Source organism: Bufo gargarizans, chromosome 5, assembly GCF_014858855.1.
Source record: "Bufo gargarizans isolate SCDJY-AF-19 chromosome 5, ASM1485885v1, whole genome shotgun sequence".
NCBI lineage: Eukaryota > Metazoa > Chordata > Amphibia > Anura > Bufonidae > Bufo > Bufo gargarizans.
In genome coordinates, this window is record NC_058084.1 from 375,145,351 (window position 1) to 376,249,252 (window position 1,103,902).

Below are 1,103,902 nucleotides of genomic sequence, written 5' to 3' on the forward strand. Positions count from 1 at the left end.
CAAATTTTTTGCCCTTTTTTTAGTTATTTTATAAAAATTTTCTGTTGGTTTTAGGGATAAGTCCACGAACACCCGTGCCCCCACACACACGCACACCAAATAAAGATTTACACGCACGCACATACACACGCAGACACACACTCCCCTATGGCCCGCCCGATGGTCTCAGCTGAGGAGGCATACACCCAGCTTGACTCCGAGTCCGAGAGTCCCAGTGAGGACGAGGATGACCCCACTTTCCTGTTGTCATCCGCGTCCTCCTCATCATCTAGCGATGATGATGAGCCCCCAAGGCGGAGCAAGGGGACCGCCATGTTAGGGACCCTGTGGCCCACCCTAGTACGAGTAGCTCTGGGGCTCATACTAGTTTTCCGGCCCACCAGTTAAATCCACCGGAGCCCCCTGCCAGTGAACTTGTCTGGTATAGATACTAATGCTGGTCCTCACCAGGTAGATGCAAGCAGTCCAGGGGGTGATACCTCCGCAATTAGGCCGGGGTTTTCTCCACGATTAGGTAGGGACCCCTAGTATTATAGGGCCAGACCTCCCACTACTTTTTGTCCTAATATATCCTTTTTTATGAACCCTTGGAACATCTGCAGTTTGAAGGACTATACCTACAGTCTGAACAAAAGACCTGATGATCGGAAACCTGGGAATCCTTGACCGATAATCGGCGAGTACCATACGTCCGAACCGTGAGTGGTCATATACGACGTAGTGTGTTACATATATGTCCTAGGTACTGCATACCCTATTCATACTCCGCTAGATTCTTATCTGCAGCTATCTAAAATATGTTATTGTTCTTGTGGAACTTATTTTAATAAAATATTGTTATATAAAAGTTACGTTTTAAAGTAGGTTTAATACTTCAGTGATTTTCGGTGCATCAGGGGGGTTGAAACAGGACACGGTGTAAATAAACGGGTCCATAAAAATCAGCCCTCCAAACACCACACGGCGCTCCTTTCGCTCTACGCCTCGCCGTATGGCAGTACAGTAGTGTATGACCACATATGGGGTGTTTCTGTAAACGGCAGAGTCAGAGCAATAAAGATACAGTCTTGTTTGGCTGCTAACACTTGCTTTGTTAGTGGAAAAAATTGGTTAAAATGAAAAATTTGGCAAAAAAAAAAAAATTCTCAAATTTCCTCCCCATTTGCCAATAACTCTTGCGCAACACCTAAAGGGTTAACAAAGTTCATAAAATCAGTTTTGAATACCTTGAGGGGTGTAGTTTCTTAGATGGGGTCACTTTTATGGAGTTTCTACTCTAGGGGTGCATCAGAGGGGCTTCAAATGGGACATGGTGTAAAAAAAACAGTCCAGCAAAATCTGCCTTCCAAAAACCATATGGCGCACCTTTCCCTCTACGCCCTACTGTGTGGCCGTACTGTAGTGTACGACCACATATGGGGTGTTTCTGTAAACGGCAGAGTCAGGGCAAAAGAGATTCAGTCTTGTTTGGCTGTTAACCCTTGCTTTGTTAGTGGAAAAAATTGGTTAAAATTGAAAATTTTGCAAAAAAATTTAATTCTCACATTTCATCCTCATTTGCCAATAACTCTTGTGCAACACCTAAAGGGTTAAAAAAGTTCATAAAATCAGTTTTGAATACCTTGAGGGGTGTAGTTTCTTAGATGGGGTCACTTTTATGGAGTTTCTACTCTAGGGGTGCATCAGGGGGACTTCAAATGGGACATGGTGTAAATAAACCAGTCCAGCAAAATCTGCCTTCCAAAAACCATATGGCGCACCTTTCACTCTGCGCCCCGCTGTGTGGCCGTACAGTAGTGTACGACCACTTATAGGGTCTTTCTGAAAACTACAGAATCGAGGCAATAAATATTGAGTTTTGTTTGGCTGTTAACCCTTGCTTTGTTACTGGAAAAAATGGATTCAAATGGAAAATTTGCCAAAAAATCTGAATTCTGAAATTTTATCTCTGTTTGCCATTACATTTTGTGGAACACCTAAAGGGTTAACTGACATTTGTAAAATCACTTTTAAATAGCTTGAGGGGTGTAGTTTCTAGAATGGGGTCATTTTGGGGTGGTTTCTATTATGTAAGCCTCGCAAAGTGACTTCAGACCTGAACTGGTCCCTAAAAATTGGGTTTTTGAAGATTTCTGAAAAATTTCAACATTTGCTTCTAAACTTCTAAGCCTTAAAACATCCCCAAAAAATAAAATATAATTCCAAAAATTATCCAAACATGAAGTAGACATATGGGGAATGTAAAGTAATAACTATTTTTGGAGGTATTACTATGTATTATAGAAGTAGAGAAATTGAAACTTGGAAATTTGCTATTTTTAAAAAAAAAATGGTACATTTGGTATTTTTTTATAAATAAAAATGAATTTATTTTTACATAATTTTACCAGTGTCATGAAGTACAATATGTGACAAAAAACTGTCTCAGAATGGCCTGAATAGGTCAAAGCGTTTTAAAGTTATCACCACTTAAAGTGACACTGGTCAGATTTGCAAAAAATGGCCTGGTCCTTAAGGTGAAATGTGGCTGTGTCCTTAACTCCTTTAGTACACTGACTTAAATTACATTTGACGCACTAACACGTGTTGAGACATGACAACTGATTATTTACAATTGGTCACTAGGACCAGTAATTGTCTCTGGGTTGACACGTGTTATTATAAGTATCTAAAAGTTTACATTTATTACTTGTCCTTAAAATTACCAAACTAGAACTAACATGATTAAAACTTTCAGCCGTGTTTGCACTGTCACTAGTAATAATCGTGATATGATTAAGAGACTTTAGGAGGGCAATCTTCACTTTTGGCTGCCTAACTGTCTCCACTATCTCCACAAGGGACCTACTGTGCTCTATTTGGTGCACACTGTTTGTTTCACAGTGTGCTACCTACTGATGGCAGATTCCTCCTAACACTCACTAGTTTCTCATAATTGTATCAAAGCTTGTTACTTTGCTAAACACTGGCTGGCTAAAATGTATCACTCTCTGCCCCCGACATGTTTCGCCAAGCACTTGGCGACTTCAGGGGTCATAATAATTCCGGGGCCTGTGAGATGCAGGGGGCTGGATCTCACAGTCTCTCCACCGGAAGGTTTGCGGCGATCGCCGACATGGGGGGTCACGGGAACCCCCCAGGCATTTAGCCGAGGTGCCTGCTCAATGCTTTCAGCAGGCACCGGCTTCCGATCACCGCCCGCCGCGCGGCAGTGATCGGAAATACACAGGGCGTACAGGTACGCCCTGTGTCCTTAAGTACCAGGACATAAGGGCGTACCTGTACGCCCTGTGTCCTGAAGAGGTTAAGGGGTTAAATGCAAGTTTACAAGGTGCTTTGTACACTGTAAGACCTTAAAAAGGTTGTCTGAGTTGGGTGAAACCTCAGGGAAGCAGTTAAAATAATAAAAAAAAACTAAACTCACTTTCCAGCACCACCTCCAATCTAGGGCTTCCACCTCATCTTCTCCACCAGGCTGCAATTGTGATGTAATGTCAGTGGTGACATGCACGCATACCACACATGACTACTGAGCCAATCAATGGCATTCTCGTGCTATACACTGATGAGTTTGGTGATTGGTTGCTGTAGTATATGAGACAAAGCTGCACCAAGCCATTTCATCACAAGTCCAGCCAAATGAAAAGGACAGAGCAGTGGTGCTGGATTGGAGGGCCTCCAGAACGTGAGATTAAAGGGATTCTGTCACCTCGTTTTAGGTTATAGAGCTGCGGACATGCACGGCTAGATCGCCGCTAGCATGTCCGCAATATACCTGTACTATAGGGCTGTGTTCTTTTATTGTGCTTAAAAAAATTAATTTATATATATGAAAATGACCCTGGTAAGGTGCCCAAGGGGCTATACTAATCTTCTTGATGCCCAGCCACGCCCCCCCTGTGAAGGAGCCCAGTACCGTCTGCGTTCTCTGAATCTCCTCCTAGCTCACAGTTAGAGAACCGAGGAGAAGGGTGTGGTCAGGAAGTCCGGAGTCAGAGCTAGCAGCAATCAAGGAAAGTCCTTAATCGAAGTCCAAGATCAGAGGCAGGTGATAAACAAGCAAAATCTGTTAAATAAAAAAAAGGTTCCGGTACACAGAAAAGCAGAAACTTCAAAACACCTTCACACTAGGAACTATACAAGATAGTGACCAAGATTGCTCAGGGCCTTCAATCACCTGCGAGGCAGAAGAAGGAGTCTTTAAATGCACATATTCCCCAACCATTCTCTCATTCGTCATCGCTCTCGCAGCTATACACTTAAGATACCTTGCCTACTGTGAAAGGGCTCAAGGAAGATCCCTTTGCTCTACTTTAATACAAACAAAGCCTTGCAACTGGCGTTCTACCTTGTATAAACAGGACTACAGTATGTCTTATATCATCTCTTTCCGACAACCATAAACAATTATTTAATACCTTAAACTCTATACACCATTCCCAGGTGTCCTCTACTGCACCCCTCCCCTGAGCCAAACACTTTACCTCATATTTCAAAGATAAAATTGACAGCATCTGAGAAAACTTCAACTCAGTTTACCACCATCACAGAAAAAAACTTTCCATCTTCATTTCCAAATTTCACCTTACCACCTGTGCCCTTGACCCAATCCCATCCCATCATATGACCAGCCTCACCACTTTATTAATTTATTTTGCTCACTAACATATTTTGCAGTACTTTACAGACATTAGCATCACACTGTCCCTCAATGGAGCTCATAATCTAAGATCCCTATCAATATGTCTTTGGAGTATGGGAAGAAACTAACGTACCTGGAGGAAACCCACGCAAAGACAGGGAGAACATACAAACTCCATGCAGATAGTATCGTTATCCCTGCCCTAACTCACTTCTTCAACCTATCACTAACCACTCATGTTTCTACTTCCTCTTTTAAAAATTCAGCCATCATACCTATACTCAAGAAGCCATCATTGGACCCAGCCTCTTTTTCCAGCTATAGCCAGATCTCACTTCTTTCATTCGCATCAACATTTCTAGGACAACATATCCAACTGTCTTCCCACCTCTCATCCAACCCACTTTTTGATCCACTAAAATCCAGCTTTAGACCCAATCACTCCACTGTAGACACCCTAACCAAATTTGCCAAAGATCTTCTAGCTTCCAAAGCTAAATGTCATTATTCTGTACTCCGCTTCCTTGATCTATTCTTTGCCGTTGACACAGTTGACCACTCTCTAATGTTACAAACCATTTCTGCCCTTGTCACCCTTGGTATCAAAGACCTGGCCCCCTCCTGGATCTCATCCTACCCCACAAACATAACCTTCAGCGTTTCCCATTCATATACCACCTCTTTACCATGGCCCCTCTCTGTTGGTGTCCCTTAAGGCTGTCCTGAGTCCCCTACCGTTTATACATTTGGCCTGGAATACCTCATAGAGTCCCATGTCTTCAAATACCTCCTCTATGCTGATGAAATTGAAATCTACTTCTCCGGCCTAGATGTCACTTTCTCACTATCCAGAATACCAGTATGTCTTTCAGCTAGATCTTAATTCTTCTCCTCCCACTTCCTAAACCTCAACATGTAAAAAGCTGAAATCATCATCTTTTCACCATGTCACTCAGCTTCCCTACCAAACTCATCGATTACAGTTAACAGCCAGCGATGGACTGACCATGGACCCTACAGGGAACTTCCTGGTGGGTCAATGCCCAGGGGGCCACTTAAGCTCTCCTCATCAGACAGGTAAGTACAAACCGGATTCCAAAAAAGTTGGGACACTAAACAAATTGTGAATAAAAACTGAATGCAATGATGTGGAGATGGCAAATGTCAATATTTTATTTGTAATAGAACGTAGATGACAGATCAAACGTTTAATCCGAGTAAATGTATCATTTTAAAGTAAAAATACGTTGATTGAAATTTTCACGGTGTCAACAAATCCCAAAAAAGTTGGGACAAGTAGCAATAAGAGACTGGAAAAAGTAAATTTGAGCATAACGAAGAGCTGGAAGACCATTTAACACTAATTAGGTCAATTGGCAACATGATTGGGTATAAAAAGAGCTTCTCAGAGTGGCAGTGTCTCTCAGAAGCCAAGATGGGTAGAGGATCACCAATTCCCACAATGTTGTGCAGAAAGATAGTGGAGCAATATCAGAAAGGTGTTACCCAGCGAAAAATTGCAAAGACTTTGCATCTATCATCATCAACTGTGCATAACATCATCCGAAGATTCAGAGAATCTAGAACAATCTCTGTGCGTAAGGGTCAAGGCCGTAAAACCATACTGGATGCCCGTGATCTCCGGGCCCTTAAACGACACTGCACCACAAACAGGAATGCTACTGTAAAGTAAATCACAGAATAGGCTCAGGAATACTTCCAGAAACCATTGTCGGTGAACACAATCCACCGTGCCATCCGCCGTTGCCAGCTGAAACTCTACAGTGCAAAGAAGAAGCCATTTCTAAGCAAGATCCACAAGCTCAGGCGTTTTCACTGGGCCAGGGATCATTTAAAATGGAGTGTGGCAAAATGGAAGACTGTTCTGTGGTCAGACGAGTCACGATTCGAAGTTCTTTTTGGAAATCTGGGACGCCATGTCATCCGGACCAAAGAGGACAAGGACAACCCAAGTTGTTATCAACGCTCAGTTCAGAAGCCTGCATCTCTGATGGTATGGGGTTGCATGAGTGCGTGTGGCATGGGCAGCTTGCATGTCTGGAAAGGCACCATCAATGCAGAAAAATATATTCAGGTTCTAGAACAACATATGCTCCCATCCAGACGTCATCTTTTTCAAGGACCCTGCATTTTTCAACAAGATAATGCCAGACCACATTCTGCATCAATCACAACATCATGGCTGCGTAGGAGAAGGATCCGGGTACTGAAATGGCCAGTCTGCAGTCCAGATCTTTCACCTATAGAGAACATTTGGCACATCATAAAGAGGAAGGTGCAACAAAGAAGGCCTAAGACGATTGAACAGTTAGAGGCCTGTATTAGACAAGAATGGGAGAGCATTCCTATTTCTAAACTTGAGAAACTGGTCTCCTCTGTCCCCAGACGTCTGTTCAGTGTTGTAAGAAGAAGGGGAGATGCCACACAGTGGTGAAAATGGCCTTGTCCCAACTTTTTGGGGATTTGTTGACACCATGAAATTCTGATTCAACATATTGTTTCCTTAAAATGGTACATTTTCTCAGTTTAAACTTTTGTTCCGTGATTTATGTTCTATTCTGAATAAAATATTAGAAGTTGGCACCTCCACATCATTGCATTCAGTTTTTATTCACGATTTGTATAGTGTCCCAACTTTTTTGGAATCCGGTTTGTAAAAATATAATGCTCTCCTCCTGACTCCTAAATTTAACTGTATTGCCATCCTGAGGCAATTGGAGTAGGAGGACAGAACACGGCAGCTGGTACTGGATACCACAGAATGGCAGATTTTAGGGAGTTATTTTGTACTGCTGGGGCAGTATTTTGCGATGCACTGTAGTATTTGGCTATGCTGGAGGATATAAAGTGCTGCAATATGGTATTGCTAGCCCCACCCACATGTGCTGACCCTGCCTTATGTTATATTTATTTTTTTACCAGGGCCACTTTAAGTTCCCAGTCCACATGCTTTCTCTATTCTCAAAGGTCCACAGCCTGGGAGTAACATTTGATTCTGCTCTGTCCTTTAAGTCACATATCCAAACCCTTACCTCCACTTGCCACTTTAAACTCAAGAACATCTCTTGTATTTACTCCTTCCTAACCCCTACGTCAACTAAAATATTAGTGCCCACCCATGTCATCTCCCATCTGTCTACTGCAACATTCTCATCTGTAACCTCACATTAAGCACTCTGGCTCCCCTCCAATCTATTCTCAACCGTGCTTCCATGTTAAAGGGTTATTCCGAGACTCGTGTTTTTATTCTTATATCACCCCCACTGGGTAGGGTGTACTGTAATTTTCTTATTCATGGTGATTAAACATTTCCTACTGGTTCCAAGTCATGGCACATGGTGCATTCCCCTGCTTCCTCCTACCTTCAGGATCATGTGCTTTCATTTTGTATGTGATCCTGGTCGTCTTGTTCCATCCCACAATTAATGTGTCAATCATTACCGATGACACGTTCATTGCCTGTCTCCTGCACCACAGTGCACGGGCAAGAATCAGTATCTGCACTTGAGCTGAGGGAGGCACCGCTTCAGATGCTGGCAGGCTAGTAAGCTGTACATTGACAGCGCTAGTGCAGAGAGTAATAGGTGTGCTGTCACTGTATTGAAGGAGCTGAAGTACTGCCCAGCCTGAGGTCTGTCTTAGCCTCTCTGCAAGGGAGCCACTAAGGGGGTATTCTAATGTGAAGGGGGGCCACTAAGGCGTATTGTAATGTATAGGGGGCACAAAGGGAGTATTCTAATGTGAAGGGGTGCACTAAGAGGGCTTTCTAAAGTGAAAGAGGCACTATGGGGCCTATCAAATGTGAAGGGGACATTATGGGGCTATCAAATGTGAAGAGGAGCACTAGGGGGCTATCTAATGAAAAGTTAGGCACTATGGGGCTATCTAATGTGAAAGGGGGCACTATTGTGGCAAAAAGCAGTGAAGCTGGATACATCAGAAGTACTGACCTGGCATTGGGTCTCCCCATACCTCTCTTTAGCAGCCAGGATCAGAAGTGCTGCACAAATGAATATTTGCCTTCAGACCTTATAGTCTATGCCAGTGACAGGATCATCAAGACCATGAATTTCCACCCACTATACTCGTCAAAGGTTATTGGTATGAGAAACAATGAACCTAAGTATAAGGCAGTAAAGAGATGGAGAAAGTGAGAGTGACAGTGTTAATTTGGTCAGAACAGATGTTGCCTGCAGGGAAAAGTAGTGAGTAGGAGTTTGATTTCATTGATTTCACTCAATCAATTTTAGTTTTAATCCCAGTTGAATGACATCAATGTCTAAAACCACAAAATCTTTGAATTCTGTATAGGGCTTCTAGCCAACCATAAGACGCATCCAAAAAAACTTTATATTTTACTTGGTGTCTTTGATCTTCCTGAAACTTGTACTCCGTACACCAGTAATTGGAACACGCAGCAACGAAATCTGTTTATTACCTTATGCATATTGCAGCTCTACTCCTTTAGATTCAGATCAGAATTGATCACAGTTTTATGAGAAAGCTACATATGCTGTAGATTAAAAACAGAAGAAACTTAAAAAAAAAAAAAACTTAAATGTCAGTATGCACAGTATGTTGCCTTGGGAAACATTGTTTTTTATTTTGTCAGTCGGCATTAACGTTTTAAAATTACTGATTAGTGGCGAGAAATTGTTTAAGTGACATGTCATACACCGGCCCATAATTGCCGATTCCATCTGTTGTTTTCTTTCTCTGCAGCATGTCCCTATGTAAGAGATTACAAGAGATAACGAATTGTGTGACAGATGTTCAGTAACAAAATAAGTCTCTGAATCCCAAGCAACTTAAAAATGCGGTTTTTAAGAAGGTGAGATGTTAAATGCCTGGTAAGATGCTGGTAAAGATTCTGAGGTCATTCGTCCCTGGTTTATATACAAATTTCTGCCCTATATACACACATAATACTAAGGCCGGGTGCACATCAAGTTTCTGTTCCACAATTAACCTATACAGACAACACATGCAATATAGTGATCGAATCGCGTAAGGGCGTTAAGCAGCTTTCCTATTGGGTTGGCTTGGTAGAATTGTCAAATATTTAGAATATAGTGCTATATTCGTAATCCGAATATTTTATTTATTTTTTTCAATCTGAACCCATTATATTTACTATCACTAATGGGTTCAGATGAAAAATAAAATGAATATTTGTTTTAACGAATATATATCAATATATTCTAAATATTTCTGAATTATCGAAGTGCCGATATTCACGAGAAAAAATCGCTATTCGAATATTCTCACTCAACACTAATGCAATACAATGCCATTCATCACTATAAGGTTCAACTGCAAAAAACAAGATCCTTTTAACATGTATCTTTTTTTGTTGGACTTTGCAGGATGGAAAAGCATAGAATACTACACTTTTACATCCATTTTCTCAACATATATGCTAAACGAGACACAAAAACTGGATATGAAGAGTCCCTTAGTCAGATGGAAGGTTATGGTCCAGATTGTTTATTGCCTTTTACTTCTTGGGATTTTGATTGATTTAAAGAAATTTGCAACAACAACCTGGAAGGTTTCCTGTGATGCACAGCTATTTGGCATGTTCAATGTGTTGTCCTTGGTGCTGAACACAGCACAACTTTTAAACCTTCTGTGTTGATAACTTTTGAACCACAACAGATATTGCAAATCTGACTGTGACAATCGATTTCTGAGAAAAATCTGGTCTTTGATATGCTACACGATCCCCTTCCCATTGGAAAAATTTACCCTTGATTTAATATGGCGGCTTTCAAGATGGTGGCCATGTTCCAGACATCTCGCCCATTATTTGTTGGGGTATTCAGATATTTCATTTTCACTTTAGTTTCTAAAATATAAGGGCATCCTGTGACATATATATATATATATATATATATATATATATATATACATATGTGTGTAGTACAGCACTCCAAAGAGTTACGTGAAAAAGGTGAATTCTTTATTTATCCATATATATTAACAATGAATGGCATAAACACTGTATTGGGCTACATTAGAGAAGGCAGCTATACAAATCAAGGACAGTTTTATTTATTTATTGAGGTTTTGAGTTCATTAATTAAATCTACACATGCATGTGTATGTGTTAGAAAGGCACATCTGTCTATATTTAAAGACCATAAAGGTTACCAACAAGGCCAATTTCTATAAAAAATATGAAACCGGTTATTTACTAGCAGGTTTGATAGACAGTGTGAAAAGAAGTGAGTCAAGTGACCTTTTTGTGGCTTTTCAGTGAGAAATATTTTTCTTGGCGAACCGACTATGGCAAGTGCTAAAGGTCGAGGAAAATTGCAAAGAGATTATATAGAATCTTAGCAATAAAAATGAATGTATATACGTAACCTGATAAATGTATCACCAGAAAATGACCAAATATATTTTGAAAGAATTTGGGGTGATGCTATTTTTTTAATTTTCCATATCAATATCTATAAAAAAAAATGATAAAATCATGCAGTTTTCACACTGACCAATAAGCCTAATAATAGGTTTCACTTCCACATTACTGAAGTTATCTGCTTATCATTACAGGCAGGATTAGAATGAGAAATATGTCCTCTACATACTGTAGATAACACAAGATTCACTATTCACAATAGGTAATATCACAGCTTATCAGTAGAGATGAGCGAATCAAAGCTGACGAAGTGGAATTCGATCAGAATTTGAGGAAAAATTCGATTTGCAACAAATCGCAATTTTTCCTAAAATGGTGGCTACAATGGAAGCTACATGTGTGAGGACATTGGGCAAGGAACTCTGGGAAGGCAGGCTAACCCATAATGCCATGCATGCAGCCAATCAGCAGCCAGCCCTCTGATATCACAGCCCTATAAATACGGCAGCCATCTTAGAGTCAGACATTCTCAAGCGTTCTTAATGCAGGGACAGAAGTGAGAAGGCGCTAGGGACAGCAATTGGAAAAACCTGATTGTGAGGGGAAAAAAATGGAAAAAACAATTTGTAAGTGCAGGGAAAAGATAGGGAGGAATCATTTCACAGCATCTTAGTGCAGGGAGAGACATCAGAAGGTGCTAGGGAGAGTGCTAGAAAAGCGATTTACAAGTAGAGATGGCCTTGTGGTTCGCCAGGCGGTAATTTCACTGCAAACTTTGCTCGTCAGCGAACATATGGCGATGTCCACTGCCGCCATATTCTTTGGCATTGTGCAGAACTTTGACCCATGACACATCCATCAGATTAGGACAGGACAGCAAATTGAGACGTTTCAGCACATGGACACACCCCATAGCCTATAAATAAACCCGATCTGGCTGCCATTTTACATTCATTCTTTTGCCAGTGTAGGGAGAGGTTGCTGTGTGGAGCAGAGACAGATGTTAGGGACACCTAACACTAGCTAATAGGGCCACAAAAGTCCTTTTAAGGACTGGTATAGGTGTGCTTTCTATAGGTGTGACATACAGAGGGGTGTGATATACTTATAATATATTTCTAACATAGAACGTATATTATAGTGCATTTGTATTGTGCATCAGTGTGCGATATTGGAATAACTAATTGCAACTGGTGTGATATACCAGTTTCCCCCCCAAAAAAACTGATTGAGGCATGGGTGTAATATACCTATAATATACTTTCTATATTATGCATTTGTATTGTGCAGCAGTTGTGTGCGGTTCTGCTGTGATACCGCAGCTATGCAGAGGGACAAACGCTATTGGAACAACTAATTACAACTGGTGTGATATACCAATTGCCCCACAAAAAAAACTGATTTAGGCATGGGTGTAATATACCTATTATATACTTTCTATATAGTGCATTTGTATTGTGCAGCAGTTGTGTGTGGTTCTGCTGCAATACCGCAGCTATATATAGGGACAAACGCTATTGGAACAACTAATTGCAACTGGTGTGATATACCTGGTGCCCCCCCCCCCCCCAAAAAAAAAAACTGATTGAGGCATGTGTGTACTATACCTATAATTTACTTTCTATATAGTGGATTTGTATTGTGCAGCAGTTGTGTGCTGTGCTGCTGAGATACCGCAGCTATACAGAGGAATAAACGCTATTGGAACAACTAATTGCAACTGGTGTGAGATACCAGTTGCCCCCCTCCAAAAAACTCATTGAGGCAGGGGTGTGATATACCTATAATATACTTTCTATATAGTGCATTTGTATTGTGCAGCAGATGTGTGCTTTGAGAAAATAATCATTAAGGGGTTCTACATACCTGCTTCCCCAAAAACTGCTCTTCTATAGGGACTTTTTCAAAGGGTAATTTTGAAAATGACAGGCAGAGGAAGAGGCAGGCCATTCCGCAGGGGTTGTCAGGGTCGGGCAGGTTCACCAGACCAGAGCCTAAGTGGGAAGTTTGAGAAGGTGTGTGCGATTACATCACTAGAGTGGTTGAGTGGATCACTCAGACTTCCGCTTCTGCACCCTTCTCATCCTCTGTATCTGCACCCACCTCACTCTCTGCTGTGTGCACCCCCAAAGACAACACCACCACCACCATAGCCCCTCCACGCCACTCGGGTCAGAGGAATTATTTTCCCATCCATTCCGAGACCTTACGGATGCGCAGTGATTCGTTGCATCGGATGAGGAAGAGGAGGTAGCAACGGCCGCCACCCAGCGGTCTGATGACAGTACCCAGATCGGCCCAAGGACAGAGGTCCCCGCTGTTGCTGCCTACTCCGAGATCTCTAATGTCAGTGGTGGGGAAGGTGACGATGATGACGTATTGATGGATGTCACGTGGGTGCCCACAAGAGAGGAAGAGGAGGGGAGTTCAGAGGGAGAGACAGAGCAGCAGATAGGAGTAGGAGAAGCAGGCAGAACTTGCAGTGCACAGGAGGCAAAAAGCTGTATGCAAATGTATCTGGAGCGAGCCATCCACCATGTACGGTGACATCTGGCACTCCCAGGACCCCGGCACATGGCTCTGCAGTCTGGTTTTTTAACATATCCATTGCTGACAATATTGTTGCCATCTGCAGCCTGTGCTGTCAACGCATAAGTCGCGGTAAGCCCAACACTCACCTAGGGACGACCGACTTAAGAAGGCATCTGGCCTCCCATTACCGAACCCAATGAGAGCAACACCGTCAGAACCCACAAAGCCACACTCCCGTCTCTCCACATCCTGTCTCTTCTCCTTCTCCTCTCCCTTCTTCCCATTTGTCCTCCACTGCACCTTCCACCGTGCCATCATCGCGTTCATCTGGCAAAAGGCAGGCTTCTGTGGCCCAAATGTCCGACGTAAAAAATTGATGACTCCGGATAACCCTCCGGCTTGTCGGAACTGCTAGCCCGCCAACTACTGCAATATAAACTGGTGGACTCGGAGGTCTTTAGAAAATGTGTGGCCATTGGCACACCGCAATGGAAGGTCCCAGAAGGGCATCCCAGATCTACAGTATGTGGCCATGTATGTGAATGTATCTCTGGCAAACAGTGTCGGTGCCAAGTTAAATCTGACTACAGACACGTGGTCTAGCAAACACGGGCAGGGAAGGTATATAACTTTTATTGCCCACTGGCTGAAACTTCTGACACCATTCTCCTCCTACTCCATCTTCCATCTCCTCCTCGGCTGACTCCTCCTTTTCCACTTCTACCGCCTCTTCCGCTGCACCCCCCAGCTCCCCAGAACCTATTCGACATGCCAGGTGAGACGTTGTCATGCTGTGCTGCGGCTGTTGTGCCTGGAAGCCAAGAGCCACACCGGTCCTGCACTCCTTTCAGCTCTGCGGTAACAGGCCGATCAGTGGCTAACCCCGCTCAATTTGACAGTTGGTAAAGTGGTGTGCGACAACGGTGCCAATCTGCTGAGCGCGCTGAAACAGGGCAAAATGACACATGTGCCGTGCATGGCACACGTCCTGAACTTAGTTGTGCAGTGATTCGTTGCCAAATGACCCTGGGGTCCAGGACGTCTTGCGGCAGGCCAGGAAAATCTCTGGCCATTTTAGAAGATCTCACACTGCCATGGCTCGCCTTGCTGACATTCGGCAGTGACACCACTTGCCTGTCAGATGTCTGATTTGTGAGTACCCGACGCGCTGGAACTCCACCCTGTATATGCTTGATACGCTGCACCAGGAGAAATGTTCCGTTAACGACTACATGTACGAACTCAGGACAGGTTCTGCCCGACACATGCAGACTTCTACCCTATTTGATGAGATCACCAAACTGATCAGTCGCAGCCAGGGCGCCATCAGTGACATCGTACCTTACGCCTTCTGTCTGGCGTGTGCATTGCGTTGTGTCATTGATCAAGCGGTCGAGGAGCAGGAAGATGACGAAGTCGCAATGTTGAATGAATTCCCAGGGGAGGCTACTCTGTCTAAGACAAGTCAGCAAGAGTCTGAAGAGGAGTCAGAGGAGGATGGTGCCTGGGGGGGAGGAGGAGCAAGAAGAGCAGACTTTTCTGGGATCCCTGCTGTTGTCTGTGGCTGGGGGGAGGAGACCGAGGACGATATTCTCCTGGGCGATGAGCAGGAGCCAATTTAGTGCAAATAGGGGCCTTCATGTGCCAGTGTTTGAAGAGGAACCCCCGTATAAAAAGCATAAAGGGCAAGGACCAGTACTGGGTGGCAACTTAGACCCCCAGTACAAAGGGCTGTCAGAATGCAGCATTTCCAGGCCTTGCTTTGAGAGATGCTGCATTCTACTGTTGCAGGTGCTGGCAGAGGAATTTCCACACACAGAGAAACAGTTGTGGGTATCAATCCTACCACGCATGCAAGAAGAGGGCGGTTTGAAGATGTGTTGGTCACTTCGGATAGAGATCATTCTTGCAACCACCCCATCGACAGCCGCCCTCCGGATCCAGCCTCAGGGAACGCCTAGATCAACAGGTGTCCGACTACATCGGGTTAACGGCCGATGTGGATGCTCTGAGAAGCGAGGAACCCCTTGACTACTGGGTGTGCCGGCTTGACCTGTGGACAAACCTAGCACAATTTGCCGTGGAACTCTTGGCTTGCCCTTCGTCTGGTGTCCTGTCCGAAAGAACATTCAGCGCAGCAGGGGGGATCGTGACCGATAAGCGCACTTGGCTAGCTCACGACAGTATGGACTACCTTACATTTCTAAAAATGAATGAGGCATGGATCTCGGAAGAATTCAACACCTGTGACGACCACGTTTATTTGAATTACACCTATTACCATTGTTTTTTTTTTCAAGAGGGGGGATTTCGTTAGCCATGTTTTTAATCCAATTTTACATTTTTAGTTCTTTTAAACATAAATATTTGTCGGATCCGTCCTGCCGCTATTTCGCCGTTTCCTGCTGCTCTGTCCCCATTGACTATAATGGGGACGGGGGCGGAGCTCCGGCGCAGCACGGCAGTGGACGGCGAAAGGCCGGACTAAAACTACTGCATGTCTGACTTTTTAGTCCGGCAGCCTCTCGCCGTGCACTGCCGTGCTGCGCCGGAGCTCCGCCACGTCCCCATTACAGTCAATGGGGACGGAGCGGCAGAACGGATCCGACAGGGTGAACAGCCTGTCGGATCCGTCCTGTAGCTAGTGTGAAAGTAGCCTTTATTATAGTGTAACTGCCATTTCAAGTCCAAAAATGACATTTTTTACATATGTTATGCTGAAGGGAAGATATTCATTAAGCTGCATTTTTCTGTTACTTTTGCCTTTCTGATGTCTGTAAGTCTGTATTCAGCCCTTAGCAACCATATTTCTCTGTGCCTCTATTTCGGCAACTTCTTAAGATGGCCTCTACTGCTGCTCTTCCTGTGATGATCTTTGCCCTTCTTTGAGGCCATCCTGTATTTCCCTCACTTCCCATAAGCCCTTGCTCTCCTCACAAGAACTAGCAGGACCAATCAGAACGCAGATAACTTCCCACAGTACCCAGAGCAGTGTGTATCCTCACATACAGCTAACCAGAGACAAGCCTTGCAATTACATTAAATCAGTAAGCATTTATTTTAACCTCTTAATAGCCAGTTTTTCCTCATTCTCTTCCAGACTGCCAGGGAGGGGGGGATGCTTTAGCTGCTTATATCTCTGGTTTGATACCAGCTATAAATATATACTTTCAGACAATATCAAAATGAAATAAATCTGTTCAGTACAGGGGAAGATATCAATGGTAGAAATTTGGATGCTGTGATTGAAGCTGAAAGTAAAAGCAGATTTTACCCTTGATTATTCCCGACTCTATTTCTCCTCTGTTGCTTGGACTAGAGCTGTCATTCTGGTCTTGAATGAAAGCCTGGAATGTCAGCTTTCAAACAATATACCATTGAGAAGATATCACTATCTAAAGCAGCCCTCCCCCACTTTCTGCCTCAGACCAGCTCCAGGCTGTCAGGGCTGAGCTCCTCCTCCTAGAGCTCATCCGTCTCTTACTGTGAAGACGGACTGCACATGGCAATGCTGTGAGATGAGAGCTGCTGAATAGGAAAGTAGCATGCATTTTTGGGAGTTATTAGCAGGCATAACTGAAAATGAAAAATTTTAAAATCACAAAATCACTTATACAGCAGGGTATACTATACCATTAGGGAATAAAATACTTTAAATATTGAATATTAAATTGAACCAAAACTTTATAAAAATTATAAGAAAGTAAACTTAACTTTGCCAATATATTATCCCAATCTTTGAGGGAAATTCACGGACAATCAATTTGACAAGCCTTTTGTGCCGGAGAATGTGTATTGTTAAATCGTGTTTTAAGCAACACTTTATGAAGTTGAGAAATTTTAACCTTCTATTCCGTTCCATATTCCCTATAAATGAATAGATGAAGCAGCCACTCTGTAGCCTCCTCATGCTGCTGCCACCTCCACAATCTCTCGTTGTCGTAGCACTCTGTGGCCTCCTCATGCTGCTGCCACCTCCATGCTATGTCACCTTTCCACTCTGTGGTCTCTTGATGCTGCCGCCACCTCCACACTATGTCACCTTGCCACTCTGTGGTTTCCTGATGCTGCCACCACCACCACACTCGGTCATTATTCCACCCTGTGGCCTCCTCATGATGCTGCTGCCACTTCCACCTCCACTCTCTGTCATTGTGCCACTCTGTGGCCTCCTCCTGATGCTGCTGCTGCAGCCACCTCCACACTCTGTCATTGTGCCACTCTGTGGCCTCCTCATGCTGTGGCCCCTTCATGCTGCTGCCTCTAGTGTTGATCGAGCACCAAGGATCTTGGGTGCTCTGGTGCTCGAGTAAAACACTTTGGGATGCTCGGGTGTTCTACATTAAATCAGGCACCCCCTGCTCTGAAGAGGGGATAGTGTCTGGTTCACAAGAAAAGGTCAGAAATTGATGGAAACACCACTGAAATGGTTCCGGAACAGCATGGGGAGGATGTCTGGATGCAACTTGGACTCCCAGGTTGCTGCTGGGAATTATGTTGTTCGAGTAGTACACCACTTTTACATACTGACAATAATAAGCACAAAACCGAAGTTAAAATCAATTTTAGAGGAAAAATTGTTAGGAAACAATCTTTCATATATATTTACATATATAAAGTGCAAGTGCTGCCAAAAATTAGAGGTAAGGGTCTGCTGCTGAGCTGACCCTCTAAAACATTAAGGGCGAGCACCTGCTGCTGATCTGACTATCTAAAACATTATGGGCGAGGGTCTGCTGCTGAGCTGACTCTCTAATACATTAGGGGCGAGGGCCTGCTGCTGATCTGACCATCTAAAACATTAGGGGTGAGGGTCTGCTGCTGAGCTGACCCTCTAAAGCATTAGGGGCGAGGGCCTGCTGCTGATCTGACCATCTAAAACATTAGAGGTAAGGGTCTGTTGCTGAGCTGACCCTCTAAAACATTAAGGGCGAGCACCTGCTGCTGATCTGACTATCTAAAACATTATGGGCGAGGGTCTGCTGCTGAGCTGACTCTCTAATACGTTAGGGACGAGGGCCTGCTGCTGATCTGACCATCTAAAACATTAGGGGTGAGGGTCTGCTGCTGAGCTGACCCTCTAAAGCATTAGGGGCGAGGGCCTGCTGCTGATCTGACCATCTAAAACATTAGAGGTAAGGGTCTGCTGCTGAGCTGACCCTCTAAAACATTAAGGGCGAGCACCTGCTGCTGATCTGACTATCTAAAACATTATGGGCGAGGGTCTGCTGCTGAGCTGACTCTCTAATACATTACGGACGAGGGCCTGCTGCTGATCTGACCATCTAAAACATTAGGGGTGAGGGTCTGCTGCTGAGCTGACCCTCTAAAACATTAGGGAAGAGTGCCTGCTGCTGATCTGACCATCTAAAACATTATGGGCGAGGGCCTGCTGCTGATCTGACCATCTAAAACATTATGGGTGATGGCCTGCTGGCAACCCTCTAAAACATTAGGGGTGAGGGTCTGCTGCTGAGCTAACCCTCTAAAACATTAGGGCAGCCTAATAAGTATGTTGATATGATAGAGGAGAAGGAGGACGAGAAAAGGAAGATTGAACTATATACCCTTTTTGTTTGGTGCAAGGGGGGCATGGGAATACAGTGTATTCAATACACCATAAAAGCCACATTTAAAGTGTCTCTGACAAAACGCTGGCGGCAGTGCAGGGCATCACCTCCAAGGCGTAGAGCGTAGAATAATGATAATATTTCCTCAAAGTTGTGTAAAACCTCACAGAGGTCAGACATCCATGCCCACTCGTCACTTATGAAGAGCGGAAGCTGACTGGAAAGGCGACGACCATGTTGCAGATGGTATTCCACCACTGACCTCTGCTGTCAACATGTGGAACGTGGAGTTCCAGCACATGCCCGTGTCGCACAACAGTCAGTGAGCTGGCAATTGCAAGAGCTGCTGCAGCGTTGCCAGACCGGCGGGCAGCTGTAGATGACTTTCAGAAATAGGCACACACGCAACGCACCTTCATCAGTAGCTCAGGCAAATTGAGGTAGGTTTTGAGAAACCTCTGAACCACTAAGTTGAACACGTGGGCTAGGCATGGTATGTGTGTGAGGTTGCCGAGCTCCAAACCCGCCACCGCAAGTTACAGCCATTATCAGACACAACCATGCCTGGTCGTAGGTTGAGTGGCGAGAGCCACAGCTCAGTCTAGTCCCTTATACCGACACAGCTCTGCGGCAGTGTGCTGTTTGTCACCTAAGCAAATTAGTTTCAGCACAGCCTGCTGCTGCTTCCCCACTGCAGTGCTACACTGCTTCCAGCTACTGACTGATTTCTGACTGGTGCTGCAAGATGAGAATTCAGAGGTGGAAGTAGAGGCGGAGGTGGAGGAGGAGAAGGGTGGTTGCAGCCACTAATGTGGGTGGTGGAGGAAATCATGATGGAGGTATGGATGTAGTAGAGTTAACACTCATGATTTATGAGATGTGTTATCTAAACTAAATGCGTTAAGCAAACACCTTCAATTGCTTTTCAATGGCTTTTGTCTCAAGATAACATGATAAGTTAAGAAATTTTACTTAAGAACTTGAGTTCTAACTCTGCTACATCTGTAGGGCCCACAATCCTTGGCTTCGGTAGCACCTGTGCAATCCTAGGGTACGACTCGCTCCCGGCCTCCGCAATGTTCACCCAGTGTGCCTTCAGGGAAATGTAGCGTCCCTGGTCAAAAGCACTTGTCCGTGTGTCAGTCGTTAAGTGGACCTTCGCAATAACTGCGTTGGTCAGGGCACGGGTGATGTTACGGACACATGCTGGTGTAAGGCAGGGATGGCACACAGGGAAAAGTAGTGGCGGCTGCGGAAAGCCTCAGTGTCAACAAGCCTAATTGGCAACATTTCCAGAGCCAGCAATTTGTGCACTGATTACCCTTGTGGCAATCTCTTGCCAAGGGGTAGGTGTTCCGCAGTTTTTCACACGTACAGAAGCGCAAGTTTTGTAAGTGTATGCGCAAATAAATTACACAATTATTTAGGATGCGCAAACGTTACACATGAGATGTAGCACGGGCAATGTCGCTGTCACCAGCGACAAAAAAATTACACAGAATGTCACAGATATTTAGGATGCGCAAATGTTGTACAGAATATGTAGTGCAGGTAATGTCGCTGTCAGCAGCGGCCAAACAATTGCACACAATTTAGCGCAGGTTGCGCTAATAATATATATTGCACCCAGATAAAACAATGGTCCTTAACAGGACTTTTGGGTCTCTAACACCTTTCAAGACTAAACCCTACCTAAATATAAATAACTATTCCTGTCCCTACACTATCTGTCCCTTCTGCTGCAGCTCTCCCTGACTAAGACTGAGCCGAACAACGTGTCATCGAGTGCTATATAGTAGCAGCCAACAAACGTGCGGGGAGGAGACTCGAGCATCTCACTCAAGCACACACTGTATTTGGCCGAACACCGCGTTGTGCCGAGCATTGCGATGCTCGAGTCAAAATGGTGTTTGGCCGGACATGCTCACCCAACACTAGCTGTCACTTCCACACTATGTCACCTTGCCATTCTGTGGCCTCCTGATTCTGCCGCCACCTCCACACTATGTCACCTTGCCACTCTGTGGGCTCCTGGTGCTGCCGCCACCTCCAGACTCTGTCAATGTGCCACTCGGTGGCCTTCTCCTGATGCTGCAGTCACCAGGTGGAACTTTCTCCCCAACAAATAGTAGCGGAGAGACTCGAGTGCCCACTTGATAGACAAAAAAAGAAAGGTATATCCCACGGCGCAAAAACCACCCAGTGGTTGGATTAATGAGGGTTCTTTTTTATTTTAGCAAGCGGTACAACGCGTTTCGGGAATTTACTCCTTCCTCAGGTATAATTGACTTGCATACACAACAATAAAATTACATACATTTAAACACAGTGCAAAAAAAACGCCAAAAACAGAGGGGGGCGGGAAAGGAGGCGAGTCAGTGGGCGGTGCTGGGTGAGCTCGCAGAGCTCAGAGAAGTGAAGGGGTTAAAATATTAACAGATTAACAAAACTGCTTTTAATTAGTCCTCTCAGAGTCCTTAATCATAATATCCACTGTCGCAGCTGTCCGATCTCTGATTTAATTTAAAACATAGGTGTAATGATTCTAGGGAGCCTGTGTTGGCGCAGGACCTTGGAGGGTCATGTGATGCGATCACATGACCTGTAGCACGTGACTGCCATAAGATGGAGGCAGTGAGCGCAGTAGAGGTGCGATCGCATGAGGAGTAGGCCGGTCACATGATCGGGCGGCCGGTCACGGGTTCTGGCAGCCGCAGGCGTCACACCCCGTCTCTAGGCAACCAAAAGCTGATGCCACGTAAGAGATGGGGAGTGTGGGATTGGCTGGCAGGGGGACAGTCCATTCGATCTGCAATTAAAGTGAGAGCTAGAGTGAAGAGACTTATTTAATGCTGTGATAACCCTGTAAAATAAAGTGTAAACTAATGGTACTGGTAGTTGATTGATTTAAAAGACCCTTTGTTATACTTAAGCACTTTGGGCGCAGAAGAGTTGGGTGCAATACTTGAATGTAGCTGTTGTGAGTGATAAGGTGGTCCATTTTATCGATCGATCTAAAATCATCTAAGACCAGATCATAAAAAGTTTCTATATGATGTAGGGGGTAAAAGGTAGATCGTGGCCTCAGATCAGTATTAATGAACTGTTCTTTGGGTATGGAATCTGCTAGTACTTCCAGTGGGTCCGCCTCTTTTTTATGATTCGCTGTGATGTTACAGTGGGATGCCAAAGTTTGGGAAACCTTGTTAATCGTCATGATTTTCCTGTATAAATCGTTGGTTGTTACGATAAAAAATGTCAGTTAAATATATAATATATGGGAGATAAACACAGTGATATTTGAGAAGTGAAATGAAGTTTATTGGATTTACAGAAAGTGTGCTATAATTGTGTAAACAAAATTAGGCAGGTGCATAAATGTTGGCACTGTTGTCATTTTATTGATTCCAAAACCTTTAGAACTAATTATTGGAACTCCAATTGGCTTGGTAAGCTAAGTGACCCCTGACCTACATACACAGGTGAATTCAATTATGAGAAAGAGTATTTAAGGGGTTCAATTGTAAGTTTCCCTCCTCTTTTAATTTTCTCTTAAGAGTAGCAACATGGGGGTCTCAAAACAACTCTGAAATGACCTGAAGACAAAGATTGTTCACCATCATGGTTTAGGGGAAGGATGCAGAAAGCTGTCGCAGAGATTTTGTCACGGAAGGTGTACAGAAAACTAGAAGACACAAAATGAAGATCCGACTGACTGGATCCAAAACTAAGGAACAAAAGGGAGAGCCCTGCATAAGACCTGGCTCTCTCCCTAACTGCTCAGCCTATGCGAAAATCCCAATGGTAGATGATCGCATATCCTCGTACCTCGACTGTATAACACCTGAACACCCTATAATAGTGAGGGGACATGACCACCGGCTCCCTACACTTGATACGGAGGGAGTCAGGGTCACCTGGGATCCAGGAAACAGGAAAACACAAATGAACGAACAAAACTTATCTGTAGAAGACTCAGTAGTAGGATCAGCATGCACACACTCCAGGAAGTAATATAAACTGCAAAGTGATGCAGTATGGGGAGGGATTTAAAGGGATGCAATCAGTGCAACTACATGACAGCTGAGAGAGGCTAACGAGATGAGAAAATGAAAGCAAAACAAAAGGAACCTCAAGGAGGAGGTTCTGAAGGACGTCTGTCAGAGCTTCTCAGATGTCTGGTGGTGACAGATTTCAGCTGTCTGTTTCCACAGTTAGGAACATATTGAGAAAATGGAAGACCACAGGCTCAGTTTAAGTTAAGGCTCGAAGTGGCAGACCAAGAAAAATCTCGGATAGACAGAAGCGACGAATGGTGAGAACAGTCAGAGTCAACCCACAGACCAGCACCAAAGACCTACAACATCATCTTGCTGCAGATGGAGTCACTGTGCATCGTTCAACCATTCGGCGCACTTTACACAAGGAGATGCTATATTCGAGAGTGATGCAGAGGAAGCTTTTTCTCTGCCCACAGCACAAAATGTGCCGCTTGAGGTGGGCTAAAGCACATTTGGACAAGCCAGCTTCATTTTGCTGTGGACTGATGAAACTAAAATTTAGTTATTTGGCCATATCAAAGGGCGTTATGCATGGAGGAAAAAGAAAACATTCCAAGAAAAACACCTGCTACCTACAGTAAAATATGGTGGTGGTTCCATCATGCTGTGGGGCTGTGTGGCCAGTGCAGGGACTGGGAATCCTGTCAAAGTTGAGGGATGCATGGATTCCACTCAGTATCAGCAGAGCCTGGAGACCAATGTCCAGGAATCAGTGACAAAGCTGAAGCTGCGCCGGGGCTGGATCTTTCAACAAGACAACGACCCTAAACACTGCTCAAAATCCACTAAGGCATTTATGCAGAGGAACAAGTACAACGTTCTGGAATGGCCATCTCAGGCCCCAGACCTGAATATAATTGAAAATCTGTGGTGTGACTTAAAGAGAGCTGTCCATGCTCGGAAGCCATCAAACCTGAATGAACTAAAGATGTTTTGTAAAGAGGAATGGTCCAAAATACCTTCAACCAGAATCCAGACTCTCATTGGAACCTACAGGAAGCGTTTAGAGGCTGTAATTTCTGCAAAAGGAGGATCTACTAAATATTTATTTCATTTCTTTTTTGTGGTGCCCAAATTTACACACCTGTCTAATTTTGTTTAAACAATTATAGCACACACACTTTCTGTTTATCCAATAAACTTCATTTCACTTCTCAAATATCACTGTGTGTGTCTCCTATATGATATATTTAACTGACATTTTTTATCGTAACAACCAACGATTTATACAGGAAAATCATGACGATTAACAAGGTTGCCCAAACTTTTGCATCCCACTGTAATAAACTCCTATTAGTATTTTATTATTGTTTTTTCCTCCATGTATTTCTACCCACAGTGACTCTACATGTTTATGTCCCTCACTTATATCTTCCCGGAGTGTGGGCTTTACACAGAATTTTACATAAAGGCAGACCCCTCCCCCTCTTTTGTTTAGACAATCCTTTCTAAACAGACTGTAACCCTGTACGTTAACCGCCCAGTCATAGCTATCATCCAGCCATGTTATCACTAATTCAACTTAATTCAAGTTAAATAGTTTTATTAGTCAGGTTTCTGGCATTAGTATACATTCAATTATAAGGTTTATGTATATATTTTTTTACCCCACACCTTTCCTTCTGAACTGCCCCAGGTCTCTATCTGCACTATCTCCCCTCATATAACAAAATTACCCTCCCCCAGTCCCTAGTTTAAACACTCCACCAACCTTCTAGCCATCGTATCCCCCCAAAACAGCTGCCCCTTCCCCATTGAAGTGCAGCCCATCCCCACGATAGAGCCTGTAGCCGACAGAGAAGTCGGCCCAGTTCTCCAAGAACCGAAACCCCTCCTTCCTACGCCAGTTCTTGAGCCACTTGTTAACCTCCCTAATCTCCCTCTGCTTTTATTGTGCTGCTCGTGGTACAGAAAGTGTTTAGGAAAACACTACCTTTGAGGTCCTTTTCCTAAGCTTTTGACCTAAATCCCTAAAATCATTTTTAAGGACTTACCTCTTACTTTGTCATTCGTTCCCATATGGACCATGACTGCTGGATCTTCTCCAGCCCTTCCCAGTAATCTGTCAACCCGATCCGCGATGTGTTGAACTCGAGCGCCAGGAAGACAACACACCGTTCGATGATTCCAGTCTTTGTGACAGATTGCTTTATCTGTACCCCTAATAATTGAGTCTCCCACTACCAGCACCTGTCTCCCTTGCCCTGCTCTCCTGGCCCCCTGCTTACTGGAGCTGACATTCCCCTGACTGCCAGAGGAAGTGTCCAGAATTCATTGGAATATTGGAATAGATCTATGCACCTGTCTGGTATTTTACCACTGGGAGCACCTGGTTGGTATGGACCTGGCTGGCAGCCGAGCATGTCTATAACAGTTTTAACTTCTTAATAATGTAAGGAACCTGCCTGAATACTGAACAGGTAAATTTGTACCTGACACCAAAAGTGTCAGCAAATGACAGATAACAGGGTCCTCATGCTTGTGTTCAGTGTAGCAGTGAAGTTCAGCAGCTAATAAGACTGATGAGTGACATGTCTTAGACTGTGTTTACTCCACCTCCCTCCTCTTCCCATGCTAAGCCTTGTGTGACCTCAGGCTATTTTATCTAGTCAATTCAACTGTTGGGAGCACACTTTCCATGGGATTAAGTAATGGCAACTCAGTTGGTAGAGGCTAATAATTATTTCTGGTGGCAGTCTCCTATATCCCTGTACGGAACCATAAAGAGAGCCATATGGCCCCATGCAAGAAAGGGGTAGTAGTCAAGAGGCTGAAATAGGAACATTAGGATAGCGGTCCCCTTGTACAAAATGGAGGTGTCCATATGGCTGATGGTACCAAGTAAACTAGAGGAAAGATAAGAGATAAATAGTGGTAGAAAGGTAATTTAATGGAGTAGTGTTGGGACATATTTAAGACAGAGACAGCAGACTAGCATTAGAGGTTAAAGCAATAACCATCCATCCAGCCTTTGTTAAAGGGGTTGTCTTGGTTCAGAGCTGACCCCAGACATACCCGCATTTTCACCCAGGCAGCCCATCTAATATGAGCATCAGTGCATTTCATGCTCCGATGCTCTCCCTTGCCTTGATCATGCAGGGCAAGGGTTTGTTTGTTTACTCTGGCACAATGCTAGGCGGAGGCTTCCCTAGACCTGGCTGTTTTACAGGCTAGGGCACTGGGCTCACTGCTGGGTGGAAGCCTTCGCCTAACAGTCCCTATGGAGAGCCCTTCACTGGATCTCCATAAAATACCTTTATCCTGCGCAATTCAGCACAGGACAAAGGAGAGCATCGGAGCATGAAATGCTCCTAATTGGGGGGCTGTCTGGGTGAAAATGTGGGTATGTCCGGTTTCAGAGCTGAACAACCCCTTTACGTTTTGCTGTAATTTTTATGTTGTAAGGCAGGACTGTGGTTGCTTTGGGCCATGACAAGATAAACACAAGCTTTGCGGTTCTGTTTCTTGTCTGACAGGGTCTCACACTTCATGGAAGATCCCCAGTATTGGACAAACTCAGGCAACCATGAAAGTCAGGGAAGACAAGCGGTTGCTCTGGAGAAGCCAGTGGAAGTGTGCTGGTACCTCTGGTTCCTAGTCAGTGGAAGAGCCGAGCAGCTGTGTCTAGTCCTGTCTTGTGAGATGCCACAATCTGTAAGAGTCACTCAACTGTGCTGTATGGTTTTATGATTAAAAGGTGGCTAGTGGCATAAATTATTTGGTACATTATTGTGTTAGGGTGGTTACTTGTATTATATAAGTAGGGGTTTAACGTGTGCATTCCTTATTATTGCTATTAGTGTGCTTATTTTGACACCTTTTCCCTGTTATATAAGATTGTCTCTGTGATAGTTTATAGGTCTCCATTCCTATGAAACATCTTTAATAAAAGAAGGAACTACAGGGGAGAGGGGGGTCCTCTGGAAAAAAAAAAAAGAGATTTTTTTACTGTGCTAATGACAAATACAACTTTTAGGATCTATTATTATCATTATTATTATTATTATTTTATCTTTCTTCACAAAAGCCTTATACAATGAGAATTATTAATCCTGTTTTACGTCAGCTGACTCTGACAATTATAGTTTTGTCAGCATAAAAGAGTCATTTGCCTGTTGCTAGTTTGGTCTGGAAGAGTTAGAACGATTATCTGATTGAATACTCGGAGATCTCCCTATTTGCATTGATTCTCCCTCAGCCGGCAAATTAAATTGCTGTGGATACCATTTTGAGGGAACTTGAAATAATTAATCAGTCTTTATTTTATCTAGCAGCCCTATTATTCTGGCTTCACATCTTCTACTTCTCGGTTTAGACAGAATCTTGATGTGAATTATTTCTGCAATTAACTTTCTCATCTTCTCTCAAGGAAACCAAGTGACCATATACTTCAGTGTTTTCCTGTGTCCGCTGCTTTTTCAAAAGTAAATGACTTTTATATACATTTTATATAGAAAATCATAATGTAAGTGGACACCAGAATGTGTGATTTATTCACAAACATCATACATGGAATAAACACATAAAAATCAGCATGAGATACTAAAAATAATAACACATATGCAGATTCAATTGTTAATGCCCTTGCATGAACTCTGACTTGCAGAAAACTTCAGTGTGCCTTCATGTGTGGTGAAAAAATCCATCAGAAATTTCAGATTATTTATGCTGCGGTATGTTATTCTGCACCGTACAAAGGGCAGGGATTGAAACTTTTTTAGGATAACATGAGGAAAGTCTTTCTTTATGCCACTGTTTTAAAACGTGAATTAAAATGATTTGAGAATGAATACGTTTACACAGGCTAAGTGAATAAATATATTTACTAAGTATGATTAATTATATGATAAAACAGACTGTCATGGTCTTACCTTCTCACTGTTCTCCTTCGTTTGACATGTGCTGGCGGCCATCTTGGTTTCTGGGTTTCTTGTAAACTCCCACCCTGCGGCTCCTCCTTCCCACTGGGAGGAGCTGGATGCCTAGCTCATATATATAGAAGGTCTGTGGCTTCAGTTCCTTGCTTGGTCCTCCTGTGTGCACATGCTTCAAAGACTGCTGCTGCTTCTGGTTCCTGATCCTGGCCTCGTCTGACTACCCCGTTGGTTCCTGTTCCTGGCTTCGTCTGACTACCCCGTTGGTTCCTGATCCTGGCTACGTCTGACTACCCTCCTGGTTCCTGACCTCCGTCTACGCAAGACCCTGCTTCGGTTTAGCCATCCGTTTGGACTTTAGCTACGGCTTGATTTTCAATAAAGCCTTCTTATTTCACCTATCTCTGTTGTACGTCTGGTTCATGGTTCCATGACATTAGGACCAAGCCATGAATTCTGACGGTACAGGGCCATCCTCGCTACCTACGCTGGTTGCCAGACTTGATCAGCAGGATCACCTGTTGGGTCGGTTCGCTGTGGCGTTACAAACCCTGCTTGAACGCACGGCTCATTTAGCTTCCGTTGCCGATGGGTCGGTTGTCGCTCCTGGGCCCGCTCCTACTGCCGCTCCGGTTGTTGCGCCAGAGTCTACCCCGACACCTGTTGCTGCACCTGCGGTGTTTCGGGGTATGACCGGTTCTGCCCCCCTTCCACAGCGCTTTGGGGGAGAGCCAACTCAGTGCCGAGGTTTCCTTAACCAGGTGGCCATTTATTTCGAGTTGCTGCCACATGCCTTTCCTACTGAGAGATCAAAGGTGGGCTTCTTGATCTCGCTGCTCTCGGACAAGGTCTTGGCCTGGGCCAGCCCTTTATGGGAGAACAACAATCCGGTGGTTGCCGAGTTTTCCGGTTTTGTTGCTTCTCTTCGGAAGGTATTCGATGTGCCGGCTCGTGCTGCCTCTGCTGCGAAGCTTCTTATGTCCATCAGACAGGGTTCACGATCCGTAGCTGAATACGCCATTGAGTTTCGTACCCTGGCAGCAGAGGTGGGCTGCAATAATGAGGCTCTGGTCGCTGCTTTCTCTCATGGTCTCTCGGATGCCTTGAAGGATGAGATTGCAGCCAAGGACCTACCAGTGGAGCTCGAATCCCTTATTTCTTTCCTGATTTTGATTGACACCAGACTCAGGGAGAGACCTTCCTTTAAGGAGAGCCTGCGGAGGCCTTCTAACAGATTGGCGCCTACGTTTGCTGTCCCACCCGTGCCTCCCTCTCCTCCCACGCCTCCTGGGGATGGCCATTGGTGCCGTTCACAGAGAGTCGGTCTGTCTCCAGGTTATTTCGTCTCCACACTACTCGGTGGTCTTGGGGTACCCCTGGCTCCAGAAGCATAATCCGACTTTCGATTGGAGATCGGCCGAGATCCTCTCGTGGTCACCGCAGTGTGGGGCTAGTTGCATCCATGGGCCTGTCAAGTTGCTGTGTACTTCCTCGGACTCTCTGTTGCCTCCTGAATACGAGGAGTACCGGGATGTATTCGATAAGGTGCGTGCGGTTGCCCTACCTCCGCACCGCCCATACGATTGTGCCATAGAGTTACAATCTGGTGCCGTTCCTCCTCGTGGCAAAGTCTATCCACTGTCGGTAGCGGAGAATGAGGCCATGGAGGAGTACGTGAGGGAGGCGCTTTCACGCGGACACATTCGCAAATCCTCGTCCCCGGCAGGGGCTGGATTTTTCTTTGTGAAAAAGAAGGGCGGTGAGTTGAGGCCTTGCATCGACTACAGGGGTCTCAATCGCATCACGATCAAGAACGCTTACCCGATACCCTTGATTTCCGAGCTGTTCGATCGCCTCAAAGGGGCCACGGTCTTTACCAAACTCGACCTGAGGGCGGCATATAACCTGGTAAGGATCAAGGCGGGCGATGAGTGGAAGACCGCGTTTAACACCAGGACCGGTCATTATGAATCCTTGGTTATGCCCTTTGGGTTGTGCAATGCGCCCGCAGTCTTCCAGGAATTCATCAACGATGTTTTCCGTGACCTGTTGCAGCAGTGTGTGGTGGTCTATTTGGATGACATCTTGGTATATTCTGCATCCATGGAGGCCCACATTCTGGATGTCAGACGAGTGTTGCAACGCTTACGAGAGAACAAGCTGTTCGGTAAGCTTGAGAAATGCGAATTTCACCGATCCCAGGTAACCTTCTTAGGTTACATCATTTCCGCTGAGGGGTTCTCCATGGATCCTGAGAAGGTTTCGGCTGTCTTACAGTGGCCCCAGCCCAGTGGGCTTCGTGCCCTGCAGCGCTTTTTGGGCTTCGCCAATTATTATCGGAAGTTCATCAGGGACTTTTCCATGCTAGCCAAGCCTCTCACGGATCTGACCAGGAAGGGCAGTAATCCTCAGGTCTGGCCGCTCGAGGCCATCCGAGCTTTTGAGGCTCTAAAGTCCGCCTTTGTGTCGGCTCCGATTCTGTCGCATCCCAACCCTGGGTTGCCTTTTGTCCTCGAGGTGGACGCGTCTGAGACGGGAGTAGGCGCCCTCCTGTCTCAGCGTAGAACACCAGAGGGCCCTCTGCTTCCTTGTGGGTTTTACTCCCGGAAACTGTCTTCCGCGGAGTGCAACTATCAGATTGGTGACAGGGAGTTATTGGCCATCGTGCAGGCCCTTAAAGAATGGAGGCACTTGCTCGAGGGCTCGGTGGTTCCGGTTCTCATCCTGACGGACCACAAGAATCTGACCTACCTCTCTGAGGCCAAGAGATTGACACCACGTCAGGCCAGATGGGCTCTGTTCTTGTCACGTTTTAATTACGTGGTCTCCTACCTACCCGGCTCCAAGAACATCAGAGCGGATGCCTTATCACGGCAGTACTCCGAGCTGTCCGGGGAGGAGTCGATTCCGACTACGGTCATACCCCCGAATCGGATCCTGGCTGCTATTCGCACCAGCCTGACCTCTCCTCTGGGTGAGCAGATTTTGGCGGCTCAATCTGGTGCTCCCTCTGGGAGACCCAACGGAAGATGTTTTGTGCCTGAGGAGTTGCGCACTCGGTTGTTGCGAACCTACCATAACTCCAAGGCCGCGGGGCACCCTGGAAAGAATCAGCTGTCCTGGGCGGTTTCACGTCTGTTCTGGTGGCCTTCTCTACGTTCCGACATCGCCGCATATGTAGCGGCATGCTCCGTTTGTGCCCAGAGTAAGTCCCCTCGGCACCTTCCGTTGGGCCTTTTGCAACCCATAGCCACCGGGGAGCGTCCTTGGTCACACCTGGGGATGGATTTCATTGTGGACCTTCCTGCATCCCGAGGCCATACGGTCATTCTCATGATTGTGGATCGGTTTTCCAAAATGTGCCACTGTGTTCCTCTCAAGAAGTTACCCTCTGCACAAGAGTTGGCCTCGATTTTTGCCAGGGAGGTCTTCCGGTTGCACGGTTTGCCCAAGGAGATTGTGTCGGATCGGGGGAGTCAGTTTGTGTCCAGGTTCTGGCGCGCCTTTTGCTCCCAGTTGGGGATTCATCTCTCTTTCTCCTCGGCCTACCACCCTCAGTCCAATGGGGCCGCAGAACGATCCAATCAGGCCTTGGAGCAATTCCTTCGTTGCTATGTCTCCGATCACCAAGACAATTGGGTTGACCTCCTGCCTTGGGCTGAGTTTGCCAGGAACACGGCGGTGAACTCTTCCTCTGGGACGTCTCCCTTCATGGCCAATTATGGGTTCCAACCTGCCGTGTTACCGGAGGTATTCTCTCCCCAGGATACTCCGGCTGTGGAGGATCACCTTTCCGTCCTACGTACTTCTTGGGTACAGATCCAGAGGTCCCTTGAGGTCTCTGCGCAACGCCAGAGACTCCAGGCTAATCGCAGACGAGCGCCCGCTCCTTCCTACCAGGTCGGAGACCGTGTATGGTTGTCCACCCGCAACCTCAACCTTCGAGTGCCCACTCCTAAGCTGGCGCATCGCTTTGTTGGTCCCTTCCGAGTGCTTCACAGGGTAAACCCGGTAGCCTATGCCCTTGCGCTTCCTCCTGGCATGCGGATCTCCAACGTGTTTCATGTCTCCCTGTTGAAGCCATTGGTGTGTAATCGTTTCACTTCCTCGGTTCCTCGGCCCCGTCCGGTCCAAGTGGGCAATCGTGAGGAATATGAGGTGAGCAATATCCTGGACTCACGCCTGGTCCGCGGTCGGTTGCAGTTTTTGGTCCATTGGCGTGGTTATGGTCCAGAGGAGCGTTCCTGGGTTCCCTCCACAGATGTCCATGCTCCTGCGTTGCTCCGAGCCTTCCACGCACGCTTCCCTCTGAAACCGTTCCTTACTCCGCGGAGGAGGGGCCCTTGAGGGGGAGGTACTGTCATGGTCTTACCTTCTCACTGTTCTCCTTCGTTTGACATGTGCTGGCGGCCATCTTGGTTTCTGGGTTTCTTGTAGCCTCCCACCCTGCGGCTCCTCCTTCCCACTGGGAGGAGCTGGATGCCTAGCTCATATATATAGAAGGTCTGTGGCTTCAGTTCCTTGCTTGGTCCTCCTGTGTGCACATGCTTCAAAGACTGCTGCTGCTTCTGGTTCCTGATCCTGGCCTCGTCTGACTACCCCGTTGGTTCCTGTTCCTGGCTTCGTCTGACTACCCCGTTGGTTCCTGATCCTGGCTACGTCTGACTACCCTCCTGGTTCCTGACCTCCGTCTACGCAAGACCCTGCTTCGGTTTAGCCATCCGTTTGGACTTTAGCTACGGCTTGATTTTCAATAAAGCCTTCTTATTCCACCTATCTCTGTTGTACGTCTGGTTCATGGTTCCATGACACAGACAAATCACATTGGGATTTGCAGGACTCCTGTCGCCATTTCGTAGCACATGGACAACACCCCAGGGTGTACAAGAGATAGGGATAGATCAATTCATCCTACCTAGAACAAAGTTCCAAGTGGAGTTCCAACAAATTTTCAGTGCAAACTAAAATCATACCTATCAGCCCCTCCTCCAGTGTGCATCAGGCAGGTCTCTGAGATAATGACTTAGAAATGTGGCTCTTTCAGCACACTGGGGGATAGTGTATGTACATAATTCACTACTTTACAAGGAAAACTTTATTACACAGAATATTAAACGTAATATAAAAGAGACAGAATTAAAGGAGACTGAACCAATCTGTACTGAAAAATACTCTTGCAACACAGCCACATATTTTCAGGTGGATTTATTTGATGCATGTGAAGGCATCCATAACACCTTCAAGACCTTTCTGATTTTCCATTTTTGTGTTTTGCTTTTTTACTCCCTGCTTTCCCAGATCCATACCTTTTTACATTTTTCTAATAACATAGCAGTATGAGGGCTTGTTTTTAGCAGAACAAGTCTACTTTTTAATGGCACTATTTAATATTAGAAAAAATCGTAAATCGAGTACAGCGGCTCACCCCTATTACGTATGGATAGGTGCTCACCCTCTGGTCCTACCCTCAGGACCCCAGAGAATTCAAAAGGTAATAGGTGAAATGAGGGGGCACACACACCAGGGAAACAATTGATGGATGAATAATTAATATTTATTACTCTAAAAACACTCCCCTAAAAAGATATAAATAGAACATACATAAAAAGTATTATTAGCAACCTATAATTCATGTACATCTAAATCCACTGGTATAGATGATAATGTCCACTATTCAGCTGCAGTGCTCTGGATACTGCTGTGGGTACAATAAAATCAAGTTCATCCAAATAGTATCCCAGTTTGTACAGTGCTATAAAGATGTGTAGTAGCACAAAATAGTACGGAGTATCCAGAAGATGGCACCAACGGGTGTATTCAATTTAGATGCGATGGAACAATATTACTGACTAAATGGCAATGTCCAGTATTCAGAATAGCATATGTGAATATTTGTACAGATCCACAGATTACTCACAGTGTCCAGCCGTTTGCAGTCTCCCGGTCTCACCCGGTCTCACCCCTCCTTGTTGTACGGCTGTAGCGCTGATTTTTCAGGTAGCCGAGCACGGCCGTCTGTGGCGTCCCACGTGACCTAATGCTCTGGGGTTCCGGGCGGACGCTTAGATGACGTCACTGCTATGCGGCGGTAGTTTCAAATCTGATAGCGGATCTCATGTGCTGGCGACTTGATATTCTGTTTCTTTATTCTTTATTCTTTTGCTTTCCTTGAATCCACGCTCACTCCACAATGCCAATTGGCATTGTGGAGTGAGCGTGGATTCAAGGAAAGCAAAAGAATAAAGAATAAAGAAACAGAATATCAAGTCGCCAGCACATGAGATCCGCTATCAGATTTGAAACTACCGCCGCATAGCAGTGACGTCATCTAAGCGTCCGCCCGGAACCCCAGAGCATTAGGTCACGTGGGACGCCACAGACGGCCGTGCTCGGCTACCTGAAAAATCAGCGCTACAGCCGTACAACAAGGAGGGGTGAGACCGGGTGAGACCGGGAGACTGCAAACGGCTGGACACTGTGAGTAATCTGTGGATCTGTACAAATATTCACATATGCTATTCTGAATACTGGACATTGCCATTTAGTCAGTAATATTGTTCCATCGCATCTAAATTGAATACACCCGTTGGTGCCTATCTTCTGGATACTCCGTACTATTTTGTGCTACTACACATCTTTATAGCACTGTACAAACTGGGATACTATTTGGATGAACTTGATTTTATTGTACCCACAGCAGTATCCAGAGCACTGCAGCTGAATAGTGGACATTATCATCTATACCAGTGGATTTAGATGTACATGAATTATAGGTTGCTAATAATACTTTTTATGTATGTTCTATTTATATCTTTTTAGGGGAGTGTTTTTAGAGTAATAAATATTAATTATTCATCCATCAATTGTTTCCCTGGTGTGTGTGCCCCCTCATTTCACCTATTACTATTTAATATTACATAACAATGTAGTTGGAAGCTGGAAAAAATTCCAAATGGGGTGGAAATTGAAAAAAAGCTAATCTCGCTACTGTTTTATGAGTGTTGTTTTTTACTGGTATTCCCTATAAATAAAACTTACTTGTTACCTATATTTTCTGGGTCAGTAGGATAACAACAATATCACATATATATAATTTTTCTTGTGGTTTAATAATGACAAAAAATAAAAACAAATTATTTTTCCTTTTCATCGCCATATTCTGACCCAGATAACTTTTATATAGTTATTTATATATAGATATGGTGGGGCTCATTTTTCAGGGGCAATCTGTAGTTTTTATTGATACCATGGTTGAGTGTGTATGACTTTTTCATCACTTTTCCTAAAAATTTTAACGGGAGGTGAAGTGACAAAAAATTGTGAATTTTCCATTAAATTTTTTTTCCTGCTATGGTTTTCATCGTAAGGTATAAATATGTTTATATTTTAATAGTTCATGCATTTTCTGATTTGTCAATGCCTATAATGTTTATTTTTTCGTTTCGTTTTTATTTTTTATTATAGGGAAAGAGGGTTGATTCCATTCAGGGCACCTGAGCGCGCCATCGTCAAATTGCTTTTTCTATACAGTAATGGAATTTAATACATTAGTAGTGTCAGGTTCTAGGGGGTCAAGAGAACCCCAGAACATACCACGAGCATATAGAAAACAGACCAAAGAGCCAAAATTTGTTCTTTATTAACAAGCAATGACCAAACACAACGAGCATAATCCTAGATAAACACGTAGGAAACTGTGGCAGATGTAAAACCACTGGGCCAAGTGACTGGTTTGACTTAGGGCCAAAATCTAAGGGACATTATTCTAGTGCTCCCCTGGTTTTCACCTTTTAACCCCTATACAGGGGTCTGGTCTTCACCGCAAGGAGGCCAGAACGCTACCTTCTGGGATGGTCTGGTACACTTGTCCGAAACCTGAAAGTCAACAAATGCCAGTGCATAACACCAGCGATCTAGGAACATAACAAAACAGGAACATAAGTCACTGGATGAAAGAACATTGTAAAGAAAATAATAAAATCACCTTTATTGAATATATTATTAAAATAAAAAGAGGGACAACACAAATTCTACCTAATAAATGTACGACTATCCACAAATAGGAGACAAGCTAGAGGTAGGTCTTATACACTGAAAAGCTGTGTCGCTAAAAATCAGTGTAAATGGCCGCTCAAGTGTGGAACAAAAAGTCAACCATATACACCATTAAGGACTGTGACCATACCCTAGGCATTGAAAAATGGTGGTTATCCAACCTATAGTAAGCCAGTGCGGCTGAAAGGTTCAACACCACTAGCTAGATGTGGTCACAGTATTACCTGCTGGTGCAAGCTGCTTAATGCGCTGACAAATGGGCTGCAATCCTGGCTACCAGAAGAAACTCAATGCCCTATGTCCTAAAAGGGGTTGATGGACATCTGCTCACATCCTAGTATGCATCCACATTACAGTGACGGGATGCATCCAGTATCTTTGATGTGGGCACGAATCAACCTCCCATTAAGTGTCTAGCATAGACTCGCCCCCAACACTGCTCTACACGTTTCACCCTAAATCGGGATCCTCAGAAGCATTTAAATATCTAGGCTGCAGACATACAAACAAGAACGCCGACCGCCTCGTGTTCTGAGGTTGGCGGCAGCTGCGCTAGAATGGCCATTACCCCTCAAGGTATTCAAAACAGATTTTACAATCTTTGTTAACCCTTTAGGTGTTCCACAAGAATTCATGGAAAATGGAGAAGAATTAAACTTTTTTGGCAAATTGTCCATTTTAATACATTTTTTCCAGTAACAAAGCAAGAGTTAACAGCCAAACAAAACTCAATATTTATTGCCCTGATTCTTTAGTTTACAGAAACACCCCATATGTGGACGTAAACTGCTGTATGGGCACACGGCAGGGCGCAGAAGGAAAGGAACGCCATATGGTTTTTGGAAGGCTGATTTCGCTGGGATAATTTTAAGCTGCCATGTCACATTTGAAGCCCCCCTGATGCACCCCTAGAGTAGAAACTCAAAAAAAGTGACCCCATTTTGGAAACCACGGGATAAGGTGGCAGTTTTGTTGGTACTATTTTAGGGTACATATGATTTTTGGTTGCTCTATATTACACTTTTTGGGAGGCAAGGTAACAAAAATAGCTGTTTTGGATGCGACAATACCAAATATAACTTTTTTTGTTGTTTGTTTCAGTTTTACATAATAAAGCATTTTTGAAAAAAATTATTTTTTTTGTGTCTCCACATTCTGAAAGCTGTAGTTTTTTTTTATTTTTTGGGTGACTGTCTTATGTAGGGGCTAATTTTTTTTCGGTATGAGATGACGGTTTGATTGGTACTATTGTGGGGTGCGTATGACCTTTTGATCACTTGGTATTACACTTTTTGTGATGTAAAGTGACAAAAAATTGCTTTTTTGACACACTTTGAATTTTGTATTTTTTACGGTGTTCACCTGAGGGGTTAGGTCATCTGATATTTTTATACAGCAGGTTCTTACGGACGTGGAAACACCTAATATGTCTACTTTTTTTTATTTATTTAAGTTTTACACAAAAATATTTTTGAAGCAAAAAAAAATATCATTTTAGTGTTTCCATAGTCTGAAAACATAGTTTTTTTTATGTTTTGGGCAATTGTCTGAGGTAGGGTATAATTTTTGCAGGATGAGATGATGGTTTGATTGGCAATATTTTGGGGTGCATATGACTTTTTGATTTCTTGCTATTATACTTTTTGTGATGTAAGGTGACAGAAAATGGCTTTTCTAACACCGTTTTTATTTGTTTTGTTTTTTACGGTGTTCATTTGAGAGGTTAGGTCATGTGAAATTTTTATAGAGCCGGTCGTTACGGACGTGTTAATACCTAATATGTATACTTTTTTTATTTATTTATGTTTTACACAATAATATCATTTTTGAAACAAAAAAGAAAAATCATGTTTTAGTGTCTCCATATTCTGAGAGCCATAGTTTTTTTATGTTTTGGGCAATTGTCTTGGGTAGGATATAATTTTTCACGGGATGAGGTGACAGTTAGATTGGCCTTATTTTGGAGCGCATATGACTTTATCGCTTGCTGTCACACTTTTTTTGATATTTTTTTTTTTTACTGTGTTCACCTGAGGCGTTAGGCCATGTGGTATTTTTATAGAGCAGGACACCGCAATACCTAATATGTATACATTTTTTTATTTACTTAAAGGGAACCTGTTACCAGTTTTATGGTGTCCTAACTAAGGGCAACATAAATAAGTGACTGATTCGCTTAGCAAAATATTGGGTCACTTTCTTTAATTGACCCAGTCAATCTGCCAACATCTTGTATTGAAAAGCTCCAGCTGATAATGATGAGTCATGAATATTTATGAGCTCCTGACTCTCCCCGCCCACCTGCTGCTGAAGGACAGTTTGTTTCCATATGAATCAGCAGCAGGTGGGCAGGGGAGTGGCTATAGCTCTGAATTAAATATACGCTGGACTCCATGACATCACGCTAGACTCTTTGTGTGTATATTATGAGGTAACCATCTGTCACACCAGTAAGTGAATACATCTAGGGTACTTTTTAGTAGTTAATGATTGTATATAATTAGTTAGATTATAATCAAATATCCACATGACAGGTTCCCTTTAAGTTTTACACAATAAGGCTCCATTCACACATCCGCAATTCCATTCCGCATTTTGCAGAACGGAATTGCGGACTCATTCTTTTCTATGGGGCCGCACTTCCCGGTCTGCAATTCCGATCCCCAAAAAAATAGAACATGTCCTATTCTTGTCCTCAATAGCGGATGTCCGCAAGATGCAGAACGCACATTGCAGGTGTCCGTCTTTTGCAGATCCGTGGATCCGCAAAACACACACGGATGTGTGAATGGACCCTTACAGCATTTTTGAAACCCCAAAAATTATGTTTTGGTGTCTCCATAGTCTGAGAGACATATTTTTTATTTTTTGGGGGGCTATTATCTTAGATAGGATATTATTTTTTGCGAGATGAGGAGATGGCTATTTTGGGGGGGCATACGCTTTTTTGATCGCTTGGTGTTGCACTTTTAGTGATGAAAGGTTATTTTTTTTATAGTGTTCATTTTAGGGGTTAGGTCATGTGATATTTTTATACAGCCAGTCGATACGGACACGGCAATACCTAATATGTCTACTTTTCTTTTTTTTTACTTATTTTGACACTTTTTTACTTTGTTTTGGGAAAAGGAAGCTTTTTTTTTTTACTTGAAAAGTAATACAAAAATATAATAATTATACTTTATTTTTTGTCCTACTCTGGGACTTCAACTTTTGGGGGTCTGATCCCCTTTACAATGTGTCACTATACTTCTGTATTGTGATGCATTGGCTGTAAGTGTATTACAGACTGTAATACACTTACAGCTTCCTGCCTGTGAGATCCAGTGGGCTGGATCTCACAGGCTGTCACGGAAGGCAGCCACGATGCCTAAGGAAGGCATCGGGCTGCCTTCCCTGCCATCGGATCCCCGTCACAGCAGCGCAGGGACCCGATGGCTGCTCTCTCCCTCCCTCCACACATCGCACATGCTGCAGTCAGCGCTGACCGTGGCACATCAAGGTTTAATGCGCTGGGATCTGTAATTTCACAGATGCAAAAGGCTATCACATCTCCTGCACCCCCCAATCACAGGTCCTTAAGTCACTGTACTTAAGGGGTTAAATCCTGTTGTCTGCGAAAAAGTCTGTAATTGTGACGCCCTGAGAGTGAGCGATCCCTTCTAATTGGTGGCGGATGTGGGCAACCAGCAAGTGTCCATGCTAAAAGGGTACAACGTTGTTGCTAGGGGCAGCAGACAGTGTAAAGGCAAAGTGTTGACAGGGGCAACTACCCGACCGAAAGATCCGGTGCTGCTGAATGCCTCTTTGCTACGGTGTCGGAGTGAAAGGGCCGGAAGCCTGTTTGTCCGGTCAATCTGTTGTTATTGCGAATCTGGACAATTTTTGCTGTGTTGCAAAGAAATCTCACAGTGATTTAAAGGGCTGGAAGCCCCAGGGAATGAGACTGACCCGTAGAGAATTTTTTTAATTTTTATTTTTTTTGGGGGGGGGGGGGGGTCACTAGTTGCTACAGGACTGTCTGTTACCATGGGTCTCATAAAGGAATATGTCAGGTGGCTGTGGCAGATAAAGCAGCAGAAAGACATGGCCACACTGATTGGTTACACCCAAAGTGAAATGGTATGGTATGATGCAGAGTGGGAGGCTTTGGAGGCGCAACTGCAGCTAGCTCTGAAGAGGTGCTTCCCATGGCAACCACTTGATTGGCGTCTGCATGTGGTCGTGGCGCCAGGAACCAAGGACCAGAGGTTCCTAAGATCCAGGAGAAGGATGATAATCACGGGAAGATTTTCCTAGAGCACCCTCATCTCCCAGGAGTGCCGAACCTGTGACATTAATGGGTAAGAGCAATCCTGTTATTGCTTGTGTAGCAGACAAAGTGACAGTGAGCAAGGCTCTGGAGGTTGCGCATGTTGCTGACCAGTGCCCTGGTACCTCAGACGCCATGAACTGTGGTGTGAGCTGGCGGAAGTTGATACCTGCCGATCCACATTGTGGTTCTGTCAAAGTGCGGTCCTGTCAAAGTGTGGTTCTGATCCACAGTGTGGTCCTGTCAAAGCATTGGTGGACATTCATGCAGATAGCACAGACTATCTGGTGGCTCTCACTGAAAGGGAGAATCCAGTGGGAACAGGGACTTAAATACGTAAATACGCTCATGCATGATGTAATGTTGGGCCGTTATTTCACCTTATTCTGGGAGTTGTGGGGAAATGGAAACACTTCTGCAGCAAGTGACGAAACTTCAGCAGAACTTGTGAGGTGCGAGGGAGATGCACATTGAACACAATGGTTTAAGTGAAATGACCATTAAAAACAATGGTGCAGATAAGGTGCAAAGTGAATTGTCAGTTACAAGTGGTAACTTTGGGATGGCCAAACTCAGGGATCCTATGCTAACCCGATTAAGAGGAAGCAGGATAGTGAAACCTGAGGTTAACAAAACTGTTGTAAAAACTGAAACAGATGTGGTTACTGAGAAAATGCCTTATGAAAATGTGGGGCCATATGATGATGACACCCCCTTTCCTTTGCAGGTTGTGATCGGTGAAGAAGCTCCCCTGCTGAAAGTATGTGATGTGACAATGTTGATTGATAATGTTGAGGGAACCCATTGTAGTAAATGTGCAGGAAACTATAGCAGTGTTAGAGGGTGTACCACACGTACCAGGTGCAGATAAGCAGTCTCCACAGTGTTCTATGGGTAGTGAGCTCATGTGAAGTGTTGGTGAAGATGTTGTAACATGTGAGGGCAATTACCCCTCCGTCTATGATTATGGGTTCCAAATTCAAATAGCGTATGTGCACAGAGAAGGCTGATACAAACACAATGGTTGTAATCAGTAATCTACTTTATTGTAAATTAGCAGACAATCTTAAAAGTCTGGAGGCGGAGAGGATCCATATGCAGGAGGAGCTTTCTGCTTTTTAAAAAAAAACAGCACACTTCTGGAAGAACATTCTTTGGACAGATAAAACCAAGATCAACCTCTGCCAGAATGATGGAAAGAAAAAAGTATGGTGAAGGCATGGTACAGCTCATAATCCAAAGCATACATCATCATCTGTAAAACACGGCGGAGGCAGTGTGATGGCTTGGGCATGCATGGCTGCCAGTGGCACTGGGTCCCTAGTGTTTATTGATGATGTGACACAGGACAGAAGCAGCCAGATGAATTCTGGGGTTTTCAGAGACATACTGTGTGCTCAAATCCAGCCAAACTGATTGGTCAGCGTTTCATAATACAGATGGACAATGACCCGAAACATAAAGCCAAAGCAGGTTTCACAATTTTCTAGTGAGAAAGACAAGAAAGGATGTATTCACAGTAGTTTTTCTGGTGGTTACCTTATTTGACAGGTAATTTATCTGTCCGTGGAGTATAATTCTTTTCGGATCCGGTGGGTTGGTTTACAGGTCGCCTTCAAGTTCAACCTCTAGTGTGGGTGGTGCTCCGGCCGGCAGCAAATCACTCACACGAGGGAACCCTAGTTGGAGTCCGGGAGCTTGGCGTGTGACGTCACCGCACTTGAGTATGGAAGCCTTCAGGGGACAAATTCAATCCGACGCGTTTCTGAGCCTAAACGGGCTCCTTCGTCAGGGATGGTGAGGTTTGTCAATCCTGAAAGTAAATAGGCTGTTGTTCCCATGGCAACTGCTAGTTTGTTGGCGCTAGGAACACTTAACCCCATCTGATCCGGTTAGTATTTTCTTTTATTCAAAAGCAAACAGTTCAATACCTTGATTGAGGCCATATGGGGCCAAGCTATTTAGTTTAAATATCCATTTGCTTTCTTGTTTTGACATTTCTTTTATATAATCACCACCTCTCTTATTAGCCGGTACTTTTTCGATCCCTCCAAAAATGGATCCCATGAATTTGCATGCATAATGTTGAGCATAGTGACGGGATAGTGGGTGTCCCTCAAATTTTTTGTGTATATTGTTCACATGTTCTCTAATTCTTGTTTTTAGTAGTCTTTTGGTCCTTCCCACATAGATTTTTTGACATGGGCATTTTATGAAGTAAATAACTCCTGCCGTGTTGCATGTTATATGATGGTTCAATTTGAAAGCGGAGTCCTTTGTTTTTAATTCTAACATGGGTCCTTTTGTGTATTTATTGGTCAATTTACAGTTTGGGCATAGTTTGCATGGAAAGAAATACAGGATCCAACAGGCCTGAATATATGTAATTTAAGCTCATATACACTGAATAGGGAAGAAACAAAACTACTAGAAAAAGGCCTTAAGTTCGCTCCATCATCAAAATTTTGCCCGTTTAATGCCTTCATTGGCATAAGAAAATTCACTCGAAAACTAGCTCTCAAAAAATATTTTTTGAAAAATACCTCTATGAAAAAAGACGAAACCTTGAAAGAAACAAAAGGAAAAACTAGACAGAATAAGGAAAAAACATCATCCAAAATCGAAGCAGAAAAGGAAAACAAAAAACAAGAAAATTCAACAAATAAAAATGATAACTATGAGGGAAAAGAAGATTACAACAATAAAAACCAGAAACCAACGGACAAGGACCACTTCATCCATACGACACTAAAACAAAAATCCAAATTTAACCCAATCAGTGAATACTCAGATGCAATAAGAACCTTCCAAACACTAGTGACCGGGGATCTGCGCAGAATCAACCCGCACAGGAGAAGAGGTCCGGGAAATCTCTGTAAGGGTGAACTAAAAGCTATACAAACTTTACAGAATAATAATGGTATTATTATCAAACCAGCCGACAAGGGGGGGTGTATAGTAATACTAGAACAAGAGGCATACCATAAAGAATGTATACGACTACTATCTGATAATAAAACATATAAGAGACTTCTAATAAATCCCACGGACCCATACAAGAAGAAACTGAACAATCTAGTAAAAAACGGCAAACTAAATAACATTCTAACATTGGAGGAAGCGACCTACATTAACAACCAGAATCCCAGGATCCCAATTTTTTACTATCTGCCCAAGATACACAAAAACAAGACCAACCCCCCTGGAAGGCCTATAATTTCAGGAATTGATGGACTCACATCCAATTTATCAAAATATGTTGATGTACTACTACAACCTTATGTTCAAAAACTACCTGCCTACCTCAAGGACACTACACACATTCTACAAATCTTGAAAGAAATTGAATGGAAGGATAACTATATCTTGGGAACGCTGGATGTGACCTCACTCTACACCGTGATTGAATACGAGAAGGGTAGAGAAGCAACGGAATTCTTTCTGAGAAAAGATGGCGTTATGCCAGAAAACCAGATCAACTTTATTGGAGAATGTATCACCTTCATTTTAAAACATAATTATTTTAAATACGGATCCGATTTTTACTTGCAGACGTGGGGGACCGCGATGGGGACCAGATTCGCACCGAGTTTCGCAAACCTATATATGGGTCGGTGGGAGGAGCTCACTTACCAGACCCTGGGCGGAACCGGTGCGAGTCTGGTCCTCTGGAAACGTTTTATTTTAATTAATTTTATGACGTAATTTTTATTTGGAAGGGAGATGAAATTTTACTGGATAAATTTTTAAAGGATTTAAATAAAAATGATTTTTATCTTAATTTTAGTCCCACCTGGAGCAGAACCCAGATCAATTTTTTGGACCTAACTATTTCCATCTCAGAGGGTTCTATCTCTACAAAAACCTATCACAAGCCCACTGACACTAATAGCTTCATACCCCTTGACAGTTGCCACCTGCCTACCTGGCTGAACAATATTCCAAGAAGTCAATACATACGCTCTAGGAGAAATTGTACCAACAACACGGACTATGATGAAGAAGTGCAGAAACTTAATGAGAAATTCTTAGACAAGGGATATGACATCAAAAACCTTTTACCAATTGCTGAACAAATTAATAACCTGGACCAACGCACGCTCCTACAGACTAAACAAGCCGTGATAACTAAACAGACAGTTGATGACCACCCACAAACAATTGACATCCCAATCATTAGCAATTATAGTGAAGGCACGTCTACCTTCAAGAATATCATTAAACGACATTGGGATATACTCAAACAGGACAAACAAATCGGCGAAATGCTAACACCGCACCCCAAATTTATATTTAAGAAGGCTCCCAACCTCTCCAACTTAGTGGCACCCTCCATTAAAACTAAAACATTATCCATAAAGAAATGCAATATGAAGAAGGGCTTCTTTCCATGCAAACTATGCCCAAACTGTAAATTGACCAATAAATACACAAAAGGACCCATGTTAGAATTAAAAACAAAGGACTCCGCTTTCAAATTGAACCATCATATAACATGCAACACGGCAGGAGTTATTTACTTCATAAAATGCCCATGTCAAAAAATCTATGTGGGAAGGACCAAAAGACTACTAAAAACAAGAATTAGAGAACATGTGAACAATATACACAAAAAATTTGAGGGACACCCACTATCCCGTCACTATGCTCAACATCATGCATGCAAATTCATGGGATCCATTTTTGGAGGGATCGAAAAAGTACCGGCTAATAAGAGAGGTGGTGATTATATAAAAGAAATGTCAAAACAAGAAAGCAAATGGATATTTAAACTAAATAGCTTGGCCCCATATGGCCTCAATCAAGGTATTGAACTGTTTGCTTTTGAATAAAAGAAAATACTAACCGGATCAGATGGGGTTAAGTGTTCCTAGCGCCAACAAACTAGCAGTTGCCATGGGAACAACAGCCTATTTACTTTCAGGATTGACAAACCTCACCATCCCTGACGAAGGAGCCCGTTTAGGCTCAGAAACGCGTCGGATTGAATTTGTCCCCTGAAGGCTTCCATACTCAAGTGCGGTGACGTCACACGCCAAGCTCCCGGACTCCAACTAGGGTTCCCTCGTGTGAGTGATTTGCTGCCGGCCGGAGCACCACCCACACTAGAGGTTGAACTTGAAGGCGACCTGTAAACCAACCCACCGGATCCGAAAAGAATTATACTCCACGGACAGATAAATTACCTGTCAAATAAGGTAACCACCAGAAAAACTACTGTGAATACATCCTTTCTTGTCTTTCTCACTAGAAAATTGTGAAACTTTCTTTTCCCCTATCTCTCGTACTGTGAGCTAATACTCGGACACAGATTGGAATCAGCGCAGGTTCCGATTCTGATTTGTATTCAAATCAGACCTCCCTAACTTTTTCCTATTACGGTCACTGCAGCAGACCGTGGCAGTGAACCTTGCAGCGAATCCTCTGTATGACACTTACGATTTCAGTGAATCAGGGAGCGTGGGTGGGCTTGTAAAATTCTATAAAGCCAAAGCAACCTCGGAGTTTATTACAGCAAAGAAGTGGAATATTCTTGAATGGTCAGTCACCTGATCTGAACCCAATAGAGAATGCATTTCACTGGTTAAAGACTAAACTTCAGACAGAAAGGCCCACAAACAAACAGCAACTGAAAACCGCTGCAGTAAAGGCCTGGCAGAGCATTAAAGGGGAGGGAACACAGCGTCTGGCGATGCCCATGAGTTCAGGACTTCAGGCAGTCATTGCCAACAAAGGGTTTTCAACCAAGTATGAGAAATTAACATTTTATTCATAACTATTTCATTTTTCCGATTACTTTTGAGCCCCTGAAATGAAGGGATTGAGTTGAAAAAATGCTTTAGTTCCTCACTTTTTTATGCAATCATTATTTTCAACCCACTGAATTAAAGCTGAAAGTCTGAACTTCAACTGCATCTGAATTGTTTTGTTCAAAATCCATTGTGGTAATTTACAAAAAAAAAAATGTTGTCTCTGTCCAAATATATATATGGACCTAACTCTAGAAGAGGATTCTTTACGGTAAGAGCAGTGAGACTATGGAACTCTCCGCCTAAGGAGGTGGTGATAGTGAATTCACTAAAAGATATCAAAAGGGGCCTGGATGTATTTCTGGAGTGTCAAAATATTACAGGTTATAGTCACTAGAATCATTGATCCAGGCAGGAGCAGGTAGGAGCATAGCTAAACGCTCCTGGGCCTTGCTGCAAGAGTTCAGCTTGGGCCCCCTTCCCTTAGTGCTTTGTGGCCAGGGAAGCACATACAAGGGCGGATTGGGAACCTAAAGTAGCTCTGGAAAAAAAATACCTACAAGTGGCCCCATATTATGGTAGGAGGGTCTAAATTGACAGGAGGTGCGGCAACAAAAGTAGGAAGGTCAGCAATACCATAGAGCAAAATACCACATACTGCACAATATCTTGCCCCATCAAGAGTGGCCATTTTCACACCTCCTCTTCCAATTGTCTTTGATTAAGATATGGAGCAGGGTGCTTAGGAGGTGAGATGCAGGACATGGAGGGCATGTTGCTGGCCGGGTACATGAGTACCTCAAGGCTCACAGAGTTAATTACCACTGATAGCTTATTCTGTACCCAGCCAGCAGCAGAGATGGGGGTTTGGGTGGCCCCCTGGGCATTGGTCAAGAAATTTCCCTGAAAGATCTATGGCCAATCTGCACCTGAGCACATAGCCTTCATGCTACCTGAGGGAGGCAAAAATTGAAATGGAGACCACCATGCCAAATTCTTGAGCTAACCGCTCTCCAGCCACAGGTGAAACTTGACCAGCATGCACTTTCTATATTACTGGTGTCTTCTTATGCAGCACAAGGGTCTTTGGGCCCCCTCAGTCTCTTGGGCCAGGAAACATAGTAACATAGTACATAAGGCAGAAAAAAGACATTTGTCCTGTTATCCTGCAAGTTGATCCAGAGGAAGGCAAAAAAAAAACTGTGAGGTAGAAGCCAATTTTCCCCAATTTAGGGGAATAAAAAATTCCTTCCCGACTCCAATCAGGCAATCAGAATAACTCCCTGGATCAATGACCCCTCTCTAGTAGCTATAGCTTGTAATATTATTACGCTCCAGAAATACATTCAGGCCCCTCTTGAATTCCTTTATTGTACTCACCATCACCACCTCCTCTGGCAGAGAGTTCCATAGTCTCACTGCTCTTACCGTAAAGAATCCTTTTCTATGTTTGTGTACAAACCTTCTTTCCTCCAGACACAGAGGATGTCCCCTCGTCACAGTCACAGTCCTGGGGATAAATAGATGATGGGAATGGACTGCTGCGAAGATGCGGTCGTTTAAAGATATCCCAGATGACATCCCGCTATGGGATAATCCCATGTTTGCCCACTTGAGAGCTTTGGAGGGAGCTAGATGGTGGAAGGTGCAGGGAGTTAGTAAATTGAGTGATTTATATGCTGGGGGTAGTCTGTGCTCCTTCTCTCAGCTGTAAGAGAAGTTTGAATTGCCTCGCACTCTCTTTTTCAGATATCTACAGTTGAGACATGGGCTAGCGGCACAGTTTGGGGCAGGTGGCCGAAAAATTTCTAATTATCCTCTGATAGGAGTCCTTAGATCACAGGGCCCGAGAGGTATTATTTCTGTGCTCTATACGCATCTGCTTAATAATCGCACGCTAATGAATCCCCTTGCTGTTGAAGGGAAATGAAGGATGATCCAGTTGTTTATTTTGCACAGAAGTTATCTCACGCCTGTTCGGCTGCATAAAATGGGTAGACTGCCACATAGCAGGTGTCATAGATGTCATCAGGAAGGGGCTGATTTTTGGCATCTCATGTGGGAATGCACATATTTGAAAAGCTTCTGGGTAGCAGTGGTAGGAGTACTGTCCGCTATAGTCCCAAATGCAGTGCCGCTATGCCCTAAAAGCTGTATACTCGGCATCCTAGATGAGGAGGTCTGGGGTCATCATCACAGGATCCTTCTGAGTGAAACTTTATTCTTTGCCAGGAAAGCTATCGCCCTGAGATGGATGGATGATAGAATGCCTACGTTAGGCCAATGGAAGTCGCTGGTTAATCAGGCTGTGAGCATGGAAAAGGTTGTCTTTATTCACAGGAAGTGTCCACAAAAGTTTGACAAAGTGTGGGGTGAATGGTGTGCCTCCCCTTTGACTGTACACAATGCTTGCATGTACTCAATAGCTGATGTATAATATTATGCAAATCGTGTGTACTGAGGCAATGTCTCCTCTTTCATGCTGCTTCCCGACGCTATCTGATTTGGAAACCCTTTTTCTCTGTATCTGATCTATTGCAGTACTGTCATGTAGTTCTGAGCTAGCACTGTATCCCCTGCGTGGGATTTACCCTTGACTCATTAATCTTTTCTTTTTGATGATGTAACATGCCTTTCTTGTTAAACTTCAATAAAACGAGTAAAAAAAAAAATAGATGATGGGATAGATCTCTGTACTGACCCCTGATATACAAACCGGATTCCAAAAAAGTTGGGACACTATACAAATCGTGAATAAATACTGAATGCAATGATGTGGAGGTGCCAACTTCTAATATTTTATTCAGAATAGAACATAAATCACGGAACAAAAGTTTAAACTGAGAAAATGTACTATTTTAAGGGAAAAATATGTTGAATCAGAATTTCATGGTGTCAACAAATCCCCAAAAAGTTGGGACAAGGCCATTTTCACCACTGTGTGGCATCTCCCCTTCTTTTTACAACACTCAACAGACGTCTGGGGACCGAGGAGACCAGTTTCTCAAGTTTAGAAATAGGAATGCTCTCCCATTCTTGTCTAATACAGGCCTCTAACTGTTCAATCGTCTTGGGCCTTCTTTGTTGCACCTTCCTCTTTATGATGCGCCAAATGTTCTCTATAGGTGAAAGATCTGGACTGCAGACTTGCCATTTCAGTACCCGGATCCTTCTCCTACGCAGCCATGATGTTGTGATTGATGCAGAATCTGGTCTGGCATTATCTTGTTGAAAAATGCAGGGTCTTCCCTGAAAGAGATGACGTCTGGATGGGAGCATATGTTGTTCTAGAACCTGAATATATTTTTCTGCATTGATGGTGCCTTTCCAGACATGCAAGCTGCCCATGCCACATGCACTCATGCAACCCCATACCATCAGAGATGCAGGCTTCTGAACTGAGCGTTGATAACAACTTGGGTTGTCCTTGTTCTCTTTGGTCCGGATGACATGGCGTCCCAGATTTCCAAAAAGAACTTTGAATCGTGACTCGTCTGACCACAGAACAGTCTTCCATTTTGCCACACTCCATTTTAAATGATCCCTGGCTCAGTGAAAACGCCTGAGCTTGTGGATCTTGCTTAGAAATGGCTTCTTCTTTGCACTGTAGAGTTTCAGCTGGCAACGGCGGATGGCATGGTGGATTGTGATCACTGACAATGGTTTCTGGAAGTATTCCTGAGCCCATTCTGTGATTTCCTTTACATGTAGCATTCCTGTTTGTGGTGCAGTGTCGTTTAAGGGCCCGGAGATCACGGGCATCCAGTATGGTTTTACGGCCTTGACTCTTACGCACAGAGATTGTTCCAGATTCTCTGAATCTTCAGATGATGTTATGCACAGTTGATGATGATAGATGCAAAGTCTTTTCAATTTTTCGCTGGGTAACACCTTTCTGATATTGCTCCACTATCTTTCTGCACAACATTGTGGGAATTGGTGATCCTCTACCCATCTTGGCTTCTGAGAGACACTGCCACTCTGAGAAGCTCTTTTTATACCCAATCATGTTGCCAATTGACCTAATTAGTGTTAATTGGGATTTGTTGACACCGTGAAAATTTGAATCAACGTATTTTTCCTTTAAAATGATACATTTACTCGGATTAAACGTTTGACCTGTCATCTACGTTCTATTACAAATAAAATATTGACATTTGCCATCTCCACATCATTGCATTCAGTTTTTATTCGCAATTTGTTTAGTGTCCCAACTTTTTGGGAATCTGGTTTGTATTTATACATAGTAATTTGATCTCCCCTCAGTCGTCTTTTTTCTAAAGTGAATAACCCTAATTTTGATAATCTTTCAGGGTACTGTAGTTGTCCCATTCCAGTTATTACTTTAGTTGCCCTCCTCTGGACCCTCTCCAGCTCTGCTATGTCTGCCTTGTTCACAGGAACCCAGAACTGTACACAGTACTCCATGTGTGGTCTGACTAGCGATTTGTAAAGTGGTAGGACTATGTTCTTATCACGCATCTATGCCCCTTTTGATGCAACCCATTATCTTATTGGCCTTGGCAGCAGCTGCCTGACACTGGTTTTTGCAGCTTAGTTTGCTGTTTATTAAAATTCCTAGATCCTTTTCCATGTCAGTGTTAACGAGTGTTTTACCATTTAGTATGTATGGGCGACTTGCATTATTCCTTCTCATGTGCATAACCTTACATTTGTCAGTGTTAAACCTCATCTGCCACTTATCTGCCCAAGCCTCCAATCTATCCAGATCGCTCTGTAGTAGTATACTGTCCTCTTCAGTGTTAATTACTTTACACAGTTTAGTGTCATCTGTGAAAATTTATATTTTACTATGCAAACATTCTACAAGATCAATAATAAATATATTGAAGAGAATAGGGCCCAATACTGACCCCTGAGGTACCCCACTAGTGACAGAATGACCCAATCTGAGAGAGTACAGTTAATAACCACCCTCTGTTTTCTATCACTGAGCCAGTTACTTACCCACATACAGACATTTTCTCCCAGTCCGAGCATTCTAATTTTATATACTAACCTTTTATGTGGTACAGTGTCAAATGCTTTGGAGTAGTCCAGATATAAAGACATCCATTGATTTGCCGCTGTCAAGTCTAGAACTTACCTCCTCGTAGAAACTGATAAATTAGTTTGGCATGACCGATCCCTCATGAAACCATGCTGATATAGCGTTATTTGCCTTTTTCCGTCAAGATGGTCCAAGATAGCATCTCTTAGAAAACCTTCAAACAGTTTAACCACAATAGATGTTAAACTTACTGGCCTATAGTTTCCAGGCTCTGTTTTTGGACCCTTTTTGAATATTGGCACCACATTTGCTATGCGCCAATCCTGTGGGACATTCCCTGTCAGTATAGAGTCTGCAAATATCAGAAATAAGGGTCTGGCAATGACATTACTTAATTCCCTTAGGATACGAGGGTGTATGCCATCTGGTCCTGGCGATTTGTCTATTTTAATCTTTTTTAAGTCGCTGTTGTATTGTACTTCTTCCTGGGTCAGACAGGACACTTTTAATGGGGAATTTATTTTTACATTCAGCATTTCATCTGACAGTTTATTTTCCTCAGTAAATACATTGGATAAAAAAATATTTAACAGCTTTGCTTTCTCCTCATCGCCCTCTGTGACTCCCCCCTCATTACTCTTTAAAGGGACAACACCTTCAGATTTATACTTTTTTACATTTATATAATTGAAGAACATTTTAGGGTTAGTTTTACTCTCTTCGGCAAATAATCTCTCGGTCTCTAGTTTGGCCGCTTTTATTTCTTTTTTACATGTTCTATTTTTTTTTCCTTATAGTTTTTCAGTGCTTCCATGCTACCTGTGTTTTAGTGATTTATATGCTTTATTTTTGTCATTTATTGCTTTCTTTGCAGTTCTATTTATCCACATTGGTTTCTTTTTGTTTCCTAACCCTATAGTCCCATACGGTATGTACCTCTCACAATGAGATTTTAGGATGCTTTAGCGACTGCTACTCCTACACCCCCTGTAGCTACACCTCTGGATCCAGGGAATTATTCTGATTGCCTGATTGACATCAGGAAGGAGTTTTTTCCTATGGATTAACTTTGCAGGATAACAGGCTGAACTGGATGCATGTCTTTTTTTGGTATGTCTTTTGAATATGATTTAACATTGATTTAAGATATAAATACTGGCACAGATGCATTATCTCCTCACTAAATAATCAATATGTCATCTATATAGTGTGCATTCCAGCGCATTTAGGGCTCTTTCACACCTGCGTTTTTGTCTTCCGGCATAGAGTTCCGTCGTCGGGGCTCTATGCCGGAAGAATCCTGATCAGGATTATACTAATGCATTCTGAATGGAGTGAAATCCGTTCAGGATGCATCAGGATGTCTTCAATTCCGGAACGGAACGTTTTTTGGCCGGAGAAAATACTGCAGCATGCTGCGCTTTTTGCTCCGGCCCAAAAAACTGAAGACTTGCCGCAAGGCCGGATCCGGAATGAATGCCCATTGAAAGGCATTGATCCGGATCTGGACTTAAGCTAAACGTCGTTTCGGCGCATTGCCGGATACGACGTTTAGCTTTTTTAGAGTGGTTACCATGGCTGCCAGGATGCTAAAGTCCCGGCAGCCATGGTAAAGTGTAGCGGGGAGCGGGGGAGCAGCATACTTACCATCCGTGCGGCTCCCGGGGCGCTCCAGAGTGACGTCAGGGCGCGCCAGGCGCATGGATGACGTGATCGCATGGCACGTCATCCATGCGCATGGGGTGCTCTGACGTCACTCTGGAGCGCCCCGGGAGCCGCATGGATGGTAAGTATACCGCTCCCCGCTCCTACTATGGCAACCAGGACTTTAATAGCATCCTGGGTGCCATAGTAACACTGAAAGCATTTTGAAGACGGATCCGTCTTCAAATGCTTTCAGTACACTTGCGTTTTTCCGGATCCGGCGTGTAATTCCGGCAAGTGGAGTACACGCCGGATCCGGACTACGCAAGTGTGAAAGAGGCCTTAACCAGAAAAGGGATTATTTGGTGAACAACACACTGTTCTTCCAAACAGGATGTAAATAAATGAGCAAGTCATGATGAGAAACTCATGCCCACAGGAGCTCCTTGAATCTCAAGAAAAAACTGTTTATCAAAAAGAGAAATAACTGAACTTTAATAGATAACGGGTAACATCTAAAATGTAGTCAGGCAATTCTTCAGTGTATTTGCTCTATTTTTTTTTTTTTATGTTTTGTTTGTGCATATTGTGGGGGTTAGCTCTTCTCAAACAAGTATCTTCGTCAGACACCAAGTTTAAGGTCCAAACATCTCTTTATTTGGCACCTCAGCAAAACAAACATAAATCATACAAAATAATCAGCTGCCCGCTGGGCTCTAACTAAACATAACATAACCTGACTCACCTAAAGCACCATTCACACACGGTCATAACATGCGGCTTTCCCAGCCAGCTAAGCTAACTATCTTGGTGTCCACCAACTAACTTGGTGGCCAGCTATATCTAGGGCCTTTACTCCACCAAGGCCGGGCCCCTTGGTGACACGCTCCTGGTGCAAACAACACCCCTTTTTCATGCTTCCCCGGGACTTTACTGCACCCATCACTATTCACATTGCTACAATAGCAAATGAAGACGTACAGAGCATGTAAATCAAATGTGACCTACAGGAATAAAAAGGATTCCTGTGTAACACCTCCTTACTATGCTTTAGAGTCCATTCACATGTCTGCAGAATGGATCCACCTCCATTCTGCAAATTGCGGAACGGGTGCGGACCCATTCATTCTCTATGGGGCAGGAATGGATGCGGACAGCACACAGTATGCTGTCTGCATCCTAATTTCCGGAGCGCACCCCTGATCTTCCGGTCCGCGGCTTTGGAAAAAAATAGAACATGTCCTATTCTTGTCTGCAATTGCAGACAAGAATAGGCAGTTTTATGGGGGTGCCGGCCGGGTGTATTGCGGATCCGCAATACACTACGGACGTGTAAATGGACCCTTATATACCAATAAAACCAGAAGCTGCAGTCCTCTGTCTAACCACTGGCATACCTTTTCATTTCTGGATGCTATGCCTGTTATAATGGGGTACACTTTCTATAGCATATAGACTATCCTGAATTAGTGATCATCATTAAGAAAAATCTGCCCATCCGCTATCAGAATGAGGCTGCTATTTGTAGCTAAAAGAGGGTGTTCCTTGGGTTGCGTGTTATCCTCAAGTTATTTTGAAAGTGCATCTGACAGCAGCACGTGGCTCAGGAGGAAGGAATTTTTCAAATGCAGTCAAGAGTGAGAATATGCAACAATGGTGTAAATCTTCAGTGTAAAGAAGAACAAGGAATACTGGAAGTCATGATATGGCTCCCACAGAGCCCTGATCTCAATATAATCGAGTCTCTCTGGCATTACATGAACATGTAATAGAAACAGAAAAAAGCTGATGCAGCGTCTCATGTGCAGGATCGTTAAGTATATTGGGTGGGTGTAAGTCGGTAATGCACTGACCTCAGTGTGTTGGGTAAGACAAAAAACCTTAGATGACAGGCTGTACTTCTATCCCGCACAGCTAGCGGTATGTCTGGATGGCAGCCTTGGGCTCCTTGCCTGCTCTTTGACGGTTGCGCTGGCCATAAGCACAAACTTGAGAAAATTGGAAGAAACACGACCACTTATACAGTGTACTCCCCAGGAAGACTTCTTGGATAGATAAGTATACAGTATTCTTTATTCTGCAATGCGTTGCAAGAGCGAAAAGTCCTCATCAGACACTTAAAAGTAAAAAGTGAATACTCTTTACCTTATACTTACCTGTCCAAGAAGTCTTCCTGGGGAGTGTGCCATAATAGTGATCCAGTTTCTTCCATTTTGTCAAGTTTGGGAATACATGAAGAGACAGAAGGATTTGAGCAAGCCTGTATCCACAGAAGATCTGCAGCTAGTTTTCCACAAAGTCCAAAATATAACACTGTCTTTTTTCCCTTTTGGTAGTAAGGCACAGTTCACAACTTGCAAAGTCTTTTTATCACGAATCAATAGGGATAGTGCAGCCGTAAGCTCCACCCACACCACTATCCCTACCTACTTGCACGGTCCGTCCTAACCAACAGTTTGCAACTGGGAGGGAACAAGGTGGGAGAAAACAAGAGACAAAGACAGCAAACACAAAAACATCAGCTACCTGGCTGGGTCAGAAACCAAATAAGCAAATAACCAACCATAAGCAAAAGCCGAGGTCAAAAGCCAGGAGGTCACATCAGCACAAAGGAATAACACAGAATCAAGGTCAACTACAAGCCGAGGTCAGAAGCCACAAGGTCTAGTCAGTACACAGGAATAACACAGGATCAGGGTCAAATACAAGCTGAGGTCAGTAGCTACAAGGTCACGTCAGTGCAAAAGGATTACACAGGATCAAGAGTTGAATACAAGCCGAGGTGGAATACACAAAATCACACATGCAGGAAAACGCTAGTGGTGTAGTAAGACCAATCACAGGCAACTTGTGGCCAGCAGGTTGCCTGTTAAATAGGCCAGACTGAATGGTCACGTGACGTGGCCAGCATAATGTGACCCTGCATCAGTCCCACCCAAAACCCTGAGCGCCGACTCATACCATTCAGAGCTCGTTCCTGCCCCTGCTCGTTGCCTAGGGGATGGAGGACGCTGGCCATGCTGAGGAAGCGTGCGCCACCGGGTCCTCCCCACCCCCTTGTTACCAGGGAGATAAGGATGCCGGCTGCGTCCGACGCCGGCTCCTCCTCCCTCTTTATCAGCGGGATGCCAGCGGTGCTGCAAGGAGGGAGTGCACCACGGATTCCCTGTTACACTTTTGTGCTCCTAGGTGAGCTTTTATTTTCCTGCATCTGTGAGTGGAGCAGTAGCCAGGTTAACATCTTAGTACCCAATAAGGAACATATCTCCCTTGCCAAATTAACCCCCTCACTTTATCACACACCCCCTCCCCCTTGATCCAGGCCACATGTCTGGGCATTTACTCCTAACAAACAAGGTATCTGTGAAAGGGCATTGGCATTCTGATGTTTACGTCCAGACCTATGCTGCCCTTTAAATCTATATTCCTGGAGGGCCAAGAACCACCCGGTTAGTCTGGGATTCCTGTCCTTATTCTGTGCTACCCAAGTCAAGGGGGCATGATCTGAGATCAACCTGAATGGCCTATGCACCAAATAATACCTAAGGGAATCTAAAGCCTACTTTACTTTAGCCTAGGCACTCCTTCTCCACTATAGAATAATTTTTTCTGCTGGTAACAATTTTCTACTCAGGTAAAGCACAGGATGTTCTTCCCCACCTACCACTTCCACCTACCACCTACGTTCAAAGCATCAGTTTGTACAATAAAATCCTTCTGAAAATCTGAGTTACCAGTACTGGTTGCTTGCATAATGCTGTTTCTAACATTTTAAAAGTTTCCTCCAATCCAGGAGTCCAGCGTACAGTATTCAGACCATTTTGTGAAGTCAGTAAGTGGTGATACGGGAGTGGCAAAATTTTGCACAATCCACTCATAATACCCGACCATGCCCAAAAATGTTCTAACTTGCTTTTTAGTAATGGGCGTCGGACACTTTTGAATTGTATCAATCTTATTTATCTAGGGCTTAATCACTCCTCTGCCCAAGATGTAGCCCAGATATTTGGCTTCCTCCAAGCCTATGGCACATTTTTCATGGTTGGCAGTGAAAAACAGCCTTTCTGAGGGAGTTGATTACACTTATCTAAGTGGCTGTCCCAGTCACCTTTAACATAGCCAGTTGCTCCATGAGCAGTTTATTTGTTTGCTGTCGTACTTGCATGGCCTCTGCATGTGCCTGTTGTTGCTAGATGTTAGCTTGCTCCAACTGCTGGATTAATTCCTCCATGTTTGTGGATTGTTTGGAGTCCAGAACAGCTGCTTTCTACCAGGACATATGTTTTTCTGGTTTTCCTGCAGCAAACAGGCAGCATAATAAATGCCCACAGCATCAGTGTGGGGAATTAGCTCCGGCAAAGAGACACTCTCAGTGCAGGTTTCTTCAACAAAACAACTGCTAGTAGTTAATTGCCAACCAACATAAAGTCCATCAAACATAAATGTAGCTTTGTTTAGTGTGAAAACAGAATAATTTTTTACTGCAGCACAAGGTCCAAAATAAAACACAGTCTTTTTTCCCTTTTGGTAGTAAGGCACAGTTCACACCTTGTGAAGTCTTTGTTAAACAGTTGTGTTCAAAATAAATGTGTTTGAAAAAGTCAATAAAGCTCAAAATCCTTCTAATAGCTTTTATTTCCATACACACAAATGCATTGGGAACACTACACATTCTATTCCAAATAAAAAAATGAAGAAAAATATATCAAATGTGTGTTGTTCCTCTAAAAAAAAAAATTAAGAAAAGTGAATAATAGACTGTTCTAAAAAATAGCAGTGTTTGTATTCTTCTTTACAAACTCAAACATTCAACGTATGAACTGAAAAATGTTTGAAGATTTTGCTTTCCTTTGAATCACTTAACTAATATTTAGTTGTATAACCAGTGTTTCTGAGAACTGCTGTACATCTGTGTTGCATTGAGTCAACCAACTTCTGGCACCTGTGAACAGGTATTCCAGCCCAGGATGGTTGGACTACATTCCACAGTTCTTCTCTATTTCTTGTTTTTGCCTCAGAAACTGCATTTTTTATGTCACCCCACAAGTTTTCTATTGGATTAAGATCAGGGATTGGGCTGGCCACTCCATAACGTCAATCTTGTTGGTCTGGAACCAAGATGTTGCACGTTTACTGGTGTGTTTGGGGTCGTTGTCTTGTTGGGACACCCATTTCAAGGACATTTCCTCTTCAGCATAAGGCAGCATGACCTCTTCAAGTATTCTAAAGTATTCAAACTGATCCATGATCCCTTGTATGCGATAAATAGGCCCAACACCATAGTATGAGAAACATCCTCATATCATGATGCTTGCGGCACCATGCTTCACTGTCTTCACAGTGTACTATGGCTTGAATTCAGTGTTTGGGGGTCGTCTGACAAACTGTCTCTGGCCACTATACCCAAAAAGAACAATATTACTTTCATCAGTCCACAAAAGGTTGCGCCATTTTTCTTTAGGCCAGTCAATGTGCTATTTGGCAAATTGTAACCTCTTCAGCACATGTCTTTTTTTTGACAGTGGGACTTTGCGGGGGTGCGGTATGCCAGACCTAACAGGGGAATTATGTGTGAGGTCACGGTGTGAGCAATAGGTGGGCCGAGTTAAATACAGTTCTGGTTACTGACGATTATGTCGTCACTGGGCAGGCTCGCATAAGTGAAGAGGAGAACGGCACAAGGATTCTCTGGGGCACACTCTGGTGTAAGGGACAGAGGCCAGATGGTGGTTTGAGGCGCCCTTGATGGTCTGTATTAATGTTCCTATGGCAAGGTCCCTTGTAGTCATGACGCCAGTACCTTTTGTATGGAGGTACAACCATTTACTGTAGTGTTAATGGAGGAACTTGAGACTGAGACAGGAAGGATGAAATCCAGGGTGGAACTTTACTGAAGATAACTCCTGATAACAGTACATCCAAAGTATTAAACAGTCTCTTGGTACAGCCAGCCATTAAGCACAATCTCCCATGCATATGGGGAAAAAGGGAAATGCAAGTCCTCAGTGAAAAACAGGCTCTTTGTAATGAATAAGAAAGCTACTGCTTCAGACTAGGCTTGTAAAATATGAAAGTCTTACACTGGTAAAAACTCTGGCCTTATTCTAACCTTGGTTGAAGGTGCTTTTCTAAATCCTGGAACTTCTATTCCAGTGTTGTTCTGACAGTTGGCATAAACTGTCCTCAAAGTTTGAACTGGTGGTGAGGATGCCTTACGCTGTCTCCTACACCTGATACAAAGGTGCCTAGTAAGCCCTCAAGTGATGGCTGTCTTGCTTATCCTTTGTCTTGAATAAACTGTAGTATTCCCTTAGATACTCGGCTGAATGCAGCTTGGACATTGGTCACCCCGGAGGAGCGATCTATAGGAGTGGATTGCTCAGCAAGAATAGTTGCAGGCTTTAACCCTGGACTGTGGAGCCGGCAGGGACAGAGCAGAGAGGCTGTGAATAGGCCTCCCTCCAGCTATACAGCTACATTGCTGCTTCTTTCTGACTAAGCTCATGAGAGAACTGGACTGCTCTCAGCTCTACTCTGCACTGAACTGCCTAACTAGGTCTGAGCTAAGCTATATATATAAATATATACAGTATATATATATATATATATATATATATATATATACATTGACACTGCCCCATCTTGTGGAGAAACAAGTGTAGTGCATCCTAACTAGGCCTATGTAAAGGATCTCGCATGTAGAATCATATTGTGACATGGGAGAATATGACAGGAGATGAAGTACAAAATGCAGGCATATTACATGACATTAAAACATAATTAAAACAAGTTTGCGGTGCCCACGGTCACGTAGTGGGACATTGCAGGGGCTTCTTGCAGATAGCTTGGCTTCACATAGGTGCCTTCTAATTGTAACAATACTTACAGGTAACTTTAGACCTTCTTTGATCTTCCTGGAGCTGATTGTTGGCTGAGTCCTTGCCATTTTGGCTTTTCTTCTATCTATTCGAATGGTAGTTTTTTGCTTTCTTCTATGTTTTTCAGGTTTTGGTTGCCATTTTAAAGCATTTGCGATCATTTTAGCTGAGCAGCCTATCATTTTCTGCACTTCTTTATATGTTTTACCCTCTCCAATCAACTGTTTAATCAAGGTACGCTTTTCTTCTGAACAATGTCTGGAATGACCCATTTTTCTCCGAATTTCAGAGAGAAATGCACTGTAATCAGCATGTATAACTTTTTATGCCTTTCTTCCTTAAATAAGGGAAATAATTGCCACCGGTTTTTCAAAGAATGAATGGCCTCACTAATTTAACTCCACACTGCTATTATTTTAAACATGCCCTTTTCAGTTAGTGATTTAATTACTTGTCATGACTGTTGGGTCTGTTGGATTTCTATTACTTTACTACACCTGCTAGTAAATTATTTGCTGTGTAGAAATCTAATTTCTACCAAAAACAGTGATTGATCAGGTTAGCAGTCTGACTGCTATTATTTTGAACACAACTGTAGATGGTTTCTCCTGGTTCACAGTCCTCTGAGTCAGTAGCACAGTCTCCATGCACTGATCCGTCCAACATACCCCACCTGAGCAGCTCCTAGGTGAGCTTTTATTTGCCTGCATCTGTGGGTGGAGCAGTATAAGGAACACATCTTCCTTGCCAAATTAACCCCCTCACTTTATCACTATATATATATATATATATATACATATATATATATATATAGTCAATACATATATTCCATTTGAATATACAGTCTTTAGACCCTTTAACTTTTTCACATTTTGTTATGTTGCAGTCTTGTGCTAAATTTTGTCAGTGAAAAACGGATCTGTCCTCGTTGACTTACATTGTGAGTCTAGATGGATCAGTTTGGCTCTGCATCGTCAGATGGACACCAAAACGCTGCAAGTAGCCTTAGTTTGGTGGGTTGGCCAACTCTAGTGATATCCTGGTTGTCCCAACCTTCTTTAATTGAAGAATTATGGATGCCATTGTGCTCCTGGGAACTTTCAGTGCACCAGAAATTTTTTGAACCCTTCTCCAGATCTGTGCCTCTACACAGTTCTGTCTCTGATCTCTACAGGCAGCTCTTTCTACTTCATGGCTTGTTTTTTCCTCTGAAATGCATTGTCAGCTGTAAGACCTTATCCAATCACCTAAATCTACCACAAGTGGACTCCAATCAAGCTGTAGAAACAGCTCAAACAGTATAAAAATGGGAGGCCCCAGAGCTAAATTTGTGTCATAGCAAAGGGTCTGAATACTTATGTCCATGCAAAAGATAATTTTTTCCTTTTTAATATATTAGCAAAAATTTCAGTTCTTACTTTTTTATGATAGGGTACTGAGTAAAGATCAATAGGTAATTTAAAAAAAAAATCTTAGCACAAAGCTGAAACATAACAAAATATAAAATACTGGCACATGGGGGGGTTTGGCACTTGGGGGGGTTTGGCACTTGATACTGGCACATGGGGGGGTTAGCACTTGATACTGGCACATGGGGGGTTTGGCACTTGATACTGGCACATGGGTGGCACTTGATACTGGCACATGGGGGGGTTTGACCCTTTAAATTGGCACATGGGAGGTTTGGCACTTGATACTAGCACATGGTGGGAAGAGAGGCACTTGTTACTGGCACATTATTATGGCGCACTATGGGGGCTTCTACTGAAGCCACATAGAAGGGGTATTTTATATGGGGGGCTCTGTGTGGTACTAGTATTATCTGTTTCTGCAGTAAAGTATTGGGGAGCACAGCGGCACATTATTGGGGGTAGTAGGATGATTTGTCCAGAAGATAGGAGGATGATGCAAAAGTAGTAAATTAAGATTTTTAATCAAACTGCAGAGACGGAAAATGGCGACAAAATGGTGGTCTGGTCTGAAATAATATACTGCCTCAAAAGCTGTCCTTCTGTTGTGACCATCATTAGATGCCATTTTCTGTCCTTTTTTAGTTTTCTCTGATTAATATATGGAGCAGGGGGCTTAGGGGGTGAGATGTGGCCACAGCAGTTGTATTCAGAATGCAGGTAAGGTTGCTGCTGGGGTATATGAGTTTCTGATTCTCACAGGGTTAATTCCCACTGAGAGCTCATTATGTACCTGGCCAGCGGCAGAGAGGAGGGCTTGGGTGGCCCCATGGGCATCTGCCCACAGGTAAATTTCCCTGTAATGTCTATAGCCAGTCCACCCCTGGTCTGAATACTTATGTCAATGCAAGATTTTAGTTTTTCCTTTTCAATAAACTGATGAAGATTTTTAACATTCGATTTTCACATTCTCATTATTGGGTACTGAGTGCAGAAAGATGGGGAAAAACGTAATATTTTTTATTCTTATTTTAACACAAGGCGCTAGCATAACAAAATGTGAAAAAAGTTAAAGGGTCTGGAGACTTTCCAGATGCATTGTATATCACACCAAACATAGTAAAAACATAAGAACATGAATAAGGTTTACATTTTGCTCTCCTGTCCATACCAGATCTTCAGTCTCGACATGTGTGGTATGTATGAACGAACTCCTCAGATGTCTGATGTTTTTCTGCAGAGTATATTTTATGTGCAAATTTGAATTTTCATCCAATTTTTCATGTACCTACTGTTTGCTGCAAAGTGACATGAAGGTGGTTGTGTGTATTAATTATTAGGCTCTAATTAGAGATTAACAAATTAATTGGATCATCAAACAGAGTTCTTGAGTAGGGAGGTGCTGTCCCCACTGCTCAAGAGGTTCCCCTCGCTACTTGATTGACAGGGTTGGGTGTGTGCCCTCGGCTATTTTCAGAAGCCCCATATCAGAAAACAGAGAGGATGATGCACATGCACGGCATGCTCTTCATTTATGCTGGGGCCCTGTTCTTCAGATTGGACTGGGTCCCAGAGGTGGGATCTATACATGTAGACAGACTTTCGTATCTGGCACCCCCAGGTCTTGGCCTAGCTCTATGTTAAAGTTGGCTCCCAGAGCTGATGGCATGGGCACAACTGACTGCTAAGCAAATGCTACTTTAACAGGTGATCACATCTTTTATGCAGCACATAAAATCATTGTTAGCAGGCAGCATGTCACTCTGTGCTGCCAGCAAACAGGGAATCTGTATGGGATTGACTGGCACATGTAAATGCACCTATCACCTCCACCCATGATCAGATGATTATCCGTTCCTGATAATTGTCTGGCCATTGGTCCATGTAAAAGGGCTCTTGTAGTATTAAACATTGCATAAGAGCCTATCACAATGCGGACTGTCAATACTGGAGATAGGCCAGTAGATATCAGATATGCTTCCTTATATTCTGCCTTTTTGAAGTGTCCTGGCATTGACGGTTGGCTGGATCACAGTACTTTCTTGTTGCAAACCACCTTATGAGCAAAAGCATAGTTTTCTTAAGGGGGTTGTTTCATTTAATATATTGGAAGCATATCACTAAGACATGCCCCAAACCTCTGGGACCCACACCTATCTTTAGAACTGAGCCCGCTAAGTGAAGGAGGCCGCACCAAGGATGTTTGGCCACCCTCCATTCATTTCTATGGGACTGAAGAAAATAGCCGAGTGCTACTAATATGCCCCCAATGTATGAGATGACACATTTTATAATATATGTTTAAGAATGAATTCAAATGATATTAAGGATAGGCAAAGTGGTGGAATTGTATTTTTATTTTTCATACATATGTGTATTTCCCATTTATTTGCTAACTAACTATCTGACCTACAGTAAATACCCAGAAATTACCCCTCAGCTTTTTGAAAGTTGGGTGGAGGACATTGTCTCTGGAAAGAGGGTCCCATAGATGCACCCCAGCAGCTTGAGCGTCACTCCTATAACAACCATTGCTCGTGGCGTGGTTTCAGCGGGGAGGTCCTTGTGTTGGGATGCACCTCTGGATGGCTGTCATCATCCTATTAGCTAGATAGTGTATGTATGTGCTTGTGTGTGTGTGTTTGTATGTATGTATGTGCTTCTGTGTGTGTGTGTTTGTATGTTTGTGTGTGCGTGTGTACGTGTGTGTTTGCTTGTGTGCATTTGTGTGTGCACGCATGTCTGTGCGTATTTATTTTTGTATGTGTTTGCACGTGTACGTGTGTGTATTTGTGTGTGTATGTGTGTGCTTCTGTCTGTGTGTGTATGTTTGTGTGTTTTGGATGTATTTTCTAGCAGTCGTGATAACAGAATTGCCTTGAATTTCACAAGTGTTTCTTAATGAAAATGATTTCTTATACATATTAAAACCCCCCTAGAATCTGTATGGGGATGACTGGCACATATAAACGTACTTATCACCTCCCCCCATGATCAGACGATTATCGGAATCTTTTGGTTCGTTCCTGATAATTGCCTGGGCATTTGTCCATGTAAAAGGGCTTTTATAGGATTAAATATTGTAAAAGACCCAATCACAATGCGAACAGTCAATACTGGAGATGGGCCGGTGGATATCAGATGTGCTTCCTTATCTTCTGCCTTCCTGAAGTGTCCTGGCATTGATGATTGGCTGGATCGCAGTTCTTTCTTGTTGCAAACTACCTTATGAGCATAAGCATAATGTTTTCTTAAAGAGGGTTGTATTGTTTCATACATTGGGGGCATATCACTAAGACATGTCCCAAATGTCTAATAGGTGTGGGTCCCACCTCTGGGACCCACACCTATCTTTAGAACTGAACCCGCAACCCGGTTGCTCTCCATTTATTTCTATGGAACTGACGAAAATAGCCGAGTGCTAGCGATATGCCCCCAATGTATAAGATGACACAACCCCTTTAAAGTATAGTAGAAGGATAGTAGGGATAGACAAGGTGGTGGAATAAATAGATTTATTTAATTTTTATTTTTAATTTCCTTTTCATACATATGTGTATCTCCCATGTATTTGCTAACTAACTATCTGACCTACCTACCCAGAAATGGCCCCTCAGACAGCCCCTACTTCATGAAGTCTACAGATAAGCTGCAGAGATCATGGGATGTTAGACATCCGTTCCTGGCTGCCTCATAGTAGCCATTTCATCTAAACGCATTATTATTGGCTTATTCGCCAATACATACACACATGTATGCATGTACACACATACACGCAGAAAAACATGCACAAACACGCGCACACACATGCATACAAACACGCACACACGCGCACACACATACATGCACAAATACACACGCGCTTACACATGCACACACAAATACACACACAAGCAAACACTTACAAACACTTACAAACACGCGTACACACGCACACACGCACACACAAACACACAGACAGAAGCACATACATACACAAACACACACACACACACTATCTAACTAATAGGATGATGACAGCCGTCCAGAGGTGCATCCCAACACAAGGACCTCCCCACTGAAACCACGCCATGAGCAATGGTTGTTATAGGAGTGACGCTCAAACTGCTGGGGTGCATCTATGGGACCCTCTTTCCAGAGACGATGTCCTCCACCATACTCTCAAAAAGCTGAGGGGTCTTCAGGAGAGGCGGGCAGTCGAGCTGGGCTATCAGACGGTCGGTCTCTGTAGCTGTGATGTCATCCTTCCTATCCACGGCTTTACTGCAACGAGACACATAACATATTAATAATTTACAAGTAATAAGAGCAGTAAAATCAGTCCTATCACAACTACTAGGTTTTAGGAAGCTGGAAAGCATATTGCTAAACCAAAGACCAATAGACCCCATCCAGGAAAAGGGATTCAATAAGAATCTTCATTCTTGGTACAAAATTCCTCATCAATAACAGCACAAGCTTCACCATCTTCACAAGCTTCACCATGGCGAGCAAATAACCAAAAACCAGTTACAAAGGCTTTACAAAGGTTTTTTGGCGTAAAGTCACAAAATTTGTGCAAAAGGAATTTTGCAACTTTTAACGTTTTACACCGCTCTTGCCAATAAAAAAGTGGGCAAAACTTAGAAGAAGGGGATGGGGCCACAACTACTGGCACATTAAATGGAATTGATGCCAGAAAAGTGACATCAATTACAACTGAAACCTACGCCAGCTAGTAGGTAGATTATTTTTCAGGTTATGGTGCACAGGCCTCACAGATGTGAGAAATTTATTATAAACCCTTCCCCTCCTAATAAATTGGTTGCTTCTTTCACCAGCTGGCTTTTTACTAAGACTGGCATGTGAAACCTATTTATTAATTCAGTTCCTCAACCTGTCCAGGAAAGGGAACCCATCCAGGCTTTATCCGTCTTTCGGAATAACTTTTTTGTATCTAGTCTCTCAAGGGTGCCTCAGAAACATCAGCACCTGAGATGTTTAAGCGCTGTCTGACAGCTAACACAACTCTTCCTATTGTACAGTCACCCCATGCCCCCATAAGTGACCAGGAATAGGTCCTATTGTCACAAATGTAATACAGCCCTTGTTTTAGTACCCGAGCCATTAACTTACCGCCTGCTGTGGTGTGAAGATGAAGCAATGTGGTAGTGGGTTGTCAGAGTCCTCTGGTTACTGGCAGAAGGTTCCGTTCCCTTAGCGATAGAACGTTTGGAATGTTACATCATAGAAACAGTTTGTGATGTCATTGCTCACTGGACAGAACCACTGTACTTGCTGCGGGGTGTGTTCTCCTGTTATTGATATAGCACCTACAAATGTAGAAATGCTCTTTTTGGATGTATTTGCTACCAATCATGATAATTATACATTGTACTATGTGACGAGATCTGCCTTGAAATTCACTAGTGTTTCTTAATGAAAATTATTTCTTATAAATATTAATACCCCCCTAGAATGTACAATATAGTATATTCCACTACTTTCTGGCTGCTGACTGGTCTGACATGTTCTTTGCTCAACAACTTAAAGGAGTATTCAAATTTTATTTTTATTTTTTTATATGTCTATCTAGAAAATAAATGGGGAGTCATACAACATACAATTTTTTCAATATATATTTATTACAAAATGTGCATGTATACTTTAATTATATCAGGTGGTTGACCCTTAAATGCAGTAGAATGGTATAGCCCATGCATCAGTACTATATAATGCAGGGATTGCCAACCTGAGGCTCTCCAGCTGTTGCAAAACTACAACTCCCAGCATGCCCACACTGCCTATAGCTATCAGCCTACAGCAGGGCATGGTGGGAGTTGTAGTTTTACAACAACTGGAGAGCCACAGGTTGGCCATGCCTGATATAATGTATCGATGGCCTAACTGAAACATGGCATCAGTCATGTGACATTCTTCACATCATATAATCACTGACATTCAGTAAGCAGCAGTGTTTCATGACATGCATGTGCTGGATCAGGTCATAGCACACATTCATGTGATAAGAAAATAGGACTAATGTTGGAATCATGATTTTTATTATGGTTATTACTGTACCTAGATTACTGTGTGGATTTATATGGCTGCCTGTCTGTAGATGATGTTGTAAAATGACCACCCATCTCTAGGTCATTTATTTACATGTTAGCGAGAGAGAAAATTGTTAGATGGGCTTCTACACTGACAGACGTTATGAGGTGTTGCTGCAGTCAAGTAATACTGTGTATATACTGTACACATATGTGCCGTATCTCCATAAACTACACCACAGGTCACATGACATATTTGAGGGTCAAATGATCGACGCTATCTTTAGCCCTATTCAGGTCTCCTATATATGAAAATTACAAAATGGGCCATACCATTTTTTTCTGTAGAGAAAGAAGCTATTGAAAGCAAAATTTCAAATACCTGTATATTAGAAAATCGTATAACTGCCTATTTTCTAAACAAATAAATGGAACCATAAAAATCTGAATACCTCTTTAAAAGATACAGTTAAAGGGGTTGTGCAAGTTTTTTTTATTAATTGCCTGTCCTCAGGATAGGTCATCAATATCTGATCGGTGAGGATCTTCTGTTTGAAAATACCACGGCGCTCACAGAGCATCACGGCCTCTTCTTAAGCTTGTGACATCACCGCGCATCCTTCAAATGGCCTAGGTGTGATTCAAGTGAATGGGTCTGAGCCGTAATAGCAAGCACAGCAGTTATACAACGTGCAGTGATGTGCTTGGTAAGCTGGGAGGGGGCCAAAGATCTCACTGGAGCCCAGCAGTCTCTTTGAACAGCTGATCAGTGGGTGTGTCGGTGTAGGGCCCCCACCCATCAGATATTAATGACCTATCCTGAGAATAGTGTAAGAAGAGAAGGTTTCTGCCTCGGCGCAAATCACTGGAGAAGACGATCTTATTGCAAGAAATCTTCTTGGTTTAATAGAAACTATCCTGAGAATAGACCATCAATCGAGAAATCTTGGGACAACCCTTTTAAGGATTCATGCACACAACCATATTTTTCTTTAGTGTGTTATCCATTTTTTCACAGACAGCACACAGATCCATTCATCTCTGTGGGGCCATGCTTTTCACCAAAATATTTTTTTGTCTGGACCCATGTGGCCGTTATGCAAATTTTAGAGGAAGTCCTCTTCTTGTCCCATAGAAGTAAATGGAGCAGTGGACCTGCATGCACACTGCCACTCCATTCAGAGAGGTAACTGTGGGACTCCCTGTAACGGCACCGTTTCAGCAGATAAGGGGTTAAAATCCGTTCAGGCGATATGCCCCTTTCCGAGAGACAGGCACAGCTACTGCAGAACACCAACCTCCCGAACTGGATACAAAATAGCACTCCAAGCTGGAACCTCGCGGATAGCTGCCGGCAGACGAACAGGAAAAGGATCCAGTCAGCTTACACTCCTGGCAATCAGTCTCCAACAGCATACAGGGAATCCCCCCAATGACGAGACAAGGCTCCGTCTTGAGGGTCAGCAGTGGTCTGAAGTGCTGGCACACCCAGCCTGGTTTTTATTACAGTTTGTTGCAGATACAACATATCCCCACAATGCATCATGGTTTCCTCCCCTCTGTCCCGGAGACGACCGAAGACAATCCAATTATCTCTCAGGACAAAGGGGAGATCACCAATACACATGTGGAGACAACAGGACAGGAATCACCACCCAAACACACAATGGCACACCCCCACAGCAAACACAGACATTTAACATATCCCCAGATAGCTCAAGTCTGAGTGCATATCATTAGGTGAATGGCACTCAGAATACACGAATACAATAATATTAGCTATCTGGGTGCCCTCACATAACATACAATTTAACCGAATGCATAATAACATAAAATACAATTCTACAGACAGATTTAAGCTGTGCGGCCGGTCTGTTTTCTTCTTTACAGTTAGTATGGGCCATAATCCTGAGGCAAGAGGCTTTTAAACAGCCCTCTCCAAAACCCAGTGGCGAGGTTGGTTTCGCCACACATCTCCCCCCCCCCAGGGAAGACTAACCAGATACCTGACCTCACGCCGGTCGGTACCTGAGTTAGTCTGGCAGCCCACCCACAACCCAATACTGGACCTGTAGAATTTAGTAGGCTGTCTCTGTCCAGTGAATCCACCAAGGTTATATTGGTAGCTGGTACTCCAGGTCTCTGAGTTGCTCCCTGGCTTGGAGTGGAGGTTGCTTTGTGGGCAGGGATCAGCGGGACTCTGCCCTGGTGCCAGCGTTACCACGGAAGAAGCCTGGTTGGAGTCTGGTTGTTGGAGGGGGAAACCGACTGTCTCCCCTTTGGCTAAACTGCCCTGTTGCTGGGGGACAGGAACAACTGTCCCTACCCCCTGTGCTGTAAGTGCAGAGACCACGGTCCCATCTGCACAGTTGTGGGGCTTACTGTCTCCCCCTGGTGCGTTAAGCTGCCGCTGGGGAGAGGGGGTAACGAGCTCCTCTCCCATACATACTTCCAGCCGCTGGGGAGGGCGACCGACCGCCTCCGCTCCCAATACAGTGTCCTGCTGCTGTGGAAAGGAGACTGGGCTCTCTATTCCCTGTAGGACACTCTGCCGCTGGGGGACAGGACCGACTGTCTCTGCCCCCTGTAACTCCATCTGCCGCTGGGGAATGGAGACTCGGCTCCCAATTTCCAAAAAATCATGCTGCTGCTGGGGGGCAGGAACAACTACCTCTGCCCCCTGTAACTCAGCCTGCCGCTGGGGAGGGAGGCCGCTGCTCTCCCCTCCCTGCACTTCACACTGCCGCTGGGGAATGGAGACTAGGCTCCCAATTCCCTGCAGGACCGGCGGAGAGACCTCGGTCCCATCTCTACCGGCCACCTGGGGTCCTTCCCAGTAACACTCTACAATATCTGCCCAGCTGAATGGGTCTGGATCTGGGTCTGTCACCTTACCGTCCTGCTGAGCCTTCTCAATGGAGTGGAAGAGATCTCGGTAGTCCTGCTCCAGTTCCCACTCCAGGGTTGCTAGGTGAGCCAGGTCTTGCTCTACCTCATGGGGGTCATCCCACTCATGCATAGCCTCCCTCTCATAGAAAATGTCCTGAAGTCTGGACTGTGCAGGGCTCCCGAAGTCAGGCTCTGAAAAGGACTCCCATAACAAGCCAGGACCATCAAACTCCTCTCCCTCTGGCTTGTCATGCTCAGCTGTCCAGGGTATAAACTGTGCCACATACCACCAGAGCGCCTGGTAGGCATCCTCCAGCCATAGCTCCTGCCATACCCGGTGCTGTAGTTCTATCACCCATTCCTCCAGGGGCTGCTCTCCCAGGAAGGACATCCGCAGGGCCACTTGCTTCTGCAACCGCTGCTCTTCACTGGGGAGACTCTCACCTCGCTGGTATTGTACATTATCCAGGGCCTGGTACCAGATGCCTTTCCTTAATGCATCCCGGCCATCCAGGTCCTCCTCCTCGTATAACACTGCTGGTTCCATCCTGGTGCTTTTAGGGTCGCTGTACTGGGACATGCGTTGCCCTTAAGTTGTAAAATCCAAAGAAATGGTGTCTCCTGTAGCTGTCCTTCTGGCTGTAGGAACGATCCCGCTGCTTGCCACCAATGTAACGGCACCGTTTCCGCAGACAAGGGGTTAAAATCCGTTTAGGCGATAGGCCCCTTTCCGAGAGACAGGCACAGCTACTGCAGAACACCAACCTCCCGAACTGGATACAAAATAGCACTCCAAACTGGAACCTCGCGAGTAGCTGTCAGCAGGCGAACAGGAAAAGCATTCAGTCGGCTTACACTCCTGGCAATCAGTCTCCAACAGCATACAGGGAATCCCCCCAATAACGAGACAAGGCTCCGTCTTGAGGGTCAGCAGTGGTCTGAAGTGCTGGCACACCCAGCCTGGTTTTTATTACAGTTTGTTGCAGATACAACATATCCCCACAATGCATCATGGTTTCCTCCCCTCTGTCCCGGAGACGACCGAAGACAATCCAATTATCTCTCAGGACAAAGGGGAGATCACCAATACACATGTGGAGACAACAGGACAGGAATCACCACCCAAACACACAATGGCACACCCCCACAGCAAACACAGACATTTAACATATCCCCAGATAGCTCAAGTCTGAGTGCATATCATTAGGTGAATGGCACTCAGAATACACGAATACAATAATATTAGCTATCTGGGTGCCCTCACATAACATACAATTTAACCGAACGCATAATAACATAAAATACAATTCTACAGACAGATTTAAGCTGTGCGGCCGGTCTGTTTTCTTCTTTAAAGTTAGTATGGGCCATAATCCTGAGGCAAGAGGCTTTTAAACAGCCCTCTCCAAAACCCAGTGGCGAGGTTGGTTTCGCCACACTCCCCTACTTTCTCTGGATCAGTGGGTTCCTAGCAATGCAACATGTGGACTGGTGATAAATAGTTTTGTGGAATAACTCCTTGTACAGCGCTGGGAGCTGGGTCTGAAATCCCAGCACCGTACAGCTATACAGCCGTATCAGCTGCAGGGATCTGGCAGTCACTGATAGCCGGACCCCTTTTGTAAGCTCCGTCATCAGTGAAAACACAGATGCCGGCGCATTAACCTTCGCACTTCAACGGTTAGCGCTGACCACGGTACGTGCGGTATCCTGATGGGTCCCGATGTCAATCGGGTCCCTTCGCTGCTGTGATGGGTACCCAATGGCTTGGACATCAGTCCGATGCCTTCTTTATGGAATCGTGGCTGCCTTCCCTGTGAGCCTGTGAGATCCATACCCCTGGATCTCACAGGAAGCAGGCTGTAAGTGTATTACATTAAGTAATACACTTACAGTCAATGCATTAAAATACAGATCTTTTAAGGTCAAAAAAGTAACCCAGCAGTCCCCATACTACCTCTCGTGCAAGAACCCGGTCCAGTCCATAGTATAATCCAGGAAAACAACAATAAATGTCCAGCACTGAGATGAATAAAAGTCTTCAATCTTTATTCCACAAATTTAAAAGAATACAATTCTTCACATGGACAGTGGTAACGCCACCAACGCGCTTCAATCTATCAGATCGTAATCATGGTATATGTCAAATGTAAGTATAGTATTCTTATATACCTGGAATGAAAATGGCTTCACCAACCAGGTTGGAATTGGCCTTACCACAAACACAGGTGGTTGTGATATCAGCCATTCCTTGCATTTAACCCCTGCTGTTCACAATTACACATAAAAACAATGTCATATAAAAAATATAAAAAATGTGCAACAGAACATCTGACACCCAGTTAAACTTTGATAAAGCAAATCCAAACATCCACAATATAAAAAGGAAATTGCCCTTTATAAACAGGAATATTGCATGAGCATATATAAACATGCATAGCTTTGAGAAATGACATTATTTTTCCAATTCGGGCAGGATCCACTGAGGCACATAAGCATATCAGGGCCACTATATTGAATTCCATGATAATGTACAGCAATTTATCTATACCCCATACATTTTTCACAAGATACATTTCCAAAATTAAATTGTGTGTCGTGTACAATGGCGAATGACCTCAGGGTGTTTTAAATATAATATTTTATTTTTGTTGGCCAATCTGGTTAGTAGTGATACATTATTTCACGCTTCATATTTAGACCGTTAGGGGCTATTGTATTGCATTAAAATATCCAATATGCCTCCCTATTATGTCGTTGATCTTTGACGTTGCCCCCCAAACGGTTTTCTTTATTTTTTCAATACCAATCACTTGCAGCCCCATTAGTGAACCTTTATGTGCCTGTAAAAAACACTTGATATGTTCCTATTTGTTTTTGGATTAGTGATGTCATTAAGATGTTCTAAAATATGGGTTTCTAGTTTTCGTGATGTGCAACTTATATATTTTTTTATTACAAAGAGAACACAGGATCATGTAAATGACAAATGTAGTATTGCAATTGATATAATTCCTAATTGTGAAAGATGCAGTGTCCAGGGTCGGACTGGCCATAGGGCAGACCGGGCATTTGCCCGGTGGGCCGGGCTGAACACAATCAGCTTAGCGTTAACAAAAAAAAATTTGTGCAGGAGTGGAGATGAGCGCTTCCATTGTGGAAGCGCTCATCTCCATATTCATCTGTATCGCCGTCCTCAGGATGAATCTCCCTTGCCCATTCCTCTGATATGCTACAGGCACTAGGCCTGTAGCCTATCAGAGGCTGGTGCAGGCGGAGCGATGATATTATCCGGAAGAGGCCTGCATCGCATCGCTGACAGCAGCATGGAGGTAAGTATATGAGTTTATTGTTTTTATTATTAAATTTTTTACTATACTGTGGCAAGAAGGGGGTTGGGGGCCCTATATACTGGCACAATATAGGGGGGGTCGGCACTATGGAGAAGAGGGGAAGCACTATGGGGCCATATATCTGGCACAATATGGGGGGCACTATGGGGCCCTATATACTGGCACAATATGGGGGGACACTATGCAAAATAGGGGAAGCACTATGGGGCCCTATATACTGGCACAATATAGGGGGGTCGGCACTATGGAGAAGAGTGGAAGCACTATGGGGCCATATATACTGGCACAATATGAAGGGGGGCACTATGGAGAAGAGGGGAAGCACTATGGGGCCCTTTATACTGGCACAACATAGGGGGCACTATGGATAAGAGGGGAATCACTATGGGGCCCTATATACTGGCACAATATAGGTTGGCCCTATATACTGGTACAATATGGGGGGGCACTATGGAGAAGAGGGGAAGCACTATGGGGGCCCTATATACTGGCACATTATGGGGGGGCACTATGGAGAAGAGGGGAAGGAGCACTATGGGGGCATCTACTGGGGGCCTTATATACTGGCACGCATTATAGGTGGGCACTATGGAGAAGTGGGGGACAAGAGCACTCTGAGGGCATTATATAGGGGCATTTAATACTGGCACCCATTTTGATGCCACTATGGGGAAGGGAGGAAAGGAGCATTATGGGGGTATCTATGTGGGGCAGTCTATAGGGGCATTTTATAGTGCCACATTATGGATGGCACTATGGAGACGGGGAAGGAGCACTATGGGGGCATCTTCTGGGGGGACTATATAGGAGTATTTTATACTTGCACAAATTCTAAGGTCACTCTGGGCACCAAAGCTCAACTGGTGGCACTAAGTGTTTTTTGTAGTGGCACACAGTACGGGTCATTGGAACACATGAGGGCACTCTGGGGACATTGGCTCTACTGGGGGCACTAAGAGGAGGTATTTCATTTTTTACTGCCACACAACGGGGCATTTTTTGTACTGTGCACATTATAAGGGGGAAGGGGGTTCTACTGTCACACATTATAAAGAGAATTATTACTATCGGGGCATTATGGTGGGCTTTATTACATCTGGGGGAATATGGGAGCATTATTACTTGTGGGACACAATTACTGTTGGGGGCACTGTAGGAGCACTATTACTACTAAATGCACTCTGGCAAAGAAATAATTACTATTGTTGGGACTTTGGGAGCACCATTACTTTGGGGGGACCCTGGCACAGCATCAGCTTAGCACAGTTCTTTTTGCAGTATAGTTTTGGGGATCACAGCTTCTCAGTGTTGGGGGTGCATGATGGGATGTTAATTGGAGGATAATGGAAAAGTAGGAAACTAAGATTGGCTGAAAGAAATTATCACTGTGGTCTGGTCTGAATGGAGAAGATGAAGAAAGAGAACATCTACATCAGAGGAGACGTCACTGGATGTAACAGGTATGGGGCGCTGTATTAGGCTACTTTCACATCTGCGTTAGTGATCCTGGCAGGCTGTTCCAGCTGAGAATTCACTGGATGCAGACAGAATGCCCGCCAGCCCCATTAACTATGATGGGGTACAGCAGAGAACCAGCCACAATCTGGGAAAAATGCAGAGAATCAGCGGGACATAAACCGCTGCATGCTGTGCTTTGTGTCCAGTCGATTCCTTGCATTTTCTGCCGGATTAGGTGGCCGGATCATACTAAGACCCCTAATGTCACCTGGGGACCCCCAAAGAAGCTTGTGTGTTGGCTGAAGCCTTCCTATCTTACTGGTGGCTGGCCCTGCCCCTCAATTGGGTATCTGATTTTGGCTCCGCCCCTAGACTGCAAGGGGATGGGGCCTGTTGGGGGTCATGTGATTGGGCTGCTCAGTCAAAAATGCCTGGGCCTATTTTTTGTCACAGTCCGGACCTGGCGGGGTCATCTGCGTTTAAAAACTGTTTACTTAATACTACATGTCCGCATGTACGACAAGGATGTGAACCACATCTATAAAAGCCAGTACTTTGTAGTCAGGTAGTCTTGTGTGTTTTTATGGACTGGACTAAACTGGGTGATAAGATCTTTCTTATCGATGGAGGTCTCCTATAAATTGCATCACATCCCTGTTGTATCAGTCCCTTTAACATAGCATCATCTTCCAAGATGGGCAAGTATTTATGAACAATATCTTTAATCTGATTAAATGTCTCACCAACACCGATGAGGCGCTCACTCTCCACAGCACCGTCGGCGTCCCACCTCTGTGCAGGAGCGAGGACGCATTCAGTGTCCTAGTCTCCTAGGTGGTAGGGGAAGGGACGGACCCGGCCACGCACGTCTTCTTAGCGCGGCCGGCGTCCTTGGTTCCTTCAGTAACCAGGGTAGTCTGAGCACAGAGCTGGGCACTCGGTGCTCAGCTGTATTCAGGAGGGCGGGTCATGTGACGCTGGCCACATCACACCCTGCTAATCAGTATTTAACAGCAGCCTGCTGGCCACAGGTTGCCTGTTATTTAGGTTTCATTTGTGATTTATATTACCTGGCTTACTTACCTGCTGCTGTTTTTCCTGACGATGCTCTGCCTGATCCCTGTGTACTTCGCTGCTCTCCTGGTATTCCGACCCAGGCTTCCTCCTGACGATTCTCTGCTGACTCCTTTGGTACCTCACGACTCTCCTGGTATTTATGACCCTGGCTTCTCCTGACTATTCTCTGCTTGCTCCATTTGTACTTTATTGCTCTCCTGGTATTGACTCGGTCCGTTCACGTTCTGTTGTTGTCTGGTCTGTCCTCCCCGCACTTATTCCAAGTTAGGGACTGCCGTCCAGTTGTCCCCTGTCAATAGGGCTTGCAAGGCAAGTAGGCAGGGCCAGGGGTGAGGGTGGAGCGCAGTGGTCACTTCCCTCCCCCCTGTGTGTGTGTGTATGCGACCATTACAGAATGATTGCTATATTGGAGAATAAACAACGGTTTACTTTTAAATCTTGTTGTTTGCAACTCCGCTTTTTTATTGATGCTTTTTTTTTGGGAAACTAACTGTCTGGCATGGCGTAGGGGCCAATTTGTATAATCGCGCATTTTTGCCGTTGGGTCAGTATTTCTGCCTCCTTCTCATATTGGGTAGGATCAGAGCAGTTGCGCTTAACGCGCGTTAATTCGCCTATGGGGATTGCTTTAATGGTGTGTCTTGGGTGTGAACTGGCAGCAGGTAAGATTGTGTTGCCTGCTGTTGCTTTTTTATGAGTGGGAGTGACTTTTAGTTCCTCCTCCATTCCACACAGTGTTAAATCCAGGAATGAAACAGTGTGTGGATCTTGATAGTATGTGAACCTCAGATTATAGTAATTTCTGTTTAGATGATTCACAAATTCTGGTATGACAGACACATCGCCCCGACATATCAACAGCAGGTCATCGATGTATCTGCCATATATTTATCAGAAAACGGATTTTCATTGCCATAAATGGCTTGATTCTCCCAATAGGCCATTACCAGGTTTATCAGCGAGGGCGAATATTTCACCCCCATTTATACACCTGAGACCTGCATATAAAAGTAACCATCGAAGGAGAAGTAATGATGTTTCATAAAAAAAGCAACTGCCCGTATTATGTATTCACATAAATCCGTGGTGCAATCACTCCAAAATTCCAACTGATGTTTCAGTGCTACAAGTGCCATATCATAAGCTATTGATGTATAGAGTGATATGACATTACATGTCAACTAACAGAATTCTCTGTTCCATGATAAATCAGAAAGGCTTCACAGAATGTCTCTGCTATCTTGTAGAAAACCAGGTAATCCCCTCACTAATGGCTGATGATTAAGATCTGATAGCTCAAAACGCGTTGGTTGTTACCGCTGTCCATGTAAATTTACTGAATAAAGATTGAAGACTTTTATTCATCTCAGTGCTGGACATTTTTCTTTGTTTTCCTGGATTAAAATACAGATGCAGCGTCCGTATCGACCAACTCTATAATAATATCACATGATCCACCCAGTCAGGTGAAAGCCGTAAAAAAATAAAAAAATAAAACAGTTCCAAAGCAGCCATTTTCTGGTCACCTTGCCTCACAAAAAGTGTAATACCAAAGCAATCAAAAAGGCATATTTGGCCCTAAATGGTACCAATCAAATTGTCATCTCATCCCACAGAAAATAAGACCCTACCTAAGACAATCGGCCAAAAAAAAACTATGGCTATCAGAAAATGGCAACACAAAAATTAGATTCTGAAAAGGCTTTCACTGTGTAAAACAAAATTATAAATGATAGACATATTAGGTATTGTTGCATCCATAACAACCTTCTCTGTAAAAATATCACATTATATGCCCCCTCAGGTGAATGCTGGAAAAAAATATAACAAAAATTATGCCAAAACAGCCATTTTTTTCACCTTGCCTCACAAAAAGTGTAATACCAAGCAATAAAAAAAGTCTTATGTACCCCAAAATGGTACCAATCAAACCGTCATCTCATCCAGCAAAAAAATTAGCCTCTACCTAAGACAATCGCCCAAAAAGGAAAAAAAAATGACTTTCAGAAAATGGCAACACAAAAACAAGATTTTATTCTGTTCAAAAAGGCTTTCACTGTGTAAAACGTACCAAAAATAAAAATGACAAACATATTTGGCACCGGCACATCCGTAACAACCTGCTCTATAAATATATCCCATTATATGCCTCCTCAGGTGAATGCTGTAAAAAAAAAAATATATGCCATGTGCCCCCCCAAGCAGTTTACCACCACATATGGGGTGCCATATTCAAGAGAAAATGAGTAACAAATTATGTTTTTTTTTTTCTCCTGTTATACCCTGTGAAAATGAAAAATTTGGGGCTAAAGCATCATTTTGTTGCAAGAAATCAAACTTTTCATTTTCACAGCGAAGTATTTTCAAATTCCAAACTCTTAGAGGGTCAAAGTGTATATTACCCCCTTAATATATTCTTTAAAGGGTCACTTTTTAAGGGTTTCCACTGTAGAGGTTCGTCAGGGTCTTTTCAAATACAAAATGGCGCCTAAAAACCATTTTAGCAAAATCTGTCTCCAAAATCCATGTGGCGCTCCTTTCCTTCTGACCACTGCCATGTGCCCATAGAGCAGTTTACTGCCACATATGGGGTATTTCTGTAAACTGTAAAATCTTAAAATCAGAGTAATATATGTAACATAAAAAATCTACCCAAAAAGTGAAATTTGACCTCAATTTTTCCTTTAATTCTTGTGGAACACCTCAAGGGTAGAGATTTCGCGAACATAAAATTTTCAGTTCGTGAACGGCGAACGCAAATTTCCTAAAAAGGTTCGCGAACGGGCGAACCGCCATAGACTTCAATAGGCAGGCGAATTTTAAAACCCACAGGGACTCTTTCTAGCCACAGTAGTGATGGAAAAGTTGTTTCAAGGGAACTAACACCTGGACTGTGGCATGCCGGAGGGGGATCCATGACAAAACTCCCATGGAAAATTACATAGTTGATGCAGAGTTGGGTTTTAATCCTTAAAGGGCATAAATCACCTAACAATCCCAATTTTTTTTTTTGAACAACGTGGTTTAAAACATCCAGTGTGTGTATACGATCAGGTATGATGTTGTATTGATCAGGTAGTGTAAGGGTTACGCCCGCTTCACAGACATTGACAGACCAAACTCCCCTTTTAAAGCACCGCAAACAGTCCATTTGCCCAAACGCAAACTCCCCATTTGCACAATGGGCTTGCAACTGCGCTTGGCTTGCAACTGCGATTATATTTATTACAGAGAAAAAATAAATTGACTTTAGTTTTATCTGCAAGGTATTGTGACACCCTGTATAAATGGTGTGCACACAGTACAGTCTGTGAGCCTGCAGCCTCTCACTGTCTGGCAACTGTGATTATATTTTAAAAAAATAATAATAAATTGACTTTTTTTTATCTGCAAGGTACTGTGACACCCTATATGAGTGGTGTGCACACAGTACAGTCTGTGAGCCTGCAGCCTCTCACACACGGGCAGGCAACTGCAATATATATATATATATATATACATATATATATTTTAAAAAAAGCAGACTGATGTACCAGCCCTAAAAAGGGCTTTTTGGGGTGCTGTCAGGACGTTCTGTGGACACAGAACAATGCCCTAGCTATCGATTTCCCTATTAAATCAGCAGCAGCTACACTGTCCCTCCTCTCACTAAGAATGCAGCTTCCGAATGAATCTAAAATGGATGCTGTCCAGGAGGTGGGAGTGTCTGGGAGGGAGGGTTTGCTGCTGATTGGCTGGAATGTGTCTGCTGACTGTGAGGTACAGGGTCAAAGTTTGCTCAATGATGATGTAGAGGGGGCGGACCAAACATCGCATATGTTGTTCGCCCGCCACGGCGAACGCGAACAAGCCATGTTCGCCGGCGAATAGTTCGGGACATCACTACTCAAGGGTTAACAAAGCTTGTAACATCAGTTTTGAATAATTTGAGGGGTATAGTTTCTAAAATGGGGTCATTTATGGGGGGTTTCCTTCATGTAAGCCCTTCAAAAAATTGCTTTTAAACTTCTAAGCCTTCTAACGTCCTTAAAAAATAAAATTACATTTACAAAATGATGCCAACATAAAGTAAATATATGGGGAATGTTAAGTAATAAATATTTTATGAGGTATCACTTTCTGTTTTAAAAAACAGAGAAATTGAAATGTATAAAATTGCGAATTTTTAAAAAGGTTTGGTAAATTTGGGATTGAAATACACTGCCTGTCCCAAAAAAAAGTTGCCACTAAAAAAAGCCTTTAGCTTTGATTATGGCACGCACTCACTGTGGCATTGTTTTGATAAGCTTTTGCAATGTCACAAGATTTGGAGATGCAGCGGTTGCTTCTTCAGGCTGTACCACTACATTAGCACCACGGTTTTCCCAGGCCACTTTATGGTGACACTGTATGTGTTGAGCAGGCCTGTGGTGCCAACATTGGCACCCTGGCCACGCTTTACCTTCTGCCCACAGATTCTACAAATGGTCATGCTGATGTCCTTCCATGACTTAATGAAAAGTTCCCACACCAGTGACTACAAAATTTTCCCGCCACTACTTCATGCTGACGCCTGCTGCCGCAGCCTTCGTGCAGGCGTGTACCACTAATGCTTTCTGGACAGGTAGGTCTCACGGTACCTTCTGTGATCAAGGTTAGAATATCGGAGAGACTGACTGCACATTAGGTTAACTGACAGTCTCTTGATTCTCAGTGTTGTTATTTGGTAATGACCACACCTCTTGTCAGGGGCAGCTGGCGGTCACACTAGGGCATCTACCTCTAGGGCATCTGAGGACTGCTAGGGTTTAGGTTACGGCGTATGTATTTTCCCACCTTCATACATACTGACAGGAGTCAGTGCCAGATTTAGGGGTTTCATAGGAGGTGACCTTTCCCCTCTCCCTAGCCTTGAGTCCTAGTTCTTTCTCGTCTCCCTTCTGTTGTCTTTCAGGTGTCCCTCCCCTCCCCATTATTCATGACAGTAGGTTCCTGAGTAGCAGGTGGTCTACCCCTGGCACATTTGGCTCCAGACCTCACATTACTGCCACATTGCTGGCTTATAGCCATGCTAGCACCCTGCTGGCTCAGCCGCTGCCTCACAGACAAGCTGCCACCATCATCCCCTGATGATGAAGCCCCTTCTTTACCCGGCTCTCATGTGCGATCAGCTACATCATTATCCACCACTGTCTGTACGTCACTGATGTCCCCCTTACCAGTCTTAGGGTTGCGTGCCTGACCACTCGCAACACTAGCTTTCACTTAATTCTCATTGTCGCTACATGCCCGCCTACCGGAGGAAGCAGTGGATCTTTCCTCCACATTTTGGCTGTGCAGTAGCTGCTGACTGTCCTTTAGAAGCTTGTCCTCACTGAAAAGCAGAGCTGAGCCGACAGCATATAATGCTTCTGGAGCAGAGGGAACAGAAAATGAAAGAGGCAGGTTCAGGACAGGTGAGGGGACAGAGCTTGTTACCGGGCCATGCCAACTAAGCGTTGTGTCAGAGGAACCCACCAATTCCTGGCTGGGGGTGTCTGATGTCACTTGCGATGATGTTAAAGACCCAGTCAACAATTCAAAGACAGCTGAGTTGCTGGTCAAAACGAGACCGCTGGATGAAAATGGCAGCTCTGGTTTGTCGCTGCAACCACTGCTACAGTACCAACCCTCTACTACTGCTGCTACTTCTGCCAGCTACAGAAACATATTGGCCACTGCCCGTTCCCTTAGAAGGGACTGTCACTTGTCTGTCAGACATACTGTACTGTAACAGTAACTGTAAGTGTAAAATAGCAGTAGTATCAGGCCGCAATTTTAACACCAAAACATATATAAAAGAACAAGAGCACCCTAAAACCTGTAAGATCAGGCTGCAATTTCACCTCAATGACACAATTAGGAATTAACGGATATACTTATGTATAATAAAATGTGAGCAATAGAGATGAGCCAATCGAAGCTGACAAAGTGGAATTTGATCCGAATTTCTGGAATTATTCGATGTGCACCGAATCCGAATTTCCTCACGCTTCATAGTAACGAATCACTTTTTTTCCTAAAATGGCTGCTGCATGTTAGGACAAAAAGCAATGAACTCTGGGAACAAGAGATCACCCACAATGCAATGCATGCAGCCAATCAGCAGCCAGCCAGCCCTATGCTATCACAGCCCCATAAATATCCTCAGCCATCTTGGATTCAGCCATTTTCCAGTGTACTTAGTGCAGGGAGAGACGTTAGCAGGCACTAGGGACAGTGCTAGGAAAGACTTCAAAACTTATATTTTGCTCAATAGAAGTTCAAGGAAAGAGCATTAGAAGTGTAGGGAAAGGATAGGGAGGAATTGTTTCACATTACTGAAGCAGAACAGGGTTCAATAGGGTAGTGTACAGCCTGGGTAATATGAAGAATTCTATTACACCTTGCTGCACTGACTGCGGATCCAAATTGCCATTATACTGATGCTCATTTCAGATTTGCAATATCTCTGTAATTCGAGCAAACCGTTCTTGTTATTGGGGTTTTATTAGCCCTTGTGCAGTGCAGTTATACAGTGGATATAAAAAGTCTACACACCCCTGTTAAAATTTCAGGTTTCTGTGATGTAAAAAAAAATTGACAAAGATAAATAATTTCAGAACTTTTTCCACCTTTAATGTGACCTATAAACTGTACAACTCAATTGAAAAACAAACTGAAATATTTTAGGTAGAGGGAAGAAAAAATAGAAAAATAAAATAATATGGTTGCATAAGTGTGCAACTAATACTTTGTTTAAGCACCTTTTGATTTTATTACAGCACTCAGTCTTTTTGGCACATTTTGACTTGGCTAGATTTGCCAGATTGCGAGGGCATCTCCTGTGCACAGCCCTCTTCATATCGCCCCACGGATTTTCAATCGGATTCAGGTCTGGGCTCTGGCTGGGCCATTCCAAAACTTTAATCTTCTTCTGGTGAAGCCATTCCTTTGTTGATTTGGATGTATGCTTTGGGTTGTTGTCATGCTGAAAGATGAAGTTCCTCTTCATGTTCAGCTTTCTAGCAGAAGCCTGAAGGGTTTGTAGCAATTTTGACTAGTATTTGGAACTGTTCATTATTCCCTCTAGCTTAACTAAGGCCCCAGTTCCAGTGGGAAAAAAACACCCCCAAAGCATGATGCTGCCCGCTTTTCTGTGGGTATGGTGTTCTTTTGGTGATGTGCAGTGTTGTTTTTGTGCCAAACATATCTTTTGGAATAATGGCCAAAAAGTTTAACCTTGATTTCTTCAGACCATAACACCTTTTCCCACATGCTTTTGGGAGACTTCAGATGTGTTTTTTGCAAAATGTAGCCTGGCTTGGATGTTTTTCTTTGTAAGAAAAGGCTTTTGTCTTGCCACTCTACCCCATAGCCCAGACATATGATGAATACTGGAGATTGTTGTCACATGTACCACACAGCCAGTACTTGCCAGATATTCCTGCAGCTCTTTTAATGTTGCTGAAGGCCTCTTGGTAGCCTTCCAGACCATTTTTCTTCTCGTCTTTTCATACATTTTGGAGGGACGTCCAGTTCTTGGTAATGTCACTGTTGTGCCATGGTATATCTAATGCCTTGGAAATTCTTTTGTACCCTTCTCCTGACTGATACCTTTTAACAATGAGATCCCTCTGATGCTTTGGAAGCTCTCTGTGGACCATGGCTTTTGCTGTGGGATGCGACTAAGAAAATTTCAGGAAAGACCAACTAGAGTAGCTAAACTTTATTTGGGGTTAATCAGAGGCACTTTAAATGATGGCAGGTGTATGCTGACTCCTATTTAACATGATTTTGAATGTTGAAAATTACAGCACCTTTTGACATGTATTAGTGTCCAAAATTTTTTTATTTACCGCTCACGGCCTATTATTTACCGCTCATGTTCTAAAGTCTTTTTTTGGCGTGTATTAGTGGGGAAAAAGGGCTTATTAGCCGTTGTGTGGTGAAGTAAGAAAATTATATCCTTTTTTGGTGTGTATTAGTGGCAAAAAAAAATTACTATTTGACGTTCATGGCTGCAGTTATATGTTCTGAAGTCTTTTTTTGGCGTGTATTAGTGGGGAAAAAAGAAAAAGGGCTTATTACCCGTTGTGTGGTGAAGTGAGAAAATTAAAGCCTTTTTAGAGTGTATTAGTGGCAAAAAATAACTTTATTTGCCGTTCATGGCCGCAGTTATATGCTCCAAAGCCTTTCTTTACCTTGTATTAGTAGGGAAAAAGGGCTTATTAGAGGTTGTGTGGTGAAATGGGAAAATTACAGCCCTTTTTGACATGTATTAAAGCACTTTTTGGTGTGTATTAGTGGCAAAAAAAACTTTATTTGTCGTTCACAGCCGCAGTTAAATGTTCTAAAGCCTTTTTTTGCAGTGTATTAGTGGGGGGGAGGGCTTATTAGCTGTTTTATGGTGAAGTGAGAAAATTACAGCCCTTTTTGGCATGTATTAGTGGCAAAAAAAACTACTTTATTTGCCGTTCATAGCCGCAGTTATATGTTCTAAAGCCTTTTTTTGGAGTGTATTAGTGGGGGAAAAGAAAAAAGGCCGTTGTGTGGTGAAGTGGGAAAATTACATACAGCCCTTTTTGGTGTGTATTAGTGGGGGGGAGGGCTTATTAGCTGTTTTATGGTGAAGTGAGAACATTGAAGCCCTTTTTGGCACGTATTAGTGGCAAAAAAAACTACTTTATTTGCCGTTCATAGCCGCAGTTATATGTTCTAAAGCCTTTTTTTGGAGTGTATTAGTGGGGAAAAAGAAAAAAGGCCGTTGTGTGGTGAAGTGGGAAAATTACATACAGCCCTTTTTGGTGTGTATTAGTGGCGAAAAAAAGGGGGGCTTATTAGCTGTTGTGTGGTGAAGTGAGAAAATTAAAGCCCTTTTTGGCATGTAGTAGTGGGGGGAAAAAAGGGGCTTATTAGCCGTTGTGTGGTGAAGTGAGAAAATTATAGCCCTTTTTGGCATCTATTAATTTCCTTTTTATTTACTTATTTGATCTAACTTTATGTCACACAGAGAAGTGACAGGCCCTGCACAGGGGAGGGGCACAGGCCTAAATGTTTCTGGAGCAGACATAGGTCGCTGCAGAGTAAGGGGGCGTGGCAGCAGGGGTCACTTCGAGAGGCCTGATCTCCGAGTGTCAGCTAGCAGTCGTGTCTTGACCAGCAACCTAAGCGGTTCTTGAATCGTTGACTCGATCTTCGGCTTCGGCACAACTGACATCAGCCACCCTCAGCCAAGGGTCAGTGGGTTAGTCAGACACAACCCTTAATTGGCATGGCCCGAGAGCAGGCCCTGTGCCCTCACCGGTCCTCAACCTGCCTCTGTCCTTTTCTGTTCCCTCAGCCAGAGAAGTACTAGATGCTGTGGGCTCAGCTCCACTATACAGCGAGGAAGAGCTACTAGAGGACAGTCAGCAACTACTGCCCAGCTAAGATCCAGAGGAGGCATCCGCCTCTTCCTCTGGTAGGCGGGCAAGTAGTGATGAGGAGAGTGGCGTGGGAGCTGGTGTTGCAAGCAGTCAGGCTCGTGGCTCAGAGACCGTTGAGGAGGACATCAGTGATGTGCAGACAGTACTCGATGATGATGTAGCCAAACGCAATTAGGATCCGGGTGACAAAGGGGCTTCATCGTCATCGGAAGAAGAGGGTTGCAGCTTGGGCGTGAGGTAGTGGTGGAGCCAGCAAGTCGGTAACATGGCCAGGAGTCAGCAGGGTGGCAGCAGTGGGAAGTTGGGAGCCAAAAGCCTACCAGCCCGGAATGTAGTGGTACAGGGGTTCACGGAGGCAGTGGTGATAGCAGTCAGTCAGTGCAGAGTGTTGGGGGTAAAATCACCTACTTGGCAGTGTGGCGGTTTTTTGTTAAGCTGCCGGGGGAGATGAACATGGCCATTTGTCGAATCTGTGGGCAGAAGGTTAAGCTTGATGAGGGTGCCAATGTTGGCACCACGGCCCTTTGTCAACATATGCAGCGACACCGTAAAGTGGCCTGGCAGAGCCTTAGCTCCAATGTGGGGTTCCAGCCTGCCGCAGCAGCTGCTGCATCACTCAGTAGCACGCACCTGATTTCAGGCAGTCAAGGCTCCACCACCTCAGCTGAAGGAAGCTATATGTCTGTAATGACCGGCGTCACGCACAGGGAGGAAAACAGGGAAAGCCCTGCCTAAGGTAGAGGGAAAGGTGGTGACCCCTAACTCACCTTGCGGCTGGCACCTGACTGCCCTGACGTCCCTAGACGGGTTCCTCACCCGTGCGGCGATCACGTGCCTAAACCCTGGCTTTCCCTGAAATGAGCCCTAGATAGTGAACGGGCCGGTGGGATCGCTAGTCCTCACCACTGCACTAAGAGGGAAACACCAGGGAGAGGACAGACAAACACAGACAAACACAAACACCCAGGTGGACGACAACAACTGTCCACAAAGGTCCAACAGGGATCCGGAGGGTAGCGTTCTGAATCAACAGTCAGAGAACGCAGCAACACAGCTCCAGTGGGTCAGGATAGATGTCCAGGCAGGAAGCTCTATCTCTGGCAACCAGAGAAGTGTGAGAGAGGAATATAAGGAGGTTTGGGAGTGCTGGACAAGGAACAGCTGAGGAGAAGGAGCTACGGATCCCTGAGAGAGCCAAAAGGGTTTGCAAAGTAAACCCAGAAAGCTACCATAAGGAAAACAGCCCTATCTTAAATAGAGCGTGCAGCCAACCGCTGCGACTTCCTGACCCCGGGTATAACGGAGTCAGGCGTGGTTCTCGATACCCTCGTGACAATGTCCTTCCCATCATCTGCTGGTCCTGATGCTCCTGCTCCTCCTCCTCCTCCTAGTCAGTCATTCTGTCAGCAATCGATCACCAAAGCGATTGCCAAGAGACAACAGTATGTGTGCACTCATCCAACAGAGCAGAAGCTGAACGTGCTCCTGGTCAAGTTGCTGGTACTGCAGTCCCAAGTGGTGGACTCTGCACCTTTCAGAGAACTGATAACTTGTGCCGAGCCGAGGTTCCGCCTCCATGTTTTCACGCTGTTGGTCCTGCAACAATTTCCGCCTCTGCCTCCTCATCCTCCACCTTGTCCTCAGCCTCCACTGCAGGGACAATTTACAGTGCCCCACCAGCATACCACATGTGCAGGGCCCGGCGGTGTCAAGTTGTTCTGCACCTAATTTGCCTGGGCAAATGGAGTCACACAGGGGAGGAACTGCTCAGCATCCTTCATCAAGAAATTCAATCCTGGCTTTCTCCACGACAACTCAACATCGAAACTATGGTGACCGAAAGCGGGAAGAACATGGTGTCGGCGCTGCGTCAAGGAGAGCTGAGCCATGCGCCCTGCAGGCGCATGTCTTTAATCTGGTTGTCAAGCATTTCCTGAAGTCTTCCACCCATCTGCAAGACATCCTAAAAATGGCCAGGAAACTTTGCCATTTTTACGTCATCTACTGATTCATATCCTGGAAAAGATGCTGGTAAATCTGGCTGGTCAGGGGACTGGAGACGTGGTGCCTACATCTCACGCCCACATGAGCCCTGTAGGGGCTGAACTGGAGGAGGACATTGGAGTACAAGCAATGTGTAGGGAAATGGGTGTTTTTTTCTACACAGGTGAAAGGAGAGGAGGAGCAGGAGCAGCCAGAGAATGAAGAGGAAGATGAGGCCGATGAGACAGTTGACTCAAACACACCGTGGCAGCATGCATGCAGTGGAGATGGAGGCAGGGAGTCCAGTTGTGCAAATAGCCTGATGCATGCTCACTTGCTTGCGTATTGTCACCATTCGGCAGAGGGATGACTACTGGCTCTCCACAATTGTTAGACCCTCGCTACCAGTCCAAAATGGAGGCCTCTTTTACACACACTGAGAGGGAGGACAAACTGAACTGCTATAGAGACATCCTATGTAGTCAGTTGGCCGCTGCCTATCTGCGCAATCGTCCATCCCCGTTCCACTGCCATGGCTGCTGGGGGGGCAGGAGCAATACCAGCTCCATCAGCAGCAGCCTAAGTCTAGAGTCGCTGGTGAGCAGCTTTCTTCACCTGCATAGTGAAGTAACTACTCACCAGCAGCTAGACCTTAACAAACAGATGGTGGCATACTTAAAGTGCACCTTGCCAACCGTCACTGAAGATCCGCTAGACTACTTGGCAGCCAAACTGAATTTGTGGCTGCAACTGGCGTGAGTTTGCTCTGGAAAAGCTGTCCTGCCCGGCAAGTACTGTGGCATCAGAGCGGGTGTTTAGTGCGGCAGTGGGCCATAGTTACCTCAAGGAGAACTCTCCACCCAAAATGTAGAGAGACTGACCTTTGTCACGTTCAATCATGCGTGGATCAGAAAGGATTTCCACCCACCAATGCCTGATGCATCAGATTAGATCATCCATTCTGCCTCACCCAAACCTTGACAAAAGAGACTGGTTTCTTCTGGTTACCTTCCTCAGCTACTATTCTGATGCTGCCAAGCGCCTGGTGCCACGCATCTGATGCCAAGTGCTCCTTCTTACACCCACCATCATCAGTGGGTACTGTTAGTGCCACCCACTTCCCCACTCTATCACCAGGTCACTCTGTGGTCTCCTGATGCTGCTTCCACCTCCACACTATGTCATCTTGCCACTCTGTGGTCTCCTGATGCTGCTGCCACCTTCACACTATGTCACCTTGCCACTCTGTGGTCTCCTGATATTGCTGCTACCGCAACACTATGTCACCTTGCCACTCTCTGTGGCCTTCTCATGTTGCTGCTGCCCCCTCCACACTCTGTCATTGTGCCACTCTGTGGTCTCCTGATGCTGCTATTTCTACACTATGTCACTTTGCCACTCTGTGGTCTCCTGATGCTGCTGCCACCTCCACACTATGTCACCTTGCCACTCTGTGGTCTCCTGATGCTGCTGCCACCTCCACACTTTGTCATTGGGCCACTCTGTGGACTTCTCATGCTGTTCCCACCCTCCAACTTCATGACTGGGCCACTATTTTCCTTTTTTGGCCTGGTTGATATCGTAATTTAGTTGAAAAATGAGACACACAACGGATCCTGTCTGTGTAGCAGCTTTAAGGCCTGTATGGCCCCATCAGAATTGGCTTATGATTTGCTAGCCAAAAGCAGGAGTGGGTACAAAACACAGAAGACATGCAAATATTCAATTCATGTGTCATCTCTGTTTTGGATCCACTCCTATTTTAGTGGCATTAGCATTACTGATGGATTACTGACTAAATGCTGAGCGAGAGAAGGCGGATGCTCAACAGACAGGATCCATTTTTTGGGGGGGGTTGTTGTTCTGATGGATCAGAGGAAGGGCAAAATAATCAGTGATGTCAACACAAACTTACTGCTGACACCCTCTCCACTCTGTCAGGGGGCTCTACTTCTATAAGCGTTTAATAGAACAGGTTCTGTAGACATCTATGCGCTTTTTCACGCTATAGTAGGATCTTGGGCTTCTGCACGGTTCTTTATACCTGATGGTAACATCGACCTGTAAGGCTAAGTTCACACTTGGGTTATTTGGTCAGCTTTGGCCTCGTAACTGCCCAAAGAAGTGAAGTGTGCATTGATTCTAAGAGCAACGCCTGTCATCAGCGTGTCATACTGACTCACAGTATTGTTTCACTACCACAGCAGACTCACTATGCCTGTTGCTGCAAGTCACAGTGTTCTACACCACTATACAGGCTCTCTGCAGCCAGGAAATAGCTGTTTTTTAACGCGATTCGCCACAAATTCAATTCGGATTGACTCTTTTTGGAAAATTCGGCAAACCGACCGAATCAAATTTTTGAGAAATACACTCATATCTAGTGAGCACCCTAAAATATGTAGTATCAAGCAGCAAATTCACCACAATTAGGGATTAACAGATATATTTAGGTATAAAAGTACATAAACACCCTAAAATTTGTAGTACCCCCGAAAGAAGGATGAATGAATGTATTTATATATAAGAGAACGTGAGCACCCTAAAATCTGTAGTACCAAGCCGCAATTTCACCTCACCTACTCAATTAGGGATTAACCCCCGTCAGGATCCTGCCATTTTTCACCTTAACTCTTTCATAACCAAGGGTCATTGATACCCCCGTGACCACGTCTAATTTTGCAAATCTGACATGTGTCACTTTATGTGGCAATATCTTTGGAACGCTTTTAGATATCCAAACCATTCTGAGATTGTTTTCTTGTGACACATTGTACTTCACGATAGTCATAAATTTGAGTCAATATATTTCACCTTTATTTATAAAAAAGTCCCAAATTTACCCAAAAAATAAAATAAAAAAATCACAATTTTCAAAATTTCCTGTATACTGTGTGGGGGCCTGTATACTGTGTGGGGGCCTGTATACTGTGGGGGCCTGTATAGTGTGGGGGCCTGTATACTGTGGGGGGCTGTATAGTGTGGGGGGCCTGTATAGTGTGTGGGGGGCCTGTATAGTGTGGGGGGGCTGTATAGTGTGGGGGGGCCTGTATAGTGTGGGGAGCTGTATATTGTGGAGTGCTATACTGCTGTACTGTATACTGTGGGGGCCTATATAGTGTGGGGGGCTGTATATTGTGGAGTGCTATACTGCTGTACTGTATACTGTGGGTGTCTGTATACTGTGGGTGCGGTATAGTGTGGAGTGCTATACTGCTGTACTGTATAGTGTGGGGGGCTGTATCGTGTATAGTTTGGGGTGCTGTATACAGTGAGGTGTTGTATACTGTGAGGTGTTGTATACTGTGGGGTGCTGTATACTGTGGGCTGCTATACTGCTCTACTATATACTGTGGGGTACTGTATAGTGTGGGGTGCTATACTGCATACTGTGGGGTGCTGGGGTGCACTGTAACACTAGGGTGAGCCGAGCCCTGGTCTCCTTCCTGCAGAGCGGTGCCCACTTCCAGCCTGAGCCCAGCTACCCAGAACACTGATCCTGAGCCGCTGGAGTCTTCAGAACTGGAAGTATTTACAGTCATTCACTGTACTCTACCAGATGTGTGGATTTTTTGTGTGTGTGTTGAGGTGGAGGGCGTGATTGCCTGCTAAGGTGTGGGAAGGCGTGATCCAGGGGGCCCAAGTAAATTTTTGCCCAGGGTCCAATCAATATTAAAGACGGCCCTGCCTGTTTCAATTCAGTACAATACAATATGTATTGTTCACAATAAAAAAAAATTACAAATTCATTTTGATAAGTAGCTGTACTTATTGCGCTGCAGGTCCTCGATGTGATTTGGGCAGAAATCATAGAGTCCAGTAAATCGTTATATAAGAAGACCGCCCCGCTGCTCACTCCTCTGAACTTCCTCTTTTTTCAGTACAGAGCAAATATCTGGCATGGAAAGGACCATCAAGCTCCACAGATAGGTGTCTTTCCTGTACCCCACCTTCCTGCAGGTAATTAAAGAATCGCAACCATAGTGAAGCACTGACTTCCTCCATGAATTACAAGAAGGTTTATTATACTCAAAACAAAATATTGATAAAAGCATATATATAAAATCACAAAGGTGCACATTCACAGGTATTCACGGGTTTGCGCTAACGCGCTTCTTCATACTGATAAGCCTTGAGAAGACTCACTAAGGTGATAGAATCATAAATCATAAAGGCCTTATTACATCTGTAGATTGAGCATGTTGGGAAAGGAAGAGTTCCTTCCTGGTAATCGTTGGCTCGCTAGCAGAGGAGACCACTGCTATTATATTCAGCGATCTCCTCCTCAGTATAGGTACGGACGATTGCTAATGCCATCACTTGTCCCCATACACAATCTTTGTTTGCCGGCAGCAGAATACTGATTACAAGGCACGATCTGCCGATCTATTTATTGTAAACATGTTGAAAGACTCCAATTACCCAATGAACTAGCGTTTGCTTGTTCATTGGGTAATCTGCAGCAGTATTACTCTGCCAGATTATTGCTAATGACCGTTTATACAAATGCTTGTTAGCAATGATCTTAGCAATTATCTGCCAGTGTAATAGGGCATTTAGTTTTCCTCTGTTAAGTGCCCCGCCCCCCCCCCTCCTTCCTGACTCTCTAGTCACGTGCCTTTATGTACCTTGTAAATATGGACCTGATTCTAGGTACTAAAAGGGCTATCCAATTTTGTCTAGCTGCATTCTGGAATGCAGGTTGTAAATTGTTAAGAAGGTACTATCTAGTAACAGACCTATCACAGAGTCTGTTGGACTTCAAGTGGAAATTACATTAACATGTGTGTTGGACTCTTAAATATTGTCCTTTGGGTATCCCACGTTGCAAGGAGAGAGGATGGTGCCTGTCCCTATACAACAAACTATTTTTCGAAGTAGGTTCCTGAAAAAAAGTACTGTATCCACAAGGATTCTTGGAGAGTTGAATATAAAGGAAGTAAATTGAGTTATCATTAATTTCAAAGATAAAATGGAGATCAATCTCATATACATTAAGAGACTCTACAAACAATTTGAATGTCTCACAAGATCCTCCTGACCACAACACCAGGATGTAATTTATGTAGCATAAGCAGGTTAAAATGTGGGGTGTCCTGGTCATGTCCTCTGGAGGGAAGACCACTATGTCATCCCACCAGCCCAGTAGAAGATAGTAGAAGATAAGTGGGATGGAGGCACAAGGGTTCTCCATCACAGTTTCAGAAACGGGAGTCATACAAAAATTCTGTATGAAGATGATGTGAAGAAGGGAAATAAATGTATTGTGTTCAGTGAAATGGGTATCATGCGTATCTACAGTAGTTAGGATTTCATTGCTCTAAGGCCATCATTGTGTGAGGATGAGTTATAAAAATATTCAACATTGAAGCTGCTCAATGACGTACTATCGTCAACTGGAATACTCTAAATTTTTCTCAATGCTACAACATGCATGACAAGAAGAAGCAGCACTGTGAAGTCCAAATAGCAAAGGGTGCCAGCAGTCTGATTCCTGATTCAGGAACACTGTCCATCCAAGAAGTTGCGGTGCGCCTAAAAGTACAGTGGTCCTTCCAAGAACTTTCAACTTACAATGGCCTTTCCTGGGCGATCAGAAGTTTGAACCATACTTAATATGCAATGCCTCAGACTCAGATCTAACTAATCAGCATAGCTATGTCACTGACAAAAAAAACGATATATGCTGAATAGAAGCTCGCCTTTACAGTACAGTGAAGTTCCACATGTCATATACTGCCCTCTGTCTGTGCCAGGATGAGCTGCTCCTTTGGACATCAGATGACCATGGCTCCATTTAATTTATTTTTCTGGTACACTGTGTGCTTTACTGTACTGGACCCTGAAGAATGAAGAAGTTCCTGTCCTCATCATAGAAAGTGATTTACAGCTTTCCAATTTCTATTCCTGACTGTTATATGTAAGGACTTGCTATGGTTATCTGCCCTTTTTTCCTGAATCTTCATTTTCTTTTGGGACGACATTTTGGGGCTTTGCAACCAAACCAGTTTTTCACAGAGTAATGGATTCATGTTACAATGGTTTGAAAGTAAAGTGATTGTCCCAGAACCAATTACTATTGTCACTTGACATATATATATATATACACTGTGTCAATTGTGTCATTTAGGTATGTTTTATTGCTTGAGGATGTGATGTCCACATCGGAACAAGTGGCCATGTGTCCTTTCTTCAATACATTTGGAATATTGGAACATCTGCAGCGCTGGTTCTTTTTCTGCACCCTCAATATATTTCTATTGAGTCGTCTCACCTCCTCTACTGCAGCGAGGAGAGAGAGTGCGCTATGTGAGCACTTCTCTCTCCCCATTTTAGGGATCGGTGGGGGTCTCAGCATTCAGACCCCCATTTATCAAAACTGTAGCTAGTAGGCATCTTATTTGTGAGATCTACTTCAGTTTGTGAGATTTATACAAATCTGACTTTGTAATTACAATAAGAATATCAAATATCACTTGTTTTGTTAGCACCATGTATGTGAAGTAATAAAATCTAAAAAGTTGAATAGAATGTACTAGACAGATATCTTTCCCAGCTTCTAAAGTGGATGATACTTAGTAACATATGCAATAAGACACAACACTTTTTTCAAAAATTCATTTATTATTTTGCTTTTATTTTTTCTTATACAATTTTGTGAGTAATCATATTGTTTCCCTATTGCTCATCCTTCAGCTGCAACAGCTGGAATGATAATATGAGTCAATATTAGCATTAAAACTTCATCCATTTTGTATTGCGTTTCTTGTATTGGAGAGGAAACATGATCAGATGAGTCACTTCAAGGGGAAGACATCTGCTCCTTGAATAATTTAACTTGTAATTTTGTTTGCTTGTGATGACATTTCGAGGGACCATAAGGATGCTACTAAACCAGCTGATGTCATAGCAATGTAACTGTCTTCAGATACTCACAGAATGTGAAATAATACATACAGTCATGTGAAAAAATTAGGACACCCTTTGAAAGCATGTGGTTTTTTGTAACATTTTTAATAAAAGGTTATTTCATCTCCGTTTCAACAATACAGAGAGATTAAAGTAATCCAACTAAACAAAGAAAACTGAAGAAAAGTCTTTTCAAGATCTTCTGTAAATGTCATTCTACAAAAATGCCTATTCTAACTGAGGAAAAAGATAGGACACCCTCACATGTATTCCCTCTTAAATTGGCTCAGATCTCACACAGGTATATCACACCAGGTGCAGATAATTAGTAGATCGTTACTCTGCATGTTGAATGAGGCTTGCCCTATTTAAACCTCAGACATTTAGTTTGGTGTGCTCCTGACTGTTGAAGTGAGAGTGAGCACCATGGTGAGAGCAAAAGAGCTGTCAGAGGACTTCAGAAAAAAGATTGTAGCAGCCTATGAGTCTGGGAAGGGATTTAAAAAGATCTCAAAAGATTTTGAAATCAGCCATTCCACTGTCCGGAAGATAGTCTACAAGTGGAGGGCTTTCAAAACAACTGCCAACATGCCCAGGACTGGTCGCCCCAGCAAGTTCACCCCAAGAGCAGACCGCAAGATGCTAAAAGAGGTCTCCAAAAACCCTAAAGTGTCATCTCGAGAACTACAGCAGGCTCTGGCTACTGTTGATGTAGAAGTACATGCCTCTACAATCAGAAAGAGACTGTACAAGTTTAACTTGCATGGGAGGTGTGCAAGGAGGAAACCTTTGCTTTCCAAGAGAAACATCGAGGCCAGACTGACATTTGCCAGAGATAAAGTTGACAAAGACCAGGACTTCTGGAATAATGTTCTTTGGACAGATGAGTCCAAAATTGAATTATTTGGACACAACAGCAGAGGACATGTTTGGCGTAAACCAAACACAGCATTCCAAGAAAAGAACCTCATACCAACTGTGAAGCATGGAGGTGGAAGTGTCATGGTTTGGGGCTGCTTTGCTGCAGCAGGACCTGGTCAGCTCACCATCATAGAATCCACGATGAATTCTACTGTGTATCAGAAGGTGCTTGAAGAACATGTGAGACCATCAGTTAGAAAATTAAAGCTGAAGCGGAACTGGACCATGCAACATGACAATGACCCAAAACATACTAGTAAATCAACCAAAGATTGGCTGAAAAAGAAGAAATGGAGAGTCCTGGAATGGCCAAGTCAAAGTCCAGATTTGAATCCCATTGAGATGCTGTGGGGTGACTTGAAAAGGGCTGTACGTGCAAGAAACCCCTCAAACATCTCACAGCTGAAAAAGTTCTGCATTGAGGAGTGGGGTAAAATTTCCTCAGACCGATGTCGAAGACTGGTAGATGGCTACAAGAACCGTCTCACTGCAGTTATTTCAGCCAAAGGAGGTAACACTCGCTATTAGGGGCAAGGGTGTCCTATCTTTTTCCTCAGTTAGAATAGGCATTTTTGTAGAATGACATTTACAGAAGATCTTGAAAAGACTTTTCTTCAGTTTTCTTTGTTTAGTTGGATTACTTTAATCTCTCTGTATTGTTGAAACGGAGATGAAATAACCTTTTATTAAAAATGTTACAAAAAACCACATGCTTTCAAAGGGTGTCCTAATTTTTTCACATGACTGTACGTAGTCCTTTACTTCAGTACCTTAGTTTCAATGATGCTAGATTTAACCTTTAAGCCATTCTGACCCTTTTAATTCTCACCCTCTAGGACCGGTGATCAGTTCCCGACCTGCTCGTTGTCTAGGAGATGGAGGACGCCTGCCACATCCTCGCTCATCCTCACGAGTGGGATGGCGGCAGCACTGCAGAGAGAGAGCGGGTCGCAGACTCCCCGTTACACAGGCTATCTAGACCTGCTCCAGGTTTATCACAGAGGCTCTGGCTGGATGTGCAGAGGCTCAGGCTGGATGTGCAGGTTGGCTTGATTTGAGAAAGAATTGCTTGCAAGAATTGTGCCTCAATATTGATGTAAAGTGTCACATCTTAGACCGTGCTCCATATCCTTCAAAGCCACACCTTTTTTGTCGTAAGCCCCAACCATTTTTGTACTAGTGTCTGAACCTAGATACAGAAAAGTGTGCAACTTTATGGCAAAATTTACACCAATATGTAGGTACACTAACATTAGTAAATGTAAACTGTATCTAGTATAAACACTAAGTAGTGAATTAAAGGGGTTGTGCCAAGTATGGAAGCTCTCCTTCATCCACATCCTGTATTTTGGCCCTACTCTTGATCTTAGAGGCACAGTGGTAGTGCCCACACCTTCAGATCACCATCAGGCTATGTGACAAATTTGTTGTAGAAATGTCTGTGACCAATACCCATTAAACTATGGGTGGAGGTTTGTGAGGTGAAGCACCTGGGGACCCATATCCACCTAAACCACCCACCAGCTTAATATAATACACATCAGACCCCAGTGAAGAACCTGCTATCTTAACTATCTTTGTCCTGTTTAGCAGTGAAAAGGGTCACTCTGTTTCCACCACCTCAAACCCTGTGGGCTTGCCCTATAGTGATGACCTCACTGTGAGCTGACAGGAAGCAAAGAGCTTCAGCAGTCAAAAAGAGAGGAAGACCATCTTCTCCCTCCCCTGACCCTAGTTACCCCTCATTGTCCTGCTATTCTGGCCTCAAGGTCATCCAGCATGCCAGTAAGTAATTATGACAATTGAAAATTTGCATAGAAGGAACAGTGTGTATCACAGTGGGGCCTGTCTATATTCAGATGGTGACATCACAAGGGCAAAAACCTTCATTCATCAGTCCAGGGAGCAATCATGTATATTAGCAGGTGCATTTTTTGGGTGTGTGCACACACATAAGAGAGGGATGCATTCCAAAAAGGCGCTTTTGTGCAGATTTGAATGCTGACGAAGCATATTCTAGCAAGCACAAAACTGACTGGGGGCAGTCTGGACTTGGAGAGTGCATCAGTGTACCCCGACTCCTTGAAGCGATGGTGGGTGCCAAGCAGCCACCACCGATGGCAAAATATTTCTATTGTTTCTTGGTCGATGCATTGCAGGTCCTCGTCATTTTAGTATCTGCACTGCTTCCTTCTATAGGATATCATACATTCTATGGATTTTTCAGCCAGTAAGACAGAGATCATGTGTCACACCCGTGACAGGTGGTAGAATATCTGAAAGACTGGCTGCAAGTCAGTGATCTGACAGATTCTTTTGGTTTCACTTTGTCTAGGTGTTGCTGGAATGTCCACACCTCCTTTTCAGGTGAAGATCATTTGACCATTACTACTCCCTTCTTAGTCTGGCTTTACCCATCACTCCTTGCGGTTGATAGCTCATTCTGGTTGTGGATTGTTTGGTGTCTGGATCTCGGCTGAGTTTCATTTCCATTTACCCGGAGTTAAGTGTCTTTCCTTTTTGTATTGTGTTTATTTCCCTGTCTCTTGGTACCAGACCTGAGGCAGACTCTTGTTTCTTCAGCTGGGAAGGAACAGGTCATCTTTGGCCCAATCACTATCGTCAGGGCCTTCTAGGGTGAGCCAGGCTTAGGTTCCTGCGGATAAACAGTCCTATGATCGGGGTCTGTTGATTCTGTTAGCATTCATGGCTAGGGTTGGGATTTATTTGGTGGTGACCTTTCCCTAGTTTGCAGGCCTGGTACCTTCTCCCTCCCTTTTGTGTTTGGTGTGGAGTTCCCCTCCCACACCACGTCATGACATTATCAACCGCCAAAACCGCCATTTTGGTTTGTATCAGTGCGGCGATGGATACAATCTCTGCACTAGTCAGACAACTACAGTGGTTCTCTTTGGAGGTATCTGACTTCCGCAAAACTCACAGATCCAGAGACCTCAGGCGGCTGGTTCCGACAGTGGGAATCAGTCCATCCCTGAATCTAAGGTTGCTCTCCTGGATAGATTTTCTGGGGGCAGTGACAATTTCATGCTGTTTAAGGAATCATGCAAATTATATTTTAAGCTACGTCTTCAATCTTCTGCTGATGAGAGTCAAAGAGTGGGTATAATCATGTTGTTGCTTAAAGGTGACACTCAGGCGTGGGCTTTTTCTTTGCTGACCGGATCGCAGTCCCTCCGGACAGTAGATGAGTTTTTCGGAGCTCTAGGTCTAATCTACGATGACCTGAATTGGATTTCCCTGGCCGAGACCAAGTTGGTTGGTTTACGCCAGGGAAAGCGGTCTGCGGAGATCTATTGCTCTGAATTTAGGAGATAGGCTACGAATACGGAGTGGAATGATCCAGCTCTCAGGACGTACTATCCTATGAGGTGGCGGCTTCCTCTGATACTTTGGGTAAAGAGACACTTGAGTGTATGTCTGGTGATGAGCCCATGCAGTTCAGGGGAGCTACCACTAGACCTGTGGTAAAGAATGTTGATAATGAGAAATGAGCTTGTATTTTCTGTGGTAAAAAGGGATATTTTGTTAATGTATGTGCCTACGTTCAGCATTAAGGGGAAAACAAAAATAAAACGTTTACCGTATTTTTCGCCGTATAAGACGCACTTTTTTCCCCCCAAAAGTGGGGGGAAAATAGCAGTGCGTCTTATACGGCGAATGTAGCTTATTTTGCCCAGTTTTCAATGATACACCCGCCGCGATGCCGCGCGGCGGGTGTATCAGCTGTGAGGGAGGAGGGGCTGGGGGCGGCATCTGCATTAATAATGACAGCGGGGCCCGTGCAGTGACTATTCTACTACACGGGCCCCGCTCACTGTATAATCATATCTCTCTAATAGTTAATTGTTCTATGCATGTAATCGCATAATGAGCGCTAATGAGCGCTGTGTATTACCGTACTTAAAACTAGCAGCGCTCGCCGTTCGGAGCAGAGAGGAGGCAGGAGGCAGGCCGGGAGGACGGGCACTTGCAGCGTGAGTCATACGTCACGCGCCTGCACCGCCCACTTATGAATGAAGCGGGCGGCGCAGGCGCGTGACGTATGACTCACGTTGCAAGCGCCCGTCCTCCCGGCCTGCCTCCTGCCTCCTCTCTGCTCCGAACGGCGAGCGCTGCTAGTTTTAAGTACGGTAATACACAGCGCTCATTAGCGCTCATTATGCGATTACATGCATAGAACAATTAACTATTAGAGAGATATGATTATACAGTAAGCGGGGCCCGTGTAGTAGAATAGTCACTGCACGGGCCCCACTGTCATTAAAGCAGATGCGACCCCCACCCCCTGTATTGAGGGTCATTCACTACAGGGACACTTATGGAGGGGATCTGTGGATGACAGCATAAGATGCTATATATGTGTCATCCACAGATCCCCCCCCATAACTGTCATTCACAGATCCTCATCCTCATAACAGTGCCATCCAGAGAGGATCCCCCATAAGTGTCACCCACAGATCCCCCATAAGTGTCACCCACAGATCCCCCATAAGTGTCACCCACAGATCCCCCATAAGTGTCACCCACAGATCCCCCATAAGTGTCACCCACAGATCCCCCATAAGTGTCACCCACAGATCCCCATAAGTGTCACCCACAGATCCCCCATAACAGTGCCACCCACAGATCCCCCATAACAGTGCCACCCACAGATCCCCCATAACAGTGCCACCCACAGATCCCCCATAACAGTGCGTCACCCACAGACCACAATTAGTTCAAAACCCACCAAAAGTGCACCTTTTTGGTTCAAAATATTTTTTTTCTTATTTTCCTCCTCAAAAACCTAGGTGCGTCTTATAGGCCGGTGCGTCTTATACGGCGAAAAATACGGTAATTCCCATTTTACTCTTGGTGGTGTGGGTGAAGAGCCAGAGAACTTTTATTTATCATTTACTGGTAGTACCCGATTTCTCCTGTCTGCTAAGGTGGTGCTAGAGTCCAACATTGTGAAAATTTAGGCCTTTAATGACGGTGGAGCAGGGGTTAACCTAGTTGATGGTCAGTTCCTTTGCATGCATGGATTGTCAACAAGTGCATTAGAAAAAAATATTTCAGTGTTTGCAATTGATTCCGCTCCACTTACTCAAAAATACTTATCACAGATGGTGCAGAACATCAAATTGAGGGTGGGTAATTTTCATCAGGAATTCATTTTGTGTTTTGTGTTGGAGGGTCTGCCTGCTCAGTTGGTTTTGGGCTTGCCATGGTTCAGTAAACATAATCCTACCATCGATTGGCAAGTGAGACAGATTCTCGATTGGAGTGATTATTGCACAGAAAATTGTCTTAATACATTGATTTCTGTTGTAACCACTAAAGCTGTATCCTCATTTATATGATGTATTTTCTGAAAGTGGACGCCAGGAATTACCTCTGCATCGGGATTATGATTGTCCCATCAATCTTATTCCCGGAGCCAAATTGCCCAAATCTCGATTATATAATCTTTCTGAACCCGAAAGAACAGCCATACCAGTTTGGCTAAGGGACATATCAGACCATCTAAATTCCCAGTGGTCATGGTATGTTTCTTTGTTAAGAAAAAGGACGGTACTCTAAGGACATGTTTGGACTTCCGTGAACTTAATCGTATCACTGTCCGTGATCCTTATCCCCTTCTTTTGATCCCAGATTTGTTTAATAAAATTGTCGGTGCCAAGGTGTTCTCCCAGTTGGATTTGAGGGGAGCATATAATACTGTAAGGATCAAGGAAGGGGACTAATGGAAGACAGCAGTTAATACCCCTAAAGGTCATTTTGAGAATCTGGTCAAGCCTTTTGGGTTAACCAATGCGCCTCCAGTTTTTCAACACTTCGTTAATTATATCTTTCATCATCTTGTGGGGAGGTTTGTTGTGGTATATCTGGATGATATACTAATTTATTCTCCTGATATGAAGAGCCATCAGGATCACGGGAGACAGGTGTTACAGATTCTAAGAGAGAATAAATTGTATGCTAAGATGGAGAAGTGTGTATTTGCAGTTCAGGAAGTGTAATTCCTGGGTTATCTACTCTCATCCTCAGGTTTTTGGATGGATCCTGAGAAGGTCCATGCTGTGCTGAACTGGGATCGTCCCAAAAATTTGAAAGCCCTGATGCGGTTTTTGGGGTTCACCAACTACTACCGTAAATTCATTTTGAACTACTCGACTGTGGTAAACCTTTAACGGACATGACTAGGAAAGGTTTGGATATCTCAGTCTGGTCGGATGCGGCATTGCAAGCCTTTTCAGCGTTGAAGTAGTGTTTTGCTTCTGTGAGATTGTGAAACAGCTATTTCTGCATAAGGTATGTACTTAAACTGTCATTTGGTATTCCGGGCACTAGAGGCCACTGTTTTGCAGCTACAGCCAGCACACTCTGAGATTTGACTATACAAAACAGATGATGACTCATGCTGCTGCCTGTGAGTGAACCAGGAAGTTGTTGATCTGGCATGGTGGTGGAAGGATTGTGCTGTGAGAGACTGAATCCGATTCCATCCTGGCTTGCAGATGTCTGGCAGTTAATAGACACCCTGAAGAAGGAGAGTAGCTGTTATACCCTGACTGAATCCAGCTCTTCTGAAAGAGAGGTTGTCCCAGGAAGACCAGTTCAGTGTGTGGACAGAAGGCCTCATCATCAAGAAAGGCCGCACGGTTGCTAAGAGGTTGGTGGCCATCCCTGGTAGGCTGCATCCTTGGGCCCAGAACGGACGCAGGTCAGTACACCTGGTTACTGATTGTTATATTGTGTGGCGCCTGAAGATACAGAGACAAGTCTAGGCCTAGCATTAGTTAGTTAGTTAGGAGTAGATCGTTTTGCTAGGCTGTACTGTACTGGACTGCAGCGCAGTTATTGACTTGCAGGCTCTGCAAGGGGTGTCCTCTGTAGCGGCACAGCACGACTTGCAGGCTCTGCTGTGTCCGCCATTGGCTAAGCTTGTCCAGTGGGCAGGGACGTTGACTGTGGGTCCGGGGAAATAGCGTTTTCTATGCATGTTTGTATTGTTCTTGTGTTATTACTCGTTATCTAAGTAAAGTTTCTGTTCTTGCATAGTAAGCTGGTGTCAGTGTCGCTTTCCTTGTCTGTGACTTCGCTGTATTCTGGGGAGCCCACCCTGGTACACGGCTTACACTTCTGCCCTTATACTGGTGCAACCGGATGTGTCACAGTCGTGCATTGTGGAAGTTGACCCATTCGAGGTTTGGGTAGGAGCGGTCCTGTCGCAGGGTCCTTCACCTAGTAAATGGCGCCCTTGCGCATTCTTCTCTAAGAAACTCTCAGCTGCTGAAAAAAATTATGAAGTGGGCAATAGGGAATTGCTGCCCATTACGTTGGCTTTTGACGAATGGAGTCATTGGTTGGAAGGAGCAATTCATCCTATAATGGTGCTCACTGATCACAAAAATCTGGCTTACTTGGAGTCAGCTAAACGTCTGAACCCAAGACAGACCAGATGGTCGTTGTTTGTTAACAAATTTAATTTCATTGTCACCTATCGCCCTGGAGTTAAGAATATCAAGGCTGATGCCTTGTCACGTAGGTTTCCTGGGGGAGGTGATTCGGAAGACCCTGTCCTGATATTGTCTAAAGTGGTAGTGCACATGCTAGGGTGACACATACCCGGCCTTTCGGATCTTTACTTCCGCTGCCCATTCCTTCTAGACCATGGACTCATTTATCCATGGATTGTATAACAGATTTACTTAATTCTTCGCGGAAAACTGTGATTCTGGTGGTTGTTGATCGCTTTAGTAAGATGGTGCACTTTATAGCTTTACCAGGTCTTCCCAATGCTAAAACTTTTGCACAGGTGTTTGTCGATAGCATTGTGAAACTACATGGTATTACCTCTGATGTGGAGTCTGATAGAGGGACTCAGTTTGTTTCCAAGTTCTGGAAGGCGTTCTGTACTCGTCTAGGGGTACAATTGTCCTTCTCTTTGGCCTTTCACTCTCAGTCAAACGGACAGATTGAACGCACGAAACAGAATTTGGAGACTTACTTGACATGTTTTGTCTCAGAGAATCAAGAGGAGTGGTCTTCATTCTTGTCTTTGGCCGAATTTGCCATAAACAACCGTAGACAGGAATCTACTGATAAGTCACAGTTTTTTGGGGCATATAGGTTCCACCCTCAATTTGGCACATTTTCTGGCACTGAGACTTCTGGTATACCTGAAGAGGAAAGATTCTTTTCCTCTTTGTCAGCTATTTGGCAGAAAATTCAAAATAATCTGGAAAAGCTGGGCAAGAAGTATAAACGAATGGCTGACAAGAGACGTATGAATGGTCCGGACCTGAGAGTAGGTGATTCTGTGTGGCTGTCCACAAGAAACATTAAGTTGAAAATACCTTCTTGGAAGTTGGGTCCAAGGTTTATTGGTTCATATAAGATCACTGCCATTGTTCATCGTTGTAAGTCGTTGTTGAAGAGTTATGTTGAACCTGTTAAACCGTTTGCCTTGCCTCCCGCTCCTGTGATGGTGGACGGTAATTTGGAATTTCAAATCGCCAATAAAATTGACTCCCTCCAGTATCTCGTGCACTGGAAGGGTTATGGACCAGAGGAGAGAATGTGAGTCCCAGCGGCCAAAGTTAATGCTAAGTGTCTGGTGAAAACTTTTCACAGAGCTCATCCAGATAAAGTGTATCTACGGAGGCCACCCGTAGAACGGGGGTACTGTCAGGTGGTAGAAGATATAAAAGACTGGCTGCACGTCAGTGATCTGTTGCTCGTTTCACTTTGTCTAGGTGTTGCTGGGATGTCCACACCTTCTTTTCAGGTGTAGATCATGTGACCATTACTACTCCCTTCTTAGTCTGGCTTTACCCATCACTCCTTGCGGTTGATAGCTCATTCTGGTTGTGGATCATTTGGCCTCTGGATCTTGGCTGAGTTCCTGCTTTCCATTTACCCGGAGTTAATTGTCTTTCCTTTTTGTATTGCATTTTTTCCCTGTCTCTTGGTACCAGACCTGAGGCAGACGCTTGTTTCTTTAGCAGGGAAGGAACAGGTCATCTGTGCCCCAGTCACTATCTTCAGAGCCTTCTAGGGTGAGCCAGGCTTAGGTTCCTGCGGATGAACAGTCCTACGATCGGGGTCTGTTCATTCTGTTAGCAGTCAGTGCTCGGGTTGGGATTTATTTGGTGATGACCTTCCCCCTTTCCCTAGTTTGCAGGCCTGGTACCTTCTCTCTCCCTTTTGTGTTTGGTGTGGAGTTCCCCTCCCACACCACTCCGTGACATCATGCCTTGCTGTGCTTATATTCCCAAAATTTAGATTGTGGGGAACTCATATTCCTCATACCATCCAAGACATATGCTAGTCTTAATCTGCCACTGTCTGTAACTGAAAATGGCTGCAGAGTGACCTGTGTCTGTAGAGGAAAGAGGAGTATGAGCTTCAGGAAGGGGACAAGGTGAGTAGGTACTGTGTTTTTTTGGTGTGTTTAAAAAAAAACTGAGAGGGCATTGCCACTAAAAAGGGGGCACAGAGCAAAGGGCATTACTACTATAAAAGGGGGACACTGGGCATTACTACCATAAGGGGGCACAGAGTGCATTACTACGACAAGGGGCATTATTACTATGAAGAGGACACAATGGTATTACTACTGTTAAGGGGGCACAGAGAGGGCATAACTACTGTGAGGGGACACATAGAAGGTATTACCACTGTAAAGAGGGCACAGATGTGTCTGCCCCTGTGTGTGTCTGATCATGTGTGTGTGTATGTCCCTGTGTGTGTGTCACATCACCATGCCCACAGTGTTCCTATGTCTTGACGCAGCTGTTTCAGGACATTCTGTGCTGGGCAAGAAGAAGAAGGAAGAGGAGGCAGCGCCACCAGCATGGAGTTCCATAGGAAAGGCAAAGGGAGGCACACTAAGGACGTAGGTAACACTACCACATTATCAGCACTAGTGTTATCTGTGGTTTTACATAAGACTGCAGATAACATTACCACATGATCTGCACTAGTGTGGTTTTACATAGGACTGCAGGTAGAAATACCACATTATCAGCAGTAGTGTTATCTGTGGTTTTTTATAGGACTGCAGATAACATCTACTATAGTATCTGTACTCAGAGATTTATCATTGTGTTACCTGTTTTGTTACATAGGACTGCAGGCAGAGACGTACATTGAAATCATGACATCTTAGGTTCCTCACTTTTCTTATCATCCTTCCCCTTCTTGTGCCCGAACATCCTGCTGCCATCCCCAATATTGTGGACTATGTGCTCCCCAGTGCCCTCAAATACTATACAAATCACACTGCCATAAAGATAGTCGCCCCCCCCCCCCCCCATAATAATAATGCTTTTAGATTTCCCCGAATATTAATAGTGGCCCCGACAGTACCCCTTAAAACAACTACTTTATTTGTAATGTCCTCTATATTGTGCTTAGAGATGATTGAATTTCCGCTTATGAAATTCGTTCACACTTTGTTTTGTGGTGAAAGGTGAATTGCGGATATGTGGATACACCATACAGCCACATAGCTCCAAACAGCTCTATCTACTTTTCACTTACTTCCTCCACACCAACTTGTGTTTGATAAAGGTCTTACGACCGAAACGTCACAATCTGGTGAAGTTGCCATATAAAATAAATAATCGGAACAGAAGTTCTTTACAGAGTGCTGTTGTTTATTTTGTCACTGAAAGGTGAATTGCGTTATGGATTCCGTTACCACGGACCATAACACAATTCTATGACGGAATACATAACGGAATGCATTTAAAGGCATTCCGCTATTCATTCCGTCATAATAAAAGTCTATGGGCTGCAAAACGGATCCGTTCCGTTTACGTTATGCAGGGGAGTCCTCTCCTGATTGAGTCCTCTCCTGCATAACGGAAACGGGTCGGATCTGTTTTGCAGCCCATAGACTTCTATTATGATTAAATAAATAATGTAAAGACATTCCGTTATGCATTCCGTCATATAATTGCGTTATGATCCGTGGTAACGGAATCCATAATGCAATTCACCTTTCACCACAAAACAAAGTGTGAACGATTTTCATAAGCGGAAATTCGCTCATCTCTAACTGTGCTTAATTATAATACCCCCCTTATAGTGCCCCCAGCAGTAAGAAGGCTCGCCTTTAAAGCCCCTAGTGGTAATAAGTTATAGTGGCCCCAGTTTTTATAAAACCCCGTTGCAGTGCCCCTTGTATAATATATATAATGCCCCTTGAATATATATAATGCCCCTCTGTATTGGCGCTATACATATATATTATAATTACTGTATATTGAGGACAGTGTGTGCGTGTATATTGTTTAGGCTCAACCAGTGTGTGTGAGTGTGTATGTATGTGTATATATACAGTACAGACCAAAAGTTTGGACACACCTTCTCATTCAAAGAGTTTTCTTCATTTTCATGAATATGAAAATTGTAGATTCACACTGAAGGTATCAAAACTATCAATTAACACATGTGGAATTATACACATAGCAAAAAAGTGTGAAACAACTGAAAATATGTCATATTCTAGGTTCCTCAAAGTAGCCACCTTTTGCTTTGATTACTGCTTTGCACACTCTTTGCATTCTCTTGATGAGATTCAAGAGGTAGTCACCTGAAATGGTCTTCCAACAGTCTTGAAGGAGTTCCCAGAGATGCTTAGCACTTGTTGGCCCTTTTGCCTTCACTCTGCGGTCCAGCTCACCCCAAACCATCTCGATTGGGTTCAGGTCCAGGTCATCTGGCGCAGCACCCCATCACTCTCCTTCATGGTCAAATAGCCCTTACACAGCCTGGAGGTGTGTTTGGGGTCATTGTCCTGTTGAAAAATAAATGATGGTCTAACTAAACGCAAACCGGATGGAATAGCATGCCGCTGCAAGATGCTGTGGTAGCCATACTGGTTCAGTGTCACTAGCAAAGCACCCCCACACCATCACACCTCCTCCTCCATGCTTCACGGTGGGAAACAGGCATGTAGAGTCCATCCGTTCACCTTTTCTGTGTCGCACAAAGACACGGTGGTTGGAACCAAATATCTCATCAGACCAAAGCACAGATTTCCACTGGTCTATGTGTTCTTTAGCCCAAACAAGTCTCTTCTGCTTGTTGCCTGTCCTTAGCAGTGGTTTCCTAGCAGATATTCTACCATGAAGGCCTGATTCACACAGTCTCCTCTTAACAGTTGTTCTAGAGATGTGTCTGCTGCTAGAACTCTGTGTGGCATTGACTAGGTCTCTAATCTGAGCTGCTGTTAACCTGCGATTTCTGAGGCTGGTGACTCGGATGAACTTATCCTCCGCGGCAGAGGTGACTCTTGGTCTTCCTTTCCTGGCGCGGTCCGCATGTGAGCCAGTTTCTTTGTAGCGCTTGATGGTTTTTGTGATTGCACTTGGGGACACTTTCAAAGTTTTGAAAGTAGGTAGGACTATTCGGTAGGACTATCAGCTGTGTATCCACCTGACTTCTCCACAAGGCAACTGATGGTCCCAACCCCATTTATAAGGCAAGAAATCCCACTTATTAAACCTGACAGGGCACACCTGTGAACTGAAAACCATTTCAGGTGACTACCTCTTGAAGCTCATCAAGAGAATGTAAAGAGTGTGCAAAGCAGTAATCAAAGCAAAAGGTGGCTACTTTGAAGAACCTAGAATATGACATATTTTCAGTTGTTTCACACTTTTTTGTTATGTATATAACTCCACATGTGTTAATTCATAGTTTTGATGCCTTCAGTGTGAATCTACAATTTTTATAGTCATGAAAATAAAGAAAACTCTTTGAATGAGAAGGTGTGTCCAAACTTTTGGTCTGTACTGTATATATATATATATATATATATATACACTCACCTCAATAATTATTAGGAACACCTGTTCTATTTCTCATTAATGCGATTATCTAGTCAACCAATCACATGGCAGTTGCTTCAATGCATGTAGGGTTGTGGTCCTGGTCAAGACAATCTCCTGAACTCCAAACTGAATGTCAGAATGGGAAAGAAAAGTGGGCTACAACAGCAGAAGACCCCACCGGGTACCACTCATCTCCACTACAAATAGGAAAAAGAGGCTACAATTTGCACAAGCTCACCAAAATTGGACTGTTGAAGATAGGAAAAATGTTGCCTGGTCTGATGAGTCTCGATTTCTGTTGAGACATTCAAATGGTAGAGTCCGAATTTGGCGTAAACAGAATGAGAACATGTATCCATCATGCCTTGTTACCACTGTGCAGGCTGGTGGTGGTGTAATGGTGTGGGGGATGTTTTCTGGGCACACTTTAGGCCCCTTAGTGCCAATTGGCCATCGTTCAAATGCCACGGGCTACCTGAGCATTGTTTCGGATCATGTTCATCCCTTCATGACCACCATGTACCCATCCTCTGATGGCTACTTCCAGCAGGATAATGCACCATGTCACAAAGCTTGAATCATTTCAAATTGGTTTCTTGAACATGACAATGAGTTCACTGTACTTAAATGGCCCCCACAGTCACCAGATCTCAACCCAATAAAGCATCTTTGGGATGTGGTGGAACGGGAGCTTCGTGTCCTGGATGTGCATCCCTCAAATCTCCATCAACTGCAGGATGCTATCCTATCAATATGGGCCGACATTTCTAAAGAATGCTATCAACACCTTGTTGAATCAATGCCACGTAGAATTAAGGTAGTTCTGAAGGCAAAAGGGGGTCCAACACCATATTAGTATGGTGTTCCTAATAATTCTTTAGGTGAGTGTGTACATATATATATATATATATATATATATATATTTATTCCCAACTGGTTACAATTAATTCCTAAATTGGGATGAGTAAACTACTTGTGGTTTCAAGTTTGGCGTACAAGGTTCGGGTTATCTAAGAATTCCGTCATGGATTCCGTTACCACGGACAATAACTAATGGTCTGTGTTAGCGGAATCCATAACAGAATTCTTAGATAACCCGAACCTTGTAAGCCGAATTTGAAAACAGAAGTTCGCTCATCCCTATTCTTAAATTATAAATATTTAAAAACAACACACAAATCCTTATATTTTAAGGAATGAAGTATCGGTAGTATATAAATGCCTTGAACATTTTTTTTTTATCAATTAATATTATATCATTTTTTTTACCCAAGCAAACCTCCCTCCCTTCCATTAACTCTGCTTGCTTCTGATGCTTAGTGTGCACCAGGCAGAGTACATGGGGAGAGGGGGGATTATGCCTAGGGCACAATGTCCTGTATATAAACAGCAGCAAGCAGAGTTCCAAGGGGTGGACCCCTGCCATGAACTCTGCTACTGATGCTTATATAGAGAAGTGTTTCCCTCCCAAAAAAACAAACAACTCTGGTCACTGCTACTTAGGAAGGCAGAATCACTGCCCCCCTCTAACAACCAGGTCATGAACTTCTTGTCACTCACTCAACCGCTGGCTGTGCGGGTCCTGTCCGGCAGTCAGTCTTCACTGAGACAGGCAGGGCCAGCATGATATCTCACATGGGAGCAGCAGCAGTCCTCGCTCTCTCTGGCTTCTGTATCTATCGGCTGCGCTGATTGGCCAGTTCAGCGCTCAGCTGACAGAGGAGAGAGCTCGGCTTACAGCGGTAACAGTCTGTAACTACGGCAGCCACAGAAACATACACAAAGTTTGTAAGGGGGTAGGAGCCCTGAGAACAGGGGAAGCAGGGCCCACCAGAGCCCCAGGTAGGGACTCAAGCAGTTTCTACTGTTATTGTAGCAATCAGGGGGCGGGGCTTTACATCTGCTTCGGGCCGCCTCCTCCCCTGTAGCAGCTGCGTGTTCTGCCTATATTAGAGGTACGCCACTGACTGCAGGTGATATCATCATTATCGGTACTTGTACCGCCCCAGATCTGGCAGGACAGTCTCGGAATTCTGTGGCTACTTGGCTTTCATACTATTTTTTAATGGGAGGGGGGCCCTTTAAAATGTTTGCCTCAGGCAGCAGAAGAGCTAGAATCGGCCCTGCATACACTGCAGCCTGGTCTGCCTCCTGTTCTTTGACTTCTGTCAGAGAATCTGATGGCTCCCCTGTAGATTTTATCTCTGCCCTTGGTGGTTATAAACACTAATTGTGGCTGAATTATTGTCAGTTTGATGAGATTTCAGTTTGAAGGTGAGAGAATAGGTTCTCTTTAAACTATAGAGCAATGATGCCCAACCTGCGGCCCTCCAGCTGTTGCAAAACTACAACTCCCAGAATGCCTGCACAGCCTACAGCTATTAGGCCCCTTTCACACGAGCTGGACGAATTAGGTCCGGATGCGTTCAGGGTGGTTTCAGTGAAACTCACACCATTTTGAAAGCAAGTTCAGTCAGTTTTATCTGCGATTGTGCTGAGATGTTCAGTTTTTCTGCGCGGGTGCAGTACGTTGGTGATGCGTTTTTCGCACGCGTGATAAAAAAACTAAAGGTTTACAAACAACATCTCTTAGCAACCATCAGTGAAAAACGCATCGCAGCCGCACTTGCTTGCGGATGCAATGTGTTTTTCACACAGCCCCATTCACTTCTATGGGGCCAGGGCTGGGTGAAAAATGCTGAATATAGAACATGCTGCGATTTTCACGCAACGCACAAGTGATGCGTGAAAAACAAAACTCATGGACACAGACCCATTGAAATGAATTGGTCAGGATTCAGTGCAGGTGCAATGCCTTCACGTAACGCATTGCACCCGCACAGAAAAGGGGCTTTAGGGCATGCTAGGAGTTTTGCAACAGCTGGAGGTCCGCAGGTTGAGCATCCCTGCTATAGAGGTTTATCATGTTGGTAGGAATAGGCCAATTATGTGACATTTTTATTAAAATCAATCCCACAAAAAACTGCAATGACCCTACTATGATCAAAGCACATGTTTATGTATTGCACTAAACAAATTCAGAATTAGGGTACTTTCACACTAGCGTTTTTCTTTTCCGGCATAGAGTTCCGTCACAGGGGCTCTATACCGGAAAAGAACTGATCAGGCATATCCCCATGCATTCTGAATGGAGAGTAATCCGTTCAGTTTGCATCAGGATGTCTTCAGTTCAGTCGTTTTGACTGATCAGGCAAAAGAGAAAACCGTAGCATGCTACGGTTTTTTCTCCGGCGAAAAAAACTGAAGACATGCCTGAACGCCGGATCCGGCATTTTTTCCCATAGGAATGTATTAGCGCCGGATCCGGCATTCAGAATACCGGAATGCCGGATCCGTCGTTCCGGCCTGCGCATGCGCAGATCGCTAAAAATGCGAAAAATGTACAAGACGGATCCGTCGGTCCGCATGACAAGCGGAGAGACGGATCCGTCCTTGCAATGCATTTGTGAGACGGATCCGCATCCGGATCCGTCTCACAAATGCTTTCAGGCAGCAGCAGATCGGCGGATCCGGCGGCCAGTTCCGACGACGGAACTGCCCGCCGGATCACACTGCCGCAAGTGTGAAAGTAGCCTTACAGTAATAATTTGAGATGTTAATTTCCCCCTATTTACACCACTATTGGCTGGCTCATGTTACTCCAAAATTTTGCACTAAACATTGTTGCATTTTAGCCCTTGCCCTTTTTAATCAAGCACTCCTTTCCTGCTATGTCAAGCTCCTTTGCCAAATGAAAAAATGTCTAAAATGCGGAAAATACACGTGGGATCAAGCATGTGCATCAGTTTTTTGGTGCAAATAAAGCCAGAATGTTGGTGAATTTAGTTTGGTAAAGCTCCCTCCATGTGTTTGGATGTGGCCATTAATACAAGTGATACATATGATATTATATCTAGATCCTCATAATCACATTTGTTGTTTCAATTATATCAATACTATGGGATAACATGACTGGATCGTTGATCATACAGAGACTTTTCACACTGAAATGAGAAACCACTTCAATAAAAATACACAATTGCTTTATTTAAATTCATTAAATTCATCCAAGTTGAAATTCATTTACATCTAATGTGATATTTTTTTTTCCTTTTAATTCAATTGGCATATAGCAATCTATTATGCTGTAATCACATGTAAATTATGTTACTTATTGTTTTAGTAAAGATTTCTAATTAAATGGAATATGCCATGCCATTGTTAAAGAAATTGGTATTAACCATGCAAACATCAGGAAATGAGTAATATAAATGCGATGCCATTTTCCAGTTAATTACAAATTAATTGTGCTGTATGAACAGTTGAGGATGTTCACTATTTCAATGTGAGATTTGAGGCAGGATACTTTTACCTATCAGCAGTTCTTCATATCTCAGGACAGCCCTAGGGGGCTTTTCTGTTGCTGGGGCTGATGTCCCCATCCCTTTTCTTATGCTACGAACTCTTATTGAGTGCATCAATACAAGGGTTAAATTGCCAGGATCAAAGTTTCCTCTGATAACACTTATGGAGACAGCCTGGGACCAGATAAAGGTTCCCATAATAAAACATATTTGCATGGTGGTGGCTGTCAATCACAGTTGTTTCCCCCTAAAGTTGCGCACATGCAAGTACGGCACATGCAAAGTGGTTAGAGTGAGGGCTCATGCACATGACGGTGGTTTTGATCCCCATCTTTTGTCGATCAGATGCGTTCTCATTCACTTCAATGTGTCGCAACAGATACAGACAGTACACCTGTGTGCTGTCCGCATCCATATGTCCATTCTGTGGCCCCACAAAAAAATAGAACATATCTTATTCTCGTCAGTTCTGTGGACAAGGATAGGACATTTCTGAATGAGTGAAAAAAAAATGGTGGCAGGCTGTCAGTCGATACTCGTGTTTTACCGATCAGCAATTTTCAGACTGCAAAATCGGCTACGGTTGCGTGTATGAGTCCTTAAAGGGGTTATGCACCTCTTCAAAGCTGATGGATCGGAGTCTGACTCTCGGCACCCCCACAATCATTTGTTTGAAGAGGCTGTTCCCCATGGGAGATCACTGCTGAGGCCAATGATTGGCTGCAGTGGTGCCCTATGTGGACTGAATTTTACTTCTACAACAAGGAAACAAACAGCAGTGGGGAGGACCTGAGCACAGGAAGAAGTAAGCAGAAAAGAAGTAAGTATCGCTTCTTTTGCTAAACTATTATTTACAGGGGATACCCCAGCTTTTTTCTTTATTTAGACAACCCCTTTAAATAAAAAGTGTTAAAATACAATGTTAATTTGGGTTTATATAAATAAAATCTGCGTACCGGTGAAGTTTATATTGTTAGACATAGGGGTAAAATGTAACCACGAAGCAAAGACTTTGTCATGTTAAAGTATGCATACAATGTGATCAGAGAAGAATGCAAATCTAATGGACTTTAGTTACTATTTTATCTACCTAAGCACAATTATTCACTAAACATCATGATTGAACGAATCAATGCTTGCAGAATTTACAGTTAAGTGGACAAATAATTCTAAATTAATTCAAATTTATACCTGCTATTTAATGGATGAACTTTCTGTTAGAGCCGAACCTGACATTTTGGAAAACGACTGCAAGAGATGTAAAGGTCATCTTCCTAGGAAAATGGAATAAAGGGGCCCTGCCTCTTGATAACCGGCTTAAGGACATTGTAAAATACATTTTCCAATGAATTTGCTCATTTGATCTCCACCAGTTCCCGCCACCCCAAGTTATTGTGGCACTGGTAGTCTATGCCCACCGCTATCTACCTGTTGGGCATGGCCACTGGCACGCTCATCTGGTTGCATGCTCTTCCTTCATGGTGGGCCGTACTTGCTGGTGTTTCTCTGTTCCTTCCCAAAACGCAGAGACATCGAGGTAGCACTGTTCCATCCTGAGGCCTATTTCCTCCCGGCTCTCTCACTGCCCGTATGGCACATGCACACTCTCTCTGACTCTAAAAGTCCATTCACACGTCCATAAGTGTTTTGCGGATCTACGGATCCGCGGATCCGCAAAAAACACGGACACAGGCAATGTGCGTTCCGAATTTTGCAGACCACACATCCCGGGCACTATAATAGAAAATGCCTAATCTTGTCCGCAATTGCGGACAAGAATAGGATATGTTCTATTTTTTTCGGGAATGGAATTGCGGACCCGGAAGTGGACCCAGAATGGGTCCGCAATTCCGTTCCGCAAAGTGGGGAACAGAATTGCGGACGTGTGAATGGAGCCTTAAAATGCTATTTTAATCTTCCCCAGCCTATGGCTGGTCACCCAAAGATATTTGAGGTACCTTCCCATGTGAAAGGATGCACGAGCAATAAGTTTTAACACTTTAGTGTCCTTCCAAGGTGTGCCATTCTCGAATTTGTCTGCCCGTGTACCTGCTTTTGATTAACTCCAGATTTGACTCTTCACTTCCTAACCTTACTAATGCTTCATCTCCACACTGCCATGACTCTCGGACTGATTATGGAATGCACAAACTCTTTTTGTTTTGATCTTGGCTTATGCCTGACTAAGGCTTTGTCCAACCCCTAACTGCTTGACATCTATGTCGCTTGACCCCCGTGGGTCTATAGTCTACTCAACAGAGACTACTCCAAGAGGTAGCGGCCTGGTGGTGAGTCTATACCCTGTAAAGATGTTAAGGGGTTAAATAATACCCTTAGGAGTAGCCCCAAGTTAAATCTGTTCAGTAGACACAGCGGATCCACATCTGCTTTTAACAGTTATCATCTTTGTACATGAAATACTCCTCTGAGGTCTGAGATGAAATTCTGAAATTAGCCTCATCTTTTTTTAAGACTGGCGTTTTAGACACCAGTCCTAATACCCCTTTAGCTGGTGGTGGACACGTTAAATTTATGCGCAGGCGCCAGTCTCTACATAACTCTCCGCCGCCTGTCTAAATCTATGCCAGCTCCCTTGGTGCTGTAGATTTAGACCATTTTCTATGCCTAAATCAGGCATAGAAAATTATAAATGAGACGGGCCTGCCAGCCTTACCCCTTCCCTGCCATGCCACCTTTTTCAGACCTGGTCTGAGCGGAGGAAAGTTGCAGATTGCGGAGGAAGTAACCTTTGCGCCACAATCTGCGTATATATCTGTAAATGACCACCAAGGTGGACTTACACAATTATTCCATTGGGAGGACAGCTCCAGTGCAATACACAGCCGCAGCTGCTGAGACCAGTGAAAGCTCTGATCCCAACAGTTAACCTTTCAGTGCCACAATCAAGGCTGATTATAACCAGGATTACCAGCTTTTGAAACGTGGTCACCAGGGTTCTAGTAATTATGGAGAAAACCTGGGACTAGATAAAGGTTCTCAGGTATGCACAGACAAAAATATACTGACATACCACTAAATTGTAATAAAAAATGTCCCATCCTTGCTGCTTCTTGTCAGCTGTGGACTGGAACTGTGAGGTACTGTCCATAGTTATGCGCATTGCTACAGCCATTCACTGGTCTCCACTGTGATGAGCTTCTGCAGTCACATGCAGGGCCGGTGCAAGGATTTTTGCCACCCTAGGCAAGATAAAAATTGCTGCCCCCCCCCTTATCAGATGATCTGCCCATATCATAACATCACATATGTTCCACCCGTTTCTCAGCATTTAAATTAAAAGAGAGTTATATGTTGCAATAAAGCCCCCTATTAAGAATGGTGGAGAATAACTATAATAACTTAAGCCATAGCTAAAGAAACAAGCCTGGGGCAAAAAACAATAAGGCCCCCCCCCCCCCCCATGACACTTGGTTACTTTTACAGAAGAAACTATATTGTGGGGCACAGTGTAGAGGTATACTGTATATTGTGTGGCATAGTGTATGCTATATGTGTATAACATAAACATATTTCATATGAAAACTTACAGTTACTTGGCCCTTGGGGATCTATGACACCACTTCAACACTTGGCTGGGGGGCTCGGCGGAGCTGATATGTTTTATCCTAATGCAAAAGATTTCATAATAAGGATTTGGAGAAGGGGCAGAGGGATAGCAGAGCAGGGAGAGGCTGGTGCTGCTACTAGGGGGTCATACCATGGGGGAGTAATAAAGCTCATCATATTGCCCCCCAGTAGAAATAATTCTCCTTATAATGTGACAGTGCAAAAAATACCCCCTTGTAATGCCCCCAGTTGAGCTAATGTCCCCATAGTGCCCCCATAATATGCCAGTATAAAATACCCTTATATAGTGCCCCAGTAGATGCCCTCAGTGTCCCCTATAATTTGTAAGTATAAAATACCCCTTCTCAGTGCCCCCGTAGATGACCCCATAGTGCTCCTCTCCCACCTTCCCCATAGTACCCACCATAATGTGTTCCAGTATAAAATGGAACAGAGCCCCCATATAAAATAGCCGTTCTTTTTGGCCTCAGTAGATGCCCCTATAGTGCCCACCAATAATGTGCCAGTAATAAGTGCCCCCAATGTGCCAGTAATAAGTGCCCCATAGATGTCCCCCAATAATGTGCCAGTAAAATGTGCCCTCATAGATGCCCCATATCATGTGCCAGTAGCCAGAGCCCCCCTACATCATGTGCCAGTAGCCAGAGCCCCCCTATATCATGTGCCAGTAGCCAGAGCCCCCCCTATATCATGTACCAGTAGCCAGAGCCCCCCTATATCATGTGCCAGTAGCCAGAGCCCACCCTATATCATGTGCCATTAGCCAGAGCCCCCCTATATCATGTGCCAGTAGCCAGAGCCCCCATTATCATGTGCCAGTAGCCAGAGCCCCCCATCAACATGCGCCAGTAGCCATAGGCCCCCCTATCATGTGCCAGTAGCCATAGGGCCCCCCTATCATGTGCCAGTAGCCATAGGGCCCCCCTATCATGTTCCAGTAGCCATAGGCCCCCCTATCATGTGCCAGTAGCCATAGGGCCCCCCCTATCATGTCCCAGTAGCCATAGGCCCCCCGATCATGTGCCAGTAGCCAGAGCCCCCCATCATGTGCCAGACCAGTAGCCACCAGTATGGACAACAACAAAACAAAAAAAAACATTAATACTTACCTCCATGTCACCGATGTGATGCAGGCCTCTTCCGGCCTGTGTCCCGCGCTGTACGGCTCAGGGCTCAGGCGGCGCGATGACGCAGGCCTATCGGAGGAAGGGGAAGGGACACACCTCTCCCTCCCCTGCCCTGCTGCACGGCCATCTGTATCGCTGTCCTGAGGACGTGTCCGACTCCTGGCTATAGTTAGTTGCAGGCCCTATATCATGTGCCAGTAGCCAGAGCCCTCCTATATCATGTGCCAGTAGCCAGAGCCCCCCCTATCATGTGCCAGTAGCCTGAGCCCCCCATCAACATGCGCCAGTAGCTATAGGCCCCCTATCATGTGCCAGTAGCCATAGGGCCCCCTATCATGTGCCAGTAGCCATAGGGCCCCCCTATCATGTGCCAGTAGCCATAGGGCCCCCCTATCATGTGCCAGTAGCCATAGGGCCCCCCTATCATGTCCCAGTAGCCATAGGCCCCCCTATCATGTGCCAGTAGCCATAGGGCCCCCCTATCATGTGCCAGTAGCCATAGGGCCCCCTATCATGTTCCAGTAGCCATAGGGCCCCCCTGTCATGTGCCAGTACCCATAGGGCCCCCCTATCCCTATCATGTCCCAGTATCCATAGGCCCCCCGATCATGTGCCAGTAGCCAGAGCCCCCCATCATGTGCCAGCCCAGTAGCCACCAGTATTGACAACAACAAAACAAAAAAAAACATTAATACTTACCTCCATGTCAGCAATGTGATGCAGGCCTCTTCCGGCCTGTGTCCCGCGCTGTACGGCTCAGGGCTCAGGCGGCGCGATGACGCAGGCCTAGTGCCTGCAGCCTATCGGAGGAAGGGGAAGGGACACACCTCTCCCTCCCCTGCCCTGCTGCACGGCCATCTGTATCGCTGTCCTGAGGACGTGTCCGACTCCTGGCTATAGTTAGTTGCAGGCCCTATATCATGTGCCAGTAGCCAGAGCCCCCCTATATCATGTGCCAGTAGCCAGAGCCCCCCTATCATGTGCCAGCAGCCTGAGCCCCCCCATCAACATGCGCCACTAGCCATAGGCCCCCCTATCATGTGCCAGTAGCCATAGGGCCCCCCTATCATGTGCCAGTAGCCATAGGGCCCCCCTATCATGTGCCAGTAGCCATAGGACCCCCCTATCATGTGCCAGTAGCCATAGGGCCCCCCTATCATGTGCCAGTAGCCATAGGGCCCCCCTATCATGTGCCAGTAGCCATAGGGCCCCCCTATCATGTGCCAGTAGCCATAGGGCCCCCTATCATGTGCCAGTAGCCATAGGGCCCCCCTATCATGTGCCAGTACCCATAGGGCCCCCCTATCCCTATCATGTCCCAGTATCCATAGGCCCCCCAATCATGTGCCAGTAGCCAGAGCCCCCCATCATGTGCCAGCCCAGTAGCCACCAGTATTGACAACAACAAAACAAAAAAAAACATTAATACTTACCTTCATGTCAGCAATGTGATGCAGGCCTCTTCCGGCCTGTGTCCCGCGCTGTACGGCTCAGGGCTCAGGCGGCGCGATGACGCAGGCCTAGTGCCTGCAGCCTATCGGAGGAAGGGGAAGGGACACACCTCTCCCTCCCCTGCCCTGCTGCACGGCCATCTGTATCGCTGTCCTGAGGACGTGTCCGACTCCTGGTTATAGTTAGTTGCAGGCCTGCGCCGCCGGCCACTTAATCAACGTTTTAGTTATTTTTTAATAAATTGCGCCCTAGGCGGCTGCCTAGGTCGCCTTACAGGTGGCGCCAGCCCTGGTCACATGCCTCTTAGGAATATGTCACCAGTGAGGCAAACGAATGGCTATTGTGGTGCATGTGACCAAAGACGGATGTCATGGAGCTGGAAGCAAGGACATGACCCTCAGCAGTTGTCAGTGGGTCAGTCAGTTTCTTTTTTTATTTTGAACACATTTCAGCCCCTAATTTTGGCTTGGAAGTCAGACAACCCCTGAAAAAAAATGTATTTACAAAAGAAAAAGAAGGAGAAGGACCTCCACTAGAAAGGATGACTATTAAATCGTTTGATGCATGTGTCTTTACAGAGGAAGATGTTCTAAGTTTGCTGTCTAAAGTGAAGACAAATAAGTCACAGGGGCCTGATGAGATACACCCAAAATTATTAAAAGAGCTTAGTGGTGAGCTGGCAAAACCGTTAACAGATTTATTTAACCAATCATTAGTAACAGGAGTCGTCCCGGAAGATTGGAAATTGGCAAATGTCGTGCCCATTCACAAGAAAGGTAGTAGGGAGGAATCGAGCAACTATAGACCAGTGAGTCTGACATCAATAGTAGGCAAATTAATGGAAACCCTATTAAAGGATAGGATTGTGGAACATCTAAAATCCCATGGATTGCAAGATGAAAAACAGCATGGGTTTACTTCAGGGAGATCATGTCAAACAAATGGGTGACTAAAATAATAGACGGTGGAGGTGCAGTAGACATCGCATATCTAGATTTTAGTAAGGCTTTTGACACTGTCCCACATAGAAGACTTATCAATAAACTGCAGTCATTGAGCATGGACTCCCATATTGTTGAGTGGATTAGGCAGTGGCTGAGTGACAGACAACAGAGGGTTGTAGTCAATGGAGAACATTCAAAACAAGGTCATGTTACCAGTGGGATTCCACAGGGATCTGTACTGGGACCAATTTTGTTTAATATCTTCATAAGTGACATTGCAAAAGGCCTCGATGGTAAGGTTTGTCTTTTTGCTGATGACACAAAGATATGTAACAGGGTTGATGTTCCTGGAGGGAAACGCCAAATGGAAAAGGACTTAGGAAAACTAGAAGAATGGTCAGAACTCTGGCAACTGAAATTTAATGTGGATAAGTGCAAGATAATGCACCTGGGGCGTAAAAACCCAAGGGCAGAATATAGAATATTCGACACAGTCCTGACCTCAGTATCTGAGGAAAGGGATTTAGGAGTAATTATTTCAGAAGACTTAAAGGTGGGAAGACAATGTAATAAAGCAGCACGAAATGCAAGCAGAATGCTTGGATGTATAGGGAGAGGTATAAGCAGTAGAAAGAGTGAAGTGCTTATGCCGCTGTACAGATCACTAGTGAGACCTCACTTGGAGTATTGTGCGCAGTACTGGAGGCCATATCTCCAGAAGGATATAGATACTCTAGAGAGAGTTCAGAGAAGAGCTACTAAACTAGTACATGGATTGCAGGATAAAACTTACCAGGAAAGGTTAAAAGACCTTAATATGTATAGCTTGGAAGAAAGAAGAGACCGAGGGGATATGATAGAAACTTTTAAATACATAAAGGGAATCAACTCGGTAAAGGAGGAGAGCATATTTAAAAGAAGAAAAACTACCACAAGAGGACACAGTTTTAAATTAGAGGGGCAAAGGTTTAAAAGTAATATAAGGAAGTATTACTTTACTGAGAGGGTAGTGGATGCATGGAATAGCCTTCCTGCAGAAGTGGTAGCTGCAAATACAGTGAAGGAGTTTAAGCATGCATGGGATAGGCATAAGGCCATCCTTCATATAAGATAGGGCCGGGGCTATTCATAGGATTCAGATATATTGGGCAGACTAGATGGGCCAAATGGTTCTTATCTGCCGACACATTCTATGTTTCTATGTTTCTATGTTTCTATTAGTTAAAAATGACAATATTGTGTGGTCCTGAAGGCCAACAGTAGCCAGTCCTTAAGGGGTCATAATCCTGCACATATAACTTTCTTTTCAAACAGATTGGGGTGCGCATTCCATGCCGAAATCTGTGTAATATTCACATTAAATCAGCACTCCATTGAGCACAATAGGAATCTAGGTTGCCATACATAAAACCATGGATTTTATTTGCATTGGTTTGAAATAAACATCAAAAAGTTACATCTCACTTCTTGATGAGATTTCTGTTCAGAAACCGTGGTGAGTTAGCCTCAAACAGTTGTCAAACAAATTATCACCGAATCTGCAGCAAACCACAGCAGGTTAGCCACCACCAGACCCTATAGACTATAATGGGATCCACTGGGGATCTGGCCATTTTCTGGCATGAGTTTCCGCTGGGTAATAACCATTGCATGCACACAGCATATATACACACATATATACATCATACACAGCATTAATACACAATTACAGTATACAGGGAGTGCAGAATTATTAGGCAAATGAGTATTTTGACCACATCATCCTCTTTATGCATGTTGTCTTACTCCAAGCTGTATAGGCTCGAAAGCCTACTACCAATTAAGCATATTAGGTGATGTGCATCTCTGTAATGAGAAGGGGTGTGGTCTAATGACATCAACACCCTATATCAGGTGTGCATAATTAATAGGCAACTTTTCTTTGGCAAAATGGGTCAAAAGAAGGACTTGACAGGCTCAGAAAAGTCAAAAATAGTGAGATATCTTGCAGAGGGATGCAGCACTCTTAAAATTGCAAAGCTTTTGAAGCGTGATCATCGAACAATCAAGCGTTTCATTCAAAATAGTCAACAGGGTCGCAAGAAGCGTGTGGAAAAACCAAGGCGCAAAATAACTGCCCATGAACTGAGAAAAGTCAAGCGTGCAGCTGCCAAGATGCCACTTGCCACCAGTTTGGCCATATTTCAGAGCTGCAACATCACTGGAGTGCCCAAAAGCACAAGGTGTGCAATACTCAGAGACATGGCCAAGGTAAGAAAGGCTGAAAGACGACCACCACTGAACAAGACACACAAGCTGAAACGTCAAGACTGGGCCAAGAAATATCTCAAGACTGATTTTTCTAAGGTTTTATGGACTGATGAAATGAGAGTGAGTCTTGATGGGCCAGATGGATGGGCCCGTGGCTGGATTGGTAAAGGGCAGAGAGCTCCAGTCCGACTCAGACGCCAGCAAGGTGGAGGTGGAGTACTGGTTTGGGCTGGTATCATCAAAGATGAGCTTGTGGGGCCTTTTCGGGTTGAGGATGGAGTCAAGCTCAACTCCCAGTCCTACTGCCAGTTTCTGGAAGACACCTTCTTCAAGCAGTGGTACAGGAAGAAGTCTGCATCCTTCAAGAAAAACATGATTTTCATGCAGGACAATGCTCCATCACACGCGTCCAAGTACTCCACAGCGTGGCTGGCAAGAAAGGGTATAAAAGAAGAAAATCTAATGACATGGCCTCCTTGTTCACCTGATCTGAACCCCATTGAGAACCTGTGGTCCATCATCAAATGTGAGATTTACAAGGAGGGAAAACAGTACACCTCTCTGAACAGTGTCTGGGAGGCTGTGGTTGCTGCTGCACGCAATGTTGATGGTGAACAGATCAAAACACTGACAGAATCCATGGATGGCAGGCTTTTGAGTGTCCTTGCAAAGAAAGGTGGCTATATTGGTCACTGATTTGTTTTTGTTTTGTTTTTGAATGTCAGAAATGTATATTTGTGAATGTTGAGATGTTATATTGGTTTCACTGGTAAAAATAAATAATTGAAATGGGTATATATTTGTTTTTTGTTAAGTTGCCTAATAATTATGCACAGTAATAGTCACCTGCACACACAGATATCCCCCTAAAATAGCTAAAACTAAAAACAAACTAAAAACTACTTCCAAAAATATTCAGCTTTGATATTAATGAGTTTTTTGGGTTCATTGAAAACATGGTTGTTGTTCAATAATAAAATTAATCCTCAAAAATAAAACTTGCCTAATAATTCTGCACTCCCTGTACTGCCAGTGCGTTTTTACGTTATAAATTTTACGGCGTTCATTTTTCAGTATAAGTAACATAATATCTTTATTCTCTGGGTCAGTACGATTACAATGATACCAAATACATATAGTTTTTAAAGAAAAATATGTTTTTGCATTGCCACTTCCCAAGACCCATAACATTTATATTTTTCTTTATATGGAGTTGTGTAAGGGCTTGATTTTTTGGGGAAAACTTGTATTTTTCATTCGTATCATTTTGAAGTAAATGGCGCTTTTTGTTCGCTTGTTATTAAGCTTTTTCGGTGGCAACTAAAAATAAATTAACAATTCTGTATTTTTTATTTATTTTACGTCGTTCACTGTAGGGGATAATTTCCGTGATATTTATGTAGTCTGGGTCGTTATGGATGCGGCAATTCCAAACATATGGGGGAGATTTATTTTTTGCAATTTTTTTCATTGAAAAGTACATTTTCAATGGGAAAAAAAGTGTGATTTTTTTTTTGAATAAATTCGTTTGTTTTTTTTACCACTTAATAGTCCCATAAGGGAACTATAACAGACAGCTTTTTGATTGCTTTTAAAATGCAATGCACTATCCCTATAGTGCATTGCATTTTAATGGAAATGCTATTCTGACATTGACCAGCAGGCTGCGCCAGAGAGGCACAGCCTGATGGAAATTACTCAAGGCTGGTCTGGGGCCTACATCAGACCCCAGGCAGCCTTCACACACATTGGCACCCTGCGATCGCATTTGCGGTGTGCCAATAGGAGACAGACGGAGTCTGCTCCCTCTGTCAGCACTTTAGATGCCGGTCCGGGCTGTTAGAGCAGGGCCGCAGCTTTGATATGAGAGCCGGGTCCCCGCTGCACTTTTTTTTTTAGGCTTGAGGACCTAAGTGCATCATAATTCCAATTGAAAAATAATGTTTTACATGACCTGCCAGAGAGAAGTAATCAAAGTAATCATGGGATTATCAGATTATTGCATATTTGAAATTCCCTTTAAAGTGCACCTAGCTATGAAATACATATAAACATTACATTTTGTGTAATTTATGTACAGGTGTATAATTATATGCAAATATCTAAAAAAAATATATATATACTGCCAGTTAAGTATGAAAAGTGATTAGGACTTCTTAAATGGCATCTGTCAGTAGATTGGTACCTATGACACAGGCTGATCTGTTACATGTGCGCTTGGCAGCTGAAGGCATCTGTGTTGAGCCATTGAGCCTCTAGGAGCAACAAGGGCGTTACCATTACACGTAGAGGCTCTGCTTTCTCTGCAACTGCTGTGTCGCCTGCAGTTTGACCAGGCAGTAAAAATGTCATTACTCCTAAAGTGCAGAGGGCACAGCAGTTGCAGCGCACATGCAGCAGGTCAGCCAGTTTCATAGGTTCAAATCTGCTGACAGATGCCCTTTAATTGATCACAGAAAGTGCTGACTGTACTGTTGGTTTCTTTCACTGTGCCCATTTTTCAGCTGTTTATTGCTTTGTAGTGTGCTTCCATTAACCCTTAGGATACCAGCCCCGTACATGTACGGCGCTGGAAACTGCGACAGCTACGGTGCTCTGATCGGGTAGGCGCAGCAGCTGCACCTGCCCAATGAGCTGCAGGAGACCAAAAGTCACTGATAACCGGACCACTGCTGTATGTGCCGGCATCAGTGAAAACACTGATGGCGGTGCATAAACCCTTGCACTGCCACGGTCAGCGCTGACCACAGCACTTGCGGTATACTGCCGTTTGCGGGGTGTCCATCGGGTCCCCACTCTGCTGTGACGGGTACCCGATGGCAGGGAAGGCAGCCTGATGCCTTCCCTAGGCATTGTGGCTGCCATCCGTGTGAGCCTGTGAGATCCACTGGTAATACACTTACAGCCAATGCATTACAATACAGAAGTATTGTGATACATTGTAAAGGGGATCAGACCCCCAAAAGTTGAAGTCCCAGAGTGGGACAAAAAATTTACAGAAAAAAATAAGCAAAAAAAATTAAGTTTTACCAAAAATTAAAAGTTTAAGTAAAAAAAAAAAGCGTCCTATTCCCAAAATAAAGTAAAAAAAATATAAAAAAAGAAAAGTATACATATTAGGTATCTGCACGTCCGTATCACCCTGCTCTATGAAAATATCACATTAAATGCCCCCTCAGATGAATGCTGTAAAAAAATAAATTGAAAACCATAACAGCCATTTTTTTTTACCTTGCCTCACAAAAAGTTTAATACCAAGCGATCAAAAAGCCTTATGTACCCCAAAATGGTACCAATCAAACCGTCATCTCATCCCGCAAAAAAATTTGCCCCTACTTAAGACAATCACCCAAAAAATAGAAAAACGGCCTCTCAGAAAAGGACAACACAAAAACAAGATTTTATTCGTTATTCCGATTGCGGAGGCGGGGCTGAGGTGAGGAAGGCGGCACTATAGACAGGGAGGGTGGCGATTTCTAGTGGGAAGGCGGCGCTGGGCACCAGGCGGAGATGGCTGCAGCTGGACACCCTGTATGAATCAACGTCCCCTTGGGCACCTTAGGTAGGTGAATGACAGATTATAAAAACCTGTTTTATGTGCTAATAGAGCCACAGGCACATTTAATAAGTACAGTTTTGGATTCATGCTATTTGGACGGACCTGGCCATATGTTTAGGTTATAGGCCTAAAATGTCATGACAGAATCCCTTTAATACCAAACGATCAAAAAGTCTTATGTACCACAAAATGGTACCAATCAAACAATCACCTCACCCCGCAAAAAATGAGTCCGCACATAAGGCAATCACTTAAAAAATAAAAAACAATGGCACCTGTAAACCAATCCATCAAAATCTGCGCTGCAAAAGCCAGATGGCGCTCCTTCCATTCTGAATCCTGCCATGTGCCCCCACAGCAGTTTACTTATATCCTCTGTGATCAAAATCCTTTAATCACCAAAAAATCCCACTAGGGACCCTCTTACTTGTGTTTGAAAAATTTTAACATAACTTTTATTTTTCATTTCTAAGATGCCCATAGAGAGAAATATATTAAAGCTATCAGCTGACTTTTTGTCTAGAATTAATACGTCCTTAATGGCTCTTTGTTAGGCCTCATAGCAACTAATGACGCCGTGCGCTCCTGCTCTCAGCAGGAATCCAGGCCGGGTTACCACGGACCGCTCACGGCCGTGGAAAACGGCCGTGTGCATGAGGCCTTACAGTGTGGTGCCAGGGAGTCAAATAGGTCTGGAATTAGCAATCCAGTCTCTCGTGATGCTTTTAGCAATGTATTGTAGATATTTATATTTAGTAAATAATAAGGTTTAACAAACACAGCATCATAAGGGCACTTTCACACTAGCGATGTTAGAATCCGGCAGGCAGCTCCGGCAACGGAACTGCCGGATCCAGAAAGCCGTATACAAACGAAAATAGCAGATCCGTCTCATCTGGCATCATCCGGAATAACGGATCCGGTATTTAAATTTTTCCAAAGATCAAAAGCAAAAATAGCTTCTTCTATGTCCCAACGCATGCGCTGACCAGAAAACTGGATCCCGCGAAGCGGCAATTTCCGAAACACTTGATACTGTATTTGCAATGACCACGGACACAGCCCCTGGATAGTGCTGGCTTTAATGGAATCCAACAACCTAGAAAAAGCCCAGTCCAGCTCCAATTAGCAAAAAGGTTGTATCTTTATTTAAGCGGCTTTGTTAAAAGTATTTTTTCAACACACAAGAAAAATTGTTATGCGTTTCGGACCATTTTTGCGGGGGTCCTCCTTCATGACAATACAAAACTTAACTAACCATGCTATATATATACCATCCCCCCACATCCGCACCAATAAGGCTTCTAATTAGGAACAGGTGAAGGGGGAGGCACAGACAGCATGATTTAAAATCACATGTATTACTAGAAAAAGAAAAATTATTATGTATATATATGTAGTGAAGGCTGAAGCTCAGCCTGCGTTTGTGGGAGGGGCGAAGGAGGCCTATTTAGCGCCGCCTCACGCTCCCATCACGGACGCCGCTCTCTCACGTGACGTCTCTTCACTTCCAGGTTCAGTGCCGATGCTGTCGCTCTACCTTGCTGCTGCCTCGTTCCTGCCTCCGGTCTGATTTCCTCTGCCCTCCCGAACCGCGCCCTCCTGGTAAGCTAAGCGGCGCCTTGAGCTGCTCCCCGTCCTGGGAGCCTCGGCGCCGCGCTCTTCAACGTTCCACGTGTCTGCATGCTGGCCCCAGCTCCCTCACTGGTCTCCAGGCAACGCCGACGCTCAGGTCCCCTTCACAGGGAAACCTGACACCCAGCATGATCACCATCCAGCACATTCAGGCTGCCACAGCACCTGCATCCAACCCACCCTGGTCACCCCTCTTGAGGTCACATGACCAACCCATCACATACCATACTCTCAGTCTGGGCACACTTCATTCAGCAATCCATACCCAGCAATGTTAAAAAAAAAAAAAAAAAAGGGGGGCTCATGTCGTCCGTCTGCCGCGTGCCAGATTCACGTCACCTTCATTTTACCGGGATGCTCGGGTTCCCTGTCGTTTGTCTGCCGCACGGCGGATTCACGTCGTTCACTTCTGGGACTCCTCAGTCCATTCCATCCTTCCGTCTGCCGCCCAGCAGAGTCACGTCCTTTCCTGACACGCATCAGGTCTCATCCAGCATTGCTCTTTCAGGTTTCACGCAATCATCTGCCACGCAGCAGATTCATGTAAATTTTTCGGTCTCGCTTTCAGGTTTTGTTCACGCAATGATCCACCACGCAGCAGATTCATGTCAATTTTTCGGTCTTGCTTTTAGGTTTCATTCACGCTATTGTCTGCCACGCAGCAGATTCATGTAAATTTTCTGTTTTGCTTTAGGTTCATTCACGCTATTGTCTGCCACGCAGCAGATTCATGTCAATTTTCTGTTTTGCTTTTAGGTTCATTCACGCCATTGTCTGCCACGCAGCATATTCATGTCAATTTTCTGTCTTGCTTTCAGGTTTCATTCACGCTATTGTCTGCAACGCATCAGATTCATGTCAATTTTTCTGTCTTGCTTTTAGGTTTCATTCACGCTATTGTCTGCAACGCAGCAGATTCATGTCAATTTTTCTGTCTCGCTTTTAGGTTTTATTCACGCTCTTGTCTGCCACGCAGCAGATTCACGTCAATTTTTCTGTCTCGCTTTTAGGTTTTATTCACACTATTGTCTGCCACGCAGCAGATTCATGTCAATTTTTCTATCTCATTTAATGTTTCATTCACGTAATCGTCTGCCACGCAGCAGATGCCCTTTCCGGTCTCGTTTCTTTCCCTGACACGCATCAGGTTTTCAGTTTTGGTCTGCCACGCAGCAGTCCATGTTAGTTTTCCTGACACGCATCAGGTTCATCCACCGCCCTGACACGCATCAGGGACAGGTTCTCACGTCTCATTTGCACTTCCTGACACGCATCAGGTGCTGTCGCGGTCCTGCCACGCAGCAGGTGCATCGGTCGCCCGACTCGCTCGGCCCGTTCTAACCTGGTCGGACCCTGATGCGCCTCAGGGGCTTCGCCTCTAGCCACGCAGCTAGTTCACGGGTTCCGACCGCCCGCAAGGCATCAGGTCATTCAGGGGCGCCTCACATGTATCAGGCACGGTCAAGCTTGATCCACAGCTTCCGCTCCCTGATTCACGTCAGGTTCTATTTCTCTTCTGCATCTCTCAAACCTCACCCCATGTTTTCTAGGGTCATCCCGGAGGTCTGTCTGGTTCAAAAAATTCACCAGGCGAATTCCTCAAGGTACCAATCCTAGGCCCCCCTTTTCATCCAGGTCATTTCTGTTCTACGGTTTCATCTGCCAAGTCCAGGTAAGTTTGGTTCCACTACTTCATCCCTTAGGATCAGGCCGGCATCTGCAGGTCACCTTTCCTTCAGGTAGTCTAGGCCAGCTCGTCAGGGGGGCAGGCCTCTCAACCTTTTCCTGGTAACGGATTTCGGTCACTCTTCGGTGTTATTCAGAGAGTTTCACGGATTCACTCGCTGGTGTCAGGTGGCTCTATCACCCTTCTTACCTTCCATTCTTCATTCCACAGCACGATGTCCCACGCGTCCGATATCGCCGAGACCCGCTCTATTCCGGAATCGCCCGGCTCGGCCCATGGAAGCACTCTTTCATTTAGGCAATGGACCATTCCGAAACTCATGACTGAACTAACCAGGAGAGGCATCCGCTATCCTGCCTCAGCACGCAAAGCTGAGTTGTACAGGCTACTGACGGCGGAGCCTATCTCAGCTGCAGAAGATCTGGTGTCCCTGTCCACGATCCAGACAGCGCTGGCCCAGCTTCATTCCGCCATCAACACTCTCACCAGTTCAGTGTCTGACATCCAGACCAGGTTGCTGGTGGTGGAGACCAGACCATCAATTCCGAGCACTCCCACCTCTCCGGTTCCAGACCCATCTGCCATTCATGCCCCAACCCCAAGTCAGGCTCCCAGCTCCTTCACCATTTCCCATCACACCATTTCCCCATCACACTCCCCATCCCCATCACACTTCGTTCCCGATAACATCCAGAAGGACATTTTGGCAGGTAAAGACATTAACCTGGCTTCCATACTCATTTCCACCCACGACTCCAACGAGAACAGGACCATTGCATGTGGAGACGTGTCAGTGGTTCTCAAATCCAAAGACGCCCGGTTGCATAAAAAACTCTCCATTCCAGAGTTCGTGCTGGCCTTCAGCCTATTCCGAGACATCCTATGCTCTGCCCAACCGCACCGTAGAGAGGAACTCAACACCTACCTCTACAGGGTCACTGATTTGGGACACAAGTATGGAGGTCATGCATTCTACGATTATCATCGCTCGTTCTCCGCCAAAGCCGCTGCTGCTCTGTCCCAGTTCCAGCACATCACGGATTGGTCCACACTAGACATGGAGCTGTTCTGCAGGCATTTTGCGGGCCTCAAAGCTCCCACCTGTGCCAATTGCCAATCCATCTCGCATTCCTCCGACTGCCATCCCTTCCGGGTCTTCGAGTTCAGGGCAGAACACAGACAAATGGGGCAGGCCCATAGTGTTTTTGGGCAGAAGTCAGGTTTGTAACAACTTCAACTGGTCTGATTGCTATTTCGCAAAATGCAAGGCTTTGCATGTTTGCACCATTTGTTTCAGGGCCCACCCCCAGTCGTCCTGTCCGCAAAGGTCATCAAAACAGCCATGACTAGCTGGAGTCAACATTGACCTACTAGCCGCCCTCCTTCTGCATCACCACGATCCTGCTTTCGTGCAGTTTTTGGTCTCCGGTTTTTCACAGGGGTTCCATACAGGGCTAGTTTCCTCCCCGCAAACAACTTGGGAGGGTCCCAATCTCCGTTCCGCCTTGGCAGATCCTGAATCAGTGGACTCCCTCATCCAGTCCGAGATCAGTAAGGGTTTCCTCCTAGGTCCATTCGTAGTCCCCCCCTTTGACATCTGGAGGGTCAACCCCATTGGCCTGGTCTTTCCAAGGCAGACATTGCCGACGCTTTCAAACTTCTTCCAGTTTCGCCCCAGCTATGGAAATTCTACGGCATCAAGTGGAGGGAACGGTACTATTTCTCAGACAGACTGACATTTGGATCAAAGAGCAGTCCCTGGCTCTTTGATCAATTTGCCACAGCTCTCCACTGGGTCTTGGTCAACCACGGCGGATGCTCCAGGGTCATCCATTACCTTGATGACTTCCTGTTGATCGAGACCGCAGATCAAGCACCCAATCAGCTCCAGGTACTTCTCGACTTGTTCTCAAAACTGAACGTCCGATTGCCCCAGCAAAAGTTGAAGGTCCATCTTCAGTCATAACATTCCTGGGGATCATGTTGGATACTGGTAAGATGGAAGCCAGATTGCCCGACGAAAAACTCCGCAAAATCCAAGATTCCATCAGGAAGTCTGTCACGGCCAGGACCCTCACCAAGGTCGAACTCCAGTCGATTCTGGGAATGTCAAATTTTGCCTCCAAGATCATGCCCCAGGGGCGGGCATTCATCTCCAGATTGCTGCAACTTTTACCTGCTGCCTCGGATCAGGACTCCTTGATCCACCTCGACGCCGCCGCAACGGCCGATCTCCACATGTGGCACCATTTCCTGTCCAGCTGGAATGGCATCTCCCTCTTCGTCCCTTCCTGGGACGATAATTCTCCCACCGTCTTTTCCGACGCAGCAGGTTCAAAAGGGTTTGCAGCCATTTTCAACAACCACTGGTTCGCGGGTCCTTGGCCGCCTCAGATTTCTTCCATCCAGAGTTCCATCAAATCCTCTCCACTGTTAAAAATCTATCCCATCGTGGCAGCTGCCCAGACCTGGGGGGAGATCTGGAGGAACAAGCCGGTCATCTTCGTCACGGACAATCAGGCAGTGGTAGAAATCCTCAGCAAAGGCCGCTCCTCTTCCCCACAAATCATGCCCTTTGTCCGCAGATTAGTATGCCTTGCCTTAAAATATAATTTTCATTTTTAATGCAGGTTCATACAGGGTTCAGCAAACACAGCAGCTGATGCCCTCTCCCGTTTCAACTTCCCGGTTTTCTTTCAGGTGATGCCAGATGCGGATCCATCAGGGGTCCCTCCACCCGCCGTCGAGATGCTGACGATGGATTGAGCAAGCATGTCAGAACGGCTAAGTCACTCATCCATAACTCCTTATCCCTCAATACAGCCAGGAACTACAAGACAGGGTGGGAAACCTTCACACAATTCTCCCTCAGACACCCACAAGAACACCTGGACCGAACAACTTATGTCATGACATTCCTGGCTTATTGTCACACAGACCTTCACCTATCTTTTAACACCATCAAATTATACCTTGCAGGGGTACAACATTTCTTCACTTTAGACCACCCAGGCAGCCAGTCCATATTTTCTTCTCAGGCCATCAAATCCACCCTCAGAGGGATCCAAAAGAGCAGCAACAAGCCGGAGTCCCGCAGGAAACCAGTCACCGGGGCAATGTTCAGGGCTTTTTCCACCTCCCTAGACAATGATCCTTTCGGGCCATACAAAAGCATAGTGATCAAAGCAGCTATGTATCTCTGTTTCTACGGGTTTTTACGGCCCGGGGAATTCACCAGCTCTCCCGGACACGCAGGCCCCACTTCAGACCAGCTGGTCTGGTAGCAGACGCATTGCACCCTTTCACTCCCTTCCACCAAAACTTCTCAAGTAGGACCACCAGTCAAAATTAGCTACTTCCAGACCTTCAATGAATGGTGCCCGATTGCCGTGTTCAAAAAGCTACTCGCCATCTCAAAGGGTTCCACGCCAGACAGCCCTCTCTTTCCCTTCAACTCCAAACATCTCACGACCTCACAGTTCATCCATCATATCAGAACTTTAGCTTCTGGACTAGGGTTCGACGTCAAGGCCATCTCGGGACATTCATTTCGCTTCCGCAGCGTCAAGTCACGGGGTCCCAGCACACGTCATCCAGAAAATGGGCAGATGGCAATCCTCCTGCTTCACGCATTACATCCCAAATCCACGGGCCGAGATCGCCAAAGCCTTCACCAGCTTAGCTCTATGAGTTCCACCTACCATTTCCTACCCGTTGACTTTTGCCCCTCATTTAGCTCGCACCCGGCCATGGCTTCCCGCACACCCCAGCCATCTATAGTTGACAGTCATGTCATCCCTTTCCCCTCGGTTCTTCCTCATAGTTCCCACCGTAGCCAGGACCACAAGTAGTCAAGGCTGAAGCTCAGCCTGCGTTTGTGGGAGGGGCGAAGGAGGCCTATTTAGCGCCGCCTCACGCTCCCATCACGGACACCGCGCTCTCACCCCTCCCACCCTTCCCCTTCTTCACCTCTCTCACCATCAGGCATGCCCCTCATTTAGCTCGCACCCGGCCATGGCTTCCCGCACACCCCAGCCATCCATAGTTGACAGTCATGTCATCCCTTTCCCCTCGGTTCTTCCTCACAGTTCCCACCGTAGCCAGGACCACAAATATATATATATATATATATATATATATATGTGTGTGCTTTATTTCAACTTCATAAAAATCACATATAAGTAAAAAATCCATATCATTGAACAACACAATGCATTGGCAGAACACAGGAAGAGATTTACATAAAATGTGCTGTTAATATTGCAAAATGAGGTCACATCTTCTATTTAAACCTTGTGGGTGACGAGTGACTAACTGGAACATCCAGTAAGCCTCCCTGTTTAATAATGTTCTTCTATAATCGCCTCCTCTCACGGGGCCATCACTCTTTCTATACCCTGTGCACACAATCCGGATGTGTCCCCACCATGACAAAAGGCAAAATGCATAGTGACCGCAGACACCTTGCGGTTCTCATGATGGGGCACATCCGAAATGTGTTTACGGACCCTGGATTTAAGCTGATTGGAGGTACAGCCAACATACTGCATACTGTTCCGGGATGTTAGACTGAAAAAATACCACAGCATGCTGTGGTATTTTGTCCGGTCAAATACCGTATAAGGGATGGAACAAAATACATCCTGATGCATATTGAGCAGATTGCTTTCCATTCAGAATGCATTATGACAAAATGGAAGCGTTTTTTTCCCGGTATTGAGACCCTTTGCCGGATTTCAATATCGGAAAATAATAATGCTAGTGTGAAAGTACCCTTAGCTGTTCTCTCTCTGCACTAGATCAGCCACTGAGTCTATCTCATACATTACTTTGTTAGGCCTCTTGCACACGAGCTGGCCATATGTTCCGGAGCGACATTGATCGTGCGCATGGGAGCACACAGCATCATAGATTACAATGATGCTGTGCATGTCGGGCCGCCCGCGGGGCTATTGTCCTGCACTCATAAAGTCATATGATGCATGGAACGAACGCAACGTTCGTGAGCAAGGGGTCTAATTCTGTAAATTCTCCCCATCTGTCTAATGCCCAATGTGTGTCCGTAAGATGTGAGTGAAAATAGCTGTTACCAATGATCACTTGTGAATCAGGAAATTAGATTGATGGACATATATTAATGGCCAATGATATCTCTTTGTTTAAGAGCCTGGCAGGTGAGTTTGTGGCCAGTAGGTCTACATCAATTGTGGTGACATTAGACTCACCCATTGATCTATATCTATTTCCATATCTGCTTTACCTATCCTTGTAAATAGATGTCATCAGAAACTATAATGTCCAATAATTCACCCCCTACTAATGAGTCATTTTATGTAGATGGGGAAAGTTCGGGTTTGGGATCGGTGTTGTGTAGATTTTATTATTTTCCTTTATAACATGGTTATAAGGGAAAATAATAGCATTCTTAATACAAAATGCTTAGTAAAATGTCCATTGAGGGGTTAAAAATAATAAACCAATTTAACCGCCTCCGGACCGCCTAACGCACATGTGCGGTCCGGAGGCGGCAGCTCTGCACAGAGTGACGCATATACGCGTCATCTCGCGAGAGCCGAGATTTCCTGTGAACGCGCGCACACAGGCGCGCACGTTCACAGGAACTGAAGGTAAGCGAGTGGATCTCCAGCCTGCCAGCGGCGATCGCTCGCTGGCAGGCTGGAGATGTGATTTTTTTAATCCCTAACAAGTATATTAGACGCTGTTTTGATAACAGCGTCTAATATACCTGCTACCTGGTCCTCTGGTGGTCCCTTTTGTTTGGATCGACCACCAGAGGACACAGGTAGCTGTGTAAAGTAGCACTAAACATCACTACACTACACCCCCCCCTGTCACTTATTAACCCCTTATAAACCCCTGATCACCCCATATAGACTCCCTGATCACCCCCCTGTCATTGATCACCCCCCTGTCATTGATCACCCCCCTGTAAGGCTCCATTCAGATGTCCGTATGATTTTTGCGGATCCACGGATACATGGATCGGATCCGCAAAACACATACGGACATCTGAATGGAGCCTTACAGGGGGGTGATCAATGACAGGCAGGTGATCACCCATATAGATTCCCTGATCACCCCCTGTCATTGATCACCCCCCTGTCATTGATCACCCCCCTGTAAGGCTCTATTCAGATGTCCGTATGATTTTTACGGATCCACGGCTACATGGATCGGATCCGCAAAACACATACGGACGTCTGAATAGAGCCAGAACAGTATAAATACCCCACATTTGACCCCATTTCGGAAAGAAGACACCCCAAGGTATTCCGTGAGGGGCATATTGAGTCCATGAAAGATTGAAATTTTTGTCCCAAGTTAGCGGAAAGGGAGATACAAAAAAAAAATCAATTTCCGCTAACTTGTGCCAAAAAAAAAAAATTCTATGAACTCGCCATGCCCCTCATTGAATACCTTGGGGTGTCTTCCTTCCAAAATGGGGTCACATGTGGGGTATTTATACTGCCCTGGCTTTTTAGGGGCCCAAAACCGTGAAAAGAAGTCTGGGATCCAAATGTCAAAAAATGCCCTCCTAAAAGGAATTTGGGCTGCTTTGCGCATCTAGGCTGCAAAAAAGTGTCACACATCTGGTATCGGCGTACTCAGGAGAAGTTGGGCAATGTGTTTTGGGGTGTCATTTTACATATACCCATGCTGGGTGAGATAATATCTGGGTCAAATGCCAACTTTGTATAAAAAAATGGGAAAAGTTGTCTTTTGCCAAGATATTTCTCTCACCCAGCATGGGTATATGTAAAATGACACCCCAAAACACATTCCCCAACTTCTCCTGAGTACGGCGATACCAGATGTGTGACACTTTTTTGCCGCCTAGGTGGGCAAAGGGGCTCACATTCCAAAGAGCACCTTTAGGATTTCACAGGTCATTTTTTACACATTTTGATTTCAAACTACTTACCAATTATTAGGGCCCCTAGAATGCCAGGGCAGTATCACTACCCCACAAGTGACCCCATTTTGGAAAGAAGACACTCCAAGGTATTCCGTGAGGGGCATGGCGAGTTCCTAGAATTTTTTATTTTCTGTCACAAGTTAGCGGAAAATGATGATTTTTTTTTATTTTAGTTTTTCTTACAAAGTCTCATATTCCACTAACTTGTGACAAAAAATAAAAAATTCTAGGAACTCGCCATGCCCCTCACGGAATACCTTGGGGTGTCTTCTTTCCAAAATGGGGTCACTTGTGGGGTAGTTATACTGTCCTGGCAATTTAGGGGCCCATACGTGTGAGAAGTAGTTTGCAATCAAAATGTGTAAAAAATGGCCTGCGAAATCCGAAAGGTGCACTTTGGAATATGTGCCCCTTTGCCCACCTTGGCTGCAAAAAAGTGTCACACATGTGGTATCGCCGTACTCAGGAGAAGCTGGGGAATGTGTTTTGGGGTGTCATTTTACATATACCCATGCTGGGTGAGATAAATATCTTGGTCAAATGCCAACTTTGTATAAAAAAATGGGAAAAGTTGTCTTTTGCCAAGATATTTCTCTCACCCAGCATGGGTATATGTAAAATAACACCCCAAAACACATTCCCCAATTTCTCCTGAGTACAGCGATACCAGATGTGTGACACTTTTTTGCAGCCTAGGTTGGCAAAGGGACCCACATTCCAAAGTGCACCTTTCGGATTTCACCGGTCATTTTTTACAGATTTTGATTGCAAACTACTTCTCACACATATGGGCCCCTAAATTGCCAGGGCAGTATAACTACGCCACAAGTGACCCCATTTTGGAAAGAAGACACCCCAAGGTATTTTGTGATGGGCATAGTGAGTTCATGGAAGTTTTTATTTTTTGTCACAAATTAGTGGAATATGAGACTTTGTAAGAAAAAAAGAATAAAAAAAAATCATCATTTTCCGCTAACGTGTGATAAAAAATAAAAAGTTTTATGAACTCACTATGCCCATCAGCGAATACCTTAGGGTGTCTACTTTCCGAAATGGGGTCATTTGTGGTTTTTACTGTCTGGGCATTGTAGAACCTCAGGAAACATGACAGGTGCTCAGAAAGTCAGAGCTGCTTCAAAAAGCGGAAATTCACATTTTTGTACCATAGTTTGTAAAACGCTATAACTTTTACCCAAACCATTTTTTTTGCCCAAACATTTTTTTTATCAAAGACATGTAGAACAACAAATTTAGCGAAAAATTTATATATGTCGTTTTTTTTTTTGCAAAATTTTACAGCTGAAAGTGAAAAATGTCATTTTTTTGCAAAAAAATCATAAAATTTTGATTAATAACAAAAAAAGTAAAAATGTCAGCAGCAATGAAATACCACCAAATGAAAGCTCTATTAGTGAGAAGAAAAGGAGGTAAAATTCATTTGGGTGGTAAGTTGCATGACCGAGCAAAAAACGGTGAAAGTAGTGTAGTGCAGAAGTGTAAAAAGTGGCCTGGTCATTAAGGGGGTTTCAGCGAGCGGGGTTGAAGTGGTTAACTCACCCCCTCCACTTGATCACGTAGCGGATCTCCTTTTCTTTCTACTTTCTTCAGGACCTAGCTAAAGGACCTTTGATGACGTCACTGCGCTCATCACATGGTCCATCACCATGGAAATTCATCACAAAACAATTTTTGGGGTAAAATTCGGTGAAGCAGCCAAATTGAATTTTCCAAAACTTCGCTCATCTCTATTTAAAACCTTAAAGGATATGGTTGCCTTTGTAAAAAAAAAAAAAAAAAAAAAATTGTTTTTACACTAATGAATTTATTTTGTGGAGAAAAACTTTTTTCCAATTGGTTGTTTATTTTAATTTTTTCGTTTTTGTTCTACAGCCTGCTGTGTTTCCTATGCACAGGCTGCTCTCAGTGAACTTACAGAGAATCCGTAACCTGACAGATTTTCTGGGATTTTCTAGGACTTCTCCCGTCACCACACAGGAGCGTGCACTGTCTCCCTCTCCCTGCAAATGACAGCCTCAGCCTGCAATGTGTTTTACAGCTTCTAATACACATCCCAGGCATTGGCACTTTCATTATCAGCCCTGTCATGAGTATTAGGGGCTATAAAACACATCCCTGGCCGTTTCTGTCATTAGCAGACACATTGTATTCTAATTAGTGTTGATCGAGCACCAAAGTGCTCGGGTGCTCGGGTGCTCAGGTGCTCTGGCCGAACACATCAGGGTGCGAGTATAATGAAAGTCAGTGGGAGAACCCGAGCATTAAACCAGGCACCCCCTGCTCTGTAGAGGGGAGGATGCCTGGTTCATATGAAAAGGTTAGAAAATGATGGAAACACCACATAAATGGTTCGGGAACAGCATGGGGAGGATGTCTTGATGCATCTTGGACTCCCAGGTCGCTGCTGGAATGATGTTTTCTGAGTAGTATGCTACTTTTACAGACTGACAATAATACGCACAAAACCGAAGATAAAATCGATTTTAGAGGAAAAATTGTTAGGAAACATTCTTTCCTGTATATTTACTTGTATATAAAGTGCAAGTGCCGCCAAAAACTACAAAGAAGAGGCACTCCGATACAATCTGTATATCACATAAAGGAGGGCCTCATTCACATTGTGGTACAATTGTTCAGGTAGTGGAACTCCTACACTCATAAAGCCTTCGCACTAAGTGAAAGGGCTGCCAAAAATTACAAGGAACCGGCAATCCAATACACACTTTGTTACACATAAAGGAGGGAATCATACACAGCCTTGAAAAATTATGATTGATTGCCTGCTGGTGACCCTCAAAAACATTTGGAGCAAGATCCTGCTGATCTGACCATCTAAAACATTATGGGCGAGGGACTGCTGCCGCTTTGGTGACTTTGGCCGATCGCAAGTCCCCGTGACGGCGACGATCCATTCAACTTTCAATGTTATTTTCAGCCCAAACCATGGTGACCATGAGTAACAAGGGAATCATGGTTCGATTCCAGAGAGGGAGCCGGAGAAACAGCTACGGCTACCACATCCAAGCAAGGCAGCATGCACGCAAATTACATATTAGGTATAATTAGGTGAGGGGCCTGCAGGTGAGCTGACCCTGTAAAATATTTTAGGTGCGGGCTTGTGGTGAGCTGACCCTCTAAAAAATTATATGCGAGGGCCTGCTGAGGAGCTGACCCTGTAAAAACTTTATATGCGAAGGCCTGTTGGTGAGCTGACCCTGTAAAAACTTTATATGCGAAGGCCTGTTGGTGAGCTGACCCTCTAAAAAATTATATGCGAGGGTCTGCTAATGAGCTGACCCTGTAAAAACGTTATATGCAAGGGCCTGCTGGTGAGCTGAACCTGTAAAACATTATATACGAGAGCCTGCTGGTGAGCTGACCCTCTAAAAAATTATATGTGAGGGCATGCTGGTGAGCTGACCCTGTAAAACATTATTGGCGAGGGCCTGCTGGTTAGCTGACCATTTAAAAAATTATATGCAAGGGCCTGCTGGTGAACTGACCCTCTAAAAATTATATGCGAGGACCTACTGGTGATCTGACCTTGTAAAACATTATAGGTGAGGGCCTGCTGGTGAGCTGACCCTGTAAAACATTATATGCGATGGGCATATAGGCGAGGGCATTATATGCGACGAATAAGCATGTGTTGATATGATGGAAGAGGAGAAGGAGGATGAGAAAAGGAAGATTCAACCATATACCCTTGTTTGTGGTGGAAGGGGTACATAGGAATACAATGTATTCAGTACATTATAAACAACACATTTAAAGTGCCTTTATGTTCATCAATTTATAAGAGTCAACCTGTCAGCATTTTCAGTTAACAGGCGGATACGCTTATCTGTTATAATTCCACCAGCAGCACTAATACCCACTCAGACAAAACGCTGGCGGCAGGGCAGGCCAGCACTTCCAAGATGTAGAGCGCCAGTTTGTGCCACGTGTCCAGCTTGGACACCCAGTAGTTGTGGACGCTGACATGGTCTGCTATGTACTCTTCCAAAATTTTCCTTCCTTGTGACACTAGGCCGCGCATCAGGGTGAGGGTGCTGGTGGGGTGTCATTAAACTGTCCCAGGCTTTGGACAGTGTTGCCCTGCCTCTGTTGGAACTGCTGTGTGTTCCCCTTGTCTCCCTTCCCAGGTTCACCAAGGAACTACGGACTCTGCCGCCAGCGTTGTCAGATGGAGATTTTTGGAGCAATTTTTCAACAAGGATCTTCTGGTATTGCACCGTTTTATTCCACCAGAGGAATGATAGATGAGAAGTTCTCTTTGTAGCAGGGGTTGAGAAGATTGAACAACCAGTAATCCATGTTGTCTAAAATGCGTATAATATGCGGTTCGCGGGAAAGGCAGTCTAACATGAAGTCAGCCATGTGTGCCAGAGTACCAACAGGCAAGACTTCGCTGTCATCATCAGGAGGATCACTCTCAATCTCCTCATCCTCTTCTGCCAACCCACGCTGAATAGATGGAATTAAATTCCCATGGGTACTACCCATTGTAGCGGAGGCAACCGTCTCCTGCTCCTCCTCCTCTTAATTGTCCAATTTGCGCTGAGAAGACGAACTGAGGGTGGTCTGGCTATCACCCTGTATAATGTCTTCCCCTATTTCCACCTCTTCCACATGCAAAGTGTTAGCCTTAATTGTGAGAAGCGAGCGTTTGAGTAGAGAGTAGACACAGAAGTGGGATGATAATAGCATTATTGCCGCTCACCATCTGTGTTGATTCCTCAAAGTTTCTTAAAACCTCACAGAGATCAGACATCCATGCCCACTTATCGCTTGTGAATAGCAGAAGCTGACTGGAAAGGCGACGACCATGTTGCAGCTGGTATTCCAATACTGCCCTCTGCTGCTCACAAAGCCTGGCCAACATGTGGAACGTGGAGTTCAAGCGCATGCTCACGTCGCACAACAGCCGGCGAGCTGGTAATTTAAAGCGCTGCTGCAGCGTTGACAGACCGGCTGAAGCTTATATATCAACGAGGGTCAGCCGGCACTCCGTTTGTAGGCGTGGTGCACGAGTCCAGGGCCAAAGTCCAGGTACAAGCAAAAGAAAGGACCGGCACTCACTTTTTCTTCAAAAAGTTTTTCTCTTTATTCGCCACACATCAAATGTTCAGTGACGCGCGTTTCGGCTCTGCTGCGAGCCTTTCTCAAACCAATGGCATATAACAAAATCAAGCAGTATACATGATTTAAATAGACCGCCACAGCGGAAATGACATCATGTAGTCATGGTGATTTAGACAAACAAATGAACTAAAAAAGAAAAAAAAGAGCAAAAAGGGGAGGGAACAAAAGGAAAAGAGGAAAAACAAGGTAGCAATTTAAATAATCAGATACACGTGAGAAGCGGCCCAATCGCAACAGCATCAATGAAAATGGTAGCAATTGTAGATTCCCATGAAATTCTCTAGATAATCATAGTAGCTTGCAATTCAGATGATGCGGTTGGGGAGTTCCTCACGTTGATGAAATGTCTATGAGATTTGAGAATAGAGGGTATCCCACAGCACTGCTGGATAGTGAGAGGGGTAGGATCTAAACAGGAGTCCAGGGGGTCACGTATACCATTTGTCACCAAATTCCATCCATGGGTTAACAAGTGTCGTTTTATTTTCTCTAAGCATTGGAACATTTTGTCCAGAGCTTATCCCTCTATTGAGGAATTTAAAAGTCCTCCATTATTGTGTTACAAACGTAATAAAAACATTCGCGATATGGTAGTGAGGGCAGATGTGGGCAGTGCTCAAACTGAGAAGCGCCAGAAGACTCTATCTACTCCTAGAAAGGGCACATTCCCTTGCCTAGGGTGTATACACTGTTCAAGTGTAATCAAAGGGGAATATTTTACGCATCCCCATACAGGCAAGCGCTTTCCAGTTCGAGGCCTCTTCACATGTAATAGCAGTTTCATCATATATTTACTCAAGTGCCCTTGTGGATTGTTATACATAGGTGAAACATCCATGCGAATGAAGGATCGCTTCTCCAAGCACAAGTCCACTATCAGAAAAAACAATTTACTCTTACCGGTCCCTTACCATTTTGATCGCTGTAAGCACAATATTGCGCAATTGCGCTTTCAAATTATTGAGCAGGTACAACAACCTCGAAGAGGTGGTAATCGATTGAAAATGTTAAAGAAGCGTGAATCCTATTGGATTCATACACTTCAGACACTGGAACCCATGGGGTTAAACCGGGAGTATGATCTCCATAGCTTCCTGTAAATGTTTGTTCTTTTTAAGTGTATGTTAAGTTTATACTCTGTTTTCTTGTATTTTTACAGAAAACGTGAGGAACTCCCCAACCGCATCATCTGAATTGCAAGCTACTATGATTATCTAGAGAATTTCATGGGAATCTACAATTGCTACCATTTTCATTGATGCTGTTGCGATTGGGCCGCTTCTCACGTGTATCTGATTATTTAAATTGCTACCTTGTTTTTCCTCTTTTCCTTTTGTTCCCTCCCCTTTTTGCTCTTTTTTTTCTTTTTTAGTTCATTTGTTTGTCTAAATAACCATGACTACATGATGTCATTTCCGCTGTGGCGGTCTATTTAAATCATGTATACTGCTTGATTTTGTTATATGCCATTGGTTTGAGAAAGGCTCGCAGCAGAGCCGAAACGCGCGTCACTGAACATTTGATGTGTGGCGAATAAAGAGAAAAACTTTTTTTAAAAAAAAAGTGAGTGCCGGTCCTTTCTTTTGCTTAGACCGGCTGAAGCTGTCAATGACTTGCGTAAATGTGCACACACAGTAGCTCGGGCAAATTGGGGTAGGTTTTGAGAAACCGGCGAACCACAAGGTTGAACATGTGGGCTAGGCATGTGATGTGTCTTAGCTTGTCGAGCTCCAAAGCCTCCACCAAGTTACGGCCATTATCAGACACAACCATGCCTGGTTCTAGGTTGATTGGCAAGAGCCACAGCTCAGTCTGGTCTCTTATCCCCTGCAACAGCTCTGCGGCTGTGTGCTGTTTGTTCCCTAAGCATATCAGCTTCAGCACTGCCTGTTGCCGCTTCCCCACTGCAGTGCTACACTGCTTCCAGCTACCGACTGATGACTAACTGGTGGTGCACGTGGATAATTCAGAGGTGGAAGAGGAGGAGGAGGTGGAGAAGTGGGGTTTGGAGTCACTAACGTAGGTGCTGGCGGAAACCCTGATCGACATAGGGCCCGCAATCCTTGGCGTCGGTAGCACCTGTGCCATCCCAGGGTACGACTCTCTCCCGGCCTTCACAACATTCACCCAGAGTGCTGTCAGGGAAATGTAGCATCCCTGGCCGAATGCACTTGTCCATGTGTCCGTGGTTAACTGTGTTGGTCAGGGCATGTGTGATGTTACAGGACACATGTTGGTGTAAGGTGGGCACGACACACCTTGAAAAATAGTGGCGGCTGGGCACTGCATAACGCAGGACGGCCACCGATATCAGGCTGTGGAAGGCCTCAGTGTCCACAAGCCTAAATGGCAACATTTCCAGGGCCAGTAATTTGTAAAGCTGTGCATTTAGTGCTATGGCCTGTGGGTGGGTGGCTAGGTATTTTCGCTTGCGTTCAAAGGCCTGGGGTAAGGACATTTGGACGCTGCACTGGGACACAGAAGTGGATGTGGTCGCTGATGGTGCTTGCGAAGGTCCAGGTGCAGGGCGGGAGGCATCCGGGCATCGACAGGGGATTGGCCAGCATGTAACATAGGGGAAGAGAAGGCAGTGGTGTGACCCGCAGACACAGATTGGGGACCCAGGCATTCGTCCACGCCCCGGCTCATTTTCGTATGGCACAGGTTGCAAACTACTATTCTTTTGTCGTCCGCACTTTCTTCAAAAAAGTGCCATACTGCGGAACATCTACCCTTTGGCAAGTGAGATTTATGCAAGGGGGTGCTCCGTGGAACAGTTGGTGGCCTGTTTGGTGTGGCCCACCTTCTCCCCTTTGGCACCCCACTGCCTCTTCCAGCCTGTTGCGGTGCTGCAGATCCCTCCCGTCCACCACCTCCTCTTCCACTTCCTCACTCTGATCATCCTCCTGATTGACCTAACCACAACCTCAGGGCTCATGCACACGACCGTGTGCCCCCTGAGCCATACGGTCCGTGAGCGGGCCATATGTCCCGTAGCGGCATACATCATGCGCATGGGAGCGCACAGCATCATAGGATACTATGATGCTGTGCGCATGAGGCAACCCATGGGACTATTGTCCCGCACTCATATGATATTATGAGTGTGGGACAATAGCCCTGCGGGCGGCCCGATGCGCACAGCATCATAGTAACCTAGTATGCTGTGCGCTCCCGTGCGCACAATGTATGTCACTCCGGAACATATGGCCCGCTCACGCAGGGCATACGGTCGTGTGCATGAGCCCTCAGTGATTCACAACTGTGTCTCATCCTCTTCATCAGCCTCTTGAGACAGTAATTACGGTTGACTCATTGGCAACTGTATCTCATCATCATCCACCTCATTAAACACTAATTGCCATTCCCCACCATCATGTTCTTGTGACTGTGGATGCTCAAGAGTTTGGGAATCAGGGCACAAGATCTCACGTCCCTCTTCAAGCATGCTTGGCGAGAGGGCCAAATCAAGTAAAGGCGATAAAAAGAAGTCCTCGGAATATCCGAGTGTGGGATCACTTGTTTGGCCAGACTGTAAATGGTGGGATTGTGTCCTGCCTACTGAGACTGGACTTGGTGGAAGACAGGGTGATGCTTAACCAACTGGAAGCATTATCCGCTGCAATCCAACTGACCACCTCCTCGCACTGGACTGACTTCGCGAGCATTGTCCTGCGCCAGGGACATGAAGCTAGGTATCGTGGATGATTGTTTTTCTTGTGTGCTAGCTGCAGGCACAGTTTTTCAGCATCACGGCCACTTCCCCATCCCTTACTGCTCGCCTTCTTCATTTTAAATGTGATATATGCTTGAAAGTATGTCACATGTACAGTAGTGTAGGATTTGGAAGTGTATGCACACATTTTTTTTACAAAGGTATATGTGATGAGGAAACATTATACAGCACAGGTACCATAGGTAATGTCACTGTTCACAATAGCTACAGAAAAAGTACACTGGATGTCACTGATATTTTAGGGATGCACACACTTTAAACAGGAGATGTGGCTCAGATAATTTAACTGTCTGCAGCAGACACCGTCTACGGAAAAAGTACACTGGATGTCACTGATATTTTAGCAATGCAAAATGGCTGATAAAAGATAAAACTCAAGACACTTGATGCCATGAATCCCCCCCTCGCCAAGATCGCCTGTAGAGTGTTAGATCTCCTTGTGGCCCCGTATATAGATGACCCGGTGGACTTTAATTGTTGAACAAGGTATTTTTTAATGGATGAATTAGCTCGATGCATTTCAGGGTGTACAAAGACCCCATCCTCAGGAGCATATAAAATCAAACACACAGGGACCTCTTTTTATAGGGAAAAAGAAAACACTTGAGGGTGTTCTACTGGTTCAGAACGCTTCCCCCTAATCACATAACCCGGAACCGGAAGTGCGTTCCACTCTTGGGACGCATAACTTCCGGTTTGGATTAGCTTAAAGAGGACCTTTCATCGGTCCAAACAATGTGAACTAAGTATCATGACATATACAGCGGCACCCAGGGATCTCACTGCACTTACTATTATCCCTGGGCGCCACTCCGTTCTCCCGTTATGTTCTCCGGTACGTTCGGGGACTCATGACTTGTGACAAATAAAATCCTTTAGACGTTTGGAGAGAAGTTTGATGTCACCCGAGGTTGAAGGTTTCCGGGTTTCAGTTCTATAGAAAGTTTCCCTTTCGTACAGTTCTTGTTTCCAAGAGTTCAATTTTTCCATATCGCTTGGAATATTGAGACTTAGGTCATTTCGTAGATATAGGGAACCTGAGGCGGCCTCCTGTGCTCCAGCCGGTGCTTCTCCAGAGGAAGACTGGTACATGATGCAAAAGATATAGAAAAAAGGAGCAAAAGTTTGGGTAGGTATATGTAGGGTGGGAATTTTTATACTAGGTACAATTCGCTCCACAACTCCATAAAACTGATACTCCAAAAACATTGGTCTATTCTCCATCAAGACCCCATCATTGGAAATATGATTCCGACAAAACCTGGTATCCCTTTTAGACGGGCGCATACCCTTAAAAACCTAGTAGCACCTTCCTGTCCTAAATTAACTACTCAAAAACCCAGGCCAAAAAATTTAACAATCACTCCACCCGTAGGATCATTTAAATGTGAGACCAAATCTGAACCTAGTTACTATTTCTAACACTAGGGAATCCATCGCCCTGAAACACCACATGAACTGTAACTCTAGATATGTCATTTATATGCTGGAGTGCCCTTGTGGCCTACAATATATTGGCAGAACAACGCAAACACTAAGGGAAAGACTCAATAATCACCGTTCCAACATTCAACGACAGTATCTCAAACATGGGGTGTCCAGACATTTCTCTGGAGCACACGCTGGTGATCATACTGCACTTTCATTACCCCCCATAGATCTCATTCCACAATCTTATTTCCAGCTGTGCAGACGAGAAATGTACTGTATATACCGGTTCAATACACTCTCCCCTGGAGTACAGCCATTATTGAACTCACAATCACTTACCAGGTTCTATATACATGTGGGATTTCATACTACAAAGTTAATTTAGGTGGGATTACTGACTACCCCTTGAAGTATGATTTCATATCATAGGTGTCTATAAGTGTATATATATATATATATATATAAATGTTGGCCCATATTGATAGGATAGAATCTTGCAGTTGATGGAGATTTGAGGGATGCACATCCAGGGCACGAAGCTCCCATTCCACCACATCCCAAAGATGCTCTATTGGGTTGAGGTCTGGTGACTGTGGGGGCCATTTTAGTACAGTGAACTCATTGTCATGTTCAAGAAACCAATTTGAAATTATTCGAGCTTTGTGACATGGTGCATTATCCTGCTGGAAGTGGCCATCAGAGGATGGGTACATGGTGGTCATGAAGGGATGGACATGGTCAGAAACAATGCTCAGGTAGCCCGTGCTATTTAAACGATGGCCAATTTGCACTAAGGGGCCTAAAGTGTGCCCAGAAAACATCCCCCACACTATTACACCACCAGCCTGCACAGTGGTAACAAGGCATGATGGATACATGTTCTCATTCTGTTTACGCCAAATTCTGACTCTACCATTTGAATGTCTCAACAGAAATCGAGACTCATCAGACCAGGCAACATTTTTCCAGTCTTCAACAGTCCAATTTTGGTGAGCTTGTGCAAATTGTAGCCTCTTTTTCCTATTTGTAGTGGAGATGAGTGGTACCCGGTGGGGTCTTCTGCTGTTGTAGCCCATCCGCCTCAAGGTTGTGCGTGTTGTGGCTTCACAAATGCTTTGCTGCATACCTCGGTTGTAATGAGTGGTTATTTCAGTCAACGTTGCTCTTCTATCAGCTTGAATCAGTCGGCCCATTCTTCTCTGACCTCTAGAATCAACAAGGCATCTTCGCCAACAGGACTGCCGCATACTGGATGTTTTTCCCTTTTCACACCATTCTTTGTAAACCCTAGAAATGGTTGTGCGTGAAAATCCCAGTAACTGAGCAGATTGTGAAATACTCAGACCAGCCCGTCTGGCACCAACAACCATGCCGCGCTCAAAATTGCTTAAATCACCTTTCTTTCCCATTCTGACATTCAGTCTGGAGTTCAGGAGATTGTCTTGACCAGGACCACAACCCTACATGCATTGAAGCAACTGCCATGTGATTGGTTGACTAGATAATCTCATTAATGAGAAATAGAACAGGTGTTCCTAATAATTCTTTAGGTGAGTGTATATATATATATATATATATATACACACACACATTTTTAATGGGAACCAGTCAGTGGCTTATTTAAAACCCCATGAACCAATTTTTTTTAAAGAATGAGGATCTTTTTACCCTCCACTTTTTTATGTGTAAAAAAATAGGAAAACGAAGCTGAATTTGAACCACCCTGTACTATAATTATAATGATGAATTCCTTGTACTATTTTATAATGATGAATTTATTATACTATTTTATTTAATACGTTATATGGTGTCTACATACTGTAGTTATACAGGGAGCTATGATATATTTGAATAATGATCTTGTAAAAACTCATGTGGATATACGATTTTATTGAAGCACAATAGTGTTAGTATTATACAATTCGATATATTGTTTTGTACGTATTTAATTATTTATTTATTTATTCAATATGCATTTATTTCTTATTTTCTGGTGTGCACCTACAATAATTCTGCGGTAATAGCACCTCATTCCAAATGAGATTAGCACTCCGTGGATTTTAATTATTTCCAGTATCCTTTCGTTATTACCATTTGCTCTCTGGCGCTCCATCGCTCTTTTTGATCACCCATTTTTCCTCTGTTGCAACCCGCGAGTCTGAGTTTCTTGGTGTGTGCAGTCTAACGATCTAGGCTGTTTTCTACTAACAATCTTTGGCACTTCTTGGCGCCTCCAATACCCCCCACGCAGTGGCGTACTAAGGGGGGGGCGGGGGGGGCGGGCCGCCCCGGGTGCCACTCACAAGGGGGGTGCCAGGCCGCCTGTCTTTAAAAAAAAAAATTATATTTTTTATTCTTCAGGGCCGCACCGCCGATCGCCACAGGCGGCGCGGCCCTGGATGTAATTGCGGCCGCTGTGTGCTGTGGGGCAGGGGAGGGAGAGGCGTGTCCCTCCCCTGTTGTTCTGATAGGCCGCAGGCACTAATGCCTGCAGCCTATCAGAGGCCGGCTCTAGCAGCGCGATGACGTCATCATCGTGCTGCCTGAGCCGGGCAGCACACAGCAGGGACACAGGCCGGAAAAGGCTTGCATCGCTGCTGAGCTGATGGAGGTAAGTATTCCCTGGCACTATGGGGGAACTAGCACTATGGAGGGGCACTATGGGGGGTCACTATAGGGGGGAGATCCTGGCACTATAGGGGGGAGATCCTGGCACTATAGGGGGGAGATCCTGGCACTATAGGGGGAGATCTGGCACTATAGGGGGGAGATCTGGCACTATAGGGGGGAGATCTGGCACTATAGGGGGGAGATCCTGGCACTATAGGGGGGAGATCCTGGCACTATAGGGGGGAGATCCTGGCACTATAGGGGGGAGATCTTGCACTATAGGGGGGAGATCTGGCACTATAGGGGGGAGATCTGGCACTATAGGGGGAGATCTGGCACTATAGGGGGAGATCTGGCACTATAGGGGGAGATCTGGCACTATAGGGGGAGATCTGGCACTATGGGGGGGGCACTATAGGGACAGCTGGCACTATAGGGGGGAGATCTGGCACTATAGGGGGAGATCTGGCACTATGGGGGGGCACTATAGCGACAGCTGGCACTATAGGGGGAGCTGGCACTATAGGGGGGGAACTGGCACTATAGGGGGGGGAGCTGGCACTATGGGGGGGAGCTGGCACTATGGGGGGGAGCTGGCACTATGGGGGGGGCTGGCACTATGGGGGGGGAGCTGGCACTATGGGGACATTTCTTACTGGCACATTATGGGGGGGCACCATGGGGGTATCTGTGGATGAGGAACATGATTACTAGGGCACTATAGTAGTATTTCCAGGGGGACTGTTTCTGCAGTATAGTATTGGGGGTGGCAGGAAACTAATGTCTGTTTCTCAATCTCTGCAGAGACGGGAGATGGCAGAAAAATCATCATGGCGGTCTGGTCTGAATGGAGAAGATGAGGAAAGAGAACGTCTACATCAAAGGTGACATCACTGGATGTAAGAGGTATGTGGCGCTATGTAGGAGAGGAGATGCCCCTTATGAACCACTGATCACCCCATATAGACTCCCTGATCACCCCCCTGTCATTGATCACCCCCCTGTAAGGCTCCATTCAGAGGTCCATATGATTTTTACGGATCCACTGATACATGGATCAGATCCGCAAAACACATGCGGATGTCTGAATGGAGCCTTACAGGGGGGTGATCAATGACAGAGGGGTGATCACCCATATAGACTCCCTGATCACCTCCTTCATTGATCACCCCCCTGTAAGGCTCCATTCAGACGTCCGTATGATTTTTACGGATCCACTGATACATGGATCGGATCCGCAAAACACATGCGGATGTCTGAATGTTTTGTAATAAATATTATTGAAAACATTGAAAAAAGTTTGTGCATGTTTTCTTAACTTTCTTGGGGGGGGGGGTGCCAAACAAAGGGTTCGCCCCGGGTGCCAAATGCTCTAGGTACACCCCTGCCCCCACGTCCTTCCCTCCACCGTCCATCCTTCCTTTTGCCTCTCTACTCTTTCCTCTCTTTTCCTTCCCCCACCCGGTCCCATTCCCCCTTTGTCCACCTCCCACTATCTTGCCTCTTGTCCCACCCTACATATCCCTACCCAAACTTATGCTCCTTTTTAATATATATTTTGCATTTTAGGGATGCGCACACTTTACACAGGAGATGTGGTGCCAATAATTTAACTTAACATGGTATTTAGCTAAAAATATATATTGCTGCTGTCACACACAAAAGTCTTTGAAAGGACATTTGGGTCTTTGAAAAGTTTTTTGTATAAAAATCTTCCTATTACACTCCCTACACTGTCTGTCCCTTTCTATGCACAGCTCTCCCTAACACCGAGCAATTTAGCACAGGTTGCGCTACAAACATATATTGCTGCTGTCACACACAATAGTCCTTACAAGGACTTTTGGGTCTCTGGAACGTTTTTGTACAAAAAAAATTTCAATTACACTCTCTACACTCTCTGTCCCTTCCTATGCTCAGCCCATTGTCCATCATCCCATTGCTACAAATTCATAAAAATACAGCCACGCTATGCTATCAAATTCATGAGGACCCGACCGGCAGAAGGAGAAGCAGCATGGCAGTCAATAGCGGCGGCACAGCGGGACACAGCAGCGCAGCAGTCAATAGGAGTGGCACAGCGGGACACAGCAGCGCGGCAGTCAATAGAAGCGGCACAGCAGGACACATCATTTGTTTTTCAGGTATGTGCCCGCTGTCTGCTTTTCAGGTATGTGCCCGCTGCCTGCTTTTCAGGTATGTGCCCGCTGTCTGCTTTTCAGGTATGTGCCCGCTGCCTGCTTTAAGAGACCAAGCTGGGTAGGAGAGCAGAGGATGCTGGGTGACCTGAGGGGGTGGGGCGCGATCAGTGTGCAGTGTAAGAGACCAGGCTGGGTAGGAGAACAGAGGATGCTCGATGACCTGAGGGGGGGGGATGTGAGAGCACTGTGCAGTGTAAGAGACCAGGCTGGCTGAGCATGTGGGGACGGGGCTGTGGAGCAGAGCTGTGCTCGTCCATGTGAAATCCACAGGAACGCCCACAGAGCCTAAGGAGAGATAACTACTGTGAGCAAAACTCATAAAATAGCATTTCTGAGAGCATGTGAAGCAAAGCTGATACCAGTAAACAAACAAGTGCAATTAATAATGTGCTGCATTACAGTAAGATATGGGGTTATTGATTTTTTTAATGCGCGAAGGTGTCCATAGCCTTTAAAATGTGCCAAATGTGCAAAAACAAAAGAAATCTGTAAGGGGCAAATACTTTTTCACAGCACTGTATTAAAGGGGTTCTGCACTTTCATTTAACTGAGGATCTATCCTCTGGATAGATCATCAGCTTCTGATCGGTGGGGGTCTGACACCCGGGACCCCCCAATCAGCTGTTTGAGAAGGCAGCGGCACTCCAGCAGCGCCACGGCCTTCTCACTGTTTACCGCCGGGCCGCCCGCCCACTGACGTCACGACTAGTATCAACTAGCATGGGCGGGGCTAAGCTCCATTCAAGTGAACATAGCTTAGCACCACCCACGCTAGTTGATACTAGTTGTGACGTCAGTGGGCGGGCGTCCAGGCGGTAAACAGTGAGAAGGCCGCTGCGCTGATGAACAGGTTCAATGCGAGAAACATGCTGCGTTTGTGTGATGTTCTGTTCTGACCTCTGCTCCTCTGACAGGATCACAGATCTATTGATTTGTTCTGATACAATGCTCTCAGTGTAAGGGCTCATGCACACTACCATTGTTGTTCTGCATCTGAGTTTTTTTTTTCTCTGATTTAAGTCCTCTTCCGTTCTGTTATTCCACAAAACATATCCGTATAGTTTCTATATGCGATCCGTTTTTTGCGGATCAGAAACAGAAACGGTAACTTATTATTTACCAAACACAAGAGCAATATGGGCTGGGCATAGCATTTCTACAGTACGGATCCGCAAAATACGGATTAAATACGGATGACATACGGATGTGTTCCGTGTGCGTTCCGTATTTTTTGAGGACCCATTGACTTGAATGGGTTCCTCGGACCGTGATTTGTGGACAATATTAGGACATGCACTACTTTTTTGCGGAATGGAACAGAGTACCTTCCGTTGTTTTTGCGGACCCATTGAAGCGAATGGTTCCGCATACGGTCCGCAAAAAAAACGGAACGGTAGCGGAAAGAAAATACGTTCGTGTACATGAGCCCTAATTCAGTAGTTTCGAGGTATAATTCATTATAACACCATGTGATCCAGTCGGAGGAGCAGAGGTCAGAACAGGAAATCATACTTCTACACACAGTGTTTCTCTCATTGAACTCGCTCGTCTAAATCTGGCCTTAAAGAAAAAGTTTAAGGTCTGACTACAGCTATTCATCTTAAACATCATAAATTAATGTCCATGCTGATACACCAGACCCTCATAATACATACCCAGCTGCACACTCACTTAATTGGTATATATAGCCTTCATTTTGTTACCACACTTGCATTTTCTTTGTGCCATAAAAGATCAAAGTCATTTCATCTTGGCAAAAAGTCAGTTGTATTCATCTATGCTGAACTGTGAATTGAAATGAACAGATCTGCAGTTTCCGTGACCTTATACCTGAAGGACAATAAAAAACTATACCAAATGAAAAGCTTGTATTATGCTTCTGAATAATTGCATAATGAAACAATCTTATGAATAGTAATCTGTGAGGTTTAATGGCTCATAGGTCCTCATGTGCAGTATCATTGTGAAACCTTTCCATTCAAATCTCCACTGTTTGCACTGCTCTCCTTCCAAATTCACTAAGTTCATGCACACGAGTCCGTGTGTCAGACGCATTTCCCAGGCCAAACGCGGCTCCCCTGACCTGAAAGGACTGTATCATCCACAATCACATATGAGCTGACTGTATCATGAATCACTATAATACAATCATTTCGGGTCAGGGGAGCAGCAGTGGCCTCGGAGATGAAGGCAACATATGGACTGTGTTTCTAGTGCAGGCCGGAAGTGGGGCTGCAAGCCTGGATGCAGGCCTGGCATGACCGGGGCTTGGAGGGAGCTGATTTCTGGGATATGAAGGGTTAAGGAAGGGGAATGACGTCGGAAGGGGTTGGGGGTGCGGTTTAGGGCTTAAGAGGGTTAGTAAGGGCGGGAGAAGGGGCCATTTTGAAGGGACAGCAGTGTGGCTGCCAGGTCTTAGCTGCTGCAGTACCTCTTTTTTTTCGGTCGATCCTTTCCCACGATGCTCCTGGCACAGCTCCGTGCGGCAGCGGAGAGCAGGGGAGCTGGATGGCTGCAGGCTACTGTCCAGGGCCTGCTCCTGTGGTCTGGGGAGACCACTGCTTCGGTTCTTCCCTCCAGCCGGCCGCGGAGGACTAGGCCTCCGGCGCGCCTTAGTCCAGATATGACCCCGAGGGTCCGGCGCCGGTTAAGGAGCCCCTCTGTGGACCCTCCATCACGCACCGCGGTGAGTACCAGGGCTTACAGGTGATTGTGTGCTGGGAGAAATCCTGTAGTGTGGCAGGACCATGGGAGGGGGAGCGGGACCTCCCCTCCTCTGATGCAGGCGACGAGGGACCCTGAGCTGGTGTGGCGGGGGGGCCAGGCCCTGGTTCCCTTGCCCGGCGTGGGTGTGCAGTGCAGACGGCATCGGCAGGACAGCGGGGTCATGTGGACGGCCCTGTGCTGGATCCCTTACCTGAGCAGCACGGCGCTGGCTCTGTGTCGGCTCTTGCTGAAGGAATACGGGCAACATCTAGTGGTGAGGCTGTGGAACTCAGACATCTAGTGGTGAGGCTGTGGTGAGGCCTCTGGAGCTCCAGGCGAGACGTGGGCACCATCTGGTGGTGGGACTGCGATACTGCAGGCCTTAATGTCTGCAAGTGCTTCATGAGCTTCGTCGAGTAGCGTGGCTGCGGATTCGCAGGCTGCCGAATCGGTGGACGCGGAAAGAAGTGCGGGAGATGACGAACATCGGTGGACGTCCGGAAGGGTGAATGTCGCCAGTCAAGTTTTGGTGCCTCACGTTCCGGCTGGTGGATTCACAGCCTCCACGCAGCTAGGTGATATGTGCGGGGATTCCTCTTTAGTGATTGCTAATAGCGGGAGGGCCCCGGGGGTTGTGGGGGGCTCAGGGTTGTCCGTTGCAGGTGGGCTAGGGGAGTTGTTGTTGGGGTTGCGAGATTTGGTGACGGGATTGGCAAGTGTGGGGCCTGTGGGGGAATCGCCGTTGGCAGCATGGGGGGTGCAACACTTGGGGTTGACGGGGACGAGTGCGGCTGGAGGTTTTGGGGCGGGCGTTGGAGAGGTCGGTGCGGGGGCTAGGGGCATGCTTGGAGCAATGCCGCAGGGGGGGATAAGGACGGGAGAAAGGAGGCGGACGGTGCCAAGGAGAAGGATGTGGAGGAGCCGCGTTTGAATGATGCGGAAAAAGGGGAGGTTTACGTGTGTTTTGAGGGCCCCCTGGGGGCGCACTTTTAAGCACGAGGTTAGGGAAAAAATCTGGAAAGGGGAGTACATGGATATATTTTCGCTGCTTCCCCTGGAGCGTTTTGATTTAGATAGGGATAGGCGGGATGATAAGAAGAAGGAGGAGGAGGATAAGCGGCGTTCGCGTTTGATTCCGCAGACCTTCTCAAACTGGTTGCAGGCCTTTTGATTCTGGCCAGTGTTATCGGGGAGAAGGCTCCGGAAAATTGGTCCCCCCTTTTTTGTTATATGGATGCCATAGGCGAGGCGTACCGCGTCTATGGGGGGCTGGGGTGGTTGAGGTACGATGAACAGTTTCGTCAGCGGAAAGCGGTCCGGCCTAGTATGCGCTGGGACCATAAGGACATTGGTCTGTGGATGAGGGTTATGACGCCAGTCAGGGCCACGCAGCCCTTTCAATGGGGCGCCGTGGGTTCTGGGCAGTCGGAGCGCTCAGCGGCCTCAGTTAAGGGACTCTGTTTTTTGTTTAATGAGGGGGGATGCAAATACGGGAACAAGTGCAAGTTTAAGTGCGAATGTTCCTCCTGCGGTGGAAACCACGGAGTACTCCAGTGCTTCAGGGGGCGTAAGGGAAAAAATTGGGGCGTTGCGGCGGGAAAAGGGGTGGACACCAATTCGGGTAGCCGAGATGGTGCGTTTTCTAAATAATTACCCGGATGCGGTGGAATTTTTGTTAACCGGTTTTAAGGAGAGTTTTCATATACCATTTGTTGAGGGGGTCGTTGGGGCAGAGGGGAAGAATTTGCGTTCGGTGGCAGAACTGCCCAAAGTGGTGACTGAAAAACTGAGGAAAGAGGTGGAGTTAGGTCGCATGGCAGGGCTCTTTCGGGATTTGCTGATGCAGGACTTGCGGGTGTCGCCATTAGGGGTCGTGCCAAAACGGGAGCCTAATAAATTTCGCCTTATACATCACCTCTCATTCCCAAAAGGGGGCTCGGTTAATGACGAGATTGTGCCTGAGTTGTGTTCGGTTGTATATACGTTGTTTGATGAGGCGGTTCGTTGGGTGAGGTTATATGGGCGAGGGGCTTTATTGGCCAAGGTAGACATTGAGGCAGCGTTTCGTCTTCTGCCGCTGCCCCCGGAATGTCAGCATTTGTTGGGGTGTTTCTGGGATGGGGGTACTTTGTTGACCAGTGTTTGCTGATGGGTTGTTCGGTTTCGTGCACCTATTTTGAGAAGTTCAGTACTTTTCTGAGTGGGTGGTACGCGAATGGTCAGGTTGGAGTTTTATCATTCATTATCTGGATGATTTTTTGTTTATCGGGCCGCCAATTTCTAATGGCTGTTCTGTTATGCTGCATTCTTTTGAAGCCATGTCCTTCCTTTTCGGGGTTCCTTTGGCGTTTGAGAAGACGGAGGGCCCTACAACGCAGTTGAGTTTTTTGGGGATAATCATTGACATGGAGGCTCTGGAGTGTAGGTTGCCTGAGGATAAAATTGGGGACGGCGGGAGGTGTCTGCGGCTTGCGGCAGGCAAAAGATGCGGCTCCGCGAGTTGCAGTCCCTATTGGGTAAACTCAAATTTGCATGCCGCATAATGCCCATGGGGCGGATTCTTGGTAGGAAATTGGCGAGGGAGTTGGCGGGGGTGCGGTCTCCTCATCATTTAGGATCATCCGTGAGTTGCATGACGACTTGACGGTGTGGGCGTCCTTTTTGGGGACTTACAATGGGCGGCCTTTTTGGATGGCAGAAGGGGTGTCGGCAGCAGAATTAGATTTGTTTACTGATGCGGCGGGGGGTCACAGTTTTGGGGTGTATTTGGGTGGTCGTTGGTGTGTGGGGAAGTGGCCGGAGGTCTGGAAGGAGGAAGGTTTGGTGAAGAACTTGGTGTTGCTGGAGTTGTTTCCAATCATGGTGGCAGTGTCTATTTGGGGTGGATTCTTTCGCGATTAGAAGGTCTGTTTTCATTGCGACAATATGGGGGTGGTCGAGGCTATTAATCGCAATTCCGCTTCGTCGCCGCCAGTTGTGAGATTGCTTCAGCATTTGACGTTGGGTTGCCTGTCATTGAACACGTGGGTGGTAGGGTCTCATGTCCCGGGGGTTAGTAACTCAATTGCAGATGCCTTGTCTCGTTTTCAGTGGGAGCATTTTCAGGAGTTGGCGTCGGAGGCGGAGACGGAAGGAACAAGCTTTTCCCCGGAGATGTGGAATCTGCCTTTTAGTTGGTTGAGGATCTGGTGAGGGGTTCCTTGTTGGCAGGGACATGGGCGGCCTACGACAGTGCATGGGGTCTGTTGGAGGTTTGGAGGCAGCGTTTTCGGAGTTTTGGGTTGGAGGATGGAGTGTTGATGTTGCTTTGGGTGGGGCACTGCAGGGAGGAGGGGTGGTCATGTTCCAGGTTGAATACGTTTATGGCAGGTATAGCTTTTGGTTGTCGGTGCTGGGGGGCTGTGGATGTGACTAAGTCTTTTTGGGTGGTGCAGGCTTTAAGGGGTTGGCGAAAGCGTTCAGCTGGGGTGGATACTTGCCATCCGGTTTCATTCGCTTTGTTGTTGGATATGTTGGGACAGTTGGAGGGGATTTGTGTGTCGGCAGGAGAAGTCCGGTTGTTCAAGTTGGCTTTTTCGCTCGCCTTTTTTGGAGCCTTGCGGATTGGGGAGTTGGTTAGTCCGAGTAAGGGTCGGGCCGGGGGCCTTCGCGGACAGGATGTGGAATTATTTGAGGATAGATTGGAATTCTGCATCAGACAGTAGAAAACGGACCAACGGGTCTTTTCTCTCTCGTTTCCAGTTTGTTGCGGTTATGAGATCGTGCTTGTCGGGATTGGGTAAGGACCCCTCGTTATATGGATGTCATTCGTTTAGGATAGGCACAGCCACTGAGGCGGCTCGGAGGGGGTTGAATTAGGATGTAATTCAGCGCATTGGCTGTTGGGAGTCCCTTCGGTTTCGGTCATACGTCAGGCCCCGCGTGGGTATGATAGTTGTGATCTTGGTGGGAGTGGGGGGGTGTAGATGGTGGTCATTGGATGATATGTTTATTTTGTTTTTGTTTTTTGTAGGTGTTCCACCGTGCTTGATTTGGATTATGGGGCACTCCTACGTGTTCTGGGGAGCGTTGAGAGCGGCGGTCAGGCCGGACGGAAGGCAGTTGTCGTCCTTGAGAGAGGTGGCCATAATCCGATGGCTGGGGATGCGGGGCATGCTGTGGAGTCGGGTCCTCCCTGAGTTTCACAGGTTTGCCAGGTTGGATAGGCCCCCCGGTGTTTTGATGTTACATGTCGGGGGGAATTATTTGGGGGCGCGTCCCTTCAGGGAGTTGGTAAGGGACATTAAGTTTGATCTGCTACGGTTGTGGGTGCTGTTATCCGCATCTGGTGACTCTTTGGTCGGACATGGTGCCGAGTCAGCAGTGGAGGGTGGTGAGATCTGTGGAGCGATTAAATAAGGTGAGGATAAAAGGGAACAGGGCTGTTGGTAGTTTTGTTGCACGGAACGGGGGCGTTGTGGTTCAGCACAGGGACTTGGAGTCACGTGAGGGGGCGTTTTGGAGGAGTGATGAGGTACACTTGAACGGGGTGGGAATTGATCTTTGGTGTTCTGGTTTACAGAACGGTATTGAATTGGCGCTGCGGGTGTGGCGGGACGCAAGGAAGTGAGGTGTTCACCTTCTTGGGTCATATGGGCGGTGGGGGGTCCTTGGAGTTGGTGGTTCTGGCGTGGTGGGGAGGGAGCCAAAAGAAGGCTCTGGACTCACCAGGTACTGGTTCAAGTGGGCCACGTTGGTTGCCCTTGGTTACTGGTTTCTGCCTCTGAGCTGGCATTCATCGGCTAGAGGTAATTTAACGGAGGGTGGGGCCATTATCCGTCATTTATGGGGCTCCAAGGACCCTCCCCGTGTTGTGATTTTCTTAGGTTATTGGTACGGTTCTTGGGCGTGGCCTTCAGGTGGGAAGGACTGGGTTTCTGTAGTATTTATGTTATTTATTTGTTTTTATATTAATTAAAGGCTGCTGTGGCCTTAAAATCCACTTGCTGTGTCTGTCATTATTGGGTTAGGAGCGAGAATTGTGGAGGAGGGGGGTAAGCGACTTGACAATACGCCGGTCATGGGCCAATCATGGTCGTATCAATCAGCCCTAACACATAGTTGTTACTATTGTCACCCATGTTACAAATACAGTGTGGTGTGGCAATGTGAATATGTGATGGGTGCAGTAAAGTACCAGGGAAGCATGAAAAAGGGGTGTTTGCACCAGGAGCGTGTCACCAAGGGGCCAGGCCTTGGTGGAGTAAAGGCCTTAGATATAGGTGGCCAATAAGCTAGTTGGTGGACAGCAAGCTAGTTCCAGCTAGTCCGGGGCAGGCTTTTACTGGAAACAGGCAATGTTCACTGGGAACAGGCAATCCAGTCCGGGATTTTGGAATATGCCCATGTCCAGGGATGGTATTTAATCCTGTTGGCTCCCAGTCTGGGGAAGGGGAGTGTGTTTTCCAGAAACAGAAGCCTGTTGAGGCTCTGTGTGTGTGGTCTCAGACGGGCTAGGCTGAGGGACCACGAGGCTAAGTGACAGCTGGACCACAATCCCCCAAAGGGACTTGCATTTGCTACAGTCTGGAGGCTGCTGGACTATTGAGCTGAGAAAGCCGCATGTTATGACAGTGTGTGAATGGTTGTTTAGGTGAGTCAGGTTATATTATATGTTTAGTTAGAGCCCAGCCGGGCAGGTGTTTATTTTGTATCATTTATGTTTGGTTTGCTGAGGTGCCAAATAAAGCGATATTTAGACCTGAAACTTGGTGTCTGACGACGATACTTGTGTGAATGACCCCCGGAGAAGAGCTAACCCCCCACAGTGGCTACAGCCTACTATAAGCTAATTTTACACTTACGACAACTCAGCATCCCATTATCCCTCTCACAGTGCAGAGGAAAAAAGAGAAAAAATGCCTGAACTGAATCAATGTGAATGCTGCTGTGATCACAAGACTTTATTTACTTGAAAGTTAACTTGAAGTACTGGAGTAGTTGGAGATTTAATGTGTGAAGATATATATATTTTTTAACTTTATAGCATTTCCTTCTGTTAGCATTTCCTCTATTTTCTCTGCATATTGACTGCTTCTTTGAAGGACCACCTTGGGTGTTTGTGTCACTGTATCTTTCTCATTTAACAGTGACGTAGAGCTGCCATAATTCAGTTCTTCTCCTACCGTACTTTGCTATATACTTAAATGAATAAAACGTGCAAGATAATATACATCATAGAACACTATTTTTTAATTCTGGTCTAGAAACTTGAGTTGCACACTTAAGGGGATATTTATCATTCTCGGTGCCCATTTTTCTGGTGTGAAAATTGTTGCATGTTTTGGTGCCAGTCTTTTTTTGCTCAGAATTCTGCAACATTTATTCCCCTACGCCACATTTCACCACTTTTCAAAGTTTAGTGCTTACATCTCTTTTATGGTGCATTTACATACAATACAGACCAAAAGTTTGGACACACCTTCCCATTCAAAGAGTTTTCTTTATTTTCATGACTGTGAAAATTGTAGATTCACACTGAAGGCATCAAAACTATGAATTAACACATGTGGAATTATATACATAACAAAAAAGTGTGAAACAACTGAAAATATGTCATATTCTAGGTTCTTCAAAGTAGCCACCTTTTGCTTTGATTACTGCTTTGCACACTCTTGGCATTCTCTTGATGAGCTTCAAGAGGTAGTCACCTGAAATGGTTTTCACTTCACAGGTGTGCCCTGTCAGGTTTAATAAGTGGGATTTCTTGCCTTATAAATGGGGTTGGGACCATCAATTACGTTGTGGAGACGTCAGGTGGATACACAGCTGATAGTCCTACTGAATAGACTGTTAGAATTTGTATTATGGCAAGAAAAAAGCAGCTAAGTAAAGAAAAACGAGTGGCCATCATTACTTTAAGAAATGAAGGTCAGTCAGTCCGAAAAATTGGGAAAACCTTCAAAGTGTCCCCAAGTGCAGTCACAAAAACCATCAAGCGCTACAAAGAAACTGGCTCACATGCGGACCGCCCCAGGAAAGGAAGACCAAGAGTAACCTCTGCTGCGGAGGATAAGTTCATCCGAATCACCAGCCTCAGAAATCGCAGGTTAACAGCAGCTCAGATTAGAGACCAGGTCAATGCCACACAGAGTTCTAGCAGCAGACACATCTCTAGAACAACTGTTAAGATGAGACTGTGTGAATCAGGCCTTCATGGTAGAATATCTGCTAGGAAACCACTGCTAAGGGCAGGCAACAAGCAGAAGAGACTTGTTTGGGCTAAAGAACACAAGGAATGGACATTAGACCAGTGGAAATCTGTGCTTTGGTCTGATGAGTCCAAATTTGAGATCTTTGGTTCCAACCACCGTGTCTTTGTGCAACGCATAAAAGGTGAACAGATGGACTCTACATGCCTGGTTCCCACCATGAAGCATGGAGGCGAAGGTGTGATGGTGTGGGGGTGCTTTGCTGGTGACACTGTTGGGGATTTATTCAAAATTGAAGGCATACTGAACCAGCATGGCTACCACAGCATCTTGCAGCGGCATGCTATTCCATCCGGTTTGCGTTTAGTTGGACCATCATTTATTTTTCAACAGGACATTGACCCCAAACACACCTCCAGGCTGTGTAAGGGCTATTTGACCATGAAGGAGAGTGATGGGGTGCTGCGCCAGATGACCTGGCCTCCACAGTCACCGGACCTGAACTCAATCGAGATGGTTTGGGGTGAGCTGGACCGCAGAGTGAAGGCAAAAGGGCCAACAAGTGCTAAGCTACTCTGGGAACTCCTTCAAGACTGTTGAAAGACTATTTCAGGTGACTATCTCTTGAAGCTCATCAAGAGAATGCCAAGAGTGTGCAAAGCAGTAATCCAAGCAAAAGGTGGCTACTTTGAAGAACCTAGAATATGACATATTTTCAGTTGTTTCACACTTTTCTTACATTCCCTGATCCTGTCAGTTGCCAAATTCAGGTGAACGCTGTAAAAAAAAACAGTGCCAAAACAGCCATTTTCTGGTTACCTTACCTCACAAAAAGTGTAATAACAAGTGATCAAAAAGGCATATTTAGCCCAAAATTGCAGCAAACATTCATCTCATCCCGCAAAAAATAGGACCCTACCTAAGACAATCGGCCAAAAAATAAATAAAAACTATGGCTCTTAGAAAATGGCAACACAAAGGCCCCTTGCAGACGATCGTGTCCGGTTTAGGTCCAGATGCGTTGCGTCTGCAATCAGGGAAAATCATGCGAGTAGGTATGCAATTGCAGTCTGCAGTTTTGAATGCGTTTTGCACGCGCGTGATAAAAAACTGGTTGCAAAGTGGAAAGAGCTCACAGAGTGGGCACAAGCTCTCCCCTCATATCCGACCCTAAACGGTCATACAGTGCTGTATTGCAGGAGCCAAAAAAGTCATTGTCAAGTACCTTGACTACTCAGAAAAGATGGCTATATTAAGGGCCTATAAACAAAATGGCGGCCAACTCTCAATAAGAAATCAACGCATCCTCATATTTGGAGACTTTTCCGCAGAGGTGGCTCGTCGCAGAAGAACCTTCGTTTGCTCCGTCTTGGTCAAGCAAGGGACCCGCTTTGCGCTAATGTTCCCGGCTGTCCTGAAAATCTTCAATCAAGATGGGTCCACCACTACATACCTTGATCCGGAAGTGGCGGCGAAAGAATTGAAGATTTTTTACCCTAAAGCTTCACATTTGCCGGCGCTGACTTTCGGGGACGCTCCGGAGGCTCCAAGGGAGGCTATGCCTCAACGCAGAGGACCTGATCTCCGCCCGAGACCTCCTAGATCTCCTCGCCCAGCGGACAGATCCACCACGTCCGCACCCGATAATGCAGTGGGTTGAGGGCTCTGCGGCATGATTCGGATAAGTACTCTGCTACTTTCATTAGCACTTGAGGGGCGATAGGGTCTTTATTCCATCTATTGATCCCCCCCTGTTATTGCAGTAGATGTTGAACGGGATCTTGATCCTTTTATTTACTACCTTATATGTAGCGTGATATACTTTATTAGGTTATTGTTCTGATGTTATAAGATACCTGACAACTGCCAATGTACTTTATCAGGAGATAGAGATAGACAATATAGTGAAGCTGACGCCGGCGGGAAAACTGTATTTGTATTGAAATTCCATGTCCTCCTTGCTATCTCCTTAATTCTGTAGTTTCTGCAGAGATCGGAGGTAGAGGAACAGATGGAATTGGCGCCGGCGGGAAACCGCACCCGCTTTGATGCAGTCTATGCTTAACGATTTTTCATTACACATACATTGGCAGTGGATTTAACGATTTAACTATCTATGATCTGACTTGTTGCAGGTTACTATACCAGTTATATATGCTGTTATATGCTACGGTTACACTATATTTGCCGAGGTGCTGAGAGATGTGACTACCCCTGGCCATGGTTTGGGTTGGGCCTGGTGTGGGGCCATGTGCATGTCTCGGACCCTCGGGAAATTGGAAATCCCTCTTCTGGGGATAAAGTCTGTGTAATGATGTCCGTTGCCCACGAGGAATGACACACTGTCGAATGAAATATGCGCTCTGAGATGGAAAAAAGTGAAGTAAGAGCTCATGATGTTTTGTTCGAGTTTTTGTATAGGAGGGCTGCGGTGAAAACTACTACCTCTTATGCCTTCACTAAGTTAGATTTTGAGGTTAATGTTCAGGGGTTGGGAGGGAAAGGGTGGGTGGGTTTTTCCTTCAGTGTACCGGATTATTATGACATATCTCTCTTGAGTACTGGGAATGGCTGACAAGATTAAAGTTGTTTCGTGGAATGTCAAGGGTCTCAGATCTTCATGCAAAAGGATGATGATCCTGAAACACCTAAAACGTCTGCACACAGATATTGCATTATTGCAGGAAACCCATTTGACTCTCGCTGACTTTCCACGAATGAAACGTTTATGGGTAGGGGAAGTTTTGGGCTCTCCTGCTGATGGGAAAAAAGCAGGGGTTATTATTTTACTAAAAAAGGATCTTGCTTATACGGTGGTGAGTCACGATTCTGATGAGAAAGGTCGGATTTCACATGTACATCTCACATCCCCTACTGGCGACCTGAGTGTGTATAGTATATATGGCCCAAACACTGTAGATGCTGGCTTTTTCTCGGCCATTTCGCACCAGATTTTACAAGACTCAATCGCTCTAAAAATTATTGGAGGCGACACGAACACAGTCCTAAACTATTTGGAAGATAGACAGAGGGGAGGCATCCCTAGTCAGGGAACACCTCCAGGGGATGGACGGCTAGCTACTTTTTTGAGCAATACAGGTCTACAGGACCTTTGGAGGTCTTTTAACCCTGAAGGCAGGGAATATACCCACTTTTCTCATGCCCACGGCTCATGGTCTCGCATAGACTATATTTTAACAAGTAGGGAACTTGCAGGTCTGTGCTCCCAGCCCAACATAGAGGAGATGGTGATCTCCGATCCAGCGCCAATCTCGCTTTTAGTTCATAAGAGATCCCTTAAAGGCACAGACTTTATTTGGAGATTCCCCTCTTCATTAATTCAGGACGAAAACTTTAGAGATCTTCTTAGGGGATGGTGGCTCGAGTACAAATCGGAAAACGAGACTTCCATTAGCCCACAGTTGCTGTGGGATGCAGGAAAAGCGGTTATTAGAGGCCGTATCATGGCATATATTATCAGTCAGTTAAGCGATAATCTAAGCTCAGCATACACAATGTTTAGGCATTCCCCTTCACAACTCCTACTTAAGAAATGGCAAGCAGCCAAGACGGAATATGAGAGCACCCTTAGGAGTTGGGAAATAATAGCCCAATCTAAATGGGAGGCTCATCTATTTAGACATGGAAATAAATCTGGTAAGCTACTAGCCTCCTTGGCAAAAGGGCATAGGCCAGTGACAAATATTACCACTCTCAGAGATAACTCAGGAATTCTCTGTTCGGAACCCAAAGGAATTAACACCATATTGAAGGACTTTTATGAAACTTTATATAAGAGCCCAGGTCAATCAAATGGTAATCCGAGTGATTGGCTGAATGGAATTAATCTCCCCATGCTCTCTGATCTGGACAGGGATTCACTTAATGCCTCCATATCTATAGAAGAAGTCACCACTGCTATTAAAAACTTATCCTTGGGTAAGGCTCCTGGACCAGATGGGTACACTGGGGAATTCTTCAAAATTCTATCACTAGATATAGCCCCAATACTATCTCAGGTTTATACGGGATACTTGCAGGGGTCCGTCATACCTTTACATACGAACACTGCTCACATAAAGGTACTACCGAAACCAGGAAAAGACCCTCTCACAGCATCGTCTTACCGACCGATATCACTGATTAATGTAGACTTAAAAATAGTCTCCAAAATCTTGGCTGACCGATTGGCACGTATTATGCCTTCGCTGATTTCTCCAGCTCAGGTGGGTTTCGTACAGGGGAGAGCGGCAGTCACTAACCTGCGTAAGGTATTAACGGTGTTAGATGAAGTAAAAATGCGTCCCCTAGCACACCCCTCGGCGGCTATTGTATCAATAGACGCGGAAAAAGCATTTGACAATGTGAGCTGGGGGTGGCTGGGGGCCGTGTTAGACCACATGGGGTTCCGTGGCTCATTTCGCAATTATATATCTATATACGGACCCACAAGCTAAAATATACACGCCAGGCTTTCTTTCTTCACCGTTTAAGCTACATAAAGGGACTGGGCAGGGCTGTCCGCTCTCCCCTTTACTGTTTAACCTTGCTATTGAACCCCTGTCGCATAAAATCAGTAAGTGCCAAAATATAGAAGGTATCAAGATAGGTAACACATCCATTAAACATTCGCTTTTCGCAGACGATCTATTGCTCTTCCTAGAAAATCCGGAAAGGGACTTGGTCAGAGTATTTGAGGTGTTGGAGGATTTTGGAGTAGTATCAGGTTATAAAGTGAATGCCACTAAATCTGAAATCCTCTTCTTAGGAAATAAACATTGCAAGAGAAGTCCCCAACAGCTTGGCGTACCCATTCAAGTAGCGCCAATTTCCATTAAATACTTAGGGATCCATATCGGTAAACAGCCAGAATCTGTATACCACCTAAACTATCCACCACTCTTTAAAAAGATACTCTCAGACATTGAAAGGTGGATGAATCTCCCCCTGTCCCTGGGAGGACGGTACCAACTTTTAAAAATGATTGCCATCCCAAAAGAGCTTTTACCAGCTTTCTATGGGCGGGGAGGAGACCCAGAATAGCGCTATCAAAATTGCAGGTGCCTAAGTTGAAGGGAGGTATGGCGTTCCCGAATATGCGGCTATATAACCTGGCGAGCCTCACGCGCCACTGCATCGACTGGGTGTTTGATACCAATTTTTACACTAATAGATCACCAGAATCCCAACTTGTAAAACCTTGGTGTTTGAAGGCCCTTTTACACACCAAGTATGCGGCCCAACCTTCATTGATAAGAACAAATCTAGTAATTAGAGATACCATTGCTACGTGGAAAGAAATCCGTAAAATTTTCAAACTGCCCTTTTCCCTTTCTAGGCTTATGCCTTTGTGGGGTCACCCAGAGTTTCCAGCGGGTATTCAGCTCAAACACTTCAATGCCTGGAGGACAGCGGGCATCACAAAGGCATCTGACTTGTGGCATCCACAAGATCAGCGTTTTTATACGTACTTTGAATTAAAAGAGAAGTTTCTCTTAAGAAGTCCACAGCATGTTTTTGCTTTTCTCCAGGTCAAAAGCTTTCTGTATACTAGGATTCAAGACCCTAAACCAGTGTTCGTCGCGAGCGGTTTTGACAGTCTATTAGGACAGGGATCAGTTAAAAAATCACTATCTGAATTGTATCAGGGAATCTGTGAAACCAGACATAAACCCCTTGTGGATACTCTCTTTTCACCCTGGAAGAAAGACTTCCCAGAAGTAGATGTACAACAGATAATACAAAAGAGCCGGGAGAAGGTTAGAAAGATCATTTTTAATGAAGGTTGGAGGGAAACGCAGTTTCGTCTATTACACAAGGCAATATACGGTTTTCACTTCTCTCCTCAATCTCAAAGGCAAGATAGACTGACATGCTGCCCAAAATGTCACCTACAAGGTTCAAATATGCTCCACGGGATTTGGTCATGCCCAAATTCGACTAATTTCTGGCGCCTGGTGAGACAGCAAATTAAAAGACATCTGAATGTCGCCATCCCTGATACTCCCGAGTGCATTCTGTTTCATGCTCCTCCAGAACATAAGCACATACAACCATTAGTCCATATCATTATTCTGGCGGCTAAACGGTGTTTGTTAAATAACTGGCTTAGACCTCAGGTACCCTCAATGAATGAGGTTCTAGAACATGTCAAAAAATGCTTTGATATGAAGAGGATAGAAGCGAATTCCATTAGGGGTAAATGTATCGAAAAAAAATTTCAAACGATGGGAAGATTTTATGATAATAGTATATTCAGATCTGGAGTTAAAGAGCTTGATGGCACCATTTCTATCCTCAGAATGGTATCTGAAACGAAAAATTGCTGGGACATTAGGGAGACTATTGTCTGATTAATGTACACATTATATCGTGGTCCGGTACGCTGGAGGAAAAAGTTCGGGGGGGGGGGAGGTAGAGAGGGAAGGGAGGGATGAGGGGTTACCCTTGGTATGGGGTCTGTTGACTAGAATGATGGCTAGGGTTTAGCTTTATTCATGTCAAAATTTGTGCAGTATGTGACAGATATATTGTATCTCTTTGTCAAACATTGTCAATTTTTCATGATTCTGTGACATGCTTCTGGAATGAAAATTGATAAAAGTTAATAAAGATTATATTAAAAAAAAAAAAAAAATTACTGTGGTACCCAAACCCCGAACCCAGACTTCTTCACTGAAGTTCGGGTTTGGGTTAGGTGTTCTGTACATTTTATTATTTTCCCTTATAACATGGTTATAAAGGGAAATAATAGCATTCTTAATACAGAAAGCCTACTAAAATGTGGCTTTAAGGGGTTAAAAATAAATAAATTAATTAACTCACCTCATCCTGTTGTTCGCGCAGCCGGCATCATCTTCTTTCTTCTTCTTTCAGGACCTGCCAAAGGACCTTTGATGATGTAATCGCGCTCACCTTTGGCAGGTCCTGAAAGAAGAAGAAAGAAGAAGATGCCGACTGCGCGAACAACAGGATGAGGTGAGTTATTTTTTTATTTTATTTTTAACGCCTAAAGCCACATTTTAGTAAGCATTCTGTATTAAGAATGCTATTATTTTCCCTTATAACCATGTTATAAGGGAAAATAATACAGTAAATTGACTTTAATCAATTTACTTACATCATCTCCTAGCAACCATGCGTGAAAATCGCAAGCGTTCATTTCTATGGGGCCTCTGTTGAGCGAAAAACGCTGAATATAGAAAATGCTGCGATTTTCACGCAACGCACAAGTGATGCATGAAAATCACTGCTCATCTGAACAGCCCCATTGAAGTGAATGGGTCCGGATTCAGTGCGGGTGCAATGCGTTTAAGGAATTCTCGCCTGTGTGAAAGGGGCCAAAAACAAGATTTTATTCTGTTCAAAAAGGCTTTCACTGTGTAAAACTTAACAAAAATAAAAATTATAGACATATTAGTCATCACCGCGTCCAAAACAACCTGCTCTATAAAAATATCACATTATATGCCCCCTCAGGTGAATTATGCAAAAACAGCCATTTTTTTCACCTTGCCTAATAAAAAGTGTAATACCAAGCGATCAAAAAGTCTTATGTACCACAAAACGTTTCCTGTTACCCCTTGTGAAAATGAAACAATTGGGGTTAAAGCAACAATTTATTGGGAGAAATTAAACTTTTCATTTTCACAGCCAAGTGTTTCCAAATTTCGTAAAACGCTCAGGGGGTCAAAGTGCTCAGTACCCCTCTTAATATATTCTTCAAGGGGTGTAGTTTCAAAAATGGGGTCAGTTTTTTAGGGTTTCACTGTAGGGGTACATCAGGGTCTCTTCAAATACAAAATGGTGCCTAAAACCATTCTAGCAAAATCTGCCTCCAAAATCCAAATGGCGCTCCTTTCCTTCTGACCACTGCCACGTGCCCATAGGGCAGTTTACCGCCACATATGGGGTATTTCAGCAAACTGCAGAATCACAGTAATATATATTGAGGTTTATTTTGCTGTTAACCCTTGCTGTTTTGCAAGAAAAATGATTATCGGGACTGGGTGCCTGCTCAAATCATTGAGCAGGCACCCTGGGACAATGCGGTTTGCGGCGTTTACGGGAGTTGCGGGGGGCGATCGCAGTGCCATCGGGTCCCTGTGCGGCTGTAATGGGGACCCGATGGCATGGAAGACAGCGCAATGCCTTTCTTAGGCATTGGCGCTGGCTTCGGGTGACGAGCCTGTGAGATCCAGTCCCCTGGATCTCACAGACAGGAAGCTGTATGAGTACTGTATTACTCATACAGCCAATGCATTCCAATACAGAAGTATTGGAATGCATTGTAAAGGGGATCAGACCCCCAAAAGTTGAAGTCCCAAAGTGGGACAAAAAATAAATTAAAAAAAGTTGAAAAAATAAAGTTTTCCCTCCAAAAAATTAAAAGATTCAAGTAAAAAAAAAAGTAATTTCCCCCAAATAAAGTAAAAAAAATTGTTAAAAAATAGGGAAACAAAAAAGTAGACATATTAGGTATCGCCGCGTCCATATTGATCAGCTCTATAAACATATCACATGACATAACCCCTCAGATGAACACCGTAAAAAATAAAAAAATTAAAACTGTGCTAAATAAACCTTTTTTTGTCATTTTACATCACAAAAAGTACAACAGCAAGCGATCAAAAAGGCATATGCCCACCAAAATAGTACCAATCTAACCATCACCTCATCCCGCAAAAAATGAGCTCCTACCTAAGACAATCGCCCAAAAAATAAAAAAAACTATGGTTTAGAATATGGACACACTAAAACATTATTTTTTTTTGTTTTAAAAAAGCTGTTATTGTGTAAAACTTATATAAATTAAAAAAAAAGGTATACATATTAGGTATCTCCGCGTCCGTAATAACATGCTCTATAAAAATATCACATGACCTAACCCCTCAGGTGAATACCGTAAAAAGATAAAAATAAAAACTGTGTAAAAAAAAAAGCAATTTTTGGTCACCTTACATTACAAAAAGTGTAATAGCAAGCGATCAAAAAGTCATACGCACCCCAAAATAGTGCCAATCAAACCTCCATCTCATCCCACAAAAATCTTACACTACCCAAGATAATCGCCCAAAAATTGAAAAAACTATGGCTCTCAGACTATGGAAACACAAAAACATGATTTTTTTTTGTTTAAAAAAATGAAATCATTGTGTAAAACTTACATAAATAAAAAAAGTATACATATTAGGTATCGCTGCGTCCGTAATAACATGCGCTATAAAAATATGACATAACCTAACCTCTCAGGTGAATACCGCAAAAAAATAAAAATAAAAACTGTGTAAAAAAAGAAATCATTGTGTAAAACTTACATAAATAAAACAAATTGTATACATATTAGGTATGGCCTGCTCTATAAAAATACGACATGATCTAACCTGTCAGATTAATGTTGTAAATAACTAAAAAAAGGTGCCAAAACAGCTATTTCTTGTTACCTAAGTGTAATATAAAGCAACCAAAAATTCATATGTACCCTAAACTAGTAGTAACAAAACTGCCACCCTATCCCGTAGTTTCTAAAATGGGGTCACTTTTTTGAAGTTTCTACTCCAGGGGTGCTTCAAATGGGACATGGTGTCAAAAAAACAGTCCAGCAAAATCTGCCTTCCAAAAACCGTATGGCATTCCTTTCCTTCTGTGCCCTGCCGTGTGCCCGTACAGCAGTTTATGACCACATATAGGATGTTTCTGTAAACTAAGGAATCAGGGCCATAAATATTGAGTTTTGTTTGGCTTTTAACCCTTGCTTTGTAACTGGAAAAAAATTATTAAAATGGAAAATCTGCCAATAAAGTGACATTTTGAAATCGTATCTCTATTTTCCAATAACTCTTGTGGATTAACAAAGTTTGTAAAATCAGTATAAAATCTGTGAATACCTTGAGGGGTGTAGTTTCTAGAATGGGGTCATTTTTGGGTGGTTTCTTTTATGTAAGCCTCACAAAGTGACTTCAGACCTGAACTGGTCCTTAAAAAGTGGGTTTTTGTAAATTTCTGAAAAATTTCAAGATTTGCTTCTAAACTTCTAAGCCTTGTAACAGCCCTAAAAAATAAAATGTCATTCCCAAAATGATCCAAACATTAAGTAGACATATGGGGAATGTAAAGTAATAACTATTTTTGTAGGTATTACTATGTATTCTAGAAGTAGAGAAATAGAAACTTAAAAATTTGCTAATTTTTCCCAAATTTTGGTAAATTTTGTATTTTTTTTATAAATAAAATTAATTTTTTTTTACTCCATTTTACCAGTGTCATGAAGTACAATATGTGATGAAAAAACAATCTCAGAATGACCTGGATAAGTCAAAGCGTTTTAAAGTTATCACCACATAAAGTGACACTGGTCAGATTAGCAAAAAATGGCCTGGTCCTTAAGGTGAAATATGGCCGTGTTCTTAAGGGGTTAAGGTGAAAAGTGACTGAAGGGGTTAAAGGTTAAATATTTCATTTTGAGTTGAGGCTAGTGTTGGTGCATTTGATATTTATACAGTATATAATTCCTATCTCTGATTAAAAAGAATACGAAAAAATATTATTTTGAGTAAAGTTCAATTGAAAAAAAGATAATTACATTTTACAAGAGAATAAGCTATAAAACAAAGAGGTCTGACCAGTGGTCTTTACAATGATATATATTACTACCTGGTTGGGTGGTTTTTAGCTCTGATCCATTAATATGATTAGTGAATGAGGCTTAGGCTACTTTCACACTGGCGTTTTGGCTTTCTGTTTGTGAGATCCGTTCAGGGCTCACAAGCGTCCAAAACGGATCAGTTTTGCCCTAATGCATTCTGAATGGAAAAGGATCCACTCATAATGCATCAGTTTGCCTCAGTTCCATCTCCATTCTGCTTTGTAGGTGGACGCCAAAACTCTGCTTGCAGCGTTTTGATGTCCGGCTGACGAAACTGAGCCAAACTATGACACAATCTGGCACAATAGAAAACGGATCCATCCTACATTGACTTTCAATGGTGTTCAAGATGGATCTGTCTTGGCTATGTTAAAGATAATACAAACAGATCCGTTCTGAATGGATGCAGACAGTTGTATTATCTGAACTGATCCGTCTGTGCAGATCCATGACAGATCCGCACCAAACGCGAGAGTGAAAGTAGCGTTAGCTGCACAATCTAATGGGAGTCTAATAAATACTAAATACATCTACTGCTTATAGGACAATTGCATAATGCACAGAGACAAGTCTCATTCTTCTCAGTCACAATGGAGTGTTGGCTGCACATGATTCATTGTAGCATTGAACATTGTAGGCACAGCGGGGGTGCTGATGGCAGCTGCAGGAGCAACAGATAGGTAAATGGTGAGAGAAAAAATGATTAGATAGGTGGATAGAGTCACGGCTGCGCCACTGCAAATGGCCAGCAGGGGGTGAGCAGACACATTAAAAGACACTCTACTTCTAGATAATACTTTGGTGACCAACCTTGACAGTGTGTTGCCTACTGTTTATTTCTGTGGTTTATGCTATTTTCCTGAGTTTGACCCAGCTTTTTCTTGACTCCACATAATTCGATTTATCCACTCCATGCACTGACTTTTGGGTAGAACCTACCCTTGTTTCCCGACACTGATTACCTACCAGACTCTGCCCACCTCTTACCTAGTTGGACATATTTGACTGTGCATAGCTGCCATCTGCAGCCTAACCGCCTATTGTGAACAATCGTAGGGGCCACGACCAAGGAATCTTGCCGATGCAAATCCAAACCTCCTTGTGGGGGATAAAAGTCCAGATTGTTGGATTCCTTAGATTCTGCTCTCTAGGTTGGCCTGCGTCAACTTAATATCATTCACTCAATGTTCAAGCTTGCTGCCAAACTGCTTCGGTGAAATGGCAACTCCTTGAAGGTGAACTCATCTCCAAATCTGCATGGTGTCATTTGAAGTCTGTTCCTGCTATGTCATGCTACTCTGTGTCACTGACTACCCAGGGACACTTTAGGTATACTGGTGGGATTATAGCCTAAACTGAGCAGTACAGACCTTTTACACAAGCCAACTGACAGGCAATTTTTGTGAATTAACTATTCATTCCAGGCAGTTGTCTATCACTGAGCAGAGGGAAGTGCATCATTTACATGCAGCAATCATCCGCTCTGTATGAGGATGAGTAATCACTACTGTGATATATACAGATTCTTTGTTTGCCTGCAGAAGACCCTGTTTACACATGCTTGAAAAAAGCTTGGATAAAGCCAAAATGTTGCATTCTCATGTACACGATGGAATAGAGCAATAAAAAGTCAGACAAAGGAGATGCTGGCATCATAAATGATTTTATTGATGAAATATGGCTGGTGAAGATCCATCGGCTGGATGACCTGTTGCATTCCTGACTCCATTCAGTGAAAGACTTTGGTGGTGTTCTCGGTTTCTTATATATGCCCTGTTTACACAGGGTGATGTGGCAAACAATCATGTTATGTGGCACATAAAAGATGCAATTTTGGGGCAATTATCAAGAAAAAGAGATTATAGGAACCATCATCCTCAATATTTACATTGCTCCTGAGCTTGAGATGAAGAGCCTTTAGAAACTGATAGGTAGACAGATCTTGAGAAGGATCTACTGCTGAGACCACATGCAATTACTGCAAAAAAAAGAAAAATAGAACCATGAGACAGTAAAGCCTTTTGAGATACAGCAATATGTTTGCTTAATAGATCCCTCTCTGTTACTTCCATGTGTCCTAACAAATGAAGCTGGTCTCCTGGGACACTTTCTTGTTAAAATGCTTTATAACCTACGTCATACACAGGAGTGTTATTGCTTGATGTAATAACATGTAGAACAAACAAAACTCACAAATCACTGGTCTATACCAAAGTCCTTCAGATAACGTTATCTGTAGTTTCTTTCTTAGGTTTGTTAGAGTTGCAGACATTCCCTTGATATCACAAACCATAATTGTTTCATATCATAAATGATGGAAATTCAGTAAACTGCCCTCGGGCCTATAAACAATTTAAATCTTTTTAAATTAATAAAACTGAAGATTCAGGCAAATGATTAATTCCATTGTCACCGGTTGTGAAACAGAAGCATTGTTTTTTACGAGGTAACATCCATCACAAAGAATCTAATGTCACAACATAATAAAGAAAATTGTCAATGTCCAGTTGGAATGAAAGTATTATCAAGGCTTTGTAGAAATGATTGCAGTATTCTAAATGATGCCATAAAAAGGTTTGATATCAGAACACACTGACATTGCCCTCTTTGCTATGTTATTCATCAAGGCTCACTATGGTAATATTAAATGGTAATCCAAGGGTAGGCTGAGATTGGCCTGGACCCTTAGACAATAAGGTTCGGATCACATCACATCTGTAATGGACAACAGATGCTACGCTATAACTAAGAGCACTGTTGTGTTCTAATGGATGTTTTATAAAGCCTTAAAAATCTTCATACATTGGATGCTGGACTACTTCTATTTTACTGCCTTAACTTGTGGAATTATGCACGTCCACCTTCCAATGGGATCCATAAAAGTTACATCAAGTATATCAATACATGCAGCACTGTTTCACGTGGCATGGTATACATAAAAATAGTAATATTACAATCATCTTTTTTCAATAATTTGAAGAGGTTTTTCATCCTTTAAATAGTGATGACCCATCCTCCATCAGTCGGTGGGGGGGTCCAACATCCGGCACCCACACCAATCAGCTAATTCAAAAGCCTTTGCCACAAATAAAACGGTGGATGGAGTTAGAACCAGACAGCTCCATCCACTGTGTAGTGGCCAGGCCGGAGTACTGCAGATCAGCTCCTGTTCAAGTCATCCCAGGATACTGATGACCTGTCCAGATGATAGGTCATCAATATATAAAGGGTGGAAAACCCTTTTAAGCACCCATACATTGTATTCTATTGTTTATTATTTCTAACTGCATCTAGAAATAAAAATGTATACGGTAAGTCATGTGTCTTTTTTATTACACATAGAGGGAATATGCTTTTGTCAAAAGATAAAGTTTCCTAATTAAAACTGTTTTCTTCAATGCGGAAGTTAGTTGCAGAAAATACACAGTAAAAAAGCAATAAATATGTAAATAGTTTGATGTTTTGCCTGTTTATTGTGTGGTTTACTGTTAATCCTTTAAGTTGAGAACAGGATCATGCTGTGTTTAGTATTCCGTGCAGCAGAGGCTTTGCAAAGAGTTTATTAGGTTTATTTGTATGTGTATAATCAGTGCATATGATAGATAAACTACCAGAGTACAATTTAGTTATGAGGATTTTAGTATAACTAAAAGAGATGTTCCCATCTCAGGCATTTATGGTATGCACAGAATAGATTGGACATCTCTAGAATAGGGGGCCACCAACCTCACATGGCCATATCCACGTTTGTAAAGGTGGCCAGGATTATAAAAACATTTGAGTTTACTTAGCTGCGTTGTTTGCCCCATAGATGTAAAAGGAATTTGAGGGAAATAGTGGTGCACAGAGAGCTAAAGTTTCCGCAATTCCCAGGTTATAGAAACAGTATAGATGACTGTGCTACACTGTTCCAGTAACTTCCATTCACTTCTATGTAAATTACAGAAACAACAGTGGGTGGGTGGGATGGGGGACCTACATTCTAGAGAATGGTGCTAGTACCACAGGTGAGACCTACAGGGAGTGCAGAATTATTAGGCAAGTTGTATTTTTGAGGATTAAATTTATTATTGAACAACAACCATGTTCTCAATGAACCCAAAAAACTCATTAATATCAAAGCTGAATATTTTTGGAAGTAGTTTTTAGTTTGTTTTTAGTTTTAGCTATTTTAGGGGGATATATGTGTGTGCAGGTGACTATTACTGTACATAATTATTAGGCAACTTAACAAAAAACAAATATATGCCCATTTCAATTTTTTATTTTTACCAGTGAAACCAATATAACATCTCAACATTCACAAATATACATTTCTGACATTCAAAAACAAAACAAAAACAAATCAGTGACCAATATAGCCACCTTTCTTTGCAAGGACACTCAAAAGCCTGCCATCCATGGATTCTGTCAGTGTTTTGATCTGTTCACCATCAACATTGCGTGCAGCAGCAACCACAGCCTCCCAGACACTGTTCAGAGAGGTGTACTGTTTTCCCTCCTTGTAAATCTCACATTTGATGATGGACCACAGGTTCTCAATGGGGTTCAGATCAGGTGAACAAGGAGGCCATGTCATTAGATTTTCTTCTTTTATACCCTTTCTTGCCAGCCACGTTGTGGAGTACTTGGACGCGTGTGATGGAGCATTGTCCTGCATGAAAATCATGTTTTTCTTACCTTGCAGACTTCTTCCTGTACCACTGCTTGAAGAAGGTGTCTTCCAGAAACTGGCAGTAGGACTGGGAGTTGAGCTTGACTCCATCCTCAACCCAAAAAGGCCCCACAAGCTCATCTTTGATGATACCAGCCCAAACCAGTACTCCACCTGCACCTTGCTGGCGTCTGAGTCGGACTGGTGCTCTCTGCCCTTTACCAATCCAGCCATCTGGCCCATCAAGACTCACTCTCATTTCATCAGTCCATAAAACCTTAGAAAAATCAGTCTTGAGATATTTCTTGGCCCAGTCTTGACGTTTCAGCTTGTGTGTCTTGTTCAGTGGTGGTCGTCTTTCAGCCTTTCTTACCTTGGCCATGTCTCTGAGTATTGCACACCTTGTGCTTTTGGGCACTTCAGTGATGTTGCAGCTCTGAAATATGGCCAAACTGGTGGCAAGTGGCATCTTGGCAGCTGCACGCTTGACTTTTCTCAGTTCATGGGCAGTTATTTTGCGCCTTGGTTTTTCCACACGCTTCTTGCGACCCTGTTGACTATTTTGAATGAAACGCTTGATTGTTCGATGATCACGCTTCAGAAGCTTTGCAATTTTAAGAGTGCTGCATCCCTCTGCAAGATATCTCACTATTTTTGACTTTTCTGAGCCTGTCAAGTCCTTCTTTTGACCCATTTTGCCAAAGAAAAGGAAGTTGCCTAATAATTATGCACACCTGATATAGGGTGTTGATGTCATTAGACCACACCCCTTCTCATTACAGAGATGCACATCACCTAATATGCTTAATTGGTAGTAGGCTTTCGAGCCTATACAGCTTGGAGTAAGACAACATGCATAAAGAGGATGATGTGGTCAAAATACTCATTTGCCTAATAATTCTGCACGTAGTGTAAATCTATCAGACATTTATGGTGTATCCTATCGATATGCCATAAATGAATGAGGTAGAAATAACCCTTTCCTGCACCATTCTATAAACATACGGAATGGGAAGTATCACATTTTCCCACCATACCATACATTTATGGCATAGCGATGGTTAGAGATGAGCAAATCAAATTTGATGAAGTGGAATTCGATACGAATTTCAGAAAAAAATCGATTTACAACAAATGCGAATTTCCTCACGCTTCTTGGTAACGAATAGCTATTTTTCCTAAAATGGCGGTTACACGTGTGAGGCCTGAGGACATGGGGCAAGGAACTCTGGTAAGGCGGGATCACCCAGATTGACATGCATGCATTCAGCCAATCAGCAGCCAGCCAGCCCTGTGATGTCACAGCCCTCTAAATACGGCAGCCATTTTAGGTTCTGCAATTTTCCAGCGTCCTGAGTGCAGGGACAGACGTGAGAAGGCGCTAGGGACAGCAATAGGAAAAACCTCATTGCGAACAAAGACACTGAAAAAACAATTGATAAGTGCAAGGAAAGGATAGGGAGAAATTATTTCACAGCATCATAGTGCATAGAGAGGCGCTAGGGACAGTGCTAGAAAAGAGATTTACAAGTGCAGGGAAAGATTATTTGGGGATCCAAATTGCCATTATACAGCTCTGTCATTCCAGCAATTTGTTCTTGGGGTGCAAATACTATGTTGAAAAGCATTTAGTGGCTTATATCTGTGGAAAAATAAAAATATATACGCAGTTCCCTTCTGCACTTATTTCTGGTAAAAGCGTTTAGTGGCCTATTTCAGTACAGAAAAAAAAAGTGTGCACTTCACAAGAGCAGTTATTTCTAGCAAAAGCATTTAGTGGCCTATTTCAGCACAGAAAAAAATATATATATGCACTTCACTGGGGCAGTTATTTATGGTAAAAGCGTTTAGTGGCCTATTTCAGTACAGAAAAAAAAAATATTCACACTTCACTGGTGCAATTATTTCTGGCAAAAGTAATTAGTGGCCTACAGTAAAAAAAAGAAAAATATATTCTCAGTTCACTTCTAAAATTACATGTGTTAAAAGCGTTTAGTGGCCTATTTCAGCACAGAAAAAAAAATTATATGCACTTCACTGGCGCATTTATTTCTGGTAAAAACATTTAGTTGTCTCTTTCAGAACAAAAAAAATAGATAGGCACTTCACTGGCGCATTTATTTCTGGTAAAAACATTTAGTGGCCTATTTCAGAACAAAAAAAAATTATTTTCTCAATTTAATTCTGCAGTTATATGTGTTTAAAGAGTTTAGTGGCCTATTTCAATACAAAAAGAAAAATATATTCTCAGTTCAATTCTGCAGTTATATGTGTTGAAAGCGTTTAGTGGTCTATTTCAGTACAGAATAAAAAATATTTATGCACTTCATTGGTGCATTTATTTCTGGTTAAAGCGTTTAGTGGCCTATTTCAGTACAAAAAGAAAAATATATTCTCAGTTCACTTCAGCAGTTATATGTGTTAAAAGTATTTAGTAGCCTATTTCAGTACAGAAAGAAAATAATAAACGCACTTCACAGGTGCAGTTATTTGTGGCAAAAGCATTTAGTGGTCTATGTTTGTTTACAAACCTTCTTTCTTCGAGGCACAGAGAATGTCCCCTTGTCACAGTCACAGTCCTGGAGATAAATAGATGATGGGAGAGATCTCTGTACTGACCTCTGATATATTTATGCATAGTGTAGGAAGGCGCGAGGGTCTGTCATTGATGGAAGGTATGTGTCACCGAGATTCTTGGCCTCGGTGAGGTAAGAGCCGGGAATTTCATGTGTCAGCGGAAGCTGCCATCTCCACACTATATCACCTTGCCACTGTGTAGTATCCTGATGCTGCTGCCACTTCCAGACTATGTCACCTTGCCACTCTGTGGTATTGTTCTTCTGCTGCTGCCGCCATATCCACACTATGTCACCTTGCCACTGTGTGGTATCCTGATGCTGCTGCTGCTACTCCCATCTCCACACTATGTCACCTTGCCACTCTGTCCTCCTGCTGCTGCCGCCATATCCACGCTATGTCACCTTGCCACTCTCTGGTATCCTCCTGATGCTGCTGCTGTCCCCACTTCCATACTCTGTCATTGTGCCACTCTGTGGTCTCCTCATGCTGCTGCCACCTCCAGACACTGTCATTGTGCCACTCGGTGGCCTCCTCATACTGTTGCCAACTCCAGACTCTGTCATTGTGCTATTTGGTGGCCTCCTCATACTGCTGCCACCTCCAGACTCTGTCATTGTGCCACTCTGTGGCCTTCTCCTGATGCTGCTAGCACCTCCACACTCTGCCATTGGGCCACTCTGTGGTCTCCTCATACTGCTGACAACTCCAGACTTGGTTATTGTGCCACTCGGTGGCCTCCTCATTAGTGATGGATGATGGACGAATATTGGCCAGGACGGTTCACGAATGCACGTTCGCGATCAAATGTTCGCGAACCGCGAGTTCGCGGCGGGCTCCATTGACGTTAATGGCAAGCAAACCTGAAAAACCTTCAGATCATATTGATCAGGGGCCATTTTTATGCGTCTTAAAGGGAAACTCTTAAAAATGTGCCCTGTTGGAGCCTAGAACTTTTTTATTTTTGGTCACGGGAGTACAGGCCCCAAAAATTAGGCATTCACCTGACAGAAAAGAACTTGTGATGATGTGGCCGGGGGTACATTAGGCGGTCACTGGATAAAAATTTACTGTAGGCCACTGGAGTACAGGCCCCAAAAATTAGGCATTCGCCTTACAGAAAATAACTTGTGATTATGTGGCTGGAGGTTCATTAGGCGGTCACTGGATACAAATTTTACTGTAGGCCAGTACAGGCCCCAAAAATAAGGCGTTCACCTGACAGAAAAGAACTTGTGATTATGTGGCTGGAGGTACATTAGGCGGTCACTGGCTAAAATTTTACTGTAGGCCAGTACAGGCCCCAAAAATTAGGCATTCACCTGACAGAAAAGAACTTGTGATGATGTGGCTGGAGGTACATTAGGCGGTCACTGTATTGCAGGCGCGGTAGGATTGGTGCCCGCACCTATTTAGCTGTGGGTGGAAAATCCTCTGCCAGCGCCCACAATAGCAGAATGCAGCATCTCTCGCAGCAAGGCCTGTAAATGCTGCATTCTGCCAGTCCTCTGTGATGCTGGTAATATGTCTGCCATTTTGTATTTGTACCAGGGGTCTAAGTTAGTTGCCACCCAGTACTGGTCCTTGCCCTTTATGCTTTTTATACGGGGTCCCTATTCAAACACTGGAGCATGAAAGCTCCAATTTGCACTAAATTGAAAGTGGTGGAGTGCCTGTTTCCTGCTCATCGCCCAGGAGAATATGGTCCTTCGGTCTCCTCCCCACAGCCACAGACATCATCAGGGATCCCCGAAAAGTTTAAAGTCCCCCTAAAAGCCTGCTCTTCTTGCTCCTCCTCCTCCCCAGCCACCATCCTCCTCTGACTCCTCTTCAGACTCCTGCTGACTTGTCTCAGGTGGAGTAGCCCCCCTAAGAATTCATTCAGCATTGCGACTTCCTCATCTTCCAGCTCCTGCTCCTCAAAGGCTTGCTCAATCACACAATGCAATGCACGCTCCAGAAAGAAGGCGTAAGGTACGATGTCAGTGATGGCGCCCTAGCTGCAACTGACCAGTTTGGTGATCTCATCAAATGGCCGCAGAAGTCTGTATGCATCGCGCATGAGCAGCCACTGGCGCAGTGAAAAGAAACGAGGCTCCCAGAACCTGTCCTGCTGCAGAGTTCATACAGGAAGTCATTAACGGCACGTTGCTGCTGGAGCAGCCTATCAAGCTTATGCAAGGTGGAGTTCCAGCGCGTCCGGCTGTCACAAATCAGACGTCTGACAGGCAAGTGGTGTCGCCGCTGAATATCAGCAAGACGAGCCATGGCCATGTAAGATCTTCTAAAATGGCCAGAGAGTTTCCTGGCCTGCCGCAAGACGTCCTGGGCCCTGGGGTATTTGGCAACGAATCGCTGACCGACTAAGTTCAGGACATGTGCCATGCATGGCATGTGTGTCATTTTGCCCTGTTTCAGTGTGCTCAGCAGATTGTCACTGTTGTGGCACACCACTTTACCAACTGTCATACTGAGCAGGGTTAGCCACTGATCGGCCTGTGACCGCAGAGCTGAAAGCAGTGCAGGACCGGTGTGGCTCTTGGCTTCCAAACACAATAGCCCTCAGCACAGCATGCTAACGCCCCACTTGGGATGTCAGGTTCTGAGGAGCTTGGGGGGTGCAGTGGAAGAGGCAGTAGCAGTGGAAAAGCTGGAGTCAGCCGAGGAGGAGACAGAGGATGGAGTAGGAGGAGGAGAAGAAGAGGCAGGCCTGCATGCAATCCTTGGCAATAACACCAAATCCACAAGGGAGCCACAGGTTACATGCTTGACAGCGGTCAGAAGGTTCACCCAGTGGGCAGTAAAAGTTATGTACCTTCCCTGCCCATGTTTGTTAGACCACGTGTCTGTGGTCAGATGTATCTTGGAACCGACACTGTGTGCCAGAGATATATTCACTTGCTGCTGAACGTGGCCATATAGCTCTGGGATGACCTTCTTGGAGAAATATTTACTTCCAGGGACCTTCCATTGCGGTGTGCCAATGCCTGCAAATTTTCTAAAGGCCTCCAAGTCCACCAGATTATATGGCAGTAGTTGGCGGGCTAGGAATTCCAACAAGCCAGCGGTCAGCCGTTGGGCAAGAGGGTTATCTGGCGTCATCAACTTTTTATGCTCAAACATTTGGGCCACGGAAGCCTGCCTTCTGCCAGATGAACGCGACGATGGCACGTTGGAAGGTGGAGTGGAGGACAAATAGGAGGAGAGTGGAGAAGGAGAAGAGGCAGGACGCGGAGTGCCGGGAGTGTGGCTTTGTGGGTTCTGATGGCGTTGCTCCCACTGGGCTCACTGATGGCCAGGTGCCTTCTTAAGGCGGTCGTCCCTAGGTGAGTATTGGGCTTGCCGTGACTTATGCATTGACAGCACAGGCTGCAGATGGAAACACTATTGTCAGCAGCTGACACGTTAAAAAAGCCCACACTGCAGAGCCATGTGCCGGTGTCCTGGGAGCGCCACAAGTGACCGTGCATGGTGGATGTCTCGCTCCAGATACATTTGCAGTCTGCTTTTTGCCTCCTGTGCCCCGTGAGCTCTGCCTGCTCCTCCTCCTTCTTCTCCCTCTCTGCTGCTCTGTCTCTCCCTCTGAATTCCCCTCCTTTTCCTCTTTTGTGGGCACCCATGTGACGTCCATCGACACGTCATTATCGTCATCTTCACTACCACTGACATTTGACATCTCAAAGTAGGCAGCAACAGCAGGGACCTCCCTCCTTGGGTTGACCTGAGTACTGTCGTCAAACCGCTGGGTGGCAGCTGTGGCTACCTCCTATTACTCGTCAGATGTCAAGAATGGCTGCGCATCGCTAAGGTCTGGGAATGGATGGCAAAATAATTCCACTGACTCGAGTGGAGGGGCTATAGTGGTGGTGGTGTATTTGGGGGTGCACACAGTAGAAAGTGAGGAGGGTGCAGAAGCGCAAGGCTGAGTGAGCCACTCAACCAACTCTGGTGTGCCCTTTGAAGTAATCGCACACTCCTTCTCAAACTTCCAACTTACCAACTTAGGTACTGGCCTGGTGCACCTGCCCGACCCCTACCACCCCTGCGGAACTGCCTGCCTCTTCCTCTGCCTGTCATTTTCTAAATAACCCTGTGCCTAAGTCCCTAGAGAAGAGCAGTATTTGTGGAAGAGTTATATCGCAGGCCTCAATCAATATTTGGTGGAAACAGGTATATCGAACCCCTTAATCAGTATTTTGTGCAAGCAGGTATATCGCAGGCCTAAATCTATATTTGGTGGAAGCAGATATATCAAACCCCTTAATCAGAATTTTGTGGAAGCAGGTATATTTCACCCCTCAATCAATATTTGGTGGAAACAGGTATATCGAACCCCTTAATCAGTATTTTGTGGAAGTAGGTATAGCGCAGGCTTCAATCAATATTTGGTGGAAGTAGGTATATCAAACCCTTTAATCAGTATTTTGTGGAAGCAGGTATATCGCAGGTGTAACAGAAGCCCTCGGTTTGTCTGTTGGAATATTGTGGATATTGTGAATATTGGGGTACTTTTAATGTATAAAAAGAAAATGTGGTTTTACAGTCTGGAGTTGATTAGGTTACTACAGTGTCTAACCTGATTATCTCCCAGTCAGGGGGGAGACATTGTACGTCCTTTATGGGAGTCTTTATACACAATGTGGTTTTCCTGTCTGGAGATAATTAGGTTACCTACAGTGTCTAACCTGATTATCTCCGAGGCAGAGAGGAGACATTGTGTGGGACTGTCCTGGATTGTGTGATGGGTCCACCCATCAAACTTTTGAATAGGCCCCCTTCCCCTCAGTCCCTTTAATGGATTACTCATATCGGACAAAAAAAAAATACTCACCTCTCTTCTCCTCCTGCAGGAACCTCTGATCTTCATGCAGCACTGCATCAGGTGCGTTCCTACCCCCACTATGTCCCATCCTGAAGCTGTGTGCTGAAAGGACTTTGTGCTGTCGGTAAGTGCAGCGTCGCCAGGGAGCGGTGAGAAATACAAGTGCTGGGACTATAAGCACTATATTCACCACTCACTGGGCCCTGAAAATAAATGCACGTGTACTTTTCCCAGACCCCTTCCTGAATTTGGGCCATTTTGCAGCTGCTTCAACTGCTTGCATGGTAGCTACGTCCCTGATTGCCATTAAAGCTCCGAAAATGGTAAATGCTCAGTTTTACCAGACTCCTGAAATGCAAATCTATTGTCTTTTTTGTATTACAAAATGAAATTTGTTTTGTTGTATACTTTGGCAGAGTTGATAATATTTTAGGTGGATAAGCATTATGAGCATTGTCTCATATCATTTTATTAAAATTGCTCTTCTAATCCTCCAGATGCAAGGTGCTGCAGATAGTCTGCATTCTTTTTATGAATGGATTCTGTATTTCTTATGCCGAGTGCCCTGAAAGTTAACAACAGTAGTGTGACATCAGTGGCTTAAGGAAAGTCTCCAGGACTAGAAAAAGATGGCTGCTTTCTTCTAAAACCAGCACCACACCTGTCCACAGTGTGTGTGCCATCACTCAATTCATTTCAATGGAGCTGAGCTGCAATGCCAGACACAAACCATGGACAGGGTGGTGCTGTTTTTGTAATAAAGCAGCCATGTTTTTCTAATCCTGGGCAACCCCTTTAACTTATTCTCAAAGGTACATATCCTGCTGTTTGCCTTTGTCTAAACCTGGGGCGTCCCCATCCAGTTTTCGCACTATGTATGCGTAAAACATTCCCAGGCAACGCAGAATGCAAGTGGCAGTGCCTAAAATTTCAGCATGAATTTCCAAATTTTGGAAGAAAATTTTTATTAAAAAAAAAAAAGAAAAAGTTTTAAAAAGTCATCTTCCATTTAATGCACTTTATCCAATCCTATGTTGGAGAAAGTGGAACAGGTGCTTCATAAAAATGGCACTCATTCTGACCACCATATAACTCAATTTATTTAAACCAGACAACTGACATAAATACACTGCTAAATTTCCCCATACAGATTTATGTCTACTACTTCCCCTTATGTGAGATGGGTAAACAGCTTTCATTGTTTGAACAGTGTGGATTAAATAAAATGTTCTGGACGGACGTTCTGCTATTTGGCCACAAGATGCCGCTGTTTCCTAGGCACAGCTGACTGACTGCATATACAGTATATTTCCATATTCATGAGAGGTGCAGTTTTTCAGAACCTGCTAGAAAAAGAGGCAGCAGCCGTCTTAAAAGCTACCTGAGACTAAGGAGCTGTGTGTGAACAGAGAATTTGATGGATCCAGGAGTGAGAGGACCCCTCAGTGATCACAACTGCAGCTGAGTGAAGTTGATCGTTGTCCAAGACCTAGATCCTGTCCAGGGAAAGGAGGATTGTTTCCAGGAAGGCTGACAAGAGCTGAAGAACAAAGTTACATACCCTGTGGGACCTCATGTTTGCTGGAGAGACTAGTTGTTCGATTCAGAGTAATCAATGGAAGAAGAGCAGACGCGGGTCGGTAAGATAGTGCACGCACCTCATTGCAGTGTTGGCTCCTAGAGACTGAGACCAGGCCTGTAGTTAGCTAGTTAGGGTCTCTGCTTTCTGTCAGGCCTAAAGTGTTGCTAATGTTACTACAAGGACTCCATTACTTAAAGGGACATTACACATTTGAGAGCTGATAAACACCCCCGCGTACTCGATGCAGTTCAGCGTTTCTGCTCAGGAGTTATACTCAGGCATGTGCTACCGGACTAGTTATGGGAGGGGGAATACTATAGAGCATGGTAAGATTGTAAACTATTGTGCTGCACCGCAAGCTAGCCCATACTAAGCACCCAAACAATTGTTTGTGCTTTCTTCAGGGTAATAATCAGTATGGCTAGGCAGTTTTACTTGTGCCCGCCAGTAGGTAAATTACCGCACAATTTCCTCCGGCATCCATCAGAGGGTGCCATGCTGTGCAGTACAGGGGTCTCAGCCTTCGGGCTGTATGTAAATTAATTTTATGTTCTCAGCATTTGTGGTTGTGTTTATTATCACGTGTTAGTAAAATTCTGTTTTGAAAAAAAGCTGGTGTATTTTCTCGTTCGGGACTCTGCTGTGCTGTATCCTGAGGTGCCCACCACGGTACACGGCTTACACTTACATGGTATATTACGGAACTGTCTGCCTGCAGCCACCACTAGGGGAAACTCAGTGCAGAGGATTTTTTTTACAGTTACCATTGAATGCAATAGAAGCTGTCAGTGGCGTAGCGTGGGTTGCCAGCACCCGGGGCAAGCCAAAAATTGCGCCCCCCCCCCCCCGCGCCTACCCCAGGCACGCCACTTTTAACAGATACTGTAGTAGATCACTAGCAGTCCTATGTAACACCTCAGATAACACAGAGATAACTCTCTGAGTACAGATAATGTAGTAGATGGGTGTGAGCCCCCAGAATTCAGAACACACACAGTGTGACCTGAAGTCTGGGGCCAGAATGCGGCAGTATGGGCCAAATTCTCAATCTTCTCCCCCAACCCTACCATGAAACAGATATGTGGATGGACATTATTATTACAGTAGAATACCGCCCCATACCTGTTACATCCAGTGACGTCTCCTGTGATGTAAACTCTCCTCGACGTCTTCAGAGATAAGACCATCATGATAACTTCTTTCAGCCGCTTCTCATCTCTGCAGAGTTTCACTGAAAAAAATTTAGGTTCTTCACTTTACTATAATGCTCTCCTTCCTGGTGTCTCAACACTGTCATCCTGCTGCCCCCCAATACTGAGCTAGAGCCAGACAGATAGCTTTCATTCCCCATAATATTATTCCCCCTGTATATTATAATGGCCCCCTCTTTATTATTAATGTACTGCCCCCCCTTTTTAATAACAAAGAGGGGGCCAGTACATTAATAATAAAGAGGGGCCATTACATTAATAATAAAGAGGGGGCCATTATATTAATAACAAAGAGGGGGGCATTACATTAATAACAAAGAGGGGGCCAATACATTAATAATAAAGAGGGGGCCATTATATTAATAATAAAGAGGAGCCATTATATTAATAATAAAGAGGGGGCCATTACATTAATAACACAGAGGGGGGCCAATACATTAATAATAAAGAGGGGGCCAATACATTAATAATAAAGAGGGGGCCATTATATTAATAATAAAGAGGGGGCCAATACATTAATAATAAAGAGGGGCCATTATATTAATAATAAAGAGAGGGTCATTACATTAATAATAAAGAGGGGGTCATTACATTAATAATAAAGAGGGGGTCATTACATTAATAATAAAGAGAGGGCCATTACATTAATAATAAAGAGGGGGCCATTATATTAGCAAAGAGGGGGCCATTACATTAATAATAAAGAGGGGGTCATTACATTAATAATAAAGAGGGGGTCATTACATTAATAATAAAGAGGGGGCCATTACATTAATAATAAAGAGGGGGTCATTACATTAATAATAAAGAGGGGGCCAATACATTAATAATAAAGAGGGGGCCATTATATTAATAATAAAGAGGAGCCATTATATTAATAATAAAGAGGGGGCCATTACATTAATAACACAGAGGGGGCCAATACATTAATAATAAAGAGGGGGCCAATACATTAATAATAAAGAGGGGGCCATTATATTAATAATAAAGAGGGGGCCAATACATTAATAATAAAGAGGGGCCATTATATTAATAATAAAGAGAGGGTCATTACATTAATAATAAAGAGGGGGTCATTACATTAATAATAAAGAGGGGGTCATTACATTAATAATAAAGAGAGGGCCATTACATTAATAATAAAGAGGGGGCCATTATATTAGCAAAGAGGGGGCCATTACATTAATAATAAAGAGGGGGTCATTATATTAATAATAAAGAGGGGGTCATTACATTAATAATAAAGAGGGGGCCATTACATTAATAATAAAGAGGGGGTCATTACATTAATAATAAAGAGGGGGCCATTATATTAATAATAAAGAGGGGTCATTATATTAATAATAAAGAGGAGGCCATTATATTAATAATAAAGAGGGGACCAATACATTAATAATAAAGAGGGGGTCATTACATTAATAATAAAGAGGGGGTCATTACATTAATAATAAAGAGGGGGACATTACATTAATAATAAAGAGGGGGTCATTACATTAATAATAAAGAGGGGGCCATTATATTAGCAAAGAGGGGGCCATTACATTAATAATAAAGAGGGGGCCATTACATTAATAATAAAGAGGGGGCATTACATTAATAACAAAGAGGGGGCCAATACATTAATAATAAAGAGGGGGCCATTACATTAATAATAAAGAGGGGGCCATTACATTAATAATAAAGAGGGGGTCATTATATTAATAATAAAGAGGGGGTCATTACATTAATAATAAAGAGGGGGACATTACATTAATAATAAAGAGGGGGTCATTATATTAATAATAAAGAGGGGGCCATTACATTAATAATAAAGAGGGGGCCATTACATTAATAATAAAGAGGGGGTCATTATATTAATAATAAAGAGGGGGTCATTACATTAATAATAAAGAGGGGGCCATTACATTAATAATGAAGAGGGGGTCATTATATTAATAATAATAATATACTGGCCCCCTCTTTATTATTAATATAATGGCCCCTTTTTATTAATAATGTACTGGCCCCCTCTTTGCTAATATAATGTCCCCCTCTTTATTATTAATGTACTGGCCCCCTCTTTGCTAATATAATGGCCCCCTCTTATTACTGTGCCAATGCCATTGAATAGGATAGCCTCTTTCTGCTCCAGTCCTCTCCCACCCCCCATACTGCCCCCAGAGCCTCTGCAATTAGGTAAGGTAACATAAAAAAAAAATACTTACCTATCTCCATCCCCGCTTGTTCCCGGCGCAGGCGGTCACGAACGCCTCACTGTGCCTTCCTGCGCCGCGCCATCGCGTCATCTCGCGAGACCCGACGCAGGAGGTCACAGTGAGGTTATCGTGACCAAGTCCTGCATCGCTCTACTGCCTTATAGGCTTCAGGCCACTAGGCCTGAAGCCTATGGGCCATAACGGAGGGGACGGGAGCCATAGGCTCCCGTAGCCCTCATTGAAATTTCGGCTGCCTGGTGCCCCCTGCAATTTGGCGCCCGGGGCAACAGCCCCTCCGGCCCCCCTCACGCTACGCCCCTGGAAGCTGTAAATAATTTCTTTGCACTGAGCTGCATCTAGTGGTGGCTATCTTAATATCCAGTTAATCTATGTTGGGAAAAGGAGAAGGAGTTCAGCTCTGGCCCCCTCTTCCTCGAGCCCCATAGCATTTGCGTGGTCTGCCTGGAAGGTATGACATTGGTCAAAAGTCTTCAGTCGTCCACCAGCACGGTTAGGATGCCTGTAGTTGACTCACAGTATTATGACACTTGGAGATAGAATTCTCTGTCAGTTTACTGCCTGTATTGAAATGAATGGAAGCAATAAGAGAAGGTGTATTCCTGTGGCTGGTATATCATAACATAAGCATATGTTTTATAATTAGATACAATGGGACAGATTTATTGGTTATTAAAAAAAAAAAAAAAACATTCTTCTGAATCCTTCCCATATAACATTAAAGGGATTCTGTCATCAGATTTGTGCCCTATAAACTAAACATATGGCCATGTCGGTGCTAATAACATGAATCCTAAACTGCCCTTATTAAACCTGCTTGTGGCTCTATTAGCCCAAAAAGGTTTTTATAAGCTGTCACTCACCTACCTAAGGTGCCCAAGGGGTTTTACGTTAATCCAGGATGCCAGCCTGCACCCCTCGCCGTCTGGTGCCTTCCTCACCCTTCAGCGCCGCCTCCTCAATCCACCCGTCCCTCTGCCAGATCCTGCGCCTGCGCTTGCGCACTAGGCTCAGCCTGATGTGCCACGGACTCCTGGCAGCGGCTTCATTGAGCGAAGTGCGCATGCGCTGAGGAGGGGTGCAGGCGGGCATCCTGGATTAACGTAAAACCCCTTGGGCACCTGGAGTATATCTGTTCGTAAATGACCCCCATAATTCCCAAATGTTGGCTGAAGCTCTAATTTCTGATGTTCTGGCTATTGTGGTCCATTTCACATTTTTGGTAGAAATTCCCTTCAAAGAATTCATTTCTAGCAGGCAGCCCTCAGCTTAATTACAGGGAAAGAAGTATTCCTCCTTTCATGGCGTAAAGGTCAAAGTTAGCCCCGATTCACACAATTTATAGCTAGACATTTGGAAAGTGCATTTGTCTATTTATTTATTTTTTTCTATACAACTGTATTGATTAGTGCACTCTATAGTGTTGAGCGAATCAAAGTCAAATGAACCCCATGTCATCAAAGGATACATTTCAATTATTCCTACAAATTATTTATTCACTTTATATTCTTTTATACTGCTCTTAAGAATTTTTATTTTTTATCCATAAATACTTTCTATATACTATTTTTATGTAGATAGGTTTTTATAATGAATATCTGTCTAGCCTGGATACAAATATCATTGAAAGGGTTAATACCCATTTAGAATGGCAAATAGAGAATAATGTTTAAGCAAACAAACCAGTACGAAATTTCGAAAATATATGCTCCATATACTTTAAGTTACCCTATGCCTGTCAGTATTAACATCCGTTCAATAAAATATATAGAGAATACTAATACGAAAAAATGGAGAAAAATGATTCCTATGAACGAATGCACTTTAAGACAGACACATTCGCATAGGGTTAAAAGTATCTGGAACACGATATAGCAATTAACGAACCTATCTTAAATAGAATAAAATATGTTATAATGTACTTCAAGTATGGAGATAAGAATCTGTGCCTGCACAATACGATGCAACAAAGAAAATAGCACAAATAGACACCATGATCTCATGTCCGCTCCCTTCAAGAAATACCGCAGCAACAATACAATGATGTAATATAAAAAGCCGCATGAAAGACACCATGATTTAATGCCTGTCTCCCTTCAAGAAATACCGTAGCGATAACGCATGTCGGCTACAATGTTTGAATAAGTGTTGAAAGTGACAACCATATATTACCTATGAACTGCACCTGTGTTCTCTTCAAGTTTTTTTCAAGTTTTATAGTACAACTACAGATATAAACACGGCCGTTACAATGGCAGTACGAACACCCAGAGAAATCCATTTCAGGTTTTGAATATACCTGAATCAAACCGACACCTGGGCAACTGGGTATAAAAGATGACCAGTCATATGGGAACATTAGCCACTGATGAAGGAGTCACAGCCAACTCCGAAACGCGTTTGGTGAGAGAGGATCCCATAAGACTGGATATGCAGCCTTGAACATTGAAGCGCTTCAAATCAACTACCAGGAGAGGGATCGGTATTAAAAAGAATTGGCAGGAGTAAGCAAAGCTTGATTGCCGGAGTGAGTATAAACCTGCAGCTTGATTCAAGCACCTGGCAGTGTTTCTCACATACAGATCTTCATCCACGGCACCCCTGCAATTCACTACCGAGGATCCCTGGATTCACACTTTGGAAATAATACCGCTGACTACAAGCAGACTATACGTGGGACGCCACGATAAACCGCAATACAGCCAGCACAAGTGTGAGTAAACAAGTAAATGTTTAATCGATATACACACAGAAAGTGAATCAAGTAAAGGAAATATAAGTAGTAAAATTACTCTTCCATTGTATTGAAAACTGCTCTGGGAACTTCACTCCATATAGACTGAGGAATTAAACCTGTGATAATAATATCCATAACTTGGAGAACTACTCAGTAAAAAGACTCTATTTCAGGATTATTTTACCCAGTGACATTTTGCACAATTTTCAAGTGATTTTATATATTTTTATTTTTATTACTATTTTTACGTACGCAGTAACCGCATGCCAATATTTGTTTAATTTGTTTTTATGTGATATTATATACCGTTGTACGAATAAACGTCTATTAAATCTTCCATGTGTACCCAACTGTAGGTGTGCCCTACTACTTCTTTCTATACTGTTACTATTTTTGAAGATTGGGTGAAATCTTTTTCTGTAGGTGCACCCATCCTACCCATTGTTCAGGGAGTGAGCCACCTCTACTTAAAACTCTGAATACGAAAAATCCTTTTCACCCATTGAGAGTGAGCTCCTTCTTGCACAATGACGGACATTTGGAGCCACATGGAAACTAAACGCCTTAAAGTTGAAACGTTTACATTTGATGCTAATGGGGAAGGTTATACAAATCCGCCATATGAAAAATCTATGGCGGATATATTTAAAGATTTAGAAAGCTTGTTACACAAACAACTCAAACAACGCTGGGAGATTAGAGCCCTTAAACAATATATTGTACAAGGTAAAATACCTACAGGGCTGTTATTATCTAAAACCCCAGCGTATGACCTATATAATGAGGACTTTGAGAAAGAATGGGAGGATTTTTTACGAACACAATCCATTAATTTAATGGAGATGATCGTGAGGAGAAGATCCCAAATTCTGGATCAAGTATCAACCCTAATAGAAGAAATGAAAGTAATTATTGGAAATCTACCAAAAAATGATGAATATAGAATGTGGCAGGAACGAATCTGTAAAAATATTGACAAATTGGAGTATGATATAATCACTAAAAAAGTCAAAAAAAAATCCAAAATACCAAAAAAGAAACTAAAAAACAAAGGGCAACAAGTAACCCACAAATATTAGAAACTGTGGAAATAGAACCCACATACAGCAGGGAACAAAGTGACTTTATTATACCAACTGCCAACAGATTTGAAATATTCACTGAGAATCATTTTTTAGATCAGACCCCCCCTCACCACAAAGTGAGGTCACGACAAAAAACACAGAGACAATCACCACATTTAACACAGAGACAATCACCGACACATCGATACAATTTAAGACACAGAGACAACAGTCGAGAGTATCAATATCACAGGACACGCCAACAATACAACACGCCACAACCACGGGACAAAGTACGACATCGGGAACCCCAAAATGCACAAAGACACCAATACAGACCACAAAGATACGAAAGAGGAAACCACGTAGAGGACGTAAACAAAAGAAATCACAATCCACATTATCAATAGAGGAATCTGACGCGATTGTCAATTTGAGCACTACCACCCTGACTGCACCACAGATAAAGCTATTAAATAAAGGGCTCAAGTTTGCACCATCTAACAAACTTAACAAATTTGATACTTTGATAGGTATAGAGAAATTTATAAGGAAACTGTGCCTAAAGAAATATTTTCTAAAAAATCCGATAATTAATGAAGTTAACCCATTAGGTGGAAGGAAATATATCCACACTGATGTGAAAATAAAATCAACCAAATACCCAAGACAAGAAATTAGCGAAGAACTTAGTACTTTTAGAAAAGCAGTCGAGCATGACATTAGGAAAATAAAAGTAAATAACAATAGAGATAACAACCTGTCTAGAGGAGAAGTACAAGCAATTAAACAATTACAGAAAGATCAGGACATAACAATACGTCCGGCAGACAAAGGCGGGGCCATAGTGGTATGGGATACAAATAATTACAACAAAGAGTGTTCAAAGCAATTAATAGATACAACCACGTATAAAAAATTACGCACTGACCCTACAGCGGAATATCATAGAGAGCTGGTCACTTTATGTGAAGAGGGTCAAAAAATAGGCATCTTATCTAAACAAGAATTTAGATATATCACTGAGAGCCAATGTAGACTACCGGTTTTTTATTGCCTCCCAAAATTACATAAAGACCCTATCAACCCACCTGGACGACCCATAATATCGGGAATAGGGTCATTGACCGCAAATCTGTCCCACTATATAGACAAGTTGCTACAACCCACTGTCAAAACTATAAGATCTTATCTAAAAGACTCGACTGAAATAATACAAATAGTAGAAAATCTTAAATACGACCAGAAATGGACCATAGGCACATTGGACGTACAGTCTTTATATACTATAATAGACCACACGCAGGGGATGGAAGCTATGGGGAAACAATTAAAAAGAACAAGTCAGCTACCTGAGGAACAGATAGAATATTTACAGACAGTAACGAAATATATCTTGAACCATAATTATTTTTGGTATAACTCTGACATATATTTACAGATATGCAGTACGGCGATGGGCACCAGGTTTGCCCCCAGCTATGCCAATCTTTTTATGGCAAATTGGGAGCAGGAGATCATTGACCCCAAGCTGGGGACAGACCTGGTGCTCTGGAAAAGATATATAGATGACATTTTGTTTATATGGAAAAACGACCAGGAATCCCTGGATAATTTTTTGGAAAAGATCAACCAAAACAATTTCAACTTACGTTTCACAGCAAAGATGAGCCATACAATGGTAGAATTCCTGGACCTACAGATTAGAGTAGAGAATGACAAATTAATTTGCAATACATATCACAAACCGACCGCAAAAAACAGCTACATTCTGTATGACAGTTGTCATTTACCACAGTGGTTACTGAACATACCCACAGGACAGTTCCGACGAATAAAGAGGAACTGCTCAAAGACAGACACTTTTGAGGAAGAAGCTAGGATAATGAAAGATCAATTCCTCAAAAAACAGTACCCCATAAAGATCTTAGATACAGCCCTAGACACAGTACGCCAGCTAGATCGGAAAACATTTTTCGATACGACAACAAAAATAAACAAACAAAATAATGGGGATAATATGAGGTTAATTCTACCCTTTAACACACAACATAAGAAATTAAGACATATCATTAGTAAACACTGGCACTATATCGGTAAAGACAAAATAATAGGTCACCTGATACCACATCATCCCCAACTCACTTTCACCAAGGCCCCCAATTTGGGTTTATTAGTAGCACCATCAATTCCTAAAAATAAGAAAGTCACAGCCCAATCAATACAAAAGTGGACTAATACCACGGGTTTCTTTAGATGCGGGAAGTGTATGGGTTGTAAAACCACCACATTCCCCAAAAAAACACTTCAATTTAAATCTACCACAAACGCCCACCAACACACTATAAAAGATTTCCTCACATGTAATTCCAACAGCGTAATCTATATAATTCAATGCCCCTGCAAAAGGCAATATGTGGGCAGGACCAAGAGACTCTTGAGAATACGTATAGCGGAACATATTTCCAACATTAAAAAGGGTTATGAAAAACACACATTATCTAACCACTTTAAATCCGCACATAACCAAGACCCAAAGGGGTTAACCTTTGCTGCTCTGGAAAGGGTTGATTTTGACTGGAGAGGTGGGAATCATATCAAAAAGATGTCAAGGATGAAATCTAGGCATATCTTCGAATTTAATACTCTCCTGCCAGCAGGATTGAATGCTGAGTTGGAGTTATATGGCTTTCTTTAGGGTGTGGGGGGTTCCTCACCGAGGGAGGACCCGCGAGTTAGTTTCTATGCGGGCCCCTCCTCGGTGTGCTACCTCACTCCCCTATTTATTCTACCCCATGTCATCAAAGGATACGTTTCAATTATTCCTACAAATTATTTATTCACTTTATATTCTTTTATACTGCTCTTAAGAATTTTTATTTTTTATCCATAAATACTTTCTATATACTATTTTTATGTAGATAGGTTTTTATAATGAATATCTGTCTAGCCTGGATACAAATATCATTGAAAGGGTTAATACCCATTTAGAATGGCAAATAGAGAATAATGTTTAAGCTAACAAACCAGTACGAAATTTCGAAAATATATGCTCCATATACTTTAAGTTACCCTATGCCTGTCAGTATTAACATCCGTTCAATAAAATATATAGAGAATACTAATACGAAAAAATGGAGAAAAATGATTCCTATGAACGAATGCACTTTAAGACAGACACATTCGCATAGGGTTAAAAGTATCTGGAACACGATATAGCAATTAACGAACCTATCTTAAATAGAATAAAATATGTTATAATGTACTTCAAGTATGGAGATAAGAATCTGTGCCTGCACAATACGATGCAACAAAGAAAATAGCACAAATAGACACCATGATCTCATGTCCGCTCCCTTCAAGAAATACCGCAGCAACAATACAATGATGTAATATAAAAAGCCGCATGAAAGACACCATGATTTAATGCCTGTCTCCCTTCAAGAAATACCGTAGCGATAACGCATGTCGGCTACAATGTTTGAATAAGTGTTGAAAGTGACAACCATATATTACCTATGAACTGCACCTGTGTTCTCTTCAAGTTTTTTTCAAGTTTTATAGTACAACTACAGATATAAACACGGCCGTTACAATGGCAGTACGAACACCCAGAGAAATCCATTTCAGGTTTTGAATATACCTGAATCAAACCGACACCTGGGCAACTGGGTATAAAAGATGACCAGTCATATGGGAACATTAGCCACTGATGAAGGAGTCACAGCCAACTCCGAAACGCGTTTGGTGAGAGAGGATCCCATAAGACTGGATATGCAGCCTTGAACATTGAAGCGCTTCAAATCAACTACCAGGAGAGGGATCGGTATTAAAAAGAATTGGCAGGAGTAAGCAAAGCTTGATTGCCGGAGTGAGTATAAACCTGCAGCTTGATTCAAGCACCTGGCAGTGTTTCTCACATACAGATCTTCATCCACGGCACCCCTGCAATTCACTACCGAGGATCCCTGGATTCACACTTTGGAAATAATACCGCTGACTACAAGCAGACTATACGTGGGACGCCACGATAAACCGCAATACAGCCAGCACAAGTGTGAGTAGACAAGTAAATGTTTAATCGATATACACACAGAAAGTGAATCAAGTAAAGGAAATATAAGTAGTAAAATTACTCTTCCATTGTATTGAAAACTGCTCTGGGAACTTCACTCCATATAGACTGAGGAATTAAACCTGTGATAATAATATCCATAACTTGGAGAACTACTCAGTAAAAAGACTCTATTTCAGGATTATTTTACCCAGTGACATTTTGCACAATTTTCAAGTGATTTTATATATTTTTATTTTTATTACTATTTTTACGTACGCAGTAACCGCATGCCAATATTTGTTTAATTTGTTTTTATGTGATATTATATACCGTTGTACGAATAAACGTCTATTAAATCTTCCATGTGTACCCAACTGTAGGTGTGCCCTACTACTTCTTTCTATACTGTTACTATTTTTGAAGATTGGGTGAAATCTTTTTCTGTAGGTGCACCCATCCTACCCATTGTTCAGGGAGTGAGCCACCTCTACTTAAAACTCTCAAATGAATTGACGTTGATCCAAGTTTCAGGAAAAATTCAATTCACAGCAAAGCCGAATTTCCTCGCGCTTCATGGTAACTAATAAATTTTCCCTGAAATGGCGGTAAAAAACAAACATATTCAAATATCCATTTGCACGCGAAGAGGCCATCGTGGACATCTTGATTGAAGATACTGCACAAAATCTCATGTGGGGTCACATAACGTCATCTCGCGGGTGCGGTGGCGTCACCGTTGATGACAACATGCCCAGCCAGCGTGATTATGTCATTATGCCACCCTGCGAGATTTCACACCGCGTCTTCAATCAAGATGGCCACGATGCCCTCTATGTGAGGAAATGGATCAGGTCAGTATTTCTGTTTTTATTTTTACCCTGATTAAACCCTGAAAGGCCTAAATGGTAGCCTCAAATATCACAATGAGCGATGAATGCGGCTTCGGAGGGGTTCAATGATGAGGGGGGGGCGTGATTGCTTTTCCCTGTCATGCAGTTTAAGATGAAGTAATTCATCACCAATCAAATTTCTTTGTAAAATTCAGTGAAGCAGCCGAATCACGTTTTTCATAACTTCGCTCATCTCTAGCAGTCAACTCTGCCATTTAGTGTTCATGAGATCCTGATATGACCTAGCCACGTGTATACTAATATGGTACCTCTTGGCATTTGTTTGCACACCACAGTCTGTGGACACGTGGTCGGGAGATGTTCATCATGTGAAATGATGATACTACACCACAAACATAGTGTGAATTAAGCCTTATATTACGTGGTATGTTTGGAGGGAAAATGTTTTTTATATCACTGTTGTTGAACTCTGTAGATCAATTTGCCATAATTGATTTCTCTATACTCAACAAACAGACAAATGAATAATCAATTTATTAGTGAAGGGTGGCCTAATCATATGGTTTATAGCCCATTGCTATACAAAAACTATTGATTTATTTTTCTTTTTATATCTGGCAATGATTTCCATGTGTTTGCACCTGTATCTGTTCGCATTGTCCTCTAAAATTAAGTGTTCTCTGCAAATTATTGATTTCTATTATTAAAACAGCTCTGGATGGTTCATTTTTCATTCTCACTTCATGCATCTGTTAATTATAAGGTAATTCTAATTAATTACGTTTCTAGTTGGCGAGGAGTATTTAGGATGGAGTTCATTTGCTTCTCACTTCAGTAATCAAATCTTTATGAGTCACATTCGAGGGCCTTGCTCTGCAACCTACTATTGATGTGGCATGTTACAAGCTGCATTGCTTTTAATCTGATTTTGGTATCATTAGTAGACTATATAATTATTAGCCTGGAGTTCTGCTCTCGTTTATTACAAATGATCAAGGAAAGAAATGACTGCAAAAACAAAATCAAATTGGGGCTCATACACTGGGCCACAATATGGCTCCATACAATCTTTAAAGGTGTTTTCCGAGATTTTTGAACTGATGACCTATCCTCTAGATAGGTCATTAGTATCTGATCGGTGGGGGTCTAAAAACTGGGATCCCCACCAATCAGCTGTTTGAGAAGGCAGTGGCGCTTGCAATAGCTCCATGGCCTTCTCTCTGCTCACCAAGCACAGCTCCAAATATTTGATAATGTTTGTGCTTTGTATCGCAGCTCAGCCCCTTTCACTTCAATGGGACTGCACTGTGCCTAGGCCATGTGACCAATGAACGTGGCATCACATGGCCTAGGGAAAGCTGCTAGAAGTCCGTGGTGGATCATGGGGGTCTCTATTGTCGGACCCCCACTGATCCGATACTGATGACCTATCTGGAGGATAGATCATCAGTTCAAAAATCTCAAAGAAACCCTTTAAGTGATACACAGCCCAAATAAGTTGCTTATATAAGTGTATGGGCCTTTTACATAACTCTTCATACTGTGATTATTTCTGTCAGAATCAGTACTAATATAATACAAGTAAAATACAACATGCTCTGCTGGATGCATGTTGCACAAATGCCATACTGGCTTTGTGCATGACATGGCTGCGTGAATGAGCCCTGAGTACCTAAGGTCTCATGAATATAGCAGTGTAACATAGGCCTACCTGGAGAGTGGATCCATTGAGTTACCTTGGATGGAAGTAAAAACCTGTGGTGGCTAAAGATATGGATGGAGGCTAAAGATATGCTGCATAAACAGAGAGGACAATTGTACTGCATAAGGGAGACTTAGAAGAGGATCAAATTGATGCACTTCTCCAACTTGCTTCAAGGACCCTTTGGACCCGTGAGATAAATATTTAAGTTCAAATAGCCTAAGGCTAATAGATTCCCGTTTCTGGTCTGATTAAAAACGTAACATTTATTTCATTTTATTAAGACTAGTATAGAACGGGAAGAAAGAAAAAAGAATTTGGTTTAAAATTAAAGTGCTGCTGGGCTCTGCGGCTAGGGATAATTAATTGTTGGCCACTAGATACTACCTCCATATATATATATATCTATCAGTCTCAAGGGATTGATTATTTTTCAGCTCTCAGCTTTCTGACTATTTGTCCTGTAAGCTGAGATCTTTAATCTGTATCCCTATATATTATAATTGGAGGAGCGTCATTGTCTATTGTTATTTGCCTGTCCCTAAGTTCACTTATGTTTGCCTCTAATAATTACACCCTGCCGGTTGTGTACCGCGTGCTAAATGTCTGCAGCACACTAAGACGAGGTCACTGAGTCACAGCCTCACTGAGCCTAAAACCTAGATTGCAGCTCCCCCGACATGTTTCACCACTACTGTGGCATCTTCAGGGGAAATGGAGCTACTATCAACACGAGCGCCATTTGAATCAATGTTTTTAACTACTGTGGGCGGGTCTTTTCTCATCTGATCTCCAATCGGCACCCAGCGCTCATATGACAGTGATGTGATCTGACCAATAAACCTCAGTCGACGTTCGTTCGTCAGTCTTGCGTGTCATCAATGACTTTAAGGCATATGCGTCTGCGCAAGAACTTTTAACTTTGTATCTACATGTTGACAGCTTCTGCGCATGTACTATAAGCCGGGTCTCTCCATCTACGCTTACCTACCAGTTCATCTCCGAGAATCTGAGTGGGAGGGCATGCATTATATCTTAGAAGACTCGTTCATAGAGGGAGTACCACAGCGCATGCCCTCCGACTCAATCTCCAGCCCGAACATCAAAGGGCGCATGCGCAAGAACTTAAAAAGAGAGAATTTTGAAACATTTTTACAGAGCTTGTCCCCTAAGTTTTCTCTGCCATTCAAAGATATTTATTTTCCTGCGCATGTCTCATATCCCAATATTTGATATAAAGGATGGGTATATGCGCTTTTTAGTAGATAGTAGAGGCTAATGCGCTCGATCTTTTAGATCAATTCTTTGTCTCCAAAGTGTATCTCAAAGTTAGCGCTACGTATATATGTTAACATGGTCATCAGTAAGTTTAAGGACTCATATCCACTATATATATCAGTATATCCACTGGTATGATTTCAATTCTACTGTAGTGTTCATTAATTTCACAGTGATCAGTCTACAGGTGGATAATTGGTCCATTTTTTATTTATTATTTTTTATCTTCTAAGACTAAAGCTGACTGTGGTTAGTGTCACAGATGATCCGCGAGAATATTGAACTGTCCTCCCAATATTATCAATATTACTCTGCCTTATTAAACAGTAATTATTTCCCTAGGCCCCAGAACCTACAATTTGATTATTCAGAGCGTCTCCTTCTGTCCTTCTGTTGTACCCAGAGAACGACATAGTCCTTTTGTTCAAGTCAGTCAATAGATGCCCAGCAGATTACGCAATTACAGCTGGCTTCCTCAGGTTGACAAAAGAACTTCCCTTCCTGAAGAGATATCACAGCTAGGTGTGAAGACTGCACCTGGGGGGGAGACATTTGGTGTCGCTGCCATAAGGGGTCTGTAAGCTGGCTTGCTGCAGACAGGCCGGCACCAAGGTTTCCCAGACTGCAACATGAATCTGAGATATGATTTTTACCTTTTTAAGAGAGCCCATGCATCTTACGGACGTAAAAATTACATCATCGTGTCACTCAGAATTCACTGGACGTTTACATAGGACAAACATAACTCTAAGATGTGCCCAGGTAAAGTTATGGTGTTACCCCATCATAGAACCAGTTATAATAGTAATATTTGGTATCCCTGAACGCCATATTTTGTGGGGAATGTGAATATGTGCTTGTTACTTGTGTACAGTGGAGACATCCCGCGATATGGAACATGCCATATTTCAGAACTGACATTCACCTCAGGAATACAGCCTGCCCAGCAGGCGGACTCTCAATTCCCCGCCTTGATTCTAGGACCCTTTATAACAAAGACCTAGAATCTGCTAAAGGAGTTCTCCACTTTTAACAACACCTAAAGAGGGCCTCAGCCAGAGAACCTGTGGGCTGTAGGCATATTACACTGGACAAAGGCTTCTTGGACTTTACCCCTGCAACGGACTATTTCACCAACAGACATCTTTTCTGCGGAAACTAAGTATTTTCTTTCTTTTCTCTCTTTTTGTTTATTGGACTATACTTTCCTTGATTATTGTGTTAATAATTACTGTGCATCTTGATAATTTGTATTGTATATAGATATATAATAAATGACCTCCAAGTCATTTCTCTAGCCATATGCCTGTTTTCAAACACTGCAAAAACTTACCCTAGCCTCTCCGAAGAGAAAGCTACTCGGTTGTGTTATCTAGATAGTGGGTTCCTCGCTCCCATAAATTGTGAGGTGGTGGCAGTTAAACTACCCTGTGTGTAGTTCCGGTCGCAGTTCGTCGCACGCTTACTTGCGGTCAATCGGAGGTCCACTCCCTGCGCTTTCAGCCTATCGACTGTACGGACTCAAGTTAGACTGTCGGTGTGCTGAAAGTGGCGGGGAGGCCTGTTTGCGGATTGACCACTAGGGGCGCTGTGACGGTTTCGTGACGTATTGTGGCCGCGGCGGTCGCAGTTCGTCACATATTGGTGGCAGCAGTGGGATTCCTTTTCGCATGTGTTTAGAACATCTGAACAGAGATTAACTAATTTACCTCTGTCAGAACCAAACCAATTTGGTGGTGGTGTGGTTGAGTGCAATACATTTATCTGTGTGTACAGAGAGACTGTGTAGTCCAGTACCCTCCCCGAAATCTTGTTTTATTTATCTATCTTTTATTTGTCGTGAAAATGTCCGGGGAATACAAGAAAATGGCTTTGGCAGATCTGGAAAATCTGTGCTAAGAACGGGGCATTGAAGTCAGTCGCAAGATGAAGACCGACCTGATAAGACTTGTTCCGATGGGATAACCAACAACTGCGGCTGTTGGATGTGTCTACTGCGGGAGACACCGGCCCATCTGACTCAAGTCCTGAGGAACCGGAGACTGAGAATCCTGACTACTCGGAGGGGGAACAACCTGCGGGCCCTGTTGGCCCCCCAGCGCAGTATTTCAGTACGGATCCTAATTTTTCTTTAAGTACTCGCCCGGAAGCGGCCAGTACCGGACTATCTATTTGTACGGACCTAATGATGCAGCAGGCCCTCCAAAAACTAATGGACACTGACCCGGTAAAGTACCTGCAGTACCTGGCGGAGCGCGAAGAACGCCGAGCTGAGAGGGAGGCCGCTGCTGCAGAAAGCCAACATCGGCATGAACTGAGCATGGCCAGAATACACCAACCCAGCCGAAGCTCATCACCCAACTTTCCTGCAGAAGGAGCAGCATCACACGTGAGTGCAAAATTTAAATTTGCTCCCATTGAAAAGGACACTGACATAGACATGTTTTTGCGATCCTTTGAGAAAGCCTGCCGTCAGTATCGTCTGCCCCAAGAGCAGTGGGCCAGACACCTGACCCCCCTGTTGCGCTACAAAGCGCTGGACGCGTTTGCAGAGTTATCCATGGAGCAGGATGAAGATTATTCCGCCATAAAAGACGCTATCATTGCTAAATACCAGCTGACCCCTGAAGTCTATCGGAAAAGGTTTAGGTCCTTACAAAAGGATCGTACAGACTCTTATCCGGATGTGGTCAGCAGCTTACGCACTACATTCCGCCAGTGGACTTTAGGCCTAACAAAAGGGTCTTATGACATCCTAGAGGACTTGATGGTGCTAGACCAGCTTCTTTGTATTTGCCCTGCGGATGTGAGACAATTCGTGCTAGAACGGAAGCCTGCGTCAGCAACCGCTGCTGCAGACTTAGCTGAGACTTTTGTCACAACCCGAGTGCCCGATCTGCGTAAATCTGCACCATCTCACTGGAGAGGAGGTCTGCCCAATGTCAGGGCAGACCCCCTGCCTCTGTGGGCCGTCCACCACAGAGACCACCAAGTGCAGCTACTGCTTCCAGACCTGGGGCACCTAATGGAATCACCTGTCAATACTGCCGCAAGCCTGGACATATGAAATTCAACTGTCCTGAGCAGAGACAGCCACAGCCAGCCAGCGCATCCCAGCGTGAACCATCATCTTCAACTGTTTTTTTTGCCGGTGGGGAGGAGATTCACCCCATCACCAGCAATCACCAGCTTGTTACAGTGAATGACCAGCTAGTCACCGGTTTCCGGGACACGGGAGCCGATGTCACCCTGGTGCGTCCGCACCTTGTGCCCACAAAGGACATCATCCCAGACAAGTATCTCACCCTCACTGGGGTGGGGGGCACTCTTTCTCACATTCCCCAAGCCCGGGTTTCCATCGACTGGGGGGTGGGTGTTCAAGAAAAGGTAGTTGGTATCCTAGACCAGATACCAGTTCCTGTTTTGTTGGGGTCCGATCTAGGCAAGCTGGTATCCTATTATGAACCCGCCACGAACCCCTCGGGATCCCAGGGAGGGGGTCCGCCCTCTGCCCCCACCCAGGTGCTTGGCACCCGGGGGCAAAAGTCTGGGGGAGGGGGGTTGAATGTATCCAATATTAATGTTGATGATATGCATGACGTACCTGCTAATGTGATTTCTACATGTGATATTGAAAATGCTAATCTGCCTTGCTCCGAAGTCATACCTGTCCTAGCTGTGACTCGGAGTCGGGCCACCCAAAACTTGAACTCAGAACAGGGGGAAGAGGCTCCGGTCTCCTCCCACTCCTCTGACCCCAGGGAGGGTGACTGTCAGCCACAGGCCTCGTACGCCACGGGCCAGCTGGCTGAAACAGATCAGGCGGCCTTCGAGCACGCACTTCAAACCGATCCTAGCCTCGAGGGTCTCAGAAGACAGGCTGCTGAGCCCCTCGCTGATGGGGCCGGGTTCAAAGTGTACTGGGAAGGTGGGAAGTTGAATAGTGAGGCGATACAACCCACTGAAGGCGAAATGACCGTGAGTACCAAGTCGCTTGTGGTACCTAGTGCCTTCCGGGGGCATGTGCTGAAATCTGCACATGACATCCCCTTGGCAGGGCACCTGGGAATTCGCAGGACACTTGACCGTATTCAGGGGCATTTCTACTGGCCTAGAATGAGGATAGATGTCATCAATTATTGTCGCTCCTGTACAGTTTGTCAGAAGGTTAAACGAGCTGGGAATCCGCGCAGGGCTCTCCTGTGTCCACTGCCAATCATAAGTGAGCCATTTCACCGAGTGGCAGTCGACATAATTGGACCTCTGCCCATTCCCAGCCGAAGCGGCAAAAGGTACATCTTGACGCTGGTGGATTACGCGACTCGCTACCCAGATGCGGTCGCCCTCTCCTCCCTGAGGGCAGACAAGGTAGCAGACGCGCTAATTTCCATATTTTCCTGTGTAGGGTTCCCGGCGGAGATGCTCACAGATCAGGGACCCCAGTTTATGTCTGAACTGATGGACGCCCTGGCGGCAAAGATCCAGATGACGCACCTCGTCTCCAGTCCATACCACCCGCAAACCAACGGCCTCTGCGAGAGCTTTAACGCGTCATTAAAGCAGATGCTGGCCACATTCGTTGAGTCGCAGGGTGGGGACTGGGAACGGTACCTGCCTCATCTGCTGTTTGCCTACAGGGAAGTACCGCAAGAGTCCACCGGGTTCTCCCCGTTTGAACTCCTGTATGGCAGGAACGTCCGAGGGCCACTACAGCTGATGCGAGAGACGTGGGAAGGCAAAGGTGATCCCACGGATGTCTCTGTAGTGGATTACGTCCTGAAGTTCAGAGACAAAATGGAGTCACTCTCTGCCATGGTAACGGAGAATCTGGCCCAGGCCCAGGCCAAACAGAAACTATGGTACGACCGCACCGCAGGAGACCGGGCATTTGAAACTGGAGACAAGGTCTATGCCCTTCTTCCCATACGGCACAATAAGTTACAGGCGGCATGGGAGGGGCCATACACCATAGAGAAGCGTTTAAACCCCCTGACATACTTGGTGAACATGGGGGGTAGAAAACAGAAGGCCTTTCACATTAACATGCTGAAGGCTCACCACGATAGAACCCAGTATGTACTCCCAGTGTGCAGCCGGTTAGAACAGGGCGAGACAGACCCTCTGGTAGATCTGCTGGCTGACACCAGGGAGACGGACGGGGACATAAATGTCAACAAGCAGCTCTCCCCGTCCCAGAGAGAGCAGTTACAGGAGGTGTTAGGTCGGTACCACCGGACCTTCTCAGGTATCCCGGGACGGACCAATCTGGTCGCTCACCGGTTAGATACCGGAGCACATCCCCCCATCAAGCAATCCGCCTATCGCATCTCTCCGGAGGTGCAGGCGGACATGCAGCGTGAGGTGGGGGAAATGCTAGAACTGGGGGTCGTTCAGCGGTCCTGTAGTCCATGGGCGGCACCCATCGTCTTGGTACCCAAGAAAGACAAGACAACGCGGTTCTGCGTGGACTACCGGAAGTTGAACGCTGTAACCACTATGGACGCCTACCCCATGCCTCGCATCGATGAGATGCTAGATAAGCTGGCGGCTGCCAGCTATCTATCAATCATGGATCTGAGCCGGGGGTACGGGCAGATCCCTCTTTCCCCGGACGTGCGGCAGAAGTCAGCCTTTATCACTCCCTTCGGGCTCGTCGAATTTACGACAATGCCCTTTGGAATGAAAAATGCGCCTGCCACGTTCCAGCGGGCTATGAACGACCTGCTGGAGGAAATGCAACCGTTCGCTGCAGCATATTTGGACGATATTGCGGTGTTTAGCCCCACCTGGGAAGAACACCTCAAACATCTGTCCCAGGTACTGCAACGGCTGGCTGCAGCCAATTTGACAGTTAAGCCAAGTAAGTGTCAGATCGGCATGACGGAAGTCCAGTATTTAGGGCACCGAGTGGGAGGGAACACCCTGAAACCGGACACGGGAAAGGTTGACGCCATCTTAGCGTGGCCTCGGCCTATCACCAAGCGACAGGTTCAGGCATTCCTGGGGACCGCGGGCTACTATAGGAAGTTTGTACTGGCCTATAGTGCCATCGCAAAGCCCCTGACGGATGCCACTGGTAAGAAGCACCCGAAAGTGGTTACGTGGACCCCTGAGTGTGAGAACGCCTTCCGGGCCTTGAAGCAGGCATTAGCTAGCGCCCCTGTGCTTCAAGCCCCAGATTTCAGCAGTCGGTTCATAGTGCAAACCGACGCATCAGATTACGGTCTCGGCGCTGTCTTAAGCCAGGTGGATGGAAAAGGGGACGAGCATCCTCTTCTGTACCTGAGCCGGAAACTTCTTCCCCGAGAGGTCTCCTACTCAACTACAGAAAAGGAGTGTCTGGCGATTGTGTGGGCCCTGCAGAAGCTTCAATCCTATCTGTACGGCCGCTCCTTCACAATTATTACGGACCATAATCCTCTCAGTTGGCTGAACCGTACTGCGGGGTCCAACGGAAAGCTCCTACGTTGGAGCTTGTCGCTGCAGCAGTACGATTTTACCATCCAGCACAGGGCAGGCAGCAGACATCAAAATGCGGATGGCTTATCCCGGTGCAACGGCGATCCAGACTGATCAGCGCAGGTTAGCGGCAACGCCACCCGTCTTGCGGACGGATGTCTAGCCACAGACGCGGGGGGGAGGTGTCACGGATGATCCGCGAGAATATTGAACTGTCCTCCCAATATTATCAATATTACTCTGCCTTATTAAACAGTAATTATTTCCCTAGGCCCCAGAACCTACAATTTGATTATTCAGAGCGTCTCCTTCTGTCCTTCTGTTGTACCCAGAGAACGACATAGTCCTTTTGTTCAAGTCAGTCAATAGATGCCCAGCAGATTACGCAATTACAGCTGGCTTCCTCAGGTTGACAAAAGAACTTCCCTTCCGGAAGAGATATCACAGCTAGGTGTGAAGACTGCACCTGGGGGGGGGACATTTGGTGTCGCTGCCATAAGGGGTCTGTAAGCTGGCTTGCTGCAGACAGGCCGGCACCAAGGTTTCCCAGACTGCAACATGAATCTGAGATATGATTTTTACCTTTTTAAGAGAGCCCATGCATCTTACGGACGTAAAAATTACATCATCGTGTCACTCAGAATTCACTGGACGTTTACATAGGACAAACATAACTCTAAGATGTGCCCAGGTAAAGTTCTGGTGTTACCCCATCATAGAACCAGTTATAATAGTAATATTTGGTATCCCTGAACTCCATATTTTGTGGGGAATGTGAATATGTGCTTGTTACTTGTGTACAGTGGAGACATCCCGCGATATGGAACATGCCATATTTCAGAACTGACATTCACCTCAGGAATACAGCCTGCCCAGCAGGCGGACTCTCAATTCCCCGCCTTGATTCTAGAACCCTTTATAACAAAGACCTAGAATCTGCTAAAGGAGTTCTCCACTTTTAACAACACCTAAAGAGGGCCTCAGCCAGAGAACCTGTGGGCTGTAGGCATATTACACTGGACAAAGGCTTCTTGGACTTTACCCCTGCAACGGACTATTTCACCAACAGACATCTTTTCTGCGGAAACTAAGTATTTTCTTTCTTTTCTCTCTTTTTGTTTATTGGACTATACTTTCCTTGATTATTGTGTTAATAATTACTGTGCATCTTGATAATTTGTATTGTATATAGATATATAATAAATGACCTCCAAGTCATTTCTCTAGCCATATGCCTGTTTTCAAACACTGCAAAAACTTACCCTAGCCTCTCCAAAGAGAAAGCTACTCGGTTGTGTTATCTAGATAGTGGGTTCCTCGCTCCCATAAATTGTGAGGTGGTGGCAGTTAAACTACCCTGTGTGTAGTTCCGGTCGCAGTTCGTCGCAGACTTACTTGCGGTCAATCGGAGGTCCACTCCCTGCGCTTTCAGCCTATCGACTGTACGGACTCAAGTTAGACTGTCGGTGTGCTGAAAGTGGCGGGGAGGCCTGTTTGCGGATTGACCACTAGGGGCGCTGTGACGGTTTCATGACGTATTGTGGCCGCGGCGGTCGCAGTTCGTCACAGTTAGATATTGGTCTTTTTCTTCCTTCTGCACTATTATTTTTTCCTGTATTATATTGATATTATAATCTAATATTCTAGGTTTTCTTCTATAATTTATGTATCCCTTTTGTTTTTAAATAAATTCTGTCAAGGAAAAACCTTCATTCAATCCATATGGACTCATAGTGCCCAATCTATGGATTTAGCGAGCCTCGCTTTGTAGGAGTTTCTTGTCTAGGTTGCCCCCTCTTGGTCCCATGGATATTTTTTCAATGCCCCAGAAGCGTAAAACTGAGCTCTTATTTCCATGTACAGTATATATTTAATATATGTACTCAGGTGGCCTGAGATACGACGTCTCAATTCTTGTATGGTTTTCCCTATATATAATTTGGGACATGGACAGGAGGTTATGTATATCCCTCCCTGTGTTCTGCAAGTAATAAGTTGTCTAATTTCATATTCTTTTTTTATCCCCAGGATTGATTAACTTCTTTATGCGGTGAATTTACTTACAGAAGGAACTATCTCCACAGGGTGATGAGCCTTGATACCGCTCCCTTATTTCTCCAGTGCGAGTTTTCTCCTCTGCTAGATGACTATGAACCAATTGGTCCTTTAAATTTGGGCCTCTCCTGTATGTTACAGATGGATTTGAGGTAAGTACCATACCTAGGTCTCTATCACATTGTATTATATGCTAATATTTCCTGAGGATACTATATATCTCTCTGTTGTATCCATCATATGTCCCTATGCATCTCATGACTTCACAGTTTTTTGGTGCTGTTATCTTTAGTAGATCTTCTCTATCCACCTTTTTGGCTTTATTGTATGCATTTTTAGGGGTCTAGTTGGATAGCCTCTCTTCCTAAATCTTTGGAACAGTTGTTCACTTTCTTTGCTAAAAGAGGTCTCATCAGAGCAGTTACAGCGTGCCCTCAGGTACTGTCCTGTCAGAATTCCCCTTTTCAGGGGAGACGGATGCCAGCTATTCCAATGTAGATAGCTGTTTGTTGCAGTAGATTTTCTGTAAACCTCTGTGACCAAATGTCCATCTTCTGCTTTCTTTATCTTTAGGTCAAGGAACACAATCTCCTTATTCTGAATTCCGTAAGTATATTTCATTCCTATATTATTGTTATTTAGTGTCTGAGTGAATTAATGAAATAGTGAATGACCCCCATCCCATAGAATGAGAATGTCGTCAATATATCTGCCCCAAAAAATGGTAGAGTAGGGCACCATAGAAGGGCTATAACGCCCTATCAAGTCTCAATAAATAAGGAGTCATACAGACCTAATTATAATAAGATCTGATGGCAGTCTTTCCAGTATTTTGCCATGATTTACAGAAATCTTTCGCACCAACAATTGAACTTCACAAAATCTTGGACTTTTTCCGTATTTCTTTTTCAAATAATTAGAGCAAAACCACAACATCGCCACTATGTGTAGACCACCGTTATGATAGTCTACAAGTTTTCTTTGTTTACTGACTTAACATGAACACCGTATGAATTATTTGCCAGTGGAAAGTGTGATGTCAGATGTGATGACATCTCTTCTATCTCTTCCATGGCCACTAGAGTTGAGTACCAGTACCAGTGAAGTGCATATTCCTGTACAGGACTGAATGGGTGGAATCCATGGTCCACCTTGATAATGTCCTGCAGCCCAAATATCAGTAGGCCCACACCTGCTGCATTATAGAAATTAGTTACTACACATATATGGGTGTGTCATCAGTAGCTGGTCACTACCATAACCCAGTGGATGAGAATTTTGACATAAATAGGTAAACTATCCTCCAGTGCAGCCTTTCACATTTTCCAGTGCATCCAATGACTGGCTTCAGCAGGGACGTGCTGCTTCTAATCACTTCATCACTGAAGCCAGTCATTGGTTGCAGCGGAGCGGGTGACCATGCCTATGCTTTGCCAGATGTCAATACTGCAGAGGCTGAAACATGGACTCAGAGAAGCCAGCGCAGAGGACCAGGGCAGCAGGTAGCGTATTGTAGTCTTCATAATGCAGCCCTATTTTTCAAATCTAACATGTGTCACTTTATGTCATATTAACTTTGGAATATTACTTATCCAAGCCATTCTGATCCATATTACTTATCCAAGCCATTTTTCGTAAAACATTGTGCTTTATGTTAGAGGTAAACGTTTGGTCGATATATGGAGACCCTAAAATCCATAAGGTCCTCCTTCAATTATGAAGCAGGTATTCATTAAAAAAAATCCAAAATGTAATAAAAATTTAACAAAATTTGAAAGTTTTTAAATTTGAATTTATATATTTTTTTATAACCCTCATAAATAATTACATTTAAAAACTTAAAACAATTCAAAATGGCATCCAGGAAGTTTGTTAACTTTTTGGGTTTTGATAAGAATTAATACAAAATGGGTGGAGGTGAAATTTAAACATTTATTTATTTCTTTGGCAGATTTTCAATTTCAATCCATTTTTAGAACACAGCAGGTGATAAACTAGACTTAAAACCTCACTTTTATTACCCTGATTAAGCAGTTTTTAAATATATTCCATATGTGGGATATTGACTGAAATACTGGCCTCACAATTGAAGGAGGACCTTATGGATTTTAAGGCCTCCATTTAATTAGGAAGTTTTTTGAGGCACAATTTCTGTTTTGCTTTGAGGTGCTAAAATAAAAAAGCAACCAAAAGGCCCTACTTTGGAAACTACACCTCTCAAGGAATTATTATAGGGCAGTGAGCATTTTAACTCCACAGTTGTTTCATAGAAATTATAACAATTGGGGAATGAAAATCAAAAATTACATGTGCAGTGAGCTCAAGAGAAGGGAAGATTAGGAGGAGAAGAGGAGGGTAATAGCAAGAATGGTGGTTGTAGTAGTCACTTTTTTGCACCCCTGGGCCGTGCAGTTATAGGAGGAGCAGACCTGTTCTTCCCTTTGGGGTAGTCTTTGGTTTTGGGGTTCTACTGCCTGGTGTCGGCTGAAGTGTCCTTGATGTTGAGCTGTCACGAGGGTGTCAAGAACCATGCCTGACTCCGTTATACCCGGGGTCAGGAGGTCACAGCGGGTGGCTGCGCGCTCTATGTAGAAAGATAGGGCTGTTTCTTTATGGTAGATTTCTGGGTTTGTTTTGCAACCCTTTTTGGCTCACTCAGGGATCTGTAGCTCCTTCTCCTCAGCTGTTTCTTGTCTGTCACTCCCAACCTCCTTATATTCCCCTCTCCCACTTCTCTGGTTGCCAGATATAGAGCTTCCTGCCTGGACTTCTATACTGACCCACTGGAGCTGTGTTGCTGCGTTCCCTGGTTGTTGTTCCAGAACGTTACCCTCCGGATCCATGTTGGGCCTTTGTGGTCTGCTGTTGTCGCCCACCTGGGATTATATGTTTGTCTGTATTGTCTGTCCTCTTCTTGGTGTTTTCCTCTTAGTGTCAGTGGTGCGGACTAGTGATCCCACCGCCCCGTTCACTACATAGGGCTCATCTTAGGGAAAGCCAGGGTTTAGGCACGTGATTGGCGTACGGGTGAGGAACTCGTCTAGGGACGTCAGGGCAGTCTGGTGCCAGCCGCAAGGTGAGTCAGGGGTCCCCACCTTTCCCTCTCCCTTGGGCAGGGCCTTCCCTTTTCCTTCCCTTTGCGTGACGCCGGTCATTACATGAGCGTTGTGGTGAGTGAAAGTCTAGCGATGCAGGAAAGAATGAGGCCAAGTTAACAGCAGAATGATTACTGAAGAATTACATGCAAAATATAAGAAGAAGAACTGGATCGCGCATCCTCAATACTATGCTTTTACCTAACTGCTTCTCAGCATAATTAACATTGCTTCTCAGCGCAATATATTGTATCTTTAGAGCAATCATCTTTACATTGCACTGCTCCACTGAAATCTTCCAGGCATAGGGTGTAACACTACTTTTTTAAAGCAATGCAGCCCCAGGGCGAACCCTAAATGTCAGACCATACTCTGCACCCTATTTGAACAGAATACCATGCCCCAGAGATACTAGTTCATAGTTTCCACTGCGGAATGTAAATATCATACTCATGCAGGTGATCAAGCAGCTGTTTGTGTGTCCAGGCACAGGAGAACTTATTCTCCTATAGACGGTGCAATGAAGAATTAGTGGTCCTTTGACAACAGCAATTCTCCAAAGACTTTAGCTCTACAATACCTCTATTCATCTTTTTCTGGCCTAGCTCTTGCTGATTCCTTTTCCAGGCAGACTTTACTTCAGTAGAGAGGCTCACTATGTGCTCACTCCTCTCACACTTACTCAAAACTAGTCTATTCTGACTAGTGGCATTGCCGTTTGGCTTTTTAAACCCAGATTTTACTAGAATGGGATGGGCAACATGTCAAACCTGCAACACGTCTGAGGTACTAGTCCAGTGGAAAAAAACAAAATAACCCAATTTTTTTAAACCATATCCCCATGAAAATTAGCTTGGAATGTAGTGAGGATTTTGATCCCACAGGTTTCATAGAATGTATTAACACTGGACAGTGAAAAAAAAAAAAAAAAAACTGTATGTTGCTTTAGCCCCAAATTTTCAATTTTACAAGGGGCAAACTGAGAAAAAACACGAGTTAGGAGTACGTAAATACCCCAAATCTGGTCATAAACTGCTGTTTGGGACATGACAGTGCTCCGAAGGGAAGGGGCGGTATCCACATTTTGGACATGGAATTCGCTGAAAGGACAGAGTCCTTTCACTTACTTGAGCTTAAAAAGTAAGAGAATGCCTCCACAACAAGACACTTCTATTGATATGTTCTGTAGGTTGGTGACACAACAGATTGAAAAAATATCTATAGATAGAGATCATTCCGCCAATTTAACAACGGAGGAGAAAGACGCACTATCGACCCTCGAAAAGAACAAATATATAATTATAAAACCTTCTGATAAAGGTAGAAATATAGTACTTCTTGATCATGAGACCTACTTAAAAATGTGTTTTTCATTATTGAATGATTGTTCTTGTTATGAGGTGTTACAATCTGATCCTACAGACAAATACAGTGAGGAGGCTACATCTATTCTTGTGGAGGCATTTGAATGTAAGTTACTATCAATGGACGAAATTAAATTTGTGACCCCTAATAATCCACAGATTCCAACATTTTACCCAACATTTTTTTACCAACATTACCGAAAATTCACAAGGGATCCACCCCTTTAAAAGGTAGACCAATAGTTTCAGGGGTGGACTCCTTATCTCAGAATATCAGTTTTATCATATTTCTCAGAATATCAGAATTATCATATTTATGTTGATAGGGTTTTACGTTTGTTTGTTTGTTACATCTCTACCATAATATATTATGGACACTACGGATCTCATACTCAAAATGCAGGATATTGCTGTGGAGGAACATATCCTATTGGCATCTATTGATGTGGAAGCCCTCTATAGTAGTATTTCTCATGAGTGGGGTATGAGAGCCGTCCAACATTTCCTTGATTCAAGAGGTGTTGAGTTTCACCCACACAATGCATTCATAATGAATCTACTCAGGTTCATTCTGATGCATAATTAGTTTATTTTCAAGTCAAAGTTTTACCACCAGCTCAAAGGCACCACTATGGGTAGCCCCTGTGTGCCCACTTATGCGAATTTGCTCATGGGCTGGTGGGAAGACAGGATAGTGTTCACTGAGGAGGAAGACCACTGGACCATCCACATCCTCTTTTGGGGAAGATATATTGATGACTTCCTGGTACTGTGGGATAGTACAGTGGATTATTTTAAAGCCTATGAAGAAACCCAGAATAATAACCCTATAGGTTCACACTTCATATGGGAAGCAAATAAGGACGTAATATGTTTTTTAGATTTAAGGAACTCAAAAAAAAGAGGGATGTTACATACTGAAAAGTATCGTAAAAATACAGCTACGAATAGTCTTCTCCACTGGGAGAATCATCATCCCCAATCCCTCAAAAATTGTATTTCTAAGGGACAATACAGGTCCTTCTAAAAAAATTAGCATATTGTGATAAAGTTCATTATTTTCTGTAATGTACTGATAAACATTAGACTTTCATATATTTTAGATTCATTACACACCAACTGAAGTAGTTCAAGCCTTTTATTGTTTTAATATTAATGATTTTGGCATACAGCTCATGAAAACCCAAATTTCCTATCTCAAAAAATTAGCATATTTCATCCGATCAATAAAAGAAAAGTGTTTTTAATACAAAAAAAGTCAACCTTCAAATAATTATGTTCAGTTATGCACTCAATACTTGGTTGGGAATCCTTTTGCAGAAATGACTGCTTTAATGCGGCGTGGCATGGAGGCAATCAGCCTGTGGCACTGCTGAGGTGTTATGGAGGCCCAGGATGCTTCGATAGCGGCCTTAAGCTCATCCAGAGTGTTGGGTCTTGCGTCTCTCAACTTTCTCTTCCCAATATCCCACAGATTCTCTATGGGGTTCAGGTCAGGAGAGTTGGCAGGCCAATTGAGCACAGTAATACCATGGTCAGTAAACCATTTACCAGTGGTTTTGGCACTGTGAGCAGGTGCCAGGTCGTGCTGAAAAATTAAATCTTCATCTCCATAAAGCTCTTCAGCAGATGGAAGCATGAAGTGCTCCAAAATCTCCTGATAGCTAGCTGCATTGACCCTGCCCTTGATAAAACACAGTGGACCCACACCAGCAGCTGACATGGCACCCCAGACCATCACTGACTGTGGGTACTTGACACTGGACTTCAGGCATTTTGGCATTTCCCTCTCCCCAGTCTTCCTCCAGACTCTGGCACCTTGATTTCCGAATGACATGCAACAGTCCAGTGCTGCTTCTCTGTAGCCCAGGTCAGGCGCTTCTGCCGCGGTTTCTGGTTCAAAAGTGGCTTGACCTGGGGAATGCGGCACCTGTAGCCCATTTCCTGCACACGCCTGTACACAGTGGCTCTGGATGTTTCTACTCCAGACTCAGTCCACTGCTTCCGCAGGTCCCCCAAGGTCTGGAATTGGTCCTTCTCCACAATCTTCCTCAGGGTCCGGTCACCTCTTCTCGTTGTGCAGCGTTTTCTGCCACACTTTTTCCTTCCCACAGACTTCCCACTGAGGTGCCTTGATACAGCACTCTGGGAACAGCCTATTCGTTCAGAAATTTCTTTCTGTGTCTTACCCTCTTGCTTGAAGGTGTCAATGATGGCCTTCTGGACAGCAGTCAGGTCGGCAGTCTTACCCATGATTGCGGTTTTGAGTAATGAACCAGGCTGGGAGTTTTTAAAAGCCTCAGGAATCTTTTGCAGGTGTTTAGAGTTAATTAGTTGATTCAGATGATTAGGTTAATAGCTCGTTTAGAGAACCTTTTCATTATATGCTAATTTTTTGAGATAGGAATTTGGGGTTTTCATGAGCTGTATGCCAAAATCATCAATATTAAAACAATAAAAGGCTTGAACTACTTCAGTTGGTGTGTAATGAATCTAAAATATATGAAAGTCTAATGTTTATCAGTACATTACAGAAAATAATAAACTTTATCACAATATGCTAATTTTTTTAGAAGGACCTGTATATTCGTATTAGCAGAAATTGCTCCGATGTACCTACGTTCCTTCAACAATTTAGGGACCTAGAAAGGGGTTAATCTGAAAGAACATTAAGAGAGGCCTTTAGATATTTATTAGGCACTGATAGGAGGGAATTTCTGAAACCCCAAAAGGATGAATCCCGAGAGTTTGATGAGGATAATAGGAACATTTGATAATTCACAGGACAAAGTCCTAGGCATTCTTAGGCGATATTGGAATATTTTCCATACAGTATAACGTGAGCCCACAATTAATTTAGGGCAGATCCACCTTGACAACCTCTTTAAAATTCAGGACCTGATTAATATCCTTACTCCATAACCTTCAATTACATTTAGGAGAGGTAAATCCCTCAGGAGATAGCTGGTTCATAGTATGTACACAAAACCAAAATCTATGGGGACATGGTTGGATTATAGACCAGTGGGCACTTATAAATGTGGAGGCTCTATTGTCTGCCCTTTTATCAATGTCTCCAAAACCTTCAAGAGTGAGACAACAGGAAGGATGTATAACATGTGGAATTATGCCAACTGTAAGACATTATGTGTCAATATATTTAATTACGTGTAGTTGCCCACTAAACTATGGGGGAAAAACAAAACGTGAATTGAGGAGAAGAATTGGAGACCATTTAGGGGACATCAAACACAAGAGGGACACCCCTATTGCCAACCATGTTCTACAGACCCATAGAGGTAGTCTAAATGACCTCAAATTTCAGGTAATTGAAGTAATTAACCCTTCTCCTCGCAAAGGGGATTGGAACAAGAAGATCTTGCAAAGAGAAGCAAGATCCAGAAGGGTTAAACGAACAACTCTCCTTTAGTTGCTTCCTATGAGAAAAATGTATACCACTTCCCTTCATTTCTAGCTGTTTTTGGCTTATTATTTATTTATTCCTATCATATGCCAGTGATCCGTCTATATCGGACCAAAATAGGTTCATTAGGAAGTTACCAGTATAACGTGAGCCCACAATTAATTTAGGGCAGATCCACCTTGACAACCTCTTTAAAATATAGTACAGATGGAAGAATGTCACCTAGATTCCTTCTCTCTTCCCCCCTCCTTTTCCCTTCTTTGTCCCTTTTTTTTTTGTATTAATAATATTGACAAAATTCCCTAGTCATCAATGATACAGGACATTGGTTCCTGTTGACACACAGTATTTGATCTCCTATTTCTACACAGTGATAGTTGTGAGAGAACAGGAGTTAATTGGGAATATCGAGCACTTCCTGGACTGTGGAACGCATATACGTTCCACGTGCATCATCGGCTGTGGAGCGCATAGCGTTCCACGGACAACTTCTGTTTTAGTGAAGGAGATCTCACTTTCCGCCACATAGTAGAACGCATATGTGTTTTTAGGGGAACTACAGTGATGAGCATATAAGGGATGGCTCCCACGTGTGGGGTAAACAATCCCCAATATGAGATAATTTTTTTATAACCTGTTTGAGATATTTCTGGTAGTTTTGTTGACTAGAGGAGGCGGGGTAAGAAACAGGAAATGTAGGGGAGGAGTCTATAGGGATGCTCCTTTTAGAAGGTGCCAAGTTTGAACAGCATATAGACGCCATACATTTGGAACCCACATCTAGGGTCCATTTTCCCAACTACAGGGATCTTGTGTGGAGGAGATATCAGGCAAAGGAATTGAATCATTGGATCCCCATCGGTCTGACTCTCATATACTATATTACCCCCTGAAGAACCAGTGAAAATACTGGGGAAATGCAGCATTGGGATATTCTTTTTTGTGTCCCTTGGGACCCACTGTAACAGGACTATATCTTCTTTAGTGTACTCATCTGACTGCCCTGTTTATAAGAGAATTTATCTATACTTTTACTTTTGTTTGGGAATAATATTCAGCTTTTTTAGGGCAAGGAAAGGGATTGTAAGGGTTTAGCCACGAGAGGTGGGGTCGGCAGGGAGAGATCTAGGGATGGAATAGGGATGCATATGTTATTCCCAATAACACCTGGATCTGGAGAGATATTTGGGACATGTCGAACATCAAAAGATGAGAATATAAAAGGCATCTATAATCCCATCCTCTTATGATATCCTGTGTCAAAAAAAACGTGAGTAAAGAAGGACATCTTATGTCCCACCTCTTGATATACCTGTTTACAATCCAGATCCTATATTTGATATACTTGCCTATAACCCAGACCCGATATAGGTGGTGTATTATATGACAGTTTAAGATAAAAAAAATTACACTTCTTTGAGAGGTTTTCATATTTTAATGTATATTTAATAAAAGGTATATTTTTAATTAAAAGAGAATAATATGATATTTGTTTGATGTTTGTCACGTCATAATATGTGTTATGGTTAATAAATACTTTGATCTCCTTTTTGCAGATTTTCTTTCCCCTTGTCCCTCTTTTTGTTCTTTTCTTGAAGGTCTGGCTTGAAAAAAATCTTTAATAGTTTTTTTATATTCTTTTTATGTACATGATCTGATTCAGGTATATTCATATTCCTCTTAGGTATAGGAGTTTAATTTCTAACCTTTCTTTGAACTGCGGCACTATAGCTCATATTTTCAACCCTCTCTGGTTTAGGGCCTGCCAGTTCCAGATTTTCCTGTTCATTCATAGACATGTTTTCCAATGGATCTAATCTGTTTAAGGTTTCCAAGGAGCTATTATTTTTATTATCTTTTTCATTCCTATAGTTCTTATTAATATGCACTAATGAGATCAGAGGATTGTGATCAGTTCTGTCTATAGAGTCCTTTTGTATTATCGATACTCCAAGCTTATATTATGTGTGGTGAGTTCTCTAAGCTTCACATTCGATTTCATCCAAGGTATTAAATGTTGATTTTTCTTTTATATTACTATATTCCTCTCCTATTGTGCTATCAAATCCCTTTCAAATTTTTGTTTCTTTACTTATTATTATTTCATCCTCTTTTATCTTGATCCTATTGTTAAAGGATTTTGATAATTGGATAATATCTGGGTGATCTTTATAAGGTTTTAGGGATTCAAATAAACCCACAATTTCCCTATTTATTTTCACCAATCCATTCTTTTTTTTTTTTTATAATGAATTGAATCGTACTTCTAGAGAAACTATGGAATAATTTGTCCCACTCTCTTAAAGTGTTCATATTGCCCACATCCCCTGCTAGAGTTTTATATACTTTCAGACCTTTGGGTATAATGTCCAATTCCAGATATTTTTCCAATGAAGCCACTTCCCAAAGGTCTCTCATTTCACTAATCAAGAATCTCTTTCTAATCTTTTCATTTTACTAATTGCTTCCTCAATTATTTTATTTACAAGATCCACATTGTCCAGTGATCCATCATCCGCCAAATTAAAAAAGATCTGGACAAATTTAATCCGATCTTTTCTGTCTGACCACAAATCACTCATCTTAAAATTCCACTATATGGAACGCGGTATGCTGCTTTGTATCTGTGGCAGTCAAAATCAAGATATCTTACTATAAAGAATTAATTGATACCAGCGCTGGCGCCACAAAGTTCACACTATGTTAGTTGTGTTGCTGCTTGGTTCATATTTGTAAGGGCTAACTGCCAATACCCTATATGTTACATAAAACTAATAATCAAAAAAGCCGAACCCGTGCTGACTTAAAACAAATCCTAAAATTTATATAAGACGCAGTTGTTCATACAGGTCCTTCTAAAAAAAATAGCATATTGTGATAAAGTTCATTATTTTCTGTAATGTACTGATAAACATTAGACTTTCATATATTTTAGACTCATTACACACCAACTGAAGTAGTTCAAGCCTTTTATTGTTTTAATATTGATGATTATGGCATACAGCTCATGAAAACCCAAAATTCCTATCTCAAAAAATTAGCATATCATGAAAAGGGAAATGCCAAAATGCCTGAAGTCCAGTGTCAAGTACCCACAGTCAGTGATGATCTGGGGTGCCATGTCAGCTGCTGGTGTTGGTCCACTGTGTTTTATCAAGGGCAGGGTCAATGCAGCTAGCTATCAGGAGATTTTGGAGCACTTCATGCTTCCATCTGCTGAAAAGCTTTATGGAGATGAAGATTTCATTTTTCAGCACTACCTGGCACCTGCTCACAGTGCCAAAACCACTGGTAAATGGTTTACTGACCATGGTATTACTGTGCTCAATTGGCCTGCCAACTCTCCTGACCTGAACCCCATAGAGAATCTGTGGGATATTGGGAAGAGAAAGTTGAGAGACGCAAGACCCAACACTCTGGATGAGCTTAAGGCCGCTATCGAAGCATCCTGGGCCTCCATAACACCTCAGCAGTGCCACAGGCTGATTGCCTCCATGCCACGCCGCATTGAAGCAGTCATTTCTGCAAAAGGATTCCCGACCAAGTATTGAGTGCATAACTGAACATAATTATTTGAAGGTTGACTTTTTTTGTATTAAAAACACTTTTCTTTTATTGGTCGGATGAAATATGCTAATTTTTTTAGATAGGAATTTTGGGTTTTCATGAGCTGTATGCCAAAATCATCAATATTAAAACAATAAAAGGCTTGAACTACTTCAGTTGTGTGTAATGAATCTAAAATATATGAAAGTCTAATGTTTATCAGTACATTACAGAAAATAATGAACTTTATCACAATATGCTAATTTTTTTAGAAGGACCTGTATAATCTAAGTCCCATTCCAGTTGGTTTCACTTTTGCTTTTGCAGAAAAAGATATAAGATAGTGCACTCTTCAGCTTCATCCTTTTCAAGCGCGCTGCTTCGGCCGGTAGCTTGCGCGCACGAGGAGAGGCCGTGCTGCTGTTCACAGGAGAACTGGCCTTCAGTGTGACGTCACACGCTCATACCTATGGATGCCTCCTGAGTCCACACTCGGATTCCTTCATCAGGGATAGGAGTGGTTCTTACTGCTTGGGGTTTTTTTTAGGCGTCCGTCTCCATAGTAACCAGCCTTTTGAAATAGGAAACTGATATTGTTCTGACATGAGCCTCCTATGATCGCTCTACATCTCTCCTCTTATCTATATCAACATATATTATACCTCACTATGCAATATGTTTATTATCAAGTAAAAGTGGTATGAATATCATTATAGTTGCACCAACCTTTTTATAGAATATCCTACTATCATATAACTGCAACATCATATATTCTTCCTTATTATATCTATATATATTGTTACCTCTACTTCACATATACTGATATATACTCACTGAAAAGCAAATAGTTCTATCTCCTGGTACATTTTTTAGATCTAACTATATTGATTCAGTATAATCTAATATTTACTCAAATGTATTACAAACCAACAGATAGCAATAGCTTAATTTTATTGAATAGTTGCCTTTTACCAATATGGCTTATTAATATCCCCTGTAGCCAATATATCAGACTGAGGAGGAAAGGCACGACGGTAGAACAATTTGAAAAATAAGCAAGTAGTCTTCATATGAAATTTGAAGAAATAGGCTATAAAATGAATGAATTTGAAAAAATAAAACGAGAAGTAAAGAAAATTGATAGAAATACCATTCTACAAAAGATGACCAAGGACAATTAAAATAAAGTAAAGGATGAAATTAATTTCAAAGTTCTTATAATTAGAGTTGAGCGAACACCTGGATGTTCGGGTTCGAGAAGTTCGGCCGAACATCCCGGAAATGTTCGGGTTCGGGATCCGAACCCGATCCGAACTTCGTCCCGAACCCGAACCCCATTGAAGTCAATGGGGACCCGAACTTTTCGGCACTAAAAAGGCTGTAAAACAGCCCAGGAAAGAGCTAGAGGGCTGCAAAAGGCAGCAACATGTAGGTAAATCCCCTGCAAACAAATGTGGATAGGGAAATGAATTAAAATAAAAATTAAATAAATAAAAATTAACCAAAATCAATTGGAGAGAGGTTCCATAGCAGAGAATCTGGCTTCCCGTCACCCACCACTGGAACAGTCCATTCTCAGATATTTAGGCCCCGGCACCCAGGCAGAGGAGAGAGGTCCCGTAACAGAGAATCTGTCTTCATGTCAGCAGAGAATTAGTCTGCATGTCATAGCAGAGAATGAGGCTTCACGTCAGCCACCACTGCAACAGTCCATTGGCATATATTTAGGCCCAGCACCCAGGCAGAGGAGGGAGGTCCCGTAACAGAGAATCTGTCTTCATGTCAGCAGAGAATTAGTCTGCATGTCATAGCAGAGAATGAGGCTTCACGTCAGCCACCACTGCAACAGTCCATTGGCATATATTTAGGCCCAGCACACACACAGGCAGAGGAGAGAGGTCCCGTAACAGAGAATCTGGCTTCATGTCAGCAGAGAATCAGTCTGCATGTCATAGCAGAGAATGAGGCTTCACGTCAGCCACCACTGCAACAGTCCATTGGCATATATTTAGGCCCAGCACACACACAGGCAGAGGAGAGAGGTCCCGTAACAGAGAATCTGGCTTCATGTCAGCAGAGAATCAGTCTGCATGTCATAGCAGAGAATGAGGCTTCACGTCAGCCACCACTGCAACAGTCCATTGGCATATATTTAGGCCCAGCACCCAGGCAGAGGAGGGAGGTCCCGTAACAGAGAATCTGTCTTCATGTCAGCAGAGAATTAGTCTGCATGTCATAGCAGAGAATGAGGCTTCACGTCAGCCACCACTGCAACAGTCCATTGGCATATATTTAGGCCCAGCACACACACAGGCAGAGGAGAGAGGTCCCGTAACAGAGAATCTGGCTTCATGTCAGCAGAGAATCAGTCTGCATGTCATAGCAGAGAATGAGGCTTCACGTCAGCCACCACTGCAACAGTCCATTGGCATATATTTAGGCCCAGCACACACACAGGCAGAGGAGAGAGGTCCCGTAACAGAGAATCTGGCTTCATGTCAGCAGAGAATCAGTCTGCATGTCATAGCAGAGAATGAGGCTTCACGTCAGCCACCACTGCAACAGTCCATTGGCATATATTTAGGCCCAGCACCCAGGCAGAGGAGGGAGGTCCCGTAACAGAGAATCTGTCTTCATGTCAGCAGAGAATTAGTCTGCATGTCATAGCAGAGAATGAGGCTTCACGTCAGCCACCACTGCAACAGTCCATTGGCATATATTTAGGCCCAGCACCCAGGCAGAGGAGGGAGGTCCCGTAACAGAGAATCTGTCTTCATGTCAGCAGAGAATTAGTCTGCATGTCATAGCAGAGAATGAGGCTTCACGTCAGCCACCACTGGAACAGTCCATTCTCAGATATTTAGGCCCCGGCACCCAGGCAGAGGAGAGAGGTCCCGTAACAGAGAATCTGTCTTCATGTCAGCAGAGAATTAGTCTGCATGTCATAGCAGAGAATGAGGCTTCACGTCAGCCACCACTGCAACAGTCCATTGGCATATATTTAGGCCCAGCACCCAGGCAGAGGAGAGAGGTCCCGTAACAGACAATCTGGCTTCATGTCAGCAGAGAATCAGTCTTCATATCATAGCAGAGAATCAGGCTTCACGTCACCCACCACTGTAAGAGTCAATTTTCATAAATTTAGGCCCAGAACCCAGGCAGAGGAGAAAGGTCCCGTAACAGACAATCTGGCTTCATGTCAGCAGAGAATCAGTCTTCATATCATAGCAGAGAATCAGGCTTCACGTCACCCACCACTGTAAGAGTCAATTTTCATAAATTTAGGCCCAGAACCCAGGCAGAGGAGAAAGGTCCCGTAACAGACAATCTGGCTTCATGTCAGCAGAGAATCAGTCTTCATATCATAGCAGAGAATCAGGCTTCACGTCACCCACCACTGTAAGAGTCAATTTTCATAAATGTAGGCCCAGAACCCAGGCAGAGGAGAAAGGTCCCGTAACAGACAATCTGGCTTCATGTCAGCAGAGAATCAGTCTTCATATCATAGCAGAGAATCAGGCTTCACGTCACCCACCACTGTAAGAGTCAATTTTCATAAATTTAGGCCCAGAACCCAGGCAGAGGAGAAAGGTCCCGTAACAGACAATCTGGCTTCATGTCAGCAGAGAATCAGTCTTCATATCATAGCAGAGAATCAGGCTTCACGTCACCCACCACTGTAAGAGTCAATTTTCATAAATTTAGGCCCAGAACCCAGGCAGAGGAGAAAGGTCCCGTAACAGACAATCTGGCTTCATGTCAGCAGAGAATCAGTCTTCATATCATAGCAGAGAATCAGGCTTCACGTCACCCACCACTGTAAGAGTCAATTTTCATAAATTTAGGCCCAGAACCCAGGTAGAGGAGAAAGGTCCCGTAACAGACAATCTGGCTTCATGACAGCAGAGAATCAGTCTGCATGTCATAGCAGAGAATCAGGCTTCACGTCAGCCACCACTGCAACAGTCCATTGTCATAAATTTAGGCCCAGCACCCAGGCAGAGGAGAGAGGTCCCGTAACAGACAATCTGGCTTCATGTCAGCAGAGAATTAGTCTGCATGTCATAGCAGAGAATCAGGCTTCATGTCAGCCACCACTGCAACAGTCCATTGGCATATATTTAGGCCTAGCACACAGGCAGAGGAGAGGTTCATTCAACTTTGGGTAGCATCGCAATATAATGGTAAAATGAAAATAAAAATAGGATTGAATGAGGAAGTGCCCTGGAGTCCAATAATATATGGTTATGGGGAGGTAGTTAATGTCTAATCTGGACAAGGGACGGACAGGTCCTGTGGGATCCATGCCTGGTTCATTTTTATGAACGTCAGCTTGTCCACATTGGCTGTAGACAGGCGGCTGCGTTTGTCTGTAATGACGCCCCCTGCCGTGCTGAATACACGTTCAGACAAAACGCTGGCTGCCGGGCAGGCCAGCACCTCCAAGGCATAAAAGGCTAGCTCTGGCCACGTGGACAATTTAGAGACCCAGAAGTTGAATGGGGCCGAACCATCAGTCAGTACGTGGAGGGGTGTGCACACGTACTGTTCCACCATGTTAGTAAAATGTTGCCTCCTGCTAACACGTTGCGTATCAGGTGGTGGTGCAGTTAGCTGTGGCGTGTTGACAAAAGTTTTCCACATCTCTGCCATGCTAACCCTGCCCTCAGAGGAGCTGGCCGTGACACAGCTGCCTTGGCGACCTCTTGCTCCTCCTCTGCCTTGGCCTTGGGCTTCCACTTGTTCCCCTGTGACATTTGGGAATGCTCTCAGTAGCGCGTCTACCAACGTGCGCTTGTACTCGCGCATCTTCCTATCACGCTCCAGTGCAGGAAGTAAGGTGGGCACATTGTCTTTGTAGCGTGGATCCAGCAGGGTGGCAACCCAGTAGTCCGCACAGGTTAAAATGTGGGCAACTCTGCTGTCGTTGCGCAGGCACTGCAGCATGTAGTCGCTCATGTGTGCCAGGCTGCCCAGGGGTAAGGACAAGCTGTCCTCTGTGGGAGGCGTATCGTCATCGTCCTGCCTTTCCCCCCAGCCACGCACCAGTGATGGACCCGAGCTGCGTTGGGTGCCACCCCGCTGTGACCATGCTTCATCCTCATCCTCCTCCACCTCCTCCTCATCCTCGTCCTCCTCGTCCTCCAGTAGTGGGCCCTGGCTGGCCACATTTGTACCTGGCCTCTGCTGTTGCAAAAAACCTCCCTCTGAGTCACTTCGAAGAGACTGGCCTGAAAGTGCTAAAAATGACCCCTCTTCCTCATCCTCCTCCTCCTCCTCCTGGGCCACCTCCTGTTCCATCATCGCCCTAAGTGTTTTCTCAAGGAGACATAGAAGTGGTATTGTAACGCTGATAACGGTGTCATCGCCACTGGCCATGTTGGTGGAGTACTCGAAACAGCGCAACAGGGCACACAGGTCTCGCATGGAGGCCCAGTCATTGGTGGTGAAGTGGTGCTGTTCTGTAGTGCGACTGACCCGTGCGTGCTGCAGCTGAAACTCCACTATGGCCTGCTGCTGCTCGCACAGTCTGTCCAGCATGTGCAAGGTGGAGTTCCACCTGGTGGGCACGTCGCATATGAGGCGGTGAGCGGGAAGGCCGAAGTTACGCTGTAGCGCAGACAGGCGAGCAGCAGCAGGATGTGAACGCCGGAAGCGCGAACAGACGGCCCGCACTTTATGCAGCAGCTCTGACATGTCGGGGTAGTTGTGAATGAACTTCTGCACCACCAAATTCAGCACATGCGCCAAGCAAGGGATGTGCGTCAAATTGGCTAGTCCCAGAGCTGCAACGAGATTTCGCCCATTATCACACACCACCAGGCCGGGCTTGAGGCTCACCGGCAGCAACCACTCGTCGGTCTGTTGTTCTATACCCCGCCACAACTCCTGTGCGGTGTGGGGCCTGTCCCCCAAACATATGAGTTTCAGAATGGCCTGCTGACGTTTACCCCGGGCTGTGCTGAAGTTGGTGGTGAAGGTGTGTGGCTGACTGGATGAGCAGGTGGAAGAAGAGGAGGAGGAAGCCGAGAAGGAGGAGGTGGCAACAGGAGGCAAAGAATGTTGCCCTGCGATCCTTGGCGGCGGAAGGACGTGCGCCAAACAGCTCTCCGCCTGGGGCCCAGCTGCCACTACATTTACCCAGTGTGCAGTTAGGGAGATATAGCGTCCCTGGCCGTGCTTACTGGTCCACGTATCTGTGGTTAGGTGGACCTTGCTACAGATGGCGTTGCGCAGTGCACACTTGATTTTATCGGATACTTGGTTGTGCAGGGAAGGCACGGCTCTCTTGGAGAAGTAGTGCCGGCTGGGAACAACATACTGTGGGACAGCAAGCGACATGAGCTGTTTGAAGCTGTCTGTGTCCACCAGCCTAAATGACAGCATTTCATAGGCCAGTAGTTTAGAAATGCTGGCATTCAGGGCCAGGGATCGAGGGTGGCTAGGTGGGAATTTACGCTTTCTATCAAATGTTTGTGAGATGGAGAGCTGAACGCTGGCGTGTGACATGGTTGAGACGCTTGGTGACGGAGGTGGTGGTGGTGGTGTTGGTGGTACATCCCCTGTTTGCTGGGCGGCAGGTGCCAACGTTCCTCCAGAGGCGGAGGAAGAGGCCGAGGCGGCAGCAGCAGAATAGGCCGAGGCGGCAGCAGCAGAAGAGGTAGCAGGGGGAGCCTGAGTGACTTCCTTGGTTTTAAGGTGTTTACTCCACTGCAGTTCATGCTTTGCATGCAGGTGCCTGGTCATGCAGGTTGTGCTCAGGTTCAGAACGTTAATGCCTCGCTTCAGGCTCTGATGGCACAGCGTGCAAACCACTCGGGTCTTGTCGTCAGCACATTGTTTGAAGAAGTGCCATGCCAGGGAACTCCTTGAAGCTGCCTTTGGGGTGCTCGGTCCCAGATGGCGGCGGTCAGTAGCAGGCGGAGTCTCTTGGCGGCGGGTGTTCTGCTTTTGCCCACTGCTCCCTCTTTTGCTACGCTGTTGGCTCGGTCTCACCACTGCCTCTTCCTCCGAACTGTGAAAGTCAGTGGCACGACCTTCATTCCATGTGGGGTCTAGGACCTCATCGTCCCCTGCATCGTCTTCCACCCAGTCTTGATCCCTGACCTCCTGTTCAGTCTGCACACTGCAGAAAGACGCAGCAGTTGGCACCTGTGTTTCGTCATCATCAGAGACATGCTGAGGTGGTATTCCCATGTCCTCATCATCAGGAAACATAAGTGGTTGTGCGTCAGTGCATTCTATGTCTTTCACCGCTGGGGAAGGGCTAGGTGGATGCCCTTGGGAAACCCTGCCAGCGGAGTCTTCAAACAGCATAAGAGACTGCTGCATAACTTGAGGCTGAGACAGTTTCCCTGGTATGCATGGGGGTGATGTGACAGACTGATGGGGTTGGTTTTCAGGCGCCATCTGTGCGCTTTCTGCAGAAGACTGGGTGGGAGATAATGTGAACGTGCTGGATCCACTGTCGGCCACCCAATTGACTAATGCCTGTACCTGCTCAGGCCTTACCATCCTTAGAACGGCATTGGGCCCCACCATATATCGCTGTAAATTCTGGCGGCTACTGGGACCTGAGGTAGTTGGTACACTAGGACGTGTGGATGTGGCAGAACGGCCACGTCCTCTCCCAGCACCAGAGGGTCCACTAACACCACCACGACCATGTCCACGTCCGCGTCCCTTACTAGATGTTTTTCTCATTGTTATGGTTCACCACAACAACAAATATATTATTTGGCCCAATGTATTGTATTCAAATTCAGCGGGATATAAATTTGAGGCCTAGTATTTAGGCGCTGGGTGACCGGTATGGATTTAGTGACAGAATTAGACTTGGAAATGCACAGAAGCGTGTGTGTGTGAAGTTATTCTGAATGACCCAATGTGCACCTTGAATATTATATACCCTTTTAGGGATAGATTTCAAATAGCTCTGATATAGCAGAAACCACTAAATTATGAAATTGCTAAATTGGGAATTGTACTTCAACCCAGAACAAAAAATGTGCTTTGACGGACACTAAATATCTTGCCCAGCAACAACAGTACAACGGTGGGTAACGAGAGATTTAGAGGGAATTAAATTTGAGGCCTAGTATTTAGGCGCTGGGTCACCGGTATGGATTTAGTGACAGAATTAGACTTGGAAATACACAGTAGCGGGTGTGTGTGAAGTTATTCTGAATGACCCTATGTGCACCTTCAATATTATATACCCTTTTAGGGATAGATTTCAAATAGCTCTGATATAGCAGAAACCACTAAATTATGAAATTGCTAAATTGGGAATTGTACTTCAACCCAGAACAAAAAATGTGCTTTGACGGACACTAAATATCTTGCCCAGCAACAACAGTACAGCGGTGGGTAACGAGAGATTTAGAGGGAATTAAATTTGAGGCCTAGTATTTAGGCGCTGGGTCACCGGTATGGATTTAGTGACAGAATTAGACTTGGAAATGCACAGAAGCGTGTGTGTGAAGTTATTCTGAATGACCCAATGTGCACCTTCAATATTATATACCCTTTTTGGGATAGATTTCAAATAGCTCTGATATAGCAGGAACCACTAAATTATGAAATTGCTAAATTGGGAATTGTACTTCAACCCAGAACAAAAAATGTGCTTTGACGGACACTAAATATCTTGCCCAGCAACAACAGTACAACGGTGGGTAACGAGAGATTTAGAGGGAATTAAATTTGAGGCCTAGTATTTAGGCGCTGGGTGACAGGTATGGGTTTAGTGACAGAATTAGACTTGGAAATACACAGTAGCGGGTGTGTGTGAAGTTATTCTGAATGACCCTATGTGCACCTTCAATATTATATACCCTTTTAGGGATAGATTTCAAATAGCTCTGATATAGCAGAAACCACTAAATTATGAAATTGCTAAATTGGGAATTGTACTTCAACCCAGAACAAAAAATGTGCTTTGACGGACACTAAATATCTTGCCCAGCAACAACAGTACACCGGTGGGTAACGAGAGATTTAGAGGGAATTAAATTTGAGGCCTAGTATTTAGGCGCTGGGTCACCGGTATGGATTTAGTGACAGAATTAGACTTGGAAATACACAGTAGCGGGTGTGTGTGAAGTTATTCTGAATGACCCTATGTGCACCTTCAATATTATATACCCTTTTAGGGATAGATTTCAAATAGCTCTGATATAGCAGAAACCACTAAATTATGAAATTGCTAAATTGGGAATTGTACTTCAACCCAGAACAAAAAATGTGCTTTGACGGACACTAAATATCTTGCCCAGCAACAACAGTACAGCGGTGGTAACGAGAGATTTAGAGGGAATTAAATTTGAGGCCTAGTATTTAGGCGCTGGGTCACCGGTATGGATTTAGTGACAGAATTAGACTTGGAAATGCACAGTAAGCGGGTGTGTGTGAAGTTATTCTGAATGACCCAATGTGCACCTTCAATATTATATACCCTTTTTGGGATAGATTTCAAATAGCTCTGATATAGCAGAACCACTAAATTATGAAATTGCTAAATTGGGAATTGTACTTCAACCCAGAACAAAAAATGTGCTTTGACGGACACTAAATAACTTTCCCAGCTAACAACAGGACAACGGGTAACGAGAGATTTAGAGGGAATTAAATTTGAGGCCTAGTATTTAGGCGCTGGGTGACAGGTATGGTTTAGTGACAGAATTAGACTTGGAAATACACAGTAGCGGGTGTGTGTGAAGTTATTCTGAATGACCCTATGTGCACCTTCAATATTATATACCCTTTTAGGGATAGATTTCAAATAGCTCTGATATAGCAGAAACCACTAAATTATGAAATTGCTAAATTGGGAATTGTACTTCAACCCAGAACAAAAAATGTGCTTTGACGGACACTAAATATCTTGCCCAGCAACAACAGTACACCGGTGGGTAACGAGAGATTTAGAGGGAATTAAATTTGAGGCCTAGTATTTAGGCGCTGGGTCACCGGTATGGATTTAGTGACAGAATTAGACTTGGAAATACACAGTAGCGGGTGTGTGTGAAGTTATTCTGAATGACCCTATGTGCACCTTCAATATTATATACCCTTTTAGGGATAGATTTCAAATAGCTCTGATATAGCAGAAACCACTAAATTATGAAATTGCTAAATTGGGAATTGTACTTCAACCCAGAACAAAAAATGTGCTTTGACGGACACTAAATATCTTGCCCAGCAACAACAGTACAGCGGTGGGTAACGAGAGATTTAGAGGGAATTAAATTTGAGGCCTAGTATTTAGGCGCTGGGTCACCGGTATGGATTTAGTGACAGAATTAGACTTGGAAATGCACAGAAGCGTGTGTGTGAAGTTATTCTGAATGACCCAATGTGCACCTTCAATATTATATACCCTTTTTGGGATAGATTTCAAATAGCTCTGATATAGCAGGAACCACTAAATTATGAAATTGCTAAATTGGGAATTGTACTTCAACCCAGAACAAAAAATGTGCTTTGACGGGCACTAAATAACTTTCCCAGCTACAACAGGACAACGGTAACGAGAGATTTAGAGGGATTTAAATTTGAGGCCTAGTATTTAGGCGCTGGGTGACAGGTATGGGTTTAGTGACAGAATTAGACTTGGAAATACACAGTAGCGGGTGTGTGTGAAGTTATTCTGAATGACCCTATGTGCACCTTCAATATTATATACCCTTTTAGGGATAGATTTCAAATAGCTCTGATATAGCAGAAACCACTAAATTATGAAATTGCTAAATTGGGAATTGTACTTCAACCCAGAACAAAAAATGTGCTTTGACGGACACTAAATATCTTGCCCAGCAACAACAGTACACCGGTGGGTAACGAGAGATTTAGAGGGAATTAAATTTGAGGCCTAGTATTTAGGCGCTGGGTCACCGGTATGGATTTAGTGACAGAATTAGACTTGGAAATACACAGTAGCGGGTGTGTGTGAAGTTATTCTGAATGACCCTATGTGCACCTTCAATATTATATACCCTTTTTGGGATAGATTTCAAATAGCTCTGATATAGCAGGAACCACTAAATTATGAAATTGCTAAATTGGGAATTGTACTTCAACCCAGAACAAAAAATGTGCTTTGACGGGCACTAAATAACTTTCCCAGCTACAACAGGACAACGGTAACGAGAGATTTAGAGGGATTTAAATTTGAGGCCTAGTATTTAGGCGCTGGGTGACAGGTATGGGTTTAGTGACAGAATTAGACTTGGAAATACACAGTAGCGGGTGTGTGTGAAGTTATTCTGAATGACCCTATGTGCACCTTCAATATTATATACCCTTTTTGGGATAGATTTCAAATAGCTCTGATATAGCAGAAACCACTAAATTATGAAATTGCTAAATTGGGAATTGTACTTCAACCCAGAACAAAAAATGTGCTTTGACGGACACTAAATATCTTGCCCAGCAACAACAGTACAGCGGTGGGTAACGAGAGATTTAGAGGGAATTAAATTTGAGGCCTAGTATTTAGGCGCTGGGTCACCGGTATGGATTTAGTGACAGAATTAGACTTGGAAATACACAGTAGCGGGTGTGTGTGAAGTTACTCTGAATGACCCTATGTGCACCTTCAATATTATATACCCTTTTTGGGATAGATTTCAAAGAGCTCTGATATAGCAGGAACCACTAAATTATGAAATTGCTAAATTGGGAATTGTATTTCAACCCAGAACAAGAAATGTGCTTGAACGGACACTAAATAACTCGCCCAGCTACAGCACTAGGGACAGATTTAGCTGGATATAAATTTGAGGCCTAGTATTTAGGCGCTGGGTGACAGGTATGGGTTTAGTGACAGAATTAGACTTGGAAATACACAGTAGCGGGTGTGTGTGAAGTTATTCTGAATGACCCTATGTGCACCTTCAATATTATATACCCTTTTAGGGATAGATTTCAAATAGCTCTGATATAGCAGAAACCACTAAATTATGAAATTGCTAAATTGGGAATTGTACTTCAACCCAGAACAAAAAATGTGCTTTGACGGACACTAAATATCTTGCCCAGCAACAACAGTACACCGGTGGGTAACGAGAGATTTAGAGGGAATTAAATTTGAGGCCTAGTATTTAGGCGCTGGGTCACCGGTATGGATTTAGTGACAGAATTAGACTTGGAAATACACAGTAGCGGGTGTGTGTGAAGTTATTCTGAATGACCCTATGTGCACCTTCAATATTATATACCCTTTTTGGGATAGATTTCAAATAGCTCTGATATAGCAGGAACCACTAAATTATGAAATTGCTAAATTGGGAATTGTACTTCAACCCAGAACAAAAAATGTGCTTTGACGGGCACTAAATAACTTTCCCAGCTACAACAGGACAACGGTAACGAGAGATTTAGAGGGATTTAAATTTGAGGCCTAGTATTTAGGCGCTGGGTGACAGGTATGGGTTTAGTGACAGAATTAGACTTGGAAATACACAGTAGCGGGTGTGTGTGAAGTTATTCTGAATGACCCTATGTGCACCTTCAATATTATATACCCTTTTTGGGATAGATTTCAAATAGCTCTGATATAGCAGAAACCACTAAATTATGAAATTGCTAAATTGGGAATTGTACTTCAACCCAGAACAAAAAATGTGCTTTGACGGACACTAAATATCTTGCCCAGCAACAACAGTACAGCGGTGGGTAACGAGAGATTTAGAGGGAATTAAATTTGAGGCCTAGTATTTAGGCGCTGGGTCACCGGTATGGATTTAGTGACAGAATTAGACTTGGAAATACACAGTAGCGGGTGTGTGTGAAGTTACTCTGAATGACCCTATGTGCACCTTCAATATTATATACCCTTTTTGGGATAGATTTCAAAGAGCTCTGATATAGCAGGAACCACTAAATTATGAAATTGCTAAATTGTATTTCAACCCAGAACAAGAAATGTGCTTGAACGGACACTAAATAACTCGCCCAGCTACAGCACTAGGGACAGATTTAGCTGGATATAAATTTGAGGCCTAGTATTTAGGCGCTGGGTGACAGGTATGGGTTTAGTGACAGAATTAGACTTGGAAATACACAGTAGCGGGTGTGTGTGAAGTTATTCTGAATGACCCTATGTGCACCTTCAATATTATATACCCTTTTAGGGATAGATTTCAAATAGCTCTGATATAGCAGAAACCACTAAATTATGAAATTGCTAAATTGGGAATTGTACTTCAACCCAGAACAAAAAATGTGCTTTGACGGACACTAAATATCTTGCCCAGCAACAACAGTACAGCGGTGGGTAACGAGAGATTTAGAGGGAATTAAATTTGAGGCCTAGTATTTAGGCGCTGGGTCACCGGTATGGATTTAGTGACAGAATTAGACTTGGAAATACACAGTAGCGGGTGTGTGTGAAGTTATTCTGAATGACCCTATGTGCACCTTCAATATTATATACCCTTTTGGGATAGATTTCAAATAGCTCTGATATAGCAGGAACCACTAAATTATGAAATTGCTAAATTGGGAATTGTACTTCAACCCAGAACAAAAAATGTGCTTTGACGGGCACTAAATAACTTTCCCAGCTACAACAGGACAACGGTAACGAGAGATTTAGAGGGATTTAAATTTGAGGCCTAGTATTTAGGCGCTGGGTGACAGGTATGGGTTTAGTGACAGAATTAGACTTGGAAATACACAGTAGCGGGTGTGTGTGAAGTTATTCTGAATGACCCTATGTGCACCTTCAATATTATATACCCTTTTTGGGATAGATTTCAAATAGCTCTGATATAGCAGAAACCACTAAATTATGAAATTGCTAAATTGGGAATTGTACTTCAACCCAGAACAAAAAATGTGCTTTGACGGACACTAAATATCTTGCCCAGCAACAACAGTACACCGGTGGGTAACGAGAGATTTAGAGGGAATTAAATTTGAGGCCTAGTATTTAGGCGCTGGGTCACCGGTATGGATTTAGTGACAGAATTAGACTTGGAAATACACAGTAGCGGGTGTGTGTGAAGTTATTCTGAATGACCCTATGTGCACCTTCAATATTATATACCCTTTTTGGGATAGATTTCAAATAGCTCTGATATAGCAGGAACCACTAAATTATGAAATTGCTAAATTGGGAATTGTACTTCAACCCAGAACAAAAAATGTGCTTTGACGGGCACTAAATAACTTTCCCAGCTACAACAGGACAACGGTAACGAGAGATTTAGAGGGATTTAAATTTGAGGCCTAGTATTTAGGCGCTGGGTGACAGGTATGGGTTTAGTGACAGAATTAGACTTGGAAATACACAGTAGCGGGTGTGTGTGAAGTTATTCTGAATGACCCTATGTGCACCTTCAATATTATATACCCTTTTTGGGATAGATTTCAAATAGCTCTGATATAGCAGGAACCACTAAATTATGAAATTGCTAAATTGGGAATTGTACTTCAACCCAGAACAAAAAATGTGCTTTGACGGGCACTAAATAACTTTCCCAGCTACAACAGGACAACGGTAACGAGAGATTTAGAGGGATTTAAATTTGAGGCCTAGTATTTAGGCGCTGGGTGACAGGTATGGGTTTAGTGACAGAATTAGACTTGGAAATACACAGTAGCGGGTGTGTGTGAAGTTATTCTGAATGACCCTATGTGCACCTTCAATATTATATACCCTTTTTGGGATAGATTTCAAATAGCTCTGATATAGCAGAAACCACTAAATTATGAAATTGCTAAATTGGGAATTGTACTTCAACCCAGAACAAAAAATGTGCTTTGACGGACACTAAATATCTTGCCCAGCAACAACAGTACAGCGGTGGGTAACGAGAGATTTAGAGGGAATTAAATTTGAGGCCTAGTATTTAGGCGCTGGGTCACCGGTATGGATTTAGTGACAGAATTAGACTTGGAAATACACAGTAGCGGGTGTGTGTGAAGTTACTCTGAATGACCCTATGTGCACCTTCAATATTATATACCCTTTTTGGGATAGATTTCAAAGAGCTCTGATATAGCAGGAACCACTAAATTATGAAATTGCTAAATTGGGAATTGTATTTCAACCCAGAACAAGAAATGTGCTTGAACGGACACTAAATAACTCGCCCAGCTACAGCACTAGGGACAGATTTAGCTGGATATAAATTTGAGGCCTAGTATTTAGGCGCTGGGTGACCGGTATGGATTTAGTGACAGAATTAGACTGGGATATGGCCAAAAAATGAACAGACTATTGCTGGTTAAATGCACTTGGTGTGACAGCTTCACCCTGATGTAGGCTTTAGCCAAAAAACAACCACACCATTGAGGGTTAAATGCACTTGGTGACAGGCGCAGCTTGCCCCTGATTTTGTATATGGCCAAAAAATGAACAGACTATTGCTGGTTAAATGCACTTGGTGTGACAGCTTCACCCTGATGTAGGCTTTAGCCAAAAAACAACCACACCATTGAGGGTTAAATGCACTTGGTGACAGGCGCAGCTTGCCCCTGATTTTGTATATGGCCAAAAAATGAACAGACTATTGCTGGTTAAATGCACTTGGTGTGACAGCTTCACCCTGATGTAGGCTTTAGCCAAAAAACAACCACACCATTGAGGGTTAAATGCACTTGGTGACAGGCGCAGCTTGCCCCTGATTTTGTATATGGCCAAAAAATGAACAGACTATTGCTGGTTAAATGCACTTGGTGTCACAGCTTCACCCTGATGTAGGCTTTAGCCAAAAAACAACCACACCATTGAGGGTTAAATGCACTTGGTCGCAGCTTGTGCTGGCGCACCACAAGACACAAAATGGCCGCCGATCACCCCAGAAAAATGAGACTGACAAACGGTCTGTGCAGCCTAAAAACAGTGAGCAATTGAGGATCAGCAGCTCAATGATCCACAGCTGCAGATCGATCAGTTAATCAAGTCCTTTGGAGGAGTTAATCTGCCTAATCTCGCCCTACTGTCGCAGCCGCAACCTCTCCCTACGCTAATCAGAGCAGAGTGACGGGCGGCGCTATGTGACTCCAGCTTAAATAGAGGCTGGGTCACATGGTGCTCTGGCCAATCACAGCCATGCCAATAGTAGGCATGGCTGTGATGGCCTCTTGGGGCAAGTAGTATGACGCTTGTTGATTGGCTGCTTTGCAGCCTTTCAAAAAGCGCCAAGAAAGCGTCACAAAAGCGCGAAGAAAGCGACGAACACCGAACCCGAACCCGGACTTTTACGAAAATGTCCGGGTTCGGGTCCGTGTCACGGACACCCCAAAATTCGGTACGAACCCGAACTATACAGTTCGAGTTCGCTCATCCCTACTTATAATCACTCAATATAGTGAAAAGAGAGGCTATTTTAAAAAATCATCATTGGGACATTTTAAAGCAAGATAAGGTGATAGGGGAACAATTATCCCAATACCCCAGGTTCATCTTTAGAAAAGCAAAAAATCTGCGTCATTTAATAGCTCCTTCTATTAAAACTAATATAATTATGAATAAAAATCAAAATAACCAAAATAATCCCAAAAAACTGAAAAAAACAAAAAAAAATTTCCTGCAAAATATGTAAACGTGTCAATTTTTGAAATGTAAAAAACCTATACAGAATTAAAAAATGAACAGAAAATGTATAAAATGATCAGCTACCCTACTTGTCATTCAAGTGGAGTTTTTTTTATTATATCAGATGTCCCTGTGGGAAATTATATGTGGAAAGAACAAAACGGTCATTACAAATTAGAATGTGAGCATATAAGGAATATAAATGAAAAATTTGATGGTCACCCACTTTCACGACATTATAGAGAAAAACATGGAGGGAAGTTTTGTACTTTTGGAGGTATTGAACAAATAAAACCAGACCAAAGAGTGGGGGATTATATCAAACTTCTAGAAACGAGAGTAAATGGATTTACAATTTGAACAGTTTTGCACCCGCGGGACTGAACCAGGAGATAGAACTATTTGATTTTCAGTGAGTATATATCAGGATAAGTGAAGTAGAGGTAACAATATATATAGATATAATAAGGAAGAATATTATGGCAGTTATATGATAGTAGGATATTCTATAAAAAGGTTGGTGCAATTATAATGATATTCAAACCACTTTCACTTGATAATAAACATATTGCATAGTGAGGTATAATATATGTTGATATAGATAAGAGGAGAGATGTAGAGCAATCATAGGAGGCTCATGTCAGAACAATATCAGTTTCCTATTTCAAAAGGCTGGTTACTATGGAGACGGGCGCCTATAAAACCTCAAGCAGTAAGAACCACTCCTATCCCTGATGAAGGAATCCGAGTTGTCACGAGTTGGAGGTCCCAGGAGAGACCCCCGCGTTGTCAAGCAAAAACATATAGCAATACGGTACAGTCACAACAGAGTTTATTGCACAAACAGAATCCAAGGAGGGAAACACAGGGAAATTGAGAGCTCTATGTACCGTCCGCACAGTGGGAGGAAAACCCCCACTGCGCCACTGTCTAGTAATACTCCAGAGGGGCGTGACTAAGCAACTCCTGGTATTCACTAGAGCCCCAGATGGTAGGGTTAGGCTTTGTCGCAGGGAGTTGCCAGGGTCCACTCTGGAGGGTGAACTAGACAGTGACAACAGGAGCAAACGGACAACAGGTACCAGAAGGTACCGACGGCACATAGGCAAACATAACAAACAGGCAAACACAACTAAAAACACAAGCAGGAGTTCACGCAAGGGAACAGGAGTGGCAATGAGCAGAGAAGGACTCGCTCCACCAGTGGTATACTGCGTGGCCTTGCCCATGGCACTCTGCAGCAAGGGCTTGCTGAACAGAGACATATGAATACACACAAGGTGACTCAAATATAACTGGCAGAACAGATAACAGAAACACAGGAAAGAGGACAGCAATGAACAAGTAGGAAACCCACAGAGCACAGACAGACACGGATCCCATGGGTCAGCAGCATGGGAGAGTGAGTACAAACAAGGAGCAGGACAAGACAACACACACCAGGAGAGCTGACCCAGAACTGAGGAAACCTCAGCCTTATATACAGGTTCCATGGGTGCAGCAGAGAAGCCACACCCATAGAGCAGACAGAGGATTAACTCCAGATAGGAACCCAATGAATCACAATGAACACACACACAGAAACGAAACTGCAGCGAGGAGCGGCGAACGAGCAAGGACGGAAGGTCACAGCCAGAGATAGTGGCTGTGACACGAGTATTTCGAAACGTGTTGGAAGTGTGGATTCAGGAGGCATCCGTAGGTACGAGCATGTGACGTCACACTGAAGGCCAGTTCTCCTGTAAACAGCAGTACGGCTTCTCCTCGTGTGCGCGAGCTACCGGCCAGAGCCGCGCGTTTGGGAAGGAGGAAGCTGAAGAGTGCGCTATCTACTATCTTTTTCTGCAAAAGCGAAAGTGAAACCAACCAGAATAGGACTTACATTATATCACCAAGTACCAACTGTGTCTTATATAAATTTTAGGATTTGTTTTATGTTGGCTCGGGTTTGGCTTTTTATGGACATTACGTTTTCTTCTCTAGTAGAATCACCTACTGCTTCTCCTGTACCCAAATTTCTGGTCCACCTTTTCCTACATTCACTGCTAGACAAGAAATGTACAGAAGTGAGGGCGTGGCCAGGCACCTGAGGAAGATGGCCACATGATCTCTGCACTCCTGCACCTAGCGACGAGTTAAGCTATCAGCCCAGCGCCTACACCCTTGATTAGGGTAAACGGCTGCAGCAATTCAGCCATCTACCTGCCGGAAGCTCGCAGAGATGGGGAAATCCCGCAGGACACTGCACAAACCGGACTCGGACCTGAGGCAGTTCTTTGAACCGGAGCGCAGCAAAGATGACGGCACCGCGTGCTCCTCATTCCGCTCCTCTTCGACTCCACCGGACCAGGCACACTTCCCTTCGCCTCACTTACAGCCATCACCGGCGAGTGCGGCCTCAGACATGCTAGTGCACCAAGTCGTGTCGACTCCCCCTTTGCTACCAATTCCATAGCTTGTGTAATGGAGCGGGAGACGCGCCTTGACACCAGGCCTGATGTGCCACATCTAGGCCTGACCTACACAATTTGGGACAGGACAAGGGAAATTATGAAAGCTCTCAGAGCTCAATCAACATGGAGGAGGCCTCCTCCCCAGACAAAGGGACAACTCACCACATGATAGATGCCTTAACAGCATTACCTGCCTCTCACTCTCCAGCATCTGAACAAGCACTCAAACGTATGTTACTATCTTTAAAAATCCTCCCTCAATGAGGACATTACTACATTATTGATGCCCATATCGGCATCTGTACAAGCTCTTGATGCTAGGGTGCTACATATTGAAACGAAAATGGGAGAATATGAGGAATCTCAAAACACCATAATCTACGCCCATAATGATATGGCGGACGAGCTAGAGAGGGTGAAATCTTGCTGACCTGGAAGAACGCTCGCAGCGCAATAATATTAAGCTGTGGAGCATCCCAGAAACAGTCCCTCTGTCGAGGATTACCTGCCACATACAAAAACAGTTTCAGTCTTTGCTTCCTAATTTGTCAGCTCAAGTTGTCATCATAGATCAAGCTCATATGGTCCCTAGATCCACGCATTTGGCTGGAACGGTACCCAGGGACACACTATCTAGAGTGCACTTTAACAGCCAGTTTGGACCAAATGCCGGAGCCCAATTTTTCAAATCTGACATGTGTCAGTTTATTTGGTAATGCCTTTGGAAAGTCTTTACTAATCCAAGCCATTCTAAGACTGTTTTCTCATGCCACATCATACTTTATTTTACTGGTGAACTTTAGTTGATACATTTTATCTTTATGCATAAAAAAAATCAACAATTGGCCGAAAATTCCGAAAAATGCAATATTTTCAAAATTAGAGTTTCTCTTCTTTTAAGACGGATAGTGATACTTCATAAAATAGTTATTACTTTACATTCCCCATATGTCTACTTCATGTTGGCATCATTTTTTAAATTGCATTTTATTTTTTCAGGAAGTTATAAGGCTTAGAATTTAGAAGCAAATTTTAAAAATGTTAAATCTTTTTCCAAAACTCACTTTTTTAAGGACCAGTTCAGTTATGTAGTCATGAATGACCAAATTTTATAAACTACACCCCTCAAGATATTTAGAACTGACTTTACAAACCTTATTAACTCTTTAGGTGTTCCACAAGAATTTAAGCAAATTGTAGGGGAAATTTTAAAATTTAATTTTTTTGTTCAGATTTTTCATTTAAATCCAATTTTCCTGTGACACTGCAAGGGTTAACATACAAAGAAACCTAAATATGTATTACCCTGATTCTGCAGTTTACAGAAACACCCCATATGTGGTTGTAACCTGCAGTATGGGCACATGGCAGGGTGCAGAGGGAAAGGAGCGCTGTATGGTTAACGGAGGGCAGATTTTGCTGGTATTGTTTTAAGGTGCCATGTCACAGAAGAGACCCTGAGGTACCCCTAGAAAGAAAGCCCCAAAAAGTGACCCTATTTTGATAACTACACCCCGGCCTCAAAGAATAAATATATGAGTGAAGTGAATGCTTTGACACAATAAGCGTTTCATAGAACTTAGACACACATGGCTGTAAAAATGAAAAATTTACTTTTATTTCTAATATAAAGTTGCTTTAGCCCCAAATTTTTCATTTTCACAAGAGGTAACAAGAGAAAATGCACCCCACAATTTGTTATGCATTTTTTCCAGAATACGGGAACACCCTATATGTAGTCATAAACCACTGTTTGGGGACACGGCAAAATTCAGAAGGGAAGGAGTGGCATCTGGATTTTCTAACATGTAATTTGCTGAAATTAGTTTATGGCCCATAACAGTTTGACCAATGTAGCTGTGTAAAGGCTTGATCTTTTTGCGGGACTGGCTGTAGTTTTTATTGGTATTCTTTTTGTTTACATGTCTTTTTGATCACTTTTTATACCGTTTTTTGTGCAGGTGAAGTGGGCAAAAATGGTAATTCTGTCAGTGTTTTTTATTTTAATTTTTTATGGGGTTCCTCTTGTGGTAAATATTATATGATTATTTTATTCTGTGGGTTGATATGGTTATGGCGATACCAAATTTATATAGTTTCTTTTATGTTTTACAACTTTTTCAGCATAAAATCCCTTTTGTGTTAAAAATAAATGATATTTTGCATCGCCATATACTAAAGCCTAAAACATTTTTATTTTTTCACCAACGTAGCTGTATAGGGGATTGTTTTTTGGGGTACATATGTCTTTTTGACATCTCACTCGTTATTTATTTTTTTGTGGACATGAGGTGACAAAAACAGCAATTCCGTATTTTTTTCGACATTATTTTTTATGGCATTCACCGGGCGGGATTAGTAATATGATATTTTGATAGATCAGGTCGTTACGGACACGGCGATACCAATCATGTGTATTTTTTTTCAGTTATTTCATTTTTTTATGACATAAATGAAGGGATATGAGAAATTTTTATTTCATTTTTTCGCGGCACACAGGGGGTCTTACCCTATTATAGGCTGCGATTTCCAGAGTGGAGATCGCAGCCTGAAACCAGCATTTTTTACAGTGCTGCGCTCCGACTGGTTAGTCTGCAGAGACTAACCAATCAGAGCACTTGCCGGCAAGGGACCACTCTGATTGGTCCCCTGCCAGCTTTCCCAGTGTCTCTGCTCTCAGGGACAGCGGAGACTATGGGGCTGTGACACTTTATAGTGTCACAGCCCCGGTAAGCAGTTTGGACGTCACTGTATGTCCAAATGCAGTAAGTCACTTGCAATTTGGACGTACAGTAACGTCCAAATGCGTGAAGGAGTTAATTGCCATTATAAACACAGTGGCTTTTACACAGATCTCATAGATAATTGATTCCCAGGGTCACTATGTGATCCTGGTGTGTTCCTTGAACAATAACACCTATACTATTGTTAACCTGTATGCACCTAACCGCAGACAAATCCTGCATAAGTTAATGAAGAGTCAACAAAGTTAAACAGGGTCGCTTGCTACTGGGCGGTGATTTTAACAACATTCTTGACTCCTCAATGGACACCATCAACCCCACTAGACATGTCGACTATGGCTTATATCTTGTACACTCAGAGGAGCTTTTTGATGTATGGAGGGCACACCATAGAACAGAGAAGGATTTTGCCTTCTTTTCAGAATGTCATGAGACATACTACCACATTGATTTATTCTTAGTAGACCGCGCATTACTGTATAGGAGTTGCGCGTCTGGTATTGATTTTAATCAAATGGTCAGACCATGCTGTGGGTAGGTACACCTTTTTGAATGCTTTTTAGTACATTTTTAGGGTAAGGGAGATGACCAGAAAAAAGCACTTACAGTCTGTCATTGTCAATTGCATTTTGTTTGCAAATGGGGGTAAGTAGCATCATATTTTATTAGCTTGTTTTTAGCGCCTGATATGTTAATTTAGACCATGGGTAAACAGAGGAGGAGACATTTGGTTTTCTCAATGCGCTGTCCAATCACAGCAGAGAGTGTCACAGCCAGGGGGAAGGTGAGCTGGTTTTTCTCCCAGGGAGAAAGAGACGCCCATTAAGAAAACCAAATGTCTCCCCCTCCCTGTACAGATGGTCTAAATTAACATATCAGGCGCCAAAAACAGCGGGGCACACAGCGGTGGAACGGAGGGGTATTTTAGAAAAAAAAAGTGCTTGCATCTGTAGGAGCCGCCCTATCTGGTAAACATACCAGTTTGTAACACATAATACCCTGAAAGGTTCTCTTTAAAGCTGGCTCCCAGAGCTGATGGCATGGCCACAACTGCCTGCTGAGTAAATGCTACTTCAACAGGTGATCACATCTTTTATGCAGCACATAAAATCATTGTTGGCAAGCAACTCTGTGCTGCCAGCAAACAGGGAATCTGTATGGGGATGACTGGCACATGTAAATGTATCTATCACCTCCCCCCATGATCAGATGATTATCGGAATCTTTTGGTTCGTTCCTGATAATTGCCTGGGCATTGGTCCATGTAAAAGGGCTTTTATAGGATTAAATATTGTAAAAGACCAAATCACAATTCGAACAGTCAATACTGGAGATGGGCCGGTGGATATCAGATGTGCTTCCTTATCTTCTGCCTTCTTGAAGTGTCCTGGCATTGATGGTTGGCTGGATCACAGTTCTTTTTTGTTGCAAACCACCTTATGAGCATAAGCATAATGTTTTCTTAAAGGGGGTTGTATCGTTTCATACATTGGGGGCATATCACTAAGACATGTCCCAAATGTCTAATAGGACATGGGACCCACACCTATCTTGAGAACTGAACCCGCAAAGTGGAGGAGGCCACACCAAGGATGTGCGGTTGCTCTGCATTTATTTCTATGGAACTGACGAAAATAGCCAAGTGCTAGTGATATGCCCCCAATGTATAAGATGACACAACTCCTTTAAGTATAGTAGAAGGATAGTAGGGATAGACAAGGTGGTGGAATAAATAGATTTATTTCATTTTTATTTTTAATTTCTTTTTCATACATATGTGTATTTCCCATGTATTTGCTAACTAACTATCTGACCTATCTACCCAGAAATGGCCCCTCAGACAGCCCCTATTTCATGAAGTCTACAGATAAGCTGCAGAGATCATGGGATGCTAGACATCCATTCCTGGCTGCCTCATAGTAGCCATTTGATCTAAACAGTCAGGCATTATTATTGGCTTATTCGCCAATACATACACACATGTATGCACGCACACACATACACGCAGAAACACATACACAAACATGCGCACACACAAATGCACACACATACAAGCACACATACACTCAGAACCACACATGAACAAACATGCGCGCACACAGGCACAAAAACACGCACACACATATACGCACAAACACACACGTGCGCCCACATGCACACGCAAGCAAACATATACAAACACATACACACGCACACACAAACACACACACACAGACAGAAGCACATACATACACAAACACACACACACACTATCTAACTAATAGGATGATGACAGCCGTCCAGAGGTGCATCCCAACACAAGGACCTCCCCGCTGAAACCACGCCATGAGCAATGGTTGTTATAGGAGTGACGCTCAAACTGCTGGGGTGCATCTATGGGACCCTCTTTCCAGAGACGATGTCCTCCACCATACTCTCAAAAAGCTGAGGGGTCTTCAGGAGAGGCGGGCAGTCGAGCTGGGCTATCAGACGGTCGATCTCTGTAGCTGTGATGTCATCCTTCCTATCCACGGCTTTACTGCAACGAGACACATAACATGTTCATAATTTACAAGTAATAAGAGCAGTAATATCAATCCTATCACAACCACTAGGTTTTAGGAAGCTGGAAAGCATACTGTTAAACCAAAGACCAATAGACCCCATCCAGGAAAAGGGATTCAATAAGAATCTTCAATCTTGGTACAAAATTCCTCATCAATAACATCACAAGCTTCACCGTCTATGGCGAGCAAATAACCAAAAGCCAGTTACAAAGGCTTTACAAAGGTTTTTTGGTGTAAAGTCACAAAATTTGTGCAAAAGGTATTTTGCAACTTTTAACGTTTTACACCGCTCTTGCCAATTTAAAAAAAGTGGGCGAAACTTAGAAGAAGGGGATGGGGCCACAACTACTGGCACATTTAATGGAATTGATGCCAGAAAAGTGACAAAAATTACAACTGAAACCTACGCCAGCTAGTAGGTAGATTATTTTTCAGGTTATGGTGCACAGGCCTCACAGATGTGAGAAATTTATTATAAACCCTTCCCCTCCTAATAAATTGGTTGCTTCTTTCACCAGCTGGCTTTTTACTAAGACTGGCATGTGAAACCTATTTATTAATTCAGTTCCTCAACCTGTCCAGGAGAGGGACCCCATCCAGGCTTTATCCATCTTTCGGAATAACTTTTTTGTATCTAGTCTCCCCAGGGTGCCTCAGAAACATCAGCACCTGAGATGTTTAAGCGCTGTCTGACAGCTAACACAACTCTTCCTATTGTACAGTCTCCCCATACCCCCATAAGTGACCAGGAATAGGTCCTATTGTCACAAATGTAATACAGCCCTTGTTTTAGTACCCGAGCCATTAACTTACCGCCTGCTGTGGTGTGAAGATGAAGCAATGTGGTAGTGGGTTGTCACTGAGTCCTCTGGTTACTGGCAGAAGGTTCCGTTACCTTAGCGATAGAATGTTTGGAATGTTACATCATAGAGACATTTTGTGATGTCATTGCTCACTAGACCGAACCACTGTACTTGCTGCGGGGTGTGTTCTCCTGTTATTGATATAGCACCTACAAATGTAGAAATGCTCTTTTTGGATGTATTTGCTACCAATCATGATAATTATACATTGTACTATGTGACGAGATCTGCCTTGAAATTCACTAGTGTTTCTTAATGAAAATGATTTCTTATAAATATTAATACCCCCCTAGAATGTACAATATAGTATATTCCACTACCTTCTGGCTGCTGACTGGTCTGACATGTTCTTTGCTCAACAACTTAAAGGGTTATTTTATTATTATTTTATTTTATTATTATTTTTATTTGTCTATCTAGTAAGGAATAGAAAGTCCTACAACTTACAATTTTTTAATACATATGTATTTAAAATTTTGCATAAATACCTTTCTTATATCAGGCGGTTGACCCTAAATGTTGTAGAATGGTTTAGCCCATGCATCAGTCCTATGTAATGTATCAATGGCCTAACTAAAACGTGGCATCAGTCATGTGACGTTCTTCACATCATATAATCACTGACATTCAGTAAGCAGCAGTGTTTCATGACATGCATGTGCTGGGTCAGGTCATAGCACACATTCATGTGATAAGAAAATAAGACTGATGTTGGAATCATGATTTTTATTACGGTTATTACAGTAACTACATTAATTTGGGGATTTATATGTCTGCCTGTCTGTAGATGATGTTGTAAAGTGGTCACCTGCAAAAAATTGCAAATATAACACCAGGGGCGTCATTAGGTCAAAACATTCGGGGCTTGACCAGTGCCCCGAATGTTATGCTGGCACTGGCAGGGCCGGCCGGCGCTCTGACTCTCCTGCGCTACACCGGCCCCGCCGCTCACATATATTTATAAACTCTAAACTGTAATCCTAATCCGCCTGCGGACTTAACTTGAAATCAGCGCTCATCTCATTACTCTATTCTTACTCAGCTCCGGTAACAGCAGGCAGTGCGGGCGGCGCACGCTCACTGACGTCAGGCGCCTGCTCCACCCACTAGGAGGCGCAAGCGTGTGACGTCAGTGAGTGAGCACCGCCCGCACTGCCTGTTACTGGAACTGACTAGCTGAAAGTAAGATAGTAAAGACTAGAGATGAGCGTTGATTAAAAGTTAAAGTTGCAGGATACGGATTAGGATTACAGTTTAAAACGTATACTCCTGTGAGCGGCAGGGAGGGGGATCTGTGGATGGCACTGTTATGGGGAGGGGGATCTGTGGATGGCACTGTTATGGAGGCTCTGTGCATGGCACAGTCCTGTATGCTGGTGCGGCACTGGTAGCATTTTTGGCTATTATATTGTGTGGACCTGGTCCTGGGCAACCCCACAGTGGCACAGCCGCACAGATCACCCCCAACTCCCTTGTACTTGTTCTGCTACTTGCAGGCTGCGTGGGCATGCGTTTGGAACTTCAGTCACTTTGGTCCACAATTCTGTTCTGCGCTGCAGAACAGAATTGCGGACCGAAGTGCCAGAAGTTCTGAACTCATGCCCACGTAGCCTGCAAGTAGCAGAACAAGTACAAGAGGGTTGATGGGTTCCAACTTCTGTGATTAGTTTATAGTTGGGGGGGTTTGCTTAATTTTAAATTAGACTGACCACAGGTTAGGATGATCTGTGTGGTTACCCAGACGGCTAGGCCCTTTACTGTAGTTATTAACCCCATTCAGCAGTCCCCCATTCACTGAAGGTGGGGACTGCTGAAAGGGGTTAATAACTACTGTGAAGGCCCCCCCCCCCCCCCCGGTGGCGATGAGGGTGTGGCTTCATGGGGTGGGGGTGTGGCTTCACGTGGGCTCGTGCCCGGTTGTCTTCAGACCCTAGCAACGCCCCTGCATAACACATACAGGATAGACATAGAGAAGAATGTTAGATGTGCTTCTAAAAGCTCTAATTCTAGATAAAGCAGGTGGTCGTCAAACTACTCAATCACTGTCACCGAAGTACGACTACCTAAAAATTAACCTTTATTTTGGTCATCTAAAAATGAAAATTCCCTAAGGAAGGGAACACAAATAGTGCAAAAAACAAACACAACAAAAACACAAAACAATTAACACGCAAAAGAGCAGGATCAGACAGGCGGATCAATTTGAGGAAGATGAAGGGGAGGAACGCATCAAGGCAACCTGTGCCATATCAGTATCTGTCCCTATGATGTCCCTTTTTGACTCCTCAGCCCGGAGATGTGTCTTAATGGTAGGCACACTCCGTCCACGTACCTATGCTGTCTATCCTTATGGTGCCCTTTGTATACTAGCCCATATGAATATCTGGGTACTAGTATATGAATTAGATATCGGTTGTACAATCACGTGTCCCGACGCATTTCCCCCCTTCCTCTCATTGAAGGGGTTCATCAGGGGACAAAACACAAATGTCAATCAAACACACCAAGTGTTCAACAGATATCCGTAAAGATGGATTATTAAACTGAAGGCCACAACCAAGACGTATTCACTAGATACAAAGGAATCCGCGCACGGTTATTCTATGATAAACCAACTCCCCAGTAGTCAGAGATGTACTTAGCTGGTAGTCTAGATGGGGATCCAAATCAACGGTCCAGGGTGAACGTCTTGGAAAGGGCCTCCAGGGGGCAAAATACAATGTAGCTCCTTAGGGAATTTTCATTTTTAGATGACCAAAATAAAGGTTAATTTTTAGGTAGTCGTACTTCGGTAACAGTGTTAGATGTGCTTCTACACTGACGCTGGCAGATATGATGAATACTGCTGCAGTCAGTAATACTGTATATACTGAACACATATGTGCTGTATCTCCATAAACTACTATTCAGCTGTTAGATATGCCAGAGGTCACATGACAAGTTTGAGGGTCACATGACTGATGCCATTTTAGCCCTATTCAGGTCTCTTATATGTTCATCTTACAGGACTAAAATGGGCCATACCATTTTTTGTGTAGAGAAAGAAGCTATTGCAAGCAAAATGTCAAATACATGTATATTGCAAAATGGTATAACTGAATATTTTCTATACAAATAAATGGAACCATTAAAACCTGAAACCTTTTTAAAAGATACAGTTAAAGGGGTTGTGCAGGATTTTTTTTATTGACTGTCTGTCCCCAAGATAAGAAAAAAAGACGATGCAGCAGCACACTGCAAATCAGATGACGTACAACAATGCCATAGTCCCAAAAATTATGATTACAATAATAATGGTGCTAATGCTATGCTTATTTATAAAGTGAGATGCTTGGCCAATGCATTTTGTACAAAACCATCTGAGCCCGTCTGCCGTACGTCAAGGCGTCAATTACTTTCAGTATAAAGCTGTTGCCTGCTCTCACTACATTGATTGAAAGCTGTCTAGCACCAGGAAAAGTATAGAGTGGGCTCGGCATGCATGTTAGTACCTGCATCCCTTGGAATGGAGGCCATTATGGCACAAGTAAGGGGTAAAAGGCAGATTGGATCCAACATGCATGCGGATCCAACACTCCCTGAATTTTATGGCGGCCATCATGGCGCATAACAGGTAGTCAGGGCCGGCTCCAGGTTCATGTGGGCCCTTGGGCGATAAATCCCAGTGGGCCCCCATGAGGCATTTTTTTACATTGACATGTCCCCCTGTGGCTCCCACACAGGTATAATGACCCCCAGTGGCCCCTATACAGTATAATGACTACTAGTGGCCCTTCACACAGTATAATGACTACTAGTGGCCCTTCACACAGTATAATGAAGCCCCAATTCCCCCCCCCCCCCGACTGTATAATGACCACCTGTGGCCCTGCATTCAGAATAATAACCCCCAGTCGCCCCCATTCAGAATAATGACCCCCAGTAGCCCCCACACTGGGGGAATACTGTATGGAGGGGGCTCTGGGGGTCATTATACTGAATGGAGGGTCATTGGTGATCATTATACTAAATGGGGGATACTATGTAAAGGGCCCTCACAGTATAATGACCCCACAGTGACCCTCCATTCAGAATAATGACCCCCAGTCGCCCCCACACTGGGGGTTATACTGTATGGAGGGGGCATGAGGGGTTATTATATTTAATGGGGGCTCTGGTGGTCATTATACTAAATGGAGGGTCAATGGGGATCATTATACTAAATGGGGGGCACTGGGAGTCATTATACTTTGTAAGGGGCCCTCACAGTGTGATGAATGACCCCCCAGTGGCCCCCTCACATACCTATCATTGCTGGAGAGCAGGGAGCCGGCGGTCCATTCATTCACTAACCGCAGCTCCCTGCGCTCCTTCTCTCCGGTGGCCCGCTGCAGCAGTGAGCCAGGCCTGGAGGAGAGAAGGAGATGTGCAGTGATGTAGCTAGAACTGACTGGGCCCCACTGCAAATTTTAGTACGCCCCCCTCCCCCCCAATGTGTGTTCACATCACGTTTTTCCTATCGGTTTGATGTATACAAATGTGCAGCACTCCACGTTTTTGTATCCTGCAGAGTCAAGTAAAAAATGCATATGTTAACGTATATGTTTTTTTACAATGGAGCTGTATGGTGAACGGACGCCACTGTACGGCATCAGTCTGAGGCATCTGTTAACGCATACATTTTTGGTATACATTAAATGGATAGCACAAATGGGATGTGAACCCAGCCCTAGTGTCAGAATAAGCCCCAGTACACAGTGGAGCAGCGTGGCGGAGAGGGGAGGCCGCCATGTACTGACAGAGCGCTACCTGGTCCTGGTGGTCAGGAATGAGGACTGTGCTTCCCAAGGATCATTTTCTACTGGGATATACAGGCCACAGTATAATACACTAGAATCTATATAATATAGATATTAGCCCTACCCCCAAATGATAATACAATTAGGGGGTCATTTATTATATAGAAATACGTCTATATTAGGCGTATTTCTGACACAGATTGCGGCGCAAAGGTCCTTAACACCGCAATCTGTATCTTTTCCCGCTCATGCCAGGTCTAAAAAAAGTGGTCTGGGCATGGAAGGGGATACAGTTATGGCCATGCAGTTATTGGATACCACCGCCATATAGTGATACCACATGATACAATGATAAAACCACCATACAGTGACCGGATAAAAGGGTGTAAGAGGGCACAGTACAGGGAATGACTATGGGCACTGGACAGGGTGTGGTAAGAGGGCACAATGCAGGGTATAAAGGGGCACAGTACGGGGTGGGGGGCACAGTCACGTGATCCTATGACGTTAGAAGGTCCTTATGGTGAATGCTGTTCAGATGCCACCATATAATTGCTATCTTGTGTAGGATGTCTATTGTGGTACTTGCGGGCATCCTCCACTGTATGCATTTTTGCTGGAGATCGCCATTAGCAACGGGCCACAAGTGCAGGATTTGCTCCCATGTATATATATGCAGAACTGCATATGGGTTTAAGCAATTCCTGCTTGTTTGGTACCACGCCATTCTTTTTCAGTTTGTTTGCATATAGAGATGCCTGGAGGTGTATAAACTCCAATTTAAATGTGCCTGTTTTCCATCCACAGGTTACATTTAGGTGCACCTGCAAAGCCTGGGCCATATCAGCCAGTCTTGAGTGGGACTCGCAGACTCCTCCCTCCTCCTATTGCTGGCATGGTTACATGCTGGAGGTAACTGGTGAGTTGTCTGTAAGTCGGACCTCACGCCCACTGGCCCCTGAGAAACCTTGGCGCGGTGCTCGGGCTCAGACATGTCCTCCACAGTAGGATACGTTGGCTAATCTTTCAATTTTAAAATCAGTTTGAGGGTCTAGTAAGTCCGCAGAGTGCACCTGTCTTTGTTACTATTATATTGTTATATTGGTTATCACATCCACATAATTGCTATGTTGTGTAGGATGTTTATTGTGGTACTTGTGGTCCGCTGCGGGCATCCTCCACTGTATGCATTTTTGTTGGGGATCGCCATTAGCAACGGGCCACAAGTGCAGGATTTGTTCCCCTGTATATATATGCACAACTGCATATGGGTTTGAGCACTTCCTGTCTGTTTAACACCACACCATTTTTTTCAGTTTGTTAAAACTCCCCCACATGTGCTGGGCCCCTCACCGGTAATATACTTACCCCGCTCCTTGCTCATGGTCCCCGCACCGCCGCTGCTGTTTCTCCCTGCACACGGATGAAAATATCCGGTGTCAGGGGAGCAGCCAATCGCAGGCGGGGACGGGGACGAGCCTCCCTAGCGTCACCCGCGATGCTAGGGAGGCCTGCTTTCATCCGTGTGCAGGGAAAAGCAGCAGCGGCAGTGCGGGGACCGGGCCGGGAGGGGGGAGCGGGCTAAGTATATTTCCGGTGAGCGGCACGGCACATGTGGTGGGGTTTTAAGAAATTGGATAACCCCTTTAACTTTGATTTAAAACATGTAAAACTATTGATTATGAATAATACAGCACATGTCTTTTGTTACCACTGACTTTTAAGTCTCTTCAGACATTTGAGATTATACTTTTTAGGCGTTTTATTTTCCAATCACATTAGATAACCTTATGATAATGACTATACACTTATACACTTCTACACAAAATAGAACTGCTGGTAACAAGAACCTGGTACTTTCACACTAGCGTTTTTCTTTTCCGGCATTGTGTTCCGTCCTAGGGGCTCTATACCGGAAAAGAACTGATCAGTTTTATCCCCATGCATTCTGAATAGAGAGTAATCCGTTCAGGATGCATCAGGATGTCTTCAGTTCAGTCTTTTTAACTGATCAGCACAGAGATAAAACCGCAGCATGCTACGGTTTTATCTCTGTCCAAAAAAACTGAACACTTGCCTGAATGCCGGCATTTTTTTCCATAGGAATGTATTAGTGCCGGAACCGGCATTCAAAATACTGGAATGCTTGATCCGTCCTTCCAGTCTGCGCATGCGCAGACCGAAAAAAAGGTGAACAAAATAAAAGTCGGATCCGGCACTTCAATATCCAGATCAGTCTTACAAATGCCATAAGTTTTAGCATAAGTTTTGCTGGATCCGGCAGGCAGTTCAGGCGATGGATCACTCTGCTGCAAGTGTGAAAGTAGCCTTACATTACAAACATCAACCAAGGTAACCCAAAAATCCTGGATATTCACTTTACAGGTAACAGTAATTTAAAATGTATTTTCATAAATGCCAGAAGTCTAGCTAGAAAAATGGGGAGCTGGAGGCTATGGTACTAGAAGAACACATAGATGTAGTTGGTGTGGCTGAGACATGGATTCTTCGCATGACTGGGCTTCAAATATTAAGGGTTTTACACTGTTTAGGAAAGATAGGTTCAATAGAAAAGGAGGTGGTGTGTGTCTGTGTGTGAGGAGTGATCTGAAGACAAGTGTGAAAGAGGAAATTGTGGGTAAGGATGATGAAACCTTATGGGTGGAAGTTCAAAGGGATAAAAAAAACTGAAAGAATAATACTTGGTGTAATCTATAGACCCCTAACATCACAGAAGAGATAGAAACGCAACTGTATAACCAAATAGAGCGGGCTTCACAGGCTGGCACAGTGGTCATAATGGGAGATTTTAACTTCCCAGACATTGACTGGGGTCATGGTTCAGCCTCAACCACAACGGGGAGAAAATTCCTCAACTTGCTGCAGGACCACTTTTTGGGCCAGTTTGTAGAAGCTCCCACTAGGGGCAATGCACTGTTGGATCTGTTTGAGAAACACTAGGTAATAGTGACCATAATATACTTATATTCCCCCTAAACTATAAGAAGCAAACTCTGTCAGGCAGAGCAAAGACACAAAATTTCAAAAAGATTATTTCCCTGTGTTGAGGGCAGCATTTTAGGGCATAGACTGGGAGCAGCTACTGTCACATAATAATACTGAGGATAAATGGGAGAGCTTTAAATCCACATTGAGTAATTGCACTAAAAAATGTATTCCTTTAGGTAACAAGTATAAACGGCTAAAATTAAACCCCTCGGGGCGTGGCTAGGCTGCCGAACGAGATGGCCGCTTGAGTGAAGAGCTCCTGCACCTCAGCGACTGTAATCCTGCTAGCCCGTCTTAATTTACTGCACAAAAGCATTTAAGTGCTCCCATCGATGCGCAGCCCCTCCGCTGACATTATGGGGAAAACGAGAAAGCATCTACAGAAATTGCAGGACGGCAATCTGGAGAACTACTTTGACTGGGGGAGACTGGCGCCGATGAGGCAGATAAGGCTGATCTGGGATCCCCTATGAACGTGATGTCGCCGGCTCCCGCAGCCAGTTCACCCTCTCCACCGGACATTTCTAGCAGCTCTAACCTGTTGACTGTTTCACCCCCGTCGCTCCTACCGACTCCGGAGGAGGCCAAAGCTGCAGGACAAGCTCCGCATGTGATCCAAAATGGCGCCCGACTTCCAACGCAGCGAGACCAGCAGCTTAGCTTTCATCATCCCCAGCTACATGCTGTGCACTCCGGAGACCAACTGCAAATGAGTGAGCACACCTCCCACAAAAGTGTACCTGTGGATCCCTTCCAAATGCTTCCTACCTGTGATAAGCCGGTCACTGAGGACTCTCTCAAGAATATGTTATTGGCCCTGAAAACTTTCCTGCAGGCAGATATAGCAGGATTAATTAACCCACTCTCTGCCAGGTGGCAGGCCACAGAAGACAGAGTACAGCATGTGGAAGCGAAAATGGGGGACTTTGCCTCATCCCAAAATGATATTATTGATGCCAATAATGCCCTAGCTGATGAGCTGGAAGCGGTTAAGCTAAAAATGGCGGACCTGGAAGATCGTTCCAGATGGAATAACATAAAATTCAGAGGTATCCCTGAAGATGTTGCCCCTCAGGAACTGCAAACCTATTTGAAGGGGCTAATAAGGGTACTTCTACCACAGATTCCAACACCTGATATGATAATTGACAGGGCTCACAGACCCCCTAAGCCTCCACATTTTGGCCCTAACATTCCGCGTGACACTTTGGCGCGTATTCATTTCTTTCATACCAAGGAGGCGCTTATGGCTGCTGCGAGAAATAAAGTTTCACTGCCTGCTCCGTACCAGAAGATCAAACTCTACACAGACCTTTCTATGGTCACCCTCCGCCGGCGCAGGGCACTACTACCTATTGGAACTGTTCTCCGAGATAATGACTTCCCATACAAGTGGGGCTATCCCCTGAAGATTTCTATCCGCAAAAACGGACAAATGCATGCCATCAATACCCTGGAAGAAGGGAAACAGCTACTCCATCTTTGGCAGATTACGTTATCCTCCAGTAATGCGGACGCTGACCCTACTACAGTGGTTCCTGCTACCTCACGTACATCAGAGGGCTGACACCCTGAGCTTCTCCCCTATGGCTGCCATGTTATAAGTTAGACCACCGCAGCAGCAGTGCATTGTTTTTCCTACTCTACTGGGACTCACTGTGTTATTCTTGTTGGGCGTCCTAACAGTAATGTACAAGATTTGGTGCAGGTCCTCCGTCACCACTAACCCTTTTGGTTTACTCCGAATCTAGCATTGAACTCCTGCCCTGTTTTCATCTAGATGGCTACATCTGTCCTGTTTACTGCTTACTAAGTTTTAGACGGTACTCCCGTCTTATTTGTTTTGATTATTATTCTTCCCTCCCTCCCTCTTTCCTCCCTTTCTTCCCCATTATAGAGCCCTAAGTACTTGCAGCTTTGACATATTGTTACTGGATACCTATATTGTGTCTCTTCATCTTCTCCAGGGGTTAATATAGTTGTTTCTTTTAACATCATGGGTCTCAAGATCATGTCCCTTAATGTTAAAAGCCTTAATTGCCCTCAGAAAAGGTCTTATATGTGGAAAGAAGCTCTGACAGCTAACGCTGATATTTTATGTACACAGGAAACCCATTTACTGCAAGCGGATGCCGATAGAGTTCATCATCGCCTGTTTCCCACCATCCTGCAGTCACACTGTGACAAGAAAAAGAGAGGTACCCTAATCGCTGTCAAAAACACTGTTGCCTACACCCCTATCAAATCCAAGATTGACCCACAAGGGCGCTACATTATTCTTGTTTGTTCCATCAACAACATCACGTACACACTGGTTAACCTATACGCCCCTAACTCCCGTCAATTGGCTTTTTTACATAAACTCATGCGCAATGTGAATAGGCTAAAACAAGGGAAAGTACTCCTTTGCAGAGATTTTAACACCGTTCTACAGCCCACCATTGACTCTACAACCTCTACGAGGCGACCAGATGCAGGAGTTGCTTCCTTCTTGCACGCTGAGGGCCTTACAGATGTGTGGAGAGCTCAACACAGCCTCGAAAGAGATTTTACCTTTTTTTCTCCTATACGCATGTCTTATTCGCGAATAGACATGTTTATGGTGGATCACTCCTCTCTACTTCATACACTTTCTACGGACATTGGCCTTATTAAATGGTCAGACCACGCCCCGATCACCATCACCCTTGAAGAAAAGTTTCAATCATCAAGACCCCCTATCTGGAGGAATAACACATTTCTCTATAATAATCCAAAGCATGTGTTGGAACTGACTGCACAATTAAATGAATACTTTCTATTTAATAATGGCTCAGTTTCGAACAAATTTATCCTGTGGCAAGCCCACAAAGCGTATATGAGGGGCTCTTTGAATAAACTGAACTCCACGGTAAAGAAACTCAGGGAGAGAGACATTACACAAACACTAGAGCACATTGCCGAGCTAGAGGCCATAAACAAACCCGCCCCGACCCCTCAGTGTTCCAATGAACTTAGAGTGGCACGGAATAAGCTTAGTAGCTTACTTCTCCAAAATTACCACAAATCCCTTCTAAGGCTACACTCTAAGTACTACTCTCAGGGTAACAAAGCAGGCAGACTCTTAGCACAACAACTGAAAGCTCAACAGTCAAAATCCAAAATATCCCATTTGATTCATTCCACGACTAAGGCAAAACTGATAGACCCCCGTGATATTGCCAATCAATTTAAACTATATTACCAATCGCTTTATAACTTAAAAGATAGCACCTCTCTACCAGAGAATTACTCTGCCTTAGTAGCAAACTTCCTCTCACAGGCGTCCCTCCCCACTCTCACTCAGCCACAATTATAGTCCCTTAATAAGCCAATTTCACTCACGGAAATTAAAAAGGTAATTACGTCTCTACCTCTGGGCAAATCCCCAGGACCTGATGGGCTTTCTAATGAATACTTTCGCCAATTTCATCCTGGTCTTGCTCCCTACATGCTCGAGCTGTTTAATGCAGTACAGGAGGGGCATTCTTTTCCCCCAGACATGTTGGAAGCATTAATAGTCACCATCCCAAAACCGGGTAAGGCGCCAGACACACCCCAGAATTTCCGCCCTATCTCACTGCTTAACTCTGACATAAATTTTTTTGCCAAGATTGTTGCCAATAGATTAACTCCACTCCTCCCATCACTGATCCATCCTGACCAGACTGGTTTTGTGACTGGCCGACAAGCTTCTGATAACACTAGGCGGATTGTAGACTTGTTTAACTACGCCAAGGTGCATGATTTCCCAATGCTGGCGATTACACTGGATGCCGAAAAAGCGTTTGATCTCTTGCATTGCGATTATGCATTCTCTGCCCTCCGCCACATAAGCTTCTCAGGTCAAATACTGCAGGCTATCAATAGTTTATATTACTCTCCTTCAGCGAAGGTCTGGGTTAACAGCGTAGTGTCGGATCCCTTTGAAATTACTAACGGATCCAGACAGGGTTGCTCCCTATAACCTTTACTGTTTGTTCTGGCTCTGGAACCCTTGGCACAAACTATAAGGAACTCACCTTTGTTAATGGGAGTGGAAATAGGAGGAAGGTCCCACAAAATCACACTCTATGCGGATGATATCATTCTCACACTAACTGACCCCTGCAATTCTTTAGACGCCGCCCTTAAAATTATTTCACATTATGGATCCCTCTCCTACTATAAAATCAATAATACCAAATCCCAAGCTCTCCCCATCAATATCCCGCAGGCAGTAGTAGCCTCTCTGAAATCCTTCCATGACCTGGACTGGCAATCATCAGAACTCCCATACCTAGGAGTTAAGATTACTTCGCCCTGCTCCTTACTTTACAGTAGAAACTACCACCCCCTTCTAGACACCATGTTTAGCGACTTTAGCAGCTTTTCTATGAAAACAGTATCCTGGGTGGGTAGAGTGGCATCTTTTCAAATGATGACCCTTCCTAAGCTTATCTATATATTTAGGGCCCTCCCAAGAAAGCACAGATGATTCTGGGTAAATACACCTGGGGACAGACCACTCCTAGGGTAGCACGGGCTCTATTGTCTAAGAAAAAGCATATTGGTGGACTAGGCCTTCCTGATATCAGAGACTATTACCGAGCAATAGCACTCTCCTTTGCCTGGGAATGGTGGACCCCGGATGATACAAAAGCCTGGATCCAGATCGAATCACACGCAATAAAACATGCTTCTTTAAAAGATTATCTGATCCACTTGCTTTGGAACCCATCCCACCCACACACCGACCTGTTAACGATAAAACATGTTAGTAACCTATGGTCCACAGTTCACAACGTACAGAGGGATGCGAAATCCACTCTCCTACAGCACGCCACGACTAGAACGCTGGAACTAACTATCCCTGACATTACCTTGACAGGCTGGCGAGAAAAAGGGATCACTTCCTTATCCCAACTCATGTCAGATGGCTCTCTCCTCTCCTTTGACTTACTCCACCGCCTATTCACATTGCCGCATGCAGAATTCTATAATTATCTAAGAATCCGACACTTTGTTGCAAAAGTTACGCAAGATCCACCCTCAATAAATTCTGACGTATTGAGACTATTCCAATTTTCGTTCCTCTTTAAAAAACACACCACGCAATATGTGTATGATGTACTGGGGGACAAAGCTACTTTCACCAAAACCTTACTCATTAAGAAATGGGAACTAGCGTTGGGGAAGTCCTTTACGGACGAGAACTGGGTTCTAGCCATTAAGTTCCTGGTCTCTAACTTCAAATGTGTTACCCACTACGAAGCGGGATTGAAAACCCTCCTACATTGGTACTTTACTCCGCAGAGACTACACACAATTTACCCCTCATCCTCCCCTCATTGCTGGAGAGGATGCGGCGCTAAAGGTTCTCTACTTCACATTTTGTGGGCATGCCCTACAATCATCCCTTACTGGCACAGTGTTTTTGACTTGATTTCTGGGATATTAGCCCAGGTTGTGGAACCTCTCCACGAATTGGCTCTCTTATTCCTGGGTATTCAGAATATCCCCCCTGCATGCAGGCGCATTGTGGGACATATCTTACTTAGCGCTAAACTGATAATTACACGTTACTGGAAGCAATCAGCTTCACCAACCTTAGCTGAGGTCATACAAGAGGTCAACACGTCTTGTAGATATGAGAGCTCATTGCCACCCACGATTATCTCCCTTAAATCCAAGCTACTCACTTGGGATCCATGGCTCCATAACCCCAATTATTCCCCCTGAATCGCCGATTATTCCACATACTCGGGTTGAGAGCGGAGTGACGGAAATCCAGCGGGAATGGATCTCTCATTCTAGGATAGACGGTGACAGCTATTACCTTTTACCCCCTCTCCCCCCCCTCTCTCCACCCCCTCTACCCTTCAAGGTTATGGTCTATTTGTTACAGACCGCGTCAAATATGCAAACCACTTCTGTATATCATTGCTCTGTATACAGGCCTATTGTATAGGCTCATGATATCGTATATTGACAACACTGCCAATATGGCTAGAATTTGCTGATTTATGGAATGCCAATAAAAATTATTTACTCTAAAAATTAAACCCCCCATGGCTTACAGCTACTGTAAAAAGGGCAATAAAAGACAAAAAAAGGGCATTTAAAAAATACAAATCTGAGGGGTCAGCTGTAGCGTTACAAAGATTACAAAGGGCTTAATAGAATCTGTAAAAAAGAGATAAAATTAGCAAAAATACAAAACGAACAGCAGGTGGCAAAAGAGAGCAAAACAAATCCCAAAAAATGCTTGAAGATAAGGAAAGGGCAGAGTTACTAAATGATTTTTTTAGCTCTGTATATACAAAAGAAGAGAAAGGAGCTGATATCTGTGGTGCTGGGGATGTTAGTACATCCAGTAATATACTCACTTGGCTAGCTGTAGATATGGTCCAAGACAAGTTAAATAGGGTAAATGTGAACAAGGCTCCGGGTCCAGATGGATAACACCCAAGAGTTCTTAAAGAGCTCAGTTCAGTCATTGCTGTGCCCTTGTTTATAATTTTTAAAGATTCTCTAGGTACTGGTACATTGCCAGGTGATTGGCGCAAGGCAAATGTGGTGCCCATATTCAAAAAAGGATCAAGGTCCTTCACAGGTAATTATAGACCAGTTAGTTTAACTTCTGTGGTGGAAAAAATGTTTGAAGGGCTATATACAGGAGTATGTGACTGTAAATAATCTTATAAGTGATAGCCAACATGGGTTTACCAAGGACAGAAGTTGTCAGACTAACCTGATTTGTTTTTGTGAGGAGGTGAGTAGTAGCCTGGACAGAGGGGCGATGTAGGGGCTGTGGATGTAGTGTTTCTGGATTTTACAAAGGCTTTTGATACAGTCCCTCATAGACGTTTAATAGGTAAAGTAAGGTCTATAGGCTTGGAAAGTATAGTTTGTAATTGGATTGAAAACTGTCTGAAGAACCATGTCCAGAGAGTTGTGGTCAATGATTCCTATTCAGAATTGTCCCAGGTTATAAGTGGTGTACCCCAAGGTTCAGTGCTGGGCCCTTTATTATTTAATTTATTTATTAATGATATAGAGGACAAGATTAACAGCACCATTTCTATTTTTGCAGATGATTAGTGTTGGTCGAGCAGCAAACGATCCAGAGAAAAACGATCCAGCACTTCTATAATTTTTGAGCCGTCGGTTCTTTTATTGCGGTGATAAAAATTCGTACAGTGGTACAACCTCCATTAGTGTCATTCGCAGTCGAGGAGTTTCGAACTAAGCAGTTCTTATTCATGACTCCATGTGGAACTTTAATCCATTTAAAGTATATATAGACTCCTGCCTGAGGGAAAAGGGCTCCTCCTCAATAAGGTGTTTTAATTATCTAGCTGGATCCAAAGTCCACATGGTGGCTGAAAATCTTTTTTTCACATGTGATTAATTAAAACTGTGATTCCCAACAGTGAAAATACAAAACACAGTTAACACAGAATAAAGTGAAAGAAATTACATATATATATATTCACAAATAAAATAATATAATCGAAAAACTGGATCTAAACCTTGTGCTTGTCCAGTAGTCCGATAATCTGTGTCATGTACATTAAAATTGGTGTAAGGCAATTGAAAATTACATGACATAAAGCAGTATACAGGAAAAAGAAACCTGAAGAAAATATCATAAACTTGATCCTGTAATACCAGAAGAAAAAATTTAAAAAATAAAAAATAAAAAAAAGGGGGGGGGGGAGAGGGGAGAAGGGGAAAGAGAACTCAATATAAGTGCATTAATTCCTTCTTGTAATTCAGGCCTTTGGAATATCTAGTTTTTAATCTGAATATCCCAAATGCCTCTCTCTGTAGTAGTATTCTTTTAACACTGCCACCTCTTAAAGGAGACAACACTTTTTCTATTCCAAAGGCACTGAAGGTGTGTGCACTTCTATTGTGTCTCTCTACAAAATGTTTGGCAGCCCCTGAGATGTTCACATAGGATGCGTTATTTATGTCATTGAGATACTCCAGTATTCTATTCTTCAATTTACGCGTGGTCCTCCCCACATATAAAAGATCACACTGGATACATCGGATGACATAAATAACATTTGAACTATTACAATTGATGTAAGATTTTATTGCAAAGTCTGAACAGTGTTCTGAATCACTGAAGGTTTTTGTAGGTGTGGTGTACCTACATGTTTTACATGGATGTCCTCCACAGCGTGCAAAACCTATGTATCTTAACCAGGTGTGAACACTGGCCTTGGAGCTAGTGGAAAAGAAAGAAGGTGACAGAATAGATGCTACCATGGAGGAGCGTCTGGGAACCACTCTCCAGCCTCCTGCCAGGAGACCATACAGGGCGTCATCCTCATAGTGGATAGAAATGCTGTCCTGGACAATCCTCTTGGTGGTCTCAAATTGCCTGCTGTATATTAGTGTTAGCGTAGGCAGAGCTATATTATCTGTAGATTTTTTGCTTTTCTTTCCAAACAATAAATCCTTCCGATCCTTGCAACGGGCGATATTATTACCTCTGGTAATCATCCATTGAGGATAGCCTCATTCCAAAAGTCACTTGGTTATTGTTACAAATACCAGATTATAGGTTACTTTGCTGTTACGGTTTCTTCTGACCCTAATAAATTCTCCCACCGGTACTGATTTAATCGTCTGTATTGGATGGTGACTATTAGCCCTTAACATGGTATTTCCTGAAACTGGCTTGCGATAGGTGGAAGTAATGATTTCCTGATATGGTATACCTAAAAGAGTCAGATCAAGAAAATTCATTTTTAGGGACCAGTTCAGGTCTGAAGTCACTTTGAAAGGCTTACATAATAGAAACCACCCAAAAATGACCCCATTCTATATACTACACCCTTCAAAGTATTCAAAACCGATTTTACAAACTTTGTTAACCCTTTAGGTGTTCCACAAGATTTAATGGAAAATAGAGATACAATTTCGAAATTTCACTTTTTTGGCAGATTTTCCATTTCAGTAATTTTTTTCCAGTTACAAAGCAAGGGTGAACAGCCAAACCAAACTCAATATTTATGGCCCTGATTCTGTAGTTTACAGAAACACCCCATATGTGATCATAAACAGCTGTACGGGCACACGGCAGGGCGCAGAAGGAAATGAATGCCATACGGTCTTTGGAAGGCAGATTTTGCTGGAAGTTTTTTTTTTACACTATGTCCCATTTGAAGCACCCCTGATGCACTCCTAGAGTAGAAACTCCAAAAAAGTGGCCCCATTTTAGAAACTATGGGATAGGGTGGCAGTATTGTTGGTATTAGTTTTGGCACCGTTTTTATTTTTTGTTATTTACAACATTCATCTGACAGGTTAGATCATGTGATATTTGTATAGACCAGGTTGTCACGGAGGTGGCGATACCTAATATGTATACTTTTTATTTATTTATGTAAGGCATCCGTGTTGTGTGCATCCGTGGCCGTTGTTCCGTTTTCCGTGATTTTCTGCGGACCCATTGACTTTCAATCGGTCCGTTGAAAAGTCGGAAAATGCACCGTTGTTCATCAGCGGCCGCGATCCGTGTTTCCTGTCCGTCAAAAAAATATGACCTGTCCTATTTTTTTGACGGACAACGGTTCACGGACCCTTTCAAGTCACGCTACTGCAGTCCTGGTTGCCATAGTTACTTAGCAATATTAGAAGCATCATACTTACCTGCTGCGCTGTCTGTGACCGGCCGGGCGCTCCTCCTACTGGTAAGTGACAGATCATTAAGCAATGCGCCGCACAGACCTGTCACTTACCAATGATCGGGGGGGGGGGGGGTAGGGGAGGCCGCACACTGGCCACCAATGAAATTAATACAATAGAGGGAGGGAGGGAGGGGGGGCCAAGGGGAGGCCGCAAACTGGCCACCAATGAAATTAATACAGTAGAGGGAGGGAGGGGGGGCCGCACTGGCCACCAATGAAATTAAAACTGGGGAGGGAGGGGGGTCTGCCCCCTCCTGCCTGGCAGCCCCTGATCTCTTACAGGGGGCTATGATACGCACAATTAACCCCTCAGGTACCGCACCTGAGGGGTTAATTGTGCGGATCACAGCCCCTGTAAGAGATTGGGTGCTGCCAGGCAGCAGGGGGCAGTCATGTACACAGTTCGTAGTATATTCTAACTTGAAGCATCCCCATCACTATGGGAACGCCTCTGTGTTAGAATATACTGTCGGATCTGAGTTTCCAAGATCTAACTCAAATCCGATGGTATATTCTAACATAGAGGCGTTCCCATGGTGATGGGGACGCTTCAAGTTAAAATATACCATCGGATTGGAGAAAACTCAGATCCAATGGTATAATAGGGACTCCTGACTTTACATTGAAAGTCAATGGGGGACGGATCCGTTTGCAATTGCACCATATTGTGTCAACGTCAAACGGATCCGTCCCCATTGACTTGCATTGTAAGTCAGGATGGATCCGTTTGGGTCCGCATGGCCAGACGGACACCAAAACGATTTTTTTTTAACTTTCCTTCATGTCCATGGATCCTCCAAAAATTAAGGAAGACCCACGGAAGAAAAAACGGACACTGATCACGGAACTACGGGACCCGTTTTTGCGGACCGCAAAAAAAATAAATGGTCGTGTGCATGAGGCCTAAGTTTTACACAATGATTTCTTTTTTTAAGCAAAAAAAATCATGTTTTAGTGTTTCCATAGTCTGAGAGCCATAGTTTTTTCAGTGTTTGGGCGATTATCTTACGTTGGATCTCATTTTTTGTGGGATGAGATGACGGTTTGATTGGCACTATTTTGGGGTGCATATAACTTTTTGATCGCTTGCTATTACACTTTTTGTGATGCAAGGTGACAAAAAATGGTTTATTTAGCACAGTTTTTATTTTTTATTTTTTACGGTGTTCATCTGAGGGGTTAGGTCATGTGATATTTTTATAGAGCCGGTCGATACGAACGCGGCAATACCAAATATGTATACTTTTATTTTTAATGTAAGTTTTACACAATAACAGCTTTTTTAAAACAAAAAAAATGATGTTTTGTGTATCCATATTCTGAGCCATAGTATTTTATATTTTTTGGGCAATTGTCTCAGCTAGGGGCTCATTTTTTGAGGGATGAGGTGACGGTTAGATTGGTACTAATTTGATGGGCAAACGCCTTTTTGATCGCTTGCTGTTGTACTTTTTGTGATGTAAGGTGACAAAAAAATGGATTATTTCTCACCGTTTTTATTTTTTATGGTGTTCACCTGAGGGGTTAGGTCATGTGATATGTTTATAGAGCCGGTCGATACGGATGCGGCAATACCTTATATGTATACTTTTTTTCCCCCCTATTTTTTACCAATTTTTTTTAACTTTATTTGGGGAAAAGGATTAGAACTTTTGGGGGTCTAATCCTTTACAATGCATTCCAATACTTCTGTATTGAAATGCATTGGCTGTATGAGTAATACAGTGAGTATTACTCATACAGCTTCCGGCCTTTGAGATCCAGCCGCATGGGGAAACGATGGTACCACCACACGCCGCCGCAAACCGCAGGTAAAGCCGCAAACTGCAGGTCTGAACTGACCTGCGGTTTGCAGCGATCGCTGACACGGGGGGGTCACGGGACCCCCCCCATGCATTTAGCCAAGGTGCCTGCTCAATGATTTGAGCAGGCAATGGGTTCCGATCACCGCCCGCCGGGCGGCGGTGATCGGAAATACACATGACGTACCGGTACGTCATGGGTCCTTCAGGACTCGGGAAACATGACGTACCGGTATGTCATAAGTCCTTAAGGGGTTAAAGTTTGTTTTTCAAGATTTTGGTGCATCTGGCCGAATAGACTTCCTCAGGACGTGGTCACAGCAGGAACAGTGGACAGTTTTAAAAAGGGTTTAGATAAATTCTTAAACGTAAACAACATTAATGCTTATGAAAATGTGTAGAAATCTGAGTCTCACTTCCTTCTGGGATTCGCGTCCTCACTTATCTCTTGGTTGAACTTGATGGACTTATGTCTTTTTCAACCGTATTAACTATTTAACTTAAAACTTCTGAATACTAATGTGCTACTTTGATTTATTCATCTTAAAGGGCATCTGTGAGCAGATTTTTACCTATGTAACTGGCTGTATCTTGTATCCTGACTTCTCATAAAATCAATCAAAGTGCAGAGGGTACGGCGTTAGGAGAGAGAGCAGAGCCTCTAGGTGTAACGGCAACGCCCCCGTTGCTCCTAGAGGCTCATTTGCATATAGTAAAACATAATTTTTCTCAGCAATGCGGGACATATGAACATGGGACCAACACAGACGCCTTCAGCTGCCAAGCGCACATGTAACAGGTCAGCCAGGTTCATACTGTAGGTACCTTTTCATTTTATCTTCTGTTATCCATATGAGGGCTTATTTTTTGTTGTATTTTTAATGGCACCATTTCATTTACCATATCTTGTCAAGGGGGGGGGGGGGATCCTTTGTGGGATGGACTTGAAAAACAAACTTCTGCCATGGTTTTTAGGGTTTTGTGTTTATGGCATTCATTGTGTACTACAAAAGGGCGACCTTAGGCCTCATGCACACGAACGTTGTTCGGGTCGGCATCCGAGCTGCAGTTTTTGCGGCTCGGGTGCAGACCCATTCACTTCAATGGGGTCGCAAAAGATGCGGACAGCACTCCGTGTGCTGTCCGCATCCGTTGCTCCGTTCCGTGGCCCCGCAAAAAAAAAAGTAGCATGTCCTATTCTTGTCTGTTTTGCAATTTCTACAATGGGCCGACCGTTCTGTTCCACAAATTGCAGAAGGCACACGGGCAGCTTCCGTTTTTTGCGGATCCGCGGTTTGCGGACCGCAAAAAACAGCACGGTCGTGTGCATGAGGCCTTATTCCGTGGGTCAGTATGATTACAGCAATACCAAATGTATTGATTTATAAAAATATAAAGCTGAGTGTATGTTTGTATGTGTGTATGTCCAGTAAAAGAGTCCGCAACATCACATTTGCAATCACGAAATTTAGCACACAGGTAGATCAGGTGCCGGGGAGGCACATCACATGACCTACATTAGCCAATAGAAGCCTGCAGGTCTTTCTCTTCATATCTAAACTGTCATACACACGGTCACATGTCCCATGTTTGTGCAGCCGGCATCTCTTCTGTCTTCTTCTGTGAGGAAAAGGACCTTTGATGATGTCACTACGCTCATCATATGGTCATTCACATGATCCATCACCATGGTGACAGACTATGTGATGAGCGTAGTGACGTCATCAAAGGTCCTTTTCCTCACAGAAGAAGACAGAAGAGATGCCGGCTGAGCGAACAAGTGGATTAAGGTGAGTTAAATAATTTTTTTTAAAAATTTAACCCCTTCGGCCCTAGTGTACTATGCATTCTGTATTCAGAATGCTATTATTTTCCCTTATAACCATGTTATAAGGGAAAATAATAATGATCGGGTCCCCATCCCGATCGTCTCCTAGCAACCGCGCGTGAAAATCGCATCGCATCCGCACTTGCTTGCGGATGCTTGCGATTTTCACGCAGCCCCATTCACTTCTATGGGGCCTGCGTTGCGTGAAAAAACGCACAAAATAGAGCTTGCTGTGATTTTCACGCAACGCACAAGTGATGCGTGAAAATCACCGCTCATGTGCACAGCCCCATAGAAATGAATGGGTCCGGATTCAGTGCAGGTGCAATGTGTTCAACTCACGCATTGCACCCGCGCGGAAAACTCGCCCGTGTGAAAGTGGCCTTAGTGTGGATTTGGATTGGAAATGCACAGAAATCTGTGGGGATCTTGTTTGTAAGCTTCCCCTGTGGGCAGGTCCGCTATATGATGAGCTTTACTATTATTAGCTGCCTTTTGAGATTATAGCACGTGCACTTTTCGAGCTGCCAGTCAACGCCTGCTTCATGTGATGTGGAGCAATGGGTTACAGCCTCTCCATTACAAGTAATTGTACCTATCGGTCTGAATGTGTCACGTTTCCACACAAAGGTGGATTCTTTTGACATGAGCTGCATTTAAGCTGCGATATCGGGCTGTGCCGTTTCAGATAAAATGAAGTCATTGCAGAATATACGGGAAGAGAAAAACAAGCTGTGAGACTGGGAACGGTGAGATTCATCCCTAGGAAGCCATAGATATTACACACCATGAACAATAATCACTGGATCTCAGATACCAAAATGAATGGCTTTAGGGTATATGGACACCGTGCGTATTACCACACAGATTCCCTGAGCGGATTTTCATACAGTACCAGCTAAGTACATGAGATTTCCAAAACATTTTTAAAAATTTCAGCATGGAAATTGACCTGTGATACAGATTTTAAAATCACCAGCATGTCAATTGTTTGTGAGGATTTTCAGCACAGATTTCTCCCTTTGCAAGATCTGAGGTAAATCTGCATCAAAATCTGCAAGTAGCAAAGAGAAAAATCCATGAAACTCCTTGTGGAAAATCTGCATAAACTACACTGCAGTGTGCGTAAACCCTTAGGCCCCTTTCACACGGGCGTCAGTTTTTTTGCCCGGATAAGAGGCGGGAAAATGCGTGATTATTCCGCGCGAGTGCAAAACATTGTCATGCGTTGCACTCGCGTGAGAAAAATCGCGCATGTTTGGTACCCAAACCCGAACTTCTTCACAGAAGTTCGGGCTTGGGATTGATGTTCTGAAGATTTTATTATTTTCCCTTATAACATGGTTATAAGGGAAAATAATAGCATTCTGAATACAGAATGCATAGTAAAACAAAACAAAAAAAAAATAATAATTTAACTCACCTTAGTCCACTTGATCGCGAAGCCCGGCATCTCCTTGTGTCTCCTTTGCTGAACAGGACCTGGGGTGAGCATTAAATACAGGTAAAGGACCTTTCGTCACTCCGGTCATCACATGGTACGTCACATGATCTTTTACCATGGTGATTCATCAAAGGTCCTTTACCTGTATTTAATGCTCACCCCGAGTATTCCGCGCGGATGCGATGCGTGAGTTGAACTCATTGTACCCGCACTGAATACTGACCCATTCTTTTCTATGGGGCTGTTCACATGAGCGGTGATTTTCACGTATCACTTATGCGTTGCGTGAAAATCGCAGCATGCTCCTCTTTGTGCGTTGCGGTGCTATTATTTTCCCTTATAATCATGTTATAAGGGAAAATAATACAATCTTTAGAACATCAATCCCAAGCCCGAACTTCTGTGAACAATGTTTTGCACTCGTGGGTGTTCCCGCAACGCACCCGCACATTTTCCCGCAACGCCCGTGTGAAAGGGGCCTTAGGAAAAAATGACTGCATATGTTTCACCCGGGTTCACTCTTATGATAAAGTACACAATATGTACCGCACATCGCCTTTTTAGAACCTAGAGTGGTTGATGTGCAGTGACGTGATTGTGGAGCCTAGCCTCAGGCTTCTTTCACACGTCCGTGATGACATCCATGACAAGCTGATCAGCACTTCAACCGTGAAGATGTCCATGAAGGATCTGTGTTTGGTCTGTCTGTTTTTTGCCTTCCGTGCGTCTTCTGTATTCCATGGTCACTGCTAGGCAAAAAATCCAGAGCCTCTCTGACCAAACACCATGGACCAAACACAAAAACCCATAGACTATATACTAGACCAGGGATGCCCAACCTGTGGCCCTTAAGCTGTTGTAAAACTACAACTTCCATCATGCCTGGCCAGCCTTCAGCTATCTGGGAATAGTAGTTTTGCAACAGCTGGAGGGCTGCAGGTTGGGCATCCCTGTACTAGACTATAATGTGTGTTAGTAATCCATAACCACAGTAAAAATAGGCCTTGCTTCCATGGTGTCACCACCGACCCACATTCAGATGTGTGAATATATACAGTAACTCTTTCAAGACCCTGGGATTTTCTGTTTTCATTTTTCACTCCCTGCCTTCCTGGAGCCATAACTTTTTATTTTTCTGCACTTACTATTATCCCTAGGCGCCGCTCCGTTCTCCCGGTATAGACTCCAGTATCTTCATATTTTCGGCTCAACTGGGTGGAGCCTGCCGGCGTCTCCTTCTCCCAGGCTGGAGTGCTGGCCAATCGCAGTGCTCAGCTAATAGCCTGAGAGAAAAAAAAAACTCTCAGAATATGAGTTGAGCGCTGCGATTGGCCAGCGCTACAGCCTGGGAGAAGGAGACGTCGGCAGGCTCCACCCAGTTGAGCCGAACATATGAAGATACCGGAGCCTATACCGGGAGAACGGAGCGGCGCCTAGGGATAATAGTAAGTGCAGGGAGATCCCTGGGCGCCGCTCTTCATGTCTGTATGCTTAGTTTAGATTTTTTATTCCAGTGAAAGGTCCTCTTTAACTCCCTAAAAAAATGAACAGTGTCCCCCAAGCAGGGGCGTAGCTAAAGGTTCATGGGTCCTAGTGCAAGAGTTCAGCTTGAGCCCAGGGAGGGGCAGGGAAGCACCTAGCCTTTCTGCTGCCAGATGCAAACATTGAAATGACCCCCCCCCCCCTTGCCAAATTCTCAACCTAACCCCTTCCCTCCAGTAATACTGTTAAAGACATACTCACGTTATATACAGTGCTATAACCATACAGAATACAGCAGACATACTTCTTAAATCCAGTGGTGTATTTTCTTATGTAGACATTCTCTTTCCTCATCTTCTCCATTTGGACCAAACCGCCATGATGACTTCTTTCAGCCATCTCTTGTCTCTGCAAAGTTTAACAAACAGACGATAAATAAAATAACAATAAAAAAACGAACAAAATAAAAATAACTGCAGTATTTATAGTATTTCTGACACTTACAGTATATCCATAATGTCTCCCAAAAATAATTGGACTAGGCTGACACTGTGCCTGGGCGCCCCCATAGTAATAGTGCTCCCCAAAGTCCCACCAATAGATATAATTATCTGCCAAAGTGCACTCAATGTTAACAGTGCCCCCAATAGTAAAAATGTATTGTATCCCAAAGGAAATAATGCCCCTATAGTGCCCATACTAGTAATCATGTTCCCCGTAGTCCCCCAGTAGTAATAATGTGCCAGTAGAAAATGCCCCCTTATAATGTGCACTAATACAAAAATACCCCTTATAAATTGTGATAATACAAAAAATACCCACCTTCCTTTCAAATCAGATCCTGAAATCAAACCGCCATATCAGATCCTCTACCCCCATATCAGATCCTCAGACCCTCATATCAGATATTTTGACTCCCTTATCAGATCCTCTGACCATCATATTAGATCTTTAGACTCCCTTATCAGATCCTCAAACCCTTTTATCAGATCCTCATACTCCCTTATTAGATCCTCATATCAGATCCTCAGACCCTAATATGAGATCTCAGACCCCCATATCAGATGTCCAGACCCCTGTATCAGATGCTTAGACCCCCATTAGACCTCAGATCAGACTCAACATAAACTTACCTCTCCTGCTCGGCCGCTGCTCTACATGTCCGGTGTCTTCTCCTGCAGTCCCCGCCCGCTAGTCTCCTCCAGCCCGCACTTGACTGTGTGCAGCGTCAGGTCATACTGCGCGCTGTAAGTCCTGAGGCTTTACCCAGTCAGGACAGTACAGTGCAGCTCAGAAGAGACCAGGGAGGAGGAGTGAGTACAGCACTCACATCACTTCACTTCCTCGCCTCCTGCAGACTAGTGAGCACTTCCATTATGGAAGTGCTCACTAGTATTCAAGAATGAGCCCCCTCCTACTTGGAAGTGTCTGCACAGGCGGTATGTCCACCCTTGTGTGACATCACTGTGTGCATTATCCTTGTTCTATGACCTCAGTGTCTGCCTTAGCCCTTGCTCATTAGAGACACCAAACATAAGCTTTTTTGAACATATTGTTAAAAGTGGCCATGATGCAATGGGGCCCCACTCCAAGTTTTGCTATAGGAACCCATGATTACTTAGTATGCCCCTGATCTGTAATTATATGGGGTTGAAATGGCTCCATGTAAAAAGAGTGTGATGAGAAAATCGACTAATTTATCTGAACGAATTTACCCGGTGAGGGACAATCCTTAACATACAGAGAGCATAGTACATTAGACCTGCGATCAGATAGGAACTGACTGCACCATGAATCACTATGACGCAGTTTTGATCAGGGGAGCCATGGATTGGTTTCGGCAGGGGCAGACTGGAAACTTAAAAAGGACTTGTCACCATTCCCCATGTAATAACAATTCTGGAGCATCTATCCATATGGCTCTATGTTGTACAATTCCTTTATTATTTCTACTAGAAGTTATGAATGAATTGCTAGCAGTCTGCAGTAAGGGTACAGAGGGGTGGTAACCAGTTGGGGGGGTGTCCCTGCACAGTCTGACAATGGCAGCACTGATTGGATAGAGTGAGTCTGTGTGGGTACACCCCCCAACTGGTTACCTCCCCTTTGTACCCTTACTGCAGACTGCTAGCAATTCATTCATAACTTCTAGTAGAAATAATAAAGGAATGGCACAGCATAGAGCCATAAAGATAGAAAAATTGTTAGGAAACATTCTTTCCTGTATATTTACTTGTATATAAAGTGCAAGTTCTACCAAAAATTACAAGGAACAGGCACTCCATTACAACCTGTATATCACATAAAGGAGGGCCACATTGTGGTACAATTGTTCAGGTAGTGGGACTCCTACACTCATAAAGCCTATGCACTAATTGAAAGGGCTGCCAAAAACCAGCACTTCAATACACCCTGTGTTACACATAAAGGAGGGCATCATACACATCCTTGAAAAATTATGATTGATGGCCTGATGGTGACCCTCAAAAACATTTGGAGCAAGCGCCTGTTGATCTGACCATCTAAAACATTTTGGGCGAGGGTCTGCTGCCGCTTTGGTGACTCTAGATAATCTGGGGCCGATCGCATGTCCCCATGACGGCGACAATCCATTCGGATGTCTGCCCTATCAACTTTCGATGTTATTTTCAGAGCTAACGACGGTGACCACGGGTAAGGGATAATAATAGTTTGATTACGGAGAGGGAGCCTGAGAAATGGTTACGGCTACCACATCCAAGCAAGGCAGCATGCACGCAAATGACCTATTAGGTATAATTAGGTGAGGGCCTGCAGGTGATCTGACCCTGTAAAAGATTGTATGTGAGGGCCTGCTGGTGATCTGACCCTCTAAAAGATTGTAGGTGAGGGCCTGCAGGTGAGCTGACCCTCTAAAACATTATATGCAAGGGCCTACAGGTCAGTTGACCCTATAAAAGATTGCAGGTGAGGGCCTGCAGGTGATCTGACCCTCTTAAACATTATATGCGAAGGCCTGCTGCTGAGCTGACCCTGTAAAACATTATGGTTGAGGGCATGCTGCTTAGCTGAACATTGAAAAGATTTACAGTGTTCAAAGCAGGCCGGGTCGCCTGAATACTTCAGCTAGGAATAATGGAATAGGACTACGGTTCTGTTTTGTTGGTTTTCGGAACTGGGGCCATGATTAAGAGGGACGGCCGGGGGCATCCGTATTACGCCACTATAGGTGAAATTTTGGGATCGGCGCAAGACGAACCAAAGTGAAAGCATTTGCCAAGAATGTTTTCATTAATCAAAAATGAAAGTCGGAGTTTCGAAGACGATCAGATACCATCGTGGTTCCGACCATAAACGATGACGACCGGCGATCCGGCAGCGTTATTCCCATGACCTGCCGAGCTGCTTCCGGGAAACCAAAGTCTTTGGGTTCCGGGGGGAGTATGGTTTCAAAGCTGACAAAGTCACAGATACATTTTTGAAGCGCACACGTTACACTGCAGATGTGGCCCTGGTAATGTCACTGTCAGAAGCGGACAACGTCTACGGAAAAATTCAAATGTACCGTATTTTTCGCCCCATAAGACGCATATTTTTCCCCCCTGCGTCTTATGGGGCGAATGCTGGAAATTTACTTTTTTTTTTTCCCTGCGTCTTATGGGGCGAATGCTGTAGTAGGCGGGGAGAGCGGCGGGCAGTGCAGGCACTGTACTCTGGCCCGCCGCTCAGTATGTACTGTATTATACCTAGTGTTAATCATAATATCTAAACTGCGCTCCCCGTTCCCCATCTGTACCGTACTTACCGGTACACATGTCACACTCCGTCTCCTGTAGTAAGCGCTAGCAGGCAGGCCGGGCTGCAGGCGGCCGTAAATCACGGAGGTCACGTGCCTGCTCCGCCTACTTTATGAATGAAGCAGGCGGAGCAGGCACGTGACCTCAGTGAGTTATGGCCGCCTGCAGCCCGGCCTGCCTGCTAGCGCTTACTACAGGAGACGGAGTGTGACATGTGTACCGGTAAGTACGGTACAGATGGGGAGCAGGGGGAGCGCAGTTTAGATATTATGATTACACTAGGTATAATACAGTACATACTGAGCTGCGGGCCAGAGTAAAGTGCTTGCACTGCCCGCTGTTCTCCCCGCCTACTACAGACCCTCCTTAGGGATCTATGGATGGGATAATGATGGGGGGGGGGGGTCTGTGGATGGCATTATGATGGTGGGCGGGATCTGTGGATGGCATTATGATGGTGGGGGGGATCTGTGGATGTCATTATGATGGGGGGGTCTGTGGATGGCATTATGATGGGGGGGCTGTGTATGGCATTATGATGGGGGGGGCTGTGGATGGGACTGTTATGGGGGGATCTGTGGATGACACATATAGCAGTGTCATCCACAGATCCACTACCTTATAACAGTGCCATCCACAGATCCCCCCACCATCATAATACCATCCACAGATCCCCCCCACCATCATAATATCATCCACAGATCCCCCCACCATCATAATGCTATCCAAATATCCCCCCCACCATCCTAATGTCATCCACAGCTCCCCCCCATAACAGTGCCATCCACAGCTCCCCCCCATAACAGTGCCATCCACAAATCCCCCACCCTATAACAGTGCATCATCCACAAATCCTCCATAATACAGGGAGTGCAGAATTATTAGGCAAATGAGTATTTTGACCACATCATCCTCTTTATGCATGTTGTCTTACTCCAAGCTGTATAGGCTCGAAAGCCTACTACCAATTAAGCATATTAGGTGATGTGCATCTCTGTAATGAGAACGGGTGTGGTCTAATGACATCAACACCCTATATCAGGTGTGCATAATTATTAGGCAACTTCCTTTCCTTTGGCAAAATGGGTCAAAAGAAGGACTTGACAGGCTCAGAAAAGTCAAAAATAGTGAGATATCTTGCAGAGGGATGCAGCACTCTTAAAATTGCAAAGCTTCTGAAGCGTGATCATCGAACAATCAAGCGTTTCATTCAAAATAGTCAACAGGGTCGCAAGAAGCGTGTGGAAAAACCAAGGCGCAAAATAACTGCCCATGAACTGAGAAAAGTCAAGCGTGCAGCTGCCAAGATGCCACTTGCCACCAGTTTGGCCATATTTCAGAGCAACATCACTGGAGTGCCCAAAAGCACAAGGTGTGCAATACTCAGAGACATGGCCAAGGTAAGAAAGGCTGAAAGACGACCACCACTGAACAAGACACACAAGCTGAAACGTCAAGACTGGGCCAAGAAATATCTCAAGACTGATTTTTCTAAGGTTTTATGGACTGATGAAATGAGAGTGAGTCTTGATGGGCCAGATGGATGGGCCCGTGGCTGGATTGGTAAAGGGCAGAGAGCTCCAGTCCGACTCAGACGCCAGCAAGGTGGAGGTGGAGTACTGGTTTGAGCTGGTATCATCAAAGATGAGCTTGTGGGGCCTTTTCGGGTTGAGGATGTGGTCAAGCTCAACTCCCAGTCCTACTGCCAGTTTCTGGAAGACACCTTCTTCAAGCAGTGGTACAGGAAGAAGTCTGCATCCTTCAAGAAAAACATGATTTTCATGCAGGACAATGCTCCATCACACGCGTCCAAGTACTCCACAGCGTGGCTGGCAAGAAAGGGTATAAAAGAAGAAAATCTAATGACATGGCCTCCTTGTTCATCTGATCTGAACCCCATTGGGAACCTGTGGTCCATCATCAAATGTGAGATTTACAAGGAGGGAAAACAGTACACCTCTCTGAACAGTGTCTGGGAGGCTGTGGTTGCTGCTGCACGCAATGTTGATGGTGAACAGATCAAAACACTGACAGAATCCATGGATGGCAGGCTTTTGAGTGTCCTTGCAAAGAAAGGTGACTATATTGGTCACTGATTTGTTTTTGTTTTGTTTTTGAATGTCAGAAATGTATATTTGTGAATGTTGAGATGTTATATTGGTTTCACTGGTAAAAATAAATAATTGAAATGGGTATATATTTGTTTCTTGTTAAGTTGCCTAATAATTATGCACAATAATAGTCACCTGCACACACAGATATCCCCCTAAAATAGCTAAAACTAAAAACTACTTCCAAAAATATTCAGCTTTGATATTAATGAGTTTTTTGGGTTCATTGAGAACATGGTTGTTGTTCAATAATAAAATTAATCCTCAAAAATACAACTTGCCTAATAATTCTGCACTCCCTGTAGTGTCATGCACAGACCGCCATTAGTTCAAACCCACCAAAAGCACACCTTTTGGTTAAAATTTTTTATTTTCTTATTTTCCTCCTCAAAAACCTAGGTGCGTCTTATAGACCGGTGTGTCTTATAGGGCAAAAAATACGGAATGTCACATAAATTATTTTGAAGCGCACACGTTACACTGGAGATGTGGCCCTGGTATGGTCACTGTCAGAAGCGGACAACGTCTACGGAAAAAGTACACTGGATGTCACTGATATTTTAGAGATGCGCACACTTTACACAGATGTGGCGCAGCTAATCTCACTGTCCGCAGCGGACACCATCTATTGAAAAAGTGCACTGGATGTTACTGATATTTTTTGGGGATGCGCACACTTTACATTGTAGATCTGGTGCGGATAATTTAACTGTCTGCAGCGGACACCGTCTACGGAAAAAGTGCACTGGAGGTCACTGATATTTTAGGGATGCGCACACTTTACATAGGAGATGTGGCGCGAATAATTTAACTGTCCGCAGCTACCTATTACACAGTATTTAGCGCAGGATGCGCTAAAAATATATATTGCTGCTGTCACACACAATAGTCCTTAAAAGGACTTTTGGGTCTTGAAATGTTTTTTGTATAAAAATTTTCCTATTACACTCCCTACACTTTCTGTCCCTTCCTATGCTCAGAGCTGACTACAAATGAGGCGAACATGCATCATATAGCACCCGATGATGTGTACCGGCCAGCCAATCACTGTAATGCCAGTAGCCAACATGGCTACAGGCATTACAGTGAGGGCAGCATTTACCTGCAGCCGAGAAATGTGCGGGGAGGAGACTCGAGCATGGCGCTTGAGCACATGCGGTACTTGGCCAAGTAATGCCATGTGCCGAGCAACGAACAGGTGTTCGGCCAAGCATGCTCGATCATCACAAGTCGAACTTAGATACCTCATTTAATTTTGAAAATCGTTACAAAACCGCAACGTCCCCTCTGGTTTGGGTATCAGTACTATAAGGCTGGCCTACTCACTTCTAGACTCCTTGATGACCTCTAGTTGCAGCATTAGTTGTACTTCCTCAGAGATGGCCTGTTGCCAAGCCTTGGGTACCTGGTATGGTTTCAACCGGATTTTGGCCTGAGGCTCAGTGACAATGTCATGCTGGATTATGGAAGTGTGTCCAGGGAGGTCTGAGAACACATCCGTGTTCCTGCTGACGAAATCCCTGGCCTCCTGAATATGTTTAGAGGAGAGGCTGTCAGCAATCTTCATTGTGGCAACTGCTTTCCTTACCTCAGACTTAGGGGCCGAAACCTCTCCCCCTAGAAAACTCAGGCGTGGGCTATCGTTAGTACTGGCCTCCCTATCCTCCCATGGTTTGAGTAAATAAACATGGTACACCTGCTCTGGCTTCCGCCGCCCAGGATGGTGTACCTTGTAGTTTACTTCTCCAACCTTTTCGAGTACCTCGTAGGGTCCCTGCCACCTAGCCAGTAACCTACTCTCCACTGTCGGTACCAGAACCAAAACCCAATCTCCCAGATTAAAGATCCGGACCCGAGACTGACGATTATATACCCGACTTTGAGCTCGCTGAGTTGCCTCCATATGTTCTTTTACCAGCGGCAACACGGTTTCCATACGTTCCTGCATCTGGGTGACGTATTCGAAGGGTGAGAACCCAGGAGAGGCCTGGGGCACTTCTCGCACTGCGAACATAAGATAGGACAAAAGGAGGTCCCAGTCTTTTCCATCCTTAGCTACTACTCATTTTAACATAGTTTTTAACGTTTGATTAAACCTTTCTACTAGGCCGTCATTTTGCAGGTGATAGACGGATGTCCGTATCTGTTTGCTATTCAGCAACTTACAGAGCTCCTGCATGACCTTGGACATAAAAGGAGTCCCCTGGTCAGTCAGAACCTCTTTGGGTATCCCCACTAGGGAAAACATCTCCATGAACTTTTTTGCTATGAGTTTGGCCGATGTATGTTGCAGTGGCACCGCCTCCGGGTACCGAGTGGCGTAGTCCAGGACGACTAAGATGTGTTAGTGCCCCCTGGCGGACTTCGGTACTGGGCCTACGAGATCCATAGCGATTATCTCAAATGGTACCTCGATAATCGGGAGGGGCACTAAGGGGCTAGTGGTTTGGCAGGTCAGGCAAGACTTACAAAAGTCATCCACCCCTCTAAAGACACTGGGCCAGTAAAACCGTTGTAGTATCCGGTCCTGTGTCTTCTGCAGTTCCAGATGACCCCTGAGAACATGTTGGTGGACTAACTCTAACATGAGTTTTCGATAGGCCCCGGGCACCACCAACTTTTCAACAGGTTCACACCGCAGCTGGTTTACCTGATATAGCATATTCTGGTGGACCACAAAACAGGGAAACATTGACTAGGCCCCAGGTTGTTGGGGTCACCATCAAGTATTACTACATTCTCCCAGGCCCGGGATAGGGTTGGGTCTCGACGATGGGCTGTACTGAAATTCTCCCCGGAGACGTTGAGGTCTGCCAACCCAGGACCCGGTGGCAACTCATCTCCCACCATTACCCTACACGGGGTTGTCTCCCCCTCTTCCACCGAAGTGGCGGTCACCCCTACTGCTGGCCCTTCGGCCTCAGGTTCCCAGGATTCTAGCCATCCCCCTGAACAAGGTCAATCTCCTGGGCTTATTCCTGTCTCAGGGGTATCCTTAACTCTCACAACCGGCCATAGGGTAGGGAAACCTGGAAAGTCTCTCCCTATTATGAGTTCATAGTAGAGTTTTGTGGCGACTGCCACTTCGTGGGTCCACCTGCCGGCCACCGTGGTTAGAGACACCAGCGCAGTGGGGCAGTCTTTCAAGTTTCCATGAATGCACATCACCCCAACTTTACGGCTAGTATACTCAGTGGACCGCACCAGGGTAGCTTTTACCAGAGTCACCAAGCTCCCTGAGTCCAGCAGCGCCTCCACTTGAGTGTCTCCCACTTCCACCTGGCACAAGTGGTCTAGAGCCCAGTTTCTTAGCATATAGCAATTGTCGGTAACCACAGTGTCCATGGGTTCAACCCAATGAGGACACTCAGCCCTGGTGTGGCCAGGTTACTGACATGGCCAGCAGATTAACTGAGTCCAGCCCAAAGGGGGAACCTCCCGGGGAGGTTTCATTAGCTCATACCGATGGGCCTGGTGTGGGGAGTTCTGGAGTTTGCCTGCCCTCCTCCCAAAAGAACCCCCCTTGAGATTCTCTTGTGGCCTCATAGCGTTCCACCATTGCCAGGAGATACCTGGCCGATCCGGTGCTGGAGAAGGGGTGGCAGCGCCCTCCAGAATATGTCAGCCAATAGTCTATCCAGCATAGCCGTGGTACTCAACACATCAGGCTGTAGACACTTTTGCAAAAGGTGGAGTAAGTCATAATACTGGGGTCTCGCGGGCTCAGCCGGCTTAAATCCCCACTGATATACCCGCTGGGCCCGAACCAAGACATTCACCCCCAGTCTTGCCAAAATCTCACCCTTTAATTTTTGGTAGTCAGTTGCTTGATCGTCCGGAAAGTCGAAATACACCCGCTGGGAATCGGATGCCAGAAATGGAGCGACGACTTCAGCCCACTGGTCTCAGGGTAGCTTCTCCCTGATAGCCACTTTCTCATACATTGCCGGGTAGGTTTCAATGTCGTCTGCGGGTGTCATCTTAGCGATCACTGCACGGACTGCTTTCCGGGCATCGTGGACGCTTGGGGTTGCTCCTGCTGTCTGCAAAGCCATCACGTGTTGTTGCAGCAACTGGTTGGTCTCTTGCTGCTGCTAATTAGCCTCCCGTTGGTGCAAGTTGGTCTCTCGCTGCTGCAAATTAGCCTCTATGAGGGCCTTCACAACAGCCTCCATTATGTCTTGGGGCATGGGTTGAAATACAGCTGGTTTGATGTACGATATACAACTGTGCCCAAAAATACAAACCTAAAAATATATCAGCATTCACGCCAGCCTCACTGCACTTGCCCGCATCCTTCACCAATTGTGGGGATTCGCTCTGGTAGTTAGGACTAGCAGATGCAGTATATAGGCAAAGTACACAGTTCTTAAATCAAACAGCGGTGTTTATTCACACATTGGTGTATAACAAAATGCAGATAAGGTGTATCACAAAACGCAGGTGGCTTGGTGTGTTAATTCACACCCTGTTAGCAGTTCAGCCTCATCAAGTCCACAGGCAGCCTGTTCGCCTTTAGAGGGGCCTGAGTCCTCCAGCCCGGCTCAAACCTCAAATCCCAGCACAGCCCTCAGTTCACAGCACACAGACTCCTGAGCTCCACTGTCAGAGGGAGATAAATCCATCACACCTGGCAGTGCTGGCTGGTTTTTATGCTTGGCAAAATCCGTCCTGGAACATAGAGTAGTCACCCACCCAGCACTTTGACTACTCCCAGTAAGAGCCTTCCCGGATCAGCTATTACAGCCATGCTAAATCTCAAGGTATCAATTAGCAATAGCTGCTGCTGACATAAAATACTGGCTCTTACTTCATCGAGGCCAGGAACCTCGGTGACAAAACCTTCCATCCACAATGATTCCAGGTACCTTCTTACACAACACATAAAAAAAGTTTGAACCGTTCGAACCACCACGTGCGCTAAATCACCCAAAAAAATTCTTTTCAGGCTTGGTTATTAAATTGTTAACCAATAAGCGCTTTCCACACTAGTAAGGGAAAATGCTTACTGGTCATTGCATGGCGCCTGAAAACTCGCGCAGGCGCAGTACCGCCTGCGCGATTATCAAGCTCCTGAGGGCAACAGCCTCAAAAGTCTCACTGGGCATGCGCCGAGCCCAGTGACGTAATCTGAGTGCTTTTGCCCTCAGGAGGTTGATGATTTTTGAGTTTTCTGGCCGCCGACAGGACGAAGGACGGGGCATTTCTAGAAGGTAGACTATGACGTGGGGAGGGGGCGGAACCGTTTGCCGGGCTGTGGGAGGTTATTTGAGGATCAGGAGGCGTTCTTGGGCACTGCAGGGGGGCGTCACTGGGCACCGGAGAGTGAAAAAAACGCCCCTCTCGGCACCTTGGAGCCTCATTAGCATATCATAAAAAGCGCTTTTATATCAAAAGGACAAAATGAAATAAAGTAAAAAGAAGACTGCTGGAAATAAGGTACTTTAGTGAACATAGCGATGGTGACAGCTTAAAATGGTAAAAGCAGGTGACAGATTCCCTTTAATTTGTACCCAACTACAAAACGGGGCCACTTTTAGTATTTTTCTAGGGCCACTTAAAGTTCCCAGTCCGAAGTGGATCCTAAAATTAAAGTATAGAGGACAAATGCGACTTCTCTTTGTTCACGATGTTATCTATACATATGACATCAGGTGACCCGTGGAGATCGCTCTGTGTGAACACTGGAGATGTGAGCATTTATTACTTGGCCATGAACAGACACACACTGCCCCCTGCACTCCGGTACCGCACAGATCCCGGCTGTCATGGCTGATCAGCCGTATCGCGGGCTGGTGGCACCGCAGTCACTGCCGGTACAAGCAGGACAGACGCGGTGCCATACAGGACCGCACAGGTCCCGCCAGCCCCGGTCACCGCGCTCTTTACGCTTCCGGCATTGAATGAGTAGACTGACAGCGGGAAAAGATAATTGGATGACGAGGCCACATAAGCCACGCCCACAGCAGCGCTCATTTTCCGCAGTCCCCGCCGAGTCCCCGCCCTTCCCCTTCGCTCTGGAAAGCTATTGGCGGAGCCGGCCAGTCAATCACCTAACGCTTTCCTTTTTCCAGTCCATCTGACAGCACGTGCCTTAGGCCCACAGGGAAGTGTTGAGGAGGCCCCGCCTCCAAGTGGCGTCATTGCCAGCGAAATAGGCGTGCGCTCGGAGTTTATTGTTCGCCACTGGTTCGGGCATTGACGTAGCTCCGCCTCTCACGTACCTGTCGCTAGTTTATTGGAGGGGAGTTTAGGCTTCTATAAGAGTGGGCGTGTCCATTCACAACGCCCCTCCTTTCTCTCAGCGTTGACTAGGAAATGTCATTCGAGCTCGGAGCCGAGGAGCGCTGATCGGCTCCAGTCCCGCCGGCCCCTGCACTGGACTAGTCCCGGGAGTGTGATGTGGACGGCCGTTCTGACGGAATCACGAATTGCAGTGGCGCGGAGCAGCGGAGGAGAGCACGGAGACGGGTGTCGGCGAACGGACGAGCCCCGCGCCCGCGCAGTTTAAAGCTCCCTCCCGACCAGGCACCGACCGTCTGCAGCCGCCCTCCAACTCACACCCCCACCCCGGGAGGAGGAGGAGCGGCCAGCGGGGGGGAATCCAACATGGCGGAGCACGCAGCCCTGGATAATAAGCACAAAGCGGCAACCGTCAACTCCGGGGCCTCCTCCCCCGCCCTGAGCCCCGGGCGCTCGGGACCGTCGGCCGCGCACCCGCCCGGGGGAGGCCTGTCGGGGGGCTTGTCGCAGCCGGCGGGCTGGCAGTCTCTGCTCGCCTTCACCATCCTCTTCCTGGCCTGGCTGGCCGGCTTCAGCTCCAGGCTCTTTGCAGTTATCCGCTTTGAGAGCATCATCCACGAGTTCGACCCCTGGTGAGTGAGCGGGCGCCCCCCGGGACAATGGGCGGGCAGAGTCACACAGGCGCCTGTGCCAGTCATTCACACTTGTATTGCTGCTGTGCCCAGGTATTATGTGATGACTGGCACAGTGCCATGTCTGAGAGTCTCCTGGCAGTGAAACTTCATGTGGCCAGCAAGGAATCTGTCTAGAACTTGTCATTTTTCTGTTGCACCTGTCGTGGCCGGTTAAGAGCTGGCATATATTGGGCAACTATGTATTGGCATTACTTGCTTTTCAAGTGCCTGGGTCACTGTGCCTTGGCATATAGCAGGTGACCAGGCGCTGGCATGCATTGGCTCTATATAGATGTATAGTGACTGACCAGGCGCTGGCATGTATTGGCTCTATATAGATGTATAGCGGGTGACCAGGCGCTGGCATGCATTGGCTGGCTAGCAGTTGGCATACACTGGTTTATTAGGCACTGCTATATACTGTGATTCGTTGGGTGACTGTGCTGGCATATACTGCTGCTGAAGTGTACTGCTTCACTTACTGGTGTACCAGGCGCTGGCATCTCCTGGTCACCAGGCTCTTTCTTACACTGGCATGTGCCTCTACCCCTATATACTTGGCACTAGGTGCTGGTATATACTGGTCACCAGGCTCTTTCATATTCTGGCACGTACTGATTCTGTGTAGATGCGTAGTGGGCGACATGCTGGCATATACGTCTTTCTAAGTGTCAACTAGGCTCTGGCATATACTGGGTGACTCATTGCTGTCATACACGGCTTCTCTAATGTCCTGGTAGACTGGCATATACTAGTTAACAGGGACTGGCATGATCCACCTCTGCCTTGGCAAGGCAGTGTCTTGGTAGATTGTCTGGTGAGGAGGGGACGACGTGATCTTAGTGTTAGGTGGCACGGCTGAGGTGGCAGATCTTTGCCCTCCAGCTCTGTGATGTGCTTCTGCTTCCTGCCTTCTCTCCTCCAGAATCCACGCTCGCCACTCCTACGTTTTACTGCTGTGTGCGGCACATTCCTTGTCTGCAGGAGACGAGGGGGGAGATGAGCCTGACTTGCCACCCTGCCATATGCCCTTCTGTCTGGCAGCAGTGAGTGCGGCACTGTGACTTCCTCCTTCGTTGGGCGCCTGTTCACACTGTAGTGATTATGACGCTGCGGTCCCTTGGGTTACTACCCATGGCGACTACTCAGGATTTTCATTTCTTCGGGTTTGCAGACTCAGAATGCATATGGTGTAATTCCTGTAATCGGGAGCGGATGGGCATCTGGATTACTGGGTTTGGACAGATGTGTGGGGGTAGAGTACTCCCTTAGGTCAGCCCTAAATTAAAATGCTCATACTCCCATCACCTGAGGCGGTGCGGGATTGGTCGTCTTTGCTCAGCCTTCTGCTTCTGTCCTACCAGATCATCAGTTCTGTGATGGACTGTCAATGCCAGGTTAGAAGAATTGTTTTTGCAACCGAAAACTTCATGATCTGGGATAATGTGGATTTTCACAAGACCAGAAGCAGAAGTCTGAGCAGAGGAAATGTCTCGCATTCAGAAAACCTGTGAGGTGTGGGGGTCCAGTTACAGAGACCCCTGCTATCCTCTGAAATAAAGGGGCAGAAGTTCTCAGCCAAGTCCTCTCTCTCCTGAAGGACACAATTGGGAAGTTCTTGAGCCTGTGCTTGGCTGATCGCTTCTATGTCCTCAATTTGCTAATAAGTGGGGGTCTCAGCACCCGGACCCCCACAGATCAAAACTCTGGATGTGTAACTATGCCATGGCAGAAGTTTTATATACAAGGTATTAGCAGCATGTTTTAGGCTGACACTGTTTTGGGCCTTCTTTTTGGAGGCTCTCTAGCCTTACATGGTAGTTTATTATACATTTATGACTGTCCAGTAATCCGGTTAAATTGGTAATCTGACTCCTAAGAAAGGTATGCAGTCTATGTTTTTAGGACTGCCTTTCAGATATCAGGAAACTAAACCCGTGACGGGCCATGCACATAAGATGGTTGTTGTTCTCATGGTGATGGCAAGACAGGTTAAACCGCTACCAGACTCTCCTAGCTGCGGCTTATTTCTGCTGAGTACGAAAGGATTGGGCATGTTGAAATCTGAGCGGGCCATTTATGAAGAAGAAATATGCCTATATTAGGTGTATTGGGGGCAAAGGTTTGCGTATTTTTCCCCACTCACACCAGGTCTAATAAAGTGGGCTTGGCGGGAAAGGGACACCTCCAGCAGGAAGGGTTAATTTCTTTATGCTCCGTTTTCATGTACATTTCCTTGGGTGCCAGCTATGCCATTAGATATGAAATGCAGCATTCTCTGAGAGAAAAGGTCTCCATGGTAAACAGTGTGCTGCACAGGGAGGTATTTCTTTGCAGGGTAATCCTCGTTCTCATAGTAGGTGGAGGACTGGAACCACTGACAGTAGGACGGCTCTGTTCTCTTCCTCCTAGGCCTAGATGAACACGTGAACAGAGGAGCCGTGTATGATTAGTATAATGTGAGGAAGCTGTGACCAGCCGCAGGTACTAGTGTGACATGGGGAAGGTGCGGGGCTGTAATAGTCACTCCCACACTCCTCCCTGGTCTGATGGTGTTAAGTGGGACAGGTTAAAAGTCAGAAAGTTACAGGGGTTATCCAGTATCTACAACAGCCCCTCCATGTGCCAGGCACCTCAGATGGAATATACTTGCTCCACTCCACGCCTGGCCCCTGCACCGCCGCTGCTTCTCCCTGTACACGGATGAAAACATCCAGAGGGGGAGGGGTGTACGAGCCTCCTTAGCATCACCGTCATCTGCGGTGCGCGGGAGGCCCGTCCCCGCCTGCTATTGGCTGCTAGCCACCTTTGCCGCCTCCCTCCAAGTCCTGATTGACAGGGCCAGGCAGTGCTCGCATCTGTCTGCCAGCCCTGTGCTCTGGTGAAAATCTCACACTATTCAGCGCAAGCGCAGTGAGGAAGCGGCGGCCTGCGAGCATCTTTCCCTCACAGCGCCAGCGCTGAATGCTGCAAGATTTCACCCGAGCACAGGACTGGCAGACAGATGCAAGCGCTGCCTGGCCCTGTCAATCAGGACTTGGAGGGAGGCGACAAAGGTGGGAGAACGGACCAGGAACAACCCCCCACCCCCACCTCTAGAGGCTAATTGGCATATTATAAAAGTTAGATTTCTGGCATAACGGGAGCATAGATAAAAGTAGGAATAGGCTAGTTAGGTTTAGCTGACATTAGCACATCGGTAATGCCAGCTAGCTTAACCGCCTCTGGACCGCCTAACGCAGATGTGCGGTCCAGAGGCGGCAGCCCTGCGCTCAACGACGCATATACGCATCATCTCGCGAGGGCCGGGATTTCCTGTGAACGCGCGCGCACACAGGCGCGCGCGCGCTCACAGGAACGGAAGGTAAGCGAGTGGATCTCCAGCCTGCCAGCGGCGATCGCTCGCTGGCAGGCTGGAGATCCGAATTTTTTAACCCCTAACAGGTATATTAGACGCTGTTTTGATAACAGCGTCTAATATACCTGCTACCTGGTCCTCTGGTGGTCCCTTTTGTTAGGATCGACCACCAGAGGACTCAGGTAGCTCAGTACAGTCGCACCAAACACCACACTACACTACACCCCCCCCCCCCCCCGTCACTTATTAACCCCTTATAAACCCATGATCACCCCATATAAACTCCCTGATCACCCCCCTGTCATTGATCACCCCCCTGTCAGGCTCCGTTCAGACGTCCGTATGATTTTTACGGATACATGGATCGGATCCGCAAAACACATGCGGACGTCTGAATGGAGCCTTACAGGGGGGGTGATCAATGACAGGCGGGTGATCACCCATATACACTCCCTGATCACCCGCCTGTCATTGATCACCCCCCTGTAAGGCTCCATTCAGACGTCCGCATGTGTTTTGCGGATCCGATCCATGGATCCGTAAAAATCATACGGACGTCTGAATGGAGCCTTACAGGGGGGTGATCAATGACAGGGGGGTCATTGATCACCCCCCTGTCATTGATCACCCCCCCTGTAAGGCTCCATTCAGACATTTTTTTTGGCCCAAGTTAGCGGAAATTTTTTGTTTGTTTTTGTTTTTTCTTACAAAGTCTCATATTCCACTAACTTGTGTCAAAAAATAAAATCTCACATGAACTCGCCATACCCCTCACGGAATCCAAATGCGTAAACATTTTTAGACATTTATTTTATTCCAGACTTCTTCTCACGCTTTAGGGCCCCTAAAAAACCAGGGCAGTATAAATACCCCACATGTGACCCCATTTCGGAAAGAAGACACCCCAAGGTATTCCGTGAGGGGCATATTGAGTCCATGAAAGATTGAAATTTTTGTCCCAAGTTAGCGGAAAGGGAGACTTTGTGAGAAAAAAACAAAAAAAATCAATATCCGCTAACTTATGCAAAAAAAAATAATAATTTCTAGGAACTCGCCAGGCCCCTCATTGAATACCTTGGGGTGTCTTCTTTCCAAAGTGGGGTCACATGTGGGGTATTTATACTGCCCTGGCTTTTTAGGGGCCCGAAAGTGTGAGAAGAAGTCTGGGATCCAAATGTCTAAAAATGCCCTCCTAAAAGGAATTTGGGCACCTTTGCGCATCTAGGCTGCAAAAAAGTGTCACACATCTGGTATCGCCGTACTCAGGAGAAGTTGGGGAATGTGTTTTGGGGTGTCATTTTACATATACCCATGCTGGGTGAGAAAAATATCTTGGTCAAATGCCAACTTTGTATACAAAAAATGGGAAAAGTTGTCTTTTACCCAAACCATTTTTTTTTTTTGCCCAAACATTTTTTTTTATATCAGACATGTAGAACTATAAATTTAGCGAAAAATGTATATATGGATGTCGTTTTTTTTTTTTGCAAAATTTTACAGCTGAAAGTGAAAAATGTCATTTTTTTGCAAATCTGGTGACAGAATCCCTTTTTAAATACCCCATTCATTTTATGGAACTTAAAAATAATAATGGGCAGCTTTTGCCCTTCACAAATATTGATCCAGTGAACAGTTGTGACATCGACTTACTTGGAATGGCACCACCTGGTGTTCAAAGTGTATAGCCATGTGCACGTCCATCCAGTGAGCTGAGTATTGCTGTTGCTCAGTCACCCTCCCGGCTGCCAGGTCTCTGCATAATGATCCTCTGCTAGAAATGGCTTTCTGCCCTGAAAGAGCATCCGCACTAGAATAGCAGTACAGCTGAGAAGATATCTTTCTGCAGGGGATGAACAGACCATATTGATAGCTGCCAGGGGGGAGGGAGATTGATTCTGACCAGAGTTTTCTCCCCTTTCGGGCTCGTTCACACGACCGTTGGTGTCCCGTTCCCGTATTGCGGACCACAATACACGGGCACCGCTCCATTGTCATTCTGCATCACGCGTGCGGACCCATTTTTTTTTTCAATGGGTCCGGAGATGCAGAACGGAAGCACTACGAAGTGCTTTCTGGGGTTCCGTTCCGTGCCTGTGCACCGCAAAAAGATAGAACATGCTCTATCTTTTTGCGAAACGGAGGGATCGCGGACCCATTCAAGTGAATGGGTCTGCGATCCCTATGCGCCTGCCCCACAGAAGGGGCCCGTGCATTGCGGACCGCAATTTGCGGTTCAGAGCACGGGACACCAGCGGTCGTGTGAACGAGCCCTTCCTCTGCAGCACAGATTACCTACCGCAGCCCAGGGGGTACTCATGGAAGCGTGAATGATAAGAGCGTCATTTATAGGCAGGAACAGGGATCTGAAGCTTTCGGCACTCTAGCTGTTGTGAAACTACAACTCCCAGCATGCAGACTTGGTGGAGGATTCTGAGAGTTGTAGTTTCAGAACAGCTGGAGGTTGCTGATCCCTGTTAGAAGCTCTGTAAATTACTTCAAACACTTCTATTATTTCATGACTTTTAAAATGAAAATGGTTCGTCTCTTAAATCAATCCTACTTTAATTCTTGTACGTAATTTGACTTTTGTGCTTTTTTTTATTTTTATTTTTTTCCCTCTGATTCTATTTTGTGTCTCCAGAACTTTGTTGAAGAATGAGCCAAATGCTCCGAGTAATTATTGGGGTCGGTGTTTGCCGGCTTCACATTGATTCGGAGAATGCATGGCCTTGACACATGCTTTGGATTTCAGGAAGTGAATGCAGCCAAAATGGCCATCTTTTGTAGAGGCAAGGGAGCATTGAAATCCCAGAGCCGCGTCGTTTAGAAAGGCTTTTATTAACGCCTTGGGCTTTGTGCTTTATCAGACAAGTAGGCAGCTAATAAAGGGTTATTTTGGACAAGTGCACTGGACCGGTTGGGGCAACTGACGCCAGAGTGGGGAAGGCCTTTTAACTTCTTCTGTACATGCTTATGATCTCTAGGCAAGGCTTCATGGATGTCATACGTGTGCGGCCCGCCACATATGTGCACCTGCTCCACACATTGCACAACATGTCCTATTGTCTTGTGTTGCAGACAAATAGGCGTTTCTATAATAAGGCTCGGGGAAGTGCCAGATGCACTCGGCCAGTATCCTTGTTTTGCGGATCCAGGAACCTAGTAAGGCTACGTCCCGTTTGCATTCGGTAAATCTATTAGTCTATTCCGCATTGCTGGACAAGAATAGGTATTTGTAAAATATTGTGGGGCTTGCAAAAGGGGAAAATGTGGGATGCTCTCAGCCATTACCCATGTTTTACAGATCTTCAGTTTGTAGACTGCAAGAAAACGGATACAGTCGTGGGCATGAGGCCTTAGTATGGGGGGGGGGGGGGGGGCTTTGGTGGGTTGCTCTTTAAGCGTCCTTTCACACTAGCAGCAGGGGAACTCCGGCAGGCTGTATCGGCGGGTGAACAGCCTGTCGGATAAGTCCTGCCGATAGTTTGTGTGTGCCCCCTGCCGCTCCGTCCCCATTGACTATAATGGGGACGGAGTAGAGGCAGCCGGACTAAAAGTACTGCATGCAGTAATTTTAGTCCGACTGCCTCTCGGCATGCGCTGCCATCGGAACTCTGCCCCTTCCACCATTATAGTCAATGGGGACAGAGCGGCAGTCTGGGGGGGGGGGCACACGTGAACTAGTGGCAGGACGGATCAGACAGGCTCTTCACCTGCCAGCGTCCCCTGCCGCTAGTGTGCAACTAGCCTAAGGAGGTTTTCCTGGAGTACATTATTAATGACCCATTCTCAGGATAGGTCATCAATATGAGATTGGTGCCAAGAGTGAGAGCCCAAACTGTTCAGCTGCATGAAGAGGCTGCGACCTCTTAGGTCGATAACATCAAGTTCATTGAAGTTCAGTCCAATTCACGTGAATGACCCTGGACCAATGTCAAGCACAGCCACTATACAATGTACGGCGCTGTGCTTGGTTCGATGCGGGGAGGCCGCAGCACTTATCCGAGTGCTGTGTCCCTTTCAAACATTTGATCAGTGGGAATACCAGGGGTCAGACTCCACAATATGGTATTGGTGACCTCGCGTTCATTGGTTAAATGACCTGTGTGGAGCTCGGACCAATTCAAGTAACTGGCCCTGGGCTGCAATACCAAGCACAGCCACTCTATGGTGTATGGCGCTGGGCTTGGTTTGATGAGTGTTGCGTCCCTTTCAAACACTTGATCAGTTTAAGCCCCACAATCTGATATTGATCAATATTATACTCTGGCTGGGATGGAAAGCTTTCAGAACCCAGTTTATTGAAGTGTCTGTGTAGCTGCAGACTGGCGAGAGTGCCACACTGCAAGAAGTGTTCAGGAATAGCTTGAGGAACATGTCAAAGAGTGGTGGTACGGCCTCCTGATTCCCAAGTCTGGCGTCCATTTTCTGGCCATCTGTCGGTTTTTTTTTTTTTTTGTTTTTCATCAATTTTTTCATGCCCATTTTTAAACGGATGAATTTAATTATTTTTTTTTTTTTTTTTTTTTTATATAAAGATCCCAACTCCTGCAGTGCTCTCAGTACACATAATATCCCCCATCTATAATGTTTAGAGTTAGCAAAAGGCAGTCGCTCCTCTCTTCCTTGAAAAGGACCTGCGGTCAGCTTGATGACATCACGCGCTCCCAGCATGAGTGCATGGTGACGTCATCACGCTGAGTGCAGTTCCTTTGAAATCAAGACAGGAGTGACTGCCTCTGCACGTGCGAGTGGATGGGGTGATTTATTTTATTTTATTTTTTTGTCATGAATATCCCCATAGACTGCAATGGTTGAGTCGTGTGCATGTAGGTGAACTGTATATGAAAAAAGATGCTTCAGAAGTGTAAGGGTTTACTAAGCAAAAATCACAGAGAAAAAACAGACATTCTGCCCGATATGATAAATAAATATGCGGATGTCCAAGGCGAAGTATTTACTAAAACAGACCTGTCAGGAGAGTTAAAGGAAACCTGTCATCAACTTCATGCTGCCCATACTAACGGCAGTATAAAACACAGACAGGGGAGTTGATTTCAGCGGTCTGTCATTTAAAAGTAAATGGTTGCCGAAAACCAACATCACAATCATTGCAGACTGGGCCTGGCCCGGCCACCTGAGAAGAGTCCTGGTTATTCATGATCTCCTGCTCTCCTGCCCACCTGCTGATGACTGACAGTCTTCTACCTAGTTTTCGCTCTTTCTGTCTAGGAGAGAACTGTCAATCATCAGCAGATGGGCGGGATAGCAGGAGTTTATATAACCATGACTCTTCTCAGGTAGATTTGACTCTTTAAGCCTGGGCTGGAATGATTATGATGCTGGTTCTCGGCAACCACTTTTAGCTGATGTGCGACACCCTGCTGAATTCAGCATCACTATTATATGGTGCCCTCAGTGAGGTTAGCATAACGTTGATGACAGGTTCCCTTTAAAGAGGACCTTTCATGGGTCCAGACATTATAAACGAAGTATCAGGATATGTAGGTCATAGTGCAGGGAGCTAACTGCACTTACTATTTTTATATATATTTTTTTTTTCTGGGGGCTACTCCGTTTGCCCGCTGTGGACCCGGTTGTATTCTCCCGCCTGGTATGCTAATTTTAGCATCGGAACAATGAAGAGGAGTCTGAGCCTTCTCCCTGGTTGTAGCACTGTGATTGGACAGCTCTACAGCCAGGGAGAAGGAGACGCCCACGGAGAAAGGCTCAGACTCCTCCTCCTCCTTGTTCCGATGCTAAAATTAGCATACCAGGCGGGAGAATACAACCGGGTCCACAGCGGGCGAACGGAGGGCGCCCAGAAAAAAATAGTAAGTGCAGTTAGCTCCCTGCACTATGCCCTATGTATCCTGATGCTTGGTTTATAATGTCTGGACCCATGAAAGGTCCTCTTTAAGACTGAATTACTGACCTGACATTGATTGTGGCCTTCATGTAAACTCCTAGGTCATGGTTCCTTCACAGGAGTGCAAGGAGGAGAGGTGGGGTGAAGCCAGTCAAGTCTGTGAGCCCGTACCTTTTAGGTGATGCTCTTCTGCTATTAGATTCCTCAGATCTTGATCTTGCTCCTGCTTTTTACCTCCTTTCCTATTCACGTTGCAGTTATTCTAATATTAGTATTTGCTAAAGCATCAAAATTCTGAAGGAAAGTAATGGGATAGCGGCATACATGGCATGCTCCAAAATGTGTACATCCAGAAGCTTTTTGCTCCATCTTTTTGTTTTTAGAAAAAGGGACTTTGCTAGGAGAAATGTGACAGATTTAGAATTCCGCTTGTGCCATTTTGATCAGTTTTTCCATCTCCAATTGATTCACTTTATGGCCATATTAATACTGCACTGGGAGATCAGCAACCCCCCCCCCCTCCTTATATCACGGACCTGTATGGCAACTGGCTGCAGCAGAAGGCCTCCCCCACTGCTGTCTGCAGTAGCTGATGACAAATTGTAGCGTGTGACTGCGTTTATCCACATGTTCAACTTTCCAATGAGCTTTATTAATCCGGTATAAAAAAAATCCAGTGTTTCGAGCCATGTGGGGGGTCTTTCTCAAGATGTGTATATACACACTCCAATATGGTGCAACATCCTATGAAAATATACCCCATCATCAATAAGCAGAGTTTCTGCAAAATGTACCTATAGCAACCACCAACAAGCCAGAACCCCATCCTTTTCAGTACTCTGCCTATTTGTATAGCACCACTGTATTCCGCAGCACAAGATTGCAGGTTAGTATACAAATGTAACACCAGGTGTGAGGGCCCTGCTCCCAAGAGCTTAAAATCAGGAATTAGCGGTGACACAAAGGGTAAAATAAGAGCAGAAGTGCAATGCAGACAGCAGCATTAGCAAGTGCATTGAGTGTAGGGGTTACTGTTTGGTTCTGCAGAATGGAGGTGGGGGGGGGGTAAACTGGAGAGAGTCAGTTTAGGGAACGTGATAGGCCTGCCTAAACAGATGTCTTTTTAAGGCGCACTTTTAAAGCTAAGGAAGTTGGGAATTAATCTGATTGTACAGGGCAGTGCATATCGGGAGAAGTCTTGATGATGTGAGTAAGAGGTTCGTATTAAAGATGATGTTAATCTTAGATCATTAAGAGAATGGAGAGCACGAATAGGGTGGTAGAGAGGTATAAATAAGGGATGGTATGTATGGAGGGGCAGCACTTTGTAGAGCTTTGTGGGTGAGGGTGAGACGTTTGAACTGTATTCTGTGGTGGATGGACCACCAGGGAAGTGACTGGCAGTCTAGAGGCATCGGTATAGTAGTTGGACAAACGAGCCTGAAGGGGGAGAGTTTAGTTGGGGGAAGACTGATTGGTAATAAGTTGAAGTAGTTAAGACTAGAAGGAATCGAGTTTTGGCTGCTTCCACCGTGAGAAAAGGGTGGATTCTGGAGATGCTCTTGAGACAAGAGCGTGCAAGTGAGTTAATATGGGAAGCAAAGGAAAGGTTTGAGTCAAACATAACCCCAAGGCATGCTGCCCAGTAGTTGCTATTTCCATTTCAGTCTGTGGTACTATCAGGTTTAGGTGAATTAGTAGATGGAGGGAAAGACGAGATGTGCAGTTTTTGAGATTCAGTTTCAGATAGAGAGGACAAGATGTTAGAGACAGCAGACAATCACTAATGTTTATGTGGTACTGCTGAAGTGATATTACGGGAAGAGGTATATAGTTCAGTATAGAGATGATACTGAAAACCAAATCTGCTGATGGTCTCATAGGGGCTATGTAGAGAAAAGGAGAGGAACTAGAACTGATCCTCTTGATGTTAGGGTTTCTCAGGGATCAGGAGGAGTAGTAAAGCTGACGAATGATACAATTGAAGGAGCAGCCAGAGAGAAAACGGAGACCAGTGTCCTTAAAGGCCAATAGAGTGGAGCATGGTGAGGAGGGAGGGTTTTTGTGATGCTGCAGAGAGATCCAGAAGAATCGCTAGTAAGTAGTTGCCATTCCTTTTCGCTGTCAGTATAGGAGCAGTTTCTGGAGAGGACGAAATCCATATTAGTGGTCAAGAAGAGCGTTTGCGGAAAGGTAACATATTAAGGAAGAGTAGACAAGACATTACTGGAATTTAGAGATGGGGGAGGTTAGACAGGTAGGTAGCAGCACTGGTAGGGTCAAGAGATGTGTGTTTTTTTTTTTTTGTACTAGGATTTTAACAATGTTTAAAAGAGGATGGAAAGATTCCAGCAGGGGAAGAGAGGTTAAATATTGTAGTTAGGTGACCAATGGTGGCTGCGGAGTTGGACTGGAGGAGGTGGGAGGGAATAGTATCACCATTGCAGGTAGTCGGGCGAGAGGATGCTGGTCTTGACTTCTGTTATATGGTAAAATGAGAGAGAACAAGAGGGTTTTGGAGGGAGGAGAACCAAAGCTAGTGGGTGACTGGGAGATTTTCTGACCAGATGTTGTTGCTCTTATTGTTGACGTAAGTGGCCTGCTCTTCAGCACAGAGATCAGTGATGGACATGCTTTGGGTTGAGGAGGGCATGAAAAGTATCAGAATTGTTTTGGGTTATTTCAAAAATGATGGAGGTGAAATGGGTCTGGTTGGCAAGGTGAGGGCAGAGTTGTATGTTCCTAAGCATAAATGTATAATGGAGAAAATCTGCAGATATTCGTGCTTTTCTTCACACAGGGAGAAATTAACACTGTTCTCTGTAAGACTGTTGGACTCATTTTATCTAAACTGTCTAACCGTAAGATTGACCTTTTTGCCCACAGAAACCAATAGAAACCTTTTAAGAAATGCAAGCTGAGCTCATGTTGCTATGGGACATGAGGCCAGATTTATTGCTAGACCATTCTAATAGATGTGGCCCGGCCTGTGTCCTTCTGTAGGGCTAGGCTAGACCAGAGTTGCCACAAATCCATCAGGTTTGGGTTTCTGGTCACTTGCTGTGATTGTGATCTTGTAGTTCGTTTCTGCCATTCCATGTCTGGTAGCAGCAAAATCCATGTTGCATGCAGATTTTTGTGCTTTTGCCATGTATTTGTGGCACATTTCACTTTGCATTGCAAAGGGTGAAAATCACAAACATAAGTTGTAGGCCAATTCAATTGAATTTTATAGTTCTACAATACAGAATTATATTGTATAATGATCCATTATTAGGCTACTTTTCCGGTGCAGTAACAGGTTCAGTCCAAGTACAAACTTGCAGCATAAAAATTCAAGTATGGAAGTGAACAGCTAAATATACAGATATCCAGTGTGTCCAGTCCCATAAACCGGTGAGCTGTAAGGAGCATGGTTAGATCGGTGCCAGTCCCATGTTTCTAGTTTGTTACTGGTGGGACCAGTTTGACAGCTTGTGGAAAATAAAAAAAACTTTTTTTTTTTTTTTTAAATGTAGTTCCGGATGCAGTCCGGATGCAGAGGCTGAAACGAAAAAGTGGATGGGGTGTGTATGGTCAAAATAAATGTTGCAGGGTTTCCTAAAATCTTATTGTAGACATCCAATATAGGTGGTAGGGCAGCTGCGATGATGCGCTGGGCAGTTTTCACCACCCTCTGCAGGGCCTTATGTTCAACAGCAGTAATTCTGCCATACCAGACCGTAATGCAACTGGTCAGGGTGTTCTCCACTGGTGACCTGCTGAGGATCTGCTGGGACAGGTTGCCTCTCCTTGTGAGGAAATAAAGTGAGATCTTCCACTATGTGGAAATAATTAAAGGGATTCTGTCACCTGGATTTTAGTGACAGATTTTAACATGACCACATCAGTCTGCTCGTTTTGTGTTAAAATATACTAGTATTACTATCCTAAGTCTTGTCCTTTTGTCTAGAAAATCGCTTTTATTAATAAGGTAATTACCTGAGTGAGGGCTCTTTCACACTTGCGTTGTCCGGATTTGTCGTGTACTCCACTTGCCGGAATTACACGCCGGATCCGGAAAAACGCAAGTGAACTGAAAGCATTTGAAGACGGATCCGTCTTTAAAATGCGTTCAGTGTTACTATGGCAGCCAGGACGCTATTAAAGTCCTGGTTGCCATAGTAGGAGCGGGGGAGCGGTATACTTACCGTCCGTGCGGCTCCCGGGGCGCTCCAGAGTGACGTCAGAGCGCCCCATGCGCATGGATGACGTGCCATGCGATCACGTCATCCATGCGAGTGGGGCGCCCTGACGTCACTCTGGAGCGCCCCAGGAGCCGCACGGACGGTAAGTATGCTGCTCCCCCGCTCCCCACTACACTTTACCATGGCTGCCAGGACTTTAGCGTCCCGGCAGCCATGGTAACCATTCAGAAAAAGCTAAACGTCGGATCCGGCAATGCGCCGAAACAACGTTTAGCTTAAGGCCGGATCCGGATTAATGCCTTTCAATGGGCATTAATTCCGGATCCGGCCTTGCGGCAAGTGTTCAGGATTTTTGGCTAGAGCAAAAAGCGCAGCATGCTGCGGTATTTTCTCCGGCCAAAAAACGTTCCGGTCCTGAACTGAAGACATCCTGATGCATCCTGAACGGATTTCACTCCATTCAGAATGCATTAGGATAAAACCGATCAGGATTCTTCCGGCATAGAGCCCCGACGACGGAACTCTATGCCGGAAGAAAAGAACGCAAGTATGAAAGAGCCCTAAGGTGCCCAGTTGCGCCCCTTCTCCTGGAGCCCAGCACTGCCCCACTGCTAATTTATTCACTCCTCATTGCCGGCTGGTGCATGTGCAGTGAGGCCGATTCCAGGCGCTGACATGTGTATCCACGGCGCATGTGCGAGCTTATGGCTCAGCAAACGCATTCTGTGGATATACATTAATTCAAGTATAGGCAGCGGGTGCAAGCGCCGGTATCACATACCCGGCCCCAATAACAGGGCATGCAATCCATCGGACCGTGGCATATAACCCCTTGCTGCCTTGCACCTGCTGCCTCCTATACTTGAGTTAATGTGTTAATCACATTCATTGGCGGTGCAGTGTGCCCCCCCCCCCTCCAGTATTATAGATTCTGACTATTGGTGGTGCAGTGCCTACAGGCACACCCCCTTCCCCACATTGTTATAATCATTGGCAGTAGCCACAGGGTCTCCTCTCCTCCTCTTCATTGGCAGTGGCAGTTCCGATCAGAGCCCCAGCAGTGTAATCGCAGGGCTCCAATTGGTTACCATGGCAGCTACTGAAGCCCTGGCTGCCATGGTAATCTCCCTGCTGCTGTGTGCACTATGCACAGGACAGCAGGGAGAGTGTGAAGTCCTATTCACCCTAATAGAGCACTAAAAAATATTTCGTATGTGGTGAACCCCATAACAGAAAAAAAAATCACCCCACGATTTGCCATTTTAAGTCGCCTTGTTTCCCCAAAAAAGATGGGACTGTTCTATGGGCCAGACATTCCATAAAATATGGAATGCACACGGCTTTTAACTTTTTTTGCGTGGTATAGTGTTGCAATTATTTTTTTATTTTATGGTATCGAAATCAAAATTTCTCCAACATTGTATAAATTATCACCTTAAAGGGGTTCTCCATGCTTTTAAAATTGATGACCTATCCTCAGTGGCAGATTGGTGGGGGTGCCGAGTGCCAGACCCTCACCATTCAGCTGTATGAAGGGAAGGCGCGCGCAGTGTGCCCGTGCAGTCTTCCTGCTTGCCATAGACATGGCAGCAAGGGGGAAGGCATGCGGGGGTGCCGGTTGTCTGACCTCCAATCTGATATTGATGACCTAGGATAGGTCATTAATATAAAAAAAATCTATTTTTATTTTTGTAAGTGCAGATTTTGGCGTGGTTTCAGGTGTTAGCTGAAAGTCTATTTGAAATATTAAAGGGGTTTTCCCGGTAGATTTTATATTGATCCTGGGGTCTTCAATACCTGATCGGTGGGGGTCCAACACCTGGCACTCGCCATGATCAGCTGTACATTGTATAGCGTAATGTGCTTGGTGCATAGTGTCGTTTTTGTCCCACTGCTGATTTACAGGCCGCTTCAGAAGTGGCATATTACTACTTTGAAGTGGATTTTTTGCCACCTTCTCCATTGAAGTCGGTGGGGGAAGGGTAAAAATTGGTAAAACAGCTTGAAATTGCGCTGCCCGGGGGCAAATCACCTGACTGATCCTCAACTGTTTTTATGTGGTGAATTCTTGTTGTGTGAACATATCCTTATACAACTTGTCCCCCCCCCCCACCCCCTCTGTCCAGTCTGCAGTATGACACAACGAATGTAAAAGGAGTTTTCGGCCTATGGATAGGTCACAGCATCTGACCGGCTGTGTGAGAAGGCGGTGGTGCTCGTACTAGTAGCATGACTGTCACGTGGCCTGGGCACAGCTCAGCACCATTCACTTCGCTGCTGTTGGACCCCTTCTGATCAGATGCTGATGACGGGCTGTGCGGACAAGTTTATCCTGTTTTAGGGTTCTTTTATTTCTATGTTTTGTGTGTGTTCTGTAACTTTTTTTTTTTTTTTTTTTTTTTGCAGTTTTTATAAATGGCGATTTAGACCTAATTTAATACCTAGTAGAAGCATATAAAGCAGCTGTGTTGTCATAGTAACAGATTCCCGCTGTCTAAAAGAGATTTCATAGATCTGCTTCTCCAGTTGTCTACGCTTCTACACTGGATTGTTTCTTAAGTCACAAAGCGCACATAATACTAGAAATTCCTATTAAAGTCTGGTGCACGTTGTCTGTAGCAGCCGATCAGAATCTGTATTTCATATATGGGCCCTTTCTAAAATTTAAGGCTGCCCTTTCCCCTATTGTAACAGCAAAGACCTCTTCCTAGGATCGGGACTCGAGGACGCTGGTCTGCCACTAAGTATATTAGGAGTTTAGAGCGCGATACCGTACGTTTTGTCACTTAAAGGCGGTTTCTGCATAACTTCTTATTTCCAATGATCGGTTTGTGATCCTCATCCCGCTCAAATGATCAGCTGTAGACTCTGGGAACTTGGTTGCAAGTGTTAAAGGGTAAATGAAGCATTGCATATTGAAATCGGTGGATTGTCCATGTAGTCCTCCATAGCAAAGCGCTGTCTGATGATAGTGAGTAGTCTTCCATGATGGAAAGAAGACTGTGGGGTGGACATTCTCCTGTTTGCTTTTGACCCTTAATCATTAAAAGGATTTTCTAAAATTCAGATATTGATGACCTGTCCTCAGATAGGTCATCAATATCAGATTGGCGGGGGTCCGACTCCCGAGAACCCTGCTGATTTAGCTGTTTGACGAGGCCATGGTGCGCCCATGAGCGCTGCAGCCATTTCGCAGCTCTCCAAGCACAGTGCCATTCATTGGATAGCGGCTGTGCCTGGTATTGCACCTCAGCTGGCGCCTAGGCCACGTGCCCGATGATCATTATGTCGCTGGCCTAGGAAGAGGCGGTGTCTCTCACCAGAGTCCCGGCTGTCAGATTCCCACCAATCCGATATTCATGACCTTTCCTGAGGATAGGTCTTCAATAACAGTTTCTCAGAAAACTCTTTTTAAAACCTCTCCTGTTAATATTGGTCAGATGGACCCTAATGACCTTCAGTCTGAACAGCACTGCCGAAAAGTGAGCTATGTGAAACTGGGTGTGCTCTAGTGGCCAGTTTGAGAACTGCAGTGCATAATCTGAAGGATAATAGAAGAATGTAAGCAGTAAAATTGAAACCCAAAAATGGCTGCAGAAATGTAATTTTCTGATGATGAAATGGTTTCATGCATTTGTTTTCCTCTTTGCCCCGTGTGCATTTGTGAAGCCTTTGTATGTATTTCCTTCCTGCAAAGTGCTCTACGACGTTGAGTGTACAATTGTACGATGGCTGATTCCGTGTCGGAGAGTGCTTTTTCAGTGTGGTAGTTTCTGCTCGACAATGCTTATTGTAACTGAAAGCAGAGTTAAAAGGGATTCATATTCCATTCGGTCAATTGCCGTTAAGAGGGCTGCCAATTTTGTGCCCTGGGAAAACAGAGCATCAACCCATAGAAGTCTTCTGTGCGCATCGTCAGGAGAGTGTTTGCTGTTCTTTGTAGCCTCCCAGTATAGTAATGTCTGTAATGACACTGGAGTCTCTCTCCTGCCATCAGTCTTTACCAGTGTTCTCCACTATCTGGACTATGTTTTGCCGGCGCAGCTAAACATTGCATATCTGCATTTTGTAGATTTAACTTTTAGTTTACTCCTGCTTAAAAATGGTCCCAATAGGGGTGGGCGATATGCACAATATGAATCTGTGCAGCGATACAGATTTTGTCCATATATCGCCGGACTGTGATATGACCACAGAGCTGTAGGGAATTGAAGAAGCTTCTCACCACTCCGTGGCTCAGGCTCCCAAGTCCGTAGTCCGTACCGCACTGTACTGGAGTGACGTCAGGTCTTGCCCAGCGCATGCTGGGAAGACGACGCGACACCTGCGGACTGCCGAGCACCCGGCATGAAAGTTAAGTATAGCGATTATTCTGGGGGGATGGGGGAGATCTATTTGCAAAGGATGGCCATTGGGCTTGGGGCTGATGGCTCTGGGGGACAAGGGCATGTCTGATGGCAAATGCCATGGGGCTGATGGCACTGGCTCTGGGGGACATGTCTGATGGCAGTTTTGTAATTTGTATTTTTTTGTATACATACAGAAGAATTTCTCTTTTGCCTGTAACAGCACCACTGTAGAGACATTTGTCCACCTCCTCAGGGCAGGAGACAGGAACCAGAACTGCCTTTTAAAAGAGGGATCATCCCCTCTGCCTCCAGTTTTGTTTCCTGTCCTAAGGGGCAGGAGGGAATCAGATCAGCTGAAATAAGATTAAGACGGAGTTGCAGGGACTCAGTCTATTGTAATAGTGTGAGGAGGGTTACCCTGTGTGGCATAAGACTCCTTTAGGAGCCTCTGCAGAAGTCTGGGCTCCCTTCTCTCTCCCTACCCCTTTTTTCTTTCCTGGGTCCTAGGGAGGTTTCGGCATTTCTGGGCTCCTGCGACAGTGTTTGCATGTTCGGCCACGTGCTGGATCTCCTTACTTCCAGGTTGCAGCGGTGGGAGGAAGCTGAAGCTGTGGACTGGAAGGGGACGGAGCTGGCTTGCACGCGCTGAAGAGAAAAGCCCAACCAGCTCAAGCTACCTTCTGCCTGGGCAAAACCCTATGTCAAGTGTGTATCGCAAGTTAATGGAGGAGGAAGGTCTGTCTTTAATGGGCAGCATTAAGCAGATGATCTGTGAAGAGGTCAGAGTCAGTTAGCGGTTTGATTAAAAGGATTCCCCCTCCAGTGACAGTGATACTTTCTGGTTTAGAAGAATGAGAATGGGTGTCATCAGATGAGTCTTCTAAAGACGAGGCTGCAGGGGAACCACTGTTTCATGTTGATAATACTAACTCCCTAGTCAAGGTGGTTAGAGCTACCATGGGGTTGGAACATCAGAAGTCACAGCAATCTGTCCAGGACTGTGAAGGTTTAGGTCCCAAGAAAAGAAATGTTTGACGTGCATAAAAACATTCAAGCAGTGATTGCCAAAGTAGAGAAAACCGGATAGGATTTTTTTTTTTGTTCCTTCTGTGAAGCGGAAGTGTCTGTTTTGAAGAGATCTCTGCTCCTTGGGATAGGGCCCCAAAGCTTGATGCTCCGGTGGCAAAAATATCCAGAAAAGCCGCACTCCCCTTTGAAGATATGAGTTTACTTTAGGACCTGATGGACAAGAGAGCAGAGTTTTTTATTTGAAAAAAGAACTAGGAAGCCTCTGCGACTGCTTTTAAACCTGCTATTGCAGCTACTTCTGTTGCTAGGTCCCTAAAAGGGTGGATGGGGGAGTTAGAGGCTCACATTAAGGGGGGTACACCTAGGGAAGAGTTACTTTCTTCCTTCCCTACTATAAATAACGCTGATGCTTCTGCCGACTCCTTAAGATTTTCCGCTAGGGCTTCCGCCTTATCTAACTCTGCCCGTAGGGCAATTTGGTTAAAAGGCTGGAATGGGGATGCTAGTTCCAAGGCTAAACCTTGTGCTATTCCTTGCCAGGGTGAGTTTTTGTTTGGGCCTCGGACAAGAAAAAAGGCTTTCCCTCTGTTAGTCTGCCCCCAGGAGGTCTTTCCGTCCCAAATTCCAAAAAGCAGTCCCAAGGATGCCAGGGCCTCTCTTGGAGGTTATTAATTTTTTTTCACTTCAATGACAGAAGATCTCCAACAGCCCGTGGATAAATTATGTGATGGGGAGGGCCTAAAGCTAAAATTTCAGAGCATTCCAGAAGAGAGACTTGTAATTACAGCTTACCGTTCAGATCCCACAAAGCAGTCGGCCATTATCTGGTAAGAATTCCAGAGCAGGAAGTAAGTGACAAAGGGGTTTTATTCACCTCTTTTTCTTGTCTGCTGTATGAGAGATTTTGTATGGAGTCAATCGGGTCAGCTGTGAACAGTCTTTTCCTGGACTGCTTTATGGCCACAGTAGACCTGAGGGGATGCGTACGATCATGTCCCTATCCGTCCCAGCCACCAGATGTTTCTGAGGGTAGCAGTCCAGTTAGAGAGAGAGATGTACTGCATCTTCAGCTCCAGGCCTTACCCTTTGGGTTCACAGGCTTCAAGGGTCTTCACGAAGATTGTTTCAGAGATGATGGCCCACGTGAGGGAGAAGATCGTCATTATACCATACCTGGATGTTTTTTTTTTCTAGTGGCTCGGTCAAGTCAGATTCTTCAGGGACAGATTGCCTGGTTGAGGGAGGTACTAGAGAATCTGGGATGGGAGATAAGCCTAGAAAAATCCTATTTATGCCTGAGCCAGAGATGCAGCTTCCTAGGAATGATTTTGGACTCCAGTTCCCAGAGGTGCCCGTTACCCCTTCAAAAAGCTTTACTTATCAGATCAAGGGTTCAGCTACTACACTTGCATCTGTCAGTCACCCTAAGAGAGGCCATGTCAGTGCTGGGTCTCGTGACAGACGCTTTTCCGGGAGTAGAATGGGCCCAGTATCATTCAAGGCTTCTTCAGATTCTGTGGGATTGAGACAGATGTCTTCTCTCTGGATGCAGATATCTCTCCATCACCCCAGACTCGAAGTTCCTTGGGGTGGTGGATGGATCTGCAAAATAAAAAAGGGGGTTCCTTAGATCAGGGAGGCGGCTCTCCCCTTGACTATGCATGCAAGCCCATCTGGTTGGGGAGCCCAGGGGAACTGTCTCAAAATTTCAAGTAATTGAATGCTACAAAGTTGTTACCAAGGGTCCTCAGGAAAATTGGTGAGGAGGGAGCCACTGTGATAGTTATAGCTCCCTCTTGATCGAGACAGGTGTGGTTTTCCTGGCTCCGCAATATGTCAATAGCGACCCCTTGGGTGCTTCTAGAGTCTCAGGGTACAATCTTTCATCCAGAGGTGAAAAATCTGCACCTGACTGCCTGGTTGTTGAGGGAGATTTTAAAGAGGTCTCTCTGGGCATGTGGTTAAGGCTCTGTTGGCCAGTCGGAAGAAGATCACTTATGATATCTGAGAGTTTAGAGGACCTTCTTCAGATTTGCCAAGAAACCTGTGGATGTGCTAGAAGTTCCTGACATCCCACTTATTTTAGATTTCCCACAAGAGGGATGGAAGAAAAAACTTAGGCCTAGCACTTTGAAGATCCAAATTTCAGCTTTAAGCGCTTTGAGTTTAAGCGGAACATCCTTGGGTTAAGAGGTTTGTGACAGCAGTGTCCAAGTTATCTCCGGTCTGTAAAAATAGAGTTCCTCACTAGGATTTAAATTTGGTCCTTTCTACTCACTTCAGACCCCTTCAAGCCCTTTGATAAGGTCCCCCCCAAGATGCTCTCTTGGTTTACTTGGTAATCTTGTAAGATTGGGTGGTCATTTCTCCTGATCTCCTCCTCCTCCTCCCCCCATATATACGGATGGATGGATATTATAATTTTAGGTTAAGATATATTATGTTTCTTAGTTCTTGAAAAAAGGACTGGAGGTAGAGGGGATGATCCCTCTTTTTTAAAGGGTGGTTCTGTTTCCTGTCCTGGGGAGGTGGAGGCGGTCTCTCCAGGGGTGCTGTCATAGCCTCAAAGAAAACAGATTAGGCTACTTTCACACTAGCGTTCGGGCGGATCCGTTCTGAACGGATCCGCTCATAATAATGCAGACGGAGGCTCCGTTCAGAACGGATCCGTCTGCATTATTTTTAGCATAGAACAGCTAAGTGTGAAAATAGCCTAGTACGGATCCGTCCAGACTTTCAATGTAAAGTCAATGGGGGACGGATCCGCTTGAAGATTGAGCCACATTGTGGCATCTTCAAACGGATCCGTCCCCATTGACTTACATTGAAAGTCTGGACGGATCCGCACGCCTCCGTACGGCCAGGCGGACACCCGAACGCTGCAAGCAGCGTTCAGCTGTCCGCCTGTCCGTGCGGAGGCGAGCGGAGGCTGAACGCCGCCAGACTGATGCAGTCTGAGCGGATCCGCCTCCATTCAGACTGCATCAGGGCTGGACGGCTGCGTTCGGGTCCGCTCGTGAGCTCCTTCAAACGGCGCTCACGAGCGGAAACCCGAACGCTAGTGTGAAAGTAGCCTTACTGGTAAGTGTAATCCAATATTTCTGCTGATAATAGAATTGGTCTCGCAGGAGAAATTCATTTTCTTGTTCTTCACTTCTTGCCACCTGCCAATGCCAAATGGCCCCTCCGATGGAATGGGAGTGTTGGGCAGTAGAGCTAATGAACATGGTGGTGAGCGCCGTCAAATTCCCGGTAATGCTGGCGAGTGCAAATTAGACTAGTCAGTATACCCAGACAGCCCCATTAAAGTCACCACAAAATGCAGTGCGGGCAGCATATTATAGTGCAGGAGTGATAAGCCAAGGTCTCTCTCCGTTCAAGGATTCTGTCCCCCTCAGTCGGTGACTATAACTGGCACGTCTGCAAACAGGAGGCATTGCACAATCATCCCACAGCCGTGTCCTTCGGTCCATTTTGATTTTTAGAATTCCCAGATTTTATTTTTTTCCTTCTTGGTGTTGCAATTTCAGTGTTGAGGAGTGTAGATGCTGCATGGCATAGGATTACCAGCCGTCCTTATTCTCCTATCCTCCTCTTTCAGTAAAGTGCACATTATACAGCATTTGCAGCTCACATACCTGCAGTGGGAGGTAGGAGATACAGCAGCTACTGCTGAAAAGATCCCACAGTTGTAATAAGTGAACATGATATTCAGGCCGCTCATGCAGGGGCAGCCACTGAGATTTATGGTCACCAACTGGGAGCTGGACCGGACCAAATGTACAGCTTCCTTTTTACAGGTTGCTCGCCTTGCCACTTTTTGGATATTGGCTCGCTCTAATGGGCCATACTAGGAAATATGGAAAATTAATAAAGGGAGTTTGTCAGCAACTTTACATGTTGCAAACTCCCAAAGTGACCTGCTGCAACTGGCATTACTGGTCGATAGCTCCTCTCCCTGTTTAGCTGTTAGCCAACCCAGTATCACATCACCACTGGGCACGGACATGCGCTGTACAATTCCCACTGTGGGCAGTGGCATTGAATGGACTGCACATGCGCTGCTTCTCGCTGAGAGGGAGAGAAAACAGATGGGCGGGCAGGGGAAGAGGCTGGGCGGGGATAAGAGGCAGAGCTTCCTGGGCACCAACACGGTGGACGCCGCCCTGGGCACTTGCGAGCTCTCATTTACATATGCATTAAAGTTCGTTTTTGGCAGTTTTAAAAGTCCACAAAAGCATATAAAGGTACCGTTTTAATCATCTGTGTTGCGGCTACAGTGCTATGGGAACTGTTAAAAAGGGGTAAATGTGCTGACAGACTCCCTTTAAAGACCTTTTGGTTTCCACTCTATTTATAATAGTGCCTGTAGTTGCAGTATAAAGTACATGAGCATGACTTACATATGGTCCTGTTGCGTAACGTATTCTGCAGCACTTTACAGATTGTCATCGCTCACATCAGCCTAGTACCCAGTGGTGTCAGTCCATTTTCAGCATAATATCAGATATGCACAAGGGCCAATTTCCTAGAAAGCCCATAAAAAATGAATGGATCAGTCAGTGTGCTATCCACAAAATGGGTAGTAGGAAGGGCGGGACCACCAACAGCCCAGCAGACTTATCTAAGCCAATTCACAACTGGCACTTCTTAATAAATCTGGTGCATCTTACTTCAGCAGACATGGTATGTAATGCCAGTCTTATTGAATTCCTCCCTATGTTTTTCAGAACTTTATTCACCAGACCATGCATAAACTTTTTTTCAGTGTTTGACATACTACAGTCTTTCCACTGCAGATCACATTCACAAACTGTGTGTGGAATCTACCGCATGGTTAATGGATTTTTACCTGTGGCTGGCACTTTGAGACACAGTAGTTGGCACCTTTTCTGGTGCTTCAAGCTTGGTACAGACTACGTAATGCAGGCAGAGAGTTCATGATCTGTAAATGCTGAAAAGATCCAGCAGAGTCCTCAGGCCACTTGCAGGTAGAAGTATATACTTCTATATATAAATTTATGTAGTCACCGGCAAATCTAAGAATTCTCAGGCTTCATTTACACTTGGCAGTAGGAGCACAACATGGAACATCTTACCGATCACATTTTACAGTAGCTACGTTCCGGTTTATTCACCCGAATGGGTACTGTACTAAGCAGTAAAGCCCAAGTACCACTGTCAAGATATGAGTTGAGAAAATGAAGAATTTTGGATATATTCCTTGTCCATCTGGAAAATCCCCCCCCCCCTTTTCTTTTTGGTTTTCTTTTATTAAATGTGTTGTCTGATATTTTTTTTGATATTAATGTGCCCCCAGGATAGGTCATCAATATCTGATCGGTGGGGGTTGGCACACTGGGACCTCTATAGGCCAGTGATGTCATGTTCATTGGTCTGCAGTACAATGCATAGCCAGTATACGTTGTATGGCGCTGTGCCCGCTGGAGTGCAGCGGCCTCTTGAAGCTGATCAGTGAGGGTGCCCGATGTCAGACCCCTCACCAATCAGATATTGATGACCCATCCCTAAGGACAGGCCATCAATATCAAAATGTCGGATAAACCCTTAAACGCATACCAGTTGGGTTCTTTGCATATGTTGTGTTTCTGCGACATATTGCTTCCTGCTTATAATCCATCTACATTAAATATAGTTGGGCACATTTTGGGATGGCATTGAGCGAGCATGGAAAGCAGCCCTTCAAAACCATCTGTAGATGATCTTTATGGTTTCCTGGAATGCCAGAAATGGGTTATCGGGCTAGAAAATCAAGATAACTTGAAGATCTAATAAGCTCTATCCATTTCTTGTAGAAGGAGAATCCATCGTCGAGTCCCTTGAAATTGAGTTTCAGACAATACTGAAAAGAGAAATGTGTATGTTGTGCAGTGGCCTTAATAATTTTATGGCGGACATATTGTTACTCTTGGCATGCGCTACATCGTAGCAGGACATGGAGAGCAAGTGATGTGTTTATTGCATGCAGAAAACAATTTGTACTTTTTTTTTTTTTTCCCCCTTTTTTTTTCCAGTACTTTGCACGGTAAAGGTCAGTTTGAGCAATACAAGCAGAACGGGCTCGATAAAGCTATTATGGCAGAACAAATAGCAAGGATTTATTTTTTTATTTTTTATGATCCGCATTATATCTGATCTTACTCTTCTTTTAAAGAAAACTAAGTACCATATGTTGTAAAATGGATTTAATTATCTGAAATGCAGGCAGTTCCACCCACTGAAATCCGGAAGTGTCTCCCTACGGCGGTTCTAGCTTCAGCTGACCTTAGTGCAGCACTTCTACTGGTATCGTGAGATCTTCGAGAGCAATCAAATGTGAATCCCTGGAGCACGTTGCCTTCACTTTTTGCAGGAGCAAAGAAATAATGGGAACGATATAAGCTGTTCATTTGGTATCACACAGTTAAGTTATCACACGGGATGTGTAATACCATGGTAAACATTTTGACAGTCTCCCCAGTGATGGCGTGTTTGGATAAAGCAGTAGCGCGCAGCAGGAAATATCCCAGCAACGTTGACATCCTACAAAGAGCCTCACATGAACAGTACCGCATAGGAGACGGAGGCAGGAGCAGCTGGAAGCCAATTTAACCTGGTCTTGCATGGAGGGGAGCGTTTGCGTTCACACTTGGGACACCAAAAGCTGTAAAAATGTTTTATTTGCACAAATGAGGATTGAGATCTTTTAAGAAGAACTAATTTGCTTTCATTAACATCCAACCGTGGTTATGTTAATTGTAATACCACGGCCAAGATCATTACTAGCCTTCCAGATTTAAAGGGTGGGTAGTGTCATGACCAAGATTACTTGGCTACTGGACTTGGCATCGGCTCTGCTTGTGCTGGATCTGCGTAGTGCTGCAAGGATGCTCAATGGGTAGATGCCCTGGCCAAATTGCCTTCTGTGTAGAGAACCTGTATTCGGACCTGGACATGCGCAGTAGAGGAGCAGAGATACAGGGTAACATGGGCGTCGGCTGTAAGCCCGCTCACGGACTGGAAATACTGCCGCGGTTCCTAAGGCACTAATAAGATGAAGGAGTGGTGTGTGGGGTTTTTTTTTTTTTTTTTTTTTTTTTTTTTACCTCTTCCTAATTTTTAAGTACATGTGACTTTTGTGAAAGTTGTTTTATTTTTTTTAAATGAAAGAGGCACAACAGATATCAAATAGATGGCACTGGTCTGATCAGCGGGGGTCAGATACCACCCATCAGATGCGCATGCATACATACATACATACATGCATACTCCTTTTGTCAGAGAAACCTGTGAAGAGAACGAACCTACTCTAGGACATTCGGCTAGGGTGGTCTTCACTGGGCTTTCAGACCCAGGATGTAGACTTCCCGCATGGACGATGCTTCTGCTTGGAGATCTCTGTATTCTGGAGGTTCGAGGACTGAATGCTAGGTGAGATCTAGTAGGAATTGCAGGGTTTTAATGATCAAACTGGAGAACAACCGGGTCAGTTTTTCCACCACCTGAGATGGCTGGTAACGGGGAACCTACTCTGTATGACAATTATGCTAAATATATTTACGTCATTCGCCTAGCTGTCCTGACCAGCACTATTCCTCCAGTGAGCCAATGAGGACGATGTACTGACGCAGCCGGATTTGGTTCTTCATCCATGTGTATTTATTTGGGCACTGAATAAGAACATTGTGAAGCTTTATAAAATCATTTTGTTCATTCATTAAATGTTCTTCCCTATAGTTTCATGTGCTTCTGATATATCTTGGATGGTATGATGGACAGGATGTCTATTGCTAGTGTATGAATAACTTGGGCAGGGCAGCACTACTGAAGCCTGTTACCTAGTCTCGTTCTGAAATATTTTTATAGATCTAATCACTTTGGGGAATATACCCTGTAAGTAAAAGACTCTGAATACAGGAATAGTTCTTCGGGCTCCTGTGCTGTTATAGGTAGCTCTCATTTTCATGTTCTTTTTCCCCTTATTGTATTATGATGTATGCATTTCCTTTTTGTTTTGTACTGTGACAGTGAAGTCCATTTATTCTTATTGTGACATTAATATGATTATTATTTATTAAAGCACTATTCATTCCCTGGTGCTGTACATATAAGGGGTATATTTGCATAATACAGACATGTACAGAAGGAGAGAGGGCCCTGTCTTTGAGGGCTTACAATCTACATAATAGTAGCGTTCCCTTGTATCAGTGGGTCCTGTCTAATAACTGATATTTCTTAACATGATGACTGTGATTCCCGCAGTTGAGAAATGGGACACTATCCCACACTTACTGCCGTTGTAGTTTACGCGTTCTTCCATGTGATGTGCCAGGGGATCTAGCCGTGGGCATTAACACTGAAAACTCCTCCTGGCAGCAGTCTCTAATGCGTTAGGATATTTGATTCTGGCACGTCGGTCTGTCTGCCTGTGCCCATTCCTGCCGAGCCCTGCACTCACCGAAATGAAGAGTCGGGACTGATCTTCAGAAATTGGCTGAAACATCACCAGGCAATGGGAGCGTGCCAGCAATCCCCTCTCATCTGCATTTGCTCCCTTGACAGACCTATCTGTATCTTTTTGAATGAACATATTAAGAGCTTGGTTCTTTCACAAGTTATAGCTTGCTTTTATTTAGCAAGCTCCTCCAAGACTTGATACAGCCCCTGTTCTCTTGATTTAATCAGTCAGACCCCCACAATTATCCCCTATCCAGTGGATAGAAGATGGTGGGTCCCACCCCCCCCCCCCCCCCCCCCTCTTAACACTACTTTTAACCAGTGCAGCCATCCATTCTTCAGTAAAGATATTTATCTACAAACATCAGACTGGTGGTCCAGAGCAGAGGTCTCCTGGGCTTTCAGTAGAAACCAGCAGAACTTGTGGTTTTCAGTTTTCCTGCAGATTACGGTGTTTGAGCTTATCTGCCTGACTAGCGGTTGCAACATCATTGCTTCACAAATAGAGCAGAAAAAATTAATTACCTGTGACTGGAAGGACTGATGAGCGGTCTTATCTCCAGAAGACATGCAATGAATACCATAAACTCCCAAAAGGCTTTTAGTTTACTCCGGGATAAGTTGTTTTGCGCATTCTATTTGTGCTTGACTTAAGATTTGGGTTTTCTTGAGATGTTGCGGTGTGCCACTATGAGCCCATAGCAGTATATAGCTCTGTTTCAGATCTGTAACATGTCCATAGGCCCTGAGTAAGTATGCCATTTTGGTCTTGCAGGGAAATGATGGCCTCTTCATAGGTTACTTCTAAAAATGGCCTACAAAAAAAAGTTGGTAATGGGCAACGGCTGTCCTGACCTCTATAACCCTCTCTAGTGCGTGTCTGTAGAGTCCAGTATTACCTGACCCTGTACCTGCCTGTGACATGTTTTATCAGGGATTTTTTTATATATTTTTTGCAATGACTACCACCCTCAGTTGGAGTAAAGCCTTTTAAAATTGAACTTCAGCCAAGCTAATTATTTCATCAATAAATAAAACTGGCAGTAGATTCATCTTGGTAAGGTTTGCACTGATTGGTTATCACAGTTTGTCAATATGGACTGTTCATTCTGTCTTTCTTCGTTTGTCATTCATGCCAACTGCTCTTGGTGCGAGAAGCTGTCGAGATGCTGGTGATCCATGCACTGGTCCTCCTGGGCTGCTGCTAGGTTTGATGGAGGCTTTGACTGATGAAATCTGTTAATTTGCTTTGAATCCTACATTAATGGGTTCCCTGTAAAGAATCCATCACTTGTACTTAAAACCCTGACAATAAAACCATTGTCGGATCTTAATGGGGAAAAAAAAAGAGTTCTTTACTAAAGCATGAAGAAAGCAGATGCTGAAGGTCACGTTCTCCGCTCTAGCAAATACTTGTTCTTACAGGAAGTTCATAATTAACCTGAGCAGATAGAGCAAAGAGAGAAGCTATATTCCATTAACCTATGTGGAGCCTACAGTGGAAATAATTGCATTTGGGAGGAGTCTTTGGACTCTGTACTATGGGTTGTCATCCTGGACCCAAGATTATTGGTAGTCATTTAGTGGGACAGCTCCATTTTATGAAATGTGAAAAGACGACTTGTCGCTGTCAGTCTGTGGGCTTGGGCTGAACTAGCAGGAGGCTGTTGACTGGTTCCGGTAGGCCCTGACCCATGAGTGCCCATCCCCGAGCATCGTACAGTGCACTCGTGCACAGCCTACACATCTCAGGTACTTGTGCACCCATAGAATAAATGGGGTAGTTTATGAACTGCTAAGTTCTCGGTTGCCACTGCTCACCTACATTCTTCTTTCTAAATGAAGTGATGAAACAGCTTGGCAGTGAGATCGCAGCACCTAGAGCTAAAAGGGCCCAGGCCTAGTCTGTGTGTAAAAAAAAAAAAAAAAAAATGGGTGGAAACCGGGAGGAAATGACCTGTTGCAAGGTCATTCAGAAGGGTGTCGGAGTTTTCCCTACTGTAGGAAAGTGGGTTGTTGTGTTTGATTTAAAGTGAATTGGTCACCAAAAAATGTTATCTGCCAGTTAAAACCAGATGGTAATGTAGACCTTTTTTTTTTATTTATTTTTTTATTCTATTTCCTGAACAGGATTATGGGGGCTGCCACCTTGCCGGAGCTGTTTCTAACAGCATTTAATTAAGAAAGTTTCTTTACAGCCTCCCCATGGTCCATAGACACAATGGTCAGGAGAGGACCTCATTGACTTCTATAGGACAGTTTTCTAGGCATGCTGTGTTACCTGTGCAGAGGTCAGGAAGGAGTAGATGAGCTTAGACAGTCCCCTATTGTGGTGATTTAATTACAGGCAGAATTAGAATGATTGATAAGGGTCCATTCACACGTCCGCAGTGTTTTGCGGATCCACAAAACACCAGGCTGGCACCCCACTAGAAATGACTATTGTCCGCAGCTGCGGACAAGATTAGGACATGCTCTAGCTCTATTTTATTTATTTTTATTTATTATATTTTTTATTTTATTTTTTTGTGCTGTCTACATCTCTTCTGTCCCCCTTTGAAAACGAATGGGTCCACACCCGTTCCGCATAATTGCGGAACGGATCCGGACCCAGAGTGCGCATGTCTGAATGGAGCCTAAGAAGGTAACTGCAGTAAAATGATCTGTACAGACCAAGAAGGGGCTCCTATTAGGCTTATTGGCCAGTGTGAATAACATGATTTAAACAATGTTTTCTGATGACACATTTCGAGACCATAGTGGACGCGTGTCACTGCATGCTTATATAATAGCTTATGTTGGGGGATACACCCATCGTACACCTCCAAAGTGAACAGGCTCTAATGCAACAATGTAGGCAAGTTGTGTGTTTATTTTTATTTTTTTATGGTATAGTTTTAGGCCTCTTTCACACTTGCGTTGTCCGGTTCCGGCGTGTACTCCACTTGCCGGAATTACACGCCAGATCTGGAAAAACGCAAGTGTACTGAAAGCATTTGAAGACGGATCCGTCTTCAAAATGCTTTCAGTGTTACTATGGCAGCCAGGACGCTATTAAAGTCCTGGTTGGCATAGTAGGAGCGGGGGAGCGGCATACTTACCGTCCGTGCGGCTCCCGGGGCGCTCCAGAATGACGTCAGAGCGCCCCATGCGCATGGATGACGTGCCATGCGATCACTTGATCCATGCGCTTGGGGCTCCCTGACGTCACTCTGGAGCGCCCCGGGAGCCGCACGGATGGCAAGTATGCTGCTCCCCCGCTCCACTTTACCATGGCTGCCAGGACTTTAGCGTCCCGGCAGCCATGGTAACCATTCAGAAAAAGCTAAACGTCAGATCCGGCAATGCGCCGAAACAACGTTTAGCTTAAGGCTGTATCCGGATCAATGCCTTTAATTGGGCATTAATTCCGGGTCCGGCCTTGCGGCAAGTCTTCAGGATTTTTGGCCGGAGCAAAAAGCGCAGCATGCTGCGGTATTTTCTCCGGCCAAAAAAACGTTCTGGTCCGGAACAGAAGACATCCTGAATGGATTTCACTCCATTCAGAATACATTAGGATAAAACTGATCAGGATTCATCCGGCATAGAGCCCCGACGACGGAACTCTATGCCGGAAGAAAAGAACGCAGATGTGAAAGAGCCCTTAGGTTTACTGTTCTTACATACTATAGAGTAATGGTGTTTTTAGACCAAGCATTTATGGTAGCGGCAGCTAACCAAGTGCATGCTCCTTGCTTCAACACAGACAACGAAGCTTCAAGTCCTCCACTGTATTTCCTGTGCTCCGTCTCTGGGGGGTGGGGAATCAGCTTCACATAGCAACTTCAGTGATCACTGAGTCACAGTATATGGGGAAGGTGTGTGTAATATATATATATATATATATATATATATATATATATATATATATATATATATATATATATATAATTATATTTATATGAGATCTCTACCTTGATGTGGTATTTTGGGGTGGTGTGGATTTATGTTAAAACCAAATGAAAAGGCTTCCGCCATGTAATGTATTCCTTAACATTTGTGCTTGTTTCACAGACGTATGGGCTCAGACTAGGTACTTGGTATGGAAGAAACATAAAATACAGTGGCTATGCCCTGACAGGTCAGCCGCGGCAAGCGCCGGTTTTAGGCAATTACAGTATTTGTCAAGCTCTGATGACCCTACATTCTGCTGTATAAATGGCGCATTTACCATGCAGGCCAAATATTGGTATTCATTTTGGTCCCATTCTAAGTAGAAATTGCATTCTCCTGTACTCGGCAGGAATACTTATTGGTCCACCCACAAAATGGTTCTGCGTAAAACATTTGTTATCATGTCCCTAATGGGTACATCGCCTTTCCCTGCAGTCTTCTCCATGATCCCCAGCGTTAAATTAAAAATGTTCACATATTATTCGTATTAAGTAGCACAAACAAGAAAAAACTATTTAAATGCTCACAATTTTTATAGAATTGTGAGCATAGTGGGTTGTTGTTTTTTGCGCAGTCTGCCTGTTTGTTGCCATGAGACGCAGCGATGCCCGCCATAAGGGTTTCTTCTCGAAGGCTGAAACATCACCACCGCTTAATATAGTAAAAATATCCTTGTGTTAGATCCCGGGTTAAAGGGCTTCTCTCACTTCAGCAAATGGCATTTATCATGAACACTTCCGCGGTCCCACCACCAGACAGGCCAGGGCCTCTTATAGTGTGCAGGCACGACCACTGCTGCTGGATTACAGAGTGGTCATCACCAAGGAGATGAGCAATGTATAATGTGGTGGTAAAACACCAGCAAAGGAAGCAATATGGACAACCACAATACATTAGTAAGTGCCTTGTATTACTTTCTCTACATAATTGCCATTTGCTGAAGTGAGAGAACCCCTTCAATGTCCATTGACGTGATTTCTTATTTTCCATTGCTTGTTACTCGGTACACAATCGCATCGGACTGTCACAATGAGGCTCACTTTCTAATTTCCCGATCGCATATGTACGCAGTAGGGTCAATTTAATAGGAAGCTGATTAAAGGGGCATTCTGACCCGGTTACATTGTTATCCCTTTATGTAGTTTATAGGGAATAGGTCTTAGGTTGGTGGGGTCTGACTGTGTGGACCCCCGCCCACCACAAGAATGGAGGCATGTGCCCCTTCCCCCATTTGAATGGAGTGATGGTTAAGCATGTGCCCCACAGCTCCCATTCATAATTTGTGGGACTGCCAGAAATAGCTGAGCACTCGACTCTGTCTTTGAGACTGACTGGGATAGTAGAGTTCTCCTTTAATTGAAACCTTATCCAGCTCAGTAAGATGTCTTCCCATATACAGCCACCCATAAACTTTCATACATGTTAAAACATTCCTATTCCCTATATGAAAAGGTGTTTATAATACGCGCCTCATCTGGATGCAGGCTTTTACAGTCGATGATTTTTGATAGTAGTGTTCCCCCTCCCCTCATTTACTGTGAGTAACAGCTGCACTCAAAGTTCACTTTAATTCCCAACCTAATTTTGTAGACCTGGTTGGCTGAGATAAGACACCCAGACTGTGTATTATGCCCTGATCACGAGAACGATCTGTGTGCTTTCCACAGCCAACATTCATTCACCAAAATGTCTGAATGTGGACCACAGACCTATTGAAGTCAGTAGGTCCACAGCGGTCGTGTGCATCAAGCCTAAACTTGTTGAAGATGACAGTCCCTTTTAAGGGGTTGTCCGGGTTCAGACCCGGACATATGCCCATTTTCACCCAGGCAGCCCCCCTGACTTGAGCAGTTCATGCTCTGATGCTCTCCTTTGCCCTGCGCTGAATCGCGCAGGCAAAGACATTTTCTGGAGTTCCACTGACAAACCTGGCTCTCCATGGGTCTGCCAGGCGGAGGCTTCCGCCCAGCAGTGAGCCCAGTGATGTCACCAGCACTGATGGGCGGGCTTTAGCGCTGCCCTAGCCTGTAAAACAGCTAGGGCAGCACTGAAGCCCGCCCATCAGATTCGGTGACATCACTAGCAACACTGCTGGGCAGAAGCCTCTGCCCGGCAGTGTGTTATTGTAAATACAAGGAGAGCATTGGAGCATAAGTATTAACTTTTACCTATTCATCTATGTATGTAGATAAGCATATACCTACATATCTCCTTTTTTTTTTTTTTAATAATAATAAATTATATATATATATATATATATATATATATATATATATATATATATATATATATATATATATATATATATATATATATATATATATATCTGCAATGAGCAGTTGAAACGTTGCACAGGGGAATAAAGAAGGTTCTTTTTTTACTTTATCCTGGAGTGCTGCCTCGTTTTTGCAATACCTACAACCATATTGACCGAACAGCCTAAGGTCAGAGGATTTTTGCACCCAACTACACCTGCACAGTGCTGCTGCTCTCTCTTTGCACTATAGAGATATATATATATATATATATATATATATATATATATATATATATATATATATATAATATATATATCTCTATCTATATCTCTAATTTATATACTCATTGATGTACTTGCCCACTTAAGTGTTCTATTTTATCTATATATTCATGCAAGTATATATCCATACATCTCTATATATCTAATTCTATATACGACTTTTATACATATATACATTTTTTTTTTTTTACTATTTATTTTCTACTATATTTTTACCATTTGTTCCTTGTAGACTTAATAAAGGGGTTGTCGAGACGCCAAAACGCGTTGTCTTGTAATAAACTTTGTTGTATCCTGCATCAGGTTGTGGTAATGCGCCTTACGATGTCTATTAGCTGGATCACTCTATCGCGACAAGCTGAGATACGTTTTCCAATCTGATATTGATGACCTATCCTGAGGAGAGGTCATCAATATTAAAAGCCCAGAGAACCCTCTTTTAATCCTTCAGGACACGTGCAGTGTTTCAACCTCCATGAGGTCTTCATCAGAAAGCATCTATACTTGCATTTGATATGGAGACCAAAGGCTGTGACTTGGTATCTTCAAAATGGCTGACCATGGTGGTGATTTCCTGTAGAAGGAGCACTTGTGTGAGCAGTTCTTCTGTGGAAAATGTCATAAGCATCTGTTATGTTTTCTCTATTTTCTATAAGAAGAAAAGTGATGGGGGTGGGGGTGCAGCGTATGAGAGTATAAGGAAAAGCAGTTGTGAAATATTCGTAATAACAGACCTTTAATAGGCATTTTCCAATTCGCACATTACACTGGGGCGATATGAGATGTAGACGAGTATTACGATATGACACCTCCGTAGCTGTTAGTCTGATTGTGGCTCTGGATGCTGAGGACCACGTGTTGGCCTCATGCTGAGTAAGTCACTGCATACGATGACATTGATTTTAGTCATCTTGAAGCAAATGTGAAGCATGTCGTTACTTCAGAAAGTGGCTCTTTTTACACTTTTAACTCCTCTGTGCTTTTTACAGGTTCAACTACAGATCAACACATCATCTCGCATCCCAGGGGTTTTATGAATTTTTAAATTGGTTTGATGAACGAGCATGGTATCCACTGGGAAGAATAGTAGGTGGGACGGTAAGTGTCTGCACTACATTAGTTCCTTTTGAGCAAATGCTTTATTGGATGCATTGATTGATTTTTGTGTAATTTTATGTAGCGCCCTGCTGCCGCCTTTTACATAGTGGGAAACATAGAGAGGTTCTCTTAACCCTTTCAGCCCGGGTCATTTTCTGTTTTTACGTTTTCATCTTTCACTCTGCCTTCCCGGAGCCGCAACTTATTGCTTTATTTTTTTTCATTCACATAGCCTTTATAAGGGCTTGGTTTTTTTTTTGGTTTTTTTTCGGCGGGACAAGTTGTACTTTTTAATGGCACCCTTGACTATTGCATACAATGTAGTGGGAAACTGGAAAAAAATCCAAATGAGCCAGAATGAGGGACGAAATTCTGACTTTTTTTTATTTTTTATTTTTTTTTAATGGCCTTCCCTATGAACTAAAACTGACCTGTGCTTGTAACTACATTTTATAGTTTTTCTTGTTTTTAATGCACAAAAATATTAAACCGTTGGGGGGAAAAAATAATAATTGTTTGCATCTCCGTATTCTGACGTCCCCCTTCCCTCCATAATCTTTAATCTTTCCTTTTTTGGGGGGGAGTTTTTCGATTTTAATATTTTTATTTTTTACCGAGAGGTGAAGCGAGGAATATTTATATTTTGATTTTTCCTTTCCAGCATTCGTCATAATGGTACAGGTGTTTTGGGACGTAGCAATGCAAATTATCACAATTATGTCTGGCACTGGTGGACCACCAAATATAAGACTCGTGCACTTTTTACCAATATTCTTTCTTGCTACAAAAAAGTGCGTCTTATTGTCCAAAAACGAACATATGTAAAATGAATTTACACATGGATGTCCTCAGGGTGATTACACTAATGATATGCCTATACATACAGTAGATACCTCCTGACAACCACAGCTGAGAATTGTAGCATTATGTCTAACCCCTTGGGGGGGAAAAAAAAAAAAATAATAATAATAAACTTCTGGATCAGTCCTGTATATATTTAATAATGTGATTTTAAATGCCTTTTTATCCATTAAAGCAAGTCTTGTCCCACCATGGGTCCTGAGCAGCCGCCATGTTAGTGATTTAATTCCTCAATAAAAGTAACTGAAGTTACCAGATAATCACATTTAATGCAGAATTAGCTTGCAGTTTTTCACCTTAATTTCTTTTTTGACAAATTGATTAATACATTTTTTTTTAAATGATTATATTCTGTCCTAATTCCTAAGTCGTGCAGCGTTTTCATATAATTGGGGCTTATAACAAACACCGGTTGGAAGGAGACTAGTTCACTTTTCTTTAACCTGGGCGGTTTGTAAAAATTAAAATGAGAACATTGTGTGATTAGTAAAATGTCATGCGGTGTAAATTATAAATGTGATGCAAGTTTATATCTCTACGGTTGTATTAATTGGCCTTGCTGTAGTTGGGTTTCCTTCTCGTTTGCATATTTTGTCCTTATCTTTTTGTAGCTAACCCTTTGTTCCCCTTGATTCTTACATGATGTTGTGATCAGAAAATCACCATAATGAAGGTGCCCATCACATGTTAAACGGGTTGTGCCTCCAATAAATATCCATTATATAGATCATAAAACATGAAGGACACTTATCATTTGCATGCTGCTATAGAGGACCTGTCGCCTCACACGTCTGTTTTAGTAAGGGAGTTTCCACATTTAATGACAATTTTGGAGCATATTTGCTTATAACTGTTATTGCCATTCCTCTATTATGCCTGCTAGAAGTTTATGACTAATAGTAGTGAAGGTTTGCAGCGTGTAACCTACAGCTGACACTCTGCTTGAAATGTCACCAATGGTGGCAGTTTAACCCCTTCCATGCTGTGGTCCTTAGGGACCGCTGCATGGTGGGGATAACCATCGGGCCGCTGCTCTACTGTGGCAGCGGCCTGATGCTTGAAGGGTAAATTAAGGGAGGGAGCTCCGTCCCCCATTGGGCAGCGTCCTGACGGTTACCATGGCAACTGGTAGAGGGGGGAAAAAGGGCATCATGTTCTTTACCGCATGGTGAATGCCATGAAAAAAAAATAAAAGCAAAACTTTGATGGAATTGCAGTTTTGTCCACCGCACTTCCTACAAAATGGTATAAAAAGTAATCAAGAGTCAGATTTACCCCAAAATAGTACCAATCAAACAGTCCTCTCATCCTGCAAAAAAGGAAGCCCCTACCTAAGACTATCACTGAAAAAAGATGTGGCTTTCAGAAAATGGAAACACTAAAACAGGTTTGGTTGTTTTTGTTTAAAAAAAAAAATGCTCTTATTGTGTAAGGCTACTTTCACACTAGCATTAATATTTTCCGGTATTGAGATCAGTCATAGCGTCTCAATACCAGAGAAAAATGCTTCCATTTTGTCCCCATTCATTGTCAAAATGTAACTGAACATACCGGAGAGGAAACCGCAGCATGCTGCAGTTTGCTTTCCCTCCTGGGGTGTGGAGCAAGACGGATCTTGACTTGCATTGTGGGTCATGACTGATCCGTCTTGCTCCGCATCCCAGGACGGAAAGCAAACCGCAGCATGCTGACACAATAGAAAACGGATCCATCCTCCATTGACTCAGTGGAGTTAAAGGGAACCGGTCACTGGGATTTTGTGTATAGAGCGGAGGACATGGGTTGCTAGATGGCTGCTAGCACATCCACAATACCCAGTCCCCATAGCTCTGTGTGCTTTTATTGTGTAAAAAAACGATTTGATGCATATGCAAATTAACCTGAGATGAGTCCTGTCCCTGACTCATCTCACGTACAGGACTCCTCTCAGGTTAATTAGCATATGTAGCAAATCGTTTATTTATTTTACACAATAAAAGCACACAGAGCTATGGGGACTGGGTATTGCGCATGTGCTAGCGGCCATCTAGCAACCCATGTCCTCAGCTCTATACACACAATCCCGGTGACAGGTTTCCGTCTTGGCAAATTTAAAGATAATACAACCGGATCCGTTCATAACAGATGCAGACGGTTGTATTATCAGTAACGGAAGCGTTTTGCTGAACCCTGCCGGATCCAGCAAAAATGCTAGTCCAGCAACATATCCAGGACAGTATAAGAATTTAAAATGATAGCAGCAGCACTCTAACAAAAAAAGAGTAAAAAGAAAAACACTTTATTCAAGCTTTGAAGGTAGAGTAAGCCAATGAGCTCTGGCTTATAGAGGAAGCACACGCTAACCAGAATTTGTGTGATCCGTATTTAGTGGTTTAGTTTTATTTTTATTTTTTTGACGCAGTGTTTTTTTCTTTTTTTTTTTTTTTTTGCTGTTGCAGGTGTACCCAGGGCTGATGGTGACAGCCGGCCTTATCCATTGGATCCTAAACATGCTGAACATCACCGTACATATAAGAGATGTATGTGTGTTCCTAGCGCCTGTCTTCAGCGGCCTTACATCCATCTCCACCTTTCTGCTGACGCGAGAGCTGTGGAACCAGGGAGCAGGACTTCTCGCCGCCTGCTTCATTGCTATAGTGCCCGGCTACATATCCCGATCAGTAGCTGGATCCTTTGACAATGAAGGCATTGCTATTTTTGCACTGCAGTTTACATATTATTTGTGGGTAAGTAATTGGATTTTCCTCTTCCCCGTAGCCTTTTCTCCACGCTCTGGCAGAGAAACAATAACTACCTTTTATGAACTGCATAAATTGTCTGAGCGTTCATCTGCATTTTACTCACACGCCACTGGCTTTTCCACATCCCCGTCACAGTTTTAAGCAATGAATGGAAATTCTGCTGGTTCCCCAATGAAGATCTGTGCCTGCCTGGTTTCCAATCCACCGCCAACAGGTGGAATCGACCTGCTGTTCTCTGCCTGGTCTGTCCGGGGTTAATGGGTAGTTACCCTCCTCGGTGCTGGTCACGGCTTCCTAGACGGCAGTCTGAGCGCACCTTCCAGAATGCAGATTATTCAAGCAGCATTTCATTTATGACCGAGACATCAGCGTTTAGTAGGCTCCGGGTGACACGTGCTGGATCATTAATGAAGGTGCCGGCCATTTATTGTGGGTTGTAACTACCGATCTCGTGTAAATGTTTATTGAGACACCGAAGCACGGTTTTAATATTTTTATTAGGACTATTAGAGGCTTGCATGTGAGGCACAGATTATTGGGGAAGTAATGTCCGTTCTAGTGGTTCTCCATTTTGTAATGCAGTAGTATAGCAGATCACCTTATGGTCACAAGGTATTGGCTCCTGACTTTCCTTTTTATAGATTTAGGGGTTCAAATGCACCCAACTGATATATATTTTGTTACCATGGGGTCACTTATTGCTTGTGTTGGAGGCATATTGTGATGGTGGCCACTGAGCGGTGTAGAGTTCAGGGTCTAAAGGGTTATCCATGGTGGTTTCTGGTAAGGCTGCATACACTTGTGCACGCCCTACAAGCATATGAACATAACGCATAGTATGACATCATCATCTCTGATCTCTCAAGAACCCGATGCTATGAGCACACGCTTAATTTAGTGGAGCAAATCTGTATTTTAGACCCCCATGCTCACAACCGTAGTATCTGTGAGCATCTGAGACGTGAGTATCTCAGTGGGGCTGCAAAAGATGTGGAAATTACACCGTGCGCTGTCGTATACTATAAGTATGTTGCGCGGCCCTGCCAAAAAAATTAAACATGTCCTATTTGTTTTATGGACAAGAATAGGAGTTTTCTCTAGACAAGAATAGGAGTTTTCTCTAGAAGGGGGGGGGGGGGGAGGGTTAGAAGCGGTATGCTCACAGCCAGGATCTGTGAACCACAAAACTTAGTCGTGTGAACGAGGCTTTACTCTGAAATATTTCATAAGGGTGAATTAAAAGTCTGCTATCATCACGTATTCAATTTGACACACGTTTCTAACCATTCACAGTGAGGAAGAAGCTTAGACGCATGAGCCGGTCTTCCCAGAAAACCTTTGGCTGGTTTTCTATTGATTCTTGTAGGCGATCACGGAGGTGAAAATGTTACTCTGATGAACAGATACTATTCTGAAGAATTGCTCACCGCAGAGAGCCTGGAATATAAAACTTCTAATCACTAAAGGATAAGAAAAGATACAATTCATAAGTAACAAAATATTGGGCCAAAAACACACAGCAAGTACAGAACAATGATACCCACAGTTTCAACTTATAATTTCAACATAAGGAGGAGAAAGGGGTAGTTGGGGTCATAGTAGGGCTAGTTACCGCTACCTTCTCCTACCTCTAACAGCAGTCACACCCCGATGGTGGCTGGACCCTGCTCAGGAACCTACCCCTGATTGCCCTAAAACGATCTGTTTAGGGTTCATCTGGCGACCAATAAAAAAACACAGCCAAAAAATTGCCAAGTTTGTAATAAAAACAGCAGCAAATGTTGTAAAGGCTTGTGTCCAAAATATGCAGAAAATAATTTATATATGCCACACACCAAAGTGAGTATTACAGTGAAATTAACAAAATGACAATACAGCCAAATGTACATAAGGAAACCATATAGTACCGGAAGGGTCACCGTGGAGCCATGGTGTTCACTGGTCAGGTGTAAGGTGCTTTATTGGTTTTTTTAAAGGTGTTTTTTTTAAAGGTGTTTTTTTGCAAATGGCATTCATCACCTATCCATAAAAAATACTTAAAATACCCTTAAAAATAAAATTATTTACACATAAAATGCGAGAATACTGAGGGCCCCACCATGGCGACTACCCCCTCTGTGACCTTAATGTTTTAGGTGCACTGTTCTGCTGCCTCCTATTCGAAAGCTGATCACCCAAGATGGAGGAATAACTTAAAACTTCACTATTAAAAGGTTAACATGTTTGCATTGAAGACCCTACAAACATATAGCTGATACCTTTTGCATGTGTGGTGCATTTTATACATTCCTCATGCGCAGGTCACATATTAACCCGTTTTAGGATTTGGTGATTAACTTGTTCAGTGCCGACCTCTATTGCCGAATCAGCTGGCAGAGTGCTTTTAAAAATTAGCCGGACTCCGGCATAGTCGGAGCCCTCGCCCTGACGAGCGTTTTGGTACTAACATAGTGTATTTATTAGTCAGTGACCTGTTTTATTGGATTATTTAATAGAGCTGTCTTTCCAAAGACTGTATCCAAACTCGTACACTTTTTCCCCAGGTTACTGCATTTCTGTTCTCGCAAGCCTTGGGGTTTCACTTGCTGTTTTGATTGCTACCTGCGCGCCGCTGCCTGGAGTCAATACACTTAAAAGCAGGTTGTCTGGTAAAATTACCAGGTTATACCTTTGGAGGGGAGAATGTAAAGGCCCAGTAGAAACGCAGTAAAAGATCCACAGGCGTTGTCAGTCATGACAGTATTATTACTGGCATGCTTTAATCTTTTTTTTGTCCATGAACCAGATGTCCTCGGTAGGTCGGATCTTACTCGAAAAATCTAAATAGTCTCAAAAAACGTTAAGTGTGGTAGGTTAAAATGACACCTTAACAAGTAAGCTGAAATTGCAGATTTGGTGCATTTAAAAGCATTAGATATTCGGTATGGGCTGGTAAGGGGAAAAATAAACCCACTCTATAGGCCCGCTTTATGGGAAGTGTGCTGGTTGTGAGGGACAGTTCAGTTCTTCCAGGAAGTTCCTGATGTGGTTTGTCATCCTTTCAAATGGTCTGTCTCCAGTTTATTTTTTTTATTTTTTTTGTGGCCGAAACCCAGCACTCCTGCCGGAAAGCAGCCGAATCACATTTTAGTCCATGGGGTCTGGCAGTGAACAGCAGTATCTGGCAGTCCCGTCCAATGTACTTGGGCAGGATGTTCTCTTCCGGTATGTTTATGGGAGATGTGAACGTAGCAGAATCAGGATGAAAGAGGGCTTCCGTTTAAACTTGACGATGATCACGAGGGGCTTGTTATGTTGCGAAGATGAATAATGCATCGATGGTTTACCTACCTGGTTGCCAGTCATAGTGAAAAACATGAAAGTGAGGTTCTGATAATGAGAACGCTCGAGGCAGATTCTAGAAATTTTATATTTTCATGCCTCCATTGTCAAGCTGCGGTTTCATGCTGCTGCTTCATTATAGAAAACGTACCTACTGGCTGTAGGAGCGGATAGGCTGGAAATCGGGATTTCCAGCATTTATTTCTAATCCGTAAACTTTGTGATAAATTTATAAAAATATAGAAGGTTCAATGAAAGTTTATATATTAGTATTGTGAATCGCATCCCTCTGATACACAAGTGAGCTTTTCATCCTTTTTAGCCCTTTTGCACACGACCGTATGGTGCTTTCAGTATTCTGCAGTCCGCAAAAAAATACGGATGACGTCTGTGTGCATCCCTTTTTTTTTTTTTTTTTTTTTATTATTATTATTATACGGAACAGCTGGCCCTGATAGAACAGTACTATCCTTGTCCGTAATGCGAACAATAATAGGACATGTTCTATCTTTGAATGGAAATACGGAAACGGAAGGCATACTGAGTTACCTTTTTTTTTTTTTTTTTTTTTTTTTTTTTGGCGGATCCATTGAAATTAATGTTTCCGTATACGGAAAGCAAAAAACAGAACGTAAACTGAGGGGGGGGGGGGGGGGGGAGAACAAGATTTACGGCTGCAATCAAAAGCTTAACTTTGGATTTCTTCTTGGGATTTAGGCCCCTTTCACACGGGCGACTTTTCCGTGCGGGTGCGATCCGTGCGGCGAACGTATGGCACCCGCACTGAATCCTGACCCATTCATTTCTATGGGGCTGTGCACATGAGCGTTGTTTTTAACGCATCACTTGTACGTTCAGTGCAAATCGCAGCATGCTCTATAATGTCCGATTTTGACGTGACGCAGGCCCCATAGAAGTGAATGGGGTGTGTGAAAATCGGATGGCATCCGCAAGCAAGTACGGATGCCGTGCGATTTGTAAGCATGGTTGCTAGGATACCATCGGGATGGAGACCCGATCATTATTATTTTCCCTTATAACATGGTTATAAGGGAAAATAATAGCATTCTGAATACAGAATGCATAGTAAACCAGCGCTAGAGGGGTTAAAATAAAATAAAAAATAATTTAACTCACCTTAGTCCACTTGTTCGCGAAGCCGGCATCTCCTTGTGTCTCCGCTGCTGATGAACAGGACCTGGGATGAGCTGCTCCATTAAATAGAGCTTAAAGGGAACCTGTCACCCAAAAATCGCCTATTAAGCTGTTTACAGTACCTTATAGTGCTGTATACTCGGTTCTTGATGCACTTTTTGTTTGTTTTCCCGCATGTCTGCTCATTCAGAAATCGTAGTTATATTCAGCTGCTGCCCCGTGCTGCAAGTCAGGCTTGAAGTCACGGGGGCAGCGGCCTCGGCGTCTTACATGGCCCTCTCCCCGCCCCCTGCCTCTGTTACTGACAGCCGAACTCCGAATCCGGGACCGCGCTCAACGGCCGCATGCGCAGTAAAGGGCGGCAGGAGCGCGGTCCCGGCTGCCGCGCGTACTACGCGCCGTCTTACTTTCGCCGCACTGCGCATGCGCCCGACATCCTGTATCAAACGCGCCCGGGCCCAGATGCGGGATTCGGAGTTCGGCTGTCAGTAACAGAGGCAGGGGGCGGGGAGAGGGCCATGTAAGACGCCGAGGCCGCTGCCCCCGTGACTTCAAGCCTGACTTGCAGCACGGGGCAGCAGCTGAATATAACTACGATTTCTGAATGAGCAGACATGCGGGAAAACAAACAAAAAGTGCATCAAGAACCGAGTATACAGCACTATAAGGTACTGTAAACAGCTTAATAGGCGATTTTTGGGTGACAGGTTCCCTTTAAGCTCTATTTAATGGAGCAGCTCATCCCAGGTCCTGTTCATCAGCAGCGGAGACACAAGGAGATGCCGGCTTCGCGAACAAGTGGACTAAGGTGAGTTAAATTATTTTTTATTTTATTTTAACCCCTCTAGCGCTGGTTTACTATGCATTCTGTATTCAGAATGCTATTATTTTCCCTTATAACCATGTTATAAGGGAAAATAATACAATCTTCAGAACATCAATCCCAAGCCCGAACTTCTATGAAGAAGTTCGGGTTTGGGTACCAAACATGCGCGATTTTTCTCACGCGAGTGCAACGCATGACAATGTTTTGCACTTGCGCAGAAAAAATCGCGCATTTTCCCGCAACGCACCCGGCTCTTAGCCGGGCCAAAAAAATGACGCCCGTGTGAAAGAGGCCTTACAGCAGATGGGCCCAAGGATTTGCCTTATCGTTATTCAGTGGACTTCTCCTTGCCATTTCCACCCATAGTATGGTATTGGTAGAGGATATCCCCCCTTTTCCCCACACAAGTTTTTATAAAGGAAAATGTTTTTGTTTTTTTTTGTTTTTTTTTAGTACTTGATTAATCGTTGGATTACTTGGTAGAATACTTGATTACAAAAAAAATCAATAGCTGTAGCCCTAAAATAGCCACTTTATCCACATAATTATCCAGTTAAAATGGAACAGTCTTACCAGTCTGGAGATATATAGTGAAGTTCTCACAATGTGGGATGCTTGAAGTTTGCTGACTTGAGATGGGGCCTGGGCATGTGGTACTTGCCCTAGAAATCCCTGTCAGGACTATTCCACCTTTTTTATATGACCTCCTAATATGGAGTCATCACCCTGACAAGGGCTGCCCTGTCCTCAACCGAACCCTGCTTTGAAGGCCCTAGATGTCCTCATCTAAGTGTAGTAGAAAACCCCTATTAAGTAGGACACTATAGAGACTACTACGTGTAGAACTGCTGAATTGTTTTGTATAGGGATTTTCCCATAGTGGTGTCTTTTAGAATAGTCTGCATATTATCTTGTGCGGTTATTTTTTTGGTTTTCAGAGGTTCTGCAATCTTCCAAGAATTTCATGTAAGACACCAAGCTGTCCCCTGAATAGTATATCTAAGGAAACACCAATAAGCAGTAGATCGCATAAAATATAAAAATCGCATATAGTGCTCGCGTAGCTCTATAGATGTGTATTGTACAATGTTAAATGGATAACTCCTGGTGACAGCGACAGATTTCCTTTTTAAAGGGATTTTCCACAAAAAAATCCTTTAAACCCCCTTTAACCTTCTGCCGTCACACTAACGCCGAAAGGCGTCAATGCTGCGGCGCTGCCAGGTCACACTAACGCCGATTGGCGTCATCTCGCGTGAGCCGAGATTTCCTGTGAACGCGCGCACACAGGCGCGCGCGCTCACAGGAACGGAAGGTAAGCGAGTGGATCTCCAGCCTGCCAGCGGCGATCGCTCGCTGGCAGGCTGGAGATCCGAATTTTTTAACCCCTAACAGGTATATTAGACGCTGTTTTCATAACAGCGTCTAATATACCTCCTACCTGGTCCTCTGGTGGTCCCTTTTGTTAGGATCGACCACCAGAGGACTCAGGTAGGTCAGTACAGTCGCACCAAACACTACACTACACCCCCCCCCCCCCGTCACTTATTAACCCCTTATAAACCCCTGATCACCCCATATAAACTCCCTGATCACCCCCCTGTCATTGATCACCGCCCTGTCATTGATCACCCCCCCTGTCAGGCTCCGTTCAGACGTCCGTATGATTTTTACGGATCCACGGATACATGGATCGGATCCGCAAAAAGCATACGGACGTCTGAATGGAGCCTTACAGGGGGGTGATCAATGACAGGCGGGTGATCACCCATATACACTCCCTGATCACCCCCTGTCATTGATCACTTCCCTGTAAGGCTCCATTCAGACGTCCGCATGATTTTTACGGATCCATGGATACATGGATCGGATCCGCAAAACACATGCGGACGTCTGAATGGAGCCTTACAGGGGGTGATCAATGACAGGCGGGTGATCACCCATATACACTCCCTGATCACCCCCCTGTCATTGATAACCCCCCTGTAAGGCTCCATTCAGACGTCCGCATGCGTTTTGTGGATCCGATCCATGGATCCGTAAAAAATCATGCGGATGTCTGAATGGAGCCTTACAGGGGGGGTGATCAGTGACAGGGGGGTGATTACCCTGATCACCCCCTGTCATTGATAACCCCCCTGTAAGGCTCCATTCAGACGTCAGCATGCGTTTTGTGGATCCGATCCATGTATCCATGGATCCGTAAAAAATCATGCGGATGTCTGAATGGAGCCTTACAGGGGGGGTGATCAGTGACAGGGGGGTGATCACCCTGATTACCCTGATCACCCCCTGTCATTGATAACCCCCCTGTAAGGCTCCATTCAGACGTCCGCATGCGTTTTGTGGATCCGATCCATGGATCCATGGATCCGTAAAAAATCATGCGGATGTCTGAATGGAGCCTTACAGGGGGGGTGATCAGTGACAGGGGGGTGATCACCCTGATTACCCTGATCACCCCCTGTCATTGATAACCCCCCTGTAAGGCTCCATTCAGACGTCCGCATGCGTTCTGTGGATCCGATACATGTATCCATGGATCCGTAAAAAATCATGCGGATGTCTGAATGGAGCTTTACAGGGGGGGTGATCAGTGACAGGGGGGTGATCACCCTGATTACCCTGATCACCCCCTGTCATTGATAACCCCCCTGTAAGGCTCCATTCAGACGTCCGCATGCGTTTTGTGGATCCGATCCATGTATCCATGGATCCGTAAAAAATCATGCGGATGTCTGAATGGAGCCTTACAGGGGGGGTGATCAGTGACAGGGGGGTGATCACCCTGATTACCCTGATCACCCCCTGTCATTGATAACCCCCCTGTAAGGCTCCATTCAGACGTCCGCATGCGTTCTGTGGATCCGATCCATGTATCCATGGATCCGTAAAAAATCATGCGGATGTCTGAATGGAGCTTTACAGGGGGGGTGATCAGTGACAGGGGGGTGATCACCCTGATTACCCTGATCACCCCCTGTCATTGATAACCCCCCCTGTAAGGCTCCATTCAGACGTCCGCATGCGTTCTGTGGATCCGATACATGTATCCATGGATCCGTAAAAAATCATGCGGATGTCTGAATGGAGCCTTACAGGGGGGTGATCAGTGACAGGGGGGTGATCAGGGAGTCTATATGGGTGATCACCCCCCTGTCATTGATCACCCCCCCCCCCCCCCCCTGGTAAGGCTCCATTCAGACATTTTTTTTGGCACAAGTTAGCGGAAATTTTTTGTTTGTTTTTGTTTTTTCTTACAAAGTCTCATATTCCACTAACTTGTGTCAAAAAATAAAATCTCACATGGACGCACCATACCCCTCACGGAATCCAAATGCGTAAACATTTTTAGACATTTATATTCCAGACTTCTTCTCACGCTTTAGGGCCCCTAAAAAGCCAGGGCAGTATAAATACCCCACATGTGACCCCATTTCGGAAAGAAGACACCCCAAGGTATTCCGTGAGGGGCATATTGAGTCCATGAAAGATTGAAATTTTTGTCCTAAGTTAGCGGAAAGTGAGACTTTGTGAGGAAAAAAACAAAAAAAAATCAATATCCGCTAACTTATGCAAAAAAAAAAAAAATTCTAGGAACTCGCCAGGCCCCTCATTGAATACCTTGGGGTGTCTTCTTTCCAAAGTGGGGTCACATGTGGGGTATTTATACTGCCCTGGCTTTTTAGGGGCCCGAAAGTGTGAGAAGAAGTCTGGGATCCAAATGTCTAAAAATGCCCTCCTAAAAGGAATTTGGGCCCCTTTGCGCATCTAGGCTGCAAAAAAGTGTCACACATGTGGTATCGCCGTACTCAGGAGAAGTTGGGCAATGTGTTTTGGGGTGTCATTTTACATATACCCATGCTGGGTGAGAAAAATATCTTGGTCAAATGCCAACTTTGTATAAAAAAATGGGAAAAGTTGTCTTTTGCCAAGATATTTCTCTCACCCAGCATGGGTATATGTAAAATGACACCCCAAAACACATTCCCCAACTTCTCCTGAGTACGGCGATACCACATGTGTGACACTTTTTTGCTGCCAAGGTGGGCAAAGGGGCACATATTGCAAAGTGCACCTTTCGGATTTCACCGGCCATTTTTTACAGATTTTGATTGCAAGGTACTTCTTACACATTTGGGCCCCTAAATTGCCAGGGCAGTATAACTACGCCACAAGTGACCCCATTTTGGAAAGAAGACACCCCAAGGTATTCCGTGAGGGGCACGGCGAGTTCCTAGAATTTTTTATTTTTTGTCACAAGTTAGCGGAAAATGATGATTTTTCTTTTTTTTTCTTTTTTCCTTACAAAGTCTCATATTCCACTAACTTGCGACAAAAAATAAAAAATTCTAGGAACTCGCCATGCCCCTCACGGAATACCTTGGGGTGTCTTCTTTCCAAAATTGGGTCACTTGTGGCGTAGTTATACTGCCCTGGCAATTTAGGGGCCCAAATGTGTGAGAAGTACCTTGCAATCAAAATGTGTAAAAAATGGCCTGCAAAATCTGAAAGGTGCACTTTGGAATATGTGCCCCTTTGCCCACCTTGGCTGCAAAAAAGTGTCACACATCTGGTATCGCCGTACTCAGGAGAAGTTGGGGAATGTGTTTTGGGGTGTCATTTTACATATACCCATGCTGGGTGAGAGAAATATCTTGGCAAAAGACAACTTTTCCCATTTTTTTTATACAAAGTTGGCATTTGACCAAGATATTTTTGTCACCCAGCATGGGTATATGTAAAATGACACCCCAAAACACATTCCCCAACTTCTCCTGAGTACGGCGATACCAGATGTGTGACACTTTTTTGCAGCCAAGGTGGGCAAAGGGGCACATATTCCAAAGTGCACCTTTCGGATTTCACCGGTCATTTTTTACACATTTTGATTGCAAAGTTCTTCTCACACATTTGGGCCCCTAAATTGCCAGGGCAGTATAACTACCCCACAAGTGACCCCATTTTGGAAAGAAGACACCCCAAGGTATTCCGTGAGGGGCATGGCAAGTTTTTAGAATTTTTTATTTTTTGTCGCAAGTTAGTGGAATATGAGACTTTGTAAGAAAAAAAATAAAAATAAAAATCATCATCATTTTCCGCTAACTTGTGACAAAAAATAAAAAGTTCTATGAACTCACTATGCCCATCAGCGAATACCTTAGGGTGTCTACTTTCCGAAATGGGGTCATTTGTGGGGTTTTTCTACTGTTTGGGCATTGTAGAACCTCAGGAAACATGACAGGTGCTCAGAAAGTCAGAGCTGTTTCAAAAAGCGGAAATTCACATTTTTGTACCATAGTTTGCAAATGCTATAACTTTTACCCAAACCATTTTTTTTTTTTGCCCAAACATTTTTTTTTTATCAAAGACATGTAGAACAATAAATTTGGCGAAAAATGTATATATGGATGTCGTTTTTTTTTGCAAAATTTTACAGCTGAAAGTGAAAAATGTCATTTTTTTGCAAAAAAAATCGTTAAATTTCGATTAATAACAAAAAAAGTAAAAATGTCAGCGGCAATAAAATACCACCAAATGAAAGCTCCATTAGTGAGAAGAAAAGGAGGTAAAATTCATTTGGGTGGTAAGTTGCATGACCGAGCGATAAACCGCTAAAGTTGTGGAGTGCCGATTTGTAAAAAAGGGCCTGGTCACTAGGGGGGTATAAACCTGTGGTCCTTAAGTGGTTAAAGAAGTGATCTCCTAAAGTCATTCCCATTTTTAAGCTGATCAGATATGTGCCTTATCTAACCCTTGGTGACCAGAAATCCACATCCAGGCTTAGTCTGAATTTTTAATGCCTGGATTTACTTATAAAGCAGCTCTCCATGTTGGCAGAAGCAGCGGACAACGGATGGGCATACGGACAGGGCTCTCCCTTTTAAGCAGTTTATATCTCTAGCTCTTCCATAGTGAAATATTATCACGCTCTTTGCTGAGGGACCATCCTGTCCATTGATGTATTTGTGCTTTCATATAGAGGCTTAAGTATGAATTTGTGATGGAGTAAAAGCAGCATGTTACAGCATTTGACATATTACAGCTGTTACAGCGGGTACGTGCCTGCGGGGACCCTAAAGCTGGTCATGGACCTCTGTCGGACAGTTTCATCTGGTGTCTGGCTGATCGTTCCATGATGAGGCTACCTGCACAGGCTGCTTATTTGTTTGCAGAAAATCTGCACCAAAACAGCACATATAGGCACACTATTTATCACTGTTTTGGATAGTTTTTCGTGTGTTTATCGTTGCAGATTTTCTCTATTGAAGTCTATGTGCAAAACCACTATATACAGTGCTGCCCATAATTACCCATACCCCTGGCAAGTTTTGACTTAGTTACTTTTATTCGACCAACAAGTAATGTTTTAACGGGAAATTACATGGGTGTCTCCCAAAAGATAATAAGACGATGTACAAGAGGCATTATTGTGGGGGGGGGAGGAATGTATCAGCTTTTATTTACATTTGAGCAAAAAGTGTCCAGTCCAAAATTATTCATACCCTTCTCAATAATCAATAGAAAAGCCTTTATTGGCTATTACAGTAATCAAACGCTTCCTATAATTGCAGACCAGCTTTTTGCATGTCTCCACAGGTATTTTTGCTCATTCATCTTTAGCAATGAGCTCCAAATCTTTCAGGTTGGAGGGTCTTCTTGCCATCACCCTGACCTTTAGCTCCCTCCACAGATTCTCAATTGGATTCAAGTCTGGACTCTGGCTGGGCCACTCCAAAACGTTAATGTTGTTGTCTAACCATTTCTTTACCACTTTTGCTGTGTGTTTTGGGTCATTGTCATGCTGAAATGTCCACTGGTGCCCAAGGCCAAGTTTCTCTGCAGACTGCCTGATGTTGTCATTGAGAATCCTCATGTATTGCTCTTTTTTCATGGTGCCGTTTACTGTGATTAGGTTCCCTGGTCCATTGGCTGAAAAACACCCCAAAAGCATTAGGTTCCCACCACCATGTTTGACAGTGTTCTTTGGGTTGAAGGCTTCTCCTTTTTTTACGCCAAATGAAGGAAACCTTATTGTACCAAACAATAAAAAATTGTTTCATCTGACCATAACACAGAAGACCAGAAGTCTTTGTCCCGAAGAGTTTTTGCAAAGGCCAAGCGAGTTTTTGTGTGCCTTATCTGGAGAAGTGGCGCCTCCTTGGTCTGCATTGTGCAGTGTCCGTTGGATTGTCTGCCTTGAGACATTGCCACCAGAAGAGCCCAGATTCTCCAGGATGGCCTTTGGTGGTGATCCTTGGATTCTTTTTCACCTCTCAACCTATCCTCCTGGCCAGCACAGGTGTCAATTTTGGCTTCCCACCACGTCCTCTGAGATTTTCCACAGTGCGGAACATCTTGTATTTTTTTTTTTGCTCAAATGTAAATAAAAGCTGAGAAATGTTTTTTTTTCCACAATAATGCCTCTTGTACATTGTCTTATTATCTTTTGGGAGACACCTATGTCATTTCCCGTAAAAAAAAAAATTACTTGCTGGTTGAATAAAAGTAACTAAGTCAAAATTTGTGAGGGGTGTGAGTAATTATGGGCAGCACGGTGTGTGTGTGTGTGTGTGTATATATATATATATATATATATATATATATATATATATATATATATATATATATATATATATATATATATATATATATAATTTTTCTTTTATTATGTATATTTCAAAATCTACCTGGAAAAATATGCAGTGTGCATGAGACTTGTCAAATCTCATCCCTTTGCTGGTACTGCAGTAGGCTGTGGTTCTTCTGCACAAGAATCCACCTGCAATTTGCAGTGTATGCAGGCAGCCTCAGGGTCACAGGGGGTTGTTGATATGTATTTCAATGGGGAATCCACATGTTTAATCACTTTTTTTATTTTTCTATTTTTTTTTTATTCTTATTTTGTGGTTTTAAAAACCGCACAGTGGATAAGTCTCCTGTCAATTTAATTTTTTTATTTTTTTAGCAGGTTTTAGATTTGATTTTTTTCCTTCGTGGAGTGGGAGGTTTAATGATGCAAGACTGCATGTTCTGCTTGCGGTTTGTGGTACAGATCCCCACACACACCAAAAAATATAATTGGTGCCGTTTTTTGTCGCTTCCCATTCATTTCTAATGAGCACAGATTCTGCATCTTAAGTGTGAATCGCGTAGGTGCTGCTTCACAATGAATGGGAGGCTGCTTGGAGTCCTTTTTGATGCCGATTCTGAAAATGCGCCAGAAACTTGGTGAACAGGCCCTTAGAGTTGGCGATTAGTGTTGCAAACATAATACACCAATAGACCGCAATCCAATTGGACATTATGTACCCTGTGTGCCACTGTACAGGCTGCGCGCACCCGGCTTTCCATGTAAAATAAGTGGGTAGCAGCTTGTGCCTCTGTGCAGGTTTTCCTAAATTGTCATTGCTGTAATAAGTCAATCTTGAGTTTTACATCTTACAACAAGGTCTATATGTGAAGGTTTTCAGTTATATTTCTATGTGATCACTACAAGTGCTCTGTAAATGTAATATTACACCCCACTAATGTACTCTGGGGGAGAAAATCGTTTCCGATTTTTGTCAGCACCTCCAGGAACGTTTGCCCTTTACGTAGATTTGCCCCATTAATGGCCATGAAACTAAAGGTACTTTTACATGGGGCGATCATTGGGACAAGTCTTTGTAGAAATGCTAGGGTCCCAATCGTCCTGTATGTGCTTCCAATCACCCGACTAACATGCAAAATGCTTGTTCATTGGGCGATTGTATCTTTTCCGGTGAGTATGTTGTCCTGTGTAAGGGCTCATGCACACGAACGTATTTCCGTTAATTTAAAAAAAAAATTGCGGACCGTATATGGAACATTAATTTCAATAGTTCCGCCCAAAAAACTGAAATTACTCCGTGTGCATTCTGTTTCCGTATGGCCGTATTTCCGTTCAGAAAAAAAATAGAACATGTCCTATTATTGTCCGCATTACAGACAAGGATAGTACTGTTCTATTAGAGGCCAGCTGTTCTGTTCCGCAAAATACGGATGACGTCCGTGTGCATTCTGTATTTTTTGCGGATCCGTTATACATATGGCCATGTGCATGAGGCCTAACTCTGTATGGGGATGAACGATCACCGTAGTGATTTATCCTCCATGTAAATGCAGCTCTCCCCTCTGCTCAATGATCTGGCACAGATTTAGTTCCCGATAATTGTCTGAGAAACGCCGGTGTGAAAGGACCATTGTGGGTAGGTCTGCTGAAGGATTTCTAGCTAAAGCCGGAATTGGATCCCGCAGGAAAGAAGTATAAATGCTTCCTTTATATTTCCGATTCCTTTCAAATTCACCTTTTTTACTTTTTGGCAAAAAATCCTGGAGGCAGATCCAGCTTCAAAACATCTGTGGCCGTGCCCTTAGCTTCGGGGATCCACATAGAAAAACTGCTCCTTATCAGCAACATGTGCAGGTGGCCTAAGAGGCACAGGGTCGGGGCGCCTGGATTTATTCCAGGAATACTTCCTATCCAGTGGACACCTACCTCTATGGGGATTTTTTTTTTTTTTTTTTGTAAAAGGTATAATGAAATCTTTATTCTCTGTATGCATTTGCTGTTCTCATTTTACATATGTTGTTGTTTCAGGTGAAATCTGTAAAAACGGGCTCCGTGTTTTGGACAATATGCTGCTGTTTGTCTTACTTTTACATGGTGAGTACTGCACTGAGGAGTGTTGATGGGCAGCTTTAGTTTTTTATAAAATTTTTGGCAAGTTCTGAACATCGATGTCTGAGAAAATTAAACATCTGACAGCCCCTAAAATGACTAAATGAACCTGTTGTACTCGCCCCTTTCTCCAGCACTGTTTTCTGCCGCGCTGATCCGGTCCTCCTGTAGCTGTTTGTACACACACAGCGGCAGTGGCATGCTGGGATACAGCAAGTGACTGCTGCAGCCAGTAACTGTCCTTTGCTGGCTACTGCCAACCACTTTAATTCTCTGTCCAAGTAAAGCAGCTAATATATGCATGAATTTTCAGCAGATGGAAGTTTAAATCCATGTATTTTGGGAGTAGGGATGACACTGGAAAATGTGTCCTCCACTGCCGCTGCAGACACTGCCATATGTTCTTGTACAGAGATAATGTGAAAATCTGTATAACGCTATTAGTACTGTCCTTGGATTTTGTCTTTCTCCTGTATGCCAGCTCCATCAGTGACAATACTCTCAAAGTGACATTGGGCACCCAGAGTTGTCCTGTTGCGGGGTGGTGACCAATATGGCTGCTATTTCTACTCCTACTGAAATTAGAGGTGGTCGCCCACCGTTAAGGAATATTTGTAAAATAATTCAGATTATATATTGGGATTTCCCCTACTCCCATATCCCTACATAACTAGACAGTTCGGAAACTTTAGACCAGGGATGGCCAACCTGCAGCTCTCCATCTGTTGTAAAACTACAACTCCCACAATGCCCTGCTGTAGACTGATGGCTGTAGGCCAGTGGTGCCCAACCATTTTTTCGTCTGAGGGCCGCACTAGACATGGTATAAATTTCGCAGGCCAGAACCAGGTAGCCTTGCCAGAAAGAAATGCAAACGCTGTGAGAGGGCACGTGTGAGCATTACTACTGTGAAGTGGCAAATATCTGGGCATTTTTACTGTAAAGGGGTCTAGTGTGAGCATTACCACTGTGAAGGGGGCACATCTGGGCATTACGACTGTGAAGGGGGCACCTCTCTACTGCCAGCCACAGTGCAGACCACTGCTATCAGTGTCACAATTCCAACCAAGACCAATGAACACCACTCATGTCCTGGCCTTCCCAAACAACGAGGGGGTCCCTTCTTACCCCTCAAAGGCATGTACTGCTGGACACCGCTGGCCCGTCAGGATATATACCAACTCTCCTCACTAAGGTACCAGCCACACTCACAGGGGGAAGCCCTCCTGAAACCACACTGCTTACACACTGACCACTGTCACCTGTGCCCGCCATTAAGCAGTAAGGTCGTCAGCCCTTCCTTCCTCCTAGCAGCACACACAAACTACTACTGGGCCAAGGGAACTTATTACACTTGCATTAATTTCAGTTTAGAATGGCAATTCAGAACTGTGCCACAGCAGCCAGTAGCAGGCCACTATATTGATCTGCCCCTTGCATCACGTGTCGTCACCCATGCCACCAGGGTAGCAAGTCACTGTTGCAGTCTGCCTGAAACCTTCCCCCAGCCAAAAAACCATTGCAGCAAAATCTGCCCTCCTGAAGCCATATGGTGCTTCTCCATATGGTTTACAATCACAGATGGAGTGTTACTGTATACTGCAGAATCAGTGTAATAAACATTGAGGTTTTTTTGCTGTTAACCCTTGCTTTGTTAAAAAAAATTGATGAAATTTGAAATCTGCACAAAATTAATTAATTTCACATCCATTTTGCTTTAATTGGAAAAAGTAAAGGGTTAACAGTTTCTAAAATCAGATTTGAATGGTGTAGTTCCTAAAATGGGTCATTTATTGGTGGTTTGATTATGTAAGCCCTTCAAAGTGAGCTTAAAACTGAATTGGTTCTTAAAGTCAGCCTTGGGAATTTTCCAGAAATTTTTAAAAATTGCTTCTAAAATTCTAAGCCTTCTACTAATGTCCTAAAAAATGAGATTTACCAAATGACTCTAACATAAAGTAGACACGTGGTGAATGTTAACTATTTTTTATAAGAAATCACTTTCTTAAAAGCAGAGATTCAAATTTAGAAAATGGTAAACTGTTGACAAATTATCTGTAAATTGTGGCTTTTTTTAAAATGTAAATGTAAAACCTATTGACTTAAATTTACCATTAACATGAAGTATGATGCGTCATAAGAAAACTGTCTCGGAATCGCTTGTATAAGTGAAAATGCTTCAGTTATTACAGCATAAAGTGACACATGTCAGATTTGCAAAATTAGGGGGCAAATGGTTGTGTCTGGAAGGGGACAATACATTACCCTATACAGTGGCGGCATAGGATGGAGGCTTTAGTCACAAAGGCGTTATGTTTGCTCCTATAATATCATGTGCTCTTCTCTTTTAGGTTTCTGCTTGGGGTGGCTACGTGTTTATCATCAATCTTATTCCTCTTCATGTGTTTGTGTTGCTGTTGATGCAGCGTTACAGCAAGAGAGTCTACATAGGTGAGCAACTACGCGAAAAGACTGAAACCGCCATTGTGATGACTTTCAAGGGGGCCTAGTGGTATGGTAATGCCTGTCTGTTGGGCCCATACTGTGCCTGCATGTGTGACTGCTTTTATAGGGAAGCAGGCAGAGGTTAACGTGTGAATCTGTAAGGTAAAGACAAGCCTGGCACGTTTCACAGCATACTGTATTACAGGAGGAAGCACAGAGGCCATAGGGTCTGTACTGCAGAGCTATGTGTATGGGCCCGTAGTGTAATGCTAATGAGATAAGTCTAACATGAAGTTCACTAAAATATATATAATTTATGCATTTTGTTTTCCGTGAATGTGGCAAGTACCGTAATTGCAGACCCGCTCTTAGAATTAGGTCGCCTTAAAGGGTGATTACAGTATACTCTATTTACTCAGGCCCCATAGTCTGCATCTGCTATTGAAAGATTCATATTGATCAGTTCCAGTCCTGTGTACTGGCTCCTGCTCTTTAATTTTTCAGTCTCCGCTTGTCTTCTTCAGGTCTGGTATGGACCTGTTCACATGCTCTGCTGCACCCAATCACTGGCTTCAGCTGTTACATGTCACCAAGCAGCATTTCATTGCAGAAGCCAGCTATAGGCTGTGGTGCAGTGAACATGTTCATACCCACCCAGAAGAAAATGTTGGCTGGACAAGAACCGGTGACGAAAAGTGTCCGGATCCCAGTATAGTCAGTAGCATGATCGGCGATGATCTGTTGAATCCGAATCCAGTGAATGCCGGCAGGATGTTCTCTGCCAGAACGGTGAACATACTTAGTATCTTTCAATAGGGGATGCAGGCTACGGGGCCTAAGTGAAAGGAGTGCGAGAACCGGAAAACCCCTTGACCTGTTTAGCGTGTTCATACTTGGCTAGTATTCTGAATGTGGTTTCCGAGCACTATCCAATTATTAGTAATCAGTTTATCGGTTTTATTTCCAGTCGCTTTCCTCCTTCACCAGTGTAAGAAACATTGAGTGAGGACATTTAACAGAAGTTGAATTGTTCATAAAGAGGACGGCTGAACAGACATGTATCATCTTCTAAAGTAGACGAGTTAGCAGCATGGACCTGTGCACAGATATAACACGTTGAAAACAGCGGATGACTCAAAATGCAGGCGACCGTAATAGCAACTAAAAGGAACATGCCAAACGTTGTTGTCAAGCTGAATATCTAAGCTGACCTACCTGAGGAGAGTTAAATATGACCTGTCCCCTCTCCTGACATGTCCAGTTTAGTAAATGATTGGATTCTTAATGAATTACCCATTGTGGAAGATCTTAGAACTCTACATTGTGTTATTCCTCCTAAATGTATGAATAAACCCACAGCTGGGTGTTGGTGTCCCTACGCGCGGTGACATTGTCCAGTCACTGCTGTGAGTGCCAGACTGTTAGGGCACATCCTTCTAGCAAGGGGAAGGGTAACCCCCAGTTTTCAATCGGTTAAACGTCTATTAGGAAGAGTAGAGGAATGATTCTACAAAGCTATAAGAAGCGGTGCTCCAGAATTGTTAATTCGTGAAGAAGTCGTATATTTTCTGAAGTAGCAATGTCAGGAGTTAGTCGTAGGCGGCCATCACGGATCTGTGCTTTCGTACAGTGGGGCTGTATTCTGCAGGCACCATTTAGCAGTGCAGTACCATTAGGGGTTTCAGCTTTGCTGACTTTACAATAGATTTAATATCCCAGAATGCTGAATCTTTATAAGATGTGAGGCAGCACATTGTATGTTGCAGTTTTGTTCGCTGTGGACGTTAATTCAGATGGAAACTGCTAAAGGTAGTGTTTTACGCCATCTTCAGTACAGTCATTATAAGCCTGAGAAAAACCGGAAGATCTTAGATGTGTAGCTGCAGTCTCCGGTAGAATTGTCACGCGCAGATTTGATTTTCAACCAAATGAATAACAGTTCTTTAATCGAGCATCCTTTAGATTTCGGGTGTCAGCTATTCTGGATTCAGACCCTCATGGAAGTCTACACGTCTCATTTATAAGGCTAGAGAAACGTCTGGTAGAATCCGGTCTCCCAGACTAGACACACTTACCATATTGCTGGCGTAGATTTAGACCATTTTCCATGGCGAAAACAGGCGTGCTGGCCCGCCCCTTTTTTAGACCTGGCATGAGCGTGGAAAAGTCGCAGATGGTGATGCAAATAACCTTTTTGGGCTGAAATCTGCGACAGATATACTCCAGAAAACTGCGGTATAACTGGTAGTAAATTGCATTTTAATGTATGCAAATGAGCCTCTAGGAGCAACAGGGGTGTTTCTGTTACACCTAGAGGCTCTGCTCTCTGCAGCTGCCACACAGGCACATATGAACATGGGACCGGCTGCCAAGCGCACATGCAACAGGTCAGCCAGATTTAGGCCCTTATTGCTCACGGTCGTTGTTTTGGTCCGTATCCGAGCCGCAGTTTTGGCAGCTCGGATGCAGACCCATTCACTTCAATAGGGCCCTTGCGGACAAGAATAGGCAGTTATATTAAAGGCTGTCCGTGCCGTTCCGCAAATTGCGGAACGCACACCGACGCCATCCGTGGTTTGCGGACCGCAAAAAACTGAACGGTCGTGTGCATGTAGCCTTATAGGTGCAAATCTGCTGACAGATTCCCTTTTAAAGGGGTTATGCCATGACTAAAGTAAAAAATGAAAATCTGCATTACATTGTCGTATAGTGCATGACAATGTAATAAAAAAAAAGCTAGAACCAGCCCTGTGCCTCGCATGGATCCAGAGATCTCTCTACCCATTCATTGCTTTGCTAGTTATATTTCAAACTGGCAGCTCAGGGTTGTGTTTTTGTTCTTGGGGCGTGTCCTGTTACAGCTTCTAACGGTAGACGCGGCAGCTGAAGGAGGGAACGGAGCATGTGTGACCACCTCAACAAGGTGGACAGGAGTAAGGAAAAGAGCACTATACGATACACTTCATTGGATAACTCTGTGGCTATACTGTATACTACGATATTTGTATGCAATTACCAAAGTATTCTGTTCCAAGTGCTGGTATGAAAAAATGTAGAATATTGTTTTGTTGGGCAACCCCTTTAAGTGTGACAAAAAATCTTTATACTATAAGATGAGGTTCAGGTGTTGCTTAAAACAATATTGTGCGTTTTAGGCCTCATGCACACAAACATTTTTGCTGCTGCCATCTTAAAATTTACGCGTCGGGTTATGTGCAGATTCTGGGACAGGGACTTTTTGCATCGTGTGGCTGAGACTATTTGAGAATGCACAGCATTTGCGCTACACGTGGCCGTACCCCAAATGTTTTCCCTCAGCTCTGCTCCAGGGGGAGTGGAGACTGTGTACTATGTATATACACATAAGGAGATCCTAGTCCCTGTCACGCTATAGTACACCCACAGAAGCTGCAGCAAAATGGAGGACATTATACAGCTATAAGGAATAGTCTAGCTGTGAATCCACCCCTGGAGTCAGACGGTACAGCTCTTACTGGAAGCCGTAATAAGGTATTTGACAGAATTTCGTTTGTACTATTGATTTTTGCGAAGTCATCGACTACAACAGGTACATCCATTTTAAATCGTTGCTCTCTAACCCTCTTCCGTATTTTTTCCTAGGCAGAATAGCGTAATCTGCTACGTTATTCTCTCCAGCGACATGAACAGCGAGCAGGTCAAACTGGGGTTTTTTTTTTTTTTTTTTTTTTTTTTTAATAGTCCAAATGTTCTTAGTTTATGGAAACCCAGTTAAGGGAAGAGCTAAAAGCCCTGGCTCAGATCTTGTGTACAGCCTCTAAGGAGGCAAATTGTGTTCTTTTTTTATTTATTTTTTTGCATTTTATGATAGATTTATTATAACTAGGGATGAGCGAATCGACTTCGGATGAAACATCCAAAGTGGATTCTCATGAAACTTAATTCCAATACTGTAGGGAGCAGGAGCTCTGTACAGTATTAGAATGCATTGACTCAGATGAGCCGAAGTTATTGCTCCGCGAAGATTCGCAAGATTTCGGCTTATAAATTTGTACTGTAAAAAAACATTTCCCGAACTCTGGTTCGGTTCCAAGTGGAATGCTTTATCCATCCTTGGAACGTCATCCTGCTTCTTGGCATCTGCCTTACTAAGGAAACTTTCTTTGCCAACACAAATTCCATTCCCTAGTATTAATGCTGCGGTATGCTATCGTCAGCCTCCAGCTATGCCATATAGCGCTGCGATCCGCGGTAATATCTGCGATATGTAAAAGTGCTACTAATCACAGCATAATAAGAGCCATTCTCGATAAAGCATTTTCTGCATTGACCTCATCTCGTTGCAATTTCCTTGCGGAGCAGAAACCATTATTTCCAAGTGCTAGCCTTTGATAAGGCCTTTATAAACTACAAAGAAGCCAAAATGAGTGTAACCAATTACTTTTTGTAATTAAGAGCCGGGGTTGTGGAGCATTTCCGTTGCACATTCTCTTCAGTGAGATGTAATCATTCAAATCCTGTTACATTTTAGAAAACAAAAATGCACTTTTTTTAATTTTAATTTTATTTTTTATCTTTTTATTTTAATTACTTTAAGCAAATAAGGTTAATGTAATCCCTTTTTATTTCGTGGCCGAGGTGCTACTGCAGAGAAGTTCTAAGGCTCTATTAAATGTGTGCAGAAATTGCATTTTTCTGATTAGCATTAACCCCATATGGATGTTTTTGGCCACTTACTACATTATGGAGCATATCCAAAATCTCTGCTTTGCGCATACCCCTTTGTGCCTGCCAGCGGGATTACTTGAAATGCTGGCCCCTACAAAATAGTCTAAAGTGCTAGCACAAGCGCTAAACCTCTTGCCAACCATTCATCATGTGGGGGTTCAATACATTAAAAAAACGTCAAGTATTTATCAGGGCATGGTGGGAATTGTCGTTTTCCGACAGCTGCAGAGCCGCAGGTTGGCCGTCCCGGCTCTAGTTCATCCAGCGCTGATGTGCTTCATTCTGATGACTACATGCACACGTAATGGAGAGGACTCCAGAAGTCCTCACTATATATTTCATGGCTGGTTTATGGGTGCATCGCGGGTTGAGTATTAACATACAAAAGGCTGATCTGGAGTCGGCGGCAGGAGTGTTACACTAGTACATGTAGTATTGTACTTGTCAGAGTAACAGTGTATCTGTATCATGTGGCCCGTTTAGTTCAGTGGTTGCAGTGCGAGTCAGCCACCCTCCTCCACCCAATGTTAGAGTCAATTAGAACATATCACATTATATATTTAACTTGCTGCGTTCTGTATCCTTTTTACTAATGTAAAAAAAAATGGTTGCATAACCTTTTCGGGAGCTTGTTACGTGCAATCGCTGATCTCGCTGCAGCTGAGCGTCTAGTGTGAAAGCTTCGAAGGCGAGGAGATGAGTTCCCGCATAGCACAGTGATTCATCACATCGTGGTGCCAGACATTGTATATTGCGGCTCTTTCCACAGGATGGCACTGTAACAATTATTATATATAACGGCTTTAGGGGAAATTATGCGACACGATTTAAGACGCCGTCTTCCTCGCTTGGTGTCTGTGGCATGCCTTGACTATGTTCTGTGCCATGAATTACGTTAGAAAAGGATTTATTCCAACACTTTAGAAATGATATTCTTCTCGGTAGCATTCTACTAAAGCATTTCTACCAGAGACATGGAATACAATAATGCTGTGCTTTACCGCGCGACTAGTCGGGCTTATATCAGGATCCAGGCTGCCTAGGGTTTCCTTCCAACACTTTATCCGTGGTCTGGCTTATTTAACCAAAGCATTTTCTCTGGTCTTTACAATGGTACAAATATTCTTTTTAGGCTCCATTCACACGTCCGTAATAATGGATCCACATCCGTAATAATGGGTCCGCATCCGTTCCGCAAATTGGGGAACCGGTGCGGACCCATTCATTCTCTATGGGGACGGAATGGATGCAGAGAGCACACTATGATCTTCCGGTCCACGGCTCTGGAAAAAAAATAGAACATGTTATATTCTTCTCCGCAATTGCATTTCTATGGGGTTGCTGGCTGGAACCGCAACACACTACGGATGTGTGAATGGCCTCTTACTCTGTTAGATCGCAGAAAACGTGACTTAATAATTTTTTTTTTTTTTTTTTTTTTTTTTTATGATCCCAGTTAAAAAAAAAAATAATTCTCCTGTGTCTTACTGAATTATGGCGCCCCCTTGTGTTCTTTTGATTCCTTTTTTATTACATCCACTCATAGGCTGTTTTCCGGGCCCTAAATATCCATGACCTATCATTAGGATAGGTCAACCATTTCAGATCGGCTTCTTGAAGGGACCGCGGTTCACAGGAAAGCGCTGCAGCCTGTTCGTTGTATACCGGGCATGGTGCCATACATTGTATTGTATGTGCAGCTCAGTCTTATTCAACTGAGTGGAACTGAGCTGCAGAAAGACAATGTGCCCCGACAGACGAGATGCCCGAGGCCCAAAGATGCCACAGTGCTGTAGCTCCTTCCATCAGTTGATTGACAGAGGTGCTAGGAGTTGGACCCCCACTGATCAGATGATCAATATGTCTGTCCACTAGTGGTGGTCAGTCACGCTCAGTAGCTTGGTTCATCTCCCAGATCCTCTTGTCCGTTAGTAGCGTGTGATTCCTGCTATTGTGCAGACCAACCCATAAGAATCGGTGCTCTGAACCCATTAGGTGGATGTTACTAGAGGTAATCGACAGAACACCGGACGGTGCCATCAAAATTCTAATTGAGGAATTATCATGGAGGAAACTCTTTAAAGCTGGTGTGCTAGGACATTACATGTACAGTAATGCGCAAACAATTGAACAGTTGTTTCTGGAGAGGCTGTAGGTCACAGAATGGGAAACGGGGGATTATTTAGGTTCCCTGCCTCATCATGGGCAGATTATAACCGGTCCCTGCACGCGGCCATGTAATATGTCAGCACCGTATACTTTACTGGACATTATCCTGTGGACCAGCAGAGCTCTGCCGTGTACATGCCTTTTGCTGGAGGAACTGTATCCTAACGCATGAGTTTTCACAATGAAGAAATCCAGCAGGGATCAATAATAATCTGCTAGTCGGCCAGAAATGATTTTGGTTTATTTACTCCCTGGGCAGCACTACAACTCCCATAAGACAGGAGTCCACAAAGCTGTTCTGCCTTGACCTATATAGGACAGCGTTTCATGAGCTGCCGGTCATTAGGTGTCCTGGTTTCACCATGTCGGACGTGCTCCTCAACGGCTGCCTTTTATTTTTATGTCCTTTGTCTGGAGCCTGATTTCAGTTGTATTATATGGGGCACTTTTTCCTGTTTTGCTTCACTCCCCATTATATCCCGTGCTATGTCAAATTCTGTTCTCAAGACTGTACTGTCTGTGGCCAAGACGCATCTGACAAGTTTTAAAGGGTATTTTTATTTAGTATTCATGGAAGACATAATTTATTTATTTTTTGCGTTTTTATCTTTTTTTTTTTTTTCCTTCCATTTCAGCAGTACTAAATCATTGAAAATGAAATACAAATGGTCTTTCTGTAGCAATGAGCACAAGAGAACTGATATAGATAGGGATCCCATTTTGCTGCCGCTGTGAGGGATAATGCTATGTTAGTTAAAAAAAAAAAGTAGATTAGTAGAATTAGGATAACAGCATGACACTATATTCTTCTCTTAATAGGCTTGCATTGGCTTTCTTAAGTTAAGCGATGCTGTTTGCTGCGCTAAAGGTCCAAACTAAGGAGGATATTAAAGGGCCAGGACAGGGAGTAGAATACATGGAGTGACTTAAATTATAGCCAGAAAACCATCCACGTGTGTGTGTGTGTGTGTTTGTTACATAACCTATTCGGTATACAGTTGCATAGACTGGGTTGACAGCGCCCGGGGCGAGCTATATATTGCGCACCCCCTCCCTTCCCACTCTAACCTGTAGATGCCCCTTTTTACCTTGCAGGTGCAAGTCTATGCAACACCACAGATAACACACTGATAATGGGTACAGATAATGAAGCAGAGGTTGCCCACTCCGGCAATGCACACAGTGACAATTGTCTGCATGGCCCCCTCTGTATTAGTGTATACATAAAATGTCCCCCTCTGTATTAGTATATTATGCCCCCCCCCCCCCTCCGTGCATTAGCATATACATACATTAAAACAAATACTCGCCTGTGATCTTCTGTTGCTGCTTATGGCCTGAGTTACGGCCTGCTGGCGCAGACAGTCCCACCGTGCCATCACGTAAGACCCAACGCGGGGGTGCACGTGAGGTCTCCTGCTTCGCTGTATTGCCTCATAGGTTTCAGGCTAGTTGCCTGAGGTCGGAGTCTGAACTGCAAGGACAGAAGCTATAGGCAGTAAACTGCTTCTATTCCAGGAATCTACTCTGCTCTCTGGCGCACCCTGCGGTCTGGCGCCCGGTGCAACGCTCCCCCACTGCATATTTAGTTTGCTAACGCGATTTAAAGGTTTGCGGTCATCACATTTTTAAGAATGTGTTCAGAATCTTTATCTGAGACTCACTTAGGTTTTCTTTTTTTCTTCCGCCTCTCTGCAGCATACAGCACTTTCTACATCGTGGGGTTAATATTATCCATGCAGATTCCCTTTGTTGGCTTCCAGCCCATCCGTACAAGTGAGCACATGGCAGCTGCAGGTAAGATCGGACGCTGGCAACATTGGATTTCTCTTTGTCAGCCACCTCCATGTGCTTTCTACTATTGCATCTACTTACCTAATATTTGTTAGTGGTGTCTATATGTGTTCCAGGGGCTGCTTTATGGTTAGCGCCATTTCACATGAGCGTATTCCGTGCGTGAATTCCACAGACTGAACTGTGACAAACTCGCAGCGTTCTAATGATTTCCAATGCTGTGTGTTCTGTTCTGACCTCTGCTCTGATGCCGTCGGTACGATTCATTACTGCAGAGGTCAGAACACACCGCATTGTAAATCATTAGAACGCTGCGAGTTTGTCACAGGAGCAGTACTGGAGTCAAACGGAGTGGATTTCCCGCACGTAATACGTCCACACAGGGCAGAACTGACGTGCTGAGGATTTAGTATCTGCTCCTCGTGTCCGTTCACACACAGATGTTAAAATCTCAGCCCCTTTGCTGCTACCGTAATGCACCATGTATATTCCACCCGCAGATCCAGATGGAAAATATCCAGCCTTTCCACTACGTGTGGACGAAGCCCTAAAGGGGTTATCCTATGACTGTAATAAAAAAATAAAAATATCTGGCGTAATATTTAACTATTTAAACGCAAAAAAAGCTACTCTCCAGTGTCACTTTAACCTTTTCTCTCTTCACTCGCATCTGGAGGACTTCTGCCATTCCTTTTCTATGGATGGCCACATGAGACAATCGAGCACGTACTTCTCCCAGGATGCATTGCAGCCAGCTCTTGTTAACCCCCTGTGCCCCCTACATAGAAAATCGCCCTAAAATATGGCACCTGAGAGTCCAGTAATAGCCGTTTCCTTCTCCGCTGCTAAAAGAGAGGGCTTTGGGAGGAGTGAGCGAAGGTGGTCTGTGATCGCCACTCCAGCACTGACGGACAGGGCAGCTACTGAGCGTGTTAGTCCTCCAGAAGGATAAACAGCAGGGGGTGCTGTCAGAGGGAACTATAATGTACAGTAAAAAAAAGTAGCAATCTTTGTATTGCGTGTGTATTGTAGTAATACTTCATTTAAAATTCCTTTTTCATCACACATCAATATATTTTTGTGGGATTACCCCTTTAAGGGTGAATCCACCAAGTCGCCATGCTTCAGCTAAGTACGTTTACGTATATAAATGTTCACTGCCGCCCCCCCCCCCCCCCGCGCACACACTTTTTGTGTGTGGGGGGGGGGTTGCATCTTATGAAGCAGAAAATATAATAATTTGAAATGGGTGCCAAGCAAATGGAACGGAGACCCCACCACACTGCTATGTACAAATGTATGCCTGTGTAAATAATATATATATATATATATATATATATATATATATATATATATATATATATATATATATATATATATATTATAATCTTCAGGAAATGCCACTTGATAAAATGACAAAACGGTTCTGGTTGTCCTGTTACACTGATGGATATTGGGGGACGTTGATGCTTTGTGCTTGTTGGAGGTGACCTGTCTTTGTCTGTTCCAGGAGTGTTTGCGCTGCTGCAGGCATATGCTTTCCTGCAGTACCTGAGAGACAAGCTGACAAAGCAGGAGTTCCAGACTCTCTTCTTTCTGGGAGTGTCTCTCGCTGCTGGAATTGTGTTCCTGACCGTTATCTACTTAACATACACAGGTAATTTGCCCTGCATGTCTCATAAAAGCTATTTATATAGCATCTGATATCTAGCACCGCACCGTTATGTGCCACACATTATTCCATCAGCTCCTGTATACTGTCGGTAGACTCACTGTAGTATACAGGTTAAATATCGGTAGTTGGGTTCAGTAGGATTCTGAGACTGTAATTAGGAATATTGTTGATAATTCCAAAATAAGTGTATTATATTAATTCTTTCAGGATTTTGTTTGAAAACTTCCGTTTTGGTTTCTCAACCCCCCCCTTCTTTCAGGGGCATTTATTTATTTTATTTTATTTATTTTTTATAAATTTTTAGTATTATGGTTTTCTATTTAATTTTTTATTTTTTTTACGGCAGTCACAGTGCGTTAAAACTAACCTGTGCCCGCCATTCTCCGGGTCAATACATTTATATAGTTTGTCTTTTATTTTAATACGTGGAATAAAAACTTTGGAAAAATATATATTTTTTTTTTTTCTTCGCCATAATGGATGCTTTTTTGCCTCAAACAAAGCCACCTCAGATGCTGTAGTTATTAATATCCGACCCACAGGGGCTGACTCCCAGCACACCATCAGTCAACTGTTGGATGGGGTTTACCTATGCTTCATCTCCTTTGTAGCAGTGGTGCAGCGTACTTGTAAATCCTTTTTTTTTTTTTTTTTTTTCCTTCTCTAACATGATTATGGGGGCTGCCACCTTTACCGAACGGTTTTTAACAGCCACCATAGGCTCAATGGTCTGGAGCAAAAACCCTGACTTCTAAAAGAGTTTTCTAGGGATGCTCTGTGACCTGTGTAGAGGTCCTTGTGCAGGGACGGCGAGTAGATAAGCTGTGACCATCAGCTATTGTGAATAAAGGATCCTGTGTTAGCTCTGTATTGGTGCTACCTGTCATTGTAATCCTGCCTGTGATGATAAGATGATTGCTGAAAGGTTATCTATACGGATCAGGAAGTGGTGCCCATTATGCTTAGGCTTAATGACTAGAACTAAAATTTCAGGATTTTAGATGTAACTACTATGGTCACATGGAAAAAATAAAAAAAATCTTAAAATCTTAAACATAAAAAATTCGATTTTCTGAGTACACGTTCTCTTTAACGATACCTTTTGGCAAGTCAAGTTTTGATCAGTGAGGTCTCTGTGCTGAAGTGAAGGGGCAGAAGCACTCTGCTGAGGTTTGTGCTCTTTCGCCTGTGATTCTGTGTGGACCCCTATACTTTCTGTACATACGTATACGAGACGCTTGGGTGTCCAAGAAGAGCCTAGGAAAGTTGATCATAGCCTAAGAGCCTCACCTGAGCACTTCTGCTCCTTTGTTTCAGAAAACAATTGGGGTCTCATCACCTGGACCTCATCATTCAAAATTTATGTCACTATAATGTGTCAAAAGGTTTTATGAAATGACAAATTTTAAATTGTATACATGTGTTTAATATGCGTGATCTTTATTTTCCAGGGTACATTGCTCCTTGGAGTGGCCGGTTTTATTCCCTTTGGGATACAGGGTAAGGTTAGCGGCTGCATCCGATGGCTGCTTTTTCTATTCAGTTTGCCTCTACTGGATTTAAATGCAAAAATGCCATATACTAATCAGAGGTTGGACAACCTGTGTTCTCGGAGATGGACAGGAGGAGAGCATGTCATGAACTCTCACCCATTCTCCGTCAGAACCACCAACAAATGGTTTAGACATTTTAACATGTTAAAGGAGTTGTCTCGTCTGACAATGGGGGCATATCACTGGGATATATTGAGAACAGTGCCCGCGAAGTGGTGGAGGGTGCACTGCGCATGCACAGCGCCCCTCTCTTTATTTTCTATGGGACTGACGAAAATAGCCGAGCGCTGGCTTGGCTATTTCCGTCGGGCCCATAGAAGTGAGCGGTGGGTGGTCATTTGTGATGTGCTCCCATTCACTTCTATGGGGAGTGCTTGGTGGTGGCTGGGTTAGAGTCCTCCAGCCACCACTTTGCAGTTCTTTGTTCCCGATATATCATAAGACAATGGGGGCATAGCCTAGCTATATGCCCCCATTGTCTGAGATGAGACAACCACCTTAATCTTAGACTTCCTGATAAATTGTGTAGATTACTTTCGATTCTGTTAGATTTGGCCCTCATCTTGCTATAGATCTGCCAGAGCACAGGGACTTCTGTTAAGACTGGCTGGCAGAAGAACGATTTGAGGACAGAAACCACAACCTGTAGAACTAAGCCTTGTACCCTGTACACTGTAGTGGTCAAAGGGTAAAACTGAATATTTCACCCTGCAGTAAAGTTACACAAGTAAGCTGGATGGTGTCCGGCTGCTCCTGCTGGCCTGGGATATTTTACATTCCCAGTAGCTGGCTGGATTCATTACATTCTCCAGAAGGAAAAGCCCAGCCAGCTCAACAGCCGGGGAGGATCAGACATCTGTACAACAAACTGACCTGTAAAATTGTTCGGCTCATCCCTTGTTGGATGCAGCCGGTATCCAAACATTTGGCAGGTGTTACCTAAAATGTTCTGGACTGAAACTGTAATCATCGCTGTCTTTATACCTCAGATCTCTGGAAAATTACCGACAGCTTAGCGGTTTAAGAGTGGCCAAACAGTTTAGTCTGTATTTAGGAGGTCATTATTAACATCAGGTTCAGTGACTTCAGCGTTTGGTTCTTGCCAACGATTTTCACACGGAGAAATCTGAAAAGCAAATTGACAGTTAAAATGCTGGATTCCCTCATGTGGTGATAATCTGCCTGTGCCTCTTGTCTCTTCATTGCCTTGTTTTAATGGGAGAGCGGTGATATCTTTGGGTATTGTAGACCATACAATTTGCAGAACGCTGTACACTGCTGTCATCTGTGGTATACTTTAATCCTTATCGGCCTGTAGAGTGACCATAGCTGTTTTTGTCATTTGTCTCCTTTTTTTCGTCTGTCCCTTTTTTTTTATAGGTACGCAAAAATTCACATCCCCATTATTGCTTCGGTATCAGAACATCAGCCAACCACTTGGGTTTCTTTCTTCTTTGACCTTCATATATTAGTCTGTACCTTTCCTGCAGGACTTTGGTTCTGCATAAAGAATATCAATGATGAGAGAGTTTTTGGTAAGTACTGTCCAGAACTTTTTGGGTTTTCAGATTGTTACTGACAAGGAACAGACTTGAAGATGCAGCCCAGCCCAGAGCGCCCTTGTAGACCCCCTTAGTACAGCACGGCCATACAGTCTTTATCAGAATTTGCACTGTACGGACATGTTATTCCCCTAGAAGCAATACCTTCCATACGGACGGAGACTGACAAAATAATATCATCCTCCAGGAAAAGCTTATTATGCATCTATATGAAATGGTGTACATGAACCCTATCAGAGTGAAGCTAGGTCATCTTTAAAATCCATCAACTCCATCAATGGCAATTATAGGTTATGTTGGTCTTTAATCCGCCTTCTGTCACATCATTGAGACATAAGGTTATCGCCATGTCAAGATCCTCAGTCTACACTGAAGAGACTCTTGCACTCTGGCAATCACTCTTGCCACTTCAGCCTTTTTCCTCTTGGCTTGGAGAGTACTTTATCTCGAAGTGACCCAGACGGCAACCCCATTGAAATCAGTGAGGCTACGATGCCCTGTCAGTTTCACTCATGAAGAGCCGCACTCTAGTGATCGGTGGGGTTGCAGGCACCAAGGCACATTGTGACCGGTTGCCCATACCCATACCTTACAAAACTTTATTCTATCTACAGAAAGATATCCTTTTCAAGCTTTTTCACATGTAATGCATTGTTTCAGCACCTGCTTGTGCAATTCAATTATATGCTCTACCAGTCGCTGTGATTTTCCCGCTCTTCGATGGCATTTATTTTAATAACTTGCTTGTTTTACCTTATGTCATCTCTTCTGCCTGTCACTGCCAGAACATGTTATGTACTACTCCTCTACGGTTATTTCTACTGTTCTTTTACTGACATGACGCTGTTAATGTGATCGTTCCTGGACTGCAGGACAGTCGCCTCTAAGCAGCGCGCAGTATTAGGGGTAATTATCATGTTACCAGTGGAGCACTTTGATATACCTTTTTTCCCTTTCCTCCACAGTTGCTCTATATGCGATCAGTGCGGTATATTTTGCCGGCGTGATGGTCCGTTTGATGTTAACCTTGACGCCTGTGGTCTGCATGCTTTCTGCCATTGCTTTCTCAAATGTCTTTGAACATTATTTGGGTGATGACATGAAAAGAGAGAACCCACCAATAGAAGACAGTAGTGATGAGGATGATAAAAGGAATTCAGGAAACCTTTATGATAAGGTAATTGGGATGCTTTGCCTTATATACTTGCAAGAAATGTCCTCCTCCGTCAGAAGTTTTTTTTTTTTTTTTTTCTTATTGCATTGTGTGTTTTTGTTTAGTTTTTTGTTAGAGCTAAAATGTGCACAGTTGGAGGAGAAACTATAGTTTTTCGCATTTTTGCTCATTTATTTTTAGAGAAATTACCTTTTGGTGGCCATTATTTTCACAAATCATAGCCATTCATTCATTCCCCCTGCTTATGAGAAGAATTTCCACGTACATCCACGAAGCCTGCACTTACAAGGGGATGAGTGCTCCTTAGAGTTCTGCTCCAGCTCAGCTCGTTTCACCTTGTATGGACAAGTGGTACATGTACAATTTGAGAAACTCCCAACTTGTAAGCTGTACCATGACTTAAAGGACAGTTACTGCTTTAGCGAATATATAAATCTTTAGCTGTTCAAAGTGTCATCAGAAAATGAACTATTGTTTAAATTGGCCCTCCCTGCAGTGCCCTCTGCCCAGGTTAGAGTATGCCCAGAAGACTCTCCCATAGACGTCAGTGCATCATTTCCATTCTATACGTTTTACCGCAGCCGCAAGGACATAGGAAAGCATCTCCTGAACTGCTGTTAATAGCAGCCTCAGACAAGATGGCTGCCCCATAATCATGTACAGAAAACAACAAAAAACGCTAAATAGAGATTAGAAAAAAGAGAGACTCCACCGAAAAGCAGAAATTTCCTTTTGGATTACAGTGTTGTACATTTCTCATTCAAGTGCTTTCCTCTGTCGTTGCAGTCTCTTAATAGCTGCAGTCTCTAACGGTGAAATATGCAGCAATATTCAGCGGAGATCTTCCACGTGACTGTACCGTTAGGCTACTTTCACACTAGCGTTTTGGCTTTAAGTTTGTAAGATCTGATCAGTTTTGCCTAATGCATTCTGAATGGTAAAGGATCCGCTCAGACTGAATCGGTTTGCCTCTGTTCAGTCACCGTTCCGCTCCGCAGGCAGACACCAAAACACTGCCTGCAGCGTTTTTCTGTCCGCCTGGCGAAGCGGAGCCAAACGGATCCGTCCTGACACACAATGTAAGTCAACGGGGACGGATCCTCTTTCTCTGACACAATAGAAAACAAATCGGTCTCCCATTGACTTTCAATGGTGTTCAAGACAGATCCGTCATGGCTATAGGAGACCTAATACAACCGGATCCGTTCATGACTGATGCATGCGATTGCATTAGTAAGGGAAGCGTTTTTGCAGATCCATGACGGATCCTCAAGCGCTAGTGTGAAAGTAGCCTTAGTTGCATTAGAGGCTCGCCTTCAGAGTTCTGTTGCAAATTCTACCAGATGTGATGGCTGGAATGGTGCTGTATGCATCGCTATTCATCCTGTCAGCGACAGAACCCACCAACAGACCATCCGTTGTAGGACGGACCTGGCAAAGAGCCTTGGCTTCCCTTATGATTGCCTGGTAGAAGAGCCAAAACTGATATTCACCTTCAGACCTATTGGCAATGGATGGAGTTTACATTTACTTTTTTTTAGGGTAGCGTACCCCTGTATAATAAACGTGGTGTCCAGGAGATTGCATACTTTTTGCAATAGGCTAAAAACAAAACAAAAAACTGCCCTTGTCCAGATGCTCCCTGATTCCCCACTGATCTCTGCTTCTGGGTCCCTTTCGACACTCAGCCAATCCCTGGCTGAGGTCGGTCACTGCTGTGGTGAGTTATTGGCTCATGTCAAGAGGGACCAGGAAGCCGAGGCCAGCAAGGACTGGAAAGCAGCAGAATCGGTAACGTAGGACTTCTTATTTCACTGTTCTGCCTTTTTGAAAATAATCTAAACCCCCTGAACAAGACCCTTAGAAGTTATGAGGTAATACAGACCTCAGACTAAGGCTACTTTTACACTTGCGTTGTTGTTTTTCCGGTATTGAGATCCAGCACAGCATCTCAGTACCAGAAAAGACCGTTTCCATTTTTAGTCCTCATGCATTCTGAATGGAAAAAGATCCATTCCGTTAGCATTCCGTTTTGTGATCGGACACAAATCCGCTGCAAGTTGCGGTTTTGTCTGGTCATAAAAATGGGGAAAAAAATAAGTCATTGTTTTGACTTTTTTTTTTTTTTTTTTTTTTTTTTTTTTTTTTTTTTGGGAGGCTAAAAAAAAACACTGATCTGTCACCCATTGAATTTCAATGTATTTAGGGACAATTTATTTTTTTCTGTAACCGATGCATCCTGATGTGCAAAATCAAAACAGATCTGTTTAATTCCGGTATTGAGATTCCCCCCCCCCCCCCTCAATACCGGAATTTACAACGCAAGTGTGAAAGTAGCCTAAATATATGTAGAGCAGCCTTTGTTTTCAACCTCTTGCAGCTTTATGATCCAGACTAATACCTTGCTGAGGATTTTATGGAATGAATACATACGTCCCAGAACAATTAAATGATACCATATCTGAGTACCAGTGATCGGAAAGCCGGTCATAAAGAACATGAGCCGCTTTAACCTACGCAGCGGAATATTTAAAGGACGTTTTTCTCCAGACGTCTCTCTTCCATTGATTCCCGGTCTCTTTCCCCTATAAGCATGGCTCGCTGTAATTGATGTGACGTTGGAAGCGGTGTTTAATCTCCGCATTGTGCAACCACCTCTCCAAGAAGTTGGGTAATGAAGTGCAGACAATGGCAATTCACATTTTTTTTCTCTACTTTTAATTACTCAACAAAATGAAAGAACTTGGCTAGGCAGAGGATGCGGGGAATAACAGTTTGATTATACAATTATCGTTCTGAATGTCAGATTATTTTCCATGCTGGTTGCCACTCAGCGGGGTGAATGCTAGATTGCCTGCTGCTGTGTAAGTGTTACATTATGAAGACTAGTCTGCCAAGAGGCCACCAGGGAATAACCGGCGTTGTTTGGGAAAAGCAATACCGCATCTGATGAGTTCAACTTAACCTGTGTGCTGCCAAGGTAACAACGGAGCTAGTTGACCTGTCTTCTGGGTTGGTCCTTACTGCTCATACATGTTCTGGGAACCATGACATAAACAATGTGGTGGTGCCGATGGCTTGTTACTGCTTTTATAGCAGACACTACGCATAATGTCCTCCTCTTGGGTCTCACACACAATGCTGATTTGATCTGTATTTTGCAATAATTTTTTTAAGCCAAAGTCAGAAGTAAAAAAAAATGGAAGATATTTTGGAGCATTCTTTTTGGGACTGTTGGAGATGGTCAAGTACATCTTGTGACAACCCATCCATCACACGACCTATCCTTTTCAGCTGACCTGACCTGATTCATGTCAAGACACGGTCAAATGTTCCTAGGAATGCTAATTCCCAATAACTGCCCCCGTTATCGTGCTGTGTAAACGGGACCTGCAGCCCAGAAACAATGATTTGAGCAATCGCTTGTCTGTCCCCATTCAGGAGAGATCATTGGTGCATGTAACTGCAGCTCTCACCCCTTCTGATGAGGCGGCAGTTATAGGGAACGAATAGTCCATTTCTGATTGCGGAGTAGGCCCATGTAAAGGGACCTTATGGGTATATTGACACACGGCAGAGTAATACGCTGTTCTAGTGAGAGCGCTTGAGCAGAAGATACATTTTTGTTCTCTTTACATGACCAAAGACGTCAGCCGTCAAACCAATCGCTTCTCCATTTGGCCAAATTAGCATGTTTCCGTAGAGGGAAAAAGATATGCAGATGCCAGACACCTGTGGCACTGCATATCGGTGGGCACATATGAGGAAAGGGGCAGCAGCATCAGGGGTTGCTGCCATAACAACCAGCTTAAAGAGGAATGCCACCCAAAAGTAATCCTTTTACATGTGATCAAACACCTGGAGAATGTTGACTGTAAAGGTCTTAGAGACGTGCACACCTTCTAAATGGTGGCCATTGAAAAACCAATGGCGTATTGCATTAGAGTGCTGTGTCAGGGATTACCTTGGAATCGAGCTCACGGAGTCCACCAGTGTGATCTTCTGGCATTTGACCGTGAAATATTAGATCATTGTTTGCTGTCTTGCCTTTATACATGGGTTTCATAGAATGAGTCAGAAACATGACCTAGATTTCAGTCTTTTGCCTGTCTGGCGCACTCTGGTTTTCAGCGATAATTAAAAACATCTGACAACCCTCACAACGTCTTATAATGGAAACAAAACATGATTATACTCCCCAGTTCTCCAGCGCCATTCTCTGCTCTGCTGGTCCAGTGCTCCTGCCACTTTCTACAAGCAGCAGAGGTGATGGTTACTTGAGGTGTCAGGAGCACAGCCTTACTGGAGCCCTAACCCTTCTAAGGGAAATCAGTAAGACGGTAGAGAGACTTCAAGTAATGCCCTAAAGGGAAACTGCCAAGTAAAGTTTTTTTTCTTTTTTGGGGGAGTGCCTATTGCTCAAAGTTGTTTTGCTTTCTGGTTGATTCCTGTGAAGGAGACAGCAAGTCCTTAGATTTGACCAAAAGTCATCACAGAGGAGTCATCTGGCACATCATTTTTTTGTGCTTTTGTCTCGTATTGTATTTAACCTCTTAATGAGTTTGGACCGTTTTTTTAGTTTACCGTTCATGCCTGGCACATTACGTGCAACTTACAAATATGCATTTATCAGTGAGGATTTCTTTTGTGAAGATTGTTTTGCAGTCTCCATGGAAACCACAATTTTCCCATGAACCTTTTCCCCTTAGAAAATCCAGTCATAAGAAGGCTTTATTTGTGTCAATTGTGCAATAAAAAAGGAGAGCAACAAGTTTTTATACGGGTCTTTACGATTGCAGCAGTGAACGATTTTAATTTATTTTTTAAATCAAAAATTTGTAGCTGGAGGACTTGCCCATCAGCCTGGGCATGTGTAGTATACAGCAGAAAGTGTTGGAATCTTATTCAGAAGTTCCTTGAACAGCTGCCATCAAAGCACAGCAGTCATTAAGGGGTTAGTTGAATCCGCACCTGGCCATCCCAGATCCTAATGTATGTTACTTCTCTCTTCCTAACTGCTGTCTAAGGTGACCTCATGTTGAAGAATACATTTGTAAAGTATTTAAATTGCGTATTTTTTCTTTAACTGAAAACTACATTATTGGAAGCAATAGGACTTTAGATGTTGTGAAAACTGTAATTTATGCAATTTCAGTACTTTCATAGTAAATTAGAGCTGAGCATTTTCCTAGTCAGTCAGATGTAAAGAGCTTTGACCTGCGAAGGCCATGACTTGTTTTACTATTAATTACTAGCCATTCAGAACCCACTTCTGTTAAGGCATAGATGATATATGAGGACCTCTGAAACAAATTCTGTCTTTGTGTCCATTCAGGCTGGAAAAGTGAGAAAACATGTTTCTGAGCAGGAGAAGACTGAAGAAGGCCTGGGACCCAACATCAAGAGCGTGGTCACCATGTTGATGCTTATGTTGCTGATGATGTTTGCTGTACATTGCACATGGGTGACTAGCAATGCCTACTCAAGTCCCAGCGTGGTGCTGGCTTCTTATAATCATGATGGGTAAGAACCAGAAGCCTGATGTTTGTGAAGAAAGGGTTCTTTTATGGGTCTTTTTCATTTTAATTCTAATGTTGTATACTTCAGTGGGACTTGCTAAACCCCTACCTCCATGGTTTCAGTATCTATGAAGACTAATAAGCCAGGAACAACTGTGTATGAAAGTTAAACTAGGCTGCATCTGTGCCGTCCTGGATGCATAGTTGGCCATTAGGGATTGGTTTGGATGAATCTCTCTACCACTGTATCTCTCTACTCTCCAGAATAAGGATTAAATCCCTGCTCGTGTGAATGTGCAGTTTTGCTTTGTCTGAAATTTCTTCAGTAAACGGGCTCTTTGTGTAGAGTACACAAAAAGCCAGAGTGATCACTATTGCTAGTTTGTGGACGTTGTGCCTTCTACCAGTTGATAGACCATGGTATACCATGAAAATTCAGCCAAAAGCAGTAATGGGTTTCTTTTATTTCAATGTGGGTCTTTTGTGTTTTGTTTTTTTGTTTTTGTTTTTTTTATGGGTGTAAGCCTAATTTTAAATTGTCGCCAATACTTTGTTTTGACACCATCAGTCTCGTTTCAGAACAAGAAACATCTTGGATGACTTCAGAGAAGCATACTACTGGCTTAGGCAAAATACTGATGAACATGCTCGTGTGATGTCTTGGTGGGATTATGGCTATCAGATAGCAGGAATGGCTAATCGGACAACGCTGGTAGACAATAATACGTGGAATAATAGTCATATAGCATTGGTAAGCGTACAAAAAGGTCTCTTGGCTTGGAAAGGACACAAACATTAAAACAATCGAACTGTAGATTTTGACATCTCACCAAACACTGCATTATGCACAAAGACATAAACATTTGCTAACATGGGTTGTCTGTGTAGGAGTTGAAGGAACCCAACCATATCAGGCAAGTGGGGTTATGTAATATGTGTATATAAACTGTATATCTGGTTCATGGGTTAGGCCAGGACTGGCCAGGTTGCAGCTCTGTCAGCTTTTCAGCATGTTTTAGATCTACCTCTCCTTACAGGGGTATTCTGGTACCAATTTTATTAATAAAAATGCGGTTGGAGAGGGCAAAAATAAGAGTACTCCCTTTAATGATCCTCCAGTACTGCTGCAGTCTGGTCGCTGTTGCGTTCCCAGCTAGTCTCTACTTCTTCTCCAGAAACTACTTGACCTGCACACTCCAATGACCTACCACTGCCAGTAATTGTCTGAGAGTGGGCAGGCCAAGTCATTGACAGTATGTCAAACTAAGGAAGTGGGATTTGAGAGGGCCGGGGATTACTTGGGTACAGTAAGTATTCCGTTTTATTTTTGCTCCCTCCGAGCCCATTTTTATTTTAAATGATTGTATCAGAATACCCTCTTAAGATTTTGAAGTGTTTAATAATTACCAATATATCTTTACTCCTTAGTTTATATAAGGAAAATGTCTCTGCCCCCTTACTCATGCATGGTGGAGACTGCCCAAACGATCAGGAGGGTGAGGGACCCTGCATATGAAAGACTGTTCTCCATTGCTTATGTTTAAAGGTTATTAGATATATTGCAGTATGGGAAAAAAAGTTGAGTTGGTTATAACCCAAGAAGACTGAGTATGTACTAAGAGCTTACCGATATAATGATCTGACACATCAGTCTTTGTTATTGGCTATAGAGAGTGTGATGGACACTCTGGAGTGTGGTGGAGGGTACAGTGGTTCCCAAGTTAGAATGTTAATTGGTTCCATTGTAAGTTGAAACCTCTAACTTGAGTCCATTACTCCATTGAAAACCAGTAATTGGTTCCAAAGACCCAAATGTCATCCCACAATAAGAGAATGTGAAGTTCTAAGAAAAATAAACAGGCAACAAAGATGTGTAAAGCTAGTCCTTACTTAAAACAGGAATAGATGCTGAAAGCTGTAAATAACTTTCTATGGTGAGTGCAGGAGCTTCTTTGGGGAGTACAGAACATGCAGAGGTGCTACTAGACAACCAAAACCAGTGAAATGGCCTGTTGGTTGGACCTGAGAAACATTGTATGTTGAGTTTACGTTCAACTTACGGTGGGTCGGAAAAGATCATGTATGCTGAATATGTTGCATCCTGAGGCCATTGTATCTTGAGAGATCATTGTATCTTATACCCGGCAGCGTGTCCACACTGTTTTCATTACTGTTGAGATTTGTGCCCACAGCCAACCCAAATATATTAACTGTATAAAGTATAATACATGATGTTGGTTATGTCTTATGCACTTCTTAATGGCTGATGAATGTAATGCTAGAACAATTGTGTGTTTGTAATTCAGACTAAAACGTTTGCCAGAAGGTGTCCTTAATGCTAAGCCATTTGAAGGTTGGCCCTACTGCTGGGTGAGCTCCCTCCTATCACCTGGGATAGTCACTGGCAAATTTACCCTTTTTATAAAAAAAAATAAACAAAAGAACTTTCACTTCTATACTGCAGGCTGTCAGCTTCTCCACTACCCGCACGCCTGCTAAAGATCAGTTAACTGAATGGGAGCCTGCTTTAATTCCTGATATCTCTGTCTCGGTAGCAGCTGGAGATGTAGCTTTCAAACAAGACAAGGCCTATATCAGGAGATATATCAGTTAGAAATTGGGTTGGGAGCGAAAGCAGCTGAAACTTGCTTTGACTTCCATCTATCACTCTTGATCCGGTTCTAACAGTGAGACCCATATCTCTAGCTTCAACCCAACCCGAGATATAAGGATTTAAAGCAACACTTCCACGCTTCAGCCTGCTGCCTGAGTCCAGCTCGGGCTGAACTGTTAAAGGAGTTATCCTGGAAACGATAATGATGACTTGACTTGTATTCAGGATAGGTCATAATCATCACATTGGTAGAGTCAAAGTCCCAGCATCCCTGCTGATCAGCCGTTTCCAGGAACCGCTGTGCTCATCAAAGCTCTGGTGAGCGAAGCAGGCTCCTGGTGGATTTCTAAGGACAGCGCCATACATCGTATAGTGGCAGTGCTTGCTATTGCAGCTCAGCCCCATTGACTTGAATGGAGCTGAGCTGCATGGGCCTAGCTGTTACTGATAGCTGGGCCCCTGCTACATCCACCGACATTGCTGTATGCAGTGATGCCGGCAGATTAACCCGTTCACATGCCGCAGTCAGCGCTGGCCGCGGCACATGCAGGGTTTGCAAAGGGAGAGGGCTCCCTTTGACTCCATCAGCCCCCCGCGCTGTGATAAAAGGGAGCCGATGGTTGCCATGGCAACTCCAATGCCTTAGGCATCGGAGCCTGCCAGCTATGGAAGCCCAGGAGATCCAGCCGGCAGGCTGGGTCTCCTAGGCAACGGTCAGCGTCTTGCTGTGCAAGATGCTGACAGTTCAAGTCAGTACAATACAGAATGTCACAATCTACCACCTCAGCTGAACACCGTAAAAAAAAAAAAAAAAACTGAGCAAAAAAATGTTTTTATTTTTGTCAACTTGCATCACAAAATGTGTCATTCCAAATGATCAAAAAGACGTGTGTACCCCAATATAGTACCATTCGGTCTCTTCCTGCAAAAATTGAGCCCCTACATAGGACAGTCGCCCAAATGATAGATAAAATATGGGTTTCAGAAAATGGACACGCTAAAACATGATTTATTTCTTCAAAAATGCTTTTATTGTGTAAAACTGAAATAAATGTAAAAAAAGTAGACATATTGGGCATCAGCGGGCCGTAATGATCTGCTCTTTAAAAATATCACATGATCTATCCCCCCCCTTTTTTTTTTCCACCATACATCACAAAAAATGTTATTCCAAGCGATCAAAAAGACACATATGTACCCCATATAAGCCTTTCTGTTATTGGCTATAGTACCAATCAGTCGTCTCTTCCCGCAAAAAATTAGCCCCCACATACGACAATCGCACAAACGATAAAAATATGGCTTTCAGAAAATGGAGAAAGTAAAACATGATTTTTATTTTTCTTCAAAAATGCTTTTATAGTGTAAAGCTGTAATAAATGACATATTGGATATCTCCACATCTGTAATGAATTGCTTTATAAAAAATATTGACACACCCCCTAATGTGAACACCATAAGAAAATTATAAAAACTATGCAAAAAATGCCTTTTTTTGTCACCTTTCATCACAAAAAGTGTAATGCCAAGAGATCAAAAAGGTATATGCAACTCAAAATAGTACCAATCAAACCGTCATCTCTACGCTACGTTGCCAAGAAAGTCTTTCAGAAAATGAAGATGCTAAAACATGATTGGGTATTGCTGCGTCTGTAAAAACCTGCTCTATAAAAATATCGCATGATCTAACCCCTAAGGTGAATTCCATAAAGTGTAATATTGAGTGATTAAAAAAAAAAACATATGTACCACCCAAAAATGCTACCTATAAAAAGTCAGCTCTTTCAACAAATAATGAGCCCCTAAACAAGACTATCGGCAGAAAAATAAAAAAAATATAGCTTTCAGAAAATGGTGACACAAACATGATTTCTTTTTTCACAAATGCTTTTATTGTATAAAACTACATTATAAATTAAAAATAGACATATTAGGTATTGCTACGTCCGTAATGACCTGCTGTATAAAAATATCACATGATCTACCCCTTCAGTTGAACACTGTTAAAATAAAAAAAATAAAAAAAAGTGTCATATTAAATGATCAAAAAATCACGTGTTTCCAAAAATGGTACCAATAAAAGTCAGCTCTTCCTACAAAAAAAAAATCCCCTGCACAAGACTATCAGCAGAAAAATAAAAGAAATGTAGATTTTAGAAAATGAAGACACAAACATTAAAAAAATGCTTTATGTAAAACTGAAGCAACAAAAAATACACATTTGGTATTGTCGCATCCGTATCAACCTGCTTCTAAAAGCAACACCTGATCTGTCAGGAGAGTTCCGTAAAAAAATAAAAATAAAAACTGCCACAACAGCCATTTTTTTGTTACTTTGCCTCACAAAAAGTGTAATATTGGGCAATCAAAAATCATATGTACCCCAAAATAGTGTACCAATAAAACTGTCACCTCATCCCGTAGTTTACAAAATGGGGTCACTTTTTGGGAGTTTCTACTCTGCGGGTGCATCCAGGGGGACTTCAAATGTGACATGGCAACTTTAAAATTATCCCAGCAACATCTGCCCTCCAAAATCCTTCTGGCGCCCCTTTCCCTCTGCACCCTGCCGTGTGCCCATACAGCAGTTTACCACCACATGGGTGTTTCTGTAAACTGCAGAATCAGGGTAATAAATAGTTATCACCAGGGTCTGGTTAAATTTAACGGTCACAGCAGCAGACCGTGGCAGTGAACTTAGCAGCGATTCCCTGACGGGTAAGGAGTGTAAAGGGAGCGCGGGTGGGCTTTTACATATTCTACAAATATTGAGTTGCTGTGTTACAGGGTATATAGTTTAAAATGAAAAATCTGCAAGAAAGTGAAATTTTGACATTTCACCTCAATGTTTCCTAAAGCGTTAACAAAGTTTGAAAAAAATCAGTTTTGAATAACTTAAAGGGTGTAGTTTCTAAAATGTGGTCATTTATTGGTGGTTTCTACTATCTAAGCCCCACAAAGTGACTTCATAACTGAACTAGTCCTTTAAAGGGAGTCTTTCCCCTATACTAACAGTTATAGAACACTAACACCATTATCAGCATTATAGTCCCCATATGTGAATGCTACTTACTGTCACTTATTTTCCTTCAAAAAACACTTTTTTATTCAATATGCAAATGAGGTCTGAAGATGCCCAGGGGCGACGTTCAAGCGGCCGGTGCCCAGGGCCCTCATCACTTCATCTGAAACCCCTCCCTTTTCACCAGTCTGGCCCGCCCTAGGTTCTTCTGATTACCTCCTCCCTTCAGTGTGAAATGCCGTGCATCTGATTCACCGTGCGCACAGCATTACCCATTATGGGCATCTGCATCCGAGCGTTTATTGCGCATGCGCTGGCCCCAACATCCCGATCTAGCCGGCAGACTTGAACGTCGCCCCTGGGCACCTTCAGACCTCATTTGCATATGGAATGAAAGTGTTTTTTGAAGAAAATAAGCGACTGCCAGCTAAACGGTGAGTAGCATTTACATATGGGGACGATAATGGTGTTAGTATTCTATAACTGTCAGTATAGGTGAAAGACTACCTTTTAAAAAGTGGGTTTTGGAAATTTTCTTAAATTTTAAGGATTGCTTCTAAAATTCTAAGCCTAACATCCTAAAAAATAAAATGACGTTTACAACATGAAGTAGAAATCTGTGAAATGTACAGTTACTACTACTAGTATCACAATCTTTAAAAGCAGACATTTAAATTTCAAAAATTGAATTTTTCCAAATTTTCTGTGAATTTGGGATTTATTTATTTTTTAACTTAAAGGTGAAACATATTGACTCAAATTTGCCACTAACAGGAAGTACAATGTCATGAGAAAACCGTCTCGGAATCGCTTATATAAGTAAAAGCGTTTGAGTTATTACCACATAAAGTGAAACATGTCGGATTTGCAAAATGTGGCTGTCCTTTATGGTGAAAATTGGCTTGGCCTTGAAGGGGTTAATGCTGCTGCCTCAGCTTTTATTTATCTTGGGCACCCCCTTTAATTGCTTGATTCACTATTACAGTGATGTAACAGTTTCCCTGTAGACCTCAAAGGCGTGCAGACAAAAAAAAAAAAGAAAAATCTTCTAACGTTATTTATTATGTAATTCTCTCTGAGCTATGGAAACATAAGTGGGAAGGTGTAAAGCGAAGACTTTCCTGACTGTGGAGATGAGTCATGCTCAGTAGGCATAAATGGATAGTATCTCTTCTGTGCCTTCTCTTACAAATTTACACTTCTTAATCTTAATTTTATTCCAGGTAGGGAAAGCCATGTCTTCAAACGAGTCAGCCGCTTATGAAATCATGCGCAGCCTGGATGTAGATTATGTGCTGATTATCTTTGGAGGGGTGATCGGCTACTCTGGAGATGACATCAATAAATTTCTCTGGATGGTTAGAATAGCGGAAGGCGAGCATCCCAAGGATATCAGGGTAAGAAAATATGCAGACATAATAAGCCTTTAGCTATTAAAGGGACGTTATACCCAAAGTCCACGTATTTCTGTGCCAGTGAATGCAAAGTTTTTATTCCCTGCAAGCAGCAATTTCACATGAAAATGTCAGGATATTAGTAGCTCTCTTGTACGTTGTAGAGTTGGCTCTTCTGTAAAAGGTTGGGATTCAGCAAGCTGCTTTTTCTCTAGTATTTTAAAAATAAATTTCCATCATCCACTTTTGTTTGCTTCACTGTAGAAGATGTAATATAAAGATGAATTAAATTTGTCTTTTTTTTTTTTTTTTTTTTTTTTTATCCATTTTAAATTTCAAATAGGAAAGTGATTATTTTACACCCCAAGGTGAATTCCGAGTTGACAAGGCCGGCTCTCCAACATTGCTCAACTGCCTGATGTATAAAATGTCATACTATCGGTTTGGTGAAATGCAGGTAAATGCCGCATGTAGAGACCCGTTCACTACAGTCCAAGGGTTCCACGCTTTGAAGGATAAGACTTAAAGCAGAGTTGGCAGAATTCTATGGAGAGGGGATATTATTTTCCTGTGTAGTGTATATTATTTATATCTTTGGTTAGATATGGATTAGTAAATGGGGCTCAGTGAATATAGCAGACTAAACACTACTTGCAAAAATATTCTATGATTTGGAGAACCACACCAGGTCTAAAAAGCAGACTATGGGCGAGCATTTACAAACATGAAAAATTGGTCTGAATTTTTATTTCATCCATTGGTGACAGGATCATTGTGGCTGTTGAACTCTACAATGCTAGCTGTATTAAGTAATGATAATTCAAGGGGTTTTCTAGGACTCCTATACGGATGACCTATCCTCAGGATAAACCATCCATATCTGATCGGTGGGGATCTGACTGCTGGCACCCCCACCGATCAGCTGTTGGAAGAGGCTGCGATGCTCTGACCTCCTCGCAGCTAATAAAGGTTGTGTACTCCTTTTTGGAGGCCATTTTATTTTATGATTGCATGTTACTCATTCTTGGCCAAGTCATTTTTTTTATTTTATTTTTTTCAATTTAAAAATATTGAGTTGTTTTTCTAGCTGTGTGACCTTCACTTTGTGCTGGTCATCCAATAAACCTAATCTCTAAAATACTGAGGTCATAAAGGTACGATAAGAAGTGAGCTATAATGAGTGTTTATCACGTGAGAGCACAGATTGGGAGTCCGTCTGAAGGAGAAGACAGAAAATCCACAGGCTGGTACTAGAGCATGTCGGCTCTGTACAGACAGAAGGATGCCATATTTTTAATAAAGGCCAACTTAAAAAAATTATTAGCGCAAAAGGAGTACAATGCAATAATGAGAATAAATTGCCCCCAAAGGTGTTCCTAGCCTTTAAGCCCAGTGCTGTACATTGTATAGCGGCTGTGCTTGGTATTGCAGCTCAGGCCCATTCACTTTAATGGGAATGAGCTGTAACTAGGCCATATGACCGTGACATCACTGTCCTAGGATGAGGCCAGAGCACTACTGCCTCTTTAAACACCGGATTGGTGGGGGTGCTGGAAGTCAGACTCCCACTGATCAGATGTTTGATAGGTCATCAAAATGTGACTATTGCAAAACTCCTTTTTAATACTTATATTTGGTTACGTTTTTCTATCATAAAAACTATACAGGACCGTGGTGCTACACTGCAATCCTGCATTCGAGGTGCAGTGGACTGTAGTCGTCACTATAAACCTTTGACTTTGATTTCTTCCTCTGTTCCGCTGATGTACGTTTCTTTTCCTCATTGGCCTGCAGTTAGACTTTCGAACTCCTCCGGGCTTTGATCGTACCCGTAATGCAGAAATTGGGAATAAAGATATCAAGTTCAAACATTTGGAAGAGGCTTTCACTTCAGAACACTGGCTCGTCAGAATATACAAAGTCAAACAACTAGAAAACAGAGAAGCCCTTGACCATAAACCGAGGATTACCAACATTGTCCCTAAACAGAAGTATTTATCTAAGAAGGTGAGTTCTTGTGTGTCTAAGTCCTGCAAGAGTTGATGGCTCCGCCATTCTGGTGGCATTTCTGAGTTGCAGCTGTTTCGATCAGTGTTGGTCTGAAGTCTGGCACACCTATGTGACATTAGTGGTCATTGTTAGCTGGATCTCCTCTTTAAGTGTCCTTTTACATGGATTGATGTTTAGTCAAATTTATCGGGGAAGAGCTTTTGCATAAACGCCCATTCCCAATAATCTGCCAGTGTAAAAGGTGCCGTCAACCACCTGATCTACGAGCTCAGAAAAGCACTGTTCCCGTGCAGACGCTTGCAGAGTATAAACTGTGATCTGCTGTGACAATGTTTTCTATGGGGATGAGATCACTATCGATTACTTCTCCCCATACAGCGGAGGTTATGCTGAAATGCTGCCCCCTCTCCGCTGTTCCTGATAATCTGCCAGATCATCTGTATAAGTAAAATGGCTCTAATTGCTGTATTAGACCTGCAGATTAGCAGGCGATTGTCGTGCAGCAATCTCCTCCACAGTATAGGGAGGAGGTATTGCTAATGCTGTCACTTGTCCCAATACTGATAATCATTTGCAAACAATAATTTTTAAACCTGTTGAAAAATTTCAATTGCCGGATGAACGGGTAATCAGTGGCAGTATGACACTGTCAGATCATCGCTAATAAGCGTTACTACAAATGCTCGTTAGCAATGATCTGACAGACTATCTGCCTGTCTAAGGGCTCTTTTACACTTGCGTTCTTGTCTTCCGGCATAGAGTTCCGTCGTCGGGGCTCTATGCCGGAAGAATCCTGATCAGGATTATCCTAATGCATTCTGAATGGAGTGAAATCCGTTCAGGATGCATCAGGATGTCGAACGTTTTTTGGCCGGAGAAAATACCGCAGCATGCTGCGCTTTTTGCTCAGACCAAAAATCCTGAACACTTGCCGCAAGGCCGGATCCGGAATTAATGCCCATTGAAAGGCATTGATCCGTATCCGGCCTTAAGCTAAACGTCGTTTCGGGTCATTGCCGGATCCGACGTTTAGCTTTTTCTCAATGGTTACCATGGCTGCCGGGACGCTAAAGTCCTGGCAGCCATGGTAAAGTGTAGTGGGGAGCGGGGAGCAGTATACTTATCGTCCGTGCGGCTCCCAGGGCACCGCAGGCGCATGGATGACGTGTTCGCATGGCACGTCATTCATGCGCATGGTGTGCTCTGACGTCATTCTGGAGCGCCCCGGGAGCCGCGCGGACTGTAAGTATACCGCTCCCCGCTCCTACTATGGCAACCAGGACTTTAATAGCGTCCTGGCTGCCATAGTAACACTGAAAGCATTTTGAAGACTGATCCGTCTTCAAATGCTTTCAGTACACTTGCGTTTTTCCGGATCCGGCGTGTACCTCCGGCAAGTGGAGTACACGCCGGATCCGGACAACGCAAGTGTGAAAGAGGCCTAATATTGGCTCAAGGCCGAATGCACGCGGCCGAGAGCGGTCCGTGGTAACACGGCCTGGATTCCTGTTCAGAGCAGGAGCACACGGCGTCATTAGTTGCTATGACGCCGTGCGCTTCATGCCGCAGCTGCTGTACAGTAATACACTTACTACTGTACAGCGGCGGCATGAAGCGCACGGCGTCATAGCAACCAATGACGCCGTGCACTCCTGCACTGAACAGGAATCCAGCCCGGCATAACACGGACCGCTCTCTGCCGCGGAACATGGCCGTGTGCGTTCGGCCTAAGTTTGCGGATTTCAGAACTCTGATAACAATGCCACTAATCTGTGAGGAATCCCCAAATATATAGCACGTGTGTTGCGCCCATCCCCCCCCCCCCCAAGACACTATGTTATGTTTTTTGTGTGTGTTTTTTTTTTTTTGTTTTTTTTTGTTTCTTTTCTTTTTGCATCTGAGTATTTTGCAGTGGATGGTGGGTTGCGATAATTAAAGGGAACGTGTCAGAAGTTTTGACCATGCTAAACTGCTAGGCACTAGGTTGGGGCTCGGGAGCAGTACAAACATACCTTTTGTATAGCTTTTCTAACAAGAGTGGTGTGAATATGAACTTTTATTCTACCAGATTATGCCCTTTAACCCTTTCAACCCTGAATGGTTTTTCATTTTTGCGTTTTTCATTTTTCACTACCTGCCTTTCTGGGGCCATAACATATTATTTTTATTTTTTTCTCTACCCCCATTCACATAGCTGTATGAGGGCTTATTTTTTGCAGGACAAGTGGCACTTTCTAATTCCAGAGAAAAAAATAATGTACATAAATTACAATATTTTTATTGCATGAAATACAACAATACTTAATTTAAAATGCTCTTCATGGCATAGTAATACTTTTTGTCGGATAACCCCTTTAAGTGCACTGGAGTCGGAGCTTCACTGTGAATGCTACTTCACCGCTCTTCCCCTCTGCTCGGAGTGACAGCTGTCGTAGTCTCCTGGTTGGATGACGCCCTGTCAGGGCAGAGAAGAGTCTGTGAAGCTCCACCTCCTGGTCAGTTGCTGGAGCAGAATGTGGCCAAATAAAAGTTCATACAACTCCTGGTGTTTGGCATGGTCAAAACTACTCAGAGTACCTTTAATATGCTAGTACATGCTGGTTTTGAATAATAAGTAATGTATTACATTTATGTGACTCCTGAATTTGTCTTTTATTTGTTGAACATGGACATGTGGGCCACGTTCATAACCTTCCATGTCCCAGTCTGATAACTTGTCAAGTATGTATCTCCCAGAAGGTAACTTGGATAGCTAGAATATAGTGATTATTAAATGTCCTCTTTTGCTGTTAAATAAAATAAAAAATAAAAAAAATAATTTTATTTCCCCCTCCCCCTCTTGTTTTCAGACATCAAAAAGGAAGCGTGGCTATATAAAAAACAAGCTGGCCCTGAAGAAAGGCAAGAAACCTAGCAAGAAGACCATTTAAACCATCTGATCTCACAGGAAGGAGTTGTCCTTGGGAGATAACCAGTCTTTGCCTTTAGATAAGCTCATGTTCTTCAGTGGCATGAGAGTACAGAACCATCTCTGGTCCAGAATATTGTACACAATTTTCAGGCAATGTCTGATTACAAATGATATATTTATTGGCTTATTAAGAACAGCTGTTTTAGATTTGTAACGTGAAGCCAGACAGAGCTGCTGTCCTCTACCAACAGCAGATTTTTTTATTTTATTTTTTGTTTTGTTTTTCGGACGGTGGGATATTTTTTTTTTTTTTTTCATGAAAATTTTTGGGGAATTGTAGACAATTTGGACTGTTTGCACCAAAGAGCCCTCTATTTTGGTTGCTATGCATATGCATACTTGTCAATTTTTATTTTTTTTCTCACAATAAAGATAAAATGCTAAACCCTTGAGCTGTGCTTTCTTATCCTGCAATGCCCATCCATTCACATGTAGGCACAGATCTAGTGGCAGATGTCTGCTGTTCCCTTTATTTTTCGACTCCCAAATCTCCCCCCCCCCCCCTGTACTGTCCTCGGTGTGGGTGTCTTTTGCTGTAATTTTTTTTTTTAGAAACTAAGAATATTTCTAACAATCGTAAATGTATCCAACACAATGTGGTCAGCTAAGTCAGCCTCAGCTATCACCTGAAAATAATGCAAGTTAGCCATTTTTGGGCAGTCAAGCAATTTCAAAAATATTGCCTTAGTCAATCTTATTTGTGATGATTATTTATTTGCCCCTTTAATGCCATAATGCCTGAATGGCAAGACTTTAACATGGACTAAATAGATCAACCAAATTTTAAAAGGCGTAAACCCGGATGTTGAATGTTTTTTTTTTTTTCTTTTGCACAATCATATAAAATGCGAACGGCCAAATAAGTTTGAATGTTTACATGTTAACCATCTAAAAAGTTGACAAGTATACAGACATGTTACCATGTGAGCTAAATTGGGGACAGCCATTGATGATGTCTGTAAAGCGCTGCGGAATGTCAGCGCTATATAAATGAGTAAAATAAATAAATGTGAAATCTGAGGGTATCTGACCTAGACCGGAATTTCAAAATGATTTTTTTTTTTCCCTCCTCCGTAAAATAAGTGCAGTATACTTAACGACTTGTTTAATGATAACTAGGGTTTTTTGTTTTTTTTTGGTTTGGCAATGTCGGTCATGCACTAAAATGTATATTGGGGTTGAACATCTGGGGGTTTTTTTTTGTTTGCTTTTGACATTATGCGGACTTGAACTTTTCTTAGTTTGACAGATTTTTTATTTGATTTCCTAGTCTATATTTTTTTTTTTTTTTTTTTTGTTTAAACTTGACTTTGCCACAATGGTTGTTGGATTACCCTGTGTTTAGGATGTATCTTTTTTTTTTTTTTTTTTTTTTTATAATAAAATTGAGGTCAGAACTGGTGGTATTTCAGAAAAAGAATATCAAATTTTTCAGTTTGTTTTTCAAGCTTGTGATATTTTTACATACCATGAAGCTGCATCGCTGTTAAGCATCTGAATGCGGCTGCTAGAAAATGCTGGCAATCTGTATATTGGATTTAAAACTTTGGAAATTGATAATAGAAAAAAATAAAGATTTAATTAAGGTTTTATGTAAAGTGTCCTGTTTTTGTTGCAAAATTAAAATATTCAAATGGCCAGTTTCTAAAAATGTATGCTGTCATATTCCTGGCAGCCAGCATTGGGGAAGGTTAGACTAAATAGCTCTTTTGGAATAGATTTTTGGTATAGCTTAAAAAGAACTTATTTTAAAAATGTTTATTGAAGAATTGATGTTTGAACAGAAATGCAGTAAAAAAAAAAAGTTTAATTTGAAATAAAAAGGAAAAAAAAATTCTTTTTTTTTGTTGTGTTTTTTTGTTATTTATTGACATTTAAAAATCTAAATAAAGCAATTATAGAAACCTAATATGCAAAAGGTAATCTCCCAAGAAAAAAAACTATTTTGCTAGCACCACCTAATCCCAAGGCTTTTTAGAGAGCCACTTCTAATAGGTGGCGCTGATGAGATGGTTCTCTGTTCTGTTTCTTGGTAGATAGTTCAGCGAATTCTCCATAATTTTTTTCTGTTTGGGCATTTACTGTGGATAAGGATAATCCATTCTTATGAAATATAGCATTGATAAGTCTTAGGGTGCCTTCGCACACAGCAGATTTTGTGGCAGAAAATTTCTCAACTGGCAATCGGTTCCATTCACCTTTAATGAGGCTTGCTGCCACGTTCAAATGTTCAAATGAATGCAACTCATTATCAATCGTGGAATTTAAATCTGCCGCATGTGACTGCACCCTTAGGTCACCTATCTGTCCATTATAGGCCAGAACCAAAGTCCAGCCGGTACTCGATCTGGCGTTCACATTGCAGTGGAAAGGAGCGAACTCCACGTGGAATGTATGAGAAAATCCCAGCAATCTTGCGTCCAAATATATTCTTTTTATTTCATTGTGATGAAGTATATAATATGACAGGCAATGCATTCTGATTGAGAGGCTTTGTGCCGAAACGCGTCATATTATATACTTTATGACAATGAAATAAAAAGAATATATTTGGATGTAAGATACGGTTGCTGGGATTTTCTCATACTTTATAGGGCAGAGGCTTTCCAAGCAATAAAAAGTGCCTCCCTGCGGAATATACATAGGCGGTTTGTTCATACCTCTTAAAGGGAACCTGTCACCTCCCAAAACCATCCCAAGCCGCCAGCAGTGTGTTTCTGATGATGCCTTCCTTCCTGAAGGCAGATGCAACGTTGTTTTATCCCCTGCCCGGCGCGCTTCTCCACACGGCCTCCTTGCTTCAAGTCACGGTAACCACGCCCCCCTTCGCTGTGACTGGCGGCGCTTATGCAGAGTTCGACTGCCTTTGCCGAACAGCAGGCTGTCAGTCACAGGGAAGGGGGTGTGGTTACTGTGACTTGAATCAATGAGGCCTCATATCAGCCCCCAGCCTCATGTATGCAGCTCCCATGTCACAGAGCACGTAAAATAAAATAAAAACACCTCTCCTGCTCTGGTCACCGCCACTCCTCACCTCCAATGCTTTTACTGCCACTGGCTGTGCTGTAAACCGATGCGCACAGAGCTCCCTCACACGATGTACAGCCACAGCACAGCTGACAGCCGAGGAGCACGAAGTGGTGACTACAGAGCCTTCACTGCTTCCTGGTCCTCCGGTACTAAGGACTGCTTCCATAATGGAAGCGGTATTCACCCCCATAAGACACAATGACATTTTCCCTTTTGTAGGGGGAAAAAAATGCGTCTTATGGGGTGGAAAATACGGTAAGTCGCCTATATTAGTGATCCTGAACTGCAACCAATAGGAAGCAACTGTCAAAGATTTGAAATATTCTAATAGAATTTCACCTGGGGTGCTGATGAAAGGGGGTTACATCTCTGGCACTTGCCCAAATCTTTCAGAGTTGCTTTGTGGATAGGTAATATACTGTATTTGTGGGAACTTAAAGCGGCTCTGTCACCAGTATCAGCCCTATTAAATCAGACATACTGCCTGGTAGGGCTCATCATGCCAATTAAAACTATACCTTTATTTGTATATATGCTAGAGAGCTAAAGAGAGAGCTGCATTTTTATTCATATGCGAATGAGCAATTGGAGCACCAGGAGGTTGGCCTGAATCATTTGAGCACTGTTTTGTAACACACCCTATTCTCTGCACTCTGCCCCCTCCGATAATTGACAGGGCTAGACATGCTGAGAACAGAGCTGCGTCCTAGCATGTAGATATCATATTCTCTCTGTACTATAGCAACTGTCGATAGACTCTGAGGTTACTTTTGGGCAGTGTACCACATACTTTGCACGACCCAGACAGACCTCCAGCAAACTGGATAATTTGGTATGCTAACCAGGATGAGCAGCTCCCACAGTTTAGTTGTCCATCATCCAGGCTCAGGTGGCACCTTCATTACACACCCTCTACCTCTGCCCAGACCATTTCCAGATGCTTTGTTTCTTTCTATGCTTATAAGCTAACACACAATACTGGTGTCTTTAATATCATATATTGTGCTTGTGAATAAAACAGAAATATGTATGTATTCTTTCAGAGCCGATCTCAATTTGGTGAAGCTATAGTACAGAGGTAGGCAACCTTTGGCACTCCAGCTGTTGTGAAACTATAATTCCCAGCATGGTCCATTAATTTCTGTGAGTTCTGAGAAGAGCGCAGGAAGCATGCATGCTGGGAGTTGTAGTTTCACAACAGCTGGAGTGCCGGAAGCTGCTGATCCCTCTTTATGTGACTTTTTAGCAAATGTGTTTTTGAATCATATTCGACACTTAAAGCCAGTGTCCCTGCCCCAGGCACTCCCGACAAATTTACGGACATCTAGTGCCTGGGCACACCATTCACATTATACTTACTCCGCTCCCCGGCACTCACATCGTTCCTGCACGGCCGCCACTGCATCTCCCTATTGCGCGGATCAAAATGTACATTGGGAAGTGGGTGCAGCCAATAACAGGCCGCGTCGGGGACCAGCCTCCCTTGCGTCACCCGCGATAAAGGAAATGCAGTGGCGGCTGTGTGGGGAGACATGGTTAATATTTAAGGTCAGGGCTCTCATCTCTTTCAACTATACTTTAGCTTATTTACTTGTGTGCTCTTGACCATTGTCTTGAGGTCATGAACTTACATTCTGAAGTAAAATAGTTCATACATTTATTACCTCATGCAATAACCGTGCAGACCCTGAGGCAGCAATGAAGCCCAAAACTATAATGCTCTTTTAGCTGTTGGGATGCAATGGTTTTTTTTCCCCCCTCCAAACCTACGGGGGCATTTCACGTCTGGCGTTCCCATACATCAGTCTAGATGCGCCTAATTTATTAAGAGGCAGATGCCTCTTAATAAATTAGTCGCATCTCTGGCACTCCGTACACTAGAAATTTAAATCTATACCAGGGGTTGGCACAGTGTCTCCCGTAGGTTATAGTAAATCCAGCAGGCCGCAATATGTTCTGCCCCCTCCGCTAAGTCCCACCCCTTTTCTCTCCACTTTAGAAAAGAGGTGAGAAGTAGTGATAAGTGCAGCGAGCTTCAGATGCTACATTCACAGTCGCTTTGTTCAAAACTTCGGATTAATACTGTATGGAGATCCGTCTCCGTACAGTATTAAAATGAATGGGCTCCGATGACCTGCAGTCAATTATTCACAAAGTTGCACAAGACTTCATGGAATAACTTCGGTAGTTGATTTTTAAACTGGAAAACCAACCCAACTCTGCTTCAGTGCCGAGGTACCAATAGTGATGCAGGTGAAGCAGCCCATACATCATTTGGAGTCAATGGAGCTGAAAAAAACAGCTTAGCATAGAGTTATGACATCAGTGCCATAGACTTTAACTCAGCCATAGCCCCTTCATTACGTATAACAGTGATGGGTTGAGAAGTATTTGGACAGTGACACAATTTTCAAAATTTAGCCTCTTCACACAATTTATTTTAAACTGAAATGTAGACTTTGTTTTAACTCAAGCAGTTTAACATTTTTTTTTTAAATTCATTTAGGAATTAATTTTATTTCTGTAAAAGAGAAAGCTACTGGCTTTGAATATGTTTGCTAGATTGTGTAGTAACTAAGGACCACATGGCCTGTAGAGCCCTCATGAGACGGTTTTGTTACCCTTTCAAGAGTTTCATTACCCTGAGGCTGTATTCAAATCACATTAATGACATCCATGTGACAAATGCCAGCAAACGTGTCGGGCACTAGAAGGTCGAGGAGACTGGCTGCACCTGAGTGTTGTTGCTGGGGATAACCACACCTCTTGTCTCAGGTGTAGCTTAACCCCTTACGGACACATGACGTCATGTGTTGTTTCGATCGCGGGCGGGCGGTGATCGGAACAAGGTGCCTGATCAAGTCCCAAATTGGGCCCCAAAAAGATAAGTTCCCCCCCCCCCAAAAAAAATTAAGTTTCAAGTAAAAAATAAACAAAAATATCATTTTCCCCAAATAAAGTTAAAAAAAAATTGGTAAAAAATACAGGGGGAAAAAAGTATACATATTGGGTATCGCCCCGTCTGTATCGACCGGCTCTATAAACATATCACATGACCTAACCCCTCAGACGAACGCCGTAAAAAATAAACTGTGCTAAATAAACCATTTTTTTGTCACCTTACATCACAAAAAGTACAACATCAAGCGATCAAAAAGGCATTTGCCCACCAAAAGAGTACCAATCTAACCGTCACCTCATCCTGCAAAAAATGACCCTCTACCTGAGACGATCGCCCAAGAAATAAAAAAAACTATGGCTCAGAATATGGGAACACTAAAACATCATTTTTTTTGTTTGAAAAAAGCTGTTATTGTGTAAAACTTACCTAATATGTATACTTTTTTTTATTTATGTATCGCCGCGTCCGTATCGACCGGCTCTATAAATATATCACATGACCTAACCCCTCAGATGAACACCGTAAAAAATTAAAACTGTGCTAAATAAACAATTTTTTGGTCACCTTACATCACAAAAAGTGTAATAGCAAGCTATCAAAAAGTCATTTGCACCCCAAAATAGTGCCAATCAAACCGTCATCTCATCCCGCAAAAAATGAGACCCTACCTAAGATAATCGCCCAAAACTGAAAAAAACTATGGCTCTCAGAATATGGAGACACTAAAACATGATTTTTTTTTTTTTGTTTAAATTTTTTATTATTGTGTAAAACTTACATAAATAAAAAAAGTATACATATTAGGTATCGCCGTGTCCGTATCGATCGGCTCTATAAAAATATCACATGACCTAACCCCTCAGATGAACACCGTAAAAAATTTAAAATAAAAACTGCTAAATAAACTGTTTTTTGTCACCTTACATCACAAAAAGTATAATGGCAAGCGATCAAAAAGTCACATGCACCCCAAAATAGTGCCAATAAAACCGTCATCTCACCCCACAAAAATCATACCCTACCCAAGGTGATCGCCCAAAAACTGAAAGAATTATGGCTCTAAGACTATGGAAACACTAAAACATGATTTGCCATTTCTTGTTATCTTGCCTCACAAAAAGTGTAATATAGAGCAACCAAAAATCATATGTACCCTAAACTAGTACCAACAATACTGCCACCCTTTCTCGTAGTTTCTAAAATGGGGCCACTTTTTTGGAGTTTCTACTCTAGGGGGGCTTCAAATGGGACATGGTGTCAAAAAAAAACAGTCCAGCAAAATCTGCCTTCCAAAAACCGTATGGCATTCCTTTCCTTCTGCGCCCTGCCGTGTGCCTGTACAGCTGTTTACAACCACATATGGGGTGTTTCTGTAAACTACAGAATCAGGGCCACAAATATTGAGTTTTGTTTGGCTGTTAACCCTTGCTTTGTTACTGGGAAAAATGGATTAAAATGGAAAATTTGCCAAAAAATTTAAATTCTGAAATTTCATCTCCATTTGCCAATAACTCTTGTGGAACACCTAAAGGGTTAACGATGTTTGTAAAAATCTGTTTTGAATACCTTGAGGGGTGTAGTTTCTTAGATGGGGTCACTTTTATGGAGTTTCTACTCTAGGGGTGCATCAGGGGGCTTCAAATGGGACATGGTGTCAAAAAAACCAGTCCAGTAAAATCTGCCTTCCAAAAACCGTATGGCATTCCTTTCCTTCTGCGCCCTGCCGTGTGCCCGTACAGCGGTTTACGACCACATATGGGGTGTTTCTGTAAACTACATAATCGGGGCCATAAATATTGAGTTTGGTTTGGCTGTTAACCCTTGCTTTGTAACCGGAAAAAAAATATTAAAATGGAAAATCTGCCAAAAAAGTGAAATTTGGAAATTGTATCTCTATTTTCCAATAATTCTTGTGGAACACCTAAAGGGTTAACAAAGTTTGTAACATCAGTTTTGAATACCTTGAGGGGTGTAGTTTATAGAATGGGGTCATTTTTGGGTGGTTATATTATGTAAGCCTCGCAAAGTGACTTCAGACCTGAACTGGTCCCTAAAAATTGGGTTTTTGCTTCTAAACTTCTAAGCCTTGTAAAATCCCCAAAAAATAAAATATAATTCCCAAAATGATCCAAACATGAAGTAGACATATGGGGAATGTAAAGTAATAACTATTTTTGAAGGTATTACTATGTATTATAGAAGTAGAGAAATTGAAACTTGGAAATCTGCAATTTTTTTACAAATTTTTGGTAAATTTTGTATTTTTTTATAAATTAAAAATGATTTTTTTTTTTTACTTCATTTTACCAGTGTCATGAAGTACAATATGTGACGAAAAAACAATCTCAGAATGGCCTGGATAAGTCAAAGCGTTTTAAAGTTATCTGCACTTAAAGTGACACTGCTCAGATTTGCAAAAAATGGCCTGGTCCTTAAGGTGAAATAGGGCTGAGTACTTAAGGGGTTAAGTGGTCATTCCTTTTCCTCTATTTAGTCCGGCCTCACCCATCATGCTATGTGGTTGATAGCTCCTTGTTTTCTGGAAGTCCTGGTGTTGGTTCTCTCTTAATTCCTGCTCGTCCGCATACTTCTGGAAGTTAAGTCTATCTTTTTTAGTTGTTTTCCCCTATCTGCTAATATTAGGCCTGAGGGGGTCTCGTATTCCTTCATCTGGGAAGGAATAGGCTGTGTCCTGACACTATCTGCAGGGCCCTGTTAGGCTACTTTCACACTAGCGGCACAGACCTCCAGCAGGCTGTTCCGTCGGGTGAACAGCCGGTTGGATCCGTCCTGCCGCTTGTGACCGTGTGCCTCCGGACTGCCGCTCTGTCTCCATTGATAGTAGATATATACTCAGGGTCAGAGGTTCGATAGTTGTGGCCCAGTGTATAGTTACTCAGGGGTGTCCGTAATAATCACTATTGAGCTGAGTGTGCCTTATTGTAGTTAGTTAAAACATAACTTTTATTTAGTCTAATTTTTAGAATATTGTGACACTATATTATATTATTGTTCAGCAATAAAAAAGTTTAAAAAACAAGCATCAGATCTGAGAGTCAGGTTTAGGGAGAGAGGTTATCCCGATGGTATCCTACTCACGGCTTTTGAAATCGTGTGCAATGAAAAATGGGACCAACTCCTCATCCCTAAAAAACAGATCAACAAATGCTATAGGCTAGAATAATAATCAGATTATTGGCACCTTCGATAGTGAACATCAGGCTATAAAACAAGTCCTATCTAGACACTGGGATATTCTAAAAGTGGACCCAGATCTAGACAGGGTTCTAGGATCATACTCACAGATTACATTCAGAATGGTGCGTAGCTTGAGGGACAGATTGGTTAATAGCCACTTCCAACCACCTGAGAGGCCTGGAAACTGGCTCTCTAGAAAACCCATGGGAACCTTTAAATGTGGCAGCTGCACAGCATGTGGTCACATCAGAAAAACAAAAACATTTGTCTGCTCCTTTAACAAGGAGTACACTATCAGAGACTTCATAAACTGTCTCACTACGGGTAGTGTACCTGGCCCAATGTACTTGCCAACTGGATTATGTGGGCAAGACAAAACGGGAGTTCAGGAGACAGATAAGGGACCACGTGAATGATGTCTTAAATGAAAAAGACACATCAGTGGCACGCCATATTGTACAACACTATAGAGGCAACACCAACTGTCTCAAATTCATAGAAATACAACATGTCCCCAAACCAAAGAGAGGTGGTGATTGGGACAAGATGATCCTGCGAGCCGAAACAAAATGGACGTATAGATTAAACTCTGTGACACTGAAGGGCCGTAATGAATATATTTCATATAAGCCATTTTTGTTAATATCTTCATCAAATCTCTGATTAAGCCTCAGCAACTTGTTTAGCTGACCTGTCTAGACCTCTTCAATACCCCCCTAAGGGGTTAAACTCTGTACCTGCCAGGGAGGCTGCAATACATCAGCATCCACCTGGCAGTTTATTTTTATTCCTCCAGTATTACCGATTACCATATATGTGTCAAGGAGTATAAACATTAAGGGAGCTTGTGTCCTGCAAGGACCTGCAACTGTTTATAAATAAATATCTCCAATCTAAAGTGCTCTTTGTAGCATAGATCACATATAAGTCTGCTATAAAGTCCATGTGTTTATTCAGCAGACTCTAAATATCTAAATATATGACTTTTGATCTGTATGTTTGTTTCCGTGGACATTTGTATTCAATATGTTTACTCTGCAAGGACCTGCCGGGGACGCGGTACTAGATCCCCATAACAACCAAGACGCCTTCCACCGACGTTCTTTCCTGTTGTAAGCGAGGCGCTGCTGACTGGGCAGGACTGAAGGTAAAGACCCAATGACTGCGCGTCCTCGCTCTGGACGGTATGACAAGTGGGTGGGAGCAGTTCAAAGAGCGCTCACCCTGCAACGATAGGTTAATTAACCAGAAGGGCTGAAGCGCTATAAAAAATGGACACTTAGACTCAGTTAGTTGCCACTGCCTTTATATACGTGCGGGAGCGCTGCCAGACGCCCCGGCGATACATTTTGTGTCCCTGAAGAACCACTACTCTCTGTGGTGAAACGCGTTGGACAAATTTGAGGAAGGACTAGTTGTCAGGACTCAACAGCAATAGACCCAAGGTTCCAGCGGCTGTGGGTCGCCCTTTTAAGGGCGGGTGCCTGGAATACAGCCTGTTAGGGTTCTCCCAGCTCTCCTGGAATAGCTTATTTAGGGAAAGAACCTAGGCCGAGCAACCCGCAGAAATATATTGTCTCAAGTGACCCCTCTGACAAAACTGCCACTTGACTGATATGGGACTAGAGCTGCTAGCTACATCCGACACCCTTCCAATAAAGCAGGCCATCAACAGCATTGTTTTAATATAGTGTCACAATATTCAAAAAATTAGACTAAATAAAAGTTATGTTTTAAATAACTACAATAAGGCACACTCAGCTCAATAGTGATAATTCTGTCCCCATTGACTATAATGGTGGCAGTGCGGAGTTCCGGCCAGAGGCTGCCGGAATAAATGTCGGATATGTTGTAGTTTTATTCCGGCAGCCTCTCGCTGTGCCTCCGCCGGAACTCTGCCCCCACCCCATTATAGTCAAAGGGGACGGAGCAGCAGTCCGGGGGTACACAGTCACTAGCGGCAGGACGGATCTGGCAGGCTGTTCACCCGACGGAACAGCCTCCGGGGGTCTGTGCCGTTAGTGTGAAAGTAGCCTTAGGGTTAGATAGGACTTGGGTTCCTGCGTATGAACATTCCTACCATCTAGGTCTGTTCATACTGATAGCAGTCAGGGCTCATCGTAGGGACTTACTAGGTGTGACCATTTCCCTTTCCCTAGGTTCCAAGCCTAATACCTGTAGAGTGTATTTACCACACTTCGCCATGACAAAAAGTTACTGCTGTATATCTCTGACAGATGTTCTACAGTGGTATCTTTCACCCATAGGCTCTTATGTTAAAAAAAAGTGCGGCTTTTATTTATTTTTACTGGATACTGTTATATGGATTAGCATTCTGTACTATGCTATTCCATACCATTCTTCCTGTGGCACACTGGACTGACAGACAACAGAAGGAGACCTTTTTGGCCTCTATTGGGTTAATGGAATCCAATTGGCATGCTCGGTGTACAGGAGCTTTTCCAGGAGCAGAGTCCAACAATTTGATGTGAACCCTGCCTAATCTGTGCCATCTTCTATTTAAACACCGCCACCTTTTTCCTTAACCTATAAATACTCAATGCAAATCTGGTACCCAAACAGCAGTCTTCTCACAAGCTATAATAAGTTCAGTCAGCAGCAAATAGCCAGCTTAGTAATAGATAGTAATATGCATTGTATAAAGTAAAATGGACTAAAATTAAGGACAAACAATAACAAAAATTCTTGCTCTTTAATTAAATGTGGAGCTTCATCAGTTTGATTTACCAATTATTAGTTAATAACATTTTTATATCATATAGCTCACAAATGAACACTTCATTATGTCTTGTATGTCCTTCATGTATAAAACAGATGTGATATTAAATGTTTATTGATAAAAGTAGAAGATATTGTACATTTATACCTTCTGTACAACTACTACAGTTACCATAAACATATTGATGATTTACTATGAGAGGTTTAAAAAAAAATTAATTAGAAAAAAAAAAATACATACCGTAACCTTTGTAAATTGTTAAGAATGGAAGCCTGGGTGCAATGCAATTATGGTTTATACAAATTACATATAAGGATGGAGAATCTACGACTCCAGAGATAAATGGATGTAAGGTTGATGCTACCAGAGTTCAACAGTAATGATAGCTGTGTCATGTATGTCTATGTAAGCTATGGATCCTACTCCATAGTGATAGGGGCGAGCACCACGAAACAGCTGTCTAAGGCCTCATGCATACGACCGTTGTTTTGGTCCGCATCCGAGCTGCAGTTTTTGCGGCTTGGATGCAGACCCATTCACTTCAATGGGGCCGCAAAAGATGGGGACAGCACTCCCAGGCATAAGGATGGATATTTGGCTTGGAATTTTCCCTTGTCATGTTCCAAGGCTTGTTAAATAGTAGGGTTTTTGACTCGCAGGGAACCACTTCAACAAGGTGGTGGTAGTGAGATGGTTCTCTTTACCTGGAAGATACCTCTTTGCATGCTAGTTATGTAACACAGCTTTGAATATGATTCATATGAACTAGCACAGACTAAGGCTCCATTCAGACGTTCGTAACGTGTTTTGCGGATCCGCAAAACACGGACAGCGGCAATGTGCGTTCCGCATTTTGCGGACCGCACATTGCCGGCACTAATAGAATATGCCTAACAGTAATGCGGGGTGCACGCGACTAATGCCCGTGTATTGCCGGCCCGCTGTATGCGGGCCGCAATACGGCAACGGCCGTGTGCATGGGCCCCTATAGTTAAGAAAAGTGTCCCCCTGACAAAGGAAACTGTTACACCCAGCTGTCAATTTAGTCATACATTTCTAGTAGGAATAACTGCGGAATTGCACTATGCAGAGTTAGGGCTCATTCACACGAATGTGTGCTGCCCGTTGCCGTATTGCGGCCCCGCAATACACGGGCACCGTTCAGTGTGCATTCCGATTCACAGATGCGGACCCATTCACTTTAATGGGTCCGCAAATCCGAAGATGCGGAACGGAAGCACTACTGAGTGCTTCCTGGGGTTCCGTTCCGTGCCTCTGCACCGCAAACAGATAGAACATGCTCTATCTTTTTGCGGAACGGACGGATCGCGGACTATACTTTTTCACTTGGACACCTGGCATATTCACACATCACAGACTAGTTATAGAAATTTCTGTGACTAATAAACCATCTTTTACATCAGAATGGGGTGGTTTCTGCAGGCAATACATTTTAAAAGCTCCACTCAGATATATAAAACAGTTAAACTTCTGCAAAAAATGTGAATATACAGGTCTTTCTATTAATGAATGTCATTATTAACAAGGGGGAGGGGTACATTTTATAGGCATTGTAATATCTAATCATCTGGAAAATCTACTAATTAAGCAGAGCATAGCGAATCCTGTTTTCTGCCAATAAGACAGATTTAGAAAGTAATGAGAACCTGACTCTTGAAATGTGTGCTGGAGCAGATGAAGGCTCCATTATTCATGTTGAGTGAGAACTAGTTCACTCGATGGTAGATGCACATTGTGTATCTGTTATGTAAACCTGAGGTAGATAAATAATGTAGATACCGTACTTAATGCCAAAACAGCTTACACTTGTACGTTGCCCATTACTTCTCCATATGCTTCTACTGGAAGCAAACCAATAGAAACATCTGGCGGAGTGAGGAACAGACCATTCTGGGAAAATGTGTGCATGCTTTCTCCTCAGGTTTCTGACCCAGAGTCAGCGGAACAGGTACAGTGATCATCACAAGTTCAACACTCCAGCACAGAAATGTTCCGAGAGTGACGTACTGCACAGCAGGTAACTTCTAGACCAGTGATCAGCAACCTGCGGCACGCCAGCTGTTCTGGAACTACAACTCCCAGAATCCTCATTTCACTTCTATGGGAGTTGCAAGAACAGCCTAGTAAGTGTGCATGCTGGGAGTTGTAGTTTCACAGCAGCTGGAGTGCCGAAGGTTGCCGATCCCTGTTCTAGAGTATATTCCTGAGTACCTGATGTCCACTACATTAGTAAACTGGCACAACTCATAAAGTGTAGCTGCCATTCTATTTTTAATTCGGGTAATGTGTAGGGGCAGTGACACTGACCATTTTTGTAATATACTTTAATTACTGAAATCATAAATTTCTTTTAGAAAAATAGCTATAAGGTGGTCCATTTTGGGCCTTAGCAACGCTCCTCTGTCTTCTGTTTACATAACAGTCGGTGTTGGAAAGTCTCCACTGTTATGTAAACGGGAGACAGAGAAGCGTTGCTAAGGCCCAAAATGGGCCACTTTATAGCTATTTTTCTAATAGAAATGTATGATTTCAGTAATTAAAGTATATTACAAAAATAGTCAGTGTCACTGCCCCTACACATTACAAAAATAAAAATAGAATGGCAGTTACACTTTAAGCCTAAGAAGAGTAATGACAAGGTGGATATACACATGGCAGATTTTGGCGCTGAAAATCACTTGGGCCCTGATTTATCATACCTTCAACTCCATCAAAAAGTCGCCAGGGCTTCGGCGACTTTTTGCACTCACTTGCCCAAAATTAAGCGATTGCATAAAAATTTTGCAGATTTTTTTTTTTTGCACTCACGCAAATTTTTTTTTTTTTACTTTTTGTTTTTACACCACTCACTCCAATTTTGTACCGTGGGTGGAAAAGAGTGGTTAGCTATATTAACGAGCTTCACTCCAGATTTATCATTGAGACTTTAAAAAATATATATATATAAAGTCACAAAAAAGGCAATCTCACTCCAGCAGGAGTTGGAGTAGCTTCTCTAGACATAAGTGTCAGGTCTAAGGAAAATACAAAGCTATCAAGTAATATGAGACATTTGATAATTGTGGCAAAAAGTACAATAATGCAGGCTCAAGCAAAACTGACTTCACCTTTTCACCTCATGATTAATTCCCCCCTTGGTGTTCAATTGGTTGGTGTTGTTTTAGGGCAGGCACTTGGATTTTACAATTATATTTCTGCCTAAAATTAAATCAAAATCCATACTGGCCCCATTCTCTTTAAGGTCTGTAAAATACAGATATTGTCTGTTTTTTTGCAGACCCATTGACTTCAATGGCTCTGTGGTCTGCATTTGGTGGGCCAAGTATAGGACATGTTCTATATTTTTGTGGAACAGATCATCCGTGTGCTTTTCGCATCCATGTTCGTTCTGCAAAAAGATAGAATATGCCTGCAAAATGTGGACCACTGAGCGGTTAAAGTGAAAGGGTCCACAAAAAAATGCAGACAGCACACGCACCGCAATACTAGCACGGTCATGCGCTTGAGGCCTAAATGTTAGAGACTGTTGAAAGGGAACATCTCAGTTCTTGTTTTTTCTGAGATAGTATAAAAATCATAAATTGTATCCAAAAAAGACAATTTGCGTAGCTGTATTGTTGAGGCATAAGATACACTGGGACAGACTGACTAATCCTGTCTAAAATGTGGACAGCAAGACGTTACACAGGCAGCCTACAGAGGCACCATGTTCATCAGAGTGCCTCATGCAGGATGATAAATTTGGCACATTGCTAGAAAGCTTCTGTCCAATTCTGTATCATCTATTGCTTGACTTAGGCCTCATGCACACGACCGTGGTGTGTTTTGCGATCCGCAAAACACGGATGGCATCCGTGCACGTTCCGCAATTTGCGGAACGGCACAGACAGCTTTTAATATAAATGCCTATTCTTGTCCGCAAAGCGCGGACAAGAATAGGACATGTTATATTTTTTTAGCGGGGCCACGGAACGGAGCAACGGATGCGGACAGCATACGGAGTGCTGTCCGCATCTTTTGCGGCCCCATTGAAGTGAATAAGTTTGCATCCGAGCCACCAAAACGGCGGCTCGGATGCGGACCGAAACAACGGCCGCGTGCATGAGGCCTTATTTTGTGACAGAATTTTGTACAAAAAATGTGGAGCAAACTGTTGCATCTTAATCCATGACAGTAGATCTGCAAATTGACACCCTTTCCCAATAAGCAACACCCTGTCGTCACAGGCAGACACAGTAGATCATTTATTTTGGTGCATTTGCTTCACAAATTTCACATGCCAAATTGAACCAAATTTTGGAGCACTATACAAGAAGGTCTAGGCGCCTGCACATCAGTAAATGTGGGCCTCAGTCCACACTGTTTGAAGCATACTGTATTTTTATAATATAGCTTTATATATATATCTTAATAAAGGCCAAGTACAAATGTCAAATTCCATCTCACGAACACTTTCTCAATACAGTGGAAATACAGCTATAAATTTGAACTTGTCATTTCTCATCTTTCCTTTCATTTGATAAGTGAAATCATTTTATGAAGCGTGAATGATACTCATCCTCTGTGAATGTGAGCCAGACATTTGTATGAAAGTTACTCTTGGTCCACAAAAAGGTAAAACATCATTGTACAAAATCATTATCAGGAACCTTGTTCCTAATACTCTTTAGGAAGTCTTGTAAGAACCCTTCCTGATATGACCTGTTGCCGAGGGTGAAGAGCAGATACTAGCAACTACAGTTTATTTTATTTAAGTCTCTCTAATGCATATATTAAAGGGGTTCTCAGAGACCAGGAACCCCAATTCAGATGACCAAGCAGGGATTAAAAATAAATCACCTGTCACCCTAACTCTGGTTCCAGCACTGAGCTTCCTTCTCTTTCACTTCTGGTCCCCACTAGACAGGAAGTGTGATGTGCCGTCTACATACAAACATCACTGGTGCCATCCAAACAATGGCATCAGTGGTGGCAGCGGTCATGTGCCATGCCTGCACATGTCACCGTTGAGGCCATTGATTGGCTGGCAGCAGTGACTTGTGTAGTTGGTATATCACACATCCAGTCCAGCGGGAACCAGAAGTAGAGGAGAAGGAAGCTTGGCGCTGGAACCATATTGTCAGGCTTTTTTTTAATCCTTGTACCCTGCCTAGCCATCTGAAAAGGGCTTATTGGTCATATAAGTCTACATTTCCTGATCTCTCAACATAACTTTATTTAAAGGAACCTTCTGTGACTCAGCAGCAAGTAGACTTAGGCCTCTTGTGTGGATGTGCGGTGTGCATTTTGGCCAATAATCCTTTTTCCATACATAAATGTATTCATGGCCCCTTTCAAATGCATTACCTCTATATCATGGGTTGTGCAATACAGAACCAAACACTTTTTACGTTTTTAGAAAATGTAACGTATACCTGTTACTTAAAAAAACAAAACCTTTTGATAATATTAAAATATTAAAAGTTTTGATCTGTGGTCATAAAGCTGAATACAATTATCAGCTTAACAAATTGAAAGACAGGGATCTCTCCCATAGGACAAGGCACTGTAAGTAGCTTCTCTTTAGATATAAGGCTGAATCTCTGAAATATCTACTGAGGCTTTGATCGGATCTAAAGCTCAGGCTATTTTGCTATTCTATCCATTCTTCAGTACTGTAGAAAGCAAGTTCAGCAGAGGTCACTTGCTAACATATTGCCTGCAGGACTCTGTTTTAACCTGTCACCAGATGGGTTTATTCTTAACTGCCTTTCCCCATAGCATCAGTCCACCTCTTCACGGTATCAAAAAGGATAGGCTCTCCTGTTACAAGAATCTGGCCGTGCACCTTAAAATGCATGCCAAGGCCATGCAGTGTGATGTTAACAAGGGAACAATGTAGAGGTATACCAGGAAGTAGTTTTACCACTACATTCTTCCTTCTCCGACATGCCTTCTTAGGAAACTATACCAGGAAATTGCACAGTTGTCACCATTTTCCTAATAGCAGTATGGGGGCTGCTCCTAAATTCTCTTTCTGCAGCTAAAAGCAACTACACTAAGCTTTACCTGTAAATAAAACCCATGGAGCTCATGCAGAAAGAAGAGTGGACGTCTAAGTCAGACCTGCCTCATCCTACCTTCTCCATAGTGACAACAGCATTAGCAAAATCATGAAGGACAAACAACCAAAGGTTTGGGTCACAAAGAGTCTTGAGCTAAACAGTAGGGGCTTAATTTTTTTTTCTAGATACACTGAGTTTACGACAACTCTTTAACGATGTGCTGTTTTTTTCCATGACTTTTGTGGCGATGCAGATGTGTGAACAAGACCTTAAAGTGACTATTGCCATCATTTAAATAGGGCACCATATTAGCCCTGTTGTACTATTAAGGCCTCCTTACACATTAGTGTGTTGTCGGATGGCTTTGCCGACAGTCTAATGTGTATAGGGACCTCCAGAGAGAGGGCAAAGTGAATATTTGGTCGATTCTTTTGTTTTTCTGGGAGATAAGTCGCAGCCAGGAGTGTCTGGCAGTGGTTTTCTCCCCTCTTACAATTGAATACACTAACATATTGGGCTGTGCCAAACGTGTATGTGTATAGGGAAGCCTAGAGGGAGTCGGAAGAGAGGTGTCGGCCAAAAGACAGTTGACAGCTGTTAAAAGTGTTTGCCCTCCCTTAGTCCAAATAGCACAAAAATATTGTGCCATTTAGCTCATACTGACATCACTGTCAAAAACGACAACAGACTCAAAGTTCTATGGGTCCACGGCTAGGTGTACATGCAGCTACAACACTGTCATTAGCCAGTGGTGAGTGAAGAAGAAGAAATTTAAAATTGCGGTGCCCTCATAGTACAGACAACCTGTCTCCATAATATGCTTCCCCTGAACAGGTTAGCGTAATATGGTAACAGATCCACTTTAGAGAATCTTTTTGGCAAGTTCTATAGTCAAAATATTCCAGCAAACAAAGCACTGCTCCGCCAACTGTAATAATAGTTAAGGAAGGTAACCGACACGGGGACAATCTGTTGTTGTGTCTCTAATGGGGCTTCTGTGCCAGAATATTTGCAACAATTTAAGATCCCAGTTAAAATCCTCACCAATTTCCTAGCATCACTATAGTGAGATTCTCATTTACTTAATATTGATAATTTTATAGTTTGGCGTGTTTATACTTTACTACTAAATATATTTCTGCTATTATATGTCATTATACTACACGTGGTCCCCTCTTTTCAAAACAAAGATGTCCTGCAGGTGTGTATTACTGTGCTACATTACTGCGCAATACCTCTACTAAGGCCTCTTTCACACAAGCGTGTCCGGATAAGGTCCGGATGCGTTGCGGCAAACCCGCGCGAGTAGGTATGCAATTGCAGTCAGTTTTGACTGTGATTGCGTTCCGTTGTTCAGTTTTTATCGCGCGGGTGCAATGCGTTTTGCACGCGCGTGATAAAAAACGGAATGTGGTACCCAGACCCGAACTTCTTCACAGAAGTTCAGGTTTGGGTTCAAGGTTGTGTAGATTGTATTATTTTCCCTTATAACATGGTTATAAGGGAAAATAATATCATTCTGAATACAGAATGTATAGTACAATACGGCTTGAGGGGAAAAAAATAAAATATAATTTTACTCACCTTAACCCACTTGTTCGCGCAGCCGGCATCTCTTCTGTCTTGTTCTGTGAGGAATAGGACCTTTGATGACGTCACTACGCTCATCACATGGTCTGTCACATGATCTTTTACCATGGTGATGGATCATGTGACGGATCATGTGATGAACGTAGTGACGTCATCAAAGGTCCTATTCCTCACAGTACAAGACTGAAGAGATGCTGGCTGCGCGAACAAGTGGATTAAGGTGAGTAAAATTATTTTTTATTTTTTTTAACCCCTCCAGCCTACAAGTTATGCGCGAAAATCACCGCTCATGCGCACAGCCCTATAGAAATGAATGGGTCCAGATTCAGTGCGGGTGCAATGCGTTCAACTCACGCATTGCACCCACGCGGAAAACTCGCCCGTGTGAAAGGGGCCTAACAGTGCCAGCCACAATAACCATTACAGGTGAAACTTGAAAAATTAGAATATCGGGCAAAAGTCCATTTATTTAAGTAATTCTAATTAAAAGGAATTGCATTAATGCAGCTTAAAATTAGAATTTTGTGAAAAGGTTCACTGTTCTAGGCTCAAAGTGTCACACTCTAGTCAGCTAATTAATCCATACCCCCTGAGCTAAGGGTGCCTCAAAATTGTGACTTTGGGGTTTCATAAGCTGTAAGCCATAATTGTTCAAAATATAACAAATAAAGGCTTGAAATATCTCGCTTTGCATGTAATGAGTCTCTCATATGTTAGTTTCACCTTTTAAGTTGGATTACTGAAATAAATGAACTTTGCACGATATTCAAATTTTTCAAGTTTCACTTGTATTACCCAAAAACAATGTTGCCACAACAAGTACCATAACTCCAAACAGTGCCAGCCACAAATGACCAATCAAACAGTTCCAGTCAAAATGACTCCTATACCATACCCCCATGCAATAACAGCTACAATACCTTCCATCCCTCCAGGCAGCAGGAATCATAAGTGTCCCTCCTTATAGCACTAGGACACATGCCTGCAGTCAATGTAATATATCATTTGCGTCTGCATGAAGATTAATTCCCAAATATTTCTTATTTATTACTTTGGCACTATTAGTTGCAGGGGCGATGTGCAAATGGTAGCCAGGAGAATGTCAAATGTCATTGCCTTTTGTATCTATTTGGGCCTATGGTAAATCTGACGAGATGTAATATTATTATGTGCATTAGTTTTCAACCTTGATTAAGACGACTGTAAAGCGGCCACATATTAGCATCTCTATTACAACTTCACTGCCTGGACGTCCTGTGGTTTTACTGGTCCAAACTTATATCACCAGGCAGTTCCATGAATATATACTGTATTTTTCGCTGTATAAGACGCACCCCCCCCCAAAAGTAGGGGGTAGAAGTGCATCTTATAGGGTGAATACTAATGTACTAGTACAGTAGGACCAGGAAGCGGTGAATGCAGCACTCTCTGTGCTGTCTCTGTACTCACCGCCCCCCTGGTCTTCTGCTGGCAAGCTGTGCTGTGACCTGTGCACAGCTTGAGGACATATGCACAATCTGTAACATCACACTGCGTGATGTCAGGTCACGGCACAGCGTGGCATGAAGAGCGATGGATCTCCCAAGTGGCGGCAGCAGCGTCCAGAGCAAGAGAGGCGAGTTGATTTTTATTTTTTAAAACCTGATTAACATTGGGGATCTGATCTGAGGTCTAATGAAAAATATATTTTTCTTATTTTCCTCCTCTAGAACCTCAGTGAGTCTTACAGGGTGAAAAACACGGTAAGTTCAGTTCAGTAGAACTCTAAAAAATCCCTATACTTCGGTGGTAATATGAAAGCTAAAATGTGGTCATCTGAAACCAACTTAAAGCTTCATGCACATGGTCGTATTATGGCCCTGACTTGTACAGAGCTACAATAGGGTACTCATACAGACAAAAAAAAGCTGTGAAACTGCACCTTAAATGACACATGTGAATACAGCCTCAGACGTCATGCATGTCAGTGCTTCTGCCTGACAAGGAAAATATCTAACATTTTGATACAATATTTTGAAGGATTCACTGAATCTTGGAATGGATAGATATTCCTTTTCTAAATTAATGATACTACAAAATCAAGGCATATTATATTAATTATACATTTAAATATCTATTCAATCAGAACCCACCACCACTGATTGCAGCCATTGCTCTATCCTACCACATATAGTTCTATTTAACCTATTTTTCTAGTTTAATAATCAGAATGGCAAAATTACATTAAGGACTGACACATGGGTAAAAAAGCAGGAAGTATGGAAGTACAGACTTATATCCCATTATGTGATTTTAGAAAGCTGAGCATTGGTAATGGCTGTTATCCAACATCCTGTGAAAGAAATCAAGAAAAGGGTCCATTTACACGTCCGTAGTGCATTGAGGATCCACAATACACCCAGCTGGCACCCCGCACAGAACTGCCTATTCTTGTCCGCAATTGCCGCAGCCCAGAAGTTCGGGGCCGAAGCCCGGAAGTTCGAGGCCACGCTCTAGAAATGTGGATGCGGAGAGCACATAGTGTGCTCTCCGCATCCCTTCCTGCCCCATTGAGAATGAATGGGTCCGCACCCGTTCCTGATATTGCAGAATGGATGCGGACCCATTTGCGGATGTGTGAATGGACCCTAACTCATAGAATATGTAAAGGGCTTTTCCGGGATTACAATACTGAAAGCCTATCCCTAGGTCATCAGTATCAGATAGGTGGAGGTCCAACCCTCAGGACCCCTGCTGATCAGTTTTTGGAAGGGGTCGCAGCACTCCAATGAGCCCTGTGGTTTCTTCATTGTTTACAGTGGTCCATACACCCACATACCACACAGTGCAGTTTCAAATTAATTTTAATGTGACCAAGCTGTAGTACCCCGCACATCCATTACTGAATGTACTATGTACAGGTGAAAAGCGCAACGAGTAAGCAGCGGCTCTTACCAAATGTCATGACCCTTTCAAACAGAGGACGGGCAGGGGTGCTGAGAGTTGGACATCCATTCATATAATATTGATGAACTAGTCCAAGGATAGACTTTCAATATTAAAATTCCAGAAACTCCCTTTAAGAGCATATCTGAAAGGCTCAGAGTTATGGGCAATACCTGATGTTAAAGAGGACCTGTCACGCTCCTGACATGCCTGTTTTAATACGTACATGCATTCCCCATGTAATAACAATTTTGGAGTCAATGCTGTGCCATTCCTTTATTATTTCTACTAGAAGTTTATGAATGAATTGCTAGCAGTCTGCAGTAAGGGTACAGAGGGGGGGGGGGGCGGGGGGCTGCACAGTCTGACAATGGCAGCACTGATTGGATAGAGTGAGTCTGAGCAGGTTCACACCTCCAACTGGTTACCTCCCCTCTGTACCCTTACTGCAGACTGTTAGCAATTCATTCATAACTTCTAGTAGAAATAATAAAGGAATGGTACAACATAGAGCCATAAGGATAGATGCTCCAGAATCGTTATTACATGGGGGAATGCGTGAAGCTATTAAAACAGGCATGTCAGGAGCAGTGACAGGTCTTCTTTAAGGGGAGATGTTCTGAGTAAGTAAAATCTGTCCGCTTTTCTTTTTACAATTATAATAAAATCTGATAGAATGTGTAATATTTAAAGGCAGGTAGAAGTTGTCTTTTTACCTGAAGAGTGCAAAATCATTTGGCAAATAAAACATCAAAAGGGCTTATAAAACCTGAATACTCAGCGTATATACACTTATTTATATGTGAACATTGATATATATATTTATATATGTACACACTTAGAGAAGTTGAATGGCTTTTGAATACACAGATAAGCTAGCAGCTGCAGAGATATGTTATCTGGGTCTTTTTCATCCAAGTGTATGCTCATAGTGGGAGCTTTCCATATGAAGCACTGGAGAGCTGTTGGGAGGCTTGAAATCCCGCCGCTAGTGAGTTTTCCAGAGAGGGTTCACATATACCCAGCCGTCACCCTAGAAAAGAATCAAACACATTCTCTATTAGTAATCAGCTTTTCAGTGGTAAAGAGGGGATATACATGCTTTAAACCACATTTATTAATTGTGCGCAAAACTATGCTAACAAATAGGTGGTGAAAACTTAAACTACACAGTCAGGGGCAGGGGCTCCATAGGAAATAATGTGCAGCAGCCCTATACCACTCTTGAGGGCAGGGAACGTGCACTTCCAATCGTTAAATTCCCAGATGCCGTGGTCACATTTGACCTCGGCATCTGGGAATTTAACGATTCAGACAGTAACTAAGGGGATAACTGTATGTGAGCGACATTATCGTCAGTTGCATATATTAGACCTACAGTAGTGGCCAAAAGTTTTGAGAATTACATAAATATTGGAAATTGGAAAAGTTGCTGCTTAAGTTTTTATAATAGCAATTTGCATATACTCCAGAATGTTATGAAGAGTGATCAGATGAATTGCATAGTCCTTCTTTGCCATGAAAATTAACATTTCATTGCTGTCATTAAAGGACCTGCTGAGATCATTTCAGTAATCGTCTTGTTAACTCAGGTGAGAATGTTGATGAGCACAAGGCTGGAGATCATTATGTCAGGCTGATTGGGTTAAAATGGCAGACTTGACCTGTTAAAAGGAGGGTGATGCTTGAAATTATTGTTCTTCCATTGTTAACCATGGTGACCTGCAAAGAAACGCGTGCAGCCATCATTGCGTTGCATAAAAATGGCTTCACAGGCAAGGATATTGTGGCTACTAAGATTGCACCTCAATCAACAATTTATAGGATCATCAAGAACTTCAAGGAAAGAGGTTCAATTCTTGTTAAGAAGGCTTCAGGGCGTCCAAGAAAGTCCAGCAAGTACCAGGATCGTCTCCTAAAGAGGATTCAGCTGTGGTATCGGAGTGCCACCAGTGAAGAGCTTGCTCAGGGATGGCAGCAGGCAGGTGTGAGCGCATCTGCACGCACAGTGAGGCAAAGACTTTTGGAAGATGGCCTGGTGTCAAGAAGGGCAGCAAAGAAGCCACTTTTCTCCCAAAAAACATCAGGGACAGATTGATCTTCTGCAGAAAATATGGTGAATGGACTGCTGAGGACTGGGGCAAAGTCATATTCTCCGATGAAGCCTCTTTCCGATTGTTTGGGGCATCAGGAAAAAGGCTTGTCCGAAGAAGAAAAGGTGAGCGCTACCATCAGTCCTGTGTCATGCCAACAGTAAAGCATCCTGAGACCATTCATGTGTGGGGTTGCTTCTCATCCAAGGGAGTGGGCTCACTCACAATTTTGCCCAAAAACACAGCCATGAATAAAGAATGGTACCAAAACACCCTCCAAAAGCAATTCTTCCAACAATCCAACAACAGTTTGGTGAAGAACAATGCATTTTCCAGCACGATGGAGCACCGTGCTATAAGGCAAAAGTAATAACTAAGTGGCTCGGGGACCAAAACATTGACATTTTGGGTCCATGGCCTGGAAACTCCCCAGATCTTAATCCCATTGAGAACTTGTGGTCAATCCTCAAGAGGCGGGTGGACAAACAAAAACCCACTCATTCTGACAAACTCCAAGAAGTGATTATGAAAGAATGGGTTGCTATCAGTCAGGAATTGGCCCAGAAGTTGATTGACAGCATGCCCAGTGAAATTGCAGAGGTCCTGAAAAAGAAGGGCCAACACTGCAAATACTGACTCTTTGCATAAATGTCATGTAATTGTCGATAAAAGCCTTTGAAACGTATGAAGTGTGTGTACTTATATTTCACTACATCACAGAAACAACTGAAACGAAGATCTAAAAGCAGTTTAGCAGCAAACTTTGTGAAAACTAATATTTGTGTCATTCTCAAAACTTTTGGCCACGACTGTAGATGCCTGCTGTTTAAAAAGCGGGTGCCAATATTAACCCCATTCCGAATGCCATATAGCTATATACGTCCTATCTGCACATACCCCAGCACATATATAAACGTTATGGCAGCTCTTTAATCCAAGCCTGCAAAGCACTTGGATTAAAGCTTCTGCCCCTGAACTGCTGCTGTCATGGACAGTGTAGAGTCCAGTAATGCCGGCAAGGGACCAATTAGAGTTGTCCCTTGCCGGTGATCGATTTGATTGGTTAGTCTGTGCAGACTAACCAATCGGATCGCGGCAGTATAAAAATGCAGGCACTTATCTGCTCCATGCCTCCAATCTGTGCCCACCATCTGTGCCAGCCGTGCCCCTTCTGTTCCAGCTGTGCCCCATCCGTGCTGGCCTCACCCTTTCGTTCCGGACCTGCCCCCATTTGTGCCCTCTGCCCCTGAAGCGGTGCCCCTGCTGTATGTGATGGCGGCGGCTCCATTCCTGAGCCGCCGCCATCAGCAGTGAGTGTCAGCTGTATGCTGACACTCTGTTGCAACCCCTTAGATGCCGCTGTCAGTGGCATATAAGGGGTTAACAGAGGGAGGGGGCTCCTTGCAAAGACATCCAGTGTTGCCATCTATCAGTGTACTGATAGTATATAGTACTTGGCAATGAAAGGGCATTGCAAAGTATAGTACAGCCATCAGCCCCAGTGGATCCCAAAACAATTGAATAAAAAGTGATCAAAGAGTCATATCCATCCCAAAAACGATACAAATAAAAACTATAAGTCCTCATAGAACTATGTTGACGGAAAAATAAATAAGTTATGGGTCTTAGATTTTGGTGATGCAAAAAAAATGTTTTATAAAAAGTGATTTTATAAAAGTGGTATACCATGAATAAAACAATATAAATTTGGTATCACCATAACCGTATCAACCAACAGAATAAAAGTATCTTATCGAATATACAACATGGAGAACCCCATAAAAATTAAAAATAAAAAACACTGGCAGAATTGCAATATTAGTCCACTTCACCTCATAAAAAATTAAATAAAAAGCGATCAAAAAGTCATATGTATCCCAAAATGGTACTATTAGAAACTATAGCCCATCCTGCAAAAAACGACTCGCACACAGCTCAGCCAACAAAAAAATAATGGCCCTTAAAATCTATTTTAAAAAATTCCATGTTAGAAAATGCAGATGTCACTCCTTTCCTTTTGAATTCTGCGGTCTGCCCATACAGCAGTTTACTACCACATATGGGGTGTTGCCGTATTCAGGAGAAAATGAGTAACAAATTATGGGGTGCATTTGCTCCTGTTATCGCTTGTTCAAGTGTTTCTAAAATATTATGACATGCATGTGATCAGTGGTCAGTAAACCTATAAAAATCTAATGAGGTATGACTAGGCGTAGAAATTAGAATTGAGAAAATTTGCTAAATTAGCCCTGGTCACGAAGGTGAAAAATGGCGTGGTCTTGAGAAGGGTTAACGAGGCTCTGTTACCAGAGCTGACTAGCATACAGACAAAACAAAGGTATCAATTTAATCAGCATGATGAGCCCTACTAGCCAATATGTCTTAATAGGGTTAATCCTGGTGACAGTGCCTCTTTAAATGCCGGGCCGCCGACGTAAATTTACGCAGCATATTATAGAGCAGGAAGAGCTGAGCAGAGTGATATACAGTGACAAAGATTCCAGTTATACACTGGGGCCACCGTTTCAGTGACTGATAGCTATCAATGTATACACACTTACGCAGAGAATGTAATTTTTGCTGAATCTTTTCCCATAAAACGAGTGTATTTTTAAGGCTATAAAACGTACTTTTGTATCCCAAAAGTAAGGGAAAAATTGCAGTGGATCTTATAACCCGAGTGCTAATGATGCCTTCCATTATGCAAGCAGTCATCAGCATGCAGGAGGCGCAGGGAGCAATGAGGGAAGCCCTGCACTGGCTCTACTCACCTTCCCTGGTCCTCTTCCTGGCCCTGCTGCAAGCACTGTGTCCAGACTGCTTACAGCATCAAGAAGTAATGCACGTAGGCACGCACTATGACCTGATGATGTATGTCATTAGGTCACAGTGCAGCGCAGGTCAGAAGAAAAGCAGGGAGCGGTGAGTCTGTTGTCTGATCTAATGTGTGATGGGGGTCTGATCTGAGGCTGATGGAAGCTACGGGGTCTGATCTGAGGTCTGATGGAGCTCGGGGGTCTGATTTTTGGGGTGTGATCTGAAATCTCATGAAGAATGGGGTCTGATAAGGATTGGGGGTCTGATCTGAAGTGTGATGAAAAATATTTATTTTCTTATTTTCATACTCTAAATCCTAGCTGCGTCTTATAGTCTGGTGTGTCTTATAGTCTGGTGCGTCTTATAGGCCGAAAAATATGTTATATATCAATATGCTCATCTTCTCCTGCTCTATAACATGCTACCCGCAGATTGCTCTGTGTGTATGTGTGTGGTGACAGGTCCTCTTTAATAAAATGAATACAATCACGATTACTCTTCTACTGATTATTTAGCTAAAGTTAAGTAAACTTAAATACATGAGACATTCGTTAAGACTATCAGAAAAATTTTATCAGATCCCATAAGAGAAAAGGTCTGGAGATTGTTCATTTGTTAGTCCAGTAAAACCCTTCATTGCCTTACACCCAATGGCAAAATTTACTACTTCTAAAACTAAATATCATAAAGCTCAGAGTAATGTTTTCTTTGACTCTGCGCTTTTTCTTAAGAAACTTTTTTCTTCAGGTATTCAATCAATACCGGTGAGAGAATGAAAGACTGTCCATGCTGAATTCATGAATAAGTCATGAATTGGTATTCTGAATAATATTTAATTTATTTCTCTCTCACCATACACCCCAAGTGAAAGGAATCTTGCTGCAATGACTTGAGAGTGAAAGGATATTACTATTTACAGTTTACCTAGAGCACTCATTGATTTTCTTTTTGCAAATCCTGCCTATAGGAACACAGCAAATGAACACATATAATAAGAATAGCATAAACACATACATACATAACCTGCACATAAAACCTGGTCACACTCCATTAGAAATAATAATTAGTGCTAATAACTATGCCTGTGCACCAAGTCTGTGACTTTAGGTGGAAAACACATTTAAATATCAAAGCTGTGATGTATTACAATGCTACCGACTTCTTCCAAAAATAAGTGAATACCAATGTGTCTTTTCATTTTCAGCTGCAGAGAAAAATGACAGAGGTCTACTATATATCATATAAAGTACAGCCTCAGCAGACTCTAAATTTAAAGAGGTAAACCAACAATACAACCTGACACTAATTACTTGATGGTTTCTATTACACCATTAATTTCATGGTCAGCCATCGATCTTCTACAAAACCAGCACTCATAAGCATGAATTATTTTAATCTGCTAGCCAGACTATGGAACAAAAACTGCCCTAACCCCCTTACCCTAGCTTATGGGAAAGTTGCCTCTGATTCAAACCATTATTTACAGCGGGGAATATGCATAATGTTATTATTTACCAGGGCAGATAAAGACATCAATAACAAGTCATTATGTTTCCCAATAATTTGCCTGTGTAAATGTGCTGCTGGTCACCTGACAAACAAGCGACTGCTGCATACAAATATACAATTTTATAGAAATGCAGGTAAACTAGCAAACAATGACCGGGAATGGACGTGTACTGGGCGCTGCAACTCTAAAACCAGTCATTTTACTGGGCTGGTACAGATGTAAAAGTCTTTGTAGAGAGAAGTGCCTAATCTTTTCCATTCATTAACCCTTTCCTTGTCACAATGCAGTAACCCTTTCATTGCCCCATCATTAATTAAGCATTAACCCTTTCCTTGCTTACCTCTTCTATACAACAAGCTAGCTGGTTAAACCTTTCCTTGCCTACTTCTCCAATACCACGAGCTAGCTGATAAACCTTTTCCTAAACTTTATACCAGGAGCATTAACCCCTACATTGCCTCTACATTACTCTCTATTTACCCTTTTAGGGTTAGTTATTATTGGGTGGGGGGGGGGGGCAATGATGTGGGGGGGATTTGTTTATTGGGTGGGTAGATCTATCTATCGATATATGTGTGTAATATATTGACTGTATCTGTGAAAGACAATGTAGTGCACAATAAATATTTTATTATTAAACAACGTGTTAAGTCACAGTGCGTACGACTGGCCTAGAGGGAACAAAACATTAATGGGGAGGCGGAGATAGCCCCCATCCTTTTACAGTCTTGACAACTAAAGAAATCTTGCAGGTAAGTTTAGTGATTGCAAACTTCGAAATGGTATTCAATGTAAAAGGTTAACCAGAGTTTACTAATGTATATACCATCTATATTACTTCAAGAGTTGGATGGAAATTCTGTATGGGTACATCAAGCCTATGTGTCTATCCTTCCATATATGTAGTGAAAACTGCACCTAAATCTCTAAGATATCAGCCTATATCTTTAATGTGTGTGTATACAGTTGCAAGAAAAAGTATGTGAACCCTTTGGAATGATATGGATTTCTGCACAAATTGTTCATAAAATGTGATCTGATCTTCTAAGTCACAACAATAGACAATCACAGTCTGCTTAAACTAATAACACACAAAGCATTAAATGTTACCATGTTTTATTGAACACACCGTGTAAACATTCATAGTGCAGGTGGAAAAAGTATGTGAACCCTTGGATTTAATAACTGGTTGAACCTCTTTTGGCAGCAATAACTTCAACCAAACGTTTCCTGTAGTTGCAGATCAGACGTGCACAACGGTCAGGAGTAATTCTTGACCATTTCTCTTTACAGAACTGTTTCAGTTCAGCAATATTCTTGTCTGGTGTGAATCGCTTTCTTGAGGTCATGCCACAGCATCTCAATCGGGTTGAGGTCAGGACTCTAACTGGACCACTCCAGAAGGCATATTTTCTTATGTTTAAGCCATTCTGTTGTTAAATTACTTCTATGCTTTTGGTTGTTGTCCTGTTGCAACACCCATCTTCTGTTGAGCTCCAGCTGGTGGACAGGTGGCCTAAAGTTCTCCTGCAAAATGTCTTTATGAACTTGGGAATTCATTTTTACTTTGATGATAGCAATACGTCCAGGCCCTGACACAGCAAAGCAGCCCCAAACCATGATGCCCCCACCACCATACTTCACAGTTGGGATGAGGTTTTGATGTTGGTGTGCTGTGCCTCTTTTTCTCCACACATAGTGTTGTGTGTTTCTTCCAAACAACTCCACTTTGGTTTCATCTGTCCACAGAATATTTTGCCAGTACTGCTGTGGAACATCCCGGTGCTCTTGTGCAAACTGTAAACGTGCAGCAATTTTCTTTTTGGACAGCAGTGGCTTCCTCTGTGGTATCCTCCCATGAAATCCATTCTTGTTTAGTGTTTTACGTATCATAAATTCGCTAACAGGGATGTTAGCATATGCCAGAGACTTATTTTTCTTCACCTCATTGAGCAGTCTGCGCTGTGCTCTTGCAGTCATCTTTACAGGACGGCCACTCCTAGGGAGAGTAGCAGCAGTGCTGAACTTTCTCCATTTATAGACAATTTGTCTTACTGTGGACTGATGAACAAGGCTTTTGGAGATACTTTATAACCCTTTCCAGCTTTATGCAAGTTAACAATTCTTAATCGTAGGTCTTCTGAGAGCTCTTTTGTGCGAGGCATCATTCACATCAGGCAATGCTTCTTGTGAAAAGCAAACCCAGAACTGGTGTGTGTTTTTTTATAGGGCAGCTGTAACCAACACCTCCAATCTCATCTCATTGATTGGACTCCAGTTGGCTGACACCTCACTCCAATTAGCTATTGGAGATGTCATTAGTCTAGGGGTTCACATACTTTTTCCACCTGCACTGTGAATGTTTACACGGTGTGTTCAATAAAAACATGGTAACATTTAATTATTTGTGTGTTATTAGTTTAAGCAGACTGTGATTGTCTATTGTTGTGACATTTTATGACCAATTTGTGCAGAAATCCATATCATTCCAATGGGTTCACATACTTTTTCTTGCAACTGTATATATATATATATTTTTTTTTTTTGGGAGAGACAAAGAAGGCAGATGGGCTGGGGAGAGATCTCAGACGTTTAACGTGACATCTTCAAGACACATGTGAAAGCGGACACCGACTGAATTTATTCTGGATTTTTCCTGTAATTCCTTCAACATTCATGAAGACATTTAGAGAGGATAATCATTATTTTACAGTTGTCGAGCCAGCTAGGACTCAAACTTAGACACATAACCCCAGACTTCTATGACCAATCTTTAAATCAGGCTTTAAAAAGAACAGTATCTAAAACCCAAACTAAAATATTCTCGAATAGTCTTCTAATGTAGCAGATGAAAACAAAAAAAAAAAATCTGCAGTGTTTTTCTCTTTTCAAAGAGCAATCATAAAAGTAATAATGAGGTCAGAAGGACAAGAATGAATTACTATCTGTGATTAAGCCAAACACAGATTTAAAAAAAAATTCACAATTTTACTGTATAAACATAACAAGTAAAAAAAACATCAACTAGTATATCAAAAAATTAAAAGTATAAACATTTCATATTACAGTAATTAATAATTTGAAATGATCAAAAGCCAGTGATATTTGTTGACCAGCATTTTAGTGATGCATATTGTGAACCCGAATCACCTGTGCCGCAATTCTACTGAACCAAACTTCACTCACAATAGGATTCTAATGTACAGTAGAAAATCTAAATATGTGTCTAAACATTTAACAAATAGAAACTCTAATACCCCAAAGCATTAGGAGATTGAACATGTGTAATTAAGGAGTTTTTTTTATATTTTATCACTGAATGTTCTGACCCCACACTAGTATACACCATAACATTCTGATCAGTGGGGTTCCAACCTCTGGGTCATCCTCATATCTAGATAATGGAGAGACAAGGGAACGCTTTGGCATCTCCTGCACTCCCAACAACTGCTTAGCTCCATTTAAATGGATGGGGCTTTGTTGTAGTAATCTGCATATGGGGTACCCTGGGCATCAATGTACAGGAGAAATCAATGAAGGAATGCGCGCTTCTTCATTATAAGGATAGATGGGATGCAAGCAGTAAAGCCCCACCAATCGGTAAGTGATGAAACATCCGAAGTCGATTCGCATGAAACTTTCTTCTAATACTGTAGGGAGCAAGAGCTCCGTTCAGTATTAGAATGTATTGCCTCTGATGAGCTGAAGTTATTGCTTCGTGAAGTCTTGCGAGACTTCGGGTATTAACTTCAAATATTAATTTGTACTGTAAAAAAACATTTCCAAAACTCTAGTTCGGTTCCAAGGTACCACTTGGAACCGAACCACAGTTCGGGAAATGTTTTTTTACAGTACAAATTAATTTTTTGGAGTCTTGCGAGACTTCACGAAGCAATAACTTTGGCTCATCAGAGTCAATACATTCTAATACTGTACAGAGCTCCTGCTCCCTACAGTATTAGAAGAAAGTTTTATTCAAATCGACTTTGGATGTTTCATCCGAAGTCGATTCGCTCATCCCTAGTAATAATATTACAGGTTATAGTTATTAGATTTCTAGAAAAAGGTCGTTGATACAAGTAGAGTTCTGACTGTTTTCCCCTAAAATGAGGAAAAATGGCTTCTACCGCATGAGTTTTCTTTTGCCTTCCTCTAGATCAACATGCAGGATTAAAGGGCTTCTGTCAGCCCACTAAACCTTTTTTTTTTTCCTGTTAATATTAATCCCTACACTGCAAGCTCCCTGTACATATGCTAAATATTCATTTTCGTTCAGTAGATATTGTTAAAAATCACCGATTAAAGAAAGGTACGGCGCAGGCGCGATATTTTGAATTAGAACAGGGCCAGCAGAGAACGAACCCGTTCCCTGGCCCTGTCAATCAAACGGCGGAGGGGGCGTCATGATGAGAGGAGGATGCGGCTGCTACCAGCAAGTAGCCGCCCTACTTGCTGGTAGCAAGGTAATTTACATATTATAAAACTTGATTTTTAACAATATCTACTGAACGAAAATGAATATTTAGCATATGTACAGGGAGCTTGCAGTGTAGGGATTAATATTAACGGAAAAGAAAAAAAAAAGGGTTTAGTGGGCTGACAGAAGCCCTTTAAAGGCTGAACTGGATAGACAGATGTCTTTTTTCAGCCTTACAGACTATATTACTATGTATGTTTCTATGTTACATTTGTTGTCAGTATATACCACATTTTTTGCATGACATTTAAAATAATACACATTGATATATTTTTTTGTGCAATAATTACCATATACTTTGACCAGTATTCAATACAATTCTATATTTCATAAACTATGATTTAGATACACTTGGCGTCAGTATAGACTGCGCCTCTAGCATTTTATTCATTATATTCAAAATAACACACCAAACAGAATATTATGCCGAGATTACTATATACTTTGAACTGTGCCATTACATGTTAAACTGTCTCTTATACACACACAGAAGCTTTCAGCTCTTTTCAAGCTATGTATTTCCTTCATGACATGCACATCTAGTTTATACATAATACTGTATCTAGACCTTTGTAGTTGGTTTTCAGTTATATGTATTGACCCTATTGACCTGCTTGAAAATACCACCCCTCTATAAGATCATTTTTCACTACTGTTTTGGGTGATCACGTTGAACAGAAATTAAATCGAGAAATGTTTCAAGAGACTGTTGCATCTGGCTTCAATAAAATTGCCTTTGAAACTTAATTTCGGTTCCCTTTATAACCACAAATGGTTAAATGAGTGACTGCTTAATCTGGATGCTTTTACGCTGGGTTCACACCTGAGCGTTTTACAGCGCGTTCCTACGCGCTGTAAAACGCACAACAGGCAAGAACCAATGATTCCCTATGGGAAGGGTTCACACCTGGGCGTTTTACAGCGCGTACGATCGCGCTGTAAAACGCCCGACGCTCAAACAAGTACAGGAGCTTTTTTTGGCGCGTTTGACGCGCGTTTGGGCCATAGACTCTTTGGACAACACTGCTGTCAATCACCCAAACGCGCGTCAAACGCGCGTTCACTATTAAAAAAAACGTGCATAAAACGTGCGTTTGAGAAACGCCTAGGTGTGAACCCAGCGTTAGGGGTTGGAAGCATGTGGCTGGGATCCACTGCATTATCTTACAATTCAACAGCAGTCTATTATCTATGCAGTAAACTATGCAGTAGCTTCTTGCTGAGGCTACTTTCACACTAGCGGCAGCCTTCTCCGGCAGGCTGTTCCGGCAGTGGAACAGCCTGCCGGATCCATGCTACCGCTAGTGCACAGTGCCGCCGGAAGTCCGCTCCGGCCCCATTCACTATAATGGGGGCGAGCCAGAGGTCCGGCCACAGCACGGCAAACATGCGGAGAGGCTGGAATAAAACTATGACGTATGACATGTTGAAGTGAATGGGGCTGGAGCTAGTGTGAAACTAGCCTTATACAAGTAAAGCAGGGATATAATGTTTCATGATGCTTCACACAGCAGCGCTTTTATGCCTGAGCACCACAGCCCCATATAAGAAATAATAACAGAGGATGCTCTCCATCACCTGCCTCATTATTCTCTCAATAACATCCCTATGCTGTAAGCATTATTACTTGGTTGGTACACTACATTTCAACTAATTAAAAAGGACATAAGCTTGAATGCATTAGTGTATCAAGTGTAGTAGTATATTTTATCCTGTAAAATGAGTTTGCGATCAGCTTTAGTTGACCAAAGTTAAAGGGAAATAACTTCACGAGTCATAAATTGTATAAGTCGGGTCCATATAAACTTGCCTCTTTGATGAAATACTTTGGGTTCCATGGAGTGTTAGTAGATGCCCTCTGCCTTGCTTCTGCCCTCTGTCTTTCCTCCAGTTGGTGTTTGTGCTCAGATGCTGTTTCAATATTATCTGCTTTTAGGGCATTGGTGACATTTTCCCATATACGCCTGAGGAAAAAAAAAAAAAAGAGATACATTTATGTACAAAGAGTGCAGCAGTGAGTATAAAGGTTTTATACTAAACCATATGCAGTGTTGCCTCTTGGGTAAAATAAGGCACTGTACAGAGGCCCCATACAGTGGCACAGGGAAGGTATATAGCCTGTACTATGCATAGTTACATTGTTAATACGGTTGCAAAAAGACGTAAGTCCATCAAGTTCAACCAAGGGATATGTGGGGACGCGAATCCCTCCCAGAAGGAAGTAAGACTCAGATTTCAATATGCAATAGTAGGGACTCTGTGAAACTGTACAGGCTCCATGGACGTGACTTTGTCATATGCATGATGTCTAATTTAGAGATGAGCAAACTTCTTGAAATTTGTTTCATGTCGGATTCGTAGAATTTTTCTACCCGAATCAAATGTGCTCTAACTGCCTTAGGTCTCCTAGGTCTCAGATTTTTTATAACTTTTTCTTTAATTTTTGTTTTACCAATTTTTGCCCTCTCTCCCTGGCCCCAACCACTTTTAAGCTCATTAACAGAATGAAAGCAATAACATCAATAATGTCAAAGTGACACTTTAGTGTGTAAACACATACGGTGTTAACAGAAAAAACTGTGGCTTGTTGAGTCCAAACATTATGCCTTAATGGGAGCAGATACCTGCCCCTCTTTTAAACAGACACATGGTAATGTCATGAGAAACAGTGGCCTGTCCTGGACAAGCATCCATTTTTATACACACACGCAGTATTCAGAACTCTCAGAAGAAATAGTGGCTTGTTCTGAAGTTGAACAAGCCTAGAAAAAGTCTTCCTTTTATTCTTATTTGGGAGCAGCTGCAGTACAGTGTGGATGTGGAAAGCGTAAGTTGTGTAGGGGTAATACCTGCCAGTGACAGTAGGACCAGCAGTAGCAGCACAGCCTGAAACAGAGAAGGAAGCAGATGTGTGTGCGGTTGTGTTGAGGTAATAGTAGTAGTGGCAGCTAAGTAGGAATAATAGTAGTAGTAGGGGTAATGAAAGTGGCAATAGAGAGATTAGCAGTGGAGAGTAGAAGCTGCATCTGTGGCAGCAGTAGCCATATGGTAGGGAACATGATGGTAGTCAGGCAGACAGGGGCAGTGGTGGGATAGGGCTGGCAATAAACAGCTACCATCAGCAATGGTAGATCTATTCATCGGAGGTGTCTGAAAATCCTAATGGATACATGCCTCGTTAATTTGGACAAAAGTGATGTTCTGTACACTGGCCTTTTGGGTGTAGTGATGTCATCTGCCAAGCTTAAAACTGTCTCAGAGATGACACTAGATGGACAAGATGGTACAGATACAAACTGGGCCAGTTCCGGCCACTGTTCAATCTGCCTCCCCAGGGGTCCACGGGGTCAGAGAACATGTGCGGAAGAAAGGCCATAGTCCAGATAGGACTGTACCTGGTTGTTCAGGTCTCCATTTGCTGATTTACGCCAGCCTGTCGCAGGCAAGGAAAAAATTGCTCCATCTTGTTCATGAGACTGAACTGACTACTGCTGCTTGTGGTAGCGGAGACAGTAGGAAGTGGGGGACGGAAAGGAGCCTCCTGGTCAGACACACAGGTGGCAGGCATCAGCTCGCCAAAAGCTGCGGCACGCTGTGTACACAGTGGATCCTGGTAATATAGCAATTTGGCTTCCCTTTCAGCAACTGGAAAACATTCCTCCATTTTTCTTTTGTAGTGAGGGCCTAAAAGCATGGCTATGCAGTAATCATGAGATTGCTTGATGGTAACAATACGCCTGGTCAGTACACAAGCAAGCAAATAGATTGCCATGCTCACCAGCATGCCTGAGGAACCAGTTCTTTCTGGCGCCATTCCCCTATGAGATGATTGGTCATCATGGCCAGTGCCATTGTCGTCATCAGCATCATCTTCCTGTTCAAGCAACCCTCCTTCCTTCTGCTCCTCCTCCTCCTCCACCAGTGGTAGCGCCTCATCCTCCACTTCCTCCTCCATTAAACTTTCTTCCTGTGGATCCGCCTTAGCTACAGGGCGGCCAGCAAAATGCATAAGGTTGTTTTTCCACCGCCTCTTGTTGCATCAGTATGAGAGTCCGCTCTGAAATAAATTTGGGGGATGACATCATTGATGCCGCAGTTGTCCATACTGACAAATCTGGTTGGCCTCTTCGAAGGGCCTGAGCATGAGACACACGTCTCTGATGAGCTGCCACTTTCTACCCTCAAAATATCACATGCTCCCTGCTGAGGTGGTCTGGTGCATGACCAAATCATTCACTGCTTTACGCTGCATGTACAGGAGCTCTAGCATATGCAAGATGGAATTACAGAGAGTTGGACCATTCTGTTGCTGTAAATCCAGGAGGGAGTTCCTTGCCACATATGAATAGCTGAAATGCCAGAACAGATCTGGCCCTAGCTGTTTTTCATTATTGCCACTGACACGGCCACCACCTTCCTCCTCTGATGTCACCTACTCCTTCAATTCGATCCGGCTCCCAAGTCCTGTCCAACATACAACCACGGTCAGAGTCCTCAACCTCCTAGCCACTTTTTCAGACTGTGATATGTCATCATGGGCTCCCTGCCCCCCCCCCCCCACCGATTCCCTGTTCTGTTTTTGTTCAAGTTCCACTGCCGCTACCACTGCCCCTACTGCCACCACCTCTAAAAGTGCCACTGCTACCACAGCTATGGATGGGGTCCTAACCTATCTCCTGATAGCAATCCAAACGCTGAAGGCGCTTCATTAGGAGGGGCAGTGAAGACAGATGATGCAACTGAAAAGCTTTCCTGGGACCGCAAGGAGGAGGTGCATGATGAATGCTGTGACCCCTTGCTCCAAGGCACAGTGTTAGACTCAGAGGTGATCTCGACATTATCCTGCTGTGACAGAGGAATAGTGATCTATGCAGTCTATAATCTGATCCTTTTTTGTCCTCAATAATACTGTAGCACCAATCAGAAGCCAGGGAGAATTGTGGCCTACTGCTACTATTGATCAGAAGGCTAGTGCCGCTACTACTATTTGCACTACTACCCACATTCTGACTGGATGATGAGGTATGGGTTTTTCGTTTTGTACTCTTCTGTTTACCAGACATTTTATTATGAGGCCTATATAAATGTAAAGTCACAGGTTTGGTACACAGATTATTAAATGGTAGCAAAATTGCAAGCGCTTTTTCTGTAATTTAAAGACAGAGAGACAACTAAATGTCCCTCCTCTTCTACAAACACACTACACACTGTTATTTACAATTTGCAATGGTAATCATGCAGTTTTTGTCATAAAATTAGTTTTCTGTGTATACTGTGTCTCGAATTAATACAACACGTTCACTAAAACGGGTATAGTAAATGCAGTTTTTGCAGTAAAATGCATTAACTAACATGAAATTGATTTAAGTGTTATCTCCTGCCAATCTTGTGACAAAACTGATTTAAATACATTTAGTTAACCTTTTTGTGCCATTTTTTACTTAATGCGTTAACCATCAAGTTTAGCTCGGCTGCATCTGTATAGCAAATGCAGTTTTTGCAGTAAAAATTTTCACTATTTTGCAGCAATACAATGCGCTTAATAACACGGGTATATTGATGCAGTGAAATGCGCTGAAAATGCCAAGTTAAAAACCAGTAAATTGAAATTGCTATTTAGATAACGCAAAGGGAAATTTCCAAGCATTATCAGCAGAATATAGCTATCGGGGTGCTGGTAATAAGCCTATGAACTGTAGAAACTAAAAAAGCTGTCTGTCTGTCCATATACAAAGTTTGTTTTTTAGAACTTAGTTGCCATCAAGCTGTATGAACTATGAAATAACACACAACTCAAGTGAGTGACTCACACACTTTCCTGATAAAACTGGAAAATCTGCCCATTACAGTTAGGTCCATAAATATTGGGACATTGACGCAATTCTAATATTTTTGGCTCTATACACCACCACAATGGATTTGAAATGAAACGAACAAGATGTGCTTTAACTGCAGACTGTCAGCTTTAATTTGAGTGTATTTGCATCCAAATCAGGTGAACGGTGTGTGAATTACAACAGTTTGCATATGTGCCTCCCACTTGTTAACAGACCAAAAGTAATGGGACAGAATAATAATCATAAATCAAACTGTCACGGGGTAGAGTCGCGGGTATAAAGATAGAGCGGAGGTGCACCCGCTGAGCTGCCACCCGGTCCCTTGTCCCTGCCTACTTGCACCACCCGCCCTAGGTGACGGGGCGCAACTGGGCGACAGTCCCTGACCTGAGTAAGTGCAAGCAGAGAGATAGAGACAGCAGGGAAGCAGACAGCCAATGAGAGGTAGCACTAGAGCGGAGAAAGAGGTGGAACAAGCAAGGTACCACCAAAAACGGAAGGACGAGGCGGGTCAACTAGCTGGGGTCAGTCCAGGAGGTCACGTCAGTACAAGAGAAGAGCCAAAGACAAAATCCAAAAGCAAGCTGAGGTCAAAATCCGAGAGGTAGCGTCAAGGTTCAGGGAGCAGGCAGAAGAGGTGTCAGGAAGCAGATCAAGGGTCAAATCCAAAGGTAAGCTAAATAACAATAATACACAGCCTAAGGGACCAAAATCACAGGTAACCTGTAGCCAGCAGGTTGCCTGTATTTATAGTGGGGAGTGAGGGTCATGTGACGTGGCCAGCGTCACATGACCAACAGACGATCAGCTCGGCGCTCAAGGCAGACCTAGGAGCAGGCAGCCTCCCAGCTAACAAAAGCCTCCCTGGGAACGAGGCTGAACACAGATCCTCGCTCCCAAAGCTAAGCAGCAGGTCTGCGGCTGATGGGAGACCGAGTGCGCCTTCAGCGCCCCGTTACACAAACTTTCACTTTTTAATACTTGGCTGCAAATCCTTTGCAGTCAATTATAGCCTGAAGTCTGGAATGCATAGACATCACCAGACGCTGGGTTTCATCCCTGGTGATGCTCTGCCAGGCCGCTACTGCAACTGTCTTTAGTTTCTGCTTGTTCTTGGGTCATTTTCCCTTCAGATTTGTCTTCAGCAAGTGAAATCCATGCTCAATCGGATTCAGGTCAGGTGATTGACTTGGCCATTGCATAACATTCCACTCCTTTCCCTTAAAAAACTCTTTGGTTGCTTTTGCAGTATGCTTTGGGTCATTGTCCATCTGCAGTGTGAAGTGCCGTCCAATGAGTTCTGAAGCATTTGGCTGAATATGAGCAGATAATATTGCCCGAAACACTTCAGAATTCATCCTGCTGCTTTTGTCAGCAGTCACATCATCAATAAATACAAGAGATCCAGTTCCATTAGCAGCCATACATTCCCACGCCATGACACTACCACCACCATGCTTCACTGATGAGGTGGTATGCTTAGGATCATGAGCAGTTCCTTTCCGTCTCCATATTCTTCTCTTCCCATCACTCTGGTACAAGTTGATCTTTGTCTCATCTGTCAATAGGATGTTGTTCCAGAACTGTGCTGGCTTTTTTAGATGTCGTTTGGCAAACTCTAATCTGGCCTTCCTGTTTTTGAGGCTCACCAATGGTTTACATCTTGTGGTGAAACCTCTGTATTCACTCTGGTGAAGTCTTCTCTTCATTGTTGACTTTGACACACACCTACCTCCTAGAGAGTGTTCTTGATCTGGTCAACTGTTGTGAAGGGTGTTTTCTTCACCAGGGAACAAATTCTTAGGTCATCCACCAGAGTTGTTTTCCGCGGTCTTCCGGGTCTTTTGGTGTTGCTGAGCTCACTGATGCGTTCCTTCTTTTTAAGAATGTTCTAAACAGTTGTTTTGGCCACGCCTAATGTTTTTGCTATCTCTCCGATGGGTTTGTTTTGTTTTTTCAGCCTAATGATGGCTTGCTTCGCTGATAGTGAAAGCTCTTTGGATCTCATCTTGAGAGTTGACAGCAACAGATTCCAAATGCAAATAGCACACTTGAAATGAACTCTGGACTTTTTATCTGCTCATTGTAATTGGGATCATGAGGGAATAACACACACCTGGCCATGGAACAGCTGAGAAGCCAATTGTCCCATTACGTTTGGTCCCTTAACAAGTGGGAGGCACATATGCAAACTGTTGTAATTCCTACACCGTTCACCTGATTTGGATGTAAATACCCTCAAAATAAAGCTGACAGTCTCCAATTAAAGCACATCTTGTTCGTTTCATTTTAAATCCATTGTGGTGGTGTATAGAGCCAAAAATGTTAGAATTGTGTTGATGTCCCAATATTTATGGACCTGACTGTATATCTCCCTATTCTCTCCTTATACTCTCTCTATAGCACCCCTAGTAGCTAGATTAACACTTTACTGACCAGGCCTAAAAATGTCTTAAGGACCAGACACTGTTTTGTGATTTGATTTAGCACACGTGGTTGTTTAACAACCCTATTTCTTCTATTTGGTGAACTACCAAAATCATTTTTGCAATGTCTTTTTACAGGACATCTATAGCTCAATTTTAAACATACAAACTGACACCCAAAAAATTATTAACATGGATTCCCTATTTTGTGTTGGTTGTTTGATATATAATATGTATAGTTTTGTGTGAACAGTGGCGACAATGGCAATAGTTTCATTTGGCGTGGGCATTTCTGTGTTTGTTTTTCTTTTATTTGTATTTTACAATATTTTAAATACTTTTTTGGCACCTAACATGACGCCAAAGACTTCAATAAAAGACCTCTGAGGGAGGTCTCAGAGAAGTCCCAGTTACAGGGCAAAAAGTCTCCTTTAGGGATACTGCACACTGGCAGAGCTAAACAGGGTCTTCTAAGACCCTGCAGCTCTGCTATAACTGAGACACTTAGCGATCACATGATATAACTGCTTCCTCTATTCACTGTATAACACTTACTGAGTGCTATGTAAGGAAGAGAGGAGAAGGCAGAAGTGGTAATAAACTACTTCTGTGTCCTCCTCGTGGTCAGTGACAGTCAAGAATCCAGATTAAAGCCCGGTACATGTACGGCACTTGGTCGTTATCAGGTTAAAGGCTTGTGTCTTTTCAACTGTGTTTTTGTCAGCCACAATACACCCTATCACATCCCTAGGTACGCACATAATGATGTTTCTTCCTTCTGAGCAGAAGGACTTGGACGAATACTGCCTCTGATTGGCTGATCATGCTGTCTGTCAGCCTTTAAGCAAATCAGGGAAAGTCGTACCCCCCCACCCACCCCCCCTCCGTGAGTACAGCGATCCTCCATCTTCTACCTGTCACAACCAGACAGCTGAGAAGCTTTGACAGAAGCCTTTCAGAACCTCCTCCTTGAGTTTCTTTGTTTTGGTTTTCAGTTCCTCATCTCGTTAGCCTCTCTCAGCTGTCATTTAGTTGGACTGATTGCATCCCTTTAAATTCCTCCCCATAATGCATTAGTGTGCGGCTTGCACAGGGAGTACGATTGCCCTATTAATCTCATCCCAGGCGCCAAGCTGCCTAAATCTCGTTTATACAATCTTTCTCAACCTGAAAGGGTCGCTATGCGTGCTTATATCTCGGAGAGTCTGAGAAAAGGACACATACGACCCTCGAAGTCACCTGTTGCCGCTGGTTTTTTCTTTGTTAAGAAAAAAGATGGTTCTTTAAGACCTTGTATGGATTTCAGGGAGCTGAATAGTATCACTATTCGTGACCCTTATCCGCTTCCTCTGATCCCGGACCTGTTTAACCAGGTTGTTGGGGCTAAAGTCTTTTCCAAATTAGATCTAAGAGGGGCATACAACCTGGTCAGGGTCAGAGAAGGAGACGAATGGAAGACGGCCTTCAATACCCCTGAGGGCCATTTTGAAAATTTGGTTATGCCTTTTGGTTTGATGAATGCCCCAGCCGTTTTTCAGCATTTCGTGAACAGCATTTTTTATCATTTAATGGGAAAATTTGTATTAGTGTATTTGGATGACATTTTGATTTTTTCTCCTGATTTCAAAACTCATAAGGAACACTTACGTCAGGTCTTGCTCATCCTGCGGGAGAATAAATTATACACGAAACTGGAAAAATGTGTGTTTGCGGTCCCAGAAATTCAATTTCTGGGGTTTCTTCTCTCCACTTCTGGTTTTCGCATGGACCTAGAGAAGGTCCGCGCTGTGCTTGAGTGGGAGCTTCCTGAGAATCAGAAGGCGCTGATGCATTTTTTGGGTTTTGCCAATTATTACAGGAAGTTTATTTTGAATTATTCCTCTATTGTTAAACCACTCACTGATATGACCAGAAAGGGGGTAGATTTTTCTTCCTGGTCGGTAGAGGCGCGTAAGGCCTTTTCTAATATCAAGGAGAGTTTTGCTTCTGCTCCCATCTTGGTACAACCTGATATTTCTCTACCCTTCATAGTTGAGGTTGATGCTTCTGAGGTGGGTGTGGGTGCGGTCTTGTCTCAGGGTTCCTCTCCTGCCAAATGGCGACCGTGTGCCTTTTTTTCGAAGAAACTCTCCTCCGCAGAGAGAAATTACGATGTGGGAGATAGGGAATTGTTGGCCATCAAGTTGGCTTTTGAGGAATGGCGCCATTGGCTAGAGGGAGCCAGACACCCTATTACCGTGTTTACTGACCATAAAAATCTGGCCTACTTGGAGTCAGCCAAGCGTCTGAACCCGAGACAGGCCAGATGGTCTTTGTTCTTTTCAAGGTTTAATTTTGTTGTCACGTTCTGCCCTGGGGTTAAGAATGTGAAGGCAGATGCCCTGTCACGTTGTTTTCCGGGAGGTGGGAATTTTGAAGACCCGGTTCCCATTTTGGCTGAAGGTGTGGTGGTCTCTGCTCTTTTTCCTGAATTGGAGGCAGAGGTGCAGGCAGCCCAGTGAGAGGCTCGTTTCTCGTCTTGTCCGCGGTTCTCTCCAGTACCTCGTTCATTGGGAGGGTTATGGTCCTGAGGAGAGGATGTGGGTCCCAGTGATGGACATTAAGGCCACTCGTCTCATCAGGGCTTTCCATAGGTCCCATCCTGAGAAGGTGGGCTCTGAGTGTCCGGAGTCCACTCGTAGAGGGAGGGGTACTGTCACAACCAGACAGCTGAGAAGCTCTGACAGAAGCCTTTCAGAACCTCCTCCTTGAGTGTCTTTGTTTTGGTTTTCAGTTCCTCATCTCGTTAGCCTCTCTCAGCTGTCATGTAGTTTGACTGATTGCATCCCTTTAAATTCCTCCCCATAATGCATTAGTGTGCGGCTTATACAACTTCCTGGAGTGTGTGTGCATGCTGATCCCATTTTCCAGTCTTCTACAAGATAAGTGCTGTACATTTATTTGTGATTTTCTGTTTGCTGGATCCCAGGTGACCCTGACTCCCTCCGTGTCTAGTGTAGGGAGCCGGTGGTAGTGTCCCCTCACTATTGTAGGGTGTTCAGGTGATATATAGTCGAGGTACGAGGATATGCGATCATCCACCATTGGGATTTTCGCATAGGCTGAGCAGTCAGGGACAGTGCCAGGTCTTATGCAGGGGTCTCCCTTTTGTTCCTTAGTTTTGGATCCAGGGAGTCATATATTCATTTTGCATTGTCTTGTTTCCTGTACACCTTCCGTGACACTACCTTCCTGTAATTTTCCCCAGCAATATTCACAGTAAAATGGCCCTGGCCGCAGTCTTTTTTGCGCAATTCGCCTGACGCATATTACAAACATTTAGGATTTCTTTGGCAGATGAGTTTTTGTCAAATTCTTAAAGAATCCGATTCATTTAGAACTGATTCGCTCATCTCTTGTCTAATTTTGTTGGGAAGGTAATTTTATTACTGAAAAAGTCAGTTAATCTGCTTGCTACTGATACAGATATGTCCTTCCCTACCTTTCCTCGTGGCTGAACACATCCCAGTACAAGGTAACCAGTTTTTCAAAATAACATGATTTTACAATATTGTGTCAGAGGTGTGAGTTTGTCTATATGAGGCCACCCAGTGCTTGTGTGGTGGGTTGCGGCCTGTCGAGGGTTTTGCTAATATGTTGTGATATTGTATTGAATTAGTTTCATGAGAAATTGAAGTCCTGACTATAACCAATTAGAGCTAAGACACAAAGACACATCTGTATATAGGTATCTCGTAACAGGGAACAAGTATGGTGGACGTGTGATGTGTTTTTATTTAGCAGTGGAGATTCACATATTAGACTGAGCCAAGTTTTTACAATGTTTACCATTCAAAAACTTTCAAGCATTCATTGTGTTACAAATTCTTCTACTGCTCCTTCTCCACCGCTCCAAGAAGGGAAGATTAAGACGTGTAACTTTGATGTTCACCCTTATTTACACTATAAGCGTCCATTTCATTTACGTCTCACTACAGTAATATGGCTGCTGCTTGCTTCCCACTGAGACTGCTCTATTGCTGGAGGCAAATTTCATTCTATAATGCTTTGCAAAAAATGCAAAACAAATGCTCTTTTTGGCCTCACCGTTTTATGTATGAATGGTGAACACTCCTTACAGAAAACCTTGATGGGAGTTTGCTTTAATATTACATTTGTATTTTTCTATATAACATGAAAGCTTTGATGTGCACACATATTCTTTACATAGTAAAAAGAGATAGCTGTGGACACTTATCTTATGTGTATGGTGGCAGGCAGAATTTTATAAAGAAAGAATATTTACTGTGAATGATTTTTATTACAGTACATCTTCATTTTTATCCTCTGTTTTTGTGATAGAGATATCCAAATTAATTTATAGGTGATACTATAAATGTCTGACTGCTGAGGGTGCTAAGCTCCCTCTACTGGTGGCAGCAGACGGACAGATTTTATCTTTTAACTCTATGGCTATGCAGAGGATTCTGATCTCTGTATCTGAAAAAATGAATTCTGACCTCCATAAAGAGCTATTACAATATTAATCATGAAAAGGTGAATTCTGACCTCTGTCAAGACATATTAAAATATTAATCAGCACAGAATGTCTGCTGTAAATAGCATGAAAATATTTAAAGTAGCCACAGGGATCTGCTGCCAATCTAATAGCTAAAACTCATCATATACATTAAAATGTCAGTACTTTTTTTTCACTGTTTTCAAATCACTGAGAGTATTAAAAGATTAAAGTGGTTATGTTTCTAAGTATTTCAATTCTGAAGAAAAAACACATAATTATTGTTATAAGACTGACATTATATATCACAGGTGATATGGTAAATGTACCAACCTTGATTCAGTAGGTCCCTGTTTCTCCACTGGTCGAATCTTTTTCCTGATAACTGACAGCTTAGAAGTATCTATGACTTTAGTTTCTCCACTGTTGTATGTGAATTCTAGAGTTCCATTCCATTCCCCTTGGGCCTTACAAACTATTATGTTGGTGGGATTATGTTTAACCTCTGCGGTGACTCTAGATATAAAGAAGTAACATATACAAAAATTAAATAATAGTTTGTCTAGCAAATCATAGTAATAAGGTTGAAAAAGAAGACTAAAATTATGTTAAGTCCATCTATTTCAACCTGACATTCTGCAGTGTACATCTAAGCCACATGAGGAAGAAGACAGCGGGGCGAATCTACAAACCGGATTCCAAAAAAGTTGGGACACTAAACAAATTGTGAATAAAAACTGAATGCAATTATGTGGAGATGGCAAATGTCAATATTTTATTTGTAATAGAACGTAGATGACAGATCAAACATTTAATCCGAGTAAATGTATCATTTCAAAGGAAAAATATGTTGATTCAAATTTTCACGGTGTCAACAAATCCACAAAAAGTTGGGACAAGTAGCAATAAGAGGCTGGAAAAAGTAAATTTGAGCATAACGAAGAGCTGGAAGAACAATAACCACTAATTAGGTCAATTGGCAACATGATTGGGTATAAAAAGAGTTTCTCAGAGTGGCAGTGTCTCTCAGAAGCCAAGATGGGTAGAGGATCACCAATTCCCACAATGTTGCGCAGAAAAATAGTGGAGCAATATCAGAAAGGTGTTACCCAGCGAAAAATTGCAAAGACTTTGCATCTATCATTATCAACTGTGCATAACATCATCCGAAGATTCAGAGAATCTGGAACAATCTCTGTGCATAAGGGTCAAGGCCGTAAAACCATACTGGATGCCCGTGATCTCCGGGCCCTTAAACGACACTGCACCACAAACAGGAATGCTACTGTAAAGGAAATCACAGAATGGGCTCAGGAATACTTCCAGAAACCATTGTCAGTGAACACAATCCACCGTGCCATCCGCCGTTGCCAGCTGAAACTCTACAGTGCAAAGAAGAAGCCATTTCTAAGCAAGATCCACAAGCTCAGGCGTTTTCACTGGGCCAGGGATCATTTAAAATGGAGTGTGGCAAAATGGAAGACTGTTCTGTGGTCAGACGAGTCACGATTCGAAGTTCTTTTTGGAAATCTGGGACGCCATGTCATCCGGACCAAAGAGGACAAGGACAACCCAAGTTGTTATCAACGCTCAGTTCAGAAACCTGCATCTCTGATGGTATGGGGTTGCATGAGTGCGTGTGGCATGGGCAGCTTGCATGTCTGGAAAGGCACCATCAATACAGAAAAATATATTCAGGTTCTAGAACAACATATGCTCCCATCCAGATGTCATCTCTTTCAGGGAAGACCCTGCATTTTTCAACAAGATAATGCCAGACCAAATTCTGCATCAATCACAACATCATGGCTGCGTAGGAGAAGGATTCGGGTACTGAAATGGCCAGTCTGCAGTCCAGATCTTTCACCTATAGAGAACATTTGGCGCATCATAAAGAGGAAGGTGCAACAAAGAAGGCCCAAGACGATTGAACAGTTAGAGGCCTGTATTAGACAAGAATGGGAGAGCATTCCTATTTATAAACTTGAGAAACTGGTCTCCTCGGTCCCCAGACGTCTGTTGAGTGTTGTAAGAAGAAGGCGAGATGCCACGCGGTGGTGAAAATGGCCTTGTCCCAACTTTTTTGGGATTTGTTGACACCATGAAATTCTGATTCAACATATTTTTCCCTTAAAATGGTACATTTTCTCAGTTTAAACTTTTGTTCCGTGATTTATGTTCTATTCTGAATAAAATATTAGAAGTTGGCACCTCCACATCATTGCATTCAGTTTTTATTCACGATTTGTATAGTGTCCCAACTTTTTGGGAATCCGGTTTGTACTATTGTCAATATTTTTATTATTTCATTGTACTCCTTTTGAGTTAAAATTGTTTTTTAAATAGTTTTTTATTAAAAATTTTGATCCCCTTTCTCTGTACAGCCTTAAGGTTCTCTTTCTATAGTAGCATGCTCTGTGTTTTACTGCGTTATGTCAGGCAGCTCAGCTGATGGATGCTTATCTCTGACCTCGTTTAGCTTAATCTTACTGATAAGAATGTGTCTAAACAAAGTGTTTTTTAGCTATTAGTAATTTAGAGATAAAGGCTGCAAGTGAGATTCTCACAGTTAGGTTACATGCACACGACCATATGCGGATCCGCAAAAAAAAAAAAAGGATTACATCCGTATGCCATCCGTATTTTTTTGCGGATCCATTGTAACAATGCCTAAAACTGACAAGAATCGGGCATGTTCTATTTTTTTGAGGGGCTATGGAACGGACATACTTATGCGGACAGCACGCAGTGTGCTGTCCTAATTTTTTGCGGACCCATTGAAATGATTGGATCTGCATCCTATCCGCAAAAAAAAAAAAAGCTTGGGCGCGGAAACAAACAATGTTCATGTGCATGTAGCCTTAGGCTGAATTTAACCCTTTATGACAAAGCTGCTAATTATTTTTGACCAATTAAAAAAATTATTTTAAGCCCAAAATGAGTAAGATGTAATCATATATAAAAAAATGCTCCTGAAGGCAGTGGCGTACATACAGAAGAAAGGGCCCCATAGCAAGGATCAAACCAGGCCTCCCACAAAGGACAGAAGGGTTTCCACCTAAACCCCTTTCAATGACCCTTGGGCCATTTTTTCCACTGCCTCATTTGCTAAAAGTTCCTTTAGAGAATAGACTCCTGACCAAGTTTTCACCCCCAGTAGAAGAGGGGATGATCCTAACTGGGTCCCCTCTTGCCCTGGGCCCCATAGCAGTTGCATGGACTGCCACTATGGTAGTCATGCCTGAAGGTGTACATAGGCATGTAGTGGTACAACCTGTCAGAATGTACAGTACTAACAGTAACGTTTGGTAGAGGATGCAGAATAATAACAAGGGAAAGTTTTCAAATGTTTCAAGAAATTTCTATGAATAAATGCTTGATCTTTGAGGTTTTCCCTCCACTAATCCATTTATAGCATTGCAATCTTGGACACTATCCATTATATGCTATGGGAGTATGGAAACTCTTTAAGGAAAAGTCCAGACAGGGCTGAAATGCTGCAGACTTATGACACCACCAATATGGATGACATTTTTAAAAATCTGCAAATGCATCATGCAAAACAAACGTACAGCGTAATTCCCCTGTGGTGCAAATTTTAAGTCCACAGCATGTCATTTTATGCAAATTGAGTAGATTTTTTCACATTTCCATCAAAACTGTAGGGGTCATTTTTAAACAGATATACGCCACTTTTATGGCGTATATCTGACACAGATTCTGTTGCCCGCTATGTTGCGGCAGAACCTGCGACTTATTCTCCACTCACGCGAGGTCTGGTGTGGTGTGGGCGGGGAAGGGGATGGTCCGGCAGGCCTATCTCATTCATCATTTTTTGCATCTGGTTTAGGCATAGAAAATGGTCTAAATGTAAGACAGCAAGGAAGAGGGCTTACATTTAGACTCTGCGGAGGATCCACTGAAGTTATGTAGTGGCCTGCGCCTCTATGTAACTTCCGACGATCCACCACCAGTGCAGGGGCTTATTAAGACCGGTAATTGGGATTACCCACAATCATCCAGGCTTCTGGCATATTCCTATGTCATATCTCTAATGACATGATGCCATTCAAATTATTAAACTCCCACTGAGACATTTGTTCTATGACCAACTCTGTCTTATCAGGAGAAAGGTAAATTGTTTTGAAAAGATTTCATACAACGTCAGGACCCTATTAAACTGCACAATGTTCGAGCAGAACGAGCACCGATGGACAATAAACACGTCCTGCCATTGATATTTTAAACGTAGCTATTAAAGATTAAATGTAAATTAAAAAATAAAAGTTACTGTTCTCTTTCAGAAACAGCACCACCCTCGTCCATGGGTTGTTATATGGTATTGCAGCTCAGCTCGATTGAAGTGTATGGGGTTGAGCTGCAATATAATTTTAATCCAGGGCAACCTCGCTAAAATTCTGTCAAATGACTACAAACTGCCTGTCCCTAAGTCTTATGTAAAGTTCTCCTTCAAAACCACCATTTTCTATAATAACTTCCGATGTGAATTTTTCTCTCTTACCTGTGCACCTTTCCTCCATAGAAAGGCTTGGTGTGGAATGTAACTGTGGCGGTATATCCTGTCTTGGCACAGGTAATATTGACTTTACCTCCCAATTCCACCCAGGGAACAGTGAGTATTGAACGAGCATAGGCACTGGGAAGAGTAAATACATATTCCTCTCCATACTCCATCAGCTTGAGCACCCCTGAGTGATTAGAAAAGCACACAAAGGAACATAGAGTTAAATGTACAATACACTTAGAAAAATGCATTGCTGCTATAATTGAATAAAATAAATCAGGTACTCTGTATAGTACTGTGTTAAATAGCATTTTTATAGTACAAGCGATCTGCTCTTTTCTCAAAGGACGTGCCACTGGCAATATTGTCCGATTACTATAAATTCTACCGGATCTGTTTTCCTAATCATGTGAAAAGAGTATAGAGTAGGACATTTCAGTGCAAACTACATGACAGTACCACCTTACGGTCATGCCACATTGCTGGTTATCATTAGTTGACCGCTTTAATATCTGGACATATTAGCACAGATATCATTGTAGCTGTGCCTAAAATCGGGCATGTGCCAAAATTTGTGGCGTACGTTCTACGTTCTGGGCCAAAATGTGTATTCGTTTGAGACATGTGTATTGTGTATTTGTCTTGACCTACTTTGTGCCTTCTTTTGTCCTAGTTTAAGAGCTTGAGTTAAAACCTATACCAGCTCCAAGGTGGTCTAAAAAGTGGCGTAAAGATCTGTTAGTAGATAACCCTGTGGCGCAGTGTCACAAGTAGGAAACCAGTGGCACAGTGGGGGAGATTTATCAAACTGGTGTAAAGTAGAACTGGCTGAGTTGCCCATAGCAACCAATCAGATTTCACCTTTTCCTTTGGAAAATGAAAGGTGGGATCTGATTGGTTGCTATGAGCAACTAAGCCAGTTCTACGTTACACCAGTTTGATAAACGACCCCAGTGTGTCTCAAATTCCCTAAATAATTACATACTTTCACAATCTTCGCCGCATTAATAGCAAACACCTGTTACCTTTCATTTACAATGGCACAAAATAAAAAATGCTGGAGGCAAAATATTCTGATCGATGAGGGTGCGAGGTGTCAGACCTCCACCAATGACATCCCGATGGCTTATTCTGAGAAATCCTGGAATACCCCTTTAAAGACAAATGCCATTCAAAGGGATCTGATGCTGCGAGTATGTAACGTAAAATAATCTCCGCAAAGTGAAGGTTCTTGGAAATGTAACATTAAAACATATTGGCTGCAGATTTCCTTATGCTGTAAAGTCATTTTTACAGTGTTTGGAAGGTGATCAGCAGCGATTAGACTAATGGAGTTCATCTCATCTCTGCAAAGTTTTCACAGCACACTGAACAAGGTTCTCGGCTGTGACAGTAAATGCATTATTTTTCTGACAGGACATGCATAATAGTTAAATCCCAAGGGAGCAAATACATTTGATACTTTGTTCTTTAAATAAACTTGACATTAAAGAAAAATGTTTCCCCATCTACGGTTCAATGTTTTAATATATGTTAGAAAGCAAACAAGTTTTTCACCCCAGTAAATCAAGTTGGTAATTGAAAGTCCATAGGCAAAAGAGTCCATGCCTTCTTCCAAGGTTGTGGAGGGCAGGGTAATGCTTTAATTCATAGGCATTTGACATGCACGCTCCAAGGCTCTCTTCGCATTAGCATTATTTGCCTTCAGTCAGCGGTTACAGAATTTTGACAGAAAGAACAGCATATAGTCTGCAGCATTTTTCTTAAAGTACTGCATATCTGATGGGTCCCATAATAAGTCAATGGGATATGCCAGGCTTGCTGGGGTGTATGTGAAAACAGATTCGTCACAGCAGTCATGGTTCCACTATAAACAAAGCCATGATGCCAGTGAGAGACAGCATTATACATGGATAGAACTAGACTAAGATCTAAAATTGTATAAAGTGTAGAGAACCATACTATAGTCCAGCTACATGTAACGCAGTAGGAGGGAAAAAGAAACATTCTTCGGCACTGAGTATGGAGCAGAGACAACCTCGGACTTGCTTGTGGATCTTGTTTATTAATTCATGGATAAACGGTAAATGGTGTAATTGTTACTTTTGCTCACATGGATCCAGAGATATCCAGAGGCTGCTTTGAAGTTCACAACCCGGCATCTTAACGCAGAGACCACGCCAAGAGGGAATGGAAAAATAGAAGTTATGGCTCCAGAAAGCGAGTGAAAAATGTAAACGCAAAACTGAAAAATTCTCCGGTACTCAAAGGGTTAATTATTTTCTGCCCAAAAAGTTCTCTCATCACAGGTTAGGAAGAGGAGGCATTGCAGTAAGAAATAATGAAATAGGAGAACTTGAGGTGTGACATTACACCATTTGGGTGTCTCACAACATTCCTAATTTTGCTTAGTTTAGCGCTCTCATTAAGAGAAACAGAATAAGAGTCTTGCAGCCCTGATACCTTTTGATGGCTGACAAAAATAGACACAATGATGTTACGTAGCGAGCTTTCATGACATCACCAGTCCCTTCATCAGGCCTACTACAAGAATGTATGAAGAAACAACAAGATATGGCGTAGAGATATGGCGTAATGAATGGACATTTGAAAAACAACAAAATGTAAAAAAATCTTGAGAATGAGTCCTTAGTTATCTTACAGATATGTGGTCTGGAAGCTTTATTGTCTCTAAATTGATATTATCTCTGAGACCTGTTCCCCCACTATGTCTATAGAAGACTCTCTAGATCTTGTTGTGTGCCATAAACCCCAGGGAGGTGGATAGTGATAAAAAATATAGAACCTTATTTATAACAGCGCTGCTGCAGAAGACAGGACTCAGATAGGTAAAATAAAGTAGGTTCTTTATTAATATAAGTCTACGCGTTTCTGGGGCGGACTGCCCCCTTCATCACGACGTCTTAAAGTGGGTGGTCGGACTGTAGTGCTCCTGCACGGCTTATTGGTGTATGGGCCGGCTTTCCTTGCGTCTCCTGGGAGGGCTTAGATGACGTATTCTGTATAAACCCCAGGGACTAATTCAGTCCCGTATTCAATGTGTCAATGTATAACACTACAGGATCTAAAGAGACTTCTAAAGACATAGTGGAGGCACCAGTTCTCCGAAATTACATTAATTTAGAGACCGTAAAACTTTCACACAGCAAAAGATAATAAGGACTCATTTTCAAGATTTTTTATATTCTGTTGTTTTTCAAATGTCCATTCAATACACCATGTCTCTGTTCTTATTGTATATATATTGTTGTTTCTTTATACATTCTTGTAGTACGCCTGATGAAGGGTCTGGTGATGTCTTGAAAGCTCGCTATGTAACATCATTACTTCTATTTTTGTTAGTCATTAAAAAGTATCAGGCTTGCAATAGTAGTTTTCTACTGAATAACACCGTACCAGACTTTTTCCTTTTTATTTTTCATTTCGCTTAGAAGCTGTACACTTTTCTTCTCTAGTTTCACTTAGTGTTTAACCACTTAAGGACCACAGGTTTATACCCCCCTTGTGACCAGGCCCTTTTTTACAAATCGGCACTTCACAACTTTAACGGTTTATTGCTCGGTCATGCAACTTGGCACCCAAATTAATTTTACCTTCTTTTCTTATCACAAATACAGCTTTCTTTTGGTGGTATTTGATTGCTGCTGAGATTTTTCGTTTTTCTGATATTAATCAAAAAAGACCGCAATTTTCTAAAAGAAAGTGAATTTTTTACATTTTCTGGTAAAATTGTTCAACTATAATTACATTTCTATACAAGTTTGTGTCAGAATTTATTGTGCTACATGTCTTTGATAAAAAAAATGCAATAAGTGTATAGTTATTTGTTTGCGCAGAAGTTATAGCGTTTACAAACTATGGTACAAAAATTTGAATTTCCGCATTTTGAAGCAGCTCTGACTTTCTGAACACGTCATGTTTCTTGAGGTGCTAGAATGCCAGGATAGTATTAATACCCCCCAAATGACCCCATTTTAGAACGAAGACACCCCAAAGTATTTGCGGAGGGGCATGGTGAGTTCATGAATGATTTAATTTTTTTTCACAAGTTAGCGGAAAATGACACTTTGAGGAAAAAAAAATAAATAATAAAGTTTCCATTTCTGCTAACTTCTGGCAAAAAAAATTAAATCTCCCACGGACTCACTATGTCCCTCAGTGAATACCTTGGGGTGTCTACTTTCCGAAATGGGGTCATTTGTGGGGTGTGTTTACTGTTCTGGGATTTTGGGCGGGGCTAGATTGTGAGCAACCCTGTAAAGCCTAAAGGTACTCGTTGGACTTTCGGCCCCTTTACGCACCTAGGCTGCAAAAAAGTGTCACACATGTGGTATCGCCGTACTCAGAAGAAGTAGGGCAATGTGTTTTGGCATGTATTTTTACATATACCTATGCTGGGTGAGAGAAATATCTCTGTAAATTGACAACTTTGTATACACTTTTTTTTAAAAAGTTGTCATTTACAGAGATATTTATCTCACACAGTATGGGTATATGTAAAAATACACCCCAAAACACATTGCCCTACTTCTTCTGAGTACGGCGATACCACATGTGTGACACTTTTTTGCAGCCTAGGTGCACAAAGGGGCCCAAAAACCAATGAGTACCTTTAGGATTTCACAGGGCATTTTTACGCATTTGGATTCCGTGAGGGGTATGGTGAGTTCATGTAAGATTTTATTTTTTGTCACAAGTTAGAGGAATATGAGACTTTGTAAGAAGAAACAAAACAAAACAAAAAAAAAAACTATTTCCGCTAACTTGTGCCTTCTATGAACTCGCCATGCCCCTCAAAAGTGATCTTTATAGCGCCGCAGCGATTTACGGTGTTTTTGCAGTAATCAGAAAAAATATATATTCTGTCACTGCGGTTGGGCGGACTGAACGCAAGTGTGGACACAAGATCAGGCCTGATCGGGCGAACACTGCGTTTTTTGTAGAGCCTAAGGTGACCCTAATGTACTGATATAGATCTGATTGCGATCAGTCTTGATCACTTACAGATACTATATAGTACTAGTGCTGATTAGCGACAGCGATGACGCTAATCAGCGACTGCGGGGCGGTGGGCTGGGCGCTAACTAACTGGTGGTGATAAGGGACTCTTACAGGGGGGTGATCAATGACAGGGGGGTGATCAGGGAGTCTATATGGGGTGATCAGGGGTTAATAAGGGGTTAATAAGTGACGGGGGGGGGGGGGGGTAATGTGTGTGTGGTGCTTGGCGCTACTTACAGAGCTGCCTGTGTCCTCTGGTGGTCGATCCAAGCAAAAGGGACCACCAGAGGAGCAGGTAGCAGGTATATTAGACGCAATTTACAAAATAGCATCTGATATACCTATTTCATCGCTGGCAGGCTGTAGTTAAACTTGAATACTGCGCAATCCTGTGAACGCGCGCTCCTGTGAGTGCGCTTTCACAGGAGATCTCAGGTCTCACGAGATGACGCCAATAGGCGTCACTGAGAGCGCTGCCGTCCGGACGCCTATCGGCGTTACCGTGACAGCAAGTGGTTAAACACTTCATGACATAGATAAAGTGACCTTGATTGGTCAGGACTAGAAAAATATGACTTACCTAAGTGCCTTCTTGTGCGCTTACTCAAAAAATTAAATAAATACCCAAGAAAAGTCCACTTATAAGACTACAAAATATTTCGATTTAGACGGGGAATGTAAGCTTGTTACACAAATTGTGATCCAGGTACTTAGCTTTATTGCACAGTCAATTTCATTCCAAGCACAAAATAAACATTATTCTAAGAGCTGGACCCAGCGCCACTATTCTGCAGAAATGGAATTTTGGCCTGAAGGACTCTGATATCATAATGATTATAATGTATTTGTGCTCTTTTTAGTGCTTTACTATATTAGAAGCAAACACAAAGCCATACAGAGCTCTGTTTTCCTGAGAAATTGCAACTCTGTAGGGGATACTGTTCCCTCCCCAGCAGGCACTTACTGCAGAGGGGTTCCCATGTCACATGAAACATTGTGACCACGTGTTACAGTGCAGATAACTACCGTATGTTATATGTAGGGTGCTTCATTTTTCCAAAGATGTGATTTTCATATGACTTCGCGTACTCCCCGAGTCTCAGTGATGTATAATATATATATATATGCCAAATTTTAAGAAGATTGGATAATATTTAGGGGTTGCACACATTGATCACTTTTATTACTACTCTCCCAAATCAGCCCGGAAGTTCACACAGACCCCCAGATCAGCCCACAAATTTATACAAACCCCAGATCAGCCACAAAATTCATAAAGACCCTAGATCAGACCTCAAATTCATACAGACCTCAGATTACACCCAAAATCCGTCCCTGAGTTCATACAGACTCCAGATCAGATCCCAAAGTTATACAGACCCCAGGTTTGCCCCCAAATTCATAAAGACCTCATATTAAATCCCAAATCAGCCCCTAAATTCATACAGACCCCAGATCAGAAACCAAGTTTTCACAGACCCCAAATTACACCAAATCAACCCCCAAATTCATACACATCCCAGATCCGCCCCCCCAAATTTATACAGACCCCAGATTAAACATCAAATCAGCCCACAAATTTATACAGACCCCAGATTACACTCCAGATCAGTCCCTAAATTCATAGACCCCAGATCAGACCCCAAATGTATACAGATCCCAGATCAGACCCAAGATTACACCCCAAATCAGCCCCAAATGCATAGAGACCCCAGATCAGACCCAGAAATTATACAGACCCCAAATCAGACTGCTGATGCCCTTATAATCCCCACCCAATCCCTCAGTTTCCTAATAGCAGACCTCAGAGTAGACCAAAAAAAATAATCACGTCTCCTCTCCTCCTCCAGGCACCACAGCACTGTGTCCTAGCGCAAGCGCTGCACTGCATTCTCTGAGTCACATAGTGTTAGCTCATAGTGTGCGGCTATGCACACTATGTCCTGAAGCTGTACGCTTTAAGGTCAGAGCTGAAGAGGACCAGGGAGTGGTAAGTAATGCCAGTGCAGAACTAGTGATGCCATAATCACCGTTCCCTGTTCTGTAAACTTCCCATGATGGAAGCACTCATTAGTTAATAGTTTGCCCCCTGCCTTGAGGTATTGCAGGCCACAGAAAAATGGCTCAGGGGCCGGATATGGGCTGCGTGTTTGAGACCCCTGATCTAAAGGGGTTCTCCAGGATTTAACAATTAATGACTTATCCCTAGGATATCTTACAATTTAGGTAAATAGGCAGAATCTACTATAAGATACCGTGGGAGACCCAGCCCCTGTAGTCCAGGAAGAAATAACATAAAATCAGTGTCTAACAGAATTACAGGGTTATAAAAGCTCTTACTACTCCTTTGGTATGTGTGGAAGTGGAGTAGTTTGAATGTCAAATAGTCACTTCAGTCTATTCTGTATCTCAAGTAGTAAAGTCCTAATATATTTCTAGTTCTTTGTGCAGGTGGTCATGCTTCTTGGCTCATGCATCTCTCCATTGGAACACAACAGTAATTGTTTGCAGAACTCTAGCACCACCTCCTTTCCTCTTTCGTCTTCCTACTCTGAAACTGAAATGGTGAAAATGGTCGAGAAATCCATTTTAATATTTTATTGGCTTTTATGGTGATTTAGCCTAATATAAGTTGTGGGCATATAATAAAACAAATAGGACCATTCAAATTTGTTGACTTTTTCAAAAGTTGCTGCGCAAGGTTTCTTTTTCCTTGATCCCTAACTGCAGATTCATGGGGAACAAAAGACCTGAGACTAGTTGAACCCGGGGAGTTTGGAAGAGCAGAGGAGGAAGAAGTGGTGTAGTGCTGCTGGAGATTGCAAGCAATTCCCATTGTGTTCCAATGGAGGGATACAGAAGTATGGCCACCTGTACAAAGCAGTAGGAATGTATAAAACCTACGATACTGAACAGACTGAAGAAGCTATTTGACATCCAAACTGCTACACATCCACACACATATCAAAGGAGTGGTAAGAAGTTTTATAACTCTGTAATTCTGTTCCTATTACTATTCCTACGATAGGTCTTCAATATCAGATTGGCAGGGGTAGGTCTGGCACCAGAAATACATGTAAGCACTACTCAGTGAAAGGAGCTGTGTAGTTCTAGCACTGGAGCTACTCCTGAACAGCTGATTATTGTGTGTTATTTTACCCTTATGGGGAACGGAGGTTTGAATAATACCCCATAATCTCAGGGTATCAGCAGAACAGAGAGTACCGAGAGTGCCAGGGATCCAGTTATGACTGCATCCTGAAGGCTCTCCAGATCTTCAGGAAGTTATCATGTCCAGCTGGTAAGTTCCTCAAAGTTGCATATCTGGTCAACCTTATTGTACCACTCTTCTAAAAATGGAGGTAGTGATTATAACCAATGGAAAGGCACCAACACTTTTGCTGCTGCCAGCAGGTGTGTAATAAGATTTGTCTTGGAGGGGCGGCCCGAGCTGCTCGGTTTGGCCAGAAAGACCATGTCTGGCAATATCTGAAACTGTGACTTAGATGGCTGTCTTATTTTTCACAAGTAAAGCAAAAGGTTTTCCAATGTCGCACATAGAAGATAGAGCTTATATAGTTTGGCAAGAACTATTGTATCAAACCTACAGTTTCTGCATTTTCTTTGATCAGAACATCTTAAATCGATTGGACCCGTGCACACTTCTGACTGCTTCAGTACAGACATACACAACAGCAATGAACAAAGCGGTAAAGCCATAGTGTTTGTTCAGAAGGCACGTCCAATTTATCATTATGAGGACTGACAACAGTGTTTTTTATAAGGGAGGAGAATAAAACCTTGTTCTCCAGCATGCACAATGGGAGACGTCGGATTCTTGGAGTTAAGAAAAACCCATCAACACGCATTGGGCAGCAGGATGACAGCACTGTAAGTACTTCAAGAAGCCTACAGGCAAGAAGCTCAGCAGCCGCAGCATGGCAAGCAACGTAAAGAGTAGAGAGATGGGGAGTCACAGAGAGAGGCAAAGTGATCATAAAACAAACTCATTTCCTCATTTAAGCGGGGCGGCTTTCCTACACTCCCGTGTCTAGTTTCACAGCAGCTGTTTAAAGATTATGTTCTGTATAAATTATTTAGCAAACAACATAGGTGGGGGACTCTTCAGACTGGGCCTCGGATGCCTAGATGCCAGCCATTGCAGAAAACATATGCATTCAGGTGCAGGGATTACAATCAATTATTAATCTGATTAGTACTATGGCTCCTGTCCCAGCGCCAATGTGACATGTGCGTCCTTGAAAAGCAGAAATGCAAACAAACTTCAGGAGACGGCGCTGATGCTGGAGATGCAAGCAGATGGACTTAAGGAACAGATCACAGCAGTTTTCTGTCTAAATGTACACAGGGGGATTTTACTATGATGCCCCATAAAAGAATGTGTATCCAGATGAGGGGTACCTGTGGCTGTGAAAGGCTGACATACACCACCCCCATCTCTGTATGTGGGCCTTTAACAGATGTAGCATTTAGGCACCTCCGTGCAATGCAGAATTAGCCGCATTTGCTTATTCTGGCAGTAGCAGCGGTTTATTGGTGCCTGGTGTGTTGTGGATTGCTGCTCTAAGCACCGAGTTTAATCTGAGTAAAAGCACAGAAGGAGGTTTATAGACAGCTGCGCCTGATATATCTCTGTAGATGGGATGCTCTTGTAGGCAGAATATTAATGAAGACAGCAACAACAAGCACTTTTGGGGTAAAAATGGCATTGGGCTTTTCAAACATAATAACAAAATGGACCAAGGTTTCAGGAGAGACTAGAGCTGTAACTAATGGCTAATCTTCCAAAACAATTACATTTTTGCTACTGGAACTTCTACAACAGTTAGTACAACTTTGCAGAAAACACAGAACCAAAAAAATAGGGCTTTTATGACAACATTGCAGAAAACGAAGCAAAAGAATATAGAAGCCATCATGATCCTGCATTGGTTGAATTTCCATGCAGTGCCTTGCAGCTGGGACCTCCACCCAGGTAGAGCACACGTTAACCTCTTGGTGAGGTGGCCCTCCTTATGCAGTCACTTCTCCATGGAAATAAATGGGACAGAGGACGCCCGCTTCCTCTGTCCAGCTGACTATTTAGTCATTATTGTCACTATGGACCCCAACATCTAGGTGATAAACCCCAGGGAGAGGTTACAGCAGGAGACTGTTAGTCCTGCAGCGATCACTCGGTCATAGCTCTTGTGCCTGACCACGGCTTAATAAAAAATCTAGCCATGATGTACATCAAGAAGGCTTAAAGGCAGGGGCGGATTGGGAACTCAAATTTGCCCTGGAATTTTTTTTTTAAAGTGACCCCATGTTGTAGATGGAGCTAAACTGGCAGAAGGTGTGGCTAAGCTAAGTAGGCAGACTTTTTTGCAGGCAAATCTGTAGTTTTTATTGATACCATTTTAGAATGTCATTTTGATCATTTGTTTATTCCTTTTTTTTATGAGATGAAACAACAAAAAAATAAAAATGCAAATCCGTAGTTTTAATTTTTTCCATTATGGCGTTCACCATACCAAATAAATAGGTTTATAATTTAATAGTACGTCAATTTTTGTGTGCAACAAAGACAATGATCTTTATTATCAATTTTTTTTATAGTTAGATTTTTTTTTTTTACATTTCTTTTGGCTTATTTTAAGTCACTCTTACGGACTTTAACATGCGATCATTTGATCTCTGCTCCCATACACTGTATATGTATAGCGGAGGTCGGGAAGGGGTTAAAATAAAAGTCATTCCCCCATATATCCAGGGCCTTGAGCATTGTAATGTTGGTTGAGAACACCCCTGTGTACATAAAAAATTTGTATTCCCCTTTTATTCAAATTGTCACTGGTGGGTCTCAAACCAGGGACCTTCTGTAACAGAGGCAACAGCCTTACTAGCTGAGCCACAGGCTTGACAGATATGAGATGAAATTTCTCTAACTAAAAACCTTTACTAGTATGCCTGTACAATGCACTGGCATCTACGGATACATGTCTGCATACCAGGACACTGGGATAACAGCAAAAGTCTAATTTGTTTAGAAATCACAAAAATGTAATGGAGCTAAATAATTAAAGGGATTTTTCCACAAAAATATTCTACAGTTTTCAAACCAGCACCTGGACCTGAATTCTTTTGCAATTGTATGTAATAAAAATTTTTGCATAGCCACTGAGTTATTCTATAAAATGTATCTGCATAGCGCCACCTGCTGTTTGTTTTTTCTAATTTCTTTGTCCGGCTAACTGAGATGACCGCACACGCTCAGTTTCATCCTTCATCTGCCTGGACAGCATGGACACGCCCCCTGAGCTGCAGCAGAAAAGACACTCCCCTTGAGCTTGATATAAATCTAGCAGAGCAATGAATGGAGAGATCTCTGGATCCACGAGAGGTTAATTATTTTGCTCCATTACATTTTTATTATTACTTAATAAAAGAAAAAAAATATATATAATTTATTTTGCTCCTACCTCAGTACTTGAACTCATGAGTTTTGTGTAAATAACTGTTGCCCTACTAGGTGGGCTACACGGAGATATGGTATAATGGAAAGATATTCACCTGTTCTGTGTTTTTGATCCGCCCAGGATTTTGGCTCACAATAACTGATTGAAATAACTGATCAAATAACTGAAGTGTGAACTCGGCCTAAAGTCTCATGCACACAAATGTGTGACGGTCGTTACTCAATTTGCCATAGATGGATGCAGACCCATTCAACTTGAATGGGTCCGTGATCTGTCGGCACTGCAAAAAAATAGAACATATTTTTTTTTTTTTAGAGTGCAGAGACACCGGGCCTCCATTCCTTCTGGATTGCCTTCTACAGAGGCATCGGGCCTCCACTCCTTCTGGATTCCGGACTCGATCAAATGAAAGGGCCCGTATCTGCAATACGGTGTGCACGTGGATAGTGCCCATATATTGCAGACCCACTGTTTGCGGGCCGCAATCTGGGCATGGTCGGGCAACAGGGTACATTCACACGACTGTAAGTGTTTTGCGGTCAGCAAATTGTGCATCCACAAAACACAGATGCCGATATGCATTTTGCATATAGAAAATGCCTATTCTTGTACGCCCTCATCACTCTGTAAAGGGCCAACACCTTCAAATTGATACTTTTTACCATTTATATAATTGAAGAACAATTGATACATTTGTCTTATTCTCTGGGAGATAGAATTTTGCATTATTTTCCCATGGCGCGCTGCCACTAAGTCTTCATATCATACACAGCTGGTCTTCTTAAGGACAGCCAGTACCTTTTCTGAAGTTATTAGGTAGTCCAAGAATGTAATAATGCCATCAGAGTATAAGGGGGGGAATTTATCATGAGGCTTGAGCCTGCATTATTGTACTTTGTGCCACATTTATCAAATGCCTCATGTCACTTGATAAATTTGTCTTATCCTTAGACCTAACACTTTTGTCTAGAGAAGCTAATCCAGTTTTCCCACTCCACCCTCCTCCTGGAGTGAGACTGCAAATTTTTGGAACTTAAAAAAAAATTAAAAATCTCAATGCTAAATCTGGAGTGAAATGCCTTAACATAGCTAACCACACCCACTTTTCCACCGACATTACAACACTGGAGTGAGTGGTATAAAAATGCAAAAAGTGGCAACATTTTGTGCAAACTCTTAAATTTTGCACAAGGGAGTGCAGAAAGCCGCAAAAGCCCTATTTTTGCAACTTTTTGATGCCAGAATTCTGAAGTGGGGGTATGAAATCACTGCCTAAGTGTATGGAACTGATGGGTACTCCATTCTGATGCAGTTGACTAATGGGGGAACCAGGAGGAAATGAAGGCTAGGGAGGTACTTTTTATATATGTTTTAATTTAGTCCCACAGGTGAAGAGAGGGTGTCCAAAATGACTTAAAATACAAGGGACTTGACAGTTATTGCCCCCAGGCTACATGTTTTACATTCTGAATATGTATATCTTTTTTTGTGAAATATCTTTCACTGATTTAGAGTTAACAGTAAGACTCCAATAAACATGGAGAAATGACTCAACATGGAGAAATTAAATTTAATGACATCCAGATTATAAAAGAGCCATGAAAGCCTCAAGTAATATTAATGTGAGAGAATGAATTGTTTCAAAGAAGATTATAGCAAAAACACAGTGGGACTACTAAAATAAAGATGGCTGTGCTTTGTTTAAAGGAGAATGGCTTAAGCCATGTCCACATCTGCACTTTAGCATCCCTGCACTCTCTTTCAGCAGAAAAGCAGAGTACCAAAGTTGCCATATCTGGCACAGCCGGACACTACTGGGGCCCGATGGATCCCTATTCACTATAATAGGATCCGTCTGGTTCCCGACAGGCATGCCAGCTTTCTGCCAGAAGGAAACAGCTGCATTCAGCTTTTTTTTTTTTTCTAGCAAAAAACTGCATTCTTGCTAGGCATCTGACAGATGGCGTTAAAGTGAACAGGGATCCGATGGGACCCAGCAGTGTCTGGCTATGCAAGATACAGCAATTCCAGTACTCCTCTACCGTCACAGGGTACAGGAATACTAAAATGAAGATATGGATGTAGCCTAAAAGTGCACCTGAGTTTTGCATAATGGCTGTACTTCTTTGAACAATCATACCAGTGAAAAAACAGTTATGTTTGGGCTTCCCTAATGTCTTTTTGAGCCATATTATTCCCTGTTCCAGTTGCACAGGTAGATGCATTTCACTCAGAAGCAGGGGCTGTATCTCTTCTATGCAAGTACCAGCACTGTACTGCTGTGGCATCCTTTCCCCCCCTTTCCCACTATGTTTATTTCAGCTTTGGAGCTCACAGAACAGGAGGGGGAGATCACTCTTACAGAGCGGCAGGAGGCTCCTGGGCTCTTCAGAAGCTGTGTAGAAGCAGCTGTTTTTTCAGGCTCACAATCACAGCTAGCTCCACGTCCTCTCAGCCTTCTTCTGAGTCTCTGTTACCAGGGACAGATCTTGCCTGACAACAGGCAGTGGACTGCAACTTAGGTGGAAGAGAGACCCCTAGTGGCCATGACTTTACCGCTTTTTTTCACATGGATTTAGACATATTTTTAATGAAGTGATTTAGATATTTGCTAGTTACACCGTTCTCTATTAAATGAAACTGTGTGAAAGTACAGTGACTTTAATCAGTAAAAACTGTAAAAGTTAATTAGCCTAAAATTATTTCTGTTAGTAGTTATAAACCATTGTGCTCTTGGCATTCATTTTTAGACATTCAAGACATAAAACAAAAAACCTGTTTACAGATAGAAGGAATTAAATATCATTACTGAAAATACTGTGCTCGCATCCCAACTTCTGCCTTCTTCTTGTACTGATCTCACTCATTCCCTTGCAATCCTCTGAGATTCATGTACTGGCTAAGAGCCGATGCTAAAATCTGTTTCTGGATTTGCAGGGACTGTGGATTATAGCCTCAGCAGGAAGCACTGAGGGTGGCATTAGGCACATGTTTGTATACTCATTCCTTTAATGTATGTTACTGTATTCATATATAAGAGTAAAAAAATGTAATAAATTAATTATTTATTATACATTTATGAAGGAGTTGGATTATGACTTAATGGCTCCTTTATAAATGTATAATAATTAATAAGAAAAAAATTACTGTAGTTAAATCATGGTAATATCTGGCTTTTCAATGTGTTCAGCACTATTATATAATATTTTTACTTTGAAGCTGGAGAAATGTACCGACTCAAACACCACAACTCTGATTCCACGGCCCTGATTAAAGGGAATGTGTCATCAGAAAATAACTTATTGTGTAAATCATGTTTTTATATGGAACTTTTTTGGAGATTTCCGTGCAGTTTGCGCACTGGCCATTAGGCCTTATAATTTGGTGAGACTTCCTGTTCTCTACAGGTAACTTTTCAGTAGCCATCACGTTATTATCACAGGCAGAATTACAATGACACATACGGTATCACCATGGTATAGATAACTGTAACAGACAATGGTTGTGGAACCACTGTGACAACTTAGGCCACGTTCACATCCCGAGCTACTTGAGAAACCTTGGTGCGGTGCCCGGGCTCAGACATGTCCTCCAAGCAGGATATGTTGGCTAACTCTCAATTTTACACCAGTGTCTTTGTTATATTATTTTTACTGTTTATCACATCCACACATTTTCTATCCTGTGTAGGATGTCCATTGTGGTACTTGTGGTCCGCTGCGGGCATCCTCCATTGTATGAATTGTTTCTGGGGATTGCCATTAGCAGCGGACCACAAGTGCAGGATCTGCCCCTCCGGTATAGATGCACCACTGCATATGGGGTTGAGCACTTCCTGCATTTTAATACCACGCCAATTTGTAGTTTGTATTTTGAATGTTTTGGAGGTGTAGAAACTCCTAGTCTGAATGTGCCTTTATTTCCATCCACAGGCAGCATTCTGGTGCACATGTGATGCCCGGGCTATATCAGTCAGTCTTGGGTGGGGCTCAGAGCTCTCTGCCTCCTCCATTATATGCATGGTCACATGCTGGAGGTTACTGGGAGAATGCTTTGAGTCAGACCTTGCGCTCCTGTAATTCGCCCACTGGTGCCCTACCTGGTATTGCCCATACGGCCCAGGTAGGTTTAGCGTTAGCTCCGGAGCTACTTGAGAAACCTGGGCACGGTGCTCGGGCTCAGACATTTCCTCCAAGCAGGATAAGTTGGCTAATTCTCAATTTTACACCAGTACAAGGGTTAGTAAGACCGCAGTGTGCACCTGTCTTTGTTATATTATTTTTACATGTTCACATCTCTGGTGAATGTTTGCAGCAGACTGTTTCAGCAATCTGGCATTGCCGGATCCTACAGATCACTGCCGGATCCCTATTGACTATAATGGGATTCTGCAGCCATAAACCGCCATTGTGACACAATGGCCCAAATTTAAACACACAAGAAGCTGGCGCCTGTGCACACAGAGCAATGGCAACAAGTGACACAAGATCCCCCATTCACAATACCTTATCCCTTCTATCTTCTGCACATATCACAAAGCATGCCTAAAAAAGTCAAACATAATTTGCTTTTCTTATCTCCTCTTCTTGTCACTGTGCTTGCCCACACTGTCATAGAAGAAAATGAAGGATGCACACTGCAAGTCCTTAGACATAAGGCTCTGCAGAAGAACACACGGCAGAGCTGCCACCTTCAGACCCTTTGGTAGAATTAGGAGATAGGGAGAAAAAATGTGTCTGAATATGGGATACAAATATTGTTATAAATATAACCTGTATATGGTCTATTCATAAAATAAAACTAGTCTTGCAATTTTTCTCTTATGCTGGAATAAGGAATGTAATTATACCAAATATATGAGAAGAGAATACTTCACATTATGATTCACATGAGCATTGGATATTGAAATTAGTATTTACAGGAAATCTGTCACCAGCGACCTCCCTATCCAACTGGTTGCATAGACAAATAGCTGTGGTCACCTGATTAAAACGCTGATTTTCTTTTTCTGATCCAAGACTCCATTTCCGAGTTGTGATACTTTTTCGTAATATGAAAATTAGGCCTTGGTGCAGTGAGGGTGTCACTATTGCTCTTGTTGCACCCACCAAAGCTCCACTCCTTTCTGTGGCCCACACCTCCTTCACTGCTTTCCCACTGCCTGGCCCTGTCAATTAAAGAAGCCAGGGAGGGGCTGGCCACAGAAATGAGTGGAGCTTGGAGGCAAAAAGAGCAATGGTGACACCCTCATTGCACCAAGGGCCTAATTTGCCTATTAACAAAAATTATCATAACTAGGGGACAGAGCCTCGTATCGCCAAAAGAAAAAGATTGTTTCAATCAGCTATGTGTCTATACAAACAGATGGATATGGAGGACACTAATGACAAATTCCCTTTAAGTAGAGGGAGGAGCTAGTGAGATCTAAAATCAGACAACGAGAAATACATTATGTTTACTTTTTTTCAGTGTGCTTCCTCTGGAACCTCTGGGTCCTACATACTAGAAGACACCAATGATGGGACTGAGGATGTGTCTTACACTAGCTCAGACTCCTTGTAGGCACGGTAGTTAAGTTGTAGTCACAGCTTTGCCCTTATGGAGATGAGCTAAAAAAACTGCCAAGGCGTACGAGCTGAGGAAAGCTGAGGAAAATAAATAGCAGGTAATCCTTCCCTGTAGGTACTTAAGTATGTGTACATAAAACTTTTGAGCTCCTGAATGGCCAGTCACTTAACGTGTTGTGCAATTGGCAGTTACTTTACATTATAATGCTACATACCTTCTCCGACCATTGAAACACCAACAGACATTCCAAGAAATTTGCTTTTGGTCCAAACATGGGTATTTACGCACATCATCTTCTCTTTGCATTCGCAGTAAAAACAAGATACCGGTGGGTGATGAGATACTTGCTCGGCCACAAAACGCACTTTGTAGGCTTCACTTTCAGATCCCTGGGCTATGTTCATTTCTTTGGCTTGAACAGAGGCACAGTGAGTTCTACAAGGTTTCACTTTGTTCTTGGAAACATTCCAACTGCAGTGAAATGTTTCACCTATAATTGGGTTATAGGGTTTCTTGGCAACTGCTCCTTTACGACCTTCATGGAAGGCTGTCAAGTAATATTCCACAAAACAGATCATTCTTTCCTCAGGGGTTGTCCCAGCTGCAATGGACAAGAAGAGATCTGGATGTGCCATGAAGTTTGCATACATTTCCAGCAGCGATCTTTTCTCCAAAATAAAGGTTGGTAGTGCTACCTGTTATGTAAGCAGAGGAAATAAGTAGCTTTAGCACAAACATATACAGTAATGCTATTATTATTATTATTATTATTATTATATGAGTTAAACATTGCATCTCAAACTTGTGGAAATGACATGATTTCTAAAACATCAGGAGCTTTGAGTAAGATATAGGGGTGGGCAACCTATAGCACTCCAGCTGTTGTGAAACTAAAACTCCCAACATGCATACTTGCTCTGCTCCTCTCAGAACTCTCACAGAAATAGAGCATGCTGGAAATTGTAGTTTCACAAAAGCTGGAGTACCACAGGTTGCCCACCCCTGATATAGACACTGTCAAGATAATATTAAAGGCTATGGAATCCTTTTGCATGGAAAACATGATTTTAATATATGTTAGCAGAAACTATGTTTTAGTCTACAATGTTCAGTCCTTCATTAATTTTAAGACTCCTTATTCAATTTGCAACCTGCTCCTAGAAATTTCTTATATAGGCATGGTTATCCTGGGTGTCCAGGGTGCTGCTATTTTCCCTTTTGCAGACTGCCTTGTGTGTGGGTTCCTCCCTATTTACAGCTTGTGTGAGTTGCCCCCCTTGTACCTATCCCCTCCTCACACACATCTGCTATGTACAACATCCTCCCCCTTTGTTAATCGGCCACTCCTGGGGAGGTTAATGGTCTAAAATTTTCTCTATTTGTGCACAATCTGATTGACTGTGGATTGGTGGAGTCAAAACTCTTTAGAGATGTTTGTGTAACCTTTTTAAGCCTGATGAGCATCACCAATTCTTCTTCTGAGGTCCTCAGAAATCTCTTTTGTTTGTGCCATGATACACATCCACCAAGATGTGTTGTGAAGGTCAGCTGTTGATAGATCACTCTAATTTCATATCATATCTAATTACATATCAACATTATCTTGGGTGGGTTTTTGTAATTCTTGCCACAGCAAGGTTATTCATGAGTATCCACACATATGAAATAATGGGTCTCAGCTCACTTAATTTTTACTTATGGAGCGCTGAAAGGCTTACCAGGAAAAGATTGGAAACTTGAATCACCTAAAGAAATGGAAAACAGACGTGACAGCGCCATTTCTCGTAGAGTAAGATTCATGTATTCATGTCTCATGCTTGGAAACCTTAGAACCACCCTAAATAATGGTCTAAATGTTTTGAATTTTTTCTTATCTATGAAGATTTATATTAACTTTTGCATTCTGGTTCATTGTTCTGCTGTATAATCCAATTTACCTTTACCTACAGTGGCCTAGAGAGCACCAGAAGTTGCTTTAAAATGAATGTCCCTCTTTTAGCGCTGTCGTTTTTTAGGGTCGACATTCTGTATGGATTCATTTAATATTTACTGTGGTTATCTCTCCATTTTTATGATTTAAAGCCCAATATGTCTTACATAGCCATAGACGTAAATGTTTCAGTTCTACCACTAGAGAGAGCATAACAGCTTACTGCATACTGTTTATACAGTTACTAGAATGGCAGCCTACACCCCCTACTGGAGGCTGCAGGTAGCCAGAATATTATCATGTACCTCTGTAGAATTTCCATCACATTTTGATTTAAAAAAATTGCGCACAATCTCTTTACACATTTTATTTCTCCAATTAAATCTTGACATTTATTTATAAAAAAATTTGTCATATATCTAATTGAGATATCAATTTTATAGGTCAAAGATGGAACCTGGCAAGGTAGAGTTCATGGCAAGGTTCACTATACTAAAGTAATATTATGGACTCCAAGTCCAGGCAATATTTAAACCCCATGTAGTCCTCCTACTTACAGAGCAATTTTATGATGGTGTCATTAGAATTTCACTGATAAAATTGCTATGTATGTGATTTATAAATAATCTTGTAGAAACAATTGAAGAAGCAATTTGTAATAAATGCTACACAAGTGCATGGTTCAAAGACTGTGCCATCCATAATACAAGTAATACTCCTGGGGAAAAGAGCCTCAGTCAATAAACTACAAAGACCAACAACGCTGTAGTACACTGAAATATATGAAATAATCTTGTTCTGTTACATGAAAGAATATTATTCTGAAATTCTACTTGTAGTACACTTTCTAGGGCTGCTTTAGCCGAAGGCATCCAAATATACCAGAGATTATTATATTATTTATTGTTATATTTTTTGGCTTCTTCCATAGGTGCGGTAAAGGTGTCCGGCAGGCTGTTTCAGGAGAGGAATAGACTACCGTAGTTGTATGGCAGCCACAGACTACAGATGACTGCAAAGGTCAGCCTGTACTGTGTAAATACTATACTACATACTACAAGGAAATGTGATATGCTCCTGACTGTCCCATTCTACTTTGCTTCATTTCTGCTGCTAGCAGAGAAATACCTTTAATCCGTGTGAAGGCTTGTTTTTTTGGACCATTTTACACTGCCTATGATTTACTGGGAAGCTGAAAAGAAAATTCAAATAGACTGGAATTGGGGGAAAAAACGCAAATTCGCCATAGTTTTATGTTTTGTTTTACAGCCCCATAATTTTTTATTTTTAAAAAACTTCCTGATTCGCTGGGGCATGGGCTCAGCTCCACAGGAGGGTTGGGACAGCCCCTCAATATATACTATATATAGACAGGCAGCAGCAACTCTACAATATCAGTGGTTGGCGTCTTGATCTCTCCAATATGGTGCTCTGAATAATATATCTGATTATATGGCTAACTTATAGATCCCCCCTCAAACTTCCCCATAATGATACTGTTCACCGCACCCCAAAGTGTACCACTGTGCATTTGTGTTATACGGCCATATGCTCGGGATGCACATACCTACCTACCCCATACAGTATCTACCTACCCCACTTGAGCACCAAAGCAGACACAGTGAGATTATTTATGTTCAGTGTTGAAAATTGAGTAGTGTCTCATTTTTACAATACCGTAGTCGGGATTCTCCCAGGTGAACATTATATGGTTATTATCTCCTCGGGGGCATCTTAGGGTATTTATGTTTGTCACTCTCTTCACTTTATCTCTACCTAGTAGTGCAAGAAGAGTTTGGAGTCTTCTCCTCAGTTTAATATATATTTTAAATAAAGATATTCATTATTTTTAATTTTTAAGTGTTTAATTGAGCAGTGAGCAAGAGGAGTGTGACTCTGCCCCATTGTGTTATTGGCCAACGACAACCTCTACAGTCTAACCACAGAGGACAATTCATTCAAAAAAGCAACCATCCAAAATCTCCTATGACCTGTTACCACTACTGTTTCTCCACACTATAAGGCCTCTTGCACACGACCTTATGTATTTTGCGGCCCGCAACCATTCATTTTAATGGGTCCACAAAAACAACGGAAGGTACTTCGTATGCATTCCGTTTCCGTATTTCTGTTCCGTTCAAAGATAGAACATGTCCTATTGTCCGCAAATCACGTTCCGTAGCTCCATTCAAGTCAATGGGTCTGCAAAAGAAAACTGAATGCATCCGTATGTCTTCCGTATCCGTTCCGTTTTTGCGGAACCATCTATTTAAAATTTTATGCCCAGCCCAATTTTTTTATGTACTTACTGTTTAAACATAATTGTATGCTTCTGTTTCCAATCTGCAAAAAACGGATCACAAACGGAAACCAAACAGAAAAACTGAAAAACAGATCCGTTAAAAAACGGACGGCAAAATACTGAAAAAGCCATACGGACGTGTGGAAGAGGCCTTAGAGGAATGGATATACGGAAAACGGAATGCACACAGAGTACATTTCATTTTTTTTGCGGAACCATTGAAATGAATGGTTCCTCATACGGACCGCAAACGAAAACCGCAAAAACGGAATGGAAACAAACTATGGCCATGTGCATGAGCCCTCGCTCACGCTGACCTCTGACTGAGATCAGGTAAGGGGTTCCATTAAAGTAATAAGAGACAGCCTGTACTAGGCTTTTAGGCTTATTATTGATATATTCCAATTCAAGCCTGCAGGTAGCAGCACTGCTTGTGAATATACTAAATTATCTATTGAGTAATAGTTTAAAATCAATGAGAGAATAGAAATAGCAATCTAATGATTACAAAAAACGGTTAAAAAAAGCTTTAAAAATGATAAAAAAATATAAAAAGTCAACATTTCCTCAAAATAAAAATAGACAATAAAAAAAATCATAGGCATCTGAAAACAAAAACACCCGTACTATTAAAAACATTTTTTAAATGATCCCATACGGTGAATCGTGTAACAGGAAAAAATAACAATATGGCCAATTTGCTGTTTTTTATCGCTTCACCTCCCCAAAGAAATTGGGAAAAAAAGGTTTAAAAAAAAGTCATACACACCCCAAAATGGGGGGGCAAAGAAAAAATAATTTTTTTCCTAAATTTTTATGTTGTCTTCAGTGTTAAAACACAAGAAAAACTATACAAATGTGGCATTACCCTAATTAGACTGACCCAGAGAATGAAGGGAACAGGTCAGTTTTACTGCATAGTGAACACTGTAAAAACAAAACCCAAAAAACGGTGTCAGAATTGCTTTTGTTTTCCATTTCCACCACATTTGGTAGAAAATCACCATGACAGGAAGGCGTTAAACAAGCACTGATTAACTTGCAATAAGTCCATGTAATAGCATCCTTTCACTGCTCTCATTATGAACACATGGCTAATCATGATCATTGACAAGCTGGTTCCCCCTAGACCAGTGATGAGGAACCTCTGCCACTCCAGCTGTTGTGAAACTACGACTCCCAGCATGCTCCATTGGTTTCTATGGAGTTCTGAGAACAGACAAGCAAGAGGGGATCTTGGGAGTCGTAGTTTTACCACAGCTGGAGTGCCGGATGTTAGCCATCACAGCCCTAAGGTGGAAGAAACTCTTTGGGCCAGATTTATCATTACTCTGACAGCTCACTCCACTTTCACATATGGCTAAAGTCAGTTTTAGCCAAGTCAGATTTATGATCGTCCCTTTAAGACTGTGATAAATGTGGTTGGACAATAGCAGTTTATCCGTCAGTAAGCGGCTTTAAAAAAGTTCCACGTCTTTACAAAAAAAGTCCCATGTTCTTTTAAAAAGTCGCATAAGATAAGCATGGTCTACACTGGAGTGAAAAGTGCATTGTTTGGCGACTTTTTAAATTGTCGCAATAGTAAATCTGTCTAGAGATTCATTTACGCACATCTGCGTTAGGCGGTCCAGAGGTGGTTAAACTGCGCAAAAATGTGCGCCTTTTATTGGCTCTGCACTATGCTCGGCAGTTTTCTGAAAGTGGGCGTGTTTTCTTATGTAAATGAATCTCTAGACAGATAAATATCTTGGTCAAATGCCAACTTTGTATAAAAAAATTGGAAAAGTTGTGTTTTGCCAAGATATTTCTCTCACCCAGCATGGGTATATGTAAAATGACACCCCAAAACACATTCCCCAACTTCTCCTGAGTACGGCGATACCAGATGTGTGACACTTTATTGCAGCCTAGGTGGGCAAAGGGGCACATATTCCAAAGTGCACCTTTCGGATTTCGCAGGCCATTTTTTACACATTTTGATTGCAAAGTACTTCTCACACATTTGGGCCCCTAAATTGCCAGGGCAGTATAACTACGCCACAAGTGACCCCATTTTGGAAAGAAGACACCCCTAGGTATTCCGTGAGGGGTATGGCGAGTTCCTAGAATTTTTTATTTTTTGTCGCAAGTTAGTGGAATATGAGACTTTGTAAGAAAAAAAAAAAATCATCATTTTCCGCTAACTTGTGACAAAAAATAAAAAGTTCTATGAACTCACTATGCCCATCAGCGAATACCTTAGGGTATGGGGTAATTTGTGGGGTTTTTCTACTGTCTGGGCATTGTAGAACCTCAGGAAACATGACAGGTGCTCAGAAAGTCAGAGCTGCTTCAAAAAGCGGAAATTCACATTTTTGTACCTTAGTTTGTAAACGCTATAACTTTTACCCAAACCATTATTTTTTTGCCCAAACATTTTTTTTTTATCAAAGACATGTAGAACAATAAATTTAGCGAAAAATTTATATATGGATGTCGTTTTTTTTGCAAAATTTTACAGCTGAAAGTGAAAAATGTCATTTTTTTTGCAAAAAAATCGTTAAATTTCGATTAATAACAAAAAATGTCAGCAGCAATAAAATACCACCAAATGAAAGCTCTATTAGTGAGAAGAAAAGGAGGTAAAATTCATTTGGGTGGTAAGTTGCATGACGAGCAATAAACGGTGAAAGTAGTGTAGTGCAGAAGTGTAAAAAGTGGCCTGGTCATTAAGGGGGTTTTAGCTAGCGGGGTTGAAGTGGTTAAGCGATTGTGCAAAAAACTTCGACTTTTTCACTCCATTATTCTGACTTGAGCTAATGATCAATCTGGCCCTTTGTATCTACTCACTGCTATGGCCTAATTTACATGTCAGTGTTTTTGTCAGTGTCTGGTTGGTGATTATTAGCCAAAACCTGGAGTGGAGAGTAATGGAAAGAGTGAAACCGCTTATGTGTTTGTGAGCAAAACTGCGTAAGGGTCAAAATCACTGAAGCAAATCAATGACCAAAACACTGATGTGCAAACTAGGCTTAAAGCTAATAGATAAGGTTCTGATGAAAACTCTATGAAAACAAACAACTCCATCAAACTTCAACAGTTTACATGTCAACTTTGATAAATATACATAAATGGTGGTTGTTGCCCAAAGTAACCTTTTACTTTTAAAAATCAGCAAGTGAAAGGAGGGAGGCGTAAAACAAACATCAAAATAAGGGTCACAACATTGCGGATATGTTTTCCTAATTAACAAGTATCATAAACAGACCAAATGGGGGGCATGAAGTAGTAGTATCTGGTATGGGTGTCTACTGTAACTGGGTTGACCAAGATGTACTGTACTGTGACCCCTCTTGGTGGGAGAGTACAACATGACTGAGTTCAGCATGGATTGCATCTATTACACAGTGCATAGGTTTTTAACAGCTGTGTTAAAATAGCTTACACTGGCAGTTAGCTTCCCCATCTGGCAGCTTTAAAGGGGTTATCCAAGATCCATAATGCCCCCCATATGCCTAGGCCCCTCACAGAGGCGGGTGATGATAGCGAGGCTCGTTCCCGTTGCAGCCCGCTATTGGCTGCCCCGCCCCCGATGCCAGATGTTTTCATCCTCGCAACAGGGAGATGCAGCAGCGGCTGTGCCAGTATAAGTTGTGGGTGCCGGGGAATGAGGTAAGTACAACCTCTGTCAGGGGCCCGGGCATATGGGGGGGGGGGGGGCATTATAGATCTTGGATAACCACTTTAAAGACAGACACCAGTAAGTGCCCAGTGAGTTCCCTTCTTCGACTGGCAGCTGTAAATATAGTCATTAGTAGGTTCCCAGTCAGTCTCCTTCCCCCTGTAGAAACTTTCAATACAATGCCAGTAAGTTTCTATGGACATGCACAGCCACCACTGTTGGAATGCAGGGTGGTCGTAACCATGGAAACGGGCAGTGTATAATGTGATGGAAAAATGAATCCAGCCAGCAAAGTAAGCAATATGGACAACCACAATACATTAGTAAGTGTCTTGTATTACCTTTCTCTACATAATAAATGCCACTTACTGAAGTCAGACAACCCCTTTAATGTTTCTTGATCTACAGTCTACACAATAAACATAATATTTACTAGTGAGGTTGCTCATTCTTCCCCATCAAGCCTGCTCACCTAAAACTTCTAGCACAGAGGAGACATACTATACTGCCATTACAAAATGCTAGCTGTCACTGGCAATGCAAGTCATCTCTATGCATTATACCAATTTTTTTTTGCCTTTTCTAGTTTAATCCTAGAGGAACAAATAAAGGAACAGTGTTTGTATAGAATGCCATTCTTTGGGTGAGCTCCTTGGAAGCTGATTTTCGTTCACTGCCAAGGAAATTCTGGAAGTTTAATTGACTTTCTATGTTTGTGTGGAAATTAAAATGAAAGATCAAATGCATCAAAAGACAATGTGAAATGTCATGTTCTCGGCACAGAAGAACACCATAGGATGGTGCATATTAAGAGCAGGCTGGAAAATGTAGGAACTGTGCAGATGTATATGAGCAGCAGGATAGAACAATGACTATTATATTTTCAATTCACAAGGAAATACAAAGGAATAAATAAGGGCTTTAAAAATGAAAAAGAAAATGTTGCACATATTGGAATAAGCTAAAATGGGCTGCTAATCAGCTTATTATGTGGTGAGCAACCAAAACAATATATTTAATTATCACAATATTTTCTCAATATCTGCTGACGGTATTTTGTTGTATTAAAAGTGCAATCATTACTTTTCCCTGTTGGGTTACACTGCAATATGTATCCATTTGTAAGTTTCCGGCGGAGCAATTAAACTTTGTCTGGTGCCAGAACAACAGTTGCCATGGAAACCACCTACCTGCATAGCTGCTGGATGAGAACAACTGAACAAACCACCATGTGCATGCTTCAGTACCGCAGTACAAAACATACACAGCAAATGTATCAATACATGGAAGAGGGATGATTAGAACAGAAAAAAGTTTCTTTAAAGAAGCACTCTCACAAAAAATGTTATTCTCTAACCTGACAGTTTCAGTTTCTCTGAAACCGTAGTGAAGCTACGGTTATAACCTCCTATCTGATCCTCAGCTGTGTCCTGTGACCAACACGCTCACTCTCCAAATGACACAGCATCTTATGTGTGGCCAGGAAGCCAGTTTCTCTATGTATTCCTATGGGAGTCTCAATGCCAGTCTCATAGGAATGAATAGAGAAGTAACTGACTTCCTGTCCTGTGTCAGTTGCAGACCAGAGTGCTGGTCATATGACACAGCTAAGAATCAGAAGGGAGGTTATAACTCACAAATACAGTCAATGGTAAGAAGGCTACCATGACTACAATTTACATCATGTACATTTCTAATGAGCCATAGAATAAAGATTTTTGTGGGAGTACTTCTTTAAAGGCAGCTATATGCATGTCAACCTGGGAATCTATAAGGCAGGTGATGCAGATTCCCTATGGGACCATGGACATGTCCCCATACCATGCTATGTTTACACAGGGCATATTAGTCCAATGGCAAATCCACTTTAAATGCAGTGTTGAAGAACCATTTTGGACAACCACAGCTGAATGTTTCCCATTTAGCCATCAATCTGGACAGTGTATCTAACGCTAAATTAGAAGAAGACTGGGCCTACAATACAGGTGTAATACTTTTATTTCAACTACCGTATATTTCAGGGTGTCTTGCAGAAAGACTGGAAATCTTCTGACAATTGTGTTTATGTGGGTTGTCAGACCCTGAATTAGGGTAAAAGTTTCAATCCAATTCTACTGGATTCCACCAAGAGAAGCAGCCTCGAAAGTATCTGGCAGCTACTACGTCCTGTCCTTAAAGGGGATGTTCAGGATTTTGATAATCATGGACTATCCTCAGGATAGGCTATCAATATCAGTTTGGTGGGAGTTCAATACCACGCAACCCTGTCAATCAGCTGTTACTATTTAACTCTGGTGCCAGAACTAGACAGCACCATCCACTGTGTAGTGGACTGAGCTGGTAACTACAGAACTGCTCCCAATCAAAAAAAGGGAGCAGAATGCAGTTACCAGCTCCTTCCATTACACAATAGATGGAGGTGTTCTGGAGCCGAAGATATACTGTAACAGTTGAATGGTGGGGTTGCAGGGTGTTGGACCTCTGCGAGTTTGCCCCATTAAGGTGGCCATAAACATTAGATCTATGTCAGTCAAACCTGCCGATTTTGGCAGGTTTAGCCAACCGTCTAATGTGTGTAGGGTCTTTCTGACTCTCCCCCAATATCTAAGGATCAGGCATGTTGGATTTCAACTGCCAAATCCTTTTGTTCTTAGGGAGGTAACACCAAATTCACTACACACGCATGTTCGGCCAAGTTGAGCATCCATAAGTATGAGAGGATCAGGAGAGACAGTTGTCAGCTGAATGAGTGTTTGGGCGATGGTTATCTCATGGATATGGCCAGCTTTACTGGCCAAATACATAGAGCGGGCGCCATAGCAGCAACCTGGTGCCTGTTGTTTCATACAGCAGACACCCGCAAACATCGGTAATGTCGGTAATGTAAAACCTGGCCACGGTCGGTGACAGCCTGTATAACCGAAAGAGTATGCTTCCGGTAATGCTTTGGCTGCTGACAAGAGGCTGCTGCATAGTGTTTCCTATATCTGTATCAGGGCTTCATAGGAAACTACTACATTTCTCAAAACACAAGAAAAACTATATATATGGTTCACCGGATTCATACTGACCTGGAGAATGAAGATCACAAGTCAGTTTTACCACACAGTGAACGAAGTAAAAAAAAAAAAAAGTGAATTGCACGTAGTAAAAGGACTTTTTACATTTCAAGTCTGGCCTCATTCATCTTCATCTCTTTTACTGCATCAAATTCCAGGGAGTAACGGCTTGATGTAGGACACTGTGACAAAGGTACAACACTACATCAGAGCCACTACCACTCCCATCCTCTACAACAGTCCCCACAGGGGCTCGCTGCATTTCTAGAGGCCTCAAACCAAAAGAATGGCTTAATATAACAATGATTTTTTTGAGGGTGTATAATGATAACCTCTGAGCTATAGTTTTGATATTTCTATGGATGGAAAAAAAGCAGTCACCTATCTGTCTAACCGCTACTCCGATGCCTCCACTCTGTGCCAGTCAATGCCCATACAGTATAGAATCCAATTTAAACTTCTTGTCCTCACCCACACAGCTCTCCAAAGTGCTGCATCTCTTCCCTCATCTCGGTCTACCACCCTACCCAAGTTCTCTGTTTAGCCAATGACTTACTTCCACCATAATCCAAACCTCTCACTCCCAGCTACAAGACTTCTCCCGAGCTGCACCAGTTCTCTGGCATGCCCTACCACAAGAAATTAGGCTAAACCACAATATACACAGTTTTAGGCGCGCGCTCAAAACACACCTTTTTAGGGTGGCCTACCACATCCCCTGATCTAACGCCTCTCCATATGTAGACCATCTATCATTGCCTGAACCTGATCCTCCACCAATCTCTCCACGCACCCATGCATCCAGAAGCACTTCATATATCAGCTGGTGACTGGCTCATGCAGCTTTATATCAGCTCCCTATTCTCCCAACATGGCTGGACCATTGTACAAAACAAGCACTTTTACCTTTTGTGTCCCTCCTATCTCCTCATAGATTGTGAGCTCTTGCGAGCAGGGTCCTCGTTCCTCTTGTTGTAATTATTGACATGTCTGTTGCTATGTTATTTATGACTGTTTGTACATGAACCCCTGAACTGTAAAGCGCTGCGGAATATGTTGGTGCTACATAAATAAAGATTATTATTATTATTAGAAGTTCCCTTATTTTAATGTATTCCAATGATAGATACGTGAAGTAGAGAGATGGGTTATCAGTTATCGTTGTCCATAATAGCCAAAACCAAATCTGGGTAATTAAATCTATTTCCATTTCTCAGTCATCATGATTGACAAGATTGTTATGTATGAACTTTTTAATCCTGTTACTAGGGGAGTAATATCTAATTAGTCTGTTTCAGTTGAAGAGGGAAGTCTAACCGCTGAATGAAAGCAATAATGCAGAATTCTCTTTGCGCACCTTGGTAAGATCCATTCCAAGCTTGAGCTGCGAGATAAGGTGGAGGATTACACTGCGCTGATCATCCATGACGCCTAAATCTTTTTCCTCATTATCTTCGGTGTCTGTCAGCTCATCCTCTGCCTCAGGAGGACCAGCCTACAAAAATGAGAAAGAAACAGCACAATTACTCCATTATCTCTTCAGAAAAGCTTTTTTTTATACTAGTGCTTTTGTAAGCTAAGTCATAGTTCCCACCTAACAATTCCAGGAAGGAGAAAACAACACTCGAAAGACAAAATGAAACCATTAAATGTACATATAAAACCAGATACATACATATGGGTAGGGGTGCTCATTATGGAGACCTCAGAAGCAACCCTTTACTCCAAAGGGTTGTAGACAACATTCAGCCAGGCCGGTTGAAGGAATAGATACACATATGGCCCTTTTCTTAATGTGGCCAGCATTTCCTATATATTTGGTTGTCTACTGTAGTAGAAAAGAAATCTCTACAAACAAATCCTCCAAAATCTGCTCTTATTTTTCTCAAAATACACATGGAGGGAACACAGTCATAAAAAAAAAAAAAAAAAGCCAATACATAAAAATATGTTAAAAGATAGACACAGAACAATGTTTCAGACCCCTATCAATCTGGTATTGATGACCTTTATACTGAACAGGGGTCATCAATATCTAGAAACCAGAAAACCCCTGTCAGCAGCTACAACCCTTTAAATTTGGGAATATTGCAATGAAGCCCTCATTCACATTAAAAATAAAATAGTATGTAAAAAAAAACTGATAAAAGCAATAAAGCTGGAGACAGAGAGGCGCATTGCCAATGAGTGCAAAGCTAACCCTCAAATGGTCTTTCATTATAAAAATTGTAAACATTCAAAAAATAGTTGTCCCCTAAAAAAGTGATGAGATAGAATTTGTGGGGGGTGAGGAGGAGAAAGCAAATGTAATTAATAATTTTGATTCCACTGTATTCACGGAAGAAACGGAAATGTCCTGATGAAATGCACAGTGACCACTCCATAAATGTGGCCTGTATGACCCAGTAAGACGTGCAGCGGCTAAAATAGACAAATAACCAGTCCAGATGGCATACACCCGCGTATCCTAAGACAAATAAAGGGGTTGTCCCAGTGGTTATTATTGATAACCTATTGTCAGGATAGGTCATCAATATCTGACCGGAGGGGTCCGACTCCCAGCAGATCAGCTGTTTGAAGAGGAGGTGGCGCTTCATGTGAGCGCCGCCTCCTCTTCATTACATTGCGTCTCAGAAGTGCAGTGTAATACAACTACCCACTCCATTCAAGCGAATGGAGCGAGCACTTGTACTACGCCGTCGCTCCACAGGAGACAAGGCAAAGTGTAAAGACCAGGAAGCAGCGCTCGCATAGAGAGTTGACTCCTCTTCAAACGGTGTCAAACCCCCACAATCTGATATTGATAACCTATGCTGACGATAGGTCATTAATATTAATGGCAGGACAATCTCTTTAAGTAATGTAATAGACAGACTCCTATTTCTTATATTTAAAGGGCTTCTCTCACTTCAGCTAAATGTCTTTATCCTGTAACGACAATTAATACAAAGGCACTTACTAATGTATTGTGATTGTCCATATTGCCTCCTTTGCTGGCTAGAATCATTTGTCCATCACATTATACACTTCTCGTTTCCGTGGTTATGACCACCCTGTAATCCAGCATCTGTGGCTGTGCTTGCACACTATAGGAAAAAGCGCTGTCCTATGTGCCCTCTTATGATCCCGGCCTCCAGATAGGCACATGCACATGTTTTTTCCTGCAGTACACATGGCTACCGCTGCTGGATTACAGGGTGGATTACCATGGAAATGAGCTACGTGATGGAAAAATGGATCAAGCCAGCAGAAGTAATATGGATAATAACAATACATTAGTAAGTGGCTTGTATTAACTTCATCTACATGATAAATTTAATTTACTGAAGTGACACAACCCCTTTAAGGACTCTATATTGTCAGGGTTTGTTCCACAGGACTGGCGCATAGTTTGCGGTCCCCATTGCACGAGCCCCATCCTTGCGGCAGCCGTGACGGATCCAGACCCATTCAAGTTGAATGGGTCCGTGATCTGTCCGCACCATAAAAAAATAGAACAAGTTCAAGTGAATGGGTCCACATTCGTAATGCGGGGAGCAGACGGCTGGTGCCCGCATATTGCGGACCCGCTATTTGCGGACCGCAATACTATCCATGGCCTGCAACGGCCGTGTGTATGAGGTATGAGGACTAATTTCTATTGTTGGTAAACTGAAGGTTTTATAAGAGGCTATCTGTCACGGCTGTGTCTCGGTCTCTGTGTTGTTTGCCATGACACGTTTGCCGTGCATGCTGGTTGCCTGGGGCAACGTGTGGTTTGTACAGCATGTGTGTACACTTCTCCTTTAACCCCTTAGTGACCACCCATACGTGTTTTTAAGTTCACTAAGGGGCCTTAGGCTGGGCCACCGCGTTTTTACGGCGGCCCGGTCTAAGCGCTGCACGGATCCCCCGTGCAGCGGGGAGCACGGACCCGGCTCTCACATGAGAGCAATGGCGCCCGCTGCATGTAAAGTGGTGACAGAGGGAGCGGACTCCCTCTGTCTCCCATCAGCACCCCGAAAATAAGATCGCGGGGTGCTGATGTGTTCGGAAGCTTACCTTGCTTCCGATCAGGGCCCCCGAGCCTGTCTGTAGTTATCTCCAGCAGGCTGTGCCTCTCTGGCGCAGCCTGCTGGTCAAGGTTTGAATAGCATTGCTATTGAAATGTAATGCCTTATAGAGATAATGCATTACATTTTAAAAGCAATCAAAATACTGTATATTATAGTCCCCTTGTGGGACTTTTAAGTAGTAAATTTTTTTAAAAAAATACATTTATCAAATAAAAAAAATTCCATAAAATAAAAAATATGCTTTTTTTTCCATTGAAAATACGCTTTTCAATGATAAAAAATTGCAAAAAGAAAATATCCCCCATATGTTTGGTATTGCCGCGTCCGTAACGACCCGGACTACATAAATATTACATAAATTATCCCCTATGGTGAAGGTCGTAAAAAATAAAAATAAAAAAAGACAGAATTTCTAATTTATTCTTAGTTTCCACCGAAAAAAAACCGTAATAACAAGCGATCAAAAAGCGCCATTTACTCCAAAATGATACCAATGAAAAATACAAGTTGTCCCTCAAAAATAAAGCCCTCACACAACTCCATAGAAAAAGAAAAAAAAAGTTATGGGTCTTGTGAAGTGGCAATGCAAAATCATTTTTTGGGTTAATAAAAGGGGTTTTATTGGAAAAAAAAAGTAGTAAAACGTAAAAAAAATTATAAGTATTTAGTATCACTGTAATTGTACTGACCCAGAGAATAAAGATATTATGTTATTTGTACCGAAAAATGAACGCCGTAAAATTTATAATGTAAAAACGCAGTGGCAGTATTGCTATTTTCCCCATCTCCCTCCCAGAAAGAGTTAATAAAAGTTATGTGTACCCCAAAATGGTGCCATTAAAAACTACAACTTGTCCCGTAAAAAACAAGCCCTCATAAAGCTATATAGACGAAAAAATATAGAGTTATAGCTCTTGGAACGAGATCATGAAAAAAGGAAGAAAAACAGGCTTGGTCACTAAGGGGTTAAGGTTTGTTTTCCTTCCCTGTCTTATGCTTGTGGGGTTAACTATCTGGCTGGGTGTGGTCACTAGGTGCTTATATTGCCTGTGACTGGTAGCCCAAAGTTAGTTGTCCTCCAGCCTCTGTTGGTGCTGGAGCTATGCTCCTGTCCTGGTTATTCCATCTGCCCAGTTATTGAGGGCCTCCTAGTGAGATGTCATCAAAATTTCTTCCCTTTCTTTCCCTATTCTATTTGTGGTGTGGTTTGTACGGGTTGGTGTTGTATGTCTAATTGTTGTTGCATGTCTGGTCTGTCTATGGTGTGTATAGTCCTGCATGGATGCTAGACATGTCCCCTGTCTGTGCCTTCGGTGAGAGGGCTCCTGGGTTCCCCGGAGGGGGAACAACAAGTCAGTGTGCAGCTCTATCTGAGGCCGCCATGCATCCTGTCCGCATGGGGGCCCAGGCAGTTATTGGTGTGCTGGGTTATGTGTTTGTTTGTACTGTGTCCTGTATGATGTTCGGGTTCCAGTAGATATTCATGGATTCCAGCTACCTGCTCACTGTCATGTTTCTATGTTTCTAGGCCTGAGGTAGATTCTGGTTCATCCTTCTGGTAGAGGAACCAGTCATCTCTAGTCCTGACACTATAACCAGGGTTCTACAGGGTGTGTTAGGGCCCTAAGTTCCGGTGTATAAACTTCCCTACCATCGAGGGCTGTTCATACTTTAGTTAGTCAGGACTAGCATTATGGTTTCTAGGAGGTGACCAGCCCACTTTCCCCAGTGTTCAGGCCTAGTTTCTGTTCCCATTTACCCTCAGTGTTGAGTTTCCCCCCACTCCCCACCGTGAAACTTTTTTCCTCAGGAACACAACCGATTTTCACAAGACAGGTATCATTTTAATCAGCAGGATCAACCCCACCAGGCAATATGCTATTGTCGACAGGTGCGCTTTAAGATGCAGGTGTTACAGTACTTCAATTCTGGATGCTGGTGTGCCCATTATTCTTTGTTTCAAAAGTCATTTGGCAATGGAGACTAAGGAATTTGTGAAGTTTCCAAGTTGTGAACTGTAGATGTTTGATAAATTTGTTATAAACCAGAAGGTTTGCTGATAATGTGAAGATCTTCTATTTCCTTGTAGCTCAATCAGAATCTTAAGCAAAATTCTCAAACTGCACCTATGGTAATGTATGTTACTATAATAAACAATAATCTTTAATAATACAGATCTGAACATAAAATCCCTACTGTGTACCAAGAAAAATGCAGATAAAGTATAAACTCCAAAGTCAACTCTTGAAACTTACACTTTCTTTTAAAATCATGTTTTTTTTGTTTTTGTTTTTTTCATTTTAAGAATTTACCCATTCACACAACTTTTTATACAGCAACTGATTTATGATGCGTATTTTGGTCATGTCTAGGGGTGAATCTATTGAAAATCAGACTACCCTCACATCTGTGTTGGAGATGACATTAAACACTACAGACACTTCCCTAACAGACCCTATTGTAAGTCAGTGGAGTTCATCAGATTCCACCCTTCTCCGCCACACAATGAATCGGACCACCACTACTTCATGAACCATGACAAATGTGAACAGAGACTTTTTTTACATGACAATCTAAAAACAATAAGGGTTTAACAATGGCTAAGCTTTAGATTTTGTGAAAATGCTGGACCGTAAAATATCATGTACTGTGCCAATTTCTGTTCCTCACCGCTTATCAAAGTCTAGCCATTTCAGCTGGTTGAACAGTTACAGCCTAGTAGCTTAGAATTTTCTCAACTGCCAAAATGAAGTATATAAATGTCAAATCTTAAGACATTGTTTTTGCTTATACATTGTGCGTGCTACATCATTCCAGAACACTCTGTGATTTCCTGGTCTTGTGCCCGACTCAAGACATATTTGCTGCAACTATAACTGCTTGGAAGATTGTATTCTACTCTGAGCATTTCGAGAAACAAATTAAGAGTGTGTTTCGCTGCATCACACGAGAATTTAAGCTTTAATATAATATATAATAAACATGGTCCTTAACGTTCTGCATACTTCAGAGTCAATAAAGAAGATTCTAGCAATAGAACGAATATACCAAATCCCAGTGAAAAATTGCGGTCCGAACGTGGGGCTGCCGCATGCTGATCGTGGACCATTCACTTGAATGGGGTCCGCAATCTGTATCTGACGGTCCACACTGCAAAAAAGTAGTGCATGCACTACTTTTTTGTGGTGTGAAGGCACGGACAGAAAACCCACGGAAGCACTCCGTAGTGCTTCAGTGGACTTCCGATCCGTGCCTCAGTTCCGCACTGCACCGCATCTCCCGGATTGCGGACCCGTTCAAGTGAATGGGTCCACATCTGTGATGCTGGGTGCACATGGCCAGTGCCCGTGTATTGCAGACCCGCTGAATGCCGCGCAACGGCTTTGATCATGAGCCCTTAGAGGTGTACTGTATACACGATGGCCTAGATGTACTAGTTAATTGTGTGATTTACTGCTGTGTTGCCGGTTGTGTAGAAATCCATGTTGAGTTGTCACCCCAGGTATTATAATTAATAAATTGGTTATTACATGAATCCATGTGCCAATTCCTTAAGGGGAATGGAGTCACTGAAGATATGGACAGGGTGGGCACTGGCAGAACAAGGGACTTAATGGTGCGTGCCCCTTCTTTGGCATGTGTGTGTTAGGCTGGTTTTACACCAGCAGATGAGGCTGACGACTGTCGTGAAGGAAGAGTTCTTTCCCAACAAATGCCTGCCCATCAGCGAAGGAGACCACTGCAATCTCCTCCACAGTATGGGGAGGCGCAATTGCTAATGCCATTGCTGAATCATTATTTGCCGGCAGTAGATCGTCATTAGATGGCACGATCTGCCACTGGCAAACAATGATTTTTTAACCTGCTTAAAAATCGTGATTGCCTGATGAACGAACCTCGGCACTATTACCACAGGTAGATCATCACTAACGAGCGTTCCTACAAACGCGGGTTGGAAGTCAGCCTTTCACATTAATTGTTGTTATGAGTTACCGCTTGACCCGGTTGTGATGGTAATACTGCTTCGTTGAACTGTAATGTGACTGTTCATAACCTCTTCATGACGCAGCAATTTTCCACGTTTGCGTTTTTACTTTTCGCTCCCAGCTTTCTCGCCATAACTTTTTTATTTCTCCATTCACATAGTCGCATGAGGACTTATTTTTTGTGGGACAAGTAGTGGCTTTCTAAATCTGCCACCGTTTTATGGGTTTTGTTAAAACTGAGTTGTATAGTTTTTCGCATTAAAAAAATTTAAACTTTGGAAAAAATTATTTTCTTCTTTTCATTGCCATATTGTGAACCCCAACTTTTTAATATTTCTGAGGGCTCATTTTTGCTGAGTGATTTGTGCTTCTCACAGATACTATTTTGGGCTGTGTATAACTTTTTGATTCCATTTTTTGGGAGGTGGAGCAACAAAAAATGGTGAATCAGAAAGGAGAGCGATTTAAACTTTTATATTTTTACTTTTTTTAAATCTTTTTACAAACTTTGTTTTGACCTTTTTTAAGTCGCCATAGGTGACTATAACAATCATTAGATTTCTATTTAGCAAAGTGATTTAAACCAGTGCCAAATAGGAAAAGTAGTATATTCCAAATTAGCTCTGCCACCTGCAGGCGTACATTGGTATATATCAGGCTCCGGCCTATAATTGTAAGTTAACAGCCTCCCCAATCTCATTGAGGGAAAGCTGTTACCAGCACAAGAGTTTGAAGCTGCAGAATTTTCACCTTTGGCATGGTCACATCTGAGGGGTTAAATGGCTAAGACTGGAATAACATTATCATTTGTCATGGAGTAAGGGGAACTGGACACCGCCGCAGCCAATGATTGGCTGTGGCAATGTCAAACTGGTTGTTGACATCGATGGAGCCCAGCTCAACATCACAGGCCCGCAGGAGAAGGAGCGGGGAGCCGGTAAGTAAAATCCCTTTGCAGGCCCCCCCCCCCCCCATCCTATTCTTGCACAACCCATTTACATTTCTGAGGAAGTGTAAATAAAATTCCTTGAGAAAACAGGGTGCATGGATATTTTCTTCAAGGTCCCACGATGATGGCACCACAGTAGGGACACCGGGTATTGGAGAAGGGACGTTGAGCAGAGCCGCAGGAGATGAGCGCAGTCCACTGTCCTGGATAGTGGAACGTGACATTTATTAAAGTAGTTGCCATAAAACTTTTATTTGTTTAATACTAATCTTTAGCTCAATGACATCACAGTTTAGCATTTTACCGTATGTTTTTACACACATTATTTTACAATAAGGCGGATATTTAATTTCTTGGTTTCTATTGCCATGAAAATAATGTGTTTCTTGCATAAAATCACAAAAAACCCTTGAAGACTCAGTTCACTGTATACAATCAATTTCACTATGAGACAACAGACTTGAAAGATGTAGACAACAACTAGACTAAACTCTACCATCATCCACCCTGATCTAATATTGCTACTTGCCCAGTACAAAGCACTGTTGGTAGGTGTAGATCCCTCTCCTGCCTCCTTGGCTATTGCAGGTTTCTCTCACTTACAGTAGAGATGAAATTGATTTGGAGATCTGTTCTGTTCCAGTGACAGGACTGCAACCTTTCTCATAAAGGATTTTCAAGTCAGATGCAGCATTTCTACTTCATATTCACGGAGTGATTCGTGGGTGGACAGCTGTCTGAATAAAGCTGCAGATTTTTTTTCAGATATAATGTAGACCTACAAACTAAGAATTACCTGATCTAGCATAATACAATCTGTCAAGAAGTGAACCTGCTTACTGCAACTTGACATCTATAAAAACTGTTTTTTGGATCTATGTAAGGCCTCACGCGGACCGCAAATGCACTGGCACAGAGGCATGCCGGGTAAGGGCAGCATCGGGTATTTTGGCCCCCCTGCAGCTCCGTGCGCTGAGATTGGCCGATCAGTGAAGACCAGCACATTGCAGCGCTGGAAGCACATGTAAGCTGCGGGGTGGGGCGGGGGGAGGTGACAGGTGCTGAACAAGTTAACACCTGTCCCCTCCGAGGTTAGGCAGGGGACACCAGTGTTTGGAGTCCCCTGCCAGCGCTGCGATTGGCTGGAACAACGCTCTATACAGGCTGCACAGGAAAGGGCAGAACCTCCCTGCATGCAGCCACTCTAGCTGGTGACTTTATGCTGAGAGGTTCTGTATTTCTCTGTGCTCGATCTGCTGGGATTTGTGGTTCTACCACAGATTTCGCTGCCTTTACTGCTCCTGTATAGAAGAAGAAGATCTTGAACATCTGCCACAGTGATGTATATATATTTTTTTCTGCAGCATAAGTTCCAGATCCCTAATCCAACCCCCTTCCCAAACCCTAATATCTGTCCCTATGCCCCTCACCCTCCAGCCTCACGTCCGATTTTGCCTGCAGCAAAGACATTTTGACTTTTTTTTTGTCACTTTTACCTTTTTTTTTTTGCTCTGCACCACTTTTTCTGTGTACGGGCTGTGAATGCCAAGTACTGATTAGTCCATACTTCACTGCTCAGCTCCTGGGCTCTTTTTTTGGGGCAGATATATATTGTATTTCATCCCTGTTCTTTTTTTGTATCTGCAGTAAATTTGTATACTGCAGTGTCTGCGCTAACACACCAAACGTCCGCTTGCGTGCGTTCTGCAGCCCTGAGCACAAATTAGTAAAAAATTTTTTACTGGTCGCTTCTGTGCTCAGCTTTTTTTTTTTTTTTGGGTGTAAAAAGTACTTTTAGTGTTAGATAGAATTTTAGTTAGTTAGTGTAGATTTTTGCACGCACATAATATCTGTGTGCATGCGTGCATGCATTCTGCACCTGCTGAGCGCTGATCAGAAACATCCATTTTTCTGACCGGTCTGCTCAGATTACTGTTACAGTTTTTTTTCCCTGTGTAGTTAGTTTTATATACATATATTGTAGGAAGGCGCAAGGGGCCGTCATTGACGGAAGGTATGTGTCACAGAGGTTCCTGGCCTCGGTGAGGTAAAAGCCGGTAATTTCAAGGGTCAGCGGCAGCTAGTGCTGATTGACACTGTTTGCTGTTAGTATGGCTGTAAAGCCGATCCGGGCCGGCTCTTACTGGGAGAAGCCATAGTTCTGGGTGGGTGGCTACTTCCCATGTTCCAGCAGTCTCAGCTGTGGGTGGATTACGCCTCTCTGACAGTGGAGTGCTGTCAGTCTCTGTGTGTTTGAGAACTTGTGCAGTGCTAAAGGGCTGAGAGGAGCCCTAAAGCCTGCTGTAGACTGCGGGTGGAAAAACTGCTGACCAGGTGAAGGCTTTTGTTCTGTAGAGTTTTTATGGTGTGAACAAACACCAAGACTGCACACCGTTAATTTTTGTTTTTCCTTGTGTGAATAAAACACTGAACTGTTTAAATTAAAGCCTCCGTACTGCGTCCGCGAGCCTGTCTACCAGAGCAAATCCCCACTATATATATATAAATCTCCATATACATAGAAATCAATTTTAGTTAGGTAGTGTTAGTGTAGGTTTGTGCGTGTGTGCATCCAGCAATAATTCTTATAATTTTTCTTTATACTCTTTTCTCTATATTTTAAATTTATAACAAGCCCCTTCACGTGTGAAAACACTACATACACACCCCAGACTAAAAGTTTTACAAATTTCACACAAAACACCCCAATAAAATAAAAATGGCCCGTCTGTCCCAACGAGTTTATTCAGCTGAAAAGGCATACGTGTATCTTGCCTCTGATAGATACTGAGTCGGCCAGTGAGAGAGAAGAGGATGCCACTTTCCTATACTCCTCTACCCCCTCATCATCATCATCTGCTGATGAGGGACCCTCTTGAAGGCGCCCCAGAGTAGCAGTGGAGGCAGGCCTCCAGAGTGACCCCATATGGACCCCACCCCCTGACGATTATCAGCCCCAAATTCCGGATTTTGTGGGCAACTCCGGAATACAGATAGACAGTGCGGGCTTCACAGAACAAGATTTTTTTTTTAATCTTCTTCTCTGAAGATTTAGTAAATTTAATGGTGGCCCAAACCAATTTGTACGCCCAACAATTTATAGCTCAGAACCCTACCTCGCCATATGCTAGACCCTTAGGTTAGACCCCAGTAAGTGCAGCAGAGATGATGACATTTTGGGGATTCGTGCTGCATATGCAAGAAGCCAAACGTCAGATAATATTGAGTTTCGGACATTTTCTACCAGACTCCAATTTACAATAACACCATGACCCGGAAGCGTTTTGAGTCAATTCAGAAATTCCTACACTACCACGTCAATACACAGTGCCCACCCCAAAATGACCTGACATTTGACCGTCTGTTCAAGGTTAGGCCCGTCCTTCACCACTTTAACACCAAGTTTGCTGAGGTGTACACCTCTGATAAAAATGCATGTGTAGATGAGTCCCTGTTACTTTTCAAAGGGAGGGTTAGATTCCGCCAGTACCTGCCTAGCAAACGGGCTAGGTATAGCATAAAAATTTACAAACTTTGTGCGAGTAGCTCCGGGTACACTCACAAGTTCCGCATTTATGAAGGGAAAGATTCTCGCATAGAACCCCCAGAATGCCCCCCCCCCCCATCCTAAGAGTTAGTGGAAAGATTGGATAAGGGTTACCACCTCTATGTGGATAACTATTATACCAGCATACCCCTATTCGTGTCCCTAACTGCCAGAAGTACTGTGGCTTGCAGCACAGTGCGCAAAAATCAGAGAGGCCTCCTTAGATCCCTGGTAGGGCAACCACTGAGAATGGGTGAAAGCAGGGCTCTCCTCCATGAGAACATGCTGGCGGTTAAGTACAAGGACAAGAGGGATGTCCTTTTACTGACCACCGTTCACACAAATACCAGCTCCCCTGCTCATGTGCGAGGTACCACTACAACTGTCCCCAAACCAGTTTGCATCCTGGACTACAATAAGCACATGGGAGGGGTTGATCTTTCAGATCAAGTTCTGAAGCTCTATAGTGCCACACAAAAAATAAAAATGTGGTATAAAAAGCTGGCCATACACATTGTACAGGTGGCACTGTACAATGCGTACATGCTATTTCAATCTTCAGGCCACACAGGAACTTCCCTCCAGTTCCAAGAGGTGGTTATCAAGGCCCTAATTTTTCAAAGGCAGGCCGGTGAGGGTCCTAGTACTTCAGGGAGTCATGGTGCCCGTGTTGTAACAAACAGGGCAACATTTTCCAGGTCAAATCCCCCAGACAGCAAGGAGGGGAAGGACCCAAAAAAGATGCAGGGTGTGTTCTAAAAGGGGGATAAGGAAAGACACCATTTACCACTGTGAAACCTGCACTGAAAAAACTGGCCTGTGCATGCAGGAGTGTTTTAGAATATACCACTCATCCATGGAGTATTACCGTATTTTTCGCCCTATAAGACGCACTTTTCCCCCCCAAAAGTGGGGGAAAAATAGCAGTGCGTCTTATGGGGTGAATGCTGCTGATTTTGCCGTATTTTCAATGATACACCCGCCGCAATGCCGAGTGTATCAGCTGTGAGGGAGGAGGGGCTGGGGGCCGGCATCTGCATTTATAATTACAACGGGGCCCGTGCAGTGACTGTATTCTACTACACGGGCCCCGCTCACTGTATAATCGTATCTGTATTCTGTAATAGTTAATTATGTATATACCGGTAATCGCATAATCAGCGCTACTTACAACTACAAGCGCTCGGTAGGTAGCAGAGAGGAGGCAGGCTGGGAGGACGGGCGGGGCGGCGCGGCGCGTCACTCACTACGTCACGCGCCTGCGCTGCCCACTTTATGAATGAAGCACTCACGCTGCCAGCGCCCGTCCTCCCGGCCTGCCTCCTCTCTGCTACCTACCGAGCGCTTGTAGTTGTAAGTAGCGCTGATTATGCGATTACCGGTATATACATAATTAACTATTACAGAATACAGATACGATTATACAGTGAGCGGGGCCCGTGTAGTAGAATACAGTCACTGCACGGGCCCGCCCTGCTGTCATTATAAAAGCAGATGCGACCCCCACCCCTTGTATTGAGGGTCATTCACTACAGGGACACTGTTATGGAGGGGATCTGTGGATGACACATCGCATAAGATGCTATATATGTGTCATACACAGATCCCCATAACAGTGCCATCCAGAGACCCCAATAAGAGCCACCCACAGATCCCCCATAAGTGTCACCCACAGATCCCCCACAAGTGTCACCCACAGATCCCCCACAAGTGTCACCCACAGATCCCCCATAAGTGTCACCCACAGATCCCCCATAACAGTGCGTCACCCACAGATCCCCCATAACAGTGCGTCATCCACAGATCCCCCATAACAGTGCGTCATCCACAGATCCCCCATAACAGTTCGCCATCCACAGATCCCCCATAACAGTGCCATCCAGAGACCCCAATAAGAGCCACCCACAGATCCCCCATAAGTGTTACCCACAGATCCCCCACAAGTGTCACCCACAGATCCCCCACAAGTGTCACCCACAGATCCCCCATAACAGTGCGTCACCCACAGATCCCCCATAACAGTGCGTCATCCACAGATCCCCCATAACAGTTCGCCATCCACAGATCCCCCATAACAGTTCGCCATCCACAGATCCCCATAACAGTGCACCATCCACAGACCACAATTAGTTCAAAACCCACCAAAAGCACACCTATTGGTTCAAAATTTTTATTTTCTTTCTTTCCTCCTCAAAAACCTAGGTGCGTCTTATGGGCCGATGCGTCTTATAGGGCGAAAAAGATAGTAATTTCATCCTTGATGTACCCTGTCATTTTAACAACTTTAACCTCTGATTTAGTCCGCATAGCTTACATATACACTTTTCACCAACCACTACATATTCATTTCTGTGAAACACCTGTTAGGTCAAAAGTGCCCTTTCCACCCATTAAAATGTTCGTATGGGGGTCCAATTTCCAAAATGGGGTCACTTCTTGGGGTTTTTCATTTCTGGGGACCTCAGGAATTTATTTAATGCGACATGGCAGCTAACATCCAAGTCTGTTTATTCAGGCCTGCAATTACAATATTTTACACCTTGCCTCTAGAGCCCTGCTGTGCGCCAATACAGCAGCCTAAGAGCACATATGGGGTGTTTTCAAAAAGGGAAGAAAATGGGGAACATATACTGGGGTGCATTTTCTCCTTTAACCCCTTGAGAAAGTAAAAAATTGGGGTCTGCTAGTAATTTTCATTTTCACAAATGTGTATTTTGAAATCCTTTCTCTAGTATTTCTGCCTTCTGTGAGTCACCTGTTTGCTGAAAAGTACCCTTTCCACCACTAAAAATGTTCGTACGGGGGCGCTCTTTCCAAAATCGGGTCACTTGTTGGGGTTTTTCATTTCTGGGGACCTCAGGAATTTATTTAATGCGACATGGCAGCTAAAATCCATGTCTGTTTATTCAGGCCTGCAAAAAGCAGTTTTTGCACTTTGCATCTAGAGCCCTGCTATGCGCCAATACAGCAGGCTACAAGCACATATGGGGCGTTTGAGAAAAGGGGAGAAAATGGGGAACATATACTGGGCTGCATTTTCCTCTTTTAACCCCTTGTGGGAAAAAATGTGGCGTCTGCTATAAAAAGATTTTTTTTCACAAATGAGTGCTTTGAAATCTTTTTTTTAAGTATTTGTCTTCTGTGAGACACCTGTTTGCTGACAAGTACCCTTTCCACCACTTAAAATGTTTGTACGGGGGTGCTCTTTTTTTAAATACGATAACTTCTTGGGGTTTTTAATTTCTGGGGACTTCAGGAATTTATTTAATGCGACATGGCAGCTAAAGTCCATGTCTGCCAATTCAGGCCCGTCAGCAAAATTCATGTTTTGCAGTGTGCCTGCTGTGCTCCCATACAGCAAGCTATAAGCACAGATGGGGTGTTTCCTGAATGGGGAGAAAATGGGGAACACATCCTGGGGTGCATTTTCTTCTTTAACCCCTTGTGAAAAAAAATATTGGGGTCTGCTACTAATTATTTATTTTTCACAAATGTGTGTTTCGAAATCCTTTCACAAGTGCTTGCTGAAAAGTACCCTTTCTACCACTTAAAATATTCGTACTGTTTCCGAAATGGGGTCACTTGTTCGGGGGGAAATGGGAAACAAAATGTGGGGTGCATTTTGTCTTGTTACCTCCTGTGAAAGTGAAAAATGTGGGTGTAAAGCAACTTTTTCTGGAAATTTCTTTTAATTTTTCATTTTCACAGCCAAGCGTTACCTAATTCTGTGAAAGGCCTGATGTGTCAAAGTGCTCACCACACACCTTAAAAAATTCCTTGAGGGGTCTAGTTTCCGGAATGGGGTCACTTTTTGGTGGTTTCCACTCTAGGGCCACCTCAGGGTGTCTTCACATGGCAGTGCTCCAGACTAAAAAAAATTCCCGGTAGCCATTGGCTCCTGAACTGAAAAATTTAGGAGCCAAATCAAATTTTTAGTCGCCAAATCGAAACCAAATCAAAATTTTGGTATTGTGACAACGCTACTCCGATCAGATCTGCATAGGGTTGTTTTGATACCAAAATTTTGATTCGCTTTCATCACCATAAAAAAGTATTGCGATACTCAATACCGCGCAAAAAAAAAAAAAAAAAAAGCAGCGTGCATTTCGCATTTTATGAAATGTTCGGCCCATAATAGAACAGTCCTATCCTATTTTTTTGGGTGACAAGGTGACTAAAAAATGGTGAATGCTCACCGCATAGGAGATATTTTTTAATAATTTAATAGTTTGGACAGCGCTATGTAATATGTTTATTTATTATTTATATATTTTGTATGTAAAATTGGGAAAGGGGGGATTTAAACTTAATATTTTAGGGTACTTTCACACTAGTGTTTTTCTTTTCCGGCATAGAGTTCCGTCACAGGGGCTCAATATCGTAAAAGAACTGATCAGGTATATCCCCATGCATTCTGAATAGAGAGTAATCCGTTCAGGATGCATCAGGATGTCTTCAGTTGAGTCATTTTGACTGATCAGGCAAAAGATAAAACCGCAGCATGCTACGGTTTTATCTCCAGCGAAAAAAAACTGAAGATTTGCCTGAATGCCGGATCCAGCATTTTTTTCCCATAGGAATGTATTAGTGCCGGATCTGGCATTCAAAATACCGGAAAGCACCCGCACTAAATCCGGACCCATTCACTTCTATGGGGCTGTGCACATGAGGGGTGATTTTCACACATCACTTGTGCGTTGCGTGAAAACCGCAGCATGCTCTATGAGTGCGTTGTGCTCCCCCAATATAATAAACATTGGTGGCGTAGTGCACCCCCCCCCCCAACACCCCAGTATGATAAACATTGGTGGCGCAGTGCGCCCCCCCAATATAAGAAACATTGGTGGCGCAGTGCGCACCCCCCCCAACACCCCAGTATAATAAACATTGGTGGCGCAGTGTGCCCCCCTCAATATAATAAACATTGGTGGCGCAGTGCGCACCCCCCAACACCCCAGTATAATAAACATTGGTGGTGCAGTGTGCCCCCCCTCAATATAATGAACATTGGTGGCGCAGTGGGCAGTGCCAATGAGGGTTAAAAAAATTAACTCGCCTCCTCCAATTGATCGTCTCCTGTTCTTTCTTCAGGACCTATCAAAGGACCTGTGATGACATCACTGTGCTCATCACATGATTCATCACCATGGTAATGGACCATGTGATGAGCTCAGTGACATCACCACAGGTCCTGAAGAAAGAACAGGAGACCGGCAGCTACGCGATCAACTGGAGGAGGCGAGTTATTTTTTTTAAATTATTTTTTTAACCCTCATTGGCACTTCCCACTGTGCCACCAATGTTTCTTATACTGGGGGGGGGGGGGGGCACACTGTGCCACCAATGTTTCTTATACTGGGGTATTGGGGGGGCACACTGTGCCACCAATGTTTCTTATACTGGGGTGTTGGGAGAGGCACACTGTGCCACCAATGTTTCTTATACTGGGGTGTTGGGAGAGGCACACTGTGCCACCAATGTTTCTTATACTGGGGTGTTGGGAGAGGCACACTGTGCCACCAATGTTTCTTATACTGGGGTGTTGGGGGGGCACACTGTGCCACCAATGTTTCTTATACTGGGGTGTTGGGGGGGGGCACACTGTGCCACCAATGTTTCTTATACTGGGGTGTTGGGGGGGGCACACTGTGCCACCAATGTTTCTTATACTGGGGTGTTGGGGGGGGGCGCACTGTGCCACCAATGTTTCTTATACTGGGGTGTTGGGGGGGCACACTGTGCCACCAATGTTTCTTATACTGGGGTGTTGGGGGGGCACACTGTGCCACCAATGTTTCTTATACTGGGGTGTGGGGGGGGGGGGGCACACTGTGCCACCAATGTTTCTTATACTGGGGTGTTGGGGGGGGGCGGCACACTGTACAGGGAGTCTAATAAGAAAGAATCGAATGAGTCACTAACTAAGGCTACTTTCACACTAGCGTTCGAGCGGATCCGTTGTGAACGGATCCGCTCATATTAATGCAGACAGTGGCTCCGTTCAGAACGGATCCGTCTGCATTATAACTTAGAAAAATTTTCTAAGTGTGAAAGTAGCCTGAGCGGATCCGTTCAGACTTTACATTGAAAGTCAATGGGGGACGGATCCGCTTGAAGATTGAGCCATATGGTGTCATCTTCAAGCGGATCTGTCCCCATTGACTTCCATTATAAGTCGGAACGGATCCGCTCGTCTCCGCACGGCCAGGCGGACACCCGAACGCTGCTTGCAGCGTTCAGGTGTCCGCTCACTGAGCGGAGCGGAGGCTGAGCGCTGGCAGGCGGATGCATTCTCAGTGGATCCGCCTCCACTGAGAATACATTAGGGCCAGACGGCTGCGTTCAGGGCCGCTTGTGAGCCCCTTCAAACGGAGCTCAGGAGCGGACACCTGAACGCAGGTGTGAAAGTAGCCTAAGTCGGATCTTTAGTTCTTTTCACCTGCGACTCATTCGATTCTTTCTCCCTGTACTGTGTGTGACTCAGAGCTGCTAGTGCTTGCCTTGCCTCAGCTCTGATTGGTTGGTGGCCGGGGAGGGGAGGGGCTGGCAGAAGCAGCTTCCACTCTAGGATCAGATTACACTCCTCCCGAGCCCCTCCCCTCCCTGCTGCCAGCGGCTCTGCTGTTGTCTGTGTGCTGTGACCGAGCTGACTGAGACTGAGAAGAACGGGGCAGAGAACTATCAGCTCCTGTGCCCGCCGCTGTTCTACTGCAGAGCTGCCGCGGAGGGTCTAGTCGCAAATGGCGACAAGACTAAAAAGTCTTGTCGCCATTTGTAAATTCTAAGTCGCATTGGCGACCATTTTGGTCGCCATCTGGAGCCCTGCATGAGACATAGCTCCCAATTACCATTCCAGCTAAATCCTCTCTCCTAACGCCATATGGTGCTCCTTCCACTCTGAAGCCTGCTGTGCGCCCATACATCAGTTTTTTTAGCACATATGGGGTGTTTCTGTAAACTCCAGAATCAGGGTAATAGATTTTGAGTTTTGTTTGGCTGTTAACCCTTGATGTGTTGAAAAAAATAGATAAAAATTTAAAATCTGCTAAAAAAATGAGAAATTTAGAAATGTCATTTCCATTTTTATTTAATTCTTGTGGGGCACCTAAAGGGTTAACAAAGTTTGTAAAATCAGTTTTGAATAGCTTGAGGGGTGTAGTTTCTAAAATGGGGTGATTTATGGGTGGTTTCTAATATGTAAGCCCCAGAAAGTGACTTCATAACTGAACTGGTCCTTAAAAAATTGGGGTTTGGAAATGTTCTTAAAAATTTTAAGATTTGCTTCTAAACTTCTAAGCCTTCTAACGTCCCAAAAAAAAAAGTCATTTTTCAAAATGATTCAAACATGAAGTAGACATATGGGCAATGTAAGGTAATAACTATTTTTGGAGATATTACTATCTATTATAAAAGTAGAGAAATTTTGAAATTTGTTAATTGTTCCAAATGTTTGGTAAATTTTGTAATTTTTTTTATAAATAAAATTTTTTTTACTCAATTTTACCAGTGTCATGAAGTACAATATGTGACAAGAAAACAATCTCAGAATGGCCTGGATAAGTAAAAGCGTTTTAAAGTTATTACCACATAAATTGACACTAAAGCTACTAGAATGGGTTGTTGATCCAGTGAGTTATTCTGATTGCCTGATTGGAGTCGGGAAGGAAAGTGGAGAAAATTGGCTTCTACCTCACTTTTTTTTTTTCTTGCCTTCCTCTGGATCAACTTGCAGAATGACTGGCCAAACTGGATCGACAAATGTCTTTTTTCGGCCTTATGTACTATGTTACTATGTCAGATTTGCTAAAAAATGGCCTGGTCCTTAAGGTGAAAAATGGCAGGGTCCTTAAGGGGTTAAAAGCCACAGTAATCAAAACAGCCAAATTCGCAACAATACAATACCTGTGGATCTGATTGTCTTCCTAATTGAAATCAAGGAGTTTTATAGAGTATACCCAAAACTACTACTATGAGCCGCAGAGCTGTACAGTATATCTGTTGATTGCAATATACTGTACAATATATCAGGATTCCCAGCAAATCAAATACATGAAAATGAGTACAATACCTAAACTTGATACATAGGATCTCTACCTAAATGTTATTCTCATAGAAATCTAGTTAATATTACAGCTAGTTCATCTGTAAAGTATGCCCCCCCCCCCCCACGCCCACGCCATGGGCTCACCACATTGCCAAGTCTTTCCTAGACTTTCAAACTAGTTGCCAAGGTTGTTTTGCCTAATAAACTGTCATGAACTCACCTGTCTGGGCTCCAGCGCTGCCAGGCCGCGCCTCCAGTAGCAACAGAGCACAATGCTCTGTTTCACACTGTAGCGTACATGCGCTGGGGGAGATTGGTGCGTTGAGTCCATGGACCTATCAGCTTCTGATCCAGGAACTCGGTTCTCTATTTAAATCCCCTCCTGACAATTCACCTTTGCCAGTGATAGTTTTTGACTCCCTAGCTGTGGTCCCAGTGCCTGTTCTGTGCTTTTGGAATATTTGTATATTTAACCTCGGCATGCTTTTGACCACTCTCTGCCTTGTGATTTGGTACTGTGTTTACCGTCTGGTTCTGATCTCGGCTTGGCTATTTGACTAGCCTCCATCTCTCATTTTAGAACTGTATTGCCCGCATGGTTCAGACCCATTTCTGCCCAACTGTGCAATTATGTTTCTTTTGTCTCTGTGTGTCATCTGTTTTGCACCGTAGTAGAGTAGGGAACGTCGACCAGTTGCGGACTTGCCGCCTAAGGCTTGCACTGCAAGTAGGCAGGGAAAGTGGGCGGGGTACCATTGAGGGCTCACTGTCTGTGTCTTCCATGCAGACTGCCGTTACATAATCCCAATTTCGTCCTGTATATATTAGGACAGTATTTTGCAATCCAGTTCATAAGCTCAACAGGACACCTAGTAATTTTTTGCTGTGGTTCCGCATTGTCCTCCATTGGAATAAAATGCAACAGATACATGTGCACATATCTCACCTAAAACCACAGTTTTGGAGTTTGTGCAGACAAGAGGAAATTCAAAGAAAAAAGTGTAAAGCAAGTAATTTTATCTTTTTATCTCAAGTGTCTTGAGAGGCAGATGAAATCAATCTAAGTTATGACATGTCCTCCCTTCTGCAGACTGCATGATTTGCTGGGAATTCTGAGCGGGTTGATACCAGAGAAAAGGTACAGAGACCAGTTTCATTAAGGGAGTGCTATAAGTCATTCCTTATAGTATAAAAGAAAAACTTATAACAACTTTTTTGTGGATCTTCTGCTTGTCTGGTGTTAGAAAAAAACGGTTCTGTGTGAATCTGGCTTCCAGCCTGATACAGGAATTCTTGTTACTAATCAATTCAGGCACTAGCAGTTAAATGGGAACAAATACCAATTAAACAGTCTGTCTATCTAATCTTTCTATCTGAGTAATCTATATCTATCTATCTTGAAATCCGCAGCACGTCAGCATGACCGTGAGGATTTTTAGTGCAAATGCGCAAATAACACATACAGCTTTTGGTGCTGATTTTGTGCAGAAACACAGAGAAACCTGCATGAAAATTTGCATGGACATTGTGTTTGACAATCTGCACCTGTGTGCAAGTACCCTCCTAGAGCCAGATGTAGTGCTTCTGTATGTAGTACATATGTAAGGCACATGAGCTCTGATGTCCTCTAATACACAGGAGCTCCGATGTCCTCTAATACGCAGGAGCTCTAATGTCCTCTAATACGCAGGAGCTCTGATGTCCTCTAATACGCAGGAGCTGTGATGTCCTCTAATAAACAGGAGCTCTGATGTTCTCTAATACACAGGAGCTCTGATGTCCTCTAATACACAGGAGCTGTGATGTCCTGTAATACACAGGAGCTCCGATGTCCTCTAATACGCAGGAGCTCTAATGTCCTCTAATACGCAGGAGCTCTGATGTCCTCTAATACGCAGGATCTGTGATGTCCTGTGATATGCAGGAGCTCTGATGTCCTGTAATATGCAGGAGCTGTGATGTCCTGTAATACACAGGAGCTCTGATGTCCTGTAATACACAGGAGCTCTGATGTCCTGTAATATGCAGGAGCTCTGATGTCCTGTAATATGCAGGAGCTATCATCTCCTCTAATATGCAGGAGCTCTGATGTCCTGTAATACACAGGAGCTCTGATGTCCTGTAATATGCAGGAGCTGTGATGTCCTGTAATATGCAGGAGCTCTGATGTCCTGTAATACACAGGAGCTCTGATGTCCTGTAATATGCAGGAGCTATCATCTCCTCTAATATGCAGGAGCTCTGATGTCCTGTGATATGCAGGAGCTCTGATGTCCTGTAATACGCAGGAGCTCTGATGTCCTGTAATACGCAGGAGCTCTGATGTCCTGTAATACGCAGGAGCTCTGATGTCCTGTAATACGCAGGAGCTCTGATGTCCTGTAATACGCAGGAGTTATCATCTCCTCTAATATGCAGGAGCTCTGATGTCCTGTGATATGCAGGAGCTCTGATGTCCTGTAATATGCAGGAGCTATCATCTCCTCTAATATGCAGGAGCTCTGATGTCCTGTGATATGCAGGAGCTCTGATGTCCTGTAATACGCAGGAGCTCTGATGTCCTGTAATACGCAGGAGCTCTGATGTCCTGTAATACGCAGGAGCTCTGATGTCCTGTAATACGCAGGAGCTCTGATGTCCTGTAATACGCAGGAGTTATCATCTCCTCTAATATGCAGGAGCTCTGATGTCCTGTGATATGCAGGAGCTCTGATGTCCTATAATATGCAGGAGCTATCATCTCCTCTAATATGCAGGAGCTCTGATGTCCTGTGATATGCAGGAGCTCTGATGTCCTGTAATATGCAGGAGCTCTGATGTCCTGTAATACACAGGAGCTCTGATGTCCTGTAATATGCAGGAGCTATCATCTCCTCTAATATGCAGGAGCTCTGATGTCCTGTGATATGCAGGAGCTCTGATGTCCTGTAATACGCAGGAGCTCTGATGTCCTGTAATACGCAGGAGCTCTGATGTCCTGTAATACGCAGGAGCTCTGATGTCCTGTAATACGCAGGAGCTCTGATGTCCTGTAATACGCAGGAGTTATCATCTCCTCTGATACACAGGAGCAATGATGTCCTATTGTGCACACAGCGATGTAATCCAGTACACTTCTGTTACAACAGAGGGAGCAGCCACAAAGCAGGGCATATTAGGAAACTCCCTGATCCCACAGCCATACCTTCTCCTGATCCTCCCACCTGCAGACAACAGGTACTGAGAAAATGGGGACAAGGAATGAGGGGGGGGGGGGGGGGTCATTATTGTGCAGTATCAAAGGGGTTTATGTGTCTGTGTACAGTGCAGCGTATGTAGACATATAGCCCTATGTAAGAACCCAGTATGTTTAATGTCTCTAATCATGCCCCTGGTACTATTATTATGTCCCATAGTGCCCCTTTATTTATAGTGCTTTCTCCCCAGTAGTGCCCCTTGTATTATGTTCCCCAGTAGTGCCCCCTATACTTTTATAATGACTCATAGTAGTGATCCTGTTTTTTTAATAATGCCCCCCCCAGTAGTGTCCCTGTATTTTTATAATCCAGCAGTGCCCTCTTTATGCCCTCCCCCTCTGTACTGCGACTAGTGTATGGGGCAGGAGGAGGGAGTACTTACCGCACTCCCATCCCGTATCGCCATCTGGATGTGTTGCCTGTGTCCTGGTGCAGGCGGCACAATAATGTTGTCATGGCCATCTGAGTTGGGACACAGACAGATGTGACAATATTCATGGTGACCACTTGCATTGAGCTGATAAAAGTACACTGTTACTAGACCTGGTTAATCATTTTTATATATTTCTTATATTGTCCAAACATATGTATACAATCCAGTATGAACAGGGGCAGACTGGGAACTTAAAGTAAAAAATACTAAAAGTGGCCCCGTTTTGTAGTCAGAGCCAAATTGTTGGAAGGCAGGGCCAGCAATACCATATTTCGGCACATTATGCCACCCCAACAGAACCAAATACCACAGTCCATCAAAAAATACTGCCAGCAGCACAAAATACATTCCCAAAAACTTCCATTAGCCGACTATGAGGAGGGCTCAGGGGCCCCTGGGCATCGGCCCACCGGGAAATTTCCCTCCGCCCCTGAGTATGAATACATATCATCATTTATAGCTTCCCAATTCCACCCCACCCCCTCCCCTACACCACAATCTGTTAGCTATTTTAAACACAGAGCTAGTTCCTACCGGAGCATTGGCATATGGTTTATTTTGCATTCGGAATCGAGTAAAGTACATTTTTAAGCAGCAGGTTTTAGCCATTTAGATTAATGCAGTTGTAGACATTACAGCAACCGGGAGGCTTTTAAGACACTATGAAATGAAGGAAATGTATTCAGACAAAACCAGGGAAGAACAGAGCATGTGTAAGGGCTTGTGCACACCGGTCCACAATGCACGGGCACCGACCGTGAGGCAGCCGCATGCGGATCGCGGACCCGTTCACTTGAATGGTTGGTGCACAAAGGCGTATCAAAAAACACACAATCTTTTTTCTCACTTAGGGTACTTTCACACTAGCGTTATTCTTTTCCGGCACTAAGTTCCGTCCTAGGGGCTCAATACTGGAAAAGAACTGATCAGTTTTATTCTAATGCATTCTAAATGGAGAGCAATCCGTTCAGGATGCATCAGGACGTCTTCAGTTCAGTCTTTTTGACTTTTCAGGACGGAGATAATACCGCAGCATGCTGCAGTTTTATATCCGTCCAAAATTCGGGAACATTTGCTGGAATGCCGGATCCCATGGACATGCACTGTTCCGGCAAAACGGATCCGGCATTTCGGTCTGCGCATGCTCATATTGCAATAAATGTGAAAAAAAAAAATGCCGGATTCGTTTTTCCGGGTGACACCGGAGAGAAGGATCCAGAATTTCAATGCATTTGTTGAACAAATGCCATCATTTCCTTCATGCCATTTCATTTGTCGGACAAATGCCATTAGTTTGCATGTGCTTTGACGGATCCGGCAGGCAGTTCCAGCGACGGAACTGCCTGCCGGAATCCTCTGCCGCAAGTACCCTTAAAGTCACACACCATTGTCCAATAAATAAATAAATCTCCAAGTAAAAAAAAATACACCTTTTTTGATTGTGTAGTGTAGAAAAAAATCCTCCCCAAGACAGAAAACAAGTGACTCATTACAACTTAGGTAAATCTGCTACTTTTTCTTTTTATAATTAATAAAAACTAATTTTGATTACAAAACTAGAAATAAAATGATACTTATATTGATGTATTTGACTCTTAGTTATACAGGGAGTGCAGAATTATTAGGCAAGTTGTATTTTTGAGGATTAATTTTATTATTGAACAACAACCATGTTCTCAATGAACCCAAAAAACTCATTAATATCAAAGCTGAATATTTTTGGAAGTAGTTTTTAGTTTGTTTTCAGTTTTAGCTATTTTAGGGGGATATCTGTGTGTGCAGGTGACTATTACTGTACATAATTATTAGGCAACGTAACAAAAAACAAATATATACCCATTTCAATTATTTATTTTTACCAGTGAAACCAATATAACATCTCAACATTCACAAATATACATTTCTGACATTCAAAAACAAAACAAAAACAAATCAGTGACCAATATAGCCACCTTTCTTTGCAAGGACACTCAAAAGCCTGCCATCCATGGATTCTGTCAGTGTTTTGATCTGTTCACCATCAACATTGCGTGCAGCAGCAACCACAGCCTCCCAGACACTGTTCAGAGAGGTGTACTGTTTTCCCTCCTTGTAAATCTCACATTTGATGATGGACCACAGGTTCTCAATGGGGTTCAGATCAGGTGAACAAGGAGGCCATGTCATTAGATTTTCTTCTTTTATACCCTTTCTTGCCAGCCACGTTGTGGAGTACTTGGACGCGTGTGATGGAGCATTGTCCTGCATGAAAATCATGTTTTTCTTACCTTGCAGACTTCTTCCTGTACCACTGCTTGAAGAAGGTGTCTTCCAGAAACTGGCAGTAGGACTGGGAGTTGAGCTTGACTCCATCCTCAACCCAAAAAGGCCCCACAAGCTCATCTTTGATGATACCAGCCCAAACCAGTACTCCACCTCCACCTTGCTGGCGTCTGAGTCGGACTGGAGCTCTCTGCCCTTTACCAATCCAGCCATCTGGCCCATCAAGACTCACTCTCATTTCATCAGTCCATAAAACCTTTGAAAAATCAGTCTTGAGATATTTCTTGGCCCAGTCTTGACGTTTCAGCTTGTGTGTCTTGTTTAGTGGTGGTCGTCTTTCAGCCTTTCTTACCTTGGCCATGTCTCTGAGTATTGCACACCTTGTGCTTTTGGGCACTCCAGTGATGTTGCAGCTCTGAAATATGGCCAAACTGGTGGCAAGTGGCATCTTGGCAGCTGCACGCTTGACTTTTCTCAGTTCATGGGCAGTTATTTTGCGCCTTGGTTTTTCCACACGCTTCTTGCGACCCTGTTGACTATTTTGAATGAAACGCTTGATTGTTCGATGATCACGCTTCAGAAGCTTTGCAATTTTAAGAGTGCTGCATCCCTCTGCAAGATATCTCACTATTTTTGACTTTTCTGAGCCTGTCAAGTCCTTCTTTTGACCCATTTTGCCAAAGGAAAGGAAGTTGCCTAATAATTATGCACACCTGATATAGGGTGTTGATGTCATTAGACCACACCCCTTCTCATTACAGAGATGCACATCACCTAATATGCTTAATTGGTAGTAGGCTTTCGAGCCTATACAGCTTGGAGTAAGACAACATGCATAAAGAGGATGATGTGGTCAAAATACTCATTTGCCTAATAATTCTGCACGTAGTGTAGATGCATAACAAAAACTGCAAATGTGTGACTGATGTCTTTTAACCATCTGCCGAGAACAACAAATTCTCCTGAATTCCACCTATTCAGTCATCCTTCTTTCACCTACATACAGCTTCCTCTTAGGCTTCATTCATTTCCATGAAGCCGCGAAAAAAGTGGACAACACATGGAAGTCATCTGTATGCAGTCCGCATCTATGCGGCCGTGCTGCAAATTACAGAACATGTCCTATTCTTATCTGTTTTGTGGATAAGTATAGGCATTTTGACAATGGGGTCCGTGAAAAGTGAAGGACGCACGCGGTCAGTAAACGCATTTTGAGTGTCAAAGTAGCCTTATGGGCACACATACATCATAAAGAACACAGGACAGCATGTGCTATAAATGACAGCACTTTTCTGGACTGGTCTCTCTCTAGCAAATAATACGACATCGATCACAATTACATGTTCCCTTGTACAGTACATAAATAAGTACTCTAAGGTAGTGCTTGAAACAAAGCCCAAGCTGCATGAGACATAAGTAATCTGTCATACTTTACACCAAATATTTTTTTTCAGAGATGTCTAATCGGGGCATAAATCTTCTATCAAGAGCACTGTATTTCTAGTCACCATCATCATACAATTTCAGTAAATTGGAGGACACAGCACATAGGTTGCTGCGAACCCTGTAAATGGTGCAGCAGACACACATTAGTTTGGGTTACTGTGACTTGTTCTTCATTTGTGTCTTGGTAAAATGACTACAGTCTTAACGTTTAATACCTTTTTATAGTCAGTTTTATGCACCGTGCCATATACAGTGCCTAGAAAAATATTCATACCCCTTGAACTTTTCCACATTTTTTCATGTTACACCCACAAACTTAACATTATTTTATTTGGATTTTATGTGATAGACCAACATAAAGTAGCAAATATATGTGAAGTAAAAAAATGATACATGGTTTTCAAATTTTTTAATAAATAAAAATCTGAAATGTGTGGCGTGCATCTGTATTCAGCCCCCTGCACTCTGATACCCCTAAAAAAAAAATCTGGTGTGACCAATTGCCTCAGAAGTCGCCTAACTGATAAGAGTCCTCCTGGGTGTAATGTATTCTCAGTATAACCCCAGATGTTCTGTGAAGGCCTCAGAGGGTTGTTAGTGAACATTAGTGATCAAAGAGACGATTTAGAGGAGGGCAACTAAAGTAATAACTGGAATGGGAGGACTACAGTACCCAGAAAGATTGTCAGAATTAGGGTTATTCATTTTAGAAAAAGATGACTGAGGAGAGATCTAATAACTATGTATAAATATATCAGGGGTCAGTACAGAGATCTCTCCCATCATCTATTTATTCCCAGGACTGTGACTGTGACGAGGGGACATCCTCTGCGTCTGGAGGAAAGAAGGTTTCTACACAAACACAGAAGAGGATTCTTTACGGTAAGAGCAGTGAGACTATGGAACTCTCTGCCTGAGGATTTGGTGATGGTGGAATCACTAAAAGAGATCAAGAGGGGCCTGGATGTATTTCTTGAGTATAAAGATACTGTATTACAGGTTATGGTTACTAGAAGTGTGGTCTGTGCTACTGTGAGCCTGCTTACGAGTGGGGCATGGTGGGGTGTTCTATGAGCCCCTAATTAATTGGTGTATTCATTTAAAGGTCATAGATGTGGCAGCGTGTTGGGGTGCATGAAAGGCTTTGTCGGGTGTGATCGGTGTTCAATCCGAGGCCTGTATGTAGGGACGTGAGAGATTGAATGCGTGAAATAGATCGACCCTTAGTATTCGCACCAAGGTCATGTGACCGGGAGGTTCCCGTATGTGACAAGGACCAGGACCCTAAACGTACAGCCAGAGCTACAATGGAATGGTTTCGATCAAAGCATATTCATGTGTTAGAATGTCCCAGTCAAAGTCCAGACCTAAATCCCGTTGAGAATCTGTTGCAAGACTTGAAAATTGCTGTTCACAGAAGCTCTCCATCCAATCTGACTGATCTTGAGCTATTTTGCAAAGAAGAATGGACGAACATTTCAGCCTCTAGACGTGCAAAGCTGGTAGAGAAATACCCCCAAATGACTTGCAACTGAAATTGCAGCAAAAGATGGTCCAACAAGGTATTGACTCAGGGGGGCTGAATATAAATGCACGCCGCACTTTCCAGATTTTTATTTATAAAAAAATTTGAAAACCATGTATAATTTTCTTTTCACTTCAGACATACAGTACTTGCTGCTTTATGTTGGTCTATCATATAAAATCCCAATAAAATACATTTAAGTTTGTGGGTGCAACGTAAAAAAATAATTGGAAAAGTTCAAAGGGTTCTTGTGTTTAGCTTTTTATTGAGAACACTTCCCTCCTGGACCTTAGTTGAACCTTTAACATGTTTTATATCATGTACCCCCTTACTTTCTTTCCTCAAGGCTACAGCGATTAAGGGGGAGATTTATCAAACTGGTGTAAAGTAGAACTGGCTAAGTTGCCCTTAGCAACCAATCACATTCCACCTTTCATTTTTGACAGCTCCTTTGTACAATGAAAGATGGAAGCTGATTGGTTGCTATGGGCAACTAAGCCAGTTCTACTTTACACCAGTTTGAGAAACATAAAACATACCAGGATAAACTTAAATAATTTAGGGGGAGATTAAAGACCTTCCACCTTTTTTGTAGCCCACTTCTGCACACATTCCATTTTATCTATGTCTTTTTGTAGGTGGGATCTCCAGAACTGGACACAATATTCCAGATGTGGTCTCACTAGCACGCTATGCAGTGGCATCACAATCTCATACATTGGTGGCATAGCATTTTTTATGTAGCTTGGGCACAAAAGTGGTGATTATTACTGTATTGGGGTATAAATGTGGCTTATTACTGTCAAAGATGCACTATATTGTCTATGTGTGCATTATTACTGAATGGGCCGAATGGGCCACTATTGCTGCTTATATCACCTCTGAATCACGGGATGTAATTGTACTGTATTCACCTATTTCATTGGCAGAACACGTGTATAGAACTAGTTTGTACCCTTTTATGATTACTGTACGGTGGTAATATTGGTCTTTTGTATACGTATTTTCAAAAGCGGTATAGCAGCATTATTCAGTCACTATCTAGTGATAACCTTAGTGGTCATGGTGTAGCAGCATTATCTGGGCCTTAGATAGTGGAATTATTTATAATATTGATCTTTATATAATGAGTCTGTCTATGATATACTGTAGTATGTGTGGCTGTTGGCAAGATATGTCAGCATTTGGGGCCCCATTTAGGCTACATTCACACACAATTTTCATACAGCTGTTTTTAGAAAAAATTGAAATCAATGAGGCTATTCACATGGTGATTTTTTAAAGGCCAGTAAATGGCATCCATCAAAAAATGTTACGTATTCTACTTTTTGCCATTTTCATGGCCCAATGAAATCAATGGGACCTTTTTTAATGGCAGTTAGACAGGAGTGCACTCATCTAACAGCTGTTAAAAATGGGTACACTAGTTCAAAATGGCCTTTTAGGGGTTAAAAAAATGACTCACCTCTTCCACTTGAACGCGCAGAGGCAATGGCTCCTCTCTTGATGCTGAAGGACCTGCACACAAGTGCAATGACCTCACCATGTGCTCCCAGCAATCATGCTGAGATCGCATGGTGACGACATCACGCTTGAGTGCGGCTCCTTCAACATCAAGAGAGGAGTGACTGCCTCAGTGTGTGCAAATGGATTAGGTGAGTAATTTAAAAACAAATTTGGCTAAATAAATAAAACATATATATTATTACAGCTGAGGACCGCTATGCTATGGGGAAGATTGGGGGTTGTTATTTTATTTTTTTAAAGCCAATGAAAATCATCCATTTTAAACAAGGCCGGTCGGCCAGAAAATGGGTTACAAAAGTCCCTTTTTTAGAGTAATTTTTTTTTTCACGTCGTGTGAATGCAGCCTACTTTTTAACAGGGCCATATTTTGTCTAAATTGAACCCTGCGAATAATACTAAGAAGATTCCTAAAGGAGTATTAGCAGTTTTAAATAAATGACCTTCAGTGTTTTTCTATCCAACAAAGCCATATGCTCACTGTATGTCTCTCTGGAAAATATTCCTTGCAGCAAGATATTATACCATCAATGAGACTGGAAAAGCACTGAAAACTTTTTCATTGCACAAGCAAAGAGATGATCTTGAACACTACTTTAGGGCTCCATTGAGGCTGTTCTCAACATAACAAGTTAGCGGTAATCCTACAGCCTTCCCCAAAAATCTCAGACAGCAGTTTTTCCTTTCTTTTATTTGCGTTTAGAGCCTTTACTGTTTCGCATGCTGCTAGACAATTTCAAGATGTATAATTACAGAGGAATAATTGCATTTTCTTATTGTACATTTAAAGGCATTGAGGGAAAGAATCTTATGCCTAACAGCTTGATAAAACAGAGCAATTATTCTCCTACAATTACATACCCAGCTATGGTGCACTGTATAATGCTTCTTACTCAAGGAGTTTGCAAACTCAAACTGTTAGTGATCAGACAAGTGTGACTCTGTAGCCTGTCTGTAACTCACACCTCAATTTGAATTAGCATTGCACTAAGTTAAATGGGTCTGCCAAGAGTGAAAAGTAATTTTCAGGTGGCTGGGCACAATGTAATATAAAAAATTACAAAAAAACACCAAAGTCACCTGTTCAATGTGTTCCAGATCCAGTGCCAAGTTTCCATGTCCCATCAACACACACGTCACTGCTGTGACCCAACCAATAGCCTCAGCAGTGATGCATCAGGAAAAGCACATTGTCACGAGCCACAGTGGTCATGTACCATTTTTGCTTGGGACACCTCTGAGGCCACTGACGGGATTGGCAGGATGACGGTAGAGACCCGAAGCTGCAGAGGCAGGAGCTCGGCTCTGGACCTGAATACTCTGAACAGTTTTTTTTTCTTTAAAGTGTAACTGTTAGAGTCTAAGACCAGAGCTCTAACTGAGTGGTAAGGAGCGTCTGTCTTCAGTTTAACAAATCAGGTAGGCAGAGTGATGGGCAGTGATAGGGCACATGTAGTCTGTCAGAGACGGGAGTAGTGACAAGAGGCAACCTGGAAACCTCTTTATTTTATACACAGGCATCTTAGGCGTTCAGTAAAACGCTGAAGACGGAAGACAAACTCTCTTTAGCAACACTCAGAGTTTTGCTAAGAAGACTCTTTACACCCTGTTTTCTACAACAAAGAAACATATTTACCTAATAAAATATATTACAAATTTTTTTTAACATCCCTGTCACTATATCATATTAAAAATAAACCTGTGCCTAGCCCCACGGAAATTATTTTCCACTCTCAGACAACTCCTTTAATACCTGCTTGAAACAAATCATATCAAATGTAGAACTTGGTAAATAAATCTACTGCTTTTGTGAGCAATTTATTGGCAAGGTAATGACGAGCACAGTCCTAACAATTATAGAGATGGAGAACAGGAGAAAGGGTTGGGCACGCTGAACTTCAACCCCCAATCCTTTTGTTCATAAGGGAGATAAGCCACCTCCATAAGTGTCTGGCAGCCACTTATGGGGTCGATAAACTTTCAATAGCAACAGGATCCAATTTTATGAGGATCCAGTTGCATCCTGTTGTAGCAGTAGGATGTAAAACATATACCTCAACTGTATGGCAAAAATATGGTGTGAATGATGTAAAATAAACTGGGTAGTAAGCATTTTAACTGTGTTTCTCGGCACAGAAAAAAAGTATAAAACTGTACGTTTGTTGACATTGGACAATGTTTTGGCATAAGGTAGGTGCATGCTCTCGGGTTAAAATGGTTAATATACGATGCTCAAGTTATATATATGGAACAAAAACTATTAAACATATACTAAAACAGCGGAATTTATGAATTTTGAGGACAGTGATAGTAAATCAGTGGGGTGTTGTATGCATTTGCCATATGTAATTATAATTTTGAGTACTGATTTTTATGTTTTGGGGGGTTCTTTTGCACTCTAGTTTGATACCACTTATTTGTGAATATCTATGTTTGCTGTTTTAGCTCGATATATATAACACAAGCACCAAATACTGCATTTAACATTTAAAGATTTCTTCAAATTCTTGACAGTGCAAGGGGCTATGGTTTGTCTAGCTGCAAACAAGCGTAAACATTAATTTCCTCTCTACACACTCTCACATTAGATTCTGTTTAACGAGGTTTTCAATATTAACATGGTTTTCAATATGACAAACATTTCTTTTTCCTTTGACCTAATTTAACTTATCAGACATTTATATGGGTCACTTTTACATTGACCTAAAATCCTCAGTCAGATTTCTGACATTTTTCCAGCATTAATGTGAACAATGCTGTCAGCTCTTTTACAGTTGGGAGGCTTGAAAAGAAGATTAAACCATTTTGTGGTTCAGTAATGATTTTTTTTCTGTTCTCTCCAAAGGCATTGAGATTGGTTGAATACAGCACACATTAATCTAGCTGCAGTGTACAGAAATGTAATTTCCCACATAGAACAATGATTGTGTACATATCATGAGTCTAATCTTCATTATAGATTGAAGTGAATAGATGTTAAATTGAGAGATTGTTCTTCATCGAGTACCTAAGAGAAAATGGTTGATATTATTTCCCTTGTTACAAAACTCTTAATTCTATAACTTATATACAAGGACTTCAGATGTGTTTCATGTATTTTATTCCTGTCCAATCTTCATCAGACCTAAGATTAGACCCCCAACTTTCATCAGACCCCCAATCAACCTCAGATCAAAATCTTCAGCAGATTCCAAAATCAGACCCTCCATTTTCATTAGACCACCAACATTCATCAGACCTCAGATCAGTTCCCCAATCTTCTTTAGACCCTGAATCTTCATCAGACCCCCAATCTTCATACAACCTTAGATTAGATGCCAATCTCCATCAGATTCCCAAATCAGACCCCCAATCTTCATCAGACCCCCAATCTTCATCAGATGTCAGATTATACCCCCAATTTTCATCAGATCCCCAATTTTCATCAGACCACCAATCTTCATAGGACCGCAGATCAGACCGCAATCTTCAACAGATACCCAAATCAGACCCCCAATCTTCATCAGACCCCCAATCTTCATTAGATGTCAGATTATGCCCCCAATTTTCAGATCCCCAATTTTCATCAGACCACCAATCTTCATAGGACCGCAGATCAGACCGCAGTCTTCAACAGATTCCGAAATCAGACCCCCCCAATCTTCATCACACCCCCAATATTCATCAGACCTCAGATTAGACCTCCCAATCTTTATCAAACCTCAGATCAGACCCCCAATCTTCATCAGATCACCAATCTTTATCAGACCTCATATGAAACAAAAAATAAATAAAACCTCTCTTGCTCCAGAAGGTGCTGCAACTTGGCAGATCCAGCCTGCTCTTCCATGCGCTGAACTGTGACCCGACATTGCCCAGGGTCAGGTCATACTGCCTGCTTCGCACTACATCCTGATGCTGTATGCTGTAACATGACATTTTCTGCTCTGGAACTGTTTCCCTGCTCTTTTTCCTGAGGTAGAAGTACGAGGCCACCAGCTCTGGCATTCGGAGGTGGAGTAACATGCTCAGTAGCTTAGGTCTGCTCGCATTGGTACTGCAGTGATCTTTCTGAATTCACAGAAATATATAACTATGTCTCTCTTTAGACATTGGGGGGCATTACATACCAAATGAATATTTATTAGTAGGGCCACTAGGGCTGTGTGCAGTGGTTTTCTATGCAAGGGAGGAAGGAGGTAACAAGGAGGAGGAGGAGTTGCTATAGTTAAAATACTGATGTGCTTTACTCCAAAAATGTTTTTAATTTGTGGGATAACCCTTTAAAAGTAGTATCCAATCACTTATGTTTTACATATAGTATTATTAATGATTGTGCTAGAAATGCAGTATAGTCGATATACTTTTATTCTTCACTTTGTAACTCTTTCCCTATCCAGATACATTGTAAGTGAGAACACGCTGCTGTAATTCAGCAGTGTTATTGCAACTCATAGATGAAGCTGCCCATGAGGAGTCCTGGCTAGCCTAGTGGAAGGCAAAACACTTCAACTTTTTTTTCTTCAGTGATAATAGTATTCAGTACTGTACAGAAATATACTCCATCTGTTCCTGCACCAAATATGTGCTTACAATCTAATTTAATCTACTGCAGCCTAGGAAATGCATGCATCCCATGATGCTGTTCAGTCAAGCCCCCAGCCACCGGGACATAGACAGTCTGTGTCCTAGCACATGGTCAGGTTTCTGCAAGCAGTTTTGGAAACCAATGTCAGGAATGGATCATAAAAGGAGAGAAAGTATAGAGGACAGATACCACTTCTCTTTTAGTTCACTCTTGGTTTTGGCTTCCAAAACTGAATGCAGAACCTGACTATGTGGCCATACCCTAAAGGGGTGAAAAGCTATATTGTCTTTTACTGCTTTCTTTTGGTATTGCATATGGAGCTTCATTGTCATGTATGACAGAGTGTACATTAGTTTGCCAGAGTGAGGATGCAAGTGCTGTTAGGCTACTTTCACACTCTCGTTTTGTGCGGATCCGTCAGAACGGATCCGTTTGTAATATCTTTAACATAGCCAAGATGGATCCGTCTTGAACACCAGTGAAAGTCAATGGATGACGGATCTGTTTTCTATTGTGCCAGATTGTGTCAGTGAAAACGGATCCGTCCTCATTGACTTACATTGTGTGCTTGGCTTGGCTCAGTTTCATCAGAAGGACACCAAAACGTTCATCTCCAAAGTGGAATGGAGACTGAACTGATTCAAACTGATGCATTCTGAGCGGATCCTTTTCCATTCAGAATACATTAGAATGCAAACTGATCCGTTTGGACCGCTTGTGAGCCCTGAACGGATCTCACAAACTGAAAGCCAAAACGCGAGTGTGAAAGTAGACTTAGGCTGCATCATCCACTTGGTTATCTCAGCAAAGTAAGAGGGATGATAAGGGAAGAGTTGTCTCACTGTGCATGACTGCCTGAGAGAGGGATGAGGTAGACCATCAGGGGGACTGGGAAACAGGATGCAGAAGTTTGGAAGAGTAGTTTACACACAGGCACTAGGACTACACCACATATTTATTTGCAAGATAATTATTTTGGCAGTAGAAAGACTTAGAACGTTCCCTTATGTAGCATAATCCTTGATACTATATGTGAGTCCATATCACATTTTCTAATCCATGAAGAAAAAAAAAAATTGCACAGGGCACAACAATATGTGAAACCAGTAAGTGACAATACCCCTAGCTCCAGTGAATAAGGCTCACCAGCTCCACACATGATAGAAAGCCTCACTAGGAAGGTACTTCACCAAGCCAGTCCAAGCTCCCAGTTCCCTCCTGCTGAATCTTCCGGTAATGGAGACCAGAATAATAGATTCCAAGTGGAAAAATAAAAAGGGGATAACGGGACGCTACTCGCAAGAAAATAAATCAATAAAAATCAATAGAAAGTGTAACAACAAGCATAAATAGACTTTCTTATGCTTTTCATAGATTTTTAACAAATTATTTTCCTGCTAGTAACGCCCTGTTATAGTCTTTTTTCATTTTTTCTACTTGTAAACTTTTCTAATAAAAGCCTATGTTTTTTAGTTAAGACTGAGAAAAGGTTAAAAATTACAAAAACATAGCAGATAGTGACTGCAGTGCACAAAATAAAAATCCTTATGAAGTTGTCAATCGTGGTAGCACAGCAAGCTGCAAAACATCTTTAAATCAGAGCATTTGTAAAGGATCTGCAACACTATTTACATCTAAATGATGTGATAGGAAATGTAGCCAAAATGTTTATTCTAAAATCTTTACTGCAGTCATTACACACATTTACAGCCCCAAAGACATTTATGCCACCATATATTTCACATTTTAAGCAAATTTTAACGTGTACGCTTTTGATACATGATTCTCCATAATTAATAGAGGCTTGCTTTCCTGGTCATCTCAAAAGTAAGCTACGTCAATGACACAACTTCAAGAACATACTAAGATATATATTGTGGGAACTCGCTCTGGTAGACAGGATTAGCGGAAGCAGTATAGAGATAACAACAAGTTCTTTGGATCAAACAGTTCAGTGTTTTATTCACACTTTAGGCAAGTGACAAAACAAGCAGTCATAGTCAAACAAAAAGTCAACTTGCGGTGTTGCTGGTAATTCACACCATGCAGCAATTCTGCCTCAAAGAGTCCTTGACCATAGCAGCACCAACCTGTTTTCATGCCAAACAGATAGAAAGCCTTCCTCCAGACACAAGGCTCTCAGATCCCAACACAGAGACATGGCTTCTGAGCCCAGCTGCCTATTTAAGGATAGCGAGATGCTGCCATAACCCGGACCGGCATTTAAAATCCGTTTCGGTATCTGACCTCACCTGGCTGTAATAAACCCAGCAGCACATAATGGGAGGAAAACACCTGTTTTCCTAGACCAAACCCTCCACCTTTGTTCAACCGTGAGGGGGTGAACACACTCCAGACAGTGTTCCCGGGACAGGGCATCTGAGTTTCCCTGAAACTGTCCTACCCTGTGTTCGACCGAAGACATTAAAGGATAACTGTCGTATTATTTTTTCTTTTTTTTTTAGTATTGGATTGTGGTGATTAATATCACCTTGGTGGCCCTATTTCAACTTTTCACTGTGTATTTAATTACCCCTTAATTCCACATTTTTGCTCCCTGTACTGCCTATTTTTACCTGTGCTTACAATAGGGTTGCTAGGCATGGTCCGTCTATCTGTTGATAGACGAGCATGCAGTGTGTAGGCTGTGTGCAAGGTCACATTACTGACAGCCAGGGACTGTAAGTAAATGATTAAAGCCAGGTCCTTCCCAGCAGCTGATAACAGTGCCTGGGCTGTCTGCACTTCTCCCTGTGCCTGCGCTTGGCAGACGCCCCCTCACTCAGCAGAGCTGGAGAATGCAGAGTTGAAGCAGCGCACAACAGGGAAGGGAGATCTGCCATCTGCTCAGTGTATAAATGAAAGCAACATGTGGTAAGAGGACCCCTTTGTGCTATAGGAGATTTACCCTTTAATTCCCTTTTAAAGTCAGACGTCACGAAAACGGGACCAGCACAGGGCCGACTTCAATGCGGAGAAAGCGTCTTCTGCCCGATAATCCCAGCGGACCATCATTGACTTGTGTCCCTTCAAGAGTCCTGTCTAGGGCGCAGCTACAGAAGTAAAGTGGGGAACAAACCTCATGTAATAGCCCACCATTCCCAGAAAAGACTTTATTTGCCTAGTAGTGACAGGTCGGGGCCAACTCCCTATCGCTTCTATTTTGTTCACTTGGGGATTGATGACTCCGAGCCCAATTACATACCCCAGGTACTTAGTCTCTTCTGATCGTATTACACATTTTTTGGGGTTAGCGGTTAGGCCAGCTTCCGAAGGAAGTCCACTACAGCCTGCACTTTGGGTAGGTGACTTTCCCAGTCGGTACTGTGGATGACAATATCGTCCAGGTAAGCCGAAGCGTACTGACGATATGGACGAAGCACAATGTCTATTAGTAGCTGAAAAGTGGCCCCTCAGGTGTGATGAAGGCAGTTTTCTCTTTGGCAGCCTCCGTTAAGGGCACCTGCCAGTACCCTTTCGTGAGGTCCAAAACAGAAAAATACCGGGCTTGTCCTAACCTCTCGATGAGCTCATCCACCCGGGGCATGGGATATGCATAGAATTTGGAAACCTCGTTAAGTATTCGAAAGTCGTTACAAAACCACAATGTCCCATCCGGCTTGGGTATCAATACTATAAGACTGGCCCGTCTAGCTGCGACATTAGCTGCACCTCCTCCAATATGGCTTGTCGTTGAGCCTCGGGTACCCGGCATGGTTTTAATCCGGACTGGAGCCTGCCGATTATAGTCCCGACTCTGGGCTCGCTGGGCTGTCTCCATATGTTCCCTAACAAAAGGCAACACTGTCTCTCTCCAATCTTGCATCTGGGTAACGTAGTCAATGACACTTTTATGTGGAGTGGGTTGTTGTTTCCACGCCTCTTTGGCCACATCCAAGAGACCGCGAGGGTGTCTGCTATATAGCAGTTCAAAGGGCGAAAACCCAGTACCTCTCGCACTGTTATCATGAGATAGTGCAGGAGGAGGTCCCAGTCCGTCCCATCTTTAGACACTACCCTTTTTAACATATTTTTTTATGTTTGGTTTATCCGTTCTACCAGACTGTCCGTTTGCGGATGGTAAACAGGCGTCCGTAGTTGTTTTATGTGCAGCAACTTACAGAGTTCACTCATCACCTTAGACATAAAAGGGGTCCCTTGGTCGGTCAGAACCTATTTAGGTAGTCCTACTCGGGAAAACCATCTCCATTAACTACTTAACCATGAGTTTGGCCGAGGTATGTCACAGTGGCACTGCCTCCAGGTACCGAGTGGCGTAGTCTAGAATGACTAAGATGTGTTGATGCCCTTTGGCGGACTTCGGTACCGGGCCTATGAGGTCCATAGCTATTCGGTCAAATGGTATTTTGATAATTGGGAGAGGTACTAGGGGACTAAGAAATAGTGGCTGGGGGCTAGTTATCTGGCAGGTCAGGAGAGACTTAGAAAACTCTTCCACTTCTTTGAATATGCTGGGCCAGTAAAACCGCTGTAGAATACAATCCTGTGTTTTCTGCAGCCCAAGGTGACCCCCGAGAACGTGTTGGTGGGCGAGATCTAACATAAGCTTGCGATAAGCCTTGGGGACCACCATCTGTTCAATGGGCTCACCCTGTAGTTGGTTTACCCGCTACAACATATCTTGATGAACCACAAAATGGGGAAACACGACTATGCCCCAGGTTGTTGTGGTTCACCATCTACTATTAACACATTTTCCCAGGAGCGGGATAGGATTGGGTGTCGGCGTTACCAAAATTATCCCCGGAGACATTGAGGTCTGCCAATTCAGGACCTGGGGGCAAGTCCTCCACGTCTCCCACCATCACACTTAGCGGGGTTGTCTCCCCCTCTTCCACCGAAGTGGCAGTCACCCCTACCGCTGACCCTTCTCAGGTTCCCAGGGTTCTGGTCTCCCCCCTGAGCTGGGCCACTCTGCTAGGGTTACCCCTGGGTATCTTATAGCAGGCCACAGTGCCAGGAAGCCTGGGAAGTCTCTCCCTATTGTAAGTTGTAGTGTAAATTTGGGGCAACTGCCACCACGTGAGTCCATCTGCCAGCCCCTGTGGTTAGAGACATCAGGGCGGTGGGATAGTCTTAAGTCTCAATGGATGCACATGACCCCGACTTTCCAGCCAATACACTCCGCTGACCGTACCAGGAGAGCCCTTACTAGGGACACCAGACTCCCTGAGTCCAGCAGAGCCACCGTTGGAGCATCTCCTACCTCCACCTGGCACAGGTGGTTTAGAGTTTTTGGGGTACCTGCTGCACACAGCTTCCTGGCATATAGCGACTGATGTTAGAAATAGTTAGTATCCATGGCTCCACCTGATGGGGACAGTCAGCTCTTACATGGCCCGGCTGTTGACTGCCCCCCCTCCCAAAAAAAAACCCTGTAACAGTCTTAGTAGCCTCATAGCGCTCCACCAAGTCCACCATTTATAGGGCGCTGCCAGGAGACACCTGGCCAATCTAGTGCTGGAGAGGCGGAGGCTGAGCCCTCCAGAACATATCAGCCAATAATCTATCAAGCATAGCCATGGGACTCAGCACATCAGGCTGTAGCCATTTTAGCAATAGGTAGAGTAAATCATAATACTGGGTCTTCGCAGGCTCAGCCGGCTTAAACCCCCACTAATGTACCCGCTGGGCCCGGACCAACACATTCACCTCCAGTCTTGCCAAAATCTCACCCTTTACTTTTTGGTAGTTGGCCGCTTGATCGTCCGGCAAGTCGAAATACATCCGCTGGGAATCGGATACCAGGAATGGAGCGACAACCTCAGCCCACTGGTCACGGGGTAGCTTTTCCCTGATGGCCACTTTCTCGTACATCGCCAGGTAGGTTTCGATGTCGTCTGCGGGGGACATCTTAGGAATCGCGGCACGGACTGCTTTCCGGGCATTGTGGACGCTCGGGGTAGCTTCTGCTGTCTGCAAAGCCATCACGTGTTGTAGCAGCAACTGGTTAGTCTTCTGCTGCTTCTTACTAGCCTTGTGTTGCTGCACGTTTGTCTCTCGCTGCTGCAGATTAGCCTCCATGAGGGCCTTCACAACAGTCTTCATTTCGTTGTGGGGCACTGGTTGTAATACAGCTACAATTTAATGTACGACATACAACCGTGCCTGAAAAATACAGAAACCCAAAATATCGGCATTCAGGCCAGACTCACTGCTCTTACCCGCATCCTCCACCAATTGTGGGGTTTCGCTCTGGTAGATAGGGTAAGCGGGCGCAGTACAGAGGCAAAATACAAGTTCTTAACTCAAAACATCAGTGTTTATTCACTCTTGAGGCAATTGCACAAAACACTTTGCAGTCTTGGTGTTAATTGACACACAATGCAAAGTTCATATAACACAAGTCACCTTGCTGGCAGTTCTGCCTCCAGTAGTCCACAGCAGGCTTTAGGAGGCCTGTTTCCCCAGCATGCAGCTCTCAGCCATCCAGCACAGCACCAAGCCTCAGATCCCAAAACACAGACCTCTCTGCTGAGCCCAGCTGCCTATTTAAGGACAGCCAGGTGCTGCCAAAACCTGGACCAGCACTTAAACTCCGTCTAGAAACTCACCTGGCTGGAAACCAGCCCAGCCGCACATGCTGGGAGGAAAATACCTGCCTTGCCTGACACAAACCCTCACTGTGTCACAATACATATATATATACAGTACAGACCAAAAGTTTGGACACACCTTCTCATTCAAAGAGTTTTCTTTATTTTCATGACTATGAAAATTGTAGATTCACACTGAAGGCATAAAAACTATGAATTAACACATGTGGAATTATATACATAACAAAAAAGTGTGAAACAACTGAAAATATGTCATATTTTAGGTTCTTCAAAGTAGCCCCCTTTTGCTTTGATTACTGCATTGCACACTCTTGGCATTCTCTTGATGAGCTTCAAGAGGCAGTCACCTGAAATGGTCTTCCAACAGTCTTGAAGGAGTTCCCAGAGATGCTTAGCACTTGTTGGCCCTTTTGCCTTCACTCTGCGGTCCAGCTCACCCCAAACCATCTCAATTGGGTTCAGGTCCGGTGACTGTGGAGGCCAGGTCATCTGGCGCAGCACCCCATCACTCTCCTTCATGGTCAAATAGCCCTTACACAGCCTGGAGGTGTCTTTGGGGTCATTGTCCTGTTGAAAAATAAATGATGGCCCAACTAAACGCAAACCGGATGGAATAGCATGCCGCTGCAAGATGCTGTGGTAGCCATGCTGGTTCAGTATGCCTTAAATTTTGAATAAATCCCCAACAGTGTCACCAGCAAAGCACCCCTACACCATCACACCTCCTCCTCCATACTTCACGGTGGGAACCAGGCATGTAGAGCCCATCCGTTCACCTTTTCTGCATCGCACAAAGACATGGTGGTTGGAACCAAAGATCTCAGATTTTGACTCATCAGACCAAAGCACCGGTTTCCACTGTCTAATGTCCATTCCTTGTGTTCTTTAGCCCAAACAAGTCTCTTCTGCTTGTTGCCTGTCCTTAGCAGTGGTTTCCTAGCAGATATTCTACCATGAAGACCTGATTCACACAGTCTCCTCTTAACAGTTGTTCTAGAGATGTGTCTGCTGCTAGAACTCTGTGTGGCATTGACCTGGTCTCTAATCTGAGCTGCTGTTAATCTGCGATTTCTGAGGCTGGTGACTCAGATGAACTTATCCTCCGCAGCAGAGGTGACTCTTGGTCTTCCTTTCCTGGGGCGGTCCGCATGTGAGCCAGTTTCTTTGTAGCGCTTGATTGTTTTTGTGACTGCACTTGGGGACACTTTCAAAGTTTTCCCAATTTTTCGGACTGACTGACCTTCATTTCTTAAAGTAATGATGGCCACTCGTTTTTCTTTATTAAGCTGCTTTTTTCTTGCCATAATACAAATTCTAACAGTCTATTCAGTAGGACTATCAGCTGTGTATCCACCTGACTTCTCCACAACGCAACTGATGGTCCCAACCCCATTTATAAGGCAAGAAATCCCACTTATTAAACCTGACAGGGCACACCTGTGAAGTGAAAACCATTTCAGGTGACTACCTCTTGAAGCTCATCAAGAGAATGCCAAGAGTGTGCAAAGCAGTAATCAAAGCAAAAGGTGGCTACTTTGAAGAACCTAGAATGTGACATATATTGTTATGTATATAATTCCACATGTGTTAATTCATAGTTTTGATGCCTTCAGTGTGAATCTACAATTTTCATAGTCATGACAATAAAGAAAACTCTTTGAATGAGAAGGTGTGTCCAAACTTTTGGTCTGTACTGTGTATATATATATATATATATATATATATATATATACACACTGAACAAAAATATAAATGCAACACTTTCGGTTTTGCTCCCATTTTGAATGAGCTGAACTCAAAGATCTGAAAATTTTTCTACATACTCAAAAGACCCATTACTCTCAAATATTGCTCACAAATCTGTCTAAATCTGTGTTAGTGAGCACTTCTCCTTTGCCGAGATAATCCATCCCACCTCACAAGTGTGTCACTTCACTCTATACCTCCATTGACCATCAAAAAGGCAAATTTGTGTTATCACTTCTAGGGATTGTTTTGAGACATAATAATTTTTTGTTTCAGGACAGCTACTATGTGAAGAAGCAGGGCGCGGCCATGGGGTCCAATGTGGCCCCGACTTGCGCCAATATCTTCATGCATCGTTTTGAGGAGGATGTCCTCTATGTGTCCCATCATTTCCGCCATGTCTTGGCATGGTGGCGATACATAGATGACATCTTCCTCATATGGACCGGGACTGAGTCACAGTTACATGATTTTTATACATTTCTAAATCACATTGATAGCGCTCTTCAATTTACTATTGTGCACTCCCAGTATGAGATACAATTCTTGGACACTAATGTAGTTCTGGTTGATGGCCAATTGCACACACAACTATACACTAAACCAATGGATAGGAACACCATCCTAACATATAGCAGCAGCCATCTGAGACTTCTACAATATCACAAGGACACTGTCTCTAAAACTAATAGAGCCAGTACATTGTCAAACAAGAAATCAAATACTAAACCGGCCAGAATCCCTTTTATCTCCACTTATATGTAATCCAGCATGGAGATTGGGAACATCATCAGAAGCCATTTGATCTAAAAGTCTACAGGACCAGTTGGTCAGGGCTGATGTTGGGTCATCAAAAACCAGCAGACAAACAACATTGACACAGGCTGGCCTTGGTTGTTATCCCTGCCTGGGCTGTGTCAATTGCAGATATGTTATCAAGGGGAAAACCTTTGTACACCCAAATACAGGCACCTCATACCAGATCCGGTACAATTTGACGTGTGATTCCAGTTACATTGTTTATGTCTTCATATGTCCGTGTAACTTAATATATGCGGGTGAGACTACAACTGACTTTAAGACGCGACTTAATAATCGCTGTTACACCATTAGAAAGAAACTACTTGACTTACCTGTCTCTAAGCATTTTACTGAGTTTAAACATTCAGAAAGGGATTTGAAATGCTGTACTGTGGATCATGTGCCTATGCCCAGAAGGGGAGGGCAATAGATCCAACTTATTAAAGAAAAGAGAGTTACAATGGATCTACCTCCTTAATACTTTAAAATCGCATGGTTTGAATATGGATTGTAAGATTGGAGCAATATTGTGAAATGTTGGCCTGCCCTCTTGTTCCCTTGGGTTCTAACTGTTTAGCTCCTGCATATGTGGTTGTTAAAGTATGGGGATCTTTTTAATGTCACAATTTTTTAATTTTTTTATTTTTTCACTTTTTTAGATGGTGTACCGAAGAGGGAGGGGATGAGTCGACAGGGACTGACCAGTAGTGTTGATCACGAATATTAGAATTTTTAATTTTTATCGCGAATATAGGTACTTTGAAAATTCGAGAATATTTTCAATATAGTGTTATATATTCGTAATTTCGAATATTCGATTTTTTTTTTTAAATCAGTACACATGATCCCTCCCCCTGCTTCTAGCTTGTGGGCCAATGAGAAAGCTGCAGTATATTTGACTTTAGGAGTAGAGTTGTTTGCAAATTTTCACAATACAAATAAAATTTTTATTGCAAATTTTTCAACTTACAACTATTAGACAAAGAAGATTATAGCACTATTAGCTATATTGCTCTATATTTGATTTTTTTTCGAATATTTGCTATATTGCTATAACTTAGTTTTTTCGAATATTCGGAATATTCTAAAACAAGAATATATGGCAATACAGCGAATATTCGAAAAAAAGAATATAGAGCAATTTAGCTAATATAGTGCTATAATCTTTGTCTAATAGCTGTAATTTTTTTCTCATCTGAAATTCAGATTGGAAAAAAATTACAACTATAAAAAAAAAAGATTATAGCACTATATTAGCTAAATTTCTCTATATTCGTTTTTTTCGAATATTCGCTATATTGCTATATATTCTTGTTTTAGAATATTACGAATATTTGTAAAAACAAATTTATAGCAATATAGCGAATATTCGAAAAAAATAACGAATATAGAGAAATTTAGCTAATATAGTGCTATAATCTTTTTTTTTATAGTTGTCATTTTATTCCAATCTGAACTTCAGATGAGAAAAAAATTACAACTATTAGAAAAGAAGATTAGAGCACTATATTAGCTAAATTGCTCTATATTCGTTTTTTTCGAATATTCGCTGTATTGCTATAACTTCGTTTATTCGAATATTAGTAATATTCTAAAACAAGAATATATAGCAATATAGCGAATATTTGAAAAAAAAAATAATATAGAGCAATTTAGCTAATATAGTGCTATAATCATTTTTTTTATAGTTGTAATTTTTTTCCAATCTGAACTTCAGATGAGAAAAAAATTACAACTATTAGACAAAGAAAATTATAGCACTATATTAGCTAAATTGCTCTATATTAGTTTTTTTTCGAATATTCGCTATATTGCTATATATTGTTGTTTTAGAATATTACGAATATTTGAAAAAACGAAGTTATAGCAATATAGCAAATATTTGGAAAAAAAACGGATATTTAAATAAAAACGAAAAATTCGCATATTACACAATCATTACCTTGCTGATTTTTCAAGTAAAAAAATCGTAGAATATAACGAATATTCGAATTTGCGAATATTCAATGAATATTCTACAAAATATTCACAAAATATCGCAAATTCGAATATAACCCCTGACGCTCATCACTACTGACCAGATGTCTGGATGCTGCGGCTTGGTTTATAAAACAGATACATCATTCTTATGCTGGGTGTTATCGTATTATTCATTTTTACTCTTTATTTATGGTTTTGGCCTTTTCATATGGTGTCCTTTATGGAGGAGAACCCTCCTGGGCAGTAGTGGCTTATAGGGTTTAGGGGCGGATCGGACATGGTCCCCCATTGACATGTGGGATCCTGCCTGATCTGCCTCTACTGGGGGGGGGGTGATGCATTCTATGTCGGAAGCGGTTCCCTCACCCGGGTCCGCGATATTACTTGTCCATAGAAAGAAGGCATGCCCGAAACGCCATCCTTATATGATGATGTAACACAAGCTAGGAAGGCTATCCGGGCATGCGCACTACTCTTGTTGACACGCTGAAGCAGGTGCTGGACAAGCTAATGCCGGCATTTATCTGGTCAGTGGACTCCGCTATTTTCATATGTCCTCTCTTTCCCCCTGTGTGATACATCATATAATATGCACACGTCATCTTATTGAATGCAAGTGGCTGGACATGTCACTTTATTAGCACACACATTCACTTTGATTAGCAATTATGCTATATTTGATCTATAAATGTAATACTGATGGCTTTTTTAAAATATTAAATATTTATTGGATCATATATTGTAATAATCTTTGCACTAGTATCTTTTGTAACACTGTTTTAACTCATTGTATGTCACTTTGTACCATTAATTGGTTTTATTAATCATGGCTTTGTTGTAATTTTAACATTATTGATAATTTGCTTGAGAAAGGCTCTACTGCAGAGACGAAACGTTGCTTCTTCCACATGGGTGAATAAAAGGTTTAATTTTCATCCGTTCTTTTTGATTGTTTATATTGGGGTCGTGCTTACCCCTTTAGGGTGGCTGCACCCAAAGGTCTTCTTTTTAGACGGTGCTGCCATCTCTTTTTTTCATTTCAGTACATATATATATATATATATAGTCAGGTCCATAACTACTGGGACATCGACACAACTCTAACATTTTTGGCTCTATACACCACCACAATGGATTTGAAATGAAACAAACAAGATGTGCTTTAACTGCAGACTGTAAGCTTTAATTTGAGGGTATTTACATCCAAATCAGAGGAACGGTGTAGGAATTACAACAGCTTGCATATGTGCCTCCCACTTGTTACGGGACCAAAAGTAATGGGACAATTGGCTTCTCAGCTGTTCCATGGCCAGGTGTGTGTTATTCCCTCATTATCCCAATTACAATGAGCAGATAAAGGGTCCAGAGTTCATTTCAAGTGTTCCATTTGCATTTGGAATCTGTTGCTGTCAACTCTCAAGATGAGATCCAAAGAGCTGTCACTATCTGTGAAGGAAGCCATCATTAGGCTGAAAGAACAAAACAAACCCATCAGAGAGATAGCAAAAACATTAGGCGTGGCAAAAACAACAACAACATTAGGTGTGGGCATGTATGGCTGCCAATGGAACTGGTTCTCTTGTATTTATTGATGACGTGACTGCTGACAAAAGCAGCAGGATGAATTCTGAAGTGTTTCGGGCAATATTATCTGCTCATATTCAGCCAAATGCTTCAGAACTCATTGGACGGCGCTACACAGTGCAGATGAACAATAACCCAAAGCATACTGCAAAAGCAACCAAAGAGTTTTTTAAGGCAAAGAAGTGGAATGTTATGCAATGGCCAAGTCAATCACCTGACCTGAATCTGATTGAGCATGCATTTCACTTGCTGAAGACAAAACTGAAGGGAAAATGCCCCAAGAACAAGCAGGAACTGAAGACAGTTGCAGTAGAGGCCTGGCAGAGCATCACCAGGGATGAAACCCAGGGTCTGGTGATGTCTATGCGTTCCAGACTTCAGGCTGTAATTGACTGCAAAGGATTTGCAACCAAGTATTAAAAAGTGAAAGTTTTATTTATGATTATTATTCTGTCCCATTACTTTTGATTCCTTAACAAGTGGGAGGCACATATGCAAACTGTTGTAATTGTTTAATTTCAAATCCATTGTGGTGGTGTATAGAGCCAAAAATGTTAGAATTGTGTTGATGTCCCAATATTTATGGACCTGACTGTGTATATATATATATATATATATATATATATATATATAGGTTTTCTTATAAAACCAGACAATTTTATGGAATTATTGGCAGATTAGAGGATGAACATAACATTTAGGGGCATTCTCTTTCTTCTGCATCTGACAATATTTGACTGTGTATGGTTGCAACTTGGCCAAATGTACAAATCATTTCTACATTTGACGGCCAGTTTAAATCTCATGGTTATGACTATCTCTACAGCAAACTTGAGACGGGGAGTATCATCACTATTCTTCCATAGAGAACCTTGCCTGCTCTCTCCGCTCTCATGCTAGCACTCTTCTGTTCATGTGTTATCTGAGGCAGTACATTCTATCATCTACTCTCAGCCTCTTTGCCACTAGATGTCAGCACTATTTTTCAACTTATCTTTACGCGCATAGACATAACAAAACTAAAAATAAATGCTTCCAAGAAAAAGATTTAAAATGGGGTAACTTTCTGAGTGTCTAGTGGCAGACTATTTAATTTCTGGTGTCCCAAGTCTTTAAATGGAACTAATAAAATATCTTTGCATCTAGGACACCAGGTTCAAATAGGGTGTTAACAAACCGTGAGGAAGTCTGCACTGTCTTCTTCCATAATATACAACAGACATCAGGCAGTTTTATATGCATTACGGCTCGCAATTCCTCTAGTCTTTCTACATCAGAGACAAATGCATATTTACATTACTTATGTGACTCTAGACGGCTATTGCCATAGAATACTTTACTTAGACCCAACAATTCTGTACATGATTATATTTCATGCTGATCCGTAACTGTTCTCACAGAAGGCATACAGAATTTATTTGCATTTCACAACTGAGAAAACTGGTTCTGATACAAGTCTACTTGGGGTTTAAAAAATAGTGGTGTCAGTTTATTTTGTCTACAAAATGTAGTAGAGCAATACTGGAGTAGACTTTTTGATTACAAGGCCACAAACAACAGGACATGTACTATGCTTCCCTGCAATATGCAGACCACAGAATCATTAAAGTCTATGGGTCCACACCATGATACAGGGTGCAAACGGCTGGTGTAAGTGTTTTGCAAATCAGCTTATTTGCATGAGGCCTTACCAGGGTGGATAAAAATCTATGATTTTTAAAATAAATAAATAAAAATAATCAGATTTTTTTAATTTAAATCTGATTTTTTTTATTTCAATCTGATTTTTTTTTAATATAAAATGGTTTTTGAGGAAAATATATTACCATCCAAAGGTTATTGCATCATGAAATAAAGATTCGTTTTTTAATTATGTAGAATAAGGCTGTATATGTTAAATTTTTTTGGGTAAATAAATTCCATTAATCCATTCACAATGTCAGGCTCTTCCAGAGGTTTTTGTAAGATTATTGGGCAGTTTCTCTGCCTACAACATATTATCACAGATGCTTGGTTTACTTTTGCAGTTCTTAAAACTGAATTTGACTCTGCAGAGAGCACAGGCCTCTTCTTCACAGCAAAAATTTTATAACATGAACAGAGTTGAGAAAAATACCTTAACCCCTTCCCGACCGCAATCTGTATATATACGTGATAGCTGCACATACCCCGTGCAGCTACCACGTATATAAACGTCAAACCAGCTCTTTAATCCAAGCGCTGCAAAGCACTTGGATTACAGCTTCTGCCCCAGCCCTGCTGCATACATTGCAGTATTGCCGGCAAGGGACCAATCAGAGTGGCCCCTTGCCGACAATCGTTCCGATTGGTTAGTCTAACCAATCGGATTGCGGCAGTGAAAAAAATGCCGGTTTCATGCTCTGATCTGCGCTCTGCAGATCAGAGCCTGAAATCAGGTAGGGTCCTCATAATACCCCCCCCCCCGATCTGTGGCTGTGCCCCCCATCTGTGCCCCTCCAAGCCCCCCTTGTGTCCGCCTGCATCTCATCTGCTCATCTCCTAGAGGCAGCTTCCCTGATGCGGTCCGCCCCATGCATTCATTCTCACCTGCCCCTCCTGCCCCAGCCTCCCTCAATATTGGTGGCCGTACCCCCCCAATCCCCCCCTTTCCAGCGCTGGCCCGATCCCCCCCCTTTCCAGCGCTGGCCCGATCCCCCTGCTGTGTGTGATGGCGGCAGCTCCATTACTGAGCCGCCGCCATCAGCAGAGAGTGTCAGCTCTATGCTGACACTCTGCTGTAACCCCATAGATGCCGAGGTTGCGGCATCCATGGGGTTAATAGAGGGAGGGGGCTCCCTCTCTCAACCTTTGGGGCTGCAGCGCTGTGATTGCAGCACCCGATGGTTGCCATGGCAACCGGACGCATTGCAAAAGTGTCCGCTGTTGCCACCTACAGGTCATTACAGGGCATCTAATAGGATTATACTTTGCAATGCAAGAGCATTGCAAAGTATAGTACAGCCATCAGCCCCACTGGATCTTCATGATCCAAGAGGGACTTGATAAAAAAAAAGAAAGTGAAAATAATAAAAATGAAAAATAAAAAAATAAATTAAAATGTAAATTAAAAAAAGAAATTGCGTTTTCCTATTAAAAAAATTGAAAAATAAAATACACATATTAGGTGTCACCGCGTCCGTAATGACCGTCTCTATAAATATATCACATGATAGACCACGTCCGATAAACACCATAAAAATAAAATAAAAAAACAGTGCCAAAAAAGCTATTTTTGTCACCTTACATCACAAAAAGTGCAACAGCAAGCGATCAAAAAGGCTTATTACCCTCAAAATAGTATCAAACTGTCACCTCGTCCCGCAAAAAATGATACCCTATTTAAGACAATCGCCCAAAAAATAAAAAAGATATGGCTCTCAGACTATAGAGACACTAAAACATCATTTTTTTGGTTTCAGAAATGCTATTATTGTGTAAAACTTAAATAAATAAGAATAAGTATACATATTAGGTATTGCCACGTCCGTAACGATCTTCTCTATAAAACTATCACATGACCTAACTCCTCAGATGAACGCTGTACAAATAAATAAATGAAAACTGTTCCAAAACAGCCAATTTTTGGGTCACCTTGCCGCATAAAGTGTAATAATGAATGATCAAAAAATCCTATGTACCCAAAAATGGTACCAATAAAAACTTCAACACTTTCTGCAAAAAACGAGCCCCCTGCACAAGAGATCGGCGGGAAAAATAAAAAACATATGGCGTTCAGAAAACCAATCCAGCACAATCTGCCTTCCAAAAACCGTATGGCATTCCTTTCCTTCTGCGCCCTGCCGTGTGCCCGTACAGCAGTTTACGACCACATGTGGGGTGTTTATGTAAACCGCGGAATCAGGGTAATAAATATTGAGTTTTGTTTGGCTGTTAACCCTCAATGTGTTAAAGAAATTATTTTTATAAAATGGAAAATCTGCCAAAAAAGTGAAATTTTGAAATTTCATCTCCATTTTCCTTTAATTCTTGTGGAACGCCTAAAGGGTTAACAAAGTTTGTAAAATCAGTTTTGAGTAACTTGAGGGGTGTAGTTTCTACAATGGGGTCATTTATGGGGTTTCCACTATGTAAGCCCCACAAAGTGACTTCAGACCTGAACTGGTCCTTAAAAAGTGGGTTTTGGAAATTTTCTTAAAAATTTTAAGAATTGCTTCTAAACTTCTAAGCCTTCTAACGTCCTAAAAAAATAAAATGACATTTCCAAAATGATGCCAACATAAAGTAGACATATGGGGAATGTTAAGTAATAAATATTTTATTAGGTATCACTTTCTATTTTAGAAGCAGAGAAATTGAAATTTGGAAAATTGAGAATTTTTAAAACATTTTGGTAAATTTGGGATTTTTTCATAAATAAAGGTGAAATATATTGACTCAAATATATGACTATCATGAAGTACAATGCGTCACGAGAAAACAATCTCAGAATGGCGTGGATAAGTAAAAGTGTTCCAAAGCTATTACCACATAAAGTGACCCATGTCAGATTTGTAAATTTTGACCTGGACACTGGGGCATCAATGACCCTTGGTCATGAAAGGGTTAATCTTAACTTCTACAAACCTATGAATACAGAATCAACCTAATCAAACTAATATAAAAAGTTGTTATACTAAAAATTCTTATCTACTTGCATATTATAAGTTATACCAGCAAGAATTAGTCTTTATGTAGAAAACTATGATTTAAATCAAGCCTTACTGACTAGTGATTTAAATTGTGATTTAAATCAGTTTGATTTAAATCAAATCCACCCTGGGCCTTACTAAAACTAAACTAAATGAACTAAAAATGTAGAGTAGTCACACTTAAACTTCAATGGCAGGGAGCTCCTCAGGACAAAATTGGGGAAATCTGGATATCCCTATAAGGGTACGACCATGACGGTGCGGTTGTGATGTGGTCATGATGCGGTTAGGAAACACATGCGGTTACCACATGCATAATCATGCGTTTAGGGTGTGTGTTTGTGTATACCGCTGTTGTTTGAACTGTGAATTTTCTTGGTTCTTTAGCATTCTGATTAACTTCAAATAGTGGCGCCTGTGGTAAAACATATTCCGCAAGCTGCAATCTCAACTGTATATCTCATTCAGTCAGCAGCCGCAAGACATGTTTTATGTGCGGTCAGGAGTCAGGTCAATTTTGAAAGTGCCAGGTCTATCTCAGAAACCTATTTTCCCATTGATTCTATTGGAAAATTAGATGCTGCGGTTCCTAAATGCATCATGACCGTGTCACAAGCACATCATGTGGCCGTACACTATCAATAAGCACCAGCAATCATGTGCTTCAGCTCATAACCCTAATTAAGGAGCCCAAGAATCCTCAGAATGAACAGTCACCTCCGTTTTGAGCACTATCAGGAAAATTGGAGTAATGACAATATATAGCACTTAGCTCTCCATATAAGCAGACTTCAACACCTCGGTGTATCAGTGTGCCTCCCAATTCACCTGCATTTGATGTACATATGCATTTATGCAGATCCCCTACACAGTGTATCAAACGGTGACACTGTACTACAGAATGGCAATAATCTATCATTAAAAATCAAAGATACATAGTGCAGAGTACATTTCCAAGTATGATTAAAGACACGATTTTTATACTCAAACCAGAGGTAAAAACAAGAGCTTTACACAAAAATGTAAAGCATGGCACACTACTCTGCCTGACCATGGTTTCGCCAATCACAGCTTCTTCTGGACTAGTGTGCCATGATTTCAATCTTTGTGTAAAGCGCTGGTTTTTAAATCATATGCGAGTATGATAAAACTGCTTTATCCATGGAAAGATGGTCTGCGCTATGTATCTTTGATTTTCCTATATAAGAGTGTTCCCCATGAATATGGGGTGTATGAGGGCTTGCATCATCACATATCTACATCAAAAGAAGCTGGATTGGGACGAGCACTCATACATCAAAGAGTCCACTTGGTTTTTTTATGGCATGAGATTGCAAATACAGTGATCTACAGCCTTTTGAAAAATGTAGTGCTGCTTTTATGTCTGATTCAGCCTAAATGGCGGAAATCAAGGGATGGGGAATGTTCACCAGAATTATTTTTCATTCTGATTATCTTACAAAGCTGTGTGATGCACCTTTGTTTGCCTCTAAGGCTTTGTACCAATGTGAAGGATTACAGCTTCTATGGTTTCTTTCTCTCCTTTCAGGCATGGCCTCTAATTACAGCTGATTATATACCTCTATTACATTTTTTAAGGTAGTGCTACATTTACGCTCTGGTTACTATTCTTTTGCTCACTGACTCTTCATTATTTGCAACATAAGGCATTTCAGCTACAGACTCTACAATAAGTGTCTGTATAAACCATAGAACATAAATCTTTAAAGTTTGAAAAATCCTCTTTAATCTAGCAAAGCTAAGGCTCACAATATTATTTTTATTTTACAAAAAGTATCAACTTTGCTTTATTTTTATCCCATGCTGCCCTCTGACTCAAGATTCAGGTGACCACAGCTAGAGGGAGTTTACTCCGGACAGAGTCTATGAGCCAGAGTGGAAAGCCAATCATGGATGGCCATGTATCGGCTAGCTTTTCTAGAAGCAATGTCTCTAGAAAATATTTCTTTAAAGAGGACCTGTCAGCTATCCTGTCTGTTTCCTCAGATTCCTGTATTCCCCATGAAATACCAGCTCTAGAGCATCTTTTCTTAATACTTTACAGGTAAATTGTGCTGTCCATCTATTATTCTTCCTGGAAATGTATGAAACAATTAACCAGTTTTTGCTATTACCCTTGTCAAACGGGGTGTGTCCAAACAATGTGGCCATATCAGCCATGACTGGACAGGGTCAAAGTGTGTATGGCCAAACTCCCAATTTTCATGCAGCGATCCCGTCCACAATATGGGGAGGAGTGGTCACTAATGTCACCGCAGTAGAGTGCTGTTTAGACGGTACAATGATGATTTAGGTGCCCAAACGAACATTCTTATTACCCAAGGAATAAGCATTTTGCTCATTCATCGGGTAATCGGTGACACCTTTACACCAGCAGATCATAGCTAACGACCATTCCTATGAACGCTTGTTAACGATGATCTGCCCGACGCTCAGGCAGTGCAGAGTGGCCATTAGCCTATCCACTGTCCGAAAGATATTATCAGGAATCACCAAAGGACTATTTCTAGACATGTATAATGCCTGCGGCAACCAAAACCTCTTAATTAGAGCAATCATCACTGCCTCAAGACAGACAAGAATAGGACATGTTCTATCTTTTTTGCGGAGATGCGGAACGGACATACGGATGTGGAAAGCACACAATGTGCTGTCCAGATTTTTTGCGGACCTATTAAAATAAATGAGTCTGCGTCCATTCCACAAAAAAATGCGGTTCGGATACTGATACAGAGGGACAGGACAGACCAGTCGAGTTCCTCCTCATCATGTTTCTACTTCTACAGGAACTCCATGTTCCATCTTAATGCTCCAGCTCTGCCATGTGTACAAAGCCATATAATGGTGTAATATTACAACAGTTTGTTGAGCGGACATTTCCTTTAAAATTCTCTTTACTTCTATTGAAGAAAAAACATAACATTGCGTCTGTCTGTCCCCAATACGTTTAAAGTTCTCCATACATAAGAAAAATAATCCTGTCTTAGCTGTGAAATGGATAATAAAACAAAGCAACACTTTGCTAAATTAAATATAGAAAGACATTTTTTCCTGCATTTTAATTAACAATACAAAGCTTGTTTAGAGATTTCAGCTTTGCCTCAAGTGTGAAACTAGGTTTTAAAGAGCAGTGTTAATACAATTATGAGTTCTGATTATATAAAGATAATTATAGTGCATCATTATGGAAATGCTTAAATACTTTGGGTTATTTATTGGATAAAATATGTAAATAAAATATGTTTATTGTAAAGTATAAAGATCTATGTATGTCTTACTTGTTAGACTAGCACTTTGTGCTCCAGAGCTGCTGTGGTCTTAAAGTTGCATTGATGGTCCACATCCTAGGAAGCTATGAAGGACAGATTGTGGTCACCTAGTTACCCAAGGTGTATATAATAATGCACAAACTGTTCCCTATTCTCCTGTACCCCCTACCCCTCTTTGTATTTTTATTTTGTATGATACTCCCATAGTTATATTCCTGTGCCTTGTTTCCTTTTAATAGTATACAAGGGTACTGTGGTAGTAAAACCTGTGCAATAGTTCACCTATAGTTACAAAAAGCAATGCCAATCACTTTTTGACCATGTTACACTGGGCCAGATTATAAAAAGTGCCAAAATAGCAAATGCCAAGGGGCCTCCACCAGGTCAACTCTTTACAGCAAAGCATAGGAGCGGAACTCCTTTTTCCTTAGTGGTAAAGATTTTATATTGGTTGCTCGACATTTCTTACACCACTTACCCATGAGGAACTTATCTGCAGGATAAGTGCTAAATACTGGATCGCAGGAGGTCCAACTACTGGTATCCCAGCGTTCCTGAGGACAAGGTGCCCCCAAGTTATTTCTCTGAATGTACCATTAGTACGCATGTCATTCCACCATTTCATTCACTTTTACGGGCATGAAGTCTTACTCAATGTAATGTGAATAAGATACCCAAAAGTCTTGTACTAGCCCACGCTGAAGCTTCCCTGGTGACTGTAAACTACTGTATATATATCCCCTACATTAAAATGCCCATAACAGAAAGGGAATAGAATTTAAATTACCATAGTATTTTAGCTACACTTTGTGCTATTAAAAGAATTAAATTTTTTTTAAAAAACACTTTTTTTTCCTGGTGTAGAAGAAATTGACAACTGGATCCTGGATTCTCTCTAACTGCATTTTGGTATTTTGACTTATTTGACATGCTCGGTTCACACTGCTATTGGAGGCTTCTTTCAGAGTCTATGTCAGCAGTTCTGTCAGATCTGATAGCAAGAATAATGCTATAAATCAAATCAGACCATAAGGGAACCCCAAAGGACTCCATTATAAGTTCAATAAGTTCAGTCAAGCACCATGAAAATCTGTCACATGATGGATCGAGCACATCCTTATGGCTTCTGTTATGAATGGATGCCACAATCAGTTGGAAACGCACCCTAAGCCATGTGTTATCAGTAAGTCTAGAAAAGGGAAAGCATTCCCCATAATGAAGACGAGTTATCCTTCTTAGGGGAAGGGACACCAACTTGTTTAACAATGAAACCTTAAAAGGGGTTGTCCCACACAAAAAAAGTCTGCCCTTTTCACACTAGCACCTGGATCTGAATAATTGAATAAAATGCATCTGTATAGCACTACCTGCTGTTTGTTATTTTTCCTATTTCTCTGTCTACCTCAGTAGCACATGCTCAGGTCCATTCTTGAACTTCCACCAGCCGTGTCTACTGTTAGAAGCTGTGACAGCTAGAGGGAGAGAGCTGCAACATAAAGGATTTGTCCCCTGAGCTGAGCTAGAGGGAGAGAGCTGCTATGTAAAGGACACACTCCTGATCTGTGATAGGACTAGATCTTCAGCAGAAAAGGAAGACTCCCGGAGCTGCAGGAGAAAGGACACAACCCTGGCAGAGAGTTGCAGCAAAAAGGACACGCCCAATGACCTGCCAGCTTGAAATAAATCTAGAAGGACAATTGGAGTAATGAATGGGGGGTGAATAGCGGCTGCGGCATCTACGTGGTTTAGAGGGAGGGAGCTCCCTGTGTCTCCCATAGGCACCAAGCAAATGAGATTGTGGGGTGCTGATGTGATGGCATGGCAGCCTGGGACCAAATGAAGGCCCAAGGCCTGTCTGCAACATATCCCTGTCAGGCTGCACTTATCTGTAGCAGCACTGACAGTATAATACACTGTACTGCATAAGCAGCAATGGGTATAAGAGAAGTGATCAAAAGATTGCCTGTTAAAGTCCCCTTGTGGGACAAGTATATGGTTAAAAAAAAAAAGTTGCATTAAATAAATAAAAAATTAGAGTAGAAAAATATATAGTTTTCCATGAAATAATAAAAAAACAATATACCCTCCACATATTTAGTATCGTTGTACCCAATACACAATTATCATGTAATTCATCCCGTACAGTGAACGTGATATTTTTTTTTTAAAGGCAGAACTGCTATTTTTTGCTCATTCGCCACCAAAAAAAAAAAATGAATTAAAAGAGATCAAAAAGATGAATGTACTCTAATATGATACCATTGAAAACAAGTGGTTCCGAAAAAATGAAGCCCTCACACCACTCTGTAGAATGAAAAATAAAAAAGTTATGGGTCTTGGGATGCAAAAAAAAATAATGTATTTGGTATCGCTGTAATTGTACTGACCCACAGAATAAAGTTATGTTATTTCCACCTCCAGCTTAGGGCTTTAATAAGATTAAATAAATGTGCCCCTAAGTTCAAAACTCTATAAAGATAAATTATAAGAATAATCAGCACAGACTTTTAGATCTATTTTTATATATATATATATATATATATATATATATAAATAAAAAAAAAACAACAGCATTCGAGTTAACATTCCCTTGAAGCAGGACATAGACATATTAGACTTTTTATTATAAGATATACATGGAGGGTGTCAAACCTATAACAGATAGACATTTTATGTACAAAACACGTCAGCAAAAGTAAGACTAAGTTAAAAGTGCTAGTTTTCACCGCATTCTGTCATTTCAAAGGGATTTGTGCTATTTAAAATGGAAAGGATGATACTGCTATCAGCCAAACATTTCACAACATAATCTATTCCCCTCTGTAATCAGCTATTCAGAATTCAGAAAGCATGACACTGGCTCTAGCAGGTGAATTACCCGAGGTCAGTGTTCGGTTCCCTTGTTCCCATTTTAAAGTACAATGATAATCAACCTCCTCAAACATGCATATTTTTCCATAACTGTGTGACGGATTCACCGAGGAGCTCTGGAATTCATTATTATTTCACCTTCCTATCCTCTGTGTTGCCACTGAAAGGAAGTAATGATATTGCAATTTTTACACACATTTTTTATGCTTTCACGATGCATAGACGCTTACCTCAGTATCTCGATCTAGTATTTGATAGTCTTTAGGCATGCTTGGCAGTATTGGCCATGTGAGGTTGGCTGTAGTAGTTGGTAGAGAGCTATAACTATCATTTCTGAGGTTTTCCGTAGAATGTGACTTCGGTCCATGCCATCCAAGGATGCTTTCTGAAAATTAAAAATTCATAAATGACACATACAAATATATGTTGTAGATAGATAGGACCACAGTTGAGGCGCAGAAACACTGGGCAGGACAGATGTAGTTATGAAGAAAGGTTCTTCTTTATTAGATATTGCTCATCAGGTGAACAGGTAAAAACAACGCGTTTCGGGGAAACTTAGGTCCCCTTCATCAGGTTAAAAGCTTCATACATACATAGTGTATAATGCACATATTTATATCATAAATAACCGCCAGAAAAACTCACCTGGAGGCGGCTCCTGGTGAGGTGAGACGCCCTCCAGGTGTGCTCTCATTTGCATACATTGTGACAAACTTATAATACATGAATTCATGGGGGTACATTAAGATCATATGTTAACAATTAAATTTGTTAAAATCGCCATATTTTTATTAAAATAGACAGAGCAAAACAATCTGTAATGTACAGTCGTGGCCAAAAGTTTGGAGAATTACATAAATATTGGAAATTGGAAAAGTTGCTGCTTAAGTTTTTAGAATAGCAATTTGCATATACTCCAGAATGTTATGAAGAGTGATCAGATGAATTGCATTGTCCTTCTTTGCCATGAAAATTAACTTAATCCCAAAAAAACCTTTCCACTGCATTTCATTGCTGTCATTAAAAGACCTGCTGAGATCATTTCGGTTATCGTCTTGTTAACGCAGGTGAGAATGTTGAAGAGCACAAGGCTGGAGATCATTATGTCAGGCTGATTGGGTTAAAATGGCAGACTTGACCTGTTAAAAGGAGGGTGATGCTTGAAATCATTGATCTTCCATTGTTAACCATTGTGACCTGCAAAGAAACATGTGCAGCCATCATTGCGTTGCATAAAAATGGCTTCACAGGCAAGGATATTGTGGCTACTAAGATTGCACCTCAATCAACAATTTATAGGATCATCAAAAACTTCAAGGAAAGAGGTTCAATTCTTGTTAAAAAAGGCTTCAGGGCATCCAAGAAAGTCCAGCAAGCGCCAGGATCGTCTCCTAAAGAGGATTCAGCTGCAGGATCGGAGTGCCACCAGTGCAGAGCTTGCTCAGAAATGGCAGAAGGCAGGTGTGAGCGAATCTGCACGCACAGTGAGGCGAAGACTTTTGGAAGATGGCCTGGTGTCAAGAAGGGCGGCGAAGAAGCCACTTTTCTCCCAAAAAAACATCAGGGACAGATTGATCTTCTGCAGAAAATATGGTGAATGAACTGCTGAGGACTGGGGCAAAGTCATATTCTCCGATGAAGCCTCTTTCTGATTGTTTGGGGCATCAGGAAAAAGGCTTGTCCGGAGAAGAAAAGGTGAGCGCTACCATCAGTCCTGTGTCATGCCAACAGTAAAGCATCCTTAGACCATTCATGTGTGGGGTTGCTTCTCATCCAAGGGAGTGGGCTCACTCACAATTTTGCCCAAAAACACAGACATGAATAAAGAATGGTACCAAAACACCCTCCAACAGCAACTTCTTCCAACAATCCAACAACAGTTTGGTGAAGAACAATGCATTTTCTAGCACGATGGAGCACCGTGCCATAAGGCAAAAGTGATAACTAAGTGGCTCGGGGACCAAAACGTTGACATTTTGGGTCCATGGCCTGGAAACTCCCCAGATCTTAATCCCATTGAGAACTTGTGGTCAATCCTCAAGAGAGGGGTGGACAAACAAAAACCCACTAATTTTGACAAACTCCAAGAAGTGATTATAAAAGAATGGGTTGCTATCAGTCAGGAATTGGCCCAGAAGTTGATTGAGAGCATGCCCAGTCGAATTGCAGAGGTCCTAAAAAAGAAGGGCCAACACTGCAAATACTGACTCTTTGCATAAATGTCATGTAATTGTCGATAAAAGCCTTTGAAACGTATGAAGTGAGTGTAATTATATTTCACTACATCACAGAAACAACTGAAACAAAGATCTAAAAGCAGTTTAGCAGCAAACTTTGTGAAAACTAATATTTGTGTCATTCTCAAAACTTTTGGCCACGACTGTAGATCATGTTGTCGCAGGGCCGGCGGTCACATGGCCTCATCACTTATTCATTATTGCCGGGTAGTGGATGCTCTAGCTTCCAGACCCGGGCATGCACAGTACGGGCTTGATCACGTTATCGCTGGCTTCGCGATCATGTGACCAGAAGGGATAGTCACCTGACTAGTTGTCATGGTGATGGCTAAACAAAGAGCCGGGCTGGATGTTGTGATCGCTTCTATCGCGATCACATAGCCTGCAAGGCACAATGGCAAATTATTAAAGCGAGGGGTGTCAGTGTCACATGGGGTTAAGTTTGATTAACTGAACCATGCCTGGGCCACTTATACAAAATGATATAGCCTACAATTAGGACATATCGATAAATAAATAAATTAATGGATGGATAATATAAATGTATGAATAGTGAATTAAGATAATTAACAGATGGAGTGGGTATATAAATATAGGAATAAATAAATAGGGGTAATGGAGCAGTATATAGCATGAACATAATTATGGGAAATCATAAAATGATATGAGGTAGATATAAAAATATATAAAAAGAGATGCATAAAAAATATTGTGAAAGTAATAAAATGTTAAAATAAAAATGTTAATATAAATATGCAAACGAACCAGTAAAAATGATGTATAAAAAATATTCATAAAAAATACATACATCTATATAAACATACATATAAAAAATATTGCAAAAAATACATACATCTATATAAACATACATATAAATATATACATTCAGTTCATGGAATGGTGTGTGACATGGTTGTGGTTAGAGGGGATTACGGGTAATAATTACTGAAAAAACAGCAATAGGTGATACTTAGTAGACATGAAGAATAATAGTGGATATTTGGTAAAATGGTGATGATAATATAATATAATAAGTATAAATCATAATACAATAGAATATAGAATAAAAAAAAAGTGGGGAGGTTCCATAAAAGCTATCTCAAAATGATCCGTTTGGTGCTAAAATAGGTTTAAAGGTTGATCTCAAAGGCCTCATTTAATCCATATGGGTTGAGGCTATTCAGTTTATAAATCCCGACCAGTACATCTCTCGACGTCTAATACATTGTAGATTCTTACGTTAATGTACTGGTATTTGCTCTATAGGTGTGATTTTGAATCCCAAGAAGCTACCCTCATGGTAATTTGCAGTATGTCTCGAAAGGCTGTGTTTTTGAAATGTATTTTTAACCCTTTCAGGACCAAGCCATTTTTCACCTTTCTGCCCAGGCCATTTTTAGCAAATCTGACATGTGTCACATTATGTGGTAATAACTTTAAAATGCTTTTACTTATCCAGGCCATTCTGAGAATGTTTTCTCGTCACATATCGTACTTCATGACAGTGGTAAAATAGAGTCAAAAAATTTCATTTTTATTTATAAAAAAATACCAAATTTGCAAAGAAATTTGAAAATTTCGCAAATTTTCACATTTCAATTTCTCTACTTTTATAATAGATAGTAATAACTCCAAAAATAGTTACTACTTTACATTCCCCACATGTCTACTTTATGTTTGGATAATTTTGTGAATGCCATTTACATTTTTGGGGACGTTAGAAGGCTTAGAAGCAAATCTTGAAATTTCCAAAACCCACTTTTTAAGGACCAGTTCAGGTCTGAAGTCACTTTGTGAGGCCTACATAATAGAAACCACCCAAAAATGAGCCAATTTTTGAAACTACAACCCTCAAGGTATTCAAAACTGATTTTACAAACTTTGTTAACCCTTTAGGCGTTCCACAAGAATTAATGGAAAATTTAGACTTTTTGGGCAGATTTTCCATTTTTATAATTTTTTTTACACTAACAAAGCAAGGGTTAACAGCCAAACAAAACTCAATATTTATTGCCCTGATTCTGTAGTTTACAGAAACACCCCATATTGTAGTCATAAACTGCTGTACGGGCACATGGCAGGGTGCAGAAGGAAAGGAACGCAATATAGTTTTTAGAAGGCAGATTTCACTGGGATAATTTTAAGCTGCCATGTCACATTTGAAGACCCCTGATGTACCTCTAGAATAGAAACTCCAAAAAAGACCCAATTTTGGAAACTACGGGATAAGCTGGAAGTTTTGTTGGTACTATATTACGGTACATATGATTTTTGGTTGCTTTATATATTACACTTTTTGTGAGGCAAAGTAACAGTAAATAGCTCTTTTGGCACATGTTTTTGTTATTTACAATGTCCATCTGACAGGTTAAATCATGTGGTATTTTTATCGAGAAGGTTGTTATGGACACGACAATACCAAATATGCCTTTTTTTAGTTGTTTGTTTCAATTTTATATAATAAAGCATTTTTGAAAAAAAAATATTTTTGGGGGTCTCCATATTCTGAAAGCCATAGTTTTTTATTTATTTTTGGGGCGACTGTCTTATGTAGGTGCTCATTTTTTTCGGTACGAAATGACGATTTGATTGGTACTATTTTAGGGTTCGCATGACTTTTTGATCGCTTGCTATTACACCTTTTGTGATGTAAGGTGACAAAAAATTGCTTTTTTGACACCGTTCTTATATTTTTTTTTTACGGTGTTCATCTGAGGGGTTAGTTCATGTGATATTTCTATACAGCAGGTTCTTACGGACGCGGCGATACCTAATATGTATACTTTTTTAATTTATTTATTTTTTACACAATAACAGCATTTTTATATTTAAAAAAAATCACATTTCATTGTCTCCATATTCTGAGAGCCTCTAATTTTTTGCAGGATAAGGTGACGGTTAGTTTGGTACTATTATGGGGGGGAATAAGCCTTTTTTATAGCTTGGTGTTGCACTTTTAGTGATGTAAGGTGACAAAAAATAGTTTTTTTTTAGCACAGTTTTTATTTAATTTTTTTGATGGTGTTCACCTGAGGGGTTAGGTCATGTGAAATTTAATAGAGCTGGTCGATATGGACACGGCGATACCTAATATGTCTACTTTTCTTTTTCTCCCTATTAAAAAATAAATAAATTCCATATTTTTTAACTTTTTTTTCATTTAATCTTTTGCCCCACTCTGGGACTTCAACTTTTGGGGGTCTGATCCCCTTTACAATGCATTACAATACTTCTGTATTGTAATGCATTGGCTGTAAGTGTATTACTGAGTGTAATACACTTACAGCTTCCTGCCTGTGAGATCCAGGGGGCTGCCTTCCCTGCCATTGGGACCCCGTCACAGCAGCGCGGGGACGAGATGGGCACCCTGCACACATCTGAAGTTCGCATGAGCCGCAGTCAGCACTGACCGTGGCCGTGCAGAGGTTAATGCTCCGGCATCAGTGATTTCACCGATGCCGACACATACTGCGGGGATCCGGCTATCAGTGACTGCCGGACTCCTGCCGCTGATCGGGCAGGCGCAGCTCCTGCACTGGCCCGATCAGCGCGCCGTACATGTAAGGTGCTAGGCGTAAAGGGGTTAACATTCGACCTATGTTTATTTTGTCTATTTCGTAGTGTGTGTAATGTGCGCCCAACATATTGTAGGCCCCAGGGGCAGTCCAAAACATAAACCACGTGTGTGGAGTTACAATCCAGTGCCCCTAGTATTGGGATTATTGCTCCATCGCTTTTGTTTTCAAAACAAGTGGCTTGGCAGATGGTCTCGCAACATAGACATCTAGGCTGTCCACATTTTTTACTACATTGTTTTTGTGGAACATCTAAGTGTTCATCTGTTTTCTCTGTGTCTCTTATTCTGCTTCGTGCTAAAATGTTTTTTAGGGTGCACGCTCTTCTTTAGGTGAGGATGGGTACTTTTCGGATAATTTAACTTAAAATGGGATCTTTTTTTAGAATGTGCCAGTGTTTTTTTTTTTAAATAGATTTTACCAGGTTGTGGTTTTGGTTGTAGGTTGTGATAAAATTCAATGATTGGGTACTCTCTTTTGTTATTGTTTTAGGTTTCGGCAACAGACACTCCAATTGGGTGAGCTCGGAAGATTGTTTTTTTGCTGCAATAATTATCTGTTCATTATCTGTTTCGTCTATTTCTCTTGAACTGGCTAAATGGAATGTTTTGTTTCCATTTTCTGTAATGTGTGCTTTTAAAATGGAGGTAGCTGTTACTGTCCACCTTTTTGAAAAAAATCCCTGGTTAAAATCTCGCCCCCTTGTATAAAAATTTCCAAGTTTAAAAACTCTGTTTTGTTATTGTGATGAGATCCAGTGAATGAGATTCCCCAACTGATTGTCATTTAGGTTTTTGATGAATTCTTCAATAGTTTTGCTGTCTCCCTTCCAGATGATAATTAGGTCATCGATGTACCTTTTAAAAAAGATAATGTTGTTGGTCCAATATTTCGTTTGGTAGCTATAAGTTTCCTTGAATTAGCCCATAAATAAATTTGCAAAACTGGGAGAAAATCTCGTGCCCATAGCGGTACCCCGTACCTGTCTGTAGATTTGGTCTTGAAAATTAAATGTGTTATTTGTCAATATAAATTTGACAGGTTTAGTAATAAACTCCTTTTGTTGTGTTGGCATTGATTTATCTTTTGCTAGAAAGTCTGCTGTACATTTTATCCCTAATCCATGGGGAATATTAGAGTAAAGGGCTGACACATCTAGAGTAAGCCAATGGAAGTCTTCCTTCCATTTAATATGTTTTAGTTCCATTATGATGAATCTTTAATATATGAATTCAGACATACTACGTGTTTCTGTAAGAAGATATCAATGTATTGTGACAGGTTTCTTATGAGTGAGAGTACTCCAGAAATAATGGGTCTTCCTGGTGGGTTTTGGAGGTTCTTTTAGGAAGATGTCGAGTCTGTGACTATTATAAATTCTATTTCCTTTTGTCTAGGATCTCATCTGCTGACTGAATGACTGAAACTCTTATTTGTCCAGTGGGGAGGGGTCTTCTTTAATGGGTTTGTAATAGTCAGTATCAGAAAGAATCCTGAGTGCTTCATTAATGTAATCGTCTCTATTTTGAATGAGTATGCCCCCTCCCTTATCAGCATTTCAGATGATTATATCTAAATTAGATTGGAGTTTCTGCATGGCTAGTTTTTCGTGAGGTTTCAGGTTATATTTCGGAACGGTGATTTAATTTATCTGAGGGAGTTCTTCTGCTACAAAGGAATAAAAGGTATCGATAAAATTACCTTTGTGGTGCAGGAGGAGGGTAGAAACTAGAAGGTGGCTTAAGGCCCGATGGCACACCCAAAGAAAGGTGTTGGTCTATGTCGCTTTTCATTTTGGGTTGTGGTATTTTTGATGTTGGGCAGAAGGATAAACCTTTTGCTAGTAGAGAGTTTTCATCCTTTGTTAGTCTGTATGAGGATAAGTTGAAAATACCTGTAGTTTGTGGTGTTGGGGGGTTTGTTCGTATTTTTTCTTTTTTTCTTTTTGCTTTTACCACCTCTGCATCCCCTTCTGAATTTTTTCTTTTTGCAGATTTCCGTCCCAGGGGTTGGAAGTAATTGGTGATGGTTGTGCTTTTGGGACTTTTCATAATCGGGTATATTGCAGTGGGGGTGATAAGTGGAGGTAGGGCTAAAAAAAACTAAGAAGTTGATGTTCCCACTAGAGGATGAAGTTCTGAAGTGTTAATGTCTATACTGGTATCTTCTGGATTTGTAGATTTTGTTTGTAAGGTGTTACTAAAGAGTTCCGCGGAGGGAACTTGAGGTATGTATTTTGGTTGACTCAATGGATGAGAGTCTGCAGGGGGGGGTATGGTTATAGATGGTTATGAGTGAATCCACCTCTAGATCTGATGGTAGAGATTTGACTGGAGAGTTTGAATATGTAGTGAACTGAGTAGGTGGTAAGTTGAGTGGGGCGCATTCTGCCAGGATGTCTGTACTGAAACCGGTAGGAGAAATCTTAGTGTAAGGGGTCTGTTATGCTTTGCCACACCTAGACGTAATATTCTCAGATGAGAATAAAAGGGTGTTAAATTCCAGATTGGATACATCGTCTCTATTCACCTTGGAAGTTGAAGGGGGGGGGTATATTTAGATGGATATTGGCAAAATGCCCTGCGCTTCGTAATGAAGTGTCTCTCTGTCGATGTTCTATAGACTGATCTTGAGTGCAAATAAATTGAGAGAGATTTTGTTTGTATTTTCTATATTGTTGTTTTTTGTTTATAGGTGGTTCTTGGGGTTTCTTGGATATGTTATTGTTGTATATTTGTTTGACCTGTCTTTCTGTATTTATGTGATGCATTTGGGATTTTGTTCTTTGGTTCAGGATTTGTATGTGGTGTAGTGATCTACTTATCCTGTTGGTGGAGGATTCTGAATCTTTATGCGGATTGTTTGTGTTGGCGTTATTTGCTTGTTCTGTTTTTAACTAAAATTTACTGTTGTTGGTAGCAAAATCTGATCTGTCCCTTGCTAATTCAGTACCCTTTTTTTTAAAGAATTTATTTTTCATATGCTAGTATTCTGGCAGTTATCATGCGGTCGAACTTCGTGATCTATATGATCTATATCTAGAAAGTTTGAGATAGGATTCATGTATTTTATTATTCAGGTCTAGATAAAGCGCTCTCCTTTTATCTATTAACCTTGTCATAAGCCCTTTGGCACATTCCAAAATATATAAGTCCCAGTCCTCGCAAAAGACGGGGTCCTCTTTAAATGAGTTCTCGAAAAGTAGCCTGAGGCCATGTGGGACGATTTTTTCCTGTACATAGATATCTAGAGAAATCGCATCTAGGCGATGCTGGATTTCATCCAACATCAGTCTCTCTAGTTTGTTGAATAGACACAATAAAGTTTTTTCATTTATACTTGCTGTTTCACTGGAGTCAGATTCAGGATTGCACATGGGTGGAATCCGGGTGCACTGGTTGATCAGACGTTCCCGTTGTTCCAACCAATTTGGGATGTAAACTATATTTATTATCCAGGCGTTAGATCTCCCCTATGTGCTGCTCTTTATATATCTGGATGTTCCAGATGGTAAGAAGTTAGGAAGTTTAGCGTGGAGAAGCTGTAAGTGTATATGAAAAAATCAGGTGAAGCAGTTTTAACCCGCTTCACCTGATGAGCAATATCTAATAAAGAAGAACCTTTCTGCATAACTACATCTGTCCTGCCCAGTGTTTCTGCACCTCAACTGCGGTTCTTTCTATCTACAACGTTATTGGCTCTGAGGCATTTGGGCCCTTCCTTCTGAAATTGTGGACACTATGGCAGCATACCCGGCGGTTGGACAACTACTCACAAAAAGCCTACTATACAGTTTTGCCTATACCTAGCACAACCACTCAAGGTGAGCCTCCAATTTTGTGTTCTGCGAACCAGTTACATTATCTAGGACATACTACCCTATGGTGCGCTTTTTTTCATATACACTTACAGCTTCTCTGCTCTTAACTACCTAACATACAAATTTATATCACATAACAAATGGAAAATTTCCTGTGTAACACTGAGTGCTCATTCTTGTCAAAAGAGCCATCATTAACAAATCAGCCCCATTAAAGCGTCACAATCCTAATCTGTTTCTGTTAGTACGGCACTATATATTTTTAAAATTGATTTAATGCACTATAGCGCTGTTATATTCCGCAGCGCTTTACAGACATTAGCATCAGACTGTCCCCAGTGGGGCTCACAATCTAAGTTCCCTATCAGTAGGTCTTGGGAGTGTGGGAGGAAACAGGAGTACCTGGAGGAAACCCACACAAACACGGGGAGAACATACTCACTCCATGCAGATGTTGCCCTTCAGATTGGAACCCAGGACCCCAGCGCTGGCAAGGCGCCATTGCTAATCACTGAGCCACCGTGCTGCCCATATAGCGCTGCCCTAGCCCATTTTAAATATGCCCTTATATCCAGAATGATAATCACTATCCCTCAAAAAACTGGTTTTTATAAATATGCAAATGAGGTTGGAAAGAACCCAAGGGGCTGTACTTATCCGATGTGGAGCCCAGCAGGGCCCATCATCATCGAGCCCCGCTCCTCCCCACTCTTCGTTCCTCTTCCTAGCAGAGATGACATCATGAGTCAGTTATTGTTCAGTTATTGAAGCCACGGACAACAGATTTCCGACAGCGCAAACCCACACAGTAAGGTGAACATGCGCCTGTGCTAATTTAGAGGCGTCAGCAAGATGACATCAGTGCTGCTAGGAGGAGGAAAGAAGAGTGGGGAGGAGTGGAGCGCACTGATTGACGCGGCTAGGTCCCACAATAAATAAGTACCGCTATTTGGGCTCTTGTCACCTCCATTTGCATATTTTTGGGGGGATAATGATTATTATTCTGTATATAAGGGCATATTTAAAAATGGCTAGAACAGTGCTATAGTGCCGTACAAACAGTTAGAAATGGGTTAGGAATCGGATGGTGACAGATTCCCTTTAAGTCTATAGGAACCATTAAATATCATAGTGGAAATCCCAGCTAATGGATTACATATAAGGAGAGTCAAAAACTCAAGGTACACTTTATAAAGACAATCAATGCTCATACACTCCTTTTACATGGATGCCATTGGTGGTTCTCTGATCAGAGCCTAGCCTATGAGCCAGGACAATCACTATGTAATGGTACACATCCATCACTGGACAGATGTCTAGCTAGAGGAGGCTTCCCCTAGGGTTAACAGCTCTTTTCTGCAAGTTAGGGCCCATGCACCTGGCTGTAGTTTTGGTGTGTATCCGATTCGTGCTTTTGCCCACTCATCTCATTGGGGCCGGTAAAGATGCTGACAGCATATCTGTGTGCTGTCGGCCCCGCAAAAAAATAGAACATGCCCTATTCTTGTCCGTTTTGTGGACAAGGATAGGACATTTTTAAAGCAGGCCGGTGTCTGTGATTTGTAGATCCGAGATTTGCAGACTGCAGAACACTTACGGGCCATGTGCACGATCCCTTAGAGAAATCAATGTATATAATAGAGGTCACCTTCATGAGTTTTTACTTGTGGTTTATGAAGCAAAGCCATTTATACAGATGTGCCCACCCTTACCTTTGCTCAAATTTAGTGAAGGACTCCAGTTTCTCATGAAACCAGTTCAATACAATATGTGACATGCTAGTAAACAAAAGGCTGCAGTTAACAACACGTGACATGGTTATTAATGAGACAGAATATCACAAAATCAAGTTTTTTTGGACATGTCAAGATATGTTGGGCCAAGAGAAAATGGAAGGAAGAACCCTTCTGTATTATTATTTTTTAAATCTAAAACTGCTCTACTCACCTGACATGACAGGCTTGTTGTTCTGTCCAGCTTGATAAACACTCTGCTGTAGTATCTGGAGGCATTCCCCAAGGCAGCTGAGGGTGGCGGCTGAGGTAGCTTTCAGTAGGAGTAAATCCTGGTCCAAGGCAGAGAGAGGGCCCGAGCCTGAAAGGGATTCAATTGCATGTACCAGATTCTTCTGCTGCCCCTCCACCTCAGCCATCACCTATAGGAATAAAGAAAATAAATATGTTCTAATAATATCAAACGGTATAAATGTAAAATCCCAAAAACATATGCAGTTCCCATAAAGGCAGATCCAAGGAATTTAATTCATATAGTAGAGGTATGAAATGAATCAGTGCCACAGCGCTACCTTTACATGTCTTAGAAATTCTCCATAACTGAGCTCCATTAGATTTCATTACCATTACATGGACAAAAGCACATGTATATACATATTAAAATATCACAATCATACGTGCTAGCTGTATATCTCAGGCCATTCTTATGGGATTCTCCATTAGTCTTGCACCCCTCCCCTGTTGTTATAACAGAAATCCCTCTAAATTCTGAATCATAGGGAATTCACATCAATGCTTCAGTAAATGCAAAAGGATTCCCTGTGTGCTGTAGAATCAAATGTTTTAGCAGCCACAAAGACTCCAGCGACAGCCTCTGAATGGAAGCAGCAAGGAGATCAGTAAGGTCAAGTATGACTTCTTTTATGATTTCCTAGCGTTCTAGGCAACTTGAACTTAAATGTCTGAGCCTAAACCATTAAAACAGCCATAGACTATTATTCCTTCTCCACCAGACTTCATAGTTGGTAATACACTATGGAAAAGACTAAGGCAGGGTTACCCGACTCCAGTCCTCGAGGCCCACTTGCCGGTCAGGATTTAGGAGTATCCCACAGAATGAATACCTGTGGTAAATCCTGATGGATGGGCACTAATTATATCAGCTGCCCAATACTAAGGAAATCCTGAAAACATGACCGGCAGGTCGGCCCTGAAGACTGGAGTTGAGGACCACTGGACTAAGGGACATTTATCAAGACTGGTGTTCCCATAGGGCAGTCTTGATCCCTCCATGCGGAGTGAGATGCACCTAATTTATTAAGAGGCAGATGCCTCTCAATAAATTAGGTGCATCTGTGGCAACCTGTGCACCAGAAACTGGGGTCATCTTTAGCTATAACTTACATCAGTTTCTTGGGTTAGCTCCGCTTTCCTGCTAAGCCCCACCCCTTTATTCACCACATCAAAAAAGTGGAAAGAAACTTAAAGTCACAAATTATTTCACATACGGTACACGCCAGAATTTGCAACTCATTTACTCCACAAATGTGACATAAATAGCTTGATAAATGTCCCTCTATGTGTTTTTTGACATGCACCCAACCCAAACAGATGTGTCAGAATAATCGCTCCAGATAACCCACTTCAGTGTGTTGTACACTGCTCCAGCTGAAAATAATATCTGAGCAAGGTGGATCCAGATCTGTATATGGCTGCTCAGCTGTGGAAACCCAATCCATGAAGCTTGGGACAAATGACTCTTGTTCTGAATTGGCTTCTAGTTGCAGTTTGGACCTCTGTAATGTGGTAAGTGATATTGGTAATCGCACTCTGTGCCGTTAACAGGCCTTGTCCTTTATAATCTGTTGTGGTTCAACCTATTATTCTGCAATGTTGATCCAGAGCAAGGGAAAAAACCATCATGAGACAAATGCCAACTTTCATCACCTTAAACGGACACTTCCATCAATTAATCTTTGGCATTTTTATTTAAATAAAAATAATTGGTAGATGGTTTTCTGGAAATCATTTTTAGGTCACTCCATGCATATTAGTTCCTGTTCAAAATATTTAACTTCCTCTTCCTATTACCTTCCTCAGAATACAATAGGTCATCAATATCAGATTGGTGGGTGTCTGACACCTAGCACCCTAGCGATCATCTAATTACTACAGCCACAGCACCAGAAACTATAGTGTACACGGAGAACAGCTCAACACCTGGTGGCCGTGCCAGGGTCAACTGAATGGGAGCATCTCTGACGTACTCCAGCACCAGAAAGGACACAGTGTAAGGAGCTTTCTGCTTCTGCTCCGTACTTTGTATAGTTTCCGGGGCCGGGGGTACCCAAAGAACTGATCTGTGGGTGTGCTGGGTGTCAGACAAACCTCCCACTGATCTGTTATTGATGACTTATCCTGAGGATAGGTAATTAATGTCTGTAGCCAAGACAACCTCTTTAAGGCTACAAATATGACAAAACTCTAGAAACCTATGTGTTCATTTATCAAACTGGTGTAAAGTAGAACTGGCTTAGCTGCCCAGAGCAACCAATCAGATTCCACCTTTCATTTTCTAAAAGGAGATGTCAAAAATGAAAGGTGGAATCTGATTGGTTGATATGGGCAACTTAGCCAGTTCTACTTTACACCAGTTTGATAAATGACTCCACTAGTGCATATAAAAGGTAATATTGCCCAATTTTCTATATTGATGACCTGTCCTCAGGATAGGTCATATGTACAAGCATTCTATTCAAGCAGCTGAGGATAGGTCATCAATATATGAAACTCATAAAGCTGTGTGTGGTCCGTGCGACAGCCGACCAAAGCTCACCTGACCCCAAACTCTCTGCATCAAAGCCAATGACTATGTCTGACTAATCATTTGAGCCTGGGACAGTATACTGGTGGCAGGCAGGAGCTCACAGCATCATAGACTACTGTATGAGGCAGCGAGTTTGGGTCAGACTACACATGGTCAATCTGAGCTTCACGGACCACACACAGCTGTCTGACACTGTCCTTACCATCTCTGAATAAAATACATTAGAACATTCTGTTCACAGATCTTCACAGGCTCACTGCTCATCTAGTCAAGAAACTATCTGTATAATGATGTAGAAACCTTGTTTCCTCTAAATGCAGGAAATATTCCATTCATTACTTTGGTGGTCTGTTTCTTAACCGGCTCTAGCTGTTACATCTTTCTTGTACGAGGGTGACCACAATCGTACAACATTTTCCATATGCGATCTAACGAGTCATTTGTATAGAGAAAAACGTTCTCATCAACGGCTTTCAACATGTGCAACTGATACATTTTATTACCTTATTTTATACCTCATTTTCCTTCTCAGCAGCTGACTGGCACTGATTGCTACACTTTAGTTTGTTGTCCACTAACTTTCGAAATCATGTTCTGAGCGGACACCAAAAGGACCCCATTATAGTCTATGGGGTCTTTAGGCTCCGTTACGCTCAGTTAGGTCTCAGTTATCTGCAGAGTCCGTCCTTTCCGTTCTCCTGCTCCTCAACGGAGCCGGAGAACGGAAAGGGGAACCGGTGATGTGAACGAGGCCTTAGGCTACTTTCACACTAGCGTTTTTGCTGGATCCGGCAGGATTGAGCAAAAACGCTTCCGTTACTGATCCGTTATAAACAGATCTGGTTGTATTATCTGTAACATAACCAAGACGGATTCGTCACGAACTCCACTGAAAGTCAATGGGGGACGGATCAGTTTTCTATTGTGGCAGATTGTGGCAGAGAAAATGGATCGGTCCCCATTAACTTGCATTGTGGGTCTTGCTCCGCATCCCAGGACGGAAAGAAAACCGCAGCATGCTGCGGTTTGCTCTCCGGTAGGAGAAAGGAAATAAATGCATTTTGGAGCATTCCGTTCTGTTCAGTTACATTTTGTTGCCAATGACAATGAATGGGGACAAAATGGAAGCGTTTTTTTCCGGTATTGAGTCCCTATGACGGATCTCAATACCGGAAAATAGAAACGCTAGTGTGAAAGTAGCCTTAGGATACTTTCACACTTGCGCTTTCCCTTTCTGCTACTGAGATCCGTCCTGGGACGCGGAGCAAGACCGATCCAACACAATGTAAGTCAATGGTGACGGATCTGTTTTCTATGACACAAAAGAAAAGGGATCTGTCACCCATCATGGCCATTTTAGAGATAATACAACCGGATCCGTTAATGACGGATGCAGACGATTGTATTATCATGACGGAAGCGTTTCTGCTGATCCGTGACAGATCCAGTAAAAACGCAGATGTGAAAGTAGCCTTTCATATGTGAGTTTAAGCAATGGTGAAATTTTTTCTGTTCCAGTCACATAACCTTACATTTATCTGTGTTAGGCTAGTTTCACACATGCAGTAAGAGATCCAGCAGGCTGTTCAGACAGAGAACAGCATGCCAGAGTGCTCTGGATCAGGACGGTGACAGAATGCACGGAGTGGTTTTTGTCCGCCCAATTCCCGGTATTCAATGCGCAAACAGCCTGCCGAAAGGCTCTACCGCATATATGAATGTAGCCTTAACCATATATTTTATTTCAAACACTTGATCGGTGGGGATGCTAGGAGTCAGGCCACCGCCAATCTGATATTGATGACCAAGGCCTCATGCACACGACCGTTGCGTGTTGTTCCATTTTCCGTGATTTTCTGCGGACCCATTGACTTTCAATGGGTCAGTTGAAAACTCGGAAAATGCACCGTTTCTCACCCGCGTCCGTGATCAGTGTTTCCTGTCAGTCAAAAAAATAGGACCTGTCCTATTTTTTTGACGGACAACGGTTCGCGGACCCATTCAAGTCAATGGGTCCATGAAAAAACACGGAGGCACACAAGATTCTCATCCACGTCCGTGATCCGTGTCCGTAGGCTACTTTCGCACAGACGGATCCGCAGATCCGTCTGCATAACAGCTTTTTTAAATCTGAGTTTTCCCATCGTGAAAACTCAGATCCGACAGTATATTCTAACACAGAGGCGTTCCCATGGTGATGGGGACGCTTCAAGTTAGAATATACTAAGAACTGTGGACATAACTGCCCCCTGCTGCCTGGCAGCACCCGATCTCTTACAGAGGGCTGTGATCCGCACAATTAACCCCTCAAGTGGCGCACCTGAGGGGTTAATTGTGCGTATAATAGCCCCCTGTAAGTTTTAAATTCCCCAGTTTTAAATTCATTGGTGGCCAGTGCGGCCCCCCTCCCTCCCCAGTATTAAATTCATTGGTGGCCAGTGCGGCCCTCCCTCCCCTGTATTAAATTCATTGGTGGCCAGTGCGGCCTCCCCTCTCCCCCCACCCCCCCTAATTAAAATCACCAATGAATTTAATATTGGGGAGGGAGGGGGCCGCACTGGTCACCAATGAATTTAATACTGGGGAGGGGGGGCACTGGCCACCAATGAATTTAGTACTGGGGAGGGAGGGGGGCCGCACTGGCCACCAATGAATTTAATACTGGGGAGGGAGGGGGGCCGAACTGGCCACCAATAAATTTAAAACTGGGGAGGGAGGGGGGTCTGCCCCCTGCTGCCTGGCAGCACCTGCGGGGTTAATTCTGCGGATCACAGCCCCCTGTAAGAGATCGGATGTACACAGTTCTTAGTATATTCTAACTTGAATTGTCCCCATCACTATGGGAACGCCTCTGTGTTAGAATATACTGTCGGATCTGAGTTTTCACGATGTAACTCAAATCCGATGGTGTATTCTAACATAAAGGTGTTCCCATGGTGATGGGGACTCTTCAAGTTAAAATATACCATTGGATTGGAGAAAACTCCGATAGGGACTCTTGACTTTACAAAGTCAATCGGGGACGGATCCGTTTTCAATTGCACCATATTGTGTCAACGTCAAACGGATCCGTCCCCATTGACTTTCATTGTAAGTCAGGACGGATCCGTTTGGCTCCGCACGGCCAGGCGGACACCAAAATGCCTTTTTTTTTTTTTTACTTTCCTTCATGTCTGGTGATCCTCCAAAAATCACGGAAGACACACGGAAGAAAAAACAGACACGGATCACGGAACAACGGAACCCCGTTTTGCGGACCGTAAAAAAATACTGTTGTGTGCATGAGGCCTTATCCTGAGGATAGGGCAATAATATGGGAAACCAAACAACCCCTTTTTTCTATTCTTCTATAGAATCTGTTCAAAACTCTTGAGAAACTGTAGATGAAAAATAGGCGGGCAAGAGAGGAAAAGGGTTTAGCAGTGCACTTCAACACAACTGTCTAGACATACATTTGCAGATGTCAGAACATTTTCTGCAGGAACATTTCACATAGCCTGACTGACCCTAATGTGGTATGAATTTAGCCTAAGGCCATAAACTACATCCCACACAGACCAGAATGCTTTTTTTCCGGTCTCCGCCATGACCAGTGATTGGCTGCGGCAATGTCAAACTGGATGCTTACAGCGAGGGACCAGGGACAAGGATTGGGGAGGCAGTGCTAGGAAACAGGTAAGTAATCTTCCCTTTACAGGTCCGGCCAAGTGGGGGACCCAGCTCCATCCTGTAAATAACCCCAGTTAGATGTTCCATAATCTTGAAATCTTTTATTCTGTTATAGAGATCACATCTAGACGGAGGAGCACTATTCTCTCAGCTTTGGGAAACTATTTAGTGGTTGGGAGAAAATAATAAAAAAAAATATTGAGGGACAGTGTAGAGATATATAACAAAGTCCAACGGAAGATCTATACCCTGGGTTTGGTGCACAGTTGGTTCAAAGTAGTATAAAGAGGCGGAAGGAGACTGAGAAATGGTTTATGGAGATGATAATGTCTCTATCATCTTTCAGATATGTGTGGGAAGAATTTTTGAAGCAAAACTAAAGTACAGTACCACACTATCAATATTTTTGGCTGATTTGTGTATTATGAACAAACTGGGAATCTGTGAGCTCTAGACCAAATAGTCTGCCAATAGGTCTTGGCCAATTCTCAACCCACATAGTTCTTCTGAGCAATCATATGAGAGCTAAGAGATGGAGTATCCCTACAGCAATGATCAACGGATGAATACAGGAAATAAATACTTTGGTAGGAGGACCTCAAAGTATTCTTAGTTATAAGGGGTGTCTATAGTCCAGTGTAATTACCAAGCTGCACAAAAAAATAAAAAAATAATTCTCTTACTCTGCTCATTTTTACCTGCCAACATAGTATGAATAATATGATCCATATAGGTCATCTAACTGCAAACGTTTAATAATTCAATACACCTAAAATATTCTATATCATCCAAACTTCAAATATTAAAAATACATTAACCCTGAACTGCATAGCCTCTAAGGTATGTATCAAAGCCACAGTCTGAGAAAGCTCCTCTGTCTTGCAAAACAGCACTGACCAAAACATACTGTACCTTAAAAATGTGGTTAGTTATATTTCTAGTGTTAGGACACATTGACAATTTCATTTCACCCATGGTAGGCAATGAGCTAATCAATTTTGCAATTACAACATGCAAATATAGCTAAATCTAAAATGCTTCATGGGATCATGAACATATGAGTTGAGCGCCTGGTAACAATAGGACAGAAGTACTGTCATACACGACGGGGCTCCAGTAACGCTGAATTCCTAGTGAGCCTTGGTGGTGGCAGTGATACGCCTCAAGATGAAAGCTCCCATTAGTGAATCGGAGCGCACAATCTTTCTTGTCTGGCACCCATCCACTTTGATCTTATGCCCAGGCAGGCAATGTGATGTGTGCAGCGGGAGTATGGCAGAAGCAAGAGCTGGAAATGACTATGATGAAAGGACAGTTGCGATCTCCGACCTCATTATTACAAGAGCACATTAAGGAAGCAGCTTTTGCTATGAGCTCCTGTAGAGTGGAACTTAATAATGAGGAGGCAGTGTTTTCCTGGGCAAGGCTCCACTCACTGTGGACACCAGGTCTGTCCAGCTAATGAACACTTCCTGCGACTTTGCACTTTAATTTGACAGAACAATATCTCATTTAAAGGATTGTGAAACAATGCTCTGTAGTTTATAATGCTCAGGTTAGCAATTATATGCTGAGCATGGCAGCTATAGCACTGCATGCTACTAACATATCCCTTGTATCACTAGTTAAATATAGGCTTAATGCTCAGAGGACTAATCTAGACGAAGGATAGTCTTGCCAATAGATGTAAATCATGCAAGGCTAAATGATCATACCTACTAGCTTACAAACTGCTGTACATTACAACATTTCATTCAGGTCGATATAGAGGTTACTTAAAAGCTCCTAAATATAAAACAATAAAGATCAAGGAAGGTCGATAGCAGTTAAAAATGGTCAATAACTTTTGACCAAAGGGGGCAATGTAATCCAGTTCCCTTCTGTCCAGCAACAAAGCCGTTTTCAATATATGTTCCTGCAATTAAGGTGTATTCATGCAGAAATCAGTCATACTGCAGTAAATGCTACGTGTGAATTTGGTCCATTCTGACACAACATTCCCAACCAACAACTAGTAGCATTCTTCTCTCAGGTTAATAAAACTCTTTTCAGCGATTTCTTGTTATAGGCGTTTCTCGGAAAGCGTATCCCACCCAGTGTGACCATAATTACCACTCCCTCGTGATGTGTCACCCATCTTTTGTTTGCCACAATATAGCAAAGAAATGGTTTAAAGGGGTTGTCCACCTTTTATTCCTTAGAATACACCCTCACTAGCTGATAGCTCTGCTGCTGGAAGCAGATGGCTCCATCTAATTTGTAATGGACTGGGTCTCCCACGGGAGCAACACCGATGTGACAAGCTCAGTCCCATGGGTACAACACTTTAAAGGGGTACTCTGAGACTTTTATAATCTGGATAGGTCATCAAGATCTGATCAGTGGGGGTCTGACACCCAGCTAACAGCAGACGGAACTTAAAGAGGACCTTGAAAAAAAAAAAAAACTAAAAGTGGCCCCATGTTGTAGGCATGTCCAAATTGACTGAAGGTGGAGCAAAACAAGTAGGCAGAGCCAGCAATACCTCACCTCAAGATACCGCCCCAGCAGAACAAATACCATAGTGCAGCCCAAAATAATGCCTGAGCAGAACCAAACATCACAGAGTAGCAAAATCAAGTATTACAGTGCAACAGAAAATACTGCCCCAACAGAACCAAATGCCACGGTACAGCACAAAATACTGCCACCCTCGCTGCAGTGTTTAACTATGTCACTATCCTGAGGCGGGCCACTGTGGCTGCTGGCCAGGTGCATAAGTACTTGATGCTCCTAGCACTCACTTAATGATGAGACCATCAGATCATTATTTAGCTAATCGGCAGCCATGAGAAGGGCACAGGCAGCCCCCATGAGCATCGGACCTCTAGGAAATTTCCCAGTAGTGTCTAGGGCCAATCCGCCCCTGACACCTGCCTATCAGCTGTTTGAGAAGGCAGCGGCGCCCAGAGTAGTGCCGCTGCCTTCTTGCAGCTTAGCCTAACTAATGTTTGTCCGTCACATGGTCTAGGAGCAGCTCAGCAACATTGAAATGAATGGGGCTGAGCTATGATACCAATCCAGCTAGTGTGCATCGCACAGAGCTGTATTAGGACTTCTGAGAGAAGGCCGTGGCACTACTGCAATCGCTGATGCCTTCTCAAACAGCTGATCGACTGGGTCGCAGGTGTTGGACCTCCAATAATTAAATACTGATGACCTATCCAGAGGTACCGCTTTATGGGTACATCCACATGTGGCGATTCTGCTGCCCATTTTCTGCAGTGGAAAGTTCGCAGGGTATCTGGCTGAACTCCAGTGGCAAAATCTGCAACAAATTGAGCAGGTTTTAGCATAGATTTTGATGCAGACTCATATTTCATCATCTGCATTGCAAACGGTGAACTGCATGGCATATATCTAAAACATAAATTGACATGCTGTGGAATTAAAATCTGCACCGCATGTCAAGTTATGTACCGATTCCGATGCAGTCATCCAATTTACTGCTACAGAATGCTGCCAATTTTCCTTTCCTCATGCAATTCCTATGTGTGGCTGTACCAGAAGACTAAAATCACATTAAGCTACTCAGATAGCATGACATATTTGTAAGAATATAATTAAAGTGGTTATTCGTAACTCTGCATAAGTGATATCTGCTATATTGTCCCAGCAACTGAATGACAATGGGGGTCTCATGTACCCTGTATGACATGAAACCCTTTACAAGGGCTTGAGGTCTTCTGGTAGATCAACTGTGGTTCCCATGTATGTGATATAAGATACTTCAACTAATGTCCTCTGTTATGTGGAATAAATGTCAGACCCCACTTAAATGGGGCTGAGCTGCACCTAGGCAACGTAACCATTGATTGTGTTGTCACTGGCCTAGGGTAAGCGGTGAGAAGGCTGTGGTGCTCACAGAAGCACCAATGCCTTCTCAAACAGCTGATTGGTGGGAGTCCTTGGTGTCAGACACCCTCCATTCAGATGCTAAGTCAGATAACCCCTTTAAATCTGGAATTGTAAGGGAACCAGTTGACATCAATATTTTCATGTGTAGCGTCAGGTTTGGGAGGACATTAGGTGAAGTATTTAATATCACATACCTGGGAGCCTCAGTTGATCTACCAGAAGACCTCAAGCCCTTGTAAAGGGTTTCATGTCATACAGGGTACATGAGACCCCCATTGTCATTCAGTTGCTGGGACAATATAGCAGATATCACTTATGCAGAGTTACGAATAACCACTTTAATTATATTCTTTCAGAAGACCTCAAGCTGTTCTTACTGCTGACTTCAATACGGAAGAGGGAAAACGGCCACCTAGGCAAAGGAGTTTGAGAAAAAAAAATCATTATTGCTGACACCTGTCCTTAGTGCACCAATAGATTGCTATATCAGGACGTAAAAAAATCTTAAATAATGTGATTTACCAATGGGAAGATATTTTTTTTTTTTTTTAGCATTTACTCACAAGCAGCAGGGGTTGCAGCAGGAATCCAGCGGCAGGGACCAGGTAAGTATGAAACCAACAGCAAGTCCTACTCTGCTCAATAGAGGTTTGTTAAAAAAAAGTTTAGTCTTGGATAACCCCTTTAAGAACTGAGGGTGCATACTTTTGGCCTTCACTGACTTGTTTTGCAGTAAGAACATAAAGAAATACGGCAGCATTTCCTGAGTAGATGCTGAATTATTTTCTACAGTTATGGATTTGATCCACCACTTAGGAAATTAATTTCCATTATAATATTCTCTCTCTTTTATTAAAGTGCGGTTGCAGCTCTGCATCTGGCACACTTGAGGTTTACTTCAGTAACAGCCTGAAGTAATTTTATTTCTAAAACTGCATTACAGGCCTGCTTTAAAGGGTTGTCTGACCAATTAACCTTCTCTTAACAAGGCTCAGAATGGTGTAAACTAATAAAAATAGTCACCTTACCGATCCCCTGCTGCTCCTGTTCCAACACTTCCCGCTCCCCACTGGGCTCTTTTCCCAGGTCCTGTGCAACACACAAGAAGCAAATGCTCAGTCAATCACTGGCTACAGTGGTGAGCCACCTCAGCCAGTGACAGGTTGAGCAGTCATTTCCTATGTGCCGAGAGAAACGTAGAAGGAGAGACCAGCAGAAGATCAAGTGTTGAAACAGGAGCAGCATGTGATCGATAATGTTCTGAGCCTTTAACCCCTTAGTGACCACCCATACACCTTTTTACGGGAGTGCCGATACGGGCTGTTTAACACTTTACATGCCGCGGACAATGGCGCCCGCCTCATGTAAATCGATGACAGAGGGAGCGGACTCCCTCGGACTTCCATCGGCACCCTGTAAATCCGATCGCGGGGTGCCGATGTGTGTGAAGGCTGGCTGGGGTCTCATGTAGGCCACAGACCAGCCTTGTGTAATTTCCAGAGTGGCGCAGCCTGCTGTTCAATGTCAGAATAACATTGCCATTAAAATGCAATGCACTATAGGGATAGTGCATTGCATTTTAAAAGCAATCTAAATACTGTCCGTTATAGTTCCCTTGTGGGACTATTACGTGGTAAAAAAAAAAAAAAAAAAAAAAAGACTAAAACACATTTATTAAATGAAATAAATTCCATTTAAAAAAAAAACGCTTTTTTTCCATTGAAAATACAATTGCAAAAAAAATAAAAAATCTCCCCCATATGTTTGGTATTGCCACGTCCGTAACGACCCGGACTACATAAATATCATGTACATTATACCCTAAGGTGAGCGCCATAAAAATATAAAAATAAAAATGAATGACAGAATTGCTCATTTATTCTTAGTTGCCACGAAAAAAACTTAATAACAAGCGATCAAAAAGCGTAATTTACTCCAAAATGATACCAATGAAAAATACAAGTAATCCCGCAAAAATCAAGGCCTCATACAACTCTATATAAAAAATAAAAAAAGTTATGGGTCTTGGGAAGCAGCAATGCAAAAACATTTTTTTCCTTTTAAAAAAAAAGGGGTTTTATTGCAAAAACGTAGTACAACATAAAAAAACTATATGTATTTGATATATATGTAATCATACTGACACAGAGAATAAAGATATTATGTTATTTATACCGAAAAATTAATGCCGTAAAATTTATAACGCAAAAACGCAGTGGCAGAATTGCTGTTTTTCCCATCTCCCTCCCAGAAAGAGTTAATAAAAGTTAACACAAAAGTTAGTTTGGTGCCATTAAAAACTACAACTTTTCCTGCAAAAAACAAGCCCTCATACAGCGATATATAGATGAACAATTTAAAAGTTATAGCTCTTGGAACGCAACGATGAAAAAGGGAAAAAAAACACTTGGTCAGTAAGGCCCAAAACAGGCTGGTCACTAAGGGGGTTAAAAGAAAATAGATCCTCCGGACATCTTCTTTAACACAACTTCTTAAATAAGTATCATTGTACATCATGGATTTTCCTACGTATTGCTTCCATAACCATGGAGATTGTGCAGGCAAAGACACCTAGCACCCCCACAGATACCATGCAGAGACTGTTCTCGGGTACTGCAGCTGATACTCCCTCCTATTCACGTGACGGGAGCCACGCAGCAGTAGTCAAGGATCATCACTACACATATGATTTGACATCGATAATCAGCTAAGCATAAGATGAATTGAGCAGTGGTGCACATGCTTGACCATTCCTCCATTCAAACAGGGAACTTTTCACATAGTGAAATGTCAAAAGTTTTGATCAGAGGTTGTCTGAGTGCCGAGACTCTCATCTCCCTGAGTAGTGCTCAGCCAAGGACTTCTCTCCTTGCTAGCCGACCTTCTACTGTGTCTTCAGCTGGCGAGAAGAGACAGCTTTGGTTGAGTGATTCCACCTCCTCATTATTTCAAATACATATGAAAGCTCCTTTATGTATGATTAACAAGTCCTTTGCAGCCCACAGAAGATCACTACCTGCTAATTTCCTGGAACATGGAGAGCTTTTAATTGCATATTTGCTAAATTAATTATTTTCCATCTAATAGGAAAATATGAATTAAACAGGAACAACATTGTCAGTCTTTTCAATAAAATACTTTGAATTTTACTGTAGCATAAAGAAAGTTTCTGGGCTACTGCCTAAATCACTTTCACAACATTTCACATCCCAAAAACAGGATAAAAAGAATTAGTTGTATGGGCTAATTACTGTGCTGCTGCCATTACTAAGGGTTTATGTAGGCTTATAATTTCTGATGGTCACATTTAAATTATCATGTCAACAGGCATTAAATTAGGATTGGGGTGAAACATAAATCCCTCCCCATCTTCAGCATCTGGAAGACATTTTTGAAAATGTAGAATGAAGTTCCAAAGTATTCTAAGAAACAGGGTCTGGTGTTGATTTCATGTACTGCTATTTGTACATATACATATATAACCAGTCCCTGCACTTAAAGGAGTTAAACAGAGGCCCAAAAGTGTTCCCAGCAGACCAGACGTGATGAGGTTCTGAGATCGCTGTTGCCAATCACTTGACTCAGTGGTCATGTCACAGAACCCCATCCCTTCCGGTCCAGCCAGGATGTGAAACGGCTCAAACAGGAATCACAATTCTCGAACCGTAGAGACTGTCAGGTGAGTAGTTTTTTTTGTTCCTGTCACTGTTTGATTTATCCCTTTAAAAGAGGACCTGACAGCATTCCTGATATGTCTGTTTTACTACAGTAAATGTATTCCCCATGAAATAACTATTTTGGAGCATCTTTTCTTACACTTGCATTGTGTGATTATTCCACTTGTGTGAGTAAATAGATGGGAGCATTTTCCTACTCAATTGTCATAGTCTAGCAAATTCAAGACTGATTGGATAATGCTAGACTGTATCTCCGCTGTCACAGAAAATGGTAACACCTGTTTGTCAGTTTATTCATACTGTACATTAACTGGAGCAATAATGGAGGAACAGAGAAATGCAAGTGTTATTTTATGAGGAATGCAAGCTTTTACTAAAACAGACATGTCGGGAGAGATGACTAATCATTCATCAGATACCCAGCATTGCCCTTAACAGTGATATAGTCAAAGGACAAAAAAAAGACAGACAGACAGTTGAGGCCAATTTTATATGAGGGCACTCTTACATGGGCAGAGGATCAGCCAATTACAATTAGCCATTGTAAAGGTGTTGAAATCATCTCATCCATTATGCAGCACCAAAAATAGTCAGGGATATGCTAATCACAATATGCAACGTGAATAAGGCTGCCCCTGATGAAGCCTCCAGGCGAAACCCGGGTCGGGCAGTGATATTTCCGATGACTTTATACGCTGATTTCCAGTGGTGCTGTTGTGAGTATAATAAAGCCTTTATCTTTGACATATTCACACTTTTGAAGGGTCACCGCTGTCCTGTGAAGCTTCGGTCGGCAGTGTGGCGTGTGCCTGTGGGGAAGTTTCAGCGTGGGATATGATTTAACTGCGCTTTCCTTCTACAAAGTGTTTCCAAACTATATCTCCTTTGAAGCACGGACCTGGACTCTCGTTTATTGATTGCATGTGATAAGGAGGTTGGATCGACTCCTATTCTCAGGACTGCTGCTTAGTTTGCGACTTTGACACATAAAACTATTTATTTTTCTTTGCTATAATTTTTTGCGGGATGAGGTGACGGTTTAATTGGTACTATTTTGGGGGTCATAAGTCTTTTTGATCGCATGCTGTTGCACTTTTTGTGATGTAAGGTGACAAAAATGGCTTTTTTGGCACAGTTTTTTTTTACGGTGTTCATCTGAGGGGTTAGGTCATGTGATATTTTTATCGAGCAGGTTATTATGGATGCGGCGATACCTAATATGTATACTTTTTTAAATTTATTTCACTTTAACTCAATAATAGCATATTTGAAAAAAAAAATAATGTTTTAGTGTTTCAATGTTCTAAGAACTATAGTTTTTTTTATTTTTTAAACGATTTTCTTATGTAGGGTCTCATTTTTTATGGGATGAGGTGACTGTTTTATTGGTTCCATTTTTTTTTTATATATACCTTTTTGATCGCTTGGTGTTGCACTTTTTGTGATGTAAGGTGACAAAAATGGCTTTTTTTACACAGTTTTTATATATTTTTTATGGTGTTTATCAGATGGGGTCTATCATGTGATATATTTATAGAGACGGTCGTTACGGACGCGGTGACACCTAATATGTGTATTTTTTTTCCATTTTTTATAGGAAAAGGCAATTTATTTATTTTTATTTATTTATTTTTACTTTTATTATTTTCACTTTCTTTTTTTATCAAGTCCCTCTTGGATCTTGAAGATCCAGTGGGGCTGATGGCTGTACTATACTTTGCAATGCTCTTGCATTGCAAAGGATAATACTATCAGATGTCCTGTAGGTGGCAACAGCAGACACTTTTTCAAAGCGTCAGGTTGCCATGGCAACGATCGGGCGCTGCCATCACAGCGCGGCAGCCCCAATGGTTGAGAGAGGGAGTGGTTCAGGAATGGAGCCGCCGCCATCAAACACAGCAGGTGGACCGCATCGAAGGCAGGGGCCAGCACTGGAAAGGGGGAGGTATGGCCAGCATTGAGGGAGGCAGCACAAATGGGGGCAGGAGGAATGTATGGGGCGGGGAGGGGGCTGACCGTATCAGGGCAGGCTGCATGAATGTGGATGGGAGCAGGGGGAACTGCATAAGGGGCAGACGGGGACAAGGGGGGTTTGGATGCGCACAGATTGGGGGCATGAGGACACTACCTGATTTCAGGCTCTGATCTGCAGAGCATAGATCAGAGCCTGGAACAGGCATTTTTTCACTGCCGCGATCCGATTGGTTAGTCTGCACAGACTAACTAATCGGATCGATTGCCGTCAAGGGGCCACTCTGATTGGTCCCTTGCCGGCATTACTGCACTGTATGCTGTTCGTGACAGCAGCAGTGCCTGGGGCAGAAGCTTTAATCCAAGCATTTTGCAGGGCTTGGATTAAAGAGCTGGCTTGAGGTTTATACACGTGGTAGCTCAGGGCATGTGCAAATATCACCTATATAAACGTATTGTAGTCGTGAAGGGGTTAATGGTCGTGCGGTATTGAAGGTGCCAAGTGACCATTAACGAAACAGACCCACTAAACAGTAGTGCAGTCTCATTAGTTTAAATGGGGTTGTCCGGGTTCAGATCCCAGACACACCCATATTTTCACCCAGGCAGCCCCTCTAATGTTTGCGTCGGAGCATGTCATGCTTTGATGACCTCCCTTGCCCTGCACTGGATCGCACAGGGCAAGGGCTCTTTTATTTACAATAATACATTCGGTGTATTCGGTGACATCACCGGCTCTGATTTGCTGGCTTTAGTGCTGCCCTAGACGTTTTACAGGCTAGGGCAGCGCTAAAGCCCGACCATCAGTGCCGGTGACGTCACCGGGCTCAATGCTGGGCGGAAGCCCTGCCAGCCCTAAGGAGAGGGGGGGTTCGTCACCGGAACTCCTGAAAATGCCTTTACCCTGCACGATTCAGCCGAGGGCAAAGAAGAGCATCAAAGCATGATGGTCATACATTAAGGGTACACTCAAGATAGTTTACCATGCTACACCTGTACCTACAACTTGTAACAATGGCAAGTACTTGTGGCAAGTAACAATGGCAAGTAATTAGTGGGATATTCAAGTCCTGATCATTATAGGCACCAGAAATTACCTTAATTGGTATATATACGTTGCTAAGCATCTTGGTTCTACCACTTACAGTATATGATATGAAATATGAAATTGATAATATCGTATTTCACTCCCCTCTAATGGGACCTGATCCAGTTTTCGGGAAAAAAAAATTATATATATATATTTATATTATTTTGAAACGTGAATTCAAAAGATTTGAGAATGAATACGCTTACGCAGGTGAAGTGAATAAATATATTTACTAAGTGTGACACATACATTCTGCAAACTCGACCTAGAACTTCATCCTAAGTAGGATGTACAGGATCTCACAAAAGTGAGTACACCCCTCACATTTTTGTAAATATTTTATTACATATTTTCATGGGCACTTTGATACAATGTAAAGTATCAGTGTACAGCATGTAAATTTGGTGAGCACGCAAAATAACTCAACACACAGCCATAAATATCTAAATGAGATACTGTACACATCCTACCTAGGATGAAGTTCTAGGTGGAGTTCACCTAATGTATGTGTGCAAACCAGAGTTATTCCCATTGGCCTCTCTTCCAGTGTGCAGCAGATATGTCTCTAAGATCACTCAGGAATGTAGTCTTATCAGCACAATGGGTGATGGGTACTATCTCTAACCCACTATATTACAAGGAAAACTTTATTGTACAGAATATGAATAGTGATATAAGAGACATAATTAAAGAGGACAGAACCAATCAGTACTTAAACTATATATTTATATATATATATACATATATATATATATATATATATATATATATACACACAGTGCTGCCCATAATTATTCATACCCCTGTCAAATTGTTACTTAAAGTTTCTTTTATTCAACCAGCAAGTAATTTTTTGACGGGAAATGACATAGGTGTCTCCCAAAAGATAATAAAACGATGTACAAGAGCAATATTGTGGGGGAAAAAAACATTTTAGCTTTTATTTACATTTGAGCAAAAAATACAAGATGTTCCGCACTCTGGAAAATCTCAGAGGACGTGGTCGGAAGCCAAAAAGTCACACCTGTGCTGGCCAGGAGGATAGTTAGAGAGGTGAAAAAGAATCCAAGGATCACCATCAAGGCCATCCTGGTGAATCTGGGCTCTGCTGGTGGCAATGTCTAAAGGCAGACAATCCAACGGACACTGCACAATGCAGACCAAGGAGGACGCCACTTCTCCAGATAAGGCACGCAAAAGCTCGCTTGGCCTTTGCAAAAGCTTATCTGGACAAAGAAGAAGACTTCTGGTCTTCTGTGTTATGGTCAGATGAAACAAAAATTTTCCTTCATTTGCGTAAAAAAGGAGAAGCCTTCAATCCAAAGAACACCATCCCCACTGTCAAATATGGTGGTGGGAACCTAGTGCTTTGGGTGTGTTTTTCAGCCAATGGACCAGGGAACCTAATCACAGTAAACGGCACCATGAAAAAAGAGCAATACATGAGGAATCTCTACGACAACATCAGGCAGTCTGCAGAGAAACTTGGCCTTGGGGACCAGTGGACATTTCAGCATGACATGACCCAAAAAACACAGCAAAAGTGGTGAAGAAATGGTTAGCAGACAACAACATTAATGTTTTGGACTGGCCCAGCCAGAGTCCAGACTTGAATCCAATTGAGAATCTGTGGAGGGAGCTAAAGATCAGGTTGATGGCAAGAAGACCCTCCAACCTGAAAGATTTAGAGCTCATTGCTTAAGATGAATGAGCAAAAATACTTGTGGAGACATGCCAAAAGCTGGTCTGCAATTTTAGGAAGCGTTTGATTACTGTAATAGCCAATAAAGGCTTGTCTATTGATTATTGAGAAGGGTATGAATAATTTTGGACTGGACACTTTTTGCTCAAATGTAAATAAAAGCTGAGAATTTATTTTTTCCACAATAATGCCTCTTGTATATCGTTTTATTATCTTTTGGGAGACACCTAAGTGATTTCACGTCAAAAAATTACTTGCTGGTTGAATAAAAAAGTCAAAATTTGCTAAGGGTATGAATAATTATGGGCAGCACTGTATATACACACACATACACTCATCTCATAGTCTCACCTCCCTACCAGATATACTAAAAATATTTAATAGAGAAAAAATATATACACTTTGCATGCCCAGTAAAGAACCTATGGCCATGACCAGAAGATCATCCATAAGTGTATCCCCTTGTTCTCAGGGAATTTTGCATACAGTGGCATTTAAAGGGGAGAGTAATCTACGAACAAGGTAAATCACAAGACAAAATTGCAATGTCCTCATACAAATACAGAAATCAATGTTAGACTAGGAAAGAAAGCAGTTTAATTCAATTGTAGCTTCAGGGGAGCAAATCAATGGGACTCTGCCTCCCTGTGGAGAGAAAACTGATCAAAGAAAAGCACAAACCAAGATCAAACATTATCACATTGATTGTAATTAAGAGAAAAGCATGCTGGGACGAGAGCGCACACATGAAAGTAATTATATTTCTCCCACTTTTATACGTCTGCATATGTATGGGTTAAATACAGTATAATGACAACGTTTGTCTTTATAATTATCAGCCATTTTGAGGACAACTGAACCTGAAATGTAACAGATTAAAAAGAAATGAGAATGCATATTCATGTACTACCCCAAATAGGTGGGGGTCTAAGTGCTAGGACCTCCCTCATATCGAGAACATGGGTCAAGTACAGCAATCAGCTATCTTGGGTACTCCCATAGAGATGAATGGCGGGAAGTACAGAGCACTATACGTAGTATGAAGAAAGCACTTGGGGTGAGATATACCAGTATTGGCTGCTGGATCATGCCTGGCTCTGTCTGTCTGCTTGTTTCCCGTTTTCTTTTCCGTTTTCTTTTGTGTCTGAGAAAACGGATCCGCCACCATTGACTTACATAGCGGAAAGGGAAAGCGCATTTGTTAAAGTAGCCTAATTTAGGCGTATTTCAGATTAGCAAATGACCCCCATAATGTTGTGTGACATACATACATAGCCTTTAGTTTTTAGCTAGTGATAGATCACTCCAATATGTCTATTTCAGTCACCAAAATGACAGAATGATCATAAAGTTACTAGAATTCCTAAATGGCCAGTGGAATATAATCAGTGACCACTGGAATGTTTTTGTAAGCACATAAAACCAGTATCCAGTATAAGGTCCAGTAATGGTAATATGTTGTCCCAGTGGATGACTAACATAAGCATAACACCATATTACCAAGCACACAAGTTAAATAATGCATCAAATAAATATTTCTCTAGTTGTATGTAGTCACGATTCATGACTGTTTGCCTAAGAACATAGATATGTTGTAATTCAGAAGTGCCACGGCAGATGTAGGAAGAACCTCCGGTGCCGTGGAACGCATTCTTCTTAGCGGCTACCAACTTGCCTTTGCAAGTCGAGCAGAACAGAGATTGCAATTTATGACTCAATTCTCTGCAGAATGATTCATCCTTCCGAAGGCAGCACCCAGTGCTGTCCAAAAAGGACTCTCTTTTTATGTCTTTACAATGAATTGCGGGAACTACTGCATCTTGCTTTAACCCGAAAGGATTAATAATGCAAGAAGCCTGAAGTCTGATTTAAAAACTCCTAGATTTGATCTCTGTAATGTTAGGTTCTAAATTATTATCATAGATATCAAGTTAACAATTGTGATGCTTTACCAGCTCATCAACAGAAAATGACACCTATACCGCCTCAGGCAGACCATTCACGGGAAGAGAGGTCAAAATATTATCTCTGCCCATCTTTTAAGGGCTCATTCAAACGGCCGTATAAACGGATCTTCACCCGTTCCGCAATTTTGTGGAATGTCTGCGGATCCATTCATTTCTATGGTCCCTCAAAAGATGCGGACAGCACACCGTGTTGGGGAGCACACTGCCACCAATGTTAATGCAATAGAGGGAGGGAGGGGGTGCCGCACACTGTGCCACCAATGCTATTATTACAATAGAGGGAGGGGGGGGGGGCCGCACTGGCCACCAATTATATTTAAACTGGGGAGGGGGGTCTGCCCCCTGCTGCCTGGCAGCCCTGATCTGTTACAGGGGGCTATGATACGCACAATTAACCCCTTCAGGAGCGGCACCTGAGGGGTTAATTGTGCTGATCACGGCCCCCTGTAAGAGATTGGGTGCTGCCAGGCAGCAGGGGACAGTCATGTACACAGTTTGTAGTGTATTCTAACTAGAAGCGTCCCCGTCACCATGGGAACGCCTCTGTGTTAGAATATACTGTCAGATATGATTTTGCACAATGTAACTCATATCCGACAGTATATTCTAACATAGAGGCGTTCCCATGGTGATGGGGACGCTTCAAGTTAAAATATACCATCGGATTGGAGAAAACTCAGATCCGATGGTATAAAAGAGACTCCAGACTTTACACTGAAAGTCAATGGGGGACGGATCCGTTTGCAATTGCACCATATTGTGTCAACGTCAAACAGATCCGTCCCCATTGACTTGCATTGTAATTCAGGACGGATCCGTTTGGCTCCGCACGGCCAGGCGGACACCAAAATGACTTTTTTTTTCATGTCCGTGGATCCTCCAAAAATCAAGGAAGACCCACGGACGAAAAAACAGTCACGGATCACGGACCTACGGACCCCGTTTTTGCGGACCGTAAAAAAAAAAACGGTCGTGTGCATGAGGCCTAATAATGTGTATGCCAGTCCTGGCCTCCAAACTATGAATACAAGGCTCTCATATGTTATAAAAACTTACATCACATGACTGCATTTTGAGGATCGGTACGTCCCACCCTCTGATAGAAATGTTGTTGTTTTTTGCGGGGCCATGGAAATATGGAGTGCTGTCCACATTGTTTTCGGTCCACTGAAATGAACGGGTATGCATCTGATCCGCAAAATATGCAGATTGGATGTGGACCAAAACTACAGTTGTGTGCATGACCCAGTAGATCCTGTAAAGCAACTGCAATTACATGTAATACGCCCATAGGAGAAAGCTTGTAATATGCTTACCATTCCAAAGCTGTGTGGGTCGGCCATGGGGAACCCAGATACACAGCACACTCTTTTTCTGAATGTCCTACTTCCAAAAATGTCACATCCTTTATCAGGTTTCCAGTCTGGTCTATGGATGGAATGCCACTTGACCATGGATAGGGCCAGAACTATTCCTCCCCTGGCACAGGTGCAAGCGAGATGGATTTAGGAATAGTTCTGGTTCCGTCCATGACGGAAGTGATGTCCTGTCTGCAGCCCAGGCCAGAAACCTAGTAAAAGATGTAACATTGGCAGAAGCATGATTTTCAGGAGAGTTGAGTCATGTGACCCAGTTTACGAGAGGCCAATCCTCTCAATTTTGTAATGATAAGAATATTACTTCACAGTAGTTACATTGATTATAGGCACAATGGACAAGAGATGTACATTAACTTATATGGGATAGTTTTCTAGACATGCTTTGTGACCTGTGCAGAGGTCACTGTGCAGGGAAGGGAGCGCGATAATCAACCATTGTAAATGGTGGATCATGTGTTATATACAGAGGTGTTTTCAGTGAAATCCTGCCTGTGATGATAATGAGATGACTGCTGAAAAAGGATCTCTACAAAACAGAAAACCTCAACACATTATTAGGCTAGTGGCCAGTGCAGAAACGGCAGGATTTTAAGATTTTTATCATATAGACCGTGAGATAGAAATTCTTAACAAACATGTCTAGCGTAAAATGTGACTTAAATAACAGGACACATGTTGAGGACACATACCCTTTAAGTTATTTTCTATATGTATAAACGTAGAAATCTTGAAAAGATTAATCCACTGCAAAATTAATCTTACACATCCTCAGTTGATGACATTTTATGACATTTTCCATTGTAAGAAAAGAAAGTAAGCCCCGCACTTCATCTCCTCTTCACTTGTGACACTCAAAATATTATATAAAATACAAAATCCATATCAGGAAGCTTAGATGCTTTTGTATTTTTATTTCATACCACATGGGTCCTTGATCAATAGATCCATATTGGAGTAGACAGCTGCCTAGGAAAGCACAAATTGGTTCACAGGATACAATCAATTATGGGAACCTTTTTTCATTCTGCTTATTTAAGTACTGTATGGAACCCCCTAGGGCTACTTTCACACTAGCGTTTTTACTGGATCCAGCAGGGTTCAGCAAAAACACTTCCGTTACTGATAATACAACCGTCTGCATCCGTTATGAACAAATCCGGTTGTATTATCTTTAACATTGCCAAGACAGATCCATCATGAACTCCATTGAAAGTCAATGGGGGCAGATCCGTTTTCTATTGTGGCAGATTGTGGCAGAGAAAACGGATCCGTCCCCATTGACTTGCATTGGGGGTCATGCCGGTTCCGTCTTGCTCCGCATCCCAGGACTGGAAAGAAAACTACATGTTGCGGTTTGCTCTCTGGTATGGGAACGCAACTAAACGGAACGGAATGCATTTTGGAGCATTTTGGATTGACAATGAATGGGGACAAAACTGAAGCATTTTTTTCCGGTATTGAAACCCTATGACGGATCTCAATACCGGAAAACTAAAACGCTAGTATAAAAGTAGCCTAAATTAGCCAAGGATACTCCAGATTTGCCTTTAAATTCTCTATTCTTATAGGAACACGTAACAGACATGTGCATATCTAAACTGAGATCACATTGCCACTTACGCACTGGTTAGGCTACTTTAACATTACTGGCAGGAGTTCTGGCAGGCTGTTGCAGCAGAGAACAGGCTGCCGGAGCTTTCAAGATCCGGTACAGGAATGTCCCCTGTCCCATTGACTATACATTAGTCTGATGAAGATCCGTCGCTACCTGGCAAATATGCCGGGATTCAGCCAGACAAATCCTGCTGCAGTGGATTTTGTCCGGCCAATCCCCGGTATTGTCTGCATGACCTTCCAGCCAGAACACCTGGCCACGGGTGTGAAAGTATGTCATCTCTTCTGGGCATGCTGACATTCAGACCTAATGACCACAGTGTGAACATAACTTTAAAGGGGTTGTTCCAAGTTTTTAAATGATACCCTATCCACAGGATGGCAGATGGCTGATGCCTGGGAGCACCGGAGATAGTGGTCAGACCGTCAGAAATCAGCTAGTTATCTCCTTTCCTGAGCACAGGGAATAACTTAAAAAACGTGGCACAATCCCTTTAACGCTTTCAGTCTTATAGGTGTTTGGGGCAGATGATTTACTTACCTCCCGGATTGAACATTGCTCCTGTGACACAAACTCATAGCATTATAATTATTTATAAAGCTGTCTTCTGGCCCGAGCAAGGCTGTACTGTACGCAATTCAGTACAGCCGAGGTCAGGCTGGAACACACAGCACTATAAATCATTATAATGCTGTGAGTTTGAGTCACTGGAGCAATGTTCAGCCCAGGAAATACTGCTGTCACACAGAGCATATTTCACAGACTGAATGCGCTCGTATAAAATTAGCCAATTGTAAAGGGAAGCTACTGGAGCCAACGTATTTCCTCTGCAGTATCACACCGCTCCCATTGAAATAAACAAGAATTCTTAGGCCTTGTTCACATTTCTGTTTCCGCTTGACATCCGTGAAGAAATCAGTCAGTGTTTAATCCGTGAAGATGTCTGTGAAGGATCCGTGTTTGGTCCATGGGTGCATTTGTTACCCTCCATGTGTCATCCGTATTGTACGGACACTGCTCAGCTGAAAATTAATTTCCAAAAGTATCTCCTATGAGCGGTCAGTGAAAAACGGGCCATGGAAGCCATCCGTGTTGTGTCTGTGTATTTTGATAAACCCATAGACTAAATGGGGCCTGTTTGGTCTTCGTGCTGACCCACGAAGACCAAATACTGATGTGTGAACAGACACATTAAAATCAATGGGTACATGTGCTGTCCGCAGAAAAAGCAGACAGGACACGTCAGTGAAAAACGAAAATGCGAACGAGGCCTTAGGCTTTCGGAGTGTGACCCACACGGCTGCTGTCTGCCCTAAGAATAGGAGCTCCTGTGTGAGGGGCCCCTGCATGATGTCTATATGCTTTAATAGGACATATGAACAAAGGTGCAATCAGGACATTGCAGTAGGATTTTCTATAGTCATATGCAAAAACACAGTTAGCACAGTGTGGTATTACAGTGAGTGATCCAAAGTAACACATTCACCTCTGCCACAGTAGTACATATAATTATGTGAAGCACCCACGTGACAGCCCACACACTCGGAAATTACAGGAAACAAATACATAAGAATACACTTTACAGAAACGAGATCCTGGCATACACCGAGCATAAATATCTAAATATATATGCACTAAATATATTTGTTCTTTGAGTATCACAAATGTCTTAATAATGAACTACCAACCAGAACAAAATCAACAGGAGGACAATACTGCCATGCTTGTGTATAACGGTATATTTCTATACTCCTTACTGGAGAGCGGCAGCATTTGTAACAAGATTAGCCGGAGTGATTTTAAGGGATTTGTATAGCGGCACACTTCTGACACAGCTGTTTCTTGGCTGCCAGGCATAGTGTGCTCACATTCATATCACTGCATGAAAAATTCGACAAATTCTTCGCTGGCATGGCATTAAATAAATCAATGCAAATTAGTCCATTAACACCAGATTAAGAAGCTAATGGCGTCGGCTATACATTATGCCAAATAACTGTGGTCTTTTGGGATGTTCTTCTATGTGTTCTTTTCATCAGACTGCTGCTGCTATAACCACCAGCGCCATTGTAAAACCCATACTGAAGCTGGAAGGTACAGTACAATGCAAGCGTAGTTTCAATTATTTTAGAACAGCTCAAGGTTACCCAAAAAAAGGAGATTAAGACGCTGTTCCTCATCACTCGCTTCTTCCGTCCTTCAAAGGTATAGCCAAGATTACATAAACAGAACGATTAAAATGCATGAAGTTCTGACAAACAAAATGAGCCCAGAGACTATTGTAAAGCCATAAATCCTATTGAAATACGCTGTTTCGTTTAAGGAGTTTTTGCCAACTGTTCTAGATTTCCAGGAAAATATCATGGTATAAAAGAAACCAAGCTAATTGTTGTATAATAGAAAAAACATCATGTAACATTACTAATCTACTCCATGTTTCAATTCCGCTTTTTAAGATATCCAAGTGTGGTTATCAAATGTAAACGTTCAGAGTCTGATGACCAATACCGACCTAAACTACTAACAGGCCGCATTTTCTGGGAAGGCCCAATTTTTATGTTGATATATCATTCTTCAGTGTCCGCTACATGGTTAATATGCATTATTTCAAGTTTTAATGCATCATTTCAGTGGTCCATCTCAGTTCTGTGCATGCTGCAGAGTTATCAATGTCTATTTCAGTAGGTAAAAGCACTGGTGAAGAGCTATCTACTGTAGAATTCAATTCACGCTCTACAATACATAGTAATCATAAAATCCTGTCTGCAGTGTTCTGCAAAAATGAGCAGCCTGACAGGAACACTGAGCACCGTAACCTCAGATCAAAACAGGTGCCAAAGCGTAGAAGGAATTGAAGTGAAGCCATGTCGTCTTTTCTCCTTCTTCCAGGAACTCAACTATGTCTCTCCTTCTCCTTGCAGTCCTAACTGGCTGGACCCTCCTTGCTTCACCCAGTCTGCAGAAGCACTGTAAAGTTTCTACAAGACTGTGTTCAGAAAATGCTGAAGACTGATGTATGAACTTCATCTCCAGGGTCTCACATTTCAAGAGCTCCCACTGTATAGAGCCATATTACGTCACAAAGGTCAGAGACACAGTGGTATCTTTCTCTGGCCCCTCTTCAGAAAGGCCAGAACTTCGGGCATGACCCGAGACACTTGTTGGCGGGAATCTAGAGTGACCCCCAGCAGGATTCCCCCAATTACCAACTCGCAGGACTTCTCACATGTTCTGTCACGTCTCTTGATCAAACGATCCTCCATTTCACAGTCCTCCCACTGGCAACACTCCCAGCAATACTTTGTTGCACCTAATGGGCTCCACCAAGCCGCAGCAACTTCCAGATAGGAATTCATAGTAACCTCAAAAAAATTAATTCTCCACACATCAGTCTCTTTAACTTGGGCTTCTGGCCCTTTTAGAATGGACACTTGGTGGTTGTCCTCCGCAACTTGCTGTTGCCCCCTATCCTCCACCAATTTAAAGGGATCGCTGTCATGCCCCACTCTGACGATGTGCAGAGGTCGGCCAGGATAGCACCACGAAGTTAGTGTTTGTTTTGGTGCCGTCCTGGATCCGCCTCTCATCAGGTGCACTGGGTGGAGTCATTAGTTTAAATGGCACGCCAGCCAAGTGATCTGAGCGGATTATACTAATCATTGTGGTCTGAGAAGCTAGGAGGGAAGGTTGGCTGTCTGTTTCTGCTCTGGAATATAAGTGTCATTTCTAGTTTGGTTGTTTTGTGTCATCTTTCCCATCCAGGTTCTGTGCGAGCAGGCTGCTCCTATTTCCCCACTTCACCATCTCAGGGAATTCAGGGTTTTGTCAGCCCAGGCTGGAGGACACATCACACCTACCTTCAAGGTCTGTATGTGGGCTGAGCAGTGCAGGGAAAGAGGTCAGGGATTAGCTAGGAGGTGAACCTTCCCCTGTCTCTCGTCCAGAGCCTGGTTGGTGCGTTATCTGTTATTCGGAGTGCACGCCCGCCATGACAATCGCTCGCTCTCAGGGGGTTGCAATCAGAGACTTCTTCATAGACAACAGGATTAAATGTCCAAACTGGTGCTTTATTTTGGCACTTCAGCACCCACACAAACATAAACATCAAAATAAACACCTCCCTGTCTAGGCACTTCCTAATACAAAGGACTTTTCCCTGACTCACCTCTAAGCATGGCTTATAGATAAGGTCTCAGTCTCCAATACTTAGCAGATCTGCTTATCGAACACAAGTCCAGACAGGGAAGAGATCCAGCTACAAACAGCCTTGTGGTCCCTCAGCCCTCCTGGCTGAGACCACCCAGAGCCTCACTAGGCCTCTCTTTCCAAGTCCTCCCTCCCTAGACTGACATACAGAGGGTTGGTTTTATTCCTCCTTGATTACAGCAGGCCTCACCTGCGATGACTTCAGGTAAAAGACAATACGCGTATTCGAAGGGTGTGGACTGGCAGATCCCACTACCAATCCTATCAACCAGTACAAATAAGACCCAGCCTAGAACAAAATGTAGACAAAACTGACTACGCTTTGCTGAAACCCCTGCAGCTTTCTGGATTTTATTTTTCTCACCCAGCTGAGGTATCTAGGTGGGATATCCACACCTTCCAGCCCTGTACACATTACCATTATATATACAGGGTGGGCCATTTATATGGATACACCTTAATAAAATGGGAATGGTTGGTGATATTAACTTCCTGTTTGTGGCACATTAGTATATGCGAGGGGGGAAACTTTTCAAGATGGGTGGTGACCATGGCAGCCATTTTGAAGTCAGCCATTTTGAATCCAACTTTTGTTTTTTCAATAGGAAGAGGGTCATGTGACACATCAAACTTATTGGGAATTTCACAAGAAATTGTTGGTTTTAACATAACTTTGTTCTTTCATGAGTTATTTACAAGTTTCTGACCACTTATAAAATGTGTTCAATGTGCTGCCCATTGTGTTGGATTGTCAATGCAACCCTCTTCTCCCACTCTTTACACACTGATAGCAACACCGCAGGAGATATGCTAGCACAGGCTTCCAGTATCCGTAGTTTCAGGTGCTGCACATCTCGTATCTTAACAGCATATGCTGTGAAGATACGAGATGTGCAGCACCAGAAACTACGGATACTGGAAGCCTGTGCTAGCATATCTCCTGCGGTGTTGCTGAATGACTCCAATCAGAGAAACATATGCTGTGAAGATACGAGATGTGCAGCACCTTAAACTACGGATACTGGAAGCCTGTGCTAGCATTTCTCCTGCGGTGTTGCTATCAGTGTGTGAAGAGTGGGAGAAGAGGGTTGCATTGACAATCCAACACAATGGGCAGCACATTGAACACATTTTATAAGTGGTCAGAAACGTGTAAATAACTCATGAAAGAATAAAGTTACGTTAAAACCAAGCACACCATTGTTTTTCTTGTGAAATTCACAATAAGTTTGATGTGTCACATGACCCTCTTCCTATTGAAAAAACAAAACTTGGATTCAAAATGTCCGACTTCAAAATGGCTGCCAAGGTCACCACCCATCTTGAAAAGTTTCCCCCCTCACATATACTAATGTGCCACAAACAGGAGGTTAATATCATCAACCATTCCCATTTTATTAAGGTGTATCCATATAAATGGCCCATCCTGTATATATATATATATATATATATATATATATAAAACACTTAAGTACAGTAATTGGTAATTATCAAGCAAGAGTTGTTTATCAAGGAGTTGGAGTGAGGAAAAATAGAACTGGAGTTGGGAGATCTGGAGTTGGGAGGATCTGCTGCAGCTGAGATGTGTATTATGATGTTCTGCAGCAGCTGAGTTAAATATTAGGAGGTTCTGCAGTAGTAGAGGTGTGTATTATGATGTTCCCGTATTATGATGTTCTGGAACAGCAGAGATGTGTATTATGAGGTTCATCAGTAGCTGAGGCATGTATTATAATGTTCTGTAGCAGGAGACGTGTGTATTATGTTCTGCAGCAGAGAGCAGTTGAGTTGTGTAATATGATGTTCTGTACCAGCAGAGATGTGTATTATGAGGTTGCAGCTGCTGAGGTATGTATTACAATGCTTTGCAGCAGCTTAGTTGTGTATTATAAGATTCAGTAGAGGCTGAGATGTGTATTATGAGGTTGTACTGTAGAGGAGGTGTGCATTATATGTTTCAACAGCAGATCAGGCGTGTATTCTGAGGTTCTGCAGCAGCTGATTTTGCCCTAATGCAAAATCTGTAACAGGCTTCCCTGCTATCACGTGCCAGTTATACTACCAGTGTTTTCTTATGTGGCTGAGGGTTCTTTGGGACACCTAAAGGTGCCACAACCAGGTGTGACTGCTGTCTCTTAACTCCCCATAGCTACGGTGGACAAATACGTCTGTGCATCAAACTCTGGAGTCTTTGGGAGACTATGTCATGGCAGTCTGGGGCGAATGAAGAAGAAAAGGAAAGTGAATGACTCCAATCAGAGAAACATCAATTATGTGTTACTTTATTAAATAGTCATGTATCCTGTGTCTGCATCTTTTAAAATATGTTAAAACATCTTTTATTAGCAATTAGGGTCCTGTAGCTTTAAATTACTTAATTCTACAGAGGGCGCACAATTTGCCTTATCTGCCTTGGGCACCAAAATACTTAGTGTTCCTTAGCTTGACCTGTAAAAATAATATTCCACCCCTGAAATTGAGTAAGCACAATACTCTCATCTCATCTACTCACATCTAGTGAAGGTGCTTGGGATCTGAGGCAATCCCTGGTTTTGTGATCTGCACCGCATCAAAGCAGAGGGACAGGCTTTCTTTTTCTGGTGCAGAGAATTGCTTCATGAAATGACCTGAACCCTGGGGTCTGTGGCACTAATGTATTTCAAAATGTCCTTAAATAAACCATTAGGTATAGAGCAAGTTTGAAGGTGCAGAACTTCTACTGAGTTCAATCAGCTTTGCTGAAGTGAATGCACTATTTATATCAATATAATACAGAAGTTGAACTAACAGTACAACACTGATCTTCCATGAAAAGGAAGACTAATTAAACTCATTCTTTTCCTGGTCCTTATCTTAGAGAAGGTATTGATCACCAGAGCCTCGTACAAACAAATCTTTGCTAAAGCTGGGCAACCTCTGCGGTAACCTGTTCAGTGCCGACACTTATAGGGAACGTCATGTATCATCCCATTATCTTTGACAATTTATAATTTGATTTAAATACCCTTCTGGTGCATATGAATAGTTCCTTTGAAATATTCTGACTAATAAATATGAAACTGCTGAACCGTGACCTTCTCTCTTGGAAGATAATACATTTCTTCTGTCATCATTGCATTTCTAAGACTTATGGCACTGATTTATATGAAGGCTAGTTTATGCTCTAAAAAGATCGGTCTAAAATTGTACAAAAGCGATCACATAAACAACTCAAGACAATTTTAAGGGCATTGAACGGCACATAAATTCTGAACTGTCAGATTTTTACTCGTGCGCCACACAGGGAATTATGTAGAAAGACAAATTACTGCCTTTGTCTTTTTATTTAAACCCATTTAGGACTTGAATGGATTCTTTTCTAACAGTCTTCTTCAGACATTAAGAAAATGTCCAAAATCAATATTTGGAAGAGAAAATACTAAGGACTGGAAAGCGGTATCTCTTATTCTGTAAGGCATCATTGATCACTGTCCGGACAAGCGGGTACACTTACTTAAAGTAGACAAAAGACCCACAATTTAAGCAGTTAAAGAAACAAATCGGTAAAAAAATCTATTCATAACAATCCTTTCTTAAGGGTATTACTAATACCCTGCACTGATAAATCAATTATAACACAGTGCTGAAAAATATGTTATAGGAACATTTAAAGAAAATCTTGGTGAAGTGCTTGAGGACTTTATTGTTGACAATTAAGGCACCCAGTGCCCTCGTTTTTGTTGTAGGGCCCCTGTATTGCCTCCTAATTGAAGAAGTAATACCCTCAGCGAGCCGGACGCTGATAAGGGTTTTTTATAGCTAGCTGAGGGTATTAATTCTTCAATTAGGAGGTAATACAGGCGCCCTACAACAAAAACTAGGGCAATGGGTGCCGCAACCAAGGCCCCAGTTTACCTCAGTATGTGTTGATTATGGAGGCTACTTTTTAAGTAGAGCGGCAACAAAATATTGAACAGCTCCGAGTAGATAATAATTATCCTTCAGTATCCCTGGCCCTCCTCCCTGGTCACAGATAGCATAGCCATATCCAACAGGTGCCATTCACTATATACACAAGTTGTTGGATGTGTCTAGAATATATGCTTGGTGACATTTTTCTTTCTTTCCTTTATTGTTGGATAAGGGGGTCAAGCTAGTGATAAATCCAGAATGGGCCTTCACTAATTGACATCACGGCCATTGAACACACATGACCTATATGCTGCTAGTTATAATTCTAATTCTAACTCCTAATTCTCATTTTAACCACTTCAAGGCTGGATCATTTACCCTCTTCTCGATCACATACATTTTCAGTTTTTTTGTACATGCATGTTTCAAAAACCACATTTTTATTGCTTCATTATTTAAATAATTTTTGCATCATTTTTTTCTGAGATACATGGGGCTTTATTCGTATGCTGTTTTTATTTTAGTATGAATTGGTTTTATATTTTATACCCAGGAAAATGTAAAAAAAAAAAAAAAAAAAAGGGGAAAAATGTCAGATTTATTTACGTTTTTATAGCACAAAGTGCAACTAAAGTGCCTTTTTAAATTAGCCCTAGTCACAAGTGGAATGCAGCCTCCAGAGCGTCATTGATCAGGGCAAAACTGATCAGGGTCTGCTGAGACCCAGCAGATCCTGCAGTTACCCAGCCCCCATGATCAGTGGGACTGGAGCAGGAAACGACATTGCCTGATTAATGTACAAAGCGTTTATTGAAAAAAAATACTGACTCCTCCTCATTGCGGAGACCGTCTGTCACAGGCAACAGGATTCCCACCTCACAGCTGTATGACTACCGTACAACTGCCATCTCTGCAAGGATTTTCAAGAATGTTCCTGCAGAGATAAATGTGGACTGCCTGGAAGCATATAGTCAGTGGGTGGTCCAGAAAATGTTTCATTGCATTTTTTAACGTGTAAAAAAAAACACATAAATTTCAAACACTTTTTGTAATGTTTTCAATTTTGTAACATTTAAAACATGCACTTTTTCTGGAGTTTTTCAACTCACTCTAAGGGTCCATTCACACATCCGCAACATCCGCGGATCCGCAAAACATACACGGATGTGTGAATGGACCCTAAGGCCTCTTTCACATGTCCGTATTGTTTTTTCATGTGTTTTGCGGTCCGTTTTTCACGGATCCGTTGCTCAGTTTTTTGTTTCTTTTTTCAGTTTCTCTTCCGTTTTTTCCGTTCAGTTTTTTCTTTCCGTATGGCATATATAGTATACAGTAATTACATAGAAACAATTGGGCTGGGCATAACATTTTCAATATATGGTTCCACAATAACGGAACGGATACGGAAGACATACGGATGCATTTCCGTATGTGTTTGGTTTTTTTTTGCGCACCCATTGACTTGAATGGAACCACGGAATGTGATTTGCGGGCAATAATAGGACATGTTCTATCTTTCAACGGAACGGAAAAACAGAAATACAGAAACGGAATGCATACATTCAGTTTTTTTTTTTTGGTACCATTGAAATGAATGTTTGCGTATACGAACTGTATACGGAACGCAAAAAATGGCCCGTAAACGGGGAAAAAAAATGGTTGTGTGAAAGAGGCCTACAGGGGAAAAAAGCCTGAAAAAATGCCCAAACCAGCGCTTTTTGCTTCAGGTGCCCGAGGTTTTGTAAAACAACTAATCAGAGTGGGTGCGGAGAGTTGGACCCCTGCCGACTAGCTAGTGATGATTCCTTTAATTAATTTTTTTACTATGGAGAAAATACAGACATTATAAAATACACAAAGCCATCTGATAGGGCATACCTAAATTATGCCCTAACATGGTGGCCATATTGAGGGCAGAGGATGGCTGTATAATATGGTGAACCCCAGCAACCATACCATCTGGGTTCACAGTCCTTTTGTTAAAGTACTAAACTGCTGGGATTGTAGGCTCTCCGATCCAACTCATTAGAGTAGGAGTATGGCAGTCTGTGCCCGTATAATCAGTAGGATTAAAATATACACAGAACCTACATCCCACCTCTGATTTACATCCAGGCTTGCCAAGGCACTAGTAATATGGCAAATACCAGTGATATCCTAAAGATGACTATGGGGTGCAGACCTAACTGACAAATCTACATAAAGGCAACTATTGAGAATATGCTAGAGACTAGAATGGCTGTAAAAAGCACCATACATGGCTTGATCATGAGAATGATTCTTTGCCTAATTCCCACAGTGTGTATCAGATAAGAGAAGTGGTACGCCTATTTTGGATAACAGAAGAGGAGCTCGGGAATTGGCAGCTCTTCAGCTGAAAAGGAGGTCACCTTGTAAGTATTCTGTTTCTTCCCTAGTTAATGTAAATTTTTTACTTGAACTATATGATAACTATATGATATCACCTGTAACCGATAGCTATAGACAGCGAGAAATTACACTGACCCATGAAGACTTAGATCTTTAAAAACAGTATTTTCTGACCTCTTTGACTTCATGGAGATGGGCAGGATTCTGGTTCTTCGATCTTCGGGCAGCTGCTGGGGACTTATGATGTGTGATGGTGACAACACTTGGGCCGCTGTGTGTCAAGTGCCTTTGGCTCCCAGGTGATGAGGAATTGGCCGTTCCATGGGGAAGCAATGAAAAGCTTCTGGCTCTCTGAGACAATGAGCTCTACAAGAAAAATAGAGCAATGACACATTATTATGAAGAATAAACTTGAGAGCTGAGATCAATGGCTTGATGTTTTCTGAGCTCCATGAGGATTGACACTGTATATTGATTCTTACTCCGTTTTCTCAAGTAATTGTAGAATGTTTTAGAGAAGACAGGTAAAATGATGTGACAATGGGGAGCACACATTTTCTCAGCACCTGCATGCGTATTACTCCTTCAAGAAGGAAAGACACAATAAGCATGAAAGTCAGCCCATAACGTCAATGATCCAGTTTAATGATGGTCAAATTGTAAAGGTTTTTATTAGACAAGGAGGGGGATTGGTTTTAGCTCAGAAATGCAAATACTGAGAACGTGTCCCACAAAAAAAAGTACAGCTGAGTTTTTACAGTGCTCGTCTGCTATTTATTTCCCTGAGGCCTTATTCAGATGGCCATAATGCAGCTGCATTTCAGTGTTCATATTGCAGCTACAAGACACAGACCCCTCTGAGTTTCACGTGAACCGAACTTAGGGTGATCCTACAGTAATTTGGTTCACTTGAGTCACTGGGGTTCGGGCCCATAATACAGATAATAAAACTGCAGCTGCGTTACAGGCGACTGAATGAGGCCTCAGAGTTGAACCCTAGTGAGTTAGGGCTCAAAACTGAGGTCTCATTAGTGAATACCTTAATTTAACAAAATAGTAGATCAAAATAAATAAAAAAAATAGAAAAAATAGAATGAAAGTATTTCTCATTAGTCAAATAAAACTATCACTTGTGAGGGCAAAGTAAAATAAAACTCACTGAATATCTTTCAATAAATAACAGGCAATACAGTACTACATCAATCCTGCATTGGGGGGTGCGAATGTTTTCCCTTCATATTAGGCTACATGCACACGACTGTGCCATTTTTTGCAGTCCGCACACCGCGGATCCACAAAAAAACGAAGGCGCCCGTGTTGCCTTCCGCAATTTGCGGAACGGATCGGGCGCCGGCAATATAAATGCGATTTGCGGACAAGAATAGGACATGCTATATTTTTTTGGGTGGTGCCGCGGAACGGAGCCATGGATGCGGACAGCACACGGAGTGCTGTCCGCATCTTTTGCGGCTCCATTGAAATGAATGGGTCTGCATCCGAGCCGCCAAAACGGCAGCTCGGATGCGGACCCAAACAATGGCCGTGTGCATGAGGCCTTAGGCAGTGTTCTTCAGCAAAATGTACTAAACTTGAGATTTATCACCAAACTGGAGGACAACTAATAATTTTAGATTTTTAGGCTTTTACATTAATATCTTAGGTAAAAGGAGTGAAATAAAACATTTCAGCGGTCAGTATGGTGATTGACATCAGGACTGCACACTTTTCATCAACAGTAAGTGCACATAAAGCATCTGCCTCATACAAAAATCATGATAACAATAACCTATTTTAAGCTATAAAAACACGAGAAGCTACGATGATAAATATCACAACAATAAGGTGAAAGGAAACAAAACTGTATACTGCTGAATTCACCCTTTTTTGGGTTTGAAGTAAGGCATGAATGTGATCTTTCACATGTCAGTGAATCACATATGGACAACATGGACTCCAGCTCATGCATCCATTGATTATTCATTTGTTTACTCACACTTCCTTGTTTTTCCACTGAATATGGTCAGTGGAAAACCAGAGGAGACATGCATCACCTTGGTCTGTGAAAACCACTGACAGAACATGGATGGAATCTGTGTTCTGCCAGTGGGTTTTCACTGACCATTGGTAGGAGATGCTCTGGAAATCCTTTTTTCGCCTGAAAGCGCTTGTGAAATACGGAAAACCCAAGGAGGGCAAAAAACAGACACATGGACCAAAAACCGCACCTTCACAGATCTTCATGGATGAAACACTGACAGTCCTGTGATGGACATCATCACTGGTAAGGACTTGTGAAAGGGTCTTAGACAACACAAAAGGAAAAAAAAATGATTGAAAACTAAAATGACTGTGATAGAACTGATGGACACTGACTGAGACTGCAAACTCATCCATTTTGGTCTAAATTTTAGACTTTGTTCAAACCTGTATTTTTATTTTCATTGCTCTGCACCATCACTGGAGCAGAACAAAAAGAATAATGGAAGCACCGGATCCCTGACATGATGGTCACCATAAGCATGCAACTGACCCAAATGATTAATAATGGGGTCCATTGGGTTTTCATCATGCTGTCCACCATTTTTGATCAGATCTCCTAAAAGAGCCCCCAACGCAGATGTGAACAAACTCTTAAACCCCAGAATAGGGATCGACCGATTATCGGTTTTACCGATATTATCGGCCGATATTGAGGATTTTAACTGTTATCGGTATCGGCATTTATTTTGCCGATATTCCGATAACAAATCGGGAACACAGATCGCGCTGCTGTCAGCGCTCTCCGTGTTCCCTCTGCAGCACAGGGGAGAAGGAAGCAGTGTCTCCCTCCCCCCTGTGCTGCTGCTTCCGCTGCAGCCAATGGGAGGACAGGGAACAAGAGGAGGGGAGGAGCTATGGCCACTGCGCCACCAATGAAGATAAGTCTCTCATTCATTCATATACAGGAGGCGGGAGCTGGCTGCAGAATCACATAGCCGGCTCCCGGCCTCTATGAGCTGTAGCTGCGTTCTACGGTAGTTAACCCCTCAGGTGCCGCGGATCGCAGCTACCGCTCATAGAGGTCGGGAGCCGGCTATGTGATTCTGCAGCCAGCTCCCGCCTCCTGTATATGAATGAATTAGATTTATTTTCATTGGTGGCGCAGTGTGCCCGCGGCCCCCCACCCCAGTATTAACAACATTGGTGGCGCAGTGCGCCCGCGGCCCCCCACCCCCACCCCAGTATTAATCATTGGTGGCAGTGGCCACAGGATCCCCTCCTCCTCCGATCGGAGTCCCAGCAGTGTAATGCTGGGGCTCCGATCGGTTACCATGGCAGCCAGGACGCTATTGAAGCCCTGGCTGTTATGGTAAGCTCCATGCTGCTGTGTGCACAAAGCACAGAGCAGCAGGGACAGTGTGAGCTCCTATTCACCCTGATGGAGATCTATCAGGGTGAATAGGACAAGGGTTCTAGTCCCTAAGGGGGCTAAAAGTTAGTAAAAAAAAAAAAACAACAACAAAAAAAAACAACAAAATATTAAGTATAAATGAAAAAGAAAGATTTACTAAAAAAAAAAAAAAATAAACAATTAAACATTCATTTTCAGCAGGAATTTTTTATTTTTTTTTCAAAAATGAAAATTCACATAATATCGGTATAAATTATCGGCTATCGGCCTAAAAGTTCACAAATTATCGGTATCGGTATCGGACCTAAAAAATCAATATCGGTCGATCCCTACCCCAGAAGACCTATCAGCTCTCCTGCCATATGTGCTTAAAGAGAACCTGACACCATGAAAATGCAGTGTAAGGTGCAGGCCGAATGTTATAGAGCAGGAGGAGCTGAGCAGACTGATATATGGTTTTATAGGAAAAGATTCAGTAAAGCTTGCAATTTCATTATTTAGATTCCTGCTCATTCTGGTCTGTGAAGTCCAGGAGGTGGTCCTATCAGTAATTGTCACCCTTCCCTCTATGACTGTCAATCACAGATAGGATCGAAAGCCAAGAAGGAGCAGGAATATAAATTAATGAAATACAAATTTTACTGAATCCTTTCACAGAAAACTACATATCAATCTGCTCAGCTCCTCCTGCCTGCAGCTCAAACCCCATGTTGATATATTTAAAGTAAATATTAATTTTTCCCATTAAATAACAATTCTTGAGCATTTTTTCTTATTCTGGACAGAGTTATTTTTAAGTCTGCAGTTCCTCAATTAGTTTTTCTAGAAACCTAAACAAATAAACAGACAATTGTTTGCTACCATATGAATTATTTCCTAACAAAAAAAAAAAAAAGAGAAATGGGCCCCATGCAAGCCCTTTTTAAGCCCAAAAATCCTAAAACATACAAATGCATAATAAAAAAACACAGCTTAAGGGCATATCTTAATAAGACTAGATCTTACTTCTTTTTTTTTTTTTTTTACCCTGAAAAAAATAAAATAAAGGAATAATAATAAAACAAGAAGTAATGAGCATGAGTATGGAGAAGGGCATGGGATCTAATAAATATGGTTCCACATGACTGATCAATCATGAAGGATTTTCTTGAATAAAATAATGGAATAATTGTAAGAGGAAGGAAGATTGACAGCAAGAGGATGATGATGACGGCAACTGAAGGGAAAGAAAACTGAATCTTCATCACTCATATAACAAAAGAGGAATTTATCATTCCTCTTATGCTTCTTTGTGGTATAGAAAACTGGATTTGAGACTTTTCAATGCATTTGCCAATTTTTCACAATCTGCATTTTACACAGCCCTCACCAAGTCTACAAAAAGGGGGTATGGTGATGGTGGAGTGAGGGCGTTGCCTCTTCTGGTCTTTCCATGCAGCGTAATGAAATCGTTGGCAGCTCAGTCATCATTTACGTCAGTTTTTTGGAGTAAATGATGAACTAGGCGAGGCTGATGGTCCCGCCACTCCCCCATTTAGTAGAATTGGTGTGTGCAGCGTAAAATGCAGATTTCAACTAGAAAAAGTTGGAAAAGTCCAAAATCTGATGGATTTGCAAATTCTGTATGCCAAAAAGAGGAGTAATGGGAATAATCAATTCCCTCCTCTATAGTACTATGCAATTTTACACAATAAACTTGTTATTATCCTACACTTTTGATTGAGCAACTAAACTTAGAATTTTAAAACTACAACAAAAGAGAATGTGATACAAGACATTTAAAATAAGAATGTAAACTAGTGCAGCATAGCCTGGGGTACAGATGTTCAATATTAATACAAGGTCTCAATTAATTAATTATTCCTACAAACCAAAAAAACTAAATTAAAAATACAGTTCCCACTTCACCAGTGAGTTAGAGTAATAGACAGTGAGAAGGACACAGGAGAGTGCACTAACTCCCAGCCTCTCACTATAGATGCAAGATACTACAGTGTCACCGTTTGTGGGGCTATTACTAGCTCTATACTGCTGTCAATTTGGCAGTGCAAAGCACTGGGAACCAGGAAACGTCACCCCACTGTCAAAGGGATGCAAATTGCACCCATACACCCAGCAGATCAGCTAGAGGCTAACAGGCTAGAGGCACCACAAACTAATGGTAGACACTAATAGATAACGTGTATGACCTAAATGTTTGAATGATCACACTATTGAAATCTAGTCCGTCCAGGACTAACCACAACTTGTTCACTGTGAAGGAGGAGACTGCGCATTAAAAACTACAACTGCCCCCCTTGTAGTTTAGGTCTTACTGCCTAGTTTGCAACTTTTTAAAAAATTGTCACATCTCCCACTTTTTTCGCCGCCATCAGCACTTTTCAGGAGGGTGGGAAAGGGGCGTGGCCAGCAGCCGCAACAAATTTATATTCATTTACACTAGTTTTCTGGCACAAATTAAGTCAGAAACCTACAGCAGCTCTGAGCTGTCATAGATTTCTGTACAGGCGCACAGACTGCTGGAAAATGCTCCTAATTTATGATGAGGCCTGCACCTCATCATAAATTAGGTGCATCTTCGGGATATCAAGACTAGCGCCGAAAGCTATGGCCTTGATAAATCTCCTGCAAAACCTGCAAAATAAACTGCAAAAACGTGCGCATCAGGGTGCACTTACACAACCATCTGTATTTTGTGGTCCATGTCCGTGTGACGTCCGTTTTGAACCCGTTTGCGTTTTTGTGCGGGCCCATTGTAACAAAGCCTATTCTTATCCACAAAACAGACAAGAATAGGACATGTTCTATCTTTGTTGCGGGACTGCGGAACGGACATACAGGTGCAATGTTTGCAGCCCCATTGAAATGAACGCGGACCAAAAATACAGTCGTTTGATGGGGCCTTAGAGATTCCTTTACAAAAAATTTTAACATTTTTTACATATAAGAATGGGAAAAATATTGTTAACTCTAGGTTAATAGTGACTACAGAAGTAAAGACTGTACATTAGGATGATTTCAAATCAGTCTCACGAGGAGTTATAGCACTGGTGGGAAGCGTTCTGCACAGAATCCAACAGTGTATGCCCCCATATGGTACTGTATATAACGGCATCTGACACAGCTGTACATTCAGCTCCTGCATCACAAGATTTCCTCGGTGAATGCACCAAATGTAAAGTCTAAATACAACATGAACACAATCTAACCTTTTGAGACTACAATTCATTTATTTACCTAGTAATCTGCAATGATATCTAAGACTGTGTAGAATTATCTGACGCTACCAGTACGAGGACAAAATAATTTTCATTATGGCGTTTAATAGATGTCAATTAACAGATAAGTCAGCTGAGGTTATTGCTGATTTCACTCACACAGGAAAACCCTGACACAGCTTTATTAGAAATGATTCTTGTAATTACAAAAGGCATTAGAAAAAGGAACAATTTCACTCGATTAAATATACAACGTACAGTATAACAGAAAAGAACAATGAAGATAACGTCACCTTCCAACAGGGCGATGACCGCGAGCACGTAGCCAAGTGAATTAAGTCAGGAAAGGGGAACAGAACATGTACTCTGGGTACGGGGGTGAGGATCTATCTCCAAAAAGCCACTCTAGGTCAGGGAGTTGAAGTCTAGCTAAGGGCTCTTTCACACTTGCGTTGTCCGGATCCGGCGTGTACTCCACTTGCCGGAATTACACGCCGGATCCGGAAAAACGCAAGTGAACTGAAAGCATTTGAAGACGGATCCGTCTTCAAAATGCGTTCAGTGTTACTATGGCAGCCAGGACGCTATTAAAGTCCTGGTTGCCATAGTAGTAGTGGGGAGCGGGGGAGCGGTATACTTACCGTCCGCGCGGCCTCCGGGGCGCTCCAGAATGACGTCAGAGCGCCCCATGCGCATGGATGACGTGTTCCATGTGATCAGGCCATCCATGCGCGTGGGGCGCCCTGACGTCACTCTGAAGCGCCCCGGGAGCCGCACAGATGGTAAGTATACTGCTCTCCCGCTCCCCACTACACTTCACCATGGCTGCCAGGACTTTAGCGTCCCGGCAGCCATGGTAACCATTCAGAAAAAGCTAAACGTCGGATCCGGCAATGTGCCGAAACGACGTTTAGCTTAAGGCCGGATCCGGATCAATGCCTTTCAATGGGCATTCATTCCGGATCCGGCCTTGCGGCAAGTGTTCAGGATTTTTGGCAGGAGCAAAAAGCGCAGCATGCTGCGGTATTTTCTCTGGCCAAAAAAACGTTCCGGTCCGGAACTGAAGACATCCTGATGCATCCTGAACGGATTTCTCTCCATTCAGAATGCATTAGGATAAAACTGATCAGGATTCTTCCAGCATAGAGCCCCGATGACAGAACTCTATGCCGGAAGAAAAGAACGCAAGTGTGAAAGAGCCCTAAGGGAAAGTAATGGTTCCAGGATCATAAAATTGTGGAATACTTTGGAACTGAATTAGACACAAGGGGGGAGATTTATCATCTCCCTTGTGCCTGAAAAGTAGGGTTAATAAGTCGGAAACTATGGGGGTCATATATCAAGCTGAAATACGCCTACATTAGGCATATTCCAGGCACAGATTGCAGCACAACGATTAGTTGCACCGCAATCTGCGACTTCTTCCCCACTCACGCCAGGTCTAAAAAGTTGGGTGTGGCATGGGCGAGGAAGGGGATAGGACAGTATTTCAGGTGTAGAAAAAGGTCTAAATGTAAGACAGCTCGGAAGCTGTCTTACATTTAGAAGTGGCGGAGGATCCGCCGAAGTTATGAAGAGGCCGACGCCGCTTCATAACTCCATGAACCCACCGCCAGTGTAGGGGTTTATTAAGCATAGACGCCAGTCTTAATAAATTACCCCCTTTGTGTTTGCGACTTTTTAAAAAATTGTCACATCTCCCACTTTTTTTCGCCGCCATCAGCACTTTTCAAGATGGTGGGAAGGGGGCGTGGCCAGCAGCCGCAACAAATTTATAATTAAACTCGTTTTCTGGCACAAATGAAGTCAGAAACCTACAGCAGCTCTGAGCTGTCATAGATTTCTGTACAGGCGCACAGACTGCTGGAAAATGCTACTAATTTATGATGAGGCCTGCACCTCATGATAAATTAGGTGCGTCTTCGGGTTATCAAGACTAGCGCCGAAAGCTATGGCCTTGATAAATCTCCTGCAAAACCTGCAAAATAAACTGCAAAAACTTGCGCATTAGGGTTCACTTACACAACCATCTGTATTTTGTGGTCCATGTCCGTGTGACGTCCGTTTTGAATCCGTTTGCGTTTTTGTGCGGGCCCATTGTAACAAAGCCTATTCTTGTCCACAAAACAGACAAGAATAGGACATGTTCTATCTTTGTTGCGGGACTGCAGAACGGACATACAAGTGCAATGTTTGCAGCCCCATTGAAATGAACGCGGACCAAAAATACAGTCGTTTGAATGGGGCCTTAGAAATTCCTTTACAATTTTTTTTTACATTTTTTACATATAAGAATGGGAAAAATATTGTTAACTCTAGGTTAATAGTGACTACAGAAATAAAGACTGTACATTAGGATGATTTCAAATCAGTCTCACGAGGAGTTATAGCACTGGTGGGAAGCGTTCTGCACAGAATCCAAGCCTGTTGTGTGACTACAAGAGAAAGACTAGATAATACATTTCAGTGAAGCAGAGTTTTGTCAGAGTTGTGGATTAGATATATCAACTTGCTGCTGGTAGTTTTCCCATTTAGGAAGTCTGCTCTGTGTGAGAGCCTCTAGCAAACCTATTTATTTCAATAATAAAAGGATCACGGTAAAAAGCTACAAAATAGAAAACAGCTATTCCATTGTAACTGTTTAGGATGTATGATATGCACAAAGCAGTACTACCTCTTTGTGAAGACCACCCTTTCACCCAGACCCGATTTCCTCAATTCCACCGACATATACAGGGAGTGCAGAATTATTAGGCAAATGAGTATTTTGACCACATCATCCTCTTTATGCATGTTGTCTTACTCAAAGCTGTATAGGCTCGAAAGCCTACTACCAATTAAGCATATTAGGTGATGTGCATCTCTGTAATGAGAAGGGGTGTGGTCTAATGACATCAACACCCTATATCAGGTGTGCATAATTATTAGGCAACTTCCTTTCCTTTGGCAAAATGGGTCAAAAGAAGGACTTGACAGGCTCAGAAAAGTCAAAAATAGTGAGATATCTTGCAGAGGGATGCAGCACACAATTGCAAAGCTTCTGAAGCGTGATCATCGAACAATCAAGCGTTTCATTCAAAATAGTCAACAGGGTCGCAAGAAGCGTGTGGAAAAACCAAGGCGCAAAATAACTGCCCATGAACTGAGAAAAGTCAAGCGTGCAGCTGCCAAGATGCCACTTGCCACCAGTTTGGCCATATTTCAGAGCTGCAACATCACTGGAGTGCCCAAAAGCACAAGGTGTGCAATACTCAGAGACATGGCCAAGGTAAGAAAGGCTGAAAGACGACCACCACTGAACAAGACACACAAGCTGAAACGCATAGACTGGGCCAAGAAATATCTCAAGACTGATTTTTCTAAGGTTTTATGGACTGATGAAATGAGAGTGAGTCTTGATGGGCCAGATGGATGGGCCCGTGGCTGGATTGGTAAAGGGCAGAGAGCTCCAGTCCGACTCAGACGCCAGCAAGGTGGAGGTGGAGTACTGGTTTGGGCTGGTATCATCAAAGATGAGCTTGTGGGGCCTTTTCGGGTTGAGGATGGAGTCAAGCTCAACTCCCAGTCCTACTGCCAGTTTCTGGAAGACACCTTCTTCAAGCAGTGGTACAGGAAGAAGTCTGCATCCTTCAAGAAAAACATGATTTTCATGCAGGACAATGCTCCATCACATGCGTCCAAGTACTCCACAGCGTGGATGGCAAGAAAGGGTATAAAAGAAGAAAATCTAATGACATGGCCTCCTTGTTCACCTGATCTGAACCCCATTGAGAACCTGTGGTCCATCATCAAATGTGAGAGAAAACAGTACACCTCTCTGAACAGTGTCTGGGAGGCTGTGGTTGCTGCTGCACGCAATGTTGATGGTGAACAGATCAAAACACTGACAGAATCCATGGATGGCAGGCTTTTGAGTGTCCTTGCAAAGAAAGGTGGCTATATTGGTCACTGATTTGTTTTTGTTTTGTTTTTGAATGTCAGAAATGTATATTTGTGAATGTTGAGATGTTATATTGGTTTCACTGGTAAAAATAAATAATTGAAATGGGTATATATTTGTTTTTTGTTAAGTTGCCTAATAATTATGCACAGTAATAGTCACCTGCACACACAGATATCCCCCTAAAATAGCTAAAACTAAAAACAAACTAAAAACTACTTCCAAAAATAGCTTTGATATTAATGAGTTTTTTGGGTTCATTGAGAACATGGTTGTTGTTCAATAATAAAATTAATCCTCAAAAATACAACTTGCCTAATAATTCTGCACTCCCTGTACATACTGGCCATCCCCCTAGAAGACCACTTTTTTAATGTAATTTTATGTGGTAGCTTCAAAGAGGTAAGTACCCAGCGCTGCCCGAGAATGAAGTGTTGGTCTGTTTGTGTATTTATTGGATATGTTCCAAGGGGCCCAGGAGGCCAATCCATGATCCAAGACCCATTTTATTTTATTTTTTACGGGAAATCGCTAGCAGCCCTATATACTCCGGCAGTTACACAGTTTATTTTATTTTTACTGTCCCTCATAACAGTGACCTCCACAGTGCTCTTCCCCCTTAACTGTGACCTCCACAGCATCAAGCCCCCTTAACAGTGACCTCCACAGCACCGACCCCCCCCCCCCCGGAGACTTCTTCTCCAGATGGAGGCAGTGCCCATGGTCTTTCGAGGAGATTTTACATGGAACAGCTTTTTAGCATTTATATACAGTATTTGTATAGGTAAGGCTACTTTCACACCAGCGTTTTTACTGGATCCGTCATGGATCAGCAAAAACGCTTCCGTCATGATAATAAAACTGTCTGCATCTGTTATGAATGGATCTCTAAAATAGCAATGAAAACGGATCCGGCACCCATTCTGTTACATTGTGTTTCATGCCGGATCCGTCTTGCTCCACATCCCATGCTGGACAGCAAAATGCTGCTTGCAGAGTTTTTCTGTCCGTGATTGGGAAACAACCAAATGGAACGGAATTGCATTCTGGTGCACGCCGTTCCATTCAGTTCAGTTTTGTTCCCATTGACAATGAATGGGGACAAAACTGAAACATTGTCAGAAGGAAAACGCTGATGTGAAAGTAGCCTTAATCATGTACCCCCCTAGATGCCTTTTCTCAAGACTAAATAAATGTAATTCTTTTAATCTTTTCTCATAACTAAGACCCTCCATGCTTCTTATCAGTTTATCGCACTCTCTCTTCTTGCTGCAGGAGACAAACTCAATAGAAAGTCTATGGACCCGTTTCGATTCCATGATTTTCTGCACTAAGGAGAGAGAGGGTGCTATGTGAGCACTTTTCTCTCCTCATTCTAGGGATTGCGGGGGTCTCAGCACACAGACTCGCACTGATCAAAACCTTTGAAATGTCTCTATAAAATATTAAAAGTTTTCTGAAAATTAAGAGGCAAAGTAGAATTAGGTCAATCCACTAGATGTATAATACAGTAGTGATAAAACCACAAAAATACATACATTTGACAATATTTTAACTATGTTACATGTCAGACGTTTTGACAGGAGAGGGTCTGGGTGTGGAGGCTGCTTCTGCTTAAACAGGAGGCATGAGCCTCAGCTGAAGCTTATATTTCTGGTCAGCTCCCCACAGTGAGCGGATAAAGGGGCGAATGGATTCATAGAAAGGTAACGGGCTTTCTCTGAATCTGTAGACCATTTGCTCAGCCAGAAAAAAAGGGCACAATGCTCAACGGAGTGCTTCTGCCCTCTGGTTTTAGCGATCGGTGGGGGTTCTAGCATTCGGGCCACAACTGATCAAAATTTCGGACCTCTAACCTCCTCTAGCTGGGAAGCACAATACACAGGAGAATCTTATTTCATGGCTGATAAAATAATATTTTATATAAAGTAAAGGTTCATGAATAGAGGAGGGAGAATTTTTTGCTCCATTTAAATTTTGCTGCTGCCCATTGGTAAATGATGCATTGGTGAATCACTTGTTTGTGTTTCAACTTTGGCATATTTAGAAGAAACACAGGCAAACCGACTTTTTTCTATTCTATGGACCTGCAAATCGATAAAACATTGAAAGATGCAAATGCATCTGCTGAACCTGAATCCTGGCCAGATCTCAGCACAAAGCTCCATTTACCATTCAGATACTGTATTACATCACAGTTGGTGCCTCTGAGAAAATATAATCTCACTTCTCAGTCAAAATCACATAGACTATGATTTAACACCATATCTAGCTTGTATTTACTCTACAGACAACTACAGCACAGAAAGCAATCTTCTTCTACCAGCACTGACATTTCTGCTTAATATGTATGCAAATTTCCAGCTCTCCATAACACAATCAGGATCACATTCACTCATAAATCTGATTTTGTAAAATGCTATAATTGGAGCCAATGGAGTGAATATCAAATAAAAAAACATGCCTCAGAACGATGGCAAGAGCCCATCACAGAGTGCCATGTAATTCAGACCTCTTTCAACATTTCTATACTTTCTGTGGGCCAGCTTGATATCACCAATGAAAAATCATCCGAAATACAAATAAATCCCTCTGCAAAAGCAGTAAATCAAGAAATGGGAGAAGGAGTGGTAGGTGTAGATGGGCTAAACTAACAGCGAAATAGCAAAATTGTGATGGAAAAAAAATATCCCAAACTACCAGATAGAGATTAACCACATCATTTTTTAAATCTATATAGAACTAATATGAGATCCACACAGTTACTTACTGTGACTATATTTAATAGATCCTCTAATCGTCCAGGCCTAAACATAGTGATTAGCACTGCGCAGGTGGTTTTATAGTCACTATGACAGGCATGGCCAACCTGCGGCTCTCCAGCTGTTGTAAAACTACAACTCCCACCATGCCCTGCTGTAGGCTGATAGCTGTAGACTGTCCGGGCATGATGGGAGTTGTAGTTTTGCAACAGCTGGAGAGCTTCAGGTTGGCCATCCCTGCACTATGAGCAGTTTATTGGGGCATTTATTTTTAGGTGGTTACTGTGTTTAAAAAAGCGGTCATTTGATTTAAATATAAGACAAGAACTTAGAGGGAAATTTATAATTCCCCTTACGCCTCTTTTCGGATTTGCGACTCTTCAATGTATTTGCGACTTTTCTACTTGCAATCTGCATTTTATGCCACCCACGGGCATGGCAAAGGCAGAATAAGGACATTGCAAGGAAGATACCATCAGCACCAGCTAATTCATCACAATTTATACCAGAAACTGGCGTAAATAGTGACTGAAATCTACAGCAGCTCCAATCTGCCTTAGATTTCATTCCGGTGCACAGAAAGCTGGAGGAGGTGCCCCATCATAACAAACATGCCTCCTCGGGCAGTGTAGGCCCTATCAAGGCAGCTGCAGCACATGCCAACCTTAAAAAAATCAGGGCCATAGTTCAGGTGCACCTCCAAAAATTTGAATAATCGAAAATTAAATTCATTTTAGTAATTCAATTAAAAAAGTAAAACTCATATATTATAAAGATTACACACAGAGTGATCTTGGTCGTGTGTTTATTTGTTTTAATGTTGATGATTATGGCTTACAGCTAAAGAAAACCCAAAAGTCAGTATCTCAGAAAATGTTTATATTGTGAAAAAGTTCAATATTGTATAGTGTCACACTCTAATCAGCTAATCAACACAAAACACATCCAATGGTTTCCTAAGCCTTTAAATGGTCCCTCAGCCTAGTTCAGTAGGTTACACAACCATGGGAAAGACTGCCGACTTGACAGTTGTCCAGAAGACAGTGACTGACCTCCTCCACAAGAAGGGTAAGCCACAAAAGGTAATTGCTAAAGGAGCTGGCTGTTGCTATATCCAAGCATATTAATGGAAAGTTGAAGGAAAAAAGTGTGGTAGAAAAAGGTGCACAAGCAACAGGTATAATCACAGCCCTAAAAGGATTGTCATGAAAAGGCCATTTAAAAATTTGAGGGTGATTCACAAGGAGTGGACTGCAGCTGGAGTCAGTGCATCAAGAGCCACCACACACAGACATGGGCTACAGAGACAACATCAGAAGTGTCTTTCCTGGGCTAAAGAGACAAAGGACTGGATTCCTGCTCAGTGGTCCAAAGTCTTGTTTTCAGATGAAAGTACATTTTGCATTTCATTAGGAAATCAAGGTCCCAGAGTCTGGAGGAAGAGTGGAGAAGCACACAATGCAAGTTGCTTAAGGTCCAATGGGAAGTTTCCACAGTCAGTGATGGTTTGGGGAGCCATGTCATCTGCTGATGTTGGTCCAGTACTTGTTGCTTCCCTCTGCTTAAAGCTTTATGGAGATGCTGATTTAATTTTCAAGCAGGACTTTGCACCTGCCCAAACTGCCGAAAGTTCCAATAACTGGTTTAATAACCACAGAATCACTATAATTAATTGATCAGCAAACTCACCTGACCTAAACCCCATAGAGAATCTATGGAGTATTGTCAAGAGGAAGATGAGCGACACCAGACCCAACAATGCAGACAAGATGAAGACCACTATCAAATCAACCTGGGTTTCCATAACACCTCAGCAGTGCCCCAGGCTAATTGCCTCCATGCCACACAGCATGGATGTAATAATTCATGCAAAAGAAGCCCCAACCAAGTACTGAGTGCACATACTGTACATACATATCAGGAGGCCAACATTTCTATATTAAGATCTTTTTTTTATTGGTCTTGTATAATATTCTAACTTTTGGGTTTTCATTAGTTGTAAGCCATAGTCATCAACATAAAAAAAATAAAAGCTTGAAATACAGTACAGACCAAAAGTTTGGACACACCTTCTCATTCAAAGAGTTTTCTTTATTTTCATGACTATGAAAATTGTAGATTCACACTGAAGGCATCAAAACTATGAATTAACACATGTGGAATTATATACATAACAAAAAAGTGTGAAACAACAGAAAATATGTCATATTCTAGGTTCTTCAAAGTAGCCACCTTTTGCTTTGATTACTGCTTTGCACACTCTTGGCATTCTCTTGATGGGCCTTAAGAGGTAGTCACCTGAAATGGTTTTCACTTCACAGGTGTGCCCTGTCAGGTTTAATAAGTGGGATTTCTTGCCTTATAAATGGGGTTGGGGCCATCAGTTGCGTTGTGGAGAAGTCAGGTGGATACACAGCTGATAGTCCTACTGAATAGACTGTTAGAATTTGTATTATGGCAAGAAAAAAGCAGCTAAGTAAAGAAAAACAAGTGGCCATCATTACTTTAAGAAATTAAGGTCAGTCAGTCCAAAAAATTGGGAAAACTTTGAAAGTGTCCCCAAGTGCAGTCACAAAAACCATCAAGCTCTACAAAGAAACTGGCTCACATGCGGACCACCCCAGGAAAGGAAGACCAAGAGTCACCTCTGCTGCGGAGGATAAGTTCATCCGAGTCACCAGCCTCAGAAATCGCAGGTTAACAGCAGCTCAGATTAGAGACCAGGTCAATGCCACACAGAGTTCTAGCAGCAAACACATCTCTAGAACAACTGTTAAGGGGAGATTATGTGAATCAGGCCTTCATGGTAGAATATCTGCTAGGAAACCACTGCTAATGACAGGCAACAAGCAGAAGAGACTTGTTTGGGCTAAAGAACACAAGGAATAGACATTAGCCTAGTGGAAATCTGTGCTTTGGTCTGATGAGTCCAAATTTGAGATCTTTGGTTCCAACCACCGTTTCTTTGTGCGACGCAGAAAAGGTGAATGGATGGACTCTACATGCCTGGTTCCCACCGTGAAGCATGGAGGAGGAGGTGTGATAGTGTGGGGGTGCTTTGCTGGTGACACTGTTGGGGATTTTTTCAAAATTGAAGGCATACTGAACCAGCATGGCTACCACAGCATCTTGCAGCGGCATGCTATTCCATCCGGTTTGCGTTTAGTTGGACCATCATTTATTTTTCAACAGGACAATGACCCCAAACACACCTCCAGGCTGTGTAAGGGCTATTTGACCATGAAGGAGAGTGATGGGGTGCTGCGCCAGATGACCTGGCCTCCACAGTCACCGGACCTGAACCTAATCGAGATGGTTTGGGGTGAGATGGACTGCAGAGTGAAGGCAAAAGGGCCAACAAGTGCTAAGCATCTCTGGGAACTCCTTCAAGACTGTTGGAAGACCATTTCAGGTGACTACCTCTTGAAGCTCATCAAGAGAATGCCAAGAGTGTGCAAAGCAGTAATCAAAGCAAAAGGTGGCTACTTTGAAGAACCTAGAATATGACATTTTCAGTTGTTTCACACTTTTTTGTTATGTATATAATTCCACATGTGTTAATTCATAGTTTTGATGCCTTCAGTGTGAATCTACAATTTTCATAGTCATGAAAATAAAGAAAACTCTTTGAATGAGAAGGTGTGTCCAAACTTTTGGTCTGTACTGTAGATCACTCTGTGTGTAATGAATCTATATAATATATGGGTTTCACTTTTTGAATTGAATTACTGAAATAAGTTTACTTTTCGATGATATTCTAATTTATTGAGATGCACCTGTATTAATTGATGGGGGGGGGGGGGGGGTGGTGAAGGTGCCTCTGCCACATCAAAAGCTGGCACTACTGTAACTAGCACATGATAAGTGTGGGGGAAATTTTATAGATTTTGCACCAGAGAACAGGATTTTTAAGGTATGCCTCCTTATGGAAGCCTACACTTCAATATCCTACAATATCCTGGTATGGATATGTTAACCTATCTGAAGAGTATGAAGAGAAATACTACACTTGAAATATTACAATTCCAGCATCCTCCTCTTTTTCAACAGACCCCTTCAGTAAAAAAAAAACTTTGGATTATTTCTCAACACCTCTGCACTGTCTTTGTTTTATACTGATTAGCAAAAGGGTAACAATGTTTTGAACTTTTGACTTTCAGGCTCCATATCTCAATGGGTCAATGGGTAGTCAATGGGTAGTCGGGAAGTGGTTAGCTTAGGCTACTTTCACACTAGCGTTCGGCTGTCCGCTTGTGAGCTCCGTTTGAAGGGGCTCACAAGCGGACCCGAACGCTTCCGTCCAGCCCTAATGCATTCTGAGTGGACGCGGATCCGCTCAGAATGCATTAGTCTGGTGGCGTTCAGCCTCCGCTCAGCAGGCGGACACCTGAACGCTGCTTGCAGCGTTCGGGTGTCCGCCTGGCCGTGCGGAGGCAAGCGGATCCGTCCAGACTTACAATGTAAGTCAATGGGGACGGATCCGTTTGAAGATGACACAATATGGCTCAATCTTCAAACGGATCCGTTCTGAACGGAGCCACCATCTGCATTATATGAGCGGATCCGTTCAGAACGGATCCGCTCTGAACGCTAGTGTGAAAGTAGCCTTAGCTTGGACCATATCTACAGTCAACCAATTGAGTATATTACTGGATGTAATAACATCCCTGGCTCCACCTTTCTAAACTTTTGCATATACAGAGTTAAAGAAAAACATTTAGTAGCTCTTCCTTTTCCTTATCTTCAGTGATCATCCCCCTATTATCATTATTTTGGGGAGCTACCTGCTCTGACCTTGGTTTTTTAACATTTACATATTTAAATAAAACATTTTTTGCTCCCTTTGGCCACCTGCCATTAATTTTGTATTTTTTGCAGATTTTATCTTTTTTCTACAGATTTTATAAGGCCTCTGTCAATTTCAAAGGCAATAGCTGAGTCCTCAATTTTTGCCCTTTTTACAGTAGCTGTAAGCCATGTGGGGTGTAATTTTAGCCATTTAAGGCTCTCCCATTTATCCTCTGTATTTATTATGTGACAATAGCTGCTCCCAGGCTATGCCCTGAACTGCTGCCCTCAGCCTAGGGAAATTGGACCTTTTAAGATTAATGGGGTCCTTACAAAAGATATCTGCTTTCATCCAAAAACAGTGCCGTACCTGTTTATGGGTTGTGTCTTGTATTGCAGCTAAAATTAATTGAAGTGAATAGGGCTCATCTGTAATACCAGACACAACCTGTAGACAGGGGTGGTGCTGTTTTTGGAAGAAAGCAGCTATCTTTTTGTAGTCCTGACAGAGTTTGCTTTTTATAGTTCAGGGGGAATATATATTGTGGTCACTATTACCAAGTGTTTCATGAACAGTAACATTCCCAACAAGCTCTGCATTGTTAGAAATTACCAGATCCAACAGAGCATCACCCCTAATGTGATCTTCTACAAACTGTAGCATGAAGTGGTCTGTTTGGTTATACAGCTGAACTTCATTCTACTCTGTGATGTTAGGGGTCTAACAGATTACACCAAGTATTATTTTTTCTGAGTTTATTTCCCTTTGTAACTCTACCTATAAGGTTTTAACATCCTCACTCACAATTGCCTCTTTAACACTTGTCTTCACATACAGGCACATGCCACCACCTTTTCTATTGGCAGGGGAATGCATCTTATGGGGCGAAAAATACGGTACTTCTTTTTTTTTTTAACCCCACCCATAATACCCTCCCATATCCACCCGCCCCGTAGCGATGCATCTCTATGAGGAGTTGAGGGAGGAAGAATAATATTTCTACGAACCCCATATTCTAGTCCATTTTTCCTCTCTATTTTTTGGTTTATACAGAACCTTCTCATATCTCTTGATCTTATTAACCAAGTTTAACCATGAGATTACACTTGGTGTATTCCGTGAAAACCAAACCTGTGTAATCAAAAGTCTAGCCAAGAACATTTCTTTTTATCTTTATGGCAATTTGCCTTGGAAAGATCACCCAATATCCAACATTCAGCCCTAAAAGGGATCACTACTTTCAATTTTTCTGTAATAACCGTATCAATTGCTCCTCAATACTCTTTTAGGTCTGTGCAAAACCAAAACATGTGCAGATAATTTGTCCATGGTGTGAGTCACCTGGGGCTATTAGATGTATTTCTCAAACCACATTTCTTAAGCCATAGTGGCGTAACATAAATGTTTAAAATATTAAATTGAACCAAAACGTGGTTAAAATTGTGGGACAACTAAAATTAGACAATATATTTTGCCTATCCTCTACCTGTATCAATGGACAATCAGCTTGCCAAGCTTTTTGGCCAGGTGAACTTAAAGGGAATCTGTCACCAGTTTTATGGTGTCCTAACTAAGGGCAACATAAATAAGTGACTGATTCGCTTAGCAAAATGCTGGGTCACTTTCTTTAATTGACCCAGTCAATCTGTCAACATCTTGTATTGAGAAGCTCCAGCTGATAATGATGAGTTATGAATATTCATGAGCTCCTGACTTTCCCCACCCACCTGCTGCTGAATGACAGTTTGTTTCCATAGGAATCAGCAGCAGGTGGGCAGGGGAGTGGCTATAGCTCTGAATTAAATATACGCTGGACTCAATGACCTCACGCCGGACTCCAATCAGCTCATTAACATGCGGCATGTGGCATCTTTGTGTGTATATTATGAGGTAACCCTCTATCACACCAGTAAGTGAATACATCTAAGGCACTTTTTAGTAGTTAATGATTGTATATAATTAGTTAGATTATAATCAAATATCCACATGACAGGTTCCCTTTAAATTATTAAATAGTGCTTTCACTAATATTTTTCAAAGTTGAGCAATCTTAACATTGTGACCTAAATTCCCCATTACTCTATTTATGGGGGGCCAAGATATCTATATCTAACAAAGATTTTTCTTCAAGACTAGAAAGTGCAGAACGAAGCTGTAAATACCTAAACCATGATAGATTAGTTATATTCGCTCTTTTTGATAAATCCAAAAACGTGAGTATATCTCCTTTCCTCACCAACTGTGCAAGATAAAAAAAAAATTGCCAGTAGTGATCCCCTACTAGTTCATCTAAGAACTGTAGGTGATAATTATACCATAGGGGTGTACAGCATAAGGATCCATTTATTCTGAACCATTCTCTAATAGTGCGCCAGGACTTACTGAAAAGTTTCCTTGTCTCACTGTAGTCATGTCGCACATTAGATAATTGCCCAGATTCTTATAACGTAAACATGTTGTCATAAACAGATCTACTGACCAAAGTCCTACATAGTGGGCTATTCTTTCATTGACAGTATAGCATTAGCTGTGCAGATATAAAATAGCCCTTGAAATATGGAAGGTTCAACCCTCATTTTACTATCGGCTTATAATAATGTTCGAGTTTAAGTCTTACACGCTTTCCTCCCCAAAGTAGGTCAATAATGATTCTCTCAATTAATTTATCCTCAATCCATATTGGAGAGTTCCTAATAATGTAAAGAAGCTGGGGTAAGATCACCATCTTGATTGAAGATAGTCTATCAGCTCTAGATAGAGGAAGTCTAAGCCATATCGCAATTTTGGACCTTAATTTACTTATCAGTGGGTACAAATTGAGATGCAAAAAGTCTTCAACCTCAGGGGAGATCGTCTCACCCAAATAGTCAAAGGAATCAAACATTTTCAAGATACTCAAGGGTCCCTCACTGGGAAGTTCAAATCTGTCTAAAGGCATAAGTAGTTTTTGACCAATTAATATCAAGGCCTGAAACTTCACCAAAGGAATTAATTATTTAAATAACCCTTGGAAGTGTAATACTAGTATTATATATGAATAATGTCACATCTGTGACAGGTCTCAGAAGGTCTGAAAGATTATCTACGCATTAGTGATCTGACAGCCTCTTTTGGATCATGTGACCTTTACCTCGCCCTATTTAGTCTGACTTTTCCCATCACTCCTTGCTTGGGATAGCTTCATTTGGTCTTGGAAGAGCTGGAGTGTGGTTCGTGTTGAAGTGTTGAAGTCCTGTTCATCCTTCATCCTCTGAAGTTAAGTGTTCCGCTTGTCATGTTTTGTATTCCCCCCACCACCCGGTTGTTTACTAAGCCTAAGTGAGACGCTAGTACCTTCACCAGGGAAGGAACAGGTGGTCTCTGCCCTGTCATTATCTTTAGGGCATCTGAGGGTCACCAGGGTTTTCTAGGTTCCCGTGTATGGGTATTTCTACCATCGAGAGGTGCCCATACGGATAGGAGTTAGGGCCAGGACTCGAGCAGGGTTTTATAGGTGGTGACCCTTTTCCTTCCCTAGAGGTGAGGCCTAGTGTCTTTCCCCTTCCTTCTTGGTTGTCTTTTGGTGTTCTCCCCTACTACATCCGTGGCAAATAATAAAACATCATCTGCATATAACAAAATACGATCCTCCATTCCTAATGTTCCAAACCCTTCAATCCGAGAATCTTGTCTTACCCTAGCTGCAAGAGGCTCAATATAAATATCAAACAATAATGGGGAAAGAGGACACCCTTGACGGGTACCTCTACTCAATGAAAAACTATTTGTCAAACTCCCATTGATATTCAAGCTGGCCTTAGGGGACTTGTACAAAGGCATGATCATATTTATGAACCTAGCACCAAAACCCATTTTTTCTAAAAACCTCCAGAGGAATCTCCACTTCACCCTGTCAAAGGCCTTAGAGGCATCAAGTGGCAGGATGGAGCGGAAGATTGTAAATTTGCAAACACATGATGGAGATTGTAATGTGTGCCCTTATTGGGAATAAAACCATTCTGATCAGGATGTATAATTGATGTAATGACTTTAGCGAGCCTCATAGCCAGAACCCTTGAGAAAAGCTTATTATCCGTATTTAGTAATAAAACCGGCCTATATGACTCCATGTCCAGGGGATCCTTGCCTTTTTTTTTATATTAATATTATCACAGCTTCTAACATTGACTCAGGAAGGATACCTTCCTTCAGTGATTCGGTAAAGACCCTCAGTAAACAAGAGAGGATAACCTCCCTATATTTAAGATAGAATTCATATGGGAATCCATCTGAACCAGGGGAGGAATTTCCAGAGTAAGCTTTTAATGCTGCCTCTAACTCCTGCAGGGAAAGTTCAAGATCAAGAGATTCTATGTTGAGCATTCGTAAGGACCGGTAGGGAGATGGAATCCAAGTAGTCATCAATCATTTCATCTGAAATATTTTTATCTGATTTATATATTTGTGCAAAATGCCTAACAAAGGTTCCTTTTATATACTCCTGATCTTCAACTATTCCCTCAGATGAACGAATACTTAATATCTCTTTTTTGGGGGGATCTTGGTTGGTGGGGGGTATTTTTGTCCCTTAAAAAAAGCCTCTGCTTGGCCTTTTCCAGGAAGAAGTACTCCTGACTTGCGTTCTCCAAAATTTCCCTGGTTTCTCCTGTTTTATTTCTGGAAAATTCCATCATGGCCGCTGTGTCTTTTAATTTCCTCTCCTTTATACCATACCCCTTTCTTAAATTAGAGATAGTACTAATAAATAACCTCCTTATAAAAGCCTTAAAAGCATCCCATACCAATTGAATTTTTGCTGAGTTATAGTTACTATCGGACAATCTCTTGTTCAATCATTTTATGGTTATGCATTAAAGAAATCCAATGAGGGTTTAATCTAAAGGGGGGTCTTACCCTTTGTTTAATATCATCCATCGATACCCCAAAAGAGAACGGTACATGGTCCGATAAAGCCCTGGCCTCATATTTCATGCTCTTTATGCATCTAGAATAATTTTCATTTATCAGGACGAGATCTATCCTAGACTTGGATTTACTTACATGGGAATACGCTCTCTTCCCCCCACCTATGATGCCCCATACATCGAAAAAGCCTGATTCCTGACAGAATTGTGCCGGGGGGACCCTTGTACAGGAGTCAGGTTATCAGCCCCCATTGAAATCCTATCAGTCCCTGGGTTTATAACACAATTAAAATCCCCATTAACTAATGACGGACACTCAGGTCAACGATCAATAAAAGTTAACAATGAATTGAGTATTTCAAGAGAGAAGGGTGGGGGAATATAAATAAAGGCCAAAAAACATAGTCTTCCAGTAAGCTTCCCATAAAGAAACACATATCTACCATGCTTGTCAACAGAGGATGCTCGGCAGACAAAATCAATCTGATTACGAATTAGAACTGTCACTCCTCTAGAATAACTAGAAAGGGTAGAATTATATGTCTGCACGGCCCATCCTCTATCGAGCCGCATAACAGTCTCCCCAGTAAGGTGGGTCTCTAGTAGGCACACAATCGCTGGCAGATGTATCTGGACCAGATCAAAAACCGCTTGTCTTTTAAGCCTATGCCCCGGACCATGAACATTCCAGGTTAGTATATTAGTCAACATCAACTCAAGCAATTGAGCCCCAAGAAGACAAAAAAAAAAAAAGTAATAACAAACTTTCCTCTACCTCCTCCTGAGAGACGCATCACACTCCCTCCCATAAACCGCCACATTACTGCACCCTATCTCTTAACTAAGACTACTACCCCCCTCCTCCAAACCCACCACTACCAAAAAAAAAGAAAAAGAAGAGAAAAAAAACAACATATAACACAGCAATGCTTAAATATTATTCTGATCCAACCAGTCGATCACAAGATCAGGGGTATAAAAAAAGAGAATTTCACACCTTAAAAATTATCCAAAATTTTACTGGGTAGTGTGAGGAATATGGATTAATATTTTATGTCAGCCATGTCCCCACACCAGCCATCAGCTGTCATATAGCAGAGGTAGTGAGCTCCACAGGGGTCCCTGCTTCAAAGCCATATGGCAGAGAACCTCTAGCAGTCCACCAGTGTTTACAACTTTTCACACTTCCATCCAGTCAGTCAGGAACCAAGATGATGTGACAGGAAGAATCTCTCAGCATGAGGTCTAATCCATTCCCCAGTTTAATCAAATCTAGTAGACAGCATGGAACTGACAATTTAAAAGGAATTATGAATCTCCCAGCCATCACAGGCACAAACCAGATACATATTTGTGTCCCTGTGGCCGCGATAAACAGGCCCGTGGTCATAGTCTGGCAGTGGGATGCCAGGGAAGGAAGATATACATATCTCTCTACAGACACTAAATAACGGTACCATGCTTGGATCCGTTGGTCCCAGAACCATCTCCTTGTGACCTTCTGGTCTGGAGCTATAAACCCTAAAGGGTTTTGTGGGTCATTTGCTGCCAGTCCAGCAGAGGGGGATGGACCCCTCCCAGAGGCCGGGAGGGGAGGGGCCGGCTACAGGTTAAAAGGCTGGTGCCATCAAGTGGGCGTGTCTTTTTCTAAAATGGGGTCACATCGTGCCATGTGTTTGCAGAGACCTGCAAACTGCTGACATCACTGCCCCCACGTGACCGTATCTAAGGACTATTCCACCATCATAACCCAAAGGAACATTCATCTACCCGGTAACTGACTTGCACTCTGTGTAATCCTGCTTGTACCATACTACCTGTATTCGTAATCTCAGACCACTGTATATATTCTTTGTGTATAGTGTGTTATCTAGTGTGCTCTTGTGCTGTCTTGTATCTCGATCACGAATCCCCACGTCCGTGTTTTGGCCTAGTTATAAGCTACTGCGGGTTGGTTTCTCACCCTATATAATCCTGCTAGTGGACCGGGCTTATATCAAACGAGAAGCTGGTGGCAGATATTCTGGGCAGTGGAAGCGCTGTTTCACTGGGGAGGTGACCAGGCTCCCTCAGCTTGTTGCCTCTCTGTGCCCATGTGGACAGGAGGAGTCGGTGTAAACTGTACCAAGCTGACCTCACATGCTCCTCCGGGAGTGCGTAACGCCATGTCTTGGTAACTACTGACCATACCGTATCTCGTGAGCTCGACGTAGTTGATGTCAAGTGGGCACGAGGGGTGGTATTCATCACAGGTAGACAAATGAGTATTTAATGCCCCTTTCTTGCAAGCGTTTTATACCACAGTAAAACTGGATCTCTTTTCTTCAATCTCTTTTGAAAAATTTGGAAAAAAGGACACTTTACTCCTGTTGTAAAGGAGGGCATTCCCAAGCCCTTCTCAAGATCATATCTCTGTCCCGTTAAACAAGTATCTTCACTAATATTATCTCTTCCAGGGATTGGTTTAACCCCTTGCACCTGATTTGCACTTTCTACCAGAAATAATGATGAAAAATGTTATTTTCTAAATTTCTCAAGGATAAAGGTCTGTATCATTTCAGTCAGGTTCTGACCTTCTGTACCCTCAGGTATACCAATAATTCTTACATTACATCGCCTTGACCTATCCTCCAATTCCACCACTTTTTTTTTGTAAGATGTTACCAGCCATCTTTAAGGAGGAAATTTGGGTTTTAAAGGTTTTTGCTTAACTCTCCAAGACCCCCACAGATTTTTCTACGGTTGTAACTTGGTCCCGTATCTTAGAGACATCATCCCTTAGCAGGATCACATCAGTCTGAATTGCACCAAGCTGGGTTGAAATATCTTGTATTAATTCTCTCTTTTTTTTAACCGCCACCAAAATCTCTTTTAGTGGGGAGGATTCAGTGGTAATCAAATCGGTAGTGTCTTCACTCTCCGCCCCCTCCTCTTGGGAAGCCAACGGAGAACTGGGAACGAGGAAACGGAGGCGCAAGGAGCAGAGGAATCCGGGGAAACAGCCAGGAACCGAGAGAGACCTCGGCGGAGCACCATGCAAAGACAGGTAATAACAAGACGGTAGCGTAGGAGACGTATAGGTCGTTCAAGGAGAGAACCAGGCGCATGGAGGGCTCACACACGTGGAGTGTTTAGCAGCAGATGTGTCACAGGGCGCCGGCTTCGCTCTCCTTCCCTTCGGTGCCACCGGCGCCCTGCGATTACTTCGGAGCAAGGACATGCACTGCGTCCTCATCTCCAGGGCAATGGGGCGGGGAGGACCTGGACGCGCACTCCTCCTTAGCGTGGCCAGCATTCTCCGCTCCCGTAGTTTGGGCGAAAAGTCTGAGCCCCGAACTGGGCACTCGGCGCTCAGCAGGATGCAGGGGGATGAGTCATGTGACGCTGGCCACGTCACATGACTATCTCTCTCTCTCTCTTCTATTTAACAGGCAGCCACAGGTTGCCTGTGATTAAGGTCCGATTCCTTGTGTACATTCCGTTGGCATTGTACTTGGTATTTGTATTTCGGCTTGTTACTTGATTTCGTCTTTTACTTGCTCCCTGTGTCCTACTGCTTCTCCTGGTATTGACTCTCTGATTGTAAATTGAGGCTGTTTTTGGTACCGCCTTGACCTCCTGGTTTTAACCTTGCTAGTTCGACCTCTCTTTGTCTGTTTGTTTGTCTCTCCGCACTTACGCAAGTTAGAGATCGCCGCCCAGTTGAGCTCCATTGCCTAGGACTGGTAGTGCAAGTAGGCAGGGACAGAGGAGTGGGTGGAGTCAGTTTGCACCTTCCCTATTCCCCTTCTCGTGACAAGATGGATCTTTTGGATTGGTCAGAGCAGAGCATATCTTTCCCAGCGTAGTGAGTTGAAGTGAGAGGAGGGAGACACAACGTAGCGTGTCTTCATCATCACATCAGCCCTGAACATACATTTTAAGTTACTATTATTTTTCCACGTTCAGTGGAATAATTTAGTATAATAAAACTTAAAAAGTTATTCTCATCTTTTTTTATTTTTAATTTGCTTAGCTGCAATCTTTACCAAAAATTATGTGCATTTCTGAAGTCAAATAATTTTTCTTAGGCCTCTTGCACGCGACCGTATGGCTTTTTCAGTATTTTGCGGTCCGCAAAAAACACGGATGACGTCCGTGTGCATTCCGTTTTTTTGCGGAACGGAACAGCTGGCCTGATAGAACAGTACTATCCTTGCCCGTTATGCGGACAATAATAGGACATGTTCTATCTTTGAACAGAACAGGAAAAACGGAAATGAAAGGCATAAGGAGTACCTTCTGCTTTTTTTGCGGATCCATTGAAATGAATGGTTCTGTATACGCAAAAAACGGAATGGAAACGGAAAGAAAAAAACCTTCGTGTGCAAGAGGCTTTACTCTGAATTAGTCATTCTGGTGTTTTTTTCTCTTCTCTGCTCATGATCCTGAGGTCTGGAGTATTTTTTGGTGGCAGAGCTGGGATGAATTTACAGTATCACTGACTTGTTCTTGTGTACTCCTGATGCTACTACAGTCATGTAGATCTCCATCACCGTGACTACTACAAATCCCTGGAGCCATACTATTGTCACGTTCAGGTGTGGGAGGGAAACACCACACCGAACATAGGAGGGAAAGGGGTGAGGGAATAAGGCCTGGAAACTAGGGAAAGGAGATGGACACCTCCTAGTAAAACCGTAATCAAAATCCTGACTAACTACCAGTATGAACAGATCCTGGAGGTAGGGGAGTTCATACACAGTAATACCAAATGTCCTAACTCACCCTATAGGACCCTGGTACTAATGTCAGGACTGAGACAACCTGTTTCTCCAAAAGGAAGGACGAACAGGAGTCTCTATCAGGCCTTAATACAAATGACAGGGAAATGCAACACACAAAATAACCCAAACAAAATACAAAAGGGAAAGAAAGCACTTAACTTCAAGTAGGTATGGTAGCACCAGGAACTCATCCGAGATCCACACACCAGCTATCCACAACTCAAACTGAAGCTATAAACCACATAGCATAGTAGGGGAAACAACAATAAATAGAGAAGGTTAAATGACCACAATAGCCACACCTGGGGAAAGAAGGTGTAACAAGCACCAATAACAACACAGACGTCATTTGTTCCAAATAGAAAACATATCAGATGAAACCATGTGTTTCCAGTCTCACCGATCTCCTGCCACCTGACGCGGGAACGTCATTGACAACTATAGACTTTAATGGAGCTGCAGAGAGGTGGATGGACAGGGAGCTCCAACATGTGTGCTCACGAAATCCCAGCCATTCTCTTTAAAATTATGAGGTAATGCTTCACACCATAATTTACTAATGTAATACAACCCCTTTGAAGAATATACTAGAAAAGTGAACATATTGTAATTCCTTAACACAATGTTACTGTCAGAGACAATGTTTAAAGGGAGGATTGCCATTATAACCTGAAAGACTGCAGAGAATTTCAAATTCTCAGTGGTTTCTTAGAGTCCTGTCTCAGTAACTTCTAAGATAGAATTATATTTCTGAATTCTAAGATTTAAAATCAAGAGTATCTAATACACACAGAGTTTCTAGAGAGTTACTAAAAGAAAAAATGTCGTTCAGAACATGAAACTGTGGCCTGATGGCAAGTGGCTGAAAGCTTTTGAAACCCCCTGGGTTCTCTGAGCCATATACTATAGTGTTAACCATCGGTAGGAGAAAGGATTTGCCTCTGAGATATATCAGACTGTGGATTATATTTGAAAGAACCTGCAATCCTAAATAAAACATTTTATCATTCACATTGAGATTTCATTGTGATCTAGAAGGCTTTGGAATTGAGCCTTTTTTTTTAAACAAAAACTACTGTACATGCTAAAAAAGGAAGAGGAAAGCAGGCAGGAAGGGGAAAACAAGATGACTCACCAACATTTAGGTATAGTGATCTGTAAACAATGCTCAATTGTGAAAAGGTTACATCTTTAAAGGCTTTAACAAAAAACTCTTCACAGTCGTTGTCCTTGGATGTACAATAAAAACTACATTTGTGGGCAAAAAACTAATTCAACTTTATTTTCATGGAGTTATGCAGCAGAAAAGCAGCTACAATGATTTCTATTAAACCCAAGTAAGAGGAGAATAAGCCATTTCCATGCAAATACTGACATACAATTTTACAGAGTATGTTTAAATTTATTCACAGAAAATCTTTCAAATTAAAAAGAAGGCAAACCGTTGTAACATTATAACCTATACATTAAATGGGTTTTCCTAGATTTTTATACTGATGACCTATCCTCATTATCTGATCGGTAGAGGTCAGCAGGGTTGAATTGGCAATGTACCTTACCAGGAATTTTCCTGATGGGCTGCTTAGGAGTCCCCTGCCCAACTCCACATATGGCTATTACCATGTATCGAGTTATCCTTGGGGTATCCCTGTTAACATTCTGACAGTGTATGAGGAATTTCTCCAGCTAAAAACCTTCATTAGTATGAATGTACAATACACTGATATCTACAGATACATCTCTGTATACCAGGACATTGGGATAACAATATAAGTGTAATTTATTAAAAAATCATAAAAATTTGATGGAGCAAAATAAATTGCAAGAAACACATTTCAGTTATCGTTCTTTAAAAAAAAAAAAAAAAAAAAAAAAATATATATATATATATATATATATATATACACACACACACATATACATATATAGACACTCAATATGTATATATATATATATGTAAAGGTATGTAATTATAATATATTTTGTCCACTTATATTTTGGTCATTATATATATATATATATATATATATATATATATATATACATATAGTGACACAGTGAGGGGAATGGTCTCCCAGTGTGTGCTGCTTGGCTGATTTCAGCCAGGTGGGGTCAAATACGGACTAGATTTTAATTGCCGATCCGGGTTTTGGGCAGCACCTGGCTGTCCTTATATAGGCAGCTGGGCTTAGCAGCAGGATCTCTGTGATGGGATCTGAGGCTTGGTGCCAGGTTGGAGGGCTAAGACCCATGGGCCAAGGAAGCAGGCCTCCTAAAGCCTGCTGTGGACTGCTGGAGGCAGAACTGATATCAATGTGACTTGTCCTATATGAACTTTCCAATTTGTGTGAAGTAAACACCAAGACTGCAAAGTAACGCATTGTTTTGTGCATTTGCCTCAAGTGCGAATAAACACTGAAGTTTTGCATTAAGAACTTGTATTTCGCCTCTGTACTGCGTCCGCTTACCCTATCTACCTGTCACGGCTGTTTAAGGGTAACAAGAGCATACGCAGTAAAAAGAGCTACTGACCGGACCCAAACTAGGGAAGAGAAAGGGTGACCCCTGTCAGACCCTCAACACTCTCCCTATGCTGCTAAAGCACATGCCCGGATCCATGTGGTGGAATGAGGCATGCCCGCGTGCCTAAGACTGATGAGCCCTGTAACCCCTACAATAGTGGAAGGGGCACGACCACCGATGCTCTGCTCAGAATATGGAGGGAACCGTGGCCACCTCAGATCCAGTCACAAAATCACCAGGTACACAACAATGTCTGCACACTTAGCTGATGGAGCTGCAGCCGCAGAGAAGACGGATCCAAGGGCCGTTGGCAATATCCGGAGTGCTTGCAGCAACAGAACACAGGTCCAGAGAACTAATAGCTTAAGAAGTGAAGATACTCAAGGCAGAGCTACAACTGAAAAGAGAAATATAATCCACGCCCTGCAATAGGAGGAGGGGTGATTTAAAGGCAGGGAAATCAAACGCAGGAGGAACAGCTGGGAGTAAAGACCTCATCACAGGGGCGGAGAGACAGAACAGTGAGAACACCTCCAAACTCTAAGTGACATCATCACAGGGGTGGAGACACAGAGCTGTGAGAACGTCTCAAAGCTCTGGTAGTGACACTACCAGAGTGAAACCCCACTATATATAAATATATATATATATATATAATATATATATATATATATATATATATATATATATATTATAATAAGTGAAATGAAAAAAGTTATTAAAACAAAAAAAATGTACATTTATAAACATTCAAATCAGCCATTTTCCCCATATTAATAACAAAAATAAACATAAAAAATAAAGATCATTGTCATTGTTGCAAAAAAATGCCCTTACAATTAAAATATAAACGTATTTATTCCGTATGGTAAAATCCATAATGGGAAAAAAAATATCTAAACTGCAGATTCGCTGTTTTTTTGTTGCTTTATCTCCAAAAAAAAACGGAATAAAAAATGATCGAAAAGGTATATTCCTAAATAGTATTAATAAAAACTACAAAGTGACCTGCCTACTTGGCTTGGCCACATCTTCAGACAGTTTGGCTCAGTCTACAACATGGTGAGTACAATCACGGTGAGTCTCGCTCCCAACAGCCACCTCAAACAGCTGATTTTGCCAGGGGAAAGGCCACTTCTGCCCTGGACTTTCTCATGCAGGGGAATTGTAGTACTACATGGCAACCATAGAAATAAATGGTCATCCATGCAATACAAGGACAGCTTGAGTCCGCAAAAACAAGTGCCACTTTCATACAACTCTTTGTTCTGGCTCATATGATGTTCATATATCCTAATTCATGAGACAACCCCTTTAAAAAGCCTAAAGTCACAGAAATCTGTAAAAAGGCTGCCAGGAGAAAGACTTCACCTGACAATTCGTTGCAGAACTTACTTTGACGTCATCCATCTGAATGAGCTTACAGAAATCCATGTACGGATGTAGCAGGGTTAACACACATGCTTTATTAGACATGGTATCTAAACTAAATGCAACTAAATGCGTTGAGCTATTGCTTTTCAATGGCTTTTGTTTCAAGATAAAGTGATGAGTTGAGAAATTTGAGTTGAGTGTGTGTGTTACCTCTGCTACATCTGTACATGCTGCAGAAACAACCACATTTAATTTATTTCGTTTATTTAGTTGTACGAAATACATTTTTTATTTGCAGATATCTTTGCAATAAAACTGACACACGTGCACAAACCCTAAGCCTTTACATGTAGTTTAGGGGGGAAAAAACAGTAAAATATCACCATGATTGATCATTTCTAGCTATTTTTTTATATTTTTTATTAAGGCCAATGGTTGATGGACTAAAAAACAGATGGCAAGGTTTTGAATAGTTTTTCAATTAGTTTATAATCGCACATTGTTTATTTCTACAGAAAACTCAACAAGCTGTCTACCAGTACAGAACAGAAGAAGGCCATTTAAATATGTCGCAATCATTTCCATTTATAAAATGTATCTAGTCCACACACAGTCCGCAGGCTACATCACACTACTGTTACTTAGAGCTCTCATTCCAGCTTTGACAGCAGGACAAGGAGGAGGCAGAAGGTCGAAGAGATCGCTGATCAGAATGAAGGAGATGCTGCTTTAGAGTACAAACATTTCAACAGCAAAGAAGTTCAGAAGTAAAATAGTTGAAAGAAAAAGAATTGGTACCATGTTAGCCAGTTAGAAGAAGGTTGTATTGTACTCCATAAGAGAAACAACGGTCTTGCAGTTATACCTTTAAATGGCTAACACACATACAAAGAAATGACGGTAAACAGCAATCTGTCACTATTGTAAGTCTTTTCATCGGGCAAGGTATAACAAGGGCTTTTCCACAGGATCAGGACAATTACCAGAGACCAACTTCCACTTGTTCCGTATAACTGTCCTCTGTAAAGGTGACCCTAATCTCTAAACATTTGCATCTTTTACACACCACCTAAAATAATTTTGTGGACCTCCCCCTATGTAAACATGGATGTGCTATCCACGACTTATCAACCTGTACAGGGTTTCTTCTCATTCTTTGTACTGAGCATTGGCCCCGAATTCACACACAAGCTGTGTGAACAGTTTGAGGTCTCAAGGCTACATGCACAGAAACATATTTTGTTTCCGTGGCCATTCAGTTTTTTTGCGGATTGGATAAGGACCCATTTATTTCAATGGGTCCGCAAAAAATGCGGACAGCACACCATGGGCTGTCCGTATCCGTATGTCCGTTCTGTAGCCCCGCAAACAATATAGAGCATGTCCTATTCTTGTCCATTTTGGGGACAAGGATACACATTGTTACAACGGATCCTCAAAAAAAAACTGATACAATATGGATGCCAAAAGGACGTCACCTGTATTTTTTGCAGATCAGTGTTTTACGGACTGCAAAACACATACGGTCATGTGAATGTAGAATAAATCAATGTTAGATCATCTAGATCTAGTAACACTCCATACTATAAATCCGTATGACAAATTCAGTCTTTTGTTAAAGTTGGCTATACACATCAGATGCATGGTAAGTTTGGCCGGCTATATCTAATGTTTAGGAGAGCCTCCACACTTTCCATTGATGTCAGATGTCGGGGGAAAGAACGGTCTGATGTGTTATATTTCCCTATACCCAATCCTTTTGCTCTTAGTGAGATATGCCACGACCAGAAGTCTGGCAGCAGCTTTCTCCCACTCCTATTCAAAGCCAAGCATGCATGTGTATGGGGGAATCAGAAGCAGTTATCTCACATGTATGCCCTGCTTTAGTGTGTCAGAGCTCATGGACATGGCTGTAGCTTTGAGATGCATTTTTCTGATCAGATGCGGACCCATTCATCTGAATGGAGCCGCAAAAGATGTGGACAGCATACCTGTGTACTGTCCACATCCGTAAGTCCGGTCCACGGCCCCGCTCGAGAGGCTGGAGTGAACAACACCTTGATGTATGACGAGCTGCTCACCTATTTTTGTCCAAAAAGTGGCCAAGTCACTTTTTATTACTTTTGGAAGACAAAAGTCCCAAAAAACTGAAACCTCTCCCATTTTTATGCCACTCACAATATTTTCCATTTAAAAATGCAGGGGTGGTGTGCGCTTTTTAATAAATTTGCCACATCTCAAACAGATGAACCTGATTATTAAGACTGATGTAGTAATTCAGGGTCTTAGTGCACAGAATCAGGTACCCAACACTGGACGTACAAAATGTTGAGTATTTCGTGAACCTTAGGTTACGTTCACTAACAGAGGTACACGATTGTACTTATTTTTTTGCTATATTGGAAAAGTTGACTTCTGTGTATTTTGGTGGCACTAATGATTTGATAATCAATTGAAGTAGGATAGAGACCCTGATTTTAAAATGTCTTTTAAAATAGTGTGTGCAGGCTGTATATATTGATGACCTTTCCTCAGGATAACGTATTTCAACGAGGGTCAGCCGGCACTCCGTTTGTAGGCGTGGTGCACGTGTCCAGGGCCGAAGTCCGAGTACAAATGAAAGAAAAGACCGGCACTCACTTTGTCTTCAAAGGTTTTTTTCTCTTTATTCGCCACGCATAAAAATGTTCAGTGACGCGCGTTTCGGCTCTGTAGCGAGCCTTTCTCAAACCAATGGCATATAACAAAGTCATACAATACAGGTGATTTAAATAGACCGCCACAGCGGAAATGACATCATGTAGTCATGGTAATTTAGACAAACAAAATGGAATGAAAGGTAAAAAAGGAAAGAGAGAAAGCAAAGGGGGAGGGAACAAAAGAAAAGAGAAAACACAAAGTAACAATTTAAATAATCAGATACACGTGAGAAACAGCCCAATCGCAACAGCATCAATGAAAATGGTAGCAATCATGAATTCTTATGAAGTTCTCTAGATATTCGTACTAGCTTGCAATTCAGATGATGCGGTTGGGGGGTTCCTCACGTTTTCTGTAAAATACAAAAAAATAAAGTATAAGTTTAACATACATATAAAAGAAACAGACATCTACAGGAAGCTATGGAGATCATACTCCCGGTTTAACCCCATGGGTTCCAGTGTCTGAAGTGTATGAATCCAATAGGATTCACGCTTCTTTAGCATTTTTAAACGATTACCACCTCTGCGAGGTTGTTGTACCTGCTCAATAATTTGAAAGCGCAATTGCGCAATATTGTGCTTACAGCGGTCAAAGTGATGAGGGACGGGTAGGAGTAAATTATTTTTTCTAATAGTGGACTTATGCTTGGAGAAGCGGTCCTTCATTCGCATGGATGTTTCACCTATATATAACAGTCCACAAGGGCACTTGAGTAAATATATGATAAAACTGCTATTGCATGTGAAAAAGCCTCGAACTGGAAAGCGCTTGCCTGTATGGGGATGCGTAAAATATTCCCCTTTAATTACACTTGAACAGTGTATACACCCTAGGCAAGGGAATGTGCCCTTTCTAGGAGTTGATAGAGTCTTCTGTCGCTTCTCAGTTTGAGCACTGCCCACATCCGCCCTCACCACCATATCGCGGATATTTTTGTTACGTTTATAACACAATAATGGAGGATTTTTAAACTCCTCAATAGAGGGATAAGCCCTTGACAAAATGTTCCAATGCTTAGAAAAAATAAGTCGACACCTATTGACCCATGGGTGGAACTTAGTAACAAACGGTATACGTGACCCCCTGGACTCCTGTTTAGGGGTCAGGGAGGTGACCCTACTCCTCTCACTATCCAGCAGTGCTGTGGGATATCCTCTATTCTCAAATCTCATAGACATTTCATCAAGACGTTTTTCTTTCACTTCAGTATTGGAAACAATCCTACGTACCCTTTGAAATTGGGAATGGGGTAATGCTTTTTTTACTGTAGGAGGATGATAGCTTGAGAAATGGAGAAGAGAATTTTTGTCGGTATTTTTGATATACAAATCAGTCACAATTGACCCACCTGCACCCTTAATGACCAGGGTGTCTAAAAAATTAATCTCATGATCACTATAATGTAAAGTAAACTGCAGCTCGGGCCAAATTGAACTCAAAAATTCTGAAAAGGCACGAAGGGATCGAATGCCGCCCCGCCATACACAAAACACGTCATCGACGAATCTTCGCCAAAAAATACAATGAATTTTAAACAGATCATTGGTGTAAATATACTTGTCTTCAAACCATGACATGTATGAATTTGCATATGGCGGTGCGGCATTCGAGCCCATCGCGGTCCCACAGCACTGCTGGTAGTAGGTGTCCTGAAATAAAAAATAATTTTCAGTTAAAATGATTTCAAGAAGTTTCAGGAAAAATTCTTTGGCACCTTGACTGTGAGAGGAGAAGGATAGAAGCCACTCTACAGCCCGTATACCCTTCCAGTGAACAATAGAAGTGTACAGAGAACAAACATCGAAGGTTACTAATAAATCATCATCCTGTAACACCAGGGTCCCAACCTCACGCAAAAATTGATTCGTATCAAGCAGGAAAGACGGCATATTTTTGGTTAGGGGTGTCATAACCTTTTCAAGCAAAATAGCTGGTGGAGACAAGATAGAGTCAGTCAAGGCCACAATGGGCCGACCCGGTGGTTGAGACAAAGATTTGTGCACTTTGGGCAGTGTATAGAACACTGGTGTTACAGGATGATGATTAATCAGATATTCCCCCAATTTGGGGTCAATAATCTGCTGTGAAATAAATGTATCAACCAAAGTACACAATTTCTTTTTTATAATGTATACCGGATCGCCGTCCAAAGGACGATATACATCGGTATTGGCCAACTGGCCCAAGATCTCACTGACGTAATACTCCTTGTCCATAAGGACAAGAGCACCCCCCTTGTCGGCAGGCTTGAAAATCAGGCTATCGTCCCCCAATAAGTTATCGACAGCCTGCTTTTCAAGGCGCGACAAGTTGTGGTTGACATGAAATCCACTCTGCCGTATCTCCTGCAAAGATTTTGACATGTCACGTTGGACCAATAAAATAAACGTTTCAACAGGATGATAGCACTTAGGTGGTTGAAAGTGACTCTTGGTTCTCAGTCCAAAATCCTTCAATGATAAGCAAGTATCACTGGTGGTTGCTGTGCTTGCGCTTTTTTCAACATTAATGGACTGCAAGCCTGAGAAGTGTGCCTTAAGTCGGAGATTCCTAAAGAAGCCGGAGATTCCTAAAGTACCCTCAAAGGGTACGTAGGATTGTTTCCAATACTGAAGTGAAAGAAAAACGTCTTGATGAAATGTCTATGAGATTTGAGAATAGAGGATATCCCACAGCACTGCTGGATAGTGAGAGGAGTAGGGTCACCTCCCTGACCCCTAAACAGGAGTCCAGGGGGTCACGTATACCGTTTGTTACTAAGTTCCACCCATGGGTCAATAGGTGTCGACTTATTTTTTCTAAGCATTGGAACATTTTGTCAAGGGCTTATCCCTCTATTGAGGAGTTTAAAAATCCTCCATTATTGTGTTATAAACGTAACAAAAATATCCGCGATATGGTGGTGAGGGCGGATGTGGGCAGTGCTCAAACTGAGAAGCGACAGAAGACTCTATCAACTCCTAGAAAGGGCACATTCCCTTGCCTAGGGTGTATACACTGTTCAAGTGTAATTAAAGGGGAATATTTTACGCATCCCCATACAGGCAAGCGCTTTCCAGTTCGAGGCTTTTTCACATGCAATAGCAGTTTTATCATATATTTACTCAAGTGCCCTTGTGGACTGTTATATATAGGTGAAACATCCATGCGAATGAAGGATTGCTTCTCCAAGCACAAGTCCACTATTAGAAAAAATAATTTACTCCTACCCGTCCCTCATCACTTTGACCGCTGTAAGCACAATATTGCGCAATTGCGCTTTCAAATTATTGAGCAGGTACAACAACCTCGCAGAGGTGGTAATCGTTTAAAAATGCTAAAGAAGCGTGAATCCTATTGGATTCATACACTTCAGACACTGGAACCCATGGGGTTAAACCGGGAGTATGATCTCCATAGCTTCCTGTAGATGTCTGTTTCTTTTATATGTATGTTAAACTTATACTTTATTTTTTTGTATTTTACAGAAAACGTGAGGAACCCCCCAACCGCATCATCTGAATTGCAAGCTAGTACGAATATCTAGAGAACTTCATAAGAATTCATGATTGCTACCATTTTCATTGATGCTGTTGCGATTGGGCTGTTTCTCACGTGTATCTGATTATTTAAATTGTTACTTTGTGTTTTCTCTTTTCTTTTGTTCCCTCCCCCTTTGCTTTCTCTCTTTCCTTTTTTACCTTTCATTCCATTTTGTTTGTCTAAATTACCATGACTACATGATGTCATTTCCGCTGTGGCGGTCTATTTAAATCACCTGTATTGTATGACTTTGTTATATGCCATTGGTTTGAGAAAGGCTCGCTACAGAGCCGAAACGCGCGTCACTGAACATTTTTATGCGTGGCGAATAAAGAGAAAAAAACCTTTGAAGACAAAGTGAGTGCCGGTCTTTTCTTTCACTTTCCTCAGGATAAGTCATCAATATCTGATCAGCGGGGGTATGGCACCCCCACCGATCAGCTGTTTGAAGGGAGACGACAGGCAGGATAATAAAGAGGAAGTAGAACTTCCATAGAGCGCCGCCTCCTCCACCACCTGGGTGCCGGGTGTCAGATCCCAACGATCAGATATTGATCAGATATTGAAAACCTATCGTCAATATAAACTGCCTGCATAACCCCTTTAAGATTATACCTTCCATGCTATTGCAATGTGCTTATTTGCTCGATATGTTTCCAGATCTACACAATTAGGGTCCATTCACACGTCCGTTGTTTCTTTCCTGATCTGTTCCGTTTTTTGCGGAACAGATCTGGACCAGATCTGGACCCATTCATTTTCAATGGGTCCTGAAAAAAAATCTGACATTGTGCTCTGTCCAAAAAACGGAACAGATCAGGAAAGAAACAACGGACGTGTGAATGGACCCTTAGACTTCTGCTGCTTTCACTATGCAGGCCTTGGGTGTTTGTCCTAGGATTATACACACCTTATACTGGGCTTCACACTAAGCAAGGGGAATAACAGTCTGGACCCCCAGGCAATAAATATTATTTTTCCGTACTACAGAACTTTATTTAAACATGATATTTCTTTTATTTAATTTCCATGCTCTGTTTTCAATCCATTATATTACTGCCTTTATACAACTAGACTCTGCATCCATCTCATAGACTAAAGAGTGACCTTTGGCTAGTAAATGACCGTATACACTTTAAAAGCTTTGCTCAAAAGCATACTTGACTAGGCTTTTCAATACAAAGGAACCCCATCATTCACACAGTCTGGGGCATATTCTTTGCAGCATACTTCAAATGTGCAGACCAAAAGTGAAATGTCATATGAAAAAAGTCAAATAGCCTCTCTGGATCTTTACTGACTTCAATGAAAGGGAACCTGTCATTTTGTACAATGCAGTCCAGTCTTCAGGCAGGAAGAGCGCCCAGAAGGATATAGAGTGATGTGGGAAAAGAGTCACTATACCTTATTCAGCATTTTCACCATTTACTCCCCAAGTTCGGCCTCTTTCACATGACCGTTTCCCCCCGGTTAACGGGCCATTTTTTGCGGTCCGTATACGGAACCACTCATTTACAATGGTTCCGCAAAAAAAAAAAAAACGTACTCCGTATGCATTCCGTTTCCGTATTTCCGTTCCGTTGAAAGATAGAACATGTCCTATTATTGCCTGCAAATCATGTTCCGTGGCTCCATTCAAGTCAATTGGTCCGCAAAAAAAAAGCCCGAACACATATGGAAATGCATCCTTATGTCTTCCGTATCTGTTCAGTTTTTGCAGAACCATCTATTGAAAATGTTATGCCCAGCCCAATTTCTTCTATGTAATTACTGTATACTGTATATGCCATACGGAAAAACGGAACGGAAACACAACGGAAACAAAAAACGGAACAACAGATTCGTGAAAAACGGACCGCAACACACTGAAAAAGCCATACAGTCATGTGAAAAAGGCCTTATACTGTATCTCAAACTTATATATCAGTCTGCTCAGCTTCTTCCATTATATACCGTTATCCTAACTACTTCACATCCGGGCCATTTGCCCCCTTCCTGACCAGGCCTAATTTACCAAATCTGACATATCTCACTTTATGTGGTAATAGCTTTGGAACGCTTTTACTTATCCAAGCCATTCAGAGATTGTTTTCTCGTGACACATTGTACTTCATGATAGTCATAAATTTGAATCAATATATTTTACCTTTTTTTATAAAAAATCCAAAATTTACCAAAAATTTGGAAAAATGTGCAATTTCAAAATTTCTATTTCTCTGCTTTTAAAACCGAAAGTGATACCTCATAAAATATTTATTACTTAACATTCCCCATATGTCTACTTTATGTTGCCATAATTTTGTAAATGTTTTTTATTTTTTTAGGACGTTAGAAGGCTTAGAATTTTAGAAGCAATTCTTAACATTTTTAAGAAAATTGCCAAAACCCACTTTTTAAGGACCAGTTCAGGTCTGAAGTCACTTTGTGGGGCTTACATAGTGGAAACCCCTAAAAGATTACACCATTGTAGTAACTAAACCCCCCAAGTTACTTATGAAACTGATTTTACTAACTTTGTTAACCCTTTAGGTGTTCCACAAGAATTAAAGAAAAATAGAGATCTCATTTTAAAATTTCACTTTTTGGGCAGATTTTCCATTTTAATCCATCAAGGGTTAACAGCCAAACAAAACTCAATATTTATTACCCTGATTCTGCGGTTTACAGAAACACCCGACATGTGGTCGTAAACTGATGTAAAGGCACACGGCAGGGCGCAGAAGAAAAGAAACGCTATATGGTTTTTGGAAGGCAGATTTTGCCATTTGAAGTCACCCTGATGCACCCTTACAGTAGAAACTCCCAAAAAGTTACCCCATTTTGGAAACTAGGGGGTAAGGGGCCAGTTTTATTGGTACTATTTTGGGGTACATATGATTTTTAATTGCTCTATATTACATTTTTTGTGAGGCAAGGTAACCAAAAAATTGCTGTTTTGGCACTGTTTTTATTTTTTACAACATTCATCTGACAGGGTAGATCATGAGCTATTTATATAGAGCATGTTGTTACGGACGAAATGATATCAAATATGTCTACTTTCTTTGTTTGTTTCAGTTTTACATAATAAAGCATTTTTGAAAAAAAATTATGTTTTTGTGTCTCTATTTTCTGAACGCCATATTTTTTATATTTTTCTGGTTGATTGTCTTGTGCAGGGGCTCGTTTTTTACAGGAAGAGTTGATGTTATTATTGGTACCATTTTTGGGTACATATGATTTTTTGATCATTCATTATAATACTTTATGGGGCAAGGTGACCCAAAAATTGGTTATTTTAGCATAGTTTTTACTTATTTATTTTTATAGCGTTCACCTGAGGGGTTAGGTCATGTGACATTTTTCTAGAGCAGATCTTTACGGACGTGGCGATACCTAATATGAATACTTTTTCTTATTTATTTTTTACACAATAATAGCATTTTTGAAACAAAAAATGATGTTTCAGTGTCTCCATGGTCTGAGAGCCATAGCTTTTAAATTTTTTGACCGATTGTCTTAGTTAGGGTCTCATTTTGTGTGGGATGAGGTTCCAGTTTGATTGGTACTATTTTGGGGGGCATACGCCTTTTTTATCGCTTGGTGTTGCACTTTATGTGATGTTAGGTGACAAAAATGGCTTTTTTGGCACAGTTTTTATTTATTTTTTACAGGTGTTCACCCGAGGGGTTAGGTGATGTGATATTTTTATAGAGCTGGTTGTTATGGACGCAGCGAAACCTAATATGCATACTTCTTTTTTTTTTCACTTTAACACAATAATAGCATTTTTGAAACAAAAAACTTATGTTTTTATGTCCATGTTGTGAGAGCTATATTTTATTTTATTTTTTTAGCGATTTTCTTATGTAGGGGCTCATTTTTTGCGGAATAAGGTGACGGTTTTATTGGTACCATTTTGTGGGACATACACCTTTTTGATCACTTGGTGTTGCACTGTTTGTGATGTAAGGTGACAAAAATTGCTTTTTTTTTATATATAACCGTTTTTATTTTTATTTTTTATGGTGTTTATCGGACTGGGTGGATCATGTGATATATTTATAGAGCCGACCGTCATGAACGCGGCAATATCAAATATGTCTATTTAATTAAAAAAAATTCTATCTTTAACATTTTATTTTAATTCCTTACTTGGGGAATGTGAAAACGTTCTTTTTTAATTTTAACACTTTAATAAACATTTTTGACACTTTGCATCCCCCATAAGGTCATACAAGACCTCTGGGGGACATTTAACTTAACTTATTTTTTTCCCCCACTATTGATTTCTCCTGTAACTGGGGCTGAAGCCCCAGTCACAGTAGAAATACACCCCCCACAGAGAGGATGTACAGCACTATACAACGCTGTACAGCCTCAGTGCAGGGCTGATTGAGGTCCGACAGCTCCTGCACTCTCCCGGTCCCGGCAGTCGCCTAGAGCTTCCTCATCTGTACACACAGCGCTTGTTACCCCAGCTATATCTAAGGGGCCCTGCAAAATGAAACCAGCGTTAGATCACTTTAGCGGAGGCCCAGACGAAAGTGAGTCATTGGAACTAGGTGGAAACACCTGGAAAGTTAAGGCTCTATTCACACTTCCAGCAAAGTTTTTTTTTTTTAAACAGATCAGCCAAACAGATTGAAGTGAATGGGAGCAGCAGTGCAATAACCAGCTCTATTCAATACAATGGAGAGAGCTGTGTAGTTCTGGCATGGGAGATACTCTGAAACAGCTGATTGGTTGGGTTGCAGGATGTTGGACCCCCACTTATTAGATACTAATGGTTTATCCTATGGATAGGCCACCAATGTTAAAATCACAGAAAACCCCTTTAAGAAGATTCCTGGGTAGTACTACAAGGATTACAAGGAGAGTTAATGTGTTCATATCGGGTTTTTTGGGGTATATATGTATAGTATGTACAATCTTTCTTATGTTTTATGGTTTTAGAATTTGTCTGAGAAAAAAAAGGTATTTTGAGAAGTTGGCTAGAAAAAAACAAGGCCGGTAACCATGATTGCAATGACAGGTTGCTACTTTAAAGTGTTTCTTGTAGCAGCATTTAAAGGTGTTTGTAACAGCGCGTGACAAGCTAAACACTACGCTTAAAACTGTCAAGGAGAGGTGCTTACTAATTTTAGTGTTTTATTTGTCTTCTCCAGTAAAGTTACTGTGAATGTGACAAAAGCCAGAAATTTTAGGTAAAAGCTGAACCTGGCAGCAAATGAAAACAACATTGGTGTCAGTGCCCTAACTGTTATCACAGAAGAGCCTCACACTTAATTATTCACAAAAAAGTTTATTTACCAAAAGATCTAAAGAAACCAAAGATATGTTTAAACAAAATGGAGACCTGGTCCAGTAGCATAGAAACATAGAATGTGTCGGCAGATAAGAACCATTTGGCCCATCTAGTCTGCCCAATATACTAAGTATTATGGATAGCCCCTGGCCCTATCTTATATGACAAGTGATGGCGATTAAAATAGAGAAAGGCGCTCATAGGGTGAGTATGTTCAAAACAGAGAAAATCTACTATAGGATGTATTATGCTCACCTATTGGGGTTGCACCAGTTTGGGTGCAACCGCAAGGAAGACTGAATAACAGGGAATTTCAACGGTTGGTGCAGCCTAGATTCGTCCGGTCGCCTTGGGCAGGAGCCACCCTGCCACTCGGGTAACGGTAGAAGAAACGAGACGGTGAACTTTACGTCCAACGTATGGACCTTAAACGGCGCACTCACACAACCGATCGTAGACCGTATTAGGGTATCAGCTATTTTTTTGCTTTATTCGTAGACAACGCGTTTCGGGGTACTAGGAACCCCTTTATCAAGTCTAAAAGGTAAGGTTAAAATAAGGGGGGAGAAGCAAATATATGGAAAGACATAATACAGATGTATCCGTCAATAGGGAAGTAATAGTATAAAAATAAATATAAAATGATAGAAAATACATATATGTATATAAAGACATGTATATATCAGACGGGAAAATGATCAATAAAAATATGTACACATAAAATTTATAAAGGGTATTACATATACATGGAGGCATGTAGTTTAAAACAACCAAAATAAAAAAATAAAAAAAATAATAATAAAAAAAAATATATATATATATACATATATATATAAAAGAAAAAATATATATAATCTAATCACTACTGTTGCATATATTTTGAAAAAATAGTAGTTTTGAGAAAAACAACAGTGAATGAATGTCCACTGTTTAAGTGAAGGCCACTATATTGTGCTAGGCCATTAACCACAAGGACCAAGGTATGAATATATACAGGTCCTTCTAAAAAAATTAGCATATTGTGATAAAGTTCATAATTTTCTGTAATGTACTGATAAACATTAGACTTTCATATATTTTAGATTCATTACACACCAACTGAAGTAGTTCAAGCCTTTTATTGTTTTAATATTGATGATTTTGGCATACAGCTCATGAAAACCCCAAATTCCTATCTCAAAAAATTAGCATATCATGAAAAGGTTCTCTAAACGAGCTATTAACCTAATCATCTGAATCAACTAATTAACTCTAAACACCTGCAAAAGATTCCTGAGGCTTTTAAAAACTCCCAGCCTGGTTCATTACTCAAAACCGCAATCATGGGTAAGACTGCCGACCTGACTGCTGTCCAGAAGGCCATCATTGACACCCTCAAGCAAGAGGGTAAGACACAGAAAGAAATTTCTGAACGAATAGGTTGTTCCCAGAGTGCTGTATCAAGGCACCTCAGTGGGAAGTCTGTGGGAAGGAAAAAGTGTGGCAGAAAACGCTGCACAACGAGAAGAGGTGACCGGACCCTGAGGAAGATTGTGGAGAAGGACCGATTCCAGACCTTGGGGGACCTGCGGAAGCAGTGGACTGAGTCTGGAGTAGAAACATCCAGAGCCACCGTGTACAGGCATGTGCAGGAAATGGGCTACAGGTGCCGCATTCCCCAGGTCAAACCAATTTTGAACCAGAAACAACGGCAGAAGCGCCTGACCTGGGCTACAGAGAAGCAGCACTGGACTGTTGCTCAGTGGTCCAAAGTACTTTTTTCGGATGAAAGCAAATTTTGCATGTCATTCAGAAATCAAGGTGCCAGAGTCTGGAGGAAGACTGGGGAGAGGGAAATGCCAAAATGCCTGAAGTCCAGTGTCAAGTACCCACAGTCAGTGATGGTCTGGGGTGCCATGTCAGCTGCTGGTGTTGGTCCACTGTGTTTTATCAAGGGCAGGGTCAATGCAGCTAGCTATCAGGAGATTTTGGAGCACTTCATGCTTCCATCTGCTGAAAAGCTTTATGGAGATGAAGATTTCATTTTTCAGCACGACCTGGCACCTGCTCACAGTGCCAAAACCACTGGAAAATGGTTTACTGATCATGGTATCACTGTGCTCTATTGGCCTGCCAACTTTCCTGACCTGAACCCCATAGAGAATCTGTGGGATATTGGGAAGAGAAAGTTGAGAGACGCAAGACCCAACACTCTGGATGAGCTTAAGGCCGCTATCGAAGCATCCTGGACCTCCATAACACCTCAGCAGTGCCACAGGCTGATTGCCTCCATGCCACGCCGCATTGAAGCAGTCATTTCTGCAAAAGGATTCCCGACCAAGTATTGAGTGCATAACTGAACATCATTATTTGAAGGTTGACTTTTTTTGTATTAAAAACACTTTTCTTTTATTGGTCAGATTAAATATGCTAATTTTTTTAGATAGGAAATTTGGGTTTTCATGAGCTGTATGCCAAAATCATCAATATTAAAACAATAAAAGGCTTGAACTACTTCAGTTGGTGTGTAATGAATCTAAAATATATGAAAGTCTAATGTTTATCAGTACATTACAGAAAATAATGAACTTTATCACAATATGCTAATTATTTGAGAAGGACCTGTATATGTTCTCTCAAATTAGGAGCAGAATATGGCTGGAAGGTCTAAGTGTATGTTCTAAAGACTGTTGTGGAAGATAGGGTTACTAGCAAAAGGAATAATGGACTCTGATGTAGAAGTATTAACATACCTGGATCAGATCAGCAGAGCGGTGCTGCTGCTGAATCCGGGAAGCACGAGGAGGAGGCTGACCTGCTGTGGCGCGCGCACTGCTGGGGGTTAAGAGGTGGCTGCGCTTGTATGGGAGGGCCTGACTTCCTTCATTGGAGGTGCGTCCGTGGGGGGGCGGAGTCGGGGGCGGAGTTATCAGCGGCGCACGGAGAGATGAATGGGGGAAAGAACAGAGCGGGCAGAGAGAGGGATCGGGGTACGGATGGTGTCAATTAAAAAACTGAAGCTGAGGTGGGGACGTGTGTATGAAAGCAAGTCTGATATTAAGTCGATCGTGGTGGCTGTGGGGTTATTTGAGCAAGGCAGGTTATTGGCAAGGGGGAGTGAAGGAAAGGAATTACAGGGATACATACCCTGCAGGGAAAAAATGGATATTGATGTAGGTGTATGATGGGTGGGCTGGGGATGGCATATAATTAAACTCACTGAGTGTTGAATAGAAGGAGGGAGGGGGAAGGGGGACACAATGTGACATGGGAACAAGAGGATGAACCGGAAAGATACATGTGAAGAAATGTTGGAACTAAATGAGGGGGATAGATATAATGGGGGGCACTGGGATATACGGGATAGTATAATGTAAGTCGCGCCAATTATATATAGATACATGTGAAGAGATGTTTGGACTGAATGAGGGGGATAGATATAATGGGGGGGGGAGGCACTGGGATATACGGGATGGTATAGTGTAAGTCGCGCCAATTAGAAGCATTTGCTCTCCAAGGACTCGTTGAGTCCGTACGGTTCCAGAGTTTGGAGTTTGAAAATCCAATACATTTCTCTCTTTTGTAATGTCCTGAATTTATCGGATGCTGTTTCCAAAATGGTCTCAATTGGTGTTATTATTAGTTTTGAAGCATCTTTGTTATGAGTAGTGAGAAAATGGCGGGACACGCTATGTTGGAGGTAGCCTCGCGAGATATTCCATCGGTGTTTGTTCAATCTTTCTCTCAGTGTCTGGATGGTACGGCCTATATATTGTAGCCCACATTCACATTCTATCAGATATATGACATAGGTTGATGAGCAGTTCATGAGGCTTTTGATCGGGTGTTCCTCTCCGGTTACATTACTCTTGAAGGTCTGGACACGGTTTGAAATATTGTCGCAGCATTTGCACAGTTTGTGATTGCACTTATAGCTGCCTTTAAATTTCAGCTGGCACGTTAACCCGGCTGAAATTGTGTTGATGTTCTTTTTCTTCTTGAGTTTACTCGGTGCGAGTATGTTCTTCAGAGTTTTTGCTCTCCTGAAGGTGATGCGCGGTTTTGATGGTATCAGGTCTTTCAGATATGGGTCATCTTTCAAGATGTGCCAATGTATCGATAGAATGGCTCTCAGAGCTGCGTGGTTGGGGTTGAAGGTCGTGATAAAAGCTGTCTTGTAGTCCGCCCTTTTGGTTGTTTCGGTCTGCTCGTTTTTCTTTTTTGTATTCAGGCATTCTTCCTGGCTTTGATTTTTTGCCCGCATAAACGCATTCTGTATAATTCTTTCTGGATATTTTTTATTAGTAAACCTAGACTTCAATATATTACTTTGAGAGAGGAAATCATCCTCATCCGTACAATTCCTTCTGATGCGCTTGAATTGGCTGAACGGGATATTGTCTTTCCACTTCTTATAGTGGGCACTTCTATAATCCAGGTAGCTATTTCCGTCAACCTGTTTGAAGTATGTTTTTGACTTGATGGTCTTGTCCTCTGAATAAAGGATCAGGTCTAAATATTCTATAGACGTGGTTGACAGATTGGAGGTGAATGTAAGGTTCCATCTGTTTGTATTAAGATAGCTGACAAATGCCTGAGCTTCTTCTTTGGGGCCGTTCCAAATCACAATGAGGTCATCAATATATCGTTTGTAAAAAACGATATTGTTCCTCCAATTGTGACTGGAATAAATGAATTCTTCTTCGAAACAGCCCATGTATAAGTTGGCGAAGCTTGGCGCGAAACGCGTCCCCATTGCGGTTCCGTTTCGCTGTCTATAGATCTTTCCTTCAAAAGTAAAGATGTTATGTGTAAGGATGAAATGAATCGCATCCAGTATGAATTTCCTGTGTTTATCGGAGAGACGGTCATCCATTTCCAGGAAGCGTTTTGCTGTTTCAATGCCTGCTGTGTGTGGAATATTTGTGTAGAGGGCTGCGACATCCAATGTAAGCCAACTATATTGGGATTCCCAAGTGATGCTTTTGAGGGAGCTAATTAATTGTGTGGAATCTCTTAAATAAGAGGGGAGGTTTGTAACGTGGCTTTGCAGGAAGAGGTCTACATAATGGGAGAGGTTGCTGGTGAGCGAGTTTATTCCTGAAATGATCGGTCGACCTGGAGGGTTCTTACTGTTTTTGTGAATCTTCGGTAGATGGTAAAAGAGTGCTGTATTTGGATGTTCGACTGTTATGTTAACCTTTTCTTTTTTAGTGATGATTTTATTTTCTTCCGCCTGTTTCAATAGGGCATTCAACTTCTTTTGGTCCTCTGCAACTGGGTTATATGACAGGGATTCATAATACAGAGGGTCGTTCAGTATATTTCTCGCTTCCTTTATATAATCATTTTTATTTTGTAGAACTATACCACCTCCCTTATCTGCGCTCCTGATCACAAGTAGGTCGTTATTGCTTAGTTCCTTTAGTGCATCCTTTTCATCTTTCATCAGGTTGTTCTTGGCCTTGGTGGTCTTGTTGATGTTTCTTGACTCCTTAGACACCAAGGAATAAAGGGTGTTAATGTGATTTCCTCTGTGGTATGTGGGATTAAACGTGGATTTGGGTTTCAGATCAGTATGGGGAGTATTTATTATTCTTGTATCAACCGAGAGATCCTCTTCTTTTTTTGTCTTGGGTAATTTAGATTGAATGGCAAAATGCCTTTGGAGTGTAACGTTCCTAATGAATGTATTCAAATCCACAAAGAGGTCAAAGTCATTGTACCTTTCTGCCGGACAAAAGGATAGGCCCCTCTGGAGAACTGACATTTGTGGTGTAGAGAGGCTAAAGTCAGAGAGATTAAATATTTTTACAGTAGTGAGGTTTTGTTCCTCTTCAGGCTGTGCGTGTTCTGTTTCGGTTCTTCTGCATCCGTTTTGTTTTCCAGTCCCGCGGGTTCGTGTTCCTCCTCTTCTTCCTCTCCTGTATTTTTTCTTTTTAGCCTGTTTGGGGGAGGATCGATCTTCGGCTTGAAGAAATCTGGTATCATCTTTGACCTGCCTGATGGTTGTTTGAGGACATACGTTGCTTTCGGGGTCAATGCCCCGGGTAGCGATAAAAAAGAAAGTGATCGGTTAGCAGTATGGTGGGGAGAGGTTTGTATGTCACCTAAATGACTTGTATTATGCAGAGTAATAAGGGAGTCTTCCAAAAGGGATTGTTCAGGCTCTTCGGGATTCGATGATGTGGACAGTGATGGAAATGATGTGGGGGTAGATTTAGGGGGCAGCCTTGGGGGAGATCCAAGGTTGGGGTTAACGGAAAGGAGGGTACTGGTAATGGCGGAATTGATGGGGGGGTGAACCACACGGGTAGGTCGGATGAGGGTAAGGTACAAGTAGATTGTGAGGTCTTGGGTAATCTAACTGCCTTGTTGATGATGGGAGTTTCGGGTGATTTGGCTATTTTCTTCATGGTGCGTACTGATGTCTGTGGGTATCTATGTGTGATGGGTTGTTGTTGTATGCGAGCATGAGAAGGATAAGGTGTGGTGTGTGTCTGTGCCGTATTGGAGTAATGGCGATTACGAGAGGGCGGGATCCCCCTAGATGGGTGTTTATCTGGTTGATATTTCGAATATTTGCTACGGTACCTTGTGTATGTTCGAATCTTGTTAGTGGATGGTTCCACCTGGGGCGTCTGAATATTGGTGTTCCCAGATGGGGGGACTACTTGCGATTTCCTCTCTAGGATTATCGAGTGACTGTTTGTATTCTTGCTTATATCGCTATTGATCTTAGTGTCTGTGGTTTGAGGGTTTGTCTTATTTTTAAGCCAGAATTTGATATTGTCATTACAGAAGTCTGATCTGTCCCTTGAGAGTTTGCTAGTTTTTTTGTTGATGATTTCTCTCTCTAATTGGAGAAGTCGGCCTGTAATCAGTCTATCATACTTTATATATTCTGTATGTGTACTGAACGTGGTTAGATGGTTACTTTGTTGTTGTATTTGCTCCTTCAGCTGTTGGCATAAGGATTCTCGTTTATTACAGAGGAGTTCCATCAGACCCCTGGCGCAATTCAGCATATAATTGTCCCATTCGCGAGTGAAGTCATGATCAATAGGTGAGCATAATACATCCTATAGTAGATTTTCTCTGTTTTGAACATACTCACCCTATGAGCGCCTTTCTCTATTTTAATCGCCATCACTTGCTGTATGTCCCTGAGCTTCTCAGGTTAAGAGTTTTTAAGTAACTCTGAGATACGGCGGCTCTAGGTATTATTCTCTGGTGAATTCAACACACAAAAATACGCCGATGGAATACAGTCAACATCGCCTCTCCGAACGGCGGAAACTAACACACATCTGGACGTCAAAGGAGGCAGACACTCTCATTGGAAATGGACCCGAAAAAGACACGTCTCTACAACAAGCAATCGGAACAAAGGAACTGGCAAATCTTTTCTTTAAACTTGAATCCTCTCTTGAAGAAGAGATCCAGCACCATCTGGACCTGATATTACTCAGGACCTATCTTAGAGAATCTCTGGTTCCCCGTGGCCTGCGCTGGAAACTAGAGAGCCCTTTTAAAAATGATCATGACTTCACTCGCGAATGGGACAATTATATGCTGAATTGCGCCAGGGGTCTGATGGAACTCCTCTGTAATAAACGAGAATCCTTATGCCAACAGCTGAAGGAGCAAATACAACAACAAAGTAACCATCTAACCACGTTCAGTACACATACAGAATATATAAAGTATGATAGACTGATTACAGGCCGACTTCTCCAATTAGAGAGAGAAATCATCAACAAAAAAACTAGCAAACTCTCAAGGGACAGATCAGACTTCTGTAATGACAATATCAAATTCTGGCTTAAAAATAAGACAAACCCTCAAACCACAGACACTAAGATCAATAGCGATATAAGCAAGAATACAAACAGTCACTCGATAATCCTAGAGAGGAAATCGCAAGTAGTCCCCCCATCTGGGAACACCAATATTCAGACGCCCCAGGTGGAACCATCCACTAACAAGATTCGAACATACACAAGGTACCGTAGCAAATATTCGAAATATCAACCAGATAAACACCCATCTAGGGGGATCCCGCCCTCTCGTAATCGCCATTACTCCAATACGGCACAGACACACACCACACCTTATCCTTCTCATGCTCGCATACAACAACAACCCATCACACAGATACCCACAGACATCAGTACGCACCATGAAGAAAATAGCCAAATCACCCGAAACTCCCATCATCAACAAGGCAGTTAGATTACCCAAGACCTCACAATCTACTTGTACCTTACCCTCATCCGACCTACCCGTGTGGTTCACCCCCCCATCAATTCCGCCATTACCAGTACCCTCCTTTCCGTTAACCCCAACCTTGGATCTCCCCCAAGGCTGCCCCCTAAATCTACCCCCACATCATTTCCATCACTGTCCACATCATCGAATCCCGAAGAGCCTGAACAATCCCTTTTGGAAGACTCCCTTATTACTCTGCATAATACAAGTCATTTAGGTGACATACAAACCTCTCCCCACCATACTGCTAACCGATCACTTTCTTTTTTATCGCTACCCGGGGCATTGACCCCGGAAGCAACGTATGTCCTCAAACAACCATCAGGCAGGTCAAAGATGATACCAGATTTCTTCAAGCCGAAGATCGATCCTCCCCCAAAGGGGCTAAAAAGAAAAAATACAGGAGAGGAAGAAGAGGAGGAACACGAACCCGCGGGACCGAAAAAACAAAACGGATGCAGAAGAACCGAAACAGAACACGCACAGCCTGAAGAGGAACAAAACCTCACTACTGTAAAAATATTTAATCTCTCTGACTTTAGCCTCTCTACACCACAAATGTCAGTTCTCCAGAGGGGCCTATCCTTTTGTCCGGCAGAAAGGTACAATGACTTTGACCTCTTTGTGGATTTGAATACATTCATTAGGAACGTTACACTCCAAAGGCATTTTGCCATTCAATCTAAATTACCCAAGACAAAAAAAGAAGAGGATCTCTCGGTTGATACAAGAATAATAAATACTCCCCATACTGATCTGAAACCCAAATCCACGTTTAATCCCACATACCACAGAGGAAATCACATTAACACCTTTTATTCCTTGGTGTCTAAGGAGTCAAGAAACATCAACAAGACCACCAAGGCCAAGAACAACCTGATGAAAGATGAAAAGGATGCACTAAAGGAACTAAGCAATAACGACCTACTTGTGATCAGGAGCACAGATAAGGGAGGTGGTATAGTTCTACAAAATAAAAATGATTATATAAAGGAAGCGAGAAATATACTGAACGACCCTCTGTATTATGAATCCCTGTCATATAACCCAGTTGCAGAGGACCAAAAGAAGTTGAATGCCCTATTGAAACAGGCGGAAGAAAATAAAATCATCACTAAAAAAGAAAAGGAGTACATAACAGTCGAACATCCAAATACAGCACTCTTTTACCATCTACCGAAGATTCACAAAAACAGTAAGAACCCTCCAGGTCGACCGATCATTTCAGGAATAAACTCGCTCACCAGCAACCTCTCCCATTATGTAGACCTCTTCCTGCAAAGCCACGTTACAAACCTCCCCTCTTATTTAAGAGATTCCACACAATTAATTAGCTCCCTCAAAAGCATCACTTGGGAATCCCAATATAGTTGGCTTACATTGGATGTCGCAGCCCTCTACACAAATATTCCACACACAGCAGGCATTGAAACAGCAAAACGCTTCCTGGAAATGGATGACCGTCTCTCCGATAAACACAGGAAATTCATACTGGATGCGATTCATTTCATCCTTACACATAACATCTTTACTTTTGAAGGAAAGATCTATAGACAGCGAAACGGAACCGCAATGGGGACGCGTTTCGCGCCAAGCTTCGCCAACTTATACATGGGCTGTTTCGAAGAAGAATTCATTTATTCCAGTCACAATTGGAGGAACAATATCGTTTTTTACAAACGATATATTGATGACCTCATTGTGATTTGGAACGGCCCCAAAGAAGAAGCTCAGGCATTTGTCAGCTATCTTAATACAAACAGATGGAACCTTACATTCACCTCCAATCTGTCAACCACGTCTATAGAATATTTAGACCTGATCCTTTATTCAGAGGACAAGACCATCAAGTCAAAAACATACTTCAAACAGGTTGATGGAAATAGCTACCTGGATTATAGAAGTGCCCACTATAAGAAGTGGAAAGACAATATCCCGTTCAGCCAATTCAAGCGCATCAGAAGGAATTGTACGGATGAGGATGATTTCCTCTCTCAAAGTAATATATTGAAGTCTAGGTTTACTAAGAAAAAATATCCAGAAAGAATTATACAGAATGCGTTTATGCGGGCAAAAAATCAAAGCCAGGAAGAATGCCTGAATACAAAAAAGAAAAACGAGCAGACCGAAACAACCAAAAGGGCGGACTACAAGACAGCTTTTATCACGACCTTCAACCCCAACCACGCAGCTCTGAGAGCCATTCTATCGAAACATTGGCACATCTTGAAAGATGACCCATATCTGAAAGACCTGATACCATCAAAACCGCGCATCACCTTCAGGAGAGCAAAAACTCTGAAGAACATACTCGCACCGAGTAAACTCAAGAAGAAAAAGAACATCAACACAATTTCAGCCGGGTTAACGTGCCAGCTGAAATTTAAAGGCAGCTATAAGTGCAATCACAAACTGTGCAAATGCTGCGACAATATTTCAAACCTTATCCAGACCTTCAAAAGTAATGTAACCGGAGAGGAACACCCGATCAAAAGCCTCATAAACTGCTCATCAACCTATGTCATATATCTGATAGAATGTGAATGTGGGCTACAATATATAGGCCGTACCATCCAGACACAGAGAAAGATTGAACAAACACCGATGGAATATCTCGCGAGGCTACCTCCAACATAGCGTGTCCCGCCATTTTCTCACTACTCATAACAAAGATGCTTCAAAACTAATAATAACACCAATTGAGACCATTTTGGAAACAGCATCCGATAAATTCAGGACATTACAAAAGAGAGAAATGTATTGGATTTTCAAACTCCAAACTCTGGAACCGTACAGACTCAACGAGTCCTTGGAGAGCAAATGCTTCTAATTGGCGCGACTTACACTATACCATCCCGTATATCCCAGTGCCTCCCCCCCCATTATATCTATCCCCCTCATTCAGTCCAAACATCTCTTCACATGTATCTATATATAATTGGCGCGACTTACATTATACTATCCCGTATATCCCAGTGCCCCCCATTATATCTATCCCCCTCATTTAGTTCCAACATTTCTTCACATGTATCTTTCCGGTTCATCCTCTTGTTCCCATGTCACATTGTGTCCCCCTTCCCCCTCCCTCCTTCTATTCAACACTCAGTGAGTTTAATTATATGCCATCCCCAGCCCACCCATCATACACCTACATCAATATCCATTTTTTCCCTGCAGGGTATGTATCCCTGTAATTCCTTTCCTTCACTCCCCCTTGCCAATAACCTGCCTTGCTCAAATAACCCCACAGCCACCACGATCGACTTAATATCAGACTTGCTTTCATACACACGTCCCCACCTCAGCTTCAGTTTTTTAATTGATACCATCCGTACCCCGATCCCTCTCTCTGCCCGCTCTGTTCTTTCCCCCATTCATCTCTCCGTGCGCCGCTGATAACTCCGCCCCCGACTCCGCCCCCCCCCCACGGACGCACCTCCAATGAAGGAAGTCAGGCCCTCCCATACAAGCGCAGCCACCTCTTAACCCCCAGCAGTGCGCGCGCCACAGCAGGTCAGCCTCCTCCTCGTGCTTCCCGGATTCAGCAGCAGCACCGCTCTGCTGATCTGATCCAGGTATGTTAATACTTCTACATCAGAGTCCATTATTCCTTTTGCTAGTAACCCTATCTTCCACAACAGTCTTTAGAACATACACTTAGACCTTCCAGCCATATTCTGCTCCTAATTTGAGAGAACATATATATATTCATACCTTGGTCCTTGTGGTTAATGGCCTAGCACAATATAGTGGCCTTCACTTAAACAGTGGACATTCATTCACTGTTTTTCTCAAAACTACTATTTTTTCAAAATATATGCAACAGTAGTGATTAGATTATATATATTTTTTCTTTTATATATATATGTATATCTTTATTTATTTATTTTTTATTATTATTTTTTTATTATTATTATTTTTATTTATTTTTTTTGGTTGTTTTAAACTACATGCCTCCATGTATATGTAATACCCTTTATAAATTTTATGTGTACATATTTTTATTGATCATTTTCCCGTCTGATATATACATGTCTTTATATACATATATGTATTTTCTATCATTTTATATTTATTTTTATACTATTACTTCCCTATTGACGGATACATCTGTATTATGTCTTTCCATATATTTGCTTCTCCCCCCTTATTTTAACCTTACCTTTTAGACTTGATAAAGGGGTTCCTAGTACCCCGCAACGCGTTGTCTACGAATAAAGCAAAAAAATAGCTGATACCCTAATACTGTCTACGATCGGTTGTGTGAGTGCGCCGTTTAAGGTCCATACGTTGGACGTAAAGTTCACCGTCTCGTTTCTTCTATCTTATATGAAGGATGGCCTTATGCCTATCCAATGCATGCTTAAACTCCTTCACTGTATTTGCAGCTACCACTTCTGCAGGAAGGCTATTCCATGCATCCACTACTCTCTCAGTAAAGTACTACTTCCTGATATTACTTTTAAACCTTTGCCCCGCTAATTTAAAACTATGTCCTCTTGTAGCAGTTTTTCTTCTTTTAAATATTCTCTCCTCTTTTACCTTGTTGATTTCCTTTATGTATTTAAAAGTTTCTATCATATCCCCTCTGTCTCGTCTTTCTTCCAAGCTATACATGTTAAGGTCCTTTAATCTTTCCTGGTAAGTTTTATCCTGCAATCCATGTACCAGTTTAGTAGCTCTTCTCTGAACTCTCTCCAAAGTATCAATATCCTTCTGGAGATATGGTCTCCAGTACTGAGCACAATACTCCAAATGAGGTCTCACTAGTGCTCTGTAGAGCGGCTTGAGCACCTCCCTCTTTCTACTAGTAATGCCTCTCCCTATACACCCAAGCATTCTGCTAGCATTTCCTGCTGCTCTATGACATTGTCTGCCTACCTTTAAGTCTTCTGAAATAATGACCCCTAAATCCCTTCTCTCAGATACTGAGGTTAGTACTGTATCACTGATTTTATATTCTGCTCTTGGGTTTTTACGCCCCAGGTGCATTATTTTGCACTTATCCACATTAAATTTGAGTTGCCAGATTTTTTACCATTCCTCTAGTTTTCCTAAATCCTTTTCCATTTGGTGTATCCCTCCAGGAACATCAACCCTGTTACAAATCTTTGTGTCATCAGCAAAAAGACACACCTTACCATCGAGGCCTTCTGCAATTTCGCTGATAAAGATATTAAACAATATGGGTCCCAGAACAGATCCCTGAGGTACCCCACTGGTAACAAGACCTTGGTCTGAATATACTCCATTGACTACAACCCTCTGTTGCCTGTCCCTCAGCCACTGCCTAATCCATTCAACAATATGGGAGTCCAAGCCCAAAGACTGCAATTTATTGATAAGCCTTCTGTTTGGGACAGTATCGAAAGCCTTACTGAAGTCTAGATAAGCGATGTCTACTGCACCTCCGCCATCTATTGTTTTAGTCACCCAATCAAAAAAATCAATAAGATTAGTTTGACATGATCTCTCTGAAGTAAACCCATGCTGTTTTTCATCTTTCAATCCATGGGATTTTAGATGTTCCACAATCCTCTCCTTAAGTATGGTTTCCATTAATTTCCCCACTATTGATGTCAGGCTTACTGGCCTATAGTTGCCCGATTCCTCCCTACTACCTTTCTTGTGAATCGGCACAACATTTGCTAATTTCCAATCTTCTGGGATGACTCCTGTTGCCAGTGATTGGTTAAATAAATCTGTTAAAGGGAGTCTGTCACCAGATTGTGACCTTATAGACCGCTTACATAGCGCTCTAGCATAGCAGTCTATGATTCTAATGGTACCTTTGATGTGTGCTTCTGAAGTTCCCCCAAGGCAAAAACGGACTTTTATTCAAGGGATCGCAAGTGCCCAGGGCGGGGTTCACCTTGTTGGAGCCCAGGCTGTTCTGCCTCTTTTCGCCATATCCCCGCCCCAGCCTCTTCCTCTGCCCGCCCCGCTCTTCCTTTGCGTCCTCCTTCTCTGCAGCCGAATCCCGCGCCTGCGCTATCCATTGCTTGGCCGGGGCATGCGCACTGCGATGCCCATTGTGGGTGTATCTGGTCCGCCTCCTCGCCGCTGTTTCTCGCCGTTGGCCGGCGCATGCGTAGTAGCTACTGCGAGGCCGTGCGCATGCCCCGGTCAAGCAATGGATAGCGCAGGCGCGGGATCCGGCTGCAGAGAAAGAGGATGCAAAGGAAAAGCGGGGCGGGCAGAGGAAGAGGCTGGGGCGGGGATATGGCGAAAAGAGGCAGAACAGCCTGGGCTCCAACAAGGTGAACCCCGCCCTGGGCACTTGCGATCCCTTGAATAAAAGTCCGTTTTTGCCTTGGGGGAACTTCAGAAGCACACATCAAAGGTACCATTAGAATCATAGACTGCTATGCTAGAGCGCTATGTAAGCGGTCTATAAGGTCACAATCTGGTGACAGACTCCCTTTAATGGTTTTGCAAGTTCACCGCTGAGCTCTTTTAATAGCTTTGGGTGTATCCCATCAGGCCCCTGTGACTTATTTGTATTGATTTTAGACAGCTGACTTAGAACCTCTTCCTCTGTAAAGACACATGCATCAAAAGATTCATTAGTCTTCTTTCCTAACTGAGGTCCTTTTCCTTCATTTTCCTTCGTAAAGACTGAACAGAAGTATTAATTGAGGCAGTCAGCTAGTTCTTTATCTTCTTCCATATACCTTCCTTCTTTTGTTTTTAATTTTGTAATTCCTTGTTTTAGTTTCCTTTTTTCATTTATGTATCTGAAGAATGCCTTATCGCCTTTTTTCCCTGACTGAGCTAATTTCTCTTCTGCCTGTGCTTTAGAAGCTCTTATAACTTGTTTGGCCTCTCTCTGCCTAATCTTGTAAATTAGCCTGTCATCCTCGTTTTGTTTTGTTTTTATAATTCCTAAATGCTATCTTTTTGTTTTTAATAATTTTGGCCACTTCTGCTGAGTACCACAGTGGTCTTTTCCTTTTTTTGCTTTTACTGACAAGCCTAATGCAATTTTCTGTTGCCTTCAATAGTGCCTCTTTTAAGTAGTCCCATTTCCCCATGACAATGAAACTGTTCCAATCTGATAGGGACTTGTATACCACTAATCTAATTTTAGAAACGTCAGTTTTTCTAAAATCTAAAACTTTTGTTTTTGTGTGGTGTGACTCAGTCACTGTACTTATAGTAAACCACACTGACTGGTGATCACTAGATCCCAAGCTTTCCCCTACAGTAATATCATATACCAAATTCCCATTTGTGAATACTAAATCTAAAATGGCCTCCTTCCGGGTTGGCTCCTCAACTACTTGTTGTAGAGATAATCCCAGTAGGGAATTTAGAATATCTGTACTCCTGGCAGAACTAGCTATTTTGGTTTTCCAGTTTACATCAGGAAGATTGAAGTCTCCCATAATGATAACTTCCCCCTTCAATGTCATTTTAGCTATTTCCTCAACTAGTATATCATCTAATTCTTTGACTTGGCTAGGTGGTCTATATATCACACCTACACGAGTTACCTTATGATTATCAAGCTGCAAGGTAACCCAAACTGACTCTAAATTGTTCTCGCTAACTTGTATCAAATTAGATTTTATGCTGTCTTTCACATACAGGGCCACCCCTCCCCCTTCTTGCCTTCTCTGTCTTTCCTGTATAGAGAGAACCCTGGTATTGATATATCTCAGTCATTACTCCCCTTGAACCACGTCTCAGTAACAGCCACTACATCTATATTTTCAGATGCCATTATAGCCTCAAGTTCATTGATCTTATTCCCTAAACTGCGAGCATTTGTAGATAAAAATCTGAGCTTGCCATTTCTTAACCTTTGTGCTACTGGCATCTTCTGGCATTGTTCCGGGGGGCAGTCGGACTGCTGGATTATCACTCTTTTGCCCCCCTTTCCTAGTTTAAATGCTCCTTAGCAAATACTTGGAACTGTTCACCGAGGACATTCGTTCCTTTGAGAGAAAGATGCAAACCATCTTTCTTGTACAGTTCTTTTCCATTCCAACAAGAGCTAACATGAGACACAAAGCCAAACCCTTGGTTCCGACACCATTCACCAAGCCATACATTGAATCCCTTAATGCGCATATTCCTGTCATGCAGGCAAAACTGCAGAGAATGAAACAGTTGATGCAACCTCCCGTATATCCTTTCCAAGTGTGTGAAAAGCTTCTTTCACCTTTGAAACCTCATTGCAAGCCAGATCGTTTGTCCCCAGATGGACAATAACATCCACTTCCCTTTCCTGTTTTGCTTGCCTAACAATATTAAGGATCCGTCGTCGATCCCTGCTAGCGGTAGCACCAGGGAGACATCTTACAACACCATTCTCCTCAAACTTCACACCTCTTATGATGGAATCGCCCACCAACAGTTGCTTACTATCAGTCCTCACCTTCTCCTTTTTGTCTTTGGCTGCAGTCTTGCATACTTTAGGCATGGGAGATGATTGTTTCTCACCCACTGTGCATGAACCATCCGCCATGTTGCTCTTGCACTCTGAAAGTGCTGCAAATGAATTATGGAGAGCCACAGACTGTGGGACATGTCTTCTATCCACAACGCTCAGTCTACCAGAACCTACAGTAACCCATCTTCCATTTCTAGGGGGCCTAGGGGGCGTAGCTTTCTCCTTACGCACAGTAATAGGGAGATGGCTATAAACTGGGATGGACAAGAACTCCTAGCTAATAAACGGTAAATTCTCAGAAACATTATACACACATATATAATTTTGGAATCCGCACACCTGTCACTATCTTTATGTGCAGCATAAAGGTGGTGACAGATCCCCCTACTGTGCTGCTTTAAAATTAGGGGTTTTCATGCACTTCGATATTGCTGGCCTATCCATTCTTTAGTTTCCAGAGCTGACTGTGGGGGTAATGGGTGTCAGATGCCCACTGATCTGATATTGATGTGATACTGAAGACCTATTTCCAGGATCTAAGTACCAGAAACCTCATTTAAATTGGCTGGTAGGTTGTTCCAAACACTTTAGAGACCTTACCAATGTTCTTCAGAGTTTGGCTATCTTACTTACTTTTGAAGTTACTCTCAGACAGCCTTGGGTTGGATACATACAAAGCATTTTGCAGCATTTTTTCACAGCATTTACCTTAATTTTTTGGATAGAAACACTGTGACCAGATGTTTCTTTAAAGGGAACTTGTCACCTCCAAAAACCATCTGAAGCTGCCAGCAGTACCTGACAGTAGCCAGCAGCGTGTTTCCGATGATAATTTTCTTCCTAATGGCCGATGCGGCTAAAGCTCAGAAAATGTATTTTATCCCCTGCCTGCCGGCGCGCTTCTCTAGACATGATTTAAGTAAAGGGGGCAGCGGCCTCCTTGCTTCAAGTCAAGATAACCACGCCCCCTTGCCTGCCCCTTCGCTGTGACTGACAGCCGGCAGTTTGGCTGGCTTTGCCGAACTCTCTGCATAAGCGCTGTCAGTCACAGTGAAGGGGGCGTGGTTACCGTGACTTGAAGCAAGGAGGCCGCTGCCCCCTTTACTTAAATCATGTATAGAGAAGCGCGCCAGCAGGAGATAAAAGAACGTTTTCTGAGCTTTAGCCGCATCGGCCTTGATGAAAAAAATTATTGTCGGAAACATGCTGCTGGCTACTGTCAGGTACTGCTGGCGGCTTGGGATGGTTTTTGGAGGTGACAGGTCCTTTAAAGTCTATTATAGCATATTATTGGAAAGTCTACACATAAAATGTTTGTTTCAAAATGCGACAACCTCTGGGTATGACCTGCTACATAATTCCCATAAACTTTATAGGACTTGAAAACAGCAGTGATATGCATGCTTTAATATTCCAAATGATAAATTGTAGCCAAAACTGCATGTAAAAACACTATAAAATGTTTAAAACTCATGTTGTCTTTTCTAACAAGCATTTAAAAAAGCTGAAAAAATAGTGTTTGAAGAATATTCTGTCAGCAGATTTGTACCTATGAAACTGGCTGACCTGTTACATGTGCGCTTGGCAGCTGAAGGCATCTGTGTTAGTCCCATATCATCATATGTCCCGCATTGCTGAGAAAAATTATGTTTTAATATATGCAAACGAGCCTCCAGGAGCAATGAGCATGTTGCTGTTACACCTAGAGGCTCCACTTTTTCTGCAACTGCCATGACCTCTCCACTTTTATTGACAGGACTAGGGGTGATGATGTTTTTAGTGCCTAGACCTGTCAATCAAAGTGGAGAGAGTGCGGCAATGGCAGAAAAAGTGGAGCCTCTAGGTGTAACAGCAACGACCCCATTGCTCCTAGAGGGTCATTTGCATATATAAAAAAATTCCTATTTATCAGCAATGCGAACACATATGAACATGGGACCAACACAGATGTCTTCAGCTGCCAAGCGCACATGTAACAGGTCAGCCAGTTTCATAGATATAAATCTGCTGTCAGATGACATTTAAAAGGTCCTACTGTCTCTTGAAGAACATGTTCTTCAAGATACACTCATTAAGACATTGGTCTTGGAGGTCATGTACTGCTGCAGAATAAACTTGACAATGACCAGACAGTTCTATCATAGCATTCTGTGCTGGATTATAATACATTTCTACTCACCCAGGAGGATTTAACCCCTTTAGGACCCTGTCATTTTTTACCTTAAAGAGGACCTGTTACTGCTCCTGACATGTCTATTTTAATAGCTTCATGCATTCCCCATGTAATAACAATTCTGGAGCAACTATCCATGTGGCTCTATGTTGTACCATTCCTTTATTATTTCTACTAGAAGTTATGAATGAATTGCTAGCAGTCTGCAGTAAGGGTACAGAGGGGAGGTAACCCACACAGACTCACTCTATCCAATCAGTGCTACCATTTTCAGACTTTGCAGGGACAAACACCCAACTTGTTACCACCCCTCTGTAGCCTTACTGAAGGCTAATAGCATTTCATTAATAACTTCTATTAGAAAAAATAAAGGAATGGCACAACATAGAGACATAAGGATAGATGCTCCAGAATCGTTATTACATGGGGAATGCGTACAACTATGTCATGTCAGAAGTGGTGAAAGGTCCTCCTTAAAGGTGTTGTCTGAGTTATGAAAAAAAAATATATAGCACTGTAAATCTGATGGGCAGCAATATATAACTGAGCTAATCAAGTTTTAGGTAAAAAAATATATAAATTTACAAATTTCCCTTGTTCTCTTCTTGACCTTTGTTTATCTGCAATAACAACAGTCTTTGCCCCTCCCCCGGCTCTGCAAAGGGAGTGAATACAAGTGCTGCCCTGAGTGACATGTCTGCCTGCTGGGAGACTCGGCAGCATGTTGTACCTGTATGACTACAAGTCCCAGCTGTACAATGACACTGCTAATACACACAGGATCTTCCCCCTACCTGTTCTTGTGCAGAATTTGTCTATTCTGTGAGCTCCTGTGCCCAGCATTTGTCTCCTCACTGCCTGCAGCTACTCAGTAAAGCCTTCAGCCCTGGGTCTGTGCAGCTGAAGGGGTTAAGAATCCAGGGAGAGAGCAGACAGGAGCAGAGGCCACCACAGTGACTTCTCCTGTACAGAAACACATCTGCTCTTTCAGGCTTGTGCAGGAATCCTCACCAAAACAATAAGTAACTATGTTATGGTTGTTTTAGCTGTTTTTATTAACATTTTTCTACGGCATTCAGGTGAGGGGGTGGTTCATGTTATATTTTTATAGAGCCATTCGTTACGGACTCGGCAATACCCGATATGTATGTTTTTCTTTTACAATTTTATGTGTTTTATTATAGGGAAAAAGCTTCTTTTTATTTTTACTTGAAACTTAATTTTTTTTTATTTTTGTCCCACTCTGGGACTTCAACTTCTGGGGTCTGATCCCCTTTTGCAATGCATTACAATACAAACTGTATTGTAATACATTGGCTGTCAGCTTTTATGTTGACAGCCTGCCTGTGAGACCCAGCCTTACCCTGCTTTCACACCTGAGCGTTTCTCAAACGCGCGTTTCTCAAACGCGCGTTTTACGCGCGTTTTTGTCGCGCGATTTTATGCACGTTTTTTGTAATAGTAAACGCGCGTTTGTGTGATTAACTGCAGTGTCCTATGGCCACAAACGCGCGTCAAAACGCCCCAAAGAAGCTCAAGTACTTGATTATGCGTCGGGCGTTTTACAGCGCGATCGTACGCACTGTAAAACGCCCAGGTGAGAACCATTCCCATAGGGAAGCATTGGTTTTCATGTGTTGAGCGTTTTACAGCGCGTTTGAACGCGCTGTAAAACGCTCAGGTGTGAACTTAGGGTTAGGGCTGGATCTCACAGGCTTCCGTAGAAGGCAAGCTCCGTTGCCTATGGAAGGCATGGGGCTTGCCTTCTCTGCCATGGAGATGTGGAGGGAACGCATACCCTACGCAAATACTCTGCATGCTGTGGTCAGCTTTGACCGTGGCATACAAGAGGTTAATACGCCGGCATTGGTGTCTTCACTGTTGCCGGAGTATGCAGCAGGGGCCCGGCTGTCAGTGACTGCTGGGTCCGTGACACTGATCGGGAGGGGGCAGCTACATGTACGGCACTGGTCCTTAAGTCGAGTCCACCAGCGCCGTACATATATGGCGCAGGCCCTTAAGAAGGTAATAATTATAACAACATTTCACTCTTGTGTGAGGAGGGACATCCATATAGAACTCTTCAGATCTACTGACAAACTAGTTGATACTAGTCGTGACGTCACTGGGCCAGCGGTAAACAGTGAGAAGGCCGCGGCGCTACTGGAGCGCCGCTGCCTTCTCAAACAGCTTATCGGTGGGGGTCCCGGGTGTCGGACCCCTGCCGATCAGATGCTGATGATCTATCCAGAGGATTGTAATCCTATATGTAATGATAATGAGATGACTACAGAGACATGATCTCAACAGAACAGGAATTGTCGGCTCAGTAGTCAGTGTGAAAATTGCAAGATTTTAGAATTTTATTAATATAGAAAATTAGGAAACAAAATGATAAAAAAAAACATTATTTGTGACCATAGGTAACTCATCATCTCAGTATTAAAGAGGCTATATGAAAGTACATGCACAGAATCAGACAACAAAGAAAAACTGAATGACTATGAAATGTTTTATTACCATTAACACACACACATAAATATATATATTGTGACACAGGTCTGGGAAAACAGGTATTTTCTTCCCAGCGTGTGCTGCTGGGCTGATTTGCAGCCAGATAGGGTCAAATACCAGACTGGGTTTTAATTGCCAATCCGGGTTTTAGGCAGCACCTGGCTGTCCTTAAATAGGCAGCTGGGATCTCTGTGTTGGGATCTGAGGCTTGGTGCCAGGTTGAGACCCATGGGCCAAGGAAACAGGCCCCCTAAAGCCTGCCGTAGACTGCTTGAGGCAGAACTGACATCAAGGTGACTTGTCTTAGGCTACTTTCACACCTGCGTTAGGTGCGGATCCATCTGGTATCTGCACAGACTGATCCGCACCTATAAATGCAAACGATGGTATCTGTTCAGAACGGATTCGTCTGCATTCTATGTAAAAAAAAAAGTCTAAGTCTAATTGTTAGTCAAACGGATCCGTCCTGACTTTACATTGAAAGTCAATGGGGGACGGATCCGTTTGCAATTGCACCATATTGTGTCAACGTCAAACGGATCCGTCCCCATTGACTTACATTGTAAGTCAGGACGGATCAGTTTGGCTCCGCACGGCCAGGCAGAATGGAGGCGGAACGGAGCCAAACTGATGCATTCTGAACGGATCCGCATCCATTCAGAATGCATTGGGGCTAAACGGATCCGTTTGGGGCCGCTTGTGAGAGCCTTGAAACGGATCTCACAGGCGGACACCGAAACGCCGGTGTGAAAGTAGCCTTATATGTACTTTCCATTGTGTGTTAAGTAAACACCAAGACTGCAAAGTAACGCATTGGTTTGTGCATTTGCCTCAAATGTGAATAAACACTGAAGTTTTGCGTTGTCTTTTGCCTCTGTACTGCGCCCGCTTACCCAATCTACCAGAGCGAAACCCCACAATATTCTATTTTATACACCTTATCTCACACCAGTCACACCACAATGATCCTGAGCATCACTACTGTCCTAAATAATGTGAGCTGCTTTTCAACAGTTTTAGTGGCATTCACTAATCTTCAGGTGCTGTACAAATCTGGTAAGAGATCCCTTGTAAATGTTCAAACTCCATTCCATTATGAAATATAACATTCATATTTTTACTCAGTTTAAAAGTCCATAATTTAGATTTTTATTGCTTTATTTTTCCATATATCTGAACAAAGTTTCATTCCAGATGGAAATATTTACACAGCACTGAAGTAAAGCAATAATTAATCTTTAGTACGGCAATAACTGCGCCTTGCGGATTAATAAAACTATTGTTCCTCTAATTTATATAGAACGATTTACTGTAGCCCAATCAGTCTCACTAATGTCTGTCTGTTGAGAATCCATATTGGTCTGAGATTATAAATTGACCAAAAAGCATTTAATTTTTTCATAATGCCCAATTGTAAAAGTGATCAGCTCTGGAGAAAGCCATAAATGAAACAAGCCGATAACACTATACATTTTTCATTGGTTACTCTGTATCGGCCTTCCTGAAGAACTGAGTTATGAAAAGTATAAGAATATGCTCCAATTTACATATTACTATCACTCACAGAATGGGATAAGTTGGGATGTCACATACTTAAAGAAGCAATCTTTTACCAATCCTTTATTTTTTAATTTTAATTTTTTGTGCGTGCTGCTCTCTTCCCTCCTGCTCCGCCGCCCCTTCGCTGCCCCTTCCACCTTTCTCCCCAGGCTCACTTTACATAATAGGAAACGGCAGTAACCACTTAAACTAGATTCTATGAGAGTTTCTTGGAACATTAGAGGGTTGAGTAAAGGAATAAGAGAGTGGCAGTTTTTGATGCTATACATAGGTTTCTCCCTGCAATAGTATGCCTACAAGAAACGCACCTGACAATTGAGACGATAATAGGGGTGACTAGACCTTGGATGCAGTGCGCCTTTCATTCAGTTTTTTCATCATATGCGAGAAGGGTGAGTATATTAATCCATAGAAACATAGATATTAAAATAATAAAAATACTAATAGATGAGGAAGGCCGATATGTCCTTATGGACTGTATATTGGAAGGCAGAGCACGGATTATAGCAAATGTATATATACCTCTCCCCTTCAGATTAGATGTGTTACTAAAAATAAATGAAGTTGTAGTTAAGGCAGGTGACAAACCACTCTTAGTAATGGGAGATTTTAATAACGTAATGGATGGCCAAATAGACAGATGTAGATTAAATAGCCCCCAATTAAACAAGTTAGGGTCTAAATTAAAAGATACTATAACAGAACTGGGTTGGATCGATATTTTGAGGGTAATGCACCCAAAGTTAAAAAGATACTCATGTTTTTCTAAAACTCATAGGTGTTTGTCACGGATTGATTTAGTTTTCACGTATAATAAAGGGGCACAAGATATTGAACAGGTGAAGTATGGACGACGGGGGATTTCAGATCACAATTCAATTATTATAAATATAAAAACAAAGAAAAAAATAAATAGAGGGATGAACATAACTATAGGATGGATCAACATAATGGGCTTTCACGATAAGATATTGAAAGAGATTGGGGAATTTCTTGAGATAAACGAGGGATCAGTGGGGAATAATATGGTATGGGAAGCTGCAAAGGCCTTTATAAGAGGGATTATTACTAAACACACTAACATTTAGGAAGGAAATTAGGGGGAAAAATTACCGATTTAGAAACTAAGGGTGGAAAGATCTGAAAATAAATATATTGATAACCCTATAGCACAAAACTATAAGGAATGGACAGATAAAGCGGCAAAATTGGAAAATGATCTGCTTCTGTTAGCTGAACAACAAAAAGAGAACAATGTAAGCGATAATTATATCTTTGCACATATACCTGGCAAAAAACTGGCTGCCTGGTGGCAACTCAGACTAAAAATAATAAATATATCCACTGCCTGATAGATAAATATGGCCATAAAACCTATGAACAAATGGCGAAGCTGGAGCTTGTTAGGGAATACTTTGAAGATATATACAGGAGTAAAGTAAATAAAAGTGCAGTGGAACTACAACAGTTCCTAGGGAAAATTAGTATTATTAAATGAACTACTGATCAGAGAGAATCCCATGAAGCCCCCTTAGACTCGGCTGAAGTAGAGACAATATTGTCCAAGATAACTAAGAATAAGACCCCATGTACAGACGGTATCCCATTTGAAATTTACGCTCAATATAAAGAAGTATTAATTGCGAAACTGCTCACAATGTGGACTGTCTCAAGGGAACTGGGAAAACTCCCAGATTCTGTTAGAGAAGCTTTAATAACTTTAATATTAAAACCAGGGAAAGACCCGGAGATTCCGGGCTCATATCGCCCTATCTCATTGATTAACACTGATAATAAAATATTAGCACGGATCCTGGCAAATAGACTTGGGAGAGTGGCGCCTGGGATCATTCATGGGGTTTATGCCAGGCAGAACTACAAGTGACAACATAATTAGATACTTTATGGGTACCCAGTTAGAACCTATAAACTGTGGAGAGCGTATGATTGTAACCATAGATGCGTCAAAAGCTTTTGACACGATAGAATGGCCCTTTTTATTCGCTATATTGAAGAGAATGGGATTTGGAGATTAATTTGTATCTTGGGTTAAGCTATTGTATACTGAAGTTTCCGCAAGGTTAATATTGAATGGCGAGTACTCAGAGAAAATACATATTGCTAGGGGGGGTTAGGCAGGGTTGTCCCCTATCCCTCTTATTATTTGCCATAGCTATGGAACCCCTAGCAGATATGATTAGACAGGATAAAGAAATTGTAGGATTTAGGTTTGGGGCATATGAGGAAAAAAATCTCATTGTATGCAGATGATATTATGCTGTTTGTGGGATCTCATGAATCACTAGTGAAGATCTTTCAGGTATTTGAAGAATATAGCAAATACACCGGACTGAATATAAACTGGTCTAAGTCGGCTTGTATCCCTCTGAATGGGTTTGTACCGGGGCTACTTGAAATTAAAGCGAGGCAAGAACTGGTTAAATACCTGGGTATTCAGATAACATCTAACCCCAGGGATTATGTACAGTTGAATGTACTCCCTAAAATACAAGAGATGCGGAAGAAGATACAGGTCTGGAAAAAAATTCATATCTCAATGGCAGGTCGCATCTCACTGGTGAAAATTAGAATTTTGCCCGCTTTAAATTATATGTTATGGAATGCTAAATGAATTTTCAAGATAATAGCCACTCTAATAACAGATCTGGTATGGCGAGGCAGAAAAACAAGAATAAGAGTACAGATACTGCACATTCAGGACAAAGAGGGCAGCCTATCAGTTCCGGATTTGGAGTTGTACTTTATTTCCGGACAGATTAGAAATATGATAACTTGGAGCTATTCAAAGAGATATAAGAGTTTTGTAGCCAGGCTCAAGAAAGGTCTGGAAAACTGTAATATCTTCCTATTAATAGAAGCAGACATTTTGTTACAAAAACAAGTTAATAAAATACCCTTATTGGACATGTGGACTAAATCCTGGAATAGGGTCAAGGAACTTTGGTCACACAAGGGATTACACTCAGACACCCTGTTATGGGATAATACCCATCTAATGGAACAAAAATCAGTTGAGCAAAATGTCTGGTGGATATATGGAATTAATAAACTGGGCCAGATATGGAGAGAGGGAGATATAATTACTTATCAAGAACTAAAAAAGGAGTACGTAAAAAACAATAAAGATCTGAGTTTCTTTCATTTAAAAATGAAACAAGCCCTGCAGGCGGAGATAGGGAAAGGAACGTAAATTGCCCCTCTTCCATCAACTCTAGTTAATATTGCGAATTTAACAGCAGGGAGGAAACTGATCTCCAAAATATATGGATGCCTGATACATCGGAAGACAAAAAATAAAGCCATTATTACACTAAACCATAAATGGGAAGATGTTTTAAATACGCAACGGGAAGAATTTTGGAAAAAAAGGCTATACAGTCTAAAAATAGGGTGTCCAATAGCTTCTCCCATAGAATCACTCAGTTTAACATATTATATTGCCTGTATTACTCCCCTAAGATTCTAATGAAATGTTATAAAACATATTCTTTGGATTTGTAAAAGACCCAGAAATTCTGGGAGATAGTGAGTGAAAAAATAGAGGAATATCATCAGGAGGAGTGGGAGAGCCGCGAGGCACTTTATTTATTTTTCTCTTCCCCATGCCTCCCACTTTCCCCTCTCAGGAGTGGACCAAGCAACAGGTAGGATAGGGATGGTAATATATACTGTTTTAAAAGTATATTGTGTAAAAGAAAAAAACTAAATCTGTCCGAACGTGTAAAAAACAAGAATTTAACAAATAAAGATTATTTATAAAAAAAAAAAAAAAGCACTGCATCTGTCGCTCATGCGCGCTTCCATTCAACTGTATGGTACTGCTGAGGTGCTCGGCTATCTCCGTCAGGTTCATGGAATCGAAAGGAGCGGCAGAGAGCATGCGTGACCAATGCTCCCTTCACTTTGAGAACTCTTGCACCTTATTCTGATTGTTGGTGGTACCAGCAGACAGTTCCCCACTGAAACGTATATCCCCTATAATGTACATATGGGACAAGCCTTTATGCCTATACAATTATAACTCTGCCTTCATATTTGCAGATCCACCCGTGCCTGATACATCCTCCCAGCTTCCTAATGCTCATGAGAGCTTTAATCTTGAACATAGATGGCTTACAGCTGACAATTAGACTTTTGGCTACTTTTTGTGGACACAGAACCAGTAGGATTTCAGCACCAGGAATCCAGATAAACTGCACTTCACAGGATTAATATATTTCCATCCGTATAGTTTCTAGAAACTATGCAGAAGTTAAACTAGTTTCCTTGTTTTCAATGTTAATGTCCAATGTGAGCCCACTATACAATATACAATCATTTAGTCTCAGCATGTCCCCTTTTAAACCACAGCATGCTCTAGTTTGTGAAGTGTTTGCACCGTTTGTTTTCAGTTTCTCTGGATTTCAGTAGAACTCTATTGCATTAACAATCCCCCAAACTTTTTCATAAACTGTTTGCAAGGAAACGGTTCAGAGTTGTTACATTACGGCCATGTAAAAAGTGCTCATAAATGTACAGTAGACTAAGGCCTCACACACACAACTATTTTTGTTCCACATAAAATCAGCACTTTTTGAGGATCGGATGCGGACCTGTTCATAAAAAAATAAAAAGAATAAGAACATGTCCTAGACTTGGATTGGACATTTCTACAAAAGGGAGAAAAAGAATGATTTGACATACAGTCGTGGGCATGAGCTCTGCATGCATCTCCCATGTCACTCCTAGCCCTCTGCACTCCATCTTCATGGAGATTGTAATAATCATCTACATTTCTTTGACAACCAAGTACTCATTTCAGCTGCCATAAACCACACATATCCTGCTGAAGGAAAATGAGTATGTCCAATATGGCAGTATGGCAGTCACCAAGAAAGTTTTTGAAATATTTTAAAAAAGCTAACTTTCCATGAAAGTAAAATGTAACATATAGGACACTCCTTTATACATTACTTCTGGGCTCCTCTTCCTCTTAAATAACCATTAAAATGATTTGTTTAAGCAAGATTCAGTTTGCTCTAAAATGGCTGAGGAAGTGTACAGTGTGTCTATGTACTGCATAAAATGAACACAAATGCATGAACATTTAATTGGAAAATGGATGAAAACATTTCATCCAGTGACACATTAATCTCTGTCACCTCCTGTGCACTGCAAGAAGGCTGAAGTCGGTATTTAATCAATCACTTGTTGGCTGGACGTTCATTTACAGGGAGTTCTTGTCTAGTAACCTCCCAGTGTCAGCTACACTGTGTGTACAACCTGAGAAAATAGCTAGACAATCCAATCAAACTGCAACTTTTAAAATAGCAAATACAGGTGAAACTTGAAAAATTAGACTATCGGGCAAAAGTTCATTTATTTCAGTAATGCAACTTAAAATTAGAATATTGTGAAAAGGTTCAATATTCTAGGCTCAAAGTGTCACACTCTAGTCAGCTAATTAATCCATACCCCCTAAGCAAAGGGTACCTGAGATTGTGACTTTGGGGTTTTATAAGCTGTAAGCCATAATCATCCAAATTATAACAAATAAAGGCTTGAAATATCTCGCTTTGCATGTAATGAGTCTCTCATATGTTAGTTTCACCTTTTAAGTTGCATTACTGAAATAAATGAACTTTGCACGATATTCAAATTTTTCGAGTTTTACCTGTACATTTCTCAATGTCTAGAAGATCTGCTAAAGCAAACAAAATTGCAAAAAAGGAGATCAGAATACGAGGAGGACATTAAAGCCACCACTGGGCCCCCCCCCCCCCCCCCAATAATGCAATGCAGGTGGAAGTGTCAAGGCTAGTGAGTCCAAAAAGGAATGACTTTCACCCATCTCACAATACACTACACTGAACCCAGTGGTGTAACTATGAATTACTGGTCCCCACAGCAAATTTCTGAATGCCCCCCCCCCCCCCCAGCAACTTTTTCACAACCCTCACTCCTGTGGCTAGTCAGACAAGGCCCAGCAGCCTATCGATCTGTTTCCTACAGTGTCACTGTATATAATGTCAATGTATAATACTGTTGAGGGGGCCCTGACAAAATCTTTTAGTCCTCCTCCTGGGTGTGCCCCTTCTGAGTTCAGGCCCCAAAGCAGCTGCTGCCCCGCATTCCCTATAGCTATGCCTCTGACTAAACCTTCACATGCCCCATTTAGACAATTGTAGATAACTGTCACCGCCAGATCTCTGAGAAGCTCTGACAGACGTTCTTCAGTACCTCTTGCTTGAGGTTCTTTTATTTTGGTTTTGTTTTGTCATCTCGTTTCCCTCTCTCAGCTGTCATCTAGTTGCACTGATTGTATCCCTTTATATCCCCTCCCATACTGCATCACTTTGCGGTTTATACAACTTCCTGGATTGCGCTCTCTGCCAGATGCTGCAACTGCTGGTTCCTCAGTTAAGTCTTTTCCTTTATTTGTGTTTTCCTGTTGGCTTGATTCTAGGTGACCCTCACTCCCTCCGTATTAAGTGCAGGGAGCCGGTGGTCGTGTCCCCTCACTATTGTAGGGTTTTCAGGTGTCACTCAGTCTAGGTACGAGGGCATGCAATTTTCGATCATTAAGATCTTTGCATGGGCTGAGCAGTCAGGGAGAGCTCTAGGGCTTTTATAGGGATCACCCATATGTTCCTTAGTTTTGGATCAAGTCAGTTGGATCTTTATTTGTGACTTCTAGTTTTCTGCAACACCATCCGTGACAATAACATACGTTAGAGGATCCTTAATTATTAAAGAACAGCACATGAAATGGCCCTAACTGGTGCATATAGGTGATATTATACCCTCTTCCATTCCTCCACGTGAAGCCCACAGGGCTGGGAATTTGAATGACAGCCCTTATAGCCACTGGGTCTATATTGTGCTCCGCCAGCCTAAAAGAAGCCTGTCCAAGTTAAAGGTGTTATTCCACAAAAAATATTGTACAGTTTTCAAACCAGCATCTGACTCTGCATAATTGTTTAATTACATGTAGTTAAACATTTAGTATATCTACTGAGTTATGCAATAAAATGTATCTGTATAGAGCCACCTGCTGTTAGTTTTTTTCTTATTTCTTTGTCCTGCACACTGAGATGGCCTGAGCTGTGATACAGAGAGAACTACAGAAGAAATACACACCCCCTGAGCAATTGGATCTCTGGATCCACATAAAGTACTGTACATGGCTGGTTCTAGCTTCGTTAGAAAGAGATGGTCACGATGTCTGATTAACATTTTTTTTTACATTAATAATGGGATAACCCCTTTAATTAATGTGTTAATCATTTTGTAAGGGTCAAATCCAAGGCCTATTGCAACTAATGTCAAATCAGTACCACAACATTTTAAACAGACGACCTTATCATTTTCAGTCCAGTTCACATGTATGGTCAAATTATTATTATTCTTTAGAATAACCTACCAAATTTGACCTATTAGGTAAAAAATGTGTCTTTCATCATTGTCTAGAGGTGGCAATACATGGTCTAGTGTCCCTACACAACCATCCACGATGTTGATGATCAGAAAAACATAGTACAAACAGACTTCCAAATATGTTGTAATAAACATAATACATGAAATAAACATGAAAAAATTAGATCCACCTCTTCTTTCTAAATTAAAAGAAAATTTTTAGGTTATAAACATGACATGTCCCAGTCCTAAAAAATACAAAAGGTGTTCAATTGCAGAGCTGACCTGTGGAGATGGAGTCAGTCTTGGGGGGAGTCTGAGTTGGTAAAAATGTACGAACTCCAACTATTAAATGAATGTATTAAATGCATGGTTTGTCCCATATAAATATATACCGATGCCCTATCACACTAAGGCCCCTATTTCTGAAAATAAGTGATTACTAGTAGTCAAAACTGGAGTCAGAGTTGGAGCTGGAATTAGGCTGTTGAAAAATAAGACTCGGAATCAGGAGTTTGGCTTAGGCTACTTTCACATTAGCGTCTTTTGCGGATCAGTCATGGATCTGCAAAAACACTTCTGTTACCATAATACAACCGCATGTATCGGTAATGACGGATCTCAGAAACAGAAAGCCAAAACGCTAGTGTGAAAGTAGCCTTACTCCACAGTCCTGTTCAATTGTTCAAGGTCTAAGGAGGTTTTCAAGGAATAATGTATGTCTATACAGATCAGGCAGCAGCAATGCAGCTTCCTGCTGCATTTCCTGGGACCATGACATCGATGGGGATGGGGATGGGGTAACTGCACAAGTTGCAGTGTCTTAGCATGCCCAGATCAGCTCTACAGTGCATGTCAGGAGGCTGTATTCCTCCTGTGACTGTGCTAATATGTCAGCCTCAGTTACAGGAGAAAATCTGAAAAAAAAAAGAAAATGCAATGTTGAAATGCCCCCCAAAGGTTTTGTATGACCTAATAATTATTTTTTTTTTAAATAAATAAATAAAATAAAAATATTATAATAAAAAAGAATGCTGCCACTAGCCAACACTGCAGCTTCCAGCCCCACCTGTTCCAACATAAAATATATATCCCCACTGGACTCCTAAGCATAGAAAGAGTAGGGCTACTGAATAGCTTCCCACAAATCTATGTATCAATCTTTTCAGCTCCTGATGCTCTATAACAGGCATGTCCAAACTGCGGCCCTCCAGCTGTTGCAAAACTACAACTCCCAGCATGCCCTAATAGCTGTAAGCTATCCAGGCATGCTGGGAGTTGTAGTTTTGCAACAGCTGGAGGGCCGCACTTTGGACATGCCTGCTCTATAACATGCTGCTTGCACTGCATGTTCATGGTGGCAGGTTTTATTTAAAAAGATGTGGCATTTGCTGCAGAGCAGCAGCCCCTTCATTTAGTTGATCATGGGAGGACTGGAGTTGGACCCCCACCAGTCTGATATTGACCGCCTATGCTAAGGATTGGCCATCAGTATAAAAGTCCTGAAAACCCATTTAAAAGGGTTATTCAATGATTAACATAAAACAAAACCAAAAAATCAGATATCATATTTGACAACCTCTTTCTAACAAACGTATAATAATCCCTGTGCCTCACATGGATCCAGAGATCTGCCCATCCATTGCTGCAATTGCTCTGCTAGATTTATTTCAGGCTGACAGCTCAGGGGGCATGCACTTTCTCAAGAGGTGAGTCCTTTCTGCTGTAGCTGGTGTCAGATGAAGGATGGAAGGAACTGAGCATGTATGTTAGGCTACTTTCACACTTGCGTTCAGAGCGGATCCGTCTGGTGTCTGCACAGACGTATCCGCTCCTATAATGCAGACGATGGGATCTGTTCAGAACGGATCCGTCTGCATTATAGTTTAGAAAAAATTCTAAGTGTGAAAGTTGCTCAGACGGATCCGTCCAGACTTTACATTGAAAGTCAATGGGGGACGGATCCGTTTGAAAATTGAGCCATATTGTGTCAACTTCAAACGGATGCGTCCCCATTGACTTACATTGTAGGTCTGGACGGATCCATTTGCCTCCGCACGGCCAGGCGGACATCCGAACGCTGCAAGCAGCGTTTGGGTGTCCGCCTGCTGAGCGGAGGACAAACGGTGCCAGACTGATGCATTCTGAGTGGATCCGCATCCACTCAGAATGCATTAGGGCGGTACGGATGCGTTCGGGGCCGCTTGTGAGAGCCTTCAAATGGAACTCACAAGCGGAACTCCGAACGCAAGTGTGAAAGTAGCCTTAACCTCAGTGAGCTGGACAGAGAATTTGGAAAAAGGGCAAACAGCAGGTTGCACTATACAGATTTATCTCGGTGAATAACTCAGTGGCTATACTACATTTTTAATTACATGCAATTACAAAAGTATTCAGGTTCTTGTTTGAAAAATTCTAAATATTTTTTGTGAAACAATCCTTTTAACTATTTGGCTGTGATAAGAGAAGTAGAGGTTTGAAATGTTATATAAGAAAAACAGAGCTCCTAACGTGTTTGATTAATTAAAATCTGCTAATATTTAAAGGAATCGTAATTGTGAGCAATGATGAATGGCACTGGAAGAGAATAATAGTTAGAAATGTATAAGGTTGTTAAAGAGGTCAACTAATAAACCAGGCTTCCTGCCTGATTGGGCTCATCATGCTGATTAAAACAATAGCTTTCTTCTGTCTGTATGCTAAACAGATGCAGAGATGTCTGCTTATTTACTCATATGCAAATTAGCAAGTTGGAGCACCTGGGGGCAGGGCTGAATCCTTGGCGCACTACTTTTGTAGCACCTCCTGTGCTCTGCATACTCCCCATCTTCCTCTTGATTTATAGGGCAAAACATCAGCATGCTGAGTGTGGAGCTGTGTCCTGGTGTATATGATACAGTGGGATGCAAAAGTTTGGGCAACCTTGTTATTTGTCATGATTTTCCTGTATAAATCGTTGGTTGTTACGATAAAAAAATTCAGTTAAATATATCATATAGGAGATACACACAGTGATATTTGAGAAGTGAAATTAAGTTTATTGGATTTACAGAAAGTGTGCTATAATTGTTTAAACAAAATTAGGCTACTTTCACACTAGCGTTCGATCGGATCCGTCTGCATTATTTTAGCATATAACAGCTAAGTGTGAAAATAGCCTCGTACGGATCCGTCCAGACTTTCAATGTAAAGTCAATGGGGGACGGATCCGCCTGAAGATTGAGCCATATTGTGGCATCTTCAAACGGATCCGTCCCCATTGACTTACATTGTAAGTCTGGACGGATCCGCACGCCTCCGCACGGCCAGGCGGACACCCGAATGCAAGCAGCGTTCAGCTGTCCGCCTGTCCGTGCGGAGGCGAGCGGAGCGGAGGCTGAACGCCGCCAGACTGATGCAGTCTGAGCGGATCCGCTCCATTCAGACTGCATCAGGGCTGGACGGCTGCGTTCGGGTCCGCTCGTGAGCCCCTTCAAACGGAGCTCACGAGCGGACCGACGAACGCTAGTGTGAAAGTAGCCTTAGGCAGGTGCATAAATTTGGGCACTGTTGTGATTTTATTGATTCCAAAACCTTTTGAACTAATTATTGGAACTCAAATTGGCTTGGTAAGCTCAGTGACCCCTGACCTACATATACAGGTGAATCCAATTATGAGAAAGTGTATTTAAGGGGGTCAATTGTAAGTTTCCCTCCTCTTTTAATTTTCTCTGAAGAGTAGCAACACGGGGGTCTCAAAACAACTCTCAAATGACCTGAAGACAAAGATTGTTCACCATCATGGCTTAGGGGGAGGATACAGAAAGCTGTCTCAGAGATTTCAGCTGTCTGTTTCCACAGTCAGGAACATATTGAGGAAATGGAAGACCGCAGGCTCAGTTCAAGTTAAGGCTCGAAGTGGCAGACCAAGAAAAATCTCGGCTAGACAGAAGCGACGAATGGTGAGAACAGTCAGAGTCAACCCACAGACCAGCACCAAAGACCTACAACATCATCTTGCTGCAGATGGAGTCACTGTGCATCGTTTAACCATTCGGCGCACTTTACACAAGGAGATGCTGTATGCGAGAGTGATGCAGAGGAAGCCTTTTCTCCGCCCCAGCACAAAAAGTGCTGCTTGAGGTGGGCTAAAGCACATTTGGACAAGCCAGCTTCATTTTGGAATAAGGTGCTGTGGACTGATGAAACTAAAATTGAGTTATTTGGCCATAACAAGGAGTTTTATGCATGGAGGAAAAAGAACACAGCATTCCAAGAAAAACACCTGCTACCTACAATAAAATATGGTGGTGGTTCCATCATGCTGTGGGGCTGTGTGGCCAGTGCAGGGACTGGGAATCTTGTCAAAGTTGAGGGACGCATGGATTCCACTCAGTATCAGCAGATTCTGGAGACCAATGTCCATCAATCAGTGACAAAACTGAAGCTGCGTCGGGGCTGGATCTTTCAACAAGACAACAACCCTAAACACTGCTCAAAATCCATCCACTAAGACATTTATGCAGAGGAACAAGTACAACGTTCTGGAATGGCCATCTCAGTCCCCAGACCTGAATATAATTGAAAATCTGTGGTGTGAGTTATAGAGAGCTGTCCATGCTCGGAAGCCATCAAACCTGAATGAACTAAAGATGTTTTGTAAAGAGGAATGGTCCAAAATACCTTCAACCAGAATCCAGACTCTCATTGGAACCTACAGGAAGCTTTTAGAGGCTGTAATTTCTGCAAAAGGAGGATCTACTAAATATTGATTTCATTTCATTTTTGTGGTGCCCAAATTTATGCACCTGCCTAATTTTGTTTAAACAATTATAGCACACTTTCTGTAAATCCATTAAACTTAATTTCACTTCTCAAATATCACTGTGTGTGTCTCCTATATGATATAGTTAACTGACATTTTTTATCGTAAAAACCAACGATTTATACAGGAAAATCATGACGAATAACAAGGTTGCCCAAACTTTCGCATCCCACTGTATGTACTATAGTCTTGCCAGTTTAGAAAGCTAATATACATATTTCTGCTTCATTCACAAGCACAATAATTGATTATAATTAAACCAGTAATATGTGTTAGCTTTTCCTTAATATGATAAGGCTGTACCCTGGAGGTAACTGGTCAGCCTCACATGTAGACATCTCAAGTTTGAATCCTGGGAGAGACTTCCAGATTATTTCTTCAGATTTTTTTTCTCTCCCTCATTTAACCCATAGTAAAAGTTATAGCCTTATCATACACATAATAGTTTTTTTATGCTTTGAAAGCAAATAAATAATGCAGGTTTCTTTATAATCATATATTGTGCCTGTGAATAAAGTAGTAATATGTTTTAGGTTCCTAAGCATTAAAAAAACACTATTCTCAACATAGTAATGTTGTAACCTTTTATTATGGGTTAAATGAGAGAGAGAGAGAGAGAGAGAGAGAGATAGAGAGAGAGAGATAACAGGAAAAAATATATAGAAGTCTCTCCTGGAACTTGAACTTCAGATCTCTACATGAAAGGCTGACCACTTACCACCACCACATAGAGAAGAATGTTTTTCAACAGTTAGAAAGCTAATACATATTACTGATTTCTTTGTGCTTGTGAATAAAGCAGTAATATGTATGTTAGCTTTCTAAACATATAAATCCACTCTTCTCATTACCGTAAGGTTATAAAGTAGTGTACATGATATGTACATGCAAGGACACAGCTCTGCCCTGACCATGCTGATCTCTAGCCCTGTAAATCAAGGGATGGGGAAAGTGTGTACATCACAGGTTTGTTACAAAAGCAGTGCTCCAAGGATTCAGTTTCACCGTCTGGTGCTCCAAAAGGGTAACAATGTTTTGAACTTTTGACTTTCAGGCTCCATATCTTACCATCTACTACAGGTTAGAACATTAGACTACCATCATTTTATAGACAATCATCTTAGCTATCTCATAAATAAATTGAACGTGCAACTATTTAGCATATGATTAGTTTTGCAGATTCTTATTATGTAACTGCCATGTTATTGTTTTGCTCCTGGTGGTAGAACAACCTTTTTCTTCTTGTATACTAAAAGTTCAACCTGTTCTCACATTCCCTAATAGTTCAGTGTGTTATTGGGTTGATTTCCAAGCAAAAGGTCAATGGTTTGAATCCAGGAGCAGTCATGAAGAAGATTTCCCAAGAAAGGAGAAACCGCATCATCCAGCTCATTGATAGCGGCTTCTCGGCCAAGAAAATTTCCAAAGTGCATCATGTGAGTGCCATGACAGTTGGAAGAATAAGAAAAAAAAGTCCGTCTATCCATTCCAAAGCCAATAGGCGGCTGTCCAGGCAAAATATCGGAGCCAACAAGTCAGCTCATCACAAGGTCTAGCAGTGGAAGTGGCTTGCATGCTTTATAAGAGTGAGATCACAAACGTCCACACAAGCACTGTGCAACGCACATTACACAAGTCTGGAAAGGTAGCCTGAAAAAGGTGAAGAAGCCTCCCCTTCAATATCGTCATAAGAGGCATCGGTTCGAGATTGCAAAGGGCTAGATTTGGGTGTCAGGGAGAGAAGGAGAGGGGAGAAGAGGAGGGGAGTAGAGACAGAAACTCAACACATCCTAACAGTGATGGATACTGATAAGTAAAAACACCTTTTATGTGTGCAAGTGTGCATCCACTTGTTATTGGTCACATGGTGATGACATCATCAAAAGTCTTTTTCCTTATCAGCATCCATCACCTTCGAGGATGCGTTGAGTTTCTGTCTCTCCTGCCCTCTTCTTCTCCCCTCTCCTTCTCTCCCTGACACCCAAATCGAGCCCTTCGGCGTTTTCATTGGTGGCATTGACCAGCGGCGTCGCAGTGAGGAGGGAAGGACACTCTCCCTCCTTCTCCACTGTGCGGCCGCTTATGAGAACAGGGCGCGCGCTGCACTTTGCACGTGCCATGTTCTCTGATAGTGACTGATACTATCGTATCGAACCGAGTATCAAAGTATCAAAAAAGTATCGAGACTTTGATACCCAGTGCAACCCTGTACCTGATAATCAGAAAACGTGTAATAAAGTATAGCCTAGTGGTTAGTGTCAGTTCCCATACAGCTTCTACAGCTTTTGCAAATGCTTGTGAATTGTATTAATCTCTAGACACCAGACAACTATAGTTTCTATACAAGCAGGCTGGGTTCACATCCCATTGTATACAAAACACATATATATTAGGGCTCAGATGCGGACCCATTAACTTCAATGGGGCCGAAAAAGATGCAGACAGCACTCCGTGTGCTGTCCGCATTTGTTGCTCCGTTCCGTGGCCCCGCAAAAAATAATAACAGAACATGTCCTATTCTTGTCCGTATTGCAGACAAGAATAGGCATTTCTATCATGGGCTGTGTGTTCAGTAAACTGTGGAACGCACATGGCTGGCATCCGTGTTTTGGACCGCAAAACACAGTGCAGGAGTGTGCATGAGCCCTTAAACTTAAACGGAAGCCATACAGTGGCATTCATCACCATACAGTTCCATTGGAAAACAAAATTATACTGTATGTTAAACGCAGGGCAAAAACATGATGTGAACCCAGCCTTATCGATATCTGTAGCTCTAGAACTGTACTCTTCCGGGCGCGAAATATTTAAGCAATATTCAAATAACTTGTTGAAAGCATTTAACACAGCATTGCCCTATTATGGCATAAATAGCTGTATTATGATTACTTAATAGTGGCCATTTACCTTGGACTCTGTATGGTGCTTGGCACATGCTTGAAGCTGAGTCAACCAAAACTGTCGCTCCTTGGAATCAGCGGCTACAATATGAATGTAAAAAAATACACCACAATTACTGTACGATAGAATCAGATGCTGAAACTTTCTTCTAAGATGCCAACAAATACAACTGACTGCATTTTCTTTTCAGCTGTTTAGAACATTCAATTAGTATAGAAAACACTAAGGTGTATAAACCACCACTCATAGGTTGCCTGTCACCAGGTTTATGCTGCCCGGTCTGTGGGCAGCATAAACTATTGACTGTGACTCTGATTCCGTCAATGCAAAACTTACTGGAGGGCTTTTCATAAAGTTGTCCTTTATCTGCTGCAGATGTAGTCCTCTATATTGATGAGCTGCGGCTCTTCCTGCCCACCCATCATCATTAATTGACAACTTGCTGTCTATAGTGTGCATAGGGAGAAAGCTGTCAATCGGGGGCTGGTGGGCAGAGGAGCTGAAGATCATGAATACTGAGGACTACCCAGCATTACGCGGACTACATACTTGACTTCCCCTGCGGCTGATAAAGGATGATATAAAAGTGACTTCAAGCCGTCCACTAGAATACTGTATATATTGATGGAATCAGGGTTTCTGCCACGTTTATGCTGACAGATTTCCTTAATTCTAACATATTGCGTGATTTCCATTATAAATATTTTAAAAAAAAGGTTGGGTGGGGACAATATTGCAACCATAATCCAGCAATAATAACATGCACACAGTCCAAGCAGTGGACTAGAGGGAGACCACCGAAAAAGACAAACATAATAAAGAATGAGTGCTGCTCACCAATATACCGTACTAATAACCTGGATAAGAAGTCAAGTGCGCTGGTATAGTATCCGCAAAAACTCTCTTAGAATGATCTATTAGCTTTAATTTTTGCTATCAAAGGGAATTGATCCAGAACGTGACTTCATAAAGAATGACTGAATGATGTATGGTGATTAGGAGGTAAATTGTGAGCGATATGGTTGGATTCTTTCCATGGCACATCAGTAGTCTGCCCTGTAACTGATCTCCTCGCATCATAGCCATCAGGTACTACAAGCAGGGGTGTATCTATCACAAGGCAAACAAGGCATTTGCCTAGGGCGGCATTTGAAAAGGGGGCGGCAAAATGTCTTGTTTGCTTAGTGATAGTTACACAATATGCTAAATATATTTTTTGCCCCTTGTCCGATCCTTCATAATGCGAGCAGCATCGCCGGCGCCGCATAGTGAAAGAGTTGAAAAACTTACTTCCTCCCCCTCCTGACTTCCTCCCGACCTCCCCTGCCTTTTGTGTCCTCACGTTGCCGTCGTGACGTCACACGGAGATGGAGTCACGGGCCGGAAACTCTAGGGTGAGCCTTATCTCCTCCAACTGCAGAGCGGATCCTGCACACGGTCACCGTGAACACTGAGGCCAGGCCCCGGCCACCAATGCACTGATCCCTGAGCCTGCTGTCTTCAAAAACTGTAAGTACTTAAATTACAGTAATTCACAAAAAATCTATTACTTAGTTGTTTTATGGGGTAAGGGGGTTGGGACCCGTTGGGTGGTTAGAGGGGGGAGAATTAGGGAGGGATTAATACTGTACTAACTCTAGCTGCACATTGTTTTTTAACAAGGAAGGGATGGGTCAAATTTATATTAGGGGGGTGCCCGAGTTTAGTCTTGCCTAGGGCAGCACAAAACCAAGATACACCACTGACTACAAGCAAAATGTTTTACCAACTCAGGATAAAATTGAACAAAAGGAATTAATTTGCAGAAGAAGCAGGTTTGGCACGTACACGAGGAATTATTATGAGCACATTCATTTGCTTCCACATCCATAACCATATTCAGTAGTAAACACCAGTGGGAAGTGAATGTAGACTGTAGACGGAGATAAATAAAGGCAAAAACCAGTCCATGATTTATAGTTGCCAAGAAATTTCAACCTGGAAAATAAGCTTGTCTCTCAATATAAGAAATGATAATGCAGTTCGTGTTTTCCTTTGATAAAAGTTGGGATTATAGGGGATATAACATTTTATTTTGGCGACTAAAGAAGGTACTAAGGTAGCTCTGAAACCATATCAGGAGACAGATCGATCCACTGGGATTTTGCAGAAGTTTAATTTTATAAATCGTGTGAGATCATTAAGAACATTGATAATGGCCATCTATTAACCACTTAAGGACAGGGTCAAGGAACAAGGAGACGCCAAGCAAAAGCTCAATCATCATTCCTGGGAAACTGATGTATACACTACTGTTATGTGGGGTGTTACATAGGACTGCAGGTAGCATCTATGTCATCTGTACTCAGAGTTATGAGATGGTGGGGTCCGACTCCTGGCACCCCCCCCCCCCCCCCAATCAGCTGTTTGGGGAGGCCGCGATGTTCCAGTGAGCGCTGCAGCCTCTTTGCTCCTTACTAAGCACAGCGCTGTCCATTTGATAACACTGTGCTTGGTATTGCAGATCAGACCAATCACTCCGAGGCCATGTGAACGATGACTGTGATGTCATATGGCCTAGGAAGAGACTGTGGCCCTCACGAAGCATCATAGCCTCTTCATACAGAATTAATTTTTAACTAAAATGGAGGGAGGGGCCTGAGTTGGGCAGACAGTCCCGGGCCCATCATGCACTTAATCCGACCCTGATAGCAACCAATCATATTCCACCTTTCATTTTGCAAAGAAGCGCTTCAAAATGAAAGGTGGACTCTGATTACTTGCTATGGGCAACTTAGGGCTCCTTCACAGATGCGTTCTTATCTTCCGGCATAGAGTTCCGTCGTCGGATTATCCTAATGCATTCTGAATGGAGTGAAATCCGTTCAGGATGCATCAGGATGTCTTCAGTTCCGGAACGGAATGTTTTTTGGCCGGGAAAAAAACCGCAGCATGCTGCACTTTTTGCTCCGGCCAAAAATCCTGAACACTTGCCGCAAGGCCGGATCCGGAATTAATGCCCATTGAAAGGCATTGATCCGGATCCGGCCTTAAGCTAAACGTCGTTTCGGCACATTGCCGGATACGACGTTTAGCTTTTTCTCAATGGTTACCATGGCTGCCGGGACGCTAAAGTCCTGGCAGCCATGGTAAAGTGTAGTGGGGAGCGGGGGAGCAGCATACTTACAGTCCGTGCGGCTCCCGGGGCGCTCCAGAGTGACGTCAGGGCGCCCCAGGCGCATGGATGACGTGATCGCATGGCACGTCATCCATGCGCATGGGGCGCTCTGACGTTATTCTGGAGCGCCCCAGGAGCCGCGCGGACTGTAAGTATGCCGCTCCCCCGCTCCTACTATGGCAACCAGGACTTTAATAGTCCTGGCTGCCATAGTAACACTGAAAGCATTTTGAAGACGGATCCGTCATCAAATGCTTTCAGTACACTTGCGTTTTTCCGGATCCGGCGTGTACCTCCGGCAAGTGGAGTACACGCCGGATCCGGACAACGCAAGTGTGAAAGAGGCCTAAGCCAGTTTTCCTCTTCATCAGATTTGCCATAGAGTAGCATTTCTAGATAAAAGTGTTAGGTTTAAAAATGAGCCAAATTTCGCAAACATTTGTGGTTTGATAAATTTGGCACAAACTACGACAACACAGACTTCAACTATTACTTCAACTATTACCTTCATGATAAATTGCCCCCAAAGTTTACAGATGCAAGGTGTCAATGACCTTAGGAAGAGTTGTGTATGGGGTTTAGACTGGTAAGATACAGTATAATACACATACTGGGGGTCATTTACCAAACGGGTGTAAAGTAGAACTGACTTAGATGCCCGTAGCAACCAATCAGATTCCACCTTTCATTTTTCACAGCTCCTTTGGAAAATGAAAGGAGGAATCTGACTGGTTGCTACTTTAAACCAGTTTGATAAATGAACCCCACTGTGTATATAACACCTGACAGATATTAATGGAAATCTAAAACACTGAATATTGACAACACATTCTGTTACAGCTGAAGTTATCAAAATCACTAAGATTATTAGAAATGTCAGAAGGTCCATTTCAACAATTATTTGTCAACTTAAAGGGGGTCAGTCACTTAGTCTTCACTCATATAACTACCACTAACGGCCATCAAACGCCGCACAAACATGTTAGACATGCCTTTATGTCATTTGTCTCTTTAACAAATTTCCAGAAAAATCACTTTTAATCGTCTGTAAAATGGCACCCAGTAGGTTAGTGCGGCAGTATTGTGACGTGAGTGCAGAGGGGTGTATTTTCAGGATCTGCAATTTGCGTATTGCAAAATACATAGAGTCATGTGCATGTAGCATTCTTTTTTTATTTTATTAGCCATTAAAAGAAAATTTGCCAAAACCCTAAACGTTTGATGCCGGAAAACAAAACAGTGGATAGATAGCGCCAGAAGAAGGAGGCTCTGTTCATGGTAGGGACCGTGCTATATGCAGCTCAGCTCCCATTCAAGTCCATATGCCCTCGCAGGCCATGTACACAGGGTCATGTGGATAGGACAACCCCTTAAAGGGTTTGCGCAATGAAAAATATTCTACAGTTTTCAAACTAGTACCTAAATCTGAATACTTTCGTAATTGCATGTAATTAAAAAAAATGGTATAGCCAGTGATTCATTCAAACAAATAGTATGGCGCCACCTGCTGTTTGCTCTTTTCTTTATTTCTCTGTCCATTTCACTAAAGTGGATGCACATGTCCAGTTTAAATCTTCAATTGGCACCAGCTATATCTACTGTTAAAAGCTGTGACAGCTACAGAGATAGATGTGCAGCAGAAAAGACATGCCCCAAGCTGCCAACCTACAACAGATCTAGCAGAGCAATCGGAGCAGTGAATGTGGAGATCTCTGGATCCATGTGAGGTCCAGGGCTGGTTCTAGCTTTGTTAGAAAGAGACTGTTGTGTACTGTATGATGTTTGATTTTCATGTTTTACATTAATCTTGGTATAAACCCTTATTATTCCAATAAGGAAACATTACAAATCAGTAACATTTACTCTGGCTGTGACAGATGTAGACCTTTACATTGTATGTACTGGGTAATGGCATAATAATAATCAAAAAGTGTACAGTGTTTAAAGGGAACCTGTCACATCAGCATTTCCTGCCAACCCACAGTACCTACCATGCTACCCAAACTGTGCATAGGCCATTACCGTATTTATTAGATTTTTTTTTAAAAGCTGCTGCATCCCTGAATAATTCTTATCTTATAATATCAGCTTGTCTGCGGCCACCTTGTCTTGGCCACCCCGCCTCTCCTCCACTTGATTAACATGCTGTGTACCTCTGAGTTCTTCAAACCTCGTGCCTGCACAGCCATGTATTATGCAGCAGGGGTGGCCAAGACAAGGTGATTAGGCTTCACCAAACTACTGCATATGCACAGGATTTCATTTAGCGCATTTCAGAGGTGGCTGGTGTCAAACAAGTTCAGGGGAGCAGGGTGGGAACAAGAGTTCATGAATATGATGGACTCCTCCAAGAAAGACCACCCAGAAGACTCCTTAGACTTCATTGACATACAGCGCAATTACAGTTTCTGATCAAGAATATACGGCATTGAGCATTTCTTTAAAAATAATAATTTCAAACAGCTCGCTTTCATCCATTTTACATGGCACATAGTGCAGATAATTCCCAAAAAGTTAGACCAGCACCTGCAAACTACGTATGAAGGGAGTTCAGGTGCCCGCTACCATGGCGGCTATACAAAACAAACAAGGACTACAAGTAGTAGCACATTGCTTTATACACCAAGACACATGCAAACATTCAAAACGTGAATAAACGTAAACCGTATTATCACTGGTAGATGGACCCGACTAATTCATAATATAAAAATATGCGTAAAGAGCTTCTTATTTTCATATACAGGGTGGGCCATTTATATGGATACACCTTAATAAAATGACAATGGTTGGTGATATTAACTTCCTGTTTGTGGCACATTAGTATATGTGAGGGGGGAAACTTTTCAAGATGGGTGGTGACCATGGCGGCCATTTTGAAATCAGCCATTTTGAATCCAACTTTAGTTTTTTAATAGGAAGAGGGTCATGTGACACATCAAACTTATTGGGAATTTCACAAGAAAAACAATGGTGTGCTTGGTTTTAACGTAACTTTATTCTTTCATGAGTTATTTACAAGTTTCTCTTTGTTTACAGCCCACATGTCGCCGAGGTTAACACGTGCGGAGAGGATAGAAATTGTGTTGATGTCTGGTGAACGCAGTAACCAGGTCATTGCAGCAGATTTCAATGCAAGACAGCCTACAAGACCACCCATCTCCCATGCTACAGTTAGCAAACTGCTTGCTAAGTTTCGTGAAACTGGTTCAGTGTTGGATTTGCCAAAATGTGGACACATGAAATCTGTCACTAATGAAGAAACATCAGTGGCTGTCCTAGCTTCATTCAGCAAGAGCCCACAGCGTAGCACTCACCGCATGTCACTGGAGAGTGGCATTAGTCGAACATCCTTTCGGCGGATATTAGCTACTCACAAATGGCACCCTTACAAACTCCAGCTACTGCAGCATCTCAACGAGGATGACCCAGATCGGCGCACTGAATTTGCAGAATTGGCAAAACAAAAATTGGAACAGGACCCTCAGTTTACGCAGATTTTGTTCAGTGATGAGGCAAACTTTTATGTGAATGGTGAAGTTAACAAACAAAACCACCGCTATTGGTCTGACACTAACCCACATTGGATAGATCCTTCCAAGACTGTTGGAACCAAAAAATTGATGGTATGGTGTGGTATATGGGGTACAAAGATAGTGGGGCCATTCTTCATCAATGGAAACCTCAAGGCCATTGGATATGCGAAATTGCTACATGATGATGTGTTTCCCTCTTTATGCACTGAAGCTAGCACGTTCCCTGAGCTTTTCCACCAATATGGTACACCACCACATTATAGGTGTCAGGTCCGAGCATTGCTAGATGAACAGTTTCCTGGAAAGTGGATTAGTCGTCGTGGGCCAGTTGAATGGCCCTCAAGGTCTCCCGATCTGACCCCCTTAGACTTTTATCTTTGGGATCATCTGAAGGCAATTGTCTATGCTGTGAAGATACGAGTGTCACGACCATGGTTATGGCCGTGACTCCTGAACCGCATGCAGTTGCCTGCGGTGTGGTTTTGTTATCAATCACAGGTGAGGGCTGAAGTATGTTGCCTCACCTGTGGTTGCCGCTGGCAACATAAGGTATGTGGCAGTATAGCAGCCTGAGCTGGTGCTAGGCAGCTTGCTGTAATGTGCTTGCGGTTGCACCTGGCAACCTGTCTTTGTTAGGTGTGCCTTTTGTCTGTTTGGTGTGCACAGGGTTTATGTATGTGCGCACTTTCCCTTCACGTGCGGTTGTCTGCGGCAACGTGTTGTTTGTTTACATGTGGTGGCAGAGTCTCGGCCTTCTGGCTGGCTCCCAGGACATGGTTGCCACGCATGTCATTGCCGGCGGTAACAGCTGCAGTGTGATAGTTGTTTGTACACTTCCCCTTTATGTGCCTGTCTTCCCTTGTCTGGTATTGGAAGGGTTAATTCCCTTCCTACTGTGTGAACACTGGGTGTGTCTGTGTGTGGGTGTGGCCACTTGGGGCTATTTAGCTCCTGCTGGAAGCCAGTATCTGAGGGGTACTTCAGCCATGGTTAGCTGGAGTCATCCTCCTGGTTATATACCATCTGCCAGTGAGGGCCACTAGTAGGAATCTTAGGTTCCAGAATATGAGCCCTCCTACCATCAGTCGGCTCATACGGCTAGGAGACAGGGTCAGAATTAGGGATGTGAGAGGAGGTGACCTGCTCCCTGTCCTGGCCTTGCAGCCACCATCTTCTTCTGGCATTGCATGGCTGAGGGTTTTCCCCATCCTCAGCTGTGACAACGAGATGTGCAGCACCTGAAACTACGGATACTGGAAGCCTGTGCTAGCATTTCTCCTGCGGTGTTGCTATCGGTGTGTGAAGAGTGGGAGAAGAGGGTTGCATTGACAATCCAACACAATGGGTAGCACATTGAACACATTTTTAAGTGGTCAGAAACTTGTAAATAACTCATGAAAGAATAAAGTTACATTAAAACCAAGCACACCATTGTTTTTCTTGTGAAATTCCCAATAAGTTTGATGTGTCACATGACCCTCTTCCTATTGAAAAAACAAAAGTTGGATTCAAAATGGCCGACTTTAAAATGGCCGCCATGGTCACCACCCATCTTGAAAAGTTTCCCCCCTCACATATACTAATGTGCCACAAACAGGAAGTTAATATCACCAACCATTCCCATTTTATTGTGTCTTTGTGCATAACGCAGTGTGCCGCTACTTTTACTTTGCAAATTAAGTTTGAAAACTAACATGACAGGTTTCCTTAAATTGCAAGTCAAAAAATGTCTGTCTGCAAAAGAACAACATTGACCCTGACCACAAAAGCTCTCCGTCTTGCTGTACAGTTTTCCCCCTTCATGTTGTGTTGCTACAATACAATTATGATGTCAATTATCAGCCTCTTACGGCTGCTTAGCTTACAGTTGATAAAAAGCCAGTCTCAGCTCCCAAGAGAAGCCAGCTCTCCAGAAGTCCTCTGCTTAACATGCTTGGTGTTAACTAGAGGTTTTATAGGATATGTCGGCTTGGAGAATAATTTGCTAGCAAGCACTTGTAATCATTTGATACTGCTGTTACTGGTAAGATTTAAAGTACATTCCAATAGGGTACTCTACTTGGCGCTACTGTATTGTTTCTATCTGCTCGCAGAGCTTATCACTAAGCCATGTTATCTTCTCACTATTGATATTTGAGTTCTTCAACAAAGTGCCTTCACTAAGCTCTTATGTTCTCTTGTATGACAACCTAGATAAAGTCACAATGCTCTGCTCCTATTAGTCTTGCCGATTCCTTCCCAATTCTACATCAATATACAGTATTTGTGTTACTAGCTTCGGGTAAATGCACATTTTACCAATGTATATTGAGAGAAGCTCTATATAATCAAGTGCTTTCCTATCTTATTTGAAAGTTTAATTTACTTTACACAGCATGCAATCCTCTCGGATGCAATAAATCTTCTATCAATGGATTTTCAAAGCTATAGAGATCAAGGTATCAAAATCTCTTGAACACAATTAGCCACACTGTTCTGGTAATAGGTGTGGGGTGTTAGCTCACCATTCTCAGTGTTCACCTGTCAGTAGGTAGGTCGGATGCACATATATCATTTGTGTCAAGCTTTATCTGGACACAACAGATATACTTGTATGTGTGCTGTACACGTCTGGCATCCATAGACTTATGGTTTTCACAACTGATGTGCCAGATGAATATGAACTATCCCACAGAAAACTATGGGATCAGTTCTAGCCTCTGTTTCCCTCTAGTGCTTCTGCACCACAGCAGAGGGAAACTTTGGTCCCACCCACAACAGGAGTGACCCCACTTCTTGATGAAACCCTGATTGTCCACCAGGTGACCCGGAAAAAAAAAGTTCCATATCTTTGTATAAATCTGTCCCAACACATTTGGTTCTTCAGGAAGTAGGCAAATTAAGTCTATTTATGAATTTGACACCCAGATGTAAGGCGCCTTACATCTAGGTGTCAGATTTATCGAATTATGGATAGACTACTGTTTAATAAGCGTTTAGCCATCGAAAAGTGGGGTCGCCCCTATCGGGGCATGTAGCCAGGAGAAAGGACATTTCAGGGAAAGGATATCTGGTCCCAGTCTCCAGAAAATTATGAACTGTATGATCCCACTCAACTGAACTGTAAGTAGAACAGGCAAAGCCTATCTCAAAGCACTTTGGCCTCATCTGTATATCCCTGATTGTTTACTTGCCAAAGTGACTGCTGCATATTATCTAATGTCAGGTATGAATTTGCCTTTAGCATGTCTCTTATCTATCTATTTATTTATCTGATGAATATCAACTATCAATATCAAAACTAAAGTTTTATCATAAACATTTTTACTGTTATACTCAGTCTGGAAAGGGTTACAAAGTCATTGCTAAGGCTCTGGAACTCCAGTGAACCATATTTAGAGCCATGAGCCACAGATGAACAGTGCTGAACCTTCCCAGGAGTGGCTGGTCAACAAAAAAAAAATCAACAAATCATCCAGGTCACAAAGAAACCCAGAAGAACATCTAAAGAACTGTATACCTTACTTGCCTCAGTTAAGATCAATGTACACAATTCCTTAATAAGAAAGACAAAATGGCATCCATGGTAAAGTTGCTAGGCATAAACCATTGCTGACTGAAAAGAACACAAAGGGTTCATGTTGAATTTGGAAAAAAAATATCGACATAACCCCTAAGACTTTTGAGATACCAGGTTTTAGACTGATGAGTCAGAGGTGTAAAGTTTTGGAATACACCGCATTCCACCAGAATAATATCATACCAATAGTCAAACATGGTGGTAGTACTGTGATGGTCTGGAGTGCTTTATTTTCCAGGACCTGGACAACTTGTTAAAATAATTGGAACCATGAAATCTGCTCTTTATCAGAAATTCCTAAAGGAAAACATCCATCCCTCAGTTGTGAATTCGAGCGCCAAAGTGCAGTTAGGTTATGCAACAGGACAATGATCTAGAGAAGGCATGTGCAACCTGCGGCCCTCCAGCAAAACTACAACTCCCATCATTCCCGGACAGCCTATAGCTATCTGCCAACAGAAGGGCATGGTGGGAGTTGTAGTTTTACAACAGCAGGAGGGTCGCAGGTTGAGCATCCCTGAACTAGAGCACACAAGCAAATCCACCTCTGAATGCCTCAAAAGAAACAAAATTAAGGTTTTGGTGTGATTAACGTTTTGACTTTAAAGAGGATCAGTCAACACTCCTGACATGCCTGTTTTAATAGGTACTGTACATGCATTCCCCATGTAACTACAATTTGGGAGCATCTATCCTCATGGCTCTATGTTGTGTCATTCCTTTATATTTCTACTAGAAGTTAAGAATGAATGGCTAGCAGTCTTCAGTAAGGGTAGAGAGGGGACTCAACGCCAAATTCTGACCCCATAACTGTTTTCTACAGTAGTTATGTCTACGGAGATGTATGAGGGCTCATTTTTCTGAGGGACGATCTGTAGTTTTTGTTAATATAATTTTGGGGTGTGTATGACTTTTTAATCACTTTTTATTAAATTTTCTTTTTGGGAGAAGCATTGGCAATTTGGAAAAGAGTTTGCTGCTGACTAAGCAAGTACTCTATGGGGTAGATGTGGGAGAGGGTGGTAGTGAGGAGGCTCAGGAAAGTGAGGTAGCTAGTGGGTAACAGTTAGAAAGCAGGGTAGAGGGAAGAGTGCCAGGGAGGCTAGCCCTGATCTGACACACCCCAACAAGTTTGCACGGTTGGCAGATGAGGGGGATGTCAGTTCAGGAAGATCACTGCTGCAGCCAGACACTTCCTCTGCCAATCAGGGGAATGTCGGCTCCAGTAAGCAGGGGACCAGGAGAGCAGGGCAGGCCAGACAGGTGCTAGTAGTGGGAGACTCAATTATTAGGGGTACAGATAGAGCAATCTGTCACAAAGACTGGGATCATCGAACAGTGTGTTGTCTTCCTGGCGCTCGAGTTCGACACATCGCGGATCGGGTTGACAGATTACTGGGAGGGGCTGGAGAAGATCCAGCGCTCATGGTCTATATCGCAACCAATAACAAAGTTAGAGGTAGGTGAAGCGTCTTTAAAAATTATTTTAGGGATTTAGGTCAAAAGCTTAGGGCAGGGACAGCAAAGGTAGTATTTTCCAAAATACTACCAGTACCACGAGCCACACAAGAAAGGCAGCAGGAGATTAGGGAGAAGTGGCTAAAGAAGTGGTGTAGGAAGGAGGGGTTTGGGTTCCTGGAGAACTTGGCCGACTTCTGTTGGCTACAGGCTCTCTCATAGGGATGGGCTGCACCTCAATGGGGAAGAGGCAGCTGTGTTGGGGGAGAAGATGGCTAGAAGGTTGGAGGAGTGTTTAAACTAGGGACTGGGGGGGTAGGGTACTTATGTTATAGGATGGGAAGATAGTGCAGATTAGGCCTGCACGATATATCGCCAAAGCAATCGTATCGCGATAAACGACGATTGCGATATGGCGATTTGGCCGACCCAAAAATGCTGCGATAACCTACAATGATACACGGCACAGCATGGCGATGCCGCACAGCATGGTCGGCGGGTGTATCAACAGAGGGCGGAGGGGCTTGGGGCCGGCATCTGGATTAGGAATGAAAGCGGGGACCGATGCAGTCCCTGTATTCTAATGCACCAGCCCCACTCACTGTTGTATAATCTTATCTAACCTGTAGGCATTGTTAAGATATAATAATCATGTGTAATCCAGCTGTGTTACTTACAACTAAGTTCCGTAGCAGGGAGGAGGCAGGCCGGGAGGGCAGTGCGTCACTAACTACGTCATGCACCTACGCCGCCCAATTCATGAATGAAAAAGGCGGCGTGGGAGCGTGACGTAGTGAGTGACGCGTCGCCCACCCATCCTCCCGGCCTGCCTCCTCTCTCCTCTCTGCTATGGAACTTAGTTGTAAGTAATACAGCTGGATTACACATGATTATTATATTTTAACAATGCCTACAGGTTAGATAAGATTATACAACAGATCCCCCCCATAGCAGTGTCATCCACAGATGCCCCCATCACAGTGCCATCCAGAGATCCCCCATCACAGTGCCATCCACAGATCCCCCATAACAGTGCCATCCACAGATCCCCCATAACAGTGCCATTCACAGATCCCCCATAACACTGCCATCCACAGACCCCCATAACACTGCCATCCACAGACCCCCCATAACAGTGCCATCCACAGATCCCCTCCATAACAGTGTCATCCACAGACCCCCCATAACAGTCTGTCATCCACAGATCCCCCATAAAAGTGATTTCCACAGACCACCATTGGTTCAAAACCCACCAAAAGCACACCTTTTGGTTAAAAATATTTTTTTCTTATTTTATGTAAAAAAACTAGGTGCGTCTTATAGGGTGAAACATATGGTATATTACCTTATATTGCTGCTGCTGATTATGGTGTTTTTTAAAAACTTCCTGTTTGTTCGGTGTTTGGAAAATCTTATTTTAATGAACACATGTTCTTATATCCGCAAAAACACAAATGCAATCGCACTCTGCAAACCAGCACTCTGCCCTGCCTCTATGCTGGATGTTGAATAAGGCATTGGTGTACATTTTGGCCAAAGCGTAATAAGCCACTCACCACGTCAAGGTCGCCTTCATGAGTGGTCCCTAACACTAGTTCCTACCTGTTATGGGCCATGCACGCCAAGCACACTCTGCTTTTAACCCCGTCCGGTGCCATGTTCTTATATCTATTCTATTTTATTTATCTGTTCTGTGCAGTGCTCTTAAGAAAATGGCAAGTTTTGTATTTTGTACTTTTGCAGTAATGCAAATATGTTATTTAATTTAGTAAAATATGTTTTATTTTGAAAAACATTGTGCATTTCAGTTCTTGAGTTTAGCATAACTACATTTCAGCATTATCAGTAATTTGTGTGTGCTTTTGCCTTGAAAATCCAAGCAAATAGACCTCTAACATGAATCCCTTAAAATATCGCAACGCATATCGCTATCGCAATTTTTAGGGCCCTAATCGCAATCGCACTAAATTCCCATATCGTGCAGCCCTAGTGCAGATAGACACCGGGCGCAAGGTTATGGGATTGGGGTAGGCATAGCAGAAGGGACTAGAACAGCTCAGAAGGAAAAGTGTAGGGTACAAAATATCCATAAACCTCTTAAAGGGAATCTGTCACCTGCTTTTACCATTTTAAGCTGTCACCATCGCTATGTTCACTAAAGTACCTTATTTCCAGCAGTCTTCTTTTTACTTTATTTCGTTTTGTCCTTCTGATATAAAAGCGCTTTTTATGATATGCTAATGAGGCTCCAAGGTGCCCAGAGGGGTGTTTTTTTCCTTCTCCGGGGCCCAGTGACGCCCCCCTGCAGTGCCCAAGAACGCCTCCTGATCCTCAAATAACCTCCCACAGCCCCGGCACTGCAGGGGGGCGTCACTGGGCACCGGAGAAGGAAAAAAACGCCCCTCTGGGCACCTTGGAGCCTCATTAGCATATCATAAAAAGCGCTTTTATATCAAAAGGACAAAATGAAATAAAGTAAAAAGAAGACTGCTGGAAATAAGGTACTTTAGTGAACATAGCGATGGTGACAGCTTAAAATGGTAAAAGCAGGTGACAGATTCCCTTTAAATGTATGTATACTAATGCCATAAGACTGACTAATAGAATTAGTGATGTGTGAGGAGGACTATGACATAGTGGAAATAACTGAGACATGGCTGGATGATAGCTATGACTGGGCAGTTAATGTACAGGGTTACAGTCTGTTTAGAAAGGATTGCCAAAACCGGAGAGGGGGAGTGGTCTGCCTTTATGTAAAGTCTAAAGCCCACACTCCGGGAAGATATAATTGAGGGACATGAACATGTGGAGTCACTGTGGCTAGAAATACATGGAGGCAAAAACAATAATAAATTACAAATAGAGTTTTTTTATAAACCACCTAATATACCAGAGTCCACAGATAATCTGCTACTAAACAAGACAGACGAGGCGGCAAATCATAATAAGGTGGTTATTATGGGGGACTTCAACTACCCAGATATAGGCTGGGAAACTGACACTTGTATATCTCATAAAGGAAACAGGTTCTTGGCAATAACCAAAGACAAATACCTTTCCCAACTGGTTCAGGACCCAACTAGAGGGACGGCCATACTGGAATTAGTATTAACCAATAGACCTGAGAGAACAACAAATGTGCAAATCGGGGGACACCTGGGAAATAATGACCATAAAGTAATAACCTAAAAAAAAAGCAAAATTTAGCCAACTAGGCGAGGCCATAGGCCTAACTAACTGGGACAAAGTCCTCAAAAATAAAAATACAGCCACAAAATGGGATATTTTTAAAAGCATCCTAAAATCTAATTGTGAGAGGCACATACCTTATGGGAATAAAAGGATAAGGAACAAGAAAAAAAAACCAATGCGGATAAATAGAACTGTAAAGAAAGCAATAAATGACAAAAAGAAAGCATTTAAATCACTAAAACAGGAGGGTTGCAAGGAAGCACTGAAAAACTATAAGGAAAAAAAACTGAATATGTAAAAAACAAATAACAGCAGCCAAACTAGAGACCGAGAGATTAATTGCCAAAGAGAGCAAAACTAACCGTAAAATGTTTTTCAATGATATAAATGGTAAAAAGTATAAAGCTGAAGGTGTTGGCCCTCTACAGAGTAATGAGAGGGGAGTTGCAGAGAGCAATGAGGAGAAAGCAAAGCTATAAAATATTATCATAATAAATTGGTGAAAGTTGGAATGGTATAAAAAGTGATACCTCATCAACTCCAAGCTGGTCCCATCCCAATACTTTCTGCTGGTGTCTATTTCCTTGTTCCTCTTGACACACAAGAAATGACTGCTCAGGCAGGTCAGTGCTGTGACCATCAATTAGCTGAGCAGCAATTTCCAGAATATGGAGAAGAACCAGAAAGTAGAGACCAGCGGGGACCAGAGAAGTTCTTGAACGGGAGTGGCAGGGTATCAGTGCCTGTCCAGTAAAACTTTTGTTTTATCGGATGAGCAACACTTTTATCTCTTGGGTAGATCGGACTTTTGCATTTCCAAGGCCAAAAAGTGGCGAAATGCTGACTCTCTGGGAGGTATTTTATTCTCTCTGAGAATTGAAAGATGACTAGATGGCACTTACTTAGAACGCTGGTTGGGGGTGTATCTTTTTCTAAGTGGCCTGATCTCATATTGAATCCTGCCATACATGGGACTCGTACATAACTGGTTGCTTAACTCGTTAATGCAAAATTATGTACAAGTATGTCAGTTGAATTAAGGGTATGTATGGAGAGGGCTCACAAACTGATTTCCATATGCAGCAGGAACGTGCTGTATAATACAGCAGACAACAAGCTGCAATGACCTGGATCAGAGAAAATGCTGATTATGATCATTGAACCATTCAGAAGATCACATGTGCAAAAGTGAAAAACAAAAACTTTTACATATTAACAAAATAAAGAAGTATAGCCAGAAAGTGGCAAACCCCTATAAATCTCCAAATGATCCTACAGTCAGTCATACTCACTTCCAACTGTCCCCAGGTTCTTGCTAACACAAGTTCAGTAGGTTAGCAAGAAGTAGGAGACAGATGGAAGTGAGTGTGACAGCATGGTCAGACTGCATGGAATTTGTAGTCTGTAACCATAGAGATCCACAGTTCTGTATAAAAGCTGCAAACACAAAATGGTAAGCGATTTTTATGCAATACGTTTTTTAAATTTTATTTCAGATGCATTGAAGGAATAAACAAGCCAGTACATCCTCAAATGAGGGACCCATTTCAAGAAACCTTTTTTTCTTTCAAGATATTTGCATATTCGTCTCTTAAAATCTTTTAATGATTTCTCTATAGCAATGGCCACTGGACATGTTAGATTTCAAACTGAGATATTTGGCAGTCACTCATTTCCTTCTCCTTATTGAAATATCATGCACAATCTTAAATTCATTTGGCCAGCTTATCCCTCAATGTCAAAATGAAAAATGTGTGCTTCTTTTCAAAAGGAAGAGAATGCAGATCATCCAGACACCATTATGATCTCAGAACCAAAAAAAAAGAACTTGCCAAACATTTATGTAGAGTGATTGAAGGCATTTCGTTAAAATGCCTTCTGTCCCTCTACATAAATGTTTGATAAATGATAGCACTCTCTTATGATATCATACAAATGCTAAATAAATTAGAGCTCTTTATAATTAAACATTGATGGATATAAATAAAATAAAAAAGAAATGTGACATCTTCTCTAAAGTATAATTTGTAACTCTGCAGATCACAAGAACTACTCATTTATTGTGGTTTGTGTTCTGCTTAAAAAAAACTTTTTTCCCTGCAAAGTCCCATATTTGTGATTTCACAAATGGCTTTACTGTCACAATATGCAGGAAGTTTTACACAACCAGAACATTATTCCTTTTGACTCTTAAAGGGATTCTGTCACCTCGTTTTCGGTTATAGAGATGCGGACATGCACGGCTAGATCGCTGCTAGCATGTCCGCAATATACCGGTCCCATAAAGCTGTGTCCTTTTATTTTGTTTAAAAAATTATTTTAGAGATATGTAAATGAATCCTGTAAGGTGCCTAAGGGGCTGTACGAACCTTCCTGGTGCCCAGCCACGCCCCCCTGTGAAGGAGCCCAGCACCGCCTATGTCCTCCGAACCTCCTCCTTTCTACACAGTTAGATTGGCGTAATCTCGCGATGCGCGAGCTCGCGCATGCGCAGTGCCGGTATAGTGTTCCTTCCCTGTGCTGGCATCAGCCTCAGGGAAGGAACTGCGCATTCACGAGCTCGCGCATCGCGAGATTACAGCAATCTAACTGTGTCGAAAGGAGGAGATTCGGAGGTTCGTATAGTCCCTTGGGCTCCTTACAAGGCTCATTTACATATCTCTAAAATCATTTTTTAAACAAAATAAAAGCACACAGCCCTACACGACAGGTATATTGCGGACATGCTAGCAGCGATCTAGCCGTGCATGTCCGCAGCTCTATAACCGAAAACGAGGTGACAGAATCCCTTTAATCATAACCATGAGAGCTTTGATGGAAAGTTATACTAAGCAAACAAGTCCAAAATGTAGACTGTTCTAATTATAATTTCCTGCTTCCATTTATAATACTTTAATCTAGATGTTAGAGAGCTGTGTGGAGGTAATCTGGGAAATTTAGAGGAGATGTGAAAAATTAAAACATTTTTGTTTGCTTTTCTCAGTTTTATACTTGATCAACTTTAATAATCCTGAAGCAAGGTGTTTTGCCTTCAAAATGCAGGAGTATGGCTCAAAGAAACAAATCAAATGCTTCATCAATTTGTCATATATAGTCTACAAATGCAATTACCACTACATTCAGCTCTATACTCTGCCCTTAATAATAAAACAATCACTGGTAATTAAAAGGGGTTATCCAACCCCTATAATGATCCCCCAATGCCCAGGCTCCTCATATAGATTATACTTACCCAGCTCCCCGGCGCTTATGATCCCCGCACGGCCGCTGCTGCATATCCCTATCTTAGGTGACGCTAGGGAGGCTCGTCCCCATCGCGGCCTGCTATTGGCTGCCCTATACCAGCCCCCCCTCACCAGATGTTTTGATCCGTGTGACAGGAAGATGTCGCGGCGGCCATGCGAGGATCAGAAGCAGGGGATCAGATAGTATTTTATCATATATTATGTAGTTCATTTGGAATTCCAGAGTCAAATAACTGGTTTCCAAAATGGTGTGGGAGCTCAACAGCATTTCTCTGACTACTTATTGATTCATTCACATCAAGGGCATAGCTATAGGGGTATCCTGGCATTGTTATCTGAGGAGGTCCCACTGCCACATAAGAAGGAACCAGTATAATAAATGATACATGACAGATGGGAGGCTCAGTTGGGGTCAAGGAGCTTCAAGGTACACCTCTGATTGCTGTAAATGTGCAGTGTTCGTTGAATAACTTTCTATTCAAGGTTTTCATCTTTTCCCAACCTGAAGACACATGAGATCAGCAAAATAAAAAGTAAAAGATGCAGGCATGCCAAATAAACTGCATGATGTTTGGAAGGAAACTGCTTAATCAGGATAGATGTCTGTATGAGAATGATTTAAAATGGCCACCAGCAACCTGTCCTAGAAGGTGAGCAGAACAGTTTGCCTCCACTTGCAGAGCTGCCTTAGGGGGGAGGGGTGGGGTCTCACTATGTATTATGCTCTGGTACTTGAATAATACAAAATATTGGTAAGCGTTCCTGTCAGGCTGCTCAGCCATGATGGTATATTGTGGCCAGCATTGCACAGTAGGCAGGATCCTAAGAGTATATATAGTAAGATCCCACCTCCTCCAGGCAGCTCTGCAAATGGAGGCAACCGCTCCTGCTCACATTGTAGGACAGGTTGCTGGCAGCCATTATAAAACATTCTCCGACAACTGCTTTAAAAGGCATCTGTCAGCAGTGTTGTACCTATAAAACTGGCTGACCTGTTGCATATGCGCTTGGCAGCTGAAGGCATCTGTGTTGGTCCCATGTTCATATGTGCCCACATTACTGAGAATAATTAAGTTTTAATATATGAAAATGAGCCTCTAGGAGCAATGGGGGCTACTCTTGGAGACCCTGCTTTCTCTGCAACTGAAATCTCCGGTTTAATTGACATGGCCAGGCAGTGTAAACATGATCACACCTGGGCCTGACTCGTGCTGTACTTCAGTATCCGGCATAGGCGCAGTACAGGAAATAGGCTCGCTGTACAGAAGAGAACTGCAGGCGAGCCTCTCTCCTGTACTGCGCCTGTGCCAGATAACAAGTGCACAACGCAGCGCTAGAAAACATCTGCTTAGCAAAACATCTGTCAAAATGCTCACTACATCCCTTGGTAAATTTTCTATAAATTTTGGACTTTTTTAATAAACAAAGGTAATACTTTGATAAGTAAAAGCATTCCAAAGTTATTACCACATAACGTAACTGTGGAGAAAGGGAGGTTCTGCTTACTTTTACTTGTTCTATGCGAATTTAACTCAGTTCGTGAGTTCCTGCCCTGCTATTGCCAACCACTCATCCAGACGAACGGAGCCCAAAAACACACTGATTTTACCCCTTCATGTAGTCTCGGCTCATGTTTGGGGGACTGGGATTTTTCGGCTGTTTGTTCGGGAGTAAGCTGCATAAGGGCTCATCTGTATTATATGGGTTCCTTTACACTGGTGGCAGCAGCGGGATTTCTCCTGAATGGATTTACTTCATTTAACCGAAAAGAAAGTGAACGGCGCATAGATACGAACAGCTGAAACGAACAACACTTAAAGAACTGCTGGAAGCTCGAGGCATAGTGGCAAGCAACAAGCCGAAAGCCACGATAATAGCCGAATTACTGGAGAGCGACCGAAACAGCAAGGTGCAAATGGCGAACACAGAGGAAATGGAGTTTCAGAAAGATGTGAGATGGAGACTCAGTTTGGTAGGACCGAATCCTACACCAGAAATTGTGGTACAGATTATGGCACAAGCTTCGGAAGCAGAAAGCCGCCGGGAAGCACGGGAGGCCAGAGAAAGATCACCACAAATGGATATATTGTCACTACCAGGATCATCTATGGGGCGGTCACGTAAGATAAATTATGCTGCTTTTAAAAGTTTCATAGAAAGTGAAATGGATATTGACAATTATCTGCAGGAATTTGAAAGTATTAGAAGATGTGGATAACACTAATTGGTCTGCGATATTGAGCAGCAAGCTTTCAGGCAGAGCAGCAGAAGCCTTTAGAGCGGTACCTGATGCAGACATGCAAAATTATGAGAAAGTGAAGGAGATATTGTTGGCCCGTTATGCAGTTACCCCAGAGGCACACCGGAGAAAATGTCGGTCCCTCCAGAAACAGGGCAAAGACTCTTATGCAGAGTGTGGCATTCCGCATGCACCGCGCTGCCAGTAATTGGATGCAGGGATGTCAGGCGACTACACTGGAGGATGCATTACAGTTAATATTGTTGGAGCAGTTTTTTGACCACACTTCTACAGATACCAGGGATTGGGTCAAGGACAGAAAACCACCGTCAGTAGAAGAAGCAGCACGTTTAGCAGACGAATTTCACGAAAGCAGACTGGCAGATAACAACCGGGTGGCCTCAGGATTTCGACCACAGTATCACACTCCTTGCCCCAACACAGCAACCGAAACCAGTATCACCGGTGAGTCAACCTACCGCCACTGGGGTTCAGAAAACTACACCGATGTGTTTTGGGTGTAAGCAAGTGGGACACATCAGACCTAATTGTCCTCACCGTAATAATGATCGATGGGGGCGAGCACCAACCCCTCCAATGAGAGCAGCAGCTCATTGTGTACAAGAGGATTACAACTATTCTACACAAGGGGGGGACCACAATCCGTCTGAGAATTGGTCCATGCTAGTTGAGGTCAATCCAGTGCAAGCAGCAGATGACAACCGGGCACACCATCGACAGACCGTGACCCTTAATGGGCAGGAAGCCAGAGGACTGAGAGACACTGGAGCTAAGATCACCCTAGTACAAACCGGATTCCAAAAAAGTTGGGACACTATGCAAATCGTGAATAAAAACTGAATGCAATGATGTGGAGGTGCCAACTTCTAATATTTTATTCAGAATAGAACATAAATCACGGAACAAAAGTTTAAACTAAGAAAATGTACCATTTTAAGGGAAAAATATGTTGAATCAGAATTTCATGGTGTCAACAAATCCCCCAAAAGTTGGGACAAGGCCATTTTCACCACTGTGTGGCATCTCCCCTTCTTCTTACAACACTCAACAGACGTCTGGGGACCCAGGAGACCAGTTTCTCAAGTTTAGAAATAGGAATGCTCTCCTATTCTTGTCTAATACAGGCCTCTAACTGTTCAATCGTCTTGGGCCTTCTTTGATGCACCTTCCTCTTTATGATGCGCCAAATGTTCTCTATAGGTGAAAGATCTGGACTGCAGACTGGCCATTTCAGTACCCGGATCCTTCTCCTACGCAGCCATGATGTTGTGATTGATGCAGAATGTGGTCTGGCATTATCTTGTTGAAAAATGCAGGGTCTTCCCTGAAAGAGATGACGTCTGGATGGGATCATATGTTGTTCTAGAACCTGAATATATTTTTCTGCATTGATGGTGCCTTTCCAGACATGCAAGCTGCCCATGCCACACGCACTCATGCAACCCCATACCATCAGAGATGCAGGCTTCTGAACTAAGCGTTGATAACAACTTGGGTTGTCCTTGTCCTCTTTGGTCCGGATGACATGGCGTCCCAGATTTCCAAAAAGAACTTCGAATCGTGACTCGTCTGACCACAGAACAGTCTTCCATTTTGCCACACTCTATTTTAAATGATCCCTGGCCCAGTGAAAACGCCTGAGCTTGTGGATCTTGCTGTCACGGCTGAGGATGGGGAAAACCCTCAGCCGTGCGATGCCATGAGATGTTAGTGGCTGCTCGGCCAGGAAAACAGAATAAGGAAGCAGGTCACCTCCTATCGCATCCCTAATCCGACCCTGGCTCCTAGCTGCATGAGCCGAACTTGAAGGTAGGAGGGCCCATGCTCAGGAACCTCAGATCCCTACTCACCCTCCGCCGATCCCTGAACTAGGAGCTGGGTAGACCACCTGTTCCTCCTGGATGCGGAGAAACAGGAGTCTAAAACTGGCCGAGCTGCAATGGGGTGTAACTATAAACAGACTATGGATATGGCAGGAGAGTGAAAAACTTCCACCTCTACCTGCCACAGAAACACTGACTGGATCCCTGGACACAAGTGCTGGCTGTCCACACACAAACATAAAAGGACACAGCACACATATACACACAGGGACCCAGAACCATAGCTGCAATAATAACAGACACCACATAGACATAAACTTAACATCACATAAACATATAGTATCACAATTTTTGACCACAAGGGTGGCCCTTACTGGCAGATGGTATATGGGACCAGGAGAGTGCCTCCAGCTTACTACAAGGCTGGAGTGCCCCTCAGAACTCAGGTCTCAACTGAGGTTAAATAGCCCATGTAGCCACACCCACGCAGACACACCCAGTGCTCACAGACTAGGAAGGGAATTAACCCTTCACACACCAGGGAAGGGAAGACAGCAACTGAAAGGGGAATACACACAATAAACCCCGTGCACACCAGACAAGGAAAGTGCACACATAAACACACGTTGCCAAAGACAACCGCATGCATGGACAGCAAGCCGCCCAGCAACCAGCTCAGGCTGCTCCACTGCCCAACAACCACAAGTTGCCAGCGGCAACCACACATGAGGCAAGATACTAGCCTTCACCTGTGGTTGACAACAATACCAGACCGCGGGCAACAATACCATGGTCGTGACACTTGCTTAGAAATGGCTTCTTCTTTGCACTGTAGAGTTTCAGCTGGCAACGGCAGATGGCACGGTGGATTGTGTTCACTGACAATGGTTTCTGGAAGTATTCCTGAGCCCGTTCTGTGATTTCCTTTACAGTAGCATTCCTGTTTGTGGTGCAGTGTCGTTTAAGGGCCCAGAGATCACGGGCATCCAGTATGGTTTTACGGCCTTGACCCTTACGCACAGAGATTGCTCCAGATTCTCTGAATCTTCGGATGATGTTATGCACAGTTGATGATGATAGATGCAAAGTCTGCAATTTTTCGCTGGGTAACACCTTTCTGATATTGCTCCACTATCTTTCTGCGCAACATTGTGGGAATTGGTGATCCTCTACCCATCTTGGCTTCTGAGAGACACTGCCACTCTGAGAAGCTCATTTTATACCCAATCATGTTGCCAATTGACCTAATTAGTGTTAATTGGTCTTCCAGCTCTTCGTTATGCTCAAATTTACTTTTTCCAGCCTCTTATTGCTACTTGTCCCAACTTTTTGGGGATTTGTTGATACCGTGAAAATTTGAATCAACGTATTTTTCCTTTAAAATGATACATTTACTCGGATTAAACGTTTGACCTGTCATCTACGTTCTATTACAAATAAAATGTTGACATTTGCCATCTCCACATCATTGCATTCAGTTTTTATTCACAATTTGTTTAGTGTCCCAACTTTTGGGGAATCCGGTTTGTACAACCTCAACGTGTTAAGCCGTCCCAACATACCGGGGCGATCGATGGCTGTAAGGGTGGCGGAAGGGGCTATTCACAAGTTACCCACCGCCATGGTACACATGGACTGGTGTACTGGGGTTAAGGCTGTGGAGGTGGGCATCATAGCAGAGTTACCAGCAAAGGTTTTGCTGGGAAACGACTTGGGGTGCTTGACATCTCAATTTGTACAGCCGACTACAGCAGGAGCACTCCCAGTCTCAACCAGACAACAGGCCCATGCTATGGGTACCTGACACTCCTCGGATAACCAGGTAGGCACTGATAATGCTGCTGTAAATTCTAGTCCTAACATTTATTGGGGCACTCCCATGGACTTTGGGCAAGCGCAGAGGGAGGATAGCATGTTAAGTGGGTACAGGAGGGAGGCGGATAATCCCCAGGGAGACATAGGACAGGAAAATTTCCAGTGGGAGAAAGGTTTACTATATCGGTTAACAGAGGGGGCAGGGGGAGGAGCCCGACGGGTAATAAAGAAGCAGTTAGTGGTACCCCGCAAATATAGGGCAGAGCTATTACGGATTAGCCATGACATACGGTTAGCAGGACATTTAGGGATCAGGAAAACCCGGGATAGGTTGAGCCAGACATTTTTTTGGCCAGGTGTTACCCGAGAGTTGCAAAATTATTGTAGAACCTGCAACGTATGTCAGAAAGTAGGAAAGAGGGGTGACCACCCCAGAGCGAAACTACGCCCACTACCCATAATAGAGGAACCTTTCTTCAGAGTAGCAGTAGATTTGGTAGGACCCCTTAGTAAGCCTAGTCCATCAGTAAGCCTAGTCCATCCAGGTATTCACTAGAGTGGGGTTGCCTAGGGAAATAGTATTTGATCAAGGGACCCAATTCACGGCGGTAGTTACTCAGCAGCTCTGGCAGAGCTGCGGAGTAAAACCCATACTAAGTTCTCCATATCATCCCCAAACGAACGGGCTCTGCGAAAAATTCCTTCCCCACCTACTGTTCGCCTACCGGGAAGGCATTCTCAACTTTCGAACTATTATATGGAAGGAGAGTCCGAGGACCTCTGGACCTGTTCCGTGAACACTGGGAAGGGGATATGGGGGAAGCAGGCACGCCTATAGTACTATTTGTTTTGGAGTTGAGAGACCGACTATGGGCCCTTACTCAATTGGTAAGAGAAAACCTGTAGGCGGCTCAACAGCGACAAAAACATTGGTACGATAAGGGAGCTAGAGATCGTATCCTAGAGATAGATCAAAAGGTGCTAGTCCTCAAACCGACAAAAAACGATAAGTTGCAGGCATCTTGGCAAGGGCCCTACAAAGTATTAGCTAGGGTCAGCGATACCACGTACATAGTAACAGATTGTAACAATGAAAGGATTTGCAGGTCATTTCATGTCAATATGTTAAAACCCTACTTAGAGCGACCCGAGGAGGTCTCTGCAGTATGCACTCCGGCGTTTGAGGATAGTGAGGGTATAACCTTACCCAATTTGCCCCACAAAGAACCCACGGGGGTAGAGCAGCTCGGATTAGGGCCAGAGTTAAAGCCAGAGGAAAGGGCACAGACAAAATTTGCTTGATTTAGTGGCACAAATGTCGAAACTGATTTTGTTGAGGTGCCATCACAGATGCTGGAGAACTGGGCCCTCAAGAAATTACAGCCTCATTTATACGGACGATCTTTCACTGTTATGACGGATCATAACCCCCTCATCTGGCTCAACAGGGTGGCTGGAGATAACCCCAGACTGCTTAGATGGAGCTTGGCACTGCAACCCTATAATTTTACAATGCAGTACCGGCCAGGGAAGCAGAATGCCAATACAGATGGGCTATCTCGGCAAAACAGAACTGGAAAAACTACGTTTAACACCGGACATCCCCAAGCCAACCCGTTAGAGTCTAGGCAGGTATGCCGTCCCATGGAACTAAGGAGCTATGTGGAGAAAGGGAGGTTCTGCTTACTTTTACTTGTTCTATGCGAATTTAACTCTGTTCGTGAGTTCCTGCCCTGCTATTGCCAACCACTCATCCAGACGAACGGAGCCCCAAAACACACTGATTTTACCCCTTCATGTAGTCTCTGCGCATGTTTGGGGGACTGGGATCTTCTATTCGCTTTATTAAGGATTTTTCGGCTGTATGTTCGGGAGTAAGCGACATAAGGGCTCATCTGTATTATATGGGTTCCTTTACAGTAACTAATCAGATTTTCAAAATTAGGCTTGGTCAGGAAGGTAAAAAATGGCTGTGCCTGTAAGAGCTTTATTACTTTGTACTGCAATAGAATGTGAAAAAGAGACAGTTTAAGGCTACATGCACACGACCGTGCCTTTTTTTGCAGTCCGCAAACCACGGATCCGCAAAAAACGGAAACCGCCCATGTGCCTTCCGCAATTTGCATTGTAGAAATGCAGATCCTTTTCCATTCAGAATGCATTAGGGCAAAACTGATCTATTTTGGACCGCTTGTGAGAGCCCTGAATGGATCTAACAAACGCAAAGCTAAAACGCGAGTGTGAAAGTAGCCTAAAACATCTTAAAAAGAAGCTGATCTATAGTAGCTGACTTTTCAAAAAGTAATCCAAAGTTTTATTCAAATGTTTTTCATCATTTTTTTTTATCATAATGGGAATATAAAAAAAAAATTATAAAACAAACAGCAATAGTTACATATAATGCAATCAAATACCTAGACTATATCTGGTTTTACTTTTATTCTACAAAGTTTAAGCTGTAGGCACAAAGCAGCAAAATTTCCTTGTAAAGCACAGAATAAGCTTTACTTGGGCTTCTTAATAACTTCATATCAGTCATTGTGACAGTGGGATCCCTTCCAGAAGTTAATGGAGACACAAGAGAAGGAATAGAGCTCTTTCTACCATGAACATATGACAGCCTGGACTATGCCAGGCAAAATTACATCTCTCTAGGGAGCCAGATACACTAGGCTGCATATTTATACCTAAATGTGCTAGCATCCAGTAAGTGGGGACAAATACACAAAAATCAATCATGACAAAGCAGAGGTATAAAAAGGTTAAGACAGTAAAAATAAACCTTTCCAGATAAAAGAAGTGTAAAACGTTACAATGAACTGAAAGCGGTATGTTTTAAAATATCACTACTCTTCTCAACTGACCAAGTGGCCAGTAGTGGTGGAAATACTGTCTTCAGTTCACAGAGTTCTGCAAAGTGTTCAGTCCTTTGTGCAGTGATTTCCAACCTTCCTCCATGGATAACACAAGGAGGAAAAATATGAGCGTCTGAATCAGGCCTAAGAACCATATCATAACTTTAATAGATGTTTACATATTTAAGGCCACTTTCACACTTACGTTCGGTGCGGATCCGTCTGGAATCTGCACAGACGGATCCGCACCTATAATGCAAACGATGGTATCCGTTCAGAACGGATCCGTCTGCATAACAGCTTTTTCAGATCTGAGTTTTCAAGATCGTGAAAACTCAGATCCGACAGTATATTCTAACACAGAGGCATTCCCATGGTGATGGGGATGCTTCAAGTTAGAATATACTAAGAATTGTGTACATAACTGCCCCCTGCTGCCTGGCACCACCCGATCTCTTACAGGGGGCTGTGATCCACACAATTAACCCCCGTACCTGATCGGGGGCTGCCAGGCAGCAGGGGCCAGACCCCCCTCCCTCCCCAGTATTAGCATTGGTGGCCAGTGCGGCACCCCCCCTCCCCAGTATTAGCATTGGTGGCCAGTGCGGCCCCCCCCCTCCCCAGTATTAGCATTGGTGGCCAGTGCGGCCCCCCTCCCTCCACAGTATTAGCATTGGTGGCCAGTGCGGCCCCCCCTCCCTCCCCAGTATTAGCATTGGTGGCCAGTGCGGCCCCCCTCCCTCCACAGTATTAGCATTGGTGGCCAGTGCGGCCCCCCCTCCCTCCCCAGTATTAGCATTGGTGGCCAGTGCGACCCCCCCTTCTCCTTGGTGGCAGCGGAGCGGCATTTCCGATCGGAGTCCCAGTTATCGCTGGGGCTCCGATCGGTTACCATGGCTGCCAGGACGCTACTGCAGTCCTGGCTGCCATGGTTACTTAGCTTATACTTACCTGAGCTGTCTGTGGCCAGCCGACGCTCCTCCTACTGGTAAGTGACAGGTCTGTACGATGCGCCGCTTGGGTGTCTGTCTCCTGAGCGGAATGGAGGCGGAACGGAGCCAAACTGATGCATTCTGAATGGATCCGCATCCATTCAGAATGCATTGGGGATGTACGGATCCGTTCGGGGCCGCTTGTGAGAGCCTTCAAACGGATCTCACAAGCGGAACCCCAAACGAAAGTGTAAAAGTAGCCTAATACTGAGTGTGGCTCTATCCAACTTGTCATAGTTCACAGCCTACAAAAGGTTGTAGACCTCCGCTGTAGAAGGAAGTAAAGCATTTTAGAATTCATGCCTAGTCCTATAATTTGCACCAGATTTGTTGATTGCCAAACATCTTTACGCATGCAATGAAATTAGTCCATGATGACTGTAAAAGTGACAGGTTTTCATTGCATCTTCTGGGGATCCCTACCCAAGTTCTAAGACAGGCTTTGTCAACCAGGGTTTGCTGGAATTCCTAAGTTAAGAGCGCAGGTTATTCTAAGCTACGGGTAAGGAAAAGATGATTCCAGCCTCTAATACCTATGTAAGAGCTATGCCAGGATCCAGTTGATTCTGTAATGATCTGTGCTAAAATTAAAAATAACCCATCAAGTTTGCTTATTTCACTGATCTTAGCTGATGCAAAGAAATGAGTGCAGCAAAACAATATTAAAAAAACCCACGGCTTTTGTTTCAAAGTAGAGGTATTCACAGTGACTGGCCAAGGGCGTTCATGTGAGCACACCTGGATAAATGAATATTTGTGGTATACGTGGCAGTCTCTCAACTCTATATACCTTCCCTGCCCAACTCAAAACTTACATACAAAGAAGCCCTTATTCAGATGAGCGTTGTAAAGCTGTTCCATGTTTCTTTTCAGCATTTCATAACAACATTCCATAAACACATGGACTGTATACTGCTGCGCTGGCCTCCTATGCACACCGCTACCTCAGTCCCGGCGGGCACAGGCACAGTGCTACCTATTCAGCCTGCACCCGGTTACTAAGGTCTCCAGGCATGTTCCTTAGGGCCATCCTCCTAAAGAGCCAACACACGCGACCAAATTCGACCCCAGCCAATGGCTGCCAGACCCTGGGTACTTAAGGCACCTTTCCCAGTGGTAGGGTTACCTATTCTAGTTATTTTCTGCATGACAACCAACTCTGACTCGCAGCTGCCAGCCCTGACCTTGGACTCTCAGATACGTATGTATGCAGCCAGCTCTGAACTCGGCCTGTCTCATGACTAGGAATATAGCCTGACCCCTCTGTGCATTGCACCAGTTTCTCTGACCCCCATGGGTCAGCGGTCAATTACACCAGAACTACTCTAAGAGGTAGCAGCCTAGTTGGTTCCCTGCAGTCAAATCCTGTATAGCATGGATGTCAAACTCATGGCCCTCCAGATGTTGCAAAACGACAACTCCCATCATTCCCTGATAGCTGTAGTATGCCCAGGCATGATGGGAGTTGTAGTTTTGCAACAGCTGGAGGGCCACGAGTTTGACATCCCTGCTGTATAGGGTTCAAACGGTGAATACCAGGGGGCCACCAGGACAACACCCTTAGGATTAGCACAAAGCTAAACTGGTTAGTTAGCACAATGGGTTGACACCCTCTGCCCATAACATATATACGTTTTGCACAGGAATGAGCAGTATGGTATCTGCCACGTCTATGGATGGATAGTCAGTAGGAGGGAGACACGACCTGAGGCACAGATTAAGTATTGATCTTTTTTGACTCAATTGGTCAATAAAAGATCAATACTTCATCTGTGCCTCAGGCTGTGTCTCGTGCCTACTGACTACCCATCCAAATCCATGGCAGATACCATACTGCCATTCTTCTCCCCACTTGGCCACCACCACTGAAGTTCTAGATAGCATTGGCTGCACCGACCCTCCACCGCTATAAAGCCTTCACTGGAGTTGTGCCCAGAACCCCACTAACGTTCTTGTATCTATACATACTTACCCTATGAGCGCCTTCTCCTCTCTTTCGTTCTCTGCCATAACATATACGTGTGCTATCCAATTTTTGTGTGGACTGAATGACTTGAATGGGCAAGGCTACCACAATGGTCCATACTGACAATAAGACATGTAAATTGGGCAAGTGACTATAATGTGTCAGTGTTTAGTCTGTGTGCTACACTCAAATGGAACACAGACACGGGTATCGCTTGTGTGAATGAGCCCTAATAATGTTATTCTTGTACGATACAACAGAACATATGTGGACACTACTGATGTAATCTGCATCATGCAAAATATTGACAGTGTTCTGTAATGTAACAGATTGTATGAGAAACAGCAAAGCAATATCAAAAGAACTGTATAACATGAAAATATATTACTCATCTCAAAGTCTCATGATCTAGCCTTATTTATTCATTTATACAACTGCATGGCTCCTAAAGGCATTGAACTATTCCAAAACGTTACAGCATGTCGTATTTCAATATCTTACCTCTGAGTTTATATACTTCCCCACTGGCAGAATACACTACTATCATATAGGGGGCCTCATCGCTGAGTGAAATCACAGACCCAGAAAGAGACAAAAATCCTCGAGGCTTCTGGGTTTTGCTAGCCTCAGTGATGAAATATTGCAGAATTCCAGAGTCGAAGTCCAATATAAAGTATCTGTAAAACCAGAACAAGAGAATAATGATTATTGTAGAAATTAATAAATGAAGAATACATTTGAATTTGTAATGAAAAACAGATATACAGAAATTCTTCACCATATATTGCTAGCATATGACATCAAATCTATGATGAGTGACGGTCTAAGCGCTGTGAATCCCCTTACTAACCACCTATGAATTGGTAGGTCAACTTATGTGAGCTGTACACATATGCAATTCAGATTGTGTCAGGATTTTAGTGTGAAATCCTTGTCTGCATCCTGACAGAAACCGGAATGTGTGAACATGGCCATGTTCCACCTGAAGGGGTTTAAGTAAATTGACAGTCGGGTGTTACCTATCCCCTTGAAACAGATTCTTAAAGAGGTCCTGTCAGTTCTCCTGACATGTCTGTTTTAGTAACTACCTGATTCTCCAAATAACAACAGTTCTGGAGCATCTATTCTTATGACTGTACAGGTGAAACGCGAAAAATTAGAATATCGTGCAAAAGTCCATTTATTTCAGTAAAGCAAATTAAAAGGAATTGCATTAATGCAGCTTAAAATTAGAATTTTGTGAAAAGGTTTAATATTCTAGGTTCAAAGTGTCACACTTTAGGGAAAAAAACTTGACTAGCAGTGTGCTGTTACCAGTAGTTCTACTAATCCAATTGTGTTTCAGCCAAGGTAGCGTGCACCTGCGCTCTCAAATTTACTTATTATAGAGGTGCTGGTTCGTTTGTTTTTTCCCTATAGTCACTGCCACTGGGGGGGTGGCGCCCCCTGGTGGTGAGATTGAACCGTGCACCACCGCCCATTTACCATGTGCTTTTAATTAGATAGCTTGTACAGCTGTATTCTACTTTGCCCATACTGCAGGCTCACAGCCTGGGAGAGGCATATGTGGGATACAGCTTGGTACTACTTTGCCCAGATTGTAGGCTGTAAGCCCAGGAGAGGCATGTTAGAGTAGGACCCATCTGATTAGAAGCCACCTTGACGCCTGGTAGATGGGCTCGACATATGTTTGCTCAATCATATGCGCAAAGAGCTTCTAACTGCACTTGCAGTAAGTATGGCCATCAAGCCACTATTCTTTTTTCAGTGTTTGCTTATATCTTTGTGCAATTGACTAGCAGAGTGCTGTTACCAGTAGTTCTACTAATCCAATAGTGTCACACTTTAGTCAGCAAATTAATCCATACCCCCTGAGCAAAAAGTACCTCAAAATTGAGACTTTGGGGTTTTATAATCTGTAAGCCATAATTATCAAAATTAAAACAAATAAATAGAATATCTCGCTTCTACAGACGTGGACAAAATTGTTGGTACCCTTTGGTCAATGAAAGAAAAAGTCACAATGGTCACAGAAATAACTTTAATCTGACAAAAGTAATAATAAATTAAAATTCTATAAATGTTAACCAATGAAAGTCAGACATTGTTTTTCAACCATGCTTCAACAGAATTATGTAAAAAAATAAACTCATGAAACAGGCATGGACAAAAATGATGGTACCCCTAACTTAATATTTTGTTGCGCAACCTTTTGAGGCAATCACTGCAATCAAACGCTTCCTGTAACTGTCAATGAGACATCTGCACCTCTCAGCAGGTATTTTGGCCCACTCCTCATGAGCAAACTGCTCCAGTTGTGTCCGGTTTGAAGGGTGCCTTTTCCAGACTGCATGTTTCAGCTCCTTCCAAAGATGCTCAATAGGATTGAGGTCAGGGCTCATAGAAGGCCACTTTAGAATAGTCCAATTTTTTCCTCTTAGCCATTCTTGGGTGTTTTTAGCGGTGTGTTTTGGGTCATTGTCCTGTTGCAAGACCCATGACCTGCGACTGAGACCAAGCTTTCTGACACTGGCTAGTACATTTCTCTCTAGAATTCCTTGATAGTCTTGAGATTTCATTGTACCCTGCACAGATTCAAGACACCCTGTGCCAGACGCAGCAAAGCAGCCCCAGAACATAACAGAGCCTCCTCCATGTTTCACAGTAGGGACAGTGTTCTTTTCTTGATATGCTTCATTTTTTCGTCTGTGAACATACAGCTGATGTGCCTTGGCAAAAACTTCGATTTTTGTCTCATCTGTCCACAGGACATTCTCCCAGAAGCTTTGTGGCTTGTCAACATGTAGTTTGGCATATTCCAGTCTTGCTTTTTTATGATTCGTTTTCAACAATGGTGTCCTCCTTGGTCGTCTCCCATGTAGTCCACTTTGGCTCAAACAACGACGGATGGTGCGATCTGACACTGATGTTCCTTGAGCATGAAGTTCACCTTGAATCTCTTTAGAAGTCTTTCTAGGCTCTTTTGTTACCATTCGGATTATCCGTCTCTTAGATTTGTCATCAATTTTCCTCCTGCGGCCACGTCCAGGGAGGTTGGCTACAGTCCCATGGATCTTAAACTTATGAATAATATGTGCAACTGTACTCACAGGAACATCTAGTTGCTTGGAGATGGTCTTATAGCCTTTACCTTTAACATGCTTGTCTATAATTTTCTTTCTGATCTCTTGAGACAGCTCTTTCCTTTGCTTCCTCTGGTCCATGTCGAGTGTGGTACACACCATATCACCAAACAACACAGTGATTACCTGGAGCCATATATATAGGCCCAATGGCTGATTACAAGGTTGTAGACACCTGTGATGCTAATTAGTGGACACACCTTGAATTAACATGTCCCTTTGGTCACATTATGTTCTGTGTTTTCTAGGGGTACCATCATTTTTGTCCATGCCTGTTTCATGAGTTTATTTTTTTACATAATTCTGTTGAAGCATGGTTGAAAAACAATGTCTGACTTTCATTGGTTAACATTTATAGAATTTTAATTTATTATTACTTTTGTCAGATTAAAGTTATTTCTGTGACCATTGTGACTTTTTCTTTCATTGACCAAAGGGTACCAACAATTTTGTCCACGTCTGTATGTAATGAGTCTCATATGTTAGTTTCACCTTTTAAGTTGCATTACTGAAATAAATGAACTTTGCACAATATTCAAATTTTTCGTGTTTCACCTGTATGGTGTGCAAATCCTTTATTATATCTACTACAAGTTATGAATGAATTACTAGCAGTTTGCAATGAAGGTTACCAGTTTCAGGTTTGTCCGTGCTCAGTTCGATACTATCCAATTAGTGCTGCCAGTGTCAGACTGTGCTGGAATACACCACCAACTGCTAACATCCATCTGGACCTTCATTGCAAACTTTTAGCAGGAATAATAAAGGAATGGCACATCATAGAGTCCTAAGAATAGATGCTCCAGTATTGTCATTATATGGGGAATGCAAGTAGTTACTAAGGGCTCTTTCACACTTGCGTTCTTTTCTTCCGGAATAGAGTTCCGTCGTCGGGGCTCTATGCCGGAAGAATCCTGATCAGTTTTATCCTAATGCATTCTGAACGGAGAGAAATCCGTTCAGGATGCATCAGGATGTCTTCAGTTCAGGACCGGAACGTTTTTTGGCCGGAGAAAATACCGCAGCATGCTGTGCTTTTTGCTCCGGCCAAAAATCCTGAACACTTGCCGCAAGGCCGTATCCGGAATTAATGCCCATTGAAAGGCATTATTCCGGATCCGGCCTTAAGCTAAACGTAGTTTCGGCGCATTGCCGGATCCGACGTTTAGCTTTTTCTGAATCGTTACCATGGCTGCCGGGATGCTAAAGTCCTGGCAGCCATGGTAAAGTGTAGTGGGGAGCGGGGGAGCAGTATACTTACCGTCCGTGCGGCTCCCGGGGCACTCCAGAGTGACGTCAGGGCGCCTCAGGCGCATGTATGACGTGATCGCATGGCACGTCATCCATGCGCATGGGGCGCTCTGACGTCATTCTGGAGCGCCACGGGAGCCGCACGGACGGTAAGTATACTGCTCCCCCGCTCCCCACTACTACTATGGCAACTAGGACTTTAATAGCATCCTGGCTGCCATAGTAACACTGAACGCATTTTAAAGACTGATCCGTCTTCAAATGCTTTCAGTTCACTTGCGTTTTTCCGGATCCGGCGTGTAATTCCGGCAAATGGAGTACACGCCGCATCCGGACAACGCAAGTGTGAAAGAGCCCTAAAACAGACATGTCAGGAGAGGTGACAGGTGACCATTAAACACTGACACTTGTAGTGCCCTGGAGGGTACTGTGAAGTCTGGACATTTGAGGACATTTGCCCGTTTCCCAGAGTTATAAACGTCTTATTTTCACTTGAACGGATTAACTTGCACTGTTTCATACTGTTTAACTGCATTTTATATGTATGTTGTGATATATATCTTGTTTATATGAACTGTATTTGTGAGGCTCTGTGGAAAGGGTTAATGAATACTGAGAGACTTTTGGGACTTAGAATAAGAAGCTGGTAATTTTCCACAGCTGCCATAGGGTTTAAAGAAGAGCAGGTTTTGGAGGGAAAAAGCCAGACTTGTTTACCTCCAAAACCAGACAGACTGACCTTCTGAATGTCTGGTTTTAGCTTTGTTGTTACGTCTGGAAACTTGTTTTTTGTCTGGAAAAACTGCTGTGTCATTGCCATTGAGTATCATTGAAGCTGTAATGCAAGTCTATGCCAGTTGGGAGTGGTAACTTTGTAATTGTTTGTGCTCAGTTTCTCCACTTCACCCCTCCCAATAGAAGGTTCTAGTTCAGCTAGAAACTGCATATAAGAGGAGCAGTCAGAGCCCCTAGTGTTCTGCAGTTAGGAAACAGTGCTTGGAAGAGGAGACTCTAGAAGACTAGGGACTGACCAGAAGAAGACGTTGAGACAGGTATACACTGCCACAGACCCTAGATTACCAGCCTTTGACCAGGGTACCAGCCTTCTGAAGAAAGAGAGAGAGGTATATCTAGCTCATGTCTTTCCTCAGCAGCAAACCCTTCTTCTACAGGGGAAGGGGGGCCTAGCCTGTATTGTTTTGCACCTGAATTCCTCCAGTAAAGAAGCACACTGGTTTACTGCAGACCCTGACATTCTGAATTTATTTCCCATTGGGGTGCACCACACCTTTCCGGAGAGCAGCAACACGTGTTGACACCTCAACAGTGTCTGGTGTTCTCAGAGTAGTGTTGGGGTCTCCCCAATCCCAGCCACTGCACACTCTCAATTCCGTATTGACACTGTCAGGTCATATTTAGGGTGAAATCACAGGCCACAATTGCATATGTCAAAAAATTCCATTTGTCCACAATCTGTGACGCCCCTTGGTGGCAGGGACCGCAGGAGTATAGGCAGGTGCTTTTTCCGATAGTGTGCAAGCATGGCCACCACAGCTGGACTCCTCATATGTGAGGCATATACTGTGATGGAAAAATGAATCAATCCAGCAAAGGAGGCAATATGGACAATCACAATATATTAATAAGTGCCTTGTATTAAAGGAGTTGTCTCACCCTGCTAGGATATGCTCCCAATGTCTGATAGGTGCGGATCCCAGGGGTGGGACCCACACCTATCTTTAGAACAAAGCCCACAAAGCGAAGGATTAGGCACCACGCATGAGCGATCACCTTCCATTCATTCCTATGGGAGCACTGAAAATAGCAGAGCACTGGCTCAGCTATTTTAGTCAGCCCCATAGAAGTAAATGGAGCGGTGGCCACGCTTGTGCGGTGCGCTTCCCATTCATTTCAATGGGACTGCTGAAAATAGCCGAGAATCCCACTTGCATATTTTCAGCACTGCCACAGAAATGAATGTAAGGCAGCAGCGCATGCGCAGTGCACCCGCCTTCATTTTGCGGGTTCTGTTCTAAAGACAGGTACGGGTCCCAGAGGTGAGGCAATATGTGCCCAATGTCTGAGGTGAGACAACCCCTTTAACTTTGTCTACATGATGAATACTATTTGCTGAACTAAGACAACCCCTTTAACCCCTTAAGGACCTGCGCCGTACATGTACGTCAGGCTGATCGGGCAGGTGCAGAAGCAGCAGCCGCCCGATCAGCAGCAGGAGTCCGGCAGTCACTCATATTGCCGGACCCCTGCTATATGCACAGGCATAGGTGAAACAATGCTGTTATTATGTAAAACTTCAATAAATAAAAAAAAGTATACATATTAGGCATAGCCCCGTCCGTAAGAACCTGCTCTATAAAAATATCACATGAACTAACCCCTCAGGTATACACCGTATAAAAAAAATTATAAAAATGGTGCAAAAAAAGTTATGCTTTGTCACCTTTCATCACAAAAAGTCATACGCACCTAAAAATTGTACCAGTAAAACAGTCATCTCATCCTGCAAAAATTAGACCCTACCTAAGACAATCGCCCAAAATAAAAATAAACTATGGCTCTCAGAATATGGAGACACTAAAACATAATTTTTTTGTTTAACCACCTCCCGACCGCCTAACGCACCGATGCGTCCGGTGGTTGATTTACTCCTCCTGGACGCATCGGCGCGTCTTCTCGCGATAGCCGAGATTTCCTGTGAACGCGCGCACACAGGCGCGCGAGCTCACAGGAACGGAAGGTAAGCGAGTGGATCTCCAGCCTGCCAGCGGCGATCGCTCGCTGGCAGGCTGGAGATGTGATTTTTTTAACCCCTAACAGGTATATTAGACGCTGTTTTGATAACAGCGTCTAATATACCTGCTACCTGGTCCTCTGGTGGTCCCTTTTGTTAGAATCGACCACCAGAGGACACAGGCAGCTCAGTAAAGTCGCACCAAACACCACACTACACTACACACCCCCCTGTCACTTATTAACCCTTTATGAACCACTGATCACCCCATATAGACTCCCTAATCACCCCCCTGTCATTGATCACCCCCCTGTCATTGATCACCCCCCTGTAAGGCTCCATTCAGAGGTCCGTATGATTTTTACGGATCCATGGAAACATGGATCGGATCCGCAAAACGCATACAGACGTCTGAATGGAGCCTTACAGGGGGGTGATCAATGACAAGGGGGTGATCACGCATATAGACTTCCTGATCACTTCCCTGTCATTGATCACCCCCCTGTCATTGATCACCCCCCTGTAAGGCTCCATTGAGACGTCCGTATGATTTTTATGGATCCATGGATACATGGATCGGATCCGCAAAACACATACGGAGGTCTGAATGGAGCCTTACAGGGGGGTGATCAATGACAGGGAGGTGATCACCCATATAGATTCTCTGATCACCCCCCTGTCATTGATCACCCCCCTGTAAGGCTCCATTCAGACGTCCGTATGATTTTTACGGATCCACTGATACATGGATCGGATCCGCAAAACACATGCGGAAGTCTGAATGGAGCCTTACAGGGGGGTGATCAATGACAAGGGGGTGATCACGCATATAGACTTCCTGATCACTTCCCTGTCATTGATCACCCCCCTGTCATTGATCACCCCCCTGTAAGGCTCCATTCAGACGTCCGTATGATTTTTACGGATCCACTGATACAGGCTCCATTCAGACGTCCGTATGCGTTTTGCGGATCCGATCCATGTATCAGTGGATCCGTAAAAATCATACGGACGTCTGAATGGAGCCTTACAGGGGGGTGATCCGGGAGTCTATATGGGTGATCACCCCCCTGTCATTGATCACCCCCCTGTCATTGATCACCCCCCCTGTAAGGCTCTATTCAGACATTTTTTTGGCCCAAGTTAGCGGAAATTGTTTTTTTTTGTTTTTTCTTACAAAGTCTCATATTCCACTAACATGTGTCAAAAAATAAAATCTCACATGAACTCACCATGCCCCTCACGGAATCCAAATGCGTAACATTTTTTAGACATTTATATTCCAGACTTCTTCTCACGCTTTAGGGCCCCTAAAATGCCAGGGCAGTATAAATACCCCACATGTGACCCCATTTCGGAAAGAAGACACCCCAAGGTATTCCGTGAGGGGCATATTGAGTCCATGTGAGATTTTATTTTTTTACACATGTTAGTGGAATATGAGACTTTGTAAGAAAAAACAAAAAAAAACAATTTCCGCTAACTTGGGCCAAAAAAATTTCTGTAGAATAGGAATGACAGGGGGGTGATCACCCATATAGACTCCCTGAGTCCATGAAAGATTTAAATTTTTGTCCCAAGTTAGCGGAAAGGGAGACTTTGTGAGAAAAAAAAAAATCATCATTTTCCGCTAACTTGTTACAAAAAAAAAAAAATTCTAGGAACTCGCCGTGCCCCTCACGGAATACCTTGGGGTGTCTTCTTTCCAAAAATGGGGTCACTTGTGGCGTAGTTATACTGCCCTGGCAATTTAGGGGCCCATATGTCTGAGAAGTACTTTGCAATCAAAATGTGTAAAAAATGGCCTGTGAAATCTGAAAGGTGCACTTTGGAATATGTGCCCCTTTGCCCACCTTGGCTGCAAAAAAGTGTCACACATCTGGTATCGCCGTACTCAGGAGAAGTTGGGGAATGTGTTTTGGGGTGTCATTTTACATATACCCATGCTGGGTGAGAATAATATCTTGGTCAAATGCCAACTTTGTATAAAAAAATTGGAAAAGTTGTCTTTTGCCAAGATATTTCTCTCACCCAGCATGGTTATATGCAAAATGACACCCCAAAACACATTCCCCAACTTCTCCTGAGTACGGCGATACCAGATGTGTGACACTTTTTTGCAGCCAAGGTGGGCAAAGGGGCACATATTCCAAAGTGCATCTTTCGGATTTCGCAGGCCATTTTTTACACATTTTGATTGCAAAGTACTTCTCAGACATTTGGGCCCCTAGAATGCCAGGGCAGTATAACTACCCCACAAGTGACCCCATTTTGGAAAGAAGACACCCCAAGGTATTCCGTGAGGGGCATGGCGAGTTCCTAGAATTTTTTATTTTTTGTAGCAAGTTAGTGGAATATGAGACTTTGTAAGAACAAATAAATAAATAAAAAAAATCATCATTTTCCGCTAACTTGTGACAAAAAATAAAAAGTTCTATGAACTCACTATGCCCATCAGCGAATACCTTAGGGTGTCTACTTTCCGAAATGGGGTCATTTGTGGGGGTTTTCTACTGTTTGGGCATTGTAGAACCTCAGGAAACATGACAGGTGCTTAGAAAGTCAGAGCTGCTTCAAAAAGCGGAAATTCACATTTTTGTACCATAGTTTGTAAACGCTATAACTTTTACCCAAACCATTTTTTTTTGTCCAAACATTTTTTTTATCAAAGACATGTAGAACAATAAATTTTGCGAAAAATTTATATATGGATGTCGTTTTTTTTGCAAAAGTTTACAGCTGGAAGTGAAAAATGTCATTTTTTTGCAAAAAAAAAACGTTAAATTTCGATTAATAACAAAAAAAGTTAAAATGTCAGCAGCAATGAAATACCACCAAATGAAAGCTCTATTAGTGAGAAGAAAAGGAGGTAAAATTCATTTGGGTGGTAAGTTGCATGACCGAGCGATAAACGGTGAAAGTAGTGTAGTGCAGAAGTGTAAAAAGTGGCCTGGTCATTAAGGGGCTTTCAGCTAGCGGGGTTGAAGTGGTTAAAAAATGCTGTTATTATGTAAAACTTAAATAAATAAAAAAAAGTATACATATTAGGTATTGCTATGTCTGTAAGAACCTGCTGTATAAAAATATCATATGACCTAAACCCTCAGGTGAACACCATTAAAAACAATAAAATAAAAATTTGTCAAAACAGCCATTTTTTGTCACCTTACATCTCAAAAAGTGTAATACCATGCGATCAAAAAGTCATATGCACCTAAAATAGTACCAATAAAACTATCTCATACTGAAAAAATTAGCCCCTACATAAGAGAGTCCCCCCCAAAAAATTAAAAAACTCTGGCTTTCAGACTATGGAGACACAAAAAATTAATTTTTAAAAATGTTTTATTATGTAAAACTGAAACAAACAACCCAAAAAAGTAGACATATTTGGTATTGTCACGTCTGTAACAACCTGTTCTATAAAAATAGCACATGATCTAACCTGTCAGATGAACATTGTATAAAAAACTAAAACAATGCCAAAAGAGCTATTTTTGGTTACTTTGCTTCACAAAAAGTGTAATATAGAGCAACCAAAAATCATATGTACCTTAAAATAGTGTGCCAACAAAACTGCCACCTTATCCTGTAGTTTCCAAAATGGGATCACTTTTTGGGAGTTTCTACTCTAGGGGTGCATCAGGGGGTCTTCAAATGTGACATGGCAACTTAAAATTATGAGTGAAATCTGCCTCCAAAAACCATATAGCGTTCCTTTCCTTCTGCGCCCTGCCGTGTGCCCGTACAGCAGTTTATGACCACATATCGGGTCTTTCTGTAAACTACAGAATCAAGGTAATAAATATTGAGTTTTGTTTGGCTGTTAACCCTTGCTTTGTTAGCGGCAAAAAATTGATTAAAATGAAAAATGAAAAAATTGAAATTCTGAAACTTCATCTACATATTCCTTTAAAAGGGTTGTCCAAGTTATATTTATTGATGACCTATCCTCAGGATAGGTCATCAATATCAGATCGGCTGGGGTCCGACACCCGGCACCCCCGCCGATCAGCTGTTTGAAGAGAAGGCGTGCGCCATACCAGCGCTGCCTCCTCTTCATTGTTTACCTGCTTTACGTTGCAGCTGCAAGAATTTCTGCCCAAACCCCTGAAGAAACCAGTGATCTGGTGAAACATGTTGGGGGGCAGTTGATTGTTTTAAACAATTGTTGTCCACTCCAATGTTGCTTATTAGCTTAGAAGTCCTTGTGTAGGACATTTCATTCAATATAACAAGTTTTTTTTAGCTAGGTGGAGGACAAGTGTGGACAAGTGTGCTGTGCTATGATCGTTTGGTGTAGGAGCACAGTTAACTATTCCATTTAATCTGTTTTTGCAGGCAACTACAGGTAGTTTGCTTACATTAGTCCATCCACACATTGCTGCCCCCCCCCCCCCCCCCTATGTTCAAGCTCTGCAGATATAGTTGTGGTGAATAGGAGATAGTGCACAACTCCCTCACCCTGGCAGCAACTAAGTCGTCAACTCTTTGGTGTGGAAACAAAGTGTTTTAATTGTTTGTTATGGCTCACAGCCGTTTTATCATTCTGTCAAATTAAAAGTGAAGTTTTAATACACACTTTAGGCTCCTTTCACACTAGCGTTCGCTGGTCCGCTCGTGAGCTCCGTTTGAAGGAGCTCACGAGCGGACCCGAACGCCTCCGTCCAGCCCTGATGCAGTCTGAATGGATGCGGATCCGCTCAGACTGCATCAGTCTGGCGGCGTTCAGCCTCCGCTACGCTCGCCTCCGCACGGACAGGCGGACAGCTGAACGCTGCTTGCAGCGTTCGGGTGTCCGCCTGGCCGTGCGGAGGCGTGCGGATCCGTGCGGATCCGTTCAGACTTACAATGTAAGTCAATGGGGACGGATCCGTTTGAAGATGTCACCCTGTGGCTCAATCTTCAGGCGGATCCGTCCCCCATTGACTTTACATTGAAAGTCTGGACGGATCCGTACGAGGCTATTTTCACACTTAGCTTTTATATGCTAAAATAATGCAGACGGATCCGTTCTGAACGGAGCCTCCGTCTGCATTATTATGAGCGGATCCGTTCAGAACGGATCCGCCCGAACGCTAGTGTGAAAGTAGCCTTATACCTGGGTCAAGATAGGTCTAGGCCATTCTTGGCATTAATATATATATGTGTAACTCTTGATATGGAACAGTTGTAAAAACGGTCTCGACAAGGCTCTTGCCTTCTCACTCTGGCAAAATTGTTGAATAAAAGCCTATCATGTGCATTACCTTGTCATGGTTAGCTGAACAAGCCAAGCAAATGTGCCTTCACAGTATCGATTGTACTAGCAGGGGAAAAAACCACAAAGGAGAGCCTGTTGTAATGATAATTCTGTGTCTATGAAGGTAATCAAACACGTATTCAAGAAGAACAAAAACGAAAATGAAGGGATGAAAGCTTCTCAAAGAATCAATGGGATCACTGCATATTGTTACATTCCAGTGCATCTGTGTACTGCTAGAGATTAGGCTTGAAATATCAACATAGATCCGCTATCGCCCAGGCTCCCATAAGTCAAATTAATGCTTTCAGGCTTCAGTAAGGGGGGGGGATTAAAGTGCATGCCCCATTTCCAATATAATTTACACAACAGAGCAATACAGCTACAAATAAATACTGTTTAGACATCGCTGATCCTTCTGCTTTCCCTGCTGCATGCTGTCAAACCTTAAAGGGGTTGACCACTGCTTTACTGTGATCTGTATACACAATGCTTACTCAGGAAGGCAGGAACGGCAACTAACCTGCAGACCTGGCAAGAACGTCTACAATGTCTTTGCAGAGCCGCCAGACATTTTGGGGCACATTTATTAAGATCAGTGTTTTAGACGCCGGTCTTTATAAAGCCCTAAGCTGGCGGAGGATCCGCCAGAGTTGCAAAGAGGCGCCGGCCACTTACGCAAAGAGGCGCCAGTTCTAAATGTAAGACAACTTCAGAACGGTCTTACATTTAGAAAATGATGAATAAGATGGGTCCCCTTCCCCGCCCACATTTTCAGACCTGAAATGAGAGGGGAAAAGTCGCCATCTACGCCTGAAATACACCTAATTTAGGCGTTTTTCAGATTAGTAAATGACCGCGTTTAAGTTGTCCTGTGGTCGGCATGTATATAATGGGCACCTTTTTGGCATTAATGGCTATGGGTACGTTGTTTACGTCAAGAGATTATCCGGCATATACGCCAACAGAGAGCATGTAACTTTAGCTTCAATGACATATGAAGTCACTGAATAAAAGAAGAGGTTGGGTTTATTTATTATACGACCGGATGATAAAGCCTGACCAGGGAAACGCATTAGACATCAGGTGAGTGCCATGTTGGAAGCCGGTCACAAGGTTAAAGCCTTCGCCAAGGCTAAAATAAAACCAGGACTTTAGACCATCTTCTTACATCACTTGCTGGTCCTCTAAAGATTCTAATGATATCCCCAGAACAGTAATAACAACTGCAGCACAGTCCCCAGACGTTCAGGCTGGATGCAGAAACGATATGCTCTTTTATAATGTTATTCAAACTGCTGCAGGATGTCTTCATTCTCATTGAAATGCTCAAGTGCCTGCACCACTCTTTTCTGCATATTTTAGACAATTCATACAGATGAAATCAAATAGCTGTTGCAAATTCAGACAGGGAATGGCAGGATATGTCTTTGTCAATCATTGTGCTGACGATGAGATGTGAATACATTGCTTCGATACTGAAAATACATACAGTATGTGGCTGCTTATTATGGGAGCTTATTTCCTTCTGCTCGAAGCAATGGAATATATTCCGGCAACAGACATTCATATGAGAAGCTATACAGCTGACAATTGTAGAAGGAAGGTACAGAGAATGAAAAAGGGGGTTATTTTAATGCAAATGACCAAATATAGTAAGCAGGTGATGTCTCATGTAAGACCTTGTATGAATGAGGTACTCTAATGCTTATACTGATGCTCCATAGTGCCCACACACTTTGGATTAAAGTGGATGAAAAATTATATTCACCGGAAATCTAACGACAAAGGATCGTTTCCGCTAACCGATGACACACCATAAAGTACATGTATATAGAGGTAGGGGAACTTGTTACAGTATATAGGTATTTATGCAGGATGCGAAAAGTACCATAACTGCATTAATCCAGTATAAAACATGATGCAGAACAAGGCTGTGTTTACACCTTTCTTCAGCATTTTCAGTACGATTTAGGGCTCATTCACACGAACGTGTGATGCCTGTTGCCGTATTGCAGACCGAATTTGCAGATCTGCAATACATGGGCACCGTTCCGTGGCATTCCGCATCACGGATGCGGACCCATTCATTTCAATGGGTCCGCAAATCCGGAGATGCGGAACCGTGCGGAACGGAACACTACGGAGTGCTTTTCTGGGGTTCCGTGCTTCCGCACCGCAGAAAGATTAAACTTGCTCTATCTTTTTGCGGAACAGAAGGATCGCGAACCCATTCAAGTGAATAGGTCTGTGATCCCCATGCGGCTGCCCCACAAACGGTGCCTGTGCATTGCGGACTGCAATTTGCGGTCCACAGCACTGGCACGGGCGAACGAGCCCTTAAACTGACATCATTTTGTATCAGTTTTGCAATCACTGGCCCGTTGTCCTCGATAATAAAATTAATCATGACAGATACTGAGGGAAAAACATGATTATGACAGAACTAATAAAGATTCATACCCTTTGGACTCCGGCTGAGGCCACTTGCACACAGGGTGCATAAAAAATCAATGATTTTATTTATATTTTTTTTAAATCAGATATTTTATATTTAAATCGGATTACCAGGAAAGATTAAAGGACCTTAACATGTATAGCTTGGAAGAAAGACGAGACAGAGGGGATATGATAGAAACTTTTAAATACATAAAGGGAATCAACAAGGTAAAAGAGGAGAGAATATTTAAAAGAACAAAAACTGCTACAAGAGGACATAGTTTTAAATTAGAGGGGCAAAGGTTTAAAAGTACTATCAGGAAGTATTACTTTACTGAGAGAGTAGTGGAATCATGGAATAGCCTTCCTGCAGAAGTGGTAGCTGCAAATACAGTGAAGGAGTTTAAGCATGCATGGGATAGGCATAAGGCTATCCTTCATATAAGATAGTGCCAGGGGCTATCCATGGTATTCAGTATATTGGGCAGACTAGATGGGTCAAATGGTTCTTATCTGCCGACACATTCTATGTTTCTATGTGTGTAATTCATTCACAATGTCAGGCTCTTCCAGAGGTTTTTGTAAGATTATTGGGCAGTTTCTCTGCCTACAAGATATTATCACAGATGCTCGGTTTACTTTTGGAGTTCTCAAAACTGAATTTGACTCAGGAGAGATCACATGCCTCTTCTTCACAGCAAAAATGTTATAACATGAACAGAGTTGAAAAAAATACCTTAAAGGGACACTGACATTCAAAATCAGCATATTTAGTTATATATATGACATTACAGGTCTTATACAGTCTATTAAAAGCATCTAAGTATCCCCCCTGTCCACCTTATAAATACCGAAAAAGAAAGTTTTATAACCTGCCTGTCTCGTCACCAATCTGCCCAAGGGGCGGCGTTTCATCTCAAAATGCGCCCAGCCAGCCGCTCCCAACTGTCGTTCTGAAGCCACGCCCAGCTCATCAATATTCCCTTCGCTGGGCGGCGGCTACAACTATCCCCAGTCATGATCCTGCGCATAGGCAATTGAATCCTCCTGGCATCGTTCACGTCTAATCTTCTGCGCTTGCGCCCGGCCGTGGTTACAGATTTAATCCTAACTTCTACAAACCTATGAATACAGAATCAACCTAATCAAACTAATATGAAAAGTTGTTATTCAAAAAATCTTCATCTACTTGCATATTAAAAGTTATACCAGCAAGAATTCACTTGAATGGGTCCGCAATCACGGAGATGTGGAACAGAAGCACGGATCGGAACCCCACAGAACCACTACGGAATGCTGTTTCCATGGTGTTTCTATCAGTGCCTCCGCAACGCACAAAAAAAGAACTTGTTCTATTTCTTTGCGGTGCGGATGTTTCACGGACCCATTCAAGTTAAATGGGTCTCGATCCGTTCCGGCCGCCGCACGGATGTCGCCCAAGCATTCAGGGCCGCAAATTGCAATCCCCAATGCACGGAACGGATGCACAACGTTCGTGTGCAAGAGGCCTGAGTCTCATACAAGTAGGTAGGATTTGTTGTGGGACGCATCAGGTTCAATGGCCCACAATTACCACTGTGGCTGTACCTGAATTCTGGTGTAATTTGTGCAAAGATTTGGTGTATTTTTGGTGTAATGTGGTGCATTACATTTTTGACATACAACCCCAATCCCAAACAAGTTGTGACGCTGTGTAAAATATAAATAAATCTAAAATCAGAATGCAATGATTTGTAAATCTCATAGACCCATATTTTATTCACAATCGATCATAGAGCACATATCAGATGTTGAAAGCGAGACATTTTACCATTTAATGAACAAAAATGTATTCATTTAGAAACTTGATAGCGGTAATACATCTAAAAAAAGTTGGCACAGTGCCATGTCTACCATTGTGTAGCATCCTATTTTCTATTAACCCCTTAAGGACCCTCGCCGTACATGTATGGAGCTGGTGGACGTGACTTAAGAACCAGCTCCGTATATGTACAGCAGGCTGATCGGGCGGGTGCAGGAGCTGCGCAAGCCCGAACAGCAGCACGTATCAGGTGGTGGTGCATAAACAGGCATCAGTGGAAACACTGATACCGTCGTGATAACCCCTTGCATGCGAAAGGTACAGGTGCACTGCCTTCTACGGAAGCCTGTCAGATAAAGCCCTTAGGCTGGGTCTCACAGGCAGGCTGCCAGCCAATGCATTACAATACAGGTTGTATTGTAATGCATTGCAGAGGGGATCAGACCCCAGAAGTTGAAGTCCCAGAGTGTGACAAAAAAAAGTTAAAAAAAGTTAAAAAATAGAAAAAAAAAGTTTCAAGTAAAAAAAAATCCCAAAATAACACACATAAAATTGTAAAAAAAAAAAAAAAAAAAAAAAAGAAAACCAGACATATTGGGTATTGCCGCATCCATAATGACCAGCTGTAGAAAAATATCACATGATCCATCCCCTCGCCTGAACGCCGTAGAAAAAAAACATTTTTTTGTAACCTTACATCACAAAAAGTGCAACACCAAGCGATATAAAGTCATACCAGAATTATACCAATCAAACCGTCATCTCATCCCACAAAAAATGAGACCCTACCGAAGACAATCGCCCAAAAACTATGGCTCTCAGAATATGGAGACACTAAAACATTATTTTTTTTGTTTAAAAAATGCTGTTATTTTGTAAAGCTTAAATAAATAAAAAAAGAATACATATTAGGTATCGCCGCGTCAGTAAGATCCTGCTATATAAAAATATCACATGACCTAACCTCAGGTGAACACCGTAAAAAAAAAAAAAAAATTATAAAACTGTCCAAAAAAACATTTTATGTCACCTTACATCACAAAAAGTGTAATACCAAGCGATCAAAAAGTCATATGCACTCTAAAATAGTACCAATAAAACCATCATCTCATACAGAAAAAAAATTTGCCCCTACATAAGACAGTTGCACAAAAAACTATGGCTTACAGAATATGGAGACACCAAAAACAAAAATATAGAAATTCTTTATTATGTAAAACTTAAACAACCAACTAAAAACAACCCAAAATATTTGGTATTGTCGAGTCTGTAACAACCTGTTCTATAAAAATAGCACAGTATCTAACCTGTCAGATGAACACTGTAAAAAACACTGTAAAAAAAACAACAAATAAAAACAATGCCAAAACAGCTATTTTTTGTTACTTTGCCTCACAAAAAGTGTAATATAGAGCAACCAAAAATCATATGTACCCTAAAATAGTGTGCCAACAAAACTGCCACCGGACGAGCTTTGGCGTTTTTGTCTAGAACTGAAATGCCCCAAACTGTGGTCCCTAATATTACATGTGTAGATGGATCTCGGGTAGTTCGACTGGGGGAGATCTGTGAACAATTTGCCCGGTATTACTCTGACCTTTATAGCTCTAAAACACTCTCTTCACCTGTAGATATGCGAGGTTTCTTACAGAGAGTTCCGCTTACTCCTCTATCCCAGATAGGAGTTATCTGGATGGTCCTGTGGATGTGGGGGAGGTTAAGGCGGCAATTGAGAGCATGTCGGTTGGGAAATCGCCTGGTCCGGACGGCTTTCCGTTGGAGTGGTACAAGCTAGACATAGATCTGCACTGTGCACGGCTAATCAAGCTCTTTGAATATGCTTTTGAGGCAGATAGGCTGCCCCCATCTTTTATGGAGACGACTATCGTGGTAACCGGGAAGCCCCCGAACCAGTGCAGCTCCTATAAACCGATTTCCCTTTTAAATACGGATAGCAAAATTTTAGCAAAAATATTGGCCAGATGCCTCGGGGAAGTCATCTTAACGATTATAGACCCAGACCAATCTGGCTTCATGCCGGGCAAGACTACGGATATCAACCTTAGGAGGTTGTTTACTAATTTACAGGTCAGACACGATAATGCAGGGTCGCGAGCGTTGGCTTCTCTTGATAATAAGAAAGCCTTTGATTCAGTGGAGTGGCATTTTATTTGGGAGACACTAAAATGCCTGCGTTTCCACCAGTCTTTTATCACCCCAAAGCCCGAGTAAGGGTAAATGGTGGTCTGTCCCGACCTTTTAGTCTACATAGAGGCACCAGGCAGGGCTGCCCCTTGTCGCCGCTGCTGTTTGCCCTCATTATGGAACCTCTTACCCAACTGATTAATAATAGTTTACTGATAGAGGGACGGTTGATAGCAGGAATACAGGAAAAATTATCGCTGTATGCAGATGATATGTTAGTGTACTTGGCAGACGCTGGACCTTCTCTGGAGGCACTACTGAACATGGTAGATGGGTATAGGAGATATTGAGGCCTCTGGGTGAACTGGGCTAAATCTAGTTTGTGCTTAGTGGATGTAGATGATAGTTCAGAAATATCCCCGCTGTTGCCCTTGAAAGTGGTGGAAAGTTTTCCTTATTTGGGAATTCAAATTCATAGGGACCCGAGGCAATTCTATCAACTCAACATGGTACCTACACTTTGACTTTGTGGGTAGAATAAACATAGTCAAAATGGTACTGTTGCCGAAGCTTCTTTATATTTACAGGGCAGCTCCAGTTAAAATTCCTAAGTCACACTTTGAATCCCTAGATAGACTACTGGCGCCCTTCCTGTGGAGACACCAGTCCCCTAGATTGGCGAGGAAAACCCTAAAGGCTCTGTATACACAGGGGGGATTGTGAATGCCAGACATGTATGATTATTATATCGCAACTCAGCTGATCTATGCGTCTTAGTGGATCAGAGCGGATGCAAACAACCCAGCGGTAATACTTGAAGCAGCGCTAATGGTGGTTTATAGAGGAGAAGGAGGCGCCAGGTTAATGTACTGTACAAAAGCCATGACTAATGTGATTACGACATGGACATGGTTCGTGAAGACACATATTGAGGATCCTACTGAGGAGACTTGGTCTCCATATATGCCCCTGTGGCGCAATAAGCACCTTCGAGAGCTTCTTCTGCTGTTCGGGTTTGAATTTTGGCCGCAAAAAGGGGTTAAATATCTGACGCAACTCTTCCATGGGGGGGTATTCCACTCTTTTGAAAGTCTCCAGAGTGAGTTCAAACTACCTCAAACAGGTTACATCCAGCTGAGACATGCCTGTGAGACCCAGTTCAAATTCTTATCTATAAAACTTGAATGTGGTCCCCTGGAGTCTATTGCCAGGCGGGTGCATCTGCATAAACCAATTGCTTCCTTTTATCAGGAAATTATAAAGATGCAGGACTCTCCGCTCCAGCAATCGTTTGAGCGCTGGACGGATGATATCCCTGATTTGGAGGTGTCTCATCTGGAGGAGTTGCAATCTGTATGGCGGTCATCAGTTATAAGCGCCCGTGACCAACTTATCCAAATCAAGTGGATACACAGAGTGTACCTGACCCCAGTGCGCCTGTACCACATGCGTCAAATACCGTATCCTTCATGCTCGCGCTGCGGGGAACTAAGAGGGTCCCTATACCATATGATATGGCTGTGCCCTGTTGTGCAGTCGTACTGGGGTGGGATATGTTGTTTCATTAACACTAAATTGGGTCTCCTGGGGATTTGTGCACCTATGATTTGCTTGTTGGGCCTGGTATCCGAGGTGATCCCCACCTAATACGGCAGGAAATTGCTCCGGCTGTTGGAGTTTTACAGTAGGAAAACAATTCTGTTGAATTGGAAACCTCCTAAACCGGATCTTCAGATGTATAAACTGACGTATGCAGCCAGAGGTGTGCCCGATCGTTTCGATAAGATTTGGGGAGTGTGGGTGCAAGCCCAGGGTACGGCTTGAGGACAAGTGGAACAACGGATTGCTCAGACGTATGAGTGAGTGAGTGGGTGTGGTACCTAGATTCCAATACCAATTATATGACCAGGGGGGGTTGCACATTGAATTATATGTGTATACGACTGTATTAATGGGTCTTGCCCATAGTCATACTATTTATACGAAGTTTGTATCTGCTGGACTTCTAGGAGATCGGTGTGTGTGCGGTCCATGTAATTGTTTCCCCTTGGGGACTGTTGTATTTTATACCTTTGCAAAAGAGATAAATAAACACTATTAAAAAAACTTATATTCAAGGAAACCAAGAAACTTATTAAAGATGTATAAATAATTTAGGCACAAGCCATTCTCCAATTTTAGACACTGAGCCCTAAATTTGGTGTTAAAATATCCATTTTGTCTGCAATATTGACATGTCAAACCGTTTTAAATGTGCACCTGCAAAAAATAAATAACATTTCTGTAAATGTATCTATAATCGTTAGGGGTCATTAACACTGCAGTGCTTGAATGGAAGGATAACGCCTCCGTATGGTGGTAATCCTATGGCTTTGTAGTACAGAGCCACGGGTATTCTGTGTGTCGCCTGGCAAGTGCATGGCATCTCGTAACAAAATAAACTTGTGCAACGTATAATGAATGTGAACTATGTGAAAATGTGTTTGAAGGGACTTACATTACCCATCATCACCCTTTACCACATAACTGCAAATTTGCCAACGGTTTCAGCAGTCAATGATTCCATAAAGTGCTGCCGCTCCAAACATTTACAGAAATCCACATAAAACCATCAACCCAGATCAAAACTCTGAACAACACCTAGGATGAAAATGTTTTAATCACACATTTCTCTCAACAGGAAAGTGTATTTCAGTCCATTATACAGTCCATTAAATATGGGCACAGTCTGAGCAATTGCTTTAGCCAATGATATGAAATAATAGCTGTGTTCAGAAGAGACAGGACCTGAAAACTACTGTGTCCTGAAATGGATGGAGAACTGCCTGGAACGTGCATCCGGAACATGTAAATTGAATAAAAATATACTTTGGCGTCGCACAGGTGGATGCAATCATGCGCAATTTCATTCTCTTATTTGAGGTTGTTGACTGGTTAAGCGATTGCCCTAAATCTGCTCCTTCCATAAAAAGAAAAGATGATTATAATAACCCTGTCATTTTTAATATTTAAATTAAGTTGAAATGCTCCAAATCATTACAATAAACACCTGGGGATAGCAGATGGTCGTATAAAACTAATCAGCCATGTAAAATCACAATACCCACTGCATTCACTTGAAAAATCACATTCATTTCGGCTGCATTTTTAAGCATTGTAATTTACTTTTAAGAGTACAGCAGGAGCATCCCAAACCTGCTCTCTTCTCATTAAACTCCAGTCCGGTGGGCTCCATATCAATTTCAAGGCATTCATCAAACAACATGAACGTGGAATTTTATCTCACACATCAAACCGGTTTATGATTACTTTTATAGTTACTCCTACAGATATGCCACCTGCGGAGACCTATGATTTCCATGCGCTACTCGGCATGCAGATATACAGAGTCGACAAACACTCTTACTTTCCTGCACTGCCTCTCTATCACTATTACCAAGGGGGCTATGAGGTTTAAAAAAATAATTAAAGTTCGAAACAAGTCATTGCTTCTTCCAATACCACAGCATGTGTATAAACACCGGCAAACACCTGCCCCCAAAACGTCATCATTTTTGTACTTTTTATTTATTTTAAAAAGCATTTTAAAAAACTAGTCTATGTAGTGCGTTTTTAAGCAGGCTGCTTGTTACCACCAGCTACCATCCATTTACCCATTGCCATATATGTCACTTTGACATTACTAATGCTGTCTTGGCATTGAAGAGCCTGAAAGGGGTTGGAGACCCCAGAGTGTCATACACAACTTTCAGGGCAATTGAGGCACTTTCCGATTTGGGCTGAATTTATTTGGACTCAAATCAAATCTCACGACCACTTCATTTGAATCAGACCTAAAATAAATTTTGTGACATTTGCACATGCCTCCAGCACTTCAGCTGTGATAAAACTACAACTCCTAGCATGCTCCATTCACCTCGCAGCATGTTCTATATTCTGCGTTTTTAACGCAGCCCTGGCTCCATAGAAGTGAATGGGGCTGCGTTAATAACGCATTGCATCTGCAAGCAAGTGCGGATGCAATGCGTTTTTCACTGATGGTTGCTAGGAGATGTTGTTTGTAAACCTTCAGTTTTTTTATCATGCGCGTGAAAAACGCATCAAAACGCATTGCATCCGCGCGGAAAAAACTGAACAACTAAACGCAATTGCAGCCAAAACTGACTGAACTTGCTTGCAAAATGGTGCGAGTTTAACTGAACGCACCCTGAACGCATCCGGACCAAATCTGTCACGCTCGTGTGAACTCAGCCTTAAGGGTCCTTTGTTAAGCTGTGGTTGAATGATGAAGGGGGGGTCGTAGCATGAGGACCAACTTGTGTGCTGTCCTACTTTCCAGAGGTAATTTATCTTTCATTATGAGTAATGGCCTGTACTTATGGGTGGGCAGACCCATCTCAAATCGCTCGGAAGATAATTCTATAAACCAGGCGAGAATGGCAATTCTATTATGCCTGAATTGTGTTGCTTTAGTGACCCTTATTCTGCATTTTTCTCTCCACTGGCTCTGTCTCTAATGTGGAATGTACACCAACTAAAAAATTCAAGCACTTGCAATTGACTCATTTCTACAACACTGATTGATTCCAGCAAAAACTGTATGATTTCGTGTGTGGGATCTGTGGGGAGGTGATGGCGAAGAGTTCGGTGTTGCTGAGTGTATGCTAAACAGCCCCAAAAATAGCAGGAGACTTGTAAAAAATATATCCTAAACAGCTGTGATATTTTATGAAAAACAAATATCGCCAAATAGCGTGAAAAACAATTAATCTAAGGCAGCAGTGTCAAGTGCTTGTGTCAGTCGGGGAGTCTGACACATAACCTCTCATTCTGATAAGCACAGCAGTCATGTACCTGATAGAAATGAACATTTTCATGTACAAATACTGTCAACCATGCGTCAGCAAAATTAAGGATCTGCAAGTAACATATCCATTCTGCCCACGCTACGCCTTCTCTGCTTGGCTGAATAAAAATAAACTTGAATATATTAGAAACAGCATATTGTTATCAGTTCTCTCATTCTGTGCCATAAAGTGCACAAACACTTGTTAACATCCCATGCTGTGGGTAAGCCTAAATTAATACATATTCCAGAAGTCACGCAGATAAAGAAATGCGATGGTATGGAATGGTGTGGAATAAATGGCTCACGATAAATGAACAACTTACTATAGATGTATACCGCATAGAAACTTATCACGTGTAGATAGAGAATAGCAAACGCTTCAAAAATATTTTCATCAAAATATAAATCAACCTGATCCACTGGAGATCACAAACTTGCTAAATCATTTTTATAGCATGGTGCTCAGTGGTTGTTAGCATTGTCATCTTGCAGCACTAGGATCCTGGATTTAAATCCAACCAAAGACACGTTTGTATGGTTCTCCGACTGTTTGTGTGGCTTCCCTAGTGAGTATTCTGATATTCACACTCCAAAAAAAGTTAATTTGGAATTTTGACTGGGATTCCCAATGGGGATACAGACAGATATGTCAATCTTTTGTACAGCACTGCAGAATATGTAAGTGTAAAATCCCTTTAAATCCCCTGATTTCTCACATTTCTTTTCTGAAGGGTTTGCCAAATTACATACAGTGTATGTGGACAATGAGTTTTGCCTTAGGATGGTCATACACTTCAGATGGCTATCAGCCAAGAGCTGATTCGGCTGACAGATTTCACTCCTAACTTGGCCAAATGTGTACGTGTTCTGAATGGGGAGAGGAGAGTAAGCAGCCAGACGGCTCTGCCAGTGGTTTACTCCCCGAGAAGAAAAGATCTGCATGTTGAAATCCAAATACCAGATCCTTCTCTCCCCTACCATCTACCCTCAGAGGAGAGTTGGCACCCATAAACATTAGATGGGCGGCTGGTCTTGGCAGGTTTGGCTAACATTAATCTAATGTGTATGGTCCAGTTTAGATATACATATTCAGCTTTATACTCCTACTACCATATACAGTCGGTCAAGCTTGTTTAACTGTAGATCCTAAGGCAAGGTCAACAATATCAGATTGGTGGAGGTCTGGCTCCTAGAACCTTCATCGATCAGTTGTTTGATAGGTCCTCTTGAGTGTTTACCTGCAAGTCATCTTGAATCAACTAGACAGGGTTAAAATAATAAAGTAACAGAGGGAAATTGTGAATTAGGAGCTATACTGAATTATCTATAGACATTACTGCTGACGTACTAGACCCATGTATATTCGGCATTGACTTCTTGTTTCCTACCCGATCTTGTCCAAGCTCCATTAGGGACTATTCGTACACTCAACAACATATGGTATAAAAATAGGACCTTGGTAAGATTTAGCAGAAGGACAAACTAATGTGAAACAAAGTATAGAGAAGCTCTTTTGCTTAAGGGCATTAACTTAATAAACGTCATGGGAAGCTGAAACATATGTTATCTCAGCTCCATCCTGAACAACATGGTGATCGATGCAGAACTAATCCTAGTTTTTGTTGTTAGCAAAGCTTTAAAACTAATGTACCATGTCACATTATATAAACTGTTAGCTGCCATTTATACCCAGCTAGCTGGACGGCCTTGGTGTCCAAGGGAGAAAACACAAATACACATGTCCTAGCACTGGCATGGTGCCAAGGTAATGAGTGAAAATACACAAGAGGACTTTTTTATGGAGACAAAGTTGATGAACAATGCTATAATTTGCTGGATTTACACATGCTGGCACGGTGAACATATAAATGAAGGAACAGAAAATGCATAAGGGGTTGTCTGAGAGATGATAAAATTAAAGTAGAACCAGGATATGTGAAAAAGTAAAAAATAAAATAAAATAAATAAAATAAAAACAATACTTACCTGCTAAAGGATACCTGGAGTAGTGAGGGACTTTAAGGGGCACCTAAACCATTACTCAAAGCACGGAAGATGCTTAGGCTTGCATCAGCTCTGCTTTCGCAGCGTGCGGAGTATAAATCCACAGATAGTATACAGAATCTGTACTCCGCATGCTGCAAAAACAGAGCAGAGCTGATGCACACCAAAGGTGCATAGCATTCTGAGAAGCACCAATGCATCTTCTGTGCTTTGAGTAAAGGTTTAGGTGCCCTATAAGTTCCCCACCACTCCAGTGTCGATGCTTTGGTGGTCCCTAATGGTATTTATTTATTTGCCTGGAGCAATGACGCTCAGTGGTCACATGCCAAACAAGCCAGCATCACTGCTGGGACCAGGGATTGGCTGCAGCAGTTATATGCTGGCACAGCATAACATTCTGATCTACAAATTATACAGTCCGTAATTATGCATATTACAAGTTTCCTAAATCCATGTGGCAACTGCTTTAAGTACTTTCTTGAACCATCACACCAGCCCTTTCAGGTACATTCTCACCATCTTCCATTTAAATCAGGGGAAGGACACCAGGGACAGGGACAATTCTTCATTTTCAAAACTGGTGCATCATAAAACTGTGATATCAGTCAACTCTGGTAGACAGAACAATATTCACAGTTTTGACATACACTCACCTAAAGAATTATTAGGAACACCTGTTCTATTTCTCATTAATGTGATTATCTAGTCAACCAATCACATGGCAGTTGCTTCAATGCATGTAGGGTTGTGGTCCCGGTCAAGACAATCTCCTGAACTCCAAACTGAATGTCAGAATGGGAAAGAAAGGTGGGCTACAACAGCAGCAGACCCCACCGGGTACCACTCATCTCCACTACAAATAGGAAAAAGAGGCTACAATTTGCACAAGCTCACCAAAATTGGACTGTTGAAGACTGGAAAAATGTTGCCTGGTCTGATGAGTCTCAATTTCTGTTGAGACATTCAAATAGTAGAGTCCGAATTTGGCGTAAACAGAATGAGAACATGTATCCATCATGCCTTGTTACCACTGTGCAGGCTGGTAGTGGTGGTGTAATGGTGTGGGGGATGTTTTCTGGGCACACTTTAGGCCCCTTAGTGCCAATTGGCCATCGTTTAAATGCCACGGGCTACCTGAGCATTGTTTCTGACCATGTCCATCCCTTCATGACCACCATGTACCCATCCACTGATGGCTACTTCCAGCAGGATAATGCACCATGTCACAAAGCTCGAATCATTTCAAATTGGTTTCTTAAACATGACAATGAGTTCACTGTACTAAAATGGCCCCCACAGTCACCAGCTCTCAACCCAATAGAGCATCTTTGGGATGTGGTGGAATGGGAGCTTCGTGCCCTGGATGTGCATCCCTCAAATCTCCATCAACTGCAAGATGCTATCCTATCAATATGGGCCAACATTTCTAAAGAATGCTATCAGCACCTTGTTGAATCAATGCCACGTAGAATTAAGGAAGTTCTGAAGGCAAAAGGGGGTCCAACACTGTATTAGTATGGTGTTCCTAATAATTCTTTAGGTGAGTGTATATAAATAAAACCTAAATTACGAAATAAAAATCATACTAACCTCCCCATACCCAAATATTTTCTGAAACTAAACACAACACACTGTTAAAAAGGCACTTTATAGACAGAGACACATTCATGCAATTTTGCGTCAAAACGTAATTTTTCATGAAGCTTGCAAAAAAGTTTATATTAGTATATATATATACTAAAATATGTGACTCATGCTGAACGTTATATGGAACACACCTGCATAGTTCATACATACAACATAGGCCTAATGTTACATGCACATATCTTCATAAAATCACCAGAACTGGAAAGACCAAAAAAGTTACAACCTAAAAAAAAACAGGGATTACACTTCTTAAATAGGAAGTGCACCTCCAAATCTTATATATTTCCTGAAAGGAGACAACCTGATGATTACAGCTTTCTTGATGGATTGTTGACAACCATGTCCATATTTGTGACAAACAGGAATTATTTCAGCAAATGCATCAAAACAAACATTTTCACCTAAAACTCACTGCAGAAGTTTACACATGAAAACAATGTAAAAATAATAAATTAAGGTGTGCAAATCTCATGTATACCACAAGTGTATACATCAAAATGAGTGTGCGCTCTTAAAAACACCAAAACTGAGGCCATGCAACATTTGAAAGTCATCCACAAATGCTCTAAAAATGAATACTACACACAGCAAATGGCTGCTGTGTTACCAACATCAACATTTTCAGAGAATGCACAGCATACGGTGTGTACAATGATAACCTAATAATTAATGCGCACAACCACTTTCATGCAACTCTGCCACAAGTATGATATCTGAATGATGAGGGAAGGGGGTTAATAACAAGCACGGAAATCCATGTTTTCCTCCCCCTGGGGATATGCACAGGGAAAGGGAAGGCTCTGTGTCTCTTGTCTCCTCGTGCAACCTGTCAGCATATCCCCTACTGGCCCACCATCTTTTCTTCTAAGCTGGCTGCTTTATCTTGGGCTGCTTAGCTGCTCTCCATCAGGATATACCCTTTAGAAATTGGGTCTGAAGTAGGGCTGCAGCTAACACTTATCTGAATAATCGATTAGTTGTCGATAATTTCATCGATTAATCAGGAAAAAACATTAATCAATGATTTTACTTGAAAATTATGTTCAAAGGCCATATTTAAACAAATTGTGGATGACACGGTTATGGGGAATCTGTGGATGGCGCTGTCATGGGGGATCTGTGGATGGCGCTGTCATGGGGGATCTGTGGATGGCGCTGTCATGGGGGATCTGTGGATGGCGCTGTCATGGGGGATCTGTGGATGGCGCTGTCATGGGGGATCTGTGGATGGCGCTGTCATGGGGGATCTGTGGATGGCGCTGTCATGGGGGATCTGTGGATGGCGCTGTCATGGGGGATCTGGATGCCTGTCATGGGGATCTGTGGATGGCGCTGTCATGGGGGATCTGTGGATGGCGCTGTCATGGGGGATCTGTGGATGGCGCTGTCATGGGGGATCTGTGGATGGCGCTGTCATGGGGGATCTGTGGATGGCGCTGTCATGGGGGATCTGTGGATGGCGCTGTCATGGGGGATCTGTGGATGGCGCTGTCATGGGGGATCTGTGGATGGCGCTGTCATGGGGGATCTGTTGGATGGCGCTGTCATGGGGGATCTGTGGATGGCGCTGTCATGGGGAATCTGTGGATGGCGCTGTCATGGGGGATCTGTGGATGGCGCTGTCATGGGGGATCTGTGGATGGCGCTGTCATGGGGAATCTGTGGATGGCGCTGTCATGGGGGATCTGTGGATGGCGCTGTCATGGGGAATCTGTGGATGGCGCTGTTATGGGGGGATCTGTGGATGGCACTGTTATGGGGAGGGGGATCTTTGGATGAAACTGTTATGGGGAGGGGGACCTGTGGATGACACTGTTATGGACGGGATCTGTGGATGACTATGTAATGGGGGATCTATGGATGACACTATATAGCATCTTATGCAATATGTGTCATCCACAGATCCCCCCCATCTGTGGATGCCGCTGTCATGGGGGATCTGTGGATGCCGCTGTCATGGGGGATCTGTGGATGCCGCTGTCATGGGGAATCTGTGGATGGCGCTGTCATGGGGGATCTGTGGATGGCGCTGTCATGGGGAATCTGTGGATGGCGCTGTCATGGGGGATCTGTGGATGGCGCTGTCATGGGGAATCTGTGGATGGCGCTGTCATGGGGAATCTGTGGATGGCGCTGTCATGGGGAATCTGTGGATGGCGCTGTCATGGGGAATCTGTGGATGGCGCTGTCATGGGGAATCTGTGGATGGCGCTGTCATGGGGAATCTGTGGATGGCGCTGTCATGGGGAATCTGTGGATGGCGCTGTCATGGGGAATCTGTGGATGGCGCTGTCATGGGGATCTGTGGATGGCGCTGTCATGGGGGATCTGTGGATGGCGCTGTCATGGGGGATCTGTGGATGGCGCTGTCATGGGGGATCTGTGGATGGCGCTGTCATGGGGATCTGTGGATGGCGCTGTCATGGGGAATCTGTGGATGGCGCTGTCATGGGGAATCTGTGGATGGCGCTGTCATGGGGAATCTGTGGATGGCGCTGTCATGGGGATCTGTGGATGGCGCTGTCATGGGGAATCTGTGGATGGCGCTGTCATGGGGAATCTGTGGATGGCGCTGTCATGGGGAATCTGTGGATGGCGCTGTCATGGGGAATCTGTGGATGGCGCTGTCATGGGGAATCTGTGGATGGCGCTGTCATGGGGAATCTGTGGATGGCGCTGTCATGGGGAATCTGTGGATGGCGCTGTCATGGGGATCTGTGGATGGCGCTGTCATGGGGAATCTGTGGATGGCGCTGTCATGGGGAATCTGTGGATGGCGCTGTCATGGGGAATCTGTGGATGGCGCTGTTATGGGGGGATCTGTGGATGGCACTGTTATGGGGAGGGGGATCTTTGGATGAAACTGTTATGGGGAGGGGGACCTGTGGATGACACTGTTATGGACGGGATCTGTGGATGACTATGTAATGGGGGATCTATGGATGACACTATATAGCATCTTATGCAATATGTGTCATCCACAGATCCCCCCCATAACAGCGCCATCCTCAGATCCCCCTCCCCATAACAGTGCCATCCACAGATCCCCCATAACAGTGTCATCCACAGATCCCCCATAACAGTGTCATCCACAGATCCCCCATAACAGCGCCATCCACAGATTCCCCCATAACAGCGCCATCCACAGATTCCCCCATAACAGCGCCATCCACAGATTCCCCCATAACAGTGCCATCCACAGATTCCCCCATAGCAGTGCCATCCACAGATTCCCCCATAGCAGTGCCATCCACAGATCCCCCTCCCCATAACAGTGCCATCCACAGATATCCCCCATAACAGCACCATCCACAGATCCCCCTACCCATAACAGCCCCGGCCCGGCAGTAACTTTTACTTTAACTTTAAATCAGCGCATCTTTATTACCTTACAATGAAGCTCCAGTAACAGGCAGAGCGGGCGGCGGTTAAACGTCACTCACTCACGTGATGCGCCTGCTCCGCCCATTTTATGAATGAAGCAGGCGGAGCAGGCGCGTCACATGAGTAAGTGACCTTACGCCGCCACCCGTTCTGCCTGTTACTGGAGTTTTATTGTAATGTAATAAAGATGCACTGATTAAGTAAACCTCCCGCCCGCATAGCAACGAATCGGCCGATTATTCGGTAATGGGATTCGTCGCAGCCCTAGTCTGAAGTCAGAGCTGCATGTATATGCAGCCCTCACTGGGACCCATATCTTAAAGCTGCTCCCGATATATGGGGGCTAGCAATGCAATCCTGGTCTTGTTTTAATGCTTTGATTGGTTCTAAAACAACCAGAGAACAGCCTAAGGACCAGCTCCGCCCTGCAAGGACATAGAAGATATGCCCTTGGCAAGGAAAGAGTCCTACAATGTTGTAAAAATCTAAATTAGTAATAAAATAGAATCATTAAAGGGGCTGTCTCACTTCAGCAAATGTACTAATGACTGTGATTATCCATTTTGCTCCTTTGCTGGCTTAATTCATTTTTCCATCGCATTACACCCTGCTCGTTTCCATGGTTACGACCACCCTGCAATCTGACAGCAGTGGCCGTATTGGCACCCTGTAGGAAAAAGAGCCAGTCTCTCTGGTGGCCGGGATTGTGTGGGCATGCATGCGCAGCAGCTCTCGTCCCGGCCACCTTGTATCTGCGCTACAGCCCTGGAAACGAGCAGTGTATAATGCGATGGAAAAATTAATCAAGCCAGCAAAGGAAACAAGATAGACAATCACAATACATTAGTAAGTGGCTTGTATTAACTTTATCTACATAATAAATACCATTTGCGGAAGGGAGAGAAGCCCTTTAGGGGGGTACTTAGGGTTTTATGTATATTTTTTTTATACAGGTACTCATAAAGATACCTTTAGACATGATTATCTAACTATATGTTTAATGGTCGTTGAGATTAAGATTTCACCTGAATAAAGAACTAAAGACAGTAACTCTACATACTCAAAATGTCTCCATTAATTGATGCTTGAAAAATTCACAGATGGGAGATCTAAATTAAAGTCAGTTTATGTGACAGATCTCAGTGATATGCGACTTTCCTTCAAATTCAGGCTAAACATATTGCGTTGTGGAAATAATTTTTCCCAGCCCGCAATTTAAATATTTTTAAAATGAAATATAATTATGAGACTATTCAATAAATATGCCATAAAAATTGTACAAGAGCTGATTATTTCAAGAACTATGCAGTGAAAGAGAGGGCAGAATTTACATGCGGAAGAAAGGCAGTTCCGCCAGGGGACTTTACAATCGGAGTAGCCAAACTTTGGAATGTCCTACTACAAGAAGATGCCGTTACGGACACAGAGATACTAACGGTGTATATATGTTTTCTTTTTACACAATAAAGCATTTTTCATTGAGGCAAAAAAACATTTTCATCTGTGCCTCTGGCATGGCCTATGACAGCCCATCAGCACCCTGCAATCACTGTAGGACACCTGATGGGGTGTTAGGAGCAGAACTGCAGTCCTGCCTTCTTCCGCCTACTAGTAGTTTGGTTAGTTTAGGGAGGCGCTCCTGATTGGTTGGCCTTTCTTTAAATATTTCTGCTTTCCACAGTGAAGGTGTGGTGGGGTATACAGTAGTGTGAGCTCTGTGCATTTCTATCCAGAATCCAGCCTAGACTGGTGACTTGTCAGTATAGCTGGTTACTTCCATCTGATCATTACCTGACTTACATCTCCTCCACCCGTTTGTGCAATCATCCATTTACCATGATTATTTGGCTCCTGTCATCTATCAGTGAGCTATGGTATATTTCCTAGCTGCCAGTGTTGATAATATTATTTATACGACCATCCAATTAATATACAATTTGGCTCTACTGTAAGTCCTGAAGTTATCTGAGTATAAGAGACATCAACACTACCCGGAAAGGTGACTGCTGTAGGTGAAGTCCAGGCATCGTTATATTGGGTCAAAGAGGGAGTCCCTTCCCTGTTTTGCCCCTAAGAGGTTAAAGGGGTTCTGCACTTTCAATTAACTGATGATCTATCCTCTGGATAGATCATCAGCTTCTGATCGGCGGGGGTCCGACACCCGGGACCCCCGCCGATCAGCTGTTTGAGAAGGCAGCGGCGCTCCAGGAGCGCCGCGGCCTTCTCACTGTTTACCGCCGGGCCGCCCGCCCACTGACGTCACGACTTGTATCAACTACAGTGGGCGCGGCTAAGCTCTGTTCACTTGAATGGAGCTTAGCCGCGCCCACTGTAGTTGATACAAGTCGTGACGTCAGTGGGCGGGCGGCCCGGCGGTAAACAGTGAGAAGGCCGCGGCGCTCCTGGAGCGCCGCTGCCTTCTCAAACAGCTGATCGGCGGGGGTCCCGGGTGTCGGACCCCCGCCGATCAGAAGCTGATGATCTATCCAGAGGATAGATCATCAGTTAATTGAAAGTGCAGAACCCCTTTAAGTTTTTATTAGTTTTTATTTAGTTATCTTCGATCCCAGCCATTGCAGCAGAGCGTATAATATACAGCTGATTCCGCGGACTCCGCCCCTCAGCATCCGCCATCCCAGAGCTGGAAATGCACAGACGTGCTCAGAAAGCAGCACAGGGAGGAGAGGGATTAAATAAGGCCTAGGCACTAATATAATTAATAATATGAAAAGTTATAATTAAAGAGAAAGAGGTATTGAGTTACTTTCATCCAGGTATATCATTCAACTGCATTTGTGGGGTCAGAAATAATATTTTTCTAAGAGGCATTCATGCAGTTTGCTATGAGGTTCTGCAGTTTGTTTAAACTGATTATCTATCCTCTGAATAGATCATCAGCATCTGATCGGCGGGGGTCCGACACCCGTGACCCCTGCCGATCAGCTGTTTGAGAAGGCTACATGGCCCTAAAGTACCGGTTATTCAAATTAATACTAATGCTCAATCTCCTATGCATTTTACATTTTAGGGCAATTTATACCTCACTGTTTGGGACTAGTTGGATTTCAATGGCTAGTACTTTGGCTAGTCACTACTGCTGCTAAAATCCCTATAACCTCACAAGTGGACAACTGGAATACTAATAGTCCTTATCTTTAATGCCATTTAGGGTCACTGTCAGTGCCCAAATATACTTGTAATTTGTATTTTATTTTGCATGTATTATCATGGCAAACATGTTTTAGATATTAGGTATCTGTCTTATACAAAAATTACTTGATTCTACATACTACAACAGGTGTTCATATTTATACTATTGGAAAAATGAAATTGTAGCCTGAAACCTAGTGCAATTTTTAACTTAAGGTAACCTCTAACATATGTAAAAATAATTTTTCCATAACCTTTAACGTGATGGGCATGCATTGTAATGTTAACTATATTTGCTAGTGACATCTGTACCCATTAATGCCATTTCAATGTTCTATAAAAAGTTGCTTAATTTCATTTCATTTTTAGCTTAGGCTACTTTAACACTTGTGCTTTCCCTATCTCAATAGCGGAAGAAAACACTTCCGTTTTGTCCCCATTTATTGTCAATGGGGACAAAACTAAACGGAATGCACCAGAATGCTTTCCGTTCCATTTGTTTGCATCCCCATCACAGACAGAATAACGCTGCAAGCAGCATTTTTCTGTCTGCGATGTGGTGCGAAGCAAGACAGATCCGTGCTGACACACAATGTAAGTCGAAGGGGACGGATCCGTTTTTTCTGACACAATAGATAACGATCCGTCCCTCATTGACTTTCACTGGTGTTCATGACGGCCCCGTCTTGGCTATGTTTCAGATAATACAACCTTAGTATTGGAATCTCGCAATGATCACAGCACTCTATCTATTCTGACTGGTTTGGGTGCACGTCATGGTACGTTCCTAGCTCCACCTCTTGGAACTATAATAAATATTCAGCAATTTAGACAGCACTCCGAAATTTGCTTAGATGATTTTTATTTGTTTAGCCGGACATGGTGGTTCCTTTAAAGAACGTTTCGGGCAGAGAGAATGCCCTTCATCAGGCTAGTTGGTACACATAGGGGTGTGGACGGCCGGCCATCTACACCCCCATGTGTACCAACTAGCCTGATGAAGGGCATTCTCTCTGCCCGAAACGTTGTTTAAAGGAACCACCATGTCCAGCTAAACAAATAAAAATCATCTAAGCAAATTTCGGAGTGCTGTCTAAATTGCTGAATACAGATAATACAACCGGATCTGTTCATAACGAATGCAGACGGTTGTATTATCAGTAACGGAAGCGTTTTTGCTGATCCATGACGAATTCGGCAAGAACGCTGGTGTGAAAGTAGCCTTAGTCAAATACATTACTGTTGTACAAATAAGGTCACACTTTAGTTATTTGGTCAGTTATTTCCATCTGTGAACCAAACCAGTTGTGGGTCAAAGACACAGAACAGGAGGAAATCCTTACATTACAGCTGATCTCTGAGGGGGCTTCACTACTAGTTTCGGCTCACAATCACTGACAGAAATAACTGACTAAGTAAGTGTGACCTCAGCCTTAGGGCTCATTCAGATGGCCGCAAAAACTCGCATCTGTTTCAGCATGTCTGCAAAAAAAATTAAAAAAAATAAAATGATTGCATTCTGTATTTTTGAGAACCCGTAGACTTCAATGGGGCCATGTCCTAATTTTCACTGACAAGTATAGGACATGTTTTATTTGTTTTCCAGAGCCGTGGAACGGAAGGAAAGAGACCCATAGAAGTGAATGGGTCCACAGCTAATCCGCAAAATTGCGGATCAGATGCGGAAAGCAACACACAGCCGTCTGAGTGAGTCCTTACAGTCATTTATGCTTTTAAAATTAAAAACTTTCAAAGTGTTAAAGTTCCTGTAACCCAACTCCCCCTTGTGACTGATATACTAATAGTACATTGTATTTTGCCAATTTTATATACTTAATCATTCTTTTTCTAATAATTTATTTCAACATAAAGCTGGATAAGATTTGGAGAATGAAGAGGATGAATTTTATCATAACTAGAATATTACCTACTGTATATTCCTGTGTATAAGACTACTTTTTAACACATAAAAAATCTTCTCAAAAGTCAGGGGTCGTCTTATACGCCGGGTGTCGTCTCATATGCCGGTATACAGCGTGCTGAAACTTACTTCCTAGCCAGACTGGAGAAGCTGTCCTTCTCCAGCTTCAGGGACAGGCGCCCTCTAGCTGAGCCACCGTGTGCTGCATCCTGGCCAGCCGCTCCTGAAGCAGCGCCTCTTCCTGCTCTCAGTGGTTTTCTCATGCCGGCAGTATCACATTGCGTACTACCGCTCAGATCGTCTTGAAGACAGGGAGGGCTGGGCAGGCAGGGAGAGCTGACCCACCCAATCCAAGCAGGCTTTGTATGCAGTGTGCACAGAAAATACCGGTACATCGCTTGCTGTAATTGGCTGGTTGTTGTATACTGGGTTGGATTGGCGATTCTGAGGGAAGGCGGGGGGGGGGAGCGGGAGCATCTGCACTTCAGCCAATTCTAATGTTGGCGGATCTCTAATGAAGTTTGGCGTGCATCTTATCTGTGGTGAAAAAACAGAGTCTATCTGGGGAGCAGATACATGTGGTGGTGAATACAGTACAACACCAGTATCTGTACCTGTACATACAGTACAGCACCAGTATCTGCATACAGTATAGCGCCAGTACATACAGTACAGTATACAAATGGCTAACAGTCAAGACCCCATCATGGCTCTACCAGCAAGAAGAAAGAAATATGAAGCCAGTTTCAAACTTAAAGTTGTAAACTTTGCCATGGAACATAATAACTGCGCTGCTGCAAGACAATATGGAGTAACAGAAAAGATGGTTTGCAACTGGAAAGCAAATTAAAAGCATTAAAGAGTATGCCAAGGGGTAAGTGTGCATTAAGGAGAGGCACCCCACATTGGCCAGAACTCGAAAAACATGTAGCAGACATAGTGAATGAGCATCGCCAAAACGGTTATGTAGTGACACAAAATAAAATACGTTTGTTTGCACTTCAGTGGCCAAATCTAACCCAGATCACAGCAACAGAATTAAGGCCACTGCATCCTGGTGTACTAGATTCTTGGAAAGGCATAATATGGTACTGAGGCAAAAGACGAAAATTGCACAACAACTACCTGCAGATCTTGATGCCAAAGTAAATGTTGTTGGAGGGGTAGTCTTATACGGCGAGTATAGCCCAAACCCTATATTTTAACTGGAAAAGTTGGGGGTCGTCTTATACGCCGGAAAATACGGTATATGCTACATAAATGCAGAAATAAAAATGTGTGTGTATATTTATTTATTTATTTTTATATACATGTTTCAGCTATGGGCCTCTCCCCTCCCAGCTGGCGGGAGAAGGAGCCTCCTTGTTGCGCCTTGTCTGCGGTAGGACAGATACAAGCTCTGCTCTCTTTACTAAACTCCTTCCTCTCATCTGGTCTCCAGATGAAAAGGGAGCGGATCAACCGGAGATTAACCCCTGTAGCATTTTTACACGACTGTTACTGTCAGGAAATGAAGAAACAGCTGCAATCTGACAAACAGTACGAGCAACTTACTTTTATCATTCATTTCCAGGTTTAGTGTTCCTTTAGAAGTTGGAAACTTCTCTGACAATCTAACGGCTGATGTCATTTTCTAATCCACTCAGGTTGTCACTAACAGCAAGCTCCACATTTAGGCCTCATGCACACGACCGTGCCGTTTTTTGCAGTCCGCAAACCGCGGATCCGCAAAAAACGGAAGGCGGCCGTGTTGCCTTCTGCAATTTGCGGAACGGAACTGGTGCCGGCAATATAAATGCCCATTCTTGTCCGCAAATCGCGGACAAGAATAGGACATGTTATATTTTTTTTGCGGGGCCGCAGAACGGAGCCACGGATGCAGACAGCACGCGGAGTGCTGTCCGCATCTTTTGCGGCTCCATTGAAATGAATGGGTCCGCATCCGAGTTGCCAAAACGGCGGTTTGGATGCGGACCCAAACAACGGTCGTGTGCATGAGGCCTTAAGGGAATGCTGCCCATCATTGACTCACTCTGACCACTGGACCTTACACATAATAAGGGGATTTCAATCAAGCACACTGAATCTATAGATCTGCTCAGCTCCTTCTGCTCTATAACATGTTGGTAGACTGGAGAGCATTTTTTGATGGTGACAAGAAACAAGTGTGAGCCATTTAATATCTTCTTTGCCCTCACACTCATTGAGGGACATTCAAAACTGGCATACCCATACACCAGTCTTAATCTCCCTGTGATGGCGTGAGATGCCCCTCATTTTTTTAAGAGGCAGTTGCCTCTCAATAAATTAGTCGCATCTCCGCCCTGCTTAGCGCAAGAAACTGAAGTATATGCCAGCTAGGGTCTAGTGCAGAATTCAGCTATAACTTCCGTCAGTTTAGGACATCAGTTATAGCAAATCTGTCAGGTGGTACAAAGCCCCACCCGCTCTTGCTATGCGCGGCCCCCTTTTCTCCACACTTCAGAAAAGTGCAGAGAAGCTTAAGGTCAGATTATTGCGTAAATATGGCATGCTACTTTTGTGACTTTTTTACTCGACAATAGTGGTGTAAAACCTTTAATTAATATCCCCATAATCTCTGATTGTGGTGAGAACAATGTAAACTTGTCCCTATGTAATAGCAGGGACTATGAGAAGTGGTGGGTTTGTCCATATAACAGGGTTCTGTGTACGAGTTTCTAGTGTGACTGATCCATGTTAGGCCTCATGCACACGGACGTTTTTTTTGCGGTCCGCAAAAACGGTTTCCGTTGTTCCGTGATCCGTTTTTTCTTCCGTGGGTCTTCCTTGATTTTTGGAGGATCCACGGATATGAAAAATGAAAAAAAAATTCTAAGTCAAGTTTGCCTTTGAAATGATAGGAAAAAACGGACACGGACGCGGATGACAATCTTGTGTGCATCCGTGATTTTTCACGGACCCATTGACTTGAATGGGTCCGTGAACCGTAGTCCGTGAAAAAAATAGGACAGGTCATATTTTTTTCACGGACTGGAAACACGAATCACGGACGTGGATGCCAAACGGTGCATTTTCCGATTTTTCCACGGACTCATTGAAAGTCAATGGGTCAGCAGAAAAAAACTGAAAACGGAACAACGGCCGCGGATGCACACAACGGACGTGTGCATGAGGCCTTAGCAGGTGTTTTGGAGGACTGAAAAAAAGATTCTCCGGGGGTCCCCTAGATGGCAGAAAGGTTTGGGAATCACTAAAAGAGGGTTGTTTTATCGTTCTTTGTTGTCGTTTTTGTGCATGCACGCTGAATAATTACTATTAAGATAGATCGGAAATGAGCAATCAGTACTAATAATGTCCTAATGTAAATGAGCCTTCAGATATGAACGGCTGTCCAATGAAAGCTGCTCCGTTCCTCTTCCCTCTCTAACTACCTTGTACAGTGAAATATCAATAGTATTTGTTGACCATCATTTTCTAGTCAGTTGAGAATACCAAGTATAAGGTGCTCATATCTCTGTTTAAAATATCATCCGCTGTTGGGCCCCAGCTGCAAAATAAATGACTGATTGCTGCAACTATTGCTAGGCCTCTGCCTACATGTGCCCAACACACCCAAAAGATGGGAGAACACTGATCTTCTCAGAAGAAAGGATTTACACTACCCACATCCATCTTCCTGGCTGCAGTGGTGACGTTCCATGCATGGTAACCTATGGAGCGTCACCAATGCAGGCATGGACAAAAAAACAACAGTGAGGAAGACCTAAGCTCGTCACTTTTTTTTTTTTTTTTTCATATTTATAGAGACTGCCTGAGTTTTTATTGAAGTTGGTCAACCCCTTTCAGCTGAATTTCCTTCAAATGCATTTCAGTCACTTCATCCTGTCCCAGCTGTACATCACTCCACTGAGTAAAGAGACGGCAGCCTCTGCATATCTCAGCGTTTTACCGCCAGTGCCTGGGGGATTTCATTTTCATTTATTCTGAATGTACACAATTGTTCATTTAAGCATGGCAGCTTTTACTATGTTATATTCAGAAAACCTACTGTATGCTCTACTATATGAGTCACTCTTTCTATTTCTAGGAATACAACTGAGCACCGTAGAGATTATTCCAACACGTATAGCCTGAAGACAGATGGGAAGCTCAATGACCTGACACGAGCAACTTTGTGCAGATTTGTCATGGTGGGGAGTGGGGGAAACCCCCCCCACTGTACAATGACTGAAATTAAGGAAAGCCACTAGGCTTGGAAACCAGGAAAAGGGAGCAGGTCACCTCCTATCGCCACCTACATCCTATCCCTGACCGCATGAGCGAACGCAGGTGGTAGGAGGGCTCATGCACCGGAACCTGGGCCCTTATTAGCCCTGATCATACCTGGTAGTAAGGTCTGGGCAAGAAGACGACTGGTTCATCCACGACACGGATGAACCAGAGTCTCACACAGGCCTAGCAACTGGAAATGGCAGACAGTGCACACCTACTGGATCGGCAGGTAAGAGCCAAAACAAAAAGCACTTACATGCCGCAGCAACAACAACGGCTGGACCCCATGAAACAGTACTGGAACCCTAACACCTAACAGGACACAGCACAAACAACTCATACAGGAATCCAGCACACCAGTAACTGACTGGACCCCCATGCAGACAGGATGCAAGGTGGCCCCAGGCAGAGCTGCGCACTGACATTTGGTTCCCCTCCGGGGAACCCCAGGGACCCCCTTCCGGAGCTACAGACAAACAGGGGAACATCTAGCATTCATGTCGGACAGAATACACCAAACACTGACCAGATACAGAAAAACTAGACGTACAACAACCCCAGAACATATACCCACATAAAACATAACAACAGGTAAGGTAGGGAAAATAGAGGAGACATAAGGAAGACATCGCTGGAGACATCGATGTCCTATAAGGTGGCCCTCAAGGACTGGGCAGATGGAATAGCACCAGCTCCTCAAGACACTGAAGACAAACTGACCACAGACTCACAGATTAGAACATAAGAGCCATGAGGCCACACCCAGCTCCACCTAGCTCACACCTTAACCCTATACACACACCAGAAATGGGAAGTGAACGAAACTTAAAGAGGAAGAGTCAAAACATGCTAAAACAACAGGTTGCCACCAGCAACAAGCATGCATGGCAAAAATGTCATGGTCCACTACAACAGACCATGGCACAGCTGTGACAAGATTTATCTTCTAACATGTCAAAGAGCACCCTTACCCCCACCTACTGCTGGAAATAAGGGACCTGTGCTCCTTTGGCTCAGGGATTTACGTAATTCCAGGATAAGCTGCCCACACCTGCACCAAAGCCACCTTACGTCAGGTATCTCAGAATTTTCATTAAGTAGAAAAATTTGCTATTAACTACTAATGCTTGCAGTAAATGTCACTTTCAGGCTTTAGTTTACTGTATTTCCATTTTTTTAATTTTTATTAGAGACTATGGTATATACAGTACTTACTACCATGACCCTACATGGGCAAATCCTTTATATCAGAAGGTCACAAAAGTAGAACCAAGTATAATTAGCAAGGATCTTTGTGAATATGATGGAAAACACGCAAAAAAATAGAATATCTGTTAGTGTGTACAGGGTTGTTGGCTCCAGATAAATACAATTTGTTCAATTAATTTGCTTTGTTTTAGTTCTTTAACAGAAACATAATAGAAAAATTGCTGTGTACAAGGGGAAAAATTCTTGCTAAAAAGTGTCTGCATCTTATAGTCCACAGTCAGAGTGGGTCTAGCAGTGCGAGACTCCCTGACCATTTCCTTAAAAGGGTTCTCAGTGATTTTAATACTGATGACCTATAATCAGGTAAGGTCATCAGTATCTGATCGGTGGGGGTCCGACATCCAAGACCCCTGTCGATCAGATGTTTGTTTGTTTTTCATCCCTCCAAAATACAATTCTTGGATTGATCATTGTTTGGAGATGTTTCTTTAGGTTTCATTCATACTGACATGTATCGCAAAGAAACTGCAGACAACACTATCTTGCAAGCCACATCCTGGCGTCCACTTCATATGATCAGGAGTGTTCCAGTAGGGGAGCTCACTGGAGCCAAATGGAATTGCTCTTCTGCGGCTTTTCAGAAACACTCTGATGACATAAGTGGCGGGTTATGTGCATAACAATATCCTAATTGGATGTGACGTTGTGCTATGATTATGGTGTCAGAAAAGAACTGCTCTAACTGCTTTATCCTCAAGTAGAAACACAGCTGGGTGTCTCCATCCGTTTTTACCTTTTGTAATATCGCAGCAGACTGACATGCGAAAATTTGCCAACTGTAAGGATGTTGTTTATGTGGTTACATGTATGGCTCAGTATGTAGGTTGTACTACATGTACATTTAAAAAAACAGGATAAGACGCCACATTTCGGCAATCACCAAGCAGGATCCTAGCATTTCCAACAATATTTCTGCAGTTTGTTTTCATTTTTATCATGTCCATAAAATAATTTCTCTTATGTGCGAGTGAAGGTTATTGAAAAGTTTTCACATCCCGTTAGAGGTGGTGACCATCAGCGAAAATCATTTATTCACAAAACCTTTTGGATTTTCGTTCTAAAAGCATGTGCATTTCGCATTTTTCTCACTCCCATCCATAGAAATGACTATTCTTGTCCTCACTACAGACAAGGATAGGACATGTGACATGAGACCTTACATGGACACATCTGAGGTGACCACATGCGCCATTGCCGTTTGTTACAATGTTCAACGGATGACACAATAAGATTAATACCAGCTGGCCAAAACTATTAACTCCTCTACGCTAGACCCCAAAGATAATGACCTTCACCTCTCCACTTCATTAAACAACCAATTTTCTGTTGTGTGACCCTGGGGTGCGTCTTATAGTCTGAAAAATACTGTAAATTAGACGGACATGCCTGAAATCTTGGAATTATTATATTAACATTTTATTACTATAGTGCATTCTTGCTCAGAATATTCATATACTGTGCATCAATTGACTTAGTGCTCTAAAAGCTTGCATTTATACAGTTTGCAATTTCCCACTAAAAGGCATCATTTTGTCAATTTTGACTACAATTATATGAAATGAGAGGGATCCCTGAAAGGACCTGACAGGCAAAGGCCCCACCTTTATCTTTGTCTAGTTGGTAACTCTTACTAATAGCCATGGCTTATAATTACCGGCGGTTTATAATCTGTCAGAGAACTTGGCTTGACTCACCGAGGAATAACCCGCTAGAAAGAAGATCTATGTCAAACAACAAATGAGCTTTTCTTGCACAAGGAACCTATGCTGTCTTTGCCCAGCCCTGTTGAAAGGCATCTGGTATTACAAATGCTGGAGAAGAGAGTTTACACCTGTAAAGGAGCTTAGTGCTTCTACTCCCGCTTAAATGCTTCTGGAGATCTTTGTGTCTGAACTCCGACATTCTCCAGGCAGAAAGCAACATGAGAGCGGCATGTATTACCTCAAGGACGCTGAACGCTAAGATCTCCGATAAGTGAATGATTTCAGCTGTTGACTTGTTATTCAGGCATCATTATAAAAGTACAAGAAGTAAACTCTTGACACTATAAAGAACATATCCAGAAATTAACTCATATCAGATTGTTATTGATGTGCAATGACTATAATATTACAAAGCTCAATGCTTAGGAGCTAATACGGAGGATTTATATAACTTTATATGAATTTCCTTACATCATGAAAAAAATCAACCTATGACCCTGAATGTTAGATATCTCAAAGAGGTTTTGTTTTCAGCAAATAGCATTTATTATGCAGAGAAAGTTTCCATGGTTAAGAACACCCTGCAGTCCAGCTATCACGAGGAGTGTCACGACCTATCGTTGACACTGTTGTGACTGGGGTCAGAAGGTCGCAGCGGGTGGCAACACGCTCGGTTTGTCATGAGATCACTCCATGACCTAATGGCAAGAACAGATTCTGGTCCGGGTTTTCCTGCTTAGGTTTGTGATCCTTTTTGTCCCACTTAGGAATCTGTAGCTTTTCCTTTCAGCTGTTCTCTGTCAGCCACTCCCAGCTACTATATATTCTACCTTTCTGCTTCCCTTGTTGCCAGATATAGACCTTTATTCCAGATCTTCTATTCTGACCTCAGGTGGACAACTGTTGCTGTGGAGCCGTTGGAACTGGAGCTGTTGGATCTCCGGTTCACTCCTGTTGTAGCTGTCTCCCTTCGGGGATTGTTTTGTTTGTCCTTTCCCTGTTGTTACACTAGGCATCAGTGGTGAGGACTAGTGCTCCCACTGCCCTACTCACTACCTAGGGCTTATTTCAGGGTAAGCCAGGGACGAGGAACGTGATCAGCGTACAGGTTAGCAGCCCGTCTAGGGACATCAGGGTAGCCTGCTAGTGCCAGGCGAGCTTGGGGTCACCACTCCTCCCTCTCCGTAGTGGATGGGTACTCCTCTTCCCTAACCTGTGCGCCGCACGTCTGTTACCTGCTATCTCAGATGTTATAACAGCAGCATGGCTGTGCTTGTACACTATAGAAAAAAGTACCAGCTTACGTGATAAATGGATGCGGACAGCACACATATAACATTCATGTGCTGTCCCCATTTTTTTCCGGACCAGTAGAAATGAATAGGTCCGCATTTGATCCGTAAAAAATGCAAACCGACAATACATTTGTGTGCATGAGGCCTAAGTGTGCATACATATGTACATGGCTCTCAGGCACTGATAGTTGTGCGGGGGTGGTCTTAAAGGGCTGTCTAACTTCAGCAAATGGCATTTAGGGTCCATTCACACGTCTGTAGTGTATTGCGGATCCGCAATACACCCAGCCAGTACCTCCATAGAACTGCCTATTCTTGTCCACAATTGCGGACAAGAATAGAACATGTTAACTTTTTCAAAGAAATTCAAAATTTACCCAAAATTTTTAAAAATTTTCAAATTTCTATTTCTCTACTTTTATAATAGATAGTAATACCTCCAAAAATAGTTATTACTTTACATTCCCCATATGTCTACTTCATGTTTGGATCATTTTATGAATGCCATTTTATTTTTTGGGACGTTAGAAGGCTTAGAAGTTTAGAAGCAAATCTTAAAATTTTTCAAAAAAAATTCTAAAACCCACTTTTTCAGGACCAGTTCGGGTCTGAAGTCACTTTGTGAGGCTTATATAATAGAAACCACCCAAAAATGACCACGTTTTACAAACTACATCCCTCAAGGTAGTCAAAACTGATTTTACAAACTTTGTTAACCCTTTAGGTGTTCCACAGGAATTCATGGAAAATAGAGATAACATTTCTAAATTTCACTTTTTTGGCAGATTTTCCATTTGAATCAATTTTTTCCAGTTACAAAGCAAGGGTTAACAGCCAAACAAAACTCAATATTTATGGCCCTGATTCCTGTCGTTTACAGAAACACCCCATATGTGGTCGTAAACTGCTGTACGGGCACACGGCATTGCGCAGAAGGAAAGGAATGCAATACTGTTTTTGGAAGGCAGATTTTGCTAGACTGGTTTTTTGACACCATGTCCCATTTGAAGCCCCCCTGATGCACCCCTAGAGTACAAACTCCCAAAAAGTGAACCCATTTTGGAAACTACGGGATAAGGTTGCAGTTTTGTTAGTACTATTTTAGGGTACATATGATTTTTGGTTGCTCTATATTACACTTTTTGTGAGGCAAGGTAACAAGAAATAGCTGTTTTGGCACCGTTTTTATTTTTTGTTATTTACAACATTCATCTGACAGGTTACATCATGTGGTATTTTTATAGAGCAGGGTCACACGGACGCGACTATACCAAATATTACTTTTTTTGGTTGTTTGTTTCAGTTTACATAACAAAGCATTTTTTAAATAAAATACATTTTTTGTGTCTCCATATTCTGAAAGCCGTAGTTTTATTTATTTTTTGGGCGACTGTCTTGTGTAGGGGCTCATTTTTTTCAGGCTGAGATGATGGTTTGATTGGTACTATTATATGGTGCATATTACTTTTTGATCGCTTGCTATCACACTTTTAGTGATTTTTACCTTTTTACGGTATTCACCTCAGGGGTTAGGTCATGTGATATTTTTATAGAGCATGTTATTACGGACACGGCGATACCTAATATGTTTTATTAAAATTTTGCACAATAATATTTTTGAAACAAAAAAATAAAATCATGTTTTAAGGTCTCCATATTCTGAGAGCCATAGTTTTTTTCAATTTTTGGGCGATTATCTTAGGTATGGTATCATTTTTGCGGGATGAGATGACGGTTTGATTGGCACTATTTTGGGGTGCATATGACTTTTTGATCGCTTGCTATTACACTTTTCGTGATGTAAGGTGAAAAAAAATTGGCTTTTTTACACAGTTTTTATTTTAAAAAAATTACGGTGTTCACCTGGGTTAGGTTATGTGATATTTTTATAGAGCAGGTTCTTACGGACGCGGCGATACCTAATATGTATACTTTTTTTATTTATGTAAGTTTTACACAATAACAGCAATTTTTAAAACAAAAAAAAATGATGTTTTAGTGTTAGGGTACTTTCACACTTGCGTTTTTCTTTTCCAGCATAGAGTTCCGTCACAGGGGCTCTATAGCGGAAAAGAACTGATCAGTTTTATCCCCATGCATTCTGAATGGAGAGTAATCCGTTCAGTTTGCATCAGGATGTCTTCAGTTCAGTCATTTTGACTGATCAGGCAAAAGAGAAAACCGTAGCATGCTACGGTTTTCTCTCTGGCAAAAAAAACTGAAGACATGCCTGAACGCCGAATCCGGCATTTTTTCCCATAGGAATGTATTAGCGCCGGATTCGGCATTCAGAATACCGGAATGCCGGATCCGTCGTTCCGGCATGCGCATGCGCAGATCGATAAAAATGAGAAAAATGTACAAGACGGATCCGTCAGTCCGCATGACAAGCGGAGAGACGGATCCGTCCTTGCAATGCATTTGTGAGACGGATCCGCATCTGGATCCATCTCACAAATGCTTTCAGTCAGCGGCAGATCGGCGGATCCGGCGGCCAGTTCCGACGACGGAACTGCCTGCCGGATCACACTGCCTGCAAGTGTGAAAGTAGCCTTACCATATTCTGAGCCATAGTTTTTTAAATTTTTTGGGCGATTGTCTTAGGTAGGAGCTAAAGTTTTGGCGGTGACAGTTAAATTGGTACTATTTTAGCGGGCATATGCCTTTTTGATCGCTTGGTGTTGTACTTTTAGTGATGTAAGGTGACAATTTTTTATTTTATTTAGAACAATTTTAATTTTATTTTTTTACGGTGTTCATCTGAGGGATTACGTCATGTGAAATGTTTATAGAGCCGGTCGATACGGACGCGGCGATATGTCTACTTTTCTTTTTTTCACTATTTTTTACAATTCGTTTTTACTTTATTTGGAGAAAATGGCGTTGTTTTTTTATTACTTGAAACTTAATTTTTTTGGGGGGGGGAAACTTTATTTTGTCAACTTTTTTTTCAGTTTATTATTTGTCCCACTTTGGGGCTTCAACTTTTGGGGGTCTGATCCCCCTTACAATGCATTCCAATACTTCTGTATTGGAATACATTGGCTGTATGAGTAATACAGTGTGTATTACTCATACAGCTTCCTGCCTGTGAGATCCAGGGGGCTGGATCTTACAGGCTCTCCACCAGAAGGCAGCCCATCATGGGTCCTTAAGGGGTTAAAGTATATTTAATGTACAAAAGTAGCAAAACAAAAACCATTTTAAAGCTAAAGTGTCATTTATTCCACACTGTGAACATCGTAAAAATAAGGGTCCCATCTATAAGAGAGTCAGCTTGCTGGGGTACATGGACTCAGTTTAGATTAAACTATTGTTGGGTTTTGCTCTGGTAGACAGGCTAGCGGACGCAGTATAGAGGCAATCACAAAGGCTTTAACTTAAACAGTTGGGTGTTTATTCACACCTAAGGAAAAACAAAAATGACCGTTCACAGTCTTGGTGTTTGTTCACACCATGCAATGTCCATAAAACAAAATCTTCACCTGGTTAGCAGTTTTCCACCCGCAGTCTACAGTAGGCTTTAGGGGCCTGTTTCCTGGCATGCGTCTCTCAGCCCTTTAGCCTGGCACAACCTCAGAGGTCCCAAAACACAGAGACTCCCCAGCTTCTCTGTTAGATGGAGGATAAACCACACCCAGCTGGGATTGCTGACTGGGTTTTATATAGGCCAAAAAGACCACGCCTGGAGCGTGGGAAGCAGCCACCCACCCAGCACTTTGGCTACTCCCAGTAAGAGTCGGTCCGGATCGGCTTTCCAGCCATACTAACAAAAAACTGTCAGTCAGCACTAGCTGCCGCTGACACTTAAAACTACTGGCTCTTACCTCATCGAGGCCAGGAATCTCGGTGACACATACCTTCCATCAATGACGGCCCCTTCCCCCCTTTGTTTAACCCTGAGGGGGTGAACACCCACCAGACAGTGTACCCGGGACAGGGCATCTGCGTTTCCTGCCCTAAGTTTTGTAAAGATAAAAACCATCTGGTGACCCAAGCATTCCTCTCTTTGGCTTGGCTCATCCACTTGAGAGGGGAGTGGTCGGTCACCAGAGGGAACATTCTCCCTAACAGATAATAGCGGAGAAACTCGAGCGCCTACTTGAGGGCCAGGCACTCTCTTTCCACTATACGGTACCTAGTCTCGACTGGAGTAAGCTTCCGGCTCAGGAAAACAGCTGGATGTTCCTCCCCATTGATGTCCTGAGAGAGTACAGCTCCGAGGCCTACTTCAGAGGCATCGGTCTGTACAACAAACTCCCTCTTGAAGTCAGGCGTCACCAACACCGGGGACCTACACAGGGCAGACTTCAAAGCGAGAAAGCTTTTTCCGCCTAATCATTCCACTGAACAGTCACTGACTTGCGTCCCTTCAAAAGGCCTGTCAATGGTGCGGTGACTGTAGCAAAATTGGGGACAAACCTCATATAGTACCCCACCATACCCAGGAATGACTTTACTTGCCGAGTAGTGACAGGTTGGGGCCAATTCCTAATTGCCTCAATTTTATTCACCTGAGGTTTGATAATTCCGTGCCCAATTACATACCCCAGGTACTTGGTCTCCTCTAACCATCTAACCCTAAGGGAGTCCACTACAGCCTGTACTTTAGGTAGGTGACTTTCCCATTCAGTGCTGTGGATGACAATATAGTTCAGGTACATCGAAGCGTACCGGCCGGGTACCGAGTGGCGTAGTCGAGAACAACCAAGATGTGTTGGTGTCCTCTAGCAGACTTCGGTACCTGGCCTATGAGATCCATAGTGATTCGCAGGGTTCTGGTCTCGACCCTGAGCCGGGTATAGGTAACTTTCGTGTCCGGCCATAGTGCCGGATAACCGGGGTAGTCTCTCCCAATTATTAGTTCATACGGTAATTTTGTAGCGACGGCCACCTCATGAGTCCACCTGCCGGCCATCGTTGCCATAGAGACCAGGGCGGTGGGATAGTCCTTTAAGTCCCCATGAATGCACACAACGCTGACCTTTCGGACAGTATACTCGACGGACTGCACCAGGGCAGCTCTTAACAGGGACACCAGGCTCACTGAATCCAGCAGTGCCACCGCCAGAGTGTCCCCCACTTCCACCTGGCACAGGTGGCTATTGTCTACAGTCTCGGAGGTACCTGTGGCACACAGCTTTCTGGCATACAATGAGAGGCGGTAGCCATAGTTGGTATCCATGGGTTCACCCCGTTGGGGACAGTCGGCCCTTATGTGTCCAGGCTCGTAACACCGCCAACAACCACCGGGGCTGGGTCTGCAGGGGATACGTCCCGGGCGGGTTTGGCTGGCACCGGCTGCCGGGTCTAGGGTGGAGATTTCCGGGGTTTGACTAGTCCCCTCCCAAAAGAACCCCCCTGCATATTTTTGGTGGCCTCGTGGCGCTCCACCAGGTCGACCATCTCTAAGGCATTAATAGGAGACACCTGGCCAATCCAGTGCTGGAGAGGGTACAGCAAAGCCCTCCAAAACAAATCCGCCAACAGACGGTCCAGCATAGCAGTGGGAGTCAATATGTCAGGCTGCAGCCATTTCTGCAACCGATGTAGCAGGTCATAATATTGTGCTCTGGTGGGTTCAGCCAAGTTAAATTCCTACTGGTGCACCCGCTGAGCCCGGACCAATACATTTACCCCCCAGTTTCGGCCGCTTGATCATCTGGGAGATCAAAAAACACTTGCTGGGGTCCAGACGCCAGGAACGGAGCGACAACCTCAGCTCACTGGTCTCGGGGTAATTTCTCCCTCACGGTCACCTTTTCGAACATCGCCAGATAGGTCTGGACGTCATGCGAGGGGGACATCTTAGGGATCGCCGCATGACAGCTTTTCAGGCATCGTGGACGTTCTGGGACGCTCCGGCGACTTGCAACGCCATTACATGTTGTAATAGCAGCTGGTTAGTTTCCTGCTGCTGCTTGTTAGCCTCCCGCTGCTGCAAGTTAGCCTCCACGAGGGCTTCCACAATCGCCTATATTTTATCAGGGGACACGAGTCATAACCTTGCTGGCTTAATATAGGACATGTACTTGTGCCTGGAAAAACAAAAAAAAACGTTTCAGCCTTCAGGCCTGCCTCACTGCGTTTGCCCGCATCCAACACCAATTGTGGGTTTTTGCTCTGGTAGACAGGCTAGCAGATGCAGTATAGAGGCAATCACAAAGTCTTTAACTTAAACAGTTGGGTGTTTATTCAAACATAAGGAAAAACAAAAATTACCGTTCACAGTCTTGGTGTTTGTTCACACTATGCAATGTCCATAGAACAAAATCTTCACCTGGTTAGCAGTTTTCCACCCGCAGTCCACAGCAGGCTTTAGGGGCCTGTTTCGCAGCATGCGGCTCTCAGCCCTTTAGCCGGCACAACTTCACAGGCCCCAAAACAAATCTCAGATTGCTGGCTGGGTTTTATATAGGCCAAAAAGACCCGGCCTGGAGTGTGGGAAAGAGGCCACCCACCCAGCACTTTGGCTACTCCCAGTAAGAGCCGTCCCGCATCGGCTTTATAGCCATACTAACAAAAACAGTGTCAGTCAGCACTAGCTGCTGCTGACACTTAAAACTACCGGCTCTTACCTCACCGAGGCCAGGAATCTTGGTGACACATACCTTCTATCAATGACAGCCCCTTGCGCCTTCCTACACTATATGTCTTGTATTTCCCCTTGTCTCTACAAAGTGGCAACATATTCAATACTAAAGGCTCTGACTGATCCCGCACACTATAATGGTGTTCGTTAGGTTTCCGACACGAATACCAGCATCTTGATGGAAAAATACCGCTGTAGTATTTAGTCTGGCAGAATGCTGGAAACCTAGTGGACCCATTATAGTGAAGAGCATCTGTCGGGCGCTGGTGGTGTCCCGCATATGCTGGATACGGCAATTACGTTATTCTGTTCCTATGCCGGAAATTACTGAAATTTCAAATGCCAATGTGAACGTGGCCTTACTACTGGATTCATTAATCATTTAGACAATACATATTTCCTCTTTTTTCTACACTTTCATTGTCGACTTTCACAGTCCAATACTTCATTCCTGTTACAGCAACTATGCCCCTCAGATATAATGATCAGTAAATAAATAATAAGGTGGGATCCCGCTCACAATATATCATGATTAATGGCATGCAGCCATACACTGCATAAGTAGTTTATCCTCATTATGCTCAGCACTGTTGTATGACGTATGCCCTGAAACAAATGTTGTCAAGTATAGCCGGCATCAATCACACCCTGCCATAGAAGTAATCTGTACCCAGTGGTGTACCTACCATATAGGCAGACCAAACAGCTGCTGTGGGGGGGGGGGGGGCAGAGTGGAGGAGTGGCCCCCGCCCCCTAATTGCTCCCGTCAATCTTCCTAAAGCTAAAGGACCTTTGATGACATCATAACAGGTCCTGTAAGGGAACTGCACAGTGTAAAGTGTAGTTCCCAGGTTAGAACAGTGCATCTGTCAGGACCTGTGATGACATCATCTTCAACATCACAGGTCCTGCAGCATCTAGCAAAGGAACTGCGCCAAAAATGGTGTAGTTCCCAGGTTTCAAGGGTACACCTGCCAGGACCAGTTATTACATCATCACAGGTCCTTCAACCCCTAATAGCAAGTATTAGAAGTTCATAATCAGCTCTGCATTTCTGCATTGATCCATACAGACTGGAATGGAGTGGTAAGAAGAGTTCCTCCACTTTTCTCTTTATTTGCCCCACCCATGCCCTGATTTTACTAATTGCTCACTCATATATACTTCAGACAGTTACAGTGACCACTACCTCATGCACCTGACACACAGTAACCATAATGTATAACTGTCCTATACCTATGCACACTGTATCTATTATACCTTGTACCTCACATATCAGTACACTGTTGTATATACTATATATCTGTACATATTGCATCTTTAAAACTGTATAATATATGCAGTGTGTGTGTGTGTATATATATATATATATATATATATATACATACACACACACACCGTATATATAGTAGAAAGGCACAAGGGTCCGTCGTAGACGGAAGGTATGTGTCACCGAAACCTCGGTGAAGTAAGAGCCGGTATTTTCAGGTGTCAGCGGCAGTATGGCTGTATACAGTTGCAAGAAAAAGTATGTGAACCCTTTGGAATGATATGGATTTCTGCACAAATTGGTCATAAAATGTGATCTGATCTTCATCTAAGTCACAACAATAGACAATCACAGTCTGCTTAAACTAATAACACACAAAGAATTAAATGTTACCATGTTTTTATTGAACACACCATGTAAACATTCACAGTGCAGGTGGAAAAAGTATGTGAACCCTTGGATTTAATAACTGGTTGAACCGCCTTTGGCAGCAATAACTTCAACCAAACGTTTCCTGTAGTTGCAGATCAGATGTGCACAACGGTCCGGAGTAATTTTTTTAAATCAGATAGTTTTTATTGACAATATTCCACAGAATAAAGAATGCTTGTACAATTTCTTAGTAATAAAGAATAAAGCGGTTCCAAATATCATCACAGAGTCCGTCTGTTCATTAAGCGCATGAAAAGAATATAATATGCTTGAAACAATAATAAAGGTCAACAGTGACCACCATTACAGTGTGTTATGGTCAATTGTACAAGGCATATACATCGACTTTTTCACTTTTTAAATAATGAACAAAGAATTTCCCCACCCAACCAAAGGTCAGGAGAAATTATTGACCATTCCTCTTTACAGAACTGTTTCAGTTCAGCAATATTCTTGGGATGTCTGGTGTAAATCGCTTTCTTGAGGTCATGCCACAGCATCTCAATCGGGTTGAGGTCAGGACTCCTTGACTGGGCCACTCCAGAAGGCGTGTTTTCTTCTGTTTAAGCCATTCTGTTGTTGATTTACTGCTATGCTTTGGGTTGTTGTCCTGTTGCTTCTGTTGAGCTTCAGATGGTGGACAGATGGCCTTAAGTTCTCCTGCAAAATGTCTTGATAAACTTGGGAATTCATTTTTCCTTTGATGATGGTAATCCGTCCAGGCCCTGACGCAGCAAAGCATCTCCAAACCATGATGCTTCCACCACCACACTTCACAGTTGGGATGAGGTTTTGATGTTGGTGTGCTGTGCCTCTTTTTCTCCACACAGTGTTGTTTGTTTCTTCCAAAAAACTCAACTTTGGTTTCATCTGTCCACAGAATATTTTGCCAATACTGTTGTGGAACATCCAGGTGCTCTTGTGCAAACTGTAAACATGCAGCAATGTTTTTTTTGGACAGCAGTGGCTTCCTCTCTGGTATCCTTCCATGAAATCCATTCTTGTTTAAGTGTTTTATGTATATTAGATTCGCTAACAGGGATGTTAGCATATGCCAGAGACTTTTGTAAGTCTTTAGCTGACATTCTAGGATTCTTCTTCACCTCATTGAGCAGTCTGCCCTGTGCTCTTGCAGTCATCTTTACAGGACGGCCACTCCTAGGGAGAGTAGCAGCAGTGCTGAACTTTCTCCATTTATAGACAATTTGTCTTACCGTGGACTGATGAACAGCAAGGCTTTTGGAGATACTTTTATAACCCTTTTCAGCTTTATGCAAGCCAACAATTCTTAATCGTGGGTCTTCTGAGAGCTCTTTTGTGCGAGGCATCATTCACATCAGGCAATGCTTCTTGTGAAAAGCAAACCCAGAACTGGTGTTTGTTTTTTAATAGGGCAGGGCAGCTGTAACCAACACCTCCAATCTCATCTCATTGATTGGACTCCAGCTGTCTGACACCTCACTCCAATTAGCTCTTGGAGATGTCATTAGTCTAGGGGTTCACATACTTTTTCCACCTGCTCTGTGACTGTTTACATGGTATGTTCAATAAAAACATGGTAATATTTAATTCTTTGTGTGTTATTAGTTTAAGCAGACTGTGATTGTCTATTGTTGTGACTTAGATGAAGATCAGATCACATTTTATGACCAATTTGTGCAGAAATCCATATTATTCCAAAGGGTTCACATACTTTTTCTTGCAACTGTAGCTGATCCGAGACAGCTCTTACTGGAAGGAGGCAAAGTGCTGTGTGGGTGACTACTCCCCACGTTCCAGGCCGGGTCTTGACTGGCCTATAAAAAAAAATAGGTATAATAGATGCAGTGTGCATAGGTATATTGTATATACAGCAGTGTACTGATATGTGAGGTACGAGGTATAATAGATGCAGTGTGTATAGATATATAGTATATAGAGCAGGGCTGGCCAACCTGAGGCTCTCCAGCTGTTGCAAAACTACTACTCCCAGCATGCCCAGACTGCCTACAGCTATCAGCCCACAGCAGGGCAAGGTGGGAGTTGTAGTTTTACAACAGCTGGAGAGGCGCAGGTTGGCCATGCCTGATATAGAGAAATGTACTGATACATGAGGTACGAGGTATAATAGATGCAGTGTGCACAGGTATATTGTATATATAGCAGTGTACTGATATGTGAGGTACGAGGTATAATAGATGTAGTGTGTACAGATATATAGTATATACAGCAGTGTACTGATATGTGAGGTACGAGGTAGAATAGATGCAGTGTGTACAGATATATAGTATATACAGCAGTGTACTGATATGTGAGGTACGAGGTATAATAGATGCAGTGTGTACAGATATATGGTATATACAGCAGTGTACTGATATGTAAGGTACAAGGTATAATAGATGCAGTGGGTACAGATATATAGTATATACAGCAGTGTACTGATATGTAAGGTACAAGGTATAATAGATGCAGTGGGTACAGATATATAGTATATACAGCAGTGTACTGATATGTGAGGTACGAGGTATAATAGATGCAGTGTGTACAGATATATAGTATATACAGCAGTGTACTGATATGTAAGGTACAAGGTATAATAGATGCAGTGGGTACAGATATATAGTATATACAGCAGTGTACTGATATGTGTGGTACGAGGTATAATAGATGCAGTGTGTACAGATATATAGTATATACAGCAGTGTACTGATATGTAAGGTACAAGGTATAATAGATGCAGTGGGTACAGATATATAGTATATACAGCAGTGTACTGATATGTGAGGTTCGAGGTATAATAGATGTGTGTACAGATATACAGGTGAAACTCGAAAAATTAGAATATCGTGCAAAAGTCCATTTATTTCAGTAATGCAAATTAAAAGGAATTGCATTAATGCCACTTAAAATTAGAATTTTGTGAAAAGGTTAAATATTCTAGGCTCAAAGTGTCACACTCTAGTCAGCTAAATAATCCATACCCCCTGAGCAAAGGGTACCTCAAAATTATGACTTTGGGGTTTCATAAGCTGTAAGCCTCAATCTTCCAAATTATAACAAATAAAGGCTTGAAATATCTCGCTTTGCATGTAATGAGTCTACCTCATATGTTAGTTTCTCCTTTTAAGTTGGATTACTGAAATAAATGAACTTTGCATGATATTCTAATTTTTCGAGTTTCACCTGTATAGTATAAACAGCAGTGGGGGCCCAATTCAGATTCTTGCTATGGGGCCCAGTGATTTCTATGTACGCCCCTGTCTGTACCCTTACTACATACCTCATGGAAATGACAATCAAATGAATATACATTCAGGAAGAAAGGCCATGTATACATCTGTCTGCCAGTTTGCCAGTTTGGTCTCATTACTAACTTTTTAAGCTAAACTCTCTGTCAAAACCCACTGTGAAAGGTACACCACAATGATATGCAACTGACAGCACCGGCTAATCCCTCAGGCTGATGTTAAGAACTGAGACCTTAGCCAATGTATTCCCGTCAGGAACACATCGGAGCCCTTTTTGCACCACCGTCAAGGTATCTCAGTGTGGAATGGGTTCCTACCACTAGACCCCCTACGGTGTGTGAACACGGTCTGAGAGGTGCTAAGATACAACCTACAGCCAAGCTCCCACATACCTGAGTGATTTCACTATGGAGGTATGTGGGAGCTTGGCTGTAGGTTGTATCTTAGCACCTCTCAGACCGTGTTCACACACCGTAGGGAGTTTAGTGGTAGGAACCCATTCCACACTGAGATACCTTGACGGTGGTGCAAAAGGGCTCCGATGTGTTCCTGACAGGAATACATTGGCTAAGGTCTCAGTTCTTAACATCAGCCTGAGGGATTAGCCGGTGCTGTCAGTTGCATATCATTGTGGTGTACCTTTCACAGTGATTTATGTATTCTTATATTTGCACCCACACATTATCCCATCTTGTGTAGGATGTTTTTGTGGTGCATGTGGTCCGCTGCCGGCATCCTCCATTGTATGCATTTTTGCTGGGGATTGCCATTAGCAACCGATCACATGCAGAGGAATTGCTCCCCCGATTATAAACACGCCACAGTGTTTGGGGGTTTTGAGCATTTCCTCCCATTTAGGCCACTTTATTTCAGTTAAACTTTCTGTCAACCTGGATTTTTTCAGCCATGCACCAAAGCCACTGAAATGCTGAACATGCAGACACGTATTTGGTATGGAAATACTTAAAAACTGATCCACTGAAGTAGACAAAACTGGCTAAAATGACCCAGTGGGGAAGAATTATCAAAACTGGTCTTAAAGAAAACTGGCTTCGTTGCCAATAGCAACCAATCAGATTACACCTTTCATTTTCCAGAGGCGCTATGAAAAATGAAAGGTAGAATCTGATTGGTTGCTATCGCTGACTAAGCTAGTTTTCCTTTATGCCAGTTTTGATAAATCTCCCCCAGTATGTTTTGTTGTGCCCCAGAGGGGCCAACAATTGGCCCATGAACAACATTTATCATGTACTGGGGCTGTGACCCCTGGGACTCCCAAAGATCAGGCGCTGTACTCATTGTGGGCAATTTATCTTGACCTGCAGTCCAAAATTCTGCCTTTAAAAAGTCACAAAATAGGGCTTTGCAAGTTTTTGGGCTTAATCTCATAAAACATTTGTGACTTTGCATTTTTACACCACTCCAATTTTGAAAAGTTGGTGTTAAAGTGGGCAGAGTTGGGTAGTTTGATTAGTTTCAATCCATATTTATCAATGTGACTTTTTTAAAAATTGCAAAAAAAAAATAATATATAAAACATCACAACCTTACTCCAGGGAACCCCTGAAGAAGCTGCTGGATAGCGATACGCGTATGGTGTCTCCCATTCCAATAGCACATGTTCTATAGTAAGTGCTTGTGCTTTATTTATTTTCTGATCTGAGGCTGGGGGCTGCATTATGGCTGGGGGCTGCATTATGGCTGGGGGCTGATTATATATGACTGAGGGCTGATTAACATATGGCTGGGGGCTGATATGAGGCATGGGGGTCTCATCTGAGGTCTGATTGGGGGTCTTCTTTATATTGGGCTCTGATCTGAGGTCTGATCTGAGGTCTTATTAACATTGGGGATCTGATTGGGGCCGTGAGCTGAGGTCTGATTAATATTGGGGGTCTGATTGGTGGTCTGACCTGAGGTGTAATGAAAAATATATATATATTTTTTTCCTCCTCTAAAACCTAGGTGCATCTTATGGCCCGGTGCAGTTTATGTGGCGCAAAAATACGACAATTGATTTTTCAAAGCACTTTTGGTCTCCTTATATTGCGCTACTCAGGGCATGTGCTGTTCATTGTGGTGGATTGGTGCATCCTCTTGTGGATGGTTTTTAATTCTTTTTAATGTTTGCCTGCTTGCGCCCTTAAAGAGGACCTTTCACCTCTCCTGACATGGCTGTTTTATTAGCTTCATGCATTCCCCCATGTAATAATAATTCTGGTGCATCTATCCTTATGGCTCTATGTTGTGCCATTCCTTTATTATTTCTACTAGAAGTTATGAATGAATTGCTAGCAGTCTGCAGTAAGGGTACAAAGGGGAGGTAACCAGTTTGGGGAGGGGGGGTGTACCCACACAGACTCACTCTATCCAATCAGTGCTGCTATTTTCAGACTGTGCAGGTACAACTGGTTACCTCCCCTCTGTACCCTTACTGCAGACTGCTAGCAATTCATTCCTAACTTCTAGTATAAATAATAAAGGAATGGTACAACATAGAGCCATAAGAATAGATGCTCCAGAATTGTTACTACATGGGGAATGCATGAAGCTATTAAAACAGGCATGTCAGGAGCAGGTGACAGGTCCTTTTTTAAAAACTATTGTGATCTTGTATATAATTTTGGTGTGCTTTTAGTACCTGTGTACTTTGTCTTTTTGTGTGGATACTACAGTTTTACACAGGGCAGCACCCTATGATTATTTCAGTAATGCCCACATCTTTTGTATGTTGTTCCCTTCACATAAAACTGGATGCCTGCAGCCACCACTAGGGAGAGCTAACTGCATAGGATTTCACATAGACACTATTGACTACGGAAACTGTAAAAATCTCTATACACTGAACTCCCCCTAGTGGTGGTGACAGAAAGATTCTGTGGATTTATGTCGGGATTCAATGCTGGGGTCCCTCCCTCCATAGCAGCCACTTGGCCTGCCTCCATGGTACTGTAACTATGCCACTGGACAGAACCAATAGTGATCCGAGTCTGGTTAAGTAGAAATCCAGGAGGTCAGGGCACTGCAGCTGTAACAAATCACTAAAAGTAAAAAAAAAAAAAAAAACCTTAGCTAAATACCAGTTTATTATGTATTTCTCATTTGCTGGATCATATATCGCTATTAATTGATCCAAGTAACATTTAGAGATGTTTGGATGACATTTTTGGAGCACAGCCTACGCTGTTACAGTGGATGCATTTTATGCACGGCATTGCAGAATATGATAGCAGTATATAAATACCACATAACAAACAAAACCTATTTCTGTTTCATTTCGCTGCATTACAGAAACCAAATAAATACGAAACTGAAGCACCGAGCCTTTCCTATATGCTACATTGTCCATGCACACATATCAGGAACATAGCTAAATAATCATAATCATAGTCATTAAAGCAGTTTTCTCATTATCAACCCTTCACCTGCCCACAGAATGTGAGTCTGACCGCCGGGACCCCCACCAATCACAAGAACAGGGGTCCCCGAGTACCCTGTGTCGATGGAGACCAGGCTCCATTCTCTTCTGTGGGGCTGATCAGTACAGCGCACGGCTTTCTCCGTCTCTAACAGAAGTGAATGGAGCGGTGGTAGGGTTGCCACCCGTCCGGGATTGACCCGGACAGTCCGGGTTTGTAATCCTGTGCCCGGGTACAAGCCTTTCTTAGACCCGGGCACAGGATTATTCTATTCTATTCATTGAAACTGCAGACAGTCAGTGTGGAGTCCGTCCGATCGCATATTTTAGCTGCTGCTGCTGCCTGAGTGCACTGCACTGTCACTAGTGACTCACTCACTGTGGCGGCGGCGGCCGGGTGATGATCAGCTGAGCTGAGCGGAGCGCTCCCTCCCCTCCTCCTCCTAGACTCTCCTCCTCCAGTCTACAATCACTACAGTGATGCGGCTGCCAGGCAGGCAGCGCAGCCGCAGCGGCTCACTCACTGTTCAGTAGTAGTCTCCAGTCCAGTCTCCTCGCTCCTCCTCGCTCCTCCCCTGCCTCCCAGTTCCTCCCTCCTTCTCTCTGATAAAGAACCAAGTCAAGTCCACAGGAAGTGACATCAGAGAGAGAGGCAGGGAGGGAGATTTGAAATCATTCTTCCAGCAGCTCCAGGCTCCAGCAGCCTGCCCAACTAGTGCCCAGCCCAGACTGTGCCCACTGTGCCCTGCTAGTTTTTCAACCTGACCAAGACTGAGTCTGACTGTGACACCAGATAATCACTTACTTTACTTCTAAAAAGGTATGCATATAAAACATTTGAAGCATGTTTGTAACAGTGTTTAAACAGCCTCAGGTTTCTGAATCTGTCAATCAGAAAAAACATTATGTTATGTAGCTGACTGACATTAGCGATGGGCTGATGTCAGCAGTACATAACACTGTGTTTTATAACTCCTTGCCCGCCGCTGCCGCTGTTCTCTTAAAATAAAGACTATAATATAAGACTAAACGACTAAAAAGACTAAGCTATATAATATGCTAATGAGCCTCTAGGTGCTATGAGGGCGTTGCTGCAGCACCTAGAGGCTCCGTCCATTCACCTTTTGGCAGTGGCACGCCCATGTTTAGTTGATTGACGTCCGAGTTCTCCTCTTCGTCCCGTAAATCCCGCGCCTGCATCGAATACTAAACAGTACGGCGCAGGCGTGGGATCAGGGGCGTAACAATTGCGGTGCGACAGCGATCAGGGGTGGAGGCGGGACATGGGCGTGGCTGGAGGTGGGACATGGGCGTGGCTGGAGGTGGGACATGGGTGGGGCCTGGAAAGGGGCCCTCCCTCCCTTCTGTTCGGGTTTGGCTTGAAGAAAAGGTGGCAACCCTAAGCGGTGGTAAAGCAGGAGAGCCTCCACTCCATTCACCCTGGTGTCTTGAGGACCCCCATTCTTGAGAATAGCAGGGGGGTCACAGACAATGGACCCCAGTCATCAAATATTTCGCATGTATCCGGTGGATCGGTGATAAATATATAAGCTGTTGTATTATAGCAAACACTTCTAAACATTTCAGTAGATTTATTCCATTTAGGGCTTGTTCACACGACCGTGCTGTGTTTTGCAGAGGCCCATTATAGAAATGCCTATTCTTGTCCGCAAAACGGACAACAATAGGACATGCCTCGTCATTTTTGTGGGGCCACGGAACGGAGCAACGGGATGCTGACAGCACACTGAGTGAATAAAGTAAATGGGTCCGCACACAAGCCGCCAAAAATACAGCTCGGATGCGACCAAAACCGCGGTCGTGTGAACGAGCCCTTAAAAGCTATTTCTGTAAAAACACACATCTGCTTCAATGTGCCTGGCCTCTATGAATATCATGTTACACGTATTTTGACTTTTTTGCTCCAAGGCTAAATTGTGGACTCAACAATATTCTGTTATTACTGGAAAAGAAAGCAGGAAAACCCAATGATAGATAATGATAACAGGAAAAAACACAGGAGTGGGCGGCATCAGCCGGCTATGTACTCTGAACTGTATTACTCGGCACATTTTTCGGACAATCATTTTTACAGAGCCGATAGCAAAAGAATAGAAAGCAGAAAGTGTGCAGTACTGGTGTAGAAACACAATCCAACCGGCGCACAATCAGCAAAACGCTCGTTCATTGGGAGATGCTGTCGTTCGCGCAGGCACAACAATCATCGTTTCTGGGCAGCAGATTGTGCTGTCTAAGGGTCCATTTACACATCCGCAAAATGGGTCCGCATCCGTTCATTTACAATGGGGCCGGAATCTGCTGTCCACATCTGCATTTGTGGATCCACACTTCCGGATCCGCAAAAAAATAGAACCTTTCCTAGTCTTGTACACAATTGCGGACAAGAAAAGACATTTTCTACGAGAATGCCGGCGATGTGCGGTCCGCAAAATGTGGAACGCACATTGCAGGTATCCGTGTTTTGCGGATCCGCAAAACACATACGGACGTGTGAATGGACCCTAAACAGCGATCTGATGTTCGGAAACAATAATCCTGTATGAACTCATAATCAGTACAATATAAGGCAATGTACTTGGAAAATTGCTGAAAAGGTTATGCAGATTATAATTAAAGGTGTTTTACGAGATTTCAATACTGATGACCTATCCTCAGGGGAAGGCCGTTTGGGAAGCAGCCTTCTCACAGCTTTTCCTAAGCCAGTAATGACACGTTCATCACTCACGTGGCCTAGGAGCAGCTCAGCCCCATAGAAGTGAATGGGGCGGAGTGCGATACTCAGCACATCCGCAATACGATGTACGGTGCTGTGCTTGGTGAGCTTCAAGAAGCTGATTGGCAGGGGTCCCCAGTGTCGGACCCCCACTGATCAGATACTGATGACCTATACAGAGGATAGGTCATCAGTAGAAAAATCTGGGACCATCCTTTTAAAGGGAATCTGTCACCTGCTTTTAGCATTTAAAGCTTTCAACATTGTCATGTTCAATAAAGTACCTTATTTCCTGTAGTGGTCTTCTTACTTTATTTTGTTTTGTCATTTTGACACGTCATCTTCTACCTTCAAGAAATGCCCCGTTCTTCTTCCTGTCGGCCGCCAGAAATTTCGCGCAGGCGCAGTACAGCCTGCAGCCTGTGCGATCATCAAGCTCCTGAGGGCAACAGCCTCAAAAGTCTCACTGGGCATGCGCCGAGCCCAGTGACGTAATCTGAGTGCTGTTGCCTCAGGAGCTTGATGATCGCGCAGGCGGTACTGCGCCTGCACAAGATTTCTGGCGGCCACCAAGTGTCATGGAACCATGAACCAGACGTACAACAAGAGATAAGTGGAAATAAGAAGGCTTTATTGAAAATCAAGCTGTCAGGCAAAAGTCCAAACGGATGGCTAAACCGAAGCAGGGTCTTGCGAAGCCAGAGGTCAGGAACCAGAGGGGTAGTCAGACGAAGCCTGGATCAGGAACCAGCAGGGTAGTCAGACGAAGCCAGGATCAGGAACCAGAAGCAGCAGCAGTCTTAGAAGCATGTGAACACAGGAGGACCAAGCAAGGAACTGAAGCCACAGACCTCCTATATATATGAGCTAGGCATCCAGCTCCTCCCAGTGGGAAGGAGAAGCCGCAGGGTGGGAGGCTACAAGAAACCCAGAAACCAAGATGGCCGCCAGCACATGTCAAACGAAGGAGAACAGCAAGAAGGTAAGACCATGACACCAAGAAGAACGGGGCATTTCATAAAGGTAAAGGATGACGTGGCGAGGGGGCGGAACCGTTTGCCGGGGCTGTGGGAGGTTATTTCAGGATCAGGAGGCGTTCTTGGGCTTCAAATTAAGGGCACTGCAGGGGGGGCGTCACTGGGCTCCAGAGAGGAAAAAGAACGCCCCTCTGGGCACCTTGGAGCTTCATTAGCATATCAGAAAAAGAGCTTTTTTTATCAAAATGACAAAACGAAATAAAGTAAGAAGACCATAAATAAAGACCGAAATAAAGTAAGAAGAGAGCAGGAAATAAGGTACTTTATTGAACATGGCAATGTGGAAAGCTTAAAATGCTAAAAGCAGGTGACAGATTCCCTTTAAAGGTTTATTGCTTCTGCTAGATTGCAGCCAGATTTATTGGTATGCCTTTTCCTCCCCATTTATTCCTAGTTTCAGGAATACTTCAAATAGTTCCACAGAAACAGCCTCCATTTAAATTCCCTTCATCAAAACTAAAACCAGGTTTCTCCGAAGCCCAGAAGTTGTTGTCCAATATTTCTAGTGAAGCACAGACCATTGATGTATTCTCCGACATCTCTGGCTCTGGGCGAGCGGCATAGTTTCCCTCCTCATAAAAACACATGTGCAGATTTATAGTCGCCTATTTGGGCTTGCTGTAATAACGTCATATCTAAGACAAATTCCAGGGAAGGACGAGGCTTCTGCTCTATGAACGTTTACTGCCGGTATGATTGGAAAGATAGCAATATTATAGCGGGTAAACAACACGACGACATATATTAACAGCAGCCGTACAAGAAGACACTTCATGGTGCTGCTGGGTCAAACTTGTGCTAGAAAGCCAATAAATACGTCCTAACTACGGCCTAACCTGGACATCCTTTACTACTGAGCAACACCTAAGATTTACCTATAGAAGCTCTTACATTTCTCCTGTAAATGAAGGCGCACACTGACCCCCAGCTTCTTCCACTGCGTCTTATGGGGATATATTGTTATTTTACATTAAATGTAAAGGTTGATAAATTGCCTCCTGTGCATAGGCAGGTGCCGAGGCGTTGGCCTACAGTTACTAAATGTGTGTGCACCTAGATTTTGGCACCAAATATTGCGCATCTAGGTTTAGATACCGTAAGTTATCATTGTCTAGCCTGACAAGGGGACAGGACTTAACAGGAAAGGGACAGGGCTTGGCAGGAAAGTAGAATGGCCATGGGCGTAACTATACCATAGCACTTGCTATGGGGCCCAGAGTTTGAGGGGGCCCAATCAGGTGCAAGAAAATTGTACCTTTGAATAACAATATGGTGTTTAATTTCTGATATATTGTGCTATTAGATGTATCGATTGGTATATTGTAGTTACCTCCAGGTTGTGTAATTACAGTACAGAGGCAGATAGAGGAGAGCAACGGGGTATATGGGCCAGGCTTATCCTCTATGACTATTATGCAGTATATTGTAATAAGGCATATGGAGAGGGGATGTCATCCTGGGACAAACCCTTTTGGCATCGAACAGTGTTAAATTAGTAAAGTATAGAAAATTACGGTACTTTACATAAAGACATGGAGATAAATCATAAGCCCTATAGGTCCAAAGGCACAGGGGCATTTTATGCTAAAAGTGACCCTTTGGGCTCTCATTTAGGCCTCTTGCACACAAACGTTTTTTTTTTCGTTTACGTTCAGTTTTTTGCGTTCCGTATACGGACAGTATACGGAACGATTCATTTCAATGGATCTGCAAAAAAAACTGAAGGTACTCCGTATGCCTTCCATTTCCGCATTTCCGTTTATCCGTTCCGTTTAACGATAGAACACGTCCTATTATTGTCCGCATAACAGACAAGGATAGTACTGTTCTATCAGGGGCCAGCTGTTCTGTTCCGCAAAAAACAGAATGCACACGGATGTCATCCATATTTTTTGCAGATTCATTTTTTGCTGACCGCAAAATACTGAAAAAGTCATACGGTCGTGTGCAAGAGGCCTAAATATGTTCAATTGCCTCAGTATATGTGTAGCAATTACCTTGTAATCTTCATTTCCTCACTGGAGTTTACAGGTAAGTCCACATCTGGGGTAGGTATTATGGTATTCTGTTCCGGCAGAGGAACAGAACACCAGTATTGCTGTATCTGGCATAACTGGACATCACCAGCGCCTGCCGGATCCCATTCACTACAATTCTGGCGGACAAAAAACCGCTGCATGCAGCCGACAAATGACTGATGACTCAGAAATGACATTTGGGACAGGGGCATGTGCAGAACAATATACGATTCCTCTGCATAAACCACTTCTACGGTTCATTGCACAAGAATGAGACTGAGGGTCCTGTGGTACAGGAGGTTTCTCAAACTTCTTTTCCTAAGGATATATGCACACAAGCGTTTTATGTATTTTGCAGTCCGCAAACTGTTGACCCGCAAAATATCAATGCCATCCGTCTGCCATCTGCATTGTTTTGTGGACCCATTGACTTTAATGGGTCCATGGACCACATTTTGCAGACGACAACAGGACATGTTCTGTCTGCATCCGAATGTCCGTTCTACAAATTATAGAACATGTCCTATTCTGGTCCATAGACCCACCGAAGTCAATGGGTCCACAAAAAAATGCAGATGGCAGACGGATGGTATTGATATTTTGCGGATTGTGTGCATGAAGTCTAAGGTAGGCAGGGCTCCTTGGGACTAATGAGAATAACTTCAGAAAGGTATTTTCAAGTCATACAGCTTGGTGGGAACTGTTTGTAAGGAGACAACCCAGTGACAGGTTCCCTTTAATGTAAAACCATACCCATATAATTATTCTAACATCTGACAACTTAGTCCTTAATACGCTGTAAAACCGACAAATTACAAAATTACCCTATAATTTACCTTCACTTCTGCAGATTCCACTTACATTATCTACCGAAGCTGCTTGCTGTGTCCATACTAAAGTATCTGATAGTAGTAGAAAGTTTTAATGGATGGCTCATATTGCCGTCATGCAGTTGTTATGTATGCATGTCTCTGACAGGTTGAACCCCTGGAATCACATTCCTGCAACGTGCAGTTTTAGTTTGTGCGCAAGTCTGAAACAGACATACTTAATGGTAGGAAATGTCTGTCGGAACAAAGCGCCACATAGCACGCTGAGAAAGCTGACCTTGCCTCACTGCCGATCAATCATGGCATTACAGTATATACTGTGTAAGCAGAACAGTCTAGGTTTCCTGATGGGAAGTCAATACACTGCTAAAACAGAAAGGGCCTGCAAATAAGCAAAATAATCACAGGCCTCCTGCTTTAACCCAAGAAGAGCTATTGGACATGTCCCATCCTGGTCACGTTTCCTGAATTCAAGGTGTCATGGCATGTGTGGGCACAGATATGTCCAATAAACACCATGGGTATTTCAATCAGAAGAGAGGAATAAGCGAACATGTTATTCTCCATGCAATAAATCTGGAGCACGTTTCAATGTTCTTCCATTCCTCAGTTATTGCTACTAGAAATGTATTAATGAATCTGCAGCTGTGGTGTGTCCCTGTATTGTCCGCCACTGTCCAATCACTGCTGCCAACATCATACTGTGCAGGGACACCCCCCAACTAGTGGTTGCCAGTGGCAGATTCATTAATAAACTTCATATGTTAGAAATGCCTATTCTTGTCTGCTGTTTTCTCTTTTTTGTGGGACGGCAGAACAGATATACAGATTTACAGCACAGCACACGGTGGGTCAGATACGGACCAAAATGACACTCATGTGTATGGGGCTTAAAAGGTACTTTTTTACAGGACAGATTTACCATTAAAAGGGTTTTCCGAGACTTTGATACTGATGACCTATCCTCAGGATCTGATTTGTGGGGGTCCGACACCCAGGATCCCCGCGATCACCTGTTTGAGAAGGCACTCCTGTGAGCCTTCTCTCAGTCTACTACTAAGCACTGTGTCGTACATTGTATAGCGGCTGTGCTTGGTATCGCACTCAGCCCCATTCACTTTAATCTTGGAAAATGTTTCAGGTTCCATTTTAACGTCCTGTCTAAGTACAGGCTACATATGGTTTCAGTTTTTTGTGTACAATGGTAACATTATAGGCATCCTGTTTTAAAGGTACAGTTTTTCTAGAGGCTCCCAATACAGATTAGAGTATTTTTGGCAGGCTGACCATAAGGGCGCATTCAGACGTCCGTAGTCTGATCGTGGACAAGAATAGGCATTTCTATCACAGGGCAGGCCATGTGCGGTCCACAAAATGCGGAATGCGCACTGCCGTTATCCGTGTTTTGTGAATCTGCAATTTGCAGACCACAAAACACTTATGGATGTCTGAATGGACATTACATTGGCCATTATCTTGCCACTGCCAATGTGCGTCCTTGATATCATTCTCTGACGAACCGCTCCACCTGTGCTGGGGAAACGCGTCGGAGACGGGACACCATAAGGACTATTCCTGATTATAGGCCATCCAACCATTGAGAAATTATCTATAGGTAGGGATTCCTTAATAGAGTACAGCCACCGAGAAGGGGGGCCGCCCCTTTCAGGGAGATTACTCCGCTTGTAGGCAGGGAGAGTGTACACTGATAGGGATAGCCTCCCATTTGCCTATAAATGGATGTCTTTCATCAATATTGTCCGGCGATTCTGAAGAGCATAGACCTGTTATTCTGGGAATAACCGATTGATTACACCCTGGATAGTCTCAGCCTTCATCCGGAGTGATACCATCTACCTGGAGAACCTGAAGTGACCTCATTGGTTATTTGTCACCCCACCTGTATCCTACCTACAGTATCGTGAGTAACCGCGGTGCGGTAACTTTCCCTTAGGTGCCTAAGTCCTATTGGGTTTTACGTTTCCTACCTGTATTCTTTTTGATTAATATTTGTTTGTATGTTTGTGGGTATACCTTTTAAATGAATTATTAAAAGTGACGTTTTAAGGCTATGTACATTAGCTTCAGTGACACATATTCAATACCTACCCCAATTATTATTTACAAGTTCAGTGATTTTTTATGTCTGAATGGACCCTTATGCTAATGTCTATGGTTAGCTCCTAGCTCTCCCCTAACACAAGACATCCAATTATTTTGTTCTCCTTCTCCAGAGGTGTCCAGAAGTGGCCTTCTCTTCTCTCTCTCCCCGTTGAAAGCACATAGACACTTGGCCAAGTATGGGGAAGTAGAAAGAGATAGTGGTCAGCCATGTAACAGCAACTTGTTTTAGGACGATTATCATTATGGAAACTGAAATACAGTTGAAACACGAAAAATTAGAATATCGTGCAAAAGTCCATTTTTTTAGTAATGCAAATTAAAAGGAATTGCATTAATGCAGCTTAAAATTAGAATTTTGTGAAAAGGTTTAATATTCTAGACTCAAAGTGTCACACTCTAGTCAGCTAATTAATCCATACCCCCTAAGCAAAGGGTACCTCAAAATTTAGACTTTGGGGTTTCATAAGCTGTTGTCACGATAGGAAGGTAAGCGGGGAAATAACCAAACACGGGAAAACAAACAGAACAAACAACTAGGCCCAAAAGCGATCCCTAAAAAGTTTTCCCTAAACTGCTGTGCTCATGTGCATACCCTTAGGGTGGATGTGCACATGCCCACGTGCCTAAACCTAAACACCCTGGGCAAACCCTAAGCAGCAGGGAAAAGGGAAGAGGCAACCTGTTTCTTCAAACCAGGAGGAAGCAAGCGTCTCTCTAGAGGCCTAGATAAGACACACAAAGGGAAATAAAGGAGATGACTTATCTTGAGCAGAGCTGGAGCAGACGATCCACCACAGATCAAGAGCTCCCAGGAAAGAACTATGACCTGCACAGGCCACTTGGGGAAGGAGGGATAAATAGCTTCACTAACAATGAAACCCAGTACACCTGGGGGAAGTTGGATCCAGCTCAAACCCAAATCAAAACAAACAGAGAAGTCAGACATGTGCAGCCAGTCCGACAGACCTCTGCACATTCACAGGGCAAGGCGTGACAGCTGTAAGCCATAATCATCCAAATTATACCAAATAAAGGCTTGAAATATCTTGCTTTGAATGTAATGAATCTATCTCATATGTTAGTTTCACCTTTTAAGTTGCATTACTGAAATAAATTAACCTTGCACAATATTCAAATTTTTTCGAGTTTCACCTGTGCAAGAGAACCGACACTTGCAGGTATCTTCACAACAGAAACTTCCACTTAGAACTTTTCCGTTCGAGAAGATCCTGGAAACTGAGTTGTTTTGAAGGCCGTCTGTTAGCTGTATTTGGTTAACTTCAAGTAAACATGTCTCAGCTCTTGCGCATTCTTCCAGGGCTGATACAGATTATGTGACTTACATCAGGATTCACTATGTTCTATCAATAAGCTTGCACTGTCTACACAATATACAACTGAAGTTTAAAAGAACAGCCATCAAAGAGCCCTTATACCATCTTCAATTTTCCCTGATCCAATATATATCAGGTTTCAATCCATATAAAGTGCAAAAAAGGGTTGAAGGAAATCCAGCTCCACTTTAATAAAGGAATATACATTTATTTAGCTTGCGGTAAAATCTCATCCATCAGTTACAAAAATGGCAGTCTTGTCTACGCGTTTCAGGCTACCAGAGACAATTCCAGCCCTTCCTCATGACACTTGTCATGAGGAAGGGCTAGAATTGTCTCTGGTAGCCCGAAACGCGTAGACAAGACTGCCATTTTTGTAACTGATGGATGAGATTTTACCGCAAGCAAAATAAATTTATATTCCTTTATCAAAGTGGAGCTGGATTTCCTTCAACCCTTTTTTGCACATAGCTGCCCGTTACCTGACTCGGGCTATCCGTGCTCACAGCTGAAGGAGGAGCAGGTGAGAGCTGCTGAACTTTATTTTCCAATCCATATAAAGTGTATGGAGAAGATTCCCATGCCCTTGAGCTTCCTTTATACTGTAATGCCGTATTCTTTTGTCCACCATCCAATAACACGTCACAGATGCTCGAGATTTTAGAGTCCCACAAGTACTTGCTGCCTATAAATAAAAGGCTACATGAACCCTGCCTGAAATATGTCTTTAATTAAAGTTACAAATATAATTTAATGCTAAAATCTTTACGGATGGCCGGATTTCAGTGCAAGTTTCATGGTCCCAGAAGTGGAGATTTTTCTGTAGGTTCAGATATTTCAACACTGCGGCGAGCGTCTTCCCCTGAACTGGTGATGTTATTGCCCCCATCTGTCTCAGCATTAGCCATGATGGCAAAAGGGGCAGATTTAGCTAAAGAACTCGTTCAGGCAGTTTGGTCCCTCCATCATGTAACTAGCACTCAGGGAGGGGGAAGAAGCTCTGCTTCCTGTACCATCAGATTGACATTGAAATTGGGCCATCCATAATTAAATTATATTAAAGGGGTCTTCCGAGACTTTATAACTGACCTAACCTCTGGACCCCCGCCAATCAGCTGTTTCAGAAGGCACCAGCGCTCCTGTGAACACCACGGCCTTCTCACAGCTTTTTCTAGGCCAGTGAAGACACGTTATTCGGTGGCCTCAACCCCATAGAATTGAATTGGGCTGAGCGCGATACCAAGCACAGCCGCTATACTGTGTACAAAACTGTGCTTGCTGAGCATGGAGAAGGTTGTGGTGCTCACAGGAGCACCAATGTCTTCTCAAACAGCTAATCAGCAGGGGTCCCGAGTGTCAGACCCCCAACCGATCAGATACTGATGACCTATCCAGGACATAGTTCATCCCCATTCAATTCCACTGGAAAACCACTGCAAAATTTTTGTGTCATCAGACAATCCCGTTAAAAGGTTTTTTTAAAGAGCAAGAATGGGTTAAAAATATGTTTCATTCCAGAGATGGCTCACGGATGCCATGCCAGACATTCCGGAGGTGGTTTCTGTACTGAGGACTCTATTGGGGTTTGAGAGGATTGAAGCATCTAGACACAAGGAAGGTTCGGCTTCCAAATTCTTCAATAAATGGCGTGCTTTTATTGAGGTGCATCTTAGTCCGACAGAGATTAGGGAATTGGTCAAACCATTTCAGTATACCTCGTGGTATCTTAAAGCATCTCTGGGTAATACCTTGGGACCCCTGGCAGTATAGTTCTGCCTCCCCCCTGTCTATCCCCTCCCATTTCTTTCCCTTTCTTCTTCTTTTCTCTATTACTTTTGTTTTCACCTACTCGTTTAGTTAAAACTAAAAATGCAGTCAGATTTGTAAGTGCTGTACTCATGTTCCATGTGATACTGTGTTTGGCTCCCTGGCTTTCCCTGAAGGTCGTGGGGGGAAAGCATGTACAATGTATGTTGTCTGGATACATGGCTTTTGTGTTATATTTCTTGTGATTCTGCTTTCAAATAAACAGAATAAAATAAAAAAAAATATGTTTCATGGTCCTAATGCCCAGTCATAATGCTTACTAACATACCATGAGAAGAAAACATTATCTATTGAGCATAACATTTCAGAGATCATCAAAAACAATATATGTTTTACTTTGTTCCCAGTCTCAGCTGTAATCAGAACCATTTTGGAAGTCTTTGCTGCGTAGGACATGCAGCTTTCATTTTACAGGATTCGGCGGAAAAATTTAATTAATTCCTTACTGTTTCACTGAAGAGGAAATCTTGCAGAAGCAAAACAGAAAACCTAAATGCACAGTAAAGTGTGCACATTGATTTTTTTTTTAAAGTGGAATTTAGAAGCTTGTTACATCACCTCCACTTTTCATTAGTGGCCAAGATGTAAGAAGCTTCAGTCACCAAAAAAGAACCAACTAAAACTCCATCAAAATAATAGGGGACATGGACAGAAAATTGTCAAGCCTAAAAAGGCCGCATTTTGGCAATCTGTAAATATGAAATGGTTATTCCAGGCCAACTAAGTTAATATATACTGTATTTTTTCATTATGGAAGCACTCACTAGCTCAATGCGGGAGGAGCGGTGAGTGTAGCGCTGCTAGAGCTGGCAGTACCCACCGTTGCCTGGTCTTCTCCGGGAGCCGCGCTGCAGGGTCCTGACTGCATACAGTGTCAGGACGTAGTGTCTGCACTATGACCTGATGCTGTGCAACGTAAGGTCACAGTGTAGCACAGCACTCAGAGAAGAACAGAGAGCAGTGAGTGCAGGAAGAGCGGACTAGATGTGCAGAGTGGTAGCGCCATCTGGAGCTTTGGAGGCAAGTTCATCTTGTTGTTTTTGGTCTAATCTGAGTTCTGATATGGGGGTCTGATCTGAGGTCTTCTATTGGGAGTCTGATCTGAGGTCTGCTATGGGGGTCTGATCTGAGGTCTGATCCTTGGGAGCCTCGGAAACAGCTAAGCCAGTGCTCAGCTGTTTTCAGCACTCCTATAAAGGTGAATGGAGGGTAGCCGCACTTGCGTGGTGCACCCTCATTCGCTTTGGGGTCTCGTTCTAGAGATAGGCATGGGTCCCTATCGATATGCCAACAAAGTGCGAGACTGGCCATCCTCTTTGAGTGACATGTAAGACTAGGCTTGCATGTGAGCAGTTGCATTGTGGACCCTTGCGTATGTTTGCTTTTAAAGCCTCCTCCATGACCTGGCACCAAATAGTTCTGCCTAGTGAGAGGGATAAGAAGGAAATGGTTTCCTCATTGTGAATTACTTTAAGGAAGAGAGAAGGAGATTTCTCTCTAACCAGGTAAGGCTACTTTCACACTCGCGTTAGCTTGTCCGGCAGGCTGTTCTGGTCCCCATTATAGTTAATGGGGCCGGGGCGGACTTCCGGCAGCAAACGTTAGTGTCGATCCGGCAGGCTGTTCCCCTGGAGGAACAGCCTACCGGACACGCTAACGTGAGTGTGGAAATACCCTAACATAAAAAAGCACAGTCACAGAGCACAGTCACTTTTGACTGGAAGTATGCAATGAATAATGTTGGCTTGTGTCATATATAGTCAGTTCTTCAATCCTCGTTACGGCAGAAGGTTAGTGAGCCTTTTGTTTACTCAGCTGTTATTTCTTGTATATTTTCTGGGAACTTGCAGGTGACAGAACAGATTATCAATATGAAAAACAATATAGCGGTGACAGAATAGAAGAGCGGGAGAACGTGCTGACCCTGCTAAGCACATAGAAGTATGTAGGCGATAACACGAATGCATCTCACAATAGTATAATGCCAAGAGTAAACACAACATTTCACCCATAACCAGGCAAGAAATCTATGAAAAGATATGTATGTGATCCAGCTCATGAAGTAGAGCTTAAACGCAACAGTATTAATGAGTCCCACAGCTTCATGGCTTCTAGACTGATTGTCATTTTTGATCATCTTTCTGGAAAATGTGCCAGGGCATACTTAATGAATATGAGCAGAATAAAATAATGTGAAATGCCTGAGACAGGATCATCATAGCACTGCGCCACTGAACCCCAAATACTGACATCAAGAAGGCCCTCATAACAGTGACCACCACTGAACTCAAAATAATGATATCAAGAATACCCTCATAACAGTGACCACCAGTTGACCCCATAACAGTGACATCAAGAAGACCCTCATACTAGTACCCGCCACTGGACCCCAAAACACTTACTTCAAGAAGACTCTTATAACAGTGACCACCACTGGACCCCATAACACTGACATCAAGAAGACCCTCATAATAGTAACTGCCACTAGACCCCAAAACACTGACTTTAAGAAGACCCTCATAAGAGTGACCGCCACTGGACCCCATTTGCAGGGAGCACAGACCTGGATTGGATGTTTCCATGGGCTACCAGGTACGTGCTCCGCACTGCAAAAGACAGAACATGTCCTATCTTTCGCAGCATCTTGCGGATTGCAGTCCGCCACATGGGCATGGCAGCCCACAGTTGTGTGAATGCACCTAATAATGTAGCTATAATGGTGTCTATGATCTGTCAGGAGTTCAGAGACAAGGGCCTAAGGCCATGTCATCAGAACAGATTTCTGGCTAGGCCATCAATATCAGGCCCGACATCCCAGTTGTTACCCTGTAGTTCCATCCACTGTGTAAAGGGGGGTGTTAGTAACTAGGGCGCTTCTCCCAATCACATTAACAGGAGCAGCGCTGCAGTAACCACTCCGCCCACTGCACATTGAACACTGCTGTCTAGTTCTGGCTCCAGACCAGCACTGTCAAAATCCTGCATAACCTCTTTAATTTTCACCATGTTTCATTCCACGTGTCAATTGTGATATATTATCTAACTTTTTTTTACATTTCATGAATATTTGGGATTGACTTCTCTCTAGCGTTTTTTTTTTTTTTTGTCAACTTTGTTTTTATTCAACCTAAAGACAGATTGACATCCATGGCATACACAATAGGCATTACAGTGTCCCACAAGGGACGCATGACAGACACGGATGAATTACATGAATCAGAAAATAATTCAATACTAGTATTACGCCATACTAGAGAGTACAATTTCCTGATGTATAGCTGTATTCTCTAACCTTTGACAGAAATCTGCCATTGAATAAGATTGGCGGAAGTCAGAGAAGGTAAAAAACAATCAACCAAAAAGAATATAAGTAAATAAAGACTATAAAGAGTAGAAAATAAAGGAACAGAGAGAAAGGAAGACCAACGAAAAGAAAGAAGAAAGAGAGAGAGAGAGGAGGGGGACGGGGGGAAAGGAGGGGGGGGGGGATACTGCCTCAAAGAACGACATCACATGGCAAGCAAATCATTCAGGAAGTAGACTACCCTGTGAATCCGTACAATAAGGTGAAGATAGCCAAGGACTCCAGATCCGAAGAAATTTGTGGTGAGCACGACATGACCTGCTGGACATCTCTTCGAACCTGCAAATTTGATGTACCTTCCCACACCATTCTTTGATGGTGGGCGGGTCTACACTCAGCCATTTCAAGGGTATCAAGGACTTCGCTGCAGCGAGAAGATAGGTTACTAAAGATGCAGAGGATTGACATACGTCCTTCGACGAGCAACCAAGTAGAACCACTGCCGGAGTCAGCTCAAGGTTCTTCCCTACAACTACCTTGATTATATTCTCCAGTTCGGACCAAAATGGACGGATAACTGAACAACTCCACCAGATATGAGTATGTGAGCCAACTTGCACATTGCATCGCCAACATCGATCTGTAGGGGCTAGTCCGTGTAACTTCAAAAACTCCGGAGTCTTGTACCAGCGAGTAAGTACTTTATAATGAGACTCTTGGAGACGAATGCACCTTGAGTGACCATGGGAGTGTTGAAGAATCTGTTTAATTTCCGGCTCAGTGAGAGAAATACCCAGTTCCTTTTCCCAAGAGGCTACAAACCCAGGGTCACTCAAGTGTTTCACACTCCTCACAATGGTTAACCACTTAGACAACTTGTTCAGTCTAACTACTGGTGTCAGTAACTCTTTTTCAAAGTCGGTGGGAGCCCTAAAGGGGTAGTTGGCCTGTAAGAAAGCTGCACAACAACTATTAAAATGTGAAAAGTGCAAAAACGTAAGCTTAAAGTTCGGTATTAATGTCTGGAGATCTGAACGGCTGGGAACCCCTCCACTCGGGAATAGATTAGTAACGGAGATGTGAGCCAGCTGATCCCACATAGGTTGGAAAGTCAAAGATTCCTTTCCGATGACTACAGGTATCAGACTAGAAGGCAACAATGGTGACATTCCAGGCGCCAGTTCAGTTGACATCAATGACCACACGTTTGAGGCACCCTTGTAAAGCAGATTACTATCTGATGAGTTATACATCATACGCTTCTTGTGAGAGGGGAGCCACATATCCTTCAGTAAATTACCCCTATATGCCTCCCTTGACCACCCAGAAATACAATCCTGTGCAGAGAAGGTAGTCAGATTGAACCATCTCCTCAGTTGGATTGCTGAATAAATTGTGCTAACATCTGGTAGTCCTAATCCACCTTTGTTTACAGGTCTGGTGAGGAGGACATGTGCCAATCTCGGACGCTTCTGTTTCCACAGGTAACGAGAGAAAAGCGATTTCAGCTTTGTAAAGAAGTATTGTGGTAGTGCAATTGGGAGCATCTGTAATTTATAAAGGACCTTCGGGAGTACATATGTCTGGATTACATTCTTCCTGCCTATCCACGATATCAGAGGAATATCATAATCTATCAGGATTTTTTGAATCTCATCTAGGAGTGGACGGAAGTTCGCATCATAAATTTTGGTTATGGATGAAGGGATATTCACTCCCAGGTACTTAAGAGAGGTTTGGGCCCAAGAAAAAGATGATTCCTTTCTAAGCTGCAAGATTCTATGTTTTGCTAAGGAGATATTCAATAACTCAGATTTTGTAGTATTCACTTTAAAGTTTGAGACCTCCCCAAAGCCATCAAACAGTTTGTGTAGGCAGGGCAACCCTCTCTCAGGGTTGGATAGCAGAAACAGTAGGTCATCCGCAAAAGCCAGCATTTTCAACTCTCCCCCTGGCGTAGCAACGCCACTAATATGCGGTTCTTGTCTCACTTTCTGAAGTAAGGTTTCCATCACCAAAACAAAAAGGGTGGGGGAGAGAGGGCAACCCTGCCTGGTACCGTTTGTTATATCAAAGGGGCTAGACAAATGATCGTTGACCAAAAGAGAGGCCGACGGGCGGGAATACAATGTAAAGATTGCATCAATAATAGCAATGGGGAAGCCAAACTTCTCAAGAGTAGAGCGCATGAAGTGCCAGTTAACTCTATCAAAGGCCTTCTCGGCGTCTACCCCGAGAAGGACCAATGACTTGCTCTCCACGTGTGCCTGATGTATTGCTGTAAGCAGTTTAATCGTGTTGGTCCTCCCCTCCCTCCCCGGTACAAAGCCCGACTGCTCCTCACCTATCAGATGAGGCAGGAGTTTCTTTATCCTTAAGGACAAGAGCTTGGCCCATATTTTCAAGTCCAGATTCAAAAGAGAAATGGGTCTATAACTTCCACACTCCGTCGGGTCTTTCCCCTCCTTGGCTATGAGAGTAATGTGTGCCTCCTGGGACTGCTTCGGTAAAGGATCACCTCTAAATAACGCGGAGCAGTAGTCTACGAGATGGGGCAAAAGCACCTCCTGGAATTTCTTATAGTAAAGCAGGGGAAGACCATCTGGACCCGGGCTCTTCCCCGGGGGGAAGGAGGCGAGGACCTCAGATACTTCCTGTTGTGTGATGGGGGCAGTTAGTGTGTTGATCATGGCCTGATCTAATTGCGGTAGAGAAATATCTCTTAGAAAACTGTCAATCAAAGCCTGCCTCTGTGCCGAGTTAGACTCAACACCCGTCCTATCTAAATTATATAGAGCCGAATAAAACGCCTGGAACGCCTCGGCCATCTCAGGTAAAGATGATGTGATTGTCCCCGTAGGAGTTCTGATCCCGTGAATGTGCTGTTTAGCTTTTTCTTTTTTGAGCAATGTGGACATGAGCTTCCCTCCCTTATTGCCATGAGCATACAGCCTATGCCTGAAATGCAAATAAGCTTTGGCCGATTTGTTTTGTAAGTAAGTGAGGAGCTTTTCCCTTAACACTCGAAGTTTCCCCTGTGTAACCAGCGAACTAGAGCTTTTGTGTTCTTTTTCTAAAATAGTGATCTGGCTCAGCATCTCATCAATCACCCTTTGCCTGTCTTTCTTGATCTTGGACCCCCACGAAATGAAGAGACCCCTAACAAACGCTTTGTGCGATTCCCAGACTATCGGAAATTTAGGGCCAGAGTGTTTGTTCTGTTCAAAGAAAACTGAAAGTTGAGATTGTATATCTGAGTGTGCTTCCTCATTTTCTAATATCTGCTCATTGAGCCGCCATCTCCATGTCGTGTGAGAGCTATTCATGAGGGTTAATGACAAGTGAACTGGCGCATGGTCTGATATTGTAATGATCGATATACCTGTATCTGTCACTCTCGGCAAAAGGGAAGCCTGGACCAACAAGTAATCCAACCTTTGATGTGAGTTGTGTACCTGGGAAAAGTATGAGTAGTCCTGAGCAGAGGGGTTCTGCAGCCGCCAGACATCTGTAAGAAAAAGTTCAGACAATTTAGACCTCAACTTTGCTAAAGCCCGTCTAGAGACACTCGACCTAGAAGTCGAGGAGTCAAGTGAGGGATCAAGTGTAACATTCAGATCTCCTCCCAGAATAATCGGACCGTCCGCGAACAACTTGAGTCTATCTAAGGCATCCAAGAGCCAAGGCACTTGAGCATGATTAGGTGCATAAATATTAGCCAAGGTAAACTTGGTAGTATATACTTGGGCTCTTAGATACAATATTCTCCCTTCTAGGTCCGTGTATTGTTGTAGTATCTTAATAGGAATAGATTTGTGTACAGCTATGGAGACTCCCTTGGAAGCTGAAGAAGTGTGGCATGAGTGGTACCAGTTAGCAAACAGTTTGGAAGGCAGTTTCGGTATTTTATGTTTCTTGAAATGGGTCTCTTGTAAAAAGAGAATGGAGGCACGTAGTTTCTTGAGCATGTCCAGCACGTGATGTCGCTTATTCGGGGTATTTAGGCCCCTTACATTAAAGGATGCGCACCTGATATCGCACATATTTCAGAGGCACAAATGTCACGTGGGAGAAGGATAGGGAGAGGAGGAGGGAAAATAAGGTAAAAAGTAGGGTGAAAAATAAGAGAAAACAGAAAAAGAAAAAAGAAAGAGAAAAGAAGAGCAAACAAGTAGAAATGTGTTTCTGAGTAAGAATAAACTTCAAAACCTTGAAGCCTAATATAGGGTGAGTTAGTAACTCAGGTGTGGGGTTGAGAGATAATGTTCAAAATGTGAACAAGTCTTGACCTGTGGAGTACAAGCATATAACGTTATACCTAACATAATCAAACTATCGCCAAATATGTCATCCCTTAGAACGATCAACATCTTGACCCAAAGAGGGGGGGGGGGAAGGGCGGGGGAAGGTTGGAGGGGGGGGGGGGGAAAGGGGGGAGAGGGTGAGGAGAACAGTAGATTTAAAGTATTTGAGACTAACATACTAGCAGATATGGATTAGTAAAACAGCGCTACGTCGCAGATTCAAAAGTCACCCCTAATATAATTCCGTACATTAATATATCGACCTATTACAAGCCAACATATCAGGTAATGAAACATTACTATTCACTGTGATTGAGCCATAAATTACTACTCCCCAATCAATTCAATATTCCAACATGGCCGCTCCTAGGAGGCGGGGAGAGTGGGAACACAAGACGGATAACTGATGTTCTTACTGTTCTAAAGTGCGCACGATGTTTCACCTCCTCCACCCAGCACCCAGCAGAGATGAAGAAGATGAAACAGCATAAGCCGCATCTACAGTGCACACAATACAATTGAGGTGGTTTACCTAATCACAGTATAAGACAAGTAACTTAAAAGCAGTAATCAGCTCACCACGCGCTTCATGTGGTGAAGAAACCATTGAGCCATCTAGTGCTGATCTACATTGACAGAAAGGAGAGATGGGGGAGGGGAGGGTGCTGGGGATATGGAGAGGGGGAAACAGTAAGGATCAAAGGATCAAAGTAGACATTCTTGCAAGGAGCCGACTAACTGAGAAGGAAGAACCTTGACAATGAGGAGAGGAGACACTCCTCAACAGGTAAACCATAGCGGTGAAGAACAGAACAAAACAGTCCCGCTCACGGCAAATCTAACCGAAGAAACTGTAGGGACAACCAGAATTCAATTGACCCTCGCAGACATGGTTGAAGAAAAGTCCAACGTTGGGACCATCAGAGTTCAGCGGTGAGGTGAGTTGTTGGCAGCAGACGGTCTTTTCAGACGCTGAGGCTTCGGACGAGAGAAGGTCTGCCATTCCTCCATACGCGGCAGGGGAGGTAAACGAACCAGATCAGCCGCAGGCGCCCATGACGGTATTTCTATAGGATCAATGTCCAATGTAGGCCACGCAGGCATCCAGGTCAGCTGGGGTCTTAATGATGATTCTTCTATCATTCTTCAAAATCGAGATCCCGAAAGGGAATAGCCATGCATATTGTAAGTTCTTTTCCCTCAGCTTGTCTAGTAACGGCCTCAGCATTCTGCGCTTCTGCAGAGTAGACGGAGCTATATCTTGGTATAGGGAGACCTCAGTTCCCTCATATTCAATCGGAGATTTCTCCCTGGCCGAGCGGAGAATTGCAGCTGTGTCTACATAGGATAGCAGACCACATATTACATCTCGTGGCGGGTCACTCGGCTTAGGCTTCGATCTGAGAGCCCTGTGTATACGCTCTATTGTGATCCCATCTGCTCGGTCCTGGCCCAAGAGACCAGAGAAAATTTCGTGCGCCACCTTGGGGAGCGCTTCCCCGGCCCAGGATTCAGGTAGCCCCTTTATTCTAATATTTTTGCGGCGGCTCCTGTTCTCTTGATCTTCGATCAGAGTGAACGCTGTATTAACATGGGCCTCAAGTTGCTCTGTTCTGGCAGCTAATCCGGAGGCGTGAGCGGTGAGTTCCGAGCATGTCGTCTCAAGGGCTTCCGTCCGGAACCCAAGTGCATGTAAGTCTGTTTTTATGACTGCCAAGTCGTCTCTTACCGGTCTCAACGCCTGGGTCAAGGTTTTCTTGAGCACCGCTGCTGTAAGCGTCTCATTCGGTGTTTGCTCCTCATCGCTACTCGAGCGACGCTCCTCCTCAGATTCCCTCTGCTCGGCTGGCTCCGGCGCCATCTTGGTCAGAGTAGCGGGAGAACTGGCATGTCTTTTAGTGAAGAGTTTCGTGACTGCAGCTTGATTCATTTGCGGTCTGCTAAGTCCTTCACCTTCCCTCGGCTGGTATCTTCCTATTTTGCCCATAATTAGGCGATTTATCCAGCTGGATCAACGTTAATTAGTACGTGGCAGGAGAGAGCTCTCTCAGGCTGCCATCCAGTCCGCGGTCAAGCTCCGCCCCCCTCGCGTTTTATTTTTTTAATATAGAATTTACAAGTATTATTACTATTACTTTATTATATAGGTGAAACTCGAAACATTTGAATATTGTGAAAAAGTTTATTTATTTCAGTAACGCGACTTAAAAGGTGAAACTAATATATGAGATAGACTCATTACATGAAAAGCAAGATATTTTAAGCCTTTATTTGTTATAATTTGGATGATTATGGCTTACAGCTTATGAAAACCCCAAAGTCACAATGTCAGAAAATTAGAATATTACATGAAATCAATAAAAAAGGATGTTAAATAGAAAAATGTAGGACCTCTGAAAAGTATAATCATGCATATGTACTCAGTACTTGGTTTGGGACCCTCAATGCGGCGTGGCATGGATGCTATCAGCCTATGGCACTGCTGAGGTGTTATGGAAGACCAGGATGCTTCAATAGCAGCCTTCAGCTCTTCTGCATTGTTCGGTCTCATGTCTCTCATCTTTCTCTGGCAATGCCCCATTTATGTGTTTAGGTCAGGAGAGTTTGCTGGCCAATAAAGCACAGTAATCCCATGGTCATTGAACCAGGTTTTGGTACTTTTGGCAGTGTGGGTAGGTGCCAAGTCCTGATGGAAAATTAAGTCACCATCTTTATAAAGCTTGTCTGCGGAAGGAAGCATGAAGTGCTCCAAAATCTCCTGGTAGATGGCTGCTTTGACTCTGGATATAATGAAGCACAGTGGACCAACACCAGCAGATGACATGGCTCCCCAAATCAACACAGACGGTGGAAAATTCACACTGCACTTAAAGCATCTTGTATTGTGTGCCTCTCCATAATTCCTCAAGACTCTGGGTCCTTGGCTTCTAAATGAGATGCAAAAGTTGCTCTCATCAGAAAAAAGGACTTTAGACCAATGACCAACAGACAAGTTCTTTTTTTCTTTTGCCCAGGTAAGGCTACTTTCACACTAGCGTTCGATCGGATCCGTTCTGAACGGATCCGATCATAATGCAGACGGAGGCTCCGTTCAGAACGGATCCGTCTGCATTATATTGGCAAAAAAAAGCTAAGTGTGAAATTAGCCTGAGCGGATCCGTCCAGACTTTTACATTGAAAGTCAATGAGCCATATTGTGGCATCTTCAAACGGATCCGTCCCCATTGACTTACATTGTAAGTCTGGACGGATCCGCACGCCTCCGTACGGCCAGGCGGACACCAGAACGCTACAAGCAGCGTTCAGGTGTCCGCCTGCTGAGCGGAGCGGAGGCTGAACGCCGCCAGACTGATGCAGTCTGAGCGGATCCGCATCCATTCAGACTGCATCAGGGCTGGACGGAAGCGTTCGGGTCCGCTCGTGAGCCCCTTCAAACGGAGCTCACGAGCGGACAGCCGAACGCTAGTGTGAAACTAGCCTAAGACGCTTCTGACTTTGTTTAGGAGAGGCTTGACAAGAGGAATACGACATTTGACGCCCATGTCCAGGATCTGTCTGTGTGTGGTGGCTCTAGGGTTGTTTCGGGTATCGAAATTTTGATACTTTTATGCCAGTATCGATTCGGTACCAGGATGTTCATTTTTTCGATACTAGGCTGCGCTACTGCGCAATCTAGTATCGCCTCTCATGAGAGAACATGGTGCTCGGCGCGTGCTATGTTCTCTCCAGCCAGACAGTGGAGAAGGAGGGAGGGACAGAGGGAATAGGGAGTTCCTCCCTCCTATGACGAATAGGGAGTTCCTCCCTCCTATGACGCCGCCGCTGCTGAGCCCAATGAAGTGAGCGGGCTCTGAAGCTGCCCGCACCACTGCCACTAATGAATGTGTGGCTAATTAAAGCAGGAGGAAGGACGGGGAGGTAAAAAAACGCTGCGCTAGTGAGCTCGGCGAATGCCAGTGGCAGCCTTCTCCTCCTGAGTGTTTTGTGTCCTTCCCAGCATCAGCCCGAGCCCCAGAGTCAAGCAGCCAGCATAGAAGGTACCTGGCCTGGCCACTGTGCCACCAATGATAATTAACCTTTAATACAGATACAGGAGGTGGGTGCCGGCAGCAGAATCACATAGCCGGCACCTGAGGGGTTAACTGCCACTGATCGCAGCACCCTGTCATAGATGCTAATTATCATTGGTGGCGCAGTGCACCCCCCCCCCCCCCCAGTATTAAAATCATTGGTGGCAGTGGCCACAGGGTCTCCTCCTCCCTCGTCATTGGTGGCAGTGGCAGTTGTGATCGGAGCCCCAGCAGTGTAATCCTGGGGCTTTACCATGGCAGCCAGGATGCTACTGAAGCCCTGGTTGCCATGGTAATCTCCCTGCTGCTATGTGCACTATGCACATGGCAGCAGGGAGAGTGTGAAGTCCTATTCACGCTAATAGAGCTCTATCAGGGTGATTAGGACAAGGGATTAAAATATCCCAGGTTCTAGCCCCTAAGGGGGGAAAAGGTTATTAAATAAAGAGTAAAAAAAATAAAAATGTAAAAGGCCCCACCAAAATATTAAGTATAAATCTCCCCATTTCCCAATTTTACATATAAAATATATAAACTATAAATAAATAAAACATATTACATATCGCTGCGTCTGAAAAGTCCAAACTATTAAAATCTCCTATGCGGTTAACACCGTAACAGACAAATAAATAAATAAAAACTGCGCGATTTGCAATTTTTTTTTGTTACCTTGTCCCCCCAAAAATAGGATAAGACTGTTCGATTATGGGCCAGACATTCCACAAAATGCGGAATGCACGCTGCTTTTTTGGTGTTTTATTTTTTTCCGCGTGGTATCGAATAGTATCGAGTATCACATTTTATTGTATAGAAACCGAATCAAAATGTTGGTATCACAACAACCCTAGATGGCTCTTGATGCACTAACTCCAGCCTCAGTCCACTCCTTGTGAAAGTCCCCAACACTTTTGATTGGCCTTTTCCCGACAATCCTCCCCAGGCTGCGGTCATCCCTGCTGCTTGTGCACCTTTTTCTTCTACACTTGTCCCTTCCACATAACTTTCTATTATTGTGCTTTGATACAGCACTTTGGGAACATCCAACTTCTTTTGCAATTACCTTTTGAGGCTTTCCTTCCTTATGGCGGGTGTCAATGATGGTTTTCTGCACAACTGACAGGTCAGCAGTCTTTCCCATGATTGTGATTCCCAGTGGCGTACATAGAGAAGTAAGGGCCCCATAGCAAGGATCCAGCCAGGCCCCCACCTAAACCCTCTATAACCACTTGCCGTCACGGTAACGCCGATAGGCGTCCGGACGGCAGCGCTCTCAGGTCTCAGGGACGCCCATTGGCGTCATCTCGTGAGACCTGAGAGTTCCTGTGAACGCGAGCTCACAGGAGCGCGTGTTCACAGGATTGCGCAGTTCACAAGTTTAACTGCAGCCTGCCAGCACTGATCATTTGCTGGCAGGCTGTAGATTTTTTAAATAACCAATCAAATAGGTATGTCAGACGCTATTTTGTAAATAGCATCTGATATACCTGCTACCTGCTCCTCTGGTGGTCCATTTTGCTTGGATCGACCACCAGAGGACTAAGGCAGCTCTGTAACTAGCACCAAACACCACACACACACACACACACATTACAGCCCCCCCTGTCACTTATTAACCCCTTATTAACCCCTGATCACCCCATATAGACTCTCTGATCACCCCCCTGTCATTGATCACCCCCCTGTAAGGATCTCTTATCACCGCCAGTTACTTAGCTACTTGTTAGGTAGTTAGCGCCCAGCCCTCCGCACCACAGTCACTGATTAGTCGCTGTCGCTAATCAGCACTAGTACTATATAGTATCTGTAAGTGATCAAGAGTGATCGCAATACATTAGGGTCACCTTAGGCTCTACAAAAAACGCTGTGTTCGCCCGATCAGGCCTGATCTTGTGCGCACACTTGTATTCAGTCCGGCCCACCGCAGTGACAGAATTTTTTTTTTCTGATCACTGCAAAAACACAGTAAAATCGCTGTGGCGCTATAAAGATCACTTTTGAGCTTTCTGGATCTTTATTAGCGATCGCAGCTTTACTTCGCAAGCACTCCCTTTTACTAAGCAGGTTTGATCTTTTTCCTGGGTAGTCTCAGAGGAATACCCCCTAAATTTAGTGAACCCAAAATGTCAAACAAGGGGTATTCCGCTGAAGAGGCCTACAGGATTCTGGCTGTGATGGATGAAAGCGATGGGGACGCCTCACCCGCTGAATCCAGTGGTTCAGAATATGAACCTGTAGACAGCAGTGGAACTCTAACTGCTAGTGAAGATGACGAGGTTGAGGTACCTGCTATGGTCAGGTTTACCCGACCCCATGTCAGTGTTTTGCATACCCCGTGTGATGAGCCTCATTTGCAGCAGAGTGGTGCTAGTGCTGATCTTTTTTATGGTGCGGCATACACCAGCATCGCAGCACATCCTGGACCTTCTACCAGCACTGCTGTATTCCCTGGTGAAGTGGCGAGCACCAGAAGGGCAGTTCAAGCTGGTACGGTGGCACGTGCAGTAACTCCCCCGTCGCAGCCACCACGTTCACAGGCCCGTAGAGCCCTTAGTCTCCCAGAGGTGCTGCCAAACCCAAATTGGCAATCCCTTGCTTCCGCCGCACACATATTGCCCCCTTTCACCGCCCAGTCTGGAGTTCGCATGGAGACAGCTTATTGAGGATCATCCCTTGATTTTTTTTAACTGTTCTTCACCGCGGATCTCTATGACTTTGTTGTGGCAGAAACCAACCGCTACGCCACACAGTATATAAAAGCCAATCCGGAAAGTTTCTATGCCCAGCCTTTCCGGTGGAAACCAGTCACAGTTTTCGAATTTAAAATATTTTTGGGCCTTATCCTCAGCATGGGTCTAACAAAAAAAAATGTATTGCGGTCATATTGGTCTAAAGACCCAATACATTACATGCCCCTGTTCACTGCTGCTATGTCCAGGGCACGTTTTGAGGTCATCATGCGCTTTATGCATTTCACTGACAATAAAACCTGTCATCCAAGAGGCCACCCTGCTTATGGTGCTAGTGCTGATCTTTTTTATGGTGCGGCATACACCAGCATCGCAGCACATCCTGGACCTTCTACCAGCACTGCTGTATTCCCTGGTGAAGTGGCGAGCACCAGAAGGGCAGTTCTTCACCGCGGATCTCTATGACTTTGTTGTGGCAGAAACCAACCGCTACGCCACACAGTATATAAAAGCCAATCCGGAAAGTTTCTATGCCCAGCCTTTCCGGTGGAAACCAGTCACAGTTTTCGAATTTAAAATATTTTTGGGCCTTATCCTCAGCATGGGTCTAACAAAAAAAAATGTATTGCGGTCATATTGGTCTAAAGACCCAATACATTACATGCCCCTGTTCACTGCTGCTATGTCCAGGGCACGTTTTGAGGTCATCATGCGCTTTATGCATTTCACTGACAATAAAACCTGTCATCCAAGAGGCCACCCTGCTTATGACCGGCTTCACAAAATTCGGCCCCTCATAGACCATTTGTCATCCGCATAGACGAGTCGATTGTACATTTTACCGGGCGCCTTGGCATCAAACAGTACATCCCCAGCAAGTGCGCCCGGTATGGGGTCAAACTGTATAAGCTCTGTGAAAGGGCCACAGACTATACATATCGTTTTAGGGTCTATGAGGGAAAAGACTCAAAACTGGAGCTGGTCGGATGCCCTGACTACCTGGGGAGCAGTGGCAAGATTGTCTGGGACTTGGAGTCACCCTTACTCCACAAGAGGTACCACTTATACATGGACAATTTTTACACAAGCATGGCCCTCTTTCGGCACATACATCTAGTCGGAATTTAATGTTGTGGCACCGCGCGACCTAGTCGCCAGGGCTTCCCCCAACGGCTCGTTAATACCCGACTTGCACGGGGGGAGAGGGCTGCCTTATGTGACCAAGAACTGCTCGCGGTGAAGTGGAGGGACAAGAGGGACGTTTAACTTCTGTCCACCATTCACGCAGACACAACAGTGCAAATTAAAAGGGCAACTGGAGTCATTGTGAAACCCCTCTCTGTCCACGACTATAATCTTCACATGGAAGGGGTGGACTTCAATGACCAGATGTTGGCTCCCTATTTAGTGTCCAGCCGCACCAGATGCTGGTATAAGAAGGTGTCTGTTTATTTAATTCAATTGGCTGTATATAATAGTTTTGTTCTCTACAGTAAGGCTGGGAGAACGGGATCCTTCCTAAAATTCCAGGAAGAGATCATTTTGGAACTCCTGTATCCAGGAGGGTCTGTGCCCAAGTCCCTGATGTAGTGAGCCGGCTACATGCCAGACACTTCCCGAGTGTCTATCCTGGTGCCCCAACTCACCGTTCCCCAAGAAAAAGATGTTGTGTCTGTAGCAGGGCTGGAATAAGGTGTGACACCACCGTTTTTTGTCCTGACTGTCCTGACCACCCTGCCCTATGCATAGGGGACCGTTTCAGCAAGTACCGCACACATGTACACTATTAGTGTAGGGATTGTGTGACACAGGACAGGCACACAGGGCCCTTTCACTAAGAGCTGCTACAAACCTCTCCTTTCACCTGGGACAAAGTGCATAATGTACTTCGCCACATCTCTGGGCGCTTTGCACTTTGCACATTGTCCCATGGGGAAGGAGAGGTTTGTCCTCTAAAGGTAAAAAAAAAAAAAAAAATCTGTTTCAAATGTTATATAAAGTTTATAAAAGTTGATGTTAATAAATTTATTGCGTTGCTGCCTGTTTTTTTTTTTTTTAGCTTCTAGGTGGGCCAAGCGATCAACCAGCTGCAGCACTGATGTGCATTCTGACAGAAGCATTGCGCTGCTGTCAGATTACACACAAGTCGGTGTATGCGGTGCTGCAAGACGAGATTTCTCCTCTGCAGTAAAAAAGATACGTTTTCCGAAGCTTATGAGCTGAGGGGCGGTGTTCATATGCTTTGGCAAACACTTTGTATAAAAAAAATAAAAATTCCGGCAATGATTTATTCATCCACATCGATTGATGTGAATGGAGAAATCGGGTTTGCCAGGGCATACGAGCTGAAGTGGGTTTGGATGTTGGGCGGAGCTCCTATATCCTGGCAGACGCCTTTCCCCTCTTTTTTTTTTTTTGCACATTTTTTGGCACAGATTTTTTCATCCACATTGATCGATGCGAATGAAGAAATCTGTGCCGTTCATTTTTTCTTTCAGCCCAGAGGCTGAACGGAAAAAAAAATCTCATTACCCGTATGCTCAATATAAGGAGAATAGCAGAAACTCCTAATGCTGGCCATACATGTAATGATTGCGGAGACCCTCAAATGCCAGGGCAGCACAAACACCCCACAACTGACCCCATTTTGGAAAGAAGACACCCCAAGGTATTCGCTGAGGGGCATATTGAGTCCATGAAAGATTGAACTTTTTGTCACAAGTTAGCAGAAAGGGAGACTTTGTGAGAAAAAAATAAATAAATCAATTTCCGCTAACTTGTGCCAAAAAAAAAAAAATCTTCTATGAACTTGCCATGCCCCTCACGGAATACCTTGGGGTGTCTTCTTTCCAAAATGGGGTCACATGTGGGGTATTTACATTGTCCTGGCATTTTAGGGGCCCTAAAGAGTGAGAAGAAGTCTGGAATCCAAATGTCTAAAAATGCCCTCCTAAAAGGTACTCATTGGAATTTCGGCCCCTTTGCGCACTTAGGCTGCAAAAAAGTGTCACGCATGTGGTATCGCTCCTAAGCTCCACTCCTTTCTGTCACTAGTCCCTCCCTCCGGGTGGAGCTTGGATGCAACAAAAGCAATGGTGAAATCCTCATTGTACCAAAGGACTAATTCGCATATTAAGGGACAAAAAATCCTGACTCAGGAACGGAGCCTCGGATCAGCAAAAGAAATAAAAAATGTGTTTTAATCAGGTGAACCCCAGCTATGGGTCTATGAACACAGCTGGACAGGGGGTACCTCGTGACAGATTCCTTTTAAAAATACCAAACCCTGCAGGCAGGAAGAACAGCCATCACATGATTTTTTATTTTCGAACATGATTGTGGGGTGGCCATCTTGGCTGAGCTGTTGTTAACAGCAGTTAGACAAACGCTTTACAGCAGCCCCCATGTCCCATAGACAAAAGACTGAAAGGGATTTACTGACTTCTATAGGAGCTTTCTAGACATGATCTGTGACCTGTACAGAGGTCATTGTACAAGGAAGGGGTAGTTAAACTGTGACTAGGGATGAGCGAATTGACTAAAAAAAACAATACTTATCTCGTGGATCCGCCACTATTCCGAGACGTTTACAGCCTTTTTTAGGCCAAAAAAATAGAGCAGTACTGATTAAGCCCCATTTCAGACACACATTACAGGTACAACACCCCGGCACACACACCCACCCTTGTTGCAGCTGCAATGCGGATCCTAATACGTGTCTGTACTGTGGACAGGCGAAACTAGGCCTACCTAGGGAGATGCCCTAACAAATGAAAGTTAGCAAGTCAGTGCAGATGAATGCGACATCTTCACAAGGAGGCTTTAGCCGGGTTATTGACCAGCATAGGACACTATTGGCATACATATGTCTACTGAAAATCTATGAGCATATTGGCATACATACTGTCAAGTGTGGCCATGTATATGCCAAAGCCACATTGCAGATAACAGAGCTGAACGTCACACCACAGTTGGTCATACAGTTGACAGTTCATAAAAATGTCCAGTATAAAGGTATGCAAAGAAATGACATAGTATACCATCATCTTCCAGTCTATAGAAAAAAATCTTCATAATGTTTTGTGATTCTGGGACTTACATCGGCCCCACGAAAGCCTAGGGCTACTGTACAGTAATCCTGTAAAATATATATATATATATATATTACAGTACTTTCAACTTGAGAAGTAAGACAAGGCCACAGTACCACAGTATAATAAAACAAACGTGATACATTAGAACCGGCCATACTTGGATTGCACAAGTACATGAGATACAGCTCACACATTTCTAGAGCTCACTAATAGGAAATGTGACCGGCAGAGATAATTCCTCACAGGAAGCTTTGTGGCACAACACCAAAGGCAACGCTCAACGGACACTTAAGTACGCCAGAAAGCAGCGGCAGGCACACAAGTGCACTCACAGTAAAAACTGAGAGAGGCTTCCTCAAAAGAATCAATTAACAACCGTTTAGTGCTTCGTCTGTAAATTAACTGCTAGTTTGCTTTTGTATATTACTACACTTCTCGTTTTCAATACATTTGGTTGATGTTTTCAGCTAAATAGAAGCCACGACATCATGGACCTAACGGTGAAAGCAGAAAACATGATACATACACATGACATGGCCATCACAGTTCATAACGGGAGGTCTACCACTGTGCTAGTGCTGGTCAGTTAGGGTACAGCTATGGCTACTTTCACACCTGCGTTAGCTGCGGATCCGTCTGGTATCTGCACAGACGGATCCGCACCTATAATGCAAACGATTGTGTCCGTTCAGAACAGATCCGTTTGCATTGTTCATGATAATGCAAATGGATCCGTTTTGACTTACAAAAAAGGATCTCACAAGCGGACCCAGAAACGCCAGTGTGAAAGTAGCCTATGACTGTACATTCTGGTCTGATATAGTCTGAAAGACAACCCCCCCATGACATGCTCCAGTTTATACTCATCCCCATGAGGCTTACTTAACAGCAAGGATAGAAGTGAGTAAACCACCAAAGATAAGATAACTGCCACACAAATACTGGGCTAAATAAACCTCACTATGATGTACCAAGGACATGTGCTTAAAGGGGAAGGTTTACAATTAAAGGCAGTCAAAAATACTGATAAGCACTAGGCTGTGGTGAGCTGGGTTAAGATACCTTTATGGCAGCTTTACGACCCCTCCCCTCTGCTGAGTGACAGCTGTGGCATCCAACCAGCGGTCTCCAGAGCAGGCAGTTCCGAGAACGGCCTGATCCCGGAGACCGCATTTCATTTCAGACTGGCTCGCGCACAGGCACAGGTAAGGACTTACCTGTGCCTCGCCGGACTTGTCAGTTAAGATGGCAGATCGCATGTGTTCGCTGGCGAACACTGCAAACTGGCCATCACTGTCCTCTTGTTTCGCGCAGCCGGCATCATCTTCTTTCTTCTTCTTTCAGGACCTGCAAAAAGACCTTTGATAACGTAGTTGCCCTCACCACGTGAGGAGCACGGTGACGTCAGCGCAGGTCCTGCTGAATGAAGATAGAATTCAGCAGGACTTGCGCTGACGTCACCATGTGGTGAGCGCAATTATGTCATCAAAGGTCCTTTTGCAGGTCCTCAAAGAAGAAGAAAGAAGACGATGCCGGCTGCATGATTAAGTGTATGAGGTGAGTTAATTTATTTTATTTTTTAACCACTTCAACCCCCCCTAGCTGAAACCCCCTTAATGACCAGGCCACTTTTTACACTTCTGCACTACACTACTTTCACAGTTTATTGCTCGGTCATGCAACTTACCACCCAAATGAATTTTACCTCCTTTTCTTCTCACTAATAGAGCGTTCATTTGGTGGTATTTCATTGCTGCTGACATTTTAACTTTTTTTGTTATTAATCGAAATGTAACAATTTTTTTTGCAAAAAAATGAAATTTTTCACTTTCAGTTGTAAAATTTTGCAAAAAAAAACGACATCCATATATACATTTTTCGCTAAATTTATTGTTCTACATGTCTTTGATTAAAAAAAAAATGTTTGGGTAAAAAAAATGGTTTGGGTAAAAGTAATAGCGTTTACAAACTATGGTACAAAAATGTGAATTTCCGCTTTTTGAAGCAGCTCTGATTTTCTGAGCACCTGTCATGTTTCCTGAGGTTCTACAATGCCCAGACAGTAGAAAAACCCCACAAATGACCCCATTTCGGAAAGTAGACACCCTAAGGTATTCACTGATGGGCATAGTGAGTTCATAGAACTTTTTATTTTTTGTCAAAAGTTAGCGGAAAATGATGATTTTATTTTATTTTTTCTTACAAAGTCTCATATTCCACTAACTTGTGACTAAAAATAAAAAATTCTAGGAACTCGCCATGCCCCTCACGGAATACCCTGAGGTGTCTTCTTTCCAAAATGGGGTCACTTGTGGGGTAGTTATACTGCCCTGGCATTTTAGGGGCCCATATGCGTGAGAAGTAGTTTGCAATCAAAATCTGTAAAAAATGACCGTTGAAATCCGAAAGGTGCTCTTTGGAATGTGTGCCCCTTTGCCCACCTAGGCTGCAAAAAAGTGTCACACATCTGGTATCGCCGCACTCAGGAGAAGTTGGGGAATGTGTTTTGGGGTGTCATTTTACATATACCCATGCTGAGTGAGATAAATATCTTGGTCAAATGCCAACTTTGTATATACAAATGGGAAAAGTTGTCTTTTGCCGAGATATTTCTCTCACCCAGCATGGGTATATGTAAAATGACACCCCAAAACATATTCCCCAACTTCTCATGAGTACGGCGATACCACATGTGTGACACTTTTTTGCAGCCTAGGTGGGCAAAGGGGCCTACATTCCAAAGAGCACCTTTCGGATTTCACAGGCCATTTTTTACAGATTTTGATTTCAAACTACTTCAAAAACATTTATGCATTTGGATTCGGTGAGGGGTATGGTGAGTTCATGTGAGATTTTATTTTTTGACACAAGTTAGTGGAATATGAGACTTTGTAAGAAAAAAAGGGAGTCTATATGGGGTGATCACCTCCCTGTCATTGATCACCACCCTGTAAGGCTCCATTCAGACGTCCGTATGTGTTTTGCGGATCCGCTGTGTCCGTTTTTTGCGGATTCACGGATCCGCAAAACACATACGGACGTCTGAATGGAGCCTTACAGGGGGGTGATCAGGGAGTGTATATGGGGATCACCCCCCTGTCATTGATCACCCCCCTGTAAGGCTCCATTCAGACATCCGTATGTGTTTTGTGGATCTGATCCATGGATCCGTAAAACACATACAGACGTCTGAATGGAGCCTTACAGGGGGTGATCAGGGAGTGTATATGGGGTGATCACCCCCCTGTCATTGATCACCCCCCTGTAAGGCTCCATTCAGACGTCCGTATGTGTTTTTTATGGACCACGGATCCATGGATCGGATCCGCAAAACACATACGGACGTCTGAATGGAGCCTTACAGGGGGGTGATCAATGACAGGGGGGTGATCAATGACAGGGGGGTGATCAGGGGTTCATAAGGGGTTAATAAGTGACCGGGGGGGGGGGGGGGTGTAGTGTAGTGTGGTGCTTGGTGCTACCTATTACAGAGCTGCCTGTGTCCTGTGGTGGTCGATCCAAGCAAAAGGGACCACCAGAGGACCAGGTAGCAGGTATATTAGACACTGTTATCAAAACAGCGTCTAATATACCTGTTAGGGGTTAAAAGAAATCGCATCTACAGCCTGCCAGCGAACGATCGCCGCTGGCAGGCTGTAGATCCACTCGCTTACCGGCCGATCCTGTGAACTCACGCGCCTGTGTGCGCGCGTTCACAGGAAATCTTGCGTCTCGCCAGATGACGCCCCGTTGCATCAAGGAGGAATGAATCGACCGCCGCCAGGACGCATCCCTGCGTTAGGCGGTCGGCAAGCAGTTAAGCAACATTTTACTAAGCATTCTGTATTAAGAATGCTATTATTTTCCTTTATAACCATGTTTTAAGGAAAAATAATAACATCTACACAACACCGAACCCAAATTTCAATGTAGAAGTTCGGGTCTGGGTTCCACATTCAGTTTTTTATCACGAGTGTGCAAAACGCATTGCACCCGTGCGATAAAAACTAAACAATGCAACGCAATCGCAGTCAAAACTGACTGAAACTGTGCGCGCACTCGCACAGGTTTCCCAGCAATGCACCCAGGACGCATCCGGAGCAAATCCGGGACGCCTGTCTGAAAGTATTTACAATTATTCTATGTTTTTACTATTTTAGCACAATAGTAGCATATTTCTGAATACACTACAGAACAATTCAAAAATAATAATAATAATGCTACAGTTCATAGGATAAAGTTATAATGACCTAAAATTACAAAAAAAAGTAACACTAATACACCAGAACAACATTGAATTCGACAATTATGGTTTCAATGACTCATTTTATTTTCCCAGTTAGATACTTTCCACTTTCTATTCTGTCTGTGTTGCTATATACAGTCCTTCCACTATAGAATAAGAGTAATAAACATGCCAGGACCATGGAGACCACAATCGTGGTGTGTGCACTAGGGCAGGGATGGCCAACCTGCAGCCCTCCAGCTGTTGTAAAACTACAATTCCCACCATGCCCTGCTGTAGGCTGATAGTTGTAGGCTGTCTGGGCATGCTGGGAGTTGTAGTTTTGCAACAGCTGGAGAGCCGCAGGTTGGCCAGCCCTGCACTAGGGCCACTCCTAACTTCAATGACGAAGAACTTGCCAGAAGGATTCTGTTGATTACAAGGAGGTAAGGATTATTTAATATGCAATAAATACATATTTTGGGATTAAGAATGTAACATCTTGTTAGAAGATTAGCTTAATCCCCAAAACTATTGAAAATGCAATTTACCCATTAAAATGAAGTATTATGTACTTGAGAGATTACCTTTTTATATTTAGAGGTAATTTCCAGTAAAGCATGTCAGATTGTGGCAACATTAATAGATACCTGAATACAGGGATGCTTCCATCAAAAAGGGGCATTTCTTTAAACTCAATATTCATAGAAAATATATTGGTTAGGGATTAGCGAATCGACTTCGGATGAAACATCGGAAGTTGATTTGCATAAAACTTTGTTCTAAGGCTACAGTCACACGACCGTATGTGTTTTGCGGTCCGCAAATTGCGGATCTGCAAAAAAAGAAAACAGATATCATCCGTATGCCATCCGTTTTTTTTGCGTATCCATTGTAACAATGCTTAAAATGGACAAGAATAGGACATGTTCAATTTTCTTGGCGGGGCTACAGAACGGACATACTGATGCGGAGACAGCAGTGTGCTGTTCCCATTTTTTGCGGACCTATTAAAATGAATGAGTCTGCGTCCTATCTACTGTACGGAGGCCTTATACTGTACGGAGAAGTACCACTTGGAACCGAACCCGAGTTAGGGAAATGTTTTTTTACAGTACAAATTAATTTATGAAGTCATTGTGCGAAGTTTTATGCGAATCGACTTTAATCATCCCTAATATTGATATATGATAGTGGAACTTAAAGGGCCTCTGTCAGCAGATCTGTACCTATGAAACTGGCTGACCTGTTACATGTGCGCTTGGCAGCTGAAGACATCTGTGTTGGTCCCATGTTCATAAGTGCCCGCATTGCGGAGAAAAATGAAGTTTCATAATATGCAAATGACCATCTAGGAGCAACGGGGGCATTGCCATTACTCCTAGAGGCTCCACTTTCGCTGCCACTGCCGCGTCCTTTGCACTTGTATAATTGTCATCACGTCCGGCCCTGTCAAACAAAGTGCAGAGGGCGCAGCAGTTGCAGAGAAAGCAGAGCCTTTAGGTGTAATGGTTACGCCCCCGTTGCTCCTAGATGCTCATTTGCATATATTAAAACATAATTTTCCTCGGCAATGCCGACACATATGAACAATGGACCAACACAGACGCCTTCTGCTGCTAAGCGCACCTGTAACAGGTCAGCCAGTTTCATCGGTACAAATCTGCTGACAGATGGCCTTGAAATAAAAAATATTGCCCTCCTGTAGCAGTCAGCACAGAATTAAATAAAAACATGGCTACTTTCTTCTGAGAACAGCACCACCTATCCCCATGGGTTGTGTTTGGTAATGCAGCTTGACTGCAACACTGCATACAACCTGTGGAATACATGAAGCGACTTTACATTTTGGAAAAAAAGAATCAGCTAGACTATTCACATACAGGCTGTTAATATGTCATTTAGGTTCCTGTCTCTCGGATCCCAACAAATGCTATCTAAGTGATCTGTCTGTGAATAAGAAAGATGTAGATCCAGGTGAAATATGCCATCCAACAAGGTGAGGTCACTTGGGGATGGTTATTAAAGAGAATCGGTCACTAACGACCCCCCACCACCTCCACCACCACCACCAAGTTCTTATTGAATGATTGAAAAGAACCTTGGTTTCCAGTATTTAATGCTATGACGCCCGTCCATGGTGCAGCCCTGCATGTGGTTACTGCGGCACACATCCCCCACCGTGCACCCGCACAGCCTGGCAATGCCAGTGAGTTCACAGAAGAATATTTCAGACTGGAAATCAGCATCCTTTTAGCTAGGCAATTACTTCTATAGCATGGGGGGAGGGGAGGGTGCCCAGATGACAGTCTCTTTAACTGTGATAAATGTGAAACAAATGCCCATATCAGAAATAACAGAACCTACAACAGGTCCACCTTCTTATTGAGCATGGGTGTCCAGATTTGGATAGGATCTAAAATAAGGTTTGTGTGTCCTCCTTTATACAATATTCAGTGTTCCATTATGTCTGTTAAATGTTTAACAAGCTCCTTCTAATACTAATACATTTATTAAAAAACATACATCAATTATGTATGGCGAACCAATAACGATAGCTGCGTCCTGTCCAAGTCTTAGGAATTATCTGTACGGCGCACAGACAATGCTGTAGATGACGAACGGGCGTCCCCAGCCATTGTGAGAAGAAGCGGACTACAAGGGTGCGGCCACACGTGGACTACACACCGTGAGAAAACCCTCAGGGTAAACGCCAATTCATCCCACCGGTTTTAACCTTCACTTTCAACCTTTGCTATGCAAACGATCCACTGCCGAGCCGGGCATCAATGCCCCCACAAAAAGGACAGTCCGCTTTGAGCATCTATTGTGGTGGCACAGCATGGTGGGCCAGAATCTGGAACTTAAATTTAGAACTGGTGTTGGATGCGCCAAAGTTATGGAGAGGTCGGACCCTCTACATAACTTGGGCGATCCACCACCAGCTATGGGGCTTATTAATAAATGTGCCCCATAATCTAATCTCTGCTGCCATATTTATGAAGACCATTCCCCCCAATTATTCTTTTTAGAAATGTGATCCAATGGGGGAGATTTATCAAACTGGTGTAAAGTAGAACTCGCTTAGTCGCCAATAGCAACCAATCATATTCCTTCTTTCATTTTGGACCACGCCTATGGAAAATGAAAAGGAGGAATCTGATCAGTTGCTATGGGAAACTAAGCCAGTTCTACTTTACACCAGTTTGATAAATGACCCTCTAAGTTTCAGTTTTCTCCCCACAGGACGCAACAGAAAGTTGCAAAACAAATTTCCGTTACAGTTTTTCACTGACGACATTGCCGAAAAGTTTTATCCGTGATACAAATGTTCAAACTGAACCCAAATGTCGCAGGGTTACACAGAGGTTGATGGCCATGCCGCCCATGCCCGGTGCTCTGCCCATAACAAGCCTGGCATTTTTTTTATTGACTTCCAAATGTCAGAAACGACAAATGCTCCTTGTAACAGGGATTCGGTCTTGGGTGAATTGCATCGTCGGTGAAGCACAGTGGAAAGTTTATCTAAATTCTCTGCTTATGAAATTTCAAACCTTTTAACGTCTCGCACAAACTACAAATCTTCAATGTAAATTGTAAATCCGCCGGCACTTTCCAGCAAATACATATTTTATCTAATTTTCCTGCAATGGTAAAATCCTGACTTTAATACCTTCATCCATTATTAATAGTGACGGCCTGGATTTATTACATAAGCTGGGCAGTTCTCCTAACACACTGTCAACCTGGAAGATGCTGCACACTTTAACCCTCTTCATGCCGACATATGTGATATGCCATGACTGTAAACACTTGCTGTATCCTGAATACAAGGACTAGTGCTTAGATATCGCTTAAGCCTCGTTCACGCTTCAGTGAATGATGGATGTGTGGCGTCTGTGTCCTCTATGGACAGTACTCGTACCCACATGAACCACTTTGGTCTGTGATTCGCCCGGACAGCCTCCAGTGACCTCTTAGGGGTAATACATGTTAGCACCCTATACCGTACAGGACGTGAAGTCAGAGTCAGTAGAAATATACAGACTCCAGCTTAAAAAAAGTATTATCAGTCAATAATATAGTGTAATGAACTTTCATAGAATAGTTTACAAATGTTAATAATACATATATTGTATGTTCTATCATTTTAAGGACCCATATGTAACAAAAACAGTGATAAGCAGGGTGCTCTAGTGGTGATAGTAAATCAGTTCTCACCTCTCCTGTCCCTTATATTATAATCAGTGATAAGCAGGGTGTTCTAGTGGTGATAGATAATCAGTTCTTACATCTCCTGTATTCTCCCCTGTCCTTTATACTATTAACAGTTATAAGCAGGGTGCTCTAGTGGTGATAGATGATTAGTTCTCACCTCTCCTGTGTTCTCCCCTGTCCCATATACTATAAACAGTGATAAGCAGAGTGTTCTAGTGGTGATAGAAAATCAGTTCTCACCTCTCCTGTGTTCTCGCCTGTCCCTTATACTATAATCAGTGATAAGCAGAGATTCTAGTGGTGATAGAAATTCAGTTCTCACCTCTCCTGTGTTCTCCACCTATCCCTTATACTATAATCAGTGATAAGCAGAGTGTTCTAGTGGTGATAGAAAATCAGTTCTCACCTCTCCTGTGTTCTCCACCTATCCCTTATACTATAATCAGTGATAAGCAGAGTGTTCTAGTGGTGATAGAAAATCAGTTCTCACCTCTCCTGTGTTCTCCGCCTATCCCTTATACTATAATCAGTGATAAGCAGGGTGTTCTAGTGGTGATAGAAAATCAGTTCTCACCTCTCCTGTGTTCTCCGCCTATCCCTTATACTATAATCAGTGATAAGCAGGGTGTTCTAGTGGTGATAGAAAATAAGTTCTCACCTCTCCTTTGTTCTCTCTGTCCCTTATACTAGATATCTTCATGTTGCTCCCAGGTCCTTATTTGTAATGCCTGAAACTGTGCTGCACATGCTGAGTAGTAAGTTTCCCCACTAAAGACCAGAGGAGGAAGTTCACTATTGGCCATGCCTGCAGTCATCTCAGAACTGCTGGATATAACAGAAACAACAGTGTTAAAAGGGCTTCCCTATTACAGATATTCAACATTTTTCATTCTACATTATTCTACAGGAGCTACGTCGCCCTACCTCGCTATGGTGAACTTCGGCGTCCGCATGTAACAGAGCCGCTCTAAATACTGGAGGTGCCGCCGTGCTGCCTGTGTTAGCGGAAGTGCTCCCCCTCTGAGTCCACTCTCCCTGGACTTAGGAGGCCTCAGGCTCATACTGGCTTTCTCCGTCTCCTCCACTCCACCCCGACAGGATCGGAAGGTTTGGTTGCCAGTCTCTTTTGCCTCTTTCTCCTTCCAACTGCCTAAAAAAACTTCCTCCTGCCTCCTCCCTCCATGAATAAGTCACCTTCTGCCTCCATGAATAAGCCACCTCTTCTGTCAGTTCTGAATGCGCCTCCCTGACCCCTCTGCCGTCTATTAGGTATATACACATTTATAAGTGCCTACAGCTTGCCCTGTTTGTGATACCCTTGATGTTGCTATCAAATATGCACTGGGACCGATCTGGATGAACCATTGCTGAATCCTCTTTAAAAAAAAATATTTTTATATATATACATATACACACACACACACACACACACACACATATACAGTATATAAAAAGAGAGGAAGAGGACAGGGGGAAGAAGATGGCCCCTAAGCAAAATAGATGTTCAGCGGAACTTTTGTCTAAAAAAAAAGGGGCTGAAAACACTAGAATCTGCAAAAATAGACCTTTTTTTTAATTTTTTTACCAAATCTCTTTTTTTTTAAAGTATTTTTAATTAGAACATATTGAAATACAAAATTTTCACAGGTTGGATAAGCGACAATGATATGAGTATTCAATAACCCAGAAGGTTTAAACCTTCTCATATGGGAGGGGAAATGGGGAAGGGAGAAGAGGGGAAAGGGGGAGACAGTGAAGGAGAAGGGGAAGTGAAAATGGGAGTGGGAGGCAGCGAGTATCGGGTGACCATTCAACATGTCACTACATAACATACAGAGATTAAACAATCAGAACACTTAACCAGGTAAACTCGTGGCATGGAGTTGGATTTCCCAGGGTTACCAGAATAAATAGAAAAAAAGAGTGAGCAAACAATCGGTTTCTGGCGTGGTGGCCTTTTCGCTTTTGATCCCCTCATGTCCAGTATTGCAAAAAGGAAACAAGATGGCGTTCGGGATTTTTATCTGTTGTGTGTATTTGTGTTTATGATGTTTTTTGGTTGCGGTAAGTTCTCCAAGGTTGCCATAAGGAGTTATATTTAGAATGTGACCTATCTGCCCAGCTCGCCAATTCCATATGGCATAGCTGTTCGATCTTAGACAACCACTGCTCCAAGGTGGGTGGTTCTGTTTGGAGCCTATACACTAGAATCAGTAGCCTTGCTGCCTGTACCAATAGTGTTGGTAGGTCTGATAACGATGGTCTCCAGGTGGGGGAGGGCAACCACAATAGGACTGATGACGGTGCGAGCTGGATGTTGGATTTACAGATCTTATTAATTGTTTGTTCTATTTGGTCCTAAAAGGGGCGTATGTTGGGACAAGACCACATAATGTGTCCCAGAGACCCTTTGTGTTGTTTAAATCTCTAACATAAGTTAGAACTCATTAGTCCCATTCTATAAAGTTTACTGGGGTCGTTATACCAACGCGTGGTTTAACAATGGTTTTATAGGAATGCTCTTGGACCTTAACACACCTAGAGAAGCCATGCGATCTCTGATGAATGCTTGCTACGTCAGATGCTGAAAGAGTGATTGTCGGATCCCTCTCCCAAGCTCTAATATAAGCAGGAGTACTTTGTTCTGATGGAGAATTTAAAGTCTTATAGAGAGTGGAGATAAAATGCTTCGTAATAGCTGGGCCCAGTGCCAATCTCTCAAACCATGTAGGATCTTGGGCTGGGATAAATTTAGCGATTAATGCTTTACAGGAGCGTTCAAGTTCGGATTTAGCCAGGAAGTTGCTTGTCCATATGACTTGATCGCATGCTGAAATGGGCGAGTCTTGGGATCCTTTTGTTGTCAGGATCGAATTGATTGACATGTCTTTAAGGAGCTTCCAAAAGGGAGGTGCCGTGGGCGTGGCTCTATTCAGTATATAGGGGATAGGCATCTGGGCGGGACTGACAAAAGGGGAGTCTGTGTGTGTATTGAGCGGAAAGTTAAGAAGGGTCCCCTCGCTAGGCCGGTTGGGGTATCAGCAGTGTCATTTAGTCCCCAAAGAGCTGCAATTTGTATGTCGGACATAAAGGCTAGCTCTATATTTGAGCTTATAGTTTTATTGTTCGGGGTGCAAAGTTGCAGCCATCTCTTTAGCTGAATGGCCTTGTAATATGTTGGTAGGTCAGGCAGACTAAATCCTCCATGTTTTCAGCTTTTAATTAGCCTGTCGTATGCAATTCTTGTTTTTTTGTTTTTCCATAGGAATGATATAAAGATGGTTCTGATCTGTCTGAAAATAGACCCATTTTCTGGGTCACTATCCAGAGTCCACCAGGATTATAGGGAATCTAGGATGTTATATTAAGACGTGGAGCACTATTAGAGGTTGGTTAGGAATAAGGGGATCTCTTCATTGTACGCCCCTTTGGCATAATTACTATCTACAAGAGTTAGATGACTTAGCTGAAGATAAATACTGGCAAAAAAACGATATTCTGTATGTTGCACAAGTGGTGAGTAATGGAGGTGTACTTCCCTTTTTGGAGTTGACACAAAGAGAGCATATAACTAATTTATCTTGGTTTAGATATTTGCAGTTACGTTCGGCACTTTGTAGTGTAAAGGAGATAGATACTTGTATACCTCTGAATGATTTCATGGGCAAATTGGGCCAGAAGTTTAAAATTCTTCAATTTTATAAATTGTTTCTTGAAGCACTATTTAATGGTATATGCTCCCCCCGACAAAATGCTTGGGGATCTGATTTAAGGATCCAACCAGATGATTGGGGGAAAATAATGACTAACTTAAGATCAGTGTCACATAATTTTAATCATGTTTTGTTCAATTTAATATCATACAGTATATGTCACACTAGTGATAAATAAATGTGGGTTGAGAAGTACTTCTAATTGTCCACGGTGTGATTCACATGGGGCTGACTATTTACACATGTTTTGGTTCTGTACACAACTAAGGGTACTTTCACACTTGCGTCAAAGTTTTCCGGCACTGAGTTCCGTCCTAGAGGCTCAATACCGGAAAAGAACTGATCAGTTTTATCCTAAGGCATTCTGAATGGAGAGCAATCCGTTCAGGATGCATCAGGATGTCTTCAGTTCAGTCCTTTTACGGTATTTGGACGGAGAAAAAACCGCAGCATGCTGCATTTTTCTCTCCGGCCAAAAATTTTGAACACTTGCCGGAATGCTGGCATTTTTTTCCATTGGAATGTATTAGTGCTGGCATTAAAATTGCCGCACTGACGGATCCGGTCTTCCAGTCTGCACATGCGCAGACCTTTAAAAATGTAAAAAAAAGTTTTTCCGGATGACACCGGAGAGACGGATCCACATCCGGGTCCGTCTACAAATGGTTTCCGTTTGCATACAGATTGCCAGATCCGGCAGGCAGTTCTGCCGACGGAACTGCCTGCCGGAATCCAGCAACACAAGTGTGAAAGTACCCTAACAGAATATTGGGAGGCAATAGCTAAACTTATCCCCCAGAAACTGACAATAGTGATTCCATGTACGGCAGAATGTTTGATCCAAAGTCAATTGTGATAAGTATAAAAAAGTCCTCCTGATTAAAATACTGTTTTTGGCGAGACTTTTAATTACACGAGGATGGTTTTCACGAAATTCTCCCAGTGTGTACATATGGTTCAATCTGGTCAATAAGATTAAGGCTACTTTCACACTAGCGTTGTTTTAATCCGGCGTAATTCGGACATCGGAACTGCCCGCCGGATCCGGAAAAACGTGTGAAAACGGATTACATTTGAATCCTGATCAGGCTTTCGATCACAATGGAAAAATGCATTGGAAAAAACGGATCCGCCATTTATGGACTTTAACTTTTTTTTCACATTTTTCGGGTTTAACATGCAAAAGCCGGATCCGTTTTGACTGAACACACGGGGCCGGATCCGGCGTTAATGCAAGTCAATGGGAAAAAAGCCTGATCAGGCGTTCAGTCAAAGTGTTCAGGCTTTTTGGCCGGAGGTAAAAATACTGCATGCTACGTTTTTCTGAAAAGCCTGATCAGTCAAAAAGACTGAACAGAAGACATCCTGATGCATCCTGAAGGACTGACTCTCCATTCAGAATGCATTAGGATAAAACTGATCAGTTCTTTTCCGGATTTGAGCCCCTAGGACGGAACTCAGCGCCGGAAAAGAAAAACGCTAGTGTGAAAGTACCCTTAGAGATATGAAAAAAGTATATTTAAGGAGAAATGGAATAAGGTATAGGTGATTTGGAAGTCTTAAATGGGAACCTCCCAAATCCCAAAGGGAAGGGGGCGTGGTTACCGTGACTTGAAGCAAGGGGGCCGCTGCCTCCTGGACTTCAAGCATGTGTGGAGAAGCGCGCCGGGCAGGGGGTAAAACAACGTTTTCAGTACTTTTGCTGCATCTGCCTTCAGGAAACACTGCTGGCTACACGCAGGTACTGCTGGCGGCTTGGGATGGTTTTGGGAGGTGAAAGGTTCCCTTTAAGTCTTCCTGCTTTCACCCCACCATCATCCCTGTTCCGTCCTAGTGACGGAGGGTATAGAAGACGCATCGCAAGGAAGGTTGGGGAGTTTTGGGGTAGGGTTAATGTGGTAAATATGAGAAACTTAATCATATTTAGGTTGTATGGAAAATAATTTTGTATTCCTTTTTGTCAATAAACTAAAAAAAAAAAAAAAAAAAAAAAGAAGATGAGCCCCATACATGTACTGTGGAAGAACGGGGTTAAAAGATGGCACCCGCTCAGCTCAGCCAACAGGTGCCTGCTGTTTAACACAGCAGACACACAGAGGCATTGGCTGGGATTGGAGATAACGCAGATCACAGACTTTTAACCCCTCAGATGCTGTGGTCAATTGTGACCACAGCATCTGAGCGGTGAAGCCCCAAGAGCGGACCTGAGATTTAGGAAGATTTGGGCCCTCTGAAGGCCACAAAGCTTCTCGTAGTAAAGTTCCTATAAAGCCCATGTTTATAGGGGGGTTATCTTTATTACACAGGTGGCGGCAAACACGATGTGATATCATATGTCTGCCTGGGTGCTTTACATCTAAATAAAAACACTTTTTATGGAAAGGGAAACTGGTTTAGTTGCCCATAGCAACCAATCAGACTGCTCCTTACATTTTTCAGCATTCCTTTGGAAAGTGAAAGGTGGAATGTGATTGGTTGCTGTGGGCACCTAAGGCAGTTTTCCTTTAGACCAATTTTCATGAATCTCCCCCTTGGTTTTAGAAGGTGCTGTGCATCTCAGACTGGGTCAGACTTAGCCACAAGCAGGAATTCTTATGTACACCTTCACGGGCAATATTTTATGACTGCATTTTACTCAATAAGGGCAAAAAAATCATTTTTTTCAATTGGTCTTTGTTAAAAATATGAAACCATTCAGTCACAAAAGTTTTTTCTAGCTGTGTGAATTGAACTTTCACTTTGTGTCAGATATCTGATTAACCCTTATCTCTAAATTACTAAAAGGTCATAAACACATTCAGTAAGATAATGAGTGTTTTTCAGGTCAGAGATAAGGAGCCGCTTGATGGAACACAGTGAAAATTCAGATCCTGCTTCTAGATAAACTCAAGCCTGGGCAGACAGGGATTATATTTTTTAATAAAGATCAATAAAAAAAAAATCTTTTTAACTCAAAATGAAAACAATACAATAATAAAAAGAAATTGCCCCAAAAGGCGTACATAGCCTTTAAGAATGTTTTTTGTTTCTTTGTTGTTGTTTTTTTTATAAAACTTCACTTTTCAATGCAAAACTTCTTTGTTGGGTGTCGGCCTGGCCGTGCGGAGGCAAACGGATCCGTCCAGACTTACAATGTAAGTCAATGGGGACGGATCCGTTTGAATTTGACACTATATGGCTCAATTTTCAAACGGATCCGTCCCCCATTGACTTTCAATGTAAAGTCTGGACGGATCCGTCTGAAGCTACTTTCACACTTAGAATTTTTTCTACAATATAATGCAGACGGATCCGTTCTGAACGGATCCCATCGTCTGCATTATATGAGCGGATCCGTCTGGGCAGACCCCAGACGGATCCGCTCTGAACGCAAGTGTGAAAGTAGCCTTACCTGCTCCCCCACGCTCTAGTCCAGTTCTGTGGCTCCCGGGCTCTCTTCACTGCCTCCCTGTCAACTTCCGCATGGACGGTGGTCATGTGCACCACTGCAGCCAATGACTGGCCTCAGCGGTGACGTGTCCCCAAGCAGCAGGTCACTACTGAATCACATGCCACTTGGGGGACACATGACTGCTATGGCCGTTGGTACATACTGCCGCACACGTGACCTAATCTGTGTGGAAGTTGACAAGACAGGGACTGGAAGTCCAATAAAGCCAGCCCACTGTTCCCACAGAGCGACTGGGAACAGACAACTATGGATTTCCACACAGGTCCTGTTGCTGGAGGGGGGGGGGGGGAATTCAAATAAAAATGGACAACCACCTATAAGGTTTCATATGTTTTAAACCTGAAAACTTTCCTGCCAGTGAAGGGGTAAAAGGGGATCTACAGTACAGACCAAAAGTTTGGACACACCTTCTCATTCAAAGAGTTTTCTTTATTTTCATGACTATGAAAATTGTAGATTCACACTGAAGGCATCAAAACTATGAATTAACACATGTGGAATTATATACATAACAAAAAAGTGTGAAACAACTGAAAATATGTCATATTCTAGGTTCTTCAAAGTAGCCACCTTTTGCTTTGATTACTGCTTTGCACACTCTTGGCATTCTCTTGATGAGCTTCAAGAGGTAGTCACCTGAAATGGTTTTCACTTCACAGGTGTGCCCTGTCAGGTTTAATAAGTGGGATTTCTTGCCTTATAAATGGGGTTGGGACCATCAGTTGTGTTGTGGAGAAGTCACGCGGATACACAGCTGATAGTCCTACTGAATAGACTGTTAGAATTTGTATTATGGCAAGAAAAAAACAGCTAAGTAAAGAAAAACGAGTGGCCATCATTACTTTAGGAAATGAAGGTCAGTCAGTCCGAAAAATTGGCAAAACTTTGAAAGTGTCCCCAAGCGCAGTCACAAAAACCATCAAGCGCTACAAAGAAACTGGCTCACATGCGGACCGCCCCAGGAAAGGAAGACCAAGAGTCACCTCTGCTGCGGAGGATAAGTTCATCCGAGTCACCAGCCTCAGAAATCGCAGGTTAATAGCAGCTCAGATTAGAGACCAGGTCAATGCCACACAGAGTTCTAGCAGCAGACACATCTCTAGAACAACTGTTAAGAGGAGACTGTGTGAATCAGGCCTTCATGGTAGAATATCTGCTAGGAAACCACTGCTAAGGACAGGCAACAAGCAGAAGAGACTTGTTTGGGCTAAAGAACACAAGGAATGGACATTAGACCAGTGGAAATCTGTGCTTTGGTCTGATGAGTCCAAATTTGAGATCCTTGGTTCCAACCACCGTGTCTTTGTGCGACGCAGAAAAGGTGAACGGATGGACTCTACATGCCTGGTTCCCACCATGAAGCATGGAGGAGGAGGTGTGATGGTGTAGGGGTGCTTTGCTGGTGACCCTGTTGGGGATTTATTCAAAATTGAAGGCATACTGAACCAGCATGGCTACCACAGCATCTTGCAGCGGCATGCTATTCCATTCGGTTTGCGTTTAGTTGGACCATCATTTATTTTTCAACAGGACAATGACCCCAAACACACCTCCAGGCTGTGTAAGGGCTATTTGACCATGAAGGAGAGTGATGGGGTTCTGCGCCAGATGACCTGGCCTCCACAGTCACCGGACCTGAACCCAATCGAGATGGTTTGGGGTGAGCTGGACCGCAGAGTGAAGGCAAAAGGGCCAACAAGTGCTAAGCATCTCTGGGAACTCCTTCAAGACTGTTGGAAGACCATTTCAGGTGACTACCTCTTGAAGCTCATAAAGAGAATGCCAAGAGTGTGCAAAGCAGTAATCAAAGCAAAAGGTGGTTACTTTGAAGAACCTAGAATATGACATATTTTCAGTTGTTTCACACTTTTTTGTTATGCATATAATTTCACATGTGCTAATTCATAGTTTTGATGCCTTCAGTGTGAATCTACAATTTTCATAGTCATGAAAATAAAGAAAACTCTTTGAATCAGAAGGTGCGTCCAAACTTTTGGTCTGTACTGTACATCTATACAAATTATCCATATCCAAAGCCCTGGGGGGATTTTTTCACCCATATATCCACTAAATGCTTATACAGACGCCATACGTACACTGCTCTCTGTATACACAAATGTGTCTGTGCCAAAAAGTGGTGCAAACTGATACAATTCGGCGCATCTAGGTTCTCGACATTATTTTCCGACAGGTGCAGCTTTCCGGAAAGGGGTGGAGCTTTATGGGAAAGGGGAGGGCCTAAGATACGCCATGTTGTGCCACAATTCTGGCGTAATAATCTGTCTTTGAACAAGAATAGGACATGCTCTAGATTTTTGCGGGGATCCGCCGAACGGAACGACGGTGTGCTGTCTGCATCTTTTGTGGCACCATTGAAATGAATGGGTCCGCACCCGTTCTGCAAAATTGTGGAACGGATGCGGACCCAGGCCAGAATTACTGTTGTGTGAATGGACCCTAAGTAAAACCAATAGCTGGTATAAAGTCAGAGAAAAGTGGCCTCCAGCCTGAGCCCCTGTGGTAAGTCGGGTGCAGGTCTAGACCGCCGGCCTCAGCTTACGCCATCTTTAGTAAATCTGGGCCTCTACCTCCATACACACGGCTGGCTACCTTCATCCCCATCTCATAGATATAAACTCCGGCACATAACGGTGACATACTCCATATGGTGCCACTAAAAACAGTGACATCTATGACAATATTTGACAATATCTACAAACCTATCTCTGCCAGCCTATCAATATAAAAGCTGTGGTCTGGGGAAAGTTCATTCATACCTGAGCCCATACAGGTAGAGGACCACCTTAATGTCCTAAACATTGTAGAAACTTTCCTGCATGGACCGTCACACAGGGAATTCACTCCCTATTCCCATTAGACGGTCCCACTAGAAGCAGCCATAACTGCTGCAACCCTCAGGGCCTCACAGAGGCCAAGGACAAGGCACCGGCCCGGGCACAGTGTTACCTGTTCTGCCAGCCCTGCAGGAGGTTGGTGTACTTGCACAGCATTCCTTCCGCCACTTGTCTCTGCTCCCTGCTCGTCTGCGCCGCTCCGCCATCCAGTTTCCCGGCCGCTGCCACCGCCTGCTGCTGGTTGACTCTGCCGGGTCCGGCCAGCAGTCCCCGGGCCCCGGAGGAGGGAGAGGAGCCTGCAGAGGTGGCTCTGCTGCTGCTCCGGCTGCTGCTGTTACTGCTACCCCCGCCGCTGTGCTGCTGCTGAGCCGCCTTGTCCATGGCTGCTGCTGGGTGCTGTGCTCGGGCACTGTGAGGTGTCCTCCCTCCCTCAGAGTTTTGTGCAGTCTCTTATTTCATGCCGCTTCTCGCTCCCAGCTCTGCTGCGTCCAGGGTAGGAGCTGCCTGTGTGAGGGAGTCTCTCCGGCACTGCTACGGTTCCTGGACGTGGAGGAGCCTCACAGGAGCAGGCATGGACGGGTCGCCAGCCACTTCTCACAGCTGACTTTACTAATGTATACATGGAGGGAAGCTTCTCCCACCCACTGCCCTCACCATCTGCCAGCACCACCTCCAGTGCCACACCTCCATGCCTCCAGACCTACCGTCTGTGGCACTAGAGGGGCACTCTAGTAAAATCCTTACTCTCTGTCAGGTACACATACCTATTCAGTTGTGACCTTCTCAAAGTTGTGTGACTACAAACATGTCTATCACATGCCTCCCAAGTGGACATGTCTATCACATGCCTCCCAAGTGGACATGTCTATCACATGCCTCCCAAGTGGACACGTCTATCACGTCTCCCAAGTGGACACGTATATCACGTCTCCCAAGTGGGCATGTCTATCACATGTCTCCTAAGTGGACACGTCTATCACATGTCTCCCAAGTGGACACGTCTATCACATGCTTCCCAAGTGGACACGTCTATCACATGCTTCCCAAGTAGACATGCCTGTCACATGCTTCCCAAGTGGACATGTCTATCACATGCTTCCCAAGTGGACACGTCTATCACGTCTCCCAAGTTGACATGTCTATCACATGCCTCCCAAGTGGACACGTCTATCACATGCCTCCCAAGTGGACACGTCTATCACGTCTCCCAAGTTGACATGTCTATCACGTCTCCCAAGTGGACATGTCTATCACATGCCTCCCAAGTGGACATGTCTATCACATGCCTCCCAAGTGGACACGTCTATCACGTCTCCCAAGTGGACACGTCTATCACAAGCCTCCCAAGTGGACACGTCTATCACAAGCCTCCCAAGTGGACACGTCTATCACATGCCTCCCAAGTGGACATGTCTATCACATGCCTCCCAAGTGAACATGTCTATCACATGCATCCCAAGTGGACATGTCTATCACACGCCTCCCAAGTGGACATGTCTATCACAAGCCTCCCAAGTGGACATGTCAATCACATGTCTCCCAAGTGTCCCTCTTTTTGACCCCGGGGAATTAATGCATAAATGGGTATTAATAAAGTTACTAAATTGCTCCTTATTAAACTATCTGTATGGTTTCTACCTGTACATTAGACCACAACTTCATTATTTTGTGCAACTTGGACCTTAACCCAGGCATCCTCAAACTGCGTCCCTCCAGCTGTTGTAAAACTACAACTCCCACAATGCCCTGCTGTAGGCTGATACCTGTAGGCCAGGCATGTCCAAACTGCGGCCCTCCAGCTGTTGCAAAACTACAACTCCCAGCATGCCTGGATAGATTACAGCTATTAGGGCATGCTGGGAGTTGTAGTTTTGCAACAGCTGGAGGGCCGCAGTTTGGACATGCCTGCTGTAGGCTGTTCGGGCATGCTGGGAGTTGTAGTTTAGCAACAGCTGGAGGGCTGTTTGAGGATGCCTGCCTTAACCCCTTGAGGACGTGGGATTTTCCTTTTTTGAGTTTTCGTTTTTCACTCCCCGCCTTCCGAGCGTCCAAACTTTTATATTTTTCCATTCACATAGCCTTATGAGGGCTTATTTTTGGCCGGACAAGTTGTACTTTCTAATGGCACCATTTACGATTGCATACCATGTAGTAGGAAGCGGGAAAAAAATTCCAAATGGGGTAGGATTAGGAAAAACGCAATTCTGAAAAAGGTTTTTATTTTATTTTTTACACTGTACATTATGTGGTAAAATTGACCTGTTATCTTCATTCTCCAGGTCAGTACGGTTACAACGATACCACACTTGTATAATTATTCTTTTAATACTGAAAAAAAAAAAATTTAACCTTTGAGGGGAAAAAAAAAATTTTTTATAACCATATTCTGACCCCTATAACTTTTTTGTACTTATGTATACGGGGCTGTGTGAGGGCTAATTTTTTGCGGGACGATCTGTTCTTTTCAGTGATACAAATTTGAAGTGTGTGATTTTTTGATCACTTTTTATAAAAAAATTATTGTGTAGTTAAAGTCACAAAATATGGCATATTAGCTGTTTTTATTTTTTCCGATACGCCATTTGCCATTAATATTGTTATATTTTAATTGTATGGGCATTTTCGCACGCGGCAATGTCCATGATGTTTTTTTTTTTTATTGGTTAAGTATTTTTATTTTAAGGAAAGGGGCTGATTTGTAAAAACTTTTTTTGTACTTTTTTTTAAGTCACCTTGGGTGACAATAACTGGCAATCATTTTCAATATAACAATACAATGCTGTATTGGTATATACCTGGCATATACCATATATAATGGCCTGCATTGGTATATACCTGAAATAGGCACCAAAGCCTGCTTGAGGCTTCGGTCTATTAGCGCAAGGGGTTAAAATATCTATAATCTGAAAATATATGTGCCAATATTTAAACGGATATTAAAGCGCAAGAAAATAAATTGTCTCAGGGTCTCCACAATAACCAATGCCCAGCTGCTGCAGTAGTGACTGAGTCAATAATTATAGAAGCGGCCTAGTACGAAAACAAAATGCCATGATGCGTACCGATTTACGATGGGTTGGGAGGAATGGGGTTATCAGCCCAGCTTCTGAAGGGCAAATGGACTTTAGTTAGCAAGTGGTGTATCGCCATGTTTCTAGGAATCTGGGGTTCATATCCAGGCAAGGACAACAGCCAGATGGAGTTTGTATCTTCTCATGGTTTGGATGTTGTCCTCCAGGCACGCCAGTTTTCTGCCACACGGCAAAACACCTTCTAATAAAGGTTAACAGAGCTGATATCGACGTGGATGGGACGGGTGCCAAGGACACCATTTGACGATCAGCAAGTTTTGTGTCGCGTCCCAGTAGAGAATTAATAAGTTGCTGCTTTCTCCATTCACTTTTATTTATGAAGCCTGAACATATCCACAGTGGGCATAACCTTTTATTACTGTGCTCCTCGCTCCTGTCAAACCTTTCCCTTAACATAGACTCTGTGGTTTTTAGACATATGTTTCAAATCCATCTTCTCTTACCAGAGGCCCTAAAGAGGCTCTGTCACCAGGATCAACTCTATTACACCAGGCATATAGCCTGGTAGGGTTGACCATGCTGTGTAAAATGATACCCGTCTTTGTGGAGAAATTCATAAATTTATTCCTATGCAAATGAGGAATTGGAGCACCAGGAGACGGGCTTCTACAGCTTGAGCACCGCTCCAGGGACACCCCTGATGTTGATTACACACACCTCCCGTGCTCTAACATTAGATTGAAAGCACTAGACTTTACATCTAGCGCTTAGCTTTTGCTCCTGTGCAGATGGCAGTCTTCTGCTAATTGCTGAGCAGCAAAGATTTTCAGTGTGCAGGTACTGAGTTTGCTACCATCTGCGCAACCGTGAGAACTAATCTGAGGTCAAGCCAGGCAGCTAAGGGTCAGTACGGTAGACAGGCTAAGGTCAGGTAACAGGCAGATGTACAGTACATGGGCAGATATTCAGAACAACACACCTCCACTGTTAAACTAGCAGGCTACTAAGTTCAGGCCCCCTCCCACTGTGGAAGGTGCCCTATATACCCTTTCTGCTGCCTGAGGCGAAAACTGAAATGGCGCCCCCCATGCCAATTTCTTAACTTAACCCCTTCCCTCCAGCCCTACTGTTAAAGGGATTCTGTCATAATCGCGAGATTATGGCAATCTATCGTTGATGAAAGGAGGAGATTCGGAGGACATAGGCGGTGCTGGGCTCCTTCACAGGCGGGCGTGGCTGGGCACGGTTGGGCACCAGGAAAGTTCGTATAGCCCCTTGGGCACCTACAAGACTAATTTACATATCTCTAAAATCCTTTTTAAAGAAAATAAAAGCACACAGCCCTATAGGACAGGTATATTGCGGACATGCTAGCGGCGATCTAGCCGTGCATGTCCGCATCTCTATAGCCCAAAACTTGGTGACAGAATCCCTTTAAAGACATACTTGGAAAACATTACATAAGGACCTACAAAATATACAGTGTAATGCAGCACCACATACCTCTGTGTTGTCACGGCCTATGGTGTACGCTGTGACACTGTTGCCACACTTGCGGTTGCCCGCAGCAACGTGTTGCTGTGAGAGCATGTGGTGGCAGTGTCTCGGCCTTCTGGGTGATTGCTGTGACATGGTTGCCACGCATGTTGTTGCCTGCGGTAACATGTTGCTTAGTTTGCTTGTGTGTGCACTTCCCCTTTAAGTGGCTTCCTTCCCTTGCCTGGTGTTGGAAGGGTTAATTCCCTTCCTAGTGTTTTGTTAACACTGGGTTTATGTGTGTGTGGGTGTGGCTGCTTGGGCTACTTAGCCTCTGCTGGATGCCTGAAGCTGAGGGGTACTCCAGCCATGGTGTATGCTGGAGCTATCCTCCTGGTCTTCATATTCCATCTGTCCAGTGAGGGCCACCCTTGTGGTCAAAGAAGATGTTTTTATGGTGTCTTATGTTTATTGCAGCTATGGGTGTCCTGGGTCCCTGTGTGGTTTGTGGTGTGTGCTGTGTCCTTTAATGTTGGTGTGGACAGCAGCACTAGTGCACGGGTTCCAGTCAGTGTGTCTGTGGCAGGTAGGTGTGTTATAGGTTTCGCTTACCTGCCATCTCTATAGCTGTATGTGTTCCCCTCTCCTTGCAGCATGGCCTCAGATAGAGACTCCTGTTCCTCCATTACTGGGATGAACAGGTTGTCTCTCCCCTGCTCCTAAGTGAGGGATTACCAGGGCGACTTAGGGTTTCTAGGTATCCTGAGTATGAGTCGTCCTACAGGGAATGGATTAGGGACGCTGTAGGAGGTGACCTGCTCCCTTATTACTCCTTTTGGCCAGGTTGATCCCCTTTTTCCCTTTGAGACCGCACGGTGAGGGGTTTCCCCCACTCCCCGCTACGACATGTGTCCTCTGATGTATATGTTCTCCTTCTGTCACAGTCTCTCCCGTGACAGGGGTCAAAAGATCTAAGAGACTGGCTGCACGTGATGTAATCTGACAGCCTCTTTTGTTTCACTTGTTTCTGTGTTGTTGCTGTTATGACCACACCTCTTGTCTCAGGTGTAGCTTGTGGTCATTCCCACTCCTCTATTTAGTCTGGTCTCACCCATCATGCTATGCGGTTGATAGCTCCTTCTGGTTGTGGAAGTGCTGGTGTTTGGTTCAGTTCCTGCTCGCCTGCGTACTTCGGAGTTAAGTGTCTTTTCCCTATTTCTAGTTTGTTGTATTCCCCTATCTTTTGGTATTAGGCCTGAGGGAGTCTCCTGTTCCTTCAGCTGGGAAGGAACGGGTCATCTTTTGTCCTGACACTATTTCCAGGGTCCTTTAGGGTCAGATTGGTATCTATGTTCGAGGTCTGTTCATACTGATAGTAGTCAGGGCTCAGTTTAGGGATTCTCTAAGTGGTGACCCTTTCCCTAGTTTCCAGGCCTAGTACCCCTTCTCTTCCCTCCTGTGTTCGGTGTGGTAATAGTGCACCCAATAGTAATAATGTCCCTCATTTTGCCCCCAGTAGTAATAATTTCCCCTATAACGTGTGCCTGTACAACAAATATCCTCTTATAACATGTGCCAGTACAAAATGAACCCTTATAATGCGTGGCAGTAGAAAAATACCCACTTATGTGTCCCAATACAAAAAATGCTCCCTTACGACGTGTGCCAGTACAAAAAAAAATCCTTTTAGTGCCCCATGTAGAACAAATGTCCCCATAGTAGCCACCTTAGAATGTGTGCCAATACAAAAATGCTCCCTTAGGCAGCGTGATAATAATGACCCCAGCCTCTAATAGGCTACAGGAACTAGGACTAAAGCCTATTAGAGGAAACGGATATGTAGAGATAAGCGTTTCCCTTCCACTGCCGCCCTCTTGCCCCTACCTGGCGCTGCCTGAGGCGATCGCCTCAACTGGCCTCATTGATGGTGCACCCTTGGCTGGGCCTTTAAGAGCCAGGGAGCATGCACAAACACTACAGGCAAGGACAACTGGCTGAACAGGGAAGAGAAGGCTGCAGCCAGCAGGAGAGGCACGAGACTCTGGCAGCCAGGCCCACTGTGAGTGAGGGAGAGCAGAGACAGCAGGTCCAGACCACTGGGCAGAGCAGAAAGGGTGAGTAAGTCATTGCCCTGGCCCACCCAAGAGAGCAGAGCAGCAGCAGACACGGGCCGCCATTCCAAAAATCGTATCATTTTGTTCTTCAGATAATATTTAACTCAGTTAAAGGGAGGGGGACGGTCCACCCTGGGCGCCGGCTCTCAGAGGGGTGACAGAAGCAATGAGCGCTTCCATCAATACAGATGGAAGCGCTCATTGCTGGAGCGCAGAGAGCTTGGTCCTGTCACTCACCGCTCAGCTGTCACGCTCCCTCCTGGTACATATGTCAGAAGATCGAAGAGACTGGCTGCACGTGAAGGGATATAACAGCCTCTCTTGCTTCTGTGTTGTTGTTGCCGGCAGTGACCACACCCCTTGCTTCAGGTGTAGCTTAGTGGTCATTACACCTCCCCTATATTGTAAGACCTCACCCTTCTGGCTATGCAGTTGATAGCTTCATTTGGTTTTGGAAGAGTTGGTGTGTTGTCCCGTCTGGTGTTCCTGCCCTTCCATCTCTCTACAGAAGTTAAGTGTCTAATTCCTTTGTGTTTTGTTGTCTCTCCCTGTGTCTGTTGTTACTACGCCTCAGGGAGAAGCTTGTTCCTTCATCTGGGAAGGAACGGGTCGTCTCAAGCCCTGCCAGTACCATAGGGCTCTTTAGGGTCTCCAGGTTCCGGTGTATGGGTATTCCTGCCTTCAAGGTGTGCCCATACGGATAGGAGTCGGGGCAAGGAGTAGGGTTCTATAAGTGGTGACCCTTTCCCTAGCGTTGAGGCCTAGTGGCTTTTCCCTTCCCTCCTGTTGTCGGTGTGGTGTTTCTCTCATACCTCATCCGTGACATTATCAACCGCCAAAAACCACCATTTTGTTTGGGTGAGTACAGCTATGGATCCTATGTCTGCACTGGTCGGACAGCTGCAGGGTCTGTCTTTGGAGGTAGCTGACCTCCGTGCGACCGTCTTGCAGATCCAGAAACCATACTCTTCTGGGGATGAGAGTCAACGTGTGGGTATGATCATTTCATTGCTTAAAGGTGACGCCCAGGCTTGGGCTTTTTCTCTGCCGACCGGATCCCAGTCCCTTCAGTCGGTAGATACATTTTTTGGAGCCTTGGGTATGATTTATGATGACCAGGATCGGATCTCTCAGGCCGAGACCAAGTTATGTGGTTTATGGCAGGGAGAGCGCTCCTCGGAGACCTATTGCTCTGAATTTAGGAGATGGTCTACGGATACGGAGTGGAATAATCCTGCTCTCCGTAGCCAATTCTGTCAAGGTCTATCTGAGAGGCTGAAGGACGAGTTGGCCTTTTATCAAAAATCCTGTGTCATTGGAAGCAGCTATGTCCCTTGCTGTATGTCTTGATAGATGCCTGAGAGAGAGATCTAGGGTTCCTCACCCTCAGGACGTACTATCAAATAATGTGGTGGCTTCCTTCGACTCTTATGGTGGAGATACACCTGTGGTTACGCCTTTTGACGAGCCTATGCAGTTAGGAGTAGCTACTCCTGGAACTGATGGCAACAGCTTTGATCATATGAAGGGAGTCTGTTTTTGTTGTGGAAAGAAGGAACATTTTGTGAATATATGTCCGTACGTTCAGCGTCAAGGTGAAAACAAAACAAAAAAAAACATTTAATCCCCAACTTACTATTGGTGGTGTGGGTGGGGAGCCAGAAAACTTACTTTTGTCATTTACTGGTAGTACCCGGTTTCTCCTATCTGCCAAGGTTGCACTAGAGTCCAAAACTGTGGGAATTGAGGTGTTTATCGACAATGGGGCAGGGGTTAACCTGGTTGATGGTCAGTTCGTTCGTATTCATGGATTGACTACTAGTGCATTAGAGAAAAATATTTCTGTGTTTGCAATTGACTCAGCACCTCTTACCCAGAAATGCTTGTCACAGGTGGTGCAGGACATCCATTTAAGAGTGGGTGATTTTCATCAGGAATCCATTTCGTGTTTTGTGATGGAGGGTCTGCCTGCTTCGTTGGTTTTGGGCTTACCATGGTTAAGCAAACATAATCCTACCATTGATTGGCAAACGAGACAGATTCTCAATTGGAGTGGTTTTTGCATAGACAACTGTCTTAATACATCGTTCTCTGTTGTAACCACTAAAGCGGTACCCTTGTTCATTTCAGAATTTTCTGATGTATTTTCTGAGAGTGATAATCAGGAGTTACCTCCGCATCGGGAGTATGATTGTCCTGTCAATCTTGTTCCCGGAGCTAAACTGCCCAAGTCTCGGTTGTATAATCTTTCGAAACCCGAAAGAGGGGCCATGCGAGAGTATATCACTGAGAGTTTGGCTAAGGGACATATTAAACTGTTCAAATCCCCAGTGGATGCTTGGTTTTTCTTTGTAAAGAAAATGGATGGTACTCTTAGGCCATATCTGGACTTCCGTGAGCTCAATCGTATACTGTCCATGATCCTTACCCCATTCCTTTAATTCCGGATTTGTTTAATCAGATTATGAGTGCCAAGGTGTTCTCTAAATTGAACTGAAAGGGGCATATAATCTGGTAAGCATCAAGGAGGGGGACAAATTGAAGAAGACGGCTTTTAATACCCCTGAGGGTCATTTTGAGTCATGCCTTTTGGGTTAACCAATGCACCTGTGGTTTTTCTACACTTTGTCAATTACATCTTCCATCATCATCTGGTGGGGAGGTTTGTTGTATATCTGGATGACATTCTAATTTATTCTCCTGACATGGAGACTCATCAGGATCACGTGAGACAGGTGTTACAGATCCTAAGGGCTGTTTCACACGAGCGGATGCCGTGCGTGACATCCACTCCGTGAATGACAGCCAAGACCCCATGCGGACTGCAGAAGCACGGAGCATTTACATGATTGATAATGCTCCGTGCCTCTCTGTGATCTCTTTACTATGAAATCACAGTGACAACTTTATCTTACTGTGATTTCGTAGTAAAGAGATCACAGAGAGGCACGGAGCATTATCAATCATGTTAATGCTCCGTGCTTCTGCAGTCCGCATCGGGTCTTGGCTGTCATTCACGGAGCAGATGTCACTCACGGCATCCGCTCGTGTGAAACAGCCCTAAGAGAGAATAAGTTGTATGCTAAGATGAAAAAGTGTGTATTTGCTGTTTATGAAGTGCAATTCCTGGGTTACCTGCTCTCATCCTCAGGTTTTTGTATGGATCCTGGGAAAGTCTGTGTTGTGTTGGATTGGGATCGACCCGAAAATCTGAAAGCACTTATGCGGTTTTTGGGGTTCACCAACTACTACCATAAATTAATCTTTAATTATTCGACTGTGTTAAACCTTTAACAGACATGACTAGGAAGGGTTCTGATATCGCTGTCTGGTCTGATGCGGCATTACAAGCCTTTTCAGCGGTGAAGGAATGTTTTTGTGGACATATCACAGCCATTCATTGTAGAAGTTGACGCATCCGAGTTCAGGGTAGGAGCGGTTTTGTCACAGGGTCCTTCACCTAGTAAATGGCGCCCATGTGCTTTCTTCTCTAAAAAAAACTCTTGGCTGCTGTAAGAAATTATGATGTGGGTAATAGAGAGTTGCTGGCCATTAAGTTAGCTTTTAAGGAATGGCATCATTGGTTGGAAGGAGGAATTCATCCTATTACAGTGATTACTGATCACAAAAATCTGGCTTACCTAGAGTCGGCTAAACGACTGACCCCAAGGCAGGCCAGATGGTATTGTTTTTTACCAGATTTAACTTCATTGTCACCTGCCGCCCTGGGGTTAAGAACATCAAGGCTGATGCTTTGTCTCGCAGTTTTCTAGGGGGGGTCATTCTAAAGATGCTAGTCTTATTTTGTCTGAAGGGGTAGTTATATCCGCCCTATATCCTGACCTTGAGGCAAAGGTGTTAGAGGCCCAGGAAGATGCACCGGACTCTTGTCCTCCGGGGAAGTTGTCTGTTCCTAATGAATTACGTCAGAAGGTATTCGAGGAACATCACTATACAGTGCTTGTTGGACACCCTGGGAGCAGATCCACTATCATCTCCCATAGAATCTGGTGGCCGGGGTTGCGTAAGTGTGTTAAGGACGATGTGTCAACCTGTAGTACCTGTGCACATGCTAAGGTGACACATACTCGGCCTTCCGGATCTCTTCTTCCGTTACACATCCCGTCCAGACCTTGGACACATTTGTCCATGGATTTCATCACTGATTTACAAAATTATTCTGGAAAAAACGTGATGCTTTATAGCATTATCAGCTCTACCTAATGCCAAAACTCTTGCACAGGTGTTTGTCAATAACATTGTGAAAGTAAATGGCATTCCCTCTAATTTGGTGTCTGATCGGGGGACGCAGTTTGTTTCCAGATTCTGGAAAGCGCTCTGTACTCGACTGGGGGTACAATTGTCCTTCTTTTTGGCTTTTCATCCTCAGTTGAACGGACAGACTGAGTGCACTAATCAGAATCTGGAGACTTACTTGAGCTGTTTTGTTTTGGAGAACCAGGAGGAGAGGTCTTCATCTTGTCGTTAGCCGAATTTGCCATTAATAACCGTAGACAGGAGTCCACTAATAAGTCGCAGTTTTTTGGGACATATGGGTTCCCTCCGCAGTTTGGCACATTTCCTGGTTCTCAGTCTTACTGTATTCCTGAGGAGTAACGATTTTCCTCTTTTTTATCTTCTATTTGGTGGAAAATTCTAAATAACCTGAAAAGAATGGGCAACAGGTATAAACGTGTGGCTGACAGGAGACGTATAAATGGTCCAGACCTGAGAGTAGGTGATTCTGTGTGGTTATCCACAAGAAACATTAAGCTTAAGGTACCTTCTTGGAAGTTGGGCTCAAGATTTATTGGTCCATATAAGATCATTGCCATTATTTACCCTGCAGCCTTCTGTCTTGAACTTCCTCAGGCTTTGAAAATTCATAATGTATTTCATAAGTCATTGTTGAAGAAATGTGTCGAACCTGTTGAGCCGTCCTCCTTAGAATTTCAGATCAACAGGATTGTGGACTCCCGAGTTCTCCGTAGATCCCTCCAGTATCTCGTTCACTGGAAGGGTTACGGACCAGAAGTGAGGATGTGGATTCCAGTGGCCGATGTTAATGCTAATCGTCTTGTGAAAGCCTTTCACAGAGCTCATCCTGATAAGGTCAGTCCTGGGTGCCCGGAGGTCACCCGTAGAAGGGGGGGTACTGTCACGGTCCCTCCTGTGACAGATGTCAGAAGATCGAAGAGACTGGCTGCACGTGAAGGGATATAACAGCCTCTCTTGCTTCTGTGTTGTCAATGACCACACCCCTTGCTTCAGGTGACGCTTAGTGGTCATTATACCTAGTCTGGCTCCACCCTTCTGGCTATGCGGTTGATAGCTTCATTTGGTTTTGGAAGAGTTGGTGTGTTGTCCTGTCTGGTGTTCCTGCTCTTCCATCTCTCTACAGTGCTTCATTCCTTTGTGTTTTGTTGTCTGTTGTTACTAGGCCTCAGGGAGACGCTTGTTCCTTCATCTGGGAAGGAATGGGTCGTCTCAAGCCCTGCCAATACCCATAGGGCTCTTTATGTTCTCCAGGTCCTCCAGGTTTTGGTGTATGGGCATTCCTACCTTCACGGTGTGCCCATACGCATAGGAGTCAGGGCAAGGAGTAGGGTTCTATAGGTGGTGACCCTTTCCCTAACGTTTAGGCCTAGTGGCTTTTTCCTTCCCTCCTGTTGTTGGTGTGGTGTTCCCTCCCATACCTCATCCGTGACATCAGTTCCCTGCGCTCCTTCCCTCCTTCAGGCCAGCGGCGCTCTGAATGGTGAAGCAGGAAGACTTCTCCCTGCTCCACCATTCATCCTGCAGGCACAGATCGTGCTGCCAGCCTGTGTGGGCGGAGCCTGTAGCCTAGTAATCTCCGCCCGCACAGTGCTACAGAGCGATCTGTGCCGGCGGGGAAGAGAGGTATGTGAGCTTCAGGAACGGGACAAGGTGAGTAGTTACTGTGTTTTTTTTATTTGGTTTTTTTTATACAGAGGGGGCACAAAGGGCTTTATTACTAGTGAGGGGGCACAGAGGTTTTTATTATGGAGGTGGCACAGAGAAGGGAGAACCGAGTACTTTATTACTATGGAGGGGGCACAGAGGACTTTATTACTATGGAGGGGGCACAGAGACAGAGGGCATTACTACAATGAAGGGGGCACAGAGGGCATTATTACTGTGAAGGGTCACAGTGGGCATTGTTACTGTGAAGGGGGCACAATGGGGGTTTCTACTATGGAGGGGGCACAGAGGGCATTACTAGCACAGTGGGCATTACTACTATTAGGGGGCACAATGTGCATTATTACAAAGAAGGGGGCACAGAGGTCATTACTACTATTAAGGGGGCACTATGGGCATTATTACTGTGAAGGAGCACAATGGGCATAATTGCTATGAAGGGGGCACAGTGGACATGATTACTATAAAGGGGGCTCAATGGGGATTATTACTATGAAGGGGGCACAATGGTGATTATTACTGTGAAGGGGGCACAAAGTGGGCATTGCAACTGTGAAAGGGGCACAGAGGGGGCATAACTACAGTGAAGGGGAACAATGTGGGCATAACTACTGTGAGAGGCCACAATGTGGGCATAACTACTGTGAGGGGGCACACATCTGTACAAAACTACTGTGAAGGTTGTACAATGAGGGCAATACTAATTTGAGGGGGTACCATTTTTTTTTTAAGTATTGGGGGGTGGGGGGGCCATAGAAAGGAACCGCTCCGGGTGCCAAACAGCCTAGGCACGCCATTGACTTAGGCCTCTTTCACACGGGCGTTGCAGGAAAATGTGCGGGTGCGTTGCGGGAACACACGAGATTTTTCCCACGCGAGTGCAAAACATTGTAATGCGTTTTGCACTCGCGTGAGAAAAATCGCTTGGGATCGGTGTTCTGTAGATTGTATTATTTTCCCTTATAACATGGTTATAAGGGAAAATAATAGCATTCTGAATACAGAATGCATAGTAAAATAGCGCTGGAGGGGTTAAAAAAAATATAAAAAAATGTAACTCACCTTAATCCACTTGCTTGCGCAGCCCAACATCTCTTCTGTCTGTCTTTTGTGCTGTGTGGAGGAACAGGACCTGTGGTGACGTCACTCCGGTCATCACATGATCCATCACATGATCTTTTACCATGGTGATGGATCATGTGATAAGCGGAGAGATGTTACCACAGGTCCTGTTCATCCACACAGCAAAGAAGACAGACAGAAGAGATCCCAGGCTGCGCGATCAAGTGGATTAAGGTGAGTTAAAACATTTTATTTTTATTTTTTAACCCCTCCAGCGCTATTTAACTATGCATTCTGTATTCAGAATGCTATTATTTTCCCTTATAACCATGTTATAAGGGAAAATAATAATGATCGGGTCTCCATCCCGATCGTCTCCTAGCAACCGTGCGTGAAAATCGCACCGCATCCGCACTTGCTTGCAGATGCTTGCGATTTTCACGCAACCCCATTCATTTCTATGTGGCCTGCGTTACGTGAAAAACGCACAAAATAGAGCATGCTGCGATTTTCACACAAAACGCATAAGTGATGCGTGAAAATCACCGCTCATGTGAACAGCCCCATAGAAACGAATGGGTCGGGATTCAGTGTGGGTGCAATGCGTTCAACTCACGCATCGCATCTGCGCGGAATACTCGCCTGTGTGAAAGGGGCCTTACATTCTTAAATATAAAAAATAAATAAATTGTGTTTATATTTTTTTAAGACCTAAAATCCTGCTGTTTGCACCCTGGCCACTAAGCCCACTAGAACACCTCCTGTTCTGTAGAGCTCACTTTTCAGCAGTGTTTTATTATCACAGACAGATTACAATGAAGGATAAAATCTCTGTAAAGAAAACACAGGATCCCACATTTCTCAATAGGTGATGGTCACAGCGTATCTACTCGACTTACCTCTACAATGACTTCTGCACAGATCACAACGCATGTGAAAACTCTCCCATACCTATAGTGTCGATTACCATGTGACTATAAATACCATTTACAGCAGTTCAAGATCCCTGTCCCTAAAACCACGTACAGAAAGCAGAATAAAAAAAAAACGTACAATTTGAAAATAAAAACAGATTAGATAAAACTTTACTTTTTACATGGTAAAAAAATAGCAGTACATTCTCTTTAAAGGGCTTCTGTCACCCCAGTAAACTTTTTTTTTTTTTTGCTTACTTATAATCCCTCGGCCGCTCTATCCTCAATGCGCCTGTGCCGATGACGTCACATCTACACCCGGCGCAGGCGCATTGAGGATGGAGCGGCCGCCTCTCAGTGCGCCTGCGCCAATTGAAGACAGGTATGGCTGCGGCGCAGGCACATGATTTTAAATGCAAACAGGCAGGGCCAGCAGAGAACGATCCCGTTCCCTGGCCCTGTCAATCACAATGTGGAGGGGACGTCTTTACGATCGGAGGATGCGGCTGCTACCAGCAAGTAGCCGCCCTACTTGCTGGTAGCAAGGTAATTAGCATATTTTAAAAGCTTGTTTTAAACTAAATCTACAGGACCAAAATGATTAATTTGATCATGTAGGGATTATAAGTAAGAAAAAAAAAAAAAGGTTTAGTGGGGTGACAGAAGCCCTTTAAGGTTTTATAAGATTCGGAAAAGACAAGTCAAAATAATTGTAATACTTATATGAATAAGTAAAAATACCGGAAATGCAAAAATCACAGCAAGAGGGTTGTTTTTCTTTTTTCGTGAATTAATTTTATTGGAAAAAGCGGCAACGTATATGCACAAATGTTTTCGACCTTATTGGGCCTTCGTCAGGCACTATGCTTCCAGAGGTGAGAGGGTGAGTATAGATGGGAAGATGGAGCTCTCCGGCCGCCACACAGTACATCCGTTTGTAATATATGTACTGTGCGGATGTACTGTGTGGCGGCCGGAGAGCTCCATCTTCCCATCTATACTCACCCTCTCACCTCTGGCGGCATAGTGTCTGACGAAGGCCCAATAAGGTCGAAAACGTTTGTGCAGATACGTTGCCGCTTTTTCCAATAAAATTAATTCACGGAAAAAGAAAAACAACGCTCTTGCTGTGATTTTTGCATTTCCATTATTACGAGTGGGGACCCTATCCACAGCACCCAAAGAGGCAGGTAGCCACAAAGTCTGGCAAATATCTAAGTAAAAATACCATCACATGTCCTGTACATCATAATAATAATAATAATCTTTATTTATATGGCACCAACATATTTCGCAGTGCTGTACAGTGTAGGGGCTCATGTACAAGCAGTCATAAAAAACATAGCAACAGACCAGTCAATAATTACAAGATAAAAGAGGACCCTTCTTGCAATAGATTACAATCTATGGGGAGATAGGTCTAGTAAAGGAACTACACAGAGAAAGGTGCATCTCCCAAGACCTGTGATGACATCATCATTATCACAGGTTCTGCACCACATAGTAAAGGAAATGCATAGAGAATGGTGTAGTTCCCAGGTTAAAAAGGTGCATCTGCCAGGACCTGTGATGACATAATCACCGATCCTTCAACCCCCAACAGCATAGATAGAGAAGAACTGCACTATAAGCTCTCCATTGAGACTAGGATGGAGTGGTAAGAGGAGGCCCTACCTTTTCTCTTCATTTGCCCCATTCCCCGTTTTTAATCATACTTCACTCATATAGATTACAAACCCCAATACCTTATGTACCTCACAGTGACCATAATGTATTACTGACCACATACAGTCAGGTCCATAAATATTGGGACATCAACATAATTCTAACATTTTTGGCTCTATACACCACCACAATGGGTTTGAAATGAAACAAACAAGATGTGCTTTAACTGCAGACTGTCGCTTTAATTTGAGGGTATTTACATCCAAATCAGGTGAACGGTGTAGGAATTACAACAGTTTGCATATGTGCCTCCCACTTGTTAAGGAACCAAAAGTAATGGGACAGAATAATAATCATAAATCAAACTTTCACTTTTTAATACTTGGTTGGAAATCCTTTGCAGTCAATTACAGCCTAAAGTCTGGAAAGCATAGACATCACCGGACGCTTGGTTTCATCCCTGGTGATGCTCTGCCAGGCTCTCACGAGGGTGTCAAGAGCCACGTCTGACTCCGTTATACCCGGGGTCAGGAAGTCGCAGCGGGTGGCTGCGCGCGCTATGTCTAAAGATCACGTTGTTTCTTAATGATAGTTTTCTGTGTTTGCCTTGCAATCCTTTTTGTCTCACTCAGGGATCCGTAGCTTCTCCTCTTCAGCTGTTTCTTGTCTGTCACTTGTAAGGAACAGTCATGTAATGTCTCTAAGTTTCATTATCCTGGTAAACTGTGTTAAAAATTTAATGTATAATGTTATTTCAGTAATACAGATAAATGTAAAATGCCTGCAGTATTCGTTTGGTCAGTAGATGGCAGCATAGGACCAATTTGCATTGAAGTTTACTATAGAGAAAATGTATTAATGTGATACTGGCTCTTTAAGGCAGCAGTTAAGTGTTGAAGTGACACGCCCCTTATGATGTCAGCCTGCCTCAGTGTGAGCAGGAAGAAAGAGGAAGAGAGACTGGAACTATAACGGCTGCCATCTTGGCAAGAAAGAAAACAAGTTCTGTGCTGTGTAAGATGTGTGTGGAGATACTAAAGGACGTTCCTGTGCAGCCAAGCTGTGTGAACTTCAGTCTAGAGACGGATGGAGTATAAAGAGACCGTGCATTTAGTGAAGCCAAGTTAAAAGGACTGTGTGCAGCAACTAACCTGTGGAGCCGACATCGGGCTGAGTGGATTGCCCCAAACAGTAAAGAGACTCACAGTGCTGTCGAGGTACCGGACAGTAACTGTAATAATCCTGGATTATATTCAACTGGTTTTCCGGCCTGCTGAGGAGGACTTCTTTGTTGCGGATCCTGCGCTGGTTAAAGGAAAAGGACGACATCGGGCCCCACCGTGCACTTCCACAAACTGTAAGAGGTCCACTTGGACCACTGAGATAAGGGGGGTGCGCACCCGCTTGAAAGTTAGGGTCAGTTAGGGATAGTTCCTGGGACTGTTATTTCTTAGTGTCCGCACTGCGAATACGGACACAGCAAAGGTGAAAATTGTTGCAGTATCTGACTTGTATTGTTTATACTGTTTTGAATATTTTGCTTGTCGTTATCTCTGTAACTTCACTGTTAACCTGCTTTTATTAATTTATAGTAAATGCAATTTTCTTAATCTTGACCTCTGCGTACGCACTCTTTTCTGGTTGCGGAGTCAAACCACCTGCCTTGCTCTCGGTTCACACACTCCCAATCTCCTTATATTCTCCTCTCACACTTCTATACTGACCCACTGGAGCTGTGAATCCTGGTTGTTGTTCCAGAGTGTTATCCTCCGGATCCCTGTTGGGCTTTTTGTTGTCGCCCACCTGGGATTATATGTTTAGTCTGTATTGTCTGTCCTCCCCTTGGTGTTTTCCTTTAGAGCTAGTGGTGCGGACTAGTGTTCCCACCGCCCTATTCACTATCTAGGGCTCATCTTAGGGAAAGCCAGGGTTTTAGGCACGTGATCGGCGTACGGGTGAGGAACCCGTCTAGGGACGTCAGTTTCAGCAGACGGACAGCAAAACGCTGCAAGCAGCGTTTTGGTGTCCGTCTCCAAAGCGGAATGGAGACTGAACTGATGCATTCTAAGCAGATCCTTTTCCATTCAGAATGCATTAGGCCCCTTTCACATGGGCGAGTATTCCGCGTGCATGCGATGCGTGAGTTGAACGCATTGCACCCGCACTGAATCCGGAACCATTCATTTCTGTGGGGCTGTTCACATGAGCGGTGATTTTCACGCATCACTTATGCGTTGAGTGAAAATCGCAGCATGCTCTATATTGTCCGATTTTCACGTGACGCAGGCCCCATAGAAGTGAATGGGAAGCGTGAAAATCGCATAGCATCCGCAAGCAAGTGCAGATGCGGTGCGATTTTCACGCACGGTTGATAGGAGCCGATCGGGAAGGAGACCTGATCATTATTATTTTCCCTTATAACATGGTTATAAGGGAAAATAATAGCATTCTGAATACAGAATGCATAGTAAAACAGCGCTGGAGGGGTTAAAAAAACTAAAAAAATATTTACCTCACCTTAGTCCACTTGATCGCGAAGCCCGGCATCTCCTTGTGTCTCCTTTGTTGAATAGGACCTGTGGTGAGCATTAAATACAGGTAAAGGACCTTTGATGACGTCACTCCGGTCATCACATGGTATGTCACATGATCTTTTACCATGGTGATTCACCATGGTAAAAGACCATGTGATGACCGCAGTGACATCATCAAAGGTCCTTTACCTGTATTTAATGCTCACCACAGGTCCTATTCAACAAAGGAGACACAAGGAGATGCCGGGCTTCGCGATCAAGTGGACTAAGGTGAGTTAAATTGTTTTAAAAAAATTTTTAACCCCTCCAGCGCTGTTTTACTATGCATTCTGTATTTAGAATGTATTATTTTCCCTTATAACATGGTTATAAGGGAAAATAATAGCAATCTACAGAACACTGATCCCAAACCCAAACTTCTGTGAAGAAGTTCGGGTACCAAACATGCGCAATTTTTCTCACGCAAGTGCAGAACGCATGACAATGTTTTGCACTCGCGCGGAAAAATCGTGCATTTTCCCGAAACGCACCGGCCTCTTATCCGGGCCAAAAATAAGACGCCCGTGTGAAAGAGGCCTTAGAATGCAAACTGATCAGTTTTTGACCCCTTGTGAGCCCTGAACAGATCTCACAAATGGAAAGCCAAAACGCCAGTGTGAAAGTAGACTTAAGAGGACTGTCCAGACAGATATACTGCAATTGCACCGTCACTGTGAGAAGTATTTGTTATGTACGGGTACTCCATTCAGTGTCAGCAATGAATGTTTGCTTTAATATGGGGCAATCGATGACGATCTCAGAGTATAAGTGGAGCAGGGAGGGGTTTTGAAGACTCCGATGACATCCATGCAGCAGAGATTGACCTTTGGTCTGCACAGGAACACAGGCACCGGAGAGTTAGTCACCTCGCAATCATGTGATTCAGGGAGGAAGGATGAACGGAGGTGAAGAATGTATGCTGTGAGCAATAATGTTTTACTAATGGCTGGTTTGCGGTTAAAGGGGTATTCTAGTTATATAAAGTTATCCCCTATCCACAGAAAGGGCTAACTATTAGATCAGTGAGGAGTCCTACCACTGGAACCCTACTGATCATGAGAACAGGGGCCCCCCGTGGAACCCCCTGAATTGAGCATAGTGGCCGGTTGGGCATGCCCACAGCAGCTCCATTCTTTTCTATAGGAGTTCTGAAGAGCTGTACTTGGCTATCTCCAGAACTTGACTATGTTCCATTCATTATGGGGGGGGCTGCATGGGGTATGTGGCCCCCTGGCTCCTGATCAATGGGAGTCCCAGCGGTAAGATCCTTACTGATTTAATAGTTATCGCCTATCCTGTGGATAGAGGATACATTTACATAACCAGAATATCCCTTTAATATTACTTTGTATTGGATAATAAAAGATCACTGGAGTATCCCTTTAACCACCTCCGGACCGCCTAACGCAGATGTGCGGTCCGGAGGTGGCAGCGCTGCGCACAGTCACGCATATACGCGTCATCTCGCGAGACGCGAGATGACGCGAATATGCGCGCGCGCATGCGCAGTTCGCGCCGGCATTCCGCACAGAAGTATTTCGTCAGCAACCTGCCAGCCAATGATCGTGGCTGGCAGGTTGCTGATTTTTAAAAAATCCAATCAAAGTGCCAGATAGCAGATCATATTAGTAAATATGATCTGTTATATGGCTGCCTGCTCCTCTGCTGGTTCTTTTCGTCGGTTGGATCCAGCAGAGGAGCAGGCTTCACAGTGAGTACACCAAACACTACACTATAGCCCCTGATCACCCCCCTGAACCCCAATTAACCCTTTGATCACCCCTTTGATCACCCCTGTCAATCACAAGTGAAAAGAAAAAAGTGATCAGTGCAAACTGTCACTTTTTTTTTTCACTGTTATTGACCGTTAGGTTTTAGGTATAGTTTAGGTCCCTTGGTTAGGTAGTTAGCGATCAGTTAGCGCCCAGCCCACCGCACCGCAGTCCGTTATTCGCTGATTAGCGTATCGCTAATCAGCATTTGTACTTTTAGGCTGGTTTCACACGGGCGTTGCGGAAAAATGTGCGGGTGCGTTGCGGAAACACCCGCGATTTTTCCGCGCGAGTGCAAAACATTGTCATGCGTTTTGCACTCGCGTGAGAAAAATCGCGCATGTTTGGTACCCAAACCCGAACTTCTTCACAGCAGTTCGGGCTTGGGATTGATGTTCTGAAGATTCTATTATTTTCCCTTATAACATGGTTATAAGGGAAAATAATAGCATTCTGAATACAGAATGCTTAGTATAATAGTGCTGGAAGGGTTAAAAAAAATAAAAAACGTTAACTCACCTTATCCCCAAGATCGTGTAGTTCCCGGTCGGTCTCTTCTCTAGCTGTGGGCTTGGGCTGAATGACCTTTGGTGATGTCAGATCACATGCTCCAATCACATGGTCCATCACCATGGTGATGGAGCATGTGATCTGACATCACCAAAGGTCCTTTAGCCACAGCTAAAGAAGAGACCGACCGGGAACTAGGCGATCATGGGGATAAGGTGAGTTAACTTTTTTATTTTTTTTAACCCTCCCAGCACCATTATACTAAGCATTCTGTAGTCGGAATGCTATTATTTTCCCTTATAACCATGTTATAAGGGAAAATAATACAGTGAATAGACTGTCACCTAGAACCCATGCGTGAAAATCGCACCGCATCCGCACTTGCTTGCGGATGCTTGCGATTTTCACGCAACCCCATTCATTTCTATGGGGCCTGCGTTACGTGAAAAACGCAGAATATAGAACATGCTGCGATTTTCACGCAACGCATAAGTGATGCGTGAAAATCACCGCTCATGTGAACAGCCCCATAGAAATGAATGGGTCAGGATTCAGTGCGGGTGCAGTGCGTTCAACTCACGCATCGCACCCGCACGGAAATCTCGCCCGTGTGAAAGGGGCCTTATAGTATCTGGAAGTGATCAAAACTGATCACGGTCAGATCTATAATAGTACTAGTGTCACTTTAGTTCGCCCTCCACCCAAAACGCAGTGTTTGCCCAATCAGGCCTGATCGGTCGCCCACACCTGCCCCACCGCAGTGACAAAAAAAAATTATTTTTTTGATCACTGCACATTCACTTTACACGCACTGCGGCGATAAAAAAAATCAGTTTTGATATTTTTTATCAACCGCAGCGGCCTCCGGTACTTCGCTAGCCTCCCCTTTGTAAGACAGGCTTGCTTTTTTTTTCTTGGGTAGTCTCAGGGAATACCCCTAAATTTAGTTGCCCACATGTCTAAGAAATATACAACAAAACTTTTGTTAAAGAATGAGTTATAACCATGAATGATATGACTGTTACATTATCTGGTTACCATGAGTAGGCTCAATCATAAATCTAGATAAGGTTCATTTATGCCTTAGGGACAGCACAGTTCTTCTGCCACCAGAACGAGTCAGTTCACCTTTGAACACTGTTTTACCCATCTAGTTAATCTACATAAACAGCTTGGTAACTGTGCAAGTACACGTATTACTTGCCTTGCACTGATCATGATTTATAGCATGTACCATTGTCCAGAGTTGCATCTACAATTCTATGGGATTCAGAGCTGAAATCTCGCAGCATTCCTTGTTGACTCCATGTTGGCACAGAGTGGGCTCCTGTGATTTGAGATGATCACAGTTCTGATAGATATAGATATCAGATGTCTGGTAGTCAATAGTCTAATTTAATTATAATATAATCACAGAGTACCTTCACCAGTGTAAAACGTAACCTTTACTGATGATCATTAAAACTCACCCAGATTGTGCCCATAAAAAGCAATTAACAAAAGGGTGGGCGGGACAAGGAAAGGAAAAATATCTCACCCTCACATTTGCCCTATCAAACTGCAAGCCCTGCCTAGCAAAAACGGAATGGCTGTCCTGATAGGGGCGATCCCGTGTCAGGAAACTCCTGGTAGACCCTATATGTCCCTGACAAGGGATAGATACCGCCACCCGAGAAGAGACCTAGTATGACTACAGTCGAACAGTAATGTCATTGGTCTATGCATGTATCAGAAGATAATAAAGTTACAACATGAATAAATAGTCGCACATAATACATATAGACTCCCATATAACCCAGTGGCATCTAAGTTTGATCACCAGTGGAAAAAGGAGTACATACCGTATGTCCCAGGAATGCAAACTTTGTCCCGACGTGTTTCTCGGAACCGTTCTCTGGGGTCAGTTCATCAGCGGACCACATATAACAAAACAATAAAACTCCACAAAGCAAACAATACAAAAATGGAGGCAATGATATACATATGTGCGAATCAGGTTTAACTATTGCAATAATGCCCATATGATAATGGTAAATCTTATGGCCATAAAGAATCACAATTCCCACAAATTTGGCACCAAATATAATGCATCTACATCACACATCCAATGTCCGCAAAGCTGGTACTAATAAGCAGGGGCCCACTTAGGTCTAGTGGCAGATCACTGAATAGTGGGGAATCCCGGAGTCCAGATTCTTTCTGGCTTAGGAGTCCCTGCTCTGATTCCATATATGGATATGTCCATATATGGAATCAGGGCTATGACCATGAAAGGTCATTTTTGTTTTATTACTTTTCATCAGATTGCAACTTATACAGAATGGAAATTGCTCCATAATTCTGTATAGAAATCACTATATCACAGTTTAGTGCTGCCACCTAGTGGCCTAGACTGGGATATACTAATAATGAGCCCGGAAGCCTAGTACAGGCTGTGGCTCATTTTTAGAACAGAGTGCTTTCCCCTAACTCTGATGGGGGAAGGAGCGTCTGAGCAGGAAGCCCACGCTTCCATTTTTTAACATTCTCAGATGCTGTGGTGACATTTGACTGAGATTTATTGCACAAGGACCCACATACTGTAAACCTGGAGCTGGCCCTGCTAATAAGCCCCTTTTGAAAACATGCATAAAAAATTTTAGAAAAAGTGTAGGAAAGGCTAATCAAAGTAATCGATCGATGTAGCAGAAAGGGAAAGAATATGGTCATACTTCCTTTAATCCCAATTGAAATGACAAGCCTGGAGAAGGTATGATAATTAGGTAATTCTGGGTCAGCACAGGAACATTGGTGGTGCAGTGGTGGCCATCTAGATGGAGAGTCCGGTCTCTGTCCATACCTACATGCAGTCGGCATTGCTCTAAATACCCGTGTGCCGAAAACCAGAAGTCATGTGGAAGTCGATGGTGGACCGCATGGTGGACAGCAAATACAGGAAGTGAATCGCAGATTTACTGGTAATACAGGAGGAAGGACATTGCAAAGCCACTGCACCCTACTAATACAAGATGATTGACTATTGAAAAGTAATATTTTACCATAAACTAGTGTCACTTCATACCAGCTTATAGGGCGGGGGATGGGGAGGTAAAATACGGGGGAAGGTTACTATCCCACATCTTATAAAGTATATATAACGGGTGTAACATTTGATTATAAGTAGCACTCTACCTCACCAAAAGATAAAAAATAACAATAGACAGACTAGTCCAAAAAAATAATTATTTAAATAAAACAAGCAAAATCAATATACTCATTAGGGCCACAAGGGGTGATAGTATTCAACCTATATGTCCATCTGGTTTCTTTTTGTTTCAAAATTGTGTCAATACCTGTCCTTAATTGTCTTTAACTCCTTAAGGACACAGCCTTATTTCACCTTAAAGGGGGACACTGACAGGCCCAATAAGCATATTTAGGTATATATATGACAGTACAGGTCTTATCAAGTGTATTAAAATCATCTAAGTATCCCCCCTGTCCACCTTATGAATACCAAAAACTAAAGTTTTATAACCTGCTTGTCTCGTCTCCAATTTGCCCAAGGGGCGGCGTTTCATCTCAAAATGCGCCCAGCCAGCCGCTCCCAACTGCCATTCTGAAGCCCCGCCCAGCTCATCAATATTCACTTCGCTGGGCGGCGGCTACAACTCTCCCCGCCTCAAAATCCTGCGCATGGCCAATTCAATCCTCTGGGCACGTCCTCCGCCTAATCTTCAGCGCATGCGCCCGGCCGGGGTCACATCGCGCCTGCGTACAGACAGTCTGCGTCTTAGAGGCCGCTGCAGCCTCTGCTTTATGCGCATGTGCCGGGCACTTGAGGCGGGGAGAGTTGTAGCCGCCGCCCAGCGAAGTAAATATTGATGAGCTGGGCGTGGCTTCAGAACGGCAGTTGGGAGCGGCTGGCTGGGCGCATTTTGAGATGAAACGCCGCCCCTTGGGCAGATTGGAGACAAGACAAGCAGGTTATAAAACTTTAGTTTTCGGTATTTATAAGGTGGACAGGGGGGTACTTAAATGATTTTAATACACTTGATAAGACCTGTACTTTCATATATATACCTAAATATGCTTATTGGGCCTGTCAGTGTCCCTTTAACCACTTCAGCCCCGCTAGCTGAAACCCCCTTCATGACCAGAGCACTTATCATTTATCATGTCAAAAGTGACTAAGTTAACTCCTTAAGGACCGGGCTCATTTTTTAACCCCTTAACCACCTCAGCTCCCCTAGCTGAAACCCCCTTAATGACCAGGCCACTTTTTACACTTCGGCACTACACTACTTTCACCGTTTATCGCTCGGTCATGCAGCTTACCACCCAAATGAATTTTACCTCCTTTTCTTCTCACTAATAGAGCTTTCATTTGGTGGTATTTTATTGCTGCTGACATTTTTACTTTTTTTGTTATTAACCGCCTCCGGACCGCCTAACGCAGATGTGCGGTCCGGAGGCGGCAGCCCTGCGCAGAGTGACGCATATACGCGTCATCTCGCGAGGGCCGAGATTTCCTGTAAACGCGCGCACACAGGCGCGCGCGCTCACAGGAACTGAAGGTAAGCGAGTGGATCTCCAGTCTGCCAGCAGCGATCGCTCGCTGGCAGGCTGGAGATGTGATTTTTTTTAACCCCTAACAGGTATATTAGACGCTGTTTTGATAACAGCGTCTAATATACCTGCTACCTGGTCCTCTGGTGGTCCCTTTTGTTTGGATCGACCACCAGAGGACACAGGTAGCTCAGTAAAGTCGCACCAAACACCACACTACACTACACCCCCCCCTGTCACTTATTAACCCCTTATGAACCCCTGATCACCCATGAGCACCCCATATAAACTCCCTGATAACCCCCTGTCATTGATCACCCCCCTGTCAGGCTCCGTTTAGACGTCCCTATGATTTTTACGGATACACGGATACATGGATCGGATCCGCAAAACGCATACGTACGTCTGAATGCAGCCTTACAGGGGGGTGATCAATGACAGGCGGGTGATCACCCATATAGATTCCCTGATCACCCCCTGTCATTGATCACCACCCTGTCATTGATCACCCCCCTGTAAGGCTCCATTCAGATGTCCGTATGATTTTTACGGATCAACGGATACATGGATCGGATCCGCAAAACGCATACGGACGTCTGAATGCAGCCTTACAGGGGGGTGATCAATGACAGGTGGGTGATCACCCATATAGATTCCCTGATCACCCCCTGTCATTGATCACCCCCCTGTCAGGCTCCATTCAGACGTCCGTATGATTTTTACGGATCCACGGATACATGGATCGGATCTGCAAAACGCATACGGATGTCTGAATGCAGCCTTACAGGGGGGGTGATCAATGACAGGGGGTGATCACGCATATAGACTTCCTGATCACTTCCCTGTCATTGATCACCCCCCTGTCATTGATCACCCCCCTGTAAGGCTCCATTCAGATGTCCGTATGATTTTTACGGATCCACGGATACATGGATCGGATCCGCAAAACGCATACGGACGTCTGAATGCAGCCTTACAGGGGGGTGATCAATGACAGGCGGGTGATCACCCATATAGATTCCCTGATCACCCCCTGTCATTGATCACCCCCCTGTCATTGATCACCCCCCTGTAAGGCTCCATTCAGACGTCCGTATGATTTTTACGGATCCACGGATACATGGATCGGATCCGCAAAACGCATACGGACGTCTGAATGCAGCCTTACAGGGGGGTGATCAATGACAGGCGGGTGATCACCCATATAGATTCCCTGATCACCCCCCTGTCATTGATCACCCCCCTGTAAGGCTCCATTCAGATGTCCGTATGATTTTTACGGATCCACGGATACATGGATCGGATCCGCAAAACGCATACGGACGTCTGAATGCAGCCTTACAGGGGGGTGATCAATGACAGGCGGGTGATCACCCATATAGATTCCCTGATCACCCCCTGTCATTGATCACCCCCCTGTCAGTTGATCACCCCCCTGTAAGGCTCCATTCAGACGTCCGTATGATTTTTACGGATCCATGGATACATGGATCAGATCCGCAAAACGCATACGGACGTCTGAATGGAGCCTTACAGGGGGGTGATCAATGACAGGGGGGTGATCACCCCATATAGACTCCCTGATCACCCCCCTGTCATTGATCACCCCCTGTAAGGCTCCATTCAGACATTTTTGTTTGGCCCAAGTTAGCGGAAATTTTTTATTTTTTATTTTTATTTTTTTTCTTAGTAAGTCTCATATTCCACTAACTTGTGTCAAAAAATTAAAATCTCACATGAACTCACCATACCCCTCACGGAATCCAAATGCGTAAAATTTTTTAGACATTTATATTCCAGACTTCTCACGCTTTCGGGCCCCTAAAATGCCAGGGCAGTATAAATACCCCACAAGTGACCACATTTCGGAAAGAAGACACCCCAAGGTATTCCGTGAGGGGCATATTGAGTCCATGAAAGATTGAAATTTTTGTCCCAAGTTAGCGGAAAGGGAGACTTTGTGAGAAAATACAAAAAAAATATCAATTTCCGCTAACTTGTGCCCAAAAAAAAATAATTCTATGAACTCTCCATGCCCCTCATTGAATACCTTGGGGTGTCTTCTTTCCAAAATGGGGTCACATGTGGGGTATTTATACTGCCCTGGCTTTTTAGGGGCCCAAAAGCGTGAGAAGAAGTCTGGGATCTAAATGTCTAAAAATGCCCTCCTAAAAGGAATTTGGGCCGCTTTGCGCATCTAGGCTGCAAAAAAGTGTGACACATCTGGTATCGCCGTACTCAGGAGAAGTTGGAGAATGTGTTTTGGGGTGTCATTTTACATTTACCCATGCTGGGTGAGATAAATATCTTGGTCAAATGCCAACTTTGTATAAAAAAATGGGAAAAGTTGTCTTTTGCCAAGATATTTCTCTCACCCAGCATGGGTATATGTAAAATGACACCCCAAAACACATTCCCCAACTTCTCCTGAGTACGGCGATACCAGATGTGTGACACTTTTTTGCCGCCTAGGTGGGCAAAGGGGCACACATTCTAAAGAGCACCTTTCGGATTTCACAGGTCATTTTTTACACATTTTGATTTCAAACTACTTCGCACACATATGGGCCCCTAGAATGCCAGGGCAGTATAACTACCCCACAAGTGACCCCATTTTGGAAAGAAGACACCCCAAGGTATTCCCTGAGGCGCATGGCGAGTTCCTAGAATTTTTTATTTTTTGTCGCAAGTTAGTGGAATATGAGACTTTATAAGAAAAAAAAATAATAATAAAAAAATCATCATTTTCCGCTAACTTGTGACAAAAAATAAAAAGTTCTATGAACTCACTATGCCCATCAGCGAATACCTTAGGGTGTCTACTTTCCGAAATGGGGTCATTTGTGGGGTTTTTCTACTGTCTGGGCATTGTAGAACCTCAGGAAACATGACAGGTGCTCAGAAAGTCAGAGCTGCTTCAAAAAGCGGAAATTCAAATTTTTGTACCATAGTTTGTAAACGCTATAACTTTTACCCAAACCATTCTTTTTTTTTGCCCAAACATTTTTTTTTTTATCAAAGACATGTAGAAAAATGAATTTAGCGAAAAATTTATACATGGATGTCGTTTTTTTTGCAAAATATTACAGCTGAAAGTGAAAAATGTCATTTTTTTGCAAAAAAATCGTTACATTTCGATTAATAACAAAAAAAGTAAAAATGTCAGCAGCAATGAAATACCACCAAATGAAAGCTCTATTAGTGAGAAGAAAAGGAGGTAAAATTCATTTGGGTGGTAAGTTGCATGACCGAGCGATAAACGGTGAAAGTAGTGTAGTGCAGAAGTGTAAAAAGTGGCCTGGTCATTAAAGGGGTTTCAGCTAGCGGGGTTGAAGTGGTTAATCGAAATGTAACGATTTTTTTTGCCAAAAAATGACATTTTTCACTTTCAGCTGTAAAATTTTGCAAAAAAAACGACATCCATATATACATTTTTCGCTAAATTTATAGTTCTACATGTCTTTGATAAAAAAAAAATGTTTGGGCAAAAAAAAAATGGTTTGGGTAAAAGTTATAGCGTTTACAAACTATGGTACAAAAATGTGAATTTCCGCTTTTTGAAGCAGCTCTGACTTTCTGAGCACCTGTCATGTTTCCTGAGGTTCTACAATGCCCAAACAGTAGAAAACCCCCACAAATGACCCGATTTCGGAAAGTAGACACCCTAAGGTATTCGCTGATGGGCATAGTGAGTTCATAGAACTTTTTATTTTTTGTCACAAGTTAGCGGAAAATGATGATGATTTTTTATTTTTATTTTTTTCTTACAAAGTCTCATATTCCACTAACTTGCGACAAAAAATAAAAAATTCTAGGAACTCGCCATGCCCCTCACGGAATACCTTGGGGTGTCTTCTTTCCAAAATGGGGTCACTTGTGGGGTAGTTATACTGCCCTGGCAATTTAGGGGCCCAAATGTGTGAGAAGAACTTTGCAATCAAAATGTGTAAAAAATGACCGGTGAAATCCGAAAGGTGCACTTTGGAAGATGTGCCCCTTTGCCCACCTTGGCTGCAAAAAAGTGTCACACATCTGGTATCGCCGTACTCAGGAGAAGTTGGGGAATGTGTTTTGGGGTGTCATTTTACATATACCCATGCTGGGTGAGAGAAATATCTTGGCAAAAGACAACTTTTCCCATTTTTTTATACAAAGTTGGCATTTGACCAAGATATTTTTCTCACCCAGCATGGGTATATGTAAAATGACACCCCAAAACACATTCCCCAACTTCTCCTGAGTACGGCGATACCAGATGTGTGACACTTTTTTGCAGCCAAGGTGGGCAAAGGGGCACATCTTCCAAAGTGCACCTTTCGGATTTCGCAGGCCATTTTTTACACATTTTGATTGCAAGGTACTTCTCACACATTTGGGCCCCTAAATTGTCAGGGCAGTATAACTACGCCACAAGTGACCCCATTTTGGAAAAAAGACACCCCAAGGTATTCCGTGAGGGGCACGGCGAGTTCCTAGAATTTTTTATTTTTTGTCGCAAGTTAGTGGAATATGAGACTTTGTAAGGAAAAAAGAAAAAAAAAGAAAAATCATCATTTTCCGCTAACTTGTGACAAAAAATAAAAAATTCTAGGAACTCGCCGTGCGCCTCACGGAATACCTTGGGGTGTCTTCTTTCCAAAATGGGGTCACTTGTGGCGTAGTTATACTGCCCTGGCAATTTAGGGGCCCAAATGTGTGAGAAGTACCTTGCAATCAAAATCTGTAAAAAATGGCCTGTGAAATCCGAAAGGTGCTCTTTGGAATATGTGCCCCTTTGCCCACCCTGGCTGCAAAAAAGTGTCACACATCTGGTATCGCCGTACTCAGGAGAAGTTGGGGCAATGTGTTTTGGGGTGTCATTTTACATATATCCATGCTGGGTGAGAGAAATATCTTGGTCAAATGACAACTTTCCGTTTTATACAAAGTTGGCATTTTGACCAAGATATTTCTCTCACCCAGCATGGGTATATGTAAAATGACACCCCAAAACACATTCCCCAACTTCTCCTGAGTACGGCGATACCAGATGTGTGACACTTTTTTGCAGCCTAGATGCGCAAAGGTGCCCAAATTCCTTTTAGGAGGGCATTTTTAGACATTTGGATCCCAGACTTCTTCTCACACTTTCGGGCCCCTAAAAAGCCAGGGCCCACATGTGACCCCACTTTGGAAAGAAGACACCCCGAGGTATTCAATGAGGGGCCTGGGGAGTTCATCGAAATTATTTTTTTTTGCATAAGTTAGCGGATATTGATCTTTTTTGTTTTTTTCTCACAAAGTCTCACTTTCCGCTAACTTAGGACAAAAATTTCAATCTTTCATGGACTCAATATGCCCCTCACGGAATACCTTGGGGTGTCTTATTTCCGAAATGGGGTCACATGTGGGGTATTTATACTGCCCTGGCTTTTTAGGGGACCTAAAGCGTGAGAAGAAGTCTGGAATATAAATGTCTAAAAATGTTTACGCATTTGGATTCTGTGAGGGGTATGGTGCGTCCATGTGAGATTTTATTTTTTGACACAAGTTAGTGGAATATGAGACTTTGTAAGAAAAAACAAAAACAAACAAAAAATTTCCGCTAACTTGGGCCAAAAAAATGTCTGAATGGAGCCTTACAGGGGGGGGGGGGGGGGTGATCAATGACAGGGGGGTGATCAATGACAGGGGGGTAATCACCCATATAGACTCCCGGATCACCCCCCTGTCATTGATCACCCCCCTGGTAAGGCTCCATTCAGACGTCCGTATGATTTTTACGGATCCATGGATCGGATCCGCAAAACACATGCGGACGTCTGAATGGAGCCTTACAGGGGGGTTATCAATGACAGGGGGTGATCAGGGTGATCACCCCCCTGTCACTGATCACCCCCCTGTAAGGCTCCATTCAGACGTCCGTATGATTTTTACGGATCCATGGATCGGATCCGCAAAACACATGCGGACGTCTGAATGGAGCCTTACAGGGGAGTTATCAATGACAGGGGGTGATCAGGGAGTGTATATGGGTGATCACCCGCCTGTCATTGATCACCCCCCTGTAAGGCTCCATTCAGACGTCCGCATGTGTTTTGTGGATCCGATCCATGTATCCATGGATCCGTAAAAATCATGCGGACGTCTGAATGGAGCCTTACAGGGGGGTGATCAATGACAGGGGGTGATCAGGGAGTGTATATGGGTGATCACCCGCCTGTCATTGATCACCCCCCTGTAAGGCTCCATTCAGACGTCCGCATGTGTTTTGCGGATCCGATCCATGTATCCATGGATCCGTAAAAACATGCGGACGTCTGAATGGAGCCTTACAGGGGGGTGATCAATGACAGGGGGTGATCAGGGAGTGTATATGGGTGATCACCCGCCTGTCATTGATCACCCCCCTGTAAGGCTCCATTCAGACGTCCGCATGTGTTTTGCGGATCCGATCCATGTATCCATGTATCCGTAAAAATCATGCGGACGTCTGAATGGAGCCTTACAGGGGGGTGATCAATGACAGGGGGTGATCAGGGAGTGTATATGGGTGATCACCCGCCTGTCAGGCTCCATTCAGACGTCCGCATGTGTTTTGCGGATCCGATCCATGGATCCGTAAAAATCATACGGACGTCTGAATGGAGCCTTACAGGGGGGTGATCAATGACAGGGGGGTGATCAATGACAGGGGGTGATCAGGGAGTGTATATGGGTGATCACCCGCCTGTCATTGATCACCCCCCCTGTAAGGCTTCATTCAGACGTCCGCATGTGTTTTGCGAATCCGATCCATGTATCCGTGGATCCGTAAAAATCATACGGACGTCTGAACGGAGCCTGACAGGGGGGGTGATCAATGACAGGCAGGTGATAAATGACAGGGGGGTGATCAGGGAGTTTATATGGGGTGATCATGGGTGATCAGGGGTTTATAAGGGGTTAATAAGTGACGGGGGGGGGTGTAGTGTAGTGTAGTGTTTGGTGCGACTGTACTGAGCTACCTGAGTCCTCTGGTGGTCGATCCTAACAAAAGGGACCACCAGAGGACCAGGTAGCAGGTATATTAGACGCTGTTATCAAAACAGCGTCTAATATACCTGTTAGGGGTTAAAAAATTCGGATCTCCAGCCTGCCAGCGAGCGATCGCTGCTGGCAGGCTGGAGATCCACTCGCTTACCTTCCGTTCCTGTGAGCGCACGCGCCTGTGTGCGCGCGTTCACAGGAAATCCCAGCCCTCGCGAGATGACGCGTATATGCGTCGTTGAGCGCAGGGCTGCCGCCTCCGGACCGCACATCTGCGTTAGGCGCTCCGGAGGCGGTTAAGGACCAGGCCATTTTTTGCAAATCTGACCAGTGTCACTTTAAGTGGTAATAACTTTAAAACGCTTTGACTTATCCAGGCCATTCCGAGATAGTTTTTTCCGTCACATATTGTACTTCATGACACTGGTAAAATGAAGTGAAAAAAATACTTTTTTATTTATAAAAAAAATTGCAAATTTCCAAGTTTCAATTTTGTCTACTTCTATAATACATAGTAATACCTCCAAAAATAGTTATTACTTTATATTCCACATATGGGGGGTATTTTTATAGAGCAGATTGTTATGGACGTGGCGATACCTAATTTATTTATTTATGTTTTACACTATATTATCTTTTTATAAAGAAAAAAAAAACATTTTAGTATCTCCATAGTCTAATAGTTATTTTTTTTTTGTTTTTAGCCGATTATCTTATGTAGGGGCTAATTTTTTGCGGGATGAGAGGACGTTTTTATTGGCGCTATTTTGGGGGGCATATGACTTTTTGATCGCTTGCTATTACAATTTTTGTGATGTAAGGTGACAAAAAAGTACCTTTTTTTGCACCTTTATTTTTTTTTTTACTGTGTTCATCTGAGGGGTTGGGGGGTATTTTTATAGAGCAGATTCTTACGAAAGCGGCGATACCTAATATGTCTACTTTTTATTTATTTATTTATGTTTTACACTATATTATCTTTTTATAGAGAAAAAAAACATTTTAGTATCTGCATAGACTAAGAGTCATTTTTTTTTGTTTTTAGCCAATTAGCTTATGTAGGGGCTCATTTTTTGCGGGATGAGAGGACGGTTTTATTGCCACTATTTTGGGGAGGCATTTGACTTTTTGATCGCTTGCTATTACAGTTTTTGTGATGTAAGGTGTTCATCTGAGGGGTTAGGGGGGTATTTTTATAGAGCAGAGTATTATCATGCCCGGGTTTTGCGCATGGCGTTATATGACCTGAGGACTTGATCAGAGAGATCAACTCCTCCCATATACCGATTGTAGTCGACAATACAATCGGGCTTAAGGACCGTTGCCACGGTACCTCACACAGGGACAGGGGTGATGCCGTTACCATGAATTGTGGACAGTACAAGGACATCCCTCTTGTCCTTATAGCTGACCAGCAACAGGTTTACAATGGTAAGGGAACGGGTCTCACCCCTGGGGATAGGTACCTGGAGGGGGTGGGCAGGGAGGCCACGTTGATTTTTCCGCATGGTCCCACAAGCGTACGTGGATCTGGTGGCGAAGGACTGGAACAAGGGGATACTAGTATAAAAGTTATCCACGTACAGGTGATAACCTTTATCTAGCAGTGGGTGCATAAGGTCCCGCACAAGTTTCCCGCTAACACCCAGAGTGGGGGGACATTCTGTGGGTTCAATACGGGAATCTCGCCCCTCGTACACACGAAACTTGTAAGTGTACCCTGAGGTACTCTCACAAAGTTTGTACAGCTTCACGCCATACCTCGCCTGCTTTAAGGGAACATATTGGCGGAAAATGAGTCTCCCCTTGAACGCAATGAGAGACTCATCAACCGCGACCTCCGTTCCAGGTACAAAGGCCTTTACAAATTTGATCCCAAAGTGATCGATGACCGGCCTGATTTTGTACAGGCGGTCATAGGCAGGATCACCTTGGGGGGGACATGCTGCATTATCTGAATAATGCAGGCATTTCCAGATGGTCTCAAACCGGGTACGTGTCATGGCCGTACTGTAAAGTGGGGTCTGGTAGAGGATGCCCCCACTCTAGTAATGCCTGACACTAGGTTTCTTGACTGGGCCCATGTGCAGCACGAGGCCCCAAAATGTCCTCATATCGGCTGCACTGACCGGGGTCCAGCCACCGGGCCTAGCCAAAAAGGAGCCCGGGTGTTGAGCAACAAACTGTTGGGCGTACAGGTTTGTTTGCTCCACCATTAGATTTACCAGTTTGTCACTGAAAAAAAGACTAAAAAAGTCATATTCAGTGAAGTCCACTGTGGAAATCTGGATTCCTCGTTGGCCTACAAAATCAGGAATCACGGACTCAAATCAAAAAGACTCTCGGGGACCATAGGGGAGTGTGTGTCTTTGTGTGTGTGTGCGTGTAAATCTTTATTCAGTGTGCGTGTGTGTGGGGGCACTGGTGTTCGCGTACTTATCCCTAAAACTAACAGAAAAAAAAGACAAACTAAAAAAAGGGGAAAAAATGAGAAAAAAATAAAAAAATGTTTTAAAACCGCTGATCAACCGTCCGAAGTTGATCAGCGGTGGGGTGTGCGATGCGCTAACAGTGGCCGGATGCTAAAAGTTAGCTATTCGTTTTTTAGAATATTACAAATATTCTAAAAAACGAAGTTATAGCAATATAGCGAATATTCTTAAAATACACATATTAGCCATAGCCATAGCCAACCAATAGGAAAGTTGTGTAATGGGCGATTTATCGCATGACATAAACTATCTTACATAAAGAGGAAAATTATAAATCAGTAATGAGAATCGTTACTGATTTATAATTTTCCTCTTTATGTAGGATAGTTTATGTCATGCGATAAATCGTCAATTAAATATGCGAGTGAATCGGGTCGCATAAGGGCTGTATGCTATTGGGATGGCTTGGTCGAATAGACGAAGATAGAGAATATAGCGCTATATTCGACAATTCTACCAAGCAAATCCATTAGTGATAGTAGTAATTTTTTGTGAAAGTAAATTACTAGCACTAATTTAGTGATATTAAAGTAAATTACTAATATGACTAATGGGTTCAGATGGAGAAAAAATGAATATTCGTTATAACGAATATATCTTAATATATTCTAAATATTGGCGAATTTACGAAGTTGTAATATTCGCACGAATATTTCGCTATTCGAATATTCGCTCTCATCCCTAATAGGCACATCTGTTTGTACTGTTCACAGTTTAATATCACAATATTCCCCCCTTATCTGATGATTTAATTACTAAATCCTATTTCTCACTAAGGTTTTTGAGGCCTACCATCTCACTACTCGAGTAATTTTTTAGGATGATGTGAGTTGTCGACACATTTACAGTATCCAAATGTTCCAGATCTCTCATTACTGAGTTTAGAAATAGATCAATGTTGTGGTCTGACCCTTTAGGTGGTAACTTCCTACTTTTATTCCTCAAAGTGGTGAATGGTCCCTTGTCTCTGTATCATTTTCTTCAATCAAGTGGGCAAGATCCTCCAGTTCTATTCCCAGTTGTAGACATTTTTATGATTTGTTTATGTGAACATTTTATGCCAACGGATTTTTCTAATAAATAGATGTAGATCTTTGATCCAATCGAAAACATTAAACCTAGTAGAAGGTATAAACAATAGACCTTTAGATATCATTTTTAATTCAAAGTCTGTTAATGTAGTTCCCGACAGGTTGAAAATCAATGAGGGGTCATAACCCAAATTCTTATCTATTTGCGTTGGATTTGTGTCCGTTCTCGTAGGGTGTATGAGTTTGGTTGTAAACTTTGCCCTCAAAAAGTAGAGGATGACAACAGATTTGAGGCATTGTGAGAAGAAGAGGAGGTAATGAAGATGGTCGGGTGGTCTGTGGTGTATTGGTGTCTCTCCATGTCTCTTGGTTGGTAGAGTTTGATGCAAGGAAGATATTATTGTTCTTTTGCTATCTCCCTTTCCGTATCTCCTACCCCCTCTTACATGACCACGTCCTCTATAACCGCCTCTTCCATCCCTTGTGTGTTGTCATTTAGGGGTGTCACAGTCTAAACTGCCTGCTTCGGATATAGAGGTTTCAATATTAGACCCTATATTGGTCTGCTGAGGATTAATGTAAACTATCTTATCTCTAAATTCAACGAGATCTCTGACAAATTGTCTATGTTTACGATCAACCAGAATATATTTATACCGGCCAATTTTTGTTTCTAGTTCTGACTCACGTTTACTGAATTCCGTATGATCCTTAAATGTCAAAGCACTTTGTGTTAACTCCCCAGCCTGTTTCTCAGAGGTGAGAATCTTTTGTTGTTCCTCTTCTATTAATAATTTCATAAATTGTATGGGACTCCTTACACTTGCCCTGTCAAACTACAAGCCCTGCCTAGCAAAACGGAATGGCCTCCCTGATAGGGGTGATCCCGTGTTAGGAACCTCCTAGTAGGCCCTATATGTCCCTGACAAGGGATAGATACCACCAACCGAGAAACATAGAAAAATAGAATGTGTCAGCAGATAAGAACCATTTGGCCTATCTAGTCTGCCCAATATACTGAATACTATGAATAGCCCTGGCCCTATCTTATATGAAGGATGGCCTTATGCCTATCCCATGCATGCTTAAACTCCTCCACTGTATTTGCAGCTACCACTTCTGCAGGAAGGCTATTCCATGCATCCACTACTCTCTCAGTAAAGTAATACTTCCTGATATTACTTTTAAACCTTTGCCCCTCTAATTTAAAACTATGTCCTCTTGTAGCAGTTTTTCTTCTTTTATATATTCTCTCCTCTTTTACCTTGTTGATTCCCTTTATGTATTTAAAAGTTTCTATCATATCCCCTCTGTCTCGTCTTTCTTCCAAGCTATACATGTTAAGGTCCTTTAATCTTTCCTGGTAAGTTTTATCCTGCAATCCATGTACTAGTTTAGTAGCTCGTCTCTGAACTAGGGTTGGGCGATATACCGCGGTATTAAAAAAATGGCGATATCGCCGTTTTCTAAATACCGCAGTATATTTCGTGATGTCATAGCTTTAAAAACTGCGGTGCCGCTGCCCTCCCCCATCAATATCAATATCTACCAGCGGCTCCTCCTGCTTGCCCTGAATGTGCTGTCTCCACCCACCGACCGACGTCTAACGTCGGAATCAGGTGACGCCCCCAGGCTGAGAGCAGCGCAGTACATACTACAGCAGCGAGTGGCGGGAAAGTCAGTCAGAGAAGAACCCACACTCCGTCCGACTCCGACCGACCCCCACCCCCTGCGGAAAGAAGAGACCCTATATATCACAGCTGCCGGACGGGCAGCTATTAAAAGGTGTAATGTCACTGTCCACTCTGCATATCTTTATCAGATTATCATTACCCCAGTTATATGTCTTGGCCCACTCAGTCCTTCATGCCTGCCACTAGCTGTATGCTCCGCAGTGAGCCATCATGAGTCCCTCCAGTACCTCCCCCATGACATGATGAGCATGACCAACAAGAAGGAATTATGGTGGTGGCAGCCTGGCAGGCAGGTGACAAATCACAGTCACACAGGTGGCCATAAGACATGGGGGGGCAGCTGCTGCCCCCCCAAGCCCCATACTCTATGTAATGTCTCCTTTTGTGGCTGCTGCAGGCGCAGCTGCCCCCATACTGTATGTAATGTCTCCTTGCGGCTGCGCTCCTTGTGGCTCCCATACAGTATAACGTCTCCTTGTGGGCCTCCATACAGTATAACGTCTCCTTGTGGCCCCCATACAGTATAACATCTCCTTGTGGCCCCCCATACAGTATAACATCTCCTTGTGGCCCCCCATACAGTATAACGTCTCCTTGTGGCCCCCATACAGTATAACGTCTCCCTGTGGCCCCCATACAGTGTGACGTCTCCTTGTGTCTGCCTGGCTGCCCCCATACAGTGTAACGTCTCCTTGTGGCTGCCTGCCTGGCTGCCCCCATACAGTGTAACATCTCCTTGTGGCTGCCTGGCTGCCCCCATACAGTGCAACGTCTCCTTGTGGCTGCCCCCATACAGTGCAATGTCTCCTTGTGGCTGCCACCATACAGTGTAACATCTCCTTGTGGCTGCCTGGCTGCCCTCATACAGTGAAACGTCTCCTTGTGGCTGCTTGGCTGCCCCCATACAGTGGAACATCTTCTTGTGGCTGCCTGGCTGCCCCATACAGTGCAACATCTCCTTGTGGCTGCCCCCATACAGTGCAACGTCACCTTGTGGCTGCCTGGCTGCCCCCATACAGTGCAACATCTCCTTGTGGCTGCCTGGCTGCCCCCATACAGTGCAACGTCTCCTTGTGGCTGCCCCCATACAGTGCAACGTCTCCTTGTGGCTGCCCGGCTGCCCCAATCAGTGCAACGTCTCCTTGTGGCTGCCCCCATACAGTGCAACGTCTCCTTGTGGCTGCCTGGCTGCCCCCATACAGTGCAACGTCTTCTTGTGGCTGCCTGGCTGCCCCCATACAGTGTAACGTCTCCTTGTGGCTGCCCCCATACAGTGTAACGTCTCCTTGTTGCTGCCCCCATACAGTATAATGTCTCCTTGTGGCCCCAAATGTTTTTCTTCTTCTAAATGGGCATTTATCGCGATATATATCGTTATCGCGATAAATTTCTTAATATTGTTATCGTGGGAATATTTTTGATATTGTCCAACCCTACTCTAAACTCTCTCCAAAGTATCAATATCCTTCTGGAGATATGGTCTTCAGTACTGCGCACAATACTCCAAATGAGGTCTCACTAGTGCTCTGTAGAGCGGCATGAGCACCTCCCTCTTTCTACTAGTAATGCCTCTCCCTATACACCCAAGCATTCTGCTTGCATTTCCTGCTGCTCTATGACATTGTCTGCCGACCTTTAAGTCTTCTGAAATAATGACCCCTACATTCCTTTCCTCAGATACTGAGATTAGGACTGTATCACTGATTTTATATTCTGCTCTTGGGTTTTTACGCCCCAGGTGCATTATCTTGCCCTTATTAACATTAAATTTTAGTTGCCAGATTTTTGACCATTCCTCTAGTTTTCCTAAATCCTTTTCCATTTGGTGTATCCCTCCAGGAACATCAACCCTGTTACAAATCTTTGTGTCATCAGCAAAAAGACACACCTTACCATCGAGGCCTTCTGCAATTTCGCTGATAAAGATATTAAACAATATGGGTCCCAGAACAGATCCCTGAGGTACCCCACTGGTAACAAGACCTTGGTCTGAATATACTCCATTGACTACAACCCTCTGTTGTCTGTCCCTCAGCCACTGCCTAATCCATTAGTATGACTACAGTCAAACAGTAATATCATTGGTCAATGCATGTATCAGAAAATAATAAAGTTATAGCATAAATAAATAGTCGCACATAATACATATAGACTCCCATATAACCCAGTGGTGTCTAAGTTTGATCACCAGTGGAAAAAGGAGCACATACCGTATGTCCCAGGAATGCAGACTTTGTCCCAAATTTGTGGGAATTGTTATTCCTTTTGGCCATGAGATTTACCATTATCATATGGGCATTATTACAATAGTTTAATCTGATTCGCACATATATCTTTGCCTCCATTTTTGTATTGTTTGCTTTGTGGAGTTTTTTTTTGTTATATGTGTAACACCCCAGAGTTGTGTTACTACACCCCTCTACCCTGCTACTATCTGTTAAGAGCCTTTACATTGTCATCACATATGATTTTGATTATGTCATTCAGAAATGTGCATAAAACCATGTTAAATGTAATTTTCTCCTTGTAATGTTCCAGGTTGACCAGCAGGTGGCAGCATCATTGGTAGAGATAGTTTTAATGTTATGGCTGTTCAGAGTGGAACTATCCTGTTCTGTTCTGCCCCCTGCTTAAGGGAAGTGGAGGTTCCCACATCCTGCAGCAAGGGAGGAAAAAAACTGTTGGAACCAGTTCTAGCCCTCCCTGCATAGGGAAGACAGCAAGGATCAAGTCTCGTGCTGAGATTTGATCAAATTACCAGTCTGAGCTTTGCAGCTCAGCTGGATGACACAAAGCAGAAAGTCATGGACAACTCCAGTTCCAGGAAGAAACCATAGCTGAGAAGATAACTGAGTAAAATCAAGAGACCCAGGAGAAGCCATTCCTCCTCAGCTAGTCAGTCCCCAGACAGCAGAAGATAGAAAGTGCAGAACCAAAATTCCTGCCACAGTATACAGCTGACGTCTTTTCCTGCAAGCTCCAGGTTGATAGAGCAGAAGATAAATCCCTGCCAACCATTGCCAATACCTGCTGGAACCTAAGACAAAAGCTGTATCTTGCTTGAATGAAGGTTACAATCAGTAAAGAAAAGTTTGAACTTCACCAAAAGTCTGGATCTCAATCTCTGATGCAAATTCCTCTATTACTCCCACTATCACTACCCTCAATTCAGGGGCGTAACTAGAGTTCTATGGGCCTCAGGGCAAACTTTGAATTGGGCCCCCCCTGTGAGCCTCTTCCCCAATCCCACAAGTTTCTTCCACTACCACTACCACTACCACCCGCCCCCCCCCCCCCCCCCCCGTATGAAGCCATACATAAAAATAAAAAAATAGTCACTAGAGTATATTTTTTAATGTATGGCACACACTGGCTTCATATGAGAGATGGGTGGGAGATGAATGATGATCAGTGGTGCCCTGTGGCAGTGTGTCTGAATTCAGAAATAGGGGGCCCGTCCTGGCCATATGAGGGCAGCCAGGGGCAGCAAATGATGAGGGGGCAAAATGAAAATGAAATACTCTGTGGGCAAAAAATGTTTAATATATAGAGGGAGTGGGGGCAAAATGAAATATAGTGATACTCTTACTATATTTCATTTTGCACCCGCCCTCTCCCTCTATATATTTCATTTTTTGCCCCCAGAGTATTTCATTTTCATTTGCCCCCGGGCTCCTCCTTATTTGCTGCCCCTGGCTGCCCTATTATGGCCAGCGTGGGCCCTTCTGAATTCAGACACACTGCCTCGCGGCACCACTGATCATCATTCATGTCCCCTCTCCGTATGAAGCTGAACGTGTGTACCATTTTTTACATAGAAAAAAAAAACTACCTACTCTTGTTTGATCCGCTCGCCTCACTTGAGGGCTACGGCGGCCGGCGGGCTCATCATTCCTGGCTGCTGTGATCCCGCGAGACCCACTGCAGAGGTCACGGGTCTCGCGCTGACAAGTAAGCGCAGCACAGCCATACAAAATATAGGGAGGGCCCGCCGCACTTAATAAAAAGCCACTTGCGGGGCCCGCTTTACTCTATCTCTTCTGGGGGGCCCTGCGACCCTTATAGCTACGCTACTGCCTCAATTTATTGCAAGTGAGCCAGGAGTCCAGCCATACCCAGGTAGGAGACACCGTTGACACCATTACTTCTACTATACAGAGACATTACACCACTCTGGCATTCCTAACCTGGGGGTGAGTTATAACACCTTGGAGGGCCCTGTGACAGTACCCTGCGCACGCTGCAATTGGCGTCACAAACAAATAATAGACTATTACACCTCTATCCTGACCCACTGCATAATTTAGAGTAAGTATATCCGCATCCTGATCACTGCATAAAGTGTCGTCACTAGAACAGGATCGGATTGAATTGTGTGCCTATCCCTGCCATAACCGGATTTAACTGTGTGCCAACAGGATCAAATTGCATGTTTCACAGTACTGTAAAAATGTACTTTTATTGCTTTATTTCTGTGCCAGAAAGCGCTACAGTGTGCACCAGCACGCCAAGGGTTAATTCGCCATACTCGCATAATGGCGCCGCTTCTTCATGCCCTTCAGAAATGGGAAAACTCAAGAACACCCTCTCAAGAGCGTGAAAATGCCCAATACGCCCCCCTAGAAGCGGGAACTCTCAAGCCAGCCCACCAAGAACTTTGCAATGTGAGCCAAGGGAGTGAAGACTCCTCCCTTTGGGCTCCACCCTTATTCCCTGTACCAAGTGAGAGAGGAGACACAGGAAATATGGCGCTCCCATCACCTAAGTGGGACCAGATGGTCATCGGAGAAAAGCCGGTCTATGAGGACCACCTGCCAGAGATTAGAGTTTCCTAGCTGGTAAAGAAAAGTGGCCCCTCCGTCTTTGCCGCGATCCTGGAGGCAGTGGATCCCTCCATGGCTACCGAGCCCGCAGCCCAGTTTGCCGCCGGCGCTGAGGACAAGATGGCCACCGCACTCCAGCCCGCTCCCGTGGAAGCAGCTGCCCCCCCTGTCAAGACACTGGAGGAGACGACTGCATCAACCATCTTACCGTCTGTAACAGTGACTGATGTCTCAGCCCAGAAGGAAGCCGCGACTCCTGCAGAGCGTACTATAGCTTCAGAGACAGCTGGACCGCAACATCAGGTAGAAGCCGCCCCGCTCCCTGAGGCCCCGGTCAAGCCAGTAACTGCCCCTGCACCGTGCCCAGTGGGTCCCGTCACAACTAGCAGGCCCGAACAGGCTCCGCTATGCACACTTGCTGGTGCGGCTGAGGCGGCCAGAGTTTCCACTCCGCCGCCCAGAAAAGACATCCCCAAGTCCAGAATACTAAGTGCGAACGCTTAATACTAATGGCCTACACCCGGTGTTATATACCCATACGCACCCAGGGTAGGACCAAGTGGTAAGTCCTGGCAGGTCTAGTAACTACACGGGTAACCACACTGCTTCGGGAATGGTTAGAGGAGTTTTTAACCCCTTCTTCCCGTTTGTTATTTGTTCAGGATTGCTCCCATCCTTAGGTGTCTTCCAGGAGTTTCATGGGATTATCATACCCTCCTCCTGTGACTGCCAGAAGTGCATGGAGACGCTAATACCTCCCCTTCTGTGCCTTTGCTCAAGGTATGGCGCCTGAAACCTTAGAGCCACATTTAGCTACCCATAGTCACCATAGTAATCGTGTTATAAGCCTTATATTTTGGCCTTTGTATTAATTTGGGTACCCCAGAGCTTATTCCTCTTATCCCAAGCACCAGCCGAGGACAGCTTGATTCAAAGTAAGGGGGAATGTAACACCCCAGAGTTGTGTTACTACACCCCTCTACCCTGCTACTACCTGTTAAGAGCCTTTACATTGTCATCACATATGATTTTGCTTAGGTCATTCACAAATGTGCATAAAACCATGTTAAATATAATATTTTCCTTGTAATGTTCCAGGTTGACCAGCAGGTGGCAGCATCATTGGTAGGGATAGTTTTAATGTTATGGCCGTTCAGAGTGGAACAATCCTGTTCTGTTCCCCTGCTTAAGGGAAGTGGAGGTTCCCACATCCTGCAGCAAGAGAGGAAATAACCAGTTAGAACCAGTTCTAGCCCTCCCTGCATAGGGAAGACAGCAAGGATCAATTCTCGTGCTGATATTTGATCAAATTCCCAGTCTGAGCTCTGCAGCTTAGCTGGATGACACAAAGCAGAAAGTCATACACAACTCCAGTTCCAGGAAGAAACCATACCCTGAGAAGATAACTGAGTAAAATCAAGAGACCCTAGGAGAAGCCATTCCTCCTCAGCTAGTCAGTCCCCAGACAGCAGAAGATAGAAAGTGCAGAAGCCAAATTCCTGCCACAGTATAGAGCTAACAAGCAGACGTCTTTTCCTGCAAGATCCAGGTTGATAGAGCAGAAGATAAATCCATGCCAATACCTGCTGGGATCTAAGACAAAAGCTGTATCTTGCTTGGATGAAGGTTACAATCAGTAAAGACAAGTTTGAACTTCATCAAAAGTCTGGATCTCAATTTCTGCTGCAAATTCCTCTATTACTCCCACTATCACTACCCTCAATTTATTGCAAGTGAGCCAGGAGTCCAGTCATACCCAGGAAGAAGAAACCGTTGACACCATTACTACTACCCTACATAGACATAACACCATTCTGACATTCCTAACCTGGGTCGTAAGTTATAACACCTGGGAGGGCCCTGTGACAGTACCCTGCGCACACTGCAATTGGCATCACAAACAAACAATAGACTATTATACCTCTATCCTGGCCCACTGCATAATTTAGAGTCAGTATACGCGCATCCTGGTCACTGCATATGTGGTCCCCTGATGAACTGACCCCAGAGAACAGGCGCCTCTACATAACTTTGGCGGATCCACCGCCAGCGCAGGGGTTTTAGACGCCGGTCTTAATAAATGACCCCCAATGTCTCTATTCAGTGTGGAAGATTTATACAATAGTACAGAGGTCATTCCAAAGCTTTCTGCTGGAAAATGAAAAGCTGTGCCAGCGCTATGACAACAGAGATGATCTTCAGCCTGACAGAGGCTCACTTATCAAGTTCTTTTGGCATATCTCTTACATTTATTTACACAGTGTCTCTGCCAGGAGATGAAAATAAAGACAGATTAAGAAGTTGTAACCTTTTTGTTGCTGACCATAAACATGCTCATACTTGTTCAGGAGTAAATATACTATATTTTGTGAACTATAACATGCTCCTTATGATAGGACGCTCCCAGGTTTAGATAACCGATAATACAAAAAATTATTTCATATTACTGAGACATTTTACTGATGGTCTAATAAAGTATATGAAAGTTTATGGAAGTAAGATAACAAAATTATTTTTAGAGGAATTTTTCACAAGTTTTATGATGGCAGTATAAACTAGTGACAAAGACCATGATTACAGCGCTTGGTCATTTCCATTTTTTTAAACCAGTCGTTTTCTTAAAGGGATTCTCTGGGAATTAAGAAAATTAAAATATTCAATATTATTTTATTAGAAATACATTACTAAATACCTTTCATTAGTTATAATGTCTCATTTTGTCTTTGAAACAATCATCAGAAGAAATAAAATAGTCGCCGTCCTAATAGTACACATTAGGCTCCTTTCACACTAGCGTTCGCTGGTCCGCTCGTGAGCTCCGTTTGAAGGAGCTCACGAGCGGACCCGAACGCAGCCGTCCAGCCCTGATGCAGTCTGAATGGAGCGGATCCGCTCAGACTGCATCAGTCTGGCGGCGTTCAGCCTCCGCTCCGCTCGCCTCCGCACGGACAGGCGGACAGCTGAACGCTGCTTGCAGCGTTCGGGTGTCCGCCTGGCCGTGCGGAGGCGTGCGGATCCGTGCGGATCCGTCCAGACTTACAATGTAAGTCAATGGGGACGGATCCGTTTGAAGATGCCACAATGTGGCTCAATCTTCAAGCGGATCCGTCCCCCATTGACTTTACATTGAAAGTCTGGACGGATCCGTCCGAGGCTATTTTCACACTTAGCTTTTTTTTTGCCATTTTAATGCAGACGGATCCGTTCTGAACGGAGCCTCCGTCTGCATTATTATGAGCGGATCCGTTCAGAACGGATCCGCCCGAACGCTAGTGTGAAAGTAGCCTAAAACTTGTCCGAATCACAAAGGAGGACAAGTTACTTCAGATCACTGAGGTAAAAAGCTGCCTCATCCGCCTCCTCTCCTACTTGTCGGGTATTATGATCCTGAGTACAGTTCCTATAGGAGACATGAAGTACATAGAGGAGGTGGGGATGTGGCTAATAAGCAGCAGCACATGTATTCAGTCTCCATTGCCACAGTCTGTCCTGTCCATCCTTTCTGTACTTCATGTCTCCTCATGAACTCCATTCCTGCAGAGATTCATCAGTTGATCATATTAAGCTTTATTAAGATCATAATCCCTGACTAGTAGAGCAAAGAGGAGGATGATGCAGCTCTTTGGCTCAGTGTTGTGAAGTAACTTTCCCTTCTGTGTGATTAGGACAGGTTCTGTGTGCATCATTTCATTTCTCCTAATGATTGCTCCCTAGGTAAAATAAGCCTTTATAACTGATAAAAGGTATTTGGGAATATATTTATAATAAAGTAATATTTCAGTTTTTTCATTTTCTTAATTTCTGAAGAACCCCTTTAGGGTACTTTCACACTAGCGTTTTTCCTTTCCGGCGCTGAGTTCCGTCCTAGAGGCTCAAATCCGGAAAATAACTGATCAGTTTTATCCCCATGCATTCTGAATGCAGAGTAATCCGTTCAGGATGCATCAGGATGTCTTCTGTTCAGTCTTTTTGACTGATCAGGCTTTTCAGAAAACCGTAGCATGCTGTATTTTTACCTCCGGCCAAAAATCCTGAACACTTTGACTGAACGCCGGATCAGGTCTTTTTCCTATTGACTTGCATTAAAGCGGGGTCCGGCGGCGTGTGTTCCGTCAAACCGGATCCGGCTTTTGCATGTTAAACCCGAGAAATGGGAAAAAAAAGTTAAAGTCCATAAATGGCGGATCCGTTTTTTACAATGCATTTTTTCATTGTGATCAAAATCCTAGTCAGGATTCAAATGTAATCCGTTTTCACATGTTTTTCCGGATCCGGCGGGCAGTTCTGGTGTCGGAATTGAACGCCGGATTTAAACAACGCTAGTGTGAAAGTAGCCTTAAAGAGGTTGTGCCAAGTATTAAAGTTATTCCCTATCTGCAGGATAGAAGATAACTAAATGATTGTTGGGAGCCACTGATCCCAGCAGTGGAGATTCCCACATCACCGTCCTGATGGATCAACAGACCTGCCCTGCTGCTCCATTCATTCTCTATGGGACTGCTGGAGATAGCAGAGTACAGAGCTTGACTATTTCCGGCAGACCCATAGAGAATGAATGAAGTGATAGGGGGCATGCTTGGCCTGCCTCTCCATCAGGATTGAAACATGACACCCGCTTTCTCAGGATTGATAGGGATCCAAGCAGCTTAGTTATCCCCTATCCAGAGGATGGCACAAACCCCTTAAATACTTGAGCCCTAGAGGATTTTCCATTTTTGTGTTTTTATTTTTCATTCCCTGCCTTCCTGGAGCCATAACTTTTTTATTTTTCCACTCATATATCTGTATGAGGGCTTGTTTTTTTCGGTGTTATTTATACAGTGTTATCTATGCAGTAGAACTGACCAGTTGCCCTCAATCCCGGGTCAGAGTTTTTCTTTTGTTTTAATACTGAAAAGAAAAACTTTTTTTTCATCTGCCCCCCATACTTTTTTATAGTTATGTCTATGGAGCTGTGTGGGAGGTAATTTTTTTGCAGGGAAATCTGCAGTTTTTTATTGATACCAATTTGGCATGTATATGCCTTTTAGATAACTTTCTATTAAATTTTTGGGGAGGTAAAGCGATGAAAAAAATGGTTAAAGGGGTTGGCCGCCCTAAGTATCAAAAATCCAGTTCCCCAGACAATAGCTAAAACGATGAAGTATTGATATCATGTGACAGTGGAGTAACTAGAAATTACTGGGCCCCACAGCATATTTTTGAATGGGGCCCCCCTCCCCCAGTAATTTTTTCACAACCCCTTCCTTTCATGCCGCCCCCATTCCTGTGGCTAGTAAAGATCATTTGCTGTGGGGCCTAGTAATTTCTAGTTATAAGCCATGAACAGAATGAATAGAAGGGGAGATTTATCATTTCCCTTGTTTCTGAAATGTGGCGTTGCAAACTATGGGCCAGATTTATCATTAGCTCAAGTCAAAATAATGGAGTGAAAAAGTCGCAAATCTGTATAGATAGTATAAAGGGGGTCTCACTTCACTGTACAAAGGGGGTCTGACATCTCTGTATACAGGGGGTCACACATCACTGTATACAGTGTACAGAGAGTCACAGATCTCTATATGCAGTGGTGGGGGTCACACATCTCTATATACAGTATACAGGCGGTCACACATCTCTATATACAGTGGTGGGGGTCACAAATCTCTATATACAGTGTACAGGCAGTCACACATCTCTATATACAGTGCTGGGGGGGTCACACATCTCTATATACAGTGTACAGGTGGTCACACATCTCTATATACAGTGCTGGGGGGTCACACATCTCTATATACAGTGTACAGGCGGTCACACATCTCTATATACAGTGTACAGGCGGTCACACATCTCTATATACAGTGCTGGGGGGTCACACATCTCTATATACAGTGCTGGCGGGGGTCACACATCTCTATATACAGTGCTGGGGGTCACACATCTCTATATACAGTGTACAGGCGGTCACACATCTCTATATACAGTGGTGGGGGTCACAAATCTCTATATACAGTGTACAGGCGGTCACACATCTCTATATACAGTGCTGGGGGGTCACACATCTCTATATACAGTGCTGGCGGGGGTCACACATCTCTATATACAGTGCTGGGGGGTCACACATCTCTATATACAGTGTACAGACGGTCACACATCTCTATGTTGTGGACATTTTATTATGCGGACATTTTATCTTAGGATGTGTGTGTGGTTTTATAGATTGTCATCTGTCTCCCTGTGTCGGATTTAGCCAGAGAACACTCTAGCAGAGGGTACTTTGGCTGAATCGGGACCAGTGGTAAAACCGTCAGTATGAAAACCTTCTCATGGGCTTGGAGACGTGTTCTCAGTGTGTAGGGGCGTTTGCTGGTTTGGGAGCACTAAGTGCAAGCACTTGGCTTCTTCCCTTCAAATGTCTATACACCTTAGAGAAGTGAAGTCTGCATAACGAGAGATACATATTATACCTCTGCTGCGGCTTTGCTATCCCTTTCTGGATACATATCTTCTTTTAAGACATGCATATCTGCCTTGTCGGGATACTCGTACCGTATACTGACAATAGCCGTAGCAATGCCTCGCAGATAATATCAAACCTATGAGAACCAGTAGAATGATCTTTATTAGATACTGATCACTTTGGAGCAGTATTGAATAAGGGTCCATGCTGACAGTGATGGGGGGTGGGCGGCCATCTGGCTGGTCGGGTAGTGGGCATGACTCATCCTTCCTTATACAGGGATGGGGTGTGTGCATTGTCTGGCCAGCCACATTGATTGCCCTCCCTGTCCTTTGATATGTCATCACTTCCTGTATCCTTGTCTTGGGCCAGCCCCTTTTACACCTTTTGTTAGTAAATAAAGGACGCAGACTGGGCAAGGAGGGGAAGGAGTTGCTCAGAATTCAATCAAGATGGTAACAACTGGGTCTTTCTCTGACTGCGGCTGATGGAAGGGGGATTTACCTTTTTCCTTACACAAACTTTGATGCAAGCTGATTACAACTATTAATATTTCTACAACATCTATACACAGTGCTGGGGGTCACACATCTCTATATACAGTGGTGGGGGTCACACATCTCTATATGCAGTATACAGGCGGTCACACATCTCTATATACAGTGCTGGGGGGTCACATATCTCTATATACAGTGGTGGGGGTCACACATCTCTATATACAGTGGTGGGGGTCGCACATCTCTATATGCAGTATACAGGCGGTCACACATCTCTATATACAGTGCTGGGGGGGTCACATATCTCTATATACAGTGGTGGGGGTCACACATCTCTATATACAGTGGTGGGGGTCGCACATCTCTATATGCAGTATACAGGCGGTCACACATCTCTATATACAGTGCTGGGGGGGTCACATATCTCTATATACAGTGGTGGGGGTCACACATCTCTATATACAGTGGTGGGGGTCACACATCTCTATATGCAGTATACAGGCGGTCACACATCTCTATATACAGTGCTGGGGGGGTCACATATCTCTATATACAGTGGTGGGGGTCACACATCTCTATATACAGTGGTGGGGGTCACACATCTCTATATGCAGTATACAGGCAGTCACACATCTCTATATACAGTGCTGGGGGGGTCACATCTCTATATACAGTGGTGGGGGTCACACATCTCTATATGCAGTGGTGGGGGTCACATATCTCTATATACAGTGTACAGGCGGTCACACATCTCTATATACAGTGCTGGGGGGGTCACATATCTCTATATACAGTGGTGGGGGTCACACATCACTATATACAGTGTACAGGCGGTCACACATCTCTATATACAGTGGTGGGGGTCACACATCACTATATACAGTGTACAGGCGGCCACACATCTCTATATACAGTGCTGGGGTCTCACACATCTCTATATACAGTGGTGGGGGTCACACATCTCTATATACAGTGGTGGGGGTCACACATCTCTATATACAGTGTACAGGCGGCCACACATCACTATATACAGTGTACAGGCGGTCACACATCTCTATATACAGTGGTGGGGGTCACACATCTCTATATACAGTGGTGGGGGTCACACATCTCTATATACAGTGGTGGGGGGCGCCCATCTCTATATACAGTGGTGGGGGTCGCCCATCTCTATATACAGTGTACAGGCGGTCACACATCTCTATATACAGTGTACAGGCGGTCACACATCTCTATATACAGTGGTAGGGGTCGCACATCTCTATATACAGTGTACAGGCGGTCACACATCTCTATATACAGTGCTGGCGGGGGTCACACATCTCTATATACAGTGTACAGTGGTGGGGGTCACACATCACTATATACAGTGTACAGGCGGTCACACATCTCTATATACAGTGTACAGGCGGTCACACATCTCTATATACAGTGCTGGGGGGTCACACATCTCTATATACAGTGTACAGTGGTGGGGGTCACACATCACTATATACAGTGTACAGGCGGTCACACATCTCTATATACAGTGGTAGGGGTCGCACATCTCTATATACAGTGTACAGGCGGTCACACATCTCTATATACAGTGCTGGCGGGGGTCACACATCTCTATATACAGTATACAGTGGTGGGGGTCACACATCACTATATACAGTGTACAGGCCAGTGGCGTACCGCCCATAGAGGCAGACCACGCCACTGCTATGGGGCCCGCGGCACTGGGGGGCCCGTAGCGCAGATAAGGCCCCGCCCACTCATGACCTGCAGCCGGCTATGCGGCTGCTTTTCTCCCCAGGGCCCCCCCCATGTTTAGCTGAATCGCCTCCCAGAGGCGCGGCTAAGGCCCTAGACACCCGCCCCCCTCCTCAGCGCCGCGCTCTGACTGCAAATACCCGATCTTCCTCTCGTCGGCGTCCCAAATCCCGCGCAGGCGCAGTGCCGGCGATTGCCTGCGCCTGCGCTCTGATAATACGGCTGAGGGCAACAGCTTCAACATCGTCACTGGGCATGCGCCGAGCCCAGTGACTATGTTGAAGCTGTTGCCCTCAGCCGTATTATCAGAGCGCAGGCGCAGGCAATCGCCGGCACTGCGCCTGCGCGGGATTTGGGACGCCGACGAGAGGAGGATCGGGTGTTTGCAGAGCGCAGCGCTGAGGAGGGGGGCGGGTGTTGAGGACTTAGCCGCGCCTCTGGGAGGCGATTCAGCTAAACATGGAGATGTTAGAGTTTTCATATTTAGGCGGGCACGGCACTTCAGAGGGGCACCGTTCCTGTATTTGCATATCCTAAGAATCGATTTTTAGAAGAAAGGACAAGACTGACATGGAAAAGAAGAACACAGATGGAAAAAAGGTACTTTATTAAACATGGATCCATGAGTACCTTTTTTCCATCTGTCTTGTTCTTTTGATTGTGAGTCTTGTCATTTCTTCAAAAAATCGATTGTTATGATATGTAAATGACGCTGTAAGGAGCCCAGAGGGGCGTTATTCTTTCTCCACGGTGCCCAGGAACGCCCCTCTGAAGTGCCGTGCCCGGCTAAATTTGAAAACTAATAACGCCTCCAAGTTCATCTAAATCGCCTCCCAAATCCGATCCTCCTCTCGCTGGCATCCCAAATCCCGCGCAGGCGCAGTGCCGGCGATTGCCTGCGCTATGATAAGATGACTGACGGCACTGCGCCTGCGTGGGATTTGGGATGCCGGCGAGAGGAGGATCGGATTTGGGAGGCGATTTAGATGAACTTGGAGGCGTTATTAGTTTTCAAATTTAGCCGGGCACGGCACTTCAGAGGGGCGTTCCTGGGCACCGTGGAGAAAGAATAACGCCCCTCTGGGATCCTTACAGCTTCATTTACATATCATAAGAATCGATTTTTTGAAGAAATGACAAGACTCACAATCAAAAGAACAAGACAGATGGAAAACAGGTTCTCTGTTAAACATGGATTCATGAAAAAAAAATTGGGGGTAAATTGCTAGTGACAGATTCCCTTTAAGGCAACTTTCACACTTGCGTTCAGAACGGATCCGTTTGCATTAACATGAACAAAAAAAACTAACATTTTTTTTTTTTGTTCATGATAGTGCAAACGGATCCGTTTTGACTTTACATTGAAAGTCAATGGGGGACGGATCCGTTTGAAAATTGAGCCTTACTGTGTCAACTTCAAACTGATCCGCCCCCATTGACGTCCATTGTAACTCTGGACGGATCCGTTTGCCTCCGCACGGCCAGGCGGACACCCGAACGCTGCAAGCAGCGTTCAAGTGTCCGCCTGCTGAGCGGAGGACAGACGGAGCCATACTGATGCATTCTGAGCGGATCCGCATCCACTCAGAATGCATTAGGGCTGGACGGATCCGTTCGGTGCCGCTTGTGAGAGCCTTCAAACGGAACTCACAAGCGGAGACCCGAACGCAAGTGTGAAGGTAGCCTAACATGGCACCCCAAATAAGGAGACCTGCAGGCTGCAGCAGATATCCCATGTGACAGGTCACCCCCAGGAAACCCCTAACAGTTTCTGTAGGTCATGTATAAATTTATTTAATGGGGGTGTGGCATGGGAGGAGCAAAGTCAGGAAGTGGGAGGGGCCATGGTGGGTAGTGGGCGGGGTTAAGGGGCCCAATTCAGATTTTTGCTATGGGGCCCAGTGATTCCTATGTACGCCTCTGGTACAGGCGGTCACACATCTCTATATACAGTGCTGGGGGGGTCACATATTACTATATACAGTGTGCAGGAAGAAGAGGGCACACATTTACAGATGAGACCAGTGACTGCTGCTGAAATCACTGACCTCAGCTATAGGCTATATGCGCACAACCACTGTGTGTTTGCGGTCTGCAAATTGCAAAGAACGGTCGTGTGCATGAGGCCTTAGACAGCTCAGAAGGGATTAAACTGTTGGTCTGGCTGGAATAAACATGTGTGTGATAAGAACACAGAGCAGAGGGGCCATAAACAGTACAGACACTTGGATTGATCACAGTTTGTGGTTCACAGCACTTTCCTGGCTCTGCTACATCCTCACATACAGCAGGATCCTCTCAGTACAGGAGAGACAGAGGGGGCGGAGTCTGCAGTCAGTGAGCTCCCATCACAGCTTCTCCTCAGTCTCCCTTCCTCCTGCATAAGTTTCTATATTTCTGCTTGACTCTTTCTGCTAAGCCCTTCCAGCCCTGCACAGCCAGGAGAGGTAGAAGGCACCTTTGATACAAGCAGGGTGCCTCTAGGATGGGGAGGGAGGGGGCGTGGTGAGAGCAGGACAGGAGGGGGTGTGGTGAGAGCAGGACAGGAGGGGGTGTGGTGAGAGCAGGACAGGAGGGGGTGTGGTGAGAGCAGGACAGGTGGGGGTGTGGTGAGAGCAGGACAGGAGGGGGTGTGGTGAGAGCAGGACAGGTGGGGGTGAGGTGAGAGCAGGACAGGAGGGGGTGTGGTGAGAGCAGGACAGGAGGGGGTGTGGTGAGAGCAGGACAGGTGGGGGTGAGGTGAGAGCAGGACAGGAGGGGGTGTGGTGAGAGCAGGACAGGTGGGGGTGAGGTGAGAGCAGGACAGGTGGGGGTGAGGTTATAGCAGGACAGGAGGGGGTGTGGTGAGAGCAGGACAGGTGGGGGTGAGGTGAGAGCAGGACAGGAGGGGGTGTGGTGAGAGCAGGACAGGTGGGGGTGTGGTGAGAGCAGGACAGGTGGGGGTGTGGTGAGAGCAGGACAGGAGGAGGCGTGGTGACAGCAGGACAGGTGGGGGTGTGGCTTTCAATAGCAAGGCAGATCTGCTTAACAAGATATACAGTTGCAAGAAAAAGTATGTGAACCCTTTGGAATGATATGGATTTCTGCACAAATTGATCATAAAATGTGATCTGATCTTCATCTAAGTCACAACAATAGACAATCACAGTCTGCTTAAACTAATAACACACAAAGAATTAAATGTTGCCGTGTTTTTATTGAACACACCATGTAAACATTCACAGTGCAGGTGGAAAAAGTATGTGAACCCCTAGACTAATGACATCTCCAAGAGCTAATTGGAGTGAGGTGTCAGCCAACTGGAGTCCAATCAATGAGATGAGATTGGAGGTGTTGGTTACAGCTGACCTGCCCTATATAAAACACACACCAGTTCTGGGTTTGCTTTTCACAAGAAGCATTGCCTGATGTGAATGACGCCTTGAACAAAAGAGCTCTCAGAAGACCTACGATTAAGAATTGTTAACTTGCATAAAGCTGGAAAGGGTTATAAAAGTATCTCCAAAAGCCTTGCTGTTCATCAGTCCACAGTAAGACAAATTGTCTATAAATGGAGAAAGTTCAGCACTGCTGCTACTCTCCCTAGGAGTGGCCGTCCTGTAAAGATGACTGCAAGAGCACAGCGCAGACTGCTCAATGAGGTGAAGAAGAATCCTAGAGTGTCAGCTAAAGACTTACAAAAGTCTCTGGCATATGCTAACATCCCTGTTAGCGAATCTACGATACGTAAAATACTAAACAAGAATGGATTTCATGGGAGGACACCACAGATGAAGCCACTGCTGGCCAAAAAAAACATTGCTGCACGTTTACAGTTTGCACAAGAGCACCTGGATGTTCCACAGCAGTACTGGCAAAATATTCTGTGGACAGATGAAACCAAAGTTGAGTTGTTTGGAAGAAACACACAACACTATGTGTGGAGAAAAAGAGGCACAGCACACCAACATCAAAACCTCATCCCAACTGTGAAGTATGGTGGTGGGGGCATCATGGTTTGGGGCTGCTTTGCTGCGTCAGGGCTTGGACGGATTGCTATCATCGAAGGAAAAATTAATTCTCAAGTTTATCAAGACATTTTGCAGGACAACTTGAAGGGAACCCGTCACCGGTATTTTGTGTATAGAGCTGAGGACATGGGTTGCTAGATCGCCGCTAGCACATCTGCAATAGCAGGTCCCCATAGCTCTGTGTCCTTTTATCATGTAAAAAAAAACGATTTGATGCATATGCAAACTAACCTGTGATGAGTCCTGTATGTGAGACATGACTCATCTCAGGTTAATTTGCATATGTATCAAATCGTTTTTTTTTTACACAATAAAAGCACACAGAGCTATGGGGACTGGGTATTGCGGATGTGCTAGCGGCCATCTAGCAACCCATGTCCTCAGCTCTATACACAAAATCCAGGTGACAGGTTCCCTTTAAGGCCATCTGTCCACCAGCTTAAAAGGAACCTGTCACCAGTTTTATGGTGTCCTAACTAAGGGCAACATAAATAAGTGACTGATTCTCTTGGGTCACTGCTGGGTCACTTTATTTAATTGACCCAGTCAATCTGCCAACATCTTGTATTGAAAAGCTCCAGCTCATAATGATGAGTCATGAATATTCATGAGCTCCTGACTCTCCCCGCCTACCTGCTGCTGATTGACAGTTATTTCCCATATGAATCAGCAGCAGGTGGGCAGGGGAGTGGCTATAGCTGTTAATTAAATAAACGCTGGACTCAATGACATCACGCTGGACTCAAATCAGCTCATTAGCATGCGGCATGCGGCATCTTTGTGTGTATATTATAAGGTTTTGGGAATTACATAAATATAGAAAATTAGAAAAGTTGCTGCTTAATTTTTTATAATAGCAATTTGCATATACTCCAGAATGTTATGAAGAGTGATCAGATGAATTGCATTGTCCTTCTTTGCCATGAAAATTAACTTAATCCCCAAAAAACCTTTCCACTGCATTTCATTAAAGGACCTGCTGAGATCATTTCAGTAATCGTCTTGTTAACTCAGGTGAGAATGTTGACGAGCACAAGGCTGGAGATCATTATGTCAGGCTGATTGGGTTAAAATGGCAGACTTGACCTGTTAAAAGGAGGGTGATGCTTGAAATCATTGTTCTTCCATTGTTAACCATGGTGACCTGCAAAGAAACGTGTGTAGCCATCAGTGCATTGCATAAAAATGGCTTCACAGGCAAGGATTTTGTGGCTACTAAGATTGCACCTCAATCAACACTTTATAGGATCATCAAGAATTTCAAGGAAAGAGGTTCAATTCTTGTTAAGAAGGCTTCAGGGCGTCCAAGAAAGTCCAGCAAGCGCCAGGATAGTCTCCTAAAGAGGATTCAGCTGCGGGATCGGAGTGCCACCAGTGCAGAGCTTGCTCAGGAATGGCAGCAGGCAGGTGTGAGCGCATCTGCACGCACAGTGAGGCGAAGACTTTTGGAAGATGGTCTGGTGTCAAGAAGGGCAGCAAAGAAGCCATTTCTCTCCAAAAATCATCAGGGACAGATTGATCTTCTGCAGAAAATATGGTGAATGGACTGCTGAGGACTGGGGCAAAGTCATATTCTCTGATGAAGCCTCTTTCCGATTGTTTGGGGCATCAGGAAAAAGGCTTGTCCGGAGAAGAAAAGGTGAGCGCTATCATCAGTCCTGTGTCATGCCAACAGTAAAGCATCCTGAGACCATTCATGTGTGGGGTTGCTTCTCATCCAAGGGAGTGGGCTCACTCACAATTTTGCCCAAAAACACAGCCATGAATAAAGAATGGCACCAAAACACCCTCCAAAAGCAACTTCTTCCAACAATCCAACAACAGTTTGGTGAAGAACACTGCATTTTCCAGCACGATGGAGCACCGTGCCATAAGGCAAAAGTGATAACTAAGTGGCTCGGGGACCAAGACATTGACATTTTGGGTCCATGGCCTGGAAACTCCCCAGATCTTAATCCCATTGAGAACTTGTGGTCAATACTCAAGAGGCGGGTAGACAAACAAAAACCTACTAATTCTGACAAACTCCAAGAAGTGATTATGAGAGAATGGGTTGCTATCAGTCAGGAATTGGCCCAGAAGTTGATTGAGAGCATGCCCAGTCGAATTGCAGAAGTCCTGAAAAAGAAGGACCAATACTGCAAATACTGACTCTTTGCATAAATGTCATGTAATTGTCGATAAAAGCCTTTGAAACGTATGAAGTGCGTGTAATTATATTTTACTACATCACAGAAACAACTGAAACAAAGATCTACAAGCAGTTTAGCAGCAAACTTTGTGAAAACTAATATTTGTGTCATTCTCAAAACTTTTGGCCACGACTGTATAATTAGTTAGATTTTAATCAAATATCCACATGACAGGTTCCCTTTAAGCTCAACAGAAGATGGGTGTTGCAACAGGACAACGACCCAAAGCATAGAAGTAAATCAACAACAGAATGGCTTAAACAGAAGAAAATACGCCTTCTGGAGTGGCCCAGTCAGAGTCCTGACCTCAACCCGATTGAGATGCTGTGGCATGACCTCAAGAAAGCGATTCACACCAGACATCCCAAGAATATTGCTGAACTGAAACAGTTCTGTAAAGAGGAATCGTCAAGAATTACTCCTGACCGTTGTGCACATCTGATCTGCAACTACAGGAAACACTTGGTTGAAGTTATTGCTGCCAAAGGAAGTTCAACCAGTTATTAAATCCAAGGGTTCACATACTTTTTCCACCTGCACTATGAATGTTTACATGGTGTGTTCAATAAAAACATGGTAATATTTAATTCTTTGTGTGTTATTAGTTTAAGCAGACTGTGATTGTCTATTGTTGTGACTTAGATGAAGATCAGATCACATTTTATGACCAATTTGTGCAGAAATCCATATTATTCCAAAGGGTTCACATACTTTTTCTTGTAACTGTATTAGTAAGGGTACTTTCACACATGCGGCAGAGGATTCTGGCAGGCAGTTCCGTCGTCGGAGCTGCCTGCTGGAATCAGCAATCTGGACGCAAACGGATGCATTTGTGAGACGGATTCGGATCTGTCTGACAAATGCATTGCAATACCGGATCCGTCTTTCTGATTGTCATCCAGAAAAACAGATCCAGTATTTTTTTTCCTCTTTTTTAAAGGTCTGCACATGCGCAGATCGGAAAACCGGAAGCGGTTTTCCGGAACACTTAGTACCGGATCTGGCATTATTCATTTCAATGGCATTCCGGCAAGTGTTCAGGATTTTTGGCTGGAGAGAAAACTGCAGTATGCTGTGGTATTTTCTCCGTCCAAAAAACGTAAGAGGGGCTGAACTGATGCATCCTGGACAGAATGCTCTCCATTCAGAATGCATTAGGATGAAACTAATCATTTTTCCTCCGCTATTGAGTAGGGATCGACCGATTATCGGTTTGGCCGATATTACCGGACGATATTCCTGTTTTTATTGGTATTGGCATCTAAAGTGCCGATACCACCGATAATGCTTACACCGCGCGTGTGCGCGCCGTCCAAAGTCTCTGAGTCTGCCATGTCTTTCGGCTGCCAGTGCCAACTATCGCGGCAGTACAGTAGAGACTACGCGTGTGGCTGTGCCTGCCTGGAACGTCCTTGAACGGGACTCCGTAGGCAACGCTAGTCATTGGAGACGGGAAAGTGGTCAGTGTAGGGCAGAGTGGAGAAACATAGACTGCCTGCCGAGATTACCGTCACTATACAATTGTGCTATGGTAATAATAAATACGTGCTTCATAGTAGATATACGTTACCTACGACATCATATTACACACCTTATATACCTCATATACTATTATATATATACCTCGTACTACATCATACACACATTATATAGTATGTAATTGTAATGGTGTATGATGTAGTATGAGCTGAGGTATATAATACATATAACACAGTGTATATGTATAATAGTATATGAGGTATATCATGTAATGTGATATGAGGTATATATAACACACAGTATATGTTATGTATACTAATATTTGGTATATAAGGACTATAAGGAGTGTATGGTGTAGTATGAGCGAGGTATATGATCTATAACACACTGTATATGTGTAATATTATGAGGTATGTATAAGAAGTGTATGATGTAGTATGAGGTTTAACACACTGTATATATGAATTTGTTGTATTTGACCCATATCACCAATGAAAAAGAAAGATTTACAAAAAAAGCTAAATGTTAACAATAAACATGTTCATTTAACAGCAGATTTGCTATCGGCTATTGGCCTGAAGGTTCACAGAATATCGGTATCGGCTCTAAAAAATCAATATCGGTCGATCCCTAGTATTGAGCCCCTGTGACAGAACTCAATACCGGAAAAGAAAAACGCTAGTGCGAAAGCACCCTAAGTGTAATATCTCCCTTCTTTCTTTATAGTTTTAATAAGTGCTAACAGAGTGGCCAACCCCTTTAATCAGACATTTTTATTTTTTTCCACTACGCCATTCACTGTATGGGATAAATATTTTTATATTTAATAGTACAGGTGTTTTAAGGATACGGCAATACCTATGAATATTTTTTCATTGCTTATTTTTATTTTAATTCTGGGGAAAGGAGGATGATTAGAATTTTTATGTATTTTTTTAAAACTTTATTTTAGCTCCCTAGGGGGCTAGAATATGCAATCTTCAGGCTGCTTTTGGCCTACATCGCAGTGCATTAGCAATGCATTGTAAGCTCCATTTGCTGGTATTGTATGGAGCCCTGCCACCTGAAGGCCTCCATAGGAACTACAGCTCTGATACCCTGGGTTTCTTCAGAGACTCAGCACATCAGAGTGAAGGAATGGCATGCCCTGATTGGGGAAGAAGCCATTCCAGGCCCGGAAGCACTCACTTCCGAGTTTTCAGTGCTCAGATGCTGTGGTCACATTGGAGTCCTGATGTTCATGTACTCCAAATCTCCCCATCCTCCTGTGGACAGTGATGGTCAGTTCGCATTGTTCGCCCTCGAACATATGCGGGCTGCCATCTTTTCTCACAAGTCCGGCGAGGCACAGGTAAGCCCTTACCTGTGCCTGTGCGCGAGCCGGTCTGAAATCCAATGCGGTCACCGGGAGCAAGCAGTTCCGAGAACAGCCGCCGGGGGCCTTCATCGGGCTGTTCTCGGAACTGCCTGCTCCCGCTGACCGCATTTGTTTGAGACCGGTTCGCGGCACAGGCATAGGTAAGCGCTTGCCTGTGCCTCGTCGGACTTGTGAGAAAAGATGGCAGCCCGCGTATGTTCGTGGGCAAACAATGCGAACTGGCCATCACTGCCTGTGGATAATTGACAGCTTTCTCTTGCTATACAGTGTATAGTGAGAAAGCTACCAATTAGCAGCACGCAGGGCAGGTGGGAGCTTATGAATATGATGTCTGCGCACGTGCAGTGCATGGAACAAACTTTAGCACTGGGAAGCAGCTAGAGGCACTCACCAGCAGTGATGGTCAGTTCGCAGTGTTCGCCAGCGAACACATGCGGGCTGCCATCTTTAGTAAGGTAGACCCTCCTGTCCGGCGATGCACAGGTAAGCCCTTACCTGTGCCGGGAGCCGATCTTAAATCAAATGCAGTCACCGGGAGCAGGCAGTTCCGAGAACAGCCCGATGAAGGCCCCCGGCGGCTGTTCTCGGAACTGCCTGCTCCCGGTAACAGCATTTGATTTCAGACCAGCTCCCGGCACAGGCACAGATAAGGGCTTACCTGTGCATCGCCGGACGGGTGAGTCTACCTTACTAAAGATGGCAGCCCGCATGTGTTCACTGGCAAACACTGCGAACTGACTATCACTGCTCACCAGTGATTTTACGCTAATGACTGGCCCAAAAATAGTAAATGACCCTGCATTGTAATCCAGGCCGCTAGAATATACTGCCCTCAGATAAGGTAGGTCAACATTCTTTACCTTTTAAGGCTACATGCACACGAACGTATTTTGTTTCTGCGTCCGTACCTTTTTTTTGCGGATAGGATGCAGACCCATTAATTTCTATGGAGCTGTTAAAAAATGCGGATTGTCAACCGTTTGTTTTCCACGTCCAATGTCCGTGGTTTCATTCCGCAAAAAAATAGAGCATGTCCTATTCTTGTCTGTTTTGCGGACAAGGATATGCATATACAATGGGTCCGCAAAAAAAAAATATGGATGCCATACGTACATAATCCATTTTATTTAGCAAACCGTAAAACACATACGGTTGTGTGCATGTAGCCTAATACTGTACTTCAGTTGTTACTATTTTAAATCTACCCTTTTATCTCTTTATTTATGTGTACATTATGCTGTATATTATTAAGCCAGCAGCTTTATAGAAGCTGAAATATATGCAGCTCCTGTCTCTATTTGTCACGGAAGGCGTACAGAAAACTAGAAGACACAAAATGAAGATCCGACTGACTGGATCCAAAACTAAGGAACAAAAGGGAGAGCCCTACAACAGACCTAGAAGTCACAAAATGAAGATCCGACTGACTGGATCCAAAACTAAGGAACAAAAGGGAGACCCCTGCAACAGACCTGGCTCTCTCCCTAACTGCTCAGCCTATGCGAAAATCTCAATGGTAGATGATCGCATATCCCCGTACCTCGACTGTATAACACCTGAACACCCTATAATAGTGAGGGGACACGACCACCGGCTCCCTACACTTGATACGGAGGGAGTCAGGGTCACCTGGGATCCAGCAAATAGGAAAACACAAATGAATGAACAAAACTTATCTGTAGAAGACTCAGTAGTAGCATCAGAATGCACACACTCCAGGAAGTAATATAAACCACAAAGTGATGCAGTATGGGAAGGGATTTAAAGGGATGCAATCAGTGCAACTACATGACAGCTGAGAGAGGCTAACGAGATGAGAAAATGAAAGCAAAACAAAAGGAACCTCAAGGAGGAGGTTCTGAAGGACGTCTGTCAGAGCTTCTCAGATGTCTGGTGGTGACACTATTATAGTATTTTTGTGGTTATTACCAGTTCGTTAAGCAGTAAGGCCCCTTTAACATGGGCGTCACAGCTTTTGTCCGGATGCATTGCTGGAAACCCATGCGAGTGCGCACGCAATTTCAGTCAGTTTTGTCTGCGATTGTGTTGTTCAGTTTTTTCTGCGCGAGTGCAAAGCGTTTTAATGCGTTTTACCCAGACCTGAACCCAGACTTCTTCACTGAAGTTCGGGTTTGGGTTTGGTGTTCTGTAGATTTTATTATTTTCCATTATAACATGGTTATAAGGGAAAATAATGCTAAGTAAAATGTCCATTAAGAGTTAAAAAAAATGATAAAAAAATTACTTACCTCATCCACTTGATCGCCCAGCCATTATCGTCTTCTTTCTTCTTCCTGCAGGACCTGTAAAAGGACCTGTGCTGACATCATCGTGCTCACCACGTAGTGAGCACGGTGACGTAAGCGTATGTCCTGCTGAATGAAGATAGAAGATCCTTCTATCTTCATTCATCAGGACCTGCGCTGATGTCAGCGCAGGTCCTTTTGCAGGTCCTGCAAGAAGAAGAAAGAAGACGATGATGGCTGGGCGATCAAGTGGATGAGGTAAGTAATTTTTTTTTATTTTTTTTTAACCCTTAATGGACATTTTACTTAGCATTCTGTATTAAAGAATGCTATTATTTTCCATTATAACCATGTTATAATGGAAAATAATAGAGTAAATGGGGTCCCGGGGCTCATCTCATCATCTCCTTAGCAACCATCTGTGAAAATCGCATTGCATCCGCACTTGCTTGCGGATGCAATGCGATTTTCACGCAGCCCCATTCACTTCTATGGGGCCTGCGTTGCGTGAAAAATGCAGAATATAGAACATGCTTCGATTTTCACGCAACGCACAAGTGATACGTGAAAAACATCGCTCATGTACACAGCCCCATTGAAATGAATAGGTCAGGCATTGCACCCTCGCGGAAACCTCGCCCGTGTGAAAGGGGCCTAAGGAGGCAGCAGGGGAGGGCTGAGTGCTGGAGTCATGGGGAAAAGCATAAAGAATAAGGGTGTGGTGGAATGAAACAGTGGATCAGAATCACTGAGGCAGGAGCCAGTACACGCCGCAGCCGCTTCAGGCCCGCGTAAAATATAGCAAAGAAGGCTGACTGTGCAGAGGGGAGCAACTGCAGCTTTAAAACTGCTACTCTGGCATTTACAAGACTGACAGTACACTGAAGGGATAGGGCTCATGCACATGACTCACGGCTCATGATCTGCTGTGGCATCTCTGCCCCGAACTGAATGTATCATAAATTACCATGATACAGTCAGTTCAGGTCAGTGGAGCTGTGGTCCACCTAGGAGATGAGGCCGACACATGGACTATGTTTCCCGCGCCAATCACGGTTGTGTGCATGAGTCATAATAGTATCCATTAAAGGAGATGTCGCATGATCCTATGCGGACGGCTCTTCCGAGATCACATGCCGTACATTTGGCAATATGATCCCAGCCTGGGATTACAACCCGCAGCACACACGTAAGTCTGAATCTCTCACTAGCACTTTAGTAAGAGATTCAAACTCACGCATGAGCTGCAGGTTGTAATTCCAGGCTGATATCTCGTGCCGAATGTTTGGCATGTGATCCCAGATATTCCGGCTGCACAGGGTTTTGCGGAATCTCGGATAACCTCTTTAAATGACAAGCCTGTTTAGTAGAAACCCCCTTCATGGGTGTTTGGTGCTGTGTCCTGGTGAGAACAGTGCAGCCATGAATTGTTGCACAGTTCCCTCCATGACAGAAAGCTAAACAAGACGTATATAGTTGCATTCGCGTTTGGGTTCTCCAGTTAGAAAATGTGTTTTATAGTGTGAAATATATGAAAAGTTATAATTTACTAGGCTTCCTTCACACATGCAGTATTTTTAAACACCCGTAGAAAAAATGCCAAGCGTGTCATGCAAAACTTAAAGGGGTATTCTCATTATAAGAAATTATTGATTATCCATAGCGTAGAGCATAACTATTAGATTGCGGAGACCCAACTGCTTGGACTCCCATCAATTATAAGAACAAAGGCCGTATGCCTCCAAGTGGGGATAGCTTCTTATAATATACCCCTTTAATTATAAAGATAATACGTTCTACATGTCTATAGCTCAGATATTTATTTAAACACATTAGCAGCATTTACATAAAATGAAAAGAGTTCTCCAAAGTTTTTATAAAATCCACCTATTTGCTTCCCTGTGGAAGAAAGATAGTTTGTTTAGTACTTACCCATCTGTTGCACGAATGCCAGTTGCCCATGTGTGCCAAAATTCACGAGGGAAACTTTGAAGTCATGTTCCTAATTAGACCAAATTAAGGTTTTAGGTCATAAAAATTACATTCTATGTTGGGCATAAGCCAAATACTGCCCTTCACAAAAATCCAGCACTCCCAACCTGCTAGGAACACACATCTGCAGCAGGTTCTAGGAATGTATAATATTAAAATAATAATTCTATGTCATGATTTAGCTCGACTGTCGAACAACAGAGTTTCTACAACTGGAGTTTGCGCTGGCCACCCGGGTTAGCAGAATCCATGGGACTGCAGGTTTTCAATCATTACAGGTAGTGTCCGGGTTGCATTGATTGCCAAATGGTGTAGAAGGGTGTGACCTAAAAGAGCCAAAGGTCAATACCAGGTAACAACAAAAAGGATGTCAAGACCAGGCAGAATCCAAATACAGAGTCAGGGATAAAGTAGGGTCAAAGTCAAAGGGAAATACAACTGTCAGAACAACAGGTAACAGAAAGGTCAAACAGTCTGAGTCAATTAAAGAAGGTAATCCAGAAGAGTAGTCAAGGGAGACAGGACAGAACTCAAGAATACTAACTAGCAATCCAAAACACACCAATAAGGGCAATCTCTAATAGAATGTCAAGTGCCCCGATTAGACCTCCATCTACCTTCTGATTGGTCCACTCACTGAGACTCCTCATTTACCTGCTATAGGCCAGATTGCCATGCATACCGTGCCCATGCAGTCCAGTATCTCTGCCTACCCTACCCAGAAAACCAGAGTGGCAGTTGCTGAAAGTGACATGTCACAGAAGATCCAGGAGGTGAAGAAGTCATCGTGGTGGTCTGGGCCACTAGGAAATAACCAGCAAAGTGAACACCTCAATCAACAGATTACATGAACTGCAAGTCAATGGAATTTACTATGCTGCATACACTTATATGGTCTGCAGAGCATCTGTGTAAAACTGATGTCCATTACTATATTGTGGTTATATTGCTCTTAACAATGTTTATTCAGTAACAGTATAGTGGTATTATTGGTAATATTGGTCTTTGTATAGTGTGTTTTCTTCAGTAATAGTACAGTATTATTACTGAGTCACTAGTGGTAGTCATAGTGGTCATGGTATGACATTACCTGCATCGGGTGCTCATTTTGGCCTTGGATGTGTTGCACCCACCCCCATACTGAATTCCTAGCTACCCCTTTGCTGGTCATCCAGTTCTTTACAATGTGACTCATGTATTACTACATCTGTCTGAAATATGTTGCCAAACCCAGAGCAATCAGCTGATAAAAACCCCTTCACGCTGGGTTCAGACCTGAGCGTTCGGGATGTCGCGCTCTGTATGCGCGATTGTACCGGCGTTTGCAATCCCGCATACAGAGACAAGCGAACGCCCATTGTCGTGCGTTCCCGGAAGTCTATGTATGGGAACGCGCGACAAGACGCCGCAAAGAAGCTCATGTACTTCTTGGGGCGTCGGGCGTTTTACAGCGCGATCGTACGCGCTGTAAAAGGCCCAGGTGAGAATCATTCCCATAGGGAATCATTGGTTTCTCCTTGTTGACCGTTTTACAGCGCGTAGGAACATGCTGTAAAACGCTCAGGTCTGAACCCAGCCTCAATAAGGCCCTGGGTGGCCGGGCTTAAGAAGAGCTTGAGGGCCTGGGTTTAATAATACAGAGTGTCTGGGGACCTAGGATAGGGCTACACACAGCACAGAATATCCAGCTGAGTTGATAAACAATTTATAGATGGGTCATGAAATATAGCAAGTTCCAGCAGAGTTGACCCTTTAAAACATAACTTTTACTAATTAAAGAGGACCTTTCACTACTCTACAAACGAAAAACTAACTATACCTGTGGGCAGAGCGGCGCCCAGGGGTCCCCCTGCACTTACTAGTAAGTCTGGGCGCCGCTCCGTTCGCCCGGTATAGGCTCCGGTGTCTGCGCTCCCTCTGACTGTTTTCTTGTAGGAGGCGTGTCCCTTGCTGCACTGCTGGCCAATCGCAGCGCACAGCTCATAGCCTGGCTATGAGCTGTGCGCTGCGATTGGCCAGCAGTGCAGCAAGGGACACGCCTCCTACAAGAAAACAGTCAGAGGGAGCGCAGACACCGGAGCCTATACCGGGCGAACGGAGCGGCGCCCAGACTTACTAGTAAGTGCAGGGGGACCCCTGGGCGCCGCTCTGCCCACAGGTATAGTTAGTTTTTCGTTTGTAGAGTAGTGAAAGGTCCTCTTTAAATCAATTAAAATAATACCACCTTTGTGATTCACCAGTGAAAAAATTGTGAAACAAATGATATAAAACGATAAACACTATTTAAACGGGATGGCCAACCAGTAAAACTGGCTGTGGAGGTATGGTCTGCGGAAGGCAGTATTCAGGGGAGTGTACAGATGTCTAACCTGTCCCTACTCTCACCCTGAATCGCTGCTCAGCCCAGGGACGTCCCCTGATGGTGGAGACTCCCTGTCCTCGTTCCTGGACTGGCTGCCCTGCGCACACCCTCCTCTCAATAAGCGATACCTGGCTGTCCCGTATGGATAACGGACATTAACTGTGTCACAGTTAGTTGATACATGTGCGATTCACAGCCCACATATATGAAAAAACTGAAACAAAATAAAGAGGTGCTGAGGAAGAGGTAAATCCTCCAACACCATTATGAGAAGCCTGAAAAGAACGTCATGATGGCGGTATGTTCCCAGGCTATTTCTCGTCAATACCCCGACGCGTTTCCCCTACTGCTAGGTTCATCAGGGTGTCAGAAAACAGTCATGGGTGAACCGTTACATAGACAGATAATTTAAGATATACTCATGATATACAGGGAGGACATAGGATCGGACACGCAGATGCTGATGTGTGTATGGGACCAAGCTGACCATTAGATATATCACACTTAAGGTCCTGAGCAATTGGCTTGGTCAAAAAGCCCATTCAGATGAGGCCATATACTTTATCCAAAGGATATCTCTGGCGTTCCGATGCATTCCTATGCCTCCAAATGGACACGCACAGCACAGCAGTCAGGCATGGACACGTGATAAAGTAAAGAGTCATTCACACTATAGTAATTTATACTGGATCCACAGTCAATATAATTGGCTATACATGGCTGCTGTGGCACAACACACAGGGTCTTTTGTCCCTGTTTTGGGGTCTTACTGATTAACATTTATTATTTCTGTTAGTGAAAAGGGAAGCTATTCCATTGTGATTTTTTCTGTGTTCTTTTACATGGTTTTAGAGGGCAGTTGAAATAACATGTTAGCTTTATTATATGGGTTGTGGTGAATATGTCAATACCATATATGTACGCATTTATTATTTTGACCACTTTTTCAGAATAAAACTGCTTTATTATGGAAAAGCGGTGATTAAGGGGCCTTATTCTAGGCAACCTAGTCTAAGCGCTGTACAGAGACTGCAGAGACGGAGCTCAGCTCTCGCATGTTTAGTAGCAACCGAGGCATCTAATTAGAGGCAGGGGGGTTCCTCTTTTAGGCATCGGCACAACCGCAGATGAGATTGCAGGTGGACAATATCTTCACAGAGCAACTGGGGGTGGGCCTAATGAAGGCTCCCAGGTCTTCCGTATGTGTATCATTAATAGGCTGTGCCCGATATATTATAAATAAAGAATTAAGTAAAGTGTTATTTAAAAAGAAACAATTTTAAAAAAACTCCTTTTTCCATGAAAAAAATAAATAAAAACTAAAATAAAACCCTCTTCATATATTTGTTATCACCACATCCATAATAACTCAAGTTATACATCACATCGTTTATCCCAGTGAGCAACATAAAAAAAATGCCAGAATTGCTCGTACGCCATCAAAAAGACGGAATTAAAAAGCAAAACCTACCAAAAATTATACCAAAAATCAAGTCCTCACACAGCTTCATTGAAAGAAAAAGAAAAAAGTTATGGGTCTTAGGATGTGGCGATGCAAAAACATAAAAAAAAAAAAAAAATGTATTGTATGAAATAGTGAAACAATAAAACTATGGGGGAGATTTATCAAACTGGTGCAAAACAGAACTGGCTTAGTTGCCCATAGCAACCAGTCAGATTCCACCCTTCATTTTCCAAAGGATCTGTGAAAAATGAAAGGTGGAATCTGACAAGAAAGAGTTGATAAAAGGTAATCAATTATTATGTGTACCACAAAATAGTACCATGGGGGGAATGGGCTAATAAATCATTTTATAAACATTATTAAATTTGTATTTTTTTTGTTAGTTCCATTAGGGGACACTACTTTTATATGTGGGGTATACCTTGTATACCAATGCATTATAGTGCATCACTAACAGTGACAGGCAGTCTATTAGGCGGTGTCTGTGGCAACACATTGGCAACCCGTGATTGCTTTTGCAGCGGGGATGGTGACAGAAGGAGTCCCCTCTCTCTAACTGCTTAGATACCGCGGACAATATTGACCATGGCATCTAGGAGCTTATGTGGTCAGACTTGGAGTTAACTCTGATCCCGGCTGTTACGGCGGGAGGCCAGCTTCAGTCAGTGCTATTCTCCCTTAGTGATCCAGAGGGGTATATCAGTGCAGTCTGTGTGCGGTCTGTTCAGTCCCTGACACCTGCGCAAGGATTAATTCCACAAATACACAGAAACATGCATGAGACTCGCTGAAAAGCATGAAATTACTTCTACAGGTGACTATGATGTCAGTACAAGCTTTATTGCAACCACTGGAGTAGAGGTTGTTCAGGTAGGAGAACCACTTGCAAGGGAATCTGCCACCATGAAAATGCAGTGAACCCCTGCCAGCAGCATGTTATAGAGCAGGAGACACTGAGCAGATTTATACAGTATATAGTTTGGGGGGGAAAAGATTCAGTATATTCTGTTTATAATTCATATAAATTCCTGCTCAGAATGATAAAATACAAGTTTTACTGAATCTTTTCCCACAAAGCTATATATAAATCTGCTCAGCTCTTCCTGCTCTATAACATGATGTCTGCAGCTCAATCACCATGTTCAACCTGACTGGTTACCGTGAAATATCATGATTGGAAGAAAAATCTAAATATGAAAGGGAACCTGTCACCGGGATTTTGGGTATAGAGCTGAGGTCATGGGTTGCTAGATGGCCGCTAGCACATCCGCAATACCCAGTCCCCATAGCTCTGTGTGCTTTTATTGTGTAAAAAAACCGATTTGATACATATGCAAATTAACCTGAGATGAGTCCTGTATGTGAGATGAGTCAGGGACAGGACACATCTCAGGTTAATTTGCATATGTATCAAATCGGTTTTTTTTTACACAATAAAAGCACACAGAGCTATGGGGACTGGGTATTGCGGATGTGCTAGCGGCCATCTAGCAACCCATGTCCTCAGCTCTATACCCAAAATCCCGGTGACAGGTTCCCTTTAAAAAAAAAAGAATAAATAGCAAATGTTTTCACTTAGATCTTGAAAAAGATGTTAAAATGAAAAAGTGTATATGTGTAATTTGCCAGATTTAAAAAAAGGATTAATACATTTTTTTCTATGTAAGGTCATGTTCAGACATGTGGGTTGTGGTAATGTGTACAGTAAAGTGCACGGTAGTGGTATGGTTGGGGTGTGCATCTCACCCGGTTTTTCAGTTTAGCTGGGTGAGAACTGAAATCCAGAAATGGTATGGCTTCAGCAAGGCACAGTTGCTGGAACTGGTTTTTATTTAAAGTTGTATGGGCTGGATTTCTTTGGACTGGGAGACAGGTTGGTAGTGGGAGTCTTCCAGTCCACACCCCTAGTCCATTACAGGTTCCCTGGCCCCAGCTGGGTTGATCAAGATGGGATAAATCAACCCTCTGTGCATGAGTCTGGGGGGAGAGGAAGTGACCCTACAGAGAGGGAAGCTTGTGTGGTCACAGCCAGGTGAGGCTTAGTGAAGCCGGATCTCTCCCCCGGACTTGTGTTTGGTGAGCTGACCGTCTGAGTGTCGGAACCTGATACTCTGTGAACTGCGCTCTACAGGTGAGGTAGAGACGGTATATGTATTAGGAAGTGCCTAGACGGGCAGGTGTTTATTTTTGCTGTGTTTATGTTTGTGCGGGTGCTGAAGTGCCAAAATAAAGCACCATTTGGACTTGAACTCCGTTCTCAGAGAAGTCTGTGATTGCGACCGCCTGAGAGAGAGCGATCCCTTACAGGGTTTACTGCATATTTTTGGTGAAGTTATTTAAAGTCCACAGCATGACTATGTTAGAGATTTTCTGCATACTCAGGATGGAAACACAGTTGAATACCGCGGTGGGGCACAGGTTCCCTTGTCTCCCTGTCTTGTGGTTCACCCTCCTAGGCCTCAGACTACTAGACCTAGATACAAAAGTGCAGGGAGTCACAATGAGATGACTTCATCACAACCGCATGAACTGGGGCTCAGGCAACTCGGGTGGTGGAGCGGGAGCGAGGTATTTTAGTTTTTTTTTAACTTTGTTACTTTAGAGCTAGATAGTCCTGAAGCACTATGGGGGTGGAATCATAACTAGGAGTGCAATATAAGCACCGGGGGCACTATAACTACTGGAGGCACAACAGGTGGACAGCATAATAACTGGAGGCATTATGAGGGGCATTATAACTTTTAGGGGCAGTATTGGAGGCATTATAACTACAGAAGGCCATATAGAGGGGCCGTATTACTACTGGGGCACTTTGGTGAGTTTAATCACTATTGAGGGCACTATGTAACATTATGACTGTATGGGACAAATGGAGAAGATCAGGAAAGAGCACAAGTATAATCAGAGGAAAAGTCACTGGATGTAAAAGGTATGCAGTGCAGTATTCTCCTGTATGTGTGATAGAGCTCTGGGGTGGGGGTTCTATCAAGATTTTGGCACACATGCCTTGAGGCTTTGGTCTAAATCATTTGGGACCGTAGCAACACCAACACCTTAAATTTTTATCTAGAATACTTGAAATGCTAATCTAAATGAGCTGTAGTGTAAGCTGCACACACTTTCATATGCTATTGTGCCGTGTATTTATCTGAGTAGAATTAATAATAAATCCAACCACTACAAACCTGCATAAAAATACTCAAAAGTTCAACTGCACAATTGAATACGGCTTTGTTTGGACTCTAATAATTGGACACCGTCATGATAAATATATGCTTTTACTACAAGAATAGCTAATGAAGTAGTTGTTCACACATGTATACAATTTTATATACATCTCGCTGCTGAAAATATGAAACTCTCCTAAAGTTAATATAGAACAATAGCGCAGAGGCTGCATAATTCATTGTTGATTCCACATGGGAGCCCAAGCACTTCTTGTTAATAAACTGGAAAATGAAAAGCAGCAAATGCTTATTTATGTGATAAAGAACATTTATAGCTATTGGTAAAAAGGAGGTAAAACTACTGAAAATAAAAATAAAAGCAGCAATAGGCAAAGAAATGTTTTATTGAGAACTGTAATAGTTCTAAATAAAACAATATATAATATTGTTACAGATCATGAAATTAAACAAGCCATGAAGCAGAAAAACTTCCTAAAACATGTAAAACAGAATACCGTATTTTTCGCCTTATAAGAACAATTCCCCCCCCCCCCCAAAGTGGGGGGAAATGCCAGTAGTGTGTCTTATGGGGCGAATACTAACGAACGCTTTCATTATGGAAGCACTCATTAGTACAGGAGCACCAGAAGTGGTGAATGCAGCGCTCCCTGGCTCTGTACTCACCGCTTCCTGGTACTCAGCCGCTCGCTGTGATGTGACTGCTCACAGTGTGAGGACGTCGGCGCTCTGTGATCTCACGCTGTGCACAACGAGTCACAGCACAGAGTGCGGCAGGAAGAAGAAGAAGAGAGCTGTATCCTAGGAGCGCCAGCGTCCGGAGCAGGAGAGGTAAGTTGATTTATTTTATTTTTTTGCTCTGAGCATGTGGGTCTGATCTGAGGTCTGGGGGTCATTCAGATTGGGGATCTGATCTGAGGTTTGAATGAGGAGGGGTCTTATTCATATTAAGGCTCTGATCTGAGGTCTGGGGGTCATTCAGATTGGGGATCTGATCTGAGGTTTGAATGAGGAGGGGTCTTATTCATATTAAGGCTCTGATCTGAGGTCTGGGGGTCATTCATATTGGGAGTCTGAACTGAGGTCTTGGGGTTCATTTGCGTTGTGATCTGAGGTGAGGTCTTATTGGAGTCTTATTAACATTGGGGTCTGAGCTGAGGTATCGGGGTCTTTAACATTGGGGTCTGAGCTGAGGTCTGATTAACACTGGGGTCAGACTGGTGGAGTTTGAGCTTTGAGCTGAGGTTTGAATGAGGGAGGTCTTATTCATATTGGGGGTCTGATCTGAGGTCTGGAGGTCTTTAACATTGGGGTCTGAGCTGAGGTCTGATTAACACTGGGGGTCAGACTGGTGGTGTGATCTAAGGTCTAATGGAAAATGTTTCCTATGTTCCTCCTCTAAAACCTAGGTGCGTCTTAATAAGAGAAAAATATGGTTTATCATGGGAAAACAGTTTCCCTTTACGTAGAACATGTAGCACAGGAATCTAGCTCTTACTGATTGGCGATGTGCTGATAAAATCTTTGGAACTTTGGGTGCCCATCTTTCCAGTTTCTTCTACCAGTTTTGTCAGGAGTAAGACTTTGGTATAGTGCATGGGTGTTTCATAAAAAGATACTGTAACGGCACCGTTTCCGCAGACAAGGGGTTAAGATCCGTTTAGGCGATATGCCCCTTTCCGAGAGACAGGCACAGCTACTGCAGAACACCAACCTCCCGAACTGGATACAAAATAGCACTCCAAACTGGAACCTCACAAGTAGCTGTCAGTCAGACGAACAGGAAAAGCGTATCCGTCAGCTTACACTCCTGGCAATCAGTCTCCAACAGCATACAGGGAATCCCCCAATAACGAGACAAGGCTCCGTGTTGAGGGTCAAGCAGTGATCTGAAGTGCTGGCACACCCAGCCTGGTTTTTATTACAGTTTTTGCAGATACAGGACAGATACAACATATCCCCACAATGCATCATGGTTTCCTCCCCTCTGTCCCGGAGACGACCGAACACAATCCAATTATCTCTCAGGACAAAGGGGAGATCACCAATACACATGTGGAGACAACAGGACAGGAATCACCACCCAAACACACAATGGCACACCCCCACAGCAAACACAGACATTTAACATATCCCCAGATAGCTCAAGTCTGAGTGCATATCATTAGGTGAATGGCACTCAGAATACACGAATACAATAATATTAGCTATCTGGGTGCCTCACATAACATACAATTTAACCGAACGCATAATAACATAAAATACAATTCTACAGACAGATTTAAGCTGTGCGGCCGGTCTGTCTTCTCCTTTACAGTTACTATGGGCCATAATCCTGAGGCAAGAGGCTTTTAAACAGCCCTCTCCAAAACCCAGTGGCGAGGTTGGTTTCGCCACACATCTCCCCCCCCCCAGGGAAGACTAACCAGATACCTGACCTCACGCCGGTCGGTACCTGAGTTAGTCTGGCAGGCCACCCACAACAAAATACTGGACCTGCTGAATTTCGTAGCATGTCTCTGTCCAGTGAATCCACCAAAGTTATGTTGGAAGCTGGTACTCCCGGTCTCTGTGTTGCTCCCTGGTTTGGAGTGGAGGTTGCTTTGTGGGCAGGGATCAGCGGTACTCTGCCCTGGTGCCAGCGCTACCACGGAAGAAGCCTGGTTGGAGCCTGGTTGTTGGAGGGGGAGACCGACTGTCTCCCCTTTGGCTGAACTGCCCTGTTGCTGGGGGACAGGAACAACTGTCCCTACCCCCTGTGCTGTAAGTGCAGAGACCACGGTCCCATCTGCACAGTTGTGGGGCTTACTGTCTCCCCCTGGTGCGTTAAGCTGCCGCTGGGGAGAGGGGGTAACGAGCTCCTCTCCCATACATACTTCCAGCCGCTGGGGAGAGTGACCGACCGCCTCCGCTCCCAATACAGTGTCCTGCTGCTGGGGAAAGGAGACTGGGCTCTCTATTCCCTGTAGGACACTCTGCCGCTGGGGGACAGGACCGACTGTCTCTGCCCCCTGTAACTCCGCCTGCCGCTGGGGAATGGAGACTCGGCTCCCAATTCCCAAAAAATCATGCTGCTGCTGGGGGGCAGGAACAACTACCTCTGCCCCCTGTAACTCAGCCTGCCGCTGGGGAGGGAGGCCGTTGCTCTCCTCTCCCTGCATTTCACACTGCCTTCCCGGCACATCACTCTGCTGCTGGGGGGCAGGAACAACTACCTCTGCCCCCTGTAACTCAGCCTGCCGCTGGGGAGGGAGGCCGCTGCTCTCCTCTCCCTGCATTTCACACTGCCTTCCCGGCATATCACTCTGCTGCTGGGGGGCAGGAACAACTACCTCTGCCCCCTGTAACTCAGCCTGCCGCTGGGGAGGGAGGCCGCTGCTCTCCCCTCCCTGCACTTCACACTGCCGCTGGGGAATGGAGACTGGGCTCCCACTGTCCCGCAACCGTAACTTCCGATGGAGGTCCACCCAACGTGGCAGCTGACCGTCACCTTCTGCCCGGTATAGTAGGGTCGTAGACACTAGATTCCTCACGAACTTCACGTATTTCTCACCTGGATTGGGTCCGAAGAAGTTCAGCCGCAACCACATCATACGGTCAAATTCCTCCACAGAGTATCTGTACTCCACTGCTGGTTCCATCCTGGTGCTTTTAGGGTCACTGTACTGAGACATGCGTTGCCCTTAAATTGTAGAATCCACAGAAATGGTGTCTCCTGTAGCTGTCCTTCTGGCTGTAGGAACGATCCCGCTGCTTGCCACCAATGTAACGGCACCGTTTCAGCAGACAAGGGGTTAAGATCCGTTTAGGCGATATGCCCCTTTCCGAGAGACAGGCACAGCTACTGCAGAACACCAACCTCCCGAACTGGATACAAAATAGCACTCCAAACTGGAACCTCACAAGTAGCTGTCAGTCAGACGAACAGGAAAAGCGTATCCGTCAGCTTACACTCCTGGCAATCAGTCTCCAACAGCATACAGGGAATCCCCCAATAACGAGACAAGGCTCCGTGTTGAGGGTCAAGCAGTGATCTGAAGTGCTGGCACACCCAGCCTGGTTTTTATTACAGTTTTTGCAGATACAGGACAGATACAACATATCCCCACAATGCATCATGGTTTCCTCCCCTCTGTCCCGGAGACGACCGAACACAATCCAATTATCTCTCAGGACAAAGGGGAGATCACCAATACACATGTGGAGACAACAGGACAGGAATCACCACCCAAACACACAATGGCACACCCCCACAGCAAACACAGACATTTAACATATCCCCAGATAGCTCAAGTCTGAGTGCATATCATTAGGTGAATGGCACTCAGAAGACACGAATACAATAATATTAGCTATCTGGGTGCCTCACATAACATACAATTTAACCGAACGCATAATGAACATAAAATACAATTCTACAGACAGATTTAAGCTGTGCGGCCGGTCTGTCTTCTCCTTTACAGTTACTATGGGCCATAAGCCTGAGGCAAGAGGCTTTTAAACAGCCCTCTCCAAAACCCAGTGGCGAGGTTGGTTTCGCCACAGATACTATAAGTGTACACTTGAGCATTATGTTCCACCATATATCAGCAAAGTGGTTTACTAGCAATTTTATCATAGCCATATAGGGGGTGTTGCTTGATGCTGAAGAAGAAAAAAAACATCCCCCTCCATCAGTAGCCCCAGGCTGGAATAGCCTGGGGCTATTGATGGAGGGAGAATGTTTTTTTTTTTTTTTTTTACAGTAGATATGTATTTTACATAGTAACATAGATTATAAGGCTGAAAAAAGACACCTGTCCATCCAGTTCAGCCTGTTATCCTGCAAGTTGACCCAGAGGAAGGCAAAAAGGCACACAAAAAAAATTGTGAGGTAGAAAACAATTTTCCTCACTTTAGGGGAAAACAATTCCTTCCCAACTCCAATCAGAATAACTCCCTGGATTAACGACCCCTCTCTAGTAACTATAACCTGTAGTGTTATTACCCTCCAGAAATACATCCAGGCCCCTCTTAAACTATTTTAGTGAATTTACCATCACCACCTCCTCCGGCAGAGAGCTCCATAGTCTCACTGCACTTACCGTAAAGAATCCTCTTCTATGTTTGTGCACAAACCTTTACTCACAGTCCTGGGGATAAATAGATGATGGGAGAGATCTCTGTACTGACCCCTGATATATTTATACATAGTAATTAGATCTCCCCTCAGTCGTCTTTTTTATAAAGTGAATAACCCTAATTTTGATAATCTTTCAGGGTACTGTAGTTGCCCCATTCCAGTTATTACTTTAGTTGCCCTCCTCTGGACCTTCTCCAGCTCTGCTATGTCTGCCTTGTTCCCAGGAGCCCAGAACTGTACACATTACTCCATGTGTGGTCTGACTAGTGATTTATAATGTGGCAGGACTATGTTCTCATCACGGGCACCTATGCCCCTTTTGATGCAACCCATTATCTTATTGGCCTTGGCAGCAGCTGCCTGACACTGGTTTCTACAGGTTACTACACCTTAGTTTGCTGTCTACTAAAATTCCTAAGTTCTTTTCCATGTCAATGTTTTATCATTTAGTATGTATGGTTGACAGGGGCAGACATACTTTTGCATACGGATTTCCAGATCCGGCAGGTAGTTCTGGCGATGGAACTGCCTGACGAAATCCAACAACGCAAGTGTGAAAGTACCCTAACCTGGGGTGCAGGTCCGGGAGGGGGGGAGGGGGTGTTTGGGGGGGGCCCTGATTAGGACTTACTGTGAACCTGCTGCCCATTGTGCCTAAACTCCATAGCTGAAGGACCCGCGATGACATCATAGTCATGTGATCTTTTCAACAGAGGAAGTGGTGGTAGGACCTGTGATGAAGTCGTCATCATCATGTGATCAGTGCAGAAAAAGGCAGCGCTCAGCAGTGGAGAGAAGTAGGAAAAGACCTGTGATGCTATGGAATGAATGTGTCATAGAAATGCTGGAAGATGTGGTTCTCCCCATTAAACCTCCTCCCTGCTTAGTGGGATGAAAAAATGTTATTAAACTAGGACTGTATGTTAGAGGGGCTGAAGGGAGGGGAGAGGTGTTATTTATATGGGACTGTATGTTATAGAAGATTGGAGAGAGATGACTGGTGTTTTTAACATGGGACTGGATATTATAGAAGACTGGAGGGTAAGGATTGATGTTATTTACATGGGACTATGTGTTGGAGGGGCTGAAGGATGGAATTTAAGTTATTTACTTGGGACTGTATGTTACAGAAGACTGTAAGAAAGAAAGGTTATTTACATGGGACTGGAGGGAGAGAACTGGTGTTATTTACATGGGACTTCATTGTATAGAAGACTGGAGGTAGAGGAATGAAGCTATTTACATGGGACTGTATGTTATAGAAGACTGTAAGGAAGATTGGTTATTTACATGGGACTGTATCATATAGAAGATTGGTGGGAGAGGACTGGTCTTATTTGCATGGGACTGTATTGTATAGAAGACTGGAGGGAGAGGACAGGCATTATAATTTATAGGAGCACTACAGAGAAGATTATGATTCCAGGGGGTACGGCAGGGGGCATTTTAATTACAGGGGGCACTGCGGGGAACATTATGAATACTGTGGGCAGTGGTGGCAGGCATTACTACTACTGAGGTCTCCATAGGAGTGCCCTATAGATTGGCCTATTATGAAGGGCACTGTAGGAATCCTTATTACCACTGGGGGTACTATGAGAGAGGCTTTCGCCTAGCAGTGAGCCTGGTGACATCACCGGCACTAATGGACAGGCTTTAGCGCTGCCCTAGCATGTAAAGCCACTCATCAGTGCCTTTGACGTCACCGGAAACATTGCTAGGCGGAAGTGTCCGCCTAGCATTATAAAAATGTAAACAAAATGGCACCGGAGCATGAAATGTCAGAGGGGCTGAGTGGGGGGAGAAGGGGATATGTCCAGGTTCCGCTCTGAACCCAGACAACCGCTTAAAGGGCATCTGTCAGCAGATTTGTCCCTATGACACTGGCTGACCTGTTACATGTCCGCTTAGCAGAGCAGGCTTCTGTGTTGGTCCCATGTTCATATGTGCCCGCATTGCTGAGAAAAATTATATTTTAATATATGGAAATGAGACTCTAGGAGCAACGGGGGCGTTGCCGTTACACATAGAGGCTATGGTTTGTCTGCAACTGCCGCTCCCTGTCTACTTTTGACAGGGCCTGGCAGTGAAAATGTCATCACAACTGGCCATGTCAAAGTGCAGAGGGCATGGTAGTTACAGAGAGAGCGGAGCCTATAGGTGTAATGGTAAAGCACCTATTTATATATAATAAAACATAATTTTTCTCAGTAATGCGGGCACATATGAACATGGGGCCAACACAGATGCCTTCAGCTGCCAAGTGCACAAGTAACAGGTCAGCATGGGCGTAGGAAACGGGGGGGGACGGATCCCCCCCAGGAAATAATGCGGGGGGGGGACAGGTATGGTGAAATCCCCCCCCAGCGGCAGCGCAGCGGGGCAATGTGTGCGGCGGGGGAACTGAGATGAGCGATTCCATTGTGGAAGCGCTCATCTCCATAGTGATCTGTTTGTATCGCGTCCTCAGGACAGCGATACAAACAGAAGGCTGTGCGGAGGAGCAGGGGAGAGGTGTGTCCCTTTCCTGTTCCTCTGATAGGCTGCCGGACTATCAGAGGCCGGCGTAGGCGGCACGATAACATCATCGCGCCGCCTGAGCCGTACAGCGCGGGACACAGCCCGGAAGAGGCTTGCATCGCATCGCTCCAAAGAGGTAAGTATAAGTGTTATTATTTTTTTAAATATATACAATACTTAGTTTTACTGGAACATGATTGGGGGGGGGCCGGGCCCGGTTATTACTGGCGCATAATGGGGGGCCCTGTTATTACTGGCACATAATGGGGGGGCCCTGTTATTACTGGCACATAATGGGGGGGCCCCGTTATTACTGGCACATAATGGGGGGGGGCCTGTTATTACTGGCACATGATTAGGGGGGCTGTTATTACTGGCACATGATTGGGGGGGCCTGTTATTACTGGCACATGATTGAGGGGGGCCTGTTATTACTAGCACATGATGGGGGTTCTACTACTGGCACATGATTGGGGGGCTGTTATTACTGGCACATGATGGGGCTGTTATTACTGGCACATGATGGGGCTGTTATTACTGGCACATGATTGGGGGGGCTGTTATTACTGGCACATGATTGGGGGCTGTTATTACTGGCTGATGAGAGGCGCTGGGGGGCTGATGAGAGGCGCTGGGGGCTGATGAGAGGCACTGGGGGCTGCTGGAGAAGCACTGGGGGCTGCTGAGAGGCACTGGGGGCTGCTGAGAGGCACTGGGCTATTATCTGAGGTCTGATTGGGGGTCATTCATATTGGGGTCTGAGCTGAGGTGTTATCTGAGGACTTATTAACATTGGGGATCTTATTGGGGCTGTCAGCTGAGGTCTGATTAACATTGGGGGTCTGATTGGTGGTCTGACCTGAGGTGTAATGAAAAATATTTTTTTCTTATTGTGCCCACTTCCAGCCCGGAGCCCAGCTGCCCAGAGCACTGATCCGGAGCAGCTTGGAGAAAAAGGCCTCACAGTCTCCCACACTCCTTCTGCCCGGCCAAGCCAGCCAGCACCCCTGAAGCCAAGCAAGTGTCACGACCCTGGGTCTTGGTCGTGACTCCTTGGGAGCCGCATGCAGTTACCCGCGGTTTTGGTGTTGTGACAACCGCAGCTGGGGGCACTTAGTGGTTTGCCTCAGGTGCGGTTGCCGCGGATAACACGCATGCGTGCGGTTGCCCTTGGCAACGTGTTTTATGTGCACTCCCTTTGTGTGTTTGTTGTGCACGAGATTGTGTTGGTTGTATGCACTTGGACACCTCCCTTCACCTGCGGTGGTCCGCGGCAACGTCTGGTGTTGTGTGCATGTGGTGGCAGGGTCTCGGCCTGCTGGTTGTTCTTCAGGACACGGCTGCCACGCATGCCGTTGCCAGCGGTAACAGGTGAGTGAGTGTGTGTGCTTTTTCCCTTTAAGTTGGTGTTTTCCCTTCTCTTCTGTGGTGTAGGAAGGGTTAACTCCCTTCCCAGTGTGTGTGTCACTGGGTGTGTCTGGCCGTTTGGGTGTGGCCACTTGGCCTATAAAGCCTCAGTCCCTGGCTGGGTTCAGTAGGTTGCTCTCAGCCATGCTGGCTGGAGCAGCCTCCTGTCGCCTCCATCTGCCTGGTGGGGACCATCCTTCTGGTCATAAACCTTTGTTACCTTGTCTGATGTTATATTTATGTGTATGTGGTTGCTGGCTTGTTGCACCTTATGGTTCCCTGTGTGATGTATGGTGTGTGCTGTTGTCTTTTCTGTTGTTGTAGACAGACAGCACTTTTGCATGGGTTCCGGGCGGTGTGTTTGTGGCAGGTAGGTGAGGTTGTAGTTCCACATACCTGCCACTGCCATAAGTGGTATTGGATTCCCCTTATTACCAGCTTGGCCTTTCTAGGCTCCTGTTCCTCCGTGTTCTGGAGGAACAGGTAGTCTATCCAGCTCCTAGCCTAGGGACCTGCGGAGGGATAGTAGGGACCCGAGGTTCCTGCGCATGGGTCCTCCTACCCTAAAGGTCGGCCCATGCAGGTTAGGAGTTAGGGTCAGATCAGGGAGACTTTAGGAGGTGACCTGCTCCCTGATCCTGTGGTCCTGGCCTTGCAGCGACCCAACATCTACGGGTACCGCACGGCTGGGGGTTTCCCCCACCGCCAGCTGTGACAGCAAGCCAGCACCCCTGAGGCCAAGCCTGCCAGCACCCCTGAGGCCAAGCCTGCCAGCACCCCTGAGGCCAAGCCTGCCAGCACCCCTGAGGCCAAGCCTGCCAGCACCCCTGAGGCCAAGCCTGCCAGCACCCCTGAGGCCAAGCCTGCCAGCACCCCTGAGGCCAAGCCTGCCAGCACCCCTGAGGCCAAGCCTGCCAGCACCCCTGAGGCCAAGCCTGCCAGCACCCCTGAGGCCAAGCCTGCCAGCACCCCTGAGGCCAAGCCAGCCAGCACCCCTGAGTCTTCAGAACTGTAAGTAAATTATATATAAGGGGAGATTATTGTTTCGGCGGGGAGAGGGGGAAGTGCCCGGAATAACTTAAATATATGCGAAACGTTTGGTTAATTATGACTTAAATATATGCCAAACGTTTGGTTAATTTCTGTCACCTGACAAACAAAGAACTGTTCCTTTTGCATATTTTTTTGTTGTGAGATTTTTCACACACACACACACACACACACACACACACACACACTTAAAATGTAACGATATAAACAACTCGCAGTTTACTGAATAAGAATATACCCGGCGAGCAAAAATGCAGTCCCCCCCCAGATTTTTGGGGGTTCCTACATCCATGCAGGTCAGTCCTTTAATTGTCCAAGTGTATGAGTGAGTTCTGAGGGATAGCTAAAGGCCTAGGGAGGATATTACCGTCAGCTACGTAAAAAAATATGTACTTAAGTGGAAGGGGGGGGGAGCTGGCACTAAAGTGCCTTGGGCAGCATAAAATCTAAATATGGCCCTGGCTCCACAACATCAGCAGGATGTAGTGTCACACATCACAGTGCTGGTCTGTCTAGGAGGAGGGACGTGCGGCTGACAATCTGCTGTGCTCCTCCTCCTACACAGACCAGCAGAGCAATGTGTGACACTACATAGTGTTGCTGTGGAGCGCTGGCGGCTGAGGAACATGAGGAACTAGGTGAGTATTTTCTATTTTATTTTTTTATACTGTAAAGGGGGCACAAATCTGGGCATAGCTACTGTGAAAGGGGCACATATCTAGGCATAACTACGATGAAAGGGACACATATCTTGGCATAGCTACTGTGAGGGGGCACATTTCTGGGCATAGCTACTGTGAAGGGGACCATATCTGGACATAACTACAGTGAGGGGGCACATATCTGGACATAACTACTGTGAAGGGGACACATATCTGGACATAACTACTGTGAAGAGGGCACATATCTGGGCATAACTACGGTGAGGTGGCACATATCTGGGCATAGCTACGGTGAGGTGGCACATATCTGGGCATAGCTACTGTGAAGGGGACCATATCTGGACATAACTACTGTGAGGGGGCACATATCTGGGCATAACTACGGTGAGGTGGCACATATCTGGGCATAGCTACTGTGAAGGGGACCATATCTGGGCATAACTACTGTGAGGGGGCATATATCTGGACATAACTACGGTGAGGGAGCACATATCTGGACATAGCTACTGTGAAGGTGGCACATATCTGGACATAACTACTGTGAGGGGGCACATATCTGGGCATAACTACGGTGAGGGAGCACATATCTGGACATGGCTACTGTGAAGGTGGCACATATCTGGACATAACTACTGTGAGGGGGCACATATCTGGGCATAACTACGGTGAGGGGGCACATATCTGGGCATAGCTACTGTGAAGGGGACCATAACTGGGCATAACTACGGTGAGGGGGCACATATCTGGACATAACTACGGTGAGGGGGCACATATCTGGACATAACTACGGTGAGGGGGCACATATCTGGACATAACTACGGTGAGGGGGCACATATCTGGACATAACTACGGTGAGGGGGCACATATCTGGACATAACTACGGTGAGGGGGCACATATCTGGACATAACTACGGTGAGGGGGCACATATCTGGACATAACTACGGTGAGGGGGCACATATCTGGACATTTCTACTGTGAAGGGGGCACATATCTGGACATTTCTACTGTGAAGGGGGCACATACCTGGACATAACTACTGTGAAGGGGAACATATCTGGACATAACTACTGTGAAGAGGGCACATATCTGGACATAACTACTGTTTATATTTGTATGTGTGGTTTGGGGGGGGGGGCAGGTACATAGGAAGGAAAAATACATGTCACACAGTCAGGGGCCCTCTGCTGTCTGTGTCCGCCCCTGACTGGTGACATGTGTTTTTCCTTCCCATGTGCATAACCTTACAGTTGTCATTGTTAAACCTCATCTGCCTCTTCCAATCTATCCAGATCCATCTGTAGCGGTATACTGTCCTCTTAAGTGTTAATTACTTTACACAGTTTAGTGTCATCTGCGAAAATTGATATTTTACTGTGCAAGCCTTCTACAAGATCACTAATAAATATATTGAAGAGAAAAGGGCCCAATACTGCCCCCTGAGGTACTCCACTAGTGACAGTGACACAATCTGAGTGTGTACCCTCTGTTTTCTATCATTGAGCCAGTTACTTACCCACATACAGATGTTTTCTCCCAGTCCGAGCATTCTCATTTTATATTCTAACCTTTTATGCGGTACAGTGTCAAACGCTTTGGAGAAGTCCAGATACACGACATCCATTGATTCGCCGCTGTCAGGTCTAGAACATACCTCCTATTGGAAACTGATTAAATTAGTTTGACATGACCGATCCCTCATAAAGCCATGCTAATATGGCATTATTTGCTTATTTTTATTGAAGTACTCCAAGATAGCATCTCTTAGAAAACTTTCAAACAGTTTACCCACGACAGATGTTAAACGTACCGGCCTATAGTTTCCGGGCTCTGTTTTTGGACCTTTTTTGAATATTGGCACCACATTTGCTATGCACCATTCCTGTGGAACACTCCCTGTCAGGGCTGGGACAAGGTCCACCACCAACAGAGGCTGAGCTGCCCAAGTGCACAGTTTAATGTACCAATTAACTATAGCTGTAAACAAATGCACAACCTCTTTAGATCCATATAAAGATAGAAATAACGTGCAAAAACAAGTCATATAAGACAATAACCACATAATCTTAATATAAATAAACATAATCCTGTCAAGACAGAATAAAAACTAGCAAGTTTTGCAGGGGTACGGGTAGATGGGGTGGTAGGACAAGGGCTGATGGGGGAAGGGGGGCTTGGTTAGATCATCTAACCCCCCCTCCCCATCAGTCCTTGATTCCCCCCCCCCCCCCCCCATCTACCCCACCAGACATTTAGATGTTATTTATTCCTGCAGCTCTAATGCTCTGATGATCACTGATCAGTAGATGACTCAAGTCAAGCCCCCCCCCCCCCGCCATTTAGATATGTATGTTTGTTATTAATCATCATCCACCCCGATCCTGCACCTGGATCTGAATACTTTTGTAATTACATGTAATTAAAACATTTGCATAGTCACTGAGATATTCAATAAAATGTATCTGTATAGCGCCACCTGCTGTTTGTTTGTTTTTTCTTATTTCTTTGACCTGCTCACTGAGAAGGCTGCACATGCTATGTTTCATCCTTCAACTTCCTCCTGAGCTGTGATAGGCAGAGCACGGACACACCCACTGAGCTGCAGCAGAAAAGACACTCCCCTTGAGATGCCAGCTTGAAATAAATCTAGCAGAGCAATAAATGGGGAGATCTCTGGATCCATGTGAGGTACCGGGCTGGTTCTAGCTTTATTAGAAAAAGATTGTCGTGTACTATATGATGTCTGATTTTCATTTTTCATGGGATAACCCCTTTAACCACTTCAGCCCCGCTAGGTGAAACCCCCTTCATGACCAGAGCACTTTTTACACTTCTGCACTACACTACTTTCACCGTTTATCGCTCGGTCATGCAACTTACCACCCAAATGAATTTTACCTCCTTTTCTTCTCACTAATGGAGCTTTCATTTGGTGGTATTTTATTGCTGCTGACATTTTTACTTTTTTTGTTATTAATCAAAATGTAACGATTTTTTTGCAAAAAAATGACATTTTTCACTTTCAGCTGTAAAATTTTGCAAAAAAAAACAACATCCATATATAAATTTTTCGCCAAATTTATTGTTCTACATGTCTTTGATAAAAAAAAAATGTTTGGGCAAAAAAAAAAAATGGTTTGGGTAAAAGTTATAGCATTTACAAACTATGGTACAAAAATGTGAATTTCCGCTTTTTGAAACAGCTCTGACTTTCTGAGCACCTGTCATGATTCCTGAGGTTCTACAATGCCCAAACAGTAGAAAACCCCCACAAATGACCCCATTTCGGAAAGTAGACACCCTAAGGTATTCGCTGATGGGCATAGTGAGTTCATAGAACTTTTTATTTTTTGTCACAAGTTAGCGGAAAATGATGATGATTTTTTATTTTTATTTTTTTCTTACAAAGTCTCATATTCCACTAACTTGCGACAAAAAATAAAAAATTCTAGGAACTCGCCATGCCCCTCACGGAATACCTTGGGGTGTCTTCTTTCCAAAATGGGGTCACTTGTGGCGTAGTTATACTGCCCTGGCAATTTAGGGGCCCAAATGTGTGAGAAGAACTTTGCAATCAAAATGTGTAAAAAATGACCGGTGAAATCCAAAAGGTGCACTTTGGAATATGTGCCCCTTTGCCCACCTTGGCAGCAAAAAAGTGTCACACATCTGGTATCGCCGTACTCAGGAGAAGTTGGGGAATGTGTTTTGGGGTGTCATTTTACATATACCCATGCTGGATGAGAAAAATATCTTGGTCAAATGCCAACTTTGTATAATAAAATGGGAAAAGTTGTCTTTTGCCAAGATATTTCTCTCATCCAGCATGGTTATATGTAAAATGGCACCCCAAAACACATTCCCCCAACTTCTCCTGAGTACGGCGATACCAGATGTGTCACACTTTTTTGCTGCCAAGGTGGGCAAAGGGGCACATATTCCAAAGTGCACCTTTCAGATTTTGCAGGCCATTTTTTACACATTTTGATTGCAAGGTACTTCTCACACATTTGGGCCCCTAAATTGCCAGGGCAGTATAACTACGCCACAAGTGACCCCATTTTGGAAAGAAGACACCCCAAGGTATTCCGTGAGGGGCATGGCGAGTTCCTAGAATTTTTTATTTTTTGTCGCAAGTTAGTGGAATATGAGACTTTGTAAGGAAAAAAGAAAAATCATCATTTTCCGCTAACTTGTGACAAAAAATAAAAAATTCTAGGAACTCGCCGTGCCCCTCACGGAATACCTTGGGGTGTCTTCTTTCCAAAATGGGGTCACTTGTGGCGTAGTTATACTGCCCTGGCAATTTAGGGGCCCAAATGTGTAAGAAGTACCTTGCAATCAAAATGTGTAAAAAATGGCCTGCGAAATCCGAAAGGTGCACTTTGGAATATGTGCCCCTTTGCCCACCTTGGCTGCAAAAAAGTGTCACACATGTGGTATCGCCGTACTCAGGAGAAGTTGGGCAATGTGTTTTGGGGTGTCATTTTACATATACCCATGCTGGGTGAGAGAAATATCTTGGCAAAAGACAACTTTTCCCATTTTTTTTTTTTATACAAAGTTGGCATTTGACCAAGATATTTTTCTCACCCAGCATAGGTATATGTAAAATGACACCCCAAAACACATTCCCCAACTTCTCCTGAGTACGGCGATACCACATGTGTGACACTTTTTTGCAGCCTAGATGCGCAAAGGGGCCCAAATTCCTTCTAGGAGGGCATTTTTAGACATTTGGATCCCAGACTTCTTCTCACACTTTCGGGCCCCTAAAAAGCCAGGGCAGTATAAATACCCCACATGTGACCCCACTTTGGAAAGAAGACACCCCAAGGTATTCAATGAGGGGCATGGCGAGTTCCTAGAATTGTTATTTATTTTTGCATAAGTTAGTGGATATTGATTTTTTTTTTTTTGTTTTTTTCTCACAAAGTCTCACTTTCCGCTAACTTAGGACAAAAATTTCAATCTTTCATGGACTCAATATGCCCCTCACGGAATACCTTGGGGTGTCTTCTTTCCGAAATGGGGTCACATGTGGGGTATTTATACTGCCCTGGCTTTTTAGGGGCCCTAAAGCGTGAGAAGTCTGGAATATAAATGTCTAAAAATGTTTACGCATTTGGATTCCGTGAGGGGTATGGTGCGTCCATGTGAGATTTTATTTTTTGACACAAGTTAGTAGAATATGAGACTTAGTAAGAAAAATCACCCCCCTGTCATTGATCACCCCCCCTGTAAGGCTCCATTCAGACATCCGCATGATTTTTTACGGATCCATGGATACATGGATCGGATCCACAAAACACATGCGGACATCTGAATGGAGCCTTACAGGGGGGTTATCAATGACAGGGGGTGATCAGGGTGATCACCCCCCTGTCACTGATCACCCCCCCTGTAAGGCTCCATTCAGACATCCGCATGATTTTTTACGGATCCATGGATACATGTATCGGATCCACAGAAAGCATGCGGACGTCTGAATGGAGCCTTACAGGGGGGTTATCAATGACAGGGGGTGATCAGGGTGATCACCCCCCTGTCACTGATCACCCCCCCTGTAAGGCTCCATTCAGACATCCGCATGATTTTTACGGATCCATGGATACATGTATCGGATCCACAAAACGCATGCGGACGTCTGAATGGAGCCTTACAGGGGGGTTATCAATGACGGGGGGTGATCAGGGAGTGTATATGGGTGATCACCCGCCTGTCATTGATCACCCCCCTGTAAGGCTCCATTCAGACGTCCGTATGCTTTTTGCGGATCCGATCCATGTATCCGTGGATCCGTAAAAATCATACGGACGTCTGAACGGAGCCTGACAGGGGGGTGATCAATGACAGGGCGGTGATCAGGGAGTTTATATGGGGTGATCATGGGTGATCAGGGGTTTATAAGGGGTTAATAAGTGACGGGGGGGGGGGTGTAGGGTAGTGTGGTGTTTGGTGCGACTGTACTGACCTACCTGAGTCCTCTGGTGGTCGATCCTAACAAAAGGGACCACCGGAGGACCAGGTAGGAGGTATATTAGACGCTGTTATGAAAACAGCGTCTAATATACCTGTTAGGGGTTAAAAAATTCGCATCTCCAGCCTGCCAGCGAACGATCGCCGCTGGCATGCTGGAGATCCACTCGCTTACCTTCCGTTCCTGTGAGCGCGCGCGCCTGTGTGCGCGCGTTCACAGGAAATCTCGCGTCTCGCGAGATGACGCATATATGCGTGACTGTGCGCCAGCCTGCCACCTCCGGAACGCACATGTGCGTTAGGCGGTCCGGAGGTGGTTAAAGGGAACCTGTCACCGGGATTTTGTGTACAGAGCTGAGGACATGGGTTTCTAGTGCAGCGTCCCACTAAGTGTGTGGGGGCACTGCTTAAAAGCACTTTTTTATATTATTGAGAATACTAGGTTGTCATGTATAACTTTGCATTTGTTTATCTGCAAAATCCCTGTTAACAGGCCTATTATGTGTAATTTATACATCCCGCCACTAGATGGGGATAAAGTTCGGGTCCTATATATACCCAGGTCAGGCCTAGGGAGACAGATGAAATGAGTTGAGAGCAGGGGAGATGCTGAGCAAGATAGTTGGAAAAATGTAGTCAGAAGAGAGCAGATCTGAGGTAGTCAGATCAACTTAGTGGGAGGAAAGATAGTGAAGACTTCGTAAAACACAGATTAGTGAGTGGAGCCAACTTCGCTAGGAGGTGTTTACTCAGATGTGAGGCGCAGAAGAGCGTTTTCCTTCTGTGGCCGGACTATATACTTGCATCCCTGACCAGTAGGAGAAAAGTTTGCCTGGAAAAGAAACAAGCATTCCTAGGAATTCATCGGTGATAAGAGCCATTATTGAGGGCCACAGACTCCTTTGCATGGTAGAGGTTTTATAGCTTCAGGCAGCCACACCAACCTTCTAAGAGACAGTTGAGTTTTCCTTTCTAAAATATTCAGCTTGTAGGGAAAGTCAAGGAATAGGATCCAACACATCTAAATGAACTAGGTACACCTAACCCACTGCCCCAAAACCAAGAAACCTAAACAGCAATAAAACTGTGGATTTGCAGAATTAACTCTGTATCATCTAAAGACTGCATAATTGTACTGCTGCAACCAAAAGACATCTAAAGTAAAAGTTGTGAGTTGCATCTTACCACTGTCTACCTCATTATTACTACCTATGGTTGTAACACCATTAACGGTACTGGCGTCACGACAAAAACCATCAAGGGACTCAGCCGCAACAAGCACCCTAAGCACCCCTAACATCAAGGGCACCTTAACCACCATCTTGGCTGATGCTTCCTACCACAGAGCGTGCCCCGGAGGATTTCGTGCTGTCCACCTCAACACTGTGCTGCCAGCCCAGGGAGGCTTTCTGCTAACCGTGAGTAAACTGATAAACTGTGTGTTATACTATTTGGCCCCTCATCGGTCCACCATGAACCTCACGTGTTGCCCCTGTGACTGGCTGGCTGCACTAGATCGCCGCTAGCACATCTGCAATACCCAGTCCCCATAGCTCTGTGTGCTTTTATTCTGTAAAACGATTTGATACATATGCAAATTAACCTGAGATGAGTCAGAGCTTGAAAATATGACTCTTCTCTGGTCAAACAAGTAAGATATGACTCTTTTATGTTAATTTGAATATGTATCAAATCGTTTTTTTTAAACAATAAAAGCACAGAGAGCTATGGGGACTGGGTATTGCGGATGTGCTAGCGGCCATCTAGCAACCCATGTCCTCAGCTCTATACCCAAAATCCCGGTGACAGGTTCCCTTTAAATATCAGAAATAAGGGTCTAGCCAGAATAGACTTCTATTATGACGGAATGCAATACAGAATGCCTCTTATAGGCTTCTGTGGTGCATGGTCTGTGGTAACGGAATCCATAACGGAATTCTTGGATAACCCGAACGCCGAACTTGCAAATCGCAAGTTCGCTCAACACTACTGATGCCCTATCCTCATCTGTTTGAGAAGGCACCGACGCTCGCACTGCGGCCTTCTCGCAGCCTAAACTAGGCCACGTTCATCAGCACAGCCGCTATACAATGTACAGTATGGATCTGTGTGAGATGACAGAAGGCCCCTGCTTTACAGCGAGTGCTGATACTTTCTCAAACAGTTGATTAGCGGGAGTCTGAGGTGACGGACCCCCCACCAATCAGATACTGATGAGCGATCCAGAGGATAGGTCATCAGTTAAAAAAATCTAAGGAAACCTCTTTAAGTGCACATCTTCTGGTTGTCCATGGACTAGAAGTGATTTCAGTTATAATTTACGCCAGTTTCTAGAGTGTATTATATTGATGCATATCCCCAACAGAGAGTCACCTACTGGGCCCCCAACTACAGTCTCTTGCAAAATCATCATGGGATTATAGATCATATACCACTCTGCATACAGCAAATCCCTTCTTTACCAATAGCCCAAATCAAAAACATAAATAAATAAGACATGTGGACACTTTATATGGTGGAAGATTTTGGCCACGACCAGCTTTATTAAAGAACAGCTCAAACCAAATAAACATTAAAACCATGTACCAATATAACCTAATAACCACATAATGGCCCAGCCATAAGCTTGGACCATCTAGCTTAATACCACAGATTAGACCAGCCATAAGCTCGGCCTAAATACCAGAATAAAACTTGCCCGCTTACCATTTCAGTGAGCGACTTTACCCCACCGGACCATGCCGACTAAACGGGGCATGGGCCACCCATAGCTGCTTCGATCATAGCCTGAAAGCCCAAATTAAAAATATCAAGTCCAATGGCCGACAGGTGAATACCATCGGAGAAATACAGGCCGGGCAAACCTCCCTCCAAGTCCACGTGTCGATATGAGAACCCCCAAACCAAGGGCATAAATTTTGCCATTACTCTGTTTATGCGAATCCAAATTTTACCTAGATATTTAAGATTCGCACAAGACAGCCACAATAGACGCAGAACCATTTCTGAAAAGACAAATCATGATACTTGAAACAATTGCTGAATCCGAACCAAAGTACGCTTCATGCTGAAGGCTAATTCCATGGTACCCAACTTACCCACGTCATTGCCGCCAGCATGAAGAATAATAATATCAGGGTCCGGATACAGCGAACACATCTCCAAAATAACATCAGTAACACCCCATTCCAATGGACTCTGACATCATCTGTAGATCATGAAAGGTTATCACCGTACGATCTTCCTGATGCTCTTCGCTGGGCCCAATGAACAAAAGAACGGCCGACGATCCATACGGTGATTCCTTGGAAACCTGAGAAAACAAACAATATTAGAGGGCATCAGGAAACGGACGAACATACAGCTTAATGCTATTGGAGGACCATCTCCCAATCCTTTTAATCAATGATGCACCCAAACCGAATTGAGCTGCTGTAGTTGCAGTCCCGATCCTAAAGGAATGTGAAGTAAACCGAAAATCCTCCAAACCCAATTCACCAAGACATTTACACAGCACCCTACGAAACTGATACTGGGTTAACAGAGAAAGGTCCTGATGAATAAAAAACAAAGAACCACCGACTGGTCTGTACTTCCAGAAACGCGATAACATACTCACCGGGCAGAGATCACCTGACCTGACTCTGCCCACTCGAATCCAAGAACCTTTTCCAGCCTGATCCGTCTTAGCATTAGGAAGGAAGAACAGAACATAATTAGCATGACCGTGCACATTTGCTAGCAATAACCCTAGGCCAGACCTGCCGTTCTTCGGCAACAGCTCACTAATCCTAAATGCCCCAAAAAACATGCACAAAAAGACAGTAGAGAAAAGCAGAGCCTCATAATCACTTATGCAAACCACAGCTGTAGCTTCACACAAAGCAGCCAATAAATCAGGGGAGATAGGACATCTGCTGTCAGGAGCACAGTTACCGCTCTTATAACCCTTTAACATCTGCTTCACCATGAAATATTCCAGAAAAGAAGGAACCCCCAAAACCCTGAGAAAAAAGGACACACCTGACAAAATCTGAACAACAGTTGCATGAGCTAGTCTAACCTTAAAGAGAGACAGACAAAATGCTAATACTGAAACCTCATTACTCACAAAAGGGGACCCACCTCTACCTTCCACAAATTGACACCAACGACTCCACGAACGAACATAATCTGACCACGTTGATGGGGCTACCGACAATTGAAGATACGACATACCTAAGACCAGATCAGATTCCACAGATGTGGAGGGCACACTTCCCCTTCTAAATCGGCCCCAGCTGCCAACGAGTGAAATCTCTGAAACTGAAAGCGAGAAAGAGCATCAGCAATTGAATTATCTATGCCTGGAATATGGCGCGCCTTTATCCAAATGTTCAATTCTAAACAAAGAAAAACGAAATGGCGTAATAGCTTCACCACCAATGGACATTTCGAGGATAAGCAATTAACCGCAAATAATACACCTTTATTATCTGTGTGCAGAAAAATCCTCTTATTAGCAAAAAACCTACCCCATAAGACCAGAGCCACTATAACAGGGAACAATTCCAAAACTACGATATTTTTTTGTCACACCATTAACCACCCAAGATGAGTGCCAAGCAGCCGCGCACCAATGCCTACTCCAATAAGCCCCAAACCCAAAAGCACCCGCTGCATCCATGAACAACTCCAAAGAGGGGGCAAATACAAACTGATCCTGCCAAAAAGAACGACCATTCTAATTCTTGAAAAATTCCAACCAAACTATCCTTACCCTTACCTAACAGATTTGAAATAACTGAACAAATTCTAGTGACCTTTTCCTGAGGAAGATGGAACTCACCCTTTACTGAATCAATAGTAATACCTAAATACTCCAAACAATCAACAGAAAAAGGAACACCAAACTCAAAACAAACCTGGAAAAATGAATCTAACAACTCATAACAAACTGGGGGTCAACCAGACCTATAAACAAAAAATCATCTAGATAATGTGTCACTGCACCTTTCATGCACCTGACAGAGACACCCCATTCAATAAGAGGAAAAAGCTTCAAAATAAAAACACGACTCAGAACAACCCATAGGTAAACATCTATCAAAATAAAACAAACCCTGAAACTGAAAACCCAGAGAATTAAAACAAGCAGGGTGAACAGGTAATAAACGAAACGCCGACTGAAAATCGGCCTTCACCATCAGATCTCCCTTACCGAATGAGCGAACCATATCCACAGCTGCGTCAAAGGTTGCATACTTTACAGAACACAAAGCCTTATTGATCTCATCATTCAAAGATGCCCCATAAGGGAAGGATAAATGATGAATCAATCGAAAGGCATTTGGTTCCCTCTTAGATACAATACCCAATGGTGAGAGACGGAAATTGACAAACGGAGGGGAAGAGAAAGGAACCGAAATCCTATCCGCCTCCAGTTCCTTCATCAATTTCGACTGCACCACAGACGGGAATTGATTAACTGACGAAAGGTTATTAACCCATTCGCAACCGGAACCTGAAAAAGAAGGCAAATGAAAACCCACGGAAAAACCTTCAAAAAGTAATACCGTTATCTTGCGATTTGTATATTGCTTTAGCCATGGACACATGCTCGCTACCTTTACTGCCGTCCAGGCTCTTTGAAACATATTCTTTTGCGGATGACTGAGAGGGTAGATTGGCTTTCTTAACCCCTTAAGGACCAGGCTCATTTTCACCTTAAGGACCAGGCCATTTTTTGCAAATCTGACCAGTGTCACTTTAAGTGCTCATAACTTTAAAACGCTTCGACTTACCCAGGCCGTTCTGAGATTGTTTTTTCGTCACATATTGTACTTCATTACACTGCAAAAAAAAAATATTGCATAAAAAAATACAATTTTTACCAAAAATTTTGAAAAATTAGCAAATTTCAAAGTTTCAGTTTCTCTACTTCTGTAATACATAGTAATACTCCCAAATATTGTGATGACTTTACATTCCCCATATGTCTACTTCATGTTTGTAGCATTTTGGGAATGATATTTAATTTTTTGGGGATGTTACAAGGCTTAGAAAAAAGGTAAGATTTGTTTGACAAATTTTTATTTCTTTTTATTTATTTTTTTCTCCTCTTTAAAATGGCAGACTTGGTTCAGTGCAGGAATTGTTGTGCATTTATTTCATGTTCCACTCTTTGGAGATTCGGATGCTGTCAGATCTGTAGACAGTTCTCCTTACTGCAGCAGGAAATTGCATTTTTGAAATCTGAGATATTAAAATTATCTGTTAAACTCCAGCTAGGACTGCTGCAATGCCACTGCCACAGAGGACCCCCAGAAATGGCAGATGGGTTACTGTAGGTTCTGGAAGACTTGGAGTGGTGGATAGCAGACATGTCCCACAGTCGGTGGTTCTCCAAAATTCATTTGCAGCACTCTCAGAATGTAAGGACAACATGGATATGGACTCAAGCACAGAGGGTGAGAAACCATCGACTCCTATGTCTAATGTATGCAAGACTGCAGCCAAGGACAAAAAAGATGAAGTGAAGTCTCAAAGGAAGCAGCTGTTGCTGGGTGATTCAATCATAAGAAGTGTGGAGCTGAAAGAAAATGGTTTTGTGAGATGTCTCCCTGGGGCTACTGCTAGAAGAGATAGAAGACGTATTATTAATATTGTTAAGCAAGCAAAGCAGGAAGGGGACGTGGATGTTCTTGTCCATCTAGGGACAAATGACCTGGATTGCAATGAAGTGTCAGAGGTGAAAAAATCTTTTATCACACTTGGTAATGACGTACAGGATTTTGCATCCACCATTTCATTTTCTGAAGTTCTGCCTGTGCATAATGTTCAGAATGATAGGCAGAGGCGCATAAAGGAGTTCAACATATGGCTTGGTAAATGGTGTCAAGAGCAAGGATTTGGCTTTGTTTCTCATGATAGCTCTACTTGGAATAGAAAGGAACTGTACAAAAAAGATGGTTTGCATCTTTCTCTCAAAGGAACAAATGTACTTAGTGAACAACTCCAAGAATTTGCGAAAGAGTATTTAAACTAGGAAGGGGGGGCAAAAGAGTGAAAATAAAAGAGTCCAATTGCCCCTCGAAACAATGCCAGAACAGGTCAGAAGCACAGAGGTTAAGAAATGATAAGCAGAGTCCTGTCTACAAATGCTCGCAGTTTAGGTAAAAAAAATCAATGAACTTGGGTCAATAATGGCATCTGAGAATGTAGATTTAGTGGCTGTTACGGAGACATGGTTTAATGAAAGAAATGACTGGGACATAACCATACCAGGGTACTCTTTATACAGAAGAGACAGAGAAGGCAAGAAAGGAGGAGGAGTGGCCCTGTATGTGAAAGATAGCATTAAATCTAACCTAATACAAGTTGGTGAGGCCAACATAGAGTCAGTTTGGGTTACGTTGCAGTTTGCTAATCATGCAGTAACTCGTGTAGGTGTGATATATAGACCACCTGATCAAGTTAAAGAACTAGATGATCTACTAGTTGAAGAAATAGCTAAAATGACAATGAAAGGAGAAGTTATCATTATGGGAGATTTCAATCTTCCAGATATAAACTGGAAAACCAAAATAGCAAGTTCTACCAGGAGTACAGATATTCTAAATTCCCTACTGGGGTTATCCCTACAACAAATGGTTGAGGAGCCAACCCGGAGGGAGGCCATTTTGGATTTGATATTCACAAATGGGGATTCGGTATATGATGTCATTGTAGGCGAAACCTTGGGATCTAGTGATCACCAGTCAGTGTGGTTTAATATAAGAACTGTGAAAGAGTCCCACCACACAAAAACAAAAGTTTTAGATTTTAGAAAAACTGACTTTTCAAAAATGAAATTTGTCATAAATGAGTCCTCATCAGACTGGAACGGATTACATGGAGTCCAGGAGAAATGGGACTACTTAAAAGGTGCATTATTGAAGGCAACAGAAAATTGCATAAGACTTGTCAGTAAAAGCAAAAAAAGGAAGAGACCACTGTGGTACTCAGCAGAAGTGGCCCAAATCATTAAAAATAAAAAGCTAGCATTTTGTAATTATAAAAAAAAACAGAGCAATGAAGATAAGGAAATCTACAAGATTAGGCAGAAAGAGGCCAAGCAAGTTATAAGAACTTCTAAAGCCCAGGCAGAAGAAAAACTAGCTCAGTCTATGAAAAAAGGGGATAAGACATTCTTCAGATATATAAATGAAAAAAGGAAATTAAAACAAGGAATAACTAAATTAAAAACAAAGGACGGAAGGTATGTAGAAGAGAATAAAGGGCTAGCGGACTGCCTTAATAAATACTTCAGTTCAGTTTTTACAAAAGAAGGAGAAGGACCTCCACTAGAAAGGATGACTAATAAATCGTTTGATGCATGTGTCTTTACAGAGGAAGATGTTCTAAGTTTGCTGTCTAAAGTGAAGACAAATAAGTCACAGGGGCCTGATGAGATACACCCAAAATTATTAAAAGAGCTTAGTGGTGAGCTGGCAAAACCTTTAACAGATTTATTTAACCAATCATTAGTAACAGGAGTCGTCCCGGAAGATTGGAAATTGGCAAATGTCGTGCCCATTCACAAGAAAGGTAGTAGGGAGGAATCGAGCAACTATAGACCAGTGAGTCTGACATCAATAGTAGGCAAATTAATGGACACCCTATTAAAGGATAGGATTGTGGAACATCTAAAATCCCATGGATTGCAAGATGAAAAACAACATGGGTTTACTTCAGGGAGATCATGTCAAACAAATCTTATAGATTTTTTTGACTGGGTGACTAAAATAATAGACGGTGGAGGTGCAGTAGACATCGCATATCTAGATTTTAGTAAGGCTTTTGACACTGTCCCACATAGAAGACTTATCAATAAACTGCAGTCATTGAGCATGGACTCCCATATTGTTGAGTGGATTAGGCAGTGGCTGAGTGACAGACAACAGAGGGTTGTAGTCAATGGAGAACATTCAAAACAAGGTCATGTTACCAGTGGGATTCCACAGGGATCTGTACTGGGACCAATTTTGTTTAATATCTTCATAAGTGATATTGCAAAAGGCCTCGATGGTAAGGTTTGTCTTTTTGCTGATGACACAAAGATATGTAACAGGGTTGATGTTCCTGGAGGGAAACGCCAAATGGAAAAGGATTTAGGAAAACTAGAAGAATGGTCAGAACTCTGGCAACTGAAATTTAATGTGGATAAGTGCAAGATAATGCACCTGGGGCGTAAAAACCCAAGGGCAGAATATAGAATATTTGACACAGTCCTGACCTCAGTATCTGAGGAAAGGGATTTAGGAGTAATTATTTCAGAAGACTTAAAGGTGGGAAGACAATGTAATAGAGCAGCACGAAATGCCAGCAGAATGCTTGGATGTATAGGGAGAGGTATAAGCAGTAGAAAGAGTGAAGTGCTTATGCCGCTGTACAGAACACTGGTGAGACCTCACTTGGAGTATTGTGCGCAGTACTGGAGGCCATATCTCCAGAAGGATATAGATACTCTAGAGAGAGTTCAGAGAAGAGCTACTAAACTAGTACATGGATTGCAGGATAAAACTTACCAGGAAAGGTTAAAAGACCTTAACATGTATAGCTTGGAAGAAAGAAGAGACCGAGGGGATATGATAGAAACTTTTAAATACATAAAGGGAATCAACTCGGTAAAGGAGGAGAGCATATTTAAAAGAAGAAAAACTACCACAAGAGGACACAGTTTTAAATTAGAGGGGCAAAGGTTTAAAAGTAATATCAGGAAGTATTACTTTACTGAGAGAGTAGTGGATGCATGGAATAGCCTTCCTGCAGAAGTGGTAGCTGCAAATACAGTGAAGGAGTTTAAGCATGCATGGGATAGGCATAAGGCTATCCTTCATATAAGATAGGGCCAGGGACTATTCATAGGATTTTGATATATTGGGCAGACTAGATGGGCCAAATGGTTCTTATCTGCCGACACATTCTATGTTTCTATGTTAGAAGTTTAGAAGCAAATTTTGAAATTTTTCAGAAATCTTCAAAATCCCACTTTTTATGGACCAGTTCAGGTTTGAAGTCATATTGTGAGGCTTAGATAATAGAAACCTCCCAAAAATGACTATAAACTAGTTTGTAGAAACTACACCCCTCAATGTATTCAAAACTGTTTTTTCAAACTTTATTAACCCTTTAGGTCTTCCACAAGAGTTAATGGCAGATGGAGAAACAATTTAGAAATTTCAATTTTTTTGGAAAATTTTCTATTTTAACCCTTACTTTATTACTGGAAAAAATGGGTTAACAGCCAAACAAAACTCAAAATGGGTTGCCCTGATTCTGTAGTTTGCAGAAACACCCCATATGTGGTCGTAAACTACTATTTGGCTAAACGGCAGGACATAGAAGAAGGGGAACGTCATATGGTTTTTGGAAGGCAGATTTTGCTGGACTGGTTTATTTACACCATGTACCCTTTCAAGCCCCCTGATGCACCCCTAGAGTAGAAACTCCATAAAAGTGACCCCATCTAGGAAACTACGGGATAAGGTGGTTGTTGTTTTGGGACTATTTTTGGGGTAAATTTAATTTTTGGTTGCTCTATATTACTCTTTTTTGAGGCAATGTAACAAAAAAATTAAATTCTAAAATTAACACCTAAAGGATTAACATAGTTTGTAAAGTAACTTTTGAATACCTTGAGGGGTGTAGTTTCTTAGATGGGGGTCACTTTTTTGGAGTTTCTAGTCTAGGTTACATCAGGGGGGGCTTCTAATGGGACATGGTGTAAAAAAAAAAAAAACTGTCCATCAAAATCTGCCTTCCAGAAACCGTATGGAGTTCCCTTCGTTCTATGCCCTGCCGTGCGGCTATATAGCCATTTACGACCACATATGGGGTGTTTCTGCAAACTACAGAATCGGGGCAATAAATATTTAGTTTTGTTTGGCTGTTAACCCTTGCTTTATTACCGGCAAAATGGATTCAAATTGAAATTTTGCCCAAAAATGGGTGTTTGGTGAAAAGTTATTTATAGCGACGACTTTTACGCACGCGACGATGCCCAATATGTATGGCTCTCAGACTTTGGAGACACTAAGCAGGCATCCTAAAACTGCAGCCCTCCAGATGTTGTAAAACTACAATTCCCACCATGCCCTGCTGATGGCTGTAGGTTGTCTGGGCATGCTGGGAGTTATAGTTTTACAACATCTGGAGGGCCGCAGTTTGAGGATGCCTGCACTAAAACTAATATTTTTGGGGGAAAGAAAAATTGTTTCCGTGTCTCCAAAGTCTGAGAGCCATAGTGTTTTATGTTCTCTAGTGGACTGTTGGGGATTATAGAAATTTAGTACTCCATGGAAGTGTGATACTCCATCAGGCAAACGATAATGCAGAGGCCCGGATGATCAGGGCACGTGTCACATTGAGTAGTGGTGTCCTTCCGTATCCCCCTCTTGTGACACACTCTGCACTTTTTTTGGGTTCGTCCCTTCTTTCCAGTATGGGGGATCACACCTGGAAAGTGTTGGCCAGGGACGATCCGGGCGCCTCCAGTTCCCGAGGTACTCCGGCCTGCTCTTTCCGGTCCGAAAAGATCAGGTCCTTGAGGACTGCCTCATAGAATTGGAGGAATGTCCCTGTGCTGCCAGCGCTTCGGGATAGTACAAAAGAGTTGTACATGGCAACCTGCACCAAGTAGACCGCAACTTTTTTGTACCATGCCCGGGTTTTGCGCATGGCGTTATATGGCGTGAGGACTTGATCAGAGAGATCAACTCCTCCCATATACCGATTGTAGTCGACGATACAATCGGGCTTGAGGACCGTTGCCGTGGTACCTCGCACAGAGACTGGGGTGGTTCTGTTACCGTGGATTGTGAACAGCATAAGGACATCCCTCTTGTCCATAATTATACCTGACCAGCAACAGGTTTCCACTGGTAAGTGCACAGGTCTCACCCCTGGGGATAGGTACCTGGAGGGGGTAGGCAGGGAGGCTGCGTTGATTTTTCCACATGGTCCACAAGCGAACGTGGATCTGGCGGCAAGGGACCTGAACAAGGGAATGCTGGTATAAAAGTTATCCACGTACAAGTGGTAACCATTATCCAGCAGTGGGTACATAAGGTCCCACACGAGTTTCCCACTAACACCCAGAGTGGGGGGACATTCTGGGGGTTGAATACAGGAATCTCGCCCCTCGTACACACGAAATTTGTAAGTGTACCCTGAGGTACTCTCACAAATTTTGTATAGCTTCACGCCATACCTTCCATAGATGGAAGTTTGGAATAAAAGTACTTTTTCATTTTTTTTTTCCTAACTTACTTTTCCCTTCTTTCCCTGCCTAACGGTGCCTCTCCCTCACTGACCCTAACCTACCTGGGTGGCGATGGGTGCAGGAGGGTGATGGATGGCGATTAGGGTGACACAGGAGCTGGTGCTGGACGATACTGCACGGTCAGGGTGCTGGACAGGAAGAGGAGGGGAGAGAGGAGCGCAGGAAGTTTGAATCTCTCGCCTCTCTCCCCTCTCTCCCCTGCACCAATCAGCACCCTGGACAGTGGCGTTCAGCACCAGGGCCAGCACCGCCTCTCCAAATCCTCGGACTGCGATTGGTGGTGTATAATTACGCCACCGATCGCAGTCTTTTTCCGGTTCATCGGGTCACAGGACACCAGAATGGACCGGAAACGCAGAAAACCGCAGGTCTGAATTGACCTGCGGTTTTCTGCGATCACAGATACGGGGGGGGGAATGATTTCAGCCGGCGTCCCGTTCCGATTAACCCCCGTGGCGCCGGAATCCCGGAATTTTAAGTCAGGACGTCCTGTGTCCTTAAGGGCTCGGGAAATGGGGCGTACCGGTACGTCCTGTGTCCTTAAGGGGTTAAAGGGCTTCTGTCACCCCCTTAAAGTCATTTTTCTTTTTTTGGCTACTTAAAATCCTTATACTGCGATTTATCAATATATAGGGCTCTTACTCTTTTTCGTTCAGTAGTTTCTTAAAAAAACTGACTTTTATAATATGTAAATTACCTCTCTACCAGCAAGTAGGGCGGCTACTTGCTGGTAGCAGCCGCATCCTTCTTTCAAAAAGACGCCCCCTCCTCATGTTGATTGACAGGGCCAGAGATCGCTCTCGTCCTCTGGCTGGCCCTGTCTGCGTTATAAATCTCGCGCCTGCACTGTACCAGTCTTCAGTCGGCGCAGGCGCACAGAGGAGGACGCTCGCTCGGTTGCTCCATCCTCAATGCGCCTGCGCCGATGATGTCACATCTACACCCGACGCAGGCGCACTGAGGAAGGAGCAGCCGAGCGAGCGTCCTCCTCTCAGTGCGCCTGCGCTGACTGAAGACCGGTACGGCGCAGGCGCGAGATTTATAACGGCGGCGACAAAAAGAATCAAAGGACCTCCGGAACCATCAGCAGCAGCCAAGTTCCCGGGGGACACAGAAAGCTGCCGTACTACCGGAAGTGACGTCACACTCGCGCCGCTACTTCCGGTTCTGGACTCCGCTACTTCTCTGGATGCCGCTATGGAGGGCGACAGATCTGACAGGCATGCCTCAAACCACGCAGACGCTCCTTCCTCCTCAGCACAGCTCCGCAGGGCAGCAATGAAATCCTCCATCAGGTAAGACCGGCCGGAACACAGCAAGCAGGCGAGACAAAGTAGAGGAGGGCAGAGTGCAGCTCCACACTTGCGGTTTGGCTGACAGCTAAATCACGGTCAGCCACCGCAATATATATACAAACAATCCCCCTCCCCACAATTCAGCACCCAATGCCCTAACTGTTGCTGGGCATCAACAATTAATCTGCCCAGCAACTACCCTTCATAGGTGCCCTAACTAACCAATCCCAGACCCTTGACCTCCACCCAGCAACAATGGCTAAATTTAGCCACCCTGACCACCAATTTTGGCGGGAAAAATTCCAGCCAAAACCCTCACATAATGACCTAGGATGATCAAAATCCCATGAGGATCCCTCCATATTAAATTCCGGGATCCTAGCATTCTCTTCCTCCACTGTGGATGGAAGTCACAAAAATTTTGAATTCTTACATCTAAGCAACCACAGCATTCAGTAGAAGTTAAAGGGAACCTGTCATCAACTTTATGATGACCTCACTGAGGGCAGCAAATAATAGTGACAGAAATGCTGATTTCAGCGTTGTGTCCCTCATGAGCTAAAAGTAAGTGGTTGCTGAGAACCAGCATCATAACCATTGCAGCCCAGGCCTTGAAAAGAGTCAAATCTACCTGAGAAGAGTCATGGTTATTCATAATCTCCTGCTCTCCCTGCCCATCTGCTGATGATTGGCAGTTCTCTCCTAGATAGAAAGGGAGAAAACTAGGAAGAAGACTGTCAGTCATCAGCAGGTGGGCAGGAGAGCAGGACTTCATGAATAACCATGACTCTTCTCAGGTGGCCGGGCCAGGCCCAGTCTGCAATGGTTGTGATGTTGGTTCTCGGCAACCACTTACTTTTAACTTTTAAATGACAGACCGCTGAAATAAACTCCCCTATCTGTGTTTTATGCTGCCGTTATTGTGGGCAGCATAAAGCTATGTTCAAGGAACACTACCAATCAACCAGTAATTATTTGTCCGTTTTTTTTTTTAAGGACCTGAAATCCAATTTTTTTTTTATTAGTAATCTGGCAGAGAAAACAAAGCACAAAGGTTCCCTCTAATTCCTACTGAAGAACAATTGGATGGGGATATGCTTTAGTAGAGCTTGCACTGTAACCACCAGCCTGCTATGGAAACTCTATCTACATACGTTTGATTACAGCCTGAATTTGTCTCCTCTGGGCTGAACTAATGAACAAATAACAACCTTCCGCTTGGTGCATTTGTCTTCTCTATTTGATTTGAAAAACAGATGGAAAATAACATGTAAACATACATAGACACACTTTAAATGAACCTTCTTTATAGATAAGAAAGCTTCAGGCGCAGCAGCTTTTCCCTAAATTTGACTTACATTTAGAGCCCGTCTTGCTTGTGGCTGCTGTTAGAACAGAATGGACTCCAAAAATAGAAGTGTTAGTGTTTGCCTGGTCTTCGGACCATCTGTCTTTGCATTAATTGTGCTATGATTTGGATGCTGCCTGTGGTGGATAAATAGGTTAGATGTGTTAAGCTTGATGCACCCATAAATTGTAATAATTATGTGGCTGCCAGTGCAGCACTTCACATAACAGGCAGATGCTTGGATTGATGGCATCAACTCTTTTTCACAGCACTTACAATTGTGTAGTTGACTGAAAAGTTTTTTTTTTGTATCATAGTAGTAGAAAACAAATTTTTCAATTAGTTTCAAGGCATACGGGGTCTATTCATTCCAAGATGAGTCCTTTTGCAAAATATGTTTTTGCTGCAGGACAAGAACAAGTAGTATGTGAATTCGTTGAGGGCTAACTCCACTAAAGATCTGGAAATTCAGGTTTAGCTGCAGTTAAAGGGTTTGTCTATAAAGATAACACCTGTCCTCTATGCTCTGTTAGGGCATTTAACCCCTTAGGCTAGGGCTACCTGACAACGTTGACCAAGCCGTAAGAGGAAAGGTCACAGTGTAGCATTGCCTGGGTCATATTGTGAACCGCAAGTTCCCATGCCTGCAACAAGTCAGTTGCAAGTAATTCAAACCTATGGAATTTCTTGCGCCTAAGGCATCGCTGCGACTTCCAGGTTGCAACGTGACCCCATTCACTTTCATTAGTTGTGATGCAGGCAGCGCTACACTGTGATCTTTGGCTGTGTCATATGTGTCCCAGCTATAGTTGCTGCATAGCTCTAGCCTTAGAAGGGGATCCTCTGCTGAGAGACACCTGCTCGTGGAGACTCAAGCCATCCATGTATTACATGGACAGCCATTCATCTGTCTGCCAAATCAACTGTTTACTGGGCTGACGGGATCAGCTGAATGCTGCCAGAGGCGCCAATCTGAAGGGCGTTTTGCATGTGCTAATTCTGCAGGCAGCTAGTATGAATTAATGCTTTGTTCCTAATAATTGCCTTCTCGTTAGGAGGTGAAAGCGGCTCTATATGTAGATCGCTGCAGCGACTCATTGACTTGGTGTCTGCATCAACGATGCATTTACATGGGCCAATGATTGGGATCGAGCATTTGTACAAATGGTTGTGTCCGATAGTTGACTTGCGTAAAGGGGTCTTTAGTTATGGAAAGTGGCAAGTGTTATTTTGGTGACTAAATACAATTCTGAATATTTACAGATCCTGTAGGTAAGAAAAGGGAAACTACATGCTGCTAGAAGGTAAGAAAGATATAAAACCGCTATGAATGATGTTACAAAAAACATTCATCTCGCAGTTCCCTGGCCAGTCCAGTACCGAGACGGACCAGTCCCCTGCTGCTCTCTACTCCCTGGTCCAGCATTATCGCTTTGGCATGTGACCTCTGCAGCCAATTATTGCAGGGTTGGAAAGTAAGTGGCTGCGGATTGGCCAGCTTCATCATGGGAGCAGTGAAGGATCCATTAGGTCTTATTAAAGGGGGTATCCAGGAAGTGATAATGATGACCTATTCTCAGGATAGGTCATTATTATCACATTAGTGGGGATCCAAATCCCAGCACCTCCACTGATCAGCTGTTTCAGGAAGCCACTCCGCTCACCGGAGCCCTGGTGAGCCATGCAGGCTCTGGCAGCTTTTCAAGCACAGCGCCTTACTTCGTATAGCGGCAGTGCTTGGTATTGCAGATCAGCCCCATTGACTTGAATGGGGCTTAGCAGCACCTAGGCCATGTGACCAATGTACAATGATGTCAATGGCCTAGGAAGAGGCTACAGCGCTCTAGGCCTCTTCTAACAACTGATCGTCAGGGCTACTGGGTGTCGCACCCTCGCAGAGCTGATACTGATCACCTATCCTGAGAATAAGTCATAAATATATTTTCGGGGCCCTAATGCGTGAGAAGTAGTTTGAAATCAAAATGTGTAAAAAATGCCCTGTGAAATCCTAAAGGTGCTCTTTGGAATGTGGGCCCCTTTGCCCACCTAGGCTGCAAAAAAGTGTCACACATGTGGTATCGCCGTACTCAGGAGAAGTTGGGCAATGTGTTTTGGGGTGTCATTTTACATATACCCATGCTGGGTGAGAGAAATATCTTGGCAAAAGACAACTTTTCCCATTTTTTTATACAAAGTTGGCATTTGACCGAGATATTTATCTCACCCAGCATGGGTATATGTAAAATGACACCCCAAAACACATTGCCCAACTTCTCCTGAGTACGGCGATACCACATGTGTGACACTTTTTTGCAGCCTAGGTGGGCAAAGGGGCCCACATTCCAAAGAGCACCTTTAGGATTTCACAGGGCATTTTTTACACATTTTGATTTCAAACTACTTCTCACACATTAGGGCCCCTAAAATGCCAGGGCAGTATAACTACCCCACAAGTGACCCCATTTTGGAAAGAAGACACCACAAGGTATTTCGTGATGGGCATAGTGAGTTTATCGAAGTTTTTATTTTTTGTCACAAGTTAGTGGAATATGAGACTTTGTAAGGAAAACAAAATCATTATTTTCTCTAACTTGTGACAAAAAATTAAAAGTTCTATGAACTCACTATGCCCATCAGCGAATACCTTAGGGTGTCTACTTTCCGAAATGTGGTTATTTGTGGGGGATTTCTACTGTCTGGGCATTGTAGAACCTCAGGAAACATGACAGGTGCTCAGAAAGTCAGAGCTGCTTCAAAAAGCGGAAATTCACATTTTTGTACCATAGTTTGTAAATGCTATAACTTTGACCCAAACCATTTTTTTTTTTTACCCAAACCATTTTTTTTTATCAAACACATGTAGAACAATAAATTTAGAGAAAAATGTATATATAGATGTCGTTTTAAAAAAAAAAAATTACAACTGAAAGTGAAAAATGTCATTTTTTTGCAAAAATTTCGGTAAATTTCGATTAATAACAAAAAAGTAAAAATGTCAGCAGCAATGAAATACCACCAAATGAAAGCTCTATTAGTGAGAAGAAAAGGAGGTAAAATTCATTTGGGTGGTAAGTTGCATGACCGAGCAATAAACGGTGAAAGTAGTGTAGTGCAGAATTGTAAAAAGTGGCCTGGTCATTAAGGGTGTTAAGGCTAGGGGAGCTGAGGTGGTTAAGGGGTTAAGGTGAAAATGAGCCCAGTCCTTAAGGAGTTAACTTAGTCACTTTTGACATGATAAATGAATAAAGTTTGTATGATAGTGACAGTAAAAACGAAGTACTGTCTTTCATGCATTTCTCGTCTTTGTAAAATGGCAGCTAACCTTGCTATTTCACAAAAGAAGTGCAATCAAGTGCGAAATGGCAGACAATCAAGGACTTACAATTGTGTAGTTATTACAATGCAGACCATGGAAAATGAAACTGTGTTCACCTTTACATGGAAAATAATATTTAATCATCCACATGCCTCATAATACATTTCAATCAAATATTCCCCTTTTATCTGTAGCGTAGACAAAGGACCATGAGATGAAAGCAAACACCAGAAGCTCGATGCATGACTGCATTTTCAAAAGGGTTATATTTTGCATCTCTAACCTGCAAAAAGGAATGTCGTTTAACTGGATTTGCACACAGGATCTATTGAACCCAATGAGGTGTAGACTGGTAGTGTACATAGACATCTACTCTGAACGCTTGAAGGCACATGGAGGCTACAAATGATATCATTATCTGCCATGGGTTCATATTGCTTGCTAATACCCTCAAATATTTAGCAAATCAAAATATGTACACCCTTCCACCCTACCCTCTCAATCTAATATATACGGTAGTGCTGTGCCACAATGCCCTGATTTCGCATTACAATTATCAGATGCTCCTAATTTCATTAATTCGTTTCTAGAAAAGCTTCCACTTCCTGATGACATCATAGAAAGGGAAAAAAATCTACGCTGATCTTGATAGGTACCATCCATTGTCCAGTGACTAGTAGGATGGAGCCCACTGACTTAATAGGATAGCATCCACTCCCTGGTGTACTTGCACAATGTCAGTGACCTACCTGGTGGCATCTACTCCCAGGTGGTACAATAGGCAACCATCTAGTGGTGGTTTACTGGTGCACTAGTTTTCTGTTCCGTTTCTTGTGATCTAATTTTAATTCTTCTATGAAAAGTGCCTATCTTACTGTAAAAATCAACAAACCTAACTGTCAGGGGCATAGCTAAAGGCTGTGCCCACTGTGCTCCCCAATACTTTCCTGCAGAAACAGTCCCCCTGAAAATACTGGTACCACACAGATGCGCGTCAGTACAAACACACCCCTTAATATTGTGCGCTAGTACAAAAAAATCCCCCTTCCTTTCAGATCAGACCCCCATATAAAAACCCTAAATGAGATCCCCCCCATCTCAGACCAAACCCCCATTAGACCTCCATGTAAGACCCCGACCCAATATCAGACCTCAGATAAGACCCCCATTAGACCGCCAGACCCCCATATCAGACCTCCAGACCCCCATATCAGACCTCCAGACTCCCACTAGACCTCCAGAACCCCATATCTGACCCCCATTAGACATCCAGACCCCCAATCAGACCCCTTTAGACCTCCAGACCCCCAGTCAGACCGAACCAGACCCCCCAGTCACACCTCCATACCTCCCATTAGACCACTCCAGACCCCCAGTCAGACCTCCAGACCCCCTATAGACTACTCCAGACCCCCAATGAGACCTCTCCATATCAGACCTTAGATCAGACTGTAAAATAATAAAGTAACTTACCTCTACTGCCGCCAATCTCCCTGTCCTGGCTGTCTTCTCTTCTCAGGTCCCGCGCTGCAGTCACCTGACCTTCTGCAGCATCAGGTCAGAGTGCGCTCTGTACGTCCTGACGCTGCAGGCAGCCAGGACACAGCAGCGCGGGCCCTAAGATGAGCGAGCAGGAGGAGGGGTAAGTACTGTACAGCGCTCACAGCTGTTCTCTTCCCCTCCTTCTGCAGACTAGTGCACTGCATCTTATAAAGGGAAAAGTACAGTACCACTGGCAAGGGGGACCGTCTGGGCCCCCCTGGATTAGGGGCCCGGTCGCAGATGCGGACCCTACAGTTACGCCAGTGCTAAATGTCCATATAAAATCCACACATTTCCATAAACCCCAGGTTCCCACTCTGTGTCTGTGTGTTGACTCAATTTTCCTAGTCAGTTGGAGGGCTTGCAGTCTCTGTGAAATGATGGCTTCTATAGAGCATTGCCGGCATATTAAATAGATCAGTACAACGAAGCTGAATAGAAACAAATATGAAAACCTGCAGCGACTGTGCATGTCTACAACCATACTATTCATTTCCTTCTGGGATTCGCGTCCTCACCTATCCCTTGGTTGAACTTGATGGACTTATGTCTTTTTTCAACCGTGGTAACTATGTAACTGAAAGAGAATTGAGATGAATAGTTAGAAAGTTTTATTACTTGAGCTGTGTATACTCCCAATAACCAAATGCAGGGCTGAGCGGACAGCATGTGGGCATGTGTGACCACCGTTATGGACCACAGATGGACAGCAAAGCAAGTAAATCTAAAATAAGAATAATAGTTATTATTATTACTAACTTTACCACAGTGCTACTACTCCTGCTACTTTAATTACTAACTTACTTTTCCATACTCACTAACTGGTAAATGCTGTTATACTTATTTATCTTTATATTCCAAAGCGTTCATATAATAAAATAACATAATTGATAATACTTGTGATTATTGTTCAAAATGGTATTTGTATGGAAACCAATTTTAAAGTTGCAAAATATGATTGCTATATTTGACAAATAATGAGACTATTGGCTGATATCATATAATATACAACAATCCCTTTTTAACATTGCTAGAACCAGCCCTGTACCTCACATGAATCCAGAGATCTCCACATTCATTAGTCCAATTGCTCTGCTAGATTTATTTCAAGCTGGCAGCTCAGGGGTGGGTGTCTTTTCTGTGGGGCATGTCCTTTCTGCTGCAGCTCTCTCCCTATCACAGTTCAGAGGGAGCATATGATTTTTTTTCAGGGTTGTGTCTTTTCTGCTGCAGCTTTCTCCCTGTAAATGTCACAGCTTCTATCAGTAGATATGGCTGGTGGCAGTGGAAGGTTGGAACTGAGCATATGCGACCACCTCATTTGGGTGGACAGAGAAATAAGGAAAAGAATAAACAGCAGATGGCACTATACAGAAACATTGTATCAAAGACTAAATGTTTCCTTACATCCAATTACAAAAGTATTCAGACATAACTGCAGAATTTTTCATGGGACAACCCCTTTAAAATCCATAGTATATTGGGGGCATGGCTTCGGCTGGCGGAGTGAAGACGCATGCACACAGGGCTCCGGGTACACAAAGGGGAGAAGGTCAGGTGTCAATGGATGGCCCCACCTGAACACTCCATAGGCCAGTATCTACGCTCCGGAGCGCCAGAGCCAGCTTATCCTCAGCAATGGCGGCCCCAGCAGCACCACTACGCACTTCGGTCGCGCCCTTCACACCGATGCCCGCGTGCCACAGCGCTCCTATGCACAATGTGGAGACTTGCCCTTCCTCACAGTCGGCTCCTGCCTCCCTGTCTGTGGGAGAACACCCGGGGATGCGTCGGGACAGCAGGCTAGATCCAGCCTCCATGACACCTCAACCACATGGTGATCCGCAGAAGGACTCCAGGGCGGCAGATCAGACCACACTACAGGTACTTACCTCCTTTCTGCCGGTGGCTGAAACACCATCCCTGTGCCACGGCACACCAGCCATCTTTGCCACCACCCAACAATATATATGGCGGATCCCCCGCCCCCAACATCCCTGGACCGCACATTAGCAGAACTTTGGGAGATGGTGAGGGCCTTGCCCACCAGATCAGACCTGGAAGCACAAGTGGCCCGTATAGAGGCAAAAACGGACCCAGGCCCTGCAGGCAGTTCATGAGACCGTACAATCTCTGAATGACACTTGAACAACAATACTCCACCTCAGCTTCTACAATGTCCTCTCTTCATGCCACCATATACACTCTCATACTACTCAAATGAAGGACTTTTCTCTCCCACTTGATGATGAGGATAATAGAGGACTCCACAATAATCTTAAAATCCGAAACATTTCAGAATCGGTCTCCAAAGACCTACTGTACAACACAGTGGTAACCATCTTTAACAAAATACTAGACAGGCCGCTGGGAACTGAGATCGAATTAGACAGAGAACAGAGAACACAGAGTGGCGGGCCCGAGGAACCGTGACCCAGATAAACCTTGTGATGTAATCTGTCGGGTGCACTTTTACAAGGTGAAAGAAGACATCCTCTGTGGGGCCTGGGATAAAAGAGAGATTTCCCATGACGGCATGCTTATTATCATACTTCCGGATGTTTCACGCTTGACACTCTGTATGCGCAGACTAGTCTGCCTGCTGTTCGAGGCCACAAAAGAAGCGGGGGCCTCATATCGTTGGGGCCACCTCTTCCACCTTATCCTACTCAGACAAGTGGGACTCTCCATGACTATTCACACTCCGGAGGATCTTCCAGACTGGACTCTTTTGCTGCTACATCAGGCCCTGAACTCGGGAGGCGAACAAACCTGGAGAAGCCGTCCACCTATACCCCAAAGCCCATCGAATGGTCGCCATGGATCCAACTTGACCCAACCGCAGCGTTTGTCTGTGGCACATCACCAAGTTTTCCCTCGCTAAAGCTGAGGCAAAGTGATATACAAAAGGGGACACTTTGTTTGGACAAGGACGGTCCCCCCAGAGGATCATATGGTGCATTTTATCCAGCTTTTATTGGGACAGGGGAAGGGTTACTTGTAGTAGTAACTGGGAAACTAGACCTCTCTCACCCATGATCTTGCTGTGCCCCCCCCCCCTCCAACTGCCTAGGGTTCCCCCAGTTGTTCTAGTTTAAGGTTGGACCAAGGGTGTCCTTCTGATGCTCCTCTTTTATCGACTAGCCGTTCCACTTTTCCCTACTAGGGCACTGTGTTTCTCGCTCCCGTGGCAGTTTCTACAGCCGGGTTGGACGAAACACAGTTAAATAGTTTCATCTCACTTCTAGGTTTACTGCAGACACTTCGTCTCATTTGAGCTTTCTTTCCCCCTTCATCCAGTTCTGTCTCTTCCCTCCCTCATTACCTTCCTCTCTCCTCTTCCTTCCCACCCACCCCTTTTTTTTCTGTTCCTAAAATATGTCAATTATACTAATAGTTTATCTCAATGAACAGGGTTGAACAAAAAGGTCCTCTCTTCTCAGACTTTTGTGGAAGAAAAGATCACATATCACATTTATACAGGAGATGCATTTTAGTTTGGACGGAATGCAGTCTCTCACCAACGCCTGGTTTCCCCATGCGTACCACTGCACCTCCCAGACTCCAAGACTAAGGGAGTGTCCATCCTCATTTCCAACTTCGATTCTTGGGAACCGATCGACACCCGCATTGATGGGGTGGGTAGATTCATCTTCGTGAAAGATAAGCTGGCTGGCACGGTGACCACTCTAGCAACAATGTATGCTCCAAACATAAGACAGGTCTGGTTTCTAGACAGTGGTGGCTCTGGAAGAATTCACGGACGGAGTCCTGGTACTTGGAGGGGACCTTAACCTTACTTTAGATCCCGCTATTGACTCCTCAATAAAACCTACCTTATTCCACACAGGCCAGACTAAGGGAACTCCTTCATGCCCACCAACTAGTGGATTAAAGGTGTATTTTAGATCCAACGAATCGAGACTACACATTTTACTCCAATCCCCACAACTCATATTCCAGATTGGATTACTTCCTCATACACCACACCAGGTTGGAACAGCTAACTGGGGCACAGATTGGTCCCATTACCTTTTCCGATCATGCCTTAATATCAGTGACACTCACAATAGCAACCTTTCACGCCAGAGCATGGCACTAGCATTTGAATGACTTCCTATTACAAGACTCGCAGGTCACAATGGAGATTCGGAAAGACTTGACTGACTACTTCTCATTCAACACCACTCCATACTGTGATCCCCTTACTCTATTGGGGCACACAAGTGCTATATTAGGGGCATATTCATTAAGCTAGGAACTCGAATTGAAAAAGAGCGGGTGGCAGTGTTAACTTGACTCATCTCCAGAATACACAACCTGGAACAACTCCACAAGTCTACCTTGGACAGACACCTGGGAGCAGAACTGACACAATTAAAAGAACAGGTCCGCTCCTTGTGCATGTCTAGAGCGAAAGCGACCTTAGTTAAATGCTGTAGACACTAGTATAAATACGGGAATAAACCTGGCAGGACCCTAGCGAGGGCACTGCGTAAGACTAGGGTACATTCCTAGGTCCCCTTTCTTTCCGACAGTTCGGGCCTTTGTGTAACCTTGCCCCAAAAGATAACTGAAGCCTTTAGATCATACTATCAATCATTGTATAACTTACAATCCTCCCTGACTCAGAATTCAGGAGCTCATCTCCAATCTGTCATCCTCGGGCCTGAGCTACCTGTCGGCAGAGGCAATTGCCGCACTAGAATCCCCCCTGTCTCCTGCTGAACTAGCCCTAGCCATCAAGGACTCACAGATGGGCAAAGCCCCTGGACCGGATGGCCTGCCCTTAACGTATTACGCAGTTTTTGTCCACCTTCAACTCCTTTCGCCTCGATCCGCACCTTACCCCCCGATATACTCCGTGCCCACATCACAGTTATCCTCAAGGAAGGAAAGGACCCATCTCAATGTCAAAGCTACCGACCCATTTTTATTATAAATGTCATTTAAAACTATTCAAGATTTTAGCTACCCGCCTCATCCCACACATGCAACAACTAATTCACTTAGACCAGACTGGCTTTATGCCCTTGAGGGAGGCATGGGACAATACCACCAGGGCTATAAGGCCTCATGCACACAACAATATTTTTTCACGATCCGCAAAACGGTGTTCCGTTGTTCTGTGATCCGTGTCAGTTTTTTTCTTCCGTGTGTGCCGCACCTGAGGGGTTAATTGTGCATATCATAGCCCCCTGTAAGAGATCAGGTGCTGCCAGGCAGCAGGGGGCAGACCCCCCTCCCTCCCCAGTTTTAAATTCATTGGTGGCCAGTGCGGCCCCCCCTCCCTCCCCTGTATTAAATTCATTGGTGGCCAGTGCGGCCCCCCCGGCCCCCCCTCCTCTGTATTTAATTCATTGGTGGCCAGTGCGGCCCCCCTCCCCTGTATTAAATTCATTGGTGGCCAGTGCGGCCCCCCTGGCCCCCCCTCCCCTGTATTAAATTTATTGGTGGCCAGTACGGCCCCCCCTCCCCTGTATTAAATTCATTGATGGCCAGTGCGGCCTCCCCTCTCAACCCCCCCCCCATCATTGGTGGCAGCGGACAGTTCCGATCAGAGTCCCAGTTTAATCGCTGGGGCTCCGATCGGTAACCATGGCTACCAGGACGCTACTGCAGTTCTGGCTGCCATGGTTACTTAGCAATTTTAGAAGCATTATACTTACCTGCGCTGTCTGTGACCGTCCGTGAGCTCCTCCTACTGGTAAGTGAAAGGTCTGTGCGGCGCATTGCTTATAGCACAGACCTGTCACTTACCAGTAGGAGGAGCGCCCGGCCGGTCATAAACAGCACAGGTTAGTATAATGCTTCTAAAACTGCTAAGTAACCATGGCAGTCAGTACTGCAGTAGCGTTCTGGTTGCCATGGTTACCGATCGGAGCCCCAGCGATTAAACTGGGACTTCGATCGGAACGCTCCGCTGCCACCAATGATGGGAGGGGGGAGGGGAAACCGCACTGGCCACCAATAAATTTAATACAGGGGAGGGGGGGCCGCACTGGCCACCAATGAATTTAATACAGGGGAGGGGGGGCCGGGGGGGCTGCACTGAATTTAATACAGGGGAGGGAGGGGGGGCCGCACTGGCCACCAATAAATTTAATAAAGGGGAGGGAGGGGGGCCGCACTGGTTACCAATGAATTAAAGACTGGGGAGGGAGAGGGGTCTGCAGCACCTGATCTCTTACAGGGGGCTATGATACGCACAATTAACCCCTCAGGTGCAGCACCTGAGGGGTTAATTGTGTGGATCACAGCCCTCTGTAAGAGATCGGATGCTGCCAGGCAGCAGGGGGCAGTCATGTACACAGTTCTTAGTATATTTTAACTTGAAGCGTCCCCATCACTATGGGAACACCTCTGTGTTAGAATATACAGTCGGATCTGAGTTTTCATGAAGTGAAAACTCAGCTCTGAAAAAGCTGTCTGTGCTAAAGTAGGCTACGGACACGGATCACGGACGCGGATGGCAATCTTCTTGTGTGCCTCCGTGTTTTTTCACGGACCCATTGACTTGAATGGGTCCGTGAACAGTTGTCCGTCAAAAAAAATAGGACAGGTCCTATTTTTTTGACGGACAGGAAACACGGATCACGGACACGGACGACAAACGGTGCATTTTCCGAGTTTTCAACGGACCCATTGAAAGTCAATGGGTCCGCAGAAAATCAAGGAAAACGGAACAATGGACACAGATGCACACAACGGTCGTGTGCATGAGGCCTAAGTATGATATACCATGTAATTATATACAAACTCCCCATGTTCCTTCTCTCCACCGACGCCAATAAGGCATTTGACAGAGTTGACTGGGCCTTCATTTTTGAAACACTGGGTCATGTGTGGGACTGGGGGAGGCAATGATAGGCCATATTCACAACTTATACTCGAACCCTTTAGCATCAGTCAAGGTGAATGGTCAATTTTCAGTGCCATTTTCGATACAAAACAGAACGAGACAGGGTTGCCCCCTTGATTTTCATTCTTTGTCTAGAACCACTACTAGGTCACATAAGAGCCAATCACAACATAACTGGGATACAGGTCCAGGGCGCATATCTCTACCAAATTTTCTGAAAGAACTAAAAAAATACTCATTATTATCTAATTTTAAGATAAACTTCCAAAAATCAGAAGCCATGAACATCACCCTCCCGTCGAGCCTAGCTGCGGAGTTGGCGGATAGCTTCCCATTTAAATGGTCCAGGTCCTTACTAAAATAGTTAGGTTTGGGGTTAATTGTATGTCTATCAGAACTCTACTCAGTAAATTACTGAATTACCCCCCCCCCCCCCACACTACCACTACCACCACAACGGGCAATAAAAGTTGACTCAGATCGCTGTAACAAAGGTATCTTCACCTGGTTCGGACGGATCTCTATTTTCAAAATATCCTCCCCAGAATATTATACACTCTCAATCACTCAATGACATCTTGGACCCACTGGGCCTGTCGAGGTGGCAATTACACCAATATAACACCAACTATAACATTTTCTCGCATTGCTATCTCCAGCCTCCACGTACACAAGAGGTAGAACCGACTTTGAACAAATCTGCGATACGAGGGGGGTAATCAGACATGCTCTGTCCCGACTCTATGGCCTACTCATATCTCCGTCTAGCCAACCTTCTCCTACCTGTGTACTCAATTGGGAAAGGGACCGGAACAGAAATAACGCATATATACATTAACACATAAGACCTCCATTGGCAGCAACATCCAGGAAACCGGTTTTAAGGTCCTCTTCAGATGGTACAGGGTACTGTCCAAGGTCCATTCTCTTTTCCCTACAGTCACCCCGCTTTGTTGGCATTGCGGGAGAACTAGAGGATCGATTTTATATGTCTTTTGGGAGTGTCCCGTGCTAGGCGGCTTTTGGCATGAGGTATGGCGCATTACGTCTAAATTTACTTCTCACGCTCTTCCTAAGATACCTGCATTCTTTCTGCTCCATGATAGCGAGAGTCCCTTGTCTACATACAGGAGCATGTATCCATTGCATGTGGAAACAAACATTTGCTCCCACAATAGCAATGTGGATTAACAAAATTCAGGAGGTCATGAGAATGGAGGACCTGATAGCATCTTTGAGAGGTACATATACCAAGTTCTATAAAACGTTGCGACATTGGATCATGTTTCAAAGCTCCCAGGAATATAAACTGTTGTTGATAGCATAGCTAGGATACAGACCCGCGAATAGGAACAACGCCCCCCACCCCCTTTTTTTTTTCTCTTCCTTTCCCTTCCACATTTCCCTCCTCTCTCCTCAGATTCCATATTTCCCCACCTACGGTCCAGGTTTTTGTTTAAAAACATTATTTTATATTTTGAACACTAGACATTATCTGATTATGTGTGCCTTTTGTTCATCTATTGAGTCCAGATGTTCATCTATGCAAAATACTTTACACTGTCGTTGGGCTGCGCCCCATTCGCGATATTTTTGTCTTCTGTAAAGTATCGTACTATTGAAAATCTAAAAAAAAGAATTTACAAAAACAAAATCCATAGCATTGCAGTTGCAACTAGTGGATGGTTTTTTATATTTTTGTCCGTATAGGGCATAGACCTGTTGACCATTGGAGACAATAGTCTCCAATGGTATCTCAGTCCCTGTTCTGTGAGACATGGACCACAATATTATATGCCCTGGGTTTCTCTGCATGGACCCTAAGTCTGTGCCAAAAAACACTGGTGTGAATAGCACCACTTATACTCACCACTTACTGTACGCTGTCAATGTGCAGTCCATTGCACACACTGATAGCATGCATTGTGTGACTAAGCCCCATGAATATGGAGCATTGCGTACAAGAGAAAAATGAGAAAACATGATCATACCTGTTATTTTCCTTTGAAATGAATCAATGACTTTGGCACTAGGAATTTGTACACCAGTTCTTCAGGTAATTTGCAAGCTGCAAGCATATATTTTTTTTTTATAAACTACACCTAAAGGCTTGCAAATCTCAGAGCCTTTCATTTAACACAGATATAAAAATGTACATTTTATCATAATAATATTACAAATTTCACAACCTCTTTTGAAAAAGAAAGGTGCTCAGAATCTATTATAAAGGTTGAGGCTACTTTCACACTAGCGTTTTTAATGGTTCCGACTCCAACATTTCAAATAAGAGAAAATTAAGATTACAGGGAAATAGTAGATAACCAGCACAGGTAAAGCAAGCCCTTACATATAAAAGGGCAGGGGCTTCCTTAGGGTCTTGTATAGCACACAGGGTACCAAAAAAATAAAATAGAGCCACCCTTACATGGTGCCCATAGGAACAGCTCATCCTGGCGCAGATAGATGGCAGTACAGAATATTCAATACCGTGCAGTACTACAGAAAGGAACTATAGGTGTTTCACCAGTGAAGTACCACTACTGACTGTTTGGATCTTCCATTAAACCATACACGGTGCAGATACGCGGTGTCTGATGCATCATATGTTGGTTCTGATTTCAACTTCCGATCGTCCGGGAACAAACAATGGTATGTTGAAAATATTGTATCTTGAGGCCATTGTATCTTGAGGGACCCCTGTATTGGAAATGACTTCACTTGCAAATCTGACAATTCTCCCTAACCTCCCCGGGGATTTTTTATTTTTTTTTACATTTCTTGCCTGTGTCCTGCAAACCTGTCACCGCTCGACATGGTGCCATTTATGCCAACTTGCAGACTTTCAATGGTCTCCCGATTGCAAAGCAGTCAGGCTTTATTCAAGAGTCAACCGTTCATGCAAAATCCCTCAATATGTAACCAAACAATATTAATATTAAGTATAGATTTTCACTTATTCTTCACAAAGTATATACCCAACCACTCAGAATACTCATAGATAATTCGATTTCTCTGTTTTCAATGAAAGCTCAAACATCGCCTCATAAAGACATCCCCTGTCCATATCCCTAATTGGCTCACGTGGAAGTCAGGCCACTCTGAACACCCTCTGTGACCCAGAATGAAGAACTACTTTCTATAAGTGGCTTCTGTTCTGGTGGACTCAAGTCATCCATCCAACAACCCCTTCAATAGAGAAATGCGGGCTACTGCTAAGGATAAATATCTTTTCAAAATGTAGAAAAGCAAATAGACTGCAAGATAGTGAAGAAAGTGAGAATGTTAGGACCCAAAAAGAGAAATGCAAATCCACTTTAAGTAATTAACTCAGTTGCCATAGTAGACATTTGGATAGTTTTTTTTTACTAAAATTGACATTTGTGTGTAGTCCTCGACACCACTGAAGCATCTGTTCTCTAAGACGTAAGGAAAAGTATACCTCTGAATGACAATTTGGCAGTGGGCTCAGCGACTGACTTATTACTGGCTTAGAAGTATGATATGTGTTGTGAAATATGCCTGTGTCTGTCTGCCAAATGGCAGAGCAGGCCCGCATTCTGAAAATGAGAAGAGTTAATACCATGGAATGAAGCTGCGACAATGAAAGAATACAAACAATGCTGTGTGTGGTCTGACACTGGACCTTCTCTAAATGCCACTCTGAAGAATTCCATTCTCTGCTCACAATCTGAAATCTAAATTTCCCCTGTTGGCCGTTCACAGAAACTTACATATGAGCTCAACTGAGCTGCAGAGACCTGCAAGTCTCCTAGGGCTCATTCACACAATCGTATGAATGAGTTCACATCCATTCCATAATTTTGCGGAACGGGTGCAGACCCATTCATTTTAATGGGGCAGCAAAAGATGCGAACAGCACACATCTGTAGTTCCGTGGACAAAAATAGGCATTTTTATAATGGGCCGCCTGTTCCGTTATGCAAATTGCGTAATGCACACAGGCATCATCCGTGTTTTGTGGATCCGCAATTTGCATCCGTCGTGTGAATGCGGCTTTATCCAGAGGCGTATTGGCATGTATCTTACCAGGAAATCCCTGTGGGCCGCTGCAGTGGGCCTCTTACTCTGCTTAGGAGTCCCCTGTCTGGCCCTATATATGGCTATTTCCATATATAGAGTCATCCTTGGGGGTTGTCACACTGGTGACAGGTTCTAGAAGGTCTGAAAGATTATCTGCACATTAGTGATCTGACAGCCTCTTTTGGTTTTGGTTTCACTTTGTCTGTTTGTTGCTTGTATGTCCACACCTCCTGTTCAGGTGTGGATCATGTGACCTTTACCTCCCCCTATTTAGTCTGACTTTACCCATCACTCCTTGCTCTGGATAGCTTCATTTGTTTTTTGGAAGAGCTGGAGTGTGGTTCTAGTTGAAATCCTGTTTATCCATCATCCTCAGAAGTTAAGTGTTCCGCTTGTTGTATTTTGTATTCCCCCCCACCTTTGTTGTTTACTAGGCCTCAGCGAGACGCTGGTTCCTTCACCAGGGAAGGAGCGGGTTGATCCTGCCCTGTCATTACCATTAGGGCATCCGAGGGCCACCAGGGTTTTCTAGGTTCCTGTGTATGGACATCTCTACCATCGAGAGGTGCCCATACGGATAGGAGTTAGGGCCAGGAGCAGGGTTTTATAGGTGGTGACCCTTTTCCTTTCCTAGCGGTGAGGCCTAGTGTCTTTTCCCTTCCTTCTTGTTGTCTTTTGGTGTTCTCCCCTACTACATCCGTGACAGGAGTATCCCCAAACACTGTTAGCATTCTGTTCTGTCTCTTCTTTTAAACTGTCACCAGAGGGGCTCCTGCTTTAGAGAACAAAGGCGTACCAGTTGTGGTTTCACAGGTACTGGCATAACAGGAGAAAGATTTGCCAAATTTGTTAGAAGGCGCACAACTTCTGCCAGAAAGATGCACAAGAAAGCAAATCTGTGCTATAATTTACACCAGTTACTGGGTAAATTATATTAAATCTGTTGGGTACAATAGGCAACATTCCCTCACACCAGGCATTGCACACTTTTAAAAAATTGGTTGAGTCGTCTAAGTCTGCCAAAATTTGCTACATTTTTGCACATGCAAAATATTGTGTGATTTTTTTTAATGCTAAAAAGCTGCCAAAATTCTCCCCATAGTTTTTTTTAAATGAGGGAGCCTCTTGCTGTATAAAGCTTCACCATAAGAGTGGTGACGGGTTCTTTTTAATACAGAGCTAACATTCTACGCAGCTGAGTAAATAGGAGGTTCATGTTCCTGCATTATCCACTATATTTTAATAAGCAGTGACGGAAGAGACATGAACTTCCCCTCTGGTGCTGGCAGCTCCTTCTGATTTGTTTTAGTATCACTACGATACAATACTAACAATCTGTTGGATAGAGAAGACCATATTGTTTTATAGTGGAGAAACAGCACATCGGGTTCCTCTGTAGTTGTCCAAAACCATGTGCTTGTGGTGCATCAGACATCTGCTCGCTATACAGGTCAGTAACCTCCGCAATAACGACATTTATGTTTCAACTGTTGTGGGCTCCTGCATGGAGAACAGGACAAAGCCGAAGGAAAGACTCTACAGTACAATGCATGCAAGTGCGTACAGGCGCTAACCTCATTATTGAAAGAACAATTCACTTTTGATCTTGAAAATTAAAAATGTCAGCAGATCTGTACCTATGACGCTGGCTGACCTGTTACATGTGCCCTTGGCAGCTGAAGACATCTGTGTTGGCTCCATGTTCATATGTGCCTACATCGCTGGGAAAAATTAAGTTTTAATATTTGCAAATGAGCCTCTGGGGGCATACATGCCAAGTGTCTCTCTTTTGGAGGGACAAACCAAAATATCTGTAAAGAAAATGAAAATTGGGGGCGCTCCTCTAACAATAAACTATTGGTCCCCAGTACATGAAGCTGCTTAGCACAAACCCGGATAATAGCATATACACCCCTTCAAAGAGAGAGACCAGACTGCTGCACCTTCCCACCAGAACCATCAGGAGCCGGAACAGAATCAGAACAAGTATAAAAAATGGGAAACTCCGGGCACTGCACTGGTGTCTTGTAATTAAATGGTATTTATTGGTAAAAAAAAACATGACTTTTTTAAATGGTTTTCACCAATACCATTTTACAAGACACCAGTGCAGTATCCGGAGTTTCCCATGTTTTATACTTACCTCTTCTGATTCTTTTGGAGGGACAGTCCCTGATTTGGACCCAAGTCCCTCTGGATCTCTATGCTCCTTAAATGTTCCACTTTTTGTCTTTGGAAATAAAGTTGCAATAATAAGCTCACTTAAACTGCTCCAGAAACTGTCTGGTTCCTACCTGTAGTTTTGACCTACCTAATATATTTTTTCATTATTTGGTGCAATTTTGACTTACCTAAAATCAGATGATTTTGTTTTGTGCTAAGATTAAAAGGTGTATTCCAGGGCAAGAAAAAAAGCTGTCCCAGTTGCTGCACATGCACTAAAAAACCCGCTGCAGTTCTGATGGTGCTGGGTTGCTGCACCCCACTACCGGCTACTGTCCCAACATGGCAGGCAATGGCTGTGAATGCCAGTGACTGAATATTTCACATAATGAGCCGTAAGTGTTCCTTTCTGAACGTCCAAAATGTTGGGCGGTATGTCTAGGAGCAATGGGGACATTGCCTTTACACCTAGAGGCTCTGCTCTCTCTGCAACCGCTGTGCCATTTCCACTTTGACAGGGCCAGGTGTGATGATGTTTTCACTGCCCGGTCCTGCCAATCAAAGTGCAGAGGCTGCAGCGGTTGCAGAGAGAGCAGTGCCTCTAGGAGTAATGGCAACGCCCCCATTGATCCTAAAGACTCATTTGCATATATTAAATCCTCATTGCTTTCAGCAGTGCGGGCACAGGTGAACATGGGACCAACACAGATGCCAAGTGCAAGTACAACAGGTCATATATCAATATATTTTCTATGAATATTAAGTTTAAAAATAAAAAATTTTTGATGGAAGCGTCCCTGTAATTTAGGTATTTCTTAATATTGCCAAAATCTGACATGCTTTACTGGAAATTACCTCTAAATATAAAAAGGTAATCTCTCAAGTACATAAAACTTCATTTTAATGGGTAAATTGCATTTTCAATAGTTTTGGGGATTAAGCTAATCTTCTAACAAGATGTTACATTCTTAATCCCAAAATATGTATTTATTGCATATTAAATAATTCTTACCTCCTTGTAATCAGCAGAATCCTTCTTGTAAGTTCTCCTCGTACGCTGCGGTATTTGTCCGGCTGCCTCTGGGAATGATTGCCGTGCTGCGGACGCATCTCCCGCCGTCCCCATTATAGTGAAAGGGGCCGGACTTCCGGCGGCACACGTGTGCAAGCGTTAGTACGGATCTGGCAGGCTGTTCCCCTGCCGGACAGGACTAACGCCAGTGTGAAAGAAGCCTAACACAGATGTGTATGGCGGCAATTGTCCAGCTGGCAACAACTATAGGGGCCTCTTTTGCTGTCACTATGTCATGGGAACTTTTGCTTGAAAAAGTTTATGGGGTGGGCCGCATTCCCTGACTGACTCTGTGGCTGTGATTGATGGGCATCGCTAGTATTTAATGGTGGGGTTTAGGCTATATTCACAATGTGCAGAGAACTCCGGAGGTATACATCAGGAATATTTCACAATAAATACCGCCGACGGATGCCCCTGTACGGCACAGTGTCACATGTTGTTCATTGAAACCCATTATTTAAAAAAATAAACACATGATGTGATTTTTATGATTTTTTTTTTTTTTTTATGTGGGGACCTATGAACACATACCCTGTGTGAAAATATGTATATGGTGTACATGACGGGAAAGGAGTGGCATGTGTAAAAAAATACTCTGGACTCTCCCTGAATAGATCAGATAATAGATAGACATAAATAGATCAGGGGTGCACAACCCGCAGGCGGCCCCCAGAGCCAAGGCTTGCGGCCCCCGTCCTCCTGGACAGAAACACAGCTGATCGTGCAAACAGCTGTGTTTCTGCCCGCAGCGCCGCACGATGGAGCATTACAGCTCCTGCTCCCGCACTGTAGCAGGAGCAGGTCTGTTCACGGCTGTAAGTGACAGCGGGGGAGCCGAGGAGAAGGCAGAAGCAGTGTATCAGCGCTTCTGCCTTCTCCTCAGATAGGTGAGCGGCGCGCAGTGCAGGGTGGCCCCCACAGCAGGCTGATTTCCCCTGTAACTGGGGCTCCTTTGGATGCCCCAGTTACAGTGGAAATAGTGCAAGAAAAAAAAAGAGAAAAAAAAAGAAAAGAGTCTGTGTTTCCAAAGGTCTTTCAGTGACCTCTTGGGGACAAATTATGTGGAAAAAAACATTAAAAATAAGTTCAAAAACTATTTTAAAAAAAATTGAAAAAACAAAACAACAAGAAAAAAATAAAAGGAAAAATTGCAAAAATAAAAGTGTTCACTGTCGCCTAACAGTCTTTTTATGATCCCTTGGGGGACACATTATGTGGCAAAAATAAATATATATAATAGAAAACCGAATACAAATAAAAGAAAAAAAAGAAAAAGTGCAAGATAGTGTTCATTGTCTCCCAACAGTCTATGACCTCTTGGGGGGAATATGCGGCAAGAATACATTTAAATAAGTAATAAACCAATTATAAAAAAAAAATACAAATAAAAGTAAAAGATAAAGAAAAAGTGAAAAATTAACAAAAAGTGTCAGTGTCCCCCAAAGGTCTTTTTATGACCTCTTGGGGGATAATATTTGTAGCAGAAATATATAAAAAATGAAGTAAAAAAAAATATACAAAGATAAATAAAAGAAAAAACACCCACACCAACCAAAACCGCCACCATTTTCGCCCCATTCACGTGAAACTACAGTATATGTATTATATAACAAAATAACTAACACAAAATAGGGAACTAATTATAATTTATTTTGGTGGCAGTTTGCAAATTTAAAGAATAAGGAGCTATAGTTTGAAAAAAAATACTTTTTAAAGGGCTTCTGTCACCCCCCAAACTTCAGTTTTTGACTTATTATATTTGTTAATGTAAGCAGATTCCATATATGCCCCTCTTACCTCGGGCAGTGCAGTAATTACAGTAAAAAACACACTTTTATTATATGTAAATGTCTTCACTACCAGCAAGTTGGGCGGTTACTTGCTGGTAGCTGCCGCATCCTCTGTCTGAAAAAACGCCCCCTCCTCCACTTGATTGACAGGGCCAGCGAGCGCTCTCCTCCTCTGGCTGGCCCTGCCTGCAGCCTCAAATCCCGCGCCTGCGCCGTAACGGTCGTCATTTGGCGGAGGCGCTCTGAGAGAAGGACGCTCGCTTTGCCGCTACTTCCTCAGTGCACCTGCGCCGATTACGTCAGCCCTACACCCGGAAGAGAGGTCTTCTCTTCCGGGTGTAGGGCTGACGTCATCGGCGCAGGTGCACTGAGGAAGGAGCGGCCATCCTTCTCTCAGAGCGCCTGCGCAGAATGACGACCGGTACGGCGCAGGCGAGGGATTTGAGGCTGCAGGCAGGGCCAGCCAGAGGAGGAGAGCGCTCGCTGGCCCTGTCAATCAAGTGGAGGAGGGGGCGTATTTTCAAACAGAGGATGCGGCGGCTACCAGCAAGTAACCGCCCAACTTGCTGGTAGTGAAGAAATTTACATATAATAGAAGTATGTTTTTTACTGTAATTACTGCACTGCCCGAGGTAAGAGGGGCATATATGGAATCTGCTTACATTAACAAATATAATAAGTCAAAAACTGAAAATTGGGGTTTGGGGGGTGACAGAAGCCCTTTAAAAAGTTATATACAGTTTCCTTCAAATAAAACTAAAAAGTTAACTATAGAGCCCTATGTGTCAAGTGAAACATTGTTGCAAAAATTATTTTGGTAGTCCCAACACAAAAAAGTTACAACCGTTCGAAACCACCACGTGCGCTGAATAATTTTTTTTTTTTAAAAAGTGTCTGTTCAGGCCTGGTTATTAAAGTGTTAACCAATAAGCACTGTCACAAATCAGCAGGTGTGAACCCACTGTGCCACGTGTCCCACCTCCTCTAAGGGCGTTGTCTAAGTGAACCCCTCGATTCTTCACAGTACCCCTGATTGGGGGGATAGACTTTCCTGAGGGGAACACCAGGTCACTACCTCTTGAGGAGGATAGGCACACGAGGCAGCTGGTCCAGGCAGATCAGGAGGTATCGGAGAAAGGTACCAGAAGTGCAGGCGATGTCAGCAGGCGGGGTCATTACCAGGAGCAACGGTGCAGGACCAAAGGATGAGGCAGAAGTGAAGTCAGGCAGGCAAAAGGTCAGGGCAGGCAGCACAGGTCAGGCAATCCGGGTCGGCAACAGAAGAGGCAAGGCAAACAGGCAGGGATCAGACAGCAGAATCCAGGCACACAAGTGGTTAGCAGGACACAAGGACCTTGACACTGAGGCATCTAGAAAGGGGTCTGAGCCACTTATATATGCACAGGAGGGCTAGGATAGGTCAGCGAGTCACATGACCTAAGCCACGAAGCCCAGGAAGTGACGCGCGCCGGCCCTTAAGGAAGTGCAGCAGGAACAAACAGGACTGAGTGCAAACTGTGGAGCGGATCCAGAACAATAGCACCCACAGAGACAGGATCCAGGACTGCAGTGGTAAATGGGAAGCATCGGCCGCAGATTACCGCTGAACGCGGCGCCTGGAACCGTGATGGTGCGATGGTAAGCAGGGGAACAGCAGCTGCTGTTACAAGCTCTTTCCCCACTAGTAAGGGAAAATGCTTACTGGTTATTACATGGCGCCTGTAACTGGCAGGAGGTGGTAATAACCAGGGAGCCCCGTCCTCTTATTTGCGGCTCCTTGAAATAGAGCGATGTGACAATGCAGCCCTCAGACCAAAAAAGGTTGTGCACCCCTGTAATAGATAGATAGATATTAGACGATAGATAAATAGATAGATATTAGACGATAGATAAATAGATAGATATTAGATGATAGATAGATATGAGATAGATAGATAGATAAATAGATATGAGATGAGATATGATAGATAATTAGATAGATAGAAAGATATTAGATGACAGATTTTTTAGGGCTGGCGGTACTAGATTATCATCATTTCACAGCTCATGGTAAATGCTTATGAGTGTATTGAGTTATAGACATGGATTACTTATAATTCATAATAGTTTTCCAATATGTCCGTAAAAAATGTTGGCTGTCTGTGATTTTGGGATAAGTTTTAAATTTTTTGGGGGGGTTGGTTGCCCTAATAGATATATATAAACAGATAGATAGAAAGATCCATCTCTCTATCTAATACCAATCTGTTTATTATCTATCTACCTATTATCAATCTATGATCTATCTATATTTCAATCTATCATCAATCTCTCTATAGCAGTGTTTCCCACTGCTCTATAGGACCAGACATGAGCAGTGATTCCAGTTGTAAGGCTTGGTTCCCAGCACTGCACACTGTAATACACAGGTGAGGACGGGGAGGCGCTAAGACTACAACCCCCAGAATGCAGTGCGGCTGCGGTGACACGTGACACAGGACTGGCCTGCTGCAGCTACTCAGCAAAACAGCAACAGGACACGGAGATAACAACAAGGGAGAAGCCATGGCCGGTCCCCTCCGAGTGTGCATCGTGGGCTCCGGGAACTGGTGAGTGCTCCTCAGGGTTACCCCCCGCCCGTCTGTGTGCAGCTGATACGCATGAGCCCTGTGCACACGCTGCGGTCTGGTGGCCGCCTGGCACATGAGAATACCTACAAGTTATCGTGTGCAGCCAAACACTTACCCACATGTGACATCCATGTGCTTCCCCTCCCCCAACCCTGGAGGCAAAGGCTTGCCCTCCTATGTGGAGGCTGCTGGGGGCACTTTACCACTGCTTTGCACTTGTCATGCGCTTTATTTGGCTAACACCTATTTCTTACTGCCATGTACAAGCCGAGCGTGCATGTGTTTACAAAGGGGAGAGTGGAATAAGGCTACGTTCACATCCCTGGGATCAACAAAAACGCTTCCGTCACTGATAATACAACCGCCTGCATCCGCTCCGGACAGATCCGGTTGTATTATCTCTAAAATGAACAAGACGGATCCAGCACTAAACTGTTGTAGTCGAAAAACGGGTCCGGCATGAAACACAATGTTAGGGATCATGCACACGACCATAGGTATTTTGCGGGCCTCAAAACAAGCGGAACGGACACGGAAAAAAAATACATTTGTGTGCGTGAGCTCTTAGTGGTGCCAGATCCTTTTTTTTTTTTTTTTCAGCCTGTGTGCACCCAGACTAGGACACCCTGCAGTCTCCATTTAGGATGGGCAAGCCTTTGCCTGTAGGGTACACATGTGGGTAAGGCTATTTTCACACTTGCGGCAGAGGATTCCATCAGGATTCCGGCAGGCAGTTCCGTCGCTGGAATTGCCTGTCTGATCCGTCAAAACGTATGCAAACGGATGGCATTTATCAGACGGATCAAGATCCGGAAGTGGTCTGTGTGCCTTCTGAATTTTCGATGGGTCTGCATTTTGCGGACAAGTATAGGACATGTTCTAGCTTTTGGGTAACGGTCATACGGATGCAGAAAGCACATGTATGACTTCCATGTGCTCTCCGCATCCGTATGTCCATTCAAGACAATGCGTCCTCCAAAAAAATTCTGACGTGACACAGACCTGTTCTGTAATTTGTGGATGGAAAAAATGCTTACGGTTGGGTGCAGCCCGGGAAACATGGCCCAGAGCAAAGGCGGGTCATTCAACACAAGCTCGCCAGTACGTCAGGGATTCATGACGCAGCGAGTTCCTGTCTGACCTTTCCTCTATTGTACTGGTAAGGCTACTTTCACACTGGCGTTTTGGCTTTCCGTATCTGAGATCCGTTCAGGGCTCTCACAAGCATCCAAAACGGATCAGTTTTTCCCTAATGCATTCTGATCGGATAAGGATCCGCTCAGAATACGTCAGTTTGCCTCCGTTCAGTCACCATTCCGCTCTGGAGACGGACACCAAAGTGCTGCTTTCAGCGTTTTGCTGTCCGCCATGTGGTGCGGAGCTAGACGGATCCGTCCTGACAAACAATGCAAGTCAATGGGGACGGATCCGTCTTCTCTGACACAATCTGGCGCAATGGAAAACGGATCCGTCCCCCATTGACTTTCAATGGTGTTCAAGACGGATCCGTCCTGGCTATAGAAGACATAATACAACCTGATCCGTTCATTACGGATGCATGCAGTTGTATTATGGTAATGGAAGCGTTTTTGCGGATCCGTCATCGTGAATGTAGCCTTATTCTGGCATTTTTTAGGCGTCAGAAGTGCCAGTGCCAAATCCATAGGGACAATGAAGAAAGACCCAGACTTCTCTCAGGACTGGCTGAAGAAGCATCCTCTCTCATGGTTCGCTCACTTCAGTATGTTCTCTATGGTCCATGCTGTGGCGCTGTAAGGCTGAGTTCACATCACCGTTTAGCTTTCCGTTCATCTGATCCGCCAGAAGAAGAGAGAGAGAAAAAAAACCTGTTGTATCAGGTGTCACCTGTTTGAGCCATTTCCATCTAAGATCCGTTTTTTAGACATAAAAAAAGTACTGCATGCCAGACTTTTTCCCCTGATCTAAATAAACGGATCTCAGACGCAAGTGGCTCAAATGGGTGACAACTGATGCAACAGGATCCGTTTTTTCAAGGATACTGTTTTTTCCCCTCTCCCTTCTTTTGACGGATCAGAGGAACGGAAAGCTAAACAGTGATGTGAACTCGGCCTCCGAGGCGTATCCATTTTCCATCGCGGAGTTCACCCTTTGCAATTCATATGGGGAATTCCGTGGCAAAACCCGCAATCAGTTTGGCTGGGAAAAATTGACATTCTGTGAATTTAAAATCCAAACCGCGGTTCAGTATCCGTTGTGCGGGAGATTTGGCCACATTCCATCTACTTTGCTGCTTCTTTGCTGAAGATTCACAGTTTATTCTCCGCACGTGAATATACAGAAAACACTGGGTGTCTCTGGAGGACACGCCCCGTTCACATACCTTCCAAGAACATTTCATCATAGAGGAGGTCCCTAATGTTAACCCTTTATGAGCCAGAACAGAGCGCTGCTCCCATTCTGGCAATTTTGTGCTGTCCCTATATTACATTGCTGCCATATAATGTCACATTTTTCGTGCAGTTGCCGCTGCAGGAGAAATGCCTTTGTGGCCGGTTTTCCCTGACACGATTTAGAAATGTGGCTGGTTGCTGTTGTGTTCAGTAACATATGGCTACCTTGCCTGTGGGCGACGCTTTCTTCTATTGTTATAAGCACACTTACGGTATGTAGGTAATTAGGGCGGTAGCTTGTAATTGCTACTTGTGGCTGTCAAGACATGGTGGATAGTACTAAGCACCCACGACCGTCACCTCGTTCCTAAAACTGCCAGGACCCTGTTATTGAAGGTCAGAGATGAAGGGCTTGTGTCAAGGACAAGCTGGCGTGGTACACGGTTTCTTAGAAATGACTTGGTGTCCTTCAGTGCTGCAATACGGCCACAGGGGGCACATGGTCGTGTGCATGTAACCTTAGTCACTCCCTCTTTCCCACTGATTGACAGGGCCATGAGGGTTCAGTTCACATCTCAGGAGCGGGGACAGCAGAATGAGATCCACCGCACATGTCTGTTGAACTCTCGCTATTGCTTGTGCGAGATGTCGCGGCCAGGCATCGGAACAGTGATGATGCCTTTCCCTGTCAGTCAGAGGGAAAGAGGGAGTGACTAAGGCCTCATGCACATGAACGCATTTTTTTTCCGTGTCCGTTAATTTTTATTTTTTTTTGGAGACTGTATATGGACCCATTAATTTCCATGCGTCCGTAAAACCCCCCCAAAAAACGGAAGTTACTTTGCGTGCATTCTGTTTCCGTATTTCCGTTCCGCCAAAAAATAGAACATGTCCTATTATTGTCCTCCTTACGGACAAGGATAGTACTGTTCTATTAGGGTCCAGCTGTTCCGCAAATTACGGAATGCACATGGACGTCATCCGTATTTTTTGCAGATCCGTTTTTTGCGGACTGCAAAATACATACGGTCGTGTGCATGAGGCCTAAGGCCGAAGACAGATCCCATTATAGTCAGAGGTCCAGCGGAGAAAGGTAGAATCTGGCTAGGCTGGATGCGGTGAACTCCTCAGGCGGTTCTGGCATGGTGCTGTGAAGGGCTAGGCCTGACCTCTGGTGCTCAGAGCACCTCGTTAGCATATAAAAGTAGTATTTTATCTAGGACGACAGATCGGATTGCTACGAGACAGGCAGTACTGTAAGCCGGGTTTACTAGGGTTCATCATGCAGACAGATGCTTTTTAACACTTTTATGACCAGGCCTGAAAAGACAGATACTTTTTTAGTGATTTAGTTTTTTTCAACTCTAACTTTTTATTCTGTAAATATGCAAACTAACACCAAAATAAATGATTAAAATGCATTCCCAATTGTGTGTCAGGCGTTTAGAATTTTTTCTTGTGTGGAATTTGTCAGCCTAGAAACCTTTTAATATAGTTACACTGACAACAATCCATATTGTATGAGATACGTAGCTGTCCATATAGCGATACATCTATCCTAGGCCTGTGTCACGCTTGCGTTGTGACTTTCCGGTTTTGAAATCCAGCAGAGGATCTCAAAAACGGATCAGGATGTATTCCGTTCCATTTTGTTGTGTTTTTTGACTGGACAGAAAACTGCTGGAAGCTGTGTTTTTGTGTCCGGTCTGTGAAACTGAACAAACCAGATCCGGCATGAAAATCAATGTAAGTCCATGGTGCCGGATCCGTTTTTTTTTGTTATCTAAACCAGTGTTTCCCAACCAGTGTGCCTCCAGCTGTTGCAAAACTACAACTCCCAGCATGCCTGGACAGCCTTTGGCTGTGCGGGCATGCTGGGAGTTGTAGTTTTGCAACAGCTGGAGGCACACTGGTTGGGAAACACTGATCTAAACAACCGCATGCAGTGCCTTACAATGATTTTCATACCGTATCCGGTCTGTTCAGTTTAGATTTACTACAACCGGGCCGAAACTGATGCATCCGTGTATATTAAATAGCACGGATCCGTTTAATTCCGGTTTTGAGTTCCTCTGCCGAATCTCAAAACCGGAATTAACAAAGCAACTCTGAAACAAGCCTTACATGCCGGGTCTTAAGAGCCTTATGATGCTATTAGTTTAGGTTCTTAAAATGTGCGGTCAGTTGGATTTTGGGGGCATAAATGATCGATGAAATGCGCTGTACTATGTTTATATGAAACTTTCGGTTATGTTCACATGGTGCAGGCTGTGGAAAGTCTCTGTCAGCCGTCCATGTGTAGTGGCAGTTGAAATGGTTTTGTATCCATAAAATATTCTTGAGAATCTGTGTCTCCTAGGCCGTGTACATTTTATTATCTGTAAATCCTAGGCTTTCCTGATCCTTTCTACTTGGGAAGGTCCTCTTACAGCAATGATCTTATTATACGTTTACAACGTTTTTGTTACATTGACTTGAACATTTTTCTTTCTTGCACCTGTTCAGGGGCTCTGCTGTTGCAAAAATTATTGGAAGCAATGTTGAAAAACTGGACAAATTTGCACCCACGGTCAACATGTGGGTGTTTGAAGAGATGATTAATGGAAGGAAGCTGACAGACATCATCAACACTGATCATGAGAATGTGAAATATCTCCCTGGTCATAAACTACCTAAGAACGTGGTGAGAATGTATTTTATTCGTTCTCCATGCTTCATGTGATATCAGCTTGCTTATTACAGTTGTGTTATCTCAGACAATCGCATATCGCTAGGATATGCCCCCATTGCCTTATAGGTGCGGGTCCCACCGCTGGGACACGCACCTATCTCCTAAACGGAGCCCCGCAAGGTGGTGGCTGGAGGACTCCTTCCTGTCCAGCCACCACCAAGTGCTCTCCCCATAGAAGTGAATAGGAGCGAACCGTGTATGACCAGCCACTGCTCCCATTCACTACTTTGGGCCCGACGGAAAAAGCCAAGCCAGCATTCGGCTATTTACGACGGCCCCATAGAAACCAATGGAGGGCGCATGCGCAGTGCGCCCTCCGACACTTTCAGGGCTCCATACTCTCCGCTGGGACCTGCACCTATCAGACAATGGGGGCATATCCTAGTGACATACCCCCATTGTCTGAGATGAGACAACCCCTTTAAATCTGAACTTCTTCATCGGCCCAGAGGGTATATAAGTTTAGTAGCAGTACCTGTAGTATGAATGCAGTGGGTAAACAATCCTGAAGATACTTCTGATTTGCTTAAAGGGGTTCTATACCTTTTATTCTTTCTGATGATCTAACCTTTCGATAGGTGGTCAGCAAATCATTGGCGTGGGTCCTGGGTGTCAAACCCCCACCGATCAGATGTTGATGACCTATCCAAAGGATAGTTTTTAGTTTTTTTTAGTAAGAAAAAGGTATAGAGCCCCTTTAAGCGAGTGCTTTAGCTATTGGAAATATCTACTTTGGGGAAGGAGCTTGCAGTCACAAAAGTCAATGACTGTATGATGGCCGTCTAGATGCTTGCAATTTGTGTTCTTTTTATTTTAGAAAAAGCAGTTGTCTGAACATAGCACTATGCAGGTGTGGTCTTGTCGGGCATGTTTGCCTTGTACTCAGGTTGAACACCGACCTCACCCCCTTGTTTAATGCTGAAGGGAGTGCCCGCCACTCCTTCCTAAAGGTGCTCGCATTGGCCCACGTTTACTATGATGAGTGTACCGTTTTCTTAGCATTGTTTGAACCAACCTTCTGGCACACCTCGTTTTCGACACATTTGTTATTAGGATGTGCTAAAAGAATGGGGGAGATTTATCAAAACTGGTGTAAAGGAAAACTGGAGTTGCCGGCGCAGGGAGCGTTCAGACAGTCACTGCGCCTGCGCCGAATACAGACGCGCACGGCGCAGGCGCGAGAATTCGTCCGCTGGCTGAGATAGAGGATGGCATTCTAGAGGAGATGGGCGGGCTTGACGGACGAGCGGGGCGGCATACAGTGCGAGTAGACCGAGCCTCTGGGTGCTGAAAAGACGCCCCCATAGCACCTAGAGGCTCATTAGCATATCAATAAAAGTTCGTTTTTTAGTGAAACGGATCCACACACAGGTCTGAAAATAGCATTGTTAGGTAGATCGGACACTAGCAGATCGCTAGTGTCCGAGAGCTAATTAGGTCAAAATCAGGTGGTAGAAACCCTTTAAGAAATGCATTTAAAATATCTGAATAAAAAGTCAAATTTTTATTTTTAAATGCATGAAATTCATGGTGTGTTTTTTACATGCCAGAAAACGGCACAGAGAAGTGACTGTGGGAGAGGCCTAAGGTCACTCGCAATATTTTGCATCAATATTTGTAAACCAAATCAGAAAGGGGAAAGAAAAAAAAAAACCAAAGTATAATAGTGCTCCTTTACATGACAGAACTCTGCCCGGATACCTCCTCCACCCCTGCTGTCTACCACGGCGTCTTATAAAATTGAGTTGTTTTACCTGATGTTTTTTTTGCATGAGTTTGTCATCTGAGTTGTTTTTAAATTTTGTGACAGTTTGCTGTTTTGACTTTAAAATATCCAAAATGTAAAGGCATTGTCTAGAAAAAAATATTATGGTGTGAGAATAAAAAAACACTGGTTGGGTTGTCCTGGTTCCTGTGGTTTACATCTGTCCACATGCAGATCAACACTGCTGGCTAAGGCTACTTTCACACTAGCGTTAATATTTTCCGGTCTTGAGATCAGTCATAGGGTCTCTACCGGAAAGAAAACGCTTCAGTTTTGTCCGCAATTATTGTCAATGGGGACAAAACTGAACAGAACAGAGTGCCCCAAAATGCATTCCGTTCCGTTTAGTTGTGTTCCAATACCGGAGAGCAAACCACAACATAGTTTGCTTTCCATCCTGGGATGCGGAGCAAGACGGATCCGGCATGACCCCCAATGCAAGTCAATGGGGATGAATACGTTTTCTCTGCCACAATAGAAAACGGATCTGTCCTCCATTGACTTTCAATGAAGTTCATGACGGATCCGTATTGGCAATCTTAGGCTACTTTCACACTAGCGTTCATAGGTCCGTTCGTGAGCTCCGTTTGAACGCCTCCGTCCAGCCCTGATGCAGTCTGAATGGAGCGGATCCGCTCAGACTGCATCAGTCTGGCGGCGTTCAGCCTCCGCTCCGCTCGTCTCCGCACGGACAGGCGCTGCTTGCAGCGTTCAGCTGTCCGCCTGGCCGTGCGGAGGCGAGCAAATCTGTTCAGACTTACAATGTAAGTCAATGGGAACGGATCCGCTTGAAGATGTCACCATATGGCTCAATCTTCAAGCGGATCCGTCCCCCATTGACTTTACATTGAAAGTCTGAATGGATCCGCTCAGGCTACTTTCACACTTAGAATTTTTTCTAAGTTATTAATGCAGACGGATCCGTACTGAACGGAGCCTCCGTCTGCATTAATATGATCGGATCCGTTCAGAACGGATCCGATCGAACGCTAGTGTGAAAGTAACCTTAAAGATAATACAACCGGATCCGTTCATAACGGATGCAGATGGTTGTATTTTCAGTAACGGAAGCGTTTTTGCTGAACCCTGCAGCAACAGCGCTAGTCTGAAAGCAGCCTAATCCGTGGCCTTGGTGACATGTGCAGGCTCAGTGGTCATGCATACATTCCCACAGATAACAGCGGTGATGTTCATGTTGACGGCAAGTCACGCTTCCAGCACAGTGGGACCTGCGCCACAGGAACTAGGATGACCCAACAAGGTGAGTGTTTGTTTTATTTTTGTTTATTTTTTTTATACACCCCCTTAAATGGGTTATCCAATGCCCGGGCCCCTCGTATGGATTATACTTACCTGTTCACGTGGGAGAAGCTAGGGAGGCTCGTCACCGTTGTGGCCTGAAATCTTGCGCAGGCACATATCGCCCATCTGTTTGCGCCTGCTCCTTCTGTGGGCATTGGCGACAACAACCCTTCCAGCACATATGCACCCCAGTTGATGACACCAATGCCCACAGAAAGGAGCAAATGGTGCAGACACAAACTGAGTGTAGGGAGGTGTACTGAAGATGGGAGGAGCAGCCCCCTGATGGGAGTAGCTGGGTTCTGATGCCCCTTTGGGTTCTTTTAAAGGGAACCTGTCACCGGGATTTTGGGTATAGAGCTGAGGACATGGGTTGCTAGATGGCCGCTAGCACATCCGCAATATCCATTCCCCATAGCTCTGTGTGCTTTTATTGTGTAAAAAAAAAAAAAAGATTTGATGCGTATGCAAATTACCCTGAGATGAGCCCAGCACCTCCCCACATCCTCAGAATCTCCTCCTTGCTCCCCGACGTCATACAGCCAGAGCGCCGTAATCTCATGATGTGCGAGCTAGCGCATGCGCAGTTCATTCCCTGAGGCTGATGCCCGCACAGGGAAGGAGCATGCGCTAGCTCAAGCATCGCGAGTTTACGGCGCTCTAGCTTTGATGTTGGGGAGCAAGGAGGAGATTCTGAGGATGCGGGGCGGTGCTGGGCTCCTTCATGCTGGACTCTCAGGGACAGGACTCATCTCAGGTTAATTTGCATATGTATTAAGGCGGTTTTTTAACGCAAAAAAAGCACACAGAGCTATGGGGACTGGGTATTGCGGATGTGCTAGCGGCCATCTAGCAACCCATGTCCTCAGCTCTATACACAAAGTCCCGGTGACAGGTTCTCTTTAAGCTAATTTGGATATCAGGGTAAAGATCTTTTTTTTTTGTGGGGGGGGGGGGAACAAAAATCGATATATCAAGAAAATTGTAGGACAAACCCCTTGAAATCCCAGTTCAGAGTGGTGTTCTCTCAGAAGAGAATCCTTGCGCTAATAAAACGTAGCGAGCTCTTATTGTCCTGTATGACCATCTAGCTCGTAGCAGAATGAGGGATCTTTTCCAGCCTTGTGTAACTGTTGCATGATTATTTTACGTTGTGTAGGTTGCTGTTCCAAACCTGAGTGATGCAGTGAAAGATGCAGACCTCCTGGTGTTTGTCATTCCTCACCAGTTCATACACAAAATCTGCCAGGAAATCTCCGGGAAAGTCCACTCGAAAGCCCTTGGGATAACACTCATCAAGGTGACTCTTTATTAGATTATTTAAGGTTAAAGAATTTCTTATTTTTTTTTGTACTGATCAGTTGTCATCCGAGTGCCGAGACCCACACCGATTGTGAGGAGAGGATGCGAGACTGACTCAATAAACCTCTATGGGTCCATCTGTCTAGATTCCATCCCCTGCAGCGTTCTTCGCTGTCCTCGTTTTGGTGACTAGGGGGATCTCAACACTAAGACCCCCCCACCGGTCAAATTTTTTGACATGTCTCTAACATATCAAAAGTTTTATCAACACTCAGTGACCCTTTAATGAAAAAGGTGATGCGCATCACCTATCAGGTTTTGACTCCCAAAAATAAAGTTAAAATGGCTTCTAATGAATAAAATAAAGTTGTGATGAAGTTTTTAAAATTACCTCTAGTTGACATTGCAAACGATGGGTGGCATCTCTTCTGGTGGCACTATACTGTGTTTCATCCTGGTAGTAGCAATTAAAGTGTCACACAGTTGCCAATGATTAGCTCCCATGTTCAAGTTGCACTGGACAACACATTGCTATTTTAACTATTTTTGAAGGCTAAAGTCTGTCAGCAGTTTTGATCATGCTAAACTGTTTACCGCACTAGGTAGGTGCTGGTGAGAGCAGGAAAACACAGATTTCTGAAGCTTTTCTCATTCGAAGCAGTTAGAATATAAACTTTTATTCTGCTCCTCAAATGCTCAGGAGACAGTTTAACTGAGAAGTGCTCTCTGCATTGAACTGCTTTACAACCTCCTACCCAAATCCGAGTGACAGCTGTAGCATTCAACCAGGAGACCCCTACAGCTGCCATGCAGTGCATAGAGCCTGTCACAGTAAGGCCCCACACTAAGCTCTTGCAAGAGGAGTATAAAACTTCATATTCTCACCACTCCTGATGATAAAAATTCCACAAAAGGAATGTTTGCCCAGCTCCTACCTAGTGCTGTTAACAGATTAACGTGGTCAAAACTGCAGACAGACCTATAATGGCAAGTTCAGGAAACCATATCTGCTAACCTTCCTCATCTGGTTCAAATGAGTGAGATTTTTGCAAACCCCATTCACGTGCATTGGACAAAACTGCACAGTTTTTTGACCATGCCTCTGAAAAAGCTGCTGAGTTCCAATTATTAGCCATTCTTTTAATCCTCTGTTAAATACATGTCAAATTTGTGTGTGTGTGTGTGTGTGTGGGGGGGGGGTGCGCTTTGGGCTATTGACCATAATCCTTACAGCAGTTTTGAAGTATTATGTAGAAGACAATGTATAGTTTCCTCTTAAATCCCATTTTCAATACCACATTTTTTACTTGTAGAAAATACAGGCTAAAATACAGAACTGCCAGTAGCTGTGGATCCACATGATTTGACACTTGCTCTGCTTGTCCTCAGGGCATAGATGAAGGGCCCGAGGGGCTGAAGTTGATTTCTGACATTATTCGGGAGAAAATGGGCATTGATATCAGTGTGCTGATGGGAGCCAACATTGCGAATGAAGTGGCAGCAGAAAAGTTCTGTGAGACAACCATAGGTAACCTATCTATGGAAACTTATATGATGTAAAGCTCGCTGTTATATATCTATATATGGGGCAAGATAAAATAGCTCGGGTTGTATGATACAGTAGATGATGCATTAGATTGACTGAAATATGGATGACCTGTCCTGGGGGTAGTGGGGATATGACTCCCAGCACCCTCACCTGTTTGCTGAGGCCGTGATGTTCAGGTGATCCTTGCAGCTCTGTCCCATTCCGGTCAACGGAATTGAGCTGGATTTCCAAGAACAGCCCCATGGAATATATGGCGGTATGCTTGATGTACCTTGAACAAGCTGCAGCTCTCGTTCAAGGGTCCTCCTGTGTAGATTCCATTCAAAATGTTGAGCTATCTGACAGAAACCAGGGGGACCTCATTATAGTCAAGGGGGTCAGCCGGAGTCGTTTGATTATCATTTGGGGAAACGTAACCTGTTGCCCACTATAATGGTTATGATACCCCCTTTGTCACGCTGAAGGTCGGTCTTTTTACAATGGTTGGTCACACCGAGTGCTAATTGATGATCTAACAAGTTGTTCTGCGCACGATTAAAGGACTTTTTGTTTTTACATGGCCCGATGCATGTCTATAGGGGACAAACACTAACCCTGGGTTCACACCTGAGCGTTCTGAAAGGAGCGCTCTGTATGCGCGATTGTACCGGCGTTTACAATCGCGCATACAGAGACAAGCGAACGCCCATTGTCGCGCGTTCCCGAAAGTCTATGTACGGGAACGCGCAACAAACCGCCCCAAAGAAGCTCAAGAACTTTTTTGAGCGTAGGGCGTTTTTCAGCGCGTTCAAACGCGCTGTAAAACGCTCAAGTGTGAACCAGGGCCATAGGGAAGCACTGGTTTTCATGTGTTGAGCGTTTTACAGCGCGTTTGAACGCGCTGTAAAACGCTCAGGTGTGAACCCAGCGTAAGGCTGGTTTCACACTGCCTTACGGCATAGAATGTTGGGAATTGGCCGGACACAAACCGCTGCACGCAGTGGTATTTGTCCAGCTGGGTTTTAGCCGGTTCACCGTTGGACCCCATTATAGTTAATGGGGCTGGATGGCATTCTGGCAGTGACGGATCTGGCAGGCTTTTCCGGTCGGGATCTGTAAACGCTAGTGTGAAACTTTAGATTCATTTTGCATATTGTCTCCAGCACATCCCATGAACACAAGAGGTGATGTGCTGCTGACAATGATGTTTTTTAGGTCTGCAAAAAAGCCGTGTTCACCCGACAAATGGGTTTCCTTGTTTGTTGGCAGATTGCTGCCATGTTAATAGAGGGCAGTGATCATGAGTTATGAATCCTTGCTCAGCCTATTAGCGCCCCATGTTGAAGGATAATTCCATATTAGAAACTGTTTAGAGACCGGTTTTATCTAGAAATAAGAATAGGGTTTTCTTTTTATATGTGGTGCTTTACATCAGAATACTATGTGCTGGTTATTAACCTTATCGATGGCCCCACAACCATATAGATATGATACTTGCCGTGTTTTCCTTCAACCAGGTCTTCTCAGTAACCGCAGAACTTCTCAGAATAAAGCACAATTTCTGTATTTTTTTAACGTCTAATAAAAAAGACATTTCCAAATTATGTAAAACCTTAAACTATATCATCCAGCAGACAGAATAAGAAGCTATTTATATCTAATCAAGAGATTATACTCTACACCATCAAACACAGGGTCTTCGTTTGGCCATGCATAATTTTATTATATCTCATCCTAATGTCTCGAAAGGCGACAAATCCAAGACATAATGTTCTAGCTATCCAATTTCATGCTTTGGAGATCAGGTAATAATGTGACACCCATAAAATCTACTTGGGTATATTAATATGTATATTATGGTGGTCATTAAGACCTTTTCTAGGTAGTTGATGTATCTGAAAGCATGGGCTCTTATCGCTTTCTGCTACATGTTCAGTGAGCATTATAATCGTGCCCTTCCTCTCTGATATGTGTTAAGTGAATGTTCTGCGGATTGTAAGATAAGTATGGCTTATGGGTCAGAGAAAAGTAACCGTAAGAAGCTAATTAATACCCATGAATAGTATTTGCACAGACAGAGACAAAATCGTGAGATGCGGCCATCCAGCTTTGGAACACGTGAGAGCAGGGCACCTTTTCTGAAGAGCCTTCAAATTTGTCATTTTGTAGGAAGCAAATTAAATATAAAGTCAGCTGTTGACACATTTGCTATAAAAATTTGCCAAAAATTTACAATTTTCAAAAAGTTCGGCCATGTCATAGTAGCATGACAGAAGTTTTGGTTGGTTGGGTCTGGATGCTATGACTCCCCCCTCCACATGATCACTGAAATTAAGATGCAGGAACGTTCAGCCAAGTGCTTGTACTCCTTTGGCTGTGATTGACTGTCCTGGTTAGATGAGACAGGCCATCAATCAAACCTTTTAACATGTCAGAAGTTTTTTTTTTATTTACTCATCTGCACTACATTTATTCTCCCTATTAGCAGCCTGTGCAAAATGGCCTTTAATGGTAATAACCATTAAAGGCCATTTTGCACAGGCTGCTAATAGGGAGAATAAATGTAGTGCAGATGAGTTAACTTGAGTGAACGTGAAATATATGCAATTTTAATTACGGTATCTTACATCTGTTGGCATCCGATTGGCTTAGTGTTCTTTTCTTTTTGGAAGGAAGGCTAATTTGAATATCTTTCAGAGAAAACCAAATGTATGCAAATTTGCATTCCTTCCAAAATGAAAAGAACACTAAGCCTGTCTATTGTTTTGCAGATTATGAAATAAAGTTTGATATTTTATTATACTAAGATACCTTGAATATTTTTTATAGGTGTTGTATCTATGCCAGCAGATGTAAGATACTAAAATTTGCATATAAATTTTCCAGAAAGGCAGAACATCGGTGGCTGGACTACAATACTCCTAGTGTGTACCTGTTGGTCTCCCTAATGAGAGAGAGCACCCCAAGGCTACCCAGCTAACCAAGGCAATTTTGTCTGGAGACACTCAGTACTCTTGTCCTATTGGAAGGAGAACTGGCTTGTATGTTTTATTCATTAATTCAAGGGGAATTCCAAGTTGATTCGCTCTCATATCTAGTACTGGGCATTGCTCTGTTTGACCATGCTCAGTGATCAGCTTTTTTGTTAGCAGGTCTCCTCATTTACGCAAGCATAAAAATCATTGATGGGTTGCAGACGGTAATGAAACGGTATGTGCCTCAGAGAATATACTAAGAATTATTCGGCTGCATACAGGGCCGATGGTTGCTTCATGTAAATGGAGCTAAACTAGTGTTGATCGTTGTTATAGGAAGTTGATTGCTATATAACTGGAGCTAAATGAATAGCAATCATCAGTGCAGTATGTGACCGAACAGTCCCTCAGGCACATACAGTTTGCATCCTGCCAGCAGCACATCCCAGGTTTCATGGGGCGATGTACTGCCAACAACAGATGACTTTTATGCCCACTTAAAAGATGTGATCAATGACGTACCAGCATTTGCTTGTTAGTCTGCTGATAGCAGGGAGTCTTTACACAGGGCAATGCTTAGTAACAAATGTTCTTTCGTCCGATCTTTGGCCTATATATCGAAGAGGAGATCTAGTTATTGTTACCGGTCTTCAGAATTCAGTTATTTTTTTTCTTCTTTAATTAGGCTTGCATCCTTTGGCTACATTACCAGTGAATCTTCTAGCCAAAGGGTATAGTTAAGTAGGACATTATATTATGTTTACTGTTGTAGACCTCTTTCTTCTATATTAACACCTTTTACGTGAAAGTGTAACTGTACATCACCTGTGTGCAGTATGCCATGTCAAAGAGCATCTGTCGTCATGATCAACCCTATTAAACCAGGCATACTTGTTGGTAGGGTTGATCTTGGTGAGTTAAATGAGCCCTCTATTGCTGCATTCGGTTGTAGGGCCTGCATCCGAATGTTTTCATGTGTTCTTAATCAAATGAGGTGCTTGGAGCACTGAGGGGCTGACTTAGCACCTCGGAGCACCACTTCACCTAATAGCTTGATTGACTGAAACATCACACTTGCACTTTTTGATCTTAAGCTCTACTCACCGAGATCTGTGCTATGCAAGCAGTGATGATATCAGTCTCAGGACATCATTGGCATTTGCGCAGTACAGATCTCTGAGCAGGGAGCACCTCCTGAAATCAAGAGGAGGCTCTGCCCACTGAGATCTGCACTGCGCAAGCATCAATGACAGCAGTCTTTTCCCAGAAGAGATGACTTTCGGCTTCACTTCTAAATCGGTCAAGTTGACCGTCTTTTCTTGTGGGAGGAGCATGACGTTATTGCCGCTTGCACAGTCCAGAACCTAAGCGGGGGAGCCTCCTAAGAAGTCTCACCAGCACAAGGCTGACGTTTCAGAGCCAGGCATTCATACAGTGGGATTCCTGGCCCGGTCAATCAGGCCATGAGACTAAGTGAAGCAGTGCTCCGAGGGGCTAAGTTAGCCCCTAGGTGCTCCGAGCATATCATATGCATACCAATGAAAGGAAAGATTTTGCTGCAACTGTAACATCAAATTACAGCAACGCAAGACTCGTTGATTTAATTCACCACGATCAACCCTACCATGCAGTATGCAGTATCATGATGACAGATGCTCTTGAAGACTTCTGTTAGGGTACTTTCACACTTGCGTTGTTTGATTCCGGCAAGAAGTTCCGTTGCCTGAACTGCCTGCCTGATCAGGCAAACTGTATCCAAACGCGTGTAATTTTTTTTCTGGCTGATCAGGCATTTTTCAGACTGATCAGGATCCTGATCAGTCAGAAAAATGCATTGCAATGCCGGATCCGTTTTTCCGGTGTCATCAGGCAAAATGGATCCGGTATTATTATTTTTTTTAAAGGTCTGCGCATGTGCAGACCAGAATACGGATCCGTCAATGCGGCAATTTAAATGCCAGATCCAGCACGAATACATTCCTATGGAAAAAAAGTGCCGGCATTCAGGCAAGTGTTCAGTTTTTTTGGGCCGGAGATAAAACCGCAGCATGCTGCAGTATTATCTACGTCTTGAAAAAGTAAAAAAGACTGAACTGAACTGGATTGCTCTCCGTTCGGATTGCATGGGGATAAAACTGATCAGTTATTTTCTGGTATAGAACCCCTAGGACGGAACTCAGTGCCGGAAAAGAAAAATGCGTGAAAAGTACCCTTACATACACCCTTCTTCTGGGTTTATATTTTTGTCTTACTATAACCTTTAAATATAACCAAATACTAAAAATAAAAAACAACTTTCCTTTCCCAATTTATCATATTAAAAACATAAAATAAACCTAATTGGAATCGCCACCTCCGAAATTGTCTAAACTACTAAAATGGTGCCATTAACCCCTTCCTGACCTCTGTATATGTATGACCACCCTCGATGTTGGGTGCAGGAGCAGCTCAGCTAGCACAGTGCTAGGGATGTGTCCAGTCAGATACGGAATACATATATAAAATGCCTAACGGGATTCCAGCAATGTATAACACAATAGACAAGGAGATGCTAACTGTTTTATTGGTGTTTTCTTTCTCTTTGTTCAGGAAGTAAAGTAATTGAAAACGGACTTCTGTTCAAGGAACTTTTACAAACCCCAAATTTCCGTATTAATGTAGTGGAGGATGCTGATACTGTGGAACTGTGTGGTGCCTTAAAGGTAATGTCTACTAGAAACGTGTGTGTGGGGGGGGGGGGGGACTCCAGAATAACTGCCATTATTTATTTATTTTAATTTTATTTTTTTCCCACCTGTGGCTTTTGCTGTGTTTTTGTGGGGATATTTATTTTTAGAAATATTATATCTTAACAGTAGCATTTTCTTCATGGAGTCTTCCCCCTATAGAGAAGATGAAAATGCCTGGAAATGCTACAGCACATTGCGTGTTTTTAGAAGAAGTCAGAAAGACGAAAAAATGGCAACTACTTCAGCTAACATCTGGAGATGGCATTTTTAGAGCAAAAAATGCCACCAAAAATGCAAAAGTACAGGAAAAATGCCAAAATACTGATAGGTTAGTTCTCTTCTGTAAATCCCAGCACCTGGCGTTTATCTGAGTTTGGGGTGGCATTGGATTGTAAGCACCTCTTAGAACACCGATCCATTGTACAGATATCAATATAGGACATTGGTCTAAAGGTCCCTTTACACAGGGCGATGCACAAGCTTTCCTTTCCGACAATCTGCGGATCGCTGGCGGAGGAGGCTGGTGCATTTACATGTACCGATCTCCGCCAGAGTATGAGGAGAAACTATTGCTAATGCCATCACCCTTCCCCATACAGACTTGTTTACACCGCATGGTCTGCCGCCATTTTTGTGCTGCACAAACAATTCAATTACCCGATGAACAAGCGTTTTGCTCGTTAATCAGGTAATCAGCGGTGCATTTACACTGCCAGATCATTGCTAACGAGTGTTAGGCCCCCTGCAGACGAACGTGTGCTTCCCGTTGCTGTATTGCAGACCGCATTTGCGGATCCGCAATACACGGGTGCCATTCCGCATCATGGATGCAGACCCATTTACTTGAATGGGTCCGCAAATCCGGAGATGCGGAATGGTGCAGAACGGAACCACTACGGAGTGCTTCCGTGGGGTTTCGCCCTGTACTTCCATTCCGCAAAAAGATAGGACATGTTCTATCTCTTTGCGGAACGGTCAGATTGCGGACCCACTCAAGTGAATGTTTTTTGATCTAGCGATGATGATGGCTTGTGTGTTCCTCAGCAATTGTTCCTGGCCGTAACAAAATGGTTTTCAGTGACAGTAATTCTAGTTGCATGAGGAGTGGCCCCACAGATTCTGGTTTTAGCAGTGAAAGGTTGGCCTATTTTAGTTCAGAGTGTACTCGGTCCAGATATGTAAAAATATAAAACTGCCACCCAAAAAGTGAAATAGAAGTGATAAAAAAGTTGTATTTACAATATAAACTACAACTTCCACTGAAAAGGTTGTGGCTTACAGAATATAGCAGCACAAACAAATATCACTTTGGTATCGCTGGAATCAGTTTGGCGCACAGAATAAAGCCTCGTTCACACGTCTTTGCCTAAATCCGTGAAAAGGTGGTCAGTGAAGCTGGCCGTGAAAGATCTGTGTGTTCATTTTTCGCTGACCGTGTATCATCCGTGTTTCGCTGACGCTGCACAGCTGAAAAATAATTTTCAAAGCATCTCTTCCTAATGATCCGTGAAACGCAAATGGCATCCGTGTTTTCCTTTACAACAAAAGAACATTTATGAACAAATGAAGCCCTACACAACCTGCAGAAAGCGTAGAAAATACAAGCGTAATAACCCGGCCTCTGTAGTTCCTATTACGCTGCTACAGCATTCGTCTGCAGCTATCTGGTGCTAGCGTTGCACATTCCTTACTCCGCTCCTCCACAATAATGGGGCTCTATTAAGCCACCGATTCCCTCGCCTGAGGTATTCAGCTCGCATTTTTCAGACCTCTAATGTACAGCACATAACAAACGTATGTTATTTTTAAGCCTTGCATTTCCATTTAAATCCTTACCCATCCATAATTCTTATTACCTATAAAAATATTAAACTGCCCATTCCCTAATGTGCCCTGATGTTCTGTTTATCTGTGTGTTTTGCCATTGCGGTGTCCTTCCTTGCTACGGACACTCGTTATGGGCCTTTATACGCTGACTTGTAGCTTTATGCTGAACACCAGAATTGCTTTTCCCTCATTTAAATGCAGCACGTGTCTAGGAACATGGGAAGTAGGAGAGAGGATATCCATGATTTTAGTTGCCTTTTTTTTTTTTTTTAAACTGTTTTTATTGTTATTGTAGAGCGTTTTTAATACACTGTGAGGTTGGGGGGGGGGGGGGGGGGTGATGGACCAAAATGCAGTCTGAATAATTAACGTAATCTTGTCCACCTAGTCTAGGTGTTTGGGTCAGGCTCCTCCACTCACTTCAGCTCTGGCTGGCTTTTCCTACTGCTCCAACTGCCTCCACCGTTGGGGCTTATGAACATGACCGCAAAACACGGATCCGCAAAAAACAGATGACATCTGTGTTGCATTTGTTTTTTTTTTTTTGTTTTTTTGTTTTTGCTGATCCATTATAACAGTGCCTGTCCGCAAAACTGACAAGAATAGGACTTGTTCTATTTGCATTTTTTTCTTTTGCGATATGGACACGAAATGCACACTGAGTAATTTCCTTATTTTTTTTTTAAATCTTTTTTTTTTTTTTTTTTTTCAAGCCCCATTGAAATGAATGGTTCTGTATACGGACCTGTAAAAATATGCAACGGAAACAAAAGAAAAATACGTTCATGTGCCATTACATCGGTTGTCGGTGAACTATTGGAGGGGGGGGGGGGGACGAAATGAAATAATGGTTCATTAATTGTAATCAAGGTAAAATGTTGAATTAATCACAATTTAGATTTTTGTCATAACAGGCCTAATATCAGTTACCTGAAACATGTTTATTTGCCCTTAGGATAGGTCATAAATATCTGATCGGTGGGGGGTCCAGCACTAGTCATCCCCACTGATCAGCTGTTTGCAGCATACTGCTGGAGTGTAGTGGCTGTGCCGCCATAGAGCAGTTCGGCTCCCAAATAGCCACTACACAATCGGACAGAGCCTACGTCTTCCGACTCTGTCCGCTGTTAAAGGGGGTTGTGCTGTGTGAGGATAATGATGACCTATCCACAGGACAGGGTATTAGTGTCAGATCAATGGGGGTCTGTATGCGTCCTTTTCAGTGTTTTGCTGCACGTCGTACATCTTATAGCGGTTTTATCTCCCATTCACAATATGGAAGAGGACGGTGTAATTACACTGCACACCGCTACAAACTATTTTCAAATGTTTTTATTTCAGGTTGACATAATAAAGGAGTACATACAGTGTGATATGATAAGTAATACTTTACAGCAAGTCTTCAGTAAAAGTCCCAACATAGACAATCAGACTGTAGTACATAGGAGCTATTATGTCAACCTTACGACACCAGACTGTTTTTAGAAGGGGGGGTGAGAGGGGAAGGGGTAAGGATGAGTTATGGGGATTAGTAGTACAGAAACCATAACTTGACTCGTTGCAAACCGCAAGGTGAATAGAACATAACAGTAGCCCAACATGTTCACCTCTCCCCGCAGGGACCCCTGCTGAGACCTCAAGTAGGATCATATCCCTGAGATTGGCGGATCCCTTAGTAAGACACGCGTCTGATACCAGGAAGTGAGTTGAAAACATTACTGGATGCATCTTCTAACCTGGAGGGGCAGTATATCTATGAAGCTCTCCCAGCATGCAAAGAATTGCTTTACATGGATCTCCTTCCTGGAGGACTCCTCTACCCAGTCCATCTTCATTAAGAAGGAGACTTTCTCAAGAAATGGCTTAAACGGTGGAGGTGTGGGGTCGATCCAGATGTGGAGCATAGTCTTGATTCCTCCTGCTGCTGCTATCAGACATAACAATTTCCCACTACCAGGAGTACACAGTGTACGAGTCGCGTCAATGTACCCAAAGATGGCCCATATGGGGTCCAGAGGTGCTGTTGATGTCAAATGAGTGGTGGTAAATGTGTGGATTTTATGCCAGAAAGATTGTATCACCGGGCACAGCCACAAACAATGGAAAAATGTCTGCTCCTGTCTCTTTACACCAAAAGCAGTTGTCAGATTCAAAGACGCCCATACGGTGGTCCCTAACTGGATAGATATAAGCCCGGTGATAAATCTGTAGGGTTATCTCCCTGTAGCGGCTGGATGGCAAATAACAAAGATTGCGTTCCAGAGCCTGATATAGGGTGGACATTGTTAACTGCGGGATGTCCTTGAGTCATTTAGCTATTGCCCATTCACCCTTACCATAGTCCAGAGGGGTGTGTAGAAATTTATAGTAGCTAGTGGTATGTCCCCTTAGGGTAGAGGTATGTTTGACGGAGGCCTGTAGAGCTGGGCTCCATTCTCGGGGTTTAAGTTGGGCAATAATTTCTGGAGATAGCTGTTGGCTTGTAAATGGGGAAAGTAGTTAAAACGAATGTTGGGGTATTAAGATTTTAGATCTTCAAATGCTAGAATCTTGTGTGTGGTGTGGTCCACCAAGTGACTAATCAGAGTTAGTCCTCCCTTCTGCCAATCATACAAATCCCTATGGAGGTGACCCTTCTTGGAAAAAGTTGGTTGCCGGGGGAAATTCCACCATCTTAAGAAGGTATGCCCACCCCATGTACGACAAAGGAAGATGTCGCCAGCCTGCTAGCTTGTCCTCCAGTGTACGCACAAAGGGTGTAATATTTGTTATATAGCTTACCAGGTCATTTGGTGATCTGTACCCCCAGGTATGATATAGAGTGCGAGCACCATTGAAAGGGGAAAGGAGCAGTCCAGTCTTGTGGGCCCTTTATATAGCAGAGCTTCGGATTTATCCAGGTTAAGGGTGTAACCCGAAAGCTGTCTGAGATGAAGCGCCGTTCAAAAAGGGCCATGACACTTTGTCAAACGCTTTTTCAGCATCTAGACTTAGTAGTAAGGGTGGGGGGGGCCGTAATTCTCTTGTGTCTCAAGGGTGGCAGCTATGGTTCCTCTGATGGTTTTTGACAGATTGTCTAGATTTAAGGAATCCTTTCTGTGAAAGGTGTACGAGTCTGGGGAGGATGTTTTGTTTTAGATAGACTTTTCGCCAAGAATTTGTAATCGCTATTCAAAAGGGATATGGGTCTATAAGATTGTGGCAGTGACACATCCTTGTTGGGCTTGGGAATCCATATTGTCCTGGAGTCTAGAAACAAACACCGCTACAAACTATAAAGCATGCAGGTAAACACTGATGAGGATGCATCATGACCGCTGCAGCCTCTTCAACCAGCCGATTGGTAGGGGTTCCGGGATTTGGACCACTGATGATCTGTTATTGACACTACACAACTCTTTTTTAATTTTCCTGCACGTGCAAACAGGCATCGTCGGTTCCAGACCCCCGGAGGATCAGCTTTCAGTATCTAATTGGTGGGAGACCCCTTTAAATGTTCTTCAAAGACTTTCTGATTTGACATCCCTGCGCCATCCAGTGTATGTAGGCTGCTTGTGATTGCTGTCCAGTGTCCATGTACAGTAGGTGCGTGAATGCTATGACATACTTAGGCTACTTTCACACTGGCGTTTTGGTTTCCGTTTGTGAGACGGAAGTCAATGAGGACGGATCCTTTTTTTACTGAGACAATATGGCGCAATAGAAAACGGATCCTACCCCCATTGACTTTCAGTGGTGTCCAAGACGGAATCCGTTTTTGTTATGTTATAGATAATACAATTGGATCTGTTCTGAACGGATGCATGCGGTTGTATTATCTGAAGCTTGTGCAGATCCATGACGGATCCGCACCAAACGCGAGTGTGAAAAGTAGCCTAACATAATTGCATGACTTACGGAAGTCAGAGACTTTATTTAATGTTTATATTGGGTAAAAACTGCAAATATCTAAGACGAACACTGCTAAATAAGTATTGCAGCGGGTCTATGCATATGCTTAGCTGCTTTTCGCCCAGCATGCTCTCATTAAATGTGGCTGTTTATACACATATCGCATACAGATCTCCATAAAAATATAATAGATGTGGGCATCGTCTACAGCAGTGTTTCTCAACTCCAGTCCTCGGGGCCCACCTGCCGATCATAATCTGAGAATATTCCATCCACAGTGTTAAGTCCCGATGCATTGCCAATAATTATATCACCTACTCAGTACTGAGCGAATCCTGAAAGCATGACTTGCTGGAGGCTCGTGAGGACTGGAGATGAGAAACACTGGTCTACAGTGCTACAGCGAAATGATTTCTCCATGTAAAGGCTTAATAGGTGTTGCTTTCTGCGGTATGGTACCAGGCTTATTTTTTTCTAATTAAAGCTATTCTTCCCCTTTGGCTAACGTTCGCCAGGGCCATGCTGGGTTTCACACCTGCTGGAATATATCTTATTTTGTTTGCTTCCCTTTTTAAATAATTAACAAGCAGACTAGCATCTGCTGATGTCCATTATAATACTCACCATTTTTCTTCTAATTATGGCTTGTGGGAAAATATAGGACCCCCTCCACTCAATAACGTGAGCGTGCATGCAAAACGGATAAAGCACGGATGTCATCCGTAGTGTGTCCGTGATTTTCACGGACCCATAGACTTCTATGGGCGTGCTTGGTCCACATCACGGATCAAAGTAGTGCATGTCCCTGTGATTCATTTAAAAACAAATTTTTTTTACTGACCCACATTGAGTAAAACAAATACTGAAATGTGAACAGACACATTTAAATCTTAGGCCTCTTTCAGATGAGGGGGTATCGCGCTGCGGACGCGCAACGCACCACCCGGCCTGACCTTCCAGCACTGCCAGGGTCACATAGCATTATATTGTTTTATGATGCTATGTAACCCTCACAGTTCTGGAAGGTATTGGATAACACTGACAACATTATGTCAGTGTTATCCAATACATTCCAGACCTAAGGGTTACATAGCATCATAAATCAATATAATGCTATGCGACCCCTGCAGTGGTGGAAGGTCAGGCCGGGTGCTGTGCATCCGCGGAGTGATACCCATCGTCTGAAAGGGGACTTACGCTGGGTTCACACCGGAGCGTTCGCGATGGAGCGCTCTGTATGCGCGATTGTACCGGCGTTTGCAATCGCGCATACAGAGACAAACTAACGCCCATTGTCTCGCGTTCCCAAAAGTCCATGTACGGGAACACGCGACAAGACGCCACAAAGAAGCTCATGTACTTCTTGGGGCGTCGGGAGTTTTACAGCGCGATCGTACGCGCTGTAAAACGCCCAGGTGAGAACCATTCCCATAGGGAAGCATTGGTTTCTCCTTGTTGAGCGTTTTACATCGCGTAGGAACGCGCTGTAAAACGCTCAGGTGTGAACCCAGCCTCAGGTTGGGTGCCCTTCATCAGTGCAGAGCAGATGGAGAGCACTTAGTGGGCGTATTGAGTCTTATAGACTATGCAATATTCCCCTTGCAAAAAGATTTGCAACTTCGCTCTCTTTGCACTAATTTTAAAATGAGTCTATGAAAGCCAGATACAGGCACTGGCCTACCCCGTGTTGTGCAGAATGTTACAAGAGGTGCTTATTTCCATGTGCTATTCCTTTCTGTGTTTTGAATTATGGATATTTATATTTTTTAGTATTTAGTAAAAATTTTTTTTTTTTTTTACCCATCGCCTACATGTCTTGCTTGCAGATTGACCACAGCATAGGAAAAAAAATTCTCAGAGTAACAAGATTTGGATTGTTTTGAACATTTTTACTAAATTTGTTTGTGTGTTTTATTTACAATTTCTATGCAGTGGGATTTTGACCCCAAAATTTTTTTTTTCATTGACTCTAAAATTGTGCTTTATTTCCTTCTTTTACGCAGAACATTGTGGCTGTGGCTGCCGGCTTTTGTGATGGTCTCAAGTGTGGCGATAACACTAAAGCTGCCGTTATCCGTCTTGGCCTCATGGAAATGATTGCATTTGCAAAGATCTTCTGTAAAGGTCAAGTTTCCACCTCTACATTTTTGGAGAGCTGTGGAGTTGCCGATCTCATTACCACTTGCTATGGCGGGCGTAATAGAAAAGTGGCCGAGGCATTTGTTAACACTGGCAAGGTATTGAATTATTTGTGTGTCTACAAGTCTTGTAGCCTTGAGCGTTCTGTACTCATGCTGGTCTGCAAAGTGTTAGAGTTGAAAAATTACAAGAACAAATATGTAGTAAAATATATAGTGATTGAACAGAACAAGTAAATGATCTGTGATTTGTAGGAACTTGTGTTCTATGACTATTATTGCATTGGTCCTTGTGCTACCAAAACCGCTGTGGACTCCATCAGATCTCTGAAGGTGTTCGGTGTTATGTAGCACTAAGACATTAAAGGGAACCTGTCACCTCCTAAATGCATGTAAACCCGCCAGCAGTACCTCAGGGTAACCCGCAGTGTGATACTAATCATACTTTTCATCCTGCAGTCCGATGCTGCTTCAAGTCAAGGTAACCACGCCCCCTCCTGCCTTTGAGTGACAGCCCGCAATTCGGATTCACTTTTCCAAGTCTCGCGCATGTGCGGTCCCCTTTGTTTTACTGCGCAATCCCATGTCAGGGGCGTGGTTACCTTGACTTGATGAAAAGTATGATTAGTATCTCACTGCGTGCTAGCCTGAGGTACTGCTGGCAGGTATACATGCATTTAGGAGGTGACGGGTTCCCTTTAAAATTAGTCGTGTAAGGCTACTTTCACACCTGCCTTTTGGCTTTCCATTTGTGAGATCCGTTCAGGGCTCTGACAAGCGGTCCAAAGCGGATCAGTTTTGCCCCAATGCATTCTGAATGGAAAAAGATCCGCTCAGAATGCATCAGTTTGCCTCCGTTCCGTCTCCATTCCGCTTTGGAGGCGGACACCAAAACGCTGCTTGCCTGCAGCGGTTTGGTGTCCGTCTGACGAAACTGAGCCAAACGGATCCATTCTGACACACAATGTAAGTCAATGGGGACTGATCCGTTTTCTAGGACCCAATCTGGCACAATAGAAAACGGATCCGTCCTCCATTGACTTTCAGTGGTGTTCAAGACAGATCCGTCTTGGCTATGTTAAAGATAATCTCTGCTGCCTGAAACAGAGGAGACCTGCTGGCCATGGCGCCTGCTGCACGTACGAGCGGGCGCCATGTTTACCCATCACTCCAGCGCTGTACATATACTGTGCGAGTAGCGAAACGGTTAAGTAAATAGTATATGTCAAAGTAACATTCACATGAATTCTGGGACCCAAAATTTCCCAGCAGAACATTATACTTCCCCTCTTCTATAGCGCATCCTGCTGTCCTCTCTTCCCCAGGTAAGTGATGCTGATGCACCCAGTCATCTACATACCATGAAAGTATTTATTACACCACCTTCTATTGTTTCATGGTCTAGATCTGGTTCAATAAGCACATAGTAAGTAGTTTGGGAAGTAGAAGGGCGAGAAAGGGAACTCTGTCACCTTTCTCTCAAAGCCAGCATTGACTTTTTCAGAAATTTGTGCTGCAGTAGCGTTCAATCCCCACGTGCATCAGCGAGTCTTCAGTACCAATCGCCCTTTTGCTGGTTCACAGGCTTGTTCCTCCTTGGACCTCTTTTGCTTATATGGTAACCATTGCAGAAAGGGACACCCAAAAGACCTGCTGCTTTAGAGATGCCATTACCCAGTAGTCTAGCCAAAGTGGCACACTGATGCTTGCCCGTTTTTTCCTGCTTCAGTTTTAAGAACGAACTGTTCACTTGCAGTATATTATACCGGTAGTTCTTTTTTTTTTTATCTATGAAAGAATATTCTATTATATCTATACAGTAATGCAATCCCGTGAGATGGCATTACTGTATAGATGTAAAAGAATAACCGCTCACAGATAAATTACGGTAGTGTTCCCTTTGAAGTGGACTGTATGGCTTTTGATGTGGTTTAATTGAGTCCTTTTGGGGTTTTCACGAGAGAGATCCTTTTTATGCTCGAGAAGAGGAGCAATGTTGAGCCTTTGAGGTTCCACAGAGTCGCACACAAGACCTCTAGACTGCACTCCCACACACCTATCTAATCAAAGAAGTTTTAGTTTGGTTGCAATTCTTCAAAACCGAATTGTGCTTTGTTTCCTTTCTTTGAAGCTGCTGTTGCTTTTGTGTCCCAAGGCTTCATTCAGATCAAGGCCATAGGTTTGACTTTGACCCATTTACTACATGGTGCAGAAGAATTAGACATGCCAGGGCCCATTCACATCACCATTTAGTTTTCCTTTCTTCCAGGGTGTATTTGATTTAAATCACTAGTCAGTAAGGCTTGATTTAAATCTTAGTTTTCTACATAAAGACTAATTCTTGCTGGTATAACTTCTAATATGCAAGTAGATGAAGATTTTTAGAATAACAACTTTTCATATTAGTTTGATTAGGTTGATTCTGTATTCATAGGTTTGTAGAAGTTAGGATTAAGGTCTTTTTCTCAATTCTGTTCATGTTATAACATTTTTGCTGTGAAGAAGAGGCCTGTGATCTCTGCCGAGTCAAATTCAGTTTTGAGAACTGCAAAAGTAAACCAAGCATCTGTGATAATATCTTGTAGGCAGAGAAACTGCCCAATAACCTTACAAAATCCTCTGGAAGAGCATGACATTGTGAATGGATTAATGGAATTTATTTACCCAAAAAATGAAACCTATACAGCCTTAGGCCTCATGCACACGACCGTTCCGTTTTTTGCGGTCCGGAACGGGCAGTCCATTGTAGAAATGCCTATTCTTGTCCGTAAAACGGACAAGAATAGGACATGCTATTTTATTTTTTTGCAGGGCCACGGAACGGAGCATCTTTTGCAGCCCCATTGAAGTGAATGGATCTGCACCCGAGCCGCAAAAACTGCGGCTCGGATGCGGACCCAAACTACGGTCGTGTGCATGAGGCCTTATTCTACATAATTAAAAAACTAATCTTTATTTCATGATGGAATAACCTTTGGATGGTAATATATTTTCCTCAAAAAGCATTTTATATAAAAAAAAAAAAATCTGATTAAAATAAAAATCCAATAAAAAAAAAATAAAAAAAAATCCAATCATTGATTTTTATCCACCCTTCTTTCTTCTGATCCGTCAGAAGAACTGAAAAATTAAATAAAAAGTTATTTTATTTGTGCTGATTTTGCATCAGTTTTTGTAAGTTCCGTCAGAGATCCGTTATTTTAGACAGGAGAAAAAGTTCTCCATGCAGGATTTTTTTCTCCCGTCTATATTAACAGATCTTTGACAAAATGATGCACAAAATAAAGGATCCATATTTATTTATTTAGTTTTTCAGTTCTTCTTATGGTGATGTGAACGTGGCCGGAGAGGTCTTGGATTGATATGTTTAGTGCAGTTAATATGTCACTATTTCACCGCATATGGCTTCTTTATATATACGGTAGCCATATTAACTCTTACCATATTTTTTTTATATTTTTTTTTTAGCAAAGACTTGTGAATGTAGCCCACCTATGCTCCATGTTGGTAAATTCACATCTTACCTTGTGGAATCACTTTGCATCTCTGCATGTGTTACTAGACTTTCAAGTACAGAAGAGACTCGTTTCATCTCGGTGTGTGCGCTGAAGCTGCATTTTCCCCCTGTGATCATGCATTTCTGTTAGGTTGCGTCTTATCAAAGCTTTCCAGCTGTGAAACTGGTTAAAATAAGGTAAAGCCCTAGGATATAGCACCACACCTTGTGTATCGCAAAACAAATATTCCTTCTTCTTCAAAGTGAGGGTCAGTTAGTTTGCCCGTCTTTGCCTCCCTAACCTGCAGCTTTTTTTATTTTATTTTATTACAGGTATGGATTTAATGAACCAGAATTTAGTATTTTGCAGAACTGACTATAATTGTTTTCTTGTGCTGTAGAGTATAGAGGAACTTGAAAAGGAGATGCTGAATGGACAGAAGCTACAAGGACCTCAGACCTCTGCAGAAGTGTACCGTATCCTGCAGCAGAAAGGCATGGTAGACAAGTAAGTGACGAGCTTTGCTAAGCACTAATTAGTGAACCTACAATACTATACTTTGGAAAGACAAATTGTACTTCTATTGTATGAATAGCCCCATTTACAAGGATGTGAGAAATTAGAATTTTTGCTTCACAGCCACCCAAACAATTGTAAAACTGCTTACTGAAGGGCTGACAAGGAACAGGCCCAGATTTGAATTCCCTGCTGCTCTTCTGTACTTTCCAGGATGGAAAAACCCAACATTAAAAGACGTAAAAGTTGACCAGCCCCTTAGGCTGGGTCTCCTAGGCAACTGTCAGTGTATTACACGAGTTATACACTGACAGGCAATACAATTACAGTACACATGTATTGTAATGCATTGCAGAGGGGATCAGACTCCCAAAAGTTGAAGTCCCACATTGAGACAAAAATAAAAAGTAAAAAAAAGTTTTTCATAGTAAAAAAAATGGGTTCAAGTAAAAAAAATCCCCTTTCCCATAATAAACACACTTAAAGTTGTAAAAAATAGAAAAAGACCTATTGGGTATCGCTGCGTCGGTAATGTCCAGCTCTATAAAATATCACATAATTCACCCCCGTCAGGTGAACACTGTAAAAAAAATAATACAAACTGTTCCAAAAAAGCCATTATTTGTCACTTTACATCACAAAAAGTGTAATACCAAGCGATCAAAAGGCGTACCCCAAAATAGTACCAAACTGTCACCTCATCCCGCAAAAAATGAGGACCTCTATGAGACCATCACCCGAAAAGAATAAAAAAAAACTAGACATATTAAGTATCACCACATAATATCCATAACGACCTGTGCTATAAAATTTGTCACATGACCTCCTTCCTCAGGTGAACACCATTAAAAATAAATAAAATTGTGCCAAAACAACCAATTTTTTTTGGTCACCTTGCCACATAAAGTGTAACTTTAACTGATCAAAAAATCATATATACCCAAAAATAGTACCAATAAAAACGTCAACTCTTCCAGCAAAAAGGAGCCCTTAAATAAAACAATCAGCAGAAAAATAAATACAGCTTTCAGAAAATGGAGACAGAAAAACATTTTTCTTTTCAAAAATGTTTTATTATGTAAAACTGAAACAAAATAAAAATAAAAGTAGACTTATTTGATATCGTAACAACAACTACTTGCTCTAATACAACTATACGTTTACCCGTCCGGTAAACGTAAAAAATAATAACTTTGCCAGAACAGCCATTTTTTGGTTACCTTGCCTCTCAAAAAGTGTAATACAGTGCGATCAAATATAATATGTATCCTAAAATATTACCAACAAAACTGTCACCTTATCCTATAGTTTTTAAAAATGGGGTCACTTTTTGAGAGTTTCTACTATAGGGGTGTATCAGAGGGTCTCCAAATGTGACATGGTGCCTAAAAACTAGTCCAGCAAAATCTGCCCTCCAAAAACCATATGGTGCTGCTTTTTTTTTTGAGCCGTGTGCCCTTACATCAGTTTACGACCTCATGTGGCGTATTTTTGTAAACTACAGAAATAGGGTAATAGATGCTGAGTTTTGTTTGACTGTTAACTCTTGATGAGTTATCTCCATTTTTCTTTAATTCTTGTGGAACACCTAAAGGGTTAACTAAATTTGTAAAATGAGTTTTGAAGAACTTGAGGAATGTAGTTTTCTAAAATGGAGTCATTTATGGGTGGTTTGTATCATGTAAGCCCCACAAAGTGACTTCATATCTAAACTGGTCCTTAAAAAGAGGGTTTTGGACATTTTCATAAACATTTTAAGAATTGCTTCTAAAATTCTAAGCCTTTTAACGTCCCCCAAAAAAAATGACATTTACAAAATGATGCCAACATGAAGTAGACATACAGTGAGGAACAGAAGTATTTGAACACCCTGCGATTTTGCAAGTTCTCCCACTTAGAAATCATGGAGGGGTCTGAAATTCACATTGTAGGTGCATTCCCACTCATTAATCTAACTTGATAGCACCTGTCTGAGCTCTTTAAAGACCCCTGTCCACCCCACAGTCAGTCAGACGCCAACTACTACCATGGGCAAGACCAAAGAGCTGTCAAAAGACACCAGAGATTAAATTGTGGACTTCCACAATGCTGGAAAAGGCTACGGGGCAATTGCCAAGCAGCTTGGTGAAAATAGATCAACTGTTGGAGCAATTGTTAGAAAATGGAAGAGGCTAAAGACGACTGTCAGTCTCCCTCGGACTGGGGCTCCATGCAAGATCTCACCTCATGGGGTATCACTGATGATAAGAAAGGTGAGGAATCAGCCCAGAACTACAAGGGAGGAGCTGGTCAATGACATGAAGAGAGCTGGGACCATAGTTTCAAAGGTCACTACGCCGTCATGGTTTCAAATCATGCATTGCACGGAAGGTTCCCCTGCTCAAGTCATCACATGTCCAGGCCCCTCTGAAGTTTGCCAATGACCATCTGGATGATCCAGAGGAGGCATGGGAGAAAGTCATGTGGTCAGATGAGACCAAAGTAGAACTTTTTGGTCTAAACTTCACTCGTCGTGTTTGGAGGAAAATGAAGGATGAATTGTGTCCCAAGAACACCATCCCTACTGTAAAGCATGGGATTGGTAACATCATGCTTTGGGGGTGCTTTTCTGCGAAGGGGACAGCACAACTGCACTGTATTAAGGGGAGGATGAATGGGGCCATTTATTGTGAGATTTTGAGCAACAACCTCCTTTGAAGATGGGTCCTGGCTGGGTCTTCCAACATGACAACGACCCATAGCACATAGCCAGGATAACCAAGGAGTGGCTCTGTGAGAAGACTGGTTTAGCACACTCTTAATGAATACCCAGATTCCACCTGGATATTTCCCTATAAAGCCAAGGTCTTTGTACATACTAGTTACCCCAGAGGAAGAAGACTTCGGTCTTCAAAACGTGTTTGGTGATCGATACAAAACCTTGGCGTCCTCAAGAAATTCCTATTCCAACATGCTTTCGATTATGACAGCAAATATGAAAGATTGAGCTGCAAAGATCGAGCCGTACCGCCTGAGCACTGCTACACCTGACAAGGAGTAACACAACCTGCTCTAGGACCCGGCATACTTGCCAGGAAATTACTTCCTGATCACGTGGGACGCCACGAGGGACGTGCTCCCCGTCAGACCGGCACAGACAGCAGTCAAATCGTGTACTCCACATCGCAGTTGCCTACAGGTGGTCAAGTACATTTAACAATTACTATATAAAAATCACCACTTTACAAACGAAAACCTTCTAAGTGGTACAGCATACGTGCATTTTAAATCAAGAACGCTGCAGATCATTAATGGACATCAATACACTAATTGTCCTATGTGGCCATAGTAACGATTGAAGCAATGGATTTCCATATCTAAACCATTACTACACTACCTACAGTACGTTCAAGTTTAGTTGATTACAAATATGTATTAACATTTTCTGGTTGGGATTGACTGCACACTGACATTCCACTTAGAACATAAGCGGTCTATAATCATTATAGTTATCCATGGTTTTGTTTTGATATAGGATGTATATGTTGTTATAGGCATTTCAACTTATGTAATTGTGTGTTTTAATTGTTTTTATAGGGGAAACTAAATAAATATATTTTCTATATAACAACTAGTCTTCCGTTCATCCATACAGCACTGGATAGTGTGTGCCAGTCTATTTCTCATTTTGTTCCCAAAATTTAGTATAGCCACTGATTTATACACTGAAATCTATATGTATAGCGCCACCTGCGGTTTGTCCCCTCAAAATTCTCTGTCCAGTTCCCTGAGGTTGACATACATGCTCAGTTCAATCCTTCAACTGCCACCAGCTGCATCAGAAGGGACAAGCCCCCTGAGCTGCCAGCTTTTAATAAATCTAGCAGAGCGATTGCAGTAATGAATGGGGATCTATGGATCCATGTGAGATACAGGTCCGGTTTATTAGAAAGAGACTTTCATGTACTGTGTTATATTATATGTTATTATATTATATTATATTACACATGGAATAACCCCTTTAATAACCTCTTATGCAAGATGACCACCCCTATAATCCTGTACAGAAAACTAATTAGAACATTTTACCATTAGAAAAGCAGGTTAGAAAATATCTTTGGTACTTTGTTAATGCATTCCCTTCAAATTCCCTTTAAAGGGGTTGTCCGCTTTTGTTATATTGATGACCTATCTTCTGGATAGGTCCTCAATATCACATCATCGGGACCCGACTGCCATCACACCTACCAATCAGCTGTTTGAAGAGACCACCGAGCTCACGCGAGCGCTGTGTTGACAATGCAGAGGCGGACAGGTGTAATTGCAACTCTGCAGTCCCAGTTCCCTTCAATAGGAGGGCTCTATCCTATTCACTTGAATAGGAAGGCTCTGTCCCATTCAAGTGAATAGGACAGCGGAGTTTAATTGCACTGCTGCAATGTCGATGGTAAACAGAGACGAGTAGACGGCACTCATGTGAGCACTGCATTCTCTTCAAACCGCTAATCGTGGGCGTGATGGCATTCGGCGCTCCGCTGATCTGAAAGGTCATCAATATAAAAAAGCAGTCAACCCCTTTGATGTTTTCCCGAAAAAACTACAAGCAGCCTGGTGACCATCATAAAAAGAAATCGGATAAGTTTTGTTCATGACAACTTTTTTCCCCCCCAATAGGGGAGTACTGATTCTGCACTCGTCATAGTACTGCTGCGCTGCGGCTAGCACCTGACCATATTTTGCCGTGCAATTGTCAACTAATAACTTGAATTGTAAACATACTTTATTTTGTTGCATTACAGATTTCCACTTTTTGCTGCTGTGAACCAAATCTGCTATGATGGGAAACCTGTGGAAGACGTCATTTCCTGCCTGCAGAGCCATCCTGAGCATTTGTAGTATTTTTCTTTCTAATACATATTTTTTATGCTGCAAAACTCTGGAGCCCAGTCTCCACTAACGCACAACCGTTAAAGTATGTAAAATCTATCAATTGTAAAATCACTGCGACATCTTGTTGGCACTGAAGAACTGTTGTTTGCACAGATCATGAAAAAGAATTGTCCGTAAGGTATGTTCACAGGGGGTGAATTTCCATTGTAGAGAATTTCCGCTTACACATCAGTGCTGTAGAAACAGCCCCAGCACCAAGGTGCACGGTATAGGTAAGTACACACCTAGCAGTTCTGCTGCAACAAAACTGCAAAGTGTGGCCTAACGCTACGGGTCCATTCACACGTCCGTATGTGTATTGCGGTCCACAAAACGCGGACCGCACATCGGCGGCACTTTCATAGAAAATGCCTTTTCTTGTCCGCAATTGCGGATAACAATCAGACATGTTCTATTTTTTTGCGGATGCGGACAGCACATTCCGGCCCCATTGAAAATGAATGGGTCTGCACCTGTTCGTCAAAATTGCAGAACGGATGCGAACCCATTTTGTGGACGTGGGAATGGACCCTTAGGATTTCTGCTGCCTTCCTACAATGAGTTTGCCACATGTAAACATATCCTTGAAGGGGTTGTGCAGCTCCTGCACCATGTTGTACCTTTCAAAAAAAACTGATCCCTGCCCCCTGCCACTCGATTTCCAACTCCTTTCAGTGGTCTACTGGTCCCCATCCTGAAAACTTTCAGACGGTTGGGATGACGTGCGCTGCTGCAGCGAGTGCTTGGCCTTAGCAGTAATGTGCCCGCACGTGGCACTGTTGAGACCAGTCACTGGCTGCAGCAGCGCACATTGGACGTTGACCATCAGACCGCAAATGGCAGTCAGAACAGAGTGTTTAGAGTGCGAGTGTCAACAGAACAAAAAATAATAATAAAAAGTCCCCAAAGTTTGACAACCTTTTTAACAAAATCATGTATTAGGTGAATGGGAATAGATGAAAGGGAAGCCAATCATTTTGGAGCACATGTACGATATACGACCTTGTCATAGTTGTAGATGAAAATTCATTCTTTTACCCGAAAATATATATCACTTACTGAAACTGCTTGTTGTCTCTATAAAAAGTGTGTGTATGTGTGTATATATATATATATATATATATATATATACCCACACATACACGCCTGCTCCCCTGAGAGGACTAACGCTATTGCTTGTCCTACAATGATGGTGGTTACATTGTGCTACTGTGGTAATTCCTTTACTTATTTGCCCTTACAGGTATAATGGCTATTACACTGGTTTGGTTTAAGGCTACTTTCACACTAGCGTTTTCAATTCCGCTATTGAGATCCGTCATAGGATCTCAATAGCGGATAAAAAGGCTTCCATATTGTCCCCATTCATTGTCAATGGGGACAAAGCTAAACGTAATGCACCAGAATGCATTCCGTTACGTTTGGTTGCCCTCCCATCGCGGACAGAATAACGCTGCAAGCAGCGTTTGTCTGTCCGCGATGTGGTGCGGAGCAAGATGGATCCGTCCTGACACACAATGTAAGTCAATGGAGACGGATCCGTTTTCTCTGACACAATAGAAAACGGGTCCGTCCCCCATTGACTTTCAATGGTGTTCATGACAGATTCGTCATGGCTATAGAAGACCTAATACAACCGGATCCGTTCATGATAGATGCAGATGGTTGTATTATCAGTAATGGAAGCGTTTTTGCAGATCCATGGCGGATCCGCAAAAGACGCTAGTGTGAAAGTAGCCTTATGCAACACAACTGTAATATTTTAGGGTAGATTTTATTGTACTATAGTTGCATATAGAAAATAGTTTGCCCCTATTGCTGAACTATTTAAGGGATCATATTTTAGGTTTGTGCATCTTTTTAACATGTACTGTATTCCGTATGTTAAAACGTTTAGTATTGATGCATATTTTATTTGTATAGAAGGGCTTTCAGTGTGTTACAACATTGACTACCCTGTGCTTTGGGGCCATTCCTTTACACATACTGTGCACCGTGGTGATGCTATTGCACTACTATTAAAGCATATGAAAGCAATTGTGTGTATTTTCTGTGTGATTTATTTCCGATGTATGAAACCGATTTCCATCTTGACTAATGTTACATCATTTCTTGCTTAGTTCTGTGGCTCTAACTGCCGTAGTTTACTTCCCTTTTTTTTCCCCCTACATTTTTATTCCTAATTATCCAGTTATTTTAAGTGTTTTAGTAAAACCTAATTTATTATTTAGTCACTTTATTGTTCAAGCCAGTTACTAATTTAGCAGTATGCTTACATTTTCATTATCTATTGGGAATAAAGTACTTTAGTTAATGTAATCTTTCATTTTTACAGTATTGATTAAAATTATTCCCCAACTGCAAAAATGTAAGCTTTGGCTCTGTAATGATCACCCACCATTTTTTGATTGCAGCTGGTTTGTGTCCCTAGTGCGCAGCAGTGTCTTTTGCTGTTACTGTAGTAACAATTCTGCTCCATCTAGCAGGATGACATCATGTCAGGCCCCTGTCTTTTCCAGGCTATATAACACTCAATGAACACTATATGTAATGAATAGAGGAAGTGGCAATGCCTTTTGTTCTATGGGCATAGCAGTTCTGCTGCAATGAAAAGTTCCACCACAGGGATTGGTTTTCACTGAGGCTCCAATGCAGGGTTGGGATTGTACATTTTTAACAGGTTCCTTACTAAATGAGAAAATGCAGACCAGAAGTGTCACAACTAGTGTTGAGCGAATTGAGCTTCGGATCATCGATACAGTCAAGCACTTCGGTTTTCATGCTGGCTCTGTACAGCATTAAAATGTATTGCCTCCATGTAGGCAAAACGTCATTTCACCCAAAGTCACACGAGACTTTAGTGAATTAATTTGGGATTCATTTCTGCATCTAAACATCTAAAATTAGGAATCCAAAGTTGGGTCTGGTACTGGCTGGTACCTCGTGCCAAACCCAACTTTTGATTCCTAATTGTAATTGTTTTTAAAGATGCAGAAATAAATCCCAAGTTAATTCATTGAAGTCTCGTATGACTTCGGGTGAAATGAAGTTTGCCTACACAGAGGCAATACATTTTAATGCTATACGGAGGCAGGTTTCGGACAGCATTAAAACCGAAGTGCCTAAAACTAATCTACTTCAGATCTCTGATCCAAAGCTCGATTCGCAGCCTCAAGCCTAGTCGCGATGTATACAAAGACACCACACGTTATTATTCACTACTCCCAAAAACTTAGGGATTTCAGGGGAAATTTATGGAAAATGTAAAATGTTCCCGCTACAGTGATATTATATCAAGAAAGTAGGGCATTTAAGTAAAAGCATGCAATGGTGATTTCCTAATCTCAAACAATGTTTGTGAAACAAGCCAATCATGTGGCCTTGAGCATCAATTACAGCTTGAGAAAGACATCTTATGCTGTTCACAAGTCAACTTATTGTCTGAGGCATGGCATCCCACTCTGCTTGAAGGGCAGCCCTCAGGTCATTAAGGATCTGGGGTACAGAGTTACGAGCCTCTACACAGCGACTTGCTTGATCCCATAGGTTTTCAATGGGATTCACGTCTGGAGAAGATGCAGGCCACTCCATTTGAGGTACCCCAGTCTCCAGCAGCCGTTCCCTAATGATGCGACCTTGATGAGCTGGCGCATTGTTGTCCATGAAGACGAACTTAGGCCTGTGTTGTTTTTTTTTTATGCAGAGGCACAATGACTGGATTAATGAGGTTATTCAAGTAGTATGGGCTTGCCACTGGACCATTCACAAAGTGTAGGGCAGTTCTGTATTGATTAGACACTCCTGCCTACACTAACAGCACCAACAAAGGCTCGTCTGGTGACAATAGTGTCTGATGCATAGCGCTCTCTGTGATGTCTCCATCATCGTTGGCGGCCATCATTTCTGCCCAGCGTTAATCTATTTTCATTAGTGACCAGCACTGAGGCCCACCAGTCCTTCATCCAGCGTAGATGCTCCATGGGCCCATACAAGACAATGATGCCAGTTCCTGGTGTTGTGGTCAGGTACCCTTGCAGGTTGTCAAGCACGCAGACCACGCTGATGTAAATAGTTACGGATGGTCTGGCCTGATGCTTGGGTGCCTCTGGCATCCCTAAAATGTGCCTGAAGTTGTGACATTCATCATCTGGTTCCCCAGGGCATTGTTCACAATGAAGCGGTCATCAGTGTGGGATGTGGCCAAAGGATGTCCACTTCTATGCCTTTCTGTGACTCTTCCAGTATCTCTGTTGCAACCTGCTGGTGACACTCTAAGTTCAGTGGCCACTTCCGTCTGAGAACATCCTGCTTGAAGCCTCGCAATGGTGAGGTACTGTTGATCAATTGTTAGGTGTCGTCTTGGTCTCATGATATAAAAATGTGAACAACATGATGAGGAGGACTGTTTAAATACCAATTCTCATTGAACCAGGAAATATATTGGGCGATTTAATGGATCAAGCACCTGTTGTGAATTTTGCCATTAAGCTTAAGTTAGAGAACAGCAACTTGTGCAAAAAGTACTGAAACATTGAACAGGTCACAGTAAGTTCATCTATAAAGCTTAGAGTGCATTTTAGGGTCATCCTGAAATTTCACCCACAAGCTGAATATATATATATATATATATATATATATATATATACACACACACACTACACACACAAATAACCATTAACAGTAGAGAAGTCCATGGCACTCACAATTAACAGTAACATAAATCATTTTTAGTGCTTCATTGCAGGTAATACAAGGGAGACAAACATGTGGATCGACCTTTAGACAGCGTCAAAGGACATAAAACCGCTATTGGCTGATCTCCATGTGTCTGCTTCTCATGTATTACCTGCAATGAAACTAAAATTAAGTTTTCAGCTATTGTTAATGGTGAGTGAAGTGGATTTCCTTTATATTGAATGATTGATGTCACTGACTGAAGGCATGAAGCACCATTATTTACCGGCTGTTTGAATTTCTGCATCATTACTGGCAGTTCTGTAATGCTGTTTCTGTTTGAAACTTACCCAAAAATACACATGCACATATACTATACATACATTTTTTGAGGAATACAATATCTGCTTATGGATAGCACCTCAACTGCTTGAGTAGTCTTATGGGCCAGGCAATGCTCCTGGAATGCTGGCCCTTAACAAGCTTTACCTCTAATTCTACCAGATGTAAGGGTGCTATCCTATTAAGTCAGTGTTCGACCTTTTAAAACAGGTCTTGACACGACTTGGATAATAAGACAGCATCTCATCTGAAGACGGCTGTTTCGGGGTGATTGCCCCTCATCAGTGCAGAGCCAAAAGCACGGACTTAACTAGGTGGGAGGCCTAGGTCAGGATTTGGGTAATACGATATCTAACTTAGGCTACTTTCACACTCGCGTTTTGCGTGGATCCGTCATGGACAGATCCATTCAGATAATACAACCGCATGCAGCCGTTCAGAACGGATCCGTTTGTATTATCTTTAACATAGCAAGACTGATCCGTCTTGAACACCATTGAAAGTCAACGGAGGACGGATCCGTTTTCTATTGTGCTGTCGAAAACTGATCTGTCCTCATTGACTTACATTGTGTGCCAGGACGGCTCCGTTTGGCTCAGTTTCATCAGACGGACACCAAAAGCGAGCAGCGTTTTGGTGTCCGTCTCTAAAGCGGAATGGTGACTGAACTGATGCATTGTGAGCAGATCCTTTTCCATTCAGAATGCATTTGAATGTAAACTGATCTGTTTTGGACCGCTTGTGAGAGCCCTGAATGGATCTCTCAAACGGAAAGCCAAAACGCGAGAAAGTAGACTTAAATCTGGTGGCTTCAGAGGCAAAACTTGCTAAGAGCTCATTTGCATTCCTTCTATACATGAAAAATAAATGCACCACACACAATACACTGTATATTTGCTGCACACACATACATAAATACATCATTTCGAAGCAATACATTCTCCACTGTAAGTACTATACATAAATGAGGAAAGGGATTTAGGAGTAATTATTTCAGAAGACTTAAAGGTGGGAAGACAATGTAATAAAGCAGCACGAAATGCAAGCAGAATGCTTGGATGTATAGGGAGAGGTATAAGCAGTAGAAAGAGTGAAGTGCTTATGCCGCTGTACAGAACACTGGTGAGACCTCACTTGGAGTATTGTGCGCAGTACTGGAGGCCATATCTCCAGAAGGATATAGATACTCTAGAGAGAGTTCAGAGAAGAGCTACTAAACTAGTACATGGATTGCAGGATAAAACTTACCAGGAAAGGTTAAAAGACCTTAATATGTATAGCTTGGAAGAAAGACGAGACCGAGGGGATATGATAGAAACTTTTAAATACATAAAGGGAATCAACTCGGTAAAGGAGGAGAGCATATTTAAAAGAAGAAAAACTACCACAAGAGGACACAGTTTTAAATTAGAGGGGCAAAGGTTTAAAAGTAATATAAGGAAGTATTACTTTACTGAGAGGGTAGTGGATGCATGGAATAGCCTTCCTGCAGAAGTGGTAGCTGCAAATACAGTGAAGGAGTTTAAGCATGCATGGGATAGGCATAAGGCCATCCTTCATATAAGATAGGGCCGGGGCTATTCATAGGATTCAGATATATTGGGCAGACTAGATGGGCCAAATGGTTCTTATCTGCCGACACATTCTATGTTTCTATGTAATGATAAAGGAATTCAAGAGGGGCCTGGATGTATTTCTGGAGCGTAAATATTACAGGCTATAGCTTCTAGAGAGGGGTCGTTGATCCAGGGAGTTATTCTGATTGCCTGATTAGAGTCGGGAAGGAATTTTTTATTCCCCTAAAGTGGGGAAAAATGGCTTCTACCTCACAGTTTTTTTTTTTTTTTTTTTTTTTGCCTTCCTCTGGATCAACTTGCAGGATAACAGGCCGGACTGGATGGACAAATGACTTTTTTCGGCCTTATGTACTATGTTACTATGATACAGTAGATAAATTACAAACCAGATATATTTTACACACAGTAGATATGCCAACACGATATAGATTATATGAGCATTCTGTACCTTGTAGCTGGTGGGATATTTACTACCACAGGAACGTTGGTGACCGTGAACATAGGGAAAGGGAGCTGCAGAGGAGAGCCTGGCACATTAGAGGTCAGATCTTGATTGGCTCAATGCTGATATCTAGGGATGAGCAAATTTCGTATTTTGAAATTCATTCACGCTTTGCTTACTGGTAAAAGGTGAATTGCTTTATGGATTCCGTTACCACGGACCATAACACAATTCTATGACAGAATGCATAACGTTATGCCTTTAGAGGCATTCTGTTATTCATTACGTCATAATAGAAGTCTATGGGCTGCAAAACTGATCTGTCCCGTTTGTTATATAGGAGAGGACTCCCCTGCATAACTGAAACGGGACGGATCAGTTTTGCAGCCCATAGACATATATTATGACGGAATGAATAACAGAATGCCTCTAAAGGCATAACGTTATGCATTCCGTCATAGAATTGCGTTATGGTCCGTGGTAATGGAATCCATAATGCAATTCACCTTTTACCAGTAAATGAAGCGTAAACGAATTTCATAATCGGAAATTCGCACATCTCTACTGATATCTAATGTGGAAGGGCTCATGACTATGTTCTGCGAGTCCTGCTTCACCTACAGCGTGTCTGCTAGATAGAGGCACGATGCAGGACAGCAACACTGGTAGAAGTGTTGCAAAATTTTCGATCCAACCAACCCCACCCCCAAGCTCTAGCCCTAAAGGCAAGTGTAGATGGATATTATGTTCAGTGTTGCCAAACATACATGAGAATACACCATATACCTATCACACCCAGTGATTTCTCTTCTGTTTATACATGTTATTTCCTCATCTTCTCCGTTTGGACCAGACCACCATGATGATTTCTCTCAGCGGTGTCTTCTCTCTGCAGAGTTTGGTACACAGACATCTTAGGTTCTTTACATTTGTATCATCTTCCCCCTCCTGGTGCCCATATTCTGCTGCAAAACCCCAATATTCTGCACGCTCCCCCATGCACCCAAATACTATGCTGCAGAAATAGTGCTATACAGGGAGTGCAGAATTATTAGGCAAATGAGTATTTTGACCACATCATCCTCTTTATGCATGTTGTCTTACTCCAAGCTGTATAGGCTCGAAAGCCTACTACCAATTAAGCATATTAGGTGATGTGCATCTCTGTAATGAGAAGGGGTGTGGTCTAATGACATCAACACCCTATATCAGGTGTGCATAATTATTAGGCAACTTCCTTTCCTTTGGCAAAATGGGTCAAAAGAAGGACTTGACAGGCTCAGAAAAGTCAAAAATAGTGAGATATCTTGCAGAGGGATGCAGCACTCTTAAAATTGCAAAGCTTCTGAAGCGTGATCATCGAACAATCAAGCGTTTCATTCAAAATAGTCAACAGGGTCGCAAGAAGCGTGTGGAAAAACCAAGGCGCAAAATAACTGCCCATGAACTGAGAAAAGTCAAGCGTGCAGCTGCCAAGATGCCACTTGCCACCAGTTTGGCCATATTTCAGAGCTGCAACATCACTGGAGTGCCCAAAAGCACAAGGTGTGCAATACTCAGAGACATGGCCAAGGTAAGAAAGGCTGAAAGACGACCACCACTGAACAAGACACACAAGCTGAAACGTCAAGACTGGGCCAAGAAATATCTCAAGACTGATTTTTCTAAGGTTTTATGGACTGATGAAATGAGAGTGAGTCTTGATGGGCCTGTGGCTGGATTGGTAAAGGGCAGAGAGCTCCAGTCCGACTCAGACGCCAGCAAGGTGGAGGAGGAGTAGTGGTTTGGGCTGGTATCATCAAAGATGAGCTTGTGGGGCCTTTTCGGGTTATGGATGGAGTCAAGCTCAACTCCCAGTCCTACTGCCAGTTTCTGGAAGACACCTTCAAGCAGTGGTACAGGAAGAAGTCTGCATCCTTCAAGAAAAACATGATTTTCATGCAGGACAATGCTCCATCACACGCGTCCAAGTACTCCACAGCGTGGCTGGCAAGAAAGGGTATAAAAGAAGAAAATCTAATGACATGGCCTCCTTGTTCACCTGATCTGAACCCCATTGAGAACCTGTGGTCCATCATCAAATGTGAGATTTACAAGGAGGGAAAACAGTACACCTCTCTGAACAGTGTCTGGGAGGCTGTGGTTGCTGCTGCACGCAATGTTGATGGTGAACAGATCAAAACACTGACAGAATCCATGGATGGCAGGCTTTTGAGTGTCCTTGCAAAGAAAGGTGGCTATATTGGTCACTGATTTGTTTTTGTTTTGTTTTTGATTGTCAGAAATGTATATTTGTGAATGTTGAGATGTTATATTGGTTTCACTGGTAAAAATAAATCATTGAAATGGGTATATATTTGTTTTTTGTTAAGTTGCCTAATAATTATGCACAGTAATAGTCACCTGCACACACAGATATCCCCCTAAAATAGCTAAAACTAAAAACAAACTAAAAACTACTTCCAAAAATATTCAGCTTTGATATTAGAGAGTTTTTTGGGTTCATTGAGAACATGGTTGTTGTTCAATAATAAAATGAATCCTCAAAAATACAACTTGCCTAATAATTCTGCACTCCCTGTACAGAATAGTCCTCCCACCATAGCAGTAGTGCTCTCAAATGTCCCACCAATAATAATAATTCTCTCCCAGAGTGCCCTAATTAGTAAGATCCCATTTTGTATAGGCTTATTGATTTGAATAGGCTTGATGCATTATTTACAGCAGTATTAATTTATTACTAATGGCAAGTCCGAATGTCAAATGATATGCTAAGCCATTGTTTTGGTGTTAAATGTGGAATACTGGACAACCACTTAGTATGACAGCCAAAGGAGCAGAATTAACCTTGGCTGACTATGTATGATACCAGTATTAGGCCTTCAGGATCCTGTGAGTTAACAATGCCAATTAATGTGTATGTAATTGTTACCGTCTCCATTAGGCAGAAATTTTGTGTTGAGGGCATGCCACGTCTGGAAATATCTTGTGGTGAAGTGCATGGTGTATATCTCATCCAGTTTTCCAGTTTAGTTGGGTGAGGTAACAGAAATCCAAAGAGGTTTTGCTTCAGCAAGGCATCGCTTGCTGGTTATGGTTTAAGTTATATGAGCTGGATTTCTTAGGACTGGGAGACAGGTTGGTAGTGGGGGCCTCTCAGTCCACACCCCTTGTCCACTACAGGTATTTACCTGGCCTGAGGTGAGGCCAGCTGTGAATAATCACTGAGGGATAAAATAATCCTCAGTGGGGGGGGGGGGGGGGGGGGAATTGAGGAAAAGTGAAGGAAGCTTGCAGAGGCTTTGCTTGGTCCCAGCCAGGAGGGTTGGGGGCCACAAGGCTGAGTAAAGCCTGAGGTTTTTTTTGGGGGGGGGGGGGGGACCCAGCGACATCTGAGGAAAAGAGGTGTTGTATGGTCAGTCAGGAGGACTGCTGGACCATATTCCCCAAGGTATTGTGTGGTCACCGTCAGGAGGACTGGTAGTCCTAGACCCCAATGGGTTGCATTGGTCACAGCTAGGAAGCTGTTTGACCACATGGCTAAGTGAAGCCGAATATCACAGTGTGAAAACTGAGCTAGAGGTGAGTTAGGGAAAACCTCTGTATAGTGAGCGCCAAGCCAGGCAAGGATTTATTGTTTTGTGTTGATGTAACGCGTTGTGATGTGAAACTGCAACTTTATTATGCCAAGTGATGCCAAACTAGGAAGTTTGATGTGCTATGTGACAAATAAAGCACTGTTTGATCTTGAAAAGCCCCTATTTGATGAGAAGTCTGCCATTGCTGCCCTAGGCAGAGAGGGAGATGAAGGCTCCCATCCTAGTAAAAGTCTCCCACCCTAACAATTACCATAGTGGTCAAAAAGTGAGGAGCAGATAGACATTGTAATGAAGGTAGCGTGGAATTTTTGCCACAGAAGTAAATCTGGCATAGTGTCACAATAATGACCACCAAAACTGACAGGGCTAATTTTAGGGAATCCATTTTATTAATTTATTTGGTGTCACTTTGCAAACTTAAAGAATAACGAACTATGATTTGCACTTTTTATCTGAAAGAAAGCTGAAAAAGAAAAAATTCTTAATAAACAGCCCTATGTGTCATAAATGAACACAACAAAAATCATTTAGGTAGCCCAAAAAACATAAGTTAGGCCTCTTTCACACGGGCGTCACGTTTTGGCTCAGGATGCGTCCCGGGTGTATTGCGGCAAACCCGTGTGAGTAGGTACGCAATTTCAGTCAGTTTTGACTGCGATTGCGTTCAGTTTTTATCGCGCAAGTGCAATGCGTTTTGCACGCGCGTGATAAAAAAACGTAATGTGGTAACCAGATCCGAACTTCTTCACTGAAGTTCAGGTTTGGGTTCAAGGTTGTGTAGATGTAATTATTTTCCCTTATAACATGGTTATAAGGGAAAACAATAGCATTCTTAATACAGAATGCTTAGTAAAATAGGGCTGGAGGGGTTAAAAAAAAAAAAATGTAACTCTCCTTAATCCACTTGTTCGTGCAGCCCAGCTTCTCTTCTGTCTTCTTTCTTCAGGACTTGGGTAAGGGACCATCGCCATGGTGATGGACCATGTGATGAGTACAGTGATGTCATCAAAGGTCCTTTACCCAGGTCCTGAAGACAGAAGAGAAGCCGGGCTGTATTTTACTAATCATTATGTATTAAGAATGCTATTATTTTCCCTTATAACCATGTTGGAAGGGAAAATAATAACAATGATCGGGTCCCCATCCCGATCATCTTCTAGGAACCATGCGTGAAAATCACACCGCATCCGCACTTGCTTGCGGATGCTTGCGATTTTCACGCAGCCCCATTCACTTCTATGGGGCCTGCGTTGCGTGAAAAACGCACAAAATAGAGCATGCTGCGATTTTCACGCAACACCCAAGTGATGCGTGAAAATCACGGCTCATCTGCACAGCCTCATAGAAATGAATGGGTCCGGATTCAGTGCGGGTGCAATGTGTTCACCTCGCGCATTGAACCCGCGCGGAAATCTCGCCTGTGTGAAAGAGGCCTTAGGGTTGCTAAACCACTAAGGCTGCGGCTTAGGGTGTGACAGCTGTTAGGTGATCAAGGATCGCAGTGTAGCAGTGCAGCTATACAAATTAGGTTGCAGCGTGACTGGCAATGCCTGAATCACAAAAACTCTAACCCTCCTGGATCTTTTTGTGATTCTAGGGTCAATCTTCAATCGAGTGACAGCTGTCCAAGATCACTATGTAGACCCCGCCTAAATCCCCCCCCCCCCCCCCCAAAAAAAAAAGTATGGTCCTAAAGAGATTAAAGCTCATTTTCACCTCTTGAAAACTATAATATGATTCTTTTATTCATTAGCTTTATTACAAAAACATTGCATTACTCATTCTGTACTGATCCAGAATCAGTCTTTATTTTTCTTAGCTTTCTTATTTCTACAGTCTTTAGAGCTGAAATAGAACAGTAATCATTGCTAATTTTGCAAAATAACATGATTTAGGAAAAATAAATTGTTCCACTGCATTTTAAAAACTTTGCCGTGCTGTAAAGGTTGTTATACACATTAGATATAAGAATGTCTATGGTTCAACAACTGATTATCTAGTGAAGGTTCACTTCATACCACATTTTAGCCAATATTTATGTCTGGGCTCTTCCTGGACTTTGAAGTCCAGGAGGCGGTCCTATCAGTGATTGACAGCCTTCTCTCCATGACTGTGTATACAGAGATAGCTGTCAATCACATATAGGACCGCCTCCTGGACGTCAAAGCCCAGAATGAGCAGGAATTTAAATGAATGAAATACAAGTTTTACAGAATTTTTTCCCACATTCTGCTCAGCTCCTCCTGCTCTATAACATGTTGCCTGTAGATTAATTAGCATTTTCATGGAGACAGGTTGACTTTAAATTTTACCCAGCAAATTGTTGCATTGGTTGAAATTGGCAGTTTGGATCAACTCTAGACTAATGGGTACTTTTGGTTGGCAGTCTTGTAGACAGATGCATCGTATTCTGAATCACACAGTGGGGTCCATGCAAGATGAGGAAAACTATTTACAAAGGTACTTCTTCATAAGGGTCTAAATAACAACTGTGTGCTCCTCAACAACTTCTGTTATACCTTTTATTGACAAGGAAAAAAAAAAAAAAAGGGACTTTAATATGCATTTTTTTTTCCAGGCTCAACCAGCGCTGATGCTCAGTCAGTTATCCTCTGTGCAGTGATTCTCCTTCCCACCTGCTGTGTAGCAGACTACACAACGGCCCCGTTCCCTTGAGTGAGTTCCCTGCACAGTAAGGGGCCAGAAGCTCCACTGCGCAAGAAATAAGATGCCCCAGCGTATTTGTTCTTTTGATTGGCAGAGATAGCAAGTCCAAATGTTATAACATATCATACCATGTGCCATCCCTTTTTTTAATTTTTTTTTTACTTACAATCATACTACAGAATGTGCAAAATATCCCAATTTCCCACAAATGTATCCAATCCACAGCACAGGTATAAAAAAAATAATCTAATTTTTGAGGGATAATGCAAAACACATGCTATATAAATTGTATGCACTGCGTTTACTGCCATTTATGAACACTCCTGTTTTAACCCCCCCAAACAGTCACATTAAAACTGAGCCATAATACCAAGCACAGTAGCTATACAATGTACAGTGCTGTGCTTGGCAAGCTGGGAGGAGGCCAAAGCTTTCACTGGAGCCCTGTAGTCTCTAAAAACAGCTGATCGGCAGGGTGCTGGGTGTAGGGCCCCCACCCATCAGATATTAATGACCTATCCTGAGAATAGGCCATCAGTAGAGAAATCTCGGGCAACCCTTTTAAGGACTCGTGCACACAATTGTATTTTTCTAGTGTGTTATCCATTTTTTCACAAACAGAGTCTACAGGTGGCGCGATCCCAATTTCAACACATCTGTGGGACACTCTGCACCACTATCAATCAACGGGACCTAGTTCTTCTGGATCTGAAAGCAAGAGATCATTCCGACCACCCCATTTGTTAGGCAGAGGACGGAACCGCCACAGATATGACAGGGGAAGACACATCGCAGCAAGGGGAACAGACAAAGACACGTATACAGACTCGTTCTCGGGTAAAGTTGAGAACCTAGTGATCAATATCTCTCTTATGTTACACTGTCCCCAGCCCGACTTTCTGTACTTCAGAAAGTACTCTCATTTTGCCCTTCCAGTCCTCTAGGCACATTTCTCCTAGAACAAGAGATGCAGCGATTCTATCGAACCATCAGATTGAAAGCACATTTTGCCACCTCCACAAAACATACTAATGTTATAAACCAAATTACCACAGGTCCCTTGACACTGCAGTCTTTAGGACTCAGGACAAAAAGCACTTATATGCCACCTAAAATATATCATCCTGTGGAGACCTACAGTATATCTCACTAGGAACTCAATCCAACATATTCTTGAGCAACATAAAGAGGACAATTTCCGACATTCAAACAACCTCTCTCCAGAAGAACTTTCAGCCATTAAATCATTACAGACACATAAAGATTGTATTTACAAACACGCTGACAAGGAAGGAGCCATCGTAGTCATGGACAAATCCATGCACCTGAATGAGGTCATGTCACAACTGTCAGATCATCACACATATGAACCACTCCAAACAGATCCTTTACCCACAATTGGCAATAAAATTTCAAGAGTACTTGAACACTATAGATCACTAAACATGGTTGATGATGAAACAAAAACATTCCTCACGAAACCACATCCAATCATCCCAGTATTTTACATACTTCCGAAAATTCACAAGAGTCTACATAATCCACCAGAACGCCCCATCGTGGCCTCCACGGACTCTATGCTATCACCACTCTCCATATTTCTTGACCGAGTATTAACACCCTTGATTAAAACTTCACGCTCATTTTTCCAAGATACCAATGACTTCATATCAAAATTACAAAACAATGCTGTCAATTCATAAACCTTGTTGGTAACAATGGACGTTAACAGTCTATATACTTCTATTTCACATAACAAAGGCTTAGAGGCTGCTACCACGTTACTTTCATCCCAATCCACCTTATCCACACTACAACAGGAATTTTGCATATGATTACTTTCACTTGTCCTGTACGAGAACTACTTTTTATTTGGGGACAAATACTATGGCCAAAAACGCAGGACCGCGATAGGGGCTAATGTGGTGCCACCTTACGCTCATTTTTATATGATTAATTTCGAAGAACCTATCCATTGTACAATCATCACGTCAAAATGTGGCTGAGATTTATAGATGATATCTTTTGTCTATGGGAGGGCCCTGAATCTAGTTTAAATACATTTAATAAAGACCTGAATAATGTATACCCTGAACTAGGGTTCAATACACATGTAGACACTAATGGAATAAGTTTTCTCGACACGTTGATACAGAAGAATTCTAATGGTCATTTTGATGTGGTACAATCTACTGATAGAAACAGTTTATTACACTACACTAGTTGCCATCCTAATGCTACCAAGAGGTCACTTCCGCGCTCACAATTCATGAGTCCAACACATTGTTACTGACCCCACTGCATTAACAACAAGATTGACTGAAATGGGTGAAAAATTCATCCAATGGGGATATCCACCGCAACTCACTAAACATAACACTGCAGAGACCCGTTCTACTAATATAAATAAAACCGATGCTCCACGGATCCCCTGTATTACTATTTATCAAGCACTTATGCCCAAAATTCATCAAATGATACGCAACAATTGGTCAATCCTACAACAAGCATATCCTCATATACAGGTCCTTCTCAAAAAATTATCATATTGTGATAAAGTTCATTATTTTCTGTAATGTACTGATAAACATTAGACTTTCATATATTTTAGATTCATTACACACCAACTGAAGTAGTTCAAGCCTTTTATTGTTTTAATATTGATGATTTTGGCATACAGCTCATGAAAACCCAAAATTCCTATCTCAAAAAATTAGCATATCATGAAAAGGTTCTCTAAACGAGCTATTAACCTAATCATCTGAATCAACTAATTAACTCTAAACACCTGCAAAATATTCCTGAGGCTTTTAAAAACTCCCAGCCTGGTTCATTACTCAAAACCGCAATCATGGGTAAGACTGCCGACCTGACTGCTGTCCAGAAGGCCATCATTGACACCCTCAAGCAAGAGGGTAAGACACAGAAAGAAATTTCTGAACGAATAGGCTGTTCCCAGAGTGCTGTATCAAGGCACCTCAGTGGGAAGTCTGTGGGAAGGAAAAAGTGTGGCAGAAAACGCTGCACAACGAGAAGAGGTGAACGGACCCTGAGGAAGATTGTGGAGAAGGACCGATTCCAGACCTTGGGGGACCTGCGGAAGCAGTGGACTGAGTCTGGAGTAGAAACATCCACAGGCGTGTGCAGGAAATGGGCTACAGGTGCCGCATTCCCCAGGTCAAGCCACTTTTGAACCAGAAACAGCGGCAGAAGCGCCTGACCTGGGCTACAGAGAAGCAGCACTGGACTGTTGCTCAGTCGTCCAAAGTACTTTTTTCGGATGAAAGCAAATTTTGCATGTCATTCGGAAATCAGGGTGCCAGAGTCTGGAGGAAGACTGGGGAGAGGGAAATGCCAAAATGCCTGAAGTCCAGTGTCAAGTACCCACAGACAGTGATGGTCTGGGGTGCCATGTCAGCTGCTGGTGTTGGTCCACTGTGTTTTATCAAGGGCAGGGTCAATGCAACTAGCTATCAGGAGATTTTGGAGCACTTCATGCTTCCATCTGCTGAAAAGCTTTATGGAGATGAAGATTTCATTTTTCAGCACGACCTGGCACCTGCTCACAGTGCCAAAACCACTGGTAAATGGTTTACTGACCATGGTATCACTGTGCTCTATTGGCCTGCCAACTCTCCTGACCTGAACCCCATAGAGAATCTGTGGGATATTGGGAAGAGAAAGTTGAGAGACGCAAAACCCAACACTCTGGATGAGCTTAAGGCCGCTATCAAAGCATCCTGGGCCTCCATAATACCTCAGCAGTGCCACAGGCTGATTGCCTCCATGCCACGCCGCATTGAAGCAGTCATTTTTGCAAAAGGATTCCGGACCAAGTATTGAGTGCAGAACTGAACATAATTATTTGAAGGTTGACTTTTTTTGTATTAAAAACACTTTTCTTTTATTGGTCGGATGAAATATGCTAATTTTTTGAGATAGGAAATTTGGGTTTTCATGAGCTGTATGCCAAAATCATCAATATTAAAACAATAAAAGGCTTGAACTACTTCAGTTGGTGTGTAATGAATCTAAAATATATGAAAGTCTAATGTTTATCAGTACATTACAGAAAATAATGAATTTTATCACAATATGCTAATTATTTGAGAAGGACCTGTACACTGACCTGCTATAAACGCAGCCACAATATCAAGGACAAACTAGTCCATGCCGATATTGGACCAATCTTGAATACACCACGAAAACGCTTTCTACAAAACCCAAAATACGTAACTTTTCCATGCTTACATTGTGCCCAGTGCTCCAACTACATTATACATCCCCAAACAGGACAAAATTTTTCCATAAATGACTATCACATCTGCGACTCCTCCTATGTCGTATTCTTCATTAAATGCCCATGTGGCCTAGCAGATGTAGGGGAGACCACTCAACACATCCGGGACCGGATATGTAAATACAAATCCACGATCAGAACGAAACCACTTCTTTTACCAATCCCCACACATTTCCCCCAATACAAACACCTGATTTCACAGCTACGATTTCAAATCATTGAACAGGTGTTACCCTCAAGGCGAGGAGGAAAACGGATCCTACAACTACAACGGAGAGAATCCTATTGGATTCATAAATTGGACACTCTAGCACCTAAAGGACTTAACAGGGAGTGTGACTTTCTCGTTTTATCATGATTATAATGATGTTTCTCTATCTTTATTTCAGACACGTTGATTGGGAATAGGCGACCATGGGTGAGAATTTCCACATCCTATCTAATTATCTTATTTTATACAGAGAATATACCTTTCTCCTCAATATGACTCACTTTTAAATTGTAATTTCCCTCTCCCCCCTTTTTTGCCCTCTCATTCACTCTGATCGCTCCTCCTCTACACATACATAACTTGCCCCTACTGCCAGATCCCTACCAGACACACTTTGTTTACTTATCATGCGCACTCCTTCCTATTACATCGCTACCATACTAGTCGTCCCTCATACATTGCGCATGCGCGCACACGCTCTTTTCGGCGCGATGACATCACTAGCACTGACATCACCCGCCGACACCACATGCGATCAGCCATTAATGGAACACCTTAGAACAACGAGCATCACATCCAGGATTGCCTTCACCCTCCTCCCAGAATGATATTTATTATTCCTCCTGCTTATACAGATGTGACCTATATATCATTTTTTATACATTATACCCTCCTATTAGACAATTGCTAATACTGTATTAATTACAATGCAAAGACATTATGTACCTTTATCTCATGAACTGGAGTGCCGTAGATATCCCTTATTTCAGACAATTTGCTCTCACGAGCATCCAGACCAGAATATTGGAGTGCAGATCACATATACTCATAATCCATTTTTTCACAGACCGCTCACTGATCCTTTCATCTCTTTGGGGCCATGCACACCATTTATTTTAATTTTTTTGTGGATCCATGTGGCCGTTATGCTAATTTTAGAGGAAGTCCTGTTTTTGTCCAAAAGAAGTGAATGGAGCAGTGGACCTGCATGCACACTACTGCTTTATTCAGAGAGGTAACTGAGGGACCCCCCCTTCATTCTCGGGATCAGTGGGGTCCTAGCAATCGAACATGTGTCACTTATCCTGTGGACTGGTGATAAATAGTTTTGTGGAATAACTCCTTTAAAAGGGTTATTCCCAAAAAAGTATTGCTGTGCAATGGATAGGGCATTTCATATATCGTGTTATTGCAATGCAGTGATCCCTCAAGATACAATGGCCTCAGAATAAAATATTTTCAGCATACAATGGTCTTTTCTGGAACATCAGATCCAACCAATCAACGTGGCCATTGCACTGGTGAAACACCTTTATTTGTTGCCTAGTAGCTCCTCTGTGGCACTAAATGGTCTGTACGACCTCCTGTCTGTGCCAGGTTAAGCTGCTCCTTTGGACACCAGTTGAGGCTGGACTCCATTTTATTTTTCTGGTACATGTATTTACTATGCAAGACCATGAAAGTTATTTACGGCTTCCAGTATCTATTCCTGTCTGTTTTACTTAAAGGGGTTATCCAAGCCAAAAAAACTGACCGCATTTGCTCGAGCCCCTCACACTGAATATACTTACCTGGCTCCCCGCGCCACTCCTTGTGCCTGCACTGCCACTGCTGCTTCTCCCCGTGCACTGATGAAAACATCTGGTGTCGGGGGGAAGCAGCCAATGGCAGGCGGGGACGGGGACGAGCCTTCATAGCATCACCCGCAATGCTAGGGATGCTCATCCCCGCCTGACATTGGCCATCCCCTCTTCCCCCCTGACACCAGAAGTTTTCATCCCCACACGGGGAGAAGTAGCAGCGGGGGTGTTGGGGCCAGAAGCAGTACGAGGATCCAGGTAAGTACTGTATATTCCGTGTGAGGAGCCCGGGCATATGTGGTACATTTCTTAGTCTCGGATAACCCCTTTAAGGACTAGCTTTGTCTTGGTTATTGGCTCATTTTTTCTTATTCTGGGATGGCATTTTTAGGCTTTGGAACCAATTACTGGTTTTCCATAGATGTATGGACTCAAGTTACAATGGTTTCAACATACAATGGTTGTCCCAGAAGCAATTAATATTGTCACTTGCGAGACCGCTGTATACCTGCAATATAAATATTGTCACGCTTTTTATGGACATTACGTTTTCTTCTCTAGTAAAATCACCTACTGCTTCTTACATTTCTGGTCCACTTTTTGCTACATTCACTGCTAGACCAGACGTGTACAGTATCTTTCCTGTTCTCTATCTTCTCTAGGCATGTGTCTCATGGAGAAACAGGTGAAGCGGCCCAGGCAACTTCCTTCCTTCTTCCATCACACCTTCTAAATCCATAGACATAAATAGAAACCAAAAAAGAATCGTAGCAGCACAAGACCAGAGATACAGGTGCAAGTCCTCCCAGCCGCAGGCTCAGACGGCTATAGGTAAGTATAATATCCAAAGGATGAGGCAGCACTCCAAATAAAGTGAAAAAATTGTGGATCTTTTATTCCCCCCTGCAACGTTTCAACCGTCTCAATGCGGTCTTTCTCAAGCATACCACAACGTGTCATACAAGGGTATTTATACCCACAATACATAGCAAACAATTAAAGTGACAATTAATCAATACAGAGTATAATAAAATATATAATGCAACATACACTATATTGCATGTGAAAATTGCATCCATGATAATTTACAAAGTGCAATACAGTGTGTACAGACATAATAATCATAATGACAGCATAACTGTGAATTAATTAATAACAATAAGGTCCATCAACACAATGTGCTATCACCTGTGTGTGTATAAAAAGTGATTACAATTAGTAAGATTAAAAACAACTCACATGGCGGTGCATGGACAGGGGCGCCAAAGTTCGCGTCCTCACGAGCCGTGCATGCCCAAAGTCCTAACTACGTCACAGGAGCGACACCCTCAGAGGAGAAGCCAAGCGCCGTCACCGTGGAGACGTGGGAACCACATGTCCAAAGCGATCGTCACGTGACCACTCTAGGGGAGTCGCCAGGCCGAGCCACGCCCACGACGCCAGACGCGCGTGGCCCGGCCAACCACGCCAGTCATACCGGCGTCGTTGCCTTAGCAACAACAAGCCCAGCAGCGTGCGCAGTGGATTGCCACAGACAAAGGACAGGCGCGGGCAGACAAGAATAGAGATATATCTCTCTAGACAGTGGATAACGAAATTGTGTTTGTGGGGGGGGGGGGGTTCATGGTATACTATAACGCTATTAGTGAAATTGCTGGGGCTGGATGTAAGGTACTATTTTGTAGGTAGGGGAGGAAGACTGGAGAGAAGCTAAGTAAAATGCATTCCTGGGCAGATGCAGATATTGATTATCTAATTTCACGAGATGCCGCCCACCTACAGAGAGCGAACAGAAAAGAGCTGCAGAGGGTTGAGTAAAGACACTTAATCCTATTTAATGTTCCATATGTCTTGAGCAGTGGCATAGCTAGAAATGACTGGGCCCCACAGCAAATTTTTGCGGCCCTCCAGCTGTTGCAAAACTACAACTCCCAGCATGCCTGGATAGCTTACAGCTTTTAGGGCATGCTGAGAGTTGTAGTTTTGCAACAGCTGGAGGGCTGCAGTTTGGACATGCCTGGTCTATACTGTCACTGTATATAATTTCATTGTGTAATACTCTAGAGGGGGCCCTGACAAAATCATTTAGTCCTCCTCCTCCTGGATGGGCCCCCTTCTGGGTCAGGGCCCCAAAGCAGCCGCTTCCCCTATGGCTACGCCCCTGGCCTTGAGAGACTTTGAAAACTTTATTTGTGGAGTGACTGGAAAAAAAGACAACTAACCCATTGTTTTTTGTGTTTTGTTATTACTACCTTCACTGTGTAGTAAAGTTAGCTTTGTGCTGCAGGTTGTTATGATTATGGTAATACCACATTTATTTATTTTTAGTTATGTTTAACTACTTTAGCAAAATAAAACAAACTTAAAAAAAGAATTGATTTGTGTTGCCATATTTAGAGACCCACAATTTCATATTTAATTTTCAATTGACAGAGCTGTGGGTAGGTACAACTTTTTGATTGCTTTTTAGTACATTTTTAGGGTAGGTAATATCGCCAGAAAACAGCACTTTACAGTATGTCATTGTTAATTGCTTTTTGTTTGCAAAGGGGGTAAGTAACCTGATACTTTGATAGCTTAAACATTCGGAGATGTGGTTATACCAATAGTGTTAATTTTTTGTTGAAATATTTTATTATATAGATTTTTTTTTACTTATACCGCCCCCCCCAACCACCACCCAGCAGGACCTTTGAATGGATCTGCTTTTTTCAGGCTCAGTGACTCCCAAGCTGTCTTAAGGGATGGAGTAGTATGTGCGGCCACAGCCAATGATTGGCATCAGCGATAACCTGTCCCAAGTGGCACATCATTGCTTTGTCATGAGCCGCTTGGGAACATGTCACTGCCAAATCTAGCTATCTGCTATGGCATTGCACGAGTGGGGAGATGCCACCGCTGAGGCCAGTCATTGGCTGTTATTGGCAGGGACCAGAAGTTTGGGTAAGAGAGCCTGGGACCCATAGAGCCTGAACAAAGTGTGGAGAATCAGGTAAGTAAAGCTCTCTTCACAGGTTCCACTGGGTGGAGAGAAATAAAACCAAAATCCCGGAAAACCCCTTTAAAAAATTGAAAAAAGGTCTAAGAGATGCCAGGAGGCATAGATGCTGGTGTAATCTTCTACAAAGAAGAGCCTGACATCCTGTGTAAACAGAGTGTGAGCTCCGCACTGGTGGTCAGACTGTGGATCATATCACTCATAGTGCCCATAATGAAAAACCTTAAAATGTATGGATGCAACCCAGAGGGGACGAAAAAAAATGACTCTGCTATAATATTGCTTGTGAGTGAGCATTAACCCTTTCTATGCAAAGGCCGTATCTCATATATCCTTGCAGGATGGTATTTCATATATCCTTGCTGGCTGGGTAGCGGATAGAGATATCAGCCAGGGCTCCTTGTAAAGCAGACAATAGAAGCTTTAAAACAAGACCAGGGAGAGCTGCATGTACTCATGACTGACTCCTGACCTGATTTCTAAAGATAGTATCTTCTGATGCAGAGCAGCAAGTATTGTGATCTTGGTCTTGATTTAAAACTTAGATTGTCAAATCTGCTACAGAGCCTGAGATATGCCAGGATAGAGCAGCCCTTCCCTTCCTTCAGCTGGCTGTGATCTCAGTCAGCCCGGAGGAGGAGAGAGGTGGGCTTGTGCTGGAGATTTCTGACAGAGAGCATACTCATCTTATCACCCCTCTGTGCCCTTTATTAAAGCCATGACCCTGGTGTTTACCAACGTGCATATCACAGTTTCAAATACAGTGCATTTGGAAAGTCTTCAGACAATTTCACATTTTGTTATGTTGCGGCCTTGTGCTTAAAAAAAAAAACAAATCAAGTTTTTCCTTATCAATCTTACTCAATATCCCTTAAAAAACGGAAAACTAAGAATTTTAGAAATGTGTGCAAATATAACTAGTAACTAGGACTTTTCCTGGTGCTGGCTGTCCCACCAAACAAATAATTAAGGGAGAAGGGCCTTGGTAAGAGAGGCGACCAAGAACCCAATGGTCCCTCTAACTGAGCTCCAAAGATCTTCCAGAAGGTCAGCCATCACTGCAGCCCTCCAGCAATCAAGGTTCTATGGCAGAGTGGTCAAAAGGAAGCCTCAAAAAAAGGCATATGAAAGCGCATAAATGACTCTCAGACTGTGAGAAACAAAATTCTTTGGTCCGATGAAACCAAGATTGAAATTTTTGGCCTCAATTCTATATGTGATGTCTGGGGGAGACCAGACACTACTCATTTCCCCCCCACAGTGAAGCCTGGCGGTGGCAGCATCATGTTGTGGGGGTGTTTTTCAGCGGCTGGGACAGGGAAACTGGTCAAGGATGAGGCAAAGCTGAATGGAGCAAATTACAGAGCTATTCCTAATGAAAACCTGAACCAGAGTGCTCTGGACCTCAGTCTGGACTGAAGGTTCACCTTCCAAGAAGACAATTACCATAGGCACACAGCCAAGACAACACGGGAGTGGTTTAGGGAGAACTCTTGCAATGTCCTTGAGTGGCCCAGCCAGAGCCCTAATTTGAACCCAGTTGAATATTTTTGGAGAGAACTGAAAATGGCTTTCCACTGACGATCCCCATCCATCCTGACAGAGCTTGATAAGCTCTTCAGAGAAAAATGGCAGAAAATCTCCAAATCCAGGTGTGCAAACCTTGTGGCATCAAATCCAAGAATACTGGAGGATATAATCGCTTCAACTAAGTACTGAGTAAAGGGTCTGAAATGATTGTCAATGCAAGATTTTAGTTTTTCCTTTTCAATAAACTAATGAAGATTTGTAACATTACATTATTATGTTTTAATAGCCATAGGCTATATTAATTCGGCTTAGATGCTCCTAACCCCTGAAGACACCTGTCACGGCCATGGTCATGGTCGTGAGTGACTCCTGGCTGTTGTCTGCGGTTTGTTATTGGGTGTTCAACCACAGGTGAGGGCCGCTAGTGTGCTGCCTCACTTGTGGTTGCTGCGGGCAACAAGTTATTTTGTATTGTCGCAGTAGAGCAGCCTGAGCTGCTGCTAGGCAGCTTGCGGCAATGTTCATGCGGTTGCACCTAGCAACCTCTCAGTTAGGTGTGTGTGTGTATGTTATGCATTTTGTATGTCTGGTGTGCACAAAGTTTATGTTTGGTGTGCACTGGGACTCTTTTAGACTCCTATTTCTCCATGTCCAGGAGGAACAGGTAGTCTACCCAGCTCCTAGCTTAGGGACCTGCGGAGGGTTAGTAGGGACCCGAGGTTCCAGAGCATGAGTCCTCCTACCTTCAAGGTCGGCTCATGTCGCTAGGAGTTAGGGTCAGATTAGGGAAGCAATAGGAGGTGACCTGCTCCCTAATTCTGTCTTCCTGGCCGAGTCGTGACTACCATCTTCAGTCATCGCAAGGCTGAGGGTTTTCCCCATCCTCAGCCGTGACAACACCACACAAGTGGCGAAACATATTGGGAGAGCCTCTAGTTAGATTTTTTTAAATCACAAAGAACGTATGTATTATAAAAGAGAGCGTTCTGCAGGTACTCCCTTGAGAAATTCGAGTAGATGATTAAATGTAGAATAGTGGATGTTTTGTGATAGGGTATATAGAGAAATTTCCAGTGAATTGATATCTCTAGCAAAATAAATACTACTAAGAGGGGACGATTGACCTATTTACAACAGACAATAATGTTGCAAAAGGAGAACAACTAATTGATAAACAAAGTGTTCTGAAAAAAGAAACAAAGTTATTAGAGCTTCCAGGAGATTTAATAGTAAAATCAGGATATCCCTTTGAGTGTATAAATCAAATACATAACAGTTAAAAAATCTGTAGAAAAATAATAGATGTGATGTGAAAAGAGGATATACAGTCATGTGAAAAAATTAGGACACCCTTTGAAAGCATGTGGTTTTTTGTAACATTTTTAATAAAAGGTTATTTCATCTCCGTTTCAACAATACAGAGAGATTAAAGTAATCCGACTAAACAAAGAAAACTGAAGAAAAGTCTTTTCAAGATCTTCTGTAAATGTCATTCTACAAAAATGCCTATTCTAACTGAGGAAAAATATAGGACACCCTTGCCCCTAATAGCGAGTGTTACCTCCTTTGGCTGAAATAACTGCAGTGAGACGGTTCTTGTAGCCATCTACCAGTCTTCGACATCGGTCTGAGGAAATTTTACCCCACTCCTCAATGCAGAACTTTTTCAGCTGTGAGATGTTTGAGGGGTTTCTTGCACGTACAGCCCTTTTCAAGTCACCCCACAGCATCTCAATGGGATTCAAATCTGGACTTTGACTTGGCCATTCCAGGACTCTCCATTTCTTCTTTTTCAGCCAATCTTTGGTTGATTTACTAGTATGTTTTGGGTCATTGTCATGTTGCATGGTCCAGTTCCGCTTCAGCTTTAATTTTCTAACTGATGGTCTCACATGTTCTTCAAGCACCTTCTGATACACAGTAGAATTCATCGTGGATTCTATGATGGTGAGCTGACCAGGTCCTGCTGCAGCAAAGCAGCCCCAAACCATGACACTTCCACCTCCATGCTTCACAGTTGGTATGAGGTTCTTTTCTTGGAATGCTGTGTTTGGTTTACGCCAAACATGTCCTCTGCTGTTGTGTCCAAATAATTCAATTTTGGACTCATCTGTCCAAAGAACATTATTCCAGAAGTCCTGGTCTTTGTCAACTTTATCTCTGGCAAATGTCAGTCTGGCCTCGATGTTTCTCTTGGAAAGCAAAGGTTTCCTCCTTGCACACCTCCCATGCAAGTTAAACTTGTACAGTCTCTTTCTGATTGTAGAGGCATGTACTTCTACATCAACAGTAGCCAGAGCCTGCTGTAGTTCTCGAGATGACACTTTAGGGTTTTTGGAGACCTCTTTTAGCATCTTGCGGTCTGCTCTTGGGGTGAACTTGCTGGGGCGACCAGTCCTGGGCATGTTGGCAGTTGTTTTGAAAGCCCTCCACTTGTAGACTATCTTCCGGACAGTGGAATGGCTGATTTCAAAATCTTTTGAGATCTTTTTAAATCCCTTCCCAGACTCATAGGCTGCTACAATCTTTTTTCTGAAGTCCTCTGACAGCTCTTTTGCTCTCACCATGGTGCTCACTCTCACTTCAACAGTCAGGAGCACACCAAACTAAATGTCTGAGGTTTAAATAGGGCAAGCCTCATTCAACATGCAGAGTAACGATCTACTAATTATGTGCACCTGGTGTGATATACCTGTGTGAGATCTGAGCCAATTTAAGAGGGAATACATGTGAGGGTGTCCTATCTTTTTCCTCAGTTAGAATAGGCATTTTTGTAGAATGACATTTACAGAAGATCTTGAAAAGACTTTTCTTCAGTTTTCTTTGTTTAGTTGGATTACTTTAATCTCTCTGTATTGTTGAAACGGAGATGAAATAACCTTTTATTAAAAATGTTACAAAAAACCACATGCTTTCAAAGGGTGTCCTAATTTTTTCACATGACTGTACCTACAGTGTACATACACAGAATATACAGTGCTGCCCATAATTATTCATACCCCTGGCAAATTTTGACTTAAAGTTACTTTTATTCAACCAGCAAGTAATTTTTTGATGGGAAATGACATAGGTGTCTCCCAAAAGATAATAAGACGATGTACAAGAGGCATTATTGTGGGGAAAAAAACATTTCTCAGCTTTTATTTACATTTGAGCAAAAAGTGTCCAGTCCCAAATTATTCATACCCTACACAAACTGTCACAGTCTGTGGGAAAATCAAAAGTTCTATACCATTCCAAATAGTCAAAGCTGTTCTAAAGCATCCTAATTACCGTGATTTATTGGAAACAGCTGTTTTAATCAACTCAACAGGTGAAAAACAGCAGCTCTCTGCAGTTGGTTTGTGGACGGTCATGGTTAAGGCAAAGGAGCCCAGTGAGGACCTGCGGCTGCGCACAAGTCAGGAAAGGGCTACAAGGACATTTCTAAATGTTTTCAAGTTCCAGTGGCTACAGTGCAAAGTATTGTTAAAAAATACAAGATGTTCGGCACTGTGGAAAATCTAAGAGGATGTGGTCGGAGGCCAAAAGTGACACCTGTGCTGGCCAGGGGGATAGTTAGAGAGGTGAAAAAGAATCCAAGGATCACCACCAAGGCAATCCTGGTGAATCTGGTCTCTTCTGGTGGCAATGTCTCAAGGCAGACAATCCAACGGACACTGCACACTGCTGGGTTCCACGGATGCAGACCAAGAAGGACGCCACTTCTCCAAATAAGGCACACAAAAGCTTGCTTGCCCTTTGCAAAAGCTCATCTGGACAAAGAAGAAGACTTCTGGTCTTCTGTGTTATGGTCAGAGGAAACAAAAATGTCATTGTTTGGTCACAATGATGTTTCCTTCGTTTGGCGTAAAAAAGGAGAATCCTTCAACCCAAAGAACACCATCGCCACTGTCAAACATGGTGGTGGGAACCTAATGCTTTGGGGGTGTTTTTCAGCCAATAGACCAGGGAACCTAATCACAGTAAACGGCACCATGAAAAAAGAGCAATACATGAGGATTCTCAACGACAACATCCGGCAGTCGGCAGAGAAACTTGGCCTTGGGCACCAGTGGACATTTCAGCATGACAATGACCCAAAACACACAGCAAAAGTGGTGAAGAAATGGTTAGCAGACAACAACATTAACTCCAGAGTCCAGACTTGAATCCAATTAAGAATCTGTGGAGGGAGCTAAAGATCAGGGTGATGGCAAGAAGACCCTCCAACCTTAAAGATTTGGAGCTTATAGCAAAAGATGAATGGGCAAAAATACCTGTGGAGACATACAAAAAGCTGGTCTGCAATTATAGGAAGCGTTTGATTGCTGTAATGGCCAATAAAGGCTTTTCTATTGATTATTGAGAAGGGTATGAATACTTTTGGACTGGACACTTTTTGCTCAAATGTAAATAAAAGCTGAGAAAAGTGTTTTTTTTCCACAATAATGCCTCTTGTACATCATCATATTATCTTTTGGGAGACACCTATGTCATTTCCCATCATAAAATTACTTGCTGGTTGAATAAAAGTAACTTTAAGTCAAAATATGCCAGGGGTATGAATAATTAGGCAGCACTGTATATCCCACTATCTCAAACATTCCGCAAAATATAAATAAAAACAAAAACACATATGAGCTTTGAATATTTTGATATCACATTTAGGCTTTTTTGAAACATTAACACAAATATTTTTGTTTATTAGTATTTTTAAAGTGAAAAATAAAGGTTAAATTTGAGACAATAGGCCATAAACAGAATTAATATAGCCTATGGCTATTGCAACATGAGCATTTAAAATATTCAGGGCCAAAAATGGGTAGTTTTTTTCTGGAATATTACATTATTAGCGACTGAGTGTAGAACAATGGGGAAAAACTTTTTTTTATTTTTATTTTAACACAATACCGCAGCATAACAAAATGTGAAAAAAGTGAAAGCGTGCATTGTATGTCGCACCAAACACACTAAAAACATATGAACATGAATAAGGTTTACATTTTACTCTCCTGACCATACAGAATCTTCAGTCTAGACATGTGTGTTATGTATGAACGAACTCCTCAGATTTTACGTTTTTCTGCAGAGTATATTTTATTAGCAAATTTTAATCACATTTTTCATGTAACCACTGTTTGATGCAAAGTTGCATGAAAGTGGTTGTGTGTATTAATTATTAAGTTCTAATTAGAGATGAGCAAATTGATTGGTTCATGAAACAGAGGCTGTCCCGCTGCTCAAGAGGTTCCTATCGCCGCTCGACAGGGTTGGGTGTGTAGCCCCATATCAGGGAACAGAAAGGACGATGCACGGCACGCTCTTCATTTATGTTGGGGCCCTGTTCTTCAAATTGGACTGGATCTCAGGGGTGGGACCCACACCTATCTTTTGAACTGAGCCCACAAAGTGAAGGAGGCCGCACCAAGGATGCGCTGCTGCCCTCTATTCATTTCTATGGGACTGACGAAAATAGCTGCTAGTGCTAACGATTTGCCCCCAATGTATAGGATGACACAACTCCTTTAAGTACAGTACAATCTATTTTATAATATATGTTTAAGAATGAATCAAAAGAATATTAAGGATAGGCAAAGTGGTGGAATTAATTGATTTATTTTATTTTTAATTTCATTTTCATACATTTGTGTATTTCCCATGTTTTTGCTAACTACCGTAACTATCTGACCTACCTACCCAGAAATGGCCCCTCAGGCAGCCCCTACTTCATGAAGTCTACAGATAAGCTGCAGAGATCATGGGATGCTAGACATCCATTCCTGACTGCCTCATAGCAGCCATTTCATCTAAACACTCAAGCATTATTATTGGCTTATTTGCCAATACATACACACATGTATGGACGCACACACATACACGCAGAAACACATACACAAACAAACACGTGCACACACATGTATGCACGCACACACATATACGCGCAGAAACACATATACAAACACGTGCACACACAAATACACACACATACATGCGCACACTCATGCACACACAAATACACACACATACATGCGCACACACGTGCGCACACATGCACGCACAAGCAAACACACACAAACACACGTACACTCGCACACACACACTATCTAACTAATAGGATGATGACAGCCGTCCAGAGGTGCATCCCAACACAAGGACCTCCCCGCTGAAACCACGCCATGAGCAATGGTTGTTATAGGAGTGACGCTCAAACTGCTGGGGTGCATCTATGGGACCCTCTTTCCAGAGACGATGTCCTCCACCCAACTCTCAAAAAGCTGAGGGGTCTTCAGGAGAGGCGGGCAGTCGAGCTGGGCTATCAGACGGTCGATCTCTGTAGCTGTGATGTCATCCTTCCTATCCACGGCTTTACTGCAACGAGGAATAATTTACAAGTAACAAGAGCAGTAATATCAATCCTATCACAACCACTAGGTTTTAGGAAGCTGGAAAGCATATTGTTAAACCAAGGATCAATAAACCCCATCCAAGAAAAGGGATTCAATAAGAATCTTCAATCTTAGTGCAAATTTCCTCATCAATAACATCACAAGCTTCACCGTCTATGGCGAGGAAATAACCAAAAACCAGTTACAAAGGCTTTACAAAGGTTTTTGGTGTAAAAAGCCACAAAATTTGTGCAAGTGGTATTTTGCAACTTTTAATGTTTTACGCCATTCTTGCTAATGAAAAAAAGTGGGCGAAACTTAGAGAAAGGGGATGGGGCCACAACTACTGGCACATTTAATGGAATTGATGCCAGAAAAGTGACATAAATTACAACTGAAACCTACGCCAGCTAGTAGGTAGATTATTTTTCAGGTTATGGTGCACAGGCCTCACAGATGTGAGAAATGTATTATAAACCCTTCCCCTCCTAATAAATTGGTTGCTTCTTTCACCAGCAGACTTTTTACTAAGACTGGCATGTGAAACCTATTTATTAATTCAGTTCCTCAACCTGTCCAGGAGAGGGACCCCATCCAGACTTTATCCGTCGTTCGGAATAACTTTTTTGTATCTAGTCTCCCCAGGGTGCCTCAGAAACATCAGCACCTGAGATGTTTAAGTGCTCTCTGAATAGCTAACACAACTCTTCCTATTGTACAGTCACCCCATGCCCCCATAAGTGACCAGGAATAGGTCCTATTGTCACAAATGTAATACAGCCCTTGTTTTAGTACCCGAGCCATTAACTTACCGCCTGCTTTGGTGTGAAGATGAAGCAATGTGGTAGTGGGTTGTCACTGAGTCCTCTGGTTACTGGCAGAAGGTTCCGTTACCTTAGCGATAGAACTTTTGGAATGTTACATCATAGAGACAGTTTGTGATGTCATTGCTCACTGGACAGAACCACTGTACTTGCTGCGGGGTGTGTTCTCCTGTTATGGATATAGCACCTACAAATGTAGAAATGCTCTTTTTGGATGTATTTGCTACCAATCACGATAATTATACATTGTACTATGTGAAGAGTTCTGCCTTAAATTTCACCAGTGTTTCTTAATGAAAATGATTTCTTATAAATATTAATGCCCCCTGTGTTGTTTTGCTCTGGTAGATGGGGTAAGCGGGCGCAATACAGAGGCAAATCACAAGTTCTTAACTCAAAGCATCAGTGTTTATTCACACTTGAGGCAATTGCACAAAAACAGCATGTAACTTTGCAGAAATTTCATATAACACAAGCCACCTTGCTGGCAGTTCTGCCTCCGGTAGTCCACAGCAGGATTTAGGGGCCTGTTTCCCCAGCATGCGGCTCTCAGCCCTCCAGCACGGCACAAAGCCTCAGTTCCCAAAAACAGAGACATCTCTGCTGAGCCCAGCTGCCTATTTAAGGACAGCCAGGTGCTGCCAAAACCCAGACTGGCACTTAAACTTCGGTCCGGTATTTGACCTCATCTGGCTGAAAACCAGCCCAGCCGCACATGCTGGGAGGAAAATACCTGCCTTGCCAGACACAACACCTCACTGTGTCACATACGCCCCCCTTTGTTAACCACTTCAGCCCCGCTAGGTGAAACCCCCTTCATGACCAGGCCACTTTTTACACTTCGGCACTACACTCCTTTCACCGTTTATCGCTCGGTCATGCAACTTACCACCCAAATGAATTTTACCTCCTTTTCTTCTCACTAATGGAGCTTTCATTTGGTGGTATTTTATTGCTGCTGACATTTTTGCTTTTTTTGTTATTAATCAAAATATAACGATTTTTTTGCAAAAAAATGACATTTTTCACTTTCAGCTGTGAAATTTTGCAAAAAAAACGACATCCATATATAAATTTTTCGCTAAATTTATAGTTCTACATGTCTTTGATAAAAAAAAAATGTTTGGGCAAAAAAAAAAAATGGTTTGGGTAAAAGTTATAGCATTTACAAACTATGGTACAAAAATGTGAATTTCCGCTTTTTGAAACGGCTCTGATTTTCTGAGCACCTGTCATGTTTCCTGAGGTTCTACAATGCCCAAACAGTATAACTACCCCACAAATGACCCCATTTCGGAAAGTAGACACCCTAAGGTATTCGCTGATGGGCATAGTGAGTTCATAGAACTTTTTATTTTTTGTCACAAGTTAGCGGAAAATGATGATTTTTTTTTTTTCTCTTTTTTCCTTACAAAGTCTCATATTCCACTAACTTGCGACAAAAAATAAAAAATTCTAGGAACTCGCCATGCCCCTCACGGAATACCTTGGGGTGTCTTCTTTCCAAAATGGGGTCACTTGTGGCGTAGTTATACTGCCCTGGCAATTTAGGGGCCCATATGTGTGAGAAGTACTTTGCAATCAAAATCTGTAAAAAATGACCGGTGAAATACGAAAGGTGCACTTTGGAATATGCGCCCCTTTGCCCACCTTGGCATCAAAAAAGTGTCACACATCTGGTATCGCCGTACTCAGGAGAAGTTGGGGAATGTGTTTTGGGGTGTCATTTTACATATACCCATGCTGGGTGAGAGAAATATCTTGGCAAACGACAACTTTTCCCATTTTTTTATACAAAGTTGGCATTTGACCAAGATATTTTTCTCACCCAGCATGGGTATATGTAAAATGACACCCCAAAACACATTCCCCAACTTCTCCTGAGTACGGCGATACCAGATGTGTCACACTTTTTTGCTGCCAAGGTGGGCAAAGGGGCACATATTCCAAAGTGCACCTTTCGGATTTTGCAGGGCATTTTTTACACATTTTGATTGCAAGGTACTTCTCACACATTTGGGCCCCTAAATTGCCAGGGCAGTATAACTACGCCACAAGTGACCCCATTTTGGAAAGAAGACACCCCAAGGTATTCCGTGGGGGGCATGGCGAGTTCCTAGAATTTTTTATTTTTTGTCGCAAGTTAGTGGAATATGAGACTTTGTAAGGAAAAAAGAGAAAAAAAAAAAATCATCATTTTCCGCTAACTTGTGACAAAAAATAAAAAATTCTAGGAACTCGCCGTGCCCCTCACGGAATACCTTGGGGTGTCTTCTTTCCAAAATGGGGTCACTTGTGGCGTAGTTATACTGCCCTGGCAATTTAGGGGCCCATATGTGTGAGAAGTACTTTGCAATCAAAATCTGTAAAAAATGACCGGTGAAATACGAAAGGTGCACTTTGGAATATGCGCCCCTTTGCCCACCTTGGCATCAAAAAAGTGTCACACATCTGGTATCGCCGTACTCAGGAGAAGTTGGGGAATGTGTTTTGGGGTGTCATTTTACATATACCCATGCTGGGTGAGAGAAATATCTTGGCAAACGACAACTTTTCCCATTTTTTTATACAAAGTTGGCATTTGACCAAGATATTTTTCTCACCCAGCATGGGTATATGTAAAATGACACCCCAAAACACATTCCCCAACTTCTCCTGAGTACGGCGATACCAGATGTGTCACACTTTTTTGCTGCCAAGGTGGGCAAAGGGGCACATATTCCAAAGTGCACCTTTCGGATTTTGCAGGGCATTTTTTACACATTTTGATTGCAAGGTACTTCTCACACATTTGGGCCCCTAAATTGCCAGGGCAGTATAACTACGCCACAAGTGACCCCATTTTGGAAAGAAGACACCCCAAGGTATTCCGTGAGGGGCACGGCGAGTTCCTAGAATTTTTTATTTTTTGTCACAAGTTAGCGGAAAATGATGATTTTTTTTTTTCTCTTTTTTCCTTACAAAGTCTCATATTCCACTAACTTGCGACAAAAAATAAAAAATTCTAGGAACTCGCCATGCCCCTCACGGAATACCTTGGGGTGTCTTCTTTCCAAAATGGGGTCACTTGTGGCGTAGTTATACTGCCCTGGCAATTTAGGGGCCCATATGTGTGAGAAGTACTTTGCAATCAAAATCTGTAAAAAATGACCGGTGAAATACGAAAGGTGCACTTTGGAATATGCGCCCCTTTGCCCACCTTGGCATCAAAAAAGTGTCACACATCTGGTATCGCCGTACTCAGGAGAAGTTGGGGAATGTGTTTTGGGGTGTCATTTTACATATACCCATGCTGGGTGAGAGAAATATCTTGGCAAACGACAACTTTTCCCATTTTTTTATACAAAGTTGGCATTTGACCAAGATATTTTTCTCACCCAGCATGGGTATATGTAAAATGACACCCCAAAACACATTCCCCAACTTCTTCTGAGTACGGCGATACCAGATGTGTCACACTTTTTTGCAGCCTAGATGCGCAAAGGGGCCCAAATTCCTTTTAGGAGGGCATTTTTAGACATTTGGATCCCAGACTTCTTCTCACGCTTTAGGGCCCCTAAAAAGCCAGGGCAGTATAAATACCCCACATGTGACCCCACTTTGGAAAGAAGACACCCCAAGGTATCCAATGAGGGGCCTGGCAAGTTCATAGAATTTTTTTTTTTTCCGCATAAGTTAGCGGAAATTGATTTTTTTTTGTTTTTTCTCACAAAGTCTCACTTTCCACTAACTTAGGACAAAAATTTCAATCTTTCATGGACTCAATATGCCCCTCAGCAAATACCTTGGGGTGTCTTCTTTCCAAAATGGGGTCAGTTGTGGGGTGTTTGTACTGCCCTGGCATTTGAGGGTCTCCGCAATCATTACATGTATGGCCAGCATTAGGAGTTTCTGCTATTCTCCTTATATTGAGCATACAGGTAATGAGATTTTTTTTTCCGTTCAGCCTCTGGGCTGAAAGAAAAAAATGAACGGCACAGATTTCTTCATTCGCATCGATCAATGTGGATGAAAAAATCTCTGCCAAAAAAAAAAAATGGAGGGGAAAGGCGTCTGCCAGGACATAGGAGCTCCGCCCTACATCCATACCCACTTAGCTCGTATGCCCTGGCAAACCAGATTTCTCCATTCGCATCAATCGATGTGGATGAATAAATCATTGCCGGGATTTTTTTTTTTATATATATATATATATATATACAAAATGCTTGCCAAAGCATAGGAACGCCGCCTCCTCCTCAGCTCGTATGCCTTGGCAAACGTATCTGTCACTGCAGAGGAGAAAATCCCGTCTTGCAGCGCCGCATACACCGACTTGCGTGTAATCTGACAGCAGCGCAATGCTTCTGTCAGAATGCACATCGGTGCTGCAGCTAGTAGATCGGTTGGTCCACCTGGAAGGTAAAAAGACAAAAAAAAAAAAAAAAAAGAAAAAACCAGGCCACAACGCAATAATTTTATTAACTTTGGAACAGAACATGTAACTTTAACTTTTGGAACTAAACATTAACCTGTTTGCTTACCTGTTTTTTTTTTTTTTTTTTTTTTTTTTTTTTTACCTTTATAGAACAAACCTCTCCTTCCCCATGGGTCAATGTGCAAAGCGCAAATCGCCCAAAGATGTGGCGAAGTGCGTTATGCACTTTGTCCCATGTGAAAGGAGACGTTTGCAGCAGCTGTGAGTGAATGGGCCCTAATAGCCCTGTGTGCCTATCCTGGTGAGATGTGATCCCTATGCTAGGTGTACCTGTGTGTGGTACTTTCGGAAACACTCCCCTAAGCATAGGGCAGGGTGGTCGGGACAGTCAGGACAGAAATAACGGGTGTCACGCCTTATTCCACTCCTGCTACAGACACGACATTTTTTTCGGGGTGGCGGTCGGTTTGAGGTACCAGCAACGACACTGGGGAAGTGTCGCTCGTGTAGACGGCTAACTACACTGGTGGATGGGGCCACGGAACCTCCTGGATACAGGAGGTTCGCGATGATCTCTTCCTGAAATTTGAGGAAGGATCCAGTTCTCCCAGCCTTACTGTAGAGAACAAAACTATTGTACAGAGCCAATTGAATTAAATATACAGACACCTTCTTATACCAGCGTCTGGTGCGTCGGGAAACTAAATACGGAGCCAACATCTGGTCATTGAAGTCGACCCCTCCCATGTGGAGGTTATAGTCGTGGACTGAGAGGGGCTTTTCAATGACACGGGTTGCTCGCTCAATTTGGATTGTCGTGTCTGCGTGAATGGAGAAGAGCATGTAAACGTCACGCTTGTCTCTCCATTTCACCGCGAGCAGTTCTTCGTTACACAGTGCGGCCCTCTGCCCCCTTGCAAGACGGGTGGTAACGAGCCGTTGGGGGAAGCCCGCGCGACTAGTTCGCGCGGTACCACAGGCGCCAATCCGTTCTAGAAACAAATGCCTAAAGAGGGCCACACTTGTGTAAAAATTGTCCACATAAAGATGGTACCCCTTGCCGAATAAGGGTGACACCAAGTCCCAAACTGTCTTCCCACTGCTCCCCAGGTAGTCAGGGCAACCGACCGGCTCCAGGGTCTGATCTTTTCCCTCATAGACCCGAAATTTGTGGGTATAGCCTGTGGCCCTTTCACAGAGCTTATACAATTTGACCCCATACCGGGCGCGCTTGCTTGGGATGTATTGTTTGAAGCCAAGGCGCCCGGTAAAATGTATTAGGGACTCGTCTATGCAGATGTTTTGCTCAGGGGTATACAAATCTGCAAATTTCTGGTTGAAATGGTCTATGAGGGGCCGAATTTTGTGGAGCCGGTCAAAAGCAGGGTGGCCCCTGGGACGGGAGGCGGTGTTGTCGCTAAAGTGCAGGAAACGCAGGATGACCTCAAATCGTGTCCTGGACATAGCAGCAGAGAACATGGGCATGTGATGAATTGGGTTCGTGGACCAATATGACCGCAATTCATGTTTTTTTGTCAGGCCCATGTTGAGGAGGAGGCCCAGAAAAGTTTTAAATTCGGAAACTTGGACTGGTTTCCACCGGAAAGGCTGGGCATAAAAGCTTTCCGGGTTAGCGGTGATAAATTGTGTGGCATACCGGTTTGTCTCTGCCACGACTAAGTCTAAAAGCTCCGCAGTCAAGAACAGCTCAAAAAATCCCAGGGCCGAACCGATCTGAGCCGTCTCAACCCGAACTCCAGACTGGGCGGTGAAAGGGAAAACTACGGGTGCGGCTGAAGTTGGGGACTGCCAATCAGGGTTTGCCAGCACCTCTGGGATTCTAGGGGCTCTACGGGCACGTCTTTGCGGTGGCTGCGACGGGGTCACTACTGCACGTGCCACCGTACCAGCTTCAACTGCCCTTCTGGTGCTCGCTACTTCACCAGGTTGTACGGCAGTGCTGGTACTAGGTCCAGAAGGGCTGGGCTGCTGGTGTATGCCTCACCACGTAATCCGACAGCACCAGCCCCACTCTGCTGCTCTTGAAGCGGATCCTGCGCAACCTGCGGTCTAGCGACACGGGGCCGGGTACGCCTGGTGCTATCAGGGACCTCAGCCTCCTCGTCCGAACTTTGGGTCAGAGAGCCACTGCTTTCTACAGGTTCGTATTCTGACCCGCTGGATTCATCAGATGAGGGTTCCCACTCCTCATCCGACTGGGTCAGAAGCCTGTAGGCCTCTTCAGAGGAATACCCCCTGTTTGACATGTGGGCAACTAAATTTAGGGGTATTCCCTGAGACTACCCAAGAAAAAAAAAGCAAGCCTGTCTTACAAAGGGGAGGCTAGCGAAGTACCGGAGGCTGCTGCGGTTGATAAAAAATATCAAAACTGATTTTTTTATCGCCGCAGTGCGTGTAAAGTGAATGTGCAGTGATCAAAAAAAATAATTTTTTTTGTCACTGCGGTGGGGCGGGTGTGGGCGAACGCACGTGTGGGCGACCGATCAGGCCTGATCGGGCAAACACTGCGTTTTGGGTGGAGGGCGAACTAAAGTGACAGTAGTACTATTATAGATCTGACCGTGATCAGTTTTGATCACTTTCAGATACTATAAAAGTACAAATGCTGATTAGCGATACGCTAATCAGCGAATAACGGACTGCGGTGCGGTGGGCTGGGCGCTAACTGATCGCTAACTACCTAACCAAGGGACCTAAACTATACCTAAAACCTAACGGTCAATAACAGTGAAAAAAAAAAGTGACAGTTTGCACTGATCACTTTTTTCCTTTCACTAGTGATTGACGGGGGGGGGATAAAAGGGGTGATCAAAGGGTTAATTGGGGTGATCTGGGGGCTAAATGTGGTGTGGTGGGTACTCACAGTAAAGATGTGCTCCTCTGCTCCTCTGCTGGAACCAACCGACCAAAAGAAGGAGCAGAGGAGCACAGCAGCCATATAACCCCATCATATTTACTAATATGTGGGGTTATATGGCTGCTGATTGGATTTTTTAAAAATCAGCAGCCTGCCAGCCAATGATCATGGCCGGCAGGCTGCTGACGAAATAGTCTTCTGCGAAATGCCGGCCCGCGATGCGCATGCGCGGGCCGGCTGTGACGTAATCTCGCGTCTCGCGAGAGGACGCGCCGATGCGTCCAGGAGGAACTAAACAACCACCTCCCGGACGCATCGGTGCGTACAGCGGTTGGGAGGTGGTTAAACCCTGAGGGGTTGGATACATGCCAGACAATGCACCCAGGACAGGGCATCCACATTTCCCTGCAACCAGCTTGCTCTGTGTTCTACCGAGAACTTAAAGTTCTGCAGAGACAAAAAACATCTGGTGACCCGGGTATTCCTGTTTTTGGCCTGGCTCATCCACTTGAGAGGGGAGTGGTCGGTCACCAGGCTGAACTTTCTCCCCAACTAATAGTAGTGGAGAGACTCGAGTGCCCACCTAATAGCCAGGCAATCGCTCTCCACTATACTGTACCTGGTTTCGGCTGGGGTGAGCTTGCGGCTTAGGAAGACAACGGGATGCTCCTCCCCGTTGACTGCCTGAGACAATACAGCACCAAGGCCTACTTCGGAAGGGAAACCTGTTTGTACCACGAACTCCCTTTTGAAGTCGGGCATCACCAAAACCGGTGACCCACACAGGGCCGATTTCAAATCGGCAAAAACCACTTCCGCCCAATCATCCCAGCGAACCATCACCATTTTCGTCCCTTCAAGAGCCATGTCAAGGGCACGGCTAGAGTAGCAAAGTGGGGAACAAATCTCATGTAATACCCACCATTCCCAGGAATTACTTTATTTGCCTAGTGGTGACAGGTCGGGGCCAATTCCGTATCGCCTCTATTTTGTTCACTTGGGGTTTGATGACTCTGCACCCAATGACATACCCCAGGTACTTAGTCTTTTCTAACCCTATCGCACATCTTTTTGGGTTAGCGGTTAGGCCAGCTTTCCGATGGGAGTCCACTACAGCCTGCACTTTGGGTAGGTGACTTTCCCAGTCGGTACTGTGGATGACAATATCGTCCAGGTAGGCCGAAGCATACCGACGATGTAGACGAAGCACCATGTCTATGAGTCGCTGAAAAGTGGCGGTTGCGCCATGCAGACCAAAGGGTAAGACCTTATATTGATACAGCCCCTCAGGCCTGATGAAGGCAATTTTCTCTTTGGCAGCCTCTATTAAGGGCACCTGCCAGTACCCTTTCGTGAGGTCCAAAACAGAAAAATACCGGGCTTGTCCTAACCTCTCGATGAGCTCATCCACCTGGGGCATGGGGTACGCATCGAATTTGGTAACCTCCTTAAGTTTTCGAAAGTCGTTACAAAACCGCAACGTCCCATCCGGCTTGGGTATTAATACTATAGGACTGGCCCACTCACTTTTTGACTCATCAATAACGTCTAGATGCAACATTAGCTGCACCTCCTCCGATATGGCTTGTCGTTGAGCCATGGGTACCCGGTATGGTTTTAATCAGACTTTTGCCTGAGGCTCAGTGACAATGTCATGCTGGATTATGGAAGAGCGTTCAGGGAGGTCCGAGAATGAACCGACTAACGAACTCCCTGGCCTCCTGAGTCTGTTTAGAGGAAAGGCTGTCAGCATATTTTACTGTGGCAGCCGCCTCTCTTGCATGAGACAGAGGTGCCGGTATCTCTTCTCCTAAAAAACTAGGCCACGGACTGTCTTCTGTACAGGTTTCCCTATCTTCCCATGGTTTGAGTAAATTCACATGGTAAACCTGCTCAGGCTTTTGCCGCTTTGGCTGGTGTACCTTGTAGTTTACATCTCCAATTTTATCGAGTACCTGGTAGGACCCCTGCCTCCTAGCCAGGTACTTACTGTCCACGGTCGGCACCAGAACCAAAACACGATCACCCAGGTTAAAGATCAGAGAAAAATGTAGCAGCACTACAAAAAATGAATATTGTTCCTTACTGTGGTGGTGCCCGCTGTGTCAGAAGCCAGTCTTGTACTTCCCAAATCCAGATGCAATTGTAACAGAAACTGCAGCACTCTCCAGCCTTGGTCTTTTCAAACTTTTATTTACCAATACAAAAAATGCGACGTTTCGATCTGTGTGATCTTTCTCATTTCTTGAGAAAGATCACACAGATCGAAACGTCGCATTTTTTGTTTTGGGAGAATAAAAGTTTGAAAAGACCAAGGCTAGAGAGTGCTGCAGTTTCTGTTACAATTGCACCAGGTTAAAGATCCGGACCCGAGCCTGCCGATTATAGACCCGATTCTGGGCTCAGCCATATGCTCTCTAACAAGAGGCAACACTGTCTCTATCCAATCTTGCATCTGGGTATCATACTTAATGACACTTTTATGTGGAGTGGGTTGTTGTTCCCATGCCTCTTTGGCCACATCCAAGAGACCGCAAGGGTGTCTGCCATATAGCAGTTTGAAGGGGCGAGAATCCAGTAGAGGCCTGGGATACCTCTCGCACTGCAAAAATGAGATGGGGCAGAAGGAGGTCCCAGTCTTTCCCATCTTTAGACACTATCTTTTTCAACATATTTTTTAATGTTTGGTTAAACCGTTCTACCAGACCGTCCGTCTGCGGATGGTAAATGGAGGTCCGTAGTTGTTTTATGTGCAGCAACTTAGAGAGTTCCCCTCACCACCTTGGACACAAAGGGTGTCCCTTGGCCAGTCAGAACCTGTTTAGGTATAGTCCTACTCGAGAAAACATCTCCATTTACTCCTTAGCTATGAGTTTGGCCGGGTACCGAGAGGCATAGTCTAGAATGACTAAGATGTGTTGATGCCCCTGGCGGACTTCGGTACTGGGCCTATGAGGTCCATAGCTATTCGGTCAAACGGTACTTCGATAATCGGGAGAGATACTAGGGGACTACGGAAATGTGGCTGGGGGCTAGTTATCTGGCAGGTCGGGTAAAACTTACAAAACTCTTCCACTTCTTTGAATATGCTGGGCCAGTAAAACCGCTGTAGAATATGATACAGAGTTTTCTGCAGCCCCAGGGGACCCCCGATAACGTGTTGGTGGGCTAGATCTAACAAAAGCTTGCGATAAGCCTTGAGGACCACCAACTGTTCAATAGGCTCATCCCGTAGTTGGTTTACCCGATACAACATATCCTGATGAACCACAAAACGTGGAAACACTGACTCTGCCCGATGTTGTTGTGGTTCACCATCTACTATTAACACATTTTCCCAGGCGCGGGATAGGATTGGGTCCCGGCGTTGGGCGGTACCAAAATTATCCCCGGAGACATTGAGGTCTGCCAATTGAGGACCCGGCGGCAAGTCCTCCACGTCTCCCACCATCACACTTAGTGGGGTTGTCTCCCCCTCTTCCACTGAAATGGCGGTCATCCCTACTACTGGCCCTTCGATCTCAGGTCCCCAGAGTTCTGGTTTTCCCCCCTGCAGGTTTGTCTATCGCTGCTGCAGATTAGCCTCCATGAGGGCCTTCACAACAGCCTCCATTTTGTCGTGGGGCACTGGTTGTAATACAGCTGTTTAATATATGACATACAACCGTGCCTGAAAAATTCAGAAACTAAAAATATCGGTGTTCACACCAGCCTCACTGCTTTTGCCCGCATCCTCCACCAATTGTTTGGTTTCGCTCTGGTAGATGGGGTAAGTGGGTGCAGTACAGAGGCAAAATACAAGTTATTAACTCAAAACATCAGTGTTTATTCACACTTGAGGCAATTGCACAAAAATAGCACGTAACTTTGCAATCTTGGTGTTAATTTACACACAGTTCATATAACACAAGTCAACTTGCTGGCAGTTCTGCCTCCAGTAGTCCACAGCAGGATTTAGGGGGCCTGTTTCCCCAGCCTGTGGCTCTCAGCCCTCCAGCACGGCACAAAGCCTCAGATCCCCAAAACAGAGACATCTCTACTGAGCCCAGTTGCCTATTTAAGGACAGCCAGGTGCTGCCAAAACCCTGACCGGCACTTAAACTCTGGTCCGGTATTTGACCTCACCTGGCTGGAAACCAGCCCAGCCGCACATGCTGGGAGGAAAATACCTGCCTTGCCAAACAAAACCCCTCACTGAGTCACACCCCCTAGAATGTACAATATAGTATATTCCACTACTTTCTGGCTGCTGACTGGTCTGACATGTTCTTTGCTCAAAAACTTAAAGGGGTATTCCATATATTTTTTTTTATTTGTCTAGGAAGGAAAAGGAAGTCATACAACATACAATTTTTTAAATACCTATGTATTTAAAATTTTGCATACATACCTTTCTTATATCAGGCGGTTAACCCTTAAATGCAGTAGAATGGTATAGCCCATGCATAAGTCCTATGTAATGTATCAATGGCCTAACTAAAACATGGCATCAGTCATGTGACATTCTTCACATTATGTAATCCCTGACATTCAGTAAGCAGCAGTGTTTCATGACATGCATGTGCTGGATCAGGTCATAGCACACATTCGTGTGATAAGAAAATGGGACTAATGGTATCATGATTTTTATTACGGTTATTACAGTAACTACATTAATGTGTGGATTTATATGGCTGCCTGTCTGTAGATGATGTTGTAAAATAGCCACCTGTCTCTAAGTGATTTTGTCATGTTGTTAATAAAGTGAACTGTAAAAAAATTACAAATATAATACATACAGAGTATACAGAGAGAAGAATGTTAGATGTGCTTTTACACTGACACTGACAGACGTGATGAGGTGCTGCAGTCTAATACTGTATATACTGTACACATATGTACTGTATCTCCATAAACTACTATTCACCTGTTAGATGTGCCATAGGTCACATGACATGTTTGAAGGTCACATGACTGACGACATGTTTAGCCCTATTCAGGTCTCTTATATATGCATCTTACAGGACTGCAATGGACCGTACCATTTTTTTCTGTATAGAAAGAAGCTCTTGCAAGCAAAAATTCTAAGGCTAGTTTCACACTAGCGTTCGTCGGTCCGCTCGTGAGCTCCGTTTGAAGGAGCTCACGAGCGGACCCGAACGCCTCCGTCCAGCTCTGATGCAGTCTGAATGGAGCGGATCCGCTCAGACTGCATCAGTCTGGCGGCGTTCAGCCTCCGCTCCGCTCGCCTCCGCACGGACAGGCGGACAGCTGAACACTGCTTGCAGCGTTCAGCTGTCCGCCTGGCCGTGCGGAGGCGAGCGGATCCGTTCAGACTTACAATGTAAGTCAATGGGAACGGATCCGCTTGAAGAGGTCACCATATGGCTCAATCTTCAAGCGGATCCATCCCCCATTGACTTTACATTGAAAGTCTGAACGGATCCGCTCAGGCATCTTGCGCACTTAGAAAATTTTCTAAGTTATTAATGCAGACGGATCCATACTGAACGGAGCCTCCGTCTGCATTAATATGATCGGATCCGTTCAGAACGGATCCGATCAAGCGCTAGTGTGAAAGTAGCCTAATACATGTATATTAGAACATCGTATAACTAAATATTTTCTAAACAAATAAAGGGAACCGTTAAAACCTGAATACCTTATTAAAAGATACAGTAAGGGGTTGTGCATTTTTTTAATTGCCTGTCCTAAGGATAGGTATCAATATCTAATCAATGAGGGTCTGATCGCTGAGGGTCTTCTTTTGGAAGAGACCACGGCACTTACGGAGCATCACGGCCTCTTCTTAGGTCAGTGACATCACCGTGCATCGTTCAAATGGCCAAGGTGCGATTCAAGTGACTAGACCTGAGTCGTAATACCAGGCACAACAATTATACAATGTACAGTGCTGTGGTTGGTAAGCTGGGAGGAGGCCAAAGCTCTCACTGGAGCCCTGCAGTTTCTTTAAACAGCTGATCGGAAGGGTGCTGGGTGTAGGGCCCCCCACCCATCAGATATTAATGACCTATCCTGAGAATAGGCCATCAATAGAGAAATCTAGGGCATGCACGCAACCGTATTTTTCTAGTGTGTTATCCATTTTTTTTCACAGACAGCTCACTAATCCTTTCATCTCTTTGGGGCCATGCACATAAATATTTTTTTGTGTGGATCCATGTGACCATTATGCGCCTTTTAAAGGAAGTCCTATTATTGTCCCATAGAAGTGAATGGAGCAGTGGACCGGCATGCACACTACCACTCCATTCAGAGAGGTAACTGTGGGACCCCCTTCTTTCTCAGGATCAGTGGGGTACTAGTAATCCAACATGTGTCACTTATCCTGTGGACTGGTGATAAATAGTTTTGTGGAATAACTCCTTTAAAAGGGTTATGAAAAAAAGTATTGCTGTGCTATGGATAGGGTATTTCACATATCGTGTTATTGCAATGCAGTGATCCCTCAAGATGCAATGGCCTCAGGATAAAATATTCTCAGTATACAATGGTCTTTTCTGGGCCATCGTAAACTAGACTCAACATACAATGTTTCAGATTCAGCACCAACCAATCAACGTGGCCATTGCACTGGTAAAACACCTTTATTTGTTGCCTAGTAGCTCCTCTGTGGCACTAAATGGTCTGTACGACCTCCTGTCTGTGCCAGGATAAGCTGCTCCTTTGGGCACCAGTTGAGCGGTGACTACATTTTATTATTCTGGTACATGTATTTACTGTGCATGACCCTGAGGAAGCTCCTGACTTCGCCACAGAAAGTTATTTATGACTTCCAGCATCTATAAGGACTTGTTTGTGTCTTGGTTATCTGCTTATTTTTCTTATTTTTTTCTTATTCTGGAATGGCACTTTTAGATTTTGGAAGCAATTACTGGTTTTCCATAGATTTATGGACTCAAGTTACAATGGTTTCAACATACAATGGTCATTCCAGAGCCAATTAATATTGTCCCTTAAGAGACCACTGTATACCTGCAATATAAATATTCTTAGGCTTTTTATGGACATTACATTTTCCTCTCTAGTAAACCCCCCTACTGCTTCTCCTGTGGCCAAATTTCAGCGGGGTAGACAGAGTCGGGGTCAAATGAGGCAGAGGTCGGAATCCAGGAAATCCAATAAACAGACAGTCCAGAACACAGTAGGAAGCTTCAGCGGGAGTCAAGATGTACAACAACCACGCTTGGGCACTTCCTCCAAAGTGAAGCTGCCTTAAATACTCAAAGCCCCACCTCCGGGTGGGGACAATAATCAGGACCCAGCTGCCTACTCCCATAAGACAGGGAGAGGGGCGCGCGCGCCTCTGAGTGTGCTATAGTGCATCAGATGACACCTGGCAGTGAGGACGTATGCGGCAATATGCTGGCAGACGCCTGCATCTCCTGCATGGTAAGCCAGCCCTGGGACCCATGGCGCTGAGATGTGCAGACAGAAATCTGTCACCCTGCGGTGGGGACATGGACCCAATACTGACAACCAGAAATGTACAGTAGCTTCCCTGCTCTCTTTCTTCTCTAGGCATTTGTCTCATGGAGTAACAGTAAAAGACAAAACATGCAATGCGACAACTCACTGCAATATAGAGTACAAAATTGCATAATAATTACAAGTGCTACACTATAAGTGAGAGATACTTTTCTGCCCTATAGGCTGATTTTAATTAGTGTGAGTATATAGTCAGGCCTGCTCCCCCTCACTCACTGAAGCCATTTGGCACCAGGAGTGAGATAGTTTGTGGACTCTCACTGCAGTCTTTGGTGGCCATTTGGCACCGGGGGTGTTGTGCAGTGGGCCTGCATGCATGTTGGTACCTGCACTCATTGGATACAGTGGAGGCCATTTTGGCACCCAAAATGACAGTTATTGAAGCAGGCCCAGCATGCATGTGGAACCTACACTCCCTGAAGTGTATGGTAGCCGTCATGGCACTTAACAGGTAGAATTTAGTGTTAGGAACCCGTCTAACAGAGATCGCCTTGACGTGCGGCAGACGGGCTCAAATAATTTTGTACAAAACGATTTGCCAAGTATCTCTCACTTATAGTGTAGCACTTGTAATTATTATGCAATTTTGTACTTTATATTGCAGTGAGTTGTCGCATTGCATGTTTTGTCTTTTAATGTTGTTCCCTGCCATAGCAATGTGCTCCTGCGGTTTGGTATGTGCTGACTGACCCCCTTTTTTGTCTTTCACGGAGTAACAAGTAAAGCGGCTCAGGCAACTTCCTTCCTTCGCTGCTTATAAATCCATAGACATACATAGGTATATATCTCTCTAGACAGTGGATAGCGAAATTGTGTTTGTGGTGGTGGGGGTTCATGGTAAACTATAGTGCTATTAGTGAAATGGCTGGGGCTGTATGTGAGGGGCTATTTTGCAGGTTAAGGAGGAAGACTGGAGAGAAGCTAAGTGTAATACACTCCTGGGCAGATGCAGATGCTTGATTATCTCATTTGATGAGATGCCACCCACCTACAGAGAGAAAACGAGTTGCAGAGGGGTGAGTAAAGAAGCTTAATAGCACTATTTAATGTTCCATATGCCTTGAGAGACTTTTAAAACTTTATTTGTGGAGTGAATGTAAATTTTTTGTTATTATTGCCTTCACTGTGTGAAAAAATTAGCTTTATGCTGCAGGTTATTATGATTATGGTAATACCACATTTACCGGTATATAGTTTTGTTATGTTTAACTATTTTTATAAAATAAAACAAACTTTAAAAAAATTATTGATTTGTGTTGCCATATTTGGAGACCCACAATTTCATATTTAATTTTCGGTTGACAGAGCTGTGGGTAGGTACAACTTTTTGAATCCTTATTAGTACATTTTTAGGGTAGGCTAGATGATCAGAAAACAGTACATTACAGTATGTCATTGTGAATTCCTTTTTGTTTGCAAAGGGGGTAAGTAACTTCATGTTTTGATAGCTTAGCCCCTTAACGCCCAGCGCCGTACATGTACAGCGCAACCGGACATAACTTAACGCCCAGAGCCGTACAGATAAGGCGTGCTGATCAGGCGGGTGCAGGAGCTGCGCCCGCCTCATCCGTGGCAGGCGTCTGGCAGTCACTGATAGCCAGATCCCTGCTGTATGCGCCGGCATCGGTGATTTCACATTAACCCTTTCACTGCTGCGGTCAGTGCGGGCTTCAGACGTGTGCGGGGTGTCCATCGGGTCCCTGCGCTGCTGTGACAGGAATCTGATGGCAGGGAAGGCAGCACGATGCCTTCCTTAGGCATCGTGGCTGCCTTCTGGTAGAGCCTGTGAGATCCAGCCCCTGGATCTTACAGGTAAGCTGGCTGAAGTGTATCACAGTGTGTAATACACTTACAGCCAATGCATTACAATACAGAAGTATTGTAATGCATTGTAAAAGGCATCAGACCCCCAGAAGTTGGGGGGGGGGGGGAGTTTTACAAAAAAATTTAAAGTTTCAAACACAAAAAAAATTCCTTTTCCCAAAATAAAGTAAAAAACGAAATTAGGTATCACCGCATCCGTATCGACCGGCTCTATTAAAATATCACATGACCTAACTCCTCAGGTGAACACTATCAAAAAATAAATCGCTTAAATCACTAAAAGTGCAACACTAAGCGATCAAAAAGGCGTATGCCCCCCAAAATAGTACCATTCTAACTGTCACCTCATCCCACAGAAAATGAGCCCCTACGTAAGACAATCACCCGAAAATGAATGATTTTTTCTGTTTCAAAAATGCTTTTATTGTGTTAAAGGTAAAAAAAAATTAAAGTAGACATATTAGGTATCGCCGCATCCGTAACAACCTGCTCTATAAAAATACCACATGACCTAACCTCTCAGGTGAACACCGTCAAAAAAATATCACAAAAAGTGTAATAGCAAACAATCAAAAAGTCATAAAATAGTACCGATCAAAAGGTCATCTCATACTGAAAAAAATTAGCCCCTACCTAAGACAATCGCCCCAAAAAATATGCCTCTCAGACTATGGAGACACAAAAAAATTATTTTTGTCTCAAAAATGATATCATAGTGTAAAACTTACATAAATAAAAAAAAGTACACATATTGGGCATTGCCGCGTCCTTAAGAACCTGCTGTATAAAAATATCAAATGAACTAACCCCTCATGTGAACACTGTAAAAAAAATAAATAAATAAGTGTATCAAAAAGCAATTTTTGGTCACCTTACATCACAAAAACTGTAATACCAAGCAATCAAAAAGTCATATGCACCCTAAAATAGTACCAATCAAACCATCATCTCATACTGAAAAAAAATGAGCCACTACATAAGACAGTCGCCCAAAAAATAAAAAAAACTATGGCTTTCAGAATATGGATTCACAAAAAAATGCTTTATTATGTAAAACTGATATAACCATATTTGTCATTGTCACGTCCGTAACAACCTGCTGTAACAGGGTGCCAAAGGCGCACTCGGTCTACCATCAGCCGCAGACCTGCTGCTTAGCTTCGGGAGCGAGGATCTGTGTTTGACCTCGTTCCCAGGGCGGCTTTGCTAGCTGGGAAGCTCCCTGCTCCTAGGTCTGCCTTGAGCACCGAGCTGATCACTCGGTGCTCAACTGGTCGGTCACGTCACATGACCCTCACTCCCCACTATAAATACAGGCAGCCTGCTGGCCACAGGTTGCCTGTTAATTTAGGTTCCTGGCAGTTGTTGGATACCTGTGCACTTACCTGATCCTGTTCCCTGACGATCCTTTGCCTGCTCCTCCTGTACTGCGCATCCTTCCTGGTATATTGACCTCGGCTTACTCCTCGGCTTACACCTGACTATTCTTTGCGGACTCCTTTGGTACTTCTCAACTCTCCTGGTATTTATGACCCCGGCTTCTCCTGACCTTTCTTTGCTTATCCCTCTGTACTGCGTTGTCCTCTTGGTTTTGACCCGGTCCATTCACTATCCGTTATTTGTCTTATCTGTTCTTCCCGCACGTATCCTAAGTTAGGGACTGCCGTCCAGTTGTCCCCTGTCATCAGGACTCGTGAAGCAAGTAGGCAGGGCCAGGGGTGAGGGTGGAGCGCAGTGGTCACTATCCTCCCCCCTGTGTGTGTGTGTACGTGACCGTTACAGATTAACAGGAGCTAGGGGAAAAACTCAGTTCTTTTGAGTTAGGGCAAGGTTCTTTCACTCCTCAGGCCTCCAGTCCGCTTTTTGAGCCCCAGATCAAGCTCCCAGAACCCTTTTCTGGAGACCGGAAGAAGTTTCTCTCTTTTAAGGAGAGTTGCAGACTTTACTTCCGTGTCCTCTGGCCCGAGAGTCAACGCGTGGGCATTATCATTTCCTGACTACAGGGTGATCCCCAGGACTGGTCGTTCTCTTTACATGCTGGCGCCATTTGTTTAACTTCTGTGGAGGGGTTCTTTCAGGCCCTGGGTACCCTCTATGATAAACCAGGCAGGGCTCTACTAGCCGAGACGGCTCTAAAGGCACAGGTTCAGGGCAATCTACCTGCGGAGGATTATTGCAACCAATTCAGAAGGTGGTGTGTCCCCTCAGGATGGAACGAACCAGCCCTGAAGAGTCAGTTCAGGTCAGGTCTGTCTGATAAGTTAAAGGATCTTCTGGTCAGTTATCAACTTCCAGAGACCTTAGAGGAGATGATGACCCTTGTTGTCCGACTTGACCGACGGCTTAGAGAGAGACGACAGGAACAACAGTTCTCTTCCCAGGTGGTGGTCCAGCCAGAGGCCTATCCCAGAGACAATGCTGAGGTCTCCACCGAGGAACCCATGCAGGTTGGCATGACCTGAGGGAATCTTCGCCGCAGACGTGGAGAATGCTTTTACTGTGGAGATCCTGACCATTGGATCAACCAGTGTCCTAAGAAGGTCCTCTCTGTCAAGTCTCCTAAGGCAAGGCAACCTAAAGACCAGGTACACCCTGATTTTTCTAAATGTAAGCTTTTGGTACCCATTACGATTTCTCTGGGGGTAGATAAATGGCCGGGTAAGGCCTTTATTGATTCTGGCTCAGCGGCCAGCTTTATTGACTCTGAGTACGCTGTAAGATTGGGTATTCCAATGTTTGCTTTACCAACTTGTATCCATGTCATGGCTATTGATGCTACTCCTCTTATTGGTGGTACAGTGAGCTCATGTACCTCAGAGATTTCTCTAACCGTGTGTGTGTGCCACTCAGAGAGATGTTCCCTTTTAGTCCTGGAGAACCTACCGGCTGAGGTGGTACTAGGGTTGCCTTGGCTCCGACTACATAACCCCAGTATAGATTGGTCCAAGGGGGCCTAAGTGTCACTCGTGCTTGTCCGTGGTACAGGCTGGGGTCTCAGTAAAGTCTGATACTTTACCCACTGTTGTTAGGGAATATTCTGATGTATTCTCATCACCAACCCCGGAGGTTATACCCCCCATAGACCTTATGATTGTACTATAGAGCTAGTAGAGGGGGCCAAGTTTCCTAAGGGGCGAATTTATCATTTCTAAGGCCGAACGCAGGGCCATGGAAGATTATATTAAGGAGAGCCTTGGTAAAGGGCATATTAGAACTTCTGTCTCTCCTATGGGGGCGGGGTTTTTCTTCATCAAGAAAAAAGATGGTGGCCTTAGGCCATGTATCGATTACCGGAGATTAAATAAAATCACTGTCCAGAATAGATACTCCCTCCCATTGATTCCGGATTTATTTAACCAGGTTCTGGGGGCAACCTGGTTTTCCAAGATTGACCTGAAAGGGACATACAATCTAATCCGAATCAAGGAGGGAGACGAATGGAAGACGGCGTTCAATACTCCGGCAGGACACTTTGAATATCAGGTGATGCCTTTTGGACTCAGCAATGCCCCAGCTGTGCTCCAAAACTTCATGAATGACATTCTTAGGGAGTTCTTAGGTAAATTTGTTATTGTTTATCTTGACGACATTTTACTATTCTCTCCTGACTTCGAATCCCATATGTCTCATGTTAAACAAGTATTAGAGGTGTTGAGGGAGAATCAGCTATCAGCTAAGCAAGAGAAATGTGTCTTTGGTGTACAGGAAAATTCAGTTTCTAGAGCATGTTCTGACTCCTCAGACCTTCAAGATGGATCCTGGTAAGGTACTAGCAATTAAGGAATGGGTAAGACCTTCATCCTTAAAGGCCTTACAACGGTTCTTAGGTTTCGCTAATTACTATCGTAAATTTATTATGAATTTTTCCGTAATTGCTAAACCGTTGCCCAACCTTACTAAGAAAGGGGCTGATAAGAAAGGGATGGATTTGGAGAATTGGTCTACTGAGGCCATTTCTTCATTTGAAAAATTAAAAAAGGCATTCAGTAGCGCTCCCATTCTGATCCAGCCTGATCAGGAGAGACCTTTTATTGTGGAGGTGGATGCGTCCGACGACGGCGCAGGAGCAGTCCTTTCACAAGGTCCTGCTAGCCTCACTAACCTGACACCATGTGCCTTCTTCTCCAGGAAATTCTCTCCCACGGAGAGAAACTACGACATAAGGAATAGGGAGCTGCTGGCCATTAAATGGGCATTTGAGGAGTGGAGGCATTTTCTGGAGGGGGCAAGGCATTGTGTAACTGTTGTCACTGACCATAAAAACCTTATGTTTCTCGAGTCTGCTAAGAGGTTGAATTTTGAGTTTTGATTTTTCCATTACGTTCAGGCCGGGAAGTAAAAATGTGAAGGCGGACGCATTATCTCGGAGCTTCCATGCTTTTCAACCTACTGAGGTACCACCTGAATCCATCCTACCAGCAAAAATCTTCATAGCAGCTCTAACCCAGGATATCTCGGCTCACATTAGGTGTGAACAACATCTGGCACCGGTATCCACCCCAACTGATAAGTTGTTTGTTCCCGTACAATTTCGTCTCCAGCTGTTGGGTGAGTGTCACGGTTCTGCCTTTTGTGGACATCCGGGTGTTGAGGGCACTAAGGATCTGGTTTCTAGATCTTATTGGTGGCCCACTCTAACTAGGGATGTCAAGTCCTACGTGTCAGCCTGTGAGCTTTGTGCCAGGTCCAAGACACCTACGACCCCTACCCATTCCCAGTAGACCCTGCTCCCATATCTCGATGGACTTTATAACTGACCTACCGCCGGCGGAGGGTAAGACTGTAGTTTGGGTAGTGGTCGATAGGTCTAGCAAGATGGTCCATTTGATTCCCCTGTCTAAACTCCCGAATGCCAAAACCCTGGCGTCTATTTTTGTGAAAGAAATTGTTCAATTGCATGGTATCCCGGAGAATATTGTTTCTGACAGGGGTGTGCAGTTTGTGTCCAAATTCTGGAGGGCCTTCTGTCAAAAATGTCAAATTTCATTGTCTTATTCCTCTGCCTACCACCCTGAGATTAATGGGCAGACTGAACGCCTTAATCAGTCTGTGGAACAATTCTTGAGGTTGTATGTTGCTGATGACCAGCAATTATGGGTGAAATTTCTTCCATTGGCTGAATTTGCTTTGAATAACCGTGTCAATTCTTCTGCTGGGGTTTCACCTTTCTTTTGTAACCATGGTTTCCATCCTCATTTTCATTCTGGGTCATCCGTCTCCTCCTCTAACCCTGAGGCGGATAGGCTCTCCTCTGAACTGTGCACAGTTTGGGCCCGGGTTCACTCGAACTTAGAAAAGGCTCAAAGTTCTCAGAAACTCAATGCCGATAGGAGACGTTCAAGGGGGAGACGTTCAGGTTGGGGATAAGGTATGGTTGTCCTCCAAGAATCTCTCTCTTAAGGTAGATTCTAAAAAGTTTGTTCCTGGTTTTATTGGACCATATAAGATCACGGAGGTGATTAACCCGGTATCATTTAGGTTGGAGCTACCCGATTCATTCCACATTCATAATGTGTTCCATAAATCTCTACTTAAAAAATATTTTGAACCGGTAGTACCATCGAAAGCCTCGCCTCTGCCGGTTCTTGTTAATGATGCTGTTGAGTATTTGGTGTCTAAAATAGTGGATGTCAGGAAGGTGCGTAATTCCTTGCAGTACCTGATTCACTTGAAGGGGTATGGACCTGAAGAGAGATCTTGGGTACCTTCCAGGGAGGTTCTTGCTCCTAGACTTGTTCGAAATTTTCATTTAGAAAACACTGAAAGGCCATCGCCTGGGGGGGTACTGTAACGGGGTGCCGAAGGAGCACTCTGTCTCCCATCAGCCGCAGACCTGCTGCTTAGCTTCGGGAGCGAGGATCTGTGTTTGACCTCATTCCCAGGGCGGCTTTGCTAGCTGGGAGGCTCCCCGCTCCTAGGTCTGCCTTGAGAGCCGAGCTGATCACTCGGTGCTCAACTGGTCGGTCTGTCGGTCATGTGATGATGGCCACGTCACATGACTCTCACTCCCCACTATAAATACAGGCAGCCTGCTGGACACAGGTTGCCTGTTAATTTAGGTTCCTGGCAGTTGTTGGATACCTGTGTACTTACCTGATCCTGTTCCCTGATGATCCTTTGCCTGCTCCTCCTGTACTGCGCATCCTTCCTGGTATATTGACCTCGGCTTACACCTGACTATTCTTTGCGGACTCCTTTGGTACTTCTCGACTCTCCTGGTATTTATGACCCCGGCTTCTCCTGACCTTTCTTTGCTTATCCCTCTGTACTGTGTTGTCCTCTTGGTTTTGACCCGGTCCATTCACTATCTGTTATTTGTCTTGTCTGTTCTTCCCACACGTATCCTAAGTTAGGGACTGCCGTCCAGTTGTCCCCTGTCATCAGGACTCGTGAGGCAAGTAGGCAGGGCCAGGGGTGAGGGTGGAGCGCAGTAGTCACTATCCTCCCTCCTGTGTGTGTGTGTACGTGACCGTTACACCTGCTCTATAAAAATACCTTGTAATCTAACCTGTCAGATGAACATTGTAAATAAAAAATAAAAATGGTGCCAAAACAGCTACAAAAAGTAATATAGAGCAACCAAGAATCATATGTACCCTAAAATAGTACCAACAAAATTGATACCTTATCCTGTAGTTTACAAAATGGGTTCTTTTTTGGGAGTTTCTACTCTAGGGGTGCATCAGGGACGCTTTAAATGGGACATGGCAGCTTAAAATGATCCCAGTGGGGGCGTGGCTTGACTGAGGATGTGAGCAGACGTGTAGCTCTGAGCTACTGGCTAGTTATCCTGCAAACACCACTTCCACCCGCCTGCCGGTGGTTTACAAACCCTGCTTTGAGCTCCAAAGTGTCCCCTGTAAGCTCCGATCCATAGCAGCTGCAAAATGGTGTGACAAAAACCGAAGGAGAGAGACGGAAAAGACTGTGAGAGCGTTACTCCGCTGAAACAAGATGGTGCCGCTGATGTAGCGGGGCGCCTGGAGAAATTTGCGCACATACCAGCTTCTGTGCCTCCTATTCCTACTTCGGAGTCTCCCCCTCACGTCTGGCCATCAAATCATGCTCTGGAGGAACCCTCCAATGCCGTAGCAGCTGCCTCTCAGGTCAGTGGTAGAACAACAAAAATGGCGGAGATGATGCCAGAACCCACTATGAGAGATGTATTTGTGGTAGTTGTGAAATGTAATGCTGCCTTGACTGCGTTAAACACAACAGTTGGTGATTTGAAGGAGGACATAGGCCTCATTCGGCAAGACATGCGGCAGGTTAAGGAGCAGATGGGGGAGATGGAAAGTCGCATTAGTGTGCCGGAACAATGTTCGCATGATTGGGGTGCCAGAACGAGCTGAAGGCACTGATCCTGTTGCGTTTGTTGAAAAATAGCTGCTGGAAAAAATTGTCAGAGACAAGTTGTCGCCATTGTTTGCTGTGGAGAGGGCACACCGGGTACCATTCCGCCCGCCACCACCTGGGGCGCCGCCGCGCCCATTGCTACTGAGAGTGCTTCATTTCCGGGACCGGGATACCATCCTGAAGAGTGCTAGAGACTGCATCGATTTAAACATTAATGGGAGTCGTGTTTCTCTATATCCAGACTTCTCGGCCGAAGTTCAGAAGAAGAGAACAACGTTTTTTGATGTCAAGAGAAGATTGCGACAGCTGCAGTTACCTTATGCAATAATGTACCCTGCGCGGCTACGGGTAATAGCCAAGGACAAGTCGCATAGGTTCGAGGATCCGGCGGCAGCGTGTCAATGGCTGGACACTATGGAGCAAAACATCCACAATACCTCCTGAATCGCCGTATGTTTTTACCAGTATGTGGTTACTCTGTATCACTCCTGTGTAATTTGCCCTCTGCTATTTTTGACATCTATTGCTATAAGGTATATGTGTAAAATCAGCTAGCTGTTTAATGCTATGAGCAGTATACACTACTTTTGTTATTAGGGCCATTTTCCCAGCTAAAATTATCGCCAGTTGCAGGGTCATTCTGGGTAGCTTTAATATCTGCAAGGCAGCCGGGACTGCAAACTCAGAGCTACACCACAAGGTTATTGTGTTTCTGACGCCAAGCGTCTACTTGTTTTCCTCTAGTTCAGGAATTTATTTTTCCCTAGTTTCTCGCTAGTGTGTGAGATGGTTTTATTTGTTCTTCCATGGGTGGGAAGGGATATTGGAGACTTTAGGAGATACATTGATGTACAACTCTGAGGCAGTGGCAGGCCCTGTAATTTATGCTTTAACTGTATTAATGGGTACTCTTAAAATTGTCGCTTGGAACGTGAGAGGCTTGAGCCAGGCTACTAAGCGTAACGCCGTCTTTTACGCACTGCAATCGCATCAGCCGGCCATATTATGTTTGTCTGAAACTCACCTTATAACGGAAAAAAACAAAAAGTATCTGTAAGGTGTGGGTATCACACCATTTCCACTCCATTTACTTTACACAGTCGAGAGGGGTGAGTGTACTGGTACACAGAAGCCTTTCTTTCCAGTCTAGGGGGGTGTCAGTGGATGGTAAGGGCCGTTTTGTTTGCATAGACTGCACCATATTCCATTTCCGTCTGTTGTTAATTGCAATCTACATACCTCCTCCTTACTCCTGTGAGATACTTCAATCTGTCCTGACCTTTATTTCCAGGTTTCCTGGGGTGCCGGCCATTCTGGTGGGTGATTTTAATATGTACCTAGATAAGACTTTTGATAAACTTCAGCCGGATGGAGCGGGAGTGGACCCTTTCCCCACCTCGCTGGCTAGACTGCTCCAAGATGTCGATCTATATGAATTCTAGAGAGTCAAGAACCCTGGGGTGAGACAGTATTCCTGTTACTCCTCTTCTCATCGCTCACTGTCCAGAATTGATCTGGTTTTGGGGTCTCTGATGCTACTGGACAGGATCAGCGAGATTGCTTATCTGCCCCGTAGCATCTCTGATCACTCCCCAGTCTTGGTGGCATTAAATCTAGGTGAAGATAGACGTGTGCAGAGACTGATGTGGAAGCTTAATCCCTTCTGGTTGCAGCTTGTGGACACGGGAGATGTTGTCTCCTCCACCTTGACAGAATTCTTTAATATTAATGATGGCTCAGCCAGCCCCACTACCGTTTGGGAAACCATGAAGGCCTACATAAGGGGCATTTACATCAAACTGATTAGTGCCCACAAAACTAATAGCAGGTCATTTCATATTGAGGTCTCCAGGAAAGTCCAAGATACAGAGGCCGTATATATAGCTAATCCAACGGAGGCCAATGCTGCGAGTTGGTTAGAAGCGCAGGAATTATTAAAAAAAACACCAAACTCATAGGGCGGGAGAGAAGCAGTTCTTTACGCAGCAGAAATATTATATGGAGGGAGAAAGGGTTGGTCACCTCTTAGCAACTGTCATTAGGGCACAGGAGGGCCCCTCATGTATCTCTGCTATCATGGACACACAGGGGACTATGGTGGGGGGTAATGAAAGGGTACTGGGTGTGTTTCATGCCCACTTTGCTGAGGTATATAGGTCCAGTCTCCAGGTCATGGTTGGGGTGAGGGATAGCTATTTGCAGACCATCCGAATGCCCTATCTTACGGATGATCACAGAGAGATGTAAGACAGTGACCTTCAGCTAGAGGAACTGGAGCTGGCGGTGAGATCTATTCCCAATGATAAGGCGCCAGGGGGTAATGGGCTGCCTGGAGAGTTCTATAAGAAACATCAGGAGGTTCTTCTCCTGCACCTTCTATCTGTGTTCAAATACTCTTATGAGTCTGGAGTGTTGCCGAGTTCCATGAGAGAGGCTATAGTTGTGGTTCTTCTCGGCAAAGACCCTACTAAGGTAGATTCGTACAGGCCAATTTCGCTTCTCACGGTAGACGTCAAAATATTGGTCAAAGCTTTGGCCAATAGGTTGTTGTCGGTCATCTCCCATATTATTCATGACGACCAGTGTGGATTTATGCCGGAAAAGGCTACCTCATTTTATTTGCATCGGCTGTTCCTCAATCTACAGATACAGACATTATCAGTGGAGGAGTGTCCGGCGGTGGTTTCGCTTGACACTGCCAAAGCTTTTGACAGCGTCGAGTGGGACTACCTGTGGGCGGTCATGTCGAAATTGGGGTTTGGTCCGGTGTATATTAAATGGGTACAATTACTATATAGCCAACCAAGGGCCCGTCTCGGGGTTAATGGGAGGCTATTGCCGGTGATGGCATTGGAGATGGGCACTAGGCAGGGTTGTCCTCTGTCGCCCCTCCTCTTCGCCATTGCAATCGAACCATTGGCTTGTATGATGCGGTCTACTCCCTTGATTAGGGGCATGGGGGGGGGAGGTGGAGGAAAGAATTTCGCTATACTCGGATGACATGCTTCTATATGTTGGACATCTGGCTTCATCGATAGACCCAATTATTTCCTTAATATCGGACTTTGGCAGACAGTCGGGTCTGTATATTAACTGGAATAAATCTGTCATTCTTCCGCTGTCCCCTCTGCCTCGAACCCCTATGTTTGGACCATATTAACCTTAAAGTGGTCTCGTTCTTTAAGTACCTTGGTGTTGAAGTCTCCACCAACCCCCAGGCATATATTGTGGATAACCTGGTACCGTTATTGGCCAAATTTAAAATGAAAACAGCTATATGGAATAAGCTTTCTCTCTTGGTGATAGGTCAGGGGAATTTTATCAAAATGATTTTTATGCCACAACTGCTATATATACTTCACAATTCGCCAGTTTGGGTAACCCAGCACCACTTTTACAAGATAAAGCAGATTTTCTGTTCTCTGGTGTGGAAGGCCAAGTGTAGTAGAATCCGTTACGAAACCCTGCAGAGAGGTAAAGACATGGGAGGACTGGCTTTGCCAAACCCCTATCTCTACTTTTTGGCAGCCCAATCACAGCATTTTAAAGGTTGGGGTGGGATAGGAAGGGACACAATTCACAGTAGTAGTTTGATTAGAAATGTTGTAGGAGTATATTAACTGTCTCACTGTTTTGTTATCCTACTAAAATTTTACTTTAATAATATTCAATTAAAAAATAGGTCCCACATATGCAATATTAATGGACTGCGTATGATGCATCGGGCTGTGATAAGCTGTGATAAACATGTATGAGACATGTTTGTCACTCACGGTTTGTTGCATAAGAAGTAAGCAATCCTTCTTTCCGGGTATCCAGGCGTATGGATGGCTCTGTGCGTTCCCCAGAGATGACTTGATGTGCTGAAAGGTAACGTCAATGGTTCTTTTAATACCTTGCACTCTCGGTCCTGGGACGCTGAGACTGGAGGAATATCCCTACACAGCTAGTGTAGCCCTGCCTGAAAGCGGAGAGGTCTCCAGCCTAATTGCGGGAGAATCACCCCAGAAGGAGCGACCCCACTTATCGGTGGCTACCCCTATTAATCTCACCCTATTCTGAAGTCCTCCAAAGGTCAACAGCCAGATGTTGTTTTTTTCTTTTTATTCTTTTGATTTCCCGACGCGTTTCCTCTGACAGTAGGTACTGTCAGATTCATCAGGGGGTATAAAATCTGATAAAGTGACGGCTAGATGACCGTCAGGCACAATCGCTTGTTTTAGATGGAGTAAACCCACTGGATAGATGCAGTCCAGGACTGATGTCCGGGGCTGTCCCCTTAAAATACCCCAGAAATTAGACTTAATTGAATCGCGGTGATTATCTTACCGCATGTTGTGGCGTGCGTTCCAGGTCAGCGTCCGGAAGCCGAACTTCATTAAGTGCGCTTGCGCTATTGTCCAGGAAGTCCGCTGTGGAACGCATATACCAAAAGTATGCGTTCCACCCGGCGTATCCTCAATGGTGCGTGCGGATGCAGAAGTATTTTATTCGCGCATGCGTCACAGGGTCCGATATGGAACGCATGGGATAGAATCATGCGTTCCAACCGGCGTGCGGCCGGAAGTGCCATGCTGGTGTCACGTATGGTGATAATTCTTGACCAGGGGCATAGAGCGGCATTACTGGGGATATGTATAACATGTAGCAAAATATGATATATTAGTGCCACATATAGTCCGCCCCCCAGGTTCCGATTCCCTGCATAAAAGATATTCAAAAATTACCATTAGATATCCCTGTGTCTTTATTTCTTAGATCACTAGAGAATACCTCTTTTTGGTGCCGGTTCTTCCTATTTAGGTTCTACCTTTGATACCCATTAAGAAAATACTGGGGTACATTATATTTAGGGTTACAGTGGTATTTAAAGGCGGGACGTAGTGAAAAATATGAAAAAATACTAGATGGGGTATATTGCAGGAGTATCTGGATAACCCTACCAGATATAGTTTTTCACTTATTGATATCAAGGAATATGACCTATCTCGGTCGATGTATTATATTCCTGTTTGGTCCTTCTAATCCATATACGTATTTGGTCAGTGGTTTACGAGTATTTTCTAGTACACCGAGTTTTAAATGAAGCATGCAAAGGATAACATTTCATTGAGGCCCAGTGGACTCACAGTTTTTAGTCTGTGCGTCCACTCAGCCTCCTTTTGTAGAATCTTTCTGTTGAGATTCCCACCTCTAACTAATGGGCGAATCACCTCAATTACACAGAATTTCAATGACTGGATATTCCCGTCATGGAAGCTCTGTATATGTCTTGCTATAGGAGTGTCACGTTTATGTCGCACAACACCTAGATGATCTCCAATCCTTCTTCTAAATTCCCTTTTGGTCTTGCCCACATATTGCAAGTTACATGAACAGGTGCATAGATACACAACCCCTGTGGTTTTGCAATTTGCAAAGTCCCTAATTGTGTATACTTTCTTGGTGGTATTACTTGTGAATGTTTTTACTTGAGCAATATGTGGACAAGCTATGCAGGAGCCACATCTAAAGGTACCCAGAGGCCTTCTGTCCAGCCATGTACCTGTTTTTTTTAATCGGGGTATAGTGGCTGTGAATAAATCTATCCCTCAATGACCGTCCCCTACGATAGGTGATAGCCGGATACGTAGGGAGGATGTCTTTTACGTCAGTATCCGTCAGAAGCATGTCCCAATACTTTTGAAATATCTCCCTTACTTCTCTATTCTGGTTATCATAAGTTCCTATAATACGGAAGATGGGGTCTGTCGTTGTTCTTGTCCCTTGCTTTGAAGCAAGGAGTTTCCTTCTTTCCGTATTAAGGGCAGATTTGAAGGCTTTTTGTAGTGGACGGTCGGGGTATCCTCTTTCATTGAATTTATTCTTTAGATCTCTGGCCTGTATGTAGAAGTCTGAGTTGGTGGTACAGTTCCTGCGGATCCTCAGATATTGCCCTTTTGGGATTCCGCATTTGAGATTCACTGGATGGTGACTCTCCCATCTGAGTAAGTTATTTGCAGCTGTTGGTTTCCTATATGTTTTTGTGGTTATTACACCATTATTTAACGTGATCTGTAAGTCTAGGAATGCCAAGCTGCGCTCATCAATCTCGGAAGTAAAATGCATACCTATTTCATTAGTGTTGAGATGTGCAACAAAATCCAGGAACTGTCCCCTGGACCTGCTCCAAAATATCAGGATATCGTCGATATAGTGGCCCCAGAAGACAATTCGCGGCGTCCACACGCTTTCCTCCGTGAAGACCAATTTATCCTCCCACCAGCCCAGGAACAGGTTAGCATAAGTGGGGGCACAGGGGCTCCCCATTGCCATGCCCCTGAGCTGGTGGAAGTACTTAGAGTCAAACAGGAAGGTGTTATGCCTCAGGACATACTCAGTTAGCTTGAGAACAAAAGCATTATGGGCTGTGAATTGAATACCCCTCGTTTTTAAGAAATACTCAATTGCACATAGCCCCAGATTATGTGGTATATTACTGTAGAGGGCCTCTACATCTATGGAGGCCAGTAATATGCCCTCCTCGAGTTGCAGCCCGTCAATTTTAGTAAGTAGGTCGGATGTGTCTCTGATAAATGAAGGCAATGCCGACACATAAGTCCTAAGTATCTTATCAATGTATATGCCAGTATTTTGAGTTATGGAATTGATCCCTGAGACTATGGGGCGTCCCTTGAGAGGTGAAAGTCCTTTATGGACTTTAGGGATGGTATAAAATGTAGCGATTTGAGGATACGGGGTGAGCATGAATTTAATTTCATCGCTTGATATCAATCTATTTTCAAATCCCTCTATTAATATGGCCTCTAGATCCTTAATAAATTCGGGTGTGGGGTCCTTCCCAAGTATTTGATAGCAATTTTTATCACTCAGGATGGATAGACACATTTGTTTATAGGTGTTATGGTTCATGACTACTAGATTCCCTCCTTTGTCTGAAGGCTTTAGTATTATGTCATGGTCTTCTTGAATTTTGATCATGGCCTCTATTTCCTCTTTTCTTAAGTTTGGTTTTTCTTTGGCTATTTTTGATTCAAGTCTCTCAAGTTCCCTGCTAACCATATTAAGGAAGAGATCTATGGTGTTGGTTTCCATTGGCGGGGGGATTTTATGCTCTTGGGTTTTAGATTGGTAAACGGGCCTTCCCCCGTGTTTCTTTCTCCTTCCTGAAGAAGCTCAGCCATACTCCTGACTAATGGGAGTTCATTTATAGGGATACCCAACTTAAGACTCTCCTCTAGATCATTGTGTCTAAAGAATTTATGCCATTTTAACTTGCGGCAGAATAAATGGAGATCTTTGATCCATAAAAAGGAGTTGAATCTTGTGGTGGGTATAAAAGAAGTGCATCTGGTAAGGACTGATATTTCTGTTTCTGAAAATGTTTTTGTAGTCAAATTAATTATCTGTCCTTTCTGGTTGGGGTTTATTTCTCTTGTCTGGGGCGGTCCCTGAGATGGTATGGGATCCCCCCTGATTCTAAAAAATTGGACGCTAAGCCAGATGATCCAGAAGAAGATGAAGGGCCCTCTGGATGTGTGGCTTTCTGATTGCCCATAGTGTAATTTCCCCATTTTTGATTTCTAGACCTGGGTCCTCCTTGTCCCCTGTTGCCTCTATATCTGGACTTCCCTTGAGAGATGTTTTCTATTGACCTTTCTGTATCTGATGACTCTATTTCAGATGAGGACACTTCTCTTGTGGGCGCTTTAGTTTTATCGTTAAGATGCAGATATGCCCTTTTTTCCCTATATTCTAGGAGATCTTTTTTATATTGGTTATGTTTTCTCTCCTTAATTGATATATGATATTTTTCTACAGCAATTTGTAAATTGTTTTCCTTCTTGGAAAAATCAGGGTCGTCCTTAAATTTTAATGTTTGATCAATCAATAATTTTAATCTATTTGAGGTCCTTTCAAGTGTGATCCATTCCTCTGTGAGCAATAATCTCATAAGGTTCAAGGAACTATCTGTTAGTGTTTGTTCCCACTTCGTTAAAAGGTCAGGGGTCTGGGATCTTGGGGCTGGGGAAATTGATATACGCAACCCCTTAGGGACTATTTCAGCTTTAATGTAATTTTCCAGGGACTGGGTCTCCCACCAGGATTTTACGTTGTCTCTATAGCAAGTATATAGTTCTTTAAATAATGTCTTCAAGTTACTCGGTGTGTCTTTTATCTCGATATTTTGATCTGAGAACACTTGTGAGGCCTCAGCTAACCACTGATCACTATTGATAGGACCTGACAGGAAACTTGCCATTATCAAAACACAATTCACAGTAGTAGTTTGATTAGAAATGTTGTAGGAGTATATTAACTGTCTCACTGTTTTGTTATCCTACTAAAATTTTACTTTAATAATATTCAATTAAAAAATAGGTCCCACATATGCAATATTAATGGACTGCGTATGATGCATCGGGCTGTGATAAACTGCATATACAGATATGTATGCGAGGTACTTATAGATAGGATGAGGATACAGTAGGGTTACTTCTCATGTTTGTCACTCACGGTTTGTTGCATAAGAAGTAAGCGATCCTTCTTTCCGGGTATCCAGGCGTATGGATGGCTCTGTGCGTTCCCCAGAGATGACTTGATGTGCTGAAAGGTAACGTCAATGGTTCTTTTAATACCTTGCACTCTCGGTCCTGGGACGCTGAGACTGGAGGAATATCCCTACACAGCTAGTGTAGCCCTGCCTCTGGGTACCTTTAGATGTGGCTCCTGCATAGCTTGTCCACATATTGCTCAAGTAAAAACATTCACAAGTAATACCACCAAGAAAGTATACACAATTAGGGACTTTGCAAATTGCAAAACCACAGGGGTTGTGTATCTATGCACCTGTTCATGTAACTTGCAATATGTGGGCAAGACCAAAAGGGAATTTAGAAGAAGGATTGGAGATCATCTAGGTGATGTGCGACATAAACGTGACACTCCTATAGCAAGACATATACAGAGCTTCCATGACGGGAATATCCAGTCATTGAAATTCTGTGTAATTGAGGTGATTCGCCCATTAGTTAGAGGTGGGGATCTCAACAGAAAGATTCTACAAAAGGAGGCTGAGTGGACGCACAGACTAAAAACTGTGAGTCCACTGGGCCTCAATGAAATGTTATCCTTTGCATGCTTCATTTAAAACTTGGTGTACTAGAAAATACTCGTAAACCACTGACCAAATACGTATATGGATTAGAAGGACCAAACAGGAATATAATACATCGACCGAGATAGGTCATATTCCTTGATATCAATAAGTGAAAAACTATATCTGGTAGGGTTATCCAGATACTCCTGCAATATACCCCATCTAGTATTTTTTCACTACGTCCCACCTTTAAATACCACTGTAACCCTAAATATAATGTACCCCAGTATTTTCTTAATGGGTATCAAAGGTAGAACCTAAATAGGAAGAACCGGCACCAAAAAGAGGTATTCTCTAGTGATCTAAGAAATAAAGACACAGGGATATCTAATGGTAATTTTTGAATATCTTTTATGCAGGGAATCGGAACCTGGGGGGCGGACTATATGTGGCACTAATATATCATATTTTGCTACATGTTATACATATCCCCAGTAATGCCGCTCTATGCCCCTGGTCAAGAATTATCACCATACGTGACACCAGCATGGCACTTCCGGTCGCACGCCGGTTGGAACGCATGATTCTATCCCATGCGTTCCATATCGGACCCTGTGACGCATGCGCGAATAAAATACTTCTGCATCCGCACGCACCATTGAGGATACGCCGGGTGGAAATCATACTTTTGGTATATGCGTTCCACAGCGGACTTCCTGGACAATAGCGCAAGCGCACTTAATGAAGTTCGGCTTCCGGACGCTGACCTGGAACGCACGCCACAACATGCGGTAAGATAATCACCGCGATTCAATTAAGTCTAATTTCTGGGGTATTAAAGGGGACAGCCCTGGACATCAGTCCTGGACTGCATCTATCCAGTGGGTTTACTCCATCTAAAACAAGCGATTGTGCCTGATGGTCATCTAGCCGTCACTTTATCAGATTTTATACCCCCTGATGAATCTGACAGTACCTACTGTCAGAGGAAACGCGTCGGGAAATCAAAAGAATAAAAAGAAAAAAACAACATCTGGCTGTTGACCTTTGGAGGACTTCAGAATAGGGTGAGATTAATAGGGGTAGCCACCGATAAGTGGGGTCGCTCCTTCTGGGGTGATTCTCCCGCAATTAGGCGGGAGACCTCTCCACTTTCAGGCAGGGCTACACTAGCTGTGTAGGGATATTCCTCCAGTCTCAGCGTCCCAGGACCTAGAGTGCAAGGTATTAAAAGAACCATTGACGTTACCTTTCAGCACATCAAGTCATCTCTGGGGAACGCACAGAGCCATCCATACGCCTGGATACCCGGAAAGAAGGATCGCTTACTTCTTATGCAACAAACTGTGAGTGACAAACATGAGAAGTAACCCTACTGTATCCTCATCCTATCTATAAGTACCTTGCATACATATCTGTATATACAGTTTATCACAGCCCGATGCATCATACGCAGTCCATTAATATTGCATATGTGGGACCTATTTTTTAATTGAATATTATTAAAGTTAAATTTTGGGATAGCAAGGGCCGGGAGAAGTGGGGAACTGGTCAAGTGGATCACTGGTTGTAACCCCACAATAACGGTATTGGAAAAAGATGTTGCAGAGCCATTGAAGTCTCTCCCAATTTTTTAATTAATGCGTACTGTGTGGGAGGCTCTAAATGTGGTAGGCTTGCTCGACCTGTCACCTATATGGAACAATCCCAAACTGCGGGAGCTATATCAGCTGTCAGACTTCCAAGGTTGGGAGCGTAAGGGGCTGTAGAATATTGGGTCAATTATATTCCCAGGGAGTACTAAAACAATTTGAACAATTATGCACGGAATTTTGGTTGGAATCCAGGCAATTCTATAAATACCTTCAACTTACACATGCCATAAGCTCACAAATAAAAATAGGGCCGATAGTTTTTGCCTCCCATCAGGTGCTGTCCAAACTAATGGAGGTGGGGTCCTCCAGAGGAGCGATCTCTAGGGCCTATGGGGCGTTGCAGGATGAGAATCTGAAAAAATATCCATTACTAGTTAAGAGCAAATGGGAAAATAATGTGGGCCCTATCTCGGATGCTCAATGGGAGGAGGTGCTGGCATTGACTCCAGCTCTGTCATTAAGTGAGGCGGCTAGATTATCCCACATTTTTCTTTTACATAGAGTGTACAGGTCGCCACTCTTTCTGAAGATGATAGGGTGTCGCCCTGACTCCTTATGCCCAAAATGCAGGACAGATGACGCCGGGTTGTTCCACATGATCTGGCAATGCACCATGCATAGGTATTGGTCTACGATAATAACCCTGAATAATAAAATATACTGTGCTACATATACAGTAGATGCGAAAATGTGCATACTCAGATTGTTCGACTCTGAATCCCTGCAACTTCCCATTAAGACAGGTATTAATAGAATCTTATATCAAGCTAGAAAAACCATTGCTGCTAAATGGATTCAGCTGTCTCCTCCTAGCTTTGCTAAATTTGTGGCTAGGATGAATGTGGTCATAAGGCTGGAGAGGGGAACGTACTTAAAGCGAAATTTGATTCCGTATGGGGACCGTGGATAGATAGATCTGGGGTGTGTAGCCAGTGGCTGTCCTTGCACCATGGTTGCTGCATTATTCCAGGTCGTCCTTATTGCAATGGTGGTGCAGGTGTGATTGCAACTGACAATGTATGACTATTAGCCAAAGGAATGTGTACTGGGGGTGTGCCACTGTCTCCTTATCTCTGAATACAGGGGTTATATTTACCATCCTTACCTGTCAGTTAGAGTAATTGGTGGGGGGGGGGGGGGGTCTGCTGTTGTATTCCTATCTTTGCTATTGAAACCATACTTACCATCTTTGCTCGTTGGCCCCACAGATTTGGTATCACGGGTCTGCCAATGTCTCTATTGTCTCCGTTGTTGAGTTCACTATTGTAATCTTTGCATTGCACATATTTTAATGTATCTGGATGATATGTTATACTTGCTGCTCATCTCATTCAATGTTTGTGTTATGGGGGATTTTGTTATTGTATTTAATGAAAACATTTGTTTTTGTTTTTTGCTTTTATTTCAATAAAAATTATCTGATTTAAAAAAAAAAATTATCCCAGTGAAATCTGCCTTCCAAAAACCATATGGCGTTCCTTTCCTTCTGCGCCCTGCCATGTGTCCTACAGCAGTTTACGACCACATATGAAATGTTTCTGTAAACTACAGATTCAGGGCTATAAATATTGAGTTTTGTTTGGCTGTTACCCTAGCTTTGTTAGCGTAAAAAAATTGATTAAAATGGAAAATCTGCCAAAAAAGTGAAATTATGAAATTTTATCTCCATTTTCCATGAATTCTTGTGAAACACCTAAAGGGTTAACAAAGTTTGTAAAATCGGTTTTGAATACCTTGAAGGGTGTAGTTTCTAAAATGGGGTCATTTTTGGGTGGTTTCTATTATGTAAGCCTTACAAAGTGACTTAAGACCGGAACTGGTCCTTAAAAAGTGGGTTTTGAAAATGTTCAGAAAAATTTCAAGACTTGTTTCTAAACTAAGACTTCTAACATCCCCAAAAAATAAAATGGCATTCATAAAATGATCCAAACATGAAGTAGACATATGGGGAATGTAAAGTAATAATTATTTTTGGAGTTATTACAATCTATTATAAAAGTAGAGAAATTGAAATTTGGAAATGTGCACATTTTGGTAATTTTTTTTAAAAATAAATAAAAATGAATTTTTTTACTCAATTTTACCACTGTCATGAAGTACAATATGTAACGAGAAAACAATCTCATAATGGCCTGGATAAGTAAAAGCGTTTTAAAGTTATTACCACATAAAGTGAGACATTTCAGATTTGCTAAAAATGGCCAGGTCCTTAAGGTGAAAAATGGCTTGGTCCTGAAAGGGCTAAACATTTGGAGATATGATTCTACCAATAGTATTATTTTTGTTGTTGTAATGTTTTGTTATACAGATTTTCTTTTAACTTAGCCCCCCCCCCCCCCAGGACCTGTGAAAGGCGCTCCGTGTTGCTTTTTTCAGGCTCAGTGACTCCCAAGCTGTCTTAAGGGATGGAGTAGCATGTGCTGCCGCTGCCAATGTTTGGTGTCAGTGATAACCTGTCCCAAGCGGCACATCATTGCTTTGTCATGAGCCGCTTGGGGACATGTCAGTGCCAAATCTAGTTATTAATAAAAGCAGGCTTCGTTCAGCTGTAGAACAAAAAAATGGCGCACCATAGGGTAATAACGTTTTAGATGGGTAATAAGTAGTATCTCCAAAAAATGGAGGCTCACCTGGTAGAGTTGTGCTAAATTAGGCACAACTCTAATGTGGACGTATGTCAGGTTGGCATAAGCCCCTCACGGCGGATGGTATGCAGCCCGGGATGAGTGCTTCTGTTCAGGGATGCCTGGAATCCCTCAGAAAGCCAGTAGTTCAATAGAGAAAATGAATATTCCACGGCGCAAGAACCACCCAGTGGTTGAAATAGAATGAGGGTTCTTTTTTATTAAGCAAGCGGTACAACACGTTTCGGGGATATACCCCTTCTTCAGGTACAAAATGACTTGCATCATGCAGGTCATTTTGTACCTGAAGAAGGGGTATATCCCCGAAATGCGTTGTACCGCTTGCTTAATAAAAAAGAACCCTCATTCTATTCCAACCACTGGGTGGTTCTTGCGCCGTGGGATATTCATTTTCTCTATTGAAATCTAGTTATTGGCTACGGCATTGCACATGTGGGGAGATACCACCACTGAGGCCAGTCATTAGCTGTTATAAGCAGGGACCAGAAGTCTGGGGAAGAGAGCCTGGGAACCATATAGCCTGAACAAAGTGTGGAGAGGTAAGTAAAGCTCTCTTCACAGGTTCCACTGGGTGGGGAGAAATTAAAACAAAATCCTTGAAAACCCCTTTAAAAAAATTGGAAAATGGGTCTGAGAGCTGCCAGGAGGGATTTGATAGATGCTGGTGTCATCTTCTAATTCACAGGAAGTTAGCTACAAAGAAGAGCCTGACATCCTGTGTAAACGACTGTGAGCTCAGCACTGGTGGTCAGACTGTGGATGATATGACTCATGGTGCCCATAATGGAAAAACCTCAAAATGTATGGATATAACCCAGATGGGACAAAATTATTGCTCTGCTAGAATATTGCTGGTGAGTGAGCATTAACCCTTTCCATGTCAAGGCCGTATCTCATATATCCTTGCAGGGTGGAGCTCTGACTCCTGACCTGATTTTTAAAGATAGTATCTTCTGATGCATAGCAGCAGGTACTGTGATCTTGGTCTTGATTTAAAGCTTAGATTGTCAAATCTGCTATAGAGCCTGAGATATGCCAGAATAAAGCATCCCTCCCCTCCTTCAGATGGCTGTGATCTCAGCCAGCCTGGAGGAGGAGAGAGGTGGGCTTGCGGTGGTGGTGGTGGGATTTCTGACAGAGAGCATACTCATCGTCTCACCCCTCTGTGGCCTTTATTAAAGCCTGATGTTTACCAGCGTGCATATCACAGTTTCAAATGCAGTGCATTTGGAAAGTCTTAGACCCTTGACTTTTTCACATTTTGTTATATTGCGGCCTTGTGCTAAGTTTCCCCTTATCAATCTTACTCAATATCCCTTAAAAAACTGAAAACTGAGAATTTTAGAAATGTGGGAAAATTTAACCAGTAACCAGGACTTTTTCTAGTGCTGGCTGTCCCACCAAACAAGTAATTAAGGGAGAAGGGTGGGCACTATAGGGGCATCTACTGAGGCCACAAAGAAGGGGTATTTTATATGGGGGGCTCTGTACAGTAGCATTTTATACTGGGACACATTATGGTGGGTACTATGGGGAAGGGGGGAGAGGAGTACTATGGAGTCATTTACGGGGGCACTAAGAAGGGGTATTTTATACTTGCAAATTATGGGGGACACTGAGGGCATCTACTGGGGCACGATATATGAGGTATTTTTTACTGGTACATTATGGGGGCACTAGGAGGAAGGGGGGAGCGGAGCACTATGGGGGCATTTACTGAGGGCACTATATAGGGGTATTTAGAAAGATCTGTGGATGACACTGTTATAGGGAGGGGGATCTGTGGATGACACTGTTATGGAGGGGGAAATGGGGATGACACTGTCATTGGGTGGATCTGTGGATGACACATAGCATAAGATGCTATTTATGGTATGTTTCATCCACAGATTCCCCTCCATAACAGTGTCATCAACAGATCCCCCTCCATAACCGTGTCCTCCACAGATCTCCCTCCCTATAAAAGTGTCATCCATAGGCAACTAGGACATGTTGAAATGTTGAGTGATTTTGTTTTTTTTAAACCATAGACACAGGACTTTTCTTGCCTGTTGCGGTTTTAGGTATTGGGTAAAGTATCGCAGCATTTCTAAGCATACTTGTGTAAATGTATCGTTGTTATAGCTGCCCCCCTACTTTTGTCCTAGCCCCCAGTGTGCCCCCAAAATTTGAAAGCTAGAGACGCCACTGCCTTGAGTGGCCCAGCCAGAGCCCTAATTTGAACCCAGTTGAACATCTTTGGAGAGAACTGAAAAGGCTTTCCACTGACGATCCCCATCCATCCTTACAGAGCTTGATAAGCTCTTCAGAGAAAATGGCAGAAAATCTCCAAATCCAGGTGTGCAAACCTTGTGGCATCATACCCAAGAAGACTAGAGGCTATAATCGCTGCCAAAAGTGCTTGAACTAAGTACTAAGTAAAGGTTCTGAATACTTATGTCAGTGCAAGATTTTAGTTTTTCCTTTTCAATAAACTAATGAAGATTTGTAACATTCTGTTGTTGCATTCTCTATATTAGCTACTGAGTGTAGAATGAGGAGGAAAAACTTTCTTTGTTTTTATTCTTATTTTAACACAAGACCGCAGCATAACAAAATGTGAAAAAAGTGAAAGTGTGCATTGTAGATCTCACCAAACACACTAAAAACATATGAACGTGAATAAGGTTTACATTTTACTCTCCTGTTCATACTAAATCTTCTGTCTAGACATGTGTGGTATGTATGAACGAACTCCTCATATTTTAAGTTTTTCTGCGGAGTATATTTTATTAGCAAATTTGAATTTTAATCAAATTTTTCAGGTAACCACTAATGCAAAGTTGCATGAAAGTGGTTGTGTGTATTATTTATTAGGATCTAATTAGAGATGAGCAAATTGATTGGTTCATGAAACAGAGGCTGTCCCGCTGCTCAAGAGGTTCCCATCGCCGCTTGACAGGGTTGGTGTGTGCCCTTGGCTATTTTCAGAAGCTCCATACCAGATAAAAGAAAGGGCCCTGTTCTTCAGATTGGACTGGATCTCAGAGGTGGGACCCGCACCTATCTTTTGAACTGAGCCCACAAAGTGAAGGAGGCCGCACCAAGGATACGCTGCTGCCCTCTATTCATTTCTATGGGACTGACAAAAATTGCAGAGTGCTAACGATTTGCCCCCAATGTATAAGATGACACAACTAATTTAAGTACAGTAGAATCTATTTTATAATATATGTTTAAGAATGAATCAAAAGAATATTAAGGATAGGCAAAGTGGTGGAAATAATTGATTTATTTTTAATTTCATTTTCATACATTTGTGTATTTCCCATTTATTTGCTAAATAACTATCTGACCTACCTACCCAGAAATGGCCCCTTAGACAGCCCCTACTTTATGAAGTCTACAGATAAGCTGCAGAGGTCATGGGATGCTTATTCGCCAATACATACACACATGTTTGCACGCACACACATACACACAGAAACACATACACAAACAAACATGCGCACACATACGCGCAAAAACACGCACACACATGCACACAAATACACACATGCAAACACACGTGCACACAAGCACATACATGCACACAAACACACACACACACTATCTAACTAATAGGATGATGACAGCCGTCCAGAGGTGCATCCCAACACAAGGACCTCCCCGCTGAAACCACGCCATGAGCAATAGTTGTTATAGGAGTGACACTCAAACTGCTGGAGTGCATCTATGGGACCCTCTTTCTAGAGACGATGTTCTCCACCCAACTCTCAAAAAGTTGAGGGGTCTTCAGGAGAGGCGGGCAGTGAAGCTGGGCTATCAGACGGTCAGTCTCTGTAGCTGTGATGTCATCCTTCCTACAAAATGGACCTATCCACGGCTTTACTGCAACGAGACATCACATAATAATTTACAAGTAATAGGAGCAGTAAAATAAGTCCTATCACAACCACTAGGTTTTAGGAAGCTTGAAAGCATATTGTTAAACCAAAGACCAATAAATCCCTCCAGGAAAAGGGATTCAATAAGATTCTTCAATCTTGGTACAAAATTCCTCATCAATAACAGCACAAGCTTCACCGTCTATTGCGAGCAAATAACAAAAAGCCAGTTACAAAGGCTTTACAAAGGTTTTTGGTGTAAAAAGCCACAAAATTTGTGCAAGTGGTATTTTGCAACTTTTAATGTTTTGCGCCGCTCTTGCCAATGAAACAAAAAGTGGGTGAAACTTAGAGAAAGAGGATGGGGCCACAACTACTGGCACATTTAATGGAATTGATGCCAGAAAAGTGACATAAATTACATCTGAAACCTACGCCAGCTAGTAGGTAGATTAGGTTTCAGGTTATGGTGCACAGGCCTCACAGATGTGAGAAATTATAAACCCTTCCCCTCTTAATAAATTGGTTGCTTCTTTCACCAGCTGGCTTTTTACTAAGACTGGCATGTGAAACCTATTTCTTTATTCAGTTCCCAACCTGTCCAGGAGAGGGACCCCATCCAGGCTTTATATGTCTTTCGGGATAACTTTGATTTGTATCTTGTCTCCCCATAGTCACCCTATGCCCCCATAAGTGACCAGGAACTGGCACATTAATACAGACCACCACGGGCACCTCAAACCAACATCTGGCCAGTGTACCTTACACCAGAGTGTGCCCCAGAGAATCCTTGTGCCATTCTCCTTTTCACTTATGCAAGCCTGCCCAGGGAGGGACGACATAACCGTCAGTAACCAGAACTGTACTTACCTCGGCCCACGTAATGCTCACACTGTGACCTTACACATAATTCCCCTGTAAGGTCTGGCATACCGCACCTGCAGAAATTGTTCCCATGATGCCAACTGGAAGTATCCCTGACCAATCCTGTCAATCTAAGGTTGCACCCATTCTAAGTCCTTATTCAGATATGAGTGGATTTCAGTTATGGGAAAATGTGAGATTTCTAGCATCATTTTGATATATGCAATCTGCTGCACCCAGTATCATCAGTAGTAACATCAATTTTACCCGATGAGTAGAATTCCCAATTCAAAGGACTTACAGTGGATATAAAAAGTCTACTCAACCCTGTTAAAATGTCAGGTTTCTGTGATGTAAAAAAAAATGAGACAAAGATAAATCATTTCAGAACGTTTTCTACCTTTAATGTGACCTATAAACTGTACCACTCAATTGAAAAACAAACTGAAATCTTTTTGGTAGAAGGAAGAAAAAATTTAAAAATAAAATAATATGATTGCATAGGTGTGCACACATTTAAACTAATACTTTGTTGAAGCATCTTTTGATTTTATTACAGCACTCAGTCTTTTTGGGTATGAGTCTATCAGCATGGCACATTTGGATTTGGCAAGATTTGCCCACTCTTCTTTGCAAAAAGACTCCAAATCTGTCAGATTGCGAGGGCATCTCCTGTGCACAGCCCTCTTCAGATCACCCCACAGATTTTCAATCGGATTCAGGTCTGGGCTCTGGCTGGGCCATTCCAAAACTTTAATCTTCTGGTGAAGCCATTCCTTTGTTGATTTGGATGTATGTATTGGGTCGTTGTCATGCTGAAAGATGAAGTTCCTCTTCATGTTCATCTTTCTAGCAGAAGCCTGAAGGTTTTGTGCCAATATTGACTGGTATTTGGAACTGTTTAAAATTCCCTCTAGCTTAACTAAGGCCCCAGTTCCAGCTGAAGAAAAACAGCCCCAAAGCATGATGCTGCCACCACCATGCTTCACTGTGGGTATGGTGTTCTTTTGGTGATGTGCAGTGTTGTTTTTGTGCCAAACATATATTTTGGAATTATGGCCAAAAAGTTCAACCTTGATTTCATCAGACCATAACACCTTTTCCCACATGCTTTTGGGAGACTTCAGATGTGTTTTTGCAAAATGTAGCCTGGTTTGGATGTTTTTCTTCAAAAGAAAAAGCTTTCTTTTGTCTTGCCACTCTACCCCATAGCCCAGACATATGAAGTATACGGGAGATTGTTGTCACATGTACCACGCAGCCAGTACTTTGCCAGATATTCCTGCAGCTCCTTTAATGTTGCTGTAGGCCTCTTGGTAGCCTCCCAGACCAGTTTTCTTCTCGTCTTTTCATCAATTTTGGAGGGACGTCCAGTTCTTGGTAATGTCACTGTTGTGCCATATTTTCTCCACTCGATGATGACTGTCTTCACTGTGTTCCATAGTATATCTTATGCCTTGGAAATTCTTTTGTGCCCTTCTCCTGACTGATACCTTTTAACAATGAGATCCCTCTGATGCTTTGGAAGCTCTCTGTGGACCATGGCTTTTGCCGTGGGATGTGACAAAAAATTTCAGGAAAGACCAACTAGAGCAGCTGAACTTTATTTGGGGTTAATCAGAGGCACTTTAAATGATGGCAGGTATATGCTGACTCCTATTTAACATGATTTTAAATGTGATTGCTTAATTCTGAACACAGCTACATCCCCAGTTATACCACATTATTTTAGTTTTCCTACAGCTACAAGATACTGACTGAGGTGGAAGTACCTACCCCCGGGGCTTTTCTCCATCTGGTACACACCTAAACGGAAGATAGGCCTAAGTCCTTATTAATGTAATCTTTGGGAATGCCCCTAGATTTGGTCTCTATTTCCCAACAGTTACAGATGCAGCATAGTAGTTTTTCAAATCATGTTGTCTGTTGCAAAAATTGTCTAATGTGTCATGGAAGGTGTACAGGAAACTAGAAGACACAAAATGAATATCCGACTCACTGGATCCAAAACTAAGGAACAAAAGGGAGAGCCCTGCATCAGACCTGGCTCTCTCCCTGACTGCTCAGCCTATGCAAAAATCCCAATGGTAGATGATCGCATATCCTCGTACCTGAACACCCTATAATAGTGAGGGGACACGGCCACCGGCTCCCTACACTTGATACGGAGGGAGTCAGGGTCACCTGGGATCCAGCAAACAGAAAGACTCAGAAGTAGGATCAGCATGCACACACTCCAGGAAGGAATATAAACCGCAAAGTGAAGCAGTCTGGGAAGGGATTTAAAGGGATGCAATCAGTGCAACTACATGACAGCTGAGAGAGGCTAACGAGATGAGAAAATGAAAGCAAAACAAAAGGAAGCTCAAGGAGGAGGTTCTGAAAGGCATCTGTCAGAGCTTCTCAGATGTCTGGTGGTGACAGTACCCCTCCTTCTACAAGTGGACTCCGGACACTCAGAGCCCACCTTCTCAGGATGGGACCTATGGAAATCCCTGATGAGACGAGTGGCCTTAATGTCCGTCACTGGGACCCACATCCTCTCCTCAGGACCATAACCCTCCCAATGAACGAGGTACTGGAGAGAACCGCGGACAACACGAGAATCTAAATTCCTAGAGACCTGAAATTCAAGATTACCATCAACCACAATCGGAGTAGGAGGCAAAGACGAGGGTACAATGGGTTGGACATAAGGTTTTAATAAGGACTTATGAAAAACATTATGGATCTTCCAAGTCTGAGGAAGCTCAAGACGGTAGGCAACAGGATTGATGACGGACAAGATTTTGTAAGGCCCAATAAACTTAGGACCCAACTTCCAGGAGGGAACCTTCAATTTGATATTCTCAGTAGACAACCACACCAGATCACCAACATTCAGGTCCGGACCAGGCACACGTCTCTTATCTGCCACACGCTTATATCTCTCACTCATGCTCTTTAGATTATCCTGAATCTTTTGCCAAATAGATGACAACGACGACGAGAATCTGTCCTCATCAGGTAAACCAGAAGACCCCTCTCCAGAGAATGTCCCAAACTGCGGATGAAACCCATATGCACCAAAAAATGGTGACTTATCAGAGGACTCCTGACGACGGTTATTTAAAGCAAACTCAGCAAGGGACAAAAAAGAACACCAATCCTCCTGATTCTCCGCCACAAAACAGCGCAGATATGTCTCCAGATTCTGATTGACGCGCTCTGTCTGGCCATTCGACTGCGGGTGGAAAGCAGAAGAGAATGACAACCGAACCCCCAAGCGAGAACAGAAAGCCTTCCAGAATCTGGGAAAAAAACTGTGTGCCCCTATCAGAGACTATGTCTGAAGGAATACCATGCAATTTGACAATGTGATCAATAAATGCCTGCGCCAGCGTCTTAGTATTGGGCAAGCCAGGAAAAGGGATGAAATGCACCATTTTGCTAAAACGGTCCACCACCACCAGAATCACAGTCTTCCCCGAGGAACGAGGCAGGTCAGTAATGAAGTCCATGGACAGATGTGTCCAAGGACGGGAAGGAATGGGTAAGGGAAGGAGAGGACCTGATGGCCGTGAATGAGGAACTTTGGCATGAGCGCAGGTCACAGGCGGCCACAAAACCCTCAACCGACTTACGAAGCGCCGGCCACCAGAATCTCCAAACGATGAGATCCACTGTGGCTCATGCCCCCGGGTGCCCAGCAAGGACAGTATCGTGGTGTTCCTTAAAAATCTTGTGTCTTAAAGCGAGAGGCACAAACAACCTCCCAGGAGGACAAAGATCAGGAGCCTCTGACTGGGCTACCTGAACCTCTGCCTCCAATTCAGGATAAAGAGCAGAGACCACCACACCTTCAGCCAAAATGGGACCCGGGTCTTCAAAATTCCCACCTCCCGGAAAACAACGTGACAGGGCATCCGCCTTCACATTCTTAACCCCAGGACGGAACGTGACAACAAAATTAAACCTGGAAAAGAACAAAGACCATCGGGCCTGTCTCGGGTTCAGGCGCTTGGCTCACTCCAAGTAGGCCAGATTCTTATGGTCAGTAAACACGGTAATAGGGTGTCTGGCTCCCTCTAGCCAATGGCGCCATTCCTCAAAAGCCAACTTGATGGCCAACAACTCCCTATCGTAATCGTAATTTTTCTCTGCGGAGGAGAGTTTCTTTGAGAAAAAGGCACACGGTCGCCATTTGGCAGGAGAGGGACCCTGAGACAAGACTGCACCCACACCCACCTCAGAAGCATCAACCTCAACTATGAAGGGTAGAGAAATATCAGGTTGTACCAAGATGGGAGCGGAAGCAAAACTCTCCTTGATATTAGAAAAGGCCTTACGCGCCTCTACCGACCAGGAGGAAAAATCTACCCCCTTTCTAGTCATATCAGTGAGTGGTTTAACAACAGAGGAATAATTCAAAATAAACTTCCTGTAATAATTGGCAAAGCCCAAAAAACGCATCAGCGCCTTCTGATTCTCAGGAAGCTCCCACTCAAGCACAGCGCGGACCTTCTCAGGGTCCATGCGAAAACCAGAAGTGGAGAGAAGAAACCCCAGAAATTGAATTTCTGGAACCGCAAACACACATTTTTACAGTTTAGCGTACAATTTATTCTCCCGCAGGATGAGCAAGACCTGACGTAAGTGCTCCTTATGAGTTTTGAATCAGGAGAAAAAATCCAAATGTCATCTAGATACACTAATACAAATTTCCCCATTAAATGATAAAAAATGCTGTTCACAAAATGCTGAAAGACGGCTGGAGCATTCATCAAACCAAAAGGCATAACCAAATTCTCAAAATGGCCCTCAGGGGTATTGAAGGCCGTCTTCCATTCGTCTCCTTCTCTGACCCTGACCAGGTTGTATGCCCCTCTTAGATCCAACTTGGAAAAAACTTTAGCCCCAACAATCTGGTTAAACAGGTCCAGGATCAGAGGAAGCGGATAAGGGTCAATGAATTGTGATACTGTTCAGCTCCCTGAAATCCAGACATGGTCTTAAAGAACCATCTTTTTTCTTAACAAAGAAAAAACCAGCGGCAACAGGTGACTTCGAGGGTCGTATGTGTCCCTTTCTCAGCCTCTCAGAGATATAAGCACGCATAGCGACCATTTCAGGTTGGGAGAGATTGTATAAACGAGATTTAGGCAGCTTGGCGCCTGGGGTGAGATTAATAGGGCAATCGTACTCCCTGTGCGGGGGCAAGTCCTGAACACCACTCTCAGAGAAGACATCCGAAAATTCAGAGAGAAAAGATGGTACAGTCTTAGTAGAAACCTCAGAAACAGATGTCGTGAGACAATTCTCTCTGCAAAAGTCACTCCAACCATTTATTTGCCTCGCTTGCCAATCAATGGTGGGGTTATGTTTAGTGAGCCAGGGTAGCCCCAACACAAGAGGAGTAGGCAACCCGCTAAGGACAAAACATGACACATCCTCAACATGAGCATCACTCCCAATCAAACGGAAATTGTGAACTATGCCCTTTAACGATTTCTGAGAAAGTGGAGCGGAATCAATAGCAAAAACAGGTATATCCTTTCCCAAAGTGCATACCTGAAAACCATGAGTTATAGCAAATTGATTATCAATAAGATTGACAGCTGCTCCACTATCTACAGAGATCTCACAAAAAATGTTCTTGCTCTCTAGCGCCACCCTGGCAGGTAGGACAAAACGGAAATTACAAGCAAACGGAAAACCTTCAATTTCCGCATCAACCTTGCCAATAGTAACAGATGGAACATTTTTAAAGGATTTTTTTCTTTTAGTTTCTTTATTACTCTCAAAAGACTGTCTGAATCTCCTAGAGGGACAAACATTTGCCAAATGATTTATACCCCCACAACAGAAACAAACCTTCCTATGAGGACTGAATCTTCCACTGTCAGAGGCAATCAAACCGAGCTGCATGGGCTCCTGCTCAGAAGGGATTGAGAGCGACTGAGACCCCTGTGCACTGAATGAGACCACCGCACTGTCCTGGGACTAAGTATGACAGGAAGGAGTGATCTCTCCTCTCTCTCTAAGACGCCTGTCAATACGAACGGCCCGAGACATGGCAGAGTCCAATGAGGTAGGTCTCTCATGAAAGGCAAATGCATCTTTCAATCCCTCTGAAAGACCATGGCAAAATGTCACGAGGGTGTCAAGAGCCACGTCTGACTCCGTTGTACCCGGGGTCAGGAAGTCGCAGCGGGTGGCTGCGCGCTCTATGTCTAAAGATCACGTTGTTTCTTAGTGATTGTTTTCTGTGTTTGCCTTGCAATCCTTTTTGTCTCACTCAGGGATCCGTAGCTTCTCCTCCTCAGCTGTTTCTTGTCTGCCACTCCCAACCTCCTTATATTCTCCTCTCACACTTCTCTAGTTGCCAGTTATAGAGCTTCCTGCCTGGACTTCTATACTGACCCACTGGAGCTGTGAATCCTGGTTGTTGTTCCAGAGTGCTACCCTCCGGATCCCTGTTGGGCTTTTTGTTGTCTCCTGTTGTCACCCACCTGGGATTATATGTTGAGTCTGTATTGTCTGTCCTCCCCTTGGTGTTTTCCTTTAGAGCTAGTGGTGCGGACTAGTGTTCCCACCGCCCTGTTCACTATCTAGGGCTCATCTTAGGGAAAGCCAGGGTTTTAGGCACGTGATCGGCGTACGGGTGAGGAACCCGTCTAGGGACGTCAGGGCAGCCAGGTGCCAGCCGCAAGGTGAGTCAGGGGTCACCACCTTCCCTCTCACTTGGGCAGGGCCTTCCTCTTTCCCTCCCTCTGTGTCACGTATGTGATAGTCACGCCGATTGTGATATTATAACTGGCCCTTATTTTTTGGGAGAAAAAAAATTAAATAAAAAAATAATTTTTCTTCTCTCTACTTAGAATCCAATATGGATCCTATTGCTGCTTTGGCAAAACAGCTTCAAGGCCTGTCTTTGGAGGTGGCAGGATTGAAGGCGTCTGTCCTCCAACAACAGCAGCAAATGCAGCAGACCGCAAGCCCAGCGGTTGCTATGGGTAACCAGGTTGTTACAGAACCCAAGGTTGTTCTTCCTGACAGATTTTCTGGGGGAAGGGACAAATTTGTGACGTTCCGTGAGGCCTGCAAATTATATTTTAAGCTGCGCCCTTACTCCTCAGGTAATGAAGAACAGCGGGTGGGGATTGTTATTTCCCTGCTTCAGGGGGACCCGCAATCCTGGGCGTTCTCGTTACCCTCTGGTTCCCAGGCTCTCCGGTCAGTGGAGGGATTTTTTGAGGCTTTGGGTCTCATATATGATGACCCTGACCGAGTCGCCCTGGCTGAGTCGAAGTTACGGAGACTCCTACAGGGAGATCGGCCAGCAGAGGAATATTGCTCAGAGTTCCGTAGGTGGGCTACGGATACTCAGTGGAACGACCCGGCTCTCAGGAGTCAGTTCTGCTCTGGGTTATCTGAAAGGGTTAAGGATGCGCTGGCGCTGTATGAGACCCCCCTTTCCCTTGATGCTGTTATGTCCCTCTCTATCAGAATAGATAGACGTCTTAGGGAGAGATCGAAAATTCCTGAGCAATTGGTAACCTCTCTCAAGCAGCAGTTAGTCTGTACTGACTTAGATGAGCCTATGCAGCTAGGAGGAACTTCTCGTCAGGTCCGTCCTCCTGAGGTTCGCCGTAGGTGGGGGGCTTGTTTTTTCTGTGGGGGGAGGGGTAATTTCATTAATGTCTGTCCCTCCTTTCTCAAAAACAAAAGACCGTCGGAAAACTACTAACCCCAGGCTGTGCGGAGGATGTCAGCCGGGGGGTATACGTTTCCTCCATACGAACATCTCAATTTGTGTTGCCAGCGGTTATTGTTTTTGGTGTTAAGACGGAGTCTATTTCTTTTTTTCTAGACAGTGGAGCAGGGGTAAATTTGATAGATGCCCATTTTGCCCGCACTATGGGTTTGTCTCTCTGTACGCTGCAGAGACCTATTCCCATATTCGCTATTGATTCTGCTCCTCTGTCTCAGAGAAACCTCACTCACATTGTCCATAACTTACACCTTCGGGTAGGGGACCACCATAATGAGTGTCTTTCATGTTACGTTCTGGAGGGCCTTCCCTCTCCTGTGGTATTGGGTCTTCCCTGGTTGGTAGCGCACAATCCAGTGGTGGGTTGGCAGGCCAGGGAGATATTGGAGTGGAGTGAGCATTGCAGAGAGAATTGCTTAAATAACAATTGCTTAATCGCCTCCATAGCTTCCCTACCTACATTTATTTCGGACTTTGAGGACGTTTTTTCTGAAAAGGGTTGTCAGAAGCTACCACCTCATCGTCCTTATGATTGCCCGGTTAACCTGATTCCCGGTGCAAAATTACCCAAGTCCAGGTTGTATAATCTTTCGGGTCCCGAGAGACAAGCCATGAAAGATTATATCTCTGAGAGTCTGGCTAAGGGACACATCAGACCCTCTTCTTCACCCGTGGCTGCAGGGTTTTTCTTTGTTAAAAAGAAAGATGGGGGCCTGCGTCCTTGCCTAGATTTCCGTGAGCTAAACCGGATAACCATCCGAGACCCATACCCTCTTCCTCTCATTCCTGACCTTTTTAATCAGATTGCGGGTGCTAGGTGGTTCTCCAAACTTGATCTTAGGGGGGCCTACAATCTGATTCGTATCAAGGAAGGGGATGAGTGGAAGACAGCTTTTAACACCCCTGAGGGGCATTATGAAAATTTAGTCATGCCTTTCGGTCTGACCAATGCCCCTGCTGTCTTCCAACATTTCGTTAATGATATTTTTAGTCATCTCATCGGCAGGTTTGTAGTCATATACCTAGATGATATCTTAATTTATTCGGCGGATCTGAAAACACATGAAGTACATGTCAGGCAAGTACTGCAGGTCCTACGGACGAATAAATTATATGCGAAAATTGAAAAATGTGTCTTCGCCGTTCAGGAAATACAGTTCCTGGGATATCTATTATCTGCTTCAGGTTTCTGTATGGATCCTAGGAAGGTCCAGGCAATTTTAGATTGGGATCTTCCTGAGAACCTTAAAGCTCTACAACGGTTTTTGGGTTTCGCTAATTTCTATAGAAAGTTCATTAAAAATTATTCAGTGATCGTTAAACCCCTTACTGACATGACTAGGAAGGGGACTGATTTTTCTAAATGGTCTGACGCCGCTAAAATTGCATTTTCCTCTCTAAAAGAGAGATTTACCTCGGCACCTGTTCTAATTCAACCTGATGTCTCCCAGCCTTTTATTGTTGAAGTAGATGCGTCAGAGGTGGGAGTGGGGGCTGTATTGTCTCAGGGTCCGTCTCCTGGCAAATGGCGTCCTTGCGCTTTCTTTTCCAAAAAGTTATCTACTGCAGAAAAGAACTATGATATTGGAAATAGGGAACTGTTGGCGATTAAACTGGCGTTTGAAGAGTGGCGTCACTTCTTAGAAGGAGCAATCCACCCCGTCACGGTGATTACAGATCACAAAAACCTTCTGTACCTAGAATCGGCTAAGCGTCTCACCCCTAGACAAGCTAGGTGGTCGCTATTCTTTACCAGATTTAACTTTGTAATCACCTATCGTCCTGGGGCAAAAAATACCAAGGCAGACGCATTATCTCGTAGTTTCCCTGGAGGGGGTAATGTTAGTGATCCGGTACCTATTTTACAAAGAGGAGTGGTTGTCTCTGCTGTACACTCTGTTCTAGAGGGAAAGGTGTTAGAGGCCCAGGGGGACGCCCCGGCCTCTTGCCCCTCAGAGAAATTGTTTGTACCGTTAAACCTGCGTCTTGAATTATTAAAGGAACATCATAATTCGGCACTTGCTGGGCACCCGGGTAGTAAAGCAACCTTGGAGCTATTGTCTCGTCGTTTTTGGTGGCCAAGGTTGCGTCAGGATGTAATGGATTTCGTGTCTACTTGTTCTACTTGTGCACGCGCGAAAGTCTCTCATACACGTCCAGCAGGGTCTTTAATGCCACTTTTCATCCCCAATAGGCCATGGACACATCTGTCAATGGATTTCATCACTGACTTACCGTTGTCTGCGGGTAAAACAGTTATTTTGGTAGTAGTAGACAGGTTTAGCAAAATGGTACACTTTATTGCGCTACCCGCACTTCCTAATGCTAAGACTCTTGCTCAGGTGTTTATCAGTGAAATCGTGAAGCTTCACGGGGTCCCTTCCGATGTGGTTTCGGATCGGGGAACCCAGTTTATTTCTAAGTTTTGGAAAGCTTTTTGTTCCCGTCTGGGGGTACACTTGTCCTTTTCCTCAGCTTTCCATCCTCAGTCGAATGGACAGACTGAGCGTACCAACCAAAACCTAGAAACATATTTAAGGTGTTTTGTGTCTAAAAACCAAGAGGTGTGGTCATCATATTTACCGTTAGCCGAGTTTGCCATAAATAATCGCTGTCAGGAATCCACTGGCAAGTCACCATTTCTTGGTGCATACGGTTTTCATCCCCAATTTTGTACTTTCAAAGAGGGGGGGTCTTCTGGGGTTCCCGAAGAGGAACGGTTTTCTTCATCTCTTTCATCGGTATGGCAGAAGGTGCAAGCTAACTTGAAAAATATGAGTGGTAAATATAAATGCATGGCCGATAAGAAACGGTCGCCAGGTCCGGACCTAGGAGTGAATGACTATGTGTGGTTGTCTACTAGGAATATTAAGTTGAAGGTTCCCTCTTGGAAACTGGGCCCTAGGTTCATTGGTCCTTATAAAATAGTAGCCGTCATTAACCCTGTGGCTTTTCGCCTGGAGCTACCTCAGACTTTTAAGATCCATAACGTCTTCCATAAGTCGTTACTCAAGAAGTATGTTCCACCTCTAGAACCATCACCGCTGCCACCTCCTCCTGTTATTGTGGATGGTAATCTGGAGTTTCAAATATCCAGAATTGTTGATTCTCGTCGGGTCCGCCGCTCTCTTCAGTATCTGGTGCATTGGAGGGGTTACGGTCCCGAGGAAAGAATGTGGGTTCCAGCGTCAGAGGTAAACGCCAACAGGTTAATTCAGGCTTTCCATGCCTCTCATCCTGAGAGACCTGGTCCTGAGTGTCCGGAGGCCCCTCGTGAAAGGGGGGGTACTGTCACGAGGGTGTCAAGAGCCACGTCTGACTCCGTTGTACCCGGGGTCAGGAAGTCGCAGCGGGTGGCTGCGCGCTCTATGTCTAAAGATCACGTTGTTTCTTAGTGATTGTTTTCTGTGTTTGCCTTTGTCAAGGAACCATGAACCAGACATACAACAAGAGATAAGTGGAAATAAGAAGGCTTTATTGAAAATCAAGCTGTAAGGCAAAAGTCCAAACGGATGGCTAAACCGAAGCAGGGTCTTGCGAAGCCAGAGGTCAGGAACCAGGAGGGTAATCAGACGAAGCCTGGATTAGGAACCAGCAGGGTAGTCAGACGAAGCCTGGATCAGGAACCAGCAGGGTAGTCAGACGAAGCCAGGATCAGGAACCAGAAGCAGCAGCAGTCTTAGAAGCATGTGAACACAGGAGGACCAAGCAAGGAACTGAAGCCACAGACCTCCTATATATATGAGCTAGGCATCCAGCTCCTCCCAGTGGGAAGGAGAAGCCGCCGGGTGGGAGGCTACAAGAAACCCAGAAACCAAGATGGCCGCCAGCACATGTCAAACGAAGGAGAACAGCAAGAAGGTAAGACCATGACAGTACCTCCCCCTCAAGGGCCCCTCCTCCGCGGAGTAAAGAACGGTTTCTGAGGGAAGCGTGCGTGGAAGGCTCGGAGCAAGGCAGGAGCATGGACATCTGTGGAGGGAACCCAGGAACGCTCCTCTGGACCATAACCACGCCAATGGACCAAAAACTGCACCCGACCGCGGACCAGGCGTGAGTCCAGGATATTGCTCACCTCATACTCCTCACGATTGCCCACTTGGACCGGACGAGGCCGAGGAACCGAGGAAGTGAAACGATTACACACCAGTGGCTTCAACAGGGAGACATGAAACACGTTGGAGATCCGCATGCCAGGAGGAAGCGCAAGGGCATAGGCTACCGGGTTTACCCTGCGAAGCACTCGGAAGGGACCAACAAAGCGAGGCGCCAGCTTGGGAGTGGGCACTCGAAGGTTGAGGTTGCGGGTGGACAACCATACGCGGTCTCCGACCTGGTAGGAAGGAGCGGGCGCTCGTCTGCGATCAGCCTGGAGTCTCTGGCGCTGCGCAGAGACCTCAAGGGACCTCTGGATCTGTACCCAAGAAGCACGTAGGACGGAAAGGTGATCCTCCACAGCCGGAATATCCTGGGGAGAGAATACCTCCGGCAACACGGCAGGTTGGAACCCATAATTGGCCATGAAGGGAGACGTCCCAGAGGAAGAGTTCACCGCCGTGTTCCTGGCAAACTCAGCCCAAGGCAGGAGGTCAACCCAATTGTCTTGGTGATCGGAGACATAGCAACGAAGGAATTGCTCCAAGGCCTGATTGGATCGTTCTGCGGCCCCATTGGACTGAGGGTGGTAGGCCGAGGAGAAAGAGAGATGAATCCCCAACTGGGAGCAAAAGGAGCGCCAGAACCTGGACATAAACTGACTCCCCCGATCCGACACAATCTCCTTGGGCAAACCGTGCAACCGGAAGACCTCCCTGGCAAAAATCGTGGCCAACTCTTTTGCAGAGGGTAACTTCTTGAGAGGAACACAGTGGCACATTTTGGAAAACCGATCCACAATCATGAGAATGACCGTATGGCCTCGGGATGCAGGGAGGTCCACAATGAAATCCATCTCCAGGTGTGACCATGGACGCTCCCCGGTGGCTATGGGTTGCAAAAGGCCCAACGGACGGTGCCGAGGGGACTTACTCTGGGCACAAACGGAGCATGCCGCTACATATGCGGCGATGTCGGAACGTAGAGAAGGCCACCAGAACAGACGTGAAACAGCCCAGGACAGCTGATTCTTTCCAGGATGCCCCGCGGCCTTGGAGTTATGGTAGGTTCGCAACAACCGAGTGCGCAACTCCTCAGGCACAAAACATCTGCCGTTGGGTATCCCAGAGGGAGCACCAGATTGAGCCGCCAAAATCTGCTCACCCAGGGGAGAGGTCAGGCTGGTGCGAATGGCGGCCAGGATCTGATTCGGAGGTATGACCGAAGTCGGAATTGACTCCTCCCCGGACAGCTCGGAGTACTGCCGTGATAAGGCATCCGCTCTGATGTTCTTGGAACCGGGTAGGTAGGAGACCACGTAATTAAAACGTGACAAGAACAGAGCCCATCTGGCCTGACGTGGTGTCAATCTCTTGGCCTCAGAGAGGTAGGTCAGATTCTTGTGGTCCGTCAGGATGAGAACCGGAACCACCGAGCCCTCGAGCAAGTGCCTCCATTCTTTAAGGGCCTGCACGATGGCCAATAACTCCCTGTCACCAATCTGATAGTTGCACTCCGCGGAAGACAGTTTCCGGGAGTAAAACCCACAAGGAAGCAGAGGACCCTCTGGTGTTCTACGCTGAGACAGAAGGGCGCCTACTCCCGTCTCAGACGCGTCCACCTCGAGGACAAAAGGCAACCCAGGGTTGGGATGCGACAGAATCGGAGCCGACACAAAGGCAGACTTTAGAGCCTCAAAAGCTCGGATGGCCTCGAGCGGCCAGACCTGGGGATTACTGCCCTTCCTGGTCAGATCCGTGAGAGGCTTGGCTAGCATGGAAAAGTCCCTGATGAACTTCCGATAATAATTGGCGAAGCCCAAAAAGCGCTGCAGGGCACGAAGACCACTGGGCTGGGGCCACTGTAAGAAAGCCGAAACCTTCTCAGGATCCATGGAGAACCCCTCAGCGGAAATGATGTAACCTAAGAAGGTTACCTGGGATCGGTGAAATTCGCATTTCTCAAGCTTACCGAACAGCTTGTTCTCTCGTAACCGTTGCAACACTCGTCTGACATCCAGGATGTGGGCCTCCATGGATTCAGAATATACCAAGATGTCATCCAAATAGACCACCACACACTGCTGCAACAGGTCACGGAAAACATCGTTGATGAATTCCTGGAAGACTGCGGGCGCATTGCACAACCCAAAGGGCATAACCAAGGATTCATAATGACCGGTCCTGGTGTTAAACACGGTCTTCCACTCATCGCCCGCCTTGATCCTTACCAGGTTATATGCCGCCCTCAGGTCGAGTTTGGTAAAGACCGTGGCCCCTTTGAGGCGATCGAACAGCTCGGAAATCAAGGGTATCGGGTAAGCGTTCTTGATCGTGATGCGATTGAGACCCCTGTAATCGATGCAAGGCCTCAACTCACCGCCCTTCTTTTTCACAAAGAAAAATCCAGCCCCTGCCGGGGACGAGGATTTGTGAATGTGTCCGCGTGAAAGCGCCTCCCTCACGTACTCCTCCATGGCCTCATTCTCCACTACCGACAGTGGATAGACTTTGCCACGAGGAGGAACGGCACCAGATTGTAACTCTATGGCACAATCGTATGGGCGGTGCGGAGGTAGGGCAACCGCACGCACCTTATCGAATACATCCCGGTAGTCCTCGTATTCAGGAGGCAACAGAGAGTCCGAGGAAGTACACAGCAACTTGACAGACCCATGGATGCAACTGGCCCCACACTGCGGTGACCACGAGAGGATCTCGGCCGACCTCCAATCGAAAGTCGGATTATGCCTCTGGAGCCAGGGGTACCCCAAGACCACCGAGTAGTGTGGAGACGAAATAACCTGGAGACAGACCGACTCTCTGTGAACGGCACCAATGGCCATCCCCACTGGAAGGGTCTCATGAGTCACGTGTGGCGGCAGAAGGGGTCTGCCGTCTATCGCCTCAAGAGCCAGTGGGGAACCTCGAGGCTGCAGAGGAATGGAATTGGCGGCAGCGAACACACTATCAATGAACAAACCACCAGCACCAGAGTCCACCAACGCCTGAGTCGTCACCGAGCCCCCGACCCAGGAGAGGACAACAGTAATCAGTGGTTTGTCAACACGGGAAACCGGGGACGAGGAGACTCCACCCAAGATCTGCCCCCGACAGGATCTCAGGTGCGAGCGTTTCCCGGACGGTTCGGGCATGCCAACCGAAAATGCCCACCGAGACCACAGTACATGCATCGGCCCTCGCGTCTCCGGAGTGCCCTCTCCCCCTCGGACAGGCGAGCAAACCCCAGCTGCATGGGTTCACCCCCAGACAAGTCATCCCCAGGAGGCGTGGGAGGAGAGGGAGGCACGGGTGGGACAGCAAACGTAGGCGCCAATCTGTTAGAAGACCTCCGCAGGCTCTCCTTAAAGGAAGGTCTCTCCCTGAGTCTGGTGTCAATCAAAATCAGGAAAGAAATAAGAGACTCGAGCTCCACTGGTAGGTCCTTAGCTGCAACCTCATCCTTCAAGGCATCCGAGAGACCATGAGAGAAAGCAGCGACCAGAGCCTCATTATTCCAGCCCACCTCTGCTGCCAGGGTACGAAACTCAATGGCGTATTCAGCTACGGATCGTGAACCCTGTCTGATGGACATAAGGAGCTTCGCAGCAGAGGCAGCACGAGCCGGCACATCGAATACCTTCCGAAGAGAAGCAACAAAACCGGAAAACTCGGCAACCACCGGATTGTTGTTCTCCCATAAAGGGCTGGCCCAGGCCAAGGCCTTGTCCGAGAGCAGCGAGATCAAGAAGCCCACCTTTGATCTCTCAGTAGGAAAGGCATGTGGCAGCAACTCGAAATAAATGCCCACCTGGTTAAGGAAACCTCGGCACTGAGTTGGCTCTCCCCCAAAGCGCTGTGGAAGGGGGGCAGAACCGGTCATACCCCGAAACACCGCAGGCGCAGCAACAGGTGTCGGGGTAGACTCTGGCGCAACAACTGGAGCGGCAGTAGGAGCGGGCCCAGGAGCGACAACCGACCCATCAGCAACGGAAGCTAAATGAGCCGTGCGTTCAAGCAGGGTTTGCAACGCCACAGCGAACCGACTCAACAGGTGATCCTGCTGATCAAGTCTGGCAACCAGCGTAGGTAGCGAGGATGGCCCTGTACCGTCAGAATTCATGGCTTGGTCCTAATGTCAAGGAACCATGAACCAGACGTACAACAAGAGATAAGTGGAAATAAGAAGGCTTTATTGAAAATCAAGCTGTAAGGCAAAAGTCCAAACGGATGGCTAAACCGAAGCAGGGTCTTGCGAAGCCAGAGGTCAGGAACCAGGAGGGTAATCAGACAAAGCCTGGATTAGGAACCAGCAGGGTAGTCAGACGAAGCCTGGATCAGGAACCAGAAGCAGCAGCAGTCTTAGAAGCATGTGAACACAGGAGGACCAAGCAAGGAACTGAAGCCACAGACCTCCTATATATATGAGCTAGGCATCCAGCTCCTCCCAGTGGGAAGGAGAAGCCGCCGGGTGGGAGGCTACAAGAAACCCAGAAACCAAGATGGCCGCCAGCACATGTCAAACGAAGGAGAACAGCAAGAAGGTAAGACCATGACAGCCTTGCAATCCTTTTTGTCTCACTCAGGGATCCGTAGCTTCTCCTCCTCAGCTGTTTCTTGTCTGCCACTCCCAACCTCCTTATATTCTCCTCTCACACTTCTCTAGTTGCCAGTTATAGAGCTTCCTGCCTGGACTTCTATACTGACCCACTGGAGCTGTGAATCCTGGTTGTTGTTCCAGAGTGCTACCCTCCGGATCCCTGTTGGGCTTTTTGTTGTCTCCTGTTGTCACCCACCTGGGATTATATGTTGAGTCTGTATTGTCTGTCCTCCCCTTGGTGTTTTCCTTTAGAGCTAGTGGTGCGGACTAGTGTTCCCACCGCCCTGTTCACTATCTAGGGCTCATGTTAGGGAAAGCCAGGGTTTTAGGCACGTGATCGGCGTACGGGGTGAGGAACCCGTCTAGGGATGTCAGGGCAGCCAGGTGCCAGCCGCAAGGTGAGTCAGGGGTCACCACCTTCCCTCTCACTTGGGCAGGGCCTTCCTCTTTCCCTCCCTCTGTGTCACGTATGTGATAGTCACGCCGATCGTGATACAAAATTGACTTCGGAGTGCAGCATCATTCCAACCAGTATCAGCTGCCCACCTCCGAAATTCTGAGCAGTATATCTCTGCGGATTGTTTACCCTGACATAAAAGACGTAGTCTAGACTCAGCCAGAGCAATACTATCCGGATCATCATATATCTGACCCAGGGATAAAAATAATTTATCCACTGAACGGAGGGGCCGTGCCCCCACCGGCAGCAAATAGGCCCAGGACTGAGCGTTATCCCTGAGCAGCGAGATGATGATCCCCACCCTCCGTTCCTCATCACCAGAGGAATGGGGAAGTAGGCGAAAATGGAGTTTGCAAGCCTCTCTAAAACGAACAAAATTCTCACTACCCCCGGAGAACGTATCCGGGAGCGAGATCTTAGGCTCAGAACAAACTCCATGAACGCAAGCTGAACCTGTCACCTGAAATGGAGAAAGAGTCTTACGGAGATCTGCTACCTCCAATAAAAGACCCTGCATGCGTTCAGTCAAAAGTGAAACCGGATCCATGCTTGAGACGGTTTTGGCGGTTTATAATGTCACGGAAGGTGTACAGGAAACTAGAAGACACAAAATGAATATCCGACTCACTGGATCCAAAACTAAGGAACAAAAGGGAGAGCCCTGCATCAGACCTGGCTCTCTCCCTGACTGCTCAGCCTATGCGAAAATCCCAATGGTAGATGATCGCATATCCTCGTACCTCGACTGTATAACACCTGAACACCCTATAATAGTGAGGGGACACGGCCACCGGCTCCCTACACTTGATACGGAGGGAGTCAGGGTCACCTGGGATCCAGCAAACAGAAAAACACAAATGAATGAACAAAACTTATCTGTAGAAGACTCAGAAGTAGGATTAGCATGCACACACTCCAGGAAGGAATATAAACCGCAAAGTAAAGCAGTCTGGGAAGGGATTTAAAGGGATGCAATCAGAGCAACTACATGACAGCTGAGAGAGGCTAACGAGATGAGAAAATGAAAGCAAAACAAAAGGAAGCTCAAGGAGGAGGTTCTGAAAGGCATCTGTCAGAGCTTCTCAGATGTCTGGTGGTGACAGTGTATTTCCAAGTTGCAATTTTAGTTGTTTTCTAGAATCCAGACTGTATAGAAGCAATTCATTCTTTACAATCAGGAGATTGAGTAGTGGTGAAACGAGAGATATGCGGAAAGTCCTAGAGCTGCGGTTTGAAGATCTACATCAAGTCCTGATAACCACCGCCATTGCTGTCAAATTGGAAGGAGAGAATGATTGGATCTACGTGTCATATTGCAATCAAGTGCCAGGACTAATGTTTTTGCATGTTGTATTGTTTGTTTCATATTGTACAAGGGGGAAATCACAGTCAAATCAAATTCCAACGGTGTTATATTATCAAGATGAGTAAAGAACAACTAAATTGACTTTTGCAGTATAGTGGACTGTAAGACAGATGACAGATAGGACACTTGGTTTTGATCTGATAAGTACATCTGTGTGACTGACCCAGTCTATGGTAATTGTGTTTAGAGATGACCATACCAACTGTGGATATTGAAGATGTACTAGTGTGAAGTGTTGGGAATATAAACCAGTGGAAACTACCTCTAGAGTCAGTAAAGGTGAAGGTTTGTCGCAAAGGATGACTGTCCTGAAGGGAACACCACCAAACCGTTGTAAACATAATGAGTGTAAACCTCTGTTCCTGTCCATTAGAAATCCTATCCAACAGGATTCGGGGATATATGTTTTAGAAGCATGTGTAAGTGACAAAGATCCCCTAGGCAAATTTAGAATGTTTGTAAGGGAAAAACCTCAAAGTTTAGTTGCCTCTGTGGCTCCTACATCCTTACCTATAATTGGCATGAAATATTCGGCCAATTTAAAAATATGAAGACAAACTGGCCTTAGAGACAGGATTTTTTTTTTGCAGGAAAGCCCTTTGGTGTTTTCCCTCCAGGATAATATTCTTACATAATTCAGCTGAATAAGACTAGTAGTGACTCTAACGTTTACTCGGACAGTTGGTTTATCAACCAAAATTATCAATGTAGATATCTGGTAATTGTGTGGAGATTTGATACTCCGACCCAGGATGCAGGTACAATGAGGTGGCCAATGTACCCTGATCAAGTACTGATGCCATTTGTTCTATTCTCACCTCCTGAGTGGGATCAAATCAGTAAGCAAAACAATGTCTAGTCACAACTAAGGAGGTCACTCCCTACATCCTTTGACTCACATGTATACATAGATGCCATAGGAGTATGTAGAAGAGTTTCTGACGAATTTAAAGCTAAAAGTCAGATAGCTGCAGGATTTGAGTCATTAATTCCCACGATTAGTTGTAATTAAAAAAAAAAGTAGATTGGATTAACATCTTTATTGTCATCAACAGAGATTTGTGAATCACACCTGTGATGCTGCGACGGGAATGGTAGAAAAACTGAGCTCTTTTCCAGTAATGACTCTACAGAACCGACTGGTCCTTGACAGATCGTTGGAAGTTCCTGCTGTATCTACATTCCTGACAAAACTGCCCCTGATGGAAGGATCACCAAGGATCTGAAGAAACTGATGGACTTTATCAGATGAATTGACAGGAAAAATTCAGAAATGAATCACATCATGGCCAGAACAATGTTTTAGGAACTGGTTCAGTGACTACAGTGTTTTTAGCATTTGGTTTTAACAGGCTGTTATATAGTTCTCTATTTTAGGAAAATAGTTTTTAAAAATGTTTAATACTTCCATGCCCACACTCTATGTATGTGCTGTGCCCATGTCAAAGACAAAGATTATTCCATCCTGAAGTAAATAAAACCTTGTTGATGGTTGCGGGGTAAATAGGACAAGGTAAAGGCAAACCTGAAAGAGAGTTGAGGGGACCTGATGAAGCAATAAGGAAAGTCCAGCTCTTCGTTGTTTAGGGCGTTCGGAGAGTACCTCACTTTGCCTGTTCACCTTTGGTCTGTTTCCCGCAAAAGGAGGGATTTGTGAGAGATAGGTTTTATTCCTCTATATATATATATATATATATGTACTGTAGTATACATTTTTGTCCACTAGATGGCCGCAAAACCAGATGTGTGAGCCTTGTGTGCATGTCTTTGTATTAAGGACACTGGGGGAGAGGGAATTAGGTTGCAGTTTTCAAATCTACCTATGAACTCAGAGTTGAAGTTGCTGAAACCATTCCTATCAAGTTAAGGAGCCAATAGTCACCCCTTTTGTGATATCATGTCTGCTATTTAAGTGAATGTAACTTGAATAAACTTTGCTTCTTCTGAGAAGATGCTTTCATGAAACCAACCTGTGTGTCTGGTCTCATTATGAAAGCAATATACAGGTCCTTCTCAAAAAATTAGCATATTGTGATAAAGTTCATTATTTTCTGTAATGTACTGATAAACATTAGACTTTCATATATTTTAGATTCATTACACAGCAACTGAAGTAGTTCAAGCCTTCTATTGTTTTAATATTGATGATTTTGGCATACAGCTCATGAAAACCCAAATTTCCTATCTAAAAAAATTTGCATATTTCATCCGACCAATAAAAGAAAAGTGTTTTTAATACAAAAAAAGTCAACCTTCAAATAATTATGTTCAGTTATGCACTCAATACTTGGTCGGGAATCCTTTCGCAGAAATGACTGCTTCAATGCGGCGTGGCAATCAGCCTGTGGCACTGCTGAGGTGTTATGGAGGCCCAGGATGCTTCGATAGCGGCCTTAAGCTCATCCAGAGTGTTGGGTCTTGCGTCTCTCAACTTTCTCTTCCCAATATCCCACAGATTCTCTATGGGGTTCAGGTCAGGAGAGTTGGCAGGCCAATTGAGCACAGTAATACCATGGTCAGTAAACCATTTACCAGTGGTTTTGGCACTGTGAGCAGGTGCCAGGTCGTGCTGAAAAATGAAATCTTTATCTCCATAAAGCTTTTCAGCAGATGGAAGCATGAAGTGCTCCAAAATCTCCTGATAGCTAGCTGCATTGACCCTGCCCTTGATAAAACACAGTGGACCAACACCAGCAGCTGACATGGCACCCCAGACCATCACTGACTGTGGGTACTTGACACTGGACTTCAGGCATTTTGGCATTTCCCTCTCCCCAGTCTTCCTCCAGACTCTGGCATCTTGATTTCCGAATGACATGCAAAATTTGCTTTCATCCGAAAAAAGTACTTTGGACCACTGAGCAACAGTCCAGTGCTGCTTCTCTGTAGCCCAGGTCAGGCGCTTCTGCCGCGGTTTCTGGTTCAAAAGTGGCTTGACCTGGGGAATGCGGCACCTGTAGCCCATTTCCTGCACACGCCTGTACACGGTGGCTCTGGATGTTTCTACTCCAGACTCAGTCCACTGCTTCCGCAGGTCCCCCAAGGTCTGGAATCGGTCCTTCTCCACAATCTTCCTCAGGGTCTGGTCACCTCTTCTCGTTGTGCAGCGTTTTCTGCCACACTTTTTCCTTTCCACAGACTTCCCACTGAGGTGCCTGAGGTGCACTCTGGGAACAGCCTATTCATTCAGAAATTTCTTTCTGTGTCTTACCCTCTTGCTTGAGGGTGTCAATGATGGCCTTCTGGACAGCAGTCAGGTCGGCAGTCTTACCCATGATTGCGGTTTTGAGTAATGAACCAGGCTGGGAGTTTTTAAAAGCCTCAGGAATCTTTTGCAGGTGTTTAGAGTTAATTAGTTGATTCAGATGATTAGGTTAATAGCTCGTTTAGAGAACCTTTTTATGATAGAGTCAACTAAAGGGCCAGGTATGTCAAACAGGCCCACTAAATCCCAAAATTAGGTAGCAATAAGTACTGATCCCGTAGGACAGAGGGATAAAACTTAGCATTTATTTTCGGTCAATCTAAAATTATGGACAACAGAGGAGGAGCCTCTATACACAACAAATATAACAAGACAGCCCAGCGGGCAAAGTAATACATACAAAAACAGTGTGACCAGAGGTTTGAATAAAAGCAGGAACGTTCTCACCCGGTTGTTGATCAGGATGTCTCATGGAGAAGACTGGGGGTGAAGAACGGTCCTTGGATGCTTCTCGTTCACACACAAAAGATAGATGAGCCCCTTCAAAGATGGTTGGAGGCGAGGTGGTTAGCCCTAGGCAACCCTAAGAAGGGGGGCAGGGGCTAGTATGCCCTACCTATCTACACGGGGACTTACCCCGCAAGGAGCGTCCCCGTCCGGATACCTGTCCCTGTGGGGACAGAAACCCTAGTAGTCCCTAAGAGATGCTCCCTACGTGTCACGTTTCAGTTCGTTCACAGAATATCATCAGGGGAGATAAATGGTACACACAGGGCTATGGATTGGGCCTGTGCGACCAGAGAGACAAAATAATACTAAAAAGGGTATTTTTAGAACATGGGTCAGAGGCCTAAAAAAGTGTGGGGCCAGTCAGGCTAAGACACACGGGGCATGACCGCATTGGACGTGTTAATCAATATAGATGCACCAGTGGGTGCCAGCTATGCAGTAACACTGAGCCACAGGGACGATCAATCCAGGGGCAGGCTGTCGGCAGAGTGTACTCACCGCTCTGTGTCTTAAGTACACTCCGATGCCGCCGGATTCCCTTGCCGCTTTCTACTTCCGGGCACGTGACTAGGTGAACAGGGTGTCACGTGCCCGGTGGAACGCAGGAAGTGAGCGTGCGTTCCACCCCGACGCGGCCCGTGGAGCGCGTCGCCAGAAGATGACGCCGCACAGCATGTGTTAAACCACATGACCAGGAACTGGTCACGGGGCGCGCCGGGCCGAAAGGAAACGCCCACCATCCCTGTGCCGAGCAGGAAGCAACGGATGTATTGGCAAGTGGCGGAGCGGAGTGTGGGCAAAGTAATTGGGCACAATAATAAATTGTCACAATTAGATGCCAGGTGGATCCAAGGTTCTAAGGATCCATGGTAACGATTCATATATATGAAAAAGATGAACTAGACTATTAGAGGCAAATTCAATTGTACATAGGCCAAAGGAGCAGTAGAACTGGCCCGACGAAAAAAGAGAGAAAGTGCATGTTAGGAAAATCAAATAAAGCAGCTAAAATTAAGCTGTTCATTTAATCCCATGGGGGCCATTGTCTTTAAATAGTAAATCCAGCGCAATTCGCGCTGCAATATGGCACGGTCCCAGTCTCCTCCACGTTTGGGGGGTGGAACATGATCAATGCCCATCACAGTGATGCGGGCTTTCCCGTTGTGTTGACGGTGAACATGATTGGCGACCGGAGTGTCTTTAGCTTTGGTTATGTCGCCAAGATGTTCACCGACACGTCTGCGCAGTTCCCGGATAGTTTTTCCTACATATCCCTTGCCGCATTCACACGACAAGAGATAAATGACACCACGGCTCCTGCAATTAATGAAATGGTGTATATGGTATGTCTTCCCTGTAACCGTGCTACTGAAATCTTTACCGGTTTTTAAATAGGGACAGGCAATACACCCGCTGCATCTGAAGCATCCCTTAATATCAGATTTGAGCCAAGCTGAACCTGATACAGAGGGTGGGGGTGTGAATTCGCTCGACACTAATGTGTCGCGAAGACTCCATCCTCGGCGATAAGTGACGTGAGGATAATCCCCCACCACTTCTTTTAGATCGGGGTCTAGTTGAAGAATACCCCAGTTTTTTTGGAAGATGCGTCTGACTTCCCCAGCAGCCCTATCAAAGGTCATGATGGGGCGAATGATGTTGGAAGATGGCGTGGTGCAGGGTTTGGGAACAAGGAGGGATGTTCTATCTGAGTGTAATGCGAACTCAAATGCTCTCCTTAGGACCTTGTCGGGATAGCCACGTTGAAGGAACCTGGTACGTAAGTCGGCAGCCTGTCTGACAAATTCTCTTTTTGTGGAGCAATTGCGCCTAATTCTGAGATATTGCCCCTTGGGAATACCTCGCCTAAGTGGGAGGGGGTGACTACTCTCCCACCTAAGCAGGGTATTGGTGGACGTCGGTTTACGGTAAATCGACGTCTCCAGAGCGCCAGCAGGTGTATGGGAGATGAGGACATCAAGGAATGGTAACGTGGTGCCCCCAACCTCACAGGTGAAGTGCATGCCGATCTGGTTGTCATTGAACATCTTCACCAGCGAACGGAACGAGGCACCGTTCCCGTTCCAAATGATGAAGATGTCGTCAATGTACCGCGCCCACAAGCCAATCTGGTCCAAGAGAGTAGAACACTCGTCCCTAAAGACCAGAGTCTCTTCCCACCAGCCCAGGAACAGGTTGGCATACGACGGGGCACAAGAACACCCCATCGCGGTGCCCCTGAGCTGGTGGTAGAGTCTCCCATTAAAAGAGAAGACATTGGTGGTCAAGGTAAACTCAAGAAGGGAGAGGACAAAATGGCTGTGGGCGCGGTACTGACAACCACGAGTACTGAGAAAATGCTCAGCTGCCTTCACTCCTAAATTGTGAGGAATGTTGGAGTAGAGGGCCTCCACGTCGATACTAGTTAGTAGGCTTGTGTTATCAACGTGAATGCCCTCTAGTTGTTTGAGCAGGTGTGTGGTGTCTCGAGTATAGGACGGCAGCGAGGTCACAAAAGGTGCCAATACACGATCCACATAGATCCCTACATTTTGGGATAGGTTCCCTACCCCAGATACTATGGGGCGCCCTTTCAGGGGACGTGTTCCCTTGTGGAGTTTAGGCAGACAGTAAAATGTTGCCAAACGTGGATGAGTGGGCAACATGAATTTATACTCGTCCTCAGAAATAATAGATGCAGTCTTAGCTTCGTCGAGAATGCTTTTCAATTCCAGTCTGTATCTATTTGTTGGATTTGTAGAAAGAACCTCGTAAGTGGATGAATCCCTCAGCAGGGCCTCGCACATATCCGTATATTGACCGTGGTCCATGACAACCGTGTTGCCCCCTTTATCGGAGGGCTTGATCACTATAGAGTGGTCAGTCTCCAGACTAGCTACAGCGGTGGCATGGGCCCGGTCAATATTGGAATGGAAGGTGGGACGTAGATTCTCAATCTCTTGCGAGACCGTGCTGAAGAAGACATCCACGCACGATAACTCACCCAGGTTGGGAGGCATCCTATTGCTTTTAAGTTTAAGGTTAGTAAATGGTCCCTGGCCCTCTAATTTGTCGAATTCTCCGTCTAATCCGTAAAGCAGGCGAACGTCCGCTAGAATATCCAGGGGTATGCCTAACTCACGGCACTGTTTTTTATCCTGGAGTTTGTAGAATTTATGCCAGCGGAGCTTCCTGACAAATAGATTGAGACAGTGGCGTACCGCCCATAGAGGCAGACCACGCCATTGCTATGGGGCCCGCGCCACTGGGGGGCCCGGAGCGCAGAGAAGGCCCCGCCCACACTATTTGGCCCCGCCCACTCATGGCAGCCTATAGCGCTATGCGGCTGCTCTGCTTTTATGAGCCAGCTATTCTTCCGCAATCGGCATGGCCCCGCCCCCTACTATTTTTATGTACGCCCCTGCCCCGGCCACTTCCTGACCCTGCTCCCTCCAGTATCTGACCGCTGTCTATTTCCGGCCTGAGCGCGGTGAGTCGTTGTCACGATGAGCCGCATCTATCATGACAGTGCCTTGCAGAATAAGCCTGCATATGATGAGGGGGTGTCGGGAGACTGACAGCTGGGCTGTTCTAGAGGTATGCCTGTGTGTTGGGCTTATAGGAGGAAGTGTTGTCTGGGCGAGGGGGCTGTACACAGGGGAGAACTGGCCCTGCCCTGTTGACTGGGCACATATAGCTATGAAAGCCTTTGGGCACATCTCTGGGATATTGCATGCCGTATTTGAACAGAAACTAGTATATCTGGCCATTCCTTGTTCACACTAAGCGTTGTCACTACCTCAGGGATGTCGCTGTGTACAGAAGGAAGCATCCAGCCATACACTGTAGTGTAACTATAGTCTTCTGTAGTGCAGACCTATGCCAAAGATGTGTGTTTGCCCACTGGCATTGTGTTACACGGACACCTGCAGCCCACCACCCTCCAGTCTGTATGCTTATGCTTCAGATGCATGGCCCAGAGGTTTGCTGAACTTAAAGGGGTATTCCAGTAATAAATTGTCCCGGATGTGGGTCCTGGTGACTTTGAATTTAGCTGCAGGGTACATGCTAATCCCCCACCCTATTCTGGTGATCAGTGACCACACCATTCCCAGCAGTTATCGCCTGTCCAATGAATAGGGTATAATTTATCACTGGAATACCCCTTTAAGCCCCTTACACGCCATGTTTTATTATGTGTGTGAGTATAGGAAAGTGGGTTTTTTTGTACATTTTTCAGAAAAAATTGTTGTTAAGTCCAGCTTCCCATAACAGAAGTTCTTTATTGATATGGAATAAAATCCTGACATCAATTACATGTACAGTGTGTACAGTCTACGTGTCTCAGACCCCAAACATTTGGATCCTTCTTCATGTCATGAGGAAGGATCCAAATGTTTGGGGTCCGAGACGCGTAGACTGTACACACTGTACATGTAATTGATGTCAGGATTTTATTCCATATCAATAAAGAACTTCTTTTATGGGAAGCTGGACTTAACAACAATTTTTTGGAAACTTTGGTATGACCGTGTCCGGGTCTTTTATCCGTGCTACGCGAGCTTCATAGGTGCAGTTTTTACATCTATTCACAAATTTTTCTGAAAAAGGAATTAAATGGAAATTAAGATGCAAGTGTATGCTGTGTTAGATTTTGGCCATTCCTCTAGACCGCCCCCCCTCTCCCTCCACTAACACATTGCTCAGATAAGTGAGACCTAGAGCCAGTTTTTCCACATTTGAGAACAGGCAAATTACTACCGCATAGTGTGTGACTGAATATTACAGCCATACTAAGGCCTCATGCCCACCACCGTATTTTGTATCCGTGTCGTATCCCCCCTTTACCCCCCTCCCCCCCCCCCGTACTCCTTAGTCCTCTGAGCCTACAGGGCCCCCCCCCCAACACATCAGTTAGCTTGCAGGAAGGGAGGGGATACGATTGGTGGCATCAGCAGCAAGGCGTTTAAGGTGGTTATCCAACACCTATAATGCCCCCCAAAATGCCCGGGCACCTTACATACCCGCATCGCTTCTGTTGCCCGCCTAGCTGCCACTGCATCCAAACTGTCGCATGGATGAAAACATCCAGCGACGTGGGGGGCAGTCAATAGCAGGCCACGATGGGAACGAGCCTCCTATAGCGGGTGACACTAGGGATGCTAATTTCCGACACTACCTACTATTGGCTGCACCCCCCACTAGGCATAAGTATTATCTGTATGCGGTGCCCGGGCATTTTGGGAGGCATAATAGGGGTTAGATAACCCCTTTAACCCTTAGGATACCAGAGGTTTTTTCATTTTTTTCATTTTCATTTTTCTTCCCTATCTTCCTTGAGCCATAACTTTTTTATTTTTCCATTCACATAGCTGCATGACGGCTTATTTTTTGCAGAACAAGTTGTACTTTAATATGGCATACAATGTAGTGGTAAGCGGGCAAACAATTCCAAATGGGGTGGAATTGGCAAATGGTGGTGTGGTGGGGGAGTGGCCAGGGCAGGAGGTGGGAGGGACCAGGTGTGGGTAATGGGTGGATTTAGGGGGCCCAATTCAGATTTTTGCTATGGGGCCCAATGATTTCTATGTACGCCCCTGGATTGAGATCTTTGAATGTTTCAAACAAGTTAATCCCGTAATCTTAGTTCCACTGAGATAGAGGTACTGCAATTAGGCCTTTCTTTTGTCCCAACCCCCTCTTTTAACTTGTTTGAAACATTCAAAGATCTCAATCTATTTGTCAGGAAGCTCCGCTGGCATAAATTCTACAAACTCCAGGATAAAAAACAGTGCCGTGAGTTAGGCATACCCCTGGATATTCTAGCGGACGTTCGCCTGCTTTACGGATTAGACGGAGAATTCGACAAATTAGAGGGCCAGGGACCATTTACTAACCTTAAACTTAAAAGCAATAGGATGCCTCCCAACCTGGGTGAGTTATCGTGCGTGGATGTCTTCTTCAGCACGGTCTCGCAAGAGATTGAGAATCTACGTCCCACCTTCCATTCCAATATTGACCGGGCCCATGCCACCGCTGTAGCTAGTCTGGAGACTGACCACTCTATAGTGATCAAGCCCTCCGATAAAGGGGGCAACACGGTTGTCATGGACCACGGTCAATATACGGATATGTGCGAGGCCCTGCTGAGGGATTCATCCACTTACGAGGTTCTTTCTACAAATCCAACAAATAGATACAGACTGGAATTGAAAAGCATTCTCGACGAAGCTAAGACTGCATCTATTATTTCTGAGGACGAGTATAAATTCATGTTGCCCACTCATCCACGTTTGGCAACATTTTACTGTCTGCCTAAACTCCACAAGGGAACACGTCCCCTGAAAGGGCGCCCCATAGTATCTGGGGTAGGGAACCTATCCCAAAATGTAGGGATCTATGTGGATCGTGTATTGGCACCTTTTGTGACCTCGCTGCCGTCCTATACTCGAGACACCACACACCTGCTCAAACAACTAGAGGGCATTCACGTTGATAACACGAGCCTACTAACTAGTATCGACGTGGAGGCCCTCTACTCCAACATTCCTCACAATTTAGGAGTGAAGGCAGCTGAGCATTTTCTCAGTACTCGTGGTTGTCAGTACCGCGCCCACAGCCATTTTGTCCTCTCCCTTCTTGAGTTTACCTTGACCACCAATGTCTTCTCTTTTAATGGGAGACTCTACCACCAGCTCAGGGGCACCGCGATGGGGTGTTCTTGTGCCCCGTCGTATGCCAACCTGTTCCTGGGCTGGTGGGAAGAGACTCTGGTCTTTAGGGACGAGTGTTCTACTCTCTTGGACCAGATTGGCTTGTGGGCGCGGTACATTGACGACATCTTCATCATTTGGAACGGGAACGGTGCCTCGTTCCGTTCGCTGGTGAAGATGTTCAATGACAACCAGATCGGCATGCACTTCACCTGTGAGGTTGGGGGCACCACGTTACCATTCCTTGATGTCCTCATCTCCCATACACCTGCTGGCGCTCTGGAGACGTCGATTTACCGTAAACCGACGTCCACCAATACCCTGCTTAGGTGGGAGAGTAGTCACCCCCTCCCACTTAGGCGAGGTATTCCCAAGGGGCAATATCTCAGAATTAGGCGCAATTGCTCCACAAAAAGAGAATTTGTCAGACAGGCTGCCGACTTACGTACCAGGTTCCTTCAACGTGGCTATCCCGACAAGGTCCTAAGGAGAGCATTTGAGTTCGCATTACACTCAGATAGAACATCCCTCCTTGTTCCCAAACCCTGCACCACGCCATCTTCCAACATCATTCGCCCCATCATGACCTTTGATAGGGCTGCTGGGGAAGTCAGACGCATCTTCCAAAAAAACTGGGGTATTCTTCAACTAGACCCCGATCTAAAAGAAGTGGTGGGGGATTATCCTCACGTCACTTATCGCCGAGGACGGAGTCTTCGCGACACATTAGTGTCGAGCGAATTCACACCCCCACCCTCTGTATCAGGTTCAGCTTGGCTCAAATCTGATATTAAGGGATGCTTCAGATGCAGCGGGTGTATTGCCTGTCCCTATTTAAAAACCGGTAAAGATTTCAGTAGCACGGTTACAGGGAAGACATACCATATACACCATTTCATTAATTGCAGGAGCCGTGGTGTCATTTATCTCTTGTCGTGTGAATGCGGCAAGGGATATGTAGGAAAAACTATCCGGGAACTGCGCAGACGTGTCGGTGAACATCTTGGCGACATAACCAAAGCTAAAGACACTCCGGTCGCCAATCATGTTCACCGTCAACACAACGGGAAAGCCCGCATCACTGTGATGGGCATTGATCATGTTCCACCCCCCAAACGTGGAGGAGACTGGGACCGTGCCATATTGCAGCGCGAATTGCGCTGGATTTACTATTTAAAGACAATGGCCCCCATGGGATTAAATGAACAGCTTAATTTTAGCTGCTTTATTTGATTTTCCTAACATGCACTTTCTCTCTTTTTTCGTCGGGCCAGTTCTACTGCTCCTTTGGCCTATGTACAATTGAATTTGCCTCTAATAGTCTAGTTCATCTTTTTCATATATATGAATCGTTACCATGGATCCTTAGAACCTTGGATCCACCTGGCATCTAATTGTGACAATTTATTATTGTGCCCAATTACTTTGCCCACACTCCGCTCCGCCACTTGCCAATACATCCGTTGCTTCCTGCTCGGCACAGGGATGGTGGGCGTTTCCTTTCGGCCCGGCGCGCCCCGTGACCAGTTCCTGGTCATGTGGTTTAACACATGCTGTGCGGCGTCATCTTCTGGCGACGCGCTCCACGGGCCGCGTCGGGGTGGAACGCACGCTCACTTCCTGCGTTCCACCGGGCACGTGACACCCTGTTCACCTAGTCACGTGCCCGGAAGTAGAAAGCGGCAAGGGAATCTGGCGGCATCGGAGCGTACTTAAGACACAGAGCGGTGAGTACACTCTGCCGACAGCCTGCCCCTGGATTGATCGTCCCTGTGGCTCAGTGTTACTGCATAGCTGGCACCCACTGGTGCATCTATATTGATTAACACGTCCAATGCGGTCATGCCCCGTGTGTCTTAGCCTGACTGGCCCCACACTTTTTTAGGCCTCTGACCCATGTTCTAAAAATACCCTTTTTAGTATTATTTTGTCTCTCTGGTCGCACAGGCCCAATCCATAGCCCTGTGTGTACCATTTATCTCCCCTGATGATATTCTGTGAACGAACTGAAACGTGACACGTAGGGAGCAACTCTTAGGGACTACTAGGGTTTCTGTCCCCACAGGGACAGGTATCCGGACGGGGACGCTCCTTGCGGGGTAAGTCCCCGTGTAGATAGGTAGGGCATACTAGCCCCTGCCCCCCTTCTTAGGGTTGCCTAGGGCTAACCACCTCGCCTCCAACCATCTTTGAAGGGGCTCATCTATCTTTTGTGTGTGAACGAGAAGCATCCAAGGACCGTTCTTCACCCCCAGTCTTCTCCATGAGACATCCTGATCAACAACCGGGTGAGAACGTTCCTGCTTTTATTCAAACCTCTGGTCACACTGTTTTTGTATGTATTACTTTGCCCGCTGGGCTGTCTTGTTATATTTGTTGTGTATAGAGGCTCCTCCTCTGTTGTCCATAATTTTAGATTGACCGAAAATAAATGCTAAGTTTTATCCCTCTGTCTTACGGGATCAGTACTTATTGCAACCTTTTCATGATATGCTAATTTTTTTAGATAGGAATTTGGGGTTTTCATGAGCTGTATGCCAAAATCATCAATATTAAAACAATAAAAGGCTTGAACTACTTCAGTTGGTGTGTAATGAATCTAAAATATATGAAAGTCTAATGTTTATCAGTACATTACAGAAAATAATGAACTTTATCACAATATGCTAATTTTTTTTTGAAGGACCTGTGTAAAAAGACACCCCAAAACACATTGCCCTACTTCTCCTGAGTACGGCGATACACATGTGTGACACTTTTGCAGCCTAGGTGCGCAAAGGTGCCCAAATTCCAATGAGTACCTTTTAGGAGGGCGTTTTTAGGCATTTGGATTCCAGACTTCTTCTCACGCTTTAGGACCCCTAAAATGCCAGGGCAGTATAAATACCTAACATGTGACCTCATTTTGGAAAGAAGACACCCTAAGGTATTCTGTGAGGGGCATGGCGAGTTCCTAGAATATATTTTTTTTGGACACAAGTTAGCGGAAAATGATTTTGTAAGAGAAAAAATATATATATAATTTTCCGCTAACTTGTGCCACAAAAAAAAATATTCTAGGAACTCGCCATGCCCCTCACAGAATACCTTGGGGTGTCTTCTTTCCAAAATGGGGTCACATGTGGGGTATTTATACTGCCCTGGCATTTTAGGGGTCCTAAAGCGTGAGAAGAAGTCTGGAATCCAAATGCCTAAAAATGCCCTCCTAAAAGGTACTCATTGGAATTTGGGCTCCTTTGCGCACCTAGGCTGCAAAAAAGTGTCACACATGTGGTATCGCCGTACCCCTCATGGAATACCTTGGGGTGTCTTCTTTCCAAAATGGGGTCACTTGTGGGGTAGTTATACTGCCCTGGCATTTTAGGGGCCCTAAAGCGTGAGAAGTCTGGAATATAAATGTCTAAAAAATTTTACGCATTTGGATTCCGTGAGGGGTATGGTGAGTTCATGTGAGATTATATTTTTTGTCACAAGTTAGTGGAATATGAGACTTTGTAAGAAAAAAAAAAAAGAAAAAAATTCCGCTAACTTGTGCCCAAAAAAATTTCTTCTATGAACTCGCCATGCCCCTCAAAAGTGATCTTTTTATAGCGCTGCAGCGATTTTACTGTGTTTTTGCAGTGAACATTTTTTTTGCAGAAAAAAATACATTTCTGTCACTGCGGTGGGGCGGACTGAACGCGGTGGGGCGCACAAGTTTTTTGTAGAGCCTATAGAACATGTCCTATTCTTGTCCGCAATTGCGGACAAGAAAAGGCATTTTCTATATAGTTCTGGCAATGTGCGGATCCACAAAATGCGGAAAGCACATTGCCGGTGTCCGTGTTTTGCGGATCCGCGGTATCTGTGTTTTGCGGATCCGTGGTGTCCGTGTTTTGCGGCTCCGTGGATCCGCAAAACACATACGGACGTCTGAATGGAGCCTTACAGGGGGGGTGATCAATGACAGGGGGGTGATCAGGGAGTCTATATGGGGTGATCACCCCCCTGTAAGGCTCCATTCAGATGTCTGTATGTGTTTTGTGGCTCTGCGGATTCGTGGATCCGCAAAACACATACGGACGTCTGAATGGAGCCTTACAGGGGGGTGATCAATGACAGGGGATGATCAGGGAGTCTATATGGGGTGATCACCCCCCTGTAAGACTCCATTCAGACGTCCGTATGTGTTTTGCGGTTCCGTAAAACACATATGGACGTCTGAATGGAGCCTTACAGGGGGGTGATCAAGGAGTCTATATGGGGTGATCACCCCCCTGTCATTGATCACCCCCCCCCCCGTAAGGCTCCATTCAGATGTCCGTATGCGTTTTGTGGATCCGTGGATTCGCGGATCCGCAAAACACATACGGACGTCTGAATGGAGCCTTACAGGGGGGTGATCAATGACAGGGGGTGATCAGGGGTTAATAAGGGGTTAATAAGTGACAGGGGGGTGTAGTGTAGTGGTGCTTGGTACTACTTATTACAGAGCTACCTGTGTCCTCTGGTGGTCGATCCAAGCAAAAGGGACCACCAGAGGACCAGTTATATCAGACGCTGTTAACAAAACAGCGTCTGATATACCTTTCAAGGGTTAAACAAATCGCATCTACAGCCTGCCAGCGAATGATCGCCACTGGCAGGCTGTAGATCCATTCGTTTACCTCCCGATCCTGTGAACGCGCGCTCCTGTGTGCGCGCGTTCACAGGAAATCTCGCGTCTCGCGAGATGACGCGCCGGCGCGTCGAGGAGGAATAGATCGACAGCCATCAGAACGCAATCCTGCATTAGGCGGTCCGGAGGCGGTTAAGGGCTCATGCACACAACCATATTTTTCTTTAGTGTGTTATCGATTTTTTCACAGACAGCTCACTGATCCTTTCATCTCTTTGGAGCCATGCACACTTATGCATTTTTTGTGGATCCATGTGGCCATTATGTGAATTTTAGAGGGAGTCCTGTTCTTGTCCCATAGAAGTGAATAGCACCAGTTGAGCGGAGACTCCATTAGATTTTTTTTTTGGTACATGTACAGTTCCAAAAAAAAGTATGTGAACCCTTTGGAATAATATGGATTTCTGCACAAATTGGTCATAAAATGTGATCTGATCTTCATTTAAGTCACAACAGTAGACAATCGCAGTCTGCTTAAACTAATAACACACAAAGAATTAAATGTTACCGTGTTTTTATTGAACACACCATGTAAACATTCACAGTGCAGGTGGAAAAAGTATGTGAACCCTTGGATTTAATAACTGGTTGAACCTCCTTTGACAGCAATAACTTCAACCAAACATTTCCTGTAGTTGCAGATCAGACGTGCACAACGGTCAGTAGTAATTCTTGACGATTCCTCTTTATAGAACTGTTTCAGTTCAGCAATATTCTTGGGATGTCTGGTGTGAATCGCTTTCTTGAGGTCATGCCACAGCATCTCAATCGGGTTGAGGTCAGGACTCTGACTGGGCCACCCCAGAAGGCGTATTTTCTTCTGTTTAAGCCATTCTGTTGTTGATTTACTTCTATGCTTTGGGTCATTGTCCTGTTGCATCACCCATCTTCTGTTAAGCTTCAGCTGGTGGACAGATGGCCTTAAGTTCTCATGCAAAATGTCTTGATAAACTTGGGAATTCATTTTTCCTTCGATGATGGCAATCCGTCCAGGCCCTGACGCAGCAAAGCAGCCCCAAACCATGATGCCCCCACCACCATACTTCACAGTTGGGATGAGGTTTTGATGTTGGTGTGCTGTGCCTCTTTTTCTCCACACATAGTGTTTTGTGTTTCTTCCAAACAACTCAACTTTGGTTTCATCTGTCCACAGAATATTTTGCCAGTACTGCTGTGGAACATCCAGGTGCTCTTGTGCAAACTGTAAACGTGCAGCAATGTTTTTTTGGACAGCAGTGGCTTCCTCTGTGGTATCCTCCCATGAAATCCATTCTTGTTTAGTGTTTTACATATCGTAGATTTTCTAACAGGGATGTTAGCATATGCCAGTGACTTTTGTAAGTCTTTAGCTGACACTCTAGGATTCTTCACCTCATTGAGCAGTCTGCACTGTGCTCTTTCAGTCGTCTTTACAGGACGGCCACTCCTACGGAGAGTAGCAGCAGTGCTGAACTTTCTCCATTTATAGACAATTTGTCTTACCATGGACTGATGAACAACAAGGCTTTTGGAGATACTTTTATAACCCTTTCCAGCTTTATGCAAGTCAACAATTCTTAATCGTAGGTCTTCTGAGAGCTCTTTTGTGCAAGACATCATTCACATCAGGCAATGCTTCTTGTGAAAAGCAAACCCAGAACTGGTGTGTGTGTGTGTGTGTGTGTGTGTGTGTGTTTATAGGGCAGGACAGCTGTAACCAACACCTCCAATCTCATCTCATTGATTGGAATCCAATTGGCTGACACCTCACTCCAATTAGCTCTTGGAGATATCATTAGTCTAGGGGTTCACATACTTTTTCCACCTGCACTGTGAATGTTTACATGGGGTGTTCAATAAAAACATGGTAACATTTAATTATTTGTGTGTTATTAGTTTAAGCAGACTGTGATTGTCTATTTAGTTAAAAAATTGGATTGGCTCACCCTCCAATTATAGTGTAATGGGTGCTCCCCCTAAAAGATATCCCCAATCTTCTAAGGTATATAAGTAACTGACTGTTTAAGAGGGGCACACCTGCATCTAATAATCACATGGAGCTACAGCCAATACGTTTGATATTATTTATTTGCACCAAATGATAACAATTAAAACAAATGAGGTACCTCAATAATACTATACAATATAATATACAATGTATTCACTTAAAACCATAAGAATTGATAACTATCTGTAAGGGCTGGATGTTAAATAGAATAGGATATCACTAGTTGTAGGTTGCTGTGCAGTGAGAGATCGTGGTTATTTATTTGGTTTTGTATACAGTCTTGGATACAAATTCCAATGCGCAGGATTGGTTTGGTGCGCAATGTCTCTGCTGATAGTAAGTAAATAGCAACTATGACTGGTAGTTTACAAATATGTATACAGTCTCGTTCCTTTAGTTGGTTTTCTTCACCGCATATACCGGATAGTGTGCTGTTAAATATTACTGTGTGTGTATACACACTACTCACTGTTCTGGAGCAATGGATGACCGATCCCTCGTGCTAAGCGTGGCGTCCCACGTGTTGTAGCATAGGTGATTTCAATTCCGGTCCGCTCTTTTGTATAATTGAACAGAATGCCGTGACAAGGAAAAAAACTGTCCGTTTAGACGCCGGGGTCTGAAATAGTTAAGACCCACTCGGATCTTCGGTGTTACTTAGTGTCTGTTGATCTAGACACAGCAGGACTTAAGTTTCTTCCTGTCGGCTGTAGAGAAGCGCTTCCAAAGCTTCAAATATGTTGCGCAGATTATATGCTGCGGTTTCTTTCTTTACTCGAGACTTGTGTACACCATCTCGTGTGGTAAAGTTAGCTTTATGGTACAGGTTGTTATGATTATGGTAATACCACATTTTTAAAGTTTTTGTTATGTTTAACTACTTTTACAAAATAAAACAAACTTAAAAAAAATTTGATTTGTGTTGCCATATTTGGAGACCCATAATTTTCTATTCAATTTTGCATTGACAGAGATATGGGTAGGTACAACTTTTTGAATACTTTGTAGTTCATTTTTAGGGTAGGCAGGATGACCAGAAAACAGCAATTATGTCATTGTGAATTGCTTTTTGTTTACAATGGGGATAAGTAAATAGATTTTATAATAGTTTGCAACATTCGGAAATGTGGTTACACTGATAATGCAATTTATTTATTTTTTTACTATTTTTCCCTATATTTTTTTTTTAATTCCCCTCTTCCACCCCCACCCAGCAGGGCCTGTGAAAAGAACTGCATACTGTTTTTTCCAGACTTAAAAAAAAATTAAAAATCAGATATCTCTTTATTATCAGTTTTCAGTCTTTTTAACATCATTATGTCATACTTGTAGACAACAAGAATATCCATTGTCAGATATATACAATAAATATAGTACAAAACATATGGCTACATAGTAAAGACATACATCCAAGCATGAAGTCATACAATAAAGGCATCTTTAAGGTAATCAATAAAACCTGCCATTAACAAGTAACCCCCTTATCCCTCCCTCCACCCCTACCCCTACAAAAGCAGGACACAATTATAGCAATCTCCCTATTCCAGTGGCTATAACAGATTGTAGATTATCTACCGGTATAATGCCTAATGGGCACAGCTTAGGGTCTAGAGTAAGATTAGCACTATATATCTTATTAACCAGGTGTATTACAGCCTTCCAATACGATCTCAATGAAGGGCATGCCCACAACATATGAAGTAGATCTGCCTCATCACTTCCACATTTCGGACAAGCCGGGCTATCTCTACAACCTATTTTGTGTAAAGACACCGGGGTCTTGTACACTCTATGTATTAAGTACAGTTGGGATAACCGCTCCGCCTCACTGAGAGATAAGTTAGGGGTGAGGTCTAACACCTCCTCCCATTGCTCATCTGTAATATCACCCACATCTCTTTCCCAATGTTGTCTACTTTAAAGGGGGTATCCTTTAAGAAAGTCCTCCAACAAGGTTTGATATATCATGGAGATCGCTCCCTTTAATGGTCCTACATTAACCGCCGTGCTTAATGTCTGATTGGATACAAACGTCACCGGGGCTGTTTTGGACTGAGCTTCCAATGCATGTCTAAGCTGCAAATACCTGTAGAACTGTGAAGAGGGCAGCCCAAATTCAGAACACAACTGCTGGTATTGCTTTAAAATCCCATTAGAATAAATGTGGCCTAAGTTCCATATTCCTTTATTTTCCCACTGTGAGAACCCATTCAGGCTACCCAATTCACGAAGCGCTGAGTTGTTCCATAGAGGTGACATATTCACTAACCTTGTTATTCCTAAGAATTTTTTTGCCTTGCCCCATACTTTCCTCATAAGTTGTAAAGTTGGAATACGCCCCATATCACCTTTTATCTCTCCTTCTATAGCTGCCAATGGGGGAGACCTATTCGATGCCCAAACCACGTCACCTAATGCTCCCCACCCCTTAAAGTACTGTAATTGGGCTGACAAAAAATAAAGCATAGGATTGGGTAGAGCCAAACCCCCTGCATCTTTATTCCGCTGTAAAATTTTGTATTTGATCGTGCCTCTATTATTTTTCCAGATAAAGAACCTAAACAGTTGTTGTATCTTATGAAAATAATGCGCAGGGATACACACAGGGGAGTTGTGCAAAATATATAGCAGCTGAGGCATTAGGATCATCTTCAATACGTTACCTCTACCTATCAATGATAGAGGCAATTTGTGCCAGGTGGCAATCTTACTTTTAAACTTCCCTATCAAAGGTAATAGATTATTAGAGATATAATCTGCAGGGCTCATCGATACTGTCACACCGAGGTATTTGAAAGAGTGTACCTACTTTGAGCTCAGAGAAATTGGCCTGACGGGTTTGCACATGTGAAGATATTGGGAGGATCACTGATTTATCCCAGTTTATGAGAAGTCCCGACTGGTCGCCAAACTGCGAGATTATAGAGATTATAGAATCCATGGAGTCAGCTAAATTACCTACATAAATCAGCATATCGTCCGCATATAAAGATACACGTTCCTCCATAGAGCCCCTCGCTAACCCCCTTATCAGTGGCGTAGATCTTAAAAGACATGCTAATGGTTCTATTGCTATTGCAAACAATAGGGGAGATAACGGACAGCCTTGTCTTGTCCCCCTCTCCAGAGCAATCGCAGGTGATAACTGTCCATTCACTCTAATTCTAGCCCTAGGCTCATAGTATAGAAGCTTGACCCATTTTAAAAATCCCGATCCGAAGCCCATCCTAGTCACTTAGTGACTCCCAGGGTGTCTTAAAGGAAATGTGTCATCTGAAAATGACCTATTGTTTAAATAATAATAACATATTTTTTTTTTTTTTATGTTGATGATGTTATTTATAATTTTCCATGTCAATATTTGTTCAAACAAAAAACATTAAATCCTGCAGTTTTTGCACTGGCAACTAAGGCCTCATGCACACGGCCGTTACCCGGCCGTGGTCATATTGCGGCCCGCATACAGTGGGTCTGCAATACACGGGCACCGGCTGTGTACACCCTGCATCACGAATGTGGACCTTGCCTCCGACCCGCAAAAATATAATTTTTTTTACGGTGCGGACAGATCACGGACCCATTCAAGTTAAGGCCTAGTTCACACTTCAGTGTTTGGTCAGTGATTTCCATCAGTGATTTGTGAGCCAAAACCAGAAGTGGAGCCTCCACAGACATGAGGTAGACGGGAAAGATCTGCTCCTGTTCTGTGTTTAGAGTTGCACCTGGTTTTGGCTCACAAATCACTGATGGAAATCACTGACTAAACACTGAAGTGTGAACGAGGCCTAAATGGTTCTCGATCCGTCCCAGCCGCCGTACGGATGTTGCCTGTGCATTGGGGACCGCAAATTGCGGTCCCCAATGCACGGGATGGCCGCACAACGGCCGCGTGCATGAGGCCTAAGGCAGAGTCTACAATTCAGTTACTCGGTCAGTTATTTCCATCAGTTATTGATGGGAATAACAAAAAACTGATGTGTGAACGTGGCCTAATTCTACTAATAGGTGTCACTTCTTGGTTTGTAGAGATTTATTTCAGTTACCTGCTTATCTATACACATCTGTGATATCATTACAGGCAGGATTAGAATGAAAGATTAGAGAGGATCCAGCATTCACAATAGGTGATTGTCACAGTTTATCTACCCCTTGCTTGTACAATGATCTCTGCACAGGACACAGAGCATGTCTAGAAAACTCTCCTGTAAAAGTCAATAGGGTCAGCTCCAGACCGTGGCCCATGTGGATGCCATAAAGCTTACTAAACGCTGTTAAAAACAGATCTGGAAAGATGGCAGCTTCCATAATCATGTTTAGGAATTAGAATTAAAAAATCTGCTGAAAAAGAGGTAAAAAAAAAAAAAAAGGATATGTGTCGCTATCTGGTTTTAACGGCAGATACAATTTATAGTGATACCTTCCCTTCATTCACACAACCGTAGTGTATTGCGGATCTGCCGCTATCCTAGAAAATGCCTATTCTTGTCCGCGGACAAGAATAGGATATGCTTTATCTTTTTTGTGGGGCAACGGAACAGAACTATGAGATGCGGACAGCATATGGTGTGCTGTTCGCAACTTTTGTGGCCCCATTGAGATGAATGGGTCCGAACCCGTTCCGCAAAATTGCGGAATTGATGCGGACTCATTCATATGGTCGTATGAATGTAGCCTTAAGGTGCTGCCTTAGATTTTTCGATGCTGTTTTTAAAGATAAAACCAGGAGTGGATTCAGAAAAAAGAGCAGATGTGGCATCTATCCTTAATATTTACACTGCTTTTATTATCTACTCCTGATTTCGGCTTCTAAAATTGCATGAAAAAACCTGTGGTGGTACCTTAAGTGGTACACAATCTTGTGGACTGCAGTTAAAGTCAGCAATTAGCGCTACATAAAATCACAGTGTAAGGCCTCATGCACACAAACGTATTTTCTTTCTGTGTCCGTTCCTTTTTTTTGCGGACTGTATGCGCAACCATTAATTTCAATGGGTCCACACAAAAAAAGGAAGGTACCCAGTGTGCATTCCGTTTCCGTATTCCCTTATATCCGTTCCGCTAAAAGATAGAACTTGTTCCATTATTGTCCGCATAACGGACAAGGATAGTACTGTTCTATTAGGGGCCAACTCTTCCGTTCCGCAAAATATGGAACGCACACGAACGTCATCCGTATTTTTTGTGGATCTGTTTTTTTGCGGGCCTCAAAATACATACGGTCGTGTGCAAGAGGCCTAACCCACAGTCATAAAAAATATGGATGACTGTAGACAATTGTATGGTCTACAGACAGAATGAAGCACTGCAAATGAACAGGCAGTGCTGACCACTCTAAACTCACTAGGGGGCAGTCTGCACTATCTTTTTGTTGTATTATATGTATAAGGCCCACTACTTTATTTCTATCCTTACGGATTTTAATTTTTTTCCTGTGGTATTTTTTTGTAGCATTTTGGCCTGTGTTTTGTGCAAGAATTTTGACAGGTATAGGTAAGGCTAGTTTGTGTTGGGCTGATTCTCCACATTTTGTGAAAAAGTGAGGAACCGCACTCTGTTCAAATCGTAATACTGGTGCCGATCAAGGGCTTATTAGGCCGTATCCAAGAAATGAAATATTGAGGCACTCAGTCTGGAAGTTATGCAAATTAAGTGTATTTTATTTTTTAATTTTTCTGTACCATCCATTGGCCCGTTTTATATTAAAGAATGACAGATTATTATCTGACCAGACGTTTCGGTCACGGTGGACCTTCATCAGTGGTCATGTTATCTGGAACAGTATCAAATACATATATAAGGTACTTTTTACATGGATGGCAGAATATGAAGTCACATAGATATAAATATAATCAAAATGAGACAATAAATAATGTACAAGTAATATTTGATAAGGTTATAGCAGCAGAGTAGATAGGAGTCCAGAGATTATTAAAGACATATATATAAATATAAATTCATATTTTCAAACATGATTATATGGGTATATACAAGGAAAACATGATTCTATGAGGATTTAATATGAAACATAATGTGGATTGTAAAAGAATAGAAGTGGGCACTCGCTAAAAGTATAGGGATCTTTTATTACACATATCACAAAAATAGAAAAACAATCGCAGTATAATATCAGCGATAAAATAGGAGAGCAGATAAAATGTTGCTACTAACAATAGTATAAATAATGAACTAAAAAGATAAAAATATATTAAATTCAACAATATCAATATAAATAAGATCCCAATATATATATGAATTTTAGAGGATAGGATGTTATATTCAGATATTTAATGATAGTAATGTTCACTAATCTTATTCTGATGTATAGTTCCATACACGGTAATCCACTCCGGCAACCAGTCCTTATAACAGGTCTCTAGTATATAATAGTCAGAGTCCCAAGCGTATGCAGCTTTCAGGGTTTGTTTGGACAATAATTCAGCTGCTTATACGCACAGCGGCGTCCCGCTGTATTGATAGGAGGCGATCACTTTAGGTGGGATATGCAAGGTCTTACCCGAGGATCCTTTGCGCTGGATGGTAGCCCCTCGACTCGGCGTGTTGTTCCTGACTCCGGTCTCAAGGGTTGGTATTCAGATTCGAATTTGGCGCCAGTAGAGATGTTTGCTACACGTGGTTGGATTGTCTTACGTCTAGTAACGTTTGTATACTCCGGCAATTCGCTGACCATAAAATAATCTCCAGGTTTCCTCGGACTTAATTATTTATACTATTGTTAGTACCAACATTTTATCTGCTCTCCTTCTATTTTATCGCTGATATTATACTGTGATTGTTTTTCTATTTTTGTGATATGTGTAATAAAAGATCCCTATGCTTTTAGAGAGTGCCCACTTCTATTCTTTTATATATTTATTCCTATCAGACTGGGTGTAGTCTGTTAGTGGGTGCACCTCTGCTGGATCCCCATCTCATTTTAGTGCGACATTACCTATATTTATCACATAATGTGGATTGTGGTCGCGTCATCTATGTCTATTGCACATGACGTCAATGTCGAATATGGCAATGTTTGCGGGGGTTTGCTAGTTAAAATTGCGTACATCGGGCTCCATGGATACTTGTGCAATTGGCATAGATGATTGACCACATGTAAACAGTATTAAAGCATGTTTGGGGGGGGAAATCTTAAGAGAACGTACTGAGTAAACAAGTTAAACCGGCTGTCATATAGATATATGTGAGTACACAGTTATAGCATACTGAAGAAACAGATAATAAGTCTCATGTGGTGCATCATGAGTACGGGAGTTGACAGGCATGGAAAAAAATCACATGATAATATTGTGGCCGCATAGTCGGTTAATGTAGTTAGAGGAAATGACATCATTATTGCAAAGTGTGAAGAAAGGATTAGAAGTAGTTAGTTACCTGTGTGTGGGATATGGGTTTGCCTGGGAGCTGGATGCAGGAGTGTTAGTTGTCTGGGACGCTGTTTAAATGCCGTGCTGGCTGGCGAATGGGGTCACCTGACAGGAAGTCACGCGCTGCGTGGAACGCACGTATGCGTTCCATAGAGCGGAAATCCTGGCTAATGTTGTGGGGCACGGTAATTCCGGTCACATGACCGGAAGTGGCGTAGTATGGAGATATTCATGCGTTCCATATGATGTCCTATGGGTAGAGTCAGTATCATTTATGCGTTCCACTGTGGATGGAATTAAATCTATATCTATGTGTACGTAGTTGCCTATTGTATGCTATTTGGGCTGTATTATATCAGCCAATATGGGAAATTAGGTCTTGGTGGAATAATTGGATGTAATGTGAGGGGATTCTCCAGACCCAGGGCCGGTGCAAGGATTTTTGCCGCCCTAGGCAAAGATCGATTTTGCCACCCCCTCATGTCACTCACTCACTGACAGACACACACACACACTGACAGACACACACTCAGACACTCACTGAATGACGTACACAGAAACTCACTGACAGACCTACTCACTGACAGACACATACACTCACTCACTCACTGACAGACACTCAGTGACAGACATACACCTACCCACTGAAACACACACACGGAAACTCACTGACAGACACATACACTCACTCACTCACTGACAGACACTCAGTGACAGACATACACCTACCCACTGAAACACACACACGGAAACTCACTGGCAGAGAAACACACACATATACTCACTGATAAACAAACAGACACTTACTGACCGACAGACATACACACTCACAGACATACACTCACTCACTGACATACACACAGACACTCAATGACAGACACACATACATTTACTGACAGAAAGACAGACATACACACACTCACTCACTCAATGACATAAATACACAGGCAGACACTCACTCAAACACTTAAACACTCACCTCCCTGGGGTCCAGTGTAGTGCAGCTCCTCAGTCCTCCAGCGCGCCGTTTAGTATGCCGGGGCTGGAATGACGTCATATTCCGGCATCACAGAGGGTGCACGAGGGAGGAGTGGGAGCTGCTAGAACAGCCTCCCTTGCCGCCCGCCCCCTCTCCTCCGGTAATTTACTGGCAGAGCAGGCACCTGCCATCAGGGTAAGCAGATGCCTGCTCTGCCATATTTAAGAAGGACCTCCACCTCCTGGCCCACTGTAACGGCGCTGGGGGCGGCTCAAGCGCCGCTCGCCCTGTTGCCCAGGCCTGCAGCCCCAGTCAGGGGGAGCCCACCAGGGTGCCCCCAGTAGGCTGGCGCCCTAGGCGAACGCCTAGTTCACCTATATGGTTGCGCCGGCCCTTGCCAGACCCCATTATACTTGACAGTGCTGGATCCGGAGAATTACAGCCGGATATTCTCTGCCGGAACACCCTGCTGAAATACATGCTGCAGACGGAAAACTAGCCTAACACTAAAACAACATAACTATGGTGTATACCGTATTTCTCGCCCCCTGTAAGATGCACCGGCCCATAATACGCACCTGGGTTTTTAAAGAGGAAAATAAGAAGAAATAAATGTTGAACCAAAAGGTGTGCTTTTGGTGGGTTTTGAACTAATGGTGGTCTGTGGATGACACTATTATGGGCATCTGTGGATGACACTGTTATGGGGGCATCTGTGAATGGCACTGTTATGGGGGCATCTGGGGATGGCACTGTTATGGGGGCATCTGGGGATGGCACTGTTATGGGGGCATCTGGGGATGGCACTGTTATGGGGGCATCTGGGGATGGCACTGTTATGGGGGCATCTGGGGATGGCACTGTTATGGGGACATCTGGGGATGGCGTGACACTGCTATGGGGGGATCTGTGGATGACACATAGCATCTTATGCTATGTGTTATCCACAGATCCCCCCCCCCCCCCCAATAACAGTGTCCCTGTGTAGTGAATGACCCCCAATACAGGGGGTGGGGGTCGGCATCTTGTTTTGTAGTGGCAGCGGGGCCCGGTGCAGTCACTGTATTCTATTACACCGGGCCCCGCTCACTGTAGTAATCATATAGGCAATGTTAAACTGTATAATTCCTCTCCAATCCAGGCTGTAGTACTTACTACTAACTTCCATAGCAGGCATAGTGACATAGTGAGTTACGCTGCTGCCTCCCGCCTGTCCGGCCTCCTGCCTGCTATGGAAGATTGTAGTAAGTACTACAGGCTGGATTGGAGAGGAATTCTACACTTTAACATTGCCTATATGATTACTACAGTGAGCGGGGCCCGGTGTAATAGAATACAGTGACTGCACTGGGCTCCACTGCCATTACAGCACCAGATGCCGGCCCCCAGCCCCTCCTCCCCGCTGATACACTCACCGGCCGCACTGTACAGCAGCGCGGCGGCGGTGTAGCAGTGTAAATTGCAGCATTCGCCCCATATATTTCTCCCCCACTTTTTTTGGGGGGGGGGGGGGAGTGCGTCTTATAGGGCGAAAAATACGGTTAATTTTTTTAATTAAAATCATTAGAGCACAAAGTACTGTATGACATATTCTTCTAACCATGCAATCAAAGAAAAATAGGGGCACATCCGAAAGTCAAAAGAAAGAGTGCCGGCCCTCGGTATATAAAGCACAATGTAGCAAAAGAGAAGAAAGAATACCGAAACAGGAGCCGCACATCTACAAAAATATACAAGTTTATTTGGGTAACAGACACAGCATAAAAAAGTTTAAAATCGTTGTATACAACAAATCTGGGCCATGTAAGCCGTGTATCGGCGCATGCCCATCTGAATCACCACAATTTCATGTATGAACCCTCACATCCATCAGCATATCATAATATAAAGTGCATGAGATCCATCAACAATGAATAAGAGTTAATAAATACTTATCATGGTATTGGCATGATGGGGGGTGTCTGTGGCGGTCAGAAAGAAAGCCCCACGCGTATCGCCAGGCTTGCTGGCTTCCTCAGGAGTGCCTGGTTCCCAATAGCAATCATCAAATATATATGTATCAAATAATCAAGTAATGCCTTGTACCTGTGCAGGGATACCAGATGGAAGAAGGGGGCGGTAACTACCTCACTGTCGTGGAGCGACATAGAGGCGAATGGGGAAGTCTCCCATAATACAGGTGTGGGTCCGTTGTGGGAAGCGAACGGCGTCCGGATGTGCCGTTCGCGCATGCGCCCATCCAAGCCGGCCCGCGCTGCGTTCCAAAGACCGGAAGTAGCAGCACGCGCCGGCTCGCAGGGTTCCCACTGCGTGTCAATGGTCGGAAGTGACGTAGATCCCGGCGTGTGACGGCGACGAGGGGAACTGCAGATGTACACGGAGGAAAAAGGACAACAAGAGCAGGCCTTTTGCACCAGACTTGGCGCATAAATTATAAAAAACAGTGTATCAGAGTCAGAGAGAGACCAAGAATTGAAATAGAGAATAAGGAACAAGTGTTGCTCTGAAAATAAAGGGCATAAGAAAAATGTCAGGAAAGGAATAGATTAATTTCAAGAACACACCAAAAGAAGTATCAAAATAATGATAATTAATATGCTCAAAATCCCAAATTATTTATATGTTTCTGAAACAATTTTTCATGTATTATTGTTTGTAATTATTATACTTATTTATTACTTATTTTAAATCTATTTTTTAAATATTTTTTATTTTATTATTTTCACCTATATTTTTATATTTTTTTGTTGCTATTGTTTTATATTAATTTTTCATTAATTTTTTTATTTTATGATTTTTATTATATTTTATATTTTTTAGAATTTATTATTATTTTTTATTTGCATATTTTTGAATATTATTTTTTATTCTTTTTTATTATTTATATTTTATAAAATTTTTTGAAGTTATCAATTAGTTGGTGCACTAAGAAACAATGTATGTGCCCAAAAGTAAAACCCAAGGTGAATATTTATAATTAAATCATGTGCAGAATTAGCTACCTGTCAAATGAATGACCTGGTCTCTCAATTCGACCACATGGTATCACACCCAATCGTGTCTAGATAACCATTTTTTCTTTAATTTTAATTACTAGTTATGAATTAATCGCAAAAAAAAAAAAAAAAAAAAAAAAAAAAAGGGGAAAGAGAGGGAAAAAGAAATGTAAAGCTCCATGCCAAGATCTGCAGCACCCCGCATCGAGGTCACAGGATCAAGAAGGTCACTCTCAGGGGTAATGACCATACCCGGGGTTGCGGCGTCCAAGGGTTATCCAGTTCAAATGATATAAAAACACACATAAATTGCAGTAGACTGGTCATCACAGGTCCAGACAAATGAGAAAGTCCTTAAGGAAAAGGACATGATAGTCCAGTAGAATTCAGTGTCGTGAACGATGATCAAAAGATTCCCCAACCAAAGAACCGAAGTGCAGAAGAAAAATGATCCAGTCCCGAAATAGAGGACCACGTGATCACATGTAGTGTGAACAACATGTATATCTAAAATGACAGAAAAAAAGAGAGAAAAAAAAAAAAAAAATTTAGGATGATTGAAAAACCACAACAAATCATCTACCATAAAAACCTGTGAACAAAAGCTCCTCATTAAGACCCTTTGGGGATAAACAGTCAAGATTGTAAATCCATCGGGATTCGGCCTTCAACAAACATTGTGCTACATGTGTCCCCCTAATGTTAGAGAAAAAATTTTCTAAGCCTACAACCTGTAGGCCATTATACTTACCCCCATGGTGATCCAAGAAATGTGAAGCCACAGAAGTAAGAATCTTCTCCTCATCAGCCCGGTCCCGGGCGGCCAGGTTGATGTTGGACATGTGCTGCTGGATTCGTTTTCGCAATTCCTGTGAGGTCTGTCCCACATATATTCGCCTACATGGACAAATAATCCCATATACCACGTTTCTCGTACGACAATTGATATAATGCTTTAAACGTATGTTTGCCTCACCATTTATGAAATTATCCTTTCCCAACATGTACGGACAAACATTGCACTGGCCACAGGGATGTGTGCCTTTGAGTTTGATGCCTCTGTTCAATCCCCGTGTTGGACGCTGGAAGTGACTACAGACAAGCTTGTCCTTGAGTGAGGGTGCTTTACGGGCAATAATTCTCGGTTTTTCATCCATGTGTGGTATCAGTCTACGATCAGAGGTGAGCAGGAACCAATGGTTCTCCAAGATCTTATACAATGCTGGCCATTGATTATTATAGCGTGTGATCAAATGCACCCTGCCATCCCTGATTTTTGGTTTTGGGGTGAATAATTGCATCCGGTCAGCATTTTTGGCTTCTTCATATGATCGTGTGATGAGTTTCCTAGGGTACCCCCTTTTTCGAAACCGTGTTGTTAAATCTGCCGATGCTGTCCTGAAGTCCGTTATATTGGTACAATTACGCCGCAGCCTGAGAAACTGCCCTTTTGGGATCCCTTTCTTCATATGGGCCGGATGGAAACTTTGATAGTGTAGTAAATTATTGGTAGCCGTACTTTTTCGGAAAAGAGATGTAGTGATCCGCTCATGCTCTTTACGCAGCTTCAAATCCAGAAAATCCACCGTATCATCCGATATGGTATACGTCAAGTGTATGTTCAAATCATTGATATTCAATGTATCTATGAACTGGATGCAGGTCTCCCTGGAGCCCTGCCAGAGAAACAGGATATCATCAATATAGCGGAACCAACCCACCACGCCCCCACTGAAAGACGACGACGGGTACACGCAGGTCTCCTCCCACCAGCCTAAAAATAGGTTTGCGTAGGAGGGCGCACAGCGTGCACCCATCGCGGTCCCAGACTCCTGCCTGTAAAAAATCCGATCAAAAACAAAATAATTATGATGTAACACAAAATGCAGGAGACTCACCAGGAAGGCGCGATGGGCCGGCTCCTCCGAAATTGATTGTTCCAAAAAATGGGTTGTAGCCCTGATGCCGTCCTTGTGTGCAATATTCGTATAAAGAGACTCGACGTCACAGGTTACCAGTAATATATCGGAGGTGATTGATAAATGTTCCAATATTTCTATTAAGTGGAGAGAATCCCGTACATAGGAGGGTAATCCTAGAACAATGGGTTGAAGAAAGAAGTCCACATAAGTGCAAGCCTGTTCACACAAGCCCCCGATGCCGGCCACAATGGGTCGACCCGGGGCATTGCTAGGGTCTCCAAAGATCTGGGGCCCAAGCCCCAATTAATATGGCCCAATTCTCTAAGTCGCCCCCTCTCCCCCCACACATCGCATTTTGCTGTACTTGCTATACATCAGCACTTACCTCTCACATCCAGGGCCTCCCAGGTGACGTCTGATGTAGATCTTCTCTGTCATCATCTTCTCTATTCAGTCTGGACAACTTCTCTCAGCCGCCTCGTCTCTGCAGAGTGTGACACACAGACATCTTTGCTTCCTCACTTTTCTATCATCATCCCCCAACCTGGAGTCCCCACAGTGTTATCCTGCTGCTCCCTGTGCCCCCCAATACCCCCAAATACTATCCTGAAGAAAAATTTGTGCCCCCATAGTAATACTGCCCCCTATAGTGCCCCCAACTGTGATGACGCTCCCCAAGGGTGCCCCCATTAGTAGAAGAGCCCTCCAGTTTTAATAATACCCTCACAGAGCCCCCAGTAGAAATAAGGCCCCCTATTGTTCCCCTAGTGGTAATAAAGCTCTCTATATGCCCCTCAGTAGTAATAAGGCCCCCCCCATAGTGCTCTGAGTAGAAATATAGAAATAAGGCGGATCTATAAGTCCCTCCTATAGAGCCCCCAGTAGTAATAGGAATGCCTAATCTCCCCTGGATTTGCAGTTGTAGTTATATTCCTCCCTCCACCATACAGTCCCATGTAAATAACATTACACCATCTCTCCTGCCCCCTCCAAAATACAGTCCCAAGTAAATATCATCCCCTCACCAGCCGCCTCCAACATGCAATACCATGTAAACATCACCCCATCAACATTCAGTCCCATGTAAGTAACATCATTCCCCCACCAGCCACTTTCAACATACAGTCCCATGTAAATAACATCACTCCCTCCCACAGCTGCCTCCAACATACAGTCCCAAGTAAATGACGTAATTCCCTCCCACAGCCGCCTTCAACATACAGTCCCATGTAAATAACATCACCCTGCCCCAGCCCCCTCCAACATTCAGTCCCATGTAAATAACATCACTCCCTCTCACAGCTGCCTTTAACATACAGTCCCATATAAATAACATCACTTCCTCCTACAGCCACCACCATCATACAGTCCCATGTAAACAACATCTCTACCTCCCACAGCCTCCATCAATACAGTCCCATGTAAATAACATCACTCCCTCCTACAGCAACCATCAACATACAGTCAGGGATGGTTTTAGACAAAATGTGGCCCTTGGGAAAATCAAAAGTGGGGCCCCAAATCTTGTAATGTACTAACAACACAGTTACATTCTGTCGATTCCGGCCCTCCCTCACAGATTTACACGCCATAAAGCTCCTCACACAGTTCTTCACCCTTATGGCCCCAGAATATGCCAACATGCCCCCTCCCCTCACACCAATGAGTTCCCCTTACTCACTGCATCTAAGTGTGTTAAAAACCAGAAGAGCGGGATTCCTCTTCAGGCGCACTTTCCCCCAGAGGAGATCAGGGAAAGCACCCTGTTCTAAAAATGAGCTGCAGCCTGTACTAAGCTTCCAGGCTCATTGTTAGTATATCCCAGTTCAGGCCACTAGATGGCAGCACTGAACTGTGATAAAGTGATTTCTATACAGAATCATGGAGCAATTTACATCTGATGATTGTAAGTTGTGGTCCACTTGGGGGACTTAACAAAAAGAAAAAAATATATAAAAAAAAAGTTTTGAAAATATAAAAAAAAAACATAAAAATTTAAATCACCCCATTCCCCAAAATAAAAGGAAACAAGAAAAAAATAGAATTATGGGCATCGCCGTATGCGAAAGCACCCATACTATTAAAATATTTTTTTTAAAAAGCCCATATGGTGAATGGCATAACAGATTTTTTTTTTTAAAAAAAGGCTGTTTTGAGGGTTTTTTTATCACTTTATCTCCCAAGAAAATTTTTATAACAAGTGATCAAGTTATACACAACCCAAATGGTATTGTCAAAAACGACAGATTGTCCGGCAAGATATGAGCCCCCACACATCTCCGTGGACATAACTATAAAAAAGTTATGACAGTCAGAATATCACGATGAAATTTTTTTTTATAGTCAGTCCTGATAAGACTTAGCTTGCTGCAGTAAGCGGGCCTATAGAGGTCCTGAGTGGGGGGGCTGTTAGGATTGCCACCTTTCCCAACAACATATACTGGTTACACAAGTTGGTGTGGGTTAATACAGGTGTTATTTGATCATATTTTATGTTTTGCTCCATTTTTTTTCCTCAATAAAATCAAGCTTTTCACTGTTGGGGACACCTTGTGTATTTAAGTTTCATTTAGCCTCTATTTTTAAAATGTTTCTGTGGAGATTCAAACTCATAACATTCTACATTAAGGGTGAAAACCTTAATTACTGGGCTGTAGAGCTCAATGCTATGATTTTGCTGAAAAACCTCATAGAAGTTTCTCGTATTATACAAGAGAAACTTCTATGACGTTTTCAGCAATAACTAAGCATTGAACTCTATAGCCCAGTGGTTAAGATTTTCACCTGTTATGTAGAAGGTTGTGAGTTTAAATCCCCACAGAAACATTTTAAAAATACTGGTTACACAAGTTAAAAAGGTTGGTGTAGGCTAATACGGGTGTTATTTGATCATATTTTACATTTTGCTCCATTGTTTTCTCAATAAAATAAAAATGCTCACTGTTAGGAACTGTGTATTTAAGTTTTATTTAGCCTCTATTAAAAAAAAAGTTTCTGTAGGGATTTGAACTCACAACCTTCTACATTAAGGCTGGGTTCACACCTAAGTGCTTTACAGCACGTTCATACGCGCTGTAAAACGCTCAACAGGCAAGAACCAATGATTCCCTATGGGAATGGTTCTCACCTGAGCGTTTTACAGCGTTTTCCGAACGCGCTGTAAAACGCCCTATGCCCCAAGAAGTACAGGAGCTTCTTTGGGGCATAGTGTCGCGCGTTCCCGTACATAGACTTCCAGGAACGCGCGACAATGGGCGTTCGCTTGCACAGGAGCCGCGTATGTGAGACGCCCATAGAATCGCGCATACAGAGCGCTCCATCCAGTACGCTCAGGTGTGAACCCAGCGTCAAAAGAACCTGTCATCAACTTTATGCTGATCTCACTGAAGGCAGCATGAAATAGTGACAGAATTGCTGATGTCAGCGGTGTGTCACTCATGAGCTGAGAGTAAGTGGTTGCTGAGAACCAGCATCATAATCATTGCAGCCCAGGCCTTGAAAAGAGTCAAATCTACTTGGAGAGTCATGGTTATTCATAATCTCCTGCTCTCTCGCCTATCTGCTGTAGAAGGCTGTCAATCATCAGTAGGTGGGCAGGGAGAGCAGTAATTCATGAATACCCATGACTCTTCTCAGGTGTCTGTGACTCCATTCCAGGCCCAGTCTGCAATGATTGTGATGTTGGTTCTCAGCAACCACTTTTAACTTTTAAATGACAGAGTAGAGACTCACCTGTCTCTACTTTATTCTGCCGTTAGTATTGGTAGCACAAAGTTGATGACAGGTTCCCTTTAAGGGCAAAAACCTTAACCACTGGGCTATAGTGCTCAATGCTATGTCAGTGCTGAAAAACATCATAGAAGTTTCTCTTCTGTTAAAAACAACATAGAAGTCTGCCTTGTATTATACAGAAGAAACTTCTATGAGGTGGCTACAGCGTGAGTGGAATGAGCCCTAATGGGCTTAGGCACTTCCAAGCCATTCTGCTCAAAGCAGATAGTGATAGCTACTCTTATCCATCTGTATATTGAAGCTTTTGTTAATTTTTCCTGTCTTTTCTTCCCCGAATGGGACACAAACAGGTGGTCTGTCATCCTAAACTCTTTTGTCCTTTGGACATATATTTTTAATGCTCTTCCTACATCCAGCGAGTAAAGCTTACACTCTTCCTCTGAAATTCAATCTGCTGATTTAGATTAGTAAAACAAGGAACTTTCGGTTGAAAAGAAGGTAGAGTCCTTAGTAATACTCTATCCCGAAAAAAAATTGTGTAGGGTGCAGCACATGCCAAGGCCTGGATCTCACTCACCCGCTTGGCTGAAGTGATTGCTACTAGAAAACAGACCTTCATGGACAAACATTGTCTGGATTTTTCTGTTTTGACCATCCAGCCTAAAGACTGAATTCTGTTGAATATCAACTGAAGATATGAGTTGAGAATCTCCATGCTCAACGCTTTCACCAGCCAGTCGTCCAAATATGGGATTATTGTTATCCCCAGTTCTCTGAGGCCGGCTACTACCGCCACTATCACTTTCGTAAACGTGAATAGGGGTGATGAAATTCTGAATGGGAGTGCCGTTAACTGCAGGTGATTTAGTTCCCCCTGTAAAGAAATTGCAATGCGTAGGAATCTCCGGTGAACGCTGTGAATAGGAATGTGCAAATACGCGTCTTTTAGATCTATCGTAGCAAGGTAGTCTCCTAGCTCTAGAAGACTTAGTGCGGACTGAACGGTCTCCATACGGAAACTCTTCTTGCGTATGAATTTGTTCAGATATCTTAGATCTACAATAGCCCTCCATCCCCTTTGGGGTTTTGGGACCAGAAACACCTTTGAATATACGAAATATTATATATATGAAAGACTTCTCTTTCCGGAACAGGCTCTAGAACATTCATCTGAATGAACTCTTTTATAGCCTGCTCTACTAGTCCTTGTTTCTGACCTTGTAATTTTTGTGTTCTGACATACTTGTCTGGGGGTCTGGCTTGCAACTTGATACGATTTTTTATGGTATCCATGACCCATAGATCTTTCACCACCTTCTCCCATTCCCCCCTACAGGCATACCTCTGGTGTAAAAACTCCAGCTTGGATTTGGAGGGCGGCCCTCCTCTTCCACAGCCTCTGCCTCGCTCTGTAGAAGACCCCCTGGAGATACCCCTTCTTAACCACTTGCCGCACACGTAACGCCGATAGGCGTCTGGGCGGCGGCAGTCTCAGGCTCAGCGACGCCTATTGGCGTCATCTCGTGAGACCCGAGATTTTGCGTGAACGAGCGCGGGCATGCGCACGCGTTCACAGCGACACGCAGCTGAGAAGTTAAACTACAGCCTGCCAGCACTGATCATTCGCTGGCAGGCTATAGATGCGATTTTTTTAACATCAGAAAGGTATATTAGACGCTGTTCAGCGTCTGATATACCTGCTACCTGGTCCTCTGGTGGTCCCTTTTGCTTGGATCGACCACCAGAGGACACAGGCAGCTCTGTAAGTAGCACCAATCACCACACTACACTACACCCCCCCCCCCGTCACTTATTAACCCTTTATTAACCCCTGATCACCCCCCCTGTCATTGAACACCCCCCTGTCATTGAACACCCCCCTGTAAGGCTCCATTCAGACGTCCGTATGTGTTTTGCGGATCCGCGGATCTACAAAACACGGACACCGACAATGTGCTTTCCGCATTTTTGCGGATCCGCACATTGCCAGAACTATATAAAAAAAGCTTTTTCTTGTCCGCAAGGCTCTACAGAAAACGCAGTGTTTGCCCGATCAGGCCTGATCTTGTGCGCACACTTGCGTTCAGTCCGCCCAACCGCAGTGACAGAATATATATTTTTCTGATCACTGCAAAAACACCGTAAAATCGCTGCAGCGCTATAAAGATCACTTTTGAGGGGCATGGCGAGTTCATAGAAGATTATTTTTTTGGGCACAAGTTAGCGGAAATTTTTTATTTTTTATTTTTTTCTTACAAAGTCTCATATTCCACTAACTTGTGACAAAAAATAAAATCTTACATGAACTCACCATACCCCTCACGGAATCCAAATGCGTAAAAATGCCCTGTGAAATCTTTTTTTCCGCCTAGGTGCGTAAAGGGGCCGAAAGTCCAACGAGTACCTTTAGGCTTAACAGCAGGCATCCTCAAACTGTGGCCCTCCAGCTGTTGCAAAACTACGAGTCCCAGCATGCCCGAACAGCCTACAGGTATCAGCCTGCAGCAGGGCATTGTGGGAGTTGTAGTTTTACAACAGCCGGAGGGCCGCAGTTTGAGAATGTCTGCTTTACAGGGTTGCTGACAATTTAGCCCCGCCCAAAATGCCAGAACAGTTAACACACCCCACAAATAACCCCATTTTCGGAAAGTAGACACCCAAAGGTATTCACTGAGGGGAATAGTGAGTCCGTGGGAGATTTTCTTTGCCAGAAGTTAGCAGAAATGGAAACTATTATTTTATTTTTTTCTCAGAAAGTGTCATTTTCCGCTAACTTGTGAAAAAAATTTTAATCATACATGAACTCACCATGCCCCTCTGCGAATACTTTGGGGTGTCTTCTTTCTAAAATGGGGTCATTTGGGGGGTATTTATACTATCCCGGCATTCTAGCCCCTCAAGAAACATGACAGGTGCTCAGAAAGTCAGAGCTGCTTCAAAATGCGGAAATTCCCATTTTTGTACCATAGTTTGTAAACACTATAACTTTTGCGCAAACCAATAAATATACACTTTATTGGATTTTTTTTATCAAAGACATGTAGCACAATAAATTCTGACACAAACTTGTATAGAAATGTAATTATATTTGAACAATTTTACCATAAAAAGTTAAAAATACACTTTTTTTGAGAAAATTGCGGTCTATTTTGATTGATATCAGAAAAACGAAAACTCTCAGCAGCAATCAAATACCACCAAAAGAAAGATGTATTTGTGAGAAGAAAAGGGGGTAAAATTCATTTGGGTGCCAAGTTGCATGACCGAGCAATAAACCGTTAAAGTTGTGAAGTGCCGATTTGTAAAAACGGGCCTGGTCAAAGGGGGGTATAAACCTGCGGTCCTTAAGTGGTTAAATCGGATGTCTCTGCTCCGTCTGTTCTTCTGTGAATGCTGAACAAGAAACTTAGTCATAGACTCATAAAGCATTGGTTGCAGAGAACCAAAGCGCCAACAAGAAAGCCCGATACACAAAAAACTCTACAAGAGGGAGATCCCCTCATCTCAGTTGTCTCAGTTAAAACCCTGTTAATCTCTAAATGGTCCAAGACATTTCACCATAAGAAGTATAACGGTACACTCCTCAACTTACTAAAAAACACCTTGACGGGGGTAATCGTTTCCTCAGGGTTATGATTAATATTTGTGACTGCCTATCTCTCTCTTTCTTTTCATTGACAGTTTGAGGGCGTTATAGAGGTGGTGTGCGGCTGTTGTTCCCTACCATTATATTATGTCATGATTATTACGTTTTAACATCGGATTTATTAAAATTATATTTTTATTCGTCAAGGTGTTTTTGCACTCCATTTTTTGTAGTGTTTATAAGGTAAAACCCTTTTACCTGTTAGGAGCGTTGCAGGATCCCGGCAGAGCGGCGTGGATGACGGACGCTGGCTGTTTTTATCCCTCCCTCCAGTGAGGCGGCGTGCGCGCAGACACACGCACGCAAAGCTGGCCGGGGAGAGGCGGAACCTCCAGAGGGATGCGTCGCCATAGCCGAGGTAACCCCTGGTCTCTTAAAGAAACAGGGGTCAAGATACCGGAGCTAATCCTGCATATTATAATGGACACAGTGTGCTGTCCGCATCCGCATTTCCGGAGCGCGACCCCAATCTTCTGGTCCGCGGCTCCGGAAAAAAAATAGAACATGTACATGAAATTGCGGACAAGAATAGGCAGTTCTATGGGGTTGCTGGCCGGGTGTATTGCAGATGGACCCTTATAGGATCTGCATTTTAATAGATTCATTGACATCTCCTGTCCTATGCTTTCAGGAGGATTACAAATCCCGTGGGTGCTGCTGCTGTAGGATGACAAGGAAACAAGATTTTATTCTGTTCAAAAAGGCTTTCACTGTGTAAAACTTAACAAAAATTATAGATATATTAGGTATCGCCACGTCCGTAACAACTTGCTCTATAAAAATATCTTATTATATGCCCCCTCAGGTCAATGCTGTAAAGAAAAGTAAAAAAAAAGTATGCTTTTCACCTTGCCTCACAAAAAGTGTAATACCAAGCGATCTAAAATTCTTATGTACCCAAAAATGGTACCAATCAAACTATCTTCTCATCCCGCAAAAAATCTGACTCTACCTAAGACAATCGGCCAAAAAACTATGGCTCTCAGAAAATGGCAACACAAAAAACAGATTTTATTCTGTTCAAAAAGGCTTTCACTAAAACTAAACAAAAATAAAAATGATTATTGGGAATTTGCTGGACAATAGGCCTATGGGAGAGAATATTACTAGTGTGCATATTCCATCTAGGCCCCCACAATGATAATCCTCCATTATTAATCCTGGTCCAGTAATGACTCTTCCTGATGGCTTGTTCACACGAACGTGTGCTGCCCGTTGCCGTATTGCGGACCGCATTTGCTGATCCGCAATACACAGGCACCGTTCCGTGTGCATTCCGCATTACAGATGCGGACCCATTCACTTCAATGGGTCCGCAAATCCGGAGATGCAGAATGGTGCGGAACGGAAGCACGGAACGGAACACTACAGAAGAACTACAGAGTGTTTCCTGGGGTTCCGTTCCATGCCTCCAAGTGAATGGGCCCACGATCCCCATGCGGCTGGGCCACGGTTGGTGCCCGTGCATGGCGGACCGCAATTTGCGGTCCACAGCACGAGCACGGGCTTCACGCGGTCGTATGAACGAGCCCTGAGGCTCAGCCTGAGACACATTATCCCCACAAAAATGACCCCTCTGGGCAACTGAAGAAAAACAGTCACCTACTACTGGTGCCCTCACTCCCTAACTGGTCTGAGTAGTGTGGTGCAGCAGGCCAGGCACTGTTTAGTTATTAATATTGTGCCTTAGCTCAGCTCAGTTGCTCAGGCTGAGCCTCAGGCCAGGGGGACTTAACTTGGTCAGTGTGAGTGAGTAACATTGTGACACTGACTATAGATCATACCAGTGCACCACGGTACTGCGGCGGCAGCAGGAAGCGCACAGCGTCATAGCAACCAATGACGCTGTGCGCTCCTGCACTCAGAAGAAATCCAGGCCGGTATCACGCGGTCCGTGTTCCACGGACGTGTGCATGAGGCTTTAGTGAAGGCCTTTACAGAGCCTTGCTATCTGGGGGAAGGGTAGTGTTTATCCAAATCACCAAAAATTCAGGTCAAATTCCGAAACAATAGATTTCATTTGCTCCCCTCTACTACATTATATACAGTAGTAAAGATCATATGATCCTACATGTTGGTAAAGAGTAAAAATATTAGTTTGGACACGATTAGCAGTCCCACCACCACACTGGCCTGGTGGTGATCTGATCATGTATGGTCAAGGTTTGTATGCACAGTTATTGGGGGAGATTCATCAAAACTAGTGTAAAGCAAAACTGGCTTAGTTGCCCATAGCAACCAATCAGATTCCACCTCTCATTTTTCAGAGCTCCTGTGATGACTGAAAGGATCAATCTGATTGGTTGCTATGGGCAACTAAGCCAGCTTCCCTTGGCACCAGTTCTGATAAATCTCTCCCATTGTGTCTGTATACAGCTATGCACAATGCAAATGATGTCATACGCTCCAATTCACAAAATAGAATAAATCATCACTCAAAATAGAATTTAAGCAAATATCTTTATTTATTTAGTTGGGTAATTAAAGGCCGCAATGCTTATTACTTAACCAATTAATTATAATCTGGTTAATCCAATTTATTCTCAAATATAAATAAGTAAATATTTAAACCAATAAACCATATAACACTCAGTCCACTCAGAGAGTGACTTAACCCCCGTCAATAAGCAAAGCGACAAAATAAATAGGGAAGGGAGGGAGGGAACTTGAAAAATACTTACGTGAATGAGCCAAAATCGTTATTTTCTGTTCTTTTATAGGTTCTCAAACTGGCAGTTAAAGTGATCTCCAATCAAATTTGAAGATATCAGCGCAAGCACCCACAGCATCTGGGTTAACCCATTCTTCACATAGGTAAGTAAATAATATAATCAACATATTAACTGTAATGTTAGGTGCCATGTCATCATGGCTCACCACACTGAATTTATCAGTATGGTTCGCTCCATGATGTCATACGCTCCAATTCACAAAATAGAATAAATCATCACTCAAAATAGAATTTAAGCAAATATCTTTATTTATTTAGTTGGGTAATTAAAGGCCGCAATGCTTATTACTTAACCAATTAATTATAATCTGGTTAATCCAATTTATTCTCAAATATAAATAAGTAAATATTTAAACCAATAAACCATATAACACTCAGTCCACTCAGAGAGTGACTTAACCCCACAACGCCACATAAAAACAAGTGGCCCAATAAACATTGCAAGCCTTTAATAAAAACCATTATCAATTATGTTCTGCAAATCTGAAATGAATATATCACATCCAATATCAGAAAGCTGATCATCCTTTTCTTGGTAAAGTCCTCTAACGAATCCTTCTAATTCAACATGTCTGTAATTGCCATGACCAATTTCCTTCAAATAAATCTCCATTTTTTTTATTAATTCTTTTCCTAATTGTTTCCAGAAAGGATAACTCAGAATTGAACCAAGAAAATTTTGGGATGATGTCAGAAAATACGAGTACAACACCATCAAGTAAGTAGCATATTTTACATAACAATTCTTTTAATTCATAAATTAACAAATGCGTTTTGATTTTTCCCAAATCAAACGAGCCAATATGTAAAATAAACAGGTCAGGTTTCGACATTTTTGAATATATAAGGCTGACATTCTTGAAGATATCAGAAATTTTAAGGTCAGCAAAGGAAAACCAGTTTATGGAAAATTCTGCTGAATAACCTAAATTAACAGTAGAATGTCTAAAAGCAGATCTTCTCTCAGCCAATTGAATCAGTTCATCACCAAAAATCCATACAACTTTTGAAGGTCCTATATCAATAATGGGGGATTTGAGATTTTATTGTCTGCAGCAATCTCGCTTAATCTTAGAGCAGCAAAGAAAGCTATAGAAAATGCTGCAGAAAATAAATTGGTTTCATATTCCGAAGAACAAACTAATACTAAATTACATATGACCTTTTGTAACAATTCAATAGATAAAGGGCTGGTCTTAACATTGTGGACTGACTTTCTTTTGATACCTTTAATCATTAGTTTAATGATAAAATTATTCAGAATAGAGCTTTCGCCTTTTAATTTAAAGAAAAAAGAAATGCCCGATAATTTTTTAGAAATAGAATCGGCTTGTAAACCGTTGTTGTAAAGATATATAATAAATTTGATAAAATTCCCTAAATTAAAATCAATGTAAGAAATTTTTTGAGATATGCAGAAAAGCTTCCAATCCAACCATGCGGCAGAATATGCTGCCCATGTATTCTTGGCTAATGAACCAAAATTAAGTTCATTAGTTAATCCTCTGATATCTCCCAAAGATGAGTTGGACAAGGAATTCCCATTCGGGAAGCTCGAGGTGTCATTAAGAAGAATTCCTTGAAGCGCTGTCGGGACAAATAATCAGCAATATAATTAGTTTTCCCAGAAATAAATCTAGCTTTTATCCAAATGTTAAATTTTAGACATTGAAAAACTATCTTACGCAATAATGAAGAAACTAACGGAGACTTTGAAGTTAAACAGTTTATGGAAAAAACTACTCCCATATTGTCCGACCTTAGCAGAATTCTCTTATTCTGAAACACTGAGGACCAAATTGTTAGAGAAACTAGAACTGGAAATAATTCTAGAAAAACCAAATTTTTTGAGTACTTGTTATTAGTAATCCAATTTAAAGGCCAACGTTCGGCAGACCAAAAGTTGTCAAAATAAGCACCATATCCAATAGCACCAGACGCATCTGTATAAAGAGACAAGGTGTCTGAGCCAACAAACTCTTCCTGCCAAATGGTGTGACCGTTAAATTCACATAAAATTGCAACCAAACTGAAATGTCATCCTTTAGTTGTTTGGTGATGCGAATATGGGATCGAGGTGAGGACTTACCTGATGTGGCAGCATACAATCTTTTAGAAAAGACCCTTCCCATGGGAATCACACGAGAAATAAAATTAAGAGAACCTAAAAGAGACTGAAGTTGTTTAAGCGTAATTTTTTCTTTTCCGGATATGCGAGTTAATTGTTGAACAGTATTCTGGATTTTTTCCATTGGTATGCTAAATTCCATTGTTACTGTATTTATATCTATGCCCAAAAACTTGAGATTCGTAGTAGGATAGACAGTTTTATCTACAGCTAATGGAATGCAGAAATATTTAGCTATACCAATGAATCTATTCAGAAGATTCATACAATCATCCGAATCTACACGACCTATAAATAAAAAGTCATCGAGATAATGTAGTAAAAATCCACTACCTGAGTGAATATCCATAACCCAGTGTAGAAAAGTTGAAAACGCCTCAAAATAAAAGCAAGATAGGGTGAATCCCATGGGAAGGGCCATATCATAAAAGAATTTATCGAGAAAATAAAAACCCAAAGAATTATAACCGATGGGGTTTATAGGTAGTAGTCTGAAAGCAGATTTAATGTCAGCTTTGGCAAGAAGAGAATTGCGGCCTGCTTTTTGTAAAAAAGACAAAGCTTGATCAAATGAGGAGTATTTCACACTGGCTTTATTTTTTTCCATCTCATCGTTAAGGAACTGAATTTAGGATAAGATAAATTGTGAATAAGACGAAAAGAATTTGGTTCTTTTTTAGGAACTAAAGCTAAAGGAGATATACGAAAATTCAAGAAGGGGGGAGAATCAAAGGGACCAGCAATCCTACCTGCCAAAATTTCAGATTCAATTTTTTCTTTAACAATGTCAATATTTTGTTTTACAGATAACGCATTTTCAACTAGAATGCAACCTGGACCCACAAATTCAGGTATGAAAAACCCATTGGTAAAACTGTCAATTAATAAATTAGCCATCTGAATGTTTGGGTAATGACCTAGCCACTGAATTATTATTGGCAAATTCAGCGGAGTCACCTTGTTTAAACGATTGAATTTCCTTGTTAGAAATTGGGAAGTGAATACCTTGTTTTTTAAAACATTTTGAGGCTGAATGAGAACCGGCACAGAAAGAACACTCGTGTCGGTATTTGCAATTATGTTGCCATCTGCAATGCGACTCGTTAAATGCGAAACAGATACCTTTTTTGACGTTAATGAAATTGGGTTGACGAAAAAGATTGTTTTTGTTAGGGAGCATTAAATTCAACCAAAGCCCGACATCTTTACTACCCCAATTTAGATTCGGATATACTGCAAGTTTCTGACGAAAGGATTCGTCATACAGACACCAACCCATTCCGCCAAAATTTCTATATGCCTCCAAAATAGTATCTACATGGTAAATTAAACCAGTACAAAGACTAGGAAATTTTTCACCCAAAACTGCTGCGTATATATTAAATGCTTGCAGTCAGTTAAAAAAGGATTTCTGGTGTAATTTTCTATTTTCTTCAGAATCTGATTTTTTGTCTTTCAATAATTCACTTTTTAAATTCTCACTAGATGAAGGAAGAAGAGAAAAAATTTCAACATATTCTTTTCTCCAAATTTTTTCTTTCACGCTCAAGGGTAAATGAAACCCTAATGGAGAAATTTGACACGCCAGAACTTCTTTAACAGATGTCTCTTTTATACCTGAGTTAAATTCAAGCTCAGGAATTACTGCCATTTCAGGGTTAATATTGGACATTTTAGGTACATTAGTGAACGGTTGAATGGTTGAATTAGCAGCAGTCAGACTATTAAGGGTATTAACTTGACTGACATCTGCTAATCCAGACCAAACATTTTTTGGTGACTCATCCTTTTTAGATAGGTAAAGTAAAAATTCATCAAACAACTGAATCTTCAATTTAGAAGAATCAATGTCAAGTGAATTAATCTCTTGATTAATAGTGCCCTGCGGTTTGCAGTCACTTAAAAAGTTATAATTCAGCTCACCAGAAGCAGATGATGTAGGAGGATGATCAACTGTTGAAGCAGGTGATGGCTCCTGAGTGACAGTTGAATGCTGTTGAAAATGACGCCGTTGAATTTTCCTGCTGGCTCGGCTTGAAGATAAGTTGGTTTTCTTGGTCTTAGAAGGAGGCGCATATTGTGAAGGGGAATATGCCCTCTTGTCTCTCCGCTGACGTTTTTTAATCGGCGAGCGGGTCTCAGGTTTTTCGCGCATGCGCAAAAAATTATCGCAGGGAGGATCGATCAGTTCGGCGCTCGCGCCAGGTACTGCGCAGCAGACGGGATTAGAAGATAAAAGAAGCTCTTCTTGCTGGTCCGGTCCTTGCTGTAAGCACTTCCTCAGCCATTCTTCTCCCCCTTTGCTTTCTGCTCTGAAAATAAGTTGTTTCAACAGATCTTCCATGACACAGATGAACGCAGGTCTGTCTCTTGAAAAATACTTACGTGAATGAGCCAAAATCGTTATTTTCTGTTCTTTTATAGGTTCTCAAACTGGCAGTTAAAGTGATCTCCAATCAAATTTGAAGATATCAGCGCAAGCACCCACAGCATCTGGGTTAACCCATTCTTCACATAGGTAAGTAAATAATATAATCAACATATTAACTGTAATGTTAGGTGCCATGTCATCATGGCTCACCACACTGAATTTATCAGTATGGTTCGCTCCAGAATGCTAATTAGTTGTGTATAGGAACAGAGGGAATTACTGCTCTATCAGTTAACCAAACGTAATGTTTTAATTTTGTAAGCAAATCCGGCCTTGCATCTAGACTAATTTAGATAACTGGGCACAAAGACCAGTGATTTTGGCCTTTTCTGTGAAGCCATCTACATATAGGACCACATCCAAGACGTCTGAAAGTCAAACAAAGCCGGTTTTACTGGCTCATGAGAATGATGACTACACAATGGGAGCTACTATCATTAAACAAACAGGAACTGTTTGAAAGTACAACAAGCTAAATCAAGACTCACTAAAATTGCATTTATAGAATACTGTTTTGGTTTCAAACAGAATGGTGGCCGGAAGAACTGGCCTGGCATAGAAAAAGTCCTTGTGACTGTATAAAATACTAGCGTTGTCTTCATAAACCACAAAGCGCAGGACGTGCTGGCAACGTTCTTTAAGGGAGTCACTTGTAATCAATCTATTATATTATGCATTGTAGTTTTCTTTATAGAGTATCAATGAGATATTGTGTTATAGATCAGGCTACTGTCACACTGGCGTTTTGGCTTTCCATTTGTGAGATCCGTTCAGGGCTCTCACAAGCGTCCAAAACTGATCAGTTCAGCCCCAATGCATTCTGATTGGATAAGGATCCGCTCAGAATGGAGGGGCCCCCCCAGAGCGTATAGCTTGGGGGGCACATGGTGGCAGGGGCACTGGAGTAATTTTATTAAAGAATTCAAGGTTTTTGGGTTAAAAGGATGGTTTTTTGGTGTTTCTCTCTCTCCCCCCCCCCCCCCTCCCCTGTTTCTTTTACTTCAAATTCTAGGTCTCCTGACAGGAATCCAGTTTGGGCTGGTTCCCTTAGTGATCTGCCTGGATACAGGATGCTGAGAACAGCTGTCGGGATTGGCCAGCTGTTTCTGAAGCGGGAAATGCTGAACAGCTGATTGGCAGCTGTCAGATTTGAGCGGGAATCAGCGTGGTTAAATTGACAGCGCACAGGTGCCCAGCTGTCAGTTCAAGTGGAGCAACCTGAAAGGAGCAGCCCTCCCTCCCCCTTTTTTTATCGTCGTGTTGCTTATCTTGGGGGTGATCGGTCACCCAGCTCGTGCTGGGTGGACTTAATGGTCCATAAAGAGTTAATGAGTTTTTAAGTATTTATTCAAATTATTTATATTTTATGGTTGGTTTATTTATTGGTATTGATTGATTCAATATTTGGTTTATTTGGTATGATAAATTGGTAAAACCCCAAATAAAGCAACACGGCCTACTTATTCCAAACTGATTTGTCTCATGTTCATTTATTTATTTGGTAAAAGTTATAGGTTCAGTAAAATGTGTCCTCTGCCACCCATGCATCAGTTTGCCTCCGATCAGTCTCCATTCCGCTCTGGAGGCAGACACCAAAACATTGCCTGCAGCGTTTTGCTGTCCGCCTGACGAAGCGGAGCCAAATGGATCCGTCGTGGCACACAATGTAAGTCAATGGGGATGGATCCGTTTTTTCTGACACAATCTGGCACAATAGAAAACGGATCCGTCCCCCATTGACTTTGAATGATGTTCAAGACGGATCCGTCATGGCTATAGAAGACATAATACAACCAGATCCGTTCATGATGGATGCATGCAGTTGTATTATGGTAATGGAAGCGTTTTTGCAGATCTATGACAGATACGCAAAAAACGCTAGTGTGAAAGTAGCCTTAGTTTTGCTACCTGAGACTAATTACACCGCAGTGTTTTACTGAGCGCTGAAGACACCTGTGTGTAACACAGAGGCTTTCAACCCGCTACTTGTCACCACCCCAGTCCTGACTATGTACATGTCCTGACTATGTACCCTGCACATTTGACTTGTTACACACAGGTGTCTTCAGCGCTCAACAGGACTGAAGACTAAAGAAAGACTCTCCATAGCAGTTCTAAGTTACAGCTTTAGGCCGGATGCACACGGCCATGTTCCGCGGCTGAGAGCGGTCCGTGGTATGCCGGGCTGGATTCCTGTTCAGAGCAGGAGCGCACGGCGTCATTGGTTGCTATGACGCCGTGCACTTCATGTCGCCGCTGCACTACAGTAATACACTATACGAGTGTATTACTGTAGTGCAGCGGCGGCATGAAGTGCATTCGGCCTTACTAAGAAGACTCTTTAAATCGAAAAGACAGTTGCACTTTTGTTTGTTGATGTACCATAATATAAACCGAACCGAGAAAGCTGGAATTTACAGTGGAAACTAATTATGTAAAACAGGGCCGTCAACCATAGGTTACAACCTGCATACAGTACGGTATAACAAAATGTTTCCTAATAATAATCAGATCTTCAGCACAACATCACGCTAGCAGTAGAGATCGTTCGTCCTTATACTGTGAAGGAGATGTAAATGCGCGGTCTCTTTCACCTAACGAGCAGCCAACAATCGGCATATGTAAACCCACCTTAAAACAACAAATGTAATAAAACTGTCTCCACCTGCATAAGCTTGATAAGTGATTATATGTAGGGAGTTACCATACACTGACTAATAACGCATGATAATTGTGTATGCAGGGGCCGACTGGGAACTAAAAGTGGCCCTGGGGAAAAGAACTTAAAGGGGCCTCATGTTGTAGACATATTGAAAGAAGGCAACATAATTAGGCAGGGTGAACAGAAGTAGGCAGGGCAGGGCAATATACCTCCCCAGCTGGACCAAATACCACAGTGCAGCACAAAATACTGCCACCTGGGCCACAGTTTTCACCTGTATAGCTGTCCTGAGGACATCAATACAGTTAAATTCGGGAGGGCTGACAGGTGAGTAGGAGAGAATCAGATTATTATGTACCTAACTTGCGGCCATGAGAAGGGATTGGGTGGCCCTCCTAGGCATCGGCCCACCGGGAAATTTCCCTGTAGGGTCTATGGCCAATCCACCCCTGTGTATATGTATTAAGATAAAGTGAGTAGCAGAATTGATACATTTACATAATAAAGAGCCAGTAAGTACAGTTTTCAGAGCCTCAAGTCTAGCATTTTTTTGTTTCTTCACCTCTGCATTTCAAAAGCCACCCCTTTTTATTTTTATGTTGGTATAGCAGAATGGGATTTGGGTTTATGTGGGACGAGTTGTAATTTTTAATGACACATTTTTGGGGTAGCTTTACTGTATTGTATAACATTTAAAAATGTATTTGGCATAAGGGCTCATGCACACGACCGTATGCATTTTGCGGTCCGCAAAAAACGGATCTGCAAAAAATACGGATGACGTCCGTGTGCATTGCGTATTTTGCGGAACAGAACAGCTGGCTCCTAATAGAACAGTACTATCCTTGTCCGTAATGCGGACAATAATACGACATGTTCTATTTTTTTGCAGAACAGAAATACGGACATACGGAATGTACACAGAGTAACTTCAGGTTTTTTTTTTTTGCGGACCCATTGAAATGAATGGTTCTGCATACAGCCCCGCAGCGGACACGGAAAGAAATTACGTTCGTGTGCATGTGCCCTAACACTGTGAAAAAAACTGCAGTTCAGCCATTGTTTTTAGGGCTTCGATTTTATGGCGTTCACTCTCAACGGTAAAAGTGAGATGGTAACTACGGTATTCTGTGGGTCAGTGCGATTATGGAGATACCAAATTGATGTGTTATTTTCCAATTAGTAATTCTGACGGGCAGTCTATTACATCCTGCCAGAGGCACAATGCAAAAGCTGCTGAAACATGGCAGGCATGAGGGCCTTCAGACGCAGCACCCCCAACTGCGTGGTTTACAATAAGGCACAGTTCTTGGTGGTTGCAACTTAAATATATACAGTACAGACTCCTGGGAAGAACACACATTTCACAGTTACAAGATACACACACAGGACACTGTAACAGCTGTTTCTGGCTTGAGGCACAGGGAATGGTTCATCTAACTCGCAGGAATTATGGCTGTAACCACAATATACAGCAGAGCAACTAACCTCCCCATCTGTGGTGGTACTCACCCCTCTCTATAACTGCCAGCTGGATGACTGCCCAGCTTAACTCTGTTTAGTGGTTCTCCCCGTATATGGAAATGCAGCAAACTTTGCCCTACTCAGCACTCCAACCCCTCTCTGATCCAACTCCTGGGAACAGGATTCCAGCTCTTCATAGTTGATCAACTTGTCACAATCCCAACTGTGTCAAAACTGGCAGCACTTTCTGCAGTCCCTGTCTTCTGAAGCTTCAGCCTGCTCTCCAAGGCCTACAAGTCAATGGCTGTGCACAGCACCCCATGGCACAGCATGTGGCTTAACACCAATAAGTGCTGCCACTTCTTCCCTTCAACTACCTATATCACTTCACTAAAGAGACATGTAGTGGCCATATTCTAAAACAGGGGTACTCAACTCGTTTTATTAAAGGTCCACATACATGGGTCTACAGTCAGGTGAAGGTCCGAACTGAATGCACAGGAAAGATGAATGCCCCATTAGTGCCCCCAGTAAGAATAACTCCATCTCACCTTCTCCATTTGCTCGCGCCACAGTGGACACTCTCTGCTGACTGGAAGCTCAGGACAGGACCTGCACTCCAGTGTGATGACATCTCGAAGGTCCTGTCCTGTCCTCCAGTCAGCAGTGAGCGTTTCCTACAGAGCGAGCAAATGGAGGAGGTGAGTGCTTTTATTTTTTATTGACACAAGTGGAAGTGAAGGTAAAGGCTGTACTAAGGAGCGCTCTGCATTGGAGGCGCTCATTAGTAACAGTCCGTACAGGAAAATACTGGCAATTAATATTGCCGGTAGAAAACAAATTCCAGCACTGACACTGCCACTTAAATACCGGCCTTGCCAGTGAGCTACTGGCCGGGAGGCAACCCTAGCCGCAGAACAGACATATGTATTTTAGTTCCACATCAAATCCCCATTATTGGGGGATTGTATGCGGACCCCTTCATTTCAATGGGGCCACAAAAGATGCAGACAGCGCACAGTGTGCTCTCTGCATCTTTTGTGGCCCCATTGAACTGAAGGGGTCCGCATACAATCCACCAATAATGGGGATTGGATTTGGAACAAAAATACCATGGTGTGAATGGAGCCTTATCTTTATTTCACCATTAGGCTACTTTCACACTAGCTGGATCCGGCAGAGTTCAGCAAAAAAACACTTCATTTACTGATAATACAACCATCTGCATCCGTTATGAACGGATCCGGTTGTATTATCTTTAACATACCCAAGACGGATCCGTCATGAACTCTATTAAAAGTCAATGGGGGACGGATCCGTTTTCTATTGTTTCAGAGAAAACGGATCCATCCCCATTGACTTGCATTGTGGGTCATGCCATTTTCATCTGCATCCCATGATGGAAAGAAAACCGCAGCTTGCAGCGGTTTTCTCTTCGGTATTGGAACGCAACCAAACGGAAGGAAATGCATTTTGGAGCATTCCGTTCTGTTCAGTTACGATCAGGGCGTGGCTTGGCGGACCCGGGGCGGCGTTTTAAAGTCCCTCTTTCGAGGGTGGCCTGAGTGGCCACCCTATTCAGTGGTGGCAATGGTGATGTCCGGCTCCCTTCTCCAGCAGCATGTACAGTGCTGCCCATAATTACTCATACACCCCTGGCAAATTTTGACTTGGTTACTTTTATTCAACCAGCAAGTAATTTTTTGACGGGAAATGACATAGGTGTCTCCCAAAAGATAATAAGACGATGTACAAGAGGCATTATTGTGGGAGAAAAAAAAAAACATTTCTCAGCTTTTATTTACATTTGAGCAAAAAGTGTCCAGTCCAAAATTATTCATACCCTTCTCAATAATCAATAGAAAAGCCTTTATTGGCTATTACAGCAAACACTTCCTATAATTGCAGACCAGCTTTTGGCATGTCTCCACAGGTGTTTTTGCTTAGTCATCTTTACCAATGAGCTCCAAATCTTTCAGGTTGGAGGGTCTTCTTGCCATCACCCTGATCTTTAGCTCCCTCCACAGATTCTCAATTGGATTCAAGTCTGGACTCTGGCTGGGCCAGTCCAAAACATTAATGTTGTTGTCTCCTAACCATTTCTTCACCAATTTTGCTGTGTGTTTTGGGTCATTGTCATGCTGCCTGATGTTGTCATTGAGAATCCTCATGTATTGCTCTTTTTTCATGGTGCCGTTTACTGTGATTAGGTTCCCTGGTCCATTGACTGAAAAACACCCCCAAAGCATTAGGTTCCCACCACCATGTTTGACAGTGGGGATGGTGTTCTTTGGGTTGAAGGCTTCTCATTTTTTATATAAAAAACACACTTTATCCAGCTCACCTTCCTGGTCAATGTATGCTCCCGACTACAGAAACCTTAGGGGAGTGTCCTCATTGCAGGCTGCATGTAACTTGAAAAAGGAATGGTCTCGGATTCAAATGGAGATCCTCTTAAAACTTCTTCTTTATTGATACATTCAATTTACAGCAGACACAGCCACTTGGTACACAAAACAAATTGTTGACGCGTTTCGGGTACTTGACCCTTAGTCGTAACAATGTCGCATAGTGAGACACTGAAATTTAAATGAATTCAGTGCCCGTCCTTCCAAAATTCAAGGGAGGTGGGCATTTACTTCATTGGTTGTCTCACTATGTGACACACCCATCATCTAGGCTGTTAATCACAGGATAGATGTGTTTCACATTGTGCTGGAACTCTAGATCCAATTAAGCCCCTTAGGGAACTAAAGTCCCGTCATATTGACAAAAAAAAAGGGGGAAAGAGAAACCGCACAGTGTGAATATCATACTACATATAAAAACATATAATATCATGACTAATATCTATGATCTTGAACTTGCCGTTGAATTCCTGACTTAAGGGATTGCATCCATAGCTTCTACAAGAGTAATAAGTACACTACCATTGTCCCTTTAATTCAGAATTTAATGATAAATGTACATTAGCTCCCTTTTCAAATTTAGACCAGCTGGGACTCTACTGTTAAGTCTGAATATCCAGAACGCCTCCCGCAGGAGGAGTTTTTTTTACAATGGTCACCCCCTCTCGTGGGTGCAAACACCCTCTCTATTGCAAAGGCATTAAAGCTTTTTATTTTGCGAGCATGCATCTGCACGAAATGCCTCGCTACATTGGAGATATTTAATGCGTTCGGGTTATTTATATAATTCAAATGCTCCAGGAGTCGATTCTTGAACTTCCGAATTGTTACGACTAAGGGTCAAGTACCCGAAACGCGTCAACAATTTGTTTTGTGTATCAAGTGGCTGTGTCTGCTGTAAATTGAATGCATCAATAAAGAAAAAGTTTTAAGAGGATCTCCATTCTCCTTTTTTACACCAAATGAAGGAAACATCATTGTGACCAAATAAATCAATTTTTGTTTCATCTGACCATAACACAGAAGAGCAGAAGTCTTCTTCTTTGTCCAGATGAGCTTTTGCAAAGGCCAAGCAAGCTTTTGTGTGCCTTATCAGGAGAAGTGGCGTCCTCCTTGGTCTGCATTGTGCAGTGACCGTTGGATTGTCTGCCTTGAGACATTGTCACCAGCAGAGCCCAGATTCACCAGGATGGCCTTGGTGGTGATCTTTGGATTCTTTTTCACCTCTCTAACTATCCTCCTGGCCAGCACAGGTGTCACTTTTGGCTTCCCACCACGTCCTCTAAGATTTTCCACATTGCAGAACATCTTGTATTTTTTGCTCAAATGTAAATAAAAGCTGTACATCGTCTTATTATCTTTTGGGAGACACCTATGTCATTTCCCATCAAAAAATTACTTACTGGTTAAATAAAAGTAACTTTAAGTCAAAATTTGCCAGGGGTATGAATAATTATGGGCAGCACTGTAAGTGTCCTTTGGAGCTTGAAGCTCCCTTACCTGCCGCTGCAGGAGAGGAGGGACTGGTGCAGGCGTCGGATGAAAGAGCTGAGAGAAACAAGTCCCGGCGCCTAAAGTGCTGCTTCCTATGGAAGGGATGTTAGGGGTCCAGGCAGCTGGCGCCCACAGTATTTGGACTGCAGTCCACCAGTTGAGTACCCCTGGTCTAAAATTTCAGTATCCTATACAATGTATCAATTCAAACAGTGCTGCAGATAAACAGGTATAACAACAGTCATTATAAAGATACAGTATCCTGTCAACAAATCAAGGGTTAAGGCAGGCATAATAATGCTGGACAATTGCAATGTGATAGACATTACACAACACAGAATAGATTATGACTTCTCTATGCAGTCACCATGTCAGGGTGACTTGTTACTCTGAGGGGGCACAATCCTGGGCATATTACTGTGAGGGGCAAAATCCTGGGCATATTACTATGAGGGGGCACAATCCTGGGCATGGGCATATTATTGTGAGGGGGCACAACTGGGCATACTACTGTGAGGGACACAATCCTGAGCATATTACTGTGAGGGGACACAATCCTGGGCATATTACTGTGAAGGGGCACAATCCTGGGCATATTCCTTTGAGGGGGCATAATCCTGGGCATATTACTGTGAGGGGACACAATTGTGGGCATATTACTGTAAAGGGGCACAACTGGGCATATTACTGTGAAGGACTATATATCAGGTCACATAACTGGGCATATTACTGTGAGGGGGCACAATCCTGGGCATATTACTGTGAAAGGGCTGTGGGGATTCGCCCTGGCAGTTAGTACTAGCGGATGCAGTATAGAGGCAAGGTACACAGTTCTTGAATCAAACAGCTGTGTTTATTCACAATGTGTAACAAAATGCAGATAAGGTGTATCATAAAACGCAGGTGGCTTGGTGTTTGTTCACACACAAGGAAAGTCCATAAACAATAAAAGTCACCTTTTCTCCTGGATGTTAATTCACATCCTGTTAGCAGTTCAGCCTCATGAAGTCCATAGGCGGCCTGTTCGCCTTTAGAGGGGCCCGAGTCCTCCAGCCCGGCTCAAACCTCAAATCCCAGCACAGCCCTCAGTTCACAGCACACAGACTCCTGAGCTCCACTGTCAGAGGGAGATAAATCCACCCACCTGGCATTGCTGGCTGGTTTTTATGTTTGGCAAAATCTGGCCTGGAACATGGGGAGTAGTCACCCACCCAGCAGTTTGACTACTCCCAGTAAGAGCTGTCCCGGATCAGCTATGACAGCCATGCTAAATCTCAAGGTGTCAATTAGCAATAGCTGCTGCTGACACATAAAATACCGGCTCTTACTTCACCGAGGCCAGGAACCTCGGTGACACCTAGTTTCCATCCACGATGATTCCAGGTACCTTCTTACAGGGCACAATCCTGGGCATATTACTGTGAGGGGCATATATCAGGGTACATAACTGGGCATATTACTGTTAGGTGCACATATCAGAGCATATTACTGTGAGGGGGCACATATCTGAGCATAACTACTGTGAGGGGGCACATATCTGGGCATAAATACTGTGAGGGGGCACATATCTGGGCATTGCTACAGTGAGGGGGCACATATCTGAGCCTAACTACTGTGAGAGGGCACATATCTGGGCCTAACTACTGTGAAAGGGGCACATATATGGACATAACTGCTGTGAAGGGGGCACATATCTGGGCATAACTACTGTCAGGGGGTACTTATCTGACCATAACTACTGTGAGGGGGCACATATTTGGACATTGCTACTGTGAGGCAGCACATATCTGTCATAACTACTGTGAAGGAGGCACATATCTGGGCATAATCTGCGAAGGGGGGCACAATGTGGGCATAAAGGGGGAATAATTGCTATGTGGGGGCATTTAGGGGACTGGGTGGAAATAGGTATTTAGTTATGTTTTGGACGGAGTTAGAGGCGTGCCGTAGTGCAGAAAGAATTTCCTGCAGCTGGCACGAGTCAACTACCGATTGACTCGTGCCTGTTGGTATGTTGAGTGCGCTTTCAGAATACTCTGTAGCAAGTGGAGGGTGTTTATGTCATCCATACAGATGGATCCGGAGAATGTTACCCTGGTGATTAATGCTTGTGTTGTTCTACACAACTTCACCACGATACACAATACTTCCTCTTCTGTTGACCAGAACCAATATCCAACATCATCTGGTGTGCTTTTGGATCTGACCCTGCATAGACGACCTGGTACTGCAGGCATTGCAGTTCGGGAACTCTATGCAGACTTCTTCAGCAGCCCAGAGGGGGCCGTGCCATGGCAGTTGGATGCTATTCATGCCGGGGTTTGATATCTTCTGGGCTTGGTAGTTTTTGTTATTTTTTAAACAGATAGCTTCTTGAATTTATGTTGTAGTTGAGAGTAGGGACTCGCAAAATAATGAGGACCCTTGACGTGGGCTTGTGGGCTGAGTTTTTTGGGCAATAAAACAATTAATAAAATCAGCAGAAAAATCCAAAAGATGCAGTTTAAAGTCTACTTTGAAATACGGTACATCATTAAATATATTTGCACTCTGGTATGTAAATTATTTAAATAATAGTACTTGAATGATTGTGTGTGTGTGTCTATCTTTTATGTAGAAATGATGACATTAGTTTGGTTGCAAACAAGAACACGAACCAAGTGAATAAAATAAATAAAAAATACTTAATTACAAATTTAACAGATCCCTTTACAAGTTGGCCCATAAGAGGGTCCAGGCTGAACATTTCCCTGATCCGGGACCCCTGATGTATAAGAGGCCGGATAATTTTCATGGCCAAAGGGGGGGGGTTTGGGTTTGGGCACATGGGAAACCATTGGGGCTGGACAGATGGCCCTTGGACTAGGGGCTGCTGAGGTGAATAGCTAGTGGGAATTGGATTTTGGCCCAATATCACCTGGCGCCGGACTGTATCTATTAGAGACTGCATGTCCCCCTTGGTACGGGGAGGCATACATGATTTCCTCCTGCACATCATCCCTCTTCCGGGCAAGGTACTCAATGAATTCTAGCCCAGAAGAAGGCAGAGTGTCACCCCTCCTTCGCCGTATCTGTGGACGGCGTGCTGGCTCAGGGCTTGATTCCTGTGGTCTAGAAGTTTCCCTTGGCTGTGGTTTGGGATCTTCAGCCGCGGTCTGTGTGGGAGTGGACGCTGGGGAGAACACAGCTGGAGCTTCAGCACCTCCCACATCAGAAAGCTGGGATTCCTCCGGCTGTGGATCATCCAGACTGTCCACAGTACTGTAAGGCAAATCAGATAAAATTAATTCATACTACATTATTCAAAAATGACATTTTAAATACAATGCAATTATTGCAAACACAGTAGTGCATGTTCACAATATAAGTTGAGCCTGCACACATCAAACAAGGTTTACTAATGTCCGCCCTAAACATTTGTTACCACATTATATAATCTAAGAAAAGCGTGACTGTCGCTTTGAACATTGTTCACGTAGAAACACAAGATTTTGTGGGTTGCTGGTTGTTTAGAGGTGTCTGACTCTGAAAACATGTCATATGATGTAGATACATTCAGGAGCTAACCAACTGCTGAAATTCTGTCAGTCTGTAAAAGGGAGAGGGAGAATGGCATTGCTTGCCATAGTTTGCAAACTGCGATTTGTGGTATTTTGACACAGGCGGCTTTGAAGCCAACCGTTAAGAAATAACTAGCAAACATCAAGTAGAAGTCAGCAGAGAGCAAAAAAGTGATTCCTCTTTAAAAATCTAATGGATAGGCCACTGCTGACAAAACCTCGAAGAAAGGTCTGCAAATATTCTCCTAGTGGCCGCTGGCATACACTTAAATACTTTCTTTATTTGATACAAAAACTTACGCCCTCAAATCCATCACTGGTCAAGGAACCGTAACTGCTGGGTGTACAGGTCATTTAATTCCCGATGGAACTGATCCTGAAAACTATTCCAGCGGGTTTTTATTTTTATTTTATTACTGTGGAAACATCAAACATTTTGTACAAAATTATATAACATGTATAGAAATCAACATCAAACCATTACAAGTAACATCTAAGGGTGGGTTTACACTAGCGTTAGGGATTCCGTTATGGTCTTCCGTTATAGCATGGTTATAACGGAAAATAATGGAATACCCAGACAGAATGCAAGACGGAAGCCTTGAACAGGCATTCTGTTTGCTTTCTGTCCAAATAGAAGCCTATCGGAAAGCATAACCGATCCATCTGGGTCCCGTTATGCAAGATGGAAAACAAAGTCCTGTCGACAGGTCTTTGTTTTCCGTCTTGCATAACAGGACCCAGACGGATCCGTTTTGATTCCCATAGACTTCTATTAGGACGGAAATGCCTTTTAAAGGCTTGCGTTTTGCATTCCGTCATAATACAAGTCTATAGGCAGAAGAACGAATCCGTGCTTCCATCTTATGGATTCCGTTATTTTCCGTTAAAACCATGTTATATATAGTATGTGCCAAACTAGAGACCGAGAGAATAATTGCCAAAGAGAGTAAAACTAACCCTAAAATGTTCTTCAATTATATAAATGTTAAAAAGTATAAATTTGAAGATGTCGGACCTTTAAAGAGTAATGAGGGGGGAGTCGCAGAGAGCGACGAGGAGAAAGCAAAAACTGTTAAATATTTTTTTCTCCAATGTATTCACTGAGGAAAATAAACTGTCAGATGACATGCAGAATGTAAAAATAAATTCCCAATTAAAAGTGTCCTGTCTGACCCAGGAAGAAGTACAACAGCGACTTAAAAAGATTAAAATAGACAAATCGCCAGGACCGGATGGCATACACCCCCGTATCCTAAGGGAATTAAGTAATGTCATAGCCAGACCCTTATTTCTGATATTTGCGGACTCTATACTAACAGGGAATGTCCCACAGGATTGGCGCATGGCAAATGTGGTGCCAATATTCAAAAAGGGTCCAAAAACAGAGCCTGGAAACTATAGGCCGGTAAGTTTAACATCTGTTGTGGGTAAACTGTTTGAAGGTTTTCTGAGAGATGCTATGTTAGAGCATCTTAACGTAAATAAGCAAATAACGCCATATCAGCATAGCTTCGTGAGGGATCGGTCATGTCAAACAAATTTAATCAGTTTCTATGAGGAGGTAAGTTCTAGACTTGACAGCAACGAATCAATGGATGTCGTGTATCTGGACTTCTCCAAAGCATTTGACACTGTACCACATAAAAGGTTAGAATATAAAATGAGAATGCTCGGACTGGGAGAAAACGTCTGAAGGGTGGTAAGTAACTGGCTCAATGATAGAAAACAGAGGGTGGTTATTAACGGTACACACTCAGATTGGGTCACTGTCACTAGTGGGGTACCTCAGGGGTCAGTATTGGGCCCTATTCTCTTCAATATATTTATTAATGATCTTGTAGAAGGCTTGCATAGCAAAATATAAATTTTCGCAGATGACACTAAACACTGAAGAGGACAGTATACTACTACAGAGGGATCTGGATAGATTGGAGGCTTGGGCAGATAAGTGGCAGATGAGGTTTAACACTGACAAATGTAAAGTTATGCACATGGGAAGGAATAATGCAAGTCACCCGTACTTACTAAATGATAAAACACTCGGTAACACTGACATGGAAAAGGATCTAGGAATTTTAATAAACAGCAAACTAAGCTGCAAAAACCAGTGTCAGGCAGCTGCTGCCAAGGCCAATAAGATAATGGGTTGCATCAGGGGCATAGATGCCCGTGATAAGAACATAGTCCTACCACTTTACAAATCGCTAGTCAGACCACACATGGAGTACTGTGCACAGTTCTGGGCTCCTGTAAACAAGGCAGACATAGCAGAGCTGGAGAAGGTCCAGAGGAGGGCAACTAAAGTAATAACTGGAATGGGGCAACTAGAGTACCCTGAAAGATTATCAACATCAGGGTTATTCACTTTAGAAAAAAGATGACTGAGGGGAGATCTAATTACTATGTACAAACCGGATTCCAAAAAAGTTGGGACACTAAACAAATTGTGAATAAAAACTGAATGCAATGATGTGGAGATGGCAAATGTCAATATTTTATTTGTAATAGAACGTAGATGACAGATCAAACGTTTAATCCGAGTAAATGTATCATTTTAAAGGAAAAATACGTTGATTCAAATTTTTACGGTGTCAACAAATCCCCAAAAAGTTGGGACAAGTAGCAATAAGAGGCTGGAAAAAGTACATTTGAGCATAACGAAGAGCTGGAAGACCAATTAACACTAATTAGGTCAATTTGCAACATAATTGGGTATAAAAAGAGCTTCTCCGAGTGGCAGTGTCTCTCAGAAGCCAAGATGGGTAGAGGATCACCAATTCCCACAATGTTGCGCAGAAAGATAGTGGAGCAATATCAGAAAGGTGTTACCCAGCGAAAAATTGCAAAGACTTTGCATCTATCATCATCAACTGTGCATAACATCATCCGAAGATTCAGAGAATCTGGAACAATCTCTGTGCCTAAGGGTCAAGCCCGTAAAACCATACTGGATGCCCGTGATCTCTGGGCCCTTAAACGACACTGCACCACAAACAGGAATGCTACTGTAAAGGAAATCACAGAATGGGCTCAGGAATACTTCCAGAAACCATTGTCAGTGAACACAATCCACCGTGCCATCCGCCGTTGCCAGCTGAAACTCTACAGTGCAAAGAAGAAGCCATTTCTAAGCAAGATCCACAAGCTCAGGCGTTTTCACTGGGCCAGGGATCATTTAAAATGGAGTATGGCAAAATGGAAGACTGTTCTGTGGTCAGACGAGTCACGATTCGAAGTTCTTTTTGGAAATCTGGGACGCCATGTCATCCGGACCAAAGAGGACAAGGACAACCCAAGTTGTTATCGACGCTCAGTTCAGAAGCCTGCATCTCTGATGGTATGGGGTTGCATGAGTGCGTGTGGCATGGGCAGCTTGCATGTCTGGAAAGGCACCATCAATGCAGAAAAATATATTCAGGTTCTAAAACAACATATGCTCCCATCCAGACGTCATCTATTTCAGGGAAGACCCTGCATTTTTCAACAAGATAATGCCAGACCACATTCTGCAACAATCACAACATCATGGCTGCGTAGGAGAAGGATCTGGGTACTGAAATGGCCAGTCTGCAGTCCAGATCTTTCACCTATAGAGAACATTTGGCGCATCATAAAGAGGAAGGTGCAACAAAGAAGGCCCAAGACGATTGAACAGTTAGAGGCCTGTATTAGACAAGAATGGGAGAGCATTCCTATTTCTAAACTTGAGAAACTGGTCTCCTCGGTCCCCAGACGTCTGTTGAGTGTTGTAAGAAGAAGGGGAGATGCCACACAGTGGTGAAAATGGCCTTGTCCCAACTTTTTTGGGATTTGTTGACACCATGAAATTCTGATTCAACATATTTTTCCCTTAAAATGGTCCATTTTCTCAGTTTAAACTTTTATTCCGTGATTTATGTTCTATTCTGAATAAAATATTAGAAGTTGGCACCTCCACATCATTGCATTCAGTTTTTATTCACGATTTGTATAGTGTCCCAACTTTTTTGGAATCCGGTTTGTATAAAAATATATCAGGGGTCAGTACAGAGATCTTATGTGCAACAAACTAATGGGTCCTACAGAAGGTAGCCACGCTAATTAGATATATAACGAAATTTTTCAAGGGTCATGCAACCAAAGCGTGGCTTGAATCACCTACTGACTAACTTTTTATTTTTATTACATAAAACTTATACTTTTATTGTTGCTATTTAAAATGTAACACTCTAAATTAATATTTAAAAATCCTCAGGATGAGCGGTGAGAACTGGTGTGTACATTTTGTATACCTCTACTCAGTATACACCACTGGGTGGGATAGCTCCTGATAACGTTCTCAGGGCTTACCCAAATTCCTAAACCTTTTCAGCTACTTTATGTTTAGTTGCACGTGTGTCTCTGCTATGGAGACTCACTACGCTCATCTGACTCTAAAATGTAAAGTGCTCCTGCTTCCCTACATGTTTCGCCGAACCTTCGTTGTCCTCAGGGGATATGCATAAACTAAACATAAAGTTGCTGAAAAGGTTTAGGAATTTGGGTAAGCCCTGAGAACGTTATCAGTACAGAGATTTATCCCATCATCTGTTTATCCCCAGGACTGTGACAAGGGGACATCCTCTGCGTCTGGAGGAAAGAAGGTTTGTACACAAACATAGAAAAGGATTCTTTACGGTAAGAGCAGTGAGACTATGGAACTCTCTGCCTGAGGAGGTGGTGATGGTGAGTACAATGAAGGAATTCAAGAGGGGCCTGGATGTATTTCTGGATTATAATAATATTACAGGCTATAGCTACTAGAGAGGGGTCGTTGATCCAGGGAGTTATTCTGATTGCCTGATTGGAGTCGGGAAGGAATTTTTTATTCCCCTAAAGTGGGGAAAATTGACTGCTACCTCACAGGTTTTTTTTTTTTGCCTTCCTCTGGATCAACTTGCAGGATAACAGGCCAGACTGGATGGACAAATGATTTTTTTCGGCTTTATCTTCTATGTTACTATGTTTCATCCAGGCCATTTGCCCCCTTCCTGACCAGGCCTAAATTTGCAAATCTGACATGTGTCACTTTATGTGGTAATAACTCAACGCTTTTACTTATCCAAGCCATTCTGAGATTGTTTTCTTGTGACACATTGTACTTCATGACAGTGGTAAATTTGAGTCGATCTATTTCACCTTTATTTATAAAATAATCAAAAATGTAAAAAAAAATGAAAAATTCGCAATTTTCAAAATATCAGTTTTTCCGCTTTTAAAACAGAAAGTGATACCTTATAAAAATATTTATAACTTAGCATTTCCCATATGTCTACTTTATGTTGGCATCATCTTGGAAATGTCATTTTATTTTTTTAGGACGTTAGAACAGTGGCGGATCCAGAGCCTGGTCTCGGGAGGGGCACTTTCAGATTATTTTCTGTCCGCCGCCACAAAACAATGATGCTTATAGAACAGACTACACGGTGTATGCTATATGTGTATAACAATCATATTTCACATGAACACTTACAGTTACTTGGCTTGGCCCTTGGGGATCTCGGACGCCACTTCAACACTTTGGCCAGGGGCTCGGCGGAGCTGATGAGGTGTTTTATCCTAATGAGAAAGATTTCATAATAAGGATTTGGAGAAAGGGCAGAGGGATAGCAGAGCAGGGAGAGGATGGTGCTGCTACTAGGGGGCTCATACCATAGGGGAGTAATAAAGCCCACCATAATGCCCCCCCCAGTAGAAATAATTCTCCTTATAATGTGACAATTGTGCACAAAATACCCCCTTGTAATGCCCCCAGTTGAGCTAATGTCCCCATAGTGCCCCCATAATGTGCCAGTATAAAATACCCCTATATAGTGCCCCCAGTAAATGACCCCATAGTGCTCCACACCCTCCTTCCTCCTAGTGCCCCCCATAATGTACCAGTATAAAATGCTCCAGTAGATGCCCTCAGTGTCCCCCATAATTTGCAAGTATAAAATACCCCTTCTTAGTGCCCCCCGTAGATGACCCCATAGTACTCCTCTCCCCCCTTCCCTATAGTACCCACCATAATGTGTCCCAGTATAAAATTGTACTGTACAGAGTCCCCCATATAAAATACCCCTTCTTTGTGGCCTCAGTAGATGCCCCTATAGTGCCCCCAATCATGTGCCAGTAATAATAGCCCCCCTGTGCCAGTAATAGCAGCCCCCAGTAATAACAGCCCCCCTGTGCCAGTAATAACAGCCCCCAGTAATAACAGCCCCTCTGTGCCAGTAATAACAGCCCCCAATAATAAGAGCCCCTCTGTGCCAGTAATAACAGCCCCCAGTAATAAGAGCCCCTCTGTGCCAGTAATAAACGCCCCTCTGAGCCAGTAATAAGAGCCCCCAGTAATAACAGCCCCCAGTAATAAGAGCCCCTCTGTGCCAGTAATAACAGCCCCCCTTTGCCAGTAATAACAGCCCCTCTTTGCCAGTAATAACAGCCCCCAGTAATAAGAGCCCCCCCTTTGCCAGTAATAACAGCCCCCTTTGCCAGTAATAAGAGCCCCCAGTAATAAGAGCCCCCCTTTGCCAGTAATAAGAGCCTCCAGGTGGCAGTAAAAGTATTGTATATAATGAAAAAAAAAAAAAAACACACATACTTACCTCCATGTCAGCGATGCGATGCAGGCCTCTTCTGGCCCGTGTCCTACGCTGTATGGCTCAGGCGGCGCGTCTGATAGGCTTCCGGCCTAGTGTCTGCAGCCTATCAGAGGAAGGGAAAGGGACACGCGATACAGATGAGGACGGCGATACAGATGACTGGAGATGAGCGCTTCCACAATGGAGAATGCCACTGCGTTAGAAGGCTTAGAATTTTAGAAGCAATTCTTAAAATTTTTAAGAAAACTTCCAAAACCCACTTTTTAAGGAGCAGTTTAGGTCTGAAGTCACTTTGTGGGGCTTACATAGTGGAAACTCCCCATAAATGAACCCATTGTAGAAACTACACCCCTCAAGTTACTCAACTGATTTTACAAACTTTGTTAATCCTTAGGTGTTCCACAAGAATTAAAGGAAAATGGAGAGGACATTTCAAAATTTCACTTTTTGGGCAGATTTTCCATTTTAATCCATTTATAACACATTGAGGGTTAACAGCCGAACAAAACTCAATATTTATTACCCTGATTCTTCGGTTACAGAAACACCCCACATGTGGTCATAAACTGATGTAAGGGCACACGGCAGGGCGCAGAAGAAAAGAAGCGCCGTATGGTTTTTGGAAGGCAGATTTTGCTGAACTGGTTTTTAGATGGCATGTCCCATTTGAAGCCCCCCTGATGCACCCTTACAGTAGAAACTCCCAAAAAGTGACCCCATTTTGGAAACTAGGGGATAAGGTACTATTTGGGGTACATATGATTTTTTATTGCTCTATATTACGTTTTTGTGAGGCAGGGTAACCAAAAAATTGCTGTTTTGGCACTGTTTAGTTTTTTATTTTTCACAACATTCATTTGACAGGTTAGATCATGTGCTATTTTTATAGAGCAAGTTGTTACGGACACAATGATATCAAATATGTCTACTTTCTTAGTTTTTTGTTTCATTTATATATAATAAAGCATTTTTGAATTAGGTTTTTGTGTCTCCATTTTCTGAAAGCCATATTTTTATTATTTTTCTGCTGATCATCTTGTGCAGGGGCTCGTTTTTTGCAGGAAGAATTTATGTTTTTATTAGTACCATTTTTGGGTACATATGAATTTTTGATCATTCATTATTACACTTTATGGGGCAAGATGACCCAAAATTGGTTGTTTTAGCAGTTTTTATTTATTTATTTTTACAGCGTTCACCTGAGGGGTTAGGTCATGTGAAATTTTTATAGAGCAGATCATTACAAACATGGAAATACAAAATAAAATGATGTTTTAGTGTCTCCATAGTCTGAGAGGCATAGATTTTTTATTTTTTAACCGATTGTCTTAGTTAGGATCTCATTTTTTGCAGGATGAAGTGACGGTTTGATTGCTAGTATTTTGGAGGGTATACACTTTTTTGATTGCTTGGTGTTTTGTGATGTAAGGTGACAAAAAAATGGCTTTTTTTGGCACTGTTTTTATTTTTTTATTTTTACGGTGTTCACCTGAGGCGTTAGGTCATGTGATATTTTTATAGAGCTGGTTCCTACGGACGTGGAGATACCTAATATGTATACTTTTTTTGCGGGATGAGGTGACGGTTTTATTGGTGCCTTTTTGTGGGACATACGCCTTTTTGATCACTTGGAGTTGCACTTTTTGTGATGTAAGGTGACAAAAATGGCTTTTTTTTAAACAGTTTTTATCGGACGGGGTGGATAATGTGATATATTTATAGAGCTGGTCGTTATGGCCACGGCAATACCAAAAATGTCTATTTCATAAAAAAAATTCTATTTCTAACATTTTTTTTATGTGAAACCTTTTTATTATTTTTTAAACACTTTATTGTTTTATTTATAATTTTTTTATTTTATTTTACACTTTGCGTTCCCCATAAGGTCATACAGAACCTCTGGGGGACATTTAACTTAACTTTTTTTTTTTACACTATTAATTTCTCCTGTAACTGGGGCTGACATGGTAGCCCCAGTTACAGGGGAAATACACCTCCCAGAGAGGCTGTACAGCCGAATACAACGCTGTACAGCCTCAGTGCAGGGCTGATCGAGGTCTGTGAAAGACCTCACAGCTCTGGCATTCACCCGTCTCCGACAGCAAGCGCATAGCTGTGTATACAGTGATCTAGAAGGCAGGAACATCTGGGAACTGTCCATGTCTCTCTGGGGTGGTCTTCTGTCACTGACAGCGTGCCCCCCGCTCGGCAGCTGCACGATTAGCGTGCAGCTGCCATCTCTGAATGGATGTTCCAGAATGTCCATTCAGAGATAAACAGCCACCCATAGGACGTTTATATCCTATGGGCGGATGTGAAGTGGTTAAACAATAATATTTATGGGAAGGGGAAAAATGTCACCATGTCAACAGTGCCACATGTGTCCAAAACTGTAAAGTGCGCACGCTGTGTACACATTACTACTGTGTGCTGGTGCAAAGGTCTGGACATGCATTAAACATGTTGGTCTTCACACATTTTTAACTCCTTAAGGAAACAGCCATATTTCACCTTAAGAACCAGGCCATTTTTAGCAAATCTGACCAGTGTCACTTTATGTGGTGGTAACTTTAAAACGCTTTGACTTATCCAGGCGATTCTGAGATTTTTTTTATTCACATATTGTACTTCATGACACTGGTAAAATGGAGTAAAAAAAATTCATTTTTATTTATAAAAAATACCAAATTTGGCAACATTTTTGAAAAATTAGCAAATTTCCAAGTTTCTATTTCTCTACTTCTATAATACATAGTAATACCTACAAAAATAGTTATTACTTTACATTCCCCATATGTCTAATACATGTTAGGATCATTTTAGGAATTACATTTTATTTTTGGGGGACGTTGCAAGGCTTAGAAGTTTAGAAGCAAATCTTGAAATTTCTCAGAAATTTTCAAAAACCAACTTTGTAAGAACCAGTTCAGGTCTGAAGTCACTTTGTGAGGCTTACCTAATAGAAACCACACAAAAATGACCCCATTTTAGAAACTACACCCCTCAAGGTATTCAAAATTTATTTTACAAACTTAGTTAACCCTTTTGGTGTTCCACAAGAATTAATGGAAAATAGAGATACAATTTCAAAATTTCACTTTTTGGGCAGATTTTCCATTTTAATAATTTTTTTCCAGTTACAAAGCAAGGGTTAACATCCAAACAAAACTGAATATTTATAGATCTGATTCTGTAGTTTACAGAAACCCCCCATATGTGGTCGTAAACTGCTGTACAGGCACACGGCATGGCGCAGAAGGAAAGGAATGCCATACGGTTTTTGGAAGGCAGATTTTGCTGAACTGTTTTTTTGACACCATGTCCCATTTGAAGCCCCCCTGATGCACCCCTAGAGTAGAAACTCCCAAAAAGTTACCCCATTTTAGAAACTACGGGATAGGGTGGCAGTTTTGTTGGTACAATTTTAGGGTACATATGATTTTTGGTTACTCTATATTACACTTTTTGTGAGGCAAGGTAACAAGAAATGGCTGTTTTGGCACCGTATTTATTTTTTGTTATTTACAACATTCATCTGACAGGTTAGATCATGTGGTATTTTTATAGACCAGGTTGTCATGGACGCGGCGATACCTAATATGTATACTTTTTTTATTTATGTAAGTTTTACACAAAGATTTCATTTTTGAAACAAAAAAAATCATGTTTTAGTGACTCCATATTCTGAGAGCCATAGTTTTTTCAGTTTTTGGGTGATTATCTTAGGAAGGGTCTCATTTTCTGCGGCATGAGATGACGGTTTGATTGGCACTATTTTGTGGTGCATATTACTTTTTTATCGCTTGCTATTACACTTTTTGTGATGTAAGGTGACAGAAAATGGCTTTTTCTACACTTTTTTAAATTATTTTTACGGTGTTCACCTGAGGGGTTAGGTCATGTGATATTTTTACAGAGCAAGTTATTACAGACACGGCAATACCTAATATGTATACTTTTTTTATTTACCGTATTTTTCGCCCCATAAGACTGCCCCATAGGAATGCCCCTGCGTATAATGGGGCGAATGCTTCCATTTTACATCGCATTCTGCGATGCTGCAGCATCACAGCCTGCGATGTATGAGCAGGGAGAGAAGAGGGGCTGGAGTCCGGAACTTGGGGCGGGGCCCGTTGCAGTCACTGTACTCTTACACTGGGCCCCGCCACTCACTGCAGTATTTCTAAACATTAATCCTTAATTAAAGCTGCGCTCTCCCCTGTATCAATACTGTACTTACTAACAAGCTTCTATAGCTGGCAGAGCGGACGGCAGCAGTAATGTCACTCACTGACGTCGCGCGCCTGCTCCTCCCACTTTGCTCTGCCTGCTATGGATGCTTGTCAGTAAGTACAGTACTGATACAGGGGAGAGCTCAGCTTTAATAAACTTATTAACAGGTTAAGGATTAATATTTATAAATACTGTGGTGAGCGGCAGGCAGGTGTATTGGGGGACACTGTTATGAGGGGAATCTGTGGGTGACACATATATAGCAGTGTCATCCACAGATCCCCCCCCATAACAGTGCCTTCCACAGATCCCCCACCCCATAACAGTGCCATCTACAGATCCCCCACCCCATAGCAGTGTCATCCACAGATCCCCCACCCCATAGCAGTGCTATCCACAGATGCCCCTCCCCATAACAGTGCCATCCACAAATGCCCCTCCCTATAACAGTGCCATCCACAGATCCCCCATAACAGTGCGTCATCCACAGATCCCCCATAATAGTGTCATCCACAGACCACCATTAGTTCAAAACCCACCAAAAGCACACCTTTTGGTTAAAAATGTTTTTTTTCTTATTTTCCTCCTGAAAAACCGATGTTCGTCTTATGGGGCGAAAAATACGGTATGTAAGTTTTACACAATAACAGCTTTTTTAAAACAAAAAATGATGTTTTAGTGTCTCCATATTCTGAGCCATAGTTTTTTTTATTTTTTGGGCAATTGTCTTAGGTTGGGGCTCATTTTTTGCGGGATGAGGTGACGGTTAAATTGGTACTATTTTGGTAGGCATCTGCCTTTTTGATCGCTTGCTGTTGTACTTTTTGTGATGTAAGGTGACAAATATATGGTTTATTTAGCACAATTTTTATTTTTTATTTTTTACGGTGTTCATCTCAGGGGTTAGATCATGTGATATCTTTATAGAGCCGGTCGATACGGAGGCGGTGATAATTTTTACCAATTTTTTTTACTTTATTTGGAGAAAATGACGTTTTGTTTATTTTTACTTGAAACTTTTAATTTTTTGGGGGGAAAACTTTATTTTTTCAACTTTTTTCACTTTATTTTTTGTACCACTTTGGGATTTCAAATTTTGGAGGTCTAATCCCCTTTACAGTGCATTCCAATACTTCTGTATTGGAATGCATTGGCTGTATGAGTAATACAGTGTGTATTACTCATACAGCTTCCGGCCTGTGAGATCCAGGGGGCTGGATCTCAGAGGCTCGTCACCGGAAGGCAGCACAGATGCCTAAGGAAGGCATTGCGCTGCCTTCCATGCCATCGGTTCCCCCCTACAGCCGCATGGTGACCCATATGGCACCGTCGCCCGCCGCAATATGTAAAAGCCGCAAACCGCAGATCTGAATTGACCTGCGGTTTGTGGCGATTGCCGACACGGGGGGGGTCACAAAACCCCCCCCCCCCCGCGCATTGACCCAAGGTGCCTGCTCAATGATTTGAGCAGGCACCTTGTTCCGATCACTGCCCGCCACACAGCGGTGATCGGAAATACACAGGACGTACTGGTACGCCCTGTGTCCTTAAGTACCGGGACATCAGGGCGTACCTGTACGCCCTGTGTCCGGAAGAGGTTAAATGACAACATGAATGACAAACATGCGCAGGACAGACCTGAATTATACACTGTTCACAAATATAATACAATATGACCTCATGGGACTACTTGAAAAATAATTAGGGCAAATACAGGGCCACAACACAAGGGACAGCACACAAAACCACATTGCTTGCACTAACCTAAATCAGCACGACCTCTGCTGTCTGCTTTGGCCCATTCTGAAGGCTTCATATGGCGAGCCACTTCCTCCCAGGACCCATCTTTTTTCATTTGTTTATGGTAAACATTGGTCCTGGTGTCCTAGAGCTCTGGCCGTTCCTGGACAAGCGTTATCAGCTTGTCTACATCCCAACGGGGCATTTTTTCCTCAGGCCTCACAAGCACTCTCCTCTAAATGTTCAAACTCTGGCAAAACTGAGTTTCAACTTCCTGTAGAAGTTCACAGGCCTTCAAAATGTTTTTTTGGCAACGGATCCGCAAAGAAAAACCACAGACGGATGACATACAGATGCCTTTCAGTTTGGCATCCTTATTTTTTGTGGACTTATTGACTTGAATGGGGCCGCGGACCGTTTATTGCGGACAAGAATAGGACATGCTTTACTTTTTTGCGGATTGGAACCACGGACGCGGAAAACATACGGTTGACTATCCGCATTTTCAACGGCTCCATAGAAATGAATGGGTCCCAATCAGAACCGCTAAATATGCGGTATGGATGCAGAAAAAAACAATGTTCGTGTGCATGTAGGCTTATGCTGTTCTTTCCCCTATACAGGAGAGGTTGGCAAAACACCTGAAAAAATGCCAGTAGCTACAGAATTCTGTGTTTTTTGAAAGAAGCAAAAAACAAATAACAAAATTGCCAGGTGCAAAAAATGTGGCGTTTCATATTTTTTGTAGACCTTTAGACCTTCTACATTTGGACTAGAGTTGTTGCGATACCAAATTTTTGATTCGGTTTCGATACCATGAAAAAGTATTGCGATACTCGATACCATTCGATACCACGCAAAAAAAATAAACAAAAAAAGCCACGTGCATTCCTCATTTTTAAAAATGGCGAATCGCGCAGTTTTTATTTTATTTTTTCTGTTCCGGCATTCACCACCTAGATTTTTTTTAATATTTTAATAGTTTGGACTTTTCTGACATGGCGACGTAATATGTTTATTATTTATATATTTTATATGTGAAATTGGGAAAAGGGGGTGATTTATACTTCATATTTTATTTTTTTTTTATTTTTTTTTACACTTTTTATTTAATAACTATTTCCCCTCCTTAGGGGCTAGAACCTGGGATCTTTCATCCCTTTTCCTATTCAGCCTGATAGATCTCTATCAGGGTGAATAGGACTTCACACTGTCCCTGCTGCTCTGTGCTTTGTGCACACAGCATCAGGGATGTTACCATGGCAACCAGGGCTTCTGTAGCGTCCTGGCTGCCATGGTAACCGATCGGAGCCCCAGCATTACACTGCTGGGGCTCCGATCAGAAGCTGCCACTGCACCACCAATGAGGGGAGGGGAGAGGTCCCTGATTTTAATACTGGGGGGTTGAGATGGGCCGGCGCACTGTGCCACCAATGATTTTAATGGGTTGGGGGGCACACTGCACCACCAATGATAATTACCCCTTTATACAGGAGGCGGGTACTGGCAGATCAGCGGCAGTTAACTGCCGCTGATCGCAGCTCCCTGTCAGGGGCAGGGTGCCGGCAATGCGATTCTGCTGCCAGCACCCGCCTCCTGTATGTGTTAAAGACTGACTACTATATGGGACTCCAGACTTTCACTATTAGGCTACACAGAGCGGCGCCCAGCGATGTCTCAGCACTCACCATTAGTCCTGGGCGCCGCTCCGTTCGCCTGCAGTGCTCCATTACTGTCTCCTCTCCTGCTCCACATGCTGCTGATTACTATCGGAGCGATGGGAGGAGACATCAGCTTCACTAGTGGGCGTTCCTTCTCCCTGGCTGTAGCGCTGTCCAATCGCAGCGCAGGGAAAAGGAACGCCCACTAGTGAAGTGATGTCTCCTCCCATCGCTCCGATAGTAATCAGCAGCATGTGGAGCAGGAGAGGAGACAGTAATGGAGCACTGCAGGCGAACGGAGCGGCGCCCAGGACTAATGGTGAGTGCTGAGACATCGCTGGGCGCCGCTCTGTGTGGAAATAAACCTATCATTGGTGGCGCAGTGCGCCCGCCCCTCCTCCGCCCCTCTCTTCTCATTGCCGCCTTTCCTCCGTGGTGCCGCCCCTCCTCCGCCCCTCTCTTCTCATTGCCGCCCCTCTCTTCTCATTGCCGCCCCTCCTCCGCCCCTCTCTTCTCATTGGTGGCAGCGGCAGCAGCACAGGGGGGAGGGAGGACAGCTTCCTTCTCCCCGTGCTGCTGAGAGAACATGAGAGCGCCGATAGCAGCGCGCTCATGTTCAGAGATACTAGACTGCGCAGAAGCGCAGCCCAGTATCGAAAAAACGGAAATCCCGGTATCGTATCGATACCGGGACAAAAGTATCGATTGGGTATCGAAATTTCGATACCCGCAACAACCCTAATTTGGACCTTTCAGAGGTGCAAAAAAAGTGGCTAAAAACGCAAAAGAGCAAAAACACCAGATAAAATCATAAATCAGATGAAGATTACACAGATCAGAGAGCTATAGGAAATTAGCATATGGAATCTCAAGTTTAAAATAGGAAACTCTTTACTGCAAGCAAATTGCTCTTCATTATTAGATCAAATATATCAGGAATAGAAGTGGAGTTTTTATTTTTGAAAGATGACGTGAAAAGTAAATACTAATTATATGAAGCAGTTCTTCTGATGAAGATTACATCGAAATTCTGCAATTAGAAACATTCTTCAATTTGAAGACGCAAATGATGCCTTGTTATAATTGCAGTTTAAAGGGTTTATTCCATGATTGAGTCAAAAATGATAACATCATGCAGTACATGACAATCTCTATCTAACAAAGTTACAACCAGCCCTGAGCCTCAGAGGAATCCTGAGAACCCCTTTACCCCCCCATTAATTGATGGAAACTTCTGTGTGAACAGGCCCTTAGAAGGTGTGCCCTTTCTCAGGAACATGTCCTTTCTGTTGCAGCTCTCTCCGAGTAAGGGCTCATGCACACGACTGTTGGCTGTTGCATTCCTCATCTTTCGGTACGGAACGTCCAGTCCATCATAGAACATTTCTATCCTTGTCCATAATGCAGACAAGAATAGGGCATGTTTTATAATTTTGCAGATGGCACATAACGGATGTGCATATGCGGCCAGTACATGGAGTGCTGTCCGAATTTTTTGCGACCCCAATTAAGTGAATGACCCTCAAAAAATGCATATCGGATGCAGAGCCATGGTCATGTGCATGAGCCCTAAGGCCTCTTTCACACGGGGCGTTGCGGGATAAGATGCGGGTGCATTGCGGGAAAATGCAAGATTTTTCCCCGAGAGTGCAAAGCGTTTTAATGCGTTTTGCACGCACGTGAGAAAAATCGGCATGTTTGGTACCCAGACCCGAACCCGGGGTTCAGGTTTGGGTTAGGTGTTGTGTAGATTTTCTTTTCCCTTATAACATGGTTATAAGGGAAAATAATAGCATTCTTAATACAGAATGAAAGTTAATTAGGGATGGAGGGGTTAAAGAAAAATAATAAAATATTAAACTCACCTCATCCACTTGTTCGCGCAGCCCGGCTCGTCTTCTTCCTTCTTCTTCTTTGATGACCTGGGAGTAAAAGGACCTTTGGTGACATCACTTGCGCTCATCACACGGCCCGTCACATGGTCCATCACATGTGATGGGTGCAATGACGTCACCAAAGGTCCTTTTCCTCCCAGGTCATCAAAGAAGAAGAAAGAAGACGAGTAGGGCTGCGCGAACAAGTGGATGAGTTGAATTTATTTATTTATTTTTTTAACCCCTCCATCCCTAATTTACTAACCATGTTATAAGGGAAAATAATAATGATCGGGTCCCCATCCCGATCGTCTCCTAGCAACCATACGTGAGAATCGCACCACATCTGCACTTGCTTGCGGATGCTTGTGATTTTCACGCAGCCCCATTCACTTCTATGGGGCCTGCATTGCGTGTATAACGCACAATATAGAACATGCTGCGATTTTCACGCAACGCACAAGTGATGCGTGAAAATCACCGCTCATGTGCACAGTCCTATTGGAGTGAATGGGTCCGGATTCAGTGCGAGTGCAATGCGTTCACTTCACGCATTGCACCCGGGCGGAAAACTCGCCTGTGTGAAAGGGGCCTAATCGTCACAACTTCTAACAGAAGATTTAGCTAATGCCATTTGAAGGATGGGACTAAGCCTGTATGTTCACCTCAGCGATGTTACTGTGGTGACAGAGAAATAAGGAAAAGAACAAACAGCAGGTGGTGCTATACAAATACTGTACATTTTATTGAATAATTCAGTGGCTGTACAAATTTTTTAATTAAATGCAAATACAAAACTATCCAGATTCAGCTGATTTTTGTTGGATAACCCCTTTAAATAAATCATCCTCACCTGCTCCAGACTGGCATGGGAGTACGGGTTGTACGGCCCTTGACAAGGCATCTAATGTTCTATAAAAGAGGGCATTTATCATAACTGGTGCTAGTTTGTATATTTTTTCCTTTGGAAAATACAAGGATCAATCGGACTGGTTGCTATTGGCAACTAAGCCAGTTTCCCTAGCATCAGTTTTGATAAATGTCCCCCCAGTGTCTCTTGTCTGCAGGTGCGTATGTTTATTCCTCGTGCTCTCCTAGTACCACTTCACATGAACACATACCCAGGCACAAACATACATCCGACAGAACAGAATTTGTGGCACAAGGTTATGGCCACTTCCAGGATGCACTATATGTGTTTGTGTTGCCTCTCACCAGCCTTGAATTGACAGTCCTCCACTTCACGGGTTGTCTGGGAAATACCAGAAAAGTCTACTCCCTCATCTATTTGCCAGAACAGAGGGCGACTACTTTGGATGACTTAGCAAGTCTCCCATTGCACAGACGGCCTTGGATATCAAGGGTGGTGGCATAGCAGAAGAATTAAACATATCCTGCCACATAAATCTACTGATCACAGATGACCGCTAGGGTTCCTAGCACTTTATGATCAGTGATGGTCAGTTCGCAGTGTTCGCCAGCGAACACATTCGGGCTGACATCTTGACTTACCCGTCCGGCGATGCACAGGTAAGCCCTTACCTGTGCTGGGAGCCGGTCTGAAATCAAATGCGGTCACCGGGAGCAGGCAGTTCTGAGAACAGCCTGATGAAGGCCCCCGGCGGCTGTTCTCGGAACTGCCTGCTCCCGGTGACCGCATTTGATTTCAGACCGGCTTCCAGCACAGGCACAGGTAAGGGCTTACCCGTGCATCGCCGGTCGGGTGAGTCTACCTTACTAAAGATGGCAGCCCGCTTGTGCTCACTGGCGAAGACTGCGAACTGACCATCACTGTTTATGATCAACTTTTTGTTGGGTGAGTCCTCTAAGAGAAAGAGATTCACAAAGACCATGGAACCTACAGAAAATTATTCAGAGAACACACTTACTGTTGACACAAGATAACTGAATATCCATAGTTAACCCTGCGTCACACGATTCACATATCATCGTGGTACAGCGTAACCCACCATAGCAACAGACCACAAGGTTCTGCCTCAACAGGGTTCCTGTGCTGCTGAAACTCATGGCTTTTGACCCCTCATGAATAGGGGCATCATATGTGTCCTCTAGTGTTCCTGTCTAAGGCCTCGTCCACATTTCCATTTTTCACTGACGTGCAGGCTGCATTTTCCACGGACAGCACGCGTACCTTATTGATTTAAATGTATCTGTTCACATTTAAGTATTTTTTTTGCTGACTGTGGGTCAGTAAAAAAAAATCACGGGTACATGCACTACTTTGATCCGTGATGTGGAACAAGCATGCCCATTGAAGTCTATGGGTCCATGAAAATAACTGACATACATCCGTGTTGTGTCCGTTTTTCACTGAAGACTAATAGGAGATTCTTTGGGAACTAATTTTCTGTGAATTATGGATGACACACGGAGGGTAAAAATGGACACACGGACCAACCAAAGATTCTTCACGGACAGCTTCACGGATGAAACACGTATGCTTTTTTTCACGGACGTGCTGCTGACACGGAAATGTGAGCGAGGCCTTATGCTGGACACTTGTAATTAATGCACTTCCTAAGGGCTCATTCACACAAAAGTGTGCTGCCTATTGCCGTATTGTGGACCGCATTTGCGGATCCGCAATACACGGATGTTCCGTGTGCATTCCTCATCACGGATGCGGACCCATTCACTTTAATGGGTCTGCAAATCTGGAGATGCGGAACAGAACACTATGGAAGCACTACAGAGTGCTTCCTGGGGTTTCGTTCCATGCCTCCGCACCGCAAAAAGATAGAACTTGCTCTATCTTTTTGCGGAACAGACAGATTGCGGACCCATAAAAAAAAACGCCATGCAAAAGTGTGTGTGAAGGCAGCCTGAATCAGATTTTCCTAAAGGTTCATCTATTAGTATTTATCCCATGCATGAAGATCTCATATGTTCCAATATTATTTTAGGGGAAAGGTTCTTCGTGGTTAGAACACTAATCACTGGGTACATGCCAGCGCCACGCACCGCTGATTTATAACAATTGTAAAAGTGTCTTTGTTCACTGGCAGGATCCTGGGCCAAGATCTCAAATGTCTCTATTGTGAAACAAGCAATTCATTCTTAGGCTACTTTCACACTAGCGTTGTTAGAATCCGGCTGCAGTTCCGTTGCCGTTAGACAGATTCAGTGATATACCGTCTCATCCGCTATCATCCGAGTTCAAGCGGAATAACAAATCCGGTATTTACATTTTCCAAAGATCAAAAGCGAAACTAGCTCCTACTATATCCCGGCGCAGACTGGAAAACCGGATCCAGCGATGCAGCAATTTCCGGAACACTTGGTACCGGATCCGGCATTAGTACATCTCTATGGAAAATAATACCAGATCCGGCAAGTGCGGTATTGTTCCGGGATTTTGGCTGGAAAAAATACCGCAGCAAGCTATGGTATTTTGTCCGGTCAAATACTGTACAAGGGACGGAACGGAAGACATCCTGATGCATACTGAACGGATTGCTTTCTATTCAGAATGCATTAGGACAAAACTGTCTCTTTTTTTTTTCCGGTATTGAGCCCCTTTACCGGATTTTAATACCGGAAGAGAATAATGCTAGTGCGAAAGTAACCTTATAGAGTCTGTTACCCTGATGAGAGTCCTGAGGTACTGCAGCTTCGCCGTCAGTAACTCATTAAGGCCTCATGCACACGAACGTATATTCTTTCCGTGTCCGATCAGTTTATTTTTTAAGGACCGTATACGGAACCATTCATGTCAATAGGTCTGCAAAAAAAAACGGAAGCTACTTTGTGTGCATTTCGTTTCCGTATGTCCGTATTTCCGTTCCGCAAAAAAATAGAACATGTCCTATTATTGTCCGCATTACAGACAAGGATAGGACTGTTCTATTAGGAGCCAGCTGTTCCGTTCCGCAAAATACGGAATGCACATGGACGTCATCTGTATTTTTTGCGGATCCTTTTTTTTTTTGCGAACCGCAAAATACATACGGTCGTGTGCATGAGGCCTAAAAATGCGCTTCTTGATTAGGTGAAGGATCTTGTAGAAAAGAAAACCATATAGGAACCTGCGAATAGGAAGCTGCCTGTCCATTGCACTATAATCAGCCAAGCCTGGGAAACATCCTAGCATGACTCCAGCCACACCGACTTCTTTTGGCACAGGCCTTCATTTAGTACTTGCTATAGTCAGTAATATCCTGCTGGATTGTACTATGTACCGTGTATTCTTGGTAAACTTCTCTTCCGTAGCACAGGGAGCTCTGAGCGGATACTGTACCACAGACCTTTTGTACTTGTGCAAATATTAGACTGTTCTGGAGGACAGAGACAAGGGGCTCTACTAGGCTGGGCTCACACGTAGGGATTTGCAGGCGGTTTTTGCACTTTTGCATGTTCTGTGGCATTGTTTGCACGTGCCTTTTGGTGTCTTTTTTGCGGTAAAAACTCCAGCTCCAGACGGAACTATGAAACCCAGCGTTTAGTTTTTTTTGTGCTCTTTTCTTTTAGCCATTTACGCATCTCCTCTATTGTAAAAAATATCATGAAGAAAACACTAATGGGCAAACACTCTGGGGGTCATTTACAAAGACCGCATCCTCCTGCTGTGAAACACTACTCCACTCGTTGAGGGGAGTAATTTTTTTTTTGCTACTGTTAAGGCCTTATGCACATGAACGTATTTTCTTTCCGCGTCCGTTCCGTTTTTTTTGCGGAACGTATACGGAACCATTCATTTCAATGGGTACGCCAAAACAAATGCAAGTTACTTTGTGTGCATTCCATTTCCGTATGTCCGTATTTCTGTTCCACAAAGAAATAGAACATGTCCTATTGGGGACCATTCATACGTCCGCAGCGTTTTGCTGATCCGCAAATTGCCGACCGGCACCCCAAAAAAAAATATAACTTGTCCTATTCTTGTCCATTTTGCAGACAAGAATAGGCAGTTAGGCCTCATGCACTCAACCGTTGTGTGTTTTGCGGTCCGCAATTTGCAGATCCGCAAAACACGCATGGCGTCTGTGTGCGTTCTGCAATTTTCAGAACGGCACGGACAGACATTAATATAACTGCCTATTATTGTCTGCAAAACGGACAAGAATAGGACAGGTTATATTTTTTTGGCGGACCACGGAACGGAGCAACGTATGCGGACAGCACAGGGAGTGCTGTCTGCATCTTTTGCGGCCCCATTGAAGTGAATGGGTCTGCATCCAAGCTGCAAAAACTGCGGCTCGGATGCGGACCAAAACACTGGTCGTGTGCATGAGGCCTAAGATGTAACATTCCACTCCTCGAACATTTTTCTAATCAGCTACTGAAAAAAACTCACGGTGTGCAGATGGTTGACAAACTATTGATGGAGTTTTGAATGTGGATCCAGCAGCGGAAAACACCACTGCTGAATCAATGGCAGATTTTACCCGGGTGAACAATACCTAAGGTCTCATTCGCACAAACATGAAAAACAGCTGTTCGCATGGGCATTTTTTAAGGCCAGTCGAAAAATAGGATATGTCCTATTTTTGCCCATTTTCATGGCCAGAAAGACCCCATTGAAATCAATGGGACCAGTGTTGACCGCCGTTTAGACAAGAGTGTAAAAAAGGGCCTTTTAGTCATTAAAATACAAAAAATGATGCTCACCTCATCCACTTGTATGTGCGGGGACACTCACTCCTCACTGGATTCAGCAGGATCTGATGCTTCCAGTGTGGTGATCTCACATGATCGCGCTGAAAGCATCAGGTCCTGCTGCCTGCAATTGTCGCAAACTAAAGATATCTAGGTATTTATGCGAACATTTTTTCCATTCCCAGAGACCCCCTTTCACATCATCTAGCTAGCCATATCAATAATAGCCTTTTAATATTCAGTGTGGCTCAACACCATGTGTCCTATCTGAAAGTACAAAAGGATGCAGATCCGCAAAAGATACCGGCCGTACTGAACGGAACATCTGGCCCTCTATAGAACTGTCCTGTCCTTGTCCGTAATATTTTTTGCATCTGACCCGCAAAAAATGCATACAAAAAAATAAGTTTATGTGCATGAGCCCTTAGTGTGTATTTAAATGCACAATTTTTTTTTGCAAAAAATAAATAAATAATTGTGACAAAAATGTTGCATTTTTTTTTTTAACTGCTGTTCTTCTTTTGCCACAATTCTTCGATAATTATAGCAAGAAATAAAATGCCACAAACCCTGCAATTATAATTAAATCCTATGGCAGCTTTCACACATAGGTTGGCGTTTTTGTACCTTTTTTTGCATTTATCTGTAGGTCTATGGGAAATATACTGTAATATGCAGGGCACATAAGCATTTTATTTTATAACTAGCAGAAGGACCCGGCTTCGCATCGGGTATATCTCCTCTATTTCATTTAATGTTTGTGTGTGTTGTTAAAAGAGACCAACAGTATCCCCCATAACAGTGACCTCTACAGCACCCTGCCCCTTAACAGTGAACTCCACAGTCCCCCACCCCTTAAGAGTGACCCCCCCCCCCCCCACAGTGCCCTGCCACCTTTAATTGGGACCTACACAGCAGCCAATCCCCTTAACTTTGAACTTCACAGCAGCCCGCCCCTTTAACAGTGAGTTTCACAGCACCCCACTCCCTTAACAGTGACCTCACAGTACCCTGCTGCCTTAACAGTGACCTCACAGCAGTTGCCCCTTTAATAGTGCCCCCTTAACAGTGACCTCCACAGTGTCCGCCCCCTTAACAGTAACATCCACAGTGAACGCCCCTTTAGCAGTGACCTCCACAGCGCCCGTCCCTTTTACAGTGACCTCCACAGTGTGTGCCCCTTTAACAGGGACCTCCACATTGCCCGCCTCTTTAACAGTTACCCACACAGTGCCCGCCCCTTTAACAGTGACTTCCACAGCGCCCTGCCTCTTTAACAGTTATATCCACAGTGCCCGCCTCTTAAACAGTGACCTCCACAGTGCCCGCCCCTTTAACAGTGACCTCCACAGTGCCCGTCCCTTTAACAGTGACCTCCACAGTGTAACAGTGACCTCCACAGTGCCCACCTCTTTAACAGTGACCTCCACAGCACCCACCCCT

General features: G+C 43.5%; 3 protein-coding genes and 1 long non-coding RNA gene across 4 annotated transcripts; 3 read left to right on the forward strand and 1 right to left on the reverse strand.

Annotated features, from left to right (window-relative positions):
* The first annotated feature begins 281,279 nt into the window (after positions 1-281,279).
* Positions 281,280-371,817, forward strand: STT3B (STT3 oligosaccharyltransferase complex catalytic subunit B). Its single transcript, XM_044293484.1, has 16 exons — positions 281,280-281,904; positions 316,657-316,765; positions 320,065-320,352; positions 335,292-335,357; positions 337,724-337,823; positions 346,392-346,490; positions 347,998-348,144; positions 349,614-349,662; positions 351,096-351,250; positions 352,243-352,454; positions 357,787-357,974; positions 358,550-358,721; positions 364,830-365,003; positions 365,344-365,457; positions 366,795-367,007; positions 369,860-371,817. Exons 1-16 carry the CDS (start codon positions 281,639-281,641, stop codon positions 369,938-369,940), a joined length of 2,433 nt encoding a protein of 810 aa, XP_044149419.1. The 5' UTR covers positions 281,280-281,638; the 3' UTR covers positions 369,941-371,817.
* A 21,122-nt stretch (positions 371,818-392,939) lies between these two features.
* On the reverse strand, positions 392,940-773,135 carry OSBPL10 (oxysterol binding protein like 10). The gene is made up of 12 exons (XM_044293953.1): positions 772,534-773,135; positions 664,910-665,085; positions 634,560-634,633; positions 553,533-553,724; positions 519,312-519,519; positions 507,960-508,114; positions 449,993-450,130; positions 437,898-438,378; positions 420,612-420,798; positions 416,423-416,605; positions 405,139-405,292; positions 392,940-393,464 (listed from the first exon to the last, which is right to left on the reverse strand). The coding sequence occupies exons 1-12, from the start codon at positions 772,800-772,802 to the stop codon at positions 393,420-393,422; spliced, it is 2,262 nt and encodes a 753-aa protein (XP_044149888.1). The 5' UTR covers positions 772,803-773,135; the 3' UTR covers positions 392,940-393,419.
* Positions 773,136-899,005: 125,870 nt separating this feature from the next.
* GPD1L (glycerol-3-phosphate dehydrogenase 1 like) lies at positions 899,006-933,779 on the forward strand. Its single transcript, XM_044294092.1, has 8 exons — positions 899,006-899,140; positions 904,039-904,216; positions 908,491-908,631; positions 910,023-910,161; positions 915,726-915,838; positions 923,587-923,820; positions 927,619-927,725; positions 932,513-933,779. The coding sequence occupies exons 1-8, from the start codon at positions 899,097-899,099 to the stop codon at positions 932,607-932,609; spliced, it is 1,053 nt and encodes a 350-aa protein (XP_044150027.1). The 5' UTR covers positions 899,006-899,096; the 3' UTR covers positions 932,610-933,779.
* Positions 933,780-1,064,604: 130,825 nt separating this feature from the next.
* On the forward strand, positions 1,064,605-1,069,314 carry LOC122938555. Its single transcript, XR_006390034.1, has 4 exons — positions 1,064,605-1,064,663; positions 1,065,228-1,065,298; positions 1,067,515-1,067,559; positions 1,069,133-1,069,314. It is a non-coding gene; the product is annotated as an uncharacterized LOC122938555 (long non-coding RNA).
* The last annotated feature ends 34,588 nt before the right edge of the window (positions 1,069,315-1,103,902 follow it).

Excerpts from the sequence above, each read along its gene's own strand:
- OSBPL10 (XM_044293953.1), bottom strand. The coding sequence starts at position 772,802 with ATGGACAAGGCGGCTCAGCAGCAGCACAGCGGCGGGGGTAGCAGTAAC. Across the intron at positions 508,115-519,311 it reads CAACAAGCCTGTCATGTCAG|AAAGCATCCTTGGATGGCAT; the intron begins GTGAGTAGAGCA and ends TTTAATTTTCAG. Across the intron at positions 405,293-416,422 it reads CAGGGACCTACTGAATCAAG|GCGTATATGGGAAAATGTCA; the intron begins GTTGGTACATTT and ends TTTTTTCCTCAG.
- STT3B (XM_044293484.1), top strand. The coding sequence starts at position 281,639 with ATGGCGGAGCACGCAGCCCTGGATAATAAGCACAAAGCGGCAACCGTC. Across the intron at positions 351,251-352,242 it reads CAATGATGAGAGAGTTTTTG|TTGCTCTATATGCGATCAGT; the intron begins GTAAGTACTGTC and ends TTTCCTCCACAG. Across the intron at positions 365,458-366,794 it reads ATCGGTTTGGTGAAATGCAG|TTAGACTTTCGAACTCCTCC; the intron begins GTAAATGCCGCA and ends ATTGGCCTGCAG.
- GPD1L (XM_044294092.1), top strand. The coding sequence starts at position 899,097 with ATGGCCGGTCCCCTCCGAGTGTGCATCGTGGGCTCCGGGAACTG. Across the intron at positions 915,839-923,586 it reads AACTGTGTGGTGCCTTAAAG|AACATTGTGGCTGTGGCTGC; the intron begins GTAATGTCTACT and ends TCTTTTACGCAG. Across the intron at positions 927,726-932,512 it reads CAGAAAGGCATGGTAGACAA|ATTTCCACTTTTTGCTGCTG; the intron begins GTAAGTGACGAG and ends GTTGCATTACAG.